The sequence below is a fragment of the Triturus cristatus genome, chromosome 2_2 (assembly GCF_964204655.1).
Source record: "Triturus cristatus chromosome 2_2, aTriCri1.1, whole genome shotgun sequence".
Classification (NCBI taxonomy): domain Eukaryota; kingdom Metazoa; phylum Chordata; class Amphibia; order Caudata; family Salamandridae; genus Triturus; species Triturus cristatus.
Window position 1 is genome coordinate 1,251,688,374 of NC_140582.1, and position 1,153,433 is coordinate 1,252,841,806.

General features: G+C 50.3%; 2 protein-coding genes across 8 annotated transcripts; both read right to left on the reverse strand.

Moving 5' to 3' along the window:
• Positions 1-4,057: 4,057 nt before the first annotated feature.
• On the reverse strand, positions 4,058-588,610 carry LOXL3 (lysyl oxidase like 3). 7 transcript variants are annotated; one of them, XM_085642975.1, is made up of 18 exons: positions 588,246-588,610; positions 378,205-378,541; positions 328,431-328,594; positions 325,352-325,563; positions 179,504-179,560; positions 175,303-175,359; positions 157,789-157,845; positions 154,374-154,433; positions 144,517-144,736; positions 141,123-141,303; positions 140,444-140,598; positions 104,610-104,765; positions 100,672-100,834; positions 92,517-92,760; positions 68,604-68,719; positions 64,702-64,838; positions 15,102-15,213; positions 4,058-7,711 (listed from the first exon to the last, which is right to left on the reverse strand). In XM_085642975.1, exons 2-18 carry the CDS (start codon positions 378,518-378,520, stop codon positions 7,638-7,640), a joined length of 2,481 nt encoding a protein of 826 aa, XP_085499101.1. In that variant the 5' UTR covers positions 378,521-378,541; positions 588,246-588,610; the 3' UTR covers positions 4,058-7,637. The 7 variants fall into 7 exon arrangements, with proteins under 7 accessions (XP_085499101.1, XP_085499100.1, XP_085499105.1 ...); XM_085642974.1 differs by lacking the exon at positions 104,610-104,765 and adding an exon at positions 112,170-112,343 and having other exon boundaries at positions 141,123-141,300; positions 588,246-588,609; XM_085642979.1 differs by lacking the exon at positions 104,610-104,765 and adding an exon at positions 112,170-112,343 and having other exon boundaries at positions 588,246-588,588.
• Positions 588,611-804,888: 216,278 nt separating this feature from the next.
• On the reverse strand, positions 804,889-1,065,546 carry SEMA4F (ssemaphorin 4F). The gene is made up of 14 exons (XM_085642982.1): positions 1,063,541-1,065,546; positions 929,999-930,150; positions 923,748-923,807; positions 920,061-920,159; positions 869,742-869,835; positions 853,327-853,446; positions 850,997-851,136; positions 834,411-834,586; positions 833,888-834,035; positions 833,392-833,578; positions 827,892-828,001; positions 811,121-811,278; positions 810,576-810,631; positions 804,889-807,062 (listed from the first exon to the last, which is right to left on the reverse strand). The coding sequence occupies exons 1-14, from the start codon at positions 1,063,668-1,063,670 to the stop codon at positions 806,446-806,448; spliced, it is 2,247 nt and encodes a 748-aa protein (XP_085499108.1). The 5' UTR covers positions 1,063,671-1,065,546; the 3' UTR covers positions 804,889-806,445.
• Positions 1,065,547-1,153,433: the final 87,887 nt, after the last annotated feature.

Genomic DNA, 1,153,433 nt, shown 5'->3' on the forward strand with positions numbered 1-1,153,433 from the left:
CCCATACAAATAGGGCTCATGCTCTGGCATGGAAGGCATGGCTCCAGTCGGCGTAGGACGACGCTCCCTCCAGCTCCATTTCGGAGTCGGGGATGAGAATGAGCATTGGCATGGGGACAGGCACCGGGGGAGGTCGAGGTGGTATGACTGGTTCTGGTTCAGATCCATTTGTGGAATTAAGGGGCCCGAAGGGAGCCTGGGGTGGAACCACCAGTGGAGCACCAGGGGTGGCCCCTCCCAAACGCGTGGGACCCAGAGGCACGCCAACTGGAACAGGTCTCCAAATATGAGGTGCATGGCCTCTTAGAACTTGCAAAGTGGGGCGGGGGTTGCTCCGGCTCCCAGAAACTCGGGGAGGGGTGGAGCTGGCCCAGGTGTATGATCAACCACGGAGCCAGGCATCGAATTACGATGTTCCCTCGTCTTGTCGGATGACTGATGAACGGGAAGAAGTTGAAGACCTCTTTGACTTCTTAATCTTCATGTGCTTGTGGGACTTACCGGAAGATGATTTGGATTGCAACAGGGATCTTAGGCTCTGCGACCGATCCCGGGACCTTTTTCTTGACTAGGATTGAGAACGTCGCAGCGTTGCACGTTGGGCGTCAAGGAACTTGAGGGTGAGCTTCCTCAAGGCCTTTGGGTTGATGGTGCGACAGTGAGTGCTAGTTGTTGCATCTTGGCCACACTCAAGGCACCAGAGGCAAACAAGGTGCGGGTCACCAACATCTGCTGGCGACAGGCACTGCACGGCTTGAAGCCAGTATTCCTAGTTGACTTCCTGCCAAACCACAAGAACAATCTCTAAAAGGCTTAGAAAAAAAGTCCAAAAAGGTCAGTCAAAAGTTTACTGGCGGTAGTGCTGCCTGGAGCTGCACTGAATGGTGGAGAAAGATAAGAACCTACCTCAGCGTGTCATATAGGCACCACGCATGTCACTTCCGGCGTGGACGCCAACTTCACCTACCGGCGCTCTGATGTACTGCTCACGAAAACATTTCCAGATGCAGTCTGATGCCTCAGGATAATTCACAAGTAAGGAATCTGCAGTTAAAAGTCTCTATCAGATCTCACTCTTAACTATGCACATATGGTGGGCGCTCCTGCATGGACACAGTCCTAGTACTACCTGCTGTGAGAAGCATCATTTTACACAAAGGCTGTATCTGCAAAGCAACCAGAAATGGACACTTGAAAGAAGAACCGCCCCAAACCGGTTCCGAAGTTTAGGAGAGTGATTCCGCATCCCTTGCCTGCAAAATGTGTATAAAAGTTGGATAAAAACCACCCCTCTTTATTCCAATCTCAGTTCTTCTTGACCATGGAAGGAAGTGTTACACAGAGTACTTGAAGAGCTGCTGTGTGACCAGGATTGGTGCCTATTTGGTGCCAGTTTTGAGAAGGTGAGGGACATGGCCTAATGTCTGCACTTTCTGGTGGAGGGGGTGAGGGCCTGCTTGATGCCTAGAAGCCTGTCTGCTTGCTTTGCTAGGAGAGAAAAATAACATGCCTGGCTTTACAGTAGGAGAAACTGTGAAGGTGGAGGAAACACCAGTGTTCCAAGGGTGTGGAGCACCCAGGGAAAGCATGCGATATCGCGAAGCCAGGCGCAACTCCCATCATGAGTGGTTCCCCTCTCTCTCTGTGCATTTCCTACCTGAGAAATGTCCCAAAGACTGCACCGAGTCAAGCACAGCCCTCAGCTAGTGTTGTCCATGAAGAGGTCTGCCGCCACTCATGCCATCAGATCTTGAAATCACTTTGCCACTGTGAACCTGATCGACCTGTAAAGCCACAACTACACCTCATCAGCCAGAGAGGGCAATTGCTGCTGGAGAATCCATGCTAGGGTCCCGTACCAGCCGTGCCTCTGCAAAGACAGAATGTGCGGGCTGTGCAGCCTCAGAAGCTCACCCTCGGGTATTCGAGCGCTATATAAAATATATTAACATAACATAACCTGCGAGATCCAGCGCACAGAGAAGAGGCAGCCTTGAGAGACGCTCGAACCGGTGGGGCGGAGAGACGAGAGACTTTCTCCCTAAAGTAAACCATTGGTAAGAACAAGTGACTGAGCTGCTGCTACAAGCCCCATGTGATAACGGTTAAAATCTGCACCTATGTCTAATTCATGCCTCTGACACCAGATCAGGGTCGGACAGGCCTGCAGGCAAACCAGGCAGAGCCGGACGGGCTGGTCAGACAGGTCAGGGCGTCAACCGGTTTCTTGGCTGTTTGTGGGCCTGTTTATGGTCAGTTGTGCTTTTTTTTTTACTGTTCTTTTGATTATATTAAAACAAACATTGACTGCAGAAAGCTCAAATCCATGCTGTCTTCCATACCTTGCAAAACACAGATGCAGCCTGTCTTCACGAGTTCAAACCTGTCACGATTTGCTAACATGGGCCACTTTGTTAGAGGATTGATTCACTAATGGGGTCACCTTGATTATAGCTCCAGGGCCTGAACTCTGTCCCAGTTAACCCTGCACCAGATATGGGAGACTGTAGTTACTCTGGTGGGGAGAGGATAGTGCGTGGGAGGTTGCCGTGCCTTCTGTAGAATGCAATCAGGCATACAACCCTGTAGCTGCTAAATTGTGTAGTATTTACATCAGTTGTATCATTAAAGTATTTTTTTTCTAAAGGGCTAACTTAATGTCCAGCCCTAAATGGGGTTTGCATTAATGATCATGTCTTTGGGGAGGATGTAGCGCTTAGAAGATGAATCATACTCAATGACACTGATTTGCAGAATTAATGGGCTTATGTAGTTTTTTTAGTACAACTGTGCGAATACTTTACATTTAAAAGCCCTGGGCTGGAGGTTGTCATTATTGTGTATGCTGGTTGACCATTGAGTTCAGTGTTCTAGCCCCTCTCACATACCTTCCTGAGTAGGCGTTGACTGCTTAACTTCACTAAAATGGGAAGCGATCCACCAGGGTTGAGCCCAGTAGCTCCAGTCTGCCATGTCTTGTTCAGTATCTACTGTAGCTTCCAGGTGGAGCTCGGCCACGTGTGGAGTGAAACCAGGGTGCAAGTTATCATTGGAGTCGTTCTCATGTTCCTCACAGTCAGCACATATTTTTTGATGTTCTCTAATCACAAACTTTCGCATTGCAAGCTTCAGTGTCAAAATCTCAAATGAAAGGTTTAATAAGATAAAAAACAAGAGATCTTCTCAAGACTCCCTCATTGGACGAGCAGTGAAAGGATCTGACAATGCGTTTGGAGGTAGTGCTTAAGGCCACTCCACTCGCTGGCTGAAGGTAAAATAACCTCGCTGATGTTGACGGGCTACTGATGTGACGCGACTCATGCACTGTCTTTAATGTCCTTAGCATTACCAGCGTGATGACAAGGATTCATTCTGCCACAGATCTACCGCCTGACAATATATGTCCTTTATGGCTGCTGGTTCTGGAGGATGTTTTGGTTGCCAAGTGACAGGATGTGGTGCATAGTTTAGTGGCCCTTGAAGTTGTTTTTATTTTATTTAAGCGTTTTATATAGTGCTGACAAGACCCGAGGGTATCGGAGCGCTTTTCATTAGTACATGTTCAACGGATAATGCATGCAACCAGAACACCTGAATAGAATCAAGATAATTCACAAGTGGAGCACAATGGAGTAAAAATAACAGGGAAGGTGTACTAAGAGAGCTAGGTATTGAGGTCATGTCTGGGGGGGCGATTGATGTCCGGCTTGTTGAGATGTTGGTTGAGGAGGAGATCCTTAGGAGGTGTCTTCCAAGTGTCCTCCCTTTACAGTATCCCCTACCCTTAGGTTTGACAAGTCAGGACCTTTGCAGATCATTCCAAGGACCAGTATTCCCTGTTTGTTCCAGGGTGGAGACCCTAAAACAACCCTTATTAGGTATGACTAAGCTGCTGAGCATTCAGGTCTCCTACATTTTCGCTTCCACTATCTGGTGGAGAGGTGCGAGGTGACTCCTCTTAGCATTAAATCTAAAATTATCCTAATGCAACAACAAACGTATCACTTCAACAAAAGTCTATGATGAATCATGGCTCCTGGAGTAACCAAACCATCACCAGAATTGAACACTTTATTGTGACAAAAATATAAACATTGACATTTTCATTGAAACCACATTCAAATTGTGAAATAAGTTCTAAAATACCCTGGTGACAGCCACGCGGCGGAGAGTTTCATGGACAGAAAGTCCGCTCTGTGCTTGTTCTACGAGTGTACAGCGGATTCCTTTGCCGGGTTGTCCAATCGATCCGTGGATGCAGGCTCCCTCCCTCTCAGCAAAGCATCATGCAAATTGTTTGGTATAAGGGCAGGAATCCAGTAGAGGATGGAAATCTGGGCAGCACTCCGACAAATCTTTCAAAGACACTTTGGAGGAGGTTAAGCAGATTCCCTCCAGGTTGAATGATGAACGCTCTCAGTCTTCTTCCACCATTGTCCCATTGGAGCTGAGAAGCCTCTTTCTCTCCACGGTGGTTGCAATTTGAGGCAAGAGGAGGTCGGTTTGATGCCTTCCTCTTACGTGGCTCAGTGAGCCAAAACCTTTACATATAGCACCATGAAAAGGGAGTCAAGAAGGGAGCAGCGTTATCTTGAGATATTTGAGTGGACCTTGGCCACAGCATGAACAAGGTATTTTGTGTGGTTTAGGCGCATTAAGGCTGTGTTCCATCCCAGGAGTGACTGCATGCTTGAGTGCACTGTACGTGCGTTCACTTCAACGATGATCAAGCCCTCATCACTCTGCTTTCTTAGTCTAGCATTCACTTAGCGTTAAGTGTCTTTAGAGATCTCGATCTTCTGAAAAGGATTTTTTTACCAGCTCTGACTTTTGCTATCCGTGGCTTGGGAAAGAAAACGATAAACACATAATCTGAGGAGTCCATGACTCAAAGTGGAGAATGGACTTAGGTAGCCTTGGTTAGAGATAGAGCAAGGGTACATGTGATTGGGATTAGAGCATGGACTTATGTGATCAAAAAATTGAGCATGGGTTCATGTAATTGTGATTAAGATAGAGCATGAGCCCATGTAAATGTGATTACAGATAGAGCATGGATTCATGTGATCGTGATTAGGGATCGAGCATGGATTTATGAGATCATAATTAGAGATAGAGCGTGGGTTTGTATGATCGTGATTAGAGATAGAGCATTGGCTCATGTGATCGTGATTAGAGATGGAGCATAGGTTAATGTGATCATGATTAGAGATAAAGCATGGGTTCGTGTGATCATGATTAGAGATAGAGCATGTGTCCATGTGATCATGACTAGAGATAGAGTATGGGTCTATGTGATCGTGATTAGCGATAGAGCATGGGTCCATGATATTTTGATTAGAGATAGAGCATAGGTTAAGGTGATCATGATTAGAGACAGAACTTCTTTTCACGTGATCATGATTAGAGGTAGAGCATGGGTCCATGTGATGTTGATTAGAGATTGAGCATGGATTCATATCATCATGATTAGAGATAGAGCATGAGTTCAAGTGATCATGATTAGAGATAGAGTCTGGGTCCATGTGCTTGTGATTAGAGGTAGCGCATGGATTCGTGTGATCATGATTAGAGATAGAGCATGTCTCGAGATAGACTGATCATGACTAGAGATAGAGTATGGGTCTATGTGATCGTGATTAGGGATAGAGCATGGATTTATGAGATCATAATTAGAGATAGATCGTGGGTTTGCATGATCGTGATTAGTGATAGAGCATGGGTCCATGTGATCATGATTACAGACAGAGCATGGGTTCGTGTGATTAGAGATAGAGTATGGGTCCATGTGCTTGTGATTAGAGCTAGCGCATGAGTTTGTGTGATCATGATTAGAGATAAAGCATGGGTTCATGTGATCATGATCAGAGATAGAGCATGGGTTCATGTGATCGTGATTAGCGATACAGCATGGGACCATGTGATCATGATTAGAGATAAAGCATGGGTTCATGTGATCATGATCAGAGATAGGGCATGGGCCCATGTGATCGTGATTAGCGATACAGCATGGGACCATGTGATCATAATTAGAGATAGAGCATGGATCTGTATTATCGCGATTAGAGATAGATCAGGATTTCATACGATCGTAATTAGATAGAACATAGGCCCAGGTGATCGTGACTGGAGCATGGACTTATGTGGCCACAGTTAGAGGGCGAGAATGGATTCATGTGATCACAATTAAAGACAGATCATGAAATAGTGCAATAATGATTAGAGACAGAGCATGGTTTCCTGTGATCACTATTAGAGAGAGAGAATATGGGTTAATGTGATCATGATTCGAGATAGAGCATGGACTTGTGTAATCAAGATTGTGGATAGAATTTGGGGATGTGATCACGATAACAGATAGAGCATGGACTTGGGACATCACGATTGGAGACAGAGTATGGCTTTGTGATATCATGATTAGAGAGAGAGCATGGGTCCATGTGATAATGATTAGAGATAGAGCATGTCTCAAGATAGACTGATCATGACTAGAGATAGAGTATGGCTTTGTGATATCATGATTAGAGAGAGAGCATGGGTCCATGTGATCATGATTAGAGATAGAGCATGGACTTGTGATATAATAAGAGACAGAGAATGGGTTCATGTGATGATGATTAGAGATAGAGCATGGGATCATGTGATCATGATTAGAGATAGAGCATGGGATCATGTGATCATGATTATCAATAGAGCATGTGATCATGTGATAATGATTAGAGATAGAGCATAGACTTGTGATATCACGGTAAGAGGTAGAGCATGGACTTGTGATATCACGATTACAGATAGACCATGGACTTGTGATATCATGATAAGAGGTAGAGCATGGATCTGTGATATCACGATTATAGATAGAGCATGGACTTGTGATATCATGATAAGAGGTAGAGCATGGATCTGTGATATCACGATTAGAGATAGAGCATGGTTTCATGTTATTGTGATTAGAGATAGAGCATGGACCTGTGTGATCATGATTAGGGATAGAGATGTGATCTTGATGAAGCATACCTTGGCTTTGGTGGATTGCACTAGAGATGGAACGGTGACTAGGTTAGGAAGCTTGGGGATGGAACATGGACTGAGTTGGTTCAAGCAAGAGATGGTTGGAGCAAAACTGTAAAGCTCTGGAGATAGAATAGCGCAGCTGACGGTTGAGACTACATGTTAGTAGAACCCCAAGGAATATGATAAGATCTAGATCACAGATCAAATTAAATGACAAGCAATGGAGCAGGTATCACTTGTCAGGATAGAAAGCAGAGTGTAGGCGCTAGTGTCAGGAAGCGCAATGGAACATGGGCTTTTGTGCAGTGCAAGAGTCTCCCTGAGGACCAGGACTCTGGTACCTGGGGTGGAGCACGGGGTCAAGCAGCAGAACCTAGAAACGCTTCCACCCACTCCACGTGCTCCACACTTTCGCCTCTTGGTGAGTAGCCGCCACTGACTATTGATGTGTCGTGCGTTGGCCTGTAGATGGCTGAAGGCTGCTGGATCAGGCCAATCTTTAGTGCCTGGGAAGGAGCCTGAGAAAGGAGTATGATGTGGGCAGGAGGATGTGTTCTGGATCAGAACTCAAGCCAAGAGTAAGGGAGGTCAGGGTTAAACGTTGTAGATGAACATAGACAATGTTGTTATACAATCTGGTTATTGAGCTGGCCTGGGTACTGTTCGAATCGCTTGTTTGCTTCTTCGCTGAAAGCGTCACCTGTGAAAGCAAAGTGAAAAGAAGAATCAAGTAGTGGCCACTTTAGGTTGTGCCCCACCAAGCTTTACCTGAGCTCACTCCCTACTTTACCTTATCAACCAAATGCCTGCCAATGCACCTCCGCCCTGACATGTATCATGAAAATACATGTACAGCTCTGCCAATGTACATCAGCGCTGACATGTACCATGAGGATAAATGAACTGCTTTGCTACTCCACCTTAGCCCTGACATGTACCATGAGCATACATGCACAGCTTTTCGAATGCACCTCATCCCTGACATGTACCATGAACATACTTACACAGCTCTACCAGTGCACCTTATCCCTGACATACCATGAGGAGAAATGAACAGCTCTGCAAGTGCACCTCAGCCCTGACATGTACCATCATATATGTACAGCTCTGTCAATGCACTTTAACCCTGACATGTGCCATCATACATGTACAGCTCTGCCAACGCACCTTAGCCCTGATATGTACCATCATACATGTACAGCTCTGCCAATGCACATTAGCCCTGATATGTACCATGAACATACATCCACAGCGCTGCCAGTTCACCTCAGTATTGACATGTACCATTAGGAAACATGCACTGCTCTGCCAATGTACTTCATCCCTGACATTTACCATGAATATACATGCACTGCTCTGCCAATGTACTTCATCACTGACATTTACCATGAACATACATGCACTGCTCTGCTAATGCACCGTATACCTGACATACCATGAACATACATGCCCAGCTCTGCCAGTGCACCTTATCCCTGACATACCATGAACATACAGGCACAGCTCTACCAGGGCACCTCAGCATTGACATGTACCATTAGGAAACATGCACTGCTCTGCCAATGTACTTCATCCCTGACATGTACCATGAACATACATGCACTGCTCTGCCAATGCACCGTATACCCGACATACCATGAACATACATGCCCAGCTCTGCCAGTGCACCTTATCCCCGACATACTATGAACATACAGGCACAGCTCTGACAGGGCACCTTAGCCCTGACATACCATGAACATACATGTACAGCTCTGCTAGTGCACCTCAGCCCTGACATGTACCATGAACATACATGCACAGCTCTGCCAGTGCACATTATCCCTGACATACCATGAATGTACACGCACAGGTCTGCCAGTACACATTATATCTGACATACCATGAACATACATGCACAGCTCTGCCAGTGCACATTATCCCTGACATACCATGAACATACATGCACATCTCTGCCAGTGCACATTATCCCTGAGATACCATGAACATAAATGCACAGCTCTGCCAGTGCACATTATCCCTGACATACCATGAATGTACACGCACAGGTCTGCCAGTGCACATTATCCCTGACATACCATGAATGTACATGCACAGCTCTGCCAGTGCACATTATCCCTGACATACCATGAATATACATGCACAGCTCTGCCAGTGCACATTATCCCTGATATGTACCATGAACATACATCCACAGCACTGCCAGTTCACCTTAGCATTGACATGTACCATTAGGAAACATGCACTGCTCTGCCAATGTACTTCATCCCTGACATTTACCATGAACATACGTGCACTGCTCTGCCAATGCACCGTATACCTGACATACCATGAACATACATGCACAGCCCTGCCAATGCACCAAATTCCTGATCAGCACTCATATATAACACCTGTTGATTGGTGCTGATTTCTACCACATGGTAACTATACACCACTGCCTGTATCCCTCATTGAGCTCTGGACCGCAGTCCTGACCTGTCGCTCTCATTGCTACTCCTGTTCTGTACCTCAGTCCTGACCACCTGCGACAGGTCATCGTTGCACTCCGAAATTCTGGGTGAGTGTAAACCGCAGGAGAAATATAAAAAGTTCAAGCAGGCCTCCTCTCAGCATCTCCACTCTTCTGAGAACTTGCAAGGACATCACTGCCAAGTTCCCGGTCCCCTGCTGAGGAGCGAATTCTGCAGCTTATTACGATGCAACCTGAGCTTCTGGGTCCATCAGCAACAGCACTAAAAACTGAGGGGCATATTTTCAAGACAGACGATAAAATTATCGCCGCTTTAGCGGCAGAAAACGGCCGCTACAACTGCGATAATGGGCTTGACAATATGCTCTATGGAGTTCCAATTGAAGCTCAGGTTAGACGTCCTTCACATCTAAAGCTAAAGCGGCGATAATGTTATCACCTGTCTTGATAACATGCCCCTGAGGTGTTTAAGGATGCCAGGCTTCGCATCGTTCTCACCTTACTGTGCCCCTTTGGTGCTCCTTTGTGCTCCACAGATGCATGGAGGCCTCCAGCCGGGATGCCACCGGCACGCCCACCCTCAGTGCCGACTATACCTTCTGTGCCCATTGTGGGTGCAGCTGCGACTCTGGAGCCAATCCCATGCCCAATGCTGCCAATGCTGGCAGATGACCTCGCGTCAATAGTTCTCTTTGATACCAAGCCGCATCAGTCCTGACCTTGAACGGAGCTGCATGCGGCTTCAGCTCCATCGTGCCTGGCCCCTGGTTCTTCTGATTCAGACAAGGCAATGCCTTTCACATGAGGCCGCCCTTCAGTACAATCGCAGCTCTTTGGGACAGAGTCTGATCAGAGCCAACCTGCATTTGTTGATGATGGTGATGACAGCGATGCTGGAGGGATTTTTCCCCACAACAAGATGAGGAAACTTTCTATGTGGAGTAAGAGGAGGCCAGTGGTCCAGGCGTGTCCCCTGACACAGGGCTGGGTGTCTCCCCCCTGTCCTGCTGTGGAAGTTTGTTCCTTCGTCACAGTTATTAGAAGGGCGCCCAAAGTCCTGGTTCTGTACGTACTGTCTGTCGAAGCGAAAACTAACATGCTCACAGAGGTCCTACAAGCTGGATACTTTGTCACAGAACCTCTGTCACCTTTTAATGAGGCGCTGACTGACACCCTTAGAGCCACCCATGCAAACCTCTGTTCGTGCCACCAGTGAATAGACAAGTGGCACATCAGCATAAGCCAGCCCCTGGTGATCCTGCCTTCCTTGTGCAGCGCTCGACATCAACGAGCCTTGCGGGAAAAGCCTCCACTAGCAGAGTCAATCCCGATACTTCAACTACGCTCCTGCCGGCTCGGAAATTGAAGAGGATGGATGGGGTTGGAGGTTGGCGGCATCCAATCAGCTTTCAGGGGACCATTTGTCTATTTTGCGACAGAAGGTCCAGGCTCCTTTGGATAAAGGAACCATAAGGAGGGTCTGGTGATCAGATGGTACTCCAATTACTTCTTGGTGCCAAATAAGGGCAGAGGCCTTTGTCCTGGATTAGATCTTCACCCGCTCACTTTCTTCTTGGAAAAGAGCAAATTTCAGATGCTCACAAGGGCCCAGGTTGGATCTGCCCTGAGTCCTGAAGACTGGAGGGGAGCACTGGATCTGGAGGATGCCTATTTTTCACATTGCAGTCCCGCAGGCGTTACCTTAGTTCAAGGTGGGTCAGAAGCATTTTCAGTTTTCCATACTTACCTTTGGCTTAGCCAATGTTCCTGTGGTGTTCATGAAAGTGACAGCTGTGGTCGCAGCAAAGCTTCGGAGACTGGGGATGGCAGTTTCCCCCTACCTCAATGACTGGTTGTTGAAGGCAGTCAGTGGTAGATCACTTGCAGATGACTGTGAACCTCGTTTGGAGTTCTCAATCCACTTGCTGAGTCATAGATGACTCTTTCACAAAGGGTTCCGTTCATTGGAGCCATTCTAGATATGGTGCAATTTCAAGCCTTCTTCCGAATCAACGAGTCCAGGACATTTGGGCGATGATCCCAATGATTCCGCCCTAGCCCTGGGTGTCAGTGAAAGAGGCTCTGAGGCTTCTTGGCCTCTTTTCCACCTTTATCCTGCTGGCGGACTACACCACATGGGACACGTGGGCTCGGCACTGCTATCTGAAGTCTCAGTGGAATCAGCATCGCGGGAACCTGGCAGATTCCATCCATGTTTTGGAGGAGAGTATAAAAGACCTGCAGTGGTGGCTGCTCGACCACAATTGGACCACTGGCAGACCCCTCTCGCTACCCCACCCAGAGATGATAGTCGTGACAGGCGCATCACTGCTCCATCAATCAATCAGCATTTGTAGAGTGCAGCATTGTCAACCCTAGGGGTATATGTTGGTTTGGGGAGTCATCAGGGAGAGGTGGAGATCAGCAGATTCTGGTCTTCGGCAGAGCTCTGCCTCCACATCAATCTGTTGGAGATGCGGGCCATTCGATCAGTGCTGAAGGCTTTCCTACTATCCTTAATACTGAAGCTCGTCCATGTGCCCACGGACAACACCACTGCCATGTGATACTGCAACAAGCAGGGCAGAGTGGGGTCCTGGGTCCTCTGCCAGGAGGCCTTGCATCTTTGGAACTGGTCAGCTGGGAATCTCTCTGGCTGTGAACCACCTGATGGGATCTAGAAATGCCAAGGCAGACAAATTCAGTCAGCGACACCTAGAGGATTACGAATGGCAGCTACACTCGGCGAGACTCAGGGTGTCTCCCAGCAATTGGGAGACCCTGGCTCAATCTCTTCGCCATCACCAAGAATGCTCAGTGTAAACTCTTTTGCATGCTTGAGTTCCAGAGAAGTGCTGCGACAACAAATGATGGACGGAATGCTGAATGATTCAAACATTCTACCTCAGTCAAGAGATCTGGGCTAAATCCATCATTCTTTTGCTCAGTACGCCACCCCAGTTTGGACCCAGCCAAATGCAAATCAGTCTTGACCCTGCTAATCATGGGAACAGTCCAGCCCGAAATGCCAAGTTCCGGGAAAGGTACGTTCTGGAGACGCCTTCCACCTAGAATGGAGCACGGGATTCCTGTATGCCTTCCCTCCTCTGTCTCACCGGCCCAGAGTTCTGAAAAAAAATCAGGAATGATCGGACCCAAGTCATACTAGTGGCTCAGTATTGGTCCAGGAGAGTGTGGTACCCAGAATTCTGGGCCATGTACATCTGTCTTCTGATCAGGTTGCCACTTCAGGAAGAACATAGGCTGCATGGGTCCCGCATTGGGGCCAAGCAATCTACACCTCCATGCTTGGGGATTTAGAAGCAGCAGTTGACTGCCTTCGACCTCCCTCCTGAAGTAGTTGGTGTCATTCTAGCCACCAGGCGTACATCTACAAAATCTGTTTAGACTGAGCGGTGGGATAAGTTTGTGCCCTGCTGTAATTCTTACCATATGGGCCCATTACTCGAAGAATTGCCCGATGCTCTGCTTTTGTGCTGTCTGTAGCCCAGCAGGTACTTGCCATGGGCATCCTTAAAGGGTATTTGTTGGCCCTTTCAGCTTTTCATGCTTACAGATAAAATCACCTGTTGTGATGTCTTTACCTAAAGGTCTGGTTCATGTTTTCCCACCCAAACCTTTTGTAATGCCACAGTGGGACCTTCATTTGGATTCCATGGCTCTTGTATGCGCCTCTTTTAGCGGATGCAAAGCTGGGCTTTGTCCCTTTTGACTCTCAGAACAGTTCTTCTTGTAACAGAAACTGCAGCTCGTCACGTGAGTGATCTACAAGCTTGTCCGTTCATCCACCATACACCTCCTTCTTTCTGGACGAGTTACAGACTAACACGAGATTTCGACAGAAGATTGTGATGCTTTTTCATGTCGAACAATCCCTCATCCATTTGGCATTTTTATCTCGACTTTACCCGTCCAAAGAGGAGGGTAAACCTTCATTGTCTGGAACCAAAAGACCCTTACACTTTACACTGAGGGTCATCGTACCGAGGGTCATCGAGCAGATGATCAGCTCTTTGTGGGGGTCGCTGGGGCAAAGAAGGCTAAGGCGAGTGCAGAAAAGGGCCAAATCAAGGTGGATAGTCCTCTGTATCAAGATCTGCTACGTGTTGGCTAAGAAGCGGCCCCTGGAGGGTCCGAGGGCTCGTTCACCCAGAGCCAAGATGAATTCCAATGTGTGCTCATGTAGAGTGCCTGTTCTGGACATTTGTCTGGTGTCAGTGTGTGTATCAGTGCACACATTCACGAAGCACTACTGCCTTGACAGCCAGGTTCGGAGGATGGGGCACTTTGACCGCTCCGTTCTGCTGGCCTTTTTTGTTTGAGCCGTTCCACAGACGCACCACCTTAGAATGAATGGCTTTGGTATCTATTCACAAGCAGAGGAATCTGCCGTTAGTAATAACGATCTGAAGAACAATGCACTGACCTTGGGTAACGCTCTTTCTGGTGGATACTCTAACTGCAGATTCCTCTCCGCCTCCTAGTTCTGTGGAGTGGACTCTTTTAGCCTCTAAATCTGCACCCTCACATCTGATTGTTTGTTGAGATCAGCATCTGAGCGCGTGGACAGGGTCAAGAAAGAAACTGAAATCCGTGCGCAGGGGCGGTGCTTATATGTGGCTCCGGCGGTGCTTCCGGGGTGGGCGGAGTTGATGTGGAGCTGCACGACGCCACCTACTGGTGCGCAGGAGCAATGCTGAAAACAATCTCCAGGTCCAGTCTGGCACCTGCAGGGTATTCACACGGGGAGGACTCCGTGGGTAAATAAAGTATCCGCCCTACAGAGTGTTACCGAAAGGTAAGTAAATTTTTTGTCCCTCTTATTGCTACTCATGTTCTGCACCTCAGTCCTAACTTTTCAACTCATCGCTACGCCTGTACTGTACCTTTGTCCTGACATGTCACATCAGTTGCCACTCAAGTTCAGTACAATCAACAGCTCTGCCAATGCACCTCAACTTCTGACCGGCAGGACTGAGACATTCGCCTCTGCAGGTGCATTATAAGGGTGTTGTGCAAAGGCATGTTTGTTGTGTACTGCTGGGACACATGCCTGGCACTGCAGTTTCATGTCTTGTAGTGGTGGGACTCACACGCAGATCTTCTAGTACTGAGAGCTCTTCGAGTGTGCCAAGCCCCGGAGAACCTTCAATGGTCAGAGACAGAAGACCAAACCCTACCGAAATGCCTGTGCTTGAGGCTAGAATCCTAGTTTTATATGGGCCCGCATCGTATGGATAATTAATGCCTCCACAGTTATTTACATCCCTCGGGTCTTTTGATAAAGGCATCCCTGTTCCCTTGAGTACGTCAACTGGACCAGGAGTGAACGTTTCTCCCTCCTTGGAATACATCTGTGGAGACTTTCCAGACACCACTAGGCTTCTCTGTTCCCACCAGGGCTACTGAAAGACCCTAAAAACTCAATGATTCTCTAAGTCTTCCTCTCTCATGGCCATTCCCAGCTTTAGAACTTCACAATATACAGGATTGCAGCGTAAAGTGTACTATACAGATGTACTAATCAGTGATGCATCAGGGTCATCGCTTGACCTCTCACCCTGCCCAGAAGTCCCCACCCCCCTCGTCCAGTTACCTATGTGGCAGTTGTGCACCCAGATGCGGTGCCCGTCGTATTTGCAGTTGCACTTCATGGCGTTGTTGGTAAAGTCGCTCTCGGCCACCTCAAAGTTGGGGTTGATGACAACCTGTGGACCAGAAGAAGGAGGGTTTGTGAAGGCGAGCATCAAAAATTGGGGTGTCATTCACACGTGAATCCAGGGGCCGCTGCACAGTGGGCTTTTCTGGCGCAGCGCAGACCCAAGAATCCGTTTTTATGTGTCTGCAGGGCGTTTAACCTGATAGTAGTGCTTTATTTTCAGATATTACACATCGGCAACAGTGAGCAAGGTTTGCAACTTTCTGTTTCCCTTGTGTTGTCTGAAAATAGAACAGTAACTGTGAGGAATACTGGGCTGAATGACTTCACTTTACACACTGCAGATGCATAAAATAGACACTCGGCTATATCATACTGTGGCCCCAAGTGCATCAAACAGGCACTCGGCTCTGCACTGTGATAGCGCAATCCATCATCCTGTGGCCCCAGGAGCATAAAAGAGGCACTTGGCTCTCCACCCTGTCAGCGCAGACCATCATTCTTTGGCCCCAGGTGCATCAAACAGGCACACGGCTCCGCACTATTCTAGCACAGCCCATCAACCTATGGCCCCAGGTGAATAAAACAGGCACTCTGCTCTGTGCTGTGATAGCGCAGCCCATCATCCTATGGTCTAAGGTGCATAACACAGACACTCGGCTACGCTCTGTGTTAGCGCAGCCCATCCTGTGGCCACAGATGCATAAAACAGGCACTCGGCTCTGTGCTGTGCCAGCGCAGCCCATCATCCTATGGTCTAAGGTGCATAACACAGACACTCGGCTACGCTCTGTGTTAGCGCAGCCCATCATCCTATGGCCGCAGTTGCATAAAACAGGCATTCGGCTCTGCACTGTGCTAGCACAGCCCATCATCCTATGGCCCCAGGTGTATAAAACAGGCACTCAGCTCTGTGCTGTGATAGCACAGCCCATCATCCTAAGGCCCCAGGTGCATAAAACAGTCACTTGGCTCTGTGCTGTGCCAGCGCAACCCATCATCCTGTGGCCACAGGTGTATAAAACAAGCATTCAGCTCTGTGTTCTGATAGCGCAAACCATCATGCTATGGCCCCAGGTGAATAAAACAGGCACTCGGCTCTGCACTGTGTCAGCGCAGCCCATCATTCTTTGTCCCCGGGTGCATAAAACAGGCACTCGGCTCTGCACTGTGGCAGCGCAGCCCATCATTCTTTGACCCCGGGTGCAAAGAACAGCCACTCGGCTCCGCGCTGTGCCAGCGCAGCCCATCATCCTATGGCCCCAGGTGCAAAAAACAGACACTCAGGTCTGCACTGTGACAGTGCAGCTCATCATTCTATGGCCCCAGGTGCATAAAACAGGCACTTGACTCGTGATACAACCTCAAATGCATAAAACAAGTGCTCAGCTCTGTGCTGCACCAGAGAAGCCTATCATGATATGATCCCCAGGTGCAAAAAGCAGTCAATCATCTCTGTGCCAGTGCAGCCCACCAGGATTCACCACAAGCACAAACAAGCATTTGCAATACAATAGGTCTCGCAATTACGTGAGTTTGAGCTATTGGCATTGTAAATAACAATGTATGTGTTGTGCTTTAAAACATAAATAAAAGGCTTTGTCATTTACAATGCCAATATCTTAAACTCGCGTAAATGCGAGACCTACTGCATTGCAAATGCTTGTTCTACTTCATCCCCCAGTGTTGGTAAACCCAAAAGGTGGGGCTTTAATGTGCCAAACATTTGTTCTTGCAATGCGTGCAAATTGCAGTTTTGCATGCCTATATTTGTATACATTATCACATTAAAAGCAGAATGCTGTCGTCAATGCTTTTTTTAAATCTCGCAGCACTCTGTATGTTTGGATTTTAGAACACGTACTTAAAATATTTAAAAAGGAACTACAACTCCAGGAATACAACATGCAGTTGTCTAAACATCCAGAACTGGCTCAAGTTATCATGGGGCCACTCTGCAGCTCAGCGCGCATGCTCACCCACACACAAAAACGTTGTTCCTATGCCTAGCACAAGCTCTCACCTCACACGCCATACACCCCTCGTCTACACATCAAACAGATTCGCGCCTCTGGCTGCCCCTCCTGCAGCGCACAGTCTTTCGCACGCTATCGCCACAGGCACATTGCTCCCAGAGATTCACCACATGGTGCCGCCCCCACCCCCCCTCCTCGCGCACACATCCTCTCTCTCTATTGCATTGCAAATGCATGTTAAGAAAGAGCAGATTATGGCAATTGATTCATTTTTCAAGCCTAGCTCTAGGCGTAGTTGGGCCTGCAATGTATAGTTTGGCGATTTGTATACAGCCCGATATGTTTAGCAATAAGCAGGCCGAGCAGCGTTGCCACCTTTGTTCCTACCAATAGTTCGTAGCTATAAAAGATAGATGAGAGTAGCTTTCCTGCTATGGCCTTGAGGAGAGGCTCCAACATTTATTCTTGTAAGGATTTCGACAGGGTGTTACAGCCAAAAGTTAGGGAGGTAGCTTTTTGGATTTCATTTTATCCATGTTGTGCAGAGAAAGTACCTCTTTTGTCGAAAGATATCCAGAAGTATTTGTATTTTGGTTCGACTGGTTATTTGATCCCTTCTTACCTTCTAGGCACCAGGTCTTTTAGTTTTCTTGCTGAACTTCACCACTTTGGTTTTTTTAAAAATATTTTCTAGTTTGTGCCACTCAGTGAAGATTGAGAGGGCGTCTAGGAGCCGTTGTAGGCTTGCAGGGGTCATAGCCAACAAACTTAGGTCACCTGCATATAACATGTGAGTAAGGCGGTGGTCTTGTTTGGAGGTCTCCTATTAATTCTCTTAGGGGCATATTATTAAGAAACGGCGTTAAAATTATCGCCGTTTTAGCGGCAGAAAACTGCCGCTAAAGCGGCGATAATGGGCTTGATAATACGCCCTTGAGAATTCCCATAGAAGCCCATGTTCTGGTGTCAACATGGGCTTCTATTGGAATTCTCTGCGGCATATTATCAAGCCCTTTATCGCCGCTTTAGCGGCAGGTCTGCCGCTAAAGCGGCGATAATGTTAACACCGTGCTTGATAATATGCCCCTCAGTTTTTCGGCGCACGTGGTTTTACCTCATACTTCTGAGTTTCATAGGTCAGGATGAGAAATAGGATGCAGGTTTGGTTTTATGGTATGCAGGTTTGGTTTTATCCCATGTTTTCCACCGCTACGATCCAAGCTGTTTCCCCCGCATTTTTCTCGTAGTAATGCCTGGTTGAATTTGCAAGTAGGTAAAACCCAGACAAAATAGTCTGTTTGTGTCGGACTCAGGATTGACAATCATAGAATCTCTTGGAAACTTAGAAAGAGGAGCAATTTGTCTGTGACCATGGCACTGGGTGAAACCATTCAACATTTCCGGTTTTATTCCACTGAGAGATGGGCTGCAGCCATAGTTTGTCCTACTTAATTATTTTACAACCTCGTCAGTCACGAAGTCCACTCCTAATCGACTCTTCGCTTTGGGCTGCCGTCAGCATTTTATAATCTTCAAATGTGGTCATGCGCCATTTAATTATTCATCGATGTATAAAGTTCCTAAGTCCTTGCAGGTGTCCAAACGCTAGTAGCACCAGGTTTATACGGCTTTCTGGTTTATGTGTATGGCAGACAACTGGGGAAGTGTGTTCCACTTAATACGTGTATTTTTTAAATATAAATTATGCATACTTCACAAATAAACGCTTTCGCTATTTTTCCTACCCTTAATTCACCTTTGACATTTTCTTAAAACCATGTCCTGCTGTGTTTATTATGAGAATGGTTGTGTTGCTTTGCCCGCTACTAAAAGGATTGTGTGATTGAGATTTTAGGAAAGAGAAAGCAAGAAAAAAAAAGAGCGCTGAAGAGAGCAAGCAAAAGGGAGCCATAGTCCGAGAGAAAAACGTTGGGGGACAAGACGTAGAGATTAAACAAGCTGTCGCCATTGTGAGGGAAGTGGGATAAGGGAGGGAGGGGGTGGCAAATGGTGAGCAATTTCACGGCCCCTTTGATGTTCTCATCAAAGCGGACGCAAAATGAGCTTTTGTAAAGGGGGGGGGGGGATTTGAAGGTGCAAACTAGTGCTTTCAGGCTGCCAAATGGTGCGCGCGCCCGGCGCACATGCACTGTATTTGGAGGCCTGAAAAGCACTAGTTTGCACTTCCAGATCCCCCTTTTACAAAAGCTCTCGCGAGAGCAGCGCTAAAGCGCTGGCTCCAGCGAGACCTAAAAACAGGAACTTGGTTCTGCGCCTTGATAGCACAGCCCCTCATCCTATGGCCCCAGGTGAATAAAACAGGCACTCAGCTCTGTGCTGTGATAGCGCAGCCCATCATCCTAAGGCCCCAGGTGCATAATGAAATTGCCCCTGGTCTGTTAAAGTGACAAGAGGTTTAATTACCTTCACCTTGTGTTTGGTATTGCGGCCAGGCTCATCTTTAATCGCTCCGCCGCTCCTATGGGCGATTCCAGCCTCCCAGTGACCCCACCCAGACCCTTGCCCCCCACCTGGGTAACCTACTTAATGGAGGGCAAAGCAAGCCCGTCTGCACTTGTCTGCGACTGGACTGCACCCAGCGCTCGGACTCCTGGACCCCTCCCATTCCCAGGTACACATGCACCGCGCGTCTAGCCTCCTACCCCGCAAAATGCAACAACAATGTCACCCTCGCCTCCCCGCGATCAACAGCAGAACCTTTTTCCTGCAGGCACAGCCATTCTAACACGGTACCTCAGGGCAAATGCCGCACCACGTGGACTGCTAGCCACCAATGAGCCACTGATCTTTCTGGAGGATGCCTCCTTCAGACAAGATTGGCCGCTCATCGCATCGAAGTGTACTAGGGATTGGCTTATTTTAATTACCAATATGGCGAAAAAGATCTCTGACATGCTATTGATGCAAATTCAGGCAAGCGAGAATAATTTAAAGACACAGATACAATTGATCATTTTCAAAAGAGAAATTGTAGGAGATCAAAAGAAAGGTAAATGCGTATAAAGATGATCTGGCGTGCACCAAAATCAGTAAATTACAAAAGGATTTAAAGAGGTTCTCGTGGGAAAAAGTTCACCCGTATACGAGTGATGAAGATGTAAAACAAAAAGAAGTAATAAACATCAAACTAAACACAACAGGTAAAAGAGACACAGTCACCTCAAGCTCAGGAAGTGAGAGCGGTGACAACGATTCCAGAGCCAGATCAGGAGGTGGAGGTGACTTCCGGGGCCCACCCACTTCCTTTCACCAAATACCACAGGGACCGGGGTTTGGATGGCCACCCATGTACCCCCCATTGCAACCCTTTCATTACTATCCCGATCCAATCCTTTTTTAGGAAGAGGCAGAGGGAGGGGCAGGCAGAAGGGGCAAAGAGTACAATGGGAAGACCTCAACCAACGGGTCATGCAGAGCATGACCCGAGAGTTCCTACCAGGAACCAGCACAGAAACAACTTGATTATTAATTCGACTGACTTTGCTCTCACTGATGAACAAGAGAATGTCCTCAACAAAGGAGTTGAGTATGTTCCTACTAACCAAGTGGACCTCTTCAAACTCAAATGTGAACTCACAGGAGATACAGGACTCCGCCCCAAATCCACCTTTGTACCCTCGTTGTCACAGTTACCACCAGAGGTAGGGGTTCTCGAACAGGCAGAGAGTGAAGATTCAAGTATGATGCAGAGAAGAACATTTACCAACCTGACAAATACTGAGCAGGCAGCTATGCGCCGCTTGAAGGAAGACCCTAGAATTAATATGAAACCAGCAGACAAGGGCGGTGCAATAGTTATTCACACTGCAGAGGCCTACAATACAGAGTGCCTACGCCTCTTCGGGGGAATGGATGAATGATGAAGTACCTCGGTAGGGACCCCACAGTGGAGATACGCAAGATCAACAGCCTGGTGGAGGGGGCCCTAACCAATGGGTGGATCTGCCAAATGAAGCGTAAGTTCTATGTAAGAAACGGCAAGAATTCCGTACTTCTACACGTTGCCCAAGGTTCACAAAAATACGAGGCCCCCACCGGGCAGACCTATAGTTTCAGGAATAGATTCTTTCCTGGAACCTGTGTCACAATTTTGTGACTTTTTTTTTGCGGCCACTAGTACAAAAAATGCCAGCATATCTGTAGGACACTAGAGAGGTCCTGAACTTAATCCAAGACATGGATTTCGATCAAGACACTGAACGTTTGGTTGGACTTGACATTGAATCCTTATACACGAATATTCCCCAAAGAGAAACGCCAAGAGTCATTGAAAATATCTTATTCGTGAGAATTGGGAATTTCAAACATCAAAACTTTCATCTTATGTTTGGCAGAATTAGCACTGACACTGGACTATTTCCAGTACAAGGACACCATGTATTTACAATCCCATGGGATGTTTTTTTTCAGAGTTTTATATAGCGCAAACTAGACCCGAGGCATCGGGTATCAGAGCGCTTTATATGAGCACCAGCTTCGTTACAAACAGACACATTCATTTTTTTGTTAGGCACGGAGAAATTAAGTGATTTGCTCAGAATCACAAGTTGTTGAGCGTCGTTGCCGAGACTCGAACCCGCTTCCCCAGCTTCAAGGTCGACCGCTCTAGCCGTAAGGCTACATCCTCTCCCCGTGTTCATTTGCACCTAGCCTGGCTTGTTTGTATGTCTCACACTTTGAGGAGGTATATATGTATTACCCTTCAGGGTGTGGCATTGATATATCCACGATGTCTTCCTGATCTGCATGGAAACAGATCCTCATTTGGAGATTTTCTAATGTGGTTAAACAGTCAAAGCCTATTTCTCTTTTTCACCTCTCCGATGACTACTGAGGATTTTCCATTTTTGGATTTAGTTATCAAACCACAAGAGGGAAATCTGGTGAGTGAGCTTTACCAGAAGCCGACAGACTGGAACAATCTACTATCCTTCCACAGCCACCACCCAAAAGCACTGAGAGAGAACCTCCCATACGGACATTTCCTCCGCCTCCGGAGGAACTGCTTAGAAATAAAAGTTTTTGAGAAAGAAGCATCCCTACTAAGGGACAAATTGAAAGAACGACACTATCCTCAACATGTAATAACAAGCATTGGCATAGCCAATAGGTCTTGCATTTGGGACCTTATAAGTGTTTAGCCATGCAACAGTTGCATAACTAAACACTTATAAGGTCCTAAAAGCGAGACCTATTGGCTATGCCAAGCGGCCTTGCGGCCGCGAAAGTGAAAGTAATCGCGGTAAAAGCGGCGCGCGCGCCCGCGCACTTGCACTGTAGCTCTAGGCTGGCCTGGTAGCACTTTTTGGAGCCCTCTCAATAAGTCTCGCCAGACCAGCGCATGCGCTGGGTCAGGCGAGACCTAAAAAGGGCTTGGAAACGAGCCAAGAATAACAACAGGGAGGCACTATGTGAGTCTCCCGAAAGAGACTAGGAATATTTGTGTCACCACATTTAGCGCAGCTTCAAATTCGAACAAGAAAATCAGCACTAAAAACTGTTGGAGCCTAAATTCTAACGGGGTAGAGTTACAATATCCTCGTGTTTCCTTCAAAAAAAGTGCCAGTCTACGCAATATTTTGGTTCGCATGAGACCCCAGAGAAACAAACCCCAAGACAGGATGGACACAACACTTTGGGGTCTTCCCCCGATTACAGGTCATTACGCATGCGGAGCATGCAAAGCCTGTCCACTCACCACGAATAGTACATTTGTTGACGTCGGTCTGAAGAGTCCGTGCCAACTTCAAGAATGTGATCTATCTTCTAAAATGCCCGTTTGGTCTCTAGTATGTGGGCATGACGACCAGATGTGTCAAGTTCAGAATCTTGGAACATATGAGTAACATCAGATGTAAAACATCAATGACGAAGTTGAGCATACACTACCTTGACATGAGACACTCTGAACAAGATTTAGTGTGGACAGTTATTTATGAGCCCTATATCTCAGATGATACCAGAGACGTGACCAGAGCTTTGTTCAACAGAGATCAAAGATGGGGGCATAGACTAGAAAGCAGTGAAAAGGGTCTTAACAATTCTATACCTGGTGACATGGATTTGGACTTGTGCCTAGGGGTTGTTTTCTTGCTCTTGGACTTAGGTTATAATCCATTAATATGTCTATTTGACCTGAAAGAGCGTGTATAGGCACCCCTATGTACTGTAAGGATTGGGTATGAAATGAACGAGTAGAAGAAGTTGGTGAGTCCGAGACTTGCAACAACTGGTTTCACACTATCGTAGTCAATTATAGGTAGGCGCACCATCTTATTATTAATCGCCCCATGGCATTACCAGTTGGGATGGCGAATTAATCTAAAATAACCAATTGGTTTATCTTTGCAGATGAATGATAAACACATTATGCTGATAATGGCCTCATGATCAACAATTACTTATTGCGTTGAGTATTCCAAGATGGCCGTACGAACTGCCATACAGGAAACCGAGTGCACGCTGTGGCTCCCGTGTGGGCAACTACAGGAAGTCATATGATGCTGCTTCTTGGCCAGGAGGTGTTTGAATGGCGACCCCGCAGAGGAGATCGGCATCGTCGGAGGATGCAGGGGGGCTAACCTAGCGTCGTACCTTGATGACCCGAGCGAGTCTATAACGGTCAATGTACTACCATGGTCAACAGGGCGACACCAAGGGCACGTAAAGCTCAAGATAAATACTTTTATAAACCACGCCTTGAGGTTTGCTGAGCCCTACAACAAATCACCTGTGCAAGTCAAGCGTCCTAGTGCATAAGTTCAGGCCACAGGCATACGAAAGGGGCGGGGAACATACAGAGGGATATCCCCAGGCTTTCCGGATAGGGAATATCCATGCAGAATAAATGTTAGAAGATTAAAGAAAAAAACTACTTTTGTGTTAGCGAGACCATGAACCTGACCTTTCTATACGGATTAATGAGATTTATAACTATCCACAACCAGAATCAAAGTTAAGACTCTATTCTATCTGAGAAAGAGAGGTTCCCGTGCATGAGCTATAGTGAGCTGGTACAAGAGGTATGGAACTATACCATTCACGAGTAATTATTTAACAATACACAGGTAGGGGCATCCAGCCACCACAGGGACTATCGCAGACACTAGGCAGCACCAGATTGCATAGGAATTAAAACTTAGATAACACAGAGGCTCAGTAGAAAATATCCTATATGAATCATGAGGTTCTGATCTAAGTATGGGTCTGGTGTTTTTGTTCTCTGTCTTTTAATCTTTTCCTAGAGTGTGACTACGGGGCAACGTCCCCACTCTGCTCCCATGTTTGGAGAATTTATATCAATCAATCAATCAATCAATTGCATTTATAAAGCGCGCTACTCACCCGTACGGGTCTCAAGGCGCTGGGGGGGGGGGGGCGGAGCTTCTGAAGGGGAGGTGGTCTTGTATGGCGCGAAGGTAGCTGGGAAGAGAGTTCCAGGTCTTCGCTGCTAGATAAGAGAAAGACCTGCCTCCGGCGGTGGCTTTGCGAATGCGAGGTACGGCTGCCAGGGCTTGTCCGCTCGAGCGTAGGGTGCGCGGAGGAGTGTAGAAGGAGACGCGGTGGTTGATGGTGATGCCGGCGTACAGAGTGTTCCCATAGTCCAAGCGACTGGTGACGAGGGCGTGGGTGACGGTCTTCCTGGTATTGGTGGGAATCCAGCGGAAGATCTTGCGGAGCATGCGGAGAGTGTTGAAGCATGCCGAGGTCACCGCGTTGACCTGTCTGGTCATGGAGAGGGATGAGTCCAGGATGAAGCCGAGGTTGCGTGCGTGGTTGGTGGGTTGGGGAGTGCTGCCTAGGGCGGGGGGCCACCAGGAGTCGTCCCAGGCGGTGGGTGTAGGGCCGAGGATGAGGACCTCCGTCTTCTCTGTGTTCAGTTTAAGCCGGCTGTCTGTCATCCAATTCGCTACTTCCTTCATGCCTTCGTGTAGTCTGGTTCTTGCTGAGATGGGGTTGTTGGTGAGGGAAAGGATGAGCTGGGTGTCGTCTGCGTAGGATATGAGGTTGAGTCCGTGTTTACGTGCGATGTTCGCCAGGAGGGTCATGTAGATGTTGAAGAGGGTGGGGCTGAGGGAGGATCCTTGGGGGACGCCGCAGATGATCTCCGTAGCTGTGAATCTGAAGGGGGGGAGGCGGACTCTCTGAGTTCTTCCGGAGAGGAAGGAGATGATCCATTCCAGGGCCTTGCCTCTGATGCCGGCGTTGTTGAGGCGACGTATCAGGGTACGGTGGCAGACCGTGTCGAATGCTGCAGAGAGGTCCAGGAGTATGAGGGCCACGGTTTCTCCTTTGTCGGTCAGGGATCTGATGTCGTCCGTGGCTGCGATGAGGGCGGTCTCGGTGCTGTGGTTAGCTCTGAAGCCGAACTGTGAGGGGTCGAGTGAGTCGTTGGTTTCCAGGGCGGTGGTGAGTTGAGCGTTGACGATTTTCTCAATCACTTTGGCGGGGAACGGTAGGAGCGAGATGGGCCGGAAGTTTTTGAGTTCGGTGGGGTCTGCTGTTGGTTTCTTTAGGAGGGCGTTCAGTTCGGCGTGTTTCCAGTTCTCCGGGAAGGTGGCGGTGGTAAAAGATGTGTTGATGACGTCTCGGAGGTGGGGTGCGATGATGTTGTCGGCTTTGTTGAAGATGTGGTGCGGGCAGGGGTCGGATGGTGATCCTGAGTGGATGGAGTTCATGACGCGGGTGGTTTCCTCGGTGGTGGTTGGGTTCCAGGTGTGGATGGTGGTGTTGTCGGTGGCGGGTTCCGGTGGAGGGCTCGTGCTGGTTGTGGTGAAGCTGTTGTAGATGTCGGTGATCTTGTGGTGGAAGAAGGCTGCGAGGGAGTCGCAGAGGTCCTGTGAGGGAGGGATGGAGTTGTTTTCGGCATCGGGGTTGGAGAGCTCTTTGACGATGCCAAATAGTTCCTTGCTGTTGTGGGCGTTGTTGTCTAGTCTGTTCTGGAAGGCTGATTTTCGTGCGGCGCGGAGGAGTTGGTGGTGTTTGCGGGTGGCGTTCTTGAGGGCAGACATGTTCTCGTCGGTTTGGTTGAGGCGCCAGGCCTTCTCGAGGGTGCGGCATTCTTTTTTGGAGTCCTTGAGGTCAGGGGTGAACCAGGAGTTTTTCTTGTCGTTGTTTTTGTTTGCTTGGGTCTTCAGGGGGGCCAGGAGGTTGGGGCAGTCTGAGATCCAGCTCGTGAGGTTGTTGGCGGCTTCGTTGGGGTCTGTAGTGCTGGTGGGTGGGTTCTGAGAGAGGGTTGATGCGAGTTGTTCCGTGGTGATTCGGTTCCACTGTCTTCTTGGTGGTTGTTGGGCGTGGTGGTGTACGTTGGTCTTCTTGAAGCTGAAGTGGACACAGCTGTGGTCTGTCCAGGAGAGTTCGGTGGTGTGGCTGAACGAGATGTGTTTGCTGGAGGAGAAGATGGGGTCGAGCGTGTGTCCGGCGTAGTGGGTGGGGGTGTTGACTAGTTGTTTCAGTCCCAGGTTGGCGAGGTTGTCCAATAAGGCGGTGGTGTTGTTGTCGGTGCGGTTCTCCAGGTGGAAGTTGAGGTCCCCTAGGAGGATGTAGTCGGTGGACGGGAGTGCGTGTGGGCTGATGAAGTCTGCGATGTCTTCGCTGAACTTTGTGCGTGGTCCTGGTGGTCTGTATATGAGAGTGCCTCTGAGGGTGGTCTTGGGGTCGCTGTGGATTGAGAAGTGGAGGTGCTCGGCGACGGGGAGTGAGTCGTCGGTGTAGGTAGCGATGCGGATGGAGCTCTTGTGGGCGATGGCGATGCCTCCTCCGGTGCGGTTGGTGCGGTCTTTCCTGATGATTTTGTAGCCGTCGGGGATGGCTATGGCGATGTCGGGTGCCGAGGAGGGGTTCATCCAGGTCTCGGTGAGGAAGGCGATGTCCGGGTTTGTAGAGTCGATGAGGTTCCACAGTTCGATGGCGTGCCTGTGGGTGGATCGGGTGTTGACCAGGATGCAGTCGAGGTTGTTTCCGGGCAAGTCGTTCCTGTTGGGTGCGATGTGAGTTCGTAGGCAGGTGAAATGGCAGTTGCGGCAGGTGAAGGGTCCGTGGGTCCGCTTTGGGGTGGCGTGGCAGCAGCCCGGCGTGTGGCCGGGGTTGAGAGCGGTGAGGACGGCGGAGTCGTAGGTCAGGCAGGGGCGGCGGGGGAGGTGGGGGTCGCGGGGGCCAGGGGTTGTGGTACTGGGCGCGGTCCAGGCGCGGACGGGCGCAGACGGGCTTGCCTTAGGCGCACCTTCGGCGTGCCAGCGGCGCGCCCGCTGCGTGCGTCCGAAGCGCGGCCTCGCAGCGGCCGCCATTTAAGGGTAGCCGGGGAGGAGGGGTCAGCTGGGAGGCGGGAGGCGGGCGGGTAGGCGGGGGAATCCGAAGGCGGGAAAAAAGAGCGGCGAGGAGGCCTGGAAAAAAGGCGGCAAAAAGGACGGCGAGGTGGCCTGGAAAAGTGGCGAGAAGGCCTAGAAAACCCTAAGAGGGAGGGGGCTGAAAAAAGAAGAACGGCGAGAGGGGGCACACGGCACTCAGTGGGCACACGTACGGGGTACACAGGAAAAAAGAGGATTTACAGTCAGACCGGCAACACAAGCACTCGGAGTACACGGGAAAAAGAGGATTACAGTCAGACCGGCAACACAAGCACTCGGGGTACACGGGAAAAGAGGGAGCACACTCACACACACTCACAGGAGGAGAACAGTGAGGAGGGCAGTCAGGGACTGGTGGCGCTGCGTGAGCAGGGGAGCGACCTACCCGAGGGTCAAGTATAGTGAAACTCAGGCAAGGAGTACATTCCTTCCTGCCAGTGGTATGTTTTAAAGTTGATCAGGTTTCACCAGGTGGTGAGTACCACATTGGGATAACACAGTCACTATGTAATTAGCGCACTGGGGGTTCACAATGGGGAGAGACATCGAAATGATAAACCATGATTAACAATGTATGTTTTATATGTCTCCAGAGGGTGAGTATGGTCTTATAAAATCTTTTCTTCCATGTTAATATTGAACAGGAGGGACTTTATGAGAAGGGATCTGTATCCTGATGAAGGCCATTTGACCGATAGTGGCATTTGGATTTGGCTGAAACATGTTGATACAAATTCATTGGGTAAAAGAGACATAGGTACTCCAATTTACCTGCTAGAGTTTAATCCTGCCAAGTGGGACCCATATTAAAGTACGGGGGTACCCACCTAAGCAGTTTTAATTACATATTTTGTTGAACAGCGCTCCACCATGAGCGTTGGTCTGCACCATGGTGTAATAGCAGCCCAATGATAAAGCATGCCACTACTAGTGGGAGAGGGAAATCTTAACAACTAAATGGGTTACCCACTAGTAATTTAGATGTTCTTTTCCCCCCATTGTCTGTTTTCTCCCTCAGTAGCCCCAGATTGGTGGGGGTTACTGTAGACCTTTCTTGTGTGTGAGTTTTACTTCCTATTCAACTACAGCACAGAACCCTTGGCTCCCGAAACCCTGCCTCCACCACAGCTACAGATCAACACCATTGCCTGCCGATCAATACCCGATTGACCACTCCACAAACAGGCCAGGAGATCTGGGACATCATCACCTCGCTCATGCCAGATATCGTCTTCCTCACCAAGACATGGATCAACAATGGTGTACGGATATTAACGAAAAAATTGAGCAATTTTTCACTCAGAATAGAGGTACAGCCCCAGAAAACATAATATGGGATGCATTTAAAGCTACTCTACGTGGAATTATTACATCTAAAGAAATTCCTAAACTCAAGGAAAGAAGGAAGAAGAAAACTAAACTCCAATCTGAACTCTCACAGGCAACGCAAGAGCACTATAGGGTCAGATCCAAGGCTTCTGGACATAAACTCCACGAGGCGAAGCGTAGGATGAAGGATTTTTATTATGATTTAGGTGAAATTAATAGTAATTTACAAATGCAAAAGATCTATGAGGAGAGTGAATACACAGGAAAGCTGTTGGCCTGGCAATCTAAAGAAAAGCAGGTGCGTAATAGAATAGATCAGTTAATAGACCCCATTACTAAAACACAAGTCAAGACCACCATTTCCATTGGTGAGTTGTTTTTAAAACATTACGAGGGGATTTATCAAGCAACTGAAGGGGCTACACCTGACTCGATCACAAAATGTTTACAGACACTTGCAATACCTAAAATAGATGTTGAGGGAAAGAATTACCTTACACAGGATTTTACTTTATTAGAATTAGATGAAGTGATAGAGTCCTTCCCCAATTGCAAGGCTAACGGCGAGGATGGTCTCCCCATTGAATTTTTAAAAAAATTTGGGGGAATATTACGAAAGGAATTTTTGAAATTAATTAATAATCTACTTCAAGGAGGAGCCTAGCGCGCAACCAAGATGGCCGCGTAGGTGCGAGGCTCCCGAGGACCTCCGCGACCTCCTACGTTTAACCTGTCTTCATCCTGCATCGGTTGAGGGGACTGTGTCGGTGAGCCTGAGCCGAGGTGGTACCCGTTTCCCGTTCTCGAATCGGACCTCGGGTGCCGGAGTGAGCACCGATTGAAGTTTGCGGCCTCCTTCGCTCCTGACCCCGGACTCGCGTTTGGGGGCGACCCGGTGGCAAAGTGAACAACAACGGCGGGCTGGGCCTGGCGAGTCGCGTACCCCGCACTTTCACTTTCACTTTCGCGCCCCCTTGCCGTCTTTGCAAGTGGGATCGCGGCGCTCTTTGTGTTGGGGTGGCCTCGCTGGGTGACCCAGCCTGCCTGCCTGCTGTGGCCCGCCCCTCCGTCCTGGGGTGACCCCCCGGAGCCCGTGGCCTTGATTGCTTGCCTTTTACTGCGTGGCTGGTGAGGGGGTGAGACCCGCGACGATGGCCACGAAACAAGATGGCGATCGGTTGAAGGCCAAGTCGACCCGGCGTGGCGCCGCACATCAGGCCAACATCATGGACCGCTACACCCTCCCGAAAGGATCTCCCGGTGGACCGCACAAGTCCTCTGAGTGCCCTCCAAATGCCCCGGATTTGCCCACAGAGTTGACTCTGCAAGACGTCATGGGCGCCATTGCTGAGATGAAGGCCTCGGTGGGCCAGCGGTTTGACACCTTAGCCCATAAAATCGTCGCGATCCTAGTGGATGTCAACCTGGTGAGGGCTGATCTCTCCAAGACCAACGACCGGGTCGATTCTTTGGCCCACACCGCGTCGGGCCTCACGACTGAGGTGGCGGCCCTCCAAACGGAGGTGCACCGACTTCGTCAGGCGAGTGTGCTTATGGATCGGCGCCTGGAAGATTCCGAGAGTCGGGCCCGGAGGAATAACATCCGCATCATCGGAGTACCCGAGGGACGGGAGGAAGCGGCGGCGGATCTTTTTGTAGAGGACCTGATCGTTACCCATCTCCAGCCTCGGGGACTGAGTAAATTCTTTGCCGTGGAGAGGGCCCACAGAGTTCCCGGGGGAAGGCCGAAGGTCGGAGCCCCTCCGCGGCCTCTCATCGCCCGGATTTTTAACTTTCGGGACAGGGACGCGATCTTGCAAGCCTCGAGACTGCAAGGGCCGATGAAGCTGGAAAATATGGAGGTGAACTTTTATCCCGATTTCACTCAAGCGGTCCAGAAACAGAGACTGAGTTTCCTGGGTGTTAAGCGCCGGCTCCGGGACATGAACTTAAAATACGCCATGCTCTTCCCGGCCAAGCTGCGGGTAGAGGTGGATGGTCGCACGCACTTTTTTGATCGTCCCGAAGCGGCCGGGGACTGGCTGGACACTCTGTCTGGGGGTAGTGCTCGAGATGGTGGGGGCGGCGGCGGGAGGAGACTGCCCACTGGATCGGGACTGAGGGGTTGATATTGGACCTCACTCTGGACGACTATGATGCCACTTTCGACCAAAGCTTCTGTCTTTGTTCTTTCCCCCCCCTTGGAGGTTGTGTGGGGTCTAGAAGGGGTACTCTTTCCTCCTCTAGGGGGTCTAGCTAGTTTCACTATATAGGGGCGACAGGCACACTGCAAGTTGGGGGGGCTGTCTGGGCTCATGCAGGGGTGCAGGGAGGGGGGAGTTTTGTTGGGGTGGGTGGGTTGGGGTGGGGTGTTGTTCGTTTCTACCACAAGGCAAAAGCATCGTTGTATCATTTCTAAAGTGCTCTCTGGGGGACGAGTGATAGCTTCTGTTTATGATGGGGGGTAGGGGCCTGAGTTTGTTGTCCTGGAATGTTAATGGATTGGGGGACAGGATAAAACGAGGTGTGGTCCTGCAGTTCTTGAAGCGAATTTCGCCCGATATAGTTTTTCTGCAGGAGACACACCTCTTTGGCAACTCCTTTTGTGCCATGAATAGACGGGGCTACCGCCTTGTGGCCCATTCGGGCTTCACGTCTGGTTCAAGGGGTGTGGGCATTATGGTTAAGAACTCGCTCCCGTTGGAGATTGATGAGGTGCACCATGACGACAGGGGACGTTACACGGTTTTGGTGGGTAGAATGGAGGGCAGAGTGGTCGTTTTTGTGTCTGTCTATGTCCCGCCGGGGCTGCAGACGACCACCTTTGCGGATCTGGGGCGCCTCCTCCTTGGCCTTCCGGAGGGGATTCTAGTGGTGGGGGGGGATTTTAATGCTGTGGTTTCCGGAACTGTGGATCGCCACCCCCCTAGGGATCTCCCCCGTGCCCAGGCATGGTTGTCTGGCCTCTTGGATACCTTGGGGCTGGTGGATTGTTGGCGCTTGAAACATCCCACGCAGCTGCAGTACACCTTCCATTCAGGGGCTCATGGTAGTCTCTCACGGCTAGATTATGTCCTGGTTCCGGCGGCGCACGTTGGGAGGATAGGGGAGGTGCGCCATTTGGCACGGGGTATTTCGGACCACTCTCCACTCTTGTTGCACTTTGATATTCTTCCGAGGGGAGAGGGTAGGGTGGTCCCGATTAATCCCTGGTACCTGCGTGACCCCACCATTTGCGCAGAGCTGGTTAAATCCCTTAAGCGCTACTTTGACGAGAATGTGGGGTCTGTGTCATCGGCGATCTCATTGTGGGAGGCGTTCAAGACGGTACTCAGGGGAGAGGCCTTGTCCCTTATTTCCCATTCCCGGAGGCGCGAGCGGGAGGAGGTGACTCGTATTGAAGCGGAGATAACCGAGTTGGAGGGTGATCTAGAATGTGGGGTGACGGATGACAAATTACATGTTCTCCGACTCAAGCAATCGGCTTATAAGGCCCTCGTCACGGAGGCGGCCAGGGGCCTCAGTAGAGAGCAACAGGGGAGACTGTATGATGTGGGTGATAAGGCTGGTAAATTGATTGCATGGTTGGACAAAAAGGAGAGAGCGAGTCGAGTTGTCCCGTTGATTGAGAAACAGAATGGTGTGTGTGTCACTGAACCAGAAGAAATTGTCTCCTGCTTTGCAGACTATTTCCGTGGGGTGTATTCCCCGGTGTCCTCCCGCTCTGAAGAGGATCCCACGCCCTGCTCAGGGATATCGCGCTGCCTTCCCTTTCGGAGGAGGACAGAGTGTCGTTGGACGCTGCTCCAACTTCCGAAGAAATTGCCCTCGCCATACGATCGGTCGCTTCCGGCAAGGCCATGGGCCCTAATGGTCTTCCCATCGAGTTGTATAAATTGCGACCGGATACGCTGGCACCACATCTCCGTGCTATGTTCCTCGCGGCCCACTCGGCGGGTTCCCTCCCGCTAGACCAGCGTCTAGCTACTATCGTGGTTATCCATAAGGAGGGGAGGCCACGGGACCGGGTCACATCCTATCGGCCTATTTCGTTATTGAATGCAGAGCCCAAAATCCTCGCCAAGGTGTTGGCCAATCGGCTGGTCGGCGTAGTGTGTGACTTGATTCACCAGGATCAGTCCGGCTTCATCCCTCATCGCAATACAGCGCTTAACCTGCGGCGTTTGCATGGGGTGCTCGCACGTGTCCCGTTCATACGAGAGCCGGCCATTTTGGCGTCCTTGGACGCCACTATGGCGTTTGACCCGCTTGAATGGCCCTATATTTGGGCGACGCTCGCGAAGTTTGGGTTTGGCCCAGGATTCATCAGTTGGGTAAAATTGTTGTACTCTGGCCCGCTGGCGCAGGTCGTGGTCAACGGTAGAGTGTCGGCCTCGTTCGAGCTGGGCAGGGGCACGCGGCAGGGCTGCCCGTTATCGCCGCTCCTTTTCGCGCTCGCTTTGGAGCCCCTGGCGGAGTGGCTGCGGTGGGAACCTTCTATTCGTGGTCTCCGCTGGACCCCCGAGTATGAGGACCGCGTATCTCTATATACTGACGATATTCTCCTGTACCTGGCTTCCCGACGTAAATCACTGATAGTGCTGGTTGATGTATTGCATTCATTTGGTCTTAACTCCGGCCTTGTCATCAACTGGGCTAAATCGTGCGTCTATGTTCTCTCTGGGGAGGACTATTAAATCCAAAAGATCCAGGAATTCTTTAAGGACCCTATCCTTCCGCGGGGCTGTCCTATCCAGATTGCCCCGCGGGGATTCCGGTACCTGGGTGTCTTCATTACCCTGGACGCGGAGGCTCGATATAGTCAGAACTTGCTTCCCCCCCCTCCAGCGCCTGAAGGAGGATGTTGCGCGTTGGAGGCGCTTACCGCTCTCGCCGCTCGGCCGGGCGGCATTGTTTAAGATGATGTCGCTGCCGCGTTTCCTGTACGCTCTGCAGAACACAATGGACGTCGTCCCGGCGCGCTACTTTCGCGAGGTGGAGAGTTTGCAGCGCCGACTGTTCTGGGAGGGTAGACCGCGTATCGCCCTGGCGAAGCTGACGCTCCCGTGGTATGACGGGGGGATCGCCCTCCCGGATATCAAACGGTATTATTGGGCCTCCCAGCTGGCTGCGATTAATCACGGCCTGTACGGGCCCGCTCTAAACCCGGCCTTTGAAATGGATAAGATTTTACTGCCGGGTGGTGATTATAACCGAGCGCTGTACTCCGGCTCGCTTGACGCACGTCTGACGGGCCCCACGCGTGTCATGGTACGAGTGTGGCACGTGGCTAATGTGGCGATGGGGTGGAAAGGTCGTTTGACCCGGGCGTCGCCACTATACGCATCTGAGCAGCTGGGCTCCCTGTGGACCTCGAAGGGCTTTGAAAAGTGGGACATGATAGGCATCAGCAGGGTGGGTGATCTCTGGACTAGGGGGGGATTCAAAACGTTCGAGATGCTACGGACAGAATTCCAGTTGCAGGACAGGGAGTACTTTCGGTATATGCAGATCCATCATGCGCTATGCTCCGTATTCCCGGACGTTGCCTCCATCCCGGAGTATTCCCCTCTGGAGGATAGAGTGCTAGATGGACATGTACCGGACAGCACGATTTCATTGATCTATAAAAAACTTATCAATGACCGCTCGGGACTGCTGACTAACCTTCGTGAGGCATGGGTGGCCGATGGATTGGAGCTGGATGACGAGGACTGGGTATCGGCGGTGGCCTCCCCGAAAGAGGTGGCCATACCGGCCCGCCTTCGCTTCGTCCAGCTCAAGGTACTCCATAGGGTCTATGTCACGGGGCCAAGGCTACTGCGTATGGGATATGCTGTAGACGGGTTGTGTAAGCGTGGGTGTGGTTCTTTGGGGACCTTTTTCCATATTTTGTGGGAATGCCCGGAGGTGGAGCGATTCTGGCGTGGTGTGCATGAGGTCCTGCGGGTGGTTACGCGTGTGTCGCTGCTGCCCGAAGCGAGGAGATGCCTGTTGAATGTGTGGGAGCCAACCGACTACTCGGTGCCACAGACGCGGTGGGCGACTCTGGGATATATGGTGGCCAAACGCGACATTGCTCAACTGTGGGGTTCCCAGAGGTCGCCGACTGTCTCGGAATGGAAGGATAACATGGATTGGTGCATGTTTCGGGAAAAGGTGGTGTATGTTGCGAGAGGTAAGCCTGGGACATGGGTGAACGTATGGGGCCCCTGGAACGCCTACCGCGGGGGAATCTGTACCCCGCCGTTATTGCCCGATCCGTCACCGGCCCCATCCCCTTAGCCAGTTTATCTCCCCGGTCCCGGGCACTGAGTCCACCTAATCCCAGTCTTGACCTTTTTCCCCCCCTTGCTACTCCTATGGATTGGTAGGGTCCCCCCCGCTAGGGGAGCACATGCTGCTGTTTCCGATTGTGGGTTGCCTTGTGGATTTGTTCTTTTGTTGTTATTTATATTAAAATGAAACCGTTATGTGTGCCCGGATGGTGTGGCTACCACCGCTTCTAACTCCTGTGCATTTCCCTTTGCCGTGGCATGCGCGCTATTGTTTGTATCACATGCTCCTCTTGCTTGCTAGCGGCCGGCCTGAAGGTTGTAGGCCCATCTCTGTATATTTTTTGAATTTTGTAATAAACGGTTTAAAAAAAAAAAAAAATTTAATTAATAATCTACTTCAAGGGAGCCCCCCGCCGGATTCTTTCCATACAGCGGTGGTGGTCAGTATTTTAAAAAAGGGAAAAGATAAGGAAAATATAAACTCATATAGACCGATTAGCCTTTTAAATACAGACTACAAAATTTTTACAAAACTTTTAGCAAATCGATTAAATAAAATTGTAGGATCTCTGATAGCTCATGACCAGTGCGGCTTTATTGCAGGCACACATCTCAATTCCAACACTACATTTTTATTAGAGGCACTAGATTATTTTAATACGAATAAGGTGGAGGCTCAAATTTGGTTTTTGGATGCGGAGAAAGCCTTCGATCTAGTGTCTTGGGATTGTCTGTTTGCAATTCTGAGTAGTTTTAATTTCCCGAATGTTTTTATTTGTATTTTACAAAATTTGTACAAAAACTCTAGGGCACAAATCATCATCAATAACACCAATATTGGCTCCTGTGCGGTTACTAGAGGTACGCGACAAGGATGTCCCTTGTCGCCAATTTTGTTTGCATTATTTATTGAACCTCTGGCGATCGCAATCAGGAACATTAAAGCTGACACTACCCCAATTTTAGGTATGACAAATATAAAATTATATGCAGATGATATTGCCCTTTTTATTGACTCTAAACCCTCAAGCCAATTTAAGATTTTAAAAATCTTCTCTGATTTTCAAAAGCTAGGGGGCTATAAAATTAATGTAAACAAAACGGAAATTATTCTACTTAACTGCACTATAGACACCTTAGCTCCTGAGTTCAGGAAGATATATAACACGGATCCAAATCTTGGAATACTCATATCCGCCAGCCCAGATGATCTTTTTTCACTTAATTTTGTACCTTTAATAAATAAGGTGGACTCTCTTCTAGACCGCTGGAATTTACTTCCCCTATCTCTTCTGGGGCGGGCATCGCTAATTCGAATGTCGGTGTTACCCCTTTTCAATTTCCTTTTTAGTGCAATTCCCTGCGCAATCCAGGCCTCTTATTTTAAAAAAATAGAAGCTTTGATCTCCTCTTTCCTATGGGCAAAAAAATCTCCCAGATTAGCACTGAGCACTTTATATCTATCATCTGCACAAGGAGGACTGTCCCTCCCAAATTTCAGAGAATACTACTTCGCGTCTTTTGCACATTACAGTCACAGGTTTTTTTTTCTAGACTCTCATGAGACAGATAATTTTTTTATGAAAAGGATGTTGTTTGAATTGAAAATCTACGATCCGGTTAGAGCCACGAAAGATCCCAAAAAAGTTCGCTATAAATCCCTTCAGTGGATCTTCAAGGTGAAAACGCAGTTTTTTAAATTTTATGACTTGCCTATTTTTAGCAATAAGACAAATTTAATAAATCTTAGTTTGGGAGATGCTCGCTGCTTGGACCAAAATATATTAACTCTTTGGAAGGAGAATGGTTTTGAGAAAATTGAAGATTTCCTCCTGGGAAATAGATGGAAATCTTGGGACGAAATACACACCCAGTTAACTCATTCGCACTTAATGCTGAACTGGTCCTTTATTAGAATAAATCTAAAACTCAGAGAACTTAATATAGCAAATTTATCCAATAAAGAAAATATTTCCACTATCTTTAATAACATTCAAAAGAAAATGAGTATCTGGGTCAAAATTTTAAAAGAAAGCAAGGCCCAGGACCCTTACAGCAAGTTTTCTGAAAGATGGAAAAAGAGGGAAGATATTACAATCAGTCATCAGGTATGGGACAAAATAAATAAATTCAATAAAACCATTTTTCGCGGAGCAAATTTTAAACGTATGCAATTTTTCAACAAATGGTTAATATATAGAACCCCTTCCTTCCTACATAATATTTTCCCCCAAGTAGCTAACAAACGTTTCCGATGTGATGAAAAAGGCACTTGGAAACACATTGTCTGGGAGTGCCCAAAGATCCAGGTTTTATGGAAGGAAATAGAAAGATATCTTTCAATTATTCTTAAAACTAATATCGTATTTGATGACTTTATTCCCCTTCTAGGCTGCTCTCCTATTCACACCCAACATGATGAGTCCCTCTTTATAGCTTCCTTAATAGCTAAATCCCTCATATTACAGTCCTGGAAAACAGATTCTGTTCCATTCTTCCAGGCATGGAAGTTCAAACTATTTCAAATCCAGGGTAGGGAAAGAAGTTACTCTTTTAGATCAGGGGCTCTCAAAAAATTTGATAAAAATTGGAGTGTGTTCGATTCTTAAAATTGTCTTGCTATTACTTTAAGGGATGTATACTGTTGCGAGAACATCTTTTAGCTTATATGTCTAGTGTGTCCATCTGGACTTCGCACGTGTCACTTTATAAATTAGTTTTTGTAATTTCAACTGAGAAGACGTCCACTGTATTTAAATGCTGCATACTGTTTTCATTCTATCAAAATCTTTTGATTAATGGCAGTTTTTTTTTTGTTTTTTTTTAAATAATCCTGTACCTTTTTTTTTTTTTTTTTTTTTACAATTTAAATGTTAGAATGACAATTTGTAAGAATATTGCTGCTACTTCTTTTCTCATACTGTATTAATTGGTCTTCACGGCATCTTGTTTTCAGTTTCTCTGTATTGTTATATTTGAACTCTCAATAAAAAAAAATAATAAAAAAAAAAAAAGACATGGTTCAACCCGTCATCAGCACCAGACATCGCCACCGCCACACCACACGGATACAAGATAATCCACCAGGACCGCACCAAAAAACAAGGTGGCGGAGTAGCCATCATCCACAAAGAGTCCCTCAACCGCACAACCACCGCCGACTCTTCCACCCCCATCTTGGAACACCTCAACTTCTAGATCAGGGGTCTCCAACATTTTATGTAGTGAGAGCTGCTTCTGATCAGTGAAAATCATCGTGAGCTACTGAAGGCCAAGTAACTCGTGCAGTGTTACCAGACACCACCATGCCCAGCTTAATTAATTTTAAGCCAAATGTCCATAGAGCCAGATGGTTTGAACAAAATACTTTGACTAGGGACACTATGACGGTACTGCCATGTGAGTCGGTTGCAGCATGGTCTTTGGGGTTGTATAAACATCTATGTGTGTATAGGTGACTGAAAGACTCTGTCGTATGCCCTTGTGGCACGGGACATACCTTTCACCATATGTGGCACCGTTACATGTGTAACACAAATAAGAGAAATCTAAAGTGCAGAAAAATGTTCAGAATATGGACTTTAAATTTCTCCCACTTCAAATAATGGCTGTATTTTTCACTTATAAATATATGGCACTGCATCAAGAAAGTTAAACTGAAGAGTAAAACTTTGGTAATATGGATTCCATAAAGCTCCATAAAACAGTTAAATGTTCTCCCATTTCCAAGTGTCCCATTTAAAAACATCAAGCATCTTACTCCCAGTGGCCTGTAGACATGGTGCCATATTTATAACATAAAAATACAATTGTTTAAATGGGAGGAATATTAAGTGAAGAAACATGCTTTATAAGACATTAAGTAGTAATTTGATTAATTGAAAGTGGAGAAATAAATTAATACTTACTGTTGGATAGAAAACGTTTTCTTCACATAAAATTTCGCCCATTTGAAAAAAATGAATATTTCTCAGTTATAAATATGGCACAATATCTACTGGCCACTGAGAGCAAAAGACCTGCTGCTTGTAAATGCAACAGAAAATTAAAATGAAGAGTTAATCATTAAGGTGACTTTTCATTTTATTTTTCTCCCATTAAAAGCATTCAGAAACATCATTTTGTTTTCACGCTTCACTATTGAGTCCTCAAGGACTTTTATTTAGCAGTTAAATGCTTGCTTCAGTTCTCCACCTCTGTTCCCAGCCTGGCCCATAAATCTGAATGAGCACTGCTCATTATCAGGCCCTGCTATCTACAGCCTGAGGATAGTAATGTAAACCCCGCCTTCCCTTAACTTTAAAAGAGAAATGTGGCCCTATGCTTATTTAAAATTGAAATCACAGCTGTGAGCTACTCTGAAGGTGTCTGAGAGCTACTGGTAGCTCGCCATCGACTGGTTGGAGACAGCTGTTCTAGATCAACTCCAACAGCAAAACAACAATTAGAGGCACCCTAGCCTACAACCCTCCGGGACCACACCTATCCTTCTGCAAAGCCGTCGCTGACTTCATTGCCCCATTAGCCACCAGTTCCAAAGACTTCCTCGTCCTTGAGGATCTCAACTTCCACCTCCAAGACCCCAAACACAGCAACACAACCAACCTACTTTAAACCCTTGGCCTCTCCCAACTGGTCACAGACCCCACATACATTGCTGGACACACTCTGGACCCCATATTCTCAGTCAGCGACAGAATCCGATACAGCCACGCCACCAAAATCACCTGGTCTGACCACTCCATTGTCCACTTCCACTTCACTACCACCCCTCCACACCCACCGCCCCCCCATCTCACCCCTACAGAGGCTGGAGCAAAGTAACAGAAGACCTCTGGACCAACTCCTTTAAAGCCTCTTCCTCCGACGCCACCACCGCCTTCGAGGCGGCAGTCGGAAACTTCAGCATATGGATAATTACCTGCGCCAACAAAGTCACCCCCCTCAAACCCACCAAAACCGGCAGATCCTCCAAAGATCACAGCTGGTTCACCCCAAAGCTCAAATCCCACAAACACACTTGTAAGGGGCTTGAGAGGATCTGGCACTCTAGCAAAACTAATAATGACTAGAACAACTTCAAACTAGCCCTCAACAAGTACCGCCACCAACTCAAAACCACCAAAAAGAATGCCTTAGCCCTTTGCCTGGACACCAGCTATGACCACAGCAAGGAGCTATTCTGTATCATCAAGGAATTCTACAACCCCACAACCACTGAGAACACCGTCACCCCCTCGCAATAGCTCTGCAACACCCTTGCCAACTTCTTCTACACCAAAATTTCCACCATCAATGAGAACTCTGCTCCACAATCCCCTATAACCAAACTCTACACTCTTCAACAACCTCGACCCCCACAAAAGCTCACTAAATGCTTGGGAACCTCTCAACTGCCCCCATTATGGGCTCTATTCACTTGGGAGCCCTCAAAGATCACTGCCCCCACCACATGTTCAACCTAGGAAAAAGCATCCTCAGCAAGGAGCTCACCACAATCATCAACGCATCCTTCACATCTGCCTCCTTCCTTCAAGAATGGAAACACGCAAAAATCAAACCATTCTTTCAAAAGCCCACCGCAGACCCCAAAGACCTAAAAAACGACCACTCTATCTCCCTACTTCCTTTCCAAGCTGAGGTGCTAGAGAAAGTTGTAAACCTCCAACTCACTGTCCACCTGGAGAAAAACAACCTACTGGACTCCTCACAATCCGGATTTCATTCAAGCCACAGCACTGAGACCACCCTAATTGCGGCCACAAATGACATCATGACTCTCCTAGACAATGGAAAGACTGCCGCCTTGATCCTCCTCGATCTCTCCGCAGCGTTCGACACTGTGTCCCACCACAACCTCCTACACAGTCTACACCAAATGGGGATCCAAGGAAAACCCTCGAATGGTTCTCCTCCTTCATCTTCGGATGAACCAAAGAATGCGCCTCCCACCTTTCACCTTGGGACCAAAAAACATCACGTGCGGCGTCCCACAAAGATCCTTACTAAGCCTGACCCTTTTCAATACTTAAATGGCACCTCTAGCCACCCTGGTCAGACCCATGGCATGAACCTAATCTCTTACACGGATGACAGCCAGCTCATCCTCAGACTCGACTTCCACAGGTGCATGACCAGCGATGTAAGCTGGATGAAAACTAGATGCCTCAAACCCAACACAGACAAAACCGAATACTCATCTTGGGGAGCAACCACTCTCTGTGGGATGACTCCTAGTGGCCAATGGACTCGGCCCGCACCGACACGCACAGAGCATGCAAAAAAACCTTGGAAAAATACTCAACAGCAAACTCTTGATGAGGAAACAGATCAGAAATGTCTCATCCTCCTGCTTTCTCATCATCCGCCTGCTTAGGAAAACCTTCAAATGGCTCCCCTTGGCATAAGACGCACTGTCACCCCAGCCCTCATCACCAGCTTCCTGGACTATAGCAACTCCCTCTGAGTGTAAATCACCTCTCAACTACTAAACAGACTCCAGACCATCCAGAACGCAGCAGCCGGGCCCAGCGTATCTCAACCACAGGGTGAACTTCCACCAACCAACCTACAATCACTGTTCCTCTTCCTTCTTCTTAGTCCACACCCCCAGCATTCAAAGAAAGACCGGAAGACCTGGCTCTTCGACTAATCCATCTCAGCAGCAGCATCCCTGCCCCCCAGCGCCTGGATACCCTCTGGGCTGATAAGCAGCGCTTTAGAAATCTTGATTGATTTATTGCGTCCTTTGAAGAACAAAAAGATCCTAATGCCATTGGTTGGGGTCTTCTTAGTGCCAGGTTGGCTATTGTTGTCAAAGGCAAGACCACATGACGACAGGTTCGGAGGCCGCACACTGGTTCCAGTTCCATCGTGAAATGCATGTAGAGCTGCCTGTATCAGTCACTGAGCCTTTCTTGTGCCTTCTTTGAAGTACGTACAACGCGAGTCACAGCTACTGATCGCAAAGTATAGTAAAATATCAAAATGGTGGACACCATTCAGTAAGGATGGACATTCAAGACTAGAGCAACAACCTACCATGATGTGCAGGACCACGTAACATGTGCAGCGCCGCACAATGTTTCAAAAACCTTTCTCCTGCCTGGTATGTTCATCAGAATAGTACCATGTGCACCTCTCCTGATGAGCACCCACAGCAGGTACAACACTGAAACCAATACAACACAAATCTTTAACATCACATAACATTCTTGTGTCTTTCCCTGGTCATGAACTGGTCATGATATCTTTAAAGTGTTTCTTTCTCCTTCTTTTACACTGGGTGGACAATCAGAGAGAAAACTAAAATGAGGAAAATCCTGGTACTGACACAAACTCCATATCTGAACCTACACATATCCTTACCTCTAACCCTAAGCCCTTCTGCAACATTTTCACCAGAACATTAACCCCGATCTTAAGCACCGCCATACCCCACCACTAACTCCATTTCTAATTCTAATGTATCCCAACCTCTAACCCTAAACACTCCTCTTACATTCACACCCAAATATTAAACCCAACCTGACACACTTCGTGACCCCAAGACTAACGGAACTTTGAACACAATTGGGAAAGAAACCATGGGGACAGATTTGCTGACCTCCAAGGTCTCCTCCTCCCTAGATTCCACACTCATTTCCAATGGACACCAACCCTCTTTCAGGCACACAACTCCCCACATTGGAAGCTGTAAATGACCCTGCTCCGCACAACAACCAACAATCATCACAAAGCCTCCAGTGCTTCTCTCCTGACCGGAGCCGAGATAGATGGAAATATAGAAAAGCTTCCAGAAAGCAGGAAAATGATCTTTTTCATTACTTCTCTACATGGCTGAGGAATGGAACAAACAGGATACAAAACACTGACTAAACAGCCAAAGCCTCCTGTCTAAACTCACACATAAAAGGAACAAAAAGCAGATTTAAACACATATTTTAGAGATTCAACCATCAGTCCTCTGCGCCTCATGGACCTGGTCAATCTGCGGCAAACTGAAGAAAATGGGGACAATGTTGATTTTCTTTAAGACCCCCAATAGCTGGTCTCACCAGACCGACTTGCATGCCTTCGACATCAGTCACCAGGAGTTCTAATGCCCATGAGATAATCAGCTGAGGCCAGTGCTTTATGAAACAGTTGTGAGAGTACGAGGTGGCTTCAAGACCACTATCACTCGTGGGAGTACGAGGTGGCTTCAATACCACCAGCAGTCGTGAGAGTACGAGGTGGCTTCAATACCACCAGCAGTCGTGAGAGTATGAGGTGGCTTCAATACCACCAGCAGGCGTGAGAGTACGAGGTGGCTTCAATACCACCAGCAGTCGTGAGAGTATGAGGTGGCTTCAATACCACCAGCAGTTGTAAAAGTACGAGGTGGCTTCAAGACCACCATCACTTGTGGGAGTACGAGGTGGCTTCAATACCACCAGCAGCTGTGAGAGTACAAGGTAGCATTAATTCCACCAGCAGTTGTGAGAGTACAAGGTGGCATTATTACCAACAGCAGTCGTGTGAGTACAAGGTGGCTTCAATACCACTAGAAATGGTGTGAGTACGAGGTAGCTTCAATGCCATCAGCAGTCGTGAGAGGAGGAGGTGGCTTCAATGCCACCAGCAGTCGTGAGAGTACAAGATGGCATTAATACCACCAGCAGTCGTGTGAGTACAAGGTGGCTTCAATACCACCAGCAGTCATGAGAGTATGAGGTGGCTTCAGTACCACCAGCAGTCGTGAGAGTATGAGGTGGCTTCAATACCATCAGCAGTCGTGTGAGTACAAGGTGGCTTCAATACCACCAGCAGTCATGAGAGTACGAGGTGGCTTCAATACCACCAGCAGTCGTGAGAGTACGAGGGGGCATTAATACCACCAGCAGTTGTGAGAGTACGAGGTGGCTTCAATACCACCAGCAGTCGTGAGAGTACGAGGGGGCATTAATACCACCAGCAGTTGTGAGAGTACAAGGTGGCTTCAATACAACCAGCAGTCGTGTGAGTATGAGGTGGCTTCAATACCACCAGCAGTGGTGTGAGTACGAGGTGGCTTCAATGCCACCAGCAGTCGTGAGAGTACAAGGTGGCTTCAAAACCACCAGGAGTCGTGAGAGTACGAGGTGGCTTCAATACCACCAGCAGTCGTGAGAGTACGAGGCGGCTTCAATACCACCAACAGTCGTGAGAGTATGAGGTGGCTTCAATACCACCAGCAGTCGTGAGAGTATGAGGTGGTTTCAATACCACCAGCAGTCGTGAGAGTACGAGGTGGCTTCCATACCACCAGCAGTCATGAGAGTATGAAGTGGTTTCAATACTACCAGCAGTCGTGAGAGTACGAGGTGGCTTCAATACCACCAGCAGTCGTGTGAGTATGATGTGACTTCAAAACCTCTTGTGATCAAGAGAAGGGAGCTAGAAGGAGCAGTCATCCATTCTTCTTCCTAGTTATATATCATGAATCATAAGGGAATGGATCACTTGTAACTGGAAATAGGGGTCTTTCGGGTCGTTTTCTGAACCACTAATACCTAAATAGGTATTATGAGAACCCTCAATCACGTATTTTTGATGGTATTGGCGGTGTATCTTGGTTCTCCGCCTTTTAAATACGTGTAAGCATTATCATCGGGTCTCTTGTGTGTTATGCTTCCTCCACCTGGAGGGAACCGCTAATTCGCAGTAGTGATCAGAAATATTGGTGCAAAAAAGGTGCAAAATAACGTGAGAAGTTAACGTTAAAAATGTCTTACCAGTACTACCTTCAAAAAGCTAAATTTATTCTGTCAGGTGTATTGGTAGACTTCTAAAAAATGGTGGTGCAGTAGGTCAGATTATGTAACCCCAGCACTTTAAAGTGTCCAAATCAAAAATGGTCGACATGTTTCTGCCCCTCTAGCGCCCCTGGAGGGGGTCGTTGGGCATTCCTCAGGACCTAGTGAATGTGTGAACCGGTATTCTCCAGTTCAAAGAATGGGGTTTATGATGATTTTCATAAACAATCACTCTACCAGTATCTTAAGGTTATTCTTTTCCTACAAAAAGGAAGAACAAGTAAAATGAAATAAAATAAAATTAAATGAAAGAGACAGTACAATGAAATGCACACCACTTTGGGCGATTATACAGCGGATATCTTTATGGAAAATGGCAATTCTTTAAAATACTGTACTTTAAAGCAATGTCAAAAATGGCAAATCTTCACTGTATTCCGAGAAAGCGATCTCAAAGGTTCGTATCTGTATATTGTTTTAGCACACAGGACCTGAATAGAGGGCTGGGTGTGGGGAAAGATAGTATGTAGTTCTTACTATCACAACGAGAGTTTAAGGAAGTTGAGTGATCTGGTAATGTACAGTTTCGATACTTGGATTGTTTGACATTCGGATGAAAATCACAACGTCAGGATTATAAAACTCATAAGCGGTATGTTTGTTAGTATTTCAAAACAGAAAAGAGAACGAAACCTCGTCAGTTACCTTTTGGGCGCATCCGTGTTGCGGGTGCTGCCTGCCACTGTAAGCGCGTAGCCTGTAAATAGAAACGGGATAGGGCTGGGATGGGTGGGGGTAGGGTGGTTTTAAATACCGTGTGGTTGTTGAGGGCTGTAGAGCTGCTAGCCGTTCACAGGATTCCTCCTTCGTACCTCCTTTGCGGGCTTTGCACAGCTTGTGCTGACGCTGGCTTGCAGGGCTCGTACTGAACGAGATCCCGTATTCTTGCCGTTTTGTGCTTTCTTCATAGAGATCGAGGAAGGACTCTATCTGTCATCGTTGGTATGAATCGAAGAAAGACTCGTTATGTGTATGACGTGATATGCACTATGAAGTGTAGTTTTGATTAAAAAAGAAGTAGTATTCGCAAAAGGCTTGTTTTTAAAGTTGTAAATAATTTATGAGCTGTAATTAAAATTTAAAATGGAAAAAGAGGCTATACATGCAAAAGGCTTTACTTTTAGAAGTTTCAACGTTTGATATGTGTTGGTGATTGGTTAGTACATCTATTTTAGATTTTGTTTTTCACGGCAAGAGCCTTGTGATGTTTTGTGAATGTCATTCTCTTTAAGGCTAAACAACGGGAAGTTTTGTTGAGAGCAAGTTGGGGTCTGGATTATGATTATCTCGTGTTAAACATGATATTGTCCATCGCATCATAGGTACAACATGAGATTGCATCTGGCATAGTTTTGGAAGGACTTCTCACATTTTGGGTGTTCAGGGTCAAGACCTTGCACGAAGTTATTTGAAACTTAACCAGGGTATGTTATCATTCAATCCATTGGTGTCTGTGCAGAGGCGGTGTACCCATCTTTGTTCTCTTTCGAATAGGATTTTTTCAGCATTGGTCTTTGATCCTAGTAGTGTTTCAATTACAGTCCATTTCAGATCATCCACTGAGTGTTTTTGTTCGATGTAATGTCGGCTCATCTTTGTGGTTTCTCGTTTGCATTTTACGTTGCTCCTATGTTCGCAAATTCTTACTTTGACTTTCCTGCATGTCATGCCGATGTATCTAAGGTTGCAAGGACATGTGATCATGTAGACAACAAAGGATGTGTTACAGTTTGTGTGTTGTCTTATGGTCCACTTCATGTTTGGCGTTAATTGGATAGTCTTTGTCGGTGTAGTCAAGTGACAAACTGAACACTGTCCACAAGGGTAATGTCCTGTGACTGGTTGTAGGTCCCACAGGGTGTTGATCATATTCGAGGAGGGAGGGGGTGGTCGGGTATGTACCAAAATGTCTTTTATGTTCCTTGTTCTTTTATTGGCAAACCTGGGTTTCTGCCATTTTAAAGTACCTGAGGTCAGGATCCGCCAATTTTTGTTGATTATTTTCTTTACAGCATTGCTCGCTGTACTGTAGGTTGTCACGCATGTAGGTGTATCATCTGCAGGGTCTCTCTTTGTTGTTTCCAGGAGGCAATCCCTGGGCTGGTTTCTCGCCCTTTTCTTACATTTAGATATTATTCTGGTTGGATAGTCCCGTTTGAGAAGCTTTTGGCTAAGGTCATTAGCTTGTTTCTTATATTCCGCTAAATCACTGCAGTTACGTTTCAGCCTAAGGAACTGGCTGTATGGTAGATTTTCTTTTAGCGGACGAGGGTGGAAACTATTGAATGATAAGAGGCTGTTTCTGGCAGTCGGTTTAAAGAAAGTACGTGTCTTGATGGTGTCTTCTTCAATGTAGATCGTGAGATCCAAAAAATCCAGCTGTGTGTCATTAGCTGTGTAAGTGAATCTCAGACATTCATCTTGTTCATTCATCCATTGGCTTTCTTGATCACCTTCCCAAATTACTATGATGTCATCAATGTACCGTTTCCAAAAACGGATGTGGGTTTGATAAGGATTCCTTGCATTTTGTATAAAGATTTTCTCAAAAGTGCTCACATATAGTCCCGCTACGCTCGGCGCAAATGTGCTCCCCATAGATGTTCCGTGTCGTTGATGGTATAGTTTCCCTTCGTACTCGAAGTAGTTCTCTGTTAGAGCCAGGGTGCAGCATTGTAATACAAAATGTCGTGGAGTCTGGTATGTCCAGTCTTAGTCAAAAAGTATTGTTTCGAGGGTTTCGAGAGTTTTCTGCTGAGGCAGGCTGGTGTATAAACTCTCTACATCAAAACCTGCCAAGAGCATAGATTTTGAAGTGTAATTTTCATTTTTCAAAAGGTTCAATAGATCGCATGTGTCTTTCAGGTAAGTTGGAGTTTGTTGAACCAAAGGCTTTAGGAAATGGTCTGCAAATTGTGAAAGAGGCTCTAAGATAGATCCAATGCCTGACACAATTGGGCGGCCTGGGGGTGGTCTCTTCTCTTTATGTATCTTAGGGAGAGAGTAGAAGTATGGTATTTTTGGTGATGTAGTCTTCAGGAAATCTGCTTCTTTCTGTGATATCCACCTGTTGATTTCGGCTTCTTCTACCATGATCTTGATGGTTTGTTGTAGTCTTGCAGTCGGGTCTGTTGTAATGATGGTATAGAATTTGTCGTCGGATAGAAGGTTTAGGCATTGTTGATTGTAGCCTTCCTTACTTATTAAGACGATTCCTCCTCCCTTGTCTGCTGGTTTTATTATCATGTCTTTGGCATTTTTTAAAGATTCCAGAGCTTGTTTTTCAACTCTTGTTAGATTCATGAATGTTTTTTTTGTAGATTTTGTCAGTTCACCGATTTCCTTCATGATCGCTTGTTCAAATGTCTGGAGTTCAATGGGAACTTGGTGATTCAGTGGACAGAAGGTAGATTTGAGGCGTAATGGTGTATCACCTACTTTCTCCTCGGTACCTTCAGTATCTTTATTCGAGAAGAAGGCTTTGAGTTTTAGCTTCCTGCAAAATTCGGTGGCTTCACATTTTATCTTGAAAACATCTAGGTTTGGTGTTGGTACATATCCGAGTCCTTTATTGAGTACCTTTTCTTGTGCCTCTGTCAGAACTATATCTGTAAGATTGATTACGAGCGAGTCATGCTCGTTCCTGGTTTCTCCTTGGGCATGTTGGACATGCTCCTGGTTTGGACTTGTCTTTCTTGATCTGTCCACGTCACTCCTTTTCTTCGTCCTCTCTGGTTCGTCTGGCCACGTCCTAAAAAAGACGGTTGTTGCATATATGGTCCTGGGTAATGTCCCATCGGTGGAGGCCCTGGAGTGAATGGATTCATCCAACCTTGAAAGTTCGGTGTGTATGGTTGGAAGGGGAGTGGTTGTTGGTTTCCATATTGGGGAGTGCGCCAGAAATTTGGTCTCCGCTGTTGTTGACGTCTGTAGGTACCTCGGTTCCGTCTTGGTGGTCTTGTCTCTCCATTGTTCCAGTCGGAACTGTCAATTGATGATCCGCTGTTATCGGTATCGGACTGGTAATCTGGTATTTCATAGTCGTCTTTGCTGTATGGGTGCATTTTCTCCATGGAGAAGCGTTTGAGATCTTTTCCCAGTTTCTGTATTTTGTTGTTGGTTATGTACTCCTTGGTCTCATTCATGTCTTTATTAATTTCCTCAAGTCTTTTTTTATAGACAGATAGTTGAACCATGTTCTTGATCTTGGTTTCATGTAAATGAATCTTGATAGTTAGGGCATCAGTCAGTCTTGTGGCTGTTTTGATTATTAACACAAGGTAATCTCTTGTGCACTTCCACGAAATCGCAGACCAGTCCTTTCGGAATGCTAGATCTTTTAGGAAAATCCGTGGTGCATTGTGTACCCAGAGGCCCCTCGGGGCTGCGTTAGCTCGCAAATACTCAGTCATTATGACGCCGTGGATGGCAGTCCTTACTTGCTCCTTTTTCAGCTCTGAGAGTTCTTCCCAGTCTGTATTTTGTTCCAGTGCTTGTGTGAGATCGTTATTCTGAAGTAGTGATGGTAAGGAAAGAATTGCATTTATTTCATCCGCTGAGTAACTCAGACCTAGATTTTCGGCCATGGTTGATATCGTAGGTTTGAGGTTTGTAACTCGAACTTATGTGTTTGTAAGTAAAGTCCTTAGTTCCTTACACGGATGCGCCCAAAAGGTAACTGACGAGGTTTCGTTCTCTTTTCTGTTTTGAAATACTAACAAACATACCGCTTATGAGTTTTATAATCCTGACGTTGTGATTTTCATCCGAATGTCAAACAATCCAAGTATCGAAACTGTACATTACCAGATCACTCAACTTCCTTAAACTCTCGTTGTGATAGTAAGAACTACATACTATCTTTCCCCACACCCAGCCCTCTATTCAGGTCCTGTGTGCTAAAACAATATACAGATACGAACCTTTGAGATCGCTTTCTCGGAATACAGTGAAGATTTGCCATTTTTGACATTGCTTTAAAGTACAGTATTTTAAAGAATTGCCATTTTCCATAAAGATATCCGCTGTATAATCGCCCAAAGTGGTGTGCATTTCATTGTACTGTCTCTTTCATTTAATTTTATTTTATTTCATTTTACTTGTTCTTCCTTTTTGTAGGAAAAGAATAACCTTAAGATACTGGTAGAGTGATTGTTTATGAAAATCATCATAAACCCCATTCTTTGAACTGGAGAATACCGGTTCACACATTCACTAGGTCCTGAGGAATGCCCAACGACCCCCTCCAGGGGCGCTAGAGGGGCAGAAACATGTCGACCATTTTTGATTTGGACACTTTAAAGTGCTGGGGTTACATAATCTGACCTACTGCACCACCATTTTTTAGAAGTCTACCAATACACCTGACAGAATACATTTTGCTTTTTGAAGGTAGTACTGGTAAGACATTTTTAACGTTAACTTCTCATGTTATTTTGCACCTTTTTTGCACCAATATTTCTGATCACTACTGCGAATTAGCGGTTCCCTCCAGGTGGAGGAAGCATAACACACAAGAGACCCGATGATAATGCTTACACGTATTTAAAAGGCGGAGAACCAAGATACACCGCCAATACCATCAAAAATACGTGATTGAAGGTTCTCATAATACCTATTTAGGTATTAGTGGTTCAGAAAACAACCCGAAAGACCCCTATTTCCAGTTACAAGTGATCCATTCCCTTATGATTCATGGTGACTTCAAAACCACCAGCAGTCGTGAGAGTATGTGGTGGTTTCAAAACCACCAGCAGTCGTGAGAGTACCTGGTGGCATTAATACCACCAGCAGTCGTGTGAGTATGAGGTGGCATTAATACCACCAGCACTTGTGTGAATATGAGGTGGCTTCAATACCACTAGCAGTCGTGAGAGTTCGAGGTGGCTTCAATGCCACCAGCACTTGTGTGAATATGAGGTGGCTTCAATACCACCAGCAGTTGTGAGAGTTCGAGGTGGCTTCAATACCACCAGCAGTCGTGAGAGTATGAGGTGGCTTCAATACCACCAGCAGTCATGTGAGCATGAGGTGGCTTTGATTACGCCAGCAGTTGTGTGAATTCACGGTGGCTTCAATACTACTAGCAGTTGTAACAGTATGAGGTGGCTTCAATACCACCAGCAGTCATGTGAGGATGAGGTGACTTTAATACCACCAGCAATCATGAGAGTACTAGGTGGCTTCAATACCATCAGAAGTCGTGGGAGTACAAGATGGCTTCAATACCACCAGCAGTCGTGTGAGTATGAGGTGGCTTCAATACCACCAGCAAACGTGTGAGTACAAGGTGGCTTCAACACCACCAGCACTCTTGAGAGTATGAGATGGCTTCAATACCACCAGCAGTCGTGTGAGTAGGAGGTGGCTTTAATACCACCAGCAGTCATGTAAGTACGAGGAGCCTTCAATACCACAAAAAATGAGAGGGGCTCCCTAGAACCAAAGAGGTATAGTACCCAATAGATGAAGGCCAAAGAAAATGTCCTCTTTAGCTAAAACAGATCCATCAATTACAGACACCTCACACATCCATACTTCATCATCGGAGCATAAACGTTCCAATCCCGAAAGTTTAGAGAAATTGTTTATTTCGAAGTAAAATACAATATAAAAACCAAGTTAAAAAAAGTTTTTTTCTTAAAAAACCCAGAGATTTCATACACCAATACGCATAATGTCAATATTCATAACATAAAAACAAATAGGATTTCCAATAAACAAATGTAAAAATACACAAGAATTGTACAAGCAAAACGGGAGAAAACATTAGACATACAGAGATGTTCACAACATTGTACACGAACACCCGCAACTATTGGATTATCTGCCAAGTAAAAGTTTATATAATTTCATAAACTTGCAGATACCCTAGTAGTCAAGTGTCTATACATTAAAAGCATCGACGCGTTTCAGTGGGTTGTAGTTTGATAAAGACCACCTTCTTCAGGAAAATTGATGACTCCCGGAATCAAATTTGTAAGTTCTTTCTAGGTTATGTTCCTGGTAGTACCAGACTTTAGAGCATTCTCAATCTACTCTAAGGACGTCAAAGACGAGGGCCAAGAGATCTCTGATCCAATGTCCAGACACCAAAAGTTAAAATCTGAATATTTAAGGTAACCCCAAACTCCTCCAGGGGTGTATGGCCAAGAAACTCTGATCCAAAATACCCACAAACTACCTTTCCTCCCCTTTCCTTTGTCCCACCAGCTGGAAGGCCTTGTCACAACCATCACCCTGCTCTGTAGTGATTATTGGAGGTGAATTGCCAGAAGTGCAGAAACGAAAGGCTGGGCCGTCCATCAGAGATGCTCATTAGAGAGGTGACAACCATCTGCTTTGCCTACTGAATCAACATCAGAGCACTCCCGCCATTGTGAATCTGCACCCACCATGTTTTATTTGGAAAAGGCTCTCCAATTAACGTCTCACATAGAGTCCTGTGATCAGAACATAAACAGTTTTTTGGCCTAAGATGTAGTTAAACCCAAAAATTGTTCTGCTTTTGAAAATTATTTTGATCTTGGTGGGTTTCTGCAAATAAACTTTAGCAGCAGCTTCTTGGATTGAAAAGATGATTTGGTGCAGCCGTCATCTCCTCTCCACACTCGTAAGAAAGAAGTCTGAGCAAGGAAAAGAAATCCAATCTTCTCCCCTTCTCAGGATTGCTAGGGCGAGATGCGTGGTACGCCAGCTGTCTAACGAGGAAATTGCCAACATAAATGAGAATAGCCCAGGGGTGTGGATTTGATTTAGGATTACGAGGTTTCTTACAGGGAAAACGGCAGCTTGTTGGTGCTGACAATGCAAATCCCAATCAGAGAGGTTTGGGCAGGCTTGCTGAAAGAGTCAAACTATATTTTGTCTAAGGTCATCACCTTCTGTTCCTTCTGGTATACCCAGAACTTGAAGATTACTCTGCCTCAACATGTTCTCTATGTCCTTTACCTTTCAAGCTAGATCGTTCACCTCCTGAATTGCCTGAGTTGCCTCTACTAATCCACATGTTTGTTGGTCTATCCCCCAACTCAGTTGTATAACATTTCGTACTTGTCTAGAAATCTTTTGAATGGTGTTCTGTGTTTTTAAGTGTGAGGTTTTAAGTGCAGCACAGTCATTTTTCAATTCTCCTCTATAAATCACTCTCCTCTATAAATCACAGAAGATCATATGTAGAGGAAAGAGAGGGTTGTTTATTGGACTGGCCAGTTTCTAATTCCTAGCTGTGAGACCGGCCTCACGGCGTATGCCCTCCTGATCATCCAGCCAACCTGCAACCACCCCCAAGACACGGCATCTCCGACTCCGGCCGCCCCAGCCACACAGACCCGAGGGCCGGCCAGAGTCCCCGACAGACTCGACACCCTACCACGCATGTCCGACCGAGGGAGCGGGAACCCCCGAGCCAGACCAAGAAGCGCCAGCCCAGTCGCACCTCGGATCGCCTTCCCCCGGGAGGGCTCGATCGGCCACCAGGCCCCTGGGGAGCAGGCGCCTCGCCTGCCGAGCGTCTGGGGACCCTCCCAGACCCACCTGAAAAGACCAAAGAAACGAGCGGCAGGAAATCCCGCCGAACCCCCTCAGTCACCAAAGACCCCTCTCTGCGAGGACTCCGGACTTCAAAGGGCAGGGGGAGTATAATAGGGGGTGCCGGAGGGACGAATGGCAGAGAAGACCTGGAACCATCGAAGCCTGCTGACGCTGTCGCGGCTCCCGAATACCGAACCACCTAGGCCTGCTGAGTGACTCGCGGCCCCAGCCATTGAACCATCTGAGCCCTGCTGACGAGATCGCGGCTCCCGAACTCCGAACCACCTGGGCCTGCTGAGTGACTCGCGGCCCCCAGCCATTGAACCATCTGAGCCCTGCTGACGAGATCGCGGCTCCCGAACTCCGACTACCTGTGCCTGCTGAGTGACTCGCGGCGCTCCCCTCGAGGACGAATTGGCAAGAGATCGCCCAGAGAAACAACACCCTCCAGCTTGAGGATTGTGAGCTATCCGCAGGGTACTTTGCAGAGACACTACCTTCAAAGACTGTCCCGCTACCCCCATTCCCCTACCACCGATTTGTAGTATCTTGTGCCGCTGATGTACTACTTACTCCTTGGATCATAAAGATCCCTTGAACCCTTCGATAAAAGAAACTATCGTCCTACAAAGAATACGTGTGGTGTCCCTCTGTTCGTAGTGTAAGTTCAGGGTGTGCGCGCCTGGTTCGGCCTACTTGGGAGAGGTGGGTCAAAGGGGTGGGCAAGACGTGTACCGAACCCCCCTCCGGCGAACGCCTTTCCAACACTAGCAGGTGTACAATTTGGGAGAGAGGTGTCGGGGTTAGGCTGTGATTTGTGCACTACCCTGGTGATAGTCATGTCCATAGAGAAATGTGCGGGACTCAAGTTCATTCCAGATTGATCTCACAGCTACTCCTCATCGCCTTTCTCTGAAAGTTCCTTTTACATGAGACTCAGCAACCTCATTCACTGCTTCTCTCCAGCGCTTATGCAATGTTTTGGAAAGATCAGTGTTGGTTTGCGTTTCCAAAGGGGAGGTGAAAAGAACATGTCTTGGGCCTTATTCCGTGAAAGAGGGAGTTTAAAACAGATTCCAAATTTGAAGTCGTGTTTGCAGGACCCTCGATCTCTAATAGCATAGGATAATAGTTTTTATTTATCATGTCTCCCTCGTGGCCCTTTATTGTAGTGAGACAGTTACTAACATTTCTTTAATTTTAAATTCTTGCGAGAGGTAGAACTGTGGGACAGGGTCAGCATGTTGCCCTGTGGTACTTGTTTGCCGGCCACCCCCTGCTCGTAGACATTGAACTGCTGCCCTTAGCTCAATAATCTCTTGTCCAAGTCCACTTTATTTCTGAGATTATGGGCAATTCAGGCTACATTTGCTGCAGTAGAGTCTGTACACCTAATTTGAGTCTGGGGGCACTTAGTCACATTCTCGGCACCCACCTCTGTACTCACTCTGGACAGACTGACAACATTATCCAAGACTTAAGCTTGCCAATCCCCAGGCAGCTGCAGCAAGGTTTTCCGTGGCGTGACTTGAAGTGTTGAGCTGGAGTCGGAGGCCGAGAGGATGGATCACTGGATGCACACTGTTCTCCAGATAAGTAACCCCACATTGTTCCATGGGTGGAAAGCAGGTTCCACCTCATCTGGCAGCCTCCCTGTGTTTCAGGCTGCTGTAGGTACTGATGTGCACGCACTTTGTACACTGCTAATCATCATCTTTTGGGCTGTTGCAGGCTTGGCGGGAGGCTTGGGGAGGGATATCTTTTTTCCACTCAAGTCCTTGATCAAACAAATCAGGATCTGACGTGCTCGGCTGCTCGCTCTTCCTCCAGCCTTCCTGATACTGGTAAGTAAGTTTAATGCCTGTATGTGCAAGGAGCTATGCATCTCAAAGCTGACAGTGGAGCAGGAAGACTTACCTCCATACTCCTGAAAGTGATCAGCTATTAGCCACCATCTTGCCAGCTCCAGCCCTGAATCTATTTCCAAGTTAGAGTCACAGTTCACAGGTATCCAGACATCTCAAGTTCAATGCCACAAAAACAGAATGTCTCTGTATGACTCACAGTCAAAACTGCTGCTCAAACAAAAGAGCTGAAAGATGCAAGTGTGAAAATGTACTCCTTTTTTAGGGGTACATTGGTGCAGGGTCACTCTTTTGTCCACGGGTTCAAAGACCAACAAAATAGAGATGAGCATTGGAGTTGAGAAAAAATAACAAGTTTATTAATCACTCATGAGTGGGACCACATCCACACAGCACTTTCAAGTGCTGCCTGAGGTAGTACACTGAAGTCACAGAACACAGGGCTTGTATACAGGTTTTCTGCAGTGTAAGCATGTGAACAGACATAGAAGGACACGTTTTTGAAATAGTTTTCAGCAAACAAGGGCAGAAGAATAGCCACCTGGTCACCAAAGTGGAGGGGGAGCAGGTGTGCTTATGGTAAATGATTGCCAGTTAGCAGATGTACTGGCAGCTACAAACTCTCAGCACGTACATTGCTTTTAGCTGAGTCAGGAAGTCAACTAAAATAGATAGCACAGGCAGAGTGAAAAGACGTAAGAATTGCGAAGGAAACTTGAATGGACACCACAGCCAAAATGGACGTCACTTATGCCATTACACGTTTTCCACAGATGGCCCTTTTGGCATAAGCTAAGACATTTTTTTATGCTTTATAAGGGGTACGATAAATATCATGGATATCAAACAGCATCATGGGAACAAAGCATTGGCCCGCATTAGATACATAAACAACAAGAGAAGAGAATAACTATAATTATGAACCATCCAGCCCAAGTCCATGTTCCTGACTCTTGATGTATCTCAGTGGCTAGTTTATGTATTTTGGAAATGGCATCATAAACAGAAGGGGCGTGGTCAGGGATAAAGACACAACAGCTACTACCGATAATGCAACATGCTACACCAAGATCAACTAGAACCACGTCTAGGTGACCATTAGGTTTTGCAAAGTCACAATTCTCGTAATTTGGAGTTCTGTAATATTTCCAAGCACCATTGCTGTCTGATTAGTCACAGCCTCTACTACGCGGGTTAAGTGCCTGATTTTCCTGCTATTTAAAGCCGCACCAACAAAGAAAAGGAGTCCCAAATTAAAGTCAACATATTGCTGTAATGCAGTGTCAGTATGATCCACTTCATCATTATGAATAGTTCTTTTGAATTGGTTCAAGGAAATGTCATTAAACAGTTTTTGATTTTTATGATAAGATGCAGGTGCTAGGAACACAGGAGGAAGCAAGAAGGACACGTAACATGTTCCGGACAATCCGATAGGTGGATGATAGTTGCCTTTACTCCCACAAATGAAATAAGTGTTGTGTGAGGATAGAAAACTTCTATTGTTCATTCCAGTAATGTTAAATAGACAAGATGATGGACGGAATGTTGCACATGAGGCACAAGGTCAAGACTGATTTGCATATGGCCATGTCTGAACTGGGGTGGCGTGGTGAGCAAAATAACGATGGATTAAACCCAGATCTGTGACTGGGGGTGAATATTTTGCCAATGTGCAACATTCCGTCCATCATCTTGTGTGTTTTGCTGCTCGCCCTATGTGGTAATGGTATGCCCAGACGTGGGTCCCGTGCTCACTATGCCACTGGAGTCAAGCTATCCTGGCTGAAGAGGGGTGAAACCCCGAAACCGGTCCTAGGATGCTTGATTCCGGTCCAGGGAAGACATGGCTTGGCAGTTCGGGCTGGACTGTCCCCATGAGCCACAGGGTCAAGACTGATTTGCATATGGCCATGTCTGAACTGGGGTGGCGTGGTGAGCAAAATAACGATGGATTAAACCCAGATCTGTGACGGGGGTGAATGTTTTGCCACTGTGCAACATTCTGTCCATCATCTTGTGTGTTTTGCTGTTCGCCATATGTGGGAAGGGTATGCCCAGACGTGGGTCTCATGCTCACTACGCCACTGGAGTCAAGCTATCCTGGCTGAAGAGGGGTGAAACCCCGAAACCGGTCCTAGGATGCTTGATTCCAGTGGTCTCTTCACTGTATACATTGCACGTCCCCCTCTTTCACCTCCCCTAAACAGTGGACCATATACTTGAGCCAACATAACTTTTGTCTTTAACTCCTTAACCTTCCTGCCTTTTGCTTCCTGTTCCTGCCGCTCATAATATTTGGCCATAGTCAAAAGGGAAACTGGGGAAGACGTGGTCAAAGAACTCTCGTTGGCCTTTAAGCGACTAGCTATTTCCGGTAACATATTAGTGACAAATTTATCAACAAACAAATGCTTACCCGTATCATCGGCCAATGACTGACCACTAAAATCATGAAATGTTTCCTCAAACCTTGAAAAGAAGTCAGAAACTGACTCATCCGTTTTCTGTTTACAGGACGCTAACGTAGTGCAATCTATTTTCCTAGGGGGTATGAGAGTCTTTAACTTAGTCATAATAGCTTTAGGAAGATCTGAAATCTCCTGCCGAAGTTTCTGCGCTGGCTCCCTTTCCGCAACTATTTGTTCTAAATGTTCCCAGGTATCACCATATCCTACATTGTCATCTATTTTACGTATCGTTCTCCACACGGTGGAGAGGTGTGGCTCACTGGTTAGAGGCGGCAGACCCGTAAGCAGAGAATCGGCCAGGGTTCAATTCCCGACGCGGCAGGGTCGTGGACCAGGGTCAAAACGGACTCGATAATTCTCGCCTCGGTACCTACTCTAACCAGGAACACACTCGGCAACTCTGGGCATTAAGCTTGCCTCATCTCTACAACGGCCCCCCACAGACGCCGGGGATGCCTGGTTTCACCTTGGAGATACCCAGAAAGGGACCATCTCACAGGGATAGCCAGGACGGGTTCCCCAGCGGTCTACAGCGCCGGGACACCCCGTTGCTGGGGCAGCTGTGCGCCTTACAAGTCTACAACATATCAGGAGGCAAAAGAAGCTCAAAGAACATATCAATACCTGGTAAGGTCATAGTGCAGGAGCTGATGGCTCCTTCCACCTCCTCATAGAAGGCAGCAGGATTTTTCCGGGGGTCGGGCAAAGCAGATTTTAAGAGCCATCACATCAAGTCTACTTCGAGAAGTGTAAACCCAATTATATATAAAATATCCCTTTGGCTCTAATTCCTGAGAAATTTGTTTATAATCAAATATTACCTCTCAAACGAATGTTTCTACAAAATAAAATTGCTCTGCACTGTTCCACTGTTGAACCATAGTTACAATGAGCGATGCCGCGTGAGATCGACGAGCCTCCTCCCTAGCAGCAGTTTTTATCTTTTTCTGCTTTAGTCAAAGTAGCGCAAGTCTGTCTTCCATCTTGTTTATCTTGTTCTTTGTCGTCTGAAGACAAATGCTCGTCGTCAGAAACCTCATCAGGGGCACTTGGAGTGAGAAGTTTATACGGGGGTGGGGGGGCGTTCTAATAAGATGCAATCATCCTTAGATGTATCAAGTAGGGGATAGAGAGGGCGCCTAATAGGACACTGGCCATTTATCTCTAATCAACGTTCTCTATCTTCTTTTTCTGTTTTTTCCTTCTTTTCTTTATTTTTTTAATTCTAGTGCTTTTTGATATTGTTTTTCATTGTTCTTTTTCTGCTATAGCTTCTGCTCTTTTCGCTCTCTCTCGCACTTCTTTCTCCCACAGACGCACACAATCAAACATATCCTGTCTACTTTTTCTTTCAAATAAACCCTGTTCTACATATTAAATCTTTTTAAAATAAAATGACCCATTCACTGGCCATTGTAGATCAGAATATTTTTTTGTATATTTGTTCCACAGTGGACCGTACATTATGGAAGAAATACCATATTTGACATACATATCTCGATTAGGCGTCCCCTCCGGGGGAGCCGGCTGACTTTGTTCTAAACTAGTTTTCGTACCACAAGAGCAGCAACACCATTTACGGAGTGTGCTTAGAACAGGCATGTTTCAAAAATATATGTAAAATATTACTACTAAAAATACTTCAAAAGGAGAAAAATCTCCACATTACCTGCCTTAAATTTTTGCAAAAATTAAATAACAAATTCAAACAAAAAGCCCAGGCTTTACAAATCAAGAGTGCCGCTTTAGCAACCTTACCAAACAGAAGACTCCAACTCCCACCTGCTGATCTCCGGTCGATCTAATGGTATCTCCAAAATTGCGTAAGACACTCGTCAGGAAGAGAAAGTCAGAGTAAAGAGGGTAGTGAGAAAAAGAAGAAAGGGAGAGAGGCAGATGTGTATCCCCGGTATCAAGGAATTAGTCCCGAAGGTAAGGTCTCGCCTCTTTGTTAGCCCTCACACTTCCCGAAGGATGTCATGTTTCATCACTGGGCTTATGCTCCTCGTCGGACCGGCGTTGGAATGCCCACCGGTACACCTATTGAAAGGGTCACTTTCACGGAGATCTTTTAAGAGAAAAGGCGACAGGTGAGTGCGGATATGCGGGCTAGATCCAGGGGTGGGAGGAGTGAAGTGCGTGCAGTGAGAGTATAAAAATTAAAAATACCTAAGGGTGTCCACAGGGAGACTTTAATTACATGGTACCCTTGGTAGGATAAAAAAACAGTAAGGTTAGTGGGTTACTTTGAGGCCTAATGTGCCCAAGTAACTGTTAAAAGGTCGACATGTTTCACGCCTGATGTGTCCACAACAGGATCAATGGTGTTTCTTAAGAACCTAACTGAGGTGAGGTAGTGCACGTGAGAGGTTGGGTTCCAAAGAGAACGGTACCCCCGAAAAATTATAAGGTACTGGAGGGTTGACCACATGGCTAGTGCCTTAGCTAGGGTGGTTATAATCTCGAATCGCAAATTTTCACCAAAGAAAACCCCAGTTGAGACCGGCTACCACCTGGAGGGTCAAATCGGGAAAACCGGAAAAGTCACGTCAGCCTGCAATGACAAAAGGTCTCCTCATGCACTGCGCTTCCTCAGCAAAATTCCAATTCTCCGTCAAGACCACTCCTTTGGACGGCCGCATCTCCAATGGGGCCCCACGACGGGCGCCAACTGTGGAAATGTACTCCTTTTTTAGGGGTACACTGGTGCAGGGTCCTCCTTTTGTCCACGGGTTCAAAGAACAACAAAGTAAAGATCAGCACTGGAGTTGGGAATAAATAACAAGTATATTATTCACTCATGAGTGGGACCACATCCACACAGCACAAGTGCTGCCTGAGGTAGTACACTGAAGTCACAGAACAGAGGGCTTTTATACAGATTTTCTGCAGTGTAAGCATGTGAACAGAAATAGGAAGGACACGTTTTTTAAATAGTTTTCAGCAAACAAGGGCAGATGAATAACCACTTGGTCAGCCAAGTGGGAGGGGGAGCAGGAGTGCTTATGGCAGCAGTAAATGGCAGTTATCAGATGTACTGGCAGCCACAAACTCTCAGCACGTACATTGCTTTTAGCTGAGTCAGAAAGTCAACTAAAATAGATAGCACAGGCAGAGTGAAAAGACGAAAGATTTACGAAGAACACTTAAATGGATACCACAGCCAAAATGGCTGTCGGTTATGCCAAGTAAAATATTACACATTTTCCACACAAGCATCCTTGAACCTTAAACTAAGTGTAAGTCGAGCTAAACCATAACTCTAAACACATATCTTTTTATTTACTTTAACCCTAAACCTGTATCTATCCCACACCTCCACTCTAACCGTAACCTGTATGTTAGCCAAGCAGTAATATAATTCTATCCCAACCCTTCAAACATCCCCAGTGTAACCATATCCTCTACCCTACAATGCGGACATCTTCAATAATTAAAAATATACTTCAGCATTTACTGGATTATTTTCATCCTTACTTAACATAAAATGTATTTTTGCATATCTTTATTACTTTATAATCTGTGTTTTCACAGTAGTTTATCTTCCTTGCACAATGCTGAACTTTAATCTCTGGTTTGACAAAAATGTTGTTCTTCGTCTTACGGGTTTTGAGAATTTGAGTTTTTGATTGAGGTGGAGGTGAAAATCTTTCTCAAGCAACACCCACATTCCTTGTCTGGGTGAATCACAAAATATGTTTAATTAACCTGTGTTTACCCCTTTGGTAGCTTGGCAGAAAAGCAGTCAGGCATAACCTAGAGGCACTGCTAAGCTGTTATGCAGCACACAAACAGTAATAAAATCAAAACACAACACAGCAGATTTCCCACACCAATTTTCAAAAATAGAGTAAATGTTAATAAATAAAATAAGACCAAAATGTCAAAAATCCAATTAGTAGAACTGGGGAGATGCAATTTTAAAGATTTAAGTAAAAATAGCGCCAAAAGCAGAAAGCGCTAACTATGGTATCTGCCCGCACAAGACTGAGACAAAGTCACAAGTTCAGGCCGACCATGAACGGCTCTCGGCCGGATACAGGGACCAGCTTAGTCCGGCTGAAAAGGTTCCCTTCTCAAAGTTCTGTGTGCAGAGTTCAATCCGTCAGTATTTCACAGGAGGAACTCAACTGATGCCAATCAAGCGTCCAGGACATGGGGTGGGATCAGGAACCCACTCCAGGACAGACCGGCAGGGCTCAGGCAGGGCCAGTTGCAGCAGGTCAGCTGGGCAGTTTCAGGGATGCCCCCAGAGCTTGTTGTGCCCCTATAGCTTAGAAAGGGAGGTCAGCCAACTGGCCCTTAGAGTCACTCTGGTGGTCCTAGGATCAAGAAGCAAGGCAGGCCTCAAGCAGCAGGGCAGTCCTCTGATAGCAGCAGGAAATGCTTTGAGAAACAAGGCAGGCCTCAAACATCAGGGCTGTCCTATGAGAATCAAAGCAGGTCTTAAGGAGCAGGGGAGTACTCTGGACTAAAGAAGTCCTTCTGTAGACTTCCGCAGGTCCAGGAAAGTACTGAAGAGTGGATGAGAGGATCCACTATTTATACCTAGTGCCAGATTTGAAGTAGAAGAAACGTCTGGAGTTTTCCTCCCAAAAATGGTTCTGAAATTTCCCTCCTCCCTGCCAGGTCCCAAGATGTCTGAGGTGACAAAAGACAGGTGTCAAGTTCATTGCGAGTTTGCTGAGGCTGGTCTTTTGAAATGTAAGTGTGGAAGAGGAACAGCTCTGCCCCTTCCATATTTGCAGGATGGCCCTCTCCATCCTACGCCCAGGTCCTGTTGTTCACTATCTAGGCCCAGTATGCATTGCTGATGGGGGAGCCATTAGCAGGCCCAGGCAGATGGAAACTCATAAAAGGTCTCAGAAAGTTTAGAGCATGAAAATGCAAAGTTTCTAAAAGTGGGATTTTCTAAAGTGTAATCTAAAATACCATTAAATTGGATTTTAAATTACAATTAATTTGAGCCCACACTTGACATTTGTACCTGCTTCCAAACAAACGTTAGCAGTTATTAAATATAATAAGGTAACCCAACGTTATTCTGTGGGAGAAGTAGACCTTATAGTAGTGGAAAACAAATGTAGATGTTTTTCATTACTAGCACATGTAAAACTTGGCCAACTTTTTATATACACTGCACCCTGCCCTATGGGCAGTTCAGGGCCTACTTTAGAGGTGAATTCCGCAGAGTTACATAAAAACTCTGCAAGATTCCGTGGAGTTCTGCCAACAGGCGGAAAATGCACGTTGTGCTGCTTGCGCTCCGATTTTAGCATTGGTAGCGTGTTCTGCACTGTAAGAGCAGCGAGAACGTCACCATGCTATTTTCAAGGTGATTTTGCTGCCGCTCAAGTAGAAAATCTACTCGAGAAGCAGTCTTCTGACCGCAACTGCTTGCGTCTGCCCGGGTTAATAAAATCCTGCAGGAATTGGCCTAGCAAATGAAAATCACGATTGGAGACGCCAAATCTCGCTCGTGCTCATCAGCACCCATTCTGAAGCCTGGCATTGTTCCCATTGTCATTGCGCTGCTAAAACGGGAAAAAGATAACTGCACGTAGCGATTGGTGGATTTTAACGGGAACTCCGCATTACAAGAGTAACTCGGAGTCGCCTAAAATTCACCAATTCCGATCTCAAAATTAAAATTCTGCTCAGCCCTATTTATATGTACCGAAAACTAAAGTTTAAGCCTGGCAAAACTTTTATTTTTCAAGTCAAAGTGGCAGTTTAAAAGTGCACATATGCTGCAATGGCAGGCCTGAGACATGTTTTAGAGTGCTACTAACATGGGTGCCACGATGAGTGCTGCAGGCCCACTGGTAGCATTTAATTTACAGGCCCTGGGTACCTGTGGTATCACTTTACTAGGGACTCATCAGTTAACAAAATGTGCAAGTTGGATGTAAGCCAATTTGACCATGTCTAAAGGAGAGAACACAAGTACCGTAGCAGTGGTGAGCAGTCTTAAGTCTGTCCTACTACTTTTGGTATTCACAGAAGGCATTTAGTAGTAGTAAAGTTAGGATTTTGTCTTAAGTTTGACTTAAGACAGTCTTAAGACAGTCTTAAGACAAACCTAAGACAAACTTAGGACAGACTTAAGACAGGCTTAAGACAGACTTAAGACAGACTTAGGACAGACTTAAGACAGACATAAGACGGACTTAAGACAGACTTAAGACACTCTTAAGACAAAATCCTAACTTTACTACTACTAAATGCCTTCTGTGAATACCAAAAGTAGTAAGTTTAGGATTTTGTCTTAAGTTAGTTCTGTGAATTGGGCCCTCAGATTTGATTTTGGCACACATGTTCCACCCTATTTTGATATGTCACTGGACTCTGTGTGCCAAAGGGAAGCAAAACTGCACTCGAAGGCAGAGGTCCTCCTGTGTGTAAAATAAAGTGTCACTGCATACACAACAGTAAACCACACTGATTTTCCCTATGAGTGTACACTAATATTATAGGACCTACCCCCAGGTCAATGTCTAATCCTGCAGAGTCTCCTCTGCACCAGGGTACCTGTGCACAGTTACTAGACTGTGCTTGACAACAGTCTCACATGCGTAGCCCTCAGACCTATAAGCAGCCAAGTGTCCCATACCCTGGTTGCATTTAATCTTAAAGGGCAGACACTGGTGGTAAACACATGCAGTCCATTTACCCTGCATTTACCGTGGGTGAGTCTCCAGTTGTGGGGCTCACACACAGTAAAAAGGCCAAAACCAGGTGATCAAAAAGCAAAATATCTGTGCAGATTAGCTGGGTCATATTACAGAAACGTACAAATGTTGTCCACGAGATAACATGTAAATAGGGAAAGGAGAAGACAAGGAAGCATTTGCTAGAATGAATCCCTCTTGACTCCCCTCACCTGCAGGATGTAGTTTCCAGGCTTCAGATCGGTGATATCAATCCACTGGCAGTCAATATCGTGCCTGTAGAGGTCCCAGCAGCCCACCGTGATGCCTTGCTCGCCGAAGTTAGCGCACTCATACCTCTTGCTGATCACTGTGAAGAGAAGCGAATGGTGAGTCATTTGTTTCGGGTCGTACTGATGCTGACGCTCTTAGGTCTGAGGATGGGTACGGTTTCTTTATGGCCATTGAACTGGGTGATTGGGGTAGAATGTAGCTCTGAAGATGGACTGTCGGGTTTGGCCTGGTGGGTGGGGATCATGCTGGGTCGCCCTGGGTTTTCAGTCAGGAATAAGGATGGTTGTTGCAGTCAAGGTGGGTTTTGAAGAAGGTTGGAACCCTGGAGTGGGATTTGGCCTTGGAGTCAGCCTGTTTTGAGGTGTTTCCTCTCCAGCACTCCCTCTTCCTTATCTTCTGACTCCATTTCATATTTCTTCTCTGTCCTACTAAATCTGTCCCCTCTTCAGAGGCGTTTCTTCCTCCAACTCACTTCTGCAGCACTCAACTAGCCTTCCACCCACAACCCACTCCACATCTACTCTCTCACTCTTCTCCACAGCTCTTCCAAGCTCCTCAGCCCTCCACCTCTCTTTCCTTATAGTGGTCTTCTTCTTTTTTGTTACTCGTCAGCTCTTTAGCATGTGTCTTCAGCTCTGCTTCTATATTTCCCAACTGCGTCATCTCAGCTCTTTATCATCCTGCTCTCCATCTCAGCTCTCTCTCTCCCTCCCCCCATTTTCTCTCCCTCCTCCAGACCCTGATTTTCAGCTCTTTTCCGCTTCTATCTGTATTTTCCTAAGCTCTTTTATTCTCATATGTTCACAACCGTACTCCCCTCTAAGTGCTACTGAGGCTCTCGCTTTCATTAACTCTTCCCTTGCCTCTCTTCCCAAGGTCTACTCTGTAAGCTTTTATCCCCCTTCTTGAACCTCTCACTCAGGCAGCCCATTGAAAGGCTCGTTCTTCCCCTCCGCAGCTCCTCAGGTGCATTTCACTCACTGAAGGAAGAACTTTGAAGCCTAGTTTACAGAGACAAAAGCTCAACCCACATCATACATATCACAGCAAACTTATCCCCACCGCCTCTGGGGTCAGTGCCCATATGTAGAACACCCCATTGAATCCTCTCTATCACACAGACATCTCACTTTCAAATGTATATTGTGTCTCATGTTTTTCCTCCAAACTCCCTTATACCTGTTTAGCACCTCAATGTGTCTGTCTCCTGTTTTCATTCGAGCCACCTGCCTTCGAGTACACTCCCAACAGCGCTGTCTCTTCAGTAGACATTACTACATCATTCCAAGTGATCCCAGCAGCACTGAATCATCAGTAGACATTAATTTGTAATTACAAGACATCCCAGCAGCACTGACTCCTCAGTAGACATTACTACATCATTCCAAGCGATCCCAGCAGCACTGAATCATCAGTAGACATTACTATGCAATTACAAGACATCCCAGCAGCACTGACTCCTCAGTAGACATTACTATGTAATTACAAGAGATCCCAGCAGCACTGACTCCTCAGTAGATATTACTACATCATTACAAGTGATTCCAGCAGCATTGAATCCTCAGTAGACATTACTATGTAATTACAAGAGATGCCCAGCACCACTGACTCCTCAGTAGACATTACAACGTAATTACAAGAGATCCCAGCAGCACTGACTCCTCAGTAGACATTACAACATAATTACAAGAGATCCCAGCAGCACTGACTCTTCAGTAGACATTACTATGTAATTACAATAGATCCCAGTAGCACAGACTCCTCAGTAGATATCACTACATTATTACATGTGATCCCAGCAGCACTGAATCCTCAGTAGACATTACTGTGTAATTACAAGAGATGCCCAGCAGCACTGACTCCTCAGTAGACATTACCAAGTAATCGGAAGAGATCCCAGCAGCACTAACTCCTCTGCATACATCACCCTGTAATCACAAGAGATCCCAGCAGCACTGAATCCTCGGTAGACATTACTATGTAATTACAAGAGATCCCAGCAGCACTAAATCCTCAGTAGACATTACTATGTAATTACAAGTGATCCCAGCAGCACTGACTCCTCAGTAGACATTACTATATAGCCACAAGAGATCCCAGCAGCACTGACTCCTTGGTGGACATTTCTATGTAATTAGAAGAGTTCCCGGCAGCACTGAATCCTCAGTAGACATTAGTATGTAACTTCAAGAGATCCTAGCAGTACTGACACACTGACACCTCAGTAGACATTACTACCTAACTACAAGAGATCCCAGCAGCACTGACTCCTTAGTAGACATCACTATGTAATTATAAGAGATCCCAGCAGCACTGACTGCTCAGTAGACATTACCATGAAATTACAAGAGATCCCAGCAGCAGTGACTCCCCAGTAGACATTACTACATATTTACAAGGAATCCCAGTAGCACGGACTCCTCATTAGACATTACTGTGTAATTACAATAGAGCCCAGCAGCACTGAGTGATCAGTAGACATTACTATGCAATTACAAGAGATTTCAGCAGCACTAACTGCTCGTAGGCATTACCATATAATTACAAAAGATCCCAGCAGCACTGACTCTTCAGTAGACATTACTATGTAATTACAAGATGTCCCAGCAGCACTGACTCTTCAGTAGACATTAAAATGTAGTTACAAGAGATCCCAGCAGCACTAACTGCTCAGCAGATATTAGTATGTAATTACAAGAGATCCCAGAAGCACTGACTCCTCAGCAGACATTGCTATGTAATTACAACAGATCCCAGAAGCACTGACTCCTCAGCTGACATTACTATGTAAATTACAAGAGATCCCAGCAGCAGTGACTCCTCAGTAGACATTACCATGTAATCACAAGAGATCCCAGCAGCACTGACTCCTCAGTAGACATTATCGTGTAATCACAAGAGATCCCAGCAGCACTGACTGTTCAGTAGAGATTACTATGTAATTACAAGAGATCCCAGAAGCACTGACTGTTCGGTAGACATTACTATGTAATTACAAGAGATCCCAGCAGCACTGACTCCTCAGTAGACATTATCGGGTAATCACAAGAGATCTCAGCAGCACTGAATCCTCAGTAGACATTACCATGAAATTACAAGAGATCCCAGCAGCAGTGACTCCCCAGTAGACATTTCTACATATTTACAAGAAATCCCAGCAGCACGGACGCCTCAGTAGACATTACTGCATAATTACAATAGATCCCAGCAGCACTGACTGATCAGTAGACATTACTATGCAATTACAAGAGATCTCAGCAGCACTAACTGCTCGTAGGCATTACTATATAATTACAAAAGATCCCAGCAGCACTGACTCTTCAGTAGACATTACTATGTAATTACAAGAGATCCCAGCCGCACTGACTTTTCAGTAGACATTACAATGTAGTTACAAGAGATCCCAGCAGCACTAACTGCTCAGTAGACATTACTATGTAATTACAACAGATCCCAGAAGCCCTGACTCCTCAGTAGATGTTACTATGTAATTTCAAGAGATCCCAGAAGCACAGTCTCGTCAGCAGACATTTCTTTGTAAATTACAAGAGATCCCAGCAGCAGTGACTCCTCAGTAGACATAACCATGTCATTACAAGAGACCCTAGCAGCACTGACTGCTCAGTAGATATTACTATGTAATTACAAGAGATCCCAGCAGCAGTGTCTGTTCAGTAGACATTACTATGTAATTACAAGAGATCCCAGCAGCACTGACTGTTCGGTAGAGATTACTATGTAATTACAAGAGATCCCAGCAGCACTGACACCTCAGTAGACATTACTACGTAATTACATGAGGTCCGCAACAAACCACCCCACACTTGAAGCTTCAACCTACGTTCCTGGCATTCTGTGTCCTCCAGGCAGAAGCTGGCTTTGTGGCCCTCTGCCACCTTGGTGCCGTTTGGGGTCAAGATGTCATAGTGGGTGAAGATGTCCATGCTGTGGTAATGCCTGCAAGACACACAACCAGAGAGACAACACAACACAGAGAGCACGGTCAAACCATTCTGGCAATTCTGTGCACTACCTTTGAGAAACAAAAAAAGGTATGCGTAGAGATACAGATGTAGGCCTTCTGGGGAAAACAATTTTCTGGGACACTGTAGTATCTCTCGTTCTAAGCAACCTCTAGTTATGGTTTACAATCAAAGGGAGAAACAAAACTTGGGGTTTAGCAAAGAGTGCAAACATCATTTTCACCTTCACTCCTTCTTACTTGCTTTCATGAGCTGCAGGTCTCACCATAAGTTGGCCAGACTTCCTCTTTACACTGCTCTTCACAGGATGGCACCGAAAGTCCACAAAGTTTCAGCAGAAATGCAGGAATAGTAGAAACACAAGTGTAAAACCTTACCTGAAGCCAATACTGCAGCACCTAACTAAAAATAAACAAATCTTAGGGGTGGACGGAAGCCATGGAGTAATTAGAAGACGCACCATGGCTTGTGGTGAGGATCACATGAGGCGGCAAAGACTCCAGAGAGGAAGGCACCTTTAGGCAGCCTGGAAGCCTCCCAATACCCTTCTCTTCCCTTTATTGAGTTCAATTAAACTCCTTCTGGTGCAGTTTTCCTAAACAGCATGCAGAGGGATTAAAGAGGCTGAGACAGTATCTTGACCACTGCATGGGCAGTGCTTGGAGCAGCTGAAAGCGGGTGCCACCAAGGAGGATGGAAGCTTCACCCACTCTCGCTGCAAGCAATCAACAGGAGGAATCTGCAACCCTAACCAGAGAGGTACTGTTGGTGACCAGAGTCAGAGGTAGACGGGCCGTACACGAGGGCCCGCTGAAGGAATGTTGATCCCCGTGGATCAAGGCATCTACTCAAGCTCTCATCTTAAATCAGAGTCACTTCTGAGACTCGGCGTTTACTTTCTCTTGTTTTGATCTTCTAAGGTAGTAATTGTGGGTGAGTTGTGTATTCTGATCCAGAGGATAGGCTGCGTAAGAGAGAGGAACCACCTCATACTGACACGCCCTCAACATCTAAGGGTGTTTGCCGACGTACATGACACTGGCAATGTTGGGGAACAGAGATTATCTGTACAGAGTGTCCACTTGCCCAGGTCTGCTCTAGTTGGTCCATCATCTTGTTCCACTGTAATAAGCGCACACTTCATGCGCTTTGGTGCTGAAGTGAAGCTACGGTTGTAAGGGCTTCACGTAGCTGTCAAGTCAGGTCAAAGCTCTGACTTCACTCCTAGCTGAGTTCATCATCCCTCCTAGCTGGGTTCATCATCCCTTCTAGCTGGGCTCATCATCCCTTCGAGCTGGGTTCATCATACCTGCTAGCTGAGTTTCATCATGGCCAGGGCTGGAATTTGTAATACTTTCCACATTTCGCATCGTAGTTGAGTTGGCTCTACATTGGATGGATGATGCTTTTGCCATCTTATTAGGTCAGCTCTTTCCCTGCAACATCCAGTCTTTAGCATGGTTCAGTCTAAGTTTAAACATTCATTTCTACCTGGTTGTCTTGTGGCTGGATGGGTGTGAGGTCTTATCTTGTGGCTGGATGGGTGTAAGGTCTTGTCTTGTGGTTGGATGGGTGTGAGGTCTTGTCTTGTGGTTGGATGGGTGTGAGGTCTTGTCTTGAGGCTGGATGGGTGTGAGGTCTTGTCTTGTGGCTAGATGGGTGCAATGTCTTGTCTTGTGGCTGGACGGGTGTGAAGTCTTGTGGCTGGATGGGTGTGAGTTCTTGTCTTGTTACTGGATGGGTGTGAGCTCTTGTGGCTGGATGGGGTGAGGTCTTGTAGCTGGATAGATGTGAGGTATTGTGGATGGATGGGTATGAGGTTTTGTCTTGTGGGTGGATGGGTGTGAGGTCTTGTCTTGTGGCTGGATGGGGTGAGGTCTTGTGGCTGGATAGATGTGAGGTATTGTGGATGGATGGGTATGAGGTTTTGTCTTGTGGGTGGATGGGTGTGAGGGTTTGTCTTGTGGCTGGATGGGTGTGAGGTGGATGGATGGGTGTGAGGTCTTGTCTTGTGGCTAGATGGGTGTTAGATCTTGTCTTGTGTGATGTCTTGTGGCTGGATGGGGGTGAGGTCTTGTGGCTGGATGGGGGTGAGGTCTTGTTGCTGGAAGGGTGTTAGGTCTTGTCTTGTGGCTGGATGGGTGTGAGGTCTTGTGGCTGGATGGGTGTGAGGTCTTGTGGCTGGATGGGTGTGAGGTCTTGTCTTGTAGCTGGATGGGTGTGGGGTCTTGTCTTGTGGCTGGATGGGTATGAGGTATTGTGGTTGGATTGGTGTGAGGTCTTGTGGCTGGATGGGTGTGAGGTCTTGTGACTGGATGGGTGTGAGGTCTTGTCTTGTGGCTGGATGGGGTGAGGTCTTGTGGTTGGATAGGTGTGAGGTCTTGTTTCTGGATGGGTGTTAGCTCTTGTCTTGGGGTTGGATGGGTGTGAGGTCTTAACTTGTGCCTGGATGGTTGTGAGTTCTTGCCTTTTGGCTGGATGGGTCTGAGGTCTTGTGGCTGGATGGGTGTGAGGTCTTGTGGCTGGATGGGTGTGAGGTCTTGTCTTGTGGCTGGATGGGGTGAGGTCTTGTGGTTGGATAGGTGTGAGGTCTTGTGTGTGGATGGGTGTTAGCTCTTGTCTTGGGGTTGGATGGGTGTGAGGTCTTAACTTGTGCCTGGATGGTTGTGAGTTCTTGCCTTGTGGCTGGATGGGTGTGAGGTCTTGTGGTTGGATGGGTCTGAGGTCTTGTCTTGTGGCTGGATATGTTGTGAGTTCTTGTCTTGTGGCTGGATGTGTGTGAGGTGTATCATGGTGGTAAGTTACATCTATTGTTTAAAAGCTTAGGGATGCTTAGGCTCTCTCATGGTTGGGTGCAAGTGTTTGTATGAATGTTCTGTCATAGATTGATGTCAATTCTATATTTTGTCTTGCAATGGTTTGGTGTCAGCGCCATCATTGTTTGGTTTGTTCTGTATTGGTTCAGTATAAGGTTTGGTGTAACGTTTACAGTGGATCCGTTTATGTTCTATAATGGGTCAATATAAATTCTATCATGGTTTGGTGTAAGTTCCATCATGGTTTGGTGTAAGTTCCATCATGGCTTAGTATAAGTTCCATCATGGTTTGGTGTAAGTTCCATCATGACTTAGTATAAGTTCCATCATGGCTTGGTGTAAGTTCCATCATGGCTTAGTATAAGTTCCATCATGGTTTGGTGTAAGTTCCATCATGGCTTAGTATAAGTTCCATCATGGTTTGGTGTAAGTTCCATCATGGCTTAGTATCAGTTCCATCATGGTTTGGTGTAAGTTCCATCATGGTTTGGTGTAAGTTCCATCATGGTTTGGTGTAAGTTCCATCATGGTTTGGTGTAAGTTCCATCATGGGTTGTGTAAGTTCTGCAATGGTTCTTGTAAGCTGTACAGTGGTTCAGTGTAAGTTCTAGAATGGTCCTGTGTTAATTCTACCATGAGATTACTTCCGACACTGGGACATGCGAACTGTCAAGTTTGACTGGCAAGATAACCTGAAAACAGGCAAGGTTTGCCACCACGAAAGGAACACCTCCATTTGGGGACCCCATGTTCTTGCTAGATAACTTTAAGATGCCATGTTCAGTCAGCCCTGAGTGTTCGGGTTCAGAGAACGTTTATTGTGACTTTGCCTGGCTTGGCCACTATAAAGGTTGTTTTCATGAGATAGACCCACACATGCATGGATATGAGGACACCAAGACAGGCACACACAAGTAGTAAGATCCACACACAAGCAGAAAGACAAGCTGCTTCTACAAACACCAGGACAGGCACACACAAACAGTAAGATGCACACACAAGCAAAAAGACAAGCTGCTTCTACAAACACCAGGACAGGCACACACAAACAGTAAGATACACACACAAGCAGAAAGACAAGCTGCTTCTACAAACACCAGGACAGGCACACACAAACAGCAAGATGCACATACAAGCAGGAAGACAAACTGCTTCTACAAACACCAAGAAAGGCACACACAAACAAACAGGCCCACTACTACATTGACACACGAGGTGAAGTGAACCAGTCTAGGAGACCTGGGCCCACCACTGCATGGACACACGAGAGGCAGTGGATCAGTCTAGGAGACCTGTGCAGACCACTGCATCTCATGAGGGGCAGTGGACCGGTCAAGGAGACCTGTGCAGACCACTGCATCAACACCCGAGGAGCAGTGCACCAGTTTAGGAGACCAGTACCCACCACTGCATTGCATGAGGGGCAGTGGCCCAGTCTAGGAGACGTGCCCACCACTGCATCTACACACGAGGGTAGTGGCCCAGTCTAGGAGACCAGTACCCACCACTGCATCACATGAGGGGCAGTGGCCCAGTCTAGGAGACATGCCCACCACTGCATTAACACACGAGGGGCAGTGGCCCAGTCTAGGAGACCTGTGCCCACCACTGCATGGACACACGAGGGGCAGTGTCCCAGTCTAGGAGACGTGTGCCCATCACTGCATGGACACACGAGGGGCAGTGGCCCAGTCTAGGAGACCAGTATCCACCACTGCCTCGCATGATGGGCAGTGGCCCAGTCTAGGAAACTTGTGCCCACCACTGCACCAGTACACGAGGGGCAGTGACCAGTCTAGGAGACCTGTGCCCACTGCATCAACACATGCGGCGAAGTGGACCAGTCTGGGAGACCAGTGCATCAGTGCATGAGAGAAGGTGCCCCACCAGCGTATAGACGCATGAGTCTAAGTGTCCCGACCAACAACCCATTGGGCGATGCCCAACATCCCACTCATTGCCTTCACCCCACATGTAGGGCATCTGTGCTGGAACAAAGATAACAAATACGGGTGGCCTGACTATTGTATTACTTTATGGCAACAAATGAGACTGCCGTGGCAGTATTGTGGTAGAACGTCTAGACTTCACTATCTCTGGATCATATAAACTTATTCTGATGTTACTGAACTTCAGGGCTGAGGACAGCTACAGTGCAGTGATCAGAGCTCTCACTAGCCTCCCACACTCTCCACGAGAAATGTCTCTTTTAACAAACAAAGCAGGTGCAGTGGAGTCCATTAACATTCATTTCCGTGCAAGACTGCATTTGTAGAGGAGTGGGAAGCTGCAGCAAAAGAAAAGTGCACTACTGCACATACCTGTGAACCGGAGGACACTGCGGAAGAACACACAGCACTCATTTTATACAGGGACTGCTAATGCCATGAAGAACTAAAGCTGCACATTGATGACATTATTCAATAAGTGGTGCAAAGACACTGCAGCATTAAGTTCAATGTTTGCTGCTAAGTGCTAAAAAAAATGAGATAGCTCAAAGTGACAGGCCTCCCTCCCAATGGGTATCACCAATAGTGGTTATAAAAAAGCAGAAGAAGCCTAGTGCAGTGAGAATATATGTGTTGATATGAGGATTCCCAAGAAGAATATGTATTTAAAGAGGCACACAATCATGTATGTGACCATAGCCTATTTCCAGGATCCACACTAAGGGCCCGATTCACAGAACTAACTTAAGACAAAATCCTAAACTTACTACCATTTTGGTATTCACAGAAGGCACTTACTCATTTCGGTATTCACAGAAGTTAGGAGTCCTAACTTTAGGACTCCTAAATGCCTTCTGTGAATACCGAAAGTCTTAAAATTAGGATTTTTCTCAGTTTAGTAGCAGTAAAGTTAGTACTCCTAACTTTAGGACTCCTAAATGCCTTCTGTGAATACCGAAAGTCTTAAAATTAGGATTGTTCTCAAATTAGTAGTAGTAAAGTTAGGACTCCTAACTTTAGGACTCCTAAATGCCTTCTGTGAATACCGAAAGCCTTAAAATTAGGATTTTTCTCAGTTTAGTAGTAGTAAAGTTAGGAGTCCTAACTTTAGGACTCCTAAACTGAGAAAAATCCTAATTTTAAGGCTTTCGGTATTCACAGAAGGCATTTAGGAGTCCTATAGTTAGGACTCCTAACTTCTGTGAATACTGAAGTGAGTAAGTGTCTTCTGTGAATATCAAAATGAGTAAGTGCCTTCTGTGAATACCAAAATGGTAGTAAGTTTAGGATTTTGTCTTAAGTTAGTTCTGTGAATCAGGCCCTTCGTTTATTCACATTTGTATATTTATTTCTGGTACTGGTGACTAACATCTAAAGGACTACATGTCCCAGAATGCACAGAAAATACATGTACTGGATTAGCTACACACACGTGCAAGCAGGGAACTTTTTTCCTTTTTTCCTGAGGGTGATGCAATGTGTAAGTTCCCATGTGAATGTCATGGGAGTTGCCATTGAACTGGGACAAACATTTTGCAATGCCTGAACTATATTGCACTTCTCAAGTAGGCACGAGTTTTGAACTGAGTGTGGTAATGGGGCTAAGGCTGCAAAAATTCAATATTTGTGGTGTGGAAATAAAGGCTACAAAGTAAACATGACACAGTAAATGCAGAGTCTTCCTGAAGGTGTTCAGGGCGGGGGCACTTCTGATGTCGGCGGGGAGTTCATTCCAGGTCTTCAGAGCCTTCCTGAAGGTGTTCAGGGAGGGGGCGCGTCTGATGTCGGCAGGGAGCTCGTTCCAGTTCTTGAGAGCCTTCCTGAAGGTGGTCAGGGAGGGGCGCATCTTATGTCGGTGGAGAGCTCGTTCCAGGTCTTGAGAGCCTTCCTGAAGGTGTTCAGGGAGGTGGCACTTTTGATGTTGGCGGGGAGCTCGTTCCAGGTCTTGAGAGCCTTCCTGAAGGTGTTCAGGGAGGTGGCACTTTTGATGTTGGCGGGGAGCTCGTTCCAGGTCTTCAGAGTCGTCCTGAAGGTGTTCAGGGCGGGGGCACTTCTGATGTCGGCGGGGAGTTCATTCCAGGTCTGCAGAGCCTTCCTGAAGGTGTTCAGGGAGGCGGCGCGTCTGATGTTAGCAGGGAGCTCGTTCCAGGTCTTGAGAGCCTTCCTGAAGGTGTTTAGGGAGGAGGCGCGTCTGATGTCGGCGTGGAGCTCGTTCCAGGTCTTGAGAGCCTACCTGAAGGTGTTCAGGGAAGGGGCACATCTGATGTCGGTGGGGAGCTCGTTCCAGGTCTTGAGAGCCTTCCTGAAGGTGTTCAGGGAAGGGGCACATCTGATGTCGGTGGGGAGCTCGTTCCAGGTCTTGCCGCGATGTGAGAGAAGGATCTTCCTCCTGTTCTGGTTGTGCGGATGCGCAGGGTTTGGGAGAGGAGGAGGTTGACAGAATGGAGGTTTCTTTTGGGTAGGTGGAGGGTGATTCTGTCATTGAGGTATTGGGTTCCGGTGCTGTATAGACATTTGTAGGCATGGATGAGCATCTTGGGTCTGGTATTATGTAGACATTTGTAGGCATGGATGAGAATCTTGAAAGTGACTCTTTTCTCTACGGGGAGCCAGTGGAGCTTGCGCAGGTGTTGGCTGATGTGTTCGTGTCTCTGTATTGCCTGGAGCTTGCGGAATGGAGACTTGTTGATGCATTTAGGTGTGACACTGCCTACTCTAATACTAAAACAAAACCCTTCTATGCCTTGCTGTACATACTGAAACAGTAGTGCACAAAGACACTTTTTAGTGTCTGGTTACAGGCCGCAGTAGGTGCTTGTTAGAAACAATGAGTTCCATAATACCAGAGCCCTGCATACTGCAGATGTTTACATTGTGCCACTGGAAACCAGTGCATCTGCTGAATTGAGTGAATCCTTTGAGCGCGAGCAATAGGGAGCTTCTGCCCCGTTGTTTTCTTCTAAAGTAGTTCCTTAAAGTGTCTCTTGGGTCTTGTTTGACAGTTTCTATTTGACTTCGAACATTTTTCAAGTTGATTCTAATTGACTCTGAACATTCTTCAAGTTGATGAAGATGCATCTAATATATCGTTCTGATGAAGACAACAACAAATTTAAGGGTCGAAACGTTGACAAATCACATCTTCTGGGCTGCCACATTATGGATTGATTATCCAACTGGTAGAATAAAGCATTGGACATTCTTCCTAAAAAAACTCTAATAAAGGTTAGGCAGCCATTTAAATTTGTTTCCAGCTCTTGAGACCTGTCTCGTCACATCTCAGTGTTAGTCTTCAGAGCACTTGTAACTATATGATTATGAAGTCTATATTTGTAGCAACTATATGCCAGAAGCAGTTAATGAGTTCCATAATACCAGGGCCGCAGCGTACAGTGGATATTACATTGTGCCGTTGAAAACCATTATGCCGCAAGTGAAGCAGCTACAATCATGTTCTGCTCCATATCTATTGCACTATGGCACCAGTCTAAGCCTACTATAGGGTCAACAGGCAAGCCAGACGTGTTGGCTTTGTCCAATGCTTCTTCAGTGTTGCCAGAGCTGATTTCAAGGTAGATGGGAACAAGTGCTCAGAAAATGGCCAGGATTATACCTAACGCAAAGTGTCTTTATTAGTCCACAATGTGAAGTGTTGCCACTGAAGTCTGTGATTCAGTTGTATGTAAATATTATACAGCTGGACAAATTGTGGACCCTTGCTAGAGATTAAGGGCCAGGTGTACTAACGTTAAGGAGACCTATTTCCTAATTATGATTCTCTCTGCACCGCAATTAGGAAATCGATATTCCCAATTTATGAAACTCCTTTGAGTTTCATTAGCGATTCTGAGTGAGTCGCAAATAGACCACACTCATGCATATTAAGAAGGTATGTTGCAATTTGGACCCATTAGGAATCACAGACATCACAGGGGTGGTGGACTGCTGAGGTCAGCAGACCACCATGTCTGTGAATGCTTTTTATTAAAGCAACCTATTTTTTTTTAACGCAGCCCTTTTTCCTGACAGGAAAACAGAATGCATTTCAAAGAAGGCAGTGGTCCCTGGTACCACTGCCTGCTCATAAAAAATATTTTGTTTCCATTCTCAAAAAGGAAGGGGTCCCCTTTCCTATTTTATTTGTGAATGGGTTACCCCCTCCTTTAAGGAGTCAGTAAAATATGAATGCTTTGCTACTGTAATTCGGTTGCAAAACATTCATACAACCCGTTCAGATTTGGTATTTGGAAGGGATGCCCTAAACACACCCCTTCCAAATTTCGAATCGCAAACATGTATTGCGATTTGGTAATGTGTTACTGAAGATAAATTTGTGTTTTGTACATATGTAAAAGCATTTTTGCGTTCGTAGGCGGCCCGACCGGCCATTTCCAACCACAAAAATGCTTCGTACATGTAGCCGTTAGTTGTTAGTTTTCTACTGTCAGGAGGTCCGAATTGAGGCATGTCAGCAGAGCACTGGTTCGTGCCGGTAATGGAGTGAATATTTAGATTTACCTGTTCCACAAGGTTGCAGGTGATGATTCAGCTGAACTGAGAGAGCTGCGGGCGTCTCACTACTGAAATTCAGGGGGTGCTGTGGGTCAAGAGTCAGGTGGGGCTGTGTAGGGTTGTGGGTTGGGCTTATGTGCATGCATTGAGCTGTAGTTTTCTCTTCTGGAACACAGATGCTGCTGGTGAAGGACAGTATTTGCTGCACACCTGTAGCCTCATTATAGTGTTGTAAGAGGCTGCTGAAGGCTCATGGTGCATGGGTAGAAGTGTTGTGTTTGTGTTCTTGGGACGGCATTGGATGTGACCGAGCTTTTTAGCTCCCATGTATGGAGTAGGAATGTACTGCATTGTGAAGTGTGCAAGTGGGCTGAGCAGGGTGAGCTGCAGGATCGGTTAGTCCACCTTGCTGCTCTGACCAAGCCTCAGATATGAAATACTTATTAACAGAAACAACGGTTCCTGTGGAGAAAATGTCAACAAAGGATGTAATACGAGCATGCGCAATCGCGATGTCTATGGGTTGCAAGGATGTCCAGAGGAGAAAAGACTATGCACAACTCAATATTCAATGATAGATATTTATATAAGTATAAATATACTTTTACAGGTCATTCAAAAAAATGTGATTAAGTGTCCCCAGTGAACATGGAACCTAAACAGACAGTGATAACAAATTACTGACATGTTCAGTCGGTTTCCAACATGTGTAAAGTCTACCATTTATGAAATATTAACTGATTACAACAGCATCCTTATTAAATAATAGGAGCTGGCCTCAATGGTTCGTTTTGCTTGTGTCGACGGCGTTTCAGCCCCTATTTCAATGAGGGGTCTCTTCAGGACCTATGATTGTAGGGACATCTAGGAAAATAGAAAGGAGAACGTAAGAGAGGGCCTTGTGTGGTCTGGCACACAGTTTAGGAGAGATGGATGGCTTGTACCTGAAGCGAAGGCAGGTCAGCGTGATATAAAACTTGCACCTCCAGGAAGTGATAAAGTGAAAAAAGGAGAGGGGTGTTATTCACTGTGAGTAACACCCCTCATTGAAATAGCCGTAGACACAAGAAAAGCACCTTTTTTGATCAGATCACCCACCTTTGAGATGCCAATCAAGTCCCATTTGTCGAAGCCCGGATGAAAACATAGGGTATCGAGTCTTTGGGTCTGCCATAGTGGTGTCGCCTTTGTGAGGGTGTTTGCCCACCCCAATTGAGAATTCGCTCTGTGCCAAACGCCAACTGTGTGTGACATGGGGCCTATAAATGTCTGTTTCCTGCCTTTGGAGTATAGCGCTCCCAGATACCCTGCACGCCCCGTTTGATATTTATCAAGTACGAACGCCGGGTCGTGAGGGGGATCGGTACATCCAGTGATTTACCACCACCAACTGCGAGGTCCAGTAATATAATTTCAAGTCCGGCAGGGCTATACCTCCATCGTACCACCCCTTGGTAAGTTTTTTCAGCGATATCCTGGGGGCCCCGCCGTTCCATAGTAGCGTACGAACCTTGCCCTCTACCGCTGTAAAATAGGCATCTGGAACTCTGTTGAGGCAGTTTTGAAGGATGTACAAAAATTGCGGGAGAGCAAGCATTTTAAAGAGGGCGGCTCGGCTCACCAGGGAGAGCGGTTGGGACCGCCAGTGTTCGACATCAGATCTCAGCCGGGTCAGTGGGGGGGCCAGATTGTGACTGTAAAACAGGGTCGGACTTGCCGTAACATACACCCCCAAATAACGAAACCCATCTTCGGCCACCTCCAGCTTGCAATCAGCCGGGAGGGGAGGGATATATAGTGTAGATTTGGTCCAGTTAATGGCATATCCGGAATATCTACCAAAGTTAGTGAATATGTCCAAAACTGCTCTGATGGACCGATAAGGGAAGGCAAGATAAAGTAGGATATCATCTGCGTACAGTGATATTTTATCCTCCAGATCCGGTGCCCATTTCAACCCCCTGACCATTACATCCCGCCGTATCCATGCCGCCAGTGGCTCGAGCATGAGGGAGAATATTAGTGGCGACAGTGGGCAGCCCTGCCGGGTGCCTCTTCTTAGCTGGAAGGCCCGGATGTATGATTGTTAACCCGTATTTGACCCCATATATCCTCATAGAGTAATTGCACCCACTTTAAAAACTTAGGACCAAATCCGAAACGTACTAGTACTGCAAATAGATATGGCCACTATATGGAGTCAAAAGCCATGGAGGCATCTAAAGATAGGATCGCCGCGTCCTCCCCCAGGTAGTTTTTCCGGGCCAAAACATTGTGAAGACGAGGAATGTTTAATGCCATATTCCTCCCTGGCATGAAGCCAGATTGGTCCGGGTGTACCAGTGAAGAGATGACCGCGACCAACCTAGTGGCCAGTACTTTCGCCAAAATCTTAGCTTCTACACTAATCAGGGAAATTGGTCTATACGACCCACATTTGTCCCCGGGCTTTCCGGGTTTACGAAACACTACCATAGTAGCTAGACGTTGGTCAGGCGGGAGTCGACCTGTTTCACAGCTTTCGTTGTACATGGCCCGAAGGTGTGGGGCTATCTGAGAACTCGTCACTTTAAGAAACTTGATAGGGGTGCCATTAGGTCCAATCGCCTTGCCCGAACGAATTCGGGCAATGGCTTTCTGGATTTCCTCACCCGAGAGGTCACTATCCAGGGTGCGTCTGTCTTCTTCAGAAAGGGTGGGCAGGTCGCTGTCAGCGAGGAGCTGTCGGGAGTCTTCTGCAGTGTATGTGGTTTGATGGGGAGTAGACTTTCTCAAAGTACTCCACGAACGCTTCTGCTATATCCTTGGGGTGTGTAACCGTCTCGCCACTGGGCAAGGCTAGTTTCTGCACCCACCTGTCCCCATGCTCCCTTTTCTCCAACCATGCTAATGTCTTTCCCACCTTATCTCCCAGTTCATATAGTCTATACTGCATATTTAGATGTTTAGTCATCATATGCTCCCTCGTCTTCAGCTTGTACTCTTCACGCTTAAGTGTGAGGTGATGTACTGTGTCATCTGTGGGATTAGCAGCATATTCGGCTTCCCATTGTTGAAGCTCAGCCTCCAGCTGGAGAAGCATTTCGCGTTTGTTACGTAGATAGCCCGTCTTTAATGCTAAGGCCCGCCCCTTCAATACCACCTTAAATGCCTCCCAGATGGTAAGGGCCGAATCCACCGACCCTAAGTTTTCGTCAAAGGAGTTTTTGGTGGCGGTGCACAGGTCCTCTTTGACATCAGGTATTTTTAACAGCCATGGGTCTATTATGAGCGTGGTCCGGGGTTGTCGTTCCCAATAAGTGTAATCGATCCACACTGGGGAGTGGTCAGAGATCCCTCTCGGGAGGACTCGGGATTGCGAAAAAAAAACCAGTGTGGTTGCATAAGTCAGGAAGTAGTCAATACGGGAGGAGCTCTTGTGTGCATTCGAATAGTAAGTAAACTGCGGCGCGGCCAGGTGCGTTTCTCGACCGATATCTACGAGGCCCATAGCCGTTATAAATTCTTGCATGAGCCTGTTTGATTTAACCCCTGGCCTCTATGGGTGTCTGTCAGTAGTGTCATCGATTGTGAGGTTGTAGTCCCCGCCCAGGATCAGGGTGCCGGTAGGGAGGTCTATTAATATCTTTCCCAAGTCCGCTAGGGCGTCTTTACCTAGTGCTGGCGGAAGGTATATTGAGATTATATTTAATGCTCTCCCTTCCCATTGAGCCTCTAAAACAGCAAATCTACCCCGAGGATCGGCCCATGTCCGGTGCTCAATCAGTGCTAAATTTTTCTTGACCAGAATACATGTTCCCCGGAACCGTGTGGTGTAGTCCGCATGTACCAGAAGCCGGGAACAGCATTGCATACTTGATTTCACGGTCCCGCAGTTCCCGCTTCACTGCCTGGAAGCTGCGTCGTTGGGCCTGTACCTTGGCAGTGAAATCCGGAAAAAAGGCCACTTCACTGTTGCCAACTTTCAGTGGGGGACCAGCCCTAGCCGCCTGCAAGATGCTGTCTCTATCTCTGTAGTTGAATATTCTGGCGATAATCGGTCGTGGAGGAACCCCAGGCTTAGGCCTTCCCCCGGGTACCCTGTGCGCTCTTTCGATTGAGAAGTATTTGGACAGGGCTTTAGGTTTAAGCTGCTGAGTGATTAGTTCTTCCACATAGAGGTCCGTCGCCGGTCCCTCCTCCCGCTCCGGAACCCCCAAGATCCGCACGTTGTTGCGACGCGCGCGACCTTCATACTCATCAAGCTGCCGCGCCATTCGGTCCTGCTTCTGTTGCATATTGGCCATTTGAGCCTGTAATTCTGATGTGTCCAATTGTAAAGCCCCGGTCACTGTCTTTAGTTCTTGGACCTTCTCATCCATTTTCCAGAGATCCGCCCTGATCAAGGAAACCTCCACTGTCGCCGAGTTCAATGAGGCACGCATTCCATTGATCGCCGCCTTAACATCATGTAGCGTCGGCTCCGGCCCCTGCTCGGAGCTGGATCGTGACAGGTCCTTCTCCATTGGTAGTGATTCCGTCACTTCGCCCGTATTGGGCCGGGCGAACTTAGCCAATTGCTTCTGTGCATTTGTTTTGGTCTCTCTGCCTCCCGTCGCCATTTATGCGGGTCTCCCCTGCTGGGGACGGTTCCGAGACCAGCACTGCACTGATTAATATCTCACTCGCCAATCAAGCACCCTCTCGTTCAAGTGTACTTTCGGCCAGCCGTAACAAGTCCGTCCACCCCTGGCTTCGGGGTGTGTAGGTGAACCCTCACCGCTCACCGCTCCACTCTCCAATTGGTGTTTAGGGCAAGCTGTGCACAGTCCACCCTGGTCTGAAGGCTCCCGACTATCGAGCGCACAGCCACTCCAGGCCCCCCGATATTCCTGCCACACTTACTGCCTGTGTCTTCCGCCGGTTGCCGATCACCTCGGTTCTCGAATTGCCCCCGGTGCGTCACAGATCGTCCCACGTGCCTCGGGCCAACCTTGCTCCCGTGAATATCTTCGATGTGGTGGGTATGCCATAACATAACCATGTTGAACAACAACCATTGAAAATGCAAATTTAACAGTATGGCTGAGGCTCAATCCCTGCTATCACTGCCATACATGGAGTAACACAGTTCAGCCGTGCCTTGCGGTCCCACCGCACCCCAGGGCAGATGAGGGGCAGGCCCTACCCGCAGGCTCCACCGCCGGGTCATTAACTGAGATCGCAGGCCGTACGGCGCCCCCCAGTTCCGCCTCTGCGGCCTTCTCTCACTTCGTCAACGAGCCCCCGGCTCAAGTTCCAGGCGTCTACAAGCACCGGGACCGTCGGCGCGGCCCAAGACAGCCCCCCACCGTCCCCGGCGCTGAGTAGCTATCTTTTTCTGGGGCCTCCCTGCGCTCTTTTGCCCCTATATCCAATCTTCCAGGGAGCAGATGAACACCGGAGCGTCAGCGGCCCAGGCGGCGCCCCAGGGCCGGCCGGGGGAGGCCCCACCGCGCAGGCCCAAAGCCGTGGCCCTGGCCAGGAGTCCAGACCGCTCGGCGCCTCCACCTCCGTCTCCGCTACTTTCTGGGCGGTTGTCGGGAACTTCCCTACTCGGTTTCTCCCGCAAGCATGGGCACCGAATGAGTCTCTCCGGGAGCCAACAGGCACTAGGGGCGTCAGCGATGCGGGCAGCGCTTCAGGGCAGGCCTTTCCGCATAGGCCCAGAAACCGGGGCCTCTGTTAGGAATCCAGGCCGTTCAGCGCCTCCTCCTCCGTCGCCGTTAGCGTCAAGGCAGCTTCGCGCCCTCCACCGACTGGTCTCCACTGCACTTTCCAGCACCCGCTAAGTCCCGCGATTACCTCGGGACCGCAGCGACGCCGCTTCGCTTCGTTCCTCTCCCCGGTCCTAGTCTCCGCACCCCCGGGTCCCGGGCTCCGCCACCTCGGGCAATCCCGGGCGATCTCTCAGGGGAATCCCGGGTCAGGTTTTTCCAGTGCCAACTGGGGTGGGACCCTCCGCGGGTACGTTGCAAGGCTTCATGCTCCCTAATCGCCGCAATTGGGTGTCTTGGATGGCACAGGATTGATCAATCAGGCATGCGGGGCTCGGAGCTCACTTAGGCGGCCGCCATCCTCGTCGGCTGCTAGCCACGCGCCCCTATCCCTGCATTCTTAATATGGACAAAGACATTCCGTTTGGGGTCAGAAGAATTCAGAAGGTATTTAGGGGCAGATTTTTGCATCACTTTTAACATGGGAAAAGTGATGGAAAAGTGGCGTAAGGGGCTTGTAAATCCGCCCCTTGGAGTTTTGTGGCACCTGGCAAATTAAATGGCAGAAAGGGCGAACAATATGGTAAAGGGAACCATTCAAATGGCATTCGACAGCAGAGGGGATGTTACATTGTTGGGGACGTTAAGTGATTCGCCAGTGGCATATCACACTACAAAGAGTAGTGTCACCACCACTGGTCCATTTCTTGCGATATGGGGAAGGACAATCAGTAGAAAAATGATTCCTTCATGGATAAAAATCCTAATTGGTGAAGAGGTTATGGCTTTCTCTTGCAAAATGAGGAGATAGTTGGCAACATCAAGGTGCACATTGGGTCAAAGTGCAGACAGGACACATCAGAAGAGGGTTGAGAATATCATGTGGACCATGTGGAGTGAAGGAGGTGCATGAACTGTATGTGGTTTGGAGAATGGTGAGGAGTGGATGTGTAGGAGAGTTGTGTTGCACAGTGAAGTTGGGCAAAAGTGTGTGGATCAAGTGGAGAATTGTAGTGGTTACGTGATAATGCGCGACAATGAGGTTCTAAGGAAATGTACTGAAAGTGAGCCCACTGACTTGAGGTTACAAGGTCGTAATGCTGCTGGAGATGGCAATGCAAACAGGAGCTTGGATTCTCCGAGGGATGGAACCATCTTCAAAGGATACGAACTGGTGAGAGCTCCTAGGTCTTGTAGACCTCCTGGATATTCGCATGATTATGTAAGACAAGTTTGTATTTTTCTATATCTACCGCAGCTCTGCCGGTGTTAAGTATGCTGATTTAGAATATTTTTTAACAAGAACGCTGACATTCTTTTAGAATTTTAAACTGTATTAAGAAATCTTACTTGCCATATTTTGCACAGTGCACTCTGTACTTGGGACACTCGAGGCGGCCTGACACAGTCAGCCCGGTCCGTCACAGCAAGTGCCGATTGCACGGAGGTTGCCGAGGGCGCTCGAGATTTTTCACACTTCCGGTCTCGGGGGCATTTCCGGGTGGTGAGCGGTCTAGAGGCTCACGCTGCACACCCTACTTAAACCTATGCCTGAGCAGACGCGTGCAGTGGGCGCGCCGCCGACGCGCCGAAGGCACGACCAAGGCAAGCCCGTCTGCGCCCGTCCGCGCCCGTCCGCGCCTGGCCCGGGCCCAGGGCCACAACCCCTGCACAAAATAAGGTAAACTCTGAGAGGCTAACCTACACCAGCAATGAATTGCTCACACTTAGGTCCAAACCCCGCTGCCCTACGCTGAGTATGCATATAGAAACTAAGCAGTGCAGGAACTGTCAGCTACCTTTTAAGTTCACAAAAATCAATGGGCTAACACAACAATGGACCCGTCCTATCAGAAAGACCACTAAAGTTATTAAGGCCAGGCTTATTAATGCATGTTCATTAGTAAAACATAATACAGAAATGTGTGGAATAACAGAAACACAAAATCTTGACTTAGTCTTTATTACATAGAGCTGGGCAGACGACGCCTCGGATGTAAATATAGCATTAGCCATACCAGAAGGCTACTCGACCATCCGGGCCGACAGGCAAGGGAAACAAGAGGGGGTCTGGCTATCATCTGTAGAGATGAACTGCGTGCTAGGGGTTCGGAAATGGGCAGCAGCCCAGACGGCGAAACCTTATCTTTTCAGATCTCTATCACAAACAACTATACGTTAAAAGGTCTCTTGATCTATAGACCGCCAAGGGCAGAAACCCCTTTGCTACACCTACTAAGCCCGTTCGTTGAATCAGGTGTGAAGGGCTCAGATTTCACCATCCTGGGTCATTTCAATGTACACTTAGAAAAGACTTCAGACAAAAATACAATAACATTGACCGAGTCAATGTCCGATATGTCTATGGAGCAGATTGTTAAGCACGATACCCATGTGGCCGGGCACACGCTCGATGAGATCTGTACCTCAAATACAAATATCGAGATCGTGGAGATACTGCCCGTGCCCTGGTCAGACCATAAAGTAATACAATTCCCCAGCATAAGTGTGTCACCTATCAGGACCGGTCCAAGATTGACACTCTTAAACTGCAGGAGCAGCTCTCTATGACCATTCCAGAACTTGAGTCAGACAGCAACCTAGCCGCCCATCAGGTCTCCAGCTGGCTGCACTCAGCGGTACAAGTAGCAGTCCCGCTGAAAGAAAATTACCTCCAGGAGGAAAAACCCTTCAGAACCATGGTTCAACGATAAACTGAAGGCGCAAAAACAAAATTGCAGAAGGGCAGAAAGGAAATGGAGGGCCGACTATGAACAACGGACGAAACACAAATACACAAGTTCCCTGGCAACTTACAAAAAACTAATCCTAGAGGAAAAAAGTAACTATTTCATACGGAAAATAAATGAGGACAAGAATTCCAGTAAGGAATTATTTGCCACGGTAAACAAATTAACTAACTCCAATACTAATATACAGATAGATTGCAGCGCTGAACTATGCAACACCTTAGGTCAGTTCTTTGTAAATAAAGTTAACGCTGTTTATGAGTCTTTCAAAACGACCTTCCAGACTGATGCCCCACAGCCACTCATAGAACCCAAACAGGGTCAGCCCGCTGCATCCTCCAATCCGGGGTTCCACTTTTTGCCCCCATCTGTGGAACAGATTAAACAGGTAGTAATGACCACTAGGTCTGGGGGCCTAATGGACCCTTGCACACCCAAGGTGATGCACCAGTTTCCAGATCTATTGAGCGACCAACTTACCCTGGTTTTTACAAATATAATTACATCTAGCTGTTTTCCAGATGCCTGGAAAACAGCCTCAGTCCTCCCACTACTAAAGAAGCCAAATCTGGACCCGCAGAATCCCGGGAATTACAGACCAATTTCCAGAATTCCTTTTCCAGCGAAAGTACTGGAAAAAATACTGAATAGGCAATTGTCAAAATGTTTAACCTCTGTAAATGCCCTAGACCACTCACAGTACGGGTTCCGAGAGGAACATGGAACTGAAACAGCTCTGATCATGGCAGTGGAGGAACTCAGGAGTGTACTGGATCCTGGAGGGAAGACCGCCTTGGTTCTATTAGATCTCTCGGCGGCCTTCGACACTGTAAACCATGATGCACTCCTGAGCTGACTAGCCGAAGTAGGGGTTCACGAGATGGCACTTAAGTTGCTATCCTCATATTTAGCCGATAGAACTTTTACAGTTAAATTAGGAGAGGCCACATCCAAACCCTTCAACTCGTCGTGCGGCATACCTCAGGGATCTTCCGTAAGCCCCACCCTTTTTAATATATATGTTGCCCCATTAGCAGCTATAATAAGGAACTGTGGCTTCCTACCAGTCTCCTACGCAGACGACACCCAAATAGTGGTTTCGGTCTCAAACAACTTAGAAGAGACAGCAGGTAGATTTAGTAGCTACATGACACAGATCAATCACTGGATGCAACGTAACTGCCTAAAATTAAACGGTGATAAAACCGAAATGATGCTGCTTGGGACAGACACATACTTCTGGTCCCCTAAATGGTGGCCGGATAGCCTGGACGACTGCCCATCCCCAGTGGACAAAGCCAGAAACCTGGGAGTGGTGCTGGATAACAAACTATCTTTTAATGCCCAGACGAACAAACTGTCCTCCACGGTGTGGTATATCCTCAAAATGATAACAACATTTTTGCAGTTTATCTCCCAGGATTCTTGTAAAACATTAGTAACAGCACTGGCCTTATCTAGGATGGATTACAGGAATGCCTTGTATGCTGGGATACAAACATCTAACATCTAATAAAACTACAGCGCCTACAGAACGCCGCAGCAAGGCTGGTGCTGGACAGTCCCAGATTTGACCCAGTTGCCCACAGACTGGGAGCCCTCCATTGACTGCCTATGGAAAAGAGGATAAAGTTTAAGTCAGTCTGCCTGGCCTATAAAGCCCTCCACGAGGTAGGATCCCTTTTTAAAAAAACGCACTTAAAACAGTATGAGCCACCTAGGAACCCGAGATCGAGCCAGGCAAAGCTGATTCAGGTTCCTAAATTCAAGCAAGTTAGGCGGGGGAGGGGGGAAGCTTCCTGCTGCAGGCAGCCAACACCTGGAACCATCTCCCTATTACAATCAAAAACAGCCCCTCGCTGCTCGCATTCAGGAAAGAGGTAAAAACCTGGCTGTTTAATTCTTAGTTAGAACACCACTCTCCGGCAGATCTAGAGTTTTACATTGACTCAGCGCCAAGACGCCCATGGGCATTCATGCGCTTTATGAATTCATAAATCAAATCAAATATCATGTTTCTTTGTCCTTTATTCATAGGGGGAAGATGTGCTCTGACTTTAAGTCTTTGCCTCAACTTAAAAGGACGCTTTGCTGTTCATGTTCTGTTTGCTGTGTTCGGCTTTATGTGGGGATTCCAAGCTGGTCCGTTGTAGGCTGGTTAGCTAGGGAGCACCACGCTTGGGTCGTTGCCTCTTAATAAACGTATTGAAATCCTCTTATTGTGTTTCCTGCATACAAAAAAACTCTATAACACAACTATCTTCCTGAGCCAGGGTATAATGGGGGTGCCTCTACCTCCATAGCAAGCTGTCTTCCTACACCCTGGAGTAATGAAGCTGCCGCACACGTATCTTTACAACAGGGTTCTCCCCTAGCTCCAGGGTATAATGAGGGTGCCTCTACCTTCATAGCAAGCTGTCTTCCTACACCCTGGAGTAATGGAGCTGTCACACATGTATCTTTACAACAGGGTTCTCCCCTAGCTCCAGGGTATAATGAGGGTGCCTCTACCTTCATAGCAAGCTGTCTTCCTACACCCTGGAGTAATGGAGCTGCCACATGTATCTTTACAACAGGGTTCTCCCCTAGCTCCAGGGTATAATGGGGGCGCCTCTACCTTCATAGCAAGCTGTCTTCCTGCACCCTGTAGTAATGAAGCTGTCACACATGTATCTTTACAACAGGGTTCTCCCCTAGCTCCAGGGTATAATGGGGGTGCCTCTACCTTCATAGCAAGCTGTCTTCCTACACCCTGGAGTAATGGAGCTGTCACACGTATCTTTACAACAGGGTTCTCCCCTAGCTCCAGGGTATAATAGGGGGGCCTCTACCTCCATAGCAAGCTGTCTTCCTACACCCTGGAGTAATGGAGCTGTCACACGTATCTTTACAACAGGGTTCTCCCCTAGCTCCAGGGTATAATGGGGGCGCCTCTACCTTCATAGCAAGCTGTCTTCCTACACCCTGGAGTAATGGAGCTGTCACATGTATCTTTACAACAGGGTTCTCCCCTAGCTCCAGGGTATAATGGGGGCACCTCTACCTTCATAGCAAGCTGTCTTCCTACACCCTGGAGTAATGGAGCTGTCACACATGTATCTTTACAACAGGGTTCTCCCCTAGCTCCAGGGTATAATAGGGGTGTCTCTACCTCCATAGCAAGCTGTCTTCCTACACCCTGGAGTAATGGAGCTGTCACACGTATCTTTACAACAGGGTTCTCCCCTAGCTCCTGGGTATAATGGGGGGGGGCCTCTACCTCCATAGCAAGCTGTCTTCCTACACCCTGGAGTAATGGAGCTGTCACATGTATCTTTACAACAGGGTTCTCCCGTAGCTCAAGGGTATAATGGGGGTGCCTCTACCTTCATAGCAAGCTGTCTTCCTACACCCTGGAGTAATGGAGCTGTCACACATGTATCTTTACAACAGGGTTCTCCCCTAGCTCCAGGGTATAATGGGGGTGCCTCTACCTCCATAGCAAGCTGTCTTCCTACACCCTGGAGTAATGGAGCTGTCACATGTATCTTTACAACAGGGTTCTCCCCTAGCTCCAGGGTATAATGGGGTGCCTCTACCTTCATAGCAAGCTGTCTTCCTACACCCTGGAGTAATGGAGCTGCCGCACTTGTATCTTTAAAACAGTGTTCTCCCCTAGCTCCAGGGTATAATGGGGTGCCTCTACCTTCATAGCAAGCTGTCTTCCTACACCCTGGAGTAATAGAGCTGTCACATGTATCTTTACAACAGGGTTCTCCCCTAGCTCCAGGGTATAATGGGGTGCCTCTACCTTCATAGCAAGCTGTCTTCCTACACCCTGGAGTAATGGAGCTGTCACATGTATCTTTACAACAGGGTTCTCCCCTAGCTCCAGGGTATAATAGGGGTGTCTCTACCTCCATAGCAAGCTGTCTTCCTACACCCTGGAGTAATGGAGCTGTCACACGTATCTTTACAACAGGGTTCTCCCCTAGCTCCAGGGTATAATAGGGGTGTCTCTACCTCCATAGCAAGCTGTCTTCCTACACCCTGGAGTAATGGAGCTGTCACACGTATCTTTACAACAGGGTTCTCCCCTAGCTCCAGGGTATAATAGGGGTGTCTCTACCTCCATAGCAAGCTGTCTTCCTACACCCTGGAGTAATGGAGCTGTCACACATGTATCTTTACAACAGTGTTTTCCCCTAGCTCCAGGGTATAATAGGGGGGCCTCTACCTCCATAGCAAGCTGTCTTCCTACACCCTGGAGTAATGGAGCTGTCACACGTATCTTTACAACAGGGTTCTCCCCTAGCTCAAGGGTATAATGGGGGTGCCTCTACCTTCATAGCAAGCTGTCTTCCTACACCCTGGAGTAATGAAGCTGTCACACATGTATCTTTACAACAGGGTTCTCCCCTAGCTCCCGGGTATAATGGGGTGCCTCTACCTCCATAGCAAGCTGTCTTCCTACACCCTGGAGTAATGGAGCTGTCACATGTATCTTTACAACAGGGTTCTCCCCTAGCTCCAGGGTATAATAGGGTGCCTCTAACTTCATAGCAAGCTGTCTTCCTACACCCTGGAGTAATGGAGCTGTCACACGTATCTTTACAACAGGGTTCTCCCCTAGCTCCAGGGTATAATGGGGTGCCTCTACCTCCATAGCAAGCTGTCTTCCTACACCCTGGAGTAATGGAGCTGTCACACGTATCTTTACAACAGGGTTCTCCTCCAGCTACTGGGTATAATGGGGGTGCCTCTACCTTCATAGCAAGCAGGCTTCCTACACCCTGGAGTAATGGAGCTGTCACACATGTATCTTTACAACAGGTTTCTCCTCCATCACCCGGGTATAATGGGGCAGCCATACGTGTACTTGTATAACAGAGCACCCAGATTTCCTCAGTCATGTCCCATGCATAAGAATCCATTGACATCGACCCACCGTTTCATGCATGTGTGAACCACAAGCAAGGCTCTGTCATGCACATTCCTCACATACAGCTTTCCCACATGCCACGTCATGCGCATATATTTCAGACCCAGGTACATACAAGAACACGGAATGCAAGTGTGTGGCCCTGTAATAATGGATCAACCCTGCAGAGGACAGGGTTCACATCTTCAAAGCCGATGACTTGTGTCACCGTGGGGCAACCCTATAGAGACTTGGAAGTTGGACAAGACGATGCGTGGGATCGGCCCCTGGAGGTGAAGTGTGGTCAGCTATCCTGAGAAGTGACTACGTCTGCACAGCACCTACACGCCCGTCCGTGCCAGCAGCCTGCCCCAATTCCTGATGTCTTTTTGGGCAAGTCCACCTTACACACTGCTACTCACAGGTCGTTATGTCAATTTCTATTGTTCTTACAACATGTATTCATGTTTGTTTTTGTTCCTGTAGCTAATTTGACTTTCAGGCTAAGCTTGAATTGTCTTTGAAGAGATGGGTGTTTTGTGATGTTAGACTGGTGGTGGATGGGTGGTGGATGGGGGTGGTGCAGCGTCTGGATGTGGTAAACCCTGCTCTGCACCTGCGTGATGGTGTACTCTGGCGAGTGAAGTACATTTCAGGGAGCCAGAGTGAGCCAGAGAGATCCTCATGACCTACTCTGAGCAGCGGGTATCGAGTTCTTAGGGAGAAGGGCGCCCGAGGGGCTGGCGGGCGCTGAAAACCCGCGCTATCGGGATCGGTGAGAAGCCGTTGTCTTTCTCACGCCAGAGTTGAGTTATTCTGCATGGATAAGTGTCTTTGTGAACCTGATTCTGAATTCTGTAATGGATACAATACCTTCATGCAGGCAGACTTAGATCTGACCGATCTTAGCTTGATGTCTCGGCCATGCTACGCCAGTGCTGACATCATGGTGCACATGCTGGTAGCAGCCCACCCACACATCTGCTGAATGGATCTGGTCCAAACTCATTGAGAGGGAAGTGCGTGCATAGTTCTGGGCCCCACCGCCATCCTCACAGCCACAAGCCGTACATAGTCCCCCCACGAACCATGGTGCGCCCCCCATTTACCTATGACATTCGTGCCACACCCAGGAGTGGCGGCCGGCCTTGGGGCGGAAGTCAGCCCGCCCGTTGTTGTGGATCTGGGAGGAGAAGCGCAGCAGCCGGCGGTGGCCGTAGGGCCAGTTGGCGTGGCGGGCCGTGCTCGACAGGCAGTTCTCTTCGGCGGCGCAGTAGAGCATGTGCAAGGGGCGGTCCTCGATGTAGGCCGTCTCCTGGACCAGGTTGGCGTGGAGGAGCAGGTCAGAAGCAGCTGTAGGAGATGAGAGACAGAGAGAGGGGGTGAAGACAGGGTCTGGCCAGCTGGCCCATCTCAACACAACTATACCTGCATATAGAACCCTGTGGTGCTCACCCCAAATCAGAGCAGCTTTAGAGGGCTACAAGAGTGCTTTATTGCTGCAAAGGGCATATTTTGGGGGCGATAAAGGTGCAGAGGCAACTATGTGGAATATTCAGCTAAGTCCACCTTAAACTAGCAAATGGCCAACCTCTGTCAGGCATTGGGACAGAGAATAACTTTTTGTAAATTAATTTGTCTGAACTGCTTCTCTGGTCTTCTTGCTCTTGTTTCAAAATGTATGAGACAAGTCAGAGCACGGAGTGCCCCCTGGTGTATCTCACAGTGTCCATTCTTTTTTGGTTAAACAATTAAAAAAGAAACAAAATGTCGGCACATTACATGAATCTCCATTTTGAATTCAATACCCACACAGTGAGATCAGCGCACTATGATCCATACATTTCCCAAATGTTAAACAGCTCTGCAGACCCTCCTGCCCCAGCCCCCCGTCCAGGGGCGCCTTGCTATGAGAGGGCGTCAGGACAGAGACAGCATAAACCTGTTTGGGCTGTGCAAGGCCAGTGTCCACTCTGGAGTATGCGAAGCCACCACCTCATCCGCCAGCTGGTCCAACCCCCTCAACCGCTCGCGCCACAACTCTATCGTAGGGGAGACACAAATCCCACCTCGGTATCTGTTCCACTTTCCCCACCGGTGATCCCACTTCCCAGGGCAGCCCCGCCCCTTGTATACCGTTTTTTCAGCGATCATCGCAGTGTCCATATCTTTCGCCCATTCTCGTACCAACGGGGCCCCCCCGACCCTCCATTTCTGTGCAATGTTTCGTTTTGCGATAACAAAGCCCATTGAAGCCCATGCCGGTTCTGCCAGGGAGAGGTCAGTTTCTGGCCATATATTTAACAAGCAGAGCCTGGGGGACTTCTGTAGCGATTTATCGCACGTGCGCGACATTTGGCGAGTGACTGCATCCCAATAGTGTTGTATGTGTGGGCATTCCCATAAGATGTGAAAAAAGGTACCAACTGGATTACAGTGGCGCATGCAGAGTGTGTCCGGACGTCTACCCAGCCGGTGTAGGAGCTTAGCGTCAAAGTAGACTCTGTGGAGGATCTTCAGCTGTACCAGTCGGAGCCGCATGGGAATAGCTACTTCCTTGGGGGAGGCCAATGCGTCACGCCAGTACTCATCTTTCAGAATTCCCAGGTCTATTTCCCAACCCCTTTTCAGCTTCTGCATAGGATCTGGGCGGTTATTGACAAGTTTTTTGTACGTGAAAGAAATGGCCTTGCGGTCCATGGGGTCCAGTAGCAGTCTATCCTCTAGGGGGGATGAGTCCGGAAGAGTGGTTGCACTCGGTGTTACTGTTGAGATGGCATGTCTGATTTGAAGGTACCGGAATGCCTCCGAGGGCGCGAGCTGGAATTTGGTCTGGAGTTCACCAAAGGAAGCCATCCTCCCTGCCCCCCACAAATCCCCCACCGTGGAGATACCTATTGTGTCCCATTTATCAAACCCGGGGCATTGGCTGAGTCGACCCAGTCTCTCAGGCTCCCAAAGTGGTGTTGCCTTAGTAATACGATTAGACCACCCCAATTGCCGTGTGGCTTTATGCCAGGTCTCAACCGTGCGTGCGGTGGGGCCAGTGAGCTGCAGTTTGCGGGGATTTGTGTATAGAGCCCTATTGTAGCCACCTTTCCCCATGAGCCAGTGGTCAGTTCGGAAGCTGGGATCGTCATATCTGCCAAACGCCCAACAGTTAATGGCGATCAATTGGGAGGCCTGGTAGTAGAGTCGTAGATTTGGCAACCCTATTCCCCCATCGTACCAACCCATCGTGAGCTTGGAAAGTGAGATGCGTGGGGCTCTGTCTTCTCATAGGAGACTTCGGAGTGCACCGTCAATCTGGGCGAAGTAGGACTCAGGAATACGCGTTGGGGTGTTTTGTAATGCATATAAAAATTGCGGCAGAGCTAACATCTTGAACAGGGACGCCCGTCCCAGGAGTGTGAGGGGGAGCGATCTCCAATGAAGACTTAAGACGTCGTAGAGGCCCAACCAAATTGTGCTCGTGGAAGAGATCAGCATCGGGGGTGACGAATACCCCCAGATAGCGGAAGCCACCACCTGCGACCGGTATATCATAGCCCCTCGGGCTGGCCGGGGGAGCACCCGGCAGCACGAATACTTGGGACTTGGACCAGTTTATACTGTAGCCCGAATGCGAGCCGAAGATATGAAAAATGTGTAGCACCCGCCTTATTGACCGCGTGGGGGATGCCAGATATAACAGGATATCGTCGGCGTATAAGGAAATGCGGTCCTCGTGGTCCGCCGTCCATTTGAGCCCACGAATCTCCGGATCCCCCTGATCCAAACGGGCAATGGCTCCAAAGCCAGAGCGAATAGCAATGGAGACAGGGGGCACCCCTGTCTCGTGCCTCGATGCAGTGCGAATGTGGCCGATCTATGGTTGTTCACCGTGACGTGCGCAGTAGGTTGCGTGTACAACAGCCTGATCCATTTCACCAATTTGGGGCCGAACCCCATGCGCGCCAACACTGCAAATAGGTAGTCCCATTCAATAGTGTCAAACGCCATTCTGGCGTCTAAAGATAGAAGGATCGCGTCTTCTTCAATGGTAGTGATTCTACCAACGACCCCATTCACCCTCCGTAGGTTACGGGCCGTATTCCTGCCCGGCATAAAGCCGGATTGGTCGGGGTGAATTAAATCCGAAAGATACGGCAGAAGTCGATTCGCCAGGAGTTTAGCCAAGATTTTAGCCTCAACTGTGAGCAGGGAATAGGTCGATAGGATTTACAGTCGTCCATCGGTTTATCGGGTTTATGAATGACCACGATGGCGGCATTTCGAACGTCGGCCGGAAGAATTCCTGATTCGAAACCTTCCTGGTAGAGGTTGAGTAGATGTGGGGCCAACAATGCCGACATGGACTTAATAAGTTCAATGGGGAGCCCGTTTGGGCTCATTGCTTTTCCAGAGCGGACTCCAGAGATAGCTTTTTAGACACAGTGTTCATTCTTGCACATTTTCTATTTCCGTGTGTTTCTAGCTACCCCTGGGCAGGTAGGGGAGGCAGAGGAGGGATGGTCTCGTAATACGCTCTGGTGAGGTATCGGGTAGTGCACTGAAGGTCACCTCGCAGCAGCCTGTGGATTAGTGGCTACTTCTCTCGCTTTCTCACTGTGGGACCAGCATTTCACCATAAGTCCATATTGTTTGTGTTTCATGAGATGTGTTAAGAGCCCCTTTCACTGCTTGGACTTCAGACTCCAGTCACATCAAGCTATGTGTCCTTCTTGTATCCGGAGGTGCAGCGGCCTGGTCAGGTGTGACGTCCACTGACGCCTTCAGTCAGAGGGACATTACTGTGGTTTGTAAATAAAGTGCTGCCATGACCTCTCTGGGGACGGTCCCTCCAGCTGAGCTCAGAGCTGCCTCATGACCAGGAGTGTACAGAACGCAGCCAGGTCAAGGGTCCGCCGTGTGAGCACCTGCATGTGTGACGTCACTGTCCTTCCATCCCCAGACAAGAGGTGGTTGCACCTTTTTCATACACTCCTTCACCAACGGTTATAGAGCTTGGAAGCCCCTGCACGGGTGAAGCGCCTCGTGAGATGAACCACCCTGGCCTGTGATCGGGACTGAGAAGCACTGGCGCCTTCGTGCATATTAAGTGAGCACAGGTGGAGGCTCTAGTGGAGAAAGCATGAGCGCCTTGTCTCAGTGCGCAGCGCTAGGGGAGAGAGCAAGAGCGCCTCGTCTCAGTGCGCAGCGCTAGGGGAGAGAGCAAGAGCGCCTTGTCTTAGTGCGCAGCGCTAGGGGGGAGAGCAAGAGCGCCATGTCTCAGTGCGCAGCGCTAGGGGAGAGAGCAAGAGCGCCATGTCTTAGTGCGCAGCGCTAGGGGATAGAGCAAGAGCGCCATGTCTCAGTGCGCAGCGCTAGGGGAGAGAGCAAGAGCGCCATGTCTTAGTGCGCAGCGCTAGGGGAGAGAGCAAGAGCGCCATGTCTCAGTGCGCAGCGCTAGGAGAGAGAGCAAGAGAGCCATGTCTCAGTGCGCAGCGCTAGGAGAGAGAGCAAGAGAGCCATGTCTCAGGGCGCAGCGCTAGGGGATAGAGCAAGAGCGCCATGTCTCAGTGCGCGGCGCTAGGGGAGAGAGCAAGAGCGCCCTGTCTCAGTGCGCAGCGCTAGGGGAGAGAGCAAGAGCGCCCTGTCTCAGTGCGCAGCGCTGGGAGAGAGAGCAAGAGCGCCATGTCTTAGTGCGCAGCTCTAGGGGAGAGAGCAAGAGCGCCATGTCTTAGTGCGTAGCGCTAGGGGAGAGAGCAAGAGCGCCATGTCTCAGTGCGCGGCGCTAGGGGAGAGAGCAAGAGCGCCATGTCTTAGTGCGCAGCTCTGGGGGAGAGAGCAAGAGCACCATGTCTTAGTGCGCAGCGCTAGTGGAGAAAGCATGAGCGCCATGTCTCAGTGCGCAGCGCTAGGGGAGAGAGCAAGAGCGCCATGTCTTAGTGCGCAGCGCTAGTGGAGAAAGCATGAGCGCCATGTCTCAGTGCGCAGCGCTAGGGGAGAGAGCAAGAGCGCCATGTCTTAGTGCGCAGCGCTAGGGGAGAGAGCAAGAGCGCCATGTCTTACTGCGCAGCGCTAGGGGAGAGAGCAAGAGCGCCATGTCTTAGTGCGCAGCGCTAGGGGAGAGAGCAAGAGCGCCATGTCTTACTGCGCAGTGCTAGGGGAGAGAGCAGGAGCGCCATGTCTCAGTGCGCAGCGCTAGGGGAGAGAGCAAGAGCGCCATGTCTTAGTGCGCAGCGCTAGGGGAGAGAGCAAGAGCGCCGTGTCTTAGTGCGCAGCTCTGGGTGAGAGAGCAAGAGCGCCATGTCTCAGTGCGCAGCGCTAGGGGAGAGAGCAAGAGCGCCATGTCTTAGTGCGCAGCTCTGGGGGAGAGAGAAAGAGCGCCATGTCTTAGTGCGCAGCGCTATGGGAGAGAGCAAGAGCGCCATGTGTTAGTGCGCAGCGCTATGGGAGAGAGCAAGAGCGCCATGTCTTACTGCGCAGCGCTAGGGGGGAGAGCAAGAGCGCCATGTCTTAGTGCGCAGCGCTAGGGGAGAGAGCAAGAGCGCCTTGTCTTAGTGCGCAGCGCTAGGGGGGAGAGCAAGAGCGCCATGTCTCAGTGCGCAGCGCTAGGGGAGAGAGCAAGAGCGCCATGTCTTAGTGCGCAGCGCTAGGGGATAGAGCAAGAGCGCCATGTCTCAGTGCGCAGCGCTAGGGGGGAGAGCAAGAGCGCCATGTCTTAGTGCGTAGCGCTATGGGAGAGAGCAAGAGCGCCATGTCTCAGTGCGCAGCGCTAGGGGAGAGAGCAAGAGCGCCATGTCTCAGTGCGCGGCGCTAGGGGAGAGAGCAAGAGCGCCCTGTCTCAGTGCGCAGCGCTAGGGGAGAGAGCAAGAGCGCCCTGTCTCAGTGCGCAGCGCTGGGAGAGAGAGCAAGAGCGCCATGTCTTAGTGCGCAGCTCTAGGGGAGAGAGCAAGAGCGCCATGTCTTAGTGCGTAGCGCTAGGGGAGAGAGCAAGAGCGCCATGTCTCAGTGCGCAGCTCTAGGGGAGACTACAAGAGCGCCATATCTCAGTGCGCAGCGCTAGGGGAGAGAGCAAGAGCGCCATGTCTCAGTGCGCAGCGCTAGGGGAGAGAGCAAGAGCGCCATGTCTCAGTGCGCAGCCCTAGGGGAGAGAGCAAGAGCGCCATGTCTTAGCGCGCAGCGCTACAGGAGAGAGCAAGAGCGCCATGTCTTAGTGCGCAGCGCTAGTGGAGAGAGCAAGAGCGCCATATCTCAGTGCGCAGCACTGGGAGAGAGAGCAAGAGCGCCATGTCTCAGAGCGCAGCGCTAGGGGAGAGAGCAAGAGCGCCATGTCTTAGTGCGCAGCCCTAGGGGAGAGAGCAAGAGCGCCATGTCTTAGTGCGCAGCACTAGGGGAGAGAGCAAGAGCGCCATGTCTTAGTGCGCAGCGCTAGGGGAGAGAGCAAGAGCGCCTTGTCTCAGTGCGCAGCGCTAGGGGAGAGAGCAAGAGCGCCATGTCTCAGTGCGCAGCCCTAGGGGAGAGAGCAAGAGCGCCATGTCTTAGCGCGCAGCGCTACAGGAGAGAGCAAGAGCGCCATGTCTTAGTGTGCAGCGCTAGTGGAGAGAGCAAGAGCGCCATATCTCAGTGCGCAGCACTGGGAGAGAGAGCAAGAGCGCCATGTCTCAGAGCGCAGCGCTAGGGGAGAGAGCAAGAGCGCCATGTCTTAGTGCGCAGCCCTAGGGGAGAGAGCAAGAGCGCCATGTCTTAGTGCGCAGCACTAGGGGAGAGAGCAAGAGCGCCATGTCTTAGTGCGCAGCGCTAGGGGAGAGAGCAAGAGCACCCTGTCTTAGTGTGCAGCGCTAGGGGAGAGAGCAAGAGCGCCATGGCTCAGTGCGCAGCGCTAGGGGAGAGAGCAAGAGCGCCATGTCTTAGTGCGCAGCGCAGGGAGAGAGAGCAAGAGCGCCATGTCTCAGAGCGCAGCGCTAGGGGAGAGAGCAAGAGCGCCATGTCTTAGTGCGCAGCCCTAGGGGAGAGAGCAAGAGCGCCATGTCTTAGTGCGCAGCACTAGGGGAGAGAGCAAGAGCGCCATGTCTTAGTGCGCAGCGCTAGGGGAGAGAGCAAGAGCGCCTTGTCTCAGTGCGCAGCGCTAGGGGAGAGAGCAAGAGCGCCATGTCTTAGTGCGCAGCGCTAGGGGAGAGAGCAAGAGCACCCTGTCTTAGCGTGCAGCGCTAGGGGAGAGAGCAAGAGCGCCATGGCTCAGTGCGCAGCGCTAGGGGAGAGAGCAAGAGCGCCATGTCTTAGTGCGCAGCGCAGGGAGAGAGAGCAAGAGCGCCATGTCTCAGAGCGCAGCGCTAGGGGAGAGAGCAAGAGCGCCATGTCTTAGTGCGCAGCCCTAGGGGAGAGAGCAAGAGCGCCATGTCTTAGTGCGCAGCACTAGGGGAGAGAGCAAGAGCGCCATGTCTTAGTGCGCAGCGCTAGGGGAGAGAGCAAGAGCGCCTTGTCTCAGTGCGCAGCGCTAGGGGAGAGAGCAAGAGCGCCATGTCTTAGTGCGCAGCGCTAGGGGAGAGAGCAAGAGCACCCTGTCTTAGTGTGCAGCGCTAGGGGAGAGAGCAAGAGCGCCATGGCTCAGTGCGCAGCGCTAGGGGAGAGAGCAAGAGCGCCATGTATTAGTGCGCAGCGCAGGGAGAGAGAGCAAGAGCGCCATGTCTCAGTGCACAGCGCTAGGGGAGAGAGCAAGAGTGCCATGTCTTAGTGCGCAGCGCTAGGGGAGACTACAAGAGCGCCATGTCTTAGTGCGCAGCGCTAGGGGCTAGAGCAAGAGCGCCATGTCTCATCACATATGGCGATGCCCTGCTCTTTCCCTTTCATGCGATGCAGCAACTTGGGTTGTTGCGCTGCGTGGGTGTCTACTAGTAAATTTGCCCTAAAGATCTTTCTCGTTTGCTTGTGCTTGTAAGTTAGTATTACAGAATCCCAGCGTCTAGCACAGTTTTATCCAGGCAGTGACACCATTGAGGTGCAAATACACACCTTCACAGAGCCATGTCTACAATAATAATAGCTGCTAGAGTGGCACAAAGGACGCAAAGACACCTGAGGAAAGAGCTTGTTGTGATCCACCAACACCATTGTTTGCAGCTGAGGTGTCATCTTCAGGAGCAGTGACTCAGGAAGTGCCTCAGCTTCCCTGCAGCCCCTCCACCCTTGTGAGGGATGCCTTGTCCTGCACCCTCATGAATGACCAATGGGAATCCATCACGCCAGTGAGCTCTTGCACATGGGGTCACCCAGCCTTACTTTCTGAGCAGATGACGCCGGCTGCAAAGCGAGACCCCGTCTTCTTGCAGTTGACGTTGGCACCGTGGTTCTGGCAATGGCTGAGGGTCATCTCGGTCCCCGTGCACTTCACACCACTCAGGATCATGTCCGTCACGTTGCTTGCATCCCAGTACCACGTTTCCTTGGGAAAGTGAGATCGAATTATCACAAGTTAAGGCAGAGCAATGGACAGAGCAGCGCGCAGGACCACCGCGGCATTGTCTGCTTTACGTGGCTTGCCTCAATCTATGTTTACACTTCTAGGTACCTCTAGATCAATAAGCAAACCCTCCTGGGGAATCTGGGAACACATAACACTTTACAGATCCTTCTGCTGAGGGTCTCATCTCTGTTGGACAACAATGTGTTTCCTCAACACTGCTCTCCAACCAATCAGATTACACTTTACAGATCCTCCCACTGATGACCTCATCTCTGTTGGACAACAATGGGTTTCATCAACAATGCTCACCAACCAATCAGATTACACTTAACAGATCCTCCCACTGATGACCTCATCTCTGTTGGACAACAATGTGTTTCATTCAACAGTGCTCACCAACCAATCAGATTACACTTTACAGATCCTCCCACTGATGACCTCATCTCTGTTGGACAACAATGTGTTTCATTCAACAGTGCTCACCAACCAATCAGATTACACTTAACAGATCCTCCCACTGATGACCTCATCTCTGTTGGACAACAATGTGTTTCATTCAACAGTGCTTTGCAAGTACACTGGGCAAAACCTCCCAGTTCATGTTCCCTTTCTTACACCAAAGCCCAAAGAAGGGCTTTATAAACTAATGCTTGAGTAACCTTCATGCACTTTCTAGAGGGCATTATTACTGACATAATTGCCCTCCACTTATCATAGGACTTTGCTTTTGGTTAAGGAAGAGCAACTTTGATGTCAATAAATTACTGGATGAAATTGACCTGCAGAGCAATCATTAATGTTTTGATTATATATGTTTGGCTCTCTCACTGGGACATAGTCTCAGCAAATCCACTACCATCAGTATATAATGAGCAGTGAGCAGCATGCTCTGTTCCCTTAGATATGCTGATCCTTCCAGCAGCAACAGTGTGTTACTACAGGGTGACATACTGGACGTTGAGTCGTTTGTGCATAGACACAAAGACACCTCTCATTCTGAGTACTTCGCAAGGTGTAGAGATACTAAATTATTAACTGCCATTTACCAATTTCTTACATGCTTCAGACTGTAGTGAGTCCACTCAGCCTCTGGTCATGAGTGTACAGTTGCTCGGCTGAAGTCTGCACGTTCCGAGCTCTCTTGACATTCATCAATGCCGGTACACAGCCACGACCCCGCTAATTTGTTCCTCAGAGCATCAGTTGGGCAATGTCTACAGACGTCTACAATAAATGAAGTATTACAGATATGATGGGAACGGATGGACTCTATTGGTACAATTCCATCATGTAATATCCTGGATGCAGAACTTAACGTGGAGCCTCCAACAGTTTGGCTTCATAGGTAACAGCTTGTGGCCATGATCAGACCAAGTGGTGTGAGGAGTACTTGCTTGGGGCGTTATCTCACCTCTTGACGGTCCGCCACTTTTGGAACCAAACTATTGAAGACCCTCTGCTGATTCTGCAACTAATTAACTTATGAAACTCATTATTGCTGCGCTGTGATACTGGGAGAGAGCAGAAATGCACCATATTTACTAAGATATGACGCATTCCAGCTCCCTCTCTGTGCTGGTGCACTGAGTGCAGCAGACTACCAACGCAGGCATCCTTGCATCATGAACATAGTCGAGAGACAACAGATCAGGTATCTAAACAGATTGTTACATGAGAAGCGAAACATAAACAAGACAAATCAACCCTCTGCTTGTATGTCTATTCTTGTATTTGTGCTTTTCTTTTTAAATAAACAGAAAGACGCAGTCATTGCGTTTCGCCTACATGAGGCTTCTTCAGGGCATCATAGAGTATATGGGCAGGAATCATCAATCAGGATCCACAACGCCACAAAGAACAGTCAACAAGTCCACAGACGTCTTTCGGTAAAACTGTGTGGTTCACAAGGCTGATTCTAGCTGTAGATTCAGAGATTGAGCAAGTACATGTCCAAGCCGTGTTCGGTGGAGTGCCGGTGACTGCCGGTTTTGAGAGACACTCAGCTGAATCCGGCTTGGACATGTACTTGTTCAATCTCTGACTCTACGGCTTGAAACGACCTTGTGAACCACACGGCTTTACCGACAGACGTCTGTGAAATTGTTGACTGTTCTTTGTGGCGTTGTGGATCCTGATTTATGATTCCTGCCCTTATACTCTATGGTGCCCTGAAGAAGCCTCATGTAGGTGAAACGCAATGACTGCGTCTTTATGTTTATTTATAAAGAAAAGCTCAAATACAAGAATAGACATACAAGCAGAGGATTGATTTGTCTTGTTTATATTTCGCTTCTAATGTAATAATCTGTTTAGATGCCTGATCTGTTGTCTCTCGACTATGTGTAAATGATTCTAATGTTTGACCTATTGGTGGCTGGTCGACAGAGGTGGGCAACTTTCTTTCCTGTTTATAGTGATAACGTCTGGTAGTGCAGCACAGGGTCCCCTAACTGCCAGAATCTGTTCAGTATCCTTGCGTCATGCTGCAGAACAGAGCCATGGGGGACACCACATGAGTCGTCTGCAGAAGAGAAGCGATATAGAACAAGAGAACCTGTTGAGATAGAAGCAACACAAACCAAGCAAAGACCTTGTCCTGACTTCCGATGAAGAAAAGTTGATTGACCAGGAGGTGGTGGTCCACGGATCCAGAAGGAGCAACGATCTGCTGTGGCCGTTGTCAGCTTCAAAATGGGAATCATCACCTCCAGCCAGCAGACCTGTCTCTGTGTTGCATTGGGGCAGAAGTGGAGTCATCTAGAATGTCGCTGTGCTCCGGGCAGTGACATGATTATTTAGCTGCTACGAGAGTGAGGTTCAAGGTAAAGCTTTTTGAAAAGAAGGATGATGACACCTTCTTTAAACTTTAAGCATCAGAAATGTCCAACAAGGAATTCCTGGAAAGAAGTTTGACAAGAAAGTGGCCAAGCAGTGACCCTGAGCATCAATCGCTTAATAGGTCGAGCGCGAATCCTGATCTAACAGAGAAGAAGACCATGAGGAGGAGGTGGAACCTGTGATGAAGTAAGTAGAAAGCCTGAGTTAGTGAAGCTCGAGATAGAGCTGTACATTTTCAATAAAATAATTGGTCATTTGATCACAAAACTCTTGTGAACAAGGGAGCTCTGTGAGTTCTGTGACTCACACGCTTCCTGCCAAACCTGATATGACACGTATCTAGAGTTTTTTAAAGCCCACCTCATCATAATTCAAAATATTCTTCTCTAACATGAATTTGGTGGATGTCCTATTAACATTTTTCTAATCTTATTTCTCATGATTGTTGTTCCAAGTTGAACGCACCCTTGTGAAAGGAATCTGACTGAGGTCTCATGCGGTGGAACAATTATCGTCCCATGACCCTTTCTTGTAGGCTACAAACCCATCCGCATCTTTCATCAGTAGAGTCCATGAATGACCAAACGAGGGTTAAGCGAACATCACCTCCAATCCATGTGACTGGGATATGAGAGGGCAGGTTAGAGTGCAGCTGGCACAACCCCTTGAAGTCCTTCCATGGTTGGCACCTACCTTCCGTCTGCACTACGTGTCCCACGCAGAGGACCTCCAGTAACCATCAGGATGACTCCGTTCGGCGATCCCTAGAGGATCCTGTCCTACGTGTCTGAGAGGTTAAATTGACACATTCAGAGGTCGTCCTCCTCCCTCCACATCACTTCCAGAGGTCAGGACAGGATGGTCATGTTGGAACCTGGCGCTGGTCAGATCTCAAGTGTTGTGTCCCATCACCTACCGTCACAGCATGCAGGGAGTATCCGAGGCCGAGCTGACGACATGCAACCATGGCTTCCTTGGTAGTCCAGCCTTCACTGCAGATTGTGCCCCATTTATTCCCTCGTTTAACCTCCACGCGGCCCTCATTGGTGGTTCGTCCTCCTACTATTCGTATCTGTGGAGAAGCCCTGAGGGGTGTCAGCAAAAAATTGGCCTACCTTTTTGCAACAGTTCTCACCACTTAAGGGGGCTGGGGATTTAAGCTTTCATCTCTTTGCACCATTCCTTGTACACACAATGCAGAGCAATACAGTCCTACAAGCAACCCCACCATATCACCAGGGCACACATCGCACGCAATACTACAGCCACCTACATCATACTCCTGAGACACAGATCACGCAGTTCAGAAGAGGTACCGTTCTACATCCATCAGGTAGCATACATCACATAAAACAGAGCCATCTAGTCCTTGCGACATCTCTAAAATAACTCAGAGACACACTTCACACAGTGCAGTGCATCCGCGACTATGCTTCGGGATGTGTAGATTATAGTACAGGGAAGTCTAGTCCTATATCAATCCACAGCATGATCCAGAGACACATCACACAGTTCAATAGAAATATCAACCTTCATCCATCAGGGGCACAAGTGCAGAGGAAATAAAAACCTCTAGATCCACCATACCATACCGCACCATACCGTACCATACCGTACCATACCAGACCATACCATACCATACCATACCACACCACACCACACCACACCATACCACACCATACCATACCACACCACACCATACCACACCACACCATACCATACCACACCATACCGTACCATACCGTACCATACCATACCAGACCATACCATACCATACCAGACCATACCGTACCATACCATACCACACCAGACCACACCACACCATACCATACCACACCATACCATACCATGCCATACAATACCATGCCATACAATACCATGCCATACAATGACAGGCCACACCATACTATACCACCACGCCACCCAGCAAAGTGATGGTAAACACCTCTAACTCCAGCATACCCCAGAACACAAAACACAAACTAGAGAAATGTTTCTTTGTACACCATCAGAGTGCAGGAACACACATTACCGAGCCCACACCTAGGGCAGAAGGCATGTGCTCACTCCACCTGCCCCGCTGCTTGAACCTGCCATTGAGGTGCAAATGGCCAGTTGGAAGAAGACGCAGGAGGCCATATCCGTGCCATTTAATGGATGACACGATTCCAGGTGCAAGCGAGTGAGGTTTGGAAGGTGGAGGGGCACAAATCTAGGTGCACTGTGCTTTAAAGTGGAGGGTTGGAAGGGGGGTGGCGTGTGCTTGGATGGTGGAACTGCCTGGCTGTCAGGTAGAGGACATCAAATTGTCTGTGGAAGTATCAAGTGTACAACTATCCACAATTGGACTTTGGGTCAACCCGGGCCACGCTGGGCAATCACCACCCACCACCCAAAATTCCTGTTGCTTATATACCGGGTGAGATTTGTTTTTTAATTAAACCATAGATTGTATGTTTTTTACTTCTTTACTTTCAATTTCAAATGTTGTCTCTTCTTTATACATTCGTAACAATAATGCTCTTCCTAACATGTGATCTTTAGTGTTTGTAATTAAACTGCCTTCACAAAGGTCCATGCCAATTAACTTTCAATCAATATCCAGAATGCTGAGATGTTTTACTAGTTGGATGGCCTGTCAGTTGAATATCAATAGTTCATACAGTGATGCTAAATCAAGGCAAGTAGAAACTCTAAAGTAGAAAAGACCAGTGAAATCCATAGTGTTTTCTTCTTCTTTTATACGTAGTTTTTATTCTTTGTGTACATCACACATCTTGATACACATAGCTCAAAGAGAGGCAGCCAACACGTGTTTCGTCCTTTGGACTTTTTCAAGGCTAGAAGATCCGGGAAACCATATTACGTCCAATACCAAACTCGGGGCAGGGTTATCACGATCTCCTTGACCTTTTTGGATTTTTTGCAGTTTGTCTCAGCCTCAGACCATGAGGGCTACTCGTCAGTAACGTTCATGGGTGCCTGTTGCACAACGTTCCTACTTCCGGGGTTATTGTTCCTCAATGACCCACGTATATGCAGAACAGACTCTTCTAACAAGATGGTTTGCAGACGTAGCTGAACCTAGCATGCCCGAAAAACTACAGCCTCCTCCCACAACAGTTTCCTGTCTTTTAAATTTTTTGGATAAGACCTTCTCGCCTTGAAAAAGTCCAAAGGAGGAAACACGTGTCGGCTGCCTCTCTTTTCGGATTTCACTTGTCTTTTCTACTTTAGAGTTTCTACTTGCCTTGATTTAGCATCACTGTATGGACTACTAAATGTGTGCTTTGGTATTTTTTTGCTGTGCAGGTTTATCCCAAGAGTTCTCTCTGGGGAGTGTACCCTCTGGGGGGCTAGTGCCAAGATAGCACCACAAATACTATTGGCTGTTAATGACTACACCCCGCAACTTTGTTTTAGATGTGCTTTTGTGTCTGGCAGGACCACTTTTGTATTTTTGTTTAGCCACATTATTTGAATATTAATGGCAATATTTTCTGCTTCAATTCAATACCTAGTCAATGCCCTCAGGCACTGAAGGCAATAAAAACATTGACATCTCCAAATCTACTTGTAATCAGTCCCACTTTTCACTTACAAAACCTGCTTATTATAAATAAACATAAACAAAACAAGACTAAAATATGCTTATTTTTCTAACTGATTATATAAAGTCCATTACTATTTCAAAGTCCCCGCCTCTTGTGTAAAGAGCGCTACCACCAGTTTGGGAAAACTCAAAGTTCTTCACCTTGGATTTTAACCAGCCATTATAAACTACCTGCGTTGACCTTATGACATTTCCCCACTCATGTTCCAACCCCTCCATAACCAGTATACCTCTTTCAATTTCACTGATGCTTTGTAATCTGTGGTATACCTCTAATAAAAAATGCATAAAATCTATGCATTCACTCATTGCTTCTGGAAACACTCATTCAAGTTTGTCATTTCAAATGACTCCTATAAATATCTTTAACTTCTGTTTCTGCATCTCTCTATCTAGTTTACCAATTGGTCGATCACCTCAAAGCAAAATTGTGATCGTTGTGATGTCTCACTAACGCAGATATATCTCTTGTCCTAATCTTAGACTTCCATCTGCTCTTCACCTGTTGGGGCTTGTGGGCCACAGATACCCATGGGCATTTTATAATATACACCACAAATAAACTGTCATACATGAAATAATTCCTGATACTTATAGGTTTTTGGAGGAATACTCTTAACTTTGTGCTTACAGTGGTGAAGTAAACAGAGGATATCCTGCTTCATTTACTTTCTACTAACTTCTATCGTGATTCTGGAGTGGGGAAATCTACTGTTATTAATATACGCTTTATACTTCTATAAGCAAATGTTGATTTTGTGGAAATAGTTCTTTCAAATCAGTTGCGAATGTTTCATATACATTTTATGGTTTGTGATTGTACAAAATAGTATGTGATAAATATAAATTTCTCTTCCTGACTTTTTGACTGAGTCATCAATAATTATTACCTTAATTGCTTTTAGCTTTATTCCTTACCAGTAGTAATTAAATGTATCTTCCTGTGATGTTATTCTTTTAAATCTTAACATTTGTAATCCTTTAAAAGAGATTAAAAAATATATTTTAATCTGTTGGTTTCCAATAAGTAGTTGTTACAAACGTGTTCCCAGTAAAGGTATTCTCAAGTTATAAAAACCTATACAAATTCTATAGTGTAAACTATATTCTTAAATGTTATGGTTAAGCTCTGAAAGAAATTACTTCAACACTTTTTAGTTCCATTACATATGTATCTGACTCAGCAATGCAATTGTCAATGACGCTGTTCATTGTTGAGCATGACATAAGACACCATGATGTGCATTTGTAGATCAATAGCTCTCAACATAACGGATGTTTATTGTTACGCAGCTTATTTACTCATTGTATAGACCTTAGAAGGATGAAAATATGACTATTCCCATCAGGACCCAAAGCCGTGACCATGACGCGAAACACATAGCTCTCAAGTGTTTGTGTATTACTCCACTGAGCCACAGTACCAACTATATATTAAGAGTTTCAAAATGCTACATGTATAATCTTGCATTAAAGTGGGCCATGTGGGCACCCATAGCTGTACCACTGAGCTCTAAATAAAAACAATTTCCAAATCTGGAACAGGTAGGATGTGAAATAAACTGAAGAAGTTGCCCAATAAACCTGTAATTTCTCTTTTTGTAGCATTATCGTAGTTTAACAATAAGAGATTTTATTCCAAAGACTGTTATGTATGGTAATTGTTGATTACCTAGACTTGCCCGGAGATTGACATGAAATTCAACTCTGGATTATGTTTTCACAGTCACGCAGGAGGGTGGGGTGGGCTGCCCCGCTGGAGGGAAACGATAGTTCTAACAGCCAACATAGAACCAAGTGTGAAGAATGTTCCCAGGTCTTCAATTCTGAGCTTTAAATAAAGCCAGATTGCCTGGGGAGTGGGTGGACAGCAGTGGTCCTGACAGTATGCCTTAGGGCTTGGGGCGTATGGATATGACCTGGGATTTGGAAAATCGGAAGGAAGAAAGGAAGCTGTGTTGTACAGGTTTGATGAGGTTGGGGAAGTAGGATGCCAGGTAGGAGCTGTCATTTGGAGGGTGGACGAGTCATGAGCAGAGGACACACACTGCATTAAATGTGCCGAGGATCCATCGGCTGGCCTAGCCTTGCAGATTACGCGTACCAGTGTTCAAGAAGGGATGGCAATTAATGGCCTAGAACGGAAAAGTTTTACAAACTAGCTCATAGTTCTTGGCAGGGAAGGTGGGCCTGAGACTGCCCTCTGTTCCCATTCCTGATATTTTTGGCCAATTCATCTCTCTCCGCTAAAATCAAAATCTGCGTTTCTTGTGCCGCTTCTTTAAAGTGCAAAAATGAAAAGTACTGAGCAGTTGTTTTCGTGAACTTCATACATGGAGACACACCACTTGACACCTTCCACCAGAGTACAGGGCTGCGGTGGAGGGACTTCCTTCCCTTCTAACCTGGAGGCTTCGGAGAGCACAGAATGGGCACTGAGGCTTATAAAAGACTTTAATACAAGGGATCATATCACTGCAACACGAAGATCTCTGCAATGGTTGCCAGCGCAAGAACATCCACGCTTCAGGCTAGATCTATTAATGCATTCTCTATCTCACTTTGGATTCTAAAGAACTGCATTTTTTTTTACCTGTTCTTTTGCCAGAAGTCTAAGGAGGCTGCTCTTCATCTTTTGATAGCTCTCCACTCAAATCTTAGTTACCAGGGTAGAAAAGGGAGTCCCAGACTCTGGAGCTTGCTGTTATTGAGTTAAGTCATTTCACCCTGTTGACTGCTTCAAGAAGCCTCTGAAGATAGATCTATTCCAAGGTACCTCGCTACGAGCTGTGTCTAGAGACTTCCCTCGAGGGAGTCTGAGCGCTATATGTGTGATGAAAATTGAATTTATAAAGCCCGACAATCACCCGGGGGTATTTAGGCGCTAGCAGACACAGACTAGCTGAAAATCTGGGAGATACCAGGATTACTAAAAAGCCAGGTTTTCAGCTTTTCGCTGAATTCCAGTAGATCTGTCTCAAGTTTTAGTTCCGTCGGGAGGGAGTTCCACAGCCTCGATGTGCATGAGATGAATCCTCTCCTACCTCAGTTGGCCGTCTTTAATCTGGGGATTACAAGGTTTCCATTGGCGGAAGAGCTCAGGGAGCGTGCTGGGATATAGCCCTGAAAACGCTGTATCAGGTACTCGGGCCAATGCCTTGTTGTGCCCAGAAGGCAATGCAGAGCGCCTTGAACTGGATGCGTTTACCTAAGGGGGGCCAGTGTAGTTGGATCGATGCTTGAGATGTGGATCTATACTCCGGGATGCCGAGCAGTAACCTTGCTGTGGCATTCTGCAGTGTTTGTTACTTATGCAAAAAGCGCTTTTGAATGTTAATAAAAAGAGCGTTACAGTAGTCTGCTTTGGATGAAATGAGAGTCGTAACTACCCTCTTCTGCAGGCCCAATAGAGTGAAAGGCAACACTTTCCTTAGAGTTATCAAAATGAAAAAACACGAGGAAGTTATGAGTCAATCAGTTAAGATGTGTCCTTCAAGGCTATGGAAGCAGGCTGGCAGTGGCTGGGAGCCCTTTAGGCAGTGGTGGAGCAAGACTCGAGATAGGGCGAATCCTCTTCGCTTGGGGTGGCAGAAGGCCATGTATGGGTTGTGGTGTAGAGGTCAGAACAGGTAGAGTGGTAGGCGTGTTGGGTTTGGAGGGTTGGGGGAGTAGCAGGATACCAGGTTTGGGTTTCCTGGTGGGATACTCCAGGTTGAGATTAAGCAGTTTACTGGGGCCGTCCTAGTATCTAGTAACTGCACTGCACATCACACTGCGCTGAAGAGGGCTGTCTCTCTATCCTTCTGCGTCATATCCCGAAACACACCTTGTGGCACCTATCACACCCGCAGCAGGTCCTGAACAAGCTGCCTGTGGCGCCCCTTGCATGAGTTTTCCAAACCTTGGCCACACAATGCTTTTCTGTATATTCCATCATGGTTGTGTCATATCCAGCTGTGGAGAGACAACTGCTGACAGGCCAGGAGAAGAAGATGAGGGGGTTGGTGCACAATGTTCTTTTTGGCCACACTCAGCTGCCAGGAGGGCTAGCAAAGGGTGCTGTCACGTTCTGCCCAAGTTACGAAGAAACCTCAGTTTGAAAGAAAGAAGTGGGAATGGAAATTCAAACATTAAATGCATAAAAATATGAAGATTGATATTTCTACTCTAGTGCATTAAGTAGCCTACACTGTATTCTTTACAATTAAACTAGACGCCTTTCTGTGGCTAGCCCGCAACAGATTTAGTTAATTATTATGGTGCTTGCCATAGTGCTCTCGTTGCTTCTGCTAGCCCACTCTTTGGTTTGGTAGCTCATTCACTGATTTTGCGAGCCAGACAACGGTCCAGTGACCCATTGTTTGCTTAGCGCGGCCCACCCTCTGATTTTGGCAGACCACACATTTCTTTTGGTAGCCAACATTTTCTTATAGTGGGTTGTTCTTTCCTTTTTAGCTCACTCTTTTAGTAGACAACTTTGAGCTTTTATACACAGATTGATTGGTAGTCCAATACTTTATTGTTTTGTAAACATATTTTATTGAATCTTTGTGTAATTGCACCCAGCTTCTACATGGTCCATTACTTTTGTTGCCCACTTTTTACATTTGGAATTCCACCTGCGATTTTGAAAGCCATTTTTTTTTATTTTTGTAGGCCTAGTCCTATCTCCTATTGCTTTCTGGAGGATTCGAGGAGACTGTTTCCCAATACAAGCACGCGTCACTGCTGCCCATTGGTTTGGTCTACTCTAATCCCGCCCAGTAGCCGCTCTTGGTGTGGACATGACTCTGCACCTACATTGTCCTGACGCTGCTGGCCACAGGCAGGTGGGCCATGCACGCTGTTACCATAGATACCTACGTGCAGTGCGCTGTTGGCGTATCCCAAGCCGAGCTGGCGGCACACAACCGTGGCTTCTTTATTCCCCCAGCCTTCTCCGCAGACCAGGCCCCATCTCAGGGCTTTGCTGCCATTGCCAGGCAGCTGAACTTCTACCCGGCCCTCCAGGCGGTTCCTTCCCCCACTCAGGCGTATCTGCGGGTTGGCGTAGAGACGGGTTAGCATTGTGAGAACAGTATTTTAAGTTAGTGGGGACCAAGCCTGGACATTAATCAGGGCTCAGGGAGACCACACAGGTGGATACATACCTTCATTGTAAAAGCACTGCATTATTAATGCCATATTTGCATATGATTCCAAGGACTGGCCACTAAGCAGGCTTCTTCTATTTTACTTCATGACATCATAATGACATCATAGTGCAGATGGGCTGAAATCAGCTACCTCCAAGGAATATAGTTGCAAGAATATGACAAGTAGTGGCAGGTCCTACTGACTCCACCGATGACCATGGCAGCGCCTCTCTTTAGTCTGAGCGTGGGGGTCTCTCTGCTGACACTGCGGCAGAGCAGCCATGATTAAAGTCCAGGCTGGTGCTGACCATGAGGCTATTAATGAAGGAAAGACAGGCTGGTGCCTAGTGTAGACGCAGAAGAGACCACGGAGAGGAGACGAAGAAACAGAAGGGAGCCATTGGAGGGGAGTGCAGACACTGAAGAGGGACATGAGGAGGGTTCTATACAGCAGGGCGGCAGTGGAGGGGAGTGCAGACACTGAAGAGAGACATGGGAAGTTTTCTATACAACAGGTGGCAGTGGAGGGGAGTGCAGACACTAAAGAGGGACATTGGGGAGTTTTCTATACAGCAGGTGGCAGTGGAGGGGAGTGCAGACACTAAAGAAGGACATGGGGAGGATTATATACAGCAGGGTGGCAGTGGAGGGGAGTGCAGACACTGAAGAGGGACATGGGGAGGATTATATACAGCAGGGTGGTAGTGGAGGGGACTGCAGACACTGAAGAGAGACATGGGGAGTTTTCTATACAACAGGTGGCAGTGGAGGGGAGTGCAGACACTAAAGAGGGACATTGGGGAGTTTTCTATACAGCAGGTGGCAGTGGAGGGGAGTGCAGACACTAAAGAGGGACATGGGGAGGATTATATACAGCAGGGTGGCAGTGGAGGGGAATGCAGACACTGAAGAGGGACATTGGGAGGTTTATATACAGCAGGGTGGCAGTGGAGGGGAGTGCTGACACTAAAGAGGGAAATGGGGAGGGTTATGTACAGCAGGGTGGCAGTGTTGGGGAGTCAGACACTGAAGATGGGGGAGTTCAGGCCTGGAAGAGGGAAGATGGGGGTAGTTCTGGCTGAGAAGAGTGAAGATGGGAGAGTTCAGGCGGAGAAGCGGAAATAGGGGGAGTTCAGGCTTGGAAGAGGGAAGATGGGAGTGTTCTGGTATGGTAGGGGAAAGATGAGAAAGGTGGATGTAGAGAAGTGGGAAGATGGGGGAGTGCAGGCAGAGAAGGAGAAGATGAGGGAGTTCAGGTAGAGAAGAGGTAAGATGGGGAGTTCAGGAAGAGAAGGGGAAGATGGAGGAGTTCAGGCAGAGAAGGAGAAGATGAGGGAGTTCAGGCATGAAGAAGGGAGATGGGGAGTTCTGGCAGAGAAGGGGGAAGGTGGGGGAGATCAGGAATGGAAGGGGAAGATGGGAGAGTTCCGGTATGGAAGGGGGAAGATGAGAAAGGTGGAGGCAGAGAAGAAGGAAGATGGGGGAGTTGAGGCAGAGAAGGGGGAAGATGGGGGAGATCGGGAAGAGAAGAGGAAGATGAGGGAGTCCAGGCAGAGAAAAGGGAAGATGGGGGAGTTCAGGCAGAGAAGGGGAAGATGGAGGAGTTCAGGCAGAGAAGGATGAAGATGGGGGAGTTCAGGCAGAGAAGGGGAAGATGGGAAAGTTCAGGCAGAGACGGGGTAATATGGGGGAGTTCAGGCAGGGAAGGGGGAAGTTGGGGAGTTCAGACATGGAAGGGGAAAGCTTGGGGAGTTCAGGCAGAGAATGGGGAAGAAGGGGAAGTTCAGGCAGATAAGGGAGAAGATGGGGGAGTTCAGGCAGGGAATGGAGAAGATGGGGGAGTTCAGGCATGGAGGGGACAAGATAAGGGAGTTTAGGCAGGGAAGGGAGAAGATGGGGGAGTTCTGGCATGGAGGGGATAAGATAAGGGAGTTCAGGCATGGAAGGGGGAAGATGGGGGAGTGCAGGCATGGAAGGGGGACGATTTGGGAGTTCAGGCAGAGAAGGGGGAAGGTAAGGGAGTTCAGACCAAGAAGGGGGAAGATGGGAGAGTTCAGGTATGAAAGGGGAAAGATGAGAAAGGTGGAGGCAGAGTAGGGGGAAGATAGGGGAGTTGAGGCAGAGAAGGGGGAAGATGGGGGAGTTCAGGAAGAGAAGAGGAAGATGAGGGAGTTCAGGCAGAGAAGAGGGAAGATGGGGAGAACAGGCAGAGAAGGGGAAGATGGAGAAGTTCAGGCAGAGAAGGAGGAAGATGGGGGAGTTCAGGCAGAGAAGGGGGAAGATGGGGGAGTTCAGGCAGGGAATGGGAGAAGATGGGGGAGTTCAGACATGGAGGGGATAAGATGAGGGAGTTTAGGCATGGAAGGGGTAGCTGGGGGAATTCAGGCATAGAAGGGGGAGATGGGGGAGTTCAGGCAGGGAAGGGAGAAGATGGGGGAGTTTGGGCATGGAGGGTATAAGATGAGGGAGTTCAGGCATGGGAGGGGGAAGATGGGGGAGTTCAGGCATGGAAGGGGAAGATAGGGGAGTTCAGACATGCAAGGGGGAGATAGGGGAGTTCAGGCATGGAAGAGGGAAGATGGGGGATTCAACCTGAGAAGGGGGAAGATAGGGGAGTTCAGGCAGAGAAGCAGAAAGAGGGGGAGTTCAGGCATGGAAGGGAGAAGATGGGAGAGTTCAGGTATCGAAGGGGGAAGATGAGAAAGATGGTGGCAGAGAAGGGGAAGTTGGGGGAGTTCAGGCAAGGAAGGGAGAAGATGGGGAGATCAGGCATGGAGGCGATACGATGAGGGAGTTCAGGCATGGGAGGGGAAAAGATGGTGGAGTTCATGCATGGAAGGGGGAAGATAGGGGAGTTCAGGCATGGAAGGGGGAGATAGGGGAGTTCAGGCATGGAAGAGGGAAGATGGGGGATTCACCCGAGAAGGGGGAAGATAGGGGAGTTCAGGCAGAGAAGCAGAAAGAGGGGGAGTTTAAGCTTGGAAGGGGGAAGATGGGAGAGTTCAGGTATGGAAGGGGGAAGATGGGAAAGATGGTAGCAGAGAAGGGGGAAGATGGGGGAGTGCAGGCATAGAAGGGGAAGATTTGGGAGTTGAGGCAGAGAAGGGGGAAGGTAAGGGAGTTGAGGCAGAGAAGAGGGAAGATGGGGGAGTTGAGGCAGAGAAGGGGCAGATGAAGGAGTTCGGGCAGAGAAAGAGGAAGATGGGGGATAAGGCAGAGAAGGGGAAGATGGAGAAGTTCAGGCAGAGAAGGGAGAAGATGGGGGAGTTCAGGCATGGAGGGGGAAAATGCGTCAGTTCAGGCATGGAATGGGGAAGATGGGGGAGTTCAGGCAGAGAATGGGGAAGATGAGGAAGTTCTGGCAGAGAAAGTGGAAGATGGGGGAGTTCAGGCAAGCACAGGGGAAGATGGGGAAGTTCAGGCAGAGAAGGGGGGAGACGGGGAGTTCTGGCAGAGAAGGAGGGAGATTGGAAAGGTGGAAGTGGAGAAGGGGGAAGATGTTGAGGTGCAAGTACAGAATGAGGGTGGTAGAGACAAATAAGGGAGAAGATGGGAGGTGCACGTACAGAAGGGGAAGGTAAGAAGTGCAGGTAGAGAAGGAGGAGGTGCGAGTACAGAAGGAGGGGTAAGGAAAGTGGGGGCATAGAAGGTGTACAGTTAGAAAGGTTGAGGCGGTGAGGGGGGATGATGGGAGGTGAATAAAGAAATGGGATGAGGGAGGTGAAGGAGAAAAGGGGGAATAGGGGGAGGTGCAAGTACAGAAGGGAGACAGCAGCGAGAGGGAGACTGAGACCGGGGCAGAAGATGAAGGGATGAGGTGGGCAGAGAAGGAGGAAATGTGAGAAGTGCAGAGAGAGAGAAGGCAGGAGAGGTGCAGGCAGAGGAGGGTCACAGTAGAGAGCATGTGCAGACAATGAAGGGTGGAGGCGGGTGGAGGTGCAAACAAAATAAATCGAGGTAAAGACAAAGGAGACTGAGGGTAGATGAGTGATAGAGTGGTAAAGACAGAAGAGAGTAGATGGAGGGGTGGGAAAGACAGAGCCAGAAGGAGGTGGGGTAATGACAGAAGAGGATGAAAGTGTAAGGAGGAGTAAAGATGGAAGAGAGTAGATAGATTGATGGGACACACAAAGGAGGCAGGAACTGGAGTATGTAGACATAAAAGGATCAGGGGCCATGGGCGGTAAAAAAGGGGAGGAAGAGAGATGACGACAATGGGAGGAAGAGAAATATCGACAAAGGACAAGGGGTTGACTAGAGGTGCACCAGAAGGAGGGTATGATGAGGAGGTAAGAAGGAGGGGCGGTGACAACAAACAAGCAGACATTTTGACAGAGGAGTTGCCCACTTATCACCACTAGCTCCGTTGGGTTATCCAAAGACTGGAGCTTGGCGAGTCTAACACTTCTGCCAGTGCTTGTAACCAGTCCAGCTGTTTCTCCAAAGACTCCCACCTCCCGCCACATGGGTAGGTGCAAACGTCGGTGTTACGGGCTCCATCTGCTTATTGCATTCACATCCATTGGAAGAAATAGCAGCGTGAGCAAGTAACAGTATCTTCACACCTGCTGGTGAAGGCCTCCAGAAGAACATGGATTACTGGCAACTTGCCAAAGTATGGGAGGTCCCAACCTCTCCACTGACAGGTGAAAGATCCCTGGATTGAGAGACAATCCAGACAGAAACTCTACCCCTGGACAAGATCCAGCTGTAGGTAGAATGAGGCACTACTAGGGCGTGGTGGATGGGGAACCAAAGACAAGGGTGACCCCCAGACTAGAGTAGTCATTGAAGAACCCATCTACAGGAGACTCGCTGTTGCTGAATCCAGTCCAGGAGCTCCTGAAAGTCTTCTCAGGACATAATTGTGGACCCTGGACCTTTGCAGGTGCCCTTAATCCTTTTCAGGGTGCAAGACGCTTCTGGGGTGACCCCTGACTTTTAGTAGTACCCTCTGACTGCCTTGAACCACAATAGGTCTTTAATGGATAGCACTAGGACTTATGTTGCCACCTTATTGCCTTCCTAGGGTACATTGGTGCCTTCTGAGAGCACTAGGATACCCTTTAGGCAGCCTTTGGGGTGAGATATGTCTTTTAGGATCACCCCATGGTTTTAAGACTGCACCGTGGAGCGTTCCCGGTAGCACCCCTTAGTGTTACATTCAGGCCCTCCAAGAGTAGCGTGTGATTAAAAAGGAAAGCATAGCCTCTTCACGATAACCCATCAGACTCTGGATACCCATGTGTATGGTGGCCAGGGATGGTGTGCAGGTAATTCAGTGCCTTTCATTGAACGAGAAGTCCCTCTAGAGTTGCGCTGCGTGCCCTAATCATTGTCAAGCTGCTGGATGACTGGCTGTAGGGGATGTCACTAGACAAGCAATGTTTAATGTGCATCTGGGAGGTATCTGTGGCCAAGAACAGCTCCTCCATCAGTAGGAGGTTGTCACTCTTGTGCGGAAGAGGGTCTGTGACATGGGAGCAACCCCCCCCCCCCATTAGCAGAAAGTTGTCACTCTTGTACAGAGGAGGAAGAGGGCATGTGACATGGGAGCCGCTGCACCATCAGCAGGAAGCCCCCGCTCTTCTCCAGAGGAGGAAGAGAGCCTGTGACATGGGAGCAACACATCCATCAGCAGGAAGTTGTCACTCTTGTACCAGAGAAGGAAGAGGGCATGTGACATGGGAGCAGCTGCACCATCAGCAGGAAGCCCTCACTGTTCGCCAGAGGAGGAAGAGGCCAGGGGCAGTGGGTGATACTCAAACCAACTCTTGTAGTAGACAATGGGGCAATGGAGACAAGGGTAGTTATTCTGTCAGAGGGGAATTTTCTAACATTCCCACTTCCTCTTTTTCTTAAAGAGGGTAAATTATATCTTTTTTCCCTCTAAAGGGCTTTCAAGATGAGATTGTTTGCAGGTGCTTGAATAACCCAGAATTGAAAGATACCAGTGAACTGGGCACAGAGAGGTGCAACGCACAGTGACACATGAGAACGAAAGAGACCAAAACTCACTGGGGAAACAGAGGCACAACGCAGACCCACAAATGTTGTGACAAAAAACACTCTGACACAAATATAGGCTTACACCCCCTGATGGTCATGTGAGTGAGCGACACTGTGAGTGATCAGTACAGTGACAGATGCACATAAAAACACTGCTACGCAACCTTATGCAGGATCCCAGTGACGGATACACAAGCAAGGCAACGATTGGTGAATACAGGTCACAAAAGTACCAATACTCAATATTAGGCAGAGTCCCAGTGAAGGACATGGAAGCAACACAATGACCGATCAAACAGTGATGGACACACCAATAACAGACGGTACTCGCCAATGGACACACAAGCTGCACAAAGACCAGCCACATACACAACAGCACACACAGATAATAACTCAAAACTCGAAGCTCACAAAACACAAAGACTGATTGTCACATGTATACAGGCCACAGTTGACGCTAACACAGCTAAACAACACAACCACTGTGACAAACATGCAGACTAACTCAGGGGTCGAACTACACAACACAACAAGGAGCATGCCGGCACATGCATGGCCAGGGACTGTCAGACAGACATGTACACACTTACACACTGACGCTCAGGCGATGCAGGGACATCAGTGGTGACACAGTTATATACACTGGATATTACATCACACATAATCCTGTCCATCCCCTGTCTTTCTACCTCTAGGGGCCTTCTTGAACAGACGAAGTGTGATGTGTGGGATAGAAAGATGAGGTATATTCAGAATTAGAACTGATTGTACATGTGGAATAGGAAGTGGTTATACACATGGCAGGAAGTGATAATGTCGGTGGAACAGGAAGTGCTAATACACGGGCAGGAAGTGATCATGTGGGTGGAATAGGAGGTGCTTATACATTGATTGCATGGGTGTAATAGTAAGTGGTTATACACGGGCAGGAAGTGATTATGTGGGTAGCATAGAAATAGCTTATACACTGACCCGGAAGTGATTACCTGGCTGGAATAGTAGGTGGTTATGCATGGGCAGGAAGCGCTGACACGGGTGGACCTGTTGTACTCCCTTCTTGTTCTCTGCTTTGAATAGCAGCTAGATTGTTACAAGAGAGCAAATCCCATCGGGGAGAAACAACTAATCAGGAATAGCCGTTGAGTACGTAGTCTCTCGCTGGAGCACCCACACCCTCTTTTTTTCTTCTCAGCCTGATACAAACTTTGAGTATTTCCTGTTCAAGCTACACTGATATTGTGATTTAACACAATGCAGGCTGCACTTCTCCCCATTTCACCTTACGTCTTGTTAGCGCTACCTTGTGCACTCCCATGAGACACCTCCTCAGGGCAGAATTGCTAAGGCGCTCTCCCTTCTCTCTGGCTCCGCTCTGACACTCTGCCAGCATGAGGGTCTCTTGTGTACAGTTCATCAGACCGTTGTGGGGTAGAGTAGTCCTTACTGGCCCTCTTGCCCCCCGAGGGTCTCTTGTGTACAGTGCATCAGACCGGTGTGGGGTGGAGTAGTCCTTACTGGCACTCTTGCCCCCTGAGGGTCTCTTGTGTACAGTGCATCAGACCGTTGTGGGGTGGAGTAGTCCTTACTGGCACTCTTGCCCCCCGAGGGTCTCTTGTGTACAGTGCATCAGACCGGTGTGGGGTGGAGTAGTCCTTACTGGCAATCTTGCCTGTTAGACGGACCGGGAGGGTCGGCCGAGGACAAGGGGAGAGGTCTCCGGGGAGAGCCGTCTCCAGCGATCGTACAGATAACTAGCTTCCCCCCCACAGACAGACACCACACACGGAGAAGGTTTAGCGTTCTTTATAGGCAATTTTTTACGGTACGATGGAAGGTACAAGGAGGTCTGGACTCAGGGGTCCCCTCGATTCAAGTCTCTCAAGATGGGGAAAGGGGGTAGCGGGACAGTCTGGTTACCAGTCTGGTAGTTGAGGTGGTACGGTGGATAGCTCACAATCCTCGAGCTCGGTGTTCTAGCTGGGACGGGCCGCGGCAGCGCCAGCAGGTCCCGGTGGAGATGGTTGATACACGGTCCGCGGCAGCGCCAGCAGGTCCCGGAGAGATGGTCGATGTACGGTCCGCGGCAGCACCAGCAGGTCCCGGTGAGGATGGTCGTTACAACGGGCCGCGGCAGCGCCAGCAGGTCCCGACGAGGATGGATGTTGCAGAAGGCCGCGGCAGCGCCAGCAGGCAGGACGATAGTTCACAAGATAGGGCTACGGCAGCGCCAGTAGTCCGTCAAGGCTGAGTTCTCTCGGTGTCTCTCGACTCCAGGATACAACTGCCTCCCTGCTCCGGAGCTGCCCCAGTTATAGGGCAGGCGCCCTTTGATGTCCGGACCCTCGCACTTGGAGGTCGGAGGGTCCGGGGTGGAGGTGTCCAGACACCCAGCAGGGGGTGGAGCCAGCGCCTGGGGGAGCTGGAGGCGATCGGTACCTGGTGGGGGAGAGTCCTTGGCGCTTCATTCTCCCATTGACCTGCCAAGTGGTCCGCTCACCTCCTGGGTGGATGGTGGTGCCGGGATGTCGGGGCCGGCCAGGCCCAGGGTTAGGGTCGGATGGAGGCCACGCGGCCTCGTGGCGCAGGGCCCAAGATGGCGGCTTGACCCGGCCGGGGGAGCCGGTGGTGGCTTGGGTCCGTGATACATGGAGGTCCGAGGGCAGGGATTCCGTCGGGAGACGGGGTGCGGGTGATTCTCGTGGGTCACGCCTGGTGGGCCTGGGCTGGGGCCCTGTCATGCGGGGAGGGAGCCAGCCCTTCGTGTGGCCTGTCCAACATGCGTCCCCCCCAGCTGAAGGCGGGGAGAGTCACCCATCTCCTTGGGGACTCTCCTCGTCGAGGCGGAAAAATCGTGACAGGCCATCCGCGTTGGCGTGGTCTTGGCCCGGTCGGTGCTCCACGGTGAAGTCCATTCCCTGCAGGGAGATGGACCAGCGCAATAGTTTTGGGTTCTCCCCCCGCATCTGCATCAGCCACTGCAGGGGTCGATGGTCGGTTTGTACCCGGAAGTGGGTACCGAAGAGATAGGGCCGGAGCTTTTTGAGGGCCCACACCACTGCGAAGGCCTCCCTCTCAATTGTGCTCCAGCGCTGTTCTCGGGCCAGGAGACGTCGGCTGATGAAGGCCACTGGCTGGTCATGACCTTCGGGGTTCACTTGGGAAAGAACCGCCCCGATGCCGTGGTCGGAGGCGTCTGTCTGTACCACGAATTCCCGACTGTAATCGGGGGCCTGGAGTACAGGGGCGGTGCACAGGGCGGCCTTCAGCTTTTCGAAGGCCGCTTGACAGTCGGTGGTCCAGTTAATCCGCTTCGGCTGGTTTTTGGACGTGAGACCCGTGAGGGGCCCCACAATGCTGCCGTAGTCCCTCACGAACCGCCGGTAGTAGCCGGTGAGCCCCAAGAAGGCTCGGACCTCGGTCTGGGTGGCGGGGGGCTGCCAGGACTGGATGGCAGCAATTTTAAGTTGCAGCGGGGCCACCAGCCCGCTTCCCACCTGGTGCCCAAGGTAGGTCACGGACCCTTGACCAATTTGGCATTTGCCGGCCTTAATCGTGAGGCCGGCCCGCTGGAGGGCTTGTAGGACCTCTTGGAGGTGGAGGAGGTGGTCGGACCAGTGGCGGCTGTATACAGCGATATCGTCCAGGTAGGCCGCGCTGAACTCTTTGAGCCCCGCCAAGACCTGGTTCACAAGACGTTGAAACGTGGCGGGGGCGTTCTTCATGCCGAAGGGCATGACCTTGAAGTGGTAGTGGCCATCGGGGGTAGAGAAGGCAGATCGTTCCTGAGCCCGGGGTGTGAGGCCGATCTGCCAGTAGCCCGCTGTTAGGTCGAAGATACTGAGGTAGCGGGCGGCCCCCAGCCGGTCGATCAGTTCGTCCGCCCGGGGGATAGGGTGAGCGTCGGTCCGGGTGACAGCGTTCAAGCCCCGGTAGTCGACGCAGAATCTCAGTTCAGGTGTGGTGCCGGGGGCAGCGGCTTTGGGTACCAATACAACCGGGCTGGCCCAGGGACTGTCCGAGGGCTCGATGACCCCGATCGTGAGCATTCTGGCTACTTCTTCTTGTATGCAAGCCCGTACCCGATCTGGTACGCGATAGGCCCGGTGTCGGATAGGGGGACTGTCCCCGGTGTCCACGTCGTGCAAGCACCAAGGGGTGACCCCGGGGGTGAGGGAGAACAGTGTAGCGAACCGCAGCAGGAGGTCCCGGCAGCCCTGGCGTTGCTCTGGGGTGAGGGCATCGGAGAGCCGGACCCCGTCCACGGAACCGTCGTTCTCCTGAGCCTTCAGTAGATCCGGGAGGGGTTCGGAGTCTTCCTCTGCCCCACTGTCCGTAGCCATCAGGAGGCTAAGTTCTGAGCGCACAAAGTGTGGTTTGAGTCTGTTGGTGTGGAGGACCCGAAGGGGGTTCCGGGGGGTCCCCATGTCGATGAGGTAAGTGACGGGGCTTTTGCGCTCGACCACTTTGAAGGGCCCCGTCCACTTATCTTGCAAGGCACATGGTTCGGTGGGGGACATCACCCACACTTGTTGACCAGGTTCGAACTCGACGGAGGAGGCATTGTGATCATACCACCTCTTCATGTCTTCCTGGCTGGCCTCGAGGTTCGCCTTGGCCATCTCCCTGAAGCGCCGAGTCTGGTTGCGTAGGGCCAGGAGGTACTTGAAGACGTCTGGAGGGGTCTTTAGGGGGGCCATCTCCCAACCTTCTTTGACTAGGCTGAGGGGCCCTCGCACAGGGTGCCCGTACAGGAGTTCGAAAGGGCTAAAACCGAGGGATTTCTGGGGAACTTCCCGGTAGGCGAAGAGGAGGCACGGGAGTAGTACATCTCACTGGCGTCGGAGGGGCTCTTCCAATCCCCCAATCATCCCCTTGAGAGTGCGGTTGAATCGCTCCACTAGTCCATTCCCTTGGGGGTGATAGGGGGTCGTGAATCTGTAGGTGACCCCGCACTGTTGCCAGAGGGACTTCATGTATTTGGAGATGAAGTTCGTCCCTCGGTCGCTGACGACTTCTCGGGGGAAGCCCACCCGGGAGAAGATCCCCATTAGGGCCCGGCCAACCACCGGAGCGGTCACAGTTCGTAGGGGCACCGCCTCGGGGTAGCAGGTGGCGTGGTCCACCAGTACTAGGATGAACCTGTGTCCTTGCGCCGTGCGGGGGTCCAGGGGCCCCACAATGTCTATCCCTACCCTCTCGAACGGGGTAGTGACCACTGGGAAGGGTTGTAGAGGGGCTTTCAGCTTACGGCCACTCTTCCCGCTGGCTTGGCACGTGGGGCAGGACCGGCAGTGGTTCAGGACGTCGTTCCTCATCTTCGGCCAGAAAAAGTGGGTTACTAGGCGACTGTAAGTTTTGTCCTGGCCCAGGTGTCCAGCCAGGGGTACATCGTGGGCCAGGTTGAGCAGAAAGTCTCTGAAGCGTAGAGGTACCACTAGTACTCGACCGGCCCCTAGCTCCGCGATTCTTTGCTCGCTGTATAGCAGGTTGTTATCCCAGTAGACCCAGTGAGTTCCGGTGGAGTCCCCTGCGCTCTGGGCGCTGGCTTGTTGGCGGAGTCCCTCGAGGGAGGGGCAGGTCTTTTGCTCCTGGCGGAACTGTTCCTGGGTGGGCCCCCCTCCTTGACGCCATTGAGCCAGGCCGGGTAGGTCCTGGGGGTGCGTGTCCCCTTCGATCGTTGGTTCCGGGGGGTTGGCCTCGTCGTTGTCTTCTACTGGGGCGACCGGGGGCGGAGGTGCTGGCCATTCCGGTTCTTCGGATCGGGGGACGGCACGGGCGGCCATGGACCAGGTGGTTACGCAGGCCCAGTCCGGGAGGCCCAGCATCCCCAGGTGCTCTCTTCTCTCGACGGTGGCCCACGGGGAACTCTCAAGGTCATTCCCCAGGAGGCAGTCCACGGGGGCATCATCCCGGACCGTCACCTTCAACAGGCCGGAGACCCCTCCCCATTCGAAGGGGACGCAGGCCATTTGACACAGACTTTCGGAGTTGTCGGCTGAGCGGACGGGGCAGAGAATGTTCGGCAGGATCTGCTCGGGCTTCACCAGGTGACAGCGGACGGCCGTCACACTGGCGCCGGTGTCACGTAAGGCCTCGGCCTGATGCCCATTAATGGTCACCCACTGACCGTATTTCCTGGTGTTGGCGGGTAGGGGAGCCCGCGGGACCATGTCTTTTCCCCCTAGACACGCTAGAACCATGGCGGCCGGTTCCCACTCTTGCTGGGCCGGCTCATACTCTCCCTGTTCCTCTGATAGTCGTTCTTCCCCCAGGGCGGCGGCAGCCACCTGGCGGGGCTTGGGCGTTTGGTTCTGCGGGCAGCTCGGGTCATTGGCGTAGTGGCCGACTCGCTGGCATCGGTGGCATGTGACGTTGGCTCGGAACCCAGGACGCATCAGGGGGTTGCCCCGGCCGGTCGGGGGCGGGGTGCTGGTCACGGTTGTTGCCGGGGGGCTGTCTCTCCCTCGCCCCTGGCCTCCTCCTCCTCGGGGACGGTGCTGGCCTTGGTTGCTTCGGTTTTGCTCGTGTGGTCCTCTCCGGCCCACTCGGGTGCTTTCCCATCGATCAGCCTCAGCGGCGAGCTGCCGGGGGTCAGTCAGTTTACTGTCGAGGAGGTGCTGCCTGAGCTCGACGAAACAGTTGTTCGACAGGTGTTCCCATACCATAAGGTTAAAGAGTTGTTCGTAGGTTGTTACCTGGCTCCCCTTGATCCAACCCTCGAAGGCTCGGCTGAAATAGTTTACGTACTCCACCCAAGTTGTACCCGGGATCCGGGTGCAATCTCTGAACCTCTGGCGGTACATCTCGGGTGTGAGGCCGTAGCGGGTGAGGAGGGCAGCCTTCATGTGGTCGTAGGACGACATTTGGTGATCTGGGAGCTGCAGCAGGGCATCGCGGCCTTCGTTGACGAACCTCCCCCATAGTCCGGCTCCCCAATCACTCCGGTCGATCCGGTGGGAGGTCATGGCGATCTCGTAGGCTTTGAACCACTGTTGTATGTCGTCTTCTCGAACATACTCTCGGACAACATCCTTGGGGATGTGGACTTTTTTCTCGGTTGCCCCCGGGGTGTGCGGTCGCTCAGGCATCCCCGGTTCTTTATTCTGTTTCCGAAGTTCTATTTCCGTCAGTTTGCGCTCGTGTTCGAGTGTTATTCTTTTTTCCTCAAGCTCTCTCTGTCTTTGCTTTTCTTCTCGCTCTTCTCGGAGCCGCAGATGCTCTAGATTTATTTTCTGCTCGGCTAACTTGAGTTCACCGTCCATCTTGAGTCGTGCCATTTCCAATTCGTGTAGTCTGGTTCTTTCTCTTTCCTGGATCTCCTCCTGCGAGAGGCCCGTTCCCCGCTCCTCGGGAGCCGTGGCGTTCCCCTCTGGTGCGACACTGTTTTGGTCGGAGGGTCCGGTGATCCCAGTTTCTGTCCACGACTCAAGGGCGGGCTTCAAATCATCTTTGGTACTCAGGCCGGTGGTAGCAATGCCTAGTTCCATGCAGAATTGTTTAAGTTCGCGGTGGCTATATTCTTCCAACTTATCCATTTGGAACTTTTCAGTGGAACCGCTATCTTTGGCTGACATCGTGGTTTTGTCGTGGGGTGAGCTACTTTCTGTACGATTATGCGTTGATTCGGATCGCGCCGCTGGCCACCAATGTTAGACGGACCGGGAAGGTCGGCCGAGGACAAGGGGAGAGGTCTCCGGGGAGAGCCGTCTCCAGCGATCGTACAGATAACTAGCTTCCCCCCCACAGACAGACACCACACACGGAGAAGGTTTAGCGTTCTTTATAGGCAATTTTTTACGGTACGATGGAAGGTACAAGGAGGTCTGGACTCAGGGGTCCCCTCGATTCAAGTCTCTCAAGATGGGGAAAGGGGGTAGCGGGACAGTCTGGTTACCAGTCTGGTAGTTGAGGTGGTACGGTGGATAGCTCACAATCCTCGAGCTCGGTGTTCTAGCTGGGACGGGCCGCGGCAGCGCCAGCAGGTCCCGGTGGAGATGGTTGATACACGGTCCGCGGCAGCGCCAGCAGGTCCCGGAGAGATGGTCGATGTACGGTCCGCGGCAGCGCCAGCAGGTCCCGGTGAGGATGGTCGTTACAACGGGCCGCGGCAGCGCCAGCAGGTCCCGACGAGGATGGATGTTGCAGAAGGCCGCGGCAGCGCCAGCAGGCAGGACGATAGTTCACAAGATAGGGCTACGGCAGCGCCAGTAGTCCGTCAAGGCTGAGTTCTCTCGGTGTCTCTCGACTCCAGGATACAACTGCCTCCCTGCTCCGGAGCTGCCCCAGTTATAGGGCAGGCGCCCTTTGATGTCCGGACCCTCGCACTTGGAGGTCGGAGGGTCCGGGGTGGAGGTGTCCAGACACCCAGCAGGGGGTGGAGCCAGCGCCTGGGGGAGCTGGAGGCGATCGGTACCTGGCGGGGGAGAGTCCTTGGCGCTTCATTCTCCCATTGACCTGCCAAGTGGTCCGCTCACCTCCTGGGTGGATGGTGGTGCCGGGATGTCGGGGCCGGCCAGGCCCAGGGTTAGGGTCGGATGGAGGCCACGCGGCCTCGTGGCGCAGGGCCCAAGATGGCGGCTTGACCCGGCCGGGGGAGCCGGTGGTGGCTTGGGTCCGTGATACATGGAGGTCCGAGGGCAGGGATTCCGTCGGGAGACGGGGTGCGGGTGATTCTCGTGGGTCACGCCTGGTGGGCCTGGGCTGGGGTCCTGTCATGCGGGGAGGGAGCCAGCCCTTCGTGTGGCCTGTCCAACATTGCCCCCGAGGGTCTCTTGTGTACAGTGCATCAGACCGGTGTGGGGTGGAGTAGTCCTTACTGACACTCTTGCACCCTGAGGGTCTCTTGTGAACAGTGCATCAGACCGGTGTGGGGTGGAGTAGTCCTTACTGGTACTCCTGCCCCCCGAGGGTCTCTTGTGTACAGTGCATCAGACCGGTGTGGGGTGGAGTAGTCCTTACTGGCACTCTTGCACCCTGAGGGTCTTTTGTGCACAGTGCATCAGACCGCTGTGGGGTGGAGTAGTCCTTTCTGGCACTCCTGCCCCGGAGGGTCTCTTGTGTACAGTGCATCAGACCAGTGTGGGGTGGAGTAGTCCTTACTGGCACTCCTGCCCCCGAGGGTCTCTTGTGTACAGTGCATCAGACCGGTGTGGGGTGGAGTAGTCCTTACTGACACTCTTGCACCCTGAGGGTCTCTTGTGAACAGTGCATCAGACCGGTGTGGGGTGGAGTAGTCCTTCATGGTACTCCTACCCCCGAGGGTCTCTTGCGTACAGTGCAGCAGACAAATGTGGGGTGGAGTAGTCCTTACTGGCACTCTTGCCTCCCGAGGGTCTCTTGTGTACAGTGCATCAGACCTGTGTGGAGTGGAGTAGTCCTTACTGACACTCTTGCACCCTGAGGGTCTCTTGTGAACAGTGCATCAGACCGGTGTGGGATGAAGTAGTCCTTACTGGTACTCCTGCCCCCCGAGGGTCTCTTGTGTATCGTGCATCAGACCGGTGTGGGGAGGAGTAGTCCTTACTGCCACTCTGCCAGTTTGATGGTCTCTTGTATACAGTGCATTAGACCGGTGTGGGGTGGAGTATCCTTACTGGCACTCTTGCACCCCGAGGGTCTCTTGCGTACAGTGCATCAGACCAGTGTGGGGTGGACTAGTCCTTACTGGCACTCTTGCCCCCCGAGGGTCTCTTGTGTACAGTGCATCAGACCTGTGTGGAGTGGAGTAGTCCTTACTGACACTCTTGCACCCTGAGGGTCTCTTGTGAACAGTGCATCAGACCGGTGTGGGGTGAAGTAGTCCTTACTGGTACTCCTGCCCCCGAGGGTCTCTTGTGTACAGTGCATCAGACCGGTGTGGGGTGGAGTAGTCCTTACTGGCACTCTTGCCCCCTGAGGGTCTCTTGCGTAGAGTGCATCAGACCGGTGTGGGGTGGAGTAGTCCTCACTGGCACTCTGCCCCCTGAGGGGCTCTTGTGAACAGTGCATCGGACCGGTGTGGGGTGGAGTAGTCCTTACTGGCACTCTGCCAGCTTGATGGTCTCTTGTATACAGTGCATTAGACCGGTGTGGGGTGGAGTAGTCCTTACTGGCACTCCTGTCCCCGAGGGTCTCTTGTGTACAGTGCATCAGATCGGTGTGGGGTGGAGTAGTCCTTACTGACACTCTTGCACCCTGAGGGTCTCTTGTGAGCAGTGCATTAGATCGGAGTGGGGTGGAGTAGTCCCTACTGGCACTCTGCCAGCCTGAGGGTCCGTTGTGTACAGTGCATCAGACAAGTGTGGGGTGGAGTAGTCCTTACTGGTACTCCTGCCCCCGAGGGTCTCTTGTGTACAGTGCATCAGACCAGTGTGGGGTGGAGTAGTCCTTACTGGCACTCTGCCAGCTTGATGGTCACTTGTATACAGTGCATTAGACCGGTGTGGGGTGGAGTAGTCCTTACTGGCACTCCTGTCCCCAAGGGTCTCTTGTGTACAGTGCATCAGATCGGTGTGGGGTGGAGTAGTCCTTACTGGCACTCCTGCCCCCTGAGGGTCGCTTGTGTACAGTGCATCAGACCGGTGTGGGGTGGAGTAGTCCTTACTGACACTCTTGCACCCTGAGGGTCTCTTGTGTACAGTGCATCCGACCGGTGTGTGGTGGAGTAGTCCTTACTGACACTCTTGCATCCTGAGGGTCTCTTGTGTACAGTGCATCAGACTGGTGCGGGGTGAAGTAGTCCTTACTGACACTCTTGCACCCTGAGGGTCTCTTGTGAGCAGTGCATCAGACCGGTGTGGGGTGGAGTAGTCCCTACTGGCACTCTGCCAGCCTGAGGGTTCCTTTGTGTACAGTGGATCAGACCAGTGTGGGGTGGAGTTGTCCTTACCGACACTCTTGCACCCTGAGGGTCTCTTGTGTAGAGTGCATCAGACCGGTGTGGGGTGGAGTAGTCCCTATTGGCACTCTGCCAGCCTGAGGATCTCTTGTGTAGAGTGCATAAGACCAGTGTGGGGTGGAGTAGTCCTTACTGGCACTCTGCCAGCTTGATGGTCTCTTGTATACAGTGCATTAGACCGGTGTGGGGTGGAGTAGTCCTTACTGGCACTCCTGTCCCCGAGGGTCTCTTGTGTACAGTGCATCAGATCGGTGTGGGGTGGAGTAGTCCTTACTGGCACTCCTGCCCCCTGAGGGTGGCTTGTGTACAGTGCATCAGACCGGTGTGGGGTGGAGTAGTCCTTACTGGCACTCCTGCCCCCTGAGGGTCGCTTGTGTACAGTGCATCAGACCGCTGTGGGGTGGAGTAGTCCTTACTGACACTCCTGCACCCTGAGGGTCTCTTGTGTACAGTGCATCCGACCGGTGTGTGGTGGAGTAGTCCTTACTGACACTCTTGCATCCTGAGGGTCTCTTGTGTACAGTGCATCAGATCGGTGTGGGGTTGAGTAGTCCTTACTGATACTCCTGCCCCCCGAGGGTCTCTTGAGTACAGTGCATCAGACCAGTGTGGGGTGGAGTAGTCCTTTCTGGCACTCTGCCAGCTTGATGGTGTCTTGTATACAGTGCATTAGACCGGTGTGGGGTGGAGTAGTCCTTACTGGCACTCCTGTCCCCGAGGGTCTCTTGTGCACAGTGCATCACATCTGTGTGGGGTAGAGTAGTCCTTACTGACACTCTTGCACCCTGAGGGTCTCTTGTGTACATTGCATCAGACCGGTGTGGGGTGGAGTAGTCCTTACTGACACTCTTGCACCCTGAGGGTCTCTTGTGTACAGTGCATCCGACTAGTGTGGGGGTGAAGTAGTCCTTACTGACACTCTTGCACCCTGAGGGTCTCTTGTGTACAGTGCATCAGACCGGTGTGGGGTGGAGTAGTCCTTACTGACACTCTTGCACCCTGAGGGTCTCTTGTGTACAGTGCATCCGACTGGTGTGGGGGTGAAGTAGTCCTTACTGACACTCTTGCACCCTGAGGGTCTCTTGTGAGCAGTGCATCAAACCGGTGTGGGGTGGAGTAGTCCCTACTGGCACTCTGCCAGCCTGAGGGTCCGTTGTGTACAGTGGATCAGACCGGTGTGGGGTGGAGTTGTCCTTGCTAGCACTCTTGCCCCCTGAGGGTCTCTTGTGTAGAGTGCATCAGACCGGTGTGGGGGTGTAGTAGTCCTTACTTACACTCTGCCAGCCTGAGGGTCTTGTGTGTACAGTGCATCAGACCGGTGTGGGGTGGAGTAGTCCTTACCGACACTCTTGCACCCTGAGGAACTCTTGCGTACAGTGCATCAGACCGGTGTGGGGTAGAGGAGTCCCTATTGGCACTCTGCCAGCCTGAGGGTCTCTTGTGTACAGAGCATCAGACCGGTGTGGGGTGGAGTAGTCCTTACCGACACTCTTGCACCCTGAGTGTCTCTTGCGTACAGTGCATCAGACTGGTGTGGGGTGGAGTAGTCCTTACTAGCACTCTTGCAACCTGAGGGTCTCTTGTGTACAGGGTTTTGGATGGGAGGAGTGGAGTAGTCCTTACTGGCACTCTTGATCTTAAGGGTCTCTTGTTAACAGTGTATCAGATGGGTGGGAGTGGAGTAGTCCTTACGGGCACTCTTGCCCCCTGAGGGTCTCTTGTGTAGAGTGCATCAGACCGGTGTGGGGGTGTAGTAGTCCTTACTTATACTCTGCCAGCCTGAGGGTCTTTTGTCTACAGTGCATCAGACCAGTGTGGGGTGGAGTCCTTACCAATACTCTTGCACCCTGAGGGTCTCTTGTGTAGAGTGCATCAGACCAGTGTGGGGTGGAGTAGTCCTTACTGGCACTCTGCCAGCTTGATGGTCTCTTGTATACAGTGCATTAGACCGGTGTGGGGTGGAGTAGTCCTTACTGGCACTCCTGTCCCCGAGGGTCTCTTGTGTACAGTGCATCAGATCGGTGTGGGGTGGAGTAGTCCTTACTGACACTCTTGCACCCTGAGGGTCTCTTGTGTAGAGTGCATCAGACCGGTGTGGGGTGGAGTAGTCCTTACTGACACTCTTGCACCCTGAGGGTCTCTTGTGTACAGTGCATCAGACCGGTGTGGGGTGAAGTAGTCCTTACTGACACTCTTGCACCCTGAGGGTTTCTTGTGAGCAGTGCATCAGATCGGTGTGGGGTGGAGTAGTCCCTACTGGCACTCTGCCAGCCTGAGGGTCCGTTGTGTACAGTGCATCAGACCGGTGTGGGGTGGAGTAGTCCTTACTGGTACTCCTGACCCCGAGGGTCTCTTGAGTACAGTGCATCAGACCAGTGTGGGGTGGAGTAGTCCTTACTGGCACTCTGCCAGCATGATGGTGTCTTGTATACAGTGCATTAGATCGGTGTGGGGTGGAGTAGTCCTTACTGGCACTCCTGTCCCTGAGGGTCTCTTGTGCACAGTGCATCACATCGGTGTGGGGTGGAGTAGTCCTTACTGACACTCTTGCACCCTGAGGGTCTCTTGTGTACCGTGCATCAGACCGGTGTGGGGTGGAGTAGTCCTTACTGACACTCTTGCACCCTGAGGGTCGCTTGTGTACAGTGCATCAGACCGGTGTGGGGTGGATTAGTCCTTACTGGCACTCTTGCCCCCGAGGGTCTCTTGTGTACAATGCATCAGACCAGTGTGGGGTGGAGTAGTCCTTAATGACACTCTTGCACCCTGAGGGTCTCTTGTGTACAGTGCATCAGACTGGTGTGGGGTGAAGTAGTCCTTACTGACACTCTTGCACCCTGAGGGTCTCTTGTGAGCAGTGCATCAGACCGGTGTGGGGTGGAGTAGTCCCTACTGGCACTCTGCCAGCCTGAGGGTCCGTTGTGTACAGTGGATCAGACCGGTGTGGGGTGGAGTTGTCCTTGCTAGCACCCTTGCCCCCTGAGGGTCTCCTGTGTAGAGTGCATCAGACCGGTGTGGGGGTATAGTAGTCCTTACTTACACTCTGCCAGCCTGAGGGTCTTGTGTGTACAGTGCATCAGACCGGTGTGGGGTAGAGTAGTCCCTATTGGCACTCTGCCAGCCTGAGGGTCTCTTGTGTACAGAGCATCAGACCGGTGTGGGGTGGAGTAGTCCTTACCGACACTCTTGCACCCTGAGTGTCTCTTGCGTACAGTGCATCAGACTGGTGTGGGGTGGAGTAGTCCTTACTAGCACTCTTGCAACCTGAGGGTCTCTTGTGTACAGGGTTTTGGATGGAAGGAGTGGAGTAGTCCTTTCTGGAACTCTTGATCTTAAGGGTCTCTTGTTAACAGAGTATCAGATGGGTGGGAGTGGAGTAGTTCTTACTGGCACTCTTGCACCCTGAGGGTCTCTTGCGTACAGTGCATCAGACCGGTGTGGGGTAGAGTAGTCTCTATTGGCACTCTGCCAGCCTGAGGAACTCTTGCGTACAGTGCATCAGACCGGTGTGGGGTAGAGGAGTCCCTATTGGCACTCTGCCAGCCTGAGGGTCTCTTGTGTACAGAGCATCAGACCGGTGTGGGGTGGAGTAGTCCTTACCGACACTCTTGCACCCTGAGTGTCTCTTGCGTACAGTGCATCAGACTGGTGTGGGGTGGAGTAGTCCTTACTGACACTCTTGCACCCTGAGGGTCTCTTGTGAGCAGTGCATCAGACCGGTGTGGGGTGGAGTAGTCCCTACTGGCACTCTGCCAGCCTGAGGGTCCGTTGTGTACAGTGGATCAGACCGGTGTGGGGTGGAGTTGTCCTTGCTAGCACTCTTGCCCCCTGAGGGTCTCTTGTGTAGAGTGCATCAGACCGGTGTGGGGGTATAGTAGTCCTTACTTACACTCTGCCAGCCTGAGGGTCTTGTGTGTACAGTGCATCAGACCGGTGTGGGGTAGAGTAGTCCCTATTAGCACTCTGCCAGCCTGAGGGTCTCTTGTGTACAGAGCATCCGACCGGTGTGGGGTGGAGTAGTCCTTACCGACACTCTTGCACCCTGAGTGTCTCTTGCGTACAGTGCATCAGACTGGTGTGGGGTGGAGTAGTCCTTACTAGCACTCTTGCAACCTGAGGGTCTCTTGTGTACAGGGTTTTGGATGGAAGGAGTGGAGTAGTCCTTTCTGGAACTCTTGATCTTAAGGGTCTCTTGTTAACAGAGTATCAGATGGGTGGGAGTGGAGTAGTTCTTACTGGCACTCTTGCACCCTGAGGGTCTCTTGCGTACAGTGCATCAGACCGGTGTGGGGTAGAGTAGTCTCTATTGGCACTCTGCCAGCCTGAGGGTCTCTTGTGTACAGAGTATCAGACCGGTGTGGGGTAGAGGAGTCCCTATTGGCACTCTGCCAGCCTGAGGGTCTCTTGTGTACAGAGCATCAGACCGGTGTGGGGTGGAGTAGTCCTTACCGACACTCTTGCACCCTGAGTGTCTCTTGCGTACAGTGCATCAGACTGGTGTGGGGTGGAGTAGTCCTTACTAGCACCGTTGCAACCTGAGGGTCTCTTGTGTACAGGGTTTTGGATGGGAGGAGTGGAGTAGTCCTTACTGGCACTCTTGATCTTAAGGGTCTCTTGTTAACAGTGTATCAGATGGGTGGGAGTGGAGTAGTCCTTACTGGCACTCTTGCCCCCTGAGGGTCTCTTGTGTAGAGTGCATCAGACCGGTGTGGGGGTGTAGTAGTCCTTACTTACACTCTGCCAGCCTGAGAGTCTTTTGTCTACAGTGCATCAGACCAGTGTGGGGTGGAGTCCTTACCGATACTCTTGCACCCTGAGGGTCTCTTGTGTAGAGTGCATCAGACCAGTGTGGGGTGGAGTAGTCCTTACTGGCACTCTGCCAGCTTGATGGTCTCTTGTATACAGTGCATTAGACCGGTGTGGGGTGGAGTAGTCCTTACTGGCACTCCTGTCCCCGAGGGTCTCTTGTGTACAGTGCATCAAATCGGTGTGGGGTGGAGTAGTCCTTACTGGCACTCTTGCCCCGAGGGTCTCTTGTGTACAATGCATCAGACCAGTGTGGGGTGGAGTAGTCCTTAATGACACTCTTGCACCCTGAGGGTCTCTTGTGTAGAGTGCATCAGACCGGTGTGGGGTGGAGTAGTCCTTACTGACACTCTTGCACCCTGAGGGTCTCTTGTGTACAGTGCATCAGACCGGTGTGGGGTGAAGTAGTCCTTACTGACACTCTTGCACCCTGAGGGTTTCTTGTGAGCAGTGCATCAGATCGGTGTGGGGTGGAGTAGTCCCTACTGGCACTCTGCCAGCCTGAGGGTCCGTTGTGTACAGTGCATCAGACCGGTGTGGGGTGGAGTAGTCCTTACTGGCACTCTGCCAGCATGATGGTGTCTTGTATACAGTGCATTAGACCGGTGTGGGGTGGAGTAGTCCTTACTGGCACTCCTGTCCCTGAGGGTCTCTTGTGCACAGTGCATCACATCGGTGTGGGGTGGAGTAGTCCTTACTGACACTCTTGCACCCTGAGGGTCTCTTGTGTACCGTGCATCAGACCGGTGTGGGGTGGAGTAGTCCTTACTGACACTCTTGCACCCTGAGGGTCGCTTGTGTACAGTGCATCAGACCGGTGTGGGGTGGAGTAGTCCTTACTGGCACTCTTGCCCCCGAGGGTCTCTTGTGTACAATGCATCAGACCAGTGTGGGGTGGAGTAGTCCTTAATGACACTCTTGCACCCTGAGGGTCTCTTGTGTACAGTGCATCAGACTGGTGTGGGGTGAAGTAGTCCTTACTGACACTCTTGCACCCTGAGGGTCTCTTGTGAGCAGTGCATCAGACCGGTGTGGGGTGGAGTAGTCCCTACTGGCACTCTGCCAGCCTGAGGGTCCGTTGTGTACAGTGGATCAGACCGGTGTGGGGTGGAGTTGTCCTTGCTAGCACTCTTGCCCCCTGAGGGTCTCTTGTGTAGAGTGCATCAGACCGGTGTGGGGGTATAGTAGTCCTTACTTACAGTCTGCCAGCCTGAGGGTCTTGTGTGTACAGTGCATCAGACCGGTGTGGGGTAGAGTAGTCCCTATTGGCACTCTGCCAGCCTGAGGGTCTCTTGTGTACAGAGCATCAGACCGGTGTGGGGTGGAGTAGTCCTTACCGACACTCTTTCACCCTGAGTGTCTCTTGCGTACAGTGCATCAGACTGGTGTGGGGTGGAGTAGTCCTTACTAGCACTCTTGCAACCTGAGGGTCTCTTGTGTACAGGGTTTTGGATGGAAGGAGTGGAGTAGTCTTTTCTGGAACTCTTGATCTTAAGGGTCTCTTGTTAACAGAGTATCAGATGGGTGGGAGTGGAGTAGTTCTTACTGGCACTCTTGCACCCTGAGGGTCTCTTGCGTACAGTGCATCAGACCGGTGTGGGGTAGAGTAGTCTCTATTGGCACTCTGCCAGCCTGAGGGTCTCTTGTGTACAGAGTATCAGACCGGTGTGGGGTGGAGTAGTCCTTACCAACACTCTTGCACCCTGAGTGTCTCTTGCGTACAGTGCATCAGACTGGTGTGGGGTGGAGTAGTCCTTACTAGCACTCTTGCAACCTGAGGGTCTCTTGTGTACAGGGTTTTGGATGGGAGGAGTGGAGTAGTCCTTACTGGCACTCTTGATCTTAAGGGTCTCTTGGTAACAGTGTATCAGATGGGTGGGAGTGGAGTAGTCCTTACTGGCACTCTTGCACCCTGAGGGTCTCTTGTGTACAGGGTTTTGGATGGGAGGAGTGGAGTAGTCCTTACTGACAATCTTGATCATAAGGGTCTCTTGTGAACAGTGCATCAGATGGGTGGGAGTGGAGTAGTCCTTACTGGCCCTCTTGCACCCTGAGGGTCTCTTCTGTACAGGGTTTTGGATGGGAGGAGTGGAGTAGTCCTTACTGGCACTCTTGATCCTGAGGGTTTCTTGTGAGCAGTGCATCAGATCGGTGTGGGGTGGAGTAGTCCCTACTGGCACTCTGCCAGCCTGAGGGTTTCTTGTGAGCAGTGCATCAGATCGGTGTGGGGTGGAGTAGTCCCTACTGGCACTCTGCCAGCCTGAGGGTCCGTTGTGTACAGTGCATCAGACCGGTGTGGGGTGGAGTAGTGCTTACTGGTACTCCTGCCCCCGAGGGTCTCTTGAGTACAGTGCATCAGACCAGTGTGGGGTGGAGTAGTCCTTACTGGCACTCTGCCAGCTTGATGGTGTCCTGTATACAGTGCATTAGACCGGTGTGGGGTGGAGTAGTCCTTACTGGCACTCCTGTGCCGGAGGGTCTCTTGTGTACAGTGCATCAGATGGGTGGGAGTGGAGTAGTCCTTACGGGCCCTCTTGCACCCTGAGGGTCTCTTGTGTACAGGGTTTTGGATGGGAGGAGTGGAGTAGTCCTTACTGGCACTCATGATCCTGAGGGTCTCCTACGTACAGTGCATCAGATGGGTGGGAGTGGAGTAGTCCTTACTGGCACTCCTGCACCCTGAGGGTCTCTTGTGCACAGTGCATCACATCAGTGTGGGGTGGAGTAGTCCTTACTGACACTCTTGCACCCTGAGGGTCTCTTGTGTACCGTGCATCAGACCGGTGTGGGGTGGAGTAGTCCTTACTGACACTCTTGCACCCTGAGGGTCACTTGTGTACAGTGCATCAGACCGGTGTGGGGTGGAGTAGTCCTTACTGGCACTCTTGCCCCCCGAGGGTCTCTTGTGTACAGTGCATCAGACCAGTGTGGGGTGGAGTAGTCCTTAATGACACTCTTGCACCTGAGGGTCTCTTGTGTACAGTGCATCAGACTGGTGTGGGGTGAAGTAGTCCTTACTGACACTCTTGCACCCTGAGGGTCTCTTGTGAGCAGTGCATCAGACCGGTGTGGGGTGGAGTGGTCCCTACTGGCACTCTGCCAGCCTGACGGTCCGTTGTGTACAGTGGATCAGACCGGTGTGGGGTGGAGTTGTCCTTGCTAGCACTCTTGCCCCCTGAGGGTCTCTTGTGTAGAGTGCATCAGACCGGTGTGGGGGTGTAGTAGTCCTTACTTACACTCTGCCAGCCTGAGGGTCTTGTGTGTACAGTGCATCAGACCCGTGTGAGGTAGAGTAGTCCCTATTGGCACTCTGCCAGCCTGAGGGTCTCTTGTGTAAAGAGCATCAGACCGGTGTGGGGTGGAGTAGTCCTTACCGACACTCTTGCACCCTGAGTGTCTCTTGCGTACAGTGCATCAGACTGGTGTGGGGTGGAGTAGTCCTTACTAGCACTCTTGCAACCTGAGGGTCTCTTGTGTACAGGGTTTTGGATGGGAGGAGTGGAGTAGTCCTTTCTGGCACTCTTGATCTTAAGGGTCTCTTGTTAACAGTGTATCAGATGGGTGGGAGTGGAGTAGTCCTTACTGGCACTCTTGCACCCTGAGGGTCTCTTGCGTACAGTGCATCAGACCGGTGTGGGTTAGAGTAGTCTCTATTGGCACTCTGCCAGCCTGAGGGTCTCTTGTGTACAGAGCATCAGACCGGTGTGGGGTGGATTAGTCCTTACCGACACTCTTGCACCCTGAGTGTCTCTTGCGTACAGTGCATCAGGCTGGTGTGGGGTGGAGTAGTCCTTACTAGCACTCTTGCAACCTGAGGGTCTCTTGTGTACAGGGTTTTGGATGGGAGGAGTGGAGTAGTCCTTACTGGCACTCTTGATCTTAAGGGTCTCTTGTTAACAGTGTATCAGATGGGTGGGAGTGGAGTAGTCCTTACTGGCACTCTTGCACCCTGAGGGTCTCTTCTGTACAGGGTTTTGGATGGGAGGAGTGGAGTAGTCCCTACTGGCACTCTGCCAGTCTGAGGGTCCGTTGTTTACAGTGCATCAGACCGGTGTGGGGTGGTGTAGTCCTTACTGACACTCTTGCACCCTGAGGGTTTCTTGTGAGCAGTGCATCAGATCGGTGTGGGGTGGAGTAGTCCCTACTGGCACTCTGCCAGCCTGAGGGTCCATTGTGTACAGTGCATCAGACCGGTGTGGGGTGGAGTAGTCCTTACTGGTACTCCTGCCCCCGAGGGTCTTTTGAGTTCAGTGCATCAGACCAGTGTGGGGTGGAGTAGTCTTTACTGGCACTCTGCCAGCTTGATGGTGTCTTGTATACAGTGCATTAGACCAGTGTGGGGTGGAGTAGTCCTTACTGGCTCTCCTGTCCCCGAGGGTCTCTTGTGCACAGTGTATCAGATGGGTGGGAGTGGAGTAGTCCTTACTGACACTCTTGATCTTAAGGGTCTCTTGTGTACAGTGCATCAGATGGGTGGGAGTGGAGTAGTCCTTACTGGCCCTCTTGCACCCTGAGGGTCTCTTGTGTACAGGGTTTTGGATGGGAGGAGTGGAGTAGTCCTTACTGGCACTCTTGATCCTGAGGGTCTCTTACGTACAGTGCATCAGATGGGTGGGAGTAGAGTAGTCCTTACTGGCACTCCTGTTCCCTGAAGGTCTCTTGTGTACATGGTTTTGGATAGGAGGAGTGGAATAGTCCTTACTGACACTCTTGATCTTAAGGGTCTCTTGTTAACAGTGTATCAGATGGGCGGGAGTGGAGTAGTCCTTACTGACACTCTTGATCTTAAGGGTCTCTTGTGAACAGTGTATCAGATGGGTGGGAGTGGAGTAGTCCTTACTGACACTCTTGATCTTAAGGGTCTCTTGTGTACAGTGCATCAGATGGGTGGGAGTGGAGTAGTCCTTACTGGCACTCTTGCACCCTGAGGGTCTCTTGTGTACAGGGTTTTGGATGGGAGGAGTAGAGTAGTCCTTACTGTCACTCTTGATCCTGAGGGTCTCTTACGTACAGTGCATCAGATGGGTGGGAGTGGAGTAGTCCTTACTGGCACTCCTGCACCCTGAGGGTCTCTTGTGTACAGGGTTTTGGATAGGAGGAGTGGAGTAGTCCTTACTGGCACTCTTGATCTTAAGGGTCTCTTGTGAACAGTGTATCAGATGGGTGGGAGTGGAGTAGTCCTTACTGACACCCTTGATCTTAAGGGTCTCTTGTTAACAGTGTATCAGATGGGTGGGAGTGGAGTAGTCCTTACTGACACTCTTGATCTTAAGGGTCTCTTGTGAACAGTGTATCAGATGGGTGGGAGTGGAGTAGTCCTTACTGACACTCTTGATCTTAAGGGTCTCTTGTGTACAGTGCATCAGATGGGTGGAAGGGGGGTAGTCCTTACTGGCACTCTTGCACCCTGAGGGTCTCTTGTGTACAGGGTTTTGGATGGGAGGAGTGGAGTAGTCCTTACTGGTACTCTTGATCCTGAAGGTCTCTTACGTACAGTGCAACAGATGGGTGGGAGTGGAGTAGCCCTTACTGGCACTCTTGCACCCTGAGGGTCTCTTGTTTACAGGGCTTTGGATAGGAGGAGTGGAGTAGTCGTTACTGACACTCTTGATCCTAAGGGTCTCTTGTGTACAGTGCATCAGATGGGTGGGAGTGGAGTAGTCCTTACTGGCACTCTTGCACCCTGAAGGTCTCTTACGTACAGTGCAACAGATGGGTGGGAGTGGAGTAGTCCTTACTGGCACTCTTGCACCCTGAGGGTCTCTTGTTTACAGGGCTTTGGATAGGAGGAGTGGAGTAGTCGTTACTGACACTCTTGATCCTAAGGGTCTCTTGTTAACAGTGTATCAGATGGGTGGGAGTGGAGTAGTCCTTACCGGCACTCTTGCACCCTGAGGGTCTCTTGCGTACAGGGTTTTGGATAGGAGGAGTGGAATAGTCCTTACTGACACTCTTGATCTTAAGGGTCTCTTATGAACAGTGCATCAGATGGGTGGGATTGGAGTAGTTCTTACTGACACTCTTGCACCCTGAGGGTCTCTTGTGAACAGTGCATCAGATGGGTGGGAGTGGATTAGTCGTTACTGGTACTCTCGCACCCTGAGGGTCTCTTGTGTACAGGGTTTTGGATGGGAGGAGTGGAATAGTCCTTACTGACACTCTTGATCACAAGGGTCTCTTGTGAATAGTGCATCAGATGGGTGGGAGTGGAGTAGAGCTTGAGGGTCTCATGTGCTCTGTATTTCTCCTACAGGAGTGCCCTGCAATGCCTATCTGGGGGTCTGATAAGGCTTTGGGGAAGGTTCACTCACCGTGTTCTCGAAGCCCATGTATGGTGTGTTGCAGCGCACAGACGCGTCCTCCGAGTGCTCACAATCCTCTTCTGTGATGTTCTTGTACTGACAGCTCCACAGAGACTTCTCTGTGCCCACACACTGCACCTCGTTCATGTGAATCGGGCCCATGCCTGGAGGCAGGGAGGGAGAGGAGTGCAGAGGTGGCATCACTACCAGAAGAACTCACGCCTTTGCACTTTACCTGCAACTTACACACTTACCTACACATTATGGATTCCCATTTATAGCCGTGTCCACCTATCCTCAGTGCTTCCAGACAATCACTTGCTCATCCATCCATGCTGCTGTCAGATCATCAGCTCAGCCAGCGGCACCTTCATTAACCCCTTCATCCATTACCTATCCACCCCTTGAGCTCTACAGGGCTGCACCCACCTGTTTGTCACCCTTCTCTCCCTCCATAATGCGCCTAGCAGCCCATCACCCCCCCTGCGAGTAGAGGCCTGTCTGTCCATCTGCCATCCTGATGCAAACAACCACTGCCCTCTGTTCACCAGACCTCTTCTGCATCCAGGGCAGATTAACGCCGGGGAGGGGGTTGGTAGATACTCTGTGTGTCTTGTCTTACCCCTCACTCAGACTGCAGCACTCTGGGGTGACTTTGGGTCTCCCATCTGCCTCCCTCCCCACTTACCTTGACCCATCCGGGCACCAGTGGGCGCCTCCTTGGCACTGCCGAAGCCCAGTTCACGACACACCACGCTAGCCGCCTGCAGGTTCCAACGGTCGTCGCACACCGTGCCCCACACACCCTTCCGCAGCACCTCCACACGACCCTCGCCCACCTTGGCTCCGCCTTTCAGACGGATGAGCTGCTGGGAAAGGTAAGAGGGGATGTTAGATGGTTGTCTGCAGGCATGGAGGATTGCATGTGGGTGAAGTAACACACAAGGGCATGCCCATACATGGCTTCTGGGATCAGTGTCCCTGTGCCACATGTGATGCCTCATACATGGTTTCTGGGGTCATGGTCCGTGTGCCACATGTGATGCCTCATACATGACTTCTGGGATCAGTGTCCCTGTGCCACATGTGATGCCTCATACATGGTTTCTGGGGTCATGGTCCGTGTGCCACATGTGATGCCTCATACATGGTTTCTGGGGTCATGGTCCGTGTGCCACATGTGATGCCTCATACATGGCTTCTGGGGTCAGGGTCCACAAAAGGGAATGTTATATGGTTACCTGCAGAAATGGAGAATGGCACATGGGTGAAGTCATGCAGAGAATTTTCGATTCCTTAAAAATGGATGTGTATTATTTTTTGGAAAGGGAGCACCCAAAAAACATATACATATTTATTGTCTTCCCAGGAAAACTTTTGGCAAGTAAGTGGGGCTGGGATGTATGCAGCCCCCATTTGCAACCCCTGGAAAAAAGGTCCAAGCCATGTCAATGAATGACCGTCCCTGCTGTCTTTCTAAAACGGGATTTGTCTTTTAAAGGGGATGAGGAGTCTTGTCTTGAAGATTACCCGAGAAATAAGTTGCAAAAGCGCATTTACTCGCCTTTCTGTGGCCTACTTTCAAACTTGCCAACTACTGTTCACCAGAACAAAGGCGCCTAATGCTCGAGGGCTCGAATGCATTGAACCTTCCGTCGAGGAGCACTTTTCATGTGTGAAAAAAAGAAAAAACTGAACTAGCATTAGCAAAGCCGATCGGTCTTGCCTGTGGGTAAACTATTGACTTTGCCAATCAGATAGAGGTGCACAAAGGGAAGGAGGGTGGGATAGGTATGGGGACAATAAAAATAAAAAAGCAATATGACGTGGCCAGCACTGGCCATGGCGTAGCACTTTTTAGGTCTCGCCTAGGCAGCGCATGCACTATCTCTTCGAGACATGCTGTATCCAATTTGTGGGTTTACATCCCACCCATTACTTTTGATTTGTTTCTTCTCGTGTCCTCCCCAAAAGCCGGCTTCTATGTGGGTAGTCTATGTTTTTTGCCCCTCCTTCTTGTGTCTTGTTCCCTCCCATGGGGCAGTAGCCTATTACTTGTATCCTTTCACTTTTGTCTATTTCAGTTTGTGTATGAAACTATTTTTTTCATTTCTTTCAGCCCGTGTTTTGGAAAGGTTCCCTTTTGTTTCTTTGTAGTGTTGATGCCCTTGTGCTGTTTCTGTAAACAGCCTGTAAATCTTGTCCTTATCTCATCACATTTTCTGTTATCCAAGGGGGCCTGTTCCGTCCACCCACCCCCTCCCTAATCGCTACTTGCCCCCTCTGTAATCAGCTGCTCTTTCCGTCTTCTTCCCTCTGAGTCCTGTGTTAGCTTTCCGGCCCCTTATTACAACTGCTTCCAATGGAGAGATACACGCACATGTAAGACTGTCAATCATCACACAGAGGCACAATGCATTAACATTAATTACCACAACCATATATACAAACCCAAGATTTTACAGCTATGTGATTTATAAAAGGAACCATCAGTGAGCAGTCTTGCGGCTACCCCACGTGTTCAAATAGTGAACGTTCAGAAGAAAGGAAAGCAGTCGTGCGAGCAGTCTACTCAACCTTCTACATGCTACATTACATGACTCAAGTTTGCTGACAGGTTGCGCAGAGATAATACTGTAAGAGATGACTCATTTACAGACATTGACACTTTTACGTCAAACCACATCAGGAAAACTCCACAAACCAACTACCACTTCTATCATATGTTGTGATGGCTCTGCCTTGACAAGATACAGAGCTCCTCTGCCTTTTAATTAGGTTTATATATAAATACCTTATACATTCAACTTCTGTCCTGAATGGAAGGCCAAAATAAGACACCCTCTCCTACTGAAAGAACCAAGCCTCTGTATGCTGTGCTAAGATGGCTTAACAAAAGCATGTACTATAGCTCGCTGAACACATGCCAAAGTGAGCTTATGTATCCAAAGTAATGGTATCCGATGCCATGAAATAGTGCAGGGCATTAGTGCTTCAGCTGGCTAACATCGACAAAAACCATTTGCAAAGCCAATAGGTCTACCGTGGCAGACAAAACATCCATCATACATCACTTAATCAGCAAAACATTAAAAATATTTTATTAGCACAAACACAAACAATCTGCACTTCTTATCCACACAACTACTGTAGAATATAGAAAACAAAAATAGACCTTCTTGCAAAGGCGCGATCTATTGGCTTTGCTAATGATTGTTTCTCCTTGTAGTAGTTGGAGAGAGAAGGCAATAAGGAACACAGACAGGGAGTGAGAAGGGAAGAAGCGACACCGAAGGGGGTTGATGAGGAAAGAAGCAAAACAGACCGGTGAGGTGGGGAAGAAGCAAAACAGAGCACGTCGGTGAGGAAGAAGCAACACGTAAAAGGGGCGACGCCACACGGACAGGGCAGTGGGAGTGGAAGAACCAAGAAATTTTAAAAAAGTACCTCAATCACAGCGCCAGCAGCAGAAGGAACCCAGTTGAGATTAAGCAATCAGTACTTGGACTGTGCTCCAGTTGAAAGAAGAGGAAGTGAAGCCGGCTGGCGCTGTCCAATTAGAAGGCAGCAAATGAAAATGACGATGAAACCTAAAAATGGTAAGCAAGAGAGGGCTCCAAGCCCCTTGAAGAACACAATATCTCTTGCATGCAAAAGTCCATGCGCTAGTGCATGCTCACACAGGCGAGGCCTAAATCTACCCAGATCACCAGTGAGCCAGAGAAGAAACTGGCAATCACTGACGAGTTTAAGACTTCCAAAAATCCCTGCACTCTGCCCACCCACTCCAAGCCAGCAAAAGAAAAACACACCAAAGCTTCCCCAGAGCAGGCCCCCAACCAAAGAAACAGGAATGGGCTTAGGGGCAACCTGGAAGAACACAGCTGCAGGGGCCCAGAATGTGCGACCGGCTGTGAGTCTCTCGACACCTTGCAAAGATGCAGCTGCACCAGATGACCCGCATCCACGCTAATCAAAGAGACTGTCCTGCAGGGGGAGAGGAGCATGGAGCCCCTGCTCACTTCACAATGGTTTGCCCCTCAGTGAGGGACTGAACAGGGGCCCTTACTGAGGATTCTCACCTGGGTTGGAGTCTGCTGTGCTGCCTTCTTCTTCAGGCCGATTCCGTTGGAGAAGAGGGGGCCGGCCAGGCAGCTGGCAACCGCTGGCATCCCCCCTTTGCAGGCACCGCTCATGTTACCCTTGTAGAATTCAAAGGGGCACACCGAGATGTGGACCTCGTTGCCCGTGCATGCCACAGAGTGTAGGCGGTAATTAGGCTGATGGCGCTCTGTGTACAATCTGTCAGGGGAAACAAAAAGGGGTATGAAATATATGACAATAAGACCCAAAATAAACTTCTGTAACAAGAGCATGTCTTTGGATGAGACCCAACAAAGGACGTGGAGACATTTGTAACAAGAGTGTGTCATTGGCTGAGACCCAACAAAGGACGTGGAGACATTTGTAACAAGAGCGTGTCATTGGCTGAGACCCAATAAAGGATGTGGAGACATTTGTAACAAAAGCATGGCATTGGCTGAGACCCAGCAAAGGATGTAGAGACATTTCTAACAAGGGCATGGTATTGGCTGAGACCCAACAAAGGACGCAGAAACATTTGTAACAAGAGCATGGCATTGGCTGAGACCCAGCAAAGGACGTGGAGACATTTGTAACAAGAGCATGTCATTGGCTGAGACTCAACAAAGATCATTCAGACATTTGTAACAAGAGGATGCCCTATGGCTGAGATCCAACAAAGGACGCAGAGACATTTGTAACAAGAGTATGGCATTGGCTGAGATCCAACAAAGGATGTAGAGGACTTCCTTCAAAGACCGCCTCGACAACAACGCACACAATAGCAAGGAGCTTTTCCACATCGTGAAGGAACTGTCCAACCCCAGCTCACACACCAACGACATCCCGCCGTCGCAAGCCCTGTGCGACTCCCTCGCCACTTTTTTCCACCGCAAGATAGCAGACATCCACGACAGCTTCAACACCCAGACAGCCCCAACAGACATCAACACAACAGACTCTCTGCACACCATCGACCACAACCCCCTGCTAGCCTGGGCCAATGTGAGCATCGATGACACCATCAAAACCACAAGCACAATCCACTCCGGCTCCCCGTCTGACCCATTCCCGCACCACATCTTCAACAAAGCCAGCAGCTCCATCGCACCCCATATGCGCAACGCCATCAATCTCTCTCTCAAGACCGCGACCTTCCCAGAGAGCTTGAAACACGACGAGATCAACGTTCTACTCAAAAAACCGAAGGCGGACCCGACAGACCTCAAGAACTTCTGTCCCATCTCTCTGCTTCTGTTGCCGGCCAAGGTCATCGAGAAGATCGTCAACTACCAGCTAACCTGATATCTCAAAGAAAACAGAATCCTGGACCCTTCCCAGTCAGGGATCCCCAGCAACCACAGCACAGAGACTGCCCTCATCGCTGCCACCGATGACATCAGGACCCTGCTGGACAATGGTGAGACCGCGGCCCTCATCCTCCTGGACCTCTCCGCCGCCTTCCACACCGTCTGCCATCGCACACTACGTGCACGCCTCCACACCATAGGGATCCGAGACAAGGCTCTGGAATGGACCACCTTCTTCCTCTCCGGCAGAACCCAGAGCATCCGCCTCCCCCCATTCCGATCCGAAGCCTCCGAGATCATCTGCGGCGTACCCCAGGGATCTTCCCTCAGCCCGACACTGTTCAACATCTACATGGCCCAGCTCGCACACTTCGCTCGACAGCACGACCTCAACAAAATCTCCTACGCCGACGACACTCAACTGATCCTCTCCCTCACCAAGGACCCCATCACTGCCAAATCCAACCTCCATGAAGGAATGAAGGCTGTCGCGGGCTGGATGAAGATCAGCCGACTGCCGCTGAACACGGACAAGATGGAGGTCCTCATCTTCGGCTCCAACCCTTCAGCCTGGGATGACTCCTGGTGGCCGACGGCACTGGGGGCAGCCCCAACACCCACGGACCACGCACGCAACCTGGGAATCATCCTCGACTCAACGCTCTCCATGACCAAGCAAGTCAACGCTGTCTCCTCCTCCTGCTTCAACACCCTTCGCATGCTCTGCAAAATCTACAGGTGGATCCCGACAGATACAAGAAGAACAGTCACCCAGGCCCTCGTCAGCAACAGACTCGACTACGGAAATGCCCTCTACGCGGGAGCCCTGACCAAGCTCATCAAACGACTGCAACGCATCCAAAACGCCTCTGCATGACAGACCCTCGACGTACCACGTCACAGCCACATCACCCCCCACCTGAGAAACCTGCACTGGGTCCCATCAACAAGAGGATATCCTTCAAGCTCCTCAAGGGTGCTTGGGACCAGCTACGATACCGGATTGGCTCTCCAGCTTCATAAGTGGAAGCAGGGGGGACGCCATCTTGGTGGTAACTTTGTGACTCGCACCAGCTTTTATTTCACATGCCAGCATTTAAGCGGACGCTCACTCGGGCGCACTGCAGTAGTCTCCTGAGGCTTAAACCGGGAGGTAGTGTTTAAGCTCTATACTTTTGTTGCTTATCTAATTTGCTTTGCGTATTCAGCTCATTAGCATTGCTGGGAAAATCTGATTTTAATCGTCGCACGGTGAAAGCGCTTCTTTCCACTCACCTGTGTTACACTTCCAGGGTGCTTGGGACCAGCTACGATACCGGATTGGCACTCCAGCTTCATAAGCGGAAGCAGGGGGGACGCCATCTTGGTGGTAACTTTGTGACTCGCACCAGCTTTTATTTCACATGCAAGCATTTAAGCGGACGCTCACTCGGGCACGCAGCGGACGAGCGCAGCGGGCGCGCCGCTGGCGCGCCGAAGGCGCGCCTAAGGCAAGTCCGTCTGCGCCCGTCCGCGCCTGGTCGCCGCCAGCCGCCAGTCATGCTGCTGGATGTACTCCCGGGACGCTCAGGTACACCAGGGAGTCTCTGTTATCTATTGGGCATAGCATCTCCCTGTGCGATCTAGGTCCTTGCTTATTGTTGGAGGGACCCTTCTGCTGTAGTAGGTGCAGGTTCAACTCATACCCCTCACTGCTCCCCTCTGCCTCGACTCCTATTAAGGCTCCTTTTAAAATACTCTATTTGAATGCGCGCTCCTAAGTTAAGCATTATAATGAGATCTACGATCTCATTGAGACTGAATCCCCGGATGTCTTTTTTATCACCGAAACGTGGCTCAATGCAGACACAGTCATTGAACCTGGCCTCGCACTCCCCCCGGGATTTAACATTCACACCATTAATAGAGCAACCAGAGGTGGAGGTTTGGAGGTAATTTTTAAAACTCCCCTCCACTGCACGTTCGTCCGCGAGGACATTGCCGGCTGCGAGTGCGCCCGCTTTTCCATCTCACTCAATGCTAACTTCTCTCTTTCTGGCCTTTTGGTCTACCGCCCCCCCGGCCCTTCAACAGAATTCAAGGTAGCTATCATGGAAGCTGTCCATGTTTTGGCTACTAGAACAGCCAACTTCAGCCTTATTGGCGACCTAAATATACATTTTGACCACCCTTCAGACTCGGACGTCAGCTCCCTGATCGCTGATCTGGAAGCCTGTGAATTAAAACAACTGGTACTGGGATCCACTCACTTGGCTGGACATCTACTGGATCCAGTCTTCTCCAATATTCCCTCCCTCCAGGTCAAACCCCCCAGCCCGGTTTGCTGGTCTGACCACTACCTCATTACCATTCTCCTCCCACAGGTGGTGGCCACGGCCAGAGTCATGTCCAGGGCCACTTTTAAACGCAGTTGGCACAAACTTAAGCTGGAGGATTTGCTGGCCCTTCTGTCGTCCTGCCCTCTTACCTTCAACAACTCCGACCCAGAACTAGCCTACAACGCTATTTGTGAGTGGATATATGCGGCACTCGACTCCCTCATTCCGGCTTAATGGTCCAAGGGCCGCGATTCCGGCTCTAATCCCTGGTATACGGATTCCCTTGCCGCTATGCGGACTGTTTGTAAACAATGCGAACAAGCCTGGCGGAAGAATTACTGTGCCTTAGTGAAAAAACAGTATCAGGCTGCCATCAAAAGCTACCACAAAGCCATACAGCTAGCACGTACTGCCTTTTTTACCAATCAGATTGCATCTAGCAATACCCTACAAAATGCATATTTAAGATTCTCAGTGACCTGAAAAAGAGGAAAGATCCACCCACCTCTAACATCACCTCCGGAAAACAATGTGAGGAACTTGCCACTTATTTCGTTCAAAAAGTTGAAGCTATATATAGGAACTTTTCCAACTGTCCCTGGGTTTCGGAGTGCCTTGCAATCCCTACAACTTATGCCTCTCTGGAGATCCATCCCTCCATCTCACAGGAGGAGTTCCTTGCTCTCAGCACCAAGGTTAAACCGGGTTCTCCTCTTGACCCCATGAGACCAGCTCAGTTCAGAGAGTGCCTCTCCGCTCTTCTTACTCCCTTACTTTCAACCATTAACTCCTCATTTATTAAGGCACGGGTTCCCACATCTTGGAAACAAGCCAAGGTGCTTCCACTGCTAAAAAAAACACTTTTGGATCCCACCAAGCCCGAAAACTTCCGTCCGATTTCCCTCTTGCCCTGGGTGGCTAAAGTGGCGGAGGCACATGTTAATAAAGTTCTGTCTGACCTTATAAACAAAAATATGATCTTAGACCGGTCTCAGAATGGATTCCGTGCTGGTCACAGCACCAAAACAGCACTTCTAGCGGTGAGTGAAAATCTGCGTTTCATCCTAGACGACGGTCAAACAGCGGCACTCGTACTGCTCGATCTGAGCGCCGCGTTTCACACGGTCTCCCATCGGATCCTTCTGCGTCGGCTAGAAGAAGCTGGAGTAAAAGACCTTGCCCTCGAATGGATCCGCTCCTTCCTGTCAGACAGATCTTTTCAGGTTTTCGCTCCCCCTTTTGCTTCCTCCATCAAACCCATTGAGCAGGGGGTTCCTCAGGGCTCAGCGTTAAGTCCGGCCCTGTTTAACCTTTATGTTCAACCCCTGGCAGCAGTCGCCCGCCACCATGGTCTTTCCATGGTTTCCTACGCAGACGACACCCAGCTTATGGTGGCTCTTTCGGACGACCATGCTAACGACGCCTCCCAATTTCGGTCCGGCCTCGAGGCGGTCGCGGGCTGGTTGACGGAGAATTGTCTCCAGCTCAACGCCAGCAAATCGGAGGTCCTACTGGGGGGTAGGGACAGGGGGCTCTTGAACACCCAATGGTGGCCTTCGTCCCTGGGCCCTGCCCCTTCCCCCAAGTCGGTGGTAAAGAACCTCGGGCTTCTGTGTGATTCGACCCTGAGCTTCCAAGAGCACACCAAAAAAATCGCCGGCACTTGTTTCGGTCGGCTACGTGGCTTAAGACCCATTCTTCGGTTCTTCGACTCGACCACACGTCAACTCATAGTCCAGGCCACTATCCTCTCCAGACTAGATTATGCTAACTCTTTGCTGCTAGGCGCCAATAAGACGGAACTGAACCGTCTGCAGCGCGTCCAGAATACAGCAGCTCGCGCCATACTTGGTCTCTCAAGATCGTGTTCTGGAGCTGGGGCCGTTCGCCGCCTCCATTGGCTTCCTATTTCTAAAAGGGTTGATTTCAAGTCCCTATGTCTCTCCTTTAAGATTCTAAAGCTCTCCAAACCTGAGATCTTGTCGGGCCTGATCACCCCTTACATCCCCAGCCGCATGTTGCGCTCTTCTGAATTGATCCTGGCCTCTGTCCCCAGAGTCAAGAGATCCAGAGCTGGGGGCAAATCTTTCCGTCTCCTTGCGGCTAAGCTGTGGAACTCTCTCCCTTTGAAGATCCGTAGTCTAAAATGTCTGCCTTCTTTCCGTAAAGCTATCAAAACTTTTCTATTTCCTATGGCCTAACCGTATCTCTTCTGGAAACTGCTATTAGCGCCGGGACGCCCCTTCGTTGGGGCAGCTGCGCGCTTTATAAATGGTCTTAACATAACATAACATAACATAACAAGGCACTCCACAAGACCGGCCCAGCCTACCTCAACAGACGACTTTCCTTCTACATCCCCAACCGCCAGCTCTGCTCCGTCGAACTCGCACTCGCCACCGTCCCGCGCATCCGAAGAACAACCACTGGCGGGATATCCTTCTCCCACCTCGCCACCAAGACCTGGAACACCCTCCCACTGAGCCTACCACAGACCCAAGACCTGCTGACCTTCAGGAGGCTACTCAAGACCTGGCTGTTCGACCAGTAGACCCCCCCTCCCAGCACCTTGAGACCCTCGCGGGTATGTAGTGCGCTCTACAAATGACGGATTGATTCATTGATGTAGACACATTTGTAACAAGAGCATGTCATTGGCTGAGACCCAACAAAGATCATGGAGACATTTGTAACAAGAGCATGTCATTGGCTGAGACCCAACAAAGGACATTGAGACATTTGTAACAAGAGCATGTTATTGGCTGAGACCCAACAAAGATCATGGAGACATTTGTAACAAGAGGATGCCATTGGCTGAGACCCAACAAAGGACATTGAGACATTTGTAACAAGAGCATGTCATTGGCTGAGACCCAACAAAGGACATTGAGACATTTGTAACAAGAGCATGTCATTGGCTGAGACCCAACAAAGATTCTGGAGACATTTGTAACCAGAGATGCCATTGGCTGAGACCCAACAAAGGACATTGAGAAATTTGTAACAAGAGCATGCCATTGGCTGAGACCCAGCAAAGGACATGGAGACATTTGTAACAAGAGCATGTCATTGGCTGCGAACCAACAAAGGACATGGAGACATTTGTAACAAGAGCATGAGCATGTCATTGGCTGATGCCCAACAAAGGACATGAAGACATTTGTAATAAGAGGATGTCATTGGCTGAGACCCAACAAAGGACATTGAGTCATTTGTAAAAAGAGCATGCCATTGGCTGACACCCAACAAAGGACGTGGAGACATTTGTAACAAGAGCCTGTCATTGTCTATGACCCATCAAAGATCATGGAGACATTTGTAACAAGAGCATGTCATTGGCTGAGACCCAACAAAGGACATTTAGACATTTGTAACAAGAGCATGTCATCGGCTGAGACCCAGCAAAGGACATAGAGACATTTGTAACAAGAGCATGTCATTGGCTGATACCCAAGAAAGGATTTGGAGACATTTGTCACAAGATCGTGTCATTGGCGGAGACCCAACAAAGGACATTGAGACATTTGTAACCAGAGCATGTCACTGGCTGGGACCCATCAAAGGACATGGAGAAATGTGTAACCAGAGCATGTCATTGGCTGAGACCCAACAAAGGACATTGAGACATTTGTAACCAGAGCATGTCATTGGCTGAGACCCAACAAAGATAATTGAGACATTTGTAACCAGAGCATGTTATTGGCTGAGATGCAACAAAGGCCGTGGAGGGGGTGGGGGTGCTGAAGAGGAGGATTGTCTCAGGGGGTCTGAAGAGAGGGACACATGATCCAGAGAGGAGCTGGCAGACTAGAGAAGGACATGAGAGCAGAAGGTGCAGTTTGAAAATGGAGAAAGGAGAACGTATTTAGGAAGAAGAAGGCCGACATTCTGAAGAGTAAAAGAGGGCCGAGCATATAAAGTCTTATGTGGATACACATGCACGCACATCCATTTATATGCATCGTTGGAGTTTGTAAAGTGCTTCACTGCAATGAATCTGTCATGTATATCTTCTTTGCGGGTTGACGCTGCCAATGCTCTTCAGGAAAGCTCCCGAGGTGAAGCTGGAACTCAGACCCTTGCTTCTGAGGCAGCTTTCATCTGCCTGAGCCCAGATCTTGATCTTAAAGTGCTTCAGTCGCCCTCTCTGTATGGTCCAGAAGCAGTGCCCGCCTCATGCGCGAGACCTGTGGATTCTTAGCATCTCTCGCTCTTCTGTGGAGACACTTCCCTTAGAGCCATAGTCCCTACTCTCAAACACCCTCCCCCCTCACATGTCTGACACTGAGAATCTCCACTCTCAGAAAGACCCTCACGCTTATGCGCAGACATGATCTTTCAAATCCACCCCTACTCTCAGCACGCCTTGCTCTCATCATCTTCGATAGGATGCCCTCTACGTCTGTGGAGACGCATCTTCTGGGGGCAGGCCCTCTAGTGTTGAGGAGCCTCTCTCTAAATATCCTCCCACCCCGCCTCCATGTCCTCCCTCCCCGGCTTTCATGTCCTCCCTCCCCAGCCAACATGTCTTCCCTCCCCAGCCTCCATGTCCTCCCTCCACGGCCTCCATGTCCTCCCTCCCCGACCTCCATGTGTTCCCTCCCCAACCTCCAGCCTCCATGTCCTCCCTCCCCAGCCTCCATGTCCTCCTTCCCCAGCCTTCATGTACTCCCTCCTCCCCAGCCTCCATGTCCTCCCTCCCCAGCCTCCATGTCCTCCCTCCCCAGCCTCCATGTCCTCCCTCCCCGGCCTCCAGGCTCCATGTCCTCCCTCCCTCGCTAGTCTCCATGTCTTCCCTCCCTGGCCTCCGGCCTCCATGTCCTCCCTCCCCAGCATTCATGTACTCCCTCCTCCCCAGCCTCCATGTCTTCCCTCCTCAGCCTCCATGTCCTCCTTCCACGGCCTCCATGTCCTCCCTCCCCGGCCTCCATGTCTTCCCCCCCTAGCCTGCAGCCTCCATGTCCTCCCTCCCTCCCAGCCTGTATGTCCTCCCTCCCTGGCCTCCATGTCCTCCCTCCCCCCCGGCCTCCATGTCCTCCCTCCCTCAGCCTCTATGTCCTCCTTCCCCAGCCTCCATGTCTTCCCTCCCAGGTCTCCAGGCTCCATGTCCTCCCTCACTCTCTAGCCTCCATGTCTTCCCTCCCTGGCCTCCAGCCTCCATGTCCTCCCTCCCCAGCCTTCATGTACTCCCTCCTCCCCAGCCTACATGTCTTCCATCCGCAGCCTCCATGTCCCGGCCTCCATGTCCTCCCTCCCCAGCCTTCATGTCCTCCCTCCCCGGCCTCCATGTCCTCCCTCCCCGGCCTCTATGTCCTCCCTCCCAGCCTCAAGCCTTCATTTCCTCCCTCCCCTGCCGCCAGCCTCCATGTCTTGCCTCCCCGGCCTCCATGTCCTCCCTCCTCAGCCTCCATGTCCTCCCTCCCCGGCCTCTATGTCCTTCCTCCCCGGCCTCCATGCCTTCCCTCCCTGGCCTCCAGCCTCCATGTCCTCCCTCCTCAGCCTCCATGTCCTCCCTCCTCAGCCTCCATGTCCTCTCTCCTCAGCCTCCATGTCCTCCCTCCCCAGCCTCCATGTCTTCCCTCCCTGGCCTCCAGCCTCCATGTCCTCCCTCCTCAGCCTCCATGTCCTCCCTCCTCAGCCTCCATGTCCTCCCTCCCTGGCCTCCATGTCCTCCCTCCTCAGCCTCCATGTCCTCCCTCCCTAGCCTCCATGTCCTCCCTCCCCAGCCTCCATGTCTTCCCTCCCCAGCCTCCAGCCTCAATGTCCCCCCTCCCCAGCCTCCATGTCCTCCCTCCCCAGCCTTCATGCACTTCCTCCTCCCCAGCCTCCATGTCCTCCCTCCCCGGCCTCCATGTCCTCCCTCCCAGCCTCTAAGCTCCTAGAAGCCCTGCAGATCCGGCTCCTGCGCTGCAGAATAACACTTGCTGGTTCTGTAAAGCGCCCTGTGATCTAGTGCTGCGGAGACTGCCCAAGGAGTGGACCTGTGTTACAAATAGTGTAGAGTGCCCGCCCTGGTGCCCCCCGCCTGCACCAGGCCTGGCACGGAGCATTGCCATGCTGAGGTCTCAGCATCACACTAGGGCTTCCACCTGCCGGCTCTTTGAGGGCATTGCACCTCACCCAGAGATAATCTCACCCAGAACCACCTCCCGCCCACCCTGCCACCCCTCAAGGAAGCTGCTGGCAGGTGGCACCCCCAGCCTCACAATGCTCTCTCGCCCCAGTTACCTTGTGGTAGGCTTCAAGTCCTCTTTCTGCTTATTTGTGGGGGCAGATTTGGGCAACAGCCTGTGGAACAGAGAGACATACTTGGAACCGAAAGCCAGGATTTAACAGACATATTAAGAGTACAAGTACATTCCCCCACTCAGAGCAACCACGGGGGGCAGGGTGGGGGCAGAGGCAAGCAGTCTGACCGCTGTGTGTGTGGGGGGGGGGGGGCGGGGAGTGGAGGAAGTGGCAAGCAGGCTGGCGGATGTGGGGGGGGGCAGAGGCAGACTGACGGATGTGTGCGTGGGGGGTCAGAGGCAGGGGTGCGACTTAGTCAGTGAGTGTCTGCAGGGTGGAGGGTGAGATGACCAAGGATTGGGATGGACTGGTTCCATGAGCAGCAGGGTCAGGACGGAATTCCGGTAGGTGGGCCTCCGTCTCGAGTGGCACAGAGGGTGAAAAACGATGGCTTGGAATGCTACCCAAGCGATTGCCAGTGGTCAGACTACTTGCCAGCATTTGTCTCATCGCCTTTTGGGTGTTTGAGTGCCAGTTGTATCCCAGGGACTGAGAAACGTGAGGTCGCCCTAGTGACGCTGGTAGGGTACTGTGCTCATCCTAGTGGCTGAGGTAAGGTACTGAGGTACCCGTAGTAGCTTTGATAGGTACTGAAGTAACCGTAGTAGCTGTGTATGGTACTGTGCTCATCCTAGTGGCTGTGGTAAGGTACTGAGGTACCCGTGGTAGCTGTGATAGGTACTGAGCTCGTCCTAGTGGCTTTGGTAAGGTACTGAGGTACCCGTAGTAGCTGTGGTAGGTACTGAGCTTGTCCTAGTGGCTGTGGTAAGGTACTGAGGTACCCGTAGTAGCTGTGGTAGGTACTGAGCTCATCCTAGTGGCTCTGGTAAGGTACTGAGGTACCCGTAGTAGCTTTGATAGGTACTGAAGTAACCGTAGTAGCTGTGTATGGTACTGTGCTCATCCTAGTGGCTGTGGTAAGGTACTGAGGTACCCGTAGTAGCTGTGGTAGGTACTGAGCTCGTCCTAGTGGCTGTGGTAAGGTACTGAGGTACCCGTAGTAGCTGTGGTAGGTACTGAGCTCATCCTAGTGGCTCTGGTAAGGTACTGAGGTACCCGTAGTAGCTGTGGTAGGTACTGAGCTCGTCCTAGTGGCTCTGGTAAAGTACTGAGGTACCCGTAGTAGCTGTGGTAGGTACTGAGCTCATCCTAGTGGCTCTGGTAAGGTACTGAGGTACCCGTAGTAGCTGTGGTAGGTACTGAGCTCATCCTAGTGGCTGTGGTAAGGTACTGAGGTACCCGTAGTAGCTGTGATAGGTACTGTGCTCCCCTCCTAGTGGCTGTGGTAAGGTACTGAGCTTACCGTAGTAGCTGTGATAGGTACTGTGCTTGTCCTAGTGGCTGTGGTAAGGTACTGAGGTACCTGTAGGAGCTGTGATAGGTACTGTGCTCGTCCTAGTGGCTGTGGTAAGGTACTGAGGTACCCGTAGTAGCTATGCTAGGTACTGAGGTACCCGTAGTAGCTGTGATAGGTACTGTGCTCGTCCTAGTGGCTGTGGTAAGGTACTGAGGTACCCGTAGTAGCTGTGATAGGTACTGAGCTCGTCCTAGTGGCTGTGGTAAGGTACTGAGCTTACCATAGTATCTGTGATAGGTACTGAGCTCGTCCTAGTGGCTGTGGTAAGGTACTGAGGTACCCGTAGTTGCTGTGATAGGCACTGTGCTCATCCTAGTGGATGAGGTAAGGTACTGAGGTACCCGTAGTAGCTGTGATAGGTACTGAGGTACCCGTAGTAGCTGTGATAGGTACTGTGCTCGTCCTAGTAGCTGTGATAGGTACTGAGGTACCCATAGTAGCTATGCTATGTACTGAGGTACCCGTAGTAGCTATGCTAGGTACTGAGGTACCCGTAGTAGCTGTGATAGGTACTGTGCTCGTCCTAGTGGCTGTGGTAAGGTACTGAGGTACCTGTAGTAGCTGTGATAGGTACTGTGCTCATCCTAGTGGCTGAGGTAAGGTACTGAGGTACCCGTAGTAGCTTTGATAGGTACTGAAGTAACCGTAGTAGCTGTGGTAGGTACTGAGCTCGTCCTAGTGGCTCTGGTAAGGTACTGAGGTACCCGTAGTAGCTGTGATAGGTACTGTGCTCATCCTAGCGGCTGTGGTAAGGTACTGAGGTACCCGTAGTAGCTGTGTATGCTACTGAGCTCGTCCTAGTGGCTGTGGTAAGGTACTGAGGTACTCGTAGTAGCTGTGATAGGTACTGAGCTCGTCCTAGTGGCTCTGGTAAGGTACTGAGGTACCCGTAGTAGCTTTGATAGGTACTGAGGTACCCGTAGTAGCTGTGGTAGGTACTGAGCTCGTCCTAGTGGCTCTGGTAAGGTACTGAGGTACCCGTGGTAGCTGTGATAGGTACTGAGCTTGTCCTAGTGGCTGTGGTAAGGTACTGAGGTACCCGTAGTAGCTGTGTATGGTACTGAGCTCGTCCTAGTGGCTGTGGTACTGATTGGCATAAACTTTAGTGTGTAATCACCTCCCACTTGTCATCAGACAAAAACATTATTGCGTACAAAGAGTCCCCACTACTGGTTAGAAAATATGGGTAAGAGCCAATGAGAGTCCTCCCTGGTCTCCATTAGAATAGAACGTATGACCAGTTTCCTGTAGTGAGCAGAAAGTGATACATGTTCTATCCAATACCCAGAATATAATTTCAGAATACAGAGTGCGCCCTCTACTGATTGGAGAATAACAGCAGTTCTTTGTAATGTCGGGAATTAAATATCAGTGTGCGTAGACCTCTCTCTGGTGGTAAGAAAAAGAATAGCAGTTATTTTTATGCCTGGAATATATCAGTGCGCGTAGACCTCCCTCTGGTGGTAAGCAAAAGAATAGCAGTTATTTTTATGCCTGGAATATATCAGTGTGCATCGTGTTTCATCTCGGGGTTAGAAAAAACTACGCTCCTGAGGGTGATTGCTCCCTATAGCAGTGCAATATGTTAATATTCTTTCTAACGGCCGGAATAGAATGAGTGTCCCCCACACACAAGAGTCTGGTTTAGGAAGGATCTGGCTGTGCAAGGAGCGCCCTCTAGTGGGCAGTGAAGGTTATGCTGACTGATCCTCACATGTGGACTGGTTTTCAGGGTGGGCCCATGCAGAGCTCCGTGTGCCAGTCAGGCTTCTGCCCAGCCCAGCTCCCACCTCACTGTATGTCAAGCTCTCAACATACCTTGGCACCCCTCTGATGAGCATTCGAAGCTGCCACCTGCACCCCTCAGTTCAGAGAGCAAGCCCACAGAATAAGTGAACCCCACCCCTAGCCATTTATGTCAACTTTCCTTTTTGGGGTGAACCAAAAACCGAAAGCTGGCAATAAGAGCAGATGCAATGGCCAGGCATCTGTGATTACCTGCCCTTGGTCGCCACGGTCTTGGCTGTCGCCTTGGCGGCCTGAGCTTTCGCACTTCTGTAAACAATGAAAAGGGTAAAAATACAGGGCAGGTCACCGGAGAAATCACTATTTTGTGGCAGATCGTCCAAATAGGAGAACCAAGATAGGGGAAGGAAAAAAGTGCAGTCAGACTCTGCTGTTTGTAATTTGAAAACTGTCTTAGTGCAGAACTGGGCACGTCTTACCTGTACACGGGCTACCAAGGCTTAGCTGGTCATGGCTAACCTGGATACGTCTTACCTGGAGAAGGCTTACCTGTACACGGCTTACCTGAACACATCTTACTACGTCTTAGCTGTATACAGCTTACCTGTACACGGCCTACCAAGGCTTAGCTGGACATGGCTTACCTGGACAAGGCTTACTTGAACACGTCTTCCCTGGACCGGCTTACCTGTACACGGCTTACGTAGACATGGCTTACCTCCCTCCCGAAGAAATAGTACCTAAGCCTGGGTGCCAAGCTCTGCTGACCATGATACCCAAGAGAACGAGTGTGCCATGTACTCTGGGTGCTCGTCTCTGCCTGAACAACAGCAGCTGTGTGGTGCAGAACGCACATTACTACTGTGTTAGAACCATCCTGTCGATGAACTAAGACTTCAGTGCTTGAAGGACATGACGTCAGTTAAGGTCTCCAGGTCTCTGCATTCTTCCCACTCCCTGACTCTTGTTTACACTATAAATCTTCCTAACATTATTGCATGAGAGCAAACCCCGTTCAGCCTGGCCACCGGGAAAGATATTTGTTGCTTGGGGTAAGGATGGCCCTGTTCACGAGTGTACATATCTGCTGCATGGGGTAAGGATGGCCCTGTAAACGTGGGTACATATGTGCTGCATGGGGTAAGGATGGCCCTATTCGCTAGGGTACATAAGTGCTGTATGGGGTAAGGAAGGCCCTGTTTGTGAGGGTACATATGTGCTGCATGGGGTAAGGATGGCCCTGTTCGCAAGGGTACATATGTGCTGCGTGAGGGAAGGATAGCCCTGTTTGCGAGAATACATATGTGCTGCATGGGGTAAGGTTGGCTCTGTTCGCGAGGGTACATATGAGCTGCATGGGGTAAGGATGGCTCTGTTCGCAATGGTACATATGTGCTGCATGGGGTAAGGATGGCCCTGTTCGCAATGGTACATATGTGCTGCGTGAGGGAAAGATAGCCCTGTTTGCGAGAATACATATGTGCTGCATGGGGTAAGGTTGGCTCTGTTCGCGAGGGTACATATGAGCTGCATGGGGTAAGGATGGCCCTGTTTGCAATGGTAAATATGTGCTGCATGGGGTAAGGATGGGCCTGCTCGCGATGGTACACATGTGCTGCATGGGGTAAGGATGGCCCTGCTTATGAGGTTTCTTATGTGCTGCATGGGGTAAGGATGGCCCTGTTTGTGTGGGTACATATGTGCTGCATGGGGTAAGGCTGGTCCTGCTTGTGAGGGTACATATGAGCTGCATGGGGTAAGGATAGCCCAGTTTGCGAGGGTACATATGTGCTGATTGGGGAGAGGAGGCCACTGGGGCAAGAAGGCAGGTGACCCCGGGATCAGAGCAGGCTGGTGACACAATGTAAGAATTGTAGAACTTGGATTTCTTGCAGACAAGTGAACTCTAAGGATGAAGTTGATGCCTCTCTTAGCTCTCTGTTTCCGAGGAGGCTGTGGGGTGTTATGGAGGAGGTCTGATATGTTTGGTGTTGAGGAGGCGGCACGTTTTGGTGACTGTGGGTCAGGGAGCCATATAGTAGTCCCAGGATTTCTTTTAGGCAAGTGAAAGCTCACATTTGAAGTTCACTTTACCCCTCTACGCTTTCCCTGCTGTAGAGGGAGAGGGGGTAAGAGGCTGGGAGGAGGTTGGATATGTCTGGTGCCGAAGGATTCCTGAACCAGATGTTGGTGACTGCGAGGAGATGGTGGGGTGCGAGGGGATGGTGGGATTCAAGGACGTGGTGGGACGCGAGGAGATGGTGGAACACGAGCAGACGGTAGGACGCGACGAGATGGTGGGATGAGACGAGATGGTGGGACGTGAGGAGACGGTTGGACGCGACAAGATTGTGGGATGAGATGAGATGGTGGGACGTGAGGAGATGATGGAACGAGGAGATGGAGGGATGCGTTGAGATTGTGGGACTTGAGGAGATGGTGGGTCGCGAGGAGATGGCGGGAAACCAGGTGATGGTGGGATGCGAGTAGATGGTTGGACGCAAGGAGAGGGTGGGATGTAAGGTGATGGTGGGACGTGAGGAGATGGTGGGCTGCAAGGAGAGGGTGGGATGCGAGGAGATGGCGGGAAATGAGGAGACGGTAGGGCTCGAGGAGAGAGTTGGACGTGAGGAGATGGTGGGGCACTAGGAGTTGGTGGGAGGCAAGGAGATGATGGGATACCAGAAGATGGTGGGACGTGAGGAACTGGTCGGAAGCAAGGAGACGGTAGGACGTAAGAAGACAGTGGGACACACAAAGAGAGTTGGACGTGAGGAGATGGTGGGACGCAAGGAGATGGCAGGACATGAAGAGATGGTGGGATGTGAGGAGATGGTGGGACGTGAGGAGAGGGTGGGACATAAGGAGATAGTGGGACATGAGGAGATGGTGGGATGCAAGGAGAGGGTGGGACGCGAGGAGATGGTGGAACATGAGGGGATGGTGGGTTGCTAGGAGTTCGTGGGATGCAAGGAGATGATGGGCGCTAGGAGATGGTGGGACCCAAGGAGATGGTGGGATGCGGCGAGATCGCTGGACGCGAGGAGCTGGTGGGACGCGAGGAGATGGTGGGACACGGGGAGATGGTGGGACTGGTGGAGATTGTGGGACACAAGGAGATGGTGGGATGTGAGGAGATGGTGGGACACAAGTAGATGTTGGGACACGAGGAGATGGTGGAATCTGAGGAGATGATGGAATGTGAGGAGACGGTGGGAGGCCAGAAGATGGTGGGATGCAAGGAGATGGGGTTGGTGAGACGAAAAGAGAAGGTGAGGTGCAAGGCTATGGTTGAATGTGAGGAGATGGTGGGATACAAGAGAGGGTGGAACGCAAGGACACAGTGGCATGCGAGGACATAGTGGGATGTGAGGAGATGGTGGGACGTGAAGAGAGTGTGGTACGCAAAGAGATGGTGCGATGTAAGGAGTTAGTGGGATGTGAGGAGATGGTGGGATGTGAGGAGATGGTGGGACAAGGAGTTGGTAGGACACGAGGAGATGTTGGGATGCTAGGAGATGGTGGACACGGTGAGATGGTGTTATGCAAGGAGATGGTGGGACGAGGCAAAGGAGGGACTTGTGGAGATTGTGGTATGCGAGGAGATTGTAGGAATAGGCAGGTCTCAAAAGCAGGAAGGGTTCCGGATGGCAGATCTTGCATTTGGTGAGAGCACTCAGCAATAAGCTTGGTTTTCAAGGTGAGGGAGAGATTTGAGGTGGACTAATCTCCTGTACAGAGGGTGGAGGGATTGTAGTAGGCTCATCATGGTCATGTCATGGTGCTTTAGGAGACCCTGCCACTGCTTCTTGTAGATGGTCTTCCTGTTCCTGTAGATGTGTGAGATGTGTCTCGAGGTGACAGCTTTGAGACACCCATGACCCCCACGGTCCACCTATTCCTGTGGATTTGTGAGATGTGTCCTGAGGTGGCAGGCTTTAGACCCCGTGATCCCCATGGTCTTCCTGTAGATGTATCTGGGGGTGACAGCCTTGAGACCCCCATGATCCCCCATAGGCCTCCTGTTCCTGTTGATGTGTGAGATGTATCTAGAGGTGACAGCTTGAAGGCCCCCATGGCCCCCATGGTCTTCCTGTTGCTGTTGATGGGTGAGAAGTGTCTAGAGGTGACAGCCTTGAAGTCCCCATGATCTTTCTATTGAATGTGACATGTGTTTGGAGGGGACAGCTTTGAGATCCCCATGGTCTTCCTGTTCCTGTAGATGTGTGAGATGTGTCCTGAGGTGACAACCTTGAGACCCCCATGATCTTCCTGTAGATGTGTGAGTTGTGTCTGGAGGGGAAAGCCATGAGTTTTCCAAGATACCCCCATGGTCTTCCTATTCCTGTTTATGTGTGAAATGGGTCTGGAGGTGACAATTGTGAGACCCCCGTGATTTCCCCATGGTCTGCTTATTCCTGTAGATGTGTGAGATGTATCCTGAGGTGACAGCCTTGAGACCCTCATGATCTCCCATGGTCTTCCTGGTCCTGAAGATGTGTGAGATGTGTCTGGAGGTGACAGCCTTGAGACCCCCATGATCTTCCTGTAGATGTGTGAGATGTGTCTGGAAGTGACAGCCATGAGTTCCCAAAGATACTCCTATGGTCTTCCTGTTCCTGTTGATGTGTGAGATGTATCTGGAGGCGACAGCTTTGAGGCCCTCATGGTCCCCATGGTCTTCCTGTTGCTGTTGATGAGTGAGATGTTTCTAGAGGTGATAGCCTTGAGGCCCCCCTAATCACTGTCACAGGGGGTGTTGGTCAGGCCTCTCAGGCGAACTAGGCCCGCATGTTTGTCCTGTACACAGGGAGTTTCGCAATGGCTTTTTGGTGGGCAGACACCATTCAGGAAGAAGATGCTGGCCTTGAGAGTATTTCCACAGATCTGGGTGTGGCTGATGGAGGGTACATGATTTCCCAGCAGGGCTTGACCAAGTTGAGGGTAAAGACTATGGAAAAATAAAGTTACAATCATTGAAGAGTGGACAGAAAGATGCGTTGGAGATGCTGGGAGGGTCACAAAGTGGAGCTGGGAGGGACTTGCAGGTATGAGCAATCAGGGATTGGGCAGTTGTGGCCCCGACATAAGGTGCGTGGGTAAGAGGGGGGTACCAGGAGTGCACAAGTGGATAGAGAAGGTTTAAGCAGACAGTGTAGAGAGGTGATACGGATGCGGAATGGGTTCAGTTCAGAGGTGCTTGTCCTAGGACTAAGAGTAAACTATGATAATGGCATGGTAGAAGACAGCGGGACTTCTGTGTAGAACACATTGAACACGGGGACACACGCTAAGGCCATCCAGGATGAGACAGCTTGCGGAGGGGGATCTTTGGGAACCTTGGTTTTCTTTGTTCTAGCATCACACAGTGTCCATCACCATACAAGGACTCAACAATTCCCGCTTTCTGGTGTATCTTCATAACTTACATCAACATCTCTGTTCCTTCGCTTTTCATTGTACTTGCTGGCCTGGATCTGGCATCCGACGGCTGGTGAAGGCTGACGCTGAAGCTTTGGCTTCGCAGGTAGAGTGATCGTCTAAAAGGGCGGATGATTTGGATTCACTCAATGATGCATGGGGCTATCCACAATCGTTTGGATCTCACACCTGAAGATCACCAGAGTTGTCATCCCTGCTGGGATCTGTTTCCATCTTGCTGCTGACACTATCCAGCAGTGACCCACATTAGTGCCGATTGTCAGGAATCGGGCTTTGGCGCCTCCGAAAACTGCTATTCCCAGAGGGCCGCGGGAATAGGGGAGGAGTCGCGACCTTCAAAAGACGCGACACGCACTGCACGTTGTGCGTAATTCTGAGAACGAGTCCGTCATCCATTTTGCCTTCGGATTCGGGAAACGTTCTTACCAGCGCCCGCCGCGGCGTGCAGGACCCGTGAGTGCTGTCGTGGCTTCCCCTCCCCACCTTGACTCTTCCGAGGATCATCAGTCTAGAGTGCCCGGGAGACTTCCGTGCCAACAGCCAGTTAAGTGAGCTGTGTTCGTTTTGGGGGGGGTTAAGCAGGGGTGGACACCCTATAGCATCGCTCGAATCCTGAGGAGCATCGACCTGGGACAGAATCTTGACAGAATTACGCACCTGCGTATTGAGGCTCCTCCCGGTTCGAGGGGGTTGTTGTAGGGCATTAGCATGGACGAGGTGTTACAGGCTCTAGCCGCAGTGCGGCAGGAGCTAGAGGCTTCTCGTGCCGAAACCGCAGCATTAAGGGAGAGGTTGGAAAGACTGTCTAGAAACCCTTTTGACAGAGGCACAGGGTCTGCTCCCATTCAGGTTAACGTTCCGCCACCCATACCGTTAGCCAACCCAGAAAGATACACCGGAGACCCCCAAAAGATCCAGGTATTCTTAACACAAATATTAATGCATTTTTCGTGTAGGCCATCCTCTTTTCCGAATAATCACTCCAGGGTGGCGTTTGCCATCTTGTATTTAGCGGGCGACGCCGCTAATTGGGCCGTTCCCTTGGTACAAAACAACGACCCTGTCTTATCCGATTGGGATGAGTTCAGGGCCGCCCTAGAAGGGGTATTTGATAGACGTACCACCACATTCAGCGCTGACAGGGAGCTTCTGGAGCTGAAACAGGGGAAAACGGAACTAGTAACGTATTTAACTTCTTTCAACCGGCTGGTGGCGGAAGCAGCCTGGCCGGAAGAAAAAAGGATGTCGCTGTTCTATCAGGGTCTTTGTGACGAGCTAAAAGATGTCATAGCGAGGATAGACCCCCAACCCCGTAACTGTAATGATCTGGTTAGCCTGGCCTTACGTTTGGATGGTCGCATCACAGATAGAGGCGGTGAGAGGTTTCGAGGAGAAAGAGCCAAGAAGGAAGTGTTGGGTAGCGAAGCTGCCCCAGAGCCCATGGAGGTAGGGGCCATCCGTGCTCCACTGTCACGCCTAGAACGGGAGAGTCGGAGAACACAAGGGCTCTGTATGTATTGCGGTAAAAAGGGCCATTACGTTAGGGAATGCCCCGCTCGCCCCAAGAGACCAGGAGGGAATTCCCGGAGCCGAAAGGCTATAGCCACCGTCACGAGCCCGGATCCTCATTGCGCCTCGCTGGCTCCTTCTGAGAATAGTGGCGATACGCAATGGAGAATCCCTTCCCTTGCTACCGCTCAACAAGGTCACACGGAAACCCACATCGAGTTGGGTATCTGGTTGGATAATGGTCAACAACCCCGTAAGGCCAAGGCAATGCTGGATTCTGGGGCCATGGGAAACTTCATAGATAGAGGATTAGTGGAACACTTAGCTTTAAAGAAGGTATCTAGAGATATCCCCGAAGAGGTACTCGCAGTGGATGGTAAACCTCTAACCTTGGGGTTACTCATCGAACAAACAGAGAACCTCCGACTGACCATTAGAACCGGAGAGGGGCGTCATGTAGAAACCTTGGCACTCAACATAATCGAAGCGCCCCAGTATGAGGTCATCCTGGGGATGCCGTGGTTTAGCCTTCACAACCCGACCATAGACTGGAGAGAGAAGACGGTACAGTTTCTATCCGAGGGCTGCCAGGAGCACCTTGTGCTAGGGTGGGGGTCCTGTGCTGCTGCTTTGGCTAGTCCTTTCATAGCCGCCACGGCTGCGAAAAAGGAGGTTAGTTTGCCTAGCGAATATGCACCCTTTTCTGACGTATTCAGCAAATCACAGGCCGAAAGGCTTCCACCACACCGGCCCTATGACTGCCAAATAGACCTAGTGGAAGGTGCTACCATCCCTACGTGTAGGGTCTACGCGCTCTCAGAACCTGAGACGAAGCATCTCAGAGAATATCTGGACCATTTTCTGGACATAGGGTTCATAAGACCTTCCCGTTCTCCTGCCGCGTCCCCTTTGTTTTTTATAGCTAAGGCCAACGGGAAGTTGAGAGCCTGCTGTGACTATCGCTTGCTGAACAAGAATACTGTTCGCAACCGGTACCCACTGCCGCTCATTCCTGTCCTGTTGGACCAGGTGCGCGAAGCAAAGGTATACACCTGACTGGACCTCAGAGGCGCATACCACTTGGTGCGCATACGAGAGGGGGACGAGTGGAAGACAGCCTTTAAGACGCGGTATGGTCTGTTTGAGTATACTGTAATGCCGTTCGGGTTGTGTAACGCCCCGGCGGCATTCCAATATTTCTTAAATGATATGTTAAAGGACTATGTAGATAGAACAGTGGTAGTCTACATAGACGATATTTTAATTTACTCGGGCTCTAGGAGCCAACATACGGAACACGTTAGACAAGTATTAAGGGCCTTGCGGAAGCACCACTTATTCTGTAAGCTGAGCAAGTGTGAGTTTGGAGTGTCTGAAGTGGAATTCCTAGGGGTGATTCTTCGTCCAGAGGGTCTGAGTATGTCGGAGCGAAAGATCCAAGCAGTGCAAGATTGGCCGGTTCCACGCAATGTTCGGGAAGTGCAGTGCTTCCTGGGCCTTGCCAATTTTTATCGCCGATTCATACAAGGATTCTCCCAAAAGGCCCTCCCGATCACCAGGCTCCTCATAAAAGGAGTGCCATTTGGATGGAATCACAAAGCCGAAAAAGCCTTTGAGTACCTAAAAACGGCGTTCACCTCAGCACCGGTGTTGAGACATCCCCAACTGGACATTCCATTCATAGTAGAGGCCGATGCTTCGGACGAGGCCGTGGGGGCCATCTTGTCCCAAAGAGACAAAGACACCTGGCAGCTGCACCCGTGGCTTATCTCTCCAAAAAGCTTTTACCGGCAGAAAGGAATTACAATATAGCCGAAAAAGAGCTGCTATCCATAAAAAAGGCCTTTCAGGAGTGGCGTCCGTACTTGTGGGGGGCTCGGTTTCCGGTTACAGTATACTCCGACCATATGAACCGTCAGTATTTATGAACAGCTCGACGCCTCTCCCCCAGACAAATGAGGCGGATGCTCTTCTTCAAAGAGTATAATTTCGTCATCACCTTTAGACCCGGAACAGATAACCACAAGGCTGATTCCCTGTCCTGTGTGTTCACCAAAGACGAAGAAGCCGACATTCAGGAAGAGGCAATCATACCTGCCTCCAAGGTGATATGCGCACTCCGTGCCGAGAACTACCTGAACGATATACGAAAGAACAGGAACCCCGAGGGCTGGAACCAATGGGCTGACAAACTCCCCGAAAGACATCTTAGGCAAGGGCTTCCTTTCCACCATAACCATTTGTTCGTGCCTACGCAATCCCTGCGAAAAATGACGCTTGCTTGGTGCCACGAATCCCCATTAGCAGGACACCCTGGCATACAAAAGACCACCCTTCTGGTACAAAGATACTTCTGGTGGGCCACACTGGTTCCGGATATCAAACAATGGGTCACCAGCTGTGAGGCCTGTGCACGGGGCAAGTCCGACACGTCAAAGAAAAGAGGGAAGCTCCTTCCTCTACCCACGCCTCAACTACCCTGGCAGAACATTAGCGTGGATTTCATCACGGGGCTTCCCGTGGATCAGGAATGTTCAGCCATCTTGGTAACGGTGGACAGTTTGACGAAGATGGGACATTTCATCCTGTGCAAGTCCTTGCCAACGGCTCGCCAAACGGCACACTTGTTGTTACAACACATCGTACGGATCCATGGAATCGCTCAGGTTATAGTGTCGGACCGGGGCCCCCAATTCATAGTTAGCTTTTGGAAGGAGTGGTGTCGGTCACTACACATAGAGTCTGCAGTCTCCACAAGTTTCCATCCTCAGACGGATGGGAAAACAGAACGGTTAAACCAAACTGTAAAGAAATATCTGAGATGTTACGCCGATGAGGCACATGAGTCCTGGGTCTTCTTGTTATGGATGGCCGAGCTGGTCTACAACAACGCAATACATAGCTCTATAGGCGTCTCTCCGTTTAAGGCCAATTACAGTTTCAGCGCCAGGATGTTGCCGATCGATATACCCAGGAGAACACACAACCAACCGTCGGTGCTAAAACACTTGCGGTTGCTACGACAAGGGCACGCCCGCGTGCAAAAACACTTGATGAAAGCAAAAGCAACCTACAAACGATGGGAGGACCGACACAGAGTAGAGGGCCCGCAGTATAAGGAAGGAGACAAGGTGTGGTTATCCACCAAAAACATAAAATTCAAACTGCGGATTGTGTTCCATCCCAAGTATATCGGTCCCTATACCATTGTGAAACAAATCAATCCTGTGGCGTATAAATTGAGGCTTCCGGGCTCCCTTCGGATCCACCCGGTCTTTCATTGCAGCCTTCTTAAACCCGCCTTGGGGGGGCACCGAAGACCTCCACCGGCGGTGTCCACGGAGGAGGAGCGAGAGTACGAGGTCAGTCGCATTGTGGACTCCAAGTACAGGGGGAGGAACCTCTGGTACCTGGTTTTGTGGAGTGGGTACTCCGCTGAAAACGATTAGTGGGAACCCAGCAGCAATGTTCACGCTCCAGCTAGAATTCGTGCTTTTTACAGACGACACCCAGACAAGCCTGGGTCTAGGAGGCGCTGGGCAGGGGGACATACTGTCAGGAATCGGGCTTTGGCGCCTATGAAAACTGCTATTCTCAGAGGGCCGCGGGAATAGGGGAGGAGTCGCGACCTTCAAAAGACGCGACACGCATTGCACGTTGTGCGTAATTCTGAGAATGAGTCCGTCATCCATTTTGCCTTCGGATTCGGGAAACGTTCCTGCCAGCGCCCGCCACGGCGTGCAGGACCCGCGAGTGCTGTCGTGGCTTCCCCTCCCCACCTTGATTCTTCCGAGGATCATCAGTCTAGAGTGCCCGGGAGACTTCTGTGCCAACAGCCAGTTAAGTGAGCTGTGTTCGTTTTGGGGGGGGTTAAGCACCGTACGGGAGAAGAGGCTACAGAGCTTCTGTCTCCCCCTGGAGAAATTAGCAGTATCTGGAACTATTATGCGGTGAAGCAACCGCTAGTCAATCACCAGTACTTTGTGCCATAAGATGGATTTACCGTGACTAAAGGGCGGTGAAGTAACCGTCGGAATTGTGTTAGAACTGATTAGCGTGATATTGGGAAAATCCTATACATGAGAGCGGTGAAGTAACCGCACTATTCGACTGTCTGTGAACTCCGCTTAAGTTCAGGGGGGGTGCCTCTGGAGTACGATAAACGCCTCATTCTCCTGTCAACAGAGGGGTACCTTGGAGATATACCGGGGGGAATCTGAAGGGTTCTCTCCAGCCTGATTCACACCCCAGTCCTTGCCCTGCTGTATTGGTGAATTAAGGTTTTTTCTTTGTGTTCCTTTCACTCACCGGTAGCCATCGTGTATGGGCTGCCTGAGGTAACGACAGCTGCTCGAGCAGCCAAGAACGAGTGGAGTGGGTTGCACGAGGAATAGAGTGGCCGTGGTCTATGTGTGCTAGATAGAAAGGAACCTTGATCATAGCGAGAATTCATGAGTGTAGTCATAACTGTTTATATGTGTTTTATGTTTTTTGAGTGTTTTTTCTTTTACAGGTTCTACTCCCCGCTGTTCCCTTCCTTCCCTTCCCTCACTTGATCGCTCTAACCTTCCATGCCATAAGTGCAGGAGTTGGGGATATCAAGGGGTGGACACCCTATAGCATCGCTCGAATCCTGAGGAGCATCGACCTGGGACGGAATCTTGACACCGATGGCCTTTCCAAGAGGTGGGTGAAATCCCATCCCAGTGCGTCATTGTGTTGTTTGGCGGTGGTGTCCACTGGCTGCAGTGAGTCATTGTGTTGTGTGGAGGTCGTGTCCACTGACTGTAGTGAGTTGCTGTGTTGTATGGCGGTGGTGCCTACTGACTGCAGTGAGTCCTTCTGTTGTGTGGAGGTGGTATCACTGACTACAGTCCCAGCGAGTCGTTGTGTTGTGTGGCGGTGGTGTCCACTGACTGCTGTTCCAGTGAGTCAATGTGTTCGGTAGAGGCGGTGTCCACTGACTGCTGTTCCAGCTAGTCATCGTGTTGTGTGGCGGTGGAGTCGACTAACTGCTGTCCCAGCGAATCATCATGTTGTGTGGTGGTGGTGTCCACTGACTGCTGTCCCAGCGAGTCATTGTGTCATGTGGTGGTGGTGTCCACTGGCTGCTATCCCAGTGAGTCGTTGTGTCGTGTGGTGGTGGTGTCCACTGACTGCTGTCCCAGAGAGTCATTGTGTCGTGTGGCGGTGGTGTCCACTGACTGCTGTCCCAGAGATTCGTCATGTCCTGTGGTGGTGGTGTCTACTGACTGCTGTCCCAGTGAGTCAATGTGTTGGGTAGAGGTGGTGTCCACTGAATGCTGTTCCAGCGAGTCATCGTGTTGTGTGGTGTCTACGGACTGCTGTCCCAGCGAGTCGTCGTGTTGTGTGGCGTTGATGTCGGCTGACTGCTGTCCCAGTGAGTCATCATGTTGTGTGGTAGTGGTGTCCACTGACTTCTGTCCCAGCGAGTCATTGTGTCGTGTGGTGGTGGTGTCCACTGACTGCTGTCCCAGTGAGTCGTTGTGTCATGTGGTGGTGGTGTCCACTGACTGCTGTCTTAATGAGTCATTGTGTCGTGTGGTGGTGGTGTCCACTGACTGATGTCCCAGAGAGTCATTGTGCCGTGTGGCAGTGGTGTCCACTGACTTCTGTCCCAGAGAGTCAATGTGTTGGGTAGAGGTGGTGTCCACTGAATGCTGTTCCAGTGAGTCATCGTGTTGTGTGGTGTCTATGGACTGCTGTCCCAGCGAGTCGTCGTGTTGTGTGGCGTTGATGTCGATTGACTGCTGTCCCAGCGAGTCATCATGTTGTGTGGTGGTGGTGTCCACTGACTGCTGTCCCAGTGAGTCATTGTGTCGTGTGGCGGTGGAGTCCACTGACTGCTGTCCGAGAGACTCGTCATGTCCTGTGGTGGTGGTGCCTACTGATTGCTGTCCCAGTGAGTCGTTGTGTCATGTGGTGGTGGTGTCCACTGACTGCTGTCCCAACGAGTCATTGTGTCGTGTGGTGGTGGTGTCCACTGACTGCTGTCCCAGAGAGACGTCATGTCCTGTGGTGGTGGTGTCTACTGACTGCTGTCCCAGTGAGTCAATGTGTTGGGTAGAGGTGGTGTTCACTGAATGCTGTTCCAGCGAGTCATCGTGTTGTGTGGCGGTGGTGTCTATGGGCTGCTGTTCCAGCGAGTTGTCGTGTTGTGTGGTGTTGATGTCGACTGACTACTGTCCCGGCGAGTCATCATGTTGTGTGGTGGTGATGTCCACTGACTGCTGTCCCAGCGAGTCATTGTGTCATGTGGCGGTGGTGTCCCTTGACTGCTGTCCCAGAGAGTCGTCATGACATGTGGTGGTGGTGTCTACTGACTGCTGTCCCAGTGAGTCGTTGTGTCATGTGGCGGTGGTGTCCACTGACTGCTGTCCCAGAGAGTTGTCATGTCGTGTGGTGTCTACTGACTGCTGTCCCAGTGAGTCGTTGTGTTGTGTGGCGGTGATGTCCACTGACTGCTGTCCCAGAGAGTCGTTATGTTGTGTGGTGGTGGTGTCTACTGACTGCTGTCCCAGAGAGTCATCATGTTGTGTGGTGGTGGTGTCTACTGACTGCTGTCCCAGTGAGTCGTTGTGTCGTGTGGCGGTGGTGTCCACTGACTGCATTCCCAGAGAGTCATCAAGTCCTGTGGTGGTGGTGTCTACTGACTGCTGTCCCAGTGAGTCAATGTGTTTGGTAGAGGTAGTGTCCACTGAATGCTGACCCAGCGAGTCATCATGTTGTGTGGTGGTGGTGTCCAATGACTGCTGTCCCAGTGAGTCATTGTGTTGTGTGGTGGTGTTGTCCACTGACTGCTGTCCCAGTCCCAGAGAGTCGTCATGTCCTGTGGTGGTGGTGTCTGCTGACTGCTGTCCCAGTGAGTCGTTGTGCCGTGTGGCAGTGATGTGCACTGACTGCTGTCTCAGAGAGTCGTCACGTCGTGTGGTGGTGGTGTCTACTGACTACTGTCCCAGAGAGTGATCATGTCGTGTGGTGGTGGTGTCTACTGACTGCTGTCCCAGAATCATTGTGTCGTGTGGCGGTGGTGACCACTGACTGCTGTCCCAGCGAGTCATTGTGTCGTGTGGCGGTGGTGTCCACTGACTGCTGTCCCAGAGAGTCGTCATGTCCTGTGGTGGTGGTGTCTACTGACTGCTGTCCCAGTGAGTCGTTGTGTCGTGTGGCGGTGGTGTCCACTGACTGCTGTCCCAGAGAGTTGTCATGTCGTGGTGTCTACTGACTGCTGTACCAGTGAGTCGTTGTGTGGTGGTGGTGTCTGCAGACTGCTGTCCCAGTGAGTCGTTGTATTGTGTGGCGGTGTTCACTTACTGCAGCGAGTCATTGTGTGGCGGAGGTGTCCACTGACTGCAGCGACCCGTTGTGTCGTGTGGTGGTGCTGTCCACTGACTGCTGCTCACTCAGTGGAGTGAACCCTGCATGAAGTGCCCAATCCATCCAGAATCCTGAATGAATCTTGTTCTGCATTAAACGTCAGCTCCAGGCAGCTATCCAGAGCTGCAGCAGAACCTTCTGACCTGGAGCACCGCCGCTCAGAGCGGAAGACTCAAGACCTCCAGGCTGCGGCATCTGTTCCCCCAGCCACATCCCTGGGGTTGAGAGGCATCTCCACTTGGGTCAGCTCCAAGCAGGTGACCTCTGTGACCTCAACCATTCTAGACTCTTCTCCAGCTCTTGTAGCTCTGCCTTCGTGACCTTGCTTGAGGACACCGGTTGAAGTGTGATTGTGCATCAAGAAGGGAAACTCAACCTGGACCAGATCCTTGAACTTCAACTGAAAAGGAGGTTTACAATAGTTTTCTGCTTTAAGTTTCATTGATTCTTCAAATTCAATAAAAGGAGGAACCTTGTGATGAAATCAAGCTAATCATCAAAGAAAACTAAACTGGTGAATAAAGGATAAATGATGAGGTTTTATGGACTTTGATGAGTCAATAAAACCACAAGATTAATTATTTTTCAATTGAAATCTAAGAATTAAGTGTGCCTGGTGTTGTGGAGAGGGGGGGTGGGCGGTGATGGAGGGCCTGGCTTAGGTTCTGGTACAAAAACATTTTCCTTCTGGAAAGGATCCTTGCTAAGAGGGATCCCAAGTGAGAAATGTAGACTGCTGTAAAGCATATCTACAGCTGGGACAGAGGGGGAGCACAGAGGCAGGCAGGAATGGCACAGAGGCATGCAGGAAAGGCAGAGAGGCATGCAGGAAGGACACATATACATGCAAGGATGGCACAGAGGCAGGCAGGAATGGCACAGAGGAGGCATGCAGGAATGACACAGAGGCATGCAGGAATGGCACAGACTCATGCAGGAATGGAAGGCTGATTGTTTATGCTGCAGACCAGAATTCACAAAGGACATTTTGATGCAGCAATGCCACCTCCATGCCCGTCTTAGCATCCTCTGGTTGCAAGAATACTGAACCATTCCTGCCAGATCCACGGCCCTCCTGCGGTCCTCAGGCAGCTTCCGCTCACTGCATGCACCAAGTTTCCAGAACTGAGCACTTTCTTCATAAACCTTTGCAACAGGGAACTTTATTCAGCTGACCAACAAGGAGCTAAGTTTGAAAATAAAAGTTCAGTGACGGAACATGGTGGTGCTGGTGACGTCTGGTGGCCCTACCCTGATATCTCCACATCATAGGCTTAAAGGGGGCGGCAGAAGAGGCGGGAAACATGCATCACGTGGCCAAGTTACACATCCTCCATGGACCTAAGCTAGCTCCTCTTTTGGAGCTTCGAGTCTCTGGATGACATATCACTTCACAAGCAGTTTGAGAGTTACATATATGCAAGAGATCATCATCCGAGACGAGGATGCAGCTTCAAGTCCTCCCCTAGTCACGATCCCAACAAATCCCAGGTTGTGTTGGAAGAAGCTACCAACACACCCCACGCCCAAAACACAAAATGAATAGATCATTGCTTCTCCCAAAACCCCGCAAGGCATGCAGACAGCCATCGAAAGGGCAAGCACTCTGGTGACCAAAAGCAGACAGCTTTGTCCCTCCAACTACAGGAGCAACCTTATCGCTTAGAACTCAAAGAGTGTTGTGGCCCCTCCAGGCTTCCGTCCCCAGGGAAGTGCTTGAGTCACAGCTCTGTAAGTCTTAGGGACTGATGCACCAGATGGATCACACTGAATGTCTGTTCTGTGGCAGTGTTGCTGGTGGCCATGTTTAGTTCTTTCTTTGGAAACAGTCTCTGTGAGCCTTGCTTCTGGGGCTTCCTAGAAGGATCTCCCAGGATCTTCCATACGTGGAAGCCTCTGTCGCACCATAAGAGGATCTCTGTAAGCCTTTTCTCTGGGGCTTTCTGGAAGGCTCTCCTACGATCTTCTATATGTAGACGCCTCAGTTGCACCCATAGGAGGATCTCTGTAAGCCTTGTCTCTAGGACTTCCTGGAAGGATCTCCCAGTATCTTCCATATGTTGAAGCCTCCCTCGCACCCATAAGGGGGATCTCTTTAAGCCTTGTCTCTGAGGCTTCCTGGAAGGCTCTCTTAGGATCTTCTTTATGTAGACGCCTCAGTTGCACCCATAAGAGGGAAGGATCTCCCAGTATCTTCCATATGTTGAAGCCTCCCTCGCACCCATAAGGGGATCTCTTTAAGCCTTGTCTCTGGGACTTCCTGGAAGGATCTCCCAGGATCTTCCATACATTAAAACCTCCCTCGTACCCATAAGGGGATCTCTTTAAGCCTTTTCTCTGGGGCTTCCTGGAAGGATCTCCCAGTATCTTCCATACGTTGAAGCCTCCCTCGCACCCATAAGGGGATCTCTTTAAGCCTTGTCTCTGAGGCTTCCTGGAAGGCTCTCCCACAATCTTCCATATGTGGAAGCCTTCCTTGCACCCATAAGGGGATCTCTGCAAGCCTTGCCTCTGGGACTTCCTAGAAGGATCTCCTAGGATCTTCCATATGTAGAAGCCTCCGTCACTACCATAAGGGGATCTCTGCAAGCCTTGTCTTAGGGGCTTCCATAAAGGATCTCCTAGGGTCTTCCATACGTAGAAGCCTCCCTCGCACCCATAAGAGGATCTCTGCAAGCCTTATCTCTGGGGCTTCCTGAAAGGCTCTCCTTGGATCTTTAATACGTAGAAGCCTCCATCACACCATAAGAGGATCTCTGCAAGCCTTGAATTTTGGGCTTCCTGGAAGGATCTCCCAGGATCTTCCATACTTGGAAACCTCCCTCCCACCTATAAGACGATCTCTGTAAGCCTTGACTCCGGGGCTTCCTGGACGGATCGCCTTGGATCTTTAATACGTAGAAGCCTCCATCGCACCCATAAGAGGATCTCTGCAAACCTTGTCTCAGGAACTTCCTGGAAGGATCTCACAGGATCTTCCAAGCATGGAAGCCTCCCTCGCACCCATAAGGGGGATCTCTGCAAGCTTTGTCTCTGGGGCTTCATGGAAGGATCTCCTTGGATCTTTAATACGTAGGAGCCACCGTCGTACCCATAAGAGAATCTCTGCAAATCTTGTCTCCGGGGCTTCCTGGAAAGCTCTCCCACGATCTTCCATACGTGGAAGCCTAACTTGCATCCATTTAAGGGTATCTCTGGAAGCAGGGCCCTGCAATCTTTGAGTTCTAAAGATGGGTTCCCAGCCTAGGGCTTGGAAGCCATCCTGTTCCAAAGGAGCCTATGAGCTCAGAGGCCAGGAGTCATGGAGTATGACCCACCTGGAACAGTATCCGGCGCTTTCCTTTTGGCACTGACCAAAATGCGAAAGCGGTCCAAGTTAAGCAGATGCAGCAGCTAACCATCTGAACATCCAGTTACCTGTCTTTTGACCCCGGACTTGTGCCTTTGGCCTTGGCTGCTCGCTTTTTTATACGTCTGTAAAAACAAAAAATAGAAGAAAGTTGTGTACATCAGCAGATGAGGCTCCTCACATCTGGATACTGGGTGTGTCTAAGGTGATATTGAGGGGTGCAGTGCCCTCTTTCCAAAGTATTGGTCCATTTGTTGCTCTCCTATGAACCTTATCTAGACATCATCCACAGGGGCCCCCTCTTCACACTACCCCAGTTGGTGCCATGGCCTGCCTCTGATGGCTACATGAACGCCATATCTAGTGAACTGTCCTCCAAGAGACATGGGAGGTTTTCTTCGTTAATATATGTCTTGTGACAAGTGGGAACTCCTTTTACATGTGGCTCAATACTTATTCTCTAAGTGTACCCCCCTTAGAGTGGTCATGCACCCCTAAAGCAACAGCATTGTTTTGTTTATGTGAAAATTGTGGCCTGGTCCCTGATTCCTGGGCACCAATGAGGTTATCTCTTGATGCAGGATTATTAATGGCGCTGCTAGGCTCCCTGAGACTTCACTCCTGCTACTGAGCTGCAAGCTCTGAGGCTTTTAGGCCTTTTTAAATGTCCACTTTAATTCTCACCTGTGGACATTGGAAAGGCATGTGTGAGAAGTGTTGTTACTGTGGAGGCATGGAGATGCAAAAGTCCAGATCTGGAGGCCTTGTTCTGGAGCCCTGCTCTAGAACCCTGTCCTGGAAGCCTTTTTCTAGGCCCTGATCTGGAGGCCTCATTTTGGAGCTCTTGTCTTGAGATCCTTTTCTTTAGAGCTGGTCTAGAGGTCTTCTTCCGGATCCCTGGTCGGGAGGCCGTGTTCTAGAGCCCTGATCTGGAACCCTCATATGGAGGCCTCATTCTAGAGCCCTGATCTAGAACCCTTGTATGGAGGCCTTATTCTGCACCTGGATCTGAAAACCCTGGCCAGGAAAGCTTCTTATGGATCTCTGGTTTGGATGCCTTGCTCTGAAGCTCTGCTCTGGAACCCTGGTCTGAAGGCCTTGTTCGGAATCCCTGATCTGGAGGCCTCGTTCTGGATCTCTGGTCTGGATAACCTTTTAATTAATGCTGGTGTACAGGTCTTCTTCTGGATCTGGTCTGGAGGCCTTGTTCTAGTGCCCCGATCTGGCCTGGTCATGGACCCGTGAATTGAAGAACGTATTTTAGAGCCCTGCTCTGGAGACCTTGTTCTGGAGCCATGTGCTGTACGCCTTGTCCTCTATGCCTCGTCTGCAGACTTTGTTCTAGATCTCTGATCTGGACCTCTGGTCTGTGGGCCTGGTCCTGGAGCTCTAGTCCTGGAGACCTTATTCTGCAGCCCTGATCTGGAAACTTGGTCTATAGGCTTGGTCTGGAACCCCGGTCTTGAGGCCATGTTCTGGATCCCTAGTGTGGAGGCCTTATTCCAGAGCCCAGATCTAGATCCCTGGCCTGAAGGTCTTGTTCTAAAACCCTTCTAGATAATGGAAGAGATCAGCTATTTGCTTCTCCAGTAGCGCCATTGCCTTTAGCACATATAGCATTTTTATTGGACAAATATATCCTCTCCTAATGGTTTTAAAGGTAAAGAGCTCCTCACTTGCGCTCACAAAGATGGTGACTTGATTTAGCTTCCCAATGACGGCTGCAGCTTCCTCTCAAAATATGGCCTGCAGGAACCGTGCAAAGTGCCTAGAATGGGGGCGGGGGCACTATCCTACATCTCGCTCTGTGGCCAAAGCCCTGATTCAGGCTTGGCCCTGAAAGACCACTTATAGACCTGTCCTGAGCATCTTTCTGTGGCACTCCTCTAGATTTCTGTCCCATAGTCCTGCCCTGATATTCTACCCACAGCTCTGGTCTACGTTTCTGCCCATAGTTCTGCCCTGATACCCTACCCATAGGCCTGGTCTAACTCGCTGTCCATCGACCTTTTCTGAACTTAGAACTGACTCTGTCCTGAACCTTTGTACGTATCCCACCCATGACCCCTATTCAGTGTCCTTTGCCTGTTCTTAGAATCTATCCACAGACTTATCCTGGACCTACCAGTGGTTCTACTGTCCTAAGCTGAACTTCTGCCCTTAGCTTTTTCATAGACTCTACGCTCAGACTTTTCCAGGACCCTATCCGTAGTTTTATCCTGAACCTCTGCCCCAAGGTCTGTCCTGGATCACTACTTGTAGTCCTGTCCTGGGCCTCTATCCCAAGCTTCGGACATCCACACCCTCCTCAACTGAGGCAATACTGCAGCCCTCATCCTCCTGGACCTCTCAGCTGCCTTCAACACCGTCTCCCACCAGTGCCAGACTCCACAACACCGGCATCCGTGACAAAGCCCTAAAATGGATCAGCTCCTTCCTCACCGGCCGAACACAGAGTCAGACTTCCACTGTTCAACTAAGCACCCACAGAAATCAGCTGTGAAGTGCCTCAGGGATCCTCTCTGAGCCCCACCCTCCTCAACATCTACATGGCCCGCTTGTAGCCATTGTCAGAAGCTATGGACTCAACATCGTCTCCTATGCCGACGACACCCAGCTGATTCTCTCTCTCATAGACGAAACCACATCCGCCAAGACCAACTTGCATGATGGGATAAAGGCAGTCGCCACCTGGTTGAAGGATAGCTGCCTCAAGCTTTACTGAGACACAACCGAAGTCCTCATCCTGGGCTCCTCCCCCCCACCTGAGATGACTCTTGGTGGCCCCCAGCGCTCGGAATCCTCCCCACACCCACGGACCACGCAAGAAACCTCAGCATCATCCTGGACTCCTGGCTCTCAATGAACTGCCAAATCAACACCATCTCGTTCTCCTACTTCCACACTCTCCTTCTGATTTGGAAGACTTTCAAGTGGATCCCCAAAAAATTCCAGGAAAATGGTCACCCATACGCTCTTCAGTATTAGAGTCAATTAAGGCAACAAACTCTACGCCGGCACCACCCAGAAACGAAAATAAAAACTGCAGACCGTCCAGAACGCCTCTGCCAGACTCATCCTGAACATCTCTCGCTGCAACCACATCACCGGCCACCTAAGAGACCTTCACTGGCGACCTGTCGACAAGAGAATCACCTTCAAGCTTTTCATGCACGCCTACAAAGCCCTCTACAAAGCCGGACCTGCATACCTCAACCACCGCCTCTGCTTCTGCACTCCCACCAGACATCTCCGCTCTGCCCAACTGGCCCTGGCCGTGATCACATGGATATGCAAGACCACGGCGGAAGGAAGATCCTTCTCCTACCTCGCTGCGAACATTTGGAACTCCCTGCCTCTGCACCTCAGTCAATCACCATCACTGCCGCAATTCAGTAAGGACTGCAAGACCTGGCTCTTCAACTGAACCTCAAAACCATCCCCCACCCAGCGCCTTAAGACCCGTAAGGTGAGTAGTCATGCTTTATAGGTTCACTGATTGAAGCTCTGCCTTGCAGAACTACCTGTAGTCCTTTCCTGGGCCTCTGGCCCAAACTCTGTCCTGGATCACTAACTGTGGTCCTCTATGGACCTCCACCCACAGATCTAATGTGGACCTCCATCAAGAACTCAAACTGCATCTCTAACGTGCGTATCCTGTTGGATCTCTGCCCACATCCCTCAAGGGATCTCACTTAGATCCTGCCTTCAAACCATGGCTGACATTTGCCTCTCAGTGCTACCTGTGAACAGTGACAGTGACATTTAAATCCCCATGAGTGAGAAGGTCCATCCACCGAGCGCCTTGGAGTAGAAGGTCCATGACACTGGATGACACAGATCTTTGAGATCCAAGGATGAGCAGGTTCTTGGGCTCTTCCCATCTCTGAGTGGCTCATCCTACCTCTGAGTGAGTGGCTCATCCTGCCTCTGAGTGGCTTATCCCATCTCTGTGTGAATCATCCCACCTCTGCGTGGTGGAGATGATGACCATGAGTGGGCACAGCACCTGGTGCTGGCTGCCACCACAGCAGAAGCTGAAACACATCTGTACACGCCTCTTCATTTGATGACAATGCATATGGTACTTTGCTCCTGAATGAGCAAGTACAGAGAACCCAAAAACACTTTGGGTTCTGGTGCCATGTTCCTAAGAAGAGAACCTTCCACTAGGACATGTATTGGTGCTTTCCTTTTTGGCACAAACCAAAAACCAAAAGCTTCCAATAGAAGCAGAAGCAGCAGCCAGTGTTCTGCTAAATGAGTTACCTCTCCTTTGATCTCAATCTCCTGCCGCCGCCCCTGGTGGTGCGCTTTTTTACGCTTCTGTAAACAACAGGAAAAGAACAACAGATATAATGAGAAGGAACCACAATTGGCACAGCATAGTTACTTGATCATTGCCCTCTGTGGTTGCAACAGTAGGGAAAGTGCTGAATTTTAGCAAAGAGGTAAAAATTACTATTCCCATTCCAGTGAGTGCAACAGTAGGGAAAGTGCTGAATTTTAGCAAAGAGGTAAAAATTACTATTCCCACTTCAGAGACTGCAACAGTAGGGAAAGTGTTGGATAGCAGAGAGGTAAAAATGACTATTCCCACTCCAGTGAGTGCAACGGTAGGGAAATTGTTAGATAGCGGAGGGGTAAAAAGTACTATGGGTAAAAATTACTATTCACACTCCAGTGTACGCAGCAGTAAGGAAAGTGTTGGATACCAGAGGGGTAAAAATGTCTATTCCCACTCCAGTGAGTGCAACAGTAGGGAATCTGCTGGATAGCGGAGGGGTAAAAATGAATATTCCCACTACAGTTAGTGCAACAGTAGGGAAAGTGCAGGATAGCGGAGGGGTAAAAAATCATATTCCCTCTCCAGTAAGTGCAACAGTAGGGAACGTGCTGGATAGCAGAGGAGTAAAAATAACTGTTCCCACTCCAGTGAGTGCAACAGTAGGGAAAGTGCTGGATAGCGGAGGGGTAAAAATTACTATTCCCACTCCAGTGAGTGAACCAGTAGGGAAACTGCTGGATAGCGGAAGGGTAAAAAATCATATTCCCTCTTCGGTAAGTGCAACAGTAGGGAACGTGCTGGATAGCAGAGGAGTAAAAATAACTGTTCCCACTCCAGTGAGTGCAACAGTAGGGAAAGTGTTGGATAGCGGAGGGGTAAAAATCACAATTGGTAAGACCGAGAGACTATGGCAGCCTTTCCAGCAACCCCAGAAGGAATTTTCGTTTTTTATCTCTACTGAAGACGGATAATATCCAGAAACACGTGTCTAGAGATTCACAGCACTAACCTGCACCAACTTTGGTGAACCACTACAGCTAAAATTCAAGTAAGAAATCACTGTGAACTGCATTTACCATAATGCTAAGGGGCGAACTGTGCTGGGAGGTGAGGCAGTGTGCTCCCATCCCCCATTTGTAAAAATTATTATATCCTCCCCAGTGAGTGCAACAGGAGGGAAAGCGTTGGATAGCGTAGGGGTAAAAATTACTATTCCCACTCCAAAGAGTGCAACAGTAGGGAAAGTGTTGGATAGCAGAGGGGTAAAAATCACAATTGGTAAAAATTACTATATCCACCCCAGTGAGTGCAACAGGAGGGAAAGCGTTGGATAGCGTAGGGGTAAAAATTACTAATCCCACTCCAGTGAGTGCAACCGTAGGGAAAGCTTTGGATAGCGGGAGGGTAAAAATTACTATTCCCACTCCAGTGAGTGCAACAGAAGGGAAAGTGCTGGATAGCGGAGGGGTAAAATGTACTATTCCCACTCCAGAGAGAGCAACAGTAGGGAAATTGTTGGATAGCAGAGGGGTTGAAATTACTATTTCAACTCCAGTGAGTGCAACAGTAGGGAAGTGCTGGATAGCAGAGGCGTAAAAATTACTGTTCCCACTCCAGTGAGTGGAACAGTCGGTAAAGTATTGGATAGCGGAGGGGTAAAAATTACTATTCCCACTCCAGTGAGTGCAACAGTCGGGAAAGTATTGGATAGCGGAGGGGGAAAATGTGTATTCCCACTCCAATGAGATCAACAGTAGGAAAAGTGCTTGATACCTTAGTAAAAAAATATACTATTCACACTGAAACACTTAAAAAAAAAATATATATATATCCCAGGCAATGATCCTGTTGAAAGCGAAATGAGACTTATTACTACTTACAGTAGACAGGCTAAAAAAATTAAGAACATTATCTGTAAGGAGTGGCCCATTGTGCTGACTGATCCTACCCTGAAGGCAGTGCTTCCCAACAATCCCACTGTCACATACAGGCGAGCATTTTCTATGAGGGACGAACTGGTATCCAGTAGTCCGGAAATATCAGCCAGTGGTACCTGGCTAGCCCCAGCTAAAGGATTTTTTAAATGCTCCTCCTGTAGAGCGTGTAAATTTGGAACCAATACTCACCACTATACCACACCATTCAGTGACAGTCCTAGATATCTTAAAGGACATTACACATGCCGAACTGATTATGTGGTATATGTATTGCAATGCACATGCAAACTTAAGTATGTTGGCAGCACAAAACTGCAAGCTTTTAATAGAATCCTGCAGCATCTACGAGCCATAGTTAACTCCGATCCTACGTACCCGGTAGCTAGGCATTTTAAAGCTTGCCATAACAACAATCTGAGCTGCTTGAGCTATTTCATCATAGACTCAGTACCAAAACTTAAGAGAGGAGGCAACCGGGAAAAAGTTTTGAGGCAATTGGAATGCAAATACATATTGGAGTTAGATACACGTATTCCAGGAGGTTTAAATAATGGTGAGGACCTACACCACTTTTTATGAAAGCATATGGTTGCCACATGACATAGAAGGTCATTACGAGATTTAGCTGTATATGTAAGTTAGATGTTGTTTCCCCCATATACACACACTCAGAGGATCTACACCACTTTTTATGAAAGCATATGGTTGCCACATGACATAGAAGGTCATTACGAGATTTAGCTGTATATGTAAGTTAGATGTTGTTTCCCCCATATACACACACTCAGAGGATCTACACCACTTTTTATGAAAGCATATGGTTGCCACATGACATAGAAGGTCATTACGAGATTTAGCTGTATATGTAAGTTAGATGTTGTTTCCGCCATATACACACACTCAGAAATGCACATACATGAGATGCTGTCATCTTATCTCATGAAGAGTAAGAATATGTGACTTTCATATATTGAAACATTCTTTCCTTTTGTTTACTGCATTGCGGATTATTGTACATAGATTAGGGTAATTAAGTATATTAGCTTCCTCTGCGATAAAATATATATATATAAAATTTATTTTTTGTAGTTTGTCTTTTTATAACATTACGTTATTTATGTGTGTTATCCAGTGCGATTTTTTAGACATTAAGTGGCTGAGCATATTTTCTAACATCTATCCAGATAAGGTATAAGTGTAATTTCAGATTTGTGTTTTACGATGAGTAATAGGTCTCAATTTAATGCTTTGCAATATTTGCACATCATTTTGTAGATTTGTACATTTCGCTGTATTTGCACAGGTATAAATTGCTGAATTTGCACATGATTTCTGCAGATTTGCACATTTTGCTGTATTTGCACAGATAATATTGTCTTGCTAGATTTGCACATAATTTGCGTTATTTTGCACATCTTATACCTGGACTGAAGCATACTGTTGAATGTATACAATTTATATCACAATGCATTTCCTGGATATATATGTTGATGGGATTGGTCCCTGTGCTTTTACAAAAATGTCAACTATAGCCGGGTGATAGTATTTTGTTTATGTCTATATGCAATTGGATGCACGGCACCTTTAAAAAAGTCACGTTCAGTCCATACTAACCATGTGATCAAGACCGCTGTGTCGGTCGAAACGCGTCAGAACCGAGATATGTGTGTGGAGGAATAAACCGAGCACTTTATTTTGCACCAGCATATTTGTGTCCGTGTCTTTTGATAGTACCGGCTGGTTCTACGAAAGGAGGATTCGATATATATATATATATATACATATATATATATATATATATATATATATATATATATATTAAGTCCAATCCCGCTAGCACATTACGCACAGGCACTGACACCGTGGGATAATTCCAAAGATATTTATTCCATCAACAAAGGTCCAAAACCAAGACGCGTTTCGGCGGACGAGTCCGCCTTGCTCACTTTCCCAATTTTTTTCACTCAATTACAGTCCTATCTCAGTTTTCAACCTTTATGTCAAAACGTAAGTGGTTGCCTTAGTGACATATGGTTAGTAAAGGACATAGAAGAGTTCTTAAGGTAAGTGACACATTAATGATTAACTCACGTAAAGAACAACTATAAAGCATTAAATACACATTAACAACATGTGTTAAACACAGTCAACTGTAAGTGATTGTTACATTGTTTTCAAAAAAACAAATTAGATTTGGTGTGTTACCTTCTAAATATTTCGAACATTTCTAAACATATATATATATATACTCCACAGGTGGATGGGAACACCCGTTGCCTCCAAAACAAAGGGCGCGTCGAAGAAAAGACCTCCCAAACGCGGTCACAATAATTCACCAAACTTCTTCAAAAAAGCAATCGACGCCGTGTCTGTGCAAAATTCTTTAATGCCAGCTGAAAATGCTAGACGCGTTTCGCCTGACCTGCAGGCTTGTTCACTAGCAGTTTGATAAAGTTTTCATGGCTATTTAAAACTGTGAATGTGATCAGGTCACATGGTGACCTACAATGATAGAACTGGACAACAGACTCGTAGTTTGGCATCATGCGTTATGAGCATATGGATTAAAGACAAGTGCCGCATTATTTACAAAATACAATTCATCAAAGTTGTTGCAAAATACACCAGCATTGATTGACTTTGTTAATCTTCAATTTACATGTACACGTTAACATTAAGTTTGTTGCTCTCAAAGAGTGACGAAGTCTGTTACACCATAGTGGTACCGTCTTCATCTTATACCCGTCATGATCAACCAAATTAGTATGTGGTTGACCAGAATAGATGTTTTGATGGGTTGATCAAGTGATCAGAACACTCAATGTATTTTAGCTTAATAAGCTAGAAAAGCAGGCAAACAAACAAACAAATACTGCCCCAGTGGGCCAAAATGCAGCAACCCAACTGAGGACCATATCGTCAGCACGAGTCGGAGGACCTGTGGCGTGTGGACTTGAAGCTGAGGTGAGCGTTTGGCTACACGGACGGGGAAAAGGGAAAGTCAGTGAATTTCCGTAAAAATCACACGCATTGTAGCGGGTGTGAACACTGGCGGTTCTGTGTTTGCGGAGTACTACCGCAGGAGTAATTGTGCAATTATGTCAGCTGCTGAAATTCAAGAGCGGGAGGAAGCCGCATTATCAATCTTCTGTGATAAAACATCATTGTTTAACAAACCCTCAACAACTGTTGTAGGCGTGAAAACTACGGATGTAATGGCAAGATTTAAACGTTTGGAAAAGCTAAAGCGTACAGAACTTTCTAAATGGTGGGAGGCCAAATCGTTGCGCTGCTACTTGGAAGCCAAAAGAATACCTAGAGGGCTACGAATTTTGGTAGCGCCCACGTATGAGGATCCCAACCCGAATATGCTGAGAGAATGGTCCGACAATAGCCAGGAATCCTCCAGCAGAATGCTTGCAATTCTCATCAAGTACGCTGAGATTGATCGTACTAAAATCCTTGAAGAAATCGATCAAATCCTGGATATGCTTAGCAAGGAGGCCGATCAGCAAATGGTACTCAAATTTATGACGGAAATGAAGGAAAGATTGTCAAAGCTGGAAGCATCCATCAAAGAAAGGAAGGCGCAAAAGGTTTTGCGTGACAAAAATGATTATGATCGGGGGCAAATCTACACATTTGCGAAAAAGTTTGAAAGCATGAGGAATTTAAGAATGAATGCAGCCACAGCTACAGGCCAAGCATGTCTTTCTGAGCAAAGCAGTATTCCTAGCTCTGAACTTGATACGGATGCAGAGGAAGGGCCAAGTAATCCAACAGGAGCAGCAATTCCATCTGTAGTTGATGAATTTGATTTTTTAAGGGAGGAGAGACGCTTCAATCTACGTCCATGACCCCCTGCAAACAACAGAGCACAAAGAGCAAGAGGCAGAGGAGGAAGAGGCGCAAAGGCTCTAAACTTTGCCAACTTCAAAGAGAAGCCCAAATCCAACTTGAAGAAATGAAAGTGACCAATGAAACAACAATAATCAATCTCACTGATATCGTGCTCTCAGAAAAAGAAAAGAACATATTGAAACTTGGCTTATCATACTGTCCCCAAATCGATATGGACTATGTGAAAACAAGGGTGGACCTATTCAAATTTATTAGGTCCTTAAAATTGAAAAAATTCTTTGCTGTAGCACCAACCAAACCAGTGCCACCTGTCCATTCGTCCATGCAAGCACAATTTGAGAATTTGGGAGTGGAAGATATGAATTTTATGCTTGAACTACAACAACTTGGCAATCAAGATGATGCCGGTACAGGTTCCGGTGAAATTTCTGATGCGATAAGCACAAGTGAACTGATGACGACTTTGGCACATAAGGAAGGAATCGATATGAACATTGAAAAATTAACCAATTTTAAACCTCCTTCTAGATTCACTCCCGTGACAGCAAGAGACTCTGTAGATGTATTTAATGAACTGGTCACCAATGAAGTTAAAAATCTGTGTACATCATTAAAGGGCAAGAAAAATGCATTTACCCAACAGTCTAAAGACTATTACAATCTGGTGGATAAATTGAGCAGTAACAATGATTGTATTGTCCGCAATGCGGACAAAGGGGGTAACGTGGTCCTTTGGGGCAAATAGCAGTACCTAACAGAGGCGTATAAACAACTCAACAACAGGTTGAATTATGTTAAGGTGAACAATAATGTCATGCAGGAGTGTTATTCGTCTTTTAATAACTTGTTGGTTGATTGGGTCAGGCAAGGTGTGCTAAGCAAAGATGAAATGTCTTTTCTTAAAATTGACCGTCCCACTATTCCGGTCTTATACCTTATACCCAAGGTGCATAAAGACATATCTAATCCCCCCGGCCGTCCTATCATCTCGGCCATAGGGAGTGCTTTTGAACACACTTCTAAATTTGTTGATTCCTTTCTGTGCCCTCTTGTCAAAGCCCTCCCATCGTTTATTTTAGACACGAGCGACTTCTTACGCAAAGTATATAATGTCCCTTGGGAATCGGACTTTCTACTGTTAACCATAGATGCAATGACTTTGTAAACTAGTATTCGCCACAAAGATGGCATAAATGCATGCAAACATTTCTTGGGTACTCGTCCGGCAAAATTTTGGCACCATACACAAATGTTACTCAAAATGATTACCATCTGCCTTGAGAACAATTTCTTTTTGTTTAATGGTGAGCTATACCATCAAATTTGCGGGACGGCGATGGGCACCTGCTTCGCCCCCAGCTATGCGAATTTGCATATGGGCTGGTGGGAGGAGCAGGTGGTCCAGACGCGTTGGCATGCAGAGTGGCAAAACAATGTAATGCATTGGAGTCGTTACATTGACGACCTTTTAATTATTTGGAAAGGTACCATAAAAAGTGCTCAGGATTTTGTTAAAGAATTACAAACTAATGATTTGAACCTGAACCTATGGGGAATGTCTCGTTTTCGAGCTAGAGGATATTCGGAAGCATGTCTCAATCAAGCTGTCTTAAAAGTCAAAAAGACTAATAGAGAACAAATACTCTTTAACATAAACAAAAGACCTGTCAAAGTCTCACAACAAGATATTAGCCAATGTAGGTTTATCACCACCTATAATAAACAACAAAATGAATTAAGAACCATTTTTAATAGACATTGGCACATCATTCATAATGATCCCGTGCTTGGCAAACTTGTACAAAGGAGACCCCAATTTACCTTTAGAAAAGCAAGATCCTTGCGACAAGCACTGGTTAGTAATATGCTGCCTAGCAGCACTCAAAAGCAACCATCGGGCTCTTGGTTGAGTAGAAGAGATGGATTTATCAAATGCCATAAATATAAGGCGTGTGTGTTTGGAAAAAATACTACCTGTTTTCCAGCAGGCTTTTCTCATAAGTCTACACAACAAATCAAGGGTCAATACTCGTGTAATACGGATTATGCAGTTTACGTACTACAGTGCCCATGCGGCCTAAAGTATGTGGGCTCTACCATCCTGCCATCCTGCCTGTGCACAAGAGAGTGCTTCAGCACTTACGTGCCATTAAAAACGGGGATAAAACTTACCCCGTGGCGCGGCATTTTGATAAATACCACAATAAGAATGCTGAGGGTCTTCTTTATTTTGTTATCAATGCTATCCCAGTAAGTAGCCGGGGTGGCAACCGGGAAAAGAAATTGCTCAAACTAGAATCCTGCTATATCATCAGACTAAATACTAAAATCCCACATGGTCTTAATATGGAAGAAGATTTACATACCCATTTATAGGATCCTCTCGCTCTTTATCAATTCATTTTTAGGTTTTGTTTTAAGTTTTATTTTATTGTTTTGATTTTGTCACTTATTTGGACAATGAGCATTTATATACAGACCGTTGTGCATATATTGTTGCTGTACATTTTGGCCCACTGGGGCAGTATTTGTTTGTTTGCCTGATTTTTTAGCTTATTTTGCTAAAATTACATTGAGTGTTCTGATCACTTGATCAACCCATCAAAACATCTATTCTGGTCAACCACATACTAATTTGGTTGATCATGACGGGTATAAGATGAAGATGGTACCACTATGGTGTAATAGACTTCGTCACTCTTTGAGAGCAACAAACTTAATGTTAACGTGTACATGTAAATTGAAGATTAACAAAGTCAATCAATGCTGGTGTATTTTGCAACAACTTTGATGAATTGTATTTTGTAAATAATGCGGCACTTGTCTTTAATCCATATGCTCATAACGCATGATGCCAAACTACGAGTCTGTTGTCCAGTTCTATCATTGTAGTTCACCATGTGACCTGATCACATTCACAGTTTTAAATAGCCATGAAAACTTTATCAAACTGCTAGTGAACAAGCCTGCAGGTCAGGCGAAACGCGTCTAGCATTTTCAGCTGGCATTAAAGAATTTTGCACAGACACGGCGTCGATTGCTTTTTTGAAGAAGTTTGGTGAAATATATATATATATATATATATATAAAAAATCAAAAATATACTAAAAATGAATAATCAATATTAAAATTTTTTTAATTAAGGGGTCTATTAAATGGCCATCTCACTGGGAGACGGGACCGCCCGCTATGTGTGCGGCGGTCCCGCATGTACAATTAGGATGCGCCCGCCACAGTGGTGGACGCATCCCACATTGTTTGCATTGCGGCAGGCGGTGCTGTCAGCAGCACCAGCCGCAATGCAAAAAAGGCATCTGTGCATTTGCATGCACAACGTGACAGGCACCGCACGGTGCCTGCAACGTCGTGCATGCAAATGCAGGGGGGTACCACAGGTACCCGCCTTGTGTCCCCCCAACATCTTGTGGGCCCACAACAGGCCCCCAACTGCAAAAACGCATGCCTTTCCATGGCGGCAATGCCGCCATGGAAAGGCTGGTTCCCGCAGCCATTGTAATATGGATGGCGGTGTCTAGCAGACACAGCCACCATATTCAACCCTTTTCCGGCTGGTCGACTGGGCGGAAAAGCGGAGGACGGTCTTCCCATCCGCCGCGGTACCCCCCGCCATCATGATATGGTGGTGGGTAAATGGGAGGCGGGCGGGAGATTCTGTTGGGCGGATCGCCACCGCCATGCGTGCGGTGGCGATCCGCCCGACATAGTAATAGACCCCAAAATGATCTGTGAAACTATAGCAATTGAAACAAATCTAACTATCAGTAGTCAATGCAAATCCAGATCACGATTCTGTCCACAACTACCTGCAGGCAATCGAGTTGATATATTTCAGGAACTAATGACCGAAGAATTACGGACAATTTACATCAAAGAAAGAAGAAAGAATCATGAAAATTATGGCAACATGAGTCAGGATGACAGATGGGCGTTGAATATTCTAAAAATGGATGACAGGATTGTAATAAAACCCTCCGACAAAGGGGGCAACGTAGTAGTCATGGATGAACAAAAATATTACTTAGAAATTAAACGTCAACTAAATGATCCATTAAACTACGAAAGACTCAAAGAAGACCCAATGCCATCAATCATCAAAATTTACCATCAAAAACTTCAAAATTGGCACCAGGCAAGTTTGCTTGATGAAGAAGAATTAAGTTATTTACTAATCAAACATCCTATAATGCCTACAATTTATGTACTACCAAAAATACATAAAAGTTTAGACAATCCACCTGGTCGTCCTATTGTCAGTTCATGTGGTTCTTTACTTGAAAACACCTCGAGATTCCTGGACATCTTCCTATTCCCATTTGTATTAGGCTTACCATCGTACATCAGAGATTCAATGGACTTCCTGAACAGGATTTCGAATATACCCTGGAAAGATGAATACACCATGATAACGATCGATGTTGTATCATTGTACACTTCAATTCGGCACGAAGATGGCATCAAATCTTGTGAATCATTCCTTCGATCTAGGTAAATGTGCTACAACAAACCAACATGCTAATAGAAACGTTACATTTCTGCCTTATGAACAATGTCTTTATCTTTGACAAAAAATATTATAAACAAAGCCAAGGTACAGCCATGGGGACCTCATTTGCTCCCACTTATGTGAATCTCACCATTGGCATGTGGGAGGCAGAACAAATCTGGTCCGAAAGAAACAAGGACATGTTTGAGCACATAGTACTCTGGGTACGTTATATAGACGACCTGTTCCTAATTTGGAAAGGGAATACAGAGGACTTGAACATCTTCTTCAAGGGTCTTAATAATAATTCCTCTCAACTTCAATTTACTTACAATATCAGCAAGACCATGATTGATTATCTGGACATTCATGTCTACATTGAAAACAAGAAGATTTGCACTACACTCTTTCGCAAATCAACCTCATGTAACAGCATCCTATTAGCAAACAGTGCACATCCCAAATGTCTAAAATGGAGTGTTCCCTTTGGAGAATATTTAAGAGCACGGAGAAACTGCTCAGAAGAAGGAGAATTTCTTTCCCAACTAGAAGAAATGTGTTGTAATCTCCTCCCCTTGGTACGTTCCTTCCTCCCCTTCCCAGTACCTCCTGTTGGTTCAGCCCCTCCTTTGTCACGAACATTCCACAGTGCCCTCCAGAGAGCTGCTGGAAGCTGTGGTGGTGTGAAGACGATTAAAGAAGAGTAACCTCCTTACCTGCTTCTGGTCTTCATTATAACACTGGCGACGATTCGCTGTGTGGGGACGGCTCACCACCACCCCCAATTTCTTCTTCCTATCCAGCTGTCCTGGTTTGTCTGCGGTTGGGAGTACATCGCTGTCCTGAACCTGTGGTGGCTCCGCTGTTTCAAATTCACCAAGTAAGACTCTGGTGCCTGTGTGCTTCGTCTTTCGTGCTTTGCTGCAAGTTGCGCCTCCTGGAGCGCATTTTAAGATACCGCCTCCATTTCTATTTCGGGTGCCTTTGTGAACTTCTGACAGTATTCCCTGCCCGCGGTCCCTCAGCATTGCCACTGCCGAGGCAGCGTGTGACTTCCTTTCCTGCCGCGGCCCCTCAGCGTTGTCTGCTGCCGTGGTTACGAGGGTAGCTGCCGTCAGAGGTTCTGCTGGTGTTGAAGCCTGCATCCGTGGTGTCCCTAGTGTAGCGTGTGGCGGTCCATCTCGGATATTTCATCGCCTTGAGGGGTAGCTCATGTGGTGTTTTCCTCTCAGTCTGCAGCCAATTGCCTTGGCATTCTGACAGGACCCTCGGTGGGAGTCGGTGGATTCTATCTCGCACGCTCACAGCTGTTCCGTCGCGTATGACACTCAACAGCTGAGGCGATTGGTGGTGTGGTTCCGGTTTTACCCACCAGGTGGCAGCGTGGCTTTACTATCCATTCCAGTTGTGGATAAACATTCATGAGAACTCCAATTTCTTTATATCCCCAGTCTCCAACGTCATTCTCCACACAACTCCACGAAGGAGCTGTTGAATTCCTGCATATTTTTCGCTGATGGGCACAGCTCTTGGGGCTTCCCTGCCTGTCATTTCACGCTGACGGGCACAGCTGCACAAGGTTGTCGTCACACTGATGGGCACAGTTAATATCACCTTTGTCGTGCTTGTCTGCTCACGCTGACAGACTCAGCTCATCCTTTGCTAAAATATTGCTCAGTCACTGATTTTCTTGGCGTGGTGATTTCCACCAGTGGATTTCAGTGTACATTTTGTGATTTTCTGCTCGGCTTTTCAAGCTGACTGTCCCTGCTTGTACCTTTTTCTATTTTTTTCTGTACTGCTCAATTCTATATTGCAATGTACATGGTGTATTGTATTTGGTGGGTTGTAAGGCATCTTTTAGTATTTTTTCCTCATACATACTAGCACTTTCTAAGTGTACATTTCCTGTTGCCCCTTTCATTGTCCTGTGTGCTGTATTACAATTGAAGTTTTGACTTCCCTCCAGTTTTTGTTAAATTATGGCAGCTGCTAATATGTCGCAACCCGCACCTTTCGTTAACGAGGGAGGAGAACCTGTGCTGCCTTGGAAACAATGGTTTGGGTTACTAGAGTCCTATCTGATTGCCATCGGTGGGGAGAAATTTTCCCATTTACGTAAGCTACACACCCTGTTACACAATTTGGGCATTGAGGGACGCAAAGTTTACGATGATATTTCGACTAATGTAGAGGGTGGAAGTGATAGTGATGAAGATGAAAATGTGTATATGGTGGCGGTAAACAAACTACAAAAACATTTCAGTAAGAAAATAAACGTAGTGTTAGAGAGACATAAGTTCTTTTCAAGGGCAAAAGTGAGAAAGTTAAACCATTCATTGCAGCTTTAAAGGGTCTAGCAAACACATGTGAGTTTGAGTCTCTTCAGGATTCCTTAATTAGGGACCAGTTGGTCAGGTGCACCAACAATCATAAGATTCAGGAGAGGCTTCTGGTGGCCAATCCTGACCTCAAGGAAGCCATTGATATAGCGGTGGGGATTGAGCACACAGCTGATTGTATGGTTGAAATGAAAGGAGAAGGGGGCAAAACCATGGAGGTCAATGCCATAAGCAAAGATCACAAAAGTAAGATGGCTAACACCTTCCCCCCGGGAAATAAACTCAAGTGTTAGAGGTGTGGGAGCCCAACACACCTGGCCAACAACCCTGTATGCCAAGCACGTTCAGTTATCTGCCACAAATGTGGGAAAAAAGGACACTTGTCCAGGGTTTGTCACGATCAGCGCTCAAAATCTGTGTTGGAGATCGAGCCACAATCCTTTCCTGATCCCAAGTTGATCTTTCAACTAAAAGATACAAACAATACGGACAAATTTCCTTCTTGCAACATCACTCTAGACAACAAAACCATAACTGTCTTTGCTGATTCATGTTCCCCATACACCCTTGTTGATGCTAAGGTATTTTCTCAACTTTTCCCTCATGGCAAGAAACTGTACAGCCCCCTGACATTCAACCAGGAGGCTACAATGGGGACCCCATACCCCTACTGGGCATGACCACTAAGAAAATAGGGTTCAAAGGGAGGAACACGGTGGGCAAGATTTACATTACCCAGAAGGGGCCCAATTTGTTGGGATGGAAACACCAGAGGGAACTCAGGATTAAGTTAGATCCCAACAGTCCCGATCAGCTCCTCTTGGTGGATCCCTCAGTTGGAGGGATGGAGGTTTGCAATGATTTTCCAAAGGTATTTTCTGATGACCTAGTCTTACTTAAGAATTATCAACATTCCATCAAATTCAAATCCAATGCCAAGCCGGTAGCACACAAGGCTAGACACATACCACATTTAATGCACGTTCCCATTCGTAATGAGTTAGACAGATTACTGTCTTTGGGGGTGATTGAACCCATAGAGTGTTCGCAATGGTTGGCCCCCATTGTTCTTACCACCAAAGCTACCAGTAAGGATATCAGGCTATGTGTAGACCTCAGGGACCTTAACCAGAACATATGGGTACTCAGGCACCCTCTTCCACGCATTCATGAGGTGCTTACCCTGATCAATGGTGCGAGTTGTTGCAGCGTTCTCGACCTATCCTCTGCCTATCACCAGGTGGAGCTTCATCCCAACTCACGCCATCTCACCTCCTTTGTAACACCCCTGGGGGCATTCCAATTCCTTCGCATGCCTTTCGGGTTGGCTTCCGCTGCGGCTGCCTTCCAGAGGATCATGCAGCATGTTTTGAAAGACCTTTCCAGAACTCCCTGTTTCCAAGATGATATACTAATCTACGGGAAGGACTTGACTGAGCATAACACCACCCTCAGGATGGTGTTGACCAACCTGGAAAAATTCTGGGCTCACTCTAAAAAAGGAGAAATGTTGCATTGGAGTGGGCCCCAGGTTGAGTACCTGGGGCACACCATCTCTCAAGATGGTATCAAACCTAAATTGGACCTAGTTAAGGCGATTCGAGACACTGTGGCTCCCAAATGCGTTCAAGATCTCAAATCATTTTTGGGCCTTTCTGAATATTATTCCAAATTTGTACGTAATTATTCCTCCATAGTTGAACCCTTACGTAAATTGCTCAAATCCAGAACTTCATTTGAGTGGTCCGATGCCTGTCAGAAGGCCTTTGAATTGGTTAAAGTAAGCATCATTTCTGCCCCATCGCTGGGTAGGTTTGACCCTAATAAACCCACAATCCTTTGCAAGCAATAAAGGGTTGGGGGCCAGTCTCACCCAAATGGGGGATGGTAAAGAACACATTGTGGCTTTTGCCTCTCGAGCTCTAAAGGGTGCTGAAATCAACTACTCCGTGGTGGAGAAAGAAGCACTAGCTTGTTTCTGGGCAATCAAACACTTTTGCTTCTTTCTGTGGGGCATTCCTTTTACGGTGAAAACTGACCACAAACCACTGATGTTTGCTTTCACTACCAAAGGAGCTAACAAAGCCACCCCCAGAATTGCTAGGTGGATTTTGGGACTGGAAGGCTACAATTTTAGTGTGAAGTACATGCCAGGTTATCAAAACACTGTAGCTGATTTTTTGTCACGTTCCCCATCAGAGGGAGAAAGTTTCCCTGTTAGTTGTGAATGTGATGATGTGATACTGCAACTTACCTGCTTGAAAAAGGAGGAATGGAATGACAGTTTGCAAGCTGATGCAGAAATGTGTTCTATCAAAGAGTTCATCAAAAATGGTTGGCCTGAAAACAAGAATGACATTCCAACCAATTTATGTAAATTCTGGGATGTAAGATTGGAACTGAATATACAAGGAAATGTGGTTTGTAGAGGGGAGAAAGTGATTCCACCAGAGAACTTAAGAGAGAAGATTGTGGGACTAGCACACGTAGGACACTTAGGGCGAAGTCTAACTAAGAATAAAATCAGACTGGAATATTGGTGGCCAGGTATGGACGCCATGACGGAACAGGTTGTGAGAAATTGTTTAGACTGTAGCCGCAGTGACAAAACTCACCAGACCCGCAAGCCGCCCCTTTCTCCTATCGAAGTGCCTGATCGACCATGGTCAAAGTTGGCCTTAGACATCATAGGTCCTCTCAACCTGAAAACTTTGAATGAACGCTTCATCTTGGTGCTGGTGGACTATCACTCACGTTGGTTGGTCTACAAATGTGTCCATCAAATCGACACAAGAGTCCTCAGACAGTTCTTGGAAAATGTGTTCTTTGAGGAGGGGTTACCTGACACCCTCATAACAGACAATGGAGTACAGTTCACTTCGGACAATATGAAAGAGTTTCTGTTTCACAGGGGCATCATTCATCACAAGTCTGCATTGTATTGTCCCCGCGCAAATGGTTTAGTAGAAAGGATCAACCGGTTGTTCAAAAAGTGTCTGCAGAGGGCAGAAATAATGGGGACACCAGCAAATTCAGCTTTAATGGACACTGTTTGGGCCTATCGCACTTCTCCAAATAGTGTTACAGGGGTTTCCCCGTTCACCTCTCTCAAAGGAAGGATCCCGAAAACTAAACTCACTCCACCTGAAGGGGCAAGAAAGGACACCTATGTAGTAAACAGAAATGAAATCTCAAGAAGAGTAGAAGAACACCAAAACAAATACAAGGAAAGATACGACCAGACCAAACATGTGAAAAATCAAATGTTCAAAGAAGGAGATTGGGTCCGGGTGGATTTACCTAAAGCACGCAGGAAAGAAGCATCCAGATTTACGGATCCGTGCAGAATTTCAAGAGTAGCAAAGAATGTAGTCCATCTTGATAATGGCCAAACATGGAGCATGGACAGAATCATCCCTCATGGACAAGGTGGTGATCTCGGCAACGGAAGTAACCCAGAGATAGAGTCAGGAACTCTCGGTCTCACAAGATCTCTGAGAACAAGGAGCTCACCTACCTGGACCAGAGACTATTGTGTTAAGTGAGAGACACTGTTTACTGTTCTCTGCATTCCCCTGCAGACCTTGTTGTTTCAATAGTATTGCAATTGAATTTACTGTCTTGCCTTTGTCCCTGTTTTTTTTTCCTGCTTTTCCTCTTCTTGCTGGCGTTCTTTTCCTTTCCCTCTCACCGCCTTCTCCTCGTCTCTCCTCTCTGCCGCTTTCTCTCTCTCGCCCTATGCAGGGAGGTGTGTTGTAATCTCCTCCCCTTGGTACATTCCTTCCTCCCCTTCCCAGTACCTCCTGTTGGTTCAGCCCCTCCTTTGTCACGCACATTCCACAGTGCCCTCCAGAGAGCTGCTGGAAGCTGTGGTGGTGTGAAGACGATTAAAGAAGAGTAACCTCCTTACCTGCTTCTGGTCTTCATTATAACAAAATGTATCAGAGATTCCTAGCTAGAGGATATCCAGCAGTGGTGCTGGACAATGCTAAACTAAGAGCTTCACAACAAAAGAGACAGACCACACTATTACCCAAAAGAACTGTTTCTGAACAGAGCGAAAATTTGGATAATAACAAAATAAGATACATCACTCAATTCAACTCATCTAGCAACATCATTAGAAATAAACTCCAAAACCATTGGAAAATTTTGAGAAAAGATGATGATCTTAAAGAAATGACACCAGACCATCTTAATATCACATACAAAAAAGCCTAATCCTTGAATGATATCCTAGTTCACAGCCACCATCAAAGGAGTGAAAGAGGTGGAAGTAAAATACAGTGGCTAACTGCTAAGGGTTTTTTCAAATGTTCAAAATGTAAAGCCTGCCGTCATGGTTTGAACAAACAAAAAATTGACATTTTGACTGGCGAATATAAGATCATTAAAGAGAGGATTACTTGTGAAACCACGCATGTGGCCTATGTTCTCAAATGTGAATGTGGAAAGGAATACATTGGTAGTACTGTCAACAAACTAAAACTGAGAATTCTACAACATCTAAGAGCTACCAAGAACAAAGATTTCTCCTACGCAATTTCAAAACACATTTGGAGTGTGCATGATGGCAATTTTGACAATGTAAAATATTATGGAGTCGAACACATCCCTCAAAACATCAGAGGGGGGGATCGTGACCGTCTCCTGAGACAAGCTGAATCCAAATGGATTATTCTTAAAGGAACTGAACTGCCATGGGGCCTTAATGGAGATGCTGAATTACATAATTTCTTATGAAAACTCTTAACAACTTCAATTTATGGACATAAACTCACAATGATGAAGTCAATATACAATTAAGTCTTACATGTCTGAGAATTCAATCACCTAGCCTTCTTTATATCATGTCCTCATAAACTTATTGAGGAAAAACATTTTTTTTTTTAAATGATGTTAAGGTAATGCTATTCTGGTAGAATTGGGAAGCCGAATGAATTTTTATAGTCATATTTACTTTTCTCTAGAACATTCGAAACTGATGATTAAGGTAAACATGAGCATAATTATTACCACTCACATCAGAGTTTGTGTAGTACACTTTGGGTCTTTGTAAGCTTTCAGATAGAACATAGCTACTTTCAAAATTAGGTACACTTTTTACTATCTTTTGTATGGAGACATCATAGAATGGCCTTTTGATAAATACTGGTACTTCACCACAATGTGACCACCATTTTTGATGGTTATGAATTCTATAGTACAATATACTTTGGATTACCAAAAATTACTATACTTCGCAGATAGAACACAACATATTCATCACAACACCTATGATATACTTCAGATTTGCTAAATTGTGCTTTGATATTTGGCTGAATTATCAAATGAATCCATCAGTTTAAAAGTTATAACTGATATGATGTTGTGCCTCATATATATACACTTTGTCCTGGTCTGGAATGGATGCCTTAAGCTCAAGTATCTACACATATACAATGTTTGCAATCTCAATGTCATGTGGTGTCTTCCCTTCTCCCCTTGTCTTGTTTACGTTGCAATGAAAAGCATATACATACATGCCACATAATGCAATTGGAACTGAGTACTTTACATGTTTATTTATGCATTTATGTCACATTTCAAGAATGCCTGAATTTCAAAACAAGCATTTTGGTTATTTTCCCTGTATTATGCACCTTTTCTTTTAAACAAATTTGGGTTTGTTGTTAATTGGGGGCGGGTTAAACCAACCCCTTTTTAAACACCCTTCACTGTCAATCACATGACCCAGACGAAGGCCCTTGGCCGAAACGCGTAGGTCGTTTTTTTTTTGTCACCTGATGCACTCTGCACTTTGCTTTTGTAATTAAAGAAAAGAAGAAAATAAAAATGAATTGAGCAAACTTCAAAACGGACCTGGATTTGCTGTTTGGCGTGCTGCCTTTCTGTGACCCTCTGCAATTTGGTGGACACTCTTGGGGGTTTCACACAGGAAAATCCTTTCCCATATATATATATATATATATATATATATATATATATATATATATATATATATATATATAAAAAATCAAAAATATAATAAAAACGAATAATCAATATTAAAAAAATTAAAATTAAGGGGTCTATTAAATGGCCATCGCACTGGGAGATGGGACCGCCCGCTATGTGTACGGCGGTCCCGCATGTACAATTAGGATGCACCCGCCACACTGGCGGGCGCATCCCACATTGTTTGCATTGCGGCAGGCGGTGCTGTCAGCAGCACCAGCCGCAATGCAAAAAAGGCATCTGTGCATTTGCATGCACAACGTGACAGGCACCGCACGGTGCCTGCAACGTCGTGCATGCAAATGCAGGGGGGTACCACAGGTACCCCCATGTGTCCCCCCAACCCCCAACATCTTGGGGGCCCGCAACAGGCCCCCAACTGCAAAAACGCATGCCTTTCCATGGCGGCAACGCCGCCAAGGAAAGGCTGGTTCCCGCAGCCATTGTAATATGGATGGCGCTGTCTAGCTGACACCGTCACCATATTCAACCCTTTTCCGGCTGGTCGACTGGGCGGAAAAGCGGAGGACGGTCTTCCCATCCGCCGCGGTACCCTCCGCCATCATGATATGGCGGGGGGGTAAATGGGAGGCGGGCGGTTTGATTCTGTCGGGCAGATCGCCACCGCCATGCGTGCGGTGGCGATCCGCCTGACATAGTAATAGACCCCAAAATGTTTAAAACACATAAAAAAGAACACATATAGCAATAGTAATTACATATTACAAAAACTTACAAATACTATTTTTACAAAAAACCCATTAATGACAAATTAAATGTATTTATTTAATTCCTAACCTATAACACCACACCAATAACAAAATACTTCACATTTCTTAATTAATTTTATTTACATATTTAGTAAACAATGAAAAAAATTCTTACTAATAAAAAAAATAAACATTAATCTACTTCACACACTTTAACATTTTAATTTGCACAACACAAACTAAATTAAACTATCAAATAATTAAACAAATGTAAAACTTATCTTAAAATTACAATCAATTACTATTAACCACTAATAATTAAATTATTAAAAATGATTTAATACCCACCCTTTACCCCTTTTAAAAATAAAGATCACAATAAAATATTTAAAAATTACCCAAAATATTTATCTAATAATTAACATTAATTAACAAGTATATATTAATTAAACACAAATTACTTCCCACCATTTACACCTATAAACACCACAACACACACCTTTACACAATTACCATGATTAATTAACAATTAATTAAAATTAATTAACAACCAATTATTAATTCATGAATTGAAAATAAATTACTTCCAACCATTTACACCTAGAAACACCACAACACACACCCAAAATTAATTAGACAATTACCATAATTAATTTACAATTAATTAATTACATTTAATTAAGCAATTATTAATTAATAAATTAAAATTAAATTACTTCCCACCATTTAAACCTATAAACAGCACAACACACACCTAAAATTAATTACATAGCTACCATAATTAATTAGTAATTAATTAAAATTAATTAATAATAAATTAGTTTACACATTTAACACTATAAAATATCCTTAAAACAAATAATAAATAAAAATTAATCAATACATTTAAAATTATTAAATTATAAACCCACAACCTGCTACGGATCTAAAAGCGCAAAATTAATTTAAAAAAAAATTAATACATTTAATATAATTAAATGAATTCCCACTCTATTCCCCTATAAACCCACAACCCGCTACGAAACTAAAAGCATAAAATAAAAATAAAAATGTTTTATAACTACTAAAAATGTATTACATATATTAAAAATGCAAACAATTCTTATACACAAAAACATACATCACATGCATATAAAATATACACTAAAATACATGACAATAATAAAAAACGATATTTTTAATAACTACGTGGCTCATTTTGATGGCAGGTGGACATCAGTCCGCCCACCATCATAACGGTTTTGGGACCGAGACTTGCGGCGGTCCCACCAGTGCAATTAGGATGCACCTACCATACTGGCAGGTGCATCCTGGCCTTTTAACATTGCGGACGGCACTGCTGGCCGCAGCACGGTCCGCAATGTCAAAAGAGCATGCACAGCATTTCCCTGCACCACGTGGCAGGCCCCACGCGGTGCCTGCCACTTGGTGCATGGAACTGCAGGGAGTTACCATGGGTACCCCCCCCAGTGCACCCCCCTCCCCACACACAGAAGGGACCCGCAACGGGCCCCAAAGCCAGTCTCCGCCTGTCTTTTTGCGGTGGGATATCCACCGCAAAAAGACAGGTGGAAGGGCATACCCTAATCACTACGGCGGTGCCTGCACGGCACAGTCGCAATGTTGCCCTGCATCTGGGTTCTGCAAGGCGGGCGCAAACGACTGCTTTGTGGAACCATGGTGGACGGACATTCCGTCCGCCGCGGAACCATTGTGATTCCCACCACCATCCTAATTTGGCGGTGGGAATTTTCAGTATGATGGTGGAAGTACCGCCACCGCCGGCCTGGTGGTTGAGGTTGTTTCGCCTTCACAATGAGCCCCTATAGTTTTACAAATTTTATTAAACCCTTCGATATTTTTAAAATCGATATTAATTACCTGAATTCGATATTCTTGACCTCGATATACTTGATGAATATATTTCGGACCCACGATATTTCCAACTCGATATTTGTGCACCTCGACATTTTGTACTCGATATTCTATCTCTACACCATCCCAGCGGAGGGCAGAAAGGGTCCTCTGCAGTCGAGACCAGTGAGGTTTCAAAGACCGGCGATTGGTCTTGTGGTTTACATACAGTCTTGTGCGGTAGAGGGACAAGGAGCCGTGTGATCTGCACTCTGACTGGCTTGTGAATTGGAATTTATCCAGAAATAAGGGGAAAGTAGAGGTTAAGGTTAGGTTCACCCTCCACGAATATACCTATCAAAAAACTACCTGAACGAGTCAAGTAGACAGGAACCTAACCGGGAGAGACAAAAGGTGTAGGAAACAATTTGATCCTTAAGGACACCGTTTTCAGAAAGAAAGGGAAGGATTATCTCTTTCTATAGTCCCCTCACTCACCAGGGTTTCCCCACGGTGACATGCTTCATCATAGGGGTCCTCCCAGTCCTCTACGGACTGAGGCGTGCTACGACTTGCGGTGTTACATAGGAGCACTAGAAACTCGTGGACTATGTGTAGTGCAAGTGAAGAAGTGGTGGAGTGGGAAAATTAAAATAATCAGCTAGTGGGCTACAAAATAAACTTTATTGGTGCTCTAAGCTGAAAAAATTAAAAACGGGGTAATATGACAAGGGACCCTAACTGTAATGGAAAGGTGTGCCTAGCATATCTTGAGGTCAACTAGTTTCGAGCTCCCCAGCTCTTCGTCAGGACTACACTGGGACCAGCCCAGTGTCGAGAAACTTGCCACTCCTAGTCAACCTTAATAAGGTGCAATAAGTGTGATGCCACAATAGTAAGGCATGCGTTTTTTAAAAATACATACGTAATGTACGTCAGCACAATGGTCTGTAAGGTACAAAACAACAGTTAATTAGGAGGAAAAAAATATATATGCATAGTGTAATACGTAATTGTCACTAAAAATTGTGAGCACACTACACCCAAGTGTGTGCACACTTTCATGTCTGACGTGCCGCTAAGTGAAAGAGAGAAGAGATGCAATTATTCACTCCATGCCGGCGTGGTGCTGGAAAAAGTGTGCTGAAATTAATAAAATTATTAAGTCTGACTAAATACACACAGAAACATACAACATAGAACATGTAACATACTTAAGAAAAAGCAACACTGTGCCTCATGGTCACTGGAGGGGATGCGGAGATCTCGTACATCTAGTGGAGGATAGGAATCGAGATCGTTAGGGAAAGAGGCGTGTTCCGTAATGACGGATCGCCCAGCGTGATGAGAGGGAGAAGGAGAAGGGTCTCCTCACTCCGTCCGGGTATGGAGAATGGTAGCACTTACTTGTACGTTGAACCCCGCATACTTCTGACACCTACTCGAAGCCAAACCTCTCGGACCGCATTCTGGCGTGTCCTCGTTGCTGCACTGTTTTTATGTGCTGGCGGGCGTGTCACAAGACTAGAGACAGAAGAGAGAAAGCTCCGATGCCGGTATGCGAGTGGAGCCGCCATCTTGGAAAGGGATGAGACTGTGGGTTTAGATACTGTTAAGTATTCAAATATGTGGTCCTGGAATGTTGCCGTCTGGCTTTGACTGAGAATTTTTTCCAATTTAATGATGTCCTGTACAAGCAAACCCACGGTACCAGCATGGGAAGCACATTTGCGCCGAGTGTGGCGGGTTTGTATGTGCATCATTTGGAGAAGCAGAATATTCTCCACCAACACAATCCTCACATCGAACATATTAAACTATGGAAAAGGTACATAGACGATGTGCTGTTGATCTGGGAAGGTAATGAACAAGAAGCGGAAAATTTCCTAGTCTGGCTGAACCAACAAGACCCCTTCCTGAAATTCACCTTTTCGATGAGCCGATCCACTATGGTCTTTTTAGATCTTAATATATCAGCACAAGACGGACGTCTCTTCAGCACCACACATTTCAAACCCACAGCAAGGAATTGCCTACTGGTATATGACAGCTTCCATCCTCGCAGCCTCAAAGACAACCTCCCATTTGGTCAATTTTTGCGCCTCAGAAGGAATTGCACGACAAGACAAGACTACAACATTCAAGCCAAAGAACTATCAGAAAAATTGATACAACGGAAATACCCGCAACATCTTGTGTCCAGATCCAGAAAAAGAGCCTTCAATAACAATAGGGAGGCCCTTTTAGAGACTAAAACCGTAGCCATACAGGATGAGCCACGAAGACAAATTTGTATCACTACATACAGTATTGCATCTAACTTGGTTAGTAAAATAATCAAGAAACACTGGCGCATCCTGAACAGCGGGGGTCTAGACCTACAGAAACCTATGTTCAGCCATCGCAAAGCACGCAACCTGAGGGATCATCTTGTCCATACACGTCCCACTACGACAAAAACTGCAGGTCCCCAACGCCTGCTCCAACCCCTACCAGAGGGCCATTTCCCGTGCGGTAACTGCAGTGTATGTCACCTCACAAAAGTGACTAAGACAGTGAAATGCAACAATGGGATAACCTGGAATCTTCGGTCTTTCACAAACTGCAACACAACAGGTGTTGTTTACCTGATAACCTGCGTTTGTAATTTCCACTACGTAGGTATGACTACCAGGAAAGTAAACACCCGAATGATTGAGCACCGTAGTAATTTCAGGTGTAAACGTGATAACACCAAGATGACCACCCATTTCCTGGAAAAACGCCACACACCCAATGACTTCAACTGGGTTGTCTTGGAACATATCAAGAATCACCCCAACATGGAGAAACAGCTACATGAGAAGGAACAACGTTGGGTGTTCAAGCTACGCTCAGACGACAGGGGTCTTAATGATGACATACCCTGGTGCCAGTTTACTTGACCAACCAACTCTGGTACACCTGCTGAATAAGCCATTAATATCTATCAGGTTGGGCATTGCGATAACCTCGCACAGTGTTATCCATTATTGTAATATTTACATCATTCCATCAGTCAATATCCCTCCTTCATATTTTCAATTCTACATCCTTAGTCACCCAAGTTGAGAGTGATTACTATCTCTCCACGGCCCCATAGCTACTTGAAACCAGCATCTCAGTCCTCATCAGTATTCACTACCTCCCCATCCCACTCCAAGATGGCGGCTCCCATCACAGCCGGTCTCATTGACCTATGTCTGAGCAGCTCCAGCCTGCCTTCTCAATAAAGTTCGAGTTTTCCTCAATATATTAACTTTACTACAATATCGCTCCATATCTCACCGTCTCTCGCCCTCATAACTTGTTTTAAGTTGCGAGTGATTACCTACCCACTCTGGAACAATGAGACGTACAATGACCTCTTTTAAAATATATTTGAATACTTAACAGTATCTAAACCCACAGTCTCATCCCTTTCCAAGATGGCGGCTCCACTCGCATACCGGCATCGGAGCTTTCTCTCTTCTGTCTCTAGTCTTGTGACACGCCCGCCAGCACATAAAAACAGTGCAGCAACGAGGACACGCCAGAATGCGGTCCGAGAGGTTTGGCTTCGAGTAGGTGTCAGAAGTATGCGGGGTTCAACGTACAAGTAAGTGCTACCATTCTCCATACCCGGACGGAGTGAGGAGACCCTTCTCCTTCTCCCTCTCATCACGCTGGGCGATCCGTCATTACGGAACACGCCTCTTTCCCTAACGATCTCGATTCCTATCCTCCACTAGATGTACGAGATCTCCGCATCCCCTCCAGTGACCATGAGGCACAGTGTTGCTTTTTCTTAAGTATGTTACATGTTCTATGTTGTATGTTTCTGTGTGTATTTAGTCAGACTTAATAATTTTATTAATTTCAGCACACTTTTTCCAGCACCACGCCGGCATGGAGTGAATAATTGCATCTCTTCTCTCTTTCACTTAGCGGCACGTCAGACATGAAAGTGTGCACACACTTGGGTGTAGTGTGCTCACAATTTTTAGTGACAATTACGTATTACACTATGCATATATATTTTTTTCCTCCTAATTAACTGTTGTTTTGTACCTTACAGACCATTGTGCTGACGTACATTACGTATGTATTTTTAAAAAACGCATGCCTTACTATTGTGGCATCACACTTATTGCACCTTATTAAGGTTGACTAGGAGTGGCAAGTTTCTCGACACTGGGCTGGTCCCAGTGTAGTCCTGACGAAGAGCTGGGGAGCTTGAAACTAGTTGACCTCAAGATATGCTAGGCACACCTTTCCATTACAGTTAGGGTCCCTTGTCATATTACCCCGTTTTTAATTTTTTCAGCTTAGAGCACCAATAAAGTTTATTTTGTAGCCCACTAGCTGATTATTTTAATTTTCCCACTCCACCACTTCTTCACTTGCACTACACATAGTCCACGAGTTTCTAGTGCTCCTACGTAACACCGCAAGTCGTAGCACGCCTCAGTCCGTAGAGTACTGGGAGGACCCCTATGATGAAGCATGTCACCGTGGGGAAACCCTGGTGAGTGAGGGGACTATAGAAAGAGATAATCCTTCCCTTTCTTTCTGAAAACGGTGTCCTTAAGGATCAAATTGTTTCCTACACCTTTTGTCTCTCCCGGTTAGGTTCCTGTCTACTTGACTCGTTCAGGTAGTTTTTTGATAGGTATATTAGTGGAGGGTGAACCTAACCTTAACCTCTACTTTCCCCTTATTTCTGGATAAATACATTTACAGCGCACAGCTGTGGGAAATCCCTTCCCCTTTTATTTTTAATCACAGTCTGACTTTCCTTCACACTACCAACATCCATACTTCAAATACCACCATGACTGAGATAACAGGCCTCACCTATTCTCAGGATGAGGTTGACAGAATTATAGCATCCATGCTTCCCCTGGCTGGGACCAGTACCAGGGACTCCAATGAAGCTAGTCAATGTTGGGATGAACTGACTGAATTAAAACGCGAGCAAATCAAGACCTTGATACATGGAATCATGATGACTGAATATGTTAGAGCAAATATGGCCCCACGAGGCCTTATAGTCAGAAACGAACCGTTTATTTTCCAAAATGATAAACTTTTTAAGAAAGATTGGTCGCTAATATCCTGGCACTGTACCAGAGATTGGCTTGTGCTAATAATAAAAACTGCAGCACGCCTCTCTGAAGAAATGAAAATTAACATTCATGATCTGGAGATACGCCTCAAAACATATCAGAGTACAGCTGAACTGAAAAAAAGATTAGATGAACTCAATAAAACCATGACCGAGTTCGAAATAAGTCTGAAGGACACAAAATATGTAAAACTGCGCAAAGATCAGCAGAATTTCTCTCTAGAAAAGGTTTACCCATACACCAGAGACAATTACGTCCCTACTAATCGCAATCCAGGTTATAATACTGACAGCGATGGCTCCGACACAGGCTCGGATCTATCCGACACTAGCAGAAATTATAACCCCAATAATCGGAACAGACGATCAAGAGGAGGACGTCAGAGGAACAGAGGTGGACCTGGATTTGGTTGGCCCCCCTATCAGAACATGCCACCATTTGCCCCACCCCCACAGTTTTTCTATGGACCACCACCTTTTCATCAATCTTTCCCACCCCAACCATACCCATACTGGGATGGTCCACAAAATCAAGGACAAAATCAGTCTTTTTTAGGAAGAGGCAAGACCCCAAGAAGAGGAAAAACCAGACAAGGGCAACAAGTACAGTGGGCCCAACCACTAGAGGTGACGAGGAGCCATACACGGAGTATGGGACCACCGAACTTGCCCTCAGCAAGCCACAACCAAGTCTAGCAGTGAACCTATCCAGTATAACCATTACACCTATACAAAAAAGTGTTTTAGAAAAAGGATTAGGTTTTGTCCCCACAGCAGCATTGGACAAATTCAAGCTGATATGCGAATTAAAGGAGTTTATTCGCAAAATCAAACTGGAAGTCTACTTCAAAGATAAAGGTCCTAACGATAATGTCACCACCGACACAGGACTACATAAAAAATCTAATTTTACACCTCCACCACATAACCTTCCGGTTGAATTACTGGCTTTTGAGAAAGCGGTTATAAAAGAGGTGACCGAGTGTTAGACCTGTCAGCCCTTTGGCAGTTCCCTCCTCATTTTATTATTTTTGTCCTTTTTCCCCTTCTCATTTTTTCTGTCTACCTAACTTTTTTAGGTGCTGATGTAGAGGTTCTGGGCGCCTCCTCCTCATCACTTGAGGGAAAGACGCAAGGTGCTCCTCTGAGGAGAATAGATGAGGAAGGTGAGATGCGCAAAATGGTGGCTCCAACTGTCACTTTGACACCTGGGCCATGACTTGCCATGAGAGGTTCCGGAACCTTCTGGGCCCTTCTGGCAAGTCTGGCCCAAGGTGATAAATAGAGGTGGCAGGAGGGCAGCCATTTTAGGTTAGATGGACTGCGTGGCAATCAGGAGGAAGGCACCTGTACGAGGAGGTGGTTGTGCCTGAAAGGGAACAGACAGGTTCGCGGACCTGCGCAAACTTCCAAACCAGGTGACATCACCCCTAACCTTGTGACCGGGCCCTGGACACAGTCGGAGAACCGGTGGTCAGTGCTATCTGGAGATTTACCGGTGGCAAAACTCCTTGGAAGTGGCCCAGGATCAGTTGGTGGTCGACCACCCCCCCTCCCTGAAACTCCAGCTGAACAGGGCGATGCCCACTCCCAGGAAATAGAGGGGTTTTGATCTCCAATCTAGCTGCACGAAAGGACTCTTGGCACCCTTAATTTGGCCCCCCCCCCAATTCCCACATCGAGATCCTACCAGAGCAGTTCACCGTCTTCACTTCAAAATAGGGTGGAAGGCTCCTGTCACCCTCTGGGGGTGGTTCGTTGCTGACCGGAGATTGTGGAGAGACTCCCTGTGAGGAGCGAGTGACGCCGTTGCCCCGGTGAGAAAGATCGTCTGAGGAAAGTGAGGGACGCGGAAGGCAAAGAGGCCGGCATACTCGCATCACGTGAGAGGGGCCGCAGCGCCGCCTTCCCCTGATGCCGGTAGCGTGGCCGCACCCCCAGGAGATACGTCATTAACTGTGGCCGCAAGCATCGAGAATCCAAGCAACGCGGGGAACCCAGCTGGCTGGCCGAGTCCACAGCCGTGAGGGTTGCAACGGAAGGCAGGTAGCAGCGGAGGAGATCCTCCTGAAAGGGAAGCCTAGAGAGCAGCGCTTCAGCGGGGGTATCTAATAAGTGCCCTCAACCCGATGACAAGGTTTCCTCGGCTGGCGCTGGGAGTCTGGATTTCCCGGTAACCGGACCCTCGTGAGCAAAGTAAGAGGGGCACAAGAAGGAGGCGGTGGGGGGGGAAAAGGAAACCCCGGAGGGCGCCAGAGAGTGGGCAAGTGTGGCCAGGGGTTGCCTTGAGGAACCCTGTTGACAGTCTCTGAGAGACCCGGATTCGAGACTGGTAATGTGGGTAGATTGACTTGATTGTACAAGAGACTGACCACTGAGGTGGGGGGAATGCGAAGATACAGGTATCCATCATCAGGGTTGAGAAAAGCGATCTCCACACTGGTAACTGCCTGAATTCATGTACAATGTTGAAATGTAATGATTTATTGGCTAGATAGTACGTAGACTGTTAGAGGTCACCACTTAATTGCAAGCAACAGGGAATATCCAGCGTAGCACTTAAAAGAAGGAGGTTGAGTTAGGACCAAATTCTCTATTGAAGTTGTAGAAATTATAGATGTGGTGCGGAGCGCTCCCTGTAGGAATTTAACCTAGATCTTCTGAATCGGGGCGGGAGGAGAAGCTCAGGGGGTGTTTCTGTAATCGCTTTATAAGATGTAACGTTGGGATGGAACTGTCATTTTAAGTGCAAATGTAATGTTTTACTTTGTCTTGGGAAACTGAGTATTTCCGTAAAAGAAGTAAATTGGAAGGATTCGAGTAAACGTTAAAATATATTCAGTGTGGTGTCCTTTTTGAGTGGTGTCGCGCTGGATTGCGGACTGAGGAGGATGCAAGCACGAAACGCCATGTTGAGAGGAACGCCTGTTAATGGAAGTCATGCTACCCCTAGGACATAGGTCCAACACCGAGATAGACCCAAGAACAATTAAAGTCTTTCACAACACGAGCAAAATCGAGCTGGAGGCCATCTACCAACTATCTAACAACAAAGACCTAACTATTAAACCAGCCGACAAAGGCGGAGCTATTGTTTTACAGAATACGATTGACTACCAACGAGAATGCCTACGACTACTAGGTGACGAACGTAACTACCTAACAATACAACAGGATCCCACTGAACGCCTGCGGAGAGAGATCGCGAGCCTAGTGGAAGAATCTCTGACTAATGACTGGATCAGCAAAAAAGAAGCAGATTTCCTAGAAAACAAAAAACCAATAACTCCTTACTTCTACACGATTCCCAAAATACATAAATCTATGGAAACACCCCCAGGAAGACCCATAGTATCAGGGATCGGTTCGATTTTGGAACCCTTGTCTAAATTTGCTGATGCTTTTTTAAGACCCTTGGTTCAGGCTACTGAAACCTATCTACAGGACACCAAAGCAGTCCTTTGCTTAATCCAGGATCTCGAATTCAACCCCACAACTAACATTTTAATCAGTTTGGATGTAGAGAGTCTGTACACGAGTCTCCCTCATAAGGATACCTTAGACATCCTGGAAGAGGTACTCTATCTAAACGATTGGGGGTACCACACACCCAGACATGTGGTCCTGGAATGTTGCCGTCTGGCTTTGACTGAGAATTTTTTCCAATTAAATGATGTCCTGTACAAGCAAACCCACGGTACCAGCATGGGAAGCACATTTGCGCCGAGTGTGGCGGGTTTGTATGTGCATCATTTGGAGAAGCAGAATATTCTCCACCAACACAATCCTCACATCGAACATATTAAACTATGGAAAAGGTACATAGACGATGTGCTGTTGATCTGGGAAGGTAATGAACAAGAAGCGGAAAATTTCCTAGTCTGGCTGAACCAACAAGACCCCTTCCTGAAATTCACCTTTTCGATGAGCCGATCCACTATGGTCTTTTTAGATCTTAATATATCAGCACAAGACGGACGTCTCTTCAGCACCACACATTTCAAACCCACAGCAAGGAATTGCCTACTGGTATATGACAGCTTCCATCCTCGCAGCCTCAAAGACAACCTCCCATTTGGTCAATTTTTGCGCCTCAGAAGGAATTGCACGACAAGACAAGACTACAACATTCAAGCCAAAGAACTATCAGAAAAATTGATACAACGGAAATACCCGCAACATCTTGTGTCCAGATCCAGAAAAAGAGCCTTCAATAACAATAGGGAGGCCCTTTTAGAGACTAAAACCGTAGCCATACAGGATGAGCCACGAAGACAAATTTGTATCACTACATACAGTATTGCATCTAACTTGGTTAGTAAAATAATCAAGAAACACTGGCGCATCCTGAACAGCGGGGGTCTAGACCTACAGAAACCTATGTTCAGCCATCGCAAAGCACGCAACCTGAGGGATCATCTTGTCCATACACGTCCCACTACGACAAAAACTGCAGGTCCCCAACGCCTGCTCCAACCCCTACCAGAGGGCCATTTCCCGTGCGGTAACTGCAGTGTATGTCACCTCACAAAAGTGACTAAGACAGTGAAATGCAACAATGGGATAACCTGGAATCTTCGGTCTTTCACAAACTGCAACACAACAGGTGTTGTTTACCTGATAACCTGCGTTTGTAATTTCCACTACGTAGGTATGACTACCAGGAAAGTAAACACCCGAATGATTGAGCACCGTAGTAATTTCAGGTGTAAACGTGATAACACCAAGATGACCACCCATTTCCTGGAAAAACGCCACACACCCAATGACTTCAACTGGGTTGTCTTGGAACATATCAAGAATCACCCCAACATGGAGAAACAGCTACATGAGAAGGAACAACGTTGGGTGTTCAAGCTACGCTCAGACGACAGGGGTCTTAATGATGACATACCCTGGTGCCAGTTTACTTGACCAACCAACTCTGGTACACCTGCTGAATAAGCCATTAATATCTATCAGGTTGGGCATTGCGATAACCTCGCACAGTGTTATCCATTATTGTAATATTTACATCATTCCATCAGTCAATATCCCTCCTTCATATTTTCAATTCTACATCCTTAGTCACCCAAGTTGAGAGTGATTACTATCTCTCCACGGCCCCATAGCTACTTGAAACCAGCATCTCATTCCTCATCAGTATTCACTACCTCCCCATCCCACTCCAAGATGGCGGCTCCCATCACAGCCGGTCTCATTGACCTATGTCTGAGCAGCTCCAGCCTGCCTTCTCAATAAAGTTCGAGTTTTCCTCAATATATTAACTTTACTACAATATCGCTCCATATCTCACCGTCTCTCGCCCTCATAACTTGTTTTAAGTTGCGAGTGATTACCTACCCACTCTGGAGCAATGAGACGTACAATGACCTCTTTTAAAATATATTTGAATACTTAACAGTATCTAAACCCACAGTCTCATCCCTTTCCAAGATGGCGGCTCCACTCGCATACCGGCATCGGAGCTTTCTCTCTTCTGTCTCTAGTCTTGTGACACGCCCGCCAGCACATAAAAACAGTGCAGCAACGAGGACACGCCAGAATGCGGTCCGAGAGGTTTGGCTTCGAGTAGGTGTCAGAAGTATGCGGGGTTCAACGTACAAGTAAGTGCTACCATTCTCCATACCCGGACGGAGTGAGGAGACCCTTCTCCTTCTCCCTCTCATCACGCTGGGCGATCCGTCATTACGGAACACGCCTCTTTCCCTAACGATCTCGATTCCTATCCTCCACTAGATGTACGAGATCTCCGCATCCCCTCCAGTGACCATGAGGCACAGTGTTGCTTTTTCTTAAGTATGTTACATGTTCTATGTTGTATGTTTCTGTGTGTATTTAGTCAGACTTAATAATTTTATTAATTTCAGCACACTTTTTCCAGCACCACGCCGGCATGGAGTGAATAATTGCATCTCTTCTCTCTTTCACTTAGCGGCACGTCAGACATGAAAGTGTGCACACACTTGGGTGTAGTGTGCTCACAATTTTTAGTGACAATTACGTATTACACTATGCATATATATTTTTTTCCTCCTAATTAACTGTTGTTTTGTACCTTACAGACCATTGTGCTGACGTACATTACGTATGTATTTTTAAAAAACGCATGCCTTACTATTGTGGCATCACACTTATTGCACCTTATTAAGGTTGACTAGGAGTGGCAAGTTTCTCGACACTGGGCTGGTCCCAGTGTAGTCCTGACGAAGAGCTGGGGAGCTCGAAACTAGTTGACCTCAAGATATGCTAGGCACACCTTTCCATTACAGTTAGGGTCCCTTGTCATATTACCCCGTTTTTAATTTTTTCAGCTTAGAGCACCAATAAAGTTTATTTTGTAGCCCACTAGCTGATTATTTTAATTTTCCCACTCCACCACTTCTTCACTTGCACTACACATAGTCCACGAGTTTCTAGTGCTCCTACGTAACACCGCAAGTCGTAGCACGCCTCAGTCCGTAGAGGACTGGGAGGACCCCTATGATGAAGCATGTCACCGTGGGGAAACCCTGGTGAGTGAGGGGACTATAGAAAGAGATAATCCTTCCCTTTCTTTCTGAAAACGGTGTCCTTAAGGATCAAATTGTTTCCTACACCTTTTGTCTCTCCCGGTTAGGTTCCTGTCTACTTGACTCGTTCAGGTAGTTTTTTGATAGGATTGTGAATTGGAATGCCTTTTTCAGTGTGACCTGTGTACTAATGGGCTGCACTGCAAATATTCCATTTGCAGGGGGGGTCACATTGATTCAGGTCTAATATTAATTAGGTGGGTCTCAATTTGCCTCCCCCCCCTGTGGTTGGCTGCCAGAGCAGGGACTGAGGCCTGCGAATGACAGCAGACCGCCATCCTTGCATTGGCAGAATACACTTAAAAAAAAAAAAGCAATCTATGTTCCTTAAAGGAACTGTTGCTGTGTTTTTTTAACCAATTAGCAGTCCCTTTGAGATGCTGATAACTGATCAATAGTTTGTGACTCACAATTAGGAGAGGACTCCCTTTTTACGCCCCCTCCTAATTACGATTCACAAAACACATTTTGCCAGTGGGAAACGCTTATCTAACTCACAAAATTTGTTTAGTAAGTAAAATAAAAGCCATTTGTAGCCTGAAACCTTCGGGTTTTGCAAATTGCAAGGTTTGCAATTGCAAAATGGCCCCAGGTTTTAACTTTGAACTCTGGTACTTTGTATAAATGTTTATTCCATTATCACTTGAGGGCCTTGCACTGTATTGTCTTGAATTCTGTTGTCTTGCATGGTATTCCATTGTCTTGTATTGTCTTGTTTCCATTGCCTTGTAGTGTATTCCATTATCTTGTATTGTCTTGTTTCCATTGCCTTGTAGTGTATTCCATTGTCTTGTATTGTGTAAGAGTGTCTTGTATTGCATTGTCTTACATTGCTTTACCATGTATTGCAATCTCTTCTATTGTATTATATTTCTGTGTATTGTTTTGTATTGTATCGTCTTGTATTGCATTGCTTTGTATTACATTGCCCTGTATTTTATTGGTTTGTCATGTAATCTATTGTCTTGTGTTGTTTTGCATTGGATTGTCTTATCTTGTATTGTCCTGTATTACATTATTTTGTATTGTATTGTCTTATATCCCCTTGTCTTGTATTGTATTGCATTGTCTTGTAGTGTATTGTTTTGTATTCCATTGAAGTATTGTATTGTCTTATATTCCACTGTCTTGCATTGTCTTGTATTGTATCATCTTGTATTCCATTGTATTGTATTGTCCTATTTCCCACTGTCCTGTTTTGTATTGCATTGTCTTGTACTGTATAGTCTTACATTCCATTGTCTTGTTTTGTATTGCATTATCTTGTAGTGTATCACCTTGTACTGTATTGTCTTATATTGCACTGTCTTCTATTGTTTAATCTTGCATTGCCTTGTATTACATTGTCTTGTTTTGCATTGTGTTGTATTGCATTTCTTTATATTTTATTCTATTCTATTGTCTTGTTTTGTATTGTATTCCATTGTTGTGTAATGCATCATATTGTTTTATATCATATTGTGTTGTATTCTATTGTCTTGTATTGCATTTCATTGTCTTGTATTCTAGTGTCATGTATTGCATTTCATTGTCTTGTATTCTAGTGTCATGTATTGCATTTCATTGTTTTGTATTCTAGTGTCATGTATTGCATTCTATTGTCTTGTATTCTATTGTCTTGTATTCTATTGTCTTGTATTGCATTTCATTGTCTTGTATTCTATTGTCTTGCATTGCATTCTATTGTGTTGTATTGCATTGCATTGTCTTGTATTCTATTGTCTTGTATTGCATTCCATTGTCTTGTATTCTATTGTCTTGTATTGCATTCTATTGTCTTGTATTCTATTGTCTTGTATTGCATTTCGTTGTCTTGTATTCTAGTGTCATGTATTGCATTTCATTGTCTTGTATTCTAGTGTCATGTATTGCATTTCATTGTCTTGTATTCTAGTGTCATGTATTGCATTTCATTGTCTTGTATTCTATTGTCTTGTATTGCATTCTATTGTCTTGTATTCTATTGTCTTGTGTTGCATTTCATTGTCTTGTATTCTAGTGTCATGTATTGCATTTCATTGTCTTGTATTCTAGTGTCATGTATTGTATTTCATTGTCTTGTATTCTATTGTCTTGTATTGCATTCTATTGTCTTGTATTCTATTGTCTTGTATTGCATTTCATTGTCTTGTATTCTATTGTCTTGTATTGCATTTCATTGTCTTGTATTCTATTGTCTTGTATTGCATTTCATTGTCTTGTATTCTAGTGTCTTGTATTGCATTCCATTGTCTTGTATTCTATTGTCTTGCATTGCATTCTATTGTGTTGTATTGCATTGCATTGCATACTGTTCCACAAACACACCTGAATGTCAGTACACCTTTAAATAATAGCTCTTATTATTACCCCAAAGAAATATGTGCATTATTAACTTATGGAACTGTCTTACCATGTATAGAGTATATCAAAGCTATATATCGCCTAGAGCACGAGACCTTTCTGCACCGATTCCATTTCCCCAGCACCCCAATGGACTCTGGCGTGGCCTGCAGAACCATGGATAAATAATGCAGGAACATGGCTGCTGACCCAGGCACTGCGGGCCCAGATTTAGCTCACACACATCTGCACAGATGTGCTTCTCTGCGCTCCATGTGTAGAGTAGGCGCCGGATGAGACCTCTGACAGTTTTTCACACATACAAAGGCAGCTGAAGACATTGTTGGCACCAGAACCAAGGACAGAGTCTGGCTTCCTGCCAACAGGAGCCACAACGTCTAGAACAACTAACCCGGGAGCACGCAACCCAAGTGCACTCAAGAACTGCGTGTGACCACAAGACAGAGAACAGCACCTTAATGAATTCCTCGTTCTCCTACTGATGACCTCTGTGGTCTGTATTTCATTAACAGTATGTGGGGACCCTCCCAAAGTACATGTGGAGCTGCGCTGGTTTAATTAAAACATTGACTCAGAGGAGGGGCTTCCGGCTCATGACTCCACCCATCGGTGAACGCCTGTCTCCAGCTCCGCCTTTCTTGTGGCCTGTCACAGCTGCCAGTAATTTAAACTACCCCCTTAGATATTGCAGGGGGTGTAATGTATGAAATAGTGTGGACCTTGCGCAGAGGAGTGTTTCATAAGCTTAAAATTAATTATGTGGGGTGTGCAGCTGAAATTAGAGCTGTATAGAAGCACGATAATAGGGTGTAACATTCTGGGAGGAATATATTGTACGTTGGTTTAGGGGCAACATTTGGGTTTTCTTTAGAATTAATGCTAATGGCATTAAATACAAAATACCGCCAATACAAACTTGAATTAAGACTATTACTTTTCATTTGGAGACTTGAATAGATGACAGAAACAAGGCTAGCTGATGTATAGAGTCCTGCTGTGAATTGCTTCAGTGTACACAGAGACCTGTTGTAAGCTGTGTCAGTGCACGCTGTGTCCTGTTGTAAGCTGTTTCAGTGTACAGTCTGTCCTGTTGTAAGCTATTTTGGTGTACACTCTGTCCTGTTGTAATCTGTTTCAGTGCACACTGTGTCCTGTTGTAAGCTGTTTCAGTGCACGCTGTGCCCTGTTGTAAGCTGTTTAGGTGTATGCTGTGTCCTGTTGTAATCTGTTTCAGTGTACACAGTGTCCTGTTGTAAGCTGTTTTAGTTTACACTCTGTCCTGTTGTAATCTGTTTCAGTGTACACAGTGTCCTGTTGTAAGCTGTTTTAGTGTACACTCTGTCCTGTTGTAATCTGTTTCAGTGTACACAGTGTCCTGTTGTAAGCTGTTTCAATGTACTCTCTGTCCTGTTGTAATCTGTTTCAGTGCACGCTGTGTCCTGTTGTAAGCTGTTTAGGTGTATGCTGTGTCCTGTTGTAAGCTGTTTCAATGTACTCTCTGTCCTGTTGTAATCTGTTTCAGTGCACGCTGTGTCCTGTTGTAAGCTGTTTAGGTGTATGCTGTGTCCTGTTGTAAGCTGTTTCAATGTACAGTCTGTCCTGTTGTAAGCTGTTTCGGTGAACACTCTGTCCTGTTGTAATCTGTTTTGGTGTACGCTCTTACCTGTTGTAAACTGTTTCAGTGTACACAGTATCCTATTGTAAGCTGTTTAGGTGTATGCTGGGTCCTGTTGTAAGCTGTTTAAGTGTACAGTCTGTCCTGTTGTAATCTGTTTCGGTGAACACTCTGTCCTGTTGTAAGCTATTTCAGTGTACAGTCTGTCCTGTTGTAAGCTGTTTTGGTGTACACTCTTTCCTGTTGTAAGCTGCTTCAGTGTACACAGTATCCTATTGTAAGCTGTTTAGGTGTACGCTGTGTCCTGTTGTAAGCTGTTTCAGTGTACGCTGTGTCCTGTTCTAAGCTGTTTAGGTGTACGCTGTGTCCTGCTCTAAGCTGTTTCTGTATACACTCTGTACTTGTAGGAAACCGCCTCTCTGTACAGTGTCCTAAAAGGAAGTAGACTCTGTAGAGAGAGTGAGAGATCCACAAAAGGTTGGAAGAGGTAAAAGTAGATTAACTAACGCTCTTTTTGTGGTAGTGTGGGCGAGCATTAGCAGAGGGGAGTGTTAAGGATTTGTTGTACTCACAGAGGCGATCAATGAGACACACACTCAAGAATACATCCGAGACCAATTTGCAAAAGTAACATCAATTTTTATATAGTTTTTAAGACCATAAACACAGTTATACTATAAATACTTTCAGAGTTATGAATTTTCAAAGTTTGATAAATATATTTCTTCCATGTGCAATTACACACCATAGGAAACAATGGAGAGGAAGCTGAAAATTGCATGGAAATTCAAAGAACACTTTCACAAAGGTCACCTTCATGTTCTAGGTTGATGTTGGGCTCAGGACCAAACTTCCAGCAGGAGATGTTTGGCAGCATCCTGGATCGACCAGGAGCAGAGGTGCTGAGGACCTGGAAGCTGGTGTGCAAAGACGAAGGGGCCACGTGAAAAACCACTGCACAGAGGGACTTACAGGTAAGTCCAGTGGGTCTCCTTAGAGGGAGGCGGTCGCTACGGCCTGGGAACCACTGGAGCAGGGCTGGTTGGTCAGTGCTGGGGCCGGTGGGGCCAGGTGCAGAGTGAACAGATCAGCCGGTTGTCATAAGTCTTGAGGTTACAGTGGTCAGGAGCAGGCAACTTAAAGAGGTGATACCAGGACAGCTGGGCCACACAGGAAGTGGGTCTCAGGTGTCTCCATGTCCCTAGAAGGGTTCTTGCTTCTGGAGCTTCGGGAGTACGGAGTGGACTCTTTTTCTTGGTTTTTGACGTTGAGGGTCCGGTACACCAGGTATCAGTACTTCGCAGCTCTGGTTGGTCCTGGTGCCTCCAAACTTGGTAGGGAGGCAGATCTGACCCTCTGGAGCTGTTGTATCTTTTCTTGCTTCAGTGCTGCATCAAGGTTGTTGGAGCGCAGCACGTCGAGAAACCCGACTTCATGGGATCAGTGCCTGCGGTATGCAGGGGGGTGATACCTTCACTCCAAGGGAGCTTCCCGGTGATTTATTGAAGGATGGAGGTGCTCCAGAGTTCTTTCAGGTCTCAGGACAACACAGCAGCAGCTATTGTCGAGTGCTGGGAGCAGCTCGCAGTCTTTTTTTCCACCTTTTTCTTCTGCAGCATGGCTTCATTTCTCGAGCAGTGGGCCTTTTTGTCCTGGTCTTCTCTCATCCTTCAAATCTGAAGCTCAGGTCTCGGGGTGCCACCTAAATACTGAATTTAGAGGCATTACAAGGGGAGACAGGTAGTAGCCAATAGGCTACTTACCTTTAGGGTGTCTACACCCTCTTGTGACCACTTCCTGTGGGAAGAGGCACTACCCTAGCGCTGATAGGAGGTTTTCTCACCATCTCAAGATGGTGGAATGTCAGGAGAGGGGTTCACCTCACTTGCCCTGCCCTAGGGGTGGTGCAGGCTGAGGGGGGCCTCCTCCTCCTTCAACTAATTTTCCCACCTTTCCTCCTGCCAAATGTGGAGCAGGGAAGGGGGCTTGGCCTCCCCCTCTAACTGGGGGTTCCTGGGTTGGATTTCAAAGCTATCATCGCCCTTGAAGCTTCCCGTCCATGAAGGCCATCCTGTCTGGAGGAGGTGTGAAGCACTTCCAACCAAAGAATGCTTTGTCTCTGAGAGTGTTGGTTCTCATCCATGAGATCAGAAACATGTCTGGTAGTGGCAGGCTGGCGAAAACAAGTCAGGAACTACACCAGTGCTTGATGGGTTCTCAGGGGACCCTCAAAAAGTGTTTCCAATGTGAATTAATTCATAAATCCCACACTAGCATTCGTGAGGATTTATTAAGACAAGATCTTTGGTAACAAACACATCAGAAATCAGGGAAGCCATCATGGAGCTAGGAAACTCATGTTGACAAGTATCCATCTCATGTACTCTCCATGGCTTCCCTGTGCACTTACATCTCAGAATGAACTGGACATTGTATGGGCATATCTGCTCATGCTGACATGCCCACACATAGGATACAGTGCACCCTGCCTTAGGGCTAAAGGCCTGCAGTAGGGGTGACTTACTTACATCTTATCTAGTGCATGGGAGGCATGGCACACAGGGCTGTGTGCCATGTTGACTCTTCAGGTTTCTCTGCATCAAGACACACAGCCTGCAATGGCAGAGTGCATAGCCTTGGTGAGGGGGCACTGTGGTGGCACAATCCATGGTGCTGAAGCCCCAGAGGTCCCCTCTTTAGTACCCAGGCCCTGGGTACCTGGGGTACCATTTATTAGGGAGTTGCAGGGGCAAAAGCTGTGCCAATCGTGGTACAGTTTGGGGGTCAGATAACTGGCACTGGACACCTGGTTAGCAGGAACCCAGTGCACTCACAGTTTGAAATTACATCAGACTTCAGGAAAAATTGGGGGCTAACCATGTCAAAAGAGGCACTTTCCTGCATGATACCCCAAACGAAAGAGGATGAGACTAACCATACTTTAATGAGTCTTCTTCGTCTAAATGGAAGAACCTGGAAAGTCCATCTGCATTGGCATGGGCAGGCCCAGGTCTGTCTTCCACTTCAAAGTCCATTCCCTGTAGAGATATGGACCACCTTAGCAGTTTGGGATTTTCACTTTTCATCTGCATTAACCATCTGAGAGGCCTGTAGTCAGTTTGAATGATGAAGTGAGAGGCAAACAGGTATGGCCTCAGCTTCTTCAGGGACCAGAACACAGCAAAGGCTTCCCTCTCTATGGCACTCCAATGCTGTTTCCCGGGGAGTAGCCGTCTACTGATGAAAGCCACAGACTGGTCTTGACCTTCGTCATTTATTTGGGATAGGACCGCTCCTATCGCATGTTCAGAGGCATCCATCTGCACAATGAATTGCGTTGCATAATCTGGAGCTTTCAGAACAGGTGCTGAGCACATTGCTTCCTTCAGGGTGTCAAAAGCTCACCGTCCAGTTCACCTCTTTGGGCGTTCTTTTGGAGGTCAGTTCTGTGAGAGGAGTCACAATGGTGCCATAAACCTTCACAAACCTTCTGCTGTATCCAGTCACGCCAAGGAAGGCCCTGATTTGAGTCTGGGTAGTTGGAGCCACCCAGTCATGAAGGGTCTGGATCTTGGGTTGTAATGGTTGAACCTGGCCTCCACCAACAAGTTGTCCCAAGTATACAACCTTCCCCTGCCTATCTGCACTTGCTTGCCTTGATAGTGAGGCCTGCACTTCTCAGAGCCTCTAAACCTTTCCAAGGTTGGATCAGGTGATCCTGCCAGGTGGAGCTAAAGACAACATTTTCATCTAGAAAGGCTGCGCTGTAGGATTCCAAATCAGCAAGGACTCTGTTCACCAAAGTTTGAAAAGTGACAGGTGCATTGTTCAGCCTAAAAGCCAGCACAGTAAACTGATAATGATCCTCGGGGTTGGAAATGCAGATATTTATTTTGCTCCTGGGGTCAGACCTATCTGCCAGTACCCAGGTGTGGGATCAAAGGTACTCAGATATTTTGCTGCTCCTAACCTGTCAATCAGTTAATCTTCTCTTGGAATTGGGTGTGTATCGGTTTTGGTCACAGCAGTGAGGCCATTATAGTACACACAGAACCTCATCTCTTTCTCACCACCCTGGGTATGAGACTTGGGGACTAACACCACTGGACTGACCCAGGAGCTCTCAGATGGCTCTATGACTCCCAATTCCAGCATCTTGCTTTCTTCAGCTTTGATGATCTCTTTCACATGATCAGACTGCCTGTAGATTTTGTTTTTGACAGGGAGGATTTCACCAGTGTCTACATCATGTGTACACCAACTAGTCTCACCAGTGGTCAAAGAGAAGAGCTCAGCAAACTTATTTAGGACTTGCCTGCAATAAATCTTCTGTTGGGTAGTGAGGGTGTCTGACAAGACCACTCTTTCCACTGACCCATCTTTTGGGTTGCTGGACAGGAGGTCAGGGAGAAGTTCACTCTCTGCTTCCTGATCCTCATCTGTAACCATGAGCACGGTCACATCTGCCCTGTCATAGTAGGGTTTAAGACGGTTCACATGGATGACCCTCCTGGGGTTCCTTCAAGAGCCAAGGTCCACCAGATAGGTGACCTCCCCTTTTCTTTCTAGAATAGGGTAGGGCCCACTCCACTTGTCTTGGAGGGCCTCAGGGGGCCACAGGCTCCAACCCCCTCACCTTCTGTCCTGGTTGGAACCCCACCCCAGCAGACTTTTGGTCATTTCATGGCTTCTGGAGCTGCTGGCTGGTCTCAAGATTTTGGTGTGCTTTCTTTATGTATTCAGCCATCCTGGAGCAGAGGCCAGGCACATGGTCTATTATGTTCTGTTTAGGTTCAACAAGAGGTCTCTCCCATCCTTCCTCACAAGGCACAATGGGTCTCTGACAAGATGAGCAAACAAACATTTGAATGGGGAGACCCCCACTCCCTTTCATGGCACTTCCCTGTAGGCAAAAAACAGGCATGGCAGTAAGACATCCTTCTGCGCTTTTCAGGGAGTCCACCAATCATACCTTTCATGGTCTTGCTGAATCTTTCAACAAAGCCATTACACTATGAATGGTAGGGGATGTTGAACCTGTAGGTCACTCCACTCTCCTTCTAAGTGTGTTTTAGGTAACCAAACATAAAGTGTGTACCTCTGTCTGATTCCACCTCTTTAGGGAAGCCCACTCTGCTAAAGATACAGCTGAGGGCCCTAGCCACTGCAGGGGCAGAGGCAGTCCTAAGGGCAGTAGCATTAGGATACCTGGTGGTATCATCCACTACCACCAGAATATATCTGTTCCCTGAGCTGTAGAAGGGTCAAGGGGACCAACAATGTCAACCCCTACACTTTCAAAAGGAACCTCAACCACTGGAGGTGGAATTAAGGGGACCTTTGGGTGCCACCCTGTCTTTCCACTGCCTGACAGGTGGGACAGGGGTTGCAAAACCCCTTCACCTTCTGGTGCATCCGTGGCCAGTAGAAATGGCTGACAAGCCTGCTCTAAGATTTGGTCTGTTCAAGGTGTGCAGCTAGGGGGATGTCATGGGCCAAAGTGAGGAGGAACACTCTAAACACCGGAGTCACTACCACTCTTCTAGTGGCACTAGGTTTGGGGTCTCTGCCCTCAGTATAAAGGATTCCATCTTCCCAATAGGTCTTGTGGGAGCCACTGACATCAACACCTTCCTTTTGCAGCAGCTTTCTGTCGCAGGCTTTGAAGAGTGGGACAGGTCCTCTACCCCTGGCACAGATCTTCCCCAGAGGGTTCCCCTGAGCCCAAAAGTTCAGCCTGGCAAGGCTCCAGCTCCTGAGGCTCAGCTCCCTTGGGGCTGACTCTTCTTCCCCCCTGAGAAGGGTCTGGTATCTGATTTGCAGCTGGTTCCCCAGTCTGACTGCCTTTTCTCTTGGCCGGCTGGGCCATTCTTACAGATTCCAGTACCTCTGTTTCACTCTGGGCTCTGCTCTGCAAGCGGTAAGCTACTGGGGTTAAAGGGTGATTGATGTCACCTGCACCACGCCTGGTATTTAGTTGAATGGGCATCCATCACAACAGCCTCACTGGTGCACAAGAAGGTAGGATCTACGTGGCCATTGACAGGTGTGACAATGCTGGCCAGTCCTGGCTTTTCTTTCTCAACAAACCAACAAAGTTTTTGCATTTTCTCTCTTTTTCAGCTCAGTAACAGGCAGTACAGGCCTTAATCACATCTAAGCTTGACTACAGTATTGTGCTGTGCTTGAGCCTTCCGGTCTATCTAACCAATAAATTGCTGGTGGTCCAAAACGCAGCTGCCAGTACTCTTCTCGTCTGCCAGTGAGTACACACGAGTTCCCACATCTATGGGAGTTGCACTGGGTCCCTATCAGGAAGAGGATCCCTTTGAAAACCCTGATACTGGTACATAGGGCCCTCCATCAGGCTGGAGCTGGGTACCATAGAGCAAGGATCTACTTCTATGCTCCATCTAGGTGCCTTCGCTCAGATAACCTTTTTGTGGCCAAAATTCCAAGGATCTGTGTGTCCAAAACGGGTGGCAGATGCTTCTCATTCTTAGGACTATCGGCATGGAACAAACTCCCCTGGAGTTGCGGGTATGCCCAGACATGGGTCCCTTGCTCACTTTGCCACTGGAATCAAGCTATCCTGGCTGATGAGGGTTATGAACCCGAAACCGGTCCCAGGATGCTTGTTTGCAGTTCAGGGAAGACCTGGCTTGGCAGTTCGGTCTGGACTGTTCCCATGAGGCACAAGGTCAGACTGATTTGCATATAGCTGGGTCTGCACTGAGGTGGCGAAGTGAGCTAAAGAATGATGATGGATTCAACCCAGATCTGTGACTGGGGGTGAGTGTCTGAAAAGTTTCAGCGCTGCGTCCATCATTTCTTTGTGTTTGCGTTGCGGGTCATTTCAGCCACCTCCCAGTTTCGGAAGAAACTGAAAATATGGCTTTTTAATCCGGAGTAATGGTTGAACATCTTAGCCATTCAACACGTGAATAGCTCCCTGGAGGAATAGAGCGTTATGCAAATGCCCTTCACATTAAATCACAAACCTGCGGTATTAAGGGTACGCACATCAGGTACGGAGCTCTCAGCCCATCTGTGAGCAGCTCTTTCAGGCCAGAGGCTTTCATTACTTTCCAGGATTTGTACCTTTGTTGATTCCATTGTGAAATTAGAACTGCAAGTCCCAGCATGCACGAGAAACCTCAAGCTGGGGGAACTGGGGAGCTCCTCGAGGAAAGAGGAAATCAAATAGTTCCAAACAATTAGAGCAGTTTATTTGAAAAACAGTTAGAATTAAAAAACATAAAGCCTAAAAAAAATAATCTGAAAATGAATGCCTCTTACGGAGCTGCCGTCACCCTCAGTCACCCTCAGTTACTCCTGGCTTTTTCTTCTGAAACAGAAGTCTGGCTTTTAACATTGGAAAAATAAGCTAAAACTCTCCCAGCATGCAGAGCGCCGTTGACTTAAAAGACAGGACTGGCCGAAGACGTCACACATGACATGGGGGACAGGGCAGTATGTTTTGGTTTCAAGACAAGAACACAACACTGCAAAGGTTAGTGGGGCTGTAAGACAAACGGTGGTGATGGATGAGGGAGAAGGGTGGGCGGTTGGGCTGTCAGACAAAGGGTGTTGGTGGATGAGATATGTGTGGGCGGTTGGGCTGTAAGACAGGTTGGTGGTGGATGAGAGAGAAGGGTTGGCAGTTGGGCTATCAGACATGGGGTGGTAGTAGACAAGAGGGAAGGGTGGGCAGTGGGGCTGTCAGACACGGGGTGGTGGATGAGAGAGAAGAGTGGGCGATTGGTCTGTCAGACAAAGGATGATGGTGGAAGAGAGACAAGGGTGGGCGGGTGGGCTGTCAGACAATAGGTGGTGGTGGATAAGATAACAGACAAAGGGTGGTGGTGGATGAAGGGTGGGCAGTTGGGCTGTCAGACAAAGGGTGGTGGTGGATGAGAGACAAGGGTGGGCAGCTGGACTGCATGACCAAGGGTGGTGCTATAAGAGAGAGAAGGGTGGGCGTTTGTGCTGTCAGACAAAGGGTGGTGGTGGATGAGAGAGAAGGGTGGGTGGTTGGGCTGTAAAGCACAGGTTGGAGGTAGATGACAGAGAAGGTTGGGCAATTGGGCTGTAAGGCAAAGAGTGGTGCTGGATTAGAGAGAAGGGTGGACAGTTGGGCTGTAAGACAAAGGGTGGTGGTGAATTAGAGAGAAGGGTGGGATATCAGACAAAGGGTGGTGGCAAAAGAGAGAGAAGGGTGGGCGGTTGGGCTCTAAGACAAAGGGTGATGGTGGATGAGAGAGAAGAGTGGTTGGTTGGGCTATATGACAAAGGGTGGTGGTGGAAGAGAGAGAAGGGTGGGCATTTGGGCTGTCAGACAAAGGTTGGTGGTGGATGAGAGAGAAGGGCGGGTGGTTGGGCTGTAAAGCATAGGCTGGAGGTGGATGACAGAGAAGGGTGGGCGATTGGGCTGTAAGGCAAAGAGTGGTGGTGAAAGAGTGAGAAGGGCGGGCAGTTGGGCTGTAAGACAAATAGTTGTGCTGGATGAGAGAGAATGGTGGGCAGTTGGGCTGTAAGACCAAGGGTGGTGGTGAATTAGTAAGAAGGGTGTGATTTCAGACAAAGGGTGGTGGCAAAAGAGAGAGAAGGGTGGGCGGTTGGGCTCTAAGTCAAAAGGTGATGGTGGATGAGAGAGAAGGGTGGGCGGTCGGACTGTCAGACAAAGGGAGGTGGTGGATGAGAGAGAAGAGTAGGCGGTTGGGCTGTCAGACAAAGGGTGGTGGTGGATGAGAGATGAGGGTGGGCAGTTGGGCTGTATGACAAAGGGTGGTGATGGAAGAGAGAGAAGGGTGGGTGGTTGGGCTGTAAAGCACAGGGTGGAGGTGGATGACAGAGAAGGGTGGGCGATTGGGCTGTAAGGCAAAGAATGATGGTGAATAAGAGAGAACGGTGGTCTTTCAGACAAAGGGTGGTGGCAAAAGAGAGAGAATGGTTGGCGGTTGGGCTGTAAGGCAAAAGGTGATGGTTGATGAGAGAGATGAGTGGGCGGTTGGGCTGTAAGACAAAGGGTGGTGGTGGATGAGGGTGAAGGGTAGTCGGTTGGGCTGTAAGACAAAGGTTGGTGGTGGAAGAGAGAGAAGGGTGGGCAGTTGGGCTGTCAGACAAAGGGAGGTGGTGGAAGAGCGAGAAGGGTGGGCATGGGCAGTTGGGCTATCAGACAAAGGGTGGTGGTGGATGAGAGAGAAGGGTGGGCAGTTGGGCTGTAAGACAAAGGGTGGTGGTGGATGAGGGAGAAGGGTAGTCGGTTAGGCTGTAAGACAAAGGGCGGTGGTGGATGAGAGAGAAAGGTGGTCGGTTGGGCTGTCAGACAAAGGGGGGTGATGGATAAGATAGAAGGGTGGGCAGTTGGGCTGTCAGACAAAGGGTGGTGGTGGATGAGAGAGAAGGATGGGCAGTTGGGCTGTAAGACAAAGATTGGAGGTGGATGAAGGAGAAGGGTAGTCGGTTGGGCTGTAAGACACAGGGTGGTGGGGTATGAGAGAGAAAGGTGGTTGATTGGCCTGTAAGACAAAGGGTGATGATGGATGAGAGAGAAGAGTGGTCGGTTGGGCTGTAAGACAAAGTGTGGTGGTGGATCAAAGAGTAGGGTGGGGTGGTATGGTGTGGTGGTGGTGGGGTGGTGGTGAGAGTGGTTAGGGTAGAGGGGGTGAGGGTGAGGGTGAAGGTGGTGGTGAGAGTGGTGGTGGAAGGGTGAGGGTGGTGGTGAGGGTGGTGAGAGTGGCAAGGGTGAGGGTGGTGGTGAGGGTGGTGAGGGTAGTGGTGGTGAGGTTGAGGGCAGTGATGAGGGTGGTGGTGAGGGTGGCATAGGTGAGGGGAGTGTGAGGGTGGTGATGGTGAGGGTGGTGAAGGTACCAATGGTGAGGGTGGCACTGGGCGGGCAGCGGGTAGTGCAGTGATGATGCGTAGCCGTCGGCCCAGGTACCAAGACGCCATGTAGATGCGGGGAGCACGAGGCCTGGCACCATCACCAGCACACAGGGCTTGTGTTTGGTTCCCTAATCAGGTGCTTGCACTACGCAGCCATGATGGATGACTCCAGGCATCAGGGCCTGCTGCCCAATGTACACACATCACCAGCCCCTCCCACCAGCAAACCCTCCACCCCCCCCACCCAGCAGAGCATGTTTGGTTCCGACAAACCCTCGCTGCTTCCACATACAGCCCTGATAAGGTGCTCTGTAGTTTAAGAAATATCCATTAAAACACTAATGCATTCTGGGAATCGTAGTCTGCGTTTTCTTCAATTGAACCAACAGGTGCAGGTGCCAGCAAGGCACGTGCGGTCGGCTACTATGCCAGGATTGGCCGATAGTGCCATGTGTCAGGGAGACCCAACAGCGCCCTCTCCTGAAAGGGGTGCTTTTGTGGGGCTAAAAGGATAACAAAGCTTTCAGTGTCACAGGGGAACTGAGGTTACAGCCTGGACCTTATATGTACGTGAGTATTAACTTCAAAATCCCAGCATGCAAAGTGTGTTTGCCTAACAAGCAATGTGTCCAGAGGAGTCACACGTGATATGGGCCACTCATCAGGACAGGGAGGTTACAATTCAAGGTGTTTGAATCTCGGGTGTCAGCAGGCACGGTGCAAAGGGCACCCTCGCCAGGGTGTAAATCCTCATTCTACTCCCGGCTTGGGGAAACACAAAGATGCCTGTTGGACCTGTCAGCCCTAGGGTGGTCTCCCCATCTATTTTTGATCGTGCCTCATTTTTTCCACCGTCATTTTTATGTTGGACTTAGGTCTCTGGGCGCCTTTTCATTGTCAATCAGTGTTAAGGTGCAGGTGCTCCCTTCTCCCAAGATGGCTGCCACAGGCCCCTGCTACTGCAGAGTGGTCTTCATTAGTAGCACCCTAGCTGCCAGGAGCTGGCTGGGACCCCACAACAATGTTGCGACACCAGCCCGCCTTTTCTGTCCCATAGGTAGAATGGGGAAGCTCCTGGTATGTGCTGGAACCTTCTAGAAGGGAGGTGTGGTTTTTACTTTTGCCGCCTTGGATAGAGGTCACCTGAACTAGGGATACATAACAGAGGGAGGGAACTTTTTCTAGTCAGTTGGCCAGTGGGGTAGAGCAGAGCTGGAGAATCCACGCAGGAGTTTTAGGTGGTAGGGCCTAGCCAGGGACTTATGCCTCTGAGAGTGGCAGGCAGGATTTAGGTGCTGCCTCTTAAGTGAGTGAGGGATCCTGTAAAGCCCACTGATCTTGCCCAGCAGTAGGAGGACCCAGGGACCCTCTGCCTACCTGACTAGGAAGGACCTAGTCGCCAACTCAATCCCTACCCCCCAGGAATAGAACCCCCCAAGGGCGCCGGAAATATCTGCGCCATCAGGACTTCAGGTCACCCCTGAATGCTGAAACTGAATGCTGAGACTTCGTGTCACGACTGCATGCTGAACCTGAATGCTGACACTGAATGCTGAGACCTCATGTCACGACTGCATGCTGACCCTGAATGCTGAGACTTCATGTCAAACCTGAACACTGAAACTTTACGCCAAAGCTGATTGCGGAACTGCCGGGGATCAACCAGGTACCAGCGCTGAGACCCCTGCGCTCCCTGACCTGGCCTGGGATCCCCTGCATCAACCCCCGTTGAGCGCGGAGCTCTCCCGCTTAATTTGACCCCCCCCCCCCTTGGTGTGCGGGGACCAGAGCGCGCTCACCGCTGCGGCCCGGAAGCTTGAAGTGTGCCTCATCACCCCAGCGTCGCCCGCGGAGAAGCCCGGGGCCCCGTCGCTGCCGTGGCAGTTGCATGCGGAAGCGTGTTGTGCCGTGGCCTGCCCCCGTCGCGGAAGGACCTACTGCGGAGTCCGGAGCTGAGTCGGACGCCTCCAGACGTCGAGATCAAGGTAAGCCGGGAGGCTTGGGGACGGACCCGGTGCGCCCCCTACAGACCGGGAGCGGCACCGCACCCCGACACCCGGATTCCCCCTCCGGGGGAGTTCCCCCCGCTCACCCCAGACTGTGACACCCCGCCGAGGGATTCCCCTCTCCTCCGAGACTGTCGAGCAGCGTTGTGCCCCACGAACTGCACAGAAGTACTTGAAGCTTGATTAGTACGAGTAGCGCTATGTTTGCAGGCTCCGCTCCAAAGTGCTCTATGCTCCATTATTACGAGTAACGCTGTGTTGGTAAGTTTTGCTCTAAAGTGTTCAATGCTCCATTATTACGAGTAATGCTGTGTTGGTAGGCTTTGCTCTGAAGCGTTCAATGCTCCATTCTTACGAGTAACGCTGTGTTGGTAGGCTTTGCTCTAAAGTGTTCAATGCTCCATTATTACGAGTAACGCTGTGTTGGTAAGTTTTGCTCTAAAGTGTTCAATGCTCTATTATTACGAGTAACGCTGTGTTGGTAGGCTTTGCTCTAAAGCGTTCAATGCTCCATTATTACGAGTAACGCTGTGTTGGTAAGCTTTGCCCTAAAGAGTTCAATGCTCCATTAGTACGAGTAACGCTGTGTTGGTAGGCTTTGCTCTAAAGTGTTCAATGCTCCATTATTACGAGTAACGCTGTGTTGGTAAGCTTTGCTCTAAAGTGTTTAATGCTCCATTATTACGAGTAACGCTGTGTTGGTAGGCTTTGCTCTAAAATGTTCAATGCTCCATTATTACGAGTAACGCCGTGTTGGTAAGCTTTGCTCTAAAGTGTTCAATGCTCCATTATTACGAGTACCGCTGTGTTGGTAGGCTTTGCTCTAAAGTGTTCAAGGCTCCATTATTACGAGTAACGCTGTGTTGTTAGGCTTTGCTCTAAAGCGGTCAAGGCTCCAGTATTACGAGTAACGCTGTGTTGGTAGGCTTTGCTCTAAAGTGGTCAATGCTCCATTATTACGAGTAACGCTGTGTTGGTAGGCTTTGCTCTAAAGCGGTCAAGGCTCCAGTATTACGAGTAACGCTGTGTTGGTAGGCTTTGCTCTAAAGTGTTCAATGCTCCATTATTACGAGTAACGCTGTGTTGGTAGGCTTTGCTTTAAAGTGTTCAATGCTCCATTATTATACGCTGTGTTGGTAGGCTTTGCTCTAAAGTGGTCAATGCTCCATTATTACGAGTAACGCTGTGTTGGTAGGCTTTGCTCTAAAGTGTTTGATGCTCCATTATTACGAGTAACGCTGTGTTGGTAAGCTTTGCTCTAAAGTGCTCTATGCTCCATTATTACGAGTAACGCTGTGTTGGTAGGCTTTGCTCTGAAAAGTTCAATGCTTAATTATTACGAGTCACGCTGTGTCCGCAGGCTCTGCTCACCAGGATTCACGGAGCAATTATCACGAGTAGCGCTGGGTTCTAGAGCGCTGTTCCAGAGTGTATCAGGTACTGCCTACAGCACCGTTATGTATGATGGGTGCAACAAATGCTAACCTCTAGTGAACTGCATGTACATCTAATGAACTGCATTTACCTCTAGTGAACTGCATTTACCTCTAATGAACTGCAATTACCGCTAATGAACTGCATTGACATCTAATGAATGGCATTTACATATAATGAATTGTATTTACGTCTAACTGCTTAGATAAACTTGAGTTGTTTGCATAAACCCTACAGTGTGGCGTCCCTTATTGTTGCGTTCCCTGCTTCAGAGGATGTGTGTGTTGTATGGTCGCTTTACACAAAAGCCTTTGGGTGCCCAGCCGCTCGAGTCACGTGACCCCCTTAGGGCTTGGTGACCCCAGGTCTTACATTGTTGGCGAGCGGTGGGATTAGGACCTGTGACCATACAGCACCCTCCCGTGAAGCGGAGGGCGCCACAATTAAATGCCTAGTGTATTTAAGCTCTGCAACTGTTATTGCTGCACTGATTACATTCCACTGTCCAGACTGAGGGTGTAGAAATCCTGGTTAGCTTGCAACTGTCACCCATCTCCTAGAATTTTTTCTTCTTCCTTAGTATCTAGATCCCCACCTGTCACGATGGAGTTCCGGTTAGCCGACCTCGAGGGGTACACTGTAAGGCAACTGAGGGAATTCAGGCAGGGGATGGGGGTGCCTGGGGTGTGGAGGGCCAAAGGACTGGAACTCCGTACCGCCTTAAGGGCATGGGTAAAGGCCCACCCAGAAGGGAGAGAGGATGAGGGAAAGGAGGCGCCAGATGCACCTCAGGAGGAGAGCGCCCAGGACGTACTACACATACTAAATGTAGATGTGTCTGAAAATGTGCCCCCAGGGAGACGTTCTGGGGCCAGTAGTAGGACAGGGTCTAGGAGGAGCGCGTCTCCAGAGGAGTATGAGGACAGGAGGGAGGAGAGGCAGTTAAAGTGGGAGCTAGCGAAATTGGAACATGAGAGAGAGAGAGAAAGAGAAAACAAGAGATGGGCAATGGAGGAAAAGAAGCTGGCGCACGAGCTTCAGCTGAAGGAGTTGGAGCTGCGCGCCCTCCAGTTAAACGCGTCCAATAAGGACAATGGTGGCAGCGTACCAAGAGAGTCCCATGAGTCAAAATTTTACCTACCCAAAGAAGTCATTGCCAGCTACACAGTGGGGGATGATATTGCCAAGTGGTTGGAAGCATACGAGGTGGCCTTGACTGCCCATGGGGTTCCCGAGAGCAATTGGGGAGGGGACTTGTATCGCTATATACCTCCCAATGTCAGGGACACCCTGTTATACTTAACCAAGGCGGATCAGGTCAGGTATGCCCCGATGAAAGAGGCCTTACTCAAGAAATTTGGTCTCAACCCCGAGAGGTACAGGCAGAAATTCCGTGGCAGCCATAAGCTGTCCACACAGACGTGGGTGGATTTTTTTGACTATGCTCGCAAGGCACTAGATGGTTGGGTGCGTGGCAGCGAGGTGCAGGACTATCAAGGGGTGTACAATCTTTTTTTACGGGAGCACCTCTTGGATAAGTGCTTTCCGGAGCTGCGCCAACATCTGGTGGACCGCAAGTTAACGGATCCCCGTGAGCTTGCGGAGGAGGCAGATATTTGGGTGAGCACCCGGGTGTCTCACAAGGGCCCCGGGGGAGATGGCTCGAAAGGCGGACAGGGTTTCCCCCAGAAGAAAGAAGGGGGAGATAAAAAGGTGGAGTTCTCAAAAGGCCCCCAAAATAAGTTTGGGAAAGGAGTAGGAACCCCACCCCCGTCCAATTCCCCAAAACCCACTTACCCTGACAGGAGTCAGCAGCCAAGGATTGTGAGGTGCTACGAATGTGGGGAGATTGGACACTACAAAGGAGATCTCAAGTGTCGCAAGCGACCCCCAGCCCCACCGGGCGGGAAGAGCCCCGGGGTAAGTAGTGTAGCGCTTGGGGTGGAGCTGCCCTTAGATAGGGAAGGGGAGTGGACAGGCCTGACCCTGGTTTCACTCGGGGATAGAGAGGTGGTCCCCGTAGTGTCCCTGCCCCCGAACACTGCTAAATATCAGCAGAGGGTGAAAGTTAACGGGGAGGAGGTGGAGGCTCTGAGGGACACAGGTGCCAGCATGACCACTGTAGTGAGGCGGCTGGTGTCCCCAGACCAAGTAGTCCCCGAGGAGTTCCATCCGGCCGTATTGGCTGACGGCAGTGTGAGTCACTATCCAGTGGCTCGTGTTCCATTTGAGTGGGGAGGAGTCAAAGGCCTACTGAGAGTTGCGGTGAGCCCTGCCTTGCCTGTGGGGTGCTTGCTAGGGAACGACCTGGAGCACACCAAGTGGAAGGATGTCGAGTTTCGAGCTCATACCGAGATGCTGGGATTACCAGGGTGGACTTGGGTAGTCACGCGGTCCATGGCTGCCCGGCATGGAACTCAACCCGGGTTGGAGCCTGGAATCATGGCCCAACCCAACGCCAAGAGTGGAAAGAAGAAGGTGGTAGAGGACACGCCCCGTGAGGTGGATGGGGAGGCCGCAGAGGTGCCCCCGGAGTCCGCGGAGGTGGATGTCGTTCCCGTGGGGGACTTGCCGACCCTTGCCGATTGGCATGTGGAATGAGGGCCTACCCGGGAGGAATTTTGTCAGGCACAAAGGGCGTGCCCCACGCTTGAAGGCATGCGGCGACAGGCCGAAGCCCAAGTGGCCAGTCAGGAAGCGGGCGGATATCATGTGTATTGGGAGGATGGTCTCCTGTACAGTGAGCCTAAGGTGCCGGTATATGGATCTTCGAGGGCCATAGTGGTCCCCCAATGTTACCAGGCCTTCCTGCTGGAGTTAGCGCACGAGATACCCTTAGCCGGACATCTGGGTCAGGACAAAACCTTTGCGCCGTTGGTCCCACATTTTTATTGGCCCAGGATGAGGATCGCCTCAGACACCTTTTGTAAGATCTGTAAGTCTTGTCAGGCAAGTGGCAAGACTGGGACTAAATTGAAGGTCCCTTTTGGAACCGCTCCCGGTGGTCGGGACCCCTTTTGAGAGGGTCGGCATAGACATTGTTGGGCCGTTGGACCCTCAGACCTCAGCGGGAAACCGGTTCATTCTGGTCTTGGTGGACCACGCCACTCGGTACCCAGAGGCTATTCCTCTGAGGACCATCACTGCACCAGTGGTGGCGCGGGCACTGTTGGGGATTTTTACCCGAGTGGGATTCTCCAAGGTCGTGGTGTCGGACAGAGGCACGAATTTCATGTCGGCCTATATGCAGGCCATGTGGAAGGAGTGTGGAGTGACCTACCGGTTCTCCACTCCTTACCACCCCCAGACTAACGGGCTCGTAGAGCGCTTCAACAAAACCTTGAAGGGAATGATCCGGAGCCTGCCAGAGGGCTTGAGGCGTAAATGGGACGTCCTCCTCCCCTGCTTGTTTTTCTCCTACCGGGAGGTACCGCAGAAGGGAGTCGGGTTCAGTCCGTTTGAGTTGCTCTATGGCCATCCCGTTAGGGGTCCCCTCAGTTTAGTGAAGGAGGGGTGGGAGAAGACTTCGCAGAAGCTTCCCCGTGACATTGTCAGCTACATGCTGGCGTTCCGCAGCCAGATGGCCAAACTGTGGAAGGCGGCCTCAGAGAACCTAGAGGCTAGCCAGACCGTTATGAAGGAGTGGTACTACCGCAACACTCGGACGGTCGAGTTGGACGTTGGACAGAAGGTGTGGGTCATGGAACCTGGGGAGCTTTGTGCCCTCCAGGACCGGTGGACTGGTCCGTATGACATTGTGGAGCGACGAAGCCAGACCACATACGTAGTGGATCTAAAGACCCCCCGACAGCCCCTGAGGGTATTCCACATCAACCGCCTGAAGCCGCACCATGAGCGATCAGAGCTTGCTCTCCTTATGGTGACGGATGGGAGCGAAGAGGAAGAGAGTGAAGCTCTTCCTGACCTTCTAGCGGTACAGGAGAAGGATGGCTCGGTAGAAGGTGTAGTCCTTTCTCCATCCTTGACCCCAGAGCAACAGAGGGACTGCCGCCATGTCCTGGGACAGTTCGCCTCATTGTTCTCCCTCACGCCTGGCATCACTCATCTGTGTCCCCATGATGTGGATACAGGGGACAGCCCCCCGGTGAAGAACAAGTCTTACCGGCTCTCTGACCGAGTGAAGGATAGCATCCAGCGTGAGGTAGCCAAGATGTTGGAGCTGGGGGTGATAGAACCTTCCAGCAGCCCGTGGGCTAGTCCGGTGGTGTTGGTGCCGAAAGCGGCCCCACCGGGTACCACACCGGAACTTCGGTTTTGTGTGGACTACAGGGGGTTGAACTCTGTCACGAAGACAGATGCTCACCCCATCTCACGAGCGGACGAGCTGGTGGACCGGCTGGGAGCAGCCCGGTACCTCAGCACCATTGATCTAACATCCGGATATTGGCATATTGCCATGGCCGATGGAGCAAGGGAGAAGACAGCATTCTCCACCCCGAGGGCCACTTTCAGTTCCGAGTGATGCCCTTTGGGCTCAAAAATGCTCCGGCCACATTCCAGCGGTTAGTGAATCAGGTACTATCTGGTCTGGAGTCCTTCTCAGCGGCATACCTGGATGACATAGCTGTCTTCAGCAGCACCTGGGAGGACCTTCTGCAGCACCTCCAGGAGGTATTGCAGGCGCTGCAACGCGCTGGCCTAACCATTAAAGCCAGCAAGTGCCAGATTGGACAGGGATCTGTCGTGTACCTGGGACACCTGGTGGGCGGAGGTAAGGTGCAACCCCTCCAGGCCAAAATGGAAACCATCTTGGCTTGGGAGCCACCCAAGACCCAAACTGAGGTCCGAGCTTTCCTCGGCCTCACTGGGTATTACCGCCAGTTCGTCAAGGGATATGGTACCATCGTAACCCCCTTGACGGAATTAACCTCGAAGAAGCAGCCTCGCAAGGTTATATGGACAGCTGCTTGCCAGGAGGCATTTGACACGCTGAAACAGGCGATGTGTACCGCTCCAGTACTCGCAACTCCAGATTTCAGTAAGGAATTCATTGTACAGACAGACGCCTCAGAGCACGGCATAGGTGCGGTGCTCTCGCAACTCAACACCGAGGGCCAAGATCAACCTGTGGCCTTCATCTCCAGAAGCCTCCTCCCTCGGGAACGGCGATGGAGCACCATTGAGAGAGAAGCCTTCGCGGTGGTCTGGGCTCTGAAGAAGTTGAGACCATATCTCTTTGGAACTCACGTCCTAATTCAGACTGACCACCGCCCCCTTCACTGGCTCATGCAGATGAGAGGCGAAAACCCCAAGTTGTTGAGGTGGTCCATTTCCCTACAGGGGATGGACTTTCGGGTGGAACATCGGCCCGGAGTTGACCACGCCAATGCTGACGGTCTCTCCAGGTTTTTCCGCCTTAGCGATGAGAACTCCCTAGAGGTTGGGTAGCTCTCCCCTCTTTCGGCTGGGGGGGACGCGTGTTGGACCTGTCAGCCCTAGGGTGGTCTCCCCATCTATTTTTGATCGTGCCTCATTTTTTCCACCCTCATTTTTATGTTGGACTTAGGTCTCCGGGCGCCTTTTCATTGCCAATCAGTGTTAAGGTGCAGGTGCTCCCTTCTCCCAAGATGGCAGCCACAGGCCCCTGCTACTGCAGAGTAGTCTTCATTAGTAGCACCCTAGCTGCCAGGAGCTGGCTGGGACCCCACAACAATGTTGCGACACCAGCCCGCCTTTTTTGTCCCATAGGTAGAATGGGGAAGCTCCTGGAATGTGCTGGAACCTTCTAGAAGGGAGGTGTGGTTTTTACTTTTGCTGCCTTGGATAGAGGTCACCTGACCTAGGGATACTTAACAGAGGGAGGGAACTTTTTCTAGTCAGTTGGCCAGTGGGGTAGAGCAGAGCTGGAGAATCCACGCAGGAGTTTTAGGCGGTAGGGCCTAGCCAGGGACTTATGCCTCTGAGAGTGACAGGATTTAGGTGCTGCCTCTTAAGTGAGTGAGGGATCCTGTAAAGCCCACTGATCTTGCCCAGCAGTAGGAGGACCCAGGGACCCTCTGCCTACCTGACTAGGAAGGACCTAGTCGCCAACTCAATCCCTACCCCCCAGGAATAGAACCCCCCAAGGGCGCCGGAAATATCTGCGCCATCAGGACTTCAGGTCACCCCTGAATGCTGAGACTTCGTGTCACGACTGCATGCTGAACCTGAATGCTGACACTGAATGCTGAGACCTCATGTCACGACTGCATGCTGACCCTGAATGCTGAGACTTCATGTCAAACCTGAACACTGAAACTTTACGCCAAAGCTGATTGCGGAACGGCCGGGGATCAACCAGGTACCAGCACTGAGACCCCTGCGCTCCCTGACCTGGCCTGGGATCCCCTGCATCAACCCCTGTTGAGCGCGGAGCTCTCCCGCTTAATTTGACCCCCCCTTGGTGTGCGGGGACCAGAGCGCGCTCACCGCTGCGGCCCGGAAGCCTGAAGTGTGCCTCATTACCCCAGCGTGGCCCGCGGAGAAGCCCGGGGCCCCGTCGCTGCCGTGGCAGTTGCATGCGGAGGTGTGTAGGGCCGTGGCCTGCCCCGGTCGCGGAAGGACCTACTGCGGAGTCCGGAGCTGAGTCGGACGCCTCCAGACATCGAGATCAAGGTAAGCCGGGAGGCTTGGGGACGGACCCGGTGCGCCCCCTACAGACCGGGAGCGGCACCGCACCCCGACACCCGGATTCCCCCTCCGGGGGAGTTCCCCCCGTTCACCCCAGACTGTGATGCCCCGCCGAGGGATTGCCCCTCTCCTCCGAGTCTGTTGAGCAGCGTTGTGCCCCACGAACTGCACAGAAGCACTTGAAGCTTGATTAGTACGAGTAGCGCTATGTTCGCAGGCTCCGCTCCAAAGTGCGCTATGCTCCATTATCACGAGTAACGCTGTGTTGGTAGGCTATGCTCTAAAGTGTTCAATGCTCCATTATTACGAGTGACGCTGTGTTGGTAGGCTTTGCTCTAAAATGTTCAATGCTCCATTATTACGAGTAACGCTGTGTTGGCAGGCTTTGCTCTGAAGTGTTCAATGCTCCATTCTTACGAGTAACGCTGTGTTGGTAGGCTTTGCTCTAAAGTGTTCGATGCTCCATTATTACGAGTAACGCTGTGTTGGTAGGCTTTGCTCTAAAGTGTTCGATGCTCCATTATTACGAGTAACGCTGTGTTGGAAGGCTTTGCTCTGAAGTGCTCTATGCTCCATTCTTACGAGTAACGCTGTGTTGGTAGGCTTTGCTCTAAAGTGTTCAATGCTCCATTATTCCGAGTAACGCTGTGTTGGTAGGCTTTACTCTAAAGTGTTCGATGCTCCATTATTACGAGTAACGCTGTGTTGGTAGGCTTTGCTCTAAAGTGTTCAATGCTCAATTATTACGAGTAACGCTGTGTTGGTAAGCTTTGCTCTAAAGTGTTCAATGCTCAATTATTACGAGTAACGCTGTGTTGGTAGGCTTTGCTCTAAAGCGTTCAATGCTCCATTATTACGAGTAACGCTGTGTTGGTAAGCTTTGCTCTAAAGTGTTCAATGCTCAATTATTACGAGTAACGCTGTGTTGGTAGGCTTTGCTCTGAAGTGTTCAATGCTCCATTCTTACGAGTACCGCTGTGTTTGCAGGCTTTGCTCTGAAGTGCTCTATGCTCCATTATTACGAGTAACGCTGTGTTGGTAAGCTTTGCTCTAAAGTGCTCTATGCTCCATTATTACGAGTAACGCTGTGTTGGTAAGCTTTGCTCTAAAGTGCTCTATGCTCCATTATTACGAGTAACGCTGTGTTGGTAGGCTTTGCTCTAAAGCGGTCAAGGCTCCAGTATTACGAGTAACGCTGTGTTGGTAGGCTTTGCTCTAAAGTGTTCAATGCTCCATTATTACGAGTAACGCTGTGTTGATAGGCTTTGCTCTAAAGTGTTCAATGCTCCCTTATTACGAGTAACGCTGTGTTGGTAGGCTTTGCTCTGAAGTGTTCAATGCTCCATTCTTACGAGTAACGCTGTGTTGGTAGGCTTTGCTCTGAAGTGCTCTATGCTCCATTCTTACGAGTAACGCTGTGTTGGTAAGCTTTGCTCTTAAGTGTTCAATGCTCAATTATTACGAGTAACGCTGTGTTGGTAGGCTTTGCTCTAAAGTGTTCAATGCTCCATCATTACGAGTAACGCTGTGTTGGTAAGCTTTGCTCTAAAGTGTTCAATGCTCCATTCTTACGAGTAATGCTGTGTTGGTAAGCTTTGCTCTAAAGTGTTCAAGGCTCCAGTATTACGAGTAACGCTGTGTTGGTAAGCTTTGCTCTAAAGTGTTCAAGGCTCCAGTATTACGAGTAACGCTGTGTTGGTAGGCTTTGCTCTAAAGTGTTCGATGCTCCATTATTACGAGTAACGCTGTGTTGGTAGGCTTTGCTCTGAAGTGTTCAATGCTCAATTCTTACGAGTAACGCTGTGTTGGTAGGCTTTGCTCTAAAGCGTTCAATGCTCAATTATTACGAGTAACGCTGTGTTGGTAGGCTTTGCTCTAAAGTGTTCCAGGCTCAATTCTTACGAGTAACGCTGTGTTGGTATGCTTTGCTCTGCAGGGTTCAATGCTTAGTTATTACGAGTCACGCTGTGTCCGCAGGCTCTGCTCACCAGGATTGACGGAGCTATTATCCGGAGTACCGCTGGGTTCTAGAGCACTGTTCCAGAGTGTATCAGGTACTGCCTACAGCACCGTTATGTATGATGGGTGCAACAAATGCTAACCTTTAGTGAACTGCATGTACATCTAATGAACTGCACTTACCTCTAGTGAACTGCATTTACCTCTAATGAACTGCAATTACCGCTAATGAACTGAATTGACATCTAATGAATTGCATTTACATATAATGAACTGTATTTACGTATAACTGCGTAGATAAACTTGAGTTTTTTGCATAAACCCTACAGTGTGGCGTCCCTTATTGTGTGTGTTCCCTGCTTCAGAGGATGTGTGTGTTGTATGGTTGCTTTACACAAAAGCCTTTGGGTGCCCAGCCGCTCGAGTCACGTTACCCCCTTAGGGCTTGGTGACCCCAGGTCTTACAATGCCTATGTACAAGGAGATTCCACCACTGAAACATCCCTTTTTAGACGTGGCGCAATGTCCTGTTCCATATTTACAAAGTGGGTTTAAGCCTCTTTGCGTAGCTTAACGCCGCTTTGTAAATATGGTGCCCTTTCACGCAGGTACTAGAGAATGGAGCAGCACTGCAACAAATTTTGCAGCGCCAGGCTGCGTCATTTTAAAAATGCAGGGATTCGCCGTATTTACAAGAATATGGCGCACGCCTGTGTTTTTCCTAGCGCTGGCTTTAAAAATAGATGCCTAGCACCAGCGCAGACATCCTTGCATCATAGTGCAAGGATGCCTGCGTTGCAGGGAATGATTGTTTGTGTGCAGGAAGGTGTCCCCTCCTGCACATAAACAATCACTGATTGTGATGTGTCGCTTCTATGTGAGCCGCATTCTTCAGCACACATAGGAAAAGCAAATCACTCTTATTCAATGATTGTTTACGTGCAGGAAGGGACACTCTCCTGCACATAAACAATCATTAATGGCGTTTTACTCCTTCAATGTGTGCTGCATAACGCAGCACACATAGAGAAAGCAGAAACAACCAGAAATAAAAGTATTTCTCATTGCGCCAATCTAACACCTGCTCTTTCATGGCGTTCGTTTCTGGCTTTGTCTGAGAGATAGGGTTTGTGATGTGCCAGGAAGTATGGCGCCGTGCTCTGTTTGCGTTATGTATGTAACTAAGTATGTCACACGGTGCAACCAGGATAGGGGAGATACCCTAAAACTCCTATGTCTGTGTGGGCAAAACCCGCACAATTTAGAGAGAAACAAGATTCCCGCGCACACGTTATTGGGTAAGTATGCTATCACGCAAAGTCTTTGTTATCACAATTACTCTTGTAGACGGTCCATTAAAGATAAATAGGAACTTTTTCAATTCATTTAATATTTAACATTGGCAGACACAACCAGCCGAAACGTGTTTCGTCACAATGGGAGGTTTCCCGTGACTTCTTCAGGGCTGTTTAACAGAACACGTATGGTGTTTTCATGGAGTCGCCTCGCCGGTGATAATTCCAACCTGGCTTGTCTGGGTTAAGCAAACGAAGAAAAGATGTAAAGTGAAGTCGAAAATCCCCTGTGTGGAGATCTTGTGTAGAAAGTGCCTGTTGAGTGTTGATCGGTGGATGCGCCGTCAATAAATATAGCGATAAAGCCGAAATCAAGGAGTGCTGCTTGGGGAGCGATTATGCGGCGGGTGCGTCTTCAATCACAATCTTCAGCGTGAGAGCTGATGTCAGAAACAGCCACTGGTCGTCCTCTGTTTCGGATTGTGATTGAAGCCATCACCATTAGTGATTGTGAACAGCAAAGGACACCTTCCTGCACATAAGCAATCATCCCTGCAACGCAGGCGTCCTTACACCATGGCGCCAGGGTGTGTGTTGGCGCTAGGCAGCTATTTTTAGTGCCAGCGCAGGGGAAAACACAGGGGTGCACCATATTCTTGTAAATATGGCGCATTCCTTTGTTTTTTTTTAAAATGAGGCAGCGCAGCACTGCGACATTCATCACAGCGCTGCGCTGCGCCATTTCCATGTACATATGCCCCAAAAAGTGCTTTGAAGCCTCCAGCGCCATCTCTGTTTTCACACTAGGGTCTCTCACTCGTTCTTCCAGGGCCAGTGTATAAACCGTCCCTGAGTGTGGGAAAACTGGAGCAGCCGCAGGGAGCCAGGCCCACAGGCAGGCGCGGTAAAGCCTACAAGGAGGAGGGCAAAGGTCGTGGAGCAAGAGGGCGCAATGCCTGCTGGGACGTGAGGGCCCGGAGCCAGGACACATGCCTGGCAGGGCACCTGGCGAGATGTGTGGCCAGTGAGGCTGTTCACTCGCCAGCCACGGGGCCCACAGCTCTCCAAGACATAAACAACCGGTGCTCACACCCAACGGAAATAATCTTCGCGACGAGGATGAAAGGCTGGGCTGACCCCGCTGGGATGCAGACCTGACCTCGGCAGGTTTGAAAGGTTACAACCCACTGAGCTATCTTAGCAGAGACAGATGACATCACAGGTAGAGGAGGCCTGAAATAGCAACACCTCCGGCTGGGAAAGCGATTGCAGAGGAATGAGAAGCAGATGTGGCCTGTAGCAGAAAACTGTTCACATCTGGCACAGACCCGAATCAGTGCAGGAAAAAAGGAGGAAAAAAACCGAGAACAGAAGGATGCTTCAGACAAGACAGACTGTGAAGGAGGCTTCAAAGGGAAGTCTCCCCACATCTGAGCACTGGCCCAGCCTCAAGGAAGGATCGTCAGCCCAGGAACAGCAGAAGGGCAAAACGACCCCCACATGAAGGGGGGTGAGGGGGAAGAGGGGATCTCAGCACAGCCTGAATAAACCAAGGGCCACATTTATCAAAGACTTGTATCACCCTTGCGCCCAGCATTGGCGCACAGGAGCGATGCAGCTTTCAAGTGAGATTTATGAGGCCACGCGAGGCCACCTTGCATGTCCCTGCATGGCTTGATAAATCCAGAGTAACGCAGCGCAGCGCAGCGCAAATGAGGCGTTGCATGGGAGGAGCATGGGTGCTCTGTCCCAGTGAGGCGTTCCATGGAGGAGCGTGGATGCTCTGTCCCAGGGAGGGGTTCCATGGGAGGATCGTGGGTGCTCTGTCCCAGGGAGGCGTTCCATGGGAGGAGCGTGGGTGCTCTGTCCCAGGGAGGCGTTCCATGGAAGGAGCGTGGGTGCTCGGTCCCAGGGAGGCATTCCATTGGAGGAACGTGGGTGCTCTGTCCCAGGGAGGCGTTAAATGGGAGGAGCGTGGGTGCTCTGTCCCAGGGAAGCGTTCCATGGGAGGAGCGTGGGTGCTCTGTCCCAGGGAGGTGTTCCATGAGAGGAGCGTGGGTGCTCTGTCCCAGGGAGGCGTTCCATGAGAGGAGCGTGGGTGCTCTGTCCCAGGGAGGCATTCGATGGGAGGAGCGTGGGTGCTCTGTCCCAGGGAGGCGTTCCATGGGAGGAGCGTGGGTGCTCTGTCCCAGGGAGGCGTTCCATGAGAGGAGCGTGGGTGCACTGTCCCAGGGAGGCGTTCCATGGAGGAGCGTGGATGCTCTGTCCCAGGGAGGCATTCTATGAGAGGAGCGTGAGTGCTCTGTCCCAGGGAGGCGTTCCACGGGAGGAGAGTGGGTACTTTGTCCCAGGGAGGCGTTCCATGAGAGGAGTGTGGATGCTCTGTCCCAGGGTGGCCTTCCATGGAGGAGCGTGGGTGCTCTGTCCCAGGGAGGCGTTACATGGGAGGAGCGTGGGTACTTTGTCCCAGGGAGGCGTTCCATGAGAGGAGCGTGGGTGCTCTGTCCCAGGGTGGCCTTCCATGGAGGAGCGTGGGTGCTCTGTCCCAGGGAGGCGTTCCATGAGAGGAGTGTGGGTGCTCTGTTCCAGGGTGACGTTCCATGGGAGATGCATGGGTGCTCTGTTCCATGGCGGCGTTTCATGGGAGGAGCGTGGGTGCTCTGTCCCAGGGAGGCGTTCCATGAGAGGAGTGTGGGTGCTCTGTTCCAGGGAGGCGTTCCATGGGAGGAGCGTGGGTGCTCTGTCCCAGGGAGGCGTTCCATGGGAGGAGCGTGAGTGCTCTGTTCCATGGCGGCGTTTCATGGGAGGAGCGTGGGTGCTCTGTCCCAGGGAGGCGTTCCATGGAGCATCGTGGATGCTCTGTCCCAGGGAGGCGTTCTATGGGAGGAGTGTGGGTGCTCTGTCCCAGGGAGGCGTTCCATGAGAGGAGCGTGGGTGCTCTGTCCCAGGGAGTTGTTCCATGAGAGGAGCGTGGGTGCTCTGTCCCAGGGTGGCCTTCCATGGAGGAGAGTGGGTGCTCTGTCCCAGGGAGGCATTCTATGGGAGGAGCGTGGATGCTTTGTCCCAGGGAGGTGTTCCATAAGAGGAGCGTGCGTGCTCTGTTCCAGGGCGGCGTTCCATGGGAGGAGCGTGGGTGCTCTGTCCCAGGGTGGCGTTCCATGGGAGGAGCGTGGGTGCTCTTTTTTAGGGAGGCATTTCATGGGAGGAGCTTGGGTGCTCTGTCCCAGGGAGGCATTCTATGAGAGGAGGGTGGGTGCTCTGTTCCAGGGCGGCGTTCTGTGAGAGGAGCGTGGGTGCTCTGTTCCAGGGCGGCGTTCCATGGGAGGAGCGTGGGTGCTCTGTCCCAGGGTGGCGTTCCATGGGAGGAGCGTGGGTGCTCTTTTCCAGGGAGGCATTTCATGGGAGGAGCTTGGTTGCTTTGTCCCAGGGAGGCGTTCCATGGGAGGAGCGTGTGTGCTTTGTCCCAGGGAGGCGTTCCATGAGAGGAGTGTGGTTACTCTGTCCCAGGGAGGCGTTCCATGGGAGGAGCGTGGATGCTCTGTCCCAGGGAGGCGTTCCATGGGAGGAGTGTGGGTGCTCTGTCCCAGGGAGGCGTTCCATGAGAGGAGCGTGGGTGCTCTGTCCCAGGGAGGCAATCTATGAGAGAAGGGTGCGTGCTCTGTCCCAGGAAGGCATTCATTGGGAGGAGCGTGAGTGCTCTGTCCCAGGGAGGCGTTCCATGGGAGTAGCGTGTGTGCTCTGTCCCAGGGAGGTGTTCCATGAGAGGAGCGTGAGTGCTCTGTCCCAGGGAGGCATTCTATGAGAGGAGCGTGAGTGCTCTGTCCCAGGGAGGCTTTCTATGAGAGGAGCGTGAGTGCTCTGTCCCAGGGAGGCATTACATGGGAGGAGCGTGGGTGCTCTGTTCCAGGGTGGCATTCCATGAGAGGAGCGCGAGTGCTCTGTTCCAGGGCGGCATTCCATGGGAGGAGCGTGGGTGCTCTGTTCCAGGGCGGCATTCCATGGGAGGAGCGTGGGTGCTCTGTCCCAGGGAGGCGTTCCATGGAGGAGCGTGGATGCTCTGTCCCAGGGAGGCGTTCCATGGGAGGAGCGTGAGTGCTCTGTTCCAGGGAGGCCTTCCATGAGAGGAGCGTGGGTGCTCTGTTCCAGGGTGGCGTTCCATGAGAGGAGTGTGGGTGCTCTGTTCCAGGGTGGCGTTCCATGAGAGGAGTGTGGGTGCTCTGTTCCAGGGTGGCGTTCCATGGGAGGAGCGTGGGTGCTCTGTTCCAGGGTGGCGTTCCATGAGAGGAGCGTGAGTGCTCTGTTCCAGGGAGGCGTTCCATGGGAGGAGCATGGTTGCTTTGTCCCAGGGAGGCTTTCACGGGAGGGGCATGGGTGCTCTGTCCCAGGGAGGCATTCTATGAGAGGAGCGTGGATGCTCTGTCCCAGGGAGGCGTTCCATGGAGGAGCGTGGATGCTCTGTCCCAGGGAGGCTTCCACGGGAGGAGCGTGTGTGCTTTGTCCCAGGCTGGCCTTCCATGAGAGGAGTGTGGGTGCTCTGTCCCAGGGAGGCGTTCCATGAGAGGAGCGTGGGTGCTCTGTCCCAGGGAGGCATTCTATGGAAGGAGCGTGGGTGCTCTGTCCCAGGGAGGTGTTCCATGGGAGGAGTGTGGGTGCTTTGTCCCAGGTAGGCGTTCCATGAGAGGAGTGTGGATGCTCTGTTCCAGGGCGGCGTTCCATGGGAGGAACGTGGGTGCTCTGTCCCTGGGAGGCATTCCATGGGAGGGGCATGAGTGCTCTGTCCCAGTGAGGCATTCTATAGTAGGAGCGTGGGTGCTCTGTCCCAGGGAGGTGTTCCATGGGAGGAGTGTGGGTGCTTTGTCCCAGGGAGGCGTTCCATGAGAGCAGTGTGGGTGCTCTGTCCCAGGGAGGCGTTCCATGGGAGGAGCGTGGGTGCTCTGTCCCAGGGAGGCGTTACATGGAGGAGCGTGGGTGCTCTGTCCCAGGGAGGCGTTCCATGAGAGGAGTGTGGGTGCTCTGTCCCAGGGTGACAGTCCATGGGAGGAGCGTGGGTGCTCTGTCCCAGGGTGTCGTACTTTAATATTCGGGAGCGCGTAGGGGACAGGGCCCTACCCCTGTCTATGTTGGTATTAGCGAACCGCAAATGGTAAATGCGGCATGTACGAGTGCTTTATATATCGTTCTAGCTATGAATGCACTGTGTACACGTTATTCAGCTTCACTACGCGGGTTCCATTTTGGAAGCAGTGGCCATCTTGTCATTGCCCTCACATAGGCTATAATGGAGTAAATACGGGCCTCACAGTACATGGGCTTTCCCTCTGACTTCTCTGTGACCTGGGCAGCTGGCTCTGCTGCCCCGGGTCAAACCGGTCTCACGAGCTCCCCTTCCTCCGTCCACCTGTGATTAGCTTCAGGGTTTGACCCGTCATAAAACCCTTTCATTCTACACAATCCCCCGGCTAATCTCTTCCACACCTGCTTGTTCCTGCTTTATGACTTGTTTCCCAAAACAGGAGATGCTCATGTTTATTGGGGGGTCTCTTTACATCAAACATGGGATCTGAACCTTACTGTGTAAATCATTGTGGGCTGGCCGAACTGGAATGTGGGATGGTCATCATGACTCTGCTTTTTCGTTTGTAATGTATACCTTTATATGGCCATATCGTAAACCAAGGAATGTGTGCCTGGAGCATGATATTTTGTACTTAAGGAGAAGTCCGTTCCTATGATTTTCAGCAGTCTCCTGAGAACATACACACTGTTGTACTTCTAGGATACCTGTCATTGGTCTGCAGCCAATAAACGATTCTTTGACTTCACCCAGAAGACTCTGTGTTTCTGTAGGTCCGGAACAGGGTGAGACCCAGAAGTCATAGGGTGTGTGCCCCTGCACCGCTGGGTCTAAAATACCCAGTACTTCAATTTGGCGCCCAACTCGGGCCGATTTCAGCGGTACCAGTCCAAGCCAGAGGTTCGTGAGGAGCTTCGTGTGGAAATTCCGGAGGAAGGCCGCCACTTCATCGACCCCTGCATGTCGACGTGGTCCGAAAGTCTTTTCTGCGAGGTTCTCCGCGTCCCGACGGCTACGAAGGACTGCTGCCCTGATTAATCGACCTGTTTTGGACCCTTGACGAGTTTGAGAGAGCGAAACAATCGAGAGAGTCTTCTGGTGACGCCATCGATCAGCAATATTCAGTTAAGTATAAGTGGAGCGTCTCCCATTTGTTTTGGTATCCCTCGGGATCGTTTGGTTTGATTTGGTAATTGGTGATTTGGTGTTTGCAAACCCCAAAGCCAGAGGATTCGTGTATTCACGAGGCTATCGTAATCGATAATCCTTTGACGTTTGGATCTAGACTAGTGAGCGAAGATGCCTGGTTCTGGACTATTTGGTAGATTATTCTGTTTGGGTTGTGGAAAAGATTTCCAGCTCGAGGAATCATGTCCGGTTCCTCCGGTTGGAACTCCAACTTATGAGCTCTATGTGAAACATGGCGTAGGCCCCATTGCATATAACGAAGTGTGGATCCACTACACCAGGAAAGATGGTGTTTTAAAATGGCCCCAAAATGGTAGTTTTGATACCGATATTTTAGATAATCTGGAAATTAAATTGTTTAAGAAGAAAGCCCGGCCGGCGATGTTTGACTCTTTCCGCTTATGGCGAAAGGAAGCCAAACAGAAGGAAATTAAGTTAGCGAAAAAGAATAAAAGAGAGAGAGGTATGTCAGTAATGCAAGCAGCTGTACAATTTAAAGACAATGAAGAGGAGCAAATGAATGAGCAATTGCACAGGCAGCGCAAGTTAGGGATTGACAAATGTTACCCAGTTTTGCCACATTCTAAGCAGGATGAGTCAGAAGAAAAGGAGAAAGATCCCTTGATGTCACATTTGTTGAGTTCGCCACCCCCGTATGCTCAAACTGCCACGGCGCCTCCCCAGCTTGTAAATATGCCGCCTCCAGTGCATATACTGCAAGCCTTGCCGCAACCGCCAGTTGCTTTGCAGCCAGTTCCTATTCCTGTAGCGCAGCCTTCTCAAGCGCCGCCAGTTGTGCTTCCAACTGCCCCCGCATTTCCTGCGACTTTGCCTAATCCAGTAACTACCTCCCCTAACACTCTTCCTTCCATCACTCCAGTACCTGTCTCTACATCCTCTTTTCTTCCCTCTGTTTTTCCCCCTGTTCTCGCCTCAGCTTCTCCTTCGGCGCGACAGCGCTTAGCTAATGTGGTTACTACATTAATGTCTCCTCTCTTTGGGTCATCTGGTGCAACTCCTGGTTTACAGCGTAAGCAGCTGCGCAGCCAATTGCCTAACCCCGATGAGAAAAAGGTAATAGATCACATGGCGCGTAGATGGATCGTTTTTCCTTCACTTTATGATGTGGAATCAGTTGTCAATACTTTCCATCAATGGGATGCCCCTAAACAGAGATATGTGTTCGAGAAAATGTGCGAAATTCTCTGTGAAGAATTGGAGGATAGTGGTAAAAATCCGAGTCCGCAGGAATTGTGTAGAGTGAGGTTCGATTTTGGAACTGGTATAATTGTGGACCGCGAAGTAGATAAAGCAGTTGCGGTTGTTTTGTCACTTAGGAATGACGATTGCCAACAGTCATTGTTTGAACAAGAGGTCCTTGTGGGGAAAAAGGCAAAAGCGCGACAATACCCTATGAGAGAAGTTCCCCCGGTATGGAAGGAAGCGGTTGCAGCTGTCGGTGGTAACCCCGCTGTGGCAGCGCATTTCCAGCGTGTTTGGGTGCATGTTCCATGGAAGCGCTCTGAAGTGTTAGCGCTTAAGCAGTCCTTACCTGATCCCCGTAAGAACCCAGCAGGTTATTATAAAGAGTTGTCACAGACGGCAGGGTCATGCATTATGAATCTGGCCGATATAGACATGTTGTTTGGCAATGTTGTTCCACAGCCTCTATGGGGATCAATTCGTAATGTAGATCACAATGCAGAACTAGGGGATACCTGGGCCAACATTGTTGCTGCTGATGCTAGACAAACGGGTGGTGCGAAACCGGAACCTTTAGTAGCTGAACTCCCTGGAATCATCACGTATATGAAGACAATAATGCCTGCGATGCGCGTAAATTGGGACAAGTTATCTGCATGCAAGCAGAAGAAAGATGAGACAGTGTCAGACTTCTTTACTAGGTTTGAAGAAACGTTTATTGACCACAGTGGGCAGGATATGAGTACTGAGGGTGGCCAACGGCTGTTTGTGGATAAGTTTGTGCAGAATTTACTTCCTGACCTGTGTAAAAAGTTAAAAGATTCAGAAAGTTCTTGGGCTGTTTCTTCTTCAGCGCAAATACTGGCTACTGCACAGTATTATGAAAATAGAGATAAAGACGAGAAAGATAGAACGGAGAAGAAAACGAAGGAACTGAAGACAAAGGTCCTTTTACAGCAGGCCTATCCGCCACGTGGAGGTCAGAATAATTATAGGCAACCCCAAGGTGTCTATCACCAACCCCAACAGTTTCAGAACAATCAGCAAATGAACGGGTATTACCAACCACGTGTCCCTGTAGGTCCCAACCAATGTTCATACTGCAAAGAGGAAGGTCATTTTAAATATAGTTGCCCTAAGTTAATGCAGCGGAACGGTAATATGTATGGCGCAAGAGGTAGAGGTGGTCAGCAAGCTCCTAGAGGTAGAGGGCGTGGAAGTGTTCCCCAGAACGCGCGTCCTCTGCCGCCTCAAAGTACCATCAATAGCTTTGATCAGCAAGCTAACGCGATTAGCAATACGGCTCAGTATTATAATAGTGATTATTATGCAGAGGACGGTGATGCAGAGAATAATGATTACTAGGACAGCCATAGACAGAGAGAGGGAGTTGTTTCAGTGCCAGTGGATCAGAGTGGACCGTATGTTGAGGTGACTACAGCCAATGTAACAGAGCCTTTTCTGCTAGACACTGGTGCTGCAAAGAGTTCAATCATGCATTCAAAACTCCCTGGCGCACCTTTGTCTGGCGATATAAATGTTTCAGTAGGTTTTTCTGGCGCCCCAGTTAGGAACCCGATTTCTAGTCCCATGTCACTTTCTGTTGGACCTTGCAAGCTGAAAGCACCCCTGATCCTGACAACAGGTTGTGGTGAGAATTTACTGGGATTAGATTTGTTGAAAAGATTACACGCTACACTGTATTGTTCTCCTTCGGGAGTACAACTTACATTAGGTAGGAAAGTGATTTCCCCAATGTATTTGTCTAAAAACACAATGCCACCTGAATTGTCATCCCTTCCGGATGCCCTTTGGGCTACTGGTCCCAATGACGTGGGCCTCTTGGAGATACCGCCATATGTGGTGACTTTAAAGGCTAATGTCAGACTGCCACGTATTCCCCAATACAAGATCTCTAATGAAGGGCAGAAAGCATTGTTAGACATTGTCAGCGACTTGATTCATAAGGGTGTGATTGAAGAGACAAGAGGCAACGTTTGTAATAGTCCGATCTTACCTGTCTTAAAACGAACGGACCCTTCACAGCCACCTGTTTACAGGTTTGTGATTGATCTTAGAGAGGTTAATAAGATTGTTGTGCCACAGTTTCCGGTTGTCCCCGATATAACTGCCTTGTTAACGATGATTCCAGCCTCTGCTGCATGGTTTTCGGTGATCGATTTAAAGAATGCTTTCTTTAGTATCCCAATTGCAGAAGAGAGTAGAGATATTTTTGGGTTTAGTCTGGGAGGCCGAAGCTTCCGCTTCAAACGCGCTCCCCAGGGCTACTGTGAGAGTCCATCCATATACAGTCAGGCTTTGAAAGCCCAGCTTGATGCACTTGTTTTACCTAGTGGCGCTATCCTGATTCAGTACGTGGACGATTTACTGATCACCGCGGATACTGAGAAGATCTGTAAAGAAGCCACATTGTCACTGTTGCGCCATTTATCCGCATTCCATCACAAAGTATCTCTCTCTAAGCTGCAATATTGTCGACAAGAAGTGACCTACTTAGGTCATCTCTTATCGAAGGAGGGAAGGAAACTGACCCCCGAAAGAATTCAAGCCATTGCACAGTTGAGTGTGCCAAAGACACAGAGAGAAGTGCGTGCTTTCTTGGGCATCACTTCATACTGTAGGCATTGGATCCCTAGTTTTTCTTTATTGGCAAAGCCTTTGTTAGCCTTAACATGCAAAGACACGCGGAATCCTATCCCATGGTCTGAAGAGTGCCAGAAAAGTTTTGTGGAATTGCGTAATGCGTTATGTTCAGCACCTGTGTTGGGTACTCCTGACTACAGTAAGCCTTTTACATTGTATGTTCACGAGAAAGATGGATGTGCGTTGTCAGTGTTAACACAGCCTTTTGGCGACAGACCGCGCCCATGCGCATATTTTTCATCCACCTTGGACCCTGTAGCGAGGGCATTGCCAAGCTGTCTGAGAGCGACAGCTGCTGCAGCGATGTCTATCCGACAATCGGCTGGTTTGGTAATGGACAACACATTGATTGTCATGGTTCCACACGCTGTAGATACATTATTAAATAGAACTAAGACACAACACTTGACTAGTGCACGATTATCGGGCTACGAACTTACACTGTTAGCTAATCACATACACATAAAAAGATGTAATACGCTGAATCCAGCTACATTGTTGCCAATTCCAGCAGACTCAGATGAGGTTGAGCAACATGACTGTCTGTTCAGAACGGAAGAAGAGACGAAAGGGAGAGTAGATCTCAAAGATACTCCCCTGACTGAGTGTGATGGCACTTTATGGGTAGATGGGTCCTGTTTCAAGCTCCCTAATGGTGACACGACTGCTGCATATGCTATCACGACTCTACACACGGTTGTGGAAACTGCACGAGTGCCACATAATTCGGCCCAAGCAGCAGAATTAATCGCCCTCACGAGAGCATGTGTGTTGTCTGAAGGAATGAGAGTGAACATATACACAGATAGCCAGTACGCCTTTGGCGTGGCTCATAATTTTGGGCGTTTGTGGAAGGAGCGTGGGTTCCTGACGTCGCATGGAGCTAAAATTCAGAATGGCAAGTTGGTGAATGATCTTCTTGAGTCACTGACCTTACCGTTGCAAGTTGCGATCATGAAATGCAGTGCGCACAGGAAAGTCACAGATGATGTTGGACGTGGGAATGCGTTTGCTGATGAGACCGCGAGAGAAACGGCACAAAATGTGAAGACTAGAATGTATGTTGCAGGTCCCGCAAGATGGGTTAATGATGTTGGAATGTGTGAGCACACAATAGAGAGTGTGAAGTCGCTTCAGGCTGAAGCCACAGAGGAAGAGTTAAGCAAGTGGAGAGAAAGTATGGGTAAGTTGGATGAGAATGGTTGTTGGATTGATCTGACAGAACATAGGCGATGGTTGTTGCCTGATGCATATGTGCTTCCAGTAGTTACTATGGCACATGGAATGGCACATATCAGTACGAAAGGTATATGCAAGTTGTTGGCTCCAGTATGGCAGAATGCTGGGATTCCCAAGTGTGCAGAGAATGTGGTCAAGAATTGCATAGTATGCTTGAAGTACAACCCTGGTAGGGGAACCCCAACTCCGGCTGGTCACTTTGCACCCCCATCATGTCCGTTTGAAGTTTTGCAGCTGGACTTTATTCACATGGAAAGATGCAACAACCTGAAATATGTACTGGTGGTTGTTTGTGCTTTCTCAAAATGGATTGAGGCTTATCCTCTGAAAGATAACACTGCCCTATCCACAGCCAAAGCCCTTGTGAAGGAGTTTTTTCCTAGGTTCGGGATGCCAAGAATGGTGTGGTGTGATAACGGAAGTGAGTTTGTGGGTAAAGTGATGAAGAATGTATGTGAAGGGCTAGGGATAAAGCAGAAGTTCCACGCTGCAAATCACCCCCAATCAGCTGGATTAGTAGAACGCTACAACGGAGCCTTAAAACTCAAGCTGGCCAAAATCCAGGCGAGCACCGGTCTTGAATGGCCTGACGCTCTGCCTTTAGCACTCTTGTCTACTAGAATGACCATACACTCACGAGTGGGACTTAGTCCTTACGAGGTCGTTTTTGGCCGTCCCGCCAACGTATGGGGTGTACCGAGACCTACAAAGTTCAGTGAGATTGAGCATCCAGTACTGCTCGATTACCTGTATGATTTGACTGTTAAACTGCGTGTTTTGCACCAACAGGTACAAGATACTCTTCCCCAAGCCTCTGAACCTCCTGGACACCCTATCAACCCTGGCTCGTGGGTCCTGGTCCGGAACTTCCAGCGCAAGAGCAACGACGAGCCTCGCTGGATCGGCCCTCATCTTGTCCTTCTTTCGACAAGATCAGCAGTGCGAGTGAAAGGGAAGAAGCACTGGATTCATGGTACTCACTGCAAAGTAGTCCCCTTGCCTCTGCCATATGACCAGTGGGTCAAGGAGGGTATCGCCGACTCAGAGACAAACATTGTACCTCGTTTTGTACCATTCAGTGACGCACGCTTAAGAGACACAGTTTCAGACCAAGAGAGTGACAATATTCTGCAGGAAGCTGTGCCACCGTCGAGTCGATTGGACACCACTGAGCCTGAACTTTTGTTTCAAGACCAAACAGCACCTGGCCGTCTCCGTTATAATTTGAGACCTAGGCCCATGGACAAATAAAGATTTCCTCATTATTTACCTTTTGACATTTTTGCTCTCCCATCTGAAGGACTTTCTTGATTTTTGTTTTTCGAACCACCATCCGGGTTCTGCCGCAGGGTCGCGGTGCCAAGACTTTGGGGTACAGGCCGAAGACGCTAGGTCGACGGTTCTGGTTAGTCTAGGGCGTTTCCCTGGACTGACAGGCGTACTCCTTAGCAGAAGAAACTCATCCGCCGCGAGCGGCCCGAGTAGAGGATGGAGTTTTTTAAGATGGAGAGACCGATTGAGGAAATGACCTTTAACGCAAGGATGTGTAAAATTGTAAAAAGTAAATGTTTTGTCTTTTTGTGCTTTTTTACACTGTGTAGTATCATAATGTTTATTGTAGGATTTGTGTTTTTCTCCGCTCAAAAGCCCATTGCACCCACTCAACAGCCTATATCTCTTTCTACTGCCTCCTCTCACTCTTTTCACCCTTTGCCTGAGCACGAACAGACCAGACGATCAGAGTTCGTAAATAACTCGTTCATCCAACTCTTGCACCAGCACCAACTGGTAATGAATACGACCAATTGCTGGGTCTGTGGGTTAATGCCACATACCATTAACAAAGGTATTCCCTACCTGGTGCTACCGTACAGTTACAATGGATCGTCATGGGCATTCCAAACCATGTTTCTCTATGCTCTAGATACATACTCCCCTCGCCAACCGCGTTCCATCAGACCCATCACCAATAATAAGGCTTTGATGAAAGGAGTTGCCGATATGAGTAGAGATATTAATGCATACTCCTCTATTCCCAAAGAAGAGTTGAGACCTTATGTAGGATGGAACGCGACGGGGTATAGTATTAGTCTGGGTGAAAGACAGCGAAAAATCTCATCTCCAATCTGGGTCATACCCCACATGGGTCGGTTCTGCTTACAGGGTAATGGTCAGAATCCTAGGGCTCAACTGGGAAGAAGTGACTGTACTGAAACGTACACTTTCCCGTCACAGTTTTCCCCTGCGTTTCTAGCTGCCAAGGGCACATATTTCATCTGTCATGACCGAGCATATACATGGCTGCCCCCTGATTTCTCGGGCACATGTTATATTGCGAATTTGCTACCGCCGACATTTACTGCTGCCTCTGACTATCACAAGACCAGAGTTGTGAGAGGTGTGATTAGTAAGGAGGATACTGCCGGTCAGGAAGCAGGAGACTTCTTCTTGGGTTTCCTGCCGTTTTGGGGACCTATGGTCAATAGTAGGAACCTGAGACAACTGACTCGTGTGGTTGAATCCACTGTCAATGTAACGGCTGGTGCCCTTAGTAATCTGACAGCTGAGCTCCAAGCGGATCGCCTTATGACTCTGCAGAACCGCATGGTTCTAGACGTTATTCTTGCAGACCGCGGTGGGGTATGCAAGGTCATCCAATCCAGTTGCTGCATTTTCATACCAGATAATGCTCCAATAGTGTATCAAGCCATCTCCAAACTCCATAAAATATCTGAAGCCATACACGTGGATAAGGGAGATTGGTCACTGATGGGGTGGTTCTGGGAATTGATATCTGCCTGGGGTTGGAAAGTTCTGATGGTCATTGGAATGATCTTAGCCATTCTTTTCCTGTTCTGTCTGTGCATACAGTGTGCTCCCGCGATATGTGGCCTCTGTGCTACCTTATGTGTAAGGAAACCTGTATCGAGGGACGAGCTAAGTAACAGGATGATGCTACAGCAACATCTACATGACTTCGTGAACATTGACCTAGACTCGGATTAAGATGAGTATAGTGATTGCCTATGTAAGGGCAAAAGGAGGGTCTGTCGTACTTTAATATTCGGGAGCGCGTAGGGGACAGGGCCCTACCCCTGTCTATGTTGGTATTAGCGAACCGCAAATGGTAAATTCGGCATGTACGAGTGCTTTATATATCGTTCTAGCTATGAATGCACTGTGTACACGTTATTCAGCTTCACTACGCGGGTTCCATTTTGGAAGCAGTGGCCATCTTGTCATTGCCCTCACATAGGCTATAATGGAGTAAATACGGGCCTCACAGTACATGGGCTTTCCCTCTGACTTCTCTGTGACCTGGGCAGCTGGCTCTGCTGCCCCGGGTCAAACCGGTCTCACGAGCTCCCCTTCCTCCGTCCACCTGTGATTAGCTTCAGGGTTTGACCCGTCATAAAACCCTTTCATTCTACACAATCCCCCGGCTAATCTCTTCCACACCTGCTTGTTCCTGCTTTATGACTTGTTTCCCAAAACAGGAGATGCTCATGTTTATTGGGGGGTCTCTTTACATCAAACATGGGATCTGAACCTTACTGTGTAAATCATTGTGGGCTGGCCGAACTGGAATGTGGGATGGTCATCATGACTCTGCTTTTTCGTTTGTAATGTATACCTTTATATGGCCATATCGTAAACCAAGGAATGTGTGCCTGGAGCATGATATTTTGTACTTAAGGAGAAGTCCGTTCCTATGATTTTCAGCAGTCTCCTGAGAACATACACACTGTTGTACTTCTAGGATACCTGTCATTGGTCTGCAGCCAATAAACGATTCTTTGACTTCACCCAGAAGACTCTGTGTTTCTGTAGGTCCGGAACAGGGTGAGACCCAGAAGTCATAGGGTGTGTGCCCCTGCACCGCTGGGTCTAAAATACCCAGTACTTCAAGGGAGGCGTTCCATGGGAGGAGTGTGGGTGCTCTGTCCCAGGGAGGCGTTCCATGGGAGGAGCGTGGGTGCTTTGTCCCAGTGAGGCGATCCATGAGAGGAGTGTGGGTGCTCTGTTCCAGGGAGGCATTCTATGAGAGGAGCGTGGGTGCTCTGTCCCAGGGAGGCGTTCCATGGGAGGAGTGTGGGTGCTCTGTCCCAGGGAGGCGTTCCATGGGAGGAGTGTGGGTGCTCTGTCCCAGGGAGGCGTTCCATGAGAGGAGTGTGGGTGCTCTGTTCCAGGGTGACAGTCCATGGGAGGAGCGTGGGTGCTCTGTCCCAGGGAGGCGTTCCATGGGAGGAGCGTGGGTGCTCTGTCCCAGGGAGGCGTTACATGGAGGAGCGTGGGTGCTCTGTCCCAGGGAGGCGTTCCATGGGAGGAGCGTGGGTGCTCTGTCCCAGGGAGGCGTTCCATGGGAGGAGCTTGGTTGCTCTGTCCCAGGGAGGCGTTCCATGGAGGAGCGTGGATGCTATGTCCCAGGGAGGCTTCCACGGGAGGAGCGTGGGTGCTCCGTCCCAGGGAGGCATTCCATGGGAAGAGCTTGGTTGCTCTGTCCCAGGGAGGCGTTCCATGGAGGGGCGTGAGTGCTCTGTCCCAGTGAGGCATTCTATAGTAGGAGCGTGGGTGCTCTGTCCCAGGGCGGCGTTCCATGAGAGGAGTGTGGGTGCTCTGTTCCAGGGTGACAGTCCATGGGAGGAGTGTGGGTGCTCTGTCCCAGGGAGGCGTTCCATGGAGGAGCGTGAATGCTCTGTCCCAGGGAGGCTTCCACGGGAGGAGCGTGGGTGCTGTGTCCCAGGGAGGCATTTCATGGGAGGAGTGAGGGTGCTCTGTCCCAGGGAGGCATTCCATGGGAGGAGCGTGGGTGCTCTGTTCCAGGGAGGCTTCCACGGGAGGAGAGTGGGTGCTGTGTCCCAGGGATTCATTTCATGGGAGGAGTGTGGGTGCTCTGTCCCAGGGAGGCATTCTATGGAAGGAGCGTGGGTGCTCTGTCCCAGGGAGGCGTTACATGGGAGGAGCGTGGGTACTTTGTCCCAGGGAGGCGTTCCATGAGAGGAGTGTGGGTGCTCTGTTCCAGGGCGGCGTTCCATGGGAGGAACGTGGGTGCTCTGTCCCAGGGAGGCATTCCATGGGAGGGGCGTGAGTGCTCTGTCCCAGTGAGGCATTCTATAGTAGGTGCGTGGGTGCTCTGTCCCAGGGAGGCGTTCCATGGGAGGAGCGTGGGTACTTTGCCCCAGGGAGGCGTTCCATGAGAGGAGTGTGGGTGCTCTGTTCCAGGGCGGCGTTACATGGAGGAGCGTGGGTGCTCTGTCCCTGTGAGGCATTCTATAGTAGGAGCATGTGTGCTCTGTCCCAGGGCGGCGTTCCATGAGAGGAGCGTGGGTGCTCTGTCCCAGGGAGGCATTCCATGGGAGGGGCGAGAGTGCTCTGTCCCAGGGAGGCGTTACATGGAGGAGCGTGGGTGCTCTGTCCCAGCGAGGCGTTCCATGGGAGGAGCGTGGGTGCTCTGTCCCAGGGAGGCGTTCCATGGGAGGAGCGTGGGTACTTTGCCCCAGGGAGGCGTTCCATGAGAGGAGTGTGGGTGCTCTGTTCCAGGGCGGCGTTACATGGAGGAGCGTGGGTGCTCTGTCCCTGTGAGGCATTCTATAGTAGGAGCATGGGTGCTCTGTCCCAGGGCGGCGTTCCATGAGAGGAGCGTGGGTGCTCTGTCCCAGGGAGGCATTCCATGGGAGGGGCGAGAGTGCTCTGTCCCAGGGAGGCGTTACATGGAGGAGCGTGGGTGCTCTGTCCCAGCGAGGCGTTCCATGGGAGGAGCGTGGGTGCTCTGTCCCAGGGAGGCGTTCCATGGGAGGAGCTTGGTTGCTCTGTCCCAGGGAGGCGTTCCATGGAGGAGCGTGGATGCTCCGTCCCAGGGAGGCATTCCATGGAGGAGCGTGGATGCTCTGTCCCAGGGAGGCTTCCACGGGAGGAGCGTGGGTGCTCTGTCCCAGGGAGGCTTCCACGGGAGGAGAGTGGGTGCTGTGTCCCAGGGAGGCATTCCATGGGAAGAGCTTGGTTGCTCTGTCCCAGAGAGGCATTCCACGGGAGGAGCGTGGGTGCTCTGTCCCAGGGAGGCTTCCACGGGGAGGAGAGTGGGTGCTCTGTCCCGGGGAGGCATTTCATGGGAGGAGCGTGGATGCTCTATCCCAGGGAGGCTTCCATGGGAGGAGCGTGGGTGCACAGTCCCAGGGAGGCATTTCATGGGAGGAGTGTGGGTGCTCTGTCCCAGGGAGGCGTTCCATGGAGGAGCGTGGATGCTCTGTCCCAGGGAGGCTTCCACGGGAGGAGCGTGGGTGCTCTGTCCCAGGGCGGCGTTTCATGGGAGGAGCGTGGGTGCTCTGTCCCAGGGAGGCAATCCACGGGAGGGGCGTGAGTGCTCTGTCCCAGTGAGGCATTCTATAGTAGGAGCGTGGGTGCTCTGTCCCAGGGAGGCGTTCCACGGGAGGAGAGTGGTTACTTTGTCCCAGGGAGGCGTTCCATGAGAGGAGTGTGGGTGCTCTGTTCCAGGGCAGCGTTCCATGGGAGGAGCGTGGGTGCTCTGTCCCAGGGAGGCATTCCATGGGAGGGGTGTGAGTGCTCTGTCCCAGTGAGGCATTCTATAGTAGGAGCGTGGGTGCTCTGTCCCAGGGCGGCGTTCCATGAGAGGAGTGTGGGTGCTCTGTTACAGGGTGACAGTCCATGGGAGGAGTGAGGGTGCTCTGTCCCAGGGAGGCGTTCCATGGAGGAGCGTGGATGCTCTGTCCCAGGGAGGCTTCCACGGGAGGAGAGTGGGTGCTGTGTCCCAGGGAGGCATTTCATGGGAGGAGTGAGGGTGCTCTGTCCCATAGAGGCATTCCATGGGAAGAGCTTGGTTGCTCTGTCCCAGGGAGGCGTTCCATGCAGGAGCGTGGGTGCTCTGTCCCAGGGCGGCGTTCCATGAGAGCAGTGTGGGTGCTCTGTTCCAGGGTGACTGTCCATGGCAGGAGCGTGGGTGCTCTGTCCCAGGGAGGCGTTCCATGGGAGGAGCATGGGTGCTCTGTCCCAGGGACGCTTCCACGGGAGGAGCGTGGATGCTCTGTCCCAGGGAGGCGTTACATGGAGGAGCGTGGGTGCTCTGTCCCAGGGAGGCGTTCCATGGGAGGAGCGTGGGTGCTCTGTCCCAGGGAGGCGTTCCATGGGAGGAGCTTGGTTGCTCTGTCCCAGGGAGGCGTTCCATGGAGGAGGGATGCTCTGTCCCAGGGAGGCGTTACATGGAGGAGCGTGGGTGCTCTGTCCCAGGGAGGCGTTCCATGGGAGGAGCGTGGGTGCTCTGTCCCAGGGAGGCGTTCCATGGGAGGAGCTTGGTTGCTCTGTCCCAGGGAGGCGTTCCATGGAGGAGCGTGGATGCTCTGTCCCGGGGAGGCGTTACATGGAGGAGCGTGGGTGCTCTGTCCCAGGGAGGCATTCTATGAGAGGAGCGTGGGTGCTCTGTCCCACTCTGTCCCAGGGAGGCGTTCCATGGGAGGACCTTGGTTGCTCTGTCCCAGGGAGGCGTTCCATGGAGGAGCGTGGATGCTCTGTCCCAGGGAGGCGTTACATGGAGGAGCGTAGGTGCTCTGTCCCAGGGAGGCGTTCCATGGGAGGAGCGTGGGTGCTCTGTCCCAGGGAGGCGTTCCATGGGAGGAGCTTGGTTGCTCTGTCCCAGGGAGGCGTTCCATGGAGGAGCGTGGATGCTCTGTCCCAGGGAGGCGTTACATGGAGGAGCGTGGGTGCTCTGTCCCAGGGAGGCGTTCCATGGGAGGAGCATGGATGCTCTGTCCCAGGGAGGCGTTCCATGGGAGGAGCTTGGTTGCTCTGTCCCAGGGAGGCGTTCCATGGAGGAGCGTGGATGCTCTGTTCCAGGGAGGCTTTCTATGAGAGGAGCGTGGATGCTCTGCCCCAGGGAGGCTTCCACGGGAGGAGCGTGGGTGCTCTGTCCCAGAGAGGCGTTTCATTGGAGGAGCGTGGGTGCTCTGTCCCACGGAGGCGTTACATGGAGGAGCGTGGGTGCTCTGTCCCAGAAAGGCGTTTCATGGGAGGAGCGTGGGTGCTCTGTCCCAGGGAGGCGTTTCATGGGAGGAGTGAGGGTGCTCACACATTGCACAATGGTTCAAGGGCGCCTGCGTTGCCACTAGGCAGCACATTTTGCTCCAGTGCAGAGAAAAGACAGGAATGTGCCGTATAACATTAGATTCCTGCCCTTCCCCTTTCACACAGTACAGCGCAGCAAGGAGATATGCTGCGCTGCATGATTTTTTAATAAATATGCCCCCAAGCGTATGTGCCGTATATAGCGCTAATCTAGCTACAAAGCAACAAAGCGCTGTAAGCAATGGGGTTTACAGTGGGTGGTGCAGAGGAGAAGGGGAGAGCAAAGGAGATCACATCGATGACGGGGGTGGGAAGAGCGGAGCCGACAAAGATTCTGGGGTGAGGCTTCCACGGAGGGTTGGGCAGGAGTGGAAGAACTGCGGGTGGTAGACGGGTGGAAAGGGCTGGTGGACTGAACTCTCCAACAGTAGTCTGATATGTGGGTGGTTGAAGAAGAGGATTCTCAGCTCCTTGAGGAAGTGGTGAAGGGATGAGCCGCAGATCTGGGTCGAGGTGGGGGTGCAGATCACACGAGCACAGCTGTAGGAGTATGTCCGGGTCCCACAGTGTCCTTCCTATCCCACTCAGTCTGATGGTGCTGTATGTGGGGGCTTGCGCCACTAGCATGTTGCGGGCAGGAGCAGGTTCTTGGAAGTAGGCATGAGTTGCGCCCCTTGGAGCACCAGATGCAGGCCTTCGTAAATAACAACGAGGTTGAAACATCTATGCAATTAACAAAGAAAGGGTCATATTTGTTGAAAAAGTAATGCAACGCAACACAGTGCCGCGCAGCGCAGCAATGGCCCTATTTATGAAGGAGGTTGCATTGCCTTTGTATCCTGCAAAGTGGTGCATGTGCGACGCAATCCTGAAATCCAATTTATCAAGCCACGCAAGGCAACTTTGCATGGCACTGAGTGGCTTGATAAATCAGGTGTAAAGCAACGCAGTGCAGTGCAGTGAAGCGCAGCGCAGCGCTCCGTGCTGCATTGCGTTACTCTGCCTTGGGAAGGCTTTCCAAGGGCATTGCATGGGTGCTCCCAACTCTCGAGGATTTTGACATTGTCCCAGATTTACCACTGCTGGTAGACCTGGGAATGCGCCAAAATGCTACGCCTTTCCAGGTGAGGCGTAACGAGGAGAAATATCTTTATTTCTCCTTGTTACTTCCTCTTCCCATGTGTGCTGCATTGTGCAACGCACATAGGTAGCGGAATATGCCACCGGGATTGTTTTTTTTCAAGACGGTGTCCCTTTCTGCACAAAAATAATCCTGCTTGCAATGCAGGCAGCCTTGCACCATGGAGCAAAGGTGCCTGCGTTGGCGCTAGGCAGCCCATTGTGCGCCAGCACACGGGAAAATGGCCAGGAATGCCCTGTATTATAAAAAAATATGGCACATGCCTGCCCTTTCAAGTAGCCCAGCAAGGTGACTTAGTGGCATATTTATTATAAAATCATGCAGCGCAGCAAACATAGAAAGAGGAATACGTCTCTCACGATTGTTTTTGTGCAGCACGAGGCCCCTTCCTGCACAAAAACAATTCTGCATGCAAGGGTGCAAGGGTGTCTCTGTTGGCGCTAGGGAGCCCGTTGAGCACCAGCACGGAAGGGAAGGAGAGGGGTGTGCCGTATTGGATAAATAAGGCGCATCCCTGTCCTTTCCCTGTAACGCTGCGCAGCAAGATGACATGCTGCGCTGCCCTGCGCCTCAAAAGTCATACATTTGCACCTTAGTGTCTGTGTGATAAGTCACTATGTAGGTCTTCATTTACTTTATTACACAGTTTCTCTCTAGATGAAACAAAAGCTTTTCAGACACCAGTGCCATCAATCTTAAAGTGGGGGGGGGAGACTCCACAGAACTATGTCAAGGCGTGGGAGAGTATTTCACAACAAGCAAGACAAATATAAATGTCCAGAATACAAGTGCTGGAGATTCGGCAGATAAGGGGGCTACATAATGCTCAAATAGGAAGGGAAACAATAACAGGAGGGTAAGCAACGGCGTCACTCGGGGGGCAAAGAGCATCAACAGAGGGGGGCAGGTGCAAGCACCAATGATGAGGAAGAAACGACGATGGGGAAGCAACAACAAAAAAGAAGTACCTGATTCAGAGTGCAAGCAGCAGAAGGACACTAATAAAGACATTAATCAGTACTTGGTCCATGCTCCATTGAAGAGACAAACACATGAAGAGGAAAAATGAAACCGGCACGTGCTGACCAATGACAAGTAAGGAAATGTGAGTGACGATGAAGCCAACCGATGGTAAGTAATGTGTGGAATCTAAGCCCGTTGTAGTTTTTTTAATTAACAAAAGATCTTGCAATTGACCACGCTTGCGCTGTCTCATGCGAGACCTAAAAAGAATATGAACTTCCTGTCCTGTGACCCAAAAAGGAGTAGTACATGCACATCTTTTTTTTTCTTCTGTATCTAAGTTACAGAAATTTCATCTAGGTTAAGATAAGTATGGCATACTTGTATTATTCATTTTTAAATGCTACCAGCTGCCTTCCTCTGCTTCCTGGCTTTTCGCCGTGAGTATCCCTTCTTTGGGTTATAAATATTTGGCGGTTTTGCTTGTAGAAGGGTATGTTTTTAAATCCAGTTTTATGCCTTCCTCCAATGAGTGATCCGGAGGCTTTGCAAAGGAATGAAACTGAAACCCGATTTAGTCGGACCTGATTCAAGTGGGAGACTCCCGATTTTTAAAACAAAAAATGGCTTTAATATAGCTGTCTTCCACCTAATCGCCTCTATTTAGGTTGTTGCTCTAGACAGCGCATGCGTTGTCTCAAAAGAGACATGTTGTATCTACTCTGTGGGCTTGAGCCCGCCCGCAGGCTTCCCATTTGCTAGCACCATCATCGCTCTTCTATTCTTTCTCTCCATTTGTCCATGGCATGCCTGCGTCATGTCTCTTCCTGTGTTTAGTCCTCCCCAAGAGTCGGGACCAATTACTACTATCCATCCATGTCTCACATTTAGTGACCATTTTAGGAACTTGTTTTTTCTTTGTTTTTGTCAGGAGCGCTTGTGTTTTCACTTCCTCCGAGCGCCATTGAAAAAAGAACTGTAAATCATGTGGTGTCGTCACATGGCTGAGCATTGAAAGACCAAGATTAAAAGTCAGATGCTGTTTTCAGAGGGCGCTTGTTCCGTGCCTGAACCACCCCCTCCTCGCAGCGTGTTTCTTCATCCCACAAGCCTTGACTGGGGACCATGTGTAGATGAGCGATCCCAGAGGCACTGCACCGTTTCTTCAGGAAAGTTGGGAGATCTTGCCTCAGATAATTGAAACTCCCGATGTGAGATGCGGAAAAGAGCAGTTTTTTAATATTGCACTACAGTGGCGAGGCGGTCTTTGGAAACTGGGGGTGAACGATTACATAAACTTAGTACTTGAGATAACTACAAGCTGGGACAGGGACACATAAGACACGCCTACCACTCCCACCTATGCTGACTCTGCAAGTTCTGACTGGTCAAACAATGAAACGATGCTATTGGTTAGAAATAGTTTGCATTTTGTGATTGGGCAAAGCTGGTGATGACTAAAATGTGTCTTTGATGAAGTGGAACGTTGCATGGTACACGTCCCCTTGCTAAACGTGCACTTTGGCCACCAGCTGGCCTGTTTGCCTCTGGCACAACTTATTAATAGGACAGAATTTTGTTTGCAGCGGCCAGGACAGTAGCTGAAGTTTTAAGGTGAAGAGGTGTGCTAATACTTTAAATTGAGGAATGACAGTTTCCAGCGCGGGGTCATGCGCTCCCTTCCAGCCCGAGACGTTCAGTGCACAGAAAGCTTTGCACGTGTATGCCTTTTTACCGGAAGTCCTGCTTGATCTCGTGCATAGTATCTTGGGATATGTAATTCCTCTGTGCATCTTACTGTCACAATCATAATGTTGCATCTACAATGGGACATAAATTACCTATTTAACTGTTCTCATCAGCATAGAGAACGCAACAGTGGGGCACTGACGGGAAATGGATCGCAGTGTTACACACAGTATCGTCTGCGTAACACAAACTGCTATCTATTCCTGCAAGAACACAAACAAACGTGCCCCCTTCTGTGTCTGGTCAGTTCTCTTTAAAGGGCAGGGCATCTGTGACATTGACAAGAGATTGCGCTGATGGGCGCTGGAAAGCCTGCCCTCTGCGGGCAAATCCTGCGCTATGTAAGGTTTCACCTCTGCAACGCCCCACACACCTCCCAAAAGATGAGACTCTTCTGGCGTTCATCCTTAGATGCCCTTATTCAAAGCAACGGCACAATGGAATTCACACCTTGGCATCGCCGTCCAACCCCCCTTCTATTCCAGACAGGGGATTCATCTCGTTTTCACAAGCTAAAACTCTTTCTCCGAATCGGTGTCAGCTGGTTTTCTTGTCCAACAACTTGAGTTACAATCATATTTCTGGCCACTATTAAAGTGTATTCTTTCCCAAAGGACAAACTAAAAATGTTACCCATCTGGAAAAAGGAGCAATGTGTTCCTGTCTGTCTGGGCAGATGTCTCTCCATGTCTCTACCGCCTGCTAAATCCAAATGTTATTTAAGGGAAAGGGAAAACACACAAACATGCGGCACTTACACACCTTATGTACACTTCATTTTTCTCACACCAGTCCTGTGTTCACTTTATTGAACAGCGATGGCTTATGTTTAATGCCTCCTTTTCATGTACGTGGTTAAAAACCAGTTACATAAACACACTATGTGCTCTCGGAGTGCCAAGACCTTTTGGCTTTGCCAATGCTTGTTTAATGTAGTCAGAGGGGAAAACGAATTCTTCTGATCTCTTCACACTGCCTCTCTCTTTCTTGTTTTGAAATGTTGGCATGTATGCTTCCTGTGGCTCATTGTGAGTCAAACACCCTCCACACAGGGAGAAACTCTACTGCCGGTGTGTAAAGTTCCTCCCTAACATGCCTTTGTCAAAACCCTTCACAAGACACACTCCTATTTACACATACAAATCTGGGGCAACTTTCATCATGTCATATTAATTTTTTATAAATTGGTAATGTAATCTACGCCAGTGCATAGGAGTATGTTTGCAGGAGTAAATTTACGATTATCGCTGACAATCCGGCCCAACGTGTGCAGGTTTCAAACAACCAATAAAACACACTCTAACCCTCGTCATGGACATCACACTACTGTACAGAATAGACTGTGCACTAGTACTGGTGAACATTCCATTCTATGCACCCTGAAGTGGCCTGAGGGTATATCTGCAGTACCACATACCTTGACCTGGTCTGGGCTGAATTAAAAGCACAGTAGTGCAAACAGAATAGGGACATCTGTGTACTGTATGCAGCCCAGATTAGTAGAAGCAGATATCTGTACACCCACAGACGTATGTACACCCCCTGCAGTGCATGGACTAGGGGAGTTAAGAGCATCAGCTTATCGCTGCACTGCGTGCAGAACCACATACCAGGGCCTGGACACCCCGCGGGTGATAAGTCGCGCTCTACAAATCCATATAACATAACCAGAGCATCACATCTCGATGCAACAACTCTCACGGCACCACTGTGTGTCACACGATATCGGCTCCCTTCACACGCTCACCCCGTGAGGAGCCAACATCACACGGTGCCACCACGTGTGTCACACGATATTGGCTCCCTTCTCACGGTCACCCCGTGAGGAGCCAACATCACACTGTGCCACCGTGTGTCACATGATATCGGCTCCCTTCTCACAGTCACCCAGGATCACACGGCACCACCGAATACCATAAGATATTGGCTCCCTTCAATCAATCAATCAATCAATCAATCAATCAATCAATCAATCAATCAATCAATCAATCAATCAATCAATCAATCAATCAGTCAGGGGTTTATAGAGCACAACACTCATCCATGAGGGTGTCAAGGCACTGGGGGGGGGGGGGTTCGGGCAGCCCTGAGCTTATCCGAAGAGCCAGGCCTTGAGGTCCTTTCTGAAGGCTTGCAGTGTAGGGCTTTGTCTGATGCTGAGGGGGAGTTCGTTCCAGGTCTTTGCCGCGATGTAGGAGAAGGATCTGCCTCCCATTCTGGCTCTGTAGATGCGAGGGACTGTGGCTAGGGCTAGGTTGGCAGAACAGAGGTTTCTCTTGGGGGCATGGAAGGAGATTCTTTCGTTGAGGTATTAGGGTCCGGTGTAATGGTGGGCATTGTAGGCGTGTGTGAGCAGTTTGAAGGTTATTCTCTTTTCGACCGGGAGCCAGTGGTTGTCTTGGAGGTGCTGGGTGATGTGGTCATGCCGAGCTATGCTGAGGACAAGTCTGGCTGCAGCGTTCTGAACGGTGTTGTGTGAGTGTGTTGTTGATTCCAGCGTAGAGTGTGCTCCCGTAGTCCAGCCTGCTGGTGATGAGTGCATGGGTGATGGTCTTCCTGGAGTCGGGGGAGGGGTTCCATTTGAAGTCTTGAGGAGTATATGGAGGGTTTTGAAGCATGTGGAGGACACAGTGTTGATCTGGCGTTCATGGTGAGTGAGGAGTCGAGTATGATGCCGAGGTTGCGGGCGTGGTCCCTGGGGGTGTGTGGGTTTCTGAGGGCAGGGGGCCACCAGGTGTTGTCCCATGCGGAGGGGGTGGATCTGAGGATGAGGACTTCCATTTTCTCTGAGTCAAGTTTCAGGCAGCAGCTGTAGCTCATCCAGGATGTGACGTCCTTCATTCCTTCCTGGAAACTGGTCTGGTGATGTCGGGTTCCTAGTGAGGGAGGGGATGAGCTGGGTGTCGTCGGTGTATAATACTATGCTGAGTCAGTGTTTTCTGACGATGGTGGCGAGGGGGGCCATGTAGATGTTGAAAAGCGTGGGGCGGAGGGAGTATCCTTGGGGTACTCCGCATCTGATCTCTGTGGGTTCGCCGAGGAAGGGCAGGAGTCTTATTCTTTGTGTTCTGCCGGAGAGGAAAGATCGAAGCCAGTCTAAGGCCTTGCCTTGGATGCTGGCATCGTGGAGTCTGGTGGCTAGTGTGCGGGGGGAGACAGTGTCGAGGGCTGCTGAGAGGTCACATGATGAAGAGACATCACACAGTGCCACAGTGTGTCACATGATATCGACTTCCTTCACACGGTCACATGGCGAACAGCCAACATCACATGATGCCACCGTGTGTTAAATGATATCAACTCCCTTCACACAGTCACCCGGTGAGGAGCCAACATCGCACGGTGCCACCGTGTGTCACACGGTGCCACCGTGTATCATACGTTATCGGCTCCCTTCACACGTTCACATGGTGCAGAGCCACCATCACACCGTGTAAGGAAAGGCGAGCTGGAGACCGCTGCACTGAGAGGGTTTCCAGCTCATGTTGGGAGGCTTTGAGCACCCCGCTGTCCATTTAATCAGATGAGTCCATGAGAAGGAGTCACCAGGGGTCACCAGGGGTCACGAGGCTTCCCAATGAAGGCTTTTGATCGGCTGAGCCCACGGTGCCTTATGTAAGGTACTAAAATTGGGAGTCTTAATTCTGGCAAGAGAGGTCCAGATGTGAAGTTAGAACCAGGTAAGAAGTGGGGAGAAGAGGGCGGGGCTTCTGCCTCCTAAGACTTGGGGTTCAGTCTGGTTCGGGTCATTGCTGCGCTGCACGCCCCCCTTAGATGCTTAGGTGAACATCCTTGTACACTTCAACACCAAATCTGAAGCAAAATATAAACAGCAAGACACAAGCACTGCACAGAAGAGGTCTGAGCCCACACAAGAGGTCTGATGCCACACAAGATGTCACAGAAGAGGTCTGATGCCACATAAGAGGTCACACAAGAGGTCTGACCCCACACAAGAGGTCACACAAGAGGTCTGACAACACACAAGAGGTAACACAAGAGGTCTGACGCCACACAAGAGGTCACACAAGAAGTCTGACCACACACAAAAGGTCACACAAGAGGTCTGACCCCCACAAAAGAGGTCTGACGCCACACAAGAGGTCTGACATCACACAAGAGGCCATATAAGAGATCTGACCCCACACAAGAGGTCACACAAGAGGTCTGATGCCACACAAAAGGTCTGATTCCACACAAGAGGTCACACAAGAGGTCTGACACTACACAAGAGGTCTGACCCCACAGAAGAGGTCTGACGCCACACAAGAGGTATGATGCCACACAAGAGGTCATATAAGAGATCTGACCCCACACAAGAGGTCAGACCCCACACAAGGTCACACAGGAGGTATGACCCCACACCGTAGGTCTTATGCCACACAAGAGGTCTGATCCCACACAAGAGGTCTGACCCCACACAAGAGGTCTGACCCCACACAAGAGGTCTGACACAACACAAGAGGCCTGACCCTAAACAAGAGGTTTGACCCCGCACAAGAGGTCTGATGACACACAAGAGGTCAGACACCACACGAGCTCACACAGGAGGTAGGACCTCACACCGGAGGTCTTATGCCACACAAGAGGTCTGAACACACACAAGAGGTCTGACCCCACACAAGAAGTCTGACCCCATACAAGAGGTCTGACCCTCCATAAGAGGTCTGACGCCATACAGGAGGTCTAATCCTACATAAGAGGTCTCACCCCACACAAGAGATCTGACAGAACACAAGAGGTCTGACCCTACACAGAGGTCTGACCCCGCACAAGAGGTCTGATGACACACAAGAAGTCACGCAGGAGATCTGACCTCACACAAGAGGTCTGACCTCACACATGAGGTCTAATCCTCCATAAGAGGTCTGACCCCACACAAGAGACCTGACCCCACACAAGAGACCTGACCTCACACAAGAGGTCTGATGCCACTCAATAGGTGACACAAGAGGACTGCCCCACATAAGAGGTCTGACCCTACACAAGAGGTCTGACCCCACACAAGAGGTCTGACCCCACACAAGAGGTCTGATGCAACACAAGAGGTCTGACCCCACACAAGAGGTCACGCAGGAGATCTGACCTCACACAAGAGGTCTGGTGACACACAAGAGGTCACGCAGGAGGTCTGACCTCACACAAGAAGTCTGGTTACACACAAGAGGTCTGACCCTACACAAGAGGTCTGACCCTACACAAGAGGTCTGACCCCACCGAAGAGGTTTGACGCCACACAAGAGGTCTGACCCTACACAAGAGGTCTGACCCCACAGAAGAGGTCTGACGCCACACAAGAGGTCAGACCCCACACGAGGTCACAAAGGAGGTATGACCCAACACAGGAGGTCTGATGTCACACAAGAGGTCTGATCCCACACAAGAGGTCAGACCCCACACAAGGTCACACAGGAGGTATGACCCCACACCGGAGGTCTGATGCAACACAAGAGGTCACAGAAGAGGTCTGACCCCACACAAGAGGTCTGACCCCACACAAAAGGTCACAGAAGAAGTCTGACCCCACACAAGAGATCAGACCCCACACAAGAGGTCACGCAGGAGATATGACCTCACACAAGAGGTCTGGTGACACACAAGAGGTCTGACCTCACACAAGAGGTCAGACCCCACATGGGGTCACACAGGAGGTATGACCCCACACCGGAGGTCTTATGCCACACAAGAGGTCTGACCCCACACAAGAGACCTGACCCCACACAAGAGGTCTGATGCCACTCAAGAGGTGACACAAGAGGACTGCCCCTCATTAGAGGTCTGACCCTACACAAGAGGTCTGACCCACACAAGAGGTCACACAAGAGGTCTGACCACACATAAGAGGTCACACTAGAGGTCTGCCCCTACACAAGAGGTCTGACCCCACACAAGAGGTCTGACCCCACACAAGAGGCCTGACCGCACACAAGGGGTCTGATGCCACACAAGGGGTCTGATGCCACACAAGAGGCCATATAAGAGATCTGACCCCACACAAGAGGTCTGGCCCCACACAGGAGGTCACACAAGAGGTCTGACCCTACACAAGAGGTCACACAAGAGGTCTGACCCCCACAAGAGGTCTGACCTCACACAAGAGGTCTGATGCCACACAAGGGGTCTGATGCCACACAAGAGGTCACACAAGAGGTCTGACCCTGCACAAGAGGTCTGACCCCACACAAGAGGTCTGACGCCACACAAGAGGTCTGACCCCACACAAGAGATCACAGGAGGTCTGACCCTACACAAGAGGTCTGACCCACAGAAGAGGTCTGATGCCACACAAGAGGTCTGACGCTACACCACACAAGAGGTCACACAAGATGTCTGACCCTACACAAGAGGTCTGACCGCACACATGAGGTCTGATGCCACACAAGGGGTCTGATGCCACACAACAGGCCATATAAGAGATCTGCCCCCACACAAAAGGTCTGATGCCACACAAGGGGTATGGAGCCACACAAGTGGTCCCACAGGAGGTCTCACCCCACACAGGAGGTCTCACCCCACACAGGAAGTCTGACCTCACACAGGAGGTCTGGCCCCAGGGTTAGGAACAGCGAAGAGATCGTGCTAACAGGACAGATTTAACTTGATTCCGACCCTTCCAAGACCCGCAGGTGCTCTGAAACAGGGGTGTGGCTAACGATGGAGCAGCAGGTACAGTGGCACTGGGGCCCGGGGCTGTCAGGGGCCCTCTGGACCACAATGACGGATGTTTTACTACACAACAATTTGCAAGCAGCTGTTTCCCAGGCCTATGTTTAGGCCATGGCACCCTTGCTATGCCGGCTCTGCGCCTAGACGCCCTCCAGGAAGCACTGGCCGCAGTCCCACCCCGCGCTGGCCATGGGTCTGGGCCATGGCACCCGGCTCTGCGCCTAGACGCCCTCCAGGAAGCACTGGCCGCAGTCCCACCCCACGCTGGCCATGGGTCTGGGTCATGGCACCCTTGCTATGCCGGCTCTGCGCCTAGACGCCCTCCTGGAAGCACTGGCAGCAGTCCCACCCCACGCTGGCAATTGGCCTGGGATGTGGAATAAATACAGACGGCTGCTCCGGGGGTCATCGCGACCGCCAAGGAGGGAAAATGTGGAAACGGCCGGCGCGACGGGACACCTGTATCATCACCCGCACAGAGGAGGGCTTCTTGGGCAGCGCCAAGACGGGCATTCCGACCGTGCCCCTGCGTCAAGGCGCTGCGGTTACACCCCCGGAGGCGGCCGAGGACGTGGCAATGTGCCATCCCCAGCCCTGCAAGGTTGAACAGGTCCAGCGCCATGCCATGCTCCAGTACGGGCGTTTCTGGGACTTGTAGTCGTATTCATTCCATTATGAAATAGGACTAAAGGCCCCGCAACTCAAAGAAAAACCCTGGACTGAACCTGGGAAGCTGGCAGCGATGCATGCCCTACTGAAGGCCCAGAGTGGCGTGGGATGCGCCCCTAGTGAGGCTCGGGGGTCTGGAGGGGCACAGTGTGGACCCCTCTTCTCTGAGTGTGACTACCAACATCTCTGTAGGCTGCGGAGGGCGACACTGGTGCCAGCAGCAGGCTGTAGTGTCAAGGTCTGGCCTTCCTACCTCTCGCCGCCCAATGAGGCGCGCCTACTGGCGCCTCCAGCTTTTACCCTGATCACCAGTTCCTGCCCTGGAGCACTGGGGTGGGTATGGGAGAAGGGAGAAAACCCCCAGACAGCGACGCCGATGTCAACGACATGGCCCTTCCGAGGCACCGCTGGGGTCCTTTCCAGGGGAGCAGGCCCTGGAGGGTAAGACGCAGAGGGCCACCCTGTAGGGCAGGGACCCCTGGTTTTCTTCTGCTCCATTCTTTCCTGGAGGTCTACCCCCAAACAGGTTGAGAGGTGGTGAGTGAGTCTCCCACTCACATGTGCCTTTATTTCAGGTAAGAGGTCTGACCCCACACAAGAGGTCACACAAGAGGTCTGACAACACACAAGGAGCCCAGCCCCCACCCCTCCTTCCTGCTGACACTGAGAGAAAACTGTGGCTTCAGATGCAAAATACATTAAACTCAGGAAATGTCTGAGAGCGGCCGAGAGATGGGCCTGCGGGGCCTGAGAGACCTGTGGGGCCTGTGGGACCTGTGATACCTGTGGGGCCTGTGAGACCTGTGGGACCTGTGGGGCCTGTGGGACCCCTGCAGCCTGCCCAGAGCTCCCTGTATCTGTCACTACAGGTGGGGCACTGTGACCCTGGTGAAAATGTGTGCTGCTTGGACACGTGGTGAGACCCCTGCAGCCTGCCCAGAGCTCCCTGTATCTGTCACTACAGGTGGGGCACTGTGACCCAGGTGAAGATGTGTGCTGCTTGGACACGTGGTGAGACCCCTGCAGCCTGCCCAGAGCTCCCTGTATCTGTCACTACAGGTGGGGCACTGTGACCCAGGTGAAGATGTGTGCTGCTTGGACACGTGGTGAGACCCCTGCAGCCTGCCCAGAGCTCCCAGAATCTGCCACTACAGGTGGGGCACTGTGACCCTGGTGAAGATGTGCACTGCGAGGACGCGTGGCGAGACACCTGCAGCCAGCCCAAGGCTCCCGGAATCTGCCACTGCAGGTGGGGGCGGGGCACTGCGACCCTGGTGAAGATGAGCAGTGCCAGGACACGTGATAAGACCCCAGCTGCCTGCCCAGAGCTCCCGGAATCTGTCACTACAGGTTGGGCACTGTGACCCAGGTGAAGATTTACACTGGCAGAACGTGTGGTGAGACCCCTGCAGCCTGCCCCGAGCTCCCAGAATCTGCCACTACAGGTAGGTCACTGTGACCCGGATGACGATGTGCGCTGCAAGGACGTGTGGTGAGACCCATGCAGCCTGCCCAGAGCTCCCAGAATCTGTCACTACAGGTTGGGCACTGTGACCCAGGTGAAGATTTGCACTGGCAGGACGTGTGGTGAGACCCCTGCTGTCAAGTACCTTGGCCTGAACTTGGATGTTCCACAGGAGCAGACGACAGTTCCTCAATCCCCTGCCCCACTACCATGAATATTATATTCACGAGAAGTAGAGAGGGGGAAAGGGGAGTTGGAAGAGAAAAGAGAGACTGGACTGCTTCACTTCTCATGGACTGGTCTTGTGCTGAATCTTCTGGAAGACCTAAAACCAAAGGCAGATTATAACATCCACTTCTTACTCAACTTAACTATCCTTACAGTACCCTCCGTATGTACCTGTAAATCCGCAGCGCCTTGCTGCTCTCTTATGTGTCTTGTATGGAGATGTGTTGTGTGCGATTCAGTAATCTCCTGCAACATAAAATTCTGGTGAGAAATTAAACTTTACAATAGAGTGTTTTCATATGCATCTTTCTTCTACTTGAATTCTCCGTTACCTGTATTACCAGTTTGCGAAGCCCTTCCTTTTTCTTTCTTTATAGAAGGTTCCAATTAGTATTAATAAACTGGATTAATTCTCTCCTCATATGAGTTAGTCTTTCTTATTGTCTGTTCCTTCTTTGCTTGAACCTTTCTTCAATTCAGTTGGTAAGTACTATTATATCTATATATATATATATATATTAACAGAAAAAACCATAGGTTTCAGGCACGTTATAGTTAGGAATTAGCATTAAAAAAACCTCAGAAATTCACTGAAAAAACCATAGGTTTCAGGGGTGTTATAGTTAGCTGGACTTTTCACTTGTACAAAACCATTGAAATTCCCCCGTTATAGTTAGTTCAGCTAACTATAACTCGCGCGCCCGCAATGCACTGCTGATGTCACATATTACATCACTCATGACATGGTCAGTGACATCACTCATGACATCACTGATGACATCTCAAATGACATCACTGATGACATCATCCAGTGAATGTGTGTTTTTCTGAAAATTAAATATGTTTTATATATGTATATCTCAAGGTCGATGGAAGAATAAATGGGTATATAAGTGTCTAAATGGATGATTTGTTTTTGAAAAATTGATTGTGTAGCTGACTGATTAAGTGTATCATAGTGAATACATGGCTTAGTGAGTAATGTTTAAATATGTAAATATCTGTATCAGTCTCTCACTTTGTGTATAAGTGGCTGCATGGGTTGGTGAGTAGCTACATGGGTGTCTATATAGGTTATTAGTTGTTTTTTTGAGTATCAGTATGAGTGTCTGCATGGTTCGGTGGGGGGTATTACGTAGTGCATAGGTGCATGAATGAGTGACTCACTCTTTGTATGTGTTGAAGACAGCATGTGTGCAGGACTGTATGGGTGGATGAGTGTGTGCATGGGTGTGTTAGTGAGTGAATGACTGTCTCAATAGTGTCTTTATGAGTAACTACATATGTTTTAAACTAGTATATGTGACTATTGGTGTATATAAGTGAGTATATGTGAGAGTGAGACATTGGAAGAGTTCCTGTATGAATAAGTATGTGTTTCTATAAGTGATTGTTTAAAAGACTAAGTATGTGTAAGTTTCCGTAGAAGTAACTGTGGTGGTGTGTGTATAACTGTATATGCAAATAAATGTATGTTTGATTCTTTATTAGCATGAGTGACTATGTGTGTGAGTAACTCTATGGATGAGTGGCATTGTGTAACAGGATGTATAGGTGTATGAGTACATATGATGAGTGAGTACATGTATGAGTGACTGTATAGGACTGTTGGTGAATGAGTGGATGTGTATGTGGATCTTAGAATTACTGAAGAGGTTGTTGTAACTGGTATTGGTATGTCCATTGTTTTGAAAAGTTTAGTCTCTATTTTTGAATGTGTGTATCAAAGGTTATATTAGGGTGAGAGGAGGTCTGCCACTCTATCACAAGGATGATGTCATCAGTGATGTCATCAGTGATGTCATTTGAGATGTCATCAGTGATGTCATGAGTGATGTCACTGACCATGTCATGAGTGATGTAATATGTGACGTCATCAGCAGTGCATTGCGGGCGCGCGAGTTATAGTTAGCTGAACTAACTATAACGGGGGAATTTCAATGGTTTTGTACAAGTGAAAAGTCCAGCTAACTATAACACCCCTGAAACCTATGGTTTTTTCAGTGAATTTCTGAGGTTTTTTGAATGCTAATTCCTAACTATAACGTGCCTGAAACCTATGTTTTTTTCTGTGAATTTCAAAGGTTTTTTAAATGCTAATTTCTAACTATGCCTACAGAGATAGGACATGTGAAGAAAGAAGAAAAAATGCACAGAAAGAAAAAAAAGAAGTGCAGAAAGAAGCAACAGAAGTCCTCAAAGACGAAGAAAAGTGCAGGAAGAAGGATAACGTGCAGAAAGAACAAAAAGAAGAGCAGAAAGAAGCCTTGTTGCAAAATCATCCTGTACCCTCAACTTTTTCAGACGGATACTGGTGGTAACTGAGTCTGACTAACCAGTCCTAGAGCCAGTGCTATGTTAAAAGACACTTAGAATACAGTGAAAACACCTACATACACTAGGGAACATTATGCGTTGGGGTCCCCCTGTGATTAGCATGACCTCCTCTGTAAGCCCCTAGTATATAATAGGGCAGGGGGATTAAAACTACCTCTTAAAACAGGCCACAGGGCGTTTTTGCACACGTTAACTCAGGCCCCGTCCCCTCCCTTCACCACTGTGTAAACACGCCCTGTGTCCGTTTTTAGTTGGGAGATCTTTGTCACAGTGCATATGCAACGTTACACTCCCCAGCACATATTTTATATTACAACTTTAGAGACTAGTTAGGTTACACATCACTGCCCTGTGCATATTACACTCCAAGGCGCATATCGCATAGCACCCGCTAGTGCCTGTGCTATCTCGCGCTCTCCAATGAATCTGTCATTGCGCACAATGTACTGCATATTATATTTCACGCCCGGTTCATCTTATATCACACTTTTTGGTGCATAGTTTATACCATACACTATATCTAGTTTTCATTTTCAATCGTGCTCTCAGGACTATGTTCTATATAACACTGTGTTCACCTACCCTTTTCACGGGCATTACATTTTGCGATAGGGGGTGGAGGGTCAGGGGGTGTTTCTGCCAAGTGAGCCCGGAGTCACAGTCACAAACGTCCTCTTCTTCCTGAATAAAAGTGAGATTATGCTGCATACTTGTTCATATTTTAAGTAGTTCGTACAGACACACGTTTTAAAAACAATAAAGTTCCTAATACCCGCCTTCTCTGAACAGTTAGCTTGCTGCCCCATCCCCCTCCTCCCTATCCTCTGTTGTGTGAATCCATGGACTAGCCTCCTCCCTCCTGCCATGCATGGTCTGATGTGCTGCCACTGCCCTCAATTTAGTATGATGTACCAGTCCACTCCTCCTGCCCTCCATTGCCCAATTCTATGCCCCATCATTGACCTCCTGCTTAAACTCTGTGCTTAGCTTGCTGCCCCTATTCTCCTTCCCCCTGCCCTCCGATGTCTTTGTGTATGCCCCTGCTCCATCCTTTTTGCCCACCATGTTCCATGGACCTGCCACTCCTATCTACTCTGAGTGTTCTGTTGAGCTGCCACTCCCCTCCCACCTGCCTAGCATTGTCAGATGACTGTAACCTGTCCCTGCCACCTCCACCCTGCCTGTCCACATGCCATGCCCCTATCCTCTTCCTCCTGTCCTACATGGTCCATTGTACTGCCACACCCTTCTGCCCTCCCTGGTCTGTTGTGCTGCAACTGCTCCTCCTGCCTGCCCCGTGCGGTCTGTTGTGAGGCCCCTTCCCCTGAACTTTCTTGTCTGTGCACAGGTCCTGACCCTTCCTTCTATCCTCCATCGTCCTTTGTGCATGCCCCTGCACCCTCCTTCTTGCCCATCATAGCCATTGTGCTACCACTAACCCTCCCACTTGCCATGCATGGTCTTCTGTGCTGCCATGGCCCCTCCCACCTTCCCTGTGTGGTCAGTTAGCTGCCCCTGAACCCCTCCCACCTTCCCTCCATGGTCTGTGTGTATGCCATCACAGTCTCACTGTTGCTCTTCATGGTGTGTCTTGCTTCTAGTGCCCATCCTGCCTGACCTCCATGGCTATCTTGCTGCTCCTGCCCTGCCCCCTTGCCCCCAGCCCTCTGTTTACATGTGCAGACCCCTACTCCCTCCCTCCTTGCTTGTCTGTTCCATTGTAATGCCCCTGATCCATCCCTCCTGCCCTTTATGGTCTGTTATGCTGCAGCCTTCTCTCCTGTCTGTCCATTATGGTCAGCTAGCTACCATTGCCTCTTGCCCCTCTGTTCTCTGTTGTCCATGTGCATGGTCCTGTCCCCTCCCTATTGCTTTCTATGGATTGTTGTGCTGCACTCCCGTCCCGCATGCCCTGTGTGGTGTATTGTGCTGCTGCAAACCCTGATGCCTGCCCTGTAGGGTCAGTTTGGTGCACCTCTCCATGTCCCTCCTGTCCTCTGTTATCCAAGTCCATGTCCCTACCCCATTTCCTTCCATGATCCAATGTACCATATTTGCGAACATTTTGAACTTGGTAAGAGGGAGATTTTGAAAAAAAACTGGGGTATTGATTTTCCCCTTTGAGTTACATTGAAAAAGAGAAGATTGTAGACAGGAGACAGATCAAATAAAGCCCATTTGAGCTTAAAAACATTGGACGTTTCCTGGCTGAATCGGGTCTGTTGGCATGTATGGTTGTACTACCACTGCCTCTTCCTTCTGCCCACAATGGTCTATAATATTGCCACAGCCTCTCTTGCCAGTCCTGTATTGTTGGTTTGTTGCCCCTGCCCCCCTTTCCACTGCCCTCCATAGTCTGTTGTGCTGCCACGGCCCTTCCTGCCTGCTCAGTGTGGTTAAATTGTTGCCTTTGCACCCTCCTACCTGCCTTCAATTTTCAGAGTCCGTGCCCCTGGCCTCTGCCTCTCAACAGTATCCTAATGAACAACTAGATTGCTAACATTCTATATTTATTACAAAAGTGTGGAACGCCTGACGTCATCTTGATGTAATCAAAACTGTAATACCTAGAGCATTTCCTTTAGAAATTACATATATGAGAGGGTCTTATTGGCATCAAAATTATGGTTAGTGCTCTAAAAGACTAAAATAAGGACATATTTTCTGAGTTTTCAAATAGCGACAAAGCACTTTTAAATTATTTGTTACCTTTATGTTTTTTTATCCAGTTGACCACTTGATTAAATGTTGCACTTAGGGGAGAGGATGTGGTGTTACTTCCAGAACTGCAGACTTTGCAACTGGGGAACCAGGTTGGAGTTTCTGCTTCAGCTCGACATTCTGTGATTCTGGTCAAATCACTTAGTCTCCCCATGTCTACAACCAAAATGAATTTGTTCTTGTGTGATGTAACCAATGCTCATGTAAAGCACTCCAATACCTGACAAGTCTGCACTATATAACACTGCAAAAACACAAAATAATAAGTGTTTTGCACACTTCTGTCATTGGGCTATATTTAGGCTACATCTGGGGGATTTTGGGCTACATTTGGGCTCTTTTGTCTCCGGTGGCCATCTTGGGAGATTTATTCGTTATGAAGTTTCCTAATTTCCTCATGTACTGCAGTCTCCTCAGTAGGAAATGCTTTCAGTTTTTTACTTTGATTCCATCATGAAGGTATTCAGATATGTCACACATTTGCCATAAATTCTGAATGTTAGCACTCTAGTTGCTCATTAGATCACTGTAGTAAAACTACTGTTCACCATGGAAGTCTGCTCCTGGTATTAAAAGTGCATGTTTCAGTCTGCATGTCAGAATGTTTTAATGAAATAAAAGAGGATTTGAGAAGTCACTCAAAATGTGCCCTCATTTTCTTTCTTCAGCATTAATCATAATTTCTATGGCAAAATGAACCCCCTCATTGTGATCCTTTTTAAATTAAATGTTTTAAGTGTTACCAGTTTATTCCAATCAAGATGGCTTCAGGTGTGCCATACTTTTGTCATAATGAAGACAGTAAGCGCTCTAGTTGTTTTTAAGAACACTCTGGGACATTCTGTCATTGGGCTATAGTTGGGCTACATCTGGGTGATATTTGGGCTACATTTGGGCTCTTTTGTCTCTGGTGGCCATCTTGGCAGACTTATTTGTTATGAAGTTTCCTAATTTCCTCATTTACTGCAGTCTCCTCAGTAGGAAATACTTTCAGTTTTTTACTTTGATTCCAAAGGCATTCAGATGTGTCACACATTTGCCATAAATTCAGAATGTTAGCACTCTTTTTGCTCATTAGATCACTGTAGTAAAGCTACTGCTCACCAGGGAAAACTGCTGCTGGTATTGAAAGTGCATGTTTCAGTCTGCATGTCAGAATTTTTTAATGAAATAGAAGAGGATTTGAGAAGTCACTCAAAATGTGCCCTAATTATTCTTTCTGCAGCACTAATCATACTTTTTATGGAAAAATGAACCCCCTCATTTTGTTCCTTTTTAAATTAAATGTTTTAAGAGTTACCACTTTAATCCAAGCAAGATGGCTTCAGGTGTGCCATACGTTTATCATAAGTAGGACTGTTAGCGCTCTAGTTGTTCTTTGGAACACTCTGGGAAGCTGCAGTAGAACACAAAGGAATCAACTGACAGTCTCTGCCCTTGTTGGATGTACATGTTTTACTGAGAATGTCAGACTTTATTCTCACATGACTGAGAAAGATAATGTGAATTTACAGAAAATAAGCTCTCAGTTTAGCTTATAGATCACCTTCCAAACCTCTGTGGGAAAAGCATGAGAAAATATTTTTCTCTCAATCATGATATCCCAGCAGAAAGCTTTTTCACATGGTGAAATCACCTTAGAACATACCACAATTCCTAAAATGAGTATGGTACCATCAACAAATGATTTATAATGTAACTAAAGTCTTAAAACCTTCTATTAACTGCAATGCTTTTTAATGAGGTGCTATCATGTATATTGGTCCCAAGATGGCTGCCAACACTTCTTGGATGAAGTGCTGACAGCCAATCAGATCTCAGGATGAGATGTGTGGTTAGGCTCCGCCCACATATATATATGATTTTACTTTTGATTTTCTCAGGAACTACTGAACAGATTGACACCAGACCTGCAAAAGGCACATCCCTGACCTGAGGACTACCTCTCTGCCAAATGTCAAGTAATTCTGTTCAGCCGTTCGGGCTGTACCTTGGACTAAAGGTCCCTATGGAAAATTGCATGGGGAAAATGCGTTTTGGGACCCCCCTTTTTTCTCAGCCGCCGCTTGACGAATCCCCCCGAGACTTTCAGGGTAGGAGCGAAGCGGAGCGCCCCACCTATTTTGAAAATTTCGCGAGGATTCGTCAACCGGCGCCAAAGTTATTCCAAATAGAATGTTGCGGATTTCCTATGGAAACACGGTCCTAACTTTAACTATCTACTGGCGACCGCCAGTAGATAATATATATATAACCATACCTACATGAAGATAGTAATGATGCTTGTATTTAGGATTTGAAGATACTTGTTTCCAAACTAAATGCCCCAATTATATTTTAAGTTCCTTCGATAGGGGCGTTCTCAAAGTCAAAATTCTCAAAATAACTCAAAACTTACTTGGTGTTCAGGAACCCTCCTTATACCTCTCACCAAGTTACATGGACGACTTCTGAAGCGGGACTTGACTGACGCTCTTGAGAATTCTTCTCTGACATCGCTCGAAAACTGCTCTGGTATTCCTTCTCTATTCTATGTAGTTGCGATAAATTACAGAATGTCTGAAAATTGCCCAAACTACTCGAAGCTCAGGAAAATTGGCAGCGGGAACTAAACTGCCTGTTCTCCTCAGAAAAACGGTTGAAGTGCGCCGCGCTAATGTGGAGCGCGAGCTATACAGCTGCAGAGAGTAAAGCTGCCAAACACTAGACCGCCAACCACTTACTCCTTAGCGGCGGCCATCTTGAAATTCCGCGATTTGAGCGCGGCATACAACCGAAGCCACAATGCCACTTGCTTGACTGGAATGGATCTACGCATCCTGGCACACAGGTAACGAAGACTTCTACTGCCTACAGAACGGGCTCTAGCACTTAACTGACCCATCCTGACAGTACCTCCCACCAAGGCCCCCCTCTCATCTTCCTGGGGCTTATGTGGGTAACAGTGGTGAAATTCCTTAATCAATCTGGAAGCATGTAAATTAGTCTTAGGTTCCCATGATCTTTCCTCAGGGCCATAACCCTTCCAATCCACCAAATAGAATCATTTGCCTCCCTTGATTTTGCAATCTAGAATTCGTTTTACCTCAAACTCTTCTTCTGCCTGAATCTTCATAGGAACTGGCGGACCCTTGGATCTCAAATCTGGTGGACTCCTTTTGAGCAAAGAAACGTGAAACACTGAATGCAACCTTAACCTGGGAGGGAGTTTCACCCTGACACTCACAGGATTCACCATTTTCTCTACACGAAATGGACACATGAATCGAGGCTGAAATTTTCGATTTCATTTTAAGCGAAAATTTCGAGTGAATATCCAAACCATGTCCCCCTGTTCATAGAGTGGATTTGGACGTCTCTTTTTGTCTGCCTGCTTCTTGTAGGAACTCTTAGCCTTAACTAAATTGTGGGTAGCTACCTGATAAGCTTTATGCAACCCTTGAACCACTGATTCCACTGCTGGTGAATCACTCTCCTGCTTTCCTACCAATGTGTTTGGATGTCTACCAGAATTCAAGTAAAAGGGAGAAAAACCTGTAGAGGAATGCTCAGCGTTATTATAAGCAAATTCGGCTGCCCAGATTAAACTAGGCCATTCCCCCTCCTGATCCATCAAAAACAAGCGCAGGTATTGCTCCAGTTCTTGATTAACCCTCTCCGTTTGCCCATCTGTCTCAGGATGGAAACTGGTAGACAAACGGGAGTCTACGTTCAATCTCCTTAGAAAAGATCTCCAAAAATGGGATACAAATTGAGGGCCTCGGTCTGAGATCACCACCTTGGGAATGCCGTGAGCCTTCACTACATGCTGGGTAAACAGGGCAGACAACTGCGTAGCATTTGGAATTGATTTCAAGGGCACAAAGTGACTCATCTTAGAAAAATGATCAACAACTACCCAAATGGTGTTAAACCCTTGACTAGAGGGAAGATCCACTATAAAATCCATGGAAATGGTATGCCATGGATATGGAGCTGGGGCAAAGGAAACAATAACCCCTGCGGAGCCCTCCTAGAAGGTTTTCCCTTAATACACTGCTCACAGGAAGCCACATATTGTCCCACGTGAGCCTCCATTACCGGCCACCAAAATTCTCTTTGAATCAACTCCAAAGTCTTCTTGGTTCCTTTGTGACCTGCCATCAATCCATCATGAAAATGTTGAATCACCAGCCTTTGTAGCTCTTCACTAGGGACAAACAATTTCTCCTTGAAATAAGGATTTCCATCTTTAATTTCCCTTTCACTTCCTTCCTTTACCCAGTCATTCATCTCTTCCTGAGAGAGAGTATTCATCAATTTATTCTCAAACTCTGGGTACAGAATAGTTCTGATGATCTTGTTAGAAGGAATTATCAATCCCTTTTCTTCCGCTCGATCTTCTTCTCTCACACCCAATCGAGATAAGGCATTCGCCTTTCCATTGGCAGTTCCAGGTTTGTAAGTCAAGACAAGATTGTAGTCTGCAAAAAATAGCGACCATCTTAACTGCCTGGGGGTAAGTGTTCGAGCAGATTTCAAAAATTGTAAATTGCGATGATCGGTAAACACAGTTACTTCATGTTTTGCCCCAAATAAATAGTGTCGCCATTCTTAGAAGGCATCCTTAACTGCCAACAGTTCCTTATCTGCAATTGAATAGTTTGCTTCTGCTTCTGTTAATTTGCGAGATCGGAATGCCACCGGATGTAGTGGGCCCGTGTTTTCATGTCTTTGTGAAAGAACTCCCCAAATGGCCAAATTGGAGGCGTCTGCTTCCACAAAAAAAGGTGCTTCTGGATTCGGATGTTGCAGAACTGGAGCTGAGGTAAAAACCTTCATTAAACCTTGGAAGGTTTCTTCTGATTCATCATTCCACTCAAACTTGACCTTTTTCTTCAGCAACCGAGTGAGAGGACTCACTCTTTCCGAAAAGTTCAGAATGAAGCGCCGATAAAAATTGGCAAAACCAATAAAGCTCTGCACCTCCTTCACACTCCTTGGAGATGGCCATTCTTGAATTGCTCTCACCTTTGCTTCATCCATAGAGACCCCTTCCGGGGTCAATACCAACCCCAAAAATTCCACCTGGGTAGAGTGAAAGACATATTTCTCCAGTTTTACAAACAGCTGGTTTTCCAACAATTTCCCTAGAATGGCTCGCACATGTTGAACATGCTCCTCCATGTTAGAAGAAAAAATTAGAATATCGTCAATGTAGACCACTGCAAAACGGTCTAAAAATTCTTTTAACACGTCATTGACAAAATGTTGAAACGCTGCCGGAGCGTTGCATAGCCCGAAGGGCATGACTTGATATTCAAACAACCCCAGTCTCGTTCGAAACGCTGTTTTCCATTCTTCACCTTCGGCCATGCGTACCAGATGATAAGCTCCTCTTAAATCCAATTTTGTATACACTCTCGCTCCCTTAACTTGATCAAGTAACTCTGAGATTAAGGGCAATGGGTAACGATTCTTCCTTGTCACCAAGTCAAGTGCTCGATAATCTATACACGTTCTCAAATTGCCATCTTTCTTTGGAATAAAGAAAAGTGGAGAGGATACAGGCGACTGAGACGGACGAATAAAGCCATTAGCTAAATATTTCTCCACATAGTCTTTCAGATGTTGATTTTCTACCTCAGAGAGGGCATATTTCCGACTACAGGGTAGAGAAGCCCCAGGTATCAATTCAATTCTGCAATCGTAGTCCCGATGAGGGGGCAATTTCTGGGCTTCCCGTTCATCGAATACTGCAGTGAAATCCAAGTATTCCTTTGGAATTTCTTGTACCTCCACAGAACAGATGGAACTGATCTGACTCGCTAAAAGCGTAGATGGTGAGGTGAGAAACTCTCTTCCAATCCTACCTTGGCAGTGCTCCATACAATAGTCTGAATCCATGACTATTGATCTCTTAGCCCAATCAATCTTCGGATTATGTTCTGTAAGCCACGGCAACCCCAAGATGAGCTTGTATTGCGGGGCGTCAATGAGACTGAACTTCAAAACACTCACATGATGACTTGGCCCTTTCAAAGAAATTTCTTCCGTCTCAAATACTATGGGACCCGACGACAGATTGGTTCCATCAACTGCTCGAACAGATTCGGGCCTATCTTTCCTGAGGAATTCAATTCCTAGTGACTTTGCAAATCCAATATCACAGAAGTTTCCGGTAGCTCCAGAATCGATCATCACAGAAATCTTGTCAACAACTGAATTCCCAACACTAATCAAACCAGCAAGGATTAAATGAGGAGCCGAAGATTGCAAAGTATTTGCTAAACGTTGTGCATCAGAAGTTGTCTTTTGATTTGCTTCCACCAGGGCAACTTCCTCTACTGGTGGAGCCTGTCTTTTACCCATGTATTATTCTTGGGCTTCTTTGAACAATCCTTGACGAAGTGACCTGAGGCTCCACAATACATACAAAGCTTGCCCAATCTCCTCTTCTCTCTTTCTTCCTTTGATAAAGGACCTCGAATGGAACCAATTTGCATAGGCTCTTCCTCTGAAATTGCTTCTTTTGATTTTAAGTTTTCAGACCTAATTCTATCAAATCGAGGTGGAAAACTTCTAACTTCTTTCCTGCGTTCACCTCTTCTTTCTGACTGGCGCTGGTCTATCTGCAGAACTAAGTCGATTAACTCAGAGGTTTCTGTAGGTCTCTTTGGAATTTGTGCCAACCCATCCTTTAATTCATCCTTCAGCCCTCTATAGAAGATGGCGGCTCTCTTGGCTTCAGGCCAACTGGTTTCTACGATCAACTTATTAAATTGAGCTAAGTATGCTACCAATTCTCTATTGCCTTGCTTTAGATCTTAAAGTTTGTTATCTGTTGTTTGTGAGATGGATCGTTTGTCAAAGATTCGTAAAAACTCCTTTTTAAACTTCTCGAAATCATATAGAATGAGATCATTATTGTTCACCAATGGCATTGACCAGGCAGCAGCATCTCTGATCAGGTAGGACAATACGAAAGCCACCTTAGACTGACCCACAAATATTATGGGTCTACATAAAAAAAGTAAGGAGCATTGTGTCAAGAAAATCTGGGCCTTATGGGGATCCCCCCTAAACCTCTCTGGAGCAGCTAAAGGAATAGTTGGTGAGATGGCATGAACAACCTATGTCGTTAACTCTGCTGCTGAGGGGGCGGGGGAAAAAGATTGGGACTTGTTTTCTTTGTCTCCAGAACTGGTACCCCCAGTAAACTCATCAAATATTTGTCTAATAATATGGGCCTCCTGTTGTGACTTCTTAACCTCTTCTCTAAGAGACTTATTATCTTCCATGGAATCACTCAACTGTCTTTGTATACTGTCTAACACTGCTGCTAATGCCTTAACATCTATCCCCTCTGCCATTCTGCTCAGGTAGAAATCGTTTCGCTGGCACTTCAATCTGTCAAGTACCTTGGCCTGAACTTGGATGTTCCACAGGTGCAGACGATAGTTCCTCAATCCCCTACCCCACTACCATGAATATTATATTCACGAGAAGTAGAGAGGGGGAAAGGGGAGTTGGAAGAGAAAAGAGAGACTGGACTGCTTCACTTCTCGTGGACTGGTCTTGTGCTGAATCTTCTGGAAGACCTAAAACCAAAGGCAGATTATAACATCCACTTCTTACTCAACTTAACTATCCTTACAGTACCCTCCGTATGTACCTGTATATCCGCAGCACCTTGCTGCTCTCTTATGTGTCTTGTATGGAGATGTGTTGTGTGCGATTCAGTAATCTCCTGCAACATAAAATTCTGGTGAGAAATTAAACTTTACAATAGAGTGTTTTCATATGCATCTTTCTTCTACTTAAATTCTCCGTTACCTGTATTACCAGTTTGCGAAGCCCTTCCTTTTTCTTTCTTTATAGCAGGTTCCAATTAGTATTAATAAACTGGATTAATTCTCTCCTCATATGAGTTAGTCTTTCTTATTGTCTGTTCCTTCTTTGCTTGAACCTTTCTTCAATTCAGTTGGTAAGTACTATTATATCTATATATATATATATATATATATATATATATAACCATACCTACATGAAGATAGTAATGATGCTTGTATTTAGGATTTGAAGATACTTGTTTCCAAACTAAATGCCCCAATTATATTTTAAGTTCCTTCGATAGGGGCGTTCTCAAAGTCAAAATTCTCGAAATAACTCAAAACTTACTTGGTGTTCAGGAACCCTCCTTATACCTCTCACCAAGTTACATGGACGACTTCTGAAGCGGGACTTGACTGACGCTCCAGAGAATTCTTCTCTGGCATCGCTCGAAAACTGCTCTGGTATTCCTTCTCTCTTCTATGTAGTTGCGATAAATAACAGAATGTCTGAAAATTACCCAAACTACTCGAAGCTCAGGAAAATTGGCAGTGGGAACTAAGCTGCCTGTTCTCAGAAAAACGGTTGAAGTGCGCCGCGCTGATGTGGAGCGCGAGCTATACAGCTGCAGAGAGTAAAGCTGCCAAACACTAGACCGCCAACCACTTACTCCTTAGCGGCGGCCATCTTGAAATTCCGCGATTTGAGCGCGGCATACAACCGAAGCCACAATGCCACTTGCTTGACTGGAATGGATCTACGCATCCTGGCACACAGGTAACAACGACTTCTACTGCCTACAGAACAGGCTCTAGCACTTAACTGACCCATCCTGACACCTGCAGCCTGCCCAGAGCTCCCAGATTCTGCCACTACAGGTGGGGCACTGTGATCCTGGTGAAGATGCGCACTGCCAGGACACACGGTGAGACCCCTGCAGCCTGCCCAGAGCCCCCAGAATCTGCCACTACAGGGTGGGCACTGCGACCCTGGTGAAGATGCGCACTGCCAGGACGTGTGGTAAGACCCCTGCGGCCTGCCCAGAGCTCCCGGGATCTGCCACTTCAGGTGGGGCACTGTGACCCTGGTGGAGATGCGCACTGCCAGGACGTGTTGGTGAGAACCCTGCGGCCTGCCCAGAGCTCCCGGAATCTACCACTGCAGGTGAGCCACTGTGACCCTGGTGAAGATGTGCGCTGCCAGGACACGTGGTGAGACCCCTGCTGCCTGCCCAGAGATACTGGAATCTACCACTACAGGTGAGCCACTGTGAACCTGGTGAAGATGTGTGCTGCCAGGATGCATGGTGAGACCCCCTACGGCCTGCCCAGATCTACAAGAATCTGCCATTGCAGGTGGGGCTCTGTGACCCTGGTAAAGATGTGTGCTGCTTGGACGCGTGGTGATACCCCTGCTGCCTGCCCAGAGCTACTGGAATCTGCCACTACAGATGGGACACTGTGACCCTGGTGAAGATGAGCACTGCCAGGACACGTGGTGAGACCTCTGCAGCTTGCCCAGAGCTCCTGGTATCTGCCACTGCAGGTGGGGGCCGGGCACTGCGACCCTGGTGAAGATGAGCACTACCAGGACACGCGATGAGACCCCTGCTACATACCCAGGCACCCAGAATCTGTCACTACAGGTGGGGCACTGTGACCCTGATGAAGATGTGTGCTGCCAGGACACGTGGTGAGACCCCTGCAGCCTGCCCAGAGCTCCCAGAATCTGCCACTGCAGGTGAAGGGCAGGTCACTGAGACCCTGGTGAAGATGAGCACTGCCAGGACATGTGGTGAGACCCCTGCAGCCAGCCCAGAGCTCCGGGTATCTGTTACTACAGGTGAGGCACTGTGACCCAGGTGAAGATGTGCACTGCCAGGACGCATGGTGAGACCCCTGCAGCCTGCCCAGAGCTCCTGGAATCTGCCACTACAGGTGGGGCACTGTGAACCAGGTGAAGATGTGCACTGCCAAGACGTGTGGTGAGACCCATGCAGCCTGCCCAGAGCTCCTGGGATCTGCCACTACAGGTGGGGCACTGTGACCCAGGTGAAGATGTGCACTGCCAGGACGTGTGGTGAGACACCGTCAGCTTGCTCAGAGCTCCCAGAATCTGCCACTGCAGGTGGGGGCGGTGTTCTGAGACCCTGGTGAAGATGAGCGCTGCCAGGACACGTGATGAGACCCCTGCTGCCTGCCCAGAGCACCTGGAATCTGCCACTGCAGGTGGGGCGGGGCACTGCTACCCTGGTGAAAATGAGCACTGCCAGGACACGTGGTGAGACCCCTGAAGCCTGCCCAGAGCTCCCATAATCTGTCACTATAGGTTGGGCACTGTGACCAAGGTGAAGATATGCAATGCTAGGACACGTGGTGAGACCCCTGCAGCCTGACTAGAGCTCCTAGAATCTGCCACTACAGGTGGGGCACTGTGACCCTGATGAAGTTGTGCGCTGCCAGGACACGTGGTGAGACCCCTGCAGCCTACCCAGAGCTCCCAGACTCTGCCACTACAGGTGGGGCACTGTGACCCTGGTGAAGATGCGCACTGCCATGACGCATGGTGAGACCCCTGCAGGCTGCCCAGAGCTCCCAGAATCTGCCACTACAGGTGGGGCACTGTGACCCTGACGAAGATGCTCACTGCCAGGATACGTGGTGAGACCCCTGCAGCCTGCCCAGATCTCCCAGAATCTGCCACTTTAGGTGGTGCACTGTGACCCTGGTGAAGATATGCACTGACAAAACGTGTGGTGAGACCCCTGCTGCCTGCCCAGAGCTATTGGAATCTGCCACTACAGGTGAGCCACTGTGATCCAGGTGAAGATGTGTGCTGCCAGGATGCACGGTGAGACCACTACAGCCTTCCTAGAGCTCCCAGAATTTGCCACTGCAGGTGGGGCACTGTGAACATGGTGAAGATGTGTTCTGCTTGGACATGTGGTGAGACCCCTGCCGCCTGCCCAGAGCTCCTGGAATCTGCCACTACAGGTGGGGCACTGTGACTCTGATGAAGATGTGCGCTGCCAGGACACATGGTGAGACCCCTGCAGCCTGCCCAGAGCTCCCAGAATCTGCCACTACAGGTGGGGCACTGTGACCCTGGTGAAGATGTGCACTGCCAGGACTTGTGGTGAGACCCCTGCAGCCTTCCCAGAGCTCCTGGAATCTGCCACTGAAGGTAGGGGCGAGGCACTGCAGACCTGGTGAAGATGAGCACAGCCAGGACACGTGATGAGATCCGTGCTGCCTGCCCAGAGCTCCTGGAATCTGTTACTGCAGGTGGGGGCAGGGCACTGTGACTCAGGTTGAGATGAGCACTGCCAGGACACGTGGTGAGACCCCTGCAGCCTGCCCAGAGTTCCCGGAATCTGTCACTACAGGTGGGGCACTGTGACCCAGGGGAAGATATGCACTGCCAAGACGCATGGTGAGACCCCTGCAGCCTGTCCAGAGCTCCCAGAGTCTGTCACTGCATGTGGGGGCGGGGCACTGCGACCCTGGTGAATATGAGCACTGCCAGGACCCCTGCTGCTTGCCCAGAGCTCTTGGAATCTGCCACTGAAGGTAGGGGTGGGGCACTGCGACCCTGGTGAAGATGAGCACTGCCAGGACAGGTGGTGAGACCCCTGCAGCCTGGCCAGAGCTCCTGGAATCTGCCACTACTGGTTTGGCACTGTGACCCAGGTGAAGATGTGCACTGCCAGGACACTTGGTGAGACCCATGCAGCCTGCCAAGAGCTCCCAGAATCTGCCACTACAGGTGGGGCACTGTGACCCTGATGAAGATGTGCGCTGCCAGGTCTTGTGGTGAGACCCTGCAGCCTGCCCAGAGCTCCCGGATTCTGCCACTACAGGTGAGGCACTGTGACCCTGGTGAAGATGCGCACTTCCCGGACGCATAGTGAGACCCCTGGAGCCTGCCTAGAGCTCCCGGAATCAGCCACTACAGGTGAGCCACTGTGACCCTGATGAAGATGTGCGCTGCCAGGACGCGAGGTTAGACCCCTGTTGCCTGCCCAGAGCTACTGGAATCTGCCACTACAGGTGAGCCACTGTGACACTGGTGAAGATGTGTGCTGCCAGGATGCGTGTGAGACCCCAACAGCCTGGCCAGATCTCCCAGAATCTGCCACTGCAGGTGGGGCACTGTGACCCTGATGAAGATGCGTGCTGCTTGGATGCATGGTGAGACCCCTGCAGCCTGCCCAGAGCTCTCGGAATTTGGCACTACACATGAGCCACTGTGATCCTAGTGAAGATGTGCACTGCCAGGATGCATGGTGAGACCCCTGCTGCCTGCCCAGAGCTACCGGAGTCTGCCACTACAGGTGAGCCACTGTGACCCTGGTGAAGATGTGCACTGCCAGTATGCATGGTGAGACCCCTACAGCCTGCCCAGAGCTCCCAGAATCTGCCACTGCAGGTGGGGCACTGTGACCCTAATGAATATGTGCGCTGCCAGGATGGTGGTGAGACCCCTGCAGCCTGCCGAGAGCTCCCAGAAGCTGCCCCTGCAGGTGGGGCACTGTGCTCCTGGTGAAGATGTGCGCTGCCAGGATGGTGGTGAGACCCCTGTAGCCTGCCGAGAACTCCCAGAATCTGCCATTACAGGTGAGCCACTGTGACCCTGGTGAAGATGTGCTCTGCCAGGACGTGAAGTGAGACCCCTGTGGCCTGCCCAGAGCTCCCAGAATCTGCCACTGCACATGGGGCACTGTGACCCTGATGAAGATGTGCGCTGCCAGGATTGTGTTGAGATCCCTGCAGCCTGCCGAGAGCTCCCAGAAGCTGCCCCTGCAGGTGGGGCACTGTGCTCCTGGTGAAGCTGTGCGCGGCCAGGATGGTGGTGAGACCCCTGTAGCCTGCCCAGTGCTCCCACAATCTGCCACTACAGGTGGGGCACTGACTTTGATTTCCAAGAAAGGTGGTCGAGAGTTGGTGACAAGTGACCCCCAACAGACAGATTCACTTAAGAAATTCCTCTGATTGGTGCTGCACAAGAAATGCCACCTCGTTGAATGGTTGAATTAATGTCAGCTGATGGTAATAATTACTCTGGCCGCATCCCAGTCCATCGTTATTCTGGACACCATGCCACCTCAGTTTGGACCCAGCTACATGCAAATAACTCTAGACCAGCTCCAATAGGAACAGTCCAGCCTGAGCTGCCAGGCCCTCCCTGAACCTGAACACAAGCCGCCCAGGGCCAGGTAGGCCCCAGTTAGGGCTCATCAGCCGGGTACAGCTGGTTCCAGTTCAGGTAGGACCTTGCCTGGCAGTTCGGGCTGGACTGTTCCCATGGGGAGCAGGGTTACGACTGATTTGCATATGGCTGGGTCCAAACTAAAATACCCTGATGAGCAAAAGAGCGATGGGTTGGGATGCCACCATGAGCGATTAGCAGTTGCTAGACAAATTGCAAGCAGTCGTTGCATCACCTTTTGTGTGCTCCATGTGAGTGAAGCTTGCATCGCTGCTTACAGTGCTGTACATGTCCTGGGTGTGAGTGAAGCTTGCATCGCTGCTTACAGTGCTGTACATGCCCTGTGTGTGAGTGAAGCTTGCACCACCGCCGCTTACAGCGTTGAACATGTTCTGTGTGTGTGAATGAAGCTGGCTTACAGCGAGGTACATGTTCTGTGTCTGAGTAAATCTTGCACCACCGCCTACAGTGCTGTGCCTGTTCTGTGTGTGAGTAAAGCTTGCACCACCGCCTACAGTGCTGTACATGTTCTGTGTCTGAGTAAAGATTTCACCGCCGTTTACCGTGCTGTACATGTTCTGTGTCTGAGTATATCTTGCACCACCGCCTACCGTGCTGTGCCTGTTCTGTGTGTGAGTAAAGCTTTCACCGCCGTTTACAGTGCTGTACATGTTCTGTGTCTGAGTAAATCTTGCACCACCGCCTACAGTGCTGTGCCTGTTCTGTGTGTGAGTAAAGCTTGCACCACCGCCTGCAGTGCTGTACATGTTCTGTGTCTGAGTAAAACTTGCACCGCCTTTTACAGTGCTGTACATGTTCTGTGTCGGAGTAAATCTTGCACCACCGCCTACAGTGCTGTGCCTGTTCTGTGTCTGAGTAAAGCTTGTACCGCCGTTTACAGTGCTGTACATGTTCTGTGTCTGAGTAAATCTTGCACCACCGCCTACAGTGCTGTGCCTGTTCTGTGTGTGAGTAAAGCTTGCACCGCCGTTTACAGTGCTGTACATGTTCTGTGTGTGCGAATGAAGCTGGCTTACAGCGAGGTACATGGGTTGTGTCTGAGTAAAGCTTGCACGACCGCCTACAGTGCTGTGCCTGTTCTGTGTGCGAGTAAAGCTTGCACCGCCGTTTACAGTGCTGTACATGTTCTGTGTCTGAGTAAATCTTGCACCACCGCCTACAGTGCTGTGCCTGTTCTGTGTGTGAGTAAAGCTTGCACCACCGCCTACAGTGCTGTGCCTGTTCTGTGTGTGAGTAAAGCTTGCACCACCGTTTACAGTGCTGTACATGTTCTGTGTCTGAGTAAATCTTGCACCACCGCCTACAGTGCTGTGGCCTGTTCTGTGTGTGAGTAAAGCTTGCACCGCCGTTTACAGTGCTGTACATGTTCTGTGTGTGAGTAAATCTTGCACCACCGCCTACAGTGCTGTGGCCTGTTCTGTGTGTGAGTAAAGCTTGCACCGCCGTTTACAGTGCTGTACATGTTCTGTGTCCGATTAAAGCTTGCACCACCACCTACAGTGCTGTGCCTGTTCTGTGTGTGAGTAAAGCTTGCACTGCCGTTTACAGTGCTGTACATGTTCTGTGTCTGAGTAAATCATGCACCACTGCCTACAGTGCTGTGGCCTGTTCTGTGTGTGAGTAAAGCTTGCACCGCCATTTACAGTGCTGTACATGTTCTGTGTGTGAGTAAATCTTGCACCACCGCCTACAGTGCTGTGGCCTGTTCTGTGTGTGAGTAAAGCTTGCACCGCTGTTTACAGTGCTGTACATGTTCTGTGTCTGAGTAAATCTTGCACCACCGCCTACAGTGCTGTGCCTGTTCTGTGTGTGAACAAAGCTTGCACCGCCGTTTACAGTGCTGTACATGTTCTGTGTCTGAGTAAATCTTGCACCACTGCCTACAGTGCTGTGCCTGTTCTGTGTGTGAGTAAATCTTGCACCACCGCCTACAGTGCTGTACATGTTCTGTGTGTGAGTAAAGCTTGCACCGCCGTTTAAAGTGCTGTACATATTCTGATTGTGGGTGGAGTTTCCATGGTTGTGCTGAACCTGTCTTTTCATGTGTGTGAAGCTTTCACTGCTGCCGCCTGTCACATACCTTCACCGTGTGAAACAACACTGCACTGCTGGGGTCAGAGCTGTGCCTGTTCTGTGGACAGTGATGACGCGGACTGGTAGCGAGTGTTTTGTTTTTGAGGCAGGATACTGTAGTCATTGAAGTGTGAGTGTAATGCACTGGGAGGGTTACCGGGGATGTACACATCCCATAATATAAGGCAGGGCCAGAGGTGTCCGCAGACAGATACAAGTTCTCATCTCAGTTCTCGCTCTTTACGCCCGGTGTGATCTTGGGCACATTTACTGAATCTCCCATGCTTTGTCTCCGATAGCGGTCTCTGGATCCGTGCCCGGCCTGCGGCAGGCTCAGGACCCTATGAAAGGATGACACTCCCCGAGGTGGGGGGAGACCGGGCAGTCAGGGGGTGTCTGAAGCTCAACTGACAATACACTGTCAAAATCAACATCCCTTGAGCGTGCGAGGTCATCCCAGGCCCTGATGTCAGCGCCTGCCCTGGGGTGGAGCACCACGCGGGGGTGGGTCTGTGTGTCACTGCGCCCAGAGCCAGGCCTTGGCTGGCCCCCTCCTCGGCAAACACCAGAGGCTGGAGACGAGCTCCCCCGCTCCCACGCCCTCCCTCTGAGGCCTGCACATAGGAGTCTGTGCTCCCTTCTCTGCACAGGCCTCAGCAGCTGTCCTTTCCCCTCTGTCCTACCAAAATTGTGTGTGTGGGGGGGGTATGTATGTGTGTGTGTGGGGTATGTATGCGTGTGTGGGGGTATGTGTGTGTAGGGTGTGTGTGTGTGTAGTGGTATGTGTACGTGTTTGTGTGGGGGGTATGTGTGTGTGGGGGGGTATGTGTGTGTGTGGGGAGGTATGTGTGTGTGGGGGTAGGTGTGTGTAGGGGGGTATGTGTGTGTGTAGTGGTATGTGTACGTGTTTGTGTGGGGGGTATGTGTGTTTGTGGGGGGTGTATGTGTGTGTGGGGGGTATGTGTGTGTGTGTTGGGGTATGTGTGTGTGTGGGGGGCATGTATGTGTGTGTGGGGGTATGTGTGTGTGTGTTGGGGGTATGTGTGTGTGTGGGGGGTATGTATGTGTGTGTGGGGGTATGTGTGTGTGTGGGGGGCATGTATGTGTGTGTGTGTTGGGGGTATGTGTGTGTTGGGGGTATGTGTGGGGGGGTATGTATGTGTGTGTGGGGGTATGTGTGTGTGTGGTTGAGCTTGGTCTATATGTCCAATATTCATTCCTGTGAGTCCACGCTTCATTCCCTCACCGGGGGTCCCAGTCCCCCCTCTACCGTGTTGAAAACAGGCTCTCCCCAGGCAGTCATAGACCCCCTTCGGACGACTGCAAACCTCCTGACATTGTTGGGGTTCACTATCAATGTGCCAAAGTCACACCTGACTCCAGACGCTCCCATACTTCAAAGCCATTCTGAATGGAGAGTCTAGGATATTCAGGCTATGATCTGGGTGTTACCGCCCCTCCCCCCCCCCCTCCCGGAGAGCAGAGTCCAGGATATTCAGGCTATAATCCGGGTGTTACCCCACCCCCGGAGCGGTGAATCCAGGATATTCACGCTATGATCCTGGTGTTACCCCCCGGAGTGGAGAGTCCAGGATATTCACGCTATCATCCCGGTGTTACCCCCCCTTCCCCCGGAGTGGAGAGTCGAGGATATTCAGGCTATGATCCCGGTATTACCCCCCCGGAGTGGAGAGTCCAGGATATTCAGGCTATGATCCCGGTATTACCCCCCCGGAGTGGAGAGTCCAGGATATTCAGGCTATGATCCCGGTATTACCCCCCGGAGTGGAGAGCCCACGATATTCAGGCTATGATCCCGGTATTACCTCCCCGGAGTGGAGAGTCCAGGATATTCAGGCTATGATCCCGGTATTACCCCCCGGAGTGGAGAGCCCACGATATTCAGGCTATGATCCCGGTGTTACCCCCCGGAGTGGAGAGTCCAGGATATTCAGGCTATGATCCCGGTGTTTCAGCCCCTGGCCTGGATTCCAGTGAAGATGCCCCCGAGGATGCTGGGATGGATCTCTTAGTGGTAAAGGCCGTCTTGCCCTCTGTCAAATGGAGGCCGGTACAGGTGCTCATGGACAACACCATCGCCATGTGGTGCTTCAACAAGCAGGGTGGGTGGGGTCTTGGGCTCTGTGGCAGGAGGCTCCGCCCCAGGGCAGATGGGGTCTTGGGCTCTGTGCCAGGAGGTTCTGCCCCAGGGCGGGTGGGGTCTTGCACTCTGTGCCAGGAGGCTCCTCTCCAGGGCGGGGTGGGGTCTTGGGCACTGTGCCAGGAGGCTCCGCCCCAGGGCGGGTGGGGTCTTGGGCTCTGTGCCAGGAGGCTCCGCCCCAGGGCAGGTGGGGTCTTGGGCTCTGTGCCAGGAGGCTCTACGACTCTGTGAGTGGCAGAATCACCAAGCCATGTTTCTGGTTGCGAACCACCTGGCAGAAACCCGAAACACCGGGGCAGACAAACTCAGCCACCGATGTCTAGTGGATCATGAATAGTGGTTACACCCTGAGTTGCTGCAGGGCGTCTTCCAACAATGGGAAGAACCCTGGCTCGATCTCTTTGCCACTGTGAAAAATGTGCGATATCATCCCATTTTTTACGCTGGAGTTCCCACGTTCTCTCTTTCAGAGACAGGTTCCATCTAGAATGACTCCAGTGCCAAAAAAAGATCAGAAGTGGCTGGGCCCAAGCAATCTTAGTGGCACCAGACTGAGCCAGGAGGGCAGGAGTGGCACCAGACTGAGCCAGGAGGGCAGGAGTGGCACCAGACTGGGCCAGGAGGGCGGGAGTGGCACCAGACTGAGCCAGGAGGGGGAGAGTGGCACCAGACCGGGCCAGGAGGGTGAGAGTGGCACCAGACTGGGCCAGGAGGGTGAGAGTGGCACCAGACTGGGCCAGGAGGGCGAGAGTGGCACCAGACTGAGCCAGGAGGGCGGGAGTGGCACCAGACCGGGCCAGGAGGGCGAGAGTGGCACCAGACTGAGCCAGGAGGGTGGGAGTGGCACCAGACCGGGCCAGGAGGGCGAGAGTGGCACCAGACTGAGCCAGGAGGGCGGGAGTGGCACCAGACCGGGCCAAGAGGGTAAGAGTGGTGCCAAACCGAGCCAGGAGGGTGAGAGTGGCACCAGACCAGGCCAGGAGGGTGAGAGTGGCATCAGACTGGGCCAGGAGGGTGAGAGTGGCACCAGACCGGGCCAGAAGGGCGGGAGTGGCACCAGACCGGGCCAGGAGGGCGGGAGTGGCACCAGACTGAGCCAGGAGGGCGGGAGTGGTACCAGACTGAGCCAGGAGGGTGAGAGTGGTACCAGACTGAGCCAGGAGGGTGAGAGTGGCACCAGACCGAGCCAGGAGGGCGGGAGTGGCACCAGACCGGGCCAGGAGGGCGGGAGTGGCACCAGACCGGGCCAGGAGGTTGGGAGTGGCACCAGACCGGGCCAGGAGGGCGGGAGTGGCACCAGACTGGGCCAGGAGGGTGAGAGTGGCACCAGACCGGGCCAGGAGAGTGAGGTCTCTGGGACTCCTGCCGCTGACCGCGGCCCCCGCAGGGGGCCAATCGGCGGTCGGCGCCCTAGTGCCCCCGGGGCACCGGTCACCCCTCCCCACCCCTCCCCACTGGGGGGGGGGCGGGGACGCAGACCGGAGCCCCCCCTCCTCGGGATGGCCGGAAGTGACGCGCAATGCGTGTCACTTCCTGGCCCTGGGGTGAGGGGAGGCTATTTAGCCTTCCCCCACCCTCCTGGCAACCTCTTTGTCACCCGCTTCGCCTTTTACCTCACCTCGTAGCATCGGTCCGTCGTCCTGCGCCGTCCTCGTGTGACTCCGGCCCCCACGGCACTGTGATAGTCGTCGCCTCCACGCTACTGATTGTGGTGAGTCTTGCAGCACCCACTCCGCCCCGGCCCTGTCCCTGGGCAGTACCAGGTTGACGGGGCCCTGTGGCGAGGATGGCCACGGGCGGAGGGGATGCAAGATAGGGGCATGGGGGGCTGGGAAGGCGGGCGTGGGCGGAATATCGCGCTGATTATTCGCACGGAGCTGTGCTGAGGTTGTGGGTGCGGGCCTCGCATGGGGCAGTTTCGCGAGGGCGGCTGCCATTAATCTGTGGTCCCGGTCCACTCTGTCGTCGGAGGGGCCCTACGGCCCGACTGCTACTGGGCGCCAGGGACCCTGGCGCGTGCTTCAGATCGCGTCCATTACGGGTAGCGAGGGAAACCGGGCACGGAGCACCCGTACTGGTTCAGGGATCTTGGGGCGTGCAGCGTATCGCGCTCCCATAATGATCGAGCGTGCGCAGCAGTGGAAACCAACCCCCCCCCGTCCCGAGGTGTAACGACTCGCTGTATTGGGGGATTAGTCCCGGGGCCGCGTCCGCATTATGGGTTTCGGGGCGAATCGCTTAATCTCCCCGTGCCTCCATATGTTTGTAATTACGGGCTGCGCGCTCCAATACCTTCGGGTCGAGCTCCCGCTAGATGAAGGATATAGACATGGAGAGGGAAACAGATGCAAGGACCGAGTTTCAGGTCCTCAATCGGAATCGGGTTAGTAATTGCGAGAATCTTGGAACCACGTCCGCATTATGTGTTTCGGGGCAAATCACTGAGTCTCCCTGTGCCTGCATATGTTTGTAAATACGGTGCTGCGCGCTCCAATACCTTCGGGTCGAGTTCTCGACAGAAGACGCATTAGGCATGGAAAGGAATTCATATGCGAGGACCCAGGCTCAGGTCCTCACACGCGATTTGTGGTTGTTTTCGAGTCTCGGGGCCGCGTCCGCATGCTGTGATTCTGGGCAAATCACTTAATCTTCTCGCGCCTATATATGTAGGTAAATATGATACTACGCGCTCCAATTCCTTCCGGTCCAGTTCCCGCTACATAATAGAATATAGGCATAAGGAGCGGAACGTATAAAGGGCCGAGGCGCAGGTCCTCAATCACAGATTTGGGTGCGGGCCTTTAAAAGGCTCGGGATCGCGTCCGCATCGCGCAATGGTAGCCCACCCACTTATTCGACTCGTGGGGAGCGATTGGGGTCTGACGGCCAGATTTCAACTTACGTTCGGGAAACCAGCGTTCCAGACTCGGGGTAGACTCCACATCATGTGATTCTGGGCGAATCACTTAATCTCCCCGTGCCTGAATGTAATCGGTGCTCAGGTAAAGCGCTCTAAAACCCGCGCGATATAATTTACATTAAATAAATGACATTTGAATGGCGCTTGCCCCTGACATTGATACAGGTCACCACAAGGTACGGGCGGCGGCCCGTGCGGGGGGATGCGGGCACGAGCCCGGGTTATCACAGGGGGAGGAAGGCCCCCCGCACCCTCCCCGTGTTTGGTCAGCCGGTTCCAGTTATGCGGAAGGATGGGGGAGGTTGCGTGCGTGCTCACGCGAGCCAGGCACACCGATCGCATGTAAATACATGTAACCTCCCGGTCCCAGGGGCCTGCGCTAGAGCCGTGGTCGGGCGCCACCACCCCCCCCTCCCACAGCGAGGCTACATACGTCACACGGGAGTGAATGATGTAATAAAGTGGTCTAACGCTATGTAGAAAGGCGGCTTTTGGTGGCTTGCGGCCTAGAAGGCCGGTGCTGGTTGCAGGGGCGGCACGGTTTAGAATTGGCGCCACCACATCTAGAGTTGCGCTCGTTAAAATCTGCAACGTCCGCGGCCCTAGTGGGTTCCCTAGTGCCGTGGCTGGGGTGGGGTTGGAGGGGGAAGAGGCGGTGAATTTTAAGAGTTATAAGTATGACCGCCCGCAGGGCTTCCCGTCTCTGTGCTCCCTCCCCCCCCCCCTTCTTTTGTGTACAGTCGCGCGTGCGTGCTGGTTGCCCCGTTCTTGTTGTTTACGCTGGTTTCTCTTACAGTACGCACCGTCCGAATTCGTTAATAGGAGGCCCATTGAAGTACCAGCAGACAAACGCGAGCCAAACGCGCTCCGCACTCTGCACCTTGACGGGAACTAGAAAGTGTCGTCGCAATACGATGGACAGTCAAGGATCATCCCCCCCGCTGTTCACACCAGGGCCACAAGTTGAGGAGACTCAGGCGGGCGCATCGGAAGAAGCCCGGATTGCCGCCTTCTTGGAGTTGACAAAGACCAAGGGTTTAGCTTGGGCAATGGAACTGTTGAAAGCCAGTAACCCCCCAGACTCAGGGATAACCAGTGACGTCCCGTCCGTGGACAGGGAGTTGGGAGATGACGCAGGCCCTTCGCGGTCCCACAATCAAGGACTTTCCGGCCGAACGAACGCCGGCACGGATCAGAGCCGCTGCCCCTCAGAAGGCCACAATGGCCCCCCAGGCAATCGCTGGCTTGGGGATTGGGCCACTCCCTGCACTCCCGGGCCCATCCCAGGTGACATTTGCATCATCGGATGATCTGGGTAAGCTCTCAGATACTTTGAAAAACTTTATGGAGGAGGTCAGATCTGGCCTGTTGCTTTCCAGGTCACCCATAGGGGTCGGCCCGTCCGCCCCACCAGCACCGAGCGTAACTCTGGGGCCGGGGGCCTTCACCCAGGTCTGGGGCCAGCCTCCGGCTGTGGTGGTACCCCCACCGCTGCCCTCCCCCCTGACGGATGTAGTGGCTGATGCCGCGGCGAGTACCCTCAACCCCGCAGCGGCGGTCCACCCGGTGGTACCCATGCCGGCCCTGACGCTAGCGGTAGTACCCAAGCCGCTAGTTACCACGGCCCGCTAGTGTCTGGCCGCTGCTCCCTAGCTTGGATGGTTCCATTAGTGGCCAAGGAAGGGATTTGGCGCAGGGAATTCATAGATATCTTCACCCTTCTCATGCACGGGGCGGAGGGGGTAGATACTAGAAGGATGGGCACCAAGGAGGAGGACAGGAAGGTACGGTACCATTCATATCCTGCGAAGAACATTGGGACCTGGGGCCAGGCCTTTGCCATCATGGCAGCTGTGATAGTTGAAAAATTCCCGGATGAAGGGCCAGGTCTCTTTCACTACGCAAGCGTAATCACAGAAGAGGCTGCTAAGGGCGGGGGCATGGGGTGGTACCATTACGATTGTGACTTCCGAAAGCAGAGGGCTATCTGCCCAGACCTGGAGTGGGATCAGTTGGAAGTCAGGTTATGGGTAAAGCACATGGGCAAGCACACAGTGGAGGCAACAACAAAGTCAGGCGCAGCGAGTAGCGAAAAGAGCGAGGAAGATAAACAGGAGGGGAAAGGGCAGAGCAGGAAGTCCTTTCGGGGCGGTCGAGGGGGTGGCCGCATGCCGGGCGTTAGGGCACAGTCCTCCGGCACCTGCAGGCTTTTTAATACAGGGTCTTGCTCCTGGGGCAAAGCATGTCGGTTCACTCACAAGTGCAGCAAATGCGGGGCCCCCCATGCCGCGACCGCTAGCTCCAAGCAGGACAGCCCTGGCCAAACCACCACGGATACCAGTTCGAGCGAATGATGGGGGTCAGCTTGTCCTGGGCTGAGCTGGGACAGCCATAGAGGTGATACCCCAGCCACGCAGGATCGGAGCAGCCACTGCGGCCCATCTGGCTGTTTTAGCACCCGCCAAGGTGGAATTGGTGGGGCGGGGGGAGTCGGACTATTACACACGTATGTTCGACCCTGAAACGAGGTCCTCAACCCCCTTCACACCCCCCCCCCCCACACCCGTTTGGGTGGGCCGTGATTGTAGTGGTTTGTTATTGTGTGGATAAGTTAAGGTCTATTAAATAACCATGAGTGTGAACCAGGTCTCTTGTTTTACTAATTCGTGTGCTGCAGCTGCAGGAAACGGGGAACCCGGTTCACGGACACTTTTACCCCGCTTAGGGGAGGCGGCCAGCCAACATTTGGTCCTGCTGTCCCAACAACTGGGGTGTCAGCGGGCCAAACACAAGGGGACAGTGTGTCGATAGAGCATTGGGCACGCCCAGGGTGCCACCAAAACTCTACTTACACGGAGCAGGAATTTAGCACCAAAGGTGAGGCTCGGGGCTGGCGGGGGGGGGGCACCCCCCCGCCACCCTCCCACCGGGGAGCAGGATGGGAGGGACATAATATGACGTAGATAATCCTCAAAGCATGAACCAGGCAGACAGCGCGCACTGCTCAAACCAGACACATTACCGAAGATGGTATGCCCAGGGGGTTTCATCACTGAGGGATCTGTAGGGGCATAATTTCCAGGAGAAAGAAGGGACGGTGGACAGGGGCAAGAGTCGCCCCTTGCCCATGGTCACGCGCTACCAGCCAGGAGCACTCCTGTGCACCAGGTTTAAGCGCACAGAGGGGACTGTCCAAAGTTACGTAAATTCCTCTTGCCACAATAGCAGACCCTATCCGACCCAGGATGGCGTCTGGGCTTGTGGACATAGATGGGGCCATCTATAGCCCATGGGCAAGCCTTGTGCCGGGGGGGGGTAAAGGATCCCACAGGTCAAGGGTTGAGTCCCGCCAGCGCGGTCGAAGTGCCAGAGAGAGGGCAACATTTCCAACCCCCCCTTTCGGCAGGAATGTTTCCCTTCAGCTAGTTGCAGGAAGCCCTAGGCAGGAGAGGTGCAGGTAAGACTATAGCAGGTGGTGGGGGGCCCTGGCTGCGACGGTGAGCCACCTCCAGGGCTGTGGCGGAGTTACAGGGCGATCTGGGAGCAGGCCGGTACAAAGGGTACCTCTGCGCGGCACCATAGGGGATGCCTGAGCCAAAACCGAGGAGCCTCAAGGGAGGTCCCGGAAGCCGTGTCGGCGCCCCGCTAGTCCTGCGGGCGGTTGTGGGCCTGAACAACCGGGGACTTGCTATGCGACGCTCCGCCCCGAGAGGGGGGGCGTGAGTAGAATTACCAACGGCACGTGATCGTAGAAAGAATCACCGGAGGGCAGCAACGGCGGGCATCGCTCCTGCGCTGCCCGGCTCATCAGGCGGGCAGGCGACACAGTTGGTTGCCTGCCCTTGGATCGCCTGTAAGATAACCCACCCATTACATATACTGGAATTATGTAATAAACCTGCAGCATTGTTACCCAACACCAACTGTCTTGTGTGTGTCATTTGGGTAACCTATTATGGGGGAGGGGGGACAGCGGGGTGCCCCTGGGGGTACTATGCCGCTGACCGCGGCCCCCGCAGGGGGCCAATCGGCGGTCGGTGCCCTAGTGCCCCCGGGGCACCGGTCACCCCTCCCCACCCCTCCCCACTGGGGGGGGGGGCGGGGACGCAGACCGGAGCCCCCCCTCCTCGGGATGGCCGGAAGTGACGCGCAATGCATGTCACTTCCTGGCCCTGGGGTGAGGGGAGGCTATCTAGCCTTCCCCCACCCTCCTGGCGACCTCTTTGTCGCCCACTTCGCCTTTTCCCTCCCTACCGCTTACCCGGCGTAGGCGTTGAGTGGGGGGGTTTTCTGAGCGTTGTAATGTTTTCTTTTTTCGTTGCAGGCGGAGTTACAGGGCGATCTGGAAGCAGGCCGGTACAAAGGGTACCTCTGCGCGGCACCATAGGGGGTGCCTGAGCCAAAACCGAGGAGCCTCAAGGGAGGTCCCGGAAGCCGTGTCGGCGCCCCGCTAGTCCTGCGGGCGGTTGTGGGCCTGAACAACCGGGGGCTTGCTATGCGACGCTCCGCCCCGAGAGGGGGGGCGTGAGTAGAATTACCAACGGCACGTGATCGTAGAAAGAATCACGGAGGGCAGCAACGGCGGGCATCGCTCCCGCGCTGCCCGGCTCATCAGACGGGCAGGCAACCCAGTTGGTTGCCTGCCCTTGGATCACCTGTAAGATAACCCACCCATTACATATACTGGAATTATGTAATAAACCTGCAGCATTGTTACCCAACACCAACTGTCTTGTGTGTGTCATTTGGGTAACCTATTATGGGGGAGGGGGGACAGCGGGGTGCCCCTGGGGGTACTATGGGCAGGAGCATCTGTCTTTCAATCAAGCTGCCACATCTGCAGGATCGACTGTCACAGCAGGAGGGGCGGGTCCTGCATTTTTTAATTTTTTTTTCAGAGTTTTATATAGCGCGAACTTGACCCGATTCTAATCAGGTATCAGAGCGCTTCACATAGCACCAGTTACGTTACGTGAGGACACGCATTCATGTTTTGTTAGGCACGGGGAGATTAAGTGATTTGCCCAGAATCACAGGAAGTTTAGCGTCATTACCGAGACTCGAACCCAGTTCCCCAGGTCCGAGGTCGAGTGCCCTAGCCGTGGCAGCCAGGCCTCCTTCTACACTGGGACGAATCTGTGGCTTGGTTCAGCACCTGCCAGACAGACCCTCTGCAAGCCAAGATGTCTGAGATGTTATTGTTTGCTTTGTCTCTGGCAGCGATGTAACAAAAGCCCCCGCAGTCCCAGGGTGCGGGGGCCTGAGCTCTGGGGGTCCCCTTCGCCTCTGGCAGGTCCCTGGCCTGAGAGCTCCAGACTGGATCTGGAGCACCGGGGGGCCCTTGCATGTACTTTGCAGGGGGGCCCCTCGCGTTTCGTTACGCCACTGGTCTCTGGCCCACGTGGATGTGCGCTGGGCACCATTAAAGGCTATTTGTCGGCTCTTTCCTCTTTTTTGCGGTTGATGAATCAGAACTCTTTCTTTAAATTACCTGCTGTGATTAGATTGTTGAAAAGGGTTGCAACACTTTTTTCCACCAAAGCCCTTCGTGATGCCGCAGTGGGACTTGGCTCTTACCTTCATCATGTGTACATCTTTTGAGCCAATGCACGGCTGTCCATAGCGCCTGTTGACCTTGAAAACAGCCTTTCTGGTGGCATCACGTCAGCTCGGTGTGTGCCAGCTGCAGGCTCTCTCTGGGCAGCCCTCTGGTGCCATCACGTCAAGTCGGTGTGTGCCAGCTGCAGGCTCTCTCTGGACAGCCCTCTGGTGCCATCACGTCAGCTCGGTGTGTGCGAGCTGCAGGCTCTCTCTGGACAGCCCTCTGGTGCCATCAAGTTAGCTCGGTGTGTGCCAGCTGCAGGCTCTCTCTGGACAGCCCTCTGGTGCCATCACGTCAGCTCGGTGTGTGCCAGCTGCAGGCTCTCTCTGGGCAGCCCTCTGGTGCCATCACGTCAGCTCGGTGTGTGTGAGCTGCAGGCTCTCTCTGGACAGCCCTCTGGTGCCATCACGTCAGCTCGGTGTTTGCCAGCTGCAGGCTCTCTCTGGGCAGCCCTCTGGTGCCATCACGTCAGCTCGGTGTGTGTGAGCTGCAGGCTCTCTCTGGACAGCCCTCTGGTGCCATCACGTCAGCTCGGTGTGTGCGCGCTGCAGGCTCTCTCTGGGCAGCCCTCTGGTGCCATCACGTCAGCTCGGTGTGTGCCAGCTGCAGGCTCTCTCTGGACAGCCCTCTGGTGCCATCACGTCAGCTCGGTGTGTGCCAGCTGCAGGCTCTCTCTGGGCAGCCCTCTGGTGGCCATCACGTCAGCTCGGTGTTTGCCAGCTGCAGGCTCTCTCTGGACAGCCCTCTGGTGCCATCACGTCAGCTCGGTGTGTGCGCGCTGCAGGCTCTCTCTGGGCAGCCCTCTGGTGCCATCACGTCAGCTCGGTGTGTGCCAGCTGCAGGCTCTCTCTGGACAGCCCTCTGGTGCCATCACGTCAGCTCGGTGTGTGCCAGCTGCAGGCTCTCTCTGGGCAGCCCTCTGGTGGCCATCACGTCAGCTCGGTGTTTGCCAGCTGCAGGCTCTCTCTGGACAGCCCTCTGGTGCCATCACGTCAGCTCGGTGTGTGCGCGCTGCAGGCTCTCTCTGGGCAGCCCTCTGGTGGCCATCATGTCAGCTCGGTGTGTGCCAGCTGCAGGCTCTCTCTGGACAGCCCTCTGGTGCCATCACGTCAGCTCGGTGTGTGCGTGCTGCAGGCTCTCTCTGGACAGCCTTTCTGGTGGCCATCACGTCAGCTCGGTGTGTGCGAGCTGCAGGCTCTCTCTGGACAGCCTTTCTGGTGGCCATCACGTCAGCTCGGTGTGTGCGAGCTGCAGGCTCTCTCTGGACAGCCCTCTGGTGGCCATCACGTCAGCTCGGTGTGCGCGAGCTGCAGGCTCTCTCTGCGGCTGCCCAAGGTGCCCGCAGGATGCCCTAAGGAGGGCGGGCCTATAGTGCCAGCAAGGCACCAGCCCACCCCCCTCTTCTTGGTGTGGGGACCCCTCGGGGAGGAGTTCCCCTACCCTGGCAGCCAGGGTGCTGCGGCACACAGGGTGCGTCATTTCCGGGGCACGAGGAATGGGGGGGGGTATATAGGCCTCCCCCACCCACTGGCCTTCCTCTTTTGCGCCCTGGACACGCCGTCTGGGAGGTTCCTGGAAAACCGTGTTGGCGCCCCGTTAGTTCTTCGGGCGGTTGTGGGCCTGAACAACCGGGGGCTTGCCTTGCTCCCTCCGGCCTGAAAGGGGTGTGAGTAATAAGGGACCATGATCCGGGAAGAGGATCACCAAAGGAGCAGCACAGATGGCGTTCGCCCCAGTGCTGCTTGGCTCATCAGGCAGGCAGGCGGCCCAGTTGGTTGCCTGCCCTTGGATCACCCGTGAGATAACCCACCATTTTACATAACGGTGTATGTAATAAACCTGCAGCAGTTTTTACCCAAACAAAAATTGTGTGGTGTGTTTTATTTATGCGTAGAACATGCATGCTTTGTGGTGGGGTGGGAAGTGTTGCCTACTGCTGGTGCTATGGACAGCCGCTCTATACAACATTCTTCCCAGATAGGCTGGTGTCGAGGCCCGAGCTTCCCTTTTTGATGAAAGCTGGAGCAGCTTTTCACGCCAGGCAGGCTACCACCCTTCCGCATTCTTTTCATCACCCCACATCTTGAAAGAGAAGGACAGACTCCACCGTTTGGACCCCATGAGAGAGCTGTGTTTTTACATCGATCGCACCAAGAACATTGGGGGGTTTATTAGCTCTTTGTCGGATTCACAATGTCCTCGGCAGCACCGAGGGTGCTCTCCGTCGCCTGACGTGCAGCGGAGGAGCATCGGGGCGGAGGATTTTAGGGGAGAGAGAAGGTAAAGCAAACAACCAGGGCATCATGAAGACACCATCCTGCACCTGGTGCGTCACTGGCGGGCATCCCGAGGGGGGGCACGGGTAAGTCATGCTGGTTACAGAGAAGAAGACAAGCAAGCGCTGAAAACCAAGATATGCACCTCCAGGGAGTGCTGGTCAAATACCCAAATAAAAAAAATACAGCAAAATATGTTCCATGACATCAGCAAGAGAGGCAAGACCCTAGCCAATGAAAAGAAAGGTTAAAGAAGCTATCCTCCAGGGAAGAGGCTAGGGAGGAAAGCCACCAGTAATAAGCAGGGAACTGATATTGACAAAAAAACATCGAATCATGAGCAAGGGTGGACTGTGTGTGGTATCGTATACAATACCACCTCTGACAACCTTCTGGGGTATCTGTAGCCAGACCACAATAAAGAGGGAAACAACCTTTACAACGCAGTCATTACATCGCACTACCTTTACAACGCAGTCATTACATCGCAACATCCTTTACATTGTATGCCATTACAACGCAGCCATTACATCGCATGTCACTACAACGCATGTCACTACAATGCATACCACTACAACGCATAGTGTTTACCCCTACGCTATCCAACACTTACCCTACTGTTGCACTCACTGGAGTGGGAATAGTAATTTTTACCCCTACGCTATCCAACAATTACCTTAAATGCAATGTAATGGAATGCGTTGTAATGGTATGCGTTGTAATGGTATAATGTAATGGAATGCGTTGTAAATGTAGTTTCTAAAAATGCGTTGTGATGGCATGGGATGTAAAAACATGCGTTGTAATCGATGTTGCGATGTAAAAACTGCGTTGTAGAGGCATGTGTTGTAAATGTTTGCGTTGTATCGTCATACATTCCAATAAAGATGATCACAACACTCGCTGAGTCTACGTCAGCAAACCACTTTCCTGTTTTTGTTGAATTATTTGTTCTCACACTTCTTTATGTTTTTGTCAATTGTACTACTTTTGTTTACAAATTATGTTTTTATTTTTCAGGTCCATAATTCTATCACTAACCCAAACGATTTTTTGATGAAAAGTTTTCTCAAAAGTATGTAGCTGCATTTAGCACACACGTACCTGGGACACAGAACACACACACAGGGGCGTTACACCCCCTAATAAATGTATTTCCTAATAAAAAGTTGGGTACAGGTGCTTTCAGTCAGGTATGGTGAGGTGTCTGTCGGATTTCGGCACAGATTTTTACATCCACACTAAGATGCGCAGACACTCTATTTTAAAAATCTTCCAAAATGTTGGTTATTTTGACAAAATCTTGTGTTTTCTGGTACTTATTAACCGTACCAATCCGCAATCCTCTACCTTTCCACTATCCCATAAGTCCCTCTCATGTACTCTCATTGTCATATAGTGTGTTTTAACATTATATGTCAGCAGGATAGTCGAAAACCTGAAGCTCACCCCCCAATCTCACTGACCAAGCCACACCCCTGCAAGCGCATGCACAATTTTTGAAGTGACAATAAAGACAATTAAAAAACTTAGCCCTGCAGACTTCCTACGACACCCGTTTACAGCTTTCATACACCAGTGAGATTAGGGTTGAAACTAGTAGACACCATCAGCTCTGGGAAAGCATGTGGCCTTAAGGCCAGAGCTGCCGAATTTGGAACTGGGGAACCAGGCTCAAGTCTCTGCGGCAGCTCAGCATCCTGTGATTCTGGGAAAATCACTTTAGCCCAGATTTCCAAAGCCCTTACCTTGCTGCACGGCAACACCAGGGCTTCAGTGAGATTTACGAAGCCCTCGACTCGCCATCACATGGCACAAGGCAAAACCAGGGCTTCAGTGAGATTTACGAAGCCCTCGACTCGCCATCACATGGCGCAAGGCAAAACCAGGGCGTCAGTGAGATATACGAAGCCCTCGACTCGCCATCACATGGCACAAGGCAAAACCAGGGCTTCAGTGAGATTTACGAAGCCCTCGACTCGCCATCACATGGCGCAAGGCAAAACCAGGGCGTCAGTGAGATTTACGAAGCCCTCGACTCGCCATCACATGGCGCAAGGCAACACCAGGGCTTCAGTGAGATTTACGAAGCCCTAGTCTCACCGCATGGCACACGGCAACACCAGGGTTTCAGTGATATTTGCGAAGCCCTTGTCTCGCCATCGCATGGCGCAAGGCAACACCAGGGCTTCAGGGAGATTTACGAAGCTCTCTTCTCGCCGTATGACGCATGGCAACACCAGGGCTTCATTGAGATTTACAAAGCCCTTGTCGCGCTGCATGGCGCACGGCAACACCAGGGCTTCAGTGAGATTTACGAAGCCCCTTATTTTTGTGCAGGAAAGTGACCCTACCTGCACAAAATCAATCTTGCTTGTAACGCAGACCGCCTTTCACCTTGGTGCAGGGGGCCTGCGTTGGCGCTAGGATGCGCTCAGGGTGCCAGCGGAGGGAGAGAGTAGGAGTGCGTAATATCTCAGTACATAAGGTGCATTCCTGCTCTCTCCTGTCACGCAAAGGCGTGCATTATGTTTTCGTGCTGCGTTGCGTGAATTGTTAGTAAATCTGACCCTTAATCCCTCTTAGGAAGATTTTTTTTAAAGTTGCGCAACGTAGCGCAGCCCCTCGCGATCTTGCACCACGTTGCGCTACAGGGAGGGAGCAGGAAAGCGCCATATCCTAAGAGATACGGCTCTCCCCTCCCCTCTCCCTTGCACTGGCGCTGATTTCAGCTGCCGTGTGCATGCACACACCTTAGCGCCGCAACGCCAGGGTGTGTGCATGAGTGTAGCATAGGTTTTTTGCAGAAAGGATATCCTTCCTGTACAAAATACTATGCAAGGCACGATGCAAAGATGTTCCCACTTTGCATATGTGCTGCAGAGTGCAGCGCGCACGGAAAGTAAAAAAAATCACGGGGAAATAAAGCATTTCTCCTGTTAGTGCCTCCTGTGAAGGGGCGTTAACTTTTGGCGCAAAACCATGTTTACATATATTTGTAAATGTGGTTTTGTGTCAAAATGCATGGGTGGTTGCATGGGAACGCCCATGTACCACCCATCTAACGCCCCCTCGGTCAGTGCTTTGCGCTGCTTTATGTTACTTAAAGAGTGCTTTCCAGCGCAAACAAGTTTTGCCCTGGAATGAAAATAGCAACTAAAAAATTTGCACTGGTTAGCATCACTTTTATGACGCTAAACCAGCGCAAAAGTTTTGCAAATCTCCCCCTCTGTCTAAAAACAAAAACATGGATGGTACCTTGTGTAAGGTAAGTGGTGCTCATGCAAAGAGCGCTAATACCTTCGGCTCGAGTTTGTGCTATATGAAAATGGATGCAAAAGTTGCATTAGTGAAGCAAAGTTTGCCCCTATGAGTAATAAAAGTGCACAGAGAGTGGGACACAGACCCCACAGGAACTCTGTCCCTACAGGTTTACAAACAGTGGTCGAAGTGGGGGGAAAAAAGTAGGGGAACTGTGGGCGGAGAATCAGAGGGCGGGAATAACCCATGGATTTGGTCAGTGGGCGGAGTCAGAGGCGTGACAGAAAGAGCAAAATATCCCAATTTTTAGGATTTGTTTCCCATTTCAGTAACCAGCTACAGCTTATTAGGTTATTTAATTTACCCAATAGATACACATGTTTAAGGTTTAATATGTTATTGCCATTAAAATACATTCACAAAGTGGGATATGTTTCCAATCGCAGAATGTCCCAAATATCCTTAAAAGTGGAATCGCAAGCCATTTGTCTCCCAGCCATGGAGTTTCTGTCATCAGCACTTCTCCTCCCTTATTCTACACCAGCAGTTCAAACATGAATGGCAAAATATCCTAGTATGCAAATGTTTTCCACATAATTATGGCTCTGCCATATTTGCCACATCTGCTGCATAATCTGACGATTTTAACTAATAAATTGTTAATAGCTCAAACGGATCAAAAGTTACTAAAATAAATTGACTTGTGCTGCTGTGAAGTGGAGGGCCCTTTGCAAAGGTTGACTGGTCACCTTTCTCACTGCTGCAGTTGTATGTTCCACTAGTACTAATAAGGAAAAATCTTTTCAGAGAGTGTTAGCATGTGTAAACATTTCAAAATAATAAAGTATCAGAAACTTACAGCATCACTAATACCAGTGTAGGGTGTCAGAACACTTTACATCACACATATTACACAGAAACAATCAATCATACATGTGTAAATCACTGTATAGGAAATGTTACATAAGACAAAGGACTACAAGGTGTAGGAGTCACATGGCAACAATACTAGTAGGCAGCATTGTTTAATAGTGATTGGTCTGGAGAAACACAAACTCAGAATTTAAGACTGTTGCAAAGTCGTCCTGTGCCCTGGGCACCCCCCAACTTTTTTCTGACTGATGCTGGTGGTAACTGACTCTGACTGACTCTGGGCTCTGCCTAACCAGGCCCAGGGCCAGTGCTATGCTGAAAGAAACACATTAGAATACAGTTAAAACACCTACATACACTACGGTACACAACTGTATGGTGGGGTACCCCTGTGATTGGCATGACCTACCCTATAACCCCCTAGTATATAATAAGGCAGGTGGATTGAAACTACCTGAAAGTCCCCAGTACCCTGGGGCATGGCAGTTTAAAGGCCAGCAGCTCTTTCTGCACTTGCATGTGTGCACTGCTGAAGCCTGAGGTCAGTTTAAAAGCAGCACTGGGTGCCAGGAATGCTTTTAAAAAGTAAATTGTGCCCAAACTCGACTTTGGTGTTTGGGGCACTTAAAAATGGATGACCTACAATGTTTTGGCATATTAGAAACCCCCAGGGTCTCCCCTAGGTATCCCAGGGGTGGGGGTTCAGATATTTATAAGGTACACCCTTTTAAATTGAGTTTTTATATGCCTGGGTAAAGTGAAATGTCACATTTCACTCCCCACATTGTGGTAAAGTGCTGCTCAAATTTGACTTTTGATGCTAGGAGCACTGTAGAGGGAGGATCTGCAATATTTCTACAGTTTAAGAACCACTAAAGTCTTCCCTAGTTGCACATGGGGTGGGGTTCAGTAGATATAAGGCAAGTACTTATAAAATATGTTTGTGTGAGTCCGGTGCTGGAAAAATGTCCCAAGTCATTTTTCCTATTGCAAATACCCTGCTACATAGGTTAACATGGTAGAAAGTTATTAATTAATAACTATGGATAGGCGAGGGATAGAAATGCCATTCAAAGACTTCCCAGAATGGTAGTAAGAAATCCAACAATATCATATTGTTGAATTTCTCCTAAAGTGTACATACAAGAAGTTATAAGATTTTCTTGTTTGTAAGTCCAAATTCAGCCTTCCAGTGGTCTGTCCTGATTGGTCAGAGTTAAGTGGACTAGCCAGGCTGCCTTGTAGAGGTGATAAAGAGCCCCTGGGGTTGACCAGCTCTGCTGGGAGGGCAGTGTGCTGTTTCTTAGGAATGCCAGGCCAGGAGGAGGGGTCGTAAACCATGGTCTTCAAAGAGGAGAGCAGAGGCCAGTGTCATTTACGGCTCTGAACTTACCACCTCAGGCAGATGGTAGGATTAAGGAAGGTATGAGCAGATGCAGGGGGGAAACTCTAAGTAAATTAGCCATCCTAGGGGTGTGTTTAGCCAGCTCTTACCTCCTTGCTGGAAAATCAGTCATTATGGATTTGGAATATTTGATGCACTCTGGGACACTCTACAGGATGTGGTCATACCTTTGAGGAGTTACCCTGCTCCCATTGGTCAGAAGTGACGTCCTGCATAACCCAGAGAACTTGGAATAAGTATCTGAGAGGGGCAGAGCCCTCCAGATCTGCTGCTTGAAACTGAAGAGAATCAGAAGGGTCTGTCTGCGCTGAAGATTTTGAAGAGCATTTCCAAAGGCCAGGCCTCAGAGTTTGCGCCTCTTTTTGCACCATTGGAAACTACAGCCCTGTGGATCAAACCTGCTTCAAAAGGACTAAGAAGTAGACTCCCTGCAAGCTACAGGTTAACAGAGCTCACCTGGACATCCCCACAAAGAATCCCCTGCCTGGATTACGACCAGTGGATTTGTAAGAGTTTTGTTCAAGTGGATTGCGGAATTGAAGTTTCACACTTTCAAGGACCCTCTTGGAGATTCCAGAACCATGGACTATGTGTTGGATAATTTGGGACCCGCAAGAAGAACTCCAGGAAGGAGTTCTAACTGGACCTAGCCTGCTGAAGAAGGCTACACAGTGGTGAGACATTCTCCAGAACCGTTTCTAAAGGTGTGTCCCTGTCAGAGAAAACAAAATGACTAAAAGGGGCACTGTTAGTTTCTAAGCACTAGAAAGTGACTAATCTTTAAAAATTCATATCTCTGGTTCCCTACAGTGGATTTTTTTCGTTTTGGTGTCATTTAAAAGATACAAATATTTCCTATTTTTATAAATTGGTGTTGGATTTTTATTTTGTGTTGTGTCTTAATTATTTACTGAAGTGGTGTTTTTAAATGCTTTACATACCGGTCTTTGAAGTTAAGCCTGTCTGCTCGCAGCCACGTTACCAAGGGTTCAGCATGGGAATATCTTTCTAAGACCTTTGCTGAGTCCTACCATGTGTTCGTGGCCTTATTGCCAGTGGCAGACCCACATTTGCCCCGACCAATAACCCACTTTCCAACAAAAACGTAATACCGTGGTTGGGGGTTCTCTTTAATAGTCATTATTAATTTCTACCCAAATGAACCCTTTTTTGCAACATTAGGATAATCAAAGACTGGGGAAAAACCATAACGCTCTAATTTTTACCTTGCAGTTTGCATGCAGCTCTTACATGACAGTTAATAGCTCACTGTTCTATGTTAGGATTTTAACTTATTAACTGCAAGTAACAATAGGGTCTCTCTGACAATAGCAGCAGCCCACTGACCTATTCACATTATGTGCACTTTGTGATCTGAATGGTACATGTTTTTAGCAGAAGGCACATTAACCCTCTGCGCTTCCTTTCCATGAGTCAAAATTCCGACTAGACAAAACCCCATCTCTCTCTACTAAGAACATTAATCACTGAAGTTCTCATGACATTTTTAATGTTGCCAAAAATTGTTGGAGGCCAGGAAGGTGGCAGCAAGTGATTTTAAAACCATATTATACTTACAAACACGACGCCCCTCCTGAAGTTAGCGCCCGGTGCGGTTGCACCGCCCTAGAGCCACCCTGCTCAAGGGTCCTGTGACCTCAGTGACTGAGCCACAGTCACTCTATGGTGTGCTGCTTCATAGACCTGCCCGCAAGACTGGTGGTGAACTTCATGGATTGTGGTGGACAGGCCTTCAAGGTTAACCCACACTTGCCACTGCTAGGGTCCACCTGCTGCTGCTAAGACACCAGGGCTTTTAAGATCTTGCGTGCCTTCTAAGGTCTAGCATGGGAATGTACTCCGTCAAGAGGAGTGGTCTGGTGGACTGGTCATAAAGGCTGAACCTGGTTCCCCAGTTCCAAATTCAGCAGCTCTGACCATAGTGCCACGTCCTCTCCCCCACTGAACACCATACTGCCCCACTTAGAGAAACTTGCACTGCACTGACCCGCTGTAAACACCTGGATGTGACTCAATTCAAATTGCGCACTAAAGCAAGAGCAATATGCTACCTAAAATATTTTTTTACAACATTCTAGAAAAAGCAAACACTCAAGATGAAGTAAATCATGTGAAATGTAAGCTGGAACAACATGGTTACCTTTTTCCTTTTACACTCATTATTCAGAAATCAGTGAGTGCTTTTGCCTGAAAAGTTAAGGACATGACTACAGGGCCCAGAAAGGACCCATTTCAATGTCCACTGCTTATATCCTTAGTAAACGTAAGCAGTATGGTTTAAAAAGACCACATTCGTGAACACACAGCCGCTGTACACATTTTGTTTTCCAATTCACCCATCAAGCGGGTATTTCAGTACCTCCAGGCAAGGTGCACTTTCCCACCCAGGGAAAACAATGTTATTCAAAGAGAGACGAGAAAACAAAAGTAGCGCTTCACTGGCAAACTCTGTAAAGTGGCGCTAATGTGTATTGGGTGTGAATAAATCAATCTGATCACCCTGCAACCACTCAGTCTTGCTTTAGCTAGTTAGTTAGTCATTTTTGATTTTTGGAATGTTTTATTTCTCTCCACCCCGAGGCTGCACGTAGAAATTGAAAAACATCAGAAAATGACAAGGTTTCCAGCAAAAGTGTTTTTCTTTTTTGGGTCCATTTCACAGGGGAGCAAATAAACGAAATGAGGAAAGAGAGGGTAATACCCGTTTCTTGAAGTCTCGGTTTTTACTAAATGAGGAGGAGCGAGACAGAAAGGGAAGAGGGGGAACAAAGAGGGGGGGGGGCGCAGCCAGCGGCAGGAGAACTGGACACTGTCCTTGTGTTTTCTGGCCACAAAGGAAAAGACAGAGTCCTTTTCCTTCTCTGCCGTTTCCACCCGTCCTCAAAAGCAGGGCCAGGTCTGGCCGTAGCGGGCACCGGGCAATCCCCCGGTGTGCCGCACAGGTGGGGGCCGTGTTTGCAGCATAGCTGCAAAATCGGCCCTGTAACAAAATCGGAGAAAACCGGCCCTGGCAAAGAGCTCGGCGGCACCCCCTGGGGGTGGGTGGGGGCCGGTCGAGCACTTTGCCAGGGCTGGTTGTGGTTACCAGTCCGGCCCTGCCCAAAAGCCGAGGCTTAAGTATCGGCCTTGGCGATTTCTGCCATCCAGTAGGCATGTTTAAGATGAGAAAGTAGGGGCACGCAATCAAAGCCATTAGAGAAGTAGGGGCACGCCATGCCCTGCCGATCACGCCCACTTCGACCACTGTTTACAAACATGTGCCCAGTACCACAATCATGGGGTGGGGGGTGTGGGGGGGCTGAAACGGACGGGAAGAGGGGTAACTCGTTGTCCCAGATGCAAAATCTCGAGAAGTACATCTTTCCGTTCTAGCATAGCACAGAAGAGGACGAGCGACAGTGCACGACATCCGGTACCTGAAGGAACCACCTTCAGACAGACGTACACCCTCTTATTTAGTGGATTTTTATAAAGCGCGGACATTACCCAAAGGTGTCAGAGCGCTGTACAATAGAGCTAGTTACGTTACAAGAGAAAAGTGGTACAGAATATAACATTACACAGACTAAAAATGAAGGGTACACAAACACAAAGTCCAACACAGCACACAGGGGTGAGGAATGTACAGGAAAAAATACAAATTTACAACGAAGAGCGAACTTCCAAGAGGGGCCTGCGAATAAAGGGTGCACAAACACAACATCCAACACAGCACGCAAGGGTGAGGGATGCACAGGAAAAAATACAAATTTACAATGAAGAGCGAACTTCTAAGAGGGGCCGGAGTATGAAAGTATTAGTTCTGAAAGTGTCTTTGGAAGAGAAGAGTTTTGAGTTCAGCTTTGAAAATCCGGGACGAGGAGATGGCACGGAGCAATGGGGGAAGTGAGTTCCATATTCTCACCGCATTGCCTGAGAAGGATTGCGCCATTGATCTTTCCCTTTTGAAGACGGGGGGCTCAAGCAGAAGCTTTTCCGCATTCCGAGAGGGTCGAGAGCCTCCGGACAGTTTCAATTTATTTGCCAGGTAACGAGGGGAGGAAGTGTGCAAAACTTTGTGTGTGATGCAGGCAGTTTTGTAAATAGATCTTGCCTCAATCGGAAGCCATCGAAGAGAGGACAGGATAGGAGTGATGTGGTCGCTTCGATTAGACCCTGAAATGAAGCGAGCTGCTAAATGGAGGATGGATTTGAGAGGGGAGAGGTGGGATTTGGGTAGGCCCATCAGAAGAGAATTGCAATAATCCAGTCTTGAGAGAACTAGCGATTGACCCAAGGTTTTTAAGTCATTCTCCGGGAAGAACCGACGGATCCCCCATAGAAGGCGCAACTGGTACCGTGCGTTCTTGGCAATAGAGTTGATGTGGGAGACTAAGTTGAGTCTTTTGTCAAGAATGACACCTAGAGATTTAGCGCTGTCGACAATGATGGGTTTGTTGTTGAGCAGGTTCAGCTGATCCATCCACGATTGAACAGGAGGAGGTGAGAGAGAGGTTGAAAGGAGGAGGAATTCAGTTTTGGCGGGATTAAGAATGAGTTGGTGAGCTAACATTCAGTTGTGGATGGAGTTGAGAGTAGAGTCGAGTAAAGAGAGATTGTGGGCCCGATTCACAGAACTAACTTAAGACAAAATCCTAAACTTACTACTTTTGGTATTCACAGAAGTTAGGATTTTGTCTTAAGTTTGTCTTAAGACAAACGTGAGACAGACTTAAGACAGACTTAAGACAGACTTAAGATAAACTTAAGACAGACTTAAGTTAGGATTTTGTCTTAAGTTTGTCTTAAGTCTGTCTTAAGTCTGTCTTAAGCTTATCTTAAGTTTGTCTTAAGTCTGTCTTAAGTTTGTCTTAAGTTTGTCTTAAGTCTGTCTTAAGTCTGTCTTAAGTTTGTCTTAAGACAAACTTAAGACAAAATCCTAACTTCTGTGAATACCAAAAGTAGTAAGTTTAGGATTTTGTCTTAAGTTAGTTATGTGAATCGGCCCCTGTGTGCGGAAGACACCTTGAGGTAGATTTGAGTATCATCCGCATAAAGATGGTAATTGTTGGACAGGCCACACGAAGGGCTTGCTCCCTCCCCGCACGACAGGGCCCGAGCTCCGGCCCACCAGGCATAACCCACGAAAAGCACCCGTACCCCGTCCCCCGACGGATCTTCTGCCCTCGGATCTCTACTCATCACGGGGCCCAGCCCCACCGGCTCCCCCGGCCGGTTCAAGCCGCCATCTTGGGCCCTGCACCACGAGGCCGCGTGGCCTCGCCCCGACCCTAACCCCGGGCCTGACCGGCCCCGACATCCCGGCACCACCATCCACCCGGGAGGTGAGCGGACCACTTGGCAGGTCAATGGGAGGACGAAGTGTCAAGAGCTCTTCCCCCGCCAGGTGCCGATCGCCTCCAGCTCCCCCAGGCGCTGGCCCCACCCCCTGCTGGGTGTCTGGACACCTTCATCCCGGGCCCTCCGACCTCCAAGTGCGAGGGTCCGGACATCAAAGAGCGCCTGCCCTATAACTGGGGCAACTCCGGAGCAGGAAGGCAGTTGTATCCTGGAGTCGAGAGACACCGAGAGAACTCAGCCTTGACGGACTACTGGCGCTGCCGTAGCCCGCTCTTGTGAACCATCGTCCTGCCTGCTGGCGCTGCCGCGGCCTTCTACAACATCCATCCTCGTCGGGACCTGCTGGCGCTGCCGCGGCCCGTTGTAACGACTATCCTCACCGGGACCTGCTGGCGCTGCCGCGGACCGTACATCGACCATCTTTCCGGGACCTGCGGGCGCTGCCGCGGCCCGTTGTAACGACCATCCTCACCGGGACCTGCTGGCGCTGCCGCGGCCCGTTGTAACGACCATCCTCACCGGGACCTGCTGGCGCTGCCGCGGACCGTACATCGACCATCTTTCCGGGACCTGCTGGCGCTGCCGCGGCCCGCACCAACTGAGCTCGAGGATTGTGAGCTAATCATCATCTCATCCAAACTACCTGACTGGTAGACAGACTGTCCCGCTACCCCTTACCCTGCTTTGAGAGACTTGAATCGAGGGGACCCCTGAGTCCAGACCTCCTTGTACCATTCAACCGTACCTTAAGAAGTGCTTATAAAGAACACTGAACCTTATCCGTGTGTGGTATCTGTCTGTGGGGGGGAAGTTACTTGTCTGTACGATCGCTGGAGACGGCTCTCCCCGGAGACCTCTCCTCCTGACCCCGGCCGACCCTCCCGGTCCGTCTATCTTTTCTAACATTGGTGGCCAGCGGCGCGATCCGAATCAACGCGTAATCGTACAGAGAGTAGCTCACCCCACGACAACAACACGATGTCAGCCAAAGATAGCAACTCCACCGAGAAATTCCAAATGGATAAATTAGAAGAATACAACCACCGCGAACTGAGACAATTCTGCATAGAACTTGGCATTGCTACCACCGGCCTGAGTACCAAAGATGATCTAAAGCACGCCCTAGAGTCGTGGACAGAAACGGGGGTCGCCGGACCCTCCGACCAAAGCAGCATCACACCAGAGGGGAACGCCACGGCTCCCGAGGAGCGGGGAACGGGCCTCTCGCAGGAGGAGATCCGAGAAAGAGAAAGAACCAGATTGCACGAGTTGGAAATGGCACGACTCAAGATGGATGGGGAACTCAAGTTAGCTGAACAGAAACTCAACCTCGAGCACATACGGCTCCGAGATGAACGAGAAGAGAAGCAGAGACAGAGAGAGCTGGAGGAGAAAAAAATAACGCTCGAGCACGAGCGCAAACTGGCGGAAATAGAACTTCGGAAACAGAATAAAGAACTGGGGGTGCCTGAGCGACCACACACCCCGGGGCCAATCGAGAAAAAAGTCCACATCCCCAAGGATGTTGTCCGCGAGTATGTCCGAGAAGACGACATACAACAGTGGTTTAAAGCCTACGAGATCGCCATGACCTCCCACCGGATCGACCGGAGTGATTGGGGAGCCGGACTCTGGGGGAGGTTTATCAACGAGGGGCGCGATGCCCTACTGCAGCTCCCAGATCACCAAATGTCGTCCTACGACCACATGAAGGCTGCCCTCCTCACCCGCTACGGCCTCACACCCGAGATGTACCGCCAGAGGTTCAGAGATTGCACCCGGATCCCAGGTACAACTTGGGTGAAATACGTGAACTATTTCAGCCGTGCCTTCGAGGGTTGGATAAAGGGGAGCCAGGTCACCACCTACGAACAACTCATTAACCTGATGGTATGGGAGCACCTGTCGAACAACTGCTTCGTCGAGCTCAGGCAGCACCTCCTCGACAGTAAGCTGACTGACCCCCGGCAGCTCGCCGCCGAAGCTGACCGATGGGAAAGCACCCGAGTGGGCCGGAGGGGGCCACACGAACAGAACAGAAACAACCAAGGCCAGCACCGTCCTCGGGGAGGAGGAGGGGGCCAGGGGCGAGGGAGAGACGCCTTGCCCGCAACACCCGTGGCCAGCACCCCGGCTCCGGCCGGTCGGGGCAACCCCCCGTGGCGTCCTGGGGTCCGAGCCAACGTCACGTGCCACCGATGCCAGCGAGTCGGCCACTACGCCAATGACCCGAGCTGCCCGCAGAACCAAACACCCAAGCCCCGCCAGGTAGCTGCCGCCGCCCTGGGGGAAGAGCGATCATTGGAGGAACCAGAGGAGTATGAGCCGGCCCAACAAGAGTGGGAACCGGCCGCCATGGTCCTGGCATGCTTAGGGGGAAGAGACATGGTCCCGCGGGCTCCCCTACCCGCTAACACCAGGAAATACGGTCAGTGGGTGACCATTAATGGACAGCGAGCCGAGGCCTTGCGTGACACAGGCGCCAGTGTGACGGCCGTCCGCTGTCACCTGGTGAAGCCCGAGCAGATCCTGCCGAACATTCTCTGCCCCGTCCGCTCGGCAGACAACTCTGAAAGTATGTGTCAAATGGCCTGCGTTCCATTCGAATGGGGAGGGGTCTCCGGCCTGTTGAAGGTGACGGTCCGGGACGATGCCCCCATGGACTGCCTCCTGGGGAATGACCTCGAGAGTTCCCCGTGGGCCACCGTTGAGAGAAGAGAGCACCTGGGGATGCTGGGCCTCCCGGACTGGGCCTGCGTAACCACCCGGTCCATGGCCGCCCGTGCCGTCCCTCGATCAGAAGAACCAGAATGGCCAGCACCTCCGCCCCCAGTCGCCCCAGTAGAAGACAACGACGAGGCCAGCCTCCCAGACCCGACGGCCGAAGGGGACGCGCAACCCCAGGACCTTCCTGACCTGGCTCAGTGGCGTCAAGAGGGGGGGCCCACCCAAGCACAGTTCCGCCAGGAACAAAAGACCTGTCCCTCCCTCGAGGGACTCCGCCAACAAGCCAGCGCCCAGAACGCAGGGGACTCCACCGGAACTCACTGGGTCTACTGGGATAACGACCTGCTATACAGCGAGCAAAGAATCGCCGAGCTGGGGGCCGGTCGAGTACTGGTGGTACCTCTCCGCTTCAGAGACTTTCTGCTCAACCTGGCCCATGATGTCCCCCTGGCTGGACACCTGGGCCAAGATAAAACGTACAGCCGCCTAGTGACCCACTTTTTCTGGCCGAAGATGAGGAACGACGTCCTGAACCACTGCCGATCTTGCCCCACATGCCAAGCCAGCGGGAAGAGTGGTTGGAAGCTGAAAGCCCCTCTGCAACCCTTCCCTGTGGTCACCACCCCGTTCGAGAGGGTGGGGATAGACATCGTGGGGCCTCTGGACCCCCGCACGGCACAAGGACACAGGTTCATCTTAGTACTGGTGGACCATGCCACCCGCTACCCCGAGGCGGTGCCCCTACGGACCGTGACAGCTCCGGTGGTTGGCCGGGCCCTAATGGGGATCTTCTCCCGGGTAGGCTTCCCCCGAGAAGTCGTCAGCGACCGAGGCACGAACTTTATATCCAAATACATGAAGTCCCTCTGGCAACAATGCGGGGTCACCTACAGATTCACGACCCCCTATCACCCCCAAGGGAACGGACTAGTGGAGCGTTTTAACCGCACCCTCAAGGGGATGATTGGGGGATTGGAAGAGCCCCTCCGTCGCCAGTGGGATGTACTACTCCCGTGCCTCCTCTTCGCCTACCGCGAAGTTCCCCAGAAGTCCCTCGGTTTTAGCCCTTTCGAACTCCTGTACGGGCACCCTGTGCGAGGGCCCCTCAGCCTAGTAAAAGAAGGTTGGGAGATGGCCCCCCTAAAGACCCCTCCAGACGTCTTCAAATACCTCCTGGCCCTACGCAATCAGACCCGGCGCTTCAGAGAGATGGCCAAGGCGAACCTCGAGGCCAGCCAGGAGGACATGAAGAAGTGGTATGATCACAATGCCTCCTCCGTTGAGTTCGAGCCTGGACAACAAGTATGGGTGATGTCCCACACCGAACCATGTGCCTTGCAAGATAAGTGGACGGGGCCCTTCAAAGTGGTCGAGCGCAAAAGCCCCGTCACTTACCTCATCGACCTGGGGACCTCCCGGAACCCCCTTCGGGTCCTCCACACCAACCGACTCAAACCACACTTTGTGCGCTCAGAACTCAGCCTCCTGATGGCTACGGACAGTGGGGCAGAGGAAGACTCCGAACCCCTCCCGGATCTTCTGAAGACTCAGGAGAATGACGGCTCCGTGGACGGGGTCCGGCTCTCTGACGCCCTCACTTCGGAGCAACGCCAGGGCTGCCGGAACCTCCTGCTGCAGTTCGCTACCCTGTTCTCTCTCACCCCCGGGGTCACCCCTTGGTGTTTGCACGACGTGGACACCGGGGACAGTCCCCCTGTCCGACACCGGGCCTACCGCGTACCAGATCGGGTACGGGCCTGCATACAGGAGGAGGTGGCCAAGATGCTCACAATCGGGGTCATCGAGCCCTCGGACAGTCCCTGGGCCAGTCCGGTTGTATTGGTCCCCAAAGCCGCTGCCCCCGGCACCGCACCTGAACTGAGATTCTGCGTCGACTACCGGGGCTTGAACGCTGTCACCCGGACCGACGCTCATCCGATCCCCCGAGCAGACGAGCTGATCGACCGGCTGGGGGCCGCCCGCTACCTCAGTATCTTCGACCTAACAGCGGGCTACTGGCAGATCGGCCTCACACCCAGGGCTCAGGAACGGTCAGCCTTCTCTACCCCCGATGGCCACTACCAATTCAAGGTCATGCCCTTCGGCATGAAGAATGCCCCCGCCACGTTTCAACGCCTCGTGAACCAGGTCTTGGCGGGGCTCGAAGAGTTCAGCGCTGCCTACCTGGACGATATCGCTGTGTACAGCCACCACTGGCCCGACCACCTCCGTCACCTCCAAGAAGTCCTACAGGCCCTCCAGCGGGCCGGCCTCACAATTAAGGCCGGCAAGTGCCAAATTGGCCAAGGGTCTGTGACCTACCTTGGGCACCAAGTGGGAAGCGGGCTGGTGGCCCCGCTACAACTTAAGATTGCTGCCATCCAGTCCTGGCAGCCCCCCGTCACCCAGACCGAGGTCCGAGCCTTCTTGGGGCTCACCGGCTACTACCGGCGGTTCGTGAAGGACTACGGCAGCATCGTGGGGCCCCTCACGGGTCTCACGTCCAAGAACCAGCCGAAGCGGATTAACTGGACCCCCGATTGTCAAGCGGCCTTCGAGAAGCTGAAGGCCGCTCTATGCACCGCCCCTGTGCTCCAGGCCCCCGATTACAGTCGGGAATTCATGGTACAGACCGACGCCTCCGACCACGGCATCGGAGCCGTCCTTTCTCAGTTAAACCCCGAAGGTCATGACCAACCGGTGGCCTTCATCAGTCGACGTCTCCTGGCCCGAGAACAGCGCTGGAGCACCATCGAGAGGGAGGCCTTCGCAGTGGTGTGGGCCCTCAAAAAGCTCCGGCCCTATCTCTTCGGTACCCACTTCCGGGTACAAACCGACCATCGACCCCTGCAGTGGCTGATGCAGATGCGGGGGGAGAACCCAAAACTCTTGCGCTGGTCCATTTCCCTGCAGGGAATGGACTTCACTGTGGAGCACCGACCAGGCCAAGACCACGCCAATGCGGATGGCCTGTCCCGCTTTTTCCGCCTCGACGAAGAGAGTCCCCAAGGAGATGGGTGACTCTCCCCGCCTTCAGCTGGGGGGGACGCATGTTGGACAGGCCACACGAAGGGCTTGCTCCCTCCCCGCACGACAGGGCCTGAGCTCCGGCCCACCAGGCATAACCCACGAAAAGCACCCGTACCCCGTCCCCCGACGGATCTTCTGCCCTCGGACCTCTACTCATCACGGGGCCCAGCCCCACCGGCTCCCCCGGCCGGTTCAAGCCGCCATCTTGGGCCCTGCACCACGAGGCCGCGTGGCCTCGCCCCGACCCTAACCCCGGGCCTGACCGGCCCCGACATCCCGGCACCACCATCCACCCGGGAGGTGAGCGGACCACTTGGCAGGTCAATGGGAGGACGAAGTGTCAAGAGCTCTTCCCCCGCCAGGTGCCGATCGCCTCCAGCTCCCCCAGGCGCTGGCCCCACCCCCTGCTGGGTGTCTGGACACCTTCATCCCGGGCCCTCCGACCTCCAAGTGCGAGGGTCCGGACATCAAAGAGCGCCTGCCCTATAACTGGGGCAACTCCGGAGCAGGAAGGCAGTTGTATCCTGGAGTCGAGAGACACCGAGAGAACTCAGCCTTGACGGACTACTGGCGCTGCCGTAGCCCGCTCTTGTGAACCATCGTCCTGCCTGCTGGCGCTGCCGCGGCCTTCTACAACATCCATCCTCGTCGGGACCTGCTGGCGCTGCCGCGGCCCGTTGTAACGACCATCCTCACCGGGACCTGCTGGCGCTGCCGCGGACCGTACATCGACCATCTTTCCGGGACCTGCTGGCACTGCCGCAGCCCGTTGTAACGACCATCCTCACCGGGACCTGCTGGCGCTGCCGCGGCCCGTTGTAACGACCATCCTCACCGGGACCTGCTGGCGCTGCCGCGGACCGTACATCGACCATCTTTCCGGGACCTGCTGGCGCTGCCGCGGCCCGCACCAACTGAGCTCGAGGATTGTGAGCTAATCATCATCTCATCCAAACTACCTGACTGGTAGACAGACTGTCCCGCTACCCCTTACCCTGCTTTGAGAGACTTGAATCGAGGGGACCCCTGAGTCCAGACCTCCTTGTACCATTCAACCGTACCTTAAGAAGTGCTTATAAAGAACACTGAACCTTATCCGTGTGTGGTATCTGTCTGTGGGGGGGAAGTTACTTGTCTGTACGATCGCTGGAGACGGCTCTCCCCGGAGACCTCTCCTCCTGACCCCGGCCGACCCTCCCGGTCCGTCTATCTTTTCTAACAGTAATGGATCCCAGATTTGCTTAGGAGGTTCCCTAATGGTTCCAGGTAGAGATTAAACAGAGTGGGTGCCAGGATAAAGCCTTGAGGGACACCTTGACCTACAGCCAATGGAGATGAAAGACTGTTAGCTATCTTAATCATTTGGGATCTGTCTGAGAGGAAAGAGAAAAACCATTTAAGCACTGTGCCATCCAATCCCATTCTCTGTTGAAGAGTGTTGAGGAGGGTGTTGTGATTAACAGTGTCAAAGGCTGCAGAGAGGTCAAGAAGAATCAGAAGACAGGATTCCCCGGAGTCGAGTATATGCAACGCATCATCAATCACTTGCAGCAGGGCTGTTTCAGTGCTGCAATTTTAGTTGAAGCCAGATTGGAAAACATCGAGGAGATTATTGTCCATAATATGTAGGGAAAGTTGTTTCGCAACACATTTTTCAATGATTTTCGAAAGAAAAGGGAGGTTGGTGATAGGGCGGAAGTTGTTGAGGTCGGTTGCATCAGCGGAGGGTTTTTTAGAAGAGGGGTAACCTGTCCTGATTTAAGGGCAACAGGGAGGGAGCCTTGACTGAGGAAGAGATTAATTAGCCCGGTCCAGTAAGAGAGAGTATGGGTGTAGAAATTGATGGCGATGATGCTAGGTTTCAAGGATGCATTTGAGGAGGTCATCTTCCGAGATACACCAGTGCTTTGACCTTTTCATCAAAGAAAATGGCGAAGTCGGCTGCTTTCTTTGTGGAGTCCTCGGGCTTAGTAGTTAGGGGAGAGCAGTTTGGGTTTTTGATGAGGTCAAAGAGTTTTTTGGGTCTGTTCTTTGCTGGGTCGAGGAGGGATCTGAAATGGGATGCTTTTTCATGGGAGATGTGGTTGTGGTATTTGGATCTTTCTGAACGTAGCAGAGAGAGATTGAAGGTAGAAGGAGATTTTCTCCAATGTTTCTCCAGGATTCTAAGGTTTTTCCTTTCATTGTAGAGAGCTTTATTGAACCAAGGTGCTGAGGGGGTGTGTCTTTTCCTTTTACTTTGGAGTGGAGCGACATTGTCGATTTCAACTGCTAGGACTGAGAGGCACTGAGTGGTGAGAGCGTTGACATCCACGTTAGGGTCAAGTCTAGGAAGTGACCGCATAGCAGAGTCACAAAAAGTGTAAAAGTCAATGTTTTTAGTGTTACGGAACCAGGTAGTAGCTCTTTTAGGTTGGCCGAGAGTTATAACGTGCGAGAGATGAAAACGGAAGGGAACGAGGAAGTGGTCAGACCAGTCTACATGGATGGGGGGAGCAGTAGTCAGCAGGTCTGCTTTGGATATAACAAGATTCAGAATTGAGCCCTTGGAATGGGTGGTTTCCGAGCAATGTTGGAAGAGATCGTTGGCTGAGAGAAAGGTGGCAAGCTTGTTGGCAGCCGAGTCTTCCAAAGAGCCCCAATGGAGATTAAAGTCACCCAGGAAGATCTGTTTGTCACTTTGAGAAAATTGGTCACTGATGAAGTCAGTGAGTTCCTCCACAAAGGAAGAGCAGTTACCGGGCGGGTGGTAGATGGCATGGAATCTAAACAGTGAGCCATGATGAATTTGAAGTTCTAGGGATAGGCATTCGAATGTACGGAAAAGGGTGGTAGGGAAGGCTTTCATTTGAAGAGAATTCCTGAAGATGATAGCGACACCGCCCCCAATTTTGTCTGATCTGTCATTTCTGAGGATAGAGTAGTCAGTGGGTACCAGAAGATCAAACAGAGTATGAGAGGAGTCATTAAACCAGGTCTCAGTGAGGAAGAACATGTCAAGATTCTGGAGGGTGATTATGTCAGAAATTTCCAATTTGTGTTTGATTGCAGATCTGCAGTTGTGTAGCAAGCAGTGCAGCTCTGACACAACTGTTTTTGTGATGGGGGTGTTACGGCTGTTAAGGGAGATAGGGATAAGATTCTTGAATGAGGGTGCCCGGTAAGGGGGAGGCTGGTAGGTTCTGACAGAGGAGATGGTCTGAATAGTGCACTGCGTAGAGTTAATGGGAGATGAAGGTAGAGGGGGAGTGACGCTCTACCATCGTTTGCTCCGCAGTGATCTGGTGCACCCTTGTTAGTACGAAAACCGGTCATATAACCACGTGAGCCAAGCAATGGCGTTTCAAGAAAGGTCACCCAGCTGAGGAGGTGGGCACTTCAAAGAGAGAGGGTCCTTGTGTTGAGATGCGCAGAGCACACCTGGTGCTGGAGGAGGGGCACGCGCCCCGTGCCTGCGCCATTGCCCTGGACACCACAGACCCATGAGTCCCTGCACCCCTAGACCTGCCATATGACACGCTGTGACCCCCAACTTCAGGAGGGGCTGGATACAGGGTGAGGGGGCTGCTTGGAACCTGTACCCCTCGCACACCTGTGCCCCACCACAGCTGGAGACAAACACTGCCCTCAGCGGACCTTCCCCTTACTTGTAGAAGTTTTTGTTGACTTTCCGCTCGGAGGGGAACCCCATCATGCCACAGATCACTCGGCTGTTCTTGTGGTTCCAGCCCTCATCGCAGATCTGCGCCCAGCCATCTTTGTAGCGGACCTCCACAATGCCCTCGGTGACGGGTAGCCTCTTCTTGGCGCTGGCGACCACCGGCCGCAGCCGCACCTCCTCCACCTGGTTCACTTCAGTCTGCAACAAGAAGGGGGGGTCGTGAGCAACGCTTGGACAGCCCTTCTCGCCCGCCACCTGATATTGGACCAGTGGAAGACCCAGTGAGTGCGGGGGTGTCCCACCCCTGAGACCACCCTTGTGACCCAGCAGCTCCCTTCCACCCTAGAGGAGGATCACAGACCCTCCACCGAGGCAGGTCCACCAACAGTGAGGAGTCGAGAACAGCAGCAAAAGGCACCTCAGCAAACACCCTAACGCCCTAATGAACAGCGTTTGCTTAGATTTCTTAAGAGATTTTTCCCAAAAATATTTTGCGTGTTTTGTGTGACATGTTTGAACCTCCTCGTTGGGACCCAGGCTCTGAGCTCACTGGAAGTCATCTATTAATGGACTGGAGAGAGCGCATTTGCCCTCGTACCCACCCCACCTCCCCAGAGTGGACTTGTAAGTGCACGAGCTCCAGGGCAGAATAAACCCACTTCCCCACAGATCAGTGAGTCCGAGTTGACACGTTTAATTTACAGACGGTGTTTAATTGTTTAAAATCGAGTAACAACCACCCGTTGTGCACCCTGAGCAAGGACAGAAGCTGTGTGTTGTGACCAGTAGTGGCCGCCCCGGCCTCTTCAGGTCCGTCTCGAGTGGGCTGATGTCTGGACATGGAATGTACCCTAGCAGCTTGACCAAGTGTGACCTACTCACGATCCTTGGGATCCTACGCAGGGGGTGAGATCTGACCTACTCACAATCCTTGGAATCCTACGCAGGGGGCGGGATCTGACCTACTCATGATCCTTGGAATCCTACACAGGGGGCGGGATCTGACCTACTCATGATCCTTGGGATCCTACGCAGGGGCGGGATCTGACCTACTCATGATGTTTGGGATCCTACGTAGGGGACGGGATCTGGCTGCTTGAACTGTGACCTACTCACAACCCTTGGGATCCTAAGCAGGGGGTGGGATCTGACCTACTCACGATCCTTGGGATCCTAAGAAAGGGGCGGGATCTGGCTGCTTGACCAGCTGTGACCTACTCACGATCCTTGGGATCCTACACAGGGGGCGGGATCTGGATGTTTCACTAGCTGTGATCTACTCACGCTCTTTGAGATCCTACTCATGGTACAGGATCTGGCTGTTTGACCAGCTGTGTTCTACTTGTGCTCCTTGGGACCCCAATCATGGGACAGGATCTGGCTGTTTGACTAGCTGTGATCTACTCACAATCTTTGGGATCCTACTCATGGGACAGGATCTGGTTGTTTGGCTAGCTGTGTTCTACTTATCCTCTTTGGGATCTTACTCATGGGACAGGATCTGGCTGTTTCACCAGCTATGACCTACTCACACTCCATGAGATCCTACTGATGGGATGGGATCTGGCTGCTTGACCAGCTGTGACCTACTCTCACTCCTTGAGATCCTACTCATGGGACAGGATCTGGCTGTTTGACCAGCTGTGATCTACTCATGCTCCTTGGGACCCCACTCATGGGACGGGATCTGGCTGCTTGATCAGCTGTGACCTACTTGCACACCTTGGGATCCTACTCATGGGACAGGATCTGGCTGTTTGAGCAGTTGCGTCCTTGATCTGCTCCCTTTCAATCAAGTGAAGCCAAGCATAGTCAACCGACACCAAGCATAGTCGACTGATGCCAAGCATAGTCAACCGAAGCCAAGCATAGTCGACCGAAGCCAAGCATAGTCGAGCGAAGCCAAGCACAGTCGACCGAAGCCAAGCATAGTCGAGCAAAGCCAAGCATAGTTGAGCGAAGCCAAGCATAGGCGAGCAAAGCCGACCATAGGCGAGTGAAGCGAGCATAGGTGAGTGAAGCCAAGCATAGTCGACCGAAGCCAAGCATAGTCGAACGAAGCCAAGCATAGTCGAGCGAAGCCAAGCATAGGCGAGCGAAGCCAAGCATGGACGAGCGAAGCCAAGCATAGGCGAGTGAAGCCGAGCATAGGTGAGTGAAGCCAAGCATAGTCGACCGAAGCCAAGCATAGTCGACTGAAGCCAAGCATAGTTGAGCGAAGCCAAGCATAGTCGTCCGAAGCCAAGCATAGTCGAGCGAAGCCAAGCATAGTCGAGCGAAGCCAAGCATAGGCGAGCGAAGCCGAGCATAGTCGACCGAAGCCAAGCATAGTCGAACGAAGCCAAGCATAGTCGAGCGAAGCCAAGCATAGGCGAGCGAAGCCAAGCATAGACGAGCGAAGCCAAGCATAGGCGAGTGAAGCCGAGCATAGGTGAGTGAAGCCAAGCATAGTCGACCGAAGCCAAGCATAGTCGACTGAAGCCAAGCATAGTTGAGCGAAGCCAAGCATAGTCGTCCGAAGCCAAGCATAGTCGAGCGAAGCCAAGCATAGTCGAGCGAAGCCAAGCATAGGCGAGCGAAGCCGAGCATAGTCGAGCGAAGCCGAGCATAGTCGAGCGAAGCCAAGCATTGTCGAGCGAAGCCAAGCATAGGAGAGCGAAGCCGAGCATAGGCGAGTGAAGCCGAGCATAGGTGAGTGAAGCCAAGCATAGTCGACCGAAGCCAAGCATAGTCGAGCGAAGCCAAGCATAGTCGAGCGAAGCCAAGCTTAGGCGAGCGAAGCCGAGTATAGGCGAGTGAAGCCGAGCATAGGTGAGTGAAGCCAAGCATAGTCGAGCAAAGCCAAGCATAGGCGAGCAAAGCCAAGCATAGGCGAGTGAAGCCGAGAATAAGCGTGCAAAGCCAAGCATAGGCGAGCGAAGCTGAGCATAGTTGAGCGAAGCGAGCATAGGCGAACGAAGCCAAGCATAGGTGAGCCAAGGCAAGCATAGGTGAGCGAAGCCAAGCATAGTTGAGAGAAGGCAAGCTTAGTCGAACTAAGTCAAGCATAGGTGAGCACTTCTTACCTCAATGGTGTTTGGCTCCACAAAGCCTGGGATCCGCTCGTCCTTGCAGACCACCCCGGCGTCCTCCTCGTGCGTGCAGTCGCTGTTGCCCCAACCGCGGGAGTTGCAGTCCGTAATGCTCTTCTCGCTGCCACCACATATGACGTTGTCCAACCAGATCCTCCCTAGAGATAAAACAGAAGGAGGTAAGCAGGCAGTAAGTCTCAAGCTGGAGATGGTAAAAGTCAAGTACTCTGGGCTTCCACCTTCTGGAGATTCTGTGAGACGGACGACCACTGAAGCAAGGTATGCGCAGAGAGTCTTTTGATATTCTTTATTTGCGTATTGTGATCTAAAGTCGTGATGTTTTCTCCACATATTAGAAAACAGGGTTATTGTGATTAGTGCACAACTATGTAGGTGTTGAATTACAATTGAATTTGTGAACCTTAGAATTTTCCAGGATTAGCGTAACTGGCAGCGATATCGTCACTGTATATTTAGACTGGAGGCTACTAATCTTGACGTATTGGTATTTTATGTTACTATGTACTGTCCTAGATAAGAATATGGTTTGACTTGAGCACAGTATTTTAATACGGTTTGCCTATATTTATAGATGGTTTCACTACTGCCCTTGAGTGTTAGATATTATTGTCCATTTGGTTACACAACTTAATTGCATTTGACTGTGTAGTTAGCGATTTTAGATCTGTGACTGGGGGTAAGTGTCTGAAAAGTTTCAGTGCTCCGTTCATCATCTCCTTGTGTTTGCATTGCTTTCAAGTCACCACAAATGGATTTTCACTACGCAGCGATTTTCATGTTAGCCCTCAATTTAGATTTGTGATCTTTTGAACGTGTTTGTTATTTACTATTTGCGTTTTGCTGTGCTTGCTCCATTTATTAATGGCGTTACCTTACTACCCGACTCAACACGGGCGGCTGGAAGGTCCGTCCCGACTGTGGTGCGCTGGCTCGGTCCTTGTGGGGTGAAATGCTGAGCTTCTTTATTTATTTATAAAGTTCTGTATAGTGCAAACAGGACCCCGAAGGCTATCAGAGCGCTGCACATTTTTGGAAGGGTAGGAAATAGTAAAGGGAAAATGGCAAAGGGGGTAACAAAGAATATCATATTTACCTAATACCATAGCGTAGTAGAAGGAGAACAAACATTACTTAATAGGGTACATCAGGCAACCCTGAGCTTCCCAGTTGTTAGACCAATAAAGAACGTAGTCAGAGGGGCATCGAGAAAACAGACGAGCCGTGACCATTTAAGGCAAGAACTTGTTCATTAGGATTATTTTTACTGCATGTTTGAAGGCAGCTGCGGAGAAGATTCTACGGACATCCGGTGGGAGAGAGTTCCGGATCATCGGGCCGGGCCAAAGAAAGCTCTGTGCCTCGTTCTCTTTTTGCGAAAACTACGAGGATTCAAGAGGAGAGAGTTTGCACTTTTTGATGGTCTACCCCCTCCAGATAGTTCTAGATCTTGAGCCAGATGACCAGGGGTTTTGAAATGGAGGACTTTGTGAGCCGAGCAGGCACTCTTTAGCTGTATTCTTGCTTTGTAGGGCAATCAATTTAGCGGTCTTAGGGCTGGGGATATGTGAGCATTTCTTTTTGTGCCCATATTCAATCTGGCAGTGGCATTCAAGGAAGCCCTAAGTGGGGCCAAGGTATATTTGGGGAGGCCACAGAGCGTAGCGCTGCCGTAGTCCAGCCTCAGCAGGACAAGCGCTTGAACCACCTTCTTGAAGTCATCTTGTAGAAGGAATGGTTTGAGAGTTCTAAAAATCCGCATCTGGTGGTTAGCACCCTTGCACACCTTACTAATATCATTCTTCATGTTCAAGTGCATGTCCAGGGTGATTCCGAGAGATTTAGCTGAATCAATGATGGGAGGAGAGCAGTCGAAGGCAGTGAGGTGTTTCATCCAGGAGTCTATCTTGGGGGTGTGATTAGGAGAAGATATGAGAAGGAATTCTGTTTTGACGGTGTTGAGCAGGAGGTGGTTCTCAGTTAGCCCGTTTTAGGTATTCCTCAAGGTAGAGTTGAGTGAGGTGAAGTCTTCAGAGGAGGTCATCTGCACACATATGAAAAAGAATGTTCATGGAGTTTAGTGCATTCACTAGCGGTTCCAAGAATATATTAAAGAGTATTGGAGATAGGGCAGACCCTTGTGGGATCCCCATGGAGTTTGTAGAGTGCTGGGATAGGGATTGATTCACCTTGACTCTTCGGGATCTATTCTGAAGGAAGGTCGAGAACCAATGCAATACCAGTCCGGAAAGGCCCATCCTGTGCTCAAGATGGATAAGAGCTTGTCGTGATTAACCATGTCGAACGCAGAGGAAAAGTCAAGGAGGATTAGGAGGCAGGATTCGTTTTGGTCAAGCATTTTTTAAATGTCATCCATAATGTGAGTGAGAGCCGATTCAGTGCTGTGACCGCTCCAAAAACCAGATTGATGTTGATCCAGGAGTTGCAAATTCTCTATGTGAGTGCAAAGTTGCGATTGCTTGTATTTTTCTAGGAGCTTAGCCAGAGTGAGGATGTTGGAGATGGGACGAAAGTTGTTGAGATCATATCTGTCTGCATTAGGTGTTTTGAGAATGGATGAGACCTGAGCTGCCTTTAGGCATTCGGGGATCGTGCCTTGTGATAATGAAGTGTTGAGAATCGTGAGTCTGATGCAGTAATACAGGAAGTTTACTTTGAGAATTACTTACTGGTATTGGCACAAGAATAGTACACAGTGGATTCTGATGAAGTGAGCATGGGTTACTAATCACACATGCCGATTTATATATAGCCCATTTCTGATCAGTCATTACAGCACATGGCGTGAGTGCTAGTTTTTGGGTCTTTGCTTGTAGTTTTCCTCTATTCCAAGATAGCGTGACTATGGGCCGCTGGCTGGGTTTTTGTTGCCTACATTGAGGCATATGTACAAGTCCCTATCGCCACCACAACGTCACTTTTACCAATGTTGTAATGGTGATAGGGGCTGCGCCTTATGTACAAGACAGCGTTAAGCCACTTAACGGGGCTAAACGCTGCCTTGTACATAAGGCCCCCTTTCACGCTATGGTTACCGTAAAAGGGGCGTGCAGTGTGTGTTGTGTTGGGCGTTTTACCCCAACACCCATTGTTTTTGAAGCTGCCCCCTAGGTACAAGGGTGGCGTACATAGGAGGCAGCGCCAAAATTAAGACCAGGAAACCCCTGGTCTTAAGTTGGCGAAACGAGGAGAAATTTCTCGTTTTTGCTTTTTCCCTGAAAGTGACAGAATAGCATTTTAGGATTGTTTATGTGCAGGAAGGGACACCTTCCAACACATAAACAATCCTCCCCTGCACGCAGACACCCTTGCACTCTGGTGCAGGGGTGCCTGTGTTGGAGCCAAGTTGCTAAACTTACCGCCATCGCAGGGGGAAACGCAAGGCTGCACCACATTCTTGTAAATATGGCGCAGCCCTGCGTTTCAGAAGTGGCAGAGCATGTCGTTAAGCCAAGGAGGCTTACGACACGCTCCGCCACTTACTTGTACATATCCAACCTTGTTCTGTGGCGCGTGACTACCTTGGGATTAATCCTGTTGGGGGAGATCTGTTTTATTTGAGCTCGCTAGGGTTTGGTTTCAGAGATGTCCGCTGAAGATGGAATTGTGCTTGCACTGGGGAAATAGTTTTTGTGTCAAGTGGTGCCGCACAATTTGATGTTACATCACATTAAGTCAATTGGGCTCATTTATTACACTTTTCAAGCACAGCGCGGTGAGGGGTTGTGGGGTGAGGATTATCCTGTGTCCACCGTGGTTATCAGACGAGCCTTATGAAAGTTATCAGATTATCGTAGACATATTAGATGTTGTGAGTCTGCTACAGTAGGAAAGTGCAATGCTCAGATGGACTTATAGTTACTTTATATTTTACAGACCTCGATATATATACTCAGGAGAATGTGGAAGATGGAGGAACAAGAAAACAGGCAGCGCTGAAATAACCTCCGCCTTCTTGGGATCCCCGAGGGGGTGGAGGGGGAAGATCCGACGTTACATAATGAAACTTCTAAAGGGGGCCTTCCCCGAATTAACCGAATGGTGCTGGGAACACGAAGTACAACGAGCTCACCATTTCCCTTTAGCGCTAAAGAAACACCCTGGCCGCTCCAGTGAAACGACAAAGTCTCGAGCCTTCCTGATCTTTTTCGGGAACTTTTTACTAAGACAGCTAATCTTTGACCAAGCTCGACAGTACTCAGAAAAATTTCGATGGGGTATCTTTTTTCGCCAAACCAGACTTCTGCCATACCACCGTGGAGCGAAGATGGCGCCTTTGCCAACTAATCTCCCCATTTCAGCAGCTGGGAGCGCAGGTCTTTCTTATTAACCCTGCCAAGTTGAAGGTCATCTCTAATGGCGCCTCATAATTTTTTGCCTCAGAAATTAAGGCTCAAGAGTCTCTTACCTGACTTAAGGCTAGACAAGTGTCTAATTAGTCTTAACTTTGGCTTGGTATGGTTATGGTATGCCCTAGTTATTCCGAACTGGCTAGATAATTATCACCTTTGAAAAATCCACTTTAATACCATGATAGCCCCTGGGTAAAAACATTTTTGGTCTATTCTTATGACAGAGTCTCTAGATCTAGAGACTCAGGATAAGGGCTGCGTGGTATTTGTCTCTTTTTCTCTCTTTCTACCTTTCATTTTTCTTCTTTCTTTTATGTTTTGGTTCATGTCGCATGCCAAATATGGACTCACTTCACATGGCAAGGGACGGGTGGTGGGGAGTTGTAACAGACTCCATCATTCAGGAATTCCCTGATTGCTCATTTTTGGGGGGGAGGGAGGGTGGGGGGCTCGGGGGCTAGGTTGGGTGGGGGGTGGGTGCACAGGGGGGAAGGCTGAGTTTAAAACAGTGGTTTCTGTTTTGCTTGATGCGTCTAATTTTCTATTGTCACAAGCAACTCTATGCCCAAAGTATATCCAAAATGCCATATAGCCTGACTTGGTCTACTCCATTGCTTGTTTTATCCATACCAGATATATGGTTTATGGGTATGATAATGACTTCGTATTTAGACTGTATATATATTGTGTACACTTATTCACAGTGCTTTTTAGTGGAGGGATCTTTCCTTTAAAATTTTTATGAATACAACAAATTTTAAAATCGTGTCTCTGAATATTTGTGGGTTAAACGATAATCGGAAAAGGCAGACGGTAGCCCAGAGTTTACGGTTGCCGGGGGCCAATATAGTCTGTCTCCAAGAGACACATGTAGAAGGCTCCCAGTTGCACCTTCTAAATACCCTGGGTTATAAAGTTATTGGGGGCACCTCACAAGGGACTCGAACGAGGGGCGTTGCTATTTTAGCACAATATAATTGTTTGCCTCAATCTACTCGAGTCAAATCTGATCCCCAAGGAAGATGGGTGTTTATAGAATGTTGTATAACCCCCGCCTTTTCCTTCACCCTGTGCTCTATTTATGGGAGCGTCTTGGATGAACCTAGCGTGATAGACCGGGTTTCAGCAGAATTGGCACACTGGCCCCTCCCTGCCATCATATGCGGGGACCTTAATATTAATCTTCCCTGCAACTGGGGATCAAACTCTCAATTTTGGCTGGCTACTTGCAAACCCAAAGTTCTTCAAGCTCTTAAAAATCTGTTACACATTCATGGACTCATGGATGCCTGGTCTCATCTACATCCAACTTTGCCAGGTTATACATTTTTTTCTGCACCTCACAAATACTTCGGACGCTTGGATTTTTTATTTATTTCCTCCTCTCTAATTCACAATAGTGAAATTGACTTGCTTCCCCGTATTTTTTCGAATCATAACCCCCTAAGCCTCAGCATTCGGGGTTTGATCACCCGTAAGGAACTCTCCTCCTGGAGCTTTGAGAGCACTTCTGCTGGATGAAGGTCGCCAGACCCATATGAAACAATGGACACAGACTTTCCTTGATAACAACTTAGGTTCAGCCTCCTTGATGGTAGTCTGGGACACGCTAAAAGCTTGTGTTCGGGGTGAAACCCTAAAATTTTCACTGAAGAAAAATAAGCAAGAGAAGGCACAGCTGATGGAGCTACACTCAAAATTAGCCAAAACGGAGGAAAATCTTATAGAGGTAGTCCAGTCCAAGGGGGAGGTTGCTATCCCTCAACCAGCCGTGGTTGCTGCCAGGGTCGAGATTTGCTCAGTTTTGGCTGAGAAAGCCGCCTTCAAGTGGGCTACTGCACGAGAAAAAGCATATGAGTGCAGTGAAAAGATTGGCTACCAGACAACAGACTACCGCTAATGAAATTCGAAGAATCAAGACCCCCCTCGGGTGTCATAACCAACAACCCGGAATAAATGTGTACAGCCTTTTACAAATTCTTCCAGGGCTTATACTCGGAGGAAGCGGTATCCTCCCAACTGGTTGGGCAATGTGACCTTAATAATTATTTGGACTCAATTGTGTTGTCATCCCTTAGTAGAGAGGAGCGGGAGCTACTTGAAGCCTCCCCTTTTATGGAAAGAAATTGCTAGGGCTTTGACCAACCTACCCGACGGGAAAGCTGCCGGGCCCGACTGTATCCCAGTCAAAATTTATAAGGTGTTCCTTCCCCAAATTAAAGACATTTTTAATTCTGTAGTGACGCAAATCTTCCAGGGTGCTTCTCCCCCTCAATCTTGGTTGAAAGCTAAGATTATTATTTTTCTTAAAAAAGATAAACCTCCAACAGAAATGGGTTTGTACCGCCCAATTACGCTTATAAACGGTGACTCAAAGGTTTATTCCCAAATTTTTGCTACACGACTCTCTGCCAGAATTGAAGGTCTTGTCTCCGGGTGGCAGCATGGGTTTTTTGCCGCCACGGGCACCACTGAGCATATTCGGAGGGTCATCACTCTGTTTGACGCTGCACAGGTTTCAGGAGACCCGATGGCTGTAATACTTCTGGATGCCGAAAAAGTATTCGATCGGGTCTCCTGAAATTTCCTCTGGGGCGTCATGCAGAGAATGAACTTTGGGCCTAAAGACATTCAGGCCATTAAGGCATTATACCTTACTCCTACGGCTAGGGTGTCTATCAATGGGACAATGACCGAACAAATAAAAATCTCACGGGGGACCCGGCAAGGTTGTCCCTGTTCTCCACTACTCTTTGCCATTAATTTGAGAGTCACTTGTGTGTTTTTAAATCACTTACCCCTCTCCCCCTCCTGGCACCACATCAGGGCACCAGCTTGCTCCTGGCCAGGCCGCGCAGCCGATCTCAGCGCTGCCGCGGTAAAACCACTACAAAATCTTGACGCCATTCCTGACGTTCGCGGAGGCCACGCCCCTTTCCCAGAGGCCACGCCCACCGCCAAACCAGTACTTAAGACGCTGAATACAAGCGCCTGTGTTACTTATGATAGATCTCCTGAGGCGGAAGCCGGGAGCGCGACCTGAATAATTTTTAACAATTTGAGAGTCACTTGTGTGTTTTTAAATCACTTACCCCTCTCCCCCTCCTGGCACCACATCAGGGCACCAGCTTGCTCCTGGCCAGGCCGCGCAGCCGATCTCAGCGCTGCCGCGGTAAAACCACTACAAAATCTTGCCGCCATTCCTGACGTTCGCAGAGGCCACGCCCCTTTCCCAGAGGCCACGCCCACCGCCGAACCAGTACTTAAGACGCTGAATACAAGCACCTGTGTTACTTATGATAGATCTCCTGAGGCTGAAGCCGGGAGCTCGACCTGAATAATTTTTAACAATTTGAGAGTCACTTGTGTGTTTTTAAATCACTTACCCCTCTCCCCCTCCTGGCACCACATCAGGGCACCAGCTTGCTCCAGGCCAGGCCGCGCAGCCGATCTCAGCGCTGCCGCGGTAAAACCACTACAAAATCTTGCCGCCATTCCTGACGTTCGCGGAGGCCACGCCCCTTTCCCAGAGGCCACGCCCACCGCCGAACCAGTACTTAAGACGCTGAATACAAGCGCCTGTGTTACTTATGATAGATCTCCTGAGGCGGAAGCCGGGAGCGCGACCTGAATAATTTTTAACAATTTGAGAGTCACTTGTGTGTTTTTAAATCACTTACCCCTCTCCCCCTCCTGGCACCACATCAGGGCACCAGCTTGCTCCAGGCCAGGCCACGCAGCCGATCTCAGCGCTGCCGCGGTAAAACCACTACAAAATCTTGCCGCCATTCCTGACGTTCGCGGAGGCCACGCCCCTTTCCCCGAGGCCACGCCCACCGCCGAACCAGTACTTAAGACGCTGAATACAAGCGCCTGTGTTACTTATGATAGATCTCCTGAGGCGGAAGCCGGGAGCGCGACCTGAATAATTTTTAACAATTTGAGAGTCACTTGTGTGTTTTTAAATCACTTACCCCTCTCCCCCTCCTGGCACCACATCAGGGCACCAGCTTGCTCCTGGCCAGGCCGTGCAGCCGAACTCAGCGCTGCCGCGGTAAAACCACTACGAAATCTTGCCGCCTTTTCACGCCCTTTCAGTGGCCACACCCCCTTACTGCTGGCTATTTCCCTATAAAAAAATGTGCATCTTCCGGACGCGCAGGGGACGAGCGCAGCGGGCGCGACGATTGCGCGTCAAAGGCGCGCCTAAGGCAAGCCCGTCTGCGCCCGTCCGCGCCAATGTAGCGCCATGGGCCAGTTATGCTGCCTTTCTTGGCCCTTCACATCTTGATCAGCCTCCTTCTGGGCCCCCCTACTCTAGAGAGGCGCTCACCCAAATAGGTAAGCACCATGCGGATAAAGGAATATTCTCCCTGTTACATACGGCACACCCACGAGCCGACTTCCTGAGCGACGATCTTTTAAACTGTGGGCTTCTGAATGTTAGGTCCCTGCCTAAACACAGTACAGAGATCCAACTCTTGATTGATACTCACGAACTAGACATTCTTTTCATAACGGAAACTTGGACTCGTCCTGACTGTTTGGTTGACCCTGAATTTGCGTGTCCTCCTGGGTTAAAATTTCTTCATTCCCCTAGGCCTACTGGAAGAGGCGGGGGGTGGGAGCTATTTTTAGAGCGTCCTACAGCATTAAGGTCCTCACTTTAGACCCTACTCTGGGCATTGAGCTTTTAGGGCTATCAATTCAGACCCACTCCGGGACTACTGTCACTGGGATAGTATGCTACCGCCCGCCAGGGTAGTTCAGCCTTCAGCAGCAACAAGCATTATTAACTACCCTGACTAATATCGCCTTCTCTCACCATAAGCTACTTATCCTTGGCGACTTTAATCTCTGGCGCAACGGTACCCTTGACTCGGGTCTCGGGAACCTACTTCAAGCCTGTGAAAGTTTTGGTCTTTCTCAACTGGCCACTAAAGCCACCCACAAAGCTGGTCATCTCCTAGATTTGGTCTTCGCGGCACCTGACCTGGTGGCGATGGGGGAAACCTTACCTGTGGATTGGACAGACCACTCACTCGTAAAATTCTTTATTCACATGAATGGTGGTCCTCACAAGGCTCCTGTGTTGACTAGGGAAGTTAAGTGCAGAGATTGGAGGGCCCTCACACGTCTGCACCCTATCGGTGAGGTGTTCCATTTGGAACAGCTCTTCAATGAGAATAAGAATATTGACGAAAATTACGCCTCTCTCTGTACTAGAATCACAACGGTCCTCGATGCCCATGCCCCTCTAAAAACACGCAGCTGCAAGGGTAAAGACTCTGCCCCCTGGTTTAATGACAACCTAAAAAACCTAAAACAAGGATGCAAACAAGCTGAGAGAAGGTGGAGACGCGACTATAAAGACGCCTTTAAAGAGATGTGGAAAACTAAGGTCCTTGCCTACAATAATCTGATTAAAAAATCTCAAGCAGAATACTATTCCTCTCTGATCTGCAACAACACCAACAATTCCAGGAGTATTTTTAATATACTAAATAGCGTCACCAATCCGGAGTGTTCCAAGAATGCGATCGTCCCGTCCCAAGACCTTTGTGACAACCTTGCTGTATTTTTCAAGGAAAAAATTGAACTCATCCTTAAAGACCTGAACACTCCTCTGGATCTCGTCCCTCCCTCCGACCTGAGACCTGGTTCTCCGGTGGACCGATTGGTTGGCCCTGCCACAGCTATGAAGGAAACGTTACTCAAGTTCCCACCACTTACTTATGAGGCCTTCACTAAGTTAGCTAGAGGAATTGCCTCCGAGTCTCCCATGGATCCGGTGCCTCCCAAAATCTGGAAGGAATTTGAGGATGAACTATTCCCCACACTCCACCAAATTTGTAACCAATCCCTGGTGACTGGCACCGACCCAGCTCATTGGAAACGGGCGTTAGTCTCTCCTTTGTTAAAAAACCCTCCCTAGACCCTGATTGTTCAAAAAACTATAGGCCCATCTCCCTGCTGCCTTTCCCTGCCAAAGTAGTTGAGCGTCTAGTTAGCAAGACTCTCTCTGACCATCTGGAACGTCATCTATTGCTAGATGGGGACCAATTTGATTTTCGGCCTGCCCATGGTACCGAAACAGGCCTCATCACCGCTATGGATGAGCTTCAAAGGCGTGCAGACAGAAGACAGGCAGCGTTCCTGATCCTGCTCGATATGTCTGCCGCCTTTGACACGGTGAATCACAAGATCCTACTGAGGCGGCTGTTCGAGGCGGGAGTGAGAGACACTGCGCTACAATGGTTTCATTCATTTTTGCAGGATAGGCAGCAGGCAGTATCCATGCCACCTTTCCAGTCAGCCTTTTCCCTGGTAACACATGGGGTCCCTCAGGGCTCAGCAATCAGCCCAATACTCTTTAATGTATACCTCAGACCTTTGATTTTACTCATCAAAAGCTTCAACGTCAGGATTATCAACTACGCCGACGACACGCAGATGATCCTCTCCTTGGAAGGAGAGGACTCAACCTCTGTGGAGGTTCTACACAATTGTCTGCGTGACACGTCTCGGTGGCTAATGGACAACTCCCTTCAGTTCAACGCAGGGAAGACGGAGGTGCTCTTCAGTGCCGGAACTAGGATTCCCCAACCGTTTCCAAACAACTTTTGGCCCCCGGAATCAGGGTCCAATGTACGGCCGGTGGAATCAGTTCGTAACCTAGGGGTCATGTTGGATCATAGGCTCAGCATGGAGACGCATCTTCAAAAAACGTCTGCCTGTTGTTTTGCCATCCTCCGTTCCCTAAGGAAAGTTCTGCCCCTCTTACCTACCCATGCCCGCGCCCAAGTGGTTAGATGCACCATCCTTAGCAGGTTGGACTATTGTAATGCCCTCCTGCTTGGGTCCCCTGAGTTCCTGCTGGACAGGCTCCAGAGGGTCCAATCAGCAGCTTCTAAGCTGGCTCTGGGGCTTCCTAGAAGATCTCATGGACCGTCCGCCCTGGCGAAACTGCACTGGCTTCCTATAAGACAGAGGATTCAATTTAAGGCCCTTTGTTTAGTCTTTAGGGCCCTCCATGGCACTGGCCCAGCCCCCTTACAATCCAAATTTGCCTGGTACACTCCAACCAGACAGCTTCGATCCTCTGACGCCAAACTGGTAGTCGTACCCAGATTCAGGAAAGTCAGAGCCGGAGGTAGATCCTTCGAGGTGGCAGCTGCGAGACTATGGAACACTCTTCCTATCGAGATCAGGCACCTCAACGAACTCCTCCCGTTCAGAAGAAGGACTAAAACTTGGTTATTCCCCTGTTAGTCTGCCTGTAAGCTCTCACTCCCTGTGTTTTTTCACTTCCGTCTCCTCTGATCTTTCAGCGCCAGGATGCCTGCAATGGTGACAGCCGCGCTTTACAAATTCTCAAAATAATAATAAATAAATAAATAAATATACATTGACCCACTCATTAAAAAACTTGAAGGAAATCAGGCTATACCAGCAGTGAGTAGATTCGGACTAGAAACCAAAATCATGGCCTATGCTGATGATTTGGCTCTGGTCACGCCGGATCCCGGGAAAGCCATCATAGAAATCGAGGCTGAAGCCTATCTATTCGGTTCCATATCCGGATACAAATTGAACAAAGGGAAAACCCAAATTCTAATCAATAAAAATGTCACCTGGAATGATGGAAGAATAGAGGCCAAAGCAAAATATCTAGGTATTGACATCTCAGCCGACATTGATCTAATAGTCGGCCAGAATACAGGCCCCCTGATCTCAGAGACAAGGAAAAGCTTGAGCCGTCTTAACAATCTACACCTTTCTATCGTCGGTCCCTGTAATCTGCTAAAAATGATTTTTTTTCCCAAAATTTTTTATTTGTTCAGGGCTATACCCTTGGAGTTTAATAAATCAACACTTTTAAGTCTCGAAAGGTTATTCTCTCAATTCGTATGGGCATTTTCCCAACCGAGGAGGGCATATAAATATAAATATCTATCTTAACCCCGGGAAAGAGGGGGGTGAGCTATACCCAACTTTAAAATATATTACTGGGCTACCGTTTTACAATTATGTCCCATACTACTGCAAGATTCTCCCTTAATTTCTGCTCCAGGTTTACCTTCACCCTTTGAACTCTTGCTCGGTCCCGATGCTTGGGGCTGTTTGTGGCGACAGATGGAATTTGGATACTATAGAAGGGTCAAATTTAAGACCCTCCGAGGAGTCTATAAAGTTTTTTCAGCTGTACGTAAGAATTTAGGTATTGGTAGATTGAACTTTTATACTCCTGTTAAGAATAATCCAAATCTACCGGATATCTTTGGTCCGTCATACTTTCAAACCTGGGTAGATAAGGGTGTAAAGAAATTAGGTGATCTTTGCTCACCCGAAGAGGTCTTGCCCTTTGAGGTTCTTCAATCCCTCTACAATCGAGATAATAGGGACTTTTTTAAACATCTTGCGATTAAATCCTTTTTTAGGCGGAAGACAGGGGGCCCTCAGGTTTTGCTAACTGCAAACTGATAGAGAATCTTCGTGGAACTACACCCCCACGCATTGGCATCATTTATAACTTTCTTAATGATTTAATGCCTGATGACCTGACCATAGTCTCAAATAAGTGGCAACATAAACTGAACATTTCTAATAATATGTTCTGCCTGGCGCTCAAATCTGCCAACAGGATTTGCTGTCTGCCAGCCTTCAGGCGCAGTTCTATAAAACTTGCTTCTTTTTATATTTTACTCCCTCCAAGAGTGCGAAATGGGGGACCGGGAAAGGTACACACTGTCCACGCTGTGCTGAATTCAGTGCCGATTCAATCCATATGTTCGCGACATGTGTTAAACTAGGGTTATTAATAAATAAAATTCACTGCTTCCTAGGTCAGGTACTACTTCAAAATGTACTCCTAACCCCTTCAACAATATTGTGAGATGGTGGCCTGATATATGCTGTCCACTAGTTCTAGTGGGCACCTTGTATCAGACCAAAGAACCCCTTATGGTGATAGGTTAAAGACAACCTTTATTGAAAGCTATCCTAGTGGTACAACCACACCAGGTATATATTTAAAATATATGTATTTAGGTTAAAACACACCCCTCTAGTCTCTTTATGAGACTGGAGTTCGAAGTACTTCAGTTACAAGTGAGCAATCATCAGTAATAGCACAAATAAACGTTTGGGCCCTAGGGGCGTACCAAACCATATACCAAAAAAAGTGGTAAAAGAACCACGACTGAACAGGACACAAGGCCTAGAGCCTCTAGAATCGCTGGGACCCCAAGGAACCACCCAAGGTAGTGACACAGGGGACCCACGGGGACTGTATGCAGTGTGTGAACACAACCGCGGGTTCCCGTTATCTTCTATGGGCAATGTCGCGGTTGGAAATTTAAAGATTAGGGACACTTAGAATCGAATCAGGACCAAACCCTTTTGGATTTAGGAAGTTCTAGGGCTAGCACCCACGGGAGCACTGGAGTACTCGAGTTACCTCACCCAGGGAAGCCGGGTGCATAGGTGTCTTTTGGTGTCGGGTCGCGTCTTCGATTTCAATGAAAGCCGGCAAAGAACTGCTGCTGCCGTGAAGAGAAGTGTCCGAAGAGATCCAAGCCTGGATCTAGGCTGGAAGGAACCTGAAAGCATAGGGGACAGAGTCTGGGTCACTTACCAGTGACCGAGGGCAGGATCGACCAATGCCCACAGAAGTCAGGTGCTTCAGGTGAGTTGATGGGTGTCTTGACTCTTAAGCCACGAGATCTAGGAGGCGTTGACGAAGTTCACGAGCTGGATTCGAGCTGTCCCACGAAGTCTGTTGAGTGCTGCGGTGTCGGCGACCAGATTGGACCCAACAAGCCTTGGCAACGGCAAGTCACTGGAATTCAGAGAAAGGACTGCGATGCAGACCAGCAAGGTCTGAGGGACTCACCCAGCGAGGGTAAGTCGGGGCACAACTGGAGCAACCAGGAAAGCCCAAGCAGAAGAGGAGTTGCCTTCATGGGGACCTGCTAGCCAACGGGCTAGTGATCGCAAAGGAGCCTCAAGCGGTCGCACTTGGAGCTGGCCCACGGGTCACTCGTGGAGTGGAGGCCAGCAGTCTTCGGTGCAGGAGGTGCTCAAGGCTGCGGCTACTCGGAGCCCAAAGCACAACTTCAAAGAAGTCCCAGAAGATAGTGTTGCTGCAAAAGTTCACGGTGTCCAGGGGTCACAGTTGTACGTCACCCATGATAGCCACGGGCCTCAGCTTTGCTATGGTCTCAGGGTAGCCTCGGAGAAGCCTGGAAATCTACCTCTGGTGATGCAAAGACTTCAGCGTCCGGCGGGAGCTTCAGCAATGCAGACTGGTCAGTTGCTTCTTTGGTGCCTGCCAAGCAGGGGAGTCACTCCTTGACCCCAAGGGAGATTTCTTCAGTCTTCTAGTCAGGATAGAACGTCGAAGGTCCAGGATGTATGTTGCAGAGTTTCGTCCAGGGTAATCTAAAGTCCTAGGGACTGGATTTCTATACCTATACTAAGTTTAGGGGATGGACTAACTCTAAGGCCCTACCTATGGGTGGGCTTGGAAAGAAGGGTGGTTACACCCATTTCCTTTGTCCAGTTTCGCGCCAGAGCAGTGGCAAGTAGCCCCTGCAACCGGTTTGAACTGGACTATGCACAGGGACACCAAATGTGCCCCCAGTGCAGGACTTCAAAGCAACAGAGAGTGTCCCGCCCAGCCCCAATACACATCTGCCTGTCTGGGGAGGTGGTTACACCCCCCTTCGACAGGAAACCTATTGTCCAGGCCTCCCCTGCCGGAGTTTCGGTCAGCAGCAGGAGGCCAGACCCGTGTCTGTGGCAGAGGCATCCATTTTGTGATGCCAGGGCTCAGGAAAGTCCTACCGGGTTTGACCAGTGTGAACATTTCTCTCCCTCTAGAAGGATGGAATGCTACCCGCGCCGCCAGAACTGGCGGGGGAGGGGGGTAGTATTCCAAAGCGTTTGACACCAAACACGACATGTTTTGATGCAGCCATTCCAAAGTTAGCATTTACCGCGAGGTTATAATGCACTAGAGTATATGGTATGGCTGTATCACAGAACAGCCATAAGGAAGTATTTCCGAAAGCTGAAGAGGGGCTCAGCTCATGCTTGGGCACCCTCTCACACAAAACCAAAGCACTCTGCCTTCAGGATTGTCAAGGCCTGCCATAGGAGTGGCTTATAGGTTTATATGTGTCTGTATATATATGTGGATATAGGTCGCCTATACCACTGTAAGGGGTGCAAGCACACCCTTACCCAGGCTGCAGTGGCAGGCCTGTGTTGCCATTTTGGAGTGCTTCCCAGGGGTGGCATAATACATGCTTCAGCCCCTGGTAGGCCTCTGAGGTACCTATGCCCTAGGTACATAGTATACCATATACTAGGGGCATATAAGGTACTCCAGAATCCAATTAGATATGTACCTAATGTACATGGAAACCATTTTAGAGAGGAAACAGGTAAGCTGTGGTCCTGATTAGCAGGGCACCAGCCAGACTAAGGTCGAAAAACAGTGAAACACCAGCAGCAAGTGGGGGTACCCATGTGAAGCAGATCCTACACTCCTACACATATTACTTGGCACACAGAACTCGATACATAGAGAAAATGGAGGGGCCCTAATATTCATTGCTATGGCTACTTATAGGCTGTGCGTTGCGTCTGCATGGTTGGACCCTAATCCCCCACTGTTCACGCACTGGTTAGCTCGGTTCTTTTCAATTTCTCTCTTGAAAAGGCTATATACTCCAAAAAGGGACACCGAACCATAAAAAAGGATTGGCCATTTGGGAGCCTCTCTCTCGATGGCTTCACCTGTCAAACCCTGAAACAAGCGACGATAGTGTTTAAGGTCACTTTTTATAGAAATTAGGAAAGTATTTTTTCATCCAAATACGCTATTCTCACTTTGCTGTAGTTTTTATCCTACGCTGTTTAGTAAAATTGATTAATTCCTAGTTTGCTGTGGTGTTTTTATTTTTCTTAAAGATGTATTGTTGCACAGGTCACTTTATGTCATCCTTTTTTACCACATTGATCTATTTATGTCTTTTTGCCCAACTGTCTGCTTCGATATTTTATATCATATTTTGAACCTTTGGATTGTGTCGCCTGTGCTCTGACATGATATCCAGTCACAGGTCTTTTAAGATTTGGTATTTGTTGTATAATCTCAGCCTTGGGGGGGAGGGGAAGGGGGGGTTGCTACACTTTGTATAATTTTCTCCTATGTTGTGTACCCTGTGTTCACTGCAAATGAAAATAAAAGAAATAAAAAAATATATATACTCAGGCGAGTTGGGAGCTTTGACTGCTAGGAGATCCCAAAGGGTCAGAACGTCCCTTGACCCTGTGACCAGGCAGGTCGCTCCCTCTGCCACCGAGCAGACCCCCTGTGTGCCGCTGCTGCTGCTCCGTGTTGTCTGCAGCCTCCCTGCAGACTGGTCTGTTTGACTGCGTGTCATCTTCTTCCCTGTTGACTGTGTTTTTCGTTTTTTTGCCTACTGTTGACTGTGTTTTCGTTTTTGCCTACTGTTCCACTTGCCCCTGTTTTCATTTTTGTGCCCGCTGTGCCTGTCTCTCCCCCCCTGCCCCCTCTTGCCTTCTGTGCCACTTTTTCCCGCCACTCGCGTCCCACGCGGCACCGCCCACTCGCTTCCCATTGGCCGCCCGCTCCCGCCTCTCAGCTGCTCCTCCCTCCCTCTCCCCCTCATATGGAGGCCGCGCACCACACCCGCCAGACCAGGCACCAACAACAACCACCTCAAGTGTATCCTGCTCAACACCCGCTCCGTCCACAAGCACGCCGTCGAACTCTGGAACCTCCTCGACACAACAGCGCCAGACGTCGCCTTCCTCACAGAAACCTGGATGAACGCCTCCTCAGCCCCCGACATCGCCATAGCCATCCCGGATGGCTACAAGATCACCCGGAGGGACCGCGTCAACGAAACCGGAGGAGGCATCGCCATTGTCTACAGAAACACCATCCGCATCACGACCAACGCCGATGACACCCTCACCGCCGCCGAGCACCTTCACTTCCAGATACACACCGACCCCAAAACCACCCTCAGAGGTACTCTCATCTACAGACCCCGGGATCACGCACACAATTCAGCGAAGCCATTGCAGACTTCATCAGCCCGCTTGCCCTCACCTCCTTAGACTACATCCTCCTAGGGGACCTCAACTTCCACCTGGAAAACAACAATGACAACAACACCACCACCCTGCTAGACAACCTCGCCAACCTCGAACTCAAGCAACTAGTGAAAACCCCCACCCACTACACCGGCCACACGCTTGACCCCGTCTTCTCCTCCAGCAACCACATCTCCTTCAGCCACTTCACCAGACCACACTGGACAGATCACAGCTGCGTCCACTTCAACTTCAGGAAAACCACGACCCAACACCACCCGCAACAGGCTCCCCGAAGATGCTGGAGCAAGATCACCACCGACCAGCTCACCACTTCCCTGAGCCAAAATCCTCCCGCCAACACTACGGACTCCAATGAAGCAACCCGTAACCTCACACAGTGGCTCACCAACTGCGCCGACGCCCTTGCACCACTGAAGAATCCTCCCAGCGGACCCGGCAGCAAGAAAACCTTGTGGTTCACCAACGACCTCAAAGACTCCAAGAAATCCTGCCGTACCCTTAAGAAAGCCTGGCGCCACGACCAGTCAACAAAAAACATGACAGCCCTCAAGAACATCATCCGCAAACACCACCAGCTGATCTGCACCACCAAAAGGACAGCATTCAGAGAACGACTAGACAACAACACCCACAACAGCAAGGAACTCTTCAGCATCGTTAAAGAGCTCTCCAACCCCAGCGCCAGCAACAACGACATCACGCCCTCGCAAGACCTCTGCGACGCACTCGCCTCATTCTTCCACCGCAAGATCGCCGACATACACAACATCTTCGGTGCCCAGACCACGCACCCAACCACCGAACCTACGCCCCCCACCACCACCCTCTGTGCCTGGACACCCGTCAGCACTGAAGACACCACCCACGTGATGAACACCATCCAATCCGGCTCCCCAGCCGACCCCTGTCCACACCACATCTTTAACTAAGCCGACTCCATCATCGCACCCCAACTCCGGAACATCATTAACAACTCCTTTGCATCTGCCACCTTTCGGGAGAGCTGGAAGCATGCAGAGATATGCGCCCTCCTAAAGAAACCCACCGCGGACCCCACGGACCTCAAGAACTTCCGCCCCATCTCACACCTCCCTTTCCCCGCTAAAGTCATCGAGAAGACCGTCAACAAGCAGCTAACGCCTTCCTCGAGACAAACGGCTCCCTCGACCCATCACAGTCCGGATTCCTAGCAAACCACAGCACCGAGACCACCCTCATCGCAGCCACCGACGACATCAGGTCCCTGCTCGACAACGGGGAAACTGCTGCCCTCATCCTCCTCGAGCTATCGGCCGCATTTGACACAGTCTGCCACCGCACCCTAACAAACCGTCTCCACCACGCCGGGATCCAAGGAATGGCCCTGGAATGGATCACCTCCTTCCTCTCCGACAGAACTCAGAGAGTCCGCCTACCTCCCTTCCGCTCAGCGGCCACCAAGATCATCTGTGGCGTACCCCAAGGCTCCTCGCTCAGCCCCACCCTCTTCAACGTCTACATGAGCCCCCTCGCAGCCATCGCACGGCAACACAACCTAAACATCATTTCCTACGCTGACGACACCCAGCTGATCCTCTCCCTCACCAATGACCCCACCACCGCCAGGGCCAGCCTCCAGGACGGAATGAAAGACGTCGCGGAATGGATGAAGCACAGCCGTCTGAAACTGAACTTAGACAAGACGGAAGTCCTCCTCCTCGGACCATCCCCCTCCGCCTGGGACGACTCCTGGTGACCCCCTGCTCTGGGCACCCCCCCAAGCCCACGGACCACGCACGCAACCTGGGTTTCATCCTGGACTCCTCCCTCACAATGACCAAGCAAGTCAAAGCCGTCTCGTCATCATGTTTCAACACCCTGCGCATGCTCCGAAAGATCTTCCGGTGGATCCCCACCGAAACCAGGAAGACGGTCACCCAAGCCCTCGTCACCAGCCGACTGGACTACGGGAACGCCCTCTACGCTGGGACCACCGCTAAACTACAGAAAAGACTCCAGCGCATACAGAACGCTTCTGCACGACTCATCCTGGACATCCCCCGACACAGCCACATATCCGCCCACCTGAGAGCTCTGCACTGGCTCGCCGTCAGCAAAAGAATCACGTTCAGGCTCCTCACACACGCTCACAAGGCTCTCCACGACATGGGCCCCGAATACCTCAACAGCCGCCTCACGTTCTACACCCACACCCGCCAGCTCCGCTCTACCAGCCTCGCCCTCGCCACCGTCCCACGGATTCGCAGAACCACCACCGGAGGAAGATCCTTCTCCTACCTGGCCGCCAAGACGTGGAACTCCCTCCCTGCCCACCTACGACTGACCCAGGACCATCTCACCTTCAGGAAACACCTCAAGACCTGGCTATTTGAGCAATAGCAGCCCCCCCCCCCCAGCGCCTTGAGACCCGCTCGGGTGAGTAGCGCACTCTATAAATGTGTTTGATTGATTGATTGATTGAACGTGCGCCGACACGTTAGTGGTTGATGGGGTTCTTTTCTTCTTTCTTTACTTTTTTATCTTTTTATTTTATTGATGGGTGTCACTCTCTGGCTGAGCACTTAATCAACATTTATAATTATTATTTATGTTTTCACTTTGACGTACTCACAATTCACTGACTTCTAGTACTATGATGTCTAGAAAGCCTTGACCATGCCCCCCCTCCTTTTTGAGTTTTTTTTTGCTTATACTCATTTAAGGTGATTAAGGTCAGAGTGACCTGGGTGACGGCTCAACTTGCACTAAATATGATGTCATTAAAACTTATATAAATTGTCATTTTAGCCCTGATGAAGTCTGCCGATGTATTAACCGTATAAGACGAAACACGTGTTGGCTAATGTGTGGAGAAAGCGTCGAGACTTCAGAGCACTATATGCAAATGAAGGATGTCAGAAGATTGAACACAAAGGCGCTTCGGGTGGATTATTCGGGGCGCTTACGATTCTCCTTTAGGTTTTGGACTTTGTTCTTACTGAAGAGGACTTGGTGGCTTTTCTTCATTTTTTTGTTTTGTATAGCGCGAACTCGACCCGAAGGTATTGGAGCGCTTTACATAGCACCGTATTTACATTACACATTCAGGGGCGGGGAGATTGAGTGATTTGCCCAGAATCACAGGATTATTGACGCGACCCCGAGGCTCGAACCCTGGTTTCCTGCACCAGAGGCGGCAGTTTAAACCGACGGAGCACACCCTCTCCCCTATCATCTCCGAGCACCCCGAATATATTGCAATGAACTCATCGTATTGCCTTCCCAGTTGTGTGTACTGGGTGTGTGTGCCCCATATCACCCAGCCGCCTTCGTTTCCACAATATACAGGCAGACAGTGTCCGGGACAGAAAGACAGGCTGTAGCAAAGTGCTGGAGGGGCAGGAGCAGAAGGGCACTCAGTCCCAAGAATGGTAACGGTGCCCTGCCTTTGGCTCAGGTGAGGTGTAGAGCCTGGCAGAAGGTGGAACACCCTCAACATGGGGCTTCCGGCGCACATGGAGGGCAGAGAATGAAAGAAGGAGGGCGCGAAGTAGAGGGAACTACCAGCCAGTCCGCTTGAATCTCAATGCCATGTACCCCAGAGAGGTTCTAGAAGCTTGGAAGAGAGTAGGGCAGTGGGAAGAGTGGAGAGATAGATGCAGGGAGAGTGGGTGGAATGGCAGTACCACGTGGCCATAGTACCCCCAGGGGCACCACGCTTACCCCCCTCCCCCAAATTAGGTTACCCAATGAAGACACAAGAAACAGTTGTAAGTGGGTAACAAATGCTGCAGGTTTATTACATAATTCCAGGATATGTAATAGGTGGGTTATCTTACGGGCGATCCAAGGGCAGGCGGCCATCTACTTCACCTGCCCGCCTGATGAGCCGGGCAGCAAGGGGACGACCCCCAAGTGCTGCCCCCCAAGTGATTCTTTTTCGATCACGTGCCGTTGTAAATTCTACTCACACCCCCCCTCTCGGGGCGGAGCGTCGCATAGCAAGCCCCCGGTTGTTCAGGCCCACAACCGCCCGCAGGCCTAGCGGGGCGCCGACCGGCTTCCGGGACCTCTCTGGAGGCTCCTCGTTTTGGCTCAGGCACCACGTGGTGCCGCGCAGAGGTACCCTTTGTACCGGCCTGCTTCCAGATCGCCCTGTAACTCCGCCTGCAACGAAAAGGAAAACATTAAAACGTTCAGCAAAAAACCCCACCCCACCACACCTACGCCGGGTAAGCGGTAGGGAGGGTAAAAAGGCGAGGTGGGCGACAAAGAGGTCGCCAGTGAGGGTGGGGGAAGGCTAAATAGCCTCCCCCTCACACCTGGGCCCGGAAGTGACGCGTATTCCTCGTCACTTCCGGCCCTGACACGGAAGGGGGGGGGGGCACCAATCTGAGTCCCTGCCCCCCCCAAAGGAGAGAGTGGGGAGGGGTGACCGGGGCCACTAAGGCGCCGACCGCCGAGTGGCCCCCTGCGGGGTCCGCGGTCAGCGGCATAGTACCCCCAGGGGCACCCCGCTTACCCCCCTCCCCCAAATTAGGTTACCCAATGAAGACACAAGAAACAGTTGTAAGTGGGTAACAAATGCTGCAGGTTTATTACATAATTCCAGGATATGTAATAGGTGGGTTATCTTACGGGCGATCCAAGGGCAGGCGGCCATCTACTTCACCTGCCCGCCTGATGAGCCGGGCAGCAAGGGGACGACCCCCAAGTGCTGCCCCCCAAGTGATTCTTTTTCGATCACGTGCCGTTGTAAATTCTACTCACACCCCCCCTCTCGGGGCGGAGCGTCGCATAGCAAGCCCCCGGTTGTTCAGGCCCACAACCGCCCGCAGGCCTAGCGGGGCGCCGACCGGCTTCCGGGACCTCTCTGGAGGCTCCTCGTTTTGGCTCAGGCACCACGTGGTGCCGCGCAGAGGTACCCTTTGTACCGGCCTGCTTCCAGATCGCCCTGTAACTCCGCCACAGCCCTGGAGGCGGCTAACCGTCGCAGCCAGGGCCCCCCACCAACCCGCTATCGTCTTACCTGCACCTCTCCTATCTAGGGCTTCCTGCAACTAGCTGGAAGGGAACCATCCCTGCAGACAGAAGAGTTTGACATTCTGCCACCTCATGACAGTTTGACAGTGCTCGCGGGACTCAAACCCTGTGAGATCCCTTATAACCACAGGCCCAAGGCTTACCAGTGAGCTATAGCTCCTGGAGTTGTAGATGGCCCCATCTATGTCCCCAATCCCTAGACGCTATCCTAATCGGATAGGGTCTGTTGAAATAGAGGGGCCTGTGAAGATGTGCGATAACTATTCGCCCCCCAGCGGGAAGGTTACACCTATTCACAATCCTGGGCCTGCCCGCTTTGACTATCATGACGAGAAGGGTTACTTAACATTTGTACAGTCCCCTCAGATAGTTAACCTGGGGCACGGGAGTGAACCTAACTGCCAGCGCGTGACCCTGGGCAAGGGGCGACTCTTGCCCCTGCCCACCATCCCTTATACCTTATAGGAATTATGCCCCTACGGATCCCTCAGTGATGATCCCTTAGGCATACCAGCTTCGGGAATCTGTTTGGCTTAAGCGTTGCGCGCTGTCATAATGTCCCCTTGTGTTTGCCCCGCTGTCACCCCAGATATTGGGACAGCAGCACCCATAGCGCGGTAAAAGTGTCCGTAAACCAGGATCCCAGTCTCCTGCAGCTGCCGTACGCGACCAGTGATTCCGGTGGGGAGTGCCACCAACCGCAATGGTCCTCCAAGCATTACGGAAAGCCCATTTTTACCTGGGCCTCTCTCCAATTGATGGTGATTACACCCAGCTGAAGGCCAGAGGCCCGCCTAAGGAGCCTATTCACTTGTTTTGCTACCCGGCTCCCTTGTGGGAGGGCCACAGAGTTAGGGCAACGCGTGTGCTCCCAGGGCACGGTGCTGCTGGCAAGAGGTATCTGATACTCACACGCTGGTACCTTATCTGTTGCTAAATGCCCTACTGCAGGAAGTTTCCCAAGAACCGTAGACTTCGCGGTCCCACCTAACTTGATCCCATCACCTGGGGGGAACCCAGTGGTGGCAGGACCTGCATGGTAACTCCATCCCGGCGTAGCTATCGCTTATTTGTGCCGCCGAAGCAGGCAACGCCCCCTTAGTCTCAAGTTCTACCCCTAGAGGATAACCTTGGGAGCAGACAAGTCTGTGGGAACCAACCGGAAACTTTGGTGCAAATACCGGCCCTATTCTGAACGTAGCGAATGCTGCACGGTCAATAATGCCCTGATGCCCTGGGGCTCTACGTGGTCTTTACCAAACTTTGAACGACCGCACACTTGCTATATAACAACCATACCCCCACCAGCCGGGTGGAAGGTCTTCCTTGAAGCAAACCGAAATCTGTCTTTGGTTGCAGGGGAATGCCCCCCAAAGTACATCTGGACCTATTCCTATATGGTTCCTTCAGCTCCTCCTCCTGCAGGCCTAACTCTTGGTTATGGTGCCCAGCTCAGTGTTCTGCAGGCCAATCGGCTTAACCATGAACTATCGGTCGATTTGAGACAGAGGTAAACCACGGGTTGCAATCCGCTCGCGAGCGGCGCACCCGCAACCACTTGGACAATCACGCCGGTAACCTTGTGCCGTGATTTGGCCCTAGTGATGCGCTATGCGGTGACCACTTAGGACAGATGCACCTGGGAGGGCGAGGCCGTAAGCAATGGGGGTGGGTAACGAGACAACAACAATGACAAGCGACCCAAGCCCCCTTTCAGCAAAAGGTTGGAGACGAGCGACACGTGGTCACGTGTGGTCAGGATCGGACTGCGCGACCCGTACTGTAATTAGCACTTATATGTCGCGCGAACTCGACCCGAAGGTAATGGCGCGCCGTTCATGAGCACCGTATATACATACATCATCAGGCACGTGGATAATAATTATCTGGCCAGAGTCACAGCGTGACCCGCCCGAAGTTGTTGGAGTGCAGTAACATGAGCCCCGTATTTCCACACCTATTCGGGCACGGTCGATTAGTGATTAGCTCAAACCGTACTGCGCGCAAAATTATTAGAACGCCGGACACAAGCACCGACCAAATAACCCATTCAGGTGCAGGAGGAATCGTAATGCCCGGAATCGCCTAATGCGCGCGAATGTGGGCACGAGCAAATTCTTTTGAGTAATAGATGTACTTTTATCATGTGTCTGCATCATAGGAAGCCAGCCACCACATGTTGCCTATTTATCTAGCGCGCGCTCGACCGGAAGGTATTGGTGCAAATTTTGTGAACAATGCCTGCACTTGTATCAAGTATCTGTCTTATAGGAAGCCAGCACATACATGTTGCATATTTGTGTCACGCAAACTCGACGCCAAAGGTATTGAAGCGCTGTATATGAGCACCGTACTTACACAAGCCGGCACGGGGAGAATAGGGGATTCGTACCATACAACACGATCGCCGTGCCCGGCCACACGAGCACCGCACCAGATTAACCCTTGAGGAGCGGGGGGGGATTAGTAATACCCGTCATCGCGTGATGTGGACAGTGCATGTCTTGGTATCATGTGTCCGCCTTATAGGAAGCCTGCAATTACATGATGAATAGTTATATCGCGCGAACTTGACCGGAAGGCATTGGAGCACTTTAACATGAGCACCGTATTTATATTACCTCTTCAGGCAGGGGGTGTTTACGACATTCATACCCTATTACCCGCTCCCCGACCGAACCGCGCGAGTACCGCACCAGACTCTCCATTGAGGTGCGGGGGGTTTATTAATGCCCATAATCGCGTATGTGAACAATGCACGCACTTGTGTCATTTAACTGCCCTATAGGAAGTCAGCAATACATGTTGCAGAATTATATAGCGCGAACTCGACCTGAAGGTGTCGGAGCGCTTTACCTGAGCACCTTATTTACATAACACATTCAAGCACGGGGAGCTTACAAGATTCGTGTCATACTAACGATCCCCGTGCCAGGTCCATTGCGCCCGCCGCACGCAGCCCACTGCATGCCCCCCCCCCACCCTCAACGGCAGCGTAGCCGACGGGAGGGGGGGCGATAACCTTAACCTTAACCAGGGAGAGCCACAGGGGTTGCACTTTCCGCGATCAGCGGGGACCCAGGCAGCTCCCAGCCTTGCAGTGCTGGTGCATTGGGGCTGTGAACCCACGCTAGTCTCCTACCGGCTCCCACGGCACAGGGTATGCGGCTTCAAGCCGGCCGCACCCCCGTTAATTTACTTCGCTCGCGAGGGCGACCGCCATTGTGAAGTATGCCCCGCGGGCGATCACTAACCTGTGTGCTCTACCGGACCAAACGAAAGGTACGCCAACCGATACAGAATCAATGTAACTTGAACCTGTGACTTTGCGAGCAAGCGTCCCAAGGCAGAGGACCCACGCACGCTCATGCCCGCTCCCACCGTGCGCCGGGTGCGCGGGTTATTGGCTGTCCGCTCCCATACCAACTAACGTGCACGAGGTCCACCGCCAGCAAGCAATCCACCCCAGGACCTTAATGGAGCTTTCAAGAATCTATGGGACTTAAGGGATGGCCCCGGCTAGCAAGAGTCCCATTCCCTCATTCAAAACCGGGGATAAACACATCACAGGCAACGTGGGGAGAGCCCACCTAGTGTTCCAATTGTGCATGTTTCAACAGCGCAAAGGTATCGGTAATTTGCCCCCTGCGCCACTTACACCCTTGTCCTGTCACCAGCGGGTTCCGTCGGTCAACCGGACACCAAGAACGATCTAGGAGAGAGAATTGAAAGGTGAGCGCAATTGAACAAGGTATAGGAGGCGCTCGACCAGGTTCTGTCAAGCATGTCCCGATGGCCGTGCAAACGTACTCTCAGTACCCCCCCAAGCCTGCCCACGTATTGTAGCGCCGTCAGGGTCCTGAGGCGGAAGGCAGGTGACGTAATGTCCCGGGGACCTAATACGCCTTGTACGACAATGGCTACTTGAGAGAAGAGTTTGTACTTTGCCCCCGCATCTTGGGGTCACTTGTATCATTGTCAGGGCCAAGCACCATTCAAGTGTTATTTATTTAATGTAGATTTATATAGCGCGAAGGTATTAGAGCGCTTTACATGAGCACCGTTTACATTCAGGCACGGGGAGATTAAGTGATTCGCCCGGAATCACAGGATGTGGTGTCGACCCCGAGGCTCGAACCTTGGTTCCGTGCACCTAAGTTGGAAATCTCTGCATATCTTCTTTATCTAGCGCGACTCGACCCGAAGGTATTGGAGCGTGTAGCACCGCATTTACATACATATTTAGGCACGGGGGGATTAAGATTAAGTGATGTGCTCCGAATCACAGAATGCGGCCCCGAGACTCGAAACACCAACCAGATTGAGATTGAGGACCTGAGCCTCGGTCCTTGTATACGTTTCGCTCTTTATGCATATATCCCGTAGCACCGTATTTACATACACATTGAGGCACGGAGTGATTAAGTGATTTGCCCCGAATCACAGAATGTGGACGCGACCTCGCGGCTCGCCCCTGGTTAAGTACCCTGTATCGTTGTCAGGGCCAAGGGCCATTCGCTATTCAAATCACAACCCAACTATAGTTGTACATCGCGAAGGTCTGAAAGCGCTGTACCCGAGCACCGATGTAAAAGCCGACCGACGCATTTGCTCCCTACGAGTGGAATCAGGGTGGCCTATCGACTCGCGATGCGGACGCGGCTCCGAAGCTCTAAGACCTCGCCCCCTGAGTCAGTGCGGCGGGGGTGAGGAGATGCCACGACAGGCGGACAAGGCCCCGCACAGGAGGACACACCATGGGACAGGGATGCTCCCACCGCTCCAGTCCATACGCCCGGCCTCAGAAACCGGCACCGCTCCCCACTCTCCCTTGGGCCATATCCGTTCGCTGGGGATGAAGGTGTCAGCCGAACCAGATTCGGACCTTGAAGCCATGAGGCGTGGTTCATGTCTAGATTATGCTTTTATGCATATTTTATTAATCGTCTCCGCATTCAATATAAAAGACAATACCGACTCTCGCACCCTGGTCCCCCGCTCCGAGGTTGCTTGTTTCTTGTTGGGCACGGGGAGATTAAGTTAATTGCCCCGAATCACGGGATGTTTTGCCGACGCCGAGGCTCGAACCTGGTTCCTATTTACAATGTCGGCAGCTCTGGCCGTTACGCCACAACCTCTTTTCTCACGCTGATATTGGTGAAAAAGACACCGTTTTAGAGATTAGGGTCCCGCACAGGAGGACACACCATGGGACTGGGATGCTCCCACCGCTCCCGTCCATTCTCCGAGCCTCAGTGAACTGGCACCGCTCCTAGCGGACCTTGAGGACATGAGCCTCGGTTCATGTATAGGTTACGCCTTTACGCATATTGTAGATAGCGCGAGCTCGACCCGAAAGCATTGAAAATATTTGCCGAGTTTTATATAGCGCGAACTTGACCCGAAACCAATTAAGTATTACAGCGCCTTACATAGCCCCCGTTACGTTACATGAGGACCCACATTCACGTTTTGTAAGGCACGGGGAGATTAAGTGTTTTGCCCCGAATCACAGGAAGTTCAGCGGCATTACCGAGACTCGGACCTAGTTCCCGAGGTCCGAGGTCGAGCGCCCTGGCCGTTAGGCCAACTCATCGTAGCGAACGCTCTACATAGAACCATAATTAAATTCATGTTTACGTACATATAATTAGGCACGGGAAATTGAGTGAATTAGTGATTAAGTGACTCACAGAATGTGGACGCGACCTCGCGGCTCGCCCCCTGTATTCCTGCACCAGAGAACGGGGCAACCAGAACACATGCGCGACTGTACACTAGGGGGGGGGGGTAGCACAGAGACGGGAGCCCAACGGGCGGTCATACATATCACTTCTTACAATATACCGCCTCGCCCGCCTCTACCCCCACGACCCCCCAGCCGCGGCACCTGGTACGGCACTGCGGCCTTGGAGGATGCTAATTTAGCCGGCGCCACCCGCCTAGATGTAGCGGCGCCAATTCACGACCATGCAGCCCCCGCACTAGAAGCGCCTCCCTGTGTAGCAATGGACCAACCCGAAGGTAATGGGAGTGCTTAACGTGAGCGCTGGTTAAAGCGCTGTTGTAATTGTGAGGGGGGGGGGAGCAGGAGTGCCTATCCCCCCCCAATATTATTATTTCATGTACGTTTGAATAGCGCGAAGGTATGACGGCGCTTTACATGAGCATCAGTTACAAGCTTACATGAGCAGCCATCAAAATATTTATTTCATGTAGGTTTGTACTGCGCGAAGGTATGACGGAGCTTTACATGAGCATCGGTTACCATATTCATTCAATGCAGGTTTGTACAGCGCGAAGTAAATGAGCACCGGTTACATTATCAGACCACAATCGCTCTCCTACAAGGCACGATGCGGCCGCGGGCCCGAGCTCGAAAACCCTGCCCCCCGGATTGAGGACATGACCCAGGCCCTTGTGAAGGTTTGCTCTCTAAGTCTGTATTCGTTATCGAGCAACCGCGCGACCCGAAGACATTGTAGCGCGCAGCACCGTCATTAAATTAATATTTAGGCACGGGATTAATCCCCCTATCACAGAATGCGGACGCGGGCCCAGGATTCAAACGCACCACGCCGCTTGAGATCGCTAACCTGGGCATGCCTGTATTCGTTATGTAGCGGGAAAACAGGCCGCAGTTATGGGCGCGAAGTAGCGGCGTAACGTATATTACATACATCTTTAAACATGGGGAGATTAAGTGATTTACCCCGAAATCCAAGATTGCGGACACGGCCCCGCGACTCGAAAACCCCGACCGGATTGTGTTTGAGGACCTGCGCCTCAGTCCTTGCAATCAGATTCCTTATCATTGTTCCTTATCCAGCGGGCACTCGACCCGAAGGGATTGTCGCAGCGCCCAGGAGCAGGCAGGCCGCAGGGCCCAACCATCGACACCAGGGGCCGGGGCCGCAACTCAATGGCATCAGCCATGCTTGGCCCGCCCCCCAACCTCCGCAACGGTCCGGGCGAAATCAAAACAGCATGCTCTTTAGCCCAACCCCGCCTCCCAAACCCCCCATGCCCCCATCTTGCGTCCCCTCCGCCCGTGGCGATCCTCGCCACAGGGCCCCGTCGACCTGGTACTGCCCAGGGACAGGGCCGGGGCGGAGTGGGTACAGCAAGACTCACCAGAAAAGAAGCGTGGAGGCGACGACAATCAGCAGTGTCACGGGGGCCGGAGGCGCACGAGGACGGAGCGGACGACGGACCGATGCAGCGAGGAAAGGCGAGGTGGGCGACAAAGAGGTCGCCAGTGAGGGTGGGGGAAGGCTAAATAGCCTCCCCCTCACACCTGGGCCCGGAAGTGACGCGTATTCCGTGTCACTTCCGGCCCTGACACGGAAGGGGGGGGGGCACCAATCTGAGTCCCTGCCCCCCCCCAAAGGAGAGAGTGGGGAGGGGTGACCGGGGCCCCGGGGCCACTAAGGCGCCGACCGCCGAGTGGCCCCCTGCGGGGTCCGCGGTCAGCGGCAGAGTTACGCCCTTGTTTTAGTACCAGTCATATTGATGATGGGGCGTCCCCAATGGTGCACTGTTACATGTGAGAACGTGCCCTGGAGGGCCGGAGGAAACGCTGCTGAGAGATGTGTGACACGGGTCACATACAAGAGTAGAGCCGTTGACTGAGGGACACAGAAATCACAGCTGGAGAGAGATGTGTGAGGAGATGTGTGAGGAGCAAAAGTGTGGATCCATTATAGTTTGCAATGCTACTCTTTCCTCAAGAAGTCCCATTGTGTCTCCTGTGTCTTACCTTCAGTTTGGTCACCCTCACCATTAATACTCCTCATCAGACACGAGCTACCATCGCTTTTTTTTTCTTCCTCTGTCAAGGAGTTGATTTACACTTATGTCCTCCTATGACGGTAGTAGGAGAAGTTATTTGGACTTCTACCTCTGGAACACTGGGAGTTTATTTTTTATGCTTATCTAATCCTTTAGAATAATTGTTTTTTTAGGAGTGAATGGTGATGATATTTAATTTCCTACAGCATCTGATGTGGAAATTGGTTGTAGTCCTTATATGAATGTATCTCCCTCTTAATATGGGTTTCCTCTTTTCCCTTAGAGGAATATTCTCCTACAAATTTTTTCCTGAGTTGAGGGACTCCAAGCAGGGATATACCCACCTTCTGGACACCCACCTTGAGTGAGTGGCAGGTCAGGACCCAGACCCTTTCCGTGTACCCCCCCCCACCTTTTCCCCCTTTCCTGGGGTGTTTTACAGCTCACAGCTGTCTTACTAACTAAGGGGCATATCAACAACAACCGGCGATAATTATCGCTCAGCGCTCTTAGCGTGAGGATAATTATCGCCGGCTAGCGTGAATTTTTATCGCTGAGATAGCGTGCTATTAGCAACGCTTATCACAATAGCGATAAAAATCTACACGCTAACAGGCTAACGTGAGATTATCGCTGGAAACCCAGCGATAATCACACGTTACCTTGTTGATAGGGACAGGCAAACTTAGCCATGATATCCTCCTTCCATAGGATATCATGGCTAAGTCTAAAAATTAGCAGACGTAAAAAAGCAGCGTTAACCGCGGTTAGCGCTGCTTTTTTTGTCTCTAACAGGGTTAGCGACATTCTTGATAATAGAAATGTCGCTTAGCGACATTTCTCCTATTATTTTACTCTGGAACGCCCCCTTTGCATCTCATTAGAGATGCAAGGGGAAGCGTAGAGTAAAAGGGTGCTAACATGCACATTTGCGTGTTAGCACCCTGTTGTTGATAGGACGCTAGTTTTATCTCTGCTTTTTAGGCTTTTAAAGCCAAAAAAGCAGAGATAAAGCCCTTGTTGATATGCCCCTAAGCGTGGAGGGTTAAACACTCAGCGAGAGGAAGGATCATCTCCGTTCCCGCAGCCCCTGAAACGCTCCTGTGTTTGCATTAGGACCCCTGGCGCCCTTGCTGCGCTGCTGTGTTTGCATTAGGACCCCTGGCGCCCTTGCTGCGCTGCTGTGTTTGCATTAGGACCCCTGGCGCCCTTGCTGCGCTGCTGTGTTTGCATTAGGACCCCTGGCGCCCTTGCTGCGCTGCTGTGTTTGCATTAGGACCCCTGGCGCCCTTGCTGCGCTGCTGTTCTTGTATTAGGACCCCTGGCGCACTTGCTGCGCTGCTGTGTTTGCATTAGGACCCCTGGCGCCCTTGCTGCGCTGCTGTGTTTGCATTAGGACCCCTGGCGCCCTTGCTGCGCTGCTGTTCTTGTATTAGGACCCCTGGCGCACTTGCTGCGCTGCTGTGTTTGCATTAGGACCCCTGGCGCCCTTGCTGCGCTGCTGTGTTTGCATTAGGACCCCTGGCGCCCTTGCTGCGCTGCTGTGTTTGCATTAGGACCCCTGACGCCCTTGCTGTGCTGCTGTATTTGCATTAGGACCCCTGGCGCACTTGCTACGCTGCTGTGTTTGCATTAGGACCCCTGGCGCCCTTGCTACGCTGCTGTTCTTGCATTAGGACCCATGGCTCCCTTGCTATGCTGCTGTGTTTGCATTAGGACCCCTGGCGCCCTTGCTGCGCTGCTGTGTTTGCATTAGGACCCCTGGCGCCCTTGCTATGCTGCTGTGTTTGCATTAGGATCCATGGTGCCATTTCTACTCTGCTGTGTTTGCATTAGAACCCCTGGCGCCCTTGCTACGCTGCTGTGTTTGCATTATGACCCCTGCGCCCTTGCTACGCTGCTGTGTTCGCATTAGGATCCATGGTGCCATTTCTACTCTGCTGTGTTTGCATTAGAACCCCTGGCGCCCTTGCTACGCTGCTGTGTTTGCATTATGGCCCTTGCTACGCTGCTGTGTTCGCATTAGGACACATGGCGCCCTTGCTATGCTGCTGTGTTTGCATTAGGACCCATGGCTCCCTTGCTACGCTGCTGTGTTTGCATTAGGACCCACGGCGCCCTTGCTACGCTGCTGTGTTTGCATTAGGACCCCTGGCGCCCTTGCTACGCTGCTGTTCTTGCATTAGGACCCCTGGCGCCCTTGCTACGCTGCTGTGTTCGCATTAGGACCCCTGGCGCCCTTGCTACGCTGCTGTGTTTGCATTAGGACCCCTGGCGCCCTTGCTGCGCTGCTGTGTTTGCATTAGGACCCCTGGCGCCCTTGCTACGCTGCTGTGTTTGCATTAGGACCCCTGGCGCCCTTGCTACGCTGCTGTGTTCGCATTAGGACCCCTGGCGCCCTTGCTGCGCTGCTGTGTTTGCATTAGGACCCCTGGCGCCCTTGCTACGCTGCTGTGTTTGCATTAGGACCCCTGGCGCCCTTGCTATGCTGCTGTGTTTGCATTAGGATCCATGGTGCCATTTCTACTCTGCTGTGTTTGCATTAGGACCTACGGCGCCCTTGCTACGCTGCTGTGTTTGCATTAGGACCCACGGCGCCCTTGCTACGCTGCTGTGTTTGCATTAGGACCCCTGGCGCCCTTGCTACGCTGCTGTTCTTGCATTAGGACCCCTGGCGCCCTTGCTACGCTGCTGTGTTCGCATTAGGACCCCTGGCGCCCTTGCTACGCTGCTGTGTTTGCATTAGGACCCCTGGCGCCCTTGCTACGCTGCTGTTCTTGCATTAGGACCCCTGGCGCCCTTGCTACGCTGCTGTATTCGCATTAGGACCCCTGGCGCCCTTGCTACGCTGCTGTGTTTGCATTAGGACCCCTGGCGCCCTTGCTGCGCTGCTGTGTTTGCATTAGGACCCCTGGCGCCCTTGCTACGCTGCTGTGTTTGCATTAGGACCCCTGGCGCCCTTGCTACGCTGCTGTGTTCGCATTAGGACCCCTGGCGCCCTTGCTGCGCTGCTGTGTTTGCATTAGGACCCCTGGCGCCCTTGCTACGCTGCTGTGTTTGCATTAGGACCCCTGGCGCCCTTGCTATGCTGCTGTGTTTGCATTAGGATCCATGGTGCCATTTCTACTCTGCTGTGTTTGCATTAGGACCCATGGCGCCCTTGCTACGCTGCTGTGTTTGCATTAGGACCCATGGTGCCATTTCTACTCTGCTGTGTTTGCATTAGGACCTACGGCGCCCTTGCTACGCTGCTGTGTTTGCATTAGGACCCCTGGCGCCCTTGCTACGCTGCTGTGTTTGCATTAGGACCCCTGGCGCCCTTGCTACGCTGCTGTGTTTGCATTAGGACCCCTGGCGCCCTTGCTACGCTGCTGTGTTTGCATTAGGACCCCTGGCGCCCTTGCTATGCTGCTGTGTCTGCATTAGGATCCATGGTGCCATTTCTACTCTGCTGTGTTTGCATTAGGACCTACGGCGCCCTTGCTACGCTGCTGTGTTTGCATTACGACCCCTGCGCCCTTGCTACGCTGCTGTGTTTGTATTAGGACCCATGGCGCCCTTGCTACGCTGCTGTGTTTGCATTAGGACCCATGGCACCCTTGCTACGCTGCTGTGTTTGCATTAGGACACATGGCGCCCTTGCTATGCTGCTGTGTCTGTGTAGTAATGTGTTTAGTTATTCCTTCTTCTATTTATGGTTCTCAGTTTTATTATTTCTGTCTATTATTGTCAGTGTGTTATTGCTTTGTCTTAGCTCATTTAGAATGTTCTCACGCTGCTTCGTTACATTAGAATGTGTATGGTTTACTCTTGAGCTGGTGGCTTTTGGAGCTGGCTGCTTCCAAGCTATCTCTTCCTCCATGTAACCTTACATTAAAACTAATCAAGACAACTCCTGATTCCTGGTCAATTACTACATTTGATTGGCGACGATCCTGGTTACATGGACTACCCAGCATGCAAAACTTTTTCTATGAGACTACCTACAATCAAGCCTCAAACCTCAATCAGCCTCAAGCTTCAAGACTTCTCTGGTCTCTAACCCCAGTCTCAAGTCTGTTTTCTTCTAGTTACACGTGCATCTCTTCTACAGCAGTCTACAACAGCGTTTTGGATGATTCAAGTCAAGTCAAGTCAGCAGACACGGTAGGGCATTTTTAATTATTTTTCTACCCATCGGATTTCACCCCTTTGCAGTGTTGCTTCTTGACTTTTGACATATTACTATCGCTACCTGTCACTTTCAAGACTTCACCGTTTTTACCTCGAGCTTATTGTACTATTCTAACCATATTCTAACCCTGCCGCTCTACTGCACCCTCTCAGCGCATTATTTAAAATTTGCCTCGCGCTTTATCTGAGAGAATTCTGTGTGCATGCAGCCGTCTATGCGCGAGGACTCCCTGCATCCCAATGGTATGTCACGTCAACGTGGAATACGTCTCTTGTGATGTCATTGTGTCCAGCGTATTACCGTCAGCACGTCCTCATTTCGGTATGCGATACGGCAGCGTGATCTGAAGCGTGTCCTGTTTCCTAGCAATCACGCTACCGCTGATGCCTAAATCTTGATGTTGTAAACGCGGACACGCACAGCTTGTATTCTTTCGTTTCACTCTGTTTCTCATGTTGCGCTCAGCCTACAAAGGTTTACGCTGATATGCACAGCTTGCCTCATGTTGCGCTCAACTGGGAAATTTTAACGCTGATGCGCACAGCTTATCTTCATTACATTTATACACCCTTCACTTCATCCAGCATTCTAGGAGGTTTCTTACTGCTGATGCGCACAGATTGTTTTTTTTTACTCGTGTGTTTCACGCGGTGATGCACACACCGTTTCACATTATCTCGGTGTGCACTCCACGGTGACACACACACCTTTGCTTCATCATTGCTACTTCTTTTAAGTTTGCGTGTTTCACGCTGTGATGCACACACCATTTCACCATCTTATTTCAGTGTCCCCCTCACGGTGACACACACACCTTTTACTTGTACAACTTATCCTGATTATTTATAATTAGTTGTTTGAATACTTATATATATTGTACACCTTCTAGCTGTGTGTTTCATACTGCAACACATACACCCAACTGTATTCAAAACATATTTATTTTTATTTTTATTTCTTTTTACACTAACAATGTGTACCTTACAATCAGTAAATCCTCCTCCTGCATTTCTGGACACTCCTGGAGAACCAGCCATCAGATGGGAAGTTTGGCATGATGCCTTTGAAACCTATTTGGGTGCCATAGGTGCAGCTAGATTCAGTGCTGTTAGAAAGAAATGTTTACTCTTACATTCTCTGGGTTTTGAAGGAAGATCTGTGTTTAAGCACTTACCTGCTTTACCTCAAGAAGAAGGCACACCAAACGATGAATTCAGGGAAACTGTACAGAAGCTCAAACTTCGCTTTGACAAGCAACCAAGCCTCATGGTCCTCAGGCATAAATATTTTAAGAGGAAGCAATCTGAGAACGAAGACCTTGATTCTCATATTTCTGTTTTGCGCAAATTAGCGGCAGACTGTAGGTTTGAAATCTTCACAGACCAACTCATCAGAGACCAATTTGCATTTCATTGTAGAGACAAAAATATTAGACAGAAATTACTTACTATGGGGGATCCGTCTCTTGATGATACTATAAAATTAGCCAAGAGTATTGACATTTCTATGGTATCCTTTAAAGAATTGGAGGAGAAAGTTTTAGAACCAGTTAATGCTATTAACCTCAATTCTTCTGTTAAGTCTGTCAAGAAAGCTTTTAAAGGTAATACCAACAATTTAAACAAGCCTACTAAATCTGGAACATCAGGTAATGGGGGACCTGTTGTATGTATAAGATGTGGTAACCTACCTCATTCTAAAGGATAATGTTGTCCTGCATCTAATGTCACCTGAAATTATTGTAAAAAAAAAAAAAAAAAATTCGCTAAGGTTTGTTTAAAGTTAAAAGGGCGAAAGAGTTTTAAGAAACCTGCTTTATGTTTAATTGACTCTGAGTCTTCTTCTGACTCTGAAGTTGTCTCAGTTGTCACTGACGTTTCTGCCAGCGATGTCATTGAAGGTGATCCCAAGTCTTGTGTTGACCCCATCGTTGATATTTCTGTGGGAAGCAAGGTGGGAAGCAAGTGCATTAAGCTTTTAGTTGACCCTGGTGCCAAAATAACTATACCCAGAAACTTTTTGATGAAACTTGGAAGGGTAGTCAACCCCTTCTTCCCCCTGATCGCACGCCAGTGTCATACGAGGGTCGCACAATTGACCTTTTGGGTTACTTTGAAGATGAGTTGTGTTTCAAAGGGAGGAAAATAAAAGAGAAGATATATGTTGCGCTGAAAGGATTAAACATTCTAGGGTGGATCCACCAAGGAATTTTTGGAATGATCCTTAAACCTGGAACCAAAGAGCAGGTCTTTGTTGTAGACTGTGCTGATGATGTTCAAATACTCAAAGATATATTTCCTTCTGTTTTCAGCTCTGATTTAGGTAAGATTCAGGGTTTCAAACACAGAATCATAGTTAAAGCAGGGTCTTTACCTGTTAAAAACAAACTCAGAGGGGTACCCTATAGTGTGAAAGATGACCTGGAAAAGGAATTGTTGCAATTGTGTGAAAAAGGTGTTATAGAGCCAACTGAGTCCTCTCTTTGGCTTTCGCCTTTGGTTGTCGCTAGGAAGAGGTATGGTCAACTCAGGGTGTGTGTTGATTTAAAGTCTCTCAACAAAGAGATTTGGGTTGACTCACATCCTCTTCCAAAAATCAATTATCTTTTTGCATCTACCAAAGGGGCTACGTTTTTCACCAAGCTTGACCATGCCAGCGCATATTACCACGTTGAATTGCATCCGGATTCCCGTCATCTTACTGCATTTGTGTCCCCTTTAGGCACGTTTCAGTATCGAAGCATGCCTTTTGGCTTGGCATCGGCTGCATCAGTATTTCAGAGGGTAATGTGTAACATTCTTAAGGGAGTCGATGGAGTGTTAGTCTTTCAGGACGATGTTCTCATTTTTGCCAAAGATGCTTCTTCTCATGACCTCATTTTGTACAAAGTGTTAAGTCTATTTCAGGAACATGGTGTTGTTTTGAAACTAGGAAAATGCAATTTATTTTGTACCGAAGTAGAGTACTTAGGTCATTTTCTCACGCATGATGGTGTTAAACCAAGACCGGGTCCCCTTGATTTGTTCTGCATTCCGTCCATCAATTGTGTGTCTTTTGCTTTCTCGCCCTAAGTGCGCCAGGTATTCCCAGACGTGGGTCCTGGGCTCACTGTGCCACTGGAATCAAGCTATCCTGGCTGAAGAGGGGTGAAACCCCGAAACCGGTCCTAGGATGCTTGATTCCGGTCCAGGGAGGACCTGGCTTGGCAGTTCGGGTTGGACTGTTCCCATGAGGCACAGGGTCAAGACTGATTTGCATATGGCCAGGTCTAAACTGGGGTGGCATGGTGAGCAAAAGAATGATGGATTTAACCCAGATCTCTTGACTGGGGGTGAATGTTTTGAATTGTTCTGCATTCCGTCCATCAATTGTGTGTCTTTTGTGGGTCTCCTGGAGGCCAATACCAATGCTTCTACTCCCACTGACAAAACCGGTGTGAATTCTCTTCTGGGTCTCTGTGAATATTATTCAAGATTCATTCCTCACTATGCCACAATATTTTGCTCCATTAGCAATCTCCTCAAGAAAGGGACAACATTTTTTTGGAGTGATGATTGTATCAGCATTTGGGAAAGTTAAAGATCTCCTAAGGAAAAGTGCTGTTCTCAAACCTTTTGACCCCAATTTACCATGCTGCTTAACTGTTGATGCCAGTCAAGTGGAACTAGGTGCCACCCTGACACAAGTGGAACATGGAGTTGAGAAAACTATTGGGTTTGCATCTAGAGTACTTAGGTCTCCTGAGTTGCAATGCTCGGCCATTGAGAAGGAACTATTGGCCTGCGCATGGGCCATTGTAAAGTTTCACCCGTATGTGTGGGGAAAATGTTTTTTACTCCAAACAGATCATAAGCCCCTTGTCAATATCTTGTGTGGTAGTTTGAGTAAGTGTTGCACTCCCAGAATCAGGAGAATGGTCACTAAGTTACTTCAATATCAATTTGATGTCAGACACATATCTGGTGGCAAGAATGGGAGGGAAGATTTTCTTTCTCGTTTTCCTCCTACTGATATGCATGATAATGAAGTTTCCTTTTCTGATCTTATTGAAGAAGATTGTGAGGATTGTCTTGCTGCAGGAGTGGCCATTCCTGAGCTGAAGTTTTGTTCTGAAGATTAATGGAGATCAGCATTTTGCAATGACTGTATACTTCAAGAAGTCTGTAATCTGGTTAGAAACGGGTGGCCAAAAGAGAAAGTTTTGTCTCCTTCCCTGCAACCATTTTCTAAAATTGAGGATGAAATTTCTTTGGAAGATGGGATTTTGCTGCGGAATGACAAACTTATTCCTCCACATGCTTTCAGGAAAGGGATTATTGTTAGGGTTCATGAGGGACATTTAGGTTCCTCCTTTACCAAGCTTCGCATTCGTGACACGTTTTGGTGGCCAGGAATGGATTCAGAGATTGATGAGTTTGTTATGGATTGTTGTATTTGCAGGTCATCTGACAAATCCCTTAAAGAAACACGCTTCAAAATGCTGAGGGATACCCAAAAAAACCTAGCAGTACCATAAAGGACAAGAGGATCAATTCACTCTTACCCTCAAAGAGCAAGCATCAGCTGGCACTGGCAAAGAAACAGGCGGCATTATGTTGGCAGGTGGGGCATCTAAATACTCCTAAGCATTCACAAACCAACTTTAGGAGAACGCGAACCTGGCAGGAAATCTGACAGGCCCCAATGTTTACTGCTTCAACCATTAGGAAAAATAGTAGTAGCATCTAGAGAGAAGCACGCTACCACCTAAGATGCAAGTGGACATAGTCCCAACAGATGGCCTATCCAGCTTCCACCAAACCATCTGCTGAGAACGCTCGGGAACACCGCACCGCAGTCAATCGCACCATATCCTTGAGCAACGAGTCCCAAAGTGCACTTGCTCTAAGTTTGAGCCTGCGCCAGACATTTGGTGAGGATGAATAATAAGCTACATCTCCTGGTCCAACTCAAGCAGAAGGGCCAAAACCAAGGTCCTTGAATTTTACCAAAGCCTCAAGTTGCCATTCGCCAAGCTATGACTCTCATTAGGTGGAGGACAATACCGAAAGCAAACAGCCACTTTGAACTATACTGAATAGCACTGACCAGATTACAGGGAGAGCCTCAACTGTCATCATAATTAACCACTTTTTCTTTTTTAACGCAAACATGTTTTTATTGAAGTGGCACTTTCAAAAATGTTCTTATTGCATTGGCATTTAATTACATTACCCCTCGGCCAGCAACAAGGACTAACTTTCTGCACATCTTATCATGATAAACAGGCTGCCTAAACTGAAATTCTACTTTATTTTTAACTTTGCTGCTACTGTTTCAGTATGTTTTTTGCTGAAGGATTTATTGTCTTAATACGTATGGATTTGACCTTTGTTTTATACTGATTTTTTTTTTCCTACATTGTAAAGGTTTTAAATAATCATGTATAATAAAGTATTACTTACTTACTTACTGAAAGTTGCTGTTCCTCCTCTTATACCTGTTGAGTGTCCTGACCGTCCTTAGGTGAAACTGGATGTGGATGTCATGGGACCTTATAATACAGTTATAGGGAGTTCAATGTTTATTTTGGTTCTCGTTGACTATGCCTCTAAGTGGCCTGAGTACAAGCTTGTCAAGGGGGTGGTCACTAAAAGTGTTATGGATTTTTTAAGCGAGGTCTGGTCTAGGGAAGGATTTCCAGAAATACTTGTTTCAGACAATGGTAAACAATTCGTTACTAGAGATTTTGAATCTTTTTGTATCTGTTTCAGGCGTTAGACATGTAAAAAGTTCTCTTTATCATCCTCAAGGGAATGGACTGGTTGAAAGGATAAATCAAGTGGTAGGTGACTGCGTAAAATGGGCTAAAGCCAGCAACCATGATATTGCTAAATCTCTTAACAGCATGATATGGTTTCATAGAACAACCCCACACTCATCCACCAAAGTGTTTCCTTTTTAATTGATAAGGGGAAGAAGCCTAATACGTCTTTTCGTCCAGGGTGGATGCCTAAGTGGGTAAATGCTGAGTCAGATGTTTTGAAATTGATATCTGTTGTGAAAGGTAATGTTTCTTCCACTCTAGCTAGGAAAAAAGCTAGTTTTGACTCTAAGCGAGGTTCGAAGACCACTATCCTCAATGTTGAGGATACTGTTAAAATCCAAAAGTCGGTGCATGTCAACAAGGGTGAAAATAAATTTGGTCCACCGGTCAAGGTAATTAAGATCGTGGGAAATGCTGTTCGAGTTGAAGGAGGGTTTTGGTGATACCTAAGCAAGGTTGCCAAACTTCAATGTTCTGCTCCGTATTTACCCTCCATGCAAGATAGTTACTCGTCTATCAAGACAGAATCTGTCCCAGGGAATGTCAGGAGGAGCTCCTGTGTTGTTGTTAAACCTGCAAGGTCTAGAGTTTAATGTTTATACTTCTCTTGTTTTGTTGTTGTTAAACCTGCAAGGCATAGAGTTTAATGTTTATACTTCTCTTGTTTCTTTTGTTTTTCTTTATTTTTGTTGTTGTTACAAGAAGGGAAGGTAATGTAGTAATTTGTTTAGTTATTCCTTCTTCTATTTATGGTTATCTCAGTTTTATTATTTCTGTCTATTATTGTTAGTGTGTTATTGCTATGTCTTAGCTCATTTAGAATGTTCTCACGCTGCTTCGTTACATTAGAATGTGTATGGTTTACTCTTGAGTTGGTGGCTGTTGGAGCTGGCTGCGTCCAAGCTAGCTCTTCCTCCATGTAACCTTACATTACAACTACTTAAGATAACTCCTGCTTCCTGGTCACTTACTACAGTTTGCATTAGGACCCACAGCACACTTGCTATGCTGCTGTGTTTACATTATGACCCATGGTGCGCTTGCTACACTGCTGTGTTTGCATTAGGACCCATGGTGCGCTTGCTACACTGCTGTGTTTCCATTAGGTCTAATGGCAGCCTTGTTACGCTGCTGTGTTCGCATTAGGACCCATGGTGCTCTTGCTATGCTGCTGTTTTTGCATTAGGACCCATGGCTCCCTTGCTACGCTGCTGTTCTTGCATTAGGACCCATGGCGCCCTTGCTACGCTGCTGTGTTTGCATTAGGACCCATGGCTCCCTTGCTACGCTGCTGTTCTTGCATTAGGACCCATGGCGCCCTTGCTACGCTGCTGTGTTTGCATTAGGACCCATGGCTCCCTTGCTACGCTGCTGTTCTTGCATTAGGACCCATGGCGCCCTTGCTACGCTGCTGTGTTTGCATTAGGACCCATGGCTCCCTTGCTACGCTGCTGTTCTTGCATTAGGACCCATGGCGCTCTTGCTACGCTGCTGTGTTTGCATTAGGATCCATGGTGCCCTTACTACGCTGCTGTTCTTGCATTAGGACCCATGGCGCCCTTGCTACGCTGCTGTTCTTGCATTAGGACCCATGGCACCCTTGCTATGCTGCTGTGTTTGTATTAGGACTAACCGCACACTTGCTACGCTGCTGTTCTTGCATTAAGACCCATGGCGCCCTTGCTACACAGCTGTGTTTGAATTAGAACCCATGGCGCCCTTGCTACACTGCTGTTCTTGCATTAGGACCCATGGTGCCCTTGCTACGCTGCTGTGTTTCTATTAGGACCAACAGCACTCTTGTTACGCTGCTGTGTTTCTATTAGGACTAACGGCACTCTTGTTACGCTGCTGTGTTCGCATTAAGACCCATGGCACCCTTGCTACACAGCTGTGTTTGAATTAGAACCCATGGCGCCCTTGCTACGCTGCTGTTCTTGCATTAGGACCCATGGCGCCCTTGCTACGCTGCTGTGTTTGCATTAGGACCCACTGCACCCTTGCTACGCTGCTGTGTTTGCAATAGGACCCAGGGCAGCCTTGCTATGCTGCTGTATTTGCATTAGGACCCACGACGCCATTATTACGCTGCTGTTCTTGCATTAGGACCCATGGCACCCTTGCTACGCTGCTGTTTTTGGATTAGGTCCCATGGTGCCTTCGCTATGCTACTTTGCTTGTATTAGTTCCCATAGCCCCCATGGTACGCTGCTGTTCTTGCATTAGAACCCATTTCAGGCTTGCTATGGGGCTGTGTTTGCATTAGGACCCACGACACCCATGTAAAGCTGCTGTTCTTGCATTAAGATTCATGACGCCCTTGCTACGCTGCTGTGTTTCCATTAGGACTAACGACACTCTTGCTATGCTGCTGTGTTTGCATTAGGACCCAGGGCACGCTTGCTACTCTGCTGTTCTTGCATTAGGACCGATGGCGCCCTTGCTACGCTGCAGTGTTTGCATTAAGTCCTATGACACCCTCTACTCTGCTGTTCTTGCATTAGGACCCATGGCGCCCTTGCTACGCTGCTGTGTTTGCATTAGGACCCATGGCGCCCTTGCTACTCTGCTGTTCTTGCATTAGGACCGATGGCGCCCTTGCTACGCTGCAGTGTTTGCATTAAGTCCTATGACACCCTCTACTCTGCTGTTCTTGCATTAGGACCCATGGCGCCCTTGCTACTCTGCTGTTCTTGCATTAGGACTCATGGCGCCCTTGCTACTCTGCTGTTCTTGCATTAGGACCCAGGGCGCCCTTGCTACACTGCTGTGTTTGCATTAGGACCCATGGCGCCCTTGCTACGCTGCTGTGTTTGCATTAGGACCCATGGCACCCTTGCTACGCTGCTGTTCTTGCATTAGGACCCATGGCGCCCTTACTACGCTGCTGTTCTTGCATTAGGACCCATGGCGCCCTTGCTACGCTGCAGTGTTTGCATTAGGACCCATGGCGCCCTTGCTACGCTGCTGTGTTTGCATTAGGACCCATGGCTCCCTTGCTACGCTGCAGTGTTTGCATTAGGACCCATGGCTCCCTTGCTACGCTGCTGTGTTTGCATTAGGACCCATGGCGCCCTTGCTACTCTGCTGTTCTTGCATTAGGACCCAGGGCGCCCTTGCTACTCTGCTGTTCTTGCATTAGGACTCATGGCGCCCTTGCTACGCTTCTGTGTTTGTATTAGGATCCATGGCGCCCTTGTTACGCTGCTGTGTTTGCATTAGGACCCATGGCGCCCTTGCTACTATGCTGTGTTTGCATTAGGACCCATGACGCCCTTGCTACGCTGCTGTGTTTGCATTAGGACCCATGGTGCCCTTGCTACTATGCTGTTCTTGCATTAGGACCCAGGGCGCCCTTGCTACTATGCTGTGTTTGCATTAGGACCCATGACGCCCTTACTACGCTGCTGTGTTTGCATTAGGACCTATGGCGCCCTTGCTACGCTGCTGTGTTTGCATTAGGACCTATGGCGCCCTTGCTACGCTGCTGTGTTTGCATTAGGACCCATGGCGCCCTTACTACGCTGCTGTTCTTGCATTAGGACCCCTGGCACCCTTACTACGCTGCTGTTCTTGCATTAGGACCCATGGCGCCCTTGCTACGCTGCTGTTCTTGCATTAGGACCCATGGCGCCCTTACTACGCTGCTGTTCTTGCATTAGGACCCATGGCGCCCTTGCTACGCTGCAGTGTTTGCATTAGGACCCATGGCGCCCTTGCTACGCTGCTGTGTTTGCATTAGGACCCATGGCTCCCTTGCTACGCTGCTGTGTTTGCATTAGGACCCAGGGCACCCTTGCTACTCTGCTGTTCTTGCATTAGGACCCAGGGCGCCCTTGCTACTCTGCTGTTCTTGCATTAGGACCCCTGGCACCCTTACTACGCTGCTGTTCTTGCATTAGGACCCATGGCTCCCTTGCTACGCTGCTGTTCTTGCATTAGGACCCATGGCACCCTTGCTACGCTGCTGTGTTTGCATTAGGACCCATGGCGCCCTTGCTACTCTGCTGTTCTTGCATTAGGACCCATGGCGCCCTTGTTACGCTGCTGTGTTTGCATTAGGACCCATGGCGCCCTTGCTACTATGCTGTTCTTGCATTAGGACCCAGGGCGCCCTTGCTACTATGCTGTGTTTGCATTAGGACCCATGACGCCCTTGCTACGCTGCTGTGTTTGCATTAGGACCCATGGCGCCCTTGATACGCTGCTGTGTTTGGATGAGGACCCATTGCGATCTTGCTACACTGCTGTTCTTGCATTAGGACCCAGGGCACACTTGCTACTCTGCTGTGTATGCATGTGGACCTATGGCGCCCTTGATACTCTGCTGTGTTTGCATGAGGACCCATGGCGCCCTTGCTACGCTGCTGTGTTTGCATTAGGACCCATGGCTCCCTTGCTACACTGCTGTTCTTGCATTAGGACCCATGGCGCCCTTGCTACGCTGCTGTGTTTACATGAGGACCCATGGTGCCCTTGCTATGCTGCTGTGTTTGTATTAGGACTAACCGCACTCTTGCTACGCTGCTGTGTTTACATGAGGACCCATGGCTCCCTTGCTACGCTGCTATGTTTGCCTTAGGACTAACCGCACTCTTGCTACGCTCCTGGTCTTGCATTAGGACCCATGGCGCCCTTGCTACGCTGCTGTTCATGTATTAGGACCCATGGCGCCCTTGCTACGCTGCTGTTCTTGCATTAGGACCCATGGCAACCTTGGTATGCTGCTGTGTTTGCATTAGGATCCATAGCGCCCTTGCTGCACTGCTGTTCTTGCATTAGGACCCATGGTATCCCTGCTACGCTGCTGTTCTTGCATTAGGATGCATGGCACCCTTGCTACGCTGCTGTTCTTGCATTAGGACCCATGGAGCCCTTGCTACGCTGCTGTGTTTGCATTAGGACCCACGGCGCCCTTGCTACGCTGCTGTGTTTGCATTAGGACCCACGGCACCCTTGCTACACTGCTGTGTTTGCATAAGGACCTATGGGGCCCTTGCTACGCTGCTGTGTTTGCATAAGGACCTATGGCGCCCTTGCTACGCTGCTGTGTTTGCATAAGGACCTATGGCGCCCTTGCTACGCTGCTGTTCTTGCATTAGGACCCACGGCACCCTTGCTATGCAGCTGTATTTGCATTAGGACTCACGGGGCCCTTACTACACTGCTGTGTTTGCATTAGGACCTATGGGGCCCTTGCTACGCTGCTGTTCTTGCATTAGGACCCATGACGCCCTTGCTATGCTGCTGTGTTTGTTATAGGACTAACCGCACTCTTGCTACGCTGCTTTGTTTGCATGAGGACCCATGACGCCCTTGCTACGCTGCTGTGTTTGCATTAGGACCCCTGGCGCCCTTGCTACCCTGCTGTTCTTGTATTAGGACCCATGGCGCCCTTGCTACGCTGCTGTGTTTGCATTAGGACCCACAGCACTCTTGCTACGCTGCTGTGTTTGCATTAGGACCAACGGCACCCTTGCTACGCTGCTGTGTTTGCATTAGGACCCACTGCACCCTTGCTACGCTGCTGTGTTTGCAATAGGACCCAGGGCAGCCTTGCTATGCTGCTGTATTTGCATTAGGACCCACGACGCCATTATTACGCTGCTGTTTTTGCATTAGGACCTATGGCGCCCTTGCTACGCTGCTGTGTTTGCATTAGGACCCATGGCTCCCTTGCTACGCTGCTGTGTTTGCATTAGGACCCATGGCGCCCTTGCTACGCTGCTGTTCTTGCATTAGGACCCACGGCGCCCTTACTACGCTGCTGTGTTTGCATTAGGACCCATGGCTCCCTTGCTACGCTGCTGTGTTTGCATTAGGACCCATGGCGCCCTTGCTACGCTGCTGTGTTTGCATTAGGACCCATGACGCCCTTGCTACGCTGCTGTGTTTGCATTAGGACCTATGGTGCCCTTGATACGCTCCTGTGTTTGCATTAGGACCTATGGCTCCCTTGCTACGCTGCTGTGTTTGCATTAGGACCCATGGCGCCCTTGCTACGCCGCTGTGTTTGCTTTAAGACCCCTCACACGGTTTCTACACCTCCTGTGAGGAGGACAGGAACCCTACACATATTCAATAGTTTTCTTTCTAAACATCCGGGAGCATTGACAGGAAATGCCATGAGTTCAGTGTGATGTGGGAAGCCAGTGAAGTGTTTGCTGGATCCCAACTTGGGAAGCGTCCAACACAATGTCACCAGAAGCTCAAGCTGGCTTCCGGCAGGGCCTGGGCAGAGTGGATCAAAGCTTCCCCTACATCTGATTTCAATGAAGCACGTCCCTCTGAGGAAATACCATGTGTGCTTTACTTCACACCCAGAGGCGCGTTTGATGCCAAAATTTGGGTCAACTATGTAAGATCTTGGAAGAGACAGGTTTATTCTATTATATAATGAAGTTTCATTCCTCAAATACTGAAAGGAGAAAACAGACCCCATTCCAATGATGGTGTTCCCACTGCAGTGCAGCGCGTCAGAAGCTGTGTACACGCCCCTCTTTTTATTTAAAGGGGCCGGGCAGTCAAAGATGTCCCAATATATCTCAAAGCCCCAACTTTCTTTAGCAAAAAGTAATAATGAAGAAAGTCTATTGTTGGCGATTGTTGACGATGCACGACTGGGTGGAGAGAACAGGTTCTCACTTCTCTGGATGACCACTGTCATGTTTATTGGCGCCGAGTAAACTCACGCCTGCCTTCAGCGGCATTGGATGCGCCTAAAGGAGGCGGCAGACGATGCATAGCAAAGCTGGACGAGGTGCTCCAACCACTGGTAGCAAGAGGTTGAGTGAGTAGAGTGAGGCTGATAACACTGCAAAGTACAGGTATGCAGGAATCTTTCAAAGTGTGGGTCTGTCTGTGTGTATATGTATGTAAATATATTATATTGAAACATGTGGCAAGAAGTACGGCCGAACAGAGGATTTCAAAAGAGACCGCATACTGTTATGTCATGCTATGCAGTTTTGTAGAGCGCACTCTCAACCAGGAGGGTATCCTGCCACTGAGAAGGTGTGACTCTAGCCAGAGCGCTCTGCCAACCAGGAGGGTATCCTGCCACTGAGAAGGTGATTCTAGCCAGAGCGCTCTATCACCCGAGAGGGTATCCTGGCACTGAGAAGGTGTGACTCTAGCCAAACCTTTGGCCTAGTTAAGCTACTGGAAAAACTAAGTCTTCAGCTTTTTGCGGTATTCAAGAAGTGAGGAGGACGCTTTTATGTGTAGACCCAGGTTGTTCCTTACTTTAGGAACGATGTAGGAGAAGGCTCGACCACCGTATCTGGTTGTCTGTATGTGTGGGATTTGTGCAAGTATGAGTCGAGACTAGCGGAAGTGTCTGGAAGATTTGTGATGCGATGGTTGAGGTATGCTGGGCCATTGTTATGTAGTGCCTTGAAACCGTGGGTGAGGAGTATGAATTGTGCTTGTTTGTGAATGGAAACCAGTGGCATCTTCTTCAGGTGTGGTGTGATGTGAGAGCGGCGTGGGAGGTTGAGAGTGATCCTGGCTGGTGAGTTCTGAATCGTCTCCAGCCTTCTCGCTCGTGACAAGGACGGGCGTGATGGTTTTCTGGGTGCTGATTGGGAGGCATTTGAAAATCTTCCTCAACATGTTCAGGGCATGAATAAACTAAACTCCAATTAAAATAATGTCGCACTCTGCTTGAAGAGTGCTCATTGTGTATTTTACAGTTTTACCTTCTTCTCCCTCTGACACCAGGAGACACAATCTATCAGAGAATACAAACCGTTTGCAACCTTGAAGAATGAATTGATCATATCGTTGGCTGCTGAAACATGTCGACATCTTTATGCATTCAATAGCAGACGTGTACGCTGCGGGAGAAGTAATCATTATAGTTGTATATACATGTTTTTAAAGTTGTAATGTTTGTTCTATTTTACTTGATGGACGCTCATTGTCATCAACAGTATCTGTGCAGCTGTGATTAGGAAATTATAAATAAAATCAACTAATATAATCTGTAGTAGGCTTTGAACTTACTTGCTTGAAATGTGTGCATTGGGTAAAAATAATAAATAATGTTGATTATGGAAAAAGCATTTGATTGTTTCATCCATTCATCTCATTGCCTCCGAAGGGGCTAAAAGGGGGGACAGTAACACTGAGGCTTCCCAGTGAAAGATAACTCATCAGGATAGACAAAGATTGTTTGGTACCCCGTAGATCCTCTGAGATTTCTCATTCAATGGCTGGGTTTACTTAGGGCCTAGAACCACCTGTATTGGGGTACCATTCAAACCTCAATGCGCTGGAGAGGCAGACCAAGTTGAGTACTTTCACTCCCAGGAAATCACAGACTGTACTTATAGTGATGACTTTAACAAACCAACCCACTCTTTGGTATTGCCTACGTCTCGCCTACAAGTAGATACAACCCTTCTGAATGGAGTCTAGACACCCTCCGCACACAGACCCCCAAATAAGTGGCATCGTCCACCATCGTTAAGGGGGTCCTTCAGCCACTCTGTACTGAGTACCTGCTCGGCGCCAACGGACTGATATGTGGCCATCCTTTCGCTGCCTCGGCCATATGTCTCCGCTAGGACTGGCCTATCGGGTAACTACATAACTACACCAAGGGCCGCATTTAAAGCATTTTGGCATAGGGCATCGCAGCAATGCACCAAGACGCCTCGGCAATCGAGCGCTATATAAAACCCTTGCTTACTAACTATTGCACCTTGCTGCGCTGACCTACACCAAAGTGAAAGGGCAGGTATACACCGTAGTTAAGCAATATGGAGCATTCCTGTCCTTTCTGCCTGCGCTGGTGCTGTTTTTGCAGCCGAGCATCAATGTTGGCACCCATCGTGCCTTCATTGCAGGCGGGATTGTTTTTGTGCAGGAAGGAGCACCTTCCTGCACAAAAACAGTCCTATGAGTAGTTTTCCTTTTCCATGTGTGCTGCAGAGTGGAAAGAGGAAAAAACAAGGAGAAATTAACATATTTCTCCTGGTTACGCTTCACATCAGGAGGCACACAATAAACATCTGTTATTCAGTGCCAAGAGTCCTATGGGTGAACGTGCGCTTTACAAATACACATGTTATGTTATGTTATACAGATTTGAAGCTTCCCCAGGTTTACATCATTTTGTAAATTTGCGGCAGCGTCAAATTGAATGGGTGTTGCGTGGAAAAACTACCACAACCTTCATGGAAGGCCTTCCCAGGCACAGACAATGTCAAGGCAGTGATTTGCGCTGCGTCGCCTTACTCATGATTTATGAGGCCACTCAAAGCCACGCAGGGAGGCTTTGTGATTCTTTGTAAATGTGATTCAGAGCCCTCCGTCACGCATGTATCACTTTACGTGGTGCAAAGTGACACAGGGCCCTGGTAAATAAGCCCTCTAGACCATACAACCCTACGGGAAGAACGCCATTGGCAACAGACTCACCAACTCCCTTGCCATACTTGGCGCTGTGCGCCCAGCCGGTGGCGGACACGAAGCCCAGGTGCCGGCACAGCACGTTGGCGTTCTCCAGGGTGAAGTCGTCATCGCAGATGGTTCCCCACTCCTCCTTGTAGAAGACCTCAATGCGCCCCTCGTTGTGCTTCCGGGGGTAGCCGGCCAGGCGGAACTTGAGCTTGCTGGCCGTGGTCTGCCCTGTGGGGGGCGATGTGGTGGTCTGTTGGGTCTGGCCTAGTGCGATGCAGAGTCCGCAGATGAGAGACAGGAGGTCCGTCCAGCCTGAGGAGCAGCACAGCTTCATGGCGCTAGAGGTCTGAAGATCCTGTGAAGGGAAAGAAGCTATCAGGCGAGGAACAAACAAGTGGGACCAGAGTGAAGAAACATGTACTAAGAACTACAGCTTTAAACACTTAAGAACTGTGGGCCTCCTCTTCCAGGACACGGAATGCTGTGAGGTGAGAGGCAGTGAGGCATGAGGGGGAAGGGCTTGAGTGAGGGCAAAGAGACAAGAGGGGGAAGGGCATGAGTGAGGGCAATGAGGCAAGAGGGGGAAGGGCATGAGTTAGGCGACGAGGCATGAGAGGGAAGGACTTGAGTGAGGGCGATGAGGCAGTAGAATCAGATAAGGGCTTGGGTTTGGGCGATGAGTCAATAGAATCAGAGGGAGGGGCTTGAGTGAGGGTGATGAGTCAATAGAATCAGAGTGAGGGGCTTGAGTAATGCTAATGAGGCAGTGGAATCAGAGGTAGAGGCTTGAGTGAGGGCAGTGAGGCAGTAGAATCAGAGGGAGGGGCTTGAGTGAGGGCAGTGAGGCAGTATGATCAGAGGGAGGGGCTTGAGTGAGGACAATGAGGCAGTAGAATCAGAGGAAGGGGCTTGATTGAGGGCAGTGAGGCAGTAGAATCAGAGGGAGGGGCTTGAGTGAGGGCAGTGAGTGAGTATGATCAGAGTGTGGGGCTTGAGTGATGGCAATGAAGAAGTAGAATCAGAGGGAGGTGCAAGAGTGAGGGCAGTGAGGCAGTAGAATCAGAGGGAGGGGCTTGAGTGAGGGCGATGAGTCAATAGAATCAGAGTGAGGGGCTTGAGTGAGGGTAGTGAGGCAGTACAATCAGAGGGAGGGGCTTGAGTGAGGGCGATGAGTCAATAGAATCAGAGTGAGGGGCTTGAGTAATGCTTATGAGGCAGTGGAATCAGAGGTAGAGGCTTGAGTGAGGGCAGTGAGGCAGTAGAATCAGAGGGAGGGGCTTGAGTGAGGGCAAAGAGTCCGAAGAATCAGAGGGAGGGGCTTGAGTGAGGGCAAAGAGTCAGTAGAATCAGAGGGAGGGGCTTGAATGAGGGCAGTGAGGCAGTACAATCAGAGGGAGGGGCTTGAGTGAGGGCAGTGAGGCAGTAAAATCAATGGGGGGGCTCAGGTGAGGGCAGTGAGTCAGTAGAATCAGAGGGAGGGGCTTGAGTGAGGGCAGTGAGTCAGTAACTACACCTAGGGCCTCTTTTATGGCCTCCCATGCCACAAGTTGTCATAATAAAGTGTTACATCATCAGCAATCTGCATATAAGGCAATTATACTAACTGAAAGCATAGCTTCCACGCATTACTCCTTACAAAGTATGTATCACTAACATATTACTCCTGAGAGCGTAGCATCCACGCATTACTCCTGAACGGGTGTCCGTGTCTGTGCGGGGTGGGGGTGTTAGTGTCTCTACAGTAAGGGGTGGGGCTGTCAGTGTCTCTACAGTGAGGGGTGTCCGTGTCTCTACAATGAGGGGTGAGGGTGCCAGTGTCTCTACCGTGATGATGGGGGTGTCAGTGTCTTAGAGTCAGGGATTGGGGTGTCAGTGTCTTTACAGTGAGATGTGTCAGTGTCTCTACAGTGAGTGGTGTCAGTGTCTCTACAATGAGGGGTGGGGTGTCAGTGTCTGTGCGGGTGGGGGTGTTAGTGTCTCTAAAGTGACGGGTGTCAGTGTCTTCACAGTGAGGGATTGGTGTGTCAGTGTCTCTACAGTGAGGGGTTTGATTGTCTCTACAGTGAGGGGTGGGTCTGTCAGTGTCTCTACAGTGAGGGGTGTCCGTGTCTCTACAATGAGGGGTGAGGGTGCCAGTGTCTCTACCGTGATGGTGGGGGTGTCAGTGTCTTAGAGTCAGGGATTGGGGTGTCAGTGTCTCTACAGTGAGGGGTGTCAGTGTCTCTACAATGAGGGGTGGAGTGTCAGTGTCTGTGCGGGGTGGGGGTGTTAGTGTCTCTACAGTGAGGGGTGGGGCTGTCAGTGTCTCTACAGTGAGGGGTGTCAGTGTCTCCACAGTGAGGGGTGTCAGTGTCTCTACAGTGGAGGACAGGGGTGTCAGTGTCTCTACAATGAGGGGTGAGGGTGCCAGTGTCTCTACCGTGATGATGGGGGTGTCAGTGTCTTAGAGTCAGGGATTGGGGTGTCAGTGTCTTTACAGTGAGATGTGTCAGTGTCTCTACAGTGAGTGGTGTCAGTGTCTCTACAATGAGGGGTGGGGTGTCAGTGTCTGTGCGGGTGGGGGTGTTAGTGTCTCTAAAGTGAGGGGTGTCAGCGTCTTCACAGTGAGGGATTGGTGTGTCAGTGTCTCTACAGTGAGAGGTGTCAGTGTCTCTACAGTGAGGGGTGTCATTGTCTCTACAGTGAGGGGTGGGGTGCTAGTGTCTCTACAGTGAGAGGTGTCAGTGTCTCTACACTGAGGTGTTTTAGTGTCTACAGTGAAGGATGGGGATGTCAGTGTCCCTGCAGTGAGGGCTGTCAGTGCCTCTACCTGTATGGGTGGGGTGTCAGTGGCTCTGCAGTGAAGGGTGCCCGAGTCTCTACAGTGAGGGGTGGGGCTGTCAGTGTCTCTACAGTGAGGGGTTTCAGTGTCTCTACAGTGAGGGCTGTCAGTGTCTCTACAGTGAGGGATGCCAGTGTCTTGTGGAAATATGGATTTTTCTGGTCAGTTATGTCCCCTATCTTGGACCCCAACGGTTTCATGTATAAATCACAAGTACATGTATGTTTCCTCCAGTTCCAGTTATGAAGACGCAAACACATGTGCGTCCACCGCCAACATGTCCTCTTTCAGATCCGCCATGAATGGGCTGGATATTCCATTCCTAAGTATGAAAGGCCACCGCCTTTATATGGTTCACTTATGCCATTTTACAGTCCAGGCAAGTAGGCCCTGATTCTGCCATCAAGCTTTTTCTGCCTTCTGCCTCTGAAAGCTTCAGTCTGAGCTCGCATCTGTATCCATGAACTTTGTCCTACTCTCTGCGCGGTTAACGGTGCCTGACTCCAGCCTGTTGCCTGCCAAAAACTGTATTTCACCTTCAAGATTATCTGCTTTGCTCCGCTCCCTATCCAATGCATTCCTGTCTAGTAGTTTAAGTAAACATTCTTCCAGCTACCGAGCCAAGGGCCCGGCTTCTCTGTCTTCATGCAAGTAATTCATAGCCCTATTACCATGCATACTGTAAATCACTGCGTAGTCATTGCACAGTGACGTTATTAATTTTGTTTTTCCTAAGTCTTTTAATAATAGCTGCAAGTATATTGTTGCACATATATTATCCTATTTCTAAACATGTTTATAATATTACTGCTGAACATTCTTTTAGTGAATTACCCCCGCATGAATTGTCTTATAGATTTGCGCTGCGCAATAACACTTTTATTAGTATGTTACATCATTCCCATCAGGTTAGCAATGCTACAAATTGTTGGATATGTGGCCGACTCCCTCCCTATCAGAACTATAAAGGAATTCTACCTCTCTTTCCATACCCGTTCACACACAACGGCTCCTGTGGAGCATGGTTCAGTTTAATTAATTCCCTAGATTCGAATTCCGCAGTTTATCAAGACAACTGGGTATGGGGAAACCTGAACTTAGTCTTGCTTAAAGCCTGTTACCCTAACAAGGAGGGACTTCCCAAAAGAACAGGAACTGATCTAGAAAATGAAGTATATGGATTAGGTAATTTCACGCTTAATCTCATGATCCTGAATGTCGAAACCGAAGCTGCACCAATTTTGCCCGCTATGTCAGTATTTCCAGTTAAAGGTGAACTGTGTATAAAAAAGAATGGCTCTATACACATGGGCCACAGTAAATGCACCACTGTAATAGAATTCAGTGATCAAGGCAAGTCTACATTTAGAGCTTCTCGCCATTCCTACTTCATATGTGGTCAGACGGCATACATACGTTTGCCACTAGATTGGGATGGTACCTGCTACATCGGATTCCTTTTGCCACCTGTTTTCCTAGCTCCTCCTGATTATCACAGAAATACTCATTTAGTACATAATAGAGAAAGGAGAGATCTCCCAATAGTCGATTACACTGAGACAGCATGGGAAAAATATACAGATTTCAATAAAGGTCTCTTTCCCTATATAGGTACAGTTACCAATAGTAAGCTGATACGTAGATTAACCAGAACCCTTGAAGCAGTAGTGAACGAAACTATCTCCGCCTTAGGCAATTTAACAGAAGAGCAGTCTGCTATGCGGATTGTTGTGCTTCAAAATCGTCTTGTCCTTGACGTCATCCTGGCCGATAGGGGCGGAGCTTGTAGGGTCATCGGATCAAGCTGTTGCATTTTCATACCAGAAAATTCGCCATCTGTATATAAAGCCATAACTCGTCTTCATAAGATTGTAAGCCAGATACACCAGAATCCAGGCACCTGGACTTGGTCCGGTTGGTTTTGGAGTGTATTATCTACCTTTGGATGGAAGGTCCTATCCTTCCTAGGTATTGGCTTTCTCATACTATTCAGTTGCTGTCTATGTCTACAATGTGGACCAGCGATCTGTGGTCTGTGTTCCACATCGTGTATTCCACCACCAAGATTTCATTCATCACGGAAGAAGAAAGAAGAACAAATGATGCTATCTGAACAGATCGATGGATTAATGAAGATTGATATCTCTTGACGGGCAAGTAGGGGACAAGGAGGGAATGTGGAAATATGGATTTTTCTGGTCAGTTATGTCCCCTATCTTGGACCCCAACGGTTTCATGTATAAATCACAAGTACATGTATGTTTCCTCCAGTTCCAGTTATGAAGACGCAAACACATGTGCGTCCACCGCCAACATGTCCTCTTTCAGATCCGCCATGAATGGGCTGGATATTCCATTCCTAAGTATGAAAGGCCACCGCCTTTATATGGTTCACTTATGCCATTTTACAGTCCAGGCAAGTAGGCCCTGATTCTGCCATCAAGCTTTTTCTGCCTTCTGCCTCTGAAAGCTTCAGTCTGAGCTCGCATCTGTACCCATGAACTTTGTCCTACTCTCTGCGCGGTTAACGGTGCCTGACTCCAGCCTGTTGCTTGCCAAAAACTGTATTTCACCTTCAAGATTATCTGCTTTGCTCCGCTCCCTATCCAATGCATTCCTGTCTAGTAGTTTAAGTAAACATTCTTCCAGCTACCGAGCCAAGGGCCCGGCTTCTCTGTCTTCATGCAAGTAATTCATAGCCCTATTACTATGGAAGATTTCTGCCCTCGCATCTAGTGTAGACACTTAGACGCTTGTACACGCACTAACAGTCAGTATAGTCAGTATAGAATAAGATTCTATCCTAAGAGACCTTTCTTTTTGGATAACACAGTTCTTTAAACATAGGATGTTAGATATGATTCGGGATTAGGTTGACTTGACCCTCCAGACTTCTGTCGCCACATGTAGAGCTAAATGTCAAGTCCCCTTCACCCCCTAGTTGCACGTCAATCACACGTCATGCTGCTGCGCGCGCATCTCTGCCAAGTATTTCTGCTGACATTGCGAAATTCTTTCATGGAACCACCCTATTATGACATCATATCTGATGACGTTCTTTAGTTACACCCAGTTACACCCACTTTTGCTACGCATGTATGTTTTATCTTTACTATCAATTGTTACGCCTCCTCCATCTGTTTCACTGTAATGCCTATTGTATAAAAATGATTACTTGTCAATAAAGTGGTGTTCTTCACTTCCTGAACCTTCGTGGTGATGGAATATGGAGCTCCTCAATTTAAATTGATTCTGGAATAAAGCCCGTTCCGAACCTCTAATACCACGGATTCTGCCTCTTATTTTACTGAGCTATTGTTATAGATTTTCCGCATCAAATTAAGTCCCGGTAATTAAATTATTTACCACAGTCTCTACAGTGGAGGGCAGGGGTGTCAGTGTCTGTACAGTGAGGGGTGTCAGTGTCTCTGCAGTAAGGGATGAGGGTGTCAGTGTCTCTACAGCGAGGTTGGGGGTGTCAGTGTCCCTGCAGTGAGGGATGGGGGTGTCAGTGTCTTTACAGTGAGGGGTGGGGGTGTCAGAGTCTCTGCAGTGAGGGGTGGGGGTGTCAGTGTCTCTACAGTGAGGGATGTCAGTGTCTCTACAGTAAGGGGTGTCAGTGTCTCTACAGTAAGGGGTTGGGGAGTCAGTGTCTCATCAGTGAGGGGTGTGGGTGTCAGTGTCTCTACAGTGAGGGGTGGGGGAGTCAGTGTCTTTTCAGTGAGGGGTGTCAGTGCCTCTACAATGAGGGGTGGGGGAGTCATTATCTCTTAAGTGAGGGGTGTCAGTGTCTCTACAGTAAGGGATGAGGGTGTCAGTGTCTCTAGCAGTGGGGGGTGGGGGTGTCAGTGTCTGTTCTTTACAGTGAGGGGTGGGGGTGTCAGTGTCTTTACAGTGAGGGGTGGGGGTGTCAGTGTCCCTGCAGTGAGGGGTGGGGGAGTCAGTGTCTCTTCAGTGAGGGGTGTCAGTGCCTCTACAGTGAGGGGTGGGGGAGTCAGTATCTCTTAAGTGAGGGGTGTCAGTGTCTCTACAGTAAGGGATGAGGGTGTCAGTGTCTCTAGCAGTGAGGGGTGGGGGTGTCAGTGTCTTTACAGTGAGGGGTGGGGCTGTCAGTGTCTTTACAGTGAGGGGTGGGGGTGTCAGTGTCCCTGCAGTGAGGGGTGGGGGAGTCAGTGTCTCTTCAGTGAGGGGTGTCAGTGCCTCTACAGTGAGGGGTGGGGGAGTCAGTATCTCTTAAGTGAGGGGTGTCAGTGTCTCTACAGTAAGGGATGAGGGTGTCAGTGTCTCTAGCAGTGAGGGGTGGGGGTGTCAGTGTCTTTACAGTGAGGGGTGGGGGTGTCAGAGTCTCTGCAGTGAGGGGTGGGGGTGTCAGTGTCTCTTCAGTGAGGGGTGTCAGTGCCTCTACAGTGAGGGGTGGGGGAGTCAGTGTCTACAGTGAGGGGTGTCAGTGTCGTCACAGTGAGGGGTGGGGGTGTCAGTGTCTCTACAGTGAGGGGTGGGGGAGTCAGTATCTCTTAAGCGAGGGGTGTCAGTGTCTCTACAGTAAGGGATGAGGGTGTCAGTGTCTCTACAGCGAGGTTGGGGGTGTCAGTGTCCCTGCAGTGAGGGATGGGGGTGTCAGTGTCTTTACAGTGAGGGGTGGGGGTGTCAGAGTCTCTGCAGTGAGGGGTGGGGGTGTCAGTGTCTCTACAGTGAGGGATGTCAGTGTCTCTACAGTAAGGGGTGTCAGTGTCTCTACAGTAAGGGGTTGGGGAGTCAGTGTCTCATCAGTGAGGGGTGTGGGTGTCAGTGTCTCTACAGTGAGGGGTGGGGGAGTCAGTGTCTTTTCAGTGAGGGGTGTCAGTGCCTCTACAGTGAGGGGTGGGGGAGTCAGTATCTCTTAAGAGAGGGGTGTCAGTGTCTCTACAGTAAGGGATGAGGGTATCAGTGTCTCTAGCAGTGGGGGGTGGGGGTGTCAGTGTCTGTTCTTTACAGTGAGGGGTGGGGGTGTCAGTGTCTTTACAGTGAGGGGTGGGGGTGTCAGTGTCCCTGCAGTGAGGGGTGGGGGAGTCAGTGTCTCTTCAGTGAGGGGTGTCAGTGCCTCTACAGTGAGGGGTGGGGGAGTCAGTATCTCTTAAGTGAGGGGTGTCAGTGTCTCTACAGTAAGGGATGAGGGTGTCAGTGTCTCTAGCAGTGAGGGGTGGGGGTGTCAGTGTCTTTACAGTGAGGGGTGGGGGTGTCAGTGTCTTTACAGTGAGGGGTGGGGGTGTCAGTGTCCCTGCAGTGAGGGGTGGGGGAGTCAGTGTCTCTTCAGTGAGGGGTGTCAGTGCCTCTACAGTGAGGGGTGGGGGAGTCAGTATCTCTTAAGTGAGGGGTGTCAGTGTCTCTACAGTAAGGGATGAGGGTGTCAGTGTCTCTAGCAGTGAGGGGTGGGGGTGTCAGTGTCTTTACAGTGAGGGGTGGGGGTGTCAGAGTCTCTGCAGTGAGGGGTGGGGGTGTCAGTGTCTCTTCAGTGAGGGGTGTCAGTGCCTCTACAGTGAGGGGTGGGGGAGTCAGTGTCTACAGTGAGGGGTGTCAGTGTCGTCACAGTGAGGGGTGGGGGTGTCAGTGTCTCTACAGTGAGGGGTGGGGGAGTCAGTATCTCTTAAGCGAGGGGTGTCAGTGTCTCTACAGTAAGGGATGAGGGTGTCAGTGTCTCTACAGCGAGGTTGGGGGTGTCAGTGTCCCTGCAGTGAGGGATGGGGGTGTCAGTGTATTTACAGTGAGGGGTGGGGGTGTCAGAGTCTCTGCAGTGAGGGGTGGGGGTGTCAGTGTCTCTACAGTGAGGGATGTCAGTGTCTCTACAGTAAGGGGTGTCAGTGTCTCTACAGTAAGGGGTTGGGGAGTCAGTGTCTCATCAGTGAGGGGTGTGGGTGTCAGTGTCTCTACAGTGAGGGGTGGGGGAGTCAGTGTCTCTTCAGTGAGGGGTGTCAGTGCCTCTACAGTGAGGGGTGGGGGAGTCAGTATCTCTTAAGTGAGGGGTGTCAGTGTCTCTACAGTAAGGGATGAGGGTGTCAGTGTCTCTAGCAGTGAGGGGTGGGGGTGTCAGTGTCTTTACAGTGAGGGGTGGGGGTGTCAGAGTCTCTGCAGTGAGGGGTGGGGGTGTCAGTGTCTCTTCAGTGAGGGGTGTCAGTGCCTCTACAGTGAGGGGTGGGGGAGTCAGTGTCTACAGTGAGGGGTGTCAGTGTCGTCACAGTGAGGGGTGGGGGTGTCAGTGTCTCTACAGTGAGGGGTGGGGGAGTCAGTATCTCTTAAGCGAGGGGTGTCAGTGTCTCTACAGTAAGGGATGAGGGTGTCAGTGTCTCTACAGCGAGGTTGGGGGTGTCAGTGTCCCTGCAGTGAGGGATGGGGGTGTCAGTGTCTTTACAGTGAGGGGTGGGGGTGTCAGAGTCTCTGCAGTGAGGGGTGGGGGTGTCAGTGTCTCTACAGTGAGGGATGTCAGTGTCTCTACAGTAAGGGGTGTCAGTGTCTCTACAGTAAGGGGTTGGGGAGTCAGTGTCTCATCAGTGAGGGGTGTGGGTGTCAGTGTCTCTACAGTGAGGGGTGGGGGAGTCAGTGTCTTTTCAGTGAGGGGTGTCAGTGCCTCTACAGTGAGGGGTGGGGGAGTCAGTATCTCTTAAGTGAGGGGTGTCAGTGTCTCTACAGTAAGGGATGAGGGTGTCAGTGTCTCTAGCAGTGGGGGTGGGGGTGTCAGTGTCTGTTCTTTACAGTGAGGGGTGGGGGTGTCAGTGTCTTTACAGTGAGGGGTGGGGGTGTCAGTGTCCCTGCAGTGAGGGGTGGGGGAGTCAGTGTCTCTTCAGTGAGGGGTGTCAGTGCCTCTACAGTGAGGGGTGGGGGAGTCAGTATCTCTTAAGTGAGGGGTGTCAGTGTCTCTACAGTAAGGGATGAGGGTGTCAGTGTCTCTAGCAGTGAGGGGTGGGGGTGTCAGTGTCTTTACAGTGAGGGGTGGGGGTGTCAGTGTCTTTACAGTGAGGGGTGGGGGTGTCAGTGTCCCTGCAGTGAGGGGTGGGGGAGTCAGTGTCTCTTCAGTGAGGGGTGTCAGTGCCTCTACAGTGAGGGGTGGGGGAGTCAGTATCTCTTAAGTGAGGGGTGTCAGTGTCTCTACAGTAAGGGATGAGGGTGTCAGTGTCTCTAGCAGTGAGGGGTGGGGGTGTCAGTGTCTTTACAGTGAGGGGTGGGGGTGTCAGAGTCTCTGCAGTGAGGGGTGGGGGTGTCAGTGTCTCTTCAGTGAGGGGTGTCAGTGCCTCTACAGTGAGGGGTGGGGGAGTCAGTGTCTACAGTGAGGGGTGTCAGTGTCGTCACAGTGAGGGGTGGGGGTGTCAGTGTCTCTACAGTGAGGGGTGGGGGAGTCAGTATCTCTTAAGTGAGGGGTGTCAGTGTCTCTACAGCGAGGTTGGGGGTGTCAGTGTCCCTGCAGTGAGGGATGGGGGTGTCAGTGTCTTTACAGTGAGGGGTGGGGGTGTCAGAGTCTCTGCTGTGAGGGGTGGGGGTGTCAGTGTCTCTACAGTGAGGGATGTCGGTGTCTCTACAGTAAGGGGTGTCAGTGTCTCTACAGTAAGGGGTTGGGGAGTCAGTGTCTCTTCAGTGAGGGGCGGGGGTGTAAGCGTCTCTGCAGTGAGGGGTATCGGTGTGGGTGAGGGATGGGGCGTCAGTGATTCATTAGTGGCGGATGGGGGTGTCTGAGCTCCTGCCCTATAGTCCTACCGGTCTAGGCGTGATGGGGAGGGGGGAGTCCATGGCTCAGACTGAGGCCGGGGCAGGGACTGGTCGTGTTTATTTGTGGGAACCCGCGCCGGAGCCAGGATAAACCTCCCGAGAATGAATGCTTGAGGCGAAAGAATGAGCTCCTGTGTGATCCTGGCCCTACTCCAGGGACGGGGAGAGGAACTCACTGCACGGAACACTCTCACTCAGGCCTGACGTGCTTCCTGCAGATGGTGGAGGACTGAGGGCATGATGGGGGAGAGAGAGAGAGAGAGAGTGAGAGAGAGAGGGTGAGAGAGAGAGAGAGGGAGAGTGAGAGGCAGAAAGGACGGAGAGAGCGAGAGAGAGAGGGAGCGGGAGAGAGAGAGAGGGGAGAGAGAGATAGATAGAGAGAGAGAGAGAGAGAGAGAGAGAGAGAGAGAGAGACTCACAGAGAGAGAGAGGAAGAGAGAGAGAGGAGAGAGAGAGAGAGACAGAGAGAGAGAGAGAGAGAGAGAGGAAGAGAGAGAGAGAGGAAGAGAGAAAGAGGAGAGAGAGAGAGAAAGAGAGAGACAGAGTGAAAGAGAGAGAGAGAGGAAGAGAGAGAGACTCACAGAGAGAGAGAGAGAGGAGAGAGAGAGAGAGAGAGACTCACAGAGAGAGAGAGGGTGGGAGAGAGGGAGAGTGGGAGAGTGAGAGGCAGAAAGAAGGAGGGAGAGAGCGAGAGATAGAGGGAGCGGGAGAGCGAGAGAGAGGAGAGAGAGAGAGAGAGAGATAGATAGATAGATAGAGAGAGACAGAGAGAAAGAGAGAGAGAGACTCACAGAGAGAGAGAGAGGAAGAGAGAGAGAGGAGAGAGAGAGAGAGGAGAGAGAGAAAGAGACAGAGAGAGAGAGAGAGAGAGAGAGACAGAGTGAGAGAGTGTGAGAAGTTGGCCTGGTATATGCTGTCCACTAGTTATAGTGGGCACCTTTTACCAGTCCAAGCAACCCTTATTGATGATAGGTTTAAAGACAACCCTCATTGAAAGCTATCCTAGTGGTAGCTGTGGAGAGCAGCCTTCGGGCTAAGTCTTGAAGGAGTGTAAAGCAGCTTGGTTTACCAGATTATTATAACATCTTGAATTACTAAATGAAAGGAGAACCACACAAGATATATATAAAATATATGTATTTATTTCTAAACACTCACTACTAATCTCTTTATGAGATTAGAGTCCAAAATACACAATAATACAGTTCTAAAAGGACAGTAAATAGCAAAATATACAATGGGCCCCAGCGGCAGACCAAACCATATATTAAGAAAGTGGTATAAGATCCACGGGGCATATCAGCAAGCGGCAGCAATAATTATCGCTGGCCGCGTTTAGCGTGCATAATCCTAACGTCGCCTATCGCTGGATTCTATCGCCCGGTCAGCGCAATATTTACAACGTGCATCGGCGAGGCGATAGAAATCCCGGCAATAGCGGCGATAAGCGGCGATATCACAGGATTACCTGCGATAAAAAACAGCATTTGAAAGAACATTGCTGATAGGGAGATGTGGATTTAGCATAACAATCCACCTCCCATGATAAACATGGCTAAGTCGGAAAATTAGCAGGCGTAAGAAACCGGCGATATAGCCGGTTAGCGCTATATGTAATGTCGCTAAGCCAGTTAGCGATTCCCTTGATGATAGGGAGAACCTCTGTTAGCGATTATTTTCGCTGTATTTCACACGGGAACGCCTTCCTCGTATCTCATTAGCGATGCGAGGCGATAAGATAATGGACGCTAAACATGGATTCACGCCTTAGCGTGTCCATGCTGATAGGGCATTAAAATTATCCGAAAACGGACGCAAAAGCGGCGATAATTTTAACCCCGGCCCTTGATGATATGCCCCCATGACTTGACTAGATACAGTGCCTAGAGCACGTAGAATTGCTGGGACCCCAAGAACCACCCAAGGTAGTGACACAGGAGACCCACGGGGGATGCGTGCAGTGTGAGAACACAGGCGCGAGCCTCGTACTATTTTATGGGAAAGTCGCGGTTAGGATTTTAGAAGTTAAGGACACTTAGGAGAGGATTTTGAACAAACCCCTTTAGACTTAGGGGGTTCTAGGGCCAGCACCCACGGGAGCACCAGAGTACTCGAGTTACCTCACCCAGGGAAGCCGGGTGCATAGGTGTCAAATGGTGTCGGGAATCGTCGTTGATTTCAATGGCGATCTGCTGCAAAGTGCTGCTGCCAGGAAGGAGAAAAGTGTCCGGTGTGATCCAAGCCTGGATCGAAGATCAGAAGAACCTGAAAGCAAAGGGGACAGAGTCTGCGTCACTTGCCAGTGACCAGGGGCACGATAGATGAATGCCCACCGATGTCGGGTGATTCAGGTGCGAAGAGGTGAAGCTTGACTCTGCAGCCACGAAGACCAGGAGATGTTGACGATGACCAGGAGCTGGATTCGAGCTGTCCCACAAAGGATGTCGAGTGCTGCAGTGTCGGTGCCCGGATTGGTGTGGAAAATGTATTCTTTATCTTGACACTCGCTCAGCCATTTTGTACTCTTTTGCCCATCTTGTCTCTGCATACAACAGCTTGTGTGCAGGAATGTTCACCCCTGTTTGCCCTTTCTGTGCCTCACGAGTCATCTGACTCCTATGTGACTTTCCGAAACGGGAAGTTTCTTAGATTTTGCAGAAAGCTACATTCTTCTTTGTATGCCTGTGGCGATCATTCAACGTCACATGGAACATCTGCTGATATGTTCTTCACGTACACCTCTCCTGACTTTGTCTTCTTTGTTCAGCTTGTGCGCAGAGGGGGGGGGTTAAGGGTATAAGAACTTTGAAGTCTCTGCTGTGACCAGATTTGCCTCCTCAGACATCTACGAGTGTCTGTTGCTGATGCTCTCTCTCTCATGAGATTAAAATAAACGTCCTTTCTCTCTGTGCTCCAGTTTTGGTCTCACTTTGTTTCTGGACCTGAGGACGAAGGGTGGCTCTGCACCTTGGGTGGTCCCTAGGGCCCCCCCCCCCAAATCCACAATGGACCCAACAAGCCTTGGCAACAGCAACCCATGCAGGAAGAGAAAAGATGCTTCGGTGCGGACCAGCAAGATCTTGGGGACTCCGCAAGCGATGGAGAGTCAGGACACGACTGGAGCAACCAGGTAAGACCAATTAAAGTTAAAGTTGCCTTCACAGGAACCCACCAGTCGACGGACCAGGGATCGCGAAAGGACCTCAAGAGAAAATACAAAGGGCCAGCCCACGGAGCACTCGTGGAGTGCAGGCAGGCAATCTTCGGTGCAAATGCTGCTCGGGGTCAGGGCTACAAGTAACCCAAAGCTCAGCTGCAGGAGTTGTTGGAAAGCTGATGTTTCTGCAAAGTGACGCGGTGTCCAGGGGTTCGGGTTGCACGATTGCATGAGGGATACGGGCCTCAGACTTGCTGTGGCCCTGATCAACCTCTACGACCACAGAAACCCACCTCCTGTGTTGCAAAATTCTTTGGAGTCTGGTGGGAGCTTTGGAGATGCAAACCGGTCAGATGCGGCTTTGGTGCCTACCTTGCAGGGGAGTAACTCCTTTACTCCAAGGGATATTCTTCAGTCATCTAGTTCAAGGTAGATCGTCGAAGTTCCAGGATTCTGTATCAGAGTTTCGTCCAGGTGTAATCTAAAGTCCTGTAGCCAGGGGTTCCTATCTTATACCCAAGGAAGGGGTGGGACAAACTCTATGGACCCACCTATGGGAGGGTCAGGAAAGAGGGGTGGCTACACCCATTTTCTTTGTTCAGTTTCGCGCCAGAGCAGGGGCTGGTAGCCCCTGCAATCGTTTGAGCTGGATTATGCACAGGGACACCAAATGTGCTCCCAGTGCTGACTTCAAAGCACTCTTGGAGTGCTCCCACCCAGCCCTAATCCACTAATGCCTGTCTGGGAGGTAGTAACACCTCCCCGTGACAGGATACATATTGTCCAGGCCTCCCCTGCTGGAGTTTCATCCAGCAGCAGGAGGGCAGACTTGTGTCTGTGGCTGGCAGCATCCATTTTGTGATGCCAGGGCTCTTTTAAGTTGGTACCGGGTATACCGGTGCTGTCATGTCTCTCCCTCTAGAAGGGTGGGATCATACTCCCTCACCGGTTACCGGTGTGGGGGTATGATTCCAAGGTGTTTGACACCAAACACACCATGTTTCCGTGCAGCCATCCCAAAGTTAGCATTTACCGTTTGGTTATAATGCACTTAAGAGTATATGGTTTTGCTGCATCACAAACAACCCCGGAATAAAGGTTCTGAAGGCTGCAGAGGGGCTCTGCTCATGCATGGGCACCCTCTCACATAAAACCCAGCACCCTGCCTTCAGGATTAGTAAGTCCTGCCATAGGGGTGAGTGATAGGTTTATATGTGCAGTGATATTGAGAGACATAGTGAACCTATATCTCAGTAAGGGGTGCATCCACCACCTTGCCCAGGCTGCAGTAGCAGTCCTGTGGTGTAATTTTGGAATGCTTCCCAGGGGTTGGCATAATACATGCTGCAGCCCCTGGTAGGCCTCTGGGGTACCTATGCCCTGGGTACATAGTATACCATATACTAGGGACTTATAAGGGTACCCCAGGATCCAATCTGGAATGTACCTAAAGTACTGGTAATCAATTTAGAGAGGAAGAAACTAGGCTGGGGTCCTGGTTGGCAGGGCCCCAGCCAGACTCAAGTCGAAAAATAGTGAAACATCCGCAAAAACTGGGGGTTAATGAGTCAGCGGGGTCCGTTGATTCCAATAATGAGTCAGCTGGATATCCTGGTTTCAATAATGAGCCAGCGGGTCCGTCGATTCCAATAATGATTCAGAGTGTCCCCTGGTTTCAATAATGAGTCAGCGGGTCCGTTGATTCCAAAAATGATTCAGAGTGTCCCCTGGTTTCAATAATGAGTCAGCATGTCCCCGGGTTTCAATAATGAGTCAGCATGTCCCCGGGTTTCAATAATGAGTCAGCATGTCCCCGGGTTTCAATAATGAGTCAGCAGGTCCCCTGGTTTCAACAATGAGTCAGCGGGGTCCATTGGTTCCAATAATGATTCACCGTGTCGGCTGGTTTCAATAATGAGTCAGCGCGGTCCCCTGGTTTCAATAATGAGTCAGCGGGTCCGTCAATTCCAAAAATGATTCAGAGTGTCCCCTGGTTTCAATAATGAGTCAGCATGTCCCCAGGTTTCAATAATGAGTCAGCATGTCCCCGGGTTTCAATAATGAGTCAGCAGGTCCCCTGGTTTCAACAATGAGTCAGCGGGGTCCATCGGTTCCAATAATGATTCACCGTGTCGGCTGGTTTCAATAATGAGTCAGCGCGGCCCCCTGGTTTCAATAATGATTCTGTGGGAGTCCGTTGGTTGCAATACTGGCTCATGGGGTCCCATTTAATGATCCAGCGGGGGTCCCCAGTCTTCAAGAATGAGTCAGCGGGGGTCCCTGGGTTTTAGTAAAAATTAAGTGGGGTCCACAAAAGTCAAAAGGTAAGAGCCGCTGCATTGGTGCAAGGAGATTCGCATGTTATAAGGTGTCAGCTTGTTCAAATCATTTTTCAAGGGAGAACACCTATAAACTTGGGGTAGGTGTAACTGGTGTAATTCCCTGTAGCACAATCTCACAGAATTACCTAAGAATTCAGTGAGATTACACCTAAATTATGAGAGAAGAGTAATTCTGTGTTTAGACCTGTTCTTTATGCAAAAATGCAAGGATACACGACGCACATAGAAATACTGCGAGAAGCGACAGAACACAAATAGCGAGTGCGAGCATCCATTGCGCTCGTTAAATGTGCTCTGGCAGTAGGAGGTTTCCTTAACTTACTACCGGTATTTACCGCTATCTTATTAGCCCACAATGCACCTTTGTGTCCAAAACGGACGTGAGGGTGTGTTTTGCGCTAAGAAACAGCTCTAAATGCAGCAGAATACAAACAGCGAGCAGCCGCTCGTGCTCACTCAATATGCTCTTGCAGTAGGATTTCTCCCCCAAATTACTCTTAATTGCAATAGCAGGAGTAATTGCAGAATTATTGATAATTCTGCTTCAAAGAGTAAATCGGAATAACTGAAATCAATCAGATTACTCTTGCGTAATCCATGCTCCGCCCAGGCCTACTCCTTTTCCTCCCATCTCCCTGCACTGTCTCTCCACTGCCTTCCAGTTGCTCGATTGCACTTCTCACTCATTCCCCCACTCTTTCCCACTTCATCGCTCTTGCCCAATGTTATCTCCTCACCCCTCTGCCTATTTCTTCAGGCTGGGTTACTTTCCTGTCCCTCTCTTTCCCTCTCTATTTCTTTTTTTCTGTATTTCTCTCTCTCTCTTTCCCTATCGCCCTCTCACTCCTTTTTTTCTTTCACCTCTCACTTCACTCTCTCTCAAACTTGTCTCTGTCTTGTCCTCTTCCTTTCCCTTGCACTTTGTCCCCAATCCTCTGTCTGCCACTCTCTCCCCTGTCACAGTGACTGGTACAGAGGAGCCTCTTCTTTGTCCTTGTAGGAGCCTCTTCCTTGTCCCTGTTACAGTGACAAGTACAGAGGAGCCTCTTCCTTGTCCCTGTCCCTGTCACAGTGACAGGTACAGTGGAGCCTCTTCTTTGTCCCTGCCACAGTGACAGGTACAGAGGAGCCTCTTCTTTGTCCCTGTCACAGTGACAGGAACAGAGGACCCTCTTCTCTGTCCCTGTCACAGTGACAGGTACAGAGGAGCCTCTTCTTTGTCCCTGTCACAGTGTCAGGTACAGAGGAACACCTCTTTTCTGTTCATCTGTCCCTGTCACAGTGACAGGTACAGAGAAGCCTCTTTTTTGTCCCTGTCACAGTGAAAGGTACAGAGGAGCTTCATATTTGTCCCCGTCAGGGTGACAGGTACAGAGGAGCCTCTTCTTTGTCCCGTTCAGTGAAAGGTACAAAGGAGCCTCTTCTTTATCCCTGTCACAGCGACAGGTACAGAAGAGCCTCTTCTCTGTCCATCTCTCCCTGTCACAGTGACAGGTACAGAGGAGCCTCTTCTCTGGACCAGACGTCAGCAAGTTTTTATTACTCTTCCCCAAGCTGCCTATTACACTGGTAGTGCAATGGGGCTGAGGGCCCCCCTAAGATGGGTAAGTCTGGGGGCCCTACCCACTACAGGAGCATGTGTTACACCCCTATTTCTGGGATGAACACTTGTGTTGCACACTGTCCTTCAGTTTTAGTAGACTCCGGAAGGAAGAGAACCAGATGTGCACAAAGATTACCTTATTCTCAAATGAAACTGCAAACTTAACTTTCCCCCTTCTTTACCCACCTCCTGGAACCACCCTTCTCTCCCAATCTGACTCCCTCTTTTGCTGTGATTAGGGCCATAGTTGCGTTGCGCAGTGCAGTGCCAGTTGCTGCGTTGCGCCACTCTGCTCCAGGTAGGCATTCCGTGGGTGGAGTGTGGGTCTTCCTAAGCAACATGCATGGATTTGGAGGCATTCCCAGATTTACCATAAGTGGTAGACCCGGGAATGCGTCAAAACTGCTACACCTCCCCAGGTGACGCATAAAGAGGAGAAATATCTTTATTTCTCCTTGTTTTTTACCTCTTTTTTTGCGTGCTGCATTCTGCAGCACACATGTCAAGCCATGTCAAGACTGCAGCAGAATACATACACATGGTAGCATGCACACTTCCACCACCCTGACTCTTGGAGGAACGCTAGTAGTAAGCACTAGCTTCACGACACGGTACGCGAGAGAGGCCAAACATTTCTTGCTGTATGAGTTGTCTCCAAACACATATTTGACAGAAAGAGATGAAATCAGAGAGGGAAAAGAAAGAGAGAGAGAGATATCTGAGAGAGAGAAAAAGATCAGAGAGAGAGAGAGAGATCAGAGAGGGAGAAGAGCGAGAGAGATATCCGAGAGACAGAAGGAGATCAGAGAAAGAGAGAGATCAGAGAGGAGAAGAGAGAGAGAGAGAGCTATCCTAGAGAAAGAGATCAGAGAGAGAGCGAAGAGAGGGAGAGAGGGTGGAGAGAGAGAGATCAGAGAGGGAGAAGAGAGAGAAGAGAGAGATCAGAGAGAGAGCAAGAGATCAGAAAGAGGGAGTGAGATTAGAGAGGGAGAAGAGAGAGATCAGAGAGAGAGAGAGAGATCAGAGAGGGACAAGAGAGAGAGAGAGAGAGAGCTATCCTAGAGAAAGAGATCAGAGAAAGAGAGAAGAGAGGGAGAGAGGGAGGAGAGAGAGAGAGAGAGAGATCAGAGAGGGAGAAGAAAGAGTGAGAGATATAAGAGAGAGAGAAAGAGAGAGAGAGAGAGAGGGAGGGAGATCAGAGAGACAGACAGAGATATCAGAGAAGGAGAGAGAGAGAGAGGGGGAACAAAGAGAGATCAGAGAGAGCACAGAGAGTGAGAGAAAGAGAGATATCTGAGAGAAAGAGATCAGAGAGGGAGAGATGTGAGAGAGAGATCAGAGACGGAGAAGAGAGAGAGAGAGAGATATCAGAGAGACAGAAAGAGATCAGAGAGAGAGAGAGATCAGAGAAAGAGATCAGAGAGGGAGAGAGAGAGAGAGAGAGAGAGAGATCAGAGAGGGAGAAGAAAGAGTGAGAGATATAAGAGAGAGAGAAAGAGAGAGAGAGAGAGGGAGAGAGATCAGAGAGACAGACAGAGATATCAGAGAAGGAGAGAGAGAGAGAGGGGGAACAAAGAGAGATCAGAGAGAGCACAGAGAGTGAGAGAAAGAGAGATATCTGAGAGAAAGAGATCAGAGAGGGAGAGATGTGAGAGAGAGATCAGAGATGGAGAAGAGAGAGAGAGAGATATCAGAGAGACAGAAAGAGATCAGAGAGAGAGAGAGATCAGAGAAAGAGATCAGAGAGGGAGAGAGAGAGAGAGAGAGAGAGATCAGAGAGGGAGAAGAAAGAGTGAGAGATATAAGAGAGAGAGAAAGAGAGAGAGAGAGAGAGGGAGAGAGATCAGAGAGACAGACAGAGATATCAGAGAAGGAGAGAGAGAGAGAGGGGGAACAAAGAGAGATCAGAGAGAGCACAGAGAGTGAGAGAAAGAGAGATATCTGAGAGAAAGAGATCAGAGAGGGAGAGATGTGAGAGAGAGATCAGAGACGGAGAAGAGAGAGAGAGAGAGATATCAGAGAGACAGAAAGAGATCAGAGAGAGAGAGAGATCAGAGAAAGAGATCAGAGAGGGAGAGAGAGACACATCAGAGAGAAAGAGATGGGTGCGAGAGCGGGATAAAAGTAAGATCAGAGAGAGCACAGAGGGGGAGAGAGATCAGAGGGAGAAGGAGGGGAATGAGAGAGATAGAAGAGAGGGAGATCAGAGAAGGAGAAGAGAGAGAGATATCAAAGAGACAGAAAGAGATCAGAGAGAGAGAGATCAGAGAGAGAGATTAGAGAGGGTGAGAGAGCGAGAGAGAGAGAGGGGGAATGAGAGAGGAGAGAGACATCAGAGAGAAAGAGATGGGAGAGGGAGAGAGGGGGATCAAAGAAAGATCAGAGAGACCACAGAGAGGGAGAAAGTTCAGAGGGAGAGAGAGACCAAGAATCAGAGACTGTGAGAGAGAGATCAAAGAGAGATCAGAGAGAGCACAGAGAGGAGATGTGATAGAGAGATCAGAGAGGGAGGGAGAGAGGAGAGGATCAAATAGAGAGATTAGAGAGGGAGAGAGAGAGAGAGAGGAATCAGAGAGAGAGATCAGAGAAGGAGAAAGGCGAGAGAGATATCAGAAAAAGAGCGAGAGAGAGAAAGGGATCAGAGAGAGATCAGGGAGAGAAAGAGATGGGGAGAGAGAGACAGAGAGAGAGGTGGATCAGATAGGGAGAGAGATATCAAATGTGAAGAGATCAGAGAGAGAGATCAGAGAGAGAGAAGTCACTGAGAAAGACATTAGCGAGAAAGACAGAGAGAGAGGGAGAGAGAGAGAGGTATCAGAGAGATGAGAAATCACACAGAGAGATCAGAGAGGGAGAAGAGAGATAGAGATCGGAGCGAGAGGGAGAGATCAGGGAGAGGCAGATATCAGAGAGAGATCAGAGAGCGATATCAGAGAGAGAGATCAGAGACAGATATCAGGAAGAGAGATCAGAGAGAGAGAGCTCAGAGAGGGAGAAGAGAGTGATAGATATCAGAGTGATAGATATCAGACAGAGAGATAAAGAGACAGAGAGAGGAATAGAGAGAGAGATCAGAGAGAGATATCAGATAGACCAGAGAGAGATCAGAGAGGAAGGAGAGAGATCAGAGAGAGAGAGAGAGATAGGCGAGAGAGAGATATCCAAGAGAGAGATCAGAGAGAGATATCAAACAGTGAGAGATCAGAGAGGGACATCAGAGAGGGACATCAGAGAGGGACATCAGAGAAGGAAAAGAGAGTGATATCAGAGAGAGAAAACAGGGAGAGACAGTTATCAGAGAAAGAGATCAGAGAGAGGGATCAGAACGAGAGGTCAGAGAGGGAAATCAGAGATGGAGGCGAGAGAGAGAGGAGAGGGCAGAGTAGGTATGTAGGGAGGATAGACGGTCGAAGGAACAGGGCCGGTTTCCACATTCTTGCCAGAGGGCCTTTCATCCTCAGACTGCGCTGCCGGAGTAAAGGTTGGATCCAAGGTGTGAGATGACATTCCCTGCTCCCCGCTGAAATCATTTTCACTCTGAACAAATTGAAACAGAATCTCTGTCTGCATCTTCCCAGTGTGCTGATGTCTCTCCGCACAGTGAAAATATATAGGAGAGGAGCATTAATGCCCTGGTTACTTACCGGTAATCTTCATTAATCTCAGTCCTGACGGTACTCGCACCAGTCTTTCCTCTGAGGTGGACCCACCGCAGAAGTCTTGACTGGTGCAAGGGCGAGGGAAGTAGAGATCACACGCTCATTCTGGTGTGGAGGAATTACCATGCATCAGTACCGCCTGGGCAAATACCAGTACATCCCGTATGCTTTTATCCGGGGTCAAGTACCCCCCCCCCCGTGCAAGGCTGCAGAGGGCAGAATGCGAGATCATCTGAGGAAACTGAGTTAAAAGCTAAAGCACGCGATTTCCACACATTTTCACTAGTCCAACCTTGTTTTCCTTTTGGAAATATCACCAGCTATCACCTGGCGAAAAGGGAGTGAGATACAAATGGAGGGTGAGTGATATCACCACACACGTCATCAATAGGAACGTGGACGCAAGCGGCGTTTGTGCCTGAGCCGGTTCTTGCGGATTCACTGACAACGAAAGACTCACTGTCTATAGCTTTAGTATTAAATTCACGTCTCACAAGCTGATGCAGAGTCAACACACACGTTCCCACAGAAGTGGTAAAGCGAACAAGCACTGGCAAAGTCAATAGGTATGGCGGTATGGCTTTCAAATAGTAAAGCATGAAAACACTGGGAAGCGCAAATGCTGTTGTGATAGGGAGGATAACGGTGGCTGTAATGGTGATTGTAGCAGCGTTGGTTGTGGTGCTAGTGTTTAATGGTGGTGTTAGTAACAATGGTGGTGGTAATGGTGACCGTAGCGGCGTTGGTTGTAGTGCTAGTTTTTTTTGTTTTTCTCAAGCCAATAAAATCAGCATACATTTAAATCACATTCATGATTACAGAAACACAACTTCTGAGAGGGAGCATTGCGTATTCTTCATAACATTATACTTAGAACATACTTCACGGGTATATAAACATGTCAAGGACCAAGCATTCAATCATGTTATAGCCCTTTAAGAACATAAAATGAATAAAGAAATAAAATGAACCTAAATAATGGTAAATTGAGAGAGAAGAAAGGGATGATTGTAGATACTCTACTAACGCCCCCCCAGATCTTAGTACCCAACCGGCGTTTCTGAGAGCCCTTAAGAGCGTAAAGACTATATTCCAAATTGCAGATAGAATACAATTTACCCCTCCACCTTTCAAAGATGGTGGCTCTTTCTCCCTCCATAATGATGCGATACACAATCTTGCAATCACCACCGATATAAATATAAAATACCTCGATTCATACATTCCCTATAAATCTATTACTTCCTCTACCACTCCACGCATCATCACCGTTGGTGTAATCACTATCCGCATCCCTGTCACCTCTGTCAAAAAAATCTCAATCTTATTTATAAACTGTCTCAGATCTGGACGTTCAGAAAACATGTGGCGGTCATCTGCTTGATCTGATGCGCAGCGCGTACATTTACCTTTCTTTTGGGCCCCTCCATCGCGCAATTTTGCAAATACAAATCATATATAGTTTTGTAGTGTTGCGATTTAAGACTGGAAGAGGGCAGACGTTTTTCTGACAATTCTAATGACTGTTGTAGGAGATTCCCTACCTGATTTAATTTATGGTTCCATTTGGAATTCTGTTTTTCCAGATCATCCCCTTGTAATTCTACAAGATTCTGATATAAAATACCAGTCCTCCCATGCTTCCTAATTGTTTCCAGCAGCTTACTTTTTATAGTCAATTCTACTACATCTACTCTCGTTTGTAAATAATCGCGAATTTGCAGGTATTTTAAAAAGTCCGTTTTAGGGAGATCATATTTGGTTATTAACATAGCATAAGTCTTAATACCACTACAGTCAATTAAAGCTCCCAAAGTCGTCAATCCTTTCCGTCCCCATCTAGCCACAACATTGTCAGAGAAAATAAGAGGGGGAATGCTACGGATGGAGTGGGTGTATTATAATTAAGTTTATCAAGCTTCAATAATTTCCGAACCTGTTTCCACAATTTATACGCGGCTTGCAACACCTTGAAACAAGTTTTTTTATAATAACTAGGCTCCAAGTTTAAAAATAAATTCCTCTCTGTTCTTGAGCCCAATAACAACTGATAAATGTTCGGAGTTTCTTCCACCTTTCCCTCTCTTTCGCCAACCAGCAGGATGCCCATTTGTTGCAGCACACATACCAAATAATAAAACAGAAAATTTGGAACTGCCCAGCCCCCTCGAGATCTAGGCAGGGCCATATACCTCATTGCTCGCCGAGGTTTGCCTTGCGCCCACAAAAATCTAGCACAAATGGATTGTAGTTTTTTAAGTTGTTTCATCGTAAGTTCCAAGGGGACACATCTAAAATAATACATCACTTTGGGCAATATATCAATTTTTAAGAAATTGTATCTCCTGACTATCGATAAGTGTAAGTTTTCAATTAACGGTTCCCAATTTGATAAAACCATTTTATCCAGGCAAGCATTAATACGGATCCCCAAATATGTAGCCTCTTCCGTGACCCTAGAATCATTACTACAGACTTGCTCAGTACAGATTAGTTGCGTTTTTGTAGTATTTAATTTAAATCCTGATCCTTCCCCAAATTGAGCAGCTAATCGTTCAATCTCTTTGACGGTTCGGATTGGATCCGGCGAGATAACCGCAATGTCATCTGCATATGCAAGTGTAGTAACCTCCAACCCGGGTCTCGCTGTCACCTTGTATAGCCTGTGTTCCAGTAAATTCAGAAACGGGTTAATATATAAAGCAAATAATTAGGGGGAACAGGGACACCCTTGTCGGGTACCTCTTGATATTGTAACAGAATTAGACTCTAGCCCCAGCGCACATATTTTTGCCTTGGGTGAATGATACAGAGTCTGTAAAGCTTGTATAAAGCCTGGTCCAAAACCTCGCCATCGCATCGTAGCCCATAGAAACTCCCAGGAGACACGGTCAAAAGCTTTCTCCGCATCGAGTAAACCACACCTCATGGAGCTTTCAACACAGTAGCAATTTCCAGTGTGGTAACTACCCAGCTGACATGATTGAACGTGCCTCTTCCTGGAATAAGACCGTGCTGTCGAACAGAGACTATGGGAGTTATAACACGAGACAGTCGTGTTGCCAATATTTTTGCGTAAATCTTCCCATCACAGTTTAGTAGTGAGATGGGTCGATACGATCCCGGCAATAGAGATGGCTTATCTTTTTTTTAAAAGATGACTAATCTTGCTTCATCCCATGATGCTGGGGCATAGCCTTTCTGTGCCTCACGAAAAACCATCAACATATCTGTTTGTAGCTCGAAAAAGAATTTTTTGTAAAACTCAAGTGGGATCTTATCAGGCCCAGCAGCTTTCCCTGTTGCTAATGATCTAACTGCCTCTTCTAGTTCTTCCAAAGTTATGGGTTTTTCCAGATATTCATTATCATCTGAACTTAATATCTTCCTATGGGAATCGTTAAAAAAGTTTGTAGACATATCTTGACGTATATGCTCTTCTGTGTATATTCCCTCATAAAAAGCTCGGAGAACTTCGAGGATCTCTACAGGTGTTTCCACCGTCTTTCCATTAGCATCTTCAATTGCGGTAATAAAATCTTTTATCTCTTTCTGCCGTATTATTTAGCCAGGCATTTGCCCATACTCATAGCACTCTTTTCTAAATGTTTGATATTTGCTAGCATTATCTTTAGCCCATTTCTCATTTATCTTCGCCTTACATCGTGCTATCTCAGTTTGTGCCTGAGAACTATCTAGTTTCTCTCTTAGGTTACGTGTTAATGTGTACTCTGCTTTCCTGAGGTTATTATACAATCCCTGGGTAAGCTGCCTCTGTTGTTTTGAGCATACAATCCAGAGCTAAGAGGTTCCCCTCTAAGTGCGGCTTTTAATGCGTCCCACATAATACACCTGTTAGTTGAGTCCCGGTTTATAACAAGAAATTATTTTAGCCATTGTCGTATGTGGATGACAAACTGGTCGTTTAACAATAATTTATGATCAAAAGAGAAATTCCCCCTCGTTCGGACCGCTCCTGGCATTTTAATTGTTAATAATAATGGCTTATGATCCGAGGTGATTCTCGGGAAAACCTGTATCTGTGCTTCCGGCAGCAGCATTTTAGTAACCAAGAAATAATCAAGTCTTGCTAGTTTCTGATGAGAACAAAAGAAATGAGTATATCCAGGGTCTGATTGATTTAATCTGGGCATTCATCCTCCAGCCCATGCTCATATAAAATTTGCTGTAAAGCCTTATAAACCTTGGGCTTCCGACCAATATATTTTTCTCCAGAGGAACCCTTAATAACTTCTTCCAACTGGATCCCCACAGAATATCAGTGGAGATGCCCACGAGGCTAATTCCATATTTAAATATTCCAATATTTGAGCTTCGTCATGGTTAGATCCGTACACCGAGCATACTGTAAACTTTTTAATAGCTATGGCACATTCTACAATTACCCAGCGCCCATATTTATCCGCTAAGTGTTTCACAACCTTTAAATTATTTTTTTGGCCATAATGTCCACCCCTCTGGTTGTAGTCCCTTGCGATGTGCAGGCCAATAGTTCGTAGCCAAGTTCTGTAAGCTTCTTATATTTGGCCCAGGGGATATGAGTCTCCTGGAGACATATCACGTCAGGAGACATGTTTTGAACTTCCTGTGCTACCCTTTGCCGTTTAGACCTCTCATTAAGACCCTGGACATTAAAAGAACATATCGAGAACAAACTCAACATTGACTTTTTTCCAATATGAAAGAAGCAGTGCTCTCTCTCCCAATGCACCAAATCATTTCTTCTCATTTGCATAACCTCATTTATTGGCTTTTTTTACCCCATTTTTAACCCCCCGTGCATCCCCAGCAGCCAACCACCCCACTCCTGCCCCACCCTTCCTCCCATCTTGGTCTCTTCTGCCAGCAGAGACCCCCCAAACCATGGAGGCTGCAAGACCCAAGTCTTGAGTGATGGAGAACCCTGTCCCAACACTGACAGTTCCCCCTCCCCCTCAACAACAATTCCCCCTACCATTACGCTGATTAATCATCACTTATCAAGTATTTACAGAGCGAAGGAGACCAAAAGAATAAGAAGGAGAGTGAACAGAGGATGATACAAAAAGGCATAGTCCGAAACCATTTATACAAACTGGCTGCTAGAGTATCTTTAAGCTTAAGCTTTCGAGTTTAAGGCGAGATGTTCTGCAGGTACTCTTTGGCTTTCATTACCGATGTAAAAAACCTTGTGCTATCCTTATACATAACTTTACGTTTGGCAGCATTCAAAAGGAACACCTGGGCACCTTTATCATGGAAGGGGGAAATTAATTGCTGAAGCTGCCATCTCTTTTCCACTGTTTGATGACAGTAATCAGGGCGCACAAAAAATCCAAACCCATCCCCCTTTCTCTTCCTATCTGGCCTGGTCAGATCATATAGAGCCTGTCTAGATAGAAAATTGGATAGGGCAATCAAAATTGCCCTAGGTTCAGTAGATTTGCTAGTCTCATGGTTAGTCTTTTGTTGAAAGGGGAACCGATGGGCCCGTTGTACCTCGTTATCCCATATCCAGTTTGTCAGCTTCGGAAACGCTTTTGTGAGTAGCCCTACCACCAATGGCCGTGTATCGGACCCCTCTCTCCCTTCAGGCATTCCTAGAATTCTTAAGTTATTTCGCCAGCGTCTGTTTTCCATATCTTCGAGTTTCCAGGCCATGTTAGTGCGCTGTGCTGCTAAATCCTCTGTTACTGCCTCCTGAGTGTTCATTTGATCTTCAAGAGTGGAGATCCGGTTCTCAGCTTCCGTTACCCGCTCAGCAAACTCAGAACAAGTCTTAGCCACCTGGCGTAATGAATATTGCAATTTTCGGCACGCCCCCTGTGTTTTCTGACTCTCCGCTTGGGTTTCCTCCCTATGCGACATTATAGATTCGTAGATGACAGCCACACAGATTTCTTCTGTAGCACCTGCTAGGTTAGTCTGGTCTCGTTGCAGCCCCTTCAATAATTCAGGTTGTATCTCATTAGATAAGGACACAGACCCATCCCCCTCTCTGGGTACTACTATTATTTTTTTACGTTATGTATTGTGTCTAGACCAGGTGTCCTAGTCCAGCTCCCTGGGGTCTCTTCTTGATGTAAACTACTGGTCTCACTCCATCGACCACCAGGGGAACTGGGCGGACCATCAGACAACTGTATAGACTCATCCCCCGACGAATTAGTATCGTCAGAGAGTGAAAAAAAAGGTTCCCCCGAGTCCATTTCATAAGATTCATGGGGTTTGCTCAGATCTATCTGTTTGCTGTTTACTATATGTTTATTCATATGCTGAGCGGCTCTGGCTTTTTCAGTCATTTCTGAATTGCCATCCATTCTTGCCATGTTTGTGCAATGCGCATCCCCCTCAAAAATAGAACTAACAGTGTTCCCCCTCGGTGTCTCTTAATGAACCAGTGGGGTATGAGTGATGAGAGCACCATCGTTCACATCAGCGCCCCCCTGTCCTCCTTGCTTTTGCCTTTGTCCATTTATTTTCTGCGCATTACCTTCAGGGAGCTCTATGCCACCCCTGGTCACCTCATCCTGTTGTGCATCCACACCTGGCTCCTTCATCGCAGTTATCACTGTCATAGTCGCAGCCTCTTCTGAGATGTGGCCTTTGCCTTTCATACCAATGAGGAAAATGGCAGGAGTAACTGCTTTTGAAGAACGTGTATTCACTGATTGCAGACAACTTCCTGGATCTTGTGTAGCCACTCCCTGTCTTTGTTTTTCTTGTGCGTTTTCTGTCTGCTGCAGCTTAGCCGATGTCACAGCAGCATCTCCACCTCGCTTGGCGCTGCGAGCACCTTTCGGCGGCATCTCTGTCTCCACAGCCCCACGCCCGCCGTACAAATCTGCACACCAAGCTCCCCACGACCGGAAACGAAGCCGATGCACAAATGGAGCCCGGAGACCCAAGAGCGCCAAACGCCAATATGTGAGTAGACACCAGAGCATCAGGGGACTTTCGCAAGTCTTTTGCAGGTCTTCCTGTAAAGTTATGCCTTTCCCCTCTTAATCCGAATCCATGTCCCTGTAGCGGCAGCAGAAACCACCGAAATTCAGGAAGGATTCAAAAAGTTCATGGGGGTGTTTGGAGAAGGTCAGCAACAGGAGTTCACTCGGCCACACTAGCGTCCGCCATCTTGCCTAGTGTTTAATGGTGGTGTTAGTAACAATGGTGGTGGTAATGGTGATCGTAGCAGCATTTGTTGTGGTGCTAGTGTTTAATATGGGTTTTAGTAACGGTGGTGGCCGTAATGGTGATCATAGCTGTGTTGGTTGTAGTGCTAGTGTTCAATGGTGGTGTTAGTAACAGTGGTGACGGTAATGGTGATAGTAGCGGTGCTGGTTGTGGTTCTAGTGTTAAATGGTGGGTTTAGTAATGGTGGTGGTGGTAATGGTGATCGTAGAGGCATTGGTTGTGGTGCTAGTGTTTAATATGGGTGATAGTAACAGTGGTGGCAGTAATGGTGATTGTAGCTGTGTTGGTTGTGCTTCTAGTGTTAACGATGGTGTTAGTAAAGGTGGTGGTGGTAATGATGATCAAAGGGGAGACATCCATTACATTGCAGTCTTCACACCACGATACGTTTACAACCATTCTCTTGACCCCATCTCTAGTGCCATTGCCATTGTCTTCTACACCCATACTCTTTCCTATTGTGCCAGTCTGGTTAACCTCTCCCTCTGTCAAGGCTCCCTTCCTGTTACGATTAAAACAGGACAGGTTACCCCTCTTCTTAAAAAACCCACCGCTGATGCGAACGACCGCATCAACTTCCGCCCCATCACTAACCTCCCTTTTCTTGTGAAAATCACAGAAAGATGTGCAGCGAAACAGCTCTCTCGCCATATCAAGGACAATGATCTTCTTGACAATTTCCAGTCCGGCTTCATTCAAAACTGCAGCACTGAAACAGCCCTGCTGCTAGTGATTGATGACGCGCTGCGGATACTCAATTCGGGGGAGTCTTGTCTTCTGATTCTTCTTGACCTTTCTGCAGCCTTTGACACTGTCAATCACAACACTCTCCTTAACACTCTTCAGCAGAGAATGGGCGTGGAGGGCACTGTGCTCAAATGGTTTGCCTCCTTCCTCTCTGATAGATCCCAAATGATCAAAATAGCGAACAGTCTTTCATCTTCATTGGTGGTTGGTCAAGGCGTCCCTCAAGGTTCTATCCTTGCACCCACTTTGTTCAATCTCTATATGGAACCATTGGGAAATCTCCTAAATAAATCTGGGATCCTCTACCATCTCTATGCGGATGACACCAAATCTACCTCAAGGTGGCCTCCACTCACGATCTCTCAATCCTCAACTCTACTCTCAACTCTATTCAAATCTAGATATCAGCTCAGCAACTCATTCTGAATCCCTCCAAAACTGAATTCCTCCTCCTCTCTCCCTCACTCTCTCCTCCTGTTAAATCTTGGATGGATCAGATGAATCTACTTAACAATAAACCTATCGTTGTCGACAGCGCAAAATCCCTTGGAGTCATACTTGACAAAAGGCTCACTCTACTCACCCACATCAATTCCATGGCTAAATGCATGATACCAACTGCGCCTTCTGTAGGGGATTTGACGTTTCTTCCCGGAGCACGACCTCAAAACTCTGGTCCAATCGCTGGTTCTCTCTAGATTGGCCTACTGCAATTCTCTTCTTGCTGGCCTCCCCAATCCCACCTTTCCCTTCTTAAATCCGTTCTCCATTCAGCGGCTCGTTTTATATTTTGGGGCCAAAAGAAGTGACCACATCTCACCCATACTGTTTTCTCTTCCAGGGCTTCCCATCGAGGCAAGATCAATCTACAAGACTGCCTGTATCACCCACAAAGCCCGGCACACTTCCTCCCTTGATACTTGGCGAATAAACTTAAAATCCCTGGAGGCTCTAGACCGTCTCGTAATGGGGAAAATCTACTGCTTGAGCCCCCAACCTTCAAAAGGGAAAGATCGATGGCTCAATCCTGCTCAGGCGATGCGGTGAGAATCTGGACCTCGCTTCCGCCACAGCTCCGCAGCTCCGCAACTCCGCTCCGCAGCTCCGCTCCACAGCTCCGCACCACCACCGCTACCCGGACCTTCAAAACTGACCTCAAATCTCTTCTCTTCCAAAGACAATTCCAGAACTAATGTACCCCTCTTCATGCCCCACAAGGAAGTTCTTTCACTATTGTAAATTTGGAATGTATGCCTGTACAAGTGTCATTCCAGTGTGTTTCTGTGTTTTTGAGTGACTGCCTTCTATTGCTGTTTTATACCTCTTCCTGTATCTCAATTGCTTCTGTAACATGTACTTTTGTAACAGTCTCCTCATGTAACGTTACTGTTCCTATTGTGAAGCGCTCTGACACCTTTGGGTAAAGTCCTCACTATATAAAAATGCATAAATAAATAAATAAACAGTGCATAGCTTGCGGAAGGATACACCAAGCAGGGTTTACTAGCCACGTGGTTGGACAAACACCCACTCCAAGGCTTTTAAAACATTTGTAACAATAGGTCGTCAGGCAGAGAGCGGCCAAGCAGACCTAAAAGAAGGCGCCACCATTTCCACGGACCTTCTTATGGCGGCAGAAACTCCTCACAACATTGTAAAGTTTTACGAAAATAAAGCTCCGCCGTTTCGAGAGGGTCCTGGTGGGAGGCGCCCACCCTTTAATCCGGATAAATAAAGGCAGGAGGCACTGACTGCCGGCCCGAGTGAGGTCCGTGCCGAGGACTGACACCCCCTCGGATGCAGCAAGTGCCTAGACACACATCGTAAACTTTAACTGCTAGGGTCGACCCTTGGAGGTTTACTGGGGTTAAAGCAGCAGCTGCGCCCTGGTGAGTTCACGAGGAGGAACCGGGCCTGGAAGACAGGGCAGGGGAGGACAGAGGCGAAGTACTGCCCCCTGGCTGCTGTCTGAACTACACATACAGCAATACGCCGGGTTCATTGGCCCTACAGGCCTCTGGGCCCCGGTGCCACTGCACCTGCTGCACCAGGGCCAGCGGCGCCCCTGGAGAGGACTCCAGCGTCCTGGGGGGCTGAGAGCTCGCCAACACCAACTCTTGGTTTTAAGGAGTGCGGTGGGGATGGGGCAGCAGCAGTCACTTGACTGAGCAAGACAGGAAAAGAATTTGCCTTTAGCGAGCGACGCCTCTGATTTTACAATATCTCAAATAGGACTGAATACAAACGCTTTAGGAACACATACACTTTGTATTAGAACGACAGACCTGAGACATTACCCTGAAGACCCCCGGGGTTCACATACTGTCCCTTTAAACGCGGGGTTGCCAATTTTAGGGAAGTGTCCAGATAGGAGGAAGGTCCCCGACAGCTTCAGTGACCCTAAGGGCGAGGGCCCGCCCATGGACGGAGGGCCACAGGCCCCGCCCCCAGCTGGGAGTGACGTCACACAACACAGGCGTCTGCAGCCTCACAAACCAGCTTCATAGGGTACGGGGGAGGGGGAGGGCTCTTGGGTGGTAGCATGCATGCGGTGTCCACCTGTTCTGCCAGGGCATGTGGCATCTCACTGGGCTAGAGGCTGGCTAGAGGCTGCCCTGACACCCACTGTCACCAGCTAGGAGGCGAAAGACACACAAATGATGGATGGATGGAATGTGGAACAAATCAAAACATTCGCCCCCAGTAAAGGGATCTGGGTTAAATCCCTCTTTTGCTCACCTTGCCACCCCAGCTTAGACCTGGACATATGCAAATCAGTCTTGACCCAGTGCCTAATGGGAAAAGTCCAGCCTGACCCTCAAAGCCAGGTCCTCCCTGAACTGGAAACAAGCATCCCAGGACCAGTTTCGGGGTTTTACCCCTCTTCAGCGAGGATAGCTTGATTCCAGTGGCACAGTGAGCCCGGGACCCACGTCTGGGCATACCCGGCGCACTTAGGGCGAGGAAGCAAAAGACACACAATTGATGGATGGAATGTGGAACAAATCAAAACATTCACCCCCAGTCAAGAGATCTGGGTTAAATCCATCATTCTTTTGCCCACTACGTCACCCCAGTTTGGACCCAGCCATATGCAAATTGTGAGAAGTTGGCCTGGCATATGCTGGTCACTAGTTATAGTGGCCACCTTGCACCAGTCCAATTCGACTCTTATGGTAGATAGGTTTAAGACAACCTTTTAAAGAAAGCCATCCTAGTTGTAGCTGTGGAGAGCAGCCTTCAGGCTAAGTCTCTGAGGAATGTAAAGCAGCTTGTTTTACCTTATAATCTCTTGAATTACCAAATGAAAGGACACCACACAGGTATATATATCAAATATATATGTATTTATTTCTAGACACACTCTACTAATCTCTTTATGAGATTAGAAGTCAAGGACATATGCACAAATCAACATTTCACAACAAATTAAGCACCTATATGGCTGGGGCCCTAGGGGCGTACAAGACCATATACTAAAAAAGAGGTTTAAGAAGAACGACTTGAGAAGGGACAAGGCCTAGGAGCGCTGGGGCTTCACTAATCCACCCAAGGCAGGTAAGTAAAGGACCCACGGGAGACGCATGCAGTGTGAGAACACAGCCGCGGATCCCAATAGATTCAATGGAGCAAGTCGCGGTTGGAATTTTAAAGTTTTAGGATACTTCGGGAGAGTCTACAAGCAAGTCACTTACAGGGTAAGTAGTTCTAGAGCCAACACACACAGGAGCACTGGAGTACTCGAGTTACCTTACCCAGGGAAGACGGGTGCATCGGTGTCTTTTGGTGTCGGGTCGCGGCGTCGTTTTCAATGGGAGCCAAAGAAGATTTGCTGCTTGTGAAGACAGGAGAAGTGTCTGGTGGAATCCAAGGCTGGATTCTGAAGAAAGAAGACCTGAAAGCAGAGGAGACAGTGTTCAAAGTCACTTGCCAGTGACCCGAGGCCAGGAAGCTGGATGCCCACAGTAGTCGGGTGATTTCAGGTGATCACTTGTGTCTTGACTCTTCAGTCACGAGGTCCAGGAGGCGTCGATGAAAAACCAGGAGCTGGATTCGGAGTGTCCCACAAAGTCCACAGCTTACTGAGGTGTCGGCAACTGGATTGGAGCCAACAAGCCTTGGCAACAGCAAGTCTTGTGGAAAGTGAAGAAAGTCAGCGGTGCAGACCATCAAGGTCTGAGGGACTCACCCAGTGAAGGTAAGTCAGGGCAGGCCTGGAGCAACCAGGGGAGCCCTTTGGTTCAGTAGAAAAGTCTTCAGGGGACTCACAATGGCCGTCAATAAGTCAGGAAATCTACTTCTGGAGCTGCAGGGACTTCGGAATCTGGCGGGAGCGGGAAAGTTTGCGACCGTTGATGCAAAGTTTTGGTGCCTGCCAAGCAGGGGAGTCACTCCTTGACTCCAAGGGAGATTCTTCAGTCTTCCAAAGGTAGTGGAACGTCGAAGATCCAGGATTCTTCTTCAGAGCGTCGTCCAGGGATATCTAGTTTGCAATGGCAAAGGTTCCCTAACTTATACTAGAAGGAAGGGAGGGACTAGCTCTATGACCACTCCTATGGGAGGGTCAGGGGAGAGGGTGGCTACACCCACTTCCCTTTGTCCAGTTTCACACCAGAGCAGGGGTTGGTAGCCCCTGAACCGGTTTGAGCTGGCATATGCACAGAGGAGCCTACTGCTCCCCCAGTGCAGGACTTCAAAGCACTCTAGGAGTGCACCCACCCAGCCCCAATACACCAAATCCTGTCTGGAAGGTGGTTACACCTCCCTGTGACAGGATGCCTATTGTTGGGCCTCCTCCACTGCGAGTTTCGGTCAGCAGCAGGAGGGCAGCACAGTGTCTGTGCTGGTGGCATCCATATTGTGATGCTAGGGCTCTTCAGGATTCTACAGTGTTTCCACAGTGGGTACATGTCTATCCCTCTAGAAGGGTGGGATCATACTCCCACACCAGTTACTGGTGTGGGGGTATGATTCCAAAGCGTTTGACACCAAACACGACATGTTTTGATGCATCCATCCCAAAGTTAGCATTTACCGCTAGGTTATAATGCACTTAAGAGTATATGGTTTGACCGCATTCACAAACAGCCCCAGAGAATGGACTCTGAGAGCTGCAGAGGGGCCCTGCTCAGGCAGTGGCGCCCCCTCACATGGAAACCAAGCACCCTGCCCTCAGGATTGATAGGGCCTGCCTTAGGGGTGACTGATAGGTTTATCTGTGTGTGTAAGGTGAGATATAGGGAACCTATATCTCAGTGAGGAGTGCTAACACTACCTCACCCAGGCTGCAGTAGCAGGCCTGTGGTGTCAGATTTAGTCTGCTTTTCAGGGGTGGCATAATACATGCTTCAGCCCCTGGTAGTCCTGTGAAGTACCTATGCCCTTGGTACCTAAGGTACCATATACTAGGGGCTCATAAGGTACCACAGTATCCAATCACTAGTGCATCTAATATGCACTCCAAGTTGTTTAGAGAGAACAGAGAGGCTGGGGCCCTGATTAGCAGGGACCCAGCCAGACTATAGCCAGAAACCAGTGTTAACATCAGAAAAAAAGTGGGGGCAACATAAGTGCAGATACTACTCTCCTACACAAATCAGTCTTGACCCTGTGCCTCATGGGAACAGTCCAGCCCGAACTGCCAAGCCAGGTCCTCCCTGGACCGGAAACAAGCATCCTGGGACCGGTTTCGGGGTTTCACCCCTCTTCAGCCAGGATAGCTTGAATCCAGTAGCTAGGAGGCAGTCTGGTCAGAGCTTTACTAGCTCAGCTCTGAGCTCTGTGAGGCTCTGCTTCAGGGGGCATCAGATGGCGTAGTACCACACTTGGGTACCCGGGCCCTCTCCCTGGCAGCAAGGCCGTATATAGCGAGCCACAGTTACTGCAACACTCTCCATAGACAATAATGGAGGTAGGGACTTAAAATAGAACCCCTTTAGGTGATAATGTTAAATTAAGTACCTGGAAAATATTTAAACATAAAAATACATGTTTTTAATGGTAGAAAAGTGTAAAAATAAAAAATATATTAATTTATTCTTGTCTAAACCTTGTCGAAAAGTAGAAATGTATTTAACATTAATATTTATCAAAAATAATGAACTTCCTGGTGATCCATTCTGTGCATCACTTTAAATCATGTTAAATACATAATACAAATATTTCTTCTCTTTAGGTGGGAATTTTATTTAATTAAACTTCAGGCAATTAAGTTTATTTTGATTTAATATATTCAAAATAATGATAATTGCATTAACTTACTAATGCTGTAACACTTTATTACATTATTCTACATTTAAAATGAATATATACCAGGCGGACATGGCCCGGAATGCAGAGGTCTCAACCAAGTGTTGGGAATGTCTAACACGGTTGTAAAGTTAGTACTAGCAGGAGCTTTACAGTTGTATTTGATGTTTGCATTGATTCCATCCCCTATTTCGAGGGGCGGGGCTTGTAAGTCTTTACTTTGTAGTAACTTTACACTCAGAAATGCTAAACAGCCGAAAGGAGCAAAGTTACTCGGAAGTATAAGAGTTAACTTACTTACCAGAGCAGCTTTATTCACCTGTAAGTTTAATTTTGTGAAAATGTTGTGAACAGGCCCCCTGTTTTTAGAAATTAATGTTGTTTTACCTCAGTGGGAGGTGGGGAGGGCGTTGGAGGGGGAGGGGGGGGGGTGTAGCTCAAACACAATGAGTGAGACTGAGTTCTAAGGTGTGAGATATACCCAAAGAGTGAGACTCAAGCCTACTGAGTGAGGCTGCTCTCCAAGCAGCAGAGCCCATATCCAGACTGAGACTGATCTCTAGGGTGTGAGGTGTACCGGCGAGTGAGACTCACACCCAATGAGTGAGACTGAGCCCTAAGGTGTGAGATGTACCCGACGAGTGACTCTCACACCCAATGAGTGAGACTGAGCCCTAAGGTGTGAGATGTACCCGATGAGTGAGACTCACACCCAATGAGTGAGACTGAGCCCTAAGGTGTGAGATGTACACGACGAGTGAGACTCATACCCAATGAGTTAGATTGCGCTCCAAGGAGCGAAACTCATAACCAAAGAGTGAGACTTTGCTCCAAGGTGTGAGATGTACCCAGCGAGTGAGACTCACACCCTATGAGTGAGACTGAGACCTAAGGTGTGTGATGTACACGATAAGTGAGACTTACACCCAATGAGTGAGATTGTTCTCCAAGGAGCAGGACTCATATCCAGAGAGTGATACTGTGCTCCAAAGTGTGAGACGTACCCCGACAAGTGAGACTCACATGCAATGAGTGAGATTGTGCTCCAAGGAGCGAAACTCATACCCAAAGAGTGAGACTGTGCTCCAAGGTGTGAGATGTACCCAAAGAGTGAGACTCAAGCCCAATGAGTGAGATTGTGCTCCAAGAAGCAGGACTGATATCCACAGAGTGAGACTGTGCTCCAAGGTGTGCGATGTACCCAAAGAGTGAGTGAGATTGTGCTCCAAGGAGTAGGACTGATATCCACAGTGTGAGACTGTGCTCCAAGGAGTGAGATGTACCCAAAGAGTGAGACTCACGCTCAGTGAGTGAGATTGTGCTCCAAGGAGTAGGACTAATATCCACAGAGTGAGACTGTGCTCCAAGGTGTGAGATGTACCCAAAGAGTGAGACTCAAGCCCAATGAGTGAGATTGTGCTCCAAGGAGCAGGACTGATATCCACAGAGTGAGACTGTGCTCCAAGGTGTGCGATGTACCCAAAGAGTGAGTGAGATTGTGCTCCAAGGAGTAGGACTGATATCCACAGAGTGAGACTGTGCTCCAAGGTGTGAGATGTACCCAAAGAGTGAGACTCACGCTCAGTGAGTGAGATTGTGCTCCAAGGAGCAGGACTGATATCCACCAAGTGAGACTGTGCTCCAAGGAGTGAGATGTACCCAAAGAGTGAGACTCAAGCCCAATGAGTGAGATTGTGCTCCAAGGAGCAGGACTAATATCCACAGAGTGAGACTGTGCTCCAAGGTGTGAGATGTACCCAAAGAGTGAGACTCAAGCCCAATGAGTGAGATTGTGCTCCAAGGAGCAGGACTGATATCCACAGAGTGAGACTGTGCTCCGAGGTGTGCGATGTACCCAAAGAGTGAGTGAGATAGTGCTCCAAGGAGTAGGACTGATATCCACAGAGTGAGACTGTGCTCCAAGGTGTGAGATGTACCCAAAGAGTGAGACTCACGCTCAGTGAGTGAGATTGTGCTCCAAGGAGCAGGACTGAAATCCACAGAGTGAGACTGTGCTCCAAGGAGTGAGATGTACCCAAAGAGTGAGACTCAAGCCCAATGAGTGAGATTGTGCTCCAAGGAGCAGGACTAATATCCACAGAGTGAGACTGTGCTCTTAGGTGTGAGATGTACTCAAAGAGTGAGACTCAAGCCCAATGAGTGAGATTGTGCTCCAAGGAGCAGGACTGATATCCACAGAGTGAGACTGTACTCCAAGGTGTGCGATGTACCCAAAGAGTGAGTGAGATTGTGCTCCAAGGAGTAGGACTGATATCCACAGAGTGAGACTGTGCTCCAAGGTGTGAGATGTACCCAAAGAGTGAGACTCACGCTCAGTGAGTGAGATTGTGCTCCAAGGAGCAGGACTGATATCCACAGAGTGAGACTGTGCTCCAAGGTGTGCGATGTACCCAAAGAGTGAGTGAGATTGTGCTCCAAGGAGTAGGACTGATATCCACAGAGTGAGACTGTGCTCCAAGGAGTGAGATGTGCCCAAAGAGTGAGTGAGATTGTGCTCCAAGGAGTAGGACTGATATCCACAGAGTGAGACTGTGCTCCAAGGAGTGAGATGTACCCAAAGAGTGAGACTCACGCTCAGTGAGTGAGATTGTGCTCCAAGGAGTAGGACTGATATCCACAGAGTGAGACTGTGCTCCAAGGAGTGAGATGTACCCAAAGAGTGAGACTCACGCTCAGTGAGTGAGATTGTGCTCCAAGGAGCAGGACTGATATCCACAGAGTGTGACTGTGTGCCAGGGTGCCAGGCACATTCCAGGTGAGTAAGACTGTGCTCTGAGGTGTGAGACTCGCCTTCAGGGGGACTCCGAGTCTTGGTATTTTTAGGGGACAGGCCTGACACAAGATGGCGACGAGGCCAACAGCGGTAGCTGCTTTGTCTCTTCGGGAGCTTGGCAGGCGCCCATCGGGCGGGGGGGGGGGGGGCAGACCCAGAAGCCGCATTCCTCCAAGGCCGGAAACACCTTGAGTGAATTATTTCAAGAACAAAAGTCTATAAAAGAATCACTGCTTATCACGCAGACGAGGAGCAGTTGGAAGACCCACGTCTGGCACGTACTCCTGCCTGGAGACCAGAGTCTTTCGGGCACATACTCCTGCTTGGAGACCGGGGTCTTTCTGGCACGTACTCCTGCCTGAAGAACAGGAGACCAGGGTCTTTCTGGCACATACTCCTGCCTGGAAACCAGGTTCTTTCTGGCACGTACTGCTGCCTGGAGACCTCTTTCCGGCACGTACTCCTGCCTGGAGACCAGGCTCTTTCTGGCACGTGCTCCTGCCTGGAGACCAAGGTCTTTCTAGCACGTACTCCTGCGTGGAGACCAGGGTCTTTCTGGCTCGTACTCCTGCCTGGAGACCTCTTTCTGGCACGTACTCCTGCCTGGAGACCAGGGTCCTTCGTGAGCTTGCGCGCAGGCTCATGAAGGGAGCCGCGCGCTAACGTGGAAACCCTCTGGTACCCCCATTGTATCACACACTAGAGAGTCTTGAGGAAGAACAATGCTACACAAAAGAAAAAGTTCCACCTATAGAACCATTCTATCCTATATAGCTTCTAAGTATCAATCTCACACATAGTATATAGGGTAGCAAATAGAAAATTACTAAGCAAAAGAAGAGTGGTAAAAATTAAAAAAGAGCGCAACCTCGTTGTGGACGAAAACCCTCACTCACCCGAGGGTGACATGCTTCATCATTGGGTTCCTCCAACACACAGGGACCGCAAGGTACCCCGTGAGGGCTACAACTTAACCCCAGGGGGAAGGAGCGGGAGTGCAGAGCACGTAGTTGTTCTACCAACTCATATAGGTGAGAAGGGGCAGAGTGCAAAATGAAAAAGAAAACTGTGAAACTAGTGTGTTTAAAAACTATCTACTTAGGGGTAATAACTTTATTCCTCCTTCCTAAGTGGTAGTGATTAAAATGCTAGTGAATAAAGGGTTAATGTATATACCCTAATCTCTGATCAACATGTTTCTGCCATGGTGACTTAAATGTTCGCGGCATTCATCAGGATCAAAAACAACAGTCACTCTGCAGTGCCAAGTGAAAAATAAATACAAGTGATACTCAAGCCTCTCTTCCACGACCATCGTGCTCCCGCCCGAGTAATACATAGACGACCATGCGTTCATTAAGGAAAACAGACATGGCCAGACACCCGGTGGAAGGTTGAGCTGGTATACACCAAATTACATTTAGAGCCCCCCAGACCGATCATAGTGATCTACGAAATGGCACAATGGTCGTGGAAGAGAGGCTTGAGTATGACTTGTATTTATTTTTCACTTGGCACTGCAGAGTGACTGTTGTTTTTGATCCTGATGAATGCCGCGAACATTTAAGTCACCATGGCAGAAACATGTTGATCAGAGATTAGGGTATATACATTAACCCTTCATTCACTAGCATTTTAATCACTACCACTTAGGAAGGAGGAATAAAGTTATTACCCCTAAGTAGATAGTTTTTAAACACACTAGTTTCACAGTTTTCTTTTTCATTTTGCACTCTGCCCCTCCTCACCTATATGAGTTGGTAGAACAACTACGTGCTCTGCACTCCCGCTCCTTCCCCCTGGGGTTAAGTTGTAGCCCTCACGGGGTACCTTGCGGTCCCCGTGTGTTGGAGGAACCCAATGATGAAGCTTGTCACCCTCGGGTGAGTGAGGGTTTTCGTTGCGCCTGTTACTTTTTACTACTCTTGTTTTGCTTGGTAATTTTCTATTTGCTACCCTATATACTATGTGTGAGATTGACCCCCATACCGTTACCAGATCCCACACGCACCCCAGACATCTAGCGGGACAAAGTGATGCTCAAACCCACCTCCCTCTCTCTCAACTCCAAGCCCGACGCACGCCGCTCCTAAACAACTTCAACACCTTTGGGGAAACTATGGGAACATCAAAGCCCCAAATAAAACCCACAAGTGAGCTCTAGGAGGGAGCAGAGGGGAGCTGGAAGCAGCCTCGGTCAAAAATACCAGAGCAGCTCACCCCTCGCCCTCTTGTGCTCTCTCTCTCCCTCTCTCTTGTGCTTTCTCTCTGTCTCTGTCTCTCTCTCTCTCCCTCTCTCTCACTCTTTCTTTCTCTTTATCTCTATCCCCATCTCTCCTTCTCTCTCTCCTCTCTCTCGCGCTCTCTCTCTCCCTCTCTCTCCCTCTCTCTTTCTCTCTCTATTTCTCTCTCCCTCTCTCTGTCTTGCACACTCTCTCTCTTTCAGTCCATCCATGAATTCTCTCTCTCCTACACCCCCCTCTCTGTCCCTCTCTGACGTCCCCATCTCTCTCTGTCTCTCTCTCTCTCACTCTGTCCCTCTCTCTCACGTTCTCTCTTTTGCTCTCTCTCCCTCTCACACTCTCTCTCTTTTTCTCTCTCTCTTTCTCTCTCGCGCTCTCTCTTGCGCTCTCTCTCTCCCTCCTCTCTCCCCCTCTCGCCCTCTCGCTCTGTCTTTCCCTCTCTCTTTCTCTCTCCTTCTCTTTCACTCTCTCCCTCTCTCTCGCACACTCTGTCTCGCTCTCTCTTTCCATCCATGCATTCTCTCTCTCCTTCACACCCCTCTCTGATGCCCCCTCTCTCTCCTTCCCTCTCTCTCCTGAAGCCCCAGCTGTGCCCCCTGCAAGCTGCAGAAAGTGACAGAGGCGCCCGCAGGGGGCAGGGCTTTCCAACCCGGCCTCCAATGGCCCCAGCTCCCCAGGGCAATGCTGGTGGAGTCCAGCCCTATACTCTGCAAACAGGAAAGAAAATGGAAAACAAAGAACTCCCAATGAGGTCAGATACTGAAGCCCCTCCCCCTCCGTGTCCCGCAGACAGCTCATCACATCAGCCGAAGCACAGTACTGTACCAACTCCATCAATGAAGCCACCAACAGCAGCAGGACGGGTTTCAAGACAATCAAGCACTGCATCAACCCACCTGCCGGAGCCACCCACTCTTCATTCTTCAGAAAAATGCAATGACAGCGTCTTCTTCAGTGGAAAGAAAAGAGAAGGTCGGACAGCGCACGCCCATACCACGGCGGCTTCATCTCCCACAACCACTCCTGCCCGCAGAATGCCACGATGGGCAGCCTTCAAGCCCTTTCACTCGGAGATATTGACATCCTCGAAGCCACTTGTCATCAAGATGATGTCATCAAATCGTCCTTCATGAGCGCTCTCTCTGGGGACACTCCCTCACCTCTGCTCACCATTGTTAATACCTCCCTCACTCAAGGCATCCTCGAAGCATCTCTCAAGACAAGCCCGGTCCTGCCAGCCCTAAAGAAACCTACACTAGACACGATGACCTCACCAACTACAGGCCCAGAACTCACTTGCCACTTATCATTGGAAAAGCAGTCTGTGTTCAACTCCAAGATCACATCTGTGCTGACCATCTCGTGCACGACTACCAGCCTGGCTTCAGATCACGCTGCAGCACGGTGGTCGCCACCTCTCACACCATAGATGCTTATCAGTGCCACCCGTCTCCTGCACGACTACCAGCCTGGCTTCAGATCACGCTGCAGCACGGAGGTCGCCACCTCACACACCATAGACGCTTATCAGTGCTAACTGTCTCCTGCACGACTACCAGTCTGGCTTCAGATCACGCTGCAGCACGGTGGTCGCCACCTCTCACACCATAGACGCTTATCAGTGCCACCCGTCTCCTGCACGACTACAAGTCTGGATTCAGATCACGCTGCAGCACGGAGGTCGCCACCTCACACACCATAGACGCTTATCAGTGCTAACTGTCTCCTGCACGACTACCAGTCTGGCTTCAGATCACGTTGCAGCACGGAGGGCACCACCTCATCCACAATAGACGCTTATCAGTGCTGTCTTCTGCACAACTACCAGTCTGGCTTTAGATCACCCTGCAGCACGGTGGTCGCCACCTCTCACACCATAGACGCTTATCAGTGCTAATCATCTCCAGCACAACTACCAGTCTGGCTTCAGATCACGCTGCAGCACAGAGGTCGCCACCTCTCACACCATAGATGCTTATCAGTGCTAACCGTCTCCTGCACGACTACCAGTCTGGCATCTGATCACGTTGCAGCACGGAGGCTACCATCTCACACACCATAGATGCTTATCAGTGCTAACCGTCTCCTGCACGACGACCAGTCTGGTTTGAGATCTCGTTGCAGCACGGAGGTCGCCACCTGACTAACTGTCTCCTGCACGACTACCAGTCTGGCTTCAGATCACGCTGCAGCACAGAGGTCGCAACCTCACACACCAGATACGCTTATCAGTGCTAACCATCTCCTGCACGACTACCAGTCTGTCTTCAGATCACGCTACAGCACGGAGGTCGCCACCTCACAAACCAGAGATGCTTATCAGTGCTAACCATCTCCTGCACGACTCCCAGTCTGGCTTTGGATCATGCCGCAGGACGGAGGTCACCACCTCACACACCATAGACGCAGAGGAATGCTAATCATCTCTTGCACAACTACCAGTCTGGGTTTAGGTAGCGCTGCAGTATGGACATGGCTGCCTAACGCATCATAGACAGGGCCCTTCTGACCACCAGTGAAGATGACCCATGTCTCCTGACATTTCTGGTCCTCTCAACTGTCTTCAACTCAGTCGCCCATCCCACTCTCATACGCACCCTGGAGTCTAGAATGGGATTCACCAGTAAAGGCCATCAGTGGGCCTACTTCTACCTTTCTTTTAGGCCTGACATCTTTGACGTGGTCTTCCCCAAACCTTTTGGCTTCACCCCTCCTGTTGCTGAATTAATTTTTGTTGGTTTTAGGACTCTGTGGGCTTTACCACTGCTAACCAGTGCTAAAGTGCTTGTGGTCGCTCCTTCAAAAAAGGTAAACGTGGATTACCCCTAATTGAAAAAACAACAATTGATGGACAGAATGCAGAGCAATGTCATACATTCACCCCAGTACAGAGATCTGTGTCTAAATCCATCGTTTTTTTGCTCACCATGCCATTCCAGTTTCAACCCAGCCATATGCAAATCAGTCTTGACCCTGTGCCTCATGGGAACAGTCCAGCCCGAACTGCCAAGCCAGGTCCTCCCTGGACTGGAAACAAGCATACTAGGACCGGTTTCGGGGTTTCACCCCTCTTCAGCCAGGATAGCTTGATTCCAGTGGCATGGAGGGCACGGGACTCACGTCTGAGCATACCCGTCCCACTCAGGGTGACAAATGCGAATACAACAATTGATGGACAGAATGCAGAGCAATGTCCTACATTCACCCCAGTACAGAGATCTGGGTCTAAATCCATCCTTTTTTTGCTCACCATGCCATTCCAGTTTCAACCCAGCCATATGCAAATCAGTCTTGACCCTGTGCCTCATGGGAACAGTCCAGCCCGAACTGCCAAGCCAGGATTACCCCTAATTGACACATTTATTTTGCTTGTAAGTCCCTAGTAAATGTTACTAAATATAGTGGGCCTGCTGCACTCACTGTGCCACCCACTAAAGAAGTACTTTAAAAACCTGCCTCAGGCTCGACACCGTAGCCTGTAGTGCAGTTTAAACTGTTACTTCAACTTGGCAAACATAAGCCCTCTGTCAGACCTCAAGCTTCCTTTTTAATACTCTATTAATGGCTCCTAATCAGCACCCGGAAAACTGTCCCGCACACCCTGGTCACAAGCGAGCTGGACGACGGGACCACCCTCCATGCTGGGCTCAGGGAGAAACTGACTAGAATTTTGCAGACCATTGAGAACTCGGCAGCCAAGATCTCTCCCAACCTTCCACGCCGCACTCACATCTCTCCACACCCGAAGGAGCTACACTGGTTCCCCAAATACAAACAAGCGCAACTCAAACTTCTCACCCACACTTTCAAGGCACTACAGGACACTGGACCAGTACACCTGAACATCTGCACCTGCTTCCATCAACCTTCCAGACACCTCCACTCACCCGGATTCCTATTTGCACATATCCCAAGAATATGAAAAATCAGGTCCGGCCGTCGAGCCTTCTCTTGCATCTCTTCTGAAGCTTAGGACAACCCGCTGCTACGCATAAGACCATCCTTCTCACTCCTTGAATTCCGCAAGAAGCTGAACACCTGGCTTTCCGTTCAGTCCCAACAGGACCTAGGCTTGGCTGGGCTCCTGCCTGCTCATTGCCAGATACCCCCAGGTGAAAAATAGAGCTCAACAAATCTACATAATATAACAATACTCGTGGGGCAGGGTGGCTTATATCTAACAAGCATTTACAATGCAATGGACTCGGCATTGTTAAAGTTGGAGCTGTTGGCATTGCTCATGACATTCTTGTAACTTATTACAGCTGAGCAGCTATGTCACAATTCGCCCGTAATAAGGTAATTAGAGACTGGCTTTTATAAAGAGATCGCAGGCTACCGTGAATAATAGGAAAGTGACAATTGTAAATAAATTGTAATTGTCCAGTTAAGGAGGTCGGTCCTTGGGGCGCATGGGGTAAATTCTCTTCCTGAATTTACACAACTTTACTTTAAGCGTCGAATTGGTGCGGTGAACACACTAGAAGACAGAATGTTGGATTTTTTGAGAGCCTTCCTAACACAAGAGTTTTGATAATCCACCAACTCCTGAGTCTACTGCAGCGCTCTGTTCTCTGCGCTCTGGTCGCCGCCTCCGAGGCTGCCCGGCAGAAGAGCAGCGCCGTCATCGCCCCCAGAAACACGGTGACCAGCAAACTCCACATGTAAGTCTTTCCACCCACTGTTTGGCATGATCCCGTTTCAGGCGCTTTGAAGAGAATGTGTACTCTGCTGTTGATTTTTGTTGTTGATACAGTAGTGAAAATAATGAGGCGCGAAACGGTGAATTGGGTCGCGTTATCTGTCGTTAGGAGGCAGCGCGCTTAGCTTAAAGTTTCTGATCTCAGAATGGAGCAGAGGGCGGAAATATCAAGTCAGCCGACATTATTGGGAGGGGGTCTGGTTTGCTGAGCAAGAGTTGCCCATGTGTGGAAACACCCTAACAGAAAAACTCCTACCCTATGGTCCATGTTTACTAAAAGGGTGTGATCCTCGGCAAGTCACGTGTGTTCGATCCGGTCTCTGGCACCCTTAAGTTGGGTCAGGTGACCACCCCCCTTCCCCAGTGTCATACCATTAACAGGAAAATGTACAATTACATTTTTAACGAAAATATGAATCCCTGGAGCATTGGCCACGTAGCGCTCACGGAATGTCGATTTATCGCCGTGACACGGATCATTGATCTTGGTTGGAATCAATGATCTCCGTCACGGCCCGCAGCTGGTAAAGAAATATTCTCCCACATATTACTTCATGTTCAGTCACATAATGCCAGCCCGCTAAAAATCACTAGTTAGGAAGTCTGCCTGTATCGTAAAACAGCGCATGGAACTTGCTTGTGCTAGACAGAATCACGACACGAAACTGACAGCTCTCGGGAATCTGCGCTGCAGACAGAAACTCGACGTAAATCCGATCATTTGTAGATACCTCGAGGGGTCTCGTACTCCGATATCGGATGTGTTTTTGTGACCTAACTCGGTACTACTCATTTAATCTATCTCAGAAGGATGAAAGGCATAGTGGGCCCGCACAGATTTAAACCCGAGACCATGGGGCAATCTTGCATCAGTTCAGTGGATGTTTTAGTCTACATGTCTGTAAAGCGCCCCAGCCAAACGCCTGGCAAATGATAGCGCTACGAAGTGGCATCATCACAAGTCAGCGCCCTACTAAATAAATAAGGGAAATGCTAGCGGTTTTGGGAGGCCTTTGATCCATTTGAGACCCCCTGCACAGATGCGAAGGAGGAAGGGATGCGTTACCTAACGTGTTCGAGAAAAACACGAGAATACACAGCTTGGTTACTGAATTAGGACAGTTTTTCGTCAGGCAGTACTCCGACAAAGCTTGGAGCTTTCTTTCTTCCGAATAAGAGACAAAAGGTAATCGAAATGTAATATGCTTGATCACTCCTTGGTAACCATGCATCCTCAGTGTAGGTGTTGTTGAAAGACTAGGCGGATTCTGGTGAACTTTGAACCTTGCATAATGGCTTCAATATATCGAGTTTCTCGAGCCACGGGTCAGATTACTCTGTACACATAGGAAAAGCAAACGCGTTTTCTCACGAAGGCCAGCCCGCGCAGGGGGCACAAGGGGCCGGGAAATTAACCTACCGAGGCCCCTGGTGCCAGAAGACTCACGGATGTGCCGCAGTGGGGAAAACGTGCCACGAAGGTCAAGGGAGGGCCCGGGGGAGGCCAGTACAAGCACACCGCTGCCTTTCTCCGAGGCAGAACAGAATAAATGCCTCGGAGAAACGCAGCGTCCTTTTCGGATTCGGGGGCGTGTTTTGCTGTTGTCTCCTCCCTGAGACTTTTCGCAAAAAACACGCCCCCCGATCCGAAAAGGACGGGGCATGATTGGAGTGACGGGACCTCTTCTCCAATGGCTGGCCAGCATTTACGAGGCCAGCCAATGGAGAAAAGGGCAGAAGAGGGGCGGGTTCAAGCCCCTCTTCTCCCAAGTCATTAAATCTCCGGACTTCCGGTCTGCCGACCGGATGGTCCCGAGACCTAAAAAGTAGGACATGTATGATTATGTTTTACATGTCCTAGCAGTGAAAAACTTCTATAGTTGGTTTTCACCTCTGTAAGCCAATCTTCCCCATTGACTAACACTGGGTTACCTTATTACACGTAGTAGTGCTACATTTAGATTGTGAGCAGACACTGCTTAAAGTCACAATAATTGTAATTTAAAGTCCTCTTTAATGGTAAAGTCAGATTTCAATTACAATTGTAGAAATGCCACTTTTAGGAAGTTGGCATTTTCTTGTCCCAACCATCTGTGCCTTCTGTCAGTGTCCTGGGTCACATGACTGGGAACGGCTTGGCTGTTGGGGTTCATGCACAAAGGTGACTTAGGTGTGAACAGGATGTGCATGGGAAGTACCCAGCCCCACTTACACTTCAAAGGACTTTGTCCCTGCACACAAAGGATCCTGACACCAGGCCTCTCCTGCCTTTTGTTAGCCCCAGACAGTTCAGAGCCTTGACAGGGGAAGAACTTTCCAGAACCAGATGTGAGGGTAGGACAGGGAGTCCCTCCACACAAAGGCTGGCACCAGGTCTAAATATTGGACCTTCCGAGCCACTCATCAGAAGACTCCATAACCAGTGGAAATTACAAAAAAGGAACTGCTCTATTGTTAGAGGACTGCCCTGCGGCTTGAAGGACTGCCTTGCTGTCTGAGAAGAAAGATTGGACATGCCTGCCTTCATCACAGGAAACCCAGAGTGACTCCAAGGGTCAGTTGATTGATGACATGTGCAAGCTACAGAGGCACAATAAGCTTAGAATCCCTGCCTGCAACAGCTCAGCTGTCCTGCTACAACTGAACCTGTGTGAGCCCTTCTGCTTGGCTCTGCTGGAGTGAGTACTAATCCCCAAAAGGTGCCCCCCAGGTCCTGGACCTTTGACTGGCATCAGTAATAGCTCCTTCAAAGAAGAAAAGGAGAAAATCCTGATGTTGGGGCTCCTTGTGACTGCGAACGGGTCTGTTCACGTAAAAATTCTGCTTTCCACGAGGACCGCAAACACAAAGCGCCGGCAACGACTGTCTGCGCCGACGGGCTAGAGAGCCAATGTAAAGTTCACAATGACCGTACATGATGCTCGACCGGCTCTTCGTGCTACAGGAACCACGTCTAGCTGCCCGACTTACTCTCAACACTACAACGACGACCATCAGTGACAATAAGCCTCCTCCTCGCCACAAGCTCCAATGCGGACTGAACTCTTAAGAGAGTATTTTTTCAGCAGGACTTTCATGGTTCCTGCATCCGGCCCACGCTCCATCGCGGTTGGCCAGAACTTGGGACGTTTCCCTGGTCTAGCCCTACCAGATGACTGCGTTTGGGGATACAGCTAGCTGAATATGCCGCGAGTGGCAAGCGCTATATAAAGGCAAACCTTTTCCCTCTTCTATCCTCCGCTATCCTTCCCAATCTAAATAACTCGCTAATATATCCACCGCTCAAATGAATTTCATATGGGCTCGCTGCAGTAGGAGCGGCGAGCCCATATGCTAGTCGCGGGACGATTTAATGTGCCTTCGAGGTTCAATCTGTGCTGGGCCACACCAGATTGATTTAGCTGTTTACCCACTACCACATAGCTGCTGCACATGCGGCCAGATTCTGAATCAGGTCAAGGCTCTCAATATGAGACAGATACCCCCCCGGGGCTTGGCGTATGAGTGCAATGTTAAAATCAAGGCTTGCCTCATTCATTGCAGATCATTGCCCAAGCATGCAGGGGATGTATGGGCAATTTTAATTGAGGATACCTGGGATGTTATGTTTTTAACGGAAACCTGGCTTAAAACGGATACGGTGCCAACAATTACACTAGCTATCCCACCAGGTTTCAAAATGTGCCACGCCAATTGAGAAGGTGGGAAAAGGGGGGGCGGGGTGGCTATTATTTTTAGAGACTCGTGGGAGTTGGTGTCCTCTGACCCTCTTTTTGTACAGGGCACTGAAGGACTTTTTGTATACAATGTAACCCCTCATCTTCCCTCGCGTGCATTCTTATCTACAGACCACCCGACTGTGCAGCGACTGCTTTGCAGACTTTATGTAACCTTATTGTTCAAAAATCATAATGTATACCAATTTTATGGCCCTGGGAGATTTTAATCTGCATGTGAACGATTCGAACTGCTCACAAGCAGCGCAACTGGTTTCGTCCTTAGCAGGTGCCAATCTCATACAACGGGTGTCCTCACTGACGCACATAGCGGGGCACACCTTGGACTTAGTTTTCTCCAACTTCTTTGTCATCGAAATGGAGACTCTGTCCCCTCTGATCTGGTCAGATCATTACCTGATCTCTTTTTTGTTTACTTTGCTCAACCTGGGGCAAGTTAAGGGAACTCGTTTTATTCAATAGAGAAATTGGAATAACCTGACTGAAGCAGTATTAAGCTCTATTCTGCAGGACAATTACCCCCGCCTATCCTCTGACCCCAATGCAGATGCAGCCTCTATACACCGATGGATTGCCACTGCTGTGGAGTCAGTTGCGCCCGTCAGAGTAGTGAAATCTACTAGACTGTCCCCTACTGCTCCCTGGCTTTCTAATGCCCTCAAAGAAACAAAAAGCAGGTGCAAAAAACGGGAACGCCAGTGAAGGCTGTGCTACGGTGATATAGCCAAGGTAACTTACAAAAAAGCATTAAAAGATTTTCATAAGGCTATAAAAGCAGCCAGGCGGGACTATAGCGTTTCACGCATCCAGAACGCAGACCATTCCAGTAGTGAGGTTTTTAAAGTAGTCCAAACCTTTTTTACACCCAAGGCGACAGAGACTGAAGTGACACCACCCCTGGCCTTGTGCGAAAAAATTGCTATTCATTTTGCTAATAAAATTCTAAAGGTTTATGACTCCTTTGTGACGTCTGAGGCAACTGTGGTAGCGGATATATCCCCGGTTGCGGCGGAGGCACCTATGCTCACCAACTTCACCCCAATATCGCCTCAGGATGCTCTGCTGAAATCCATAAATGCCGCTCAGGCGCCCCAGATAATCCATGCCCTCCCAAACTGTGGAAAATGTTATCCCTTTCCCTGATGGGCGGGCTACTTCATATATGGAACTCCTCTCTGGAAACGGGCATCTTTCCGGATAAATGGAAACATGCGACACTTCTCCCTTTGAGAAAGAAACCTAATGGGGATCCAGGTGATCTTAGCAACCTTAGACCCATCTCTCTGCTCCCCGCCCCAGGAAAAATGCTGGAGAAGCTGGTTCAGCGCCAACTGGCCACTTTTATTGAGCAGAATGGCACTCTGCACGACACACAATCTGGTTTTCGGGCAGGATTTAGTACGGAGACCGCTCTCCTTGAGGTAGCAGAGTCGGTAAGGTGGTCGCTGGATTCAGGGGCATCAGCATTGCTGGTGCTCCTGGATCTGTCCGCGGCTTTTGACACTGATGACCACACCATACTGGTCCAGAGACTACAAGGTGTGGGCTTTGGCGGGAAAGTGTTAACCTGGCTGACATCTTATCTGAGTGGGCGCACTCAGAGAGTTGCCCTTAAACCAATGAATCCAATCCAAAACAGCTCTGGTGCGGTGTCCCCCAGGGCTCAGCCTTGAGCCCTCTACTCTTTAACCTCTGCCTAGCCCCACTGTTCTCCCTGATCACTGGGGAGTGAAAGCGATTTCCTACGCTGACGACACCCAGTTGGTTTTTTCATTTAAGGAGCAGACGGTAGATGCTTTTAAGAATTTTAAGGGTTGCTTGCGCGACATAGCTCTTTGGATGAACTCTAATAAATTAAAGCTCAACGCTGGGAAGACAGAAGTTCTGTTCTTCGGTCAGGGCCCAGTGCCAGTTTCAGAATTATGGTGGCCGTCAGAAATGGGCCCACCGCCTTCCCGTGCCACATGTATTCGAAATTTAGGGGTGAGATGGGAGTCTGACCTTTCCTTTTCAGCCCAAATACAGCAGGTTTCTGCAATCTGTTTTAGTAAATTAAAAAATCTCCAGAACGTTCTGCACTTTTTACCGGAAGACTGCCGCAAATCAGTAGTACATGCCTCAGTTAAATCTAGGCTAGACTACACTAATGGCCTATATCTTGGCCTTCCCAAATACGCCATTCACTGCCTTCAGATGATACAGAATGCGGCTGCGAGACTGGTTTGTCATATACCATTTCGACACCAGGTCTCTCCGCATCTACAGAAGCTCCACTGGCTATCAGTGGAGAAAAGAATTACATTTAAGGCCATGACGTTGGCCTATCGGGCTCTTAACAGAAAATGCCCGGGATAGCCGAAGGAAAGACTGTGTCTCTACAAGCAAAATCGTGAGCTGCGATCTAATTCCCATAAATTGCTGCGCACCCCACACTTTGAGAAATCACGCCTGGGCATTCACGGTCAGAACGGCCTCACTGTGGAATGCCCTACCAGGTCCCTTGCGGCAGACAAATTCAGAAACTTGTTTTAGAAAGGCCTTGAAGACGTGGTTCTTTAGGGCAGATTAATGATGGGCGGTTAAGTTCGCTACCCTCTCTGACGTAATTCACCTGATGTCTCAGCGCCGGGATACCCCTGTTTGGCGTCGCTGTTGCGCTTTACAAGCTTCAGTATTATTATTATTATACTAATTCACAACTAATCCTTTATGGGTTCTGGAGTAATGTGCTACTTGCCGAAAAAGCGCTTCTTCAGGGGTAGTAAGCGCTATATAAATGCAATTACAATACAATGCAATACAGGGCACCTTTCATTTATTTTTGTTTTGCCCATTCTATCCCGATCCAAGACACCATTTTTTGGTGCTGTTGCTGCGCGAGCTCAGTGTGAAGCAGCATCAGCGTGGTCTAATTTCATGCAGTTTTAAGCTCACCTGAAATCTCTTTTGCCGTTTTAAATTTGATAAAATAAGCAGTTTACATCAGGGAGAGATGTGAATTTTAAGGGCTATTTTTTATGTTTTACACATGATTTAGTTTATCTAACTTGGCTCTTTTAAATATTGTATCTCAGAATTGTCATTTGAAAATTGAGTATTGTGTATAATCCTGTACCAGACAAAATTTCTAATCTATGTCTTTTTATTTTATGTTTGCTTTTATGGCCTTTGGACGAATAAACTTTGCTTTGACTTGACTGCATTTGGGTGTCATTTTCTACTAAAAACGTTAACATTTAATATCTCCGGTTCTACTGATTGGATTTTTCTCCTTCTGGCATCATTCTGTTTATTATCATTTACTCCGTTATTCTAAATTGGTTTAGGATCTTTATTGTGTTGAGTTTTCACTTTATTACTGTTTGTGCACTGCATAAATACTGTACACCTTGCCCCTACATTAAGCCTGGCTGCTTTTGTGAGGCTACCAGAGGGTTAAGCACAGGTTCATTTAGTGACTTTTTTAGTTCACCCTGACAAGGGTTGTAGTTGTTGCTCGAGTGAGGCTACCACCCCACTCAACTAATGGCCCAATTTCTTACAATGATGGGATCCAGTACATGCTGTGATAACCATGCCAAGGATGCCGGGACTAATGTGCCCACCCCAGCTGAAAGCAGGCAAAAGTGGCCACCCTTATAGGAGTTCTCATCACTAAGGCAGAAAAACCTGGGGAGATTATCAGATTGGCGTGGTCAGTCGAAGGGAGATGTTCTACCGTAATATTCATTCTCTGTAGGGAGATGGACCGCCTCAACAGTTTGGGAATCTCTCTCTTCATCTGCATTAACCATCTGAGAAGTCTGTGATCTGTCTGGACCCATGAAGTGAGTCCCAAAAAAGTATGCTCTCAAATTCTTCAGTGCCCAGGCCATGGCAAAGTCATTGACTCCAGGACTAACACTTCCAATCAACACCACTTTCGTCACATGGGCATCTCTGGGTCTCAAAAGACTCCCATCCCTTATGGAGCCCCACAGGGTGTCGTAATATTCCCTGTCATCTTTAATCTCTACGTGGAACAGTGTGATGCTTTACTCACAGCTAACAGCATCGCGATTCACCCGTATGCAGATGATGCCCGACTGTACTTGAACGTCTCTTCTGCTTCAGGCATCAAGCTCCTCAAACGCCGGCTGCACCTCACCCAGACCTGGATGCCCAGTGCTTACTGAAATCCTCCCATTCAAGACAGGATTCCTGTTATTTGCCAAGAACAATAAGCCCATGCAGTACAAACCTGCCTCCGTGAAATGAACCTTTATTGCTTTGAACCCGGACTTTCACTGAATGCTAAATGACTTGGATTCACCCCGGGGACCCACCTGACACTCAAGGAATAGTTTGTTTCAGAAAGAGATTTCAGAACTGCTGTTCAAGTCCTGATACTCTTGCATCAGGATGGTGGTAACGCCCGGCTCCACAGCCTCACAGACTCCGCACTAGCACCCCTTAGGGGCATCCTACACGCCACAGCATGTCGCATCAAAGGCTTGCGGTAATATGACCACGTCACCCCATACTGATGGAACTCCGTTGGCTCCCCTTGCCGGGGAACCCCATCTTCAAAGCTAGCTGCATCATTTACAAAGACTTCACCACCAGCACTCACCCTTATCTTGCAGACAAGTTCCCAACCTCTGGTGGTTCGTGGCGCACTGCAGCCAGGATGCCATCAGACAGCAGTTTATGGAGTGTAAAAAAGGAAAATGAAGACCGAAGGCCTGTTCCCTCTTTGCACCCAGGATCTGCGACAATACCTCTTACACCGCATAGGTAAATAGAGAACGATTTGATTCAAAAGAGTCGCATCGATCCTGCTCAGGTCCAGGATTCTGGGTCTGACAAGGCCTGAGAGGTGCAAGGAGGCGCAGGTGCAAGTCAACAAGTGGCCGGGTGTGTTTGAAGTTACAGAGCCTGACAACATCTGCTTTATTTCAAAATGTCTAAGAAGTACAGCTGTGTGTGATTGATTCGTTTATATTTTTATAAAGCGCACTGTTACCCAGGCACCATATTCTGGCGCTGAGCTGATGAGGGCAGATGTTTTAGGATGAGAAGAACTGCTTGTTGAACTGTCTCCTGCTCTGTCGGACAGATGTGGTAGAGAGCAGGGCCGCGGCAGCGAGGTCTAAGCCATGGTGGCTAGGATGGCGAAGGATCTGCTCCATGCCTCTAGCTCCTCAAACACCGTGAGCGACCAGCGGTGGAGATCTGAGTGGAGCCTAGAGTAAGGGGGTAGGATCAGTATGGGTGGGATCAGGGTGGTGATCGGCTAGATTTCAGATGCAGAAGATCTTGAACGGACGGCCTAGCGCTGGCCAGTCAAAGAAGGGGCTTGAGGCGAGCTGAGATCGTACTGCGTTTGCGTGAACCCTGAAGAAGGCGGCTGCAGAGTTTTGAGTAAATTGGAGGCAAAGTGACATGTGTTTGAGAAGTACAAGAACAAAGACGTGTCCACACGAGACTATAAGGGCTTGAGTCACTGACTGGCAAAAATTTAGAGGAAGAAAAGTTATAACCCGAAGGGGTATATTTAAGCCACAAAAGTGACGCAAATTGACACAAAGTATTTTTTTACCTATTTACTTTTCAGTGCAAAACCTGTTTTATGCTAGAAAATCACTTCAAAGTAACTCAAAGGAGCCCATAGTGCTGCTTTGCATTACTTGGCACCAAGGGGGTGTTATATGGATCGTGTATGGCTGGTCCTATGCAACCACCCAAGAGTTTTGACGTAAAACCCATTTACTTATAAAAGTAGACCGGTTTTGTGGCAAGAAACTGCACTTATTTCAAATAGGCGCTATGAAGGAGAAATGCTTTCATTTCGCCTTTCTTTTTTGACCGTGCATGTGTGCTGCACTATACAGCACACGTGCAACGTGGGAAAAGGTTCAAAGTTACTCTAAGCATAATATTTTGTACTGGAAGGGGATCCTTCCAGTAGAAAACCTATGCTAGACTCACGGAGACACCCTTGCATTATGATGCAAAGGTGTGTCTGAGGCACATGGCGGCACATTTCTGCTCCGGCTTTAGGGAGAGGGGAGGAGAGCGCCATATTTCTGTAAATATGGCCTCTCCTGCTTGCTCCTTCTCACGCAGCACAGCATCTGCGGCTGCTGCGCTGCAGTGCGCTGCGTGATAAACTGGCAAATCTGGGCCAAAGTATCGTTAGAGAAAGGAAACAGGTTGAGGTAATTTTATAAATATGTTCTTAAAAAAGTAGCGCAGAGTCCAAGGTAACGCCAGTGTTGTGTGCAGAAGACACAGGTCAGTCAGTCAGTCGGTCAGCCTTTAGGACCTGGATTCACTACGTCTTTGTGCCGCCCTTGTATCGCGCAGGGCAATGCAAAGGCTTCAGTAATATTAACAAAGCCACACAAGGCCTGATTTGAATGGACGTTTGTTGCTTTGCAAAGAAATGTAACGCAAGGCAGCTGCTTGTGCTGCGTTACTTACATTTCAATTTAGGAGACGTTCCATGGGTGGAGCATGGGCGTTCTCACGCATCCACCCATGGATTTTTGCCCATTTCCAGATCTACTAAAGCTAGTAAACTTAGGAATACATCAAAATAAAACACCTTCCCCAGAGAGGCATAACAAGGAGAAATGTCTTTATTTCTCCTCTTTAGTTCCTGTTTCCACGTGGAAAATGCCTTTATGGATTGTTTTTGAAAGAAGTTGTCCCTTCTGCACAAGAACAATCCTGCCTGTAAAGCAGAGACCCCTGCACGTTCAAGGGGGCCTGGATTACGGGCAGGATGGGTTTTGTGCAGGAGGGACAACTTCTTTCAAAAACAATCCTTAACGCTAGTTTCTTCTTTCCGCAGCATGAATGGAAAGAGGAGACAACGAGGAGGAACACAGATCCCTCTCCTCGTCGCACCTGGATCAGGCAGGTGGAGCATTATGATGCTTTCCTAGGTTTCTAAGTCTTTATACGTTTGGGAATGTGACACAGTCCATGGTTGGAGGCTTGGCAATGCCCATGTGCCACCCTTGGACTGCCTCCCTGGCGCAGAGTTATTTACTGAAAGTGACTTTGTATGGCTTAGTAAATAATAAAAATGATTTTGCGTCGGGCTGTGCCACAAAAGGGATGCAATCTGATTCAAAATAAATGTCAGTCAATCTGCTCCCACATCTTGGGTAAGCAACGTCAGTAGGTTTCATCTATTGAGCCCTCGGGCGCAGCTTTAGACGTTCTCCAATAGGTACTGACAACAAGGTACTGGGCATCTGGTAGAGGCTTTTCACCGCGCCCAGTGCCAGGTATGCTTAGTGACGTCCAGTGATTCCAGAGAGGTATATATTGGCAGTGCCTAATTTGTCTAAGAGTAAGTGCCTGGCACCAACGTTGTGCTCAGACGTCCGTGGAGGGTGCTAACGAAGGTCGGGGCGCCGAATCACAAGGTTGCTTAGATTATTTTTTTTTATTAATCTTTTTATTAATTTCAATAATAAAATCAGATACATGTTCCAGACAATCTTCCAAATTGTTTCACTTATCTCATTACGGTCACCTTGGAGGGAATAGACACAATCACAGTATTTCCATATCTCTTTCTCTGTTATGCTGCATTTCCATTTCCACTGATGGGGAGATACATAGATTTCCACGGTATACATTCCATTTACCCCATTTCCTATCCCATTTTTCCGGACACCCACGTGACTTAAAGACTTCCATCTCTGCAATCATACACCTATCGAATTCTTTCATCCACATTCGGGGAGAAGGTATTTCTGTCACCCACCACCTTCTCGCAATTTCTCGCTTGACCGGGGTGTCGCCGAGTGTGGTCATTTGTTGCTCTACCTCTGTAAGGTCTGTTGGTGCCCAAATATTAAGGAGTCCTAATTGCGGAGTAAGATGTATTTCTTTCCCCAGGGCACTCTGGATAAGTGTCGTTGCCCCTCCCATATTCACCTTAACTCGGGGCATCCCAAATCATATGATAAAAGGTAGCCGGTCGTAGGCAGCATTTAAGGCAAAGTGCGTCTGGTCTTGCCCCCATCTTTACCAAGGTAGCTCCTGTTATGTAAGATCTATGTAGAATTCGGAGTTGCATTAATTTGAATCGGAAGTTGATTGCTGCTTCTTTGGGGGACATTCATGCCGATTGCCAGTCGTCATCGTCAATAGGCCCACGTCTCCCTGCCATTGCTCTCTAAGTTTGTGGAATGGGTCCGGTAGATTATTGCAGAGCTTTCTAAAGGTTAGCGATATGGCTTTTGATTGGAGCGGCCCATCTAGCAGTCTATCCTCTAGCGGTGACGATTCTGGTATGTCTGTGAGATCTGGTAGGGCCGTGGTGAGGGCATGCCTTACTTGTAGATATGAATATTTTCCTTTGGTTCATATCGTATTTTTCCCACTTATCAAATCCAGGTTGGTGACATAAGAGCCCCAGTCTCTGAGTATACCATAGTGGCGTGGCTTTCGTTATTATATTGGACCATCCCAGTCGGGAGTTTGCCTGATGGCATATTGTGATCGTGTGCGAGGTGGGCCTAAAATACCTCTTCCTACTAGCTTTGGAGTATAGTGCCCCCAAATAGCCAGATCGTCCCGTCTGATATCTGTCCAATAGATAGGCCGGGTCTACCTGGGAGTGATACATCCAATGGTTTATTACTACTAATTGCGACGTCCAATAGTACAGTCGAAGGTCCGGGAGGGCAATACCCCCATCATACCACCCCTTCGTCAATTTTTTCATTGCTATACGAGGAGCTCCCCTGTCCCATAGCAGCGTCTGGATTTCACTTTCCACTCCCGAGAAGTATGTGTCTGGAACCCGATGTGGGAAATTTTGCAGGATGTACAGAAAGCGTGGGAGAGCTAACATTTTAAAAAGAGCCGCTCGACCAACTAATGAAAGAGGTAGAGATCGCCAGTGCTTTACGTCCGCTCGCAGCCTGGCCAGCGGTGGTGTCAGATTGTGTTGATGAAAAAGGTTGTGATCTGAGGTAATATATATTCCCAGATATCGGAATCTGTCTGTGGCTATTTCCACACTGCACCCTGTGGGGAGTCGCGGGACTGGGCCCCGGAGTACAAACAGCACCGACTTACTCCAATTAATGGCGCATTCTGAATATTTCCCGAAATTTGTAAAGATGTTTAACACCGCATGGATAGATTTGTATGGAGAGGCAAGGTACAACAGGATATCGTCTGCATAGAGCGATTTTTTTTTTTTTTTTTGTAAAATATGTTTATTAACATTTAAGATCATGCAAGCACAGTACAGTCAGCAATCAACACTGCCTTAAAAACCCAAATGAACAACGGTCCTAGTACAACCATGCCCGCTGGTACCCATTGACATACTCTCTAAATTATCGCTCCCCCCATAAACCCTGCAATATAGTCTCTAGTAAGTCCACCATCAAATCGTCATGCGAGGTCATATTACAGGCATATGAATAGTAGAGCCCTCACTCAACAGGTCCAGTGCATAATCAATATAACTAATCCTAAATCAATCAGCTATACTCTGATACATCCCGTCCCCCCTCCCTCCACCCCCTTCCCACAACTCCTCCGGCATGACTCGTTAGGCTGAATATATGGCAAGGCACTCAGTTCCTTGTAGTGTACCCCGCATTCTACCCTAGCACAGGACCACGGAAAACCCAAGTGAGGCAGCGCCCAATCCCCCCGGCACCCCTCTTCCGTCTGCATAGAGCGATATACGGTCATCATGGTCCTCTGCCCATTTCAGGCCTCTTATCATTACATCTCTCCGCACCCACGCGGCCAGCGGTTCCAACGTGTTGGCAAATATCAGCGGTGATAGGGGGCATCCCTGCCGAGTGCCCCTTCGGAGCGTGTATGTTCGCAATGTGCAGTTGTTGACTCGCACTTGGCCCTTTATGTCCTTATATGCAATTGTCCATGAATTTCGGTCCGAAGCCCATCTTTTTCAAGACTTCCAACGGGTATGGCCACTCAATAGAATCAAAAGCCATAGTGGCGTCTAAGGATAGCACTACTGCATCTTCTTCCAGGTATTCTTGCTGAGCAAGGACGTGGTGAAGGCGTTGGATGTTAAGTGCTGTATTTCTCCCTGGCATAAAGCCAGATTGGTCTGGGTGAACCAAGGAGGAAACGACCCCGACTAAGGCTGCGTAGTTTTGATTCCATTTCCTGCCTCTTTAATCCACCACTTTCTGCCTCTTTATCTCACTCGTGTAAGTTCTTTTACATCTCTACTTTCTTTCTTTGTCACTGTTTTTAGGTCTCTCTCTTCAACGTTTCCCCCTTTTATGTTTTTCTCTCTATTGTTTGGACCAAAGTCTGTTAAGCAAAAATAAGTGCGGGTCCAAGGGCCGGTGGGTCCCGCCTGCAAACACCGTCTCAAATTAGATACTGGCTGCAGAGCCTTTCTGAATGCACAGTCTGTGCGTTTGGGGGTGTTGAAGTACATTAGTTAAACATAACTAATTAAAACCAATGTTGCGGGGGTGACTTGGCCGCCGAACATGGCGGCTGCAGCCCAATACTGTCGATTATAATTAAGGCTCCCTGTTTTCCGTTTTTACGGATTTTTACAGATAAATACAGACACAAAACAATGGGGGATATTCTCAAAAACGTGTGATAACCATCACAAATTTCGCTTAACGCAACTCTTCACATCGCAGTCTATCGCGGGAAAATAACACAATGGCAACGTGGTATTCCCAAGCCGGCTGTACCATGCGAAAGGCTCACAACAACACGTCAAATGTCCACAATAAAGTCAACACAACGCCGCAAAAATGCGAAACACAAATGCAAAAAAAGCTGCGTTACGGGCAAGCGCAAAACAAAAATCAGCTAAAACCAGCCACAGGCCTGCAAATCCCATGTGTCATGCGGGAAAATGCACGATAAAAAGAAAACAAAAACACACCAAAACCCAATTAAACTGCGGAGCACCATGGATGCACCCGGACCGAGTGCAGAGGACAACCCAAACCCCACAAGCCCCATGGAGGACCAGCCAGGAACCCCCTGCTCGGGGAAGGGCAAGGAGAAGAGGAAGATGGGGTTCAGTCCGCAGGAAGACCGGATCATCGTCACGGAGGTGACAGAATACTACCAACAACTGTTTGTCGACTCCACTACGTCATTGGCAACATAAACGGAAATATGACAGTCCATCGTCAACAGCGTCAATGCAGTTGGAGTGTTGAGAAGGTCAATGGAGGAGGTCAAGAGGCGCTGGCATGAAGTGCACAGCCAAACCAATGAAAAACTCGCTGCCAACAGGAAGGCAGCAAAGGCGACTGGAGGTGGGAGTCCTGCGCCCCAGGAGGAGCTGGATGAGCTTGAGCAAATGGTGGCCACAGTCGGTGTGGAGACGGTGGCAGGAGTTGGGGGTCTGGACACAGCTCGATTTGACCTGACCCAACAGCAACAGGGTGAGTAACAACCAGGGCCTGGGGGACGGAGGGTGATGGGCACAATGGCACACATGCACAATCATGGGCAGCACACTGCACACCCACAATGAGTGTGGAACATGTCCCTGAAATCTTTGGCACACTGCAACACACATAGAAACAAGTAGGCCCCCGTCCACAATGTGCACAAATGGGCCCCCCTCCATATCACCAAGGCCACAACCTACCCATGCACGTGTGCTGAATCCAGAAATGCAGCGGCTCACTGAGCCACACGGACTATGCAAGTGACACTGCATGACAGACAGCATGGCTGCAGTCACAATACATGACATGGTGCACAAGACGACTTTGAGGTGACTGAGTGTGGACCACATCCGTAAAGGAGCAGGTCACACTCTGACACATCCACGTGTACCTACAACCCATGACGTGAAAAACACATCTGCAGACAAACAATGCACAAGAGTACAAAATATGTACAAGAGCACAAAGGACCCAAGTCGCAACATCACAGCACCCGAAAAGCACACAAGTCAAATGCACATCGACTCAAAGGGATGAGGGGCCGCCAAATCAGAGCTGCAGGGCCGACTCGCCAACAATGCAGCACACACACATAGCAATCACAGCACATCAACATTGACGACAATATGGTACAAAGTGCAACACTCCCACGACAGGACAGAGGACACAACTGATGCCGCTCGTGCGTAGAAAATGGCCACTAACATCTGGCATTGCATGACACTGTGAGATGATGATGTACGAGTACAACCTCACATCTGCCATGTAGTCCAAATGTCCACTGTTTCCAAGCAAATAGCCAGCTTCACCAAAACAGTCACAATGTACATTGTCAGGCAGTCTGAATGTAAACATGTACAATGCGTCAACACACATGGACCAAACTGTTAACCTGCATTTCCCCAGCACATTGCAGAGGGATAATCAACACCTCCTGCAGAGCAGACCACACATCCCTACAGTGATGATGAAGAGGACACCCTGCACATCTGCCGAGACACCCTCCAACGGCTCGTGGACAGCATCTGCACACCACCCCCAGGAGCAGGGCAGCCCAGCTGCATCACGGTGACACCACACCCTGCACAGACCACACAGCAGGAAGCACACATCACCACGGCTGGCCAACAGGACCCCCACGAGCAACACTATGAATTCCAATGCCGTGTGTTAGCGTGCCAGGAGGAGTTGGCAGATCAGCTGCGGGTGGGTTTCGACCTCGTGGCAGCCAAACTCAATGCCATACGTGGGTGTCTGAGTCCCATCAGGGACCACGTACAGTCCCTAACAGACACCCCCTGTCTGCACCATGCTCGCCGCTAATCCTTGGCTGACCTCGCTGGGGCCATCACTCGGATACAGGAACTGTCTAGTCAGACAGGCTCCAGCGATGACAGCACGGAGTTGGCACAGATGCGGAGAACAATGGAGACCATGGAGCGGATGCAGGCTGGAAGTAGAGCTTCCACGGCTGAACACCAGCGACATGTAGCTGGAATCTTCCAGGCCTTGCAGATCCTCATCTTGCCATTGCTGCCACAGAGCCTGTACCAGATGACTGCTGCAAGAACCTCGACACACACATCTCCGCCCCCTGACGTGTCATTGCCACACAGTGATGCGGCCATTACACCTCCGCACCCTGATGTGTCAGTGGCCCACAGTGATGCAGCCAGAACACCACCACACACACCTGACACACCGGACACAGAAGACGTCTCAGAGGAGTAAGCTGTGGAGTGCAATAACTGTGTGAGGAAGGGGGCAGTAGCATCCGTTCCCGCCACATGGAAAGTCCCTGCATGGTTCAGCCCCATGCATCATACCCTGGAACACCTCCCACTGTCCCCCGAAACACTTTGTGACATTCTCCTGGACCCCGACATGGCCTGCCATATCTGCTCTTGTACCAATGACACAGCAATCCGGCTGAGGACTGTACTCTTCCTCTTCAGATTAACCTTGCATTCCCCCAAGGACTCTGGTTGACCCACCTCTGGGCAACCACGTAATGTGGACTTGAACTAGCCATGCACCCCTCCAACTCTGAGACTCCCCAGAATGTGAATAAAACATTCCAAATTTACACAGATGTGTCATGTCTCTGTTCACCCACGTGTACAAGTATGGATGAATGTAGGGACGTTGATTGCACATAAAGGTACACCCTGGTAAATGTCATCAATGCGCATGTTTGAGCCTGACCCACATGGCCAATTGGATGACTGTGAAGGTGTAAACTAGCTGTGGCCTCATTGCACCTGCACAACAATCTCGCATCCCCCAACGTAGCCCCACGTACATGTATCATATAGGGCTGTGTGTGTCAATGTCAGAATCAGTAGCCCGCCTGAAGTAGTGCCCGCCACTGAATGTGGCTACGGAACATGTCTTCACGTGACCTACTCACACACATCAGTGTGGACACAGTCTGTTTTAATGGATCATTGTGATCCACATGGCAAGAAGTTGGACACCATACTCACATTGTTAAAGACACGTAAGAGCACAGGTTTACCAGCGACTATCCCAAACACAATGTCTGGCTCACAGAGGTGGTGGAGCTGTCAATAGGGATTCGCCACCTATGTACCAGAGGCAGTCTGTCCCTCCCTGTGTATGGACAATGTTCATTGAGGCACACGATTTGTCATACTAATCAACACTCATCACAGTTGTACACTGGTGAAGTTGCGTAGGCTTTATTAGCATATGCGTGTCAGTACAGGCAGGTGATGGGCCACAACAGGCAAACACATGCTTAAGACACTTACAGGCAGAATGGGAACGTGTCGAGGTGCAAGGAGTGGGGTGGCAAAAATGTAGACATATTCTTACGGTTGGCATCGGTCTCAGCCCACCTTACCTTGCTGGTCGAGTCATGTTATATTTGGCGTCTGCTCATTGCCCCATGTCAGGGACACGACTCACAGCCCATGGGATCTGCATGCAGCTGTACCACCGGACTGCGCCGACTGTGTACAATGCTGACAGTGAGCAGGTGAAAGGGACCAACAAGGTCACATGTCGTGCTTCATTGCCATGTGCGTAGTCTCCCTCTGTCAGTACGTCAGATTTAGGAACTTTGCCAAACGACGCTGTGCAGCTCCGCCCATGGGGCTGCAGCACCTTGCACAGGTGTGTGGCAACACACGTAGGTGCACGCACATGCATTCTGAGCCGAGCGAATGCAGACATGTTCACTGTTGTACTGGCTTGTGGAACCAATCCTCCAGGATGCAACACGGTGTTGGGACCTGTGCTCTGGGTGTCAATCAGTTGTGGCTGCAGGAAGGTAGTTACTCGTCCATGAATGCGAGCGCTGCTTTATAGGCGATCAGTTTCAGAAGTACGTCGTTCTCGAATTCCAGGAACACGAGGGAGGGCCAATCCATTAACTGGCCCGGACAGATGTGCTCCAACCACACAGTTTCACCAATCCGCAACACAGCCCAATAGGGGAGCGCCTCAGTGTGGTCACTACACATGATGACTTGTGCAATCTCCCATATACTGCTGCCGGCACAGGCGCCACATATCAAGGCATCCCATGCCCGGGGATCCCGGTTGCACTCCTGTTCGTGGACCAACAGGGGGCGCACACACAAGTCGTAATCCAGTTCAGCTACCATTGTGTTGGATAGGCAGACCTCCATGGGCCACTCGAAAGTGCATGATCGACAGTGGAACCATGGCTGGACGCATGTGACGTACGCCAGCCGGAAACTCAGACGGTAACTGATTCGCAAAACTGCCATTGGCAGAGCTCCCAACAGATGCAGCATTCGTACACGGTACAGTGAAACGTGACTGGGGTTGTGGATGTGCCCGGGATTGCCTGCCATTGCGTTTGTTGGTCTCGTACCACCGGCCCTACTCAGACCGGCGGCAGTTCTGGGGACGAAATGCCACGGCTAGGAGTAATGAGTCGTATGTGTGTTCAACGTTTGGACGTATGGGATGTCTTTTTTGCCGATGTGTTGGGGGCATGCCATGCAGGTGTATCTCGACCAGGGACGAGTGTGTTTGGGGTGTGGACAAGTCGCTCTTTCATTAGTGCAGTTCGTGGTGGGGGAGTCAGCAGAGTCTGGTATGGAATCTCACTCAGGGGGTGTCGGGCGCATTGGAGACCAAGGTCGGAGTTTCGGATGTCCTTCCGCCTTGTGTATTTCATGCCTAATTTTGGTCTGGCTACTGCTTGCATATCTGAAATGTGATGTGGCGTTTGCGCTGAAATTGTTGCCAGGCCTTAGATTTTGGGTGCACCAATTGCGAGACACACGCAACAGTTGGCATGTATGTGCCAAGGAAACGATTGTCCTTGGGCTCCTTGTTCAGTCTCTCTCTCTCTCTCTCTCTCTCTCTCTCTCTCTCTCTCTCTCTCTCTCTCTCTCTCTTTCTCTCTCTCTCTCTCTCTCTCTCTCTTTCCCTCTCTCTCTGTCCTTTGATGGGTGCCTGACACACCTTCTTCTCTGGGATATTGTCTTACAGGCTGTCACTTGCAGATTGTCCAGGGATGACCTGCCATGACTCTTCCAAATAGTTGTTTGGTGTTGAAATTGATTGTGATATTTTGTTTGGACTCTCAATGGTGAATGATGGATTCTGGTTTTCTGTACTTGCATGACTGTTTGTTGTTGTGATTCTGTGGCATCAGGCGAATGATTTTGTGCAGGTTGTGGCCCGGGGAGGTGGTGCGGGGGTGGGTGGCGGTGGGGGTTGTTGCCGTCTCGGGCTCCGGGATGCATGGTGTAGGCTCCATGGCATCTGTTGTTCTTCATGTGTGGCTGTGGTCTGGGCTCCCTTTTCTAGTGCAGGTTGTAGTCCGACTTTGCACCAGGTCAGAGCAGGTGTTAATTTCCTGCTGCTAACGCGCCTTATCGCATGTTTTGTGTTCTCATCGCCGATCTGACTGGTCGTTGAGATGTGGTGTTATCGCGGGTTTTTGCTCGGGAACGCCTACTCTGCATCTCATTAGCGATAGTTGCCGGGGTCATCAGTGGCGATGTTTTTTGCGACTGCTATCGCAGGTAAACTGGCGATATGGGCTGTTAGCACCAGCTTGTGAATGGGCGATAAATTTATCGCGACTTTGGGTGTGATAAAGTGCGGATAACTCTGCGATAGTTCCTTGAGAATATGCCCCAATGTGTGTTCTGTCTGCATTTATTTTTACAAGTGGATAAATACAGAAAATTGTGCTTCTTTTTAGTGACTCTCCGTGCTATCTTTCATGAATTGTAGGTCAGCAGCTGAGCAGATGGACAGCAAGGGAAATTAAAAAACGGGATGAAATTTCTTTAAATAACTGCATATGTCAACATACGTGTGTGGTATAATGCTAGCATTTACCAGTGGATGTATTGGTGTGTAATATTTGGCAGCTAAAATATGACAGACAGCAAAGTATGAGTGCGCGTCTCTCAGTTAAATAGATATGGAAATGTAAAGTTTTACAACTTCATTTATACGTAAAACACAAAATAAATATGGATAAATACAGATGGAAATGGCCAAAAATAAAACCGGGAGCCCTAATTATAATCCTTCTGAATCCTGGCACACATCAGGGCTCCAGTGCTCCCCACTTGCTGCATTAGGTGTCTGCTACCAGGGCAGTGGGACAGCTCTCCAAAATGTTAGAGGCCTCTACACGATGTGTGCTGCACGTCAAGGACTCACGGCTACATGGAGAGGCCCAGGAAGGTGCTGCGCCCTACTCTGTTGGGGTCTCTGGTCTCCCTGCTGTGGGACCCGAGGGACAGTAGGAGAGTGCGATGCCCCCGATTGAAGCGATGCCCTGTGCCCCCATATGCTGGGGTGGCTTTGTTGGCTCTGACTCCCTGGTGATGCCTGTAGTTTCGGGGATAGGGCCTCCCCGACACGCATAGCAATGAACACTCAGGCACTTCGATGCTGGTGGTGGTCGTAACATAACCATGCCCGGAACTCCGGGCTATTTATTATCTCGGCTGGCGTACCCCCAGTCACTCCCATCACATTACACAAATGGGGGTAGGCAGTTGATTTGCCCCTGTGCGACCTGAGACAATGGGACAGCCCAATGACCCGGCAACATTACAAGGCCGTACTAGTTGGGAAAGTGCTTATGGGCTGGGGTAGGTGCCGGAGCCACAGGGACAGGAGCGGGGCCACATGCTGGGAGAGGGAGTTGGTGAGCCCCGAAGGAGACTGCAGTGGGAGTGGGGTGTGCCAGATGAACAGACATCAGATCCTGTCCTCCGTACCCCCAGTGGCTTTGACACAGACTCGACATGAGACCCCGGTAGGGCACCCATGCTAGGGGAGGACGGTGTGCAGCATAGGTAGCTAAGATAGACCTCGGTGTGGCCTGCGTCCCCATGCCTCCCTGGATTACCTTTTGGCCCTTCTGCTGTCTGGCCTCACTGCGCTCCTCTACGACTCACACAGTAATCCTGCACCGCCATAAGTCAAGGGAGTAGGCTCGTGGAGCTTCCTGCTGCTGGTGAGCCCCCTCTGGGTTGAGAGACATTGAGAGGTGCCGTCTCTCAGAATGGACTGCCCTTTTGAGTCTCTGAGGATGACTCGCATCTGAGGTGAGGCTTGGCGGGGGGCCCTTCTTTCTACATAGGTTCTCTGATGGTCCTAGGGGGGCCTCATTTTGCACTTTCTTTCCTCCTCCTTGTGTCCTTGGGAGTGGCCAAGAGACCCAATGGTTGGGAAGACCCCAAGATCTGACTGCTTGTGCTTCCCCACGTGCTAGTCTATGGTGCCGGCCAGATGGGTCAGAGGTGGAGGCGCATCCTGAGACGTCCCAACTTCTACAACCCGTGCTGCAGTCATAAATATGGCTACAGGGAAAACTCCTCCTTGGGGAAATCAGAGCACCCTGGATATGTTTGCACAGTCGGGGGATGCCAATCAGGCTGCTGGGAGGGCTGGACAGGGTGTCTCAGCCCCAGACAATAACACACTTTTGGTGGGTGTCACTCAGACAAGAGACTTGTTGGATGCCAAGACTGGAGAGATGGTAGCTGATGTCACCGTGCTACACCAGGCACCAAAACCTAAGGAATGCCATTGAGCGGACCACGGAGACAGAGACCAGGGTCGCCGGGGTTGATGACGCTGTCCACATGCCGCAACAGACAGTGACCAGACTCACGGCTGTGACCACAGAACTTGCAGAGAGGGTGGAAAGCATGGAGGACAGAGCCCGCCACAACAATCTGTGATTTGTGAGCTTTCTGGAGGGGTGCGAGGGCACATCCCCAGAATGCTTCTTGAACCAATGGCCCAAATCCCTCATGCCCCCGAGGCCCTGTCTTACTACTTTTGAGTGCACCTACAGGGCTCTGGTATGACCTGGAGCTCAGCCCCAGCCAGTCATTGCAAAGCTTTTGAATTATGTGGATAGAGATGCAATCCACAAAAATGCCCGACTCCAGGGTAGGGTCACATTTCAGTTCCAAACAATCATGGTCTTTCCTGACTAGACTAGGATGGTCAGCAACAATGGCAATCCTTTTTACAGCTAAAAACATGGCTTTGTGGCCTCAATATTCCGTGCATGTTGATGTATCCTGCTAAATAGAAGGTGTTCTATCATTCTCAAACCCTCTTCTTTGAGACGCCAGAAGAGGTCTTCCAATGGACTGATGAGAGAGTTCATTTTAAACCGCACACTCCTCCATAAACGGCCTCAGACTCGACTCAGGGAGAGAGACACAACCAACACTTCAAAAACCCGGGTGAAAAGATGTAACAGGTCTTGCTCCTTGTGCAGGACCTCTCAGCGCAATCGAGTGGATCGGCTAAGGAGGAGGATTCCCTTGGGCCTCTAACATCTGCTGCCATACCTCCAACCTGACACCGTGACAGATAGCGCCAGATATTGCCTCCTATGAGCCCCGATGTGGAGCAAGGCTTTAATGACCGTGAGACTATGAGAGCGGTATACTTAGCCTCCCTTGTTGTGTACCCTCCTGTTGAAGGGACAGTGGATTGACTTTTGAGGGAATTATTGCTTACTCGATAAAATCAAGAGGGGTGTGGCCCTAAAGCACGCTTGAAGGTTAGGAGTGGATGTCCTGTTCCTCCCGGTGAATCACCTGATGGGTAATAAGGTCCCCTGTCTGGCTAGTTTCGGCTATAATCAGCTCTTCCACTAGGTTTTACAGGGATCAAGGGGAACAGGTATCCTGATCAAGAACCATTTTCCTTTCTAACATATTAAGTCCTGCGTAGATCCACAGGGCAGGTACACGGCAGTGATGGGCAGCTCATACGTGAAACTCCTCCCATTTCTCAGTGTCTATGCTACTCCTCCTTCGAGCCAGTCTTTAGTAGACTTAATAACAAGGCTGTGGGGAGTTACCGGAGGCACTCACAGTGATAGGGTGTGATTGGAATGGAGTCATGGATCACACCGTTGACCGTGGGCATCCGCATGGGTTTCCCCAGGGAACTGAGGGGCTGTCCTGCTCCTTTAGTTGACGCTTTGGGCCTGGTGGTCATTTGGGGAGCTTGCCACCCTTCAGAGGATGGCCATGCCTTCTTTTCCCAGGCACATGGTTCCTTCTCCCGCTTAGACTGCTTCCTTATGCCACACTCATATTTTCATAGAATTGCTGATTTCACCATCGCCAGCGCAAGGGCTCTCAGACCGTTCTCTGATTACCCTCGGGCTCCGCGTGGGTCATCAGTGTCCTGCTTTTCGGTGGCGCCTCTCGCCCTGGAATCTTTGTGACACGAATTATAGGCAACATATGGTACAATCCATTAGCGAATATTTCACGCACAATGTGGGCTCCATAGACTCCTGGAACTACTTTGGGAAGCCTTAAAAGCCACGCTGCTGGGAGCATACATTAGCTATGTGTGAGAAGTTGGCCTGATGTATGATGTCACTAGTTCTAGTGTACACCTTATATCAGTCCAAATACCCTTATGGTGATTGGTTGTAAAGTCAACCTTATAGACCAGCTATCCTAGTGGTAGCATGGACAAGAGCAGTCTTAGGCTAAACTCTGAATGGCATGTGAAGCCAGCTGTGATACCATATATAATCCCTTGAATACCAAATGAAAGGACACCACAACAGATATATATATAAAATAAAGTGTATTTATTCTAGTCAAACCCTCAGCACTCTTTATGAGATTAGAGGTAAGTACAACACAGTCTTATTTAAGCATACCTTAAGTCACACAGGTAAGTAATACAGTTAGGCCCTAGGGGCCACGCAAACTATTTACTAAGTAAGTGGTATAAGAACCACTGTCACGGAAATAGAATAGGCCTAGGCCTAGGGAATCGCTGGGGCTACACTACACTAGCGTTAGTTAGGAAGTGGGAGGCCCACGGGATTCGTGTGCAGAGTGGAAACACTCACGCGTAATGCGTAAAAGTCAATAGCAATAGTACAGTTTAGAAAACGGTAGATTTAGGACACTTCCGGAGTAGCTAGGAAGTTGAGACTTGAAAACTAGACACTAGGATAGTCACTATCCTGATGAGCACCGGAGTACCCAAGTTACCTAGCCCACAGGCTGCGGGTGCATAGGGGTGAAGATGTGTCGTTTTCGTCGTCGACTCCTATGGATGCCTGAAGAAAGATGCTGACAGGCAGTCAGTGAAGAGTGTCCGGTGGATCCCAAGGCTGGGATCAAGAAGAGAAGAAACCTGCAAGCAGAAGGGACAGAGTCAAGGTCACTAGCCAGTGACCACGTGGAACCAGGAAGGAACCAGGCGATGTCTTGAAGATTTGCAGGTGAAGGTGAAGCTTGTCGCTGCAGCCAGGAGGACCAGGAAGCGTCGAGGACGACCAGGACCAGGAGGCGAGCTGTCCCACGAAGGCTCTTGCTGTCGGCGGCGTCGAAGTTGGACTAGGACTCACCAAGCCTTGGCAAGCGGAACCCACGAAGAACGGAGGACTTGCTTCTGGTGCAGACCAGGAAGGTCTGGGGTGCTTCTTCTTTGCAGAGAAGCGGGAGCCAGTCTGGAGGAGCCAAACCAGCGCAGAAGATTTCAGGGTGCGTCGTCACAAAGGCCACTAGCCAGCGGGCAAGCAACCGGACAGGCGCGGCAAGCAGGAAAATGCTGAAGGGCCCCACGCAGGACTCGTGGAGTGTGGGGGGCTGACCTTCGGTGCAGATGGTGCTTGGGGTTGGGGCTTCTCAATCCCCGGTGCACAACTTCGAGGGTACCTCAGAAGCTGCGCTTTAAGTTACTAGCCACTTTTTCCAGGTAGCCGGTCCCACGTCGCTCGTCGCCTCCACGGATCTCAGCTCTGCTGTAGATGTGGATCAGGGTCGGAGAAGTCTGGAAGTCAAGGCTCTGGTCAGGCTCTGCAGTCGGTTCCTCGTAGAACGTGGGCAAAGCAAAGGGTAGTCTCTTGATGGTGCCTGTTTGCACAGGGTAGCCACTCCTTGGCTACAAGGGAGATTCTTCAGTCTTCTTCTTTCGTCGAATGTCGAAGGTCCAGAGTTTCTGTTCAGTTTTGCAGGTTCAGGATAATCTAAAGTCTTGAGGCCCAACTCCCACTCTTATACTAATCTGGGGGGCTGGGATACCTGCTAGGTCACGCCTTATGGGTGGGACCTGGGAGGGGGTGGTTACACCCACTTCCCTTTGTCCAGTTTCGCGCCAGAGCTGGGGCTGGAGTGCCCCAGCGCCGGTTTGAACTGGACTATGCAAGGAACACCTTGTGTGCCCCAGGCATGTCTCATTCCTTTCAGCCCACCCTGCCCCAATACACTAAAGGCTGTCTGGGGAGGTGCTAGCACCTCCCCAAGCAGGAAACCTATTGTCCAGGCCTCCCTGGCTGGGATCACTCCCAGCTGCAGGAGGTCAGACTTGTGTCGTGGCAGCAGCATCCATTTTGTGATGCTGAGGCTTTGGTCAGAGGCTAACAGTTGAAGTATGACTTTAACATGTCTTTCCCTCTAGAAGGGGGGAATAATATTCTCATGTCCAGAAATGGCATGGGGGTATTATTCCACAGTGTTAGACACCTTACACGACATGTTTCGATAAAGCCAAACCATAGTTACCATAACCGTCTAAGGTTATAAGGCACTTTAAGAGTATATGGTAGGCTATATCATAGAACAGCTATAAGGACAAGGTTCCGAAAGCTGCAGACAGGCTCAGCTCATGCTAGAGCACCATCTCACATGTTACCAAGCACTCTGCCTCCAGGATTGTTAAGGCCTGCCTTAGGAGTGACTGATAGGTACACATGTGTCTATATGTAAGTTAGGTATAGGAATACTACACCTAAGCAAGGGGTGATTACACGACCTTGCCCCAGCTGAGTGATCAGCCAGTTGTGTCAAAATGGAAGGCCAGGCCAGGGGTGGCATAATACATGCTGCAGCCCCTGGTAGGCCTAGGGTACACCTATGCCCTGGGTACCTAGGGTACACTGTACAGGGGCCAATAAGGTGATCCTATCCAAATGGGTTATGCACCTAAAGTACATAGTATTAATTTAGAGAGAGAACAGCAGGGCTGTGGGTCTGATTAGCAGGCCCACAGCCACATCTAAGTCGAAAACCAGTGAAGCAAAAGCAACAAGCATTTACAATGCAATGGTCTCGGCAATATTATAGGTAGAGCTATTGGTATTGCTCATAATTTTTTTATCATTATTGTATCCCTAAATAAATGGCATTGTCATTTCTATTGGCATTAGCTTTTTTTTTGCATATGTGATACCTATTGCATTAGCAGAGAGAGAGAGTGAGGTAGTGAGATAGAGAGAGAGAGAGAGAGAGGTATTGAAATAGAGAGTGAGGTAGTAAGAGAGAGTGAGGTTGCTAGAGAGTGAGGTAGTGAGATAGAGAGTGAGGTAGATAGAGAGTGAGGTAGTGAGATAGAGAGAGTGAGGTAGTGAAAGAGTGAGGTAGTGATGGAGAGTGAGGTAGATAGAGAGTGAGGTAGTGAGATAGAGAGAGTGAGGTAGTGAAAGAGTGAGGTAGTGAGATAGAGAGAGTGAGGTAGATAGAGAGTGAGGTAGTGAGATAGAGAGTGAGGTAGATAGAGAGTGAGGTAGTGAGATAGAGAGAGTGAGGTAGTGAAAGAGTGAGGTAGTGAGGGAGAGGGATGTTGTGAGGTAGTGATATATAAGCATAGAGTGATGTTGTGACTGGCCTTTCTTGTGATTGGACTCAATCCTATTTCACGTTGGATATTACATTTTACAACTAACCTATTATTCACTATGAATATATGCCAGCTACTAATTGCTCATCTTATCTTTCAGAATGACTTGAGTGTAGTATGAAGCCCACAGATTTTAATATCAGTTCATGAGTACATCTGGAGCGATGAGGCTCAGCAGACAGGGTGTACTGGCTGCCCGTGCATAATATGCGTACACCTGGATGCTGTGCTTTGTAGCCATTGCTGCAACCCCAGTACGCATACTTTTGAAATGTATTACGTGTACCTTTTCATACTGTACAGTGCGGTCATATCGCTATTTAATAAAAGTGTTCTAGTGAAATAAGGCAACTGTGGTCATATGTAAAACAGAACGATAGATAACACGGGGTTTTGGAAATACACAAACCTCTCCCATCAGTTGTGCTGCCTCTTTTTCAGTGCATTGAAAAATAAAACCAATACAAAGAGAATAGCTGTGGGAAACAAAAAGCAGCGTGGTAACAGTATAATTTGCCACCCTTCCAAATAATCAGTTCTCACCCCCTCCCACTAACCTTTCCCTGTCAGATTGCGTTGTGACGTCCTTTGTTATTGTAGCTCCACCTCACTCCCATTCGCCCAGCATATCCCACGCCGCACCCAAGCACCGACATGCTTATCTGAGTGTTCTGGTGAGACGGGAGCGCAGCAGCAGGCTGCACTTACTCCTGTCTGGGGGAATGAGACTAACATGCACTTACTCCTCTTCGAGGGGGTGAGGCAGACGTGCAGTTACTCTTTGCTGAGGGGATCAAATGTACCAGGAGTGTACTTACTCCTATCTGAGGGGGTAAAACGGGCGTACACTTACCCTTACTTCTCTCTGAGGGGGGATGAGACGGGCATGCACTCCTCTTCAAGGGGGTGGGGGTTAGGCAGACGTGCACTTACTCCTCTCTGAGGGGGTGAGACGGGCGCGCACTTGATTTACTCCTGCCTTCCAGATTTAGCAGGGCATGCGCAGGTTAGGGGCGTATTGTATCCTGGGCATCTTCCCCTCATTTGAATGAATGAATGATTAAACACCAGAGGGAAGCTGTGCTGACTGCCGATGTTGTGTCTGCAGGGTGATAGTTTAAAAGCTTTTTTTCCCCAAAGGATAAACTGGTACGTGAAAGCCTATCCTGGCGAATCCGGTGCCAATGCTGGGTGCCTGCAAGATCGGCCCGCTATACAAACACACTTCACAAACTGAATGCCACGGACGTGGAGTCATCCACACTGCTGGGGTGGGCACAGTTGGCACGGCGTGGCATCCATCTATTTGTTTATGTGAACATTCCACCGTTATAATGGATTTCCCCAACAGCCAATTGAGTCCAAAGGGTGGGCTCGTCAGCGTCCCTTGATGGTCACCTGTAAAAGGGCACCCCTGGAGTACAGCCCCAGCCCACTGGCACCCAGAACGGTGTTTCACGTGAAGATGAAACGCACATTCCCGAATTTTTTTCTAGAATGACTATATAACACCGTCAACACAGGCTCTGGAAACCTAGCACTAACGTATAATATACAATCTATATTGAACTCCTGCATATTACATTATCCAGAAACTATACAGTGGATCGGGCCTGCGCTTGACACCCTGGGTTGTGCATCCTATATTCCAATAGGATCAAAAGAGCTTCCACCGCATGTGTGATCCACTGCATGTGTGTGTGGCAAATATTGCAGATCACACACTGCGATACAATGCTCACGGTCTGCAGTACGGCTGTGTAGGAGTCTAGAAGCCACGCGCCTCCTATATATGGAACGCTCACAAACTGAAGGACTCATATGCTCTCAATGGTTTCACCCCGTGCCAGTGCCACACCAACTGTCAAAGATTTTTTTTTTAACTCAAATACACAAATAGCACGATATCTCGTGACAAATCTGGACCATCATAACATCACCACAATACACAACATCTTTGCAAAAAAGCCTGCAGGAAGGCTCGGTGAGCTGAGCGCTCCCTGCTGACAAATGCGGTGTTCTGAAGATCAAGAGTTCGAATCTGGGAAGGCAGACTCATCCTTTCAACTTTAAATGTATTGCAATACAGAATAGTGACATCTTTCATTTACAGTGCTTAGAAATGGCACTAGTGCTGCTTGTAGCGCCCTATAAAGCGTTGGCTAGGGCGTCCGACCTCGAATCTGGGTTCGAGTCTTGGCAATGACGCAGAACATCCTGTGATTCTGGGCAAATCACTTAATCTCCCAGAGACAAAAATGAATGTGTCCTCATGTAATGCAACTGGTGCTATGTAAAGCGCTCTGAAACCCGATTCGGGTCAAGTTTGCGCTATATAAAACTATGTACAAAAAATATATCTGAACGTAACACAATAACAGGTAACAGGTAACAGGTAACACATCCAACCAAAAGGCAGCAGCACAAACAGGCAAGAGATGCAGTGTGTGTGTGTGGACATGTATACGGGAGATCAGGTTGTGTGATCTTGGGCCTTTAACGATTGTGAGCGCTTAGAATTAGACTAAATGCTTGGTTGCCGTTTGTCCAAAACTGGATATTTACAATTACAATATATAATGGGTACCTTCATGCCCACTGACAGTTTTGTGACTGAGAACCCTGGCGTCAGGCCCTGTGTTTTTGAAACAGTAATGGTCTGTGTTTAAAATGGACAGCATTTCAATAGGTGCGCCAATTTAAAGCACTACTGTGGGTACATCCAATAATGCCCAGGTCTAACAAATGAACACAAAAAGAAAAGAAATGTGAGTGAAGGAGATACAGAGAGTTCTTCTCAATTCACCACCAGCACTGCCGTAGTGACCAAAGCAGAGAAGATGGAGGCGTAAGCCGCGGGCAGCTGCAAAAACATAAAAACACGCTATTATTGCGTGTCCGATCACAAGGTTATTTTTTTTATACGTGAAAAATGAATTCTTTCATTTACTTGAAGTGCCAGCTAAGAAGTATGGATTACATGAAATGGAGAGTCATGGTTGATCAATTAAACACACATTTGTCAACGTTACTCATTTAAAAAAGCTCCCCTTTGGAATGAGGTTTGAGGTATTTAATCCTTAAGAAAACATTTTACTGTCAGTTTCCAAAAGTAAGGAATTAAATCCTCCCCTTTCAAAACCTTATCTGCAGCCTCGCACAGAGGCCTTTAATTCTAGTTTTTAGCTTGGCACAGCATGCGGCGAGAAGGGTGCTTGAAAGCAAGGACTGGAGGCGCTGGACACGGGCCTGCGCACCCCCTCCCCGTGAGTGCATTCTTCCGGGGTTGACGTGGGGTCTCACATAGAGTGTTTTTCTAACGTGCGCCTGAGGGTTTCTTGGCACAGTATAACAGATGTTTATTACACCTCAAACGTATTCATTTGATCAGCCTCAGGAGGATGAAAGCCCGAGCGGCCCTGCTGTGACAATGGGGTCACACACAGTCCCAGTGTCCGCTGAGCCCATCAGCCCGTTCGGCTGGGGAGGCTTCTCCGGATACATGCAAACAATATATATATATATATATATTTTCTACTTTATCTCGCTTTGCTCAAGTTGTGGTGAAATAAATGGGGTGCCGAGTAGAAAGCTGCGGCGCTTGGCTATACGACCCATCCTTGGGAGGGCCTTGGGGGTGAAGAGAGCCTTTTGCATTACCTTTCCCTGGAAGGGGGGGGGCATGCCTCGGCCTGTGGGCACACACCTCCCCCATCTGTCATCCTGCCTCCCGGGGCCTCAGCAGCCAGGCCTCTTCACGGGACTTCAAGCTAATCCCGCGGCTCCTGCCTGTGACAGGTCATTGTTAAACACCCCTTCCCATTTCCACCCCCTCCCCATTGTCATGAAGGTGTGACTGCAAGGAAGCCCTCCCCCTCTCAACGCTGCCAGCAGCAGCTCTTGGGAGCCATGTATGCTGTTTTCTGAGGTTTGGAAGAGTTGCCAACTTGACACCATGCCTTGAGACATCGGCTTTCATGTCATTAATCAGTGCATTCTGGGACTTGTAGTATTCCGTTACTTCACTAAAAGCAGCTGGTCAAAGTGATCTGTTAACAGTGATTTGTGAAACGAGAGCACACGACTGACTTTGGTTGCACATCCTGCGTGGGCCTTTGCTAAGTTTCTGGGGCTTGCAAGTGTGTTATGCGGGTACTCAAACACACATGGCAAGTACGGATCGCTTGTGACCTTCCGTGTCTAGTGTGTGTAATGGCGGGGTGTCCCTGGCGCTCATAAGAGCTCACTTTATCAGATCGCAGACTCGACAGGTGAACACCGCTGAGAAGGGCACAGGCTAGGGCAAACCACACAAACACGAGACCTGGACCCAAATCTCTACTTCCCCATCATACTGACCAAACTGTGTGCTCTTGGGCACCTCATCCCCGTTTCTCGTGTCAATTATATGCCAAAGTCAGCAGCTCTTAGAAACAGAACAGAACACACACACACACACACCTAGCAAGGAAGTGTCACATTTCCATTTATTAAGTGAAGGGGCGATAACTCCCGCCCTCACATCCTTGCATCTAGCGAGTGAGGAAACTCAGCGACGCGTTTATTCACTCTAGAGACTGGGTGTCGCGGATTTCAATTCTGGCAAAGCAAACTCCGGGTTTCAGTCTCCTGGGACCGCTTTCATTTAGTTGCGATTTTCCTGTGAACGCGCCTGCGGATTAAACGAACTGCAGATTACTCCCCAAAAAGCTTTTAATAGCTCTAAAATTATTGTTTTACGTCATTTGGTAATGCCGGTGTTATAAACTTAAAGAAGACACGGAAACCAGCACTAAATACATAGTATGACAGACAACTACCTCTGCCCTTCCCCCGCGCATCCCAAGCGGTAAACATAGCATTTGAAGCGACTTTTACACTCCATTCCGCTCCCTATATCGATTGCTTCCAGTCTACGGTTTTACGTAGCATTCGCTGCTGTGGTTTCTGTTCATGCAGACCAATGTTCATATCGCACTGACGGAGGCTGCTACCCCACGTCCCCTGGTTCCTTTCAGTAATGTCCACTCCTTCCTTGTCTTCCCCCTAAGCCATTAGCAGCCAATTGATGTTTACTAAGGTGCTTAGTGTGCCGCGGCGCGGACGGCACTGGAAGATAGCGGCCGGGCTGAGGGTGGAGCGCAGCCACCGGGATCCTCGGGAGGAGGCTGTCGGTCTGTGATGCGCACAGGGCAGCCGGGCATGGAGCAGGCTGCACCTGGGAGCTGTGCACAGGATTCCCGAGCCCGGCGCCGCCGCAACGCACTCGGAGCTTCGCGTGATTGCTCAAAAATGGCGGATGGAAGCTTCGAAACTTTTTCGGATTCGGGGGCGTGTTCCTGCTGTTCAAAAGGGCGTGGCTAAAAAGTGGAAAGAACAGCAAGGAACACGCCCCCGAATCTGAAAAAGACGGAGCCTATTTGGAGGGACGGCTCTCTCCTCCAACGGCTGGCCTCCGTTTAGGAAGCCAGCCAATGGAGGAGAAGCTAAAAGAGAGGCGGGCTAAATAGCCACTCTAGAAAACATTAAATCTCCGACTTCCGGTTCTGCCTTCGGCAGACCGGTAGTCCTCGACCTAAAAAGTGGGGGTGAACATAGAAAGCAGACCCTACTCTCCTACACAACCCCCCCCCAAACTTAGGGACATTAAACTAACCTTGACCAGTTGAGTCTTCATGTTCTAAGTGGAAATATCTGGAGAGTCCATCTGCATTGGCATGGTCAGTCCCAGGTCTATGTTCCACTGTGAAGTCCATCCCCTGTAGGGAAATGGACCACCTAAGAAGTTTGGGATTTTCACCCTTCATCTGATTTAGCCACAAGAGGGGCTTATGGTCTGTCTGAATCTTGAAGTGAGTGCCAAACAAGTATGGCCTCAGCTTCTTCAGGGCCCAAACCACAGCAAAGGCCTCCCTCTCAATAGCTGACCAACGTTTCTCTCTAGGGGTCAGCCTTCTACTTATAAAAGCAATGGGCTGGTCTTGACCATCTACATTCAGTTGTGAAAGAACAGCTCCCACACCTAACTCAGAAGCATCTGTCTGGACAATGAACTCTTTGGAGTAGTCTGGACTTTTCAGAATAGGTGCACTGCACATGGCTTGCTTCAGGTCATCAAATGCTTTTTGACAGCTTACTGTCCACTGAACTTTCTTTGGCATCTTCTTGGAGGTCAAGTCATTAAGGGGTGTCACTATGGACCCATAATTCTTAACAAACTTTCTGTAGTACCCAGTCAGGCCCAAGAAAGCTCTGACCTGAGTCTGGGTAGTTGGAGGAGCCCAGTCCTTTATGGTCTGGATCTTGCTCTCCAGTGGTTGAACCTGACCCCCACCAACTAGGTGGCCCAGGTATACAACCTTGCTCTGCCCTATCTGGCACTTAGTGGCCTTGATAGTGAGGCCTGCCTTTTGCAGGGCCTCTAAAACATTCCTCAGGTGGACCAGGTGATCCTCCCAGGTGGAGCTAAAGACAGCAATATCATCAAGATAAGCTGCACAATAATCATCCAACCCAGTAAGGACTTGATTCACCAACCTTTGGAAAGTGGCAGGTGCATTCTTCAAACCAAAGGGCATTACCACAAATTGATAATGTCCTCCTGGGGTCGAGAAAGCAGTTTTGGCCTTTGCACTATCAGCTAGTCTGATTTGCCAGTAGCCTGCTGTTAGGTCAAATGTGCTCAAAAACTTAGCAGCTGCCAGTCTGTCAATGAGCTCATCTGCCCTAGGTATTGGGTGGGCATCTGTCCTAGTGACAGCATTGAGACCTCTGTAATCCACGCAAAACCTCATCTCTCTCTTACCATCTTGGGTGTGAGGTTTTGGCACAAGGACTACAGGACTAGCCCAAGGGCTCTCTGAAGGTTCAATGACTCCCAGCTCCAACATCTTTTGTACCTCAACTTTTATGCAGTCCCTGACATGGTCAGGTTGCCTGTAGATTTTACTCTTCACAGGCAGACTGTCACCAGTGTCCACCTCATGGGTGCACCAGTTTGTCTGACTTGGGGTCAGAGAGAACATATGTCTGTAGGATTGCAGAACCTGTCTGCAGTCCTGTTGCTGATGGACAGTGAGGCTGTCAGAAAAGACCACACCCTCAACTGAGCCATCATCAGGGTTCTGAGTCAACAGGTCTGGGAGAGGGTCACTCTCTTCCTCCTGCCCCTCATCTGTAGCCATGAGTAGCCCCATGTCTGCCCTGTCAACATATGCCTTCAATCTGTTGACATGAAGCACCCTGTGGGGGCTTCTGGGAGTCCCAAGGTCCACCAAGTAGGTGACTTCTCCCTTTTTCTCAACAATAGTGTGGGGTCCAGACCATTTGTCTTGGAGTGCTGCTGGGGCCACTGGCTCCAACACCCACACTTTCTGTCCTGGCTGGTAAACAGTCAGTACAGCCTTTTGGTCATGCCAAGCTTTTTGGAGTTCTTGGTTTGCCTCAAGGTTTTTAGAAGCCTTCTTCATATACTCTGCCATCCTGGAGCGGAGACCAAGTACATAATCCACTATGTCTAGTTTGGGTTGTCTGAGAGGTCTCTCCCATCCTTCCTTCACCAAACACAGGGGTCCTCTTACAGGATGCCCAAACAAAAGCTCAAAAGGGCTGTAGCCAACCCCCTTTTGTGGGACCTCTCTGTAAGCAAACAGAAGGCAGGGTAAAAGGATGTCCCATCTTCGCCTAAGCTTATCTGGTAATCCTTTTATCATTCCCTTTAGGGTCTTGTTGAATCTCTCAACAAGCCCATTGCACTGTGGGTGATAGGGTGTGGTGAACTTATAGTTAACACCACACTCCTTCCACATTGCAGTCAAGTATCCTGACATGAAGTTGGTACCTCTGTCAGAAATGACCTCCTTTGGAAAGCCCACTCTGGAGAATACTCCAAGCAGGGCCCTTGCCACAACAGGAGCTGTTGTGGTCCTCAGGGGAATTGCTTCTGGGTACCTGGTGGCATGGTCCACTATCACCAGTATGAATCTGTGCCCAGATGCTGTTTGTGGGTCCATTGGTCCTACAATATCTATGCCCACTCTTTCAAAGGGGACCCCCACCACAGGTAGTGGTATGAGGGGGGCCTTTGTGGTGCCACCTGATTTGCCACTGGCTTGGCAGGTGACACAGGAGCGACAAAACTCCTTTGTATCTTCTGACATATGGGGCCAGTGAAAGTGAGGGACAAGCCTGTCCCAAGTCTTGTTCTGGCCTAAATGTCCTGCAAGGGGAATATCATGGGCCAAGGTTAGAAGGAAGCCTCTGAACTTCAGTGGTATGACCAACCTCCTGGATGCACCAGGCTTGGGGTCTCTAGCCTCTGAATACAGTAGCCCTTCATCCCAATACACTCTATGGGTACCTTGAGCATTCCCTGCAGCCTCAGCAGCAGCCAGCTGTCTGAGGGGTTCAAGAGAGGGGCAGTCTAATTGAGCCTGCCTCAGATCTGCCCTTGAAGGTCCCCCTGTCCCAAGAAACTCAACCTGATCAGGTTCAAGTTCTTCTAGGACAGTTCCTTCAGGGCTCTCAGAATCATCCTCCTGGGAGGGCTGATCCACCACCTGAGGCAGGGGGGAAGGCACAGCCTTAACCCTACTGCTCTTTCTCTTGGGTTGTGACTGGTCCATAGTTTCAGGATCCAGCACTTGTTCAGTGGTGCACTTTTTGGCCTGTGACCTGGTCACAGCAAGGACATGTGCATCTATCCCCAGCATTTCTGCATGGGTCCTATACTCCACTTCAGACCAAACTGAAGTTTCAAGATCATTGCCCAGTAAACACTCTACAGGAAGGTCTGAACTAACAACAACTTTCTTGAGGCCAGTTACCCCTCCCCAGGAGAAGTTAACAATAGCCACACTATGGGAGGTAGTGGCATTGCTAGCGTTGGTCACTAGGTAATTCTCACCTAGTATGATCTGTCCAGGGTCCACAAAAGCAGGTGTCACCATTGTGACACTAGCTCCAGTGTCCCTGTAGGCCTGAGCCATTCTTTGGTTGATAAAAGGTGTCTGTCTGTACTTGCCCAGGTTACTGGGGCCTACAGTAGAGGACAAAGCTAAGTCCCCATCACAGATCAGAACAGCCTGAGTAGGTACTCTGACTAGGCCACAATCCTCCTCAGTTCCCAGGGTTAACCCTACTACACCCTTTTGCTGGGAACCACCACTTACAGCTGAACTAGGGGGTACAGTTGCCTTAGGGGCAATGGTGGCTGGGGGCTTATCCTTTTTGGTGCACTCACTAAACCAATGTGAGTTGGACTTACAATAGTTGCACCATGGTTTCTTTTGGCCATCTTTCTTTTTATCCTTTTTGGGACCACCCTCCCCCTGAGCCTTTTGGGGGCCTGGTGAAGACTTCTGGTCTTTTTGTTTCTGCTCATTACCCTTCTGGTCTGCCTTTTTCTGATCACCGCCCTGGTTCTGGTTTTTCTGCTTAACTCTAGTCCTGACCCATCTATCTGCCTTCTTTCCCAATTCTTGGGGAGAAGTCAGATCAGAATCAATCAGGTGTTGATGCAATAGCTGGTTTTGACAGTTGTTAAGTATTTGCTCTCTCATGATCAAATTATACAATCCTGTATAGTCCTTAACCTTACTTCCCATTAGCCAGCCTTCCAGAGCCTTAGTGGCACAATCTACAAAGTCAGTCCAGTCCTGAGTCTGTGTCTTCTGGGTATCCCTGAACAACAACCTGTATTGTTCAGTGGTTAGGCCAAACCCATCAATCAGAGCACTCTTCAGGACAGTGTAATTATCTGCATCCTCATCACTAACTGTGAGGAGCTTGTCTCTTCCTTTCTCAGAGAAGGAGAGCCACAAGATAGCTGCCCACTGACTTTGGGGTACCTGCTGTACTTTGCAAGCTCTCTCCAAAGCAGTTATCCATTTGTGGATGTCATCCCCACACTTGTAGGGAGGGACAATCTTGCTCAGGTTTCTATTATCATAGTGCCTGTCTCTATCTCTAGGAATGTTGCTGCCACCAGTGGGTTCTAACCCACTTAACTTTTGTTCTCTAGCCAGAGCAAGCTTCTCCTTGGCAAGGGCAAGTTCTTCCCTCTGAATCCTCAGATTAGCCTCCCTCATTCTGGCTGCATGCTCCTTTCTCTCAGGTGAAGTCATTCCCCTGTGAGAGGAAGCATTAGAGATGTTAGAGACATGGGAGTGGATGGATTCCCTTGAAGGGGATCTGTCCCTCCTGCTTCTCTGTGTAAGCCTACTTGGGGGTCTGTAAGGGGGGACCCCATGCAAACTCCCATGTAAGCTTAGGTTAGCCTGGCTAAGTCTTCCTACTTGGCCCTGGCTGTCTACCTCTTCATCTGAAGTCTCCTCTGACTCCTCTGTGGTGGGTAGACCCTCCTCTGTGCCTAGGGCACCTGCCTGAGATGCCCTAAGAATGTCATACTCCTCTAGGAGTTGTCTTAACTGAAGGAGGGTAGGGTTTGCACCCTGTTTTATTCCTCTGGAGGTACACAATTGTCTCATCTCCTGGAATGTTAAGGTATCATATCTAGAGGGGGTCTTTTGCAGACCTGATCCTCCTGAGAGAGCATCCACTTGATCTCCTCTCAGAGACATGATCTAGTGAGGGTGTGGTGTGTGCACCTACCTACACTAGTTGTATCTACTAAACCTCTCTAGTAGTTGTAGTCAGGGTGTGTTACTCCCTTCAACCTACAACTACAAAGTCCAGTAGGACTTAAGTATTATAATCTATGTTATATGTACCTAGACAATATCTGTGTGATCTTTCAATTTAGTATCTCAAGATTACAATGGTATTACAACAGCAAGCTAAGATCCCACCGCTGCCACCAATGTGAGAAGTTGGCCTGATGTATGATGTCACTAGTTCTAGTGTACACCTTATATCAGTCCAAATACCCTTATGGTGATTGGTTGTAAAGTCAACCTTATAGACCAGCTATCCTAGTGGTAGCATGGACAAGAGCAGTCTTAGGCTAAACTCTGAATGGCATGTGAAGCCAGCTGTGATACCATATATAATCCCTTGAATACCAAATGAAAGGACACCACAACAGATATATATATAAAATAAAGTGTATTTATTCTAGTCAAACCCTCAGCACTCTTTATGAGATTAGAGGTAAGTACAACACAGTCTTATTTAAGCATACCTTAAGTCACACAGGTAAGTAATACAGTTAGGCCCTAGGGGCCACGCAAACCATATACTAAGTAAGTGGTATAAGAACCACTGTCACGGAAATAGAATAGGCCTAGGCCTAGGGAATCGCTGGGGCTACACTACACTAGCGTTAGTTAGGAAGTGGGAGGCCCACGGGATTCGTGTGCAGAGTGGAAACACTCACGCGTAATGCGTAAAAGTCAATAGCAATAGTACAGTTTAGAAAACGGTAGATTTAGGACACTTCCGGAGTAGCTAGGAAGTTGAGACTTGAAAACTAGACACTAGGATAGTCACTATCCTGATGAGCACCGGAGTACCCAAGTTACCTAGCCCACAGGCTGCGGGTGCATAGGGGTGAAGATGTGTCGTTTTCGTCGTCGACTCCTATGGATGCCTGAAGAGAGATGCTGACAGGCAGTCAGTGAAGAGTGTCCGGTGGATCCCAAGGCTGGGATCAAGAAGAGAAGAAACCTGCAAGCAGAAGGGACAGAGTCAAGGTCACTAGCCAGTGACCACGTGGAACCAGGAAGGAACCAGGCGATGTCGTGAAGATTTGCAGGTGAAGGTGAAGCTTGTCGCTGTAGCCAGGAGGACCAGGAAGCGTCGAGGACGACCAGGACCAGGAGGCGAGCTGTCCCACGAAGGCTCTTGCTGTCGGCGGCGTCGAAGTTGGACTAGGACTCACCAAGCCTTGGCAAGCGGAACCCACGAAGAACGGAGGACTTGCTTCTGGTGCAGACCAGGAAGGTCTGGGGTGCTTCTTCTTTGCAGAGAAGCGGGAGCCAGTCTGGAGGAGCCAAACCAGCGCAGAAGATTTCAGGGTGCGTCGTCACAAAGGCCACTAGCCAGCGGGCAAGCAACCGGACAGGCGCGGCAAGCAGGAAAATGCTGAAGGGCCCCGCGCAGGACTCGTGGAGTGTGGGGGGCTGACCTTCGGTGCAGATGGTGCTTGGGGTTGGGGCTTCTCAATCCCCGGTGCACAACTTCGAGGGTACCTCAGAAGCTGCGCTTTAAGTTACTAGCCACTTTTTCCAGGTAGCCGGTCCCACGTCGCTCGTCGCCTCCACGGATCTCAGCTCTGCTGTAGATGTGGATCAGGGTCGGAGAAGTCTGGAAGTCAAGGCTCTGGTCAGGCTCTGCAGTCGGTTCCTCGTAGAACGTGGGCAAAGCAAAGGGTAGTCTCTTGATGGTGCCTGTTTGCACAGGGTAGCCACTCCTTGGCTACAAGGGAGATTCTTCAGTCTTCTTCTTTCGTCGAATGTCGAAGGTCCAGAGTTTCTGTTCAGTTTTGCAGGTTCAGGATAATCTAAAGTCTTGAGGCCCATCTCCCACTCTTATACTAATCTGGGGGGCTGGGATACCTGCTAGGTCACGCCTTATGGGTGGGACCTGGGAGGGGGTGGTTACACCCACTTCCCTTTGTCCAGTTTCGCGCCAGAGCTGGGGCTGGAGTGCCCCAGCGCCGGTTTGAACTGGACTATGCAAGGAACACCTTGTGTGCCCCAGGCATGTCTCATTCCTTTCAGCCCACCCTGCCCCAATACACTAAAGGCTGTCTGGGGAGGTGCTAGCACCTCCCCAAGCAGGAAACCTATTGTCCAGGCCTCCCTGGCTGGGATCACTCCCAGCTGCAGGAGGTCAGACTTGTGTCGTGGCAGCAGCATCCATTTTGTGATGCTGAGGCTTTGGTCAGAGGCTAACAGTTGAAGTATGACTTTAACATGTCTTTCCCTCTAGAAGGGGGGAATAATATTCTCATGTCCAGAAATGGCATGGGGGTATTATTCCACAGTGTTAGACACCTTACACGACATGTTTCGATAAAGCCAAACCATAGTTACCATAACCGTCTAAGGTTATAAGGCACTTTAAGAGTATATGGTAGGCTATATCATAGAACAGCTATAAGGACAAGGTTCCGAAAGCTGCAGACAGGCTCAGCTCATGCTAGAGCACCATCTCACATGTTACCAAGCACTCTGCCTCCAGGATTGTTAAGGCCTGCCATAGGAGTGACTGATAGGTACACATGTGTCTATATGTAAGTTAGGTATAGGAATACTACACCTAAGCAAGGGGTGATTACACGACCTTGCCCCAGCTGAGTGATCAGCCAGTTGTGTCAAAATGGAAGGCCAGGCCAGGGGTGGCATAATACATGCTGCAGCCCCTGGTAGGCCTAGGGTACACCTATGCCCTGGGTACCTAGGGTACACTGTACAGGGGCCAATAAGGTGATCCTATCCAAATGGGTTATGCACCTAAAGTACATAGTATTAATTTAGAGAGAGAACAGCAGGGCTGTGGGTCTGATTAGCAGGCCCACAGCCACATCTAAGTCGAAAACCAGTGAAGCAAAAGCAAAAAGTGGGGGTGAACATAGAAAGCAGACCCTACTCTCCTACACTATGCTACTGGGGAAAGATGGCATCGGGTGCCGGACCTAGTGGGCCTTTAATCCTGGATACACAGAGCAGACAGGGTGCCGGGCAGATGCCCCAAGGCAGCTGAGCTTCCAGCAGCATCTTTACGAGCAGACATTGCTGGAGGAGGCCAAACAGTTCTCGCAGGTGGCATAGAGCCACATTTATCAGTGGGGGCATAAGTGGAGTAAAATGCTACGTAGATTGTGCCAGATTGCCCACCACTCCTCCTCCATCCCTCTTATACGTGACCCAGCCAGTTCCGTCTACACGGACCCTAGGGAAGTGTCCTGTAGTTTTGCCACTCATTTAGAATGAGTGTTCATTCTGATCGAGGCCTTGTCATGGGAGCAGATTGCAGAGTTTGTGGCTGACCTTCCTCTCAGGACCCTCACGCTGGTGGACTGCGAGTCGCTGGAGGGTGACCTTACCGGGGAGGAATTGTCTTCAGCCCTTGTGGAGCTGCAACCTCGGAAAAGCCCTCGGGCGGGATGGTTTTCCATACGTATTCTTCAAAGCATATATGCCTAAGCTCCAGGAGCACATCCTGAAAGTGATTTGTTCTGCTGTTGACCACTCCGTCCACCCTCAGACTGAGGCACACAGAAATAATGGTGCTTCCTAAGTCCAAACGACCGGCAGGTAACCAGTCCTCCTTCTGCCCGATCTCCCTCTTGAGCTTGGACGTGAAGGTTCTGTCGAAAGCATTAGCCAACGACTAGTGTGGTTGGTTCCTGACCATTTGCATCCAGATCATGCTGGGTTCATGCCTCATTGTGCTACCCGGCATAATACCAGGTGCTTGTAGAATGTACTGGCCTTGGGGGACAGATTGGGGGCACCAGCGACGGTCCTCCGTGCAGGCATTGACAAGGCGTTTGACTCCCTGAGTTGGAAATATGTGTTTGCTCTTCTTGATCCCTGGATTTCTCTCATATCTCAGGCTGCTATACATTGACCTTATGGCGACAGTGTGTATGGCTGGTGCACAATCTGACACATTTCAGGATGCCCCAGCCCCACTGATGTTCACTCTCTCCATGGAGCCGATGACGGTATGGGTGAGGATGGGCGCCCAAGTGCGCAGATTTGAATGAGGGGGTGAACCCTCTGATAGAATAGCACGGTATGCCAATGATGTCCTCTTGTTCTTAACTGACCACGAACGCACGGGCCCACATCCTACTAATTATGCGCACATCAATATCTCTGAATTCACAGTTTGCCTGGCAAATAGCTACCTGCAGGGCTTCGATTGGGCGGCTCGGCTGCTGATTGCTTTGGGGGGGTTTCAGATATCTAGGTGTGTTTATTGACCCCTGATGCCGCGGTGGCGTGGGAGCGAAATCTTGAGCCCTTGCCAGCTCGTCTGAGGGAGAATGTTCTGGTGAGATCTGTCTTGCCTCTTTCCTTGACTTGTAGGTAAGAGATTTTTAGAATGGGTCCTTACTCAATTTTCTGTACCAGTTACAAACTTTCCTGTATGATATCCCAAGACGGCGGTTCCACAAACTAAATTCTACCCGTCGTAGCTTCCTGTGGGACGGTGATATCCCCCATATTGCATATCTCCTATATGACGGCCATGAATGACCACCATGAATTTAATTTGCTGGAGAGTAGGCTTATCTTGGGAGACCATAAGATGGCTAAGATATACCAGACTCTCATTTCTAACCAACCTGCGACATTTCCCGCCCCCCAAAGGGAGTGGGAGACCGACCTGGGAACCTCTAGGATGAAGATTGGACTGAGGGTAAAGGAGCTCCTAGACTGACGGCAATTGCGGCCAAACTCAGACTGACCCAGCTGAAGTGCCTGCACAGGGTGTACCTTACGCGATATCATCTGTGGAGGATGGGGGTAGTTGTCTTCCCAGCCTGCCTCTGATGTGGTGATGCAGCAGGAACATCCATACACACTGTGTGGGGCTCTCGAAGGAACGTCCCCACAGTGTGGGGCTGTTGAAGGAACGTCCCTACACACTGTGTGGGGCTCTTGACGGAACATCCCTACACACTGTGTGGGGCTGTCGAAGGAATGTCCCTACACACTGTGTGGGGCTGTCGAAGGAACGTCCCCACAGTGTGGGGCTGTCGAAGGAACGTCCCTACACACTGTGTGAGGCTCTCGAAGGAACGTCCCCACAGTTTGGGGCTGTTGAAGGAACGTCCCTACACACTGTGTGGGGCTCTTGAAGGAACATCCCTACACACTGTGTGGGGCTGTCGAAGGAATGTCCCTACACACTGTGTGGGGCTGTCGAAGGAACGTCCCCACAGTGTGGGGCTGTCGAAGGAACGCCCCTACACACTGTGTGAGGCTCTCGAAGGAACGCCCCTACAGACTGTGTGGGGCTGTCGAAGGAATGTCCCTACACACTGTGTGGGGCTGTCGAAGGAACGTCCCCACAGTGTGGGGCTGTCGAAGGAACGTCCCTACACACTGTGTGGAGCTCTCGAAGGAACGTCCCTGCACACTGTGTTGAGCTGTCCTGTCTTGGACCCGTTTTGGCACAGGGTGACGTCCTGCCTGGGTGGGATCTTGGGCTACACCCTCCCGTGGACCCTAAACTCACCCTCCTACATATTAACGACCATTGGGTGGTAACCGATAGAAACTAAGGCTGCTTTTCCTGGGTTTGAACCTTGACAAATGGGACATAACGAGGGAATGAAAGGCCATGCCCGCCCCCCCACCCAGCGTCGGATTGGTAACGCGGGCACTCGGGCAGTGCTCGAGAGGCCGGTATCTTTGTTCTAGCTTTTTGAGCATCCTGGGGGGCCAATTTGGGTGGTGTCTGCGTTGTTCGATGATGTCAGCGGCCCTGTGGGTGCCTGAGTGGACATTCTGGAGGTAAATGGGCGTCCATTACCTCCCTTTTATCAATGGGTAGAGGTGTTACTCCCTTTCTACCGCTGGGCCGGTCAATTAATGTGTGCATACTTAGCGGGGGCAGGGGGCCTGAGCAGATGTGGCGTCTCATGTTTTCAGGTGTGTTTCACCAGTGTAAACTAATCCGTGTTTTTTTTTTTTGCCCCCCCCCCTTTTTTTAAATAAAATTTCGCCGTAGCAATGTAAGCGTGCCCGGGCCAATTTTTTATCCCAATCCAATCCTGTGGACCCCCCCCCCCCCTTCCTTGGTGGTGTGGACACAGGGCATGGACCATCGCCTGGGCTCAGAGACAGCGGTCTGTGGGGCGCAAGGTGCGCACAGAAAGATGCTGAGGTGCGGCCGCCTGGGGGGAGGACAGGGGCATGTGATGGTGCCTGTGAGCCCTTTGCCACAGGCATTCAGTGACAGCATTCGGACCTTCATGGGACAAGGCGCCTGGAGAGGGGTTAGGTAGTGGTTCCCAAACTTTTTTGAGCTGTGGCTCCCTTGACCTAATCGGAAGTTGGCCGTGGCTCCCCACCATTTTTTTACCGGTGGGCAGGTGGGGGGGGATGTAAGCCTGACCTCGGGAGTACTTCCTGTTGACTTCCTTAAAGTAATTGGGACGCAGTGAAGGTATTATAATCATATTTGTAACAAAATAAGAAGATAACAGTTGTTTTATAAAAACTCGTTAAGTGAGAAACGATACAAGATTAACAGCCAAATCTGTTTCCATGCAACTTTTTTTAACCACATCAGTCCCAGAGTGGAGTTGGACACGCCATTGCACAATATGGCAGCTTTTGTCCACCCATGCCCACAACTCCAGATCTATGATAGATTCTAAAACATTTGTTGCCTGCGAATAAGAGTTCTGCTGAGAGGGCCAGACCGCAGATCCATGAACATCGAAGGACTGGCTGCTCGAGAAATTTAACCTACCTATCACTTAGTCTTAAGGTGTCAAACATGGCAGATTTACAGCTGGTGTCTTGGTCTCCACTTGCCTTATGGCCAGGGCTCCAGGTCGTCGACACATTGGTCTGTTTTACAACTTAAAATCATGAAAACCCTCCCTATAAAAATTAGCAGTAATGATACGTCCAACAAAAGAATTGGGAAGTTATAATTGAGAGGAGTATGTCCTCTGCATCTAACTGTAGAGCTCCTGGAGGAGGCCTAGGCAACACCCCACTTAAGCAGCCATATTGGGGGTCGGAATAAATACAGTGTCACTTGAATGGCATGAAGGAGCTTGCAATGAAGCTACAAAGAAGGAGGCAAAGATCCGCTCCCCACCATCTGCACTCATTTTTAAGAAACGGACACCTGAATAAATGTACATTTGAAAGAAAGATTTTCTCTGAGGACTGATAGAAATCAACCCTGTTACCACAACAACATTCGATATTTCCACCTTTGGAAGCTAGGCCCTTTTTTATATTAATTAAATACTTGTTATCTATGGGGATGACCGCTACGGTGGAGTTCCACGCTTCCACGTAGCACCTGGTTCCCTTGCCCCTCCTTCTCCTTCCATGCGGCTGATGGCGGCGGTTGCGGCGGCCAGAGGACGCGCTCTGGCGGTGCTTTGAAGGTCTGGCCACCGGCGGATTCGGGTTGAAGCTGCAGCATTGCGGTTTTGCTGTTCTCGATAACGCTGCGGACTGTGTTGGCTGGGAGAGCTGCTGAGTTGCTTGGAGCAAGCAGGTTTTGGCGACCTTGGTGAGCGATAATAGCTGTTTTGCTGCTGTTGCTGGTTCTTTTCTTTACTGCGTGTCCACACAGACTGGATTGCATCTGGGAAGCCGTCGTAGCCATCGGGTTGGGTTTCTGGCAGCAGCCGCAGCGTGGGCTGTGTGACAGGACTACATGTCCCAGCATTCCTGGCGATGGACAGTGGGAATGGAACTGCGGAGCCACTGTTGGTAGTAGTGAATTGATTTGATGATTACTGACCTTGCCCAGGTACCCTACTATAGTGTTGTGTTGTAGCCGCTGTGTGGACTAGACTTTCGGTCCCAGCATCTCTGACGATCTGGATTCTCTTTGGCATTTACTGGGACTTATAGGGACCGTTGCGATTTGCGCTGAGGATTGAAGGTCTAGAGATTTAGCGGTGAGAAGATATCACCCTGCTATCTGCTATCTCTATCTTTGTTTTTTTGGAGTGGTGTAATCAGCTCTAATAATGGGCAAGCAACTGACGGCCAGGGCCAAGGCGATAATACGACGCCAGCAACTGAAAGAGAATTCAGAAAGGGCCAAGCGGGCTGGGCCAGCCGCGGAGAGAGAACCTCTTCTGTTGAAATTTCGGAGAGCTTCGGAGAAGGCGAGGACGATCTCCCGGGTGGCAGCCCGATACAGGCTCATCAACAGAATTCTGGCAAATCTGTTATTAGTGAGGTGCAGGAGGTATTGGAGTCACCCGTGGGGGGAATGGAAATGGCTTTATTAGGCTCAGAAGTTAAATTACCTGAAATAGCTCAGTGTTTGAATCCAACGTCCTCATTCGATTTACAGGCGTCTAAAGAAGTTGTGACAGCCTGTGCTCTTAAAGCCTCTAAACAATTTCCGTTATTTGAGCGAAAGGGCGCGACACATGTCTCTGCTAATACAGTTGCCATTCGTCCTCCAACTCTTCCAACCCTTCCAATTTCTCCAACAGTCATTCCTCCTTTGAAAGATTCCGAGAATTTAGGATTAATGATGTCGACTGGCGATCTAGTCAAGTTAACAGACCCTCCACCTTTAAATATAAGAGCCATTTCTCTTGGTGATAAAGAGCTTTCCACCTTTCCTATTAGTACTTCTACGATTGCTTCTAGTGATGTTACTATGCCCCAGACTCCGATTGTGGGGGTGGATACTGAGACTTCTGGGGATTTTCTGATTTCAGTGAAGGACATGTTGAATTTGATTCTGCAAGAAATAAGAAAGATGAAGCAATTTCAAAAGATGGAAATGGAGGTGATTAGTAAGCGTCTGGATAAAATTGAAGATTCAATGGCCTCATTTCCAAATCGACTGCTAGAATCTGAGATGAGAATTTCGGGGGTGGAGGACAATTTGACCATTATGCAGAAAGAGATGGCCAGTGTATCCAAATTTTCGAAGGCTTTTGAATTTAAACTGGATGAATTAGAAAATTATAATAGATCAAACCTTCGAATAGTGGGCGTACCAGAGAACATTGAGGGGTCTGATATGATGCAATGGATTACTTCTTTTTTTTCTCGAGAGGTTGTCCCTGAGTTTAAGGGAGATTTAACAATCACCCGGGCGCATCGAGTTCCGGCTCGTCCATTTCCCAATTCTCCGTTTCCCCGACTATTATTGTCAATTTTGCTGATGTTCGCATTAAAGAAATAATTCTATCACAGGCCTTCAGGCAAAGACAATTCCATGTTAATCCTACTACTAAGTGCCAGATTTTCTCCGACATGTCGGCTTCCGCTGCCAGACGGAGAAAAGACTTTGTAAAGATTCTCCAGTTATTTAAGGACAAAGGTGCTCAAGCATCGATTGCACAGCAACCAAAGCTAAAAGTTTTGATTAAGGGCAAATTCTATTTGTTTACGGATGTCGATGAGGCACGTGAGATGCTTGATCAGTTGGTGCAGGGTTAGGATAGTTTTGGAGTGTGATTTTCTTTTTTCTTCTCTTTGTTTTGCTTCGACAAATTTGGATACTATTACCTTGTGGGGGAGGGGTAGGTGAGGAACTGGGGGGTTATGGGAACAGGGGCGCAACACCAATGCGCCCTTATGAGAGGGGTTAGTGCCATGTGGCCAGCGTGGGAGGGAGGTGAAGGTGGAGTACAGGACCACGGGGCTAGGTGCAGGGGGGAGCACCTGGGTGGGGGAATGGGGTGGGTGGGGGGGAAATGGAAAATGGGAGTTCTTGTTGTCTGTGATGGAAAATATGTTGGCAAGAAGTTATTTTCAATGATTCAAATATATGTCTATTGGGGGGGTTAGAGTGATTTCTTTTAATGTTAATGGGCTGAATAATAGAAAGAAAATGCAAGCTATCGAGTTATGGATTAAAACAGAGCGCCCAGCAGTTGTGATGTTGCAAGAAACTCATATTTTCGCAGGTAAAATTTATTCTTTTTTTATGTTTAAAACTTGGTCCTCATATCGTGGGTTTTCTTGCGCTCAAGAATCTCAAAGGGGAGTCGCGCTTTTTTTAGATCGAAACTTAGATGCAGAAATTATCCAGTTTGAAGAAGGGGGGCAGGGCGGTGGTGTTGGGCCACTTGTGTAATAAAAGATAGGAATAGGCCAATTACTTTTGTCAGTTTTTATGCCCCAGTGGAAGATCGTGCCCCCAACTATGAGGAGTTATTCCAATCATTGCTGATGGTTAGGGGGGATATAGTTATAGGCGGGGATTTTAATATTCTTGTGGATATAAAATTAGACTCCACTGGTGCCTCGAAGAAACAATCTAAACCAACATCAACAAGGTCTATTATGAAGAATATAGCCTTACTGGATCTTTGTGACCCATGGCGATTAAAATTCCCACAAAAAAAAGAATTTACTTATTGGTCGGGAAGACATAGATCCTCTTCTCGTATCGATTTTTTCTTGGCCTCCAGGTTATTAAAATTTTCTTATCAAAAATTTTTGAATAATGGCTTCTCAGACCACGCAATGCTGGTAATTGAATTCAAAGTAGGGGAAGAAATTAGGCCCCCTAAGAGATGGATGTTTAATAAAGTGTATCTACAAGATAGCAACTGGGTTTCTTTTTTAAAATTGGAGATTGCCGAGTTTATTGTTCGTAATTCGGATACGACTCCACTGCACATTATTTGGGACTCATTAAAAGCCTTTATTCGTGGTATTATCATCGGTAAGGACGCAGAAGAATGGCGCGCTATTAAACAAGCTAGGACTTTACTCTATCAAAAAATTCGTACGCTTACTCTGCTTCGACAAACCAACTTTTCTAGCATTGCGCAAAACAAACTAAATGAGGCCAAACGTGAACTCAGCGCGCTTTTTTCTATACAGAGTGAACAGCAATTTCTTACACAATCTCAGACGATTTATGAGGAGAGTAATTTCTCTGGTAAACTCCTCGCGTGGCAGGCTAAGGAGCAAGCCGCCGCAAATCTGATTTGTAATTTAAAGTGTCCTGCCACTCAGACAGAAACATCACAGCCTGATGTTATTGGCACTATAATGTTTTCCCATTATCAACAGATATATAGTCAACATCAGGAGATAGATCATTTTAGGCTCTCCAATTTTTTAGTTAGATCTGATATGCCCTCTCTATCTCAGGTAGATAGTGGAGCAATGATGCGTTTATTTTCTAAGTCAGAATTAGAATCAGTGGTTAAGAACTTACCAATTGGCAAGCCTTGTGGCCCGGATGGCCTCCCAGCTGAATTTTTTAAGGTTTTCTTTAGAGATTTTTCTGATTTACTATTACAATTAGTTAATTATATGTTAGTGGACGGGCAAGTTCCAGACTCTTTTGGGGAGGGGACAGTTGTTAGCTTCCCGAAAAAAGGTAAAGATCCTAAAGACCCTAACTCATATAGGCCTATCACATTACTGAACACTGATTATAAGACCCTTACCAAATTATTATCAGTACGTTTTAATTACATTGCCAAGGAGCTTATTCATCTGGATCAGAATGGTTTTGTTGCAGGCCGGCAATTAGCTACCAACACACATTTTCTCACTGAGGCTTTAGATTATTTTCAGACAAAAAAAAATTGTGCTTTAATTTTATTATTAGATGCGGAAAAAGCCTTTGATTTGGTGGTATGGACAACTTTATTTGTTATTTTAAAGCACTTTGGAATTCCTCCACAAATTATTAGTTTAATTCAGAGTTTGTACACGGGTGCCAAAGCCAATATAATTATTAATTCAGTTATGGTGGGTACAGTATCGGTTCAACGGGGCACCAGGCAGGGTTGCCCCTTATCCCCTATTCTTTTTGCTTTTTTTATTGAACTGTTAGCTATAGCAATTCGTGAATCTGCGAATATTCCTCTTCCGATCCCTTCCTTGGCAAAAATCAAACTGTAGGCAGATGATATCATGTTATTGATTAAGATGGATATTCAATCTCAAACTGCGGCTCTCCAGCTTTTTGAAGAATTCGAAGCTTTGGGCGGTTATCGAATTAATTTAAAAAAAAACGGAAATATTAGTTTGTGGTGGGGGTGAGGTGAATTTACATGTTGATTTACTTGGCTGCATAAATCTAAGATCGAAGAGGTATTTGGGGGTTATGTTTTCCACTTTGGTTTCCGATTTAGTTATGCTGAATTTTGATCCCCTTCTACGGAAGGTTCAATCCTTGTTTATCAGATGGGATACGTTGCCATTCTCCATCTTGGGGCGGGTGGCACTTATAAAAATGTCTATTCTCCCGCTTTTCAATTTCTTATTTTCTGCCATTCCTTGCTTTTTGCCCAGTAGTTTCTTTTCAAAAGTGGAATCATTATTTTCAGGGTTTATATGGGCAAAAAAAGTCCCAGGATAGCAATGGGGACTCTTTATTTGGAAACTGAATTGGGAGGTTTATCCGTACCTAATGTCAGAGATTATTATAGCGCATATTTTGCCCAATATTTAGAGTGGTTTAAATCTGGGATGCAGAGTCCAAATGTCTTTATTAATTTCTTTTTTGACCGAATTTGTCATGAGGCTCAGACCCCATTTCCGTTGCATATTCCTAAATCACCGAAACTTAGTCGATACAAGACGATGCTCTGGTTTTTTAAGCGTCGTGACGTTTTTCTTAAAAGATATTCTCTCCCACAGTTTAATATCAGAACCCCCTTAAGGAATGCTCTCATTTTTATGGGAATGAAAATTGGAGTGGATATTGCACAACAATGGGCACGTGCTGGGTTTTATACCCTTTCAGATTTTTTAAGGGAGGGGGCATGGCTGTTACCGGGAGAGATGCAGCCTTTAACTTTGGGGAATTTTATGTTACTAGGTTCTTATGTCTCGATCTTTAAAATGCTGGCACAAGTGGAGCCAAGAATTATTGGTTCCTCCAGTCAGTTATGGTACGATTTGTTTTTGACTCCTCGGATGAGGAAGCCAGGGGCATGGAAACGTTGCTTAGCTCAACATATTGAGGTAGATCTGAGCCAGAAAGTTATTAAAAAATGGCAAGATCAGGAGAATCATGCACTTACTATTAACACTTGGAAAACCTTAAATAAGCTGAATTTTAGTGTTCTTCGAGGATCTAATTGGAGAAGAATGCTATTTTTCAGTAAATGGCTCCTGTATCGTACTCCTGCCGCCATTGCTAAAATGTACGTCAATACTAGTGCCACCTGTTTTAGATGTCAGCAATATACTCCTGCTAATTGGTCTCACATTATAGCTCACTGTTTTAAAATTGTGCCTTTTTGGAATGAGATCTTCGAATATTTGCATAAGTACTCTGGGATCCAGATTACTTATAACGTTAAATTAGTACTGTATGGATATGACTCTGATTTCGGTCTGACAGAACAGATGGTTAAACTATTATTTATCGCAATGGCAGTGGCAAGGTCTCTGGTGCTCCAGAACTGGAAGTCAATACAAGTTCCTTTGTTTAATGTCTGGCTTCAAAAAATGAGGAATGTTAGAAAGAGTGAACTGCGATATGCACAGCTAATTGGTGGGACGAGGAAGTTTGACAACATTTGGAGTTTCTATTTTGAGTAATGGTGGACTTCTGCATTCCGTAAACAATTTTCTTTATTTCTTATCTTCATTTTGTGGTTGCCAATTCATGTTTTTTTTTTTTTTGCAATAACAATTTTTATTGCCGTGGTTGCCAATTCATGTTATCGTTATATTGTAATTATGGTACAAGAACTTCAATAAAAAATTTAAAAAAATAAAAATAAAAATTAAATACTTGTTATCAATAGTTGTTTTTAATTGCTGTTTTTCCAGTATTAGGTATCTGGTTCGACAAGCATCAGAATGTATTATTTGAAGTGTGAATATATTTGCATATGAAAGTATTATTGGGGCACGTAAATTAAAAACAAAGAAGAATTGGATTGGATTTACTTGTTGGCTCTCAAATGGTGCAGGCTCTGGGCCTTGGGCCGAATTCTGCCGAGTCATCAGTTTCTTTTCTTGCCCATGGTCTTTGCTCAGCTGTACTCCTCGTGGTAAATGTATGTGTCAAATGTAAATGTATGTGTCTTGTAAAGCGCACTGCTGCCCTGAGGTCTCCTGGCGCTGTAGACCGCTGGGGATCCCGTCCTGGCTATCCCTGTGAGATGGTCCCTCCAGGGTATCTCCAAGGTGAAACCAGGCATCCCCCGCGAATGTGGGGGGCTGTTGTGGAGATGAGGCAAGCTAATGCCCAGAGTTGCTGAGTGTGATCCCTGGTTAGAGTAGGCACCGAGGCGAGAATTATTGAGTCCGCTGACCCTGGTCCACGACCCTGACGCGTCAGGGATTGAACCCTGGTCCCAGGCCGTTCTCTGCTTCCGGGTCTGCTGCCTCTAACCAGTGAGCCACACCTCTCCACTATCATCCCATCCCTTACAATACTGTCACTCGCACAAGCAACTCTCTCCTATAATGCTCAGTCACTCTCATTCCCTGGTCAAGTGAGAATGGTTTTTCTGTAAGTTTCGGATAATATTAGGCGTGAAATGTTCATTATATCAGAGAAATGAAAACAATTCCCGAATTTAATGTTACGTGCAACATTGCTAGAAGATCTCCAATACGTGATTTATTTTCTGATTTTCCACAGGCAAGAGACTAGTTCAGGTGGAAAATGACTTGCTCGAAGCAGCCCCCTGACAGTATCTCACAAGACGTTTTTACGCTGGGAATGCCTCCGCATGAAAGCAAAGTCAGCAAGATACCAACAAACTATATTTTTCCTAAAAGGTATCATGAACATGTCACATAAACGCAATTTCCCACACCTCCGGATCATAACATCTGTTAGTGCAGGTGTGTCCAACACAGGCCCTGGAAGGCTGGATCCAGACATATTTTCAGGATATGTGCATGAGCTAGATAGACACAAAATTAATTAATATAGCAAATTGGCAAGGTCCTGGCTCTACTTGGTCGCCAGGGGCTATTAAAATATTCAAAAATATTGAGCAAAGTTTAAGAACTGTCGCGCAGCCTCATAGGAAGTCCAAATCTGCAAACAGTTCTTTCAAATGTCAGCACTTCTCTGGGTGAAGTGTTGCAAGAGATACTTTGCAATAATCCGCACCATGTGCAACGCCCTCTCCATTGTTTGTTTGCTGTCATCTGTTTGCCGCACTGCCAGACTCACTGTCTGTATCAACAAACAAATAAACTGCACAGAGGTATAATGACAAGGATGACGTCACTGAAAAATCCGGGCTGGCCCGTTGCTATGCTTTCACACTGCACGCAGATTTTAGCAGTAGTTGCCTGACTAACACAACGCTCGACCAGCCTGTTACATGCACTCCCCCAGCACTGCGTTTCCATCCCCTATTACACGTACCCACTCACTCCCTGCCTATTACTGATGAAGGTGGCATTGCTAACCCCCCCGTACGCTGCTTTCCCACATCGTGCGCGCAGCGCCCCTGGCACTTCATTACGGCGCACCGGGGTGCCGTGGCGCACTGTTTGGGAACCGCTGCTTTAGTGTATTAGGGCTGTGTGGGTGCACTCTGAGAGTGCTTTGAAGACCTGCACTGGGGACACATTTGGTGTCCCTGTGCATAGTCCAGTTCTAACCAGTCACAGGGGCTACCAGCCCCTGCTCTGGCGCGAAACTGGACAAAGGAAATGGGTGTAGCCTCCCCTCTTTCCAAACCCTCCCATAGGTGGGTCCCCTGAGTTAGTCCAACCCCTTCCTTGGGTATAAAGTAGGAACCCCTGGCAACAGGACTTTAGATATTCCTGGACGAAACTCTGCAACTGAATCCTGGACCTTCGACGATCTGTTCAACGCCACATGACTGAAGAATCTCCCTTGGAGTAAAGGAGTTACTCCCGTGCCTGGCAGGCACCAAAGATGCATCTGTCCGGTCTGCATCTCCGAAGCTCCCGCCGGACGCCGAAGACTTTGAAACACCAGAGGTGGACTTCCAGACTTCCCAGAGGCCGAACCGAGTCCCCAGCAAAGCTGAGACCCGTAGCGCTCGTGGGTTACGTGGAACCGGAACCCCTGGACACCGTGCACATTTGCAAGTGCATTAGCTTCTCGATGTCTCCTGAGGCTGTGCATTGAGTTACTTGTAGCCCAGACCCCGAGCAGAGAATCCACAGAAGATTGTCGGCCCAGTCACCCCGAGTGACCCGTGGGCCGCCATTTTGTGATTCCTCTCGAGGTCCCTTTGCGATCCCTGGTGCGTCGACTGGTGGGTCCCTGTGAAGGTAACTTTGACTTTCTTTAGGCTTCCCTGGTTGTTCCAGACGTGCCCTCACTCCTCCTCGCTGGGGAAGTCCCTCCTTGCTGGTCCACACCGAAGAATCTTTCTCCTTTCTGCGTGGGTTGCTGTTGCCAAAGCTTGTTGTGTCCAATCTGGACACCGACGCTACAGCACTCGACATCCTTCGTGGGACAACTCGAATCCAGCTCCTGGTCGTCCTCGACACCTCCTGGTCCTCGTGACTGAAGAGTCAAGCTTCACATTCTTCACCTGAAACACCCGACATCGGTGGGCATTCGTCTATCATGCCCCTGGTCACTGGCAAGTGACCCAGACTCTGTCCCCTCTGCTTTCAGGTCCTCCACATCTTCGATCCAGGCTTGGATCTCTTCGGACACTTCGCATCTTCACGGCAGCAGCACTTCTTCGCCAGCTTCCATTGAAAACGGCGACGCGTCCCGACACCATTTGACACCTATACACCCGGCTTCCCTGGGTGAGGTAACTCGAGTACTCCGGTGCTCCCGTGGATGTTGACCATAGAGCTGTCTAAGTCCAAGAGGGTTTGGTCCTAGTCCATCCCTAAGTGTCCTTTATCTTTAAAAATCTAACTGCGACTTTCCCCAAAGAAGCTAATGGGAGCTCGCGGCTGTGTTCTCACACTGCACACGGCCCCCGTGGGTCCCTTGGGTGGTTCCTTGGGGTCCCAGCGATTCTACAGGCTCTAAGCCTTGTGTCTAATTAAGTCGTGGTTCTTATACCACTATTGTAGTATATGGTTTGGCTCGCCCCTAAGGCCTAACGTGTATTTCGTGCTACTTTACTGTCTATTTGAAGTGTAACTTATGTGCTTTTGCCTCTAGCCTCATAAAGAGACAAGAGGGGCGTGTTTAGTAATAAATACATATATTTTATATATATACCTGGTGTGGTCTCCTTTCATTTAGCCACTCAAGAGATTATAGACTGGTAAAACAAGCTGCTTTACATTCCTCAGAGACTTAGCCTGAAGGCTGCTCTTCATAGCTACCACTAGGATAGCTTTCAATAAAGGTTGTCTTTAACCTATCATCAATAAGGGGTTGTTTGGACTGGTGCAAGGGGCCCACTATAACTAGTGGAAAGCATATGCCAGGCTAACTTCTCAAACTCACTGGACACCTACTGGACTCTCACTGGACACCTTGTGGACCCTCACTGGACACCTTGTAGACTCTCACTGAACACCTACTGGACTCTCACTGGACACCTACTAGACTCTCACTGGACATCCAGTGGCCTCTCACTGAAAACCTACTTAACTCTCACTGAACACCTACTGGACTCACACAGGACACCTTGTGGACCCTCACTGAACACCTACTGGACTCTCACTGGACACCTTGTGGACGCTCACTGAACACCTACTAGACTCTCACTGGACACCTTGTGGATGCTCACTGAACACCTACTGGACTCTCACTGGACACCTTGTGGACACTCACTGAACACCTACTAGACTCTAACTGGACACCTTGTGGACCCACACTGAACACCTTCTGGACTATCACTGAACACCTTGTGGACCCTCACTGGACACCTTGTGGACCCTCACTGGACACCTTGTAGACCCTCACTGGACACCTACTGGACTCTCTCTGGACACCCTGTGGACTCTCAGGGGACACCTTGTGGACCCTCACTGAACTCCTACTGGACTCTCACTGAACCCCTACTGGACTCTCACAAGACACCTTGTGGCCTCTCACTGGACACCTTGTGGCCTCTCACTGAACACCTACTGGACTCTCACTGGACACCTTGTGGCCTCACACTGAACATCTACTGGACTGTCGCTGGACACCTTGTGGACACTCACTAAACACCTGCTGGACTCTCACTGAACACCCTGTGGACCCTCACTGAACACCTACTGGACTCTCACTGGACACCTTGTGGACCCTCACTGAACACCTACTGGACTCTCACTAGACACCTTGTGGACCCTCACTGGACACCTTGTAGACTCTCACTGAACACCTACTGGACTCTCACTGGACACCTACTAGACTCTCACTGGACACCCAGTGGCCTCTCACTGAAAACCTACTTGACTCTCACTGAACACCTACTGGACTCACACTGGACACCTTGTGGACCCTCACTGAACACCTACTGGACTCTCACTGGACACCTTGTGGACGCTCACTGAACACCTACTAGACTCTCACTGGACACCTTGTGGATGCTCACTGAACACCTACTGGACTCTCACTGGACACCTTGTGGGCTCTCACTGAACACCTACTGGACTCTCACTGGACACCTTGTGGCCTCTCACTGGAGACATACTGGACTCTTACTGGACACCTGGTGGTCTCTCACTGGACACCTACTGGACTCTCACTGGACACCTTGTGGGCTCTCACTGGGCATCTACTGGACTCTCACTGGACACCATGTGGTTTCTCACTGGACACCTTTTGGACTCTCACTGGACACCTTGTGGCCTCTCAATGGACACCAATTAGACTCTCACTGGACAACATGTGGTTTCTCACTGGACACCTACTGGACTCTCACTGGACACCATGTGGTTTCTCACTGGACACCTTTTGGACTCTCACTGGACACCTTGTGGACTCTCACTGGACACCTATTGGACTCTCACTGGACACCTTGTGGCCCTCAATGAACACCTACTAGACACCTTGTGGCCTCTGATTGGACACCTACTGGCCTCTCACTGGACACCTTCTGGCCCTGGGCGCGCATGGATATTGTGCTCGCAGTGCTTACACAGCTCGAAGCTGAGCACTGTCCTTCTCCCGGCTGCAAGAAGCCTGAATGCCCCTGCACTCAACTGGCTTCTCTGCTGCTGACTGTGCGGCGCAGAAGACCTGTGCCAGCCTAGGATGCCCAGAAGACATGGTCACACACCCTGAACTCCCACACTGAGTGTTGTGTGTGTCTCCTTTCTGTGCTGTTCAGGTGTTTGTTTGTGTACACGAGGCCTTGCACAGTGCACGTGGGTGCGAATCTTATGTCACTGTGCATCTCTCGCCCTCAGGTAATGGCCGTGAATGATGAACTGCAAACATTGCCTCACCCACCAACCTTTCTGAACCTGCCCGCAGTAAGAATATTCCTTTCATTGCAGGGTTGTGGCCATGTTCACGAGTGCCTGGAGGAGCCCAGCAGTGCACAAACTGATGGAGGGGTGACGTGGTTCACTCTCATATGGGCTGACCGTCCACTGGCCTAACGAATCTTGAGTAGGGGTGGGCGGGATTTGCGAAACTCATTTTCGCAAACTATCGCGAAAATGTTAAAAATCTCCGCAAACACGCGGAAATATTGCGAAGACGCAGAAGTTTTTTTCCCGCCCGTTTGCGGTATTTTCTGCGTGATCGCGGCTCGCCTACTTACCCATGTGGTTGCTCACGGGCGCGAGATCTCAATCATCTCATACTCTCGCGGTGCATGATCGCGAGAAGAAAGATGTGATCGCGCGACGAATTACGTGATCGCGTGACAAATGACGTTACTGCGGGCGCGAAGTGTTGCGAGACAGCGCAAATGGCTACCAACAATCCAACATTTCGTGAAGAACGCGACCGGATCGGGAAAACTTGTCGGCGAACGCGGGGATTCAGGTAAGGCGATCGCGCGCATGCGAGAATGTATTTTTTTACAGCACGAGCAAGAAAAATATTTCCGGTAAGATGCGGATTGCGGAAATTTTGACATTTTCGCGCTCTCCACGGAACGCAAAAATGTAAAATTATCGCAATTTTCGCGAGCGGAGCGGAATTTTAGCCCAGGCCTAATCTTGAGCCCCGCCGCCCGCACCACGGGGGGGGGGGGCTGTGTGACGCCACTGGCTCCACCCTGTCTGTTCACATGGTAGGTTCACGCTGGACAAGTCACTCTTGAGTCAAAGTGTTGTTTATAGTGTTCTTTGCTCACAACTCTGGCTGGATATTGGAATTTCCTTTGCCAGTGGTCGCTGTCTGTGTTGCACGGGTCATAGATTCGCCCAAGACCGCCTTCCTTGTGCTAGACGCTGACTGAACCACCCTCTCTCTCTGCTGGGTTCCACTTCCGGTGAGTATTGGGTCTTCTTTCTCTTTGGTGAGTTCCACTTCCGGTGGGTATGGGATCCTCTGCTCTCTGCTGGGTTCCACTTCCGGTGGGTATGAAGATCATCTCTCTTTTTCTCCCTGGTGGGTTCCACTTCCGTGGGTATGACGTCCTCTCTATCTGGTAGGTTCCCCTCTGGTGGGTCCCACTTCCGGTGGGTATGGGATCCTCTGCCCTCGCTGGTGGGTCCCACTTCCGGTGGGATGGGATCCTCTCTCTCTCTGGTGGGTCCCACTTCCGGTGGGTATGGGATCCTCTCTCTCTCTGGTGGGTTCCACTTCTGGCGGGTATGGGATCCTCTCTCTCTGGTGGGTTCCACTTCCGGAGGGTATGGGATCCTCTGCTCTCGCTGGTGGGTTCCACTTCCGGTGGGTATGAGATCATCTCTCTTTTTCTCCCTGGTGGGTTCCACTTCCAGTGGGTATGACGTCCTCTCTATCTGGTAGGTTCCCCTCTGGTGGGTCCCACTTCCGGTGGGTATGGGATCCTCTGCCCTCGCTGGTGGGTCCCACTTCCGGTGGGATGGGATCCTCTCTCTCTCTGGTGGGTTCCACTTCCGGTGGGTATGGGATCCTCTGCTGTCTGGTTGGTTCCACTTCCGGTGGGATGGGATCCTCTGCTCTCGCTGGTGGGTTCCACTTCCGGTGGGTATGGGATCCTCTGCTCTCGCTGGTGGGTTCCACTTCCGGTGGGTATGAGATCATCTCTCTTTTTCTCCCTGGTGGGTGCCACTTCCGGTGGGTATGACGTCCTCTCTATCTGGTAGGTTCCCCTCTGGTGGGTCCCACTTCCGGTGGGTATGGGATCCTCTCTCTCTCTGGTGGGTTCCACTTCCGGTGGGTATGGGATCCTCTCTCTCTCTGGTGGGTTCCACTTCCGGTGGGTATGGGATCCTCTGCTCTCGCTGGTGGGTTCCACTTCCGGTGGGTATGGGATCCTCTCTCTCTCTGGTGGGTTCCACTTCCGGTGGGTATGGGATCCTCTGCCCTCGCTGGTGGGTCCCACTTCCGGTGGGATGGGATCCTCTCTCTCTCTGGTGGGTTCCACTTCCGGTGGGTATGGGATCCTCTGCTCTCTGGTGGGTTCCACTTCCGGTGTGTATGGGATCCTCTCTCTCTCTGGTGGGTTCCACTTCCGGTGGGTATGGGATCCCCTGCTCTCGCTGGTGGGTTCCACTTCCGGTGGGTATGAGATCATCTCTCTTTTTCTCCCTGGTGGGTTCCACTTCCGGTGGGTATGACGTCCTCTCTATCTGGTAGGTTCCCCTCTGGTGGGTCCCACTTCCGGTGGGTATGGGATCCTCTGCTCTCGCTGGTGGGTCCCACTTCTGGTGGGTATGGGATCCTCTCTCTCTCTGGTGGGTTCCACTTCCGGTGGGTATGGGATCCTCTGCTCTCGCTGGTGGGTTCCACTTCCGGTGGGTATGAGATCATCTCTCTTTTTCTCCCTGGTGGGTTCCACTTCCGGTGGGTATGACGTCCTCTCTATCTGGTAGGTTCCCCTCTGGTGGGTCCCACTTCCGGTGTGTATGGGATCCTCTCTCTCTCTGGTGGGTCCCACTTTAGGTGGGTATGGGATCCTCTCTCTCTCTGGTGGGTTCCACTTCCGGTGGGTATGGGATCCTCTCTCTCTCTGGTGGGTTCCACTTCCGGTGGGTATGGGATCCTCTGCTCTCGCTGGTGGGTTCCACTTCCGGTGGGTATGAGATCATCTCTCTTTTTCTTCCTGGTGGGTTCCACTTCCGGTGGGTATGACGTCCTCTCTATCTGGTAGGTTCCCCTCTGGTGGGTTCCACTTCCGGTGTGTATGGGATCCTCTCTCTCTCTGGTGGGTTCCACTTCTGGTGGGTATGGGATCCTCTCTCTCTCTGGTGGGTCCCACTTCCGGTGGGTATGGGATCCTCTGCCCTCGCTGGTGGGTTCCACTTCCGGTGGGTATGGGATCCTCTCTCTCTCTGGTGGGTCCCACTTCCGGTGGGTATGGGATCCTCTCTCTCTCTGGTGGGTTCCACTTCCGGTGTGTATGAGATCCTCTCTCTCTCTGGTGGGTTCCACTTCCGGTGGGTATGAGATCATCTCTCTTTTTCTCCCTGGTGGGTTCCACTTCCGGTGGGTATGACGTCCTCTCTATCTGGTAGGTTCCCCTCTGGTGGGTCCCACTTCCGGTAGGTATGGGATCCTCTGCTCTCGCTGGTGGGTCCCACTTCCGGTGGGTATGGGACCCTCTCTCTCTGCTGGGTTCCACTTCCGGTGGGTATGAGATCATCTCTCTTTTCCTCCCTGGTGGGTTCCATCTCCGGCGTTCCACTTCCGGTGGGTATGAGATCATCTCTCTTTTTCTCCCTGGTGGGTTCCACTTCCGGTGGGTATGACGTCCTCTCTATCTGGTAGGTTCCCCTTTGGTGGGTCCCACTTCCGGTGGGTATGGGATCCTCTCTCTCTCTGGTGGGTTCCACTTCCGGTGGGTATGGGATCCTCTCTCTCTCTGGTGGGTTCCACTTCCGCCTGCTCCTGAGGGATGGATTCCACGCGGGCGGGCTGGGTTCAAGCGAAGGCCAGGGAATCTCTCACCAAGGTGTGAAGTCAGAGGCTCTGCCCTGAGGCTATTCTCAGCCCTACAGCTTTTCACAAGTCTGTGTGAAAGTGCAGCAGGAGACCCCCATCACCCCAAGTGAGGGTCGTGACCTCTGCTGCTTCCGCAAGCCCTAAATCAGCAGCTGTGCAGAGCCCCGCGCCCTGGTGGGAATTAGCAGAAACATGTTCCTCAAACCTGCAGGGTGGGAGGTCAGCTCCTCGACATCTGGGGTCTGAGCTTGAGGAAGGATGTGGGAATGTCACGAACCATTGAAATATGTCCTCACCTCCCCCCACCCCACGCCCTCCACCTGCTAAAGTGACCCCTTCGGCTCCTACCTGCCCCCTCTTGAGGCTGGAGACGCCATGTGCTGCGGTAAATATCACGTCTCCCCCCTCAGAAATTAGGGGGCATATTTTCAAGTGGCAGCAATAATTATCGCTGGACGCGCTTAGCGTGAAATTTTTTAATCGTCGGCTATCGCTAGAAATTATCGCCATGCTAGCGCTGTATTAACAACGCATAGCACAATGGCGATAATTATTCCAACGATAGCGGTGTTTTCCATGGAACATAGCTGGTTTTCCAGCGATGTTCCATGGAAAACGGCGATAACCTTGCGGATACGACCCTGTGGTCGTATCAGCATAATCCACCCCAATGTAAAGTATAGGGGCATATCAACAAGGGCTTTAAAAGCCAAAAATGCAGAGATAAAACTATTGCCCTATTTACAAATGGGTGCTAACATGCATTAGCGCATGTTAGCACCCGTTTTCCTGACGCCTCCGTTTGCATCTCTAATGAGATGCAAAGTGGGCGTCACTGGGCAGTACTGCTTGTAAATTATCTCTGATGTGCACATCACGATATTTACAAGGAGGCCCACGCATTTTAGCAGACGTTAGTTTTTGGCGAAAACCGCATTTTTCGCCATAAACTAACGTCTGCTAAAATGCAGACTTAGCTATACTTACCATTGGGGGTGGATTATGCGGAAAACCAGCGATGTTCCATGGGAAACACCGCTATCGCTGGAATAGTTATCACCATTGTGCTATGCGTTGTTAATACAGCGCTAGCATGGCGATAATTTCCAGTGATAGCCGGCGATAAAAAATATCACGCTAAGCACGGCCAGTGATAATTATCGCTGCCGCTTGATAATATGCCCCCAGGTAAGTCAGCATTTTAGCAGACGTTAGTTTTTGGCAAAAAACGCGGTTTTCGCCAAAAACTAATGTCTGCTAAAATGGGTGGGCCTCCTTGTAAATATCATGATGTGCACATCAGCGATAATTTACAAGAAGTACTGCCCATTGACGCCCACTTTGCATCTCAATAGAGATGCAAAGCGAGGCGTTGGGAAAACGGGTGCTAACATGCGCTAATGCATGTTAGCACCCACTTGTAAATAGGGCGATAGTTTTATCTCAGCTTTTTTGGCTTTTAAAGCCAAAAAAGCGTAGATAAGGCCCTTGTTGATATGCTCCTAGGTTAGTTAGAAACTACACCTCTGAAGGTAACATGTCCACCCAACTCCCCCCCCTCCCCCCCCCCTTCTTTAGCGTCCAACCAAGAAACATTACCAAAAATCCCCAGTCGCTGACACCCCCTTGACCCAAAGTCTCTGAACACGCCCCTCCCCTGGGAGCAGCAACATATCATGTAACAGACACCGGACTAGTGACAAAGGAAAGCAGGCGACACCTCTAATACATATTTCTTGTAGGAAAGTAGGATCTGCTTTTATGGTTACCCCCACTTTTTGGTTGGTGCTGTGCTGTTTCTGACTAGTCTGACTGGGATTCTGCAAACCAGGACCCCAGTCTCTGTGCTTTCTCCCCAAAATTGGACATTGTGAGTACTGAGGTACACTCCAGATTGGATACTGGGGCACCCTTGTAAGTCCCTAGTAAATGGTACCAAGGAACCCAGGAAATAGGTACACCAGGGGTCTCCAATGGGCTGCATCATGTATTATGCCACCCATGAGAGACCACTCAAATTGTGACTACGGGCCTGCCATTTCAGCCTGTGTACGCTGGTGCTAGCACCACTTACGACAGATATACGTTTTCTTATAACTGAGGTCACTGCACTTAAAACCTATAAGTCACCCCTAAGCCAGGTATTTCAATCCTGAAGGCAGGGTGCTGAGTCCTAAGTGTGAGGGTGCCACTGCATGAGCAGGACACCCCTACAAACTTCGGAGTCCATTGTCCCGGGTTGTAAGTGCATCAGCCATTAAGATACACAAAGTGGCCATGCGTCATTACGCGATGACCATCTCTAAACTGGGTGTAACAAACCCTGTCGTGTTTGGTATCAAACATGTTGGAATCTTACCCTCACACCGTAAACGGTGTTGGAGGTATGATTCCAAGAGAATGTAAAGCTCCTCCGTGAGGCGATCAGGGCTCCTGGTACCAGTCTTCTAGACCCGGACAGCAAACTATGGCTGCTACCGACCAGAGACACGATTCTGCTCTCGTTCTGCTGTGCTAAGCTGGAGTAGAGGAAGGCAGGATAATAGGTATCCTGTCACAGGGAGGTGTGACCACTTCCCAGACAGGATTTAGTGTGGGGGCGCTTGCCAGCACTACTCAGACTGCTTGAAGGGCACATTTGGTGCCCTCCTTGCATACTCCAGTTCAAACCAGTTGAGGGATCCGTTGGCTCCCGCTCTGGAGTGAAACTAGACAAAGGAAATGGGAATATCCTCCCCACTGTCCAACCCCTCCTCTGGGAGGGACCCCGGAATCGTTCCAACCCTTTCTTAAGGGTACTTAAGGGCTTAACTGTGGGTGGGTCCCTGGATTCATCATTGGACAAGAACCAGATCACATATCACTTCAACCATAAGGGCACTCTGGACCTTGCTGGACCTCTCGCTGTTAACCAAGACTGCAACTGGGAAGACTCCTGCTGCTCCTGGCCTCGTCGTCCAGCAAGTCTGCTGCAACATCTGTGCCTGTGCTCCATAAAGGTTCTTCCCAGGTCCTGTGAACATACAAGACACTCAAAGGAATCTCCCTTGGAGTGAAATAGTCACTTCCCTACTTCTGAAGGCACCACTACACAGCTGACCGGTCTGCTGATCCTGGGCTCCCACGGACTCCGAAAGGCTCAGCAACACAGAAGGTGGTTCTGCAACTCCATCGAGGCCTGCACTGTCTTCTCACTGAGTTTGAGGCCAACATCCCTCGTTGGATCAGCTGGAACAGAACTCCTGTGCACCACATCGACTTGCCATTGCCAAGGCTTGTTGACTCTCTCCTCCAGAGATCTTCGGGCTCTGAGAAGCACCAACCTCAAGCATCTCCTGCAGCCAAGATCTGCACCTGCATTGCATCCTTTGCACCATGGGCCTTCATCCTTGGTGACCTGCTCAAGGTCCTCTTGCGACTCCTGTGCCTTCGGTCCGTGGGTCTTCTTGAGGGTCTTTTTTGACTCCAGTGGGCTCCCCTGCTTGCTTGGGGCCTGCTCTGACTTACCTGCTCATGGTGAGTCACTTGGACCTTGCTGGTCCTGACACTGCACCTTTTTCTTCAACTACGTTAGTTGCCATTGCCAAGGCTTGTTGGTGTCCCTCCTGGACACTGAGCCCTTGGCTCTCGACATCCAACATAAGACAGCTCGTGCACTGCTCCTGCTCCTCCTCTGCACCACCTGGTCCGTAGAGCTGCAGTTTCAAAGTCATGTCAACTCTCCAGCATCACCAACATCGGTGGGCATTCGTTTTCTGGGCCCCCTGGTCACTCCTGAGTGGCATAGACACTGTCCCCTCTGCTTGCAGGTACTTTTCACCTTGAATCCACCTTTGGGTTCAACCGGACACTTTTACCTTCTTCACCAGCGGCATCTTCCTGAAATACTCCATTGTGGTCTACTGCGGTTTCCGACATCACTTTGCACCGATGTACCCGGCTTCCCTGGTGTAGGTATCCTGGTTCCTGAGGTATCCACGTGTGGGGTGACTCTCCAACCCTCCTACTTTCAAAAGACTTCTTCAGGGTCCGCTAGGAAGTGTCCTTTTTCTTTAAAATTGCAACCGCGACTTACCTATTGACTAACATTGAGCACAAGGTCGTGTTCCCACTCTGCACACGACCTCCGTGTGATTCCTAGGTACTTCCCTCGGGTGGTTCATTGGGTCACTGGCTGTTCTACGTCTTCTGGGTCCATTCTTGACTTAGGTTGTGGTTCGCATTTCACAATTTTAGTATATGGTTTGGTCTCCCACTGAGGACCCTTGTGTATTTGTACTACTTACGTGTTCTATTCCCAAAGTATTTGTGTGTATTGCGTTTATATCTCTGGATTGGAGATAATACATTGTGTAAGAGAGTGTTAATAAATACATATTTTTATAACTACACTGTGTGGTTCTTTTTCACGTAACCTATACCATAAGATCATGTTCTGGTAAAAGAAGCTGCTTTACACTCCTTCTGGACTAAGCCTGAAGGCTGCTCTCCACCGCTACCACTTAGAGAGCTTTCTATGGTTGTCAAAGACCTCTAAAATCACCATAAACGTTGTCTGGATTAGTGCAGGGTGCTATAATTACACAAGTGAGCACCATACATTAAGCCAGCCTCCTATATATTTATTTATTTTAAAAGTTTTATATAGCGCAAACATGACCCTAGAGGGTATAAGAGCACTTTACAGACGAGTTGCAGAAGACATAAGGTAGACAATTGTGGGAGAAAAGCAGCGATATATACAAATAACAACATGTATGTAGTGACATAATAGAGGCAGGTATGAGGACCCTACAATTGCCCACTAACAAAAGTAAGCAGCGGTGCATGAAAGGAAGACATAAGAACATGTGAGTAGAATAAAACAAGAAGAGTCATTGCGAGACGAGATGAGGAGGGGCATGCCTTGGGCTCAGACGGGCAGCCAGACTGGGAAGACAGAAGCTTCTAACTCATCAGTAAAGCTTTCACTTCCTTTTTGAAGGAAAATGTTGTTGGAATCAGTCTAGTTTCTGGAGGTAGGGAGTTCCAGATTCTCAGGGAAATACCTGAGAATGATCGATTGTACGTTTTCATTTTTTAAAAATTTCTTAGGTTTGAGCAGCAAGGTACGTTCTGGAGCTCCTTGAGGCACGAGCACCAGCCGACAGTTTGAGCTTATTTTCCAGGTACAGAGGAGCCTTGAAATGCAGTGCTTTATGAGTCATACATGCAAGGTTTAGTTGAATCCGTGCCTCCAACGGAAGCCAGTTTAGAGATTTCAGGTCCGGAGAAATGGGGTTGGTTTTCTTGGAGCCTGTGATGAGCCTGGCTGCCGCATTCAGCGATGCTCTGAGGGGGCTAATCTGTATCTCGGTAGGCCGCAGAGGGTTGCACTGCCGTATTCCAGCCGAGAGATCACTAGTGCTTGCACAGCAGGTTTGAAGTCATCCTGGGGAAGGAGGCTTTAGGTTTCCTTAGGATGCCGAGTTGGAAGTTCGCTCCTTTATTAGATGCGCCGATTTGATCCAGCATGTTTAGGTTCTTATCCAGCACTATTCACAGCGATGTCGCAGAGTCAGAGATGAGGTGTCTGCAGTTGGGAGCAGAGAGATTTTTCATCTATTTCTCCAAGATGGGGGCTTGCCTGGGCGGGGAAATAAGGAGGAATTCAGTTTTCAGGGCGTTCGGTTTGAGATGGTTGAAGGTTAAGCAGTTTTGGGTTTTGTGCCGGGTTCCGTTGAGTGTCTTGAGATCACCTGGAGAAGAGATTTTCATGTACAATTGGTTGTCATCCGCATACATGTGATATTGGATGTTAGATGCTTTGAGGTTTTCAGTAAGAGTTCAATGAATAGGCTGAAAAGCGTGGGGGAGAGAGGACCACTGGGGCACCCCAGGGTGCAGGGACTGGAACTGGAAAGTGTTTGATTGGATTTGTCTCTCCGAGTTCTGTGATTGAGAAAAGAGGCAAACCATTTTAGTCCTGAGCCTGAGAGCCCCATCCTGCGTTCCAGAAGACTCAGCAGATTGTCATGTTTGACAGCGTCAAAGGCAGATGAGAGGTCGAATAGGATTAATAGGAAGGATTCGTTATGTTCGAGCATTGTGAGAGCGTAGTCAACTATATGAGTGATGGCTGCTTCGGTGCTGTGGCCGTGACGGAAGCCCGATTGGAATTGATCAAGGAGTTGGAATTTCTCAATGTGGTTACAAAGTTGTTCATGAACACATTTCTCAAGGATTTTAGCCAGAGTAGGGATGTTTGTGATTGGTCGGAAATTATTAAAATCTTCTGGGCCTGTGCCTCACCCGGGGAGGCGCATCCTTTTGGCGCATTCCTAGGTTTACCAGGTTTGGTAAAAATGGAAATGTGTCAAAAACACAGGAGCAGTGTGGGAACGCCCGCACAGCGCCCATGGAGCGCCTCTCGAGTGCAGAGCAATGCAACGCAGTGATTTCCTCTGCGTTGGATTACTCCATATTTTAAAGCCATTCAAAGCCACAAAAAAGTGGCTTAAAAATATGACTGGTTTGCGTCGCTCTTGCGCCCCTTTGCCTGGTGCAAGAGCGATGCAAGCCGGGTTATAAATATGGCACTCAGAATTTAAGCCATATTGTAGGTCTGCACAAAATTTTAATTATGCAGGCATAATTTGCAAAACTTTACATTATATTTGTCATGTGAAATTTCTGGAATTACTGTATTACGGCACGTCAGATAATTATGCATCATTTGTAGTAAAACTTTACGGCAAACACACCATTCGTGGTAAAAGGTTACCAAGAACGCTCAGGAACAACAGAACGTGAGCCGCTATTGTTTGTGTTTCTTTATTTTTTTGCCCTTTTTCAGCAAGAAATGAGACGCTGTGTCAAAAATTGTCATGAGAACACATTTTGAGCTAAAACACATAGCATGAAATGACGGATTTACATTTTACTTAATTATAGGTTATTTCTTAGAATTGTGCCTAAATTTCACATGATGGCTCAAACGCAAATTGCTGAAATTTTGCACATCTAATTATAAGGCAACTGGAGTTGAATCCTCAGGCTCAGGGCTGTGGTTCTGCAGCGCATTGTTTCACAACTGTGTATGCACATGAACCATTACATACCTACACAACACAGTGGCATATTTACAAGCCCCTATCGCCACCACAACATCGCTTTTATCGACGTTCCTGTGGCAATGGGAGCTTTGCCTTATTTACAAGGCAGCTTTCAGTCCCTCAGGGTGGCTTAACGCTGCCTTGTAAATAAAGCCCCCTTTCACGCTATGCTTTGCGTGAAAGGGGAGTGCAATGGTCGTCGGAGTGGGTCCCCCTCCGCAGCATCCATTGCCCCAGATTTACATGGGTGGCGTGAATACAAGGAGCGCCAAAACGAAGACCAGGGAAAACCTGGTCTTAACGGGGCTCAACAAGGGGGGATTCTTCATTCCTCCTCGTTTTTGCAATTTCTTTGTATGCTGCCTTGTGCAGCACACATAAAAACAGCAAACCGCCTGGCATGATTGTTTATGTGCAGGAAGGGACACCTTCCTGCACATAAGCAATCATTTTAAAAATGACGAGTTGCATCCTCTAACGCCACGCTCCATCACTTTTTATGTAAGTATGCTCCACGGTTTCACTCTAGGAGTAACAAATCCAGCTCTGATTACATTACACTTCATGCAACCTAGAAACACCATTCCACTGTCATTCCTCTGCCATTCTAGTTCCATTCCTCTGTCATTCCACTGCCATCCCTCTGTCATTCCACTGCCATTCCACTGCCAACTCTCTGCCATTCCACTTCCATTCCTCTGCCATTCCTCTGTACTTCCACTGCCATTCCTCTGTCATTCCTCTGTCATTCCACTGCCATTCCTCTGCCATTCCTCTGCTATTCTAGTTCCATTCCTCTGCCATTCCACTGCCAACTCTCTGCCATTCCACTTGCATTCCTCTGTCATTCCACTGTCATTTCACTGCCATTCCTCTGCCATTCCAGTTCTATTCCTCTGCCATTCCACTGACAACTCTCTGCCATTCCACTTCCACTCCTCTGTCATTCCACTGTCATTCTAGTTCTATCCCCCTGCCATTCCACTGCCAATCCTCTGACATTCCTCTGTACTTCCACTGCCATTCCTCTGTCATTCCTCTGTCATTCCACTGCCATTCCTCTGCTATTCTAGTTCCAATCCTCTGCCATTCCACTGCCAACTCTCTGCCATTCCACTTGCCTTCCTCTGTCATTCCACTGTCATTTCACTGCCATTCCTCTGCCATTCCAGTTCCATTCCTCTGCCATTCCACTGACAACTCTCTGCCATTCCACTTCCACTCCTCTGTCATTCCACTGTCATTCTAGTTCTATCCCCCTGCCATTCCACTGCCAATCCTCTGACATTCCTCTGTACTTCCACTGCCATTCCTCTGTCATTCCTCTGTCATTCCACTGCCATTCCTCTGCTATTCTAGTTCCATTCCTCTGCCATTCCACTGCCAACTCTCTGCCATTCCACTTGCATTCCTCTGTCACTCCACTGTCATTTCACTGCCATTCCTCTGCCATTCCAGTTCCATTCCTCTGCCATTCCACTGACAACTCTCTGCCATTCCACTTCCATTCCTCTGTCATTCCACTGTCATTCTAATTCTATCCCCCTGCCATTCCACTGCCAATCCTCTGACATTCTTCGGCAATTTTACTGCCATTTTAGTTCCATTCCCCTGCCATTCCTCTGCCATTCTAGTTCCATTCCCCTGCCATTCTTCTGCCATTCTAGTTCACTCCCCTGCCATTCCTCTGCCATCCCTCTGCCATTCCAGTGCCATTCCTCAACAGGAGTCGTCTCACCCCCACTCCTCTACGGGGGCAGCACAGCCCCTTCAAGGAAGTGAGGCCGGTGAGAGGAAGGTGAGGATGAATGATTAAGACCCCCCCCCCCCCAACCCTCAATCCTTTACATCTGCTGCCACCGCCCCATGGTTCTCTGTAAAGATTCATCTGCAACAGAATCTATCAGTTCTGCCTGAGTCAAACACCTGGAGAACATGCTTAGGGGCCGGTAACATGCAAAACACACGTGTGCCCCGGCACCTGCCTGATTGTATATCCTGGAGTAAGCTTCCTGCTCACAGTGAGAGTGGTTCTAGTAAGGCTTCTGTGGTGGATAACTGCTTTGTTTTCAGAAGCCACGGGGCAGGCAGGGGCTATGTGGGGTTGAGGCCTTTTACTCCTGATGTCCAGAGGCCAGATCTACTATGGATCAAGAACAACTGGGCTAAGTACCCTTCACTCTCAGGAGAGCAGGGTCTGAGCAGGTCAATGCTCCCTCTGGGGAAGGTGGATACAGGGGAGTGAGCATGAGCTCACAACTCAAAATGTGTGCAGCCAAATACTCACTTTTATGAAAAAAGAGAAGTTTTTTATTTCTACTGCGAACCACACAAAGACAAAAAACAACACGCACAAACAATTGCACAGTCCTCCACTAAGGTCATGGTTCTAGTGTTTCTGAGGTGATTCTCTGTTCCAGTCACTCCTCACTCTAGCGATTGTGGTTATTCCCCATTCACTATTGGTAACGTCCAGAGTATGCCCCACTAGTATCTTGAGTCTCGAGTCCACTATGACTCTAACTCAAAGTTACTAGGGGCAGATTTACAAGAAAGTGACGCATTCCCTGCGCCATCATGCAAAACCCTTGTGTCACCACGGATGCGCCGTATTTACAATACGGCGCGCCATGGTGAAAGGATTGACAGATGCTTCGGAAATTCTGACGCATCTGTTGACGGAAAAGTCACGCATTGCTGGAGTCGTGTCGCAAGCAGTTTTCCCCTGCGCTGGCGCTACACTTAGCAGCCTAGCACCAGCGCAGGCACCCTTGCACCATAGCGCAAGGGTGTCTGCGTCAGGGAAGGGTTGTTCATGTGCAGGAAGGTGTCCCTTCCTGCACATAAACAATCCTGAAATGCCATTTTGTCACTTTCATGTGTGCTGCTTCGTGCGGCACACATGGAAGTTACAAAATGTCATTTTTTTAAGGATTGTTTATGTGTTTCTTCCTGCACATAAACAATCCAAGAAGTTTTGCTTTTTCCATGTTTGCTGCACTAGGCAGCACACATTGAAAAAGCAAAAACGAGGCAAAATAAAGCATTTCTCCTTGTTTTGCCAACTTAAGACCAGGTTAGCGCTACCACCTATTTATGCTGCCCTTGTAAATAGGTGGAAGCATCAAAAACAATGCCTGTTGCAGTGGAACGCCCACCGTAACACCCACTGCCCACCAGCACCAGACTGGCCGTAGAAGGCACCCGGTGTTTTCCCGGTGGGCCGCTAGGTTGGGGGCCGGTTTTGGGCCCTGGGGGGCTGTTTTTGATACAGGGGTCGGCAATATCGGCCCCCTGTAACAAAATCGGCCGAAACAGGCCGTCGCAAACTGCTCGGCTGCACCCTCCCTCACCCCAGGGGGCACCGGCCGAGCAGTTTGCCATGGCCGGTTTCGGTTCCCAGTCTCGCCCTGCTGCCCACCCCTTTCACGCTAAGCATAGCGTGAAAGGGGGTCTTATTATCAAGGAAGCGCTAAGCCACGTTAAGAAGCTTAACACTGCCTTGTAAATAAGGTGAGACCCCTATCGCCACAGTGACCTAGTGGTGGCGGCATGGGCTTGTAAATATGCCCCTAAATATTTTGCTTACATTTTGTATGTGGTAATTTACAATATCATTATGGGCATCGTGGCGTATGAGTGGTGCCAGGAAGCAATAAAGAGACTCACGTTCTAGTTGTCAAGTTTACTGAACAGTAACAAGGGATCGCACTGTGTGATCACTTTAAAAAGACAATCTGGATGACAGGACTCTATGCTCCACTTGAAGGCATAGTGCCGAAACGTGTCGACCATCCTTCTTTATCGCACTGATGGTGTTGCATGGACAATAAATGCACTTGAACACTTTTGGTGCCTGCGGTGCCGTGTTTTCCTGTCGGTGGATTGTGGGACGGGTTCTGTGGCATACCTCTCCCTGCATGTGAAAAGTTAATAGTAGTAACATTACATTTGCAAGTTGGCTGCATCCCCTAGAATCAGGGGGCAGAGACGCAAGTCAACACTCTGTAGTAAATTTACGCTTGTAAATGGCAAACAGCCAAAAGTTGTAAATCTACTACAAAGTGTGAGAGTAGATCTACAGTGAATTTATATGTGCGGATTTACTCACAAGTAAGTTTATCTTTGTGAATAGGCCCCTCCCTTTCTAAATTACACTCTCAAAATTCATAGGTTTACAACTTTATTCATGTTTTAATTGGCATAGCAGTCTGTCATGAATCAAGTCATACGTAGCACCCTCTTAACCTTTCACCTTCACTCTGTATTAACTGACCGTGTACTTGGAAGAGGCTGGGAGGCAAGAATCCAACCTCACACACATCTCACAGTTTCTGGCCGTGGACCCCAGAGCTCGGGTTCGACAGCTCTTGCAGGCTCAGACAGCAGAGCTACGGCCCAGATGCAAAGCCCTTCTAGACGCAGACAGCAGTCATATGTCTCTTAGGATGCACCAGTGTGGCAGTGCCAGAACTCAGGACAGCAAAAGTCCCCATTAATATACATGCTAAGGCACACACTTCCGCCATCCAGAAAGTGTCCTCTGGCACCAAGGAAACAACAGCAGCAGTGAGACTCCGGAACCCCCAAATCCAGCAGGAATCATCAGTCAGTCAATCAATCAGCATTTGTAGAGTCTAACTCTGTCATCCCCAGGGGTATCTGGGCGCTGTACGTCCCTTCACAATCAGTGTTATTTGTGAAAACACACTTTTTGTCCTAAAAAGCCAGCTTAGCATAAAACTCACAAATTTTGTTTTCAAATTCCAGTCTTTCATTTTCGTTAAAAAAACATTTTGTGCTGAAGTACCAATTGTCAATTTTGTTAACATATGATACATTTTCATTTTGGTTAAATAACCAAATGATTCTTCCACTGTGATCGTGCCATTTGCATGCCTTGTGTGGCACAAGGGCCACGCAACACTATGATCAGTCTCCCCGGAGTGTTTATTTTATACGGGTACCCCATCGACATACACCCTAGAACCACTCAGCTAAACCCAGCGTAAGATGGCTCTCCGTCAGGGCACGAGTCGGGGGTAAACGCGGATGGACGGCGCCCACCCACTATTTTCACAGGGTGAACGGCCAAGAATTAGGGCCCCACTGAACAATGTGCTGACGTCGTCCCGGTGATTACAGCGGGGCACTTTCAGCAGCGCCTGCACATTGTCTGCTTTCCATCTTCAACAAGCAACAATACAGCGGGGCACTTTCAGCAGCACCTGCACAATGTCTGCCTTCCATCTTCAACAAGCAACATTACAGCGGGGCACTTTCAGCAGCGCCTGCACATTGTCTGCTTTCCATCTTCAACAAGCAACATTACAGCGGGGCACTTTCAGCAGCGCCTGCACATTGTCTGCCTTCCATCTTCAACAAGCAACATTACAGCGGGGCGCTTTCAGCAGCGCCTGCACAATGTCTGCTTTCTATCTTCAACAAGCAACATTACAGCGGGGCACTTTCAGCAGCGCCTGCACATTGTCTGCTTTCCATCTTCAACAAGCAACATTACAACGGGGCACTTTCAGCAGCGCCTGCACAATGTCTGCTTTCCATCTTCAACAAGCAACATTACAACGGGGCACTTTCAGCAGCGCCTGCACAATGTCTGCTTTCCATCTTCAACAAGCAACATTACAGCGGGGCACTTTCAGCAGCGCCTGCACATTGTCTGCTTTCCATCTTCAACAAGCAACATTACAACGGGGCACTTTCAGCAGCGCCTGCACATTGTCTGCCTTCCATCTTCAACAAGCAACATTACAGCGGGGCACTCTCAGCAGCGCCTGCACATTGTCTGCCTTCCATCTTCAACAAGCAACATTACAGCGGGGCACTTTCAGCAGCGCCTGCACAATGTCTGCTTTCCATCTTCAACAAGCAACATTACAGCGGGGCACTTTCAGCAGTGCCTGCACATTGTCTGCTTTCCATCTTCAACAAGCAACATTACAACGGGGCACTTTCAGCAGCGCCTGCACATTGTCTGCTTTCCATCTTCAACAAGCAACATTACAGCGGGGCACTTTCAGCAGCGCCTGCACATTGTCTGCCTTCCATCTTCAACAAGCAACATTACAGCGGGGCACTTTCAGCAACGCCTGCACATTGTCTGCCTTCCATCTTCAACAAGCAACATTACAGCGGAGCACTTTCAGCAACGCCTGCACATTGTCTGCTTTCCATCTTCAACAAGCAACATTACAGCGGGGCACTTTCAGCAGCGCCTGCACATTGTCTGCTTTCCATCTTCGACAAGCAACAACGTGCTGGCGGGGACAGGGCTTTCTTATTTCAGACTCCCGCTGGGCCCATAACAAAGGCCGAATCTGAGGGGTCACCAGGCCTCATTTTGTTCCAGTCTCCTGGCTGGGAGCAGTCAGGAGCCTCACACCCGATGCAAATGAAGAAGAGGGGAAACAAACGCTCACACCTTGTTAGCACTTCACACATACTTAAGAGAGGCATCTTTTCACTTTATTCAGACCCTGTATATAATACCTATGCATGCACTGTAAGAATGTCAGATGTGTTGGTCTTTCCCAGTATTTACACAAAATAAATAGAATGTATACAGTGCTTACTACACCTGAGGAGGCGTTGAAATAATTTAAATACCACTATTTTTTCTTGTATACCTCATCTCATCCAAATGCAGGGTGTCGGAGCGCTTGATATCAACACATGCATATTACATGTACAATAATTTATATACGTTGGTAAATGAATGTACAGGATGTGTTACATAAAACTGGGGGGCTGCAAGATGTAGAAGTCACATACCCTCTTCCATAGCTCACAGTGCGATTATCCTCGCAATGCGTTCAAACGTACACGATAGACCTGCTAAACATATATATGGGGGCTTTAGATCTGATGTCACTTCTTGTGATGCCACTTCCTGTAAAGTCGTGGCTTGTGATGCCACTTTCTATGATGTCAATTCCTGTGATGGCATGTGTGATGTCACGCACCGTGATGTTGTGTGCCGTGATGTCGCGCACCATGATGTCGCGTGCCATGATGTCGCACGCCGTGATGTCACTTGCATACTGCCTAACTAGGTTAGTCCCCTCACTTCTTTTTTTAGGACTTGTGCCCTGCTCTCCATCATCACACACCTCCCCTGTTGGGATGAATGTGTAAATACACTTTACTCCACCGATCAATGGACAGCCAGTCAATGAATGTGTAAATACACTTTACTCCACCGATCAATGGACAGCCAGTCAGTCAATCAAAATACAAAATTGGAAATTCCTTCAGCATCTACCCGTGCATCTGCCCGTGCACATACAGCCACAAAGATTTCTACAGATCAAACTGACTTTACTTTCCAACTGCAGACAAAAAGCTCTTGACTAACTTCTCTAATCCGAACACCCACACAGCACAGACAAAGCTGAAGGATGACCCACCCAGGTCTGTGGAAACAGGGCACCTATCGAGAAAGTGCTACAATACCATTACAATAATGGTTGTAGGCGCTATACAAATATTGTGTGTGTGTGTGTGTGCTTGTGTGTGTGTCTGTGCGTGTGCGTGTTTGTGCGTGCTGCACTGCGGCACCCTTCAGATCAGCCTCAGCTGCTAAATTTGCTGTGCCCCCGCTTCCCCCGCCTGATCTGTGCCCCCTCTGCTCCCACAGACACAGTGTCTAAAGTGTGAAATGACTTTCCGATCCACACCAGAGCCGACTCCTCTCTTCTTGAATCCAGCAAGAAGCTGAAAACCTGGCTTTTCAATTAACCGAGCTACCCTAGGCACGGCTAGACACACCCTAGGCAGGGCTAGGCACACACACCTGCTCAGCACCAGGATACCCTTGCAGGTGATTAACCATGCTACCCTAGGCACGGCTAGGCACACCCTAGGCAGGGCCGGGCACACACACCTGCTCGGCACCAGGATACCCTCAGTGGTGATTAACCATGCTACCCTAGGCAGGGCCGGGCACACCCTAGGCAGGGCCGGGCACACCCTAGGCAGGGCCGGGCACACCCTAGGCAGGGCCGGGCTCACACACCTGCTCAGGGAAGAGGCGAGAGGAGGGACAGGCTGCGAATAGGTTCACACCGAGGAAAGAGACTCAGAAGGGACAGGCTGGGGATAGGGTCACACCGAGGGAAGAGACACCCAAGGAACAGGCTGGGGATAGGGTCACAGATAGAGAAGAGACACCCAAGGGACAGGCTGGGGATAGGGTCACGCCGAGGGAAGAGACACCCAAGGGACAGGCGGGAGATGTGGTCACACCGAGGGAAGAGACACCCAAGGAACAGGCTGGGGATAGGGTCACAGATAGAGAAGAGACACCCAAGGGACAGGCTGGGGATAGGGTCACGCCGAGGGAAGAGACACCCAAGGGACAGGCGGGAGATGTGGTCACACCGAGGGAAGAGACACCCAAGGCACAGTTTGGGGATAGGGTCACGCCGAGGGAAGAGACACCCAAGGAACAGGCTGGGGATAGGGTCACAGATAGAGAAGAGACACCCAAGGGACAGGCTGGGGATAGGGTCACACCGAGCGAAGAGACACCAAAGGGACTGGCTGGGGATGGGGTCAAGCTGAGGGAAGAGACACCCAACGGACAGGCGGGAGATGTGGTCACACCGAGGTAAGAGTCACAACAAGGGACAGGCTGGGGATAGGGTCACACCGAGGGAAGAGACACCCAAGGAACAGGCTGGGGATAGGGTCACAGATAGAGAAGAGACACCCAAGGGACAGGCTGGGGATAGGGTCACGCCGAGGGAAGAGACACCCAAGGGACAGGCAGGAGATGTGGTCACACCGAGGGAAGAGACACCCAAGGCACAGTTTGGGGATAGGGTCATGCCGAGGGAAGAGACACCCAAGGAACAGGCTGGGGATAGGGTCACAGATAGAGAAGAGACACCCAAGGGACAGGCTGGGGATAGGGTCACACCGAGCGAAGAGACACCAAAGGGACTGGCTGGGGATGGGGTCAAGCTGAGGGAAGAGACACCCAACGGACAGGCGGGAGATGTGGTCACACCGAGGTAAGAGTCACAACAAGGGACAGGCTGGGGATAGGGTCACACCGAGGGAAGAGACACCCAAGGAACAGGCTGGGGATAGGGTCACAGATAGAGAAGAGACACCCAAGGGACAGGCTGGGGATAGGGTCACGCCGAGGGAAGAGACACCCAAGGGACAGGCGGGAGATGTGGTCACACCGAGGGAAGAGACACCCAAGGCACAGTTTGGGGATAGGGTCACGCCGAGGGAAGAGACACCCAAGGAACAGGCTGGGGATAGGGTCACAGATAGAGAAGAGACACCCAAGGGACAGGCTGGGGATAGGGTCACACCGAGCGAAGAGACACCAAAGGGACTGGCTGGGGATGGGGTCAAGCTGAGGGAAGAGACACCCAACGGACAGGCGGGAGATGTGGTCACACCGAGGTAAGAGTCACAACAAGGGACAGGCTGGGGATAGGGTCACACCGAGGGAAGAGACACCCAAGGAACAGGCTGGGGATAGGGTCACAGATAGAGAAGAGACACCCAAGGGACAGGCTGGGGATAGGGTCACGCCGAGGGAAGAGACACCCAAGGGACAGGCGGGAGATGTGGTCACACCGAGGGAAGAGACACCCAAGGCACAGTTTGGGGATAGGGTCACGCCGAGGGAAGAGACACCCAAGGAACAGGCTGGGGATAGGGTCACAGATAGAGAAGAGACACCCAAGGGACAGGCTGGGGATAGGGTCACACCGAGCGAAGAGACACCAAAGGGACTGGCTGGGGATGGGGTCAAGCTGAGGGAAGAGACACCCAACGGACAGGCGGGAGATGTGGTCACACCGAGGTAAGAGTCACAACAAGGGACAGGCTGGGGATAGGGTCACACCGAGGGAAGAGACACCCAAGGAACAGGCTGGGGATAGGGTCACAGATAGAGAAGAGACACCCAAGGGACAGGCTGGGGATAGGGTCACGCCGAGGGAAGAGACACCCAAGGGACAGGCGGGAGATGTGGTCACACCGAGGGAAGAGACACCCAAGGCACAGTTTGGGGATAGGGTCACGCCGAGGGAAGAGACACCCAAGGAACAGGCTGGGGATAGGGTCACAGATAGAGAAGAGACACCCAAGGGACAGGCTGGGGATAGGGTCACACCGAGCGAAGAGACACCAAAGGGACTGGCTGGGGATGGGGTCAAGCTGAGGGAAGAGACACCCAACGGACAGGCGGGAGATGTGGTCACACCGAGGTAAGAGTCACAACAAGGGACAGGCTGGGGATAGGGTCACACCGAGGGAAGAGACACCCAAGGAACAGGCTGGGGATAGGGTCACAGATAGAGAAGAGACACCCAAGGCACAGGCTGGGGATAGGGTCACGCCGAGGGAAGAGACACCCAAGGGACAGGCGGGAGATGTGGTCACACCGAGGGAAGAGACACCCAAGGCACAGTTTGGGGATAGGGTCACGCCGAGGGAAGAGACACCCAAGGAACAGGCTGGGGATAGGGTCACAGATAGAGAAGAGACACCCAAGGGACAGGCTGGGGATAGGGTCACACCGAGCGAAGAGACACCAAAGGGACTGGCTGGGGATGGGGTCAAGCTGAGGGAAGAGACACCCAACGGACAGGCGGGAGATGTGGTCACACCGAGGTAAGAGTCACAACAAGGGACAGGCTGGGGATAGGGTCACACCGAGGGAAGAGACACCCAAGGAACAGGCTGGGGATAGGGTCACAGATAGAGAAGAGACACCCAAGGGACAGGCTGGGGATAGGGTCACGCCGAGGGAAGAGACACCCAAGGGACAGGCGGGAGATGTGGTCACACCGAGGGAAGAGACACCCAAGGCACAGTTTGGGGATAGGGTCACGCCGAGGGAAGAGACACCCAAGGAACAGGCTGGGGATAGGGTCACAGATAGAGAAGAGACACCCAAGGGACAGGCTGGGGATAGGGTCACACCGAGCGAAGAGACACCAAAGGGACTGGCTGGGGATGGGGTCAAGCTGAGGGAAGAGACACCCAACGGACAGGCGGGAGATGTGGTCACACCGAGGTAAGAGTCACAACAAGGGACAGGCTGGGGATAGGGTCACACCGAGGGAAGAGACACCCAAGGAACAGGCTGGGGATAGGGTCACAGATAGAGAAGAGACACCCAAGGCACAGGCTGGGGATAGGGTCACGCCGAGGGAAGAGACACCCAAGGGACAGGCGGGAGATGTGGTCACACCGAGGGAAGAGACACCCAAGGCACAGTTTGGGGATAGGGTCACGCCGAGGGAAGAGACACCCAAGGAACAGGCTGGGGATAGGGTCACAGATAGAGAAGAGACACCCAAGGGACAGGCTGGGGATAGGGTCACACCGAGCGAAGAGACACCAAAGGGACTGGCTGGGGATGGGGTCAAGCTGAGGGAAGAGACACCCAACGGACAGGCGGGAGATGTGGTCACACCGAGGTAAGAGTCACAACAAGGGACAGGCTGGGGATAGGGTCACACCGAGGGAAGAGACACCCAAGGAACAGGCTGGGGATAGGGTCACAGATAGAGAAGAGACACCCAAGGGACAGGCTGGGGATAGGGTCACGCCGAGGGAAGAGACACCCAAGGGACAGGCGGGAGATGTGGTCACACCGAGGGAAGAGACACCCAAGGCACAGTTTGGGGATAGGGTCACGCCGAGGGAAGAGACACCCAAGGAACAGGCTGGGGATAGGGTCACAGATAGAGAAGAGACACCCAAGGGACAGGCTGGGGATAGGGTCACACCGAGCGAAGAGACACCAAAGGGACTGGCTGGGGATGGGGTCAAGCTGAGGGAAGAGACACCCAACGGACAGGCGGGAGATGTGGTCACACCGAGGTAAGAGTCACAACAAGGGACAGGCTGGGGATAGGGTCACACCGAGGGAAGAGACACCCAAGGAACAGGCTGGGGATAGGGTCACAGATAGAGAAGAGACACCCAAGGGACAGGCTGGGGATAGGGTCACGCCGAGGGAAGAGACACCCAAGGGACAGGCGGGAGATGTGGTCACACCGAGGGAAGAGACACCCAAGGCACAGTTTGGGGATAGGGTCACGCCGAGGGAAGAGACACCCAAGGAACAGGCTGGGGATAGGGTCACAGATAGAGAAGAGACACCCAAGGGACAGGCTGGGGATAGGGTCACACCGAGCGAAGAGACACCAAAGGGACTGGCTGGGGATGGGGTCAAGCTGAGGGAAGAGACACCCAACGGACAGGCGGGAGATGTGGTCACACCGAGGTAAGAGTCACAACAAGGGACAGGCTGGGGATAGGGTCACACCGAGGGAAGAGACACCCAAGGAACAGGCTGGGGATAGGGTCACAGATAGAGAAGAGACACCCAAGGCACAGGCTGGGGATAGGGTCACGCCGAGGGAAGAGACACCCAAGGGACAGGCGGGAGATGTGGTCACACCGAGGGAAGAGACACCCAAGGCACAGTTTGGGGATAGGGTCACGCCGAGGGAAGAGACACCCAAGGAACAGGCTGGGGATAGGGTCACAGATAGAGAAGAGACACCCAAGGGACAGGCTGGGGATAGGGTCACACCGAGCGAAGAGACACCAAAGGGACTGGCTGGGGATGGGGTCAAGCTGAGGGAAGAGACACCCAACGGACAGGCGGGAGATGTGGTCACACCGAGGTAAGAGTCACAACAAGGGACAGGCTGGGGATAGGGTCACACCGAGGGAAGAGACACCCAAGGAACAGGCTGGGGATAGGGTCACAGATAGAGAAGAGACACCCAAGGCACAGGCTGGGGATAGGGTCACGCCGAGGGAAGAGACACCCAAGGGACAGGCGGGAGATGTGGTCACACCGAGGGAAGAGACACCCAAGGCACAGTTTGGGGATAGGGTCACGCCGAGGGAAGAGACACCCAAGGAACAGGCTGGGGATAGGGTCACAGATAGAGAAGAGACACCCAAGGGACAGGCTGGGGATAGGGTCACACCGAGCGAAGAGACACCAAAGGGACTGGCTGGGGATGGGGTCAAGCTGAGGGAAGAGACACCCAACGGACAGGCGGGAGATGTGGTCACACCGAGGTAAGAGTCACAACAAGGGACAGGCTGGGGATAGGGTCACACCGAGGGAAGAGACACCCAAGGAACAGGCTGGGGATAGGGTCACAGATAGAGAAGAGACACCCAAGGGACAGGCTGGGGATAGGGTCACAGATAGAGAAGAGACACCCAAGGCACAGGCTGGGGATAGGGTCACGCCGAGGGAAGAGACACCCAAGGGACAGGCGGGAGATGTGGTCACACCGAGGGAAGAGACACCCAAGGCACAGTTTGGGGATAGGGTCACGCCGAGGGAAGAGACACCCAAGGAACAGGCTGGGGATAGGGTCACAGATAGAGAAGAGACACCCAAGGGACAGGCTGGGGATAGGGTCACACCGAGCGAAGAGACACCAAAGGGACTGGCTGGGGATGGGGTCAAGCTGAGGGAAGAGACACCCAACGGACAGGCGGGAGATGTGGTCACACCGAGGTAAGAGTCACAACAAGGGACAGGCTGGGGATAGGGTCACACCGAGGGAAGAGACACCCAAGGAACAGGCTGGGGATAGGGTCACAGATAGAGAAGAGACACCCAAGGCACAGGCTGGGGATAGGGTCACGCCGAGGGAAGAGACACCCAAGGGACAGGCGGGAGATGTGGTCACACCGAGGGAAGAGACACCCAAGGCACAGTTTGGGGATAGGGTCACGCCGAGGGAAGAGACACCCAAGGAACAGGCTGGGGATAGGGTCACAGATAGAGAAGAGACACCCAAGGGACAGGCTGGGGATAGGGTCACACCGAGCGAAGAGACACCAAAGGGACTGGCTGGGGATGGGGTCAAGCTGAGGGAAGAGACACCCAACGGACAGGCGGGAGATGTGGTCACACCGAGGTAAGAGTCACAACAAGGGACAGGCTGGGGATAGGGTCACACCGAGGGAAGAGACACCCAAGGAACAGGCTGGGGATAGGGTCACAGATAGAGAAGAGACACCCAAGGGACAGGCTGGGGATAGGGTCACAGATAGAGAAGAGACACCCAAGGCACAGGCTGGGGATAGGGTCACGCCGAGGGAAGAGACACCCAAGGGACAGGCGGGAGATGTGGTCACACCGAGGGAAGAGACACCCAAGGCACAGTTTGGGGATAGGGTCACGCCGAGGGAAGAGACACCCAAGGAACAGGCTGGGGATAGGGTCACAGATAGAGAAGAGACACCCAAGGGACAGGCTGGAGATAGGGTCACACCGAGCGAAGAGACACCAAAGGGACTGGCTGGGGATGGGGTCAAGCTGAGGGAAGAGACACCCAACGGACAGGCGGGAGATGTGGTCACACCGAGGTAAGAGTCACAACAAGGGACAGGCTGGGGATAGGGTCACACCGAGGGAAGAGACACCCAAGGAACAGGCTGGGGATAGGGTCACAGATAGAGAAGAGACACCCAAGGGACAGGCTGGGGATAGGGTCACAGATAGAGAAGAGACACCCAAGGCACAGGCTGGGGATAGGGTCACGCCGAGGGAAGAGACACCCAAGGGACAGGCGGGAGATGTGGTCACACCGAGGGAAGAGACACCCAAGGCACAGTTTGGGGATAGGGTCACGCCGAGGGAAGAGACACCCAAGGAACAGGCTGGGGATAGGGTCACAGATAGAGAAGAGACACCCAAGGGACAGGCTGGGGATAGGGTCACACCGAGCGAAGAGACACCAAAGGGACTGGCTGGGGATGGGGTCAAGCTGAGGGAAGAGACACCCAACGGACAGGCGGGAGATGTGGTCACACCGAGGTAAGAGTCACAACAAGGGACAGGCTGGGGATAGGGTCACACCGAGGGAAGAGACACCCAAGGAACAGGCTGGGGATAGGGTCACAGATAGAGAAGAGACACCCAAAGGACAGGCTGGGGATAGGGTCACAGATAGAGAAGAGACACCCAAGGCACAGGCTGGGGATAGGGTCACACCGAGGGAAGAGACACCCAAGGGACAGGCGGGAGATGTGGTCACACCGAGGGAAGAGACACCCAAGGCACAGTTTGGGGATAGGGTCACGCCGAGGGAAGAGACACCCAAGGAACAGGCTGGGGATAGGGTCACAGATAGAGAAGAGACACCCAAGGGACAGGCTGGGGATAGGGTCACACCGAGCGAAGAGACACCAAAGGGACTGGCTGGGGATGGGGTCAAGCTGAGGGAAGAGACACCCAACGGACAGGCGGGAGATGTGGTCACACCGAGGTAAGAGTCACAACAAGGGACAGGCTGGGGATAGGGTCACACCGAGGGAAGAGACACCCAAGGAACAGGCTGGGGATAGGGTCACAGATAGAGAAGAGACACCCAAGGGACAGGCTGGGGATAGGGTCACAGATAGAGAAGAGACACCCAAGGCACAGGCTGGGGATAGGGTCACGCCGAGGGAAGAGACACCCAAGGGACCGGCGGGAGATGTGGTCACACCGAGGGAAGAGACACCCAAGGCACAGTTTGGGGATAGGGTCACGCCGAGGGAAGAGACACCCAAGGAACAGGCTGGGGATAGGGTCACAGATAGAGAAGAGACACCCAAGGGACAGGCTGGGGATAGGGTCACACCGAGCGAAGAGACACCAAAGGGACTGGCTGGGGATGGGGTCAAGCTGAGGGAAGAGACACCCAACGGACAGGCGGGAGATGTGGTCACACCGAGGTAAGAGTCACAACAAGGGACAGGCTGGGGATAGGGTCACACCGAGGGAAGAGACACCCAAGGAACAGGCTGGGGATAGGGTCACAGATAGAGAAGAGACACCCAAGGGACAGGCTGGGGATAGGGTCACAGATAGAGAAGAGACACCCAAGGCACAGGCTGGGGATAGGGTCACGCCGAGGGAAGAGACACCCAAGGGACAGGCGGGAGATGTGGTCACACCGAGGGAAGAGACACCCAAGGCACAGTTTGGGGATAGGGTCACGCCGAGGGAAGAGACACCCAAGGAACAGGCTGGGGATAGGGTCACAGATAGAGAAGAGACACCCAAGGGACAGGCTGGGGATAGGGTCACACCGAGCGAAGAGACACCAAAGGGACTGGCTGGGGATGGGGTCAAGCTGAGGGAAGAGACACCCAACGGACAGGCGGGAGATGTGGTCACACCGAGGTAAGAGTCACAACAAGGGACAAGCTGGGGATAGGGTCACACCGAGGGAAGAGACACCCAAGGAACAGGCTGGGGATAGGGTCACAGATAGAGAAGAGACACCCAAGGGACAGGCTGGGGATAGGGTCACAGATAGAGAAGAGACACCCAAGGCACAGGCTGGGGATAGGGTCACGCCGAGGGAAGAGACACCCAAGGGACAGGCGGGAGATGTGGTCACACCGAGGGAAGAGACACCCAAGGCACAGTTTGGGGATAGGGTCACGCCGAGGGAAGAGGCACCCAAGGAACAGGCTGGGGATAGGGTCACAGATAGAGAAGAGACACCCAAGGGACAGGCTGGGGATAGGGTCACACCGAGCGAAGAGACACCAAAGGGACTGGCTGGGGATGGGGTCAAGCTGAGGGAAGAGACACCCAACGGACAGGCGGGAGATGTGGTCACACCGAGGTAAGAGTCACAACAAGGGACAGGCTGGGGATAGGGTCACACCGAGGGAAGAGACACCCAAGGAACAGGCTGGGGATAGGGTCACAGATAGAGAAGAGACACCCAAGGGACAGGCTGGGGATAGGGTCACAGATAGAGAAGAGACACCCAAGGCACAGGCTGGGGATAGGGTCACGCCGAGGGAAAAGACACCCAAGGGACAGGCGGGAGATGTGGTCACACCGAGGGAAGAGACACCCAAGGCACAGTTTGGGGATAGGGTCACGCCGAGGGAAGAGACACCCAAGGAACAGGCTGGGGATAGGGTCACAGATAGAGAAGAGACACCCAAGGGACAGGCTGGGGATAGGGTCACACCGAGCGAAGAGACACCAAAGGGACTGGCTGGGGATGGGGTCAAGCTGAGGGAAGAGACACCCAACGGACAGGCGGGAGATGTGGTCACACCGAGGTAAGAGTCACAACAAGGGACAGGCTGGGGATAGGGTCACACCGAGGGAAGAGACACCCAAGGAACAGGCTGGGGATAGGGTCACAGATAGAGAAGAGACACCCAAGGGACAGGCTGGGGATAGGGTCACAGATAGAGAAGAGACACCCAAGGCACAGGCTGGGGATAGGGTCACGCCGAGGGAAGAGACACCCAAGGGACAGGCGGGAGATGTGGTCACACCGAGGGAAGAGACACCCAAGGCACAGTTTGGGGATAGGGTCACGCCGAGGGAAGAGACACCCAAGGAACAGGCTGGGGATAGGGTCACAGATAGAGAAGAGACACCCAAGGGACAGGCTGGGGATAGGGTCACACCGAGCGAAGAGACACTCAAGGGACAGGCTGGGGATAGGGTCCTACCGTGGGAAGAGGGACAGGCTGGAGATAGGGTCACACCGAGCGAGGAGACACCCAAGGGACAGGCTGGTGAAAGATTCACACCGAGGGAAGAGGAGACAGAGGGGACAGGCTGGGGATAGGGTCACACCGAGGGAAGGGACACCCAAGGGACAGGCTGTGGATAGGGTCACACCGAGGTAAGAGACACCCAAGGGACAGGCTGGGGATAGGGTCCTACCGAGGAAAGAGGGACAGGCTGGAGATAGGGTCACACCGAGGGAAGAGACACCCAAGGGACAGGCTGGGGATAGGGTCACACGGAGGAAAAAGACACAGATGGACAGGCTGGGGATAGGGTCCCACCAAGGAAAGAGACACGGAAGGAACAGGCTGGGGAGAGGATCAGATCGAGGGAAGAGAGACCGAAGGGACAGGCTGAGGATAGAGTCACACCGAGGGAGGAGACACCCAAGGGACAGGCTGGGAATAGGGTCACACTGAGAGATGAAACACCAAGGGGACAGGTTGGTGAAAGTGTCACACCGAAGGAAGAGGAGACAGGAGGGACAGGCTGGGATAGGGTCACACCAAGGGAAGAGACACCCAAGGGACAGGCTGGGGATAGAGTCCCACGAGGGGAGAGACACCCAAGGGACAGGCTGAGGATAGGGTCACACCGAGGGAAGAGGGACAAGCTGGGGATAGAGTCACAGTGAGAGAAGACACCCAAGGGACAGGCTGGGAATAGGGTCACACCGAGGGAAGAGAGACCGAAGGGACAGGCTGGAGATAGGGTCACATCGAGGGAAGAGACACTAAGGGACAGGCTGGGTATAGGGTCACACCAAGGGAAGAGACATAGATGGACAGGCTGGTGAAAGGGGTCACACCGAGGGAAGAGGAGAGAGGAGGGACAGGCCGAGCAGAGTGAGCATTACCTGGGGGTGCGGAGAGGAACAGGCCCGGGGCGTTCCCCGCACCTCACACCTAGAAGGCCTCGGAGCCCCGGGAGAGCACAGGACCCCTTACAAGACATATTTTCTTTTCCGTGAATGAATGAAATATTCCAGTGCTGCTGACGCGTGGCGCGTGTATTTCTGTCATAAAGAGGCCTCTATTCGGCAGGAGGCGGCGGGGCGAACAGAGGCCCTTTCTGCGGCCTCTCAGAGGTGTGTGCCAGACCCCGGCCCAGACCTTCCGAAGGGGGGTGCTGCCTCTGGCGCCGCTCCGGTGACCCACAGACGTCTCTGCATTATGCAGATGTACCTGCTGCCACGGGGCATGCTGGGACCCGAGGTGGATATTAACCCTCTATGCATGTCCAAAGGACCGGTATGTGGAGGTAGAGGGGGAGGTGAGCAGGACACACCCCCTATGCAGATGTCTCACCTGCTCCGGTGCATGCTGGGGTGGGGCCCCTCTGCACCCAGGGCCCCGGGGTGGATACTAACCCTCTACACATGTCCAAAGCCCCGGCATGTGGAGGTAGAGGAGAAGGTGAGTTGGACACCCCCCCATGCAGATGTGTCTCCTGCCGCGGTGCATGCTGGGTCAGGGCCCCTCTGCACCAAGGGCCTGAGGTGGATATTAACCCTCTATGCATGTTCAAAGGACTGGCACGTGGAGGTCGAGGGGGAGGTGAGTTGGGCCGGGCCCACCCCCATGCAGATGTCTCACCTGCTCCAGTGCATGCTGGGCCGGGGCCCCTCTGCACCTACGGCTCCGGGGTGGATACTAACCCTCTATACATGTCCAAAGCCCCGGCATGTGGAGGTAGAGGAGGAAGGTGAGTTGGACACCCCCTATGCAGATGTCTCACCTGCTCCGGTGCATGCTGGGCCGGGGCCCCTCTGCACCCAGGGCCCCGGGGTGGATACTAACCCTCTATAGATGTCCAAAACCCCGGCATGTGGAGGTAGGGGAGGAAGGTGAGTTGGACATCCCCCCATGCAGATGTGTCTCCTGCAGCGGTGCATGCTGGACCAGGGCCCCTCTGCACCCAGGGCCCGAGGTGGATATTAACCCTCTATGCATGTTCAAAGGACCGGCACGTGGAGGTTGAGGGGTAGGTGAGTTGGGTCCACCCCCTATGCAGGTGTTTCACCTGTCCCGGTGCATGCTGGGCCGGGGCCCCTCTGCACCCAGGGCCCGAGGTGGATATTAACCCTCTATGCATGTTCAAAGGACCGGCACGTGGAGGTCGAGGGAGAGGTGAGTTGGGTCCACCCCCTATGCAGGTGTCTCACCTGTCCCGGTGCATGCTGGGCCGGGGCCCCTCTGCACCCAGGGCCCGAGGTGGATATTAACCCTCTATGCATGTCCAAAGGACCGGCACGTGGAGGTTGAGGGGTAGGTGAGTTGGACCCACCCCCTATGCAGATGTCTCACCTGTCCTGGTGCATGCTGGGCCTATATGCATGGGATAAGGAACATAGGGCTGAGTAAAAGCGGGGAGCTTAGAGGACCCCCTCTATACAGCGACTTGTCCTGGAGCTCCCCTGAGGTGCAGAACATGTTCGAGATAAAACCTATCTCTGCAGACACTGCCAGGGTGATGGGCCCTGAAATCTGTCTGAAGGTTTCCAAAATCTTCTTGCCACAGCAAGAAACTTCTGGTGACAAAACGGGTAGAGCGCGCCGCTCATTAAATCACTGTCTGCAACGTACCTGCTGGTAGTGCACGCTCTTTCTTTCCTTGGATATTGGAAACACTCAGTTGCTTATTTATATATATTCACTGATAAAAACCACAGGTTTCAGCGACGTTATAGTTAGTCGGACATTTCACTCGTATAAAACCAGAGAAAATCGGCCGTTATAGTTAGTTGAGCTAACTATAACTCGCGCCCCCGCATTGCACTGCTGATGACGTCACATATTACATCACTCATGACATGGTCAGTGACATCACTGACATGACATCATTCAGTGACTGAGTGTTTCTAAAACAATCAAAAATGTTATATATTTATACATGCCAAGATGTATTCGAAGAACGAGTGGGTGCATGAGTGTCTGTATGGATGATTTAGTAGGTGCATGATTGACTGTATAAGTGAGTGATTGAACGTATCTTACTGAATGCATGGGTGAGTGACTAAACTGTGTGAATGTCTGTATCAGTCCGTCTATTGGTGTGTAAGCGGCTGCATGGGTTGGTGAGCAGCTAAATGAGTGTCTATATGGGTTAATGATTGGTTGTCTGAGTATCTGTATGGCTGCCTGAGTGTCTGTCTGTGTGGGTGGGTGGGGGTGGGGGTGAGAAGGTGATTCACTGGGTGTATGGGTTTATGAGTGCATGTGTTAGGGACTGTATGGATGAGTGAGTATACGTATAGCTGTGTTGGTGAGTGAATGGATGTCTCAGTGGTATATGTGTAAGTAACTACATATGTGAAAGGAAGTGTATGGGGTGCCACTCGCAGGAGCCTTACCATCACTTGTTGTTTCTGGGGCACACAGAGCGCTACGGACTGCGAGGACCAGCAGCCCCTCTCCCTACAGCTGCAGCCTCTTCCGGCGTGACTCCGCCCCTTACCAGGATGTATACTAAGTGACCACTGACACGCAGTGCGGGCGAAGCCCGGGCCAAGGGCGGGCCCGTTCTAGCCCGTTACAGACCGTGTGAGACCGGACCGGGCCATCTCTCTTGGTTGTTTGCTGCATTTCCTCCTGACCATTTTCTTTGGACCTTGTAACTCTAGGGGCCCACTGTTACAACTAATAGGGAATATGTCGACTAGGGAGACCAGAAGCAAAGCCCACTCATCTAGTGTATCAATGGCGGGTACTCTGGATTGCTGCTTGCTAAGAGCCAATTCTCTAATTTCTAATGAGATCACTATTTTGGAAAGGCGTCTCTCGCAGGGCATTGATAACGCTAAAAGATCGTCTCTTGGTCATATAGCTAATGCGAGAACACCTGATACTCATATCACGTTGCTTGAGTCTGCATCGCCTAATGATTGTTTAGAGGCAACTATGCCACAGGTCCTTGCTTGTCCTCTGGGTGAAAATATTGACCCCCTCATTCTTTCTAGTAGTCCCAAACCTGTATTAAATCGATTGCTCCCTAGGGGTCCAGAAATAAGTCATCAGCGAGTTAGAGCCAACAGGGCGGGGGCAGTACCTAAACGGAAGCGGGGAGTGCAGGTGGCGGGTGGTAAAAAGTCAAGGGTAGTTGCTGTATCCAATACAAATTCCCGGGGAGGGGCAAATGCTAAGGTGACTCTCGCCGCAGCAATCGATCCTGATATTCCAACGGCCATTCCTCCCACCTAGAGCTCCCCGGCAGATCACCTTCCTAATACGACCAATAGTGATAGTACCCAGGTAAGGGCAGACCCTCAAATCCAAGCTCTCGAAGGTCTCCTGAAATCTTTTTTGAACCCCTTTTTTGCCAAACTAAGTCAAATAGATTCTAGGCTGGCAAATATAGAAAGGGCTATCGAGCCTAGGCAAGATCTGCCACATAGCCCGTTGACTATGGGAAGGGACAGGGTTGTTCCTGCTTTAATCGAGTGTCTATCTAATCAAGCTCCCTTAATAAGTATTTTGGACCCGGTAAATCCCTCTCCCTGCACACAGGCTGTCTCAAAAGTGAACAAGCACCCCGCAGCTCCCTCTGTTCCCAAGGTGGTGGACAAGCCCTCTGTGGACATAGAGCAAGAAATTCAGGAGGTTAATAGTCTAAGGAAGGATCAAATACTAAACCTTCCTCCGGAAGCAGCGCCACTGGTAGTTGCCCTAGCTGGAGTACCTAAACTTTCTAACACTAGAGAAGAATCATTTGCTTCACTAAGGAATAAAGTTGTTAGTTGGTTAAACAAGCATAGACATCTTCCTCCCAATTTTTCAGGCGAGATTATGATGGTCAGAAGGGTCGCATGGCTGGGATTATCTAAGAAAACCATCAGTGGTGACTGTGTTGTTGTAAATTTTAGGGACCCTGGAGTAGATTCTTCTATCCTTAGAAGCCCACATTCAGAGGTAGAGTCTTTAATTCGGACTCTTCCATTGGCCTTTTTCTGCCCTCCACATGATAGGCACTTCGACGAAGTTCCGGAAGCGGGGTGGACGGGGGTCGGTGCGAGAAGTCACCCCAGGGGGGCCATGATCAATTTCCATCACCAAAGCACGACCTTGTACCCTCAGGATTATAATGGGTTTAGATGGGCTAAGTATTGACCCTGACCCACCTAGCCAGTTGTTGGCTGGTGGCACGGATATCATGAAAATCATCAATATCGACCATGGAGTTGCATTAGCGAGTAAGGGTGGTATTGTGGGGCTGGATGTTTCCAAGAGAATATCAACTAGAGTCTCTCCTCCCATTGCATTCTTAGGCGAATGCAATGAGATCCCTGATCCCTGATAACGGTCCATGGGCCGGCAATTTAACAACTACCGAACCTATAGTGGACCTATCCCCGGAAATCCTACCTCTCCCTCCACCACTGACAATACTGTCGTGGAATCTGGCAGGGATTGGTAATAAACTAATGTGCCCCGATTGGGGCCGGTTTATAAATAAGAACGACATTTGCCTTTTCCAAGAAACTTGGCCAAGGGAAGAACCTCACCGGAGTGGTTTTGCCTCATTTTCGATCCCAGCCAGGTGGGGGGGGGGTAGGGGTAGACCATCTGGGGGACTGACAATTTGGGTCCGTACTCACCTGGGTTGTCAGGCCACGGTTGTGTGACACTGGCATGGCCCAATGATTTTCGCCTTGTTTTGATTAATGTCTATTCCAGACCGGTGAATATCACAGCGGAGTCTGTCACTATCGATGAGCTCTCCACATTTTTAGATATTGTTCCCCAAGGTTCTACCCTCCTAATAGGAGGAGATTTAAATTGCCACTTTGAACCGCTTCCGGGTTTGATAGATGGTGATATTCAGGAGGAGGATGATTACTGGGCAATGCCCCCAGCTGTGGGCTTATCACCCAGGTCATGGACGCCTCTCGCTATTCAGATTACGGCTCTAACCCTAAAGTACTCCATTAGGGCTTGTAACGGCCGTTTTAAATCAGACGTCCCTGCCAAGTGTACATACAACAAACCGGGCAGAGAGTCTAGGTTGGACTATATATTTGTTGAGTTGTGCTTGGGGAAAGATCGTAGATTTCAGGGTAGAATTAAGGGAAGACAGCGACCATAACCCATTGATTCTCCAGTTGCTATCCCCGGGGAATATTATTGCTCCAGCCATTGAGAAGAAGGATTTAGACACAGGTTGCCATTTATCCAGCAATAGGCGCAGGGTGAGGTGGGAAAAACTAGTAAATCACCCAGCGTTATTACCTGAACTATATGAGAAGGTAATTCCGGTTCTGGAAGCAGTAGGCTCCCTACCATTGCATGATCCCACTCCAGAAATGTATAAAAAATTTGAGGAGCTAAATATGGAGCTAAATGGCATTTTGGCAAATGTTTTAAATCCTATAGCGCCTAATGCGAGCAGGACCCGTTATACACCTACCTGGTATAATACTGCTTGTAGGAAATTAAAAACAGAACTCCTTGAAGCGGTTAAATCTAACAATAATAAGGCGCAAATTAGACAAAAACGCTGGGAATATAAGCAACTAATTGACCATGCTAAGTCAGAGTGGGATAGTGATAATTGGGACAATTTAACTGAGGCACTCAAAACAAAAGACTCGCGTAAGTTTTGGCAACTTGTCAATACGGGCTCGTTTGAGCCTTTATTGGCGATACAACCCAATATCGCGGCTAGTGTTTGGGAAGGCCATTTTTCCTACCTTTACGGTTGTGATTTGTCCACTGACAGTATGGCTAAGGAGCTAACATCGTCCAAATTTACAACTTTTCATTATGGGGACGATTTTGAGGAACAGGAGGTTTTTGACATTCTCTCCAGTCTCCCGGCCGGCAAAGCGCCTGGCCTGGACAAACTCCCTGGCGATCTCCTTAAAAATGAACCGACGGTTTGGGCTCCTTACCTAACGGCATTATTTAATGCAATACTGAAGGGCATGGCAATACCAAGTACTTGGCTGGGAGCCGAAATAGTTCCAATTTTTAAGAAGGGCTCCCCTTTACTCCCGATTAAGTATAGGCCTATAAGCCTTATAGATGTCCCCCAAAATTTTTTTGCAAGGTTAATTTTAGAACGCCTTAGGGATTGGTTAGAGGAGTTTTCTATTCTGAGCCCTTTTCAGGCAGGGTTCAGGAAGAATGTCTCAACCATGGACCAAATCTTCCGCCTTACGTTGTTATTTTGGAAAGTCGTAAAAGTGGAGGGAGGTTCCTTGTACACTGTATTTGTGGACCTACGTGCGGCTTTCGATCTGGTTCCTAGATCAAAATTGTGGTCTGTATTGTTACAACTGGGTATCCCTGTTTCCTTATTAAACATGATCATTCGATTACACACGGGAAATTTCCCGCAAGTAAGGTGTGGAAAGAATGGGGCTCTAACATCCAGATTTCCTGTTGGCAAGGGAGTCAGACAGGGGTGTGTGTTGGCTCCAACCCTTTTCTGCCTCTATGTCAACGGAGTCTTCTCACACCTAGATAAGGTCATTGACAACGACGCCCCAAAACTTGCTGGTAATAGGGTTCCAGCGATAATGTTTGCAGATGATACCCTGCTACTTTTGAAATTTCCAATGGGTCTACAGTGAGTACTGGATAGCTTTGAGCTGTTCTGTTACGAGCTGGGTTTAGAAATAAATACCCTCAAAACCAAATTTATGATCTTTAATCCACCAACCACGACACACCCAAATCCCTGTATAGGGGGAATCCCTTTGGAAAGGGTCCATACCTTTGAGTATCTGGGGCTCACTCTAAATGAATCAATGACGTGGGCCCCACATCAAACGAAGGCCCAGCTGAAATTAGTCCAAGCAACCGGGGGGATCATGAAATTTTTCAATAGGTCAAGCGTAAAACCGACTGGTCCACCCCTTGAAATTTACAAACTACAGGCACGGGGTGGAGTAGTCTATGGAGCTGAACTCTGGGGAACTAAATGTCGCCCGGAGATCTTATCTACAGAAACCAAGTTCCTAAGGCAATTGTTGGCCCTCCCTCCTAGTACCCCTCTATTTCCATTGAGACTTGACTTGGGTCTTCGACCCATAGATGAAGTTCTCGGTCTCAAACCTCTAACATTCTGGCGGAGGAACTGGATCACTCCAGAACTTCAAGTCTATAGAAATGAACTTACTGAAGTTTTGAGTCTATCCAATGCAGGGAAACATCCTTGGTTCGCCTATGTGAAGAAAGAATTAGGATTCTTAGGTCTTCCACAACTTTGGTCAGACCCGGCTACTGCATGTTCTAGTGTCTCCCGCAAGCACCTTATTAATTCCTATTATGGATCTAAATTAGCAGCTTTTATCTGTAAATCTCAATCTTCTATTTTAACACATACCTTCTTAAATTTCAAAGATTTTTATCACTTTGAGGAGGCTTTGAGTGAGATTAGACCTCACTTTGCTAGAAAACTCTATTTACAGTGGAAATACGGCACATTACCTATAAGAGCTTTCACTAGCAAATGGTTGCCACCATCCCCTAAAAACTGTCCTGGCTGCGATGCAGATCAAGAAACTGAATTACATATATTATTTTTCTGTCCCGCTTATAAAAAGTCCAGGAAGTGTTGGATTGTGCCCGTTTGTAGGAACCTGGGGTTTAAGCACTGTATGCATGCCTATCGAGTCCTCAAAACAGACCTATCTACTCCAAAAGTTTTTGCCGTATCATCATTTCTCGCATCAATGTGGAGGAAAAGAAGACTCTATGTAATTACTGTTTGAAGTCTTATGCATTTAGTTTGTGTTAACAATGTCTCGGATTAGGTCTTTAACTATATAATTTTAACGGAGGTATTTTGCAATGACTATAGTGATTGGCATGTTTTTAGGCACTGGCCACTATTGGTTGTTGGAATTCTAGTTTTTTTGTGTTTTTTCTTTCTTTTGGTTTTTATATATATGTCTTAATATTTTTGCAAAATGATGTGATTGTTTGTACTTTTATGACCATTGGTCGAAATAAAGATTGAGATGATGATACGTGAGTGTTGGAGTATATAGGTGAGTATATGTGACAGTGAGTGATTGTGACAGTGGTTGCATGGATAAGTGTGTGCTTATGTCAGTAATTGTTGAAGAGAGTATGTATATGGTATGGTATATATAGTATCTGTATGAATACGTGAGGTGTGTGTGTATAATTGTATACGTGAGTAAATGGCAGTGTCATTAATTCTTTGGTTGACTGACTAGGTGTTTGAATAACTCTTTTGGTGAGTGGCAGTGTGTGAGTGTCCATTTGGGTGTATGAGTGGATATATCAGTGGCTGTATTGATGAATGACTGCGTGTAGGAGTGACTTATGGGTTAGTGAGTGGATGTGTGTGTAGACGTATGAATCACTTAGCGGGTATGTACTAACTGCTATTGGTCTGTCTATGGTTTTGATATTGGTAGTCTGTATTTTAGAGTTGGTGTATCAAAGGTTATATTAGGGTGAGTGATGTAATATCTGACGTCATCAGCAGTTCATTGCAGGGGCGCGAGTTATAGTTAGCTCTACTAAGTATAACGGCTGAATTTCCCTGGTTTTATACGAGTGAAATGTCCAACTAACTATAACGTTCCTGAAACCTGTGGTTTTCTCAGTGAATTTCAAAGGTATTTTAAATGCTAATCCCAAACTATAACGTCCCTGAAACCTCTGCTTTTTTCAGTGAATTTCTAAGGTTTTTTTAAATGCCAATTTCCAACTATAGGTAGGATATGTGCAGAAAGAGGAAGAAAGGCGAGAAAGAAACAAGAGAATTGCAGAAAGAGGCAAGAGAGGTGCAGAAAGAAGCAAGAGAAATGCAGAAAGAGGCAACAGAAGTCCAGAAAGAGGAAGAAAGGTACAGAAAGAAGCAAGAGAAGTGCAGAAAGAACCAACAGAGGTGCAGAAACAGGCCTACTTTGACTGTACCTTACAACAGACTCATGCAAAGTACACTAATGACTAATCCTTCTCCAAAGATGTCTTTGTCTTAAACCTCACTTTTCTCTTGAAGGTTCACTATTAATCGACTGCTCAGAATGTTAGGCCTACCAAATATAAAACAGCAATCCTAAGCATATCACTGTTGTAAGTCTGGCCAAGTTTGTGAAGGTATGCATGCGTGTCTATGCTTTTACCTGGTGACATGCTAAATGTAAATAAACCTACAAACACTTGAATACCTGTGTTTCAAACAGCATACTCTGTAAATCTGTGTAAAAAAGGGTGTATGTATTTCTTTCTGCTCATAATATAGGACACATAGGTATTTAATTGTACATCTGAGGGGCTCTATAACACCTACATGCATAAGACATGTCTGCCTGTGCAACTGAATGACAGAGTAGAACTGAGAAGATTTGACCACCTCTAGGAGAAGTCAACCGCTTTTTAAGCTACCATCTTCATATGCATAACACATGTAAGAATACATATACAAGTAGACATATACCTCAGTTACGAGAGCACGCAGACCTTTAAACTTGACAGCTTGCAGTTCCCACTTGAGTACAGAAAGAGGCGAGAGAAGTTCAGAAAGAAGCAAGAGAGTTGCAGAAACAGGCAAAAGAGGTGCAGAAAGAGGGAACGGAGGTACAGACAGAGGAAACAGAGGTGCAGAAAGAAGGAAGAGGGGAGCAAAAAGAGAAAAGAGGGGTGCAGACATTTGCAAGAGGTGCAGAAAGAAGCAAGAGCAGTGCATACAAAATCAACAGAGGTGCAGAAGGAGGCAAGAGGGGTGCAGAAAGAGGCAAGAGAAGTGCAGAAAGAAGCAACAGAGGTGCAGAACAAGACAAGAGAACTGCAGAAAGAGGCAAGAGAATTGCAGAAACAGGCAAGAGAGGTGCTGAAAAAGGGAACAGGGGTGCAGCAAGAGGCAAGAGAGGTGCAGAAAGAGGAAAGAAGGTTGCAGAAAGAGGCAGGAGGAATGCAGATAGAAGCACCAGAATTGCAGAAAGAAGCAAGAGAAGTGCAGAAAGAAGCAGCAGGGGTGCAAAGGGAGGCTAGGGGGTTCAGAAAGAGGCAAGAGCAGTGCAGAAATAACCAACAGAAGTGCAAAAAGAGGCAAGAAGGGTACAGAAAAGGGTAGGAGAGGTACACAAAGAGGCAAGAGGAGTACAGGAAGGAGGGGTGCAGAAAGAGGGGAGAGAAGTGCAGAAAGAAGCAACAGAGGTGCTGAAAGAGGCACGGAGGGTGTAGAAAGAGGCAAGATAAGTGCAGAAAGAAGCAACAGAGGTACATAAGGCAGCAAGAGTGGAGCAGAAAGAGGGAAGAGAGGTGGAAAAAGAGGCAAGAGAGTTGCACAAAGAGGGAAGAGGGTGCAGAAAGAGGCAAAAGGGGTGCAGAAAGAGGGAAGAGGGGTACAGAAAGAGGCAAGAGAGGTACAGAAACAGGAAAGAGAAGTGCACAAAAAGGCAAGAGAATTGTGAAAAGAAGCAACAAAGGTGTAGAAAGAAGCAAGAGAGGTGTAGAAAGAGGCAAGTGAAGTGCAGAAAGAGGCAAGAGAGGTGCATAAAGAGGGCAGGTGAGTATAGAAAGAGACAACAGGGATGCAGAAAGAAGCAATACAGGTGCAGAAAGAAGCATGAGAAGTGTTGAAAGAAGCAAGAGGTGCAGAAGGAGGCAAGAGAGCTGCGGAAAGAGGCAAGAGAGTTGCAGAAACAGGCGAAAGAGATACAGAAAGAGGGAACAGAGGTGCAGACAAAGGCAAGAGAGGTGCAAAAAGAAGCAAGAGCAGTGCAGAAAGAAGCAAGAGAAAAGTGCAGAAAGAAGCAATAGAGGTTGACAAAGAGGGAAGAGGGGTGCAGAAATAAGCAAGATGGATGCAGAAATTTGCAAAAGAGGTGCAGAAAGAACCAAGAGTAGTGCAGAAAGAACCAACTGAGGTACAAAAAGAGGCAAGAGGGGTGCATAGAGGGATAGGAGAGGTGCACAAAGAGGCAAGAGGGGTATAGAAAGAGGCAGGAGGGGTGAAGAAAGAAGGAGGAGAACTGCAGAAAGAAGCAACAGAGGTGCGAAGGGTGCAGAAAGAGAGAAGAGAGGTGTAGAAAGAGGCAAGAGAGTTGAACAAAGAGGGAAGAGGGATACAGAAAGTGGCAAGAGAAGTGTAGAAAGATACAAGAGAGGTGCAGAAACAGGCAGGAGAGGTGCAGAAAGAAGCAACAGAGGTGCAGAAAGAAGCAAGAGGGGTGCAGGAAGAGGCAAGATAAGTGTAGAAAGAGGAAAGAGAGGTGCTGAAGGAGGCAACAGAACTGCTGAAAGAGGCAAGAGAGTTGCAGAAAGAACTAAGCTAGGTAAGTAAGGAGGCAATAGAACTTCAGAAAGAGGCAAGAGAGTTGAGAAACCAGCAAAAGGGCTGCAGAAAGAGGGAACAGGTGGGCAGACTGAAGCAAGAGAGGTGCAGAAAGAGGGAAGAGGGGTGCAGAAAGAGGCAAGAGGGGTGCCGAAAGAAGCAACAGAGGTGCGGAAAGAGGCAAGAGAAGTGTAGAAAGATACAAGAGAGGTGCAGAAAGAGGCAGGAGAGGTGCAGAAAGAAGCAACAGAGGTGCAGAAAGATGCAAGAGGGCTGCAGAAAGAGGCAAGAGAAGTGCAGAAACAAGCAACAGCGGTGCAGAAAGAGGCAAGAGAGGTGCAGAATCAGGCAGGGGAGGTACAGAAAGAGGGAACAGGGGTGCAGCAAGAGGAAAGAGAGGTACAGAGTGAGGGAAGAAGAGTGCAGAAAGAGGCGAGAAGGGTACAGGTAGAAGCAAGTGAGGTGCAGAAAGAGGCAACGGAGGTGCAGAAAGAGGCAAGAGAGGTACAGAAAGTGGAAGAGATGAGCAGAAAGAGGCAATAGAAAAAAGGAAAGGTGCAGAAACAAGCACCAGAAATACAGAAAGAGGAAAAAGAGGCCCAGAAAGAAGCAAGAGTGGGTTGCACACCATTAGTACCAATTTAATACCCACATTTAGCAATGAGTAATAGGTGAACATTCCAGCTTTGCAAAAGGCCTTTCACCAAGCTGTAACAATTGTCGCTGCATTTATGGTAGAGTTTGAGCAGATTGAGCTAGAAACAAGTTTTTGTTCAAATCTGCAGATTATGTAGCAGATGATGGATTATGTGGCAAATGTGGCAAATGTATATATGTGCGAAAGTCAGTGCAGCCAAACAGTCGCATAATTCCAGTGGCCCTGCTCATACCTCTAACTAGGTCCACAAGTGCTCCTCAATGAGTCTATCTTTTTTGTCTCACTGAGTTCATAGTTGAGCTTCTATGGAAACGAGGAAGACTAAACCTGAGGTTACCACTCCACAACACAGACTAGCATACCACATAATTACTCTCCATAACACATAATCCCACTCTACATAATTCCTATACACTAAATACCACATACTTTCTATCCATATAATTTCACTGCACAACATACTGCATAATTCCACTACACACAACGTACATCCACTCCACTCCACTCCAAAAGACATTAGCAAAAAACTTTTACATTTACAATGCCAATAGCTGTAAATTTTGCAAATGTGAGACCTATTACATTGCAAATGCTTCTTTAACTAGTAGTCGCGTTTGCATAGAGGTGGAGAAAGGGGGCTGGGCCTCCGACCAGCGCTCAGGAATTCCGCTGTGTAGGACTTACAGGAGGTACCAGGGAGGCTTTTTGGTCCCCAAAAGTCTCTCAGAAGTAAGGTGGACTACATCCCCCAAGCAGTAGTGGGCTAGGAGATGCATTTGCAGGGTGGTGGAGAAAGGGGGCGTGGCCTCCGAAGACTTTTTAGCAATCCGACTGTATGGGGCTTACTGGAGGTAACAGGAGGGGTAGTTGGCCCGCAAGGACATTCTTCGGGGCCAACCACCCCTTCTGTTACCTCCAGTAAGTCCCACACAGCAGGATTGCTAAATTCTCAATCTGCATATGGCCATGTCTGAACTGGGGTGGTGGAGTGAGCTAAAGAATGATGATGGATTAAACCCAGATTAGTTGATTGGGGGTGATTGTTTGATTTGCCCAAACGCTCCGTCCATCTTCCCCTATGGAATCTCTTTGTTCGCCCTAAGTTGGCAGGGTATACCCAGACGTGGGTCCCTTGCTCACTTTGCCACTGGATTCAAGATAGCCTGGCTGATGAGGGTTATCAACCCGAAACCGGTCCCAGGATGCTTGTTTCCGGTCCAGGGAAGACAAGGCTTGGCAATTCGGGCTGGACTGTTCCCATGAGGCACAGGGTTAGACTGATTTGCATATGGCCATGCCTGAACTGGGGTGGTGGAGTGAGCTAAAGAATGATGATGGATTAAACCCAGATCAGTTGACTGGGGGTGAGTGTTTGATTTTCTCAAACGCTCCATCCATCATCCCCTTTGGTATTGCTAAGTTCTCAAAGCAGGCCATGCCCCCTTTGCCAACTACTCTGCAAACGTGCTCCCTGGCGAGCTCTTGGATGGGGATTGAAGTCCCCTTTGCTGCTGGGGGTCCTTAGGGGCCAACTAGCCTACCTCTTACCTCCAGTAAGCCCCACACAGTGGGATTGCTGAGAGGTGGACAGAGGCCATGCCCCCTTTCTCCACCACTCTGCAAATGCACCTCTTGGTGCACTCTTGGTTGGAGGATGAAGTCCCCTTGCCTCCTGAGGGCCCCTGGGGGCCAACTAGCCCTTCTGTTATCTCTAGTAATCCCCACACAGCTGGATTACTGAGCGGTGGTCCAAGGCCACGCCCCCTTTTTACACCACTCTGCAAACGCAGCTCCTAGTGCACTGTTGCTTGGGGGATGAAGTACACTTTAGTCTTGAAGTGCTCAGGACACAAAGGAACCTTATCGCCCCACGAGCAGTGCGCCAAGGGGCATGTTTGCAGTGTGGGGTAAAAAGGATTGTGGCCTCAGACTACCTCTCAGCAATCCCACAGTGTGTGGGCTTACTGGAGGAACCTGGTGGGCTACTTGGACCCTAAGAACCCTTAGTATTCAAAGGGGCTTAATCCCCTAATCCAGAACGCACCAGTAGGCTTGTTTGCACAGTGGTGCAGTAAGGGGGCGGGGCCTCAGGCAAGATGCCGGCTGTTTTAAAATTTGCTTTTTGGAATGGGGGCTGTGTGGCCCCCTCCTGACCTTAAATATTTAGGGCCCTGGGGACCCCATCCCCCAGGGCCTGAGCACAATTTTTTTTTTAAACGGGAGGGAGACTGCATGGCCCCCCTTCCCTGGGCCTCTTTTGGCCCCGGGCACCCCATCCCCGGGGCCTGGCGTGCCTTTTATCTTTAAAAAATTTGGAGTTAGGCTGCGTGGCCCCCCTTGAGGCCAATTTTGGACCCTGGGCCCGGCCTTATTTATTTATTTATTTTCTAATAATAATTAAAAGGAGGGGGCCGTGTAGACCCCCCTTCCCTGGGCGACGTCTGGCCCCGGGGACCCCATTCCCCAGTACCTGGCCAGCCTGTTTTTTTGGGGGGTGGGGGTGCCGTGTGGCCCCCCTCCTGAGGCCAATTATGGCCCAGGGACCCCATCCCCTGGGGCCCAGCCTTATTTAAAAACAAAAATCAAAATTAAGGGGGCCGAGTGGCACCCCTCCCGGGCTACTTCTGGCCCCGGGGACCCCATCCCCCAGGGCTGGCCTCTTTGTTGGGGCCTGCTGGGGGAGCTCCAATGCCCCCGCGGTCCCAGGCTGCTCCACGCCTCCTGCGGGAGCCGCGCTTGGTTAAAAAAAAAAAATTCCGCCGGATTCGCACACCTAGTGCGAATTCTGACAATTTTTTTGTCTTTCTTTTTTTTGGGCCTGGGGTCCCTGTGGGACCCCTGAGCAGGCCTAGGGGATCAGGGTGTTTCTACCCTGCCCCCTTTTCTTGTTTTTTATCCTTTTTTTAACTATATTCTGTGACTCGGTTTTACCGAGTCACAAGATGGCTGCCACTACTTTCTGGTTTGGAGTGTTGGCAGCCAATCAGAATGGAGCTCGTGCTCGGGAGGGTTCGCAGATCCAACGCGGTCACCAGAAATGTATTTTTTTTTATTTTTGACTTTCTCAGGAACTACTGAACGGATTTACACAATGTAAAGCAAAGAGGCTACCTCTCTACCAAATTTGGTGTAATTCCGTTCAGCAGTACGGGCTGTAGCCGCGACAAAAGAATCGAAATTTACATGGAGAAAAAGCGCTTTGGGACCCCCCTTTTTTCTTGGTCCCCGCTTCACGAATCACCCGGAAACTTTCAAGACAGGAGCTAACTGGAGCGGGCCATTAGTTTTTCAAATTTTGTGCAGATTCGTCAAACGGCGCCAAAGATATTGGCAAATCAAAAAACGCTTTTCCAATTGAAACTAGGTCCTAACTATAACTACCTACTGGCGACCGCAAGTAGGTAATATATATATATTGATTTTTTCAAATTTGTGCGAAAGCTTAACCTGAGAAAATACTTTAACAACCAGACCACATGGAAGCGACAGGATCAGGCCAGATTTGAATATGAGAATGGAGGCAATCTAGCGGTGGAGGATTTGAACTTGCTTAGAGACTTGGATGAGCTGGAGAGGAATGCTAACAATCCAGATGTGGAACTATCAAGTATTAACATTGTCGACATATAAGACTTGACATTTATGGAACTTGTGTCACTGAATTTAGAAAAAAAAATATGTTCACACCCATCATGCCAAAAGATTCCATTGATTTATTTGCGAAACGGGTAGTTGCAGACCTCAAAGAGTTGGCGAAAGAATCAAGCAAAAATTTCAACAAAAATATGAAAGAGGAAGAGACAAACTATGTTAAAACAATGGATAAAGTAAAATCAAAAAAGTACATAGTCCTATGCCCTCTTTGCAAATATGATGCTGAAGTGAGATCTCAATTGAGAGATAAAGAGTGCTACTAGAAAGTCCCACAAAGCAATGTCTTGGAAGTGAAAGCAAAGTATCATAAAGAATTGGCAAGATGGAGGGGTATGGGGTTGATTTCTGATGCGGAACTGCAATATTTGAAAGTGAATACCCCAGTGACCCCCATACTATATTTGATACCTAAAGTGCACAAAGATATGGTGACACCCCGAGGAAGGCCGATTATTTCAACTATTGGCAGCCTCTTTGAAACCACTTTGAGGTTTGTAGATCATTTCTTGCAGGATTCTGTCAAAACTTTGCCATCACATATTCAAGATACGGGAGACTTCCTGAGGAAGTTACATGAGATGGTGTGGGAAGATGATGATTTGTTAATCACTCTCAATGTCACCTTGCTCTATACGAGCATTGCTCATAAGGATGGACTAAGGGCGCGTAGGCATTTCTTAGGGAGCAGACCCTTACAGCTGTATCAACATTCTGAAATGTCATTAAGAATGGCAGAATTATGCTTAGAAAATAACTTTTTCCAGTATGGCAATGACACCTATAGACAATGGAGGGGAACAGCCATGGGCACCTGCTTTGCCCCCAGCTATGCGAATCTTCACAGGGGCTGGTGGGAGGAGCAGGTGCTCAGGACCACATGCAGGAATGAGTGGGACAATAACATCAAGTTTTGGGTCAGATTCATAGATGACCTGTTCATCAAATGGAATGGGTCATCAGAAAATGCTAAAATGTTTGTTGCAACCCTTAAAGTGAATACCCTAAATCTGAATTTCACTGATAACATGAGCAATTTCAGTGTACACTTTTTAGATCTTGAGGTTTTTATAAAAGGTGGTTTTTTACACACTCGCACTTTTAGAAAGCCCACAGCTGGTAATTCTGTGTTACATTGAAGTAGCTTTCATCCCCAGAAGCTAAAACAGAGTATTCCCTATGCGGAGCAGTTTTGCATGAAAAGAAACTGCAGCAAAGCTAGCTCCTTGACATAAGCCCAGATGGAACTGACAAAAAGATTCAAGGAAAGAGGATATAGTCAGACAGTCCTTGATCAAGCAGTAGCTAAAGTAGAAGGTTTGTCAAGGCAAGAAATAAGCTTTGGATAAAGAAATAAAGCCAAGAAGAAGAATATTTTGAAACAGGATATAAGGAGGATAACCGGGTACAATGCTTATCATGCTAAGGTGAGAGCCTGCATGAATAGGCATTGGTACCTGGTTAGAGGGGACCCCATTCTGAAGAGTGCAGTATCCAGAAGACCACTTGTTTCCTACAGGAGAGCAAGGTCAATGCAACAGCAGCTAGTTAACAGTAGCCCAGAATTGATTGAAACTGAAAGTTGGCTGATGGCTAACCCAGTTTTTAATGAATGCCTTAAGTATAAGGCTTGTAAACATGGGGTGAACAAAAAAGAAGTACAGCTGCCATTTATGACTCAACCGTGGAGGATTCCTAGGTTTCTTAACTGCCAGAGTGACCATATGGTGTACGTGCTGCAATGCACATGCCCCTTGGTCTACGTGGACAGTACCATCCATATGGCCCACGTAAGAATTCTTCAGCATCTCAGAGCGGTCAAAACTCCTGTTGCCCGTCACATCAATGAGGTTCACAAAGGCAGAGCTGAGGACTTAACTTATTTTGTGATAGACTCAGTACCCAAAAGGACACAGGGAGGTAATCGGGAGGGCAAACTGAGACAATTGGGGTCGCATTATATTTCAATGCTTGAATGGTCTCCACTCAGATGAAGGATTACATGTTCATTTACTTTAATTGAGAGCACTGAGTTGAACCTCATAGACCCTATACCCACCGTGTAGTGGCAGTTACATTACATTACATTACAAAGCCCCATCGAAGTACAAATTGAGAAATGTGAATTTGTGCAACACTTTATTATGACTTTTTAATGAATTTTTTGAGTGTTTAAACTGTATATATACATCTGTGTGACCATCAGTGGGAGGAAAAGCCTAGGAGTGTTTTAATATGATTAAGTACATAATAGAAAGATTGAATCTTTTTATGAATCACAAACCGGGTATACTAAGGAATAATTTTATTGACCTATCTCGTTTAATATTGTGTTTTAATAAGTAGACATTTGCAGTTTTGCACATAGGCAGGAGGGATTTAAGGAGTAAGCACTTGCACTTTATCATTAATGGCAGCTGTAATTGCAACTTGGTACATAGTCCAAACAATTTCTTATTTGCACTTTAGGGACAGCTAGTTTTGATGATCTAATAGCACTAGCACTTTTGGCAGCTGGAATTACAATTTTGCACTTTCAGGGGAATGGTTATTTGGTTGGATCATGTACCATTGTTGGGCAGATTAGTCAACCCAAATGACTACTGAGGATTTAGGATTAGAGATGGGCTTGTTAGGAATATAAACATAGTGTAGTCCGTGTCAATGTGTCCCATATGGGATACTTGAACAGGAAGGGCGGGTGGTGAAGCACAAAGCCTGTATATACAGTTAAAAGCCAGAAAGGGGTCGGACCGCAGCGTGATCTTGAAGTGTGTGACTAAAGTTATGGTTTGATCACACCTGCCGTCATTTGGTCGCGCAGTCACAACAAAAGTGATGAGCTCTAGCTGAGCACTGAAACCTTATGACGTGCTTTGCCTTTAAGACAAAAATAGGAAATCACTTACGGACCACACTTGAGAACGTATACCGGGTGATATGTGTAATGTTTGGACACTTGTCAGTAAAAAACTCAGGAAGGACTTGGTTGTCAGGTAGAATAAAGTTCATTGAAAAGAAAAAAAACACCAAGAAAAAAAGCTAGGAGAGCGACTGTAGATGCAAAAGTAAATAAAATGAAACATCTGATGTTAAAATGCAATATTATTAATGCAATGTATAAACACACTCTCGCTTGTTCTAATGAGCTTTAAAAATTGTGTGTGAAGTGTTTTGTCTATGTCTTTGGTACCACGTGATGGTAACAAAAGATTTAAATTTATGTTGGAAGTTTGGCTCTACATGTGATCAAGGCAGGGGATCCTGCCAAAACGCGTCATAGCCCTAAGTCTGCAATAACATTTTTGAAGGAATCAAACCTTGGATTGCTGTGTCGTGTTCTGGTGCGAGGAGGTGATGCACTGGTTCTGTTTGTGGATATATATGTATATATATATATATATATTACTTCCAATCCTAGTTTCTCTCATTCCTAGTGATCATTGTAAATAGCAATGCCATAGATCAATAATATGCACACGATGTTTCAAGAATATAAACATTGTAAAGCTTTGTGTATATATATATATATATATATATATATATATATATATATATATATATATATATATATATTCACTGAAAAAACCATAGGTTTCACACATGTTATAGTTAGCGGAAATTTTACTGATAAAAAACCAATGAAATTCCCCCGTTATAGTTACTGCAGGCAACTATAACTCACGCGACCGCAATCCTCTGCTGATGCTAATACTGTATTTAGACACTTATTTGCCCATGTCTTCTTCCATACATTTTTAGCTATACATATATTACAAATATTTTTTTTTCATAAAGACACATATGTCATCAGCAGAAGATTGCGGTCGCGTGAGTTATAGTTGCCTGCAGTAACTATAACGGGGGAATTTAATTGGTTTTTTATCAGTAAAATTTCCGCTAACTATAACATGTGTGAAACCTATGGTTTTTTCAGTGAATTTGCAAGGTTTTTTAAATGCTAATTCCTAACTATAACGTGTGTGAAACCTATGGTTTTTTCAGTGAATTTGTACGTTTTTTTAAATGCTAAGTTACTTTACGCCATTCGTGGCGTGCGCGCCCACTTAACGCAGTTCGTTCTGTGCGCGCACGGTGCGCTTCGCGCACCGTGAGCGCACAGTGAGCACGCGGTGCGCTTCGCGCACCGCGCGCCCACTTTACGCAGTTAGTGCCATGCACGCACGGTGGGCACGCGGTGCGCTACGCGCACCGCGTGCCCACGTTACGCTAGATGGGCCATGTACGCACGATGCGCTTCGCGCACCGTGCGCACATGGAGGACATATGATGCACTTCGTTTTGAAAGGTAATATTTTAATTTTTCGTATATTTTATAAGCCATGCACAAATGGTGCCCTTAGGGCACCATTTGCACACGGGGTGGAGAGAGTGTGGATAATTTTTTTTTTTATTTTTTTTGTAAAAATTTTTTTAGTTTTTTTCAGATGTGATAATCCATGCACAATTGGTGGCCTTCGGCCACCAATTGCACACGGGGTGCAGAGAGTGTGGATGATGTTTTTTTTTAAAATTATTTTTTACCGTACGCGTACGGTAAGCGTAATCGGCAAAATTACCGAAAAAATAAAAATTCCGTTTTTGGCCTTGGAGGATCTTTGGGGACTCCCTCAACATGCCTATGTGTGTGGTAGCTGTCTAAACAGCCCCTTTACATGTTTTTGGGCTTTAAATTTTAAAAATCGCTCTCAGTGCGAGAGAGAAAATGGCGGCCGCAGCTTCCTGGTTTCGGCCGATTCGAATGTTTACTAAGATCTAAGAGCCAATCAGAATCGCGCTCGCGCACGCCACCGTACGCGTACGGTAAGCGTACCGTAAGCGCACCGTAAGCTGGCTCAGATATATATATTGATTTAAAGGCTATTTTCTCAGAATCTACTGAACAGATTTACACCAAACCTACAAAAGGCACTTCCTTGACCTGAGGACTACCTCTCTGCCAAATTTCTAGTAATTCTGTTCAGCCGTTCGGGCTGTAGCCCTGTCTAAAGGTCCTATGGAAAAATGTATGGGAAAAACGAGTTTTGGGACCCCCCTTTTATCTCAGCCCCCGCTTGACGAATCCCCCCGAGACTTTCAGGGTAGGAGCGGAGCGTAGCGCCCCACCTATTTTGAAAAATTCGCGAGGATTCGTCGACCGGCGCAAAAGTTATTCAAAATAGAATGTTGCGGATTTCCTATGGAAACGTGGTCCTAACTATAACTACCTACTGGCGACCGCCAGTAGGTAATATATATATATATATATATATATATATATATATATATATATAATGCATCCAAAGTGGCAACCAATATGAAGTCAGCCAGAAAAGAGAGCACTCACAGGGTTTGTAGCAAAGTGCTTTAATGTGCAAAACTTGACAGACGCGTTTCGGCACTACGCCTTTTTCAGACATCGATATTCTGGGCTAACAAAATGGTAGCTGGCGTGTTCGATTTTACAATAAAATTGATATAGGGTCAGCTGTCTTTGATAGATTGCTGTGACCTTGTATAGGTACTTTCAAAAAATAGTCAGCAGGGTTCGGATCCTTCCCTGGATAATACCCAACGTTATAATCAGACTCTTGTAATCGTAGTCCCCATCGCTCAATGTGAGGAGGCATCTTGCCCTTTAGATTGTCTAATAAGGACAGTAAAGCTTGATGATCAGTTACCAGCATACAAGACTTTCAGTACAGGAATACATGGAAATGTTCACAAGCCCAAACCACAGCTCAACTTTCTTTTTCAGGTTGTGTATAAGCACGTTCTGTTTGGGACAAACTTTTCCTTTCATGTGCCACAATATGCCTCCGAACATTCAGGTGTCCACTGTGTTGTGCAAGGATAGCGCCTAATCCGATTGGAATAGCGTCAACAACCACTTCTGTATGAAGCTTTCTATTGAGTATGTCATTTCGGTAGCATTCTCAATGGCTTGTTCAATTTCCTTAAAACTTTTCTCACATTCATGTGACCAATGAAATGAAGCATTCTTTTCGCTCAGTCTCTCAATGGAGCACTTACAGTGACAAAGTCTTGTATGTATCTGGAACAGTAACTGGCCATGCCAAGAAATAAATGCACCATAGAAACATCTTGGGGGGTTTAGCATTTGACAGCTCTTGTACTTTAGCAGGGTCGGGTGTCCTGCCCCTATCAGAAAAGATATGGCCAAAGAACGTTAGCATTGTCTTATGGAACTCACAGTTCTCTGCATTCAAAGTGAAACCTGCATCAGCAAGTAAACAACATACTTGTGGGAGAGCTTTATCGGGCTCTTTTTGTGTAGCTCCGAAAACCAATATGTCATCGCTATAATTGAACACATCCATGACAGGCTGTATGACACGTCAAATGATGTTTTGAAAAAGTTCTGCAGCTGATGACACACCAAAACGTAGTCTTTTAAATCGAAACAGACCAACATGTGTAAAAAAGGGTTAAAGTACCTTCGAGTTCCAAGTGATGATAACCTTTATTCAAATCAAGGCGAGAGAAGACCTTTGCACCATTTAATTGTGTTATCATGCCAGCAATGTGTGGACCTGGATGTCCAACAAGCGCACGCTTTTCTGAGGTAAATAGCCAAATGGTGCAACTGTCTTCTGCACTTTCAGATGATACTGATATAGAAGAACTGTCTGACGATGATTTAGATGACAATTGACTTGGTTCAGTGTCGGTCTGTCTCAACTGATGTCGCCGCTTCGCCTTTGTGGGTGCTCGTCAAACGTTGGTTCTGGAACGTCCCGGCAGACAATTTTGTCTTCGCACCGTGACACACTTGATTTTTCCTTTGCTTTGTAAACTGCCACAAAATGGTTCCCCTTCCCACAGCCTTTACATATCTGTCCAATTAACACTCACTCCAGACTAAGAGTTTCTTCCAGCATTCATTGTCGTAAGGCAGTGGTTCCCAAACTTTTTTGAGCTGTGGCTCCCTTGACCTAATCGGCAGTTGGCCGTGGCTGCCCACCATTTTTTTACCGGTGGGCGGGTGGGGGGATGTAAGCCCGACCTCAGGAGTACTTCCTGTTGTCTTCCTTAAAGTAATTGGGACGCAGTGAAGGTATTATCATCATATTTGTAACAAAATAAGAAGATAACAGTTGTTTAATAAAAACTCGTTAAGTGAGAAACGATACAAGATTAACAGCCAAATATGTTTCCATGCAACTTTTTTAACCACATCAGTCCCAGAGTGGAGTTGGACACGCCATTGCACAATATGGCAGCTTTTGTCCACCCATGCCCACAACTCCAGATCTATGAGAGATTCTAAAACATTTGTTGTCTGCGAATAAGAGTTCTGCTGAGAGGGCCAGACCGCAGATCCATGAACATCGAAGGACTGGCTGCTCGAGAAATGTAACCTATCTATCACTTAGTCTTAAGGTGTCAAACATGCCAGATTTACAGCTGGTGTCTTGGTCTCCACTTGCCTTATGGCCAGGGCTCCAGGTCGTCGAGACATTGGTCTGTTTTACAACTTAAAATCATGAAAACCCTCCCTATAAAAATTAGCAGTAATGATACCTCCAACAAAAGAATTGGGGAGTTATAATTGAGAGGAGTATGTCCTCTGCATCTAACTGTAGAGCTCCTGGAGGAGGCAGAGGCAACGCCCCACTTAAGCAGCCATATTGGGGGTCGGAATAAATACAGTGTCACTTGAATGGCATGAAGGAGCTTGCAATGAAGCTACGAAGAAGGAGGCAAAGTTTCCGCTCCCCACCATCAGCACTCATTTTTAAGAAACGGACACCTGAATAAATGTACATTTGAAAGAAAGATTTTCTCTGAGGACTGATAGAAATCAACCCTGTTACCACGACAACATTCAATATTTCCACCTTTGGAAGCTAGGCCCTTTTTTATATAAATTAAATACTTGTTATCAATAGTTGTTTTTAATTGCTGTTTTTCCAGTATTAGGTATCTGGTTCGACAAGCATCAGAATGTATTATTTGAAGTGTGAATATATTTGCATATGAAAGTATTATTGTGGCACGTAAATTAAAAACAAAGAAGAATTGGATTGGATTTACTTGCTGGCTCTCAAATGGTGCAGGCTCAGGGCCTTGGGCCGAATTCTGCCGAGTCATCAGTTTCTTTCCTTGCCCATGGTCTTTGCTCAGCTGTACTCTTCACTATCATCCCATCCCTTACAATACTCTCACTCGCACAAGCACCTCTCTCCTATAATGCTCAGTCACTCTCATTCCCTTGTCAAGTGAGAACGGTTTTTCTGTAAGTTTCAGATAATATTAGGCGTGAAATGTTAATTATATCAGAGAAATTAAAACAATTCCCGAATTTAATGTTACGTGCAACATTGCTAGAAAATTTCCAATACGTGATTTATTTTCTGATTTTCCACAGGCAAGAGACTAGTTCAGGTGGAAAATGACTTGCTCAAACCAGCCCCCTGGCAGTATCTCACAAGACGTTTTTACGCTGGGAATGCCTCCGCATGAAAACAAAGTCAGCAAGATACCAGCAAACTATATTTTTCATTAAAAGTATCATAAACATGGAAACTTGAGCAGGGCTCTCACAGCCGTCAAGTCTCAGATGCGTTTCTGGGGCACATTACCGCTGACACTCACGGGCAGGGCGGCATTATCCAAAATGGTGATTCTCCCCAGGCTCTTGTATTACTTTGCCAATCTGACATTATACGTACCAGCGGCATTTTTCGCCACATTCTCCAAATTGCTCCGGGACTTCATTTGGGGGAGCAGTCGACACAGGCTGTCATCAGCAAAATTGTACCTTCTGACGGATCGGGGGGACTGGCAGCGCCTTGATTAGAACACTACTACCTGGCTGCACAGCTGCAATGGATTGCCCACTGGTTTGCGGATAAAGGCCGGGAAGACACAGTGTCCACATTGCCCCCATACTCTCTAGAGCGGCTCCTTACGCTCTTCCATCCAGCTGTTAAGTCCGCAGAGCCAGCACCACTCCTCCTGAAGGTGGCATACAAATGCTATCACAGAAGCCTATTTCTCACCAGAGCTCTGACCCCATACGCGCCGGCATTGCCACTGGAGGGCTCCCCTAGCGGGACACGGGCACTCACCACTCTTGTACTCACGCACTGGCGAGATGCTGGCATACAGACCCTAGGAGATTTGTATTGAGATGGTACACTTACACCATATGACTCTCTGATTGCGGAGGAGGGGTCACCACCAGGCCAATTCCTTATGCACCGCTCTCTGGTTGCAACCCTGACCGCTAAATGGGGAGATATGTCCACAGAGCCCCACCAACACCTTACCATACAAAACCTTCACGTTATGGGGCGCGGTAGGCATCTGATCCGCTGGTTTGCGGCGTCACTGCGTACCCACGCAGCGATTACACTGGAGCCTCTCCAACACAAATGGGAAGTTGACATGGGGAGACCATTAGCAGATAAGGAATGGGAACGGGTATTGAGAAGTCCAGTGCGCATACCCAGAAATATGAGGTTCCGGCAGATCCAGTTGTTCATTATACATAGGGCGCACCTTACACCGGAGGCAGTCAATAGGTATTTTCACCGTACGGATGCAATGCAGTGTGTCCTAGATGTACTGAACCAGGGGTGGGTATGGTCCACATGCTATGAAGCTGCCACAGACTACATACGTACTGGCACACAATCAGCGAGCTGCTGCATGTAAGCACCGGCCGTAGTCTGCCTTTTGAATGGACTGTATATCTGTTGCACCAGTTCCTCAGAACCCCAGCCACAAAGGTAACGTCCCGGTTTCTGGATCTGGGAATAGTAGTCGCTAAGCGATTGCTTACCAAGAGATGGAAGGCATAAGACTCACCTCACACGCGAGCATGGAGACATTCACTCCTCGCGTGGGCCAGGGCAGAGGGAACCGCCATCAGAGGGGAGAAAACATTGGGGTTGCGGAAGGAGCCCATAGCTGCTCAATGGGAGGGTCTGCTCCAGGCACTTCAGAGGGTCGAGGAAGAATGCTCAGGGGAATAACTTGAGGGGAGGGACGGGGATCCAGGGCAGGTACCGGAGTCTATGACCGTGTGCGACTGTGATGTTCCATGTAGGAGTTGATTAGTATTGTCATTGAAGAAGAGAGTGGTAGATGCCGTTGAGGGGGAGCAACAGTCAACCTTAAATGCTGTGATATGTACTTGAGGAGGCTGGGGGGGCGGGGGGATGGGAGATATTGGTACCAATACCGGTCTGCGTTGGGATTGTTCGATGTTAATTGTTATCATTCTATTACGTCTGTACTGAAGTCCACGCTGAACCAGCTGAAAGACTTTACTTATGGGACTGACGAAACTAACCAGTCACCGACCTGTGATGCATGAAAGGAGCCGTATGTTGTCCTTGTAGGTAATCCGGTGCTGTAGACGCGCCGTGTATGATTACTAGGCTCAGCCTTCATGTAATGAAAATATGTTTCTATTGCTACTAAGTGTCATCATGCATAGAAAGTACAAAGAATATGATTACTTTCATGTACCCGTACAATTCAATAAAACAGATTTAAACAAAAAAAAATATATCATAAACATGTCACATAAACGCAATTTCTCACAACTCTGGATCATAACATCTGTTAGTGCAGGTGTCCTGTATTTCTGTGCCCTCTTGCCTTCTGTGCCACTCGTTTTCCCTGTATTTCTGTGCCCTCTTGCCTTCTGTGACACTAGTTTTCCTGTATTTCTGTGCCCTTTTTGCCTTCTGTGCCACTCGTTTTTTCCCTCTATTCCTGTGCCCTCTTGCCTTCTGTGACACTCCTTTTTCCTGTATTTCTGTGCCCTTTTTGCCTTCTGTGACACTCGTTTTTTCCCTGTATTTCTGTGCCCTCTTGCCTACTGTGACTCGTTTTTCCTGTATTGCTGTGCCCTTTTTGCCTTCTGTGCCACTCGTTTTTTCCCTGTATTCCTGTACCATCTTGCCTTCTGTGACACTCGTTTTTCATGTATTTCTGTGCCCTTTTTGCCTTCTGTGCCACTTGTTTTCCCTCGTTTTTTGTTCCCTTTTGCCTTCTGTTTCCTTCATCGTCCCTCACTGCTCCCGCTGCTGCGTCCCCTGTGGCCCCGCCCCCCTGACTGCCCACTGCCCATTCGCTGCCCCCGCCTCCCAGCTGCTCCTCTCTGCCACCTCCCCATATATGCCGGCCGCTGCACGGCCGCACGCAGCGGGCGCGCCGCTGGCACGTCGAAGTCGCGCCTAAGGCAAGCCCGTCAGTGCCCGTCCGCGCCTGGACCGCGCCCAGCGCCAGAACCCCTGGCCCCCTGCACCCGCCACGACGACCGCCGCCACTACGATGCCAGCACCCTGCAAGCTCTCAAATCTGGACGGACCCACACCTGCTTCAAGGATGCCCTGAAACGCACACACGGTTCCTTCACCTGCCGGAACTGCAGCTACACCAGCTTCATAGCCAACGAACCACCCTCCAAGAAAGACCCCAACCACCTCTGATGCATACTACTGAACACCCGCTCCGCACACAAACACACCGTCGAGCTCTGGGATCTGCTCAACACAACATCCCCGGACATCGCCTTCCTGACAGAGACCTGGCTGAACGACTCCTCCGCACCCGACATCGCCATAGCCATCCCAGACGACTACAAGATCACCCGCAGAGACCGCACCAACGGAGTCGGACGAGGAATCGCCATCCTCCACAATAGCAGAATCAGGGTCTCGACTAGCACCGACAACGCGCTCAGCACCGCTGAAAACATGCACTTCCAGATCCACACAGACCCTAACTCCACCCTCAGAGGCACCCTCGTCTACCGACCCCCCAGACCCTGTCCCCAGTTCAGCGACTCCATCGCCGACTTCATCAGCACGCACGCCCTGACCTCCACCGACAACATCCTCCTCAGAGACCTGAACTTTCACCTTGAGAACAACAACTCCACAACCCTGATCGATAACCTCGCCAACCTCGGACTGAAGCAACTCGTCACAACACCCACCCACTCCACCGGCCACACGCTCGATCCCGTCTTCTCCTCAAGCCTGCACATCTCCGTCAGCCACACCACCGAACTCCTCTGGACCGATCACTGCTGCATCCACTTCGCCTTCCAGAAACCCACCACACACCACCGCACCCAACAGATCCCCCGCCGCTGCTGGAGCAAAATCACCGAAGACCAACTACATGCCAACCTCGCTTTCAGCCCACCCACCGAACCCTCCAACACCGACGACGCTGCCCACAGCCTCAGACGCTGGATCGAGGACTGCGCCAACACCCTCGCCCCGATGAAGAAACCCCTCCACAGAGACACCAGCATGAGGGCTATCTGGTTCACCCCAGAACTCCTTGCCTACAAGCAAGCCTGCCGGAAACTAGAGAAGGAATGGCACAGTGAACAAACTAGGAGTTGGCCACGCAGCACACAAGGACACCATCCGCAACCACCCCCACCTCATCAGGGCGGCCAAGAGGACCTCCTTCAAAGACCGCCTCGTCAACAACGCACACAATAGCAAGGAGCTCTTCAACATCATGAAGGAACTCTCCAACCACAGCTCCAACACCAACGACATCCTGCTGTCGCAAGCCCTGTGCGACTCCCTCGCCACCTTCTTCCACCACAAGATAGCAGACATCCACGACAGCTTCAACACCCAGACAGCCCCAACAGACAGCAGCACAACAGACCCTCTGCACACCATCGACCACGACCCCCGGCGAGCCTGGACCAGCGTGAGCGTCGATAACACCATCAAGACCATGAGCACAATCCACGCCTGCTCTCCATCAGACCTATTCCCTTACCACGTCTTCAACAAAGCAAGCAGCTCCATCGCACCCCACCTGTGCGACGTCATCAACCTCTCCCTCGAGACCGCGACCTTCCCAGAGAGCTGGAGAACACGCCGAGATAAACGCCCTACTCAAAAAACCTAAGGCAGACCCAAGAGACCTCAAGAACTTCCGGCCCATCTCTCTGCTCCCCTTCCCGGCGAAGGTCATCGAGAAAATCGTCAACAGACAGCTAACCCGATACCTCGAAGAAAACAGAATCCTGGACCCTTCCCAGTCAGGGTTCCGCAGCAACCACAGCACCGAGACTGCCCTCATCGCCACCACTGACGACATCAGGACCCTGCTGGACAATGGTGAGACCGCAGCACTCGTCCTCCTAGACCTCTCTGCCGCCTTTGACATCGTCTGCACCGCACACTACGCGCACGCCTCCACGCTGCAGGGATCCGAGACAAGGCTCTGGAATGGACCACCTCCTTCCTCTCTGGCAGAACCCAGAGCATCCGCCTCCCCCCATTCCGTTCCAAAGCCTCCGAGATCATGTGCGGCGTACCCCAGGGATCCTCCCTCAGCCCGACACTGTTCAACATTTACATGGGCCCGCTCGCACACGTCTCCCGACAGCACGACATCAACATAATCTCCTACGCCGACAACACTCAACTGATCCTCTCCCTCACTAAGGACCCCATCACCGCCAAAGCCAACCTCCACGAAGGAATGAAGGCCATCGCCGACTGGATGAAGATCAGCCATCTGAAGCTGAACTCGGACAAGACTGAGGTCCTCATCCTCGGCTCCAACCCTTCAGCCTGGGACGACTCCTGGTGACCGACGGCACTAGGGGCAGCCCCGACACCCACCGACCACGCACGCAACCTGGGAATCATCCTCGACTCAACACTCTCAATGACCAAGCAAGTCAACGCCGACTCCTCCTCCTGCTTCCACACCCTCTGCATGCTCCACAAGATCTACAGATGGATCCCGACAGATACAAGAAAGACAGTCACCCAGGCCCTCGTCAGCAGCAGACTCGACTACGGAAACACAACTGATCCTCCACGTACCACGACACGGCCACATCACCCCCACTTGAGAAACCTGCACTGGCTCCCCGTCAACAAGAGGATATCCTTCAAGTTCCTCATCCACGCACACAAGGCACTCCACAAGACTGGCCCAGCCTACCTCAACAGACGGCTCTCCTTCTACATCCCCAACCGCCAGCTACGCTCCGCCGACCTCTCACTCGCCACCGTCCCGCGCATCCGAAGAACTACCACCGGCGGAAGATCCTTCTCCCACCTCGCCGCCAAGACATGGAACATCCTCCCACTGAGCCTACGACAGACCCAAGACCTGCTGGCCTTTAGGCGGCTACTCAAGACCTGGCTGATCGACCAGTATCGGGCCCCCGTCCCAGCGCCTTGAGACCCTCGCGGGTATGTAGTGCGCTTTACAAATGATTGATTGATTGATTGATTGATTGATTGTCCAACACAGGCCCTGGAAGGCTGGATCCAGACATATTTTCAGGATATGTGCATGAGCTAGATATTCAAATAATTAATTAATATAGCAAATTGGCAAGGTCCTGGCTCTACTTGGTCGCCAGGGGCTATTAAAACATTCAAACATATTGAGCAAAGTTTAAGAACTGTCGCACGGCCTCATGGGAAGTCCAAATCTGCAAACAGTTCTTTCAAATGTCAGCACTTCTACGGGTGAAGTGTTGCAAGAGATACTTTGCAATAATCCGCACCATGTGCAACGCCCTCTCCATTGTTTGCTTGCTGTCATCTGTTTGCCGCGCTGGCAGACTCACTGTCTGTATCAACAAACGAATAAACTGCACAGAGGTATAATGACAAGGATGATGTCACTGAAAAATCTGGGCTGGCACGTTGCTATGCTTTCACACTGCACACAGATTTTAGCAGCTGTTGCCTGACTAACACAACGCTCGACCAGCCTGTTACATGCACTCCCCCATTACATGGGGGCGTTTCCATCCCCTATGACACGTACCCACTCACTCCCTGCATATTACTGATGAAGGTGGCATTGCTAACCCCCCATACGCTGCGGCTGCAATTTCCCACATCGTGCGCGCCGCGCCCCTGTCACCTCATTACGGCGCACAGGGGCGCTGCAGCGCACAGTTTGGGAACCGCTGTCTTAATGAATCTGACAAGCATTCATCAATAACTCAAAGACGTCTAGATTCTTTATCATTAAATTCATTGAACTTACAATGCTTGATGGGTATATTGAGTCTCTCTACAAATCCATCAATGATTTCACCAACTTTCTGTCGTTCTTGACTGAAAATGTATCTTTTGTTATCAACGTTTTGCATTGGATTAAACTTGATATTCAAACTTCTTTAATCTGACGTTATGTTTCTTCATCTTCGGTTCGCAGAATGTTCTTTATGACTTCTTTTACACCGTCAGCAGCAAGACTTTTGAGGTATTTGATAATCTTTTTGTTATCAGTCTCTTCAAGTGCATCTATGAAATCTTCAAATGTCTATCCATCTATGGCACATATTTTGCTTTTTGGCGCCATCGAACAGTGGTGGTGGTTTCAGGAACACGTCAGCACTGTACACCAGTGTGGAACTTAAGGACACTGCTTGTGGATCAAGGTGAACCATCTGCGAGGCCTTGCGACGTGCTGGCCTCTGGATCACCTTTCATGATAGCTGGAAACATGATTTTCTTCTTGGTCTCCATTTGGAAACAACCTTCACTATTTCAAACACCTTGTTCAACTCTCTCTCTTCTATGGCTTACAGTGTCTTCCTGAACCACTCTCCACAGCTTCAGTGGGATGCCACCTACGGGTATGTACAGCTCTGTATGTACAACCCTGGGCACTTCCCCTTGAGCCACTTAACCTGGTGCAGTTGTAAGATGACTCTTTTTAATGGTTCCGTAAGTCAATTATTACTTTGCCCCTAAATGTCAATTTGTACTTTCTGACACCTAGTTTATCTCCAACCTTCAGCACTTCTGTTCACTGCGGGATTTTGCAATTTTAGGTTATCAATGACTGCTCTTTGAAAACGTGGTTGTATCCGCCTTCAGCGTTAACACTCTGTATAACTTTATCTTGCGTGGTAGCACGGTACCAATATGTATGGCCTGACCAGAAGGTTCTTGACCAACGATGTGTAGATTCTCTGCAGTGCTTTCTCTATCTTCAACTCCGTCACAGCGGCTGGAGCTGCGCTGTGACTCTACATCATTAAGCGTTGATTCCGTACTTTGACGGCGGCACACATGGCATGCACGAGTAGTTTGCTTGGACTACGACAAACTCTCTGGGAAAGCACTGTCGATCTTTTGGTTACTTATCCCCTATCTCATCGCCAGCTGTAGCATCCTCCCCAGCTTGGGTACCCGCAAGTGACTACGCCATACACGGAGCTTAGTATTACACATCTTTATTTGTCTGCGTGTAACTGCGAACTCAATGTTCCAAACCAGCCATCACTGCATTCCTCTCTAACAATTACGCCACATCTCTACTGAGTCTATCAGGATCCCAAAGGGTTCCGTCATTGTTAACTTGCAAGACACTACCATTTTTAGACAATTTTTTTGTCTAATATCTCAGATACAAAAATGCAGGTTTAAAAAAAATGAAATACGTTGGTAAGTTCCCTTTCTTTTTAAAAAAACGGTTGAGCACTTCTTTGGCAGACAGTTAAGACCATCATCTTTTTTTCCCCGGTGCAAAGTGTAGCCAAGGGTTTGTGCCTAAATGTATGTCTCTCTGAGGCAGACCTAATGCTTGAGAAACGTTTTCTTTACGCTTTTATACAATAGTTGGATGTGTTCCATACTGTACAACATGCATGCAAAGGTAAAGTACAGGCAAGACGGCCTAAAATGTGCCCACGCAGGAGATGACGCCAGCAGCACTATGTCTGGGAGCTATGGCTGTCCTACTCTTTCCCTTTCACAGGCTTTATAGGAGTAAAAGTCATTTCACTGACAGAGGTCAGGTGGCTCCTGGAATCGGTGCCCTTCTAGTACAGCCTGGCAGCAGTGGATTCATAGTACCCAGACCAGATGCCATGACGTAGTGATCCCTTATCGAAAGGCCAATGTATCTGGGGAAGGCTCTATATATGTATGGCTGTAAGTATGTCTGTATGTATGTATGCATGCATGTATGTATGTATGTATGTATGTATGTATGTATCTATGCATGTATGCATGTATGTATATCTGTATGTACATATGTATGTATTGATGGATGGATGTATGGATTGATGAATGTATATATGTAGGGCCAGACTTATCAACGTTTTGTTTCGCCCTCACACTATGCACAGGGATGCAAGGGCGTCGCAAACCTCAAGTGAGATTTATCAAGCCACTCAAGGCTACCCCAGGGAGGAGTTCCATGGGCGTAGCACGGGATGTTCCCACGCATCTACCCATGGAGTGTGGCATATTCCCAGATTTACCATTAGTGGTAGACCTGGAAATGCGTCAAATTGCTACGCCTCCCCAGGTGAAATGCACTGAGGTGAAATATCTTTATTTCTCCCTGTTTTTCCCCTTTCGATGTCTGCTGCTTTGTGCAGCGCACATGGAAAGAGGAAAATGCCTCAAAGGATTGACAATTTGACAATTTTATTAATAAACTGCATGATTACTTAAAATCTTTACAGTATAAGATTAAAAAAAAAAAAAGAAAAAAGATTTATGAACGTCCAGACTCACCCCCTCACAAGTCCCATCCACACATAAAAGTGAAAGTCACTTTGGGTTAAATATTAGCATATTAGTCCTGATTAGCTGTCCAGAGCAGAGTTCTTTTAAAAGGAGTGATGTATAGGTTGTACCAGTATTTCCCAACTGATAAGGGGAGGCACATGAAAGTTCGGTAAAGTCAATTCATGTACCAAGGGCTGTTGACGAAAGATGGATTCTTCGTGGGTCTTTAAACCAGCCCAGATTAGATAACTGGGGCGAAAGGCTTCCAGTTACTTTGCAGACAATGCCGTTGAGTGGGAGTCGAGTGCCATTTTTACCTGGTGTATAAATTTCGCAACTCTGGCTATCAGACAGGTCGTGGAGACTGAGAGGCACCAGTCCGAAGCCTCTCTGCAAGTTCTGTAGTCCGTATTCCATAAAATCGGAAGCAGCAAGCGATGGCGGTCATTGGCCAGCTTTGTGCAGCAGCACAGCAAGTGTAGCCAGGATTCCCTGCGGTAATTGCATAGACGACAGGCCAGGGTGCCATCCGTACGGGCCCATTTGGGGTTGAAGTCCATGATCCTGAGGGCCAAAAGTCGAAAATACAAAATTTTCTTTCTCGCGCAAGTGGATACTGGATCTTGCAAGTAAGGTTGGGGTTTACCTGGAATATATGATTTGTCCAGGGCCTGAGTTAGTGGATTTTGCCGAAGAGATGCAAGGTCAAGTCCAAAGGAGATGATCCGGACTTGGCGCTTAACTGCTTGGGCCCAGGCTGAGAAAGGAATTTCATGCAGGGGCAAACTCCTTCTTTCGATTTTCAATGCTGCAATAGCTTGTCCTACCTTTGAGTACCAGGGGGAGCCCACCTCATCAAAGATTGATTTTAGGGAGTGCTTTAGCGAATGTTCTGGTGCTTTCAATACTCTAATATAGAGTTTTAAAAGGTCCCCCAGTAATACCAGCTCAGGTCGCTTAAGGCCTATTTCTAGCCTTAATCTAGTGTTCCTTGCGTATCTAGGGGCCTGTAGCACCATCTTATAGGCTTTCGCTTGGGCAGCGTTTACCACTTTGTCAAATGCACCAGGGTAGGCTATATGCCCATATGAAATGGCAGGGATCAGTTTTGCCCGGAGCACTGTCAACATTGGTTCTGCTGAGGGACTGTCCAAGCGGTGGCATAAGCGTCTTAACGACAGAATGGTTTTGTTAATTTTGGGTTTAAGCTCCTTCAGATGTTTGACTGCAGAGGCACTCTCAGAGACCCAGGTGCCCAGATAGTTGTAGAATGGGGCAGTGACGATACGGTGCTCCCCCAGAGACCATGAAGCTTCTTTTTTGAGGGGGTATTTGCCAAAAATGACGATTTTGGTCTTGCTCACGTTGATCCGTAAGTCATTTGACTTATTGTATAGGGCCAAACTGCTTAAGGCTCTTTGGAGCCCCACCCTAGTGTGGTCCATGATCACCGTGTCGTCTGCATACTGGAGTGTTCCCAAGACGAGCCTCCCCAGTTTTGGAGGTGCTAAGTTGGCATCTTTCAGAGCTGTCCCCATGTCCGCAGTATACAAGTTGAAAAGCATGGGGGCCAAGACGCACCCCTGCTTGAGGCCCGAGTTGGTTTCAATTCTTTCAGTTGTTATTGTGGGGCTTAGCTTCACCTTGACCCAGGTGCCCTCATAGAGCGCTTTTATAGCTTTTAGCAGAGCCTGTGGTAGCCCCCACGAGTCAAGTTTTGCCCAGAGCCGGCCCCTGTTCACTCGGTCAAAGGCTGTGGAGTAGTCTATGAAACAGCAGAACAGGGGCGGTTTGTTCCTCGTATTGGCCTTCTTCGCGAGGTAGGAGAGGGCTAAGATGTTGTCAAGAGTGGAGCTATGGGCCCTAAAGCCGGTCTGTGTGGGCGGAAGAATGCCGTTCTTGTCCACCCAATCCTCCAGATCCCTGAGAAGAAGGCGGGCGTAAATCTTTGCTTCTATGTCGAGGAGAGCTATAAGCCTATAATTGGCCGGGTTCGTGTGGTCCCCCTTTTTATGGATGGGGAATAGAATAGAACCTTTCCAAGAGGATGGCAACATTGCCATGGCAAAAGAATGGTTAAATAAAGGGGTGAGTCTGGATGCAAAAAAGGCTGAGGCGGTTTTCAGAACCTGGGCCGGAATCCCATTTGGGCCTGGAGCGCCATCAGTTCTTATGGCCTTGATGCGCTTTAGTACCTCCATTTCTGTGAATGATCCGGTGCAGGTCGAGTTTACGCCTTCTGACGTAGCTCTTTCGGATTCGATAATTTCCGCCGCCACCTTGGACCACGCACGGCTTCCTGCAGTGGCCTGATTTGACTCGCAGGTATACAACCCCTTGGCATACTGTTCCCACACTTTCCCTGCAACACTATTTTCCTTTTGCTCTCCTCTGGGGGTCAGACTGTTAATGAAACGCCAAAGCTTGCTATTGTCATTACCTTTAATTAAGGAGAACACAGTCAACCAATTCTGTTCAGTCTGCAGTTTTTTGTGGGCCCAGACTTTCTTTTTATAGTCTGTTCGCAGAGCAGCAATGGAATATCTCCCTGACAAATGAGTGCCTTTCTTTAGTGCCCTGATTGCCTTGTTTAGAGCACGCTTGCACTGTGACAGGCACCATGATGTTACACGGCGAGGATCAGAGTGGAATTGGCGACTTCTTGGATGATGGTTATTGCCCAGACGTTCCAATAAGTCGGAGGTCAGAGTTTCCCAGAGGTGGGTGATGTTCTTAGTTTGAACTGGGTTAGGTTCTTCCTCCCTTCTAGCTACATAGTCTAGCAGGCTATGACTAAGATTGGTTGACCATTTTATTCTTTTAAGCACATTGTGATGTTCCTCCCCCGTGGTAGTTCCAATAACTGCTTGTAATTCTGCTTGTACCCGCGCCAGATTGAATGTGGCGCGGAGGGGCCTATGATCGCTTTCCTCTCTGTCGTCCACTGTGAAGTTGCAAAGATTGTGGGCAAGCCCTTCATTGATAAAGATGTAGTCTATGGTAGAGACATTTCTAAAGGTCGGAATGGTGGTCCATTCTGGTTGGGTCTTTTTTTGTATTCTATGGGTGGAGTGCAGCTTAAAATTTGCGAGAAATTCAGTCAATGGGACTGACTTCTTGCTTGATGGAGTCTCCGAAGTTAAACCCAAGCCTCTGTGATTGAAGTCGCCCGCGATTATTACGTCTTGGTCCTTCCAACTTATTAAAAGTTCTTCCAAAATTGAAATAAGTGATTCCATGGCCTGGAAGGATTGATACTTGATTGGGTTGAAATAACAATTAATTAGTAAAAAGGGGCGAGATTTTCGACCCGATGACAACCCACTGATTAGGATGGCTTGAAGATCAGGAGACCCCAACTTTAATTCAGTTGTGTTAATTTTGCACGCATGACTTACGTAGATAGAGAGGCCCCCTGACGGGCGTCCGAAGATTGTCCTTTTGGTCGCTGGTTTAAAATGTTCGTAAAAGCCACCGATGGCGGTCGTTGCCCTTGCCCAGGTTTCCTGAATACACAGTATGTCCCCCTGTGCGAGGTATTCAGGTGTAGTTATGTCCCTAAAGATGTTGCTCATCCCCGCAATATTCCATGAGATGATGGATAACTCGCGGACTAGGCCCCTAAGTGGTTTTGAACAGGCGTTATTTACATGGCTGTTTATTAGGTTAGGGACACTGTCTCCATGTGGCCTCCAGGTGATCCGATGTCTGGAAATGCCGCTGCACGCTCCGTTGCCCGTCATTTTGCTGGATTTTAATTTTTAGCGGGGTTTTTGCCCGCCCTGATTTCGCCCCTATTTCTGGGCGGGTGTGCCTTATGCCTTTGAGAATGGATGACGGTTCTGGGGTGTCCTGTTGCGGCAACAGGACGTGTGGATATTTCAGTGTACTTGGTGCTGCAACTTCAATGCCCCATTCAGCGAACAGTGTTGCTTCCTTAAGGACAGCCTGTTGGACTTGCTGACTCGCAAGTCCGATTATGGTGGAATCGTCATGAGTGTCTGTCTCCAGTCTCTTGAATGTCACCCACTTGATGTTTTCTGAGGTGATTTGGGCCAGGGAGGCAATATGGCCAAACAGGCGGACAATGTTGGACCTGTTCAAGATGTCAAATGAGCCTTTTGCTGTGTACCTTGGGGTTAACTGCAGCTCATAGGCGGATTGTTTGTTTTTTTGTGTGATGGACCACAAACTCACCCCTTCTCCCTGGAGCTTTAGCCTCTGGTAACTGAAATTTAAAGGATTTTTGTGAGTGGGTTCTGGCTGCTGCCCATTGGGCCCCATGCTTGATTGGCCTTCCACACTCGGACATCCTTGCCACTCCCCCTGGTCTGATGCTAAGTTTAGGTGATTTTTGAGTGCAACTCCTGGTTGCTGATTCCCCTGCCCCTCAGTTTGTAGACCTACCACTCTAGACTGTACTGGCTGTGTGCCCTGTTGTAGTTTGGGATTTGTTACAGACTCATGTTTCAGAACCCAACCAGAAGGGCTGGGGGCACTTAATGGAGCGGCGACGGCCACCTGTGAAGGCCTTTGTTGGAGAGGCTCATTGGTTTGACCCTCCATGAGAGGGATTTGTTGACTTTGGGCCTCACCGCGAACAAGAGGTGCGTCACATGACTTGTCCATTTTAGACACCTGCTTGGGTAAGAAAATGGGGAAGAGTGGTTTAGGGATGCGTTTAGTTTCAGTGTCGCCCAGAGTTGATACCACCGAAGGTGTGTTTCTGCTTCTAGCTTTGGACTTCTTAAGTTGTTTTTTGAGTCTTTTTTTGGCTCTTCTTGATAACGGGGCTTTGGCACTTGCTAATGCTCCTTCGACCCTCTCCACCTGAGAGGTAGTAACAGACAGGTCATCACTAACGGACTCGAGATCCGAGACCTCGGGGTCACCATTCCCTTTATTAGCCAAAGTAAAGTTAATGCGGGGCCCTACTAGGGGAACCTTTGAGGCGCTATTGCCCGTTGTACTAAGGGTTGCTGTTTCGGCATGCTCTGTCGTCTGTGGTGGTGGCTTTTGCGCGGCTTGTTCTTGCGTGGTTGTCTCGCCCTGACCCTTGGCTAATGCAAGCATCTCTTTTAAGACTTCAGGTAGACTTGCCCATTTATCAATTAAGACGTCACAGGAATTGGTGCTGGCGGCATGAGCTTGTTGGACATTAAGTTGAACTTCCAGCTTTGCCAGCTTATCATCTTGGCACACCAAATGCTGGGCTATCGACTGCAAAAGTTCGATTTGGAGTTCCATCTTTGCGGACTGCCATAGCAGTGCCCTGGCCATTGTGTCCTGGACTTCTCTTATTGCTGACAAGTTGAGGTCTTTAGAGGTGGGTTCATCAATTGGGTCGGTTAAGTCTTGGTGATGAGTTAAACTCAGCGGACTCCAACCCTCCGTTTGTGCAGTTCTCGGGGCCTTAGCTCTTCCTATATTAATAGGGGTAGTTTCAAGTGTTCGTTCAATGGTCTGTTCCAATTTTAATAAAAACGAAGTTGTTGGAACCTCCGTACCTTGGGGGATTGGCCTCTGTATTTCCCTAGGTGTCACAATTGCATTCAGACCCTTGCCTGTGCCTGTGCACTTTGGGGAGGAGGATGCGACAGCCTCGCTTGTCCTCCCAGTATCTGAATCCACGTTTGCCCCCAGATTTGGCCTATCGTGAATGTCGGCAATGACCCTAATCGGGCTCTTTGTCCTGGCCTCAGGCTGAAAACAAGCATCAAGGCTCCCAGGTGATTCGAAGTTAGCAGACTCGCAGGCGTAAGAGTCCCTTAGGTCCAGGTGGATCTTTGGGATCCCCGGTATGGCATTGGTCGCGGGATCTTGTGACGTTTCATCCAAAGGTGAGGGGCAGTTTGAGGCCTGAAAGAATTGAGTGATAAGGCCTTGGGGGAGGGAATTGCCAGAGACCAGATCCTGGGATTTTTGGGTGCTTATGCTTCTGGTTACCCTTCTTTGAGCTAGACTCTCAGGGTTCACTTCCCCCTCATCCTCCGTGCAGGATTTAGTCTTCCTCAGCGTCATCTCTTTTTGCGCCGTTTGCTGGGGCTAGGCTTGTTTGTGCCTGATTGTGCTGGGGGGGAGGGAATACCAGTACTAGTGCTGATGTGGGCCCCTGGGTTGAGCTGTGTTTTTTGTTTTGAGGGCGTGGAGGGGGATGGAGGGGGTTAGCAAGCGGTGCACACGAGGGGGGCTGCAAGCTGGAGACCTAGTCTACCAACCCCTCAGACCGCACCCTCTGGCTCTTACTTAGCGGCGACCTCTAACGGCTGCCACGCTTGCCTCCACCTCTTACCTCTTGTCTCCCGCGTCGGCAGATACACAGATGTACAGGCTGGTCTCAGTGGCTCCTGCGACTCCCACCGCCTCAGGGGAAGCCCTCGCTGCTACTGTTCCTGCTGCTGAGTGTTCCCGCGGCTTCTGGAATGCTCCTGCCGCTGTAGGGGACCTTGCTGCAATCCTCTCCGCTTTCCAGACTGGCCCTGAGCTGACCAAGAGCTCTCGTGGCCCCGGCCGGCTGCCTGCCGAGGGCTCCCGCCGCGACCGGGCCGTTCCCGAATTTTGCCCGCGGCCGCTGCTGCAAAGGCTGCGAGTTCTGGCGGCCACCTGCGGTCGAGCTCCCGCGCTCTGGTCAGCACTGCACACCACAGGGCAGGGAGCAACCAGCCTGTGAGCCGTTTGAATCGGCAGATGGGGACGAGTGACAGGTGTGAAGCCGAGGGCCGGCCGCCCGACCGGCAGCCTGCTTTTCCTTTCCCTTCCCTTGCTCACTGCTCTCTGCGGTGGCTTTCCGCTTCCCTCGGCAGCAGTGCACTCGCCTCGAGGCAATGGCGTTCTGGTGTGCACACAATTCAGCTCTCTGGCTCCCTCTAGTGGTCACTCAGATGCCAGAACGGTAAGGAGGGGTTAAGGTTAAGGTCAAAGGATTGTCTTTGTGTGTAAGTTGTCCCTTCCTGCACACAAACAATCCTGCCTACAACATAGGCACCCTTACAGCATGACGCAAGGATGCCTGTGATAGTGCTAGGCTGCCAAAAGGATGGCAGCGCAGTGAAAGGACTGGAATGCGCTGTATAATGTTAAATACGGTGCCTTCCTGATCTCGCGCTTTCACTTCGCGCAGCAAGGTCGCTTGTTGCACTGCGCTGCGTGAACAAATGTTCAATAAGGGCTGGAATATACAAGGCACAGGTAACATTTAGGGGACTAGCCTGGTTAGGGTAGGACGAGGAATTTCTGGCTCAGTTGGTGGAGGACGCCAAAGGCAAATGGCTGAATTGGAGAACGATTTGTGTGTTCAGCGGAACGACCCAACAGGGCTGCGGTCATCACGTATACAGCTAATGGTTTGCCCTTCCAGAAAGGGTGAGTGCCACTGGGCGAGGGCAGGAAGGAGCAGTTGGGGACATTCTGGGCGTTTCGCAAAGTCTTCTGCAATCAAGAGTATCACCGTTTCAAGGATGTTTGCTCCAAATGTGGAGGGAAACATCTCCTTACGCAGTGTGCTCAACAGTTTGGGGGAGCGCTCGGAGGTCGTAGCGGAGATGGGCAGGGACATGTGGGGAGAGGGGGCTGTGGTAGAGGGCACAGGCATTTGGGAAAGGGCTTGTACACCAATTAAGTTGCACATGTTAGAAAACTGGCTACAGCTTTGCAACAAAAGAGTTTAGGCCCTTTTGCTGTTGCAAAGTTTCAGCTTAAATGATGAGGTCCCTCAGGAGAGACAGTGGCAGAACATTCCGTCAATCAACATAAAACTGTGGTGGAGAAAAACATTGATGAAGGAGGTGGGTGAGGGGAGGATGGCCGCTCGTTTACAGACTGACCGTTGGCAGGTTGATCATCCCACCAATAGTAGTGCCGAAGAAAGAGTTTGGTGAGTGTCATCGGATTCAACATTTGTCGTATCCAGGAGGTTCTTCTGTGAATGATTTCATTGCATAAGAGTTGTCAACAGATACATTCTCCACAATAGATGATGCAATGGCGTTGATGAAAGTGACGGGGGCATGGACCCTGGTGGAAAAGAGTGACATTAAGTTTGCATTCTTTTTATTCCCTATACACCCGGAGGACTTGGAATTGTTGGGTGTTGGGTATGAGGTGGAACTTTGGGCACGTTGGGGCATGTAGAGGTTAGGAATGTGGGGCAACTGGGATTTGGGGAGGATGGTTGGAAAGGCATTTTGTGTATCCTGCAATGTGATGTCCTGGAGGCATTTAGGAGAGTACAGGAAAATAAATACTGTTCTTGATGCCGCGGGCGAACTCCCTTCTTTTCATTGGGCGTAACGCTTCAAAGACAGGTCTTTGTTGATGAGGCATTGCTCATGTGCTGCTCCACCTCCTGTACCTTGTTTGACAAATTCAGCTCCTTTTTGGAATGTTTGCTCCTGGAGCTTTGTCTGTGCTTTGCTACCTGGATGACTTCTCATTCGTTGGGCCTGTGGAGACTGACAGTTGTCAGGGCCAGTTGGCGGGTTTGTCACTTGATGGAGGATATGGGCGTTCCGCTGGTGCCAGAGAAGACACTCGGCCCGGCTCCGGCATTGACATTCTTAGGGACTGAGGTTGAGTCTGTTGCTGGGGAGGTGCAGTCAGAGGTGGATACTTCAGGAGCTGTTAGGCAAAGGTAAGGCACACGTGTGAGAGGTGCAGTGGAGTGGACCAGTGCACCATTGGAGGGAGAATGGATTCCTGGATCTGAATTATTTGCCTGCTGCCGGAACACTGATACATCAAGCGTAGAACGGTGAGAGCAGGGAGGACTTTCTGTAGACGGTATGCTCTCTCCTGAGCAGGGATGCCGCTCTCTTACCACAGGGTGCATCTGTCTGCAGGAGTTAAGGCGGGCTTGATGATGTGAACAGCCTTCCTGACCACTTTCAATGCCGTTTCATTGCAGGGACTGGGGAGGAAGCAGAGTGCTCAGTACAGATATTTTTGGACGCTGCTGGCGGTTGTGGCTTTGGACTGTATTGGCAGGGGAGATGGTGTGCTGAACAGTGGCCAGCATCTTAGAAGTCCGAAGGAAGGAGCAGTGCATTCCTGGAATTTTTTCCATCAGTGGCTATGTTGCTGCTGTGCAGGAGACTTTTCAAGAACAAAAGGGACCTTTCAATGTAGACAACATGACGGTTATTAACATCGTCAATAGGCAATCAGCCAGGAATGTGCAAGTACAGAGACTGCTAAGAGTGTATGTCTTCGGCTATTTAAACTACTAGTTTTTAGAGCCAGACATGTTCCAGGAGGGGCAATGACATTGCGGAGGCGCTGTCTCATTTGCAGTGGAGGAAATTCTGTGGGCTTGTGCCGAGAACAGTCGCAAGGGGGACTCGTGGCAACTAGGAGATTACGGAAGCTTCAGTTAATACAAGGTTCTTGATTCCATCTACTAGGAGTGTGCTGCAGCAACAAATGATTGACGGAATGCCTTAACTGCCAAGCCGGGTCCTCCTGGGACCAATTTTGGGTTATATATTCCCCCGCATCAGCCAGGCTAGCTTGAATCCAGTGGCATAGCCAACAAGGGACCCACGCCCGCAGCACTTTTCGCCACTTTGGGCGAAAAGTTCTGTGGCAACAAATGATGGACTGAATGCTGAAAATATCAAACATTTCCCCCCTGTTTGAGATGTGGGTTATATCCATCATCATTCTTTAGCTCACTTCGCCACCCCAGTTCAGACCTAGCTATATGCAAATCAGTCTTGACCCTATGCCTCATGGGAACAATCCAGCCCAAACTGTCAAGCCATGTTTTCCCTGGACCGGAGACAAGCATCCTGGGACCGGTTTCGGGCTAACAGCCCTCATCAGCCAGGCTAGCTTGAATCCAGTGGCAAAGTGAGCAAGGGACCCACGACTGGGCATACCCTGCCAACTTAGGGCGAACAATGCAAACACAAGGAGATGATGGACGGAGTGCTGAAACCTTTCAGACACTCACCCCCAGTCACAGATCTGGGTTGAATCCATTATCTATCTTTAGCTCAATTTGCCAACCCAGTTTAGACACAGCCATATGCAAATCAGCCTTGACCCTGTGCCTCATGGGAACAGTCCAGCCCGAAACTGCCAGGCCGGGTGCTCCCAGGACCCGAAACAAGCATCCTGGGAACAGTTTCTGGTTATATCACCCCTCAGTAGCTTGGCTAGCTTGACGCCAGGGGAACAGCAAGCGAGGGACCCACGTCTGGGCATACCCGTCCCACTGAAAAATTCCCATGAGGAGCAGGGTCAGGACTGATTTGCATATGGCTGGGTCCAAACTGGGGTAATGTAATGAGCAAAAGAATGATGGATTTTACCCAGATCTCTTGACTGGGGGCGAATGTTTGATTCATTCAGCATTTCCGTCCATCATCTATTGCTGCAGCAATTCGAGCCCTAAGCAGGATGGGGATGCCAGTCTCTTGCTCGCTGTGCCACTAGATTCAAGCTAGCCTGGCTGATGAGGGGTGTTACCCTAAAACCGGTCCCAGGATGCTTGTTTCTGGTCCATGGAGGACCCAGCTTGGCAATTTGGGCTGGACTGTTCCCATGGGGAGCAGGGTCAAGACTGATTTGCATATGGCTGGCTGGAACAGAAAGGGTCAGGGGCTGGAATGGAGAGGGTCAGGGGTCAGGAACAGAGAGGGTCAGGGGCCAGGGATGGAGAGGGTCAGGGGCCAGTAATCGAGAGGGTCAGGGGCCAGGAATGAAGAGGGTTAGGGACCGGGAATGGAGACTGTCAGGAGCTGGGAAAGAAGAGGATCAGGAAGGGTGAGGGTCAGTAACTGGGAATGGAGAGGGTCAGGGGCAAGGAATGGAGAGGGTCAGGGGCCCGGAATGGAAAGGGTCAGCAGCCATGAAGGGAGAGGGTCAGGGGCAATGAATGGAGAGGTTCAGGGGCCATGAATGGAGAGGGTCAGGGTCTGGGAATGGAGAGGGTCAGGGGCCAGGAACAGAGAGGGTCAGGAACCAGGAATGGAGAAGGTCAGGGACCCGGAATGGAGAGGGTCAGGGTCCGGGAATGCAGAGGGTAGGGGTCAGGAATGGAGAGGGTCAGGGGCCGGGAATGGAGAGGGTCAAGGGCGAGGAATGGAGAGGGGCAGGAACCAGGGACAGAGAGGGTCAGGGGACCGGAATGGGAAGGGTCGCGTCCATGAATGGAAAGGGTCAGGGGCTGGGAACTGAGAGGGCCAGGGGCCAGGAACGGAGAGGGTAAGGGGCCGGGAATGGAGAGGGCCAGGAACAGAGAGAGTCGGGGGCCAGGAATGGAGAGAGTCAGGGGCCGGGAATAGAGAGGGTCAGGGGCCGGGAACAGAGAGGGTCAGGGGCCGGGAATGGAGAGGGTCAGGGACCAGGAACGGAGAGGGTAGAGGTCGGGACTGCAGAGGGTCAGGGGCAGGGAATGGAGAGGGTCAGGGCAGAGGAATGGAGAGGGTCAGGGACAGGAATGGAGAGGGTCAGGGCCATGGAATAGAGAGGGTCAGGGGCCAGGAATGGAAATGGTCAGGGACCAGGGATGGAGTGGGTCAGGGGCTGAAAACGGAGAGCGTCAAAGGCCGGGAACAGAGAGGGTGATGGTCAGGAATGGAGAGGGTCGGGGGTCCGAATGGAGAGGGTCAGTGGCCAGGAACGGATAGGGTCAGGGGCCGGGAATGGAGAGGGTGAGGGCTGGGAACGGAGAGGGTCAGGGGCCAGGAATGGAGAGGGTCAGGGGCCGGGAATGGAGGGGGTCAGGGGCCAGGAATGGACATCATCAGGGGATGGGAATGGAGAGGTTCAGGGACTGGGAATGGAGAGAGTCAGGAGCCAGGGACGGAGAGGGTTAGGGGCCAGGAATGGAGAGGGTCAGGGGCCAGGAATGGAGAGGGTCAGGGGCCAGGAATGGAGAGGGTCAGGGGTTGGAAATGTAGAGAGTCACCGACTAGGGACAGAGAGGGTCAGAGGCCCGGAATGGGAAGGGTCACGGGCAAGGAATGGAGAGGCTCATGGACCAAGGACGGAGAATGTCAGGGGACCGGAATGGAAAGGGTCAGTGGCCATGAATGGAGAGGGTCAGGGGCCGGGAATGGAGAGGGCCAGGAATCGAGAGGGTCAGGGGCCGGGAATGGAGAGGGTCATGGGCAAGGAATGGAGAGGGTCAGGGAGTAGGTTTGGAGAGGGTCAGGGGCCCGGAATGGGAAGGGTCAGCGGCCATGAATGGAGAGGGTCAGGGGCTGGGAACAGAGAGGTTCAGTGGCCAGGAACAGAGAGGGTCAGGGGCCGGGAATGGAGAGGGTCAGGGGCCAGTGACTTAGAATTTCAGGGACTGGGAATAGAGAGAGTCAGGAGCCAGGGACGGAGAGCGTCAGAGGCCAGGAATAGAGAGGGTCAGGGGCCAGGAATGGAGATGGTCAGGGGCCGGGAATGGAGAGGGGCAGGGACCAGGAATGGAGAGGATCAAGGGCCAGGAACGGAGAGGGTCAGCGGCCAGGAGTGGAGAGGGCCCGAGGCCAGAAATGGAGCGGGCCCGTGGCCAGGAATGGAGAGAGCCAGGGTCCAGGAATAGAGTGGGTCAGGGGCCAGGAATGGAGAGGGTCAGAGGCCGGGAACAGAGAGGGTAGGGGCCAGGAATGGAGAGGTTCAGCGACCGAGAATGGAGAGAGTCAGGAGCCAGGGATGGAGAGTGTCAGGGGCTGGAAATTGAGAGTGCCGGCGGCCAGGAATGGAGAGGCTCAGGGGCCAAGAACAGAGAGAGTCAGGGCCCTGGAACAGAGAGGATCAGTGCCAGGAACGGAGAGGGTGAGGGGCCAGGGACAGAGAGGGTCAGAGGCCGGGAATGGAGAGGGTCAGGGGCCAGGGACAGAGAATGTCAGGGGCCAGGAATAGAGAGGGTGAGGGGGCAGGAATGGAGAGGGTTAGGGGACAGGAACAGAGATGGTCAGGGGCTGGGAATGGAGAGGGTCAGGGGTCGGGAATGGAGGGTCAGGGATCGGGAATGGAGGGGGTCAGGGGTTGGGAATGGAGAGGGTCAGGGGCACTGAATGGAGAGGGCCAGGGGCCGGGAATGGAGAGAGTTAGGGGCCAGGAATGGAGAGGTTCAGGGACCGGGAATAGAGAGAGTTAGGAGACAGGGAGGGAGCGGGTCAGGGGCCAAGAATGGAGAGGGGCAGGGGCCCGGAATGGAGAGGGCGAGGAATGCAGAGGGTCAGGGGCCAGGAATGGAGAGGGCCAGGAATGCAGAGGGTCAGGGACCAGGAATGGAGAGGGTCAGGGGCCATGAATACAGAGGGTGAGGGGCCAGGAATGCAGAGGGTCAGGGACCAGGAATGGAGAGGGTCAGGGGGCATGAATGGAGAGGTAGAGGGGCCAGGAATGGAGAGGTAGAGGGGCCAGGAATGAAGAGGGTCAGGGGCCTGGATTAGAGAGGGTGAGGGTCTAGGAATGAAGAGGGTCAGGGGCCAGGAATGGAGAGGGTCAGGGGCCAGGAATAGAAAGGGCCCGGGGCCTGGAATGAAGAGGGTCAAGGGCCAGGAATTAAGAGGGTTATGGGCTTGGAATGAAGAGGGTCAGGGGCCAGGAATGGAGAGGGTCAGGGCCCAGGAATAGAGAGGGTCAGGGGCCTGGAATGGAGAGGGTCAGGGGCCAGGAATGGATAGAGTCAGGGGCTGGGAATGGAGAAAGTCAGGGGCCATGAATAGAGAGGGTCAGGGGCAGGGAACAGAGAGGGTCAGGGACCGGGAATGGAAAGTGTCAGGGACCAGGAATGGAGAGGGTCAGGGGCCAGGAACGGAGAGAGTCAGGGCCCCAGGACGGAGATGGTCAGGGGCCAGGAATGGAGCAGGTCAGGGACCAGGAATAGAGAGGGTCAGTGGCCATGAATAGAGAGGGTCAGGGGCAGGGAACAAAGAGGGTCAGGGACTGGGACTGGAGAGGGTCAGGGGCCAGGAATGGAGAGGGTCAGGGGCCAGAAATGAAGAGGGTCAGGGGCCAGGAATTGAGAGAGTCTGGGGCCTGGAATGTAGAGGGTCAGGGTCCTGGAATGGAGAGGGCCAGGGGCAGGAATGGAGAGGGTTCAGGGGCAGGAATGGAGAGGGCCAGGGGTCTGGAATGGAGAGGGCCAGGGGCAGGAATGGAGAGGGTCAGGGGCCCGGAATGGATAGGGCGAGGAATGCAGAGGGTCAGGGGCCAGGAATGGAGAGGGCCAGGAATGGAGAGGATCCTGGGCCAGGAACGGAGAGGGTCAGGGGCCAGGAGTGGAGAGGGCCCGAGGCCAGGAATGGAGAGGGCCCGTGGCCAGGAATGGAGAGAGCCAGGGTCCAGGAATAGAGTGGGTCAAGGGCCAGGAATGGAGAGGGTCAGGGGCCGGGAACAGAGAGGGTAGGGGCCAGGAATGGAGAGGCTCAGGGGCCCGGAATGGATAGGGCGAGGAATGCAGAGGGTCAGGGGCCAGGAATGGAGAGGGCCAGGAATGGAGAGGATCCTGGGCCAGGAACGGAGAGGGTCAGGGGCCAGCAGTGGAAAGGGCCCGAGGCCAGGAATGGAGAGGGCCCGTGGCCAGGAATGGAGAGAGCCAGGGTCCAGGAATAGAGTGGGTCAAGGGCCAGGAATGGAGAGGGTCAGGGGCCGGGAACAGAGAGGGTAGGGGCCAGGAATGGAGAGGTTCAGCGACCGAGAATGGAGAGAGTCAGGAGCTAGGGATGGAGAGTGTCAGGGGCTGGAAATTGAGAGTGCCGGCGGCCAGGAATGGAGAGGCTCAGGGGGCAGGCACAGAGAGAGTCAGGGGACAGGAACGGAGAGGGTGAGGGCCCAGGAATGAAGAGGGAGAGGGCCCTGGAACAGAGAGGGTCAGTGCCAGGAACGGAGAGGGTGAGGGGCCAGGGACAGAGAGGGTCAGAGGCCGGGAACGGAGAGGGTCAGGTGCCAGGGACAGAGAATGTCAGGGGCCAGGAATAGAGAGGGTGAGGGGGCAGGAATGGAGAGGGTTAGGGGACAGGAACAGAGATGGTCAGGGGCTGGGAATGGAGAGGGTCAGGGGTCGGGAATGGAGGGTCAGGGATCGGGAATGGAGGGGGTCAGGGGTTGGGAATGGAGAGGGTCAGGGGCACTGAATGGAGAGGGCCAGGGGCCGGGTATGGAGAGAGTTAGGGGCCAGGAATGGAGAGGTTCAGGGACCGGGAATAGAGAGAGTTAGGAGCCAGGGAGGGAGCGGGTCAGGGGCCAAGAATGGAGACGGTCAGGGGCCCGGAATGGAGAGGGCAAGGAATGCAGAGGGCCAGGGGCCAGGAATGGAGAGGGCCAGGAATGCAGAGGGTCAGGGGCAGGAATGGAGAGGGTCAGGGGCCATGAATAGAGAGGGTGAGGGGCCAGGAATGCAGAGGGTCAGGGGCCAGGAATGGAGAGGGTCAGGGGCCATGAATGGAGAGGTAGAGGGGCCAGGAATGAAGAGGGTCAGGGGCCTGGATTAGAGAGGGTGAGGGTCTAGGAATGAAGAGGGTCAGGGGCCAGGAATGGAGAGGGTCAGGGGCCAGGAATAGAAAGGGCCGGGGGCCTGGAATGAAGAGGGTCAAGGGCCTGGAATGAAGAGGGTCAAGGGCCAGGAATGAAGAGGGTTAGGGGCTAGGAATGAAGAGGGTCAGGGGCCAGGAATGGAGAGGGTCGGGGGCCAGGGGCCAGGAATAGAGAGGGTCAGGGGCCTGGAATGGAGAGGGTCAGGGGCCAGGAATGGATAGAGTCAGGGGTGGGAATGGAGAAAGTCAGGGGACATGAATGGAGAGGGTCAGGGGCCAGGGACGGAGAGAGTCAGGGCCCAAGGACGGAGATGGTCAGGGGCCAGGAATGGAGCAGGTCAGGGACCAGGAATAGAGAGGGTCAGTGGCCATGAATAGAGAGGGTCAGGGGCAGGGAACAAAGAGGGTCAGGTACTGGGACTGGAGAGGGTCAGGGCCAGGAATGGAGAGGGTCAGGGGCCAGAAATGAAGAGGGTCAGGGGCCAGGAATTGAGAGAGTCTGGGGCCTGGAATGTAGAGGGTCAGGGGCCTGGAATGGAGAGGGCCGGGGGCAGGAATGGAGAGGGTTCAGGGGTCAGGAATGGAGAGGGTCAGGGGTCGGGAATGGAGAGGGCCAGGGGCAGGAATGGAGAGGGTTCAGGGGTCAGGAATGGAGAGGGTCAGGGGTCGGGAATGGAGAGGGTTCAGGGGTCAGGAATGGAGAGGGTCAGGGGTCGGGAATGGAGAGGGTTCAGGGGCCAGAAATGGAGAGAGTCAGGAGCCAGGGACGGAGAGGGTCAGGGACCAGGAATGGAGAGGGTCAGGGGCCAGGAATAGAAAGGGCCGGGGGCCTGGAATGAAGAGGGTCAAGGGCCTGGAATGAAGAGGGTCAAGGGCCAGGAATGAAGAGGGTGAGGGTCTAGGAATGAAGAGGGTCAGGGGCCAGGAATGGAGAGGGTCAGGGGCCAGGAATAGAAAGGGCCGGGGGCCTGGAATGAAGAGGGTCAAGGGCCTGGAATGAAGAGGGTCAAGGGCCAGGAATGAAGAGGGTTAGGGGCTAGGAATGAAGAGGGTCAGGGGCCAGGAATGGAGAGGGTCGGGGGCCAGGGGCCAGGAATAGAGAGGGTCAGGGGCCTGGAATGGAGAGGGTCAGGGGCCAGGAATGGATAGAGTCAGGGGTGGGAATGGAGAAAGTCAGGGGACATGAATGGAGAGGGTCAGGGGCCAGGGACGGAGAGAGTCAGGGCCCAAGGACGGAGATGGTCAGGGGCCAGGAATGGAGCAGGTCAGGGACCAGGAATAGAGAGGGTCAGTGGCCATGAATAGAGAGGGTCAGGGGCAGGGAACAAAGAGGGTCAGGTACTGGGACTGGAGAGGGTCAGGGCCAGGAATGGAGAGGGTCAGGGGCCAGAAATGAAGAGGGTCAGGGGCCAGGAATTGAGAGAGTCTGGGGCCTGGAATGTAGAGGGTCAGGGGCCTGGAATGGAGAGGGCCGGGGGCAGGAATGGAGAGGGTTCAGGGGTCAGGAATGGAGAGGGTCAGGGGTCGGGAATGGAGAGGGCCAGGGGCAGGAATGGAGTGGGTTCAGGGGTCAGGAATGGAGAGGGTCAGGGGTCGGGAATGGAGAGGGTTCAGGGGTCAGGAATGGAGAGGGTCAGGGGTCGGGAATGGAGAGGGTTCAGGGGCCAGAAATGGAGAGAGTCAGGAGCCAGGGACGGAGAGGGTCAGGGACCAGGGTTGGAGAGGGCCAGGAATGGAGAGGGTCCGGGGCAGGGAATGTAGAGGGTCAGGGGCCTGGAATGGAGAGGGCCAGGGGCAGGAATGGAGAGGGTTCAGAGTTCAGGAATGGAGAGGGTCAGGGGTCGGGAATGGAGAGGGTTCAGGGGCTAGAAATGGAGAGAGTCAGGAGCCAGGGACGGAGAGGGTCAGGGACCAGGGTTGGAGAAGGCCAGGAATGGAGAGGGTCAGGGGCCAGGAACGGAGTGGGTCATGGGCCAGGAACTCAGAGGGTCAGCGGTCAGGAACAGGGAGGATCAGGGGCCAGGGACAGAGAGGGTCAGGGGCCAGGGACTGAGAGGGTCTAGGGCCAGGAATGGAGCTGGTCAGGGGCCAGTAATGGAGAGGGTCAGGGACCGGGAATGGAGAGGGTCAGTGGCCAGGAATGGAGCAGGAACGGAGTGGATCAGGAATGGAGAGGGTCAGGAACCAGGAATGGAGAGGGTCATGGGCCAGGGACAGAGAGGGTCAGGGTCCAGGGACTGAGAGGGTCAGGGGCCAGGAATTGAGTGGGTCAGGAATGAAGAGGGTCAGGGACTGGGAATGTTGAGGGTAAGGGGCCAGGGACGGAGAGGGTTTGAGGCCAGTAACAGAGAGGGTCAGGGGCCAGGAATTGAGAGGGTGAGGGGCAACAATGGAGCGGGTCAGGGGCCAGGAATGGAGAGGGTCAGGGGACAGGAATAGAACGGGTCAGGAGCCAGGAACAGAGAGGGTGAGGGGCCAGGAATGGAGAGGGTCAGGGGCCAGGAATGGAGCACTTCAGGGAATTGGCAGCAACAGACAGAGCAAGAAGGAAGGGAGCTAAAGAGATGAGTAGGGATGACGGAATATTTAAGTTTGAACTTGCTGATAATAAGTTTGAAGCAAGTCACTGGTTTTGTGATGATGCTCTGCATCTTTTCTTTATGGGGATGGAATTGTATTTGTTAGTCTGCTTGGTGAGAGTTTCTGGTGGAAGAGAGGCTTCAAGTAACATCATATGAACTTTGACCCTGCATCGTCTCATGAAGTGATGTCACAGAACCTTAATCTTGATGACATCACAGTAATTAACATTGCGGAAGTTACATAGTTGCATAATTCATATTATATATTCTTCAAGGGGAGAACAAGGGGCGAGGGTTTCTCTTCCCTGAGAAAATGTAGAAAAAATGGGCTTTACTAGTGCATTTAATGCACACTTTTCAGATAAATGTTCTAAAAACCCATAGGCTCTAAAATACACTCACTAAATATTCAAGTCCTTTCATGGTGTGCCAAGGTACTGAAATCTGACACCCCCCTGAGTTCACCCAATTAGGATTTTAAAGTGTCCTATTGGTGCCCCCTTGTGTCAGACCAGCATCTTGCCATGATGGCCCCTTTTGCCCAAACATTACATACAATATGCCAGTGCCAGATAGTTCATAATACTGCTTCTCTTGCACTATGGAGGTCCCTTAGGTCAAAGGTTATGTCCAATATGTCAAGGAGCACCTTTTGTCATGGATGGCCCCATGACCATGCCACAGTTGCCGTCCCATCTACCAAGAGTTTTCTATAATGTGCCATCTCAAGCAATGTGCAACACGTGCCAACTATGCAAAGACTGTCCTCGCGGAGGCCATCACTGACATTTCTTCATGGGTGCTCCATGCCACAATGCACCCACAGAGCGCCAGCAGTAGCATTTTGCCGAGGGTACCCCATCTGCAAGTATTGCCTCCAGTATTCCAGCGCCAACATTTTGTCGAGGAAGTTTCTATGAGCCAAGAAGCATGCCAGGCCGACAGTGGGTCTGCAAGCGGAACAACACATCCTCACTCACATTCACTCATTCATAATCATTCTATTATTAGCACTGACTTGCAATCCTTCATTGTCACCTGCTCTCATGCACTCACTCTCACCCTGAATCACTCATTCGCACTCGCTCACTCACTCTTACTCTGACTCACTTATGCTTACTCACTCATTTTGACACACACACACATCCAGGATTCCATATACAAACAAACATGCTCACAGATATGCACCCTCCCACCCAAACTCACTCTCACCCACATGCACGCTCACAAAAGACACTTAAAGTCATTTTAATTTTCTCATCTCAGATCCCAGAGAAGGTCCAGATCTTGCTGCTCCACTTTATTTTACTCTAATAGTGAATGATAAACTATTATTCACTATTAATGCAATAATGACAAGCAGAATCCAGGTGCTGACTCTGATAATGCGGCACCCCTGCGCTCTTGGCACGGATTTTACCACCTCTGAGGCCAGGGGTCACAAATGCAGTGCCAGGGGTCGCAAGGGGCAAACTGGCACTGCAAACCCTTGCGACCCCTAAATGACAACCCCATGTGCACTTCCTATTTCCTTATCTTCCCCAACTCCCTACACTTCCAGTCTCATTATCTCACCTGTGAAGGTTCTTTTTTATCCCTGCTTCCTCTCTTCAGCAATGTTTTCCCATCTTCTCTTAATTCTTCTTTTTTGTCTTTCTCTCCTTTGTCCTGAATCAACATCTAGAGAACCTATTCCCAGTCCGACCCACCGCCTGGAATCACTGCCACAATTTAAGTACTGGACATTACGGGGCACATTTACAAGGAGATATCACCACCAGACCCTCACTTTTAATGACGTCCTCTTGGGCATATCCCCTTCTCCTTATTTACAAAGCGCCGTGAAGCCACTTAACGTGACTCAGCGCCACCTTGTAAATCCAGCTCCTTTTCGTGTTTCACTTGGCATGAAAGGGGCATGCACTGGGTGTTGCAGTGGGCTTTCCGCCACAACATCCACAACTTTTAATGTTGCCACATATGAACAAGGCTGGCGCAGCACCAAAAACTAAAGGCCAGGTAAAACCTGGTATCAGGGTGGCAATACAAGGAGAAATCATTCATTTCTTCTCGTATTTTGCTCTTTCTGTGTGCTGCATTCTGCAAGACACACAGGGTCTCATTTATGAAAACTGTTGCATCGCTGTGTAAAAACAGAGATGCAACAGTTTTCACTGCGCCCTCCTTGCGACATGATTGATGCATCATATTTACTGTATGACGCATCGTGTCACAAGGAATGACAGAGATGTCAGTATTACTGTTGTATCTGTCGGCGCAAGACTGATGCATTGTTGGCGTTGTGTCAGAAGCGTGACGCAACTCCAGCAATGCAAGGGGGAGGGCTATGATTATAGCCCTGCATCACCCTTCTGCCTGCTGTGAGGCAGGTGTAAAATATTGACACCGTGGCGTTCTAGAAGTGGCACAAAGTAGATTTCACTGCGTCACTACTACAAGGCTTTTTGCGGAGGAACGCCCACCCTACATACATTATACCTGGCACAGGGGTTTACGAAGTGACACATATGCCTAGATGTGTCACTTTGTAAATCGGGTGCAACATGGCGCATTTTGTACACCACCGGTGCGTCACAGAAAGTGAAGCACTGGTGGCGCAAAAGTGTCGCAAGGCCTCATAAACAAAGCCCATAGAAACAGCAAATTGCCTTTCAAGATGGTTTATGTGCAGCAAGGTGTGGACACTTTGTTTTTTAGCATCAGCACCAGGGAAAATGTAGGGCTGTGATACATTTTTGTAAATACTGGACATCCCTGTATTTAAAAAATGTCAGACCGCGGCATTACCAATTTTGGCGTAACACTGTGCTCTAACGTGTTATTGTAAATATCCCCCTTGGTGCGGTGGTGATGCGGTTTCAGCAGGAGGGGACACTTCGCTGTTATGAATATGATTCTGGAGGTGAGGGAGGATAGGGCTCTTTCAGAATGCGCATTCTGCCCTCTGATAAGAAACGTGAAATGACAAACACTGTCGCAGAAGTCGGTTGGCGATGCCGGACCACAGATACTCGAAGATCCTCCCCGACTAAAGGGCTGTATTCCCAGAGCCTCATCGTGTATCCCGGGATGAAGTCCATGTGACATGGGCTGGTACACATTAGAAGGCCACCTGTGAATCTTTTACCATCATCCTGACCTATATTGTAGTGTCCCAGCCAGTACCAAATTAGGAAAACCACAGAAAGCCAGTAGGTTTCCCCTTATCAGTACACACTTTAATTGTAAATATAAGACAAAAACACTTTGAAATGTACTCTAGTGTTGCCTTGATGAGCCCTGACTGAGATGTAATGTAAACAAAGAGAGAAAACCAATGTTAAAAGTTAATACAGACAATTTTATATAAAGTTCTATTTAAGTGTCATGTCCGGGACTTGCAGAATCTTAAAAATAAAACCAAATGTCCTGTATTTTTCCCCGGAAAGGAGGAAACCCTTTAATGCACAACCAGCGTGTACTGGTACCAAATGTAGCGCGCACTGCACGACCCGTCACGCGCTCTTCCACAGACCTCGATTACGAGAGGTCAGTAGAAAGGCCAATAGGGTCATGGCAGCCTGGACATCACTGTTAACGAATAGTGAGTGGTCTTGGCCAATGAGAAGCGAGCTGCCTGCCTGCATATACCCACCAATAGCATGTAGGATGCAGTGGTGGCTCCTCTGCGAGGGCGGAGGAGCATCGCCCCACTGCTTTCAAGCAGTGTGAGAAACAAAAACATAAAATGATAATAGCTTTCAGTTATTATCATTTTATGTGTTTCGTGCTGCTTTGCAGGCGGGCGGGTGGGTGGGGCTGCTCTGCCGGCAGGGCAGGGGAGGAGTGGTTTTCCCACTCCTAAATGTGCACAATGACTGTTTGGCCGGCTCTCTCGGGCTGCACAAACCAATCATGCGCACTTTTCCCTTCTCCACGCAGGCTGAATTACAGCCTGCATGGTGAACATGCCCACCCCTCCAGCCCCTGGCTGAGTGCCGTGTCACGGTGCTCAGACCAATGACAATGCGGCAGCGACAAGGTAAGTGTTTTTTTATCCCTTCCCTCCACGATTGCAACCTCCCGCACGACCCCACCCGTGGGCCATGCTGCCCGCCACTGGTGGGATGGGCTTGCAGCCAGCCAATGAGAGCCTCAGAAGCACTGACTTTTATAGTTAATACTGGAGCCAGCAGCTTGGCAGTGTCAGCCCCGCGACACAAGCACAGAAAATGATCCCTCAGATGAGAGAGCTTCACAGCGGCCCAATGACTGTCCAGACCTAAAACCATCACTGCTGCCTGCTGCCCACGGGCACTGCTGCCTGCTGCCCACTGGCACTGCTGCCTGCTGCCCACTGGCACTGTCACCCTCACTGCTGCAGCTGACATCACCACTGCCTGCTGCCCTCAGACACTGCTGCCGTCACTGCTGCCCACAGACACTGCTGCCGTCACTGCTGCCCACAGACACTGCTGCCGTCACTGCTGCCCACAGTCACTGCTGCCCTCACTGCTGCCCACAGACACTGCTGCCCTCACTGCTGCCCACAGACACTGCTGCCGTCACTGCTGCCTGCTGCCCACAGACACTGCTGCCGTCACTGCTGCCCACAGACACTGCTGCCCTCACTGCTGCCCACAGACACTGCTGCCCTCACTGCTGCCCACAGACACTGCTGCCGTCACTGCTGCCTGCTGCCCACAGACACTGCTGCCGTCACTGCTGCCCACAGACACTGCTGCCCTCACTGCTGCCCACAGACACTGCTGCCCTCACTGCTGCCCACAGACACTGCTGCCCTCACTGCTGCCCACAGACACTGCTGCCGTCACTGCTGCCTGCTGCCCACAGACACTGCTGCCGTCACTGCTGCCCACAGACACTGCTGCCCTCACTGCTGCCCACAGACACTGCTGCCCTCACTGCTGCCCACAGACACTGCTGCTCTCACTGCTGCCCACAGACACTGCTGCCATCACTGCTGCCCACAGACACTGCTGCCGTCACTGCTGCCCACAGACACTGCTGCCCTCACTGCTGCCCACAGACACTGCTGCTCTCACTGCTGCCCACAGACACTGCTGCCGTCACTGCTGCCCACAGACACTGCTGCCGTCACTGCTGCCCACAGACACTGCTGCCCTCACTGCTGCCTGCTGCCCACAGACACTGCTGCCCTCACTGCTGCCCACAGACACTGCTGCTGTCACTGCTGCCCACAGACACTGCTGCCCTCACTGCTGCCCACAGACACTGCTGCCCTCACTGCTGCCCACAGACACTGCTGCTCTCACTGCTGCCCACAGACACTGCTGCCGTCACTGCTGCCCACAGACACTGCTGCCGTCACTGCTGCCCACAGACACTGCTGCCCTCACTGCTGCCTGCTGCCCACAGACACTGCTGCCCTCACTGCTGCCCACAGACACTGCTGCCGTCACTGCTGCCCACAGACACTGCTGCCCTCACTGCTGCCCACAGACACTGCTGCCCTCACTGCTGCCCACAGACACTGCTGCTCTCACTGCTGCCCACAGACACTGCTGCCGTCACTGCTGCCCACAGACACTGCTGCCGTCACTGCTGCCCACAGACACTGCTGCTCTCCCTGCTGCCTGCTGCCCTCAGTCACTGCTGCCCTCACTGCTGCCCACAGTCACTGCTGCCCTCACTGCTGCCTGCTGCCCACAGGCACTGCTGCCCTCACTGCTGCCCACAGACACTGCTGCCCTCACTGCTGCCCACAGACACTGCTGCCCTCACTGCTGCCCACAGACACTGCTGCCCTCACTGCTGCCCACAGACACTGCTGCCGTCACTGCTGCCCACAGACACTGCTGCTCTCCCTGCTGCCTGCTGCCCTCAGTCACTGCTGCCCTCACTGCTGCCCACAGTCACTGCTGCCCTCACTGCTGCCTGCTGCCCACAGGCACTGCTGCCCTCACTGCTGCCCACAGACACTGCTGCCCTCACTGCTGCCCACAGACACTGCTGCTCTCACTGCTGCCCACAGACACTGCTGCCGTCACTGCTGCCCACAGACACTGCTGCCCTCACTGCTGCCCACAGACACTGCTGCCCTCACTGCTGCCCACAGACACTGCTGCTCTCACTGCTGCCCACAGACACTGCTGCCGTCACTGCTGCCCACAGACACTGCTGCCCTCACTGCTGCCCACAGACACTGCTGCCCTCACTGCTTCCCACAGACACTGCTGCTCTCACTGCTGCCTGCTGCCCACAGACACTGCTGCTCTCACTGCTGCCCTCACTGCTGCCTGCTGCCCACAGACACTGCTGCTCTCACTGCTGCCCTCACTGCTGCCTGCTGCCCACAGACACTGTTGTCCTCACTGCTGCCTGCTGCCCACAGGCACTGCTCCCCTCACTGCTGCTCTCACTGCTGCCTGTTGCCCTCAGACACTGCTGCTCTCACTGCTGCCTGTTGCCCTCAGACACTGCTGCTCTCACTGCTGCCTGCTCCCACAGACACTGCTCCCCTCACTGCTCCCCTCACTGCTCCCCTCACTGCTGCCCTCACTGCTGCCTGATGTCATTCAGTGACTCCTCCTATGACCCCCTGTCCTAGCACTGCATACAGTGACTCGGCCCTGTCCTAGCACTGCATGCAGTGACTCCGCCCTCTCAGCTCTTCCTTTTCCTGTTGATGGATCGCCCCATCCAGATCACGTGGCATCCGATGATAGGGCGTGCAGTGCTCACCTCCAAACAAGCGCCTGGCTCTGCGGGCGAGGCGCTAGGACTTGTGTGTGACCGAGACCTGAGAGTGACAATGTGGGCTGACCGACAATGTCCCCGCAGGGGACTCTCATAAGAGGGTGGCCCCTTTAGTGCCACAGGATGGCACACTGGACAGCCTAGTGCCCGGAGACGCCTTCGGGGTCACGCTCGTCACTTCCAGCCGAGGTGGGGGAAGGGGAGAGGTATAAGTTCCTCCCCCGCCCACCTGGAGGCCTCTTTGTCCCTCACCCTGACGCCGTTCAGAATCTGGTAGTCCGCCACCATAACTGGTGTAAGTATCAAGGGTCACAGGTGGTTAGCAGGGACCGGGCATCGGTGACCAGTCGAAGGTTCAGCAAGCAGGGTAGGCTGCGTAATTTGTCACTTCACAAAAGAGTGCAGTGTCTAATAACGGGCACCATACACTTATTCCCTCAAACCTGTTGTGACACCGTTACTATGTTCGCCAGGGATCAATCGAAAAGAACTATGAAATTGTCTGGTCAATGTGGCGAAGTAATGCCCCTAGAATAAGACCACAAGGTGCAAATTAGCAACCAGTTGGGGACAGGTGAACTTTAGTAGTCTGAATTCACCCCCCCCGGCTCCCGGGGCATGGAGCTCGGTCGGGGGAGGCGATGGAGCCTGCGCGCAGGAGGTTCATCTGTGTTATGCGTAAAATCACTGAGCAGAGGGGATTTGGCTTCATTAGACATGGCTGCTACACGCCAAATTCACAGGGTGCTTTGAGGACGATGGGGTACATCTCTCCAGTATAAGCATGGACCTGTTCTTGCTGGATAGGGGAGAGGCCCTAGAAATAGCAGGATGTAAGTAGGAATGCCGGCCTTGGTGGGGGTCTTGGCTGCGACGGTTGCCACACCCAGGGCTGTGGTGGAGTTACAGGGCGATCCAGAGGCGGAAAGGTACTCAGGGGTACCCTCTTCAGGGGCACAAAGGGTGCTGAGGCCTAATATTCCCCAGGAAGTCTTTGCTGTGGACCCTGAGGTGCGACGGCACCCTAGTCTGTCCTACAGGCGGTTGGAAACCTGTACAACTGGGGGTCGCTTGAACTCTCCGCCCCTCGTGGGGGGGGTGTGAGTAAGGAGGTGGACCGACGGTTCACCGGAAGTGGGAGGGGCTATCCCCTCACCACAACCGCTAAGCACCGATTGGCTAAGGCACGATGCAAGTTTGCCCATCAGGTGGTAGGCCGCGAGTGGCGGCTTGCCTTTGGATCGCCTGTAAGATAACCCACCATGTTGGCATATTTGGTATGCTAAAAAACCTGCAGCAATTTTTCCCACCAAAAAGGTGTCTTGTCTGATTATTTATGTTACCTGTATGTTGCTGCGGGAGGGCTACTGAGTGTGGCCGATGTTGGCACTAATGACGCAGCTCACACTGACTGGCGATATATGGACGCCTTCACCCTCTCATTCACTCACTAGCGCCGCGAGGCAAGCGCCGCGGGGCAAGCACCGCTTCCGGTCTGGGCATTAATCGGATCTTTAAGATGAACCATCCGCTGAAGGGGGTCACAAGTTACAGTGAAAAGTCCAACAACTCACAAGAGGCGAGACACGAGCTGAAAGAGACCCCGAATAGATGACATCCGCCCTCCTGGACACCACAGAGGGGCAACCCTCCAGGGGCCTCCAGCTCTTCAAGGGGGCCCCAGTCAGCCTGGTGTCAATGAATGTCTGTGAGATATGGAGACTCGGGGACCCCTCGTCAGAACCTGTGTGTGTGGGGGGGCCTCATGACGCAACTGACGGAGCCCATTATCCTATGAAATGGGCAGCGGGAGAGGACACCACCCTCTCCACTGGGACTTGCGTTAACTGCAGATCCGGGGGCCAGTTATGGGGGGGGGGGGGGAGTGTCGGTCGGGCGGACGTCTTCCACTCACTACAGGCCTCAGGCAGGTGAGCGTTTGAACGTGACGTAAAAGATAGAGGGGCCTCTCAGGCCAGCAAGGAGGCGCCTTGAAGTCTCCTGAGCCTACATGTAAGCCAGCAGTGAGGCGCCTTGAAGCCTTCTGAGTCTACTTGTAAGCCAGCAGTAAGGCGCCTTGAAGCCTTCTGACCCTACATGTAAGCCAGCAGTAAGGCACCTTGAAGTCTCCCGAGCCTACTTGTAAGCCAGCAGTGAGGCGCCTTGAAGCCTTCTGTGCCTACTTGTAAGCCAGCAGTGAGGCACCTTGAAGTCATCTGTGCCTTCTTGCAAGCCAGCACTGAGGCACCTTGAAGTCTCCTGAGCCTACTTGTAAGCCAGCAGTGAGGCGCCTTGAAGCCTTCTGTGCCTACTTGTAAGCCAGCAGTGAGGCCCCTTGAAGCCTTCTGAGTCTACTTGTAAGCCAGCACTGAGGCACCTTGAAGTCTCCTGAGCCTACTTGTAAGCCAGCAGTGAGGTGCCTTGAAGCCTTCTGTGCCTACTTGTAAGCCGGCAGTGAGGCGCCTTGAAGTCATATGTGCCTACTTGCAAGCTAGAAGTGAGGTGCCTTGAAGTCTCCTGAGCCTACTTGTAAGCCAGAAGTAAGGTGCCTTGAAACCTTCTGAACCTACTTGTAAGCCAGAAGTGAGGCGCCTTGAAGCCTTTTGTACCTACTTGTAAGTCAGCAGTGAGGCGCCTTGAAGTCTCCTGAGCCTACTTGTAAGCCAGCAGTAAGGCGCCTTGAAGCCTTCTGAGCCTGCTTGCAGGTTAGCAGTGAGGCGCCTTGAAGCCTTCTGTGTCTGCTTGCAGGCCAGCAGTGAAGCGCCTTGAAGCCATCTGTGCCTGCTTGCAGACCAGCAAGGGCAGCAGTGGGGACATTTGAACTCGCCGCCGCTGCTTTGCCTTGCAGGCTTTAACAAAAGGGTATGCAGTTCCTAATAATAACATAGTGTGTGTTAGAATCACTAGGTCCCAGGGTGATGGTGTGAACACGGTATAGTTAAGCGGAGTAAAGGGTACTCCTACTGGAAATGAAGACCCTCACACACCCAACAAGCGGGTGTCTTGCTTCATCACCGGGTCTTTGCTCCTTATCGGGCCGGCGGTGCAATGCCCGATCAGGCACCCCAAGGGGGCCTTCCTATCGGAGATCTTTATTTCCAAACGCCGGTGAGTGAGGTGTGTGGGGAAACAGTTAGTTGATATAACTAGTGTAGGTGCAAGTGGAGTGAAAGGTAAGTGTACTAAAACAGGGTAGGTGATCCACTTCAAACTGATTTAATAAAGTATGGTCACCACCCTGATTAAAAACAATCTGCACATCTCTCACCATTAGGTGTATGAGTGATATGTGCTACAACAATAATAAAAAAGGTCAACATGTTTCTTGCCTGGATATTAATTAAATGGCAATTCTTCAGGACCAATGAATACGGCTACCTGCACCTTTTTGGTGGTGGCCACAACCTCTAAGAGGTGTCAATGGTAGCCACACGTACAGCACCCTAAAAACGTGTGGTGCCGTGTAAATCAAGAACACACAACCTGTGAAGAAAAACACACAATTATTGAAAAAACATTGTTATTGTACATCAGTTCAAGGCATCTGATTCAATTAAAGTTAAAGTTACGTATTATGTCAAACCAGAAACCGTGGCATGCGTCGAATGTGAGCATGTATTAAAAGGACTTTATCGAGGCAAACAGCAGATTCTTACAGGAGGACTTAATCTATATTTCTTAGAAGGCATGGTACTCTTGGTTATATACAGAACTCACCCCATTGGGCTGTGGAGACAATGTGGTCAGGGTAGGAGCACACTAATTGTTAGTGTCCTAAAGAGGAAAAGTAAAAAACAAACAACAAGTGCGTCAGGAAAATCCGTGTCAAATGTACTCAAAATATGATGGACAACCCATATGGTAATTATTCTCATGGGGAACAACAGCGTATAAAGTTGTTTGATGCAGATAAAGATACTTGTAAAACAAACTCCCCGGAGCACTCTGGTAGATGCTTGCTACAGTTATGGCATATACTTTGAAAATGTTGAAACAGTGCCCGCTCAGTGCTGATAGGGCGGGTGCAATCCCTGTCAGTGCTCCTTATATCGCATCCCCCATGTATGGGACTCGAAACGTGGCAGCGCTGGTCTTCGCGTGTTGCCAGAAGGCGTACAGGGGTTGTGGCAGTCAGTTAATCAAAAGACTTGCACGCGCAGTTGGTGATAGGAAAATAAGGATGGATTCAACCCAGCGCGAGGCACGGAAGCGCTGGGGAGACCGCCGTGAGCAGAGTTAGTACATACTGCCTACGAACAGTGTCGCCTCTAAAGCGTGGTGAACACTCGGCTAAATGAGCCGCATACCAACACTCTCGGGCATGCCGAAATTGACGACAAAAACGAATAATATGTACTCACGGTTCCGTTGGACTCACGTTACCGTAAACCTATGACCCCGCCAGCTGCTCGAGTCTGGTGAAGTTCCCATGGGGAGGCTCCCAATTAAGCGAGCCGTGCAGCGTGTTACGTGACTACGTCTCGGGCGGTAACCAGTGAAGGGGGCGTGGCTACGTCTTGGAAACTAGACCTCCACCCGTTATTCCTGTACAAAAAAGTCCGAGATGCCGGAAGTGATAAAAAAGGGATTTAGTTGCAAGAAAGACTCCCCCTCTGACGCGAGAAAGACACGTGAGGGCGGGGACCCCATAGACCAATACGATGGTCCCCTCAACGATTGTCACAGAGTGTTTACTAATGTAATGGAGTTAATGTGAGCATTGGGATGACGCGTGCTCACAACAGCCAAACAATGCACCCGATCGTGAGATTAAATGATATCTACCTCAACGCTGTGGTGTTCAGTAAATATACCGCGCACCATAATCTGATGGAGCGCGGAGCGCAATAGGCACACAGTCCTGGCAACCCTAATATTCGGGAATGGGCTCGTGAGTCCTAAATATAAATTTTTTTTTTTTTTTTTTTTTTTTTTTTTTTTTTTAAATAACAATAATTATTATGTGACCACTGACTGACTTAGAAAGTCAAGACCAACCGAAATCAATGGCATGTTCAGCAAAGGATGTCGAAAATTATAATAATTGCCTAAAAAAATGCATTCCTGTGCAGAGAAAAGGCTCATCAAGTATAGATATAAGTAAAGTTACATATACAAGATAAAACCACATTTCCAAGAGGAAGTTAGTCTAAGTCAAGTTAGACTACTCCACGGAATGTCCTCATTCAGGCCAGTTGTGTCAGCTGTCAATCTCAGGACCCAACGCTGTTCAAGTCTGAAGAGGGCATTTTTTGACATGTGGGGGTGTGATTCCAGAACCACCCATTTGAAAGAAGTGGGTGCATGACGTACCAAGTTGTAGTGGGTCGTCATTTTAGTATTAGTCTTAGCGCATCTGAAATTACTCTTGTGTTCCAGCATACGTGTCTTAACTGTGCGTGTGGTCATACCTATGTATGGTAAGCCACATGGGCACGTCATCAGATAAATGCAATTTGTTGAGTTACAATTGGTATGTTTATTGATCTGCCATGTCACGTCATTAGGGAGTGCCAGTTCTTTACTGATTTGTGTCTGAGGACACATCGAGCACATCCCACAAGGGTAATGACCCTTAACTGGGGGTAGGTTCCATAGTAGTCTCTGAGACCCAGTAGCTGGTTTCTTAGGTCTAGTGTGTATTAAAAGGTCCTTAAGGTTGCTCGTGCGTTTAAACGCAAATCTGGGGACTTCCAAATCTAGATCTCCAGTGTTGAGAATACCCCAGTGTTTTTTAATGATCGCCTTAATCCTGTTCGAATCAGGGGTGAAGGTGGTGACACAGGTTAAGGATTGATCAGGTTCTTTAGTGTTAACTTCTAACAGACTCTCTCTGTTGTTATTTCTCGCTCGTTTGCGAGCACGAGACACAACCTGTGAGGGGTAGTCGCGCTTGATTAAGTCATGCATAAGCGTTAAGGACTCTTTCTGATAATCAGCCACAGAACTGCAGTTCCTTCTGATTCGCAGAAACTGACCAAAAGGTAAATTTTCTCTTAACGCTTTGGGATGGTAGCTGCTGAATAAGAGAAGGCTGTTCCTGTCTGTGGGCTTACGATACAGACTCGTGGAGATTGTCCCCCCTTCCAGGTGGACAAGTAGATCCAAGAAAGGTACTTCTGTATCAGAAATGGTATGGGTGAATCTCAAATAGGGATTAAGGGTGTTGATCCACGTACAGAATTCTGTGCAATTCGTGTAGTTTCCCTTCCACAGAACCAGGATGTCGTCGATGAACCTTTTCCAGAGCAGTACATTCGCAGAGTAGGGGTTGGAGGGATGATGTATCACCCTACTCTCGAAGGCTGACATGTACATGCATGCCAGACTCGGCGCGAATGTACTGCCCATGGAAGTGCCCTGGGTTTGATGGTACAATTGTGTGTTGTACTCGAAAAAATTCTGTGTCAAAGCCAGGCTAGCACATTCCATGATGAATGATACTGGTGTATTGGAGCTGATCTCACTGCTGCTTAATGCATCCTCGATAACTTGGAGGGTTGCTTGTTGGGGTATGTTGGTATACAACGCCTCGACATCTAGTGTCAGCAAGAGATTGATTTCCTGTGGGTATTGGAACCCTTCCAGAAGACGAAGAATATCAGAAGTATCCTGGATATAGGAGGGGGTTGCTTTAACCAGGGGCTGGATAAAGTGGTCAACAAATTGTGATAATGGTTCCAAAATAGAACCTATACCGGAAACAATCGGACGTCCTGGAACAGGGGATATTCCCTTATGAATTTTAGGCAGACAGTAAAAGAAGGGGATCACTGGTTCTTTAGCTATAAGAAAATTAGCTTCTTTTTTAGTAATCCACCCTTCTAACTCAGCCGTGGAGACCATAGAGCCTATGGTACGAGTCAGGCGCGGAGTGGGGTCTTCTTGGATGGGTGTGTAATATCTAGTATTGGTAAGTTGCCTGCGGCATTCAATGTCGTAGTCAACTGCAGACATGATAACCGTCGCCCCACCCTTGTCAGCTTGTTTTATGACGATGGTGTTATCGTTTGCCAGGTCTCTTATGGCTGCCTTCTCACTCGTGGCTAAGTTCTGAAAAGGAATGGGACCAGTATCTGTATTGAGATCCTTCAAGACTGCCTTTTCAAAGGTCAGTACTTCTGGTGGGACCATGCTCCTTGTGGGCGTGAAGGTAGAAGGCCTATGAAGGCCAGAATCTTCGTGATTGGGTGGTGGATGATCTTGAAAAAATGCCTTTAACCTGATTTTGCGGAAAAGGTTCTGGATCTCACACGTGTCACGGAATCTATCTGTTTTGGGTGTGGGGACAAACCCTAACCCTTTCTGGAGCACACTTACTTCCACTGGGGTAAGTGGTCTAGAGGACAGATTAAGCATCAGTCTCTCTTGTCCCTGGTCTGGCTCCTGGTTTCCACTGTCCTCGGTGGTTGTTCCTGCCATTGGACTCTTTTTTGTTGTCGCCCTCTTCTGCGCCCTCTTCCTCTGCCCCAGCCTCTGTCTAAAAAAGGTTGATCATCCCGGGGTTGGAAAAAGGGCGGAGGGGGGCCTTGGTGGTACATCGGATATTGCCAGAAGGGGGGTGGTCCCTGAAAAGGAGGCATATTGTATGCTGGGTAGCCTGATTGTTGGTAAGGTCTGGTCTTCCTGTTGTTGTTATTCCAACTACCTGTACTGGAGTCACTGTTGGTTGAGGAACCTCGTCTAGATGGTCCTGAGTTTTCATCTGATGAGTAACTCGTGACTGTGGACGTATAGTCTGCCTTCAAGTAGGGATATACCTTTTCTTGCGAAAACTTCTTGATGTCTTTTTGAAGTTTAGTTATTTTCTGCTTCATCAGATATTCCCTATTTTCAGCCAGTTCGGCGTTGATCTCAGCTAATTTGGTCTTGTATGTGGTCGTTTGAATAATGACTTTAATAGCTCCCTCTGCTGTTTGAATCTTAATTAATAAAGCATCTGCTATTCTTTTTGCTGTATTAATGATAAGAATAAGCCAGTCCCTGGTGCATTTCCATTTGGACCCCATCTCGCGGTTTGTAGATGGAGGACTTTCAAGGGCTCAGCTTCGATGATGAAGCAGCAGCAGCTATTCTTAGAACACCATCACTGTTGGCTGCCGATGGCAGTGCTGCCTCTGGGAGCCATACAGAAGATTGGACTTCACTGTCTAACCTCAAACATGAGTGGCTCAAAGTAACACTCCATGGAGCCATGATGACGGAATATTTAAGGGCAAATATAGCTCCTAATGGACTCATTGTAAACAATTTTCCTCGCCTGTTTTTGGAAGATGCATTGTTTAAGAAGGAGTGGTCCCTGGTAGCATGGAAATGCACCAGGGACTGGCTTATTCTTATCATTAATACAGCAAAAAGAATAGCAGATGCTTTATTAATTAAGATTCAAACAGCAGAGGGAGCTATTAAAGTCATTATTCAAACGACCACATACAAGACCAAATTAGCTGAGATCAACGCCGAACTGGCTGAAAATAGGGAATATCTGATGAAGCAGAAAATAACTAAACTTCAAAAAGACATCAAGAAGTTTTCGCAAGAAAAGGTATATCCCTACTTGAAGGCAGACTATACGTCCACAGTCACGAGTTACTCATCAGATGAAAACTCAGGACCATCTAGACGAGGTTCCTCAACCAACAGTGACTCCAGTACAGGTAGTTGGAATAACAACAACAGGAAGACCAGACCTTACCAACAATCAGGCTACCCAGCATACAATATGCCTCCTTTTCAGGGACCACCCCCCTTCTGGCAATATCCGATGTACCACCAAGGCCCCCCTCCGCCCTTTTTCCAACCCCGGGATGATCAACCTTTTTTAGACAGAGGCTGGGGCAGAGGAAGAGGGCGCAGAAGAGGGCGACAACAAAAAAGAGTCCAATGGCAGGAACAACCACCGAGGACAGTGGAAACCAGGAGCCAGACCAGGGACAAGAGAGACTGATGCTTAATCTGTCCTCTAGACCACTTACCCCAGTGGAAGTAAGTGTGCTCCAGAAAGGGTTAGGGTTTGTCCCCACACCCAAAACAGATAGATTCCGTGACACGTGTGAGATCCAGAACCTTTTCCGCAAAATCAGGTTAAAGGCATTTTTTCAAGATCATCCACCACCCAATCACGAAGATTCTGGCCTTCATAGGCCTTCTACCTTCACGCCCACAAGGAGCATGGTCCCACCAGAAGTACTGACCTTTGAAAAGGCAGTCTTGAAGGATCTCAATACAGATACTGGTCCCATTCCTTTTCAGAACTTAGCCACGAGTGAGAAGGCAGCCATAAGAGACCTGGCAAACGATAACACCATCGTCATAAAACAAGCTGACAAGGGTGGGGCGACGGTTATCATGTCTGCAGTTGACTACGACATTGAATGCCGCAGGCAACTTACCAATACTAGATATTACACACCCATCCAAGAAGACCCCACTCCGCGCCTGACTCGTACCATAGGCTCTATGGTCTCCACGGCTGAGTTAGAAGGGTGGATTACTAAAAAAGAAGCTAATTTTCTTATAGCTAAAGAACCAGTGATCCCCTTCTTTTACTGTCTGCCTAAAATTCATAAGGGAATATCCCCTGTTCCAGGACGTCCGATTGTTTCCGGTATAGGTTCTATTTTGGAACCATTATCACAATTTGTTGACCACTTTATCCAGCCCCTGGTTAAAGCAACCCCCTCCTATATCCAGGATACTTCTGATATTCTTCGTCTTCTGGAAGGGTTCCAATACCCACAGGAAATCAATCTCTTGCTGACACTAGATGTCGAGGCGTTGTATACCAACATACCCCAACAAGCAACCCTCCAAGTTATCGAGGATGCATTAAGCAGCAGTGAGATCAGCTCCAATACACCAGTATCATTCATCATGGAATGTGCTAGCCTGGCTTTGACACAGAATTTTTTCGAGTACAACACACAATTGTACCATCAAACCCAGGGCACTTCCATGGGCAGTACATTCGCGCCGAGTCTGGCATGCATGTACATGTCAGCCTTCGAGAGTAGGGTGATACATCATCCCTCCAACCCCTACTCTGCGAATGTACTGCTCTGGAAAAGGTTCATCGACGACATCCTGGTTCTGTGGAAGGGAAACTACACGAATTGCACAGAATTCTGTACGTGGATCAACACCCTTAATCCCTATTTGAGATTCACCCATACCATTTCTGATACAGAAGTACCTTTCTTGGATCTACTTGTCCACCTGGAAGGGGGGACAATCTCCACGAGTCTGTATCGTAAGCCCACAGACAGGAACAGCCTTCTCTTATTCAGCAGCTACCATCCCAAAGCGTTAAGAGAAAATTTACCTTTTGGTCAGTTTCTGCGAATCAGAAGGAACTGCAGTTCTGTGGCTGATTATCAGAAAGAGTCCTTAACGCTTATGCATGACTTAATCAAGCGCGACTACCCCTCACAGGTTGTGTCTCGTGCTCGCAAACGAGCGAGAAATAACAACAGAGAGAGTCTGTTAGAAGTTAACACTAAAGAACCTGATCAATCCTTAACCTGTGTCACCACCTTCACCCCTGATTCGAACAGGATTAAGGCGATCATTAAAAAACACTGGGGTATTCTCAACACTGGAGATCTAGATTTGGAAGTCCCCAGATTTGCGTTTAAACGCACGAGCAACCTTAAGGACCTTTTAATACACACTAGACCTAAGAAACCAGCTACTGGGTCTCAGAGACTACTATGGAACCTACCCCCAGTTAAGGGTCATTACCCTTGTGGGATGTGCTCGATGTGTCCTCAGACACAAATCAGTAAAGAACTGGCACTCCCTAATGACGTGACATGGCAGATCAATAAACATACCAATTGTAACTCAACAAATTGCATTTATCTGATGACGTGCCCATGTGGCTTACCATACATAGGTATGACCACACGCACAGTTAAGACACGTATGCTGGAACACAAGAGTAATTTCAGATGCGCTAAGACTAATACTAAAATGACGACCCACTACAACTTGGTACGTCATGCACCCACTTCTTTCAAATGGGTGGTTCTGGAATCACACCCCCACATGTCAAAAAATGCCCTCTTCAGACTTGAACAGCGTTGGGTCCTGAGATTGACAGCTGACACAACTGGCCTGAATGAGGACATTCCGTGGAGTAGTCTAACTTGACTTAGACTAACTTCCTCTTGGAAATGTGGTTTTATCTTGTATATGTAACTTTACTTATATCTATACTTGATGAGCCTTTTCTCTGCACAGGAATGCATTTTTTTAGGCAATTATTATAATTTTCGACATCCTTTGCTGAACATGCCATTGATTTCGGTTGGTCTTGACTTTCTAAGTCAGTCAGTGGTCACATAATAATTATTGTTATTTTAAAAAAAAAAAAAAAAAAAAAAAAAAAAAAAAAATTTATATTTAGGACTCACGAGCCCATTCCCGAATATTAGGGTTGCCAGGACTGTGTGCCTATTGCGCTCCGCGCTCCATCAGATTATGGTGCGCGGTATATTTACTGAACACCACAGCGTTGAGGTAGATATCATTTAATCTCACGATCGGGTGCATTGTTTGGCTGTTGTGAGCACGCGTCATCCCAATGCTCACATTAACTCCATTACATTAGTAAACACTCTGTGACAATCGTTGAGGGGACCATCGTATTGGTCTATGGGGTCCCCGCCCTCACGTGTCTTTCTCGCGTCAGAGGGGGAGTCTTTCTTGCAACTAAATCCCTTTTTTATCACTTCCGGCATCTCGGACTTTTTTGTACAGGAATAACGGGTGGAGGTCTAGTTTCCAAGACGTAGCCACGCCCCCTTCACTGGTTACCGCCCGAGACGTAGTCACGTAACACGCTGCACGGCTCGCTTAATTGGGAGCCTCCCCATGGGAACTTCACCAGACTCGAGCAGCTGGCGGGGTCATAGGTTTACGGTAACGTGAGTCCAACGGAACCGTGAGTACATATTATTCGTTTTTGTCGTCAATTTCGGCATGCCCGAGAGTGTTGGTATGCGGCTCATTTAGCCGAGTGTTCACCACGCTTTAGAGGCGACACTGTTCGTAGGCAGTATGTACTAACTCTGCTCACGGCGGTCTCCCCAGCGCTTCCGTGCCTCGCGCTGGGTTGAATCCATCCTTATTTTCCTATCACCAACTGCGCGTGCAAGTCTTTTGATTAACTGACTGCCACAACCCCTGTACGCCTTCTGGCAACACGCGAAGACCAGCGCTGCCACGTTTCGAGTCCCATACATGGGGGATGCGATATAAGGAGCACTGACAGGGATTGCACCCGCCCTATCAGCACTGAGCGGGCACTGTTTCAACATTTTCAAAGTATATGCCATAACTGTAGCAAGCATCTACCAGAGTGCTCCGGGGAGTTTGTTTTACAAGTATCTTTATCTGCATCAAACAACTTTATACGCTGTTGTTCCCCATGAGAATAATTACCATATGGGTTGTCCATCATATTTTGAGTACATTTGACACGGATTTTCCTGACGCACTTGTTGTTTGTTTTTTACTTTTCCTCTTTAGGACACTAACAATTAGTGTGCTCCTACCCTGACCACATTGTCTCCACAGCCCAATGGGGTGAGTTCTGTATATAACCAAGAGTACCATGCCTTCTAAGAAATATAGATTAAGTCCTCCTGTAAGAATCTGCTGTTTGCCTCGATAAAGTCCTTTTAATACATGCTCACATTCGACGCATGCCACGGTTTCTGGTTTGACATAATACGTAACTTTAACTTTAATTGAATCAGATGCCTTGAACTGATGTACAATAACAATGTTTTTTCAATAATTGTGTGTTTTTCTTCACAGGTTGTGTGTTCTTGATTTACACGGCACCACACGTTTTTAGGGTGCTGTACGTGTGGCTACCATTGACACCTCTTAGAGGTTGTGGCCACCACCAAAAAGGTGCAGGTAGCCGTATTCATTGGTCCTGAAGAATTGCCATTTAATTAATATCCAGGCAAGAAACATGTTGACCTTTTTTATTATTGTTGTAGCACATATCACTCATACACCTAATGGTGAGAGATGTGCAGATTGTTTTTAATCAGGGTGGTGACCATACTTTATTAAATCAGTTTGAAGTGGATCACCTACCCTGTTTTAGTACACTTACCTTTCACTCCACTTGCACCTACACTAGTTATATCAACTAACTGTTTCCCCACACACCTCACTCACCGGCGTTTGGAAATAAAGATCTCCGATAGGAAGGCCCCCTTGGGGTGCCTGATCGGGCATTGCACCGCCGGCCCGATAAGGAGCAAAGACCCGGTGATGAAGCAAGACACCCGCTTGTTGGGTGTGTGAGGGTCTTCATTTCCAGTAGGAGTACCCTTTACTCCGCTTAACTATACCGTGTTCACACCATCACCCTGGGACCTAGTGATTCTAACACACACTATGTTATTATTAGGAACTGCATACCCTTTTGTTAAAGATTGATTGTTGGGCATGTATGCTGGACCTGCAGTATCATTTAGTTAGGTTATTATTGCAAAAGCCCCGCCTTTCCCTTTTTTTGTTTGAGAGATTGCCTTGCAGGCTACCAGGCCGGTCACTAACCCTAGTGCAAACTGCAGAACCGCCCTGATGTTTCATTCACTCACTAACAACATGACATAGCGCATGGAGTCGACGGACTCATGGTTACGCACCTGTGCGCTACGAGAGGTACTAGACCTGATAACGATTTTAGCAGCTTACACAGCAACCCCACACATTTTCCTACTCCCTGCTGACGAGAGGCAACTACCTCGAAACACGTGTCCAGGGATGGCACACGCCACGCATACTTGCATTCACACTCGAGCATAGGTGTATCCGCCGACGCTGACCTTCAGGGACCATTTTCATTGGGGGAACACGCCTGGTAGGTGTAGCAGTGTGCGACCAATCTGGTTTAACTTTATATTCAGGCTCCCTTGAGCCGGTGGAGTCGACGGACTCATGGTTACGCACCTGTGCGCTACGAGAGGTACTAGACCTGATAACGATTTTAGCAGCTTACACAGCAACCCCACACATTTTCCTACTCCCTGCTGACGAGAGGCAACTACCTCGAAACACGTGTCCAGGGATGGCACACGCCACGCATACTTGCATTCACACTCGAGCATAGGTGTATCCGCCGACGCTGACCTTCAGGGACCATTTTCATTGGGGGAACACGCCTGGTAGGTGTAGCAGTGTGCGACCAATCTGGTTTAACTTTATATTCAGGCTCCCTTGAGCCGGTGGAGTCGACGGACTCATGGTTACGCACCTGTGCGCTACGAGAGGTACTAGACCTGATAACGATTTTAGCAGCTTACACAGCAACCCCACACATTTTCCTACTCCCTGCTGACGAGAGGCAACTACCTCGAAACACGTGTCCAGGGATGGCACACGCCACGCATACTTGCATTCACACTCGAGCATAGGTGTATCCGCCGACGCTGACCTTCAGGGACCATTTTCATTGGGGGAACACGCCTGGTAGGTGTAGCAGTGTGCGACCAATCTGGTTTAACTTTATATTCAGGCTCCCTTGAGCCGGTGGAGTCGACGGACTCATGGTTACGCACCTGTGCGCTACGAGAGGTACTAGACCTGATAACGATTTTAGCAGCTTACACAGCAACCCCACACATTTTCCTACTCCCTGCTGACGAGAGGCAACTACCTCGAAACACGTGTCCAGGGATGGCACACGCCACGCATACTTGCATTCACACTCGAGCATAGGTGTATCCGCCGACGCTGACCTTCAGGGACCATTTTCATTGGGGGAACACGCCTGGTAGGTGTAGCAGTGTGCGACCAATCTGGTTTAACTTTATATTCAGGCTCCCTTGAGCCGGTGGAGTCGATGGACTCATGGTTACGCACCTGTGCGCTACGAGAGGTACTAGACCTGATAACGATTTTAGCAGCTTACACAGCAACCCCACACATTTTCCTACTCCCTGCTGACGAGAGGCAACTACCTCGAAACACGTGTCCAGGGATGGCACACGCCACGCATACTTGCATTCACACTCGAGCATAGGTGTATCCGCCGACGCTGACCTTCAGGGACCATTTTCATTGGGGGAACACGCCTGGTAGGTGTAGCAGTGTGCGACCAATCTGGTTTAACTTTATATTCAGGCTCCCTTGAGCCGGTGGAGTCGACGGACTCATGGTTACGCACCTGTGCGCTACGAGAGGTACTAGACCTGATAACGATTTTAGCAGCTTACACAGCAACCCCACACATTTTCCTACTCCCTGCTGACGAGAGGCAACTACCTCGAAACACGTGTCCAGGGATGGCACACGCCACGCATACTTGCATTCACACTCGAGCATAGGTGTATCCGCCGACGCTGACCTTCAGGGACCATTTTCATTGGGGGAACACGCCTGGTAGGTGTAGCAGTGTGCGACCAATCTGGTTTAACTTTATATTCAGGCTCCCTTGAGCCGGTGGAGTCGACGGACTCATGGTTACGCACCTGTGCGCTACGAGAGGTACTAGACCTGATAACGATTTTAGCAGCTTACACAGCAACCCCACACATTTTCCTACTCCCTGCTGACGAGAGGCAACTACCTCGAAACACGTGTCCAGGGATGGCACACGCCACGCATACTTGCATTCACACTCGAGCATAGGTGTATCCGCCGACGCTGACCTTCAGGGACCATTTTCATTGGGGGAACACGCCTGGTAGGTGTAGCAGTGTGCGACCAATCTGGTTTAACTTTATATTCAGGCTCCCTTGAGCCGGTGGAGTCGACGGACTCATGGTTACGCACCTGTGCGCTACGAGAGGTACTAGACCTGATAACGATTTTAGCAGCTTACACAGCAACCCCACACATTTTCCTACTCCCTGCTGACGAGAGGCAACTACCTCGAAACACGTGTCCAGGGATGGCACACGCCACGCATACTTGCATTCACACTCGAGCATAGGTGTATCCGCCGACGCTGACCTTCAGGGACCATTTTCATTGGGGGAACACGCCTGGTAGGTGTAGCAGTGTGCGACCAATCTGGTTTAACTTTATATTCAGGCTCCCTTGAGCCGGTGGAGTCGACGGACTCATGGTTACGCACCTGTGCGCTACGAGAAGTACTAGACCTGATAACGATTTTAGCAGCTTACACAGCAACCCCACACATTTTCCTACTCCCTGCTGACGAGAGGCAACTACCTCGAAACACGTGTCCAGGGATGGCACACGCCACGCATACTTGCATTCACACTCGAGCATAGGTGTATCCGCCGACGCTGACCTTCAGGGACCATTTTCATTGGGGGAACACTCCTGGTAGGTGTAGCAGTGTGCGACCAATCTGGTTTAACTTTATATTCAGGCTCCCTTGAGCCGGTGGAGTCGACGGACTCATGGTTACGCACCTGTGCGCTACGAGAGGTACTAGACCTGATAACGATTTTAGCAGCTTACACAGCAACCCCACACATTTTCCTACTCCCTGCTGACGAGAGGCAACTACCTCGAAACACGTGTCCAGGGATGGCACACGCCACGCATACTTGCATTCACACTCGAGCATAGGTGTATCCGCCGACGCTGACCTTCAGGGACCATTTTCATTGGGGGAACACGCCTGGTAGGTGTAGCAGTGTGCGACCAATCTGGTTTAACTTTATATTCAGGCTCCCTTGAGCCGGTGGAGTCGACGGACTCATGGTTACGCACCTGTGCGCTACGAGAGGTACTAGACCTGATAACGATTTTAGCAGCTTACACAGCAACCCCACACATTTTCCTACTCCCTGCTGACGAGAGGCAACTACCTCGAAACACGTGTCCAGGGATGGCACACGCCACGCATACTTGCATTCACACTCGAGCATAGGTGTATCCGCCGACGCTGACCTTCAGGGACCATTTTCATTGGGGGAACACGCCTGGTAGGTGTAGCAGTGTGCGACCAATCTGGTTTAACTTTATATTCAGGCTCCCTTGAGCCGGTGGAGTCGACGGACTCATGGTTACGCACCTGTGCGCTACGAGAGGTACTAGACCTGATAACGATTTTAGCAGCTTACACAGCAACCCCACACATTTTCCTACTCCCTGCTGACGAGAGGCAACTACCTCGAAACACGTGTCCAGGGATGGCACACGCCACGCATACTTGCATTCACACTCGAGCATAGGTGTATCCGCCGACGCTGACCTTCAGGGACCATTTTCATTGGGGGAACACGCCTGGTAGGTGTAGCAGTGTGCGACCAATCTGGTTTAACTTTATATTCAGGCTCCCTTGAGCCGGTGGAGTCGACGGACTCATGGTTACGCACCTGTGCGCTACGAGAGGTACTAGACCTGATAACGATTTTAGCAGCTTACACAGCAACCCCACACATTTTCCTACTCCCTTCTGACGAGAGGCAACTACCTCGAAACACGTGTCCAGGGATGGCACACGCCACGCATACTTGCATTCACACTCGAGCATAGGTGTATCCGCCGACGCTGACCTTCAGGGACCATTTTCATTGGGGGAACACGCCTGGTAGGTGTAGCAGTGTGCGACCAATCTGGTTTAACTTTATATTCAGGCTCCCTTGAGCCGGTGGAGTCGACGGACTCATGGTTACGCACCTGTGCGCTACGAGAGGTACTAGACCTGATAACGATTTTAGCAGCTTACACAGCAACCCCACACATTTTCCTACTCCCTGCTGACGAGAGGCAACTACCTCGAAACACGTGTCCAGGGATGGCACACGCCACGCATACTTGCATTCACACTCGAGCATAGGTGTATCCGCCGACGCTGACCTTCAGGGACCATTTTCATTGGGGGAACACGCCTGGTAGGTGTAGCAGTGTGCGACCAATCTGGTTTAACTTTATATTCAGGCTCCCTTGAGCCGGTGGAGTCGACGGACTCATGGTTACGCACCTGTGCGCTACGAGAGGTACTAGACCTGATAACGATTTTAGCAGCTTACACAGCAACCCCACACATTTTCCTACTCCCTGCTGACGAGAGGCAACTACCTCGAAACACGTGTCCAGGGATGGCACACGCCACGCATACTTGCATTCACACTCGAGCATAGGTGTATCCGCCGACGCTGACCTTCAGGGACCATTTTCATTGGGGGAACACGCCTGGTAGGTGTAGCAGTGTGCGACCAATCTGGTTTAACTTTATATTCAGGCTCCCTTGAGCCGGTGGAGTCGACGGACTCATGGTTACGCACCTGTGCGCTACGAGAGGTACTAGACCTGATAACGATTTTAGCAGCTTACACAGCAACCCCACACATTTTCCTACTCCCTGCTGACGAGAGGCAACTACCTCGAAACACGTGTCCAGGGATGGCACACGCCACGCATACTTGCATTCACACTCGAGCATAGGTGTATCCGCCGACGCTGACCTTCAGGGACCATTTTCATTGGGGGAACACGCCTGGTAGGTGTAGCAGTGTGCGACCAATCTGGTTTAACTTTATATTCAGGCTCCCTTGAGCCGGTGGAGTCGACGGACTCATGGTTACGCACCTGTGCGCTACGAGAGGTACTAGACCTGATAACGATTTTAGCAGCTTACACAGCAACCCCACACATTTTCCTACTCCCTTCTGACGAGAGGCAACTACCTCGAAACACGTGTCCAGGGATGGCACACGCCACGCATACTTGCATTCACACTCGAGCATAGGTGTATCCGCCGACGCTGACCTTCAGGGACCATTTTCATTGGGGGAACACGCCTGGTAGGTGTAGCAGTGTGCGACCAATCTGGTTTAACTTTATATTCAGGCTCCCTTGAGCCGGTGGAGTCGACGGACTCATGGTTACGCACCTGTGCGCTACGAGAGGTACTAGACCTGATAACGATTTTAGCAGCTTACACAGCAACCCCACACATTTTCCTACTCCCTGCTGACGAGAGGCAACTACCTCGAAACACGTGTCCAGGGATGGCACACGCCACGCATACTTGCATTCACACTCGAGCATAGGTGTATCCGCCGACGCTGACCTTCAGGGACCATTTTCATTGGGGGAACACGCCTGGTAGGTGTAGCAGTGTGCGACCAATCTGGTTTAACATGACATAGCGCAGCAAGGCGCACCAGGACCACACACAGCGCCCTGAAGTCTTGATTAACATGACAAGGCCCTCCACGCAGTGACCCTCTGTGGGTGCCATATTGTGCCGGAGTAACCGGGGGCAAGGGGGCTATGGCAGGGGTGGCTCGTAGGGTGAAGGAACGGAGGGGGTGGTAGGGTTGAAGCCCTCCCTGGGGCAGACACTGGGCAGTAATGCACCTGTTAATCAAAGGCAGAGCTGGAGACAACATGCGGTCATGGGGGGGCTGCTGCTAGCAGAGGGAGGGGGTGGGGCAGTGGTGGTGGTGGTGGGGGGGGGGGGCTCACCAACATCTACCTGGGAATTGGGTGGCGTGCAGTACCAAACACACAACTACAGCCCACTGAAAAGAGTAATGCTTTCTGCAACTGGCCCTACCCCAGCCCTACCGTCCATGGCTTATCGGCCTCTAACAGACACCGGACTGACATGTGAATGCCTAAGTGCCACGTCTACCACACCCAGCCCTACCAGCCTTCGATAGGGAACGGCCTGGAATGTGATGGACGTATTTACCCCCAGCCCTCCCAGCCTGCAAGAGGCACCGGCCTGACGTGACTGATCCCGCCTCAGCCCTACCAGCCTTTGAGAGTCACTGGTCTGACATGTGTCTGACCCTTCCCCAGCCCTCCCAGTCTGCAAGAGGCACCGGCCTGACGTGACTGATCCCGCCTCAGCCCTACCAGCCTTTGAGAGTCACTGGTCTGACATGTGTCTGACCCTTCCCCAGCCCTCCTAGTCTGCAAGAGGCACCGGCCTGACGTGACTGATCCCGCCTCAGCCCTACCAGCCTTTGAGAGTCACTGGTCTGACATGTGTCTGACCCTTCCCCAGCCCTCCCAGCCTGCGGGAGGCACCGGCCTGACATGTGACTGACCCTTCACCAGCCCTTCCAGCATTTGACAGTCACAGGCTTGACGTGAAAGACTCAGCCCCAGCCCTCCCAACCTTGAAGAGGCACCGGTCTGACATGTGACTAACCCTTCTTCAGCCCTCCCAGCCTTTGAGAGTCACTGGTGTTACGTGATAGACTCAGCCCCAGCCCTCCCAGCCTGCGAGAGGCACCAGCCTGACGTGACTGACCCTACTCCAGCCCTCCCAGCCTGCGAGAGTCACTGACGTGACGTGATAGACTCAGCCCCAGCCCTCCCAGCCTGCAAGAGGCACCAGCCTGACCCTTCCCCAGCCCTCCCAGCCTGCGGGTGGCGCCTTCCGCCACAAGGTGTCCCATCTTTCACAGCACGCCAGTCCCTCGGCCTCCCCTGAGGTTCAGGCAGCTCTTCTTACCTCCTCCCCGGAGTCCCGGATGTTCTCACTCCTTCCAAGCCTTGGGGTTCCCTTCTGTGGGATGAAGCGCAGATATCGGGGTACACTTCTGGAGCAGAGAGGTTCAGTGGGCCCCGAAGGCCGGAGCTTTTCCTGGGGTTTCCCCTGGCATGGTACCACCTCCGAGGATGGCGAAACTGGTACCCGGGCGAGGGAGGGGGCCGGGGGCAGTGAATATCCGAGGATTTGGGGGCTTCCTGGGTCCCTGGAAGTTGTGGTGCTCCTCGAGGTGGGTGGGGAGCCAGGCTCTGCTGTGGTCTGGGTGCAAGCGTCCAGAGCTCTGCCCAGCTTGTGTAAGAAGCAGCTGGGCAGTGCGTTCCCCCCTCATCCGTGCACTCCTCCCCTCCTCCTCCCACGCCCCCCATCCCCAAATATTTGAACCTCTGCTCAGCCCTGAGCGCGAGCCCAGATGTGCAGGCTGTGGTGCAGCCCCAAGCATGAGCTCACAGGGTGGGAAGTGATGAGAGGGCACATTCCAAGCCAGGGGTGGGGGCAGGGGGAGATGGCAGGAGGGCAGAGACAGAGGGCACACAGGGAGGGCAGAGAGAGAGGAGGGCAGAGACAGAGGGCACACAGGGAGGGCAGAGAGAGGGGAGGGCAGAGACAGAGGGCACACAGGAAGGCCAGAGAGAGAGGAGGGCAGAGACAGAGGGCACACAGGGAGGGCAGAGAGAGAGGAGGACAGAGAAAGGGCAAACAGGGTGGGCCGAGAGAGACGAGGGCAGACACAGGGGGCACACTGGGTGGGCAGAAAGAGAGGAGGGCTGAGACAGGGCACAGCACACAGAGAGGGCAGAAAGAGAAGAGGGAAGAGACAGAGGGCACACAGGGGGGCAGAGACAGAGGGCACAGCGCACAGGGAGCGCAGAGAGAGAAGAGGGAAGAGGCAGAGGGCACACTGGGAGGGCAGAGAGGGAGAGGAGGGCAGAGACAGAGGGCACGCAGAGAGAGAGGAGGACATAGACAGGGCAAACAGGCTGGGCAGAGAGAGAGGAGGGCAAAGACAGAGGGCACACTGGGTGGGCAGAGAGAGAGGAGGGCTGAGACAGGGCACAGCACACAGAGAGGGAAGAGAGAGAAGAGGGAAGGGACAGAGGGCACACGGGGGTAGAGACAGAGGGCACAGCGCACAGGGAGCGCAGAGAGAGAAGAGGGAAGAGGCAGAGGGCACACTGGGAGGGCAGAGAGGGAGAGGAGGGCAGAGACAGAGGGCACGCAGAGAGAGAGGAGGACATAGACAGGGCAAACAGGCTGGGCAGAGAGAGAGGAGGGCAAAGACAGAGGGCACACTGGGTGGGCAGAGAGAGAGGAGGGCTGAGACAGGGCACAGCAAACAGGGAGGGCAGAGAGAGAAGAGGGAAGAGATAGAGGGCACACAGGGAGGGCAGAGAGGGAGAGGAGGGCAGTGACAAAGGGCACACAGGGAGGGAAGAGAGAAGAGGGCAGAGGGCACACAGGGTGGGCAGAGAGAGAGGCCGGCAGAGACAGAGGGCACACAGGGAGGGCAGGGGAAGGAGGAGAGAGAGAGGGCACACTGGGAGGGCAAGAGAAGGATGGGAGTGGGCACAGAGGGAGAGTAGAGAGAAAGGGCACACAGGGAGGGCAGAGACGGAGGGCACACAGGTAAGGCAGAGAGAGGAAGGCAGAGACAGAGGGCACACGGGGGCAGAGAGAGAGGAGGGCAGGAGGGTGGCAGAGAAAGAGGGCACACAGGGAGGGCAGAGAGAGAGGAGGGCAGGAGGGTGGCAGAGACAAAGGGCACACAGGGAGGACCGAGAGAAAGGAGGACAGAGACAGGCACACAGGGAGGGAAGGGGAAGGACGAGAGAGATAGAGTGCACACTGGGAGGGCAAGAGAAGGATGGGAGAGGGCACAGAGGGACTGCAGAGATAGAGGGCACACTGGGAGGGCAAGAGAAGGATGGGAGAGGGCACAGAGGGAGGGCAGAGACAAAGGGCACACGGGGGGCAGAGAGAGAGGAGGGCAGAGGGCATAGAGGGAGGGCAGAGAGAGAGGTGGTCAGAGACAGAGGGCACACAGGGAGGTAAAGGAATTGATTAGGGTCACCCGGGCCACTCACGACCACCTCTCCGCCTTCCCAATAAAGGAAGAGTCGGTCAGAGAGTATAGAATACAAACTAATTCGTTTATTACTAATACACTGCAGCGGAGCCCAGTCTGACCAGTCTCCTGAGATGACTGCTGAGGGACTGCCCCCCGTCCAGTAACACAAAATATACATTTCCAACACCTCTAAATTCCTGCCCAAACTGGACTTTTCCAGCTCAGGCCATGGTGAACAAAGAAGGCAAACAAGGATGCACCATTGCACAGGGCTGGGTACATGCTATCTCGACCCCAAAGCCGCTCGGCCAGTGCCTACCATTCTAAGATGTGGGAACAGGTTTATCTAACAGCAAAGGTATGTACATTCATTAGTACAGCGAAGCTTCAACCTTGAGAAGTACAAGCTGGAGGCGCAGAGGCAGCCTTTCTGCTGAGGCAAGCATTATAAGACAGGAGCTCGATCTCAGTTACAAAACAAGATGGCGCCATGAATGCTAACTGAACACGGAATAGAATATAAGAATTGCAAAGGGAACACTTCATGTCTATGCAGTACGGGAATAACATTTCAAATCTAACAGACCCTCCTTTTAGCATTCATGGTAAGCTTTATTGGTGCCATCAGGTAAGGGTCTTTACACTTCTAAAGCGGGGAAAAGAGAAACATTCACACATAGACTATCATTGTTAGCATATGAACTGTCCTATGGAACTAATACTGTAAAAAGTTAAACACATATAATCATTATTCAAAAATACCCTCATGAATATTCAGCAAATCCTGAATACCCTGCATCATCATAGCTTTTGGATTAGAACAACGCCTCGGGGTCCTTGGACGTGCCTTGAACATTGATACACAGCAGGCGCAACAGGTAGGGAGGCAATATATACACAGACAGCATCCCAAAATGATACCTGCTATGGCAACCAGAAAAATATGGATCATCCAACCCCAAGTGGCGAACAGGCCCCAGAACCATCCCGTGATGCTGTTTTATGCAATTTCTGTATAGCAGCGTACACAGTGGGGGCCTGGTCAGCGATGTACACACAACAGCTACTGCCGATGACGCAACAGGCCCCACCCCGATCAGCTGGGATAACATAAAAAACCATACGATTTTGGAGGGCAACAAGTCTCGTAGCCTGGACCTCTACTGTGATATTTGTCAAAATTCCTGCAGTCGTATTAATGACTCACTCCACCACCCTAGTGAGCCGTCTGATATTAAGACTATTAGCCATAGGACCCCAGAATGGTATGATGGTTTTCATTGCGTCCATGAACTGCTGCAAGGTGGTGTCTGCCTGATCTATGTCGTCAGTGCTAATCATTCTCTTAAACCAAAGCACATGGGCACCTCTACGCTATTGGTGGGGGTTTCTATGGTAATTGGGAGGGGCTATATACATGGGTGGCAAGAGGTAAGAAAGGTAGCACCTTCACAACCACACTTCAGGATGCCAAACATAACCATGAGCTCAACAAACAAAATAAACATTAGGTGGCGGGATTAGGGCTGGACTATTTGTTGCTCTCAAGTTATAAGTAGTGTTGTATCTGCTCTCCCAACCTCTATCTTCCCAGCCCCCTGGACACAGAAGGGAGCTGTGACATCCACCACTGACAAGGGTATCGGCTTATCTTCAGTAACATTGCGGGTCTGAAAGGACTGGATGTATTCTGATGCGTTGAAATGTAGCAAATTGTCAATTTCCACCTGAGACCAATTTCCCTACCTCACTCCCTTGTGTGCATGCATGCAAGAGCTTAGAAACAACCTTCCAAAAGGCTCTCGGCCTGTGGGAGCACCGGGGGTACTCTATGCTGCAAACTTACATTCTGAGTCAGGGTACGAGAACTAGCACTTTTTCGTTCCAATGTGTCAGCCTGGTGAAATGAACGGACCATGCTATGCAATGTAAACCACCCCTCACAGCTACTAAAATATGACAATGGCATAGATAGCACGTTCTCCCTTCTATGAGTTACTGAGGGCAGTGTTAGACCTGGGGATTTCTGGTTGGCTAAGGCTTGCGCCAAAGCCAGGCAGAAACCACCACTCTAGTCAGGGCAAGGAAGTTACACGCCAAAGATAACCCCTGCTCACCCCCTTGGTAGCTTGGCACGAGCAGTCAGGCTTATCTCTGAGGCGATGTGTAAAGCGTTTGCGCGCGCACCCAGCAACAACACCCAAGGCCCACCACAAAGGAAACTCCACACAAGGTATTCTATAAAAATAACCTTTGTATTATACACAACACATTAGATAAAAACACACACTTTACAATGTGCCAACAGGCACGGGCAGAATTTACAAGGGATTATGTACAAGACAGGGCCACCTGGACCACTGTCAGGAATTAGCACTTTTTAGATATTTAGCACACAAAATATATAAAATCACTGTAGCACAAAAATAATATGTATAGCACACAACCAGTACTTACTGGTATCGGGGAAGTACCACCTACGTAACCCTAACTACTTTAGGAGACTGTCACGCAGGGAACTAGAACCTCACTAGCACCACCTGTACTAGGAGAAAGCAACAACCACCTACGTATCACAATACCTGTAGGATTAAGAGAACGTTACACATGATGCATCACATTCAGAGGTGTATGGAAGGAAAAACACATGATGCCTAAAAACATTCAGAGGTGTAAAAGCAATGGCACATGATGCATCAACACACATTCAGAGGTGCAAGTAGGAACCCAATTGCGCAAAACTCCTATGCCACCACCTGTGGCAGTCCCTGGGCCAACTGGCCTGGAAGGGGCTAGGACGCCCTGCGTTCAACAAAGTTAAGCTGCGCCAGCTGCGCAGACTAGAACAAGAATGGTCCCCCACCTAAACGTGGCAGCTGCCCACTAAGTGCTGGGCAGATGGAAAACGAACTTCAGGCACTCTGCGTGCCTCTGGAGCCCCTCTGGGCTCTGATCATTAAAAATGTGCCCTCTGGAGCCTTCGTGGCTCAGCACAACGTTGGAGCCTCACTGGGCTCGAGAAACAATCGTGCTCCCCTTCGTTGGAGCGCTCCGGGCGCTCTGAACACCAGACAATGCCCCCAACCGTTGGAGCGTCTAGCGCTCTAAACAAATGCCCTCTAGAACGTTGGAGCCCTCTCGGGGCTCGAGAGCAAGTCAGCAAAGCACTTAGAGCCTCACAGGGCTCACAGACAAGGATCGCCCTCCTCGTTGGAGTCCCGCTCGGGGGGACTCGTGATCAGCCCTTTTCCCCGCTGCTGGAGCCCCTCTAGGCTCGAGGAGCACGGCCCCCTTCGGGGGAGCGTCGGCACTTGGACAACCCCAATGCGGCCCCCACTCACCGGGACGTGAGAAGACCTCGTCTCCGCGCTGCCTCGACCACTGCGGCGCTGCTCTTCTCGGGGCCCCGGGGCGCAGGGTAGGCTCCTGCCTGCTCCGGGCTTCAGATTCAGCGCGAGTCTCGGGAAGGAGGCGGGGTAGGCTCCCGCCCTCCAACTTCCTGTCCTGGTTGTCCCGGCGGCCCGCCCCCGGCCCGCCTGACTTCCGGGATGTCCCGGCCCGGGTTGCAGCGGTGATTTACGTGATTAGAGGGGTGGGCTCCCTCCGTGAATGCGATCTTCGGCGGGGTAGGCACCCGCCGCTACAATAAGCAAATAAGCGGGGTGGGCACCCGCAAGTTGAATCACAGCGCACACAGCGCTCTAAAGTGAGCCAGCGCTCGCAGCGCTACAAAGGATCCTCAGAGCGCTCCCAGGCTCTGAGAGACAGCCAGTCCAGGAAAACAGCGCGCCCAGCGCTATAAAGTCCAGAAAGCGCTCCCAGGCGCTACAAGCAGTGTTCAGCAACAAAAAGGGTCCTTCAGAGAGCAGGGGGCAAGGGCTGGGCCCAGAGCCAGCTCACAGGGCCCTCCAGCAGGGAGGCAGTCCCCAGTGGCGGTCTCTCCTGGCGCCCAGCAGCAGCAGGCCCCCCCTCAAGTGGATCCTGCAAGAGAACAACTTCTGTGGGGACACAGCCCCATTTTTATACAGGCAAATCCTTTGTCTAAGGTGCAGGGAAGGGGCGAACCAGTTCCAACAGGTTCCTGAGCACTTTGTTTTGCTCAGCCCCTCTCCCTATTCACTGGCAGGGCTAGGGTCATTAGACGCACCACAGGGGCCGGCGCCAGCATTGTGTGGGGGGATCCCTGTCCTATTCAGGACCCAGGTACACTCCTCCCCAGCCATCAACATGCTAACTCCCCATTCACCACTGGGTGACTCCTCCTGACTCTGGGGAATTCCCTAGTCCGTCACCTGACCTCACCAGCCAATCGCCAGACAAGCCACACATTTCAGACTGCACACTGAAGTGCCCACTTCTAGAAGTGGCACTTCCACACCAGGTACATGCACGCCGCACACATCAACGCGCAGCATTCACTCCCACGAGTCCGCACATACCAAACACGGGCCTGCACACCCCACGCATCAGGAACTACCGGGACACATACATTCCCCCATGCATTCCTATGGGAGGGCAGGCCAACCTCACAACACGCACGCACTTTACCCTGAGACACAGCGGTAAAGTGCGCAGAAACCAAAATCTATTACACCAAGTCACAATATTAAGCAAAAAGTCTCGGGGGTGAACCTGCCAGAAGGGCCAAGTCCAACAGGCAGCAACCCACATACCCAACATTTGGTCGTATTATAAGCAATGTGCGTTTGATGCAAGGTCTGAATGAACACATTGGGGTATATTCACAAGAACGTGTGATAACTACCGCAAGAGTAGCCTAACGCAACTTCCAATATCGCAGCCCAACGCGGAAAAATTATGCCGTGCCAACCAAGTATTCACAACGCGGGGCTAGCATGCGATAGTCACCAGATAATGTGTCAAATGGCTGTGCAAAATCCAACGCCACGCCGAAAAAATGCGAAACGCAAATGCAAAACATCATGCGATGAGGCCAAGCGCGTTAAAAAAATTAGCGAAAACCAGCCACAGGCCTGCAGATCCAATGCGACTGGTGGGAAAATGCGCCATAAAAGAAACAGAAAAACCCACCAAAACCAATTCAAACTTCGTAGCACCATGGATGCACCCGGACCGAGTGCAGAGGACATGCCGAACTCACCAAACCCCACGGAGGACCAGCACGGAACCCCGGAGTTGGGGAAGGGCAAGAAGAAGAGGAAGAGGAAGATGGGGTTCAGTCCGCAGGAAGACCTGATCATCGTCACGGAGGTGATAGAAAACTATCAACAACTGTTCGGCACCTCCCCTGCGGCACTGGCAACACAAACGGAAATATGGCACACCATCGTCACAAAAGTCAATGCAATCGGAGTGTCGAGGAGGTCAATGGAGGAGGTCGGGAGGCGCTGGCATGAAGTGCACAGCCAAACGAAGGAGAAACTCGCTGCCAACAGGAATTCAACAACGGCGACTGGAGGTGGGAGTCCTGCGACGCAAGAGGAGCTGGATGAGCTGGAGCAAATGGTGGCCACAGTCGGTGTGGAGGCGGTGGCAGGAGTTGGGGGTCTGGACACAGCTCGATTTGACCTGACCCAACAGTAACAGGGTGAGTAACGACCAGGGACTGGGGGGACGGAGGGAGTTGGGCACAATGGCACACATGCACAAATATGTGGCGCACACTGCACACCCACAATGATCATGGAACATGTCCCTGACAGCCTTGGCACACTGCAGTACACACAGAAACACCAAGTAGGCTCCCGTCCACTATGTGCACAAAGGGGCCCCCTCCACAACACCAACATCACAATCTACTGATGCACATGTGCTGAATCCAGGAAAGCAGCGGCTCCGTGAGCCACACGGACTATGCAAGTGACACTGCATGACAGATAGCATGGCTGCAGTTACAATACATGACAAGGTGCACGAGACGACATTGAGGTGGCTGAGTGTGCACCACATCTGTAAAGGAGCAGGTCACACTCTGAGATATCCACGTGTACCCACAACCCATGTCGCAAAACACACGCAGCAGACGAACAATGCACCAGGCCACAACATTTGTACGGGAGCACATATGACCCAAGTGAAAAACAAGACAGCCCCTGAAAGGCACACAATTCAAAGGCACCCCACCTCAAAAGGAGAAGGGTACACGAAATCAGAGCTGCAGGGGCAACTCCCCTACAATGCAGCACACACACATAGCAATCACAGTACACCAGCAATGACGGCAACATGGTACAATGCGCAACACCAGAGGACAGAGCTAACAACATGTTCCGCTCGTGCTTATCAACCGTCCACTCACATCAGGCATTGCCTGACACTGTGTGATGACAATGTACGGGTACTACCACACATCCGTCATGTAGTCGGTAAACACACTGTCTCCCATTAAATAGACAGCTCCACCAAAACAGTCACAATGTACATTGGCATGTAGTCTGAATGTAAACATCTGCAATCCTTCAAAATACATGTACAACACTGTTAACCTGCATCACCCCTTTACATTTCAGAGGGTTCAGAGGGACCAAAAACACCTCCTGCAGAGCACACCACACTTCCCATCAGTGATGATGAAGAGGACAACCCGCACATATGTCAGGACACTCTCCAACGGATGATGGACAGCCTCCGCACCCCATCCCCAGGAGCAGGGCAGGCCAGCTGCCTCGAGGTGACCCCACAACCTGCACAGGCCACAGAGCAGGAAACACACACCACCACGGCTGGAGAAGTGTGGCTCAATAGGTGGAGAAGTGTGGCTCAATGGTTAGAGCGGCAGACCTTGATGCAGAGCACTGGTCCGGGACCAGGGTTCGATTCCAGTCGCGGCAGGGTCTCGGGCTATAAATTCTGCGGACCGGATATTCTCGCCTCAGTGCCTATTCTAATCATGGGTCCCACGCTGCAACTCTGGGCAATAGCTTGCTTAATCTCCACAACGGCCCCACAGCGCTGGGGATGCCTGGCTTCACCCTGGGGATGCCCAGGAATGGACATTTCACAGGGAAAGCCAGGAAGGGTTCCCTAGCGGTATGAATACAGCGCCGGGAGACCCCGGTCTGGGGTAGCTGTGCGCTATATAAGTACTAGCACATTTACATTTACATTTTTACATTTACGGCTGTCTCCCAGGACCCCCCCGTCCAAGACACAGAATTACAACAGCGTGTGTGGGCATGCCGGGTGGAGTTGGCTGATCAGCTGCGGGTGGGATTCGAGTTTGTGGCAGCCAAACTCGATGCCCTACGTGGGCGTCTGAGTCTCATCATGGACCACGTACAGTCCCTATCGGACACCACCTGCATGCACCATGCTCCACCACAGACCTTGGCTGACCTTGCTGGAGCCATTAATCGGATATGAGAACTATCTGGTCAGACAGGCACCAGCGATGACAGCACAGAGTTGGCAGAGCTGCGGAGGGCTATGGAGAACATGGAGCAGCTGCAGGCTGGACGTCTGGCTGCCACGTCTGGACACCAGCGAGCAGTAGCCCTGCAGTACATCATCTTGCCATTGATGCCACTGAGCCTGTCACAGATGGTTGCAGCGGGAACATCGACACACACAGCTCCAACCCCTGATGTTTCAGTGGCACACGTTGACGCAGCTGTGTGATAGTGCAAGGAAAAGACTCTTGCTACGGAGCAACCTTCCCAGAATGCAAATGCTTATTTTTAGGTCTACTTCACTTAAAATAATCAACCTTGTTTTTTGTATCTGATAGTTTTCATAAACAATTATATTTCACAAACATTGTCGTTCGTAATTGAATGAGTTTTACAAAACAACATTTAATTATTGTTCAAATCACAATAATACTTCGTTCATTACAATTTATACATAATTTATACATAGGTCAAGAATTTGATCATTTCCGTGCTCGCCCAATGCATTTCGGGCCGTATGATGGCCCTTCTTCAGGGGCAGATCTACAAAATGAAATTATAAACAATAAATCCAACAATATTTCTTTTTCCATAGGTGCAGACAACAACTCTGATATATCAAGAAAAAACATGCTATATGCAGCTGTACCATATTATCTCATCATCACATTGCGTACTTGAAACTGATAGCGCTAATAAGTTATTGCAATCAGAACGACCTACTAGGAAAGATACCATTATGAAACCCAGTCACCCTAAGTGATAAAATAGTATACTCAAACGTTCGTGTGTGTGGGAAAAGAACTGAGGCTTAGCGTACCTGTTGACCATGTATGAATCACTCTCTGTGAGCAAAAAGAAAAAGGAAAAATACCAATACTTAAAAAGAACTCTTAAAGTTTTAATTTAGCCAGACTCAAAACGGACAATGATCCTCGTGCACTAACCTGAAATTACTGACCACCTTTGTAGACAAATATCCCCACTGGGTCAATCAGGCTCAGAAGAGATTGCTAAAAAAATCGAAATGAACCGATTAACATCCGAGACTCTCACATCTATACCTCTGTGTATTCTCCAAATCGCCCGACGAGCACTCGCTCACCTGTTCCACAACTTCTTAAACGTAGACGCAACCAAAACCGCACAGGAACCCAGCTCGTCTGTCGAATCAATGCATATCATCCGCGTCTACCATATATGGAGCAACGGTCACTAACACAGAAAGGGGACTAAACTTGTCAACTAAGAAGGTTTAAACACGCGCCATCTTGGAATGGCATCTCACCTCTGGTGCTATAGGTACCAATGATAACCTCGCGTGATTCTACCAATGTCAATAAAAAACAAACCTACTGGTTTCAATCATGAAAAAAATCATTCAGAAGCCAAAAACTTTATAAATTACAAAATAGCCTAAATGACAAGTTGAAAAAAAGGAGAAAAGTGAATTATAGAACAAGAAAGAAAAGATGAGAAGGACGTTCTGATTTAACAACAATTTATGGGCAAGAAAATCAGACTGCATGACTCCATGATGTGCAATACGTGCATTTTAAAGGAAACATCCTAGATCCACTTTCTCATTGATCCCGTGGGGATCTTGAGTATTCAACTTTTTTATCCAAAAGATTTCCCTTTGTAGTAGTGTTTTTGTGAGATTTCTACCTGGGGTTGGGACCATTCTCTCTATCACTTGAAATTTGAGTTGTGAAATGGAATGTTTACATGAATTCCAGTGAATTGCGAGACTGCTTTTGGGGTTGACATTTCTGATCGTACTTTTGTGTTCTGAGATTCTTGTTTTAATTTTCCTCTCAGTTTTACCAATATACAGTAGTCCGCAAGGACATTTTATGGCATAGATCAGGTTCATCGAGTCGCAAGTGGAATTGTGTCGTAATTTGATGGTTTCCCCTGTGGAGGGATGATGTACCTCATCTCCTATGATAACATTATTGCAATGCACACAATTTAAACATCGCTGCGTTCCTTTGTATTTGGTTCCATCAATATTGGATGTGGTCGAAAGAATTTCTTTGATGTTTTTTGACCTCCTAAAGGCACATAGAGGTTTCTCCTGAAAGAGATTTTTAAAATCCTCCTCATTTTGTAGCATATCCCAACGCTTCATCAAGATTTTCTTAATTTGTCTGGAAACTGTAGAATATGTGGACACGAAGACTTGTCGAGTTAGATGCGCTTTTGGTTTTGTCTGTAATAAGTTTTCTCTGGTTGTGTGCTCAGTTTTAGTTATAGCCTCTTGTAGGATGTTCTCCGGGTACCCTTTAGATGAATACCTAGTCTTCATGCATTCAATGTTTTTTTGCAATGTTGGTTCAGTAGAGCAGATCCTTTTGGCTCTTAGGAATTGTGAGTAGGGGAGATTATTCATCAAATTTTGTGGATGAAAACTCGAGTATAGCAGCGCATTATTTTTATCAGTTGGTTTGTGAAAAATTTCGGTCTGGATAACGTCCTCTGTTATCCTAACCAATACGTCCAGAAATGGGAGTGAATTCTTGCTGATGTTGCTGGTGAATTGTATATTTTCATCCTTGGTGTTCAATTGCAATATCTTTGTCTCCAATTGTACACTGTTGTTTTTCCACATGATGAAAATATCATCTATGTATCTTGTATACAGCAAAAGATTGTCCGTCCATTCCAAATCACTGTAAATGTATTGATCTTCGAAATAGGCCATGTAGGTATTAGCATATGCAGGAGCTCCTGCAAAACCCATAGATGTGCCTTTGAGTTGTAAGTAGTACTGGTTGTTCCACTCAAAATAACTATGGTGTAAACAAAAATGTAACATTTCCAGTAAAAAAACTTTGTCCGTCTTCAAAGTTGCCTGTCTCAACAGGGCCCATTCCACTGCTTGCATCCCCCCTGAATGGGGGATGGAGGTGTATAAAGATTTTACATCCAGCGTGCAGAGTGTGATGTTATTGGTAATCTGTACATTCTGTAATTTCTGCAAGAAATGAGTTGTATCTTTTGTATATGATCTCCATTCCTGGACGATGGGTTGCAAAAAATGGTCGATGTATATTCCAATCGGTTCGAAAATGGTTCCACACCCCGTAACAATGGGTCTGAAGGGTGGATCCAAAAGATCTTTATGGATCTTGGGTAGCATGTATAGTCCGGGTTTGTTGGGATTTTCTTTAGTTAAAAACAAACTGGTGTTTTCAGTAATCCATCCCATGTCTATGGCTTTGGTCAGAATAGTATTCAAAGTGGCTGTCAATTCGTTGATGGGGTCACCCTCTAGATGAAGATAAGTCGAGGTGTCAGAGACATGTTCTGATACTTTTTTACTGTAAAATGATTGGTCCATGATAACAATGGCTCCTCCCTTGTCAGCTTTTTTTATGTTGATGCTTATATCATTGGCAAGAGTTTTCAGAGTAAATCGTTCATGTTTTGTGAGATTGGTTTTAGTATTGCATTTGACATTTATCCTGGAAAGATCTTTTTTTACCAAGTTTTCAAAAGCGTCTAGAATCTTGTGCGACACCGGCGCTTGAAACGTGGACTTACGTTTAAACTCTTCAAATTCCATTTCTCGATGATTGTATTCTGTGATGTTAAATGTTGAGAAAAAATACTTGAGGCGGAGAGTCCGCATGAATCTGAATAATGTTATTTCATTTTCCAAGATGCTGGTCTGGTATGTGGGAACAAATCCTAATCCTTTGTTAAGAATCTTAATCTGATGACTAGACAGTTCTTTTGAAGATATGTTAACCACTAGGTTGTTTTCTGACTCCTCAGATTTTGTCTTGATTTTTCTTTGGCTTCTCCTGGTTTTCCTCCTGTTTTTCCTGGAGGTAGGTTGCTGTCCGTTACCTGGGCTAAAAAAGATTTAGACGTGGAGGGTTGTACATCTGACTCGTCAGGTAATATCACTTGTGTTTTATCTCGTGATTGGTCTCGTGGTTTCTCTAAATTCGGCGGTGGTCTGTTGATGTTCGTATCTGTATCAGTTGCCAAACTTTCTTCAGATGAAACATTCGGATTTCTTTTGAAAAATACTCTCTTTTGAGCGTATACTTCCGCCCAGGTATATACCTCATTTAATTTGTAATCCAGCGTATCTCGTTTATATTTTCTCAATTTTCCTTCCTGCACTTCTTTGGAATATTTGTCAATTTTGTTATTCATCTCTTCCAGTAGTTTGTTCAGGTCTTCAGCATCCATCCGTATTTCAATGTCTGTCCGAATGATTTTTATTTCTTCTGTTATTTCTTTAATGATGACCGCTAATTCCTCTATCAATAATAAAATAAGATCCAGTGAACACTTGATGCAGCCCCATCACCTTCGCAGTCTGATGTGCCAGTGGCACACAGTGATGCAGCCATTACCCCGCCACACACACTGGACACACCAGACACAGAACCCGTATCAGGGGAGTAAGATGGGGATGGAAATTACTGTGTGAGGAAGGAGGCAGTAGCATCCATCACCGCCAGACGACCTGTCCCTGCGTGGCTCTGACCTATGCATCATGCCCTGGGACGATACCTCCCACTGACCCCAGGAACACTCTGCGACATTCACCTGGACCCCGACACGGACTGCTATATCTTCACTGCTGGACAATCACACAGCAAGCCTGCTGTGGACTGCAGACCCCCTCGTCCAAAACACTTTTCATTCCCCAAAGGACTCTGTTTGGCCCACCGCTGGGCTTCCATGTAATGTGGGCTAGGATTGCCATGTACAGCTCCAGCTCCGTCAATCACCTGAATGTGATTAAAACATTCTAAATCACACATATGTGTCATGACTATGTTCACTTACGTATAGAGGTATGGCGGGACATAGGGACAATGATGCACATGTAGGTACACCCTGGTAAATGACATCTATGCGTTTGAGTATCCCTGAGACACATGGCCAATTGGATGACTGTGGAGGTGAGTACTAGCTGTGTCCCCATTGCACATTAACTACAGTCTCACAACCCCACAACGTAGGTACACGTACATGTATTGAATAGGGCTGTGTGTAGGAATGCCCAATCGGTAGCAGGCCAGAGGTAGTGTCCTCCAAAACATGTGACAACCGAACCTCACGTCGCATACCTACACGCACACATCTGTGTGGCCACGTCCTGTTACAATTCATGACACAGCTACACATGATCTGATTTTGGACCCCATACTCTAATTTCATTGTCACGTAAGTGCACAGGTCGGCCGGCAACTATCCCATTGCAATGTCTGGCCCACAGAGGTGGAGATTGCAAAAGGGAGCCACCCCCATTGTGCATGCATCAGTCAGTTCCTCCCTGTGTAGAGACGATGCACATTGTGGCACACGAGCGGACAATCGATTCAACACTCATCACAGTTAGACACCAGTGGATTGGCATAGACTTTATTGGCATGTGTGTCAGTACGTACGAGGCAACGGCCACAACAGGCAGGGACAGGCTTAAGGCGCTTACATGCAGCATGGGAACATGTCGAGGTTCAGAATATGGTGAGCCAAAAATGGACAACGGTCTGAGCACACCTTGCCGTTCTGGACGAGTCATGTGTTTTCTGGCCTCTGCCCATTGCCCCGTGTGAGGGGGCTCGAACCACTGCCCATGTGATCAGCATAAGGGAGCGCCTCAATGTGGTCACTGCACACGAGGAATTGTGCAATTTCCCATTCACAACTGCCAAGACATACGCAGTATGTCAATGCATCCCGTGCACGGCTGTCTCGTTACACTCCTGTTCGTGATCCAACAGGGGGCTCAGACACAAGTCACAGTCCAATTTTATTTATTTATTTGCGGGTTTATATAGCGCTAGAATCGACTCCAATGGAGTATCTCTGCGCTCTGGAACGGGTTTCAGCTGATCATTAACAGACAGGGAGAGCCGTCTTAGATGTCACTTTTAAACAACAAAGTTTTAAGCTGTTTCCTGAATTGCAGGTGTTCGGGACAAATTCTTAAAATTTGAGGTAGACTGTTCCACAGTGTAGGTCCCACGACTGACAATGCTTTACCCCCATGTCTAGCTTTTTTGGCACGGGGCACTACCAGCAGAAAACCATTGCTGGATCTCAAGGATCTGGTAGGAATATAGGGAATGAATTTGTTTTCCAAGTACAGGGGACCTTTGCCATTTATACTTTTGTGGATCAGGCAACAGATTTTAAACTTAGTCCGTTGTCGGATTGACAGCCAATGCAGTTTTTCTAAAAGAGGTTTAGAAGCTGTTCTCGGAGGGGCATTCAGAACCAGTCGAGCTGCTGTATTCTGGATCACCTGTAACTTGGCCAACACTCCCTCATTTGCTGAGAGGAGCAGGCCATTACAGTAATCCAGCCGGCTTAGAACAAGAGCCTGCACCAGGGTCCTTCTGGAGGAATCCGGCAACAAAGGAAGAATCTTACGCAACAGGCCAATAGTGTGGAAGCATACACCTGTAATATAATTGGTATGCTGCCTTAACACTAAATCCTGGTCAAGGCGTATCCCCAGATTTTTAACAACCTGCTTCGGTTCAGGAACCATACCCAGATCGGGGGGCCACCAATCGGGGGACCACAGTATCTTGGCCCCTCCAAACAACATAATCTCTGTTTTGCTGACATTGCATTGTAGGTAATTAGATGACATCCATTGCCCTACAGCCTTCATGCCTGCCGAGAAAGAGTTCTTAATTTCCGTCGTGAGGGTTTTGAAAGGGAAGAGGAGCTGTGTGTCGTCAGCATAAGACACTGGAATAAAACCAAATTCGCGCATCACTCTTGCCAGGGGTGCCACATAGATGTTAAAAAGTGTAGGGCTCAGACAAGAGCCCTGTGGCACCCCTTTCGTAATTTCTACTTCCCTGGAACGGTACGTACCCATGGTGACAGTCTGGGTACGGCCAGTAAGAAAGCTTCTCAGCCAGGCAAGGGCTTTGTTCTTCACTCCCATGTTCGACAACCGGTCAACAAGGATGTTATGTGACACGGTGTCGAACGCTGCTGACAAGTCAAGCAAAACTAAGATTACAGAGTAACCTCTATCTTGAAGCATATGTAGGTGGTCTACCACAGACAGAAGAGTAGACTCTGTACTGTGTTTTGGCCTGAACCCAGATTGTGAGTAGTCCAGGCCACCCACATCTTCGATAAAGCCGGACAAGTGTCTGTTGACATGTTTTTCTGTCAGTTTCCCAAGAAAAGGAAGCAGTGAGATGGGTCTTAAATTGGTAAGCTCGGTCCAAGGAATAGATGTATTTTTCCTAATGGGCCTTACCAGGGCACGCTTCCAATCCTTGGGAACAGAGCCCGAGCTAAGAGACAGGTTGACCAGTCCTTGAATCATGGGGCCAAGTTGTCCAGAAAGGATGGGCATAAGTTTGGTAGGTATGATGTCATCCGGACTACCACTTTTTATCTGGGTCATCAGAGCCAATAAGTCTGGGGAAGAGATTGAGGGAAAGGTGTCCAAAACTTGTGTATTAGGCACATGTTCAGTATCATTAAAGACCTGACAGGGGACCATGGCAGTGGAGGCAAGATTAGAATTGACAATATTCTCATAAATCCTGTCTATCTTATTGGAAAAGAAGGACGAAATTTGATCACAAAGAAGTTGGGATACTGATTCAGAGCTTTCGCAGGCAACTGGCTTCACAAAAGACTGTAGAACCTGATAGAGAACCCTTGAAGAATTCCCTGCCGCAGCAATTTGTGATGCTATATGGGTTTTACGTGCCCCACGAATGGCTTTGTGATAGATGGATAGAGAAGCCCAGTATTGCCTTCTATCCTTCTCCTGATGTGAGGTTCTCCATCTTTTTTCCAGCTTCCTAGAGTTCTGTTTTAAAATTCGAAGCTCCTCAGAAAACCAGATCTCTTGTTTTTTGGCAGGGCGTGGTTTAAATTGTCTCAATGGTGCGATGATGTCTATCGTTCGTCTAGTGGCTAAGTCAAATTCCCTTAAGGCACCATCAATTCCCTCTGTGACAGAGTAGGAGGGGTTAGTAAAATTATCTTTAAAAGTCTGTTCATTAACCTTATACCAAGGGCGTCGTTTGCAGGGAAGAGAAACTGATTCATGACCAATATATTTCTGTTGAAAGGTATGAAATTCGATAACAAAATGATCAGACCAGCTGGTTCGAATAGGCGGTAGACATGAGACTAAAGGATGGTTTGCTAATATGAGGTCTAATGTGTGTCCTGCCCGGTGCGTAGGTCCAGAGTTAACCTGCGATAACCCCAGAAGCAAAAGGTCCTGTAAAACCGACTGGGCTTCTTTACAATTTATTTGTTCACTATGAATGTTAAAATCTCCAAGTAAAATAAAATCTTTATCATTGCTGATATAAGGAGCCAAAGACTCAAGTAAAACGTTAGAAAAGTTTGCACATGAGCCCGGAGGGCGATATACTAAGGCACCCATCTGCGTGGCTGAGTTTTTTCCAGAGGGAGTGATTTTAAATATTAATAGTTCAATTTCTGGTGTGGATAGCTCAGTTACCATAGAACAATCAATATCTTGTTTGTGAACAATAGCAATTCCTCCGCCTATTTTCGAGGGTCGATCTAATCTAATAATTTTAAAACCCGAGGGAATGGCTAATGCAATTGCTGGAGTTGAGCAGGGTTTTAACCATGTTTCCGTAAGAAAGCATAGATCTGGATTGCTAGTGGAAATTAGGTCCCATATCTCAGAGGCATGTTTCGGTAGAGATCTTACATTACACAGTAGATTTTTCCTTCTTATAGCAGCACTGGCACAATTTTTACCAGTGTTACCGGAGGGGGAAAAATCCGTCCTAGAGCCATGAGGAAGGGTGTTCTGACTGGCAATGGTAAACTGAGACTGACAATGGCGGCAGGAGAAGGGGCCTTCCACCTCCACTTTACCTCCTAGTCCACATGTCCGAATGGGGCTCACACCCAGCTGACGTAACGTCCCACTGGAATACGGTTGTGTTGGATGTGAGAAGGTGGCCTGATATATGCTGTCCACTAGTTCTAGTGGGCACCTTGTATCAGTCCAAACAACCCCTTATGGTGATAGGTTAAAGACAACCTTTATTGAAAGCTATCCTAGTGGTAGCTGTGGAGAGCAGCCTTCAGGCTAAGTCTTGAAGGAATGTAAAGCAGCTTGTTTTGCCAGTCTATGATCTCTTGAATGACTAAATGAAAGGACAACCACACCAGGTATATATTTAAAATAGATGTATTTCAGATTAGAAACACCCCTCTAGTCTCTTTATGAGACTGGAGTTCGAAGTACTTCATTTACAAGTTAGCAATCATCAGTAATAGCACAAACACACATTTGGGCCCTAGGGGTGTACCAAACCATATATCAAAAAAGTGGTATAAGAACCACGACTGGAATAGACACAAGGCCTAGAGCCTGTAGAATCGCTGGGACCCCAAGGAACCACTCAAGGTAGTGACACAGTGGACCCACGGGTACTGTATGCAGTGTGTAAACACAACCGCGGGTTCACGTTATCTTCTATGGGCAATGTCACAATTGGAAATTTAAAGATTAGGGACACTTAGAATCGAGTCAGGACCAAACCTTTTTGGACATAAGAAGTTCTAGGGTTAGCACCCACGGGAGCACCAGAGTACTCGAGTTACCTCACCCAGGTAAGCCGGGTGCATAGGTGTCTTTTGGTATCGGGTCGCGATGTCGATTGCAATGGAAGCCTGCATAGAACTGCTGCTGCCGTGAAGAGGAGAAGTGTCAAAAGAGATCCAAGCCTGGATCTGGGATGAAAGGAACCTGAAAGCAGAGGGGACAGAGTATGGGTCACTAGCCAGTGACCGAGGGCAGGATGGACCAATGCCCATAGATGAAGAAGTGCTTCAGGTGAGTTGATGGGTGTCTTGACTCTTCAGCCACGAGGTCCAGGAGGCTTTGACGAAGTCCACGAGCCAGATTCGAGTTGTCCCACGAAGTCTGTTGAATGCTGCGGTGTTGTCGGCAAGAATGGACCCAATAAGCCTTGGAACAGCAAGCCACTGGAATTCAGAGAAAGGACTGCGCTGCAGACCAGCAAGGTCTGAGGGACTCACCCAGTAAGGGTAAGTCAGGGCACGTCTGGAGCAACCAGGAAAGTCCAATTAGAAGAGGAGTTGTCTTTGTGGGGACCTGCTAGCCAACGGGCTAGTGATCGCGAAGGAGCCTCAAGCGGTCGCACTTGAAACTGGCCCACGGGTCACTCGTGGAGTGGAGGCCAGCAATCTTCGATGCAGGAGGTGCTCAAGGCTGGGGCTACTCGGAGCCCAAAGCACAACTTCAAGGAGGACCACGAAGATAGTGTTGCTACAAAAGTTCACGGTGTCCAGGGGTCACGGTTCCACATCACCCACGATAGCCACGGGCCTCAGCTTTGCTGTGGACTCAGGGTATCCTCGGGCAAGTCTTGAAATCCACCTCTGGTGATGCAAAGACTTCAGCGTCCAGCGGGAGCTTCAGCGATGCAGACTGGTCAGTTGCTTATTTGGTGCCTGCCAAGCAGGGGAGTCACTACTTGACCCCAAGGGAGATTTCTTCCATCTTCTAGTCGTGATAGAAAGTCGAAGGTCCAGGATATATGTTGCAGAGTTTCGTCCAAGATAATATAAAGTCGCAAGGGCTGGGTTCCCATACTTATACTAAGTTTGGGTGTTGTACATACTCTAGGGACCCACCTAAGGGAGGGTTTGGAAAGAGGGGTGGTTACACCCATTTCCTTTGTCCAGTTTTGCGCCAGACAGGGGCAGGTAGCCCCTGCAACCGGTTTGAACAGGACTATGCACAGGGTCACCAAGTGTCCCGCCCAGTCCCAATACACATCAGCCTGTCGGGGGAGGTGGTCACACCTCCCTTCGACAGGAAACCTATTGTTCAGGCCTCTCCTGCTGGAGTTTCGGTCAGCAGCAGGAGGTCAGACCCGTGTCTGTGGCAGAGGCATCCATTTTGTGATACCAGGGCTCAGGAAAGTCCTACCGGGTTAGACCAGTGTGAACATGTCTCTCCCTCTAGAAGGGTGGAATGCTTCCCCCGCCTCCAGAACTGGTGGGGGGAGGGAGGGTAGTATTCCAAAGCGTTTGACACCAAACACGACATGTTTTGATGCAGCCATTCCAAAGTTAGCATTTACCGCGAGGTTATAATGCACTTAAGAGTATATGGTATGGCTGTATCACAGAACAGCCATAAGGAAGTATTTCCGAAAGCTGCAGAGGGGCTCAGCTCATGATTGGGCACCCTCTCACACAAAACCAAGCACTCTGCCTTCAGGATTGTCAAGGCCTGCCATAGGAGAGACTTATAGGTTTATATGTGTCTGTATATATAGGTGGATATAGGTAGCCTATACCACTGTAAGGAGTGCAAGCACACCCTTACCCAGGCTGCAGTAGCAGACCTGTGGTGCCATTTTGGAGTGCTTCCCAGGGGTGGCATACTACATGCTTCAGCCCCTGGTAGGTCTCTGAGGTACCTATGCCCTAGGTACACGGTATACCATATACTAGGGGCTTAAAGGGCACTCCATAATCCAATTAGAAATGTACCTAATGTACATGGAAAGCATTCTACAGAGAAAGCAGATAGACTGGGGCCCTGAATAGCAGGATCCCAGTCCAACTAAGTCATAAACCAGCAAAACACCAGGAAAAAAAGTGGGGGTAACCATATAGTCAGATTTCACCTTCCTACATAACCCCCCCCCCCAAATGAAAGGAGATAAGGCTAACCTTGGCCACTTGAGCCTTTGTTGACTAAGTGGCCATATAAGGAAGCACCTGCACTAGCATGGTTGCCCCCTGTCTTATGGTCCACTAAACTATTCCTCAACCTAAGGGCATTAGAGGATCTCCACCATGGGGAATTACTACCTGTGGTGTGTTTGGCAAAGTAGAAGGCTGGTGAGGGGTCTGAGTAGAGAAGTGAGGCCCTAATAAAGTTGGTCTCAGCTTCCTCAGATCACTTGTCACCATGGATGCCTTACTTTCCATGACTGAGTTGCACTTTGCTCTAAGGGTCAACCTTTGGCTGCCTACAGCTGGGGGTTGGGTCCCTTTGGGTGGAACACTGGAGGGGCTGGGCAGGTTTGGAACCTTTGGGCCCCATGTTTGCCCTTGCCCAAAAGAGTCCTGCTGGGGGAGGTCCCTACACAATGGTAATGGGGATCCCTCAGTGTGTTGAGGAATTCTCACCGTATTCGTGTTACCTCACCCAGGGAAGCTGAGTGCATAGATGTCAAATGGTGTCGGGACTCTTCGTCATTTTCAATGGTGTGATGCTGCAAACTGCTGCTACCGGGAAGATGAGAAGTGTCCGGTGTGTTCCGAGCCTGGATCAGAGCTGAGAAGAACCTGAAAGCAGAGGGGACAGAGTCTAGGTCACTTCAGGGTGACCAGGGGCTCGGTAGACGAATGCCCACCGATGTCGGGTGATTCAGGTGAGATGAGGTGAAGCTTGACTTTGCAGCCACGGGGACCAGGAGGCGTTGATGCCATCCAAAGTCCGCAGGCGAGCTGTCCCACAAAGGATGTCTAGTGCTGGGTGGGTCAGTGTCTGGATTGGAGACCAACAAGCCTTGGCAACTGCAACCCACAGGGTCAGAGAAAAGATGCTTCGGTGAGGACCAGCAAGGTCCTGGGGACTCCCCAAGCAATGGAGAGTCAGGACATGTCCAGGAAAGACCACTGAAAGTTAAAGTTGCCATCACAGGGACCCACAGGTCGATGGACCAGGAATCGCGAAGGGGCCTCAAGAGGAATCACAAAATACCAGCCCACGGAACACTCGGGAGTGTAGGCCGGTAATCTTCAGTGGAATCACTGCTCGGGGTCAGGACTAAAAGTAGCTCAAAACACAGCCTCAGGGACCACTAAAAAGAATATGCTGCAGCAAATGTGCATGGTGTCCAGGGGTACGAGTTACACGGTTCCCACGAGGTCTGCGGGTCTCAGGTTTGCTGAGAGCACTAGTCAACCTTGGGGAAGCTCGGGAACCCACCTCCTGTGTTGCAAAATCTTCAAAGTCCTTCAAGAGCTGCGTAGATGCAAACCAGTCAGATGCATTTCAGGTACCGGCCTTGCAGGGGAGTAACTCCTTTACTCCAAGGGAGATTCTTCGGTCATTCAACATAGTGTAGATAGTTGAAGTACTTGGTTCCTGTAGCAGAGTTCCGTCCAGGTAAATCTAAAGTACTGTAGCCAGGGATTCCTGCTTTATACCCAATGAAGGGGTGGGACAAACTCTGGGGAAACACCTATGGTCAGGACAGAGCAAATGGCTCCTGCAACCGGTTTGAGCTGGACTATGCACAGGGAAACCAAATGTGCCCCCAGTGCAGACATCAAAGCACTCTTGAAGTGCACCCACCCAGCCCCAATACACTAAAGCCTGTCTGGGAGGTGGTCACACTTCCCTTTGACAGGAAACCTATTGTCCAGCCATCCCCTGCCTGAGTTTCGTCCTGCAGCAGGAGGGCAGACTCGTGTCTGTGGCTGGCAGCATCCATCTTGTGATGCCAGGGTCGAGAAAGCTGTACCGGTGTTGTCATATTTCTCCCTCTAGTAGGGTGGAATCATACCTCCCACACCAGTTACTGGTGTGGAGGTATGATTCCAAGGTGTGTGACACCAAACACGACATGTTTCCATGCAGTCGTTTTAAAGTTAGCATTTACTGTGAGGTTGTGATGCACTTAAGAGTATATGGTTGGCTCCGTCACAAACAACCCCGGAGTAGAGGTTCCGAAGGCTGCAGAGGGGCTCTGCTCATGCAGGTGCACCCTCTCACATAAAAACCAGCACCCTGCTTTCAGGATTGATAAGACCTGCCATAGGGGTGACTGATAGGTTTATACGTGCAGTGATATGGAGTAGATATAGTGAACCTATATCTAAGTAAGGGGTGCGTGCACCACCTTACACAGGCTACTGTAGCAGACCTGTAGTGTCATTTTTAATGGTCTCCCAGGGGTGGCATAATACATGCTGCAGCCTCTGAGAGGCCTCTGAGGTACCTATGCCCTGGGTCTATAGTATACCAATACTAGGGACTTATAAAGGTTCCCAGAATCCAATCTGGAGTGTACCTATAGTACAATTTTAGGAGAAAGCAGATAGACTGGGGTCCTGATTAGCAGGATCCCAGTCAAACTAAGTCAAAAACCAGCAAATCACCAGGCAAAAAGTGGGGGTAACTATGCAGTCTAATTCCACCTTCCTACACCAATGGTGCCCTTTTTAAGATGGGAAGAATAGGGCTATTGCACACATTCGCAGCAATCTCCTCAACAACCCCAGATGCAATCAAATCCTGTATAATCTGCAGCATCGCCAGTTCTCCTGCCTTTGATATCTTGCACTGGGGAAGACGAGGCAGAACAGCATTGTCCTTAACTCTGCGGGAGACCAGAGGTATCTGCAACAGCCCTACGTCCGTATCACCTGTAGCCCATACTGTCGTCGGCACCGCCTTAAACTAAGCGGGAAGGGGCTCATCCTTTGACAAACACTGCTTTGGGTCCTATGGTCATATAGATGCCATCCGGGGATCACGAAATAGTTGCCTGTAACGTCTTCAACAAGTCGAAACCTATTAAATTCTCTCCACAGTTAGATGCCAATAAGAAGGGTGAATCTACGGTAAAAGGACCGATAGTCAGGGCCAATAGCTCAGAGATGGGGCTCACAACCGGTATACCTGAGACACCTACCAAAATGTTATTTTGGCCAGACAGGGCTGCCCCAGGGACCAGTGAACGAGAAACAGCTATTCATTGCGCCTGTGTCCGTCAAGGATTTCTTCGCTGAGCCCTTCAGAATAGCAGTAACATAGGGTCCCAGCTGATCCACAGGGATCTGAACTGATCCCTCGCCCTGCCCTTGGCTGTCCTAGCCGTGGGTACGTCACGTCACTTTGTCCAAATTATAATCATCATGGTAACAGTGTCGCCCCCTCGGGTCATCGAAATAGATCTGCTCAGACTGACCCGGCTGTTCCTCTCCTCTCTGGCCTCTGCCATAGCCACCTGCTCCCCAGCCTCGTTCTCTGGACCCCCTCAGAGCCTCAACTCTTTGCAACAGCGTCAGACTCTCACTAAGCCAATGCCCCTCCTCCTTACAATGCGCGCACCGGTTCAGCCCCACGGATGTAGTATTCCTGCTAGTGAGGGGGCAGCTGCTGGGCCGGACAAATGCCGCATCCTCTTCTGTTGCCTCGGGACGCGTGTTTTTTTATAGCACCAGTTGCGTTACATGAGGACACATTCATTTTTGTTAGGCACGGGGACATTAAGTGATTTGCCCTGAATCACAGGATGTCAGCATCATTGCCGAGACTCGAACCCGGTTCCCCAGATTCGAGGTCGACCGCCCTAGCCGTCAGTCCAACTCCTCTCCCCTGTTGCATTAACATCTTCGTCTTCAACTCCTTATTTTTCTTCCCTACCTTCTCCTTCTCTGCGTTCTCTCTGTGCTCGTAATACTGTGCCATACTTAATATTACCGATGGGGAAGAGGTAGTCCAAGTGCCCTCCGAAGCCTGCACCCGAGTCGCGATCTCAGGAAGCAAGTTCGTAACAAACCTGTTAACAAACAGCCGGACGCCTCCCTCCATCAACAAATCCTGTCCGCTAAAATCCCAAAACACCCCTTCAAACCTAGTGAAGAAGTCCGATACACTTTCATCTTTCTTCTGGCGACATGCTGTTAACTTATCCCAATCTACTATCCTAAGTGGGATCAAGGAGTGCATATACATGATAATTCGACCCGGCAAAGCTAGTATCTCAGCCTTAGGCTTCTCGCCAGGCTTCCTCTCTTTATCCCATGCCCTGATCTCGCCCTAAGTGCCGCCTAACACCACTATGTGGTCCTGTGTGTGCACCTGCCGCCAAATATCAAAAGGCACCAGCAAACCAAACAACATCTCAATATCGGCCAGCGTCATCACCGTCGAAGACGCAGCCTCTGTCAACTCTTTGTAATAAGCAGTCGGATTTTTTCTAGGGTCGGGCAACTGAGTCTTAAGAGACAAAACCTCACTCCTTTTCCAAGGAGTATAAACCCACTGTTCCTGAAAACTGGCCTCCACTCGCTGCCTGATGACTTGGTCCTGCCCATTTCAAAGCTCTGGTATTTCAGGGTGGTAGATGAGATGCACGTCCCTCATCGGAAACTGAGACACAGCAATCGGTCCTCGGAATCCAATCAACATGGTAAAATTAGTAAAAACGTCATTAGGGGCCATGCCGGCTGCATACACACTGTCCCGAATGACATAGATAATTTTGGGGGGAACACCATTAAAACACTGCTCCCATAGCCCAATCAGAGTAGCCGACATATGCTTGAGGGCGTGCTGCTGCACAAACTCCTCATAATCTTTCAATACACTCCACACATCCTCCACACTGTAAATCAGACTCCGGGACCACTGAGAGCCCTGGTCAGCCACCATCTTCTTCTCTGCATCACCCACATCAGACTGAATTAACACTCGCCCCATTCTTTCCATAGCAGCCTTCCGATCCCCATCCTCCAGTCCCCGCACTGGTGTGCCAGCATACAACAAGGGCGAGGAAAGGGAGTGAGGGGAGGACACACACACTTGTATGCACTCGAGCGTTTTTGGCAAACCCTTACCTGCCTCAGCTGCAAGCACTTCTTGCCGCCATTCCGGCGATTCCGGAGGCCACGCCCCTTTCTCAGAGGCCACGCCCCCGCCGAGCCCACATATAGACGCTGACTACTAGCGCTTCTCATTGTTGTACTGTGCTCTTGAGGCGGAAGCCGGGAGCGAGACGTGTTGTTCTCATTCTGTTTTTAACCTCACTTGTATGCACTCGAGCGTTTTTGGCAAACCCTTACCTGCCTCAGCTGCAGGCACTTCTTGCCGCCACTCCGGCGATCCCAGAGGCCACGCCCCTTTTTCAGAGGCCACGCCACCCCACCTCCGCCCCATTCACTCATAAAGTATGTGCATCTTCCGGACGCGCAGCGGACGAGCGCAGCGGGCGCGCCGTCTGCGCGCCGAAGGTGCGCCAAAGGTAAGCCCGTCTGCGCCCGTCCACGGCCGACCGGGCCTAGGGGCTCCCCACCATGCCCAGTTTGCTCATTACTCGTCTGCGCAACTCCACAACCTTCAAGGATCGTGGCCTTTGGACGACTCTGTGATTTTGCACATTGGTAGATTGGGATTGATGGCCTCGTGCCCTCTCCCTTCCCTACCCTCCCTTCCCCAGCTCCCCCCCGATCCAGCTCCCGTCCCCCCTGTCCCTACTGTGCCTACCACCCTATCCGTATATTATCTTAACACCAGGTCAGCAGTTAAGCACTGTCACAAACTCTTTGTCTTACTAGACTTGCACAAACCAGATCTCTTATTTCTTACAGAGACTTGGTTTTGTGACAACTCCCTTCCTTGTCTGTTAGCTGCCCTTCCTGTCGCATACTTCGCCTTGCGCGCTGACCGACCACCCGGAAAACCGGGAGGCGGCGTCGCTCTGATCGCCCGTAGAGAACTCTCCTTTCAGTCTTTAACCTTTTCCTCTATTGGATTGTCAGATTTTTTAGTTGCCCGCTCACCATCTTTCAGGGTCCCACTTACCTGCGTGCTTATGTATCGTCCCCCCCAACCCTCTCAACTCTTCCTCCCAGGTTTCCAAGATCTAGTGGCCACCCTTGCGGTCAACAACTCTTCCATTTTGATTCTTGGAGACTTCAACTTTTGGCCCTCCGACCCTGCAGAATGTTCGACCTCTAAAGAATTCTCGGACACTCTCTTAACTTTGTCTCCCATGTTCACTCCCCTACCCACACTAAGGGCCATATCCTCGATCAGATTTGGTCTCTTAATTGTCCCATAACTTCTCTGTCCATTTCCCCCTGCACCTGGTCCGATCACTTCTTGATATCCTTCTCTCTACACCTTAGCCCAGTCACTAAGCACTCTCCCCCCAAAAACATCTGGGTGCGCTCTTGGAGCCAGCTGGATGTGGCCGCTCTCTCCACCACACTCCTCGCATCCAGTCCGGATCTACACGGCCTGTCATCTCTCGCACAAGCCGACTCTATCAACTCTTGGCTCTTGTCAGGCTGTGACTCTGTCGCCCCCCTCAGGCGGGTGTCCTCCAGACTTCCGAACGACGCGAACCGTTGGTTCAATGAGGAACTTAAAGCCCTTAAGCTCACTGTGCGCCATGCCGAGCGGGCCTGGAGGCGAGACTATTGCCCTTATCTCAAAACCCAGTATACCTCCCTCCTGCCCAATACAAAAAATCTATTCTGGCTACAAAGACTGCCCACTTCTCTTCAAAAATTCTGGCTGCCAAAAATCAGACTAGAGAAATTTTCTCCGTGGTTCACGACCTTGCCTATTCAGATAGAGCCACCCTTAAACCCTTTCCCTCCCAGGATCTATGCGACTCTCTTAACACTTATTTCCTGGACAAAATCTCAAACATCAAAGTAAACATCCCTCCTCCCTCCCCTTCCTTTGTTGACCCCCAGTGTCCGTCAGTCGGGGCACGCCTCTATTCCTTCCCTCTTTTGACAGAGGAGGCTTTCCTCTCCCTCCTCCCTATGGTCAAATCAGGCTCACCCCTGGACCCCTGCCCTGCCCACATCCTTAGGCACATCTTCTCTGTTTGTGTGCAGCCCCCTCTCAATCTTCTCAACAGTTCACTGTCCCAGGGCATTGTTACTCAATCCTTAAAAACGGCCATCATTGTTCCTATCCTTAAAAAAAACCGGGCGCTGACCCTTCCGCTCTTGCAAACTACCGTCCCATCTCATTATTACCCTTTCTGGGGAAGGTACTGGAGCGTCACATCACTAGAACGCTCAGCACCTTTGTGGAGGAGAACGGGATATTAGCCTCCCGCCAGGCTGGATTCCGCCCCGCACATTCCACGGAGTCCGTGGTGCTATCGGTCCTTGACAACCTCAGAGAGGGTATGGACAACAACCACCCCCAGGCCTTGGTCCTCCTCGACCTCTCCGCCGCTTTTGACACGGTTGATTATTCCATCCTTCTCTCTCGTGTCGGAGCGGCGGGGATTGTAGGTTCAGCCTTGGTCTGGCTGTCTTCCTTCCTGAGGGACCGCACCCAGGCAGTACGCTTGGGCGACTTCTCAGCGGACTTCCGGAAGGTGCAATGCGGGGTCTCCCAGGGCTCCTCCCTCTCCCCCCTCTTATTTAACTTGTACATTGCTCCCTTGATTTTTGCCCTCCAGCAAATGGAGGTCTCCGTCTACAACTATGCGGATGACCTGCAGCTTATTTTTACCCTGTCCCCATCCCCAGAGTCTAAGGTGAAGTTCCAGTCTGTTATGATTTTTAATCCGGGACTGGATGAATTACAACCACCTGAAGCTAAATCCGGACAAAACCGAGCTGGTTTTGACAGGTGGTTGCTCCAATCCCTGGACCTCTCTCTTTTGGCCCCCCTCCCTAGGTTCCCCCCCACTTCCTTCCTCCTCGGTGAGAACTCTTGGGATTAAGCTGAACGACCAACTCACCTTGCACTCCCAGGTTAGCTCTGTGGTGTCCTCCTCCTTTTTCTCACTTCGCACCATCCGTAAAGTCTCACGCTTTTTTTCTTTTTCTGCCCTTAAACTTATTGTCCTGGCGATGGTAATCTCCTGCATAGACTATGGCAACGCTCTATATTGTGGCATGCCTGCCTACAGTATGCGACGTCTACAGCTGGTCCAAAACCAGGCCGCCCGCCTGGTCTACAATCTGGCCAAATTCCACCATGCTAAGCCCCTTCTTATGTCCTTGCATTGGCTCCCTATTCAAGAGCGAGTCCAGTTCAAGATGGGATGTATCATCTTTCAGGCCCGAGTCGGCGCAGCCCCGGCTTTTATTTCTTCTGAAATCAAAGCCTACGCCCCCGTTAGGGAATTACGTTCATCCTCCCAACATCTACTGACAGTCCCCCGCTTTCGGCGCAAAAAGTGGGGGGGCACGAAATTTTCCACACTTGCCCCTGCCTTTTGGAACTCTCTCCCTGTCCACCTCAGATCCTTCACTCAATATTCTCATTTCCGAAAGGCGCTCAAAACCTTCCTTTTCTCAAACGCTTTCCCACTTTAATCATCATACTCTCCCCCTCCTCCCGGATCCCTTTATCTTCCCGGGCCCAGTACCTCAAAGCGCCATGAAACCGCCAGGTGTACGTGCGCTCTACAAATGTTTTAAACTCAAACTCAAACTCAAACACACGTAGATGTTACGGGAACTGGGGACACTAATGTCTGTGTGGTGAGTTTAAGCGAGAGAGGTAGGGAAGATCGGCCTATATTTGCTGAAGTCTTGGCCGATGGAGCCAAAGAGGAAATGAGGGGTGCTCCATCTGAAGCTGCTGAGTCAGGGGCAGGGGAACCAGAGGGAGGAGCATGGGAGGTGAGGTGCTGAGTCAGCGGGGCTGCTGTATATACCCTTTGTGGGGCATAAGGAGGTGGCAGCCGCACATCTAACAGATCTTCCACGAAGGGATCGCCTTCTTCACGTGTAACATAAGACTTATTGCATTGCAATCTAAACTTCCGGTTAGCACACTCTATACCCTTCTCTATCTTCTCTCTCTCGTACGCTGTAGCCTTTTGCGTTACTGTCTGCGTCTTCCCTCTCCGGGCCTCCTTCTCCGCTCTTATGCGTCTTTGCTCAGCTTCCTTTTTCTATACCTGAAGATGGTCAAACATTGACTGCCTGATTCTTTTTGTAAATAATTTATCCTGCAAGAAGTTCAATTTCTGTTCATCAAAAGTACCTGTCAAAGGCCACTGTAACTCGACGTTGTCCCTCGTATATTTGTGCCATAATGGTCTAAACATATTAGGGCCAAGGCCATGCTTCACATACATGTCGAAGTTTGGGGTGCCTTCTGGAGGTGCAGGCTGCCTCTCTTCCAATCGAGCATCATCAGAGCAACAACGGCACCTCAAACAGCAGAACTTGCTGAAACAGAGCATCTTATCTTCAAGAATAAAGAGAAACAGATTTGCTACTTGTACCCAGCAAGTGACTTAACCATTCCTTCCCACAGGTCCGTCCTCGGACCGTACTGAACGCTCAACGGCCAAAAATCTGTCTGCAGACAGCACCAATTCTCCAAATCAGACTCCACATCACAAGTCCCAAACACTAGTCAAACCCCAGGCGTTTTCAAGAAAAAGCCGAATTCACCAAGTCGCCTGGCAGAGGGTCCACAGACACCCTGTATCTCCAAAGCGGTCCGCAGACCAGTCAAATGTACAAACAAACCAAGAAATGGTCTCAAGACCATATCCAAATTAATCAAGATGGCACCATATGTACCAAGAATCAAGACAAACTCACCTGGTGCACACAGGTCAAACAAAGTTATTCTCCAATGCCGACTCTTCGGACCCAGCCGGGATGACCACTAGACGAGGCGCCACCTGATCTGACAGGCGGGGCAGCTGCGAGAACTAAGCTCGGTCGTGTGGGGATCGCCGATCCACCCGTCTGACCTGACGCTACCCCATCCTCCACACCCAATTGAGGGCGAGGATGGGACGCCCGTTGGAGTCTCTGTTCGGGCGCCAAATGAAGGAAGTGAGCCAATTAGGGTCACCCGGGTCACTCATGACCACCTCTGCACCTTCCCAATAATGAAGAGTCGGTCAGACAGTAGAGAATACAAACCAATTTTTTTATTATTAATACACTGCAGCGGAGCCCAGTCTGACCAGTCTCCTGAGATGACTGCCGAGGGACTGCCCCCCATCCACACGGTAACACAAAATATACATTTCCAACAACTCTAAAGTCCCGCCCAAACTGGAATTTTCCAGCTCAGGCCATGGTGAACAAAGAAGGCAAACAAGGATGCACCATTGCACAGGGCTGGGTACATGCTATCTCGACCCCAAAGCCGCTCGGCCAGTGCCTACCATTCTAAGATGTGGGAACAGGTTAATCTAACAGCAAAGGTATGCAACAATAGATCATACATTCATTAGTACAGCGAAGCTTCAACCTTGAGACGTACAAGCTGGAGGCGCAGAGACAGCCTTTCTGCTGAGGCAAGCATTATAAGACAGGAGCTCAATCTCAGTTACAAAACAAGATGGTGCCAAGAAAGATGGCGCCATGAATGCAAACAACATGGATAGAGTATAAGAATTGCAAAGGGAATACTTCAAGTCTGTGCATTACGGGACTAACATTTCAAATTTAACAGAGGGCAAGAGAGAATGGAGTATAGAGACAGGGGGCACACAGGGAGGCAGAGAGCGGGAAGGGCAGAGAGAGAGGGCACACAGGGAGGTTAGAGAGAAGAGAGAGAGCAGACAGGGAGGGCAGGGGGAGAGGGCAGATAGGGAGGGCATAGGGAGAGTGTACACAGGGAGGGCAGCGAGAAGGAGGGCACACAGGGAGGGTAGAGAGAAGAGAGAGGGCAGATAGGGAGGATAGGGAGAGGGCACACAGAGAGGGCAGGGTAAGGATGACAGGGAACGGCACACAGGTAGGGCAGGAAAAGGGTGGCAGACAAAAAGAGCGCAGGGAGACGGCACACAGGTAGGGCAGGAGAACGGTGGCAGAGAGTAAGAAGGCAGAGAGAGGATACACAGAGAGGGCAGAGAGAGAGGGCATACAGAGGGCACAAAGAGAGGACAGAGAGAAAGAGAGAGAGAGGACACACAAGGAGGGAAGAGAGAGAGGGCAAACAGGGAGGACAGAGAGAGAGGGCACAGAGGGAGGGCAGAAGAAGGCTGGCAGAGAGAGGGCACACAGGGAGGGCAGAGGGAGAGGGCACACAGGGAGGGCAGAGGGAGAGGGCACACAGGGAGGGCAGAGAGAGCAGACAAACAGGGAGGGTAGAGAGAGAGGGCAAACAGGGAGGGCAGGAGAAAGGTGGCAGGGAGAGGGCACACATAGAGGGAAGAGAGAGAGGGCTCACAGGGAGGGAAGAGAGAGAGGTAGAAGGCACACAGGTAAGGCAGAGAGAGAGGTGGCACACAGGGAGGGCAGAAGAAGTATGACAGATAGAGGGCACACAGGGAGGGCAGAGGGAGAGGGCACACAAGAAGGGCAGAGAGAGAGGAGAAACATGGAGGGCAGGAGAAAAGTGACAGAGAGGGCACACAGGGAGGGCAGAAGGCTGGCAGAGAGAGAGAGGGCAGGGAGAGGGTACACAGAGAGGGCAAAGAGAGAGGACATACAGAGAGGGTAGAGAAAAAGGGCACGCGGAGAGGGCAGAGAGAAGGCACACAAGGAGGCCAGAGTGGAAGGGCAAACAGGGTGGGGACAGAGAAAGAGGGCAGAGAGGAAGGAGGGCAGAGAGAAAGGAGGACAGAGACAGAGGGTGTAGGAGAGTAGGATCTGCTTCACATGGTTACCCCCACTTTTTGCTGGTGTTTTACTGTTTTTCGACTTTAGTCTGGCTGGGACCCTGTTATTCAGGACCCCAGCCTAGCTGCTTTCTCTTATAAATTGATTCCCAGTACCTTAGGTACACAACAGATTGGATTCTGAGGTGTCCTTATGAGTCCCTAGTACATGGTATACTATGTACCCAGGGCATAGGTACCCCAGAGGCCTACCAGGGGCTGAAGCATGTATTGCGCCCTCCAAAATGACACCACAGGTCTGCTACTGCAGCCTGGGTAAGGTGGTGAATGCACCCCTTACAGAGATATAGGTTCACTATACCTCACCTATCACTGCACATAGAAACCTATCAGTCACCCCTATAGCAGGCCTTATCAATCCTGAAGGCAGGGTGCTTGGTTATGTGAGAGGGTGCCCAGGCATGAGCTGAGCCCCTCTGCAGCCTTCGGAATCTCTTCTCCGGGGTTGTCAGTGGTGCAGCCTTAAGTGCATTATAACCAAACAGTAAATGCTAACTTTGGCCTGGCTGCACGGAAACATGTCGTCTTTGGTGTCAAACACCTTGTAATCATACTCCCACACCAGTAACTGGTGTGGGAGTATGTTCCCACCCTTCTAGGGGGAGAGACATGACAGCACCGGTATACCCGGTATCAATTTAACTGAGCCCTGGCATCACAAAATGGATGCTGCAGCCACAGACACGGATCTGGCCTCCTGCTGCTGACCGAAACTCCGGCAGGGGAGGCCTGGACAATAGGTTTCCTGTCACAGGGCGGTGTAACCACCTCCGAGACAGGATGATGTGTATTGGGGCTGGGTGGGAGCACTCTCAGAGAGCTTTGAAGTCCTGCACTGGGGGCACATTTGGTGTCCCTGTGCATAGTCCAGCTCAAACCGGTTCAAGGGGCTTCCAGCCCCTGCTCAGGTGCAAAACTGGACAAAGGAAATGGGTGTAGCCACCCCTCTTTCCAAACCCTCCCATAGGTGGGTCCCTAGTGTTAGTCCAACCCCTTCCTTAGGTTTAAGTAAGGAACCCCTGGCAACAGGACTTTAGATATCCCTGGACGAAACTCTGAAGCTGAATCCTGGAACTTCGATCCTCTACTCAGGACTAGAGGACTGAAGAAATCTCCCTCGGGGTCAAGGAGTGACTCCCCTGCTTGGCAGGCACCAACGAAGCGTCTTGCCAGTCTGCATCTACGAAGTTCCCGCTGGACTCCGAAGTAATTGCAGCCCAGGAAGAGGATTTCCAGACTTCTCACAGGCCGACCCGAGTCTCCAGCAAAGCTGAGACCCGCAACCCTCGTGACTAACATGGAACCAGACCTCCTGGTCACCGTGCACATTTGCAAGTGAATTGACTTCTCGACGTCTCTTAAAGTCATGCTTGGGGTTACTTGTAGCCCCCACCTCGAGCACCATCTGCACTGAAGATTGTGGGCCTACACTCCACGAGTGTTCCGTGAGCCCGCTTCGTGCATTTCAGCTTGAGGCTCCTTGGCGATCTCTGTGGTGAGTCCCTCAGACCTTGCTGGTCTGCACTGAAGCATCTTTCTCCTTTCTGCTTGGGTTGCTGTTGCCAAGGCTTGTTGTGTCCAATCTGGGCACCAACACTGCATCACTCGACATCCTTTGTGGGACAGCTCGAATCCAGCTGCTGGTTGTCCTCGACGCCTCCTGGTCCTCGTGGCTGAAGAGTTAAGCTTCACCCTCTTCACCTGAAATCACCCGACTTCAGTGGGCATCTGTCCATCACCTTCCTGGTCACTGGCTAGTGACCCAGACTCTGTCCCCTCTGCTTTCAGGTTCTTCTCGACTTCGATCCAGGCTTGGATCTCTTTGGACACTTTGCATCTTCCCGGCAGCAGCACTTCTTCGCCAGCTCCCATTGAAAACAACGACGCGACCCGACACCATTTGACATCTATACACCTGGCTTCCCTGGGTGAGGTAACTCGAGTACTCCGGTGCTCCTGTGGGTGTTGGCCCTAGAACTTCCTAAGTCCAAGAGGGTTTGGTCCTAAGTCATTTCTAAGTGTCCCTAATCTTTAAAATTCTAACCGCGACTTTCCCCATAGAAGCTAACGGGAGCTCGCGACTGTGTTCTCACACTGCACACGGCCCCCATGGGTCCCCTATGTCACTACCTTAGGTGGTTCCTTGGGGTCCCAGTGATTCTACAGGCTCTAGGCCTTGTGTCTAGTTAAGTCGTGGTTCGTTTACCACTATTTTAGTATATGGTTTGACTCGCCCCTAGGGCCTAATGTGTATTTCTGCTCCTTACCTGTACTATTTGAAGTGTAACTTATGTGTTTAGACCTCTAGCCTCATAAAGAGACTAGTACGGTGTGTTTAGAAATAAATACATATTTTATATATATACCTGGTGTGGTTGTCTTTCATTTAGCCATTCAAGAGATTATAAACTGGTAAAACAAGCTGCTTTACATTCCTTCAAGACTTAACCTGAAGGCTGCTCTCCATAGCTACCACTAGGATAGCTTTCAATAAAGGTTGTCTTTAACCTATCATCAATAAGGGGTTGTTTGGACTGGTACAGGGTGCCTACTATAATTAGTGGACAGTGTTAGAAATGGGAGTCTCCAGTTGGCAGTGGCTGGCGCCGATGCCAAATAGTGACCCTTCTTCCTAAGTCAGAGTAAGGGGGCTACACCCTTTAATAACCCCTGCTCAACCCTGTGGTAACGTAGCACGAGCAGAAAGGCTTATCTCAGAGACAGTGTGTGAAGCATTTAGGACCATACACAATAACGCAGGAAAGACGCCACAAAATAGACACCACAAGCAATTATAAAAAATAGTTATCTTTATATAGATTAAACACGAAATTGAGAAATGCTCAAAGAGCCACAATGCACGTAATTACAGATTCGTCTCAGGAGCGATGAAAGCACTTGTGCGTGCAGGTGGAAGGAACTTGGTTCGGGGCTGGGGTCTATGCGACCCGGTGATGCACAATGTACAAGGTACCTAGGATATCAAGGGGCACGGTACACAGCTCCTCAGAGAGGGTGCGGAATGGCAGGCGGACCCACAGCGGCCACAGTTCCTGGGCGGTGGCGATCCTCAGCGTGCACTTATGGTAATCCTGGGACGGGCGTGAAAGCAGCACCCAGCGGCGCATGCGGAAGTTGACAAGGCTCTCGATGTGGAGCTAGCGTGGGCACTCAACAGCGCAGCTCTTCAGTTGCAGTGGCCCACGATAGCGATAGCGATGATTCTTGTGGCAAAGTAGGGATGGTCACTCAGCGGCACAGCTTTTCGATGGCGGTGGCCCAAAACAGTGATAGTAAGGACTCTCGTAGCAAAGCCAATGAGGGCCTGCAGCGACACATCTTCTCGGCTGCAGCGGCCCACAGTGGCGGTCGTACTGATTCTCATAGTAGGGCAAATGCGGGCACCCAGCGGCACAGCTTCTCAGTGGCAGCGGTCCACGATAGCGATAGCAATAGTTTCCGTAGACAAGGCAAATGCGGGCACTCAGTGGCACAGCTCCTCAGCTGCAGCGGCCCACAATGGCGATAGCAATAGTTTCCGTAGACAAGGCAAATGCGGGCACTCAGTGGCACAGCTCCTCAGCTGCAGCGGCCCACAATGGCGATAGAAATAGTTTCCGTAAACAAGGCAAATGCAGACACTCAGCGGCACAGCTCCTCAGCTGCAGCGGCCCACAATGGCGATAGCAATAGTTTCCGTAAACAAGGCAAATGCAGACACTCAGCGGCAGAGCACCTCAGCTGCAGCGGCCCACAATGGCGATAGCAATAGTTTCCGTAGACAAGGTAAATGCGGGCACTCAGCTGCACAGCGGCACAGCTCCTCGGCTGCAGTGGCCCACAATGGCGATAGCAATAGTTCCCGTAGACAAAGCAACAGCGGCGCTCCCCACAGTAGATCCAGAGGCCTTGGATTTCTCGACCGAGGCCTCTCCTGCGAGTAGGATTCCTCTCAATAGGAATCCGGGCTGCTGAGGAATGAAGTCTAATGTCCCTGAGACTTCAGCAGGGGGCAAGCTCAATTCAGGCCCTTGGGTAGTTGCTTCAGTGGATGGATCAAAGTCCTCTCCCTCTCGTTTACAATGCACAGAGGTTCGTCTTGGCATCCCGAAGTTACCCACCGAAGGGGTTTCAGCTCAGATCTTTATACCCCAAAAGTCTTTGTTCTTGAGAAAGTCACAAATCCCTCGACCCGGCCAGAACCAGTTTGGTGTCGACTTGGGTCACTTTATTTATGAGGCTGCATCCTCCCTTTCAAGGAGAGGGGCCCACCATCAGACGCCCAGCGGGAGGTGGAGCCATCATTCACCTTGCCAGGCACAGCCCTGCTCAGATCAAAGGGGTCACCCCTCCCCATACTTCAACGGCAGATTGCTCCATTCGACCCAGGTCGGCCCCAGCCTGCCCTGGCCCTCTAAACCAGACAACCAATACACATACCAGTGAAACACACAGAAAGACTTAGACAAAAAGATACCTACTTTTCAAAAGAGGCAGTTGCGCACGCAGAATATAAAGACAATCACCACTACTAGATGCACGTTAATATTTGGAGCGGAAGCATACCAAATTCGACCTCCCTAACATGTTCCTTGGTACTACTAGGACTACACTGGTTCATCAGTTATTTTATAATAAGGAGCATTCGCGCTGTGTCACTGAATGGCAGTGGCACAGCGCCCAGAACATCTAACGCCAGCAACCATGAAGGAGACATAAACGACAAAAATGGAAGGGAGACCTACGCCAATAGTGCCAGGAGAGAGAGAGAGGGCACACAAGGAGGGCAGAGAGAGAGAGAGCATACAGGGAGGGTAGAAAGAGAGGGAACACAGGGAGGGCAGAAGGAAAGAGAGAGAGAAGGAGAGAGAGAGAGGGAGAGAGAGGGCACATAGGGAGGGCAGAGAGAGAGAGCACAAAGGAAGGGCAGAGAGAGAGCACACAGGGAAGGTAGAAAGAAAGGGCACACGAGGGGCAGAGAGATAGAGAGAGAGAAGGAGAGAGAGAGGGTGTGTGAGAGCATACAGGGAGGGCAGAGAGAGAGGGCACACAGGGAGGGTAGAAAGAGTGGGCACGCAGGGAGGGCAGAGAGAAAGAGAGAGAGAAAGAGAGAGAGAAGGAGAGAGAGGGGGCAGAGAGAGGGTACACAGAGATGGCAGAAGAAGGCTGGCAGAGAGGGGAGAGAGAGGGTACACAGAGAGGGAAGAGAGAGAGGGCACACAGAAGTAGACAGAGAGGGCACACACAGCGGGCATAGAGTGAGAAAGAGAGAGAGAAGGAGCGAGAGAGGGCACACAAGGAGGGCAGACGAAGGCTGGCTGAGAGACAGTGGGCATAGAGAGGGTACACAAAGAGGTCAGAGAGAGAGGACATACATAGAGGGCACACAGAGAGGGTAGAGAGAGAAGGCACACTGAGAGGGCAGAGAGGGAGAGGGCACACAAGGAGGGTAGAGAGAGGGCACACATGGAGAGCAGAGAGAGAGGGCACAAAAAAGGGCACACAGGGAGAGAGAGGGCACAAAAAGAGGGCACACAAGGAGGGCAGAGAGAGAGATGGAGAGAGAGAGAGAGAGAAATAAGAGAGAGAAAGAGAGAGGGTGAAAGAGAGCGAGAGAGAGCGAGGGAGAGAGAGAGGGAGAGAGAGAGAGTGAGAGAGGGCACACAAGGAGGGTAGAGAGAAAGGGCTCACAGGGAGGGCAGAGAGAGAGGGCACACAGGGTGGCCAGGGAGAGGGCACACAGGGAGGGCGGGGGAAGGATGATAGGGAGAGGGCACTCAGCGAGAGCACAGAGAGAAAGGAGGGCAGGAGAAGGTTGAGAGAGAGAAAGACAGTGCACAGGGGTCAGCTTTTACATTTATTTTGGAAAACCCTAACATTCAATGTCTGTTATTGGTTGAGGAGGATGTGAACCCTCTCAGGCAACAACCACAACTCGTGTCAGGGCGAACCACAAATGACCCTCTGCTTAACCCTCTGGCACAACCAGCAGTCAGGCTCAACTTGGAAACTTTGTGTGAAGTATTTATGCAGCAAACAGTAAAAAAGTGAAAAGGCAACACAAGAAAAATCCCACACCAATTTAGGAAAATAGAGTGACATTTAATAAATTGACACCAAAACAACAACAAAAAAATCTGTAGAACCAGAGTGATGACCTTTTAAATGTTTTTAGTAAAAACTAGCGCCTAAAAGATCAAAGCATCAACTGTGGATATCTATTCGCACAAGACCAACGCACATAAGTTATGGCCAGCTGCAATGGATTGCAGTTCGGCATATGAGGTGGATTGGGCCCGGTCGCCAGGGGCGTAACACAAGCCCCCACAGCCCCCTCGGTGCGGGTGGGCCCCGAGCTGAAGGGGGCCACCTCAGCACAACACTCGGGCCCAAGAACTCTGGATTAAATCCGGAGTGGGGGCCCCTCCGGGTACGTGGCAGGGAGGCCCCCTCCACTTTCGTTACGCCACTGCCGGTCGCCGCTTAGTCTCGGACTTACAAGAAATGTTCGAGAAAAAAATCTGAGAAAGTAAAGTTCAGTGGGAGAAGGCAGCCAGTTGTGTCTGAGGATGAGACATCGGGGAGCCGCAGGAGGAATTGCGGTGAAGTCCCAAGTTTTGGTTATTTGGGCACCTTAAGCACCCCTTCCAAAGGTCCGGGACGTGGTGCGCGCTGGGGGCGGGGGCTTAACTTGTATAATTCCGTGCAGAATTTTGCAAGATTATGCGGAATATAATGAGAAAAGTAATTCTGCTTTTAGCACTATTTCTTGGCACAAGTTTGGACACAAGGGAATATTTTTGTGCTACGAAATAGCACAAAATGGCACAGAACACAAACATCGAGCGGGAACAGCCACTCGCTAAATGTGCTTTTGGCGTAGTATTTTTACCCAACTTACTCCTGACATTTGGCGTTATTATACTAGTGCAAAATGCACCCCTATGCTCAAAACTGACTTGAGGGATTGATTTCAGTGCTAAACAATAGTCCTAAGGGCAGCAGAAAACAATTAGTGAGCATGAGCAGCTGTTCTTGCTCGCTAAATGTGCCCTTGTGGTAGGAACTTTTACTCCAAATTACGCAGGGAGGAGTAATTGCATAATTATCGGTAATTCTGTGTCGAGTAATGCAGAATTACCGAAATCGCTCTGATTACTCTGGTGTAATTGAAACTTCGCCCAGGCCTGGTTGGACGCCACTTGGAGGGTAGGACTCACTTCAGGCAGAGTCCAGGCGCAGGGTGCAAGTAGTTGAAGCTTTTTATGCCCCTGTAGCTCAGAACAGACGTCCAGGCAACTAGCCCTCGGAGTCACTCTGGCAGTCCTGGATTCAAGCAGCAGGCAGGCCTCCAGCAGCAGGGCGGTCCTCTGAGGGTCCAAGGCAGGTTTCCAGCAGCAGGGCAGTCCTCTGAGGGTCTGAGGCAGGCTTCCAGCAGCAGGGCCGTCCTCTGAGGGTCCAGGGCAGGCTTCCAGCAGCAGGGAAGTCCTCTGAGGGTCCGAGGCAGTCCTCCAGCAGCAGGGAAGTCAACTAAGGGTCCAAGGCAGTACTCCAGCAGCAGGGCCGTCCTCTGAGGGTCCGAGGCAGGCTTCCAGCAGCAGGGCAGTCCTCTGGGGTCCGAAGCAGGCTTTCAGCAGCAGGGCAGTCCGCTGAGGGTCCAAGGCAGTCCTCCAGCAGCAGGGTAGTCCTCTGAGGGTTCGAGGCAGTTCTCCAGCAGCAGGGCAGTCCTCTGAGGGTCCGAGGCAGGCTTTCAGCAGCAGGGCAGTCCTCTGAGGGTCCAGCAGCATGGCAGTCCTCTGAGGGCCTGAGGTAGGCTTCCAGCAGCAGGGCAGTCCTCTGAGGGTCCAAGGCAGTCCTCCAGCAGCAGGACAGCCCTCTGAGGGTCCGAGGCAGTCCTCCAGCAGCAGGGCAGTCCTCTGAGGGTCCAAGGCAGTCCTCCAGCAGCAGGGCAGTCCTCTGAGGATGCGAGGCAGGCTTCCACCAGCATGGCAGTCCGCTGAGGGTCCAAGGCAGGCTTCCAGCAGCAGGGCACTCCTCTGAGGGTTGGAGGCAGGCTTCCAGCAGCATGGCAGTCTGCTGAGGGTCCGAGGCGGGTTTCCAGCAGCAGGGCAGTCCTCTGAGGGTCCCAGGCAGGCGTCCAGCAGCAGGGAAGTCCTCTGAGGGTCTGATGCAGGCTTCCAGCAGCAGGGCAGTCCTCTGAGGGTCCGAGGCAGACTTCCAGCAGCAGGGCAGTCCTCTGAGGGTCCGAGGTAGGCTTCCAGCAGCAGGGCAGTCCTCTGAGGGTCTGAGGCAGGCTTCCAGCAGCAGGGCAGTCCTCTGAGGGTCCGAGGCAGACTTCCAGCAGCAGGGCAGTCCTCTGAGGGTCCGAGGTAGGCTTCCAGCAGCAGGGCAGTCCTCTGAGGGTCTGAGGCAGGCTTCCAGCAGCAGGGCAGTCCTCTGAGGGTCCGAGGCAGACTTCCAGCAGCAGAGCAGTCCCCTGAGGGTCCGAGGCAGGTTTCCAGCAGCAGGGCAGTCCTCTGAGGGTCCAAGGCAGGCTTCCAGCAGCAGGGCCGTCCTCTGAGGGTCCAAGGCAGGCTTCCAGCAGCAGGGCAGTCCTCTGAGGGTCCGAGGCAGGCTTCCAGCAGCAGGGCCGTCCTCTGAGGGTCCGAGGCAGACTTCCAGCAGCAGGGCAGTCCTCTGAGGGTCCGAGGCAGGCTTCCAGCAGCAGGGCAGTCCTCTGAGGGTTGGAGGCAGTCCTCCAGCAGCAGGACAGCCCTCTGAGGGTCCGAGGCAGGCTTCCAGCAGCAGGGCAGTCCTCTGAGGTACAAAGCAGGCCGCTGACAGCCGGGCAGTACTCTAAAATGTAGTGCAGGCCTTCTGATTGTTCTCTGCAGGTCCAGGAGAATACTGAATAGTGAGCCTCAGTGTCTATGAGTCATACCTGGTGCCAGCTTTGAAGTGGAGGAACCCTCTGGAGTTTTCCCTCCACACATGGTTCCTGACTTTCCTTCCTCCCTGCTCAGGCTCCAAGGGGTCTGCGGTGGCAAAAGGCTAATGTGAAATGTCTTTGTGAGTATGCTGTGGCAGCCCCCATGAAATGTAAGTGGGGTAGGAAATAGCTCCGCCCCACACACCCTGGCAGGATGGCCCATCCTGCCAACACCTAGTGCCCCTTTGTCCCACCGCCTGGGAGGAACACACAAAGGCTGACTACCATGGTAATCACAGTCACTGAACCAGGATACAGGCTGCAGGCAGCAGGCACCAAATGAGGATAAGAAACTTTGATGGTCGTTGACTAAAATAAAGTATTTAAACAAAAAAAACGGATAGGAAAATGCCAACTCTCTTGAGTTGAAGCTGCTGGAATGTGTTCTGTCGGGTCAATCAATTGCTGAGTCTCGATGGCAATAAGTCAAAATAAACCACACAAATGTTATGAAAGTGAAGGGATGACTCAAAACAAGCATAGGGCCTCCTGAATATGTATTATTTATATATCATTCGAATGCATCATGGTATATATGGCTGTAACACAGTTAAATTACTGGACAATAAACACAAGACTGATAGAACGTGGAGTGGGACAATATTCAGTATATATTCATAGAAACTAACAAATACACATAGGCATATCAAGACAAAGCATAATGCTTGGAGAATCCATCCTATTACAATATATGTAATTCAGCTTCCACCCTTTCTTAACCTTGACAATGCTTTATACGGGGAAGTGACTTCAGGATGTGGATAGATTAAGCGCTAACGCTTCTGCTGCAGATCGGAGCATATAAATTCTCCCTACTTCCACGGACAGAGTAAATCTACAGTCGCACGCACATACACTCATCATACGCTAGGGCCCATCACGCTAACATTCACAACTATTACTCTATCCACACTGAGTATACGAGAGAAACCCTAAACCAATCTGCATCCAGTGCGAGGTCAATGTGACCATAAAGATATGTCTTGAGTCATGATTTAAAACACAGGAAATAAATTTGGAACTCAATAATTGACAAAGAAATAACCACCCGACACTGGAATTCAAACAAACGTTATCTTTTATCTAAATTAGTTCAAATGAAAGTCAACCAATAGCAAAATCATTATTCTCATAGTTACCTATTCTAGCTAAATGGGTCAGGACAGGTCTCTCAGTAAAGTCTCACGAGTCGCCGTCCTCTCAATCAGCATCGATCCTCACGAGCATAGATTCAGGAAGAAGTGGCCTTAGACCCTCTCTAGTCTAACATTATTTATAGGGAAACTAACAAAAATAAAAGCAACAAACAATCTCTAAACGTCCGTTGAGCCGCTAAGCAGAGCGAGCAGGAAAGGATGTTGATTTGCAACATTTAGAAAACCTCCGCTCAGAAAAATCTCAAAAATAAAAACACGGAAGAAGGAAACTCAAACTGAAAAAAGAAACATCCATGAATGCTCTTCCTCGGAACCATAGTGAACCACCGCAAGTTTATCAGAGTTCATTGTGGCTTTATTCTTTTCCAAGGGCAACTGGCAGCAAGCCCAGAGCTGCTGTCCTCACGGAAACTTTTATTTCAGACAGAGGCTGTGGTCAGGTGACTTTCAACCATGTTCAGCGAGGCCTCTTGTCAAAATTCAATCACTCGAGTGCAGGCTGTAAATAGCGGCCATCTTGGATTAGGCCAAAACGGACCATCTTAATTAAAAGAAATACAAAACAACGTTACCACATCATAATGATTATACAGTGTTAATCCCCACTAATACCCTTATGTGTATGTAATTATCTAGCCGTCTGCAACGCAAAGAAGCATTAGAGCACGTTATTTTAAAGCGCAAACACGAAACAAATAGCACTTTTGCGACACTCATTTAATTAATTTGCTCACCAATTTAGTTCACGTATTAATAAAGCAACATATATGCATTCCCGCGTGTAATTTCTCTCATTAGTAATATTGATTAGTCAGAGAATTTAACAAAATTAATAATTATTAATTAATTATCAGTAATTTTAATCATGACATATAACATAAACTGGAGTTTAAATCACAATAAATTTTCAATAGAAAACCCTGCTCCAGCACTTCGACGCAGCATATGTGTGTTCACGTGTGAACATCACGAGGGGTCTTCCTCAGGACTAGTATGCAGCCTGCAGACAGCCTATGTAAGGGAGAGGTAATCTAGAATGAGTAGGGTGTACATAAAGAGACAGAGCTAATAGCACGAATGAGTAGACCAGATTGGCAACTCACCAAGGTGAATGAATACACAGAGAGGCACTCTTCCTGATCTGGATGGAGTAAAGGAGCAAGAGTAAATCGTATTCACAATCAGGGGTGGATGTACCGATTCTTAGATATTGTATCCTCTGTGCCCAATTCTAAAATAATGTATATGATGAGGCATTAGTTTAAGTAAAAGTTGTTTAACGCAGGTTGTAGTGATCCAGTAAGTAGTTTAACACAGCTTGGCATGATCCAGTAAGTAGTTTAATGCAGCTTGGAGTGATCCAGTAAGTAGTTTAACGCAGCTTGGAGTGATCCAGTAAGTAGTTTAATGCAGCTTGGAGTGATCCAGTAAGTAGTTTAACGCAGCTTGGAGTGATCCAGTAAGTAGTATAACGCAGCTTGGAGTGATCCAGTAAGTAGCTTAACACAGCTTGGAGTGATCCAGTAAGTAGTTTAACGCAGCTTGGCGTGATCCAGTAAGTAGTTTAACGCAGCTTGGAGTGATTCAGTAAGTAGTTTAACGCAGCTTGGAGTGATCCAGTAAGTAGTTTAATGCAGCTTGGAGTGATCCAGTAAGTAGTTTAACACGGGTTGGATTGATCTAGTAAGTAGTTTAACACAGGTTGGATTGATCCAGTAAGTAGTTTAACACAGCTTGGCGTGATCCAGTAAGTAGTTTAACGCAGCTTGGAGTGATCCAGTAAGTAGTTTAACACAGGTTGGATTGATCCAGTAAGTAGTTTAACGCAGCTTGGAGTGATCCAGTAAGTAGTTTAACGCAGCTTGGAGTGATCCAGTAAGTAGTTTAACGCAGCTTGTCGTGATCCATTAAGTAGTTTAACGCAGCTTGGCGTGATCCAGTAAGTAGTTTAACGCAGCTTGGCGTGATCCAGTAAGTAGTTTAACACAGCTTGGAGTGATCCAGTAAATAGTTTAACGCAGCTTGGCCTGATCCAGTAAGTAGTTTAACGCAGCTTGGCATGATCCAGTAAGTAGTTTAACGCAGCTTGGAGTGATCCAGTAAGTAGTTTAACACAGCTTGGCGTGATCCAGTAAGTAGTTTAACACAGGTTGGAGTGATCCAGTAAGTAGTTTAACACTGCTTGGCATGATCCAAAGTACTTTAACGCAGCTTGGAGTGATCCAGTAAGTAGTTTAACACTGCTTGGCATGATCAAGTAAGTAGTTTAACACAGCTTGGCGTGATCCAGTAAGTAGTTTAACACAGCTTGGCGTGATCCAGTAAGTAGTTTAATGCAGCTTGGAGTGATCCAGTAAGTAGTTCAATGCAGTTTGGAGTGATCCAGTAAGTAGTTTAACGCAGCTTGGCGTAATCCAGTAAGTAGTTTAACGCAGCTTGGAGTGATCCAGTAAGTAGTTTAACGCAGCTTGGAGTGATCCAGTAAGTAGTTTAACACAGGTTGGATTGATCCAGTAAGTAGCTTAACACAGCTTGGAGTGATCCAGTAAGTAGTTTAACGCAGCTTGGCGTGATCCAGTAAGTAGTTTAACGCAGCTTGGAGTGATCCAGTAAGTAGTTTAACACAGCTTGGCGTGATCCAGTAAGTAATTTAACACAGGTTGGAGTGATCCAGTAAATAGTTTAACACTGCTTGGCATGATCCAGTAAGTAGTTTAACACAGCTTGGAGTGATCCAGTAAGTAGTTTAACACTGCTTGGCATGATCCAGTAAGTAGTTTAACACAGCTTGGTGTGCTCCAGTAAGTAGTTTAACACAGCTTGGAGTGATCCAGTAAGTAGTTTAACACAGCTTGGAGTGATCCAGTAAGTAGTTCAACGCAGGTTGGGGTGATCCAGTAAGTAGTTTAACGCAGCTTGGCGTGATCCAGTAAGTAGTTTAACGCAGGTTGGAGTGATCCAGTAAGTAGTTTAACACTGCTTGGCATGATCCAGTGAGTAGTTTAACACAGGTTGGAGTGATCCAGTAAGTAGTTTATCACAGCTTGGGGGGATCAAGTAAGGGCCTGTAACTCACCAAAGCACAAAATAGTAATCCTCCTAGTCCGGATGGAGTCTTGTAGGTGATAAAATATATGTACGTTTATTAAGTTCAGATCAGGTTACAGGTAAATAAGGTAAAGCCCCACGGGAGCAGCATCCTTCCTGCTCAGCCCACGCACTCCGATGGACATTCACTCAACCAGGCACGCATTAGCATGCCAGTTACAGCACACTCGATCTGACTGAGCAGCAGGGGGCGTAACACTAAGGGGAGAATACATGGCATAGAATTGAAGATACAAAAAGGTCTTGAGGAAATGGCGGGAAAAGGGTAGAAACAGGCTGAAAAGAAGGCAGAAAAATGAGCGAGCAGAAAAGGCAAATCAGGGGGCAGAACAACGACAGAAAAGGCAAAACAGAGCAGAAGCAGGCAAACAGAGGACAGAAAAATGTGCAGAAAAGGCACAAATAGACCAGAAGCAGGCAAAACAGAGAGCAGAAAATGACAGAAAAGGCAAAACAGAGGAGAAGTGTGCAAACAGAGGGCAGAAAAAAGCCCAAAAAAGACCAGAAGCAGGCAAAACGCGGCAGAAAAACAAGAGAAAAGATAAAACAGAGGAGAAGCGGTCGAACAGAGGGCAGAAAAATGCGCTGAAAAGGCAAAAAAGAGCAGAAGCGGGCAAAACAGGAAGCAGAAAATGAGCAGAAAAAGGCAAAACAGAGCAGAAGGTGGCAGAACAGAGAGCAGAAAAAGAACAGAAACGGCAAAACAGAGGGTTAAAAAGCAAGCAGAAAAGGCAAAACTGAGGGCAGATAAACAAGCAGAAAATGTTATGCTATAGCAATCTTAAAAAGCGCTGGTATCAAGGCAACAACTGGCATTCGGGTTCGACACAGGCTTGTCGGAACAGCCAAGTTTTTAAGTTTCCTGAAATTCCTATATTGGAAGCTGATCTAATGTCCACAGGGAGAGTGTTCCATGTGAGGGGGGCTAATATGGAAAATCCGGCCCCACCTAACCTTTTTCTTTTACTTCTTGACACTGTGAGCAAATTCGGGAGAGCCACCCTAAGATGGCCCGTGGGGGTGTAGCGCTGAATTCTGGAAGATACGAAGGCAGAGCTTTTGCCAGGAAGAGTCTTGAAAATAGTGCAGGTCATTTTAAAGACGGTCCTCTGGCCCACGGGGCGCCAGTGAAGCTTTTTCATAAGCGGCCCAGGATGGCCATGTTGCGGCTGAGAGGAGACCGGCGGGCTGTCTGGGTTTGCACTAGTTGCAGCCTGCAGCTTAAACCAGCGGGGAGTTCCAAGTAAAAGGCATTGGCATAGTCAACATGCAATACCATCAGGGAGATTACAACTTGAATAGTCGCTTCCTCCAGTAAAATCTCTCCCATTTTTAGGTCTCGCCTGAGCCAGCGTACATGCGCTGCTCTGCGAGACATTTAGTAAAGGCTTTTCAGCTTCGAACACACGCTTGTGCGTGTGCTTTTCTAAAATCAACCCGCGATTGGCCTTTGCGTGCGTCTTTCTAAGAAAGACAACACGCAGTTAGCTCAAGGCGGGTGCATGTCCCGCCTTCTCTGGTCCTTATCCTAGGGGTCTCGGGAGCGTGCACAACCACCATCTGTTTCCAATTATCGTGACTGTTCACGTTAATTGGATACAGATTGTCTTCTCCTGCAGCGGCGTGCACAAGCGTGCTCGCGCGTGCACCACTTTCGGGCTTGTTGTTTTTTTTTTGCAGTTTTATTTAACGTGAATTCGACTGGTGCTATTAATATAGAAAATGTCAGTGGGGGTTTGGATTAAAAGACTAGGGAGGTTGTGACTGAATGATGTCCGCTTTTGTCCTGTTTGGGTGGTGATGCAGCTGTGTTAAATGTCACTGCCCTGCTTACCTTTAGCATCAAGACAATTCATTAGCAGGACCCGCGTTTATCTATTCCTTTCAGTCTGCCTGTTTTTTGCTGCCGGTAGATCTGCCCGCATCACACTGCCATTGTTCCGGAAGGCTGTGCCCGAGTCACGGGAGGCAGGTATTGTATTGTTACTGTGGTGACTAGATGCTGTAAGTAAACACAATGCCAACACATACCGTTGAATACTATGTAGTGCATACTGCGCAGAGTGAATATTTATGCTACCAGGCTTGGGGTTCGAAATGCTTTTGACTGGAAACTGTTTTTGCGGTGGAATTTTACATGTGTACCTGCAGTTATTTCTAATAGGTCCCACAGCATTCGCGAACCCCACGTTCAGTTCTTGTTCTTCATTCGTAGCCTCCTTGCCACAGGGTATTCTCCATTGCACTGGGGGAAACCAAACTCGTAATATGGTACAAAAGCCTGCTGATAAAATGCTTTCATATTCAGCACTGAGAATGAGGCCCTATGCTTTAAAAAATAAATATATATTTTACTTGAACAGTGCTTGTATCCCGCCCCCATCTCCATTTCTCTTCCTGTCCAACGTTTCTTGTTTAAATGCTTTGAGATGTGCGACTACGTTGTTTTCCCTTCACTAGATGTCCATCGTGCCTCCGTGGACGTGACGGGCGGTTTCTGCTTTGCGGTGCATCCATGGGCCCCGGCCTGGGGTGGGTCCTTGTGAGTGTTGTCACTCACCCGTGCCCTTCTCATGTCTGTAGGACAGAACCCTCAAGGTCATCTTTATTGAGAGTGTAGGGTCGCCCCGTACTAAGAGGAGCCCCGGAAGAGCCGGACACTGTATTCTGTGCGGTGGTGGTCTCCACGGACCTCTACGGGTCACCGGGGGAGCCAAGGGTCCGCGCCCTGAGTACATGCCGAAAGGAAACAAGCGCAGCCCTCCGTGTGCCTTTTGAAAAGCCAGAGAGAGAGCTTGCCTAGCAGAAGGGGTTGATTTATCGACACAAGCAGACAGTCCTGTGCTATCTTCTGATCACGCCAGATTAGATTTTACTTTGAGGTTTCAGGTGCGCCTTGAAGCCGGCGCAGGTATAGATGCTGGCTCCGTGGAGCAGCTGCCTCGCGTTCTGGATGGCGCTGTGACATGACCTGCGGAAGGTGTGCATTGTGTCCGGAGACAGGTAGAAGTGCTCCCCCCAACAAATCACTTCCGTGCCTTTCAAGTAAACCGTCTGCAGTGTTAACTTCCTCTGCCTCTGAGGCTGTGGGTGACTCACGCCTGCTGCTTTAAACCCCTGCTGTTTGTAGGAAGCTGCCACCATGCTGGAGGCAGCCGGGACTAGAGCCTGTAGGTCACTCGTTCCAATGAGACTGATGGACTGGGGAGGCAGGAGGACGAAAGATGGTCCCGGTGTCTCCATCACAATCGTGCAGGTTTGTGTTAAACATGTCCTGATGTGGCAGAATCAAGACAACCCTCTTGAATGTGTGTGTCTTAACGCCGCGTGCATGTGCTGCACAGTTTAAGCAGAACAGCTTTGCCACTGCTTTTTAAAGTCACTGCTACCTCAAAGTATCCTCGTGCTGTTGAGCTCTATGAAAGGTCTCGTGCAAACGAGAACGCCCTGCAGCAACATGTGCCTGTCTGTACCCTGTGCTGCTCTACACATCTGTTTCTGGTGGATGGAGAGAGCAAGGGTCACCTCAGCTAGACTCACACCAACTGGTTATGTCCGAATGGGAACTCACTTACGACCATTATGTGCAGAATTGGCCCTCCCCCCCATGGGCGTCCACAGAAATTTTTCCAGGGGGGGCTAACCTGGCAAATGAAGGGGCGTAGCTAATGTTAATCAATAGGGGCGGGGCTAAAATGGCAGACAATCAGGATCGGGTAATGCTCAGGCCAAGCTGAGAAAAACAAGCATTGGCATAGCCAATAGGTCTCACCTTTGGGACCTTATAAGTATTTAGTTATGCAGCAGGTCCCAAAGGTGTGACCTATTGGCTATACCAATGCTTGTTGTTATATCTGGGCATGTTCAGAGGCTAGGGGACTGGGTCTCGATGTCGGATTGGGAGCACAACAATGACCTACTCAATTTGAATGCGTAGGTAACACAACCGGAGGCGAGAAATGAAAGGTTCACTACCAGGAATAACAGGAAGGTAGAAAGTTAGGCTGGTTAGAAAGGTAAGGAGGGGTAGAGGCAGGCATGGTGGTGAGGGGAGAAACAGATGCATGCTAGGAGAGCGCTGTGAGGGTGGGAGGCGAAATGGGAAGAGGCACTGAAAGGTGGGTCGGGTAAAGACCGTAGTGAGGCACAGCCTGGGTAGCGAGGGGTGAAGGGTAGACAAAGAAGTGAGGTTTAGAAGAAAAAGATTCAGGAGCAGAGACGGGTAAATCAAAGCTGGAGAGGGGAGAATAACGCAGTCGTAGAATGTGAGAGGGCCAGGTAGAGAGAGGGAAAGGTGTGTCAGAGACAGGTAGAGACAGCTGAGGAAGAGGGAATAATAAAGACTGAGGTAGACAGGTGAGGTAGAGGGGTGCGTTGATATAAAGGAAGTGCAGAGATGTGTCAGAGAGATGTTACTGAAGAGGAAATGAAGTAGAGGTATCCGGAAAGGAGTAAGGTACTAAAAGAAGTAAGGGGGTGAGCAGAGGTAGAATAAGTGGAAGGGGAGAGAACACATAGAAGATGAATGGCAGGGTAAAGTGAGTGATCAGGCAGTAAGTGTGAGGAGTGGGATACAGGGGGATATGCGGCAGTGAGCACGAGGTGTGGGGTGCAGAGGGATATGTGGCGGTGAGCACGAGGTGTGGGGTACAGAGGGATATAAGGCAGTGAGCGAGAGGTGTGGGGTACAAAGGTATCTGTTGTGGCAGTGAGCACGAGGTGTGGGATACACAGGGATATGTTGTGGCAGTGAGCACGAGGTGCGGGGTACAGAGGGATATAAGGCAGTGAGCGCAGGGAGTGGGGTACAGGGGGATATGTGGCAGTGAGTGCGAGGTGTGGGATACAGAGGGATATGTGGCAGTGAGCGCGATGTGCGGGGTACAGAGGGATATGTTGTGGCAGTGAGCGCGAGGTGCAGGGTACAGAGGGATATGTTGTGGCAGTGAGCGCGAGATGCGGGGTACAGAGGGATATAAGGCAGTGAGCGAGAGGTGTGGGGTACAGAGGGATATGTTGTGGCAGTGAGCACGAGGTGTGGGGTACAGAGGGATATGTTGTGCCAGTGAGCGCGAGGTGTGGGATACAGAGGGATATGTGTCAGTGAGCGCGAGGTGCGGGGTACAGGGGGATATGTTGTGGCAGTGAGGGCAAGGTGCGGGGTACAGAGGGATATAAGGCAGTGAGCGAGAGGTGTGGGGTACAGAGGGATATGTTGTGGCAGTGAGCACGAGGTGTGGGGTATAGAGGGATATGTTGTGGCAGTGAGCGCGAGGTGTGGGGTACAGAGGGATATAAGGTAGTGAGCGTGAGGTGTGGGGTACAGAGGGATAGAAGGCAGTGAGTGCGGGGAGTGGAGTACAGGAGGATAAGTGGCAGTGAGCACGAGGTGCGGGATACAGAGGGATATGTTGTGGCAGTGAGCACAAGGTGTGGGGTACAGAGGGATATAAGGCAGTGAGCGTGAGGTGTGGGGTATAGAGGGACAGAAGGCAGTGAGCGTGGGGAGTGGGGTACAGGGGGATATGTGGCAGTGAGCGCGGGGAGTGGGACATCTGGGGGATATGTGGCAGTGAGCGCAAGGTGCGGGGTACAGAGGGATATGTTGTGGCAGTGAGCGCGAGGTGTGGGATACAGAGGGATATAAGGCAGTGAACGCGAGGTGTGGGGTACAGAGGGATATAAGGCAGTGAGCGCAGGGAGTGGGGTACAGGGGGATATGTTGTGGCAGTGAGCGCGAGGTATGGGGTACAGAGGGATTTTAGGCAGTGTGCGCGGGGAGTGGGGTACAGAGGGATATGTTGTGGCAGCGAGCGCGAGGTGCGGGGTACAGAGGGATATGTTGTGGCAGTGAGCGCGAGGTGTGGGGTACAGAGGGATATAAGGCAGTGAGCGCGGGGAATGGGGTACAGGGGGATATGTTGTGGCAGTGAGCGCGAGGTGTGGGGTACAGAGGGATATAAGGCAGTGAGCGTGGGGAATGGGGTACAGGGGGATATGTTGTGGCAGTGAGCGCGAGGTGTGGGGTACAGAGGGATTTTAGGCAGTGAGCGCAGGGAGTGGGGTACAGAGGGATATGTTGTGGCAGTGAGCGCGAGGTGCGTGGTACAGAGGGATATGTTGTGCAGTGAGCGCGAGGTGGGGGGTACAGCGGGATATAAGGCAGTGAGCGCGGGGAATGGGGACAGAGGGATATGTTGTGGCAGTGAGCGCGAGGTGTAGGGTATAGAGGGATATAAGGCAGTGAGCGCAGGGAGTGGGGTACAGAGGGATATGTTGTGGCAGTGAGCGCGAGGTGTGGGGCACAGAGGGATATGTGGCAGTGAGCATGAGGTGTGGGGTACAGAGGGATATATGGCAGTGAGCAAGAGGTGTGGGGTACAGAGGGATATGAGGCAGTGAGCGCGAGGTGTGGGGTACAGAGGGATATGTTGTGGCAGTGAGTGCGAGGTGTGGGGTACAGAGGTATATGTTGTGGCAGTGAGCGCGAGGTGTGGGGTACAGAGGGACATGAGGCAGTGAGCACGAGGTGTGGGGTACAGAGGGATATGTTGTGGCAGTGAGCGCGAGGTGTGGGGTACAGAGGGATATGTTGTGGCAGTGTGCGCGAGGTGTGGGGTACAGATGGATATGTGGCAGTGAGCACGAGGTGTGGGGTACAGAGGGATATAAGGCAGTGAGCGAGAGGTGTGGGGTACAGAGGGATATGAGGCAGTGAGCGCGAGGTGTGGGGTACAGAGGGATATGTTGTGGCAGTGAGCGCGAGGTGTGGGGTACAGAGGGATATAAGGCAGTGAGCGCGGGGAGTGGGGTACAGGGGGATATGTGGCAGTGAGACACAGGCTCGGGACGTCCTGCCAGACATGATAGGGTGCATAGATATCTTGTTGACATGAGTCTGTGTACGTTTTAGTGGGATCTGAAATCCGGGCTATGCTGCAACCTCAATTTTTTACTTTCGACTCCACCCAGAACTACATTCAGAAGGCCCCTTGCTCTCAGTCTACAGTCACAGTGTTCAAAGGAGGTCTTGGTGTCCAGACCTGACCACTCTTGCTTGTGGCCGCAGCGCAAACTGGCCGTTGTCATTCTGTTTGTGATAATCCGCCACAGACAGAATGACAATGGGGGGAGGGGGGGGCTGCGAGGAGGTGTGCAAGGCGCCCCACCAGGGAGTTGAGGCCTCTGGTAGGAAACACCTCTGCTACCTGCAGGGCCCATAATTACGGACAAAGGCGCCGGTAAAAACATGGGCGGCCGCAGGGGGGGCAGGGAGGGGCGCTGGTGGCGGCAAGTGCCCCTCCTTGCCCCCCCTGCGGACGCCCATGCTCCCTTCTTTCCATACGTCCTGAAAAGCATTCTTGGAAGCTTCGCTCATCCCGCCTTGACTGTGGCTTGCCTGACTACTCTGCCTGCACAGAGCAGAGACTGCAGACGGCATGCCTGACTGCTCTGCCTGCACAGAGCAGAGACTGCAGACGGCATGCCTGACTGCTCTGACTGCACAGAACAGAGACTGCAGACGGCATGCCTGACTACTCTCCTGCACAGAACAGAGACTGCAGACGGCATGCCTGACTACTCTGCCTGCACAGAGCAGAGACTGCAGACGGCATGCCTGACTGCTCTGCCTGCACAGAGCAGAGACTGCAGACGGCATGCCTGACTACTCTCCTGCACAGAACAGAGACTGCAGACGACATGCCTGACTGCTCTGCCTGCACAGAGCAGAGACTGCAGACGGCATGCCTGACTGCTTGCAGACGGCATGCCTGACTGCTCTACCTGCACAGAACAGAGACTGCAGACGGCATGCCTGACTGCTCTGCCTGCACAGAGCATAGACTGCAGACGGCATGCCTGACTGCTCTGCCTGCACAGAGCAGAGACTGCAGACGGCATGCCTGACTGCTTGCAGACGGCATGCCTGACTGCTCTACCTGCACAGAACAGAGACTGCAGATGGCATGCCTGACTGCTCTGCCTGCACAGAGCAGAGACTGCAGACGGCATGCCTGACTGCTCTACCTGCACAGAGCAGAGACTGCAGACGGCATGCCTGACTGCTCTGCCTGCACAGAGCAGAGACTGCAGACGGCATGCCTGACTGCTCTACCTGCACAGAGCATAGACTGCAGACGGCATGCCTGACTGCTCTGCCTGCACAGAGCAGAGACTGCAGACGGCATGCCTGACTACTTGCAGACGGCATGCCTGACTGCTCTACCTGCACAGAACAGAGACTGCAGACGGCATGCCTGACTGCTCTGCCTGCACAGCGCAGAGACTGCAGACGGCATACCTGACTGCTCTCCTGCACAGAACAGAGACTGCAGAAGGCATGCCTGACTGCTCTACCTGCACAGAGCAGAGACTGCAGACGGCATGCCTGACTGCTCTGCCTGCACAGAGCAGAGACTGCAGACGGCATGCCTGACTGCTCTACCTGCACAGAGCAGAGACTGCAGACGGCATGCCTGACTGCTCTGCCTGCACAGAGCAGAGACTGCAGACGGCATGCCTGGCTGCTCTGCCTGCACAGAGCAGAGACTGCAGACGGCATGCCTGACTGCTCTACCTGCACAGAGCAGAGACTGAAGATGGCATGCCTGACTGCTCTCCTGCACAGAGCAGAGACTGCAGGCGGCATGCCTGACTGCTCTACCTGCACAGAGCAGAGACTGCAGACGGCATGCCTGACTCCCCTGCCTGCACAGAACAGAGACTGCAGACGGCATGCCTGACTGCTCTACCTGCACAGAGCAGAGACTGCAGACGGCATGCCTGACTGCTCTCCTGCACAGAGCAGAGACTGCAGACGGCATGCCTGACTGCTGTACCTGCACAGAGCAGAGACTGCAGACGGCATGCCTGATTGCTCTGCCTGCACAGAACAGAGACTGCAGACGGCATGCCTGGCTGCTCTGCCTGCACAGAGCAGAGACTGCAGACGGCATGCCTGACTGCTCTACCTGCACAGAGCAGAGACTGCAGACGGCATGCCTGACTGCTCTGCCTGCACAGAGCAGAGACTGCAGACGGCATGCCTGACTGCTCTACCTGCACAGAGCAGAGACTGCAGACGGCATGCCTGACTGCTCTACCTGCACAGAGCAGAGACTGCAGACGGCATGCCTGACTGCTCTGCCTGCACAGAACAGAGACTGCAGACGGCATGCCTGACTGCTCTGCCTGCACAGAGCAGAGACTGCAGATGGCATGCCTGACTGCTCTGCGTACAAAGAGCAGAGACTGCAGACGGCATGCCTGACTCCTCTGCCTGCACAGAGCAGAGACTGCAGACGGCATGCCTGACTGCTCTGCCTGCACAGAGCAGAGACTGCAGACGGCATGCCTGACTGCTTGCAGACGGCATGCCTGATTGCTCTGCCTGCACAGAGCAGAGACTGCAGACGGCATGCCTGACTCCTCTGCCTGCACAGAGCAGAGACTGCAGACGGCATGCCTGACTGCTCTGCCTGCACAGAGCAGAGACTGCAGACGGCATGCCTGACTGCTCTGCCTGCACAGAGCAGAGACTGCAGACAGCATGCCTGACTCCTCTGCCTGCACAGAGCAGAGACTGCAGACGGCATGCCTGACTGCTCTGCCTGCACAGAGCAGAGACTGCAGACGGCATGCCTGACTGCTCTGCCTGCACAGAGCAGAGACTGCAGACGGCATGCCTGACTGCTCTGCCTGCACAGAACAGAGACTGCAGACGGCATGCCTGACTACTCTCCTGCACAGAACAGAGACTGCAGACGGCATGCCTGACTACTCTGCCTGCACAGAGCAGAGACTGCAGACGGCATGCCTGACTGCTCTGCCTGCACAGAACAGAGACTGCAGACGGCATGCCTGACTACTCTCCTGCACAGAGCAGAGACTGCAGACGGCATGCCTGACTCCTCTGCCTGTACAGAGCAGAGACTGCAGACGGCATGCCTGACTCCTCTGCCTGCACAGAGCAGAGACTGCAGACGGCATGCCTGACTGCTCCGCCTGCACAGAGCAGAGACTGCAGACGGCATGCCTGACTAATCTCCTGCACAGAGCAGAGACTGCAGACGGCATGCCTGACTGCTCTGCCTGCACAGAGCAGAGACTGCAGACGGCATGCCTGACTGCTCTGCCTGCACAGAGCAGAGACTGCAGACGGCATGCCTGACTGCTCTCCTGCACAGAGCAGAGACTGCAGACGGCATACCTGACTGCTCTCCTGCACAGAGCAGAGACTGCAGACGGCATGCCTGACTGCTCTACCTGCACAGAGCCGAGACTGCAGACGGCATGCCTGACTGCTCTCCTGCACAGAGCCGAGACTGCAGACGGCATGCCTGACTGCTCTCCTGCACAGAGCAGAGACTGCAGACGGCATGCCTGACTGCTCTCCTGCACAGAACAGAGACTGCAGACGGCATGCCTGACTGCTCTGCCTGCACAGAGCAGAGACTGCAGACGGCATGCCTGACTGCTCCGCCTGCACAGAGCAGAGACTGCAGACGGCATGCCTGACTAATCTCCTGCACAGAGCAGAGACTGCAGACGGCATACCTGACTGCTCTCCTGCACAGAGCAGAGACTGCAGACGGCATGCCTGACTGCTCTACCTGCACAGAGCCGAGACTGCAGACGGCATGCCTGACTGCTCTCCTGCACAGAGCCGAGACTGCAGACGGCATGCCTGACTGCTCTCCTGCACAGAGCAGAGACTGCAGACGGCATGCCTGACTGCTCTCCTGCACAGAACAGAGACTGCAGACGGCATGCCTGACTGCTCTCCTGCACAGAACAGAGACTGCAGACGGCATGCCTGACTGCTCTCCTGCACAGAGCAGAGACTGCAGACGGCATGCCTGACTGCTCTACCTGCACAGAGCAGAGACTGCAGACGGCATGCCTGACTGCTCTCCTGCACAGAACAGAGACTGCAGACGGCATGCCTGACTGCTCTCCTGCACAGAACAGAGACTGCAGACGGCATGCCTGACTGCTCTCCTGCACAGAGCAGAGACTGCAGACGGCATGCCTGACTGCTCTCCTGCACAGAACAGAGACTGCAGACGGCATGCCTGACTGCTCTCCTGCACAGAGCCGAGACTGCAGACGGCATGCCTGACTGCTCTGCCTGCACAGAGCCGAGACTGCAGACGGCATGCCTGACTGCTCTGCCTGCACAGAGCAGAGACTGCAGACGGCATGCCTGACTGCTCTCCTGCACAGAGCAAAGGATGCAGACGGCATGCCTGACTGCTCTCCTGCACAGAGCAGAGACTGCAGACGGCATGCCTGACTGCTCTCCTGCACAGAGCAGAGACTGCAGACGGCATGCCTGACTGCTCTGCCTGCACAGAGCAGAGACTGCAGACGGCATGCCTGACTGCTCTCCTGCACAGAGCAAAGGATGCAGACGGCATGCCTGACTGCTCTCCTGCACAGAGCAGAGACTGCAGACGGCATGCCTGACTGCTCTCCTGCACAGAGCAGAGACTGCAGACGGCATGCCTGACTGCTCTACCTGCACAGAGCAGAGACTGCAGACGGCATGCCTGACTGCTCTGCCTGCACAGAGCAGAGACTGCAGACGGCATGCCTGACTGCTCTGCCTGCACAGAGCAGAGACTGCAGACGGCATGCCTGACTGCTCTCCTGCACAGAACAGAGACTGCAGACGGCATGCCTGACTGCTCTCCTGCACAGAGCAGAGACTGCAGACGGCATGCCTGACTGCTCTACCTGCACAGAGCAGAGACTGCAGACGGCATGCCTGACTGCTCTCCTGCACAGAACAGAGACTGCAGACGGCATGCCTGACTGCTCTCCTGCACAGAGCAGAGACTGCAGACGGCATGCCTGACTGCTCTGACTGCACAGAACAGAGACTGCAGACGGCATGCCTGACTACTCTCCTGCACAGAACAGAGACTGCAGACGGCATGCCTGACTACTCTGCCTGCACAGTGCAGAGACTGCAGACGGCATGCCTGACTGCTCTGCCTGCACAGAGCAGAGACTGCAGACGGCATGCCTGACTGCTCTCCTGCACAGAACAGAGACTGCAGACGGCATGCCTGACTGCTCTCCTGCACAGAGCAGAGACTGCAGACGGCATGCCTGACTGCTCTACCTGCACAGAGCAGAGACTGCAGACGGCATGCCTGACTGCTCTCCTGCACAGAACAGAGACTGCAGACGGCATGCCTGACTGCTCTCCTGCACAGAGCAGAGACTGCAGACGGCATGCCTGACTGCTCTGACTGCACAGAACAGAGACTGCAGACGGCATGCCTGACTACTCTCCTGCACAGAACAGAGACTGCAGACGGCATGCCTGACTACTCTGCCTGCACAGAGCAGAGACTGCAGACGGCATGCCTGACTGCTCTGCCTGCACAGAGCAGAGACTGCAGACGGCATGCCTGACTGCTCTCCTGCACAGAACAGAGACTGCAGACGGCATGCCTGACTGCTCTCCTGCACAGAACAGAGACTGCAGACGGCATGCCTGACTGCTCTACCTGCACAGAGCAGAGACTGCAGACGGCATGCCTGACTGCTCTCCTGCACAGAACAGAGACTGCAGACGGCATGCCTGACTGCTCTCCTGCACAGAGCAGAGACTGCAGACGGCATGCCTGACTGCTCTGACTGCACAGAACAGAGACTGCAGACGGCATGCCTGACTACTCTCCTGCACAGAACAGAGACTGCAGACGGCATGCCTGACTACTCTGCCTGCACAGAGCAGAGACTGCAGACGGCATGCCTGACTACTCTGCCTGCACAGTGCAGAGACTGCAGACGGCATGCCTGACTGCTCTGCCTGCACAGAGCAGAGACTGCAGACGGCATGCCTGACTGCTCTCCTGCACAGAACAGAGACTGCAGACGGCATGCCTGACTGCTCTCCTGCACAGAGCAGAGACTGCAGACGGCATGCCTGACTGCTCTACCTGCACAGAGCAGAGACTGCAGACGGCATGCCTGACTGCTCTCCTGCACAGAACAGAGACTGCAGACGGCATGCCTGACTGCTCTCCTGCACAGAGCAGAGACTGCAGACGGCATGCCTGACTGCTCTGACTGCACAGAACAGAGACTGCAGACGGCATGCCTGACTACTCTCCTGCACAGAACAGAGACTGCAGACGGCATGCCTGACTACTCTGCCTGCACAGAGCAGAGACTGCAGACGGCATGCCTGACTGCTCTGCCTGCACAGAGCAGAGACTGCAGACGGCATGCCTGACTGCTCTCCTGCACAGAACAGAGACTGCAGACGGCATGCCTGACTGCTCTCCTGCACAGAACAGAGACTGCAGACGGCATGCCTGACTGCTCTACCTGCACAGAGCAGAGACTGCAGACGGCATGCCTGACTGCTCTACCTGCACAGAGCAGAGACTGCAGACGGCATGCCTGACTGCTCTCCTGCACAGAACAGAGACTGCAGACGGCATGCCTGACTGCTCTCCTGCACAGAGCAGAGACTGCAGACGGCATCGACAGTGTCGGCCATTCTCAAGCTCGCTGGACCTGGCTCCATGCCGTGCATTAGGGTGCAAGGTCGAGAGCCCTTTCCCCAGCACGTGCACCATTGTATAGCCCATCTTTGGCTGTTACTAAATCCCTTCATTTAACTAGTAACTCGGTGACATCCCTCGGGGGCCAAGGAGCCCCCCTTCGTGTCCAAGGCTGCTTCGTACAGCTCCCCACTTTCACCTCTGTGGGGAACGGAGCAGCACTTCTACATTTGGGCTAAGCCCAGCGGTCCTCATGCGCACTCTGTGGCTTCTAAGCACTTTACACCACACCTCACACAGCGCGACCAGTGGTTCAAACAAGCTATGTGAAATATTAACCTCACACTTACCACCAGTGCTCCAGTGCTGTGCTAACACCTACCAGCCCAGTGTCAAGCTGGCATGGACTGTACACTGTGCATGTTCTCTCATCCAACTGGACTTGGGAACCTTCGCCTTAATTGCAGTACAGTGCTGTGAAGTGATCAGAGTTGCCCGTTTCGCGCTACATAACACAACAGAAATAAAGAAATACAAATGACATTTGAGACAATACAAATCAGCGGGAAATTGCATTTGTTTGCAGTTTTCCCCCCAAAAATGGCAGACTGTGTTGTAATAGGATTGTGCTGCAAATGAAGGTAACGCTGTGACACCAAAGGCTGCTGCCAAAGATCACACATGGTGCTTCTGTGAGCACACTCCAAGATCTAGTCCCAATGTCGTATAAGGGATCGATAGATGACATGTGACGTCACATTGTTTATCAGCCTCTGTCAGTGTGTAAGCTTCTTGCATCACTGACTCCTTCTCAGTCACCCCTCTCACACCCGCCCTCTCTTGAAGCCCCTCCTCATGTTATGTGCTCATATCCCCTCACCTTCTCTGGAGCCTCGTTCTTCACTGATGTTCTCTGTTCTGCATCTGCTGCTAGGTTGTTCCATCCTTTTTTGATGAATATTTTATGAGTGCTAGTGACGCCTTACTAATAGCAGTGTATAAAACATATGAGCCTCTTTGCTTCAGTCTCAAATGGTCACCGTCGCTCAAACGCTGCTCCTCTGAACGCGCACGTGCTCGGTTTCGCTCCTGAAGAAATGTGACAGGTTCTATTGTCACCCCTCCCATTCTCCTCATTCACTCTTTACATTGCTAAGGCTTTTCCCCGTGTACTTGTGGTCTAAATCAGGTACCATTTTGTTTGCCCTTTCTGGTTTGTCTGCCTTTTGTCTATATCCTTCCAGACATTTGGCATCTAGTCCCAGGTGCGGCTGTTATACGGTGAGACTTTAGTGACATTGTCGGGTGTAGAGCAGTAAACCTATCCCCCATTACACTCTATTCAATGCAACATAAATACACTCCACATATTACCACTCAGTGCCACATAATTACACACCACATAATTACACTCTACTGAATGCAACATAAATACACTCCACAAAATACAACTTAGTGCCACATCATTACACACCACATAATTACACTCTACTCAATGCAAAATAAATACACTCCACATAATACCACTCAGTGTGACATAGTTACACGCCACATATTTACACTTTACTCAATGCAACATAATACACTCCACATAATACCACTCAGTGCCATATAATTACACGCCACATACTTACACTCTACTCAATGCAACATAAATACACTCCACATAATACCACACTGTGCCACATAATTATATGCTACATAATTACACTGAACTCAATGCAACATACACTCCAAATACCACTCAGTGCCACATGATTACACACCACATAATTACACTCTACTCAATGCAACATACACTCCACACAATACCACTCAGTGCCTTATAATTATATGCTACATAATTACACTGCACTCAATGCAACATAAACCAAATAATACCACTCAGTGCCACATAATTACACAGCACATAATTCCATTCTACTGAATGCAACATACACTCCACACAATAGCACTCAGTGCCACATAATTATATGCTACATAATTACACTGCACTCAATGCGACCCTTGACCTTCTGGTAGGCCGCTCCCCCCGCTGCAGCGCCGCCTGCACCCCCGCTGTCTGCTGCCGCTGGTGGAACTCGAGGCCCTCCACCACCCGCAGGCTTCCACCTGTGCCTCATCCCTGGTGGCCAGTGGTGGCCTTAGGTACGTCTCACTTGCTGCCTTTGTGCATCCGTGCTCCTTGATTCTGTGCCTGTGACTGTCTGTGCCCCCTGCCCCCCGCTCGCTGCTCTGCTTCTGTGCCCCCTTTTTATTTCTGTACCCCTCGCCGTCCACTGTACCCCTGTGTTTACTTTGTGCCTGTGACCCTGATTTTGTACCCCTTTTCTCTTCTGTACCCCGCGCCGGTCTCCTGTCCCCCGTCCCCGCCACTGCCTGCCCTGCGGACCCACCCCTCCGTGCCCATTCGTCACACCCGTCCCTCTCCTCCCGCCTCCCAGCTGCTCCTCCCTCCCCACCTCCCCATAAATGACGTCCGCTGCGCGGCCGCGCTCAGCGGGCGCGCCGCTGGCACGCCAAAGGCGCGCCTAAGGCAAGCCTGTCTGCGCCCGTCCGCGCCTGGACCGCGCCCAGCACCAGAACCCCTGGCCCCCGTAGCAGCAACGAAGACCGCCTCCGCTACGACGCCAAAACCCTCATCGCTCTCAACCCAGGAAGGACCCACACCTGCTGCAAGGCCACCCGAAGAGCACCCCCGGCCCCTTCACCTGCTGGAACTGCAACTTTACCTGCCACAAAAGCGCCAAGACACCCACCACAACAGAAGCCAACCAGCTCAGATGCATCCTGATCAACACCTGCTCCGCACACAAACACGCCGTCGAACTCTGGGACCTACTCGACACCACATCACCGGACGTTGCCTTCCTGACCGAGACCTGGATGAACGAAGCCTCCTCGCCAGACATCGCCATAGCCATCCCAGACGGGTACAAGATCACCAGCAGAGACCGCTCTAACAGGGCCAGAGGAGGAATCTCCATCATCCACAAAAACACCATCAAGATCTCAACAAACACCAACGACACCCTCAGCACCGCCGAACACATGCACTTCCAGATCCACACGGACCCCAAGACCACCCTAAGAGGCACCCTCGTCTACAGACCGCCAGGACCCCGGCCTCAATTCTGCGACTCCATCGCTGACCTCATCAGCACACACGCGCTGACCTCCACCGACTACATCCTCCTCGGAGACCTGAACTATCATCTGGAGAACAACAACGACAACAACTCTTCCACCCTGATTGACAATCTCGCCAACCTCGGACTGGAACAGCTCGTCACAACGCCGACCCACATCGCTGGCCACACGCTTGATGCCATCTTCTCCTCAAGCCCCCATGTCACCTTCAGCCATGCCTCCGAACTCACCTGGACAGACCACCACTGCTTCCACTTCTCCTTCCGAAAACCCACCACACACTACAGACCCCCGTCGCTGCTGGGGCAAAGTCACCCAAGAACAACTACAGACAAGCCTCGCACTCAACCCTCCGACAAACCCCACCAACCCAGATGAAGGTGCACTCACCCTCGAACGCAGCATGAACGACTGCGCCAACACCGTAGCCCCGCTGAAAAACCCCACCAACAGAGACACCAGCAGAAGAGTCAGCTGGTTCACCCCATAGCTCCTCGACTCCAAACGCACCTGCCGGAAACTGGAAAACATATGGCACAGCAACAAGACGCCAGACAGCTGCACTGCCCACAAAGATGCCATCCGCAACCACCACCACCTTATCAGGACCGCCAAAAGAACCTCCTTCACAGACCGCCTTGACAACAACGCGCACAACAGCAAGGAGCTCTTCACCATCGTGAAGCAACTCTCCAACCCCAGCTCCAACGCCAATGACATCCCACCATCGCAAGCTCTGTGCGACTCCCTCGTCACCATCTTTCACCGGAAAATCACCGACATCCATGACAGCTTCAGACCCCGGATGACCCCTGCCGACCACACCGCACCAAACCCACCACACCCCACCGCCCACGACACCCTGACAACCTGGGCCAACGTGAGCATCGAGGACACAATCAAGACCATGGGAACAATCCACTCCAGTTCCCCGTCCGACCCTCTCCCGCACCACATCTTCAACAAAGCCAGCAAGTCCATCGCACCGCACCTGCACAAAATCATCAACCTCTCCTTCGAGACCGCCACCTTCCCTGAGAACTGGAAGGACGCAGAGATCATCGCCCTACTGAAGAAACCCAAGGCAGACGCGAGCGACCTATAGAACTTCCGGCCCATCTCCTTGCTTCCGTTCCCAGCAAAGGTCATCGAGAAGATAGTAAAAACCCAGCTCACCCGGCACCTCGAAGACAACAACATCCTAGACCCGTCCCAATCAGGATTCTGCAGCAACCACAGCACCGAGACCGCCCTCATCGCCGCCACAGATGACATCAGGATCCTGCTAGACAACGGCGAGACAGCGGCCCTCATCCTCCTGGACCTCTCCGCCGCCTTCGACACCGTCTGCCACCGCACACTACGCACGCGCCTCCATGACGCAGGGATCCGAAACAAAGCCCTGGACTGGACCACCTCCTTCCTCTCTGGAAGAACTCAGAGAGTCCGCCTCCTCCCGTTCCATTCCGAGGACTCCGAGATCATCTGTGGCGTCCCTCAAGGATCCTCCCTCAGCCCAACACTGTTCAACGTTTACATGGCACCACTAGCACGCATCGCCCGACAGCACGACCTCAACATAATCTCCTACGCCGACGACACTCAGCTGATCCTCTCCCTCACCAAGGAACCCCTCACCGCCAAATCCAACCTCCACCAGGGAATGAAGGCCATCGCCGACTGGATGGAGGACAGCCGCCTCAAACTGAACACAGACAAGACAGAAATCCTCATCCTCGGGTCCAACCCCTCCGCATGGGATGACTCCTGGTGGCCCACATCACTGGGGTCCCCCACCGACCACGCACGCAACCTGGGAGTCATCCTCGACTCGAAACTTTCCATGACCAAACAAATCAACGCGGTCTCCTCCACCTGTTTCAACACCCGCCGCATGCTACGCAAGATCTACAGATGGATCCTGACAAACACGAGGAAAACAGTCACCCAGGCCTTAGTCAGCAGCAGACTCGACTACGGAAACACCCTCTACGCCGAAGCCTCGTCCAAGCTCATCAGCAGGCTACAGAGAATCTAGAATGCCTCTGCACGCCTGATCCTCGACGTCCCGCGCCGCGACCACATCACCCCCCACCTGAGGAACCTGCACTGGCTCCCCGTCGACAAAGGAATCTCCTTCAAGCTCCTGATCCACGCACACAAGGCACTCCACAAAACCGGTCCAGCCTATCTCAACACTCGACTATCCTTCTACGTACCCAACAGGAAACTCCACTCCGCTGACCACGCCCTGGCCACGGTCCTACGCATCCGGAGAACTACTTCCGGAGGCAGATCCTTCTCCCATCGCGCCGCCAAGACCTGGAACACCCTCCCCCTCTACCTGCGACAAACCGAAGACCTGCTGACCATCAGGAGACAACTCACGACCTAGCTCTTCGACCAGTAACAGCAACACCCCTCCCCCCCAGCGCCTTGAAACCCTTCCGGGTATGTAGTGCGCTTTACAAATTATGTGATTGATTGATTGATTGACATACACTCCAAATACCACTCAGTGCCACATAATTACACACCACATAATTACACTCTACTGAATGCAACATACACTCCACACAATACCACTCAGTGCCATATAATTATATGCTCCATAATTACACTGCACTCAATGCAACATACACTCAAAATAATACTACTCAGTGCCACATAATTACACTTCACATAATTACACTCTACTGAATGCAACATACACTCCACACAATACCACTCAGTGCCACATAATTATATGCTAAATAATTACACTGCACTCAATGCAACATACACTCCAAATAATACAACTCAGTGCCACATAATTACACGCCACATAATTACACTCTACTGAATACAACATACACCCCCCATAATACTACTCAGTACCACATAATTACAAGCCACATAATTTCACTCTACTCAATGCAACATAAATACACTCCACATATTACCACTCAGTGCCACATTACACACCACATAATTACACTCTACTCAATGCAACATAAATTCAATCCGCATAATACCACTTAGTGTGAAATGGTTACACGCCACATATTTACACTCTACTCAATGCCATATAAAATAGACTCAACATAATACCACTCACAGTTCCAGGCCACACAATTCAACTCCACACATTTCCAATACACACCACATAATTACACACCAAACAACATATTTCAACTCCACAACTCCACAATCCACAACGTACCTCCAATCCACACCATATAGTGTCACCACCTGAGCACCAAACATCATTCACCACCACCATTTTGCATCAGCGCACCACCTAAGCATCACCTTAGTCTGCCCTTGGAATCTGGCATCTGTGGATTCTCCCCTAGTCTCCGTCCGCTGTTCGTGGTTTAATTAAATTATTGTTTTCCAACCTCCACTCCCCCGTTATTTATGTCCCGCTCTCCCATAACAAAAAAAATTATAACAAACAAGCATGAGAACATGCAGGAAGAAGTTGCCAGCAGTGCAAGCACAAAAAAACTAGAAGGCATTTTTTATGTTAAAATCTTTTTTTTATCAGGTTTTTCAGTTGTATATAATGTCGTCTTCGTATAAAGGTAACAAAAATGATTAACACTTTTTATTATAACTTTAAAACATAATGCACAGCAGCCACAATGCTCTACAACATAGCCAAATGTTCTGGCTAAACACCTATGGTCCCAAAGGTGAGACCTATTGGCTATGCCAATGCTTGTTTTATTTTCTGGAGTTGGAAGCGGCGAGAGGAAGACAGCCCCAACCTGTTGTTTGAGTGATAAATCCTTATCAATTAGAACCTCAAAGCTTTCACCCTCTCTTAGGTTTGGGGGGAGAGCCTAATTTGCAGGAGCCAGAAGCAGGGATTCTACGGGATCAAGTTACTTTTCATTACCACCTCTTCAGTTTTTAACTTCAGCTGGCGAAAGTTCATCCAGTCCCTGATATAAAGCCTGGTGTTTGGATAGAGTGCCTTGGATTCGGTGGTGATTGGATAGAATGCCTTGGATTCCGTGTTGTTTGGATAGAATGCCTTGGATTCAGTGATGTTTGGATAGAATGCCTTGGATTCCGTGGAGTTTGTGTAGAATGCCTTGGATTCCGTGGTGTTTGGATAGAATGACTTGGATTCCGTGGTGTGTGGCTAGAATGCCTTAGATTCCGTAGTGTTTGGATAGAATGCCTTGGATTCCGTGGTGTGTGGATAGAATGCCTTGGATTCCATGGTGTTTGGATAGAATGCCTTGGATTCAGTGGAGTCTGGATAGAATGCTTTGGATTCTGTGCTGTTTGGATAGAATGCCTTGGATTGCGTGGTGTGTGGCTAGAATGCCTTGGATTCCGTGGTGTTTAGATAGAATGCCTTGGATTCAGTGGTGTTTGGATAGAATGCCTTGGATTCCGTGGTGTTTGGATAGAATGCTTTGGATTCCGTGGTGTTTGGATAGAATGCCTTGGTTCAGTGGTGTTTGGATAGAATGCCTTGGATTCCGTGGTGTTTGGATAGTATGCCTTGGATTCCATGGCGTTTGGATAGAATGACTTGGATTCTGCGGTGTGTGGACAGAATGCCATGGATTCCGTGGTATTTGGATAGAATGCCTTGGATTCCGTGGTATGTGGATAGAATGCCTTGGATTCCGTGCTGTTTTCGATAGAATGCCTTGGATTCCATGGTGTTTTTGATAGAATGCCTTGGATTCTGTGGTGTGTAGATAGAATGCCTTGGATTCCGTGGTGTTTGGATAGAATGCCTTGGATTCTGTGGTGTTTGGAAAGAATGCCTTGGATTCCATGGTGCTTGGATAGAATGCTTTGGATTCCATGGTGTTTGGATAGAATGCCTTGGATTCGGTGGTGTTTGGATAGAATGCCTTGGATTCCGTGGTGTTTGGATAGAATGCCTTGGATTCAGTGGTGTTTGGATAGAATGCCTTGGATACTGTGGTGTTTGGATAAAATGCCTTGGATTCCGTGGTGCGTGGATAGAATGCCTTGGATTCCGTGGTGTTTGGATAGAATGCCTTGGATTCCGAGCTGTGTGGATAGAATGCCTTGGAATCCATGGTGTTTGGATAGAATGCCTTGGATTCAGTGGAGTCTAGATAGAATGCTTTGGATTCTGTGCTGTTTGGATAGAATGCCTTGGATTGCATGGTGTGTGGATAGAATGCCTTGGATTCCGTGGTGTTTGGATAGAATGCCTTGGATTCAGTGGTGTTTGGATAGAATGCCTTGGATTCCGTGGTGTTTGGATAGAATGCTTTGGATTCCGTGGTGTTTGGATAGAATGCCTTGGATTCAGTGGTGTTTGGATAGAATGCCTTGGATTCCGTGGTGTTTGGAAAGTATGCCTTGGATTCCGTGGTGTTTGGATAGAATGACTTGGATTCTGCGGTGTGTGGATAGAATGCCTTGGATTCCGTGGTGTTTGGATAGAATGCCTTGGATTCCGTGGTGTGTGGATAGAATGCCTTGGATTCCGTGCTGTTTTCGATAGAATGCCTTGGATTCCGTGGTGTGTAGATAGAATGCCTTGGATTCTGTGGTGTTTGAATAGAATGCCTTGGATTCAGTGGCGTTTGGATAGAATGCTTTGGATTCCGTGGTGTTTGGATAGAATGCCTTGGATTCCGTGGTGTTTGGATAGAATGCCTTGGATTCCGTGGTGTTTGGATAGAATGCCTTGGAGTCTATGGTGTTTGAATAGAAGGCCTTGGATTCAGTGGCGTTTGGATAGAATGCCTTGGATTCCGTGGTGTTTGGATAGAATGCCTGAGATTCCGTGGTGTTTGGATAGAATGCCTTGGATTGCGTGGTGTTTAGATAGAATGCCTTGGATTCTGTGGTGTGTTGATAGAATGCCTTGGATTCTGTGGTGTGTAGATAGAATGCCTTGGATTCTGTGGTGTTTGGATAGAATGCCTTGGATTCCGTGGTGTGTGGATAGAATGCCTTGGATTCTGTGGTGTTTTCGATAGAATGCCCTGGATTCCGTGGTGTGTTGATAGAATGCCTTGGATTCCGTGGTGTTTGGATAGAATGCCTTGGATTCTGTGGTGTTTGTAAAGAATGCCTTGGATTCAGTAGTGTTTTGATAGAATGCCTGAGATTCCGTGGTGTTTGGATAGAATGCCTTGGATTGCCTGGTGTTTGGATAGAATGCCTTGGATTCCGTGGTGTGTGGATAGAATGCCTTGGATTCTGTGGTGTGTAGATAGAATGCCTTGGATTCTGTGGTGTTTGGATAGAATGCCTTGGATTCCGTGGTGTGTGGATAGAATGCCTTGGATTCTGTGGTGTTTTCGATAGAATGCCCTGGATTCCGTGGTGTGTTGATAGAATGCCTTGGATTCCGTGGTGTTTGGATAGAATGCCTTGGATTCTGTGGTGTTTGTAAAGAATGCCTTGGATTCAGTAGTGTTTTGATAGAATGCCTGAGATTCCGTGGTGTTTGGATAGAATGCCTTGGATTGCCTGGTGTTTGGATAGAATGCCTTGGATTCCGTGGTGTGTGGATAGAATTCCTTGGATTCTGTGGTGTTTTCGAAAGAATGCCTTGGATTCTGTGGTGTGTAGATAGAATGCCTTGGATTCTGTGGTGTTTGGATAGAATGCCTTGGATTCTGTGGTGTTTAGAAAGAATGCCTTGGATTCCGTGGTGCTCAGATAGAATGCCTTGGATTGAGTGGTGTTTGGATAGAATGCCTTGGATTCCGTGGTGTTTGGATAGAATGTCTCAGATTCCGTGATGTTTGGATAGAATGCCTTGGATTCCGTGGTGTGTGGATAGAATGCCTTGGATTCCATGGTGTGTGGATAGAATGCCTTGGATTCAGTGGTGTCTGGATAGAATGCCCTGGATTCTGTGGTGTTTGGATAGAATGCCTTTGATTCCGTGGTGTGTGGATAGAATGCCTTGGATTCCGTGGTGTGTGGATAGAATGCCTTGGATTCAGTGCTGTTTGTATAGAATGCCTTGGATTCCGTGGTGTTTGGATAGAATGCTTTGGATTCCGTGGTGTTTGGATAGAATGCCTTGGATTCCGTGGTGTGTGGATAGAATGCCTTGGATTCCATGGTGTTTGGATAGAATGCCTTGGTTCCATGGTGTTTGAATAGAATGCCTTGGATTCCGTGGTGTGTCGATAGAATGCTTTGGATTCCGTGGTGTTTGGATAGAATGCCTTGGATTCCGTGGTGTTTGGATAGAATGCCTTGGGTTCCGTGGTGTTTGAACAGAATGCCTTGGATACCGTGGTGTGTAGATAGAATGCCTAGGATTCCGTGGTGTTTGGATAGAATGCCTTGGATTCCGTGGTGTTTGGATAGAATGTCTTGGATTCAGTGGTGTTTGGATAGAATGTCTTGGATTCAGTGGTGTTTGGATAGAATGCCTGGGATTCAGTGGTGTGTGGATAGAATGCCTTGGATTCCGTGGTGCTTGGATAGAATGCTTTGGATTCAGTGGTGTGTGGATTGAATGCCTTGGATTCCGTGGTGTGTAGATAAAATCCCTTGGATTCAGTGGTGTTTGGCTAAAATGCCTGGGATTCAGTGGTGTGTGGATAGAATGCTTTGGATTCAGTGGTGTGTGGATTGAATGCCTTGGATTCCATGATGTTTGGATAGAATGCCTGGGATTCAGTGGTGTGTGGATATAATGCTTTGGATTCAGTGGTGTGTGGATAGAATGCCTTGCATTCAGTGGTGTGTGGATAGAATGCTTTGGATTCAGTGGTGTGTGGATTGAATGCCTAGGATTTCATGATGTGTGGATAGAATGCCTTGGACTCAGTGGTGTTTGGCTAAAATGCCTGGGATTCAGTGGTGTGTGGATAGAATGCCTTGGATTCAGTGGTGTGTGGATAGAATGCCTTGCATTCAGTGGTGTGTGGATAGAATGCTTTGGATTCAGTGGTGTGTGTTGAGTGAATGCCTTGGATTCCATGATGTTTGGATAAAATGCCTTGGAATCAGTGGTGTTTGTATAGAATGCCTTGGATTCCATGGTGTTTGGGTAGAATGCCTTCGATTCAGTGGTTTCCACATTTTGCTTCTGAAGGGAGTGCATTCAAGGAGGAACGCAGGGGGTAAACAAGTTGGGGGATAAGGGTGATCCCCGGGATACACAACAGTCCAAATGACCCTCAGCAGAGCGATAGAGGGGAAGAAAGACTGACTGAGTCCTTTTCTTGAGAAAGGAAGCCCGCCACTCAATGGCAGTGTCACTTAGTTCTGCAGTGCAGGCATGGTCGGCCGTGTCAAAAGCTGCTGAGAGATCCAGTGGGTCCTGAAGCTGCTGAGAGATAATGTGGGTCCTGAAGCTGCTGGCAAATCCAATGGGCCCTGAAGCTGCTGAGGGATCCAGTGGGTCCCAAAGCAGCTGAGGGATCCAGTGGGTCCCAAAGCTGCTAAGAGATCCAGTGGGTCCTGAAGCTGCTGAGGGCTCCAGTGGGTCCCAAAGCTGCTGAGAGATCCAGTGGGTCCTGAAGCTGCTGAGAGATCCAGTGGGTCCCAAAGCAGCTGAGGGATCCAGTGGGTCCCAAATCTGCTGAGAGATCCAGTGGGTCCTGAAGCTGCTGGCAATCCAGTGGGTCCCAAAGCTGCAGAGGGATTCAGTGGGTCCGAGAGCAGCTGAGGCATCCAGTGGTTCCAGAAGCTGCAGGGAGATCCAGTGGGTCCCGAAGCTGCAGAGAGATCCAGGGAGGCCAGTGCGCGGGTGGTCCCAGGCCTGTACCATGAGGTGAGACAGTAATCCTCCTCTGGAGTGAACCAGAGCCCACTCTATGTATACTTTAAAGAAATGGTAACAATAGGTCATGCAGACAGTTGCACTGTTGAGCCAGACCTAGAAAGGACTGAGCGATGCCTCTGAGACTTCCAGCAAGGACTTATGGTACTGCAGCCTGCCAGAGAGCTCGGTACAGGTACTCATTCTCTCTTATTGTCACTTTTGAGTACTGCTCTGCAATGCCACGCAGTTCGGTACCTTAGAAAGTCCAGTCCAGGCCTTCTAACACCACCCTGCTAGACTTATGGTACTGACACTTCCTACAGAAAGCTTTGTATGTAACTCGACCTAAGGTACTGCAGTGACCGCAGGTACTGCAGCGACCTGAGGTACTGCTGAAACCAGAGGTACTGCAGTGACCTGAGGTACTGCAGCAACCTGAGGTACTGCAGCAACCCGAGGTACTGCAGAGACCTGAGGTACTGCAGTGACCTGAGGTACTGCAGCAACTGCAGGTACTGGAGCTACCTGAGATACTGCAGAGACCTGAGGTACTGCAGAGACCTGAGATACTGCAGAGACCTGAGGTAGTGCAGCGACCTCAGGTACTGCTGAAACCAGTTGTAGTGCAGCGACCTGAGGAACTGCTGAAACCAGAGGTAGTGCAGCAACCTGCGGTACTGCAGCAACCTGAGGTACTGCAGAGACCTGAGGTACTGCTGAAACCAGAGGTAGTGCAGCGACCTGAGGTACTACTGAAACCAGAGGTAGTGCAGCGACCTGAGGTACTGCAGAGACCTGAGGTACTGCAGCGACCTGAGGTACTGCTGAAACCAGAGGTACTGCAGCGACCTGAGGTACTGCAGTGACCAGAGGTACTGCAGTGACCTGTGGTACTGCAGTGACCACAGGTACTGCAGCGACCTGAGGTACTGCTGAAACCAGGTACTGCAGTGACCTGAGGTACTGCAGAAACCTGAGGTACTGCAGCAACCCGAGGTACTGCAGAGACCTGAGGTACTGCAGTGACCTGAGGTACTGCAGCAACTGCAGGTACTGGAGCGACCTGAGATACTGCAGAGACCTGAGGTACTGCAGAGACCTGAGATACTGCAGAGACCTGAGGTAGTGCAGCGACCTCAGGTACTGCTGAAACCAGTTGTAGTGCAGCGACCTCAGGTACTGCTGAAACCAGAGGTAGTGCAGCAACCTGCGGTACTGCAGCGACCTGAGGTACTGCAGAGACCAGAGGTACTGCAGCGACCTGTGGTACTGCAGTGACCACAGGTAATGCAGCAACCTGAGGTACTGCTGAAACCAGAGGTACTGCAGTGACCTGAGGTACTGCAGCGACCTGAGGTACTGCAGTGACCTGAGGTACTTCAGCAAACTAAGGTACTGGAGTGACCTGAGGTACTGCAGTGACCAGAGATACTGCAGCGACCTGTGGTACTGCAGTGACCACAGGTACTGTAGCGACCTGAGGTACTGCTGAAACCAGAGGTACTGCAGTGACCTGAGGTACTGCAGTGACCTGAGGTACTGCAGCAACTTGAGGTACTGCAGAAACCTGAGGTACTGCAGAGACCTGAGGTACTGCAGTGACCTGAGGTACTGCAGCAACTGCAGGTACTGGAGCAACCTGAGATACTGCAGAGACCTGAGATACTGCAGAGACCTGAGGTAGTGCTGCGACCTGAGGTACTGCTGAAACCAGTTGTAGTGCAGCGACCTGAGGTACTGCTGAAACCAGAGGTAGTGCAGCAACCTGCGGTACTGCAGCGACCTGAGGTACTGCAGAGACCAGAGGTACTGCAGCGACCTGTGGTACTGCAGTGACCACAGGTACTGCAGCGACATGAGGTACTAGTGAAACCAGAGGTACTGCAGCGACCTGATATACTGCAGCGACCTGAGGTACTGCAGAACACTGACGTACTGCTGAAACCCGAGGTACTGCGGCGACCTGAGGTACTGCAGTGACCTGAGGTACTGCAACAACCACAGGTAATGCAGCAACCTGAGGTACTGCTGAAACCAGAGGTACTGCAGTGACCTGAGGTACTGCAGCGACCTGAGGTACTGCAGTGACCTGAGGTACTTCAGCAAACTAAGGTACTGGAGCGACCTGAGGTACTGCAGTGACCAGAGGTACTGCAGCGACCTGTGGTACTGCAGTGACCACAGGTACTGCAGAGACCTGAGGTACTGCCGAAACCAGAGGTACAGCAGTGACCTGAGGTACTGCAGTGACCTGAGGTACTGCAGCAACCTGAGGTACTGCAGCAACCTGAGGTACTGCAGAGACCTGAGGTACTGCAGTGACCTGAGGTACTGCAGCAACCGCAGGTACTGGAGCGACCTGAGATACTGCAGAGACCTGAGGTACTGCAGAGACCTGAGATACTGCAGAGACCTGATTTACTGCAGCAACCTGAGGTACTGGGCCGACCTGAGGTACTGCCCCAAGGAACTGCAGTGACCTGAGGTACTGCAGCAACCACAGGTACTGGAGCGACCTGAGGTACTGCAGTGACCAGAGGTACTGCAGCGACCTGTGGTACTGCAGTGACCACAGGTACTGCAGTTACCTGAGGTACTGCTGAAACCAGAGGTACTGCAGTGACCTGAGATACTGCAGTGACCTGAGGTACTGCAGAGACCTGAGGTACTGCTGAAACCCGGAGGTACTGCAGCAACCTGAGGTACTGCAGCGACCTGAAGTACTGCAGCAACCACAGGTACTGCAGCAACCCGAGGTACTGCTGAAACCAGAGGTACTGCAGCAAACTGAGGTACTGCAGCGACCTGAGGTACTGCAGCGACCTGAGGTACTGCAGAGACCTGAGGTACTGCTGAAACCAGAGGTAGTGCAGCGACCTGAGGTACTACTGAAACCAGAGGTAGTGCAGCGACCTGAGGTACTGCAGAGACCTGAGGAACTGCAGCGACCTGAGGTACTGCTGAAAGCAGAGGTACTGCAGCGACCTGAGGTACCACAGCGACCTGAGGTACTGCAGCAACCCAAGGTACTGCAGAGACCTGAGGTACTGCAGTGACCTGAGGTACTGCAACAACCCGAGGTACTGCAGAGACCTGAGGTACTGCAGTGACCTGAGGTACTGCAGCAACTGCAGGTACTGGAGCGACCTGAGATACTGCAGAGACCTGAGGTACTGCAGAGACCTGAGATACTGCAGAGACCTGAGGTAGTGCAGCGACCTGAGGTACTGCTGAAACCAGTTGTAGTGCAGCGACCTGAGGTACTGCTGAAACCAGTTGTAGTGCAGCAACCTGCGGTACTGCAGCGACCTGAGGTACTGCAGAGACCAGATGTACTGCAGTGACCTGTGGTACTGCAGTGACCACAGGTACTGCAGCGACATGAGGTACTGGTGAAACCAGAGGTACTGCAGCGACCTGATATACTGCAGCGACCTGAGGTACTGCAGAACACTGACGTACTGCTGAAACCCGAGGTACTGCGGCGACCTGAGGTACTGCAGTGACCTGAGGTACTGCAACAACCACAGGTAATGCAGCAACCCGAGGTACTGCTGAAACTAGAGGTACTGCAGTGACCTGAGGTACTGCAGAGACCTGAGGTACTGCAGTGACCTGAGGTACTTCAGCAAATTAAGGTACTGGAGCGACCTGAGGTACTGCAGTGACCAGAGGTACTGCAGCGACCTGTGGTACTGCAGTGACCACAGGTACTGCAGCGACCTGAGGTACTGCTGAAACCAGAGGTACAGCAGTGACCTGAGGTACTGCAGTGACCTGAGGTACTGCAGCAACCTGAGGTACTGCAGCAACCTGAGGTACTGCAGAGACCTGAGGTACTGCAGTGACCTGAGGTACTGCAGCAACCGCAGGTACTGGAGCGACGTGAGATACTGCAGAGACCTGAGGTACTGCAGAGACCTGAGATACTGCAGAGACCTGAGGTACTGCAGCAACCTGAGGTACTGGGCCGACCTGAGGTACTGCCCCAAGGAACTGCAGTGACCTGAGGTACTGCAGCAACCACAGGTACTGGAGCGACCTGAGGTACTGCAGTGACCAGAGGTACTGCAGCAACCTGTGGTACTGCAGTGACCACAGGTACTGCAGTTACCTGAGGTACTGCTGAAACCAGAGATACTGCAGTGACCTGAGATACTGCAGTGACCTGAGGTACTGCAGAGACCTGAGGTACTGCAGAGACCCGAGGTACTGCAGCAACCTGAGGTACTGCAGCGACCTGAGGTACTGCAGCAACCACAGGTACTGCAGCAACCCGAGGTACTGCTGAAACCAGAGGTACTGCAGCGACCTGAGGTACTGGAGTGACCTGAGGTACTGCAGAGACCTGAGGTACTGCAGCAACCACAGGTACTGCAGCAACCCGAGGTACTACTGAAACCAGAGGTACCGCAGCGACCTGAGGTACTGCAGTGACCTGAGGTACTGCAGAGACCTAAGGTACTGCAGTGACCTAAGGTACTGCAGCAACCGCAGGTACTGGAGAGACCTGAGGTACTGCAGAGACCTGAGGTACTGCAGAGACCTGAGATACTGCAGAGACCTGAGGTACTGCAGCAACCTGAGGTACTGCAGCAACCTGAGGTACTGCAGAGACCTGAGGTACTGCTGAAACCAGAGGTAGTGCAGCGACCTGAGGTACTGCTGAAACCAGTGGTAGTGCAGCGACCTGAGGTACTGCTGAAACCAGAGGTAGTGCAACGACCTGAGGTACTGCAGAGACCTGAGGTACTGCAGCGACCTGAGGTACTGCTGAAACCAGAGGTACTACAGCGACCTGAGGTACCACAGCGACCTGAGGTACTGCAGCAACCCAAGGTACTGCAGAGACCTGAGGTACTGCTGAAACCAGTGGTAGTGCAGCGACCTGAGGTACTGCTGAAACCAGAGGTAGTGCAGCAACCTGAGGTACTGCAGTGACCTGAGGTACTGCAGAGACCTGAGGTACTGCTGAAACCAGAGGTAGTGCAGCGACCTGAGGTACTACTGAAACCACAGGTAGTGCAGCAACCCTTGTTTCAAAGGGGGTTACCTCAAGCAAAAACTTTCTTGCTGATCTGGTCGGTCTGTGACTCTCGGCTGGGCATCAAAAACTTGATCCACGATTTCTCCTTTCTGATTTTTGACCCCGTCTTTCACCCAAGACAGTGGCAGGGGTACACACTTCACATCCCAGTGCTTCCGGCCTTCTACCTTCACTGAGGTCCTGGTTGCCAGCAATGCCTGTGCTGGTTACCTTCACTTTGACTTCAAGCTGGACTGGTGCTGACTCTCCAAGCTGTATCTGATGCCCGCGCCCCTCTGGCAATGGTTGTAAGGCAGCAAATATCTATTGGTGGACAGAACAAAAGGTCTTTAGACAAGGCACAGAAATAATCTATCAACAGAGAGGATAGTCTCAGAATACTTCCTAGTCTAGGGACGCTCCATATATTAGCAAAGCACCCAAGAACCACTTTCATCTATGTGTGAGTTAAAAAAACAACAGCCTGGACCTATTGACAAGTATAAAAGGAACTCTTTGGTGAACTGACAAGAGTAATACGTCACCCAATCCCAAGCAGCCAAGGAAGTCTGTGTTCATTTACTAAATTCTGAGGGAAAGAGAAAAACAACACAGACATACTCCAAATCCTTACATGTGTATATTCCTATCTTAATCATCTAAAGACCCTCAAGAAAAAAGGAAAAGTTCTACACTTTTACTCATAGACTTTGCATTACTTACAGGACTGCAAACACTTCTAAAATGATTTCTCTTAATAAAAGCACCTACATTGTATGCTCAGGACCATGCTCTCGTGTTATAGGAGCAACAGGAAAATCTAAAACTGCTACTTTAACAGGGATTCCTATTACATAAAGAACTAAAAACTTCAACATAATGGATACATTTTCTCCAGGGAACATCTTGTGACAAACAGACTCCTATAAAACAATATTTTCCTCAAAAATGTTTGCTAAGGATCACATGGGTGTCTTCCCTGCGTTCTACTTTTCACAATCCAAACTATGCAACATCAGCTCTAGTAAGGACTGTCAGTTTATTTACACAGACTAGCTAATAAAAACTAGCAATGCCCTTGCAAAACTGTATGTAGCATGAGCATAAGAAACAATAGTGGTGTTATCACCTGAGAATTTTAGAACAAAAACTACCCACAGCTAGTTCCCCTTAAAGATCAAATAAGGAAATCACAATCTAGACTACTCATCCTTTCATAATTTCATCAGATAGGATGGGCAGTAACATAGCAAATTTATTTATTCATTTTATTAATGCTAATAATGTTTAAAACAGTATTACTGAATAGCCAATTAAATTTCTCATGGCTATTTCACAGACAGTTTAGACTCAAAAGAAATTAAGAAAAAGAGAGAGAAAACATAAATTTGCCTACCCTTAATTTGTAGAGGAGCTAGCCTCCTCCCTCCATTTTTGACAGTAGGAAACCTGTAACAGGTTTCATTCTGTCAACACTATCAACCCCAATTTGTAGCAACTGGGCATAAACAAACTCCGAGGAGCTAAATAGCACAATCAGCTAGCTAAAGAACATATTCCTTTAGCAAATGTACAAGTGTAACACGAGGGCACATGAATTCAAACTAAATCCCATTGCTTCCTTAATTCAGCCCTAAAAGCATTAGTGCTATACATATGACAGAGCCATTGTCTTAATAAAAGCTGACATATACCATTATTATTATGCAATCTATTCATGTGAGTGAACAAAAACTTGCTTTTGCCAAAAAAAGTAAGCAAAACCTCTTTCTGTCCCTGCCCTGCCATTTCGTCTTTCAAATGTCGAAATGTCAAAGCAAACGTTGCGCTGAGCCCTGCACGCTTCTAAATGTAGGACTTCGGCCTTTAACCTATGCAGCTGTCCCATCGTGCATGCAAGGTTTTCGTAGGGGTGTCCCATTTCAAAGTGACCCTGGAAACGGAAAGAGCAACAGCAAAACCCACTTCATTGGGGGAGGAGCCAAGATGGCGACCGGGACGGCAGCGTAGATTCCCGGCTCCGTGAACCTCCGCATCCCGCACGGATATCCTGCACGAGATCCTCAGTCTGCGCTATGAGATCGTGTTTGTGAATGAGAGCGGCAACCGATCGTGTGACTCCGAGGTTTCTGGCTGCCGTACCGCCGGAGAAATCTGCAGTTGAACTTTGCGGCCCGTGCAGCCCCGGAGCCGGGACCTCGAGTGGACGCCTTGGCCGGGTGGCAGTTTAACAACAGCGGCCTGTGGTGCCTGGGTGGAGTCGGTCCACCGGAGCGGTACTGCCCTCGGCCTGCATTTTGATGTAGGCGCTCCCACTGCTATGCGTAGCGGACCGAGGACATGCCCGGGGTGCAACTCTCAGATTCTTCGGTGCTTGCCCCTGCCTTTGACGGTGAGCTGCCCGGACGCCGCCCCTAGCTCGCCCTGATCCTGGCGGGCTGCTCCCGGCTTTTCGCGGGAGCTGGTCCGTGGCGGGGACGACTGTTGCCCGTGACCACGCAACGGCTGAATTTGTGCCTGCCCCCGGACCCCTGTCTTCAGCGACGTGGACCTCGAGGTGCTTGTCCCTGGGTCCCGGCTCCAATACGAGTCGGGCCTTCCCGGCGGCCATCTTGTTGCTATGCAGCCTACTATCCTGTCCACAGGGTCGCAGCAGGATTGGGAGTGTGTGACTTTTGGGAGTGTGGCGGAGCGATCGCAGAGAGCTGTGCTGGGGTATGGCGACCTCCTAGAGGCCCTTGGTGCCCTTCATTTCTCCTTGGCTCGTGGCGCCGGGGTCTTGGGGAGTAAGCTCGATGGTGTGGCATCAGCGTTGGGACAGTGGCGGCATGCTGGTCCACAGGTACACAGGGGCTTCCCACACTGCACACAGGAGGATAATGTCGCGGCCACCCCTGCGATTAGTGCACAGCCGGACACTCCGGACAGTATGCTACCGTGTGATCGGCTAACTGAGGGTTTGATCTGTTCCGGAGGTATTGGACCTGAGTGGAAGGTGGTGGCCTTGTCCCGTGCACGGCCTCCGGCGACCCAGGGACAACTCCAGCAACGTTTGCCTACTTTGGCTGATTCACCCTTCCTGGACCTTGTGTGCAGTGCGGATCCTGGGGCAGCACTGGGAAAGGCGTCCCTCCATGATGCGGACTGTGTTGGTACTCAGGGACTTCCACCCCACCTGTGTGCGTCGCTTCCCGGTTGTTTTTGGACACTCCTTTACCCTGGAACATCGGACATGGTGCTGGGTCGAGGGGTAGGCATGGGCAGAATTGCAAAGAGTGGTCAAGGATGAGGCTGATCCTTCGGGGGTGGTCATCCAGTAGACGGGCGGACTCATGGTTGCGTACTCTCACGGTTATTAGCATAGTTGGTGCATTATGCTCCTCATTCCCCCCTTTTTTTTGATATGGTCGATTTGGTGCTGCTTATTGTTTGCTGTGGGGAGACTTCACCGTGCGGGAGGGAGAAGCCGGGGGTATGTTCTGAAGGCCCTCCTCCAGTTTATTATACTTTCTCCACCCCCCCGTCTGGTGGGGTTCTTTCTTACTCCTTTTTCCCTGTTTCTTCTATATTTCGGGTCTAGTTCCAGGGCGACAGGCACACTGCTGGGGGGGGGGCCATACTCATTTGCAGAGGTGCAGGGTGGGGGGTTGGGGGAGGGGACTCTTTAGTCTTTATCTCTTTTTCCATGGCCTCCTTTTTCTTCTCAGCTTCTTCTTGTTTTTTCTTTTCTGGGATCAGCGCGGTACACCTCCTTTGTTGTGAATCGTCGCCTCTTCATGTGTGCCACAGTTTCCGGGGTGTTCTCTGGGTGTTAGGTACCGGGGCCTGCAGGCGCAACTGTTTTTGATATTCTTCCCCATCCGGAATTTCCCGTGTCTGCGCCATTGATCCAATAGATTGCTGCTTATTGCTTACGTCTATTATTCTTGCCCCTTATCGTTGTTGGGAAATTGTTTGGCACCTGATCCTACTGTCTTGTTTCATTATAAAATGAAAAACCCTTTTTCTCCTGGTGTCCTACCTGCGTGGCTCACTGGCCGGACTATATTGGAATGAAGATTCTGCTCTCCGAGGTGCCGCCTGTGTTTACATTGGCTCTTATTGCTCTGATTGCTTAGCGGCCGGCCCCGGGGGGTTGTAGGCCCATACTTGTTAATGATTGAAATGTCAATAAAGGTTTTTCAAAAAAACAAAAAAAAAAAAACCCACTTCATTCCTGTCTACCAGCAATTCAGAGGTAAGATGAATAACTTCTGCCAGTTTTTTTGTACATATTTATATTTGTAAGCAGTGAGCCGAGTGCTTGTCTAGCAGTACAGATGTCAGCTATTCATTCTATGCTTACATATGTGCATTTACTATAGCCTAAGGCAGTTTAAAAGCTGCTCTGATTGGAATAACCTCATTTAAACAGTGAATTTTACTCAATTTCGACTTTGATGTTTAGGGCACTTAAAAATGAATATCCTACAATGTTTTTGCATAATAGTCATCCCCAGAATGTCCCCTACATATCCCAGAGATGTGGCATCAGAAATGTATAATGTATACCCTTATAAAAATGAGTTTTGTACGCCTGGGTAAAGTGACATTTCACATCTAAGTGACCCCCTATTGCTGTATAGCATGGCTTAAATTCAATTTGGATGCTAGGAGGTTACAGCATCATGATTAGGCATTATGAATATTAAAAAACAAATGTAATGCACCTATTTTAAATAACATTTTTTTATAAAATCAAAATAATTTTTTTTTAATAAATCTAATCATTTTGATGAGTCCACATATGAAAAGCGAGCTGCATCCCTTGCCTATCATATTTAAACACATTCATTCACAGCCCTAAGAACAGAAACTTAACTTGAGAGTCTGCGCCACTTTTAAAGGACAGTCATTATTATTTAATATCAAAAACCACTCTTATCCTTATTTAAAAAGACATTAAGAAAATAAATCCCTACTGTCAATCTGTCCTCTGTTTATCAAAAATAATGAAACTATATTTCTAACTTTTAAAACAGCAGTCTGAAATGCCGCATTTTACACCGTGTTTGCACTGACTTAAGATGTAGTCGACTTCAGCTGTTCTCTGTGGCCGGAGTCAGAAATACCCACGTGCTGACACAGCTGCTTGACACGTAAAGGCGTCGAATGCACACGCCTTTCAAGTCAGCCAGCACAAATCTGTCTTTCTGTAATGTGTATTTTGGGTCAGCAACAACAAATTCACTCAGATAATGTAAATGCCTTTTAATACCTAATACAGAAGGATAAATGCTGTGACATTTTGTATCTTAATTTATCTATTACAAAACACACAATTTCGTTTTTTGAAGCTTTTTTATTCCTATTAAATGTGGATTCTAATTTTATCTTTAACATTGTGGCATTTTGCACACATGTATAGTGTCTTACTCTGTCAATTTAATGATAGTGTGCAGCTATTTAGCATATATTATATAATTCATTGCTGGATTCTTTTAAAATGTATTTTATTTTAATAATATTTGGCATAACAGAATGATGACAAAAAAAACATTGAGCTCATTCCAGACATTTTCAAAACGGTGTCATATACTCAGAACACATAATACAGGGCACTTAAGGCTAGCCATTCTTGCACCAAGAGCGCAATCGCTACTTACAAGTACCACTAATGACAAACCACAGACATTTAAACACACTTTTAACCCACAGATCAACACTTAGGACAGAAACAAAAGACAGCCCACAGACTATACTTAAACCAAACCATTTGTAAATACTAATGGGGAAAAGTGGAGGTGGCACCAGGTATGAAGTCACAATTACATGAGAACGAATCAGTTCACTGTAATATTTTATTCTTCTTTATATGACATGTAAAAGCAACAGCCAACGCGTTTCGTTCCCTTTAAAGGAACTTCATCAGGGCAAAATTATTCAGAAATGAGCGTTTATTGAGAATTTTCTCTGTAGGTATCCAAGAAGATAAACGTCAAAGATTGGTGAGGTATATATGCTGGCAGCGTTACAATTGACGCCTCTCGAGGAGAGATTCCACACCCACGGTCCAGGGAGGAAATACTAGTTGTAAGTCATATTCACTAGATTTGGCTGGCAGAACACCAAGAAAAAAACGCTATGCATATTACCACTTATGAATGTTACTAAGTGCACAGACCAGGATCCTTTCTATGTACATATTTAGTTCCTCGGGGTACAAGTCACCAAAGAAGAAATACTTTTTTATACCTAAACCTAGTTAAGTATCCCCTCTAGGGGAGCCGGCTAATTATATACAAGTTTAAAAATGGTACATCCAAGAAAGCAACACATTCATAAACTCACCTGGGGGAAAACAAAAAGACCATCACACATTTGCTTACAATTAACTGCTTTGCTCTTCAGCTCTAATGCTTTCACAGAAATGTTCTTTCGCTGTTCTTTTTCAATCAAGGCTTGCTCACGCTGCATTCGTTCACACACTTCTTTCTCCCACATTCGTACACAATCAAACATCTCTTGCCTAGTCTTTCGCTTAAACATACATTGTTCCACATACTCAATCTTTCGTAAATCAAATGACCCATACATAGGCCAACGCAACTCAGGATCCTTACGAGTGTATTTATTCTATAATGCGCTGTACATTATAGAAGAAAGACCATACTTAATATACATATTCCTATTAGGCGTCCCCTCCGGGGGCCCGGTTGTGCTTCATCTAGTTTCAAATTCAAATTGGTACCACTACAAAAGCTACACATCCTATGAAGTGTGCTAAAAACAGGCATGCCAAAAATAGTGCAGAATATGCAGTATTATAATCAAAGTAGCACTTAAGGTACCTTTAGTACGATGTGCCGTTCAAATCAATTCAGATAGAGAAAATTCTCCTCATTACCTGCCTATATAGATTGCAATCCATATATAAATCTCATGACAAACCAAGTTGGCCAACACAAATCTCCAAATCCAAAAGCCACAGTAAGCGTTACTAAACTACCTTACCAATCCCAGGCATCAAAACCATCAGCAAGCGCCACAGAAGGACACTTACCAATCACTTGGTGTCTAGGTTCCAACTGCCAAGTTCTAAAATCGACCAAATGGTCACTGCACGGCGAATCAACAGAAGAGATCTCAGTCGAGGACCGGCACCACCTGGATGGTCAGATCAGAAAGAAAGGAAAAACGCCGTGGTTGCCAAGACTCGGGTCTCATTGGGCAGCGATCGCGTCCAGAGCGAGATTCCAATCCTTCGTTGCGACCAATCCTTTCGGCATCCGAGTCACAGATGAGCCCCAGTAGTTGGGCGCCAATTTGTTGATGGTGACCTCAGCTAGGCATACCAGTGCAAGGGGTTCGCCCTTCTCTGCACAGAGTCCTCAGACCAATAAGAAGAAGTTGGCACAGAAACTGGAATAGAAAATACAAAGTTTAATAAACCTCATGAGGTGGAACCACATTCATACAGCACCCTGTGGTGCTGAATGAAGGTAGCACACAGAGTAGAAGAACCATGGGTCTTTTATACCCACACAGGGGCTCAAAAAGAGGGCGGTACAAGCACACATAGGAGAATTACATACATAGATGGTCATACAGAAATGCACAGTCAACAGTAAAGGAGGAGCTAGCAGTTGCTGACTCTGGTAGAAACAACCTGACAGCTACAGGTTAAAAACAGATGTATGGACAGTTAGATTCTTCTGCACATGTGCAGAGTAGCAGAGTCTAAGTATAGCCAGTCCTTTAAACAGAGCACAAGGGTAAACAACAGTGAAGAAGGAAACAGCCCTTGGTGAGCACATGGCAGACAAAATGGCTGCCAGAAATACAAAATGGATTCCACAAAATTGACAAGATAGCCTCTAAATACCAGATGGATTCCGCTAATAAAGCACTCCCTGGACCGTGGGTGTGGAATATCTCCTCGAGAGGCGTCAATTGTAACGCTGCCAGCATATATACCTCACCAATCTTTGACGTTTATCTTCTTGGATACCTACAGAGAAAATTCTCAATAAACACTCATTTCTGAATAATTTTTGCCCTGATGAAGTTCCTTTAAAGGGAACGAAACGCGTTGGCTGTTGCTTTTACATGTCATATAAAGAAGAATAAAATATTACAGTGAACTGATTCGTTCTCATGTAATTGTGACTTCATACCTGGTGCTACCTCCACTTTTCCCCATTTGTCGTCTCTGGTTTTCCAGTGAGATTGAAGCACAGCAGGTCTCGGAGTTGATTGGCACAGGATCTACACGAATATGGGACTTTGATACTGATGTGCGCGCTATTAGTCGGCTGTGTAATCTTTGGTTATTTCACATTTGTAAATACTAGTTGTAAGTCATATTCACTAGATTTGGCTGGCAGAACACCAAGAAAAAAACGCTATGCATATTACCACTAATGAATGTTACTAAGTGCACAGAGCAGGATCCTTTCTATGTACATATTTAGTTCCTCGGGGTACAAGTCACCAAATAAGAAATACTTTTTTATACCTAAACCTAGTTAAGTATCCCCTCTAGTGGAGCCGGCTAATTATATACAAGTTTAAAAATGGTACATCCAAGAAAGCAACACATTCATAAACTCACCTGGGGGAAAACAAAAAGACCATCACACATTTGCTTACGATTAACTGCTTTGCTCTTCAGCTCTAATGCTTTCACAGAAATGTTCTTTCGCTGTTCTTTTTCAATCAAGGCTTGCTCAAGCTCCATTCGTTCACACACTTCTTTCTCCCACATTCGTACACAATCAAACATCTCTTGCCTAGTCTTTCGCTTAAACATACATTGTTCCACATACTCAATCTTTCGTAAATCAAATGACCCATACATAGGCCAACGCAACTCAGGATCCTTACGAGTGTATTTATTCCATAATGCGCTGTACATTATAGAAGAAAGACCATACTTAATATACATATCCCTATTAGGCGTCCCCTCCGGGGGCCCGGTTGTGCATCATCTAGTTTCAAATTCAAATTGGTACCACTACAAAAGCTACACATCCTATGAAGTGTGCTAAAAACAGGCATGCCAAAAATAGTGCAGAATATGCAGTATTATAATCAAAGTAGCACTTAAGGTACCTTTAGCACGATGTGCCGTTCAAATCAATTCAGATAGAGAAAATTCTCCTCATTACCTGCCTATATAGATTGCAATCCATATATAAATCTCATGACAAACCAAGTTGGCCAACACAAATCTCCAAATTCAAAAGCCACAGTAAGCGTTACTAAACTACCTTACCAATCCCAGGCATCAAAACCAACAGCAAGCGCCACAGAAGGACACTTCTATACAACAATTGACCTGTTCCCAAGGTGAATATACAGTTCAAACATCTATACCCGTTGTCATATATTTTAAGACAATCTATACAGCATGTGGTTACACCGGATGTATGACGTTACAACGCACACTTTTACAACGCATGCACTTACAACGCATTTTTTACAATGCATAATCCATTACAACGCACTACACTTACAACGCATGACACTGCAACGCATTTTTAAAAAATACCTTTACAACGCATACCATTACAACGCATAATATTACATTGCATTTAAGGTAAGTATTAGATAGTATAGGGGTAAAAATTACTATTCTAACTCCAGAGGGTGCAACAGTAGGGTAAGTGTTGGATAGTATAGGGGTAAAAATTACTATTCTAACTCCAGGGGGTGCAACAGTAGGGTAAGTGTTGGATAGTATAGGGGTAAAAATTACTATTCTAACTCCAGGGGGTGCAACAGTAGGGTAAGTGTTGGATAGTATAGGGGTAAAAATTACTATTCTAACTCCAGGGGGTGCAACAGTAGGGTAAGTGTTGGATAGTATAGGGGTAAAAATTACTATTCTAACTCCAGGGGGTGCAACAGTAGGGTAAGTGTTGGATAGTATAGGGGTAAAAAGTACTATTCTAACTCCAGGGGGTGCAACAGTAGGGTAAGTGTTGGATAGTATAGGGGTAAAAATTACTATTCTAACTCCAGAGGGTGCAACAGTAGGGTAAGTGTTGGATAGTATAGGGGTAAAAATTACTATTCTAACTCCAGGGGGTGCAACAGTAGGGTAAGTGTTGGATAGTATAGGGGTAAAAATTACTATTCTAACTCCAGGGGGTGCAACAGTAGGGTAAGTGTTGGATAGTATAGGGGTAAAAATTACTATTCTAACTCCAGGGGGTGCAACAGTAGGGTAAGTGTTGGATAGTATAGGGGTAAAAATTACTATTCTAACTCCAGGGGGTGCAACAGTAGGGTAAGTGTTGGATAGTATAGGGGTAAAAATTACTATTCTAACTCCAGGGGGTGCAACAGTAGGGTAAGTGTTGGATAGTATAGGGGTAAAAATTACTATTCTAACTCCAGGGGGTGCAACAGTAGGGTAAGTGTTGGAAAGTGTAGTGTAATATTATGCGTTGTAATGGTAGGCGTTGTAATGGAATGCGTTTTAAAGGTAGTTTTTAAAAATGCGTTGTAGTGTCATGCGTTGTAAGTGTAGTGCGTTGTAATGGATTATGCGTTGTAAAAAATGCGTTGTAAGTGTAGTGCGTTGTAACAGTTGCGTTGTAAAGGTTGTTCCCCGGTTACACCATCTATGCTACTTATGGGTATGGCTCACCAATCTAAAAAAAGAAAGAAATTCATACGAGGTACATTAGTCTCTGTAATCCCCAAGTATCTGTCTCTAAACACCCAATAATAGTGAAAAAGTGTAGGAAAGGAGCGAGGAAGCCTCACGGTAGCAACACCAGGGAGGTTTAAGCAGGAAGGTACTCGCCTGCTACCTCAAGGTCTCATCATCAGCTACCCTCCTTCCGAAAGTAAGATTTGTGTAAAGGAGGAAGAATGGGTAACAACTCAAAAAGTAAAGTGCTTAGGTATGTGTAAAGGAAAAAGTAGTGCCAAAATATGTGCACCGAGGAAAACCCCACAACTATATACAGTTCTGAGCTAGTACACACTGGCTTACAATTTTTATTCCATGCTGTGTGTCTACTCCTATTAAAATGCCGACATGTTTCATTGCCTTTGGGTACACTCACGGCAATTTCTTCAGGGCGTGGGGTTTTGTCACTTAACCCTGCATTTCCGCCTATCTTTTGATAAAAACTTCGGTAAGAGACAAGAGATAAAAAGACAGACAACAACACATAGCAAAATTAATTGGCATCGGGCAAAAAGGAACTAAATATATACTATGTCCCTTGTAGCGTGTCAGCCGTGTCATTTACCGGGATTTTACCCAACGTGGGTATACCTTTACCCTCGAGCTCTCGCGTGTGAAAAACTGCACTCCTTCAAGGCTCTTCCGGTTAACTCCTACTGTGAGTCTGTAACACATAATCAGGAATCACAAAACTGTTTAGTAGACTCTAAAGCTGAATTACTCAATGTGCGTCTATCCTTCCGCTATGTGCCTCACGCTGGTGGTGTCTATGGTATTCCTCAATCTCACAGCTGTCCCGTGATGGCATTGTGTAACCAAGAGTCAAACTATGGCTAGAGTGATACGCTATCTTTTCTTAACCCCCGTTGTTTTAAAATGCACCATAGTGCCCTTCCAACCATCCCGTCTTTCACTCTATAACCAACGATCTTACTACTCATGTTTCTAATCACTCAAAGGAAGCCCATCTTGACTTTTCGGGGGACCCTTTCCAAACAATCTCCCACATTGCAGGACCCACCTTAGCTGTTTGCGCGTCCGGCGTTAACTCAGCACCGCATCAACCCGGTGTGGTGTTTCCTGGAGATAAATACGCTGAGGCTCACCTCGTGTTCGGACCCGGAAGGGTCCCGCCCTCCTCAGGGAGTGTCTCATATGGCGCTCTTGCCTGTGTCTGCATCGCCGCCATATTGGAGTGGTGGTTTCCGTAAATTGACTATCACAACCCCCGCTAATAGTTCAAGGAAAAATGGGATTTAACAATTCCTGTGTCAGTCCTAGTACATGATTTATTCTTATTTATGTCACCGGTGTTAACATACTACACTCGGCTTCTTTGCAATTACATATTGTCCCATATACAACTGCAAGTTGTTAAATATACGGACATTAACAGCACCCATTGTCTGGTATTATGGTGCCTCCCTGTTGCGATAATGTAGTAACTCAACTCTCTGCTCACTCCATGTCTACCCCTATATGGCACAGGTATCAGGCTACAATCGACAATTCTTAGTTCAAGACCCCACAACTTTATTGTTAGCGGACAGTCCCGGGGAGGATTGCTCACATCAATAAAGATTCCCGGCAAACAGTGTATTTTTGTTATTCCTGTGATTGTCGGTTCCACATGATGCCAAAATGTACTAACCAGGACCTGTATCATAAAAGAATTTCTCGATGTAAAAATACATGGCACTCATTAGAGATTTATCTCAGAATTGTCCGTTACTACAAGCACTGCAGGGTCAAAGTTGATCCCTGGTCTCTGATTCTGGCATGCAACACATCAGATGCTTTTTGTAAAGGTATGGATGAATAGTGAGCTATGTATTTACCCTATTCCACTCAATAAGATCATTTAATCCAGTTTTATCCACCCCTTCCTGGTAGATCCAACGTGCTTCCCTAGTACTTAATCTGGTCTCCATGTTGAAGTGGTCTCCCATCACTCTCTCGAGGACCACCCAACGCACATCTTTCGGCATGTGTTTTTGGGACTGATAATGTTGCACCAGTCTTGTGCTCAATTTCCCTGCACGTAGTGTGCTCAGATGTTCTTGTATCCTGATTTTGACCTTCCTACTGGTAAGACCGATGTAATGGAGGTCACAGAGACATGTCAGTCTGTAAATAACATTAGATGTGTTACAGTTACTGAATTTGTTTAAAAACCAGGTTGTATTGTTTGCAAGGGTAACACTTTTGGTGGCAGATGTAAGCGCACACACAGAGCAACTCCCACATGGGTAATGTCCCTGCGGGATGTTGGTCTCTCGAGGATCTTGTTTTGGTCTAGTGTGGACCAAGCGGTCTCGGATGTTGGCTGATCGCTTAAATGCAAAGCGAGGTGGCGGCATTCGCATGTTCGTGGTGCTTAACAGATGCCAGTGCCTACGAATGATCTGTCTGATTTTGGTGGAAAGTGGACCAAAAGTGGTCACTACTGGGATGCAATCACTACTCTTCTTGGGAGTTTTTTCCAACAAGGCAGCGCGAGGTGTATTGTAAGCTCGCTTTCTTGCCTGTTTGATGACCTTAATTGGATACGCTCGATCCTTTAACTTGTTGGCTAGCACATGGGATTGTTCAGAATATTGTTGTAAAGTGGAACAGTTACGGCGGTACCTCAGGAACTGCCCTACGGGTAAATTGTCCCGAAGCACTCTAGGATGAAATGATCTATAGTGCAATAGGGAGTTTTTGTCCACTTACCAATCACTTGGTGTCTAGGTTCCAACTACCAAGTTCTAAAATCGACCAAATGGTCACTGCATGGCGAATCAACAGAAGAGATCTCAGTCGAGGACTGGCACCACCTGGATGGTCAGATCAGAAAGAAAGGAAAAACGCCGTGGTTGCCAAGACTCGGGTCTCATTGGGCAGCGATCGCGTCCAGAGCGAGATTCCAATCCTTCGTTGCGACCAATCCTTTGGGCATCCGAGTCACCGATGAGCCCCAGTAGTTGGGTGCCAATTTGTTGATGGTGACCTCAGCTAGGCCTACCAGTGCAAGGGGTTCGCCCTTCTCTGCACAGAGTCCTCAGACCAATAGGAAGAAGTTGGCACAGAAACTGGAATAGAAAATACAAAGTTTAATAAACCTCATGAGGTGGAACCACATTCATACAGCACCCTGTGGTGCTGAATGAAGGTAGCACACAGAGTAGAAGAACCATGGGTCTTTTATACCCACACAGGGGCTCAAAAAGAGGGCGGTACAAGCACACATAGGAGAATTACATACATAGATGGTCATACAGAAATGCACAGTCAACAGTAAAGGAGGAGCTAGCAGTTGCTGACTCTGGTAGAAACAACCTGACAGCTACAGGTTAAAAACAGATGTATGGACAGTTAGATTCTTCTGCACATGTGCAGAGTAGCAGAGTCTAAGGATAGCCAGTCCTTTAAACAGAGCACAAGGGTAAACAACAGTGAAGAAGGAAACAGCCCTTGGTGAGCACATGGCAGACAAAATGGCTGCCAGAAATACAAAATGGATTCCACAAAATTGACAAGATAGCCTCTAAATACCAGATGGATTCCGCTAATGCTAATCCAATCGCAGCCAATTTACAACACAGTGACCTGAGGTACTGCAGAGACCTGAGGTACTGCAGCGACCTGAGGTACTGCTGAAACCAGAGGTACTGCAGCGACCTGAGGTACTGCAGCGACCTGAGGTACTGCAGCAACCCGAGGTACTGCAGAGACCTGAGGTACTGCAGTGACCTGAGGTACTGCAGCAACCTGCGGTACTGCAGAGACCTGTGGTACTGCTGAAACCAGAGTTAGTGCAGCGACCTGAGGTACTGCTGAAACCAGTTGTAGTGCAGCGACCTGAGGTACTGCTGAAACCAGAGGTAGTGCAGCAACCTGAGGTACTGCAGCGACCTGAGGTACTGCAGAGACCTGAGGTACTGCTGAAACCAGAGGTAGTGCAGCAACCTGAGGTACTACTGAAACCAGAGGTAGTGCAGCGACCTGAGGTACTGCAGAGACCTGAGGTACTGCAGCGACCTGAGGTACTGCTGAAACCAGAGGTACTACAGCGACCTGAGGTACTGCAGAGACCTGAGGTACTGCTGAAACCAGAGGTACTTCAGTGACCTAAGGCACTGCAGCAACCGCAGGTACTGGAGCGACCTGAGGTACTGCAGTGACCAGAGGTACTGCAGTGACCTGAGGTACTGCAGTGACCACAGGTACTGCAGCAACCCGAGGTACTGCAGAAACCAGAGGAACTGAAGCGACCTAAGGTACTGCAGTGACCGCAGGTACTGCAGCGACCTGAGATACTGCAGCGATCAGAGGTACTCCAATGACCGCAGATATTGCAGCGACCTGAGGTTCAGCAGCGATCAGAGGTTCTGCAGCGACTGCAGGTACTGCAGTGAGCTGAGGTACTGCAGCGATCAGAGGTACTGCAGCGACCGCAGATACTGAAGCAACTTGAGGTACTGCAGCAACCACAGGTACTGCAGTGACCGCAGGTACTGCAGCGAGGTAGTGCATGGCATGGGGGACAGGCAGTTCTCTCCAGGTAGAGCAGGCATGGGGGACAGGCAGTTCTCTCTGGGCAGAGCAGGCATGGGGGACAGAAACTGGAATAGAAAATACAAAGTTTAATAAACCTCATGAGGTGGAACCACATTCATACAGCACCCTGTGGTGCTTAATGAAGGTAGCACACAGAGTAGAAGAACCATGGGTCTTTTATACCCACACAGGGGCTCAAAAAGAGGGCGGTACAAGCACACATAGGAGAATTACATACATAGATGGTCATACAGAAATGCACAGTCAACAGTAAAGGAGGAGCTAGCAGTTGCTGACTCTGGTAGAAACAACCTGACAGCTACAGGTTAAAAACAGATGTATGGACAGTTAGATTCTTCTGCACATGTGCAGAGTAGCAGAGTCTAAGGATAGCCAGTCCTTTAAACAGAGCACAAGGGTAAACAACAGTGAAGAAGGAAACAGCCCTTGGTGAGCACATGGCAGACAAAATGGCTGCCAGAAATACAAAATGGATTCCACAAAATTGACAAGATAGCCTCTAAATACCAGATGGATTCCGCTAATGCTAATCCCATCGCAGCCAATTTACAACACAGTGACCTGAGGTACTGCAGAGACCTGAGGTACTGCAGCGACCTGAGGTACTGCTGAAACCAGAGGTACTGCAGCGACCTGAGGTACTGCAGCGACCTGAGGTACTGCAGCAACCCGAGGTACTGCAGAGACCTGAGGTACTGCAGTGACCTGAGGTACTGCAGCAACCTGCGGTACTGCAGAGACCTGTGGTACTGCTGAAACCAGAGTTAGTGCAGCGACCTGAGGTACTGCTGAAACCAGTTGTAGTGCAGCGACCTGAGGTACTGCTGAAACCAGAGGTAGTGCAGCAACCTGAGGTACTGCAGCGACCTGAGGTACTGCAGAGACCTAGGTACTGCTGAAACCAGAGGTAGTGCAGCGACCTGAGGTACTACTGAAACCAGAGGTAGTGCAGCGACCTGAGGTACTGCAGAGACCTGAGGTACTGCAGCGACCTGAGGTACTGCTGAAACCAGAGGTACTACAGCGACCTGAGGTACTGCAGAGACCTGAGGTACTGCTGAAACCAGAGGTACTTCAGTGACCTAAGGTACTGCAGCAACCGCAGGTACTGGAGCAACCTGAGGTACTGCAGTGACCAGAGGTACTGCAGCGACCTGAGGTACTGCAGTGACCACAGGTACTGCAGCAACCCGAGGTACTGCAGAAACCAGAGGAACTGAAGCGACCTAAGGTACTGCAGTGACTGCAGGTACTGCAGCGACCTGAGATACTGCAGCGATCAGAGGTACTCCAATGACCGCAGATATTGCAGCGACCTGAGGTTCAGCAGCGATCAGAGGTTCTGCAGCGACTGCAGGTACTGCAGTGAGCTGAGGTACTGCAGCGATCAGAGGTACTGCAGCGACCGCAGATACTGAAGCAACTTGAGGTACTGCAGCAACCACAGGTACTGCAGTGACCGCAGGTACTGCAGCGAGGTAGTGCATGGCATGGGGGACAGGCAGTTCTCTCCAGGCAGAGCAGGCATGGGGGACAGGCAGCTCTCTCTGGGCAGAGCAGGCATGGGGGACAGGCAATTCTCTCTGGGCAGAGCAGGCATGGGGGACAGGCAGTTCTCTCTGGGCAGAGCAGACATGGGGGACAGGCAGTCCTCTTCAGACAGAGAAGACAGGGGGGGATAGTCAGTGCTCTCTGAGCAGAGCAGGCACCGGGGACAGGTGGTTCTATGTGTGCAGAGCAGGTATGGGGACAGGCAGTTCTCTCTGGGCATAGCAGGCATGGGGGGACCGGCAGTTCTCTCCGGGCAGAGCAGGCCTGGGAGGACAAGCAGTTCTCTGTGGGCAGAGCAGGCATGGGGGACAGGCAGTTCTCTCCGGGCAGAGCAGGCATGGGGGAGAGGCAATTCTCTTTGGGCACAGCAGGCATGGGGGAAAGGCAGTTCTCTCCAGGCAGAGCAGACACCGGGGCAGGCAGTTCTCTCCAGGCAGAGTAGGCATGGGGGGACAGGCAGTTCTCTCCCTGCAGAGCAGACATGGGGGACAGGCCGTTCTCTCTGGGCAGAGCAGGCATGGGGGACAGGCAGTTCTCTCCAGGCAGAGCAGGCATGGGGGCACAGGCAGTTCTCTCCGGGCAGAGCAGGCTTGGGGGACAGGCAGTTCTCTCCTGGCAGAACAGGCATGGGGAAAGGCAGTTATCTCTAGGCAGAGCAGGCATGGGGACAGTCAGTTCTCTCTGGGCAGAGCAGGCATGGGGGACAGTCAATTCTCTCTGGGTAGAGCAGGCATGTGGGACAGGATCTTCTCTCTGACAAAACCTATAGAAATAACCACTGAAGTGCAAAGCAATTATAGTCAGGGCCACTGTGCAAATTATGTGGCGAGAAAAGTCAAATTATGTGGCATAAGGCAGTACATTTTATATGAGTATTTCTTCATTATTTTGTCATTGTTAAACTTACGAACCCTCTCTGGGCATTGGTCACACTTCATTTAGAACAGTTCAAAACCCAAATGTAGCAATGCGCAACAGGAAGGGGCCCAGTCCAGCTCTGCAAAGAGTCTCCCACTGCGCGGTAACACGTGCCCTTGCACTTTTAGTAACTTTTGAACCGTCTCTAGCTCCAAACAAAATCTTTTTTTTGTTAAAATGTGCAGATTATGCAGTAGATGTGAGAAAGTGCCATCTTTCTTGCATGGTATACCCTCACTTTTTGCTGAATTGCTGATGTACTTTGACTGAGTGTGCCCTGGGCTCCTGCCAATCAGATACCCAGGGCCTGTGTTCCTTCCCTAAAACTGCATTGAAGCCTAAACCCAATTGGCATCTCTGGCCACATGTCAGCCCCTGGTAAATGGTACCATAGGTACCCAGGGCACTGTGACCAGAGAAGACCCCTAAGGACTGCAGCACTTATTGTGCCACCCTTAGAGGACCTGTACCCTGACACACACACACACACACACTGCCTTTGCAGGCTGAGTGTCTGGGTGCAGAACAAAACAAAGAGACGACATGGCACACATCTCTGTGTGCCATGCCCACAAACCACTGCCCTGGCATACATCAGTCACCCCTCTAGCTGGGTGCCCTATGCCAGGGGTGAGGGAACAGGTGCATGAGCCCTGTACCCCTATAGTGCCCAAGACCATACCTGGGCCCTGTAAGTGCAGTGCTGCCATTAAGAGTATATGGTGCTGGGAGGTTGTCATTACGAACTCCACAGCACCATAATGGCTGCACTGACGACTGGGAAGTTTGGTATCAAACTTCTCAGCACATATGCCAGTGTGGGATTTAATCTAAAATGCACGACAGAGGGCATCTCAGTCAACTCCCAGTGACCTGACTGAGTGGCTGTGCAGGCTGCCACTACCAGACATGTTTCTGGACCCCTGGGTTGAGAGCTTGCTGCTCTCGGGGACCTGAAACAATGCACATCCTGGGACGAGGTGCCAAGCCTCCTCCCCCAGGATGGGCAGGGTTCACGAAGGAGAAGCATCAAAGGCATTCCGCCTTTGTGAGCTTCTCCAGACCACTTGCTGTACTCAACAACTGGTCCCCACTGGTTCTACCCCCTACTTTGGGCGGGAGACCCGGGGGGAAAACAAAGTGAGGAAGAGAGGTGTGCCCACCTCTGCCAACTCCACCCTTAAGGTGGGGAAGCAAGGTGAAGCACAACCTCGAATCCCCGCCATCTTGAGGATGGGGGACCCAGCCAACCAGCGACAGGCTCCTGCTCCCCTCCCACTGGAGAGTGGCAGAATAGGGGGTGTACCCACCCCATGAAAGGGGCCCATTGGTCCCTGCCCTTTACCTACATGTAACACCTCTAAATTTAGTATTTAGGGGCACCCTGAACCTTCCTTCCTCAGATCCAGCAACCACAAGAAAAGAAGAAAAAGAAGAAGGACGAGAAGACGTGCAGAGCTAACAAGAGGACAACGCCCACTGACTTGGCCCCAGCCCTACAGGCCTGTCTCCCCTCGAACCTGCTCTTGCAAAACCCCCGCGTGTCCAGCGGCCAGCAACCTCAAAAACCCCGGAGGACCTGCCTGCATTCACTCTCCAAGCTGTTTCTCCTGTGAACACCGGACGTGTTTGAACTGCAGCTTCTGGTGCCAGCACACTCTGCACTCACCGAACCCGGCCTGTGTTTGAGTGAACAAACACCACGAGGAGGTCCCCCCGGCGATCCTGACCCAAGGTCTGGCAACCCCTGACCTGCCTCAAGCCTCCAAACGATGCCTGCATCCTCAATCCAGGAGACCCCCCCCTACCGCGACCAGAGCGGGTAAGAAAATCCGACTTCTAAAGGCAACCCTGCACCCGACGCCCCACGGCCTTGTGTACCAAACCCAGTGGTGCCTATCCATCCCTCTACATCCCAACTTACCCCTCGAAGTGGTGGTCCCTCCTGGAAGATCTTCGTCCCCCAGCCTCCAGTGTTTCTTTGTCCCGGAGAATCTCCATTGAAATCAACAGGGCACCCGACTTCAAAACAGCACCCTGCACCCGGCCGCCCTAGTGCCGCTGAGGGTGCCCCTTTGGTACTAACTTGGTCCCCAACGTGCCCTGAGCTTAACCCTAGGAGCTTTGCTACCACAACCCCGTGGCCTGCTTGCCAAACGCCACCAACCGGAGCCCCCCTATCCCCCATAGGATAACATAGGGCCTCAACACGCTGCACCCGGCCGCCCGAGTGCCGCTGAAGGTGCAACAACAGTGCATCACTGACCCTGGGAGACCCCTGAGTCTAACCCCATAACCCCAACTCAAAAGACCGATTACTTACCTTGAAACCGATAACTCATTTTTTCTCATAGGATAACATTGACACGTTTTCTCTCAAAAAGTTTTTAAGTGCCAACTTTTGAAATCTGCAAATATTCCTTAAAAATCAGCCGATTAACCAAAACGCATTTTCTCAACTGTTTACAGGAAATGTCCCAGTGCTGAATCCAGTATCCAGCACTGAGTAAGAAAAAGTATCGATAACCTAACTTACCTGCTAAGTGAATTACATTGGTGACTCTATGTGAAAAAGTTTCTAAGTGTCAACTTTTGAAATACAATAATATTCCTTAAAAATGGTACCTTTAACCAAAACTCATTTACTCAGCTGTTTTCAGGAAATGTCCCAGGGCTGAATCTAGGATCCAGTCCTGTGGATAGAAAAGTAATCTGAAAAGTAATTAACTGCATTTTACTTAAAAAGCCCATTCAATTGAATGTACTATACCTGCGATGTGTTGCAAACTGCTTTCTTAACCCTGTAATCAAAACCAGTACCAGTTATACTGCAATTCTGAACGGTGTTCAAAGAAGTAAATTACTACTGCAAAGTATTTATATGCGTACCTGTGCCAGGCGTGCTTGTTTCTAGAAATAAAACAACAGTTTATTTTTTTATACAAAACAATTGGCCTAGAGTTCAGTTCTTGAGTGTGTGAATTCATTTGCTGGCTGAGTGTGTGCAACAAATGCTTAACACTGTGCTCTGATACTGCCTTACTGCACGACCAAGCTACCACTTTAAAGAGTAAGGTTATATCTAACTTTAGCCTCTGCCAAACCTCTGGAGATCCTTGGACTCTATCACACTGTACCTCACTTTGGTGCAGTATATATAGAGCCAGTTTCTTACAGTAGATAATGGGTTATTGTTGTGTGCAGATTTAGATTCCGTATATAGGTTTCCCGATTTATGCCCTTATATAGGTACAATTCACATTGCCCTTATTGGGACATAGAAATCCGGCCCTTATTTAGACATTGTCCGTACAAACCAAATACAGGCATGGCCACCTACATCCGTCCATCCACGTCACAACGAATTCATATCTCTTGCATGAGAAATAAGACTGTTCAATAACCCCTTTTTATTGAAACGCCCATCCGTCTATTTTTGTGCAACTCTGTAGAAACGAAGCATGCATGATTGACTGAGTGAAATGGTTATCTATTGTTTCCACGGTTCTGAGACTGTTCCGATTCTAAAAAGAAACAAAGTTGTCATGTTTATGCAGTTGTCAGAGACTAATCCCTGCTTGTATATTCGAGAAGTTTCTAGAGACCTCTGAGTTAGCTGGCACACACAAGTAATTAAGTTTAATATACTCGATAGAGATATACTGACCTTAGTCCTATGTCAAGTCTATAGTGTATGTTATTCCAATGCACAGAGCCTATCAGGGATATAGGAACTACACTAGATTATGTGGCAAATGCGGCAAATCTATAATTTTACAAAAATGGCCGCAGCCACACAATCACATGATTCCAGTGGCCCTGAGTATAGGACTACTTTGTGTATACTTGCATGGAGGAGATGACCAAGTCACTTCATACTGCTTGGGTATACTTCTGAGATGTAAAATAGCCCCTCATGGATTCCAGAGGAGGCAAAGGGATACACCCAAACAGCCAATAAAAAGAAGTGAGACAAAAATACTCCTGTGGTCAGATCTGTGGGATTGACAATGTCTTGCATCCACAGCTGAAAGTTCCTGAGTAAAAGAAGCTGAAAGAGGCAGAAGCAAGATCAGGCCAGCCTTAACCATGAATCAATCAATCAATCATGCAATTTGTAAAGCGCACTACATACCCGCAAGGGTTCCAAGGTGCTGAGGGAGGGGGGGGAAGCTGCAGCTATTGGTCGAACAGCCATGTCTTGAGTTGTCTCCTGAAGGTTAGAAGGTCTTCGGTTTGTCGTAGGATGAGGGGGAGGGTGTTCCAGGTCTTGGTGGCGCGGTGAGAGAAGGATCTGCCTCTGGCTGTGGTTCTGCGGATGTGTGGGACGGTAGCCAGGGAGAGGTCTGCGGAGCGGAGTTTCCTGTTGGGTATGTAGAAGGAGACTCGGTTGTTGAGGTAGGCTGGGCCAGTCTTGTGGAGTGATGACAGGGAGCCAGTGCAGGTTCCTCAGGTGGGGGGTGATGTGGTCGCGACGCGGGACGTCGAGGATCAGGCGTGCAGAGGCATTCTGGATTCTTTGCATTCTGTTGATGAGCTTGGTTGGGGCTCCAGCGTAGAGGGCGTTTCCGTAGTCGAGTCTACTGCTGACTAGGGCCTGGGTGACTGTTTTCCTTGTGTCAGTCGAGATCTTGCGGAGCATACGGAGGGTGTTGAAGCAGGTGGAGGAGACAGGTTGACTTGTTTGGCCATGGTGAGTTTCGAGTCGAGGATGACTCCCGGGTTGCGTGCGTGGTTGGTGGGTGCGGTGGGAGTCCCCAGCAACGCGGGCCACCAGGAGTCGTCCCATGCTGAGGGGTTGGGCCCGAGGATGAGGATCTCGTCTTGTCTGTGTTCAGCTTAAGGTGGCTATCCTTCATCCAGTCGGCGACGGCCTTCATTCCCTGGTGGAGGTTGGATTTGGCGGTGAGGGGGTCCTTGGTGAGGGAGAGGATCAGTTGCGTGTCGTCAGCGTAGGATATTATGTTGTGGTTGTGATGTCGGGCGATGCGTGCAAGGGGCGCCATGTAGACATTGAACAGCGTAGGGCTGAGGGAGGATCCCTGCGGGACTCCGCAGATGATCTCAGAGGCTTCGGATCGGAACGGGGGGGAGTCGGACTCTCTGGGTTCTGCCGGAGAGGAAGGAGGAGGTCCAGTCCAGGGCCTTGTCTCGGATCTTTGCATCGTGGAGTCGTGTGCGTAGTGTGCGGTGGCAGACGGTGTCGAAGGCGGCGTAGAGGTCCAGAAGGATGAGGGCCGCTGTCTCGCCGTTGTCCAGTAGGGTCCTGATGTCGTCTGTGGTGGCGATGAGGGCGGTCTCGGTACTGTGGTTGCTGCGGAACCCTGACTGGGAGGGGTCCAGGATGCGGTTGTCTTCGAGGTAGTGGGTCAGCTGGCTGTTGACTATCTCCTCGATGACCTTAGCTGGGAACGGAAGCAGAGAGATGGGCCGGAAGTTTTTGAGTTCGCTCGGGTCCGCCTTGGGTTTCTTCAGTAGGGCATTGATCTCGGCGTGCTTCCAGCTCTCAAGGAAGGTCGTGGTCTTGAAGGAGAGGTTGATGATGTTGCGCAGGTGGGGTGCGATGGAGTTGCCGGCTTTGTTGAAGATGAATGGGATGCAGAGGGGAGCACATACAACTGTTTCACAAAACCCTACTCATGTCCACCTCGACATACCAGAGGTGTGCACACAGCGCACCACTCTGTGACCTCCAGATCACCATTACCCACTGCCTCGTGTACCACAACCAATGGCATAGCGCCGGCTCTGGTTGCTCAGTGGACTAATACGCCCACTGTAGGGGCCTGTGTTTGACCTCATGGTCACAGGTTCAGATACCGGCGGGCTTACTTAGCCTTTCATCCTTCTGAGGTCAGAAAAATGAATACCATTGAATTGGGTAACAATAAGCACCTGTTATTCAGCGCCAAAATGCCCCCAGGTGAACGTGCCCTTTTCAAATACACATGATATGGTATGTTTATGTTATGTTAGTGCACCAGTCCACACAGCGCAGGGCACTACCACTTACAGAATGCTGCACCGCCGCTCTCAACACATACAACCTTCCACACATTGCACCCCCGCCCTAAGAACCTGGCATTCAAACATGCGGCAAAGTGCACCACCATCCACTGTGTCGCGTAACCACACACAAGGCATAGTGCACCCTCACACGCACCACAATGCACTACCACCACAGCCCACTCCAATATTCAGTCCACTCACCCACCCCCCTCAGAACAGTGGACCACAATGTGTGGCGCACTGCACCGCACAGCCAAGCCTCTGTGCACCCCTTTGCATCGCATAATACTTCCTTCCACAGGGGCTGGCTGCACAAAGCTTTGTTAGCATCAGAACAGCAGCGGTGGCACCAGTTACAGCACGGTAAACAGAGCAGGGGCGCCCCCTAGAGGACAGCGGGGTGAACTTTCTGCACCCGGTAATGACAACAGACCCGTTAGCTCTAGAACAGCAGCGGTGGGACCAGTCACCGCAGGGAAACACTGGGAAGTGCAAGCCTCGGTAAATAGAGCAGGGGCGCCCCCTAGAGGACAGCGGGGTGAACTTTCTGCACCCGGTAATGACAACAGACCCGTTAGCTCTAGAACAGCAGCGGTGGGACCAGTCACCGCAGGGAAACACTGGGAAGTGCAAGCCTCGGTAAAAAGAGCAGGGGCTCCCTCTAGAGGACAGCGGGGTGAACTGTTGGAGGCCAGTAACGAGAACAGACCAGGTAGCACCAGAACACCGCCAGTGGGACCAGTCACCGCAAGGAAACACTGGGGAGTGTAAGTCACGGTACACAGAGCAGGGGCTCCCTCTAGAGGACACTGGGGAGAACTGTCGGAGTCCAGTAATGAGAACAGACCAGGTAGCACCAGAACACCGCCAGTGGGACCAGTCACCTCAAGGAAACCTCTACCGCGCGTGTGTCACGGCAACTGCGCGCGGTAGAGGTTCACTGACAAAATATTGGGACAAAAATAAACTGACAAAAATTTTGTCATCCTATACTTTTAATGGTAATTACAAACATATTGAAAAAAATATTGTTGCGATTAATATCATTCTGTTAAATTTCATTTTTTAAATTGTAATATTAAATATATTAAATAATAACATTCATTTAATAAAAATAAAATAGATTTAATCTGAATTTAAACAAATATAAAAATTAAACGTAAAAAAGTTATAAATATATGTATAGCTATATATATTTACATATCTCTTGCTAAAATTATTATTAACCTAATAATTTAAATTTATATTATAATTTCAGCATTTTTAAAATAATGCAATAAAATACAAATATATATATATATGTATATATATATATATATATATATCAAAATCCAATTTCGCCGATAAATGCACACTCGGAGTCACGGGTATTTACAAATCTGGCAGCAGTTTATTCTTCGTTACGCGTTTCAACACAAAAAGTGTCTTGATCACACGAATTACCAAACGTTTTTCATTAGTTTAAATAAAGTTCATTGACGTGATTTCACTCACACAAAGTAACAACAGAAATAGGACTATATCTCTAGCTTGTCTATTCAGATGTTGTGTAGTGCGGCAGACATATTGGAAAATGCAAACCTGCTGTGTCCTTATACATCATGACCTGCTTACATTGTTAAGATTGTACATGTATTTTTTGTCCAAGGCAACGTAATACTATAAAACTTTTTATGGTAATTAAATGTCACATTACTAATGATAGTTCTCGTTATTAGTATTATTAAGTAATAAGACATTAGACAAGTGTCTATACTAATCGCCTAACAAGACGGCTACCTGTCGCATCTTTTTACTGGGGTCAACAAAACCCATGATTGTAATGGTAGTCCAAATCATTATAAGTTACATTTGTAATTTGCGTGCGATTTAACCATCTATTCGTTGGCAGATTGCAAGAACATCAATATTGTGTATCTACGCTCTAGTGGTTTACATATACACATATACACATATATACGTTGTTAATGGAACATTCATTTTTGTCGGTCTAGTGCCTATAGAGGTCTGTATATTATTACTTTGCGCTGGTTTTGCTTTTAATCAATGTTGTTTGCAGCATCTTTATAGACAAAGATTATTTCATTTAATAAATAAGTGTCATCACCGAACCTTGTGATATAATTACATACATATAACTTCTAATAACTGAAATCAAAAAATTCAAACACCAATAGAAATTCCAATATAAAACTCTCTTATCTGTGCTTGAGTGCAGTCCCGAGCCCGGGGAAGAAAAGGTTAGGGAACCCGTGAGACAGTCATGCTTAGAGTGGGCCCCTTCCTTTCCTCCTGTAAAAACACAGAATAAGAGATATACAGCCATTAGATTCTCCAAGAGACGACAAATACTCTATAACCAAGCAATATATTTGAAGAATAATATAATCATACAGTTACTCTATTCAAAATTCAACAGTAGCTACATTTATACTTGTGATAGTTCTCATTCAATATGCAAATGTGAGGCCAGTTCCTCGTCAAGGTTATGCCCTCCCGGGAATCTTGTTTCCAGTTCTAAAATCCATTTAGATTCCCGTTGTCTTAGTCTAAGGTCTCTATTGCCACCTCTTGGACCCAGGACTATTTGTTCAATAGCAAAGTATCGCAACAGGGAATTATTGGATTGGTGGAATTCCAGGAAATGCCTTGCAATGGGGTACTGTACATATATATATATTGAGAATAAATTGAGTAACAGAGATTACATAAGGAATCAAAAGGTACAAAAGAAATTCGTACATTAAACCGATTATTAGATCACATAGCTATTAAATACTCACATTTACAAAATTTCGAGCTTAGGCCAGTCCTCCATGAATCCCGCGAATTACTGAATTACCCAATTATCACTTTTCTCTTTCTTTCTCTTTTTACTCCTTTTTCCAACTCCTTTCTGTATTGAGTTACGGGGTACTGTTAAAATGTATAATGATGGAGTTCCTCTTTAATTTAATTTGAATATATTGATCTATACAATGTATGTGTAATTTGTATACAAACAAGTATGTATATATGAATAATACAAAGATGGAGTTCCTCTTTATTTGATAATTGATTTTTTTCAAAATGTGTGTAGTTAGTAAATGAAAAAGTATGTCCTTATGAGTTCTAAAGTATACTATTTTCTGTTTATGTGACAGCCCTGAAGAAGCGCAGTTGGCGCGAAACACGTGTTGGCACTTTGTGTGTTATTTTTGTGAACTTTGACTTCTGACGGAACAAGAATAAAAACGAATGAATAAGAAGACCTATCATCTGTTTCTGTTTTTGAATGTTAGACTTACATTGATCTCAGAAGAATCTGTGTTCAATATATATATATATATATATATATATATATATATATATATATATATATATATATATATACATTACACTCTCCATCGTCAATCCGATTCTACTCCAACATACGGACACGGACCACAGGGTAAGTGCTGAATTTCTATTTTATTTTGATGCCGCCATTATGCGTTTCGGCTCCTCAAGAGCCTTGATCACATGGCATAGTGTTGCGGTATTGTTTTTTCTTTTTTAAAGTGAGAAAGTGCTTGGTGCATAGTGCAAAGTTCAAAGTGGGTATGGACATGGAATAAATACCCTTTGAGAATAAATATATAAATATATAAATATTTAAATAGGAATTGCTTGCATTAAAACTGTTGATTTAAAATTTTATTATGACAAAGCTTAAAAAAATATATATATATATACATATAGCGTATTTTGCCTGCAGGACAGATATTGTGCCGTTGAATGCTGTCATCCCTTAAAGCACATAATTATAATTAATCTGTAAAATACATCTTCAATATAGGTGTGCAAGTGAACATGTGTAAAGTGGCAATGTCCCATAGTGTTTACCGTAGCTTTTAGTTAGGTCCTTCTAAGTCCATGTACCAAAATTATGGTGCTGTTGGCGCTGAAATAGTGTCAACACTAAAGTGCTTAAAATACTAAAATTGTGTGTACAATTGATTTTTTTTCCATTGTATCTAGTTGTATTATTCATATCATAATATTGCACCTTTATCTCGATGGTAATTGTCCTATAACCATCCTGTCTGCCAAACGTCATGGTTTAAATACCACAAGATCCCCATTTCATCTCTTTGCAGTTTGTATACTTATGTATTTGAATGGCCAGTCTTGCTATTTATTTTTCTATGGTAAAAGTACTGAGGTCCAAATTCAAATTGTAAATTTTGCATGTAAAAAAGGTCACATATGTATAGATATTAAATATTAAACATTAAATACATAAATATATAAATAATATAAAATATCCATTGGAAACATAAAACCTTTCAACCTGTAGTCTCCAGTGTATGTCGATTCACGCTGGTGTCTACAGACAGGTGTGCAGATCTTCTGTTGTATTAAGCCCCCCGGGTGCTTGGAGTCCATTTCAAGGATGTACCTCGTTTCCAGTCCGCGCAGTTTAGCCTCCCTGTTGCCACCTCTTCTGCTGGGGGGAACGGAGTTTATTAGGAAATATTTTAATTCCTGACTCTTTGACCTGTGATACTCCTTGAAATCTCTTGCCACTGGGTACGTGTTGGCCTGATTGGTGATGGCTCTTATATGTCGACGTACCCGTTTGTGTGCCTCAGGTTTCGTACTTCCGTTGTATTGTCGGCCACAAGGGCATACCAACACATAAATCACGAACTCAGTTTTGCATGTCAGGAGTTTACTGATTTTATACTCCTTTGGGCTAAAGGGGTTGTATATGTGGGTTTGTTTATGCTTTGCACGTTTTGCACTTAAAGAAACCTTTGTGGGTCTGAAGCCAGCTGCAGTTTTCAATCTTCAGGGCTTGTTTGAACAAGTTTGTCGCTCATGGAGGGTGGCAGGTGTCCTGCTATGTGTGATCGAAACGTTGTGTGGTAATGTCGTTCCTATGACTGGATCACTTAACACGTGTGGCCAGTTACATGTAATTATACTACGTCATTCTTTGTCCTGTCTACTAAATTCCATGATTATCCTAAAACCATCAGGTTTGGAATTCTTTCGAGGTACCTGTTGGTCTTGGTAGCCCACTGCGTTCTTTTGGCTATCTTTGATGAATTCTACTCTAGCTTGAATCATGGATTTAACTATGGTCCCTTCTGTTGTTTTCAGTGAATATCCCCTTTCCAGGAACCTGGCCGTGCTTTCTTCCTGGGCCCCTTTGAGAGTTTCATCATTTCTATTCACTCTCCTTAATCTTAGCAGTTCCCCGTCAGGGTGCTGTTTATCAAGTGTCTTGGATGGGCGCTGCTGGCAAGTAAAGTCCAGTTACCCGCTGTTTCTTTTCTATATAGTTTGGTCTCAATTTTGTTGTTATGAAGGTACACCTGGGTGTCTAAGAAATGTACTGTTGTTTCACTAATCGTGGCAGCGAAGTGTAGATTTCATGGGTTATTGATTGAGCTAATAAATTCCTGCGCTTCATGGTGTGTACCCCGCCAAATAATGAACAGATCGTCTATATAACGAAGCCACTATTTGGAGTTATTTTTCATGCAACTGCTGTGTTCGGTTGCGAGTGCCAGCTCCTCCTACCAACCCATGTGTAAACATGCGTACCTGGGGCAGAAGCTGGCACATGCGTCCCACGGGTGCCCCTCTGATCTCTTGAAAGAGCATATGATTATTATTAACGCAAGTCTGGAAACGGGGCAGGAAATAAGAGGAGGAAAAGCCCAGTTACAACAAACAGCTTTGCTGAAAGAGTCAGCCGTGAAAGAGCGACCGAGCCACCCACCAACCCCCTAACAGCTTCTGATTGCCCTCCTTGGGTGAGGAACTTGATTGTGGAGCTGGAGAACCAGATGAGAGCTATTGTAAAGGAGGAGCTTGCGCTCATATTCAAGCACATAGGCGCAGGGAAACTGACTGGGCTGAGCAGCAAGGGCGATCCCCCTGTAGCAGCACCCTCGTCCCAGGGAAGAGGAGAGATCATAGCTCCCAGACAGATAGCTCAATCTTCCACTGGCAAGAAGGGGACCAGGATGGCTTCAATCGCCGCTGCCCAATCAAGCGACGGAAGAGCAGAGGCTCTTAGTGCCGTGCTGGCTGCTAACTTCTTGGCACATTCTGAAACACCTGGTATATATCCATCCCATGATCCTAGGGCAACCTCCGGCCCTGCCCCTCCTAGGGTGGTCCCACTTAGTAGAGGGCCTATCCATTTAGAGCAGAGGGAAGGCAAGAAAAGGCTATATCCAGCAGAGGCCGAGGACACAGGACCAGTGCCACTGACGACACCGACTATAAACCTACCCCCAGCCTCACTCCCTTATGTCATCATATTAACAGGGGTCTCTGAGATTAATAATGGGCAGAAAGAATCACAGCTAGACCTACGGAACAAGTGTCTTATTTGGTTCACTAGGCACAAGCAGTTCACCTATGACAGGGCAGGGGACATTTTAATGGTTGGAAGAGTAGGATGGGTGGGTAAAAATCACAAAACAACTCAAGGAGATTGCATAGTCATCAATTTTAGCAACCCTCTGACCGTACAAACAATTGCAGGCCAGTTTGCTAGCACCCACGAACTACGCACCGAGGTCCGAGCTCATACTCTGGACTTTTTTTACCCAGGCAATTACATCCCGCCTTGGACTCCAGCATACAGGGCCCCAACAAGCAGATTCCAACCCTATCGAATAGCAGGCAAACCCCCTAGACCTCTTTTTAACATTCCAGTGACAAACAGATATGGGCCACTCGAGGAGGCGGATTGACTCGGGTTGCAAGGTGGCCCCAACCCTAACATTGGGATTGGGGGTCCAAGAGGGTAAAAAGGATGAATACTAGTGGGCAACAGACACAGCACACCCTCAATAGTAAAGAAGACGAATTAGGGGATCAACAACCCTCCCCTCCCTGGGGAGCCTTAGATCATGATGGGATAGGAGTAGTCACGCAAAATAATTCATCTTTAACTCCTTTGGATCATGTAACCGCCTGCCCAGCTAGGAGTGTCTCTACAACGAAAGAAGCTAAAGTAACTTCTATGGCTCAGCCAGCTGTCATCCGAAGCCCTAGTAACAACTGTCATGATGCACATGGTGGCATTCCTTCCGCTGGCCACACGCTAAGGATTTTATCCTGGAATATCGCTGGAATAAAAAGCAAACTCCACTGCCCAGAATGGGGACAGTTTGTAGGCACCCACGATGTGTGTTTGTTTCAGGAGACCGGGGCAAGAGAAGATATAGTGAGGGGAGGTTATGCAACCTTCAATGTGCAGGCTACCTCAGGGGGAAGAGGCAGACCCCCGGGGAGCTTATGCACCTGGGTCGCTACCCATCTGGATTGTACTGCGGTTCAGTTGAATATCGCATCCAACGACATCCAGTGTATTGGACTCACTTTCCCCTCCAGCCTTAAATTGCTTTTATTAACATCTATTCCCGTCCTGTAAACATCACCCAGGAATCCCCGACCATAGACCTACTTAACACCTTCATCGACACAGCACCCCTGAATGCCAGATTGATTATTGGGGGAGACCTTAATTGCCAATTTGAGCCCCTGGCTGCCCCCACGAATGCCCCCTCTAGCAATGAGGACAGACTTTGGCTAATTCCCGATCCTCATATTCCGCCGGTAAAGGCCTGGACTCCTCTGGTACTCCAGATAAATTCAGTAACCTTAACCCACTCCTTGGGGGCGTGTAATGGCCGTACCAAGTCTGACCAGCCAGGGAAGCTAACCTTTCATAGAACAGGACAATCTTCCCTGCTGGATTACATTTTAGTGGAGACAAGACTCTGGCGGTGGGTGACCGACTTCGCTGTCATACCAAGACACAAGAGTGATCATAATACCCTGATACTGGAGCTCGAGCCACCAGAATTTTACAATCCCACGACTTTTGGCACCCCTGTAGGAAAATCAGGTGGGGAAAATTCAAGCAGTCACCAGAAAAGGAAGCCGCATTATATTCTCTAATCATCTCGCCCTTAATGGAAATGGAGTCGGCGGCTGCAACACTCAACACTCCACAAACCATCAGTAGACTAGAGGCACTGCACGAAGAACTGTCAACACGCCTGACCAACATTTTTAACCCTATGACACATTTTACGCATAACAAGGGTGCCAAGCATATTATTAAACATGAAAACATTATTGTTTGGGCAGTAGTCTACCATTTCAATCAACGTTTGATTGTGCTGTTTGAATTGATCGGCTCTTTTAGATAGATCACGTTTCCGTGCTGTTATACCGTCACTATGCCTGATACTGGTATACAATGATGCAACGTCAAGCGCAATTAACAAATAATCACTTTGCCAACTAAAATCTTTCAATTTGTTCAAAAACTAACTGGTGTCTCTCACATAAGAATGTAAGGATTGGACATGTCCTTGTAAAAAATTGTCTACATATTGTGACGTCTGTTCTAAAAGTCTGTCACGCGCCTATATGATGGGTCTCCCTGGTGGCTTGCAAGCATCTTTATGAATTTTGGGTATAATATAGATCGATGGAGTCATCGGATATCTATTTTTTAAGAATTTGTATTCCTCCATAGTTATTAGGCCTTAGCTCTCCAAGATGATAATTTGATATAATAGGCTTTATACATTGCTTTGAGATCTGACCCCTTGCTTTGGGTGTAACACGCTTGGTAATTTAATTGCAATAAGGCCTCTTTGGTATAATCAAAGTTCAAAGTTGGCTTTATTTCGATATAAAACATATCTTTAAAAGCAACACAATACAATACATCATTTAAAAAAACTAATTCATAAAAAACAGTTATACAGATTCAGAATACGAATGGCATAAATAAGTTACATAAAAACTCCAATTCTAAAACCATAATTAAACAAGATACAAAAGCCTTTTTGATCTGATCGACCATGCCCAATTTAAGAACTTCGCCATACCACAGGCGAATAAAGGGCGCGTGTCGGATTTTAAAATACGGAGAGCCTCGCTACATTGTCTTGTGCCTAGCGCTTTACACAGGGGTTTCAGCCACCTGAGGCGAGGAGCTTTATACGCAGGACATTCAAATAAAAGGTGGGAAACCGACTCAATCCTGGTCTCACAGAAAGGGCAGAAAGGAGTAGTCTGTGCTGGTACCTTCCATCCTGCGGTCAACTCACACACGGGCAGCACACCTATCCTAAATTTAAAATATAAAGCCCTATCTCTAAATTTTGAAATGATATCGAGATAAGGCTCAAGTAGTGCCACCTCCTTTACTAATAGGAATTCAGCAGAACATCTACATAGATTGGGATTAGAGTTTCTGGAATGAATTACCCATTTCCAGTACAGTTTTTTCGGGACAAACTTGGATGGTGCGGTCCTGGACTGCCAGGCCTCTCCAAGACCCAACTCGCCTAGCAACCTCTTAACATCCCTCAACCATCCTATTTTATGCCAACCGGGCATTGATAAAACCTCATTTAGCCCCTCCGCATAACTAACAAGCTCCGGAACTCTCCATATGCGGGCCCAGAGGAGTAGCGGGCGCAACCTTGCCTGATCTTTAATAGGGCGGCAGCCCATGTCAAGGAGTAAGGGAAAGGTGGGGGTACTATGAGGGAGGCCCATTAAATCCTTCAAAAACTTGTTTTCTGAACGGGTCAGCTGATCCACATTCTGCGCCCCCTAAAGCTCTGCTCCGTAAAGCGCCGCACTCACCCCTCTTGCCTTGTAGATGTCAAGTACTGGGGCAATCGGTTTGAGGGTGGAGGACCGTTGTTCTTTGAGCAGTGCCCCCACCACCCTTTTATGACTTAGCAGCATTTTGTGGAGATGACAATTCCACCTCATGGTGTCAGAGAGGCGGATTCCTAAATAGTCAAACTCCTTGACCCTTTCTAGGGACACTGAGTTCAGTGCAGGTGGCCTGCCCCTTTTCTTCGGGGGATTCAAGACCAAATATTTGGTCTTTCCCGTGTTAATTTCTAATCCCCTCAAGTTACAAAAAGTTTGGAACCTATCAAGGAGGCTCTGCAACCCAGCTGGGGTCTTGGAAATCAAGAGGGTGTCGTCTGCAAATAATAGAGTGGGTATTCTCCTGCCCGCCAGGGATGGAGCATCTGAAGGATTTTGTAAGAGATGCTCCACCACTCCATTGACGTACAATGAAAATAGAGTGGGGGCTAGGACACAGCCCTGACGGACACCTCTATTTACAGTTATTCGGGCATTCTTTTGGCCCTGTTTACCCCACCGAACCTGTGCAAAATTTTCTGCATGGAACTTAATTATCAAAGACAATAGGTACGGTGGCATACCTAAATCTGACAACACCCTCCATAGGCGGCTGCGGGGGACTAGGTCAAAAGCAGTCCGTAAATCTATGAAGGCGAGATACAGACGGCCTTTGGCCAGCACGACCACCTTCCAGTATAACAACAGCAGACGAAATGACTGCTCAATGGTCCCAGTACCTGACCTGAAGCCCGCCTGAAAATCAGAAAGTATCCTATTCTCCTCTACCCACTGGAGCATCCTCCCTAAAACCACCTTTCCTGCCACCTTTTGCGATGAATCCAATAGGCTTATAGGGCGATAATTAGCTGGGTCGTACCGACTCCCTTTTTTGAAAATCAGGACGACCTCAGCACCCATCCAGGAGTCTGGGAGAGGTGCATCGGAAAAACTTGCATTAAGTAATGATGCAATGAGCTTTCCCCATTCCAAGGTATTAATGCGAATCAAATCCCCCGGCAGTCCATCTGGCCCCGCAGCTTTATTTGGGTTAAGTCACGAAATCGCATCCTCCACTTCCTTCCCTGTAAACCGGAGGTCCTCGCTCAGCCCGAAAAAGTCAACCGAAAAAGTTTCAGCTGAATCTGCCCCAACCCCCGTGGCCACAGTATAAAGGTTGGAAAAATGGTCAAACCATGACGCCTCAGGGATATTGCATGTTATAAGGGAATCCATGGGTTTGTCCCTATTTCTGATTAAATCCCAGAAACCCTTCGAGTCCCTCCCAGCACTTGCCAGTTTTAGATCACACCAGAACTGATTCTCCCACTCTTTCTTCGCCTTACCAATAGCACCCCTGTACAACTTCCTGGCTGTACTAATCACTTCTATATCCTTAAGTTTGACTGCGTTAATTAGGTCCCTTTTCGCACTTCTGCAGGGAGCAGAGTACCAACCAGGGTTACCCTTAGGGCGCCCCATCTTATTGGCCCTATAACCTGGGTTTCGCACAGTAAAAAGGTCACCTAATGCTTTGGTGGTATGGCTAAAGAGAGTGGAAATCTCATGAACATTTGGCACAAGGGAATCTAATCTGGACAAGGCATTGGCCATGATTGATCTTATCTCCACGATTTTGCCCACATCGAGAGCTATACTTTTCCATTTTAAACGCCTCCCGCAATTCGAGGGACAAACATCGCTTGTTGACTTCCACGCCTGAGGGGCTTGCAGTTTCTCCCCAATCGTCCACATTGGGGACAGTGACAAGGACAGCGGATTATGATCGCTGTCACACGAAGGGAGGACTGCCATATCCAACAAATGCCCCCAGAGCTTGAAATTCAGCAGGATATAGTCAATTCGAGATGAATGGCCTACCCTATTAAAGGTGTGGGCCCCACAGGAGTCCGACTTTGACCGTTCGTTTACTGCCCTCACACCATATTCCAGGGTTAAGGCATTTAAGTGGATAGCACCTTTGGTCCAGCTCTTAATAGGTGGTATTAACAGGAGTGGAATGCCTCTCCTAACATCTTCTTCTTGGGTGCCTAATATGTCTTCCTCGGCTAGGGGTTCAAAAGTGCAGTTAAAGTCCCCTGCTATCATAATATACGTTTCTGTCCTACAAGATATAAGTGCGTCCTCTAAGCCCAGTAGGGTCAATGAGGGCGTGCCCCCTTTCTGGGGTCTAGCATAGATATTAAAAATCTCTAAAGTCCGCCCCCCAGAAGACCCTCTGACTACTAGTCTCTGCAAGTCTGGGGACTTAGTTTCTATACTCCTTATGTGATACCCCAATAAAATGCTTATCCAGATTAATAGACCGCCTGAAGGACGACCTCTCCCGGCGGGCGAAGGGGTTGCAGGTACGAAGTAGGTAATATAACCAACCTTGTATCGGGGTTCCTGACACCAGGTTTCCTGGAATAAACATATCCCGAATGACTCAATAAAAGAGTTCCATTCCGGTATGTCCAGGTTGCGAGAAAGGCCCGCTATATTCCAACTGACAATCTTCAGGACCTCATCATCAACTGCAACCTGCGCAGAGGAAAACCTCTGCACGGATAGACTAACCTGAAATCCAGAGTTGGTTGATACATCACTCACTGGTTTCAGCTGGTTTGGGGCGTCAAGGGCGAACTCATCGAGATTTATATAACCTGTTGACTCCACAATATGGGACGCAGCACTACCCTCAGAAGAAGATGGATTATAACAAAATGGCCCCAAAACTACCCCTTTACAATCTGGAACACAGCTCTCCTCCACCTCAAATACAGCAGGTGACTTCATGGGAGTTTGGTAACTATTTTGTCAACAATCCTGCCAAGACCAAATGGGAAATGGGCATGGATTTTGACGAAACAGGCTGAATTGGGGGAGATTGTGAAGAGCTTGTCTGCCATTCCATCCCTCCCAACTAGCGGCTCTAACAGGCCGGGCAGGAGCTACATAAGGATTAAAGTAACTAAGATCACGCGTACCAATTCCTGTGTTGAGGCCCATACCGCCCTCGCTATTATTAAAACTACAAACATGGCTGGCTACCCTAGGGTCTTCAAAATTGACTATAATACAGTCCCCCATTATGTCTTTGGGCCGGGTGCCTAACCAGCTAACCCTCCTCACATGGATAACCCGACCACCCAGTGAGCTAGGGAGAGGTCTATTTTCCTTCAGCCAGAATAAGGTTTTATTCTTAAGTTCGACATATGACTCCTGTTTACCTGGCTTTAGCACAGGGACCCCAGTAAGTACTGTCACAAAGGGCTGACAGTCTGGGGGTAGGTTGGCATTAGGGACAGGCACAATATTTAGAGCATTTCTTGATTGTAAAATGGGAGTTGGGGTCATTTTGCCAAATTTGGTATTTATTGTACCAGTACAATTACTATCGCTAGATTTTTTAGTCATAGTGGTACCGCTTGTACTTGGACCCACAGACCCCGCAGTCATCACTGGATGGGCAGTACTACCCAATGCTGCGTTGGATTGCGCAGAGACCCCCACTGTGGCCACCCCAAACTTTTGGATGGCCCCAGAGGAGGCCGCAGATTGTACAACAGGGCTATTTACCTCAACCACCCCCTGCATTGTCCCACATGGGTTAGTTGGACTTATTGGGGCAGTAGATGTCTCACGAGAAGCAAAATTCCCTACTGAGCCATCCTCCCTAATTCTAGAGTGAAGTTTAATGAGAGATTTTAGGGAGAAGAAATTATCAAGAGTGACTTGCTCGAATCTATCCAGTCGCTCTGTTAACCCCTTCACTCTCTCAAGAACCGGGATCAGCAATGATTTCACAATTTTTTTTGTGTTGGGTAATTAATAAGGTCTCGGTAGGGGGGCCTTCAGCAGGTTTAAGAGGGTCGGACGTTAGATCTACACATGCCTTCTCTACAATAGCACCAGTAACTGCTCCCCCTTTTAGCCCCTGGGGATGACCGACACCCACCCCTGCACCCTTGTTGGGCCAACCCACCCTACTTCCAACTCTCCTAGGTTTCTTAAAAGGTTTTAGGTAACTGCCCTTACGTGGACTAGCCAGTAGTTTCCTTTTACTAGAAGCTAGACCATTTACTACCAGTGGTAAGGGCACAGAAGGGGCGGTGAAATCCTCCTGACAAGGTGAGGTAGCAACAGGGAGCAAAAGTGCAGGGGTCTCAATCAGCCGCGGCTCTGACAGGGCACTTTCACCTCCCGGCAAAACCGCGGCAGACAAACTCTCTAGCCGGTCTAGGCTAGCCCTAATCGCAACAACCCGTGGATGGTCAAGGTCTAGTGGAACATTAACTAAGGGATCAGATGCATGGGCAAGAGAAACATTAGCTAGAGGGTCAGTTGGGCGTACTGGGGAGGGGACTAATGCCAGAAGACCCAAGGAAGAGCGTTTACCGGTCAGGGGTTCCCGAGAAAGACGCCGTTCTGTCATGGCGATTTCTTTCTCGATAACCGTAGCAACCCGGGTGATAAATTGGTCCATGGTCCCAGAAACACGACCAGTACCAGCCCCGCCTACTCCCCTCAAGCCCCTACCAGATCGTGTAGACATTGGCATAGAGACCTCAACAAAGTTAGGTAGGCCACTAACTACGCCTCAAGAAGGAGTCCTTCAGCTGGCAGTCCGATAAAACACAATACTTGCTACCCGTGCACCTCCTAAAGCAAATATCAGAATGATGGCCCAGCCCTGCCTTGTCCAGCCCCGGATGGCTACAGACGGCCCGCCCTTTGCCCGGGCTTAGCCCGGCGCCGCCCGCGCGCGTCCCGCGTGACGCGTTACCTTGCTGTGTAAATACACTCAGCCGTTAGGGGGAGTGGCCGCTGGTCACCAGGTCACCCCGCTCACCCCTGGGATACGTAGTCCTTGAAATGCAGCTGATGGCGGCAAGGAAGGCAGCAAACTGGCCCCACGAAGCGTCTCCCGCGAAGCGGGAGGCGCGAGTTGTTAATAAAGGCCTCGGTGCAGGGGGGGAGTGGCCGCTGGTCACCAGGTCACCCCGCTCACCCCTGGGATACGTAGTCCTTGAAATGCAGCTGATGGCGGCAAGGAAGGCAGCAAACTGGCCCCACGAAGCGTCTCCCGCGAAGCGGGAGGCGCGAGTTGTTAATAAAGGCCTCGGTGCAGGGGGGGAGTGGCCGCTGGTCACCAGGTCACCCCGCTCACCCCTGGGATACGTAGTCCTTGAAATGCAGCTGATGTCGGCAAGGGAGGCAGCAAAAGCTGGGGCAGACGTTTTAGTGGGCACGCGTCCGGAGCAAAAGAGTGGTATAATCTTCTTTTGCCCAGATCACTATATTGCCCCCCTTGTCAGAGTTTCTGATGACGATAGTAGTATCATTCTCAAGTTGCCTCTGTTATGTGCACCAGCAGAGACAGAGAAGTAAACAAGACGATACCTGCCAAGATGGCGGCAATGACCAATTACCATCGCTCAGTGCAAAACATTAAAAACATACATTTGGAGGGTGCTGTATGTTTCCCCCCTTCCTCACTGTTCTTTATCATCTAGCTCAGCGTTCCTCTACTGATGGGAAGCAGTGCTTCCCATGGGGCATGGGTTTTAGTCAGTAAAGGTACGAAGTGTGGAACCGCGTTCCATTCACCTGTAGTAAATGGCACTCTAAGCATGCCGTGCCTTCCGCAGATTATTCCACGACAGAACTGTTTGTGTTAGGCTCTCTGATCGCAGGTGGCCCTTGAGTCCTTAGGTCAGGGCCCCAGGCTTTGCGGTGGTCGTTTGGCTTTGGTGCTCTGCTCTCTGGTTGCAGGTGGACCCTACTTCCTTAGGCCAGGGCCCCAGGCCTTCCAGTGGTCGTTCGGCTTTGGTGCTCAGCTCTCTGGTTGCAGGTGGACCCTACTTCCTTAGGCCGGGGCCCCAGGCTTTGCGGTGGTCGTTTGGCTTTGGTGCTCTGCTCTCTGGTTGCAGGTGGACCCTACTTCCTTAGGCCAGGGCCCCAGGCTTTGCGGTGGTCGTTTGGCTTTGGTGCTCTGCTCTCTGGTTGCAGGTGGACCCTACTTCCTTAGGCCAGGGCCCCAGGCTTTGCGGTGGTCGTTTGGCTTTGGTGCTCTGCTCTCTGGTTGCAGGTGGACCCTACTTCCTTAGGCCAGGGCCCCAGGCCTTCCAGTGGTCGTTCGGCTTTGGTGCTCAGCTCTCTGGTTGCAGGTGGATCCTACTTCCTTAGGTCAGGGCCCCAGGCCTTCCGGTGGTCGTTCGGCTTTGGTGCTCTGCTCTCTGGTTGCAGGTGGACCCTACTTCCTTAGGCCAGGGCCCCAGGCCTTCCAGTGGTCGTTCGGCTTTGGTGCTCAGCTCTCTGGTTGCAGGTGGATCCTACTTCCTTAGGCCAGGGCCTCAGGCCTTCCGGTGGTCGTTCGGCTTTGGTGCTCTGCTCTCTGGTTGCAGGTGGACCCTACTTCCTTAGGCCGGGGCCCAAGGCCTTCCGGTGGTCGTTCGGCTTTGGTGCTCAGCTCTCTGGTTGCAGGTGGATCCTACTTCCTTAGGTCAGGGCCCAAGGCTTTGCGGTGGTCGCTCGGCTTTGGTGCTCTGCTCTCTGGTTGCAGGTGGACCCTACTTCCTTAGGCCAGGGCCCCAGGCCTTCCGGTGGTCATTCGGCTTTGGTGCTCTGCTCTCTGGTTGCAGGTGGACCCTACTTCCTTAGGCCGGGGCCCCAGGCCTTCCGGTGGTCGTTCGGCTTTGGTGCTCAGCTCTCTGGTTGCAGGTGGATCCTACTTCCTTAGGTCAGGGCCCAAGGCTTTGCGGTGGTCGCTCGGCTTTGGTGCTCTGCTCTCTGGTTGCAGGTGGACCCTACTTCCTTAGGCCAGGGCCCCAGGCCTTCCGGTGGTCATTCGGCTTTGGTGCTCTGCTCTCTGGTTGCAGGTGGACCCTACTTCCTTAGGCCGGGGCCCCAGGCCTTCCGGTGGTCATTCGGCTTTGGTGCTCTGCTCTCTGGTTGCAGGTGGACCCTACTTCCTTAGGCCGGGGCCCCAGGCCTTCCGGTGGTCGTTCGGCTTTGGTGCTCAGCTCTCTGGTTGCAGGTGGATCCTACTTCCTTAGGTCAGGGCCCAAGGCTTTGCGGTGGTCGCTCGGCTTTGGTGCTCTGCTCTCTGGTTGCAGGTGGACCCTACTTCCTTAGGCCAGGGCCCCAGGCCTTCCGGTGGTCATTCGGCTTTGGTGCTCTGCTCTCTGGTTGCAGGTGGACCCTACTTCCTTAGGCCAGGGCCCCAGGCTTTGCGGTGGTCGCTCGGCTTTGGTGCTCTGCTCTCTGGTTGCAGGTGGACCCTACTTCCTTAGGCCAGGGTCCTAGGTTTCCTCGTGGTCGTTAGATTTCAGTGCAGGTTGTTTCCTAGAAGTCAGAGTTCGGTACAACTATGGTTTCCAGTCGGCAGGCACGGGGGCCGGGCTCTCCAAACCTAGAGGCCTCTGTTAATGGTGTGAAATGGCGCAGAGATGGGACGGGGATTAACGCAGCGCGCGGAGGCCGATTCCCAGCTATGGCATTTGTCTCTCTCCATCAGGCTTTATGGGCTGAATTTATGGCGCTATTACTGGAGCTGACGCTGCCGCGCTGTGCGTGCAGATGAAACGGTTCACGCTAATAATGACAATAATAATAAAAACAAGCATTGGCATAGCCAATAGGTCTCGCCTTTGGGACCTTATAAGTGTTTAGCCATGCAACACTTGATGTTGTTGCACCAAGGATATTGTGCTGGATAACTAAACACTTATAAGGTCCCAAAGACGAGACCTAGTGGCTATGCCAATGCTTGTTTAAAGGAGGCTTCAAAACGGTTCTCTATCGGGCTCTGTTTTGTGCCCTCGCACAGGCGGTCCGTGTTTTTTCCAGACTGCAGTGACATCAGGCATATCGAAGTGTACGTGCTCACACTGCTTACTTCTCCTAGTGGAGAGGTTACGGCATGACGTCATGCCAGGTGAGAGTTGTATAAGCGCGATATATAAATGTGTTGTTCTCTTAGAGCATCTGACAGATGCCACTCTCTGCCTCGGAAAGGACTGCAGGGCAATACAAAATGAGTCCTGAAATAAAGGCAGGCGTTGCAACAGAGATTGAGCGACAGTCATGCCATCCTCGTCACGAAAAGATCTACCTGGATTGCGAGTGACTGCCGTTTTGCCAGTAGCCATTCTCACACACCCCTATTAATCTGGGGGCGCATACCGGTTTCCTTACAGGGTGGTTCTCCTCAGAGTTGTTGTAGAACCGGTGCACAGCGCGCAGTTCGCGAAAACATTCTCTAAAAAATCGAAAACTTCCAAGGGAACAACAAGGAAGTGGGCGTTTTTTCTCAAGAGGCCTTCTTGGAAATGTGCGTGTGCGGGGAGTGGTCCAAGCATGCAGCACAACACCTCATTGTCCAAAGGCATTTTTTTCCTGCGTTCCGCTTTCACTTTCCTCCTTTGTGAAAGGTTTGTTATCTTTATTGTTTGAAACACATGGCCCCATAAAGATAACAAAGCTTTTGCGACGACAGTAAGTCAAGTGAGCCAGTCCAAGTGCGACGGCTCAAATAGAGAAAACTGTACGTCAGCAAGTGCTCTTTCCCAATGGCTGGCCGCCGTTTAGCATAAACGGTGATGGCAGCCAATGGGAAAGAGGGGCGGGGCTTAAAGCCCGATACTGACACTGACCCTAAATCATTAAATCATTAAATCTCGCCAGCATGTGCACAGTATTACGCTATGCTCGACCTAATAAGGGACGCGATTAGGTCGGGCGCATGTTGGGGTCTGGAAGACCGTGTCCTTGCCAAGTAGGGCTCAGGACGATGCAGGAGCTCCAGTAAGTAACAATATCCTTACACGTTAGCCTAGTCTTCATATAGCCGCATTTGTGTGCATTTCATTTATTTATTAAGTTCAGTATGTGCCAACAAACACCCTCCTTACTGAGTTGTGCTGCTGGGCTCTGACCTGGGGCACCGCATCGACATATATAAAACTCTCTAAATAAACAAAATTAAAAAAAATAAGATCCAGATATTGGAAAGAAAATAATTAATGATACTGTTGACAAATAGACCACTGATGATGAAAAGAATGCAGTATTTTTAGTTTCGTTTGAAAGTTTTTATTGTCGCTCTTTTAATAATTCAGAAATTCCCAGTACCTCAATTTGAGTACCAGTCACATCGCTTACCTTAATTCTTGACTGATTATTTTTTTTCTTCTGATTTTAGTTTCGAGTTTATAGAATGAATTTGTTTTGTGGTTATTTTTGTTTTTTGTTTTTGTTTAGCTCTACGGCTTATTGGTTTCTGTCCAAAGAGTGCGTAAGTGGCCTATCTTTGCTAGTGCCTGAAATGGGCATGTGCCTCACAGTTTTATTTCAAAAGACAGTGGAGTAGTATGTTCAGTTAAAAAAAAAAAAAAAAAAAGTTAAACTCCCGATGGCAGTAACGCTTGAAAAAAGAGGCTCACGCTCAATGACGTAGGCCTCAGAATTTGACGTGGGCTTGATCAAACATGTTTGCCTTGTTGCTAGTGTGCACTCTGCTGACTCTGCCGATGCATTTCATTAGATGAGTGAACGGGAAGATGGGGTCAGCTGTCGCACACGATGCTCTGCCCGTCCCATCCCCCGCTATTCAAGACTGCGGGTCATGCACTCTTTACTTTTTACTTTACTTTACATTCATGTGTATGGCGCACAAATCATCCCAGAGGGGATCTCTTGGCGCCTGAGAAAGAAAGACCCCATGTAAAGTAAGAACTTGGAATAACCAGATCTTAAGCATTTTTTAAATTGAGGCAGGTTAGAGCAGGCACGGATTTGGTCGGGGGGGTCATTCCAATATTTGGGGGCCAGAAAAGAAAAGGCACGCCCACCCATTTTAACTTTCCTTATTCTTCGGCTGCAGAGCAAGCTGGGATTACTAGATCTAAGTTGACGTCCACGTTGATAACACTAAATTTTTATTAGTCAAGTACGCCGGTCCCTTTCCGTGCAGGGACTTAAAGGCCATGCACAGCAGCTTGAAGATGGCTCGTTTCCTGACCGGAAGCCAATGTAGTAGGCGTAGGAGAGGAAGAAAGGGGGTTCGAGCTGGTTTATTCAGGGCAAGACGGGCTGCCGTGTTTTGCACGACCTGTAGTTTGGATAACGGGTTCTCCCTGATTCCTACCAGCAAAGAGTTGCCTTAATCAAGGCGGCTGATTAGGAGCGACGGAATGAGGGCCTTTCTGGCGTTAAGCGGGATCCATGGGAAAAACTTTCTAAGAATCCGCATGGTCCCGAAGCAAGTGCCTGCAAGAGTCTGCACCTGTTCCTCCATTGATAGCTTATTATCTATTCTGACCCCTAGGTTCTTCGCCCATCCTCTCGGGGAGGGAGCTTCTCCTAGCTCTGATGGCCACCAGTCAGAAGCCCACAGTTCTTCTGCCTTACCAAACAGCAGTATCTCCGTTTTGGAGGAGTTGAGCTGCAGAAAGTTCTTCCTCATCCAGCTTGCTATGCTAGTCATACAGTTGATGAACTTAGCTTTAGTTACTGCAGGGTCATTCTCTATGTGCACTATCAGCTGCTTATCATCAGCGTACAAAATGGTTTCAAACCCACAATTCCTGATGATAGAGACCAGGGGGGCGACATATAGATTGAATAATATCTGGCTCAATATAGAGCCTTGAGGGACCCCCTTGTCCACCACAGCTGTGTGTGACACTTAGAAGTCCAACTGGACACATTGAGTTCTGTCGGAGAGATAGTTTTGGATCCATTTATAGGCCAGACCTCCGAATCCAATCTCTCGCAGCCTGTTCAACAGGATACAGTGAGAGATGGTGTCGAAGGCTGCCGACAGGTCCAGCAGCACTAACATAACTGGAGAGTCCTTATCCAGTGACATCCTGAGCGTGTCAGTGACCTCTAGAAATCGGCCTCAGTGCTGTAAGATGCACAGAAGCCAGACTGAGATGGATCCAGTTTCTTATTCTGCTCTAGGTAGCTGGAAAGATGTTGGTTGGTTAGTGTCTCCATGATTTTAGAGCAACAAGGGAGAAGGGAGATAGGCCTGTAATTCTGTAGGTCCTTAGGGTCTGCTAGAGCCTTTTTAAGCAGGGGCTTAATCTGTGCAGTTTTCCAATTAGATGGAAAGGTGGCCTTTGCTAATGAGATATTACAGATGTCAGCCAGTGTGTCCGCTGGGACCGGGGCTAGCTCAAACATAACCGTAGGTGGTACCGGGTCTAAAGCCGAACCCAATTTTGCCTGGGACAATAGAACGCCCACCTGTTCCCCCGTATTGATAGGGAACCCTTCTAGGCTCAGGGAACTGGGGGTTGCCTGGAGGGAATTTCTCTCATGGACATCCTCTTCCGGCCCAAAGGAGTGATAAATTATGTCAATCTTAATCGTAAAATGGATCGCTAAATGATCGCAAAGCTCCTGTGTGGCAGGTGGGAGAGAATAATTCGCCCGTGGATTTGTAAACTCCTTCAAGATGGTAAAAAGCTCCAGCGAAGAGTCCTTGGCTCCCATAATGCGGGAGCCTAAATAGGCTCTCCTAGCTGCATTGCAGCTACTTAAATAAATTCTATGGGTCTCTCGATAACATCGTTCATCTCGCTCGGATTTGGATTTTCTCCATTTTCTTTCTTTTATCCTACATAAGGCTCTCTCCTTTCTTAATGTATCTGTATACCAGGGGGCAGGGGCTATTCTAGGCTGAATTTTTACCATTTTCAATGGTGCAATCGAATCGAGGATCTCTATTATAGAGGCCTCAAATAGTTCTAAAACCCGATCACAGTCATTACAATTCAGCAATGCAGAGGGGTATTGATCCTGCAAAAGGCAGAGGCTGTTACCTTTTTCCAAACTCTGCGAAGTTCTTTACGGGGTTGCAGAAAACCATGCGGTTTCCGGAGGGCCCAGGAAAAATGTAATACTGAGTGGTCTGTCCAATCTACCCCTAACGGGGATCTACTTTTAGATCTAAGATGTTGGAAAAGATGGTGTCCAGTACATGGCCTGCCAGGTGAGTTGGACTAGCTACTCTAGAGAAAAGCTCAAGGGACTCCATAGCTGCAGGCAGGCTGGCCGACTCTACATTAGCAAGAGCCTCCAGATGATGATTGAAGTCCCCTACCAGTAGGAACTTGTTTGATTGCAGCCTGAATGGAGCAAGCCTCTCTGATAGTGCAGTACAGAATTCTCTCTTGTTTCCTCCAGGAGGGTGATGCACAAGAGCTCCTGTCCATTCAATTGTATGTGCTAGCTGAACTCTGAAAATCAATAACTCTAAATTGGGGGTAGAGACAGTGTCAAGGGTCATAATATGATAAGGGTGACGCGTGGCGATTGCCAGCCCTCCATCCCTCTTCCCTATTCTGTCTAGGCGCACAACAGAATAATCCGCTGGGAATGCCATTGCCTCATCACTCCACGGGTCACCGACAGGTCGGATGGAAACGGCATACTCCCGCGCAATCTCTGTGGGCGAACTCGATGACGCTAGATGAGAGAAGGGCGTGAGGGATTACCCGCGTGGGGCGGCGCCACCACGCACGCACCGAGGTAAGAGTGGTTCCCTGCGTGAGACAGGATCCTCGGAGTGCCAGGGTTTAGCTGGATAAGACCGTGGTAGGTAACTCTAGTTACCATGTGAGACAGAGCAACACGAAGTGAGGAAGAGCCGGAGGCTACCAAGAGCCTCCTAATTGAGACGGGCCCTTGGATTACGTGGTGTTACCAGAGTGAGACAGAACCCCTCGGTGTTACTTGTGTGAGACTTTAGGGTTAAATATGTGAGAGGGCCCTGGGTTGCCAGCGATTGAATGGGTGTTACAAGGCCCCTCGTAGCGGAGTACCCAGGTGAGGCGATCCCTTGGAGCGTGAGAGTATCTGGGTAAAGCAGACCAGCTGAGGAGGCTGTGGGGGAGGGGCAAACCTAGGTGCGGCAGGGCCCACTGAGCACCAGGGGTGAGGCAGGACCATTCTGGGGCTGCGTGAGACTGGCCTCATGAATACCTGGGTTACCTCGGTGAAACTGGGTTGTCTGGGTGAGGCTGGCTATGGGAGTGCCAGGGTTACCTGGTTGAGACAGGGCCTTAGAGCTATATGAGTTACCTGAGTGAGATAAGGCCGCGCGGAGGTTACCCAGGTAACATGGCTCCCCAGACGCCAAGGCTTACGGGGTGAGACTGGACCACTCGGACGTTACCTGGGTGAGACGAGGTCCCAGTTCAGGGTGAGACAGTGCCACACTTCGAGTTTAGCCACGCTTGATAAAACCCTGGAAGGGCCACGGTTACCCGTATGTTAATCATTGTTTCTTTCCCGCAGCTGGAGGCCTGGAAATGTCCTCTGTCCGAGCTCCTCTGGTGAAGGCAGCACTTACAGAGCCAGAGAGCACAAACAGCGGCTGCCGGCTGCATTGTCCGCGGCCTCGGCTCATTGGACAAGGGCCTTTGTTCGAAAAGTGTATATTGCTAAATAGGGCAGTTGCTTTGCTTTACAAGTCCACATGGAGGTTAAAGGTAGGGCTGAAACCGATTAGTTAATGCTGCTTTGAAGTTTTCATTTCAATGACGCACTGTTTGCAGTTGTTTAACACAGGGGGAACCTGTTTTTGCTATTGGCAGGTTTGCACCCAGACCGGGAAAGCGCTCGTTTATCTGGTAGTTCCAAAGCAAAACTTCGGTTTTTAATGATGTTTGTGGAATCCAATTTCTGTTCTGGAGATGTGTATAGTGGTCGTTTGCTTAGTATGGATAGTACAATCGATAGATCCAAACTATTTTCTATATATCCATTTAAAATCAAATCAATAGCCACACGCAAGCAGCATCGCGATCTTCACTTCTGAAGCACTGCACTCGTGCTTGTGGCAGCATCCACCTTGCGGAAGCGAGCAGCGGCCATATGTTTGTAATTAACGTGACCGCACCGCTGCTCGCTCCCGCAAGGTGGATGCCGCCACAAGCACGAGTGCAGTGCTTCAAAAGTGAAGACGGATGGCTAAAGGCCCTCCTAGAGCAGCGCATGAGTGCTGCCTAGGCGAGACCTAAAAAGGGGGAGTGTACAGATACGCAGTAGAAATCTGGGACCTCCTCAACACACTCTCATCCGATGCTGCCTTCCTCACAGAGAGCTGGACCAACGCCTGCTCCGCACCTGACATCGTAACCGCCATCCCTGACGAGTCCAAGATTCAAAGGAAAGACCACCACAACCACCCTGGAGGTGGCCTCGCCATCTGATACAAGAACTCCTTCTGACTCACAGCCACCGTTTCGCATGACTCCTTGCCCCCAATGGAACACCTGCACTTCCAGATCCAGATCAACCCCAGAACGACACTATGCGGAACTCTCACCTACAGACCTCCCGGACTCGGCGCTCCATTTACCAACACCATCGCAGACCTCATTGCGCCCCATGCCCTCGCCTCCACGGACTACCTACTGCTCAGAGACCTGAACTTCCATCTCGACAACGCCAGCGACCCCCAACTCCACCGCCCTCCTGGACAACCTCGCCAACATCGTACTGAAGCAGCTCATCACCAACCCCACCCACAAGGCAGGACACACTCTTGACCCTATCTTCGCAGGAGGAATCAACATCAGCTTCAGTCACACCACACAGCCCCTTTGGACAGACCACCACTGCGCCACTTCTCCTTCTTGAAACCGACTGCATATAAGCCTACACCACACCTCGCGCAGAAACTGGAGCAAGATGACCAAGTCCGGTAGCACCCACCCCTCACCAATGCTCACCCTGCTAATAAAAGGGGTCGGGTGCACGTGCCCGAGGCCAGTTGACCCCACCAGAATCATATGTCTGTGTTGTTCATAATAGAACACAAACAAACACCTGGGTGTAGGTAAAAGAGAGCGAGTGGGTCCGTGTGCCCAGCTGGAGTGGAGTATTCCTCTTAAAGGACGATTTCCTTCACCCACCGTAGGTGTCACTCTTTCTCATCGGGAGCCTCTGCGCATCATAGTGCCTAGTTACAGTGTGGGCTAAAATGACCTCACTAGAGGGAGGAGCACAGGGCATGTTTACAGAGGTATAGTAAATACCCTTATAATGAGCAAGGACTGGTGACATGAGCAGAGCGTGTGTGAGAAATGTGATCATTAAAACTAGCTACAGGATTCACAAATAACTTTATTCGTGCTTCCCTGGGTCAGGATTAAAACAAGCAAAAACAGAAAAGTATTTTGAACCTGCTGAGGGTTACCATCAAGGTAGGTCGACATGTTTCTGCATATGACCCTCTACATAGGTATCACAGCATTTATCAGGACCTATATAGATGGTGCTTCTGCTCAAGAAAGTGGTCAAAATAATATGTGAAAAAATGTAAAACCATCCAGTGGTCCACTTTGAGTCCATGGAGGGGATCCACTGGTGGTCACTCGCAATCATCAGGTGTGGTGCCTCAGCTCAGGCAGTGACGTGGAGCTCAAGGAACTCTCTACCCGAGGTATCCTTAGGATGCGGCAGCTTCGATCCTTGACCTGGCTCTTCTCTTTCTCACCTCTGCTTACCTCACCGCTCCTTGCTCATTATAAGGGCATTTACTATACCTCTGAAACACATCTGTTGCGCTCCTCCCTCTAGAGAGAGGGTTGTAGCCCCCAACATGACTAGGCATGACTTGGCATCACGGTGTGAGGAGGTTCCTGACGATGAAGCTTGCCACCTACGGTGGGTGAGGGAAATCGTCCTTTAAAAGGAATACTCCACTCCAACTGGGCATACTGACCCACTCGGTGTCTCTATTTTGTCTAGACCCAGGTGTTTGTTTGTGTTCTACTAGTAGTGTATTGGGGAGTCAACGCCTGCTGGTCTTAAAATCTCCTCTGGCCCCCCTTTCTGTGTTACGGCATATTGTTCATTACCTTAGTATGTGGGCCTAGAGCCCACAACTTTACATTGTTGATGGGGTGGACTGCACCCAGGGTGCCGCAGCTCCTGTATGTTGGAGATCACGCCATGCCCTGCTAGTACCTGCTGAGGTGGCTGCTTGCTGCTAGTGCCTGCCGACTCTTGCCCAGTGGATGGAAAGAGGAGCGGCGCCATCACAGCACAGTGTCAGCTGGGCATGCGTCCTCCGACGAGGCTCATAAGGCAGCCCAGTTCTCCCAGAGAGAAGGAGGGACACCGATACACTAAGGTACAAGTGCCCGTAAAGAGGGAGGACTGAGCGGAGGGAAGGGCCATCTGACGCAGCTAACTAGAACGCAAAGTCCCCCGGCTATACAACCTATGGCTCATAGGTCTCCAAGTTGAAACCTGCTGCAGTAGCTGGGAGGAGAAGAGACCATCGGAGCCCTGCGATAGCCCAGCAGTACTAGCCGGCAAGAAAAGGGCACACACCAGCCAGAGCAAGGAGAGCCGCATCGCACCTTGGGTGCAGCCCAGCAAAGAAGCAAGGAGATATGTACTCCCACCGAACCAACCCAAGTGCCTGAGGTGGCAGCAGTAGCTACCAGGGCCCTAGCTATCCCAGAGACTGAAGCAGCCAGGCATCAGAGCTCGGGTTAGAAGAAGCCTTGAAGGGAGAGGAGAGCACCGTGTACCCCTGGTGCCCACCTGCCACCACTGCCAGTGAAAGGAGACCCTGGCCTCCCACGAGAACCCTGCTGCACCTTCAATACTATGCCCCAATATAGAAGGAACGAGGGAGTCCTCACAGTGGGTCAGCCCTCCCTTCCAAACCTGCATGAGGTGACGCCCCAGGAGGACGCCTGCATCTAAGACACAAGCGCAGGGACTGAACGTGTTGGTTCTGTCCTCAGAAAAGGGACACCAAGCCTGCGTGTCCTCCCCACCCCCCGCCATGTGCTGCTAGGCCTGTTGTTTTCGGGCCCCCAACTCAGATCTCCTTCAGCCCACAGCTCTGTCAGATCCAAGCTTAAAAGAGAGAAACTTTTAAAAGGCAGCGCAATAGCAAGAGATGCCCACTAGAGGACGCCATGAGATATGAAATTCCAGAAAAGGGTCACCAAACAGTCAGTCCACACAAGACCACGCCTAGCACAAGGGGTGGGTGGCCCCACAGGGAAGTCCATGATGAAGACTGTGGGGCTTTGAAGCCTGAACCTCGGTGGGAGCCGTTCGTCAATTTGATTTGGCCCCCTGAGAAAAGGGCTCTATCCCTTAGGTTCATGTTAGGAACCCTACAGATCAAGGCTCTCATTTACGGGACTCTGGCGTAGAGCAGTGTAGCAAGTCACCTTGCTGTGTGACAAGCGCGCTGCTTTGTTCCTGGTCAGCACCACTCTGTTCACCTTCAATTGGAGTGTGGAGAGACGGAGGCCCGCTTAGATCTTAAGCCATTTATTACACTTAAGTGGGTACAGTGTACACAGCTCTCAGATGGCATGTGTAGACTGATCAAGGATCAATATTCACTCTGCCATATTTATTCACAACTCAAGGCAGCGCTTATGTGGCTTCATACAAAATTGCTGAGCAGTGGAAATTCCTCGTATCAGCTCGACGTCTGATCAAATGTTGCATCTCGCCAGATAAGAATTGAGTGTCAGTGGAAAGAGCTTCTAATTCTGTCTTCTATCAGCTACATGTCATAAACCGATGAGTAAATTAGGGGACAGTGGTCGTCTCCCAGCAAGTCAGGGGAGTTGCACGAGTGAGCAAAGTCCATCTGCTGACTAAAACAAACTTAGGGGCAAACAAGCTTTTCTTGCGAAGGGGAGTTTTTTGGTTGAACGGCATTTCTAGGCCTATTATATGAAATGAATGCAGTTTTAGTTCACTCAATAATCAAATTCCTAAAATGAATATTCTCAGCTGCACTCCCTGCGTCACAGGGGGAGGGTAGGCATGTGTTGTATTTACCCAGTACAGCGCACACCTGCCCTTCCCTAGCGCTGTCACCCTTTGGGCAGCCTAGCAGCAATGCAAGCACCCTTGCACCATGCTACAAGGTATTGGCGTAGCAGGCAGGATTGTTTTCGGGAATGTCCCGCACATAGAAAGAGGAGACAAAGAGAAGAAATAAAGAATGTTCTCCTTATCATGCCCCACCTCGGAAGGCTTAGGAAGGTAGCGCTTCCCCAGGTGTACGCGCTCTTGTAAATCTGGGACGGCATCAAAGTCCATCGGTGCTGCGTGGGAAAACCCACAGCAACGCATCCCCAGCGCAGGGTGAGGCAACGCAGCGATTTGTGCAGCCTTGACTTGCCCCATAGCTATGAGACCATTCAAAGCCTCGCAGAGTGGCGTTGCGTGGCCTCATAGATGTACATTTGTAATCTACGCCGCCGGAGCCTCACATAAAGTGAACCAAGGACGCCAAAGACAGCATAGGTTTTATCCGTATAATAGTCTAAGTCGCTTTTATTTTATTCCATGTTTTAGCAGATAGGTGACTCTAGCTGGGCTCGGAGAAACACTCACCTGTTGAATCCTGATTCTGCTACTGGTTGCGTCTGCGTGTCTCCCACCTGGAAATGTTGCATTTCTTTGTTATTTATAGGGTGGGCGATAGTCTCAATACCCCTTTGGACTCCTTTCTTTGCTCCCACTTGGGCCCATCACTTGAACTGACTGTTGTCCACTGGGGTTTACTCTTAATCTGTTGGGCTGTAAATGTATGCCAGCGTGTGTGGGAGGGGGGCATTTTAGTAAAGGAACTGTCCCTCACTGAGGCAGGCTCTGCTCCCACACAGCCCATGGCACAGAGGGGCACAGAGGGGCGCAGAGGGGCACAGAGGGGCGCAGCTCTGCAGAAGCCACATCCAAAGCCCCAAGGCGAAGGCTCAACTGGTGGCCTGCGGGAGCCTGTGGCCCAACTAGGTCGCCACGGGAACATGAACAGCTCTGCCTGGGGGTCACTCGGATTGCCAGTGGAAAAGAAAACGTGGAGGCCATGCCATAGAAGCACCCGCCATAGTACCAACTGGTCCCCGCCAGCCCACCCAGACCTGAGGTGAGGAGAGGAGAGACTTGGAGAAGCCGAGCAGCGAAGCAGCGGAGAGTGCCTGGACCCTGGCTTCTGGGAGGACACCCAGAGCAGGAGGGCCAACCCACCGAGTGCCACCCACTAAAGAGACTGTGTACATACCCCAGAGCCACCACCGTGACCCTCCACGACTACCTGGTGGACATGACCCCCAGGCAGGGGGGAGCCAGAAGAAAGCAAGGCCGAACCCCAAGGTGGACAAAAGCATGTGACCCAGCGACTCTGGCCCAGACACTAGGACCTCGTCATCTCGCACCCTCATGGCACACCGGGCCACACCCCACCAACCATGCCCGACGTCTCGAGGCGCACATCCTGGCCATCCGCAGAAAGGAGGCAGAACCACTGCTCCCTTCCCACAGAAGAAGACCCTAGAAGAGGGAACACCCCAGAGCTTAATGGGCGAGTGCCAGCAACTCTCAGCACTGCCCCAGTGCTTTTAATGGAATAGTACTGGCACTTTTCAGCACTGCTCCAATGCTTTTAATGGGAGAGTACCGTGCTTCTTAGCACTGCTCCAGTGCTTTTAATGGGCAAGTACCAGCACTTCTCAGCACTGCCCCAGTGCTTTTAATGGAATAGTACCGGCACCTCTCAGCACTGCCCCAGTGCCTTTAATGGGAGAGTTCCGGTGCTTCTCAGGACTGCTCTAGTGCTTTTAACGGAAGAGTACCGGTACTTCTCAGCGCTGCTCCAGTGTTTTTAAAGGGAGAGTACCAGCAATTGTTAGCTCTGCTCCATCATTTTTGAATGGGAGAGTACTGGCACTTCTCAGCATTTCACCAATGCTTTTAATGGGCAAGTACCAGCACTTCTCAGCACTGCCCCAGTGCTTTTAATGGAATAGTACTGGCACTTTTCAGCACTACTCCAATGCTTTTAATGGGAGAGTACCGGTGCTTCTTAGCACTGCTCCAGTGCTTTTAATGGCAGAGTGCCAGCACTTCTCCAGGGATTTTAATGGGAGATTACCGATACTTCTCAGCACTGCTCCAGTGTTTTTTAAGGGAGAGTACCAGCAATTCTTAGCTCTGCTCCATCATTTTTTAATGGGCGAGTACCAGCAGCACTGCCCCAGTGCTTTTAGTGGGAGAGTACTGGCATTTTTCAGCAGTGCTCCTGGGCTTTTAATGGGAGAGTGGCAGCGCTTCTCAACACTGCTCCATTACTTTTTAATGGGAGATGTTGCATTGTTGTTTAGAGCCTGCGAGGCTCCAACGCGGGCCGCAGTGTTGTTCAGAGCCCCGAGTAGAAGGCTCCAACGTTTGGCCCCTCATTCGGTTAAGAGCCTAGAGAGAGGCTCCAACGATGGGGCAAATTGGTTGTTAACGAGTCCCCCGAGCCGGACTCCAACGAGGAGGGCAATCTTTGTTTTAGAGCGCTAGTACGCACCAGCGGGGCACATTGTTGAAAGAGCCTAGAAGGCTCCAAAAAGGCACATGGTTCGAAGAGCCCTGTGAGGCTCCAACGTCTGGCCCCCTCATTTCTTTAAGAGCCCAGAGAGGCTCCAACGAGTGTAATATTGGTCAAAAGGCACAGTGGTGCCCGAGCATTTTCCCAGCTGCCCAGCACTTAGTGGGCAGCTGCTACGTGTAGGTTGTGCCCAGCTGCTCCTACCTTGACTGCGTGCGCAGTCCAGCCCTGACTTTGTGACAAAGGGCGTTTGAGCCCCTGAAAGGCCAGGTTGGCCTGGGGACAGTTTCCCTGTGTTGTGCCCTCACCTAGGGTGCATGGTTATGTTTACCGGTGTACTTTTGCGCAATGTGCCTTTCCTTTATGCTATGTTTATTGCTAACTGTGCCTATGCGTAGGAGAGGGTTTTTCCTAGTATAGGTTACAACTAGTAAGTTCATGGTTCCCTGCGGGATGGGTACCTAAGGTGTTTTAGGATTGCGTCGGTGGTACTTACCTGTTACCAGTAGTTACTGGTTGTGCGCTACATTTATCATTTGTTCTACATTTACAATTTGGTGATTTGTGCTGATTCCTGACAGTGGTCCATGTGGTCCATGTGGCCCTGTCCCTTGTAGATAATTCCCCTGTAAATTCTGCCCGTGCCAGTGGCACATTGTAAAGTGTGTATTTATTATCTAATGTGTTTTGGTAATACAAAGGCTATTTTTATATAATGCCTTGTGTGGAGTTTCTTTTGTGGTGGGCCTTGGGTGTTGTTGCTGTGTGCACGCGCAAACACTTTACACATTGCCTCTGGGATAAGCCTGACTGCTCGTGCCAAGCTACCAAGGGGGTGAGCAGGGGTTATCTTTGGCGTGTAACTCCCCAGCCCTGACTAGAGTGGTGGTTTCTGCCTGGCTTTGGCGCAAGCCCTAGCCAACCAGAAATCCCATTTCTAACAGGAGAGTACCGGTGATTCTCAGCACTGCTCCATTACTTTTTAATGGAAGAGCACCAGTGCTTGACAGCGCTGCTCCAGTCCTTTTAATGAGCGAGTACCAGCACCTCTCGGCACTGCCCCAGTGCTTTTGATGGAATAGTACTGGCACTTTTCAGCACTGCTCCAATGCTTTTAATGGGAGAGTTCCGGTGCTTCTCAGGACTGCTCTAGTGCTTTTAATGGGAGAGTACCGGTGCTTGTCAGCACTGCTCCAGGGCGTTTAATGGGAGAGTACCGGTGCTTGACAGCGCTGCTCCAGGGCATTTAATGGGAGAGTACCGGTGCTTGACAGCGCTGCTCCAGGGCATTTAATGGGAGAGTACCGGTGCTTGACAGCGCTTCTCCAGGGCATTTAATGGGAGAGTACCAGTGCTTAACAGCGCTGCTCCAGGGCATTTAATGGGAGAGTACCGGTGCTTGACAGCGCTGCTCCAGGGCATTTAATGGGAGAGTACCGGTGCTTGACAGCGCTGCTCCAGGGCATTTAATGGGAGAGTACCAGTGCTTAACAGCGCTGCTCCAGAGCATTTAATGGGAGAGTACCAGTGCTTTTCAGCACTGCTCCAGGGCTTTAAATGGGAGAGTACCAGTGCTTCTTAGCACTGCTACATTACTTTTTAATGGGAGAGTACTGGCACTTTTCAGCATTGCACCAATGCTTTTAATGGGCGAGTACCAGCACTTCTCAGGTCTGCCCCAGTGCTTTTAATGGGAGAGTATCGGCACTTAGAATATAATCTTTATTGCTTGATTAATACAAATAATTGCAATCAAAACATCTTCACATCACATAATATTTAAAAATTGTACCACATATACTATTTAAAAATGTGCCAATACAATCATAATAATGTCTAAAAAACCAGATCAAATCACCATACATCATTAATTACTATTATATAATATTGCACATTTTACAGTTTAAAGTGACAGTGTGCAAAGCATACTAAGTGAAAGTGTGCAAAGCATACTAATTCCCTGTATCTAACGACAAGAATAAAATGCATTAAAAAAAAGTCAATAGTTTCGGCAGCAGAATATTACACATGTTGCATTTAAAGTGCTAATGTCCAGTAATTGCAACTTCCATTACATTAAAACAGTAATAAAGTGCATTAAAAGTTACTGTAACGGTGAAACTTCTATTATTACATTTCTAATTATCACTCTAGCAGCATGATCACCAAGATATACAGGATATAAATAATATTAAAAATTATTAGGTTCCAGAGCCATAGAAATAATGGAACTCAAACCTATTATATCAGACATTTTTCAACTGCACTTAAGAATTTTACTAATTGAGATAGCAACGGGATCGATTCTCCAGATAACAACATAATTAAAGCCTGAAGATCTGATCTAACCCCGATCCTCAAGAAATGAGGTTTCAAAACGGTACGTCGAAAGTTAATCAGCTTAGGACACTCGCACACTATATGTACTAATGTTCCTTGTGGCAATTCGCATAGTCTACAATTAGAGTCTGGCCACTGCTCGATCCATGATTGCGTGCCCTCTTTTTTGGGATTTATTCCCATTCGTAACCTTTAAAAAATATTTTTATTCTTTGCTGTGAAATAAGCAGTCAAATATGACTGAATGCGTGGGGATTGGTATGAATTAAGAGTACCGGCACTTCTCAGCTCTGCTCTAGTACTTTTAATGGAATAGTACTGGCACTTTTCAGCACTGCTCCAATGCTTTTAATGGGAGAGTACCAGTACTTCTCAGCACTGCCCCAGTGCTTTTAGTGGGAGAGTACTGGCACTTCTCAGCATTGCATCAATGCTTTTAGTGGGAGAGTACCAGTGCTTGTCCGCACTGTTCCAGGGCGTTTAATGGGAGAGTACCGGTGCTTGTCAGCACTGCCCCAGGGCTTTTAATGGGAGACTACCGGTGCTTCTCTGCACCGCTTCAGGGCTTTTATAGGGAGAGTACCAGTGAATGTCAGCACTACTCCAGTGCTTTTAATGGGAGAGTACCGGTGCTTGTCAGCACTGCCCCAGGGCTTTTAATGGGAGAGTACCAGTGAATGTCAGCACTGCTCCAGTGCTTTTAATGGGAGAGTCTCGGTGCTACTTAGCTCTGGTTCATTACTTTTTAATGGGAGAGTACTAGCACTTCTCAGCATTGCACCATTGCTTTTAATGGGAGAGTACCAGGGCTTCTCAGCACTGCCCCAGTGCTTCTAGTGGGATAGTACCGGTGCTTCTCAGCACTGCTCCAGTGCTTTTAATGGGAGCATGCCGGCACTTCTAAGGACAGCTGCAGTGCTTTTTTATGAGATTGTACCGGCGCTTCACAGCAGTGTTCCAGTGCTCTAAAATAGAGCAAGTCAGCACTTCTAAGCATGCTCCAGTGTTGTTAATGGGAGAGTACCTGCACTTCTTAGTTCTGCTCCATCGCTGTCTTCGGTACTGATTTCCTTCGGAACGTTGAGTGTTGCTGCCTTCTGTACAGGTTTCCTTAGCTAGGTTGAGTGCCGCTGCCTTTTGCACTGGTTTCCTTCAGCATGTTGAGTGATGTTGCCTTGTGTACTGGGTTTCTTCACCACGTTGAGTGTCGCTGCCTTCTGTACAGGTTTCCTTTGGCACATCGAGTGTGGCTGCCTTCTATACTGCTTTCCTTTGGTACGTTGAGTGTCGCTCCCTTCTATACTGCTTTCCTTTGGTACGTTGAGTGTAGTTGCCTTCTGTACTGGTTTACTTTGGTACATCGAGTACTCCTGCTTTCTGTACAAGTTTCGTTTGGTACGTTGAGTGTCGCTGCCTTCTGTACAGGTTTACTGTGGCACGTTATGAACAAAAGTAACCGTACGGCTGACCAATGTTGAGCACATCAAATCCAAAATCAATATACAAATTCGTAGTAGGTGCAAGAACACGTCCAGAGCGAGCCGTACTTATGCTCTACTGGAAACCAGATATACAAACTTTTTAACAAAAGGACGGTGCACCAAAAAGGAGTCTTTTCAAAATGTTCCAATTGTTGTTCTTTTATTCTTATTCAACTCTTAGAGATATCAGACTCAGCCAACGCGTTTCGTTCTTTACGAACTTCGTCAGGGCTGTGAACAAATATAAATACAAACATATATATGTATAAAACACATTATGTACAACATAAAACACAACATACTACATTATTTCAAATACATAAAAATGACGTTACTATATATTTCAATACAAATAATAAACAAATAATTTTTTTTTTAAAAAAGGCAACATAGAACATATAACATAAATATCACGTATAAATACATTACAGACAATATTCAATATTTCGACATATTAGTCAAATTCACATACATAACAAGAGTTAAAACTTTCAAAAAACTACATGTGAGTCCTGCCTGAGTATATATGTAGTTCGATACCCTAGGCAGAAAGTTTATTATAATATTAATATGTTAAAGAAACCTCATCTATAAACGAGCTATTGAGTTTCTAATAGACAAAATCTTTTATAGGCACTAAATATCTAAAGTTAATATGATTAACACCCGTATTGAGAAAGATTTTTGTGTTGCAATTCTTACCATAGATTGTTTTTTTAAAAACGTCGACCTTCAGGAATTTCAGAAGGTGGTCGACTTTCAATTGATACGCTTTTTCACAAGAAATGTCATGTGTCCTGGTAAGAGTGAATTATAAAATTATTAAAGCCTCTTTTAGGGCATGAAAGATTGTAATAAAAGGAAAAAACACGGATAACAAGATGTTTTCCATAGAAAAACGAGAATCACCTTACCTCTCCAGGTAACTGTGGCACGTTGAATGTGGCTGCCTTCTGTATTGGCTTCCTTTTGTACGTTGAGTGTCGCTGCCTTCTGTACAGGTTTCTTTTGGCACGTTGAGTGTCGCTGCCTTCTGTATTGGCTTCCTTTGGTACGTTGAGTGCCGCTGCTTTCTGCACTGGTTTCTTTTGGTACGCTGAGCGTGGATGCCTACTGTACTTCAATGGTGCGTGGCTGTACATTGGTCTTCCCACCTGGTGTGTAATCATCCTCCCTCTCACCAGAGCCTCTGTCTTTACCACCTGTCACTAGTTTGATTTCAGTTGTGGCTTCTCTGCTTCCTCATTGGCACTCAGTCCTTCCCAGGACCCGCGTCATGAATTGTTGTCTGCATTAATGCTGTTGTCTGCAATAATGCTGTTTTTTGTTATGGTGACATTGCTTTCACTTTGACAACGGTGACATTCCACAATGTCCTTTTTTCTGCTAAAACAAAAAGAACAGGTGATGGAGGGAATACTGAAAAAAAAACACTCACCCCGAGTCACAGATTCAAACGTAATCCATTGCAATGCCACCCCAGGTTGTACCAATCCAGATACAAATCAGTCTCGACCCTGCTCCTCATGGGAACAGTCCAGCCGGAACTGCCAGGCCACGTCCTCCCTGGAATGGAAACAAGCACCCTGGGATCTGCCTGGGCATACAGTTCCCACTTAGGGCGACAAAAGCAAAAGAAACAGATGATGGACGGAATGTTAAACACTCACCCCCAGTCACAGATTAACTCCACACCCAGACTGGTCGCATTGAAATTAAATACATTTTAGAAAGTCGTAAATTTAAAAAGAACAATTTCCCAACAAGAACTCCTTTTCAAGAAATAACCCAAAGACTATCATAACCGCAACTCCAAACACAACTCTCGAACTCCTCCTGAACCAACCCTCAATTCCGTACCCTCAATCCCGCACCCGTAATGACAGATGAGGGCTAATTATACCCTTTTCGTGTATTACTTCATACAAAATATGGCAACTTTAGGGGCAGCAAATGTTCTGATTGGGCAGTTCGAGGTTATCAATAGTTCATTGCACTCTTCCCAGTGCAAACTGGTTCTGCATAGTGTCCTCCGGTTCCCAAGCAATATAAACCATGCAATTTCATTATTTTAACACAATCTAAGGTTATTTTGCGTACCATTGTTAATTATTTAACTTTGCCATGCAATCAGCAATTTAGTCCCACGTGTATTTATGTTTATCAAGGTGTAAATGTTTATTAGTACCACTTCCACTTCAAACATATTATGCAAATTAATTTTAGAATGATTACTTAATTAATTTCATGCAAATTAGAGGAGGTATACACAATTTTGTTTTCCCGGGAATATATTACATTTGTGGGAACAGAGCTTATTATAGGTTGCTGGACCATTGGTACGGAACTTGCTACGTAGGCCTGGTCTTTCCAAAAATATTTCAAATGGAAAGGGGAGAAAATGGATTGCATGAAATAGATAGACATCTAACATGAAGAAGGAGGGAAAGTTGGTCAAAAATTCTTGGTGATATTTTTGGAGCACTGATACCAGCAGTTGGAATATCTCTGAATTCACATAAGATTAGAAAATTGTCTACAGTTGTGGATCGTTTATCAACAAACACAGCTGGAGGGTTCTTAATGGTAAATACTGAAATGGTTGCCATGAGAGCTATGGTAATGCAAAATCAACTTGCCCTTGACATTATATTGGCCAAAGAGGGAGGAGTCTGTGGAATGCTGAAAGTACAACATTGCTGTACTTACATTCCTGTCAAAAGTCAGAATATAAAGAAATGTATTAAGAATATAACTGAATTGCATGAAGAAATTGTTCCAATGGAGGTTGAAGGTGTATGGGAGAAACTTGGTAAAAGTTTTTCCTCTATTAAGAATTTATTAACAAAATTAGGTAGCACTTTTGTGGGCAAAATAGTAATACCTGTGACTTTTATGATTATTCTAGCGTTAATATTGAGATTAGGATGTCTGTTCATAAAAAGAAGAAAACTACAGAATAAGATGAAAAGAGAAACTAAGAAAATTAAAGAGAGAGAAATTAGAGAAAGAGAACTAGAAGAAATAGAGTTAGAAGAATTCAAAGAAAATGTGTACAAGAAAACAAAAAAGAACAGTATGGAGAACACTATTGTTTAAACTAACAAATGCAAAGCGGATTCGAATAAAACCATTTCTCTACTGAAATTAGTGAGTAGTGGTGATTTTTAAAATCACCAAAGGGGGGATTGATGGAGCAGGTAAAAGAAAATGTTGTATACCTCCTCTAATTTGCATGAAATTAATTAAGTAATCATTCTAAAATTAATTTACATAATAGGTTTGAAGTGGAAGTGGTACTAATCAACATTTACACCTTGATAAACATAAATACACGTGGGACTAAATTGCTAATTGCATGTCAAAGTTAAATAATTAACAATGGTACGCAAACTAACCTTAGATTGTGTTAAAATAAGGAAATTGCATGGTTTATATTGGTTTGTGATTGTATTGTGGCTTAAAGTTATCGTATAGTAAGTATTATCACTTTAAATGTTGCTGCAGCCAGGAAAATACTAATATGTAGTGGGATTAGTGTGGGTTTAAACATTAGAACCTTCATTTCTAAATTTTAATTGCTGTTATCTCTATTTTTGCTTAGTTAGCATTCGGGTCTACTAGGCCGCAGTACTCAAGATGGCGCTCTCTGAAGCAGATGCCACCCTGTGCGCGCGATGAGTTCTGCGCATGCCCAGATAGCTCTGGAGATCACAAGGTGAAATGAACTCGTGTTCTCTGCCAAGGTGGATGTGTTGGGGACTTGACCGCAAGCCAGAAGATGAGCGGATGGGAACCAAGGAAGTGACAAAGAATGAACCTGACAATAGGACCCTTTGGCCTTGAAAAGATACATTTGCCGGTCCCCGCATGGGAACCGGAGGACACTATGCAGAACCAGTTTGCACTGGGAAGAGTGCAATGAACTATTGATAACCCCGAACTGTCCAATCAGAACATTTGGTCTGCCCCTAAAGTTGCCATATTTTGTATGAAGTAATACACGAAAAGGGTATAATTAACCCTCATCTGTCATTACGGGTTGGTTCAGAAGGAGTTCGAGAGTTGTGTTTGGAGTTGCGGTCATGATAGTCTTTGGGGTATTTCTTAAAAAGGAGTTCTTGTTGGGAAATTGTTCTTTTTAAATTTATGGCTTTCTAAAATTTCTTTAATTTCAATGCGACCAGCCTGGGTGTGGAGTTAATCCATGCTGTGGATTTATATATGGACTTTGCAAAGCTGTTGCATTGTATCCTGTATCTTGCCTGATGGTTTGATCCTTTGGTGTGGGTCAGACAGCCTGTCTACGGGAGTTTTACCTGAGAATGCGGATAACTCCCAATTTGATCTGAAGCTATCGTCGCCTGCTCCTTGGTAAATGATTTACTACATTTTTCCTAAAATGTATGTTTATATGAAATCTCTAAATGTTTGATACTCATTAATAAATCTGAATTTCAAATTATGAACTGTAGAAAATAAATGCATGTTTAAAGGGAATGTGTAATAACTTAGATAAACAACATTGAAATAACAAGACACGAGTTTGTGGTTCTTAAAATTAATCACTGAAGAAATTAATGTTTCCTAGACTTTTATTGTGTGTTAGCTGCTTCTAATTCACCATCAACCAGTCCAACTAGTTGGTCCATCGACCAAACAGTGGAGTGCCTTGATGATAAAGTCAGGATTCTGAAAAGTGTATATAGAATGTATATATAAAGTCGTAAAGAGAAATTATCCTGATAGATAATAAGGTACCCACATGTCCAGCAGCACTTCTCCTGTGTACAGATTCTGATGAGTTTGTGTGAATGTGAAGTGTGTTGGTGTTATTGGCCCCACCAATGAATGTATGAATGAACCTTTGTGAATAAGAATCTGTGACATAAGGAGAATATGTAAATTTTGTCCCTTGCGCTGGATCAGTATTTCATGGTAGCAGAGGTGATGGTTTCTATTGTATTGGTTTGGTGATTATTGATTTATGTTTAACACTTTATGATGGTTATTTTTTATGTTAAGTGTAGTGGGAAATTTTGAAGCTTCCAGGAAGTAGGGAGTGGATTTATGTGGCAAGAGAAGTCTTGTGGAAATTAACATTGTCTGATTTCAAGAATTTTGATAACATGGAATTGTGTTATGCTAGGGAAATCCCCATATGAATGTGTGTGAGTGGAATAGCAATAGGTGTCCTTGTGAAACTCTGTCCTTAATTCTCAGGAGCATTATAGTCTCCACATATGTTTTATCCCCAGAGAAATGTGTTTGTCTTTTGCTTGTTAGAAGGGTAAGGTAGAGGGAAGTGCTACTTTTTCAGCGAAACGAAAAATTCTGTGGTAGGGTAGAGGTAAGCGCTGCCTACTGGAAAGACAGAATTCTTGTGTAAATGAACAAAGCTATCTCTTTGGTTTAGAGAAACAGGCAATGGAGATGTGTTTATGTCGTTATTAAAAGACTTTGATTAAAGAAAACTTAAGAAAAGTTTGCCTATACATTTTGTAAAGGAGGGGTCAGCAAGAGCAGGAGTAGTGGGAAAGGCTGACGACAGAAAAACCGCGCTGAGATTGGTTAGTCGTGGAAAGATGAAGCTTTCACTGATTGGTGTGTTAGTGTGAGACGCTCTAGGATTGGAGAATTACAAGAGTGACGTAGACGCTCTGGATTGGTGCGTTAGTGTGAGTCGCGCTAGGATTGGTCAGAAAACTGAGAAGCCATGAAAAGGTGAATTGCGGAGATTCATTGATTAAGTGTTTGAAAATTAAAACAAGATGTATTACGATCCACTTGAAATGGAGAAAAAGTCATGGTTTGGGAAAATCAAAGACCTATTTAAAAAAGATAAGCCAATTGTAACTAGAGATGGACAGATACTTCATCCACCGAAAATGCCTGCATCCTTTATGGTGGCGAAATATGGTTAGCATACATGCATGATGTTGGAAAATTGGGTAAAATATACCAAAGATGATGGAATGCTAGCGTTTCCGGAAAATGGTTAATTTTAGTCTAGCTGTACTAAGGAATTTGAGAGATAGAACGATGAGATTGGAATCGAAACCCAGACCTACCCAATTTGAGGCTTTGACTGAATGGGAAGAAGAGATGTATGAACGAGAAAGTAATCGGAGTGGAAGAAGGTATAATTATGTGTTTGGTAGACATTATGGTCAAGAAAGCCAGGATGATAGAATGAGAAGATGGTATAATGCGAGAATGACAGAAGGTATGTTCCCATGAGAAGTGCTGGAGATACGGGTGGTAGAAAATGTACAGAAAAAAGAAATAATACGGGGTCAGAAGGTTACAGATATGGAGTGAGTGAATCTGAGGATAAAGTGCTGGAAGCAATTGTCTATGAAAAAACACCTCCATATCAACAGGATTCTGCGATGGTGACACCAAGTGCACCACCAAAGGAAACTGTAACAAATAAAAGTTTTGAACAAATGCCGAATAATTTTTGGAAAAATAATCCATTTAATGATTCAGAAATGTCAGACAATAAGATCTGATAATGAAAAATCTGTTGAACTAGTTAGAACAACACAGGAATTAACTGAAAAGATTAGAGAATTAACAAAGAATATGGAAGCAGTGACTGTGCCTGTAACTATAGGACCAGTGATACCAGTTTTCGATAAACTAAAGGATAGTGAACATTATTTAACAGTCCTGTATAATGACGGTATGCAAAAGGAGAAAGAAAGGAGTAGTTCAGGAGAAAATGAATGGAAGATTACTGCAGGAGTATCAGGATTAAGTACACCTAAACATTTGACTGTAAACCAGAGTCCAGCAAATAAGACACCTATGGCAACAGAATCAGCCACAGAAACCCCAGAGAAATTAGTAGATAAAATGAGTATAGCGACAACCCCTGTAGGACCAACATCTGAAGAATTAAGGGATTGGTTAAGAAGTTTACAGAAAAAGGATACAGAACCACAACCTTTAGATGTGGCGAAATTAAAAGTAACTTTAGAATTAATTGTATGAACTATTCCAACTGAAAAATTAAAAGCATACCAAGATGAAGAATTAATGTTTTTGTGTAAAAGCATTACTTGGAGAGCAAGGACTTTGCATGAAAAGTTAGAAGAAACAGCGAGTGAAATGGGAATAGATTTTGAAAAAATAAGGTAATTGCAGAAGCCATACAGAGTAGATTTTACTGAGAAAGACCTTAGAAAACTTGAATACGGCAGGAAGGTTAACCCAAATTAAAGAGTTGATTGCATTATTAAGAAAATGGAGTGATGTGGAGCGATGGAAAAGTAGAAGGTTTAGAAGGAGAGAGGAAACTACAGACAAAGCTTCTCTAGCTTTCCCGGTGAGAGAAAAAGAGCCTGTGGTAACAGAATGTCCCATGAGAGAAATTCCTGGAGGAGGATATGTGCATGTTCCATGGACTAGACAGGATATTTTGTCATTTACAAATGATTTTCCAAGGTTGAGAGAAAAACCAGTTGAATGGTAAAGACAGGTAGATAGCTTTGTCAAACTTTCGAAGGTATTATGGATAGATGTGAATGGTCTTTTTGATATAATTGTGCCTGCAGATTTATGGACAGAATGTAAAATTACTATAGACTGGCCAACTCAAGAGTACCCTAGGGATCCTAAGACAGGAGCCCCAGATCCAGAAGTAATGAAAAAATATGATCAGGTAATTACGTTTACTGAAAAATAAAGTACCTCCGAAAGAAACTGATTGGGTAAAAATTGATAGAACTCACCAGGAGGCTAAAGAATCAGTGCATGCGTATTACGAGAGGTTACTGTTGGCCTTTAAGCAATACAGTGGAGATGAGAAACTAAGTGAAAAGGATTTGAGTCACTTTGTTTACAGATTTGTTTATGATATAAGGCTTGAAGTTAGTGAAATGATTAAACAACATACGGTAGATTGGCAAAATAAGAAAATAGATGAAGTGTTGCGACATGCAAAATATTTTAGTGATGAAATTGAAGCCAAACAACGAAAATTGAAGGAAAAGGCAATGTGGGCACAGGTTAAAGTAGCGGAGCAACAAGAAGCCCAGTTAATTGAACAAAACAGTGGAATAGGGAAAGCAAGACAAAAACCTAATATTGGAAAGGAAAAAGGGCAGATTTGCATAGATGAATCTAAAAAGAAGTGGCCATGTCATAATTGCGGAAAATTAGGGCATTGGAAATCCGAGTGTAAATTGCCACTAAAAGCTAATGGTGATAATTCATCATTAAATCCACAGGTGCAGAGTGAGGTGAGTTGCCAACCGCCGTGACAGCAGCAGGTTGCTACCCAACAGTGGCTGGTGCCAAAGCCACCTTTTCCACAGAACCTAAATCCTCAAAGATACAGTAATTAGACAGGATTCTACAACGAAGAACTGGTAACAAAGCTACCGCGCGCTGGTGCCATTTCGCAGTATTGGCTGCAACGCGATGAAAGTGAGTCAGAGGAGAGTTATTGACGGTGCCGAAGGGAGGAAGAAGAGTGCGTACTTGGCGCAACTCTAGAAGTAGATCAGACGGGACCCTTTGTGGATGGAAAGGTGAATGAAGTAAATGTTACTTTCTTAGTGGACACTGGTGCTACTCGTTCAACTGTTAGATCAGCTGAAGTAAAAAATCTTCCTCTCTCTGCTGAGACAATCCAAGTGGTTAGAGTTTCTAATAAACAGATAAAAGCCCATCTTACCGATCCTGTAAAGGTTAGAATAGGGAAATTTGCTGACATGCATCGCTTTGTAGTATGTGACACTAGTCCTGTAAATCTGTTAGGAAGGGACCTACTTTGTAAAATGAATTGCACCATGCGAGAAGTTGGCCTGACATATGCTGGTCACTAGTTATAGTGGCCACCTTGTACCAGTCCAATTCGACTCTTATGGTAGATAGGTTTAAGACAACCTTTTAAAGAAAGCTATCCTAGTGGTAGCTGTGGAGAGCAGCCTTCAGGCTAAGTCTCTGAGGAATGTAAAGCAGCTTGTTTTTACCTTATAATCTCTTGAATTACCAAATGAAAGGACACCACACAGGTATATATATCAAATATATATGTATTTATTTCTAGACACACTCTACTAATCTCTTTATGAGATTAGAAGTCAGGAACACATTCAAATATCAACGTTTCACAATAAGTTAAGCACAAATATGGCTGGGGCCCTAGGGGCATACCAGACCATATACTCAAAAAGAGGTTTAGGAAAGTCGACTTGCAAGGGGAGAAGGTCTAGGGCCTGTAGAATCACTGGGGCTTCACTAATCCACCCAAGGCAGGTAAGTAAAAGACCCACGGGAGACGCGTGGAGTGTGAGAACACAGCTGCGGGTTCCCTATTGATTTCAATGGAGCAAGTCGCGGTTAGATTTTTAAAGTTTTAGGGTACTTCGAGGAAGTCTACAAGCAAGCCACTTACAAGGTAAGTAATCTGAAGGCCAACACACACTAGGGCACCGGAGTGCACGAGTTACCTCACCCAGGGAAGCCAGGTGCATAGGTGTCTTTTGGTGTCGGGTCACGTCGCTGTTTTCTATGGAAGCCAAAGATGATTTGCTGCTTGCGAAGACTGGAGAAGTGTCCGGTGGAATCCAAGGCTGGATTCAGGATGAAGATGACCTGAAAGCAGAAGGGACAGTGTTCACAGTCACTTGCCAGTGACCCGGAGCCAGGAAGATGGATGTCCACGGATGTCGGGTGATTTCAGGTGATCAAGGGTGTTTTGACTCTTCGCTCACGAGGTCCAGGAGGGATTGATGATGACCAGCAGCTGGAATCGGAGTGTGCCACGACGTCTGCAGCTGACTGAGGTGTTGGCAACTGGATTGGAGCCAACAACCCTTGGCAACAGCAAGTCTTGTGAAAAACAAATTAAGTCAATGGTGCAGACCAGCAAGGTCTGAGGGACTCACCTAGCAAGGGTAAGTGAGGGCAGGCCTGGAGCAACCAGAAGAGCTCTTTGGTTTGATCAGAAAGTCTTCAGGAGACGCACAAGCCAACGGGCAAGGGATCACAAAGTTGTCTCATGAGGAAATGCTTTACAGGAGCCCATGGTCACTCGGGACGGGGTAGGCCTCTGATTTTCGGTGCACAACCTGCTGGAGGCTTGGGCCACAAATGGTCCAAAGCACAAGTTCGTAGAATGCCGTGAAAGGGTTGCACTCAACAATAGTGCACTGTACCCGTGTATTGCTGTTCCTCGTCACTCGTGGGGTCCACTCACCTCAGCTCTGCTGGGGACTCACGATGGCCATCGAGAAGTCAGGAGATCCGCTTCTGGGGCTGCAGGGACTTCGGGCTCCAGCAGGAGCGGGAAAGTTTGCGACCATTGATTCAAAGTTTTGGTGCCTGCCAAGCAGGGGAGTCACTCCTTGACTCCAAGGGAGATTCTTCCATCTTCCAAAGGTAGTGGAACGTTGAAGGACCAGGATTCTGCATGGAAAGCGTCATCCGGGGATATCTGGTTTGCAATGGCAAGGGTTCCCTATCTTATACTAAAAGAAAGGGAGGGACTAGCTTTATGACCACTCCTCTGGGAGGGCCAGGGTAGGGGTTGGTTACACCCACTTCCCTTTGTCCAGTTTCGCGCCAGAGCAGGGAGAGTTAGCCCCTGAACCGGTTTGAGCTGGCATATGCACAGAGGAGCCTACTGCTCCCCCAGTGCAGGACTTCAAAGCACTCTAAGAGTGCACCCACCCAGCCCCAATACACTAAATCCTGTCTGGACGGTGGTGACACCTCCCTGTGACAGGATGCCTATTGTTGGGCCTCCTCCACTGCGAGTTTCGGTCAGCAGCAGGAGGGCAGCCCAGTGTCTGTGCTGGTGACATCCATTTTGTGATGCCAGGGCTCTTTCAGATTTCTACTGTGTTTCCACAGTGGGTACATGTCGTCCCCTCTAGAAGGGTTGGATCATACTCCCACACCAGTTACTGGTGTGGGGGTATGATTCCAAGTTGTTTGACACCAAACATGACATGTTTTGATGCAGTCATTCCAAAGTTGATGCAAAAATAACAATTGATGGACAGAATGCAGAACAATGTCATACATTCACCCCAGTACAGAGATCTGGGCCTAAATCCATCGTTTTTTTGCTCACCATGCCATTCCAGTTTGAACCCAGCCATATGCAAATCAGTCTTGACCCTGTGCCCCATGGGAACAGTCCAGCCCGAACTGCCAAGCCAGGTCCTCCCTGGACTGGAAACAAGCATCCTAGGACCGGTTTCGGGCTTTCAGCCCTCGTCAGCCAGGATAGCTTGATTCCAGTGGCATGGAGAGCAAGGGACTCACGTCTGAGCATACCCTTCCCACTCGGGGTGACAAATGCAAAAATAACAATTGATGGACAGAATGCAGAACAATGTCATACATTCACCCCAGTACAGAGATCTGGGCCTAAATCCATCGTTTTTTTGCTCACCGTGCCATTCCAGTTTGAACCCAGCCATATGCAAATCAGTCTTGACCCTGTGCCCCATGGGAACAGTCCAGCCCGAACTGCCAAGCCAGGTCCTCCCTGGACTGGAAACAAGCATCCTAGGACCGGTTTCGGGCTTTCAGCCCTCGTCAGCCAGGATAGCTTGATTCCAGTGGCATGGAGAGCAAGGGACTCACGTCTGAGCATACCCTTCCCACTCGGGGTGACAAATGCAAAAATAACAATTGATGGACAGAATGCAGAACAATGTCATACATTCACCCCAGTACAGAGATCTGGGCCTAAATCCATCGTTTTTTTGCTCACCATGCCATTCCAGTTTGAACCCAGCCATATGCAAATCAGTCTTGACCCTGTAACCCATGGGAACAGTCCAGCCCGAACTGCCAAGCAAGGTCCTCCCTGGACTGGAAACAAGCATCCTAGGACCGGTTTCGGGCTTTCAGCCCTCGTCAGCCAGGATAGCCTGATGCCAGGGCTCTTTCAGATTTCTACTGTGTTTCCACAGTGGGTACATGTCGTCCCCTCTAGAAGGGTTGGATCATACTCCCACACCAGTTACTGGTGTGGGGGTATGATTCCAAGTTGTTTGACACCAAACATGACATGTTTTGATGCAGTCATTCCAAAGTTAGCATTTACCGGTAGGTTATAATGCACTTAAGAGTATATGGTTTAACCGCATCCACAAACAGCCACAGGGAATAGACCCTGCCAGCTGCAGAGGGGCCCTGCTCAGGCAGAGGCACCCCCTCACATGGAAACCAACCCCCTGCCCTCAGGATTGATAGGGCCTTCCTTAGGGGTGACTGATAGGTTTATATGTGTGTGTATGGGGAGATATAGGAACCTATACCTCAGTGAGGAGTGCTAACACTACCTCACCCAGGCTGCAGTAGCAGGCCTGTGGTGTCAGATTTAGTCTGCTTCCCAAGGGTGGCATAATACATGCTTCAGCCCCTGGTAGGCCTGTGAAGTACCTATGCCCATGGTACCTAAGGTACCATATACTAGGGGCGCATAAGGTACCACAGTATCCAATCACTAGTGCATCTAATATGCACTCCAAGTTGTTTAGAGAGAACAGAGAGACTGGGGCCCTGATTAGCAGGGACCCAGCCAGACTATAGCCAGAAACCAGTGTTAACATAAAAAAAAAAGTGGGGGCAACATAAGTGCAGATCCTACTCTCCTACACACCATCTTTTGTACACCTGATGATATAGCTTTTGAAACTCCAGATGATTTTGGGGCATATCAGCAAGGCGGCGCTATGAAATTATCGCCGCTTTTGCGTCTGTTTTTGGGCGAAACGCGGCGATAATTTTATCACCTTATCAGCAAAGACACGCTATCGCGTGATTTGCTGATTTAGCGCCCCTTACAACATCGCCCAGCTTTGCATCTCTAATGAGATGCAAAGTGGGCGTTCCGTGCCAAAATAACTGGAGAAATGTCACTAACCGACATTTCTCCAATTATCAAGCTGCACGCAAACAAGCAGAACGATAAGAAAAGTAGCGCTAACCACAGTTATCGCTACTTCCCTTATGCCTGCTTGTAATCTGACTTAGCCATGTAATCCAATGGGAGGTGGATTACATGGCTAAGACCACCCTGCCCTATCAGCAAGGTATCGCTGGTCGCAGTGCGATTGTCGCTGGATTTCCAGCGATAATCACACTGTTTTCCAGCTAACGCATGGCTTCCTATCGCTTGGGAGATAAGCGTTGCTGATAGCACGCTATCTCTGCGAAAGAATCCAGCGTTAGCCTGCGATAATTATCCTCGCACTAAGAGCGCTGAGCAATAATTATCGCAGGCCCTTGCTGATATGCCCCGATGTTCATTATAGAAGGACAATGGCTAACCTAGAACCATACATTACTGATGCATTTGTTGTATTTGACCCAGAGGGAATGCCTCAGGAATTAAAAGAGACAGCGAAAACAGAAGCATGGGATTTCACAGGAGAAGATGTCGGATTAATGAAAAGGGTAGATCCTGTGAAAATAACTGTAAAATAATGAGTAAATTACCCGAATACCCCTCAGTACAAGTTGACACCAGAAATAATTACAAGAGTAACACCTGTAATAGACAGAATGATTGAACAAGGAATTCTAAGAGAAATAATGAGCAGTCCATGTGATTCACCGATCATGGGTTTCTTTTAGAATAGTGCAGGATTTGAGAAAAGTGAACAATGTTGTTGTTCCTTGCTGTCCCATTGTGCCAAACCCTTCCGTAATTCTATATCAGATTCCCTATGATGCAGAATGGTACACAGTCGTTGATTTGTGTGATGCTTTCTTTTCTATTCCATTGCACCCTGATAGCCAACCAATTTTTGCGTTCCGGTTTGGCGAGCATATTTTGGCATGGTGCCGTATCCCTCAGGGGTATACAGAAAGCCCTTCAATATTTAATCAGATCTTAAAGAAATCACTAGAAGATTTGAAGATGCCAGAAAGTTCAGTGCGAGTGCAATATATCGAAGACCTATTAGTGGCATCGAAGACGCGAGAAGCCTGTGTTGTTGACACGATTGCACTGTTAAATCATTTGGCAGATGGAGGACTTAAAGTATCACAATCAAAATTGCAGTTTTGTCAGAAAGAAGTACAATACTTAGGTCATAAGACTGAAAAAGTAACATTGGATAGGATTAAAATCATAAAAACAATGAGAGCCCCAAAGACACAGAGAGAAGTCAGAATGTTTCTTGGAATGGTGGGGTACTGTCGCCAGTGGATTAGTAATTTCTCATAGATTGCAAAACCATTGGTGCGTCTGACAAAAAGTGATGTGAGAGATTGAATTGAGCTGAGTAAAGAAGAGATGAAATCTTTTAAACAATTGAGAGACAGTTTGTGTGAAGCACCGGCTCTTGGAATGTCTGATTATGAAAAAGAATTTGAGCTTTATTGCAGTGAGAGAGATGGGTGTGCTCTTTCCGTGTTAGTGCAGAGACATGGAAGATTGAGAAGACCAATTGCCTATTTCTCAGCCGTACTAGATCCAGTAGCTGTAGCATTGCCTGGCTGGTTGAAAGCAGTAGCTGCCGCGTGTAAGAGCTTAGAGCAAAGTGAAGGAATTGTAATGGGATATCCTGTGAGAGTGTTTGTCCCACATGATGTGGCAATCCTTTTGACGAGAAGTAAAACACAGTTCATGACGCATAGTCGTCCAACTAAATATGAGAAGGTGACTTTGGGTGCTACAAATGGGAATCTTGTCAGATTCACTAATGTGAGCCCATCGACATTACTGCCTGACGCTGTGAATGCAGAAGTAAAGGACGGGTTTGGAGTGGTGCATGACTTTGGGCAGATTTGGTCCCAAAGAGGTTTCTTGACGTCGAGTGGAACTCCAATTAGAAATGCAGAAATAGTTGGCAAGTTACTTGAGGCGATACAGCTGCCTAAACAGATAGCTGTCGTAAAATGTGCAGCACACAAGAAAAGAACAGATTATGTGTCCGCCGGTAATGAATTTGCAAATGACATTGCCCAATACTGTGCTCGAAATCAGACCTCATTGAATCGAAACAGGGAAAAGGAAATGGATTTATGTCCCTTGCTTTCTACTAACACAGTAAGTACATGGGATGGGGTGAGGCAGATGCAGGAAGCAGCAGAGGAAGAGGAGAAAAAAACAACGGATATAATCAGGATGCACACAACGGGAGTGTTAGACGGACCGGGAGGGTCGGCCGAGGACAAGGGGAGAGGTCTCCGGGGAGAGCCGTCTCCAGCGATCGTACAGATGAATAACTTCCCCCCCACAGATATACACCACACAAGGATAGGATTTAGCGTTCTTTATAGGTGATTTCTTAAGGTATGATGAAATGGTACAAGGAGGTCTGGACTCAGGGGTCCCCTCGATTCGAGTCTCTTGGTTTGGGGAAAGGGGGTAGCGGGACAGTCTGGTTACCAATCTGGTAGCTGAAATGGTATGGTGGATAGCTCACAATCCTCGAGCTCGGTGTTCTAGCTTGGACGGGCCGCGGCAGCGCCAGCAGGTCCCGGTGAAGATGGTCGTTACACGGTCCGCGGCAGCGCCAGCAGGTCCCGGTGAAGATGGTCGTTACACGGTCCGCGGCAGCGCCAGCAGGTCCCGATGGAGGTGGTCGTTACACGGTCTGCGGCAGCGCCAGCAGGTCCCGATGAAGGTGGTCGTTACAACGGTCCGTGGCAGCGCCAGCAGGTCCCGACGAGGATGGATGATGCAGAAGGCCGCGGCAGCGCCAGCAGGCAGGACGATAGTTCACAAGGCAGGGCTACGGCAGCGCCAGTAGTCCGTCAAGGCTGAGTTCTCTCGGTGTCTCTCGGCTCCAGGATACAACTGCCTTCCTGCTCTGGAGCTGCCCTAGTTATAGGTCTGGCGCCCTTTGATGTCCGGACCCTCGCACTTGGAGGTCGGGGGGTCCGGGATGAGGGAGTCCAGACACCCAGCAGGGGGTGGAGCCAGCGCCTGGGGGAGCTGGAGGGTGATCGGCACCTGGCGGGGGAGAGCCATCGACACTTCTTTCTCCCATTGACCTGCCAAGTGGTCCGTTCACCTCCTGGGTGGATGGTGGTGCCGGGATGTCGGGGCCGGCCAGGCCCAGGGTTAGGGTCGAGCCGAGGCCACGCGGCCTCGTGGCGCAGCGCCCAAGATGGCGGCTGATCCGGCCGGGGGAGCCGGTAGTGGTTCGGCCCCATGATACCTGGCTGTCCGGGGGCAGGAGTTCCGTTGGGAGACGGGGTGCGGGTGCCCTTGTGGGTAACACCTGGGAGTCCGGGGCTTGGGCCCTGTCATGCGGGGAGGGAGCAAGCCCTTCATGTGGCCTGTCCAACATGCGTCCCCCCCAGCTGAAGGCGGGGAGAGTCACCCATCCTCTTGGGGACTCTCCTCGTCGAGGCGGAAAAAGCGTGACAGGCCATCTGCGTTGGCGTGGTCTTGGCCCGGTCGATGTTCCACAGTGAAGTCCATTCCCTGCAGGGAGATGGACCAGCGCAATAGTTTTGGGTTTTCCCCCCACATCTGCATTAGCCACTGCAGGGGTCGATGATCGGTTTGCACCCGGAAGTGGGTACCGAAGAGATAGGGCCGGAGCTTCTTGAGGGCCCACACCACTGCGAAGGCCTCCCTCTCGATTGTGCTCCAGCGCTGTTCTCGGGCCAGGAGGCGTCTGCTGATGAAGGCCACCGGCTGGTCAAGACCCTCGGGGTTCAGCTGGGAAAGAACCGCCCCGATGCCATGGTCGGAGGCGTCCGTTTGTACAATGAATTCCCGACTGTAATCGGGGGCCTGGAGCACAGGGGCGGTGCACAGGGCGGCCTTCAGCTTCTCGAAGGCCGCTTGACAGTCGGGGGTCCAGTTAATCTTCTTCGGGTGGTTTTTGGACGTGAGACCCGTGAGGGGCCCCACAATGCTGCCATAGTCCCTCACGAACCGCCGGTAGTAGCCGGTGAGTCCCAAGAAGGCTCGGACCTCGGTCTGCGTGACTGGGGGTTGCCAGGACTGGATGGCAGCAATTTTGAGTTGAAGAGGGGCCACCAGACCGCTTCCCACCTGGTGTCCGAGGTAGGTCACGGACCCCTGACCAATTTGGCACTTGCCGGCCTTAATCGTGAGGCCGGCCCGCTGGAGGGCTTGCAGGACCTCTCGGAGGTGGTGGAGGTGGTCGGACCAGTGGCGGCTGTATACAGCGATGTCGTCCAGGTAGGCGGCGCCGAACTCTTCGAGCCCCGCCAAGACCTGGTTCACTAGACGCTGAAAAGTAGCTGGGGCATTCTTCATGCCGAAGGGCATGACCTTGAAGTGGTAGTGGCCATCGGGGGTAGAAAAGGCGGACCGTTCTTGGGCCCGGGGTGTGAGACCGATCTGCCAGTAGCCCGCTGTCAGGTCGAAGATGCTGAGGTAGCGGGCGGCCCCCAGGCGGTCGATCAATTCATCCGCTCGGGGGATAGGATGAGCGTCGGTCCTGGTGACAGCGTTCAAGCCCCGATAGTCGACGCAGAACCGGAGTTCAGGAGTGGTACCGGGGGCAGCGGCTTTGGGGACCAGCACGACCGGGCTGGCCCAGGGGCTGTCCGAGGGCTCGATGACCCCGAGCGTGAGCATCTTGGATACTTCCTCTTGGATGCAGGCCCGCACCCGATCTGGTACGCGGTAGGCCCGGTGTCGGATAGGGGGACTGTCCCCAGTGTCCACGTCGTGCAAGCACCAAGGGGTGATCCCTGGGGTGAGGGAAAACAGAGTAGCAAACTGCAGCAGGAGGTCCCGGCAGCCCTGGCGTTGCTCTGGGGTGAGGGCATCGGAGAGCCGGACCCCGTCCACGGAACCGTCTTTCTCCTGGGTCTTCAGGAGATCAGGGAGGGGCTCGGAGTCTTCTTCCGCCCCACTGTCTGTAGCCATCAGGAGGCTGAGTTCCGAGCGCACAAAGTGGGGTTTGAGTCTGTTGGTGTGGAGGACCCGGAAGGGGTTCCGGGGGGACTCCATGTCGATGAGATAGGTGACGGGGCTCTTGCGTTCGACCACTTTGAAGGGCCCCGTCCACTTATCTTGCAAGGCACATGGCTCGGTGGGGGACATCACCCACACTTGTTGACCAGGTTCGAATTCGACGGAGGAGGCATTCTGATCGTACCATTTTTTCATGTCCTCCTGACTGGCCTCAAGATTCGCTTTTGCCATTTCCCTGAAGCGCCGGGTCTGATTGCGTAGTGCCAGGAGGTACTTGAAGACGTCTGGAGGGGTCTTTAGGGGGGGCCATCTCCCAACCTTCTTTGACTAGGCTGAGGGGCCCTCGTACAGGGAGCCCGTACAGGAGTTCGAAAGGGCTAAAGCCGAGGGACTTCTGGGGAACTTCTCGATAGGCGAAGAGGAGGCACGGAAGTAGTACATCCCACTGGCGACGGAGGGGCTCTTCCAATCCCCCAATCATTCCCTTGAGTGTGCGGTTGAATCGCTCAACTAGTCCGTTCCCTTGAGGGTGATAGGGGGTCGTGAATCGGTAGGTGACCCCGCACTGTTGCCAGAGGGACTTCATATATTTCGAGATAAAGTTTGTGCCTCGGTCGCTGACGACTTTACGGGGGAAGCCCACCCGGGAGAAGATCCCCATTAGGGCCCGGCCGACCACCGGAGCTGTTACAGTTCGCAGGGGCACAGCCTCGGGGTAGCGGGTGGCGTGGTCCACCAGTACCAGGATGAACCGATGTCCTTGTGCTGTGCGGGGGTCCAGGGGCCCCACAATGTCTATTCCTACCCTCTCGAACGGGGTGGTGACCACTGGGAAGGGTTGCAGAGGTGCTTTGAGCTTGCGGCCGCTCTTCCCGCTGGCCTGGCACGTGGGGCAGGACCGGCAGTGGTTGAGGACATCGTTTCGCATCCTCGGCCAGAAAAAGTGGGTCACCAGGCAACTGTAGGTTTTGTCCTGGCCCAGGTGTCCAGCCAGGGGGACATCGTGGGCCAAATTTAGCAGGAAGTCTCTGAAACGGAGGGGCACCACCAGCACTCGACTGGCCCCTAACTCCGCGATTCTTTGTTCGCTGTATAGCAGGTCGTTATCCCAATAGACCCAATGGGCTCCGGTGGAGTCCCCTGCGCTCTGGGCGCTGGCTTGCTGGCGGAGTCCCTCGAGGGAGGGGCAGGTCTTCTGCTCCTGGCGGAACTGTTCCTGGGTGGGCCCCCCTTCTTGACGCCACTGAGCCAGGCCGGGAAGGTCCTGGGGCTGGGCGACCCCTTCGGGGGTTGGCTCTGGGGGGTCGGTATAGTCGTTGTCCTCTACTGGAGCGACCAGGGGAGGAGGTGCTGGCCATTCTGGTTCTTCTGGTCGGGGGATGGCACGGGCGGCCATGGACCGGGTGGTTACGCAGGCCCAGTCCGGGAGGCCCAGCATCCCCAGGTGCTCTCTTCTTTCGACGGCGGCCCACGGGGAACTCTCAAGGTCATTCCCCAGGAGACAGTCCACGGGGGCATCATCCCGGACCGTCACCTTCAACATGCCGGAGACCCCTCCCCATTCGAAGGGGACGCAGGCCATCCGACATAGACTTTCGGAATTGTCGGCTGAGCGGACGGGGCAGAGAATGTTCGGCAGGGTCTGCTCTGGTTTTACCAGGTGACAGCGGACGGCCGTCACACTGGCCCCTGTGTCACGTAGGGCTTCGGCCCGGCGCCCATTAATGTTCACCCACTGGCCATATTTTCTGGTGTTGGCGGGTAGGGGAGCCCACGGGACCATGTCTTTTCCCCCTAGGCACGCCAGAACCATGGCGGCCGGTTCCCACTCTTGTTGTGCCTGCTCATATTCTTCTTGTTCCTCGGAGATTTGTTCTCCCCCCAGGGCGGCGGCAGCTACCTGGCGGGGCTTTGGCGTTTGGTTCTGCGGGCAGCTCGGGTCATTGGCGTAGTGGCCGACTCGCTGGCATCGGTGACACGTGACGTTGGCTCGGAACCCCGGCCGCATCGGGGGGTTGCCCCGGCCGGCCGGGGGCGGGGTGCTGGCCGCGGGAGTGGCCGGGACGGTGTCTCTCCCTCGCCCCTGGCCTCCTCCTCCTCCTCGGGGACGGTGCTGACCTTGGTTGTTTCGGTTTTGCTCGTGTGGCCCTCTCCGGCCCACTCGGGTGCTTTCCCACCGGTCAGCTTCGGCGGCGAGTTGCCGTGGGTCAGTCAATTTACTGTCGAGGAGGTGCTGCCTGAGCTCGACGAAGCAGTTGTTAGACAGGTGCTCCCACACCATGAGATTAAAGAGTTGCTCGTAGGTCGTTACGTGGCTTCCCTTGATCCAACCCTCGAAGGCTCGGCTGAAATAGTTGACATATTCCACCCAAGTTGTACCCGGGATCCGGGTGCAGTCTCGGAACCTCTGGCGGTACATTTCGGGTGTGAGCCCATATCGGGTGAGGAGGGCAGCCTTCATGTGGTCATAGGATGACATCTGATGGTCTGGGAGCTGCAGTAGGGCATCGCGGCCTTCGTTGACGAACCTCCCCCATAGGCCGGCTCCCCAGTCACTCCGATCGATCCGGTGGGAGGTCATGGCGATCTCGTAGGCTTTGAACCACTGTTGTATGTCGTCCTCTCGGACATACTCTCGGACAACATCCTTGGGGATGTGGACTTTCTTCTCGGTTGCTCCCGGGGTGCGCGGTCGCTCAGGCACCTCCGGTTCTTTATTCTGTTTCCGAAGTTCTATTTCCGCCAGTTTGCGCTCGTGTTCGAATGTTAGTCTTTTTTCTTCGAGCTCTCTCTGCCTCTGTTTTTCTTCCCGTTCTTCTCGGAGCCGCAGATGTTCTAGGTTCAGTTTTTGCTCGGCTAATTTTAGTTCACCGTCCATCTTGAGTCGTGCCATTTCCAACTCATGTAATCTGTTTCTTTCTCTTTCTTGGATCTCTTCTTGCGAGAGGCCCGTTCCTCGCTCCTCGGGAGCTGTGGCGTTCCCCTCCGATGCTGCACCGTTTTGGTCTGGGGATCCGGCGACCCCGGTTTCCGCCCACGACTCAATGACGTGCTTCAAATCGTCTTTGGTACTCAGGCCGGTGGTAGCAATGCCTAGTTCCATGCAGAATTGTTTAAGTTCACGATGGCTATACTCTTCCAATTTATCCATCTGGAATTTCTCGGTGGATCCGCTCTCTTTGGTTGACATCGTGGTTTTGTCGTGGGGTGAGCTACTCTCTGTACGATTACGCGTTGATTCGGATCGCGCCGCTGGCCACCAATGTTAGACGGACCGGGAGGGTCGGCCGAGGACAAGGGGAGAGGTCTCCGGGGAGAGCCGTCTCCAGCGATCGTACAGATGAATAACTTCCCCCCCACAGATATACACCACACAAGGATAGGATTTAGCGTTCTTTATAGGTGATTTCTTAAGGTACGATGAAATGGTACAAGGAGGTCTGGACTCAGGGGTCCCCTCGATTCGAGTCTCTTGGTTTGGGGAAAGGGGGTAGCGGGACAGTCTGGTTACCAATCTGGTAGCTGAAATGGTATGGTGGATAGCTCACAATCCTCGAGCTCGGTGTTCTAGCTTGGACGGGCCGCGGCAGCGCCAGCAGGTCCCGGTGAAGATGGTCGTTACACGGTCCGCGGCAGCGCCAGCAGGTCCCGGTGAAGATGGTCGTTACACGGTCCGCGGCAGCGCCAGCAGGTCCCGATGGAGGTGGTCGTTACACGGTCCGCGGCAGCGCCAGCAGGTCCCGATGAAGGTGGTCGTTACAACGGTCCGCGGCAGCGCCAGCAGGTCCCGACGAGGATGGATGATGCAGAAGGCCGCGGCAGCGCCAGCAGGCAGGACGATAGTTCACAAGGCAGGGCTACGGCAGCGCCAGTAGTCCGTCAAGGCTGAGTTCTCTCGGTGTCTCTCGACTCCAGGATACAACTGCCTTCCTGCTCTGGAGCTGCCCTAGTTATAGGTCTGGCGCCCTTTGATGTCCGGACCCTCGCACTTGGAGGTCGGGGGGTCCGGGATGAGGGAGTCCAGACACCCAGCAGGGGGTGGAGCCAGCGCCTGGGGGAGCTGGAGGGTGATCGGCACCTGGCGGGGGAGAGCCATCGACACTTCTTTCTCCCATTGACCTGCCAAGTGGTCCGTTCACCTCCTGGGTGGATGGTGGTGCCGGGATGTCGGGGCCGGCCAGGCCCAGGGTTAGGGTCGAGCCGAGGCCACGCGGCCTCGTGGCGCAGCGCCCAAGATGGCGGCTGATCCGGCCGGGGGAGCCGGTAGTGGTTCGGCCCCATGATACCTGGCTGTCCGGGGGCAGGAGTTCCGTTGGGAGACGGGGTGCGGGTTGCCCTTGTGGGTAACACCTGGGAGTCCGGGGCTTGGGCCCTGTCATGCGGGGAGGGAGCAAGCCCTTCATGTGGCCTGTCCAACAGGGAGGTAGACAGAGTTTGGATTTACAGAGCTGGAAGACCAGTAATGCCTGATAGCATGATCTCTACCATGGCACTGATGTACCATGGCCAAGCACACATTGGAAGAGATGCCATGATTAGACTTTTTAAACAAACTTGGTATAATGCAAAATTCCGGCTTATAGCTGAAAGCCTGTGCCAGAGATGTCTCATATGCCAGCAATTTAATCCAGGAAGGAAATCTGTGGTGAGCTTGGGAACCATAGGACGGGAGGGAGGTCCTTTCACTCGGATGCAGCTTGATTTCATTGAAATGCCCTCATGCAACAGGTTAAGATATGCGCTGGTGATTGTTTGTCTGTTTTCTCGTTGGGTTGAGGTTTACCCGACCAGAAGAAATGATGGAGTTACTGTAGCGAAACTCCTACCGAGAGAGTTCATTCCTAGGTTTGGTTTTCCAGTAACGATTGAAACAGATAGAGGGACACATTTTCAGAATGAAATTATACAATTGATTTGTGAAGCATTAAATGTACAACACAAATTGCATTGTGCCTACAGACCAGAGGCTTCTAGAGTGTTGGAACAAATGAATGGCACCATAAAGAACAGATTTGGAAAGATGTGTTTGGCCACAGGTCTAAAATGGCCAGATGTCTTGCCTCTGGTTCTAATGAGCCTTAGATGAATTGCTGATAGGAAAACGGGTCTGAGCCCCCATGAAATTATCATGGGTAGAGCAATGAGACATGCTTTCATTCCTGTCAACAAACTGCTGCCTATATCTGATGATTTTGTCTTGGATTATTGCAAAGGATTGGCTGATATGGTACATTCTGTGTTTCATCAGAATGGACCAGATGCGACCACTCTTGAAAAGAAGCCAGCTCATGAATTGAGTCCTGGAGATTGGGTCGGCACAAAAGTACACCGAAGAAGAAATTGTCGGGTTCCACGCTTGGGAACACCACGTCAAGTGATTCTGACAACGACAACTGCTGTGAAGTGTGCAGGGGTGAAGAACTGGATTAATGCCAGTCATACACTTCGAGTCCCAAATCCGGAAGACCAATCTGCAGAAGAACATCGAGAAGTATCAGATACCAGTTCAGAATCCGAAACAGAAGAAACAAAAACAAGACAAGAACCAGAAACAGATGAACAAGGTCCAAGTCAAATTATTGCTCAAGAAAATGTACCATTAAGACGAAGTCTTATAATTTCAGATACCAGTTCTGAATCTGAGACAGAACAAGCAGGAATACGAAGAAGAACTAATCATGAAACTGGAGAAACTGAACAAGTAATCTTTGATAAAGAAATCCCGAGTACAAGTACAAGAGAGATTCCTCCAGAAATTATAGAGATAGAAGGAGAGGAATTAGATACAGAGAGTGAGGGCGAAGGAATTGCGGAAGAACCCCGAGGAGGTTTAGGGACGCAAAACAAACAGGTAGAAAAAGGGTCAGATAGTCAGCAGGAAGATTGTGTGGAAGAAACACGAGGAGGGATAGATTCTGACAGTGAACCTGAAATATTAAGAATAAAATTAAAAGAAAGTGATATCTAAATGGAGACAGATTCAGAAGAAAGTGAAGCAGAAGATAAAGGGGGAAGAAATTTGAAACAAAGGGCTTGGAAAACCAAACGAGATGAGAAAAGACTTAAATTGAAAAGGCCATTGAATGAAGATATTTGGCCCAACAAAATCAGGAAATTAAGATACCGACTGACAAGAATAAAGCGTAATAATGCTGAACAAGTGAATGAAGTGTCTAGTCAAGAAAAACAAAAGGACATGGATCAGAAGTACTTGCAACGTACAAAAAGGATAAAAAGGCCTAACCAGAAGTACAAGTCAACGGAACGGACATATGTGGCACTTCCTGATATACAAGAGGAAGCTGATAGGCAAGAAAGTCCGAGAGTGACTGTGCAGGAAGTGGACAAGGAAGAAGAAGACTCGGAAATCCTGAGAGTGATATTGTCTGACTCTAGAGAAGAAACGGATGATCACAAAACTTATTTTTATACTTATACTCTTACCTTATTTTTATATTTATTATGTATTTAGGCCCAGATCTCTGTACTGGGGGTGAATGTTTGACATTGTTCAGCATTTTAATACATCAATTGTTCTTTTTGCATTTTTCTGCTGAGGCAATTTTAGAACTCACTCACTTTCTTCAGGAAAGAGTATTTCCAAATCTCTGATGTGCATTTTTATATGCTTTTCTTCCATTCTGTTTCAGGCATTCAGACTGCTCCTGGCTCCGAACCATGCCATGTTCCCCCTCTCTGCCCCTGCCTTGTCCTGGCCTCTCTGTGCCCCTGCCTTGTCCTGGCCTCTCTGTGCCCCTGCATTGTCCTGACCCCTCTGTGCCCCTGCCTTGTCCTGGCCTCTCTGTTCCCCTGCATTGTCCTACTGGCCCCTCTGTGCCCCTGCCTTTTCCTGGCCCCTCTCTGCCCCTGCCTTGTCCCTGTTCCTGTCTTCCCCTGCATTGTCCTGGCCCCTCTCTGCCCCAGTCTTGTCATGGCCCCTCTGTGCCCCTGCCTTTTCCTGGCCCCTCTCTGTGCCCCTGCCTTTTCCTGGCCCCTCTCTGTGTCCCTGCCTTTTCCTGGCCCCTCGCTGTGCCCCTGCCTTGTCCTGGCCTATCTGTGCCCCTGCCTTGTCCTGGCCCCTCTGTGCCCCTGCTTTGTCCTGACTCCTCTGTGCTTATATTACCTCTCCCCTGTAAAGTCTGTGCAATGTGGAGTGCCACAAGGGTCGGCTTTAAGTCCGACCCTTTTCAACATCTATGTGGCCCCACTTGCGAGACTAGTAAGATCCCAGGGGATGGAGGTGGTATCGTATGCAGACGACACGCAGATCATGGTGTCTGTGTCACAGTCTATTAGCATCTCGGCGGCTGGTTTCAGGAGCTGCATGCAATCGATTGCCGACTGGATGACCCTTAACTCTTTGCGGTTGAATGGCGACAAGACGGAGGTCCTAATTTTTGGAAAGGATAGAGATGCCTGGTCGAATTAATGGTGGCCGCCTTCATTGGGGACGTGTCCAACCCCTTCTCAGTCTGCTAAAAACTTGGGGGTCATTTTTGACACTGAGCTGGCTATGAACTTGCAGATAAATAGAACTGTAGCTACCTGCTGGGGAGTTTTAAAAATCCTCCGCAGAATAGTTCACTACTTATCTCCACAAGCAAGAAAACAAACAGCTGTTGCACTAATCGGGTCTCGCATAGACTATTGTAACGCGCTATATACTCAGATCAACAAGGGATTGCTGCTGCGTTTACAAGCAACACAGAATGCAGCAGCAAGATTTGTCCTTGACCTTCCTATCTCAGCCTCCGTCACTCTGGCTAGGAAGAATCTTCATTGGTTGCCCATTGAACATCGTATTTCTTTCAAAATTATTTGTTTAGTCCACAAGGCACTTATGGCAGGACCGACTGATGGACTGGGATCTCTGCTGTCTAGATATGTCCCTGGCAGATGTCTTAGATCTGCTCAACAGAATCTCCTTGTTATCCCCTCTATCAAGAAGGCAAGATGGGGAGCAAGAGCTTTTGCATCGATTGCTCCGCGTTTATGGAACGCACTCCCCTCTGAGCTCAAGGCTATTTCATCTTTGCCCCTTTTCAAGGGAGCCCTTAAGACCTGGTTCTTTAATAAAGCATATCACTAGCATCGCAGGACTATTCTAGCTATTATTTAGGCGCCTTGATGCCCTTTGGGCTAAGTTTTGCGTGTTACAAATTTAATTTCATTCATTCATTCATTCATGTCTTGTCCTGGCCCCTCTCTGCCCCTGCCTTGTCCTGGCCCCTCTGTGCCACTGCCTTGTCCTGGCCCCTCTGTGCCACTGCCTTGTCCTGGCCTCCGTGTGCTCCTGCCTTGTCCTGGCCTCTCTGTACCCCTGCCTTGTTCTGGCCCCTCTGTGCCCCTGCCTTGTTCTGGCCCCTCTGTGCTCCTGCTTAGTCCTGGCCCCTCTCTGCCCCTGCCTTACACTGGCCTCTTTGTGCCCCTGCCTTGCACTGGCCTCTCTGTGCCTCCTGCCTTTCCTGCCCCTCTGTGTCCCTGCCCCCTCTGTGCCCCTGGCTCCTCTCTGCCCCTGCACTGTTCTGTCCCCTCTGTGTCCCTGCCTTGTCCTGGTCCCTCTCTGCCCCTGCCTTGTCATGGCCCCTCTGTGCCCCTGCCTTTTCCTGGCCCCTCTCTGTGCCCCTGCCTTTTCCTCGCCCCTCTCTGTGCCCCTGCCTTGTCTTGGCCTATCTGTGCTCCTGCCTTGTCCTGGCCGCTCTGTGCCCCTGCCTTGTCCTGGCCCCCTCTGTGCCCCTGCCTTATCCTGGCCTCTCTCTGCTCCTGCCTTGTCCTGGCCTCTCTCTAAGCATGCCTTGTCCTGGCCCCTCTGTGCCCCTGCCTTGTCCTGGCCCCTCTCTGCCCCTGCCTTGTCCTGGCTCCTCTGTGCTTCTGTCTTGTCCTGGCCCCTCTCTGCCCCTGCCTTGTCCTGGCCCCTCTGTGCCACTGCCTTGTCCTCTCTGTACCCCTGCCTTGTTCTGGCCCCTCTGTGCCCCTGCCTTGTTCTGGCCCCTCTGTGCTCCTGCTTTGTCCTGGCCCCTCTCTGCCCCTGCCTTGCCCTGGCCTCTTTGTGCCCCTGCCTTGCACTGGCCTCTCTGTGCCTCCTGCTTTCCTGCCCCTCTGTGCCCCTGCCTTGTCCTGGCCCCTCTGTGACCCTGGCCCCTCTCTGCCCCAACTGTTCTGGCCCGCTCTGTGACCCTGCCTTTTCCTGGCCCTTCTCTGTGCCCCTGCCTTTTCCTGGCCCCTCTCTGTGCCCCTGCCTTGTCCTGGCCCCTCTGTGCCCCTGCCTTCTCCTGGCCCCACTGTGCCCCTGCCTTGTCCTGGCCCCACTGTGCCCCTGTAATTGTCCTGCCCCTCTCTGCCCCTGCCTTGTCCAGGCCCCTCTGTGCCCCTCCCTACCTTGTTCTGACCCGTCTGTGCCCCTGCCTTGTCCTAGCCCCTCTCTGTCCCTGCCTTGTCCTGGCCTCTCTGTGCCCCTGCCTTGTCCTGGCCTCTCTGTGCCCCTGCCGTGTCCTGGCCTCTCTGTGCCCCTGCCTTGTCCTGGCCCCACTTTGCCCCTGCCTTGTCCTGGCCCCACTTTGCCCCTGCCTTGTCATGGCCTCTTTGTGCCACTGCCTTGTCATGGCCCTTCTGTGCCCATGCCTTATCCTGACCTCTATCTGCCCCTGCCTTGTCCTGGACCTCTGTGCCCCTGCCTTTTCCTGGCCCCTCTCTATGCCCCTGCCTTGTCCAGGCCCCTCTCTGTGCCCCTGCCTTGTCCTGGCCCCACTCTGCCCCTGCCTTGTCCTGTCCCCTCTGTGCCCCTGCCCTGTCCTGGCCTCTCTGTGCCCCTGCCTTTTCCTGGCCCCTCTCTGTGCCCCTGCCGTGTCCAGGCCCCTCTGTGCTCCTGCCTTGTCCTGTCCCCTCTGTGCCCCCGACTTGTTCTGGTCCCTCTCTGCTTCTGCCTTGTCATGGCCCCTCTGTGCCCTTGCCTTTTCTCGGCCCCTCTCTGTGCCCCTGCCTTGTCACGGCCTCTCTGTGCCCCTGCCTTGTCCTGGCCCCTCTGTGCCCCTGCCTTGTCCTGGCCCTCTCTGCCCCTGCCTTGGCCTGGCCCCTCTCTGCCCCTGCCTTGTCCTGGCCCCTCTGTGCCCCTGCCTTTTCCTGGCCCCTCGCTGTGTCCCTGCCTTTTCCTGGCCCCTCTCTGTGCCCCTGCCTTTTCCTGGCCCCTCTCTGTGCCCCAGCCTTGTCCTGGCCTCTCTGTGCTCTGCCTTGTCCTGGCCTCTCTTTGCCCCTGCCTTGTCCTGGCCCCTCTGTGCCCCTGCCTTGTCCTGGCCCCTCTGTGCCCCTGCCTTGTCCTGGCCCCTCTGTGCTCCTGCCTTGTCCTGGTCCCTCTGTGCCCCTGCCTTGTCCTGGCTCCTCTGTGCTCCTGTCTTGTCCTGGCCCCTCTCTGCCCCTGCCTTTGCCTGGCCCCTCTCTGCCCCTGCCTTGTCCTGGTCCCTCTCTTGTCCTGACCCCTCAGTGCCCCTGCCTTGTCCTGGCCCCTTTGTGCCTCTGCCTTGTCCAGGCCCCTCTGTCCCCCTGCCTTTTCCTGGCCCCTTTGTGCCCCTGCCTTGTCCTGGCCCATCTGTGCCCCTGCCTTGTCCTGTCCCCTCTCTGCCCCTGTCTTGTTCTGGCCCTCTGTGCCCCTGCCTTGTCCTGGCCCCTCTGTTTACCTCTCCAAAGACTACGGGGTTTCTTGGGAAGTTTTTAGTTCTGAGCTGTGACGCAGTCATGTGTTCTTTAGTTTTTCTTCACGTGGTCACAGAGGTGCAGATTGTTCTAGATCCACTCTATGTCCTGCTCTGACATTGCACTCGTGTCATAAATCCAGGCCAGTGTGTGGAGGCATCAGACTTAAGGCTGCATTACTGAGTGCTGGCGCCTGGTGGCGCTGCTGCTCCATGAATGTGCTCTGCTGTCCTCTCCCTTCAGCACTGCAGATGGCTTTGGCCGTGTGCCAGGTTCTCCAAGTCCATGCTGAAGCTCAGATCTCCTCATGGTATAGCATGGCTACTTATGTAGCACTTACTGTCTCTGGTGAGGTGAGAGGCGCTTCGGGACTCCTTATAGACTCAGTATCCGCGGTTTATTTAGTGTTTGGGAGTAAACATGGCCACGGTTAGATCGGTGTCGAGAGATTGGTGTGTTTTTCACCTGCCGCTGTCTGCAGTTGTGGTGGTTAACAATGGGACTACCCTGACATCCTTGGAACCGGGATACATACATTAAAATGCACACACGTGGTGGTGTGGGATTGAATGCGTAGCTGTGGGAAGCTAGCGTTGTATGTAGGGCATCAAAACGAGGGCTGCCTTGTAGAAAGTCCAGACGACCCTTGTTGGTTTACAGGCTTAAATCAATAACTCAAAATGCCCTCTTTGTGGTCGTGTGGGCGAGCAGTCAGGCTCATCAGAGGGGCGCTAAGCATCGGTTGTACACACAGAGGCAATAAATGAGACAGACTGTCGAGATGAAACTCGCGACCAATTTAGAAAACTAGCCCAGAGTTTAATATCATTTTAAACACCAAGATCATCGGAATCAGGTAAGTACTTCAGACTTTACAGCTTTTTGTAGAAAATCACAGCTGTCAGATTTGAGGCATGAGGCTCGAACACCGTAATGTTATCGTATGGGAGAAACATTCACCGCATAGGTACACTTACAGACGAATTACAGGACCGTTCTTCTGCGCTTACGGTAAGTAGGAGCCAAGGTCCAAGAAAGCACCAGCAGTTCCAGTGTACTTGCCCTGGCGTGTACCGGTGCAGAGGTGCTGCACGCAGTGGTAGCCTCGAACGCTAAATGCTAAAGTCAATGGGAAAAGTGCCTGTAAGAAAAAGGCTTTAAGGAGGGTCTGGGGACAAGTCCGGCAGAACCCAAGGTGGAGCTCGACTCTTGAGGGTCTCAAGACCACAGAGACACAGTTGGTTTACTTGAGCCCGGGCCGGGGAGCTTGGTGCGAAGGTGTTTTGTCCAGTGGGTCAGTGAGTTAGAGGCTCTCATGATCTTTGGTTTAACTGCAGAAAGCGGGAATCAGCTTTTCTGGGTAGAGGACAATTAACTTTGGGACTGACAGGACCTTCAATTCTACACTCCTACGGCCCAAGCAATCACCACTGTTAAGACAAATAGAACTGTGCATTGGCTCCCGCTGCAGACCAACAAAGCGCATGAGCCGAAACATATAAAGGAAATTGTTTCCAGAAAGGAGTCAAAATGAACATCTGATTTGCAAGCCTGAAAGGGTTTAAGCTGGGATTCTAGCATCTAGGCAAGCTTGCCCCAGTGGCTAGCAGGCACAGAATTGGTGGCAGCTTCGAGGCAGCTAAGAGAGCATTCTCCACCTCTGGCGCAAGGCCGAAGGCCTCTAATTGACACTACTTCAAGTCTGAAGACGGGGAAGGCAGACTCGACCACCCTGCTGCGAACACAGATGATCTCAGTCTGGGAGAAAAAGGGGAAGTCGAATATTAAATATTCAAATCCTTCTCACCCAGTCTGGGGCCATAAGAATCAGCTCCTCGCCATCATCTCACACTTCCTGTAGAATTCTCAAGAGGATCAGAAGGGGAGGAGTTCAAAAGTAGCCCATGTGACCAACTTACTCAAAGCACCTCATGCAGACAGAGAAGGGGGTGAACAGAGGACATTTGAAGGTCAGAGCTGTGGCAACGAGGTTGATGCATGGAAGGCTGAGCTGCGAAAAGATCACGTCCTTGAGTCAGGACTTTAGGGTCAAGCCCCACGTCTGTCTTCCACTAGATATGTACCTACTGGAAACATTCCCCACTTCAGATCCCACAACCACAAGTGCAAGCTCTCCCAATTTAGGGCACAGGAACCCTCTTTGTCGTCTCTGCTGAGGCCCTGAACAGTGGTAGCGTTGTTTGAAGGACCACGCACAACACAAAGGGTTGATAAAGGGAAGACGCCCCTTAAGAGCGACTTGAAGGCCACTCAATGTCAACAGAACTGTTTGCACTAGGTGTTGTGACCGATACCACAGGCCTTGAACTTTAATCTCCACATGAGTTCTCCACCCCGACAAGGTATCCGTAACAGCGGTCGCCTGCCTCTGCAGAGCACTGAGTCTGAGGTCTGCAAGGACAGGGCTGAAGATGTCCACATGAGCATAGCGGCTCCTCTGATGCTGAAGGCACTGCCCTCTGAGGGAAGACTTGGTGGACCTCATGTTCCAGCAGCGCGTGGGGCCAGAAGGAAACCTGAGGCAAAGTATCTTCAGAACCAGAATTAGAGTTGGATTCGATGCCAGGTTGGTTGAACCTGTCTTCACTAGCCAGCCATCCAGGAAAGAAGATACAAAGACTCCCGTGAGGTCCTGAAGCTGCAACTAACGCCTGTGAGAAGAGAGAGTCGCAGATGGAAGTGTCCAGGAGACCAGCGGCACCATCCAGGCCTGTGCATTCAGGCCCAGGAGAACATGCTATCGACTGCATTTTAGATTTGTCCAGATGGAAAAGAGGTTCAAGAAGGTCAGATCTGGAATAGGCAGGAGGACAGACATCTTTTGGGCAAACAAGAAGAAAGGGAATAGAACCTCAGGCCCCTTCTCCACGGCCACCACGCCTGTGGCCCAGTTTTAATGCAAAGCAAGGATCTCTGCCTCAAGACTGAGCCATGGGCCTGGGTGCTCTTCCTGACAGACGATGTATGTTCCAGGGTGCTGGACAAGAAGAGAAGGGTGTAACCCTTGGGGATCAGCGAGACAACCCAGGGATCCGTAGTGACAGACTCTCACTGGTCCAGAAAACAGACCCTGCATCCGAAAGCCGATGGAGGGCAAAACAAAGCGGCTTTGTTGGGCCAGTGCCAGAAGCAGAAGAGGGGACTGGGACTGGAACTGCTGCTGCTGCATTCCTCAAATGCACACCTCCTGCTGTGAGGCTTGACCCTGCGGCATGACTTAATGGTGCTGGAAAGAGTGGGTCTGGGAAGGCCACAGAAGCAATGCTGGTGGAACTGGTTGAGCGAGGAGCTGGGACCTCACCTTAAACTAGAGCTATATTTGTCGCCAAAGAGCTCATCACAGCCAAACAGCGAATCCATTAAAGCATCTTAAAAGCCTACAGAACATCCAGTGACGTGCATCAAGGCATTACTTTACAGGGTAGCCGCTGGAGACAGAGAACAGGACATGCCGTCAGCGCACTCCAATCTACATTTCTGAATTGGCTTCGAAGCATTAAGGCTACTTTAACAAGTTTGAAAAATGGGCCATTAATGATCGGGAGGCTGGTTGTAGGCAGGGTTGCCATATCTCCTGAAAAAGCATGTCACAATGGCAGTGCCAAGCTGCTAGGACTCATGTAGGAGAGTAGGATCTGCTTCTTATAGTTACCCCCACATTTTGCTGATGTATCACGGTTTTCGACTTAGTCTGACTGGGATCCTGCTATTCAGGACCCCAGCCTAGCTGCTTTCTCCTCTAAATTGATTGCATGTACCTTAGGTACACTTTGGATTGGATTCTGGGGTACCCTTATCAGTCCCTAGTATATGGTATACTCTTTACCCAGGGCATAGGTACCCCAGAGGCCTCCCAGGGGCTGCAGCATGTATTATGCCACCCACGAGAGACCATTCAAACTGACACCACAGGCCAGCTACTGCAGCCTGTGTAAGGTGGTGCATGCACCCCTTACTTAGATATAGGTTCACTATATCTATTCTAAATCACTGCACATATAAATCTATCAGTCACCCCTATGAAAGGCCTTATCAATCCTGAAGGAAGGGTGCTGGGTTGTATGTGAGAGGGTGCACCTGCATGAGCAGAGCCCCTCTGCAGCCTTCAGAACCTATTTTCCGGGGTTGTTTGTGATGCACCCAAACATTTATATTTAAGTGCATTATAACCTTGCGGTAAATGCTAACTTTAAAACGGCTGCATCGAAACATGTCGTGTTTGGTGTCAAACACCTTGGAATCATACCTCCCCGCCAGTAACTGGTGTGGGAGGTATGATTCCACCCTTCTAGAGGGACTTATGTGACACACTGGGCTACCCGGTACCAGCTTTCTCGACCTGGGCATCACAAAATGGATGCTGCCAGGCACAGACACGGGCCCGCCTTCCTGCTGCTGAGCCAAGCTCGAGCAGGGGAAGGCTTGACAATAGGTTTCATGTCACAGGGAGGTGTGACCACCTCCCAGACAAGCTTTAGTGTATTGGGGCTGGGTGGGTGCACTCCAAGCGTGCTTTGATGTCTGCACTGGGGGCACATTTGGTAGCCCTATGCATAGTCCAGTTCAAACCGGTTGCAGGAGCCATTTGCTCCTGCTCTGGCATGAAACTGGACAAAGGACATGGGTGTAGCCATCCCTCTGTCCTGACCCTCCCATAGGTGGGTCCCCAGAGTTTGTCCCACCTCTTCCTTGGGTATAAAATAGGAACCCCTGACTACAGGACTTTAGATTTTACCTGGACTAAACTCTGCTACAGAAACCAAGTACTTTGACGATCTACACTTTGCTGGACGACAGAAGAATCTCCCTTGGAGTAAAGGAGTTACTCCCCTGCAAGGCAGGCACCCTTAACGCATCTGACCGGTTTGCATCTCCCGAGCTCCTGAGGACTCCGAAGATTTCTGCAACACAGGAGGTAGGTTCCCGAGCATCCCAGAGGTCGATCAGTTCTCTCAGCAAACCTGAGATCCGTATCCCTCGTGGGGACTGTGCAACCCAAACCCCTGTGCACTGTGTACTTTTGCAGCAACATATGCATTTCGGCAATCCCTGAGGCTGTGCCTTGGGCTACTTGTAGTCCTGACCCTAGCAGTATTTCCACTGAAGATTTCCGGCCTATACTCCAGAAGTGTTCCGTGGGCTGTATTTTGTGATTCAGCTCAAGGTCCCTTCGCGATCCCTGGCAGTTGGCCTGTGGGTCCCTGTGAAGGAAACTTTGACTTTCAGTGGACTTTCCTGGTTGCTCAAGATGTGCCATGACTCTCCATTGCTTGGAGAGTCCCCAGGACCTTGCTGGTACTCACCGAAGCTTATTTACTCTGCCCACGTGGGTGGCAGCTGCCAAGGCTTGTTGGTTTTCAATCCGGACACTGACCCCCCAGCACTCGACATCCTTCGTGGGACATCTCACCTCCCGACTTTGGTCATGGTCGACATCTCCTGGTCACAGTGGCTGCAGAGTCAAGCATCCTATCTTCACACCTGAAGCACCCGACATCGGCGGGCATTCGTCTATCGAGCCCCTGGTCACCCTGAAGTGACCCAGACTCTGTCTCCTCTGCTTTCAGGTTCTTCTCACCTCGGGTCCAGGCTTGGATTCCACCGGACACTTTTCATTTTCTCGGCAGCAGCACTTTTCCACATCACGCCATTGAAAAATACGAAGGTTCCCGACATCAATTGACCCCTATGCACCCGGCTCCTCTGGGATAGGTAACACGGGTACCTCGGTACTCACAAGGGTGCTGGCCTTAGAACCTTCTATGTTTGAAAGGGTTTGCTTGAAGTCCTCTCTGAAGTGTCCTTAAACTGTAAATTTCCAACCCTGACTTTCCCATAGGGTTGTACGGAGCTCGAGCCTGTGTTCACACACTGAACCCGTACTCCGTGGGTCCCCTGTGTCACTACTTTGGGTGGTTCCTTGGGGTCCCAGCGATTCTACGTGCTCTAGGCACTGTGTCTAGTCAAGTCGTGGTTGTCATACCACTTTCTTAATATATGCTTTGGTCTCCCCCTGGGGCCCACTGTGTATTGTGCTATTTACTGTTGTTCTAGTGCTTTAATATTGTGTATCTTGGACTCTAATCTCATAAAGAGGTTAGTAGAGAGTGTTTAGTAATAAATACATATATTTTATATATCTCTTGTGTGGTTCTCCTTTCATTTGGTCATTCAGGAGGTTCTGATCTGGTAAAACAAGCTGCTTGAAGGCTGCTCTCCACAGCTAACACTAGGATAGCTTTCTTTAAAGGTTGTATTTGACCTAATCATCAATAAGGTAGGGGTGGGCGGAATTTGCGGAATTAACCTTCGCAAATTATCGCGAGAATGTTTAAAATTATCGCAAACAAGCAGAAATATCGCGAAGATGCGGAAGTTTTTTTCCGGCATGTTCGCGAGATTTTCTGCATGGTTGCGGGTCGCCAACTTACCCATGTGGTTGCTTGCGGGCGCGGCCATCTTGTTTTGAGTTGTTCTCGCGGTGCATGATCGCGAGAAGAAAGACGTGATCGCGCGACGCATGACGTCACTGCGGGCGCGAACTGTCGCGAGACAGCGCAAATGGCTAAAAACAATACAACATCTCATGGAGAACGCGACCGGATCAAGAAAACTTGTCGGCGAACGCAGGGATTCAGGTAAGGCGATCGCGCGCGCGCGAGAATGTATTATTTTACAGCGCGAGCAAGAAACAAATTATCGCCAAGCTGCGGAAAGCGGAATTTTTGACATTTTCGCGCTCTCCGCGGAACGCAAAAATGTCAAATTATCGCAATTTCCGCGAACGGAACGAAATTTTTGCCCAGGCCTACAATAAGGGTTGTTTGTACTGGTACAAGGTGCCCACTATAACTAGTGGACAGCATATATCAGGCCAACTTCTCACAACTCACAGTCTGGCAGAGCTGTAGGACACTTCTCAAACAAAGGGGCAGAAAGGATCAACAGGGCCCGTGCTCGTAACAAAGCGTAGAAGAAAAACAGAGAGCCCAATTGTTTCAAAAGGACTAACCCTCCTAAAGGAAAGAAAATAATAGTTTTTCTTAAAAAAACCCTCACCCACACGGGTTGCCCCTTGGCGGCATGCTTCATCATCGGGTCCGGGACCTCCACGATGCGTGGGAGCACATCGGGTGTATCCAAATAATAAAGCAGATGGAAAACCACAGGGGTGGAAAGGTCTTATGGCGAGCACCGTTAAAAACACCTGCCCCGTGGGCGCTCCACTACTTATGCGGGCCTCTAGTTGGTACGGTTAAAAACAAGGGAGAAATGAAAGGAAAGGCTCTAATGTGCCTTTCTAAAAGATCAACATATTTCAATCCGCACCCGATAGGCTTTTCATCAGGGCCAAGGGATACTAACTCCCTGATAACACTCCCGTTATGCCAATCGCGCGCACACTGCATGCCAAACAGTAATATTTTAGTTTGGCTTGGACAGCACCAACTTTTTAGTTACTGCCTGTAACTCTTTGAATACAAAGGAGGAGAGTAAGTCTGTACAGCCACACGGCCCTCTACATGAATCAATCACGGTAACTACTGTAATATATTGTGCTCTTCGTATTGTTCTCGTGTGCACCACTATGGTTATAAAATACGTTAATAAGTTGAGATCAATCACAACTGTGGGCACTTTTAGTATTTACCCCAAAAAACCCATGCAGGAGATGCCACACCTACTGGCAAGCATGGGTCCATGCGGCGGTGCAGGTGATGCCACACACTGGCGAGCATGGGTCCTCAGGCCGTGCAGAAGATGCCACACACTAGTGAGCATGGGTCCTCAGGCCATGCAGGAGATGCCACACACTTGCAAGCATGGGTCCTCACGGCTGTGCAGGAGATGCCACACAAACTGGCGAGCATGGGTCCTCAGACCGTGCAGGAGATGCCTCACACACTGGCAAACACGGCCCTCAGGCCACACAGAAGATGCCACACACTGGCATGCACGGGTTTACGCAGCAATGCAGGAGATTCCACACACTGGCAAGCATGGGTCCTCATGGCCACACAGAAGATGCCACGCACACTGGTAAGCATAGGTCCCTGTGGCTGTGCAGGAGATGCCACACACACTAGCAAGCATGGCTCCTCGTGGCCGTGCACGAGATGCCAAGCACATTGGCAAGCATGGGTCCTCGCGGCCATGCAGGAGATGCCACACACACTGGAAGCGTGGCTCATCAGGCCGTGCAGGAGATGCCACACACACTGAAAACATGGGTCCTCATAGCCCTGCAGGAGATGCCACACTCTGGAAGCATGGGTCCTCATGGCCGTGCAGGAGATGTTACACACACTGGCAAGCATGGGTCCTCAGGCCATGCAGGAGATGCCACATACTGGCAAGCATGGGTCCTTGTGGCCATGCAGGAGATGCCACACATTGGAAGCATGGGTCCTCATGGCTGTGCAGGAGATGCCACGGACACTGGCGAGCATGGGTCCTCAGGCCGTGCAGGAGATGCAAAGCACATTGGCAAGCACGGGTCCTCAGGCCGTGCATGAGATGCCATGCACACTGGAAGCATGGATCCTCATGAGACACCCATACGACAACACCCTTGATTCAGGTACGGACCCTCCTAATATATCCGTCATCCACAACTCGTGTGCCTGAACAAAGACCATCTTACATTCTGCTAACATACACACATTGGTATACCTACAGACCCGTTCCAATATGGCCGACGTTCAAACTACAGAGGCTAGTGGGGCTACTAGTCAACCACCTCACTGTGCGATCCTGAGGCACTTCTATATGGGTCCTTACTCCACGCACCACCCCCTCGAAACATCCTCATGTGTCTCCCCAAAACCCCCGACACGGAGACACTTACACCATAACACCATTCATTTACTTTTTTGAGTTACGGACCAATCCAACATGGCCGCCATTTACAGCTTCGTGGAAATTCAGTCCCCCTTCCATTTCCACGACACTCACAGCTGTTCCGGGTTGAGCATCCAATCATCTCCGGACATATATTGTGCCTTCAAACCGTGTCAACTACCGGCGATCCTGGAGGCACGTAGGTGTTCAGAACAGAATACCCGGGGCGTAAGTAAGTACATGTCTGAGCCGCCTTACTTAGTTCTGTATGAATTATCGTAACTCTGCCCAGTTAGTCCTACTGTTGTGTATTTTTCTCCCCTTGTAGTGTGAATTGTATACCAACGCTGGCTGTCTCTTTTTTAGCTGGCGCCCCCGCCCCAGCTGATCTTTATCCGGTATAGCCTGGACCCATTTAACATTGGGTAGGTTTACCAGTTTTCCACAAGCATTATAATGCCCCATCACCACAATGTAGAATAGTCTCGAGCACGGGATACTGTTGAGTAATTTCACCGGCTCATTTGTCCTGACTCACCATTTACTATGGTAGACCTCTAGGCATGTCGTTAACACGCAGTTTCACTCGACACAAGTCGGCTTTTAGACACCAGCTCAACAACTGCAGTCATGACTCCCTCTGAAACCCTGCATGCACTTAGCACTGTGGAGCTGTCTACAATGCATGTGTTCCGCACTGATCAAGCTTGCGTGACCAGACCACCCACAGAGTTGATAGAGTCACAAGTCTCTCTTGCACTTGCCCCCCCTCCCCTGGCATGTGGCACAACTATTATGCGAGTATATCTCCGCACCGAATTGTCTTGACACCGGGGACATGTATTACGCCCTCTGGATATGTTGCGGACCACTACAGTTTGCCTCTTTTTGTCTCCCTGTCCCCTTTTTCTCCCCCCTCTCCTTTTAGGTTCGCTCTTAGGGACACGAATAAAGCGTGATCCCTAGATTATGGACATATAGGATACATTCTTACCTACATCAATTTTTTTGTTACTCTTTTACTTCTGGTCCTGACGAAGCGCTACGGATCCGTTAGGGACCGCAGGGAAGCGCGAAACATGTTGACCACCCACCTCACGTTCTCACTCTCACTCTAACTTTATCACATACGGGTCGAGAGTAGCAGAACAATCTACCTTTCCCCTACTTTTTTAGAGTGCTACTTAGGCACCACTCCCCGTTAGATTTTAACCAGACCCGTAGGACTCATTAATAAACCGTTTGGGGTCCCTACAGGTCTTTTTAGTCTCACCACATCACCCACAATCCCCACACACCCGCACGCACAACTACGGCTACTCCAATAAAAAGATCTCCGACAGAGAGCCCTCCTGAAGGGCCCGTGAGGGACTGCAGCGCCACCCCCACGAGGAGCAACGCCCGATGATGATGCTTTGCACCCGCAAGGGTGTGTGAGGGCACTTGGAAAACCACCAAGGAGTATCTAGCCTACACCTTAGACATCACCGCGAACCTTTCCAATCACTTTGCTTTCCCAACCCCTCAGGCAGTATACCGTTTTTGGACTGCCCACTATAGGAACTGGTACCATGTTGTGTATATTTTCTGTGATACAGCCATACCATATACTCTTAAGTGCATTATAACCTCGTGGTAAATGCTAACTTTGGAATGGCTGCATCCAAACATGTCGTGTTTGGTGTCAAACGCTTTAGAACACTACCCCCCCCCCCGCCGCCAGTTCTGGTGGCGGGGGGAGCATTCCTCCCTTCTAGAGGGAGAGACATGTTCACACTGGTCAAACCCGGTAGGACTTTCATGAGCCCTGGCATCACAAAATGGATGCCTCTGCCACAGACACAGGTCTGGCCTCCTGCTGCTGACCGAAACTCCAGCAGGGAAAGCCTGGACAATAGGTTTCCTGTCGAAGGGAGGTGTAACCACCTCCCCAGACAGGCAGATGTGTATTGGGGCTGGGCGGGAGCACTCTCTGGTGCTTTGAAGTCCTGCACTGGGGGCACATTTGGTGTCCCTGTGCATAGTCCATTTCAAACCGGTTGCAGGGGCTACCTGCCCCTGCTCTGGCGCGAAACTGGACAAAGGAAATGGGTGTAACCACCCCACTTTCCAAGCCCACCCATAGGAGGGGGCCTTACAGTTAGTCCATCCCCTAAACTTGGTATAAGTATAGGAATCCAGTCCCTAGGACTTTAGATTACCCTGGACGAAACTCTGTAACATATATCCTGGACCTTCGACATTCTATCCTAACTAGAAGACTGAAGAAATCTCCCTTGGGGTCAAGGAGTAACTCCCCTGCTTGGCAGGCACCAAAGAAGCAACTGACCGGTCTGCATCGCTGAAGCTCACGACGGACGCCGAAGTCTTTGCATCACCAGAGGTGGATTTTCCAGACTTCCCCGAGGCAACCCTGAGTCCACAGCAAAGCGGAGGCTCATAGCTATCGTGGGTGATGTGGAACCGTGACCCCTGGACACCGTGAACTTTTGCAGAAACACTATCTTCCTTGTCCTCCTCGAAGTTGTGCTTTGGGCTCCGAGTAGCCACAGCCTTGAGCATCTCCTGCACCGAAGATTGTTGGCCTCCACTCCACGAGTGACCCGTGGGCCAGCTTCAAGTGCAACCGCTCGAGGCTCCTTCGCAATCACTAACCCGTTGGCTAGCAGGTCCCCACAAAGGCAACTCCTTTTGTACTTGGGCTTCCCTGGTTGCTCCAGACGTGCACTGACTTACCCTCGCTGGGTGATTCCCTCAGACTTTGGTGGTCTGCACCGCAGTCCTTTCTCTGAATTCCAGTGACTTGCCGTTGCCAAGGCTTGCTGGGTCCATTCTGGTCGCCGACACCGCAGCACTCGATAGACTTTGTGGGACACCTCGATTCCGGCTCGTGGACTTTGTTGACGCCTCCTGGACCTCGTGGCTGAAGAGTCAAGACACCCATCAACTCACCTGAAGCACCCGACATCTGTGGGCATTGGTCCATCCTGCCCTTGGTCACTGGCTAGTGACCCAGACTCTGTCCCCTCTGCTTTCAGGTTCCTTCCATCCTAGATCCAGGCTTGGATCTCTTCGGACACTTCTCTTTACGGCAGCAGCAGCTCTTTGCAGGCTCCCATTGAAATTGACGACGCGACCAGACACCAAAAGACACCTATGCACCTGGGTGAGGTAACTCGAGTACTCTGGTGCTCCCGTGGGTGCTAGCCCTATAACTTCTTAAGTCCAAAAGGGTTTGGTCCTGACCCGATTAGAAGTGTCCCTAATCTTTACATTTCCAACCGCAACATTGCCCATAGAAGATAAAAGGGAACCCACGGTTGTGTTTATACACTGCATACAGTCCCCGTGGGTCCCCTGTGTCACTACCTTGGGTGGTTCCTTGGGGTCCCAGCGATTCTACAGGCTCTAGGCCTTGTGTCTATCCTAGTCGTGGTTCTTATACCACTTTTTTGGTATATGGTTTGGTATGCCCCTTGGGCCCAAACGTGTATTTGTGCTATTACTGATAATTGCTAACTTGTAAACAAAGTAGTTCGAACTCAAGAGACTAGAAGGGTGTGTTTTATCTTAAATACATATATGTTGAATATATACCTGGTGTGGTTGTCCTTTTATTTGGTCATTCAAGAGATTATAGACTGGTGAACAAGCTGCTTTACATTCCTTCAAGACTTAGCCTGAAGTCTGCTCTCCATAGCTACCACTAGGATAGCTTTCAATAAAGGTTGTCTTTAACCATTCACCATAAGGGGTTGTTTGGACTGATACAAGGTGCCCACTAGAACTAGTGGACAGCATATATCAGGCCACCTTCTCACATCCAACAGAACCGTAGATGAATTGGACTATGACTTGTGTCTGAGCCCCCTGTTGGATCACGAACAGGAGTGTAACGAGACAGCCGTGCACGGGATGCATTGACATACTGCGTATGTCTTGGCAGTTGTGAATGGGAAATTGCACAATTCCTCGTGTGCAGTGACCACATTGAGGCGCTCCCTTATGCTGATCACATGGGCAGTGGTTCGAGCCCCCTCACACGGGGCAATGGGCAGACGCCAGAAAACACATGACTCGTCCAGAACGGCAAGGTGTGCTCAGACCGTTGTCCATTTTTGGCTCACCATATTCTGAACCTCGACATGTTCCCATGCTGCGTGTAAGCGCCTTAAGCCTGTCCCTGCCTGTTGTGGCCGTTGCCTCGTACGTACTGACACACATGCCAATAAAGTCTATGCCAATCCTTAGCCAAGACTTAGCCAGCGCTGCAAAGAGATTGGGTTGAGCCGGAGAGGCTGGAATGAGTGAAGCTGAATGAAGATTTAAACCAAAGTTTTGCTGAAAAGCCAGGTTTTAAGAAGTTTACGGAAGGTGAATAGATTGGGTTCTGATCTGATAGGGACGGGAAGAGAATTCCAAATCTTGGCTAGATTGTAAGAGAGCGAGCGGCCTCCACACCTGGCTTTCCTAATGCATGGTACTGAGGCGAGGTGGGAGGTCGCGGATCTGAGGGGGGAATAGATGGAAGGGCCTGTTCCCCAGTAGGAGCGGTGTGGATCTCACCGGGAGCCAGTGGAGGTCCCTCAATCTGGCTCTGACTGAGGTTCGGCGAGGAATATCCAGGAGAATTCTTGCCGCGCAGTTTTGAATGACCTGGAGTTTGTTAAGTATCGATTGTGGGGCCCCAAGATAGAGGGCGTTTCCACAGTCCAGGCGGGAGAGGATTAATCCTTGAACCATAATCCGTCTTGAATGGAACGGAAGGAGAGGGAGAATCTTACGAAGTAGTCTCATCAGCCCGGAACATGTGGCAGCGAGCTTGGTAGCTTGATGGTTAAAGGTGAGAGTTTGGTCGAGCCAGATGCCTAGGCTCTTGATTTGCTCCTTGGGTTGCGGGGACTTCCTAAACAGAGGGGCCAGATAGGGTCAATGGATTTCACGATGTTATTTCCAAGGAGCATTACCTCTGTTTTGTCCCCCAGACATCCAAGCAGCGACAGCTTCCAGGCATTTGTGTAAACTGTGATGAGAGTTGAGGGGAGGGTCCAGTGCTACCACTAGCTGCGTGTCGTCCGCATAAGTGACAATCTTCACACCGAAGGGGCGGACGACATCAGCTAGAGGGCGTAGGTAGACATTAAAAAGGGTAGGGCTCAGGGAGGAGCCCTGAGGCACTCCGCAATTGAGGGGTTTACTGGCAGAGGTGAAATCCTTCTCAAATACTTGAAAGGATCTGTCTGTGAGAAAAGACCTCATCCAATTGAGTGCTGTGCCTGACACTCCTATTTTGTCAAGGCGATGGAGTAGGATATTATGATTAACAGTGTCGAAGGCGGCACTTAGGTCAAGTAGGACGATGGCCGCGGACCCGCCATCGTCCAGGATCCTTCTTGCCTCCTCCGTCACTGCAATCAATGCAGTCTCCGTTCCGTGACGGGGCCTGAAGCCGGTCTGGGAAAGGTCTAGTATGTTATTGACTTCCAGGAAGTCAGTGAGAACGGAGTTAACATGCTTCTCGAGAAGTTTACTGAGCCATGGCAGGAGGGAGATGGGTCGATAGTTAGCGGGGTTAGATTGATCGAGACTGGGTTTTTTTAATAGAGCTTTGACCATTGCTCTTTTCCATAGAGGTGGGACAATACCAGTATGGAGGGAGGAGTTGAGCAGGTCTTGGATGGTAGACGAGATCTGATGGGTTATCTGGGTGAGAGTACTGGGAGGAGCTGGGTCAATAGGTGATCCAGATTTAACCTGTCCCATGAGTTTTTCCAGGTTAATAAGTTCTAATGGAGGAAAGCTATTGAGAACATAAGGAGGAACTGTCGTGCAGCCTATGCTGACGGAATCTGTGGGCAAAGTGACAGGGTGGGGAAAAGAAGAGTTGATGGTTTCTATCTTCTGGTGAAAAAACTCAGCTATTTCCTCACAATGGGTCTGAGTATTGTTATGATACTTTGGGGCCTCGGGAAGTTGCAAGAGGGATTTGGCTATCCGATAGATCTCCTTAGGTTTGGACGCTGCCTTCTTGATCTTATGTTCAAAATATTTAGCCTGAGCTAGATGAATGTCTGCTTTGTAGTTTTTAATTGCTGTTCTATAGCTCGTTTTGTCTGCTGGGAGGTAACTAAGGCGCCATTTCCTCTCAAGTCGTTTACAGACACGTTTGGCCTCTCGTAGATCAGTCGTATACCACGGGGCTGTAGGATTGCCCCGCTTAGGATGGGAATTTTTTAGTGGTAATACTCGATCTAGGGAGCTGATGATCCATTTGTTATAGTTCTCATTGTCTTGACTGGGGATAGATGTGTTAGTGGGTTTGGTGCCTTGTAGGAGATCCTGCCACTCAGATAAAGGGATTTTAGACCAATTGCGTGATCGTTGAATCGTCGGGGGTTTGGGGGGGAGGTGATGGGGCAGGGTCCAGGTGAGCGGGATAAGGAAGTGGTCAGACCAGGGAAGGGGGGGAAGGGTTTCCAACGTAAAGGTTTTTGCAATTACTGAAGACGGGGTCTAAAAGATGTGCCTTTAAGTGGGTGGGCCCAATGACACGTTGATGTAATTCGAGGGCATTTAAGCTCAAGGATAGTTCTCTGGCTATAGAGTCGTTTGGGTCATCCAGGTGGATGTTAAGGTCACCCAAGATTGTAAAATTGGCAGAGCTAACTTCAAGGCTCGCAGCGATCGAGGCAAGATCAGAAAGAAACTGCCCTTGTGATGCTGGCGGACGGTATATGAGCATGCCTGAAAAGGTATGTGTGGCGCTGAATTTTAGAAAAAAAGGAAGACATTCGCAGTCTGGGAAATTTACGGGGGTACTGGTGACAACGTAATCTGATTTGTAAATTAGTGCTAGACCACCGCCAATGCCTTTTTTGCGGTCAAGGCGGAGTATTTGATAACCAGGTGGAAGTGCTTGTACCAAGTCAGGTTCAGAGTGTTCCAGTAACCATGTCTCTGTGGCGAAAAGGACGTCTGGGCTTATCTCCTCCAACAATAAGGAGATTTCCGTGGAGTGTTTGGGGAGTGAGCGGCAGTTAAGCAGAAACATAGAAAATGATGTGGATTTCTTTACACCATGGGAAGAAAAATGAAATCCACACTGATTACAAGCGGAAGGTTGAATAGAGGGGTCCCATGTGTGTAAGCAGGGTGACCCAACTGTCTGGTTTAATTGACGCAGGAAATGCGAATGGTAGGTGATGGTCTGGCATGATGGCTGATCAGGGGGGGTGGCCCCTGGCCCCGGTCGGTCGCGGACGGGCGCAGACGGGCTTACCTTAGGCTGCGCGACCGGAATATGCACATGATTTGTACTACTCCAAGGTTTGAGGACCGTGAGGGCGTGGCCTCGAAAAGGGGCGTGGCCTCTGCTCGTGGCGAGATGGCGCCAATGAGTGTTTGGAAATTAACGTGCCGCGTCAGCGCTGGCTCCGCTGCTTCTGACAGCTAGTTTTCCAAAAGAAGTAAGTGCTTTAAAATACACAAGTTATTCTGTGACAATACAATTTTAAAAATGTGGCTCGCTCCCGGCTTCTGCCTCAGGAACACAACTCAATGCTTCAAGTGGGACTTAGAGTCGTGCACTGAACCCAGACACCAGAAGCACAACTTGTGGAAATCTGTCACAGACATTTGTTTGCAACAGTCCCTACAAGGCTAAAACCCTGTAGTTTTAGGAGGTCCCTGGCTACCTTGCACACGAAAAGGAATTAGCAAGAAAAAACTAATGGGATCAGAGCAAACGTTAGAAATGAGCTCTGGGTACCAAGGCGTGGATGAAAAGGCACAGACGTCAACACACTTATATGCAACTCCACTATCACTTCCAGGGAGGAGCAGTCATTGCGGAGCCACATAGCGCCACGTACCAGCACGCAGGAGCATTGTTGTTAAAATCTTTCTAATCCACTCTGGTGCCTAAGAATATTCTACAGGTGATAAATCTGTGGTTAGAAGTATCCATCAGAAATTAGCTATTTGTGGATTACTTGTTCATTAGGGAGTCTTCCAGGTGTATTGTTGACACGTAATCTCCCTCTTCCAACAGGACTACAACCACTTATACGGTCGCCATCTTGAATTGTAGTGTTCTGACAAATCTGTTTTTAAGACTTTCAGTCCTGAATCGGTATCAAGATAAAGTCTTGCACACGCAGACTCTGTGATTTATGGTTTGTTCCCAGGGACACACACATTGAGTGACCTCCAGAACTGCTGGAGGCTCCTGTGCTGTTTTAAAGATGTTCTTCTGTTTTCCAGAAACTGTCTGGTAGTACGGCAGAAGAAGACATCGGCCCTGGCGTGCCATAAGATGATCCACAGACTCCTGAATGACTAGGCAGCACTGGACGGATCAAATAAAGACAGGATGAAACCAGAGGACCCAAAGGGGTCCCCTTGTGCCCTCCACAGGGGGGTGCCCAGAAGGCTCAGGCAACAAAGAAGACGACAACAGCTGTGGACCCAAAGGTCCCCCGGCAAATGTAAATTTGATACTTGTATAGCGCACTGCTCACCCGCAAGGGTCTCAAGGCGCTTGTACGAATACCGCTGTGGAACCCATCCTGGCTTTCCCTGTGAGGCGTCCACTTCTGGGCACCCCCAAGGTGGAGGCCAGGCATCCTTAGCGTTGTGGGGGGCGTTGTGGAGATTAAGCAAGCTATTGCCCAGAGTTGCAGAGTGGGACTCCATGATTGGAATAGGCACCGAGGCGAGAATTATAATGTCCGTGGAATTTTGAGCCCAAGACCCGCCGAGGCGGGAAATTGAACCCTGGTCCCGGGCTAGACCTCTGCATCAGGGTCTGCCGCTCTAATCAGTGAGCCACACTTCTCCACTTCGATCCGGCCCTTATCTGGGATGGGGGGGGGGGAATGGAAGGGCCATTAACCTGGTTTATTTTTGTCCTTTTTTCCCAATGCCCTAGAAGTGGTTGGTGACAGGGGAGAGGAGAGGGCGGATGAAGACAAGTGGAGTAAATGTGTCTAAATGTATGTATTTGACTAACGTGACCTTTTTCCTTCACAGGTAAAAGGTCAATAGGATTGCTTGTGCACTTGTTGTCAAGTTTGTTACCAATGACTTACAATTAAAATAGGGCTCTGTGGAAGGTGACGATTGACGTATCTGAACCAGAAACGAGGCCCTAACAAGGGTTAGAATTTTTTATTTAAAAACATTTCCAGGATGCTTGTTTCCTGTTCAGGGAAGACCTGTCTTGGCAGTTCGGGCTGGACTGTTATCATGAGGCACAGGGTTTAGAATGATTTGCATATGGCTGTGTCTGAACTGAGGTTGCGAAGTGAGCAAAAGAATGATGATGGATTCAACCCAGATCTGTGACTGGGGGTGAGTGTCTGAAAAGTTTCAGTGCTCCATCCATTATCTCCTTGTGTTTGCTTTGTTCGCCCTAAGTTGGCAGGGCACAGATATGGGGCCCGTGCTCACTTTGCCACTGATTCAAGCTAGCCTGGCTGATGAGGGCTGTTAGACCGAAACCGGTCCCAGGATGCTTGTTTCCGGTCCAGGGAAGACCTGGCTTGGCAGTTCGGGCTGGAGTGTTCCCATGCGGGGCAGGGTCAAGACTGATTTACATATGGCTGTGTCTGAACTGGGGTGGTGAAGTGAGCTAAAGAACGATGGTGGATTCAACTCAGATCTATGACTTTGGTGAGTGTCTGAAAAGTTTCAGCGCTCCGTCCATCTTCTCCTCTTCCTGCACTCGTTGTCGCTCATGTTTTACACTCGTCTTGCAGGTGATGTCACAGCTCCTTCGTTTTGCTCCATTTTGAAAGACCCAATATAATGAGGTTTTTTTGCGATCATCCAATGACGTGTCTGGCCTCCATCTTTCCACCAACAGCATCATACCTTTTATCTTCCTTTCTGGGAGAGAGGTGACAGGCTGAAGGTCACTTGGATGCCAGTGCATGCACTCTCTTGTGTGCAGTGGTGACAATGAGTGATTCTTGGGGTACACTGCACTTTGTGTACGTGGGGTCCTGAGGGAACAGCTTGTATTTCTTGTTCCCCTTTGGAGTTGTTGGAATGGGTGAATATGATCTCAATGAATACCATGATATGTGCAGGCCCGCCAATGGCAATACCAATATGCAATATCAACGTATGACATAACCCGTAGCTGCATAACCATGTCAATACCTGACAATATCAATCAATGTCATAACCTGTACCCACACCGTAGTGCCTAGACTGGCAATGATGATATCAATGTATGTCATAATACATGCACAAATGACTATAATGTTACTAGTATGACCTAGGCAAACTGTATTGTGTCAATAACAGTAAGCCCAATGTTAATGTATGCTATGACAACTGTATGCACAATGTTAAGGATGCCGATAAAATGGATACCAGTCGCGGCTGGTAATTGTAGGAGGGAGGGGGCAGACGGGACACACGCACACATCACAACCATGCATTCACACATGTGTGCACATATCCATTCACAACACTAATTACTAGATATTCAAACATACACGCATGCAGCAAACATTAAAAAAAAAATTACCCTCACCTGCAGCTCTGCCTCGGAGGTCCCAGGAGACTTCGGTCAGCCAATAAAGGAAGGCAGAACTCCCTTTGTCATCAGAGTGGGATGGGGCAAGTGAGCTTGCTGACCCCACCCCACTCTGCGACGAAGTGTCCTGATAGACACTCGACCATGGGTGCTTCAGTGCTTAAAACTGAAGCGCCCAGGTGAGAGGCAATGAGTGGCGCTACCCCGCGTCACTGAGGGGGAGGGGCCTCAAGGACCTTTGCTGAGCTGAGGAGGACACGCCCACTGGAGCTGAGGCATCCACAGCCCAGCAAAGGACAGCTCAGGCAACCAGGAGCCAGAACATTTAGCGCATGACTAGCTCCTGGCTGCCTTACCTGAAAATGAACAGTGTCTGTCCGGCCGACCTTTGCTCAGCCTGACAGACACTCTTCATGAGGGGCAAAAGGTGAGGGGGCATGGCTCCGCAGCCACCAGTGGCTGCCATATTATTTTCAGGACTTCTAATAAACTCGCATCAATGCTGTTGGATTCACCCAAGGTGACCTCCCCATCAACCCCGAGTCAGAGATACGTGGTTAGACAAGCCCTACAACCCACACCCACGAATACCAGGTCACCGTCTGCAGACGGCCTCCGTGGTGCTCCTGGTTACTTACCCAGGGCGATTACTTGTGTCCCCAGCACTTCTATATCTTCTGGGTATAGTCTTGACTCGAGTCATGGTTCGCCTATCACTATTTTAATATATGGTTTTGTCGCCCCTGCCCCCCCGGGGGCACTGTGTATTTCGTGCTACTTACCTGTTACTATTGAAAAGTATTCGGTGCATATCTCTGGCGAGGAGATATTTGTGTATGTTAGTGAGTGTCTTATAATAAATACAAATTTTTATAAATACATTGAGTGGTTCTTTTTCACTTAATCCACACCTATGACTATGATACTATGTTGTGGTGAAACAAGCTGCTCTACACTTCTTCTGGACTGAGCCTGAAGGCTGCTCTCCACAGCCACCACTTAGAGAGCTTTCTAAGGTTGTCTAAGACCACTAAAAACACCATAAGGGTAGTCTGGATTGGACAGTGCCCACTTACATAAGTGTACACCATATACCAAGCCAGCTTCTCACACTCACCTTCCCCAAAAATTCCACAAAGCTCGGAACCACATGTAGATAGAAACACTACACCTACCATGACACGACATGCACACCACACATAGTGATGACACACTCATCATAGCGGACATCTGGACACATACACACTGGCTCTCCCTGAGGTCGGGAGCCATCTGTGTCCTTATCAGATGCCAGCATTTGTTGATTTATGACCGAGATGCCTGTTTGGAATGTAGAAAACTGCTTTATTGTACCTCATGAACTGTATATAACGGAGGCTAAAACTTCGTATACCAAGAGACTTTGAGCAGGCGCACTCTATCGAGGCTCTCCTGGCCGCAGCGTTTAATTAACCCAACTTGTTCGTGTTGTGTCAAACTCCTCTTGTCTTTTGTTGCACCCTCTGCAGAGAATGTAACTTTTCTGAGGGAAGGGGGGGGGGGGAGGTTTATATGGAGCAAACTAGACCTGAAACTAGACCCGAAGGTATCAGAGCGCATTACATGAGCACCAGTTACAATACAGATGGCCACATACATTTTCTGTTGGGCAAGGGGAGATTAAGTGATTTGCCCAGAATTACAGATGTTGAGCCTCTCAGCCAGGAGTCGAACCCGGTTCCCCGCTTTAACCTTTAGGCCACATCCTCCTAGTACAGTGACAAGTATCTCTGAACCTTTAGGTGTGGTATATTCAGTACCTCGTGGTGACAGATATGCCTCTTTGGACACCCTTTTAGATGTTTCATTATTTGATTAATCACAATATTAAAAGCTGTCGGTATTCTGATGCGTTTCCTGCCGTCAACGACTTCCAGGAAGAAGCGGGGCTCTCTCTTGCTCTAGCCGTACCCCACAGGTGCTGTTTGCTCCCTTGGCGATGATATGAAGTCCTCAAGGCCTGGATGGGAAGGTCACGTCTCTTCCTTGTGGTCTCTGCCCTCTCGCAGAGGAGCCAGTGTCTGCATCACAGATTCCACCCTAGTGTGCCTCCTGCGGGTCAGGAGTTGTAGGGCGGATGAACTTCTTCCTTTCATTCCTAACTTCCTCTCTTGGCCTCTTTGTTTCCTTTTTTTGAAAAGGATTTTAAATCAGTTTAGTATTTGGTCACATTCCATCTCTTTTGGGGGTCACTGAAACCTCTCAGCCTTTAGCCTTGTTGATGCTAATGGTCCTTTCTTTGGTTTCAGAGTCAAGCATCAATCCACTCTTCTTTATAACGTGGCGGACCGAAGGGCTTAATTCTTTTACCTTTCTCTGGTACGAGACTCATTTGGAGTGGAATCAGTTTAAAAGTTTGTCCCCACTAGTGACTCTCTCTTTAGATTTAGAATTGTTTCTCTTGACTTGTCGTTAGTTTATCTGTCAGTGTGGAGTGGACTTCCTCAGCCCTGGAGTCCAACATGGCTCGCCGCTGGTATTTCAGAAACTAGAGAATCTTCTTTCGGCACAGATTGGTCAAATGTATTATAGCTGCTGCCATCTCTTCGACATGAGACCCATGATGCTCTAATTAAGCCTCTTCCGGGACCTCAGCTACGCCGGAGCCCTTACCACCCACAGCCCCAAGCCCTTCATGGGGTATCCTTCCCTGAAACCACAGCTCAAGTCCAACAAAGCTCTAGTTTTGAGAGTCTTAGGGTGAATTGCACACAGGAACCCCCACCCCTCAAGTTTATAGCCCTTAGGTGGCCAGAGGTTGCAAACTTTGTATGTCTTTCCTTTCAGCTTGTGGTAACAGAGCTAAATCTCAAGGGCATGTCTTTCATCACAGCAGCCTTCAATATTGTGAAGAGACCCAGGAATCTAGAAGTATATTCTCCCAACCTTCTGTCTCCTTGGTGTCCTCATCAGAGCCCTCTGTCCCTTTTCCCAGCTATTCGTTGGTGTTTATTTCCTCTTTGTCAGCAACTTTCCTCCACCCCGAGACTCAGAGCCATCGTCCGACTTTCAAAATGTTCCATACGGAGCGCTTGATCTCACTTCAGAATGCAATGGAAGCAAACTGTGGACTTGTGCTCGACATCACAGAGTCCTCAGGACTCCTATGAAAAAAGCCAGAATGGAAAATGTTTCCAGGGACACAGTTGGTATGTGGTCCAACCACTGGATGGCAGAATAATCCACATGTGAATCCAGAAAAGGTGCACTTTCCTTAATCACAAGTCTACTGAGTAACATTTATGAAGGAAAATACAGGTTTTCACTGGAGTGAAATGCAGCAGAAACAAATCTTTACTTTGAAAACCAAGCCCTGGATCCCAGGGAAAAACAAATGCGTAAGAAAGCGCTTTGCCAAAGGTACGTAACTTGTTCTTCTGATGGATACTTCCACCCAGATTCCTCACCTCATGTAGATACCAAAGCAGTGACTCACAAAGGTGGAGGGTCTGTGGCATGACCTCAGACCGAGAACACCTGCAGGATCGAGCATGCACAATGTTCTTCCCCCTGGATGGGGCTACCAAGGCAGTAGTGCTTTTTGAAAGTGTGCACCAACATCCATGTCATGGCCTGACAGATGTCAAGAACAGGCGCTATGTGGGCAAACAGAGCAGTGGCAGCCATAGCCCTTGTACAATAGGGGCGAGGGGGGCAAAGAAAGCTGGGAGAGGTATAGATTACGGAATATGGAAAGAAGTCACAACTTTCGGCAACAAGGACGCCCGAGTACTCAGCACTGGCATGTGTGGGTAAAAAGGTGGCGTAGCACTGATGCAACAACAGTGGCTGAAGTTCTCTCATGTGGTGAGCAGACGTCATAGCAAAGAGGACAGTCTAAATAGTCAGCAGAAGCAAAGAGCAGCTGTGCTCAAAGAGTGCACATGAGAAGCGTCAAGAACAAATTAAGGTCCAACTGTGGCATCATGAACGGTTTGACAGGGAACACATGCGTCGAACCTTTAATAAATCTCATCACAACAGGTGGTTTATACAAGGACGGTAGGAACGAAAGTGCTGATGAAGAACTTTAAGTAGTGCCCAAAGCGAGGTCTTGACAGACAAAACAAACAATAAAACATCTGGCAGATTTGCTTGAAAAGAATCCGGCAAGCGGAGTCCACACCAGCCCACAGATTTGTCCCAGGCCTGGAGTAGATAGACTTGTAGACGAACGCCTGGCAGCAAGGATGAAATGCACGACCTCCAGTGGAAGATCGAACAGTCAACTGCGGCCACTCAATCTCTACGCATGGAGGTGTAGATTGCACAATCTGGGGCGCATAACCCTGCTCTGCTGGTGGACTGGTGGCCCGCTCAAAGTGGAAACCACATGGGGGGGGACAGGCGCTCTCAGCCAGGAGTTCTGGGTACCACACTCTCCTGGCCAATCCCGAGCCCCTAAGATGACTTGGAACAAGTAATTCCTGATCTTCATAACTCGGCCAGGAGAGGCAGGATGGAAGATGCGCTTAGCCCCCTCAGGATGGCATTCATGAGCCACCAAGCACTGTCGACTGAGCTGGACTACTTTGGCTCTTTAAAAGATCCCATGACGTGGTTCACAATCAGGGAGATGCCATGAGCCTCTTAACAAAGGACCCCACTATGCCCCGCTTGTTCCAGTACCACACGGTGATAGTATTGTCCATGAGAACCTGCACCATCCTTCCTCTGATGGGCGGCAGGAAGGCTCTCAGTGCTACATGAATACCCTGCAACCCAAACAGAATGATATGGAGCCAGGTTTCTGCAGGAGACAAGAGTTATCTGACCTCCACTTCCAGCAGTGATGCATCTGTCACCACCGTCCGCTCTGACTGAGGCAGAGAAGGGGTTTGCCGCTGGTCTCGTTACAGTCAAGCAAAAAACTGGGGTGATTCCTGCAAAGGCTGTGGAGACTGGCACAGTCTAAACGCCAGCCCCCTAGAATAGCTTCTGAAGTTCCTGAACTAGCAAATATCCGAAGAGGTATCAAGCCCATGGCTTTCGGTAACTCCATGCAGGAAGAATGCTTAACATCCACAGCATGGCCTCCTTAAAGCCTTCGATATGTAGGGGTGAGTCACTGTTGGACCGGGGAATTGGGGGAACACCAAGACAAACTGGGGAACTGGCTCAACTGGAGATCTAGAAGATCTACTGTCATACTGATGCCCTCGCGCTTTCCTTTTAGCTCAAGATTAGCAGTAGTTGAGACTGCGCTAAACACTGTGTAAGAAGTTGGCCTGGCATATGCTGGTCACTAGTTATAGTGGCCACCTTGCACCAGTCCAATTCGACTCTTACGGTAGATAGGTTTAAGACAACCTTTTAAAGAAAGCTATCCTAGTGGTAGCTGTGGAGAACAGCCTTCAGGCTAAGTCTCTGAGGAATGTACAGCAGCTTGTTTTACCTTATAATCTCTTGAATTACTAAATGAAAGGACACCACACAGGTATATATATAAAATATATATATGTATTTATTACTAACTCTCTGCTAAACTCTTTATGAGATTAGAAGTCATGAACATATGCACAAATCAACATTTCACAACAAGTTAAGCACAAATATGGCTGGGGCCCTAGGGGCGTACCAGACCATATACTAAAAAAGAGGTTTAGGAAAGTCGACTTGCAAGGGGACAAGGCCTAGGGCCTGTAGAATCTCTGGGGCTTCACTAATCCACCCAAGGCAGGTAAGTAAAGGACCCACGGGAGACGCGTGCAGTGTGAGAACACAGCCGCGGGTTCCCTATTGATTTCAATGGAGCAAGTCGCGGTTGGATTTATAAAGTTTTAGGGTACTTCGGGAGAGTCTACAAGCAAGCCACTTACAAGGTAAGTAATTCGAGGGCCAACACACACAGGAGCACCGGAGTGCACGAGTTACCTCACCCAGGGAAGCCGGGTGCATAGGTGTCTTTTGGTGTCGGGTCGCGTCGTCGTTTTCAATGGAAGCCAAAGAAGATTTTCTGCGTGTCGTCCCCTCTAGAAGGGTGGGATCATACTCCCACATCAGTTACTGGTGTGGGGGTATGATTTCAAGTTGTTTGACACCAAACACGACATGTTTTGATGCAGTCATTCCAAAGTTAGCATTTACCGCAAGGTTATAATGCACTTAAGAGTATATGGTTTAACCGCATCCACAAACAGCCACAGGGAATAGACTCTGCCAGCTGCAGAGGGGTCCTGCTCATGCAGAAGCACCCCCTCACATAGTAAACCAAGCACCCTGCCCTCAGGATTGATAGGGCCTGCGTTAGGGGGTGACTGATAGGTTTATATGTGTGTGTATGGGGAGATATAGGAACCTATACCTCAGTGAGGAGTGCTAACACTACCTCACCCAGGCTGCAGTAGCAGGCCTGTGGTGTCAGATTTAGTCTGGCATAATACATGCTTCAGCCCCTGGTAGGCCTGTGAAGTACCTCTGCCCTTGGTACCTAAGGTACCATATACTAGGGGCTCATAAGGTACAACAGTATCCAATCACTAGTGCATCTAATATGCACTCCAAGTTGTTTAGAGAGAACAGAGAGGCTGGAGCCCTGATTAGCAAGGTCCCAGCCAGACTAAAGCCAGAAATCAGTGTTAACATCAGAAAAAAAGTGGGGGCAAGATAAGAGGCAGATCCTACTCTCCTACACTCTGGAATGGACTTCACCCACCCCTGTGACATTTATCATGGAATGTGCGACCCTGGCTTTGATGGAAAACTTCTTTGAATACAAGAAGCAGCTATATCAATAAAGCCAGGGGGATTCGATGGGCGGCACTTTTGCCCCCAGTCCAGCCTGCTTGTACATGGCAGCTTTTGAAAGAGACGTCATCCAAAACACCAACAACCCCGACACCTTGAAACTGTGGAAACGCTTTATAGACGACATCCTATTTTTTTGGAGAGGGGACCGCTCTACCTGTGATGAGTTTGTCACTTGGATCAATGATCAAAATGAGTTTCTTAGATTTACCCCCACCATCTTGGAGACCAATATCCCCTTCCTAGACCCGAGAATCATGTTGACGGGTGGGTCTCTCAGCACCACTTTGTATAGAAAACCCACTGACCGCAACAGCTTATTACTATACAACAGTCACCACCCACGAGCACTGAGAGACAACCTCCCCTTTGGGCAGTTTTTACGCATCAGACGTAACTGTACGACGACCTCTGACTACAAAACAGAAGCAAGTACTTTGGCTGTCAACCTCAGCTACCCTCAACATAAAATCAGGGACTCCATGAAAAGAGCGAAGAACAACCCCAGAGAGGCTCTCCTTGAGTTACACCCTAAACCCATGACAGACACTTTGACGTGTGTTACATCGTTCACCTCACACTCCACCCGTATCAAGAAAATCATCTTGAAACACTGGACCATTCTAGGGACAGGAGAACTATGCATTCCTAGGCCTAGGATTGCATACAAACGGACACGCAATCTTAAAGATATTCTGATACACACAAGACCTACATATAGCAAAAAAAACACACAGAAAACCCTGTGGGGACCTCCTACGGTGACAGGGCATCCTCCGCGTGGCTCTTGTGTAGTGTGGAAACTGACTGATGTGACCAAAGAGATCAGTTTTGCTGAATATTTCAAGTGGACACTAACCCGCCATACAAAGTGCAACACCACACAATGCATCTATATGATCACCTGCCCCTGCGGCTTGAGGTACATAGGCATTGTTAGACCTGGCACCTTGGCGTGAGTCTCCCTTCCACTTTTTGTCGCTGAGCCTCATGTGTTTGTATGGTGTTGGCCGCTCAGCGCACTGTGCCACTGCCAACCAGTGCCACAGTGCAAGTGCTCCCTATGTAAAATGTATATGTTGGTTGGATTCCATGATTGGATAATTTGGTTTACTGTCAGACCCCAGTAAAGTGCACCAGGAGTGCCAGGGCGTGTAAATACAAATGCCGCTGGTGGGCTTGCAGCACTGGTTGTGCCACCCACAGAAGAGCCTGGTAAAATATGTCTAAGGTCTGCCATTGCAGGACCCGCGTGCAGTCTGGTACTGTCATGCTGACTGCGCAAGTGCACCCACTTGCCAGTCCCTAAACCTTCCCTTAACTTCATATTAGTCACCCCTATGGTAGGCCTAATGGCAGGGTGCATTGTAAGCATAAGGTAGGACAAGCCCTGATGTGTGTGGCATGTCCTAATAGTGAATTACAGCCATTTTAGTTTTTCACTATTGTAAGGCTACCTGTTCTCATAGGCCAGTATGGGCTGTTAAGATTGTTACATCCTATGATCCTAACATGTCCAGGGAACATGGTAGAAAATCGAGTTTAGTATGCCTGAATTCAGAATAATAAGGTACATCTTTTAGTAAGGTTTATTTTATTAGACTGCGTTTGCAAATGCCACTTTTAGAAAGATGGCCTTTGCTTGCCTAACCATTTCAGCCCGCCTCTGCGTAATGTGTATCTGCTGTCTGGCTTGTGTGAGTGACAGGGCTGGAGAAACCCAGATGGGCAGGGCTAGGTAGCCTGGTGGTGAATAAGAAGATTGACAGATAGATGGGTGGGAGGAGTACACCTGGACTCTGAATAGGGCTGTGCGCTGCCACCACAATGCTGGCTCCGCCCCCTGTGGAGCGTCTGATGGCTCTGCCCTGCACCCTGAAAGAAGCAGCCTGCATCGCAAAAACAAAGTGATCAGAAACTGGACTGGACTAGGCAAGGGCCCCCTTGTGAGTGAGCTTGCACCCTGAACGAAGTCCCAGGAACAGTGGACTTCACCGCCGTGGAATCGCCTTGGAAAACGGACCGTTTTCCTCCCATCTTCGCGTCGAACTGCTGTGTATGCCTCGCTGATCGCGGCGTACTCCCTGTGAGCTGATATCCCGCTGTCCGGCACAAAACGCGACTTTGGCCCCTCTACGAGCCGTAACTCGCACAGCGAAGGAAGGTACTACCAGCCCAAGCAACGCGAGTTTTTTGCCCCTACGAGCCGTAGCTCGCACCGTAATTGAAGGACATCACCGTACTAGCTTGGACCGTACTATCACTGTACGCGCCTCTCCCCTGCTTTGGGAAAGGCCGTAGTATGTGTGGTGGTCGCGTACGTCTCCCATCCGGAGCGTACTGTTCGCCTGTCTCAGCAGTCCAAGTGAAGATCAGCGATCCCGGTACGTCGCGTACCTGAACGTCTGGCAGTACAGACCGTACTTTCGCCCCGTCCCCTGAGCCGCGCCCGCCCAAGGGGTCTCGTACCGTAGTACGCACCGCCCGGAGGACTTCGCACCGTACTGTACGCCTGCTGCCAAAGAAGTGTCCGTGACGAACTCACCAAGCATCAAGGTACTGTGCCCGTTCGCGCCGTAGGGCGTACGCTTCACCTGAAGCGCCTGCAGCGCGTGTACGACCCATCCCAAAGCCTGTGTCTACCACGTACGACGCGTACGAAGAGGGACGACGCGCACAGAACTGTAAAAGTACGATAAAACCAAGAACTCTTTGAAAATAGGTATCGTAGACTGTTTAAACGTTATTTGGTCTTGTGCTAAGCCTGATAATTCTATATAAAGTATTTTTTATATATATCCTGTGTGGAGTCCATTTGTGGAGGGTCACTGTATTACTGTGTGGGTATTTACAAATGCTTAACCTAAACGCCCTAAAATAACGCCTTGTCTGCTCGCGCCAAGCTACCTAGAGGGTGAGCAGGGGTTATTATTAGAGTGTATCCCCCTATCCTGACTAGAGGAAAGGTTCCCTGCTTGACACAAGTACTTACCTGTGCCAACCAGAGAACCCGGATTCTAACAGGCATGACTATGTGCACAGCCAAGACCAGGATAACTGAACATAAAAGCAACATTAGATGCCTAAGGGCCACTACCAAACTGTACATGCACTTTAAAGATGCCCTACACTCTCCCGATTCCCTACGATGAGTGATACTAGAAGCACATGCACAGATCTCGCAGCCATCACTTTTCAGGATTGAACAGAGATGGGTCCACAGACTCTCAACACACCATGTAGGGCTCAATGATGACATCCCATGGGGCTCATTAACTTAGTCTGCATCCCATACCCGATGTTCATCAGATGTACATAATGAGTAAACACTTCTCTGTCACCCATAGTGTAATTAATAGCCTTGTGGATGGTCCAATAATAGCGTCCGATTTTCAAATTATGGGCAGCCTCATATACCTATGCATCACCTGCTATAATACCGCTCTACTGCCCGACGCTGTCACTTTTACTTAGACTTAAACCTTACCTGTACATGTGACTAGGCGATACTTTATCCCACTACCCCATGGCACACGTCCACCAGTACACCCTCGTCTCACCACCTTGTCGCCTGATAGTCCTAGCGACATAGACAGGTCCACTGTAATCCTGGACACTGGCGGGCTTCATCAGGGAACTCACGCCCACAGCAGTTACCCGTCACGGGCCATGTTAAATCCACATCTAAATTGATAAAACCATTTAACGTTATAGTGAGAGTACCAACCCATACCCACCATTTCGACCAGTTTTGCTGCAACACTAAGACGGTCTGATGCCCACATACGCGCTACCACCTTAGGCATGAACCACTTATAACATTGACACACTCCTTAATTGGAACGACTCTAAGATGGCTGCTATATTTACAAGTGGCTGTGGTGTAGCGGTCTAGTTGTTGCGCGCCCGCCCCGTGACGTCACAGGATGTCCGGTGGCGGCCATTTTGGGTGCTTAGTTCGAGCGCGGAATTCAACAGGCGCGGAGCTCCGTGCCGGCGCTCCTGTATATGAATAAACACCTTACACCACAACCACGTGTACGGGTGATTCTTGGTGCAAGGGGCCACGTGGCAACAACATTACAATGGCGACGAGTTGGTGATCCGGAGGGGGGCTTACTTGACACCCTGACCCGAACCCTCAGCAGCAGTAGCCCAGCAGCAGTCGACCTCGTGAGCCACAGGAGCGCGGCAGCGCAACGGAGTAAGCGTTCAGCAGCACAGGCGCAGTAAGGCTCCCGGAGAACGCCATTTGTCGTGCACCGACAGGGGAGGCCACGCAGTGGAGCAGCATACCCGGGGGCAGCACCGCGAAGGTACTGACCACGTCTGAGGGGAGTGAGACCTGCACCCTGGAGGAGGCAGGCAGCAGTCCCGTGGAAGGGGACGATTCCGGCCAGGAGGACAACGGCGGGGGCAGCGACGGTGGGGAGGACGAGACAGCGAGCGTGCCCACATCCGGAGGAGGTCGTTCAAGCAGTAGAAAGAAGATGTCCTCACAGATGTGCTCCTTATCAAACCCGGTACCGTTCTTGGCCAAGCCAGGTGAGCCAGAGATGCCGTGAGATGACTGGAAGAGGTACTTTGTAAACTACCTCGCGGCGCTGGAAGAAGAGAGTGACACTCCATACACAAGTTCAAGACAGAAGAAGATCCTTCTACACAACCTGTGCCCGGCAGGGCAGCGAGTGTACCAGGACTTGGTGAAAGAAGACAGGTCGGCGGCAAGCGACGACATGTTTCAACACGCGTTAGATGATCTCAATGCTCACTATCGGCCGGTGGTGTGTACAGCGATTGACAGGTACAACTTTTACCATCGGAAACAGAGCAGGAACGAAACAGTCGACGAATACGTGGCTGCTCTACAAAAACTAGCTCTAACGTGTAAGTTTGGCAACCTCCAGGAAGACCTGATAAGGGATCAGATCATAATGCACACTGTGAACACGAGTATCCAGGAGAAACTGTGGACCAATGGTGACGCACCACTGAAAACGGTTGTTGCCCTAGTGAAGAAGGCGGAACTTTCCCGAAGATGCGCGGAGGCAGCCAAGCGCGAGAGTCTCCCAGGACAGACGGTGTGCAAGGTAGAAGACCGGAGGGCGACAGACAACAAACAGCCAGGGTGGCAGCAAAGCACATGATCGAACAGACGATTCAACGCTAGGACACCAAGAATGCAAGGACAAAGACAGGGGACCAAGACGGCCTGCTACAGGTGCGGCAGCAACACCCACGCAGCCAGCGACAAAGGCTGCCCGGCGTTTGGCGCCAAATGCCTGTATTGCGGACTCATAGGACACTACGAAAAGGTGTGCAGGAGGAAGTCTCAAAGGCAAGAAGTGAAGTTCGTAGCCCAGGGGACACGAGAAGAAGAAGAAGACGGAGATGGAGTGGAGGAGGATGAAATCCTGATTGTAGAAGATCAGGTGTTGGGCATAGAAGGCGTGACAGACAAGAAACCCAGGTGCGAAATGAAGATTGGAGGAATACGAACTACCATGGTGGCCGACTCAGGGTCGCCCTACACAATCATACAAAGAAGGATATGGGAGGAAGACTTTGCACCGAGCACGACCTACTACTTGAGGCCCACTGACATCCATCCTGTAACCTTCACCGGAGAACCGATACCCATGGTAGGGTACTGCCCGCTCACCTTTGACTTCCGAGGCCGCACATGTGAAGGGAAGCTGTATGTGGCGGAGAAAGGGCCGTCGGTGTTGGGCTGGAGAGACCAAGGTGCGTTAGGCATAAAGTTGAACCCAGGTGGACACGTGCAAGTCCTCATGATGGACGAAGGCCTAGACACTGAAGGACGACGATGGAAGGAGGAATTCCCGGAAGTATTCAAAGACACGATCGGCCGTATGGCGAAGTTTACGCACAAGATCCAACTAAGAGCGGGAGCACAGCCAGTGTCCCACAAGGTGCGCAACATACCGTTCCGAGTGCGAGGTGCGGTACAGGAAGAGCTACAAAGGTTAGAGGACAATGGTGTGATCGAGGCGATAGACAATGCAGAATGGTTGGCTCCCTTAGTCGTAGCGCAGAAGCCCAACGGAAAGGTGAGACTGTGCGTAGACCTTAGAGAGCTGAATAAGAACATTGTCGTCGACAAGTTCCCGCTGCCCAGAATTAACGAGATGCTAGCAAAGACTCAAGGAGCGCAATGGTTCTCCACGGTGGACCTTACATCTGCCTACCACCAGATCGCCCTGCATAAGTCGTGCAACCACCTAACGTCGTTCATAACGCCGTTCGGGTGCTACAAATTTCTGAGGATGCCGTTCGGACTCGCGTCCGCAGCCGCGGTCTTCCAGAAGTTGATGCACAAGCTATTCCACAGGAAGACAGGCATCCAATACTTTCAGGATGACATCTTAGTTATGGGAGCCACCCGAGAAGAGCATGACAGGAGACTGGCGGAAGTCTTAGCAGTATTGAAGCAGAACGGGCTAACCGCCCAATGGGACAAATGCAAGTTCGGCTTGAACACAGTCACACACCTGGGCCACGAAATAAGCAGGCACGGCATAGAACCGAAGTCATCGAATGTCGCTGCAATCAGGGAAGCGCCCACACCATCGAGCAAGGAAGACGTAAGGACATTTCTGGGTATGGCGGAGTTTTATAGCAAGTTTGTAGCCCATTTCGCCTCCAAAACCCACCTAATGAGGTCACTCCTCAAAAACAAGTCCACCTTCCTATGGACGGGAGAACATCAGCGGGAATTCGAGGAGGTGAAAAAGAACATCAGCGAGGCAGTGCCGATTCATGGATATGATCCGGAAGCCCCCACCATGCTGACGACAGATGCCAGTGATCGGGGATTGGGAGCAGTCCTGACACAAAAGACGGCGGATGGAGAGGTAACCACGATCAGCTTCGCATCGCAGGCGTTAGCCTCGAACGAAAGCAAGTTCAGCGTTATCGAAAAGGAGATGTTAGCAGCGGTGTGGGCGATGGAGAGGTTCCGGCAATTCCTATGGGGGGGGCGGTTCCTGCTACGCACTGACCACAAGCCGCTAGTGAAGGTCCTCACGTCAGGGGGTCATGAGCACGCCACGCCACGAATCGCGAAGATGACTCTCAGGTTATTGGATTACGTCTATGACGTGGAATACCTACCAGGCCACCGAAACAAAGTGGCGGACTTTCTGAGCAGAGCAGCGGCCAAGGAAACCGCAGAATACCAAGAGGAAGGCGGTTGGGAAGGATATGCGGTAGCATTTACTGGCGACCCCGAGAGGGCAATGAGCGCTCAAGACTGGGAAGAAGAGTACGGGAATGACGAGAAGTTGAGTGCAGTCAAGGCGTACGTGACTAACGGATGGCCCGAGAAGAGATTGTTGAGTGAGGAGCTCAAACAGTTTTGGGAGGTGAAGGAAGAACAGTCCCTAGGAGAGAAGCCAGGGTTCTTGCTGCGCGGCAACAAAGTGGTTCCTCCACACGCATTGAGACAACGCATATTAGCCATCACCCATGAAGGCCACCTGGGCATTGTAAAGACCAAGGGAAGAGCCAAGGAGGACTACTGGTGGCCGGGTATGGACCTAGCAGTTGAAAGGCATGTACGAGGGAGAGAGCACTGCAACAATGCAGACAAGACTCAAAAGATATTAAGACCGCCTCTAGGCAAGTTCGCATGCCCGGACAATCCGTGGGAGGAGATCTCCATCGACGTCCTGGGGCCCATTACAGATGCGGACAACATCCAAAAGTACGTCACCGTAGTGGTAGACCGATATTCCAAATGGCCGGAAGTACATGTGGCAGACAACGCAGAGACGGAGACGATTCTGGAGTTCCTTACAGACGTCTTCATAAGGGAAGGTATACCCAAAGGGATCCTAAGCGACAACGGCCCGCAATTCACCTCCAGCAAATGGGAAACATTCATGGACCGAAACGGAATCACCATCCGACACACCCCCATCTACCATCCAGCCGGGAACGGCGCGGCGGAAAGATTCAACAGAGTGATCATGGGATCCGTTCAAGCAGCAATCAGCCAAGGGAAGGACTGGGAAAAGGAATTGAAAAGGCTGATGTGGGCCTATCGGATCACCCCCACTGCAACGGGGTACAGTCCTTTTTGGGTGCTGAGGGGACGAGAACCCTTCACGAAAGACAATGTTGCCTGGAAGAGTCTCACCGTTCAGAGCCATTGGTCCCCGGCAGTAGTGCGGAAAAATTGGGAGAAGGCACAAGCAGCGTATACGGAGCACTATGACAGGGCACACAACACGAAAGAGGTTGCCCTGGAAAAAGGATAGTGGGTGAGAGTCAGGCTACCCACCCTGAAGAAGAAGGGGGACAGTAAGTTCACTCCGCCGTTCCAAGTGCTGGAGCCGTACTCACGATCGGCGCTTCTCAGTGACGGGAAAGTATGGTCACAGGACCGCATGGCAAGGTGCTCACCCGCGGAAGAGAATACAGCGGCGGAGGCAACACCTGCAGGGACACCACGCGGCGCGAAGAGTCCAGGGGAAGAGAGAGAGAGCTCCCCGGAAGAGGCGGAGGGGAGTCCCCAGGTGGAGATGAGACACAGTACCTGCGAGGAGAAGAGAGGGCAGGAAGGAGAGGCCCGAGGGGACAATGAGGCGAAGGAGAAGGGACAGACAAGCAGAGAAGGTGAAGAGGGGGCACCTGACCGATGGAGCGTGACTACCACTCCGAAAACAGGTGAACCCAATAGGTGCACGAGACGGGGAAGGAGAATCACACTGCCCCGGAAATTCGGAGAATACTGCATGGACAACAAGTAAGACTGTACGAGTTATAAGGGGATTCAGTTGGGTAATTGTGTTGATAAAGGGGGAGATGTGGTGTAGCGGTCTAGTTGTTGCGCGCCCACCCCGTGACGTCACAGGATGTCCGGCGGCGGCCATTTTGGGTGCTTAGTTCGAGCGCGGAATTCAACAGGCGCGGAGCTCCGTGCCGGCGCTCCTGTATATGAATAAACACCTTACACCACGACCACGTGTACGGGTGATTCTTGGTGCAAGGGGCCACAAGGCAACAACATTACAGTGGCCGGCCAGCCTTGCTGCGTTAACCTCTGATCCAGCGAGAAGTCCCCTTTACCCGCTAGAACTCTCGCGGCACTTCGCTGAATCAGCAGTATATCTGCTCGCCGGACCGGGCTCACTCCACCATCCCGGATCCGGCGCCAGGGTAGGTCAAAACGCCAGCGTTCAGCAAATGTGGGTAAGTGGCTTCGTGTAAATCCAGATCGCCTCAACGCCTTAACTACTACGAGGGTAAGTGACTGTGACGAGGGCGCTCTGAGGGGGCGCTTTTAATCCCACACTCCCCCTGTGGTTCACTCCCCGTCTTCCTCACTTTGGACAGTGTTTCCCATGGAGGGCTGGTGCTACGGTGGTCCTTACTCTGTGCTGGGCTCCTCCAGCACGTACACCACGGTGTGCCACCATGACCCCGTGGACCCTCACTGCCTGTGATGCATGGGCCGGTGGCTGCACCATAGGTCGTGTGAACCTTGAGGGCCCCTCGGCGCTCCCTTTGTTGTTTACTGCTCCCTGGATGTTTCTGCCGCCAAGGTTCCCTAGTACCTCCTGTATTTATAGGTGGTTAGTACATATCCATGACTACATTCTTTCCTTACCTTACCCATTAGGACACACATTGGTGTCCTCTAGACCGCCGGACGCCGTTGCAGGCTTCATTAGACAGCTATTTTGGTGAGCCTTGCTCCTGCTTCTCTGTTAGTTTTAATACTTTTAACAATCCTTTTTCTCATGTCATCTACTTGTTGTTTGACTTTATCATGCCCACCACCGTGCGCCTGCACGTTTGGCATCTTAAGCCACACGTTGTGTGCATGATATTTTATCCTAACCACTACACCATGAGCACGGTGTGGAGCATGGGTGTGCGAGCACAAATATGACCAGTACACCAATACCTGAGTGTTTTGAATGTATTTTGAGTAATTGTTTTGTTTAATTGCATATCCTTTGTCCCCACATCCAGGTTACCTACCTGAATACATGGTATGTAGATTCTAACTTATGTTGTGTAGATAGTTTCTTTGGTCCTGACGAAGTGCTTTGATCCTCCTGACGCTGACAGCACGAAACATGTTGACCATTATAGAGTAGAGCATACATAGCTAGAAACCTAACATCTAGCTCACTGCCACTCTTCTTGTTTTAGCCAGGCAGTTTACCTTTCCCAATAAAATACTATTAGGACAAACTGACCTGTTTTAACTTCATATCTACAGATACTAGGCCTCTTACCCCCACTGCACCCAACGGCAGGAACAGAAGATCCCCGCCAAAGAGCCCCGTACTGGGTGCCCGTCAGGTATTGCAGCGCCGACCTGACGAGGGGCAGGCTCATATGATGAAGCATGACACCTAGCTTGCTAGGTGTGTGAGTGCCCTAGTTCCGACAAGGGAGATCCCCCACTTTCTCGCCCATCTCTAATCCAGGTGGGACGACCAACAATTGGTGCCACTCCCACCTGCATCTTTACATTTATTCACTATGATTCTGAGGAACTCCCTACCCATTTTTTCTCACTGTACATGTGGGGCATGTGTGTTGGACCTCGTTAAACTTGCCCCATTGTCCCTCTTGTTTGGTACACTGGCATGTATTGTGCCAGGAGGAGGATTTTGTGTTTGTTTGCCTAGTTCCATTTGGTCTGCGCTAGTTATGACAGTTGTATGGAATGGATCCCCTCGTTTATGGATGTAATACATTGCAGTCATAGTGTCTGTTCCGAGAAGGACTGTTTTCCCTGTAATGTTTGTTAGGAATGCTTTGAGAGCATGTAGATGACTAGAAGCGAAGGGGAAACGTGCAAAGTTTGAATCCCTGCTGGAGTGGCCTGTCTGGTGGACGGGGGGGGCGGCGTTGCCCTCTTTACCTTGCCGCTGGCTCTGTTGTCGCTCCCTGCTGGTCCCGAGCCTGCCGCTGCCGTCATTGCACCCCGTGGAAAGACTACACCTCCCAGGTGCCCCGGCGCCCCTTGACGAGACCTACGCGCCCGGAGGCGCATAAAAGACCGTTGTTCGGTCGGGGGAGCGGGAAACGTGCAAAGTTTGAATCCCTGCTGGAGTGGCCTGTCTGGTGGACGGGGGGGCCGGCGTTGCCCTCTTTACCTTGCCGCTGGCTCTGTTGTCGCTCCCTGCTGGTCCCGAGCCTGCCGCTGCCGTCATTGCACCCCGTGGAAAGACTACACCTCCCAGGTGCCCCGGCGCCTCTTGACGAGACCTACGCGCCCGGAGGCGCATAAAAGAACGTTGCTGTCACCGCGTTGCGGGTGGGCGCCGGGCGAAGCCCGGGCAAAGGGCGGGCCCTCTGTGGCCCTCAGAGGACCGAGAGAGGCCGGGACGGGCCACGTCACTTGGCTGCAGGTATTTGTTAGTCAATACCCGGACTGGGTGCTCTGAGGAAACCCCTGACCTAAGAGGCGCTACTATATAGACTATTGACAATAACTCTTGTGTCATAACTGATCTAGGTGGCCTATTTTTAACTGTTCTGTTGGCCTGTGGTCCTTTGTATATTTTCTACTTTCGTTATTTACAGCCTGTAACTGTTTAATCATATCTTAATAATTCAGAGGTATTCATGAAAATGTCTAAAACGACGTCAGGTTCCAAACTCGCCACTGCTACAACACTAGATAACTATTTAGTAAAAGTAGTTACTAAAATAAATAGTGATAGGCGTAAATCACTAGGACAGGCTTCTACTCCAACCACTATCTCCCCTTCACTGATTAGTTCACCTATTATGTTATCTCCGCCATCTCATGGTATGAACTGTAGTAACGAAAACCAGGATCTGGTAACCATGGATGATCTAGTTCCTATTTCTTCTGACATAGAATTGTCTGAAGTTAACAGGGACGTTGCATTAGATATAAGTGAGGCCCCACTAGAGGAGCCCACGGACCCAATAACACAGAGAGTTCTGAGACCCCGTAAACACATCCAGTCTAAACGGGGAGGCACACGAAGTGGCCACAAAAAAACAGGCTCTGTGCATCATACTGGGGACACTTTGAGGGAAGATTTATCCAATAATCTAAAAACAAAGATTGAGTTTGATCAATTAGCTTGTTTGGTGGGCACCTTAGAGGCTAAAATCCTAAAGATAGTTGAGCCATTAGTAACTAAAATTGGTGAACTGTCGGCAGAAATTGAAAGCTTACGTAGTCTCTTAGGCCCCCGCAGAAACTCATCCGTGAATACTAGTGGTGCAACTGGGGGTCCGGGTGGAACTGTTGAGCCACACAAGTCTCAAAAGGAAGTCCTAACTTGTGTTGAACCCTTAGATGTTATACCCAGGGTAACGGCGAACAAAACTACATCTGTAGATAGTGGCCTAAAGAGCAGGAAGGAATCTAGGTTTACGCGCACGAGAGGTGCACAACCAGACCTACCCCCTGAATGTGCGCCCTTTGTGGCTGTGTTGACGAATGTCCCACCCTTGACGGATGGTGACCTGACAAATAAATCAGAATCCCATGAATCCCTCAAGAATAAATCCGTTTCATGGCTAAATAAACAGTGCGGATTCCCCGTGCAATTATCTCACCATATATTAACAACTAGAAGAGTATCATGGATAGGGCACTCTCGTAAGAACACAAAGGGGGATTGCGTTATAATAAATTTCAGTAATCCCTCTTTAGTCAATAATGCCCTTTTAAAAGCTGCTTTACTCCCATATACTGATCAGGGCATTACCCTCCGACCACTAGGATATGTTTATAGACAACAGATACATCAACCCACTGATGACCCCTTGAAGGCCAGAGCTTTTAGCCACGAAGGACAGCCCTCTTACGGTGTTGTCATATCTAATCGCTTTCAACCATTGAGTGATCTAGATTTTAATGATTGACTTCACAATGATTGCCTTTTTCCCAAACCCATTAGGGCAGTCTCTATACTGACACTGGAGGGGGATCAGGGGACAACTGGAATTCAGCCTAGTATGGAGGTGGAGGGCACCAAAATGAGGATTGTCAACGTTGAAAATGTGGACTGCTTGGAGGGGGTTCAGGGGACAACTGGAATTCAGCCTAGTATGGAGGTGGAGGGCACTAAAACGAGGAATGTCAACGATGAAAATGTGGACTGCTTGGATGTTGCCCCACCCCAGCTTGTTGGCACAAGGGTCCTTAGCTGGAATATAGCCGGCCTTAATAGTAAAGCGCATGATCCCTTGTGGAGGGACTGTTTGTTAGGTTGCGAAATTATTGGGTTACAAGAAACCTGGGACACGGAATGTACCTTTTCCTTGGATGGGTATTCTGCTTTCTGGTCACCTGCAGTGGATTCCAGTAGGGGGAGAGCAAAAGGCGGACTCTTAACCCTTATTTCACTAACACTGGAGGGTTTTTATAGCAAAGTGGAGACAGCTTCGCCTTATTGTCTTGCAGTGGAAATACAAACTAAATCTAACGGGAAATGGCTAATTGTTAATTTCTATAATTCTTTTACTAAGACGACGCCAAATGAACACTTAGTCAGTCTATATGATTTTTTACAATTGTATGATGAGACAAATAAGACCCCCTATTCGGTTATAGTGCTTGGTGATTTTAATGTTCATCCTTGTTTAAGTAATTGTTTTGTATGGGACAGTTTAGGTCCTTTTAATCAAGGAACCATACATTTTGAACACACATCGCAGGGCATGTTTCTAGATGAGCTCCTCGCTGGAAATGCCTTGACTCATCCTGCCAATCATTTAATTGACACCCCAACATATAAAGGAAGTGGTTCGGGATCCACCATCGACTATATTTTTGTAAGCACAAATTTAGTAGATAATGTAAGTCTGTACAATGTCAACTGGTCTATTTACGGCGATCATAATTCTGTCCAGATGACCTTGTCTGACGACTTAAGGAAAAGAGATTCTGACAATTTTACCGTTGGAACTCTAGATATTAGGCCAACCGACCAAACACGTCGTTTGAAATGGTGCTGAGTGGTACCAAAGGACTTCAATGAAAATTTTATGGAAAAGGTTGGGGCTGAAATGAACTTGTGTTTGCAAGATGGAATTATTGGCAAAGAGGTCCTGACAGCTTATGGAAATATTTGTACGCAGGTTAACAATGACCTCAAAAAAGTTTGTAAGGCTAAACCCACGAACGGGGAGAAATGGTTTGATCACAGTTGCTCATTAGCCCAACGGAACCTAATGAGAGCTTTGAAAGCTGTTCCACCCGACAAAGCAGAAATTACTGTACTTAGGAATGCATACAAAAAGGCCCAGAATAAACGTAAAAACGAAATTAGGGAAGAGGCTTGGAATGAACTTTTATCCATAGATGTTATTAAAAATAGTGCCAAATTTTGGTCCGTGGTCAACAAGCCGTTTTTTAGTGGTAAAAGTAATAATGAGCTCGACTGCGGTATCCAAGAAGAAAGATGGTTTAGCCATTTTTCACAGGTGTACGATGGAGAAGGTTCTAGGATTGTGTTGTCATTAAACTTGGAGAACTACACCCTGTCCTTTACAGAACTCGAGGTAACTCAGGCCATCATGCAAATGACTAGTAATAAGGCGCCGGGACCTGATGGAGTGCCGGCTGACCTTTTCAAATCAGATATAAAAATCTGGTCCAAAATCTTATTTAAGGTTTTTGTCAATGCATGTCAACTGGGTTTGCCCCCGACCTGGGGGAAATCAGTCATCATACCTATATACAAAAAAGGCGACAGAGGTGATCCGAGTTGCTATCGCCCTATATCCCTAATAGATTCTTCTGTGAAAGTACTGGGGAGGGTGGTCCTTGCTCAACTGACTGGTTGGCTGGAGGAGACAGGTACACTCTCTAAGGCCCAGTACGGTTTCAGAAAAGGGATGGGCACCATAGATCAATGCCTAAACCTACAACTACTAATAGGCAAATACACGGTGGCCAAGAAGGGAACTTTATTGGTAGCCTTTATGGACTTGTCATCGGCCTTTGACCGTGTAAATAGGTCAAAACTTTGGTCCCTGCTCCTATCCCTTGGAGTAGACAAAAACATCGTCTACTTCTTAGCCGATCTACATAGGGATTTATCGGCCATGGTACGCTATGATCAATTGGGTAAATGTACAAAAGATATACCCATATCTAATGGAGTCAGACAGGGGTGCATTTTGGCAGCCCTGCTTTTCACTCTTTATATAAATGATCTAGATAACGCCTTAATCACCTCATGTAATGACATCCCGCGTGATGGGAAATGTTTAATTCCCGCACTTTTATACGCCGATGATGCTGCCTTACTAGTAAGAACGGGAGTGGGCCTTCAGTTACTGTTAGATTCCTTTGCGGCCTTCATGAAGGCGCTGGATTTAAATGTTAATTTTGCCAAATCACATGTTATGGTTATAGGACCGAAATCTTCAAAGATTAAAACCTTTAAATGTGGGGGCCACCCATTATCCAGAGTATCTTCATTTCCTTACTTGGGTGTTCTTTTTGATGATCGGGGCTCATGGGTTACTCAATTAACAGCAAAAAAGATTGTTTTATCTAGAGCAACTGTGGCTGTTTTAGGTTTCGCTAGAAAGTTAGGTGCCAGGCCAATGAAGGCCCTTATTCAAGTTTATAGAGCCAAGTGCTTCTCTTTGGCAATGTATGGAGCAGAGGTATGGGGTTTTAAAAATGTCAAAAGCATCCAGATTATTGAGGATAGGTTTTTAAAAAACCTCCTCTCAGTCCCGATCTCAACTGCTAATTATATCGTCCATCAGGAGCTTGGAATCGGCCACATAGAAGACAGTATTGCTCTGGCCCCCTTATTAAAATGGATTAGCATTTGGCTTAACCCGGACCTACAGCTCAATCGCACGATCATGAGAGATTGTACATCACTAGATCATGGGACACGCATACCCTGGCTGAAATATATTCAGAACCTGGCCATAAAGCTAGGTAGACCTGAACTATATCAGTCCCCAGAAAACCTAGCAAAGGGTGACATAAAATGGTGTAAAGAAACATTTATGCATATATCTACCATGGAAAGGGAAGGGAATGAGCTGGTAAAAGGTACCGTTAGGGCTCACCAGCTATGCAAAACAATACCGTCCATGGAACCATATCTAGGTTATGTCACAAATGTAAATCACCGTTTTCTATTGACTAGATTCAGACTAAACCAATTACACCTATTGTTTGGAGGAAGGAAAGGCTGGAAAAGGGTTGAGGATCTTGGCCCCTGTTCCTGTGATAATTTTTCTATACAGGATATGATACATTTTCTTTTTTTCTGTGAGCACTTTATTGACATCAGGAAACGCTTCCTATTCCCTATATTAAAAAACAAAGGCTTTGTGCAGGTGAGACCTGCTTTTCTTTATCTTCAGATGTTAAATAATGTATGGGAAACCTTTAATATTGCGAATTTTTTATCTGTTATAATTAGATTTCTGAGGAAATGATTCGCATCCTTTTAAATGTATTTTTAACGGACCTGTTGTTCTGTTTTATTAACTTGTGTTAACGTGTTTTTACCTCTAGTGATTATTTCAAATGAAATTCGTATCTTTTAGTGTTTTTATTGTAGTATGCTTTTATGGTTTGTACTTAAACCGAATAAAGACTTTTGACTGACTGACTGACTAGAAGCTCTGGCATGTTGATGTGCATTGTCTGTTGTGCGGTCCAGTGTCCCTGAACCACAATGTCTGTCATATGAGCACCCCACCCCATGAGTGATGCATCAGTGGTGATTGTCACCTGCGGGAATGGGTCCTTGAAGGTGCTTCCCTTCAGTATGTTTGAGGTGTTCCACCATTGTAGTATTTGATGGCCCTTGGTTGAAATCAACACTAGGCATGTGACCCCTCGCTTGCGACCATTGTGACTCAAAACACTCTTGGAGAGGTCCCATGTGGTGGGAGAGGTGTGATGCAGTGGCCAGAGTGGCTGACTCAGGAGCGCCGGGCTCACGGTTCAATCCCCGGCACCGGTAGCAGCTCAGCATCATGTCACTCTGGGCAATAGCTCATGTATCTGCCCAACGGCCCCCAGCGCCTGGATTTCGTTAGGGGTGATAAGTCACGTTTTACAGATCTGGAACTCTTATTATCCTAGTCTTGGGACAGGTTCTATGGCCCCTTTTGTAATAACAATTTACTTCTTCCTTCAGGAGATGTAAATGCTGTGGGCTTATTGGGTGTCTTTCTGGCAGGATATTTGGTGGCTGTTGAGTTAGTTCTAAACAATATTCATGCCCGATTACTTGTAGTACCTATTGATCTGATGTTATGCCTGGCCACAACTGGTGCAATTGTTGCAGCCTTCTCCTGACTGCTGTCTTGTGACTGGGGTGAAATGTGGGTAAGTCATTGTTCAGGTATAGAGGCTCCTATATTGGGTGCGCTTCTGCCCTGTTTTTGCATCCCCCTCTATAGTAGCCACGGTTTTGTTGGTACTGTTGTTGTTGCTGATGCTAGGAGGTGTTGGCACTGGTAGAGGCTTTGCGGGCCGTCTAACTTGGTAACATCAAAAGGGCTACTGCTTCCGAGGTGGTGTTTGGAAGTCACTCATTGATTATGCGGTATCTGCGTCTTTTAAAAAAAAAATTCAAGCTGCATATCAAGAGCGGCCCCAAAGAGGTTTCCCCCATCTAAGGGGACGTTTAGAATGTATTGCTGCACTTCTGGTTTGAAGGCCGAAATGAGTAAGCATGCATGGGCACGCAGCATGATGGCAGTATCGATGCCCCTTACAGCAGGGTCTGACCAGTCTGGTGCACTTTTGATTGCGGCATTAGATATTTGCCTGCCCTCATTTACCAAGTCTTCTCCAGGTTTTTATGTGTGTCTGGGAGATGTCGCATGAGTTCCAGCATCTCATCCCAGGTTGCTCTGTTACAGCAGGAGAGCAGCCCCGCTGAGCTCGCGATCTTCCAAAGGTTGGCATGCCCGGTTGCCAGCCTCTTGCCTGCAGCATGTATTCTCTTGCTTCCTTTGTCTGGAAGACGTACTTCTTCAGTGCACTGTGTAGCAGCCATTTTTCTGGCAGTTGTGACAACTAGGCAATCTGCAGAGGGGTTGGGGGGGTGACCCCGATTTATATAGGGTCAGCTGGTGGCGGTCTGTACTTCCTCTCAAAGCGAGGTGTAAAGACCCTGGATTTGACTGAGTCTTTGAGGAGGTCTTCGGATACATTCAGTACGGAGCCTATCATGGGTAGGTATTGCAGAGCATGCAAAAGTGTCTCAACCAAGAAATCCGTTTGCTCCTCAGTGGTTTGCTCCGCAGTGGTTTGCTCCGCAGTAGTTTGCACCGCAGTGGTTTGCACCGCAGTGGTTTGCTCCGCAGTGGTTTGCTCCGCAGTGGTTTGCTCCGCAGTGGTTTGCTCCGCAGTGGTTTGCTCCGCAGTGGTTTGCTCCGCAGTGGTTTGCTCCTCAGTGGTTTGCTCCTCAGTGGTTTGCTCCGCAGTGGTTTGCTCCGCAGTGGTTTGCTCCGCAGTGGTTTGCTCCGCAGTGGTTTGCTCCTCAGTGGTTTGCTCCTCAGTGGTTTGCTCCGCAGTGGTTTGCTCCGCAGTGGTTTGCTCCGCAGTGGTTTGCTCCGCAGTGGTTTGCTCCGCAGTGGTTTGCACCTCAGTGGTTTGCTCCTCAGTGGTTTGCACCTCAGTGGTTTGCTCCGCAGTGGTTTGCTCCGCAGTGGTTTGCTCCGCAGTGGTTTGCTCCGCAGTGGTTTGCACCTCAGTGGTTTGCTCCTCAGTGGTTTGCTCCTCAGTGGTTTGCTCCTCAGTGGTTTGCTCCGCAGTGGTTTGCTCCGCAGTGGTTTGCACCTCAGTGGTTTGCTCCGCAGTGGTTTGCTCCGCAGTGGTTTGCTCCGCAGTGGTTTGCTCCGCAGTGGTTTGCTCCGCAGTGGTTTGCTCCGCAGTGGTTTGCTCCTCAGTGGTTTGCTCCTCAGTGGTTTGCTCCTCAGTGGTTTGCTCCTCAGTGGTTTGCTCCTCAGTGGTTTGCACCTCAGTGGTTTGCTCCTCAGTGGTTTGCTCCGCAGTGGTTTGCTCCTCAGTGGTTTGCTCCGCAGTGGTTTGCTCCGCAGTGGTTTGCACCTCAGTGGTTTGCTCCGCAGTGGTTTGCTCCGCAGTGGTTTGCTCCTCAGTGGTTTGCTCCGCAGTGGTTTGCACCTCAGTGGTTTGCTCCGCAGTGGTTTGCACCTCAGTGGTTTGCTCCTCAGTGGTTTGCACCTCAGTGGTTTGCTCCTCAGTGGTTTGCTCCTCAGTGGTTTGCTCCTCAGTGGTTTGCTCCGCAGTGGTTTGCTCCTCAGTGGTTTGCTCCGCAGTGGTTTGCACCGCAGTGGTTTGCTCCGCAGTGGTTTGCTCCGCAGTGGTTTGCACCTCAGTGGTTTGCTCCTCAGTGGTTTGCTCCTCAGTGGTTTGCACCTCAGTGGTTTGCTCCTCAGTGGTTTGCTCCTCAGTGGTTTGCTCCGCAGTGGTTTGCGCCGCAGTGGTTTGCTCCGCAGTGGTTTGCGCCGCAGTGGTTTGCTCCGCAGTGGTTTGCTCCGCAGTGGTTTGCACCTCAGTGGTTTGCTCCGCAGTGGTTTGCTCCGCAGTGGTTTGCTCCGCAGTGGTTTGCTCCGCAGTGGTTTGCTCCGCAGTGGTTTGCTCCGCAGTGGTTTGCACCTCAGTGGTTTGCACCTCAGTGGTTTGCTCCGCAGTGGTTTGCTCCGCAGTGGTTTGCTCCGCAGTGGTTTGCTCCGCAGTGGTTTGCTCCGCAGTGGTTTGCTCCGCAGTGGTTTGCACCTCAGTGGTTTGCACCTCAGTGGTTTGCACCTCAGTGGTTTGCACCTCAGTGGTTTGCTCCGCAGTGGTTTGCTCCGCAGTGGTTTGCACCTCAGTGGTTTGCACCTCAGTGGTTTGCTCCGCAGTGGTTTGCTCCGCAGTGGTTTGCTCCGCAGTGGTTTGCTCCGCAGTGGTTTGCTCCGCAGTGGTTTGCTCCGCAGTGGTTTGCTCCGCAGTGGTTTGCACCTCAGTGGTTTGCTCCTCAGTGGTTTGCTCCGCAGTGGTTTGCTCCGCAGTGGTTTGCTCCGCAGTGGTTTGCACCGCAGTGGTTTGCACCTCAGTGGTTTGCTCCGCAGTGGTTTGCTCCGCAGTGGTTTGCTCCGCAGTGGTTTGCACCTCAGTGGTTTGCTCCGCAGTGGTTTGCTCCGCAGTGGTTTGCTCCGCAGTGGTTTGCTCCGCAGTGGTTTGCTCCGCAGTGGTTTGCTCCTCAGTGGTTTGCTCCTCAGTGGTTTGCTCCGCAGTGGTTTGCTCCGCAGTGGTTTGCTCCGCAGTGGTTTGCTCCGCAGTGGTTTGCACCTCAGTGGTTTGCTCCTCAGTGGTTTGCTCCTCAGTGGTTTGCTCCTCAGTGGTTTGCTCCGCAGTGGTTTGCTCCGCAGTGGTTTGCTCCGCAGTGGTTTGCTCCGCAGTGGTTTGCTCCGCAGTGGTTTGCTCCGCAGTGGTTTGCTCCGCAGTGGTTTGCGCCTCAGTGGTTTGCTCCGCAGTGGTTTGCTCCGCAGTGGTTTGCTCCGCAGTGGTTTGCTCCGCAGTGGTTTGCTCCGCAGTGGTTTGCTCCGCAGTGGTTTGCTCCGCAGTGGTTTGCTCCGCAGTGGTTTGCTCCGCAGTGGTTTGCTCCTCAGTGGTTTGCTCCGCAGTGGTTTGCTCCGCAGTGGTTTGCTCCGCAGTGGTTTGCACCTCAGTGGTTTGCACCTCAGTGGTTTGCACCTCAGTGGTTTGCTCCGCAGTGGTTTGCTCCGCAGTGGTTTGCTCCGCAGTGGTTTGCACCTCAGTGGTTTGCTCCGCAGTGGTTTGCACCTCAGTGGTTTGCTCCTCAGTGGTTTGCTCCTCAGTGGTTTGCTCCGCAGTGGTTTGCTCCGCAGTGGTTTGCTCCGCAGTGGTTTGCACCTCAGTGGTTTGCTCCTCAGTGGTTTGCACCTCAGTGGTTTGCTCCTCAGTGGTTTGCACCTCAGTGGTTTGCACCTCAGTGGTTTGCTCCTCAGTGGTTTGCTCCTCAGTGGTTTGCTCCTCAGTGGTTTGCTCCGCAGTGGTTTGCACCGCAGTGGTTTGCTCCGCAGTGGTTTGCTCCGCAGTGGTTTGCTCCGCAGTGGTTTGCTCCGCAGTGGTTTGCACCTCAGTGGTTTGCTCCTCAGTGGTTTGCACCTCAGTGGTTTGCTCCGCAGTGGTTTGCTCCTCAGTGGTTTGCTCCTCAGTGGTTTGCTCCGCAGTGGTTTGCTCCGCAGTGGTTTGCTCCGCAGTGGTTTGCTCCGCAGTGGTTTGCACCTCAGTGGTTTGCTCCGCAGTGGTTTGCTCCGCAGTGGTTTGCTCCGCAGTGGTTTGCTCCGCAGTGGTTTGCTCCGCAGTGGTTTGCACCTCAGTGGTTTGCTCCTCAGTGGTTTGCACCTCAGTGGTTTGCACCTCAGTGGTTTGCTCCTCAGTGGTTTGCACCTCAGTGGTTTGCTCCTCAGTGGTTTGGTCCTCAGTGGTTTGCTCCTCAGTGGTTTGCTCCTCAGTGGTTTGCTCCGCAGTGGTTTGCACCGCAGTGGTTTGCTCCGCAGTGGTTTGCTCCGCAGTGGTTTGCTCCGCAGTGGTTTGCTCCGCAGTGGTTTGCACCTCAGTGGTTTGCTCCTCAGTGGTTTGCACCTCAGTGGTTTGCTCCTCAGTGGTTTGCTCCGCAGTGGTTTGCTCCGCAGTGGTTTGCTCCGCAGTGGTTTGCTCCGCAGTGGTTTGCTCCGCAGTGGTTTGCACCTCAGTGGTTTGCTCCGCAGTGGTTTGCTCCGCAGTGGTTTGCTCCGCAGTGGTTTGCTCCGCAGTGGTTTGCTCCTCAGTGGTTTGCACCTCAGTGGTTTGCTCCGCAGTGGTTTGCTCCGCAGTGGTTTGCTCCGCAGTGGTTTGCTCCGCAGTGGTTTGCTCCTCAGTGGTTTGCTCCGCAGTGGTTTGCTCCGCAGTGGTTTGCTCCGCAGTGGTTTGCACCTCAGTGGTTTGCACCTCAGTGGTTTGCTCCTCAGTGGTTTGCTCCTCAGTGGTTTGCTCCTCAGTGGTTTGCTCCGCAGTGGTTTGCACCTCAGTGGTTTGCTCCTCAGTGGTTTGCTCCTCAGTGGTTTGCTCCTCAGTGGTTTGCTCCTCAGTGGTTTGCACCGCAGTGGTTTGCTCCGCAGTGGTTTGCTCCGCAGTGGTTTGCTCCACAGTGGTTTGCACCTCAGTGGTTTGCTCCGCAGTGGTTTGCTCCGCAGTGGTTTGCTCCTCAGTGGTTTGCTCCTCAGTGGTTTGCTCCTCAGTGGTTTGCACCGCAGTGGTTTGCACCGCAGTGGTTTGCTCCGCAGTGGTTTGCTCCGCAGTGGTTTGCACCTCAGTGGTTTGCACCGCAGTGGTTTGCACCGCAGTGGTTTGCTCCGCAGTGGTTTGCTCCGCAGTGGTTTGCTCCGCAGTGGTTTGCTCCGCAGTGGTTTGCTCCGCAGTGGTTTGCATTGGGAGCTGGAGGTACGCTGCTGCGCTCTGAATGACTGGTATGACACATCCGGTGGGGAGGCTTTTGATGGTGCTGGTGATTTCATGTCCGGGTCTGGGAGAAGCATGTCAGTCATCCAAGGGTCAGGGCTATGGTGTGTGTCTTGTGTCCCTTGTGGATCTGTGTCTGGAATCTCCCCCTTTTCTTCTTCATGAGGAGAGGGTGGTTGTGTTTATGGGGATCCAAGTGGGTTGAAAGTCATAGGGCTTGTGGCCCTCTGCTCTAGTGCCACCTTCTTTGGTGAAGGAAGTGGCAGATTCTGCTCTGTGCCTGTGATTTTGAAGTCTCTTTACGTTTCTTCTGCATGAATTGTTGCAGTCCCTCAAAACTACGCCCTGTTCTTCGGTTGGCATATGGGATTGTGTCTTGTTTCTTTGAAGCTGGTGGTGTGTCCTCGGAAACTGCATGTGGCTTTGTAACCCCAGATGTATGGCTCTAGGTCTGTCCTGAGGTGTGGCCATGGTGTCTGTCTGTCCTCAGAGCCGAGGGCTGCTTCAATCCAGAGCATTTCTTTGGATCTGATATTTTATGTGGGGTTAAATTCTGTTTGGTTGCTTTTGGTGCCGCATTATGCCTCAGTGGTGATGAGGTACTGGAGCCGTCCCCGTGATGTGGCCTTGTCGCATGATTTGGACTGACATGTTCTCGTCCCTACTCAGCTCCTAGGCATGCTCGCGGTGTTGACCTGACCCCGTGGTCTGTAGCGCACCGAGGCGGGTCAACAGCACTCACAGTATATGGAGTCGCCTTGGTCGTCGGCCCAGACACAGGAATCAACAATGGAGATGTGAGCCCCTCAACATGTTACGGAGCTTGGACATCACTGGAGGATGCATCCGAGGTGACAAAGTGGGGGCTGGCGATGACTACCCCCACCCCCTGTTGGTGCACCATCATCGAATTCTTCCTAGCTATCAAGCAAAAACTCTGCCTCGGATGCCAGCTCCAGAGCATGTACCAGGACAGGATCCCTTCAGGTCTGAAGCTTTTTTTTAGTTTTTAAACAATGTGCTGAATGCACATTTGCCTTCGTTGTGCTCTGGGGATAAGCACAGATTACACACTTCGTGAGCGTTGAGTGTGCGTACTTGAGCCCGCACAGAGGGTACCGTCGGAAAAGGTCTTTCTTCATTTCCATCACCTGGAGATGGGCATGCTCGACTGACGTGTGTGTGTGTCGCTCACCAGGTGCTGCTTCCCGGTATCTCGACTCGTTGGATGTAGTTCACTGGATCTCCAGTTGAGTTTTCTTTACCGTAGGCGTCGAATCTTCAAGAGTTCCGATGCAATTTGCCAGAACAAGATGGAGGATAAAATCTTTCTTACAAAGGAGCCGTTAAACATGCACAATATCTCGAGGAGGGGGAGGGGGGAGACGATGCCGATCATAAAACTTCCATGAGGAAAAACATCTTGCAGAGTCCGAGCCCAACAATAGATGGCAGGAGTATGCATAGCATGTGTATTTGCAACCAACACATGCTTCAAATACAGCAAAACTGTAATTTCCAGCCAAGCTCCAGATAATATAACTTTGGGAATGGCACAGAATTATCACATATTCACACCAAACATGATCAATTTTTTCAGTCTTGCAATCTTGGCGATTTCGGATCACTCAACACAGGATTTTTGGCATGCCTCCCTCTCTTTTCATGATGGGCTGGATGACAAGTTGATACAGAATCAATCTCCAGGTCCAACATACAAGTTCATCAACAGGCTGTTTTACGTAGCCGACACCCTCCTCATGCCCCAGGGCTGTACCCTCTGCCACTGCCCATTTTTTAACTTTCTTCCAGTTGCACTCTGAGGTCCTCTAAGACATCGTGATGGCACGTCTGGCGATCACCAACGCCATATTCAAGAATTTCGATCCCACCCTCTTTGCTCGTGAGTGAAGATACAAACCCAATAGGAATATCTCTGCCTTACTCAAGTCAGTGCTTCCGAACGTTCCCCCTATCTCAATCGGGACGGACTGCCAGAATCACGCTATCGTTGGGCAACCCATGTGGTATTCAGAAAGCCCCCTCAGTGCACACCAGAGCAGCCTTATATCTTCCATTCCAGTTATGGTGTTCAGTCTGTGGGGCATAAGATATGTGGTGTGGAGGAAGCTGAATTGTGTATATTTAAACCTAGAGTGACCGGACACATTATGTGGGTGTTCCAGTACAGCTGCCCATTCCTTATCCCATCAACCCTCTTCCTGACTTTCCCTCCCAGTAAGGACTCAGGGTTGTCAGGTTAATCGTGGCCATGTATTGCGGCGACCTATAAATCCACAACACGAGTCTGCAATGGCCTCCAAACAGGACTAAAACCTGCAAAGTCTTGTGTGTTTGCAGTTCAGTACGGTGGTTCTCCCACAAGCTTCCCAGGGATCCCAAGAGAGCTCCAAACACTGGGACTCAGGTAAGCCACGCTCAGAAATCAGTCTTGCTCCCTTACCTGTCCTCGTAACAGTCGCCTACTGTGCCCACCTCCTTCCACTGCATCCGGCTAGCTGTAAAGCACCCACTTGTTACAGTCAGTAAACCAATTAATGGGAGACCTGCCGCGTACAGTGTTGTCTTCTGGAATATTCTTCTCCAGCAGCACAGAAGTTTAGACTCAGCACGGAGCTTGGAATATTTGGGTGCACGCTTCCTATGATACAGTAAGAGTGTGAGTGCCCTCTTCTCCCCCATCGAGCTCAGTTCCGCAAGTCCAGCTCCATCAAGCCTTCTCACTATCCGTTGCAGCTGAGCTGCCAGGTAGGAGAGTTCGTAATCTGGGGCTCCAAGTCCCCCTTTTCCCGGGCACCGCAGGATGTTCAATGACACTCTATGCCTACCTCAGCCCCAAGTCAACTCTCTCAGTAGTAGGTTTAATGTCCTAAACCAGTATTCAGGGATCCAGACAGGGAGGCTGGCGAAATGATGCAGCATCGCTATTCAGGACAGGTCTTTCCTTGCAGTCTAAGTGAACACCAGAACTCAAGGATGCTGTTCAAGGCTTGTACTGTTCCTCCTAAGTTTCTTTCTAGGTTTCCTCATCCCTATGATATATCTGAACTAACAGGTACTTAAACTAGGGGTGGGCGGAATTTGCGTAATCGCGTTCCGCAAATCTCCGCAAAACGGTAAAAAATCTCCGCGAACACGCAGAAATTCCGCGAACACGCGGAATTGCTTGTTATAGATGCTTTTTCCCTGTTCACAATCGCTGTTTGCGTGCTCGGGGAGAAATATCTCGCGAACACGCATTTTGAGAACGCGAACATGCAAAAATTTCGCGAAGTCGCGGAAAGCGGAATTTTGGGCAATTTCGCGTTCTGCGGAGAACGCGAAATTGCCCAAATTCCGCAAATTCCGCGAACGGAACGGAATTTACCGCCCAGGCCTAACTTAAACTACTTACAAGTATGGAATTCCTATTTGATGCCCAGATAAATGACCGCTCTGCATGTACGGGGAGATCGGGAACACACAAGTTTTGGACAAATTTGTGTGGAGACGAGAAATTCTTTCTAGTTCATCAAGAAACTCTACACTTGGAGTTAGGTCCTCCCTGACATTGTGAAGCTACAGGAGCATGTCAATGGCAGAAAGCGATCTGGTGTGTTCGCCTTCATGCAGTGGAATGCCACCGCCTTACCCCTCGATCCTGCCTATACAGGTAAACTGTTCCACCAACAGCGCGAACAGCGTGAACGACAGGGGACATCCCTGTGTGTTCCCACAAAAAACTGCAAAGGGTTTGGATTTAGAGTTGACTGTCCGGAGTCGCTCCCATGCATCCATGTAGATTAGTGTGACCAACTTAACCTACCTCTCTTCTAGGGACATACATTTCATTACTGCGCGTAGGCAAAATCATTGTCCAGTAACAAAGGCCTCTTGCAAGTCTATTGAAAGCATCTCTGCATTCGGTATTGCCTCAGAGGTCTTCTAGAGAATCCTGAACTGTCTCCTAATATTTAAGGATGTGTTCTGTCTGGGAATGAAGCCGTTCTGATCACTATGAATCTGCAAATATGGGTAGGTGGGCGGTCTTCCAGTACTCTGCTGATGATTTTAGAATCCAGGATGAGCCTGGAAAGGGGTCTTACGAACACACATCAAGTGCTTCCACTCCAGCTTTGGTATAGGCAATATTAGAGCTTCCCAGGGGCAGGCCGGTAGGCAGCCCTGTTCCAGCGCCTCCCGATACAATTCAGCTAGGTACGGGGCAAGCAGCGATGTGTATGTCTGGCAAAATACGGCAGGCAGACCCATCGTGCCAGCTGTTTTATTCCAAGCTAAATCCCGAAGGGATGCTTTTATTTCTGCCTCAGGTCTAGTTCTCCCCAACGCCTCTCTGGCTTCTGCGATACGCGCTGTAATGCTGTCCTCTCTAGGATGGCTTCGATCTCATCCCCTGTGGCCGGATTGTGCTCACTCCACAAATCTTCAAAGTGGTGGAGGAATTCGCTGTGTACGTCAAGCTGTGTGTTCGCTGTCATCCCAGTCTGGTTTCTAATTCTGGTGATTGGAGTGTGCCTGCCCTTAGATGGCATTATCCAAGCTAGCAAGTCGGAGGAAGGCTTTTTAAAAGATGAGGAACCTGCAGTTAGAACGGACCATTAAAAAGGTATTTTAAGTAGCACAACCTCGGAGAGTCCAGTCCAACACAGACTTCATAACCAAAAATTAAATGGTAGTCTCCAGACCTACAGGTAGCAACTGTCCTGGTAGGCTGAGACAAAGGTGCACTGGACTGGACATCTGCAGCGGAGAGGCGGCCAAAAGTCCTCAGAGAAAATGAGAGAGAGCTGCAGAACAAAAGTAGGGTGCACTCATTGACAACAGGCTTCATGCATCCACCCTTCTTGGTGGCGAAGAAGTGATTGAAGAGGCATGCGCAAGGGATGTCTGCATGTCAGGAGGCTACAATCTGTAAGCAGACGGAGCTCAGCGAGTGCCCCAATCAGATTCCTTTGTAGCACAGCCCCCTCCCCAGTCTGTTGGTAATGTAGCCAGGATGTTCTACGCTTTACAAAAAGTAAGAAGCGGCGTTTGAGTAGAATCAATAGGTGCACATAGGGCAACAAACACTTGCTTGTGACGTGCAAAGAATAACATGTCACTCATTTTCTCACACAAAAGCGCTCTCACAGACTACATCAGCGCGGTCATAGTAACAGTGACTGCACACACACACATGTAGGATCTGCACTCAGTAATGTTGTCCCTCCAGCCTCAAAGTGAAACCATTTGTGAGCAACAGGATACAAAGAAATAAAATATATTTACAAAACTTAAAAACAACAAACAAAGTAAACAAATGTGGAAACATGAACACAGATCCCTGGGCCTGAGGGCATCCCCTCATACATGAACAGCAAACCTGGGCATGTGTGAAAAGGACTTGCATGTTTGGGAGATGTCAAATCCCAGCACTTATGAGAGACACAAGTCTGCGTTCTGTAAAAGCAGTGAGTCCTTAGAAGAAAGCGCTTGTGAACTATCGCACAGCAACAGACAGGGTCTTCAAGCCGCTGTCACGGAAGGAATCTCCTTAGCTCACAGCCCGCATGCCATTGCGACACCCAATGTGATTCACAGCTTTAAACTACTGAGTTTAGGTTTGTCACACACACAGGTTGCGCATGACCAGACAATAGCTCTTTTTGCGAGCAAATGCATTCGGCACATTTTCACTACTGAGGTTCTGAGCGCACAGATTCCGTGCAACGTCTGTTTTCCAGTGTATTTTCGTGAGGACATACCCGTATATACTCAAGATTCTACAGTGCGAGCAACTGGCTTGTCTGCCAGGCAGTGTCCAGGCACTTTGCTAGGCCAAAGTCGTGGGAAGACTAACAAAGATTACAGATGGTGGGAACCAAGGCAGAAGGACCTTAGTTGGTAGCAGTGGAGAGGCCAAAAGTTCCTCCTTTGCTTGATCTCACCAGCCACAGGGTGGGCGTGCTCTCAGCTGGGCACCTTCCTGTGCCCAGGCAGCAGGAGCGCCCTTCCCGGGGTGTGCCCTCTGTGGGATGATGCTGTCACCGAAGGAGAGAACCCCCCTCCTTGCTAATGGTTGGGTGGTATATCTTTGTCCTGTTCACCCTAAGTTGAAGGCACCAGAAGTGTGTTCGAGCAGTGACCCGATGCAAGACACCATGGCTCATCAGTGAAAGGGACGTGTGAAAGATACAAATGCAGATGGCGAGAGTCGTGAGCAGTTGGAGCCTGCATGCTTTACACGTATAGAGTGACCCACCCACTGGCACAGTATTTAACCCCATATGGCATGCATGCAGAGGAACAGTGGGGGAGGCAGCTGGTATCATGCTGGCACCATCATTGTTAAGCAGAGACACCGGCTCAATGCTCTGTGTTCCTTTCCATGAGGAACAGAATCTGTTCTGAGCCCACCAGGTAGGCAGGGAACCAGTGTTTCAAGTCCAGTGAACTTTAACAGGAAAGTCAGTAGGAACAGCGCTTCGTAACAGCAAAAAGTGCAACTGAGGAAGAGATGCAACAAGCAGATGGCTTGTGTGATATCCTTTGAGGACAGCCAGAGGAGCAGAAAAGGTTTATTGAACATGAGTGGCGACACAGCATTCAAGTCACTGCGAGGCTTGGGCACTTTGTGGCAGCAGGGCACTGCCAACCACAGATGGGACCCATTTCTTCTCTCCAGCCTCTCATGGGAACATTAATACTCAATGAACGGGATCCTTGGTGGAAGACCCCGGACCCAGAGAGGCTTGACCAAGGGACTCTTGAGCCAGCTCAGTGGCGACAGTGTTGCGTAGTCCTAGAAGTAGCCACCCGGTGCTATATAGAGGTCTCATCGCACTGGGCAAGGGGGGCACCGGACAGGATGATCCGGGCCTGGTCCTTCTCAGTGATGTAGAAATGAGGGAAGCCATTCTGACCCCCGTTCTTCTTGTCTGTGGCCAGCGGGTGCCTCTCGTCCTCGGGGGAGCTTGGGGTCTGAGGCTCATGGCTGCAGCTGGTTGTGTTGGACTGCATCAGGTCCAAGCCAGTCTTCTGCTGCCTCAGCTCCCACCGATGAAGCTGCTTCCTCTGGTAGAAAGCATAAGCACCACAGCCAACCACCAGGCCAAGCATAAAGCAGAGGAGGCCAGCCAGGACAGCATGATTGCGTGCACTGCTTCGAAGCGCGTCCGTCTGCCCGCTGCTCGTGACCACGCTGTAAGCAGCCACTAGGCCCCCCACTTGGTTCTCCCAGCAGTGGCACGCGTAGTCTCCCAAGTGCTCTTCCTTCACTGTGAACTCCAGCCCATCGCTGCGAGAGGTGTAACTCTCGGGGTCCTTCGTTGGCGTTCTCCACTCGCAGGTGCTCCAGGCGGACTGGGGTGTGCAAGGAAGCACCACCCGTGCTCCAAGTGTGACGGGAACCTCTCGGATGTCAGGGTACTGGTTGGAATCTGCAGAACAGAGAAAGAGCTGGGTTACAATTAAGGCAAACGTAACTGAAGGCACTGTAGTGATCAAGAGACAAGGAACAGCATATCCCTAATTCCATACACACAACCTCACCCAGCAGCAGCATTCAGAAGCAGCCTGTGCGACGGGGGTAAGGAGGATAACAGTGGAGACCCGGAATCGCCGTTACTCACCTGCGGCTATCCTACATAAGCCCTGTCCCATTTTCCATTAGAGGCCTCTTCCCCAATAGCTTGCTTATCAATTCTCTCACCTGGCCAGCCGGGTGCAAGGTCGGGATAAACCTAAAGCACCAAAGAGCTGCTTAGTTTTCCAAGAGGATTTTCAATGGACAATTCCTAAAGTGTTCAATCTATTCTGCAAATGACAGCAGTGGAGGGAAAAAGAAAGTAAAACAATAGCTTGATTGACATGTAAAAGTAGAGATAACCATTGGTAGAGAACAAGGACGTGTACTAATGAAGACCCAGTCTCCGTGCACTTGGATGAATGCCCCCCAATCCTTCAAGCTGCCGGTCATTAACCCTTCAAAGGGAAGAGATCACGCGGAAGACGATTCTTCTTGATAGAACTGAGATGGGTGCACGTCCCCGTAGGTTGTGTAAGGAGGATGCTAAGGTCCCATAAAGAGACTGGAGGAGTCTGAGGAGTGATGACACCTTTTTAGAAGTTTCATAAACGCTTCAACAAATGGATTTCGAAGATGCACAGATGTCCCATGCTCTGTAGGTAGGCGGAAACAGCTGCTAGTCGTACCCTTGTGGAAGACTTTCGTAGGTGCACCAAGTAGCAGGTAAAGTCTCACTGTGGGCTGCAGGGTCTGTTTGGGAATATTGTTACAGTAATGGACACATCTTTTTTCTCTGGCAACACAGAATGCCCGTGGGCTTTCTGGCGCCTTCCTGGCCAGTTGAAGGATTTTCATTCAATACTCAGGAAGCTAGAGATGATCGCCTTCAAGGACCTCCCGGCCACACTGAGACTGAGTGACCCGCCTTTGGATTGAGTAGTTGTCCTTGCTTCTGCGTGAGGAGATCTGGGCAAAGAGGCCGCTGTGCGTGGAAATGAGTGGACAGTTCCAGAAGGTGTCTACCACGGCTGCGGTTCCTAGGTTGGGGCCACGTGAATTAGCCACATTAGTGCTTGTAGCAGTCTCCTCATCACATCAGGAATGAGTGGTAGCTAGTGTGGGGGAAACTTGTCTGACGAGTTAATCCATGGACGGCTGCTCATAGATTCTGGGGGTGGATACCCAGAGGAAAAGCTTTGCCTTTCCATTCTTTCGACCAGAAGTAGTGTATTGAAGTATTGTTGGACCAAGTGAGTGTTGATTTGCCACTGGTATGTTTGTTGCTGTGTCGATATCCACTCTCGAGAGGTGTCCCACTAGGAGCAAGACTTGGTGACTCAGACCCAGGGTAGAATGTCTCTGCTTCAGTGGGCAATTGTGGTGAATGGGTGACCCCCCTCCCCCTTTTCTTTTTTATAAGTAGGACGTCTCACATTTTAGTTCTCTGCAAATAGCTATATTCTTGGCATTTTTACCTATGAAGTAATTGCTCAGTGTTCAGTGCGTTCTGCCTTCCTATTTTACTCTTTGGTGGTTTGGGCGTCAGTCGACAGTTATCTCATTTTTGCTGCCATCTTGTAAGTGAGTAGTCTAGTCATCAGAGGGGGTGGAGGGGGTTTAGAGGTGTGTCCTTGGCTTTTATTAGAATGGCCGGTGCATATACAAGCAGCAGGTGAACCTAAGGCAAGCCCGTCTGTGCCCGTCCGCGCTCAGTCCGTGCTCAACACCCGCCATGCTGCCAAAATTTCCTTCTAACCGGGTCCGTGCATAAGGTACTCATCTAAGGAGATTCATGCACTGAATCTTAGCGCACTATGCTCAGGTGGGAGTGATTTATCAACTGTAATGTTGCCTTTGATGTGCTCTCTGAAGTTGCCGGGCCACATGTGGTCCGCTAACACTTCGCAATCACCGTCGAGTGGTAGTAAACTCTCTGCAAACACGCACTGGTGATCCAGCCGCGTTAATATGTGCTCCCTCCAGAAGAATGTGCTCTCCATCTATGACCCCACCTATGACCTCCTTAGGGGGGATTGTTTAGATACCCTCCCACTTATGGAAACGTGGTTGAGTGACAGCTCCACGCCGGATGGCTGGTGGGAGGGACTGCTTGGAAACAAGATTCCCAGAGTCTGAACTGCAGCATTACCACAGACTGCTGATCAGGGTAACACATGTTTCTTCAGTAGCAGGCATCAGTTAGCCAGGCTTGCTGGGTCATGGATCATCCATGCCTGGGTGGTTGGATGTCTTCGGTTTACCAGACTCATTGGGCGCTGAATTCCTTATGTCTCCATAGCAGCACCTCTAAGGAAGACATGTGCACAGGTGCCTTGGGTTCCTGAAAGGTGGTGAGTGTGTAGGGCGCTGGGCAGTCAGCTGCCAGTTAGGAACAGTTCTCAAGTAACAGACTGGCTTCAGCGCCATAAAAGGATTCATGGGCAGGGAGGTCATTAACTGGGTTTCATTTGGTAACTAGGGATTTCCCATTCTTCCTTCTCTTACCTGTGACTTCTGATTATGCTCCTTCTCTTCAATCAGGGGTTAGCTGCAGCCAAACTGGCAAACCAATGCTTGCAATGTGCTACACAGCGATGGTCTAAACACTCAGCCAGACTGCACTTCTGATGCCTGAATCCTCTGGCCTAGAGGGAGGGCAGGGGCTTCTTGAGGGTCACTGCAGACACAGAGCCACAAGAGGGCGGCAGACTGCACTGCCCAGATCACTTCTCGAGATCAGCCTGGAAGTGCTCGAGAGATTGGCCATGAAGACCTCCAGAGGGGGTCTAGAGACCTGAAGCACAGCTTCATCCATCTACTAAGCGCAGTCCCACCCTTCTACTAACACCTGGAACCAATGTCTTCAGAGGTGACATGACAAGAGTCTTTCACGCAATCAAAGCATACACGGGGAGGAGGCTAGGGAGAAGTACTTCCTTATTAACCTTCTATTCTTTTGAGATTGCCCACACGATAACTCATTCAACCTCCACCCCCGGGACGCGGAACTACCATTGGAATTCAGGTCTATCCCACGGTTTCATGGCACAAGCCTGAAGTTGTGCATCAAGCTATAAACATGGGGATGCCACTAACTCTCTCGTAGCCAGGGATTATGATAGAGAATATTAGGAGCGTGCACTCCCCAGGTCAGGACTGGCACAGGCAACTGCTGAGACAGGACTCCAGCTGCACGGAGGGCATATCTGCTACGTTCTACATACAGAGTCGCCTACCCCCATGAGACTCCTTGCCCGTGCTGCACGCACAATAAGGAACAGAGCTAGAAGAATGGGTGTTATACTGGAGAAGACTCGCACGTCTGTTCTTCTAGAGTAACAACTACTCTTGGCAGCACACTCTTAAAAGGACCAACCTCCCACACTCAAAGCAATACATCCTTAAAGTCGATTCTCTCACCTACCTTTCTCAGAAGGGCAAAGCCTCGAGATATTCCCAAACTCAATATCCTGAAGTAACCTAAAAGAAAGCAGAGTATGTCAGGGCTGAAAGTGAACGAAGCTTGCTGCAGCATAAAGCAACACAGTCCAACTGTCTTCCATCCCCTATGTGATAAACACTCAAGGTCCGACCACTTCCCTTCCTATACAACGTGCACACAACACCAGCCCACGGTTACTCTTCGCCAGACGGCATATTCAAAGCTGTGCCACTGTCCACCCTCTTCAATGCCCCCGGTCTTACCACCTTCATACACTGTCAACTCCCTGCCATTCCACCGTGCCGCCGCTCCATGGGATGGGCGCTCCGGTATGTCCCATTGTCTGCTCACACCAAGTACCCTACCACCGTCTCCCCTCATACAGTGTACCTGGAAGGCGTCCCACCGTCAACCTGCACCAGGCAACAGATTCTGTGACATCTCAAGGCCGTCCCCAGACGGCATGCACACTGTGCCTTCTCCATGCAGCAAACACTCAATGCACAAACAATGTAACCGATGCTTACCCCTGCCGCCCTCGGTGCTCCACACACGTATTGTCGGACACACGCCACGCGCATGCGGGGTCTCGAGACAGAATGCATTTCCTGCAGCTATTATGCCTCTCACAGTCTATTAGATCCATCTGCACTACTCCGCCATTGGAGCTTACGTATATCCAGTTCTGTGGAGGAAGGAGATAAAATTAGCATAAAAAAGAAAGGAAGAAAGAAAGAAAGAGTAAAGGAAAGAAAGAGAGAACGAAGGAAAGAAAAAGAAAGAATGAAAGAAAGAGAAAGAAGGAAAAGGAAAAAAGGAAAGAAGGAAAGAAGAGAAGGGAGGAAAGAAGAGAAGGGAGGAAAGAAGGAAGGAAAGAAGCAAGAAGGAAAGAAAGAAGGAAGGAAAGAGGGAAAGAAAGCAAGAAGGAAAGAAAGCAAGAAGGAAAGAGAGCAAGAAAGAAAGAAAAAAGAAAAAAGAAAGAAAGGAAGAAAGAAAAGAAGGAAAAAGAAAGAAAGAAAGAAAGAAAGAAAGAAAGAAAGAAGGAAAGAAAGAATGAAAGAAAAAGAAGGAAAGAGAAAAAGAAGGAAGGGAAGAAAGAAGGAAAGAAAGATGCAATTGTGGCTGAAGTTCCACGGAGAGGTCCATGCAAAGAGCTTTCTCAAGAGTGTAAGGGTCGATGGGATACAAGGATGTCCGGAGAATGTAGTGACGAATGTACAGCGCCTTCAGTGACAGGAAGGCTAAGAAACTTCTGCAGGTGCACGCATTTGAGGAACACCCATGCCTGGAGTGTGACAGATTGCTGCAATGGTGTCTACCTCCACTTGCTTTAGGGTAACTGAGTGTCAGACACAGCACAAAGATTCCCCTTGGCAGTAACGGGCAGGCACAGTTAGAAAGTGCAATACAACTGTGCAATGTTAGGAAACAAACAATTATTGTACACATTTAACTAGGAAATGTAGCCACGCTACAGAAGAAATAGAAATGTTTGTCCTACAAGAGGTGTTCATAATAGCGAAATGTTCCTTCGATAAAAGCGTTTCTGTTCAGCGAAGAGGACGGGCATTTTTGACAAAGCAAAAAGAATCTGTGTGCTCAGTGTCTTGTGGGCGAAAGAAAGGGGCTCAAGAGCCCACTGAAGCATCTGGCCATCACTGTCCAGTCCGCAGCAGACTGTGCATGAGACACCTCTTACACTGAGAGTGCACTACAGACAATTGTCATTTCAGAGACATGGTCTGTCACATCTGCACATATATCTTTGATGCTTCTGTCCCCACAAGATACAGCACACAATACATCGAGTGAACACCATAGCAGACGGTGCCACACAAAGATGAACTAATACTCCTCACCTTCTACATCTCCAGAACCATCTACTTTCTACTCCACAGATCTACTCAAAGTCATTCACTGAGCTCAGACTCCTACACAGTCACCTATCTAATCTACCAAACCTTGGAGCCAGCTCGACTGGGACATTGCACGTCTCAAGATTGTTGTGCCGTCAATTTACTACTTCAACAAAATCTTCATCCAAGATATCGGTCTCCTGGAAGACTTCACAACCCAGACCATAAAGCAACACACCAATGACTCAACCAATGCAGAAGGGACCACCACCTCTTCAACACCAAGCAACTCTCAACTGCCAAGCTCAGTGCACTATGAATCCACAATGCGATCCCACATTAGTGCACTATGAACCCACAATGCAATCCCAATCCTCAACGTATGGATGTCACAAACACAAGGTACACAGCTGCGCTCGCATTAGCATTTTCAGCTGCTACAATAACCACCTAGATTTTCAAAGATAGATCACTATTGACAAAAACAACTAACTTGTGGAACGACTTTGATGGAGCGGGATATCGGATGAATGAGAAACAGTTTATCAGAGAAGAGCGGTTAGTATGCTACAAGATGCCAAACATCAGCTGTGTCCCCTATGCATACATCTAGAAGCATGTCCTATCAAGATGGAACAAGCATTTACAATGCAATGGTCTCGGCAATATTATAGGTAGAGCTATTGGTATTGTTCATTATTTTTTTATCATTTTTGTATCCTTAAATAAATGGCATTGTCATTTCTATTGGCATTAGCTTTTTTTTGCATTTACATTGCAATGGTCTTGGCATTGTTAAAGTTAGAGCTATTGGAATTGCTCCTGACATTATTTTGGTTAATGTTTTTGTTTTTAAAACATGTAAAGAAACAGCATTATTATTTACAATGTCAATAGCTTAATCACTCTCAAATGTGAGACCTATTGCATTTGCACCCACACACAGCCACTCACATAGAGCAACCCACACACAAATAGAGCCACCCACAGAGCCACCTACACACACACACACACACAGTTACCCACACACTGACAGAGCCACCACGCATATAGCCACCTACAAAAAAAACAAGGCATTGCCTATTCTATTGGCATTAGTTTTTTTTGCATATGTGATACCTATTGCATTAGCAGAGATAGAGTGAGGTAGTCAGATAGAGAGAGAGAGAGAGAGAGTGAGGTATTGAAATAGAGTGAGGTAGTGAGAGAGAGTGAGGTAGATAGAGAGTGAGGTAGTGAAAGAGTGAGTTAGTGAGTGAGGTATTTTCTGACGTAGTGAGATAGAAACAGTGAGTGATGTTGTGAGATAGAGAAAGATTGAGGTAGTGAAAGAGAGAGTGAGGTAGTGAGGGATGTTGTGAGGTATTAAGATAGAAACAGAGAGTGATGTAGTGAAGTAGTGAGATAGAGTGAGGTAGTGAAAGAGTGAGTGTAAGTGACTTAGTGTATTTGAGCGAGAGAGTGAGGTAGTGAGATAGAGAGAGTGAATTAGTGAGTTAGAAAGAGAGAGTGAAGTTGTGAGGTAGTGAGAGAGTGATGTAGTGAAGTTTTGAGAGAGTGTGTTGTGATATAGTGAGGTAGTGAGAGTGAGATAGAAATAGATAGTGATGTAGTGAAAGAGAGTGAGATAGAGAGAGAGTGAAGTTTTTAAGTAGTGTGTTAGAGTGAGAGATAGTTACTGTGGTAGTGATATTGTGTTGCTGTGATAAAGAGAGAGTTGAGTAGTGAGTTAGAGAGTGAGGTAGAGAGTTAGTGAGAGAGAGTGTAGTATAGTGAGAGATAGTGAGGTAGTGAGAGATAGTGAGGTAGTGAGAGAGAGAGTTAGGGAGAGAGAGTGACGTAGTGAGAGAGCCAACCCCACACACATACAGAACCACCCACACAGAGCCACACACATACAAAGTGTATCCCCCAGACATACATACAGAACCACACCTACAGAGTCAGCCAGACACAGATAGAGAGCTATCCACACAAATATTCAGAGCTACAGACATCCACATACAGAGCCACTGACTTACACATACAGAGCTAGCTAGAGACATAGAGTCACCTAACACACATACCGAGCTAGCCACATAAAGATACTGAGCCATCTATACACACACAGAGGCACCTATGCACTTATTGAGCTACACATACACTGAGCCACACACACGCACAGCTACACACATAGAACCACACAGACATACACAGACTTACACAGACTTACAATGCAATACAATGCAATGGTCTCGGCATTGTTAAAGTTAGAGCTGTTGGCATTGCTCATGAAATTCTTGTATGTTTTTGTTTTTAAAACATTTAAAGAAACGGCCTTGTTATTTACAATGTCAATAGCTTAATCACTCTCCAATGTGAGACCTATTGCATTTGCACCCACACACAGAGCCACACACACAGAGCCACCCACACATACAGAGCCACACACACAGAGCCACCTACACACACAGAGCCACCTACACACACAGAGCCACCTACACACACAGAGCCACCTACACACACAGAGCCACCTACACACAGAGCCACCTACACATACAGAGCCACTCACATAGAGCAACCTACACACAAAGTTACCCCCACCACTCACATAGAGCATTCTACACACAGAGTTACCCCCACACAGAGCATCCCACACACACACAGAGCCTCCCACACACACACAGACACAGAGTCTCCCACACACACACACACAGAGCCTCCCACACACACACACAGCCTCCCACACACCCACACACAGCCACCCACACAGAGCCTCCCACACACCCACACAGAGCCTCCCACACACCCACACAGAGCTTCCCACACACCCACACAGAGCTTCCCACCCACACACAGAGCCTCCCACACACATATACGCTACAGCCAGGGCTTTAAGAGGGCCGGGTCTCACGAGTGAAGAGCATCGGCAGATTTTTTAAATGGGGCCTCGAAACAGGTCTCTATCGGGCTCTGTTTTGTGCCCTGGCAGCAGCGGTCCGGTTTTTGGCCGTTTTGTGTCACAGCAGGCACATTGACGTGTGTGCTCACTTCTCTCTAGTGGAGAAATTAGCTTTAGCGTTGTACCCTTTAAAGATTTCCCTTCTCTTGTTTTTGCCAAACCGATGCTGTCCGGAATAGTTTAGACATGGTAATGACTAGCTCCACAAAGTGGTTTCGTGGGCAGAATAAATTCGGCCTCGCTGGATGCACGCGTAGTTTACAACACAGGCAGATTACCAAGGGCTAAATCTGAAGTTCTGCGAATCTCAGTCGTGATTTACGAACTATGCAGTATTTATGCAAAAGCCACTATTGTATGCAGGTGCCAGTGTACGGTGTAACTTTGCGAATAATCATGATGTGCACAGGGTCACACTGTGGAGAGCACTGGCGGAGATCTGTAGCCCCCAAGTATGGCACAGTATGGTGTGATGGAGTACCTATATAGCGCTTACTAGCCCTGAAGAGGCGCTAGAGCCGTGTTCGGAGAACAGCTCAGCGCATCCAATCCCTTTTCTTTTGCACTTTAGGACATGTATGCCTACATGTATGGGGGGGCTTGTACAGCACCAGGACGCATACTGTCCCCGGGCACCGAACACCCTGAGTGCTCTGGGTCCAGTGGACACTATGCCATGGGGAGAGGGGGGGGGTGTAACATAGGACTATCACTCTACACCGCATTAAGGTTTTGAAACCTCCTTTTAAATCGTCTCGAAAATTCCGAGCGATCTCATAATTATTAACCTCATATTATTAACCTCACTGACCCTACTACCTACAGATCCTACAGTACAGTTCCCCCGCCCATGCACCCCCACCCCCACATCCCACCTTCGTCCAGGTAGCTGAGCCTCTGCAGCTCGGCCGGGACCCCGGCCACGGTCTCCAGCCGTTCCTTCAGCTCCCGGAGCCGGGTCTGGGGGCTGCACCCGGGGACAGAGAACAGCTCCCCGCTGGCTTCTAGGCGCACGGTGACTGTGTACTGCCGCCCGCCGTGGGAGGAGGCCAGCTTGGGGAGCCCCTGGAGCCGGTAGCCCGTAGCCAGAGGCCGGCTCGCGGAGGAGGCGACGAGGCCGATGGGGCGCGCCATTGCCGAAGCAGAGCCCTCAGCGCACCCACCGGGTTCGGTGTCTTTGCCGCTGACCGCGGCCCCCGCAGGGGGCCACTCGGCGGTCGGCGCCTTAGTGGCCCCGGGGCCCCGGTCACCCCTCCCCACTCCATACTTCGGGGGGGGCGGGGGCAGGGTTCCTGATCGTGCCCCCCTCCGTGTAGGGGGCCGGAAGTGACGCGAAAGGCGCGTCACTTCCGGGCCCAGGTGTGAGGGGAAGGCTATTTAGCCTTCCCCCACCCTCACTGGCGACCTCTTTGTCGCCCACCTCGCCCGCCCTTACCTCGTCAGCATCGGTCCGCCGTTCGCGCCTCCTCGTGCTCCGCCGGCCCCCACGGCTTTGCGTTCGTCGCCTCCACGCTTTCTGGTGAGTCTTGCTGCACCCGCTCCGCCCCGGCCCTGTCCCTGGGCAGTACCAGGTCGACGGGGCCCTGTGGCGAGGATTGCCACGGGCGGAGGGGAGGCAAGATTGGGGGCTGGGGAGGCGGGGGTTTGGGCAAAAGAGCGCGATGCTTTATCTTTCCTGGACCGTTGCGGGGTTTGGGGAGCGCGGCCCGCGCAGGGGCCAGTTTCCGTGCCACGAGTGGCGAGATCGGCATTGGGTGCCGATTAGAGAGCTCCACGGCCTGCCTACTCCTGGGCATCGGGCATCGCTGTTGCAGAGAACTCGAGGGCAGCAGTGCAGGACCCGGGGCGGTTTAGCGCACTTTTTAGAGCATGGTGCTACTAGCGCATGGTTAAGGGGAGAGAATGTGGTCCGTCGGCCGCGCCGCCGCCCCTAGTGCGCAGTGCAGGATCGGGGGCGGGTTAGCGCACTTTGCGAGAGCATGGTGCCACTAACGCAAAGGTGAAGGGGAGAGAATGTGGTCCGTCGGCTGCGCCGGCGCCTCTGGTGCAGGAAACCAGGGTTCGAGCTCGAGGTCACACATCTTGTGTTTCTGGGCAAATCACTTATCTCCCCGTGCCTGTAGGTGTAATGTAAAGCGCTACAATATCTTTCGAGTGCGCGGTATATAAATACGCAGCAATAATAATTTGGCAAGTACGTTCCCCGGGTTTGGCCGCATCTTTGGGGCATGCCATGTGTAGCGCTCGGAGCGTCGGGACATCGGGCTCCACATCCGGGTTTTCCTGGGCAAATCACTTATCTCCTGATCTCCCTGTGCCTGAATGTGTAATGTAAAGCGCTCCAATATCTTTCGAGTGCGCGCTATATAAATACGCAGCAAATAAAGAATTTGGCAAGTTTGCTTCCCGTGGGGCCGCATCTTTGGGGCATGCTATGTGTAGCGCTCTCGGAGCGTCGGGTCATCGTGTTCCACATCCGGGTTTTCCTTCATGCTATGTTTAGCGCTCTCGGAGCGTCGGGACATCGTGCTCAACATTCGGGCTTTCCTGGGCGAATCATTTATCCTGGGCACATCACTTATCTCCTGATCTCCCCGTGCCTGAATGTGTAATGTAAAGCGCTCCAATATCTTTCAAGCCGCGCTATACAAATACGCAGCAAATAAATGATTGTGCAATTTCAATTGCCGTTGGGCCACATCTTTGGGGCGTGCACTGTGTAGCGTCTCGGAGGGTCGGGACGTCGTGCTCCACATCCGGGTTTTGCCTGGGTGGATCACTTAATCTCCCCGTGCGCAAATGCAACCGGTGCTCATTAAAGCGCCGTCATTTATGTCGCGCGGTGCTAACCTGCATGGGAAGCGTTAGGTAAATGTTTAAAGTCCGTCGCGCAGTACGCAACGTTAATGCAGGCAAGGGCTAAGTGGACGTGTAAAGCGCAACTATACATTCGCGCTGTACGCTCCGACAACAATAATTAGGTATCGCGACGGGCGCTCGATTTTAGCGCCGTCACACCTTCGCGCCAGTCAAACCTAATTTTAATTAGCCAAAAAGTATTGCGCAATGGTAAGTCTGGTGCCTACGGTCATAAATGGTCTCACATGACAGGTTTTCGAGTCCTGGGAACGCTGTCAAAGTGTCATAAAGTGGCGAAATTTCGGGTTTGAGGGGGCACCGTTGCATCTGGCCGGGGGGGCGATGGCTAAATGTGTAACGTAAAATCAGGGTGTGGCGCAGGCGCGCACCAGTCGCCGTGGTTGGGGTGGGGGGTAGAGGCGAGCGAGGTGGGCATTGTAAGAAGTGTTATGTATGACCACCCGTTAGGCTCTCGTCTCTGTGCTCCAGATCTACCCCCCCCCCAAAGGGCGGGCTGCGAGCCGCGGGTCGCGTCGTCATCCTGGGCAAAGCATTTATTCCCCGTGCCTCGAGTTGGGTCCGGGTGTAGGGACTGTAGCTCCAATGGCAGAACATCTGCTTAGCAGGCGGCAGGTAGCGGGATCGGTGCCCGCATGCCCCCAATATTAAAAGTGGATCCCCTTGGTTTCAGTCACTAACTAACCACAACGCAGATTGCGGACTGGTGGCGGCGCGGCCGCCCAGGGGGCGCGAACGCAGGTGGGAGCATCGTGGCTGCGTCCACATCCTGTGATAAGGGGCAAATCACTTATTTTCCCCGGGTAAGGTGTCCCATACACCCGGGCGACCTCGCGTGATGATTACCAAAGCAAATAATTACTAGTTGAGCATAGTGGCGCGTCTAGCACCTGTTACCCCGTCCCTGAATGATTAATGTACAGACGGTGACAATGCAGACAATTGTGTGACACGATAGGGAGCTCCAGCTCCATCTGCATACGTGGTGCTAGGGGAAGCGCTCCAAATCGGTCGCGCTGGATAGATGGTGCCATTATAGAGCCCTCTCTTTAAGGAGAGGCTGCGTGCTCTGCTGCCACTGCATAGGGCATGGCTCCCTCCCTGGTTAGGATGGCTCGGCATTACGTCTATTAGGCTTGCCAATTCCTCGCTGATTGAGCAGTTTTAGTTTGAAAACTAAAGGTGCAAAGTGTTGTGTGGTGCCAAGTTAAGGCGCTCCAAAAATTGAACATCACGGAATCTCCTTGACGGTGGTGTGGTCCGTCGGCTGCGCTACCGCCATTGGTGCGGGAATAGTTCTGCAGATAGCTCAGTTTGGTAGAGCGGGAAACACTTAATTGCAACGTCGTGGGTTTCAATTCACCGTCGTGGGTTTGATCCACGCAGTAGGCGCGAGGACTCATTGGCAGGTTTCGAGCCTCGTAGTCGCGTCCATTCCTGTGATTTTGGGCAAATCACTTATCCTCCCGTGCCTGAATCGGAAATGTACAGACGGTGCTATTTAAGGCGGGAGCTATAGCGCGGTGTAAAGGATCAATTACCGTCCGGCAGGGCGCACATTTTAGTGATCGCGGGTCCGTCGGCCTTTCGCCCGCGGGGCATACTTTGCAATGGCGGTCGCCCTCGCGAGCGAAGTAAATTAAAGGGGGTGCGGACGGCTTGAAGCCGCATACCCTGTGCCGTGGGAGCCGGTAGGAGTCTAGCGTGGGTTCACAGCCCCAATGCACCAGCACTGCAAGGCTGGGAGCTGCCTGGGTCCCCGCTGATCGCGGAAAGTGCAACCCCGGTGGCTCTCCCTGGTTAAGGTTAAGGTTATCGCCCCCCCTCCCGTCGGCTACGCTGCCGTTGAGGGTGGGGGGGGGGCATGCAGTGGGCTGCGTGCGGCAGGCGCAATGGACCTGGCACGGGGATCGTTTAGTATGACACGAATCTTGTAAGCCCCGTGCTTGAATGTGTAATGTAAATAAGGTGCTCAGGTAAAGCGCTCCAACACCTTCAGGTCAGTTCGCGCTATATAATTCTGCAACATGTATTGCTGACTTCCTATATGGCAGATAAATGACACAAGTGCGTGCACTGTTCACATACGCGATTATGGGCATTAATAAAACCCCCGCACCTCAATGGAAAATCGGGTGCGGTGCTCGCGTGATCCGGTTTTGGGGATCGGGTAATATAATACGAATTTCTTAAGCACCCCCTGCGTGAGGATGTAATGTAAATACGGTGCTCATGTAAAGTGCTCCAAATGCCTTATTGTCGAGTTCGCACTATATAATATGCATCATGTAATTCCAGGCTTCCGATGAGGCAGCTACATGATACCAGTACATGCACTGTTCACATCAGGCGATTACGGGTATTACTAATCCCCCCACGCACCTCAAGGCTTAATCTGGTGCGGTGCTCGCGTGACCTGGAATGGGGATCGTGTTCTATGGTACGTATCTCTCACGCCCCCCGTACCTGTATTTGTAACGTAAAGACATTACTCATGTGAAGCGGTGCAATACCTTTGGCGTCTGGTTCGCGCAAATACAATATGCAACGTGTATGTGCTGGCTTGCTATAAGGCAGATACTTGATACAAGTGCAGGCATAGTTCGCAAGTTTTGCTCCAATACCTTCGGGTCGATTTCACGCTAGATAAATATGCAGCATGTATTGCTGGTTTCCTATAATGCAGACACATGATACAAGTGCACGTATTATTCACAAGAATTGCTTGTGCCCACATTCACGCGCAGTAAATGAATACGGGCATTACGACACCCCCTGCACCCGAATAGGTTATTCAGTCGGTGCTTGTGTCCGGTGCTCGATTAATTTCGCGCACATTACGGTTTGAGCTAATCACTAATCGACCGTGCCCGAGTACGTATGTTAATACCTATGGCTCATGTACTGCACTCCAACACCTTCGGGCGGGTCACGCTGGGACTCTGGGAAGATAATTTAATATCCACGTGCCCGATGATGCATGTATATACAGTGCTCATGAACGGCGCGCGATTACCTTCGGATCGAGTTCACGCTGGGTTGCGATGCTAGGTAAATCAATGAATATCGCCGTGCCCGAATATGTATGCGAGCTGCTGGACCTGGTATGCCTGGGTTCCCGAGGGTGGTGGACCTGGCGGCTCATGATCTCACTCCCGTGCCCGAATATGTGTGTAAATATGTTGCTCATGCACAGCGTTGCCATAACTTCGGGTCGAGTTCGCGCGTCATAAAAGTGCTACTTACAGCAAGGGTCGCGCAGTCCGATCCCGACCACACGTGACCACGTGTCGCTCGTCTCCAACCTTTTGCTGAAAGGGGGCTTGGGTCGTTTGTCATTGTTGTTTGGCCTCGACACCCACCCCCCATTCCTTACGGCCTCGCCCTCCCAGGTGCATCAGTCCTTGGGCAGGGCGGACCATGGGGAGATAGTCCTAACGTAGAACGGTCATTGCCATGTTAGTGGCAGTTACACACGGGTCGCTGCCGACAGTCTAAAAGAGGTATGCTTAAGCCTGCAACTCGGCCCCGCCAACATGCTTATGTGGGCAGCCTTCAACGGTCACTGATATGGGGAACTCACACATATCTAACTGTAACCTAGACACCCGGGTGGGTGCCTAGTCGGGCAGGGCTACGCAACCAAGATAGAATGGTAGTTATTATCTAATGCTAAAGGAAGTCTGGTTTGAGCCACTAGATGGGTTAGATATGGGTGCAGCTCAGTGCCCCAATCGCATTGAATACGGGGACGCGCTGACTTAGCGGCAAAGAATAAGTGGTCACCACATAGCGCATCACTAGGGCTTAAATCACGGCACAAGGTTACCAGCGTGATTGTCCAAGTGGTTGCGGGTGCGCCGCTCGCGAGCGGATGGCAACCCGTGGTTTACCTCTGTCTCAAATCGACCGATAGTTCATGGTTAAGCCGATTAGCCTGCAGAACACTGAGCGGGGCACCATAACCAAGAGTTAGGCATGCAGGAGGAGTAGCTGAAGGAACCATATAGGAATAGGTCCAGATGTACTTTGGGGGGCATTCCCATGCAACCAAAGACAGATTTCGGGTTGCTTCGATGAAGACCTTCCACCCGGTTTGTGGGTGGTATAGTTGTTATATAGCAAGTGTGCGGTCGTTCAAAGTTTGGTAAAGACCACGTAGAGCCCCAGGGCGTCAGGGCTTTATTGACCGTGCAGCATTCGCAACGTTCAGAATAAGGGCCGGTATTTGCACCAAAGTTTCCGGTTGGTTCCCACAGACTTGTCTGCCCCCAAGGTTATTCTCTAGGGGTAGAACTTGAGACTAAGGGGGCATTGCCTGCTTCGGCGGCACAAATAAGCGATAGCTACACCGGGATGGAGTTACCATACAGGTCCTGCCACCACTGGGTTCCCCCCAGGCGATGGGATCAATTTAGGTGGGACCTCGAAGTCTACTTTTCCTGGGAAGCTTCCAGCGGTAGGGCATTTAGCAACAGATAAGGTACCAGCGTGCGCACTGGGTCAGCAGCACCGTGCCCGGGGAGCACGCGCGTTGCCCTAACTCGGAGGCCCACCCAGAAGGGGGCCCGAGTAGCAAAACAGGTGAATAGGCTCCAGAGGCGGGCCTCCGGCCGTCAGCTGGGTGAAATCACCATCATTTGGAGATAGGCCCAGGTAAAATAGTGCTTTTCATAATGCCTAGAGGACCATTGCGGCTGGTGGCATTCTCCACCGGAATCACTGGTCGCGTACTGCAGCTGCGGAGACTGGGATCCTGGTTACGGACACTTTTACCGTTCTCAGGGGGCGCCGCCAGCCAGCATATGGGGGCTGCTGTCCCAATAACTGGGGTGTCAGCGGGGCAAACACAAGGGGACATTATGGCAATAGAACATTGGTCACGCCCAGGGTGCACTGAATCTCTACTTCAACGGAGCAGGAATTTGGCACCGCTGGGGATGCTCTGGGTTGTGGTGGGGGGCACCCCCCGCCACCCTCCTTCTGAGGAGCATGATGGGAAGGGCGTAGCAGGACTTAGTCAATCCTCAACGCGTGAACTTTACTGTCAGCGCGCAATGTTTAAGCTGGATAGATTCCCGAAGCTGGTACGCCTAGGGGGTTACATCACTGAGGGATCTGTAGGGGCATAATTCCCATAAGGAATAGGGGATGGTGCCCATGGTCACGCGCTGGCAGCGAGGAGCTCTCCTGTGCCCCGGGTTTAGCAATCAGAGGGGCTGGCCAAAGGTTAAGTAAACCCCTTCTCGCCTTCATAGCCTAAGAGGGCAGGCCCATAATTGTGAAGAGGGTAACCTGCCCGCATGGGGGGCGAATAGTTCTTGGCACATCTCCCCAGGCCCAATGGGTCCTTTATTTCAGCAGACCCTATTCCGATTAGGATAGCGTCTCGGGCCTTGGGGGCCTTGATGGGGCCATCTACAACACCAGGAGCTATAGCTCACTGGTAAGTCTTGGGTTCGAGTCCCGTAAACGCTGTCAAAGTGTCAGAAGTTGGCAAATTTCAAACTCTTCAACAACCTGGAGCCATAGCTCAATGGTAGGTCTTGTGCCTACGGTTGTAATGGTCTCACAGGACAAGGGTTCGAGTCCAGGAAACGCTGTCAAGGTGTCATAAGGTGGCAAAACTTCAGAATCATCTTTTTGGCCTGTGGATATAAGGGATCTCACAAGGTTTGAGTCCCGCTAGCGCTGTCACACTGTCATGAAGTGGCAGAATTTCAAACTCTCCCTTCTGCTAGGACGGTTCCCTTCCAGCTAGTCGCAGGAAGCCCTAGATAGGAGAGGTGGCAGGTAAGACTATAGCGGGTTGGTGGGGGGCCCTGGCTGCGACGGTTAGCCGCCTCCAGGGCTGTGGCGGAGTTACAGGGCGATCTGGAAGCAGGCCGGTACAAAGGGTACCTCTGCGCGGCACCACGTGGTGCCTGAGCCAAAACGAGGAGCCTCCAGAGAGGTCCCGGAAGCCGGTCGGCGCCCCGCTAGGCCTGTGGGCGGTTGTGGGCCTGAACAACCGGGGGTTTGCTATGCGACGCTCCGCCCCGAGAGGGGGGGTGTGAGTAGAATCTCAACGGCACGTGATCGAAAAAGAATCACTTGGGGGGCAGCACCTGCGGGTCGTTCCCGTGCTGCCCGGCTCATCAGGCGGGGCAGGTGAAGTAGATGGCCGCCTGCCCTTGGATCGCCCGTAAGATAACCCACCTATTACATATCCTGGAAATTATGTAATAAATCCTGCAGCATTTGTTACCCATCTACAACTGTTTCTTGTGTCTTCTTTGGGTAACCTAATTTGGGGGAGGGGGGTAAGCGGGGTGCCCCTGGGGGTACTATGCCGCTGACCGCGGCCCCCGCAGGGGGCCACTCGGCGGTCGGCGCCTTAGTGGCCCCGGGGCCCCGGTCACCCCTCCCCACTCCATACTTCGGGGGGGGCGGGGGCAGGGTTCCTGATCGTGCCCCCCTCCGTGTAGGGGGCCGGAAGTGACGCGAAAGGCGCGTCACTTCCGGGCCCAGGTGTGAGGGGAAGGCTATTTAGCCTTCCCCCACCCTCACTGGCGACCTCTTTGTCGCCCACCTCGCCCTTTTACCCTCCCTACCGCTTACCCGGCGTGGTGTGGTGGGGTGGGGTTTTTGGCTGAACGTTTTAATGTTTTTCTTTTCGTTGCAGGCGGAGTTACAGGGCGATCTGGAAGCAGGCCGGTACAAAGGGTACCTCTGCGCGGCACCACGTGGTGCCTGAGCCAAAACGAGGAGCCTCCAGAGAGGTCCCGGAAGCCGGTCGGCGCCCCGCTAGGCCTGTGGGCGGTTGTGGGCCTGAACAACCGGGGGTTTGCTATGCGACGCTCCGCCCCGAGAGGGGGGGTGTGAGTAGAATCTCAACGGCACGTGATCGAAAAAGAATCACTTGGGGGGCAGCACCTGCGGGTCGTTCCCGTGCTGCCCGGCTCATCAGGCGGGGCAGGTGAAGTAGATGGCCGCCTGCCCTTGGATCGCCCGTAAGATAACCCACCTATTACATATCCTGGAAATTATGTAATAAATCCTGCAGCATTTGTTACCCATCTACAACTGTTTCTTGTGTCTTCTTTGGGTAACCTAATTTGGGGGAGGGGGGTAAGCGGGGTGCCCCTGGGGGTACTATGGGAGCGGGACAGACGCATCGCTAGGTGACAGGGGCCATAAGTCCTCCTCCCCACACAGAGGAAGGCATTAACATCTCAAACGCCTCACTAAAAGAGAAAACAAAACTCATTCGGGCGGGGAACATTTTGGGTTGGATATCTGAGGCTGGCAGATTCAAAATAATGTTCATAATAATATGAAACCTTGCTAGCTTTTTACATCTACCAGTCAGACGCTGAATGCGTTTACACGATATGTTTTGAGAGTTCCGTAGTTATATTGTATCATTGCTCTTATAGGGCATACCCTGTTGCAGTGCCGCTGAAGCACATCAGACGGGTGGGCACGGTGTTGTATAAATTGTTTCATTGTTTTCGAGTAATTGCGTTGTAATTACCTTTACAATATGCTTCTTACTCTGAGGCGCCGAAAAAAATAATGGAACCGGGAAAGAGTTTAATGTCTGTGTTAAAAAAAAAAAAAAGAAATCCGAACAAGAGACGAGAGTAGGGGGGCGAAGGACAGAAAGGTAGGGAGATAAGCGAGCATCTATGGAAAGAAAACACACACCGCCGCCTTTCTCCGAGGCGAAGCAGAAATGCCTCGGAGAAACGCAGCGGCGATTTCAGATTCATGGGCGTGTTTCTTTTTCTCTCCTCTTGCCATTGGCTGGAGGAGAGAAAAACACGCCTAAAAAAAGGGCGTGGCTAAAAAGTGGAAAGAAGAGCACGGAACACGCCCCCGAATCTGAAAAAGACGGAGCCTATTTGGAGGGACGGCTCTCTCCTCCAATGGCTGGACTCCGTTTAGGAAGCCAGCCAATGGAGGAGAGGCAAAAAGAGAGGCGGGCTAAATAGCCACTCTAAGAAACATAAGATCTCCGGACTTCCGGTTCTGCCGGACGGTCCCTCGATCTAAAAACGTAGCTAAGGGCCGCATAGAGACCACAGCACAGCTAATTCTTCTGGGGCCTGGAGTTAAAGGGAGGAAGAAAATTAGATTGTCTTCAACCCTACAAGAAGGAATCCAGCCACCTTATCACAAGGCCGAATAGAGCTGCAGAGAGACTTCAAAATATGAGCACCTGACAGAACTGCTACCCAGGACTGTCCACGGGTCATCCAACAATGACAAGGCCACCGAACCCCGGACACAAAATCTGCCAGATCAAGCATCAAGAAGCAGAGACTTCTCCGCAAACCTCTGAAGTCATATAAAGGCAAATGTCTCATGTCCTTCCCACATCATAACAAACACCAATGACTTGGATTAAACAGGCTCCAACATCTCCTTGGGAAGACACAAAGCCAAAAAAGCATGGCCCACCTATCTCTCCTTTGCAAAACAAGCCCTCTGCCTTGTGAAGCAGACTGCAGAACCACGTCACATGCCCGGCCCTCTCCCACTTGGATGGTGGTCCCTCCCTGCTTCATGCCACCTCAGTCACAAACATTCTGCACCTGCTCACAAAGGTCCTATGAGCACAACACCTGCACCTGATGGAACTTCTACAGGATGGCATTATCTGCAAAGCTTGTTGCGTCATCCACAAGAGTAAATACAAACCAGTCAGAAAGTTACATCTCAGATGGCCAACACAAAGCTATCCAATGACAAAAGTGCACACCATGAGCCCGCCCATCAACGAGCCAGAACCTGCAACAGCGTCTGTGCAGAGGTCCTGCTCGAGGCGCTCCTGCACGGAGTGAGACTGAAATGCTCTCACAGATCGAAGCCTCTGGGCTATCCCTGTCCCATGACCCGTACGCAGAGATGCTCCATTACCCTACAATACGAAGGAGAAGGATCCCCAGATCCCACCTCTCTGCAGCCCACTGTTGCTTCCAAGTCAGGGCTTAATTCGTGCTAATATCTGTCCACAAACATAAATGAAGGACTAGCCAATCTCGAGGCTACCATGCTGTAGCTGCCACCCCGTTCACAGCCTGTAAAGGCTACGTAGACACTGACAGCCACAAACCCATCTATGCTGGGCTAGTCGGTCTCCACGCGGGCTCCAGGATGCAACCAAAAACAGGGGGAACAAGGGAGAGACATGAGCCATGGATCCCCCACACATTTAGCTCAGTAGACCTGACAAGGGGCCTAAGTCCACTAGCAGTTCAAGGCTACAGGCTGCCTCTGAACTACAGCCAAACTCACTGAGAAAAACAAAAAACAAAACACGATGGGTGCAGAGCTTGAATTAATGTCATCACTCACCAATTACTGTGCAATGCATATCAGAGCCCCTCATTTAGGTTTTTTCCTGCTGGGAGCCTAAAAGCCTCAGAGCAGCACCACCGGCAGGACATGGTCAGTATACCCTAGGAATATCAGGAAATGAACCAACACAAGCCTGAGGTCCAACACTGACCTGAAGCTACAGCTCAACACCCTCTGACCCGAGCCACAGGAAGGCAAAGACATGGTCTTTCTCCAACTAAAATCAAGTAAAACTGCATCGAAGCACCACCTGCTACCACCTCCCTGGGCAGGCCTTACCTCAAACAGCTGCAGGCTATCGACCGGTTGGTCCTCAGGAAACAGGGACAGGTCTTCAAGGATGTATGTCGTGGTCCTGATGCTGACCGCCTTGTGGAGGTGTCCGTCAACTGCAGAGAGACCATGGACAGTCAGGAGAGGGTTTCGGAGCCGTGTGCACAGTGACCCTTCTCACCCAGGCCAGGCACAAAGTCACACTTTCTAAGCATCGCAAATGTGCACATCACCCTGTACAAATATCTCGCCTGCACCAGGCACAGCATCTCATCTCACCTGTGACAACGTGCAGCACGCACAACACACTGTCATCTGTATCAAGCAATGGGCATACTCTCACCTGTGCCCAGACACAACACACCTTACCCTCAATGTCCAGGTACGGCGCAACTGATGGAGCAGGGGAAAACAAAATATTTTTTGTACCCCTTCAAAATGAATGACTTCATAACTTTAATGATACTAATTGTTAGAACGCATGTATTAATCAACAAATGCACCTATATTAGACACTTCATGTGGGAAAACTAACTGGCTTTTGCAAAATCTAAATTTACTTACAAGTGTGAATTTAATAATATAGGTTTTGTGTGGTTAGAGTAAAATTGCATGGATTTTGTTATGTAGTAAAATTGTACTGTGGCAACGAATGCAGATGATAAGTAAAATGGCTTTGAATGTCGCTATTGCCAGGTAACATCTAACGCGGGTCAATAGAATGACGGGCGGTAAACAGAAAGGCTTATTTTCTATGTCTAAATCATGTCGTGTTTGTTCTTATACTAGTTTCATTCGGGCCTGGTAGGCCTCGCCTGGAAATGGCTGCTGGAGAGGGATGGGATTGCGTGCGCTGAAGAAGGCCCCGTGCACGAGCAGAGTGGATGCTTCAGTCACGTGTATGCGGCCTATGCCCGGAGTGAGAGATGTCAAGGCCAGCCTGATGTGAAACGGGAGTCGTGCCAGGAGTTCAGTATGTATGCATGGGAACGGATGGGAGAACTGAGCTACAGAAGATGACCATCAGAGTTGTTACAAATTCATGAACAAGTTCAATTTTACTTTGAACATTGTGGATCACGAGAACCACTGTATGCATTACTGTTTGCAAACTGGTTCGAACAAGGAGGGCGATGAGGTGACCACCACCACCCCTCCAATGGACCAATTAGAATGAATTCAGCCCCTAAAGATTTTAATTTTGAGTGTAGCGAGTTAGAGAAAGGGTAGAAAATCAGCCTGCACTTATGTTATGTTGTTCAACCTTCCTTCATTTTTCTATCCTGAGACTGCGCGATACTCTGTCATTTTTGACTTCGGACTTTGATGGGGAGTAGGAACGAGACCGTCGCGGGAATTGCCACGGGAGGGAACTGCGTCCGAGCAGGTTAGAGGGACAGTCAGTCATTCTTCGTTTTGGTGAACCATTCTCATCAGCGCCCTATGGCCAAGGGTAATGAGTATTTTCCGTTTCTATTTTAATCTTTACTTAAATGCTTACTGAGGATGTTGAATGTATTTTGCTTAATAAACCTACTTATTTACTTTTGTTCAATGAATTTCAGATAAAACCATATGCTAACTCTAAATTGAGTCTGTGATTCTTAGATTAAAATAATTAATAAAACTTAAACGTTTAATTGTGATTGAGCTGGACTTAATCGCCATCAACTGATTCTACTAGTTGGTCCATCGACCGAATAGCGGAGTACATTGATGTTTAGAACCAACAATTTAAAGATAAATTGTATAAAATGTGTATAGTGTATATTCGGTTATTTTAATAAGGTACCCCGTTTGTCCTGCAGCTCGTCTATTAATCATTAATCCAGAAAACTGAATAGATTTGTGTATTCGGTGTATGGGCCCCACCGATGTAGGTTTATAATAGAGGTAGGGGTTTTCTGGGTTAATGCCATAAGGGAAAAAGGTTTTTAATAGCCGCGCTGCATCACAACATACCTTCAATGTACCACTATCATTGTAACTCACCTGTGCCCAGGTACAGCACATCATACCTGTGCCCAGCTACAGCACATCATACCTGTGCCCAGGTACAGCACATCATACCTGTGCCCAGGTACAGCACATCATGCCTGTGCCCAGGTACAGTACATCATACCTGTGCCCAGGTACAGCACATCATACCTGTGCCCAGGTACAGCACATCATACCTGTGCCCAGGTACAGCACATCATACCTGTGCCCAGGTACAGCACATCATACCTGTGCCCAGGTACAGCACATCAGGAGAAAGTTGTCCTATAAACTGTGTGCCCTTCATACACTTATTATTCTGGGCTCTATATGAAGCTGTCTGGAGAAATGTTATTTTCTAATATTACAAGAATCACTGGAATGACCTTCATGGCTTTTGAGCACCCGGAGAAAGTTGGCCCGGCGTGCCTGTACTGATTCAAAGTCTTTATTCTCACACCACTCCAGGTTGCCCGTTGACCCTTGGTTTTATGTTTGTCCTGATGAAGACCCGATGCAGAGTCAGAAAACCTAATTCAGGCATTAGTCGGGTCGAAACGTCAACATTATCCTTCCTGGTCTGGATATCCACATTCCTTCTGGTTGACGAGTCTTCATTCCTTCCGTCCTGACACTCCTTTGGAACTCTCTTACTGCCAGTGGGATGGGGATTCCCCACTATTAAGGACAAATATGTAACCTATATCAGATTCAATAATACGGCTACTTAGGGACTGGGACCTTGTTTTCTCCTCCAAGATCTCTTTCTCCTCCAAGATCTCCAACCGGTCAAATCCCTAAACAACCGGCGAGTACGAATATTACTTATTTGACAAATCTCAACCAAACCTTACCAGTACTCTACTACGTGGACATTACACAGATGGCATCTTGCCAAGATCGAAGAGCACAACGTTCTACCAGAATAGAAGAGACTTTCTCAACTAACCCAGTCACTACAAAAACCATAATGGGTAAATCTAACCCTACATCGGCGAGAAACACCTTCCAATCATTGGAACGTGCAGTTAAAAAAGAAACAACTAAGTGGTGGGAGGCTGCCTCCCTCAAAAAGTACTTGGAAGCTGACAGAATCTCACGAGGATTGAGAATCTTGATTTTCCCACCCGCCGACACAACATATCCAGACTACATTGAAAAGCGTGAAGGCAATTTAAAAGAATGTTCGAATAACATGATCAGACAACTCATTGACCATGCAGAAGAAGAATATCACAAGACAAAAACAGAGGTAGACAACCTGACAAAACACATTGAGGACTCTAACTGGGGAGATCCGACAACTAAGAATTACGAGATACTGAATAAAGTCATTGATGAATACGAGGAGGATATAATCAAATGAAAGAACCGTAAATTCCGCCGTGAGCAACTAGATTACCAGTTTGGACGGGTATACACTTTTGAAAAAACGCTACGACACAAAACCTGTAATTAACACCAACGAAGAACAAACGCCGCAACTCTCAGCGGCTTCTTCCAGTTCTGACACAGAATCACCAGCACCAATCCTTGAAAGTGATAGTTCCAGATGCAAAGTAAATTTTTTCGAGAAGGTCCTCAGATACAGACTAGGTATAAGGACACCCAACGTCACAAATACCACAACGTCGGCAGGTTCCAAACAATACAGACGACCACAAGTCTCAACTCCAGGAGATACCACCATAGCCAGGAGAAAGTAACTAGAGAAGAAACCATATCAAGAGTGAACCTGGTAAAAAATCTCTCAACTATGACCCTATGACCATGAATTAGGTATCCTTAACAAAGGTCTCTCTTTCTGCCCCACTGCCCTTTGGAATCCAACACAAACCTCGATTGATCTTTTTAAATCCACAAGGAAATTAAAACTCAAAGTTTTCTTTGCAGACCGCAAAAATACACGCCAAACACAATGGCAACCTACAACCTCGGATCTATCTATTGAAGATCTTACTAATATCGACCTTCTGACCAACCTCAGTAAACAAGGTTCAGACCCAGAAACTCTGACCCAAACTGCAATGGAGCTTGGCATTGATACAACCCAATCCCTCAATACAGGTCTTGTCAGAAAATCTACTTTCAATCCCCAACTACCAACGGGCAACAACATTGATGCTTTTCACTTTGCAGTCACCCATGACCTTGAAAAAGAATATTGTAAATACCAGAAAAAATCCAAATTCTTAACACAAAATGTCACCGAGGATGAGAGATTAGCAATAAAAACACTACAAGATCGGAAGGATCTGATTCTGAAAGAAACGGACAAAGGTGGTAAGCCAGTGGCCCTACATATTGATGACTATATCCTTGAAGCAGAGGGCCGACTAGCGGATAGTACTTGCTATCAACCCCTGCTACAGGACCCAACACCGGAAATCCTTCACAACATCAAAGAAAAAATGGAGAGGTGGTATACACAAGACCTATTATCATATGATGAAAAAAACATTCCTCTTCATTGAATATGGCTGTAATCTGCTGTTGCTCACCCAAGAAAGTCGCAGTTACCCGATAACTGCATAAAACACTTTTTGTACAAAAGAAAACTGCAGTCTGGAATTTTTTCCGCAAAAATTACAAAACAAAATCAAGATTTGTCCTGACACTCCTTTGGAACTCTTACTGGCAGTGGGGTGGGGATTCCCCACTGTTAAGGACAGATACGTAACCTATACTAGACTCAATAATACGGCTACTTGGGGATTGGGACCTTGTTTTCCCCTCTTTCTCCTCCAAGAGTCTTCATTCCTTGACCATCTACTTTTACTACGGACTAGAGTTTAAAATAAGGCAGCATTCAAACAGGCCTATGTTGTTTTGGCGCTTTTGGAACCGCTTAAGCCACTGTTTAATTTTGAAGTGAAAACAATAACCTTTTTTTTATTCTTTCAATTCTTTCTTCTTTTTTCTATAACACTCTGCACAACAGCACTGCTACCTTGCATCTTCTTGTGCACTTCTGAGCAACCGCATCCACATTAATAAATGTATGTTTTTGAACAATTTTGCACTATAAATTGAATTTAGTCTTTGAAAGAAATCAAGTGGTGTGTTTATTTACTCTCTGTGCCTAGGTACAGCACTTCTCCTCACCTGTGCATGGGTACAGCACTTCACCTCACATGTGCCATAGGTGCAACACTTCATACAGCTTTCGTGCACCAATGTAGAGCATGCCATGCTTTTCATTCACCTCACCTGTGAACAGGTCCCAAGTGAACAGGTCCCTAGGTACATGTACATGTCCATGTACATGTCCCTAGGCACAGCACTTCACCTCACATGTGCCATAGGTGCAACACTTCATACAGCTTTCGTGCACCAATGTAGAGCATGCCATGCTTTTCATTCACCTCACCTGTGAACAGGTCCCAAGTGAACAGGTCCCTAGGTACATGTACATGTCCATGTACATGTCCCTAGGCACAGCACTTCACCTCACATGTGCCTAGGTGCAGCACTTCATACAGCTCATGTGCACCCATGCAGAGCATGCCATGCTGTTCATAAGGCTCACCTGTTCCCAGGTATAAAACATCATACACCTTTCCATCCAGAGCAGCCACATTACGGACAGCGATCTTGCGGTAGCGTGTGTCCTGCTTCACCAGCATCGGCACTTTATTCCGGGGGCTGACGCTCTCCTCCATGAGGGGGTGGTCACGAATGAAGGTGAGCACGCGGTCAGGAAAGTTACCCTTGCACTGAGGAGGGAAAGAGACTGGGGTTGGTGCTGAGAATTAACTACCACCCAACTTCCACACCCAAAACTTCCAATATTCAAATAACCCTACACTTATTCCGCTACATCCACGTCATTCCCCCCCACTAATCCCATACCTTAATTTCACTCATACCAGCACAACTCCAAGTCTCACCAGACTGCCACTCACCACACCTCCGACTCCCCCCACTTATCCCCTACCCCAAACTCACCACAGTGCCTCCAACTGTCAACACTCAGCCCAACCATCATGAACTCACAGGAGCCTCAGAGTGGAACTTGTACTCACCGTTCCCGGCCGAGGCTCAGGGACACTGCTGAGGGGTACAGTGGTCCACTTGTCGCACAAATGCTGAAACTCTTTGAAGGTGCCTTCCATGGCTTTGTGAATGTCAAGGATATTGTAAGCGCACACGGCGGAGACCGCACTCCCTTCCCTGTTGACCAATACAAAGCCCAGCACATCAAGGTCAACGCACAGGAGGGACTGAATGAAGGGAGTATTATAGAGGGGCCCATGGGGGACAAAGGAAAGAGGCACTAGGTGAACAAGGTGAGGATGGCTCTAGACAAAGAGCCAGGGACATGCCATAGAGACAATTTGAGGAAGATAGCAGAGAGATGTGTTGAGGAAGGCACCAGGGGACATTGGGAGGAAGACACCAGGGGACAGGGTAGGAAAACACCAGGGGACAGGGTAGGAAAGCACCAGGTGGACAGGCCCAGAGGGGTTCAGGAAGGAGGCAAAAGAGACCTGCAGGGTGCTTAAGCTGCTCCAGCAGACGCTGACCAGGCATGAGAGCCACACTTACCATTCAGAGGAGAAGATGCCAAAAAAGACAGTGGACTCCCAGATGCGGCCTGGCAGGGTGAAAATGTCTTGGAGGATGTTAAAGTTCACACCACTCTGGCTGTCTAAGCACAACAGCTGTGTCTTCAGGAAAGTGGTCCAGCGCTTCTGGAGAGTCTTCTGGCCACCCCTGTCATCCTGAGAAGGAGAAAGAGCAACTAGTATGAGCGTAGATACGTTGGCGTCAGAGGAGACATGACAGGTAAGGAAAGACGGTGATAAAAAAAGGACTGAGAAAAAGAGCAAAACATGATGAATAAGACAAGACCATGCACAAGAGAGGCAAAAGAGATGTGACGAGAGAGGGGAAAAAGGAGGTGACGAGAGAGGGGAAAAAGGAGGTGACGAGAGAGGGGAAAAAGGAGGTGACGAGAGAGGGGAAAAAGGAGGTGACGAGAGAGGGGAAAAAGGAGGTGACGAGAGAGGGGAAAAAGGAGGTGACGAGAGAGCGGAAAAAGGAGGTGACGAGAGAGCGGAAAAAGGAGGTGACGAGAGAGGGGAAAAAGGAGGTGACGAGAGAGGGAAAAAGGAGGTGATGAGAGAGGGGAAAAAGGAGGTGATGAGAAAGGGGAAATAGGAGGTCGCCTGTTACATCAAATAGGTTTACGCCATCAAATGGCATGTCCGTAAGAGTAGCTTGGGCACTGTGAGGAAACAAGCTTTTTGCAGGCTTCCCCCACTTTCTGCCCCATTTGACAACTAGGTATCTGTGTAATGGCGAAAAGGTGGTGATGAGAGAGGGAACAAGCATTGGCATGGCCAATAGGTCTCGCCATTGGGACTTTTAAAGTGTTTAGGTAGAGGTATTGGCTTTGCCAATGTGTTAATGTTATGTTGTAGAATAGTGTGGCTGCTTGGCTTACACCCTATTGGCTTAGCTTAACTTGTACGTCCCTAGTATATGGGACGAGGTGCACCGAGGGCCCGCGAGTTAAAGTGTCAATCGTGGACTGCAGCTCTAGATGTGCCACCACAAGTACAACAAAGTGAAACCTGGCTCCCAGTTTACCGCTGCAGACTAGTTAAGCAGTTTTAAATGCAAACTCTACTCTGCCATTTAAGGCATCGCAGAAGCCCCAAAACTCCACTTTTAATATATGTAAGTTACCAACACAGCAGGCCTACCGAGTCCTAAGGTAGGGTGCAGCATACAAAAAAAGCAGAACACATGTGTAACATGCTATGACACTAAACCCACATTATGTTTTTACTGCAAGAAAGGTTGGTGTCTCCATTGGCAAGTTCACAGTTGCATACTGGTAACTCAGCGGTGCTAAATTCCAAGTGCATCAAACAACTCATTACACTAAGCAAGACTGGATTCCAAAGTCAAAATTAATATAACTTGTTGCGACATGTAACTTTTAGAAAGTGGCCACTCTGTTGCCCAGTGGCCACTTGCTGAGGCCGGCCACGAGACAGCCTTCTGCCGTTCCTGGAGAGACGTGTGAACTACACCCAGGAAAGGTAAAAATAGTGGCTGGCCGCTTCCTCCTCCAGGCAAGCCACTATTTTGGGTGTTGGCCCAAAAGGTGAGCTTCAAAGGAGAAGCCACCTTTGAAGGGCTATTGGCAAGCACACCTGGGAGGGGCTGCCCTATGGTGAAGGTACACAGGCCGGCAGTGGGGACAGAGGGGGGGAAACAGTTGCAAAACCGGTTTTCCCGTGGGCGTGTAGCCCTATGGTAGTTACACTTCTAAGTGGTGTTCAAAGCCCCACACACCACGAGAGGAGTGCCAACATCTTGGGAGTGGGCAGAATAGAGCACCTTTGGACGGCCTGATGCTGCTCTCCACTGGAATTTGTTGCTGTCGGGAGGGAAGGTTCCAGGTAGCCCACAAGCTAGCCACCACAACCTCTCTTAAGGGCACTTTCTGGACATAAAAGAGACACTCCTGTCCCCCAGAACTTAGATATTACTTGGACAGGAGAAGAGGACTGAAGAAGGACTTCCCTGTTGGCCCTGGACCCAGCAAAGAAGAGGCTGCACTGAAGTTGGACTGTACTGGCTGCTCCCTGGGCCTGCACAGGAAAGGGCTGTGCCTGCTGTATCCTACTTGTGGAGAAGCCGTCATTCAAGTCCATTTGGGAGCAGATACTCCAAGTTGGCTGACGTCCTGTTCCAGGTACGGGCTGGCAAAGCTGAAGAACCTGTCTGGGTGAGTTGGTAGCCTGGGTCATTGGATAGTCGCAATATAACCCGGGAGACTGAGACGCGATCCTTAAACATTGCACCAGAGTCTGCTGGTCCTAGGAGAGTCAATGGAGTGCAGTTTGGTCACCCAGAAGGGAGAGTTCTTGTCAAAAGAAGGAAACTGCTGAGTTTGTTGTGTCTGGAGACTAGTAGTCCAGTGGTGACTGAACTTTTGCTGGATCAAACAAGACTTCGAAGAATGGCGATCCCTCTGGTCAAAGTCACCCCATCAAAACCATGGACCGAGGAGTGGTCCCAGGGAGGCCCCGTCCACCGCACAGCATCTCCAGCATCCTGTATCCCTTGCATCAGGACCTCTCCAAAAAAGTCAATGACAAGGAGTCACTGACACCGGAACAGGACTGACAACTGCTTTTCTGAATGAGGTAACGGTTTCTTAGAAACTTGTGGATCCCATTGACTGGCTCCCTGCCGGAGTTGGTTGCCCACAGTAACTCCAAGTAATTGCATTCCACTTCAACCAAAGTTTTACAGAAAAAGTTTCCAAGTGTCAAATTCGTTGAAATTGCCAGTGCTTGTTCACAGCCAAGTGAAAAGTTGTGATTTTTTTTTTTTTTTTTTTTTTTTTTTTTTTTTTTTTAATATGTATACCTACATAACCCTTCGGTGGATTTTTTTTGTTTTGGTGTCCATAAATTCAAAAATATATAGTCGGTTTTTATAAATCGATGACAGATTTCGTGGGTCGTGTTTCTTTCTTCTTAAATAGTTTTGGTGTTGTTTACATGCTTAACACTTGCTCCTTTATTGAAGCCTGACTGCTTTACCCACAACAACCCAGGGGTCCTAAAAGGGTTGATAAGTATAGTATACAGTGAGGTCACACAACCACACCATACAATATATCCCATTTCCTCACAGACATCAGCAGAAAGGCCCATGAATAGAATCCAACCAAGCGTGTTGGCACAAAGCGCAAGTCATGTCCATTGACCAAATAAAGGCATTAGCAGAGTCCAGAGCACACTTCAGGCTCTGTTAGGGATGTAAACAACTGCTGGTCAAGTGTAAGAAGGGCTTTTTTATGTGATTCAGAAGACCGATAACACTCAACTTTACCACTTCCTATAGGGCGTGAACCAACCCAGAAGACCGCATGGTGTTCACCATGCTAAAGGCGAGGCTGCCGGAAGATCGCACGCCTCATACAGTCCAGCCTTTTTAGACCATCTGCAGGGGCCACGGGAAAGGACTTCGGTTTCAGTTTCGAGGAGAAGGGTTGGGCCACCAAACTATCTGGTGAAGGTTGAGAAGAGAAGAACCTCCGGTCACACAGATAGTCCTTTGTTGTCTGGTTACAATCTGTGGACTGCTGGGCCTGAGAGAGGTTTTCCCAAGCAGCCAGATGGGCTGAAGAAATGTCTCACTGAAGGGAAGCAGAGACTTGGAAACTAGAGAGAGGCAGCAAGTTTTTAATCAGAAAGTTGGACTTGACTTCCATGGAGGGTAAAATAAGCTTCGGCTGCTCTTCGTCTGAAGACATGAAGAGGTTTCTGGAGGAGAGCGAGAGGGGCTCACTCTGGAGACGCGTCCAAGCCCCTCGCCTTTTGTAAATCAAGACGTGAGCAAGCATTGGTGCTAGAAGTGGGAGAGAGGTATCCACTCTGGCTCACAGGTTTCTGTACGGCATCAGGTGCGGCATGAGCACTGAAGATGGATCACCTGGGCAAATCTCTGGGCCTGAAGACGTTTCAATCAGGGCTCGTCAACAATACATGCTGTAGGAAGGTGGAATCTGACTATATTGGTTGCCCCCACTTTTTTCCTGGTGTTTTGCTGGTTTATGACTTAGTTGGACTGGGATCCTGCTATTCAGGGCCCCAGTCTATCTGTTTTCTCTGTAAAATGGTTTCCATGAACATTAGGTACATATCTAATTGGATTCTGGAGTGCCTTAGAAGCCCCTAGTATATGGTATACTATGTACCTAGGGCATAGGTACCTCAGAGGCCTACCAGGGGCTGCAGCATGTACTATGCCACCCCTGGGACGCACTCCAAAATGACCACCACAGGTCTGCTACTGCAGCCTGGGTAAGGGTGTGCTTGCACCCCTTACTGTGGTATAGGCTACCTATATCACTACCCTATACAGACACATATAAACCTATAAGCCACTCCTATGGCAGGCCTTGACAATCCTGAAGGCAGAGTGCTTGGTTTTATGTGAGAGGGTGCATGAGCTGAGCCCCTCTGCAGCTTTCAGAAATACTTCCTTATGGCTGTTCTGGGATACAGCCATACCATATACTCTTAAGTGCATTATAACCTCGCGGTAAATGCTAACTTTGGAATGGCTGCATCAAAACATGTTGTGTTTGGTGTCAAACGCTTTGGAATACTACCCCCCCCCGCCAGTCCTGGCGGCGGGGGGGGGGTAGCATTCCACCCTTCTAGAGGGAGAGACATGTTCACAGTGGCTAAACCCGGTAGGACTTTCCTGAGCCCTGGCATCACAAAATGGATGCCTCTGCCACAGACACGGGTCTGGCCTCCTGCTGCTGACCGAAACTCCAGCAGCGGAGGCCTGGACAATAGGTTTCCTGTCGAGGGGAGGTGTTACCACCTCCCCAGACAGGCTGATGTGTATTGGGGCTGGGCGGGAGCACTCTCTGGTGCTTTGAAGTTCTGCACTGGGGGCACACTTGGTGTCCCTGTGCATACTCCAGTTCAAACCGGTTGCAGGGGCTACCTGCCCCTGCTCTGGCGTGAAACTGGACAAAGAAAATGGGTGCAACCACCCCTCTTTCCTGGCCCACCCATAGGGGGGGCCTTGGAGTAAGTCCATCCCCTAAACTTACTATAAGTATAGGAATCCAGTCCCTAGGACTTTAGATTACCCTGGATGAAACTCTGCAACGTACATCCTGGACCTTCGACGTTCTATCCTGACTAGAAGACTGAAGAGATCTCCCTTGGGGTCAAGGAGTGACTCCCCTGTTTGGCAGGCACCAAAGAAGCAACTGACCGGTCTGCAATTCCGAAGCTCCCACCGGACGCCGAAGTCTCTGCATCCCCAGAGGTGGATTTCCAGACTTCCAAAGCTGAGGCCCGTGGCTATTGTGGGTGACGTGGAACCGTGACCCCTGAACACTCTGAACTTTTGCAGCAACACTATCTTCCTGGTCCTCCTCGAAGTTGTGCTTTGGGCTCCGAGTAACCCCAGCCTTGAGCACCTCCTGCACCGAAGATTGTTGGCCTCCACTTCACGAGTGACCCGTGGGCCAGCTTCAAGTGCGACTGCTCGAGGCTCCTTCGCGATCACTAGCCCGTTGGCTAGCAGGTCCCCACGAAGGCAACTCCTTTTCTGATTGGGCGTTCCTGGTTGTTCCAGACATGCCCTGACTTACCCTCGCTGGGTGAGTCCCTCAGAACTTGCTGGTCTGCACCGCAGTCCTTTCTCTGAATTCCAGTGACTTGCCGTTGCCAAGGCTTGTTGGGTCCATTCTGGTCGCCGACACCGCAGCACTCGACAGAGTTTGTGGAACAGTTCGAATCCGGCTCGTGGACTTCGTCGACACCTCCTGGACCTCGTGGCTGAAGAGTCAAGACACCCATGAACTCACCTGAAGCACCCAACATCTGTGGGCATTGATCCAGCCTGCCCTCGGTCACTGGCAAGTGACCCAGACTCTGTCCCCTCTGCTTTCAGGTTTCTTACATCCCAGATCCAGGCTTGGATCTCTCCGGACACTTCTCCTCTTCACAGCAGCAGCAGTTCTTTGCAGGCTCCCATTGGAATCGACGACGCGGCGCGACACAAAAAGACACCTATGCACCCGGCTTCGCTGGGTGAGGTAACTCCAGTACTCCGGTGCTCTCGAGGGTGCTAGCCCTAGAACTTCTTAAGTCCAAAAGGGTTTGGTCCTGACTCCATTAGAAGTGTCCCTAATCTTTAAATTTCCAACCGCGACATTCCCCATAGAAGATAATAGGAACCCGCGGTTGTGTTTTCACACTGCATAAAGCTCCCATGGGTCCCCTGTGTCACTACCTTGGGTGGTTCCTTGGGGTCCCAGCGATTCTAGAGGCAATAGGCCTAGTGCCTATTCCAGTCGTGGTTCTTATACCACTTTTTTGGTATATGGTTTGGTACGCCCCTAGGGCTCAAACGTGTATTTGTGCTTTTACTGATGCTTGATCACTTGTAACTTTAGTACTTCGAACTCCTGTCTCATAAAGAGACTAGAGGGGTGTGTTTAACCTTAAATACATATATTTAAAATATATACCTAGTGTGGTTGTCTTTTCATTTGATCATTCAAGAGATTATAGACTGGTAAAACAAGCTGCTTTACATTCCTTCAAGACTTAGTCTGAAGGCTGCTCTCCATAACTACCACTAGGATAGCTTTCTATAAAGGTTGTCTTTAACCTATCACCATAAGGGGTTGTTTGGACTGATACAAGGTGCCCACTAGGACTAGTGGACAGCATATATCAGGCCACCTTCTCACACATGCCTCAACCATTGGCTTTGCCACTTGGATGATCTCAGTTGACGTCGAAGTCTTGGAAAACAGTGTCCGAGTTGGCCCGATCAATTACGGGACAGTGTATTGGAGGGGACAGGCTTCTTAGGTAGAGGGGACAGAGATTGGGAGGAACGGAGTTAGGAGGTGTTTGGGTCAGACCAGGCTCGCAACCGGAGGAGGATATATATATATCACATTCTTCATCAGTAAGATGTAAACTCTGGAGAGCATCGTGTGTCCACCTCTTTCAGGGGTGATGGCCTTGAGCGCCACTATGCTTTTGTGGCTGCGTCAACATGGTATATATTAAAGACACGGGTGATTTTTTAAGACTCATTAACAATGTTGATTGGGATGCCAATTATCTACTTATGAGTATGGATGTGAGTAGTCTCTACACCTGCATTCCACAAGACCTGGGGGTACAAGCATGTAGATTTTTTCTAAAAAACCGATCACTGTCATTTATTTCCACACTGAGATGCTACTTGACATGATCTTATTGTGTCTGAGCAAGAATTTTTTTATCTTTGACAATCAGATGTTCAAACAAATACAAGGGGCGGCGATGGGAACCTGCTTCGCCCCCAGTTTTGCAGGATTATATCTCGGCTGGTGGGAGGAGCAGGTAGTCAATAACATCCGACTATTCAAAGACCACGTCGTCCTTTGGCTAAGATATATTGATGACATCTTCTGTATATGGAATGGTACAGAAAGCCTGGCTAAAGAGTTTGTGTATGGCTTAAATCAGAATGATCTCAATTTACAATTTACTTGCAACATTAATGCCACCAGTCTTGAATTCCTTGATCTACAACTTTTAATCAATGATAATAAGTTGAGTACTAAACTGTTCAGGAAGGCAACTTCCGGAAACAGTTTATTACATGCTAACAGCTGTCATCCTAAAAATCTCATTCGCAGCATTCCCTTCGGAGAATTATTAAGAGCATGCAGAAATTGCAGCGATGATGAACAATATTTTATTGAGAAAAAAGTTATGACTGAGAGATTCTTAGCTAGAGGATATGACAAAACCCTGGTTAAGGAGGCTTCAGAAAAAGTTGAGATGCTAAATCGACAAGAACTGTTATGTCCAGTAGAGATGAAAGTTAAGAAGGACACGAAAGAACGTTTAAGGTACATTACCACCTTCAATAATCAAGCTTGGGAAGTAAGAAAAAGTCTCAAAAAATTCTGGGATGTACTTAGAAATGATGATGATTTGAAAGAGTACGTGGGAGAATACCCATCACTTACTTTTAGAAAACCCAGATCAATAGGTGACATATTATGCAAAAGCATGCTGTTAGACAAGAAAAAGAGTAACATAAAGGGATTCTTTGTATGCAACAACTGTAAAGCCTGCAAATTCAGTAACAATTGTAAATCTATAAGACTTTCAAACGAACAGGCACCATTTGTAATACAAAAACACTTGAATTGCAATACTGAATACGCAGTATATGCACTTAGATGCCCCTGCAACAAATGTTATGTAGGCAGCACCATTCATAAGTGCAAGATTAGAATACTCGAACACCGCAGAGCAATCACCAAGAATGATAAAACCTATCCAATTGCACGTCACTTCAATGAGTTCCATGGCCAGAATCCAAATCTTCTCAAGTTCGTTGTTCTGGATGACATCCCTCTTAGGTGTAGGGGTGGTAACAGGACAAGAGAGCTGAGAAGGTTGGAATCAAAGACGATTATCAAATACAATACCATGGCCCCTACTGGCCTTAATCTTGATGAGGAGCTGTCAGTACACTTGTGAAGTCACCAACAGCATATTTCGGCTAAATTCTCCTGTGTGCTTTTAACTTTTTGTGTTATTTTTATTTGGTTAGTGCACTTTAGATTGTTATGACAAATTGTCTTTTATCCAATTTTTTACAGATGACTTGGCGGAACTGATGAAAAATTACGTGGAAGATTATATAATTCATTCTTTTTGAGCATGTTGAAGAAAATTGCTTACTGACATGGGTGTTATTTTGGCTATCTTCTATTGATTCTGCGAGAGCAGTTTTAATCGTTTATCATGTCATATCAAGTCTAAGAATTTTCTTCTGAATGTTTATTTAATGCCCACTGGGGCTGTACCTTTAGCAATGTTGATATGTTTTTGCCATGGCTCTAATAAGGGAGAGTGTTTTTTACCCATAACACCCAAGCATGTTTCTAACACTGCTCAGATTTGGCTGTGTACAAACCTTTTTTGACTACTGATTTAGCCCACTGGGGCACGATGGTCAGGCGAAGCTGACAATTGGGAGCTAGCGGGGTAATGGAATTTCACTCGTGAATTGTGATGCGTGCACTTGCGAGTTGATAAAGCTCGATCTATTCAAAAACCCTGTAGGAAGCATTATACTATGAAAAATATGCAGTACATTGCTAATGATTATTTTTGCCTTTTCCACACAGTATAATTTACTACAATCAGTTATTTGTATGTCAAGTCACAGAAACTGTATAATATGTTGTGTTAAATACGAGTGATAGTATTTTCACTATGTTTATTGCACGTGACCGGCACTGGCACTTTAACTATGTGAAACAAACACAGTCTGTTGCCCGTGATAAAGGAGTGCGAGTAAACTCCGAAACGCGTCGGACCTAGTGTTTAAATAAACACACCTTTGATTTGTGGCCGCGGCTCCAGTGCTTCCTTTCATTTGGAAAGTAAGACGCAGTGGATTATCTGATATTGAGATATATATATATATATATTCACTGAAAAAACCATAGGTTTCACACACGTTATAGTTAGCTGGACATTTCACTCGTAAAAAACCAATGAAATTCCCCCGTTATAGTTAGTGCAGGCAACTATAACTCACGCGACCACAATCCTCTGCTGATGACATATGTGTCTTTATGAAAAAAAAATATTTGTAATATATGTATAGCTAAAATTTAATGGAAGAAGACATGGGCAAATAAGTGTCTAAATACAGTATTAGCATCAGCAGAAGATTGCGGTCGCGTGAGTTATAGTTGCCTGCACTAACTAGAACGGGGAAATTTCATTGTTTTTTTACGAGTGAAATGTCCAGCTAACTATAACGTGTGTGAAACCTATGGTTTTTTCAGTGAATTTGTACGGTTTTTTAAATGCTAAGTTACTTTACGCCATTCGTGGCGTGCGCGCCCACTTAACGCAGTTCGTTCCGTGCGCACGCGGTGCGCTTCGCGCACCGCGCGCCCACTTTACGCAGTTAGTGCCGTGCACGCACGGTGGGCACGCGGTGCGCTATGCGCACCGCGTGCCCACGTTACGCTAGATGGGCCATGTACGCACGATGCGCTTCGCGCACCGTGCGCACATGGAGGACATATGATGCGCTTCGTTGTGAAAGGTAATATTTTAATTTTTCACATTTGTTATAAGCCATGCACAAATGGTGCCCTTCGGGCACGATTTGCTCACGGGGTGGGGAGAATATGGATAATTTTTTTTTTTTAATTAATTTTTACCGTACGCGTACGGTAAGCGTAATCGGCGAAAATTATCGAAAAAATTAAAATTCTGTTTTTGGCCTTGGGGGGTCTTTGAGGACTCCCTCAACATGGCTGGGTGCTTAGGAGCTGTCTAAACAGCCCCTTTACATGTTTTTGGCCTTTGTTTTTTAACCCCCTCTCAGACTGCGAGAGAGAAAATGGCGGCCGCCGCTTCCTGGTTTCGACCGATTCGAATGTTTACTAAGATCTAACAGCCAATCAGAATCGCGCTCGCGCACGGCGGTGTGCGCGTACGGTAAGCGCACCGTAAGCGCACCGTAAGCTGGTTCAGATATATATATTGATTTAAAGGCTATTTTCTCAGAATCTACTGAACAGATTTACACCAAACCTACAAAAGGCACTTCCTTGACCTGAGGACTACCTCTCTGCCAAATTTCAAGGAACTCTGTTCAACCGTTCGGGCTGTAGCTGTGTCTAAAGGTCCTATGGAAAAATGCATGGGAAAAACGTGTTTTGGGACCCCCCTTTTATCTCAGCCCCCGCTTGACGAATCCCCCCGAGACTTTCAGGGTAGGAGCGGAGCGTAGCGCCCCATTAGTTTTGAAAATTTCGCGAGGATTCGTCGACCGGCGCCAAAGTTATTCCAAATAGAATGTTGCGTTTTTCCTATGGAAACAGGGTCCTAACTATAACTACCTACTGGCGACCGCCAGTAGGTAATATATATATATATATATATATATATATATATATATATATATATATTGACGCAGCCACAAAAGCCAAGGCCATCACCCCTGAAAGAGGTGGACACACGATGCTCTCCAGAGTTTACATCTTACTGATGAAGAATGCGATCTCTGGGCGTGGGGCTCGTCACTGACAGGCAGGCTCTGATCTTAGGAATAGTGTGTGGTGCCTAGAACCTGATCAATAAGGGTGCGCTGTAATAATGTGTACCTGCTGAGTCATGGTATGGGTATGGCCAGGATGTGTACGCATGGACACAGCATATGAGCGTGAATAGGTCAATCCCTATGCAGGGATGGTCTGGGCATGTGAGTGTCATTCGGCTATAGTCAGGTGAAGTGGAGTTGTAAGGCAATGTGCCGGCGGTCAGACCAGGAGGCATTAGTCAGGTAAAGAGGCCTCGGGCAGGCCAAGCACCTGCAGTCAGACCGGGAAGCTGCAGTCAGGCCAGGAGGCTGCAGTCGGTTCATGTGGTGGTGGTCAGTCCAAGAGGCTGCAGTCAGTTCATGTGGTGGAGTTCAGGCCAGGAGGCTGCAGGCAGTCAGTTCATGTGGTAGTGTGGTCAGGCCAGGAGGCTGCAGTCAGTTCATGTGGGTGGTCAGGCGGGGAGGCTGCAGTCAGTTCATATGGTGGTGGTAGTGGTCAGGCAGGTAGGCTGTAGTCAGTTTATGTGGTGGTGGTGGTCAGTCCAGGAGGCTTCAGTCAGTTCATGTGGTGGTGGTCAGGTTGGGAGGCTGCAGTCAGTTCATGCGGTGGTGGTCAGTCCAAGAGGCTGAAGTCCGTTGATGCGGTGGTGGTCAGGCCAGGAGGCTGAAGTCCGTTGATGTGGTGGTGGTGGTCAGGCTGGTAGGCTGCAGTCAGTTCATGTGGTGGTGGTCAGGTTGGGAGGCTGCAGTCAGTTCATGCGGTGGTGGTCAGTCCAAGAGGCTGAAGTCCGTTGATGCGGTGGTGGTCAGGCCAGGAGGCTGAAGTCCGTTGATGTGGTGGTGGTGGTCAGGCTGGTAGGCTGCAGTCAGTTTATGTGGTGGTGGTGGTCAGTCCAGGAGGCTTCAGTCAGTTCATGTGGTGGTGGTCAGGTTGGGAGGCTGCAGTCAGTTCATACGGTGGTGGTCAGTCCAAGAGGCTGAAGTCCGTTGATGCGGTGGTGGTCAGGCCAGGAGGCTGAAGTCCGTTGATGCGGTGGTGGTGGTGGTCAGGCTGGTAGACTGCAGTCAGTTCATTGAGACTGTGATGGATGACTAATGGTGGGTAAGTTAGATGGTACCAGCTCCCTTATTGTCTGCAACTCTTTTTACAATAATGACCGTTTTTTCCATGAAGAAGAAAGCAAATTCTGCGCAATTAGGAGGAACCAGTACCAGGAAGGTATGGCTGGTTCTTGGTTTGTTGCTTGAATTTTCTGGCTTGGTCCAGTTGGGTTCTAAAGAAATTGGCTTTCGAGTTTCTGCTTCTTTTGTTGTATGTGTTTCTCAGTGATCTGAGCTTGTTGTATGTGTTTCTCAGTGATCTGAGCTTGTTGTATGTGTTTCTCAGTGATCTGAGCTTTTCCAAGTTCTCAGTGGAAGGGGAGGCTCTCCAGGGTCTTTCTGCTAGTCTCGATTGCGTCTTTCAGTTTTGAGGTTTTCGCTGAACCAGGTTTAGAAAATTTGGTGGATACAATATTTAATTGTAGGGAAACGATCGAGTCAAGGATGTTCAGGATGGAGGTATTGTAATGCTCTGCAATCATGGACGTCCGCCATGTCCACCTGGGGGGGGGGGGGAAGGGCAGTTAATTGTGACTGAGGGCTGATAAGTAATTGAGGTTTTTGTTCTGTAGATTTCGTTTCCAATTTTTTTATTTTTTTTACTTGAGTTTTTTTTGGGGTTACATTGCCCTTAATGAGGAAGGTAATAAGGTAGTGGTCTGTCCAATAGCAAGGCAGAATAGACTCCAGTGTAGTGATGCCCCGTTTTGCTATGATAAGATCTGGCCTTCATTGGGAGTAGGGCGATCACAAATTTGGGTCAACTCGAGGCATGATAAGGAGGCTTTGAAGGTGTTGTCTGTCTAGTCGTTCAGGTCGTTCCAGTGAAGGTTGACGTCTCCAAGGAACCTCTGAGTAGTTTGTTGATCAGCGTTAGTTGAGATTAATTCCATGATTTGTTCGATGACAGCTAGGTTGTCTCCAAGAAGGTGGTAAATTAGATGAAGTTTGCAAATATGTCTGTCACTGCTGACGATAATAATGCAAAGGTATTCTTTTGCAGGAAGGGCATCCAAAGCTGCCCGAGTTACCTCTAGGGTATTACAGTAAATGCATGCAACTCCCCCACCAGGTCTGGGAGTTCTCTCCAGTCTAAAGATGTTGTGACTAGGGGGGACTAGTAGGTCTAAAATAGGGACGGAAGAGTTGTTTAACCAAGTTTCTATCAGGATAACAAGGTCGAGTTCATAAGTGCAGGTGAGGTCATAGGTGTCAGACTCATGACTAACAGCTGACATGCAAATTAACGCGCATACATTTCACGTGGGTATTGGAGGGGTTTATGACAGACCAATTTGGGTTGATCGGCTTGAGATTGGCTTTGTTAATCCCTCTGTGGTTGTTACTCAATACTCTGTAGGGATTACTTTTGATGGTTTGGATTTGAGCCGGACATACCTTGGTGGTGTCTTCATTGGGGGGAGTAGGAAAGGAGAAGTATGTGGATGTCGCTGTCAGAGAGGCAATCAGTCGATCTCCTGGGTCAAGAGGGGGTGCTAGGGGGAAGGGAGAAGTTCCTATTAAAGTGAGGGGCACGAGGGTTGTGGTTAGGGAGCGAGATTAATTGGGAGCCAAGTTGATTCTTCTGAAAACTGTCATGCCTTTGGTTGGGCAACAACTCAGTGGTTAAGGAGGTAAGTCTTAGAATATCTTCCTTACGATGTAGCAGGTTAAGTGAGATCTCATCGAGGTGAGATTCCGAAGAGGTGAGGGAGGCAGGTGGTCATGGGCTGGTAGGGGGGGTTCAGGTTGGGAGGAAGAGTTAGTATTGAGGGAGGGAAGAATTTGACGGTCAGATATATCCTGCGGTGGGATTTTCAGTGTGGTGGAGGCAATAGCTTGAGGCTGGCAGATGGGGAGGAAGTGTGCTGATTGAGACATCTAAAAGGCGTACGGTTCGTCATGCCAGGGGGTATGAAATCAGGCATATTCATCATGAGTGTACTGGTAGGAGATCAGGCGGTGTCAGGAGGGCTAGGTAGGGATAGTTCGGAGAGGGAGGGATTGCGGGCCGAGAATAGGATCTGGAGGGAGGGACTTTGTGGTTGCTGTTGTGGAGGTCACTGGTTATGTGGGCAGGAGCATCAACTTAAGGAGAGGGGCTCAGTCCGGATAGAGAGTGAGGAGTCGGGTGGTGGTAGGCCGAGATAGAGGGTGGGAGCATGGGTTCTCTCTTTCGAGAAGGGGCTGGATGAGGTCAGTGTAGGAGAGGGCGTACAAAGGGATGCAGGGTTGGTGTCTGGCCCATTGGGGTGTCTTCGGATCGTGGTTGGGTTATTATTGTTCACAGCCCTTTTTATGATAGGAAAAATCTCATCCAGAAGATTGGATTAGGAGGATGCCATTGTTGTAGAGAGATATGGTAGAGGCGGACCCGCATAAGGGCGAATTAGATATTGATAGTATAAGCCGATGGGGTGCTTTCCTGGAGTTGGTGATTCGGAGTAGGGAGTAGATGGCAGTTCACCGCAGTGCACGTCTTTTTGTGTATAAGAGGAGGTCACTAATTAGCGTGCCATTATTCAGACAGAAGTATGGGTTGGACATAAGGGTTTCCGGGTGGGATTTGAGTAAACTGTGTTTGAGACTTTTTGATGCATGTTTGAGAGATTAGGGGGGTAATTCATTGTGTAGGCATTAAAGCCTGTTGGATTTAGAGTTGCGTCCATAACTCAAGGAGAGCAAGCTAAAACGGGATCAATAGAGAGTAAATACTGTCGTCATTGGGCCATGGTGCGACCAAAGGATAGCATGAGGGAGATATAGTAGGCGTTAGACCTAGGTTCCTAGAGGGCAGTGGGGAGCTTTGGTCTGTGATCAGAATCAATAGCCCATGTCGCATGCCAAGATGCACTTCTAATGGGGGGCAAACAGTTTGCAGAATATTCACAGGTGTAATTGGGGGAAGAGAAGTCAAAGTTCGGGGACCATGGACCACGTCGTATGCCATGATGCCCTTCTAATGGGGAGCAGTCGTTTTGAAGAATATCACAAGTGAAAACAGATGAAGAGAAAGAGAGGCGAGAGTCAATGGGATGGTAAAATAAGAGAGACTAGAGTTAAAGCATCGTTCCAAGATGGCCATCCCCATTGACATCACGGTTCCATGAGAGTAAGAGATACTTGCTTAGTCGATCTGTGATCAGAATCAATAGCCCATGTCGCATGCCAAGATGCACTTCTAATGGGGGGCAAACAGTTTGCAGAATATTCACAGGTGTAATTGGGGGAAGAGAAGTCAAAGTTCGGGGACCATGGACCACGTCGTATGCCATGATGCCCTTCTAATGGGGAGCAGTCGTTTTGAAGAATATCACAAGTGAAAACAGATGAGGAGAAAGAGAGGCGAGAGTCAATGGGATGGTAAAATAAGAGAGACTAGAGTTAAAGCATCGTTACAAGATGGCCATCCCCATTGACATCACAGTTCCATGAGAGTAAGAGATACTTGCTTAGTCGGCTTTCTCTTTTAAGGAAGGTTTCACCAGACCAGAGTCCTTTGCCCATTTCCGTTTCCCATGTACAGGGTTGCCATCTTGGTAATTTTTCTTGAGGGGGTACGGGAGAGAGGAGCAGAGTGCCCCTAAAATGGAGGACAAGAGGACTCTTCCAGAAAGAGCTCAATGAGGCTAGTGAAGCAGCTGTGCATCACAAAATCGATTTGACAGGACAGGCAGTCCCTCACCTAACAGACTCCCATGTATCGGGGCAGCTGAGCGGAAATCCTGCAATGATCGTGCACAGGCAGCGCCGGGAGAAACTCCAATGCCCAGGGAAGAAATCAGGCAGTCAAAGCTGGGCAGAGGGGGCAGCTGCCAGAGGTGAACTCGGTAAAGCAGTGCAGACCGCCATGCTCCAAGGAGACTCAGACTTTCAGTATATTAAGCCAGCACATCAATGGATACCTTGTAGTCCTGTGAAGACTTCTCATCCCCACCAGCCGTACCTCCGATATCATGTCAATGGTCGCCTTGTGTACCCTCCTCCCAGGCTGCCCTGTGAAGACTTCCTCCGATATCACGCCAATGGTCACCTTCATCATTCCTACCGGCCCTACCACCGATATCACATCAATGGTTACCTTGTACCCTCCTCCCTCATAGCCCTGTGAAGATTTCGATCCCCACCAGCCCTGCATCTGATGAATACCTCGTACCCTTCTCCCTCGCTGCCCTGATGAGACTTCCATCCCTACCGGCCCTACCTCTGACATCAAGGGATACTTTGTACCCTCCTTCCTCACTGCCCTGTGAAGACTTCATCCCTACCAGCCCTGCCTCCGAGATCACATCAATGGATACCTCGTACCCTCCTCCCTTGCTGCCCTGGGAAGACTTCCATCCGCACCGGAGCAGCCCCATCTCTAACATCACATCAATGGTTACCTTGCACACTCTGGCCACGCGCGGGACCTTCATTTTCTGGTAGAAGTTGTACTCTTTCGCCGTCTCCGTGAAGAAAAAATAGAGCTTATCGTCCTCTGCCTCACTCTCCGGCACAAACGAGGAACCCACGAAATTGGGATCTAGAGAACAAAAGTTTCATTGGGAAAGGTAAGTTCGTGTGCCTTAAGTCACAATCTTCACTCAGCTTTGTTTTTAAACACGTAACAGGTATGTGAGGCTATCGGGAGGCAGAACCTGGAACATGGCCACACCATCCTCACCCGCCATACCGCCCTCACCCGCCATACCGCCCTCACCCGCCACACCACCCTCACCCGCCACACCGCCCTAATCGGCCACAACATCCTCACCCGCCACAACATCCTCACCCGCCACAACATCCTCACCCGCCACAACATCCTCACCCGCCACATCGTCCTCACCCGCCACATCGTCCTCACCCGCCACATCACCTTCATCGGCCACATTACCCTCACTGGCCACATCACCCTCAGTGGCCTCATCACCCTCACCCGCCTCATCACCCTCGCCCGCCTCATCACCCTCACCCGCCTCATCACCCTCACCCGCCTCATCACCCTCACCCGCCTCATCACCCTCACCCGCCTCATCACCCTCACCCGCCTCATCACCCAAACAGCGTCATCACCCTCACCCGCCGCACCATCCTCACCGGTTACCCCTAGAGTAAGGGTCCAGCCTTAGTTGGCCATTTGAGCAGAGCGGAACCACTTAAAACTGATCCCTAACAAAAGCACAGCACTGAGGGTCAGTGGCAGGCACCAGTCATGGACGGGCAACTGGAAACTCTCGATGGGCCACAGCTGCTCACAGTCCGACCCCTCGTGGGTCCAGAGGCGCTGCAAATGCAGCAGGACTAAGCATTTGGAAATGTGCCGGACTGCCTGGTCCTCTCCTGAGAGGGCCTTCCTCATTCTGCTGGGGCTTCCGAAGTGGGATGAGTTAACCAGCAGAACACAAAGCAGATGAAGCCGCGAATAAAAACCAGAGGCCTTGTATCACCCTTTAAAGTAACTTAAGGCAGCCAGTATCTACAAAACCCTGCGGAGCCTGCCAGCACTCAAACAGCAAGACATGAAAATCACACTTTGCATCTCAATGATGAGCTCTATGTGTCGTGGACAGGTACAATCTAATACGCACTTCCTCCTACGTTACAGGAAATCCTGCCAGTCACTGACTTCACGCCAACACATCATACAAAAGCCCACCACATGACCCCTGCTTGAGCTCCATCTGCACAACGAGCCTTGCGCAGAGGCCGTGGCCAGCTCGGGGTAGGTCTGGACAGAAGGCCTGGCCAGGGAACAGGAAAGGTGAGGGAAGTAGATGTAAACTCTTCGCACAGGGGAGAGGGCTGCAAGCACCTTCGCCCGAAGGCTGGGTGTGTGCTCTTACGGTAGATTGGTGGCAGAAAGCCTCCTGAGCAAGAGGCTTGGCACCTAGGGTGTGTGCAGGGGGATGCTCTAGACATTGTGCATGCAGAAGACCCGACTCTAAGCTCTTAGGCAGGAGAATCAGTTGTATAAAAGGATACGCATAAGGACCAGGGCAGAGGCAAAGCTGAAAGTAATTATGCATAAAACTTGGCAGTATACTCTTCCTGCTGGGGGTTCAACAAGGGCACTTGGCCATACAATAGAGGGTTAGGGGTGAAGATGAAAGCTCACGGTGAGGATGCTTTGCCATACAGTATGTAGGGACAAGACGAAAACATGGAAGCTCGTTGGGAGGAGGCTTGGCTGTACAGTATAGGGACAGGAGATGAAGAGAAAAGCTCGCTGTGAGAGGGCTTGGCCCTAGAGTACACAGCCATGAAGTGAAGATGATCGCTCAAGCTATGGGATTCACAGGAAGCACTCACAGAAGACCTGGCTGTACACACAGTCTTCAGACAGTGATCAGTGGCTGTAAGCTCCATAAACATGGCCTTGATTCTAGGTTTTCAAGGTAGATTTTGTGCAGGAGTCTTAGTACAACAATCCACTCTTTGGCACGCTTTTTTTTCTTTTTCAGAGTTTTATATAGCGCGAACTTGAACCAAATCCAAACAGGTATCAGAGCGCTTTACATAGCACCAGTTACGTTACATGAGAACACATTCATTTTTGTTAGGCACCGGGAGATTAAGTGATTTGCCCAGAATCACAGGATGTTCAGCGTCATTACCGAGACTCGAACCCAGTTCCCCAGGTCCAAGGTCGAGCGCCCTACCCGTTAGGCCAACTCCTCTCCCACCGTTTGCCTCCCACCCTGGCCTTCAAGACTGGCAGGCACAGCCCCCTCACCATTAAGCCACTGTGCCGAGGTGTCCGTGCGGATCCGCTCATCCAGGTTTCCAGTAGTCCTTGAGATGAGGGGATCGGTCCCCAAAAAGTTGTACATGGTGGCTGCGTAGAGAATCCCATCTAGAGGGAGAGGGAACAATCAGACTCATTACCTCAGACCGACACAAAGGAAAATGTTACTTACCCTGTAAGCATCTGTTGGTGGCATGTAGTGCAGTGCACACTCCTGCCATCTAGTGTTGGGCTCAGATGCAAGCAGCTTCTTGCTCTTCGAAGAAGTCTTTCCAGTCACAAGGTGCAGCGACTCCTAGTAGCGGTTATGCACACGGGCATCTACACCACTGTCAGATTGCTTTCCCCTCAAAGTGGGTTAGGTGGGAATGGAGCACAGGGATACAGAAGAAGATGTCCATGCGAGAATAAAGTAAAGCTCGAATAAAGGAATCTGCAGCAGCCGTAGGGTTCCAGGGAGGAGGGTGGACGCATGTGAATCTACAGCACAGAATGCCACGAAGAGACGCTTACAGGGTAAGTAACATTGTCTGTTCGTGGCATGTGCAGCTGTGGATACACACGCTGTGCATCGTCCGTAAAGCAGTTCTCCCCTAAGCTGAGGATAGCCAGAGGATGTTGCACAGCACTGTCCCAGCGGTACAGCCCGACCAATGTTGGCTTGCTACCACATCCACACAACAGTGTTTAGTAAAAGTGTGTTGAGTAGGCCATGTAGCTAGCTTGCAGATGTCATCTAAGCAGGTTCATTTCTATAACGACCATAGAGGCCCTTTTTTTACCGGTAGTCTGGGAAGAATAGGCAAATGCTGTGTGGCTTTAGCAGAACAGGTTTTAATACATTTAACCAACCACCGTACTATACCTACCTGCTTAGGAGAGAGTATGGCCCTGGTGTGTGGCTTGGAGAAGGAGACAAAAAGTGGTTGTGCCTTACAAAATGTCTTTGTCCTGTCCACATAGTACAAGAGGGCTCTTTGGACATCGAGAGTACCGAGAGCCCTCTCTGCCACGGAGTCTGGGGAAGGGAAGAACAGTGGAAGTTCTATGGTTTGGTTAAAGTGGAGAGAGGAGACCACCAGGGTTGGTTCAAAAGACCACCCTATCCGTATGGACTTGAAAGAATGGCTCTTCTAGGATTAGAACCGGAAGCTCAGTGACATATCAGAGGGAAGTGATGGCTCCTAGAAAAGCTGCCTTCCATGAAAGGAAATGCAAGAGGCAAAAGTGTAGTGGCTCGAATGGAGGGCCCAGGAGTCTGGTAAGGACAACATTCTGGTTCCACACTGGAGCCAGCGGGATTCTATTTGGGGTGACTTGTTTGAGTCACTCCATGAAGGGTTCAATGTCCTGCACGGCTGTCTGTAACAGATCAATGTGCCTGAGAGATATCAGTGCACAAACTGTTTCCATTTGGACATGTAGCACGCTTGAGTAGTGGGCCTGCGTACCTCCTTGAGGATGATCAGGCATTCCGGAGGAAGGTCAACTTATCCAAACCCTAGGTCATCAAGAGCCATACTGCAGGATTGAGCTGCTTGGGGTCTGGGTGCCAGATCATTCCATGGTTCCGCGTAAGAAGGTATGGCCAGTTGGGCAACATCTCATGTGAGACTACAGAGTTGCCCAGGGACCGTGGGTACTTGGAGGCAAAGCCTGGGCATTTCAGGTTTTCGGCGGTGGTGAAGAGATCTATGCTGGAGAACTCCCAATGGTGGAAGTACGGGAGCAGAACTCGAGTTCCCACTCAAAGCTGTCGCCGCATCCTGCTGGGCAGCTCTGCTAAGTTGTTGGAACACTCCTGGAAGGTACTCTGCCATTAGATGGACTCTGTGGTGGAGTACTCATCGACAAATGCTCTGAGCCAGCACCGACAACTGAGGTGAGTGAGTACTGCCCCGTTTCTGGCGTTGCAAAAAGAACAATTGATGGACAGAATGCAGAACAATGTCATACATTCACCCCAGTACAGAGATCCGGGCCTAAATCCATTGTTTTTTGCTCACCATGCCATTCCAGTTCAGACCCAGCCATATACAAATCAGTCTGGACCCTGTGCCCAATGGGAACAGTCCAGCCCGAACTGCAAGGCCAAGTATTCCCTGGACTGGAAACAAACGTTGCAATTGGATGGACTCTGGTGGCACGCCCATCGACAAACGCTCTGAGCCAGCACTGACAACTGAGGTGCGTGAGTGAGTACTACGCTGACTCTAGAGATAGCACATGGCGGTCATGTTGCCGGTGTGAGTGAGGACCACCTTCTTGCGAATGTGACAGAGGAAGGCTTCAAGAGCTAGCCCGATGGCAAACAGCTTGAGGTGGGGACCCTGTTGGTAGGGTGTCCACCGAACGTAGGCAGTGAGATTTTGCAAGTGCACCCCCCACCCAGGAAGGGATGAGTCCGTAGTGATGGTCAAGTAGCAGGTGTTCCACCACCGCAGAGAGCAAGGAGTACAGCCCCAGATGAACGCCAGATCCTCCAAGTGAACCTCCGCTTGAGACCATTGAGATGCAAGGCGCTCTTGCAACGGGCGCAGGTGTTCCATCACTGCAGATGACGATTAGTAAAGCCCCAGATGAACATCACATAATCCCAGAGAACCTCCGCTTGAGACCATTGAGTTGCAACGTGCTCTTGCAAAGGGGGCAGGTGTTACAGCACTGCAGAGAGCGAGGAGTACAGCCTCAGATTGCACCAGATCCTTGCAGTGACCCTCCGCTTGGGCGCATGTGTAAGCGGCGTGGGGAACTATGGCAATGAAAGAAGCCATCATGGCGAAGAGGTGCATGACTGTCCGGACAGTTACCTACCAATCTGGCTGAAAAAGAGGGAGCAATGCTGAAAAAGCATTGAACCCTTGCTGGACTGGGAAAGGCATTCCTACCACAGAGTTGAGACCCACCCCAAGAAATGCTTGGATTTGGCAGGGCTGGAGATGGGATTTTGTGGTATTGGTGGTGACTCCGAGACTGCAAAGAAGGTTCATGGTGATTAGCGTACGAGGCAAACACTGTTATTGGGTTGTGCTCATCATCAGCCAGTCGTCTAGGTAAGGAAAAACCTGGATGTCCGTGCGCCTGTGGTGTGCGGCTACCACTGCAAGACATTTGGTGAACACCTTAGGGGCATGGCGACCCCAAAGACCAGCACTTGAACTGCTAATTCTGGACACTAACCACGAACGAGAGGAACCGGTGGTAAGCATAGTGAATCAGGATGTGAAAGCAAGCACCCGAGGTCGAGGGCAGTCATGAAGTCGCCTTGTAGCAGTGGGATGACATCCTGGTGCGTGACCATGTTAAAGTGTTCAGCCAGGATGTACTTGTTGTGGGGCATGAGATCGAGTACAAGTGCGAGAGACTTCGGACTGAATAAGTAGACGGAGTACGCCCCTTCGCCTCGCTGGTGAAACGGCACGGGTTCTATAGCTGCCTTTTGGAAAAGCGTGACTACTTTGTTTTGAAGGAGGCGATGTTGAGTGCTGAGGGAGTGTTTGCAGGGTGGATTCTTTGGTGGAGTGGCAGTGAGCTTTAACTTCATTCTTTCTAGCCCGATGCACCAAGTGTTTCAACTCGGAGGAGGCCTTGTGCACAGTCGGCGCTGAGGGTTTTGAGTCTAAAGCGGTTTTCGGCATCGGTGTCGAGGGATTCGGGTCTGTCAGGACATTGTTGTAACCAAACTGTTTGGAAACAGCCCGAGCATCGGAGGAGTCTCGTAAGTCGAAGCGGAAGGAGCGTAATGGTCCGAGAGGGAAGAGGAATCGCAACAAATAAACAGTACCTACTAAAGGAGTGGGTCTGAATGGGCCCGAAGGCAACATGATGAGGAGTCGACCCAGAGCTGCAGAGGTACGTCCGATCCCGACGGTAGAAAAATAACAGAATCTAACAATGGAGTCGATGCCTATGAGAGGATCCACTAACAGGAGTCACCACTGTACCTCGTGACTTGAAAAAGACTTTCAGAAAGAAAAAAAAACAAGCTGCACACGTCCGAGCCCAACATTAGATGGCAAAAGAATGCAGAGCACGTGCCTCTACGGCTACACATGCCACGAACACAAGTTTAGCGAGGGCCAATGGCCCTATTAAACATACAGTACACGAGCAATAGTTATTAAAATTCAAACAAAAATACATTCCCATACAAAAGCATTCCTTCTTAACTACACCATCAAAGAACATTCCAAAGAGCAGGAAACACCTCATTGACTAACATAGAAAGATACTCAAATCTATTGAAGGGCGCTCCTTCTAATAGAAGAAATATTAATCCATCCTCTAAACGTTTCTTTCTTTGATGCAATACAGCAGAGCACATTGATAAAAAGGAAAATGCTACTAACCAGTATGCATCTGTTCTTGGCATGTAGAGCTGCAGATCCACACACTAGCATAGTAGATCGCCATCTGGCGCTGGGCTCGGATGCTTGCACGTTGTTGTTTTCTTGGAAGAAGTCTTTGTAGTCATGAGATAGGTGACTCCTCCCTTGGACGATAGTGCGCATGGGCATCAGCTCCATCGTTAGATTGTTTTTCGCCATGTTGGGAAATGATGGAGTTAGTAGAAGAAAGAAAGAGATGTCCATGTGTGTATATCTAAGTAAGATAGAACAGGAACAGATACAGGTCCCGGGGAGGTGGGTGGGCGTGTGTGGATCTGCAGCTCTACATGCCAAGAACAGATGCATACTGGTAAGTAGCATATTCCGTTCGAGGCATATGAGCTGCAGATCACACACTTAGGATAGACTATATAGCAGTATCTCCCCTAGCGGTGGTCACCTGTATCGGTTGCAGCAGTTTGAAATAGAGTTATAAGGACAGCTTGACCCACAGAAGCTTGTTGCTTTGCTTGTACATCAACACAAACGTGTTTATTGAAGGTGTGTGTTGTAGACCATGTGGCTGCTTTACAAATGTCTTCTAAGGGAATGTTCCCTAAGAATGCCATGGAAGCCTCTAGTTTGCGTGTAGAATGCGCTCTAGGTGGAACTGTTGATGTTCGCTTAGCTTTTTGGTAGCATATTTGGATACATTTAACTATCCACCTAGCAATTCCATATTTGGAGATGGGGTTGCCCTTATGTGGTGGCGAAAAAACTACAAACAATTGGTTTGTTTTGCGGAAAGATTTAGTTCTGTCAATGTAGTAAAGAAGGGCTCTTTTAACATCTAAGGTGTGAACAGCTCTCTCGGCCACAGAGTCTGGGTTTGGAAAGAACACTGGTAACTCCACTGATTGGTTAAGATGAAAAGGAGATATTACTTTTGGAAGGAATTTTGGATTTGTCCTAAGAACCACTTTGTTACGATGTAATTGTAAGAATGGTTCTTGTATGGTTAAAGCCTGGATCTCACTCACTCTTCTAAGAGGTGATTGCAATAAGGAAAGCCACTTTCCATGTGAGGAACTGTAGTTCGCATTTATGCAGAGGTTCAAATGGTGGTCCCATGAGCCTAGTAAGAACAATGTTTAGATTTCACACCGGAGAGGGGGGTAATCTGGGAGGAATAATTCTTTTAAGTCCTTCCATGAAGGCTTTGATAGCAGGGATTCTAAAAAGTGACAAGTGTTGTCGATTTTGTAAGTAAGCTGCGAGTGCTGCTAGATGCAGACGTATGGATGAGTATGCTAAATTACATCTTTGTAAATGTATTAAGTAGCAAATAATGTTCTTAATGTTCTGGATGGAGGCATCCAGTGGACGTATATCATTGTTAGTGCAGTAAATGGCAAATCTTTTCCATTTTGCAGTGTAGCAGGCTCTAGTAGTAGGTCTTCTGGCTTCCTTGATAATGTTCATGCAGTCTGGTGGAAGGTTAAGGTAACCGAACTCTAGGACTTCAGGAGTCAGATCGCCAGATTCAGTTGATCTGGATGTCTGATCTCTCCATGGTTCTGGGTTATTAAGGATGGGGAGAGACGTGGTTTTTGGTGTGGAACTAGTGCGAGTTCCAGTAGTGTTGTGAACCACGGTTGGCGTGCCCATGTGAGAGCTACTAGGATCAGTTTTAGACACTGCTGCCTGAGCTTGCATACCACTAGTGGAATGAGTGAGAGAGGCGGAAAAGCGTACGCAAATCTGCCTGACCAGTTCATCCATATCGCATTGCCTTTTGACTGCGGGTGCGGAAAACTGGCGGCGAAGGATGGGCATTTTGCGTTTTCGTGTGTGGCGAACAGATCTATGTCTGGCTGGCCCCATTTTTGGAAAAAGGGCAGTAGAACTTGGGGATGTAGTTCGTATTCGTGAATCTGTTGTGTCTGTCGACTTAACAGATCGGCAATCTGATTGTGAACCCCTGGAAGGTGTTCTGCAAGTAGGTATATGTTCTGAGGAATGGCCCATCTCCAAATGTTCTGTGCGAGCTGGGACAGCTGCAGAGAATGTGTGCCTCCTTGTTTTTGTATGTAATACATGGCTGTCATGTTTTCCGTCAGGATGAGCACAGCCTTGTTCTGCACATGTAGTTAGAAAGATTTTAGTGCTAGGAATATTGCTAGTAGTTCTAGGTGATTGATATGGAGCACTTTTTGTTGAGTGGTCCATTTGCCCTGAGTGGTGTGCCCAAGGATATGGGCTCCCCATCCTGTGAGTGATGCGTCTTGTCAGCACTATCTGTGGAAGAGGCTCAAGGAACAGCCGCCCTTTGGACAAGTTATGTTCCACCACTGTAGAGAGCGATGTGTGCGGCTGTCCACCAACACCAGATCTGTAAGTTGTCCTTGAGCCTGGTTCCACTGACGTGCTAGACATTCCTGTAGGGGACGCATTTGCAGTCTTGCATAAGGCACAGTTAAGATGCAAGATGCCATCATGCCTACGAGTTGCATGACCACTCTGGCTGGAAGAGAGTGTTGGTTTTGAAATTTTGTGAAAAGAGTTTGTATACTGGCTATCCTGGCTGGGCTAGGCTATGCTAGCGCTGTGGAGGTGTTTATTGTTGCTCCTAGATATTGGTGTATATGCGAGGGCTGGAGATGCGATTTGGGGTAGATGATGGTGAACCCCAAGTTGTGTAGCATTTGGATGGTTTGGTGAGTGTGTAGAACACATTGGTCGAATGATTTTGCTTTTATCAGCCAGTCGTCTAGATATGGGAAGACATGAATCTGTTGATGTGCTGTTACTACCGTAAGACATTTTATGAATACTCTGGGTGCGGTGGTCACTCCAAATGGAAGGACTGTGAACTGGTAGTGTTGTCCGTCCACCACAAACCTTAGGTACTTCCTCCTGTGAGCAGGATGTATGGGAATGTGGAAGTAGGCGTCCTTGAGATCTAGTGTGGCAAGGAAGTCGCCTTGTAGCAGCGGGAGAACTTGCTGAAGAGTGATCACATGGAAATGATCTGAGTGTATATACAGATTTAGGGGTCGGAGGTCGACTATTGGTCTCAGAATCCCGTCTTTTTTGGGGATTAAGAAGTACAGCGAGTATACCCCTGTTCCCTGATGTTCTAAGGGAACTGGCTCTATTGCGTGCTTTTGAAGCAGTTAGAGAACCTCTTGTTTGAGTAGCGTAAGATGGTCTGCGGACATTTGGGGCTGTTTGGGTGGTATGTGTGTGTGGGGGGGTAGCTGTAAGTTCCAGGCAGTAACTATACTGGATAATTTGTCTTACCCACCTGTCTGTTGTGATGGAATTCCAGACAGGTAGGAACTGTGTTAGTCTGCCCCCGACTGGAGTGGAATGGTCTGGGGGGGAGGGGAGGAAAGTCAATGTTTTGTGGCAGGGGAGGTGCGAGTGTTATTACCTCAGCCTCTTCCTTTGTTGATGTTCCCTCTGTACCCACCTCTAAAATATCCTCTACTGGGGGATGTTTGTGTAGTGGCTTTAAATGAAGATGAGGTGCCTGTGCCCATGTTTTTGGAGGCTCCTCTATAGAAGGAGCGATGAAAGGAGCCACATGTTTGTGGAGACTGTAACGCTCCCATGGACTTAGCAGTCTCGGTGTCCTTTTTCATTTTTTCAAGGGCAGTGTCTACAGCCGGCCCAAATAGGTGTTCTTGTTTGAATGGCTGACTGAGTATGGTGGTTTGGACCTCCTGCTTAAAGCCTGAAATGCGTAGCCAGGCATGTCGTCTAAGGAAATCTTCCTCTGGTGCGTCGGAGTGCATTGTAACACCATGATAAAGTGCATCTCTATTTAATAATTGGCCAAACCCCAGGTGATCATCTGGGGGAGAAGGTTTTGAGGGATATGGCTGTGGCTCTGGGAGGTCTGTTGGGATAGGGAATGCCCAATCATCAAGTGGTGAGGTATCTGGATCCGTGAACGGGTCATTAGGATCCCCCCCCCCCCCAGATCAATCATCATCATCATCATCTGGAGGTGGTGTATGTGGTGGAGAAGTTACAGGTAAGGGTGGTGTAGGCAGAGGAGGTGGGTTAGAAGGCAGTGTAGGAGAAGAAGGGGGCATACGCGATGTTGCAGAGTCCTTCTTGTGTACAGAAACTGGAGCAGATGGTGTGTCCAGTTTTAGTTTTTTACATGGCACAGCCGTGACATGTCCAGGTTTTGGGTTGATATAAATCTTTTTCTGCCTTGGATCAATAGGATCTGGGTGAAAAAGTTCCTGTTCCTCGGTAACGGCTTTTAGTGCAGATTTTTTCGGTACCGAGTGAGGCTGTGGTTGATCCTTATAGGTTTTGGCCTTAGGAGGCGTATCAGAGGCTTTAGCCGTTTGTTTCGGTGCCGAGGATGTTAGTTTCGGAACCAAAGCTGGATCTTTAGGCTTGGGAACGTTCGAAGCCGGCTTATCTAGGGGCCTCGGCGTTTTCGGGGCCGATTTGGAGGTGGAAGGCATCGGAGCCGATTTCGGAGCAGAGTGTTCTTTTGGCTTCGGTGCCGAAGGTGCCGGCGGGACAATTACATGCGGATTGCTCGGTCCCAAGCTACCGGAATGCTTGTCTTTTTTCTTCGGAGCCGAGCCCGGAGGCAGGGCTTCTGAAGGATGTTTTCGGTCTCTATTGGGGCCAACAGGCGAAGTCTTGACCACTGCCTTTGGTTTTGGAGGGGTTGGGGCAGGGGCAGTAGATGATTTTGAGATCCTCGGAATCTTCCTCCGGGACATCGGAGCCTTCATCAAAGATGTCCTCTTGTTCCGGAGCTGGTCTCTGTGCCATGATGTGTCGTCTAGCACGTCGATCTTGAATCGTCTTTTTCAATCGAAAGGATGCACAGGTTGGACAGCTGGACTCGTCGTGTTCAGGTGATAGGCACAGGTTGCAGACCTTGTGATGGTCACTGTGCGGAAATTTAGCTCCACACTGGGGGCATTTTTTATGAGCCGTAGGCCTTATGGCGTGGATAGGCCCAGCGGCCCCCGTCGACGTCCGGAATCGAGCCGATGAAGTCGGGTCGAAGATGAAAATGATTCGATGGTTTTTCTGTAAGTTTTGCGCTTCGAGAAAGTTTGAAATTGAGATTTCCAACTGGAGCCGAAAAGTTGTATCCGAACCAAATGGCGGAAAAAAACAATCTAACGATGGAATTGATGCCCATGCGCACTATCGTCCAAGGGAGGAGTCACCTATCCCGTGACTACAAAGACTTCTTCCAAGACAACAACAACGTGCAAGCACCCGAGCCCAACACCAGATGGCTATCTACTATGCTAGTGTGTGATCTGCAGCTCATATGCCTCGAACATATACATATATTAATTCTGTGTTCCCTTTTTAAAACTACATTTTCACACAATGAACAGCTTTCTAGATTTGTGTAGCTTAAATATTAGTCCACACTTAACAAAAGATATTTCGATAACGCAAGACTAGAAGTTTAAAAACTATCCCGGCACTCCTCTTGTATATATACAAAGATTTCAAGGAGCCTTTATCCATGACATCATTCATATCTTATCCAAGTTCTAGGAAAGTAGATGAATAAATGTTTAGGTGCTAAAAAGATATTTTTTTGTCCAATTGCTGCATTAGAATCAAATTCCATACCAAACTTCATAAATAACTTTCACAGTCTGTGTCTCAAACACCCGGCTCACTAACTCGCACTCAGGAGCAAGTCCATAAAACACAGAGCTGCTCCTAAACCTACCACACTCTAGGCCGAGTCCATAAAGCACAGAGCTGCTCCTGAACTTACCTCACTCTGACCCAAGTCCATAAAACACAGAGCTCCTCCTGAAACTTCTACACTCAGACCCAAGTCCATAGAACACAGAGCTGCTCCTGAAACCATCACACTCAGACCAGAATCCATAAAGCACAGTGCTGCTCCTGAACCTACTTCACTCTGACCAGAGTCCATAAAACACAGAGCTGCTCCTGAAACGATCACACTCAGACCCGAGTTCATAAAGCACAGTGCTGCTCCTGAACCTACCACACTCAGACCCGAGTCCATAAAACACAGAGCTGCTTCTGAAACTATCACACTCTGACCAGAGTCCATAAATCACAGTGCTGCTCCTGAACCTACCTCACTCTGACCCAAGTCCAAAAAACACAGAGCTGCTACTGAACCTACTTCTCTATGAACCATGTCTATAGAACACAGACCTGCTCCTACCTCACTCTGACCCATGTCCATCCATAAAGCACAGAGCTGCTCCTGAAAATACCACACTCTGACCCAAGTCCATCAAACAAAGAGCTGCTCCTGAACCTACTTCTCTATGAACCAAGTCTATAGAACACAGACCTGCTCCTACCTCACTCTGACCCATGTCCATCCATAAAGCTCCTGAAACTACCACACTCTGACCCAAGTCCATAAAACAAAGAGCTGCTCCTGAACATATCACACTCTGACCAGAGTCCATGAAACATAGACCTACTCCTGCCTCACTCTGACCCCAGTCCATCCATAAAGCACAGAGCTGCTCCTGAACCTACTGCACTCTGACCCAATAATTTTGTACATGCGACTTGTTCACGGCTAGGTAAGAATAAACAATACGATAGCTCACATTACTTGTAATTAGCATCCATTTGTCTCGCAAAAACAAATGTGCTACCAGAGGAAAAATTCATAATAAGTGCCTGTTCGTGCATATAATGGAGTGACATTACAATTCAGGTGTAAACAAAGTCTAGAAAGAATTTACACAAATCCGTCCATTTTTGTCCGGAATTAAAGTGCAACGTGAACTTGAAAGTTTATGTGATGGGATGTAGTTCTATATGTATATAGACAGGTAGAGACCCTCGCTTTTTTACAATGAATTTTAATTAAACCTGTAAATCTTACTCCACTTTCAGCCACCGAAACCAGTATTTAAAACCAATGTATACGACATGATTTACACCGTGAACAATAAGATCGGTCGAATTACGAGATGAATAGAATAAGATTTCTCTCCCAGATTTACGTAATGCCTGAAGTTCACACAATTGGCATTTGCAGATTTTCTGTAGTGTTATGGGCATTGCCAATGGAAGGGGTGCAGCACAATATGGGTGAAACTAATATGGGGACATCTACGAACAGTCATGTTACGCGAACACCTAATGATACCTTAAGTCATTTCGGTACTATCATGCAACCTCTCACTTATGAACATGTATACAGGGGCAGATGTAGATAAATACCGCGTCAAGCGCTAAATTTTGCCCGTTTAAAGATGGAGGTTGCTCTAATCGTCCACTTTCCCCCTTTTTTTAACACTATAATTATATAAAAAACGTTTTGCTTTTTATTACTTTTGTTAAACATTCTGGGGGTTATCACCAATGAAAAATAAATGTATATGGATAAATACTGGGGCAGACACTGGAGTATTCTCATGTATTCTTGAGCCTTTTTCCTGTTCAAATATGGAGTTGGTCAACTACTGCCCACGTGATCACGCGCTTTGGACGTGATCACGTGATCCTGCGGGGTTACTCATCAGGACGTGTCTTTGAACAATGCCGGCACAAGCACTCGAGGATTCCGGCGTAGAGACTAATACATGGAACGGCGGCACACTTCTCTCAAGAAAGAACTGTACCCAGCGGCCATCTTGACAGGACGAAGTCTACCATCCTGTACACTGGGTCGCAGCACGATTGGAAGTGTGCGACTATGAGGAGCGGAGCGAGCGCCGAGAGCTGTGCTGGGGTATGGTGATCTTCTCGAGGCTCTCGGTGCCCTTCATTCCACCTTGGTTCACGGCGCCTGGGTATTGGGGAGTAAGCTTGATGGGGTGGCATCAGCGTCGGAACAGTTGCTGCCTGCCTGTCCCCAGGTACACGGGGACTTCCTACACCGCACACAGGAGGACAGTGTCGTGGCCGCCCCTGTGGATAGTGACCAGCTGGAAACTCCGGACAGTATCTCAACGTGTGATCGGCTGGCTGTGGGTCTGGTCTGTCCCGGAGGTCTTGGACCTGAGTGGGGGGGGGTGGCCTTGTCCCGTGCGCGGCCTCCGGCAACCCAGGCAACATTCCAGCAACGGTCGCCTGCTCTGGCTGATTTCGCCTTCTTGGACCTTGTGTGCAGTGCAGATCCTGGGGCAGCACTGGGAAAGACGACTCTCCATACTGCTGACTGTGTTGGTGATCAGAGACTTCCACCCTACCTGTGTGTGTCGCTTCCTGTTCTTTTTTGGATGCTCCTCTCCCTTGTTACATTGTACATGGCACTGGGTCGATGGGTATGCATGGGTAGATTCGCAAAGAGTGGCCAAGGTTAAGGCTGATCCTTCAGAGGTAGTCATCTAATAGGCGGGCGGGCTCTGGGGTTGCGTGCTCTCACGGCATAACTGTTAGTGTAATAGGCGCATAATGCTCCCCATTCTTCTTTGATTTGGTCGATTCGGTGTTGCTTATTGTTTGCTTTGGGGGGAAACAAATTGTGCGGGAGGGAGAAGCCGGGGGCATGTTTTGAAGGCCCTCCTCCAGTTTATTAATATTCTCTCTACCCCCCCGTCTGGTGGGGTTCTTTTCTTACTCCTCTTTCTCTGTTTCTTCTATATTTCGGGTCTGGTTCCGGGGCGACAGGCACGCTGCTGGGGGGGGGGCCGTACTCATCTGCAGAGGTGCAGGGTGGGGGGTTGGGGGAGGGGATCCTTTAGTCTTTAACCCTTTTTTTCCATGGCCTCCTTTTTCTTCTCTTATACTTCTTTGTCTTTCTTTTCTGGGATCAGCATGGTAGAACTCCTTCGTCGTTAATCGCTGCGTTTTCATGTGTGCCACAATTTCCGTGGTGTTTTCTGGGTTTTAGGGCAGGGGACTGCAGGCGCAAATGGCCGTGATATTCCTCCACATCCTGAACTTTTTGTTTCAGCGCCATTGACTAGATAAATTGCTGTCTATTGTTGACGTTTATTATTGTACCTGCCATTTCTTGCTGCCGGGAAACTGTTTGGCACCTGATCCTTCCATCCTCCCTTATTATAAAATGAAAACCTTTTGTATCCTGGTCTCCTACTTGGGCTGTTCAGTGGCCGAGAGTATACCAGCATGGAGATTCTGCTCCCCGAGGTGCTGCCTGTGATAAATATTGATTTCTGTTACTCGGACTGCTTAGCGGCCGGCCCCGGGGGTTGTAGGCCCATACTTGTTATTGGTTGAAATGTCAATAAAGGTTTTTCAAAAAAAAAAGAAAAAAAAAAAAAGAAAGAACTGGTTGCTTTAGGTTTGGTTATGCCGCGACAGGGCGCGGATCTATGATGTTGTACCACCAAATATAAGTTTTTTTTAGTGAATTACCCTGTTGGTAAGCCAGGTCGTTTTTGTATTTCCCTCATAGATTTGGCAGCCTTTTCACAGAGAAAACGAAGTAAACTTGCCCAGCAGAGCTTAATTATACATTTTTGGAGCACACCCCACGCCACAGGATTAATGTGGCCTGGAATTATCGCCACATTAGAAGTATGTATAAAAAGGTTGTTTTCGGGGGCACATGCACTAAGTGCAGCATATATTTATCAAACGGATCATTAGAACATAGAATTGATATATGTATATGCTTTTGTATTTTTTCACAGACTGCAATACAGTATTACCGTTCAGGTTGGTTGTCTCGTATTGAGATACAAGTGCTTACCAAATGTTTAGAGATCTAATAATTTGGAGATTAAGGTGGTGGTTCCTTGTTTTGGTCACTGGGTGACACACTGATGATTCTTTTTCTTTCTTTTCCGACAACTTGGTGCATAAAAGATATATAGAACTACATCCCATCACATAAACTATCAAGTTCATGATGCACTTTAATTCCAGACAAAAATGGACGGATGTGTGTAAATTCTTTCTCGACTTTGTTTACACCTGAATTGTAATGTCACTCCATTATATGCACGAACAGGCACTTATTTTGGATTTTTCCCCTGGTAGCACATTTGTTTTTGCGAGAAAAAAGGATCCTAATAACAAGTAATGTGAGCTATCATATTGTTTTTTCTTACCTAGCCGTGAACTTCGCATGTACAAAATTACTGAGGCGACGAAACACGTGTTGGCTTAAGAACGTTTAACTTACTGAAAACTTGAAGATTGATTAAAGAAAGAAAAAAATCGACTGATTGATCTACTGTTTATATGTGAATAACATCTGAAAAACCATGATTTGAATGTACGTGTGCTGGGGTTTAACAATCACTGTATCTTGTTGCTTATGCCACAAAAACTTAGGGTTCTCCCTAACCCTTCAGCATCGTCATCACTCAGAACCTCACCGTAAAATATCTAGTAAAACCACCTATTGGTGCCTATACCCTATTACCCATTCCACCTAACCTCGCTTTAAAAATGCACTCTGACCCAAGTCCATAAAACATAAAGCTGCGCCTGAACCTACCACACTCTGACCCAAGTCCATAAAACACAGAGCTGCTCCTGAACCTACCTCACTCTGACCCAAGTCCATAATACACAGAGCTGCTCCTAAACATACCTCATTCTGATCCAAGTCCATAAAAAATAAAGAGCTGCTCCTGAACCTACCACACTGTGACCCAAGTCCATAATACACAGAGCTGCTCCTGAACCTACCACACTGTGACCCAAGTCCATAATACACAGAGCTGCTCCTAAACATACCTCATTCTGATCCAAGTCCATAAAAAATAAAGAGCTGCTCCTGAACCTACCACACTGTGACCCAAGTCCATAATACACAGAGCTGCTCCTAAACATACCTCATTCTGATCCAAGTCCATAATACACAGAGCTGCTCCTAAACATACCTCATTCTGATCCAAGTCCATAAAAAATAAAGAGCTGCTCCTGAACCTACCACACTGTGACCCAAGTCCATAATACACAGAGCTGCTCCTAAACATACCTCATTCTGATCCAAGTCCATAAAAAATAAAGAGCTGCTCCTGAACCTACCACACTCTGACCCAAGTCCATAATACACAGAGCTGCTCCTGAACCTACCTCACTCTGACCCAAGTCCATAATACACAGAGCTGCTCCTGAACCTACCTCACTCTGACCCAAGTCCATAATACACAGAGCTGCTCCTAAACATACCTCACTCTGACCCAAGTCCATAAAACACAGAGCTGCTCCTGAACCTACCTCACTCTGACCCAAGTCCATAATACACAGAGCTGCTCCTGAACCAACCTCACTCTGACCCAAGTCCATAATACACAGAGCTGCTCCTAAACATACCTCACTCTGACCCAAGTCCATAAAAAACAAAGAGCTGCTCCTGAACCTACCACACTCTGACCCAAGTCCATAAAACACAGAGTTGCTTCTGAACCTACCTCACTCTGACCCAAGTCATTAAAGCACCGTGCTGCTCCTGAACCTGCCTCACTGTGACCCAAGTCCATAAAGCACAGAGCTGCTTCTGAACCTACCGCACTCTGACCCAAGTCCATAAAGCACAGAGCTGCTTCTGTGCCTACCTCTAGATTAGCAACAGAAACAAACAGGTGTATGTTCCACATTTCACACTGGACCAGGAGTGAAATGAATGCCAGCTGCTTGTTCAGCGCCTCGAGGTGGATAGCTCAGGGCCTCCCAATAGCTTTCCTATTAAGTTACCACTGGTGGTTTTGGTAGCAGCACCCTGAAGTAGTATCTTTTCCTCAAATAAATGCCCACTGGGACACCTCTGGGCAGATATGTTAACATTAGAATCACAGAATAACCCGCACACAGCCTGTTAAATGACAAAGACCAATCACGGCCGCTGCCGCTTCATTAATCAACACTTGCTAATGTTCCTTAAACAAAATGTTCTCATCTAGATTTCCACGAAGAGACTGTCCCAGGGCTTCACTATCTAGATGCCAAATGAAGTTACTAGTTTTACAACAAATGAAGATGGTCTGAGTTTTACGAATGTTAAAAAACAACTTCTTTACACCATTGTTGTTGTTTAGCCTAGCACCAAGACTGACCAGATGCAGAGAGGCACCCCAAAGTCAGGAAGAACCAGTTAACCTGCAAACTAGCCCCAGACTGGGGCAGAGCGGCACATACCTGCCATGACTGCTGTTGACTGCTGCGCCGGCTCGAAGGGGCATTTCCCACGACCGCTCTCCTGATGGTCCACTGCAGCAAACTGCTGGATATCCTGAAAGAGAGAGAAGGGGGCCACCCATCAAGAGTCAGCTAGAAGAATGAAACAGGCATGGGGAGTAAGAAAACAGGAAGCATCAACACGTAAAATATAAAGAAAGACAATAAAAACAGGCGAGCACAAGAAAGAATGAGTAAACCGAGAGAATAAGAGGTATATATAGACAGAGAGAATAAGAGGTAGGTGTAAACAGAGAATAAGACCCAATCAGGTTTCAGACACTGCACAGAAACAGCCATTCTGCACATCGTAGACGACGCCCTCCTCGCTTTTGACAGTAATAAAACCTGCCTACTAGTCCTTCTCGACCTCTCATCAGCCTTCGACACGGTCAATCACAACAAAATACGAAGAAGACTGGAAATGAGGTTGGGTTTATCGGGCACAGTCCTTCAATGGTTCAAATCTTTTTGGAAAAACAGAACGCAATCATTCATGGTAAACAAAAATCTCTCCCCCTCTTCATCCAACCTTCTAGGAGTACCACAAGGCTCAACCCTATACCCCGCACTATTCAACCTCTATGTCGAACCTCTAACCGATCTACTACAGCAGGCGAATATCTCCTACCACATGTACCCGGACGACACTCAACTGTACATCAAGATCTCCTCTGTGGAAGAGATAAGAATGATGAATCAAGCTCTCGAAAAGACTGTCGAATGGCTAACGACCAACTTCCTCAAGCTAAACTCACACAAAAAAATAAATTCTCTTAATCTCACCCCTAATAACTCCCTGGAGACAAAGGAATGGACTAAGATGATCACTGCTCTGAATTGCACGCCGACTCTGGTGGACTCCACCAAATCGCTTGGAATCACACTAGATAAGAACCTTAACATGCAAACACACATCAACCTGCTGGATAAAAATACCCGTTTTCACCTCAGTTATCTCAGAAAAATGAAACCATTCATTGAGAACCACGACCTCAAAACGGCAGTGCAGGCCCTGGTCATCTCGAGATTGGAGTACGGATGTACCACCCTTGCCGGGCTTCCCAAAATCTGAACAGCCCCTCTTAAAGACTGTCTCAATGCAGCAGCACGACTCCTAACAGGACCCAGAAAATTCGACCACATCTCGCCACACCTGAAGGCACTCAACTGGCTTCCCTATGAAGCTAGAATCCACCCAAAGATGGCTTGCACTACCCATAAAGCCCTACACCACAATACTCCACAGTACCTATCCCAAAAACGTACCTTATCTGGAGGAAACAGACATTCAAGGAGCTCCGACAATCTATTCCTGAAACCTTCTCGTTTCAGCAAGAAAAAAACATCTGACAGAGCCTTCTCTGGAGCGGCACCAAGAATATGGAACTCGCTACCACCATCAGAAAAATCTCTACTACACCACTATTCGAAAGGGAAGCAAATCTTTCCTGGTGTGCAAATTCCTCCCCTAACTTGGCACATTCCTCACCATATGGGACCGCAACTCCACACCAGCTCTCACTGAATTGCATGGAACTGAACCAGTCTACGACTCCAAATTTGTCCCTCCACACCTCTTAATGACATTGTCGCCCCGTTGTCTTACACATGCCCGAACTTGTTATACTACTCAGAACAAACTGCCTCCCTTTTTGTATCTGTTGCCTGCCAAACGTTTTTACAAATATTTTGATACCTTATCTGCTCCGTCAGTGCAAATGTTTCTACAATTACCATGTTTCTTTGTAAAGCGCTCTGATACCCTTTCATGGGTCTTGTTCGCACTATAGAAAACTCTAAAAATAAATAAAAATATAGATGCAAACAGAGGCAGGTGTAAACTGAGAATAGGAGGTAGATGTAAACAGAGAGAATAAGAGGTAGGTGTAAACAGAGAGAATATGAGGTAGGTGTAAACAGAGAGAATAAGAGGTAATGTAAACAGAGAGAATAAGAGGCAGATGTAACAGAGAATAAGAGGTAGGTGTAAACAGAGAGAATAAGAGGCAGGTGTAAACGGAGAGAATAAGAGGCAGAAGTAAACGGAGAAAATAAGAGGCAGGTGTAAGCAGAAAGAATAAGAGGTAGGTGTAAACAGAGAGAATAAGAGGCAGATGTAAACAGAGAATAAGAGGTAGGTGTAAACAGAGAGCATAAGAGGTAGGTGTAAACAGAGAGCATAAGAGGTAGGTGTAAACAGAGAGAATAAGAGGTAGATGTAAACAGAGAATAAGAGGTAGGTGTAAACAGAGAGAATAAGAGGTAGGTGTAAACAGAGAGAATAAGAGGTAGGTGTAAACAGAGAGAATAAGAGGCAGGTGTAAACGGAGAGAATAAGAGGCAGAAGTAAACGGAGAAAATAAGAGGCAGATGTAAACAGAGAATAATAAGAGGTAGGTGTAAACAGAGAGAATAAGAGGCAGATGTAAACAGAGAATAAGAGGCAGATGCAAACAGACTAGTTTGCTCTTTGGAGTTGAACTCCCCAACGCTCCTCCACATTCCGCTCTGAAGAACATCTCGTCCTTCGTGGGAAGAGAAGACAGTACTCCACGTAGATGGTGAATCATATCTGGTTCAGAAGATCAGCACAGAAAATAATTCCCCTTCACTTAACTGGTGCCTAGGTATGGGCTTCCAATTTATAATGTACATCCCTTCCCCTCCCCTCCGTACAAACTGGAGGTAACTCCTGAGCACTGGGTGTACTGAGCTGAGCAAGGAGGCTAAAAAGTAGGATAATGATATTGCTGTGGAAACAGTTCTTTCCAGGCTACATCCTTCCACGATCCACATCCGCTGGGAACAGCCAATGAACACTTCTAAGTCATCACAGCCAATGACCGCTTCTGAGTCATCACAGCCAATGACCGCTTCAGAGTCATCACAGCCAATGACCGCTTCAGAGTCATCACAGCCAATGACCGCTTCAGAGTCATCACAGCCAATGACCGCTTCAGAGTCATCACAGCCAATGACCGCTTCAGAGTCATCACAGCCAATGACCGCTTCAGAGTCATCACAGCCAATGACCGCTTCAGAGTCATCACAGCCAATGACCGCTTCAGAGTCATCACAGCCAATGACCGCTTCAGAGTCATCACAGCCAATGACCGCTTCAGAGTCATCACAGCCAATGACCGCTTCAGAGTCATCACAGCCAATGAACGCTTCAGAGTCATCACAGCCAATGAACGCTTCAGAGTCATCACAGCCAATGACCGCTTCAGAGTCATCACAGCCAATGACCGCTTCAGAGTCATCACAGCCAATGACCGCTTCAGAGTCATCACAGCCAATGACCGCTTCAGAGTCATCACAGCCAATGACCGCTTCAGAGTCATCACAGCCAATGACCGCTTCAGAGTCATCACAGCCAATGACCGCTTCAGAGTCATCACAGCCAATGACCGCTTCAGAGTCATCACAGCCAATGACCGCTTCAGAGTCATCACAGCCAATGACCGCTTCAGAGTCATCACAGCCAATGACCGCTTCAGAGTCATCACCCAATGACCGCTTCAGAGTCATCACCCAATGACCGCTTCAGAGTCATCACAGCCAATGACCGCTTCAGAGTCATCACAGCCAATGACTGCTTCAGAGTCATCACAGCCAATGACCGCTTCAGAGTCATAACAGCCAATGACGGCTTCAGACACATAACAGCCAATGAATGCTTCAGAGTCATAGCAGCCAATAAATGCTTCAGAGTAATCACAGCCAATGACCGCTTCAGAGTCATCACAGCCAATGACCACTTCAGTCATCACAGCCAATGACTGCTTGTGAGTCATAACAACCAATGTACGCTGCTGAGTTATAACAGCCAATTAACGCTTTGGAGTTATAACAGCCAATGACCACTTCAGAGTAATAACAGCCAATGACCACTTTAGAGTCATATCAGCCAATGACCACTTCAGAGTTATAACAGCCAATGACTGCTTGTGAGTCATAACAACCAATGTACGCTGCTGAGTTATAACAGCCAATTAACGCTTTGGAGTTATAACAGCCAATGACCACTTCAGAGTAATAACAGCCAATGACCGCTTTAGAGTCATATCAGCCAATGACCACTTCAGAGTTATAACAGCCAATGACTGCTTGTGAGTCATAACAACCAATGTACGCTGCTGAGTTATAACAGCCAATTAACGCTTTGGAGTTATAACAGCCAATGACCACTTCAGAGTAATAACAGCCAATGACCGCTTTAGAGTCATATCAGCCAATGACCGCTTCAGAGTCATCACAGCCAATGACCGCTTCAGAGTCATCACAGCCAATGACCGCTTCAGAGTCATCACAGCCAATGACCGCTTCAGAGTCATCACAGCCAATGACCGCTTCAGAGTCATCACAGCCAATGACCGCTTCAGAGTCATCACAGCCAATGACCGCTTCAGAGTCATCACAGCCAATGACCGCTTCAGAGTCATCACAGCCAATGACCGCTTCAGAGTCATCACAGCCAATGACCGCTTCAGAGTCATCACAGCCAATGACCGCTTCAGAGTCATCACAGCCAATGACCGCTTCAGAGTCATCACAGCCAATGACCGCTTCAGAGTCATCACAGCCAATGACCGCTTCAGTGTCATAACAGCCAATGACCGCTTCAGTGTCATAACAGCCAATGACCGCTTCAGTGTCATAACAGCCAATGACGGCTTCAGAGACATAACAGCCAATGACCGCTTCCGAGTCATAACAACCAATGTGCGCTGCGGAGTTATAAGAGCCAATGAACTCTTAGGAATCATTTCTAACGTTGAATTGTTGAAGCAAGGTTCTCCACAAGCTCTTTAAAGGAGACAGGATGTTATGATGAAGGTTTGTATTATTGTTATCCTAGGTGCACCTGCCCAAGCTGGACCTGCACTCTGTGCACCTGCCCTAGGCGGACCTGAACTCAGTGCACCTGCCCTAGGCGGACCTGCCCTCAGTACACCTGCCCTAGATCTATCTGTCCTCTTTGCACCTGCCCTAGATGAACTTGCTCTAGGTGCACCTGCCCTAGGCACACCTGCCCTAGCTGTTGGGGTTTTATGAGCACTTCTCTTCTATTTGGACTCCGTACATTCTGTAACACTGGCACACATTGGCTGTTTGTTTAGAATGAACTCAAAGGCTCTAGTAAGAAACTATGGAACACTGTTCCTCCTCCAACTGATCACCATCGGCTTCCACTGCCCTTTACAGCACAGTGTGGAAGAAGCCCATGACTCCAGAGGAGGGACTCTCGAAGGATAAACCTCGGTTTCCTCTCGTTGGGAATCTATGTGGTCTTTGGATGCCGCAAACCTAGACACAGGAATCCGGCTCACAGGCACCGGACTGCGAACAGCTGGCACTCTCTTTTAATGAGCAGATACTGCTGGAAGGAAGGACTGTACTCAGTCCCCCAGGTTACAACCCCCAGCGGCTGCTAATTTACTTGCACGACTCTATTTACAGACTTTAAAGCACTGACAGTATGTAGTGATAAGAGACTTTAATGTACACTTTGAGAATCTACATGATGCTGTCTGGAAACAACTAGAAAGTGACATGCACATTTAAATATCTGGCCCACACACACAACTGGTCATACATTAGATCTACCATTCCCAAATATTGAGATATTAACCACATTGACATACCCCACAAACGTGGTCAGAACATTCCAACATTAGGTTCTTTACTTTGCTCCCCCCACGAGTGTGTCCCTGGCACCAAAAAGGGCCTGAAGTAATATTAGGGTTGATTCCTTTGCAGACCCCTTTAGTCCCCGGAGTTTGTCAGAGACTGTCCTCTTGAAGAGCACCTGGAGAAGTTAAACTCATCAACATTTGGTGTCCTAGACATCTGTGCCCCCTGGAAAACTAAACGTCTTGCAGACAAAATCCACCTCAAGGCTGGTTCTCCCCACAGCTAAGACGTGAAAAAAGGAAATGCAAAGCGACAGAGAGACTGCGGAGATGCTCTAAAGACCCTTCAGAAGGCCAAGCTTACAAGCAACAACTAAAGGACTATCAGGAACCTCAAAGCGGCAGAGAGACTGCGGAGATGCTCTGAAGACCCTTCAGAAGGCCAAGCTTACAAGCAACAACTAAAGGACTATCAGGAACCTCAAAGCGGCAGAGAGACTGCGGAGATGCTCTGAAGACCCTTCAGAAGGCCAAGCTTACAAGCAACAACTAAAGGACTATCAGGAACCTCTTAAAAAGCTAAAAAACAAACTACATTAAAAGACTAGAAGATAACAGCAGCTCCTCCAAAGAGCTTTTCAAAACCGTCAAAGAACTTTCCCAGGTAACCGGCCTCTCTCAGGTTATCACCTCCAAGCTCCCCACTGTGAAGCGATAGCAAAGTATTTCACAGTGAAAATTGACAACATTTACTCAAATTTTGATGCTCAACCCTCTTTAAGTGAACTCCCCTGGGACCCATTAGGACCGCATCCAGATGCTGCAGTTCATCTGGGTGACTTGGCTAATGTGTCTGGGATACAGGTGGAGAAACGGATGCCCGACGATAAATCAGGCTCCCCCTTCACCCCTGTGCCCATTTTATCTTTTCCCGCCTATTCCCAATTTTAAGTATGCTGACATGTGGAAGCAAGCTTTACTCCTTCCCCAGAAACATAGCATTGGAAGCCTCAGTTTCATCAAACTACCATCCTAATAGCACAGATTCAACTCTGACGGTTTTGGACAACATAAGACTAGATCAGGGCTGAGAGGTTGCCCCGATTCTGCTTGGTCTTTCCACAGCGGCGTCAATTGACAAAGTAAAGTCCAGGAGGCAGGCTTCAGTCTTCTGCCCTCTGCTGGTTTGGGTCACTCTTGAATAAACGACCAGTCTGTCCAGCTAAATGCTGTCAGATCTTCTCCCCACAACTCCAAGTGCAGGGTACCACTCTTTGAGTCCTACCCTTTTTAATATGCACGTCGCTCCCCTTACCAAGCGGGTTCACAAGTAGGGTTTCCAGATACGCTCATATGCGGACCACACTCAATTACAAAAACAACAGTTGATGGACAGAATGCAGAACAATGTCATACATTCACCCCAGTACAGAGATCTGGGCTCCCCATACCGTTCCAGTTTGAACCACACTCAATTAGTCATCTCTAGAGGGCAGACATTTGAAGAGAACCAAAACACTGGAATCTGTGTGTGTGTAGTATTTTGATGCCATGAACCTAGACGCAGTAATCTGTGTATGTGGTATTTTCATACCTCAAGCTTAGACACAGGAACCTGTGTGTATGTGGTATTTTGATGCAGTGAAATTAGACACAGGAATCTGTGTCTATGTGATATTTCCATACTACAAACTTAGACACAGGAATCTGAGTGTGTCAACAAACAGCTTACTGAATTCCTGGAACAAAACAACATACTTGACTCCTCCCAATCAGGATTCCGTGCCAACCACAGCACTGAGACTGCCCTGATCGCTGTCACATTCAATATCAGAGCCCTCCTCGACTGCAGCGAGACTGCGGCCCTGATCCTCCTCGACCTCTCTGCTGCCTTAGGCAGCGTTTCCCACCACACCCTTATCAACAGACGTTACAACATCAGTATTCAGCAAAATGCCCCTAAGTGGATTGCCTCTTTCCTCAGGTGGCACATACAGAGCCTCCGGCTGCCTCCCTTCACCTCTGAAGCCAAGGACATCTATGCGGAACCCCAAGGATCATCCCCCAGCCCCCACCTTGATTAACACCTACATGACCCCCGTCACAGACATTTCACTGCCTCAACATAATTTCTTATGCAGACGACACTCAATTCATCCTCTCGTGCACGAAAGACCCCTCCACCACCTGAATTAACTTCTGCGACGTCATGACCAACGTAGCCAACTCGATGGGAGACAACTGCCTTAAACTTACCTCCGATAAGATAGAAGTACTAATTTTCAGTAAGAACACAACTTTATGGGACCACAGCTGGTAGCCAGCAGAATGCAGAAAAAGACCCAAACCTACAGACCATGCACGCAACCTCGGCATCATCCTCAACAGCGAACTGTCCATGAAACGACAAGTCAATGCAGTCTCCTCCTCCTGCTTCCACATCCTTCGCACACTCCGCAGAATGTTTCGATGGATCCCAGTCAAGGCCAGAAAGACCTTCAATCAGGCTCTCGTCACCAGCCACTTCAACTACGGCAACGCTCTCTATACCGGAATTTCCACCCAGATCCTCAAAAGATTGCAGACCATACAAAACTTCACAGTTAGAATCATCCTGGGCCTTCCCAAACTGATCCACATTACCCCCCACCTCCGAAAGCTCCACTGGCTCAGCATCCAGAAGAGGTGCTAGTTCAAGATCCTCACGCACACCTACAAAGCTCTACACCATCAAGAACGGCCTACATCAACAAGCGACTGAACTTCTACCTACCCGCAAAATACCTGAGCTCCTCCTCACTAGCCCTTTCACACAACCCCTGCATCCACGGGGTGAAGCAGGGGTCTGCATCCACGCGGCCCAGCGGGGGCCTGAATCCATGCGGTGCAGCGGGGGCCTGCATCCACGCGGTGCAGCGGGGGCCTGCATCCACGCGGTGCAGCGGGGGCCTGCATCCACGCGGTGCAGCGGGGGCCTGCATCCACGCGGTGCAGCGTGGGCCTGCATCCACGTGGTGCAGCGGGAGCCTGCATCCACGCGGTGCAGCGGAGGCCTGCATCCACGCGGTGCAGCGGGAGCCTGCATCCACGCGGTGCAGCGGAGGCCTGCATCCACGCGGTGCAGCAGGGGCATGCATCGCCGCCAAGATTTGGAACGACCTCCCCCTCCATCTTCAAACACCACCCTTCCTGGCAGACTTCAGGAAAAAACTCAAGACCTGGCTTTTAGACTGAGACGTCGCACCCACACCGTCCAGATACATACAAATGCTGATGATTTGATGATAAGAACCTAGACACAGGAATCTGTGTGTAGGAGTTATTGTGATACCGCAAACTTGGACGCAGGAACTGGTGTCTAAGTTCTGCCACACATAGCCCTTGCTGCCTCCGATTGTGGATAACGGTCTTCTGTGTATTCAGGAGGTTGACTTGGAACATCTACTGGAGTGTACCTGTTATTCTTTAGTTGTTGCTGGCTTTCTGTTCATGTGTAGTTGTAAATGACCTGCTCGTTTCTTTCTGCATTGCCTTGTGTCCTTCCTCGGCACTTTCTGTCCTACAGCAAGACAGAAAGTGAAACGTCTTTGAAACGCCTCTTGTTTGTCACGACTGAGGCTGTCTTGGCATTAAGTACGTTCCTTTGTTTATCAACTTCAAGACTCTTCAAAGTCTTTTGTCGGATTCAAATATCTTTAAAAATTAGTCTTTTTGGAGTTTAAATCTCTGAAAACTCTTTTCTAGCCTGATCGTGCGTGGAAGTTTAGGTTGATATATTTGTTGCTTCTTTTCGGTGTCTTGGGTTTTCGACCTGAATGCTGTATTTTTAGGTCAGGCCTGAGCCAGCGCTCATGCGCTGCTCTGCGAGGCTTCTTGTAAGCACTCTAAACTACTCTGTGTGGGTCTGACTCCTCCCACACATAGGATTGGCTTTTGCATGTGTCTTTCACTAATGAAAGCACGCAAATGGTTAAAGGCGGGTGCATATTCCACCTTCTTTTTTAATGTTCACTCCCACGGCGTTTTGCTCTTGGGAGCGAGCATCGGCGTGCAGGGTGGCAGCTGCATTCCTTGCGGGTCAGGTTACACACAAAGCGCCGTGCTTTCGCTTTTGCTTGTTTCTAAAGTCACTCTGTGTTGCCCTTTATGATCTGGCATATATCTGCAAGCCAGCCCGCCTGCCTGCCTATCAGGGCTCTGTGACATTAGGGGTTTACTTAATGACAGTGAAGAGCACTCGCGCGCGCCTCACAATTCTTATTTCATGTGTGCTGGGCCTCACCGTTCCCTTCAATACATCGTCACACATAGCCCTCGTTCAAGTAAGCGCCTCGAGACCAGCGCTACTTGTAAGTAATGCATTCAGGCTGCTGCCTACTTCAACGCAACTTTCCCAACAGAACCCCGCTACCACAGGTTAAATGGCGCTGACTTCCTGGGTAGCAGCAGTACCACAAATGCGTCCACTGCTTATTACTACAGCACGTCTTCACATTACACCCCTCTGAGATGAGGTAAGAGCCCTTCGTTTGTTTGGCTGCTTCACAGTTGCAGGCATTGTTAAGTGGATATTCGATAGCGCTACTGCTTCCTGCTGCACAATCCGATCACAGGGGAGTGCTGAAGCATTGATGAGCGTAGAAACGCAATCCGATCACAGGGGAGTGCTGAAGCATCGATGAGTGTAGAAACGCAATCCGATCACAGGGGAGTGCTGAAGCATCGATGAGTGTAGAAACGCAATCCGATCACAGGGGAGTGCTGAAACATCGATGAGCGTAGAAACGCAATCCGATCACAGGGGAGTGCTGAAGCATCGATGAGTGTAGAAACGCAATTGTTAGAAAGGATAGACGGACCGGGAGGGTCGGCCGGGGTCAGGAGGAGAGGTCGCCGGGGAGAGCCGTCTCCAGCGATCGTACAGACAAGTAACTTCCCCCCCCACAGACAGATACCACACACGGATAAGGTTCAGTGTTCTTTATAAGCACTTCTTACGGTACGGTTGAATGGTACAAGGAGGTCTGGACTCAGGGGTCCCCTCGATTCAAGTCTCTCAAAGCAGGGTAAGGGGTAGCGGGACAGTCTGTCTACCAGTCAGGTAGTTTGGATGAGATGATGATTAGCTCACAATCCTCGAGCTTAGTTGGTGCGGGCCGCGGCAGCGCCAGCAGGTCCCGGAAAGATGGTCGATGTACGGTCCGCGGCAGCGCCAGCAGGTCCCGGTGAGGATGGTCGTTACAACGGGCCGCGGCAGCGCCAGCAGGTCCCGGAAAGATGGTCGATGTACGGTCCGCGGCAGCGCCAGCAGGTCCCGGTGAGGATGGTCGTTACAACGGGCCGCGGCAGCGCCAGCAGGTCCCGACGAGGATGGATGTTGTAGAAGGCCGCGGCAGCGCCAGCAGGCAGGACGATGGTTCACAAGAGCGGGCTACGGCAGCGCCAGTAGTCCGTCAAGGCTGAGTTCTCTCGGTGTCTCTCGACTCCAGGATACAACTGCCTTCCTGCTCCGGAGTTGCCCCAGTTATAGGGCAGGCGCTCTTTGATGTCCGGACCCTCGCACTTGGAGGTCAGAGGGCCCGGGATGAAGGTGTCCAGACACCCAGCAGGGGGTGGAGCCAGCGCCTGGGGGAGCTGGAGGCGATCGGCACCTGGCGGGGGAAGAGCTCTTGACACTTCGTCCTCCCATTGACCTGCCAAGTGGTCCGCTCACCTCCCGGGTGGATGGTGGTGCCGGGATGTCGGGGCCGGTCAGGCCCGGGGTTAGGGTCGGGGCGAGGCCACGCGGCCTCGTGGTGCAGGGCCCAAGATGGCGGCTTGAACCGGCCGGGGGAGCCGGTGGGGCTGGGCCCCGTGATGAGTAGAGGTCCGAGGGCAGAAGATCCGTCGGGAGACGGGGTACGGGTGCTTTTCGTGGGTTATGCCTGGTGGGCCGGAGCTCGGGCCCTGTCGTGCGGGGAGGGAGCAAGCCCTTCGTGTGGCCTGTCCAACAGCAATCCAATCACAGGGGAGTGCTGAAGCATCGATGAGTGTAGAAACGCAATCCGATCACAGGGGAGTGCTGAAGCATCGATGAGCGTAGAAACGCAATCCGATCACAGGGGAGTGCTGAAGCATTGATGAGCGTAGAAACGCAATCCGATCACAGGGGAGTGCTGAAGCATCGATGAGCGTAGAAACGCAATCCGATCACAGGGGAGTGCTGAAGCATCGATGAGCGTAGAAACGCAATCCGATCACAGGGGAGTGCTGAAACATCGATGAGCGTAGAAACGCAATCCGATCACAGGGGAGTGCTGAAGCATCGATGAGCGTAGAAACGCAATCCGATCACAGGGGAGTGCTGAAGCATCGATGAGCGTAGAAACGCAATCCGATCACAGGGGAGTGCTGAAACATCGATGAGCGTAGAAACGCAATCCAATCACAGGGGAGTGCTGAAGCATCGATGAGCGTAGAAACGCAATCCGATCACAGGGGAGTGCTGAAACATCGATGAGCGTAGAAACGCAATCCGATCACAGGGGAGTGCTGAAGAATCGATGAGTGTAGAAACGCAATCCGATCACAGGGGAGTGCTGAAACATCGATGAGCGTAGAAACGCAATCCGATCACAGGGGAGTGCTGAAGCATTGATGAGCATAGAAACGCAATCCGATCACAGGGGAGTGCTGAAGCATCGATGAGTGTAGAAACGCAATCCGATCACAGGGGAGTGCTGAAACATCGATGAGCGTAGAAACGCAATCCGATCACAGGGGAGTGCTGAAACATCGATGAGCGTAGAAACGCAATCCGATCACAGGGGAGTGCTGAAGCATCGATGAGCGTAGAAACGCAATCCGAAGCATCGATGAGCGTAGAAACGCAATCCGATCACAGGGGAGTGCTGAAGCATCGATGAGTGTAGAAACGCAATCCGATCACAGGGGAGTGCTGAAGCATTGATGAGCGTAGAAACGCAATCCGATCACAGGGGAGTGCTGAAGCATCGATGAGCGTAGAAACGCAATCCGATCACAGGGGAGTGCTGAAGCATCGATGAGTGTAGAAACGCAATCCGATCACAGGGGAGTGCTGAAGCATCGATGAGCGTAGAAACGCAATCCGATCACAGGGGAGTGCTGAAACATCGATGAGCGTAGAAACGCAATCCGATCACAGGGGAGTGCTGAAGCATCGATGAGCGTAGAAACGCAATCCGATCACAGGGGAGTGCTGAAGCATCGATGAGCGTAGAAACGCAATCCGATCACAGGGGAGTGCTGAAGCATCGATGAGCGTAGAAACGCAATCCGATCACAGGGGAGTGCTGAAGCATCGATGAGTGTAGAAACGCAATCCGATCACAGGGGAGTGCTGAAACATCGATGAGCGTAGAAACGTAATCCGATCACAGGGGAGTGCTGAAGCATCGATGAGTGTAGAAACGCAATCCGATCACAGGGGAGTGCTGAAGCATCGATGAGTGTAGAAACGCAATCCGATCACAGGGGAGTGCTGAAACATCGATGAGCGTAGAAACGCAATCCGATCACAGGGGAGTGCTGAAGCATCGATGAGCGTAGAAACGCAATCCGATCACAGGGGAGTGCTGAAGCATCGATGAGCGTAGAAACGTTGGCTGATGTCCTGTTTCAGATTCTGTGTCCGCGTGACAAGGCGGATGACAAAGTTAAATATGTTGCATTCATGGTAAGAATTTTAAGTTGATACATGGGCCTGTCTGTGTTTGTAAATAAACTGACAGACTTAAGTGGGATGAAAAAACTGGGGTGTCTCTCAAAGGGGTACAGCCGGTATAATTAAGGGCGTGGCTTGAAACATTTATGCAAAAAATCTATATACTAAACAAGTAACTTTACACCTACATCAAGCCAGGACTATTGCAAAAAGTGCCAATCTCCAAAAATAGGTGCCGGTGGCCCCCTACCGGCAAAGACTGGCTCAAATTAAGCACTGCTCATACAGCTCTTTAACCATGGTTTCTTCCTGGATCCCACATCTGGAGCACTAGCGGTGTCGAACTGCTGCTAATAAAGGAGACAGAACACTTCTATGGTCGCCCTGTGGCTCTTGGCAGATGAACCTCCTGTCCCTTTCAAGGTCGTCAAATCTTATAGCAGCGCTTTAAATATTTCAAAGGCAGTACGTTTGATTTATAGAACAATCATCCTGTTTTAGCTCGAACGTCTCTTTGCCACTGGCTTTGCAAGCACTTGGAAATGAATCCACTTTATATGGCACTGCGAGGTATTATCTTGCAGGAAATGATAATTAAACACCTGTGAAGACTGCTTGGACAGGGGGTGTCCTCACCAAATACTTGCTGTTGGAATTTTAGTTCAGCATAATGTTGTATTGGGGTGGGAGCAGCAACTTTGAGAGATTCCATAGAAACATCAGTGAGCTGAGCTGAGCTGGCCGGGAGTAAAGAAATGAGTAGGGGCCCCATAGCCAGGGACATGTTTAGGTGAAGTCTACAGTCAGAGAACATGTGCTGCTCTGCGAGGCATGCTATAGTCTCTGTGAGGTTTCAACACGCTAACTTAGCTAACAAACATTGGCACAACCAACAGCTCTAGATAAACACTTATAAAGCCCTAAAGGCGAGACCTATTGGCTACGCCAATGCTTGTTGAAACTCCTGCAGCAACATTTAGGCGTTTCAATGTCAAATAATTTTCTTTAGACGTGGATGTGAAACCTGTTGAGGCTTGGTCTCCCATCTTTAGTCCCTGCAGATCTACAGACTTTCACAATCTTTCACAGAATGAGTTTTTGTTCCGATTCCAGACTCGCTGCTGTGAGAGGAAACATTCCTCGATGTGGCCATCACGAGTTTCCAACTCAGCCTCTGCCTTTAGCTCTGCGGCTTCTGACAACCCCCTCTTATGTCTTTAACTAGGGAGGACATTTCTAATCTCGCCCAAAGCGTCAACACAGCGTTTCTCTATTTTTAATGGTCTGGGGTGTAAATAGGAGGCAGGCAGGACACTCTTCAGACTGCAATGGGACTCCAGGAAACAAAGAACGCCCCCCTGAGGAATGTTATTCACTGCATGTTTGTCATGGTAAATTGTGCTCAAAAAAATATTCTTTGACTTGGCCGAACAATTCAGAAAATCCCCATCTCTTGATGCCTTGAACTTCGACGTATATCCCATTGCGGAATGCTGTCCCCATGCTTTGGAAATAGTTCCTTCAGTCCTGACAACAAAATCCCGGCAACTCTCGCTGTCACCTCAAATCAGATTTCTAAAGCGCACAGCTGCCAAACTAGGCGTCGCGGCACTAGAAGTGGGCTACTGAGCACATAAACAGTGTGATACAAAATGTGGACGATACATGTTTTAAGTTGAAGAGTAAAGAGGCATTCCATGGTGGGTTGAGGTAAAGGGAGTGGAAGGTGGTTCCAAGTCTAGGGGGCCAGGTAGATAAAGCAGCGATCCCTTCGACTTACAAGCCTGGACGTGGGGGTCTTCAACCGCAGAGTATCCCAGGATATTCGATTTGTTGCAGGCTGATAGTGCCAAAGCCTGTTATGAGGCACTGTGGAGAGCATTTGTACAAGACACGATGGACCTGTACCAGGGCTTAGAAGAGGTGTTTCTTTACTGGCACCCAATGTAACTCTTTGAGGAGAGAACTGACCGATTGATGAGGACAATCTCTGGCCAGACGTCGACGGAAACCTGGACCAACGCCTCCTTCGCCCCCGACATAGTCACTGCCATTCCTGATGGATACAAGATCCAGAGGAAGGACCGCCCAGGGGGAGGACTCGCCATCGCACACTAGAGCTCCCTTCGACTCTCCACCTCCAGCACGAGCGACCCCCCCTCCACCACCGAACACCTGCACTTCCAGATCCAGACTACCCTAGAACTACGCTTCGCGGCACCCTCACCTACAGACCCCCAGGGCCTCGCGCCTCTTTCACCACGGCCATTGCGGACCTCATCCCACTCCACGCCATAGCATCCACAGACTACATACTCATTGGAGACCCGAACTTTCACCTCGACTACAGCAGCGACCCCGACTTCACCGCCCTCCTGGACAACCTCGCCAAGATCGGACTGAAACAACTCGTCACCACCCCCACCCACAGAGCCGGACACACCCTCGACCCCGTCTTCGCAGGAGGTACAAACATCCACTTCAGCCACACCTCGCAGCCCCTCAGGACAGACCACCACTGCGTCCATTTCTCTTTTAACACCACCCCCGCTCACAAGTCTACTCCGCGCCCGTTATGAAGGAATTGGAGCAAGATCACAGAGGAGCACCTCAACTCCATCCTCATCCACGACCCCACGACCGACACCAACTCTGCATCTACGGAACTACACCGCTGGCTCACCAGCTGCGCAGACAAGCTCACACCCTTCCGCAACCCAGACAGACAACGCCCCCCTGAAGGCCACCTGGTTCACCACCGACCTCCAAGAAGCTAGGCACTCCTGCAGACGTCTTGAAAAACAATGGAGAAACAGCAAAACCACCGCAGACCAGACCACCTACAAGAACGCCAGGACAGAATACCACTAACTCATCAGATCCACCAAAAGGCCTTCTTCCGGTAAAAAATCCTTACCAACTCCAGCAACTCGAAGGAACCCTTTAACATCATCCAGCAATTCACCTAACCCCCCAGCGAAGACACAGATGCCACTCCCTCCCAGGACCTCTGCAACAAGCTTGGCTCCTATTTCCACCTGAAAATCAAGGCCCTCTATGACAACTTTAGCAACAGGCTCCAAAAACCACCCTTCCCTCCAGCAATGACAGCCAGCCTACCATCACCACCTGGACACCGGTCACCACCTAAGACACCACCACGACCATGAAGAGCACCCACTCAGGAGCCCCCATGGACATCTTCCACAGAGCCGCCGCCGCTATTGCACCCGAGTTACTCCGCACCATCAACGCCAGCTTCGATTCCGGCTTTTTCCCCAGACAACTGGAAGCGGGCAGAGGTCAAGCCCCTCCTCAAGAAACACTCGGCAGACCCAACGGACCTGAAAAACTACTGTCCCATCTCCCTCGTTCTCTTTGCAGCCAAAGTCACACTGAAAATCGTTAATGCCCAGCTGACTACCTTCATCCAAGAGAACGCCATCCTCGACGCTTCCCAGTCCAGATTTTGAAGCAACCACAGCACTGAGACCGCCCTCCTTGCCGCCATCCACAACATCCGCATGCTCCTCAACCAGGCCCACACCACGGCACTCCTCATCCTGCTAGACCTCTCCGCAGCCTTCGACACTGTATCCCACCGCACCCTCGCAGCCAGACTCCACGACGCCGACATACAGGGAACCGCCCTCCACTGGATCTGCTCCTTTCTTACTGGCAGAACCCAAAGGATCAGACTCCCACATTTCCTCTCCGAACCCACAGAGATCAACTGCAGAGTCCCCCAGGGATCATCGCTCAGCCCCACGCTTTTCAACATTTACATGGACCCCTTCGCCGCCATCGTCAGACGACATTGACTGAGCATAGTATCCTACGCGGGGGACACCCAGCTCATCCTCTCCCTCACGAAGAACCCCGAAGACACCAGACTCAGCTTCCAGGAAGGAATGAAAGACATCGTAGCCTGGATGAAAAACAGCTGCCTAAAGCTCAACTCGGAGAAGACTGAGGTCCTCATCCTTGGACCCTCCCCACCACCTGGGACATCACCTGGTGGCCTGCCGCTCTCAGAAACCCACCCATCCACCCCTACAGACGATGCCCAGAACCTCGGCATCATCCTCGACTCCTCCGTCACCATGACTCGCCAGATCAATGTCATCGCCTCCACCTGCTTTAACTCCCTCTGCATCCTTCACAAGACCTTCAAATGAATCCTCCCCGCGAAGCCAGGAAGACCATCACCCACGCACTCATAACTAGCATACTGGACTACAGAAACGTCCTCTATGCTGGAATCAACAACTCCCTGCTACACAAACTCCAGACCATCCAGAACACCGCGGCCAGACTCGTCCTCAGTACCCCTCAACGTGAGCACATGAGACAGCATCTGCGAGACCTCCACTGGCTCCCCATCTAGAAGAGAGTAACCATCAAGCTACTCACCCACGCTAAAAATCCCTCCACAACATCGGACCCAAATACCTCAACGAAAGAGTCTCTATGTATTTATTTATACATTTGTAGAGCGCATTGTTACAACGCCGGTGGGTCCCCGCGCTAGTAGCTGATAGAAAATAGCGGACAGTAGGGCAGAGCGACAATCCAGGATCGGTATACTAAACTAGGTCTTTCATAGGAGGTCTATGGAGACAATTTGCTAACTGATGGGAAAAAGCCATGTGTTCAGCTTTCTCCGGAAGGTCATTTCACTGGGATCTGTTCTTATTCCAACAGGGAGAGTATTCCAGTGTTTGGCTGCCAGGAATCTAAAGGAGCGACCGCCCATCCTCGCCTTTTTGATTCTGGGAATCCTTACTAACGCTGTGCCTTCAGATCTCAGGTTCCTGCTAGGTGTGTAGGGAGCTATCATAGTCCGAAGGTACTGAGGTCCTTTATTTGCCAGAATCCGACGGCAGTGGCACATTGTCTTGAATAGCATTCTCTTTTCGACTGGTAGCCCGTGCAGTCTGGCTAAGGCTTTAGAAATGGACGTTCTTTTTGGTAATTTTAGCACAAGGCGGGCTGCTGAATTTCGTATTGATCGTAGTTTCTTGATTCTTTCTTTGGATGCGCTTAAATATAGGACATTGCCATAGTCCAGCTGAGAGGTGACCACGGCATGTACTATAGTTTTTCTGGCGTTGGCAGGTAGTAGGTCGAGGACCTTCTTCAGGATTTTTAGTGTCCCAACACATTTACCTGTGACTTTCCGAATCGGACTCTCAAATGTCAGATTGGAATCGAGCCAGACCCCTAGGTTTTTTACTTCTGTCTTGGGTGTTGGAAGTTGGCCAAGAGTCTCAGGCCACTATGCTGACGACCAGATGGATGGCGTTTTCCCCACTATCATTACCTCGGTTTTCTCACCGTTCAATTGCATGCAATAATTTGACATCCACGCTGTAACATCCTCCATGCATTCGGAGAAACGGTGGGCGGTAATTCCTGGGATTTGAGACAATGTGATGATAAGCTGCGTGTCGTCAGCATAGGATACAATAGACACCTTATGACCTTCCACGATGGTGGCCAGCGGGCCCATGTATAAACCAAACAACGTGGGGCTTAATATTGAACCCTGGGCAGTCCCTGGAGCAGGGGAAATATTTTGGAAGTATGTGCGCCTTGTGTGACCTGAAAACCTCGCGACGACAGGAAGAACATCACCCATCGCAGCGCCATGCCCCTAATTCCACACGACTCTAATCTTTGGAGGAAAAGACCATGGGATACGGTGTCAAACGTCGCACTGAGATCCAGCAAGATCAGAGCAGCTGTGTCGTCTTCATCTGCTTGTTGTCTTAGGGTTTCCGTAGCCAGGAGGGCTGTCTCCGTGGAATGGGCAGCTCGAAAACCTGATTGTGAGGGGTACAATAGATTATTTCTGTCGAAATGATTGGTCAACTGTATATTCACAGCTTTTTCTGCAAAAAAAAAGGTAGCAGTGAGCTAGGGCGCAGGTTCTCAAGTACCGAGTGGTCAATATGCGGCTTTTTCCTTAAAGGGTGGACCATAGCTTGTTTCCATTCTTAGGGAACTTCTCCCGAATGGAAGGAGCAGGTGATTGGTTCAGATAATATGGGTAAAATACATTCCCCCTCCCCGCATCAACAATTCTGGGTGAGCTGGGTCCTTTGGGGATCCAGATCTTATACCATTCGCTATCTTTCTCAACTCATCAAATTCAGGCATCTTAAACTCTTCCAAAGTTTCTCCATTAAATATCGTGGCCATAGTACAGTCGCTGCTTTTGCCAAGTTGTGCTTCCGTAGGGAAGGTATCATAGATCTTAGCTACTTTATCTGCGAAAAATTCCGCAATTTTATTGCACGACTCCTCCATGGAGATATGCGGTTCGGTCAGATTATCAGATTATCAGTTGACTGTAGGGATTTTAGACTGGTAAACATTTCTTTGGAAGAGTTTCAAGCCTTTTCTATCTTTTCGGCATAAAACGTGCTGCGAACTTCTTTAATTAACTTGTGGTAACTCCTAAGTTCTGTTTCATACACCTCCTTGCTTTTGGTGCAGTAGTTTTTATGCCATCTGCGTTCTAACTGTTTGCATTTTTGTTTAGCTTTCCTTAATGTCTCATTAAACCAGCGGGCCGTTGCTTTTGCCCTCTTGGTATTAGTTGTGGTCCATGGCGCTACTTCAATCAGAACTTCTGTTATCCAAGCTCCCACTTGTTCATTGGCAACATTTATGTCCTTATCCATATCAGGTCACTTATTTTTTAGTGCCTGTGTGAACGTAACGGTGTTAAAGTTGGTCCATTTCCTACGGGTGACTATCTTTTTGGACTTTCCCACCATTGGGCTCTGTATTGGAATCAGAAAAGGCATTATATGGTGGTCAGACCATTGGACTGGTACCCTCACTTCAAGAAAGAAACCTCTGCTCCGCCGATCTCGCCCTAGCAGAAACCCCACGCATCCACTGAACTAGAGCAGGTGGAAGAGCCTTCTCGTACGTCGCAGCCAAGGCCTGGAATGAGCTCCCAGTCAACATCAGACGCTCCCTCACCCTGCACACCTTCAGGAAGAACCGCGAGACCTGTCTTTTTGACTGACCCGTAGCAGCACCCCATTCCCCACCCCCCCAGCAACTTGAGACCCTCACGGGTGAGTAGCGCGCTTTAAAATGCCCTGATTGATTAAGCGGTCTGTAACATCAGCCTTTCTGCAGCTTTATGTACTGTCTGCAGGCGATCGAAAACAGGCAATAAATCAACCCTAAACAGAAGACATTGGCATAATCAATTATTGAACTAATTGTTGCATGCACAATGGCTTTTCTGTTTTAAATCAGCATATTGTCCAATGTTTTCTTTAAGGCCCGAATCTGAGAAAAACAAGAGCCTGATACTGCTATTTGGAGGCAAGAAGATAGTTTGCCACCAAATTTGCTATGTTTAGGTCGAGCCTAGGCATCACGTGTGCGGTCTCTGAGACGTGCTGTATTCACTCTGTGGGCGTTATCAGGCGCTGGCATCCGTTTCCTGGATATTTCCTTGGAGTCTCGATTTTGCTACTTACACTGTGACCGCCCCATGAATGCCGAACGTCAATTGAGTTCTCTTTTCATTCTTTGGGGATTCTTGAATACTTTGTTACGCATATATACAGATGTACCCTGCTACTTAGCCTTTATTATTAAGCTATACATTTTGCGTTACGTACTATCAACACTTACACGTTTTATCCATACGGATTACGTTTGTCAACAGTATTTTACTGTTGGACTATATTTCCACAGTCTTAGATTGACGAATATACGCATCGCTTACACAGTCTGGAAACTGCCTTGAAAAAGTCGTTGTACTTACTGTGTACGAACGAAACACGTGTTGGCTATTCTTTTGTATACTACATGCATTGAAGAATATTAAATATCATCAATTACACTGGAACCGAGTTGGATCATCTTTTCACCATCATTAAAATTGTTGTTAATATCCTGCAAGCCATATAGCAACTTTGGACATTTTCTGCATTTTTGAAATCAGCTACAATATTGGTACTGGTCTGTCATACCTATGGAGGACAAATGACCTAGCCTGTGACACACGGGAGTGCTGCCTAAGCCAAACCTCTTGGACAATTTTCTGGCATCTGTGTTCCACTTTGCCTACAGCACTTTCAGGTAGTAAGTGCTTTTGGCTTTAGCACCCCTTGACATCCTGTATTTATACATGTACTCGTCTCTACTCTGCTTTTTGGATATCTAATTGATGTGCGGTCCATTCCCAATTTGGGTGCACTACTACCTTTTTGTCTAATTTGACCAAATTTGCTATGTTTAGGTCGAGCCTAGGCATCATGTGGTGTCTCTTTGAGACGTGCTGTATTCACTCTGTGGGCTTACAGCCCGCCCAATGCCTTTTTATTTGTCGCTTTGATTGTTGTTTACAAATGCTTGCTTGCTAGTGTGAATCTTTCTTCTTTGTCCCTCATTTGTGTGTTTGGTTTCCTCTCACAGTGCACGGCCCAATTACTGTTAATATTATGCTTCTGTGTTTATGTGTTCATTTTGGGGGCTATTTTTTTGCTTCCTGCTCGTGTCACTGTTTGCCCGTCTTCAGTGGTTCAGCTTCGGCTCCCGTTATTTGATCTCCCCGTCCAACTACTGAGATGAAATGTCAGACTCTGTTTTTGAGAGCGCCTCTTTAATTCTTTAATTTTTGATGACTTTAAAGTGCAAGATTTCCCCCAAACCCATCCCGCTTCGTTGCTTTTTGCTTTAGCGATCCTCGGTCACCAGACCTTCAGCAGCCCGACCTTGCAGCACAGTTAAGTGCGAGGATTGGGCAACTCGCATCGCATTTTCTATGACGCTTCTTTATATATTGTGAACTCAAGCGACCTAAAGGTGTTGTGAGTGCTTCACGTGAGGATTAGTTACATTACAAAATGTCACTTTAATTTTAGGGGCATTTTAATAGAGCACAAACTTGACTGACCCAAAGGTATTGAAGCCCTTTACAAAAGTACCAGTTACATTACACAAGGTTTGGTTAATTTATTTGGTTTTTAGGTATGTGGAGATTAAGTGATGCTGACACCGTCCCTGTTTATTCATTATTTCCCCTCTACCTGACAATTGGAACAGCTTTTGTCCCTCCCACGACCTCTCATGTCACTGTGTGCCCGCCTGCCTGCCTCTTCCTGTTGTCCTCATCCTCTCAGAACTCCAGTTTCAAAGCACATACAAGGCGGCTCCCCAGGGACTGCAAGACATTTTTAATTTTATAATGTGAACTTGAGGAACTCAAAGGTGTTAGAACACATTACATGAGTGCCAGCATACACTCGCCCGCCAGGTACAATCTACATGGCCTTCATGGATCTTTCCTCCGCTTTTGACTGTGTCAAACGGGGGAAATTGTGGCAATCCATGAGGGCCATGGAGTGGAGGATAACTTGGTTGACTTCCTGGAGGATCTACATAGGGACACCAGGGCCAATATTAGATTTGCCAGGGATCTTCGTGTAGCCAGGGATTTCAAAATAGAGAGGGAGGTCAAGCAGGGATGTATCCTGGCCCCCTTCTTATTCAATCTATATATCAACGACCTGGAAAATACCCTGGTAAAAACAGGGGTCGATTTCCCCTACGTAGGGCGACGGGGTCTGCCCGTCCTGCTATATGCGGACGACGCGGTCCTCGTCGCTAGGACGGCAAGAAGACTCCAGACCCTGCTTGACACATTCCGAAGATTTATGGAAGATCCTGACCTTGCAATTAATAACTCCAAATCTTATATTATGCAGGTCGGGATCCGCCCGAAGAAACAGTACCCTTTCAAAGTGGGTAATGAGAATGTTCCGGTGACCACGATATTTTCCTGGGTGTCTTGGTAGATGACCGGTTAAACTGGGGGTTCCTGATCAAGAGGAAAAAAAGGGGAGGTTATAAGGGCAAATGCCGCAATCTTCAACTTTGCCGCGAAGATGGGTAGGCGCCCAATCGCGGCAATGTTGAAGATATACCAGGCCAAAAGTGTTACCATTGCTAATTATGGGAGTGAAATTTGGGGCTATGTAGCAACTGATGCTGTGCAGGTGGCGGAATGTTTTTTTAAAACGCATTTTAGGAGTGCCAAGCGGAACATCAAATTTGGTAGTACATGAGGAACTGGGGTTGCCTTATATAGGGGATACTTTTGCTAGGCGCCCCTTGTTGTTGTGGCTTAATGGCTGGTTAAATAAAGATCTAGCTCTTAACCATCAGATTTTAAGAGAGAACATGAGCCTTGATCATACGACACGCATTCCATGGTTAAACTATATTAAGGATGCTGTGAAGAGCTGGGACGGCCGGACCCGTTTTTAAAGCCTGATTTGATTACCCTGAAGGAGGTGGAATTTGTAAAGGAAACCTTCACTACCGTATAAAAGTTTGGTAGAGATGAATTAGAACTTGGAAAAACGAGTGTCCGCAAACATATGGTGCTCAAAACATCGCCATTCATTGAGCCCTATCTTTTGTGGACACTTTTATCTCATGAGCGGTTTCTATTGATCAGGTTTCGTTTAGACTATTTTCACTTGATGCTTGCCGTCCCTAAAGGGAGCTGCAGAGGTCAGGTGTTAGCATCCTGTGGCTGCGACGGAGTGTCTCCTCAGGATCTGCTACACTTCATGTTTTTTTGCAAATTTTATGAAGCACCACGCAGATATTTTTTAACACCTCTTCTAAAGAAGCTGAATTTTATCCAGGTCCGCCCAGCCTTTTTTTATCTACAATTGCTGAAACCGGAATGTGTATCTTTTATAGCAGGTTTTTTGAAATCGTCATTGAGATCCAGGATTTGTACAGAGAGCTGGTAAACCCCTATCATTGGCAGGCGCTCCAATCTGTGTGCTTTCTCCGTCCGATCCACCAGATGTATTTATTGCTGCTTTTTATGGGATTTCTATTTATTTTTATTGTTATTCACTGTATGTTTTAAACTGTTTTATGGATTTATTTAACTTTTAAGCTTTTAACTCTAAAACCGAATAAAGTATATTTGAATTGAATACATGCCAGTTCCATTACGCAAGGTCATGTTCATTGTTGTGTTTTATGCTGCATGAAGCTTAAGTGATGCCGACGCCGTCTCTGTCTATTCATTATTTCTTCGCTACCTGACAAATGGGAGCATTTTGTTGTTGTTGCTATGTCCAGTGCTCCTATTCCCAGGGGTCTGGGACAGAGGACGGGCCGGGGCTTGCTGGACAGCTGGTGCGAGCAGTGATTTGAATGGAAAACTCTGGAGAAGGGTGCTTGGTGAATAGAGACCTGCGGGAGGAGGGATGTGACGTCTCCACTATTAGAAAGTCCTTCACTGCTTTTTTTTCCTCAAGCGATGCTAAATACTTTAGTGATACAGTCGCACACAGAATGTTAAGTGCTGTTGACTTGCATCGCGGCACTCGCCTTTCTGGATGCGCGTTAAAAAGCCTTGGACTGTGTCCATAAAGGTTTCCTGAGGCAAGCATGTATTCCTGAATCAGACTGCATGACCCAGTGAGTAGTAATTGTACAGCTCCTCAATCCCTGGTGGCAGCACCCAGGATAATGAGCTGCATGGTTAAACACTTGGAAGGTGAGACCTATTGGCTATGCCAATGCTTGTTTTGGCTACTGTTGTGGGCTCTGGAGCAGCTCCTCTGGCCATATGGACAAGTCTTCTGTAGAGTGGACAAAACAGTAGTACCTCCGTTTAGTTTGTTTTCTTCTTAATGGAAGAATAAGCTGAGAATCTCCAACGTAAGATGAGCTGAATCCCAAACGATTCAATGACAGGCGCTACTGGGGCCAAACACACGTTTAAAAGAGTTGGGCTCAGCAAGGAGCCCCGCGGTACCCCTTGTTTAAGTGTTTTATGGGGAAGTGGTAAATGTTTCTAGGGCTACAGTCTGTCTCCCATCTGAAAGGAACGGGTGGAACCATTTCAGAGCTCGGTCACCTACTCTGACCTCCGAAAGCCAGTGTATGAGTGTCTGATGAGAGACAGTGTCAAATCCATCCAACGAGATCATGGCGGTGGACAGCTCTGATCTAATAAGGTCTTGATGGATTCAGACACTTCCAGCAGAGCTATTTCAGTCTGGCTCTTGGCTGAAAGCCCGATTGGGATGCGTGAAACAGACTGAAATGCTCCAATATCCAGGTTCTCGGGTGCTACGTCTTCTCCAGAATGTTGGAGCTGGTATAGATTGGTCTGAAGTTGGCGAGATGGGCCGGGTCAGCCCATGATTTCTTCAGGATTTCCATCACTACTGCCTTGCGCTATTTTGCAGGAACCTTGGCGTTAGTGAGAGCGGTGTGCAAAATCTCCTTCAGAACTGGATTGATCACTCGGAGGGAGAGGGCGGCAGAGGGGCCTCCCTTGCAGCTCAAACCTGCCCCAACATGACCAGCATAAAAAGAAGCTCTCTCCATGCAGTGGAGCACTGTGGGAGTCCGGATATGGCCAACAGCAACAGTATTGGCAAAGCCAATCGGTCTCACCGTTTAGCTTTGCCAATGGTATTTGCAGACGCTGTTCAGCATCTGCAAAAAGATAATAATACAAGTGCATGCGGCCTCACACCGCCACGTCCTATACATGAGCACTAGAACACACATGCACAAGTCATAAAGCTGCAGCATTTTTTTACCATTCCAAGATGGCAGACATGCTTGTATTGGTGACTTTAAAAATAAATGAATTGAGATGCACACAAAAGTGTGTTTTAAGAAAAGAGAGAGCCAGCAGTAAACCACAGCAGATGGGCCTGCCCAAAAACAAGTGTAAAATTATATTTAAAAAAGGAGGGAGGGAGCAACATAGGTGTTAGAGAGTTTTTTTGTTTAAAAAAAAAGAAGAAAAAAAATACAATACAGAACGGGACAGTGAGCGGTAAGGATAGCGATGATAGAGCAGTGGAGAGCAACCACAGGACAGCAGGATGGGTGTGTGAAGGGGGGAAAGCAACACCAGGAGAGCAGGGTGGGTGAAGGGGGAGAGAAACCACAGGAGTGCAGGGTGAGTGTGTGAAGGGGGGAAAGCAACACCAGGAGTGCAGGGTGGGTGAAGGGGGAGAGCAACCTCAGGAGTGCAGGGTGGGTGTGTGAAGGGGGCAACCCCAGGAGCGCAGGGTGAGTGTGTGAAGGGGGGAAAGCAACACCAGGAGAGCAGGGTGGGTGAAGGGAGAGAGCAACCACAGGAATGCAGGGTGGGTGTGTGAAGGGAGCAACCCCAGGAGCGCAGGGTGAGTGTGTGAAGGGGGGAAAGCAACACCAGGAGAGCAGGGTGGGTGAAGGGGGAGAGCAACCACAGGAGTGCAGGGTGGGTGTGTGAAGGGAGCAACCCCAGGAGCGCAGGGTGAGTGTGTGAAGGGGGGAAAGCAACACCAGGGTGGGTGAAGGGGGAGAGCAACCACAGGAGTGCAGGGTGGGTGTGTGAAGGGAGCAACCCCAGGAGCGCAGGGTGAGTGTGTGAAGGGGGGAAAGCAACACCAGGAGAGCAGGGTGGGTGAAGGGGGAGAGCAACCACAGGAGTGCAGGGTGGGTGTGTGAAGGGGGGAAAGCAACCACAGGACAGCAGGATGGGTGTGTGAAGGGGGGAAAGCAACACCAGGAGAGCAGGGTGGGTGAAGGGGGAGAGCAACCACAGGAGAGCAGGGTGGCTGTGTGAAGGGGGGAAAGCAACACCAGGAGAGCAGGGTGGGTGAAGGGGGAGAGCAACCACAGGAGTGCAGGGTGGGTGTGTGAAGGGGGGAAAGCAACCACAGGACAGCAGGATGGGTGTGTGAAGGGGGGAAAGCAACACCAGGAGAGCAGGGTGGGTGAAGGGGGAGAGCAACCTCTGGAGTGCAGGGTGGGTGTGTGAAGGGTGGTGAGCAACAGTAGCAGAGCAGGGTGTGTGGGGGAAGGGAGAGAGCAACACCAGGAGAGCAGGTTGGATGTGTGAAGGGGGAGCAGCGCACAGGTGACAGCGGGAAAGCACACACAAACTCTTATGGCACGCTAGAAGTAAACAAGTTGTTTCCTGAATATAAGCACTGGAAGGATACACGGCATCCAATCAAAACAGGAGGATGAAGAAACTTCAGAGGTGGAGAAACAAGGAATAGCGACAAAAGTCACCGAATAAGAAGCAGGAAAATGAGACAGACAAGAAAGTCATTCAATCAAGAGCAAGTGCTGAGGAGAGGCAACTATATGCATACATTTAATGTATGGAGACCATATGTCTTCGATACAGAGGTGAGAACTAAAGATGAAGACAATTCTGGACGTAACCACTAGCTGGAGGAGCGTGGAGCGGTTTCTTCGGGCACGGGGGGGGGGGGGGGGGGGGGGGGGGATGGGGAGGCCTATGGTTTGCAAGTGGAGGGTCGGATCATGTCCAGCTGCCCTCCTCCTTAGGTATTCTTCTAACCCTTGAGTATGGACAACTGGTCTGGAGAAGAGGCAGATACTCTGGTTTAGGGATCTGAGCCTGGGGAGGTGGTGCAGGATGTAAAACACTGCAGCGGCCCAGGGCTAGCGTTCAGAAGCCATATCTGGCTGTGGATCACGTGCGGGGCCAGGGATGGGAGCAGGGGCGGCTCCTCCGCTAAGGCGGAGGAGCGTCGACCCACTGCTTTGATGCAATGCAGAGGACAAAAGAAAATGATAATAACAAAACTCGTTATTATCATTTTCTTTTTCCCTTCCTAGGTGCAGGGAGGGGCTGGCCAAAGCAGGGGCAGAGTGGTTTGCACACTCAAAGTGCGCATGAATGTTTGACTGGCCATCTTGGGCCGGTCAAATATTTATGCGCACTTTGCACGCTCCCCACCAGGCTGCATTACACATCCTGGTTAGGAACATGCACAGGCTCTCTGTCCCAGTCTAAGCGCGGAAACCCGGTGCTCAGACCAATCACAATACTGCATTGCAGCGTTGTGATTGGCTTAGGGACCATGGGAATCTGGGTGCCTGACCTGCGACAAGGAGACTGAAGAGGCTGCAGGGCGGCGGCGGCTGGTGGCGTGAGTAGAAGATGAGTTTTATTATTTTCTATTTTTTACCTCACTTCTCCCCCACAATTCCCACCCCCAAGTCGCTGGTCCATACCGGCCACCCCTGGGTGGAAGCCAAGGTAAGCCAGACTAGGAGTGTCAGAGTCCAGGCTGGTTGGCTCCATGGGGTTTGAATATAGCAATGGATGCACAATCCCTAGGTGTGCAAAGGTTTCTGCTGCTACAGGCACTAGGGGTGTCAGAGGCCAGGCGGGTTAGCACTAGGGGTGTCAGAGGCCAGGCGGGTTAGCACTAGGGGTGTCAGAGGCCAGTCTGGTTGGCATCAGGGCTTTGAATGTTCCAATGGATGCAGGGGTCCTGGAGTGCAAAGGCTGTCGGCTGCTGTAGGCGCTGGATGTTTTGTTTTAGGGCACGATCCGCTGTGTCCCCTTCGTTGTTTGAAGACGTAGCCCTAAGAGTCACTTTCTGATGTTTATTCAGCCTCCACCTTCACAATCTGCTGGATAGAAGGCACCCATGAGGAAGATGAGGAGCTGGGTGCTGGACAACGCGGAACAAAGTCTGGAGAATCTTGGGCTCCATCTCACCGCAAGCAGAGGGGTGAAGGCCCTCAACCCTTTCTCCCATGAGGAGATGGCATCTGCCTACTGTGATTTGAGCTGCACCGAGACCAGCAGCAGGTATTTCACACCCAGCCCTATAGGCAACACTCGTCAGGTCACAAAGAGGTGGGTTGAGGGAGGAGATCTGCCCGGCAGCCATGGGCCAGCAGCACTTTGTTGGATTCTCTATATCTTGGGCTGTGTTGTCTTCCCAGATGAAACAGGATAGGGGCCATCATTAGGAGGGGAGGGGCTTTGGGGGGCACCCAGTCTAGAAGGACCGTTTGGCACCTTGTGTACCATCTCCACAGTGAAACATACAGATAGTCTTTGGGTGTAACCTGTTTCGTGAAACAGTTTTGTAAACTGCGTGCTCTGCCCTGCTGTGCTCTCGGGGAGGCCTGTGATTCCAATACTATTTCTCTGTGCACTTTCTTCCCCATCCTCTGTCTTGTTTTCAAGCATGGTGACATGCTACTGAAGTTTCTCGGTGTCCTCAGGCAGTGCTAGGACAGCTGCACAGAGTGCTGGTAGTGTTGATTTTGCATCGGTAACTGTTTGACTAGCCTGACAGATCCACAGAGCGAAGGCCCAGCTCCAGAGTACTGTGTCCATCTTGAGTTGTACGGCTTCTCTGCTATCAATCACAACACTTCCTATTCAGTCTAGTTTCTCCATGTATGCTGTTGTTATTCTCAAGGTTTAACTTTCAAGACCCCTCTGGTACTGTGGGCTGCTGCTCCAGTTTGGTGTGGTTTGGTTGTCGCACGATGTGCCATTTTGGGTTTGCCCATGTTACCACTTACTATAAGCGGGTGTATTTGTTGACCCAAGGCAGCTCCACATAGCTTTCTGTATCAGTGGAAGAGATACCCGCGGTTAGACATGCACACCAAAGGCTTGTGTCCCTTCGCTATAAAGACCGAGTGTGGCCTTGGGGGCACACGTACATCGATGGCAATCTTGAGAAATTCAATGAATGGCCATCATACCTGCCTTACCCTCACACATCATAGAGCTGCTCCTACTTACAATTACAGTACTATTAAAGAGTTAACAAGATGGCGGTCACTCTTTTAGCCGACGTACCATGTGCTGGTTTGATGTTCTCACTTCTGGATTAATATTCCTAAAGAATGTCCTTTTTCACCCTCTTTCTGGGTCAGATAAGTCCGACATTCAATCGGGCTCTTTAGAATTTTCCCTCTGTGGTCAAACATTGATTTTTCACTGGTTCAGAGGTACATTAATAAGGTGTGTGCCTCAAACACCGGTCCCTTGTTCTTAGATTTGATTTGTATTTTGCAGAGAGTGTGATTTCCCCTCAGACCAGGCAGACCATCAGAGTTAGGGCAGCAACACGTTAAGGGCCACTAAAAGAGACGTTTTCAGACGTGTCTAGAATTGTAAAAGATTGGAACAGGACCTCCACTCTCATGGGAGAGAGTTCTGGCTTCTTATGGAAATGATGAAAAAGCAGGGTCACCACAGCTTGCTTTGGAAAAGTGTGGAATTATTGAAGCTTTCATCACATAAGCAACATCTTCTGACCTGGGATACTAACAGCGCATTTCAGCGCACAGCAGTGTTGGACGCAGCAGCGTTTTTTAAGCGGACCCCGTTTTTTTAATTTAATTTAATATTTTGTTTGTATTCTACCCTGTTTTTAAATCCTACCCTTGTCCCTCACTTGCACGATAATTGTCAACTCACCGCTCTTTGGCGGGTCCCTGGATTCCCCGGCTCCTCCGGACTTCGGCCGCCATATTGGGGGTAGTTTTCCTGGACGCCGGGCGGCGCCAGATTGTGCGAGCAGACCAGCTGTCACAAGGACACGCTGGCCTGCATATAAAGCGACCCTTCTACGCGCAGCGTTTTGCCGTAGTGACGCCGGAGTCACGCCAGAGTCCAGCCCGTCTGCGCCCGTCAGCGTCCCGGAGGCGAACGGAGCGGCGGACGGGGCTGTATCATTACAATTACCAACTCCTGCTGCCACTATGGTATGTTATACGTCGCTCGAGCTTCGGTCTCTGCAAAAGGTGTCCTGCGCTTGTTGCAAAGTCTTTCCCGGCCGATACAGGGGTAAGAGACGATGTCCTGGTTGTGGTTGGTTCCCAAGCAATGCTCCGGCCACTATACCAAATAGGGAGGTGGACAGTGTGAAGCATCTCTTTCTGCTTTTAAATACTAGACCAGTGCGCAGATATGCTCAGGATATCTATGATCTCCTGACCACTGAAAAACGTTTATGTCTGATGTTGACAGAGACATGGTTAGGGGATTCTTCTAATCCCGACATAGCTACAGCAATTCCCCCAGAATACAATATCTTCAGGCAAGATAGATCGGAGGGGAGGGGTGGGGGTGTGGCACTTGTAGTGAATAAACTCGTCGCATGCTCCATTATTCCCATGGATGCCATTACAGGATCTGAATCCCTCGCTTTCTCTATAGCATTGGCGCCTCATCAATCTCTTAAAGGGCTTTTAGTTTACAGGCCCCCTGGACCGGCTGGATCCTTCTTCGATGAGCTCCAGTCGGCAATTTTGGCGCTGGTTCTGAGAGCTGAGCACTGTGTATTGGCCGGGGATTTTAATTTCCACATGGATGAGGGATTGGACCCTGACACGATCAAATTGACTGATGTCACGGCCCCCCCTAGGTCTTGCCCCCTACCTCTCTGGACCAACGAATGACAAGGGTCATACCTTGGATCAGGTCTTTTCCACGTCCCCCATAGAGGTGCTGACACTTTTGCCGGTGCTTTGGTCAGATCATAGGCTGGCCACATTTTATGTACTGGGCATAAAGAAACCATCAGGCACTGCTCCTAGGCAGCAGGGACGTGCCCCTAGGGCGTATCATCGGGTGACTCCTGAAATGTTGGCTCAGGCCTCTCTTGATCATCCCTGCCCTCTTACGGGAGACTTGGAGAGGGATTTAGAGTCCCTGCAGGCGTGGTTAACGGATAGGCTGAATGATCTAGCCCCTGAGATGGCCCCCCGATTAATATCTAAGCGGGTCTCTGCCCCCTGGTTTACTGAAGCACTGTCGGCTTCTCGACGGCAGTGCAAGGTGGCTGAAAGGGCTTGGCGGTCACAGTATGATCCCGCGGCCAGGCTTGTCTACAGGATAGCGGTTAAAGCATACCATCGGGATATCCTCCTTGGAAAAAAAGGCTATTTGGCAAGGAGGATAGAGGCTGCCTCTAACTCCTGCAAGGAGATTTTCACGATCGTTAGGGAATTTACGGCCCCACGACATAATTCGACCCAGGCCGCACCTTCTGAGTCGTGGGTTTCTGCCCTTGCCAACTTTTTTACCACCAAGATTAAACTGATCCAGGACTCTCTTCCCATGAGGGTGGCTGAAGTGCCTCCCAGCTCCGAGGACGGCTCAGTTCCGTTGGCCCCTTTGGGCCCAGTCCTGGCAGATTTTCGGCCAATCTCAGTTTTCTCGTCATTAGCACTTATGGCCAACCTTAAATCTGGGTCGCCTCTTGACCCATGCCCGGCCAAATTCCTGGCGAAAATGGCTGAAGTTGTAAATCCGTTGGCGAACCCACTTCTGAATCTCTCCTTGAGTCAGGGGGTGGTCCCGCAGGCCTGGAAGCAGGCGATGGTTATTCCCCTTCTCAAGAAGCCTGGCCTGGACCCTGAGGCTTTGGCCAACTATAGGCCTATCTCTCTCCTCCCTGCGCTGGTTAAGATCTTGGAGAAGCATGTGCACATCGTGCTTTCCAATTTTTTGGAATCTCACAATTTGCTGCACCCCACTCAATCTGGCTTCCGCCCCAATTTAAGCACCGAGACGTCGCTTTTGGAGGTGTCCGAAGCCATTAAAGAGGCACTGGACGCGGGGGACAAAGCTATGCTCGTAATGCTTGACTTGTCGGCGGCCTTTGACACCGTCCCCCATGAGGGTCTCCTCGCCAGACTTCATGAGATCGGTCTGAGGGGGACGGTGCTCAGCTGGTTTAGATCATTCTTGGCTGGCCGTCGACAAACGGTCTGGGTCTCACCCAGCTCTGCCGTGATGCCGCCTTTGGGAGTCGGAGTTCCGCAGGGCTCTGTGTTGAGCCCGAATCTTTTCAACATCTTTATGACCCCTTTGGCGGCATTGGCGGAGTCTTTTGGGGCCCAGATCGTATCCTATGCCGACGATACCCAGCTCCTCTTTACGTGCAGGAAAGGAGAAGATTTTGATGGAGAGAGTATCCGTGAGTGCCTTGGGGCTGTTTTTAAATGGTTCCAGCTTAACAGCCTCAAGTGCAACTCAGATAAATCTGAGGTACTCTTCTTCGGATGTCCATCTGACCCAGATTGGCAGGAATGGTGGCCTGTTAATATGTTTCCTCCAGCGTGCTTGTCCCAGCTAGCAAAGAATTTGGGGATCAAGATTGATAATGGTCTGACGTTAAGATCTCAGATCCTTGGTCTTACGGGAACATGTTTTGGCCTCCTCGGGATGCTCCGTAAGTTCCTTCCTCTGCTCTCAGAAGATCATAGGAAGACGACGGTGCAGGCCTTAATTGGTTCAAGACTGGACTACTCCAACGTCCTATATCTTGGCCTGCCGGAAGATCTCCTGCAACGGTTGCAGGTGGTCCAGAACTCTGCCGCGCGGGCCATCTTTGGCCTGTATAGGCGAGCCAGAGCCTCCGGTCTTTTGCAGTCACTCCACTGGCTGCCTATCCGGAAACGGATCGTTTTTAAGGCCTTGACCTTGGCTCACAAGGCTCTCCACGCTTTGGGAGCAAAATATCTCCAAAGGATTCTTGCCTTTTACCATCCGGCCCGATCTCTGAGGTCTGAATCATTGTTCCTTGCTGTGGTCCCCCGAGTAAAAAGGGCTCGCATTGGAGGTCGCTCTTTTAAGCTGCTGGCGCCACAGCGTTGGAATACTCAGCCTTTGGCATTACGCAGCACCTCTAATTTGCTGACTTTTAGGAAGGGCCTCAAAACTTGGCTTTTTGCCCTTTAGTTCGCTCTTCTTTCTGTCTGCCGGGCCCGTTTTATTTTATTGTGTTGTGTTATTCTGCTACAGGTTGTCAATAAAAGCGCCGGGACACTCTATGGAGTAGCCGTGCGCTATAAAAGACTAAACTAACATAACAGAACATAACATAAAATACTGTCAGGAAGGAGAATGATGGATAGCCTTGTGACCTTAAACAGCTCTTTTCCGAGTTGGCAGCCAATCCAGTGAGCAAAGAGGGCCTCAAAGGTGCGAATGTTGCTTAGTCCTAGTAGACAGCGTGGAGCAAAATTCTGGATAAGTTCCAATTTTGACAACAGGGTAAGTCCCGGACAGAGGAGTCACAGTAACCAGTCTGAGAAAGCATTAGAGCCTGGATTATTTTCATATGATTCTGTGGTAGTAAAGTAGTTGCGTTTCTCAATGTTTCCAAGACAAAGACATAGCCAGAAGAAAGTTTCTTAAAGAGAGGTTTAAACAAGAGCTTGGAGTCTAGTATTCTAGAATAAGTAGGGTGGGGCTAATTATTTTTGTACAGAAAGTACAAAATGTCTCTAAACAGCACAACCACTATTTTATGTTAAGACTCAGGAAGTTAGCCGGCCTCCAAACCACAATTGCACACAACCAGACTCTCAGCCGGTCGCAATCCGGGTATGGAGCAGTTCAAAAGCACTGTAAGAAGAGTATCATGAGCGGAAGAGTAACAAATAGATCCCAAAAGAACAAATTAGTGGGGTCAAATGTTACGCAAACGTGTGCTCAGAGCTGGTCCATGCGTTCACCACAGACTCCTTGTGAGAGGGCTTCATGGATACTGCTTGAGAAGGGTCTGCTAAGAATGACTTAAGTCAGGAACGAGCCGCTTCGTCGACACCAGCATCCTTGAGTCACTGAATGAGTACGGAATGGAGGATGGTATTGATGACAGCGGACAGGTCTATTAGGGGAGCTTGAGATATGCCTCATACTCTGGTACTAGTGAGCTAGAGGGAAGCTTCGTACTCTGGTACTAGTGAGCTAGAGTGAACCCTCATACTCTGGTACTAGTGAACTAGAGTGAAGCCTTGTATACTAGCTGGAGCAAGGACTCGTTTGTAAGAGACTTGCTTGTACTCAATTCACTAGTTTAACTTACTAACATGTAATACTAATTGTGTCTTGTGACTAATCATCACGCATTTCATAAATATAAAGGGTAGAGAAGCTTGCCTATGAGTTTACTAACCATTAATACGGATAGTGGACTAAACGCGGCTGTAACAGGGAAAACTTTACTGCACATGCGTCAATTGCATCTACGCAATGTGACCTCAAACGGCTTGGAGGGAATTTCCTGCGCATGAGCAGAACGCATGAATATGGCGTCTTTAAGACCCACATGCATGGCACCTGCTTTGTTGTTTAGAAAATGCTCTATTTACTAAAAGCTAATGCGGGTAAGTACTAATAATTTAAGGGAAATAGAATAGAGGTGGGTGGTGTACAGTGAAACCATTTATTTGTGAAATTAATATTTTCTCTCTTTGACCTTTTCATCAGTTCATATTTGGGCCTTCTCGCCATGACTCAAGTGTTCGGAGTAAGAGTCGTCTGCACATGTCCAACCGAGGTGCACCCGGAAGGATTACACCATGTTTGAATCACAGCCAAGGCCACAGACTGCTAATCCCTGGGGACCCATACGTCAAGAGTTCAACCATTAAAAGTCGTATGGGACATTGTTGATAATTTGTTGCAGATATGACCAAAATCAGAATGGGAAAATAAATAAGGAATATAAATTAAGGGGATGGATTTATGAACAAAGGACAACTTGATTAAAGTGCTGTGCCAACATGGTGTGATGACCTAACGCCCCTAGTCTGTCCAATTAGATCTCGTACTTTTACGATATTGCAACTGTAGGGGGTCGTACATCAATCCCAAAAGGTATAATTGGGGTAGTTTAGTTAGTTAGTTCAAGGATGCGAGGATGCTATGCAAGTTAGATACGGGAGTGATGCTGTGAGCCAGAGGTGCTGTCGGAGTGACGAGTGATGCTGATGAAGAACTGAATGCATAATTTCTTACCTTGAGAAACTGATTAGAAAGAAGATTGCGGAAGAATCTCGAGGAGGAAGAGAGTGTCAGAGAGGGGTGTGACGCGTTTGTGGGTTCTAGAGAGGTCGACTATCCTGTCCTGATTCCTGTCCTGAAGCCTTTGTCGCCTGTCCTGTCCCGGGGGCCCTTACCAGCTCTTTGGCCAGGGAGTTGGTCTTCACACCATCTTGGGTAATATTAAATTCGTATATTTCTGAATGTACTGCTCTCTCTATCCTCCCCTTTCTGAGCATAAGTCATTGCATTGAGTTTGAGAGTGTATTTGATTAATGTAATCTTCCTTCCTTTATTGATTGATGGTGCCTGTGGTGTGCATTTGAGATGGTTCACTCATATTTAAATTTAGATAAACATTTTTAAAAACTTCCTGTGTCTGTGCTTATTTTGCATATAAAACTATATGTAAAGTTAAGGTTATGTGCATCTTCACCATCAACTAGTTCCAACTAATTTGGTCCATCAACCAAGTGGAAAGAACTTATTGATCAGTGAAAGGTTAGTTAAGATGAAAAGCGAATCTTGAGGAATTAATCGACTATATAAAACTGTAAACTCCAGCGGTTTTACCAGATATTGTGTGTATTTGTTTTTGATGGGCCCAGGTGAGTATATGGTAGTGGAGTAACTGTTGTTGGTGCACCGCTGGATCACACTGGTACTGGAGCCATAGAGTGAAACCTTGTACCCTGGCACTAGTGAGCTAGAGTGAAGCCTTGTACTCTAGTACTAGTGAGCTAGAGTGAGCCTCGTACCCTGGTACTAGTGAGCTAGGGTGAAGCATCGTAACCAGGTAGTAGTTAGCAAGAGTGAAGCCTCGTGCTCTGGCACTAATAAGCTAGAGTGAAGTCTCGTACTCTGGCTAGAGTGCTAGAGTGAAACCTTGGACAGTGGTGCTAGTGAGCTAGGGTGAAGCCTGGTACTCTGGCACTAGTGAGCTAGAGTGAACCGTCGTACTCTGGCACTAGTGAACTAGAGTTAAGCCTCGTACTCTGGTACTACTGAACTAGAGTTAAGCCTCGTACTCTGGTACTAGTGAGCTAGAGTGAAGCCTCGTACTCTGGTACTAGTGAGCTAGAGTGAGCCTCGTACTCTGGTACTAGTGAGCTAGAGTGAGCCTCGTACCCTGGCACTAGTGATCTAGAGTGAAGCCTTGTACTCTGGAACTAGTGAGCAAGGTTGAAGCCTCGCAGTCTGGTACTAGAGAGCTAGAGTGAAGCCTCGTACTCTAGTACTAGTGAGCTAGAGTGAAGCCTCGTACTCTGGCACTAGAGAGCTAGAGTGAAGCCTCGTACTCTGGTACTAGTGAGCTAGAGTGAGCCTCGTACTCTGGCACTGGTGAGCTAGAGTGAGCCTCGTACTCTGGCACTGGCGAGTTAGAGTGAAGCCTCGTACTCTGGCACTAGCGAGTTAGAGTGAAGCCTCGTACTCTGGCACTAGCGAGTTAGAGTGAAGCCTCGTACTCTGGTACTAGCGAGCTAGAGTGAAGCTTTGTACTCTGAGCTAGAGTGAAGCCTCGTACTCTGGTACTAGTGAGCTAGAGTGAGCCTCGTACTCTGGCACTGGTGAGCTAGAGTGAGCCTCGTACTCTGGCACTGGCGAGTTAGAGTGAAGCCTCGTACTCTGGCACTAGCGAGTTAGAGTGAAGCCTCGTACTCTGGCACTAGCGAGTTAGAGTGAAGCCTCGTACTCTGGTACTAGCGAGCTAGAGTGAAGCTTTGTACTCTGAGCTAGAGTGAAGCCTCGTACTCTGGTACGAGTGAGCTAGAGTGAAGCCTCGTACTCTGGTACTAGTGAGCTAGAGTGAAGCTTCGTACTCTGGCACTAGAGAGCTAGAGTGAAGCCTCGTACTCTGGCACCAGTGAGCTAGAGCGAAGCCTCGTACTCTGGCACCAGTGAGCTAGAGCGAAGCCTCGTACCCTGGCACCAGTGAGCTAGAGCGAAGCCTCGTACTCTGGCACCAGTGAGCTAGAGCGAAGCCTCGTACTCTGGCACCAGTGAGCTAGAGCGAAGCCTCGTACTCTGGCACCAGTGAGCTAGAGCGAAGCCTCGTACTCTGGCACTAGTGAGCTAGAGCGAAGCCTCGTACTCTGGCACCAGTGAGCTAGAGCGAAGCCTCGTACTCTGGCACCAGTGAGCTAGAGCGAAGCCTCGTACTCTGGCACTAGAGAGCTAGAGCGAAGCCTCGTACTCTGGCACCAGTGAGCTAGAGCGAAGCCTCGTACTCTGGCACCAGTGAGCTAGAGCGAAGCCTCGTACTCTGGCACCAGTGAGCTAGAGCGAAGCCTCGTACTCTGGCACCAGTGAGCTAGAGCGAAGCCTCGTACTCTGGCACCAGTGAGCTAGAGCGAAGCCTCGTACTCTGGCACCAGTGAGCTAGAGCGAAGCCTCGTACTCTGGCACCAGTGAGCTAGAGCGAAGCCTCGTACTCTGGCACCAGTGAGCTAGAGCGAAGCCTCGTACCCTGGTACCAGTGAGCTAGAGCGAAGCCTCGTACCCTGGTACTAGTGAGCTAGAGTGAAGCCTCGTACTCTGGACATGGATCCAGATGTGAGCCACAAGACATTTTGAAATTTGTTTCATCTGCCTGGTCCACCATGACAGTGTTATGAGACAAGCGCCCATTAAAAGGAATATCATGAGAAGAAGGCAAATGATATCTTTATTCTCAAGAGTGGACTGCACAATCAGTCATCGCCGATTATGGTCACAGTTTGCAGCATTTCACGCATGCAGTCCGTGTTTTTGTCTGCAGAGTGAAATATACTATTTATTGCCGTTTCTGCGCGTGGGGTCGCGACTCGTCAGAGGCAAAGCAGAGGAAAACAAATGCAGACCAGTAACCAATAATATAAAACTTATTAGATGTATGAGAGTCAGTTCTTATTCAGACAGGATCACTGATTCATTCAAACTGCAGAGAGCTTTAACAAAATACATGTTTGGAATATATCTATCGTAAATGTCAGAAAAATACAAATATACATAAAGATGTGATGGAGCTTTTAATCTTATTAAATAAGAGACATTGTCACACGTTTAAATGAATGATCAGTGAGGAGCAAGATTGGCCAAATGCTTCGACTACTCTCCCAGAACACGAGAAGGCAGAATTCGGTCTGTCCGTGATTTGTGAACCGAAGGACTTCACTCCAGCCTGTGATTTATTGAGTGTTCTGGGACAGTGGCTAGAACGCAGCTGCATAAACTTGGCTCACACCGATACGTCTGGAATATGGAGCTGGAATGTCTTCTAAAATCTACTTTCGGACTAGCCACACCAGGGATCGAAGACATCTATCCCACGAGCCACACCAGGGATCACGAGCCGCACCAGGGATCGAAAACATCTATCCCACGAGCCACACCAGGGATCACGAGCCACACCAGGGATTGAAGACATCTATCCCACGAGCCATACCAGGGATCGAAGACATCTATCCCACGAGCAACACCAGGCATTGAAGGCATCTATCCCACGAGCCACACCAGGGATCGAAGACATCTATCCCATGAGCAACACCAGGCATCGAAGGCATCTATCCCACGAGCCACACCAGGGATCGAAGATATCTCTTCCCCGAACTACACCAGGGATCGAAGACATCTATCCCCGAGCCACACCAGGGATCGATGACATCTATCCCACGAGCCACACCAGGGATCGAAGACATCTATCCCACGAGCCACACCAGGGATCACGAGCCACACCAGGGATCGAAGACATCTATCCCACGAGCCACACCAGGGATCGAAGACATCTATCCAACGAGCAACACCAGGCATCGAAGGCATCTATCCCACGAGCCACACCAGGGATCGAAGACATCTATCCCACGAGCAATTATTATTATTATTATTTCTGAGTTTGTAGAGCGCCTGGTTACACTTAACAGTGTGTCCCCGCGCTATCAAGGATTGTAGCAGCACCTACTCAGCAAAACAAAGAGCAGATGATTAGCCTTTGGGGAAGAGAAACGTCTTCAGCTCTTTCCGAAAAATCAGTTCTGATGTTTCTGTCCGTAGTCGGGGGGAAGAGTGTTCCATCTGCGGGCAGCTAAGGAGCGGAACGATCTCCCACCCATCCTGGCCCTCTTGATTCTAGGAATCGATAGGAATCCACCTCCAAGGGAGCGCAGCTGCAGAGCAGGAATATAAGGAAGGAGCAAGCTGCGCAAGAAGCCCGGGCATTTCCCCTGAATTATTCTGTGGGCAACGCATAGGGACTTGAAATCAACACGTTCCTTAATAGGAAGCCAGTGTAGTTTCTCCAAGGATTTTTTCGAGGAAGCTCTTCTTGGTAACCGAAGTACCAAGCGAGCGGCGGCATTTTGGATAGTCTGGAGTCTTCGATGACAGCTTGCATTTGCTCCCAAATAGAGAACATTCCCGTAGTCCAACCTGGAGGTGACTAGGGCATGTACCAAAGTTTTCCTAGCAGATTCCGGGAGCAGGTCAAGCGTCTTTCTCAGCTTGCGAAGGATAGCAAAGCAGATGCCAGAGACACACCGGGATTGGTAGTCAAAAGTCAGGTTTGAATCAATCCAAAAGCCTAAATTTTTCACCTGATCCCTTGGAATCGGCAGAGGTCCCAAGGCCTGCGGCCACCAGGCCGAGGTCCAAACTGAGGGAGATCTGCCGACGATAAGTACCTCTGTCTTGTCACCGTTCAGGCGGAGGCAGTTACTAGCCATCCAGGCTGAAAGGTCTTGGAGACAGGATGTGAATTTACTAGCAGCCTGCTCAGCTGGCTGGGTCAGAGCAACAACCAGCTGAGTATCATCGGCATATGTTACTACCTCAACCCCATACTGCTCAGCAATAAGCGCCACAGGTGTAACGTATAAATTGAATAGGGTGGGGCTGAGGCTAGAACCTTGAGGGACTCCCTGCCTAAGATCAAAAACATCTGATCTGTTGCCCCCTTGCTCCACATAGAAGCTGCGGTCAGTCAGAAATGATTCTAGCCATAGCCACGCTTTTCCCGTCACTCCCCCTCTCTTCAAACACTGTAGCAAGGTGTGGTGTGCCACAGTGTCGAAGGCAGCACTGAGATCGAGAAGTATCAGTGCTGCTACTTGCCCTTCGTCCACATGCTTCCTCAGCGCCTCTGTAGAGAAAAGTAGGGCTGACTCCGTGGAGTGGTGAGCGCGAAAGCCAGACTGGCAAGTGTGGAAAAGGCTGTTCGCCTCTATGTGTGCTGTGAGTTGTTGGTTGGCCAATTTTTCGGCAAGTTTGGAAAAGAAGGGTAGGAGGGAAATAGGGCGTAGGTTGTTAAGCTGAGTGGCACTAACTTGAGGTTTTTTTTTTAGGGGTAGTACGACTGCCTGTTTCCATCCAGGCGGAACCTTGCCTGAGTCAAAGGATAGAGAAAGTATGTGTCTGACATAGGGGGATAAGAAACTCATAGAACTAGCTAATATTCTGGCCGGTGCGGGATCCCTCGGGGAGCCTGATTTAATTCCCCTCGCTACTGTTGTCAAAAGTTCCTCCTCTGGAACAAGGAACTGGCTGATACAGCCTTCCTTCTCATCCCCCCATCTGAGTTCCTCGTGGGGGGGGAGCCTATTGGAGCCAGTTCTGGCATCGCAAGGAAAAGTGGAATAGATGTCCAACACCTTTTTTTGGAAGAACTCAGCGATTTTGTTGCAGGTTTGCGCAGAGGCGCCCGCCAATTCAACTATGGAGGCTAATGTTGAGATCTCTTTATAGATCATAAATAGCTCCTTAGTGGAGCAGTTGGCCCTGTCAATACAATCGGTGTAGAACGTTGCCTTGGTTTTCCTAATCAAGGCATGATAGTTCTTGAGGCAGACTTTATACCGCGTTCCTGCTTCTACAAGATAGGCCTTTCTCCAGGCTCGTTCTACCAGTTTGCAGGCAGCCTTGGCTTCTTTTAATTCCGCATTAAACCAAGGTGCTGATTTGGTTGATCGCACCGGGCCCTTGTTAGACCAGGGAGCTGCTAAATTCAGAGCAAATGTAATATGTGCATCCAAGTTTTCACAGGCCTCATTGAGGGTAGTGCCCAACTCAGTGGGGGGGCCTTCCTGGATAAAGCTGTCCCTGAACATATTGTGAGAGAATTTAGCCCATTTCCTTTGTCTTCTCTTGATGCAAGTGGTTTGGCTCCGATTATTATAATCCTTCAGGTGGAAGGAAAAAGGGACAAGGTAGTGATCTGTCCATATCAGAGGTATGGGGGGTTCCTGCTTAATGTTATCCCAATTGCAGAAAATGGGATCCAGCTGATGCCCTAGACGATGTGTGGGAAGGGTGGAGCATAGTTGTAACTGCATGGTATGTAACTCTTGTCGCATTTCTTGTGCTGCTGTATTGTTGACGTCTTCCAAATGAAGATTGAAGTCACCTAGCAAGAGATATTTATTGAAGCGCATGGCTGAGGAGATGGTGTTATGTATCAAACTGTCAGTGAAGACCTTGCTGGCACCAGGAGGTCTGTACACTAATAGGCCTTTAATAACCGTGTTAGTGTCAATCAAAATGGAGAAAGCTCCTGTTTCACTGTCTGCAACATTGGCGGACTCTAGGGTGCATGTAACACTCTCCCTATAAATTATTGCGATACCCCCCCTCTCCCGCTAAGTCTGTCTTGCCTACAGATTTTATAACCGTAGGGAAGAGCCTCCGTTAATTCAGGGTCCGAGTCCTCATTGAGCCAGGTCTCTGTTAAAAACAGCATATCCCATTTATTATCAGTCAGGAGATCATGAATCTCTAGCCTATGTTTATTTAGGGACCTGCAGTTGAGCAGGGCGCAGCTAATCTTCCTGCTGTTACCCTGTGCATTGTGAGTATCAGAAAGTCTCCCTGTGGAGTGTTCACTCAGAATATATCCACAATGCCTACATGGCAGTTCATGGTCATTCTTGCCAATATCAATATTATGCTCACACTCCGTAATGATCTTCGTGCGGAGATTGGTGAGCTCCTCCTTTGTGTAAGGACGAGGTGGCAAGAAACAGCCATGGGGTATGGCCCCGCGCCCCGGTCGGCCGTGGACGGGCGCAGACGGGCTAGCCTTAAGCGCGCCTTCGGCGCGCATCTGGCGCGCCTGCTGCGCTCGTCCGCTGCGCGTATGACACATGCGGGTTAAGTACTTTCCCTTCCGGCGGACGACTAGACCGCGTCCTGCCGGAAGTGAGTACTGGGTCAGAGAGGTGTTTTCTCCCGCCGCTCAAACGGCAATGCAGCCGCGGCGGACCGGGCAGGGACACCAAAGAAACGACCAGAGCCCCGGAATGAGGCAAGTAAAAGTGTCACAATTAAAATATATACACTTTTAAAATTGAACAATGTTACTGCGAGAAAGAGGACATTAAGCTCCCAGGCGCTAGGTAATGAGGAGTGGCGCCGACAATCCCCGGCATCGAAGGCATCTATCCCACGAACCACACCAGGGATCACGAGCTACACCAGGGATCGAAGACATCTATCCCACGAGCCACATCAGGGATCGAAGATATCTATTCCCCAAACTACACCAGGGATCGAAGTCTTCAATCCCTGGTGTGGCTCGTGGGATAGATGTCTTCGATCCCTGGTGTGGCTCGTGATCCCTGGTGTGGCTCGTGGGATAGATGTCATCTATCCCACGAGCAACACCAGGCATCGAAGGCATCTATCCCACGAGCCACACCAGGCATCGAAGGCATCTATCCCACGAGCCACACCAGGGATCGAAGACATCTATCCCACGAGCCACACCAGGGATCATGAGCCACACCAGGGATCGAAGACATCTATCCCACGAGCCACACCAGGGATCACGAGCCACACCAGGGATCGAAGATATCTATTCCCCGAGCCACACCAGGGATCAAAGACATCTATCCCACGAGCCACACCAGGGATTGAATACATCTATCCCACGAGCAACACCAGGCATCGAAGGCATCTATCCCACGAGCCACACCAGGGATCGAAGACATCTATCCCACGAGCCACACCAGGGATCACGAGCCACACCAGTGATCGAAGACATCTATCCCACGAGCCACACTAGGGATCACGAGCCACACCAGGGATCGAAGATATCTATTCCCCGAACTACACCAGGGATCGAAGACATCTATCCCCCGAGCCACACCAGGGATCGAAGACATCTATCCCACGAGCCACACCAGGGATTGAAGACATCTATCCCACGAGCAACACCAGGCATCGAAGGCATCTATCCCACGAGCCACACCAGGGATCGAAGACATCTATCCCACGAGCCACACCAGGGATTGAAGACATCTATCCCACGAGCCACACTAGGGATCGAAGACATCTATTCCCCGAACAATGACAGGGATCGAAGACATCTATCCCCCGAACTACGCCAGGGATCGAAGACATCTATCCCCCGAGCCACACCAGGGATCAAAGACATCTATCCCACGAGCCACACCAGGGATTGAAGACATCTATCCCCCGAGCCACACCACGGATCGAAGACATCTATCCCACTAGCCACACCAGGGATCAAAGTCATCTATCCCATGAGCCACACCAGGGAACAAAGTCATCTATCCCCCGAGTCACACCAGGGATCAAAGACATCTATCCCACAAGACACACCAGGGATCGAAGACATCTATCCCACGAGCCACACCAGGGATCACGAGCCACACCAGGGATCGAAGACATCTATCCCACGAGCAACACCAGGCATCGAAGGCATCTATCCCACGAGCCACACCAGGGATCGAAGACATCTAGTTCCCGAACTACACCAGGGATCGAAGACATCTATCCCCCAAGCCACACCAGGGATCGAAGACATCTATCCCACGAGCCACACCAGGGATTGAAGACATCTATCCCACGAGCCACACCAGGGATCGAAGACATCTATTCCCTGAACTACACCAGGGATCGAAGACATCTATCCCCGAGCCACATCAGGGATCGAAGACATCTATTCCCCGAACTACGCCAGGGATCAAAGACATCTATCCCCCGAGCCACACCAGGGATCGAAGACATCTATCCCACTAGCCACACCAGGGAACAAAGTCATCTATCCCACTAGCCACACCAGGGAACAAAGTCATCTATCCCCCGAGTCACACCAGGGATCAAAGACCTCTATCCCACGAGACACACCAGGGATCAAAGACATCTATCCCTCGAGCCACACCAGGGATCACGAGCCACACCAGGGATCGAAGACATCTATCCCACGAGCAACACCAGGCATCTATCCCACGATCAACACCAGGTATCGAAGATATCTATTCCCCGAACTACACCAGGGATTGAAGACATCTATCCCCCGAGCCACACCAGGGAACGAAGACATCTATCCCACGAGCCACACCAGGGATTGAAGACATCTATCCCACGAGCCACACCAGGGATCAAAGACATCTATCCCATGAGCCACACCAGGGAGCAAAGTCATCTATCCCCAAAAGTTACACCAGGGATCGAAGACATCTATCCCACAAGCCACACCAGAGATCGAAGACATCTATCTCACGAACCACACCAGGGATCGAAGACATCTATCCCACGAGCCACAGCAGGGATCGACGACATCTATCCCACGAGCCACACCAGGGATCACGAGCCACACCAGGGATCGAAGACATCTATCCCACGAGCAACACCAGGCATCGAAGGCATCTATCCTACGAGCCACACCAGGGATCGAAGACATCTATCCCCCAAGCCACACCAGGGACCGAAGACATCTATCCCACGAGCCACAGCAGGGATCGAAGACATCTATCCCACGAGACACACCAGGGATCGAAGACATCTATCCCACGAGACACACCAGGGATCGAAGACATCTATCCCACGAGCCACACCAGGGATCACGAGCCACACCAGGGATCGAAGACATCTATCCCACGAGCAACACCAGGCATCGAAGGCATCTATCCCACGAGCCACACCAGGGATCAAAGACGTACATACCACAAGCCACACCAGGGATCAAAGACGTACATACCACAAGCCACACCAGGGATCAAAGACTTACATACCACAAGCCACACCAGGGATCATAGACATCTAGCACACAAGCCACCCCAGGGATCGTAGACATCTATCCAACGAGCCACACCAGGGATCGAAGACACCTATCCCACAAGCCACATCAGGGACCAAAGACATCTATCCCACCAGCCACACCAGGGATCGAAGTCGTATATCCCAAAGAGCCGCACCAGGGATCGAAGTTGTATATCCCAAAGAGCCACACCAGAGATCGAAGACTTATATCCCAAGAGCCACATCAGGGATCGAAGACTTATATCCCAAGAGCCACATCAGGGATCGAAGACCTATATCTCAAGAGCCACACCAGGGATCAAAGACGTATATCTCAAGAGCCACACCAGGGATCAAAAACGTATTTCCCCAAGAGCCACACCAGGGATCGAAGACATATGTCCCGAGAGCCACACCAGGGATCGAAGACGTGTATCCCACGTACTCAGTTACACGATATGTTGACAAATGCTCATTAGCGAGCCGGATCATACTTACAATGTAGCCAAATGGGAGGATGGAAGGCTTACGTCCCCAATATAGACAACACACAATACGCTGAAAGCAGACCGTCAGGCAACTCAGGTCATACTTACAATGTAGCCGCACTGAGGGTTGAACGCGTACATCCACATATAGGTTGACATATGATACGCTGAAAGATGCCCGTCAGGCAGGAGGGTCATAATTACAATGTAGCCGCACTTAGGGTTAAATGCGTACATTCCACACATATGTAGACACATTATACACTGAAACACGCCCATCACGCAGCCGGGTCATACTTATATCTAAAGGACACACGAGACCTTTTGAACCAACTAGACAACCAGGTCTATAATGAAAACACCATGTATCTAGTGGGACTGGATGTAGAAAGTCTGTACACCAGTCTCCCACAACAGAAGACATTGGACACTTTAGAAAACATCTTATTCTCAGAACCCTGGACCTACTCAACACCGAGACACTTCGTGTTACAATGTTGTAGATTAGCCTTGACTGAAAATTATTTTGAGTACAATGGCACTCTCTACAGACAACGCCACGGTACATCTATGGGCAGCACCTTTGCTCCCAGTGTGGCGGGTCTGTATGTCAGTGATTTTGAAGAGAAATACATACAGAATCCTATCAATCCATACCTGACACAAGTAAAATTCTGGAAACGTTACATAGATGACGTCATCATGATTTGGGAAGACACTGCAGAAACTCTACTAGGATTTCTAGGATGGATTAACTCCAGAGATGAATGCTTAAAATTTACCTGTATTTCTGACAGACAACAACTCGACTTCCTTGACGTCACTGTCTATTCTGAGAACAATCTCCTCCAGACAAAGACCTATCACAAACCCACAGCGAAGAACAGCTTGCTATCCTACCAAAGTTTTCACCCATGCCCTCTCAGAGACAATTTACCATTCAGCCAATTTCTCAGACTGAAGAGAAACTGTGGCAATCTCCAAATTTAGAAAACACAGGCTAAAGAATTAGGAGAAACATTAGTCAAGAGGGATTACCCAATCAAAATAATTAACAAGTGCCAGAAAAGAGCGCGCAATCAACCGAGAGAAAACCTTCTACAAGTGTCTACACGGGTTGAACCAGAAGACATCCTGACCTGTGTTACCACCTACAACACTATAACCAACACAGTGAAAAAAATTGTTAACAGGAATTGGAGAATCTTAACTTCTGACGCATTACAATGGCCCAAACCCAGATTTGCGAATAAAAGAACAAAGAACATAAAAGATTTTTTAGTACACACAAGACCAACTCCACAAACCACCACAGAAACAATTACAGCAGCATGGAATCTGGAACCAATCGGAGGACATTACCCTTGCGGCACGTGCTCTGTATGCAATTTGACCAAAGTGACTAAGATCATTCAACTTCTCCCCAACCTAACCTGGACACTTCGTCAACACACAAATTGCAATACTACCCATGTAATCTACATGATCACCTGCCCCTGCGACCTTAGGTATATTGGGATGACCTGCCGAAAAATAAAGTTGAGAATTACAGAACATAAAAGCAACGTGAACTGTAAAAGATTGACAACTAAAATGAGCAGGCACTACATAGAGAACAATCATGACACTAGCGATCTGAAATGGGTTGTACTTGAAAGTCTGAGATCCGTTAATAATAATGCTGAACGCATTTTGTTTGAAAAAGAGCAACGTTGGATTCACCGTCTGGCCACAGACAAACAAGGCCTGAATGATAATATCCCTTGGCACACATTGGCATAAATATAATTTCTGAACTTCAGATCAACAATGATGTCTCAGTACTGAACCAGAGCTTACTTATACTTTTGGTCGATTACCGACTCTCTAAATTGTTCTTTTTTCCATTGACTGCATATTTAATCACAATAGTGAGAATACACCATCATAGACATACACATTTGTATTTTTATTTTACACATAAACATTTACGATGCACTCGTAGTTTGTCCACTCTTTGCCAACCATGAGTAGATGCCAACCATCACCGTGAACGGTAAACAAACAATGAGTCTTTTGTCAGTTTCTACAACCGCTGCGCTTCTAAACTGTAACACTGAACGGGCCATTCCAATTGGAGGTACCGCGGAAAGAGGCAGATGCAGACAACGAACGTGACAGAACCGGTAAGCTTCGATGGCCACCGCATTTGGGACTACGAGACAAACTAAAGTAAGATGCCTCTAATTTTCTCTACCTATGCTTCCTTTTAACTCTAGCAACAGAGTTCTTCACTTGCCCCCGGGCACCTCCGGAAAAAAAATACAACATATCTATTCCGAAGGTAAATTTGTACGATAAGTTATCTTGTCATGATCTGTTTTCTTGACCCTTTCCGCCGACTTGTGACATAACCATCGATAGAGGCGATTTCTTATCACCAAACTTGTTATTTAATCCCCTCCTTCATAAGTTTATCTATAGATTTACGTAATGGGTCACCTACGACTATACACGATAATGGTCAAGAAACTGCGCATTTACTAACTAACCTTTAGATAAGTGTCCACATTCCAGCCGGAACTAGTGAGAATGCATTTACAGTCACTCTTAAATTCACTACGCTACAACTTGCGTCCTCTCTTCACTTAGCCGCCCCTTTCTTCGCCTTTTGTCAAAATTATTCACTTTTAAACCTCAATTCTCCCACTCAACGAAAGTAGCTCCACTGACAAATTCATGAAGCAATATTTCATGATCACCCGTTATCTAAGAATATTTAAATACAATTTTTTTCTATCCTATTAGGTACAGATACTATTGATCTGACCCCACTAATCAAAACAAGTGGAGAAATTTTTCACTTAAGGAGCCACAATGCGCCTTCCTTCAAAAAATCGGTCCTGATGAAAGCCTTTAGACCATTACAGAAGGTAGAAACATGTTGACCCCTACATCTTGAGAAGTACGGCAGACCAGTAACTCGGTCTCACTCCGTACTCCCCCCTTTTTTTATCATTCTCTGATCAAGATTCCAAGAATAAAGTCACAACTGAAGCAATGATCAGGAGATTTGAATTCACTTGATACGAACCCTCTCACACCCTCCCGATTTTTCATGTCTGGATACTACTGTCTAACCAGAAGGTCTTCCTCCGGGTGGAGGGCAGCATACACTTAAAAAGACCCGATGATGATTACACGTAAGCGGTAACCCAGTTCATGCCGCCGTCGTACCTGTGTATAGTTATGAGGGTTCTTTTATGAAGGAACCAACAGCGAAAAGACCCTGGCTACACAGGACAAGTAGTCCACTCTCTCTTTGATTTTTTGTTTTGTTTTATACTTATAATGTAGCCCCACTGAGCGTCAAAGGCATACATTCCACACATATGTCGACACATGATACACTGAAAGATGGCCGTCAAGCATCCAGGTCATACTTACAATGGATCCATGCTGAGGGTCAAAGGAGTATATTCCATACGAATGTCGACACATGATGCACTGAAAGATAACCATCAGGCACCCGGTCATACTTACAATTTAGCGGCACTTAGGGTTGAATGTGTATATCCACATATACGTTGACATTTGACACACTGATAAATGCTCATTAGCGGGCCGGGTCATATTTACAATGTAGCCACGCTGAAGGTTGAACGCGTACATCCACATACATGTCGACATATGATACGCTGAAAGATGCCCGTCAGGCAGAAGGGTCATACTTACAATGTAGCCATACTGAGGGTCAAACACGTACATTCCACACATACATCAATACAGGATACGCTGAAAGATGCCCGTCAGGCCCCCGGTCATACTTACAATGTAGCCACACTGAGGGTCGAAGGCGTAGGTCCCACAGGTGTACAGATGAGTGCGGTTCACCAATTCCAGGATCCGGATATAGTTGTGACACTCGGCCTGAAATGGAGCAAAACACATTGTATGCAAAGTGAGTCTCACCCATGTAAGGAAACACAGCAAGAAAGCAGAGAAACAGCAGCCACCACCGACAACAAGGAGGAGATAAGTGGTGAGAGTCCAGGGCACTGCAGTCCGCACACAAAAAGTGAGGAAGAATGGGGCTTGCATGAGGGGAGCATAGTCCGCACCCCCCTTCCAGATGAGAGGGAGTGGGACAGCCTACACACCCCCTTCAAGTGAGGCAGAGTGGACCTGCCCACACACCCCGTACAGATGAGGGGGAGTGGTTTCGCCCACACACCCCGTTCAGATGAGGGGGGTGGAGCCGCCCACACACCCCTTCAAATGAGGGGGAGTGGGGCAGCCCACACACCCCCTTCAGATGAGGGGGAGTAGATGTGGGGGAGTGGAGCAGCCCACACACATCCTTCCAGATGAGGGGGGGTGGAGCAGCCGACATACACCCTTCCGGGTGTGGAGCAGCCCACACCCCCTTCAGATGAGGGGGAGTGGAGCAGCCCACACACCCACTTCAGATGAGGGGGAGTTAAGCAGCCCACACACCCCTTCCAGATGAGGGGGAGTGAAGCAGGCCATACAACCCCTTCAGAGTAGGGGGGAGCAGCACAGACACCCCCTGCAGAGGAGGGGGTGCAGCCCACACACCCCCTTCAGATGAGGGAAAGCAGCGAATACACCCCCTTCAGATGAGGGGGGAGCAGACCACACACCCCCTTCAGATGAGGGGGGAGCAGCCCACACACCCCCTTCAGATGAGGGGGGAGCAGCCCACACACCCCTTCAGATGAGGGGGGACCAGTTCACGCACCCCTTCAGATGAGGGCGGAGAAGCCCACACACCCCTTCAGATGAGGGGGAACAGCAGCCCATATACCCCCTTCAGATGAGGGGGGTAGCAACCCACACAACCCCTTCAGATGAGGGGGAGCAGTCCACACACCACCTTCAGATGCGGGGGGAGCAGCCCACACACCCCCTTCAGATGCGGGGGGAGCAGCCCACACACCCCCTTCAGATGAGCGGGGAGCAGCTCACACACACCCTCAGATGAGTAGGGAGCAGCTTACACACCCCTTAAGATGAGGGCGGAGCAGCCCACACACCCCCTTCAGAAGAGGGCGGAGCAGTCTACACACCCCCTTCAGAAGAGGGGGGAGCAGCCCCCACAGCTTCAGAAGAGGGGGGACCAGCTCACACACCCCTTCAGATGAGGGTGGAACAGCCACACATCCCCTTCAGATGAGGGGCGGAGCAGTCCACACCCCCCCTTCAGATGAGGGGGGGAGCAGCCCACACACCCCCTTCAGATGAGGGGGGAGCAGCTCACCCCCCCCCCTACGGATGAGGGGGGGGGGGGGGAAGTAGCAGACACACCCACTTCAGCCCACACACCCCCTTCAGATGAGGGGGGGTAACAGACACATCCTTACATGTGAGGGGTGACTGATCCTACAGACCCGTAAATGGAGAGACTAGTGCTCACAGCATTATAAAAACAAGCATTGGCATAGCCAATAGGTCTCGCCTTTTGGACCTTATAAGTGTTTAGCCATGCAACAGTTGCATAACTAAACACTTATAAGGTCCCAAAAGTGAGAGCTATTGGCTATGCCAATGCTTGTTTTAACTGCTGCAATCTATTGAAGCCTCACGGAGAACATCAAAGCACCCCTGCGGCCCCGAAAGTGATCGTGATCAAACATCAAAGCAAAAGTGAAAGTAATCGCGGTAAAGCGCGACGCGCGCGCCCGCGCACTTGCACTGTAGCTCTAGGCTGGCCTGGTAGCACTTTTTGGAGCCCTCACAAAATGTTTCGCCAGATCAGCGCATGCGCTGGGTCAGGCGAGATCTAAACATAGGATTCCATTAATCAAAACTGGAGTCAATATCGCTGTTTAAGAGAAGGAAATTAGAACCCACACAACCCGTCAGGTGAGGGGGGCTGGAGAGCACACCCTCCAACAGGTAAAGAGAGACAGGATCCCTCCATCAGATGAGGGGGCCAGAGAGCACACCCTCCAACAGGTAGAGACAGGAACCCTCCATCAGATGGGGGGCTGGAGAGCACACCCTCCAACAGATAAAGAGACAGTAACCCTCCACCATATTAAGGGGCTAGAGAGCACACCCTCCCACAGGTAAAATGAGACAGTAACCCTCCACCAGATGAGGGGGCCGGAGAGCACACCCACCAACAGAGCTGCGGGACAGAGTCTGAAATGAAACAGGTGATAAACAGGTAAAAGGATGAGAAGGGAACTAGGAGCAGGTAGGTTTAGTGGCAGGTAAGGGTAGGTGTAAGCATAGGGGCAGTCTGTGTAGGGGCAGGTATAGATAGGCATCAGCATAGGTGGAGGGATGGATAGTGATCGGTAAGGGTAGGAGAAGGGGAACTTTGGGCAGGAGCATGTAGGGGTAGGTGTAAATCCCACTGAAAGGCGCAGTAAGATTCACCTCTGTGGCTCTGCTTCCCTCAGGGCACCCTAGCCGCATCAGGTGAGTGGGCAGAACATGAGATGAAAGAGCTGGACGAGAGATGAGTGGGTAGAACGAGAGATGAGTGGGTAGATCGAGAGAGCAGTGGCTAGAACGAGAGAGCAGTGGCTAGAACGAGAGAGCAGTGGCTAGAACGAGAGAGCAGTGGCTAGAACGAGAGAGCAGTGGCTAGAACGAGAGAGCAGTGGCTAGAACGAGAGAGCAGTGGCTAGAACGAGAGAGCAGTGGCTAGAACGAGAGAGCAGTGGCTAGAACGAGAGAGGAGTGGGTAGAACGAGAGAGGAGTGGGTAGAACGAGAGACGAGTGGGTAGAACGAGCGACGAGTGGGTAGAACGAGCGAAGAGTGGGTAGAACGAGAGAAGAGTGGGTAGAACGAGAAGAGTGGGTAGAACGAGAAGAGTGGGTAGAACGAGAAGAGTGGGTAGAACGAGAAGAGTGGGTAGAACGAGAAGAGTGGGTAGAACGAGAGGAGTGGGTAGAACGAGAGGAGTGGGTAGAACGAGAGGAGTGGGTAGAACGAGAAGAGTGGGTAGAACGAGCGACGAGTGGGTAGAACGAGCGACGAGTGGGTAGAACGAGCGACGAGTGGGTAGAACGAGCGACGAGTGGGTAGAACGAGCGACGAGTGGGTAGAACGAGCGACGAGTGGGTAGAACGAGCGACGAGTGGGTAGAACGAGCGACGAGTGGGTAGAACGAGCGACGAGTGGGTAGAACGAGCGAAGAGGAAACAGGAGTAGGGGCGAGTGGGCAGGATAAGAAAAAGGGGCAGAACAAGGAAAGACCAAGCAGCTTGGGAGATGAAGGGGCAGGAGTAAGGGAGAGGAAGGAAAAGCAGCGATTGGGCAGGATGTAAGTTTGGGGCAGTGCAAGAGATGAGGGGACACGAGTAGGGTTGAGGGGGCAGTACGAGAAAAGAGTGGTAGAAGCATGTTTTTAAAGCTATCAAAAAAGAAAGACAAGAGAACAGGTCAGATGAGGGAGGTGTGGAGGGTGCTAGAACACGAGGGGCGGGTGAGGACATGAGGAGGGAGGGGAGGGGTGAAGAGAGAAGAGGAGACCACCTACCGTTTCCTTCCCCTTCGATTCACAAGACTTCTGACGATCCTTCGGTACCTTCCATGGGATCTGCAAAAGAGCAGACATTAGAGCAATTTACTACAATATCTTTACATAAAACGTAATGTGAAAGTGTCTCATCGTGAAATCAACCCTCTTGGTGGCAGGCAAGGGTGCTGTGCGGCAGACTCAGCAAATACTGAGTTCATGTCCCTGTTATTCGTGGTATGTGTTTCGACCAAAGTGTATCTGCAACACCGACCTTCTTCAGGGCAAAGTCAGCACAAAGCGATTGAATCAGGCACTACAGAGTGGAACAACTACAGATTCACTGATGGCTGTAGTACTCTGCTGTAGGGTGCAGTGGAACACCCGTACAATCAGGGGCCAATCAATACAAATTAATTACGCCAAAATGATTCATTACTTTCAGAATGGTGTGGACCATGATTTTCAAGGTTGCTTGACAGATAGCTGCAGGTGATAAAAATGCAGTCTCCTGCGCAAGGATGGCCTGGGAATAGCGGCAGAGCAATACGGCGACACGCCTGAGCATTACGGCGATGGCACTAGAGCATTATAGCGACCGCGCCAGAGCATTACGGCGACGGCGCCAGTGGATTACGGCGGCGGCGCCAGTGGATTACGGCGGCGGCGCCAGTGGATTACGGCGGCGGCGCCAGTGGATTACGGCGGTGGCGCCAGTGGATTACGGCAGCGGCGCCAGTGCATTACGGCAGCGGCGCCAGTGCATTACGGCAGCGGCACCAGTGCATTACGGCAGCGGCACCAGTGCATTACGGCAGCGGCACCAGTGCATTACGGCGGCGGCGCCAGTAAATTATGGCGGCGGCGCCAATGCATTATGGCGGCGGCGCCAGTGCATTACGGCGGCGGCGCCGGTGCATTACGGCGGCGGCGCCAGTAAATTATGGCGGCGGCGCCAATGCATTACGGCGGCGGCGCCAGTGCATTACGGCGGCGGCGCCGGTGCATTACGGCGGCGGCGCCAGTGCATTACGGCGGTGGCGCCTGTGCATTACGGCGGCGGCGCCTGTGCATTACAGCAACAGCTCCTGTGCATTACGGAGCCAGTGCATTACGGTGACTGCTCCAGTGCATTATGATGACTGCACCAGTGCATTACACCGCCGGCGCCAGTGCATTATAGTGACGGTGCCAGTGCATTATGGAGACGGTGCCAGTGCATTATGGAGACGGCGCCAGTGCATTATGGAGACGGCGCCAGTGCATTATGGAGACGGCACCAGTGCATTATGGAGACGGCACCAGTGCATTATGGAGACGGCACCAGTGCATTATGGAGACGGCACCAGTGCATTATGGAGACGGCACCAGTGCATTATGGCGGTGGCGCCAGTGCAGTATAGTGACGGCACCAGGACATTATGGCGGAGGCGCCAGTGCAGCATGGCACAGCGCCAGTGCATTATGGTGACGGCAACAGGGCATTATGGCGGTGGCGCCAGTGCAGTATGGCGGTGGCGCCAGTGCCGTTTGGTGGCAGTGCCAGTGCAGTTTGGCGGTGGCGCCAGTGCAGTATGGCGGTGGCGCTAGTGCCGTTTGGTGGCCGTGCCAGTGCAGTTTGGTGGTGGCGCCAGTGCATTACGGCAACGGTGCAGTATGGCGGTGGCACCAGTGCATTAAAGTGATGGAGCCAGTGCATAACAGCGACTGCGCCAGTGCATTACGGTGACTGCTCCCGTGCATTATGATGACTACACCAGTGCATTATGGCAGTGGCGCCAGTGCAGTATGGCGCCGGGGGCAGTGCATTATGGTGGCGGCACCAGTGCAGTATGGCTGCAGCGAAAGTGCAGTTTGGCGATGGCGCCAGTGCATTATGGCGGCGGTGCCAGTGCAGTATGGCGCCTTGCCAGTGCATTATGGCGGCGGCACCAGTCCAGTTTTGCGACAGCGCCAGGGCATTATGGTGGCAGCACCAGTGCATTATGGCAGCGGTACCAGTGATTTATGGCAACCGCACCAGTGCATTATGGCGGCGGCACCAGTGCATTATGGAAACTACACCAGTGCATTATGGCGGCTGCGCCAGTGCAATATGGCGACCGCGCCAGTGCTTTGTGTTGACTGCGCTAGTGCTTTATGGCGACTGCGCCAACTCACCAGCAGCAGACTTCTGATCTCCTGAAATGCAATCCTCTGAAGGCGCGGTACTTTACTCACATTACTGGACTTTGTGCAGAAGTCTTTCCTCTCTCCCCTACCACAGCACAGAGCCTTGGAAATCAATGTCAGTTATTGTCACTCAATCGTGACTGGATATTCTCAATGCTACCAGCATGGCAAGTCTAAAGTCTCTGTTCCAACTGACGTCGAGCTTTCACTCAGCTTTCCAGAGCCCAAGAGACCCTGAGAGCCATCTCCAAAGCCAGTAGTCCTATTTGTTTGCAATCTCAAATAATTAAGATTTAAAACTATGTAGCGTGATTTCACCCTGAAGAAGGCCATAACTGCAGACACACTGCTGAAACGTCTATAAGCAATAACTTAAAATACACTGGCTGTGTCTGTAGCGTCAGACCTACTGGCTCCTCATAGACAGCACGCATGCCTGCTGTCATGTACCTCTCCGCCTCACTTTTGCCCCCTGTTTAGTCCTCGCCCCAATAATGCAAGCCTTTTGCAGATCTGAGTGCGACAGTCCAACCCTCTCTCGCCAGATCCCAGCAGTTCTCACCCTACATCTTTCAGGGTTTCAGCTTCAGCACCTACAGGCCACCGGGGAAGCATTGCTTTAAGCACAAACATCATGTATCCAGTTCAGGATTAGCCCCTGCCGCAGAGCACCTCCAAACTCTATGTGTCCATAGTGAGAGCCACAAAACCCTTTTATATTAGGAGCAAGAGGCCCAGCTATAATGTAAAGCCTATAATAATAATAATAAAACTCAAAGGACTGTCCCCAGAACCAGTTCCCACCTTAACACACCGCAGGCAGCTTCATCTGGCCCTCGCTCCCTGCTCTTCTGGCCCTCCTCTCTGGCGCTCACTCCCTGGTCTTCTGGCCCTCGCTCCCTGCTCTTCTGGACCTCGCTCCCTGCTCTTCTGGCCCTCGCTCCCTGCTCTTCTGGCCCTCGCTCCCTGCTCTTCTGGCCCTCGCTCCCTGCTCTTCGGGCCCTCGCTCCCTGCTCTTCGGGCCCTCGCTCCCTGCTCTTCGGGCCCTCGCTCCCTGCTCTTCGGGCCCTCGCTCCCTGCTCTTCGGGCCCTCGCTCCCTGCTCTTCGGGCCCTCGCTCCCTGCTCTTCGGGCCCTCGCTCCCTGCTCTTCAGACCCTCGCTCCCTGCTCTTCAGACCCTCGCTCCCTGCTCTTCAGACCCTCGCTCCCTGCTCTTCTGACCCGTCACTCCCTGCTCTTCTGACCCGTCACTCCCTGCTCTTCTGACCCGTCACTCCCTGCTCTTCTGACCCGTCACTCCCTGCTCTTCTGACCCGTCACTCCCTGCTCTTCTGACCCGTCACTCCCTGCTCTTCTGACCCGTCACTCCCTGCTCTTCTGACCCGTCACTCCCTGCTCTTCTGCCCATCACTTCCCGTTTCTAGCTCCCTCTCCCAGCTCTTCTGACCCTCACTCCCTGCTCTTCTGACCCTCACTCCCTGCTCTTCTGACCAGTCACTCCCTGCTCTTCTGCCCAGTCACTTCCCGTTTCTAGCCCTCACTCCGTGCTCTTCTGACCCTCGCTCCGTGCTCTTCTGACCCTCGCTCCGTGCTCTTCTGACCCTCGCTCCGTGCTCTTCTGACCCTCGCTCCCTGCTCTTCTGACCCGTCACTCCCTGCTCTTCTGACCCGTCACTCCCTGCTCTTCTGACCCGTCACTCCCTGCTCTTCTGACCCGTCACTCCCTGCTCTTCTGACCCGTCGCTCCCTGCTCTTCTGACCCGTCGCTCCCTGCTCTTCTGACCCGTCGCTCCCTGCTCTTCTGACCCGTCGCTCCCTGCTCTTCTGACCCGTCGCTCCCTGCTCTTCGGACCCGTCGCTCCCTGCTCTTCGGACCCGTCGCTCCCTGCTCTTCGGACCCGTCGCTCCCTGCTCTTCTGCCCATCACTTCCCGTTTCTAGCTCCCACTCCCTGCTCTTCTGCCCATCACTTCCCGTTTCTAGCTCCCACTCCCTGCTCTTCTGACCCTCACTCCCAGCTCTTCTGACCAGTCACTCCCTGCTCTTCTGACCAGTCACTCCCTGCTCTTCTGACCAGTCACTCCCTGCTCTTCTGACCAGTCACTCCCTGCTCTTCTGACCAGTCACTTCCCGTTTCTAGCCCTCACTCCGTGCTCTTCTGACCCTCACTCCGTGCTCTTCTGACCCTCACTCCCTGCTCTTCTGACCCTCACTCCCTGCTCTTCTGACCCTCACTCCCTGCTCTTCTGACCCTCACACCCTGCTCTTCTGACCCTCACACCCTGCTCTTCTGGCCCCCACTCCCTGCTTCTGGCCCCCACTCCCTGCTTCTGGCCCCCACTCCCTGCTTCTGGCCCCCACTCCCTGCTTCTGGCCCCCACTCCCTGCGCTTCTGGCCCCCACTCCCTGCGCTTCTGGCCCCCACTCCCTGCGCTTCTGGCCCTCACTCCCTGCGCTTCTGGCCCTCACTCCCTGCGCTTCTGGCCCTCACTCCCTGCGCTTCTGGCCCTCACTCCCTGCGCTTCTGGCCCTCACTCCCTGCGCTTCTGGCCCTCACTCCCTGCGCTTCTGGCCCTCACTCCCTGCGCTTCTGGCCCTCACTCCCTGCGCTTCTGGCCCTCACTCCCTGCGCTTCTGACCCTCACTCCCTGCGCTTCTGACCCTCACACTCACTCCCTGCTCTTCTGGCCCTCACTCCCTGCTCTTCTGGCCCTCACTCCCTGCTCTTCTGGCCCTCACTCCCTGCTCTTCTGGCCCTCACTCCCTGCTCTTCTGGCCCTCACTCCCTGCTCTTCTGGCCCTCACTCCCTGCTCTTCTGGCCTTCACTCCCTGCTCTTCTGACCCTCACTCCCTGCTCTTCTGCCCATCACTTCCCGTTTCTAGCCCTCGCTCCTTGCTCTTCTGACCCTCACTCCCTGCTCTTCTGACCCTCACTCCTTGCTCTTCTGACCCTCACTCCCTGCTCTTCTGACCCTCACTCCCTGCTCTTCTGACCCTCACTCCCTGCTCTTCTGACCCTCACTCCCTGCTCTTCTGACCCATCACTCCCTGCTCTTCTGACCCATCACTCCCTGCTCTTCTGACCCATCACTTCCCGTTTCTAGCCCTCGCTCCCTGCTCTTCTGGCCCTCGCTCCCTGCTCTTCCGACCCTCACTCCCTGCGCTTCCGACCCTCACTCCCTGCGCTTCCGACCCTCACTCCCTGCGCTTCCGACCCTCACTCCCTGCGCTTCCGGCCCTCACTCCCTGCGCTTCCGGCCCTCACTACCTGCGCTTCCGGCCCTCACTACCTGCGCTTCCGGCCCTCACTCCCTGCTCTCTGGCCCTCACTCCCTACTCTCTGGCCCTCACTCCCTGCTCTCTGGCCCTCACTCCCTGCGCTTCCGGCCCTCACTCCCTGCTCTCTGGCCCTCACTCCCTGCTCTCTGGCCCTCACTCCCTGCTCTCTGGCCCTCACTCCCTGCTCTCTGGCCCTCACTCCCTGCTCTCTGGCCCTCAATCCCTGCTCTCTGGCCCTCAATCCCTGCTTCAGACCCTCACTCCCTGCTTCAGACCCTCACATCCTACTTCCGACCCTGACTCCCTGCTCTTCCGGCCCTCACTCCCTGCTTCTGGCCCTCACTCTCTGCTTCTGGCCCTAAAGCTGCTCATCTCCATGTCTGGTGAAAAGAGTGCTAGGAATCTCCCCGCCCCCCCCCCCGAGGCATGCCCCCACCCCTCACACCCCGGTGTAGTAATCCTCTCACTGACCCTCGTCTAGGTGGCATCAAACATGCATCTAGTAAGGAAGGGGTTTTACTCCTTATGTAGCACCGCTCCTCCACATCTGCCTGGGGAGTCTCTACGCGATCCCCCGACAGTGGGTTCCCAGGACCCTGTAATGCCCCTACTGGACACCCCTTCAGTTTCATGCTCGTTCCTAGGGCACTGGTTGAGTGTAAAACCCCACAACAACCAAACAGTACTCAGGTGTACACCATGTGCACCCCGAGGTCTTTCTGGATCAGTCACACTGACCCCAATGTCCCCCATTTCAGCTCATCACCACCCCAGACACTGGTCTCAAGGCCGAACAGGACACCACCTGCACCCACACTCACCGTCTTCTTTTCAAGCGCCACGGAGTCAATAGACAGCGCTACAATGGCATCCTTGGCGCCGACGTAGAGCATTCGTGCGGCGCTGTCCACCAGGAAGACGCTGTAGTTGGTCACACCCTTAGTGTTGAACCTCTGTACCCGCTGCTCTACCTCTGCAAGGAGAACAAACAACCATGAGTACAGGCCTTTACGCACACTCTTGGTAGAGGCGCCTAGAACTTTTAAAAGCAGGGGTACAGGCCCTTGCGCACACTTGGGGAAGAGGCACCTAGAACTTTCATTAGAGATGCAGGAGTACAGGCCCTTACACACACTTGGGATAGAGGCACCTAGAACTTTCAATAGAGATGCATGAGTACAGGCCCTTACGCACACTTGGGGAAGAGGCGCCCAGAACTTTCACAATATAGATGCATGAGAACAGGCCCTTACGCACACTTGGGGGAAGAGGCGCCTAGAACTTTCAATAGAGATGCATGAGTACAGGCCCTTACGCATACTTGGGGAAGAGGCGCCTAGAACTTTCACAATACAGATGCATGAGAACAGGCCCTTACGCACACTTGGGGGAAGAGGCGCCTAGAACTTTCAATAGAGATGCATGAGTACAGGCCCTTACGCACACTTGGGGAAGAGGCACCTAGAACTTTCAATAGAGATGCATGAGTACAGGCCCTTGCGCATACTTGGGGAAGAGGCACCTAGAACTTTCAATAGAGATGCATGAGTACAGGCCCTTACGCATACTTGGGGAAGAGGCGCCTAGAACTTTCACAATACAGATGCATGAGAACAGGCCCTTACGCACACTTGGGGGAAGAGGCGCCTAGAACTTTCAATAGAGATGCACGAGTACAGGCCCTTACGCACACTTGGGGAAGAGGCACCTAGAACTTTCAATAGAGATGCATGAGTACAGGCCCTTACGCACACTTGGGGAAGAGGCACCTAGAACTTTCACAATACAGACGCATGAGTACAGGCCCATACGCACACTTGGGGGAAGAGGCACCTAGAACTTTCAATATAGATGCATGAGTACAGGCCTTTACGCACACTCTTTGTAGAGGCGCCTAGAACTTTTAAAAGCAGGGATACAGGCCCTTGCGCACACTTGGGGAAGAGGCAAGTAGAACTTTCACAATACAGACGCATGAGTACAGGCCCATACGCACACTTGGGGAAGAGGCACTTAGAACTTTCAATAGAGATGCATGAGTACAGGCCCTTACGCACACTTGGGATAGAGGCACCTAGAACTTTCAATAGAGATGCATGAGTACAAGCCCATACGTACACTTGGGGAAGAGGCGCCTACAACTTTCACAATATAGATGCATGAGAACAGGCCCTTACGCACACTTGGGGGAAGAGGCGCCTAGAACTTTCAATAGAGATGCATGAGTACAGGCCCTTACGCACACTTGGGGAAGAGGCGCCTAGAACTTTCCCAATATAGATGCATGAGAACAGGCCCTTACCCACACTTGGGGGAAGAGGCGCCTAGAACTTTCAATAGAGATGCATGAGTACAGGCCCTAGCGCACACTTGGGGAAGAGGCACTTAGAACTTTCAATAGAGATGCATGAGCACAGGCCCTTACGCACACTTGGGATAGAGGCACCTAGAACTTTCAATAGAGATGCACGAGTACAGGCCCTTACGCACACTTGGGGAAGAGGCGCCTAGAACTTTCACAATATAGATGCATGAGAACAGGCCCTTACGCACACTTGGGGGAAGAGGCGCCTAGAACTTTCAATAGAGATGCAGGAGTACAGGCCCTTACGCACACTTGGGGAAGAGGCACCTAGAACTTTCACAATATAGATGCATGAGAACAGGCCCTTACGCACACTTGGGGGAAGAGGCGCCTAGAACTTTCAATAGAGATGCATGAGAACAGGCCCTTACGCACACTTGGGGAAGAGGCACCTAGAACTTTCAATAGAGATGCATGAGTACAGGCCCTTACACACACTTGGGGAAGAGGCACGTAGAACTTTCAATAGAGATGCATGAGTACAGGCCCTTACGCACACTTGGGGAAGAGGCGCCTAGCACTTTCACAATACAGATGCATGAGTACAGGCCCTTACGCACACTTGGGGAAGAGGCACTTAGAACTTTCAATAGAGATGCATGAGTACAGGCCCTTACGCACACTTGGGGAAGAGGCACCTAGAACTTTCACAATAGATGCATGAGTACAGGCCCTTACGCACAATTGGCGTAGAGGCACCTAGACCCTTCACGATATAGATGCACGAGTACAGGCCCTTAAACACACAAACACTTTTTTTTGGTGTAAAAGCACCCCATGCCGTTTCCAATGGCAGCCACACCCCTTTCTTTAGACGTTGCTCGCTGTAACCTGAATACGGCAAGCAGCTTTTAAAGTAAGGGGGGCTAGCACCATAAAAGTGGCCTCGCAATTGCGAGAGTTTGAGCTATTGGCATTAAAAAACGACAATGCCTTTAATATATGTGTTAGTTAGCAAAACATATAAATAAAAAGGCCACCACTCTCCTGATTACACTTCAGCAGCTTCCGGCAGAAGCCACCCGTCTCCTGATCACAGCTGAGCAGCTTCCGGTGGAGGCCACCTCTCTCCTCCTGATCACACTTGAGCAGGTTCCGGTGGAGGCCACCTTTCTCCTCCTGATCACATTTGAGCAGCTTCCGGCAGAAGCCACCTCTCTCCTGATCACGCTTGAGCAGCTTACGGTGGAGGCCACCTCTCTCCTCTTGATCATACTTGAGCAGCTTCCAGTGGAGACCACCTCTCTCCTGATCACACTTGAGCAGCTTCCAGTGGAGGCCACCTTTCTCCTCCTGATCATATTTGAGCAGCTTCCGGCGGAGGCTGTGAGAAGTTGGCCTGATATGTAGTGCTCACTATTCTAGTGATCACTGTGTATCATTCCAAACGACCCTTATTGATGATTGGTTGTAAGTCAACCTTTTAGACCAGCTATCCTAGTAGCGTGGATACGAGCAGTCTTTAGGCTAAACTCTAGAGGGCGTGTTAAGCCGGCTGTTTACCATCACATATACCCCTTGAACACCAAGTGAAAGGACACCACACAAGTTGTTATGAAAATAAAAGGATATTTATTTATAACAAGACTACCCTGGCTCTTTATGAGTCAGGGAGCTAAGCACACTACAAAACTCTTAGGAAAATACTTCAGTTGCACAATTTACACAAATGCCCGAGGGGCACGAGAAACCATCTACACTAACAGTGAAATGCGAATGGTTAGAGTCTGGAGGTACTGATTCCGGAGTGATCCGATCAGTGGGACTAAACGAAAAAGGAACTGGACACTTGTAGAGCGAACCTGCGATGGAGCACCGAAATGCTCGTGTTACCTAGCCCAGAGGCTGCGGCTGTAGAAGGTTCGGCAAGATGTCGGAAGTCCTCGTTGTAGTCTCAGGAGCCTGAAAGAAGAGTTGCTGGCAGGCGACCAGTGTCGATATTCAGCGAGATCCAAGCCTGGATCGGTGATAAAGAAAACCTGAAAGCAGAGGGGACTCAGTTCTCAACCGCTAGCCAGCGATCGTGTGGGTACCAGGAGGGTACCGGTTGAAGTCACCTCGACCAGGTGAGTGGATGACGTCGGACTCGGCTGTTCCTCGGACCAGGAGGCGCGGTGGCGACCAGGATGGAGGGCGAGCTGTCCCACGAAGGTGTCTGCTGTCGATGATGCTGGGCCCAGGCAGGGGCAGCGGATCTTGGCAGTGGCAACCCAAGCGGGGGAGTCAAGATGGCGTCGGGAGTGGACCAGGAGGGTCCGTGGTACTCCTCTGTTGAAGGGGAGCAAGAGCCAGTCTGGAGCAACCAGACTAGTGATGAAACAATCGTGGTGCGTCGTGAAGAGGGCCACAAGCCGGTCGGCAAGTGGTCGAACAACGCGGTGAACAACAAGGAGCGGAAGGGCCCCCACGCAGATCTCGGGGATGCTGGGGAGGCAGACTTCGATGCTGGAGCTGCTCAGGGTTAGGGCTTCTCAAACCCTAGGTGCACTCACTCGAGGGTCCCTCGGTGGGCGTGCTAGATAAGCGTCGTGCAGGTTCTGAAGATAGCCGGTCCCGCAGGTCTCGTCACACCTACGACTCTCAGCTGGGCTGATGAGGTAGGTAAAAGGTCAGAGATGGCAGGGACTCGGGTCTCGTCGAGCTGGGCAGTCTTGATCCGTAGGAGAGACTTACAGCAAACCGCAAGCGCTTAGGTGGTGCCTGCTGGTGCAGGGTGGCTACTCCTTAGCCACAAGGGAGAGTCTTCAGAAATAGTCAAGAGTTCCTTTCGTGGAAAGTAGTTCGTGATTCGGAGTTATCCGATTATCTGATTATCCAATTTGGGAAGGGGACTCGCTCCTACCTTTATTCTAAGAAAAGGGGCTGGCCCGTGACTAGGTTCTACCTATGGGTGGAGCCAGGAGGGGGGTGGTTACACCCCTATCCTTTGTCCGGCTTCGCGCCAGCTCAGGGGCTGGTGTGCCCCCGAAACTGGTTTGAGCCGGGCTATGCACAGTGAGCACCGGGGTGCCACTGGCAATCACCTTCCTTTCAGCCCTGCCTACCTGGGATACACAAACCCTGTCTGGGATGGTGCTAACACCGCCCTCGACAGGAAACCCTTTGTCCAAGCTCCCTTTGCTGGAAGGTCCCCCAGCAGCAGGAGGTCAGACTTGTGTCTGGTGGCAGCATCCATTTTGTGATGCTGAGGCTTGAGTCAACTTTAACCGGGGTTCAAGGTTACTTCCATGTCGTGTCCCTCTAAAAGGGGGGAATGCTAACCCCGTCACCAGGACTGGCGAGGGGTTCGTATTCCCATTCGTATGACACCTTACTCGACATGTATAGGTGATGCGATGCCAAAGTTAGCAAATAACCGCAAGGATTATAATGCATTAAAAGTAGTTGGCCCGCGTCACCATGGAACGGCTATTAGGACTTGGTTCCGCAAGCCGTCGACGGGCTCAGCTCGCGCCAGAGCACCGTCCCACATGATTCCCTGCACTCTGCCTTCAGGATTGATAAGGCCTGCTATAGGAGTGACTGATAGGAATCCATGCGTCCATTTTTAGGGTTTAGGTGTAGGAATACTACACCTACAGCAACGGGTGATTACACCACGTGGCCCCAGCTGTCGTGCAGCCAGTTGTGTCAGATTTGGGCGGCCATTCCAGGGGTGGCATAATACATGCTTCAGCCCCTGGTAGGCCCTGGGTACACCGATGCCCTGGATACCTGTGGTATGCTGAGACAGGGACTGACAAGGCGGCCCAGTTCCAATTAGTGGATGCACCTAATGTACATGTGTGATAATTTCGAGAGAGAACAGCTAGGCTGTGGGTCTGATTGGCAGGCCCACAGCCGGGGAAAGTCGTAAACCAATGAAGCAAAAGCAAAAAATCTGGGTGATCATAGGATTGCAGACCCTACTCTCCTACATGACCCCCCCCCAAACTTTGGGACAATAAGCTAACCTTGACCAGGTGAGTCTTCTTGCTCTAAGTGGAAATACCTGGAGAGCCCATCTGCATTGCCATGATCAGTGCCAGGTCTATGCTCCACTGTGAAGTCCATCCCCTGTAGGGAAATGGACCACCTAAGTAGTTTGGGGTTTTCACCCTTCATTTGATTTAGCCACAAGAGGGGCTTATGGTCGGTCTGAATCTTGAAGTGAGTGCCAAACAAGTATGGCCTCAACTTCTTCAGGGCCCAAACCACAGCAAAGGCCTCCCTCTCAATAGCTGACCAATTCTTCTCTCTGGGGGTCAGCCTCCTGCTAATAAAAGCTATGGGCTGGTCATGACCATCAAAATTCAGTTGCGATAGAACAGCTCCCACACCCAGCTCCGAAGCGTCTGTTTGGACAATGAATGGTTTGGAGTAGTCTGGACTCTTTAGGATAGGTGCTGTGCACATGGCCTGCTTTAGGTCATCGAATGCCTTCTGACAGCTTGCTGTCCACTGAACTTTTTTTGGCATCTTTTTACTTGTCAGGTCGTTTAGCGGGGTCACAATGGATCCATAATTTCTGACAAATTTCCGGTAATAACCAGTCAGGCCCAAGAAAGCTCGAACCTGAGTCTGGGTGGTTGGAGGAGCCCAGTCCTGGATGGCCTGTATTTTGCTCTCCAATGGTTGAACCTGGCCTCCACCTACAAGGTGGCCCAGGTATACAACCTGTGTCTGCCCTATCTGGCACTTGGTGGCCTTGATAGTGAGGCCTGCCTTCTGCAGGGCCTCTAACACTTTCCTCAGGTGGACCAGGTGATCCTCCCAGGTGGAGCTAAAGACAGCGATATCGTCCAGATACGCCGCACAGAAGTCGTCCAACCCAGTGAGAACTCGATTCACCAGCCTTTGGAAGGTGGCAGGTGCATTTTTCAAACCAAAGGGCATTACCACGAACTGATAATGCCCACCCGGGGTAGAAAATGCGGTTTTGGGCTTGGCCTCCTCAGCTAACCTGATTTGCCAATACCCAGCTGTCAGGTCAAACGTACTTAAGTAGTTGGCCGAGGCCAACCGGTCGATAAGTTCGTCTGCTCTTGGTATCGGGTGGGCGTCAGTCTTAGTGACTGCATTGAGACCTCTGTAGTCCACGCAAAACCTCATCTCTTTCTTACCGCCCTGGGTGTGAGGTTTCGGCACGAGCACTACGGGACTAGCCCAGGGGCTGTCCGAGGGTTCAATGACTCCCAGCTCCAACATTGTCTGCACCTCTGTCTTGATGCAGTCTCTGACATGATCAGGTTGCCGATAGATTTTACTCTTTACGGGCAGACTGTCCCCAGTGTCGACCTCATGGGTACACCACTTGGTCTGACTGGGTGTCAGAGAGAACATATGTCGAAAGGATTGAAGAACCTGTTTACAATCCTCTTGTTGATGTCCAGAGAGGCTGCCGCAAAAGACAACACCATCTACTGATCCATCGTCAGGGTTCTGAGAGAGCAGGTCCGGGAGAGGGTCACTCTCCTCCTCCTGTCCCTCATCTGTGGCCATGAGCAAGCCCATGCCCTCCCTGTCGACATATGCCTTGAGCCTGTTTACATGGAGCGCCCTGTGGGGGCTCCGGGGAGTTCCCAGGTCTACCAGGTAGGTGACCTCTCCCTTTTGCTCAATGATCGTGTGGGGCCCAGACCATTTGTCTTTGAGTGCTGCTGGGGCCACTGGCTCCAGCACCCACACCTTCTGTCCAGGCTGGTACACAGTCAGGACAGCCTTTTGGTCGTGCCAAGCTTTCTGTAACTCTTGGCTCGCCTCAAGGTTTTTAGACGCCTTTTCCATGTACTCCGCCATCCGCGAGCGGAGACCGAGCACATAGTCCACAATGTTTGATGCCGGCTTTCTGAGAGGTCTCTCCCATCCTTCCTTTACCAAACAAAGGGGTCCCCTTACAGGATGTCCGAACAGAAGCTCAAAAGGGCTGTAGCCAACCCCCTTCTGCGGGACCTCTCTGTAGGCGAACAAGAGGCAGGGTATCAGGACATCCCATCTCCGCCGAAGCTTTTCAGGTAATCCGTGAATCATCCCTTTTAGGGTCCTGTTGAATCTCTCAACAAGCCCATTGCATTGTGGGTGATAGGGTGTGGTGAACTTGTAGTTGACACCACATTCCTTCCACATAGCAGTCAGATATCCCGACATGAAGTTTGCACCTCTGTCTGAGACGACCTCCTTAGGGAAGCCCACTCTGGAGAACACTCCAAGTAGGGCCCGTGCCACCACAGGTGCTGTAGTGGTCCTAAGGGGAATAGCTTCAGGATACCTGGTGGCGTGGTCCACCACCACCAGTATAAACTTGTGCCCTGATGCTGTCTGGGGTTCCATTGGTCCGACAATGTCGATCCCCACTCGTTCAAAGGGTACCCCCACCACTGGTAGTGGTATGAGGGGGGCCTTTGTCGTGCCACCTGACTTACCACTGGCTTGGCAAGTGACACAGGAGCGGCAAAACTCCTTCGTATCTTCGGACATGTGGGGCCAGTGAAAGTGTGGAACAATTCTGTCCCAAGTCTTATTCTGGCCTAAGTGACCTGCAAGGGGAATCTCGTGGGCCAAGGTGAGAAGGAAACCTCTCAGAGACAAGGGGATGACCAGCCTCCTGGTCGCACCAGGTTTGGGGTCTCTTGCCTCGGAGTACAGGAGTCCATCGTCCCAGTACACTTTGTGGGTACCTGTGGCGTTCCCTGCAGCCTCAGCAGCGGCCTGCTGTCTGAGGGGTTCAAGTGAGGGGCAGTCTAACTGTGCCTTCCCCAGGTCTTCCCTGGAGGGTCCCCCTGAGCCCAGAAACTCAACCTGACCAGGTCCAAGCTCTTGCGGCTCAGTTTCCCTCAGTTCTTTGAGGTCAGCCTCCTCGGAGACTTGATCCACGACCTGGAGCAAGGGGGAAGGCGAAGCCTTACCCTTACTGCTCCTTTTCTTGGAAGGTGTCTGGTCCGTTCTTCCAGGATCCAGCACCTGTTCAGTGGGGCATCTTTTGGCCTGTGACCTGGTCACAGCAAGGACATGTGCTGGCAAGCCTAACATCTCCATGTGAGTCCTCTGCTCCACTTCTGACCATTGTGACGTTTCCAAATCATTGCCCAACAGACATTCTACGGGGAGGTCTGAACTAACCACAACCTTTTTCGGGCCACTTACCCCTCCCCAGGAGAAATCAACAACTGCCATACTGTGATTGGTAGTGACGTTGCTGGCATTGGTCACTAGGTAACTGGTACCTAGCATGATCTGTCCAGGGTCCACGAAGTTAGGCGTCACCATGGTGACACTGGCACACGTGTCCCTGTAGGCCTGAGCCACTCTTCCATTTATCAAAGGTGTCTGCCTGTATTTGCCCAAAGTATTGGGACTGGCATCAGGGGACATATCTATATCCCCTGTACAGACAAGGACGGCCTGAGTGAGCGTGCCGACTAAGTCGTCACTCCCCTCGGTTCCCAAGGTTAACCCAACTAATGCCTTGGGAGGCGCACTACCACTGCTGACTGTACTAGGGGGCGCAGGTGCCTTAGGGGCTGCAGTGGTAGGAGTTTGCCCTCCTTTCTTGGTGCACTCACTAAACCAGTGAGTCTTACTTTTACAGTATTGGCACCACCTTTTTGACTGGCCTTCTTGAGTCTTCTTCTTCTGTGAAGCCTGACCCCCACCCTCTTTGGTTTGTTGGGGGACCTGTCGAAGACTTCTGGTCATTTTGTTCGTTCTGGTTACCCTTTTGGTCTGCTTTCTTCTGACCACCCTGGTTCTGATTCTGGTTCTGCTTGACCCTTGTTCGGACCCATCTGTCTGCCTTCTTTCCCAATTCTTGGGGAGAGGTCAGATCCGAGTCGACAAGGTGCTGATGCAACAATTGGTTCTGACAGTTGTTTAAAATCTGTTCTCGCATGATAAGATTGTACAATCCTGTGTAATCAGTAACCTTGCTACCCAGCAACCAGCCTTCCAAAGCCTTAGTGGCACAATCGACAAAGTCAGCCCAATCCTGAGACTGAATTTTCTGGGTGTCCCGGAACAGCACCCGGTACTGTTCCGTGGTTAAGCCGAACCCATCAATCAGTGTGTTCTTCAGGACTTGGTAGTTGTTAGCATCCTCAGCTCTTGTAGTGAGGAGCTTGTCCCTTCCTTTACCTTCAAAGGAAAGCCACAGTATAGCTGCCCACTGACTTGGGGGGACGCACTGGACAGTGCAGGCCCTCTCCAAGGCAGTTATCCACTTGTGGATGTCGTCCCCTTGTTTAAAGGGGGGCACTATTTTACTCAGGTGTCTAGTGTCTATACCCCTGTCTTTCTCTCTATTGAGAATGCTGCCACCAGTGGGATCTAACCCACTTAATTTCTGCTCTCGGGCTAAGGCAAGTCTTTCTTTGGCGAGGGCAAGTTCTTCCCGCTCGATCCTCAGATTGACCTCCCGCATCTTCGCTTCATGCTCCCTCCTCTGAGGGGAAGTCATTCCTCTCTGAGAAGGTGCCTGAGAGACATGTGTATGAACCGATCTGCCGGAGCCTCTGGAGAGAGACCTAGCTCGTCCGTTCCCAAGGTTAAGCCTGCTTGAGCGTGGGCCCGGGGCTCCCCCAGTTCCGTTCTCATGCCTGCTTAAGTTGGTCCTTGTAAGCCTGCCGACTACCACTGGACCTTTGTCTGCCTCGTCTCCCGATAACTCGTCCTCGTCCTCCTCCTCTGTGTGGAGGTCGAGGTCTGGGTCACCGAGGGTTCCCTCTAAGGGAGGCATGTTCCCATCTGCACTGGGGGGACCTGGGTTAGAGGACCTCCTAGCATCGTACGCCTCTAAGAGACCTATCAGTATTGCGATGGTAGGGTTAGAACCCTGGTTTAGCTTCCTGGAGGCACACAGTTGTCGCATCTCCTTGAAGCTAAGAGTTGCATATCGTGACACGACCTGTGGAGGGTCACTGACCACTAAGGGAGTCTGCGAAGACTCTCCGTGGATCGACATGCTTTTCTAGTGAGGTGTAAGTGTTGCACCTACCTACACTATGGGTTTACCTACTGATCCCTTGCTAAGAGTTGTAGTCAGGGTGTGCTAAGCCCTGTTACACTACAACAGCCGGTTCAGTAGAACTCGGAGTATTCTAAGTTAAGTTATATGTACCTGGGTACTTATGTGATCTTTCACTGCGATATTCTTAGGATACGTGTGTGGTAAAACAACAGCAAGCTCAAATCCCAACCGCTGCTCACCAATGTGAGAAGTTGGCCTGATATGTAGTGCTCACTATTCTAGTGATCACTGTGTATCATTCCAAACGACCCTTATTGATGATTGGTTGTAAGTCAACCTTTTAGACCAGCTATCCTAGTAGCGTGGATACGAGCAGTCTTTAGGCTAAACTCTAGAGGGCGTGTTAAGCCGGCTGTTTACCATCACATATACCCCTTGAACACCAAGTGAAAGGACACCACACAAGTTGTTATGAAAATAAAAGGATATTTATTTATAACAAGACTACCCTGGCTCTTTATGAGTCAGGGAGCTAAGCACACTACAAAACTCTTAGGAAAATACTTCAGTTGCACAATTTACACAAATGCCCGAGGGGCACGAGAAACCATCTACACTAACAGTGAAATGCGAATGGTTAGAGTCTGGAGGTACTGATTCCGGAGTGATCCGATCAGTGGGACTAAACGAAAAAGGAACTGGACACTTGTAGAGCGAACCTGCGATGGAGCACCGAAATGCTCGTGTTACCTAGCCCAGAGGCTGCGGCTGTAGAAGGTTCGGCAAGATGTCGGAAGTCCTCGTTGTAGTCTCAGGAGCCTGAAAGAAGAGTTGCTGGCAGGCGACCAGTGTCGATATTCAGCGAGATCCAAGCCTGGATCGGTGATAAAGAAAACCTGAAAGCAGAGGGGACTCAGTTCTCAACCGCTAGCCAGCGATCGTGTGGGTACCAGGAGGGTACCGGTTGAAGTCACCTCGACCAGGTGAGTGGATGACGTCGGACTCGGCTGTTCCTCGGACCAGGAGGCGCGGTGGCGACCAGGATGGAGGGCGAGCTGTCCCACGAAGGTGTCTGCTGTCGATGATGCTGGGCCCAGGCAGGGGCAGCGGATCTTGGCAGTGGCAACCCAAGCGGGGGAGTCAAGATGGCGTCGGGAGTGGACCAGGAGGGTCCGTGGTACTCCTCTGTTGAAGGGGAGCAAGAGCCAGTCTGGAGCAACCAGACTAGTGATGAAACAATCGTGGTGCGTCGTGAAGAGGGCCACAAGCCGGTCGGCAAGTGGTCGAACAACGCGGTGAACAACAAGGAGCGGAAGGGCCCCCACGCAGATCTCGGGGATGCTGGGGAGGCAGACTTCGATGCTGGAGCTGCTCAGGGTTAGGGCTTCTCAAACCCTAGGTGCACTCACTCGAGGGTCCCTCGGTGGGCGTGCTAGATAAGCGTCGTGCAGGTTCTGAAGATAGCCGGTCCCGCAGGTCTCGTCACACCTACGACTCTCAGCTGGGCTGATGAGGTAGGTAAAAGGTCAGAGATGGCAGGGACTCGGGTCTCGTCGAGCTGGGCAGTCTTGATCCGTAGGAGAGACTTACAGCAAACCGCAAGCGCTTAGGTGGTGCCTGCTGGTGCAGGGTGGCTACTCCTTAGCCACAAGGGAGAGTCTTCAGAAATAGTCAAGAGTTCCTTTCGTGGAAAGTAGTTCGTGATTCGGAGTTATCCGATTATCTGATTATCCAATTTGGGAAGGGGACTCGCTCCTACCTTTATTCTAAGAAAAGGGGCTGGCCCGTGACTAGGTTCTACCTATGGGTGGAGCCAGGAGGGGGGTGGTTACACCCCTATCCTTTGTCCGGCTTCGCGCCAGCTCAGGGGCTGGTGTGCCCCCGAAACTGGTTTGAGCCGGGCTATGCACAGTGAGCACCGGGGTGCCACTGGCAATCACCTTCCTTTCAGCCCTGCCTACCTGGGATACACAAACCCTGTCTGGGATGGTGCTAACACCGCCCTCGACAGGAAACCCTTTGTCCAAGCTCCCTTTGCTGGAAGGTCCCCCAGCAGCAGGAGGTCAGACTTGTGTCTGGTGGCAGCATCCATTTTGTGATGCTGAGGCTTGAGTCAACTTTAACCGGGGTTCAAGGTTACTTCCATGTCGTGTCCCTCTAAAAGGGGGGAATGCTAACCCAGTCACCAGGACTGGCGAGGGGTTCGTATTCCCATTCGTATGACACCTTACTCGACATGTATAGGTGATGCGATGCCAAAGTTAGCAAATAACCGCAAGGATTATAATGCATTAAAAGTAGTTGGCCCGCGTCACCATGGAACGGCTATTAGGACTTGGTTCCGCAAGCCGTCGACGGGCTCAGCTCGCGCCAGAGCACCGTCCCACATGATTCCCTGCACTCTGCCTTCAGGATTGATAAGGCCTGCTATAGGAGTGACTGATAGGAATCCATGCGTCCATTTTTAGGGTTTAGGTGTAGGAATACTACACCTACAGCAACGGGTGATTACACCACGTGGCCCCAGCTGTCGTGCAGCCAGTTGTGTCAGATTTGGGCGGCCATTCCAGGGGTGGCATAATACATGCTTCAGCCCCTGGTAGGCCCTGGGTACACCGATGCCCTGGATACCTGTGGTATGCTGAGACAGGGACTGACAAGGCGGCCCAGTTCCAATTAGTGGATGCACCTAATGTACATGTGTGATAATTTCGAGAGAGAACAGCTAGGCTGTGGGTCTGATTGGCAGGCCCACAGCCGGGGAAAGTCGTAAACCAATGAAGCAAAAGCAAAAAATCTGGGTGATCATAGGATTGCAGACCCTACTCTCCTACAGAGGCCACCTCTCTCCTGGTCACACAAGCAGCTTCCGGTGGAGGCCACCTCTCTCCTACTGACCACACTTCAGCAGCTGCCAGTGGATGCCACCTCTCTGCCGGTCACTCGAGCAGCTTCCAGCAGAGGCCACCTCTCTCCTGATCACACTTGAGCAGCTTCCAGTGGAGGCCACCTCCCTCCTCCTGATCATACTTGAGCAGCTTATGGTGGAGGCCACCTCTCTCCTGGTCACACTTCAGCAGCTTCCGACGGAGGCCACCTCTCTCCTCCTGATCACACTTGAGCAGTTTCCGACAGAGACTACCTCTCTTCTTGATCACACTTCAGCAGCTTCCGGGGGAAGCCACCTCTGTCCCAATGACACTTGAGCATCTTCCGGCAGAAGCCACCTCTCTCCTGATCACAGCTGAGCAGCTTCCAGCAGAGGCCACCTCTCTCCTCCTGATCACACTTGAGCAGCTTCCGACGGAGGCCACCTCTCTCCTGATCACACTTCAGCAGCTTCCGGCTGAGGCCACCTCTCTCCTCCTGATCACACTTGAGCAGCTTCCCGTGGAGGCCACCTCTCTCCTCCTGATCACACTTGAGCAGCTTCCGGCAGAAGCCACCTCTCTCCTGATCACGCTTGAGCAGCTTACGGTGGAGGCCACCTCTCTCCTCTTGATCATACTTGAGCAGCTTACAGTGGAGGCCATCTCTCTCCTGATCACACTTCAGCAGCTTCCGGCGGAGGCCACCTCTCTCCTACCGTTCACCCTTCAGCAACTGCCAGTGGAGGCCACCTCTCTGCCGGTCACTCTAGCAGCTTCCAGCAGAGGCCACCTCTCCGCCCCCCCCCCCCCCGACACCTGGTTTTGATCGCCCTCCGGCCTCCCTGGGCGCTGGCTCCGCACCCCCGCTGGGTGTCTGGACTCTCTCATTCCGGCCCCTCCGACCCCCCCCAGGCACGAGGGTCCGGACATCAAACGGCTGACCCTACGGAGAGAGACTCATTGCCTGGAACTTGGAAACTCGAGCCTTGCTGACTGCGTCGCGGCTCCCCCTTGCTGAGAAGAAGACCCTCACGAAACAACGGAGCCCTGCTGACCTCGTCGCAGCCCGAGCTCGCTGAACTAACTATCGGAGCCCTGCTGACCTCGTCGCGGCTCGACCTCGCTGAAGTAACCACCGGAGCCCTGCTGATCTCGTCGCGGCTCGACCTCACCGAAGCCACCCCTCGAGCCCTGCGGACGACGTCCCGGCTCCCGGAACCCCCCCAGCTAGAGGATTGAGAGCTGGGCGCAGGGTGTCCCCGTACCGGGCTGGTACTGAGACTGTCCCGCTACCCCGTCCCTAAAAGACCCTGAGACTCTTTTGGATCCCTCGATCCACCTGTAAATATTGCCACAGAGACCTGCCTTGAATACCGATAAAAACGTGTGAGAATTGATACCCTCGTTGTGTCCCTTTGTGGTGGGGGATTGCTTGGCTGTTACGATCATAGGAGAAGGACCTCGCCAGGAGGCTTCTCAGCGGCGCTCGGCTACTTTCCTACGGAGCGGTGGCTCTCGGGGTGGTCAGTCCGACACAACCTGACTCCCCGGAGGTCGCCCTTCTAACATTGGTGGCCAGCGGTGCGATCCGAGCCCGACGCAAATCGTACAGCGAGTAACTCACCCACTACCTACCCAGACACAGAGTAACCATGAGCAACCAAGAGACCACCCCAACCGCGGAGTTCCAACAAGAACGGTTGGAGGATGTGAGACCGGCCTCACGGCGTTGCCCTCTCCATCATCCAGCCAACCTGCAACCACCCTCAAGACACGACATCCCCGACTCCGGCCGCCCCAGCCACCCCCGATCCACGGGCCGGCCAGAGGCCTGACAGACTCAACACCCTACCACGCATGCCCAACCGAGGGAGCGGGAACCCTCGAGCCAGACCCAGAGGCGCCAGCCCAGTCACACCTCGGGTCGCCTTCCCCGGGAGGACTCAATCGGCCACCAGGCCCCTGGGGAGCAGGCGCCTCCCCTACCGAGCGTCTGGGGTCCCTCCCAGACCCACCTGAAAAGACCAAAGAAGTGAGCGGCAGGAAATCCCGCCGAACCCCCTCCGTCACCCCAGCCCCCCTCTGCGAGCACTCCGGACTTCAAAGAACCAGCGGAGTATAACAAGGGGTGCCGGAGGAACAAGGACAGAGAAGACCTGGAACCATCTGAGCCTGCTGACGCTGTCGCGGCTCCTGAACGCTGAATTCACCTGGGCCTGCTGAGTGACTCGCGGCCTCTTGCTATTGAACCATCTGAGCCCTGCGGACGAGGTCGCGGCTCCCGAACACTGAACCGCCTAGGCCTGCTGAGTGACTCACGGCCCCCAGCTATTAAACCATCTGAGCCCTGCTGACGGAATCGCGGCTCCTGAACTCTGACCACCTGTGCCTGCTGAGAGACTCGCGGCGCTCCCCTTGAGGACGACTCGGGAAGAGATCGCCCAGATACACGACACCCTCCGGCTCGAGGATTGTGAGCTTCCGCAGGGTATTTCGCAGAGACACTATCTTGAAAGACTGTCCCGCTACCCCCATTCCCCACGACTGACTTGTGGTACGTTGTGCCACTGCTGTACTATTTGCCTTTTGGGTCATAAAGATCCCTTGAAATCATCGATAAAAGAACCTATCGTCCTACAACGAATACGTGTGGTGTACCTCTGTCCACAGTGCAGTTCAGGGTGTGCGCGCCTGGTTCGGCTTACTTGGGAGAGGTGGGTCAAAGGGGTGGGCAAGACGTGTATCGAACCCCCTTCCGGCGAACGCCTTTCCAACAGAGGAATATACCCATAAAGAGCTAAAACAGTTTTGTAAAGACAAAAGGCATCGCGACCACCGGATTAAACACAAAAGAGGACCTGCAAAAAGCCCTAAGGGCCTGGGTAGAGTCCGAAGCGGCTTCCCCCCAAACCGAAGAAAACCCGGTGCCAAACGTGCACCGGCAACCAACCGCAGCCCCAGCAGATGGAAGAGGAACCTGCATGGAGACCGGCCTCTCCCCAGAGGAGTTACGAGAACGGGAGAGGGTCCGGACCCACGAGTTAGAGCTCGCCCGACTCCGCCTGGACGGCGAACTCCTACTAGCCGAAAAGAAATTGGCCCTAGAGCAACTGCGGTTGCAAGAGGAAATAGAGGAGAAAAAGCGGCACCGAGAACTGGAAGATAGGAGGCTAACCCTTGAGCATGAGCGGGGCCTTCAAGAACTTGAAATTAAGTCCAAAAATGGAGAAACCGGCACCCCCGGAAACAGGGACACCCCTCCGCCGGCTGAGGCGAAAGTACATATCCCCAAGGATGTCGTCAAAGAGTACTACAAGAACGACGACATCCAACAATGGTTCAAGGCCTACGAGGTAGCCATGACCGCCCATCGGGTACCCCAAAAAGATTGGGGTGCCGGCCTATGGGGACGGTTCCTCAGCGAAGGCAGAGACACCCTACTACAGCTCCCAGACGAGGTGATGACCTCTTATGACCATATGAAAGAGGCACTGCTCACCCGCTATGGTCTCACCTCAGAGATGTACCGCCAGCGCTTCCGGGACTGCAAGAAGCTCCCCGGTACCACCTGGGTGGAATACGTAGACTTTTTCAGCAGAGCCCTGGAAGGGTGGATCAAGGGCAGCAAAGTCACCTCCTACGAACAGCTGTTCGACCTCATTGTATGGGAGCACCTCTCCAACAACTGCTTCATCGAACTGAGACAGCACCTCCTCGACAGCAAGCTGACCGAGCCGCGGAAGCTCGCCGCCGAGGCAGATCGATGGGTGAACACCCGGGTCCCTCGGAACTCGATGGGGGAGTACCAACGGAACCCCCCGGGGCCCCCCCGCCAGCGCGGCGGAGGAGGAGGATCGAACAGGAACAGAGACTTTCCAGCAGGGCCGCCCCGGAGTCCTCCCCGGGGGCCGCCCCCGAAACGCACATCCCCGTCCCTCGCCCGAAGAGGGGCCCCCCTAGCCCAACCAGGGCCTCGACCGACGGTGACATGCTACAACTGCCAACAGCCAGGGCACTATGCCAGTGACCCGATCTGCCCCGTGAACCGACGAGCCGGGACCACCGGGCCACCCCCCCGCTGCCCTGGGGGAAGGGGGAGAAGAGGAAGAGAACAACGACGCCGGGCCAACCGAGTGGGAACCCGCCGCCATGTCCTTGGTATGCCTGGGCAGCCGGGAAATGGTGCCCCGGGCCCCCATCCCGAGCAACACCCAGAAGTACCAACAGTGGGTCACCATTAATGGATGCCGGGCCGAAGCCCTCCGCGACACCGGAGCCAGCGTGACAGCCGTCCGCTGCCACTTGGTGACCCCCGAACAAATCCTGCCTAATGTACTGTGCCCCGTCCGGTCGGCAGACAACACCGAGAGCTTGTGCCAGATGGCCCGGATTCCCTTCGAGTGGGGGGGGGGGGGGGGAGGGGAGTGTCGGGCATGCTGAAGGTGACCGTCCGCAACGACGCCCCCATAGACTGCCTCCTTGGGAACGACCTGGAAAGTTCTCCCTGGGCCCACGTCGAGCGCCGAGAGCATCTGGGAATGCTGGGACTGCCCGAGTGGGTCTGCGCAACCACCCGGTCCACGACCGCCCGGGCCATCCGGCCGAGCATAGCTGCTCCCCCCGAAGAGCTGGAGTGGCCCGAACCACCACCTCTCTCCGTCGAAGAAGAAGCAGACGCTGAGCCCGGACCGCCCGAACTCAGCCCGGACGAGGTCGCCGACCTCCCCGAACTCGCCCAATGGCGCCAAGAAGGTGGCCCCACAAGGGAGCAGTTCCGCCAAGAACAGAAGACCTGCCCCTCCCTCGAAGGGACCCGACAGCAAGCAGCCGCCCAGGCCACCGGAGATCAAACGGGGACCCACTGGGTCTATTGGGACAATGACCTCTACAGCGAGCAGAAAACCGCAGAACTGGGGGCCAGCTGAGTGCTGGTGGTCCCCCTCCGATTCCGAGACTTCCTCCTCAATCTGGCGCATGATGTGCCCCTCGCCGGGCACCTGGGGCAAGACAAAACCTACAGCCACCTGGTGACCCACTTCTACTGGCCCAGAATGCGGAAGGACGTGAACAATCATTGCCAAACCTGCCCGACCTGCCAAGCCAGCGGGAAGAGTGGGAGAAGGGTCAAAGCCCCTCTCCAGCCCTTTCCCATAGTAAACACCCCGTTCGAGCGAGTGGGGATCGACATTGTGGGGCCCCTGGACCCCCGAACCTCCCAAGGACATCGTTTCATCCTCGTCCTGGTCGATCATGCCACCCGATACCCTGAGGCCATCCCTCTCCGAACAGTGACGGCCCCCGTGGTAGGCCGGGCCTTGATGGGAATCTTCTCCAGAGTGGGTTTCCCCCGGGAGGTCGTGAGCAACCGAGGCACGAACTTTATCTCAAAGTATATGTGGTCCCTGTGGCAACAATGCGGGGTCACCTACAAGTTCACCACCCCGTACCACCCCCAGGGGAACGGACTAGTCGAACGATTTAACCGGACGTTGAAAGGAATGATCAAGGGCCTGGAGGAGCCCCTGAGACGCAAATGGGATGTCCTGCTGCCCTGCCTCCTGTTTGCCTATCAGGAGGTCCCGCAAAAGTCTCTAGGGTTCAGCCCCTTCGAACTCTTGTACGGACACCCTGTCCGAGGCCCCCTCAGCCTGGTCAAAGAAGGCTGGGAGACTACCGTCCAAGATGCTCCTCCCGACGTCTACAGGTACCTCCTGACCCTGCGGAATCAAACCCGGAAATTCAGGGAACTGGCCGAAGCCAACCTCGAGGACAGCCGGGAGGAGATGAAACGCTGGTATGACCAGAACGCCTCCTCCAACGAGTTCGAGCCAGGCCAGCAGGTCTGGGTCATTTCGCCTGTTGACCCCTGTGCTCTTCAGGAAAAATGGACCGGGCCCTTCAAGGTGGTAGAGAAGAAGAGCCCCGTCACCTACCTGGTCGACATGAAGTCCCCCAGGAACCCCCTCCGGGTTCTCCACGCCAACCGGCTCAAACCCCACTTTGCCCGAACTGAACTTAGCCTGCTGTTGGCTACGGACGATGGGGCCGAAGACGACTCCGAGCCCCTACCCGACCTCCTGAGAACCTCCGAAAAGGACGGCTCCGTAGAGGGAGTCATCCTCTCCGCCACCCTGACTTCAGAGCAGCGCCAAGACTGTCAAGGACTGCTGCATCACTTCGCTGCTCTCTTCTCCCTCACTCCCGGAGTCACCCGATGGTGCGTCCACGACGTCGACACCGGGGACAGCCCCCCGTGCGACACAGAGCCTACCGAGTCCCCGACCGGGTGCGGGCCTGCATCCACGCCGAGGTCTCCAAGATGTTGGCCCTGGGGGTCGTCGAACCCTCCGACAGTCCCTGGGCCAGCCCTGGGGTCCTGGTGCCGAAAGCGGCCGCCCCGGGCACCACCCCGGAGCTCCGGTTTTGCGTGGACTATCGGGGGTTGAATGCCGTCACCAAAACAGATGCCCATCCCATTCCTCGGGCAGATGAACTGATCGACCGCCTAGGAGCAGCCCGCTACCTTAGCACCTTTGACCTCACCGCCGGATACTGGCAGATCGGGCTCACCCCAGGCACCCAAGAGCGTTCGGCTTTCTCCACCCCAGATGGTCACTACCACTTCAGAGTGATGCCCTTCGGCATGAAGAATGCCCCGGCGACCTTCCAGAGACTGGTGAATAAGGTACTGGCCGGCCTAGAGGCGTTCAGCGCCGCCTACCTGGACGATATTGCGGTGTTCAGCAGCCACTGGGCCGAGCACCTGAGGCACCTCTGGAAGGTCCTGACCGCCCTCCAAAGGGCCGGACTCACAGTAAAAGCCAGCAAGTGTCAGATAGGCCAAGGATCCGTAACCCATCTGGGACATCAAGTGGGGAGCGGCCATGTGGCTCCCCTCCAGCCAAAGATCGACGCCATCACGGCCTGGGAGCCCCCAACCACCCAAACCGCTGTGAGGGCCTTCCTGGGTCTCACGGGCTATTACAGGCGGTTCATTCAGAACTATGGAAGCATTGTGGGCCCCCTCACGGAGCTCACATCAAAGAAGCAACCAAAGAAGGTGCACTGGACGCCCCTCTGTCAGGCGGCCTTCGAGACCCTCAAGACAGCGATGTGTACCGCCCCCGTGCTACAAGCCCCCGACTACACCAAAGAGTTTGTGGTACAGACTGACGCCTCGGAGTACGGAGTCGGAGCTGTCTTGTCCCAAGTGAACTCTGAGGGGGTTGACCAGCCGGTGGCCTTCATCAGCCGGCGCCTGCTGCCCCGGGAGCAGAGATGGAGCACCATTGAACGGGAGGCCTTCGCCGTGGTGTGGGCCCTCAAGAAGCTCCGGCCCTACCTCTTTGGCACCCACTTCCGGGTCCGAACCGACCACCGGCCCTTGCGGTGGTTAATGCAGATGAGAGGCGAGAACCCGAAGTTGTTGCGGTGGTCCATCTCTCTGCAGGGGATGGACTTCACTGTAGACCATCGGCCCGGCAACGACCACGCCAACGCCGACGGCCTGTCCCGCTTCTTCCGCCTCGGCGAGGAGAACCCCCAAGAAGATGGGTGACTCTCCCTGCCTTCAGCTGGGGGGGGGGGGGGGACGCCTGTTGGACCCGGCCTTGTGGCGTGGTCCCGGACCCTCCTACCAGACCAAACGGGGGCAATCCCAACCCTTCGAGGTCCCCCTGGATTGAACCCCGCTACCCGCGCCAGCCTTCGCGACGCCAGCGAAGCCCCGACATCGAGGCGCCAAGACCCGACCAAGGGGGGTCGAGTGGCCACTCCACAGATCCCAGAGGAGGAGAGTTTCGATGGGGCCTCCAGCCGCCCCCCGACACCTGGTTCTGATCGCCCTCCGGCCTCCCTGGGCGCTGGCTCCGCCCCCCCGCTGGGTGTCTGGACTCTCTCATTCCGGCCCCTCCGACCCCCCCAGGCATGAGGGTCTGGACATCAAAGGGCTCCAGACCTATATCTGGGGCAGCCCAAAGCCAGGACAGTAGTTGTATCCAGGAGTCAAGAGCCCTGCTGATCGGATCGCGGCTGACCCTACGGAGAGAGACTCATTGCCTGGAACTTGGAAACTCGAGCCCTGCTGACTGCGTCGCGGCTCCCCCTTGCTGAGAAGAAGACCCTCACGAAACAACGGAGCCCTGCTGACCTCGTCGCGGCCCGAGCTCGCTGAACTAACCATCGGAGCCCTGCTGACCTCGTCGCGGCTCGACCTCGCTGAAGTAACCACCGGAGCCCTGCTGATCTCGTCGCGTCTCGACCTCACCGAAGCCACCCCTCGAGCCCTGCGGACGACGTCCCGGCTCCCGGAACCCCCCCAGCTCGAGGATTGAGAGCTGGGCGCAGGGTGTCCCCGTACCGGGCTGGTACCGAGACTGTCCCGCTACCCCGTCCCTAAAAGACCCTGAGACTCTTTTGGATCCCTCGATCCGCCTGTAAATATTGCCACGGAGACCTGCCTTGAATACCGATAAAAACATGTGAGAATTGATACCCTCGTTGTGTCCTTTTGTGGTGGGGGGATTGCTTGGCTGTTACGATCATAGGAGAAGGACCTCGCCAGGAGGCTTCTCAGCGGCGCTCGGCTACTTTCCTACGGAGCGGTGGCTCTCGGGGTGGTCAGACCGACACCACCTGACTCCCCGGAGGTCGCCCTTCTAACAACACTTGAGCAGTTTCCGGTGGAGGCCACGTCTCTCCTGATCACACTTCAGCAGCTTCTGACGGAGGCCACCTCTCTCCTCCTGATCACATTTAAGCAGTTTCCGACAGAGACCACCTCTCTTCTTGATCACACTTGAGCAGCTTCTGGTGGAGGCCACCTCTCTCCTAATCACACCTCAGCAGATTCCGGTGGAGGCCACCTCTCTCCTCCTGATCACACTTGAGCAGTTTCCGGTGGAGGCCACGTCTCTCCGGATCACACTTCAGCAGCTTCCGACGGAGGCCACCTCTCTCCTACAGTTCACCCTTCAGCAGCTGCCAGTGGAGGCCACCTCTCGCCGGTCACTCGAGCAGCTTCCAGCAGATGTCACCTCTCTCTTGATCACACTTCAGCAGCTTCAGGTGGAGGACACCTCTCTCTCCTCCTGATCACACTTGAGAAGTTTCGGTGGAGGCCACGTCTCTCCTGATCACACTTCAGCAGCTTCTGGTGGAGGCCACCTCTCCTAATCACACCTCAGCAGCTTCCGACGGAGGCCACCTCTCTCCTACAGTTCACCCTTCAGCAGCTGCCAGTGGAGGCCACCTCTCTGCCGGTCACTCGAGCAGCTTCCAGCAGAGGTCACCTCTCTCTTGATCACACTTCAACAGCTTCCAGTGGAGGACACCTCTCTCCTGATCACACTTCAACAGCTTTCAGTGGAGGCCACCTCTCTCCTGGTCACACTTGAGCGGCTTCCAGTGAAGGCCAACACTCTCCTGGTCACACTTAAGCAGCTTCCGGCAGATGCCACCTTCCTCCTCCTGATCATACTTGAGCAGCTTACAGTGGAGGCCACCTTTCTCCTCCTGATCACACTTGAGCGGCTTCCAGTGAAGGCCACCACTCTCCTGGTCACACTTCAGCAGTTTCCAGTGGAGGCCACCTTCCTCCTTATCACACTTCAGCAACTTCCGGCGGAGGCCACTCCTCTCCTGGTCACACGAGCAGCATCCAGCGGAGGCCACCTCTCTCCTCCTGATCACTCTTCAGCAACTTCCGGCGGAGACTACCTCTCTCCTGGTCACACGAGCAGCTTTCAGTGGAGGCCACCGCTCTCCTCCTGATCACACTTGAGCAGCTGCCAGTGGAGGCCACCTCCCTCCTCCTGATCACACTTCAGCAGCTGCCAGTGGAGGCCACCGCTCTCCTCCTGATCACACTTGAGCAGCTGCCAGTAGAGGCCACCTCTCTCCTGGTCACACGAGCAGCTTCCGGCTGAGGCCACCTCTCTCCTAATCACACTTGAGAAGCTTCCATTGGAGGCTGGGAGAGTACTCCACTAGGGCCAGCATGGCCACACAAGCCTCCGCCTGGAACATGGTAAGACCATGTCTATGTCCAGCGGTCAGCATCACCTTCAGGGCTCAAACATTCTTCGAGAAACACATCCTTGAGAAGCCATCTTTGACAAGGACCACACCAAAGGTCCAGCACTGGTGATCAAGACACACATGAAATCTTGATGTGTGAGCTTGTGGGTGCCAGGACCTCACAAGAGATAAATGCATTGATAAACACCAGGTTCCTCCTGGCCAGAGGAGGTATCGCACAAACACTGGAGGCGCAGAGAATCATCGGGAGAGGGTGGTGTCGCTAGGTATCTGCAAATGTGGGGTGTTAGAGGGATCTGACCCAGTAGGAACGCAAAGACATGGGATTCATGGTTCAATCATGTTAACAGAACAACCTAAAAGAGATGGCCTTCAAGCCTGACCCCCACCACGAAGAGCCAACCAGTTGCCTCAGACCTCCTAGAGCCGAGTCACTTCAGACCTCCTAGAGCCAACGAGTTACCTCAGACCTCCTAGAGCTAACGAGTCGCCTCAGACTTTATAGGGCCTACGAGTCACCTCTGACCTCATAGGGCCTACGAGTCACCTCTGACCTCCTAGAGCCAACGAGTCGTCTCAGACCTCCTAGAGCCAACGAGTCACCTCAGACCTCCTAGAGCCAACTAGTCAACTCTGACCTCCTAGAGCCAACGAGTCGCCTCAGACCTCCTACAGCTGAGTCAACTCAGACCTCCTAGAGCCAACGAGTCACCTCAGACCTCCTAGAGCCACCAAGTCATCTAAGACCTCCTAAGGCCACCAAGTCATCTAAGACCTCCTAAGGCCACCAAGTCACCTCAGACCTCCTAGAGCCAACGAGTCGCCTCAGACCTCCTAGAGCCAACGAGTCGCCTCAGACCTCCTAGAGCCAACGAGTCGCCTCAGACCTCCTAGAGCCAACGAGTCGCCTCAGACCTCCTAGAGCCAACGAGTCGCCTCAGACCTCCTAGAGCCAACGAGTCGCCTCAGACCTCCTAGAGCCAACGAGTCGCCTCAGACCTCCTAGAGCAGAGTCGCCTCATGCCTCCTAGAGCCGAGTCACCTCAGACCTTATAGGGCCAACGAGTCGCCTCAGACCTCCTAGAGACGAGTCACCTCAGACCTCCTAAGGCCAACGAGTTGTCTCAGACCTCCTAGAGCCAACGAGTTACCTCGGACCTCCTAGAGCCAACGAGTCGCCTCAGACCTCCTAGAGCCGAGTCGCCTCAGACCTCATAGGGCCTAAGAGTCACCTCAGACCTCATAGGGCCTAAGAGTCGCCTCAGACCTCCTAGAGCCAAAGAGTCGCCTCAGACCTCCTAGAGCCAAAGAGTCGCCTCAGACCTCCTAGAGCCAAAGAGTCGCCTCAGACCTCCTAGAGCCAAAGAGTCGCCTCAGACCTCCTAGAGCCAAAGAGTCGCCTCAGACCTCCTAGAGCCAAAGAGTCGCCTCAGACCTCCTAGAGCCAAAGAGTCGCCTCAGACCTCCTAGAGCCAAAGAGTCGCCTCAGACCTCCTAGAGCCGAGTCACCTCAGACCTCCTAGAGCCGAGTCGCCTCAGACCTCATAGGGCCTAAGAGTCGCCTCAGACCTCATAGGGCCTAAGAGTCACCTCAGACCTCCTAGAGCAAACGAGTCACCTCAGACCTCCTAGAGCCGAGTCACTTCAAACCTCCTAGAGCCAACGAGTTGCCTCAGACCTCATAGGGCCTACAAGTCGCCTCAGACCTCCTAAGGCCAACGAGTTGTCTCAGACCTCCTAGAGCCAACGAGTTGTCTCAGACCTCCTAGAGCCAAAGAGTCGCCTCAGACCTCCTAGAGCCGAGTCGCCTCAGACCTCATAGGGCCTAAGAGTCACCTCAGACCTCCTAGAGCAAACGAGTCACCTCAGACCTCCTAGAGCCGAGTCACTTCAAACCTCCTAGAGCCAACGAGTTGCCTCAGACCTCATAGGGCCTACGAGTCGCCTCAGACCTCATAGGGCCTACGAGTCGCCTCAGACCTCCTAAGGCCAACGAGTTGTCTCAGACCTCCTAGAGCCAACGAGTTGTCTCAGACCTCCTAGAGCCAAAGAGTCGCCTCAGACCTCCTAGAGCCAAAGAGTTGCCTCAGACCTCCTAGAGCCAAAGAGTCGCCTCAGACCTCCTAGAGCCAAAGAGTCGCCTCAGACCTCCTAGAGCCGAGTCACCTCAGACCTCCTAGAGCCGAGTCGCCTCAGACCTCATAGGGCCTAAGAGTCACCTCAGACCTCCTAGAGCAAACGAGTCACCTCAGACCTCCTAGAGCCGAGTCACTTCAAACCTCCTAGAGCCAACGAGTTGCCTCAGACCTCATAGGGCCTACGAGTCGCCTCAGACCTCCTAAGGCCAACGAGTTGTCTCAGACCTCCTAGAGCCAACGAGTTGTCTCAGACCTCCTAGAGCCAACGAGTTGTCTCAGACCTCCTAGAGCCAAAGAGTCGCCTCAGACCTCCTAGGGCCAAAGAGTCGCCTCAGACCTCCTAGGGCCAAAGAGTCGCCTCAGACCTCCTAGGGCCAAAGAGTCGCCTCAGACCTCCTAGAGTCAAAGAGTCGCCTCAGACCTCCTAGAGCCAAAGAGTCGCCTCAGACCTCCTAGAGCCAAAGAGTCGCCTCAGACCTCCTAGAGCCGAGTCGCCTCAGACCTCATAGGGCCTAAGAGTCACCTCAGACCTCCTAGAGCAAACGAGTCGCCTCAGACCTCCTAGAGCCGAGTCACTTCAGACCTCCTAGAGCCAACGAGTTGCCTCAGACCTCATAGGGCCTACGAGTCACCTCAGACCTCCTAGAGCCAACGAGTTGTCTCAGACCTCCTAGAGCCAACGAGTTGTCTCAGACCTCCTAGAGCCAACGAGTTGTCTCAGACCTCCTAGAGCCAACGAGTTGTCTCAGACCTCCTAGAGCCAACGAGTTGTCTCAGACCTCCTAGAGCCAACAAGTTGTCTCAGACCTCCTAGAGCCAACGAGTTGTCTCAGACCTCCTAGAGCCACCGAGTCGCCTCAGACCTCCTAGAGCCAACGAGTTGCCTCAGACCTCCTAGAGCCAACGAGTCGCCTCAGACCTCCTAGAGCCAACGAGTCGCCTCAGACCTCCTAGAGCCAACGAGTCGCCTCAGACCTCCTAGAGCCGAGTCGCCTCAGACCTCCTAGAGCAGAGTCGCCTCATGCCTCCTAGAGCCGAGTCACCTCATGTTGGACCTGGCCTCGTGGCGTGGTCCTTAACCCCCTGGATTGTGGCCGTTCCCCGCCCCGGCCGTCACGGGCCACCCGTCTGGACTGCACCAAGGCCCTTCACCCGGAGCTACACGTGGTCGCATACTCCTCGTGGCTCCGCCATCTTGTTGGCATCCACGTCACACCGTGCCCCAGCCGGCGCGACCCCGCTCAACCCAGCCTCGACCCCAACGAAGCCCCGACATTGAGGCACCACGAACTGGCCAGGGGGTGCCGCAGGAACCATTCATCGCCCCGGCGGAGGACAGTATCGATGGGACCCCCAACTGTCCTCCCCTCTCGAGGTGTGATCACCCTGCAAACTCCCATGGGACTGGCGCCTCTCCTGCTGGGCGTCTGGCCACCTCCACCCGGCCACTCCGCCCCCTCGGGCGCATAGGTCCGGACATCAAAGGGCTCCAGACCTATATCTGGGGCGACCCCACCACAGCTCGGCAGTTGTATCCCGGAGTCGAGAGCCCTGCTGATTGAATCGCGGCTGACCCTACGGAGACGAACTCTTGCCGGAACCATCACGAGCCCTGCTGACTGCGTCGCGGCTCCCTCCTGTGAACCCTTTTCTGAACCACCTGGAACATCGGAGCCCTGCAGACGCCGTCGCGGCCCAACCTCGCTGGAACCTACCTCGGAGCCCTGCTGACGACGTCGCGGCTCGAGCTGAACAGAGACCATCTTGAGAGCCCTGCTGATTGAATCGCGACTCTCCACGAACTGTACGCCAGAGCCCTGCTGACGCCGTCGCGGCTCGACCCCTCCGAGATCGGAGGTCCTCCAGCGTGAGGATAAGAACTGGGCCCCAGGTACCCTCGTACCACATTCCTGCCAAAGACTGTCCCGCTACCCCTACCCTTCCAAAGAGACATTGAGACTTTTGGTGGATCCCTCGATCCCTTCGTGTAAATATTGAACTCGTAACCTTTTATTGATGATAAAGAATTGCTTGTCTTGAGACAACCTCCTTGAGTCCGGTGTGGTGGTGTTACTGTGCTAGTACGGGATAGGAGAAGGATCTCTCAGGAGACTTCTCGGCAGCGCTCGGCTACTTCGTGCAGTGAGAGGGCCCCCCCTTGGTGGTCTCACCGACTCCTCGGGGTCCGCCTTCCAACACCTCAGACCTTATAGGGCCAACGAGTCGCCTCAGACCTCCTAGAGCCAAAGAGTCGCCTCAGACCTCCTAGAGCCAAAGAGTCGCCTCAGACCTCCTAGAGCCGAGTCACTTCAAACCTCCTAGAGCCAACGAGTTGCCTCAGACCTCATAGGGCCTACGAGTCGCCTCAGACCTCCTAAGGCCAACGAGTTGTCTCAGACCTCCTAGAGCCAACGAGTTGTCTCAGACCTCCTAGAGCCAAAGAGTCGCCTCAGACCTCCTAGAGCCAAAGAGTCGCCTCAGACCTCCTAGAGCCGAGTCACCTCAGACCTCCTAGAGCCGAGTCACCTCAGACCTCCTAGAGCCGAGTCGCCTCAGACCTCATAGAGCCGAGTCGCCTCAGACCTCATAGGGCCCAAGAGTCACCTCAGACCTCCTAGAGCAAACGAGTCACCTCAGACCTCCTAGAGTCGAGTCACTTCAAACCTCCTAGAGCCAGCGAGTTGCCTCAGACCTCATAGGGCCAACGAGTTGTCTCAGACCTCCTAGAGCCAAAGAGTCGCCTCAGACCTCCTAGAGCCAAAGAGTCGCCTCAGACCTCCTAGAGCCAAAGAGTCGCCTCAGACCTCCTAGAGCCAAAGAGTCGCCTCAGACCTCCTAGAGCCAAAGAGTCGCCTCAGACCTCCTAGAGCCGAGTCGCCTCAGACCTCATAGGGCCTAAGAGTCACCTCAGACCTCCTAGAACGAACGAGTCGCCTCAGACCTCCTAGAGCCGAGTCACTTCAGACCTCCTAGAGCCTACGAGTCGCCTCAGACCTCCTAGGGCCAACGAGTCGTCTCAGACCTCCTAGAGCCAACGAGTTGTCTCAGACCTCCTAGAGCCAACGAGTTGTCTCAGACCTCCTAGAGCCAACGAGTTGTCTCAGACCTCCTAGAGCCAACGAGTTGTCTCAGACCTCCTAGAGCCAACGAGTTGTCTCAGACCTCCTAGAGCCAACGAGTTGTCTCAGACCTCCTAGAGCCAACGAGTTGTCTCAGACCTCCTAGAGCCAACGAGTTGTCTCAGACCTCCTAGAGCCAACGAGTTGTCTCAGACCTCCTAGAGCCAACGAGTTGTCTCAGACCTCCTAGAGCCAACGAGTTGTCTCAGACCTCCTAGAGCCAACGAGTTGCCTCAGACCTCCTAGAGCCAACGAGTTGCCTCAGACCTCCTAGAGCCAACGAGTCACCTCAGACCTCCTAGAGCCAACGATTCGCCTCAGACCTCCTACAGCCGAGTCAACTCAGACCTCATAGGGCCAACGAGTCGCCTCTGACCTCCTAGAGCCAACGAATCGCCTCAGACCTCCTAGGGCCTAAGAGTCACCTCAGACCTCCTAGGGCCTAAGAGTCACCTCAGACCTCCTAGGGCCTAAGAGTCACCTCAGACCTCATAGGGCCTAAGAGTCACCTCAGACCTCATAGGGTCTAAGAGTCACCTCAGACCTCATAGGGCCTAAGAGTCACCTCAGACCTCATAGGGCCTAAGAGTCACCTCAGACCTCATAGGGTCTAAGAGTCACCTCAGACCTCATAGGGCCTAAGAGTCACCTCAGACCTCATAGGGCCTAAGAGTCACCTCAGACCTCATAGGGCCTAAGACCTCATAGGGCCTAAGAGTCACCTCAGACCTCATAGGGCCTAAGAGTCACCTCAGACCTCATAGGGCCTAAGAGTCGCCTCAGACCTCATAGAGCCAAAGAGTCGCCTCAGACCTCCTAGAGCCAAAGAGTCGCCTCAGACCTCCTAGAGCCAAAGAGTCGCCTCAGACCTCCTAGAGCCAAAGAGTCGCCTCAGACCTCCTAGAGCCAAAGAGTCGCCTCAGACCTCCTAGAGCCAAAGAGTCACCTCAGACCTCCTAGAGCCAAAGAGTCGCCTCAGACCTCCTAAGGCCAACGAGTTGCCTCAGACCTCCTAAGGCCAACGAGTTGTCTCAGACCTCCTATGGCCAACGAGTTGTCTCCTACCTCCTAGAGCCAACGAGTTGTCTCAGACCTCATAGGGTCTACGAGTCACCTCAGACCTCCTAAGGCTAACGAGTTGCCTCAGACCTCCTAAGGCCAACGAGTTGTCTCAGACCTCCTAAGGCCAACGAGTTGTCTCAGACCTCCTAAGGCCAACGAGGGAGGAGAGCCGCAGGGACTAAGACATCCTCGGAGTACGTTACGTAGGACACCATTTCTGGACACTGTCACTGCAGTGTCCTGTATGGGAGGGCCGGACTGCATTTCATAATGTGCCAAGAAAGTGGCTTACTTAAAAAAAAAAAGTACATGTGCTGTAAGGTTTGTGGTTGAACGTCACTCCCTGATAACTTTGGGATTATCCAGCTCATCCAGGGGGATGGAACCCTTGGTGCAATGTCTTTAAATCTGCACACCTTCACTGCTGATATTATGTCCACTACAAACCTTCACTGCTGAAATTCTGTCCACTACAAACCTCCAAATGTACAGGTTTGATTCTGTGCCCGTTGTTTTATAGTGCGCATGTTGCTGTATTCTATGTGCATTTCAGCACTTGCAACTTGGCTCTCCAAGTTTGAAAAGTAAATATTTTATGTCTGCCCTAGAGATAGCTTTAGCAATAGCGAAAGCCTCGTGTTTTCCCCAAAAAATTAATACATTCCTACAGAGGCTAGAGGCAGCCCTCTTCATTCGTTGGTTGGTTTGTTGTGTCACTTGCATTTTTCGCTTCCACTTCCTAAAGTCTACAGCAGGGGGCTACGGGCCAGCCCCCTTCAGCCATTGGCTAACTTTATATTGTGATTGACGGCGTTTTTCGGTCAGCTCACGTGCACAGCCGCCTGAAAAGGAGTTCGTGTCAGTGCCTGTGCCATTACTAGGTCTTCCAATGCACAAAGTGTTGTATCTACACGTACTTTCCGAGGTTGTGGGGTCGACAAAGCGCTCCGTGGCCTACCGGGTGCGCTCAGCGCTAAATAATACTGAAGACCATGTAACCAAACCGCCCCAATCCACGCAAGTCCGGCACTACCACGACATAGCGCCTACTCGAGCTCTCACAGGCAGGGGGCGTCTTTGCACCACCCTACAGGGGAGAAGCGCGCAAATCCAGACCACCCAGAGTGATAACCACATGAGCTACTCATAAGTCTGAACTCTAAGCAGCCCTCGGGAAGAACCACCACAGAGACCACCCTCACCCAATGCCAGGCCACCAGTGGGGGCGCCATTAAAAAAAAACAGACGCCCACCTGAAGAGCCACCTCAAAAGCCGGCATCACCGCAGGTCACTGGAGATACATTGCAGGGGACGCCCCACAAATTCCCCCAGGCCTTCCCGTGCACAGTGAGGCAATGTACCCCCGCAGTCCGAAGTGCACAGCCCCTTGAACTCTGTGGCGCACAGGTCACCCCTGCCCTCTGACGCACAGGCCACCCCTGCCCTCTGTGGGGCACAGGCCACCCCTGCCCTCTGTGGCGCACAGGCCACCCCTGCCCTCTGTGGCGCACAGGCCACCCCTGCCCTCTGTGGCGCACAGGCCTCGCCCTGCCCTCTGTGGCGCACAGGCCTCGCCCTGCCCTCTGTGGCGCACAGGTCACCCCTGCCCTCTGTGGCGCACAGGTCACCCCTGCCCTCTGTGGCGCACAGGCCACCCCTGCCCTCTGTGGCGCACAGGCCACCCCTGCCCTCTGTGGCGCACAGGCCACCCCTGCCCTCTGTGGCGCACAGGCCACCCCTGCCCTCTGTGGCGCACAGGCCACCCCTGCCCTCTGTGGCGCACAGGCCTCGCCCTGCCCTCTGTGGCGCACAGGCCTCGCCCTGCCCTCTGTGGCGCACAGGTCACCCCTGCCCTCTGTGGCGCACAGGTCACCCCTGCCCTCTGTGGCGCACAGGACACCCCCTGTGTCGTGCACAGGCCTCCCCCTGCACTCTGTGGCGCACAGGCCACCCCCTGTGTCGCGCACAGGCCACCCCCTGCACTCTGCGGCGCACAGGTCACCCCGGTGTCGTGCACAGACCTCCCCCTGCACTCCGTGGCGCCACAGGCCACCCCCTGCACTCTATGGCGCACACGCTACCCCCTGCACTCTGTGGCGCCACCGGCCACCCCCTACACTCGGTGGCGCACAGGCCTTCCCATGCCCTCTGTGGCGCACATGTCTCCCTGGAGGCCTAGAGTTCCTCTCCCAGAACCCCCCTCCCCCCTTTTGCACTCTCAGGAGCCTAGGCCGCCTGCAGCTCTACTTGGATGTTTGCGCATTCTTACAAAGGGCGGGGCCAGGGAGCACCTGGAGGGCAGGGACAGGTATTTCCAGTTCTGCGACTCAGTGCCAGGCACCGCCTGGAGCTAGCTGTGCGAGAGGTACACGCCCCACCCCTGCAGAACTGGGCTGGCAGCCAGGGCCCGGCCTTCACCCTGAGCGCGCGCACATACGGCAAGGGAGGGCTTCACAAACACATGCAGCATAGTCTGTACACAGACACACACACCAGGCAAGGGAGGGCCCCACAAACACACGCAGCATAGTCTGTACACAGACACACACACCAGGCAAGGGAGGGCCCCACAAACACACGCAGCATAGTCTGCACACAGACACACACCAGGCAAGGGAGGGCCCCACAAACACACGCAGCATAGTCTGTACACAGACACACACACCAGGCAAGGGAGGGCCCCACAAACACACGCAGCATAGTCTGTACACAGACACACACACCAGGCAAGGGAGGGCTCCACAAACACACGCAGCATACACTGCACACAGACACACACACCAGGCAAGGGAGGGCTCCACAAACACACGCAGCATACACTGCACACAGACACACACACCAGGCAAGGGGGGGCCCCACAAACACACGCAGCATAGTCTGTACACAGACACACACACCAGGCAAGGGAGGGCCCCACAAACACACGCAGCATAGTCTGCACACAGACACACACCAGGCAAGGGAGGGCCCCACAAACACACGCAGCATAGTCTGCACACAGACACACACACCAGGCAAGGGAGGGCCCCACAAACACACGCAGCATAGTCTGTACACAGACACACACACCAGGCAAGGGAGGGCTCCACAAACACACGCAGCATACACTGCACACAGACACACACACCAGGCAAGGGAGGGCCCCACAAACACACGCAGCATACACTGCACACAGACACACACACCAGGCAAGGGAGGGCCCCACAAACACACGCAGCATAGTCTGTACACAGACACACACACCAGGCAAGGGAGGGCCCCACAAACACACGCAGCATAGTCTGTACACAGACACACACACCAGGCAAGGGAGGGCCCCACAAACACACGCAGCATAGTCTGCACACAGACACACACCAGGCAAGGGAGGGCCCCACAAACACACGCAGCATACACTGCACACAGACACACACACCAGGCAAGGGAGGGCCCCACAAACACACGCAGCATAGTCTGTACACAGACACACACACCAGGCAAGGGAGGGCCCCACAAACACACGCAGCATAGTCTGTACACAGACACACACACCAGGCAAGGGAGGGCCCCACAAACACACGCAGCATAGTCTGCACACAGACACACACCAGGCAAGGGAGGGCCCCACAAACACACGCAGCATAGTCTGTACACAGACACACACACCAGGCAAGGGAGGGCCCCACAAACACACGCAGCATAGTCTGTACACAGACACACACACCAGGCAAGGGAGGGCTCCACAAACACACGCAGCATACACTGCACACAGACACACACACCAGGCAAGGGAGGGCTCCACAAACACACGCAGCATACACTGCACACAGACACACACACCAGGCAAGGGAGGGCCCCACAAACACACGCAGCATACACTGCACACAGACACACACACCAGGCAAGGGAGGGCCCCACAAACACACGCAGCATAGTCTGTACACAGACACACACACCAGGCAAGGGAGGGCCCCACAAACACACGCAGCATAGTCTGTACACAGACACACACACCAGGCAAGGGAGGGCCCCACAAACACACGCAGCATAGTCTGCACACAGACACACACCAGGCAAGGGAGGGCCCCACAAACACACGCAGCATACACTGCACACAGACACACACACCAGGCAAGGGAGGGCCCCACAAACACACGCAGCATAGTCTGTACACAGACACACACACCAGGCAAGGGAGGGCCCCACAAACACACGCAGCATAGTCTGTACACAGACACACACACCAGGCAAGGGAGGGCCCCACAAACACACGCAGCATAGTCTGCACACAGACACACACCAGGCAAGGGAGGGCCCCACAAACACACGCAGCATAGTCTGTACACAGACACACACACCAGGCAAGGGAGGGCCCCACAAACACACGCAGCATAGTCTGTACACAGACACACACACCAGGCAAGGGAGGGCTCCACAAACACACGCAGCATACACTGCACACAGACACACACACCAGGCAAGGGAGGGCTCCACAAACACACGCAGCATACACTGCACACAGACACACACACCAGGCAAGGGAGGGCTCCACAAACACACGCAGCATACACTGCACACAGACACACACACCAGGCAAGGGAGGGCCCCACAAACACACGCAGCATACACTGCACACAGACACACACACCAGGCAAGGGAGGGCCCCACAAACACACGCAGCATACACTGCACACAGACACACACACCAGGCAAGGGAGGGCCCCACAAACACACGCAGCATAGTACACACACCTAAGCTGTGTTCACACCAACACTCCCCGCATAGACCCAATAAACACATCGTTCGGGTGGAGCCTGTGGAGGGGACTTACACAAAACACAGCATAACCTGTAATCATAGAAAACAGACACAGCCCAGGCTGTGATCACACAAAACAGACAGCAGAGCCTGTGATCACAGAAAACAACCCTGCCCCGGTGGGAGAGCCCAGGCTGTGATCGCACAACACACACACGCGGCAGATGCTGGGATACCAGGGCTTGAGATGGGTGAACAGAAGTGCAGGAACTAACCCCAGAGCAGCGCCCTCCTGGCACCGGAGACATGCCAGCCTGTACCGTCCCTCTCAGAATGAAGGGAGCGGAGGGGGGAGGGGGGGGGGGGGCTCGTGGGTGGTGCTGGGGCTCATGGGAGGGATTGGGAGGGCTCGTGGGTGGGCAGGCGGGAGGGCTGGTGGGTGGGCTCAAGGGTTGCAGGGCTGGTGGGTGGGTTCATGGGTGGCAGGGGTGGTGGGTGGGCTCATGGCTGGGTGGTAGGGCTCATGGATGGGTGGGAGGTCTAGTGGCTTGGGTTGGTGTGAAGGATCGTGGATGGGAGGGATCGTGGGTGGGCTGATTGGTGGGAGGGCTTGTGGGTGGATTGATGGGAGTGAAGCAGGATCTATTTTTATCATATAAGACTCCCAGGCCCATTCTGCCAATTTGTGGGTGGGAGGTCTCATGGGTAGGAGGAAGCAGGACTCGTGGGTGGGAGGGAGTTCTCGTGGTGGGGGGACACAGCTCGTGGGTGGGAGGGAGGGAAGGCTCATGCATAGGTGGTAGGTATCGTGGGTGGGCTGAAGGGTGGGAGGGCTTGTGGGTGGGACGGCTCATGGGTGAGAGGGAGGGAGGCCTTATTCTTGTGGGTGGGGTCATGGGTGGGTCGGAGGGCTAGTGGAAGGGAGGGATCGTGCATGGGCTGATGGGTGGGAGGGCTTGTGGGTGGGAGTGGTCAGTACAGCCGAGCGCTGTGGGGCGTTGGTGGTCAGTAGTACAGAGCTCTGTAGGGCGTTAGTGGGCAGTATTTGCAAGCTCTAGCGGGCATTAGTGGGCAGTAGTCACGAGCTCTGGAGGGCGTTAGTGGGCATTAGTCACGAGCTCTGGAAGGCTGTTAGAAGGCGACCTCAGAGGAGCCCGGAGAGGGCCCTGACTATCCTGAGACCAATCCTCGAGGTATCGTAGCCGGGCACTGGCGGGAGACTCCTCAGGGGAGGAATCTCGTATCTAGGATCGTACACTCGGCACCACACGACAAAGAGACACCACACCGGGAGTTCTTAAGAATAAATCTTTATCAGATCGGAGTTGTAGGATCAGCAAGGCAAATATATACAAGTGGAGCGCGGGCTCACAGAGTCTTGGAGGGGGGTAGGAGGTAGCGGGACAGTCTTTGGGGATATGGATCAAATGCAGGAGCGTACCCGGCGCACAGCTCACAATCCTCGAGCTCGGGGATACGCTTGTCGTCGTGGGGTCCGGCGGGACCAAGAGAGTCTGTGGGAGCCGCGAGTCACTCAGCAGGGCTCAAGTACAAGTTCGGAGGTCTTACGATCTTCAGGGAGCCGCGAGTCACTCAGCAGGGCTCAAGCACGAGTTCGGAGGTCTTACGATCTTCAGGGAGCCGCGAGTCACTCAGCAGGGCTCAAGCACAAGTTCGGAGGTCTTACGATCTTCAGGGAGCCGCGAGTCACTCAGCAGGGCTCAGGTGTTTCCAAAGGCGAATCTGCCGGACAGTCCCAGAGCACCCCTTGTTATAGGGGAGCCTTGCGCTTTCCTCCGCTCTTCCCACTGGTCTGGCACGTGGGACAGGACTTAAGCAGAGATCAAAAGCACTAGTGGGGGAGACGAATTCAAAACAGCGCCCCATCGAGCATACACATTAAAGAAATAAAGTCTGCTCGCATAAATTCACTGAGCTTTGAAATTGACTCTGCCCAGGACCGCAATCATAGCAAGGACTATAGGAGCCAACCAGCTAATAGTTCTTATAGACAATCTATATCGGACAAACGATTAATGTTACATAAAAAATTGACTTTGATAGTTTCATATGAAAAATTGACTTTCTGTTTGTTTTCAAATTCATTGCAATGGTATTTTTGATACGTCACGAAGTCACTGTACAAATGTATTTTGTATATAATAATGCGCAATGTGAGATGAAGTAGTGTTTGTTCTGTTTAAATTGATTAAGCAAGTGAAAAAATTGTTTCTAATCGCAGTCATTAAATAGACTAGCTGATACAATAAGGTGTGATTAATGGTGTCAGAGGTAAACCGATTGCTGCAAAAATGGATCGGGTGGTGGCGCACAACCACTCAGGGAGACCCATCATCCCTAGGTGGGTCTTGCGCTCGACTTGTTTCCAGGGGGAACTTTCCAGGTCGTTCCCCAGGAGACAGTCGACTGGCTGGGAGGTTCTCACTGCGACCTTCAGTTTACCGACCACCCCTCCCCATTCAAAAGGCACCAGGGCTACTTTACACAGACTTTCCGTGTTGTCAGCGGAAATGACCGGGCAAAAGACGTTGGGGAGGACCTGGTCTTCGTTGACCAAATGACTGAGGACACCGGTGATGCTGGCCCCGGTGTCACAGAGGGCTTCTACTTGGTGGCCATTGATCGTTACGAGCTGCCCATATTTCTTCGTGTTGGAGGGCAGGAGACTTCCAGGGACCATTTCCCTATCTCCCAAGGATACTAGGGCCATGGCTGCGGGTTCCCACTCTACGGTCTCCTCAACCTCCTCCCCCAGTGCTACATTGGCTATCTGTCTAGCGGGGGGTGCTGCCTGGGTGGTGTGTGTGGCCATGGGACATTCAGGGTCGTTGGCGTAATGCCCGGGCTTCTGACAACGGAAACAAGTGATGGTCACCCGGTGCCCCCGTCTCAGGGGGGGGGGGATACAGCTGGTGGGGGTGCCGGGAAAGGCGGAGGTTGGGTCTTCGGGGGACTAGACTGGGACTCTCTCTGCCCTCCCTGGTTTCCCCCCCCTCTCTGGCGGGGGGGTCCCTGACTGGGTCAGGGGTACTCTCCTACAGGGCCCCGGGAGACCCGGGTGTTGGTCCATGTAGGAAGGTGGATATCTGACTATGGTTACCCCCAACTTTTTGCCTAGTGTCTAGCTGTTTTTTCGACTTAGTTGGCCTGAGATCCTGCCATTCAGGGTCTCAGGCTGTCTGCTCTCTCTTTAAAATGGACTCCATGTACCCTAGGTACATAACCAATTGGTAAGGATCACCTTATTGGACCCTGTACAGTGTACCCTAGGTACCCAGGGCATAGGTGTACCCTAGGCCTCCCAGGGGCTGCAGCATGTATTATGCCACCCCTGGTCTGGCCTTCCAATCAGACACAACTGGCCGATCACTCAGCTGGGGCAAGGTCGTGTAATCACCCCTTGCTTAGATATAGTATGCCTATATCTACCCTTATATATAGACACATGTGTACCTATCAGTCACTCCTATGGCAGGCCTTAACAATCCTGGAGGCAGAGTGCTTGGTAACATGTGAGATGGTGCTCCAGCATGAGCTGAGCCTGTCTGCAGCTTTCGGAACCATGTCCTTATAGCTGTTCTATGATATAGCCTACCATATACTCTTAAAGTGCCTTATAATCTTAAACGGTTATGGTAACTATGGTTTGGCTTTATCAAAACATGTCGTGTAAGGTGTCTAACACTTTGGAATAATACCCCCATACCATTTCTGGTGATGAGGATATTATTCCTCCCTTCTAGAGGGAGAGACATGTTAAAATCCTACTTTGCTTTTTAACTCTAACCAAAGCCTCAGCATCACAAAATGGATGCTGCTGCCACAGACACGAGTCTGACCCCCTGCTGCTGGGAGTGATCCTGGCAAGGGAGGCTTGGACAATAGGTTTCCTGCTTGGGGAGGTGCTAGCACCCCCCCAGACAGACTTTAGTGTATTGGGGCAGGGTGGGCTGAAAGGAATGAGACATGCCTGGGGCACACAAGGTGTTCCTTGCATAGTCCAGTTCAAACCGGCGCTGGGGCACTCCAGCCCCAGCTCTGGCGCGAAACTGGACAAAGGGAAGTGGGTGTAACCACCCCCTCCCAGGTCCCCACCCATAAGGCGTGACCTAGCAGGTATCCCAGCCCCCCAGATTAGTATAAGAGTGGGAGTTGGGCCTCAAGACTTTAGATTATCCTGAACCTGCAAACTTGAACAGAAACTCTGGACCTTCGACATTCGACGAAAGAAGAAGACTGAAGAATCTCCCTTGTGGCTAAGGAGTGGCTACCCTGTGCAAACAGGCACCATCAAGAGACTACCCTTTGCTTTGCCCACGTTCTACGAGGAACCGACTGCAGAGCCCGACCAGAGCCTTGACTTCCAGACTTCTCCGACCCTGATCCACATCCACAGCAGAGCTGAGATCCGTGGAGGCGACGAGCGACGTGGGACCGGCTACCTGGGAAAAGTGGCTAGTAACTTCAAGCGCAGCTTCTGAGGCACCCTCGAAGTTGTGCACCGGGGATTGAGAAGCCCCAACCCCAAGCATCATCTGCACCGAAGATCAGCCCCCCACACTCCACGAGTCCTGCGTGGGGCCCTTCTGCATTTTCCTGCTTGCCGCGTCTGTCCGGTTGCTTGCCCGCTGGCTAGTGGCCTTTGTGACGACGCACCCTGAAATCTTCTGCGCTGGTTTGGCTCCTCCAGACTGGCTCCCGCTTCTCTGCAAAGAAGAAGCACCCCAGACCTTCCTGGTCTGCACCAGAAGCAAGTCCTCCGTTCTTCGTGGGTTCCGCTTGCCAAGGCTTGGTGAGTCCTAGTCCAACTTCGACGCCGCCGACAGCAAGAGCCTTCGTGGGACAGCTCGCCTCCTGGTCCTGGTCGTCCTCGACGCTTCCTGGTCCTCCTGGCTGCAGCGACAAGCTTCACCTTCACCTGCAATCTTCACGACATCGCCTGGTTCCTTCCTGGTTCCACGTGGTCACTGGCTAGTGACCTTGACTCTGTCCCTTCTGCTTGCAGGTCTCCTCTCTTCTTGATCCCAGCCTTGGGATCCACCTGACACTCTTCACTGACTGCCTGTCAGCATCTTTCTTCAGGCATCCATAGGAGTCGACGACGAAAACCGACGCATCTTCACCCCTATGCACCCGCAGCCTGTGGGCTAGGTAACTTGGGTACTCCGGTGCTCATCAGGATAGTGACTATCCTAGTGTCTAGTTTTCCAGTCTCAACTTCCTAGCTACTCCGGAAGTGTCCTAAATCTATCGTTTTCTAAACTGTACTATTGCTAGTGACTTTTACGCATTACGCGTGAGTGTTTCCACTCTGCACACGAATCCCGTGGGCCTCCCACTTCCTAACTAACGCTAGTGTAGTGTAGCCCCAGCGATTCCCTAGGCCTAGGCCTATTCTATTTCCGTGACAGTGGTCCTTATACCACTTACTTAGTATATGGTTTGCGTGGCCCCTAGGGCCTAACTGTATTACTTACCTGTGTGACTTAATGTATGCTTAAATAAGACTGTGTTGTACTTACCTCTAATCTCATAAAGAGTGCTGAGGGTTTGACTAGAATAAATACACTTTATTTTATATATATATCTGTTGTGGTGTCCTTTCATTTGGTATTCAAGGGATTATATATGGTATCACAGCTGACTTCACATGCCATTCAGAGTTTAGCCTAAGACTGCTCTTGTCCATGCTACCACTAGGATAGCTGGTCTATAAGGTTGACTTTACAACCAATCACCATAAGGGTGTTTGGACTGATATAAGGTGTACACTAGAACTAGTGACATCATACATCAGGCCAACTCCTCACAGTCCAGCGATCCGCCTCGACAGCCAGCTTCCTCGGATCCGTGAGCTTGCTGTCGAGCAGATGCTGGCGCAGTTCCACAAAGCAGTTCGCAGCCAGGTGTTCCCACAACATAAGGTCTGTTAGTTCTTCCAGGGTGGTTACCTTGCTGCCCTTGATCCACCCATCGAATGCGCGGCTGAAGAAGTTCACATACTCCACCCAGGTGGTGCCCGGGATCTTCCTGCAGTCCCGGAACCGCTGGCGGTACATCTCCGGGGTGAGGCCGTACCTTGTGAGGAGGGCCTCTTTCATGTGGTCGGAGGAGGTCTGCATGGAGGTTGGTAGGTCGAGCAGGGTGTCTCTCCCTTCGCTCAGGAATCGTCCCCACAACCCGGCCCCCCAATCCTTCTGCGGTACCCGATGGGAGGTCATGGCGACCTCGTAGGCCCTGAACCACTGTTGAATGTCATCGTTTTTGTAATATTCTTTGACCACATCCTTGGGGATGTGGACCTTCTGCTCCGCCGGGGAGGCCGCCTCTCGGTTCCCCGGGGGCCGCGCTTCTTCGCTTTTTGCTTTTAGTTCCATTTCCTTCAAGCTGCGTTCATGCTCCAGTTGAAGTCTCCTTCCTTCGTGTTCCCGTTGGAGTTTCTTCTCTTCTATTTCTCCTTGCACCCGCATCTGTTCCACTGCTAGCTTTTTCTCGGCTAATTTCAACTCGCCCTCAATTTTGAGTTTGGCTAATTCGAGTTCGTGATGGCGACTTCTTTCTCTGTCTGCGAGTTCCTCCGGGGATAGGCCCCCGTCTGGTACGAAGCTTCGCACCTGGTTGCTGCTGCGTTCTCCTTGGGAGGGTCCAGCTTCGTCGTGGGGCTCCACCGCTCCTTCTGGGCGGGGGGCTCCAGAATCCACCCAAGCTTTCAGTGCCTTCTGCATATCTTCTTTGGTGTGGAGACCCGTGGTAGCGATTTTGAGTTCTTTGCAGAATTGCTTCAATTCTCTGTGTGTGTACTCCTCCAGTTGTTCCGCCTGGAACACGGTACCGGTGTCGTTTTCTGTGAGAACCACGGCGTTTCCTTCTGCCATCTTTGTCGGTAGTGCGTCAGCCGTTCACGGTACGATCTCTAGATTATGGGCCCGAATCCCGTCGCTTGCCACCAATGTTAGAAGGCGACCTCAGAGGAGCCCGGAGGGGGCCCTGACTATACTGAGACCAATCCTTGAGGTATTCTAGCCGGGCACTGGCGGGAGACTCCTCAGGGGAGGAATCTCGTATCTAGGATCGTACACTCGGCACCACACGACAAAGAGACACCACACCGGGAGTTCTTAAGAATAAATCTTTATCAGATCGGAGTTGTAGGATCTTTATGATCAGCAAGGCAAATATATACAAGTGGAGCGCGGGCTCACAGAGTCTTGGAGGGGGGTAGGAGGTAGCGGGACAGTCTTTGGGGATATGGATCAAATGCAGGAGCGTACCCGGCACACAGCTCACAATCCTCGAGCTGGGGGAATACGCTTGTCGTCGTGGGGTCCGGCGGGACCAAGAGAGTCTGTGGGAGCCGCGAGTAACTCAGCAGGGCTCAAGTACAAGTTCGGAGGTCTTACGATCTTCAGGGAGCCGCGAGTCACTCAGCAGGGCTCAAGCACGAGTTCGGAGGTCTTACGATCTTTAGGGAGCCGCGAGTCACTCAGCAGGGCTCAAGCACAAGTTCGGAGGTCTTACGATCTTCAGGGAGCCGCGAGTCACTCAGCAGGGCTCAGGTGTTTCCAAAGGCGAATCTGCCCGACAGTCCCAGAGCACCCCTTGTTATAGGGCGACTCCTCTTTGATGTCCGGAGTCTGTGCAGGCAGGGGTCTTGTCACCTGGGGGTCGCTTGTTGGGGTTTCCTGCCATTGTCCTTTGATCCTTTCAGGGCCGGGTCGGGAGGAGTCCCAGACACCCAGCAGGCGTGGAGCCAGCCCTCGGGGAGGCCGGCGGGCCGATCGAAACCCACCTTCCCAGGGAAGCTCAGAGGTGCGATGGAAACTGCTCCTCCCTCTCTCATCCCAATGGGAGCGCGATGTCCTCCAGCCGGAGTGGCGCCTTTAGGCCTGGTTCGCGCTGGGGCCGGGCGGCCATCTTGGTGCATGAAGTGGGCACGCGGGCCCGGTGTGGCCGAAAGGAGGAAGGCCACGGACGGGAAAGTCCGGGTCGTGTGTGTGTGTTCTGGTGGGAAGGATCGGCTAGGCCGTGGGCTCGGGGGCTGTGTGAGGTGCAGGGGTCAGGTATGGCTATGTTACGAGGGCCGGGTCTAACAAGGGCGTTAGTGGGCATTAGTCACAAGCTCTGGAGGGCATTAGTGGGCAGTAGTCGCGAGCTCTGTAGGGCTTTAGTGGGCAGTAGTCGCGAGCTCTGTAGGGCGTTAGTGGGCAGTAGTCACAAGCTCTGGAGGGCATTAGTGGGCAGTAGTCGCGAGCTCTGGAGGGCATTAGTGGGCAGTAGTCGCGAGCTCTGTAGGGCTTTAGTGGGCAGTAGTCGCGAGCTCTGTAGGGCTTTAGTGGGCAGTAGTCGCGAGCTCTGTAGGGCTTTAGTGGGCAGTAGTACAGAGCTCCATAGGGCGTTAGTGGGCAGTAGTCGCGAGCTCTGTAGGGCTTTAGTGGGCAGTAGTCGCGAGCTCTGTAGGGCGTTAGTGGTCAGTAGTACAGAGCTCCATAGGGCGTTAGTGGGCAGTAGTCACAAGCTCTGGAGGGCATTAGTGGGCAGTAGTCGCGAGCTCTGTAGGGCTTTAGTGGGCAGTAGTCGCGAGCTCTGTAGGGCTTTAGTGGGCAGTAGTCACGAGCTCTGTAGGGCGTTAGTGGTCAGTAGTACAGAGCTCCATAGGGCGTTAGTGGGCAGTAGTCGCGAGCTCTGTAGGGCTTTAGTGGGCAGTAGTCGCGAGCTCTGGAGGGTGTTAGTGGGCAGTAGTCACGAGCTCTGGGGGCGTTAATGGGCGGTAGTCGCGAGCTCTGTAGGGCTTTAGTGGGCAGTAGTCGCAAGCTCTGTAGGGCATTAGTGGGCAGTAGTCGCGAGCTCTGTAGGGCTTTAGTGGGCAGTAGTCGCGAGCTCTGTAGGGCGTTAGTGGGCAGTAGTCACGAGCTCTGGAGGGCGTTAGTGGGCAGTAGTCGCGAGCTCTGGAGGGCGTTAGTGGGCAGTAGTCGCGAGTTCTGGAGGGCGTTAGTGGGCAGTAGTCGCGAGTTCTGGAGGGCATTAGTGGGCAGTAGTCGTGAGCTCTGGAGGACGTTATTGGGCAGTAGTCAAGAGCTCTGGAGGGCGTTAGTGGGCGTAGTCGCGAGCTCTGGAGGGCGTTAGTGGGCAGTAGTCGTGAGTTCTGAAGGGTGTTAGTGGGCAGTAGTCGTGAGCTCTGGAGGGCGTTAGTGGGCAGTAGTCGCAAGCTCTGGAGGGCGTTAGTGGGCAGTAGTCACAAGCTCTGGAGGGCATTAGTGGGCAGTAGTACCGAGGTCTGTATGGCATTAATGGGCAGTAGTCGTGAGCTCTGGAAGGCGTTAGTGGGCAGTAGTACCGAGCTCTGGAGGGCATTAGTGGGCAGTAGCACTGAGCTCCGGAGGGCGTTAGTGGGCAGTAGCACTGAGCTCCGGAGGGCGTTAGTGGGCAGTAGCACTGAGCTCCGGAGGGCGTTAGTGGGCAGTAGCACTGAGCTCCGGAGGGCGTTAGTGGGCAGTAGCACTGAGCTCCGGAGGGCGTTAGTGGGCAGTAGCACTGAGCTCCGGAGGGCGTTAGTGGGCAGTAGCACTGAGCTCCGGAGGGCGTTAGTGGGCAGTAGTCACGAGCTCTGAAGGGCGTTAGTGGGCAGTAGTTGTGAGCTCTGGAGGGCGTTAGTGGGCAGTAGTTGTGAGCTCTGGAGGGCGTTAGTGGGCAGTAGTGGCGAGCTCTGTAGGGCGTTAGTGGGCAGTAGTCGCGAGCTCTGGAGGGCGTTAGTGGGCAGTAGTCACGAGCTCTGGAGGGCATTAGTGGGCAGCAGTCACGAGCTCTGAAAGGCATTAGTGGGCAGTAGTCACGAGCTCTGAAGGGCATTAGTGGGCAGTAGTCACGAGCTCTGGAGGGCATTAGTGGGCAGTAGTCACGAGCTCTGGAGGGCATTAGTGGGCAGTAGTACCGAGCTCTGTAGGGCATTAATGGGCAGTAGCACTGAGCTCTGTAGGGCGTTAGTGGGCAGTAGTTGCGAGCTCTGGAGGGCGTTAGTGGGTAGTAGTCGCGAGCTCTGTAGGGCGTTAGTGGGCAGTAGTCGCGAGCTCTGTAGGGCGTTAGTGGGCAGTAGTCGCGAGATCTGTAGGGCGTTGGTGGGTTAGGAAACAGGACCCATGAGATAGACAACTGCACTCTGCCTCACTTACTGCCCAATCCACCTCCATTGCAACTCGGTGCAAACTCTACTCAACACACACAGTCCATCTGCACATTACGTAATCCCGTCCTCGTGCAATAAAGCCTCAACCCATCGCAGAGAAGCCATTCATCTGCACCTGACCTCACATCATGTCAACCCATCCCCAGTGCAACTCCACAACCAGCCACACATGGTCTGGGCACACCTTCACCATAGCTGACCCCACTTCCTACAGCAACCTCGCGTCTAGTCGACATAAACCATACCTTTGCACCGACCACACATGGCTTGGGTACAGCTGCGCTATACCTCACCCACGCCCTCTACCCCACTCCCTATAGCAACCTCTGTTCTACTCAACATAAGCCATACCTTCCCACCGACCAGACAGGCCAGAATAGAGACAAACCCCAAGCCATCGGTTCTCCACCCATGGCGAGTCTGGCTCACGGGGTGAAGATCAGTCGTGGTGGCTTGGCTGGAGTTCTAACAGCATCAACTCGAGCTCTGTCGGAATCCTGTGAAGCTGATAATTAAAGGCAGCAACATCAACAGGGAAGGGTTACTTGAAAGACTTGGAACAGCGCCACAATCCCGAAAGATCTGTATCACAACTTCTTCCACAACATCCAATAAGATGCAACAGTCTCTTACGAAACAACGGCAAGTACTGACCAGAGAATTCCATCAACCGAAGCAGAAACAGTACACGAGACACCGTTGTCCACCCAAGGCCGTGGACTAGGATGAAAACAGAGACCCAAATGACCCGGAGGAACCTGCCCTGTATTTCTAATCCCACCACAGGCTGATGTCTATCCATCTAGGTCTTACGTTTCCATGGCAACAGAGATGCTGAGGAACCGTGGTAGCCGGAACGTGGTCTACATTTTAAGTTGCCCTTGTATGGTGACCCAATTAGGCCTCACAACACAAGATTCAAGAGTCCATCAGGTGCAGTAGAAGAACCACAAAGCTGCAGAAAGGCAGCGACCGAAAGACGAGTGTACGGGCAGCGAACAGGATGTAAAAGATCCTGTGCGATAGGGAACAAGAGTGGATTCTTAAATCAGAGCCTGACAAGAATGGACTGAATGACAAGGGGGAGTGAAAGCTGGCTAAGTGGCAAATCCTTTTTCAAACTACCCGGCCAAATTCAGATGGTATAGAAATGGTCTCTTTATGGATTCTGGAGAACGGACCCTATTTACATATAGGGATTAGTGACTGATGCTCCCTCAATGTGCAGCTTTCATTTATTTCAAGGCACAAATCCCAGAGTGCCCTCAAAACACAGAACTGTCTCTTTAAAGCGCGCGGTACAACTGTAGTCAGTGTCTCTTCGGGTCTCCCATCCTGTTCTGTAACAAATGTCAGCCTGTAAGAATCCTTACCAAAAACATACAATCCCCGGTAACAAAGCGAGCGCAGTTAATTATTTTCAAGTCGTATACGATAATTACCTCCCATTAGCACAAAGAAAAAGTAAAAACTACAATTATAGGCAACTTAATCCGCACATTACCCCTTGATGTACCGCTGTGCCTCCCCACGTGACCCTGCCGTGCCTAAACATGGGCTGCGCGCTGATGCATGAGGCCTGGTAATGCGCTTTTTAAGTAAGACGCTATCACCAGCTCCAAGAAGGCGCTGTATGGGGACAGAGCCAGGACTGTCCACAGACATAGCATAGAAGAAGCGCGTCCCTCACCCAGGACGGATTTTAACCAAATAAGATTTCAATGAGATTAACAGACTCTCCATTCCACACAGAATACAGGCCTCTCGGGTAAAACTAGACAACAGCCTCCTGCCTCACGAGACTAGTATAGCCCGCTGGCGAGGGCTCTACTGGCGGTTAAAGGCCCTGAACCAGAGTTATATATATATATATATATATAACGAGGGAGAAGAGAAGGGTTGTAAGGCTACTAGAACATTTCACTCACTGAGGGTTATATATTCTGAATTAAAAAGGGAGAAACGTAAAGACAAGCATTGCAGTGTTGGCGCTCCGGGCTTCTACCAGCCATTAAACGCCCAGGGCTACGCCACTGTCTGCAGCGGAGCTCTCAACGCTCAACAGACTTTCCTTGACAGGTGATGCATTTACAGAGGCCTTGTCCATCTGTGGCCCTACGAGGGACACTGCAACGAGGACACGTAGGGTGCTTTGAACGCTGCTAACCAAAGCTAAAAAGTGTGTTTATACACTCAGGAGCAATGTTTCTAGACACACTACTGTAGGATTGTGTGAGGCACACAAGAAGGTTGCAACTCATAATGAATACATAATCTTTAATCCCCATGCGTCGATGTCCTACAGGTGGCAGTGGCCAAATCCTGGTAACAGGTTTACGCTGTTACTATCACCATCAATACACGACTACACCACAGGATTAGTACAGGGTCTGATAACACCCTGATGAACGCCCCCTGACTGCTTGGCATTTCGATTTGTGGCAGAAACATGTAGACCATAGTACAGTGACCATGGCAAATTAAAAAAAATGGTACAGGGCAAAGGTGGATAGGATTTTAGCTGCAAATGGAACACTATAGGATGGAAAATCACCCACGAGAACAGCTCAGGATGTGCCCACCGGGCAACCAGGGTGCTGGCGAGGAGCGACTCCCATGATGAAGCACACCACCCGGAGTAGATGAGAGGCCAGTGTCGTATTAAAGGGACAACTCAATGCAAAAGACAAGGCCGAGTTCACCAGCAGCACACGCTCCTCTCTGTAGGAAGGGCACAGCCTTTTGTAAATTTAATGTCAGTCCAGGAAGAAAAATCCGCCCTGTTCCCCATCTTCCAACCCTCTCCCATGGAAGGTCTCTTGTTCCAACCGTGGACAACAAGTCCATGGAGAAATGCTGGCACCCGTCAATGGGGTAGAGGGTCGAGAGGGCAGTTCAGGTGCCATCAAAGGGAATCAAAACAAACACGAGCACCGCAGCATGCTACGAAGGGCGACTTCTGGATGGAGGGAGGGAGAGGAACAGCAGGACCCGGGTTTGGCTCGTGCCACGACACTTCGATCGTGCCACGACACTTCGATCGTGCCCACAGCCCTGGAGGCACACCCGGCACGTGACTGAGGGTGCTAGCTTGGCATCAGTTCCCACGGGACTCATGAACTTCACGCCCAGGCCTGGGGCCTTTCTCTGACTTACAAAAGTATTTCAAAGGTGCCGAACTCCTCAACTTCAGGCTCACCCCCATCGCGTCACGGGCTGGGCAAAGCAGTGCGCCAGAGCATACTGGCTGTGGCAGCTGTGCAGTCGCCCACTACTGTAGAGTGGGAGTACTGCAACTCTTGTACTAAGGCACCAGCGCTCCTTGTGGCTAAAGCTGGGTACTGCAGCTCCAGACCTGGAACCACTACACCAGAACCTCATGCTGCAGAATGACAGTGATTCAGCCCCTGTGCTTCTCGGGGAGAATAAGATTTGTACCCACCACACTGGTGCCCCACACTGTAGAGCAGAAATAGTGAAACTCCTGGGAGTGTTATCTCCTTGAGGAGGGTGTAACGGATTGTCACTGAGGTGAAAATATTTAAGTATTGAGGGTTGGACAAGGGCCCTCAGCCCCCATTGCCAGTTCACCCAAGAGTCCTACTTTCTTGAAGCTGTCTTTGAAGAAGGACATACACCTCTGGGCCAGACTTCTAGGGTCCTGGGCTTCCTACCGCCAAGGCTCATGCGTGGTCCAGGGCAGTCTAGGCTCACACGGGCCGGTGGTGCCCCTCGCCAGCCTTGTGTGTCACTGAGGTAGTTACAGCAGCAAAGACAGCAGACGCTTGGAGTGCACTCCGGCTAAGTACAAGCAGAGAGCTGGTACACCTCAGTCCTCACCACAAGCAGGTGCAGAGAGACTCTTCCTTCCTCCAAGTCTCCCCTGGGTCCAGGACTGTGCTGATGAGAGAATGTGCGGATCCATTTTTATCCTGGACATTAGCCAGTGATCAGCGACTTTCCTAGCTCAGTGGCTGCAGAATTCTCCCCATTTGACCATCATAAAGATACTGGGCAGTCATTCATGTTTGCCTGCATTGTGAGAAGTTGGCCTGGTATATGCTGTCCACTAGTTATAGTGAGTACCTTGTACCAATCCAAACAACCCTTATTGATGATAGGTTTAAAGACAACCTTTATTGAAAGCTATCCTAGTGGTAGCTGTGGAGAGCAGCCTTCAGGCTAAGTCTTGAAGGAGTGTAAAGCAGCTTGGTTTACCGGATTATAACCTCTTGAATCACTAAATGAAAGGCAACCACACAAGGTATATATTCAAAATATATGTATTTATTTCTAAACACTCACTACTAATCTCTTTATGAGATTAGAGTCCAAGATACACAATAATACAGTTCTAAAACGACAGTAAATAGCAAAATATACAATGGGCCCTGGGGGCGGACCAAACCATATATTAAGAGAGTGGTATAAGAACCACGACTTGACTAGACACAGTGCCTAGAGCACGTAGAATCGCTGGGACCCCAAGGAACCACTCAAGGCAGTGACCCGGGGACCCACGGGAGACGCGTGCAGTGTGAGAACACAGCCGCGAGCTCCGTACAATCCTATGGGAAAGTCGCGGTTGGAATTTTAGAGTTTAAGGACACTTAGGAGAGGACTTTGAGCAAACCCTTTTAGACTTAGGGGGTTCTAAGGCCAGCACCCATGGGAGCCCTGGAGTACTCGTGTTACCTCACCCAGGGAAGCCGGGTGCATAGGTGTGTCAAATGGTGTCGGGAATCTTCGTCATTTCCAGTGGAGAGTTGCTGCAAAGTGCTGCTGCCGTGAAGAAGAAAAGTGTCGAGTGTGATTCAAGCCTGGATCGAAGATGAGAAGAACCTGAAAGCAGAGGGGACAGAGTCTGAGTCACTTGCCAGTGACCAGGGGCATGATAGACCAATGCCCACGGATGTCGGGTGCTTCAGGTGTGAAGAGGTGAAGCTTGACTCTGCAGCCATGGGGACCAGGAGACGTCGAAGACGACCAAAGTCTGGGGGTGAGCTGTCCCACGAAGGATGTCGAGTGTTGGGGGGGGGGGGGGGTCAGTGTTCGGATTGAACACCAACAAGCCTTGGCAACTCCAACCCACACGGTCACAGAAAAGTTGCTTCAGTGAGGACCGGTAAGGTCCAGGGGAATCCCCAAGCGATGGAGAGTCCGGGCACGTCTGGAGCAACCAGGTAAGCCCAATCAAAGTTAGAGTTGCCTTCACAGGGACCCACCAGTCCACAGACCAGGGATCGCGAAGGGACCTCGAGAGGAATCACACAATACCAGCCCACGGGACACTCGGTGAGTGTAGGACAGTAGGCCGAGCCCTCTCCCCCCTCCTATTTAATTTGTACATTCATCCGTTGATCTCGGCCCTCCAAAAACGAGAGGTGACCATCTTCAATTATGCCGACGATCTTCAATTAGTTTTTCATATTGATTCCTCTCCTTCTTCTATCGAAAACTTTCAATCGGTCATGCTATTCATTAGCAATTGGATGAGTGCCAGTCAGCTTAAGTTAAACCCCGACAAAACAGAGCTGATCCTCACAGGGGGCCAGGGAAACCCCTGGAACTCCAATTTCTGGCCTGATGCCCTGGGTCGTCCTCCATCTCCAGCTAAATCAGTCAAGAGTCTGGGAATTGCAATCAGCAGCGATCTTTCGATGAAAGCACAGATTAAAGCGGTGGTATCTGCTTGTTTTTTCCATCTTCGAAGAATTCGTAAAATTTCCAGATTTCTGACTCTTGAGGCTCGGACTCAGGCCGTCCTTGCCTTGGTGATGTCGCGTATTGACTTTGCCAACTCCCTCTACGCTGGCATTCCCTCTTATCAACTACACCAACTTCAATTGGTACAGAACCAAGCTGCGTGTCTTGTATACAGCCAGCCTAAATTTCACCATGTGAAACCCATTTTGAAGGATCTTCATTGGCTCCCCGTCTTTCAACGTTGCCTTTTCAAATTAGGATGCACCATTTTTAAAGCCCTTTGGGATCTTGGTCCGTCTTTTATTAGGTCTAGACTGTCACGCTACACCCCTTCTCGTGTACTACGCTCTTCAAACATGAACCTTTTGACGCCCCGTTCCTTTAAGCGCAAGAAACACGGTGGTCTTTGTTTTTCATTCCTGGCGCCTCAATTCTGGAACTCCCTTCCTTCTGATCTTCGCTCATCCTCCTCTTACGCTCAGTTCAGATCCGCTCTTAAAACCTGGCTGTTCATTCAAGCTCATAATTAAAACATTTCTTTTTCTTCTCTATTCTTTCTTCTTTTCAACTGTCTGACTCTGCTTAGCGCCAAGAAACCGTCTGGTGAAAGTGCGCTGAATAAATATCTTTTAACATAACAGTAATCTTCGGTGGAAACACTGCTCCGGGATTGGACTACAAGTAGCCTAAAGCACAGCCTCGGGGATCGGCAAAAAGCATATGTTGCTGCAAATGTGCACGGTGTCCAAGGGTTCCGTTTCCACGAGGGCTATGGGTCTCAGAGTTGCTGAAAGCACGGGTCAGCCTCTGGGAAGTCTGGGAACACACCTCCTGTGTTACAAATTCTTCGGAGTCCGGCGGGAGCTTAGAAGATGCAAACAGGTCAGATGCGTCTTAGGTGCCTGCCTTGCAGGGGAATAACTCCTTTACTCCAAGGGAGATTCTTCAGTCATCTAGCGCCTTGGAGAACGTCTAAGTTCCGGGATAATGTATCAGAGTTTCATCCAGGTAAATCTAAAGGCCTGTAGCAAGGGGTTCCTACTTTATACCCAAGGAAGGAGTGGGACAAACTCTGGGGACCCACCTATCGGAGGGTCAGGATAGAGGGGTGGCTACACCCATATCCTTTGTCCAGTTTCGGGCCAGAGCAGGGGCTGGCAGCCCCTGCAACCGGTTTGAGCTGGACTATGCACAGGGACACCAAATGTGTCCCCAGTGCAGACATCAAAGCACTCTTAGAGTGCACCTACCCAGCCCTAATACACTAAAGCCTGTCTGGGAGGTGGTTACACCTCCCTGTGACAGGAAACCTATTGTCCAGGCCTCCCATCCCGGAGTGAGACGCTACGGACTATTGCCAGCGCGTCTCACTCCGGGATTTGCTCACTCCGGATAAATCATTCCTCCAACAATACCGGGACTCTTGACTCTACCTACGGGTCTTTTCCTCAACACGGGCTCTTGCCTCCGTTTAGGATCCCTCGGCCAATTAAGCCTGATTCTTCGGACCTTACCCTTGGTATTATTCACTCGCACTTTACACTATCCTGATGATGATCTTGAATTACTAAGATCGAAACGCCGTCGACTACAATTTCAAAGTTACCTTAAACTGTCTAAACTACTTGGGTTCTTTTGATCTGTTTTTCAATGCGATGTAAAGTTTTTTATTGTCACTAAACACTTCACTTCACGCACCCTCACTTATGTATGTGTGAGCACTGTATATAATATATACTCTTGAATTGCAAAAATGACAGAAACGGAAGCTACTCCATTTTATGATGTCAAATAAAATGTGATGCCTTCCTCTAATACTCTGTGTCCTTGCATATAATTCTGAACTGGATCCGCCTTTGGTTCAATATATCAATGAACTCAATTGAATTATTCTCAAACTTAACAATTGTAGCCTCGCTACCGGAGGATCCTTGACCTCACCAGACCATTGTTTTGTTAAACTACCTGGAGTTTCGTCAAGCAGCAGGAGGGCAGACTCGTGTCTGTGGCTGGCAGCATCCATTTTGTGATGCCAGGGTTCTGTTAAGCTGGTACCGGGTATACCGGTTGTGCCATGGTTCTCCCTCTAGTAGGGTGGAATCATACCTCCATACCAGTTACTGGTGTGGAGGTTTGATTCCAAGGTGTTTGACACCAAACACAATATGTTTCCATGCAGCCATTCCAAAGTTAGCATTTACCGCAAGGTTATAATGCACTTAAGAGTATATGGTTTGGCTGCATCACAAACAACCCCGGGATAAAGGTTCCGAAAGCTGCAGAGGGGCTTTTCTCATGCATGGGCACCCTTTCACATGAAACCCAGCTCCCTGCCTTCAGGACTGTTAAGGCCTGCCATAGGGGTGACTGATAGGTTTATATGTGCAGTGATATGGAGAGATATAGGTAACCGATATCTCAGTAAGGGGTGCATCCACCACCTTACCCAGGCTGCAGTAGCAGACCTGTGGTGTCATTTTGCAAGGGTTCCCAGGGGTGGCACAATACATGCTGCAGCCCCTGGTAGGCCTCTGGGGTACCTATGCCCTGGGTACATAGTATACCATATGCTAAGGACTTATAAGGGTACCCCAGAATCCAATCTGAAGTGTACCTAAAGTACTGGTAATCAATTTAGAGAGGAAGCAGCTAGGTTGGGGTCCTGGTTAGCAGGGCCCAGGCAGACTAAAGTCGAAAAACAGTGAAACATCAGCAAAAAGTGGGGGTAACTATAAGAAGCAGCATTACACCCAGAAGTCTTTTTTCAGCATAACTGGATCTTAGATCCCGGGTTCAGAGCTTTCGGTTTCCTTCTAAGGTCTGCTCTGTGGCAATCAGGTTCTACCCCCTCCAACTGTGCTGGGACAGGTATTTCCACAATCTGGGAGTAGAGACTACTGTGTGGGCATCGTCTGTACCCAAGCTCCTGGGTGACTCAACCAAGGAGCAAACCTGATGCACGGCCTCGGTCCTTTTTGGGACCGTCGGATCTTCTCCATGGTCAGCGGCTAGAATTCAATATACATGGCCAGTGATACTCCGCTGCAGCCTTCCTGCCCCCAGAGCCACCCCTGGAGCTGGAGAGAGGGGCAGGAACTCTCTCCTCAAGGCTTCAGAACCACCAGCGAGGAGTCCAGCAGAACCAAATGTGTCACCAGTCAGGATTCCAAAGGGCACAAGGTAGGACTTTATCAAGTTACCTTCACAGATAGCCATCAGAACTCGACTTTCACCACTGAATAATATCCCGGACTTTTAAATATATATGCTACAAAAAAGATCGAATTAGTTTAGGCCAGCTTTAAGATGTATGCAGAAGATGACCAGCAAATTACATGGCTAGGTGAAAATGTAAAGAAGAACAGTGGTACTCTGCCAGGGCCAACTGGATGCACAGAAATGTGCTGAAATTGAACCCAGATAAGACAGAAATTTTTAATCCACAGAAGATATCGTGGTTACTTAGTTGGTGGCCCAAAGGCCTGGCCTTCTCTGGTGTCACAAGCTGTGGTAAAGCATTGGGGGGGGGGGGGGGGGCAGGGGTCTAGCTTCAGCATAACTCATCATTAAATGACCAGGTCGATAACTCACTGTTCATTGGGTTCTTCTACCTTCAATTACTGAAAATGTCTTTCCGTTCTCGCCCCAGGGTGGCAGGAAGGGGGTGGCTCACACCTTCGTTCTTTCTAGATTAGATTACTGTACGTCTGGACCTAGGCCCCTCAAAAGCATGCTTGGTGGAGTTACAGCACCTCCAAATTCAGCAACTGGTCTGATTTATGGAGTTAGGACACAAACACATAAAAGAGAAAGCTTCACTGGCTTCCTCTGGAGAAGAGAATTCTGATTTATGTAGGGTGCATCAGATATATCAAAAAAGGGTTCCCATTACACCCTGGAGACATCCAAGCGGAATCCTCTACTGTTCACAGGGCTACAGAGTGTTACTCCTTGGCGTCGGGAAGGCTCCTCTGGAGGCCCTTGGTTGGCATCGGGAAAGGTCCTCCGGAAGCCCTTCCTTGGCGTCCAGAAGGCTCCTCTGGAGGCCCTTCCTTGGCGTCGGGAAGGCTCCTCCAGAGGCCCTTCCTTGGCATCGGGAAGACTCCTCCAGAGGCCCTTCCTTGGAGTCGGGAAGGCTCCTCTGGAGGTACTTCCTTGGCATCGGGAAGGCTCCTCCGGATGGCCCTTCCTTGGCGTCGGGAAGGCTCCTCCGGAGGCCCTTTGTTAGAAGGGCGACCTCCGGGGAGTCAGATGGTGTCGGACTGACCACCACGAGAGGCATCGTTCCGTAAGGAAGCAGCCGAGCGCCGCTGAGAAGCCTCCTGGGCGAGGTCCTTCTCCTAGGATCGTACAGCCAAGTAATCCCCTCCCACCACAAAGGGACACAACCAGAGTATCAATGCTCACAAGTCGTTTATCAGAATTAAGGGTAGGTCTCCATGGCAATATTTACAGGCGGATCAAGGGATCCAAAAGAGTCTCAGGGTTTGGTTAGGAACGGGGGTAGCGGGACAGTCTCAGTACCAGCCCGGGACGTCGTCCGCAGGGTTGAGGGGCCACTTCGGTGAGGTCGAGCCGCGACGAGGTCAGCAGGGCTCCGGTGGTGGCTTCAGCGAGGTCGAGCCGCGACAAGGTCAGCAGGGCTCCGATGTTCCGTGAGGGTCTTCTTCTCAGCAAGGGGGAGCCGCGACGCAGTCAGCAGGGCTCGAGTTCCCAGTTCCAGGCAATGAGTCTCTCTCCGTAGGGTCAGCCGCGATCCGATCAGCAGGGCTCTGGACTCCAGGATACAACTGCCGTCCTGGTTGTGGGCTGCCCAAGATATATGGCTGGGGTCCTTTGAAGTTCGGACCCTCGCGCCTGGGGGGCCAGAGGGGCCGGGATGAGAGAGTCCAGACACCCAGCGGGGGGGTGGAGCCATCGCCCAGGGAGGCCGGAGGGCGTTCGGGCCCAGGTGTCGGGGGCCGGCGGGAGGCCCCATCGAAACTCCCCTCCTCCGGGATCTGTGGAGTGGCCACTCGACCCCCTTGGGTCGGGTCTTGGCGCCTTGATGTTGGGGCTTCGCAGGGACCGAGGCCCGGGCGGGCCGCGTCGCGAAGGCTGGTGCGGGTAGCGGGGTACAAGCTCGGGGGGCCCGAAGGGTTGGGGTTGCCCCTGTTTGGTCTGGTAGGAGGGTTCGGGACCACGCCACTAGGCCGGGTCCAACACCCTTCCTTGGCTTCGGGAAGGCTCCTCCGGAGGCCCTTCCTTGGAGACGGGAAGGCTCCTCTGGAGGCCCTTTCTTGGTGTCAGGAAGGCTCCTCTGAAGGTCCTTCCTCGGCGTCGGGAAGGCTACTCCGGAGGCCCTTCCTTGGCGTCGGGAAGGCTCCTCCGGAGGCCCTTCCTTGGAGTCGGGAAGGCTCCTCTGGAGGCACTTCCTTGGCATCAGGAAGGCTCCTCTGGAGGTCCTTCCTCGGCGTCGGGAAGGCTACTCCGGAGGCCCTTCCTTGGCGTCGGGAAGGCTCCTCTGGAGGCACTTCCTTGGCATCAGGAAGGCTCCTCCGGAGGCCCTTCCTTGGCGTCGGGAGGGCTCCTCCGGAGGCCCTTCCTTGGAGTCGGGAAGGCTCCTCCGGAGGCACTTCGTTGGCGTCAAAAAGGCTCCTCCGGAGGCCCTTCCTTGGCATCGGGAAGGCTCCTCTGGAGGCCCTTCCTTGGCGTCCAGAAGGCTCCTCTGGAGGCTCTTCGTTGGCGTCAGGAAGGCTCCTCTGGAGGCCCTTCCTTGGCGTCCAGAAGGCTCCTCTGGAAGCTCTTCCTTGGCGTCGGGAAGGCTCCTCCAGAGGCCCTTCCTTGGCGTCGGGAAGGCTCCTCCGGAGGCCCTTCCTTGGCGTCGGGAAGGCTCCTCCAGAGGCCCTTCCTTGGCGTCGGGAAGGCTCCTCCAGAGGCCCTTCCTTGGCGTCGGGAAGGCTCCTCCAGAGGCCCTTCCTTGGCGTCGGGAAGGCTCCTCCAGAGGCCCTTCCTTGGCGTCGGGAAGGCTCCTCCAGAGGCCCTTCCTTGGCGTCGGGAAGGCTCCTCCAGAGGCCCTTCCTTGGAGTCGGGAAGGCTCCTCCGGAGGCCCTTCCTTGGAGTCGGGAAGGCTCCTCCAGAGGCCCTTCCTTGGCGTCGGGAAGGCTCCTCCGGAGGCCCTTCCTTGGAGTCGGGAAGGCTCCTCCGGAGGCCCTTCCTTGGAGTCGGGAAGGCTCCTCCGGAGGCCCTTCCTTGGAGTCGGGAAGGCTCCTCCAGAGGCCCTTCCTTGGAGTCGGGAAGGCTCCTCCAGAGGCCCTTCCTTGGAGTCGGGAAGGCTCCTCCAGAGGCCCTTCCTTGGCATCAGGAAAGCTCCTCCAGAGGCCCTTCCTCGGCGTCGGGAAGGCTCCTCTGGAGGTCCTTCCTCGGCGTCGGGAAGGCTCCTCTGTAGGTCCTTTCTTGGAGACGGGAAGGTTCCTCTGGAGGCCCTTTCTTGGTGTCAGGAAGGCTCCTCTGGAGGCCCTTTCTTGGTGTCAGGAAGGCTCCTCTTGAGGCCCTTCCTTGGCGTCAAGAAGGCTCATCTGGCGGCCCTTCCTTTGGGGTCGGGAAGGCTCATATGGAGGCCCTTCCTCGGCGTCATGAAGGCTCCTCTGGAGGTTCCTCCTTGGCGTCTGGAAGGCGCTTTCTTGGTACCACGGAGGTTCATATGGACGTCCTTCCTTGGTATCAAGAAGGCTCATCAGAGGGTCCTGCTTTTAGTGGTTTGTCAGCCTGGCTCTAGACATCCCCTCACACCTCCCGTTCGGGAAGCTTTGAGAGCTATCCTCTGAGTGGCTGGTGCAGGAGGGGTGCGCAGTCATTTCTTGCGTGCTTAAGCACCGACACCCTTTGTTACCTTTTAGAGGTTGGTTCAACATAACATACTGTTCTGAATGTCATTCATGACACAGTTTTGGTGTCCAGGCTCCCCTGCATCCTAGCCTGTGAGTATTCACAGGTGGAGTGGGCTCTTGAGGGTGAGGGTATCACGGTTTGGTGTCCAGGCTCACCTGTAGACTGCATCCTAAGATGTGAGCAGTCGCAGGCGGAGAGGGCTCTGGGGTGCGAGTATCAAGGTTCCCCCGCTCTAGAAGCTATTGAGGAGACTAGGCTGGAGGAAAGAGTTCAGGACTGCCAGGGAGAACTACGGTGGCAGAGACCGGTGTGGCCAGCAGCACAGGGTCATCGAGAGGGACACTGGTGGCCACCTATGACCAGGTGGTGTGGAGTGTGCGGTCAGGACCTGGAGCAGCACACCTCTCTATGGCACAGATACGTGTGTATGTCATGCACAAGTGTGGTTTTTCTTTCAGGGGGGGTCAGTAGTTGGCAATGAGTCAGCCCTGACTCTGAGTGCCTTACACAAACATCGGAAGTATCATCTTATTCTTAAAATTTGAAAAGAACTCTTAAGTACATTTATGTTATAAAGCCATGTCAACTTTTCCAAAATTAAAAGGTCGTTGTAACTTTTGACACCAAGTGTCAAGATGTTACACGTGAAGGGAATCCTTGGGGGCATATATTCACCCAATAAGGGACATGTTTAGAGACTGACAGCGCATGAGCGAGGCTCTCAGTGAAGCAGTCATTCTATTTCTTCAGGAGTGAGTATTTATACATTCATTATTCGCTTCCAACATTCACTGCTGCTTTGCAGCCACAAAGACCTTGAGAAACACCTTTCTGTAAATTATAAACTGTAATGTACACTATATATAGTTTACTTGCATAAGAGATACCTAGTAAAGTTAGCCCCCCCGCCCCCATCTCTGTACCCTCTCACTTGGGGTAACATCCACTGCTGCCTCTGGGTCAGAGGTCTTCATGGGAACTCCCCTCCAGATGTGGGGGGGGAGGGGGGGGGAGGAGGGGGGAGGTGAAACCTTTTATCAACAGTCAGTACCAGAAGCTCATGTGCACCCCTCTTTCCTTCCCACCAGGCCTGGGCAAGAAGGGAGAGAACGCTACCTGCCCCCAGCCCTGGGAAAGGGACCTACACCCCATGTATGGAGAGGGCACCACTGGGTGGAAGGGACTGGAGCCCTAGGGAGCTGCACCCTATGTATGGAGTGGGCACCGCTGGATGGAGGGGACTGTACCCCTAGGGATAGAGCTAGGACCCAGTGGGAGCAGCACCCTATGTATGGAGAAGGCACAGCTGGGTGGAAGGGACTTGAGACCCTAGGGATGGAGCTAGGATTCTGAGGGAGCGACACCCTATGTATGGAGCGGGCACCGCTGGGTGGAAGGGACTGGACACCTAAGGGATGGAGATAGGCCCCTACGGAGCTGCACCCTGCGTATGGAGCAGGCACCGCTGGGTGGGACTGGACCCCTAGGGATGGAGCTAAGACCCCTATGGAGCAGCACCTGAAACCTATGAATGAAAAAAGCAAGACCAGGGATAAGATGCATCTCTGGAGATGTGCACAGCGCCTCGAGGGCGTGTTTTTAGGCTCTACATACTCCAGCAGTAGCTTACTATATTTATGTGAGGCATCAGAGTGCCTGAGCTGCGGTACACCAGGCTGATGTCGCGGTTCAGAGCGAGGTCACTGCTGCCCTTGTGGGCCTCTCCGCATGGACAAAGGTGCCCAGTGTTGGGGCATGAAGGCCTGCTGCTGGGCGGCTGCACACCCTAGGGCACAGAACATGGGGTACAAAGCTGAGCCTTGTTGTGGGCTGGAGTCACCAGACGTGGGCGTAGCGCAAGGCCAGTGATGAATTAAGGATTGTTCTAGGCGAGCCGCCATGTGCTTCAGCCTTCGGCAGGAAATCAGAGGAAGAGCGGTCTAAGATACAATGATGGAAGATCAGAGGCGCCATCTTGGAAGGACGGTCTGAGATACAATGATGGAAGATCAGAGGCGCCATCTTGGAAGGACGGTCAGATACAATGGTGGAAGATCAGAGGCGCTATCTTGGAAGAGCAGTCTCAGATACAATGATGGAAGATTGCAGGCACCATCTTGGAAGAGCAGTCTCAGATACAACGGTGGAAGATCAGAGGCGCCATCTTGGAAGGACGGTGTGAGATACAATGATGGAAGATCAGAGGCGCCATCTTGGAAGGACGGTCTGAGATACAATGATGGAAGATCAGAGGCGCCATCTTGGAAGAGCAGTCTCAGATACAATGGTGGAAGATCAGAGGCGCCATTTTGGAAGGACGATCTGAGATACAATGATGGAAGATCAGAGGCGCTATCTTGGAAGAGCGGTCTCAGATACAATGATGGAAGATCAGAGGCGCCATCTTGGAAGAGCAGTCTCAGATACAATGATGGAAGATCAGAGGCACCATTTTGGAAGAGCGGTCTGAGATAGAATGGTGGAAGATCAGAGGCGCCATCTTGGAAGAGCAGTCTCAGATACAATGGTGGAAGATCAGAGGCGCCATCTTGGAAGAGCAGTCTCAGATACAATGATGGAAGATTGCAGGCACCATCTTGGAAGAGCGGACTCAGATACAATGATGGAAGATCAGAGGCGCCATTTTGGAAGAGCAGTCTCAGATACAATGATGGAAGATCAGAGGCGCCATTTTGGAAGAGCGGTCTGAGATAGAATGGTGGAAGATCAGAGGCGCCATCTTGGAAGAGCAGTCTCAGATACAATGATGGAAGATCAGAGGCGCCATCTTGGAAGAGCAGTCTCAGATACAATGGTGGAAGATCAGAGGCGCCATCTTGGAAGAGCAGTCTCAGATACAATGATGGAAGATTGCAGGCACCATCTTGGAAGAGCAGTCTCAGATACAACGGTGGAAGATCACAGGTGCCATTTTGGAAGACCAAGTCTGAGGGATAATTGGGGGAGACCATCTCGGAAGCACAGCCTATGGCTTAGTGGTGGAGGATCTGAGGTGCTAAAGAAGAGCAGTCAGACGAATAACGGTGGGATTTCAGAGGTGCAGCGATAAAGGACACTAATCTACAATGCTCTGTATTATCTACAGAAAGAGCAAATGGGTGTGAGAGAACCAGGCGTGTCCCCTGCTTTTTGTTTGTCCCTTCCGTCATGCTAAATTAGCATGCGCACAGAGGCCTATGTCGGTCCCTGGTAACTTGAGGTCCAGAACCTGCTTTCTGTGAATTAGAGGAGCAAACTATGCATGCCCTCATAGTGGGCACTGGAGTGGTATCCATGCATTGGGTGAACCTAGTAAGGAGATGGTGCCAGGGTATCATGTTTTGTGAATCTTCAATTCCACCACAACCGTTTCTCTAGGTCAGAGAGAGTGCGGTCTACCTCTTGTGCCATTATGTGATCCCCCAGAACCTGGCACCACATTCCTCTTGGATGTTGAGTGAGTGTGTAGGAAATGTGCCACGTGTATTAGTAGAGCATTGTGTGTGGTAGAAGTACTGGTCAAGTGAGATGCATTCTGGATGCCACTGGTTTGGCACAAGATGGCGGACAAGGACAACTACCCCAAGAAGTAACAAGCATTGGCATAGCCAATAAGTCTCGCCGTTGGCGCCTTAGAAGTGTTTAGCCAGAGCTGTTGGCTTTGCCAAAGTCTATAATCTATATTGTAGAGCAATATGGCTGTAGACTGTAAATGTAAATCTGTATTTGTAAAGCACGAACTACTCACCCTTACGGGTCTCAAGGCACTGGGGGCCGTTGTAGAAATTAAGTGAGATATTGCCCAGAGTCACATGGTGCTGAGCTGCCGCCGGGGATCGAACCTGTGAGCCCGTGCTCCGCAGTCAGCTGCCCTGGACGCTGCACCACACCTCTCCACAGTAGACTGTAATCTAACTGTCTATGATGAGACGATTCATTAAAATCATATAGTGTTGGCACTTTAGTTTGTGAGCCTCACCCTTCACCTTTGGACCCAGTGCGACTGCATAGGTCGCAACACCCTAAGGCCAGCACTGCAAAAAGTTGTGGTGGTCCTACTGCGCACTCATGAGCCAAGAGACTAATCTCATTAAAATAAGGCAGTGAGAGAGCAATGTGCCCAAAATCCTGGACATCTGTTCTGTCTGCATTACAATATCCATTGTAACTACTGGTATCGGAAAAGAAGATCTCAATACCATCGTTGGATTGATCATCTGTGGCAATTAGAATCATTCTCATGTTGTGCAGTTTCTACTTCACAAATGCCTTGGAAACCAGTGTTATCAGGGGACAGCATACAGTTTTTTTTAGGTCTCGCCTGGCGTGGCTGCGCATATGCGCAGCTCGCTCGGCGAGATGTAACGTTTTTGAGTAAAGGGCTTTAAGCCCCGCCCCTCCTTTCTATTGGCTGTTGTCACCGTTTATGCTAAACGGTGGCCAGCCATTGGAAAGAAGCTTTCCATGTTGCCTCCCTTTGGATTTTTCAGACGGCCCACTTGGACGGGCTCGCCTGCTTTCCGTGGGTCACAAAAGGTTTCTTATCTTATGGGGCCATGTGTTTCAAACACATGGCCCCATAAAGACCAGCTCCGGCGCGATCCTCGTTTGCTTTCGGAGCGCTTGTTAATTTGTTGTCCTAGACAGTTTTTTTTGTCCCAGCCCAACACTGGGCGGTGGGGGCACTGGAAGGGAGCAAAACAAAGGTGAGATAGATGTTTTTATGATAGCAAAGGAAGGACAAACGGGTGTGATGAAGATTACGGGAAGTGATCCAGGAATTGCTGACACTAAAGATGCTGTTTGCCTTTGAACTTCATAGTAAACAAGTGCAAACAATACACATCCGCAGTCATGAAGTTGTCAACCGCGTAGTGTTTGTTTGTTTGTAATGGTCTTATCTTCTCTGCTCTCTTTTTACTTTGCCGTTTCCCATCAAAATGACTCCAAAGTCTGAAACAATGTATTCTCTAAACTGCAGCTCCATCCATGACTTTGTTACTGAGAAGTAACAATCGCTGCGAGCACGCCAGGCACAAACGCACTCACGCGTGCACAAAATCACATAAGTTTCTTTGATGGCAAATGTTTCAGAAGCTTACTTAAAAACTTTGACCTGTGTACTTGAAAAAAATATGTTTAAAATGTACAAAGTACCGCCTTGTAAAATGTGAAGAACATGTCAGGGTGCGACAACCTCTTGTGAAAGTGTGTGCTCGCATCTGTTTTCATCAGAATGTACTTATTAGGTTGCACGATTTTTCATTGTTTATTGCATATATTGCGTACATGGAATAAAACAAGCCGCTAGTGGGCGCCAAAGGACTGTGCTTTGTGTGAGTAACTTTCAAGGTGGCATTTCCTTATGTCTGCTTTTTATTATTTCACACACTCAAGACAAAACAATTGGTGGCGTAAATCCAGAACCATGTCCAATCTGTGCGCCGGAACTGGGAAAGCAGGTACGAATCCATGCAAGGAATTTACTTATTGAGAATTTCAAGCATGAATATACGGGTTTGCGCATTTAAGGCACAATTTAAAAGTGGTCATATTAGCTTATTTGTTGTGACGTAATGGAAGTACATTTCCGCTATCACGCTTTACATTGGGTCTTACTCTGATAGGGCAATAACACTTAAGTAGCGGTATTAGCCCCCGCTTTCCACTCGTAATTACGTGAAATTCCACACAAAGCTGAGCTGGCGTTTATGGTTATATTTTCGTGCGAAATGAGTCATTGCATCCGAAACCACTAGTCCCGCAACCCACAGTTGTTTGTGTTCTGGGTGGTCGTTTTCTTTCTATACCCCAACTCTAAAATGTTGCTGTGATGCTCGTGGCTAAAGGGCATACTTTCAAGAATTTTGTGCGACAAGCCGAACGCATAAATGCGCTTAATTACGCTGGTCCTACTGTTTATGGGACTCCTACCCCGAATGGTCTGGTTCAGGAGGACACATTGTGAAAAGATTTATAAGAGCTGCTTGGTTAAAGATAAAGGGATTCATTCAGGGCACTTACAAGGAGAAACATTCTATCTGCAATGAGGCATGTGGCGCCTGTAGGCAGGGCACAAGTCCTAAACAAGCATGGGCATAACCAATAGGTCTCGCCTTAGGGACCTTATATGTATTTAGTTATGCAGCACAATATCCTTGGTGCAACAACATCCACTGTTGCATGGCTAAACACTTATAAGGTCCCAAAGGAAAGACCTATTGGCTATGCCAATGCTTGTTTCTCATTAGCTAACCAGAGGACATTTCCTTTCAATTGGCATCTAAAAAACTACAGCTAAAGATCGGAATCGTTCATTAGGTCTCGCCTGAGCCAGCGCATGCGCTGCTCTGGGAAGACATTTAGTGAAGGGGCTTTAAAAAGCCGACCTCAGCTTTTTGTGTGGCCTAGAGCGTACGGTTACGCGCACACTTACGAGCCGTCATGGCTCATTAAGTGCATCGCTCGCGGGCACCCTTACAGCCCGTGATCACGATCACGATCACTTTCACGGCCACGTCACTTTCACGGCCGCGCTGCCTTTTTTAATTCCTTTATCTCTCCCTTTTTACTCCTTTCTCTCTTCCTCTCTCCTTTTTTACTCCTTCCTCTCTCCTGGTTTGCTCCCTCCTCTCACCTTGTTTCCCTTTTGTAGGAGCTATATTAACTCCTTACTCTCTGTGCCTTAAATATGCTCTGGAACCCACCTCCCCCCACCCAAGCCGACATTCTCTGCATGCACCATTGTTCCCCTCCGATCCAATCGATACCCTCCCTGTGGCCTGTTCTATTCCCGATACAGTGTTTGCTTTATGGCGTTTCGTGCAGAGCGCCTTCGTTTTTTTCGGCTCGCCCATCTTGCAATAGGTGTTGCAGGTCCTGCGCACTGTTTTCTCACCTCACGGCAAGAGAACCGTCCCGACAACGACTCCCCCGATCGCCCTGAAGGCATGGTTGGCCCACACTGTGTTGTGCTCCCTGCTTAAATTTAACCCTTACAAAAGTGTGTTACCTTTCCTTTTAATTTTGCTAATAACCGCTACCATGCTGTTGAGCGAGGCTATTTTATTTATAACCCCAAACAGACACTCTTGCTTCGTAAAGCACTCATATGGAAAAAATTTGATTCTTTGGTGGGTGACCATTGCTTATGCCGAAAAAACGTTCAGAACAGATTGGCCGCTGTATGACGCTCTACTCTTTCTAGGTTTCTCTTGTATAAAACCCTACAGCCTCAGCTTCTACTGAAAGGTGCATGCTGGGACGGGAGAGACTAGTGTTGACTTTGATTGCGCCTGCGGCTTTCTCAAAAGTTGTGGAGTTGAGTGAAAGCCAAATGGTGGAAATAAGCTGACAGCGGTGCTGTGTGCCTTGAGGTATCATGAAGCTGCATTGTGACGTGACTGTCATTTTCTTTTTCTTGGGTAATAAAAGTAACATACATGCGAATTTTTGCCTCAGTTATCTTTGTGTATTTTTATGCTGCAGGTTGAGATGTATGCACTGTATAATAGTTATGATAGCCTTCAGCCTCATTTTTCATGCACAGTGGGCAACATTTGCAAGAGAATCCTTTTGTTGTAGCTTCTTACAAATTTATCATGAGGTTTTAATTGCATTGCTCCGTTGCATATGCTAATTCTGTGTCATGTGCATTAAATGTTTTAATTTATGGGACAATAATCAAAGTTAATTACATTGTTGGCTGGCATCCCTGTCCTGTCACATTTGCTTCTTTCTGCGGAAGACTGTTAGATGCTCCTTTAACAAAGAAGTTTTATCACCTTGTTATTCCAACCGGTGTCCCAAACAGTCTTATCCAAAAGGGATGCAAACATTGCCCTGCTCTGTTGAGAGAAAGAAGGCACAGAAACACTTTTATAACGGCAAGCGTTTTCAAGCTGTGACAAAGCAGGCACGCAGGAGCAGTTCAGTGGGTTTATATACTGGCTGTAATTAAATTCACTTAGTGAACACATGTTTTGGAGACGACTCAAACCTTGGACTACAACGCTTCCTTCACCAATCCTGTAAGCCCACCCAGCCCTAGAGACGAAGTCTCTGCATGCATGGGACTGCAAATAAGGATAATCGCCCTGCCCTTAAGGGAACTTGAACCATCTCCCTGTGCTGGTCCTCTAAGCCACACAGCCCTGGCTCGGTATCATGGCCCACATCACTTCATTATACCGAGACGTGGCATTAATAAGGTTTACACGCCTGGGCTTTGCAGTTCATTAACATTATCCACAAATTCAGAGCACCGTCCCTTAATGCAAGGTGTGGTGGGAGCGAGAGGCTTTACACTCGGAGCCGTGCAGCGACGGAGCAGAGCAGCTCTTTATGATGCGGGCCACAACCCACGGCTTCTGTAACGTTGAAAGTAAATGTGCTCGAGTTTTCTTTTCAAGTTTTGTCATTAGCTAAAGGTTGTAAAGTCGTTTTAACCATCAGAGGCACGCGGACAGAGACCGCATCGACTCAAAATTCCTATTTTTTGTAACAATCATAAAATCGAAATGATTATTACACTGAACCGTCACCAAAATCACGGTTCATGTGTACGTTCATTACACTTGTGATGTCCTTTTTTTTGGGAGGGGTGGGCGCTGTCGGTGAATGCTTGCCAGGCATAGCCAATAGGTCTCGCCTTTGGGACCTTAGAAGTGTTTAGCCAGGCAACAGGTGATGCTGTTGCACCAATGATACTGTGCTGCATAACTAAATACTTATAAGGTCCCAAAAGCGAGACCTATTGGCTATGTCAATGCTTGTTTTTTTGATGTTGTGAATTAGCTCATGCCTGGATTTCCTGATGTGGCGGGCATATCTGAAGCACCTCTCCTAGCAAAAACCTGCCCTGCTCGTACACTTTAGTATCTTGCTGCCCTGATAACAGAACTGCTGTGAAGCTGCTGGTCCAGGGCGGAGATCAATTCCAGATATTTCAAGAAACTCTTTAAAGAACACAAAATCTTCCTACACCTGGTTTGGTCAGGTACATTACCGTAATGCTTTCAGTTTAAATCAGTCATGTATGTTATTCATTTGTGACGAGAAGTATATGCCACTATTTGATGGAAATAAACTGGTATTTTGTCACCAAACATGTTTGACTAAAAATGACAAACTTGCATTTCTAACCAAATAAGTATTTTACCATGTAAAAGATAAGGTTGTGTTTGGGGCACACAGGTTTAATTTGCCAAAATGAAAAGCTTGTTTTCATAGCATAATGTGAGCATTTCCATAAACTGAAACAGATGTTTGGGACTAATGACACCATTTACAAATATATATTTCAAGCTCATGTTTGAGTGAATGCCTACTATTGACAAAACCCTAGTCGGTCAGACTGATATCACACATCAGCAGTTCATACCTGTACGTTCCTTGTAGCCTTAGATACGTTTGTATGCAGCTGTAAATAAAATGTATTTAACTCTGATGTATACTTCCCGAGGTCTCCCATATTTATTTTGGTTTAATTTCACCCTGACCCTTTGAAGGAGATGATTTTAAGAAAAATTAGATTCTGCTTGAAACTACTTGGAAGGGGCAGGATAGCCAACAAGCGTGCACGCCACACTAATTAGAAACAAATGGTCCCTGCGTGCTGTTGCTCGCTCCCGCAAGGTGGACGCCGCCACACGCACGAGTGTTTGAAAAGTGCAGACCAATTCCAAAAGTTAATCTCCTAGAGCAACGCATGCACGCTGCGCCAGGCTCGACCTAAAAATGTACTTACTGCATTTGTGTGGATGGAGCGCGGCGTACCAGGCTTTGAACTGAGGGCGGATGGAGACAGGGCTGCTCTAAGAAATTCACGGAGGTCCTTGTCAGCAAAAGATGACTAATAAATCCTCCTGAGCCTTGCCGTGTGGCAGATGGTAGGGCGAGGGGTGTGACTTCAGTTTCTGTTGTTGAAGGTCAGAATGTTTCTAGGCAAGGCCTGCCTTTTTTCGGTCCCCGATGTTTACTACAGGAAGCTCATGACAGCTTGATGCAGGGATCCCACACTTCTTGTGCCCGTGTTGCGGATACTCCTGCTTGGAGCCAGTCCCACTGCCACCTGCTGCGAGAGCCATCACCTTGCACAAAGGTAGTGTTTAAGGAGCAGCCAGATGCAGGGATCTCACACTTCTTGTGCCCGTGTTGTGGATACTCCTGCTTGGAGCCAGTTCCACTGTCACCTGCTGCGAGAGCCATCACCTTGCACAAAGGCGGTGTCCGAGGAGCAGCCAGATGCAGGGATCTCACACTTCTTGTGTCTGTGTAGTAGATACTCCTGCTTGGAGCCAGTCCCACTGCCACCTGCTGCGAGAGCCATCACCTTGCACAAAGGCGGTGTCTGAGGAGCAGCCAGAAAATTACATTTGAAAGAGCATCAACAAAAACCGTCTCAAAAACCCTTAGACGAGGGCTCCACTTTCTGTGTCTTGAAACATGTCTAAAAGTGGGACACACACCACTACACTGTGTTCCACCTCCAAGTTCTTCATGTACAAGGAAGGGGCTGCTCCACAGTGGACTCGAAGAGGTGTTGCTAGACCAGGTCTGGGGTCTGCCCGACAGCCAGGCTACCAGAAGTGAAGGGCCGCCAACCCCCTGAAATCTGCACTCTCTGTTGTTTGGAGGACGTTGAGCTAGAAGCGGGCCTTTCTCCTGTGAAAGAGGGAGGCTGCCTGGCCCGGCAGGAGGAAAGACTGCCCGGGAGAAGCAGCCCTGGGTGTTTCCAGCATGAGGATCACTTAGAGGAAACGGACTTCAGCTGACACAAAACCTAGGAGCGACGGAGCGCTCTGCCTAGTCCAGCTGTGAGCTGCACCGAGAACAAGCAGGACTGTGTCCCAGGAATGCGCTGCCGCTGCAGGCGTCAGGAGAGGGCTGCACCGCTGGCTGAGCAGGCGCGTAATAGACCCAGAGACTGCAGTTGTCTAGGACGCACCATTAGAGACAGCTCAGCCCGGATACCTGAACTCGGTTTGCACTCGACTGGGGGACAGCAACGGCCTGACCCTGGCCAGGGAAGGCGCAACGACTGGAGCCGAGCGTCACTGCACGTCTGCAGCTTCAACCCCGCACTGCGGACCCTGCAGAAGTTAAGCCGCTGCGGCGAGGGCAGGTGCGCAGCCCGCACGCACCGCTAGGGGGCGCCACCCAGCAGGGCTGTGACTGGAACCAGAGACGACACTGCGCAGAGGAACCGGCAGCGCGGACTTCGGACACTTCACCCGAGTGAACGCAAGTCCTGAAAGATGTTGAACTGAGTTCGGCTCCTGATCCGCTGGGGATCTTGAAGTAGCAACACCGAGAGGTGATCCATTCCCATCTCCTCAGTATAACAGGGACCACAGTCATCCAGAATCGCCCAGCGCAGGGCGAGTGCACTGAAGGGGAGACGAACACCCAACTACGGGCGAACACCAGGATTACAATCCAGGCATTGCAATTCCTATTCAAAAATAGAGTATTTCGTTTTGCTGAGAGATGAAAGGACTTTCTGGTCACTGAAACGTAAGCGTTAGGTTAGACAATACATATAGCGTCTGTTGTGGAGTTCTGAGCTTGTGCCCTCCACACTACCTCCCCGAGAAGCCCAAGTATGCTAGTACTTGGCCCAGTTTTGAGGGCGGTGGCGGTCGCAGGACTGCAGCACCCAGCAGAAGGGGCAGCACTACAGTCCACATGACCACTACCGGATGTGTGCCAGTGAAGGGGCCGGCCGTGAGTCCACATGACCACCACCAGATGTGTGCCAGTGAAGGGGCCGGCTGTGAGTACACATGACCACCACCAGATGTGTGCCAGTGAAGGGGCCGGCCGTGAATCAACATGACCACCACTGGATGTGTGCCAGTGAAGGAACCAGCAATGAGTACACATGACCACCACTGGATGAGTGCCAGTGAAGGGGTCAACCCTTGAGTCCACATGACCACCACCAGATGTGTGCCAGTGAAGGGGCTGATCTGGAGTACACATGACCACCACCAGATGTGTGCCAGTGATGGGGCCGACCATAAGTCCACATGACCAGCACCGGATGTGTGCCAGTGAAGGGGCTAGCCGTGAGTCTACATGACCACCACCAGATGTGTGCCAGTGAAGGAGCCGGCCGTGAGTACACATGACTACCACCGGATGTGTGCCAGTGAAGGGGCCAGCCATGAGTCCACATGCCAACCACCAGATGTGTGCCAGTGAAGGGGCCGGCCGTGAGTCCACATGACCATCACCGGATTTGTGCCAGTTAAGGGGCTGGCCATGAGTACACATGACCACAACCGGATGTGTACCAGTTAAGGGGCCGGCCATGAGTACACATGACCACCACCGGATGTGTGCCAGTGAAGGGGCTGCCCTCGAGTCCACATGACCACCATTGGATGTGTGCCAGTGAAGGGGCCGGCCAGGAGTCCACATGACCACCACCGGATGTGTGCCAGTGAATGGTCCATCAAAGAGGACGCATGACCACCACTGGATGTGCGCCAGTGAATGGTCCGCCAATGAGTCCACATGACCACCACCGGATCTGCGCCAGTGAACCGTCCGGCAATGAGTCCACATGACCACCACCAGATGTGTGCCAGTGAAGGGGCCGGCCGTGAGTCCACATGACCACCACCGGATGTGTGCCAGGGAAGGGGCCGGCCGTGAGTCCACCTGACCACCACCAGATGTGTGCCAGTGAAGGGGCCGGCCGTGAGTCCACCTGACCACCACCGGATGTGTGCCAGGGAAGGGGCCGGCCGTGAGTACACATGACCACCACGGATGTGTGCCAGGGAAGGGGCCGGCCCTGAGTCCACAAGACCACCACTAGAAGTGTGAGGCAACACAGGCCAACACCAGCAGACACAGTGAGAACACTACAACGGGTGCACTGGGCACAGACCCCGCTGACGCCCCCCTCAGGTGACACTGAGGCAGCAGACACAGTGAGGACACTACAAGGGGTGCCCTGGGCACAGACCCCGCTGACGCCCCCCACTGGAGACACTGAGGGAACATATCACAACACCAGCAGACACAGTGAGGACACTACAAGGGGTGCCCTGGGCAGACCCCGCTGACGCCCCCCTCATGAGACAGAGGCAGCACAACACCAGCAGACACAGTGAGGATACTACAAGGGGTGCCCTGGGCACAGACCCCGCTGACGCCCCCCACAGGAGACACTGAGGCATCAGACACAGTGAGGACACAACAAAGGGTGCCCTGTGCACCGACCAAGCTGACGCCCCCCACAGGTGATACTGAGGCATCAGACACAGTGAGGACACTACAAGGGGTGCCCTGGGAAGACCCCGCTGACGCCCCCTCAGGTGACACTGAGGCAGCAGACACAGTGAGGACACTACAAGGGATGTCCTGGGCACAGACCCCGCTGACGCCCCCTCAGGTGACACTGAGGCAGCAGACACAGTGAGGACACTACAAGGGGGGGGGGACCACACAGACCTCGCTGGCGCCCCCCACAGGTGACACTGAGGCAGTAGACATAGTGAGGACACTACAAGGGGGGGACCTTGGGCAGACCCTGCTGACGCCCCCTCAGGGGACACTGAGGCAGCAGACACAGTGAGGACACTACAAAGGGTGCCCTGGGCAGCCCCCGCTGACGCCCCCCTCAGGTGACAGCACGGCAGCAGACACAGTGAGGACACTACAAAGGGTGCCCTGGGCACAGACTCCATCTGACGCCCCCCACAGGAGACACTGAGGGAACATATCACAACACCAGCAGACACAGTGAGGACACTGCAAGGGGTGCCCTGGGCACAGACCCCGCTGACGCCCCCCACAGGAGACACTGAGGGAACATATCACAACACCAGCAGACACAGTGAGGACACTGCAAGGGGTGCCCTGGGCACAGACCCTGCTGACGCCCCCCTCATGAGACACAGAGGCAGCACAACACCAGCAGACACAGTGAGGATACTACAAGGGGTGCCCTGGGCACAGACCCCGCTGACGCCCCCCACAGGAGACACTGAGGGAACATATCACAACACCAGCAGACACAGTGAGGACACTGCAAGGGGTGCCCTGGGCACAGACCCTGCTGACGCCCCCCTCATGAGACACAGAGGCAGCACAACACCAGCAGACACAGTGAGGATACTACAAGGGGTGCCCTGGGCACAGACCCCGCTGACGCCCCCCACAGGAGACACTGAGGGAACATATCACAACACCAGCAGACACAGTGAGGACACTGCAAGGGGTGCCCTGGGCACAGACCCCGCTGACGCCCCCCTCATGAGACACAGAGGCAGCACAACACCAGCAGACACAGTGAGGATACTACAAGGGGTGCCCTGGGCACAGACCCCGCTGACACCCCCCACAGGAGACACTGAGGGAACATATCACAACACCAGCAGACACAGTGAGGACACTGCAAGGGGTGCCCTGGGCACAGACCCCGCTGACGCCCCCCTCATGAGACACAGAGGCAGCACAACACCAGCAGACACAGTGAGGATACTACAAGGGGTGCCCTGGGCACAGACCCCGCTGACGCCCCCCACAGGAGACACTGAGGGAACATATCACAACACCAGCAGACACAGTGAGGACACTGCAAGGGGTGCCCTGGGCACAGACCCTGCTGACGCCCCCCTCATGAGACACAGAGGCAGCACAACACCAGCAGACACAGTGAGGATACTACAAGGGGTGCCCTGGGCACAGACCCCGCTGACGCCCCCCTCATGAGACACAGAGGCAGCACAACACCAGCAGACACAGTGAGGATACTACAAGGGGTGCCCTGGGCACAGACCCCGCTGACGCCCCCCACAGGAGACACTGAGGGAACATATCACAACACCAGCAGACACAGTGAGGACACTGCAAGGGGTGCCCTGGGCACAGACCCCGCTGACGCCCCCCACAGGAGACACTGAGGGAACATATCACAACACCAGCAGACACAGTGAGGACACTGCAAGGGGTGCCCTGGGCACAGACCCTGCTGACGCCCCCCTCATGAGACACAGAGGCAGCACAACACCAGCAGACACAGTGAGGATACTACAAGGGGTGCCCTGGGCACAGACCCCGCTGACGCCCCCCTCATGAGACACAGAGGCAGCACAACACCAGCAGACACAGTGAGGATACTACAAGGGGTGCCCTGGGCACAGACCCCGCTGACGCCCCCCACAGGAGACACTGAGGGAACATATCACAACACCAGCAGACACAGTGAGGACACTGCAAGGGGTGCCCTGGGCACAGACCCTGCTGACGCCCCCCTCATGAGACACAGAGGCAGCACAACACCAGCAGACACAGTGAGGATACTACAAGGGGTGCCCTGGGCACAGACCCCGCTGACGCCCCCCACAGGAGACACTGAGGGAACATATCACAACACCAGCAGACACAGTGAGGACACTGCAAGGGGTGCCCTGGGCACAGACCCTGCTGACGCCCCCCTCATGAGACACAGAGGCAGCACAACACCAGCAGACACAGTGAGGATACTACAAGGGGTGCCCTGGGCACAGACCCCGCTGACGCCCCCCACAGGAGACACTGAGGGAACATATCACAACACCAGCAGACACAGTGAGGACACTGCAAGGGGTGCCCTGGGCACAGACCCCGCTGACGCCCCCCTCATGAGACACAGAGGCAGCACAACACCAGCAGACACAGTGAGGATACTACAAGGGGTGCCCTGGGCACAGACCCCGCTGACGCCCCCCACAGGAGACACTGAGGCAGCACAACACCAGCAGACACAGTGAGGACACTACAAGGGGTGCCCTGGGCACAGACCCCGCTGACGCCCCCCACAGGAGACACTGAGGGAACATATCACAACACCAGCAGACACAGTGAGGACACTGCAAGGGGTGCCCTGGGCACAGACCCCGCTGACGCCCCCCTCATGAGACACAGAGGCAGCACAACACCAGCAGACACAGTGAGGATACTACAAGGGGTGCCCTGGGCACAGACCCCGCTGACGCCCCCCACAGGAGACACTGAGGGAACATATCACAACACCAGCAGACACAGTGAGGACACTGCAAGGGGTGCCCTGGGCACAGACCCTGCTGACGCCCCCCTCATGAGACACAGAGGCAGCACAACACCAGCAGACACAGTGAGGATACTACAAGGGGTGCCCTGGGCACAGACCCCGCTGACGCCCCCCACAGGAGACACTGAGGCAGCACAACACCAGCAGACACAGTGAGGACACTACAAGGGGTGCCCTGGGCACAGACCCCGCTGACGCCCCCCTCATGAGACACAGAGGCAGCACAACACCAGCAGACACAGTGAGGATACTACAAGGGGTGCCCTGGGCACAGACCCCGCTGACGCCCCCCACAGGAGACACTGAGGGAACATATCACAACACCAGCAGACACAGTGAGGACACTGCAAGGGGTGCCCTGGGCACAGACCCCGCTGACGCCCCCTCAGGTGACACTGAGGCAGCAGACACAGTGAGGACACTACAAGGGGGGGGGGACCACACAGACCTCGCTGGCGCCCCCCACAGGTGACACTGAGGCAGCAGACACAGTGAGGACACTACAAGAGGTGCCCTGGGCAGACCCCGCTGGCGCCCCCTCAGGGGACACTGAGGGAACAGGGTTCAAGGGCCGAAACGCCAGTGCATCACAGCTGCTGCTTGAAACTAGTCTCCTACGTCGCACGTTCTTAATTGATAGCGATTTATTCAGAGTATATTCACAAGTAGGAACCCCGCCTTCTCCCCGATGCCCCCCCCCCCTGCTCTGAACATAGGCCCCTGTGGTCACTGCTCCAACAAACATCATTTGCAACTGGAATTTATACCAGACAATGAGCAAGCTTGGCCACTGGAGGATGTGCGTGTGTGTGTGGCGGGGGTGGTAATGTAATCACGGACAGGACCAGGAGGTTAAGGCCCTTGGAAGAGGGGGTCATGGCTTGTGGGGGGGGGGGGGGGACCACAAGACTCCTGTTATTGAATAAAGAAAAGTCTTTTGAGCTAATAACAAGGAGCACATGGTCCAGACACAGGCCCTGGGGCCAAGATCAGACAGTGCGTCCGCAGACAGAACTGTCAGTGTGTGCCGAGAAGAGGGGGGCTGGTGGGGTGAACCGGAAAACAGAACGCAGAGATGGTGGAGAGCTCAGCGGAGAGGGGCATCAGTATAGTATAGAGATATGGGGAAGGGTGAGAGTCGGCAGACAGATGGGGGGCACAGGGGAGGGGTCAGCAGACAGTTGGGGTCCACAGGAGAAAGAGTGGGAGAGTAGACGCGATAGGGAGGAGAGGTGTTTTGCGCTGTGGTAAGGCGGTGTGTAGCATGTGTTGTGGCAGCGGTGTGGTATGGCGGTGTGTAGCATGTGTGGTGGCAGCGGTGTGGTAAGGCGGTGTGTAGCATGTGTTGTGGCAGTGCTGTGGTAAGGCGGTGTGTAGAATGTGTGGTGGTGGCGCTGTGGTAAGGCGGTGTGTAGAATGTGTTGTGGCAGCGCTGTGGTAAGGCGGTGTGTAGTATGTGTGGTGGCAGCGCTGTGGTAAGGCGGTGTGTAGCATGTGTTGTGGCAGCGCTGTGGTAAGGCGGTGTGTAGCATGTGTTGTGGCAGCGGTGTGGTAAGGCGGTGTGTAGCATGTGTTGTGGCAGCGGTGTGGTAAGGCGGTGTGTAGCATGTGTTGTGGCAGCGGTGTGGTAAGGCGGTGTGTAGCATGTGTTGTGGCAGCGGTGTGGTAAGGCGGTGTGTAGCATGTGTTGTGGCAGAGGTGTGGTAAGGCGGTGTGTAGCATGTGTTGTGGCAGAGGTGTGGTAAGGCGGTGTGTAGCATGTGTTGTGGCAGCGCTGTGGTAAGGCGGTGTGTAGCATGTGTGGTGGTGGCGCTGTGGTAAGGCGGTGTGTAGCATGTGTGGTGGCAGTGCTGTGGTAAGGCGGTGTGTAGCATGTGTTGTAGCAGCGCTGTGGTAAGGCGGTGTGTAGCATGTGTGGTGGTGGCGGTGTGGTAAGGCGGTGTGTAGCATGTGTTGTGGCGGCGCTGTGGTAAGGCGGTGTGTAGAATGTGTGGTGGTGGCGCTGTGGTAAGGCGGTGTGTAGAATGTGTGGTGGTGGCACTGTGGTAAGGCGGTGTGTAGCATGTGTTGTGGCAGCGGTGTGGTAAGGCGGTGTGTAGCATGTGTTGTGGCAGCGCTGTGGTAAGGCGGTGTGTAGAATGTGTGGTGGTGGCGCTGTGGTAAGGCGGTGTGTAGCATGTGTTGTGGCAGCGCTGTGGTAAGGCGGTGTGTAGAATGTGTGGTGGCGCTGTGGTAAGGCGGTGTGTAGAATGTGTTGTGGCAGCGCTGTGGTAAGGCGGTGTGTAGCATGTGTGGTGGCAGTGCTGTGGTAAGGCGGTGAGTAGCATGTGTTGTAGCAGCGCTGTGGTAAGGCGGTGTGTAGCATGTGTGGTGGTGGCGGTGTGGTAAGGCGGTGTGTAGCATGTGTGGTGGTGGCGGTGTGGTAAGGCGGTGTGTAGCATGTGTTGTGGCGGCGCTGTGGTAAGGCGGTGTGTAGCATGTGTTGTAGCAGCGCTGTGGTAAGGCGGTGTGTAGCATGTGTTGTGGCAGCGCTGTGGTAAGGCGGTGTGTAGCATGTGTTGTAGCAGCGCTGTGGTAAGGCGGTGTGTAGCATGTGTGGTGGTGGCGCTGTGGTAAGGTGGTGTGTAGAATGTGTGGTGGTGGCGCTGTGGTAAGGCGGTGTGTAGAATGTGTGGTGGTGGCACTGTGGTAAGGCGGTGTGTAGCATGTGTTGAGGAGAAGTGAAAAAGAACCACAAAGTATAGTTATAAAAATATGTATTTTATTACACTCACTAACACAATGCAATATCTCCTACCCAGTGATATAAACACAATACTTAGGAAATGGAGCACGTAAGTAGCACAAATACACAGTGGTCTCCAGGGGGAGACCAAACCATATACTAAAATAGCGGAATGAGAACCACGACTCAAGTCATGATTGGACCCAGAAGACGTACAAGAGCCGGGGACCCAAGGAGCCGCCCAAGGGGAGTACCCAGGAACCCCCAAGGTGGTCACGTGCCGAGTGAGAACATAACCACACCCTCAATGTTACTCAAGAGGTAAGACGCGGTTGCAATTTTAAAGAAGGACCCTTTCCAGCGGACCCTGATGAAATCCCATGGAAGATGGAAGGGTGGAGAGTCGCCCCACCCGTGGATACCCCAGGAACCAGGATACCCACACCAGGGAAGCCGGGTGCATAGGTGTTAAGTGACGTCAGAAACCGCCGTAGACCACAATGCAGGACTTCAGAAAAGATGCCGCTGGAGAAGACGACGAAGGAGTTTGGTGGAACAAAAAGGTGGATTCAAGATGAGAAGAACCTGCAAGCAGAGGGGACAGAGTCAACGCCACTCAGGAGTGACCCGGAGGCCCGGAAGACGAATGCCCACTGATATCGGAGATGCAGGGAAGTTGACGGTGCCCTTGAAGTTGCAGCTGGGCGGACAGGCAATGCTGTGGAACACAAGGAGCCGTTGACGAGCTGCCCTCGTCGGATGTTGAGAGTCAAGGGGTCAGTGTCCGGCAGGAGAACCAACAAGCCTTGGCAGCAGCAAACAATGTAGTCGATGAAGAAGGTGCAGTGTCACGACCAGCAAGGTCCAAGTGACTCACCACGAGCAGGTAAGTCAGAGCAGGCCCCGAGCAAGCAGGGAAGCCCACTGGAGCCAAAGAAGACCCTCAAGAGGACCCATAGGCCGGAGGCACAGGAGTCGCAAGAGGACCTCGAGCAGCTTACCAATGAAGACGGCCCATGGTGCAGAGGAAGTGGTGAGGGCGCAGATCTTAGCTGAGGGAGTTGCTTGAGGTTAGAGTTTCTTGAAGCCCGAAGATCTCCAGAGGAGAGAGTCAACAAACCTTGGCAACGCCAAGTCGATGCAGTGCACAGGGGTTCTGTTCCAGCGGTTCCAATGAGGGATACTGGCCTCAAATTTGGTATGAAGGCAGTGCAGACCTCGAGGGAGTTGCAGAACCACAATCTGTATTGCTGAGCCTTTCGGGGTCCGTGGGAGCCCAGGATCAGCATACCGGTCGACTGCGTTGCAGTGCCTGCAGATGCAGAGGAGTGACTACTTCACTCCAAGGGAGATTTCTTCAGGTGTCTTGGATGTCCACAGGGCTGGTAAAGAACCTGTATGGAGCACGGGCACAGACGTTGCAGGAGACCAGCAAGATGACAAGACCAGGAGCAGCAGGAATCTTCCCTGGTGCAGTCTTGGTTCTCTCAAAGCGAAGTCCAGAGTGTCCAGACGGTCGAAGTTGAAGTGGTATGTGATCTGAATGTTGTCCCACAACGAATCTAGGGACCCACTCACAGGTAAGCCCTTAAGTACCCTTAGGAAAGGGCTTTAGATGATTCAGGGTTCCCTCCCAGGGGAGGGTCGGGCAGTGGGGAGGATACTCCCATGTCCTTTGTCCAGTCAACAGCTCACTGAGCTGGTTTGAACTGGACTATGCAAGGAGGGCACCAAGTGTGCCTTTCAAGCAGACCGAGTGGTGCTGGGACGCGCTCCCACCTGGCCCCAATACACTAAACCCTGTCTGGCTGGTGGTCACACCTCCCTGTGACAGGATACCTATTGTTCTGCCTTCCCCTGCTCAAGCTTGGCTCAGCCGCAGGAGGGCAGAATTATTCCCAGACAGCCATGTTGTGCTGTCTGGGAATAGGACTGGTACCGGGAGCACTGAAGGCCTCCTGGAGGAGCTTTACAGTGCATGGAATCATACCTCCCACACTGTTTACGATGTGAGGGTATGATTCCAACATGTTTCATACCAAACATGACAGGGTTTATTACAGCCGGTTTAGAGATGGTCATTGCGTAAGGACGCATGGCTGCTCTATGTATCATAATGGCTGATGCACTTACAACCCGAGACAATGGACTCCAGAGGTTGTAGGGGTATAATGCTCATGCAGGGGCACCCTCACACTTAGGAACCAGCACCCTGCCTTCAGGACTGACAGGCCTGCATTAGGGGTGACTTTTAGGTTTTAAGTGCAGTGACCTCAGATAAAGGGAAACCTATATTTGTCGTAGGTGATGCTAGCACCAGCTTACACAGGCTGCAATGACAGGCCTGTAGTCACAGTTTGAGTGGTCTCCCATGGGTGGCATAATACATGTTGCAGCCCTTGGGAGACCCCTGGTGTAACTATGCCATGGGCCCCTTAGTACCATATACTAGGTACTTACAAGGGTACACCAGTAGCCAATCTGGAGGGTACCTAAGTACTCAACATGTCCAATTTAGGTAAGAAGCACAGAGGTCGGGGTCCTGGTTAGCAGGATCTCAGTCAGACTAGGCAGAAAAACATAATGACACCAGCAAACAAGCATTGGCATAGCCAATAGGTCTCGCCTTTGGGACCTTATAAGTGTTTAGCCATGCAACACTTGATGTTGTTGCACCAAGGATAATGTGCTGGAAAACGAAACAGCAAAGGGGCGCCTGGACGCCCCTTTGCTGGGGCAGCAGTGCGCATTACAAATGTATGTAACATAACATAACATAACTTATAAGGTCTCAAAGGCGAGACCTATTGGCTATGCCAATGCTTGTTTTACCCTTTACAAAAAGTCGAGCAAGCAACGCATGTGTTGCTCCAGGCTCGACCTAAAAGCCACTGTTATGGCATTTCCTGACAATGCAAGAGATGTCTGCTGGGCCAGGTGGGTACTCCCGATACTACTGAGTACTTTACTCCATTGCCGTGAAAACGTAAACCCGATCCGCTAAACTCTAAATTGGGCACTTAGTCTACAAGTGACCAGTTTACCAGGGAAAAAGCCACTGTATATGTGGGAGTGTTCAGTGGCAGAAACTTCTGCCACATAGAAAAGAAGGTCTTGTTTGGCCGGAAGTAAACTCAAAGATCTGCTGTCCAGGTATGAATCATTAGCACAACACTGTTAAAATTGCCTTGAACATTTTCTCATTCAGTGTTGCATACCGTCGATCATCTTTTTATTCTCGAATGCTAGTAATAGCCAAATACAAAGAAAGTTCCGTCGTCTTCGACCCACCCTGCTTGAGGTAAGGCCGATTGATGCCTTTCAGTAGCAACCTAACATTAACATGGGTTGGTGGCAGGTGTGCAGTAAGGGATCCCAGAACGAGGAAAAGGCAGTAGGCGATGAACGTATAGAAAAAAAACAACCACCTAAATTGCAATGCAATCCACGCTCTCCTTCCGCACTGAAAATACAGAAATGCGTCATTACAGGAAGCGTAGCAGCCGTGTTAAATTGGTAAAAAGCAACAACTGAGTTTGATAAGAGTCATGTTAGTAATTGTAAGAAATCCTGGCCTGGAGCTGATAGGGCCTTGCAACATATTGCCCAATTTTGACTGGCTAATTCCTCTAGAGTTAACAGCTGGCATAGTGCTAGACGGATGCCACCATGCTTATGCCTCAGAGACGTCTACGAACCAAAGAAGTTGGGGCATGCTGCACCGCAGAGATTGAGAGGGACACACCGTCACTCTCCATCGCAGATGACGAATAAGACTCTACCACCCGTGGATTCAGGCACAGAGTTAGTGGCTCCTGTGCGCCATATGGCTGCACTGCCCAGGTGCCAGATCTTACACCAAAATTAACCTCACCTGCTATTTATTCAGTATATGCATTTTCTTTATAATGTTAACTGCTGCTATATAGCAGTTTCACTGCACTGGTTCCTTTGTTTACTCTATACAGGGGTGGAGTTTTCTGTGATGTAAGTACGGTTCTATCTAAACAAGCCAAGCCACGAAAGTGAAAGTTAAAGTGATCGGGCGGAGGCAGAGGAGACTGCAACTTAATGACCCGTGACGGAGGAGACAGATGGTGGCTGCGCGCGTGCACACGCACGTGCACTCAAGCTTCAGGCCAGCAAAACTCTGGTAGGCAGCAGTTTTTTTTTACCCTTTACAAAAAGTCAAGCAAGCAACGCATGCGTTGCTCTAGGCTCGACCTAACAAGCAAGCAACGCATACGTTGCTCTAGGCTCGACCTAACAAGCAAGCAACGCATGCGTTGCTCTAGGCTCGACCCAACAAGCAAGCAACGCATGCGTTGCTCTAGGCTCGACCTAACAAGCAAGAAACGCATGCGTTGCTCTAGGCTCGACCTAACAAGCAAGCAACGCATGCGTTGCTATAGGCTCGACCTAACAAGCAACGCATGCGTTGCTCTAGGCTCGACCTAAAAAGTGGGGGTGACCATGAAAACAGATCCTACTTTCCTACAACACCACCCCCTCCCCCCAAAAAAAACCTTTATTATTCCTCCTCTGTGGACAGTGACCAGCACAAAGACCAGCAGAATACCTAGCATCGTGGCACGGCCCTAGACCCCCAGAGACCCACAGCCAATAGATAACAGGGGCAGGGGGGCACTGTCCTTTGCCAGGCCCCCCTCAAGACCCCTGTGTGAAGACCACCTTCGGTTGCCGTCCTTACAGTAGAGTATGACACCACACCTGTGCCATGCCACTGCCATCCAAGCAGAGGCGGTATGCACCGGGCAGGGCCTATCAGAGGCACGCCCTCAGCCCCTCTTCCTGGGTGTTGGAAGGCGGACCCCGAGGAGTCGGCGAGACCACCAAGGGGGGCTCTCGCACTGTACGAAGTAGCCGAGCGCTGCCGAGAAGTCTCCTGAGAGATCCTTCTCCTATCACGTACTAGCACAGTAACACCACCACACAGGACTCAAGGAGGTTGTCTCAAGACAAGCAATTCTTTATCAGCAATAAAAAGGTTACGAGGTCAATATTTACACGAGGGGATCGAGGGATCCACCAAAAGTCTCAGTGTCTCTTCGGAAGGGTAGGGGTAGCGGGACAGTCTTTGGCAGGAGTGCGGTACGAGGGTACCTGGGGCCCAGTTCTTATCCTCAAGCTGGAGGACCTCTGGATCTCGGAGGGGTCGAGCCGCGACGGCGTCAGCAGGGCTCTGGCGTACAGTTCGTGGAGAGCCGCGATCCAATCAGCAGGGCTCTCAAGATGGTTTCTGCTCAGCTCGAGCCGCGACGTCATCAGCAGGGCTCCGAGGGAGGTTTCAGCGAGGTTGGGCCGCGACAGCGTCAGCAGGGCTCCGATGTTCCAGGTGGTTCAAAGTGTTCACAAGAAGGAGCCGCGACGCAGTCAGCAGGGCTCGTGATGGTTCCGACAAGAGTTCTTCTCCGTAGGGTCAGCCGCGATTCAATCAGCAGGGCTCTCGACTCCGGGATACAACTGCCGATCTGTGGCGGGGTTGCCCCAGATATAGGTCTGGAGCCCTTTGATGTCCGGACCCAGGCGCCCGGTGGGGGCGGAGAGGCCGGGTGGAGGTGGCCAGACGCCCAGCAGGAGAGGCGCCAGGCCCAGGGGAGTTGCAGGGCGATCACACCTTGAGAGGGGAGGACAGTTGGGGGTCCCATCGATACTGTCCTCCGCCGGGGGTGATGAATGGTTCCTGCGGCACCCCCTGGCCAGTTCGTGGTGCCTCGATGTCGGGGCTTCGCTGGGGTCGAGGCCGGGTTGAGCGGGGTCACGCTGGCTGGCGCACAGAATCACGTGGGTGCCAACAAGATGGCGGAGCCACGAGGGGTATGCGACCTCGTGCAGCTCAGGATGAAGGGCCTCGGTGCAGTTCAGAAGGGTGGCCCGTGAAGGCCGCGGCGGGGAACGGGCACAATCCACGGGGGTAAGGACCATGCCACGAGGCCGGGTCCAACACTGGGAATACATTTCAGGATTGCACAATCTTTTACTGTGCTTTATTCTTGCACTAACACATCTCCTCTGGTCTACAGAGGTGCACGGCTCTGCACAGGTCCCTCCCGGCAGGGGTCTGCACAGGTCCCTCACGGCGGAGGGTCGGCGCAGGTCCCTCACGGCGGAGGGTCGGCGCAGGTCCCTCACGGCGGAGGGTCGGCGCAGGTCCCTCACGGCGGAGGGTCGGCGCAGGTCCCTCACGGCGGAGGGTCGGCGCAGGTCCCTCACGGCGGAGGGTCGGCGCAGGTCCCTCACGGCGGAGGGTCGGCGCAGGTCCCTCCCGGGCACGGGTCGCCGCAGGTCCCTCCCGGGCACGGGTCGCCGCAGGTCCCTCCCGGGCACGGGTCGCCGCAGGTCCCTCCCGGGCACGGGTCGCCGCAGGTCCCTCCCGGCACGGGTCGCTGCAGGTCCCTCCCGGCACGGGTCGCCGCAGGTCCCTCCCGGCACGGGTCGCCGCAGGTCCCTCCCGGCACAGGTCCCTCACGGCACGGGTCGGCGCAGGTCCCTCACGGCACGGGTCGGCGCAGGTCCCTCACGGCACGGGTCGGCGCAGGTCCCTCACGGCACGGGTCGCCGCAGGTCCCTCCCGGGCACGGGTCGCCGCAGGTCCCTCCCGGGCACGGGTCGCCGCAGGTCCCTCCCGGCACGGGTCGCCGCAGGTCCCTCCCGGCACGGGTCGCCGCAGGTCCCTCCCGGCACGGGTCGCCGCAGGTCCCTCCCGGCACGGGTCGCCGCAGGTCTCTCCCGGCACGGGTCGCCGCAGGTCTCTCCCGGCACGGGTCGGCGCAGGTCCCTTCCGGCACGGGTCGGCGCAGGTCCCTCACGGGCACGGGTCGGCGCAGGTCCCTCACGGGCACGGGTCGGCGCAGGTCCCTCACGGGCACGGGTCGGCGCAGGTCCCTCACGGGTCGGCGCAGGTCCCTCACGGGCACGGGTCGGCGCAGGTCCCTCACGGGCACGGGTCAGCGCAGGTCTCTCTCGGCACAAACGAGGGACAGGAGGGCATAACGAGGGACAGGAGGGCATAACGAGCGACAGGAGGGCATAACGAGCGACAGGAGGGCATAACGAGCGACAGGAGGGCATAACGAGCGACAGGAGGGCATAACGAGCGACAGGAGGGCATAACGAGCGACAGGAGGGCATAACGAGCGACAGGAGGGCATAATGTTATGTTATTAGCATTTGTAGGGCGCACAGCTACTCCGAGGAGTCTTCCGGTGCGTGCCTTGCAAGGTAGATTGAAGGGCTCGACAGTTCTTATCTAAACAAAACAAAAAAAAAAAAAGGTCTTCAACTTCTTCCTAAATACACTCGAAACACGGACAGCCCGAAGCTCCACCGGAAGTCGATTCAAGGCCACAGCCCCGAGTCGTGACAGTGAGCTGCCACCGGCCCTCTGTTAGAGGACCCTGGGAACGCATGCCATCAGCTTGTTAGAGGAAGTAAGCCTCCTGGAGGCAAATAGAAACTAAATCTTGATTTTAAGGAGGCCAGGCCATGGAAGGCAGAGTGCGCCATAATGAGGGACAGGAGGGTATAACAAGGGAAAGGAAGGAATAAAGAGAGAAAGGAAGGTCTAACAAGAAGCAAGAAGGTCTAACGAGAGACAGGAAGGTATAATGAGAGGCAGGAAGGTATAATGAGAGGCAGGAAGGTATAATGAGAGGCAGGAAGGTATAATGAGAGGCAGGAGGATATTGTGAGAGACAGGAAGGTATAACGAGGGACAGGAAGGTATCGTGAGGGAAAGGAGGGTATAATGAGAGGCAGGAAGGTATATTGAGAGGCAGGAAGGTATAATGAGAGGCAGGAAGGTATAATGAGAGGCAGGAAGGTATAATGAGAGGCAGGAAGGTCTAACGAGAGGCAGGAAGGTCTAACGAGAGACAGGAGGATGTTGTGAGAGACAGGAAGGTATAACGAGGGACAGGAGGGTATCGTGAGGCAAAGGAGGGTATATTGAGAGGCAGGAAGGTATACTGAGAGGCAGGAAGGTATAATGAGAGGCAGGAAGGTATAATGAGAGGCAGGGAGCGATAATGAGTAACAGGAGGGTTTAACGAGGGCCAGGAGGGTATAAGGAGGGCCAGGAGGGTATAAGGAGGGCCAGGAGGGTATAAGGAGGGCCAGGAGGGTATAAAGAGGGCCAGGAGGGTATAAGGAGGGCCAGGAGGGTATAAGGAGGGCCAGGAGGGTATAACGAGGGCCAGGAGGGTATAACGAGGGCCAGGAGGGTATAACGAGGGCCAGGAGGGTATAACGAGGGCCAGGAGGGCATAACGAGGGCCAGGAGGGCATAACGAGGGCCAGGAGGGCATAACGAGGGCCAGGAGGGCATAACGAGGGCCAGGAGGGCATAACGAGGAACAGGTGGATGTAATGGGGGCTAATGGGGATGCAGACAGGTGAAGAAAGGAGGGTGTAAGGTGGGTGTAATGAGGAACAAGCAGCTATAATAGGGTGTGAGCTAGAGTAGAGGGGGTAAAGACAGGTTTAGGAGTTGGTAGGGGGGTAGAATAGGGGCACAGGGGGTAAAGACGATGAGTACAGTGGAGTAATGGTGGGTCCGGAGGTATAGCAGTGGCACAGGGAGGCACAGAAGGGGTAAAGACGGGTATACTGTGGTAAAGGTGGGTCTTGGGGAATCAGGGTTAAGACAGTGGCACAGGGGGGTCTAGAAGGGGTAAAGATGGGTCTAGGAGGGCTACAGGGGAAGAACCGGGGCACAAGGGGTAAAGATGTGTATAGTGGGGTGAAGGTGGGTCAGGCCTGCGGTCCAGCAGAAATGGGAACGGTGGATCTTGAAGAGGGAGAGACGGATATAGTGGGGTGAAGGTGGGTCTGGGGGCCATCAGGGAATTCAGGGGTATGACACTGGCACGGGGGGGATCTGGGGGCAGGGGGACTATCAGAAAGCAGTAGGACAGGTGGGTCTAGGAGGGGTAAATATGGGTATAGTGGGGTGAGGGTGGGTTTGGGGATTCAGGTGTATGACAGTGGCACGGAGGTCTAGAAGTGGTAACGATGGGTCTAGGAGGGGTACAGGGGAAGAACCATGGCACAAGGGGTAAAGAAGAGTATAGTGGTGTGAAGGTGGGTCTGAGGGATTCAAGGGGTATGAGAGCGGCACAGGGAGGTCTAAAAACAGTAGCGATGGCTAGATTGAGGTGATGGTGGTGTGAAGGTGGGTCTGAGGGATTCAAGGGGTATGAGAGCGGCACAGGGAGGTCTAAAAACAGTAGCGATGGCTAGATTGAGGTGAAGACGAGTCTATGGGTGGGTACAGATGGGTATGGTGGTGTGAAGGCGAGTCCAGGGGTGGTAGCGACGGGTATGTTGAGGTGAAGGTGAGTCTAGAGGTGGGTACAGATGGGTATAGTGAGGTGAAGGAGAGTCTGGGGGTGGGTACAGACGGGTACAGTGGGGTGAAGGAGAGTCTATGGGTGGGTACAGATGGGTATAGTGAGGTGAAGGAGAGTCTGGGGGTGGGTACAGACGGGTACAGTGGGGTGAAGGAGAGTCTATGGGTGGGTACAGATGGGTATAGTGAGGTGAAGGAGGGTCTAGGGGTGGGTACAGATGGGTATAGTGGGGTGAAGGCGAGTCTGGGGGTGGGTACAGACGGGTACAGTGGGGTGAAGGAGAGTCTAGGGGTGGGTACAGACGGGTACAGTGGGGTGAAGGAGAGTCTAGGGGTGGGTACAGACAGGTTTAGTGAGGTGAAGGCGAGTCCAGGAGTGGGTCGAGACAGGTATAGTGGGGTGAAGGAGAGTCTATGGGTGGGTACAGATGGGTATAGTGAGGTGAAGGAGGGTCTAGGGGTGGGTACAGATGTATAATGGTGAAAGGGACGTGTTTTTAATGAGGTGTAAGGGCACAGAAGAACAGGGGTGGAGGGTGGCCTTCTGGAGGTGCAGTGCATTGCCCAGCCACGCCTACACGAACCTAGTGCTGAACAGATACTATGTGCAGTGCTGTGTGGCCGGATGCAGCTGTGGGTGGCTCGTGTGCTGACTCAACCCCAGCCCCACTCTCCTCTCACAAGCACCAGCCCAAGGGAAATCTCTGCACTTGCTCTACAGGCCTCAACACTGAGCTTAGACCATTCCCAAGGTGAGAAGTCTGATGTGCCTAGCCCAGCCCCTCCAGGTGCACGCGTGATTAGCTCATCTAGACCGGGTTTTCCCTTTGCATTCTGGAACTTGCAGTTTTGTTTATTCAGTTATAAACACAGGCCTGCAGGACACCTTCTAAAGCCTTTCTCCTGCCCTGATCTTTATCATGAGTGTTTGACATTGTTCAGCATTCGGTCCATCAATTGTTCTTTTTGCGGTTGTCACCCCGAGTGAGACGGGTATGCCCAGATATGGGTCCCGCGTTCTCCATGCCACTGAATTGAATCTATCCTGGCTGATGAAGGGTGATGCCCTGAAACCGGTCCCAGGATGCTTGTTTCTGGTCCAGGGAGGACCTGACCTGGCAGTTCGGGCTGGACTGTTCCCATGAGGCACAGGGTCAAGACTGATTTGCATATGGCTGGGTCTGAACTGGGGTGGCGTAATGAGCAAAAGGACGATGGATTAAACCCAGATCTTTTAACTGGGGGGTGAATGTTTGATTTGCTCAGCCTTTCGTCCATCATTTGTTGCAGCAGCACTTTTCACTTCAAGTGGGATGGGTATGCCCAGACATGGGTCTCTTGCTTGCTGTGCCACAGGGTTCAAGCTAGCCTAGCTGATGAGGGGTGACATACGCCAAAACCAGTCCCAGGAGGCTTGTTTCTGTTCCGGAGAGGAGACCTAGCAGTTTGGGCCGGACTGTTCCCATTGGGAGCAGGGTCAAGACTGATTTGCATATGGCTGGGTTCAAACTGGAAAGGCACGGTGTGCAACAAAAGGATGGATTTAGGCCAAGATCTCTTGACTTGGGGTGAATGTTTGATTTCTTCAGCATTCCGTTCATCAATTATTATTTTTTTGCACTGATCTTTGTCATGCCACACTACAGTAACTCAGCGGTAACTTCAGGTGAGCACCTCCCTCCAGGTCAATACACACTTTTGTGTGACAACCTAATGCATGCTGGGTATTGTAGTCTTGTCAACCACTCAATCAGACAGGATTTGTAAAGCATGGCTAATAACCCGTGAGGGTCTCCAGGTGCTGTGAACCCCGCCAGTGGTGGGGGTTCAGTTGAACAGTCAGGTCTTGAGTCTTTCAAGCAGACAGGATGAGGTTCAGGGGCGAAGGGGAGGTCGTTCCAGGGCTTCACTGCCAGGCAGGAGAAGGAGCGCCTGAGAGCAGCCCTCTGCAGATATAAAGGAGGTCCCATGGACCCTCCAGACATCCCCTTGCAGGTGGCTGCAGTCACAGACTGCACCTGCCTGCAAGGGGGTCTCTAAACCTCTTTAAAAGTGCAGGCGGGTGCTGCCTGCACTGTGAAAACACAGAGCAGCTGCTCCGTTTTTTCACATGAATGCTCTGCCCGCAGGGCAGTGCATGTTCATGGCTGCCCCATAATGGGGCGCATTGGCATCGTTTGCGACTGGCAAAACATGGCCAATACGTAGTACGGCCCCCGATTGGTAGGAGTCCAGAAGGCTGTTATTCTTTAAGTGCTCTGCAAGTGGACAGTTGGTGGACTTTGGCTGAGAAGGGGAGCAGCGAAACGGGATGGTAGTCCTGGAGGTCGCAATGGTCGGCAGATGGTTTCTTGAGCTAGAGTTTGACTCCTGACACTTTCCATCCATCAGGAAAGGTGGCCGTGGAGTCGGACGCGTTGAAGATGGTGGTAAGCTCCTTGCTGACTATCCTGCTCCCGAGGATGAAGATGTTTTGGGGACCGGGGTCAGAGGGTCCTCCAGACTGGACGGAGTTCATGATTGGGGGGGGGAGGGGGGGGGGGTCTTGCAGGTCCCAGGTGGTGAGCGGTGGGTGGGGATATGACTGGAAGAAGCAAGGAGGTTGAGGGTTGCGGTGGGTTGAGATTCAAAGTTTTTGTAGATGGTGGTGATGTTGTCGTGGAATAAGTTCACCAGGTTGTCGCAGAGTTCTTGGGGGAGGGATTAAGTTGTTTCCGGTGGCTGAGGGGTTGGAGAACTCAGACGATGTTGAAGAGTTTTTTGCTGCGGTTGCAGCAGGCTTCGATGCGATCGGCAAGGGCAGTCCATTTCATCTTTTTCAGGAAATGGTGGTATTGGGTTGAGGGCTGTTTTCAAAGTCGCTCGGTCTGTAGGTTCTTTGGTGGCGTGCCATCCCCTTTCAAGAGGCTTGCACGTGTGCTTGGTGGTTATCAGTTCCGCAGTGCAGCAGCTGGCTTGTTGGGAGGGTTTCTTGAGCTTGGGGGGTTTGCCAGGGTGATTTTGTCTGTGCAGTTGGTGATCCAGGTGAAGGTGTTCTTGATGGCTTGTCCTAGGTTGGTGATGGTGCCAGTGTGGGATACAGTGAGGGTGTCGGTCCACTGGGTCTCAAACTTTTTTCCAGCTGCGGTGATGGGTGCTGGGCGGCTTGGTGATGGAGCCGGGCGGATCCTGTGATGGTTAAGTGTAGAATGGCGTAGTCTGTCCAGGTGATCTTGGTGACGTGGCTGTACCAGACTGTCGCTGGCTGTGAAGATGGGGTCGAGTGTGTGTCCCGCGATATGTGTGGGGTCGCTGACAATCAGGGTGAGGCCGATGTTGTTCATGCTGTCCAGTAGGGTTGTGATATTGTTGGGGTCGTCGAGTTAAAAGTCAAGGTATACCGTGGAGGATGTAGCGCTTGGAGTATATGGTGAGCGGGGCGATGAGTTGTGAAAGGCGTCGTAGAAGCCGGAGCGGGATCCTGGGAGTCTGTAGGCGATGGTGCCTCCGATGGTGGTTTTCTCCCATGGTTTTGGAGCCGGAAGTTGAGGTGTTCTATGATTGGTATGACGTGGTTTATGGTGGTGTTGCAGTGAAAGGTTTCCTGGTAGATGATGGCGATCCTACGTTTTGTCTCCGACTGTGATCTTGTAGCCATCCAGCGTTGCTGCGGCGATGTCGGGCACAGAAGCAGGGTCGAGCCAGCTTCTAGCTCTAGCTTACATTGAACTCTTTACATTAACACAACTGAAATTCATGATTTGCTGGCCAAAGGTTCAGCGCTGGAGACACTGTCCACGACCCCCACAGACCGCGGACCTGTACCTGTGCACAGATGCTTCCCATACCCGAGCATTGTTCAGAGCAGTTACTTTACTGCTAGTTTAGCGCTATAAAAATTCATGTTCATTTGTACACACCTACAAATGGTTTTGGAGGGTTCAATTTCAGGCCCGAAGGTGAGTTAATGTGTAACCTTGGGTCTCTGCTGGGCGAGGCTGTTTAAACAAAGGTGGCGAAGCTTTCTGATATGGGGTCAGAGCGGCTGAGCAGCAGGAGGTGGAGCCGGAAACACGTGGGGCTGTTGTACACTAAAGGGGCCGACGTCCACTACTAAAGGGGCCGACGTCCACTACTAAAGGGGCCGACGTCCACTACTAAAGGGGCCGTGGTAGAATACAGGGGCAGACACCCACTAATTAAGGGGCCGACACTCAACTAAAAGGGCCGTTGTAGGCTACAGGGACTGACCCCGAATACTAAAGAGCCAGACATCCACTACTTAAGGGGCCGTGGTAGAATATAGGGCCAGACAACCAATACTAAGGCGGCCGATACCCACTACTAAAGGGGCCGACACCCACTACTAAAGGGGCCGACACCCACTACTAAAGGGGCCGACACCCACTACTAAAGGGGCCGACACCCACTACTGACACCCACTGCTAAAGAACCTGGTGCCCGTTGCTAAAGGAGCTGATCTCCACTACAAAAGGGGCTGCTGACGCCCACTGCTAAAGGGGCCGACGCCCACTGCTAAAGGGGCCGACGCCCACTACAAAAAGGGGCCGACGCCCACTACAAAAAGGGGCCGATCTACTACAAAAAGGGGCCGATCTACTACAAAAAGGGGCCGATCTACTACAAAAAGGGGCCGATCTACTACAAAAAGGGGCCGATCTCCACTACAAAAAGGGGCCGATCTCCACTACAAAAGGGTCTGACGTCCACTACTAAGGGGCTGCTGTAGAAAACAAGAGCCTATGCACACTACTACTACTTCAACAGGAGCCAATGTCCACTACTAGAAGGAACCTACCGGCGCCCGCTACTAGAAGGAACCTACCGGCGCCCGCTACTCGAAGGGGCCCAACCGGCGCCCGCTGCTAGAAGGGGCCCACCGGCGCCCGCTGCTAGAAGGGGCCCACCGGCGCCCGCTGCTAGAAGGGGCCCACCGGCGCCCGCTGCTAGAAGGGGCCCACCGGCGCCCGCTGCTAGAAGGGGCCCACCGGCGCCCGCTGCTAGAAGGGGCCCACCGGCGCCCGCTGCTAGAAGGGGCCCACCGGCGTCCGCTGCTAGAAGGGGCCCACCGGCGTCCGCTGCTAGAAGGGGCCCACCGGCGTCCGCTGCTAGAAGGGGCCCACCGGCGTCCGCTGCTAGAAGGGGCCCACCGGCGTCCGCTGCTAGAAGGGGCCCACCGGCGTCCGCTGCTAGAAGGGGCCCACCGGCGTCCGCTGCTAGAAGGGGCCCACCGGCGTCCGCTGCTAGAAGGGGCCCACCGGCGTCCGCTGCTAGAAGGGGCCCACCGGCGCCCGCTGCTAGAAGGGGCCCACCGGCGCCCGCTGCTAGAAGGGGCCCACCGGCGCCCGCTACTAGAAGGGGCCCACCGGCGCCCGCTACTAGAAAGGGCCCACCGGCGCCCGCTACTAGAAAGGGCCCACCGGCGCCCGCTACTAGAAAGGGCCCACTGGCGCCCGCTACTAGAAGGGGCCCACCGGCGCCCGCTACTAGAAGGGGCCCACCGGCGCCCGCTACTAGAAGGGGCCCACCGGCGTCCGCTACTAGAAGGGGCCCACCGGCGTCCGCTACTAGAAGGGGCCCACCGGCGTCCGCTACTAGAAGGGGCTGCCCGTGTTCACTACTAGGAGGGGCCGCCCGCATCCACTACTAGGGGGGCCGCCCGCATCCACTACTAGAGATGCTGCCTGCATCCACTACTAGAGGGGCCGCCCACATCCACTACTAGAGGGGCCGCCCACATCCACTACTAGGGGGGCCGCCCGCATCCACTACTAGAGATGCTGCCCGCATCCACTACTAGAGGGGCCGAAGCCCAGCACGTTCAGCCCAATGCCGCCCCCCTCCCCCCACCTGAGAGTGCAGAGACAGTCCGGGACTGCTCCCAGCAGCACACAGCTGTGGAGATGGGGCCGGGGACAGTTCAGTCCCACCTCCATAGGGGAGGACTGAAGAAAAGGGAGTCCTGGGAACGGGCACTGAGGAAGGGGGGCTGGAGATGAGGGGGGTCAGGGGTTATAAGGTGAGGGAGTAGGGTGACCAACTTTCTGTAAATTTCAGGGACTGCCTGTTATCTGGGACTCTTGTCTGTTGTCAGTGAGGATTTCTTTTATGGACGCTGTTTGTCCGTAATTTTGGGGATGGCAGCAAGCTGTGCTGTTCCCCTGTGACAATCAGGGCCAGCTCGCACTTCTCTTTGAACTCTAGCCCCCCCCCCCCTCCCTCAGTCAGTGGACAGGCCCATGGTCATTCTGACTGTGGGAGATGATCACATAAAGAAGGACAATGGGCCAAAGGCAGAGTGACAGTACTCATCTCTGAGCCCACCGGCCGTGCAGGAGATCTAAAGTGGATTAAATCCCTAACTGCGATTGATTTGTCCTCAGCAGTCCCTTTTCCAGACTACGTATGAGATATTTGCGTCCTTAAACATACAGCACAGTCACACTGCTGTTATCCTAAGTGCTTTTCATGACTTTGTCCTGATGAAGACCCCACCGTGAGGACTAATCTACCCTCTACCACAGGGGTCGAAACGTAGACAGCCCAAACTTCAACACAAACTCTAAAGACAAATTTGCAAAATAATCATGTTCATTAGAGTTATGTATCTATCCAGGAACTATTGACCTGTGTTAGGCCGGAAAGGTCCTATACTATGTACAAATGATGTATATATGTCACAATATCGGTTCCTTGTCCTTCACTCACATATCCACCACCCTCTACCCACTTCTCTTCCCTTTTCCTAAATGACCAAGAGCACTGTAAATATTTTGCATCACAACGTACTGAAGCAACTGCGTTGCCACAAATGAAATGCTTTTGAGTTTGAATCGCATTTGAATGCCCTGGAAATACTATTAAACCTGATTAAGGCATCAAACAACTATAAAGTGTGGATTGCGCTTTTCTATTTTTGTTTGTTTATAAGAAATTGCTACCACGACCATTGCTTTTTAGGTCTCGCCTGACCCAGCGCATGCGCTGGTCTGGCGAGACTTTTTGAGAGGGCTCCAAAAAGTGCTACCAGGCCAGCCTAGAGCTATAGTGCATGTGCGCGGGCGCGCGCATTACCGCGATCACTTTCATTTTCGCGCCCGCGATCGCGATCACTTTCACTTTTGCGGCCGCTTGCATAGCCAATAGGTCTCTCATTTGGGACCTTATAAGTGTTTAGTTATGCAACTGTTGCATGGCTAAACACTTATAAGGTCCCAAAGGCGAGACCTATTGGCTATGCCAATGCTTGTTTGTACTGTAATATGGACCCAGGTCCTGCAGTTTTTGTGGCCGCCCCATTGAAACTCAACACAAAGGCAGAGTGAAGCCCCCGCTGGGGGCTGGGGGGGGGTCACGGGTCAGATAACTGTTTCTTGGCCCTTTCTGACTTTGATCTGTGGCTCTCAGGTCAGCATAAAGCTGAACAACAAATGAACGCTGCAGAATGACCTCTGTGACGCAGCTGTGGGGCGGGGCTAAAGGGGCCAAAAGTGGCAACAGGAAGTGAAGTGCACGATTCTCTCAACCGAATATAACCTTGATGTGTACTTATGTTGGTTGTCTATCTATTTACTTACTATTGTGCGACCTCCTCTGATGTGTCTATAAAATATACCTTTTGGCCCAATTTTTTTCCCTGAATTTTGACCTTCTGTCCTGAATTTTGACACTCACTGTCCTGAATTTGCATCTATGCCACTTGGTCCCCCTAGAAGGGAGAGGGGGGGCCTGGGGCAGGGGGAGATGAAGATCCCAGGGAAGGGGAGACGTGGGGGGGCGGGGAGAGAAGATATGAGGGGGGAGAGACTGATGGAGGAGGGTACAGGATGAAGCAGCAAGGAAGGTGGAACGGAGGGGAGGGGGCTTCGGAGTGCCTGGAGGAGTGTGTCACCTGCCCCCCCCCCCCCCACCCCCCCCCCCCCCCTCCCCGTGCCCCCCTTCCCCCTCCAGAGCGCAGATTATGAGGCTCACTAATCTCTGGAAATCGAATCAATAAAGCAAATCTCCGGCACCCGCCCTGGGCGGTCTCTGCAGCGGCCCCTCCCCGCCCTCCAGCCTCCATCTGCTGATACAAACTGCCCTCGGTTCACAGAGATAAGAGGAGTCTCAGGGGGGAGCAGGCGGGGCCAGCCAGCGCCTCGGAGAGACTGCCTGGGGGAGACGGGTGGGGGGAGAGAGAAGAGGAAGAGAAAGAGAGAGGAGACAGAGAAAGAGGGGGAGAGAGAGAGCGAGCGAGAGAGAGCGAGCGAGAAAGAGGAGACGGAGGGAGAGAGAAAGATCAGACAGAGAGGGAGGAAGAAAGAGGGAGAGGGGGGGAGGGAGGGGGGAGGGAGAAGGGAGAGAGAGAAGAGAGAGAGCGGGAGAAGACAGCGAGAGAGGGAGAGAGAAAAAAAAGAGAGGAGAAGGGAGAAGACAGAGAAAGGAGAGAGAGAGAGAGAGAGAGAGAGAAAAAAAAGAGAGGAGAAGGGAGAAGACAGAGAGAGAGAGAGAGAGAGAGAGAGAGAGAGAGAGAGAGCTCTCCTAGAGGGAGGACAGGAGAGACTGCCCCAGCTAGCCTCTATGACACCGACCTCACAAATACCGCCTCGGAGAGACTACCACCGGCAACGGAGTGCTAGGCGCTGCTCCAGGCACTAGCAGAGTGCTCGAGAGAGAGGGACTGAGAGAAGGAGAGACTGTGGGATGGCAGAGAAAGAGGGAAGGAGGAGAGAGACAAAGAGAGAGCGCCCTCCCAGAGAGATGAGAGCAGAGACTGCCTCCAGACAGACACCATGAGAGCGACCTGACAGATACCGCCTCGGAGAGACTGTCTCCAGTCAGTGTTAGACTGTGCTCCGGAGCCAAGCGCCAGCCATGAGGGTGCTTCAGAGACAGGCCATCCCTCCCAGAAACATCAAACCAGAGACTGCCTCTTCGATAGCACTCTGTGTAGACTGCCAGGGTACCAGAATCTAGGAGCCCATCAGCGAGAGAGAGACAGCTGTCAGAAGGGAGCATCAGAGACAGGCTATCAGAGACAACTTTAGAAACAGCCCTCCAGACAGCATTCTCGGTACAGACAGTCACAGTGGGCTCCTGAGACACCCACCAAATGGAGCATCAACAGACAGGCTATGAGAGAACCCCTGCGGAGACAGCTTCCTAGAGAGCACTCTCGGTACAGACTATCAGGGTGGGCTCCTGAGACACTCGGAGGCAGGCCACCAGAGCCCAAGAGACTGTTAGTGAGAGAGTGCTCTAGAGACAGCTGTCAGAAGGAAGCTTAAGAGACAGCCTCCTAGAGAGCACTCTCCGCGCAGACTGACAGGGTGGGCTCCTGAGACACCTGTCAAAGAGAGCATCAGACACAGGCTATCAGAGCCCCCCTTCAGAGACAGCCCTCCAGACAGCACTCTCGGTACAGACTGCCTAGGTGGGCGTTTGAGACATTGAGACAGTACACCAGAGCACAGGAGACTGTCATCGAGGGAGCGCTCTGGAGACAGCAGTCAGAAGGGGGCATCACAGACAGGCCATCATAGAGACCCCCTTCAGAGACAGCCTTCCAGAGAAATCCTCCTAGAGAGCACTCAGTCTCGATACAGACGGCCAGGGTGAGCTCCTGAAACACTCTCAGAGACTAGGCGCCAGAGCCCAGGAGACAGTCGGTGAGAGGGACAGCCCTCCAGAGACAACCCCCTAGAGAAGAATCTCTGTACAGACTGCCAGGGTGAGCTCCTGAGACACTCTGAGACAGGGCATCAGAGCACAGGACACAGTTGCGAGAGGGACAGCTCTCCAGAGACAGCCTCCTACAGAGCACTCTCGGTACGATACACTCTCAGAGACAGGACACCAGAGCCCAGGAGACCGTCAGTGAGAGGGACATCCCCCTCCTGAGACAGCCTGCTAGAGAAAAATCTCGGTAAAGACTGCCAGGGTGAGCTCCTGAGACACTCGGAGAGGGCACCAGAGCCCAGGAGTCGATCGGCGAGAGAGACAGCCCTCCAGAGAGCACGACTTAAAGGACCACAAGCCCCCAGTCCCTGGCGGTGGAGGGGGGGGGGGGGGGGGGTGAAGCAGCAGCAATAGCGGTTATAAGACACTAGGGGTCCCAGATGGACTGCCAGCCCCCAGCCCCCACCACTGCCTTATCGCCTTACAATGGCCCGGGTATTACAGCGCCAGATGGCGCATTATAGCGCTTGTATCGAGCGCCAACGGAAGGCGCCGGAGCTCAGAAAGGGGCCTGTGGGACATTAACCCACAGACCAGGCGGGCAGCGCCGGGTTCATACCACAGGCACTGGAGGAGCAACGCCGGGGCCAGCCATAACCGGGCGATAACAAGAGTCGGTTATCGGTCGGTTAACACCGCCCGGCCACGGGACAGACAGCATGGCTGGGTCACCGCGGACCATGTGCTTACCGCATGGTTACACTACTTGCAGGGTCTGATACCGCACAAATACCGCACGGTCCTTTACCACAGTCATGGGACCGCATGGTCAGGCGCCGCACAGTGATGGTACTGCACAGTGATGGTGCTGCACGGGCAGACAACGCACAGTCATGGCGCCGCACAGTCATGGTACCGCACGGTCAGAGGATGCACAGTGATGGTACCCCATGGTCAGTGCTAGACCTGGCACCATTGGCGTGGGTCTCCCTTCCCTTTTTTTCACTTTTATCTCCTCTGTTTTTGCTGGTGTTAAATGCTCTGGGCGCTGTGCCACTGCCGTTCAGTGCCACAGCGCGGATGCTCCCTGTGCAAATATGATATGTGACTTGGTATATCCCTGATTGGCTTATTTGGTTTGCCTGTTAGTCCCTAGTAGCGTGGCCTGTGTGTGCCCGGGGCTGGTAACCCAGATGCTGCTGGTGGGCCGGCAGGGCTGGTTTGCGCCACCCACAGAAGCAGCTTGTAACGTGTGTCTCAGACCTGCCATTGCAGAGTCCGTGCGCAGTCCAGAACTGCCATGTTTGACTGCGAGTGCACCCACTTCCCAGCCCCTGAACCTCCCCTTGGCATCACGCAAGTCTCCCCTATGGCAGGGTGCATTGTATGTGAAAGGTAGGGCATGCCTTGGTATGTGTAGCATGTCCTGATAGTGAATTACACCCCATTTCGTTTCTCACTATTGCAAGGCCATATGTTCCCATAGGCCAGACTGGGCAGTCTGCTTATTGCATCCTCTGTCCGTGTAACCCGGGAATCTGAAGGAGCTGGACTGCCCTGCGCCACAGCGCTATTTTCTCGCGTTGGCCTGCAGTGGTTACCATTGGACGTCTGACGAGGGGAAAGGACTTTGCACTTTCATAGATCTTGAAGCAATCACCCAAGGGCTTGAATCGAGCTTGCCGCCTGCCGAAGCCGCGGGGTTAAAAGCGTTCACCAACCACTCTCTGAATTCTCCAGTGGGGAATTCTATCTGCCGAGGGGCTCCTCTTGAGTATTCCAGCGCGCCTCTGTCATACTGCAAGAGAACAAGGGCTGAACATCATCGCTAACGCATGTTTGCAGGCCGCTGTAGCTGAGAGCGCCATTTCAGAGGCCGCGCTGCTGCCGCTGAGTGGCCACATTGCCTCGCAACAGAATCATCGCCTCCCATCAAGAGCGTCGCCTCGCATAGAGATCGTCGCATCAGATCATTCCAAAGCAGACGCCACCGCGGACGCCTTTTTCATCGCCCCGCACCAGGGTCATCGCTTCGTCTCCTCTCTCGCAGCAAGGCGTCGGTGCGTCACCGGCCTCGCGTGCAGAAGTTCGTCGCATCGCCTCCCAACGCATCAGGACCGGCGCATCGTCCCCTCTCTCGCAGCAAGGAATCAACAGCCTCGCGTACCAGGAAGCGCCGCTACAACTTCTTTGCGACATTCTGCGTATTTTGCTCCCCACCTTCAGGTACTTTGTGAGTAAAAGGGTCGCATAGACCCTTGCTTTGAACTGAACTCTTTTTGCCCACTTTGAACTATTGCTGCAGCATTTTGAGAGTATTTTCACTTTACTGTATTGTGGATTTTTGTCGTTTTGGGTCTTGTGCCTATAAAAAACACTTATTTTTTTTATAATTCTTGTGTGGTGTCCCTTTGTAGTGTTCCTCACTGTGTTACTGTGTATGGTCATAAATGCTTCACACACTGCCTCTGAGATAAGCCGGTCTGCTCGTGCTACGTTACCACAGGGGTTATCAAAGTGTGTAGCCCCCTTACTCTGACTTAGAAGCAAGGGTCCCTATTTGGTCATTCGCACCAGCCATTGCCAACTAGAGCCCCCCATTTCTAAGTCAGACAATGCACAGTGATGGTACCACACTGTCACGGGACAGCATGGCTGGGTTACCTCATACCATAGTACCTACCACATGGTTACACTACCTTATGGTGACCAAACGTCCCGGATTTTTAAGGACTGTCCCACGTCCGACACTTTTTGCTAAAACAAAGATGTCCTTGTTTTGAGAGAGGGTCAGGTGAGCGGGCACATTAAGGAGCTCAGACTCTCTCTTAGCACCAGGAACAGAAGCTTTGCGGTTTGAAGAACTCTAGGTTCACAAAACTAATGAAGTTCTGTTGTTTCAAAAGCTGCTGCTGTGCTGCCTGCCACGCTGCCTGCCGCGCTGCCAGCCTCCATGCCTGCCGCGCTGCCTGCCTCCATGCCTGCTGCGCTGCCAGCCGCGCTGCCTGCTGCGTAATGAGGCGGGAGCAGGAAGGACTTGATTAATTCATGGCGTGCCCGTAAGACTGATGCTGACACGGCGAGTGATTAGAAGAGAGCCGTGGTCCCCCAAAGTGAATAAGGCTGACAGTAGTGAAGGTTCTTAGAGGAAACACGGACCGTCGAATGGGGGAAGAGTTTAAAACAACGGGAAAAAAGGAGTTGTTATTCTCGGATAGTCTGGATAAGACTACAGATAGTGTGTACCCTTGTCCTGAGGAAGCCAAAAAGAAATTGGGGGCTGAAACGCGACCGCGTTGACAGACAGATAAAGGAGGAGTCCAACCATTTTTTGAATTAGATATTAGTTACTTCGCGCACATAAGTGAATGAGAGAGAGGTGTGATACCTCTGGCGCTAAGAGGACTACCTCTGAATGTAACACTTAGATTTAGAAGTGTACATGGACACGAAATAGTTAGGGGAATGTATATGTTGTGTAGATTATATATATTGTGTATATGTATTTTGTCGTAATTTATGTTTGATCAGTTCATTTACATTATGTCTTGTGTTTAATTTAATGTGAATATACATGTTTTTTGAGTCTCGCCGATTGATATATGTACCTGACAAAAATTATGAATAATTGTTTCAACAAAAATATTTAACTGCCAAGGTAATTTGTGGTTCCTTTGTGGACGGTGAACTAAAATTAGCCGAACAAAAACTGAACCTAGAACATCTGCGGCTCCGAGAAGAACGGGAAGAAAAACAGAGGCAGAGAGAGCTCGAAGAAAAGAGATTAGCATACGAACACGAGCGCAAACTGGCAGAAATAGACCTACGGAAGCAGAACAAAGAACTGGGGGTGCCCGAGCAACCGCGCACCCCAGGAGCGACAGAAAAGAAAGTCCACATCCCCAAGGATGTCGTTCGAGAGTATGTCCGAGATGACGACATACAACAGTGGTTCAAGGCCTACGAGATCGCCATGACCTCCCACCGGATCGATCGAAGTGACTGGGGAGCCGGTCTATGGGGGAGGTTCGTCAATGAAGGCCGCGATGCCCTGTTACAGCTCCCAGACCATCTGATGACATCCTACGACCACATGAAGGCTGCCCTCCTCACCCGATATGGGCTCACACCCGAAATGTACCGCCAGAGGTTCCGAGACTGCACCCGGATCCCGGGTACAACTTGGGTGGAATATGTAAACTATTTCAGCCGAGCCTTCGAGGGTTGGATCAAGGGAAGCCACGTAACGTCCTACGAGCAACTTTTTAATCTCATGGTGTGGGAGCACCTCTCTAACAACTGCTTCGTTGAGCTCCGGCAGCACCTCCTTGACAGTAAACTGACTGACCCACGGCAGCTCGCCGCCGAAGCTGACCAGTGGGAAAGCACCCGAGTAGGCCGGAGGGGGCCGCACGAACAGAACCGGAACAACCAAGGTCAGCACCGTCCCCGAGGAGAAGGAGGAGGCCAGGGACGAGGAAGAGACACCGTCCCGGCCGCCCCCGCCGCCAGCACCCCGCCCCCGGCCAGCCGGGGCAACCCCCCGATGCGCCCGGGGTTCCGAGCCAATGTCACGTGTCACCGATGCCAGCGAGTCGGCCACTACGCCAATGACCCGAACTGTCCACAGAACCAAACTCCGAGACCCCGCCAGGTAGCTGCCGCCGCCCTGGGGGGAGAACAAATCTCCGAAGAACAGGAAGAATGCGAACAAGAACAACAAGAGTGGGAACCGGCCGCCATGATTCTAGCGTGCCTAGGGGGAAGGGACATGGTCCCGCGGGCTCCCCTACCCGCCAACACCAGAAAATATAGTCAGTGGGTGAACATTAATGGACGCAGGGCCGAAGCACTACGTGACACGGGGGCCAGTGTGACGGCCGTCCGCTGTCACCTGGTGACCCCAGAACAGATCCTGCCGAACATTCTCTGCCCCGTCCGTTCAGCCGACAATTCGGAGAGTCTATGTCGGATGGCCTGCGTCCCCTTCGAATGGGGAGGAGTCTCCGGCATGTTGAAGGTGACGGTCCGAGATGATGCCCCCGTGGACTGTCTCCTGGGGAATGATCTTGAGAGTTCCCCGTGGGCCGCCGTAGAAAGAAGAGAGCACCTGGGGATGTTGGGCCTCCCGGACTGGGCGTGCGTAACCACCCGGTCCATGGCCGCCCGCTCCATCCCCCGACCAGAAGAACCAGAATGGCCAGCACCTCCTCCCCCGATCGCTCCAGTAGAGGACACCGACCATACCGACCCCCCAGAGCAAACCCCCGAAGGGCTCGCTCAGCCCCAGGACCTTCCCGACCTGGCTCAGTGGCGTCAAGAAGGGGGGCCCACCCAGGAACAGTTCCGTCAAGAGCAGAAGACCTGTCCCTCCCTCGACGGACTCCGCCAGCAAGCCCTTGCCCAGAGCGCAGGGGACACCACCGGAGCCCATTGGATCTATTGGGACAACGACCTGTTGTACAGTGAACAGAGAATCGCGGAGTTAGGGGCCAGTCGAGTGCTGGTGGTGCCCCTCCGTGTTAGAGACTTCTTGTTAAATTTGGCCCACGATGTCCCTCTGGCTGGACACCTGGGCCAGGACAAAACCTACAGTCGCCTGGTGACCCACTTTTTCTGGCCAAAGATGATAAACGACGTCCTCAACCACTGCCGGCCCTGCCCCACGTGCCAGGCCAGCGGGAAGAGCGGCCGCAAACTCAAAGCACCTCTGCAACCCTTCCCAGTTGTCACCACCCCGTTCGAGAGGGTGGGAATAGACATTGTGGGGCCCCTGGACCCCCGTACAGCACAAGGACATCGGTTCATCCTGGTACTGGTGGACCACGCCACCCGCTACCACGAGGCTGTTCCCCTGCGAACTGTAACAGCCCCGGTGGTCGGCCGGGCCTTAATGGGGATCTTCTCCCGGGTGGGCTTCCCCCGAGAAGTCGTCAGCGACAGAGGCACAAACTTTATTTCAAAATATATGAAGTCCCTCTGGCAACAGTGCGGGGTCACCTACCGATTCACGACCCCCTATCACCCTCAAGGAAACGGGCTAGTCGAGCAGTTCAACCGCACACTCAAGGGAATGATTGGGGGGTTGGAAGAGCCCCTCCGTCGCCAGTGGGATGTGCTACTTCCGTGCCTCCTCTTCGCATATCGAGAAGTCCCCCAGAAGTCCCTCGGCTTCAGCCCTTTCGAACTCTTGTACGGGCACCCTGTGCGAGGGCCCCTCAGCCTAGTCAAAGAAGGTTGGGAGATGGCCCCCCTAAAGACCCCTCCAGACGTCTTTAAGTACCTCCTGACCTTGCGCAATCAGACCAGGCGATTCAGAGAAATGGCGAAAGCGAACCTTGAGGCCAGTCAGGAGGACATGAAAAAATGGTACGATCAAAATGCCTCCTCCATCGAATTCGAACCTGGCCAACAAGTGTGGGTGATGTCCCCCACCGAACCATGTGCCTTGCAGGACAAGTGGATGGGGCCCTTCAAAGTGGTCGAGCGCAAGAGCCCCGTCACCTATCTCATCGATATGGAATCTCCACGGAACCCCCTCCGGGTCCTCCACGCCAACAGACTCAAACCCCACTTTGTGCGCTCGGAGCTCAGCCTCCTGATGGCTACAGACAGTGGAGCGGAAGAAGACTCCGAGCCTCTCCCTGATCTCCTAAAGACTCGTGAGAAAGATGGTTCCGTGGACGGGGTCCGACTCTCAGATGCCCTCACCCCGGAACAGCGCCAAGGCTGCCGGGACCTCCTGCTGCAGTTTGCGACCCTGTTTGCCCTCACCCCAGGGGTCACCCCCTGGTGCTTGCACTACGTGGACACCGGAGACAGTCCCCCTATCAGACATCGGGCATACCGCGTACCAGATAGGGTACGGGCCTGCATCCAAGAGGAGGTGTCAAAGATGCTCATGCTCGGGGTCATCGAGCCCTCGGACAGCCCCTGGGCCAGCCCGGTCGTGCTGGTCCCCAAAGCTGCTGCCCCCGGCACCACTCCTGAGCTCCGATTCTGCGTCGACTATCGGGGCTTGAACGCTGTCACCAGAACCGACGCTCATCCCATCCCCCGAGCGGATGAAATGATCGACCGCATGGGGGCTGCCCGCTACCTCAGCATCTTCGACCTGACAGCGGGCTACTGGCAGATCGGCCTCACACCCCGGGCTCAAGAACGATCCGCCTTTTCCACCCCGATGGCCACTACCACTTCAAAGTCATGCCATTCGGCATGAAGAATGCCCCAGCTACCTTTCAGCGACTGGTGAACCAGGTCTTGGCGGGACTCGAGGAGTTCAGCGCCGCCTACCTGGACGATATCGCTGTGTACAGCCGCCACTGGTCCGACCACCTCCACCACCTCCGAGAGGTCCTGCAGGCCCTCCAACGGGCCGGCCTCACAGTCAAGGCCAGCAAGTGCCAAATTGGTCAGGGGTCCGTGACCTATCTCGGACACCAGGTGGGAAGCGGTCTGGTGGCCCCTCTACAACTCAAGATCGCTGCCATCCAGTCCTGGCAGCCTCCAGTCACACAGACCGAGGTCCGAGCCTTCTTGGGGCTCACCGGCTACTACCGGCGGTTCGTGAGGGACTATGGCAGCATTGTGGGGCCCCTCACGGAACTCACATCCAAAAACCACCCGAAGAAGGTCAACTGGACCCCAGACTGTCAAGCGGCCTTCGAGAAGCTGAAGGCCGCCATGTGCACTGCCCCTGTGCTCCAGGCCCCCGACTACAGTCGGGAATTCATCGTACAAACAGATGCCTCCGACCATGGCATCGGGGCGGTCCTCTCCCAGTTGAACTCCGAGGGACTTGACCTACCAGTGGCCTTCATCAGCAGACGCCTTCTGGCCCGAGAACAGCGCTGGAGCACCATCGAGAGGGAGGCCTTCGCAGTGGTGTGGGCCCTCAAAAAGCTCCGGCCCTATCTCTTCGGTACCCACTTCCGGGTGCAAACAGATCATCGGCCCCTGCAGTGGCTAATGCAGATGCGGGGGGAAAACCCCAAACTATTGCGTTGGTCCATCTCCCTGCAGGGGATGGACTTCACTGTGGAACATCGACCTGGCCAAGACCACGCCAACGCGGATGGCCTGTCACGCTTTTTCCGCCTCGACGAGGAGAGTCCCCAAGAGGATGGGTGACTCTCCCGCCTTCAGCTGGGGGGACGCATGTTGGACAGGCCACATAAAGGGCTTGCTCCCTCCCCGCATGACAGGGCCCGAGCCCCGGCCCTCCAGGTGTTACCCACAGAAGCAACCCGCACCCAGTCTCATACGGGACTCCTGCCCCCGGACATCTCTGTATCATGGGGCCGAACCACTACCGGCTCCCTCGCCCGGCCCGGCCGCCATCTTGGACACTGCACCACGAGGCCGCGTGGCCTCAGCTCGACCCTAACCCTGGGCCTGGCCAGGCCCCGACATCCCGGCACCACCATCCACCCAGGAGGTGAACGGACCACTTGGCAGGTCAATGGGAGAAAGAAGTGTCGATGGCTCTCCCCCGCCAGGTGCCGATCGCCCCCCAGCTCCCCCGGGCGCTGGCTCCACCCCCCTGCTGGGTGTCTGGACTCCCCCGTCCCGGACCTCCAAGTGCGAGGGTCCGGACATCAAAGGGCACCAGACCTATAACTGGGGCAGCTCCAGAACAGGAGGGCAGTTGTATCCTGGAGTCGAGAGACACCGTGAAGAACTCATCCTTGACGGACTACTGGCGCTGCCGTAGCCCTGCCTTGCGAACTATCGTCCTGCCTGCTGGCGCTGCCGCAACCTTCTGCATCCTTCATCCTCGTCGGGACCGTTGTAACTACCACCTTCACCGGGACCTGCTGGCGCTGCCGCGGACCGTTGTAACTACCACCTTCACCGGGACCTGCTGGCGCTGCCGCGGACCGTTGTAACCACCACCTTCACCGGGACCTGCTGGCGCTGCCGCGGCCCGTCCATCTAGAACGCCGAGCTCGAGGATTGTGAGCTATCCATCATATCATCGCATCTACCAGATTGGTAACAAGACTGTCCCGCTACCCCCTTTCCCAACCAAGAGACTAGAATCGAGCGGACCCCTGAGTCCTGACCTCCTTGTACCATTCTATCGTACCTAAAGATTGCTTATAAAGAACGTTAAACCTTATCTTCGTGTGGTGTACATCTGTGGGGGGGAAGTTACTCGTCTGTACGATCACTGGAGACGGCTCTCCCCGGAGACCTCTCCCCTTGTCCTCGGCCGACCCTCCCGGTCCGTCTAACATATGCGATATACCCCAATCTCTGAAGGCGCTGGCCGCGGGCTTCTGAGCACATTTTTGGACCCTTCTTCTTTTACAAATTTAATACTTATCAGAACGCGAGACCTCAATCGAACTGCCAGAAAAAAGCACACATAAATAAAGTTTGAGCCCTCCACTGCCCAAGGGAGCTGCGTCCATGCCAAGGACTCTCCGGCCCTTGTGCTGCAGGTTATCAGAAGTTAGGACACCAGAACCTGCACCGTCCAGCAGAGGGTGCTGTGATGAATCTGCCCAGCCTGGCCCCGTAAGGCCTCCCAGGGGTAGACTGTGGACCACCTTACAACTGGCGCCCCCCCGAAGGTCATGCGGTCAACTATAGGTCACTCCAAAATGATCCAGCAAGGATCCCAGTGGCCCCCGAGCCATGGCCAGTGGTGGATTGGCTAGGGTGATCATGGCCTCTACCGACTGGCCACCATGACCACCTGCAAGAGGAACCCACCAACTTTGAGTCCCAGACTCCTGGAATAACAGCACCGCAAAACTGAGGGTTTGACATACTTCGATGCACCTACCTCCCCAGCAGGGCCACAAGAGTGATACCCCGACCAAACTTGACCCCACACCAAGAAACCCTCCAACATAAGATGCTCAGTCCCTGCATCCATGCCACAATTACACTGTGAGGGGCAGTAAGAATGACCCCATTGCATGGGTGACTTCACCGCTGTCCAGTGCGGTGCTGTCTCTCATGACATGTAGGTGCCCCAAGAGGAGGAATCTAAAGGGCAGGTCCCAAATTAGCGTTTTTTTTTCCTTTTAGTTTTCACCAAGGTACGCCCTTCTCTTTCTTATGTCAATGGTGACTATTCTTCTCACTTGACCCACAACAAACCATTCATGTGCCCTGGAGTTCTCATCCCGCCACCTCGCATGGGACCTGGAGATGTCATCCCGCCTCCTCGCATGTGCCCACGGAGTTCCCATCCCGCCTCCTCGCATGTGCCCACGGAGTTCCCATCCCGCCTCCTCGCATGTGCCCACAGAGTTCCCATCCCGCCTCCTCGCATGTGCCCACAGAGTTCCCATCCCGCCTCCTCGCATGTGCCCACAGAGTTCCCATCCCGCCTCCTCGCATGTGCCCACAGAGTTCCCATCCCGCCTCCTCGCATGTGCCCACAGAGTTCCCATCCCGCCTCCTCGCATGTGCCCACAGAGTTCCCATCCCGCCTCCTCGCATGTGCCCACAGAGTTCCCATCCCGCCTCCTCGCATGTGCCCACAGAGTTCCCATCCCGCCTCCTCGCATGTGCCCACAGAGTTCCCATCCCGCCTCCTCGCATGTGCCCACAGAGTTCCCATCCCGCCTCCTCGCATGTGCCCACAGAGTTCCCATCCCGCCTCCTCGCATGTGCCCACAGAGTTCCCATCCCGCCTCCTCGCATGTGCCCACAGAGTTCCCATCCCGCCTCCTCGCATGTGCCCACAGAGTTCCCATCCCGCCTCCTCGCATGTGCCCACAGAGTTCCCATCCCGCCTCCTCGCATGTGCCCACAGAGTTCCCATCCCGCCTCCTCGCATGTGCCCACAGAGTTCCCATCCCGCCTCCTCGCATGTGCCCACAGAGTTCCCATCCCGCCTCCTCGCATGTGCCCACAGAGTTCCCATCCCGCCTCCTCGCATGTGCCCACAGAGTTCCCATCCCGCCTCCTCGCATGTGCCCACGGAGTTCCCATCCCGCCTCCTCGCATGTGCCCACGGAGTTCCCATCCCGCCTCCTCGCGTGGGACCTGGAGTTCTCATCCCGCCTCCTCGTCCTCGCGTGGGACCTGGAGGTCTCCCCGCGTGGGACCTGGAGGAGTCCCCGCGTGGGACCTGGAGGAGTCCCCGCGTGGGACCTGGAGGAGTCCCCGCGTGGGACCTGGAGGAGTCCCCGCGTGGGACCTGGAGGAGTCCCCGCGTGGGACCTGGAGGAGTCCCCGCGTGGGACCTGGAGGAGTCCCCGCGTGGGACCTGGAGGAGTCCCCGCGTGGGACCTGGAGGAGTCCCCGCGTGGGACCTGGAGGAGTCCCCGCGTGGGACCTGGAGGAGTCCCCGCGTGGGACCTGGAGGAGTCCCCGCGTGGGACCTGGAGGAGTCCCCGCGTGGGACCTGGAGGAGTCCCCGCGTGGGACCTGGAGGAGTCCCCGCGTGGGACCTGGAGGAGTCCCCGCGTGGGACCTGGAGGAGTCCCCGCGTGGGACCTGGAGGAGTCCCCGCGTGGGACCTGGAGGAGTCCCCGCGTGGGACCTGGAGGAGTCCTCGCGTGGGACCTGGAGGAGTCCCCGCGTGGGACCTGGAGGAGTCCCCGCGTGGGACCTGGAGGAGTCCCCGCGTGGGACCTGGAGGAGTCCCCGCGTGGGACCTGGAGGAGTCCCCGCGTGGGACCTGGAGGAGTCCCCGCGTGGGACCTGGAGGAGTCCCCGCGTGGGACCTGGAGGAGTCCCCGCGTGGGACCTGGAGGAGTCCCCGCGTGGGACCTGGAGGAGTCCCCGCGTGGGACCTGGAGGAGTCCCCGCGTGGGACCTGGAGGAGTCCCCGCGTGGGACCTGGAGGAGTCCTCGCGTGGGACCTGGAGGAGTCCTCGCGTGGGACCTGGAGGAGTCCTCGCGTGGGACCTGGAGGAGTCCTCGCGTGGGACCTGGAGGAGTCCTCGCGTGGGACCTGGAGGAGTCCTCGCGTGGGACCTGGAGGAGTCCTCGCGTGGGACCTGGAGGAGTCCTCGCGTGGGACCTGGAGGAGTCCTCGCGTGGGACCTGGAGGAGTCCTCGCGTGGGACCTGGAGGAGTCCTCGCGTGGGACCTGGAGGAGTCCTCGCGTGGGACCTGGAGGAGTCCTCGAGTGGGACCTGGAGGAGTCCTCGAATGGGACCTGGAGTTCTCTTCCCGCCTCCTCGCATGGGCCTCACAAGTGCCAAAAATTCTAAAATGTGAACGCTGCCCCCTCCTCGCTGTAAACGGAGAGGGTTTCCATGGGCAGGTTGAAGCCCCTTACCCTCAGGGGGGCAGCCCCGGGGGGGGGGGGGGGTGAGGTGGCAACACAGAAAATGGTTCAAAGCTTAAACATCCAACATCTGCACATGCCGTGAGTTAAACATATGCAAATGCGCAGCGAACACTTCGCGAACACGGGGTGAAGAGGTAGAAAAGTGCCGAGAAGCCAAGGCCTCCGCGGCGCCTCTGCTGACGCCGAGGGCAGCTGGGAGCGGATTGGAAACATTCTGCGGCCTCGGCAGGACTGTCCGTGCCAGGCCCTGGGCACTGGCTACTTTCTGAGGGTTACTGCAGGCGCCAAGCTCTGAACTGAGACATTATCTGTCGGAAAACAATCTGCAGCTGCTGCAAAAACCAGTCCGCCCACCAGCTCTGGGGCCCCAGGGATCACTCCTTGAACCACTGACCAGTCACTGCTCAGGCTCCCTCTGAGGGCCACGCCCCCTCTTCTGAAAGGTGAGGGGAATGATAGAAGTGAAAACACGTGTTCGGTCCAGGGGCACACGGTACGGCCAAGTGCGTAAACCGTACAGGTGAGGGTAATGATGGAAAGGGAGAGACGTGCTCTGCCCAGGGGCACACGGTGCGCCCTAGTGCGTAAACAGCACAGGTGAATGAGGGGAATGATGGAAAGGAAGCGACGGGTTCTGCCCAGGGGCACACGGTGCGGCCTAGTGCGTAAACCGTACAGGTGAGGGTAATGATGGAAAGGGAGAGACGTGCTCTGCCCAGGGGCACACGGTGCGGCCTAGTGTGTAAACCGTACAGGTGAGGGTAATGATGGAAAGGAAAAGACGGGTTCTGCCCAGGGGCACACGGTGCGCCATAGTGCGTAAACTGTACAGGTGAGGGTAATGATGGAAAGGGAGAGACGGGTTCTGCCCAGGGGCACACGGTGCGGCCTAGTGTGTAAACCGTACAGGTGAGGGTAATGATGGAAAGGGAGAGACGGGTTCTGCCCAGGGGCACACGGTGCGGCCTAGTGTGTAAACCGTACAGGTGAGGGTAATGATGGAAAGGAAAAGACGGGTTCTGCCCAGGGGCACACGGTGCGCCATAGTGCGTAAACAGCACAGGTGAATGAGGAGAATGATGGAAAGGGAGAGACGTGTTCTGCCCAGGGGCACACGGTGCGCCCTAGTGCGTAAACAGCACAGGTGAATGAGGAGAATGATGGAAAGGGAGAGGCGTGCTCTGCCCAGGGGCACACGGTGCGGCCTAGTGCGTAAACATTACAGGTGAGGGTAATGATGGAAAGGAAGCGACGGGTTCTGCCCAGGGGCACACGGTGCGGCCTAGTGCGTAAACCGTACATGTGAGGGTAATGATGGAAAGGAAGCGACGGGTTCTGCCCAGGGGCACACGGTGCGGCCTAGTGCGTAAACAGCGCAGGTGAGGGGAATGATAGAAAGGAAGAGAGAACAGAGGGTCCATCAGTGTCACGGGGGGGGGGTGGCATAGCTCGGGGGGAGAGGCATTCAGAGCCCCAAGGATCAGGTTCTCAGTCCAAAGGGTCGCGCGTCCCCTCCAGGAGGCAGAGAAGAAACTCTTCTGAAACAAGGTAGTAAGAGGCGAGCTCCCCCCCCCCCTCCTCCACGACTGGGGGCACCTTTGAGAAGTCAACGGGTTTCGTGGGGCTGCTGAAGGCAGCGAGTGTCGGGGTCACCTGGGCTCCGGGTGGCTGTTGAAGGAAGAGGCGTCGGAAGGAGGTCTGTTCTTCAAGTGGCTGTTGGGTGGTAGCAGGCCTCAGGCAGGGGGGGTCCTCGCTTCAGGTAGGGGATCCCAGCCACGGGTAGGGAGGGGGGTCCTAGTCGCAGGGGGGGGGCCGTGCCACGGGCAGGGAGGGGGGGGGGGTCCGTGCCACGGGCAGGGAGGGGGGTATCCTAGCCACGGGCAGAGAGGGGGGTATCCAAGCCACGGACAGGGAGGGGGGGGGTGCCCTAGCCTCGGGTAGATAGGGGGGGTCCTAGCCACAGCTAAGGGGTGGGGGGTCTCAGCCTTGGCTGGGGGGGGGGGGGCTCAGCCTCGGGGCAGGGGTGGGGTGGGGGGTCTCAGCCTCAGGGTAGGGGTGGGGTGGGGGGTCTCAGCCTCGGGTGCTGTTGGTAGGCACTTCAGGACGTTGTATGGGCTCAGGTAGGGGTTGATGGCCGTGCGCCTTGGGTGGTGGTCAGGATTTCAGGTGGCAGTGGCCTCAGGTGGGGTCTGGGCTTCAGACGGCTCCTAGGGTGTTGAGGGGTATGCGGGTGGGGCATAACGGTTGAGGGTCTAGGTATTATGGTTCTTGGACAGAGGGCATAGAGGTTAAGGGTCTGGCAGGTGGGGGTAAGAGGACTGTGTATGGGGTGAAGGTTATAGAGGTAATGTTTGGGGTACGTGGTACAGGGGTTAAAAACCATGTTCAAACCCGGGGTACCACTCCAGCAGCCACGGCCAGAACTGAAGCAGGTCAAGGGTCAGCCAGAGAACCAGGACCTTACCTGCCAACTTACAAATTAATGCCAGCCACCGTGTGAGGAGTGGGTGGGGCCCTGAAGGGGGCGAAACCTCATGCCATGCAGGGCTGCCCCGGGCCCACGCAGGGGGCCCTCCTAAGAGGGCGGCCCCCCTTAGTGCCGCAGGATGGCACACGAGGAGTCAGCCTCCCAGCATTTGGGACCCTCGAGGGTCCCCCCACGCCCACGTCACTTCCGGGCAGGAGGTGGTGGGGGGAGGGGTGGGGAAAGAGGTACTTGTACCTCTCCCGCCCACTGATCGCCCTCTTTCCTCTTCTGCCTGGACGCTGTTTCCCTCCCCACCGCTTACAGGCGGGGGGGGGGGGGGGGGGGGGGGGCGTTTATCTAATGTATTATTTTGTGTTGCAGATGGAGTTACAGGGCGATCCAGAGGCTGTAAGGTACAGAACTGTACCATCTGCACAAGCACAGTAAGGGTGCTAAAGCCAAATATCCCCAGGGAGGTCCTCGCGTTGGACCCTGGAGGAGCGACGGCGCCCCTTTAGTCCTACGGGCGGTTGTGGACCTGAGAAACCGGGGGTTGCCTGCAACGCTCCGCCCCCCCGTAGCTGGGAGGGGCGTGAGTAAGGGGGTGGACTGGTGGTCTACCGGTGGGAGGGGCTAACCCCTCCCCCAAATCTAACAAACAACGGCTGGCTAGGGCCACAGTGTCATTCGGCTCATCAGGTGGGCAGGCGGCGAGGGGCTGCCTGCCCTGGGATCGCCCGTATGATAACCCACCATGTTGGCATATTTGTTATGCAAATAAACCTGCAGCAATTTTCTCCACTAAAAATGTGTCTTGTCTGATTATTTCTCTAAGTGATTGCTGTGGGAGGGAAGGGGAGTGTTGCGATATTGGCACTAAGATCTACCTAAGAAGCACGCGGTCCTTCACCAAGCCCCCCTACCTCTCACAGAAAAATAAAATTAAAGGGTCACTGAGGCGGTCGCCCGTGCCCTGGGGTGTTCTCACACCTCTTAATGGACATCGGCTACTTACTGTCTCTGACAAAGAGCATCGCCCTGCGCGTGGGAGGATACAGTCTGAGGCAGGAGGGTTCAGCCGGCCCCTGGCACAGACTCCATCTCAGCGCACAGGACCCATAATCTGGGATCAGAGATACGGGGTGACCCAAAGCCTGTCACCGGAGTCTACAGAACCGAACCCAGAGGTCTTTCTCTGGAAGGCGTGACTCAAAGCAGGTGAACGTGCCGTGGCCTGGATGCACACCCAGCCTGACCCACGTCCGACCACTGAAGATGGTCCATATGGGGCTAATGTCAGTATTATCACTGGCGACAAGACAACTCTGGCAGACCCACAGGTCAGACACTGGGACAGCGACAGACGTCAAACTTTCTAACAGAAATAGGCAGTGCCACCCATGTGTGGTGTGCACAACAGCGCAGTCCAGATTAACCGGGTGGCCTGGTCAACGGTGGCAAAGGCCACAGCACGGACACCCGGAGCCCAGGGTTATAGTCCACTCCCAAGAACATCTTGGCTCACAACCCTGGCCAGGTGAATCCGACAGATGCCACTCATTGGAAACGCACTGCGCCTGGGCCCTTGACTAGGAAGATCTTGCTGGCGCGTGCCAACACCTCACACAGGGCTGGGCACATCTTACAACCAGCTGGGAATGTTGTGGCTTAAGGAGCACAATAGATTTATTCAAGTTCAAATAGAAAGGTACTAACCTGAATTCTGCTTTAGGGGACAAATCATGTGATCTGGCAAACCCTACCTTCTAATTTTTTTTTAACAATTAGAGTAACGTTTATCCCCGCTCCGGCTCGCAGCCTTCCAGGGACGTTTAGCTCCCCTAGAGTTGGCTCAAAAGGCACGGCTCACCTCTTGTTTCCATTGCCCCGTTCATGCAGCAGGCCCAGACTGGTTTACAGTTTTGCCTTATTGGGCAATTTCTTGTAGCGAAGCTAACAGCTATAGGGCGAGACCCTCAAAGATGTCATTCATGGAGGGTAGGTGCGAACGTCGAACTGCTATAGCGCAGGACCGTCAAAGGCGTCATCCATGGAGGGTCGGATTTAGCGTCGAACTGCAGTACTGCTATTGGGCAATAACCTCAAAGACGTCATTCATGGAGGGTGGGCTCCAACATCCAACTGCGGTACTGCTATAGGGTGAGACCCTCTAAAACATAATGAGCTTAACTGCTCGCCCGCTCTACCCCAGATCGAGCATTAGTATTGCCTACCATTGCCTCTGTACACCCATCCGGGTCTCGCTGGGCTCTCTGCGCCGTGTCCTTCATTTTAGTGCACTATATAGAGAGCCAGCGTCCTACAACGTCAAACTGCTATAGGGCAAGACCCTCAAAGACGTCATCCATGGAGGGTCGGCTGCAACATCCAACTGCGGTGCTGCTATAGGGGGAGACCCTCTAAAACATCACCATTCATAGAGGGTCGTCTTTAACATGTGTTGGAAAGTGCCTCTTGAAATTGGTTAATCCCCACGTTTTTGCCCAATGTGATTCCGAACTGTAAGTGCACTGGGCCCTGCTCACCAGGCCCCCAGTGCCAGATCTCTTTGCCAAAACTGAATCACGATTGGCACAACTTTAATAATCCCTGCAAGTCCCTAGTAAATGGCACCCCTGGCACCTATGGCATTGAAGAGAGTCCAGTAGGGCAGCAGCACAAACTGTGCCACCCTAGGGACCCCTCTTCAAGGCTCCACACTCTGCCATTGCAGGCTGCGGGTCTTGGTACAGAGAAATCCAAGGGTCAACATGGCACACAGCCCTGTGTGCCATGCCCCCATACACGGCATGGGGTATAGGTAAGTCACCCCCTACTGCAAGTCCTGTAGCCCTGAGGCAGGGAGCACCTTATCCAATGAGTGGACATATCTGCATGAGCAGATGGGACTCTACAATCTCAAGTCCATTCTTGGATATCGTAAGTGCACGGGGAAGCCACAGAGAGTACACGGGCTGGACACTTGTCAATGCCAGTTCCTGGCTCCATGATGGCTTCACTGTACCTAAAGATATTTGGTACCAAAAATGTCATCTTGCTAAATCCTCACTGATGCCAATGTGGACTTTATTAATAAATGTCAACTACATACAAAACAGCATTATGAAAAAGACAAACCAATAGCTTTTTAAAAAGAACACTCGCCCACAAACCTAGTTGGTGGCATGCGTCATCATAGGGCATCCTAGGTGTGCTACGATGCCCGATTACAGCGGAGCGGGATTGTTTTCTTAGGTGGCAATTTGTGAGCTAGAAGTGAATTTAAAACAATCTCCAGAGAACCCCTCCTAAATAGGAGAATTTTTATTAATGGGAGACTGGAACAGGGTTAAAAATGGACTCAGATGTTTGAGGTAACAATGGTGTCACACATCCTTTAACTGGTCTACATGTTTCAGCCAAATACAGCTTGATTAGGATGGCTTTCATCAGGACCAAATAGTGAAAGTGACAAAGGAAATTCAACCTTTGGTGTAGTGAGAACACACGAGTTAGACAGACTTAGACAGACAGACAGACACACACACACTTTTTTTGTAATGATTTATTTTTCATTTCAAGACCCTAGCAGAGGGCTCAGCCTGTTGGACTTACCAAGAGATTCCAGAAACAATTGTTACAGTCCACATTTTCTTCCACTAGGGTTCCTCAAAGGAGGTAACCAGCAGCCTAGAAAGGTAACCTGTGGGATTGCATTGAAGAAAAGCCTTCTTAGTGAACCCATCCGGTGTGATCATTGGCTCGTCACCATAACCAAGCCAGACCAGTGCACTCAACTTACCCTTTCACACAAAGCAACTACCAGGCACACACTCACAAAATGACAACAGTATACACAACTGCAGCTGGCCAAACAAAGTGCTGCGTTTCCAAAGAGTGCCCGACAAGTACTCCCATAGCGCAAATCTTCACACACAATTTGTCCGAGAGAGTGTCCAATGCCAAATCCCGTGCCTGCTACAGTAGTAAGAAAGTACCCCTCTGTGGCTTCAAAACAGAGTGACAACAGTCACCCCTTTAATGCCGATGAACCTCAATATCTGCTTCGCACAATATGTCATCAGGCCTCGCGCCTTTATCACTTCTAAAGGGCCCATGGCCTTCATCACTCACCAGAAGCTCGGATCGATTGCGATGGCCATAGGCTTTCCCACAAGGGAACCATCAGGTGTACCGCAATACCATAACAAACACGAACTTCCGCAATACAATGACAAAAACGAACTTCCGTAATACAATTACAAGCACGAACTTCCGCAATACAATTACAAACACGAACTTCCGTAATACAATTACAAACATGAACTTCCGTAATACAATTACAAACATGAACTTCCGTAATACAATTACAAACATGAACTTCCGTAATACAATGACAAACTTCCGTAATACAAATACAAACTTCCGCAATACCATGACAAACACGAACTTCCGCAATACAATGACAAACACGAACTTCCGCAATACCATGACAAACACGAACTTCCGCAAAACAATGACAAACACGAACTTCCGCAATACAATGACAAAAACGAACTTCCGTAATACAATTACAAGCACGAACTTCCGCAATACAATTACAAACACGAACTTCCGTAATACAATTACAAACATGAACTTCCGTAATACAATTACAAACATGAACTTCCGTAATACAATGACAAACTTCCGTAATACAAATACAAACTTCCGTAATACCATGACAAACACGAACTTCCGCAATACAATGACAAACACGAACTTCCGCAATACCATGACAAACACGAACTTCCGCAATACCATGACAAACACGAACTTCCGCAAAACAATGACAAAAACGAACTTCCGCAAAACAATGACAAAAACGAACTTCCGCAATACAATGACAAAAACGAACTTCCGTAATACAATTACAAGCACGAACTTCCGCAATACAATTACAAACACGAACTTCCGTAATACAATTACAAACATGAACTTCCGTAATACAATTACAAACATGAACTTCCGTAATACAATGACAAACTTCCGTAATACAAATACAAACTTCCGTAATACCATGACAAACACGAACTTCCGCAATACAATGACAAACACGAACTTCCGCAATACCATGACAAACACGAACTTCCGCAATACCATGACAAACACGAACTTCCGCAAAACAATGACAAAAACGAACTTCCGTAATACAATTACAAGCACGAACTTCCGCAATACAATTACAAACACGAACTTCCGTAATACAATTACAAACATGAACTTCCGTAATACAATGACAAACTTCCGTAATACAATTACAAACACGAACTTCCGTAATACAATGACAAACACGAACTTACAAACACGAACTTCCGTAATACAAATACAAACTTCCGTAATACAATTACAAACACGAACTTCCGTAATACAATTACAAACATGTACTTCCGAAATACAATTACAAACGTACAAAATTCAGTTCACAAACAAAGTGAACTCCCTGCCAATAGAGCCCAATGAGCTGTTTTAGTAGCACGTATCTTCTGTCCACATGGCCTTGCCTGCTACGGTGGTCTGTGAGATCCATGCAACAACACGTCTGTCTCCAGCCTACACCACAATGTGATAAGTGCCCACCCTTCGAGGCCTACGGGCTTTACCAAGTGGTTTTTACAGTATGCAGGTTAGGCCGACTGCCTTTAACGTAACATTTCATCATAAACACACCAGGCCTACGGGCATGATCATTTGCTCGCCACCATTACCAACTCAGTCCTGGTGTGTGAAGTATAAACTTCGCCAGACACCCAAAGGGAAACAAACGCACTCTTTTCGGTGGAAGCACACAAGTTTAATGTTTTCAGACAGGGTGTACTATACTGAAGGCCTGGTGTACTGCCCGGTACTGACCAGGTGTACTGTCCGGTACTGACAGGGCGCACTGCAGGCCTGTACTGTCCGGTACTGACCGGGTGTACTGAAGGCCTGGTGTACTGTCCGGTACAGACAGGGTGCACTGCAGGCCTGTACTGTCCGGTACTGACCGGGTGTACTGAAGGCCTGGTGTACTGTCCGGTACAGACAGGGTGCACTGCAGGCCTAGGGTAGTCCGGTAAAAACAGGGTGCACTGCAGGCCTGGTGTACTGTCCGGTAAAGACAGGGCGCACTGCAGGCCTGGTGTACTGTCCGGTACAGACAGGGCCCACTGCAGGCCTGGTGTACTGTCCGGTACAGACCGGGTGCACCGCGCAGTGCAGGCCTGGTGTACTGCAACAGTACAGACCGGGTGCACTGCCCGGTACAGACAGGGCGCACTGCAGGCCTGGTGTACTGTCCGGTACAGAGAGGGCGCACTGCAGGCCTGGTTTATGGTCTAGTACAGACTGGGTGCACTGCAGGCCTGGTGTACTGTCCGGTACAGACTGGGTGCACTGCAGGCCTGGTGTACTGTCCGGTACAGGCTGGGTGCACTGCAGGCCGGGTGCACTGCAGGCCTGGTGTACTGTCCGGTACAGACAGGGTGCACCGCACAGTACAGGCCTGGTGTACTGCAACAGTACAGGCCTGGTGTACTGCAACAGTACAGACCGGGTGCACTACCGGTACAGACAGGGCGCACTGCAGGCCTTGTGTACTGCAGGCCTGGTTTACGGTCTAGTACAGACTGGGTGCACTGCAGGCCTGGTGTACTGTCCGGTACAGGCTGGGTGCACTGCAGGCCGGGTGCACTGCAGGCCTGGTGTACTGCAACAGTACAGGCCTGGTGCACTGCCCGGTACAGACAGGACGCACTGCAGGCCTGGTGTACTGTCCGGTACAGAGAGGGCGCACTGCAGGCCTGGTTTACGGTCTAGTACAGACTGGGTGCACTGCAGGCCGGGTGTACTGCAGGCCGGGTGTACTGCAGGCCGGGTGTACTGCAGGCCTGGTGTACTGTCCAGTGTCCGGTACAGACCGGGTGCACCGCACAATGCTGGCCTGGTGTACTTCACAGTACAGACCGGGTGCACTGCACAGTAAGAGACGGTGAGAAGCATCGGACAGACCACAGCAAGTGCCTAGAGGGGGCACTGTACAGTAGAAGGGCGCAGTCCGCACTGCACACAGGGCACTGCACGACGCTGGGGCTGTGACTGTACAAAGGGGCACTTGGCGCTTTATAAAACAATACAGGCCACATTTGGAAAGCCGAAAGAAGGCAATTAAATAAAGAAGAACGGAGGGGGTTTGTGTCCATGGGCACGCACTGGGGTGGGGGGAGCATGGGGGGGGGGGGGGGGGGGGAGGGTGCAGTTCAAGGAAAGCCATGTTGGCTCTAAAAGCCGGGAGTGTCCCGCCGGCACGTGTGCAAAGCACTGAGAAGAAAGGAAGGGCGGGGGAGACTCGTAGGTGACATGGGGTACGTAACACACCCTGCCTGCCCCGCCAGGGACATCTCGAGGATTTGGGGGGCCCTGGGCCAAACATATTTGGGGGGCCCTGTTTGGAACAGCTTTACATACATGAGCAAATGTCAGCTTTTTCGCACCCTCTTTGGCCATGTGACCCACACTGCACTGACACACGGGGGCAAGCTGGGGGCAAACTGGGCGAGTGGGGGCGTTTTCAATATTGTACCCCAGCAGCAGCTCGCGCTCTGCGTCCGAGGTCCTCCTTTGATCTAAAAGGGACATTTTTCATGGATGTTTTATGGTGTTGAAAAACAAACACCATTTATCTGTAATAAACCCCACACGTCACTCGTATTAAAAAAAACACATTAAAGGAAAATGGTAATTAAAACAATCTATGGTTTAGACTCATTCACGGTCACCAGGGCAGGACTGTGGAGAACGGAGCCAGATCTCCCAGGGGGCCCTGAAAGGAGGGAGAGGGGGGGGCTGGCGAATATAGCCCGGTGTGGGGTACACATCGGATGCTACACTGTGGCACCCCCTGGTGTATAAAGCCCGGTGTGGGGTACACGTCTGATGCTGCACTGGGGCACCCCCTGGTGAATGAAGCCCGGTGTGGGGTACACATCGGATGCTTCACGGGGGCACCCCCTGGTGAAGCCCGGTGTGGGGTACACGTCTGATGCTTCACTGGGGCACCCCCTGGTGAATGAAGCCCGGTGTGGGGTACACGTCTGATGCTGCACTGGGGCACCCTCTGGTGAATGAAGCCCGGTGTGGGGTACACGTCTGATGCTACACTGCCCCCCCTCACCCTCCTCCATAAAGCCCGGTGTGGGGTACACGTCTGATGCTTCACTGGGGCACCCCCTGGTGAATGAAGCCCGGTGTGGGGTACACGTCTGATGCTGCACTGGGGCACCCTCTGGTGAATGAAGCCTGGTGTGGAGTACACGTCTGATGCTACACTGCCCCCCCTCACCCTCCTCCATAAAGCCCGGTGTGGGGTACACGTCTGATGCTACACTGCCCCCCCTCACCCTCCTCCCTGGTGAATGAAGCCCGGTGTGGGGTACATGTCTGATGCTTCACTGGGGCACCCCCTGGAGAATGAAGCCCGGTGTGGGGTACACGTCTGATGCTGCACTGGGGCACCCTCTGGTGAATGAAGCCCGGTGTGGGGTACACGTCTGATGCTACACTGCCCCCCCTCACCCTCCTCCATAAAGCCCGGTGTGGGGTACACGTCTGATGCTACACTGCCCCCCTCACCCTCCTCCCTGGTGAATGAAGCCCGGTGTGGGGTACACGTTTGATGCTGCACTGGGGCACCCCCTGGTGAATGAAGCCCGGTGTGGGGTTCACATCAGATGCTACACTGGGGCGAGCCCACCGACATCCCTCCCTCCCAAGACCTCTGCGACAAACTCGGCACCTTTTTCCACCACAAAATCAAGAGCATCTACGACAACTTCGACGAAGACAACCAACACACTGAACCCTCACCAACCACCCTGACACCCTGAAGCCAACTATTGACAACCGAACAGCCCTCACCACCGAAAACACTCTGAAGACGATGAAGTCAATCCATTCCGGGGCCCCCACGGACCCATGCCCCCACCACATTTTCAACAGAGCCGCCGACACCATCGCACCCATGCTCTGCCACACCATCAACAGCTCCCTGGCAACCGCCTTGTGTGAGACCGGCCTCGTGGCGTGGGCCCTCCCGACCAGCAAGTTACCCTACAACCACGCCGAACCTCGTGGACACGGCCTTCCGGCTCCCGTGGGCCAACATCCCGAGGGCCGACCAGATCCCCAACACGCATGCCCGGCCGAGGGAGAACGAAACCCCCCCCCACCAAACCAGACCGAGAGGCGCCGACCCTGTCACACCTCTGGTCTCTCCCCCGAGGGAGGTTTCGATCGACCACCAGGCCCCCGGTGAGCGGGCGCCTCGCCTGCTGGGTGTCTGGAGTCCCTCCCAGACCCACCTGAACAGATCAAAGGACCGAGCGACAGGAAACCCCGTCACACCGCCCCCCCAGGCACCAGACCCCTCTCCGCGAGGACTCCGGACTTCAAAGAGGAGGGGGAGTATAACAAGGGGTGCTGAAGGGATGGGAGGAGAGAAGACCTGGACTGACGAGAGCCTGCTGACCTGGTCGCGGCTCGATCGCTCACCGAACAGAAGAACGCTACCCGAACTCTGAACCACCTGAGCCCTGCGGACGCTGTCGCGGCTCCCCGAACTCTGAACCATCTGAGCCCTGCTGACGCTGTCGCGGCTCCCCGAATTCTGAACCATCTGAGCCCGGCTGACGCTGCTCCCCGAACTCTGAACCATCTGAGCCCTGCTGACGCCGTCGCGGCTCCCCGAATTCTGAACCATCTGAGCCCTGCTGACGCCGTCGCGGCTCCCTGAACTACGACCCTCCGGTGCCTGCTGAGTGACTCGCGGCCCGCTCCTCCAAGAGAATCGGCAGAGATTGCCGAGAGAAGCAACATCCCCTCAGCTCGAGGATTGAGAGCTGGGCGCCGGATACCTCGCAGAGACACTGATTCAAAGACTGTCCCGCTACCCTTTCCCTCCTCACGAGATTGCGGCCGCTTGTGGCATTAATTCTGCACCTGCCTGCCGGATCATAAAGATCCCTGACAACCCCCGATAAAAGCATATTGTCTTACAACGAATTACTGTGTGGTGTCCCTCTATCCGAAGAGAGAGTAAGCGCAGCGTGTGCGATCCTAGGTACGAGACCCTTCCAGGAAGGGCCTCCCTGCTCTTGCTCGGCCTAACTCTGGGTAAGGTGGGCCTCCGGGTGGTCGGGAACGCATTCCGCAGCCTCCCCGGGGAACGCCTTCCAACATTTGGTGGCAGGCGACGGGATCCGAGCCAACACCTAGAGATCGTGCAGTAGACGGCTTACGCTCTACCAAGAAGAAATGGAAGGAGAAACTTCCCTAGGTGCCGCAGGCACCAACCCGAGCACGGCATTCCAAAAGGACCAGTTAGAATCTTATACGCACCGAGAACTGAAACAATTTTGCAAAGACTTTGGAATCGCTACCACCGGACTAAGCACGAAAGAGGACTTCCAGGGGGCATTAAAAACCTGGGTCGAGGCGGGAACTCCCCGGACACAAACAGAAGGAGAGCCTCCCAACGAACCACGAAGCACCCCGGGGAGGAACGGCGCCCCCGAGGGGGGCCTATCCCCAGAGGAACTAGCGGACCGAGAAAGAGGTCGCAACCACGAACTAGAACTAGCAAAATTAAAAATCGAAGGAGAGCTAAAACTGGCTGAAAAAAAACTGGCGGTGGAACAGTTACGCCTACAAGGAGAACTCGAGGAAAAGAAACGACAAAGAGAACACGAAGAAAGAAAACTCCAACTAGAGCACGAACGTAGCCTAAAAGAAATCGAGCTCAAGGCTAAGAAGGCGGAGGCCCGACCCTCGGAAACCCAACCCATCTCCTCCACCGTGGAACCAAAGGTCCACATCCCCAAAGATGTGGTGAAAGAATACTATAAGAACGACGACATTCAGCAATGGTTCAAGGCCTACGAAGTCGCCATGACCTCCCACCGAGTCCCGCAGAAAGACTGGGGGGCTGGGCTGTGGGGCCGGTTCCTGAGCGAGGGGAGAAATACCCTGCTGGACCTGCCCCCCACGGTGATGAACTCCTACAGTCACATGAAAGAGGCCCTGGTAGCCAGATATGGGCTCACCCCTGAAATGTACCGGCAACGGTTTAGAGACTGCAAAAAGATACCCGGTACCACCTGGGTGGAGTACATGAACTTTTACAGCCGGGCCTTGGACGGATGGATCAAGGGCAGCAAGGTCTCCACCTTTGAGGAGCTGTTCGACCTAATCGCATGGGAACACTTGTCCGCTAATTACTTCGTAGAGCTGCGCCAGCACCTCCTGGACAGCAAACTCACAGACCCTCGAAAACTGGCCGTCGAGGCTGACCGGTGGGTGAACACCCGGGCCTCCCGGGGCCCCGTGGGAGACTACGGTCGCCACAGTCAGGGACCCGCCCGCCAGAGGGGCGGAGGGAATCAAGGCCGGCAAAGGGAGCTCCCGGGGGGATCCCCGCTCAGCCCTCCCAGAGGACAATCTCCGCCCTTTCCAGCTCCACCTCCGGCCAGCACCGGGCCTCCAGGGAGGCCGGGGCCCCGAGTGAGGATCACCTGTTTCCGCTGCCAACAGACCGGACACTATGCCAGCGACCCTCAATGTCCCCTGTACCAGCGGACCGCCACAACAACCCCGCCGGCTCGACAGATGGCCTCCGTAGCCCTGGGGGAAGAGATGGAAGACTCCGAAGAATGGGAACCAGCCGCCATGGCCTTGGTCTCCCTAGGGGACCGGGAGATGGTCCCCGGAACGTCCCTGCCCGCCAACACGAAGAAGTACTGACAGCAGGTAATGGTCAACGGTCACCGCATCGAGGGCCTCCGGGACACGGGGCGAGTGTCACGGCGGTTCATTGTCACCTGATCTCCGAAGATCAGATCGTGCCTGGCGCCTTTTGCCCCGTCATATCATCAGACAATTCCGAGAGCCTCTGCCGGATGGCCCTAGTCCCCTTCGAATGGGGGTGGAGTCACCGGCAAGTTAAAGGTGGCGGTCCGAACCTCCCAGCCCGTGGACTGCCTCCTGGGCAACGACCTTGAGAACTCCCCGTGGGGACAAGTGGAACGAAGAGCCCACCTCGAGATGATGGGCCTACCCGAGTGGGTATGCGCCACCACGCGCTCGATGACTCTCAGGGCGCCTTCCTCCGAGGGGGGAGAGGCCATGCCGCTAAGCACCGCCACCATCCCCGAGATCCAGAATACACCACCAGAGGCCAACGACCCCCTTCTGGACGAACCGACCGCTCCCGACGAAGGGTCAGTGCCTTCCGACCCCGAAACCCTGACCAAACTCGGGGACTTGCCAGAACTGGCCCAGTGGCCCTGCGAAGGGGGCCCCTCCCGTGAAGAGTTCTGCCAAGAACAATCCACCTGCCCGTCCCTCATTGGACCCCAACAACAGGCCGAGGCCCAAACAGCAGGCGACCGGACTGGCACCCACTGGGTATACTGGGAGAACGGACTGCTGTACAGCGAACAGAAGTCAGCCGAGTTGGGATCGGCCCGAGTACTAGTGGTACCCCTACGCTTCCGAAGTCTCCTCCTGGGCCTGGCCCATGATGCACCCCTGGCCGGACACTTAGGCCAAGATAAGACCTACCAACGACTCGTCACCCACTTCTATTGGCCCAAGATGCGAGCAAATGTGGAGGCCCACTGCAAGTCCTGCCCCACGTGCCAGGCCAGCGGAAAGAGTGGGGGCAAGCGCAAGGCTCCGCTACAACCCTTCCCCGTCGTCAGTACCCCTTTTGAGCGGGTAGGAATCGACATTGTGGGACCGCTGGACCCCAAGACCGCCCAGGGCCACCGGTTCATCCTCGTCCTGGTGGATCATGCCACCCGTTACCCCGAAGCCATCCCTCTCCGCACCGTGACGGCCCCCGTGGTAGGCCGGGCCTTGATGGGGATCTTCTACCGCATGGGGTTCCCCCACGAAGTCGTCAGTGACCGGGGTACGAACTTTATCTCCCGATATATGAAGTCCCTCTGGCAGCAGTGCGGAGTATCGTACAAATTCACCAGCCCGTACCACCCCCAAGGAAACGGCCTAGTCGAGCGCTTTAACAAAACACTGAAGGGAATGATCCTGGGCCTCGAGGAACCCCTATGCCGGAGGTGGGACGTCCTCCTCCCATGCCTCCTGTTCGCCTACCGGGAGGTTCCCCAAAAATCCCTGGGATTCAGCCCATTCGAACTACTATATGGACACCCCGTCCGGGGACCCCTGAGCCTGGTCAAGGAGGGGTGGGAAACAACCCCCCGGGGGACCCCTCCGGATGTGTTCCGATACATCTTGGCGCTCCGCAAGCAGACCCGGAAATTTAGAGAACTCGCAGAAGCGAACCTCGAGGCTAGTCAGGAAGAAATGAAGCGCTGGTATGACCAGAATGCTACGCTGGTCGAGTTTCAGCCAGGCCAACAAGTCTGGGTCATGGCCCCGGTGAGACCCTGCGCCCTCCAAGATAAATGGACTGGACCCTTCAAGGTGGTCGAGCGGAAGAGCCAGGTCACCTATCTCGTCGATGTGCAGTCCCCGCGGAACCCCCTCCGGGTTCTCCACGTGAACCGCCTCAAACCTCACTTTGTACGGACCGAATTGAGTTTACTCCTGGCCACCGACGATGGGGCCGAAGAAGACACCGAGCCTTTTCCAGACCCCCTGGGGACGAAAGAGACCGATGGGTCCGTGGAGGGAGTGAGACTGTCAACCACCCTCACAGCCCAACAGTCCAACGACTGCCGCCAGCTACTAGGGCAGTTCGCGGACCTCTTCTCCCTGACCCCTGGGGTCACCAACTGGTGTGTCCACGACGTGAACACCGGCGACAGCCCGCGACAGCCCGCCAGTGAGAGATCGGGCCTACCGGGTCCCTGATCGGGTCCGAACCTGCATCCAGACCGAGGTGGCGAAGATGCTAGACCTCGGGGTGATTGAACCCTCCGACAGCCCCTGGGCCAGCCCGGTAGTCCTGGTTCCGAAAGCGACTACCCCGGGTGTTGCCCCCGAGCTGAGGTTTTGCGTGGACTACCGAGGACTCAATGCGGTCACCTGAGCGGACGCTCACCCTATCCCCCGTGCCGACGAGCTCATTGACCGCCTTGGGGCCGCTCGCTACCTCAGCACCTTCGACCTGACTAGTGGATACTGGCAGATTGCCCTCACCGAGGGAGCCAAGGAGCGCTCCGCCTTCTCCACCCCGGATGGGCACTACCGCTTTAGGGTGATGCCGTTTGGAATGAAGAATGCCCCGGCCACCTTCCAGCGGCTGGTGAACAGGGTCCTGTCCGGACTAGAGGGCATACCTCGACGACATAGCGGTCTTCAGCTCCCAATGGACCGAACACCTCCAGCACCTCCGTCAAGTCCTGCTGGCTCTGCGCCGGGCCGGCCTCACCATCAAAGCCAGCAAATGTCAAATTGGGCACGGCTCCGTAACCTATCTGGGGCACCAGGTGGGAAGTGGGCAGGTCGCCCCCCTCCAGCCGAAGATCGACGCCATCTTGTCCTGGGAACCCCCCGCAACCCAAACGGAAGTCCGGGCCTTCCTGGGCCTCACCGGCTACTACCGAAGGTTTATTAAGAACTATGGCAGCATCGAAGGCCCCCTCACAGAACTAAGCTCCAAAAACACCCCAAGAAAGTACACTGGACTCCCTCCTGCCAGAAGGCGTTCGACACCCTAAAGGCCGCCATGTGCGCGGCTCTAGTGCTCAAAGCACCCGACTACGCCCAGGAGTTTGTGGTCCAGACGGACGCCTCGGAACACGGCATCGGGGCAGTCCTCTCCCAGTTCGACGACAAAGGCATAGATCGGCCCATAGCCTTCATCAGCCGAAGGTTGCTGCCCCAGGAACAGCGGTGGAGCACCATTGAGAGAGAGACCTTCGCAGTAGTCTGGGCCCTCAAAAAGCTACGGCCCTACCTGTTCGGAACACACTTCCGAGTACAAACGGATCACCGCCCCTTGCGGTGGCTGATGCAGATGCGAGGAGAAAACCCCAAGTTGCTACGCTGGTCCATCTCCCTCCAAGGGATGGATTTCACGGTGGAACATCGCCCCGGGACAGACCACGCCAACGCGGACGGCCTGTCCCGATTCTTCCGCTTCAGCGAGGAGAACCCCCAAGTGGATGGGTAGTTCTCCCCGCCTTTCAGCTGGGGGGGGGGCACGTGTGAGACCGGCCTCGTGTCGTGGGCCCTCCCGACCAGCAAGTTACCCTACAACCACGCCGAACCTCGTGGACACGGCCTTCCGGCTCCCGTGGGCCAACATCCCGAGGGCCGACCAGATCCCCAACACGCATGCCCGGCCGAGGGAGAACGAAACCCCCCCCCCCCAAAGGCGCCGACCCTGTCACACCTGTGGTCTCTCCCCCGAGGGAGGTTTCGATCGACCACCAGGCCCCCGGTGAGCGGGCGCCTCGCCTGCTGGGTGTCTGTTGTCCCTCCCAGACCCACCTGAACAGATCAAAGGGCCGAGCGACAGGAAACCCCGTCACACCGCCCCCCCAGGCACCAGACCCCTCTCCGCGAGGACTCCGGACTTCAAAGAGGAGGGGGAGTATAACAAGGGGTGCTAAAGGGACGGGAGGAGAGAAGACCTGGACTGACGAGAGCCTGCTGACCTGGTCGCGGCTCGATCGCTCACCGAACAGAAGAACGCTACCCGAACTCTGAACCACCTGAGCCCTGCGGACGCTGTCGCGGCTCCCCGAACTCTGAACCATCTGAGCCCTGCTGACGCTGTCGCGGCTCCCCGAACTCTGAACCATCTGAGCCCTGCTGACGCCGTCGCGGCTCCCCGAACTCTGAACCATCTGAGCCCTGCTGACGCTGTCGCGGCTCCCCGAACTCTGAACCATCTGAGCCCTGCTGACGCCGTTGCGGCTCCCTGAACTACGACCCTCCGGTGCCTGCTGAATGACTCGCGGCCCGCTCCTCCAAGAGAATCGGCAGAGATTGCCGAGAGAAGCAACATCCCCTCAGCTCGAGGATTGAGAGCTGTGCGCCGGATACCTCGCAGAGACACTGATTCAAAGACTGTCCCGCTACCCTTTCCCTCCTCACGAGATCGCGGCCGCTTGTGGCATTAATTCTGCACCTGCCTGCCGGATCATAAAGATCCCTGACAACCCCCGATAAAAGCATATTGTCTTACAACGAATTACTGTGTGGTGTCCCTCTATCTGAAGAGAGAGTAAGCGCAGCGTGTGCGATCCTAGGTATAAGACCCTTCCAGGAAGGGCCTCCCTGCTCTTGCTCGGCCTAACTCTGGGTAAGGTGGGCCTCCGGGTGGTCGGGAACGCAATCCGCAGCCTCCCCGGGGAACGCCTTCCAACACCTTGCCTCTCGGACCCTACACCTACCGAGTCTCCCAGGGGTGCTCTCTTAGCCCTATGCTCTTCAAAGTCTACATGGCTCCGCTCGCCCCCATCGTCAAAACCTACGGACTCCACATTGTGTCATACGCAGACGACACCCAACTCACCCTCTCCCTAACCAATGAACCCAACACCGCCAGACACAACTTTCGAGAAGGCATGGAAGCTGTCGCCAAATGGATGAAGAACAGCTGCCTACAACTAAACACCAACAAAATGGAAGTACTCATCATGGGCCCAAACCCCAACGCTTGGAACGACACCTGGTGGCTCCCCGCCCTCGGAAGCTCGCCCACCCCCACAGACCTGGGAATCATCCTGGACTCAAAAGCTCATAATGGACCACCAGATCAACTCCGTCTCGTCCTCCTGCTTCCACACCCTCCGCCACCTATGTAAGACCTTCAAATGGATCCCCCTCGAACACAGAAAGACCGTCACTCACACCCTGGTCACCAGCAGGCTCGACTACGGCAACGCACTCTACGCCAGAATAAACAAAACCCTCACCCACAAGCTACAGAACATCCAGAACGCCGCCGCAAGACTGGTCCTCAACCTGCCAAGACACTGCCACATCTCCCAGCACCTGCGCACACTCCACTGGCTCCCCATCGAAGCTAGAGTCACCTTCAAGATGCTAACCCACGCGCACAAGGCCCTCTCGACACCGGACCAGCATACCTGAATAGCCGACTCAAATTCCACGCACCCCAAAGGACCCTACGATCAGCCCAGCTCTCCTAGGCCGTGGTCCCCCGCACCAGAAAGACCAGATCAGGCGGCCGCTCCTTCTCCTTCCTCGCGGCCAGAGCATGGAACGCCCTTCTGCTCCACCTCAGGCAGACAACATTGCTTCCCATCTACGCAAGAAACCTCAAGACCTGGCTCTCCGACAGACCCCCTCCATGATGGACTGGAACCTGCGACCCCCCAGCGCCTTGAGACCCTTACGGGTGAGTGGTCGCGCTTAACAAGCACCTGATTGATTTATTGATGCTTCACTGGGGCACCCCCTGGTGAATGAAGCCAGGAGTGGGGTGCATGTCTGATACTACAGTGACCCTCACCCTGGCCAATAAACCCCGTTGTGGGGTACGTCTGATGCTACACTGGGTGTTACAGCAAACAAATGATGGACGGAATGCTGATAATGCAAACATTCTCCCCCAGTCAAGAGATCTGGGTTAAATCCATCGTTCTTTTGCTCATTTCGCCACCCCAGTTTCGACATAGCCATATGCAAATCAGTCTTGACCCTGTGCCCCATGGGAACAGTCCAGCCCGAACTGCCAGGCCAGGTCCTCCCTGGACCGGAAACAAGCATCCTGGGACCGGTTTCAGGGTACGTCACCCATCTACAAAATGGGAGGACCTGGCTTGGCAGTTCGGGCTGGACTGTTCCCACCTGGTGTGGGGTGCACGCCTAATGCTACACTGACCTCCCCCCCAGAGAATGAAGCCCGGTGTGGGGTACACGTCCGCTGCCAAACTGGGGCACCCCCTGTTGTATAAAGCCCGGTGTGGAGTACACGTCTGATGCTACACAGGGGCACCCCCTGGTGTATAAAGCCCGGTGTGGAGTACACGTCTGATGCTACACGGGGGCACCCCCTGGCGAATGAAGCCCAGTGTGGGGTACACGTCTGATGCTACACTGGGGCACCTCCTGGTGAATGAAGCCCGGTGTGGGGTACACGTCTGATGCTGCACTGGGGCAGCCCCTGGTGAATGAAGCCCGGTGTGGGGTACACATCGGATGCTTCACGGGGGCACCCCCTGGTGAAGCCCGGTGTGGGGTACACGTCTGATGCTGCACTGGGGCACCCCCTGGTGAATGAAGCCCGGTGTGGGGTACACGTCTGATGCTTCACTGGGGCACCCCCTGGTGAATGAAGCCCGGTGTGGGGTACACGTCTGATGCTTCACTGGGGCACCCCCTGGTGAATGAAGCCTGGTGTGGGGTACACGTCTGATGCTACACTGGGGCACCCTCTGGTGAATGAAGCCCGGTGTGGGGTACACGTCTGATGCTGCACTGGGGCACCCCCTGGTGAATGAAGCCCGGTGTGGGGTACACATCGGATGCTTCACGGGGGCACCCCCTGGTGAAGCCCGGTGTGGGGTACACGTCTGATGCTTCACTGGGGCACCCCCTGGCGAATGAAGCCCAGTGTGGGGTACACGTCTGATGCTACACTGGGGCACCTCCTGGTGAATGAAGCCCGGTGTGGGGTACACGTCTGATGCTTCACTGGGGCACCCCCTGGTGAATGAAGCCTGGTGTGGGGTACACGTCTGATGCTTCACTGGGGCACCCCCTGGTGAATGAAGCCTGGTGTGGGGTACACGTCTGATGCTGCACTGGGGCACCCCCTGGTGAATGAAGCCCGGTGTGGAGTACACGTCTGATGCTACACTGGGGCACCCTCTGGTGTATAAAGCCCGGTGTGGGGTACACGTCTGATGCTACACTGGGGCACCCCCTGGTGAATGAAGCCTGGTGTGGGGTACACGTCTGATGCTACACTGGGGCACCCTCTGGTGAATGAAGCCTGGTGTGGGGTACACGTCTGATGTTACACTGGGGCACCCTCTGGTGAATGAAGCCTGGTGTGGGGTACACATCGGATGCTTCACTGGGGCACCCCCTGGTGAATGAAGCCCGGTGTGGGGTACACGTCTGATGCTTCACGGGGGCACCCCCTGGTGAATGAAGCCTGGTGTGGGGTACACGTCTGATGCTACACGGGGGCACCCCCTGGCGAATGAAGCCCGGTGTGGGGTACACGTCTGATGCTGCACTGGGGCACCCCCTGGTGAATGAAGCCCGGTGTGGGGTACACGTCTGATGCTTCACGGTGGCACCCCCTGGCGAATGAAGCCCGGTGTGGAGTACACGTCTGATGCTTCACTGGGGCACCTCCTGGTGAATGAAGCCCGGTGTGGGGTACACGTCTGATGCTACACTGGGGCACCCTCTGGTGAATGAAGCCTGGTGTGGGGTACACGTCTGATGCTACACTGGGGCACCCTCTGGTGAATGAAGCCTGGTGTGGAGTACACGTCTGATGCTACACTGGGGCACCCCCTGGTGAATGAAGCCTGGTGTGGGGTACACGTCTGATGCTACACTGGGGCACCCTCTGGTGAATGAAGCCTGGTGTGGGGTACACGTCTGATGCTACACTGCCCCCCCTCACCCTCCTCCCTGGTGAATGAAGCCTGGTGTGGGGTACACATCGGATGCTTCACTGGGGCACCCCCTGGTGAATGAAGCCCGGTGTGGGGTACACGTCTGATGCTGCACTGGGGCACCCCCTGGTGAATGAAGCCCGGTGTGGGGTACACATCGGATGCTTCACGGGGGCACCCCCTGGTGAAGCCCGGTGTGGGGTACACGTCTGATGCTTCACTGGGGCACCCCCTGGCGAATGAAGCCCAGTGTGGGGTACACGTCTGATGCTTCACGGGGGCACCCCCTGGTGAATGAAGCCCGGTGTGGGGTACACGTCTGATGCTTCACGGGGGCACCCCCTGGCGAATGAAGCCCGGTGTGGGGTACACGTCTGATGCTGCACTGGGGCACCCCCTGGTGAATGAAGCCCGGTGTGGGGTACACGTCTGATGCTTCACGGGGGCACCCCCTGGCGAATGAAGCCTGGTGTGGAGTACACGTCTGATGCTACACTGCCCCCCCCACCCCCCTCACCCTCCTCCCTGGTGTATAAAGCCCGGTGTGGGGTACACGTCTGATGCTACACTGGGGCACCCCCTGGTGAATAAAGCACCATGGGGCCTCTGCCCCCACAGACACCCCAGGCCCCACGGAAGTGACACTGCCTTAGCACAGACACGCAGCTCTAGGGACACACTTGTAGTGCACACACCAGAACGGAAGGAAATTGGGGTTCAGCGAATATCTCCCATTTATGCTTTCCAAGTGAAGCCCCTTTATTCGCTTTGACCTTTTTAAAAGCGGTGCTATTGTCACAAGGCTTCATTTGTGCTTTCCTAACAGCGGATACATTTGAAGGTATTTGTACGATTCATTTAAAATACATTTAAAAGCTGTTGCGAGTTAAACGCACAGCGCCATCTCCAGGGCTTTCCTTGCACTGTACCAAGATTGTCTAAGAGCTCACGTCCGTCTCAGGCTGGGGTCTTGGGGGGGGGCGAAGGGTGGGGGGGGGGGCTAGGGCCTCCACGCAGGGGTCTGCAGGGACAGGCATTGGTCCGTCTGGGTAAGTGGGCAAGCGCTTAGTGAAGGCTCGGCCACCAGGCGCTAGGTGTGCCTGTGGGGGGCATGTGGCCAGAGTTTTGAGGGGGGCTCAGTCTTGGCTGTGGTGGGGGCCGCGCAGCTGCAATGGAAGCGCTGCAGATCTGTAATTGGGGTGGGGTTGTGGCTTCTGCGGGGGTGCCCGTCGGTGACCTGCTGCACAGGTGGATGGGGTGAGGGTTGTAGAGCCGGGGGGGGGGGCCCGGGGGGGTCTACAGGTTAAGTGGGGATCACACGTGGCCTGGGGGGGGGTTGGCTGGGGGATAGATGTGCTTAAATCCAAGAGGGTTGGGGGGGGGGGGGCAGCGTGGGACAGGTATGACGCGGCTGACACGATGCACGACCCCCATTAAAGGGCCCTTCAGGGGTCTCACCTAAGAATAAGCTGCAGTTTGTCAGAATTCATAGCCTGACCTCTGACCTTCAAGCGCAGCAAATGTGACGAGATAAAAAAGTAAAGTCCTCTTTGCTGATTGTTCACCTTCTGAACCCCAACATGGGTATTTGGGGGTGCTGCAGCACCTGGAACCTCTACTTCCAGCGCCCATGCCCCACCCCTCTTTATACCTCACCACCCCAGTCTGGGCAGGTCAGCATGGTACACACAGCACTGCACACACGTGCAGCGCAGCCTCTGCACCGGCACTCACCAGGACACGACAAGCACAGCACACACTCCACCGCACACACTCCACCAGGACACGCCGAGCACAGCACACACTCTCCACCGGGACACGCCGAGCACAGCACACACACACACTCCACCGGGACACCCCGAGCACAGCACACACTCTCCACAGGACACGCCGAGCACAGCACACACTCTCCACCGGGACACGCCGAGCACAGCACTCACACTCCACCGGACACGCCGAGCACAGCACACACACACACACTCCACCGGGACACCCCGAGCACAGCACACTCTCCACCGGGACACCCCGAGCACAGCACACACTCTCCACCGGGACACGCCGAGCACAGCACACACACACACTCCACCGGGACACGCCGAGCACACACACACACTCCACCGGGACACGCCGAGCACAGCACTCACACACTCTCCACCGGGACACGCAGAGCACAGCACACACTCTCCACCAGGACACGCCGAGCACAGCACACACTCTCCACCAGGACACGCCGAGCACAGCACACACTCTCCACCGGGACACGCCGAGCACAGCAAACACTCTCCACCGGGACACGCCGAGCACAGCACACACACTTCACCGGGACACGCCGAGCACAGCACTCACACTCCACCGGGACACCCCGAGCACAGCACACACTCTCCACCGGGACACGCCGAGCACAGCACACACACTTCACCGGGACACGCCGAGCACAGCACACACACTCCACCGGGACACGCCGAGCACAGCACACACACTCCACCGGGACACGCCGAGCACAGCACACACACTCCACCGGGACACGCCGAGCACAGCACACACACACACTCCACCGGGACACGCCGAGCACAGCACACACACACACACTCCACCGGGACACGCCGAGCACAGCACACACACACACACACTCCACCGGGACACCCCGAGCACAGCACACACACACACTCCACCGGGACACGCCGAGCAGAGCACACACACTCCACCGGGACACCCCGAGCACAGCAAACACTCTCCACCGGGACACGCCGAGCACAGCACACACACTTCACCGGGACACGTCGAGCACAGCACTCACACTCCACCGGGACACGCCGAGCACAGCACACACACTTCACCGGGACACGCCGAGCACAGCACTCACACTCCACCGGGACACGCCGAGCACAGCACACACTCTCCACCGGGACACGCCGAGCACAGCACACACACACACTCCACCGGGACACGCCGAGCACAGCACTCACACTCCACCGGGACACGCCGAGCACAGCAAACACTCTCCACCGGGACACGCCGAGCACAGCACACACACTTCACCGGGACACGCAGAGCACTGCACTCACACTCCACCGGGACACGCAGAGCACTGCACTCACACTCCACCGGGACACGCAGAGCACAGCACACACTCTCCACCGGACACGCCGAGCACAGCACACACTCTCCACCGGACACGCCGAGCACAGCACACACTCTCCACAGGACACGCCGAGCACAGGACACGCCGAGCACAGGACACGCTTTCCACCAGGACATGCCGAGCACAGCACACACTCTCCACAGGACACGCCGAGCACAGCACACACTCTCCACAGGACACGCCGAGCACAGCACACACTCTCCGCCAAGACACGCTGAGCACAGCACTCACTCTCCACCAAGACACGCTGAGCACAGCACACACTCTCCACCGGGACACGCCGAGCACAGCACACACTCTCCACCGGGACACGCCGAGCACAGCACACACTCTCCACCGGACACGCCGAGCACAGCACACACTCTCCACCGGACACGCCGAGCACAGCACACACTCTCCACGGGACATACAGAGTGCAGCACACACACTCCACGGGACATGCAGAGTGCAGCACACACACTCCACGGGACATGCAGAGTGCAGCACACACACTCCACGGGACACGCAGAGTGCAACACACACACTCCACGGGACACGCAGAGTGCAACACACACACTCCACGGGACACGCAGAGTGCAACACACACACTCCACGGGACACGCAGAGTGCAACACACACACTCCACGGGACACGCAGAGTGCAACACACACACTCCACGGGACACGCAGAGTGCAACACACACTCCCACTCTCCACCGAGGCACACCAACCCCAGTCCACTCTGCATCAGGGCACTCTCTCCACCAGGACACACCGAGCACAGCACACACTCCACCAGGACAAGCAGTGTACAGCACTCTCCACCAGGGATTCAAAGCACTGTGCTTGGCACTCACAGGGAATGTGGCATGGCATTTTTGACGGGAGGGTGCATTGCATGGAGTCACTCAGGGGCAGGGAAGTGCACTGCATGGTGCATGTACCACTAAGGGGAGGGTGCAATGCAGGGTACAAGCGAGGGGTGGAGGTGCACCGCACGGTGCTTGGCACAGACAGCACGGAGCTCTTACCTTGCTGCGTAGGCATGGTGCGGGGCACAAGGCTCTTGAACAGGGCGGTGCCCAGGGGCACGCAGGAGGCCAGCAGTAACAGTATCCAGACCCCTGGGGGGGTGGTCCGACCCCCAGGGCCGGCCGACATCCTCAGAGCAGGGGGGATTTCTGGAGTGCAGTAGATGTGCCTTGGGGTGAAGGTGATGCCGGGCCTTTATGGGAGGTTAACGCCCGCTCAGTAGCCGCCTGCAGCCCATGGCAGGATCGAGACGGCCACTCCCCTCCTCCGGCCCAGCAGTCTTTATCTTGGTATCCAGCAGTCTCCCCCTGTATCCAGCATTTGGTCCATGCACCCAACAGTCTTTATCTTGGTATCCAGCAGTCTCTCGGTGTATCCAGCAGTCTCCCCTTGTATCCAACAATCTTTATCTTGGCATGCAGCAATCTCCCCTGTCTCCGGCAGTATCTCTTTGTATCCAGCAGTCTCTCGGTGTATCCAGCAGTCTCCCCTTGTATCCAACAATCTTTATCTTGGCATGCAGCAATCTCCCCTGTCTCCGGCAGTATCTCTTTGTATCCAGCAGTCACTCCTTGAATCCAGCAGTCTCCCCTTGAATCCAGCAGTATTTCCCCTGTCTCCAGCAGTCTCCCCCTGTCTCCAGCAGTCTCCCCCTGTCTCCAGCAGTCTCCCCCTGTCTCCAGCAGTCTCCCCCTGTCTCCAGCAGTCTCCCCCTGTCTCCAGCAGTATCTCCTTGTCTCCAGCAGTATCTCCTTGTCTCCAGCAGTATCTCCTTGTCTCCAGCAGTATCTCCTTGTCTCCAGCAGTATCTCCTTGTCTCCAGCAGTATCTCCTTGTCTCCAGCAGTCTCCCCCGATCTGTCTCCAGCAGTACCTCTGCGCTCTCTACAGCAGTCTCTTCCTCACGTGGCAAGGGGTCTGCTGGGGGTGTCGGTCACAGGAGTCTCGTGGATCATTCTGGCGGGGCCCGAACTGTCCCGGGCACCGACAGTGCTCAGCAGTCTCGGGGGTGACAGCCAGGGGCAGTCTCCGGAGGGGGCCGGGCCCTCGGAAGTAGGCGATCCAGCGGTCTCGCCCTACCCTTGGTTGTGGTCTTTCAGGTTGGAGGGCAGGGTGGGCAAAGGTGTCTCTCTCTCTCCCCGACCAGCAGTCTCTTCCTCCGGGTCAGAGTTGGAGGGGTCTCTCCCTGCCCTTTGCGGAGGTCTCTCTCTCTTCAGGTGTCTCTCCCTGGGCTTGGCTTCTCTTCTTTCAGGTTGGAGGGCAGGGTGGGCGAAGGTGTCTCTCTCTCCCCGACCAGCAGTCTCTTCCTTAGAGTCAGACAGTCGTGGACATCCTCGTGGTGTTCTGGATCTCCCGGAAGTCTCTTCCTTCAAGTTAGAGCTGGAGGACAGGGGTGGGGGTCTCTCCCTCCGGGTCAGAGCTGGGAGTGTCTCTCGCTGCCCGAGGTCTCTCCCTGCAGGTGTCACGCTCTCCAGATATCTCCCCCGGACCAGCAGTCTCTTCCTTGGGGTCAGAGCAGATGGTGTCTGTCGTGCCCTTGGTTGTGGTCTGTCTCTCCAGGTGTCTCTCTCCCTCCAGGTGTCTCTCTCTCTCTCTCCAGGTGTCTCCCCCAGACCAGCAGTCTCTTGCTTGGGGTCAGAGCAGGAGGTGTCTCTCGTGCCCGTGGTTGTGGTCTCTCTCTCTCTCTCTCTCTCTCTCCAGATGTCTCCCCCAGACCAGCAGTCTCTTGCTTGGGGTCAGAGCAGGTTGTGTCTGTCGTGCCCTTGGTTGTGGTCTGTCCCTCCAGACGTCTCTCTCTCCAGGTGTCTCTCTCCCTCCAGGTGTCTCTCTCTCTCTCCAGGTGTCTCCCCCAGACCAGCAGTCTCTTGCTTGGGGTCAGAGCAGGAGGTGTCTCTCGTGCCCGTGGTTGTGGTCTCTCTCTCTCTCTCTCTCTCTCTCTCTCTCTCTCCAGATGTCTCGCCCTCGCGCTCCTCCTCCTCGTGCAGTCTTCTGCTCTGCTGCAGGATGCTCGGCCGGAGGCCCCGCCCCGGCCTCGCCCCACCTTGCTTGGCCCCGCCCCCTGCGCGTCTCCCTCTGACGCTGCGCCGCTTCACAGAGCCCCAGGCACTGCACCTGCGGCCCGACGCTTTGTGACGTCACAACACATCCGAGGCCAAGGGGGCGGAAGCTATGACGTCACAGGATGATGTCACAATGCATCCCCTCCAGTTCTCTCCCGGAGTAGGTCAGTTTGATATGACGTCACAATGCGACTCGAACTTTACCGAGGTGACGTCACGGGCGGCAGACAACCCCGGAAACCTGAGCACGCAGCACGTAGTATCGCCCTATGACGTCGCCGTGCCACGCCCCTTGCAACAGCACGCATTTTTTGGGGCGTGGCCTAACGCAGGTGCGGTCACCTCAAGGAGCCGAGGAGGAGGCGCTTCCGGTGCGTACCGGATGTGGGGATTTGTGTGTCATATCCTGAGGCGCACAGAGGGCCCTGCCCAGCCTGCACCAATCAGGAGCCAGGGACGGATCTGTGGTTATCATAACACCCAGGCGGGGCCGCTCACCTGTGCATATCATGAGCCACAGGCATAGGGCCCACCAGAAGTGCCACTCACGGGCCAGGGCCCCCCAGCAGTGACACTCACCCGCCAGAGGCCCCTCACCTGTGCTCATCATGAACCACAGGGGCCCCCAGCAGTGCCACTCACTCACCAGAGGGCCCACACCTGTTCTCATCATGAACCACAGGCAAAGGGGCCCCAGCAGTGCCACTCACTCGCCAGAGGCCCCTCACCTGTGCTCATCATGAACCACAGGGCCCCCCAGCAGTGCCACTCACTCACCAGAGGGCCCACACCTGTTCTCATCATGAACCACAGGCAAAGGGGCCCCAGCAGTGCCACTCACTCACCAGAGGCCCCTCGCCTGTGCACATCATGAGCCACAGGTAAAGAGGCCCCAGCAGTGCCACTCACGGGCTGGAGGCCCCCCAGCACTGCCACTCACTCACCAGAGGCCCCTCACCTGTTCTCATCATGAACCACAGGGACCCCAAGCAGTGCCACTCACTCACCAGCCACATCATGAGCCACAGGCAAAGGGCCCCAGCAGTGCCACTCACGGGCCAGAGGCCCCTCACCTGTGCTCTCCATGAACCACAGGCAGTGGGGCCCCCAGCAGTGCTACTCAGTCACCAGAAGACCCTCACCTGTGCACATCATGAACCACAGGCAAAGGGGCCCCAGCAGTGCCACTCACTCACCAGAGGGCCCACACATGTTCTCACCATGAACCACAGGGGCCCCCAGCAGTGCCACTCAGTCACCAGAGGCCCCTCACCTGTGCACATCATGAGCCACAGGTAAAGAGGCCCCAGCAGTGCCACTCACGGGCTGGAGGCCCCTCACCTGTTCTCATCATGAACCACAGGGGCCCCAAGCAGTGCCACTCACTCACCAGCCACATCATGAGCCACAGGCAAAGGGCCCCAGCAGTGCCACTCACGGGCCAGAGGCCCCTCACCTGTGCTCTCCATGAACCGCAGGCAGTGGGGCCCCCAGCAGTGCCACTCAGTCACCAGAAGACCCTCACCTGTGCACATCATGAACCACAGGCAAAGGGGCCCCAGCAGTGCCACTCACTCACCAGAGGGCCCACACATGTTCTCACCATGAACCACAGGGGCCCCCAGCAGTGCCACTCAGTCACCAGAGGGCCCACACCTGTGCACATCATGAGCCACAGGTAAAGAGGCCCCAGCAGTGCCACTCACGGGCTGGAGGCCCCTCACCTGTTCTCATCATGAACCACAGGGGCCCCAAGCAGTGCCACTCACTCACCAGCCACATCATGAGCCACAGGCAAAGGGCCCCAGCAGTGCCACTCACGGGCCAGAGGCCCCTCACCTGTGCTCTCCATGAACCGCAGGCAGTGGGGCCCCCAGCAGTGCCACTCAGTCACCAGAAGACCCTCACCTGTGCACATCATGAACCACAGGCAAAGGGGCCCCAGCAGTGCCACTCACTCACCAGAGGGCCCACACATGTTCTCACCATGAACCACAGGGGCCCCCAGCAGTGCCACTCAGTCACCAGAGGGCCCACACCTGTTCTCATCATGATCCACAGGGCCCCCCAGCAGTGCCACTCACTCACCAGAGGCCCCTCACCTGTGCACATCATGAGCCACAGGGGCCCCCAGCAGTGCCACTCATGGGCCAGAGGCCGCTCACCTGTGCTAACCATGAGCCGCAGGCAGAGGGGCCCCCAGCAGTGCCACTCACGGGCCAGATGCCCCTCACCTGTGCTCATCATGAGCCACAGGCAGAAGGGCCCCCAGCAGTGTCACTGACTGACCAGAGGCCCCTCACCTGTGCTCATCATGAGCCACAGGCGCCCCCAGCAGTGCCACTCGCGGGCCAGAGGCCCCGTACCTGTGCTCATCATGAGCCACAGGCGCCCCCAGCAGTGCCACTCACTGACCAGAGGCCCTTCACCTGTGCTCACCATGAACCGCATGCAGAGGGGCCCTCAGCAGTGCCACTCACGGGCCAGAGGACCCTGCCTGTGCTCATCATGAACCACAGCAGTGCCCATCTGTCTCAATCAGAAAACACAACCAGAGGCACCTGTACCAATAACAAGCAACAGACAGCACCCACCTGTGCCAGCTCCCCCCACAACAGCCAGAGCACCATCTGGGCCAATGCAATCCATAGACATGCCCGCACCCTGTGCCACTGATGAACCACGGACAGTGCCCACCTGTGCCAGCTCCCCCCACAACACCCAGAGCACCACCTGGACCAATGCCAAGCCATAGACAGGGCCACCCTGTGCCACTGATGAACCACAGACAGTGCCCACCTGTGCCAGCCCCCGCCACAGCCACAGCACCACCTGGACCAATGCCAAGCCATAGACAGGGCCACCCTGTGCCACTGATGGACCACAGACTGTGTCCCCCTGTGCCAGCCACAGACAGAGCACCACCTGGGCCAATACCAAGCCATAGACATGGCCACCCTGTGCCACTGATGAACCACAGACAGTGCCCACCTGTGCCAGCCCCCGCCACAGACACAGCACCACCTGGGCCAATACCAAGCCATAGACATGGCCACCCTGTGCCACTGATGAACCACAGACAGTGCCCACCTGCGCCAGCCCCGGCAACAGCCAGACCACCACCTGGACCAATGCCAAGCTATAGGGCAACCCTGTGCCACTGATAAACCACAGGCAGTGCCCCCCTGTGCCAGCCCCCGCCACAGCCAGAGCACCATCTGGACCAATGCCAAGCCATAGACAGGGCCACCCTGTGCCACTGATGAACCACAGACAGTGCCCACCTGCGCCAGCCCCGGCCACAGCCAGACCACCACCTGGACCAATGCCAAGCTATAGGGCAACCCTGTGCCACTGATAAACCACAGACAGTGCCCCCCTGTGCAAACTGATTGGGGATGGTAATATTACAAAGCACAAAACTATATGGTAATAATGCGCTCCTTCCCGTGTGATCTTTCGTTGTTCAAAAGTGTAACATCAATAGATGCGTGCGAACAGTTTCTGTGAACCGCCCCAGTCACAGTTGATGCCTAAGTGATAACTCCGGGCACCTGCATATGAATTCAGGCAATGCTTTCATGAGTTCACCTTCTCGTTGTAGGTCGATGTCGGAGCCAGGTCCAAAGTTCCAGCAGGAGACGTTCAGGTGCATCCCGGATCGGGTGGGAGCAGAGTGCTGAGGGTTTTGGAGTCTGGTGCGCAAAGACAAAGGGGGCCACTTGAAAATGCACTGCACAGATGGACTTAACAATAAGTCGGTGGGTCTCCTTGGAGGGAGGAGGTCGCAAGGGCCTGGGACCCAGAGAGAAGAGCTGGTTGGTCGGTGGGGCTGGGTGCAGGGCAAACAGGTCTGACGGGTGCCGTGCGTCGCTGTCAGGAGTAGGCAACTTGGAGAGGTGTCCTCTGGACTGCTGGGCCACTCAGGAAGTGGGTCTCAGGTGTCTCGATGCCCCTCGATGGATGCTTGCTTCTTGTGCTCTGGGAGTCCAGTGTGGACTCGTCTTCTTGATTTTTACTGCTTGGGGACCGGTAACCCAGGTTTGGTACGTCGCGGCTCCGGTAGGTCATGGTGCCTCCAAACTTGGTGGTGAGCCAGATCTGACCCTCCGGAGCTGTTCTACCTTTACTTGCTTTCGTGCTGCATCAAGGTCATCGGGGAGCAGCAAGTCCACAAACCAGACTTCATGGGATCAGTGCCTGCGGGGTGCAGGGGAGTAATACCTTCACTCCAATGGAGCTTCTTGGTGATTTCTCGAAGGCTGGAGGTGCTCCGGGGCTCTTGGAGTCCTTGAAAGTTTAAGGACGAGACATCTTCCGCGATTGTGGAGTCCGTCTTGCAGCTGGCAAGGTTTGGTGACTTTTCTTTCTGCAGCAGGGTTTTAGTTCTCAAGCAAAGGGTCTTCTTTGTCCTGCTCTTCTTTGGTCCAATGAATCTGAGATTCCGGTCTCGGGGAGTCACCTAAATACTGACATTTGGGGCATTACAAGAGGCGACATGTAATAGCCAATGGGCTATCTACCTTTTGGGTGTCTACACCCTCTAGTGACCACTTCCTGTGGGAGGAGACACTAGCCTAGCCCTAATTGAAGGTTTTCCCACCATCTCAAGATGGTGGAATTTCAAGAGAAGTGTTCATCTTGCCTGCCCCGCCCGAGGGGGAACCCTACCCCTCATCTAACTGATTTTCCCACCTTTCCTCCTGCCAAAATTGGAGCAGGAAGGGGGGCTTGACCTCCCCCACTATCTGGGGGTTCCTGGGTCAGATTTCAAAGGCAGCATCGCCTGTGAAGCTTCCCGCCCGGGAAGGCCATCCTGTCCTGGGCATGGTGTGAAGCATCTCCACCCAGAGCAGGTATTGTTTCCGTAATCTGAGAGTGCTGGCTCTCACCCCATGAGGTCAGAGGCATGTCTGGTGGTGCCGGCTGACAAAAAACAGTCAGGGACCACACCAGTGCTTGGTAAGCTTTATGTGGACCCTCTAAAAGGGTCTCCTGTATGAATGTATTAATACATCCCATGCTGGCATCAGTGAGGATTTATCAAGACAAGATGTTTGGTACCAAACATCTTAGGAATCAGTGAAGCCACATTGGAACTAGGAAACTTTTGTTGACAAGTATCCAGCCCATATACTCTTTATTGCTTCCCTGTTCACTTACAACATCACAGAATGAACTGGACATTGCAGGGTCACATCTGCTCCTGCTGATGAGCCCACACATAGGATGTAGTGCACCCTGCCTTCGGGCTAAAGTCCTGCAGTAGGGGTGACACCTTTATCTTCTGCCATGCATGGTTGGCATGGCACACAGGGCTGTGTACCATAGCGACTCTTCGGATTTCCCTGCACCAAGACACGCAGTCTGCACTGGCAGAGTGCATTGCCTTGGTGAGGGGTCCCTGGGGTGGTACAATCAGTGCTACAGCCCCAAAGGACCCTCTTCAGCAGCAATGCCCTAGGTACCACGAGTACCACTTACTAGGGACTTACAGGGGTAGCTGAAGTTGTGCCAATCGTGGTACCAGTTGCGGCTCGTCCGCTAAGGCGGAGGAGTGTCGCCCCACTGCTTTTCAGCAGTGGAAGGAAAGAATATGCTAATAACTAAAAGTTATTATTATTTTACTTTTTCCTGTACAAGGAGTGGCAGCTTTGCCAGGCGGGGCGGGCAGGCTGCTCTGGAGAGGATGAGTGGTCTGCACTCCCTAACTTGCGAATTAATGTTTGGCGGGCCCTCTGTGGCCGGCCAAACATTCATGCGCACTTAGCATTACAGCCTGTGTGGAGAACATGCCCAGGCTCACTGTTCCCGCTGGAGCGCCGTGGTTTGTCACTCAGACCAATCACATCGCTGCAATGCAGCACTCTGATTGGCTCACGGGAGCCTCAGCCTGGATGCTTCCTGTGCTTTGATCTGGCCAGAGGAGAGACGGGACAAGGAGGACGTGGTGAGGACATAAGTTTAATTTTATTTTTTATTTACCCCTTGTCCTCCCCGCCCCACCGCCACCGGTCCGTGCGTGGTACAGTGTTTTGGGAGAGAGACCTGGCACTGGGGACCTGGTGAGCCGATGCCCAGTTCACTTGCAGTTCAACATTACATCAAGCATCAGGCACAAAGTGTGGGCTAACCATACACAAAGAGGAACCTTCCTACAGCACCCACCTGTGCCAGCCCCCCCGCCACAGCCTGTGCACCACCCGGGCCAAGGTAAAGACAGGCCCCCAACTGTGCCATTGATAAACCACAGACAGTGCCCCCCTGTGCCAGCCCCCTGCCACAGCCAGAGCACCACTTTGACCAATGCCAAGCCACAAACAGGGCCGCACCAGGGTTATTCATAAACCAGAGCCCCCTGTACCTACCAGAGGCCAAGGCGTCACCTGTGCCAATCAGAAACCAGGGTGTGACTTGTGCCAGTCACAAGCCCATGGTGTCCACAAGTTTGCCCCCCCACTCACACACAGGTGCCATCGGCACACAGTTGTGACATGGGCGGTGACAGTAACGTCAAGGGTGTGTTATTGCTCCACTGATTAAAGTGTGGCTTCTGCTTCAGCTCCGGTGGGGAGTTTTGTGCCTGCCGGAGGCTGTCATCCTTGCAGTTGTTGCCTCTGCCCCCTCCTTTGTGCGGGCCTGGGCTCTGCCCCCACTGCTGGGGATAAGAGCATCTCAGGCAATGGAGCAGTTAGACGTCTCCAAGCAAGATGGCCGCACTTGCGTCAGGCTCCTGCTGTTCATGGGCAGATCCGGCTCAAATCCTGTAAACTCGGGAGAGTGGACGCGCCCAGCACACAAAAACGAGTGTCGGAACATATTGGCAGCTCATATATGCTGACAGAAATTTGCTGGCGGTCCGGCGGAAATCGCTGAAGAGCTTCACCTCATCAGAGCTTAAAATGGCGGCAGCCGGCCACTGAAGAGCGGACCAGCGCGAAGCAGTGGACTCTAGTGCTGGAAGCTTGGTGGGACGCGAGGCCCCTATGCGAGGTCAGAGAGGGCGCCTGATGCCGGCCCGGGGCTTCCTGTCGAAGTGAAAGCTGCTGCTGCTGAGCGACCCCATGTGGGAATGAGCGGCCGCCGGAGGTACGGGTCGCGGGCCTGGGAATGCGGCCGCTCCGGACCCAGTGAGTGATCAGCGTCTCACGAGGCCGGCGCTGCGGAGGCGCAGTGGTGTGCGGCTGGGGACTCCCGTACAGACATTGGCAGTAGCTCGGACCCCCCGTGCGCAGATTGAGAGGAGGCGCTGGCTGCTGGACTGAGGCTCCCTTGCGCCCAGAGAGGTGCGTGATTGTGGATGCGCTGCTGTGGCTGAACGCTCCAATGTGAGGGTGAGCGGCCGCTAGGGAGACGTGTTGCGGACTCCAGATTGCTGCCGCGTTGGACCCGGTGAGCGCGCTCCGGCTCCTTGGGCCGGTTGACACTCCCGCGTAGCTGCGGATAGAGCTGGCGACTGCCTCTGTGCTGCCCGCCCTGCGGGGCCTGACTGTATTTCATTGTGGATCGTGCTGAGAGGCCTGGGGACTAAGCGGGGTGGAAGCAGACCCTGTCGAATGCGGCGAGGTGCAGAGTGCCACGAGAAGCTGCACTGGCCCCATTGAGGGGGGGACATTGTGTGCTGAGAGTGGGGGTGACTGGGGGAACGGACTGCCCCCCCCTGTCTTTCCAGAGACTAGAAACGCAGAAAGAGGCCCGGCTGCCATTGCTGCACCCTTTGACTCTTACTAATTGTACCCAACGGTGCCCTGGTCACCCCTGTGTGGACTTTGAGCGGTGATCTTGCGGGTGCTGTGGATTAGATGTTGGGGGTCACAACACAAGCGGGGGATCGGAACCGGCCGAGGGCCCCAACGGTGGTGAGCACGGGAGCCCACGGAGAGCGCTGGCTTGAGGCATGCCGAAGGGGGAAGAACATGGGGAGCCCAGGACTTACCCGTGTTGCTGAGAGGCCCTGGGAGACATGCGAAACCCCCCACTAGAGTGGAAGGCGGAACGAGGCGCAAGGTCATCCAGCGTTCAAAGGGGGTTGAGAAGCGAATAGTACTGCCTGAGGCGCAAGTTGTGTAAACACCCCGGAAACTGTGTTTCCGGGGTGAACCCGCCCTCACACATGCAGTAAGGGCATCACAGCAAGCCTCCATTACTGAACCCTCCTACCCGAGACCTCCTGACACCTGCAACCACACCTGTGACGCACAGATAAGAGCAGTAAGTGGGGACAGGGTCAGCAAGAGATGTGCACCGCAGGCTTCCCACCAGCAGTGGCAACCACTGCTGCGTATCGGTCTACCCTCCACATGTTCACAGGTGACAGAGACGGCGTGCAAGGTGATTAATGTGCAGTAGGGAAGGAGCAACCACAAGTCTGGGGCCCTGAAGGGACAGTAAGGGCAGATAAATCCTCTCCCAAAGGGTGAACCGACGAAAGTTGTCCTCCTCTAGACTCTCAGGGTATTTCGGGGTAGTTCGGCCTGAGTTAGGAGTGAGATGCACTCCTTGCCCCATTTCCTCACAGCTGTGCAGCACTTAGTGCCAACTGCAACATTTAGATTGCGCAAGTACACACCCTGGTCTTTTGCTGCATTGGCAGCAGCCCCGACATTCTGGACACAGGGCATTTGAGCCCCTTTGAGACGGCCAGTTGACCAGGGGGACCGGGAGGTTTGTAGGGCGCCAGGCCCCAATGTGTAATTGTGGTGCTAGGAAATGTATTTCTTGTAGTTTGATTTTCGGACCCGGTTCTGACTACCTCTAAATGTGTTTGTATGATTTTGAGGTTGTCTTGCATACTTTGGTTTATGCTAGTGAGATTATGTTCCACCCTGTGCTTTATGCCCCTAATGTTGGAGATTCTTAGGAGGTAAGTATCCAATGTTAGACTGCTGAGATTTTGGGCGTACAATGCGTTTGGGGCCTATTGTGATGCTGTGCATAATGTGGTTTATGTCACAGGATGATGATAAGTACGGTGCTTTTCCACTTACACCGCTCCATCTTCAGTCCTATCTCGTTGAATCAGTCCTGTTCTGAAGTAACAACCTGTTCCTAATCGCCTCACTTTCCTGACTCCACAATAGCTCAGATCCCTTCACCTGACGTCTGGATTATGTGCCCCATTCTTGTCCTCATACTTCTCCTCACCACCGCTTTACTAGTAACACCCTTCTCATATACCCACCACCCTCCTCCTCCACAATTTCCCAACATGGCCACCACTCAAGTTAAGTCTGGAATTAATTGCTACAAAATCATTTACCCTCCTAACCTGACTAAAGCTGCAGCAAAACGTTTCAAGCATAACACCGTTGAATGCTTCCCTGATTCCCTTTTGTTGATCAGTTTTACAATGGTCGTTATGGGAGGATCAAAAACGATCTCATTTTTTTCACGCACGACATCCCCTCTTGGTCCACCAGCTTTTACAACTCCTTTAACGTCACCTCCTCCTCCTCTATCCCTCATGGGAAACAGCAAAAAATGTCCCCCTCTGCGGGTTTTGACGGCTCCCTCACTATCTCACTCTATAACAACGGTACTGTCATGATCCAAGCCAAAGACACCTGTCTCTCTCTCTTTGACTACCTCTTCCCTTCCCTACTCCCCTCCCCTGCGACCGGGCTATCCCTTGACTCTCCATCTAGCTCCACCAATTACTCCCTGTCTCCTCCCCTGACCCCCCCACTCGCCAATAGCCTACACCCTTGGGAGGCACAGGTCGACCCTCTTCTCTCCCCTCCCATCCTTCCCCCCTCACATTTTGCCCCCCTTCTTCACTTCAGCCTTACCTCTAGCTAACACGCTCCTCGTCCATTCTGCACCGTCCCGGCACTCCATTCTCATCTCCTCCCCCCTATCCCTTCCGGCCACCCCCCTCTTTAGACCACCTCTCCTCCAGCCTTCTCCCCTTGTCAATTTTCCTTACGTTCCCCTTATTCCCTCCTCCTCTCTACTTTTCCTCCCACTCCTCCCCTCACTTTGTACCCCGATTTCCCCACAATTACATTCCATCTCTCTCCTTCCCCACTCTCCTCCAGCAATGCTGTGCTACCCCCTTCCCCCCCTGGTACTCTTTCCCTCCCTCGGACCGATCAGAACCACTTCCTTTCTTCAACTTCCCTATCTCCCAATCCCCCCCTCACTGCCTGATACCCACTCCCTCACAGCCACCTCACCTAGCTACCAGGACCTCTCCAACCCCCTCCCCTCTCTTCCTCCCAAACATCCTTCATCCCTATGACTCCTCACACTCCTCCCCTCTCCTTCCGCCCCACCGCCCCACTCCTCTCCTATCGCCCCCTAATTTTGTCCTTAATTCCTATCCTTCTTGCAACGCCAACAATGACAACTCTCCTCTCACCCCTGGTGCACCAACTCCTGTCCTCATCCAAAACCTTTCCCCACCTCTGAACGCTATACCCCTACTCCCCTCCCGTTCCCCCACCTCTCCCTGCCTTGCACCGCCTAGTGCACCCCCTCCTGTTTCCATCGAGCCACCCAACATGCCGTGCTCTGCCTTACTCTCTCTGGAAAATAAGCTAGGCTCTCTAATCACCTCCATCTCCCAACTTGAAGCTACCATTTTAGTTTTAAGCTCCAAGATCTCAACTTTTCCATACACCTCAATTCCTTTGGAAAACACTCACCCTCCCACGAGATGCACCTCGCTCCCACACCCCATAATAGCTAAGCATAGCCTGTCCTCTGCATATTCACACAAGCACTCGAACGCCACCCTTCTTCCACTTTCACTTCCCAGTAACCCTGTTATCTACACTATTCCGACCATCTCCTCTGTCAGAACCACTCGTCCACCTAAACCCTCCCAAGCGCCCTCATATAAGTACAATATCCCCATCACCCCGCATAGCCCAAGTGCCCCCGTCACCAAAACAGTCGCAACAGAGCTGCGCTGTATGCTCCACAACTGCAGATCTGCAATAACACACAAACTTGAAATCTCCGATACCATCAACTTGCACAATATTGACATGCTCTTCCTCACAGAGACCTGGTTCAACGATACCTCTCACTCTATGTTTGATCTCCTTGTACCCACAGGCTATTCTATACTTAGAAATGACAGAATTGACAAAGTTGGGGGAGGTGTTGCAGTCATCTTTAGAAACTCCCTTCAACTTAAGGCTTTTCCTAACAGCTCCTTTCACACTTTTGAATGCCTATCTCTTGAGCTTCGAATGCACCACCGCTCACCTCTCAGATTCCATGTTATCTACCACCCGCCTGGTAGTAGCCCTTCGTTTATGGAGGAACTCACGGACTGCATCAGCGACCAATACTCGCAAAGTGACAATCAGATCTTCGTGGGTGACTTCAATGTCCACTGAGGCTCGCCTCAAGACTCTTCTGCGAATTTGCTGGTCACCTTCCTCTCTGCAAACGATCTTATCCAACACTGCACTGAAACAACACACTCTAAGGGCTCAATCCTGGACCTTGTCATTTCTAAAGCAGGCTTGCTGACCATCGCTACCCCTATTCATGTAGACTGGTCTGACCACCTCCTCATCCCATTCTCTCTTCACCTATCACACTCTATAACTCTTGGCCAGCCTAAGAGGGCTACTTCCTGGTTCTGTGACACTAAAAACATTGACCTCAGTACCCTCTGTGATTCTGCTCTGCTATCACTTCCAAGGCTAGACCTAGATGTTAACGAACTCACCTCCCAATGCCTCACAGTCCTTGCAGTCGAAATCAATAATGTCGCTCCTCTCCAAAGCAAAAAGAAAAGGCCCACTCCCTCAGCACCTTGGTTCAACAAATCCCTCTATGAAGAAAGGAAGTACCTAAGAATCCTGGAGAAACAATGGAGACAAGCGCCCTCCACCGATAATTTGGCCACGCTTCGTTCAGCAAGATCCAAGTACCACAAGCACATCTTCCTTGGTAAAGCGTCGCACTTCAAATCCCTCCTCGACTCAGCCAAAAACAGACCCAAAACACTATTCGACCTCATCAAGAACCCAAACAGCTCTCCCCCAACCTCCAAATTGGAGGATTCCACAAAGAACGCAGCGGAATTCGCTAAATTCTTTGACGAAAAGGTGAAATCACTTGTAGATCAGGTCATTCATCCTACCCCTACAGAGGAGCGCAAATCCTTAACCATTTGGCAAAACTTTGACCCCATCTCTGATGATGCCCTCCTTAAATGCATCCTCGATACAAAGCCCTCTAACCATTCCCTTGACCCCATCCCTAGTGCCATTGCCATTGACTTCTATACCCATTCTCTTTCCTATTGGACCACTCTGGTCAACCTCTCCCTCAGTCAAGGCTCCCTTCCTGTTTCCTTCAAAACTGGGCAGGTCACCCCTCTGCTTAAAAAACCCACCGCTGATGCGAACGACCCCAACAACTACCGCCCCATCACTAACCTACCCTTTCTTGCGAAAATCACAGAAAAATGTGTAGCGAAACAACTCTCTCGCCATATCAAGGACAATGATCTTCTTGACAATTTCCAGTCCGGCTTCATTCAAAACTGCAGCACTGAAACAGCCCTGCTGCTAGTGATTGATGACGCGCTGCGGATACTCGATGCAGGGGAGTCTTGTCTTCTGATTCTCCTTGACCTTTCCGCAGCCTTTGACACTGTCAATCACAACACTCTCCTTAACACTCGTCAACAGAGAATGGGCTTGGAGGGCACTGTGCTCAAATGGTTTGCCTCCTTCCTCTCTGATAGATCCCAAATGATCAAAATAGCGAACAGCCTTTCATCTCCTTTGGCGGTCAGCCAAGGTGTCCCTCAAGGCTCTATACTTGCACCCACACTGTTCAATCTCTATTTAGAACCGTTGGGAAATCTCCTGAGTAAATCCGGGATCCACTATCATCTATATGCGGACGACACTCAAATCTACCTCAAGGTGGCCTCCACTCACGATCTCTCCTTCCTAAGCTCTACTCTCAACTCCATTCAAAACTGGATGTGAACTCATCAACTGATCCTGAATCCCTCCAAAACTGAATTCCTCCTCCTCTCCTCCTCACTTTCTCCTCCCCCAGTGCAATCATGGATGGATCAGATTAATCTACTGAACAATAAACCCATCATTGTCGAGATCACAAAATCCCTTGGTGTCATACTCGACAAAAAAACTCAATCTACACTCCCACATCGATTCCATTGCAAAGTCTGCTCGATACCAACTGCGCCTTCTTTGGGGGATTCGTCGCTTCTTCCCGGAGCACGACCTTAAAACCCTGGTCCAATCGCTGGTTCTCTCCAGATTGAACTACAGCAATTCTCTTCTTGCTGGCCTCCCCAAAACCTACCTGTCCCCCCTGAAGTCTGTTCTCCATTCAGCAGCTCGCTTCATATATGGGGCCAAAAGAAGCGACCACATCACACCCATTTTATCCACCCTCCGTTGGCTTCCCATAGCGGCAAGATCTATCTACAAGACTGCCTGTATCACCCACAAAGTCTTGCACCCCTCTTCTCCTCGCTACCTGGCGAATAAACTGAAACTCTCTGGAGGCTCCAGACCATCACGCAATGCAGAAAATGTATTGCTTGAACCTCCCACTTTCAAGCAGAAAGATCGATGGCCCAATCCTTTTCAGGCAACGCGGTGAGAATCTGGAACTCACTTCCGCCTCAGCTCCGGACCACCACCTCTTCCCAGGCCTTCAAAACTGACCTCAAATCTCTCCTCCTTCAAAGACACTTCCAAATTTAATTCACGCCCTATATTTTCTGAAGGAAGTCCTTCCATTATAGGAAATTCTGTTCTCCATGCCTATAGAAGTGCCTTCCCAGTGTGTTCTTGTGTTTTGAGTGTCTGCCATATATTGCAGTATTATACTTTTACTTGTATTTTGATCGCTTTTGTAACATGCACACATGTCACTTTCTCCTTTTGTAATGTATCGTATGCTACCTCTTGCATTTTGTTTGCTTTTTATACATGCACAAGGGCCACCACTGCCTCATGTAACGTAACCTTTGTTTTAGTGTTTTGAGTGTCTGCCATTTATTGCAATTTTTTTTCTTTTTACCTCTACGTGTACTTTGTATGCTCTTGTAACCTGCACACGTCACTTTTTCCTTTTGTAACATATCGTTTGCTACCTCTTGTATTTTGTGTGCTCTTGATACTTGCACAATTGTCACTATTGCCTCATGTAACGTAACGTTTGTTTTTGTAACAGACTCACTTGTAATTTTTCTCCTCATGTATTAGTACTGTTCCTATTGTGAAGCGCTCTGACACCTTCGGGTAAAGTCCGCGCTATATAAAAACGCATTAAATAAATAAATAAAGATGCCCCGGGAACTGGGAAGGGGGCAGGTACACCGAGGTGGGGGGTCTCCACCCTTGCAGTTGTTGCCTCTGCCCCCTCCTTTGTGCGGACCTGGACTCTGCCCCCACCGCTGGGGATAAGAGCAGCTCAGGCAGGGGTGGAGGGGGGGGGGCAGGTACGCCGAGGTGGGGGGGTCTCCACCTTTGCAGTTGTTGCCTCTGCCCCCTCCATTGTGCGGACCTGGGCTCTGCCCCCACTGTTGGGGATAAGAGCAGCTCAGGCAGGGGTGCCCCGGGGGAGCAGGGGGGGGGGGGTGCAGGTACGCCGAGGTGGGGGGTCTCCACCCTTGCAGTTGTTGCCTCAGCCCCCTCCTTTGTTCGGACCTGGGCTCTGCCCCCACCGCTGGTGATAAGAGCAGCTCAGGCAGGCAGGGGTGCCCCGGGGAGGGGGCAGGTGCTCCGGGTGGGGGCTCTGAGATTCCAGGGCCTGGTCTGATGGTTAATGCCCCCCAGGGCACATAGCCCCCTCCCATCAGCCCCCGATGCTGTCATTGTGTGACTCCAGGCCCACGGTGTGCTTAATGAACGCCTTCAGGGCCCTCGGGACAATGAGGTAATCTTGTCCTATAAAATGAAATGACGTCAGCAGTATACCTCTCCCAAAACCCCAAAGACCTCCCGCCGCCCGCCCATCCCGCTCAGATCAGCTACAGCTCCGCATGCCACAACGCGTGGTCCTTCGAAGCGCTTCGTGAGATTCACACTCGGGTCCCACAACCGCCCCCATTGCGCCCCATATGTCCCCAGACACCGCTCCCTTTCCAGGGCACGTGTCCCCCGCGCAGGGCAGCCTGGGAGGCGCGGAGTGAGTGAGTACTCTCAGTAATGTCTTATCTCCCTGCTTCCTGTGCGCCCCTCCCCCTCTGGGTGAGATCATTCAGACTGATCAATCATTCACTGGGGCCACTCAGCATCCTTCCGGGGCCCCCGCTGAAGCAGCCACCCCCCCGCACAGAGCCAGCCGCGGGCACTACTGAAGGGCACCGTGGAGATGGGGCTGGACGAGCAGGCAGGGCTGGGGCGGAGGCAGTCACATGGCGGGGCAGCCCAGTGCCCCTGAAGCAGGGCTGGGGCGGAGGCAGACACAAGGAATACCAGTGCCTGTGCCTCTGAGGCAGGCTGGTGTAGAGACAGACATAGGGCTGGCTGCACCGGTGCCTCTGAGGTAGGGCTGCTGTAGAGTCAGACATAGCGCAGGCTGCACTGGTGCCTCAGAGGTAGGGCTGCTGTAGAAGCAGACATAGCGCAGGCTGCACTGGTGCCTCAGAGGTAGGGCTGCTGTAGAGTCAGACATAGCGCAGGCTGCACTGGTGCCTCAGAGGTAGGGCTGCTGTAGAAGCAGACACAGGGCAGGCTGGGTCGGTGCCTCTGAGGTAGGGCTTGTGTTGGTATGTACATAGAGGCAGGCTGGGCCGGTGCCTCTGAAGTAGCGCTGCTGTAGAGTCTGACATAGGGCAGGTGTTAGATTTGGGGGTCTCTAGTTGGCACAGGTAGGTACTTGTGACAAGTAGGGACCCTTGCCTCTAGTCAGGGTAAGGGGGTACACTCCTAAAATAACCCCTGCTCACCCCCTTGGTAGCTTGGCAGGAGCAGACAGGCTCATCTCAGAGGCAGTGTGTAAAGCATTTGTGACCACATACAGTAATCCAGTGACAACACTACAAATGGACACCACACAGGTTTTATATAAAAAAATAAATATGCTTTATATAGATTTACCACAAGACCATAAACGACAAAAATACACAATACTATTACTTTAAGATGGTAGTTTTTAGCTTAGTTCAGTTCAGTTCTTAAGATGCGACACTTTGCGTCAATGTACCTTACGATGCGTTGCGCTTCCATGACAAGCAATGTCGCAGCGATGGAAATGCGGCAAAGTTCTGGTACAAAGAAATAAAGACGTGAAGATCTTCCAGATGCGGCACGCTTCTCTGGGGATGCGAGAAGTTCTCGGTTCGATGCGTGGACTGCAGCGGCGGCACCCTTGTTCAGAAGTGCGATGGCAACAGCTCCAACTGCGACACTCTTCTCCCACGATGCGTGAAGCATCCGCACGATGCGACAACTAAATCGGCGACATCCTTGTTCAGAGATGCGACGGCAGCAGCTCCGACGGCGGTTCGCTTGTCGGGGATGCGAGGCGCTTTCTCCGATGCGGTGTAATGCGACAGTTCCAGCGGCGACGCCCTTGTTCAGAAGTGCGACGGCAGCAACAGCGACGGCGACACGCTTCTTCCTCGTTGCGAGACTCTTCTCTCGATGCGGTGCGGTGCGACAACTCCAGCGGCGACACCCTTGTTCAGAAGTGCGACGGCAGGCAGCTGCGACGGCGACACGCTTCCTCTTCGTTGCGAGACGCTTCTCTCGATGCGGTGCAGTGCGACAACTCCAGCGGCGACACCCTTGTTCAGAAGTGCGACGGCAGCAGCAGCGACGGCGACACGCTTCGGCTTCGTTGAGTCGCGCTTCCAGCTCCTTTTGACACGCAGTCCCTCAGAAGGCCCAAAACAGCAGCAGGCACTTCCAAAGAACTCTGGGGAGCTGGGGGTTGAAGTCTGTTGTCCATGAGACTTCAGCAGGAGGCAAGCTCTGTTCCAAGCCCTTGGAGATCCTTACAAGTTGAAATAAGCACACAAAGTCTCTTCTCCTTCCTTTGGCAGTCAGCCAATCCCCCAAGCAGCACTTCAGCTTAGGGACAGTCTCTCCTCAGTTTCTTCAGGTTCCGCTCCTCAGTAAAGGTTTCTTCTTGTTCCAAAAGTGATCTAAATTCTTGGGATCAGGGCAGTGGCGTAACGAAAGTTGAGGGGGCCCCCCTGCCAAGTACACAGAGGGGGCCCCCTCCCCGGGCCACCACCTACCACTTTTGCAGAGGAGGTCCCACCCTGCACCGAGGGGGCTGTGGGGGCTTATCTTACGCCACTGTGAAGATGCCAGACATGCCTCTTATTTCAGTTATGGACCGATCTCATTAGAAAAACAACAGACCTACAACTTCGGGCCATAAGACATCCACTTTAACACCAGGTAAAAAACAGAACAAATTCATTTTGCACTGAAATAGCAACAATAATTAGCCCATAGTAAGATTATTCTATTTTGGCCACAGCCCAAAAATAGAAAAACGTTCTCACATGCCCCGGCAGTGAGGTCTGTGGGACTGGCAGGTTTCTGTGCCCGGGGAGGTCTGTGGGGACTGGCAGGTTTCTCTGCCTGGGGAGGTCTGTGGGTCTAGCAGGTTTCTCTGCCTGGGGAGGTCTGTGGGGCTGGCAGGTTTCTCTGCCTGGGGAGGTCTGTGGGACTGGCTGGTTTCTGTGCCCGGGGAGGTCTGTGGGGACTGGCAGGTTTCTGTGCCTGGGGAGGTCAGTGGGACTGGCAGGTTTCTGTGCCCAGAGAGGTCTGTGAGACTGGCATGTTTCTGTGCCCGGGAAGGTTTGTGGGACTGGCAGGTATCTGTGCCGAGAGAGGTCTGTGGGACTGGCAGGTTTCTGTGCCCGGAGAGGTCTGTGGGACTGGCAGGTTTCTCTGCCTGGGGAGGTCTGTGGGTCTACCAGGTTTCTCTGCCTGGGGAGGTCTGTGGGACTGGCAGGTTTCTGTGCTTGGGGAGGTCTGTGGGGCTGGCAGGTTTCTGTGCCCGGGGAGGTCTGTGGGGCTGGCAGGTTTCTGTGCCCGGGGAGGTCAATGGAACTGGCAGGTTTCTGTGCTTGGGGAGGTCTGTGGGACTGGCAGGATTCTGTGCCTGGGGAGGTCAATGGAACTGGCAGGTTTCTGTGCTTGGGGAGGTCTGTGGGACTGGCAGGAGTCTGTGCCTGGGGAGGTCTGTGTGGCTGGCAGGTTTCTGTGCTTGGGGAGGTCTGTGGGACTGGCAGGATTCTCTGCCTGGGGAGGTCTGTGGGGCTGGCAGGTTTCTGTGCTTGGGGAGGTCTGTGGGTCTGGCAGGTTTCTGTGCCTGGGGAGGTCAATGGAACTGGCAGGTTTCTGTGCTTGGGGAGGTCTGTGGGACTGGCAGGAGTCTGTGCCTGGGGAGGTCTGTGTGGCTGGCAGGTTTCTCTGCCTGTGGAGGTTTGTGGGACTGGCAGGTTTCTCTGCCTGGGGAGGTCTGTGGGGCTTGCAAGATTCTGTGCTTGGGGAGTTCTGTGGGGCTGGCAGGTTTCCCTGCCTGGAGTGGTCTGTGGAGATGGCAGATTCTGTGCCTGTGGAGGTCTATGGCACTGGCAGGTTTCTGTGCTCGGGGAGGTCTGTGGGACTGGCAGGTTTCTCTGCCTGGGGAGGTCTGTGGGGCTGGCAGGATTCTGTGCTCGGGGAGGTCTGTGGGCCTGGCAGGATTCTGTGCTAGGTGAGGTCTGTGGGGCTGCAGGTTTCTGTGCCTGGGGAGATCTGTGGGGCTGGCAGGTTTCTATGCTTGGTGAGGTCTGTGGGGCGGGCAGATTCTGTGCCTGTGGAGGTCTGTGGGACTGCCAGGTTTCTGTGCTGGGGGAGGTCTGTGGGGCTGGCAGATTGTGTGCCTGTGGAGGTCTGTGGGGCTGGCAGGTTTTTCTGCTCGGGGAGGTCTGTGAGACTGGCAGGTTTCTGTGCCGGGGGAGGTCTGTGGGGCTAGCAAGTTTCTGTGCCTGGGGAGATCTGTGGGACTGGCTGGATTCTGTCTCCGGGGAGGTCTGTGGTGCTGGCAGGTTTCTCTGCCTGGAGTGGTCTGTGGGGATGGCAGATTCTGTGCCTGGAGAGGTCAGTGGGGCTGGCAGGTTTCTGTGCCTGGGGAGGTTTGTGGGTCTGGCAGGATTCTATGCCTGTAGAGGTATGTGGGACTGCCAGGATTCTCTGCCTGGGGAGGTCTGTGGGACTGGCATGTTTCTCTGCTTGAGTTCTGTGGCCGGAGAGGTCTGTGGGGATGGCAGGTTTCTCTGCCTGGAGAGGTCTGTGGGGCTGGCAGGTGTTTGGGGCAGGATGCTGGGTGATCTTGTCACACCCACAGAGTCAGGGATTTGGAGCCATTTATGGACCAGAAACATTGATCCTTTTACTGCTACTGAGTGGAGTATGACGGCTTCAGGGCGGGAAAGTGCATGGAGCGCCCCACAGTTCAAAGGTCGCAGGTGAGGTAGGTTGTGCTGGTGTTAAAAAAAAAAGTCCAGAAAGAGAAGAGAGTTACACGCGCTGGTGCCTGTTTCCACGAAAGTCACGTGCAACCTCTGGTAACATAGAAAAGCTGTAAATGTTATTTTTTTCCTTTCATATCAATGGGGTAGGATTGGTGGCTGTTTGCGACAGCAGTGAACAGAGGGGAAGTACATGGTATGCAGTGCCATGAGAATTATGCTGCAGGTACTCAATTATGCAGCAGGAAAATGCAAATTATGCGGTCTAATGCCGCACATTTTGTGATACTTATACTTAATTTTTTGTAATTTTTGCACCTTTTAAGACTGTTCTGGCAAATGTTTCACTTCAGTCTCAGTTTAACAACCAAACAACAAAGAGTAACTGAAAGATGGCCTGTCAATTTTAGCGAAGGGCATTCGACTGTGCAGCAATGCGTGTTGCTGTATTTTAGTCACTTTTAACTGTTTCAGCTAGAAACCATTTTATCTGCAAGCTGCAATTTATGTAGCACCACTGCCACCACAGCCCCAATCCTCCCCCTCTCTGCCCCACTCACACCCTGATGTCCAGTTCGGCTGGACCTGCCCCTTCAGAACCGACATCACTTGACAACTACAAATCAGCGGCAAGAAATCGGGTCAGTTTTGGGGGGAAGTGGGTATCACTTTGCCTTGACAAAGTCGGGCGAAACCGGGAAACTTCTCCCAAAGTCACAGACTAAGGTGTAAATTCATAGGTGAAGGGTATATTTTCTTGCGCCCACAAACTTCAATGACGATTTTTGTGTTTTCTGTAAAATCCGCAAATCAATATAAATCGCAGGTGAAACTGATGACACGCACATTTAATCTTTAATGTGTAACATAACCCCCCCCCCATATTGTCCAAACAACCTTCATGTACCAAAGGCGCCTTTCTTTTACTAAATGCCTTCACACTAAACTGGAGACCTTACGCACACAAGTGGTCGTCGCAATTAATTTTGGGTGGGGTGCACTTGTCTGCGGGGGGGTGGCATAGACTGGGCGAACAGACAGACTCACCTGCGCGAGCCACAGACGACAGGGCAAACAAGGCTAGCCAGAGAACTAATTAAATTATGGCAGGTAGTCGCCGCCGCACGTTACCTCTGAATTGTCTCCACTCTGGCCTCTGGGATGCCTCCTCGCTTCACCAGTCAGCAATGCGCATGACAATTGGTCACCAGCCCCACCTAAGGGTGAAGAGTAAGACCGCGGCGATGGAGACATCTGCACGCTGCGCAGTGTGCACCATTATCATTTTTGAAATGTTACCATTTAATTTATAAAGAAAAGTCTAGAGCAAGCGTAAGTTACATAACCTACCTATATTAATTAATTACCTATCCCAGACAGTCACGGATATGTGGTGCTTGCTGGCACCGCTGAGGGGGCCTCTGGAGCGCTGGGGCCCCCCCGCAACACGGGAGCTGTGGGGGCCTGTGTTACGCCCCTGGGGCCTGTGTTACGCCCCTGCTTATAAATCCACACTGCACAATTCAACTATAAATAATTTAACCCTACAACATTCCATACCACATAATTACAATCCAAAAAATACACATATTTCCACTTCACTCCATACCACATAATTCCACATCACAGAATCACATTCCACACAACTTAATACCACTCCCAACCACATAATTACACTCCACACACCATATTTACACTCAACTCTAAAACACATAATTACCCTCCACAAAATACAACTCTGCAACATGTTGCATAATTCCACTGTGCATAATTATACACCACATCATGCCACATAATTCCACACGTCACACAATTCCACAATTCATCCCCACACAATTTATCACACAGCATAATAACACTCCACATAATACCACTCAGCTCCACATAATTAACCTCCACATAATTATGCTCTACTCCATACTGCATACATACACTCCACATAAATCCAGTCTATGCCACGTAGCAACACACCACATAGCTACACTTCACACCATGCCTCATAATACCACTCAACATAATTTCACTCAACACCGCAACTTCCACGTCACACAATTCAACTCTACACATTTCCATTCCACACCACATAATTCACAACAAACTACATAATTCAGACTAACACCACAAATGCACAACACACCACATGCATCTAATCTACACCACAAATTCCACATCATGCTATAATATTTAACAGCACACCACATAAGGAAACTCCACTACATACCATTCCACAACACAAAATACCATTCCAGATAATCCCACTCCAAGACACACAATCCCACTCCACTTAATACCACATAATTGCACTGCACACCATGCCACATTATTTCACTACACAGATCCAATCCACGCAACACAATTCCACAACCAACAATTCCAATCCAAACCATATATGTCCAATTGACACCACACACATTCCCTCCACTCCAAACAGAAAACGCATAGGTAAAATACATTGTCCATTACAACATCAATAGCTCCAACTCTCACCTTCTGATGAGTCCCAGCAGATCCTGTTTCTGGAGCTGCAAACTTGCTGGCTGAAGTCAGCTCTGTGCTGCCTCAGAGGAGCAGTGCCCTGTGGTGAATGCTGTCTCTGGGGCCCCCACCCCCATCCATTCCCCTGTCAGCTCTCCTCTGTGCTGCCTCCTGCCTGCTGTCTCTGGGGCCCCCACCCCCATCCTTGTTCCGGGACTGGCTGACTTGTTACATTGTTTCTCTTCCGTCCTGGGTCAGCGCAGGAGCTCCGTGCAGGCTGCTTTAGTTAGAGAGAGAGGCTTGATTTAGAGCAAGCCTCTCTCTCACAGCTCTCTACCGAAGAGCTGAGGGGACCCCCTTCATTTACTGAAGAGTGGGGGCCCCCCGCACCGTGGGGGCTGCCGGGGTGTTTGTTACGCCCCTGGATCAGGGTCCCACTACTTATACCCCAAAATCCTTTGTTCTCTGAGGGGAGAGGGGCCTTTGCCCAGTCCAAACCAGTTCTGGAGCACTCTGTTTTCATGACTCCTTCTTTCCTTTCACAGGGCAGGGCAGAAACACCAGACGCCCCACAGGAGGTGGAGCCAGCATTGTGGAAGGCAAGTACAGCCCTGGAGCACTTTGTTGACAGGATTCCTTCTCTTCATTCACTGTGCAGGGCAGAGACATCAGCCGCTCCCCAGGAGGTGGAGCCAGCATTGTGGAGGGAAGGCACAGCCCTATTCAGGTCCCTGGTGCAGCTCCTCCCTCCCATCTAGATGCAGATCTCTCTATTCACCACTAGGACACCTCACCCTGTCTCCTGGAATTCCCCAGCCCTGTCACTCAAACTCCGGACAGGGAATACACAGCGTAGCAGAGGCAGGTTTGAATGGTTAGACAAGAAAATACCTACTTTCTAAAAGTGCTATTTTCAAACACAGAATGTTAAAACCAACTTCACTAAAAGATGTATTTTATCATTCTGAGTTCAGGCATACTTAAGTCGAATTTCTACCATGTTCCCTGAGTCAGTTTAGGATTATAAGATGTAATAACCAAACTGCCCATTCTGGCCTGTGGAGAACAGGTAGCCTTGCAATACTGAAAAACGAAAATGGCTATAATTCACTAATAGGACATGCCACACACATCAGGGCATGCCCTACCTTATACTTACAATGCACCCTGCCCTTGGGCCTACCATTGGGGTGTCTGATATGAAGAAAAGGGAAGGTTTAGGGACTGGCAAGGGGGTGCACTTGGCAAAAACCAAAGACGGCTGAAATGCCAGAAACCGGTCCTAGGAAGCTTGTTTCCGGTCCAGGGAAGACATGGCTTGGCAGTTCGGGCTGGGCTGTTCCCATGAGGCACAGGGTCAGACTGATTTGCATATGGCCATGTCTGAACTGGGGTGGCAGAGTGGGCTAAAGAATGGTGATGGATTAAACCCAGATCAGTTGACTGGGGGTGAGTGCTTGCAATGTTCAACACTCCGTCCATCATTTCCTTTGGTTTTTGCTTTGTTGGCCATAAGTTGGCAGGGTATGCTCAGATGTGAGTCCCTTGCTCACTTTGCCACTGGATTCAAGCAAGCCTGGCTGAAGACAGCTGAAATGCCAGAAACCGGTCCTAGGAAGCTTGTTTCCGGTCCAGGGAAGACATGACTTGGCAGTTCGGGCTGGACTGTTCCCATGAGGCACAGGGTCAGACTGATTTGCATATGGCCATGTCTGAACTGGCAGAGTGGGCTAAAGAATGGTGATGGATTAAACCCAGATCTCTTGACTGGGTGTGAGTGTTTGATTGGTTCTGATGCTCCGTCCATCACCACCCCCTTTTGTACCGTTTTTACTATTAATATAAAGCGTACGAATCACTGTAAAGCGAAAAAGGGCTGGTTTGATCCAAACTATACTCGGGCCTATAGAAACCTCAAGCATGTCCTGCATAAAGAAGTTAAAGATAGGGATAAAATTAGAGAGGCACGGAAAGAGTATAAGCAGGCTCTAAAAGGTAGAAAAGATAATTTGAAAGTAGAGGCATGGACAGCCCTCCGTGAAGCTTCAATTGCTAAAGATCCTTGTGCATTCTGGAGAGCAGTTAATGCTCCCTTTCTCAAAGAGAAGGCAGTATCTACTATTGAGGTGGCTAATCGTGAGAACAGATGGATAGAGCACTTCTCGCTTTTGTATGATGTAACAACTCCACAGTCACATGAAATGGGGGGTATTGAGGGTGACTGTGACAAAGTATTAAGGGACATTACGGAGGACCAAGGCTTATTGCCTAGGGACCTTGGGAAAGTAATGTCTTTTGAGCTTAATGAGGTAATACTGACCATTGCTGCAAGTTCGGGAGGTAAAGCAGCAGGGCCGGATGGCGTCCCTGTCGATATTTTTAAAGCTAATATTGCTTTATGGGGCCCTCTATTGACACAAGTATTTAATGCATCAAGTTCGAATGGTTTTATTCCAACATGGTATGAGTCCATCCTCGTCCCAATATTTAAAAAAGGGGATAGGAACGACCCAGCCTGCTATCGACCAATATCTTTGTTAGATTCAACAGTAAAAATAGTAGGTCGGGTCATATTGAACAGGCTCCAGGATTGGGCAGAAGAGTGGTTGGTGATAAGCGACTTACAATTTGGCTTTCGTAAAAAATTAGGTACTATTGAGCAGGGCGTAAACTTAAATATTTTATTGACTAAGTGGATTAAGGCAAAAAATGGGCCCCTGTATTTGGCCTTTGTCGACTTATCATCGGCATTTGATTGTGTAAACCATAATAAGCTGTGGCTTATTTGAGAGGAATTGGGCATCAAATTAGTTTTAATCTCCTTTATAAGAGAGTTTTATTTAAGGGCGAGGGCACGGGTACGGCTTGGGACGGGTGGAGAATGCACGGGACACTTTAATGTGAAACGAGGTGTTAGGCAGGGGTGCGTCCTTACACCGTTTCTTTTTACTCTGTATATAAACAATATTGAAAAGGTTTTAGTCCAAGAATGTAAAGACGTACCTGAGGTTGGTAAGCGCCCCATTCCCGCAGGATTATACGCGGACGATGCAGTCCTAATGGCACGCACCCCATTGGGACTGCAAAAGGTGGTTTCCAGCTGTGCTAATTTTATGTCTGAGAGAGGTCTCAGAATTAATTCTTCTAAGACTTTTATAATGAATTGCGGGACAGGGTGCATAAAGACAAAATCTATTTATATTGATAAAAAACGGATAGAAACGACAAAGATTTTTTCCTATCTGGGGATATTGTTTGATCGTACGGGTTCATGGGTGCAGGCTGTCAAAGCAAGGAGACTGCTATACATTAAGACACTATCTGCTCTATCTAATTTCAGCAGGAAATTGGGTAGATGCCCCACGGTGGAACTTTTAGATATCTATAAAGCGAAATGCATCAGTGTTGCTACGTATGGAGCAGGCATATGGGGATACGCGGACGTGGGTTCACTCCAGGTAGTTGAAAATATGTTTCTGAAATTCTTATTGATTGTCCCTGTAGGAACCTGGGGTCACCAGGCCCTATAGGCGGTAGCGTGGCGCGAGCCGGTCGGGCAACCAGAGGGCTATGTGTTAAGCAACCATACACCACACGCTTCTCATGGACTAGAGTCACACACAATAAGGGACGCCACACCGTTTAAATTATGCAAATACTTCAAGTTTATCCAAGTATAGCTGGTCAGATGCAGTTCAGGAAATAACAAGGTAATACATGAATCATAATACCGTTGTGACATTACATTCGACACTCTGGGTGATATCTATGCAGTGCCTAACCTTGTTCTAGCGCCGTGCGCGCTTACGTAAAGTCTTTCCCTGAACCGGCCGTCTAACTAAGCGTAATACTTGAAAGGGGACACATTGGGTTCACTAACATGACGCCTGTAGAACTGAGCGCTCCTCGTGATCAAGGGCCCCTAGTACTGTGAAGCAAGGCATATAAACATAGCGCTACGCGCAATCAGTTGCATGTGGATACGTTTGCGTAGAACATTTAATACATCGCGTGACTCGTAATCAGTCGCATGTCATTACCTTTGAGCAGAACATGTAACACAGTGCGCTACTCGCATTCCTTGGCATGTAATTACTTTCGAGCAGAGCATATAACACAATGCGCTACTCGCATTCCTGGGCATGTAACTACTTTCGAGCAGAGCATATAACACAATGCGCTACTCCCATTCCTTGGCATGTAATTACTTTCGAGCAGAACATGTAACACAGTGCGCTACCCGCATTCCTTGGCATGTAATTACTTTCGAGCAGAACATGTAACACAGTGCGCTACTCGCATTCCTTGGCATGTAATTACTTTCGAGCAGAGCATATAACACAATGCGCTACTCGCATTCCTTGGCATGTAATTACTTTCGAGCAGAGCATATAACACAATGCGCTACTCGCATTCCTTGGCATGTAGTTACTTTCGAGCAGAGCATATAACACAATGCGCTACTCGCATTCCTTGGCATATAGTTACTTTCGAGCAGAGCATATACCACATGGGGTTACTCGCCATCCCGGTCCCTCCGGCTGAGGAAGCAGAGTCGGTGGCGTGAAGCGCCACACGAGAGTAATGTCTGTCAGTACTTTGAACGGCTTCCAGCGGGGAAGATTACTGGACTTGAGGAGCGAGTCCCTATGCTCCGGTGCAGTTCACAGAGCACCGCGCTCAGTAACACAGGAGGGGGGACACGGACAGGATCCCTCGGCGGGGTCTCTCCGTCGCGCAAGCAGGGGAGGGGATTCCCACGGAGGGGACAACCCGGGCCAAGTGCGGTGTGGTTTCCAGACCAGCAGGGGGCGCACCAGGGGGGATCTCGGCCTCTGGGCTTACCTCCGTCTCGGCGTCAGCAGGCGTCCATCTTCACGACGTTGGGGGAACTCGGCCCCGACCTTGCGCTTCTCCTCACACGGCTGCGACGGCAGCGACGGGGCCCCGGACTTCGCCTGGGCCTCGCGACACAGCAGGGCACTCTCCCAGGCCTCCAGGCCGCGGCGGTGAGCGCGCTGGCTTCGTCGTCGCCGGGGGGGGCTCAAATTAAGGATGGGGATATGGTGCTCAGCGGAGCACGCTGCCGGGGGTCCCAGACCAGGGCAGGGAGCGCGGGGGTCACAGCGCTAGTACCTGGTCGATCCCCGGTGGCTTGGCAATCGGCTTAGTATTTTGTTCACTAGGGTAGCTTGGACACGCAGTCTCAGCTCTGGCATTCAAGGCTTACAGCTCGCTCTTGTCATGCAGTCTCAGTTCTTAAAGTTAGGTTTCAGTTCTCAGTTGACAGATGAAGTCTTTTGGCGCAGATGTATCTGGCGCCCTTAAGGGGTTCTGTTACAGGGGTAGGGATGGAGAGGGCGACTAGGTCCTTCCTAGTCAGGCTGGCAGAGAGTCTCTGGGTCCTCCTACTACTGGGCAAGATCAGTGGGATTCACAGGGCACCTCACTCACTTAAGAGGCAGTACCTAAATCCTGTCACTCTCAGAGGCATAAGTCCCTGGCTAGGCCCTACCGCCTACACTCCTGGTGGATTCTTCCAGCTCTGCTTCACCCCAATGGCCAACTCACCACTAAAGTTTCCCTCCCACTCTTAAGTAGCCCTAGGTCAGGTGACCTCTAGCCAAGGCGGCAAAAGTAAAACCCCACCTCCCTTCTAGAAGGTTCCAGCTTCTTCCAGGAGCTTCCCCACTCTAACTATGGGACAAAAAGGCGGGCTGGTATCGCAACATTGTTGTGGGTCCCAGCCAGCTCCTGGCAGCTAGGGTGCTACTATGAAAAACGACCACCCTGCAGTAGCAGGGGTCTGTGGCAGCCATCTTGGGAGAAGTAAGCACCTGCACCTTAACACTGCAAAAACGAAGAAAATGAGGGAAAAAGGGCCAAGTCCAACAGTCCCTAATAGTAATTCCTCCTTTGTGTGCCACACTGAATTAGGACTGGTATATTTGGAAGATATTATAAGGATTCAACCAGTCCTATTGTGGCACAGGATATGGATAACAGAGGAGACAAATTTTAACAGGAGAGTTTTAGAAGATTGTAGGGGCCTGGACGGGGCATTAAGGATTGGATGGTTAGCATATGTTAAATCATTTTTATATAATATAGGACTTCATGAATTTTATGATAAACCGCTAACTATGGTCGGGAAGAGCAGGAAAGATTAAAAGAATACTTGTTTGAATTACCTGTCAGAACAGAGACTGAGTACTGAGCTGAATAAATCCTCGGTCCAGGCACACACTCTCATATTAACAACTTTTAGTCTCCAACCGTACCTACGCCTGTCCATGACTGACTACGATCGATTTTTACTTGTGCGTTTTCGCCTGGGTACTTTCTATAGATTAATAACTCTCCCTGTTGCTAATGACTGGTCTAAACAGCTATTCAAATGCCCGTGTGATGACACCTCTGACCAGTCTACAATACACGTGCTATTCTTTTGTAAATTCTATATCCTGCAGAGAAAAATATGGATAGTCCCTGTTCTAAAAGAATTGGGTATGAGAGCCTGTCGCCCAGCTTTTTTGGCACTCCAACAATTAGAGACAATTTTTATTGTAGCTTCTGTAACGACTTAAAAAAAAAATGTTTTTAGATCTAAGAAATCGATTCTAATGTGATAATAAGCAAATGAAATTAAGCCTACATATCTACTCCTTTGTCTTTTATGTAGTTTTTTTATCATGCATTTTAATGTATAAATGATTTTGTATGTGCTTTTATGGTTATATTTCCTGTGTAACCGAATAAAGTATTATTGTATTGTACTAAGCAAAGCAAACCACCCCTCACAGCTACTAATATAAGACAATGGCACGGACAATAACTTCTCACTTTTATGGGTCACGGAGGGAAGTAGTCCAAACACCCAACATTTTGTCATGTTAGATGCATTATGTGTCTGGTGCAACATTTGTATAAACGCATTATCCTTTTAAGACTTTTGGTGTTCCCCTTTGTGAGGTGCCAAAGTTACAAACATATGTGCAGGGGGAGCAGGTGTTGTACCAATCAAGGAATGCACAGGTTATGTTTCTCCAAGAAACCATATTATTCCTAGCATTGCTATGAAAAAAATCAGGACAATTGGCATAAAAACTATTTTACTCCTTCTCGACCAACAAGGCCAACCAACCCCATTCTCCTCCAAACGTGGTGCTGCAAAAGGCTGTTCCTCCTCTACAGTTGGGCGGCCGAAGGGATACATAGTGATGAAAAGAGGAAAACACAATGCAAGGGTGGCAATGACAAGGAAATAATAGGATGGGAAAAGACTTCCCAGCGTCCTTCTGAGCCTCGCTGACAGACTCCTATTGTTCATCTACGGTGGGGCAGCATGATCGCGGCCCGTTGAAGGAATCCCACGTCAGCCAGGGTAGAGGAACCCCCTTTTCGGGAAGACACCCTCAGCTTATCCTGTTCAGTATCTCGGACAATGCACCAATCTCCCTTTCCATAAGCTATCGTTGGTACCATGGACAGGGTAAATACACCCTATTTTTTATCCATGCAGTCCATCCCCACTAATCTGACTTTTGCTTTGGTGCACTGTCCCTCTGTCGGGGGCGCAAATTGTACCTAGCTACTCTGGGCACAGAGTAGTCAGTGAACAAGGGCTCAAATTCAGAGACTGGGACTCAAGCACTTGTGGGTCAGGTGGAGGAGAATCCTGGCTGGCCCATACTTCTGGGGGGACCGCTTCATTCAACACTGCATAGTTCTCCTCATCAGTTTGCACCCACGTCAGTCGGGCATCCGTCTCGTGGTCACATATGCCATCGATCACCCACTTGTCATAGGGGAGAAGCAACGGTACCTTGCAGCAGTGGTCTGAATGTATCCAGTTCTTCCGACCGGTCACTTTCACAGCACTTCTGGTGGCAAGAGGTACCTGCAGAGACCCTTTACAACAGGGCTCCAGGCTCCCCGTCTCTGGAAGTGCAGTACGAGGACAAAGTCGCCAGGTCGGATGGTATGCCCGGGCCCCTCTGTCAATGTCTCTTGTATCTGTTGATGAATAGAACGCAAAGTTTTAGTGAATTCATAAAGATTATCCACTAACAAAGGATGCTCAGTGTTGGAAAAGTGCTTTGGTCGTGGGACGCCCCAAACATTTGCGGGGTGGCCAAACACGACCTCATATGGGGACAATCCTGTCCTAGTATGAGCCGTAGCCCTAGTTGACAGACGGGCCTAACGGTAGAGCATCTGGCCACTTCAGTCCTGTGCTTTCCTGAATTTTTGCCAGTTTCAGTTTGAGAGTACTGTTGTACTTCTCATCCAAACCTGCTGACTGGGGGTGGTGTGCAGCGTGAAACTTCTGTCTAATGTGTACCCCATTACACACCAACTGGATGACTTTTGAATTGAAGTGACTGCCATTGTCACTCCAAATCAAACGAGGCAAACCAAAGCGGGGAAAGAACTCCTTCAGGAGGGCTTTCGGTGTCGCCAAAGCTGTATTCTCCTTTGTGGGGTAAGCCTCAACCCATTTACTGAATGCACAGACAACCACCAACACGTATTTCAAATTGTTAACCCGCTCCATCTCGATATAGTCCATCTGAAGGACCTCAAAAGGGAAAGAAGGGGGAGCGAAATTGCCAGGGGCTGTTGGAGTGCCTTTCCCAGGATTGTACATCATGCATATGATACAATATTTAACCAAATAAGCGGCTATTTTCAGGATGTTATCCTTCTGCCACACGAGGTCTAATAGTTTGTATATGCCCTTGGACATAGGCACCCCGTAAAGTCCACCTTTGCTTTCCTGACTTATCCGTCCAGCACCCATCTTCGTCTAAACATGCTGTGCCTTCCTGCCATACTGCTAGCTCCTCAATCGTCGCCTCACTCTGTAGTTCTTTTACACTATCCAGTGTATCCTCAAACATAGTAACTTCGGGTACCCATCTAGCAAGACCTGCCACAAACATTCTTTTCATTTTTGTTCGAGCTGTCTCCTTAGCTGTTAGATCTGCAAATGCATTTCCCCTACCCACATCATCAGTAATTGCCTTGTGGACGCTTGCACTTCACAATTGCTATCTCTTTGCGAAGTGTCAGAGCTGACAAAAGCATGTGTATCAATGGGCCATTCTGGATCTTTAAACCGTGTAAAGTCAGGAATCCTCTCTCCACCCAGAGCCACCCAAAATTGTGGGCAACTCTAAAGGCGTACTGACTGTCAGTATAATTATTGACAGTCAGTCCCTCACTCAACTCACAGTCTCGAAGAAGGGCAACTAACTGCAGGTTGGGCCGATTGATAGGGAAATCATGATGTCTTGGCTACTGTGTGTAGGGTAGTTATGGCATATGCCGCAGTTGTTATGCCATCCAGTAATTTGAAACGAGCCATCGACATATAGCTCCCCTTGGGGTTCAGATAGGGGAACATCAGTCAGGTCTACCCTTCCCTTCGTCTCCACATAAGTCCGAAAAACACAATCATGCATGTCTATTCTCTGACTTTCAGAAGGGAGGGGTAGTACCGTGGCTGAGTTTAGGCTTGGCAGTTCGGGCTGGACTGTTCCCATGAGGCACAGGGTCAGACTGATTTGCATATGGCCATGTCTGAACTGGGGTGGCAGAGTGGGCTAAAGAACGGTGATGGATTAAACCCAGATCAGTTGACTGGGGGTGAGTGCTTGCAATGTTCAACACTCCGTCCATCATTTCCTTTGGTTTTTGCTGAGTTTAGGGTGGCACATCTTTTGATGGTGACGTGTGGTGCGAATAGGGTCAGCTCATAGCCAGTCAGACGTGCACTGGTAAGGTGCTGCGTCTTTGTTCACCTCAAAAGGGTATCCACAGCATGAGGTACCTTAACTGTGAGATCAGTATCAAGGACGAGCCCTGCCAATTGTCGGATAGAAACAGCCACAGCCGTGACTGCTCTTAGACAGCTTGGGAGGGCTCTCGTGACGTTGTCAAGCAGAGCAGAAAGATGAGCACACGGCCTCTGCTTACCTCCAAAGGCTTGTGTCAGGACAGAGAGCGTGCAACCAGCCGTCTCATGTACATACAACACAAACGGCTTCTGGTAGTCAGGCGTACCAAAAGATTGTTGACATTTAGGCGTCCAGGGCAAGGGTTCATGCACGTCTTTAGTTGTTAGCTGCAGCAGCGGTTTTGTTAGTTAAGAAAAGTTAGGAATCCAGTGCCGACAAAACGAAGTAATGCTTATGAAAGCTCGCACATCCCTTTGAGTCTTAGGGATGGGCATTTTAACAATAGCACTAATGCTTTCAGGTGTTAGTCTCCTTCCCTCCTTCGACAGTAGTTGACCTAGGTAGGTGACCTCCTGTCGACAATATTGAAACTTTGAAATAGACACTTTAAGTCCGTGCCATGCCAAATGTAGCAATAATTTGACCGTTGCATCTTTGCAACCTTCTTCAGTGTCAGAAGCGATCAAGAAGTTGTCCACATACTACAGTAACACATTACCTGAGGGAAGTGTGAGGGAATCCAATTGACCTTTTAAAGCTTGACTATATATGCTAGAGCTGTCAGTATAGCCCTGAGGAGTGCCACAGAATCAAAAATGTCTGCCGGCCAGGGCAAATCCAAAGAGGTGCCTGCTATCAGGATGAATGGGAATGCTAAAGAAAACATTTTTTAAATCAATCACAGAAAATAATTTGGCAGTGGAAGGAATCATCTTAAGAAGGGCAGTGAAGTCGGGGACCACTGGGAACTGAGGGACCACTATTTTGTTTTCCTCTCGCAGATCAATCACAAAATGATAAGACATCCGGATGATCGTCAGAGGAACTCGAAGGTGCCCTCTTAAGAATAGTAAGAATAGGGCTATTGCACACGTTCGCAGTCGTCTTCAACAACCCCGGACTTGATCAAGTCCTGTATAATCTGTAAGAGAGCTCGCTCCCCTGCTTGGGGTATTTTGTACTGGGGAATACGAGGCAGGTCAGCGTTGTCCTTGACTTTAATAGAGACTGGAGGTATCCATAACAGTCCTACATCAGTATCGCCTGTAGCCCACAAAGTAGTTGGCCCATCTTTAAACTCAGGGGGAATGCGTTCATCTTTGGACAAACACTGCTTGGAACTCACCACATTGGGTCCTATTGTCATATAGACACCATCCGGGGAGCAAGAAATGGTCGCATGCAACCTCTTTAACAAATCTAGACCCATCAAATTTTCTCCACAATGGGATGTCAAAAGAAAGGCCGAGTCTACAGTAAAGGGACCAATAATGAAGGCAAGGGGCTTGGAAATGGGGATCAAAACCGGTGTACCTGAAAAACCTACCAAAACATTATTTTGGCTGGACAGGGCTGTCCCGGGAATCAGTGAACGAGAAACAGAGCTATTCATTGTGCCTGTATCCACCAAGAATTGCTTAGCTGAGACCTGTAAGTCAGCAGTAACATAAGGTCCACGCTGATCTACAGGTATCTGAACTGGTCCCTCGCCCTGACCCTGGCTGTCCTAACCATGAGTCAACCCAGTCACTTCATCCAAATCATAGTCATCATGATAGTACTGTTGGCCCCGAGGATCATCGAAATAGTTCGATCAGAGCGACCCTGCTGTTCCTCATTTTCCTGGCCTCCGTCATGACCACCTGCTCCACGACCTCGTCCACGAGAACTCCGTCCTCTAGGGGCCGCAACCTTTTGGAACAACGTCGGGCATTCCCTCCTCCTTACAATATGCACACTGGTTTAACCCCAAAGTCGCCACATTTTTGCAAGTGCGGGGCAGCTGTTGGGCCGAACCAGTGCCATGTCCTCTCCCGGTCCCTCGAGATACCTGCTGAATCAACACCTTCGTCTTCAACTCCTTATTTTTCTTCTCCACCTTTTTCTCTTCGTTCTTTCTATGCTCCTAATACTGGGCCATACTCAAGATCACTGATGGGGAGGAGGCAGTCCAAGTGCTCTCCGAAGCCTGTAAACAAGTTGCGATCTCAGGAAGCAGGTTCATAACAAATCTGTTAATGAACAGTTGGACGCCTCCCTCCATTGACAAATCCTGTCCACTGAAGTCCAAAAACACACCTTCAAACCTAGTTAAAAAATCAGATACACTTTCATCTTTCTGCTGGCGAAATGCTGTTAACGTGTCCCAATTTACTCTTCTAGGTGGAATTAGAGAGTACATGTAGGTAATAATTCGACCTGGCAAAGCTAGTATCTCAGCCTTAGGCTTCTCGCCAGGCTTCCTCTCTTTATCCCATGCCCTGATCTCATCCCAAGTGCCACCGAACTCCACAACGTGGTCCTGCGTATCCATCTGCCGCCAAATATCAACGGGCACCAATAAACCAAAAAACCTCTCAATGTCTGCTAACGTCATCACAGTCGGCGACGCTACCTCTGTTAATTCTTTATAGTATGCAGTGCAGCCTGATCAGCTACCATATTTTTCTCTACATTGCCCACATCAGATCGAATCAGCACCCACCCCATTCGCTCACGTGCATTTGCCCAGTCCCCCTCGACCAGTCCACGCACCGGCGTCCCAATACTGAGCAATGTTGGGAAAGACATATTCGAGGAAGACACGATAGAGGAAGGAGCAGGCACTAAAGTTATTAATGGCTGCATTGAGGGTGAAAGGGATGGAGAAAGAGTGTAAGCTGAAACAACAGGCGTAGCAGGGAGACTTGCAGTCGTGGGGCATTGGGAGGTGGAGGTCATGCGCCTAACAGCTCTTCCACGAATGCATCGCCTTCCTCTCGGGCAACTTAGGACTTGTCACATTGCAACCTAAACTTTCAGTCAGCACAATCTATACCTTTTTCCACCTTCTCTCTATCATACGATACTGCTTTCTGAGTCACTGTGAGGAAATATGAATTTTGTGATCAGTTATGTCCCCTATCGTAGACCCCAACGGCTCCATGTACATGCTACACGTACATGTATGTTCCCTCTTGCTCCAGTTTTGAAGACGCAAATATATGTGCGTCCACCGTCAACATGTCCTCTTTCAGATCCACTATGAATGGGTCAGATATTCCTTTTCTAAGTATGAAAGGCCACCGACTTTATGTGGTTCACTTTCCACATTTTTACAGATTCAGGCGAGTAGGCCCGAATTCTGTCACCAAGCCTTTTCCTGCCTTCTGCCTCTGAAAGCTCCAGTCTGAGCCTGCATCTGTGACCATGAACTTTGTCTTACTCCCTGCGCGGCTAACGGTGCCTGATCCAGCCCGTAGCCTGCCAGAAAACTGTATTTCACCTTCAAGATTATCTCCTCCGCCCCTCATCCGATGCATTCCTGTCTAGCAGTTTAGGTAAACATTCCTCCAGCTACCGTGCAAAAGGGCCAGGCCTCGCTGTCCTCATGCAAGTAATTCATAAACCCTGTTACCATGGAATATTCCTACCCCCTCGCATCTAGTGTAGACACTTAGACGCTTGTACACGCACTAACAGTCAGTATAGTCAGTATAGAATAAGATTCTATCCTAAGAGACCTCTCTTTTTGGATAACACAGTTCTTTAAACATAGGATATTAGATATGATTTGGGATTAGGTTGACATAACCCCAGACTTCTGTCTCCACATGTAGAGCTAAATGTCAAGTCCCATTCTCTTCCTAGTTGCACGTCAAATCACACGTCATGCTGCTGCGCGCGCATCTCTGCCAAGTATTTTTGCTGACATTGCGAAATTCTTTCATGGAACCACCCATTTGTGACATCATACCTAATGACGTTCTTTAGTTACGCCTAGTTACACCCATTCTAGTTACGCATGTATGTCTTTATCTCTGTTATCAACTGTTACGCCTCCTGCATCTGTTTCACTGTAATGCCTATTCTATAAAAATGATTACCTGTCAATAATGTATGGCCCTTCACTTCCTGAACCTACGTGGTGATGGAATATGAAGCCCACAATTCGAATTGTTATTGGAATAAAGCCCGTTCCGAATCTCTAATACCACGGATTCTGCCTCTTATTTTACTGAGCTATTCTTATTAATTTTCCGCATCAAATTAAGTACCGGTAATTAAATTATTTACCACATAAATGGCGCCCGAACAGGGACACTTTCTCATCTCACGCGCCGGAGGTGCGTTGCAGGCCCGGTCTCCTGCCACAGCTGGACGGACAACAACGCGTACCCACAGGATTTCCTGTATCTCCCTCCTGCCGAGCGGGGGTAACTGAGGCTGCGATCAACACCCAGACGAGGCGGTGAGAAGTGCGAAGTATCCCGACCAGAGCCTAGCTGAGAGAGCAAGATCCGAGGTATACAGAGGCCCACCAGGTTCCGAAGTTCCGAAGTTTCGAGTCGAGTCCAGTCTGGTCCAAGTCCAGTTCAGTTCAGTTCCGAGGCCTTCCGTTCCGAGCTACCCGGTGAGTACCATTGCCGGGGAGGCGTTCTGACGTGCACATAGGTTGTGCCGGTCAAGACGGGTTTGGGTATACAAATCCGGTCTGCACTGTTTCAGCAGTGTATCTGTACTGTTTAGCAGTATATCTAGTATGTCTAGTATATAATTCAGAATTACCTAGTTAGTGCCGAGTATTATGCTTAGTGACTAGTTCCCTAAATGGCCATCATTGTTGTTCATTAAATGTTAAATGTTAAATGTTTTAAATACGTACTGCATATTGTGGTGTGAATGACTGTTCATTATTGTGTTTTGTTGTATTAAACGTGTTCAAAATTAGGTATCAGATCAGTTCTCAATATGCCGCTCTTTTCGAAATTAAGACAGATCAAAACTAGAAAAGGGGTACTCGAAGAAGCTGTTCCCATTCCTCCTAGGGACACTCCAGGGTACTTCATGTATCATAAACATGGCCTAGACGCCATATTATTTCTTGATTTATGGGTAGACTACACCAAGGAATTACCAGAAAGTCAGAGGTGGCCCGCAGCTGGGACCTGGGATGCAGATTGCATCATGAAAGTAGAGGAAGAATTATGGAAAAAGAAAGCTAGACAATCACAGAAAGATGCCATTGAGTTATGGCGTAAAGAATGATATAGACGTACAGAAAAAGCACTCAGGCATGAAGAGAAAAGTAAGGAGAATTCAAATAAAGTCCGAGAAAATCTATTAATTGAAGAAGGTACCCGAGCAAAATCAGAACAAGTAGACAGACAAAGAAATGCCCTTATGAATGGTATGTATCCTCTTCTGGCCGAAGGGTTACCTAAGGCTACTCCGGAGATACCAAAAGACTTGCCACCTCCATTGTTTCCGATAAAAGCACATCCCAAAGGGCATCCCAGAACCGCAGAAGATGTTTTCCTTTCCTCTTATTTAGACGACGCAGCTCCCGAGTATGCTAATACTGCACCACATAGACCGCCTACCGAGGGGGTTCAACACCAAGACCCTCCGTCTGTACCTCCGCAACAACAAACTCCGACACAAGTTCCGGCAAGCACATCTGTTTCTACAGCTGTACCCACACCTATGGTTGCTATATCACGTTCAACGAATCCTTTCACATCCAGCACCCCAGGCGGTGCTACAGGAGGTACAACAAACATTTTTTCCACGCCACCCAGAGTAAATAAACTTTCCTTTCAAGAATTAGCCCACCAACGTACGCCCAAACTAGTAACTCCCGACATGCTTAAGGAACTTCTAGTAGATTGTAGATATGACCCTGTGCCCGGCAAAGAGGACGAAATGCTGCTGGCATCATTACGTATCCGACGAGCTGCAATATATTTAGGGAGGCTACCAGGAATGACTACACATTTAGAAAATATATATCACTTTGTCCAGTCAGGGCGAGATTCTGAAAGTATTAATAGAGCCATGGAGTACCAGAAAGTGGAGATACAGGGGGAACTGTTACGTTTCCTCATAAATTGTGTGATCAGAAATCAAGACCGACCGGGGGTAAATCCGGAAGAAATGCGAATTCTTACCACATGGAGTCGGAATATATCAGAGGGGAGACATGATAGACTATTAAGTATAGTAGCTATGTGCCGAAAGATCCGCAAAGAAGTAGAACGAATACACGAAGAAAGATTAGCGGTAGACCAGCCTGAACAAAACGAGGAGGAGGAAGAATTAGAACTGCCCACAGGACAGTTAGAAACCATGGCCTATGTAGGTAGAGGAAGATCTTGTAATAATACTAGATGCTTTACTGATCCGATACGTCCGATACGTCCAGATAATAACAGAAATTTCCAAACCCCTATAATAAATATAAGGTCCCCTGAACATTCGTTCCAAGCCGCTGACAAATTACTCCGAGAACGAAGGGGTTATCATATACTCGATTCTATGGACGAACAAGAATTAGCCAGGTCAGCCGTTCACTGGGTTGACAGTCCCGGAAAATATAGTGATGATACACTAGCGCACACGTTTTTGAACCTCACCCCAGATGAACAGCGTTTAGCTGGTATCTACATGATTCAACAACTCCTTATATTATATAAAAGCCAACACTCCGATCCTGGTCCCTTACCTGATATATTGACTGAATTACTCACGAATAAATGGAGAGGTTCAGGTACTGAGTTAATTAGAGAAATACTAGAATCCAGAAAGCAGTACATTCTTTTTGTATGCCCCGAACATGTCTCACTGCCCATCAAGGAAAGAACGACGTATTATATGGATAGACAGAATCCCTTACGCGAAGTCCACCCGATAAAAGGTGATGACAATCAGTTTAAACGTGTGTTTGTATACACACCCATATCTAAAATGGAACTATTAGAAATGAAGAAAGTGGTACCCAGTCATGACAAAGACCCAGCGGGTTTCCACCGTGAAATTAAAGACATGTTGTTCATGGGAGAGTATACCTATCCCGACATTATGAAAATATTAAAGGTATTAATGCCTGCGGGCATTTACGAAAAACTCAAAGAAAAGGATTGGGAGGTGGGAGACCAAAAGATAGATTGGACAGCATTAGAAAACGAATTAACAGCTCGAGGTCCAGGTTTAGGGCTTGGGGAAAAGACCAAAATACTACCAGGTTTATTAGTACAGGTACTGCCACGTTTATTAACTACGAAAAAGGAAGACTGGGGTGCAATCTCAGCCTGTAAACAAAAGCAAGATGAAGACACTAGTGACTTCTATGCCCGATTCGAAAAATGTTTTGGTATAAATAGTGGAATAAAAGCAAGTAGCGAATCGTATCCACATCTGTTTGTGACAAAATTAGTTGAAAATTCCTTGCCCCAAGTTAAGAATAGAGTATTGAAATTCGAGAGTACCTGGCAAGGTAACACTCCGTCACAAATGTTACAAATGCTACAGTACCATCACAATAGAATTAGAGAGGAACAAGAACATGAACAAAGACGCATGAAAGACACGAAAATGAAAATGCTAGTTTCCCAGACAGTTCCAGCTGACGGTCATAAAAAGGGTATGACACAGTCCAGTGATTCAGCAGGGTCTGTAAAAGGGACATGCAACTATTGTAAACAGCCAGGTCATTATATACACGATTGTCCAGTCTTAAAACATAATATCGCCATAGGTATTACAAAAGAAAGACCACGGCCACTTAGACAGGATCAGAACCAACAAGGAGCCCCGCAGCATGCACAGTCCATGCCAGCTCCGCAACAGTCTATGCCAGCTCCACCACCGCAGCCTATTGCTGCCACACAAACAACGACACGACAGATGTACCAGACCGCACAGTATGACTATCCTGATTATCAACGATACTCATGAAACAGCCTAGATAGGGAAGTTGGCTTACCCCTTATCGAGGTCCCTGTAGATCAAGAAGGACCTTATGTACACAGTGAACTATTAGGCCAAGATAGAAATTTTTTACTTGATACAGGGGCAAGCCGAACAACCATAAAACGTAGTGAAGTTCCAGGGGCACCCCTCTCAGGCTCACAGAATATTTCCCTTGGTTTTTCAGGAAAACCTATCATTAACGAAGTATCACAGCCTCTTCCACTTACGATTGGTCCCTTGACACGAACTACAGATTTATTGCTTACTAAATCATGTCCAGAAAACCTGTTAGGTATAAAAACATTGAAAGCTCTAGGAGCTATAATATGTTGTTCTCCGGAAGGAGTAAGATTGTTTTTACGTGATTTCAAAGGGCACTATGTGTCCCGAGACATGGATCACCGACTGCAGACTTTACCCATACATTTATGGGCACAAGGCCCTACAGATGTTGGTTGCATGAACATTACACCATATCGAGTCACACTAAAGACAGGAGTGGTACTACCACGAATGCGACAATACAAGTTACCCCCAGATGCTGTAGTGGCTTTACTGCAAATCATTGACGAGCTTATTACCCAAGGAGTGGTTGTGGAAACCGACTCCAATATATGTAATTCCCCGATAATTCCGATTCTTAAACGAACTGATCCAAAAGCCCCGCCAGTATATCGATTGGTTATTGATCTGCGCGAATTAAATAAATGTATTGTACCACAATATCCCGTAGTCCCAGACATTTCTTCATTACTGACAGCCATTGATTCCGAAGCAACATTCTTTACTGTAATTGATCTCAAGAATGCCTTTTTCAGCGTCCCAATAGATCCGGAAAGCCAATACTTGTTCGGATTTAGTTTAAATGGACGAAGCTTTAAATTCACACGCGCACCTCAAGGATTCACAGAAAGCCCCAGCATCTATAGCCAAGCACTGAAACGAGAACTTGACAGTATCCACATGCCAGTCAACACTGCCCTGCTTCAATATGTCGATGATCTGCTGATCACCGCTAGAAGCGAACCTGAATGTGAAAAAGCCTCACTGACGGTTTTACAATTTTTGGCCGAAAAGGGGCACAAGGTGTCCCCTTCTAAGCTGCAATTCTGTGTCCAGCGAGTTGTTTACCTTGGGCACTCGCTGTCCAAGGAGGGAAGGCAGCTTACGTCAGATCGCATCCAGTTAATTGCTAACATGCCAATACCCAAGACACAAAAGGAGGTACGGGCTTTTATAGGCCTCACTTCATATTGTAGGCAGTGGATCCCTCAGTATGCATTTCTAGCAAAACCACTCATTCAGTTGACAACACAGGAGGCAGCCACATCGACTGTCCTCCCTTGGACTCAGGAACATACACAAGCTTTTGAAAGCCTAAAGAAAGCTTTATGTCAAGCACCTGTTTTAGCAACACCATGTTACAATAAACATTTTACGCTCTTTGTTACAGAACGCGAAGGTACTGCCTTGTCAGTACTCACACAGGAACAAGCAGGATCACACAAACCATGTGCTTATTTTTCTAGTACATTAGATCCCGTAGCTCAGGCTCTGCCTGCGTGCCTGAAATCAGTGGCAGCGACAGCTTTAGCAATCAGACAAAGCGATGCCATAGTGTTAGGACATCCATTGACAGTACAAGTACCACACGCAGTAGAGGTTCTTGTGAACCGAACGCAAACACAACACTTGACTATAGCAAGACTTACCGGTTATGAACTGACATTGTTTCAGCCACACATAGAAATCAGACGTTGTAGTACATTGAATCCTGCCACACTTTTGCCAGTAAACGGAACAGACCCACTAGCACATGATTGTATTGAAGTTATTACTGTCACGACGAAACCCAGACAAGACTTGACAGACGTCCCATTGTCAGATCCAGACCTGACGTTGTATGTAGATGGTTCATGTATGAGAACAAGTACAGGAGAGCTAGTGGCCGCGTATGCAGTCACAACAGACACTGAAGTCATTGAAACATATTGCATAAATACCTTGTCAGCTCAAGCAGCAGAGCTCATCGCTCTGACACAAGCCTGTATTCAAGCCACAAATAAGAAAGTCAACATATACACTGATTCACGTTATGCATTCGGAGTTGTACATGACTTCGGCGTGCTGTGGCGAGAGAGAGGTTATTTAACTTCTCACGGTGCCCACATTCAGCACGGACCCCTCATTCATGCCTTATTAGATGCAATACATCTACCCACTGCAATATCAATTATGAAATGTAAAGCTCATACGAAAGTTACTGATATCATTTCCCAAGGCAATGATCTAGCTGACAGAACAGCTAAACAGACTGCTCAAACTCACACATCTGACATGACAAAGACAATAGTTCTGACACCAACACATTGCATGACGGTTAAGGATCCCGCTCTTGACGTAATTGACATACAGACACATGCTACACCAGATGAAATAAAGAAATGGACTGAATTAGGAGGGATCCAAACGGATCACGGATGGATGACGAAGGAAAAATCTGTATGGTTCCTTCCTGACTCTATGGTTCAAGTTATCATTAATACAATACATAGTCCAGCGCACCTAGGAGAAAAAGCTATGCTAGACAGCATTCAACACATTTGGTTCAACAAACATTTACGAGCAGCAGCTAAACAAAAAGTTCGTACCTGTATGATCTGTTGTCAGTTTAACCCAGGTAAAAGCATTCCCGTAGAACAGGGTGGATTTCAGCCTCCTGATCACCCTTTTGAAGTCCTCCAGATGGATTATATCCAGATGGAACGATGTCGAGGATTCAAATATGTTCTTGAAGTTGTCTGTGCTCTTTCCCGTTGGACAGAGGCATACCCGGTCCCAGATTACACTGCCCCGACTACTGCCAAACAGTTGGTTCGAGAATTCTTCCCACGGTACGGTTTACCACGTGTTGTCTACTCAGATAACGGCCAGCCGTTCTCATCCGAACTAATGAAACACGTTTCACTTTTGTTAGGCTATCAATGGAAATTTCACTGTGTCCGACACCCCGAGGCAGCAGGTCTCGTGGAACGACATAATCAAACTCTGAAAATTAGATTGTCCAAAATATGTAGAGAGAAAGGTGTCGAGTGGGTAGTAGCCTTACCAGTTGCACTCTTTTACATGAGAATGGTAGCGCACTCTCGAACAGGGCTATCCCCTTATGAGGTGATCTTTGGCAGACCACCAAATATGTGGGGGACGCCTATACCACGCAAAATAACTGATGTTGACTGTAATATGCTGACAGATTACCTGGCTTCCTTGATGTCTGCACTACAATCTTGTCGTTCACAGGTAGCTGCAGCCTTTCCCGACAACACCGAGGTGAAACCCCATGACGTAGTTCCCGGGGACCTGGTGTTAGTGCGGAATTTTGACCGGAAGACTCAGCTGGATCCTAGGTGGAAATCGCCTCAACTTGTACTACTCACCACGAGGACAGCCGTGAAGATCGAAGGTCGCAAAGGATGGTTACATTCAAGTCGTATCAAGAAATTTCATGGACTACCGTCTGATGTAAACGTTACACCTCGCGTGTCTTCACCGATTGACTCAAAGCTTCCTTTGGTTGAACAAAGCGATAAGGAACTATACAAACTAAAATTACGGTCTAATAAGTCAGACAATTTGATTGTTTAAGTCCTCTCCAAGGTGAATCGGTCGAATTTGTCTCTGACATGTATCCCCTAGACCTGAATAGAGAAAGAAACCGAAAGATACAGTTGAAAAAGCATGCGTACTGTAAATCACTGCGTAGTCATTGCACAGTGACGTTATTAATTTTGTTTTTCTTAAGTCTTTTAATAATCGCTGCAAGTATATTGTTGCACATATATTATCCTATTTCTAAACATGTTTACAATGTTACTGCTGAACATTCTTTTAGTGAATTACCCCCGCATGAGTTGTCCTATAGATTTGCGCTGCGCAATAACACTTTTATTAGTATGTTACATCATTCCCATCAGACTAGCAATGCTACAAATTGTTGGATATGTGGCCGACTCCCTCCCTATCAGAACTATAAGGGAATTCTGCCTCTCTTTCCATATCCGTTCACACACAATGGCTCCTGTGGAGCATGGTTTAGTTTAATTAATTCCTTAGATTCAAACTCAGTAGCTTATCAAGACAACTGGGTATGGGGAAACCTGAACTTAGTTTTGCTTAAAGTCTGCTACCCTAACAAGGAGGGACTTCCCAAAAGAACAGGAACTGATCTAGAAAATGAAGTATACGGATTAGGTAATTTTACACTTAACCTCATGATCCTGAACGTTGAATCTGAAGCTACACCAATCTTGCCCGCCATGTCCGTATTCCCAGTAAAAGGGGAACTATGTATAAGAAAGAATGGCTCCATACACATGGGCCATAGTAAATGCACCACTGTGATAAAATTCAGTGATCAAGGCAAGTCTACATTTAGAGCTTCTCGTCATTCCTACTTTATATGTGGCCAGACCGCATATATACGCCTACCTCTAGATTGGGATGGTACCTGTTACATAGCATTCCTCCTACCACCTGTTTTCCTAGCTCCTCCTGATTATCATAGAAATACTCATTTAGTACACAATAGACAGCAGAGAGATCTCCCAATCGTCGATTACACTGAAACAGCATGGGAAAAACACACAGATTTCAATAAAGGTTTCTTCCCCTATATAGGTACAGTCACTAATAGTAAGTTGATACGTAGATTAACCAGAACCCTTGAAGCAGTAGTGAACAAAACTATTTCCGCCTTAGGCAATTTAACAGAAGAGCAGTCTGCTATGCGGATTGTTGTGCTTCAAAATCGTCTTGTCCTTGACGTCATCCTAGCTGATAGGGGCGGAGCTTGTAGGGTCATCGGATCAAGTTGTTGCATTTTCATACCAGAAAATTCGCCGTCAGTATATAAAGCCATAACCCGCCTTCATAAGATTGTAAGCCAGATACACCAGAGTCCAGGCACCTGGACTTGGTCCGGTTGGTTCTGGGGCGTGTTGTCAGCCTGGGGATGGAGAATGCTCTCCTTCCTAGGTATTGGCTTTCTCATACTATTCAGTTGCTGCTTATGTCTACAATGTGGGCCAGCGATTTGTGGTCTGTGTGCCACCTCGTGTATCCCACATCCAAGTTTTCGTTCGAGATCCCGGAAGAAGAAAGAAGAACAAATGATGCTATATGAACAGATCGATGGATTGATGAAGATCGATATCTCCTAAGGGTCCGAAGGGGACAAGGAGGGAATGAGGAAATATGAATTTTGTGATCAGTTATGTCCCCTATCGTAGACCCCAACGGCTCCATGTACATGCTACACGTACATGTATGTTCCCTCTTGCTCCAGTTTTGAAGACGCAAATATATGTGCGTCCACCGTCAACATGTCCTCTTTCAGATCCACTATGAATGGGTCAGATATTCCTTTTCTAAGTATGAAAGGCCACCGACTTTATGTGGTTCACTTTCCACATTTTTACAGATTCAGGCGAGTAGGCCCGAATTCTGTCACCAAGCCTTTTCCTGCCTTCTGCCTCTGAAAGCTCCAGTCTGAGCCTGCATCTGTGACCATGAACTTTGTCTTACTCCCTGCGCGGCTAACGGTGCCTGATCCAGCCCGTAGCCTGCCAGAAAACTGTATTTCACCTTCAAGATTATCTCCTCCGCCCCTCATCCGATGCATTCCTGTCTAGCAGTTTAGGTAAACATTCCTCCAGCTACCGTGCAAAAGGGCCAGCCCTCGCTGTCCTCATGCAAGTAATTCATAAACCCTGTTACCATGGAATATTCCTACCCCCTCGCATCTAGTGTAGACACTTAGACGCTTGTACACGCACTAACAGTCAGTATAGTCAGTATAGAATAAGATTCTATCCTAAGAGACCTCTCTTTTTGGATAACACAGTTCTTTAAACATAGGATATTAGATATGATTTGGGATTAGGTTGACATAACCCCAGACTTCTGTCTCCACATGTAGAGCTAAATATCAAGTCCCATTCTCCTCCTAGTTGCACGTCAAATCACACGTCATGCTGCTGCGCGCGCATCTCTGCCAAGTATTTTTGCTGACATTGCGAAATTCTTTCATGGAACCACCCATTTGTGACATCATACCTAATGACGTTCTTTAGTTACGCCTAGTTACACCCATTCTAGTTACGCATGTATGTCTTTATCTCTGTTATCAACTGTTACGCCTCCTGCATCTGTTTCACTGTAATGCCTATTCTATAAAAATGATTACCTGTCAATAATGTATGGCCCTTCACTTCCTGAACCTCCGTGGTGATGGAATATGAAGCCCACAATTCGAATTGTTATTGGAATAAAGCCCGTTCCGAATCTCTAATACCACGGATTCTGCCTCTTATTTTACTGAGCTATTCTTATTAATTTTCCGCATCAAATTAAGTACCGGTAATTAAATTATTTACCACAACTGTCTGCATCTTTCCTCTTCGGACCTCTTTTCTGCTTTCATTCGCCTTTGCCTAGCTTCATTTTACCATACCTGAAGATATTCAAACATGGACTGCCTACTTCGTTTTGCAAATAATTTATCCTTCAGGAAATTCAGTTTCTGTTCATCAAAGGTACCTGTTAGCGGCCACTGCAACTCGGCATTGTCCCTCGTATATTTGAGCCATAGTGTAATAAACATAATAGGGCCAAGGCCATGCTTAACATACATATCAAAGTTCGGGGTGCCTTCCGGAGGCGTAGGTTGCCAATCCTCTAATCGAGCCTCAGCGGAACAACAACGGCACCCCAAACAACACAACTTGCTCAAGCAGGGCATCCCAATAGGGGACAAGTCCACTCTTTGTGCCAGACGAATAGCTCGCAATTATCTTCAAAAAGGTCGGTTCTCAGACCGTAGTAAAACAAAGAAAACCAAAAGTCAGTCCTCAGACTGCACCAAAGAGACAAGTCAAAATCGATTTATTCTCCACTGCCGACTCTTCGGACCAAACGGTCAGATCCAAGGGTTTCGCCTATCAGGACCCCACCTGGGATGACCACTGGGCGATGCACCACCCCATCAGACAGGCAGGGCAGCTGCGAGTACTAGGCTCTATCCTGCAGGGATCCCTGATCCGACCTGACGTGGCCCGTCCTCCGCACCCGTCCATGGGTGAGGATGGGTCAGCCTGATGGAGTCCCTGTTCATGCGCCAACTGAAGTAAATGACCCTAATAGGGTCACCTGGGTCACTTGTGACCACCTCTCGGCCTTCCAAACAAATGTAGAGTCGGTCAGACAGTAGAGAATATAAACCTAAGTGGAGTAACAGATGTTTGTCTGGCTCCTTGCTATTAGAATCTGGCCCAGCTGTGACCCAGTGGGGTAACAGATGTTTGTCTGGCTCCTTGCTATTTGAATTTGGTCCATCTGTGATGCAGTGGGGTAACAGATGTTTGTCTGGCTCCTTGCTATTAGAATCTGGCCCAGTTGTGATGCAGTGGGGTAACAGATGTTTGTCTGGCTCCTTGCTATTAGAATCTGGCTCAGCTGGGAAGCAGTGGCGTAACAGATGTTTATCTGGCTCCTTGCTATTAGAATCTGGCTCAGCTGTGACACATTGGGATAACAGATGTATGTCTGGTTCCTTGCTATTACAATCTGGCCCAGCTGGGACGCAGTGGGGTAACAGATGTTTGGCCATCTCCTTTCCTGCTGATGAATCCTGGACCAGCTGTGATGCTTTGGGGTAACAGATGTTTGGCCGTCTCCTTTCCTGCTGATGAATCCTGGCCCAGCTGTAACCAGTGGGGTAACAGATGTTTGTCTGTCTCCTTTCCTGCTGATGAATCCTGGCCCAGCTGTGACACAGTTGGCCAGCTCCTTTCCTGCTGATGAATCCTGGCCCAGCTGTAACGCAGTGGGGTAACAGATGTTTGGCAGTCTCCTTTCCTGCTGATGCATCCTGGCCCAGCTGTGACGCAGTTGGCTGTCTCCTTTCCTGCTGATGAATCCTGGCCCAGATGTGATGCAGTGGGGTAACAGATGTTTGGCCGTCTACTTTCCTGCTGATGAATCCTGGCCCAGCTGTGACGCAGTAGGGTAACAGATGTTTTGCCGTCTCCTTTCCTGCTGATGAACCCTGTCCCAGCTGTGATGCAGTGGGGTAACAGATGTTTGTCCATCTCCTTTCCTGCTGATGAATCCTGGCCCAGCTGTGACACAGTGGGGTAACAGATGTTTGGCCGTCTACTTTCCTGCTGATGAATCCTGGCCCAGCTGTGACGCAGTAGGGTAACAGATGTTTTGCCGTCTCCTTTCCTGCTGATGAACCCTGTCCCAGCTGTGATGCAGTGGGGTGACAGATGTTTAGCAGTCTCTTTTCCTGCTGATGAATTCTGGCCCAGCTGTGACACAGTGGGGTAACAGATGCTTGACCGTCTCCTTTCCTGCTGATAAATCCTGGCCCAGTGGTGATGCAGTAGGGTAACAGGTGTTTGGCTGTCTCCTTTCCTGCTGATGAATCCTGGCCCAGCTGTGACGCAGCGTGGTAACAGATGCCTGGCTGGCTCCTTGCTATTAGCATCTGGCCCAGCTGTGACGCAGCGGGGTAACATATGTTTGGCTGGCTCCTTGCTATTTGAATCTGGCCCAGCTGTGATGCAGTGGGGTAACAGATGTTTGTCTGGCTCCTTGCTATTAGAATCTGGCCCAGTTGTGATGCAGCAGGGTAACAGATGTGTGTCTGGCTCCTTGCTATTAGAATCTGGCTCAGCTGGGAAGCAGTGAGGTAACAGATGTTTGTCTGGCTCCTTGCTATTAGAATCTGGCTCAGCTGTGACACATTGGGATAACAGATGTTTGTCTGGTTCCTTGCTATTACAATCTGGTCCAGCTGGGACGCAGTGGGGTAACAGATGTTTGGCCATCTCCTTTCCTGCTGATGAATCCTGGCCCAGCTGTGATGCTTTGGGGTAACAGATGTTTGGCCGTCTCCTTTCCTGCTGATGAATCCTGGCCCAGCTGTAACCAGTGGGGTAACAGATGTTTGTCTGTCTCCTTTCCTGCTGATAAATCCTGGCCCAGCTGTGACGCAGTGGGGTAACGGATGTTTGACTGTCTCCTTTCCTGCTGATGAATCCTGGCCCAGCTGTGACGCAGTTGGCCGTCTCCTTTCCTGCTGATGAATCCTGGCCCAGCTGTGACACAGTGGGGTAACAGATGTTTGGCAGTCTCATTTCCTGCTGATGAATCCTGGCCCAGCTGTGATGCAGTTGGCCGTCTCCTTTCCTGCTGATGAATCCTGGCCCAGATGTGATGCAGTGGGGTAACAGATGTTTGTCCATCTACTTTCCTGCTGATGAATCCTGGCACAGCATCCTTGAAGTGATTAACCTTGGCTTTAGTTTCAAGTAGCTCTGGGCCCGATTCACAGAACTAAGTTAAGACAAAATCCTAAACTTACTACTTTTGGTATAATGTATTTTGTCTTAAGTTTGTCTTAAGACAAACTTAAGACAGACTTAAGACAGACGTAAAACAGACTTAAGACAGACTTAAGTTAGGATTTTGTCTTAAGTCTGTCTTAAGTCTGTCTTAAGTTTGTCTTAAGACAAACTTAAGACAAAATCCTAACTTCTATGAATACCAAAAGTAGTAAGTTTAGGATTTTGTCTTAAGTTAGTTCTGTGAATCGGCCCCTCTGTGTCTTTGATTTTATCAAAGTAAGACCAGTGCGACTACACTCTGCAGATTCATTTGTTGTCATGGGGTTGACAGTTTTAGGGGAAGAGAAAGCTTAGTAGACTTTCTCGGTGAGGAAGTTGACAAAGCCCTCAATTTTGTGGTCCAGAGCGTGGTTCAAGTTATTGGGAGTTGGTTTATTTGGCTGATTAGTCACTTGAAGTGATGTTGTAGGCGATTCTACAGGTGTCCAGAAGCGATATGATGTGAAAAGACTTGGCCCTGAAGATGTAATATTTCCTCTGATTCCCACCCATTCTGTTCCAGGTGTAGACAGTGCTGTGGCCGTCTCTTCACTTGACTGCGTGTGGCCCTCAGGGCTCGTCCCGAGTATGTCAATAGTGTGTGTGCAGTGTGCGCCATGAGTCTGGGCTTCCTGCAGCTGGGCGCTGCAGTCCAGAGGTGGGCGGAGCTCGGTGCTAGGTCCTGTGATATTGTACCGGTAACCTCTACCGTGCGCCATCTCTGAAGGACAGAGAAGTGTTGGCAGTGGCACCGTCTAGAACTCAAGATGGTGGTAAAACAGCTTATGAGGATGTAGGAAACTGGCTTTTTATGTAGTGTTGCCAATGTAGGGGCACACAATGCAAAAAGTCTAGACGATCCCGATTGGTTTACAGAGCTAACTTTAATAATCCCAAGTTTCTAATTAGTGGTAGTGCGGTCGAGCAGCTCAGGGTTATCCGAGGGTCATGTTAAGCATTTGTTGTACACACAGAGTCAATAAATGAGACACACACTCAGAAGAAATTCAAGACCAATTTAGAAAAATAATACAAATTTTTATTTAATTTTAGACAACAGATCATCAGAATTAGGTAAGTACTTTCAGAGATACAGATTTTACAGTAAAACAATAAAATGCTCAAGTAACGGTTTTAGAGGTATGAGCCTCGAATGCGGTAATAGGAGAAACATAGACTGCATACATATACTTGTGAACTGTTGTTGAAGGTGCCTTTTAGGACTTCAGGTGCTTAGGGGCCAAGGTGCAAATAACCATCAGCAGTTCGGTTTTACCTGCCCTGGTTGGTCACTGTGCAGAGGTGCTGGTCGCGTTTGCAGCCTCAAGCATTTTGTCCAGCAGGTTGCTTGAGTTAGATGTTCTCATGGTTCTTGGGTGAGGTGGAGAAAGGAAGAAAACAGGGCAGAAGGGCCACTTTTGGTGTGGGCCTCATCGGTCCTGACGTCCCTCATCAGCAGATCCATTTTTGCGGTGGTGGTATCTGGGCGGGACACTTAACAAGCTTTGGTTGCGGCAAATGCTCCAGTACCCATGGTATCGATGCTGGGAGGCTTCTGATAGGTCTAGTGTCTTGAAACTCGCCGAAGAGACGAGACTGACCTCCAGGAACTACGGTGACTGCCTCCTGCTGAAATACTCCCTCGGTGTACCTGGTGGTCAGGAAAAGTGCGGTTGTCACTCCTGTGTCACCTGCCAAGCCAGTGGCAAGACAGGTGGCACAACAAAGGCTCCCCTGATACCACTACCTGTGGTGGAGGTTCCCTTTGAAAGTGTAGGGATTGACATTGTTGGTCCCCTTGACACTCCAACTGCATCTGGGCACAGATTTATACTGGTGGTAGTGGATCATGCCACCAGGTATCCAGAAGCTATACCCCTCAGGACTACCACAGCCCCTGTGGTAGCAAGAGCCCTCATTGGCGTTTTCTCCAGAGTGGGTTTCCCTAAGGAGGTCATATATGACAGAGGTAAGAACTTTATGTCAGGATATTTAAAAGCAATGTGGAAGGAGTGTGGTGTCAATTATAAATTCACTACTCCCTATCACCCACAATGCAATGGCTTAGTTGAGAGATTCAACAAAACCCTAAAGGGAATGATTAAAGGCCTCCCAGAAAGCTTAGGCGAAAATGGGACCTTTTACTTCCCTGCCTTCTGTTTGCATACAGGGAGGTTCCACAGAAGGGGGTTGGCTACAGCCCTTTTAAACTTCTGTTTGGGCACCCTGTCAGAGGCCCATTATGTTTGGTGAAGGAGGGTTGGGAGTTACCTCTCAAACCTCCCAAACAGGATGTGATGGACTATGTACTTGGTCTCCGCTCCCGGATGGCAGAGTACATGAAGAAGGCAACCAAAAACCTTGAGGCTAGCCAAGAATTACAAAAAGCTTGGCATGACCAAGAGGCTTTCCTGACTGTCTATCAGCCAGGCCAGAAAGTGTGGGTGTTGGAGCCTGTGGCCCCAGAAGCTCTCCAGGACAAATGGAGTGGCCCCCATACAATTGTTGAGAAAAAGGGAGAAGTCACCTACTTGGTGGATCTTGGAACTCCCAGGAGCCCCCTTAGGGTGCTCCATGTCAACAGACTTAAGCCATATGTGGACAGGGCTGACATGGGCTTGCTCATGGCAACTGATGAGGACCAGGAGGAGGAGAGTGACCCTCTCCCTGACCTGCTCTCACAGAACCCTGATGATGGGTCAGTAGATGGTGTTGCTTTGGCAAGCAGCCTCACTGAACATTAGCAAACTGAATGCAGACAAGTTCTGCACCAGTTTAGACATATGTTTAGCCTGACCCCAAGTCAGACTTCCTGGTGCACCCATGAGGTGGACACTGGAGACAGTCTGCCTGTAAAGAGTAAAATCTACAGGCAACCTGACCATGTCAGGGATTGTATCAGGACTGAAGTCCAGAAAATGTTGGAACTAGGTGTTATTGAGCCTGCAGATAGCTCTTGGGCTAGTCCTTGTGCCTAAACCTCATACCCAGGGTGGTAAGAAAGAAATGAGGTTTTGTGTTGACTACAGAAGCCTCAATGCAGTCACCAGGATTGATGCCTATCCAATTCCCAGGGCAGATGAACTAATAGACACTTTTTTTCCTCAGCCAAGTACCTCAGTACATTTGACCTTACAGCTGGCTACTGGCAAATCAAGTTAGCTGATGATGCCAAGGCCAAAACAGCATTTTCAACCCCTGGTGGGCACTATCACTTTGTGGTAATGCCCTTTGGTTTGAAAAATTCACCTGCCACTTTTCAGAGGTTGGTGAATAAAGTTCTGACAGGGATGGAAACGTATTGCTCAGCTTATCTAGATGATATTGCTGTCTTTAGTTCCACCTGGCAGGATCACCTGGTCCACCGCAGGAATGTTTTGGAGGCCCTGCAAAAAGCAGAAAAGCAGGCCTCACTATCAAGGCCACTAAGTGCCAGATAGGGCAGAGTCAAGTTGTGTACCTGGGCCACCTTGTAGGTGGCGGTCAGGTTCAACCATTGCAGAGCAAAATCCAAACCATAATGGAATGGGTACCTCCAATCACCCAGACACAGGTGAGAGCCTTCTTAGGCCTGACTGGGTATTACAGGAGGTTTGTTAACGGATATGGAGCTATAATGACCCCCTTAAATGATCTGACCTCTAAGAAAATGCCAAAAAAGGTTCAGTGGACAGCTAGCTGTCAAAAGGCATTTGATGGCCCCAAGCAGGCAATGTGCACTGCCCCCATCTTACAGAGTCCAGATTACAAAAATAAGTTCATTGTTCAAACAGATGCTTCAGAGCTGGGTGTGGGAGCTGTACTGTCTCAACTTAATGATGAAGGTCAAGACCAGCCAGTAGCTTTCATAAGCAGAAGGCTGACCCCTAGAGAGAAACGTTGGTCAGCAATAGAGAGGGAGGCCTTTGCTTTGGTGTGGGCCCTGAAGAAGCTGAGGCCATACTTGTTTGGCACTCACTTCATAGTTCAGACTGACCACAAGCCCCTCCTATGGCTCAAACAGATGAAAGGTGAAAATCCTAAACTGCTCAGGTGGTCCATTTCCCTACAGGGGATGGACTATACAGTGGAACATAGACCTGGGACCAACCATGCCAATGCAGATGGACTCTCAAGGTATTTCCACTTAGAACATGAAGACTCAACTGGTCAAGGTTAGTTTAACTGCTCGCACTACTACACCCTTATTCTGAGTACCACCTCCACCAGTAGCTGCACTAGGGGGAACAGTTGCCATAGCGGCAGGAGTGGTGGTGGTTTGGTCTTTGGACTTTGTACAGTCAGAAGTCCAGTGCCCTTTCTGTTTACAGAATTTGCACCAGGGCTTCTTTTGGCCTTTTCCCTTTGTAGACTGTGAATCCCCACCAGATGCAGATTTGTGGGGCCCCTGTGAAGACTTCTGGTCTTTTGACTTATCCCCACCTTTCTCAGAGCCTTTAGGATCTTGCTTCTTAGTGTCACCCCCTTGGTTTTGGGTTTTCTGCCTCACCCTGGTTCTGACCCATTTGTCTGCCTTCTTTCCCAATTCTTGGGGAGAGGTCAGATCAGAGTCCACCAGGTATTGATGCAACAACTGGTTCTGGCAATTATTAAGGATCTGTTCTCTCATCATAAGATTATACAATCCCTTAAAATCAGTAACTCTACTACCAACCAGCCAACCTTCTAGAGCCTTGGTTGCACAATCAACAAAGTCTGTCCAGTCCTGATTCTGTGCTTTCTGGGTGTCTCTGAACTTCAACCTGTACTGCTCACTGGTTAAGCCAAACCCATCTATGAATGCACTTTTCAGGACTTCATAGTCATTAGCATCCTCTTCTCTAACAGTGAGGAGCTTGTCTCTTCCTTTATCTGAAAAGGAGAGCCACAAGATTGCTGCCCACTGTTTCTGGGGGACCTGTTGTACTCTACAGGCCCTCTCCATAGCAGTTATCCATTTGTGGATATCATCCCCACTCTGGTAGGGAGGAACAACCTTGGACAGGTTCCTATGGTCTGGAATGTAATCTCTGACTCTAAGGACACTGTTGCTGCCACCAGGGGGTTCTAACCCCTCTTTCCTGGAAGCTCTCTGGAGCTCAAAAGCTTCTTTATCTAATGCCAACTGCTTGGCCTTAAGGGCAAACCTTGCTTCCTCATACTGCAGCAGTTTGTACATTCTTTCAGATGAGGTCTCTCTTTGATTAAAGGATGAGCTCCTCTGATGAACAGATTCTATGCCAGAGTGATAGGAGTGGTCAGAGTCCCTAGACGGGGATCTAGGCCTCTCCTCCACTCTGTCAGTTCTCTTAGGGAGGATTCCTCTGTCCTTTTCAGATCCCTGTGGGTCTGGTCCTTCAACCACAGAGTCCTGGTCATCTTGATTTTCATCATCTGACCCAGACACTGTAATTCCTGATTCAGATCGGTCAGCTCCTAAAGCCAACCTCAGATCATCTGCTGTCAGCAGATCTATCAGGCCTAGTGTGGAGGGACTCTGTCCTAGCTTCAGGTGTCTTGCAACACACATGGCTTTCAGGTCAAAGAAAGTCATGTCCTTATACTGAGGCTGGGTGGACCCACTGGCTCCATCCCTTGAGGACATTCTAGTGCAGTGCAGTGTTGTACTACCTACACTAGTTTGTGGCCTACTGATCCTAGCTTGAGCTGTAGCAAGGGTGTGCTATCCCTTCACAAACAGCTCTAAGTTCAGTAGAACTTTTTGATACTAACCTTGACTTTATATGTACCTTGAGTACCTTTAGTGGTTTTCAGTTAGTAATTCAAATAGAGATTTTCTGGTAAAACAATGGCAAGCTGGAATCCCACACGCTGCGCACCAATGTGAGAAGTTGGCCTGGCATATGCTGGTCACTAGTTATAGTGGCCACCTTGCACCAGTCCAATTCGACTCTTATGGTAGATAGGTTTAAGACAACCTTTTAAAGAAAGCTATCCCAGTGGTAGCTGTGGAGAGCAGCCTTCAGGCTAAGTCTCAGAGGAATGTAAAGCAGCTTGTTATACCTTATAATCTCTTGAATTACCAAATGAAAGGACACCACACAGGTATATATATCAAATATATATGTATTTATTTCTAGACACACTCTACTAATCTCTTTATGAGATTAGAAGCCACGAACACATTCAAATATCAACGTTTCACAATAAGTTAAGCACAAATATGTCTGGGGCCCTAGGGGCGTACAAGACCATATACTAAAAAAATGGGTTAAGAAAGTCGACTTGCAAAATGACAAGGCCTAGGGCCTGTAGAATCGCTGGGGCTTAACCACTGCAGTGAAAGCAGGTAAGTAATCGGCCCACGGGAGACGCGTGCAGTGTATGAACACAGCCGCGGGTTCCCTATTGATTACAATGGAGCAAGTCGCGGTTTTATTTTTAAAGTTTTAGGGTACTTCGAGGAAGTCTACAAGCAAGCCACTTACAAGGTAAGTAATCCGAGGGCCAACACACACTAGGGCACCGGAGTGTATGAGTTACCTCACCCAGGGAAGCCGGGTGCATAGGTGTCTTTTGGTGTCGGGTCGCGTCGCTGTTTTCTAGGGAGACCAAAGAAGACTTGCTGATTGCGTCGGCTGAAGAAGTGTCCGGTGGAATCCAAGGGTGATTCAAGATGGAGGGGACCGGAAAATTGAAGGGACAGTGTTCAAAGTCACTTGCCAGTGACCGGTGGCCAGGAAGATGGATGACCACATATGTCGGGTGATTTCAGGTCATCAATGGTGTTTTGACTCTTCACTCATGAGGTCCAAGAGAGATCGACGATGACCAGCAGATAGATTCAGAGTGTCCCACAAAGTCTGCAGCTGACTGCGGTATTGGCAACCGGATTGGAGCCAACAAGCCTTGGCAACTGCGAGTCTCATGTAGAGTGAAGAAAGTCGATGGTGCAGACCAGCAAGGTCTGAGGGACTCACCCAGCGAGGGTCAGAGAGGGCAGGCCTGGAGCAACCAGGGGAGCCCTTTGAGTTGATAAGAAAGTCTTTGGGGGACCCACAAGCCAACGGGCAAGGGATCGCAAAGATTCCTCCTCAGGAAATGCTTCACAGGAGCCCATTGTCACTCGGGACGGGGTAGGCCTCTGATTTTCGCTGCAAAACCTGCGGGAGGCTTGGGCCACAAATGGTCCAATGCACAAGTTCGTAGAATGTCGTGAAGGGGTTGCATTCGACAAAAGGGCATGGTCCCCGGGTATTGCTGTTCCTCATCACTCGTGGGGTCCACTCACCAGAGCTCTGCTGGGGACTCACAATGGCCGTCAAGAAGTCAGGAAATCCACTTCCGGGGCTGCAGGGATTTCGAACTGCGGCGGGAGCGGGAAAGTTTGCGACCGTTGGTTAAGGTTTTTGGTGCATGCCAAGCAGGGGAGTCACAAGGGAGATTCTTCTGTCTTCCAAAGGTAGTGGAACGTCAAAGGGCCAGGATTGTTCTTTGTAGAGCCTCGTCCAGGGTTATCTGCTTTGCAATGGCAATGCTTGGTATCTTATACTGAAGATAGGGGAGGGACTAGCTCTATGGCCACTCCTCTGGGAGGTTCAGGGTTGGGGGTGGTTACACCCACTTCCCTTTGTCCAGTTTCGCCCCAGAGCAGGGACAGGTAGCCCCTGAACCGGTTTGAGCTGATATATGCACAGAGGAGCCTACTGCTCCCCCAGTGCAGGATTTCAAAGCACCCTAAGAGTGCACCCACCCAGCCCCAATACACTAAATCCTGCCTGGAAGGTGGTGACTCCTCCCTGTGACAGGATGCCTATTGTTGGGCCTCCTCCACTGCGAGTTTCAGTCAGCAGCAGGAGGGCAGCCCAGTGTCTGTGCTGGTGGTATCGATTTTGTGATGCCAGGGCTCTTTCAGATTTCTACTGTGTTTCCACAGTAGGTACATGTCTTCCCCTCTAGAAGGGTGGGATCATACTCCCACACCAGTTACTGGTGTGGGGTATGATTCCAAGTTGTTTGACACCAAACACGACATGTTTTGATGCAGTCATTCCAAAGTTAGCATTTACCTGTAGGTTATAATGCACTTAAGAGTATATGGTTTAACCGCATCCACAAACAGCAGTAGAGAATAGACTCTGCCAGCTGCAGAGGGGCCCTGCTCAGGCAGAAGCACCCCCTCACACTGTAAACCAAGCACCCTGCCCTCAGGATGGATAGGGCCTGCCTTAGGGGTGACTGATAGGTTTAAATGTGTGTGTATGGTGAGATATAGTGAACCTATACCTCTTTGAGGAGTACTAACACTACCTCACCCAGGCTGCAGTAGCAGGCCTGTGGTGTCAGATTTAGTCTGCTTCCCAGGGGTGGCATAATACATGCTTCAGCCCCTCGTAGGCCTGTGAAGTACCTATGCCCTTGTTTCCTAAGGTACCATATACTAGGGGCTCATAAGGTACCACAGTATCCAATCACTAGTGCATCTAATATGCACTCCAAGTTGTTTAGAGAGAACAGAGAGACTGGGGCCCTGATTAGCAGGGACCCAGCCAGACTATAGCCAGAAACCAGTGTTAACATCAGAAAAAAAGTGGGGGCAACATTAGTGCAGATCCTACTCTCCTACAGTCGGTCTTGCAATTATCAAAGTTACTAGAAGCCAGGCAGGGTTTAGCACCAGTTTCAGAGCAGGTCCTCTGTTGCTGAGGTGTCAGCTCTTCTTTCTCCGTCTGTTGTTCTCAGGTAGATGAATCTGTTGGTCTGGTGTCAAGGGGGCCCCTAAATACTGAATCTAGGAGCATTAAGGGGAGTGTAGGGTAGTAGCCAATGAGCTACTTACTCCTGGCGTGACTACACACTCTATATGACCACTTCCTGCAAGGGGGTGGGCATAATACTGGCCCAGAGTTCCTAGCTTCACCAAAACCAAGATGGTGAAACCATTCTTCGACTGTCCACTTAAGTTGGCCTTTCTTAGGGGTGTGCCTTGCCTGTATGTATGACACGCCTTCTGACTAGCTCATTTTGCCACCTGCTCTGTGTAGGAAAGTGAAACAATAATATTTGCTTGGTTACCCCCCTCATTTTGCCTGACATTTGATGCAATTTGACTTGATGCCAATCAGGTTCCCAGGGACTGTGTTCTTTTTCAAAACTGTACCTCCGTACTCACAATTGGCACCTCTCTGACCACAGGTTAGCCCCTTGTAAAACGTACCATCGGTACCAGGGGTACTGTTACCAGAGTAGGACTCTAAAGGCAGTAGCACCAATTGTGCCACCCTTAGACACCCTGCACCTCAACACTCCTACACTGTAATTGCAGGCTGCGTGTTTGGTGCAGAGAAAAGTGAAGAGTCGACATGGCACCCATCCCTGTGTGCTATGCCTACAACCCACTGACCTGGCATAGATCTGTCACCCCTCTAGCAGGGTGCACTAGGACATAGGTGAGGGTACAGGTGCATGAGCCCTGTTCCCCGACAGTGTCTAAGTCCATTCTTAGACATTGTAAGTGCAGTGCTGCCATAAAGAGTATATGGGTTCAAACTGGAATGGCATGGGGAGCAAAAAAAGATGGATTTAGGCCCTGATCTCTGTACTGGGGTGAAAGTATTGTTATGTTCCATATAGGTACCCCAATATGTGCTCAGGTAGTCACCTAACCTTTCACCTATATTCTCCCTACCATTACACTACATAACGGTACTTAGTACTGACCTTTTGCCTAGTTACGGTAATGTCCAGAGATGACATGGGGTTTTCTCCGAAAAGCTTAAGCCTCATCCATTATGCGTGGGGATTCTTGGAATCACAGCAGGACGGCAGGCCTACCATCTCCTGCATAATAACTATGTATAAGGGTCATTCCTTCCGTCATCCTAGTCTGACATGACACAGCAAGGTATATGCCCAGGGGGTGCCACTTTGGGTATATAAACACCATATCCTTTGCTGAGGCAAGAGAGGAGAAAAGGACTTCCATGCTGACACACTGATGCGAGACGCAGAGGTTTCTGCACGCAGCCACTCCAGCTAGCAGTGGTCTGCCATCCCTCGCGGGGTGTCCATCTCGAGACCAAGATTGGGTCCCACAGTCTCTCACTTCAGGTAATGGGGTTGACTTTATCCAAGAGAGATTCTTGGCATTTACACCTACATACATGCTAGGTACATTTAGGTACATCTAGTTAGGGTTGCATCGCAGGAGTACGCATTTTAGTGTCATGTATTTTATATACTTGCCTATATTTAGTGTTTCAGCACGATGGTAGAAATCTACCATCCTTTTACTCTGTTAGTGCTTATAATCATTTATATCTGTTATTGTCTAATGGTTCTTTCAGGACACCTATTTTAAACTAGAATGACTCTGGTTCAATAAATGCTTATTGAGAAACATCCCCACCGTTTATTCTGTGTATCTTTCTGAGCGAAAAGTGGCACTGTCTCCACGATCACTGTTAGCCAGCTGGTGTACAGGCTAACATACCTGTGGGGGTGTCTAGAATCAGTCTGGACACCAACCCTACAGTGTATGTTGTCTAAAAGCACAGATCCTATATAGGTTTGTAGGAACTACACAACATGGCGCCGCCAATGTTGGTTTGGTACTTATTTAACAGTCAAATCTGAGTAGTTCAGTCTTGCTATTCTCAGAGACCCCTACTCACATTTTCCCAGAGACGTCTGGGAAGGGAACTATCTGTCACAACTGAACAGGCTAAATTCCTATTTATTGGCTGTAGGTTTATCAATCTTGAAGGACCAACAGTTCCTATTGTACATAAAACCTTATCTCAGTTTCCTTGAAACTCTTCTTTGAAACCTTTGTCAACAATGGCAGATGAAGACGCCGCTGGGCGAGCTCAGCCTGCTACTGTCTGGGAAGAAGAAATAGAAGGGGAAATAAACATTTCAGAAAATGTTAGGTATGCCCTTAATCAAAAGCTAACAGACTACGGAGTCACAGCTAGGAGTGGGACAGTAACCTTAGTGATTGAGGCACACAGATCATATAGAACAGAGGTATTCTATTCATGGATTAAATTCCCACAAGCAGGTGCACAATCAAATACATTTCATTCTTATACTGAAGATGAAACACCAGACGAATACTGTCCGTATGAGAACATTGAAATTCCGCTCACCTACCAGGAGCACATAAACTGGTTTAAAGGCGCCCTCTCACACACAAAAGAAAAAGTGAGACTCGGTCCGCTCAGAAGAGATGGAGCCACTTGGCCAGTCCTTGCGGCTAACACAACACATCCAGACATTGGCTTAATCCCAGTAGCAGATTTACGTTCACTTCATAAAGAAATAATAAAACTCTACCGAAACCTGACACAGTTCGTAATGAGAACACTCACACTTCAGCCAACAAGAGCTACACAAGAAGTACAGATTCAGGGTTCTACAACTAAAATTACGACACAAATGCTATACGCAGTTATGGGTAGAATGCCCACTAAACATGGGCAAATGCCATTCTGGATAGCTAAAAAAATAACACAGCTAGAGGCAGTATTTCCACACACAAGCCCTCAAAAACAATACAGAATGCTAACAATCTGCTTGCCAATGGGGATAGCTCCCCAGATAGAGGATTGTACCACTTGGGGTACAGTCTTCTCTGCCATATATACCAGAACTCATGGTATCCCGTCGTTAGTAGTAATACCAGATGTATTAAGACAAATACAAAATGAGTATGGAGCAAAGCCTGCTCTGAACTCAGGGATGAAATTATTAGGTAATTTTGCCCAGGCATCAGCTATAATATTAGCAAGTATAAAAGGGGAGGCAGCAGCAGTGGCAATACGCCAACTCCTAAGATAGCTCACTCCTTTACAACAGGAACTTGAATTACTTAACCCCTTCGGTGCTCATGACGGAACGGTTCCGTCATGAGCGTCGGTTGAGCTGTGCTCATGACGGAACCGTTCCGTCATGACCACGCCCGCGCAAGAAACCGTCAGCACAGCGGCGGAATTCGCGCAGCATGGAAGGGGTTAAAATTATCGAAAACACCTATGCTGAATTAGGTAGAGATTGTTTGGGAGCTAGAGCAACAACACCTCAACTAATGGGTGCTCCTGAAAAAGAGAACACCAAGCAAGCACCTGATTGTTCCAAGAAGAAATGGGATAATAACAATAAAAAACAAGAATAGATCACAATCCAGGGATTGGTCTCCTCAACAGGAGCCCTCCGAAAGGAGGTACAACCTTAAGAATAGGTTTAACATTAAAAAACCTGACCGGTATTAGGATACTGATACACGTTCCTCCTGTTTCTCTAAGGGTTCACCAAGAAACTCCGAGAGAGAAGGACGGTCAGAACACAGACAAGAAGAGCGTACAAAGTCAAGAGACACACCACGTGCTTCAAGCTATCATTCCAAAAAAGAAGACAAGCTACAATCTAAACCACAATTATTTTTTAAAAAGTAGCAGGTCTTAAAGCTAGACATGCCCAGAATTCTGAGGACTTAACTTCTGAACGGGGAATGGGCTCTGATGATGCTAGACAGCACAGCAGAAGTAACAATAGCTTGCCAGAACCTGATGGAATTTCTGGTGACAACGGGGTTGAATGAGCATATCACGGTGGAAACACCTGATACAAGGGTAAGTATCCCACATAGGTTATATGAGATAACACTTCAAATGGAGGGGGACAAACCCAGAAAAGTTAAAGGTCTCTTTTGGGAGAAACTGACTTACGGCTATGAAATCCTTTTAGCTGAAAAAGATTGGCCGCCTGCAATTGTTATTCAAAAACAATTCAACATAGGAGAAATATAGACCAGAATCGGCTCTATATAATTATGCAATGCCCAGCCGGACATTGAAGTTTAATGATCAAGAAAACGGGTAAATTAAACATATGTGTAAATATTGAGTGGGACACAGTCCTGCGTCCTTCAACAATTAACACAATTACAAACAATCACACATAAAAGACATTTATCAGGCTGAAGAGAGAAGCTTATTGCCGATAAGGAATACAAGGGCAAGCTTTCAAAAAGGTACATTAACATGCACACTTTTAACATATGCGTTTAACATGCATGTTTGTACACAGGGTCGACGACGTTTCGATCTATTTAAGCAATACATAGATCATCATCAGGACTAGTGAATAAACAAGCCTGAGAGTACAATTCCTGTGAAAAGATGAAGGGGGAGGAATAAAGAAGGAAAGAAGACATTCATTAAAAACGAACCATAGATACTGAGAGTACTTAAAATGGCAGTAATTATGCACGACATGGCATAAGTGAATCTTGAGCCCACGGAGACTAATGCAAGTCAGAAGGAACTTATTCTCATTTTCAATAAACAATAGAAAAGGTTGTATGCAAGGAGAAAGGAAGAAATGCAAGGCGCGAATACCACAAATACAAGGGTGAGGAAGGAGGCACGTCAACTAGATGTGAGTGACCAATAACAGAATGAACCCTTAGGATAACCGGGTGAGTGAGGTCTGTAGACCGTGAATTTATGGAACGCGATCGGCGGCGTGAAACATTGGCTGGTACACTGTTAAACGCAATTGGGGGTGTGAAAATAACAAACAGATATATAAAGTAAATTATAAAATAATTGGGTACATATAGCCAAGGTGATGTGAATTATATGTGTGGTGACCTAATACGAAAACCCGGATGGCATTAATTCCGTGAAGCCCGATCGGCGATGTGAAAAAATCTGGGGGACTGCAGGCATAATGATCCTTGTACTTGAGCCTGGAAACTGACCTCGAGTGGAGGCGAACAGAATCGTTGCTGCCGGACGGGAGGAACCCGGAGGGGGTTATGGTCCGGAGGTACAGCGGCCAGGGGGAAGATCACAAATAACGGCGAACGCTGGAACTGAAGGGGAGGGAGCAGACGGTGAGGGGATGGGAAGAAGGAAGGAGCCACGGTTAAAGAGGAATAATTCCTTGGGACTCACCACTTGTTCGTGACGGCGGTTGACCGGAGCTGTAGGGATAATTGGCTTCCGTGTGAGGCGGCTTGACAATCCAAGGTGCGCCTAAGGGAGATCGTAATAAGGGAGTCAGAAGGGTACGGGGGGGCCATTGAGGGATGAAGGAGGGACGAGAACGGGCCTTACCGGAGATCCAGTGTGCTGCACGATCGCAGGGTGAAAATGGTGACAGATGAACAATTACTTGAACAAACCGGGGAGAGACACGTGACCTAACACGAGCATGTCATGTGACCGGACATGCAGTCTGAGCGGACATAGGCAGCCGTAAGGGGATTTATGGCGGCCATATTGGGTCAGTGTAGGTGATCAGGGACATCTCTGAGGTGAGACCATAGCGGGTGAGCAGTGCCTCTTTCATATGGTCATAAGAGGTCATCACCTCGTCTGGGAGCTGTAGTAGGGTGTCTCTGCCTTCGCTGAGGAACCGTCCCCATAGGCCGGCACCCCAATCTTTTTGGGGTACCCGATGGGCGGTCATGGCTACCTCGTAGGCCTTGAACCATTGTTGGATGTCGTCGTTCTTGTAGTACTCTTTGACGACATCCTTGGGGATATGTACCTTCGCCTCGGCCTGCGGAGGGTTGTCCCTGTTTCCGGGGGCGCCGGTCTCTCCATTTTTGGACTTAATTTCAAGTTCTTTAAGGCCCCGCTCATGCTCGAGGGTTAGCCTCCTCTCTTCCAGTTCTCGGTGCCGTTTTTTCTCCTCTATTTCTTCCTGCAACCGTAGTTGCTCTAGGGCCAATTTCTTTTCTGCTAGTAGGAGTTCGCCGTCCAGGCGGAGTCGGGCGAGCTCTAACTCGTGGGTCCGGACCCTCTCCCGTTCTCGCATCTCTTCCGGGGAGAGGCCGGTCTCCATGCTAGTTCTTCTCCCATCTGCTGGTTGCTGGTGCACGCTTGGCACCGGGTTTTCTTCGGTTTGGGGGGAAGCCGCTTCGGGCTCTACCCAGGCCCTTAGGGCTTTCTGCAGGTCTTCTTTTGTGTTTAATCCGGTGGTCGCGATGTCTTTGTCTTTACAAAACTGTTTTAGTTCCTTATGGGTATATTCCTCCAACCGTTCTTGTTGGAACTCCGCGGTTGGGGTGGTCTCTTGGTTGCTCATAGTTTCTCTGTGACTGGGTAGGTAGTGGGTGAGTTACTCGCTGTACGATTTGCGTCGGGCTCGGATCGCACCGCTGGCCACCAATGTTAGAAGGGCGACCTCCGGGGAGTCAGATGGTGTCGGGCTGACCACCCCGAGAGGCACCGTTCCGTAACGAAGCAGCCGAGCGCCGCTGAGAAGCCTCTTGGGCGAGGTCCTTCTCCTAGAATCGTACAGCCAAGTAATCCCCTCCCACCACAAAGGGACACAACCAGGGTATCAATGCTCACAAGTCGTTTATCAGATTTGAGGGTAGGTCTCCGTGGCAATATTTACAGGCGGATCAAGGGATCCAAAAGAGTCTCAGGGTTTGGTCAGGAACGGGGGTAGCGGGACAGTCTCAGTATCAGCCCGGGACGTCATCCGCCGGGTTCGAGGGGTGGCTTCGGTGAGGTCGAGCCACGACGAGGTCAGCAGGGCTCCGGTGGTTGCTTCAGCGAGGTCGAGCCGCGACGAGGTCAGCAGGGCTTCGATGTTCCGTGAGGGTCTTCTTCTCAGCAAGGGGGAGCCGCGACGCAGTCAGCAGGGCTCGAGTTTCTCAGTTACAGGCAATGAGTCTCTCTTGTAGGGTCAGCCGCGATCCGATCAGCAGGGCTCTGGACTCCAGGATACAACTACTGTCCTGGTTGTGGGTTGCCCCAGATATATGGCTGGAGCCCTTTCATGTCCGGACCCTCGCGCCGGGGGGGGCCGGGATGAGAGAGTCCAGATACCCAGCGGGGGGTGGAGCCATCGCCCAGGGAGGCCGGGGGGCGATCGGACCCAGGCGTCGGGGGCTGGCGGGAGGCCCCATCGAAACTCCCCTCCTCCAGGATCTGTGGAGTGGCCACTCGACCCCCTTGGGTCGGGTCTTGGCGCCTTGATGTTGGTGCTTCGCAGGGACCCGGGCGGGCTGCGTCGCGAAGGTTGGTGCGGGTAGCGGGGTACAAGCTCGGGGGGCCCTGAAGGGTTGGGGTTGCCCCCGTTTGGTCTGGTAGGAGGGTTCGGGACCACGCCACGAGGCCGGGTCCAACAGGCGTCCCCCCCAGCGGAAGGCAGGGAGAGTCACCCATCTTCTTGGGTGTTCTCCTCGCCGAGGCAGAAGAAGCGGGATAGGCCATCGGCGTTGGCGTGGTCGTTGCCGGGCCGATGTTCTACAGTGAAGTCCATCCCCTGCAGAGAGATGGACCAACGCAACAACTTTGGGTTCTCGCCTCTCATCTGCATTAACCACCGCAAGGGCCGGTGGCCGGTTTGGACCCGGAAGTGGGTGCCGAAGAGGTAGGGCCGGAGCTTCTTGAGGGCCCACACCACGGCGAAGGCCTCTCGTTCAATGGTGCTCCATCTTTGCTCCCGGGGCAGCAGGCGCCGGCTGATGAAGGCCACCGGCTGGTCAATCCCCTCAGAGTTCACTTGGGACAAGACAGCCCCGACTCCGTATTCCGAGGCATCAGTCTGTACCACGAACTCTTTGCTGTAGTCGGGAGCTTGTAGCACGGGGGCGGTGCACATCGCTGTCTTGAGGGTCTCGAAGGCCGCCTGACAGAGGGGCGTCCAGTGCACCTTCTTTGGTTGCTTCTTTGAGGTGAGCTCCGTGAGGGGGCCCACAATGCTTCCGTAGTTCTTAATGAACCGCCTGTAATAGCCTGTGAGTCCCAGGAAGGCCCTCACAGCGGTTTGGGTGGCTGGGGGCTCCCAGGCCATGATGGTGTCGATCTTTGGCTGGAGGGGAGCCACATGGCCGCTCCCCACTTGATGTCCCAGATAGGTTACGGATCCTTGGCCTATCTGACATTTGCTGGCTTTTATTGTGAGCCCGGCCCTTTGGAGGGCGGTCAGAACCTCCCAGAGGTGCCTCAGGTGTTCGGCCCAGTGGCTGCTGAACACCGCAATATCGTCCAGGTAGGCGGCGCTGAACGCTTCTAGGCCGGCCAGTACCTTGTTCACTAGTCTTTGGAAGGTCGCCGGGGCATTCTTCATGCCGAAGGGCATCACTCGGAAGTGGTAGTGGCCATCGGGGGTGGAGAAAGCAGAACGCTCTTGGGCGCCCGGGGTGAGCCTGATCTGCCAGTATCCGGCGGTGTGGTCAAAGGTGCTAAGGTAGCGGGCTGCTCCTAGGCGGTCGATCAGTTCATCTGCCCGAGGAATGGGATGGGCATCGGTTTTGGTGACGGCATTTAATCCCCGATAGTCCACGCAAAACCGGAGCTCCGGGGTGGTGCCCGGGGCGGCAGCTTTCGGCACCAGGACCACAGGGCTGGCCCAGGGACTGTCGGAGGGCTCGATGACGCCCAGGGCCAACATCTTGGAGACCTCGGCGTGGATGCAGGCCCGCACCCGGTCGGGGACTCGGTAGGCTCGGTGTCGCACGGGGGGGCTGTCCCCGGTGTCGACGTCGTGGACGCACCATCGGGTGACTCCAGGAGTGAGGGAGAAGAGAGCAGCGAAGTGATGCAGCAGTCCTTGACACTCTCGCTGCAGTCAGGGTGGCGGAGAGGATGACTCCCTCTACGGAGCCGTCCTTTTCGGAGGTTCTCAGGAGGTCGGGTAGGGGCTCGGAGTCGTCCTCGGCCCCATCGTCCGTAGCCATCAGCAGGCTAAGTTCCGTTCGGGCAAAGTGGGGTTTGAGCCTGTTGGCGTGGAGAACCCGGAGGACTCCATGTCGACCAGGTAGGTGACGGGGTTCTTTTTCTCTACCACCTTGAAGGGCCCGGTCCATTCGTCCTGGAGAGCACAAGGGTCAACGGGCGACATGACCCAGACCTGCTGGCCTGGCTCGAACTCGATGGAGGAGGCGTTCTGGTCATACCAGCGTTTCATTTCCTCCTGGCTGGCCTCGAGGTTGGCTTTGGCCAGTTCCCTGAATTTCCGGGTTTGATTCCGCAAGGTCAGGAGGTACCAGTAGACGTCGGGCGGAGCATCCTGGGCGGTAGTCTCCCAGCCTTCTTTGACCAGGCTGAGGGGGCCCCGGACAGGGTGTCCGTACAAGAGTTCGAAGGGGCTGAACCCCAGAGACTTCTGTGGGACCTCCCGATAGGCAAACAGGAGGCAGGGCAGCAGGACGTCCCATTTGCGTCTTAGGGGCTCCTGCAGTCCCTTGATCATTCCTTTTAATGTCCTGTTAAATAGTTCGACTAGTCCGTTCCCCTGGGGGTGGTACGGGGTGGTGAACTTGTAGGTGACCCCGCATTGTTGCCACAGGGACCGCATATATTTTGGAGAATATTCCCATTAAGGCCCGGCCCACTACGGGGACGTCACTGTTCGGAGAGGGATGGCTTCAGGGTATCGGGTGGCATGATCGACCAGGACGAGGATGAAGCGATGTCCTTGGGAGGTTCGGGGGTCCAGAGGCCCCACGATGTCGATCCCTACCCGCTCGAACGGGGTGTTTACTATTGGAAAGGGTTGGAGAGGGGCTTTGACTTTTCCCCCACTCTTCCCGCTGGCTTGGCAGGTCGGGCAGGTGCGGCAATGATTGTCCACGTCCTTCCGCATTTGGGGCCAGTAGAAGTGGGTCACCAGGCGGCTGTAGGTTTTGTCTTGCCCCAGGTGCCCGGCGAGGGGCACATCATGTGCCAGATTGAGGAGGAAGTCTCGGAATCGGAGGGGGACCACCAGCACTCGGCCGGCCCCCAGTTCTGCGGTCTTCTGCTCGCTGTAGAGAAGGTCATTGTCCCAATAGACCCAGTGGGTCCCCGTTTGCTCTCCGGTGGCCTGGGCGGCTGCTTGCTGTCGGGTCCCTTCGAGGGAGGGGCAGGTTTTCTGTTCTTGGCGGAACTGCTCCCTGGTGGGGCCACCTTCCTGGCGCCATTGGGCGAGTTCGGGTAGGTCGCCGAGCGCGGCGACCTCATCCGGGGGGATTTCTGGCGGCCCGGACTGAGCGTCGGCTTCGACGGAGGGGGGTGGCGGTTCGGGCCACTCCGGCTCTTCGGGGGGAGCAGGTATGCTCGGCTGGATGGCCCGGGCAGTCGTGGACCGGGTGGTTGCGCAAACCCACTCGGGCAGTCCCAGCATTCCCAGATGCTCTCGGCGCTCGACGTGGGCCCAGGGGGAACTTTCCAGATCGTTCCCCAGGAGGCAGTCTACGGGGGAGTCGTCGCGGACGGTCACCTTCAGCATGCCCGACACTCCCCCCCACTCGAAGGGAATCCGGGCCATCTGGCACAAGCTCTCGGTGTTGTCTGCCGACCGGACGGGGCACAGTACATTAGGCATGATCTGTTCGGGGGTCACCAAGTGGCAGCGGACGGCTGTCACGCTGGCTCCGGTGTCGCGGAGGGCTTCGGCCCGGCGTCCATTAATGGTGACCCACTGTTGGTACTTCTGGGTGTTGCTCGGGATGGGAGCCCGGGGCACCATTTCCCGGCTGCCCAGGCATACCAAGGTCATGGCGGCGGGTTCCCATTCGGTTGGCTCTGCGTCGTCGTTCTCTTAATTTTCTCCCCCTTCTCCCAGGGCCGCGGCCGCCAACTGGCGGGGGGGTGGTCCGGTGGTCCCGGCTCGTCGGTTCACGGGGCAGGTCGGGTCACTGGCATAGTGCCCGGGCTGTTGGCAGTTGTAGCACGTTACCGTCGGTCGAGGCCCTGGTCGGGCTAGGGGGGTCCCTCTTCGGGCGAGGGACGGGGACGTGCGGTTCGGGGGCGGTCCCCGGGGAGGACTCCGGGGTGGCCCTGCTGGAAAGTCTCTGTTTCGGTTCAATCCCCCCCCTCCGCCGCGCTGGCGGGGGGGCCCGGGTTGTTCCGCTGGTACTCCCCCATCGAGTTCCGAGGGACCCGGGTGTTCACCCATCGATCGGCCTCGGCGGCGAGCTTCCGCGGCTCGGTCAGCTTGCTGTCGAGGAGGTGCTGTCTCAGCTCGATGAAGTAGTTGTTGGAGAGGTGCTCCCATACAATGAGGTCGAACAGCTGTTCGTAGAAGGTGACTTTGCTGCCCTTGATCCACCCTTCCAGGGCTCTGCTGAAAAAGTCTACGTATTCCAGCCAGGTGGTACCGGGGAGCTTCCTGCAGTCCCGGAAGCGCTGGCGGTACATCTCTGGGGTGAGACCATAGCGGGTGAGCAGGGCCTCCTTCATATGGTCATAAGAGGTCATCACTGCGTCTGGGAGCTGTAGCAGGGTGTCTCTGCCTTCGCTGAGGAACCGTCCCCATAGGCCGGCACCCCAATCTTTCCGGGGTACCCGATGGGCGGTCATGGCTACCTCGTAGGCCTTGAACCATTGTTGGATGTCGTCGTTCTTGTAGTACTCTTTGACGACATCCTTGGGGATATGTACCTTCGCCTCGGCCTGCGGAGGGTTGTCCCTGTTTCCGGGGGCGCCGGTCTCTCCATTTTTGGACTTAATTTCAAGTTCTTTAAGGCCCCGCTCATGCTCGAGGGTTAGCCTCCTCTCTTCCAGTTCTCGGTGCCGTTTTTTCTCCTCTATTTCTTCCTGCAACCGTAGTTGCTCTAGGGCCAATTTCTTTTCTGCTAGTAGGAGTTCGCCGTCCAGGCGGAGTCGGGCGAGCTCTAACTCGTGGGTCCGGACCCTCTCCCGTTCTCGCATCTCTTCCGGGGAGAGGCCGGTCTCCATGCTAGTTCTTCTCCCATCTGCTGGTTGCTGGTGCACGCTTGGCACCGGGTTTTCTTCGGTTTGGGGGGAAGCCGCTTCGGGCTCTACCCAGGCCCTTAGGGCTTTCTGCAGGTCTTCTTTTGTGTTTAATCCGGTGGTCGCGATGCCTTTGTCTTTACAAAACTGTTTTAGTTCCTTATGGGTATATTCCTCCAACCGTTCTTGTTGGAACTCCGCGGTTGGGGTGGTCTCTTGGTTGCTCATAGTTTCTCTGTGACTGGGTAGGTAGTGGGTGAGTTACTCGCTGTACGATTTGCGTCGGGCTCGGATCGCACCGCTGGCCACCAATGTTAGAAGGGCGACCTCCGGGGAGTCAGATGGTGTCGGGCTGACCACCCCGAGAGGCACCGTTCCGTAAGGAAGCAGCCGAGCGCCGCTGAGAAGCCTCTTGGGCGAGGTCCTTCTCCTAGGATCGTACAGCCAAGTAATCCCCTCCCACCACAAAGGGACACAACCAGGGTATCAATGCTCACAAGTCGTTTATCAGATTTGAGGGTAGGTCTCCGTGGCAATATTTACAGGCGGATCAAGGGATCCAAAAGAGTCTCAGGGTTTGGTCAGGAACGGGGGTAGCGGGACAGTCTCAGTATCAGCCCGGGACGTCGTCCGCCGGGTTCGAGGGGTGGCTTCGGTGAGGTCGAGCCACGACGAGGTCAGCAGGGCTCCGGTGGTTGCTTCAGCGAGGTCGAGCCGCGACGAGGTCAGCAGGGCTCTGATGTTCCGTGAGGGTCTTCTTCTCAGCAAGGGGGAGCCGCGACGCAGTCAGCAGGGCTCGAGTTTCTCAGTTACAGGCAATGAGTCTCTCTCCGTAGGGTCAGCCGCGATCCGATCAGCAGGGCTCTGGACTCCAGGATACAACTACTGTCCTGGTTGTGGGTTGCCCCAGATATATGGCTGGAGCCCTTTGATGTCCGGACCCTCGCGCCAGGGGGGGCCGGAGGGGCCGGGATGAGAGAGTCCAGACACCCATCGGGGGGTGGAGCCATCGCCCAGGGAGGCCGGGGTGCGATCGGACCCAGGCGTCGGGGGCCGGCGGGAGGCCCCATCGAAACTCCCCTCCTCCGGGATCTGTGGAGTGGCCACTCGACCCCCTTGGGTCGGGTCTTGGCGCCTTGATGTTGGGGCTTCGCAGGGACCGAGGCCCGGGCGGGCTGCGGCGCGAAGGCTGGTGCGGGTAGCGGGGTACAAGCTCGGGGGGCCCCGAAGGGTTGGGGTTTGCCCCCGTTTGGTCTGGTAGGAGGGTTCTGGACCACGCCACGAGGCCGGGTCCAACAAGTATGAAATAATATTTACACTGAGAGATCTGCTCAGCCGGCTGTAGGGAGTAAATAGCAATACAGCGCCGCGTGTGCGATTGTGAAGGGTCGTATGGAGGACGGCAAGTTCCATCCCAGTGATACGGAGACACAGTCTCTAGGAGACTTCACAGCGCAGCTGGCAGAATGAAAAGCCCTATCACTGGCACTAATAAATACGGATCGAGAATTCCCCACACTGATTGTGTACAATTCTTTTTACTGTATCCAGCCATACAATGAATATTTACACTACTGGGGTCAGAATGGGTTTAAAGACTCAAAAGTTGGCACAATTAAGCATATAATGCTATGGGAACAGGTAGCTGAGTTGAAAAACGAACTACTAAGAGCTCACATGATACACACGCTGAGTCATCAACGTGATGGCATTCACGTTGAAGGGAATTCATTGGCTGATGAAGCCGCAAAGGGGGCAGTACGTACAGCTGCCTTAGCTGCAATCACTCATTCAAAAACTAGAATAGACGGACAGATAATGGTAGCTGTCATTGCTTCACGCAAAAACAGACCAAATCACACAAAGGAGCTGAAGGGGCAGAGAACAGGTCATCCCCCACTCAGAAGTCTGTATACAATAAAGGACCTGTTCCCAAAGTGAGCATTCAATTTATATAGCCATTATGGTTGTCGTATAATTTTAGACAAACTAGGAGCAAGTGTTGCAATATCATCAATGCTGCTTCAAGGTATGGCTCACTAATTCAAAGAAGAGAAAGAATATTCAAAACGAGATAGGTAAAAGTTGTCTTTTTATCCAACAATAGTGATATCTAAGGCCACCCTCGTGTAGAAAAAGTGTAGGAAAGGAGTGATGGCGCCTCACGGTAGCAACACCATAGAGGATAAAGCAGGAAGGTACTCGCCTGCTACCTCAAAATCTCATCATCAGCAGCCACCACTCCGTAGAAAGGAAATGTGTGTGGGAAGGTGTGGACAAAAGAGTGGGTAGTGACCCAACACGTAAAGGTTACTGAAGTGTATGTAACAAAAGGGAGAAAAGTAGTGCAGAGAACCGTGCACCGTAATAGCCCCACAGTGTATGTACACAGATTTGAGTTGGTTCACACTGGCTTTCTACTTTTTATTCTGTGCTGTGTGACCACTCATATATAAAAAATGCCGACATGTTTCATTGCCAATCGGAAAAAACTCACGGCAACTTCTTCAGGGCGTGGGGTCTTGTCATTTCACCCATTAGCCTTGCTTGATCAGTTTAAAAACATTTCTGTTGGACAAAAGACAAACAAACAAAACAACACATATCCAAAATATTTGGCTTCTGGTTCAAAGGCACCAATTACTGTGTATACCCTTCCCAACCCGATATCCCCCGAAAATATTTACCGGGATGTCGCCCATCGGGGGCATACCTTTACCCTCGGGCTTATGTATGGCTCACAGCAATCGCTTGTTCAGGGTTCATCCCCTCGACTCCTGTCATGAGTCTGTAAGCATCCAGTACAGGACACGGAGAAAAACATAATTCGAACAGATAGAGTTAACAGTTTTCTAGAGGAAGCAGGTGGTGATTTCCCTCCCTTCCCTGTGTGATGAATAGCTATTGCTCTATCTCTGAATCCATCCCTGTGTTGCTGTATTATAACTCTGCATGTTTCGCTCCTGCTTGGCCGGGGTTGCAAGGGGTTCATCTTGTGTTAAAAAAGGTACTCATTATAAGGTTCTGTCCGTTATGTGACGTGTTGGCACTCCCATGTCTCGCTCTTGGTGCGTCTTTTAGTACCTGCTGTATGGCTCATATTTAATGAGTCTACTTGTATTTTGATGATGCCACGCTCCTATTTGAGATTGCAAAACCCTTTGTTTCCCGTGGCTGGTCTATGCGTGCCCCCTTGTAAAAAGAAAGAAATTCCCCGACCTAGTCACGTTTACTGTTGCGGGTGTCCCTTCGCCCATGGTCTAAGCCGCTTATTACACTGCTCCCTCAGTTTTGGAAGAAGAGGGGGAATAGTCGGACTCACCGGTATTCTGTCCGTGTCTTGAATATTCTTTCTCTTCTTTGAATTAGTGAGCCATACCTTGAAGCAGCATTGATGATATTGCAACACTTGCTCCTAGTTTGTCTAAAATTATACGACAACCATAATGGCTATATAAATTGAATGCTCACTTTGGGAACAGGTCCTTTATTGTATACTCACGCAAAAACAGCCCAGCCTTGCAAAAAGGTTTTCCACTCAAGTACTCCTACAAGTTAGATGCAAACAACATTCCGTGTGCTCAAATTCCAGGAGTGGGGGATGGAGAAATACCAAACAGTGATCGCAGATTAGGTTTAATACTAGCTGTACACGAGGTTCTAGGCTCTGCACACACAGGGATTACCACAACAGTTTATTTACTGAAAACACGCTATTGGTGGCCTTGTTTAACAAAACAGATGAAGAATTTTGTCTTAAGATGCAACATCTGTCAGCAGAAGAAGGGTTCCACCGTAGCACGTCCAGCGCATACACCTTTACTAATATCAGACAGACCACTAGCGTGTGTCTATCTGGACCACTGCAGCCCCCTACATTCAGATGGGGCTTACAAGTATATCTTGGTGGTAGTGGATTCATGCTCAAGATTTCTATGGGTATGGCCTTAGCGCTCGGCTGACGCTCGAACTGTTATAAAAGATTTGCGAGTCTTCATAGGGACATACTCAGTTGGCACATTACATTCTGACCGTGGCCCTGCGTTTAGCTCTAGGGCTTACAAGGAAGCCATGGAAGGTTTGGGTGTAGCATTGCGGTACTCCTCTCCGCACCATCCCGCAGGAAATTCGGTCGTGGAGAGGAAAAAACAGGACTTAAGGCACTCTTTAACAGCAAGAGTATTAGGTTTGGGTGGTAGTTGGTTCAATCACCTATATGGGGCACAGCGTGCCCTCAATAACATGCCAAGAAGTTCCCTAGGGGGTGTAACTCCTTATGAGGTCCTTTTTGGGATGAGAATGTGGGTACCTGATCTTGATTATGAAAGCACAGTGGCAGATGAAAAAAACATTTGACATCATTAAACGTTTGGCTGTTTTACAGGATCTAAATGAATCCACAGCACTACTATGCAATATGCAAGTAAAACGGACCGCCACTGGGGAAGTCAAGTCATTCACGGCATGACCTGTCTGGGTCCCAAACGTCGGGGATTTGGTCAGAGAAAAGATCGAGGACAAGAAAGAATTTGGGCCATCCTACAGAAAGCCTGTACCTGTCCTGGCTGTCGAAGGAACAAGAACAGTACTTCTTCCGCCTCTTGCCGGCAAAAAAGAAAAGAGATTTGTCTCCATTGATCTGATCAAACCACACTATGTGGCCGATATTGAATGTGAGAAGTTGGCCTGGTATATGCTGTCCACTAATTAAAGTGGGCACCTTGTACCAGTCCAAACAACCCTTATTGAGGATTAGGTTAAAGACAACCTTTATAGAAAGCTATCCTAGTGGTAGCTGTGGAGAGCAGCCTTCAGGCTAAGTCTCAAAGGAATGTAAAGCAGCTTGTTTTACCAGATCAGAACCTCCTGAATGACCAAATGAAAGGAGAACCACGCAAGTGTTATATAAAATATATCTATTTATTACTAAACACTCTCTACTAACCTCTTTATGAGATTAGAGCACAAGGCACACAATACTGACTCAATAGATTGATACTGGGGTGAGAAAAACCTGAAAGCAGAGGGGACAGAGTCTGGGTCACTTCAGGGTGACCAGGGCCTCGGTAGACGAATGCCCACCGATGTCGGGTGCTTCAGGTGAGAAGATAGGATGCTTGACTCTGCAGCCACGGGGACCAGGAGACATCGATGATGACCAAAGTCTGGAGGTGAGCTGTCCCACGAAGGATGTCGAGTGCTGGGGGTACAGTGTCCAGATTGAACACCAACAAGCCTTGGCAATGGCAACCCACGCGGGCAGAGGAAACAAGTTACGGTGAGGACCAGCAAGGTCCTGGGGTCTCTCCAAGCAATGGAGAGTCAGGGCATGGCTGGAGTAACCAGGGAAGCCCTAGAAAAGTCAAAGTTACCTTCACAGGGATCCACAGGCCAACGGACCAGGGATCGCGAAGGGACCTCAAGCTGAATTACGAAATACCAGCCCACGGAACACTCGTTGAGTGTAGGCCGGAAACCTTCAGTGAAAATACTGCTCGGGGTCAGGACTACATGTAGCCCAAAGCACAGCCTCAGGGATTGCCAAAAAGCATATGCTGCTGCAAAGGTAAACGGTGCAGAGGGGTTCGGGTTGCACGGTCTCCACGAGGGATACTGGTCTCAGAATTGCTGAGAGAGCAGATCGACCTCAGAAACGCTCTTGAATCGACCTCCTGTGTTGCAGAAATCTTTGGAGTCCTCAGAAGCTCAGGAGATGCAAACCGGTCAGATGCATTAAGGTGCCTGCTGCAGGGGAGTAACTCCTTTACTCCAAGGGAGATTCTTCTGTCGTCCAGAGGAGTGTAGACCATCGAAGTACGTGGTTTCTGCTTGCAGAGTTTAGGCCAGGTAAAATCTAAAGTCCTGTAGTCAGGGTTCCTATTTTATACCCAAGGCAGGGGTTGGACAAACTCTGGGGACCCACTTATGGGAGGGTCAGGACAGAGGGGTGGCTAAACCCATGTCCTTTGTCCAGTTTCGCACCAGAGCAGGAGCAAATGGCTCCTGCAACCGAATTGAACTGGACTATGCACAGGGACATCAAATGTGCCCCCAGTGCAGACTTTCTGGCACTCTCAGCGTGCACCCACCCAGCCCGAGTACACTAAAGCCTGTCTGGGAGGTGGTCACACCTCCCTGTGACAGGAAGCCTATTGTCAGGCCTTCCTCTGCTCGGGCTTGGCTCAGCAGCAGGAGGGCACACTTGTATCTGTGGCTGGCAGCATCCATTTTGTGATGCCAAGGTCGAGAAAGCTGGCACCGGGTGAGTCCTCAGACTTCGGTCCAAGGCACACACTCCCCTCGGCAGCACCGTGGTGCTCTGCTTCGCTCAGAAGCCAGCCAGTCCCTCTCCTTGGCAGGGTTGGATTTCACCCTGGTCCTGGGGGGTCCGGGCGCATTGTGATCGTACTCTATTTCTTTCTCCTGCTGTAATTCGTGCCACATTGTGTGTGTATTTTGCATTTGTTTATCTTAACCTCTGTTTTCCCATTATTCTGTTGTTTCTTCTGTACTCAGGGATTGCTGTTCCCCCTGGTCTTCCCTTTTCCCGCCGCTACTGACCCCTCCCCTACCGCCCCGCCCCGGCCTCCCAGCTCCTCGTCCCTCCCCCCTACGCTACATCACGGCGACCGCTGCGTGGTTGCGCGCAGCGGTTGTGCTGCTGGCAAATGGAAGGCGCGCCTAAGGCAAGCCCGTCTGCGCCCGTCTGTGCCTGGACCTCGCCCAGCGCCAGATCCACTGGCCCACACGACCACCATAAGACCTGACGCAGCCACGGCGCAAACACCCTCCACGCACTCATTGCCAGCCGAAACTCTACCTGCTGCCAGGCCACCGCGAAGATCACCCACGGACCCTTCGCCTGCTGGAATTGCAGCTACATCAGCCAGCGCACACCGACACGGCCTGCCCATTCCAACACTGCAGGCCACAACCATCTCAGCTGCATACTACTCAACACCGCTCAGTCCACAAGCAAGCCGTCGCACTCTGGGACCTGCTCGACTCATCCGCCCCGGACGTCGCCTTCCTGGCGGAGACCTGGATGAAAACCTCCTCTGCGTCTGACATAGCCATAGCCATCCTGGACGGCTACAAGATCGCACGAAGGGACCAAAACAACAACAAACCAGGAGGAGGAATCACCATCGTCCACAGGAACACCATCAGGATATCAACCAACACCGAAGACACCCTCAGCATGGCCGAACACCTACACTTCCAGATCCACGCCAGCCACAACACCACCCTCAGAGAAACCCTCGTCTACAGACCCCCGTGACCCCGACCACAGTTCAGCTAATCCATCGCCGACCTCATCAGCAAGCACGCCCTCGCCTCGACAGACTACATCCTCCTCAGAGACCTGAACTTCCACCTCGAGAACGCCAACGACAACAACTGCACAACGCTGATCGCCAACCTCGGACTCAAACAACTCGCCACGACACACACCCACTCCACCAGACACACGCTCGACCCCATCTTCTCCGCCAGCGACCACGTCATCTTCAGCCACACCACAGAACTCCACTGGACTGACCACCACTGCATCCACTTCTCCTTCGAGAAACACACCGCACACAACCAACCGCAACGTATCCCACAACGCAGCTGGAAAAAAGTCACAGAAGACCAGCTCACCACCACACTCACCCAAGACCCTCCACCCGAGACCGACGCAACAGCAGACAACTTCAGACAATGTTATGTTATGTTATGTTATGTTAAACTTTTATTTCTATAGCGCACGGCTACTCCGTGGAGTGTCCCGGCGCTTTATCGAGGCAGCTCAGTAAAACCAAAAACATAAAAACAGACTAAAGAGAAAAGGACAAAAAAGACAAAGACACCCTAAAGGTTAAAAAGCCACGTCTTGAGGCTCTTCCTAAACAGAAGGAGAGAAGAAGAGGACCGTAGGTCCAAAGGCAAAGAGTTCCACAACTGAGGGGCCCTCAGACTAAAAGAGCGACCCCCAGTGCGGGCCTTCCTCACCCGAGGAACCACCGCGAGAAACAAAGATTCCGACCGCAGAGATCTAACTGGGCGATAGAAAGACAATCTCTGCTGTAGATACCTTGCTCCGGTGCCAAATAGCGCTTTATGCGCCAGGGTCAGTGCTTTAAACATAATCCGCTTCCGAATAGGTAACCAATGAAGCGATCGCACCAGACCCGAAGCTCTCGCTCGCCTATGAAGGCCAAAAATGGCCCGGGCCGCGGAGTTCTGCACTACCTGCAGCCGCTGAACCAGATATTCCGGAAGACCTATATAAAGGACGTTCGCATAGTCCAATCTCGAGCCTATCAAGGCTTGCACAGTGATCTTTCTGTGCTCTTCTGAGAGTAAAGGCAGGAACTTCCGGAGCATCTTAAGCATACCAAAGCAGGTACCCACCAGGCCAGAAATATGTGAGCTCAGTGACAAATTATTGTCAACCTTCACTCCCAGATTCTGAGCCACAAGCGATGCCTGGACAGGGCAGTCCATACCTAATGGCCACCAGGCCTGCCAATCAGGGTCCAGAGAGCAGCCAAAGAACAACACCTCCGATTTACTGGAGTTTGCCTTAAGGCCGTTTCGCTGGAACCAGCCAAAGACCAACTCCAAGCAACCCTGGATGTTCTCTCCATCGAAAGCCTGGCCTTTCCCACACGTGAAGAGCAGTTGGGTGTCATCAGCGTAGGATACGATCCGGGCCCCAGAGGACTCCACCAGTGCCGCCAGAGGTGTCATAAAGATGTTAAAGAGAGTCGGGCTCAACACAGAACCCTGTGGAACACCGACTCCCAATGGCGACATCTCGGCGGAGCTCGGAGAGGCCCAGACCGTTTGTCGGCGGCCTTCGAGAAAAGATGTAAACCAATTGAACACCGTCCCCCTCAGACCGATGTCGTAAAGTCTGGAGAGGAGCACCTCATGGGGGACGGTGTCAAAGGCCGCCGACAAATCCAGCATGACGAGCATGACCCTTCCTCCAGAATCCAGTGTCTCCCTGATGGTTTCCGACACTTCCAGCAGTGCCGTCTCCGTGCTTAAATTAGGACGGAAACCGGACTGCGATGGATGGAACAAATCATTGGATTCGAGAAAGCTGGAAAGAACACCATGTACATGCTTCTCTGTGATCTTAGCCAAGGCCGACAAAAAGGAAATCGGCCTATAATTGGCCAAGACCTCCGAGTCCAACCCAGGCTTTTTGAGGAGGGGGATCACCATAGCTCTTTTCCATGGCACTGGAACCCTCCCCTCCCTCAGGGAAAGATTCACCAAGGGGTTGACTAGTGGGTTAACCACGGCCGCCATCTTGGCCAGAAATTTGGCAGGACAAGAATCCAAAGGTGAGCCCGATTTAAGGTTGGCCAGTAGAGCAAGAGAAGCATCGGCCGAGACAGGAGGAAACTCAGCAAAAACCGCACCCTGCGCGGGCGGGAAGGACAATCCGGCCATCGGACTGGGACACACCTCCACAGACCTCACTGGGAAAGAGTCCTGGATAGATTTTATTTTATCCGTGAAAAATTTGGCCAGATCGCAGACCCAGCGCTCCAATGGAACACTGTGGGCCACATAGGATCTAGGCGCCGTAAACTCCCTTACCACAGTAAAGATCTCTTTACAAGAGTTGGAGGCACTCTCAATCCTCCTGGCCAGATATTCCTTTTTCTCCCGGAGAATATCCTGATGATAGGATTTAATCATTATCCTATAAGCCGATCTAGCTTCCGGGTCATAGCGAAGGCGCCATGCCCTCTCGGCGACCTTACACTGCGCACGAGTAGCACACAATGCCTTCGTGAACCATGGGGCTGAGACCCTCATAGCCCTATCCCGAGGGGCCATTGCGGGGGCCAGATCGTTCAGCCTCTCCAACAGCCATCCCTGCAAGGACTCCACATCCTGCTCTAAATCCCCTGTAAGAGGGCAGGGATGGTCTATAGCAGCCTGAGCCAGCAGCTCGGGTGTGACTCTATGCAGAGCCCTTTGAACAGCGCCATGCTGTCTGGGGGCGCTGCTGAATAATTTTTCGCCACCCAATACACCAAATCTGGCCAATCTATGGTCGGTCCAGAGCACCGGAAGAAGCTCCACATCAACAAGAGGAACCGAGGAGAAAACCTGATCTAAAGTATGACCCTTGTCGTGTGTGGAACCAACCAAAAAAGGGACAAGGCCGAGAGGAGCCGTAATATCGAGCACTGCGCCAACATCCTCACCTCGATTAGGAAACCCCTCAACAGGCGCACAGACACAAGAGCCATCTGGTTCAACGCCGACCTCCAGAATTCCAAGCAGACCTGCAGAAGACTCGAGAAGCAGTGGCGCAATGACCAGACAACCACGCAGCCCTCATGAATGCCAGATGCAAACACCACCAACTCACACGTTCCGCCAAAAGAACCTCCTTCAAAGAATGCATCAACAACAATGCACACAAGAGCAAAGAGCTCTTCAACATTGTGAAGGAACTCGCCACCCCCTCTGCGACTCCCTGACTACCTTCTTCCACCGCAAGATCACAGAAACCCACAACAGCTTTGACACCCAAACGCCAATGACAGACACCGACATCTCCGACTCAACACCCACCAAACACACCGACCTTCTGCTCTCCTGGAACAATGTCAACGACAAAGATACCATTAAAATCATGAACACTATCCACTCCGGATCACCCTCCGACCCCTGCCCCTACCACATCTTCAACAAGGCAAGCTCCATCATCGCACCCCAACTCGGGAACATCATCAACAGCTCCGTCGAGACCCCCACCTTCCCAGAGAGCTGGAAACACGCCGAGATCAACGCCCTTCTCAGGAAACCCAAGGCGGATGTGAGAAAGTGCCCTCTTTCTTGCATGGTATGCCCCTACTTTGTGCTGAATTGCTGATGGACTTTGACTGAGTGTGTCCAATCAGGTACCCAGGGCCTGTGTTCCTTCCCTAAAACTGCATTAAAGCCTAAACCCAATTGCCATCTCTGGCCACATGTCAGCCCCTGGTAAATGGTACCATAAGTACCCAGGGCACTGTGACCAGAGAAGGCCCCTAAGGGCTGCAGCACTTATTGTGCCACCCTTAGAGGCCCTGTACCCTGACACACACACACTGCCTTTGCAGGCTGAGTGTCTGGGTGCAGAACAAAACAAAGAGATGACATAGCACACATCCCTGTGTGCCATGCCCACAAACCACTGCCCTTGCATACATCAGTCACCCCTCTAGCTGGGTGCCTTATGCCAGTGGTAAGGGTATAGGTGCATGCCCTGTACCCCTACAGTGCCCAGGTCCATTCCATAAGTGCAGTGCTGCCATTAAGAGTATATGGTGCTGGGAAGTTGTCATTACGAACTCCACAGCACCATAATGGCTGCACTGAAGACTGGGAAGTTTGATATCAAACTTCTCAGCACATTAAACCCACACTGATGCCAGTGTGGGATTTAATGTAAAATGCACGACAGAGGGCATCTTAGAGATGCCCCCTGAAACTCGACCAACTCCCAGTGACCGGACTGAGTGGCTGCGCAGGCTGCCACCACCAGACATGTTTCTGGACCCCTGGGTCGAGAGCTTGTTGCTCTCAGGGGCCTGAAACAATGCACATCCTGTGACGAGGTGCCAAGCCTCCTCTCCCAGCATGGGCAGGGTTCATGAAGGGGAAACTTCAAAGGCATGCGCCTTTGTGAGCTTCTCCAGACCACTTGCTGTACTCAGCAACTGGTCCCCACTGGTTCTACCCCCCACTTTGGGCAGGAGACCTGGCGGGAAAACCAAAGTGAGGAAGAGAGGTGTGCCCACCTCTGCCAACTCCACCCCTAAGGTGGGGGAGGCGAGGTGAAGCACAACCTCGAGTCCCCACCATCTTGAGGATGGGGGGAGCCAGCCAACCAGGGACAGGCTCCTGCCCCCCTCCCACTGGAGAGTGGCAGGATAGGAGGTGTACCCACCCCAGGGAAGGGACCCATTGGTCCCTGCCCTTTACCTACCCGTAACGCCCCTAAATTTAGTATTTAGGGGCAACCTGAAGCTTCCTTCCTCAGATCCCGATTCTGAAACTACAAGAAGAATAAGAAGAAAGAAGACCAGCGGTGCAGCTGCTAACAAGAGGAAGACAACAACTGGCTTGGCCCCAGCCCTACCGGCCTGTCGACCCTCGAACCTGCTCCTGCTATACCCCGGCATCTTCAGTGGTCAGCAACCTCACAAACCCCGGAGGACCTGACTGCCTTGCTCAACTAAAGACTGGGACTCCCACAACCAGTGGCTCTGCTCAAACATCTGCAACCCCGGGCCCCGGTATGAAACTGCGGCTCCTGCCCACTCTGCACCTGCCGAGCCCGGCCCGAGCTAAAGTGGACAAAGACCACGAGGACGTCCCCCTGGCGACTGTGACCAATAATCCAGCACCCAAGGACCTCGACGCTCCTGACGACGCCTGCAGCCTCAATACCAGGGACCCCTCCAACCGCGACAAGCAGAGGGTAAGATTTTCCGATGCCGAAAGACACCCCTGCACCCGGCGCCCCACGGCCCCCTGTGCCCATCTCCTGGGTGTCTACCCAACCTACAGCTTCCCAACTTACCTCTCGAAGTGGCGGTCGCACCTGAAGAATCACCGTCCCCTAGTTTGCAGCCTTTGTTCGTCTCGCAGTTTTCCCATTGAAATCCATTGGGTGCCCGACGGCCCAGAAGCCCCCTGCACCCGGCTGCCCCAGTGCTGCTGAGGGTGCACCAACTACCCTGTTTGACTTCCCCACTTCCTTAAATTCTGGAGACATCCCTGGACTCTGCTCGTACAAGACGAAGCGACATTGCTATATCGACACTTTGCTACAGGATGATATACTTTCTGGTTGGAAAGATAAATAAAGAGATTTTAAGCCACTAGCTGCAAGGACCTATTGTGGTCAATCCAGGGATAATCTCACCAATATACGGTTTGTCCAACATTGCTGTGAAGGCTGGCCTGGAGCCGTACTAATTCTTAACAAAAGAAGTCCATGAGGGATGAAACGCGTTGGCAAAGCAATTGTGTGGTGATTTTAACAAATAACGAAATATGAGATTTACAATAAAAGATTTTCTACAAGTACAATCAAGATATATGACTGTGTGATATTTATGTTTGGGAAGTTATTCATTTGTTCACATATTGTGTTTATTCATCAGAATAAGTTGTACTATGACAGTTATATAAATAGAAAATATTTTTCTCGGGTGCGGGGTTAATTTTCAGTTTTGACTTCCCCACTTGCCCTGAGTAAGTGACCAGGAGATTTGCTCCCACAGCTGTGTGGCCTGCTTGCTAGCAGCCACCAACCAAAGGCCCCCTGCCCGCCATAGGCTAACATTAGGCCTACTTTCTCTGCACCCGGCCGCCCCTGTGTCGCTGAGGGTGCAACAACAGTACAATCCTGAACCTGGGAGACCCCTGAGTCTTGACCCAGAACCTTAACTCTGACAGTCGAATACCTACCTGAAAGTTGATAACTTAAATTTTCTACATAGGGTAACATTGACTGGTTTTCACTTGGAAATTCTTCTAAGTGTTGAGCTTTCAAACTTCGAAATATTCCCTAAAAATCATCCGATTAACGAAAACGAAATTACTCACCTGTTCTCAGGAGAGGTCCCAGTACTGGACTTAGGTGCCCAGCACTGACCAGAAAAAGTCATTACAACTGTGATTTTACGATAACTTGAATTTACTCCATAGGATAACTTTGCCTGGTTTTTACCAGAAATTCTTTTGTGTCGATTTTTGCAACATACAAATATTCCTTGAAAATCGCCTGTTTAACAAAAACGATTTCTGTCAACTGTTTTCAGGAAATGTCCCAGTGTTGAATCTAGGATCCAGCACTGAGTAAGAAAAAGTAACGATAACCTAACTTACCTGCTAAGTGAATTTCCTCCCATAGGATAACATTGGGGATTCTGTGTGAAAACGTTTTAAGTGTCAACTTTTGAAATACAATAATATTAATTAAAAATCGTACCTTTAACCAAAACGCATTTACTCACCTGTTTTCAAGAAATGTCCAAGGGCTGAATCTAGGATCCAGTCCTGTGGGTAGAAAAGTAATCTAAAAAGTAATTAACTGCATTTTACATAAAAAGCCCATTCAATTGAATGTACTATACCTGCAATGTGTTGCAAACTGCTTTCTTAAACCTGTAATCAAAACCAGTACCAGTTATACTGCAATTCTGAACTGTGTTCAAACAAGTCAGTCACAACTGCAAAGTATTTATATGCTTACCTGTACCAGTCTTGCTTGGTTCTAGAAATAAAACAACAGTATATTTTTTATACAAAACAATTGGACTAGAGTTCATTTCTTGAGTGTGCGAGACCATTTGCTGACTGAGTGTGTACATCAAATGCTTTACACTGTCCTCTGATACTTGATACTGCCTTACTGCTCGACCAAGCTACCAATTTAGAGAGTAAGGTTCTATCTAACTTTAACCTCTACCAAACCTCTGGAGACTCTTGGACTCTATACACACTGTACCTCACTTTGGTGCAGTATATATAGAGCCAGTTTCTTACAGTGGACCCAAAGGACCTCAAGAACTTCCGACCCATCTCCCTGCTCCCGTTCTCGGCAAAAGTCATTGAGAAGACCGCCAACAGACAACTGACCCACTTCCTGGAGGAGAACAACGTCTTGGACTCCTCCCAATCCGGCTTCCACAGCAATCACAGCACCGAAACCGCCCTCATCGCCGCCACTGACGACATCAGAACCATACTGGACAAAGGCGAAACCACGGCCCTCATCCTTCTGGACCTCTCGGCCGCCTTCGACAGCGTCTGCCACCACACCCTGTGCACACGCCTCTACGACGCAGGGGTTTGAGGCAAAACCCTGGACTGGATCACCTCCTTCCTCACCAGCAGAACTCAGAGAGTCCGACTCCCCCCGTTCTGTTCCGAAGCCACCACGATCACCTGCGGTGCACCCCAAGGATCATCCTTCAGCCCGACCCTTTTTAACATATACATGGCAACGCTCGCCAATATCATCTGAGCACACCACCTCAACATCGTCTCATACGCCAGCGACACTGAGCTGATCCTGAACCACCAAATCCAACCTCCATGAGGGAAGGAAGGCCATCGCTGACTGGATGAAGACTAGCCGACTGAAACTAAAATCAGACAAGACGGAGATCCTCATTCTCGGCTTCACCCCCTCCGCATGGGGCGACTCCTGGTGGCCAGCCACGCTAGGAGCTGCCCCAACACCCACCAACCACGCATGCAACCTGGGAGTCATCCTGGACTCAACGCTCTCTATGACCCAGCAAATCAACTCTGTTTCCTCCTCCTGCTTCAAACACTCTCCACATGCTCCGCAAGATCTACAGGTGGATCCCTACTGTCCTTCTACACCCTGAACCACCAGCTGCGCTCCGCGGACCTCACCCTCGCCACCGTCTCTCGCATCCGCCGAACGACCACTGGTGGCAGATCTTTCTCCCACCTCTCCGCCAAGACATGGAACTCCCTCCCTCCTACATGCGCCCGACCCAGGACCTGCTGACCTTCAGGAGACTTCTAAAGACCTGTCTGTTTGACCAGTAGCCACTTCTCCCCCTCTCCCTCAGCGCCTTGAGACCCTCATGGGTGAGTAGCGCGCTTTACAAATGTTTTGATTGATTGATTGATTGATTGATACCGGTGTTTCACATAAGTCCCTCTAGAAGGGTGGAATACCTTCCCCGCCAGTTACTGGTGTGGAGGTATGATTTCAAGTTGTTTGACACCAAACACGACATGTTTCTAAGCAGCCGTTTTAAAGTCAGCCTTTACCGCAAGGTTATAATGCACTTAAATATATATGTTTGGCTGCATCACAAACAACCCCGGAAAATAGGTTCTGAAGGCTGCAGAGGGGCTCTGCTCATGCAGGGGCACCCTCTCACATAAAACCCAGCACCCTGCCTTCAGGATTGATAAGGCCTTTCATAGGGGTGACTGATAGGTTTATATGTGCAGTGATTTAGAATAGCTATAGGTAACCTATATCTAAGTAAGGGGTGCCTGCACCACCTTACACAGGCTGCAGTAGCAGATCTGTGGTGCCATTTTGAATGGTCTCTAAGGGGTGGCATAATACATGCTTCAGCCTCTTGGAGTCCTCTGGGGTACCTATGCTCTGGGTACATGGAATACCATATACTAGGGACTGATAAGGGTACCCCAGTATCCAACCTTGAGTGTACCTAAAGTACATGCAATCAATTTAGAGGAGAAAGTAGATAGACTGGGGTACTGGAAAGCAGGATCCCAGTCAGTCTAAGTCGAAAACAGTGATACATCAGCAAAAAATGGGGGTAACCAGAAGAAGCAGATCCTACTCTCCTACATTGAATAGTAGGCCTCGTGGGCTCCCAGGTAGCCGACGCTCTCCTCTCACTACCATACAGGAAGTTCAGACAGAAAGACTCATATCATTCGAAGAGTCACCAATTCTCAGTGATGGGACTACCAACAATGAAATGGAACTAGTTCCTCTGGAAACAGAACTTCAAAGCACAAATGAAAGACAAATATCAATTCGGCCTAACACCGATGTCTACATCAATATGCCTCAACAAGAGGCAACTACCAGTTCAACACAACCTGCTGAGCTACCAAAGATAGATCGAACTGCATTTGCCTACTTCATCGATTTTAATACCTTCTCTCTGGATCTCAGTGAACCTGAGACAACGTCAGCTCCAGTTTCCCATAAGCAACACATTAGAGAATTCTACACTTTTCTGAAAGAGACTTACCTAGTACCACCTTGGCTCCAGCTCTGAATCATAACTGGAATACTGTTTTTCCTGTTCTGGATTGGCCTAGTGACTGTCTTTTGCTTACTCATGAATGAAAACTTTCTCCCAGAACGCTCTGAGGCATCAAACGTGAACTTGGTCCTGAAACCTCATACATCTTCTCATAGTGAACAAAGAGACCTGTCCTTCGTGAACATTACAGCTGTTCCAATTCCTGATGGTATAGTTCGGGACTAGGTTGATTATGATGTATTTGGCCCAACTGAACCTTTGAAAATTCCACATTTATTTAAAATGTATCTAAATGACATCATCACCTCCAGTACATTCTTTGAGGATTGGGATTTTGAAACTGTAGATAATATGTTGTCTGATTTAGAAAAATCTGCTGCATTTTCAAACAATAAATTGTTAGAAGACACATCTGACTTTGATAATATGTACTGTTACCAACATTATGGTCATCACCTTTTACACAAATCCAGTATCCCTCGTAATGTTTTCACATACCACCAATGGGAACATTGCCCAACACCGCCGAAAGTTAGTTAAAAACTTGTCCACAGAAATTCTCATATTTTTCAGGGTTTCACACTTCTGACCCAACCTCATTTTACTATAAGGTTTCATCTACACCTGCACAGAAAAATATGCTGGCTAACACCAAACATATTTATTTTACATCCTTTAAGTGCCCAACTGTCTGAACAGGGTTTTGACTTATAGAAGGACACCATAGACACAAAATCAGTCTAGGGTTCTAAGGATTGGCAAGTTCAGGGAACAGAAGCACTATTTAGAGCGTGCCTCATTCCGAAGCAAATTATTTTTCTGAATGAAACTGTGCAACAAACTTCCTGTCTTCGATTAGCCAAGAGTAAGGATTTGAACACACCATGGATTCCCACACCTTCACACATCAATTTTACATCACGTGGAGGGGATACAATAGATGACAACATGCAGTACCATATATCAGACCCCAATTGGAAGGGATGGTTAGTTTGGCCCACAGACACAAACAGATGTCAATCAAGATTCAGGTGTACAACTGAAGGGTTTGGTATCCATAGGCCAGACCTACAATATGTACAAAGAGAACATCCGGGGGTGGTGACATCATACAGTGTTAGGAAGTTGTGCCTCGATTGGCTAAAAACCTTGACACTGTCCCAGGTGAAACAGCACTTATCCTTCCTCTCAATGAGGTGGATCTAAGGGATTTTTTACTAGGACCCCGAGAGCCACGCCAGTAACTTTTCTATTATGCTGCCTATAATGAACTCTGGAAAATCTCTCAACAACAAGTTGCAGAGAGACTTTGTGAAATAGATGGAATTAAC

What these genes read in the sequence shown, in the direction of transcription:
- LOXL3 (XM_085642979.1), bottom strand. Translation starts at nt 378,520, where the DNA reads ATGAAGCTGTGCTGCTCCTCAGGCTGGACGGACCTCCTGTCTCTCATC. An exon ending in GTGTGGCACGAATGTCATAG is followed by an intron (nt 68,720 to 92,516) that starts GTAAATGGGGGG and finishes TGTGTCTTGCAG; the next exon opens with GCATTACCACAGCATGGACA. An exon ending in CTGGAAACTACATCCTGCAG is followed by an intron (nt 15,214 to 64,701) that starts GTGAGGGGAGTC and finishes TCTGGTCCACAG; the next exon opens with GTTGTCATCAACCCCAACTT.
- SEMA4F (XM_085642982.1), bottom strand. Translation starts at nt 1,063,670, where the DNA reads ATGTCGGCCGGCCCTGGGGGTCGGACCACCCCCCCAGGGGTCTGGATA. An exon ending in GTCAACAGCAGTCATGGCAG is followed by an intron (nt 853,447 to 869,741) that starts GTATGTGCCGCT and finishes CTCTCCCTCTAG; the next exon opens with ATGGGATTCTCTACGCAGCC. An exon ending in GAGCACCGAGGGCGGCAGGG is followed by an intron (nt 810,632 to 811,120) that starts GTAAGCATCGGT and finishes GCTTTCTTTTAG; the next exon opens with GTTACTTCAGGATATTGAGT.